Source organism: Lissotriton helveticus, chromosome 2_1 (genome assembly GCF_964261635.1).
Source record: "Lissotriton helveticus chromosome 2_1, aLisHel1.1, whole genome shotgun sequence".
NCBI lineage: Eukaryota > Metazoa > Chordata > Amphibia > Caudata > Salamandridae > Lissotriton > Lissotriton helveticus.
Window position 1 is genome coordinate 21,978,315 of NC_136059.1, and position 971,738 is coordinate 22,950,052.

Sequence of the window (971,738 nt, forward strand, 5' to 3'; positions counted from 1 at the left end):
AGCAATAGATACCACTATTTGGGTGTCGTCGGCATACGAAACCGGAAGGAAACCACAGTTCCTTATAATTGCAGCTAAAGGTGCTACATACAGGTTGAAAAGGGTGGGGCTTAGAGAAGACCCCTGGGGTACACCACACGGGGGATAAATGGTTTGGATGTTGCCTCCCCCAACTCAACTGTGAATGTTCTGTTAGACAAATAGGATGCCAGTAGCGTTCGTGCCAAAGTATGAACTCCGGTTTCCGCCAGTCGGTTCAGGAGTGTCCCATGGTTTACCGTATTGAAGACCCCCGATAGGTCCAGAAGAAACAAGGCGGCCTTTCCTCCGGCATCCAGTACACTCCTGAGTTCTTCTACTGCCATTAGCAGAGCTGTTTCCGTTCCGTGTCCCTCTCGAAACCAAATTGCAAGTGGTCTAATGCATTTCCATCCAAGAGGAACTTGGCTAGCTGTTTATTCGATAGTTTCTCTATAACTTTTGCAGCGAAAGGAATTCTCGTAATAGGTCTATAGTTCCCGGATTCTTGTGGTTCTAGATTTGGGTTTTAGGTCTCGCCTATTATATCCCAGGCGAGATTATAGTAAGGGGAAAAGAAAAGTCTACCTATCACGCACAGTTCAAGTGAGCTATGCGCGTGCACAGAGCCAGCTACTTCACACAATACCATTTGTCTGTGCCTCGGCATCAGACTTCAAAGGCTGCAGCTCCCCCGCCCCCCCCCCCCCGCGTGCACTTCGCACACCACCATTTTTCTGAGCATTGGCATCACACTTCAAAGGAATGCGCTCCCACTCGGCATCAGACTTCAAAGGCTGCCGCTCCCCTGCCCCCCCGCATGCACTTCGCACTTCAAAGGAATCCCCTCACACACCCTCTCACCCCCTCTCACCCTCACCCCTCTCACCCTCACATCCCCTCACCCTCACATCCCCTCACCCTCCCTCACACCCTCACCCTCACAACCCCACACCCTCACACCCCCTCACCCTCACACCCCCTCACACTCACGCCCCCTCACCCACCCTCACCCACCCTCTTACCCTCACACACCCTTTCACCCTCACACACCCTCACACCCTCACACACCTCACACACCCTCACACACCCTGACCCTCACACCCCCTCACAACCCCTCACCCCCTCACCCACACACCCCCTCACCCTCACATTCCCTCACCCTCACACACCCTCACCCTCAAACACCCTCACCCTCATACCCCCTCACCCTCACACACCCTCACGCTCACATCACCTCACCATCACATTCCCTCACCCTCACACCCCCTCACCCTCGCACCCCCTCGCCCTCGCACACCCTCACAAAACCTCACACACCCTCACTCACCCTCACACCCCCTCACCCTCTCACCCTCACACACCCTCACTCACCCTCATACCGCCTCACCCTCACACCCCCTCACCCTCACACACCCTCACCCCCTCTCACCCTCACACACCCTCACTCACCCTCACACCCTCACACCCTCAAACACCCTCACATCCCCTCATCCTCACACCCCCTCGCCCTCGCACACCCTCACAAAACCTCACACCCCCTCACCCTCACACACCCTCACCCCCTCTCACCCTCACACACCCTCACTCACCCTCACACCCTCACACCCTCAAACACCCTCACACCCCCTCACCCTCACACCCCCTCGCCCTCGCACACCCTCACAAAACCTCACACACCCTCACTCACCCTCACTCACCCTCACACCCCGTCACCCTCTCACCCTCACACACCCTCACTCACCCTCATACCGCCTCACCCTCACACCCCCTCACCCTCACACCCCCTCACCCCCTCTCACCCTCACACACCCTCACTCACCCTCACACCCTCACACCCTCAAACACCCTCACATCCCCTTATCCTCTCACCCCCTCACCCTCACACCCCCTCACCCTCTCACCCTCACGCTCACACCCTCACCCTCACACCCACACACCCTCACTCACGCCCCCTCACCCACCTTCACCCTCACACCCTCTCACCCTCACACACCCTCACCCTCACACCCCCTCACCCTCACTCACCCTCACTCACCCTCACCCACACACACACACATCCTCACCAGCATAGCATAACAAAACATAGCATAGCATAACAAAACATAGCATAACAAAACACATAGCATAGCATAACAAAACACAGCATAGGATAGCAAAACAAAACATAGCATAACAAAACAAAACATAGCATAGCAAAACACTACAAAGCATAGCATAACAAAACACAACAAAACATAGCATAGCTTAACAAAACATAGCATAACAAAATAAAGCACAGCATAACATATCAAAGCATAGCAAAACAAAACATAGCATAGTAGAACAAAACATAGCATAGCATAAAAAAACACAACAAAACATAGCAGAACAAAACATAGTATTACATAACTTAACATAACATAAAACAAAGCATAGCATAACAAAACATAGGAAAACACAACAAAACATAGCATAGCATAACAAAACACAACAAAACATAGCATACATAACAAAACATAGCATTGAAAAGCATAGCAAAACATAGCATATCATAACAAAACACAACAAAACATAGCATAGCACAACAAAATACAACACAACATAGCATAGCATAACAAAACAAAGCTTACCATAGCATAACAAAAAAGCGTAACAAAGCATAGCATAGCATAACAAAACATAGCATAACAAAACACAGCATAGCAAAACAAAGCATAGCATAATAAAACACAACAAAACATAGCATAGCATAACAAAACATAGCGTAACAAAGCATAGTATAGCAAAACACAACACAACATAGCATAGCATAACGTAACACAACAAATCATAGCAAAGCATAATATAGCAAAACACAAGACAACATAGCATAGCATAACCAAACACAACAAAACATGGCAGAGCATAACAAAACAAAGCATTGGATAGCAAAACTAAACATAGCATAGCATAACAAAACGTAGCATAACAAAACGCAACAACACATAGCATAACAAAACATAGCAAAACACAAGAACAGATAGCATAGCTTAACAAAACACAACAAAACATGGCATAGCAAAACAAAACATATAATAGCATAGCAAAACATAGCATACCAAACACAACAAAACATAGCATAACAAAACATAGCATAGCAAAACAAAGCATAGCATAATAAAACACAACAGAACATAGCATAGCATAGCGTAACAAAACATAGCATTGCATAACAAAGCATAGCATAGCAAAATATAGCATAGCATAACAAAACATAGCATAGCATAGCATAACTAAACACAGCATAACATAGCATAAGAAAACAAAACATAGGATAGCAAAACAAAACATAGCATAGCATACAGCATCACTCTGCACCACCAGAGCATCACTCAGGGGCACCACAACATCACTATGCGCTACCACCGCTTCACTGAACGCCACAGCATCACTCGTTCGCCATCACATCACTCAGCACCACCACAGCATCAATCTGTGCAACCATTCAACATCAACTGGTTCAAATATGTTCTCTCAATGTTTCAAGCTTCATTACAAATGTAACAAAAATATGTTAATATTTCACTTCTGTTCTTGGGTTTTCGTCACAATAAAATACACTGAACATAATCTTCACAAAAGTTATTTACAAAACTTTAAGCTATTGCCATTATAAATCACAATAACTTTTATTTAAGTATTAATTATTGAAAAAAAATTAAAAGCCATTATAATTTGTAATATCAATACATCTAAGTCACGTAAATACAACACATATTGCATTACAAATGCTATAGGTGTCACATTTGCGAAAGTTATAACTATTGGCATTGTAAATAACAAAGCTATTAATTTAGCTATTTTCAAAACCAACACATAAATAAAAAAAATTGTCATTTACAAGACCAATAGCTCAAACTTTCCTAATGCGAGACCTATTGCATTGCAAATGCTTGTTTTAGTAGTGGCAACACTGAGGTGGTTTTCCATGCCTCTGGGAAGTGGCCTGATTTTACTATTTGTAGATATAGCTTTTCTAGTTGCTCACTCAGCAGTACGGGGACAACAAAATGTGTTTCATTATGCCGCATAATTTGACTTTTCTTGCCGCATAATGGACTCAACTCTGCTGCATAATTTGGTCCTCTCCTGCCGCATAATTCCAGTGGCCCTGGATAGAGTGACAATTGACAGCCCAAGTGACAGTATTCCTAGTTCCCCCCTTTACCTCTCTAACCACAGTCACTGAAGTAACCTATCTTTTTTTATGTAGTGGTGTGGCTCACTGGTTAGAGGCGGCAGACCCGGTAGCAGAAGTCGGCCCGGGACCAGGGTTCAATTCCCGACGCGGCAGGGTTGTGGAATTGGGTCAGCGGACTCGATAATTCTCGCTTCGGTGCTTACTCTAATCAGGGGTCCCACTCGGCAACTCTGGGCATTAGCTTGCCTCATCTCTACAACGGCCCCATCAACTCCGGGGATGCCTGGCTCCACCTTGGGGACTCCCAGCAGGGACCATCCCACAGGGAAAGCCAGGATGGGTTCCCCAGAGTTATACAGCGCCAGGAGACCTACGGACGGGTAGCAGTGCGCTTTACAAGCTCAAATATATTTACATTTACATTTTAGACATTATTTTACATACACAGCATTGTTTGAAATGTGTCACATGGATTGCGCCTCCTAGTGCTGGAATTATGTGATGAATATGATCTCATCCTACAATGCTGACAGCCCCATGTTGGAGGATACTGGGACAGACTGTAGTTAAGTGGTCACTCACCCTTAGATGTCCTGGTCAGAGGTGTACACATTGCTCCCCTCCCCCCATCTGCACCGGTTCCCCATGCCACAACAAACCTATGATGGGAGCCCCCCCCCCCATAGCCTGTCCTAGCAGTTTGCTCATCAAGACAGTGACACATCTCGAGAGGAAGCCTCCTCCAACCATGCTGAGCTCAATATCAGACATGCACCGATGTCTCTCCGTCTATAGGGGCGTTCGCAGTGACGTCATAGGCGCACTGGATTACCACATATGCGCTTGGAAGGCAGGCCCGTGAGAAGCTGAGCCCCTGGAGCTGCAAGCATGCACCCTGAGGGAGTCCATGTTAAGAAGATGGGGTGAAGATGCAGGGGGGAGGTGCAACTCTTCATACCATAGTAGGAACACAACTGGTGGACTCAGGATCTTTAGGAGAGGGAAGGTTATTCAGCACATTGGCTACAGACTCACAAGCCGTTTACCAAGGGCCAAAAAGTATGGTCTGTGGTGTGACCGTGGGCTTCAATGATGCCAGCAGGGTGGGGTCTGGGAGGCAGTGGGGTATAAGGTAATCATAGTGGAAATGGGGCCCGCAGCGCACACAGGTGGGTGTCATTCTATGCAGAAAAGCAAAATAAAGTGCCACAAAAATGGCATAAAATGTATAAATGTGTGCCGCAAAACGTTCTTATCCATGCCGCTGTATCCTGGGGCTTCAGAGGAATGTTAGACAAAGGAGACACCCCCCCACCCACAGGCTGGCACTGGGTGTAAGAACGGCGCCCTCTGAATATCTCACCAGAACACTCCTAGACCTGTGGAAGGTGCAGACGCAGGACTGCCACCAAATTATCCAATGCTTAACCCTGGGTAGCTTGGCACGAAAGCAGTCAAGCTTAACTTACAAACAGTAAAAAGTGAAAACATAACACAAGAAAAACTCAACCCTATTTAGAAAAATAGAATACATTTTAGCAAATGATTTGACACTCAAAATGACAAAATTCCAATCAGTAGATCCAGCGATATACATGTTTAAAGCTTGAGGTAAAAACTGGTGCTTAAAAGATCAGAGCACCAACCGCAGACATCTGGTTGCACGAGACTGGGACAAAGTAAAGGAATATGTCAGAGAGAGTGATAAAGTGCAGGTTGGATACAAGAATTGGATTGAGCCTGGACCCGTTTACCTTCAGACTTAGAAGAAATTCTTAATGAAATGTTTTGAGAAGGTAAAGTTTAGCGGGGCGAGGCTGCAGGAGGCATAGGGGAGGAGGCCTGACTCCCCTCTGCCGAGGGACAGCGGAACATGAAGAATGTAGCGAAAGCTACTGCGAAGTCAGGACAAACAGCGATGCACGTTGAGTGGACAGAAGAGCAAGTTGATCTTGGTGTTCCCTCAGATCTCAAGCAGTTTTCAGCCAAAATATCCTCAGTCCCAAGTTTTGCATTTTGTCTATCTGGGCACCTTTGACACCACAACCAAGGGTCCAGGACTGGAGGGACACCACTTGGGGGGTGAGAGCTCACTTAGGCTTGCTCCAGGTGTGGGTTCAAGATGGTGGGAACCTTTTACGTCTCTGAAATTCTGATCTGCAGACCAGCAAACTAGCCCTTGCAGTCACTCTTGTGGTCTTGGGTTCAAGTGATGAAGCAAGGCTCAAGCAGCAGCAGGGAAGGCCTCTGAGGGATTATGACAGCCTCCAGACTGCAAGGCAGTCCTTCAAGGGACAGTAGAGGGATCTTGTGGAGTGCACAGCAGGCCAATGGATCAGGAAGCCCTCTGAGATCTCTTCCTCAGGTCGCTTCAGAAAGTGAACTGAAGAGTGGGTCTGAGGGACCGTTTTTAGGTCTCGTCTTGCCTACGCAGCGCGTAAGCGCTGCATAGGTGGGGACCTCTTGTAATCGACTTGCTTTTTTGACCGGAAACGTGCACAAGTTGCATTGCTTTCAATGGCAACGCGTGCACGTTTGGCGATTCCCTTGCGGGAGTGAGCTTGAAACCATCTGTTTGTAATTAACTTGCAAACAGATGGTGCCCTTGGCTCGCTCCCACAAGGGAAACGCTCTGCGAGTCCCGCTATAACACGTTTTTTATTGTTGCAGGGATTTAAAGCTATCCCATCCGCTATGCACACTGACCTGCCGAGTGTGCATAGAACCGCTGATCTATGTGTGGCTACTTCCTTTTCAGTATAGAAGCCTCTTGAAACCCATTATAATGTGCCTGGACACTCCAACTCCATAATGTTCAGGTTGCCCCCAACCCCCCAAAAAAAGTAATCAGTGGTTATTGAAACTACAGCCTGCATGAGTCTCATTGTGTAGTTTCAACTTCTGGGCGGGTCGACCTCGCATGGGGCCCAGGTGGTCAGTCACAACTCTCACCCCACTGCTGAGAGCGTGAAGTACACACAACACTGCTTTACGTGCTGTCTGTCGTCCCCTGTTAGTCTTTCTGATCTCACATGGCCAATCGTGTGCAAGACTTTTATCCAGGACTATCCAAGTTATGCATCAGGAGGATGCTCAGGTGACTAGATCGAGGACAGAACTGAGACCCTGGGTTAAGACTGAAGAGCAGGGCCATTGGACTTAAGTGATTTTGTAGGTGGGCCTTTTCCACATAATTAATGATTTGACGCATTTACCACATAATCCATCAGTGCAGCATAATCTGTATATTTTTGCAAGAAAGAGTTTGTTTATAGCTCAAACGGATCAAACATTAGTATGAAACGGGGTGATATGTTTCAGCGCAGTGGAAGGCCGTTTGTAAATGTTGACTGGTGAGTGGTCACCCTTCTGTTGCTTTTTGTTGTATTTGGGTTTATACTAATTGGGTGAAACCTTTGCTCTGAAAATGTTATTATGTGTAAGCATTTCAAGATAATCAAGTAACACTACCACAAAATACTGTACATTCTTCCGCATAATTTGCCTTTTCTAGCTGCATAATTTAGTCGAGCCTGCCGCATACTTTGGAGAACTTCCATTTTGCCACCCGCCTCCCTCTTGCCTCTCATGTTGTCCATTTCGTCGCCTCAGTGCTTTGAAGTGGCCTTCGGTGAGGCATCATACCAGGCTATCAACAGCCTCAGTGGCAGGGTCTCCAGTCTCATCTCATGGCAGCCACACCCACCACCCGATAGCCTCTCGTGCTTCTAATACTATTCTTTCTCGGTGCTTTGACGCTTCTTTAGGGCGAATTAGGTGCTGGACAGACATCCACCTTGACATAAATAGATAGTATATAAACAGGTAGGTTGTGATTTCGCGAGCTGTGACATGGCAGAATGGTTTTTGAGCTGTGTAGTGGAAAGCACGAGCACTGTAGTAAATGCCCAGCACAGCAGTCTTGTTGCTTTTCTGGAGTTTCGTAGAAGGTCACCACGCTGCGAGACCTGTGCCAATGCTTGTTTAATACTTGGTGCCTTCTTCGAAGTAGGAGAGGGTTTTAGAGAATTCCCTCAGAAGTGCTTGAAGTTTCCAGACTACCCTGATCTGGCTCCAAGAAGGCCGCAGAGACAATGCACTGGTGACAAGTCCTTTGTGTGAAGGCAGAGCACAGCCTATTCAGTTGCAAATGGGGTTGTGGCCAGTTCTGCTCCTGCTTCCTGTCAGTAGAGGGTCCATTCGGTCACACCCTTTATTGTGTGACTGTCTGGCAGGAATTAACAAAGTCCTACTGCCAACTACAGCCGGTCATGTGTCCTAGGACAGGCTGTAAGCAAAAAGGGGCAAGCGTAGGAAAATGCCAATTTTCTACACATGGCATTTTCAAAATTGTAATGTAAAATTTTACATTACCTTAAACCCCTTGGCCGCAGCAGTAATTCCGCCGCGGCGCTAGGGAGCAGGGAGGCCGAGCGGCGCCACCATGCTCGTGACGGAACTACTCCGCCACGAGCCACGGTGGCGCTGTGCTTGTGACGGAGTGGTTGTGTCACGGCCCCACCTGCACAATAGAACGCGCCGCGCAGGCGCGAAATCAGCGCCGCGCAGGCGCGGCGGCTGGGCCGTGATGGAACCATTCCGTCACCAGCACAGCCCCACCGTGGCTCGTGACGGAATGGTTCCGTCACAAGCGCGCAAGGGGTTAAAAAAGATTTTTATTTACAGCTTAACAGATACCAAACAAGAAATGCTCACATGATCCCAATTAAAATGTAGCACCTAAATGTAATAAGGCAACTTAATGTTATCCTATGGGAAAGTTAGGCCTCAAAGTAGTAAAAATGAATTTAGGAGTCTCTCTCTACCAGGACATGTAAAACATAAAAGAACATGGCCAGTCTTTTAATTACAATACACCATGCCCAGTGGGATACCTAGGGCCTGTCTTAAGGGTGACGTATATGCAATGAAAGGGGAGTTTAAAGCTTGACAAAGGAGGTTATATTGCCAAGTCAAACTGCAGTTTGAAACTACCTTCAAGGCTGCATTGGCAGGCCTGTAACATGCTGGGGGCGGCACAATAAGCGCAACAGGCGGACGAGTAGCATTACATTTACAGGACCTGGGTAGATGGTATCCCACTCTACAAGGGACTAAGGGCCATATGTATGAACACATTTTCCCATAGACACAGAATGGGTAAAACCCATTCATAAATCTGGCCATAAGTAAATTAAATATGCCAATCAGGTGCAAACCAATTATACCACGTTTAGGAGAGTGGGCACAAGCACTTTAGCACAGGTCCTAAGGCCAATAAAAAAAAAATCAGCAAAAATATGAGGTTTAAATGCAAAATATTTGGAGTTGACCCTGCAGAGACGGCCAAGTTCAACAATCGTTATCTGGATGTGCTGCGCATGGATACCAATGACTTTGGTTCTCTTTTGCTCACTTAAGAGTTACCCACGCAGGCACACCCTCTCCCCCCACACAGACTCACTCTCAATCACTGGGTCACACAAACACTCATTCAGTCTCAGTGACTGAGCAATCTCTCGCAAACACAGCCTGGGATGGAGCAGAAAGAAGGGCTCAGCTGAGTGGGCGAAGTGAATAAGTGACATCATATTAGGAGTGGCATTTAAGCGAAATGTGAGCAAATGTTTACAGCTGAAGAACGACAAAATCTACACGGCTTTTGAAAATGAGTTTCCTTCATAAAGCCCTATTACCAAGCCGTATGCACTGCGTTCTAACATATCACGTCATTTGAGATGTCACAAGACTGTGTGTGGAGTTGGGTGACTTATAGTAACTTGAATGTGGTGCTTTTATTCTAAATGTAAGTCATAACTATAACTTTAGCATTTCTAATGTTTGTATAGTTTAAGTTTGATTTGTACTGAAAGAATAAATAACGTTTTTGTAACTGTAACAAAACATTTTTTTATTCTTAATAAATTGGTTTTGAAATCGTGCAGTTCACTGTAATCAAATTGAGTATTAATAAGTGGAGTGTGGTACAGTAGAGTGGAAGAGAGTGGCGTGGAGTGCGGCACCTTGGAGTGGCGTATAGTGCAGTGGCTTAGAGTGGACTAGCGTAGAGTGGATTGCAAACGAGTGCAGTGGCGTAGAGATGAGTCGCATACAGCAGAATAGTGTAAATTACATTGGGGGAGAGTGGAGTGGTGTAGAGGGTAGGGCAGGAGAGTGCAGTAGGGTACAGTGGAGTAGGGTTATGTCCAATGGCATAGAGTGGGGTGAGATACAGTGGAGTGAGGTTCAATGAAGTGGCATACAGTACAATAATGTAGAGTGGAGTGGCTTAGAATGGATCAGCGTTTAGTGGAGTGTTGTACAATGGAGTGTGGAGTGTCGTACATTGTAGTGGCACAGAGTGGAGTAAAATATATTTGAGTGGCGCAGGGTGAAGTGGTGTAGCGTGGAGTTGCGTACAGGGGAATAGAGTGACGTAGCATAGAGGGAACTAGCATAGATTGTTGTGGTATAGACAGGAGTGGCATAGAGGGGAGTGGTGTAGACTGTAGTTTCCTACACTTGAGTGCCATAGAGTGACATTGAGAACCGAAGGAAATCACCTGAGTATCATACGGATGGCGTTCTGGAGTACTTTAGCCCTGCTGGAGATTCCAAAATGTCCCAGCCGGTATCGTTGCTGGCTAGAGTGGTTCAAAAACATGGTGCTGTAGCGTGAGTCGGGGTGGAGTTCCAGCTAGAGGTACCCCGACCTGAGGTCCATCTTCGAGAGCCACACTGCACCATTCAGCTCTCCCAGGATATCAATAATGGTGGGGGTGAGGTGGAGCTCCCGTTTGATGGCAGCATTCGGGAGGCGCATGTCCAAGGGTGGGCTACGCGAAGTGCACTTCGCACTACGCGAACTTCACGTAGCACTACGCGAGCTACGTAGTAGCATGTTCGCACTGTGCAAGATGCATTTTCAATGATTGCACAGTGCGAACAAGCATCCGGCACTGTGCAATCATTGAAATCAGCATCTTGCACAGTGCGAGCTGTAGTTTTCTGCCGCTCGAGTAGATTTTTACTCGAGCGGCAGCTTTCTCAACACGAACTGGTAGTTTCTCATTGCGAGCGGTCGCGAGCATGCACGACCACTCGCAATGAGAAACCTGACCTACCCGCGTTGAGAGTCTCGCCGGGATGTCATTTTTGCTTGCTCGCGGTCGCGAACATGATGTTGAGGACTGCGAATAAGCAAAAAATGACTGCTGCACTACGCTATGCTGCGCTACGAGTGTTGGCACTGTGCGACGTGCAGTTCGCGTAGTGCGAAGTTCCACAAACTTCGCAAACTACACGAGCGTAGAGTAGTGCTTCGCCCAGGGTTAATGTCCACACAGGTATTGGGGTGCGGTGTTGTGAGACATTTGTAGGAGTGGATAAGTATCTTGAAAGTGACTCTCTCCTCGATGGCGAGCCAATGGAGGTTGCGCAGGTGTTGGGTGATGTGTTTGTGTCAGGGGATGCAGAGGATGAGTCTGGCTGCTGTGTTCTGTATGGTCTGGAGTTTGTGGAGCAGAGACATGTTAATCCCGGTGTAGAGGACGTTTCTGTACTCCATTCTGCCTGTTATGTGTGCGTGGGTGACTGTTTTCCTTGATTCGGAGGGGATCCATTTGAAGGTCTTTCTGAGGATGCGGAGGGTGTTGAAGCCATTGGAGGTTAGGGCGTTGACCTGTTGGGTCATGGAGAGGGTGGAGTCGAGTACGATGCCGAGGATTTGGGCATGATCCATGGGGTTAGGAGGGCTGCCAAGGGCATTGGGCCACCAGGTGTTGTCCCATGCAGAGGGGGATGGTCTGAGGATGAGGACCTCTGTCTTCTCCGAGTTGAGCTTCAGGCAGCTGCTGCTCATCCAGGATGTGATGTTTTTAATTCCTTCCTGGAAGTTGAGTCTGGTGGTGACAGGGTCCTTGGTGAGGGAGAGGATGAACTGGGTGTCGTCGGATTAGGATACTTTGCTGGGTCTGTGCTGTCTGAGGATGGTGGCGGAGGGGGCCATGTAGATGTTGAAGAGCGTGGGGCGTACTCCGCAGTTGATTTCCATGGGCTCAGAGAGGAAGGGTGGCAGTCTGATCCTTTAGGTTCTGCCGGTGAGGAAGGAGCAGATCCAGGCGAGAGAGGTTCCCTGTATGCTGGAGTCATGGAGTCTGGCGGTAAGTGTGCAGTGGGAGACTGTGTCAAAGGCTGCTGAGAGGTTGAGTAGGATCAGGGCTGCGGTCTGTCCTTGGTCTAGGAGGGTGCGGATGTCATCTGTAGTGGTGTATAGGGCGTTCTCAGTTTTGTGGTTGCTGCAGAATCCAGATTGGGATGGGGCAAGGATGGCGTTTTATTCGATGAATTGTGTTAGCTGAGAATTGACGATCTTCTCTGTGACTTTGGCAATGAAGGGGGGGGAAGATGGGTCGGTAGTTCTTGAGGTCTGTGGGGTCTGCTGAGGGTTTTTTGAGCAGGGGTCTGACTTCAGCGTCTTTCCAGTCATCGGGAAAGGAGCCGGTCTCGAAGGTGGTGTTGCTGGTGCGTCGTAGTTCTGGAGCGATGGCAGTGGCGGCTCTGCGGTAGATGTGTTCATTTGTAGAAGCATAAGGTGATATTCCAATCAAATGGGACAGTGCCCACAACAAAGACACAATCCAACTGGTAAAAAGACACAATTAGAGGGAAACACCTCAATCACTGTTTTGGTAATCAGTGTAAAGCTGATTTTATGAGGGGGCATTAATATCTGTAATGCATGATCTATATATCACAGGAGATTGATTGACAGCTTCAGGACCTGATTGGTATTTGGATCCTTGCCCAGCCAAATTCCTTGGAAAAATGGCCTCAGTAATTAACTCCCTAGTCAATCCAGTGCTTAATCTGTCACTCAGCACGGGAGTGGTCCATCCAACTTGGAAGCAGGCGCTTATTCTGCCGCTTCTGAAAAAGCCCAATCTGGACCCTCTGGTACATGCGAACTATAGACCAATTTCTCTCCTCCCAGCGTTTGCCAAAGTGGTGGAGAAGCATGTTCACTCCTCTCTTTCTAACTTCCTTGAAAGCCACAACATCTTGCACGACACTCAGTCGGGTTTCCGCGCCAATATGAGCACGGAGATCGCGCTGTTGGAGGTCACCAAGGCTATTAAGGAGGTTCTTGATCTGGGAGGTAAGGTGATGCTGGTGATGTTCGATCTGTCGGCGGCCTTTGACACCGTTCCCCATGGCAGCCTCCTTTTAAGACTCTTGGAGATCGGGCTACGGGGAACGGTGTTTAGCTGGTTTAAGTCCTTTCTAGCCGGCCGCCGTCAAACGGTCTGGGCCCCTCCGTTCTCTGCCGAGGTGCCGCCTTTGGAGGTAGGAGTTCCTCAGGGCTCAATTTTGAGCCCTTCTCTTTTTAACATCTATATGGCCCCATTGGCGGCACTGGCGGAGTCGTTTGGTGCCCGGATCGTTTCTTACGCGGACGACAACCAGCTCCTTTTTTAGGTCGAGCTTGAGTTAGCATCCAAAGGATGCGTCCAGCTGGAGACCTAATGTTGCCTGTCTCGGGGGAAGGAAGGACAAGAGGGTGTTACGAGCTTGAAAGGCGGATTTGTGTGCGCGAACGCTCACGTTCCGTCCCGCGCCGTGCACATGCGCGCGCATATACACAGACAGACACAGCCAGCCCCCACCCCTCTGCATGCATGCACACACATACACACGCTGCCGCCCCCCAACCCCCTGCACACACACGCATACACACGCCGCCGCCGCCCTCTACCTCCCCCCCGCGCATCTCGCTGCACTCTTCATTACAGCCGGGTGCTTCTGCCGGTGTGCATCTCGGTTACGGCACAAGGGTCTACAGCCGCATCTCCTCGCCCCCAGGGGCCCACGCAGCAGTCCCAGGCTCACAATGAGTGAGAGAGAGGGACTTTGGCGATCCTTACCGGGGTTCTTCAGATGGCTGCGGCTGCGGCTGCTGCTCTCGCGGGTGCTCGTTGTTTCTTCTTGCCCCGCCCCCTTTGCGCTCCAGGCCTCACTTTTGTCCAGGGCTCCCTTGTTATGAATGTGTCGCATTTCATTCTGAACGTCAGCGCCCACCGGTGGAGAAGGAGGGGTGTTCCGCGCGGGCACTGTCTGCTGGGGCGGGGGAGAGGACTACGAGCCAAGGGACGTTTTTAACCGTCAGCGCGCGCGACCGGAGCGGCTCACTCTGATCTCAGACGTAGGGGGGCGGAATGGTGAGTTGTGTCCATTCACCTCCCGTCAGATCGACTGTCCCTCCCGTTGTAGAGTCCTAGGACCTGTTTCGGCCTTGCCTCCGTAATTTCGCTGCTTCTCCTGGGGTGCTGCAATCGTACTGTCGCCACCCCAAAGATCACTCAATCGGCGGTTTCTCCCACCACTTTGGGTACAAGTTGCTTAGCTCGCGAGCCGGCGTTTAAAACCGTCTTGTGAGTGGCTCGCGCGAGCCCACGTGACGCACAGCAGTGGCATGCGAGAACTGCTTCCGGGATACACATGTTTATCTGTCTCCCTGTGGATAGGTGAGCTAGTTGCTCTACCTAATCTGATGTGAAACGCAGCTTCAATTGTAGACAGGTCTTCTGGGAGACGTACTCTTTTGCAGGAAAATATCGTGAGAGCGTCACGGGAAGGCATGCTACTAATATTTGACACGAGACTCTCCAGCCTCTTTGTAATGTGCGCACCGGGACCTGATGGCTCGCTTGGGATAGTGCTGCCAATAATATGAAAACTCCTTACGAGCAAGCAGCCTCGTTAAATGTGGGGGGGAATTAAAATATTATTTTCGTTTTTGGCCTTCATCCGTCCTTCTTTTACTACTAGGCCAGGTGTCCTTATCTAGGGTTGCCACATGGTTGGGTAAATAATAGGGCCTGAACTGTCACAATATATAATTTCACGCTGTGTGTGTTCACCAGAAGCAGTGTTGATTGTATACATCAACACTGCTTCTGGTGAAAACAATCAAAACAGGTTAGACTGAGGTGATATCACTCGTATAGGGGCACGGTATTGATCAAATTGCATGTCCTCAACTAACTCCTCTTGTTGAGGCTCTGGGCGTGGATGACTATAAGCTGGCTCTGCCATTGTATGTTCAGTCCTAGGGGTCAGGGGACGATGGCTGCTGCTAGCTGTGCAGAACAACCCCCTGCCAGACCCCTGCTTAGAGGCCTGCCTAGTCTTCACTGTCGCTCCTTGCATCCCTGGATAACCTTTTACTGCAGCATTTCCGATCTGATATAATGTGGTGAAATATGCCACCAGGGGACCTGTGACCTCAGCAGCAGGTACCACGTCCAGTATTAATGGCTCCTATTTCTGACTCAGTTGGTAGATTGAAAAGGCTCGTGTGTTTGCAGGTAAATGTTTCCTTTCTGCTCGAGAGCTGAGAATGATTCTCCCCATATAACGGTGGAAGAGAAGATAGATTTTCTGATGTATCTGCGTTACCTATCTGTTTAAAGGTTAATGCCTTTCACTTTTTACACAATGCCTTTCACTCACTAGCCCCTTCTGTTTTTAGGTTTGGCTTGAGGTCCCAAGCACTGTAAATACAACACATATTGCATTACAAATGCTATAGGTGTCACATTTGCGAAAGTTAAAACTATTGGCATTGTAAATGACAAAGCTATTAATTTCGCTATTTTCAAAACCAACACATAAATAAAAACTGTGTCATTTACAATACCAATGGCTCAAACTTTCCTAATGCGAGACCTATTGCATTGCAAATGCTTGTTCCTATAAGAAGGGCTCTGATTTTGACGGTGAGAGTATCAGAGGTTGTCTTGGGGCTGTGTTCGATTGGTTCCAGCTTAATAGCCTCAAGTGCAACTCTGATAAATCTGAGGTGTTATTTTTTGGCTGTCCTTCTGACCCTAGGTGGCAGTCTTGGTGGCCGGCAGCCACGTTTCCTCCGTTAGAGGCTTCGTCCAAGGCTAAGAATCTGGGGGTGCAGATCGATAATGGCCTCACTTTGAAGCCTCAGATTCTCGGTCTTGTGGGGAAATGTTTTGGCCTCCTCAAGATGCTTAGAAAGTTTCTTCCTTTGCTTTCCCTGGAGCACAGGAAAACTACTGTGCAGGCCTTGATAGGCTCCCGTTTAGACTATGCCAACGTGCTCTATCTCGGTCTGTCGGAATATCTTATTGCACGTTTGCAAGTTGTTCAAAACTCGGCTGCTCGTGCCATTCTTGGCCTCCATCGGAGAGCTAGTGCTACTGACTCATTGAAAACCCTTCACTGGCTCCAAATCCGTAAACGGATTGTTTTTAAGGCGCTTACACTTACTTTTAAATCGCTCAATGGTTTTGGCGCCAATTACATTAGGAAGCGGCTGGCTTTCTACCAACCTTCCAGACCACTGCGGTCAGCTTCGCTGAACTTGCCGTCTGTTTCGGTCATTAAACGTACACGCATTGGAGGTCGCTCTTTCCGATGTTTGGCACCCCAACTGTGGAATGCCTTGCCAGTTCTCTTGAGAAGAAATGTTACTCTGTTAGCTTTCAGGAGGGATCTAAAGTCCTGGCTGTTTGTTCAATAGGTTTATCACTTGTTTTGGGCTGTTCCTGTTTTCTGCGTTGGGTTTTGAAGCCCCGGGACACTCCTCGGAGTAGCTGAGCGCTATATAAAACCCATTTTAACATAACATAACATAACATAACATTTGAGATGACCCCTAGATTGTTTAGATGTATTCAGAAATTCTAGCACTGCACAGGCAGAGCAGGCAGAGAGGAAAGACAGCAAAGTGCTTACCAGTTTGCCCAATTATCAGAGGCACAAACTTGGATGTGAGTCTCCTGCAACTCCTGTGCTTCCGCCAAGCTTTGGAAACATGTGAAGAAAGGTCCTAAGTCATGGCAACGGAGCACCATATCCCAACACACTCTGTCCCAAAACCCCTTTACTCTTCCTCCGTCAACCTTATATTCCAAAATAAGTTTCTGAATACGCTTCTTCACTTCTCATACTGGCTTTTTGTTAAACCCATTTTCAGACTTGTCCTGTTTACACCTCTGATTCTGCCTTATGGATCCATTCAAGCACCATGCTGGGTTTGTTCTGAGGCTACCTGAGCTCCGTCGCTTACTCTGATAGGTGGCGGAAGGATGAGGTCGGGGTAGTTGGTCTGCATGCGCTCTGCTGACTCGTGGCACTCAAGTCCCTCAGTTGATTCATCACCGCTGCTACAGACTGCGCGTCCTTCTCCTTTGCCGCTACTGCCTCTTTCTCAGCGGTGCGTAAAACTTCTCACCGGGCATACTAGCAACAGCCAGCAATAATTATCGCTGGCCGTGCTTAGCGATAATTAGATTATCGCAGGCTACCTCTGCATTTTATCGCCCTGGTGGCACGTAAATAAAACGCGTTGCTCCAGGGTGATAAAACTTCCAGAGATAGCGAGGTTATCTCCCTTTTGCAGGGAACATCGCTGGTTTTCCAGCGATGTTCCCTGCAAAAGGGCGATAACCTTGCAGATACGACCCACAGGGTTGTATCAGCACAATCCACCCTCTATGTTAGGGGTGGCTAAGTCAAGAATTTAGCAGACGTTTTTGGAGAAAGCAGCAGTTTTCTCCAAAAACGAACGTCTGCTAAAATGCTAGGGCATCCTTGCTGATAGCGCGAAGCAGCGCTGTTGATGTCCTGACATGTAGTGTATGTCAGGAACGCCTACTTTGCATCTCATTAGAGATGCAAGGGTAGGCGTAGTGCAAAAGGGTGCTAACAAGCGATTATGCATGTTAGCACCCTCTTGTAAATAGGGCGATATTTTTATCTCTGCTTTTTTGGCTTTTTAAGCCAAAAAAGCGGAGTTAAAGCCCTTAAATATGCCCCCTCACATTTCCTCCATGTCCCACCGCGCTGAACTAGCCTCTACAGTGATATACCCTAAAAGACCGGCGCTCCGCCCCAGCAAGTTGATTGGTGTGCCTTGCTAGACGGTGTGCTTCCGCTCGCTGGGGGGAGCTGGAGCAGCCCTGTTGTGAAAACGTGGAAATGCCAGCGGACCTTTCCCGGCTTTCACTGAAGTGCTGAATGTTGTTTTGGAAGGAATACGAAGTCTGATAACACAGGGGTAGACCGTGACGCACCTCCAAATGGTGGTGGGTGCCGGTAAACTCTGTTGTATTTGCCAAACTCCGCCCTCCAAGCGGAGTGACAACTACTTCATGAACTCCGCCGGCGGAACGGAGTTTACCACCCATCCTTAATCCAAGCAGCATTCAGCTCGGCATCTGGCCTGCAATCGAACTGATCCATATTCCTCCTGGTTCCCATGAAAACAGATGGGGGGGTCAAGACTTGACAACCAAGTCTTCCTGTATGTCTTCCGAGCTTCTGATACCCAGGGATTCATAAGACATAGGCATCCAAGTTGACCTGGAGTTTGAACCTTCGACCGCTCCCTCGCATAGTGCAGGAGGACTTGGAACAGATGGCCTTTCCGATCCCCTCAACCTCATGGACAGGGTGACACTGTTCAAGATGAAAGTTCCTCACTTCTTTCCTTCTCTGTCCCATTCTACTGGTTCCAAGCATTTACAAATGTTAATATGGGCTATTAAGCCTACCAGAACAGCGTTCGGGAAATGTGTAATGTCCACATACGACTGTGGGTTAACCATGATCGACATATGCCTTTATTACTGGGTGGCACACACCCTGGTAGTGAATTAATACCTGCAAGGTGCCTGGGAAGACCTGGTCAGGGTAGAGATGTTGTTGATTTTTCTGGATAACATTGTGGGCATGCTATATGGGACAGCTTTCCCCCAGGCAGCCCCTGAAATTACCAGGGTGGTGTTCCTGGCCAGGAGGGCAGAACTATGTCGGATGAGTTGGGACCACTGAATGAAACTAGAAACCCCTCTCTGGATAGGTAGATAGTGGGACCAAGTAAAACAAGTGGAAGGATTTAGAGGATGGGACCAGATCGGCATATCGCAGGTGGGAGACGTGTGGGACGGCAAGCTCATGAAACTCTTCCTGAATCTTCACAGAATACTCTATACACAGATCACAATTTTACCGAATCCTACAGCTCACACACGTACTATTGATTTACCAGGACATACTGTGAAAGAGCCTCAAATACATCCCACTGGAGGTGCGACTGCTCATGGGCACCTTGGGTACGGGTAGAATCTCTCAGATCTAAGTGCTGCTTTTGACACGGTGGACCATGGTTTTAATTCAGCGACTCGCTAAAGTGGGAGTGTCCGGCATGGCCATGCAATGGCTTTCATCTTTTCTGAGTAATCGATCTTTTCAGATAGGGGAAGGCTGTGCACTCTCTAAATCTATCCCCCTCCAGTGTGGAGTCCCTCAGGGCTCTTCTTTGAGCCCTACCCTTTTTAACGTTTATATGGCCCCACTGGAGGATGTGGTTAATCCCTTTGGGATTAAAATTGTTACTTACGCAGATGACACTCAACTTGTCGTCTCGCTATCCCAACAAGAGAGTTGCTCGGAAAATCTAGCTGCCTGTCTCTCTGGAATTTATTCCTGGATGACCAACTCCCGGCTTAAACTGAATGGAGCAAAAACAGAGCTAATGCTCCTGGGCCACCAAGTAACAGCCTTACCCAAGTCAATCTGGCCTCCCTGTATGGGTGACCTTCCCGCCCCTAAAAAAGGAAATCAAAAGCTTAGGGGTCTGGTTTGAACAAGATCTGACCTTCAGGACGCAAGCAAAAAAAATAGCTGGTATTTGCTATGGCCTACTTCGGTCTGTGCGGAAGGTCCTTCCACTCCTGCCTCTTCAGTCTAGGAAGCTGTTAATCCAGGGGCTAATATTATCTAGACTGGATTACAGCAATGCCCTGTTCTTGGCAGCATCCGAAGCCACCATCAACACGCTCCAACGTGTTCAGAATTCAGCAGCTAGGCTGCTTACCAACTCCTCAACAAGATCTCTGGCCAAGCCGGCACTGAGATCCCTTCACTGGCTGCCGATCCGCGAAATAATTAAATTTAAAGCCCTATGTATAACTCACAGGTTACTTCAGGGGAAGGGACCCCCTATCCTTAGGAATTTCATTTGCCTTTACAAGTCCTCTCGGTCCCTCCGTTCTGATTCTGGCAACTTGGCCACCGTCCCCAGAGTGAGGAAAGTGCGCTCTGGGGGACGTAGATTCTCGGTCAATGCGGCAACACTTTGGAATACTCTTCCCGCAATTATTCGAACGGAATTTTGCCATTTGAAATTTCGTAAGCTCCTCAAAACTTTTCTTTTTCCCTTTGAGCCCTAACTAATGGTACCCTCCTCAGTTGTTTTGCTTTTGGTTCTACAGCACTGGGACGCTCCCGGGCAGCCATGCGCTTTATAAATCAAATTTAATTTCATTTAATTTCATTTCATTATTGGGCACTTGTTGCGCATTCCCCAAGCTTTGACATTACCAACTAAACAAAGACATGGAGGCAGAGAAAAACCAAGACACAAGACTTTTAGATCTGTGGGAAGCAGAGAACCAAAGAGGAATTAGAGGGAGCTCAATGGGGGCAGTTGAAAATTGACATATTTGGTTTAGGGTCGGTTGGACTTTTGTGTCATTGTCTTCGGACCAAAGAAATCAACGAAAGAGCACACAGTCAAAATTGGCAAACATTGTTTACATCGCATGCGATACATCGCATGCCATTACAACGTGGTTGTTGCACCACTAACCATTACAACTCAAGTCGTTACAATGACATGCTGTAGGGGGCAGAAGGTGTTGGATTTAAAATCCAACGCCTTCCCTACTGTTGCACAGATTGGAGATGGAATAGTAAATTATACTATTCCAACATCCAGTGCCCCCTACAGCAAGTCGTTGTAACGATTTGAGTTGTAATGGTATGCGATGTAACAACGTGATCTTTGTAACGACCGCGTTGTAATGGCATGTGGTGTATCGCATGCATTGTAACATGGCCTATCCCAGAGTTTAGAATCAACCACCCTACCAGCTCGGAGGGCGCCTGCAGTGAAGGTGTTCTACTGCACCGCACAGCAGGTCATGACGAGGAGGCTTCATTATGGAGGCGGTTGTGCTGCCCATGGAGTAGGTTCCACGCCCCTAAAGTGACAGTGGTATCCTATTTCACGGTTGCAATTTCCTTCAGATAATATGGCCAGCGGCTGCTGGGGGAAGATGTTAGTCCAGACGATTGTCTCAGGCTACTAAGGTAGACTTCACCTAGACAGATATATTCATGTCACACAGGAGAGAGTGCTGATCATCAAATCCTCAGGGGCTTCGGGCAAGAAGGTGCCACCCACACCCTATGCAACATCAGCAGCCCTTCTTCATGATCACAAAAGTGTCTATCCACCAGAAGCGCTCTTTTCACACCGGGGGCCCTTGTGCCCTCAAGCAGTTTGTTTGCCTTATAAAAGTGTCAATCAATCAATCAGTAGTTTTGTAGAGCGCGTCTTGTCACCCATGAGGATATCCAGGCACTGGCAGGGTCCAGTTAATTAGCCGAATAGCCAGGGCTTCCGGAACTTTCGGAACTCTGGAAGGGATGGGAGGTCTTTAGATGAAATGGTAGCTCGTTCCGTGTGCCCCCTGCTAGGGAGGCGAAGGAGCGACCTGTCTACCTGCAGTGCTGGGTGCGGGTGGTTAGGGTTACAGAAAGGGATGCAGAGCGGAGGTGTCTGGTGGCTGATGGATGTTCAGGTGGTTGTTAAAGTAGGCGGGTCTGCAGTTGTGTAGGGCCTTGCGTGCATGGTTCAGGAGCTTGAACTGGCCTCTTTGCTGTACAGGGAGCCAGTGGAGTTCCCTAAGGTAGGGGGAGAGTTGGGTTCGTCTAGGGAGATCCCGGATGAGTCTGGCTTTGGTGTTTGGTATGGTCGGTAGTCTTCCGAGCAGGTGAGCTGCGATCCCTGCGTGGAGAGCGTTGCCGTGGTCCAGTCGGCTGGAGATGAGGGCCTGCGTGATGGTGCACCTTGAGATTTGGAGGAGCCATTTGAATATCTTACGAAGCATGTGGAGGATGAAGACGCAGGCGGAGGAGACGGAGATGACCTGAGTCATCATGGTTAGCGTGTTGTCCCGTACGATGCTCGGGATCCTAGCTCGGTCGGTGGGGATCGGTCTGAGTTCTGAGGGCCACCAGGAGGCGTCTGATGAGGAGCTTTTGTTTCCGAAACTCAGTACCTCTGTGTCTTTGTTTTAATGCAACAAAACCCGGACCAAGCAAATTACTTTACCACGTAGTTTTTCCGAGATATTTGCTAAAACTCGATGGACCTTACCAGTAGTTGAATATTTAGGAGAGAATCCATAAACAGCATTTCTCCACAGCTGCAAAGCATGTCTGTCCTTCTCAGAAAACTGAGTGCCTTTCCCTCAAGACTTCTGTCTGGACTGGAGGGAGCTAGGAAACCTGATTCACCTAGCTCAAAATCTTACCAAGGTGCCCCATCCTGCTGAGGGCCTCATAGCGTCCAGCAGAGCTACTTCAGCTGTGATAACTATGGACGGTATTACCCATAATGCCTTGCGGGCACAAAGGGTAGGTACACCTGGTTCTGCACCCTTGGGTCAGTTCGGTATAACAGAAGAGGGCCAATCAGGAGTCTCTCATTCCTACAGGGACTAATCTGTCTCAGTAGGGGCTCTACCGTCCATCTGTGGTGGGGCTGTGGAGTGGGGGGGTCAATCTTCTTCCTCATCAAGGTCTCTTCTACCCAATCAGGGAGTAGAACCTGCAGAGAAGGTCACTTCAATGACGTCTCTGTTCTAATGTGATAATGACGTGAACTCGACTTGTAACAAGTTGTAGATCTGAATTACCAATCTGAGGTGCATATTATCAAGAACAGGCGATAAAATTATCGCCGCTTTATCGGCAGTAAACTGCCGCTCAAGAGGCGATAATAGGCTTGAACATATGCTCTTGTGAATTCCCATAGCAGCCCAGGTTAACACCAGAACCTGGGCTTCTATGGGAATTCACAAGGGCATATTATCAAGCCCATTATCACCACTTTAGCGACAGTCTCCTGTCGATAAAGCGGAGATAATTTTATCGCCTGTTCTTGATAATATGGCCCTATGTGCCTACGTGTGAGGCAGGACGTACTACGGCGTCACTTCCTGGCTGCCTGATACAACAAGTACTCCATGTATCATCTTGTGACTTCCTGCTCGACATTCCAAACCGAAGTCTTTATATTTATTAAAGGGTGTCCAGTGATTACAAAATGACTCAGATCCTGTATGTAAATATATCACTAGTTTTAGAAACCTCTTTCTGGAACTCTTGCTGACCTCACAGCCTTCCTGGTTGTTACACATACCTCACTGGTAGTATTTGTAATTTAAGGCTGGGCTTCATCAGTTTTATGTGAACCAAAGAGCTTCCAAGCTACAGCACGTCTCCCAGGCACTGTAGCATCCAGCAGAGCTGTGTGTGTATGGAGAGTGTATTCGGTCCTTCACATCAGTAGGAAACTTGCTTCTCATTAAGAAACTGAATATTCCAATTAATTTTGGTTACACCCATGGGGGCGTATGCACAATGAAATGGCGCAGCGCGGCAGCAAATTTGACAGCACCGCGTCATTTAAAAATGCAGGGATGTGCAATAGTTACAAGAATACGGCACACCCACAAGTTTCCCCTTGCTCAAAAAATAGCTGCCTACCCTTTCCTCATAGCGCAAGGGTGCCTGCGTTGTGGTTACTGATTGTTTATGTGCAAGAAGGGAAAACTTCCCGCAAAAAAACAATTATTGATGGTGTTTTGATGTTTATAAGTGTGCTGCAGAATGTAGCAGACATAGAAAAAGTAAAAACGAGGAAAAATAAAAGTATTTCTTCCCATTGCGCTAATCTAACTCCTTCTCTTTCATGGCTTTAGTTTTCGGCGCTGCCTCAGAATTACACATCCTTGTAAATATGGGGCAGCATAAAAAAGGCGATGGGAGTTGCAGTGGAACCCCCAAAGCAACACTCGCGGCACCCCCCTTTCACGCTAAGTGATGCTTGCAAAGGGGCCGTATTTACAACATGGCGTTAAGCCACAAAAGTAGCTTAACTCCGCTTTGTAAATATAGAGCAGGGCATTGCGCCACAGAAACTTTTTTTTTTAATTGGCGTTCCAGTGGTGCAAATCCATTGTAGAAACAAAAAGAGGAGTAACACCAACGTGGAATCAAGGATTCCTAATGGGGTGTGTGATTGCACAAAAGTGAGAAAGTTCTCCTTTTGTTAAAAAAACCCTCACTCACCACCTAGTGGTGACATGCTTCATCATCGGGGTCCAAGGTAAAGACAAACGTCAAAATTTAGACTTCTACAATTTTGACGTTTGTCTTTACCTTCTTTACAGGGATTTTGATTTTCACGCTTACCTATTGTGGTATAAGCTGACACCACAGGCACACTTTTGCCCTTTTTGTGGTCCCAGAGAGTAGGACCCGGTGCGTCTTTTAGGGGACGCAGACCATCCACTCTCCTGGTTTTTTGGTCCTGAAGAAAACCTGGTTAATTAATACCTTCATGGTTGAAACATGTAGACCAGACACACATAGAGACATATACACGGGCTCATCACTGCCCTCACTTTATCTCGCCATTGTTTATAACATTGTCTAGTTGCTTGAAAATAAAAAAATGTGTTTCTCCCAAGTTAAACCAGGACAATTTTTAACACACCTTTTGTTTATGCACCTTCACTCACAACCTGCTCCACTGTAAACAGGTGTTGTAGCACACCCTGATGACGCTAGGTCATCAGGGTGGACCCCGATGATGAAGCAGGTCACCCCTAGGTGGTGAGTGAGGGGTTTTTTTAACAAAGGGAGAACTTTCTCACTTTTGTACAATCACACACCCCATTAGGAATCCTTGATTCCACGTTGGTGGTACTCCTTTTTCTGTTTCTATTGATAAACCCAGGGGTACAGGAGTACTCCCCGTTCACGTAATGTGAACAGAATCCCTTGTAAACATGGCCCATGGTGCTCGTAATCCTCCTCATTCAGGTGTGTTTTGTTGTATTTCAGGCTCCTTTCCAGGTTGGGTTCCATTCACTAAGGGGCACTTTGTCCTGTTGACCAGCACTGAGGAGGGAGGGACTGGGTTGGAACATTGGCACTTTGAGTTCCTATTTATATTGTGAAACAGAAGACAGGAAACTAATTAATTCTAGGAATGTATTACTCCTTAAATTAAAAAAAAAAAGGTCTGTGTGTGCTTTGCAATATTTGTGTTATTTTAGTTGAAATTACAGTCGTTTATTTACAATCCATGTTTAAAAGCATTTTTGGCTAAACTAAGTCCTGTTACTAGAGATGAGGAAGCTGGTTTAACAATTAAGAACTTGTTTTACTTAAATCTTAAAGGTAAGCCTATTGGGGAAACATGTAAGCTTCCCTTTGACACAGGAACTGAGGCCTCATGTTTACAAATTAGTTGATCTGTGAGATTTGAAACTGACATGTTCACATTGCCTTCTTGGTCACAAAAACCAGACAAAATCTTAACTCTATGGCAGAGCAATGTCTGAGGGATTTATGTTTAATGGAATCATATTTACCCAGAAGTGCAGAAAGAATTGCCTAAGAGTACTCAAAGTAAGTCCAGAAGTGCACAAAGTAATGTACAGAAATGTCCAGTAGCATGAAAAGTAATGTCTAAGAGTACACAAAGTAATGTCCAGAAGTGCAAAAGTAACACCCAAAAGTGAACTAAGTAATGTACAGAAGTGCAAAAATAACACCCAGAAGTGTAGAAATTAATGTCCAGAAATGTCCAGGCGCACGCAAAGTAATGTCTAAGAGTACACAAAGTAATGTCCAGAAGTGCAAAAATAACACCCAGAAGTGTAGAAATTAATGTCCAGAAATGTCCAGTAGCACGCAAAGTAATGTCTAAGAGTACACAAAGTAATGTCCAGAAGTGCAAAAGTAACACCCAAAAGTGAACTAAGTAATGTACAGAAGTGCAAAAATAACACCCAGAAGTGTAGAAATTAATGTCCAGAAATGTCCAGGCGCACGCAATGTAATGTCTAAGAGTGCACAAAGTAATGTCCAGAAGTGCAAAAATAACACCCAGAAGTGTAGAAATTAATGTCCAGAAATGTCCAGACGCACGCAAAGTAATGTCTAAGAGTACACAAAGTAATGCCCAGAAGTGCAAAAATAACACCCAGAAGTGTAGAAATTAATGTCCAGAAATGTCCAGACGCACGCAAAGTAATGTCTAAGAGTACACAAAGTATTGTCCAGAAGTGCAAAAATAACACCCAGAAGTGTAGAAATGAATGTCCAGAAATGTCCAGACGCACGCAAAGTAATGTCTAAGAGTACACAAAGTAATGTCCAGAAGTGCAAAAATAACACCCAGAAGTGTAGAAATGAATGTCCAGAAATGTCCAGACGCACGCAAAGTAATGTCTAAGAGTACACAAAGTATTGTCCAGAAATGCAAAAATAACACCCAGAAGTGTAGAAATTAATGTCCAGAAATGTCCAGACGCACGCAAAGTAATGTCTAAGAGTACACAAAGTATTGTCCAGAAGTGCAAAAGAAATGTCCAGAAGTGCAAATATAGCACCCAGAAGTGCACAAAGTAAATCGAGAACTGCAAAAAGTAACAACTAGAAGTGCACAAAGTAATGTCCAGAAATGTCCAGAAGCATGCTAAGTAATGTCTAAGAGTACACAAAGTAATGTCCAGAAGTGCAAAAGTAATGTCCAGAAGTGCAAATATAGCACCCAGAAGTGCACAAAGTAAATCAAGAACTGCACAAAGTAACGTCCAGAAGTGCACAAAGTAATGTCCAGAAATGTCCAGAATTACGCAAAGTAATATCCAGAAGTGCAAAAGTCCAGATGCACACAAAGAAATGTCTAAGAGTACACAAACTAATATCTAGAAGCCCAAAAGTAATGTCCAGAAGTGCAAAAGTAGCACCCAGAAGTGAAAAAATTAAATCGAGAACTGCACAAAGTAACATCTAGAAGTGCACAAATTAACGTCCAGAAGTGCACAAAGTAATGTTCAGAAATGTCCCGAAACATGCAAAGTAATATCCAGAAGTGCAAATAAAGCACCCAGAAGTGCACAAAGTAAGTCCAGAAGTGCACAAAGTAAGTCCAAACGCACACAAAGAGTTGCCTAAGAGTACACAAAGTAATGTCTAGAAGTGCAAAAGTAATGTCCAGAAGTGCAAAATTATAACCCAGAAGTGCACAAAGTAAATCAAGAACTGCACAAAGTAACGTCCAGAAGTGCACAAAGTAATGTTCAGAAATGTCCAGAAGCACACAAAGTAATATCCAGAACTCTAAAAGTAGCACCCAGAACAGCATAAAGTAATGTTCAGAACTGCACAAAGTAAGACCAGTAGTGCACAAAGTAAACCCAAAAGTGCACAAAGTTATGTCCAGAAATGTCCAGGAGCACGCAAAGTAATGTCCAGAAGAACACAAAGTAATATCCAGAAGCGCAAAAGTAGCACCCAGAAGTGCACAAAGTAAATCGAGAACTGCACGAAGTAACATCCAGAAGTGCACAAATTAATGTCCAGAAGCACACAAAGTAATGTCCTGAAGTACACAAAGCACTGTCCAGAAGTGCACAAATTACTGTTCAGAGGTGCACAAATCAATATCCAGAAGTGCGCTGAGTAATATCCAGAAGTGAACAAAGTAATATCTAGAAGTGACCAAATGTATAACGAGGAACAGCATATAGTAATGTTCAAAAGTAAACAAACAATTTCTAGAAGTGCGCTAACTAATGTCCAGTAGTGCATAAATAATATCCAGAAGAGCACAAAGTAAAATCCAGAAGTACACAAAGTAATGTTTTGAAGTGCACAAAGTAATATCCAGAAGTATGCACAGTAATGTCCCAAAGTACACAAAGTAATGTCCAGAGGCACATAAAGTAAAATCCAGATGCACACAAAGTAATGTCCCAAAGTACACAAAGTAATGTCCAGAAGCACACAAAGTAAAATCCAGAAGCACACAAAGTAATGTCCCATATCCAGAAGTAAGCAAAGTAATGGTAATGTACAAAAATGCACAAAGTAATGTCTTGAAGTGCACAAAGTAATGTCCAGAAGCACACAAAGTAAAATCCAGGAGCACACAAAGTAAGGTCCGGAAATGTTCAGAAGTGGACAAAGTAAAATCCAGAAGTGCAGAAAGTAACGTCCAGAAGTGCATAAATAATGTCGAGATGTACACAAATTACTGTCCAAAAGTACACAAAATAATGCCCTGAAGTACAAAAAAACATGTCCAAAAGCCCACAAATTAATGTCCACAGGTACACAAAGTAATATCCAGAAGTGCATAAAGTAATACCCAGAAGAGCACAAAGTAATCTTCAGAAGTAAATAAAGAAGTTCCAAAAGTGCACTAAGTGATGTCCAGAAGTTCATAAAGTTATATCCAGAAGTGCAAAAAGTAATGTCCGCAAGTGCATAAAGTAATGTCAAGAAGTGCACAACGTAATTTCCAAAGTGGATAAAGTAACATCCTGAAGTGAAAAAAGTAATGTCCATAAGTGCAGAAAGTAATGGTAATGCCCAGAAGTACACAAAGGAATTTCCAGAAGCCTACAAAGTAATGTCCAGAAGTTCATAGAGTTATGGCCAGGAGCACAACAAAGTAATGTGCAGAAGTGCACAAAGTTATATCCGGAAGCACACAAAGTAATCTTCAGAAGTACACAAAGTAATGTCCAGAAATGCACAAAGTAATATCTGGAAGCACACAAAGTAATGTTCAGAAGTGCACAAACTAATGAGCAGAAGTACACACAGTAATATCAAGAAGTGCACAATGTAATGTCCAGTTTTTTCCCACCGTTGTGTGCTTCACACGGGAGGCACCTCAAAGCCAGTGAGTGTCATTGCCTAGTCCAATTTTAAACTCATGCAAAAAAGACACGATGCCTGACTTGACTTATTTCATGTTTCTGTCGGTGTGTTACTTTACCATGTAGTTTGTAGCTGGCCTTCCCATTGTATTTGGTCCACTCCCTGGAGGGGCAAGAAACACTACCTCTCCGATTAACAATCTCTTTGTAAATGACATTTTGCCACTCTTGTGTTTTCTGAGAAGCAGACTGATTGTGTGATCTGTAACACAATAGCTGAAGTATGCTTTTGTCTTTATTGTAAAGCTGTTGTGGTGTTCCTCAATGGTCTGTGAGGTGTGGTACACAGAACAAAATACATTTTCCATTTCACATTATTTCTAAAACATATTTGGTTTCATCTCAACATGACTCTAATTTTAGTACCTAGTTTAGTCTTTTCTGTGTATGTGGCTCTGAGCTCATAACAACAAAGACTCTCTTTAAAGACATGTTGAGAGACTCACATAGAAGCAACAGAGACACTGGGAGTCTTGTGAGTGAATGAGTGAGTGAGTGATGGTATTTCTAAAGCGCACTAATGCCGAGGCGTCTCGGCGCTTGTTTGTGACGGAACACACGGTTCATCTCACTCCTGGCCCTCTTCCCGCCGAGTCACCGAGTGACCCTCCAACGAGTTGGTACGATGCTTCTGGCGGGAAGGCTGGGCTCACAGATGTAGCTGATCAGCCTGCATCGTATCGGGTAAGGAGTCTGGCCGAAGCGTGGGTCAGACGCCTGGATTCTTACGCACACTGAGTACTCTTCCCACCTACACGATGATGATGATGATAATTATTATTATCGTTGTTGTTATTGTTATTATGATGATTATTGCTGCTGTTGTTATTATATGAAGAGTACAATAGATTAACAAATGTGGGCTGGCCAAGAGTGGTATTCATTGAAGGCTGTGGGATACTTAGGTGAATTCACCAAGGGGTCCCATTGGATGAGTGTGACAAACCCCAAGGGTAGGAGCCACGTCTGGTGGCCTGAGAGGAATGATGTGGCCTGTAGAGGAATGATGTGGCCTGGAAGAGGAATGATGTGGCCTATAGAGGAATGATGTGGCCTGGAAGAGGAATGATGTGGCGTGGAGGAGGAATGATGTGGCCTGAGAGGAATGATGTGGCCTATAGAGGAATGATGTGGCCTGGAAGAGGAATGATGTGGCCTGGAGGAGGAATGATGTGGCCTGGAAGAGGAATGATGTGGCCTATAGAGGAATGATGTGGCCTGGAGGAGGAATGATGTGGCCTGGAGGAGGAATGATGTGGCCTGGAAGAGGAATGATGTGGCCTATAGAGGAATGATGTGACCTGGAGGAGGAATGATGTGGCCTGGAGGAGGAATGATGTGGCCTGGAGGAGGAATGATGTGGCATGTAGAGGAATGATGTGGCCTGAGAGGAATGATGTGGCCTGGAGGAGGAATGATGTGGCCTATAGAGGAATGATGTGGCCTGGAGGAGGAATGATGTGGCCTGGATGAGGAATGATGTGGCCCATAGAGGAATGATGTGGCCTGTAGAGGAATGATGTGGCCTATAGAGGAATGATGTGGCCTGAGAGGAATGATGTGGCCTGAGAGGAATGATGTGGCCTGGAGGAGGAATGATGTGGCCTGAGAGGAATGATGTGGCCTGGATGAGGAATGATGTGGCCTGAGAGGAATGATGTGGCCTATAGAGGAATGATGTGGCCTGGAGGAGGAATGATGTGGCCTGAGAGGAATGATGTGGCCTATAGAGGAATGATGTGGCCTGGATGAGGAATGATGTGGCCTGAGAGGAATGATGTGGCCTATAGAGGAATGATGTGGCCTGGAAGAGGAATGATGTGGCCTGGAAGAGGAATGATGTGGCCTGGAAGAGGAATGATGTGGCCTGGAGGAGGAATGATGTGGCCTGGAAGAGGAATGATGTGGCCTGTAGAGGAATGATGTGGCCTGGAAGAGGAATGATGTGGCCTGGAGGAGGAATGATGTGGCCTGGAGGAGGAATGATGTGGCCTGGAGAGGAATGATGTGGCCTGGAGGAGGAATGATGTGGCCTGGAGGAGGAATGATGTGGCCTGGATGAGGAATGATGTGGCCTGGATGAGGAATGATGTGGCCTGAGAGGAATGATGTGGCCTGGAGGAGGAATGATGTGGCCTGGATGAGGAATGATGTGGCCTGGAGGAGGAATGATGTGGCCTGGAGGAGGAATGATGTGGCCTATAGAGGAATGATGTGGCCTGTAGAGGAATGATGTGGCCTATAGAGGAATGATGTGGCCTGGAGGAGGAATGATGTGGCCTGAGAGGAATGATGTGGCCTGAGAGGAATGATGTGGCCTGTAGAGGAATGATGTGGCCTGGAGGAGGAATGATGTGGCCTGAGAGGAATGATGTGGCCTGTAGAGGAATGATGTGGCCTGGAAGAGGAATGATGTGGCCTGGAGGAGGAATGGTGTGGCCTAGAGGAGGAATGATGTGGCCTGAGAGGAATGATGTGGCCTGTAGAGGAATGATGTGGCCTGGAAGAGGAATGATGTGGCCTGGAGGAGGAATGATGTGGCCTGGAGGAGGAATGATGTGGCCTGTAGAGGAATGATGTGGCCTGGAGGAGGAATGATATGGCCTGGAGGAGGAATGATGTGGCCTGGAGGAGGAATGATGTGGCCTGGAGGAGGAATGATGTGGCCTGGAGGAGGAATGATGTGGCCTGTAGAGGAATGATGTGGCCTGGAGGAGGAATGATGTGGCCTAGAGTGGAATGATGTGGCCTGGAGGAGGAATGATGTGGCCTGGAGGAATGATGTGGCCTGGAAGAGGAATGATGTGGCCTGGAGGAGGAATGATGTGGCCTATAGAGGAATGATGTGGCCTATAGAGGAATGATGTGGCCTATAGAGGAATGATGTGGCCTGGAGGAGGAATGATGTGGCCTGGAGGAGGAATGGTGTGGCCTGGAGGAGGAATGATGTGGCCTATAGAGGAATGATGTGGCCTGGAGGAGGAATGATGTGGCCTGGAGGAGGAATGATGTGGCCTGGAGGAGGAATGATGTGGCCTATAGAGGAATGATGTGGCCTGGAGGAGGAATGATGTGGCCTGGAGGAGGAATGATGTGGCCTGGAGGAGGAATGATGTGGCCTATAGAGGAATGATGTGGCCTGTAGAGGAATGATGTGGCCTGGAGGAGGAATGATATGGCCTGGAGGAGGAATGATGTGGCCTGGAGGAGGAATGATGTGGCCTGGAGGAGGAATGATGTGGCCTGGAAGAGGAATGATGTGGCCTGGAAGAGGAATGATGTGGCCTGGAAGAGGAATGATGTGGCCTGGAGGAGGAATGATGTGGCCTATAGAGGAATGATGTGGCCTATAGAGGAATGATGTGGCCTATAGAGGAATGATGTGGCCTGGAGGAGGAATGATGTGGCCTGGAGGAGGAATGATGTGGCCTGGAGGAGGAATGATGTGGCCTATAGAGGAATGATGTGGCCTGGAAGAGGAATGATGTGGCCTATAGAGGAATGATGTGGCCTGGAAGAGGAATGATGTGGCCTGGAGGAGGAATGATGTGGCCTGGAGGAGGAATGATGTGGCCTAGAGTGGAATGATGTGGCCTATAGAGGAATGTGTGGCCTATAGAGGAATGATGTGGCCTATAGAGGAATGATGTGGCCTGGAGGAGGAATGATGTGGCCTGGAGGAGGAATGATGTGGCCTGGAGGAGGAATGATGTGGCCTGGAGGAGGAATGATGTGGCCTGGAGGAGGAATGATGTGGCCTATAGAGGAATGATGTGGCCTGGAAGAGGAATGATGTGGCCTGGAGGAGGAATGATGTGGCCTGGAGGAGGAATGATGTGGCCTATAGAGGAATGATGTGGCCTATAGAGGAATGATTTGGCCTATAGAGGAATGATGTGGCCTATAGAGGAATGATGTGGCCTATAGAGGAATGATGTGGCCTGGAGGAGGAATGATGTGGCCTGGAGGAGGAATGATGTGGCCTGAGAGGAATGATGTGGCCTGGATGAGGAATGATGTGGCCTGGAGGAGGAATGATGTGGCCTGGATGAGGAATGATGTGGCCTGGATGAGGAATGATGTGGCCTGGAGGAAGAATGATATGGCCTGAGAGGAATGATGTGGCCTGAGAGGAATGATGTGGCCTGGAGGAGGAATGATGTGGCCTGGAGGAGGAATGATGTGGCCTGGAGGAATGATGTGGCCTATAGATGAATGATGTGGCCTATAGAGGAATGATGTGGCCTGTAGAGGAATGATGTGGCCTATAGAGGAATGATGTGGCCTGGAGGAGGAATGATGTGGCCTGGAGGAGGAATGATGTGGCCTGGAGGAGGAATGATGTGGCCTGGAGGAGGAATGATGTGGCCTGGAAGAGGAATGATGTGGCCTGGAGGAGGAATGATGTGGCCTGGAGGAGGAATGATGTGGCCTATAGAGGAATGATGTGGCCTATAGAGGAATGATGTGGCCTATAGAGGAATGATGTGGCCTGTAGAGGAATGATGTGGCCTATAGAGGAATGATGTGGCCTATAGAGGAATGATGTGGCATATAGAGGAATGATGTGGCCTGTAGAGGAATGATGTGGCCTGGAAGAGGAATGATGTGGCCTGAGAGGAATGATGTGGCCTATAGAGGAATGATGTGGCCTATAGAGGAATGATGTGGCCTGGAAGAGGAATGATGTGGCCTGAGAGGAATGATGTGGCCTGGAGGAGGAATGATGTGGCCTGGAAGAGGAATGATGTGGCCTATAGAGGAATGATGTGGCCTGGAGGAGGAATGATGTGGCCTATAGAGGAATGATGTGGCCTATAGAGGAATGATGTGGCCTGGAAGAGGAATGATGTGGCCTGAGAGGAATGATGTGGCCTGGAGGAGGAATGATGTGGCCTAGAGAGGAATGATGTGGCCTATAGATGAATGATGTGGCCTGGAGGAATGATGTGGCCTATAGAGGAATGATGTGGCCTGGAGGAGGAATGATGTGGCCTGGAGGAGGAATGATGTGGCCTGGAGGAGGAATGATGTGGCCTGTAGAGGAATGATGTGGCCTGGAAGAGGAATGATGTGGCCTGAGAGGAATGATGTGGCCTGGAGGAGGAATGATGTGGCCTGGATGAGGAATGATGTGGCCTGGAGGAGGAATGATGTTGCCTGGAAGAGGAATGATGTGGCCTATAGAGGAATGATGTGGCCTATAGAGGAATGATGTGGCCTGGAAGAGGAATGATGTGGCCTGAGAGGAATGATGTGGCCTATAGATGAATGATGTGGCCTGGAGGAATGATGTGGCCTATAGAGGAATGATGTGGCCTGGAGGAGGAATGATGTGGCCTGGAGGAGGAATGATGTGGCCTGGAGGAGGAATGATGTGGCCTGTAGAGGAATGATGTGGCCTGGAAGAGGAATGATGTGGCCTATAGAGGAATGATGTGGCCTGGAAGAGGAATGATGTGGCCTGGAGGAGGAATGATGTGGCCTGGAGGAGGAATGATGTGGCCTATAGAGGAATGATGTGGCCTGGAGGAGGAATGATGTGGCCTGGAGGAGGAATGATGTGGCCTGGAGGAGGAATGATGTGGCCTAGAGTGGAATGATGTGGCCTATAGAGGAATGATGTGGCCTATAGAGGAATGATGTGGCCTATAGAGGAATGATGTGGCCTGGAGGACGAAGGATGTGGCCTGTAGAGGAATGATGTGGCCTGGAGGAGGAATGATGTGGCCTGGAGGAGGAATGATGTGGCCTACAGAGGAATGATGTGGCCTGTAGAGGAATGATGTGGCCTGGAGGAGGAATGATGTGGCCTGGAGGAGGAATGATGTGGCCTGGAAGTGGAATGAAGTGGCCTATAGAGGAATTATGTGGCCTATAGAGGAATGATGTGGCCTGAAGAGGAATGATGTGGCCTGAAGGAGGAATGATGTGGGCTGGAAGAGGAATGATGTGGCCTACAGAGGAATGATGTGGCCTGGAGGAGGAATGATGTGGCCTATAGATGAATGATGTGGTCTGTAGAGGAATGATGTGGCCTATAGATGAATGATGTGGCCTGTAGAGGAATGATGTGGTCTGGAGGAGGAATGATGTGGCCTATAGAGGAATGATGTGGCCTATAGAGGAATGATGTGGCCTGTAGAGGAATGATGGGCCCGATTCACAGAATTAACTTAAGACTAAATCCTAAACTTACTACTATTTGGTATTCACAGAATGCACTTACTACTTTCGGGAGGAGCTTCTGGCTTGGGGGTGGAGCTTGCAGCCCGGAGGCGGAGCTTGCGGCCCGGAGGCGGAGCTTCTGGCCCGGAGTTGGAACTTGCGGCCCAGAGGTGGAGATTTCAGCATGACTAAAATCCCCACCTCCGAGCCGGAAGCTCCGCCTCCAAGCCTCAAGCTCCGCCTCCGGGCCGCAAGCTCTGCCCCCAAGCCGGAAGCTCCGCCTCCGGGCCTAGTTCGGACTTAGAATTAGTAGTCTTAAATATATTCTGTGAATACCGAAAGTAGTAAGTGCATTCTGTGAATACCAAATAGTAGTAAGTTTAGGATTTAGTCTTAAGTTCATTCTGTGAATCGGGCCCGATGTGGCCGGGTAGAGGAATGATGTGGTCTGGAGGAGGAATGATGTGGCCTGGAGGAGGAATTATGTGGCCTGTAGAGGAATGATGTGGCCTGTAGAGGAATTATGTGGCCTGGATGAGGAATGATGTGGCCTGTAGAGGAATGATGTGGCCTATAGAGGAATCATGTGGCCTGGATGAGGAATGATGTGGCCTGTAGAGGAATGATGTGGCCTATAGAGGAATGATGTGGCCTGTAGAGGAATGATGTGGCCTGGAGGAGGAATGATGTGGCCTGTAGAGGAATTATGTGGCCTGGATGAGGAATGATGTGGCCTGTAGAGGAATGATGTGGCCTATAGAGGAATGATGTGGCCTGTAGAGGAATCATGTGGCCTGGAGGAGGAATGATGTGGCCTGGAGGAGGAATTATGTGGCCTGGAGGAGAAATGATGTGGCCTATAGAGGAATGATGAGGCCTGTAAAGGAATGATGTGGCCTATAGATGAATGATGAGGCCTGTAAAGGAATGATGTGGCCTGTAGAGGAATGATAAGGCCTGGAGGAGGAATGATGTGGCCTGGAGGAGGACTCGAGGCCTTTGTTACTGGGCCCCGGTGGACTCGGGGTCCTCGTTACTGGGCCCTGGTGGAATCGAGGCCCTTGTTACTGGGCCCCAGTGGACTCGGGTCCTCGTTACTGGGCCCCGCTGGGCTCGGGCCCTTGTTACTGGGCCACGGTGGGCTCAGGGCCCTTGTTATTGGGCCCCGGTGGACTCGGGGTCCTCGTTACTGGGCCCCGGTGGAATTGAGGCCCTTGTTACTGGGCCCCGGTAGACTCAAGGCCCTTGTTACTGGGCCCGGTGCTCTCGGGGACCTTGTTACTGGGCCCCAGGTGGACTTGGGGTCCTTGTTCCTGGGCCCCAGTGGGCTCGGGGTCCTTGTTACTGGGCCCTGGTGGACTCGAGGCCCTTGTTACAGGGCCCCGGTGGACTCAAGGCCCTTGTTACTGGGCCCCGGTGGACTCGGGGTCCTCGTTACCGGGCCCTTGTGGACTCGAGGCCCTTGTTACTGGGCCCCCGTGGACTCGAGGCCCTTGTTACTGGGCCCTGGTGGACTCTGGCTTCTCGTTACTGGGCCCCGGTGGACTCGAGGCCCTTGTTACTGGGCCCCGCTGGGCTCGGCCCCTTGTTACTGGGCCCCGGTGGACTCGGGGTCCTCGTTACTGGGCCCCGCTGGGCTCGGGCCCTTGTTACTGGGCCACGGTGGGCTCAGGGCCCTTGTTATTGGGCTCCGGTGGACTCGGGGCCTCGTTACTGGGCCCCGGTGGAATTGAGGCCCTTGTTACTGGGCCCCGGTGGACTCAAGGCCCTTGTTACTGGGCCCCGGTGCTCTCGGGGACCTTGTTACTGGGCCCCGGTGGACTTGGGGTCCTTGTTCCTGGGCCCCAGTGGGCTCGGGGTCCTTGTTACTGGGCCCTGGTGGACTCGAGGCCCTTGTTACAGGGCCCCGGTGGACTCAAGGCCCTTGTTACTGGGCCCCGGTGGACTCGGGGTCCTCGTTACCGGGCCCTTGTGGACTCGAGGCCCTTGTTACTGGGCCCCCGTGGACTCGAGGCCCTTGTTACTGGGCCCTGGTGGACTCTGGCTTCTCGTTACTGGGCCCCGGTGGACTCGAGGCCCTTGTTACTGGGCCCCGCTGGGCTCGGCCCCTTGTTACTGGGCCCCGGTGGACTCGGGGTCCTCGTTACTGGGCCCCGGTGAACTCGGGTCCTCGTTACTGGACCCCGGTGGACTCGGGTCTTCGTTACTGGACCCCGGTGGACTCGGGTCTTCGTTACTGGACCCCGGTGGACTCGGGTCTTCGTTACTGGGCCCCGGTGGACTCAGGGTCCTTGTAACTGGGCCCCGGTGGACTCGGGGTCCTTGTTACTTGGCCCCACTGGGCTCGGGATCCTTGTAACTTGGCCCCGCTGGGCTCAGGGCCCTTGTTACTTGGCCCTGCTGGGCTCGGGGGTCCTTGTTACTGGGCCCCGGTGGTCTCGGGGTCCTTGTTACTGGGACCCGGTGGACTCGGGGTCCTTGTTACTTGGCCCCGCTGGGCTCAGGGCCCTTGTTACTGGGCCCCGGTGGACTCCGGGTCCTTGTTACTTGGCCCCGGTGGACTCGGGGTCCTTGTTACTTGGCCCCGCTGGGCTTAGGACCCTTGTTACTGGGCCCCGGGGGACTCTGGTCCTTGTTACTTGGCCCCACTGGCCTCGGGGTCCTTGTTACTGGGCCCCGGTGGACTCGGGGTCCTTGTTACTGGGCCCCGGTGGACTCGGGGTCCTTGTTACTGGGCCCCACTGGGCTCGGGATCCTTGTTACTGGGCCCCGCTGGGCTCAGGGCCCATGTTACTGATTTTGATTTGATTTGATTTGTGGTTTTGTAAAGCGCTCATATGCCCTTGGGCGTCTTAGCGCTGCAGAAAAAAGACATGGTATCCTGAAAAACTGGTGAGAGCTGGTTTATTGGGGGTTAAACAGCCATGTTTTTACTGATTTCCTAAATGACATCAGAGAGGTACTGTTCTTGATAGCGAGGGGGAGTCGATTCCAATCTTTAGCTGCGTGCAATAGGAAGCTTCTGCCCCCCATCTAGTTTGTTTGAACCTAGGGACTTGTATCAGTTTTGCCTGGCTGGACGGTAGTTCTCTTGTGGGAACATATGGCTTGAGGTGAGTTCTAAGGAACAAAGGCCTAGATGTATCAAGCCTTTTGCGATTCGTGCGAATTTCGGCCTTAACGAATCGCAAACTGACATTTTGCATCTTTTGGGATGTATGAGAAATTAGCAAAATAAGGAATCGCAAAAAATTGTGATTCCTTATTTTGCTTAAGCATTTAAGGAATCGCAATTTTACGATTCCTTAAATGCCAGGTATGAATATTTTTTACATTGCGAATTCAGGTTAAGGAATCGCAAATTAACACCAATTTGAGGTTCGTGTTAATTTGCGAAATCCTGTCAAAAAGCAAAATATGACAATTTTGAAGGTGGCATGTGACACACATACATGCCCATAGGGCATGTATGTGTACCATATGCACACACATGTCAGTTTCAGGGGTGCAGCAGGGTGTCCATGAGACACCCCTGCACCTTTGAAATAATTCTCAAATTGCGATTAGCAAATTGCGAATTCGCAATTTGAGAAGTACTTCACAATCATTCCTATGGGCCTCCTGGCCCATAGGAATGCATGGGAAATTATTCTTTATTTGCCAATTCGCAAATAAAGATTAAAAAGGAATCGCTAAAAAAAGCGATTTTTTAAATACATTCCATTTTGCGAATTCTAAATAGCGATTCGCTAAAAATCGCTATTTAAGATTCGCAAAATGGAATCTTGATATATCTAGGCCAAAGATCCTGCACCCTGGAGCGCCTTATATGTTAGACACCGCGATTTAAACCTAATACGTTTTGCCAAGGGGCGCCAATGTAGGGTGTCTAGATGGTGCGATATGTGCTCTGATCTCGGGATATTTAATATTAACCTTGCTGCCGAATTCTGCAGGTGTTGTAATTTGGTCAGGTGTTGGGCCTGCATCCCGGCATATAGCACATTCCCGTAGTCAAGTCTTGACAGAGCTTAGGTGGTCACCACAGTTTTACGGGAATCCATAGGGATGTACGGTACTAGTTTCCTGATCATTTTTAGAATAAACCACATAGTGGATACTAATTTGTTGGTTGGGGCATCGAAAGTGAGTCTGTTGTCTAACAAGATGCCTAGATTTTTTACTTTGGTCACCGGTGATGGGCAGCTGCCAAGATCAGCAGGCCACCAATCTGGAGACCAGATTCCTGTATTTGTTCCCAATAGCATAACTTCGCTTTTGTCCCCGTTCAATTTTAGGCAATTTTGCTCCATCCACAGGCTGACCTGCATCATGAAATTTTTGAAGTTATCTGCGGTGTCTGAGGTGTCATCTTTGATTGAGACCACAATTTGTGTGTCGTCTGCATATGACACGGGAATGAAGCCATATGTCCTGATGATTCCAGCTAGTGGTGCTACGTACAAGTTAAAAAGCGTTGGACTCAACGATGAACCCTGCGGAACCCCACAAGGGGAGTTGAAGGGTTTAGATTTTATCTCTCCTAGTTCCACTGTGAATGTTCTATTGTCCAGGAATGATGCCAGCAATTTTCTTGCATCTTGGTGGACTCCTGCTGTTGCTAATCGGTCCAGGAGTGTACTGTGGTTCAAAAGGGGGTGGTGATGGACGGAGCATCTGAATCTATCAAACACTCACACCCAGTCAAAAGATCTGGGTTTAATCCATCACCGTTCTTTAGCCCACTTTGCCACCCCAGTTCAGACATGGCTATATGCAAATCAGTCTGATCCTGTGCCTCATGGGAACAGTCCAGCCCGAACTGCCAAGCCATGTCTTCCCTGGACCGGAAACAAGCTCCCGAGGACCGGTTTCAGGCATTCCAGCCGTCTTCAGCCCGGCTTGCTTGAATCCAGTGGCAAAGTGAGCAAGGGACTCACGTCTGAGCATACCCTGCCACACTTATGGCGGCCAAAACAAAAGGGGGTGGTAATGGACGGAGCATCTGAATCAATCAAACACTCACACCCAGTCAAAAGATCTGGGTTTAATCCATCACCGTTCTTTAGCCCACTCTGCCACCCCAGTTCAGACATGGCTATATGCAAATCAGTCTGACCCTGTGCCTCATGGGAACAGTCCAGCCCGAACTGCCAAGCCATGTCTTCCCTGGACCGGAAACGAGCTTCTGAGGACCGGTTTCTGACATTCCAGCCGTCTTCAGCACGGCTTGCTTGAATCCAGTGGCAAAGTGAGCAAGGGACTCACGTCTGAGCATACCCTGCCACACTTATGGCAGCCAAAAGCGGTACAAAAGGGGGTGGCAATGGACGGAGCATCTGAATCAATCAAACACTCACACCCAGTCAAAAGATCTGCGTTTAATCCATCACCGTTCTTTAGCCCACTCTGCCACCCCAAATCAGACATGGCTATATGCAAATCAGTCTGACACTGTGCCTCATGGGAACAGTCCAGCCCGAACTGCCAAGCCATATCTTCCCTGGACCGGAAACAAGCTTCCGAGGACCGGTTTCTGGCATTCCAGCTGTCTTCAGCCCGGCTTGCTTGAATCCAGTGGCAAAGTGAGCAAGGGACTCATGTCTGAGCATACCCTGCCACACTTACGGCGGCCAAAAGCGGTACAAAAGGGGGTGGTGATGGACGGCGCATCTGAATCAATCAAACACTCACACCCAGTCAAAAGATCTGGGTTTAATCCATCACCGTTCTTTAGCCCACTCTGCCACCCCAATTCAGACATGGCTATATGCAAATCAGTCTGACCCTGTGCCTCATGGGAACAGTCCAGCCCGAACTGCCAAGCCATGTCTTCCCTGGACCGGAAAGTGAGCAAGGGACTCACGTCTGAGCATACCCTGCCACACTTATGGCGGCCAAAAGCGGTACAAAAGGGGGTGGTGATAGACGGAGCATGTGAATCAATCAAACACTCACACCCAGTTCGGGCTGGACTGTTCCCATGAGACACAGGGTCAGACTGATTTGCATATAGCCATGTCTGAACTGGGGTGGCAGAGTGGGCTAAAGAACGGTGATGGATTAAACCCAGATCTTTTGACTGGGTGTGAGTGTTTGATTGATTCAGATGCTCCGTCCATCACCACCCCCTTTTCTACCGCTTTTGGCCACCATGAGTGTGGCAGGGTATGCTCAGATGTGAGTCCCGTGCTCACTTTGCCACTGGATTCAAGCAAGCCGGGCTGAAGACGGCTGGAATGCCAGAAACCGGTCCTTGAAAGCTTGTTTCCGGTCCAGGGAAGGCATGGTTTGGCAATTCGGGCTGGACTGTTCCCATGAGGCACAGGGTCAGACTCATTTGCATATAGCCATGTCTGAACTGGGGTGGCAGAGTTGGCTAAAGAACGGTGACGGATTAAACCCAGATATTTTGACTGGGTGTGAGTGTTTGATTGATTCAGATGCTCCGTCCATCACCACCCTCTTTTGTACCGCTTTTGGCCACCATAAGTGTGGCAGGGTATGCTCAGACGTGAGTCCCTTGCTCACTTTGCCACTAGATTCAAGCAAGCCGGGCTGAAGACGGCTGGAATGCCAGAAACCGGTCCTCGGAAGCTTGTTTCCGGTCCAGGGAAGGCATGCCTTGGCAGTTCGGGCTGGACTGTTCCCATGAGGCACAGGGTCAGACTGATTTGCATTTAGCCATGTCTGAACTGGGGTGGCAGAGTGGGCTAAAGAACGGGGATGGATTAAACCCAGATCTTTTGACTGGGTGTGAGTGTTTGATTGGTTCTGATGCTCCGTACATCAACACCCCCTTTTGTACCGCATTTGGCGGCCATAAGTGTGGCAGGGTATGCTCAGACGTGAGTCCCTTGCTCACTTTGCCACTGGATTCAAGCAAGCTGGGCTGAAGACGGCTGGAATGCCAGAAACCGGTCCTCGGAAGCTTGTTTCCGGTCCAGGGAAGGCATGGCTTGGCAGTTCGAGCTGGACTGTTCCCATGAGGTACAGGGTCAGACTGATTTGCATATAGCCATGTCTGAACTGGGGTGGCAGAGTGGGCTAAAGAACGGGGATGGATTAAACCCAAATCTTTTGACTGGGTGTGAGTGTTTGATGGATTCAGATGCTCCGTCCATCACCACCTCCTTTTGTACTGTGGTTCACCGTATCGAAGGCCGCCGAGAGATCCAGTAAGATCAAGGCGGCCTTCCCCCCGGCGTCCAGTACACTCCTGAGCTCTTCCACCGCCATCAGCAAGGCTGTTTCGGTACCGTGCCCCTCACGGAAACCGTACTGAGAGGGATCAAGGATGTCTGCTTCATTAATAAATTGGGCAAGCTGTTTATTTAATAGTTTCTCAATTACTTTGGCACCAAAGGGGATTCTAGCTATTGGCCTATAATTTCCAGGTCCTTCTGGATCCAGGTTGTTTTTTTTTAGAAGGGTTTGGACTGATGTTAATTTCCAGAGGGCGGGATATATACCAGAGTTCACTATGTGGCCCATAAGCCCAACCATTTGCTCACTGAGCAGCTACGGGAAGAGATGAAATATTTTCGGTGGGCATGGGTCAGAAAAAGCCCTCTATTTTGTTGCCATGACCATCTGGTAGACCTGTTCCACCTCTGGGAGTCAGAATTTGAAAGATGGTGATTGTGCTACGGGGAGGGAGGACACCACTTCCGGTCTCGCTGAGTGGTCAGCGCTCTAGCGGCCAGGGCTGACGGGGCTATTTAGCCCTCGCCCCCCCCTGAGCGCGCAGCGATCGCGCGCAGGAGAGCCGAAGACAACGCCGAAGACTAGCCAAAGAGTGGCCCGTCTGCGCCCGTCCGCGACAGGACGGGGCCAGGGGCCAGCCACTCTGCCCCTACGCATCATGAACGGGCCCATGACTGTTCCTAGCATCAGGTATTTACCTCATACCCTTCTTGCCCTACAACCCCAGGGCAAATATAGATGCACTAATAGAACGCCAATATGTCCTGATGGTCCCTTCTCCTGCATCATATGCGTATTTCAAGCCACTCACTCCAACATCACTGCTGGATACCTCAGTGACAATATAGATACCCAGGGAGGCTGGAAAAGCTTTTTGTTAAATGTAAGATCCCTCCCAAAGCATTATATGCAACTTTGGGATTCTATACATAGCATTCAGCCTGAGATCTGTTTCTTAACTGAAACTTGGCTTAAACCCCATACTATCCCCACTTTCATCTTAGGGATACCTATGGGGTATAAAATCCTTCGTCAAGACCGCCCTGAGAAAGTAGGAGGCGGGATCGCCATAATATATAAAGATACGCTGAATATTAGGGTCTTAGAACAAGTAATGCTACCCACCATGGAAGTAGTGATCTTTCATTTAAAAATCAGCCCTAAGGTACACTGGAAAGGGGCATTAGTCTATCGCCCGCCTGGACCCAGTGCTGGGTTTTCCCTCGCTCTAACCGAACTTTTAGCCCCCCACATGAAAGCAAATGAAAATGTTATTTTACTTGGAGATTTTAATTTTCACACTGATATTGCTGATCATCCCGATACAAAAGCATTTTTGACAGATCTTGCTCTATTAGGCCTACATCTTCGAAATAGTGGACCTACTCATTCAGGTGGTCACACCCTGGATTTGATTTTCACTACCCATCCTAATGTTTACTGTCATTCCCCTAAACACATTTATTGGTCCGATCATAAAATGTTAGATTTTTCCCTGCTTCACCTACCCAAACCAACAAATTACTCTGCTACGCAGTCCATTAAGCGTAGACCATGGCATAAAGTCACTCCTGCCAGGTTTACACAAATCTGGAAAGAGCCAGCACTCTTAAACTCAGATAACATCAACACTGCTCTCTCCAAGTTTAACTCCACACTGATGACAGCCATTGACACTCTGGCTCCTCAGAAAATTGTAAAAAAACCTACCATAGCCAAAAGGGAAACATGGTACACTGAGGCCCTCAAAGTAGAAAAGCAGGGGTGTAGGAAGTTAGAGAAACTTTGGAGACGGACACGTAAAGGGGAAGATAAAGACCGATATCTGGTGGCTATGACCGCCTATTATAAAAACATCAAAAAAGCGAGGAAAATAAGCCTTACCTCTCAAATTGCAGAGGCGGTCAATTCTACTAGAGAGCTATTTAAAATCATACAGGCCTTCACCAACCCTGTGATATGTGAGAGTCCAGATATTTTCACTCAAGATCTCTGTAATGAAATATCTCAGTTTTTCGAGGATAAAATAGAAGGGATATACAAGAAAATCATCTCAGTCTCAGGTCCCTTGGATGTTGAGGTCTTTGAAATCTCCCCTATGGTGACTCCTGGGAAAACCCTTCATGCAATCCCTGAAATAACTATCAAAGATCTGACTGCACTTATCAACAAAATGAAGACCGGCTCCCCTACTGATTTGATTCCCGCTAAATTGGTATCCCCCTTGAATGAGATATTAGGCCCCTCAATTCAAAAATTGTTGAACCTCTCCTTTGCCGAGGGACAACTCCCACAATCCTGGAAAGAAGCGGTAGTGAACCCTATACGCAAAAATTCCACCTTGCCCTGGGCAGAGCTCTCCAACCTCCGCCCTATCTCTCTCCTCCCTCTCATTAGCAAACTGGCAGAGAAACACGTTAATACCATCATTTCCAGCTTTATCGAGGCGACAGGGGGCCTGGACCAATCTCAATCTGGGTTCAGGCCCAACCACAGCACTGAATCGGCCCTTCTCTCTGTGACTGATAAGATCAAAATGTCACAGGATAGAGGAGGCTCCATGATTCTAGTGCTGTTGGACCTGTCCGCGGCCTTTGATACCGTGTCCCATAACATCCTTCTCAGCCGTTTGCAGGGAGTAGGAATCGGAGGCTTAGCACTATCATGGTTGGAGAGCTTTCTTTCCGGGAGGTCACAATCTATCAGCTTGGGCCCCTATCGTTCCACCTCGAGGGCGCTCACGAAGGGGGTGCCACAAGGCTCTTGCCTTAGCCCTACATTGTTTAATGTATATGTGGCCCCCCTTGCTGAGATTGTGCGGAAGTATGGGTTCACTCCAGTCTCCTATGCTGATGACACTCAGCTCCTCTACCCTTTCAGCTCCCTTGGCCCTAAAGTCAAGGAGAATTTTGCTGAGGGTATGAGGGCAGTGTCACATTGGATGGCTGTAAACTGCCTCCAATGTAATGTGGGAAAAACAGAGGTTATGCTCTTTGGCAAGGCGAGTCTCCTCTGGTCCCCAGACTGGTGGCCATTAGATCTGGGCCCAGTACCCTCCTCAAAACCTCATGTCAAAAATCTAGGGGTGAAGTTGGACCAAAAACTGACCTTAAAGGAACACACCAACTACATCGCAGGGCTGTGTTTCCACACCATCGGCCTTCTCAGACGTGTCTTCCCGTATCTCCCTGCCACCTATAGGAAGACACTTGTACATGCCCTGGTTACTAGCCGCCTGGACTACTGCAACGGCCTGCTGACTCTAGCGAATGCAGATGCAGTGGGTCGTTTGCAGGTAGTCCAGAACACAGCGACGAGATTGGTCATGAGTGTACCGGCCAGGACTCCCTCTAAGCCCTTGTTGGAAGAGCTGCATTGGCTCCCGATGCGGCAGCGTATCAATTTTAAGATATGCTGTACGGTCCACAAGTGCTCATATGGGGTTAGCCCTAAATACCTATCACAATCTCTTGAGTTGTACCAACCTGGCCGGTCACTCCGTTCAAGTAACCAAGCCCTCTTAAAACCACCTGTAACAAAAAAATCCAGACAAGGAGACCGTGCATTCTCCTCGGTTGGTCCTGCCTTATGGAATAAACTCCCTACTGATGTCAGAATGACTACCAACCACCTGTCTTTTAGAAAGGCACTAAAAACCCTCCTTTTCCAAGAAGCTTTTCGGTCACTTTAATATCTTGTCTCACATAACCTGATGATCCTAGGGCTGGCAAAGCGCGGAGATACCCTTACGGGATTTAATCCAGCGCGATATAAGAAATTAAAAATTAAAATTAAAAATTAAATATTATGCTAGGACGTAAATCCTTAGTTTGGTCACTTTTATCTAGTGTGGGGGTTTGTGGTTTGGCCGATTTAAAGGATTCATAGACCAGAGTCATTTTGTCGATGAAGAATTGACTCAGAGTGTTGAAAAACTCTGTGCTAACTGGCATATTAATGTTAGTTTTTACTTTGGATAGTTTTTTACAGTGGAAAAAAGTTCTCGACTAGAGTTTTTTGCCTCCTCTATTTTCTGAATAAAGTACTGGCTTTTAGCTGTAAAGATCAATTTTTTATATATATTCAGGGATATTTTATATTCAATGTTACTGTCTAAGTCATAGCAAATTCTCCATATCCTTTCAAGTTTTCTGCATATTCGTTTCTGGGCCCTAAGATGTTCGGAAAACCAGGGTTGGGATGGCTGTTTTTTTCTAAAGGTCGCCTTTTTCAATGGTACTGCTGTTTTTATGGCCGCAGTTATCCATTTAGAGATTTGGTCAGTGGCCATATTACTTTCCAGAGCTAATGTAGGTACATGTGACGCAAGGTGTTCTTGTAGTTTATGAGTGTCTATCCTAGACTAATCTAGGTATTAAGTGGGCGTATCATGTATACGGGGAGGCACTGTCCCTTCTGTGTTTTCCAGAGTTAATGAAAATATTATAACTTTATGATCAGACCAAGGAACAGGGAGACAGTCAATTATTTTAATGTCTTTGTTAGAGGTAAAGATTTCGTCAAGAGTGTGCCCTGCTTTGTGTGTGTCCTTATGCACTAACTGTTCTAAGGCCAGATTAGTCAGTGTATCGGTCAGCACTGCTGTCCCTGCATTGTCATTATTTTCAAGATGAAGATTAAAATCCCCCAAGATGGTGAAGTCAGGGTATTGCACGCTGGATTCTAAAAAGGAGTTTAGTGAGAGTGTCACGTTGGTTTTGGCTTTAGGCGGTCTGTAAACCAGAAGGCCGTTGGAGGTATAGTTCTGTGTTAATTTGATATGAAAGGACAGACTGGCATATTATCAAGGGGGTTTATCTCCGCTTTCTTGGCTTTAAAAGCCAAGAAAGCGGAGATAAAATGATCTCCCTATTACCTAGCTGTCGCTAACACCAGTTAGCGACAGCTAGTAGGAGATAGCGACCATCTTGGGCCCCACTTTGCATGTCAGTGATATTTATCACTAATGACATGCAAAGTGGGCGTGCCAAGATGTTAGCGACTGAAAACAGTCGCTAACATCGCTATCTCCTATTAACAACTTTTGGAGATATTCGCGCTAAGCAGTTCTTAGCCATGTTATCCAATGGGAGGTGGATAACATGGCTAAGAGCATTTGCTCGGTAATGCATGAATATCACTGACTTTTCAGCGATATTCATGCATTGCGGCGATTTTTATTGCATTTGCGATAAACCTTGGTAATACCAAGGTTTATTTGCGATAAAAATCGCCGCAGCTTTGCGGTAAATTTTTGTCTCTAACCAAGCAATAGCGATAATTATCGCTATTGCTTGGTAATATGCCCCAGAGTTTCACAGTCTGGGGGGGTGCTAGCTAGGTCGCAGCCCTTCATCTGTAGTCCATGTCTGGCAATGATAGCCAAGCCCCTCCCCCCCCCCGTTTCTTTTTCCTATCTGCTCTGATTATTGTGTATCCTTCAGGGATTGCCAATAACAGGTCCGTATCAGAGGCTTCGTCTGCCCAAGTCTCGGTATTGAAAATTAAATCTAAACTTTTAGCATCGATAAAGTCTGCCGTTTCGGAATTATGTTTAACTAGGGATCGAGCGTTGAGGAGTCCGGCTCCAAAAGATTTTATTTCAGGTATGGCAGGCAGAGAACGTGACGCCAGACTGCCGCAGTGTGTAAATTCAAGCTTGAGCTGACACTTTGCGCAGTGTTTAATTTCTAATAGCGGGGAAAACGGGCGACTGCAGGGTTTGGGTCTTAAGGTAATTAGCTCCTCTATGGAGTATCTCCCCCTCCCCCTGTCGTTGTCCTTTTTAACAGGGGTTATGGCCCTGGGCCCGGTCCCGGCGCGGACGGGCTAAGCCGGGCTTGCCTTTGGTGCGCCTTCGGCGCGCTGCCGGTGCGCCCGCTGCGCGCGTCCGCTGCACGGTCTTGGCTTACTCATGATATATACCAGGAAGGCGGTGTCAAGGGGTGTGTCTCGTTCTGCCCGGTCCGCCCTCCACTCAATCAGCCTCAGCTGCGGTGGACAGGGGTCGGAGGGGAGGCGTGCGGCGCAGGTAAGAACTGTGAGGCAGCTTTTCAGTCAGCTTACACTAAAATCAAGGTGCTAGCAGCGAAAGTCAATTTTTAAAAACAAAGTTACAGAGACAAACAACGACAAGGGTACAGCTCACACCAGCGCAAACTCACGTGAGTTTCTCTCGCACCTGGGAAAGCTAATGGCCTTATGTGTAGTTTCTGAAAGGCGTGTCAGGGTGTGTGTCTCGCTCTGCCCGGTCCGCCCTCCACTCAATCAGCCTCAGCTGCGGTGGACAGGGGTCGGAGGGAAGGCGTGCAGCGCAGGTACTGGGTCCCGGTGGACTCGAGGCCATTGTTACTGGGCCCCGGTGCTCTCGGGCCCTTGTTACTGGGCCCCTGTGGACTCGAGGCCCTTGTTACTGGGCCCCGGTGCTCTCGGGCCCTTGTTACTTGGCCCCGGTGGACTCGGGGTCCTTGTTACTTGGCCCCGGTGCTCTCGGGGCCCTTGTTACTGGGCCCCGGTGGACTCGGGGGTCCTTGTTACTGGGCCCCGGTGGACTTGGGGCCCTTGTTACATGGCCCCGCTGGGCTCGATGCTCTTGTTGCTGGGCCCCGGTGGACTCAGGGTCCTTGTTACTGGGCCCGGTGGACTTGGGGCCCTTGTTACATGGCCTTGCTGGGCTCGAGGCTCTTGTTGCTGGGCCCCGCTGGGCTCAGGGCCCTTGTTACTGGGCCTCGGTGGACTCGGGTCCTTGTTACTGGGCCCCGCTGGGCTCAGGGCCCTTGTTACTGGGCCCGGTGGACTTGGGGCCCTTGTTACATGGCCTTGCTGGGCTCGAGGCTCTTGTTGCTGGGCCCCGCTGGGCTCAGTGTCCTTGTTACTGGGCCGTAGGACTCGGGTCATTGTTACTGGGCCCCGGTGGACTCGAGGCCCCTTGTTACTGGGCCTCACTGGGCTCGGGGTCCTTGTTACTGGGCCCCGCTGGGCTCAGGGCCCTTATTACTGGGCCCCCGTGGACTCGAGGCCCTTGTTACTGGGCCCCCGTGGACTCGAGGCCCTTGTTACATGGCCCCGCTGGGCTCAGGGCCCTTATTACTGGGCCCCCGTGGACACGAGGCCCTTGTTACTGGGTCCCGGTGGACTTGGGGCCCTTGTTATATGGCCCCGCTGGGCTCGAGGCTCTTGTTGCTGGGCCCCGCTGGGCTCAGGGCCCTTGTTACTGGGCCCCGGTGGACTTGGGGCCCTTGTTACATGGCCCCACTGGGCTCGAGGATCTTGTTGCTGGGCCCCGCTGGGCTCAGGGTCCTTGTTACTGGGCCCCGGTGGGCTCAGGGCCCTTGTTACTGGGCCCCGGTGGGCTCAGGGTCCTTGTTACTGGGCCGTAGGACTTGGGTCCTTGTTACTGGGCCCCGCTGGGCTCAGGGTCCTTGTTACTGGGCCGTAGGACTCGGGTCATTGTTACTGGGCCCCGGTGGACTCGAGGCCCCTTGTTACCGGGCCTCACTGGGCTCGGGGTCCTTGTTACTGGGGCCCCCGTGGACTCGAGGCCCTTGTTACTGGGCCCCGGTGGACTTGGGGCCCTTGTTACACGGCCTTGCTGGACTCGAGGCCCCTTGTTACTGGGCCTCACTGGGCTCAGGGCCCTTGTTACCTGCCTGACCTAGCACAAAGCGGTACAAAAGGGGGTGGGGACTTAGCGCAAGGCCGGGAGCTGGTGACCTATGTGACGTCACAGGCTCAGGGGCCTGAACGCCAAAGCTTCTGGTGCATTCTCGCAGACCCCCCCCCCCCCCCCCCCCATGTGTAATGCATCATTGCACTCTAGGCCGGGGGCGGGTGTGTGTGTGTGGGGGGGGGGGGGCACACCCCCTTAATAAATGTATGGTGTAGTAAATAGTAGGGAGCAGGTGCTCTGGTGAGGTGTCTGTCAGACTGCACCCTGCATGCTCACACGCACACACAGATTATAAACACGCACGCACGCACAAGTTTATTTTATTTTATTTTATTTATGCATTTTTATATAGCGCGGACTTTCCCCGAAGGTGTCAGAGCGCTTCACAATAGGAACAGAACTGCTACATGAGAACATTACACGTGAGTAAAATACAAAGGCAAACGTTACATTAAATGAAGCAAAAATGACATCGTGCGCAAAGTTCTCTCTCTCCCTCCTTCCTCTCTGTCTTAAAGTTCTTAAAAAATGTTGTTTTTTTTACAAAATGAATGACCTCTAAAGATCGGCCCTGCTCTCCCGTCCCAGGGCCCCTGAGCCTCCCCCAGTCTCTTCCGGTTTGTATTTGTGTAAAGCACGTTTAAACTCCCCGTGATCAGCGTTCAGCAGTGAAAGGTTGGGGGGTGGGGGGCGCAATGCACGCTGTGTGCAGTCACTGCACGTGCGTGTACAGCTGCCAAGGTTTCAGAGTGCCATGTGTGACATTTTCATAATTTTAGTGTAGTAATGAGTGACATTTCAAAGAATATGAGACACACTTTCTCGCGAGCAAAATCAAGCAATGAAGGAAACAAACACATATTTGAAATGACGAGCCACTGAGCAACAAAAAGCTCTAATTGTATCTTAAAATTGCTTCAAAGCACCAGAAATGGAGGGACACAGACTGATGACAGCAGCGCTCAGCAGCAGAAGACAGGCCCTATAGGTGCTCAGAGCATAATCTCAGCCCCCCCCATGCACAGTATGCAAAATTGGTATTGAAGACGCCAGGTGGACTGGTGGTGGCAGATGGTCGGAGCAATGCCACTGGAGGAATTAACAGGATGTTATTTAACTGCGTGAGGGAGAGCCCTGTGATTACTCTGCTGTGTGTCTCTCCCTGCACAGAGCCCTGTGATTACTCTGCTGTGTGTCTCTCCCTGCACAGAGCCCTGTGATTACTCTGCTGTGTGTCTCTCCCTGCACAGAGCTCTGTGATTACTCTGCTGTGAGTCTCTCCCTGCACAGAGCCCTGTGATTACTCTGCTGTGTGTCTCTCTCTGCACAGAGCCCTGTGATTACTCTGCTGTGTGTCTCTCCCTGCACAGAGCTCTGTGATTACTCTGCTGTGAGTCTCTCCCTGCACAGAGCCCTGTGATTACTCTGCTGTGTGTCTCTCCCTGCACGGAGCCCTGTGATTACTCTGCTGTGAGTCTCTCCCTGCACAGAGCCCTGTGATTACTCTGCTGTGAGTCTCTCCCTGCACAGAGCCCTGTGATTACTCTGCTGTGTGTCTCTCCCTGCACAGAGCCCTGTGATTACTCTGCTGTGAGTCTCTCCCTGCACAGAGCCCTGTGATTACTCTGCTGTGTGTCTCTCCCTGCACAGAGCCCTGTGATTACTCTGCTGTGTGTCTCTCCCTGCACAGAGCCCTGTGATTACTCTGCTGTGTGTCTCTCCCTGCACAGAGCCCTGTGATTACTCTGCTGTGTGTCTCTCCCTGCACAGAGCCCTGTGATTACTCTGCTGTGTGTCTCTCCCTGCACAGAGCCCTGTGATTACTCTGCTGTGTGTCTCTCCCTGCACAGAGCCCTGTGATTACTCTGCTGTGTGTCTCTCCCTGCACAGAGCCCTGTGATTACTCTGCTGTGTGTCTCTCCCTGCACAGAGCCCTGTGATTACTCTGCTGTGTGTCTCTCCCTGCACAGAGCCCTGTGATTACTCTGCTGTGAGTCTCTCCCTGCACAGAGCCCTGTGATTACTCTGCTGTGAGTCTCTCCCTGCACAGAGCCCTGTGATTACTCTGCTGTGTGTCTCTCCCTGCACAGAGCCCTGTGATTACTCTGCTGTGAGTCTCTCCCTGCACAGAGCCCTGTGATTACTCTGCTGTGTGTCTCTCCCTGCACAGAGCCCTGTGATTACTCTGCTGTGTGTCTCTCCCTGCACAGAGCCCTGTGATTACTCTGCTGTGAGTCTCTCCCTGCACAGAGCCCTGTGATTACTCTGCTGTGTGTCTCTCCCTGCACAGAGCCCTGTGATTACTCTGCTGTGAGTCTCTCCCTGCACAGAGCCCTGTGATTACTCTGCTGTGTGTCTCTCCCTGCACAGAGCCCTGTGATTACTCTGCTGTGAGTCTCTCCCTGCACAGAGCCCTGTGATTACTCTGCTGTGTGTCTCTCCCTGCACAGAGCCCTGTGATTACTCTGCTGTGTGTCTCTCCCTGCACAGAGCCCTGTGATTACTCTGCTGTGTGTCTCTCCCTGCACAGAGCCCTGTGATTACTCTGCTGTGTGTCTCTCCCTGCACAGAGCCCTGTGATTACTCTGCTGTGTGTCTCTCCCTGCACAGAGCTCTGTGATTACTCTGCTGTGTGTCTCTCCCTGCACAGAGCCCTGTGATTACTCTGCTGTGTGTCTCTCCCTGCACAGAGCCCTGTGATTACTCTGCTGTGTGTCTCTCCCTGCACAGAGCCCTGTGATTACTCTGCTGTGTGTCTCTCCCTGCACAGAGCCCTGTGATTACTCTGCTGTGTGTCTCTCCCTGCACAGAGCCCTGTGATTACTCTGCTGTGTGTCTCTCCCTGCACAGAGCCCTGTGATTACTCTGCTGTGAGTCTCTCCCTGCACAGAGCCCTGTGATTACTCTGCTGTGAGTCTCTCCCTGCACAGAGCCCTGTGATTACTCTGCTGTGTGTCTCTCCCTGCACAGAGCCCTGTGATTACTCTGCTGTGAGTCTCTCCCTGCACAGAGCTCTGTGATTACTCTGCTGTGAGTCTCTCCCTGCACAGAGCCCTGTGATTACTCTGCTGTGTGTCTCTCCCTGCACAGAGCCCTGTGATTACTCTGCTGTGTGTCTCTCCCTGCACAGAGCCCTGTGATTACTCTGCTGTGAGTCTCTCCCTGCACAGAGCCCTGTGATTACTCTGCTGTGTGTCTCTCCCTGCACAGAGCTCTGTGATTACTCTGCTGTGTGTCTCTCTCTGCACAGAGCCCTGTGATTACTCTGCTGTGAGTCTCTCCCTGCACAGAGCCCTGTGATTACTCTGCTGTGTGTCTCTCCCTGCACAGAGCCCTGTGATTACTCTGCTGTGTGTCTCTCCCTGCACAGAGCCCTGTGATTACTCTGCTGTGAGTCTCTCCCTGCACAGAGCTCTGTGATCACTCTGCTGTGTGTCTCTCCCTGCACAGAGCCCTGTGATTACTCTGCTGTGTGTCTCTCTCTGCACAGAGCCCTGTGATTACTCTGCTGTGTGTCTCTCCCTGCACAGAGCTCTGTGATTACTCTGCTGTGAGTCTCTCCCTGCACAGAGCCCTGTGATTACTCTGCTGTGTGTCTCTCTCTGCACAGAGCCCTGTGATTACTCTGCTGTGTGTCTCTCCCTGCACAGAGCTCTGTGATTACTCTGCTGTGAGTCTCTCCCTGCACAGAGCCCTGTGATTACTCTGCTGTGTGTCTCTCCCTGCACGGAGCCCTGTGATTACTCTGCTGTGAGTCTCTCCCTGCACAGAGCCCTGTGATTACTCTGCTGTGAGTCTCTCCCTGCACGGAGCCCTGTGATTACTCTGCTGTGTGTCTCTCCCTGCACGGAGCCCTGTGATTACTCTGCTGTGTGTCTCTCCCTGCACAGAGCTCTGTGATTACTCTGCTGTGTGTCTCTCCCTGCACAGAGCCCTGTGATTACTCTGCTGTGTGTCTCTCCCTGCACGGAGCCCTGTGATTACTCTGCTGTGAGTCTCTCCCTGCACGGAGCTCTGTGATTACTCTGCTGTGTGTCTCTCCCTGCACGGAGCCCTGTGATTACTCTGCTGTGTGTCTCTCCCTGCACGGAGCCCTGTGATTACTCTGCTGTGAGTCTCTCCCTGCACGGAGCCCTGTGATTACTCTGCTGTGAGTCTCTCCCTGCACGGAGCCCTGTGATTACTCTGCTGTGTATCTCTCCCTGCACGGAGCCCTGTGATTACTCTGCTGTGTGTCTCTCCCTGCACAGAGCTCTGTGATTACTCTGCTGTGTGTCTCTCCCTGCACAGAGCCCTGTGATTACTCTGCTGTGTGTCTCTCCCTGCACAGAGCCCTGTGATTACTCTGCTGTGAGTCTCTCCCTGCACAGAGCCCTGTGATTACTCTGCTGTGTGTCTCTCCCTGCACAGAGCTCTGTGATTACTCTGCTGTGTGTCTCTCCCTGCACAGAGCCCTGTGATTACTCTGCTGTGAGTCTCTCCCTGCACAGAGCCCTGTGATTACTCTGCTGTGTGTCTCTCCCTGCACAGAGCCCTGTGATTACTCTGCTGTGAGTCTCTCCCTGCACAGAGCCCTGTGATTACTCTGCTGTGTGTCTCTCCCTGCACAGAGCCCTGTGATTACTCTGCTGTGTGTCTCTCCCTGCACAGAGCTCTGTGATTACTCTGCTGTGTGTCTCTCCCTGCACAGAGCCCTGTGATTACTCTGCTGTGTGTCTCTCCCTGCACAGAGCCCTGTGATTACTCTGCTGTGAGTCTCTCCCTGCACAGAGCTCTGTGATTACTCTGCTGTGAGTCTCTCCCTGCACAGAGCTCTGTGATTACTCTGCTGTGTGTCTCTCCCTGCACAGAGCCCTGTGATTACTCTGCTGTGAGTCTCTCCCTGCACAGAGCCCTGTGATTACTCTGCTGTGTGTCTCTCCCTGCACAGAGCCCTGTGATTACTCTGCTGTGTGTCTCTCCCTGCACAGAGCCCTGTGATTAGTCTGCTGTGTGTCTCTCCCTGCACAGACCCCTGTGATTACTCTGCTGTGTGTCTCTCCCTGCACAGACCCCTGTGATTACTCTGCTGTGTGTCTCTCCCTGCACAGAGCCCTGTGATTACTCTGCTGTGTGTCTCTCCCTGCACAGAGCCCTGTGATTACTCTGCTGTGTGTCTCTCCCTGCACAGACCCCTGTGATTACTCTGCTGTGTGTCTCTCCCTGCACAGAGCCCTGTGATTACTCTGCTGTGTGTCTCTCCCTGCACAGAGCCCTGTGATTACTCTGCTGTGTGTCTCTCCCTGCACAGAGCCCTGTGATTACTCTGCTGTGTGTCTCTCCCTGCACAGAGCCCTGTGATTACTCTGCTGTGTGTCTCTCCCTGCACAGAGCCCTGTGATTACTCTGCTGTGTGTCTCTCCCTGCACAGAGCCCTGTGATTACTCTGCTGTGAGTCTCTCCCTGCACAGAGCCCTGTGATTACTCTGCTGTGAGTCTCTCCCTGCACAGAGCCCTGTGATTACTCTGCTGTGTGTCTCTCCCTGCACAGAGCCCTGTGATTACTCTGCTGTGAGTCTCTCCCTGCACAGAGCCCTGTGATTACTCTGCTGTGTGTCTCTCCCTGCACAGAGCCCTGTGATTACTCTGCTGTGTGTCTCTCCCTGCACAGAGCCCTGTGATTACTCTGCTGTGAGTCTCTCCCTGCACAGAGCCCTGTGATTACTCTGCTGTGTGTCTCTCCCTGCACAGAGCCCTGTGATTACTCTGCTGTGTGTCTCTCCCTGCACAGAGCCCTGTGATTACTCTGCTGTGTGTCTCTCCCTGCACAGAGCCCTGTGATTACTCTGCTGTGTGTCTCTCCCTGCACAGAGCCCTGTGATTACTCTGCTGTGTGTCTCTCCCTGCACAGAGCCCTGTGATTACTCTGCTGTGTGTCTCTCCCTGCACAGAGCCCTGTGATTACTGTGCTGTGTGTCTCTCCCTGCACAGAGCCCTGTGATTACTCTGCTGTGTGTCTCTCCCTGCACAGAGCCCTGTGATTACTCTGCTGTGTGTCTCTCCCTGCACAGAGCCCTGTGATTAGTCTGCTGTGTGTCTCTCCCTGCACAGAGCCCTGTGATTACTCTGCTGTGTGTCTCTCCCTGCACAGAGCCCTGTGATTACTCTGCTGTGTGTCTCTCCCTGCACAGAGCCCTGTGATTACTCTGCTGTGTGTCTCTCCCTGCACAGAGCCCTGTGATTACTCTGCTGTGAGTCTCTCCCTGCACAGAGCCCTGTGATTACTCTGCTGTGAGTCTCTCCCTGCACAGAGCCCTGTGATTACTCTGCTGTGTGTCTCTCCCTGCACAGAGCCATGTGATTACTCTGCTGTGTGTCTCTCCCTGCACAGAGCCCTGTGATTACTCTGCTGTGTGTCTCTCCCTGCACAGAGCCCTGTGATTACTCTGCTGTGTGTCTCTCCCTGCACAGAGCCCTGTGATTACTCTGCTGTGTGTCTCTCCCTGCACAGAGCCCTGTGATTACTCTGCTGTGTGTCTCTCCCTGCACAGAGAAACTGGATCTCCCCAGACAATAGTTTTTTGTTGCAATTTTCCTTTTTTCATAACTTCTTCTTGTAACTCGCCCTTGTCACAACCCATTGCCCTTCAGTGCAAAGTAAGAACACTTTTGACAAAAGCTTTCATCAATATTCATTCTTCTTTACAGACCCAAAACGTGTTAACTTTCTTGATGGCTGCAGAAGTAGTTACTATTTTAAAGCAGCGCCTCTAATTAAGAGCAAGACAGAAGATACCTCAGTCCTGATAGTAATGTCATCAGACAAAGAACGAAAAATATACCTCTAACAAATGCACACCGCTGCTCTTTGGGGCATGATCATTTTTGTACTGACCTCCTAATTATTAGGGTCCCAGGATGGCAACTGTTCCAGGAGCTGCAGCAGGCATCTGTTTTGCTGCTGACGGGCAGTGGCGTCACTAGGGTGGGTGTCACTCGGTGCGGGTAACTCATGGTGTCACCCCCTCATGACTTACCACATGGACCTCCACCGCTCCGTGCCTGCAAGTGGACACTATTGGCAAATAACGGGACCATACCACTCTATCAGAAATTGTGCCACATTACACCAGGTGATTTCGCTTTTCTTTCTGCGTCAACCCACCCACATAATGTGGCCCACCTCTGCTGCATAATTCCAGTGGCCCTAGCTACGAGTGGCATTAGGATACTAAATGGCCCCGGCCGAGGTGCAGGGCAGTCAAGATACTGGGGAGTTGCTTGGTAATGACTTCCATCACTCCAACCTTCCACCATCCTACACTCCCTCCCCAACACTCATAACTCTCCTTCGACCACCTTTTCTGCACCGCTCGATACCTCCTTTCCCCTCCCTGCTCTACTCCAACAGGATACCCTTCCAAAAACAAACCCCACTGCCAAAAACAATGCCTCCTGCAGCGATTTCAGTCCAGTAACAGAAGCTATGATCACTAATATCATTGTCAAACTAAAACCTTCTACCCCACTCCAAAGATCCTCTCCCCGCCCCTCTGGTTCAAGAACTTAAATCCATCATTGCCCCCATATGGACTAAAATTATCAACTCCTCTCTTTCCACTGGATGTGTCCCAGCCTCCCTTCAACTCGGTCAAATCTCGCCTATTCTCAAAAACACCACAGCTGATCCCAATGAGCCTAACAACCTTCGACCAATCTCTAACCTTCCATTCCTATCCAAAGCCCTTGAAAAATGTGTCCTATTACAACTTGAGAAACATATCGTCTCCTTCAACCTCCTTCATGTCTTCCAGTCTGGCTTTAGAAAGGGATGCAGTACAGAAACTGCTATGCTTAATATCATTGATGACATTCATCATTCCCTTGACAAGGAAGAATCCTCAGTTCTAATCCATCCTGTGGTTCTGTGAATTCTGAACCCGTTTTATAAATAGCATGGTTTTGTTACGAATTTGATAGTAGCAAACCGTAACTAGTGAGTTCGGCAAGTACGAGTGATCTCGTCACGCTAGACCTACAGATTCACCATGTATGTGGAGATTTTGTTCCGAACCATGGGTTCCATTTTGTGCGTGGCAGCCATTTTCTGGTTGCCCTCACATAGGCCGTCGACTACGGCCGAGCGAGTCCTTGGTACATGTACACGTTGGCTCGAGTTCGTGCTGACTTCTGGATGAACCAAGTGAACTGACTTTGTTGCCTGAAGCTGACAGTGTTGAACTAGTTCCTTGCCCTAGAGCTGATCAAGATTAAGGATCAGAGCACAGGACATTGTAAAGTTTGATATACACACACACCTCCCTTATCTTGCTCTGTATCTGTTTCTGTTTCTTCCTTTATGGCCTCTTTTATGACATGGGTTGTGGTCCTTTTATTATGGGCATCGTCTGACTTATGTAAGAAGGAATGTTGGGCTTTTCTGTATAATTGATGGTGGGCCGGACAACCGAAAAGTGGGTTTGCCGTTATGCGATAACTTCTGTAATAATGCCTACGATTGGACAAAATGTAAATATTGGGTGTTTGTCCGGAATGTGGTTTTTTGGCATAAAATGGATGACTCGTTTTTACAAATTTGAGCAGTCTCCTACGAATATACGCGGTGTTGTACTTCGTGGACCTCTGTTTGTGGTTGCAGCCAATAAATTCGATCTTTGACGCCACCAAGAAATTTCCCGTGTCTCTGTATTCTAAGACAGGTGAACCCGAAGACTTTGGGCGTGCCCCTGGCGCCGCTGGGTACTAAAAAGCCCGGTTCTTCAGTTGGCGCCCACGTGGGGCGACTTCAGTGGTACCGGTCCAAGCCCGAAGATTGCGAGGAGCTTTGTGAAGAAATTCCGGAAGAGGGCCCCCACTTCATCGACCCTGGTATGTCGAACGTGGACTGAAGGTTTTTGCTGCACGGCTTCCCGCTTTCCTTGACGGCTATGAAGGACTGCTGCCCTGACTGTCGCCCTGTCTTGGACACCCCCCTTTGTGATGATTTGTACGGCGAGACGATAGACGGGTCTTCTGGTGGCGTGACTGATACCTTAGCTAAGTATAAGTGGGTCGCTCCCAGTCCTTTGTTATGGGTTTCTTTGGGTCTTTGATTTGGTTCTTGCAATTACCAAAGCCGAGGGACTCGTACATTTACGGGACTATCGTTTGTGGTAAATCCCTTGAAGTTTGAAGCTAGATTAGTGAGCGAAGATGCCTGGTCTTAGCAAAATTAGGAAAATATTTTGTTGTGGTCATAACAGGGATTCCCGATTGGAGGACTCATGTCCGATACCTCCGGTTGGAACTCAGACTTATGAGCTTTATTCTAAACATGGCGTGGGTCCCATTAAGTTTAATGAAGTATGGGTCCGCTACACTAGGAAAGATGGTGTCTTACGATGGCCCTAACATGGTAGTTTCAATACCGAGATTTTAAATAATTTGGAAGCTGTATTATTCAGAAAGAAAGCCCGGCCGGCAATGTTTGACTCTTTCCGTCTTTGGAGAAAGGAAGCCAAACAACAAGAGATTAAACAAGCTAAAAGAGATAAGAGAGAAAAGGGTGTATCGATAATGCAAGCTGCTAAGCAGTTTAAAGAAAATGAAGAGGATCAAGCGATTGAGGAGTTGCATAGGCAACATAATATGGCCATTGATAAATGTTATCCAGCTTTGCCCCCTCTACTACAAAGTGCAACAAAGGACCCTGAAAAGGATCCTTTGATGTCACATGTGTTGAGATTACCACCCCCTTATGTGCAGAGTGCTACAGCACCTCCGCAACCTCCTGCTGTTGCTCAGCCACCTGCTCCTCCTCAGCAAGTTTCTCCTCCTACGGCGCAGCCTCCTCTGGGGCCGCCAACTTTGCTATCAGTTCTGCCTCACACTTCTTCGTCTTACTCTCCCGTACCTTCGAATTCTCTTACTACTACTGCTACGTTTCTATCACCTCAAAATACTTTGTCTCCTGTCCTGAGGTACTGGGTTTTTAAGAACCGGCACAGAACCGGTAACCCAGCGGTGCCAGGAAATCAACACCCAGAGACCTCGGGTTCTTCCTGATCCAGACCTACAGAAACTCGGAGTCTTCTAGGTGAAGTCAAAGATTAGTTTATTGGCTGCAACCAAGGTAACAGGTGTCCTAGAAGTACAATACGGGTATGTTCTCAGGAGACTGCACACTTTTACAAAGTCAGGCTTCTCTTTTTATACACGATTCTAGGCCCTAGGCAAAACATTCTTGGTTGTAAAGTAAATAGTTAACATATTCTGGTTCAAAGAAAAAGCAGAGTCATGATGACATGTCCATATTTCACTTCGTGCTGCAGACAACAAATCATTTGGCAAGGCCCAACATTTCATCAGATAACACTGGACCCCTAATAAAAACGAGCCCCTCCCCACCATAAAGTAAGTGAAGCAAAAGAGTGGAGATAGATGTGAGCGAGATATGGCAGGTGTGCGCGCTGAAATGGTTTTATGGTTTGTTGAGCCTAGATGCTATCTTGCTTAGCCACTGGGAGGGAACTGACCTAACGAGTTCGGCCTGGGGCAATGGTTCCAACTTGTACTGAGGTCAGGGAAAAGTCGATTAAGGAGTATGTGTCCTTGTGGAATCAAATTCAACTGGATTAAGGCCTATGTAAAGGGCAACATATAAATGGGAGCCAAGGGTTCAGAATGTAAATGACGATTTCGAGGTGAAATCGTCACTCGAACACGCCGAAAATACATGTACATGATGTACTCGTCATTCTCGGTCTTTTGATACCAAATTCGTCATATTTCGACGAAGTTTTAATTCTCGAGTCCAGAACTATTATATGAATCCAGATTTTCAGAACCACAAACCCTCCTTTTGCCCTTACATAGGCAATTAATCTATCCTCGTGTTAGTCTGAGTCCAGATCGATATTCGTAAAGTCATTGAGATGTTGCTGTAACATCATTCTAGTGCTTAGTTCATCTCTTGACACAGGCTTCCTTACACATGATGTAACACAGAGGCCACATATTGCAGGAGCACACTGTATGCATAGACAGAACAGGAAAAGAATGGCTAAGACCATCCCAATGACCATCAGAATTTTCCATCCCCAGGCAGATATCAGTTCCCAGAACCATCCCATTAATGACCAATCTCCTTTATCCACATGGATAGATTCAGAAATCTTATGTAATTTGGAGATGGCCCTGTACACGGTTGGAGCATTATCTGGGATGAAAATGCAACAACTAGACTGGATCAATTTGCATACTCCACCTCGGTCCGCAAGTATTACATCCAAAGCGACCCGGTTCTGAAGGGTCATAAGTCGATCCGACTGGAGCTCAGCAGTCAGGTTACTAAGGGCACCAGCAGTTTCAATCACGGTGGATTCAACTACCCTTGTTAATTGCCTTATGTTTCTACTGTTAGCCATGGATCCCCAGAACGGCAGAAAACCCTTTGCAAAGTCCCCAAATTCTTGACCTGCAGTGTCTTCTTTACTCAAAACACCTCTAACTACCCTTGTCCGATGGTAATCCGCCGCTGCTGTGTAGGTGGGAGGTAACAGAAGTTAAACAAAACATGAGCCCGAGAAGTCAGGGGGCAACCATGTATAGGCTCTATCATGGCAGATGAAGTAAGTACCCTTAGCGGCTAAAAACGCAGGGGAAGTCTGAGATCCAAAGACATACGTTTCTGTACAGATACTCTTCCCTAGCTGAGCTCTGGGATTCTTGCCAATACCTTGCAGACACAGGTGACCTTGATGGGGTACGATCCAGATAGGGGATGATCTTTTGGCTTGCTGTTTCTCACTTAAAGTAGTGCCATATCCGGTCACGTTCCAACCTACATATGCAAGTATCTCATCATCTGGGGTATCTTCATAAGAAGTTACTTCCTTGATCATTTCAACTATACCTTTGACTAGGGCGCTAGTCTTGAGGTTGTCTTTTACAGAACGTAGGGGTTGGATTTCTCGTGCATATATGAATATTGTCCTATATGCCCATACTGAACCATTGTGACTAAATGGCAGGACCAAATAGGGGATACCTTTATCCGTTGTGTGAGGCATGAGACCACACACCCAACAGTTAGTTGTGTTCATTACAAGTTGGTGTTGGTGTAATAACTGAACGAAGGAGTTATTAATGAATTCTAACCTTCTATTGGATTCGTGATCAGGCAGAGGGTGGAAAGAATGAGAGGAAACAGTAGGAGGAGGTATGGGTGATGCAGTGGGCGCAAATGTTACATGGAAAGAGAATAAAACATAACTTGTCAAAAAGATCATTACGCTGGATAGCATAAAAATACACAATATTATAAAACTTTTCTTCGTCATTGTGTTACAAAGTCTCTGCTTAAAGTTCATTTGTTTAGCAGGTCTCTCCACATCAGGAAACTCCATCCTCTCTAAGGTGCTGCCCGCGACGAGGAGGTTGATTCTGCTAAGGAGTGCTTCTGTCAGTCTAGGGCAACTCCCTTGGACCGACCAGAACCACCGACCTAACGTCGTTGGCTGCACTTCCGAAGACTTTAACCAATCGCGGCCCTAGCAGCGGAACCCGGATGGCGGTTCAAAAAACAAAAATAAGCAAGTTTCCTAAATGGGAGAGCTGCACAAAAAGGTATTTGGGAGAAAAAAGGAATTTATTGGTCCATAGGTCTTGGTCTCAGATCATAAAAAGGAATCACTTTTATTAGTCTGTTTTTCTCGGTCGCAAATTGTAGCGTCTTTTTCCTGGTACTGTCTGGTCCTGAAACAGCAGTTCAGGCTCCAAAGAGTTCAATTGTTCTGGTGGTGGCACAGTTTCTTGAAAAAGGTTCTCGCTTTCACAATCAGGGTTAGTTTCTTTTACACGGTCATCAGTTGTGAGCTCTGAGTCAGTGCCATCTTTCTGGACCCATTGGTCATGTGGCGGAGGTGAAGGGATTCTCTTGCAATGGACCCCGTGGATCCAGTTGGCCTTCCCCTCCACTCGAACTGCTGACCTCGTGGAAAGAAGGACGAGGTGCGGCCCGGTCCACCTGGGCTGGTCGTTCTTTGTCCTTTGAAAGTTCTTTACGAGGATCCAGGATCCAGGGACAATGGAGTGACCTGGAGTCTCAGAGACCGGAGGCAGGGTGTTGTGGACCTGTTGATGTAAAACACGCAATTTAGCCGTCAATTCATACAAATAATCAAGCAAAATAGGGTGTTGCAACTCGCTGAACTTCGTGGGCCTAGGCACTCCCCATATGTTGGCTGGCCGGCCAAAGACAATTTTGTACGGGCTGAGTTTCACTCGCGAATGCACAGTCATTCTGGTGGATAGGAGTGCTAAGGGTAGAGCGTCAGGCCATTTAATACCTGTGCTCGCTTGGATTTTGGCCAATTTAAGTTTAAGCGTGCCATTGTAACATTCTACTAATCCAGCTGATTGGGGGTGATTTGCAGCGTGCAACTTCTGCCTAATGCCTAGCCCTTCACACACTCTTTTCATCACACGACCCACAAATTCGCTTCCATTGTCAGACCAGACCATTCTAGGCATTCCAAACCTGGGGAAGTATTCTTTTACAAGGGCTTTTGCTGTGGACAAGGCAGTATTGTCTTTTAGGGGATAGGCTTCTACCCATCTTGAGAAAGCACAAACAACCACGAGCACGTATTTTAAGTTGTTGCACCTTTCCATGTGTATGAAATCTAGCTGCAAAACCTCGAACGGATACGTAGGAGGTGCAAAATGACCAGCTGGAGTTGGGGTTCCCCTACCAGGATTGTGCTTTAGACATACCATGCAATTCTTGACAACATTCTCTGCACACTTGGGAATCCCTGAATTCTTCCACACTGGGGCCAACAACTCGCAAATCCCTTTCACGCTGATATGAGCCATTCCATGAGCCATTGTAACCACTGCAAGCACATATGCATCGGGTAACAACCATCTCTGATGCTCTGTCAATTCAATCCAACAACCATTTGCATCCATTCTCCCTGTACTTTCTCTCCACGTGCTTAACTCTTTCTCTGTGGCCTCGGCTTGGATGGACTTCACACTTTCTATCGTGTCCTCACATATTCCAACCTCACCAGTCCATCTTTCAGGGCCTGCAACATACATTCGGCTCATCACATTCTTTGCCGTTTCCTTAGCGGTTTCATCAGCAAATGCATTTCCACGACCAACATCATCAGTCACCTTCTTGTGAGCACTACATTTCACAATCGCTATTTGCAGGGGCAAGGTCAGTGATTCAAGAAGCTCATTCACCAACTGACCATGCTGAATCTTTGTTCCATGCGAAGTCAGGAACCCACGTTCTCTCCACAATCGTCCAAAACTGTGAGCCACTCCAAACGCATATTGACTATCAGTGTAGACAGTCACTCTCATTCCTCTAGACAATACACATGCTCTCGTAAGTGCGACTAGTTCTGCGGCTTGAGCTGAACCATGTGGTATTCGCGCAGTTTCAACGACTGTGTGCAAAGTTGTGACAGCATATGCTGCAGTCACATTCCCATTTGGGAGCTTAAAGCATGAACCATCTACCCATAATGTACCATCACATTCAGCAAGAGGAGTGTCAAATAAATCCACTCTCCCTTTTGTCTCTTCCTCTGTTGTGAGGAAACAATCATGCTGTTCTAAAGCATCCGATTCTTCTGCAATTGGTAACAACGTGGCTAGATTCAAGGTACTGCACCTGTTTATATGCATATGGCTCGCTAGCAGCGTCAATTCATAGCTGGACAGTCAAGCACTAGTTAAGTGCTGTGTCTTGGTCCTATTTAACAATGTGTCTACTGCATGCGGGACCATCACGATTAGTGTATTATTCATTACTAGACCAGCAGACTGTCGAATAGAAACAGCTGCTGCTGCTGTGGCCCTTAAACAACTTGGCAATGCTCGTGCTACCGGATCCAATGTTGACGAAAAATAGGCGCATGGCCGCTGTCTATCTCCGAATAACTGAGTCAGCACAGACAATGCACAGCCCTCCTTCTCGTGGACATACAATGTGAAAGGCTTACTGTAGTTGGGAGTACCTAACACAGGAGCCGAACATAATGCTGTGCGTAATTCGAGAAAACTTTTCTGACACTCTTCAGACCAAGGGATGGGATTGGGTGTATTTTTACACGTTAATGCCACCAAGGGTTTGGCCAATAACGAAAAATTTGGAATCCACTGTCTACAGTACGATGTAATGCCCAAGAAAGCACGTACTTCTCTCTGTGTTCTTGGCACACTCAATTTCGCTATTTCCTGAATTCTTTCTGGGGTCAGTTTCCTTCCCTCCTTCGATAAGAGGTGACCTAAGTAGGTCACTTCTTGTCGGCAATATTGAAGCTTGGAAAGTGACACCTTGTGATGCAGATCACACAGATGACGCAATAATGTCAACGTGGCCTTTTTACAAATTTTCTCAGTATCCGCAGCAATGAGCAAATCGTCCACATACTGTACAAGAGTGGCACCTTTAGGCAAAACAATCGTGTCAAGCTGTGTTTTCAGGGCTTGACTGTATATTGAGGGGCTTTCACAGTAGCCTTGAGGAGCGCGTTTAAAGCGGAAGCTTCGACCTCCTAAACTGAAGGAAAAAATGTCCCTGCTCTCCTCAGCAATTGGGATGCTGAAGAAAGCATTCTTTAGGTCAATCACTGAAAACCACGAAGCAGAAGCTGGAATCATAGTCAATAATGTGGTAATGTCCGGGACAACTGGAAATTGTGGCACAACTATCTTATTTACTTCTCGAAGATCAATCACGAATCTGTACACAGGTGGCTGAGAAGGGTCGGTTCATTTTAAAACAGGCAGAACAGGACTATTGCAAACATTGCCTCGTGTTTCCTCAATCACATCCTTTTCAATCAGTTCGTAAACAATCGCTAGCAAAGCTTTTTCACCCTCATTAGATATTCTGTATTGGGGAATTCGTGGCATTTTGACATTCGACTTCAATGTTACAACATATGGTGGAATTTCTAAAAGACCTACATCATTAGGACCAGTAGCCCAAAGAATATCTGGGAGAAGTGACAATTCCACTGGAAGTGCATCTCTCGACAAATACATAGGAGAAACCACTTTCTTGCCTAAAGTAAGTTGTACTCCTGAAGGAGAACAGTACAAAGTCGCATACAATCTTTTTAGCAAATCTAATCCTAGCAAATTTTCACCACAACCTGTTGTCAGAATTGTGGTATATAAATAAATAATACCGGATCTATTTTTGGATGAATGAATGAATAACAGATAGCTCAATAAAATAAGAGTCAAGATTCGAGGTAGTAGGAGTTTCTGCAGGTTTATTACAGCATAAGGACAGGATCAGGACAACCTGCATAGGAACAGAGGTGACAGGGCCCAGCAGGACAACTGGGGCCCAGCAGCTGCCGGGGCTTGATCTGGGATGAGCGCGCTAACTTTTAATAACAATACATCGACTTATATACATAGCGCAAACACATAGCATTACATTGCAGTAGGCGTAGCAGTGGGTGGAGCAGAAGGCGTGACGCGTAGCAGTCGCGAAAGATAACAGTAAAAAGAGGTGTAACTGGGAGTATACATAGACATGTGGTGCAAACGTAACAGAATATGTCATGAATGGGCGGAAACATAGGAGGGGGCTACCTAAGGAGCCGGGACCTCTAACCTAATGGTGCGCGAAAACTGGCAATGACGTATTACTAGGAGAAGCTGGGGGCTACGAACTCTGTGCTAGGAGCAGAGACTAGAGTCTGGAGGGTCGGAGCGACATGTGCCTGAACCCTATCTGGTATCTGATGTTTAGGGAACATGTTGATATAAACTAGAAGTCATGAGGGGAGAAGCTAACTTGACTCTAAGTCTGGACCATGCATTATTCTACATGTAGTGCGTGATGAAGAATATTAAATGACCATTAAATACAGTATTTCTCTAACATGGAGACGAGAAGGCTAGACAATGACGGAAACTATTGATGCAGTTCAGTAGCTTAGGAATGCAGAGAAGGAGGACTGAACTGATAGCTGGAATCATAACATACTTTTGGCAGACTCAGAGGCAGAGCCAAGCTGCACCGGGCACTGCGAGGCAGGAAGTAAGTGAAGGGTCGAGGATACAGGTGGGGGCTGTATCGCTCCTTAGCGAGGCTTTTCAGGAGACAGGAGCTGAATCTGATGTCCGGGCCCTTTTGAGGCCTGGAAACGGGGACTTTATAATGGAATAACGTGCACACTGAGAAACGTGACAACGTAACTTTACATAGGCCTGATATTCGTAGTATTCACGAGGACTGGAAACTGACATACCAGAGGTGGACACAACTATAATTTCGTCATTAATCGGACATGGGGAATAACATATGCATATTGGTCATGCACACATAACATATGATGGATGAGGCGTAGGGACACAGAACATGGCAAAATTTACTTTTCCACATTCCCTCCTTGTCACTACGTTTCCATCAGGAAACATCAATATTCATGATACCATCTATCATTTCATACAGTACCATTTGCTCGTCTCGAATTGTCTTGGAACGGGATTTAGAACGGGGCTTGGGACTAGGAATACAAGAGGTAGCACACATACTGCAAATCGCAGGGCCACATTGTATACAGAGGCAGCAGCTAAATATGATCGCTACTGCAATACCTAGAAAGGACAGGACTTTCCATCCCCATGCGGAAATTATATTCCAGAACCAACCGGACCATGTCCAGGTGCCTGGATCTTGGTGTAACAGATGGGCAATTTTATGGAGTCTGGTTATAGCTGAATAAACAGACGGCGCGTTATTTGGAATGAAAATGCAGCAACTAGATCCGATGACTCTACAGGCCCCGCCCCTATCGGCCAGTATGACGTCAAGGACGAGACGATTTTGCAAAACGACAAATCTCATAGCAGATTGTTCTTCGGTTAGGTTACCTAGAGCAGAGGCAGTCTCATTTACTACAGCTTCAAGGGTTCTTGTTAACCTACGGATCAGTTTACTATTCTGGACAGGTCCTACAAAGAAGAAGAAACCTTTATTGAAATCTGTATACTGTTCTAGAGTAGTTTCAGTATAATCGACAATTGGGGACTCCCTTCTATGTCTAATGTGTACTAGATGTGTGTTTCTGTGATAATCAGGTGGGGCTAGGAAAACAGGTGGCAGTAGGAAGGCAATGTAACAGGTTCCCTCCCAATCGAGGGGCAGACGGACATATGCAGTTTGACCACAAATAAAATAAGAATGACGTGAAGCCTTGAAAATAGATTTCCTACTGTCACTATACTTGATAACAGTAGTACAATCACTATGTCCTACGTGTACGGAACCATGACTACGGACACATAATTCGCCTTTGACAGGTAGTACTGAAATAGCAGGTAAGTCTGGAGTAGTATCAGACTGAACATTCAGGACCATAAAATTCGACGAATAATTACCTAAATTATAAACTTCATTTTCTAGATCTAAACCTGTTCTGTGGGGGAAACCTTGCTTGTCTGGAAAACATGTACTGTTAAGAAAAGACATATCTGTTGAGGATGACGTTAACGTGGACCATGCTCCACACGACCCATTATGTGAGAATGGATAAGGAAACAGTGGCAGAACTCCCTTCGGTGTCTGGAAAGGGGGGAGTCGACCACACACCCAACAATTAGTAGCATTGCTGGTCTGGTGTGAATAATGTAACATACGGATAAATGTGTTGTTACGCATAGCGAGGCGGTAAGAATATTCGTGAGGAGGCAGATCACTAAACGTGTGCTCTACTGTAGCATTAGCAGACATATTAGCATGAGGAACTGGAAAATACAGATAGAATGCATAGCTGATGCAGGAAATCATAATGCTGATGAATAATACGAAACTCAGAAAAACGATACATTGAATTGAACTTCGACTGACTCTCTCACTATGGGGGTCTATTTTATACATGTCAGAAACAGTCTAACCGTTTCACCTAGGGGAGGACTTATACAATCAAACTGACTGACTTATTTTACTAGACCTGAGCTTTAACTTATACTCCTGCTGCGGAGTTTTCTCTAACAAGGGAGGGGTTGTAATAATGTCTTGTGCGGGACAGTCCTTAAGAGCAATATTCTGGCAGTCTTTAAGATCTTTGGAATCCTTGGAAATGTTTTTAGAAACGGGTTTCAATCCATTGAAAAGTTTAACATGAGACAGGTGGATCCATCCTTTTCTGCCTTCCAACTTCACGGCTGTACGGGTGGTCAAGAGGACCTGACGTGGCTCCTTCCAACGTGGTTCCAGCGGACTTGATCTGTCGAAATTCCGGACCATCACTAGGGAGCCTGGAACGATTTCATGTGGTGCCACCTCGGTATTGTCTGGAAAGGCGGCAGCAACCTGTGAACGACATGAGCTGAGGGCAGACATCAAGGAAGCTAGGTAATCTGTCAGCATATTACATGAAACATCAGTAATACTTCGGGGTCTAGGAGTACCCCACATGTTAGGGGGGCGGCCGAATACGACCTCATACGGGGACAGACCTGATCTGGAATGTGCGACCATGCGCATATAAAACAAAGCGACTGGCAGAGCTACTAGCCAGTCCACACCTTTTTCTTTACAGACTTTGGCAATACGGATTTTCAGGGTCTGATTATGTCTCTCGACCAGACCAGCTGCTTCAGGATGGCGTACACAATGGAACTTCCACTGGTACCCTAACAACAGGGAAACGTGCTTCATTAACTCTGAGGAGAATGGCTGACCGTTATCAGAATATACGACTCTAGGGAGTCCATATCTAGGGAAGAATTCACGAACCAACTGTTTGGCAGTGGTCGCGGCTGTGTAATCTGGGACTGGATATGCTTCTGTCCATCTGGACAAAGCGCATACAACTACAAGGACATACTTGAAACCTCGACATCGCTCCATCTGAATATAATCCATCTGGAGGACCTCAAAAGGGTGGTCAGGGGGCTGGAAACCACCTTGTTCCACCGGGACACTTTTACCTGGATTAAACTGACAACATATCATACAGGTACGGACTTTCCGCTTGGCTGCAGCTCGTAAATGCTTGTTGAACCAAATGTTCTGGATACTGTCTAACATAGCTTTTTCTCCTAAATGTGCTGGACTATGTGCGGTATTGATAATGACTTGAACCATAGAGTCGGGGAGAAACCATGTGGCTCTACCCTTCGTTAACCATCCTTGATCTGTCTGGACCCCTCCTTGTTCAGACCATTTCTTGATTTCATCGGGAGTAGCGTGTAACTGTATATCTATGACGTCTTGTGTAGGGTCCTTAACTGTCATGCATGTAGTCGGATCTGGAGTATGTGTCATGTTAACTGGAATGTCTGGAGTCTGTGCTGTAAGCTTGGCTGTGCGATCTGCTAGATCATTACCTTGAGAAATAATGTCAGTAACTTTCGTATGTGCTTTGCACTTCATGATAGCAATAGATGTCGGTAAATGTATGGCATCTAACAGGGCTTGAATAAGGAGACCATGCTGAATCTTGGTTCCATGAGAAGTCATGAAACCTCTCTCCTGCCAGAGCACTCCGAAGTCGTGTACAACTCCGAATGCGTAACGTGAGTCTGTGTAAACATTAACTTTCAGGTTCTTGGCATGTATACAGGCTTGTGTCAGAGCGACTAGCTCTGCTGCTTGAGCGGACAGGGTATCAATACGGTGTGTTTCAATAACTTCAGTGTCAGTAGTCACTGCATACGCGGCGACTAGTTCTCCTGTACTAGTTCTCATACATGAACCATCCACATAAAGTGTCAGGTCAGGATCTGGTAACGGAATGTCTGTCAGGTCTTGTCTTGGCTTTGTCGTAATATTAACTACTTCCACACAGTCATGTGGGTCAGGGTTTGAACTAACTGATGGTAACAGTGTAGCAGGATTCAGGACGTTGCAGCGTCTAATTTCTATGTGTGGCTGGAACAGTGTCAATTCATAACCTGTTAAACGTGCAATTGTCAAGTGCTGTGTTTGTGTTCGGTTTAAAAGAACTTCCACGGAATGTGGGACTTGTACTGTCAGGGAGTGTCCTAAAACTATGGAATCACTTTGTCTGATAGCTAGTGCTGTGGCTGCAACTGACTTGAGGCACGCAGGCAACGCCTGGGCGACTGGATCTAATGTGCTCGAAAAATAAGCACAGGGCTTGTATTGTCCTGCTTGATCTTGTGTGAGAACAGACAATGCTGTACCTTCGCGTTCAGTAACGAAAAGTGTAAAAGGCTTACTGTAGTTCGGTGTAGCTAGAACTGGAGCTTGACATAGGGCTTTCTTTAACTCATTGAAACTAAGTGAATGTTCAGATGTCCAAGGGAGGACAGTCGATACGGCTGCCTCCTGTGTCGTTAACTGTATCAGTGGCTTGGCTAGAAATGCATACTGAGGAATCCATTGTCTACAATAAGAAGTAAGGCCGATAAAGGCACGTACCTCCTTCTGGGTTCTGGGCTGGGGAAGACTCACTATTAACTGGATACGGTCGGGTGTCAACTGCCTACCCCTCTTGGACAGTAAGTGTCCTAAGTATACCACTTGCTGGACACAGAATTGAAGCTTCGAAGGTGCCCCATCTCGGCAAGGAAATACAAAACTGTCAGTGACGCTCGCTCGCAGTCACGTTCAGAACGGGCTGTGATCAGTAGATCATCGACATACTGGAGCAGGGCAGTGTCAGTTGGCATGTGAATATTGTCTAGTTGTCTCTTGAGTGCCTGACTGTAAATACTAGGACTTTCTGTGAAACCTTGAGGAGCGCGTGTGAACATATAGCTCCTTCCGTTTAAACAAAATCCGAAAAGAAACTGGCTGTCTGGATGAATTGGAACACTAAAAAATGCATTCTTGAGGTCTATGACAGTGAAGAACATGGCTTCGGAATCAATGGCTGTTAACAGGGAAGAAATATCTGGGACAACTGGGTACTGAGGAATAATACATTTATTAAGCTCTCGTAAATCAATCACTAATCGATATACTGGGGGTGCATTCGGATCAGTACGTTTCATGACTGGAATGATCGGAGAATTGCATACATTGGAGTCAGTTTCTACAACTACTCCTTGAGCCATGAGCTCGTCAATAATTTTGGATAAGGCTGCTACAGCCTCAGGTGGCAATCTGTACTGTCTGATTCGGGGTAACACTACACCTGGCTTGAGAGTCACACGATGGGGTGTAATTTGCATGTAACCTACATCAGTTGGGCCTTGCGCCCATAAGTGCTGTGGAACATTAGACAATCTTGAATCAAAATCTCGTAATACATAGTGACCCTTAAAGTCACGTAGGAACAGACGTATTCCCTCTGGGGAACAGCAAATAACTGCACCTAATTCTTTCAGTGTCTTAATGCCTAATAGATTTTCTGGACATGACTTAGTAAGTAACAGATCAGTAGTGCGGGACAATGGACCTACTTCTAGAGTAACTGGCTTAGATATCTCATTAACTATTGGCTTTCCTGAAAATCCAAGGGAAACATTTCTTGAGCCTGAGAGCGGAGCCCCTGGAACTTCGGCATGACTAATTGTGGTCCTACTTGCCCCTGTATCGATCAAAAACTTTCTGTCTTTCCCTAATATTTGACTGTGAACATAGGGACCTTCTTGATCTACAGGTATCTCGATGAGAGGCAAGCCTACCTCCCTCTCTAGGCTGTTTCATGAATATGGCTGATACTCTGGATACTCTGTCTGAGCATACTGGTACATCTGCGATGTAACATGCTGTGTTGCAGCAATAGGCTGCGGTGCTGTAACTGTCTGTTGTGCATTCTGTGGCTGAGGAATCTGTGAAACTTGTTCTTGTCTAGGCGGACGTGGTCTTTCTTTAGTCTTACCAGTAGCTATGTTGTGTTTCAGAACTGCACACTCGTTTATAAAATGACCTGGCTGTTTACAATAATTGCAATTCCCTCTAACGGGAGCTGCAGAATGACTGGCTTGATTGGCTTGATTTGGACCCCTCTTCTGACTGTCTTGAGGAACAGATTGTGCAACTAGCACTTTCATTTTCGTGTCTTTCATACGTTTTCTCTCGTGTTCTTGCTCTTCCCTGATTCTATTCTGGTGATACTGGAGCATCTGGAGCATCTGGGACGGAGTATTTGCTTGCCAGGTGCTTTCGACCTTTAAAACTCGATTTTTAATTTGTGGACTTGAATTCTCGACTAATTTAGTAACAAAAAGATGAGGGTATGACTCACTACTTGTCTTGAGACCACTGTTAATACTAAAACATTTTTCAAATCTAGAATAAAAATCACTAATATCTTCATCTTGTTTCTGTTTACAGGCTGAGATTGCATCCCAGTCTTCTTTTCTAGTTGTCAATAATCTGGGTAAAACTTGAATCAATAATTCTGGTAATTCTTTACATTTATCTCCAAGACCGGTACCTGGTACTCGTGCCTTGTCTTCAGCTTCTAGAGCTGCCCAATCGATCTTTTTCTCTCCCACCTCCCATTCTTTTTCCTTTAGCTTTTCATACACCCCTGCGGGTAACAGGACCTTTAACATTTTAATGATATCTGGGTAAGTGTATTCTCCCATACGGAGCATGTCTTTTAATTCTCTATGGAACCCTGCTGGATCTTTGTCATGACAGGGAATTAATTTCTTCATTTCAAGAAGTTCCATCTTTGAAATCGGAGTGTATACAAACACTCGTTGCATTACGCCACCCGCCCCTTGGACTGGGTGGACTTCTCGTAACGGATTCTGTCTGTCTATGTAGAATGATTTACTTTCTGGGGGTGAGACATGAACAAAATGCGGGTTCAGAAACGTTCTATATTTGTGACGCTGTTCTAGAATTACACTAATTAAATCGGTACCTAGACCTCTCCATCTATACTGGAGTAACTCGTTCAGAATATCATGCAACGGACCTGGATCAGAATGTTGACCCTCATACAGAGTGATGAGGTGCTGGATCATATACATACCCACCAGTCGTTGCTCGGCTGGGGGCAGTTTCAGAAACATTTGTGCCACTATTTCGTCTGGAAAAGTGGTAGAATCAGTAATCCATCGGACTGCTGATCGGGCTAGTTCTTGTTCATGCATGGTACTTAACTCACTATAACCGATTCGTGATTTCAGGATGTGATCGGTAGCTTGAAATACTTGTTCTAGAGAACCTAGTTCTGGTGCTGGATGATGAAAAATAGACTTGTGTTCTAGACGTAAATGGCGATCTGGAAATCTAGATTTTCCTACATACGCTATTCTGGCGGAATTCTCGTCTTCCTCTTCAGGATCAGAGATACTTTCTTTCTCGCTTACTTGTGCTGCTTTACGCTGGTCGTGTATCTTTACTATCTCTTTACGGATTTTCTTGTACATACTCTCCATAGCACCGACGGTCTTGTGCTTACCCTCGGCTATATTATCACTCCACCTTGTCAGGATTCTCATTTCGGCGGAATCTTTAGACGGGTAATCTTGTTCTCTTATTAGACAATTGATCAGGAACTTTAATATCATGAGCTGAATCTCGGCTTTCCTTTGAGACATAATCTCGCCAATACTTTCTGGATCATCCCCTGTACGGATGAAACGATATATTCTGTCTAGATCTTCTTTCATATTCGGCAAGGTGACTAGATACTCGGTCACTCTCCTTACACGTAAGGAATATAAAACCATATTATATTCGCCTGGAACTGGATCATAGACACATTCGGTAAGGGTTTGCCTGATTTCTGTAACAGACTGATGTTTGGGCGTGCGCTGTAACGCTTGAACATGTAATTCGAGTAATGTTAAACGCTTGTGTGGCGGCGGGGTTTGAGGAAGACCTCCTCCCGCGGCCCCTAAACTGGAATCATCAACTGATGCTTTCCGACCTGGCAGGGTCGGTAATTGTAACGTGGGCTGGACTTGTATGGCGGGCTGACCCGGAGGGGCTGTTAAGGGCACCCCGGTGTCTGGAGGAGCAGGAAGTGCCTGATTCACAGGGACTGGCGGAGCGCGAACAGGATTTGCATATTCGGGGACTGTGTCGTCCAGATAGGACGAAATAAAAATATCAGCTGCGGTCGGTTTGTGACGTAGCTTGGTCGGAATTAATGGTGGCGGGAAATTACTGGATGCCTCTGGGGTCGCTTTTGGCAGACCTTCGGCAAGGAGAGGATACATACCCTTAATAAGGGCATGCCTCTGTCTGTCTGACTGTTCGGCTTTGACTTGTTCACCTATCTCGATTAATTCTCTTTCTTGGGCTCGTTCCTGGGATTCTCTACTTAACTCTGACTTTCTGACTTCTTTCTCGGTCCTTCTATGAGCTTCTTTACGCCATAACTCGATGGCATCTTTCTGTGACTGTCTGGCTTTCTTTTTCCATAATGCTTCTTCTACTCGCATGATACATTCGGCATCCCATGTACCCGATACGGGCCATCTATACTTTTCGTCTAACTGTTTGGTATACTCTACCCATAAATCTAGATACATTATGGCGCTTATGCCATGTTTCTGATACATAAAGTGACCTGGACTGTCGATAGGCGGGACAGGAACCGCTTCCTCTAACAGACCCTTTCTAGTTTTTAACTGACGTAACTTGGAAAATATAGGCATGACTGAACTGTAATCTGGACACAATACAATACACAATAGAAACACGAAATCACATCACACTCATACCACAACATTAAAATACATAAAGAACATTATAAATAACAGTTTGAACAGAATATTACCTGGAATACTGAGAACAGAAACAGAACAGAATTTCTCGAGAACGGAACAGACTAGAATTACTGGATGCACTGCTATAACAGTACGGAACATACCGGTCCCATAAAGGGACGCATCAAGACCCGTATCCACCTAGGTGAACACTTCGTTTGTGAGTCTGGGCACCACCAACCCACGGACCAGGAGTCAATTTAGATTGGTCCTGTCTAGATACTACCCCAGCAATGGTACTCACCGGGCAGCACGGAACGGAAGGCCTCGGACTGGACTGGACGACGGACGACGAACTTCGGACTTCAGTTACAGGTGGGCCTCCGGATACCTCGGACCTTGGACTCTCGGCTTGGGCTCTGGTCGGGACTCGCCGCGTTCCTCCACCGTCTCGTTTGGATGCTGGACCGCCTCCTCCGTCTCCTCCGTGGGCCTGAGGGATACTTGGAGCAGAAATATCTGCCAGTGCACGGTATGGTTCCGTCACGACTGCAGAGGGTCAGGGGGTCGGCGTGGCTTCACCGACGCGTGGGGAAAGGGCAAGTCCCTATTCGGGCGCCATTATGTGGTATATAAATAAATAATACCGGATCTATTTTTGGATGAATGAATGAATAACAGATAGCTCAATAAAATAAGAGTCAAGATTCGAGGTAGTAGGAGTTTCTGCAGGTTTATTACAGCATAAGGACAGGATCAGGACAACCTGCATAGGAACAGAGGTGACAGGGCCCAGCAGGACAACTGGGGCCCAGCAGCTGCCGGGGCTTGATCTGGGATGAGCGCGCTAACTTTTAATAACAATACATCGACTTATATACATAGCGCAAACACATAGCATTACATTGCAGTAGGCGTAGCAGTGGGTGGAGCAGAAGGCGTGACGCGTAGCAGTCGCGAAAGATAACAGTAAAAAGAGGTGTAACTGGGAGTATACATAGACATGTGGTGCAAACGTAACAGAATATGTCATGAATGGGCGGAAACATAGGAGGGGGCTACCTAAGGAGCCGGGACCTCTAACCTAATGGTGCGCGAAAACTGGCAATGACGTATTACTAGGAGAAGCTGGGGGCTACGAACTCTGTGCTAGGAGCAGAGACTAGAGTCTGGAGGGTCGGAGCGACATGTGCCTGAACCCTATCTGGTATCTGATGTTTAGGGAACATGTTGATATAAACTAGAAGTCATGAGGGGAGAAGCTAACTTGACTCTAAGTCTGGACCATGCATTATTCTACATGTAGTGCGTGATGAAGAATATTAAATGACCATTAAATACAGTATTTCTCTAACATGGAGACGAGAAGGCTAGACAATGACGGAAACTATTGATGCAGTTCAGTAGCTTAGGAATGCAGAGAAGGAGGACTGAATTGATAGCTGGAATCATAACATACTTTTGGCAGACTCAGAGGCAGAGCCAAGCTGCACCGGGCACTGCGAGGCAGGAAGTAAGTGAAGGGTCGAGGATACAGGTGGGGGCTGTATCGCTCCTTAGCGAGGCTTTTCAGGAGACAGGAGCTGAATCTGATGTCCGGGCCCTTTTGAGGCCTGGAAACGGGGACTTTATAATGGAATAACGTGCACACTGAGAAACGTGACAACGTAACTTTACATAGGCCTGATATTCGTAGTATTCACGAGGACTGGAAACTGACATACCAGAGGTGGACACAACTATAATTTCGTCATTAATCGGACATGGGGAATAACATATGCATATTGGTCATGCACACATAACATATGATGGATGAGGCGTAGGGACACAGAACATGGCAAAATTTACTTTTCCACAGAATAAGGGGTGCTTTGAATTCACAAGGACCAACAGAAAGAGATAAAGGGTCAGAAATCGGATTTCTAACTGGGGAGCCAGAAAAACCTACAGAAACGTTCATTTCGCCAGACAAAGGTGCGCCAGGGAGTTTGGAGTGCATAATAGAACTCTTTGTAGCACCAGTATCCAACAGAAAAGGTTCTGACACACCTGATGTAATCACCTCAACGTAAAGTCCACTCTGATCTACTGGAACTGAAACAACTCCCTCTCTTTGTCTATGGCTGTCCTAGCAATCATCATTCTCCCACTGCTCATTTTCTGGGTAATACTCATCAACGTAGTATTGAGTTGTCCTGTCAGATACGTTATTTTGCTGAACGAACCTGTTCATAGAGTTTTGTGGTGGAAGGGGACGTGTGTCCCGAGGGGCGTTTCCACGCCCTCTACCTCTAGGCGCTTGCTGACTGCCACGACCTCTAACACCAGAAACACCAGTTGCACGTTGTGACAGGGCAGGACAATTATACTTGTAATGACCCTCTTGTTTGCAATATAAACACTGGTTGGGGCCTACACGGGGTTGAGTGTAATCAAATCTTTGCGAGTTTCTCTGATACTGTTGAGGCTGCTGAAAAGTATTTTGGTAGTGATTCTGACCATTATTATTTTGATGACCACCACCACGTGGCGGATAGGCTTGCTGTAGCAAAACCTTCGTTTTTAGTTCTCTAGTTTTCTTTTCTATTTTATCTTTCTCATCTTTGTCTCTATTTTCGTAATATTGCGCAGTAGCCAATATCTGCGCTGAGGATGAGACTGCCCAAGAACTTTCTGAATCTTTTAATTTTTTACACAATTCTGGAAGCAGATTGTGCATGAATTTATCAACAAATAATCTCTGACCACCTTCTATGGTCATATCTTGACCGCTGTGGTCAATGAATGTTTCTTCAAATCTGGTGAAGAAATCTGAAACAGTTTCTTCTTTCTTTTGCTTGCATGCAGACAACTTATCCCAATTTACGCATATTGCAGGCATTATCGTTTTCATGTAATCTACTATTTTACCAGGGAGTTCTGCTATCAAAGGCTCAGGCTTGGCACCACCAGCTTGTCGGGCATCTGCAGCAGTAATATTAGCCCATGTATCACCTAATTCCTGGTCATGATCTACATGACGAATTTTACCCCATAAAGGCTGTGGAACAACATTCCCAAATAACATGTCGATATCGGCTAAATTCATTATACATGACCCAGCAGTTTGTGACAATTCTTTATAGTACCCTGCAGGATTTTTACGCGGATCTGGTAATGTTTGTTTGAGTGCTAAAACTTCAGCTCGCTTCCACGGGACATGTACCCATACACGCTGGAAATGTGGCAAAATAGGTGGGTTAGCGGTTGTGTCACCCTCTCTCCATTGTGGGGGAACTTCTCTCATAGGGTATTGGCGCGCCTTTTTCCTACTAGATGCACTAGATTCCGATGGTGACCCAGAACTGTTTCCCTTACTTCGATATGATAACAACATTTCAAGTGCTTTTTCCAATTCGGGACCTACAATCATACCCTCTCCAAACTTAAACCGTACACGACACATCTCTTGTGGGATGCATTCCTGATCGTTGTCTTCTAAGTCCTCGCAGAGGAAAACACACATCTGTTCGAAAACATATCTCTGGGTCGCTGCTTCCCTTTGATGGAAGACTTCCGTAACAGACTGTACATCATATCTTGCAGTGTCCATGACCCATTTCCGAGCTAAACTATTCAGTGAATCTCTCTCTTGATAATCAGGCAGTCGACTTCGCAACTGTCTTCTTCCCATGTTAGGGGTAGTAGTAGGCGACCCGAAAAGAGGTAAAAGAAGATTAGTAACAGTGCTGGCCATTTTCTGCCGAATGGAAGGTGAAACTGAAGGACAAACGGATGGAAGAACGGGGTGAGATAAGGCAGGGGTAGAGATAGCAGAAGAGGTATCAGGGGAAATAGAGGGGGCACTAGGCAAAATCGTAGAGGGAGCATTAGGAGACGTAAAAAGTGCTGTAGGCAAAATTGTAGAAAACACAGGTGAAACAAAAGTGGTCGGTGGGCCTGGAGAAGGCTGCACCGAAGAAGTAGGAGCCAGCTGAAGAACAGCTGGTGAGTGCTGTTGAGAAGCAGGACCCTGCAAACACAACAATGATGGACAGAATGTGGATCAATGTCACACATTCACCCCAGTCAAAAGATCTTGGCCCAAATCCATCGTTTTTCCACTCCACACCACCCTGGGTTAGACAATGGCGATATGCAAATCAGCGCTGACCCTGTTGCCCCATGGGAACAGTCCAGTCCGAACTACAAAAGCCATGTCCTTCCCAGAACGGAAACAAGCATCCGAGGACCGGCCCGGTTTCGATGTAACACCTCTCATCAGCCCGTCTAGCTTGCTTCCAGTGGTGTGGAGTGCCTGGGACTCACGTCTGAGCATCCCCAGTACACTTAGAGCGGTCACTGCAAACACAACAATGATGGACAGAATGTGGATCAATGTCACACATTCACCCCAGTCAAAAGATCTGGGCCCAAATCCATCGGGTTTCCGTTCTGGGAAACGTGCGAGCACGCCAGGAAGAGGGATCCTTCACCGACTAACCCGGTCCCCTGGCTGCCGATGAATACCACTTATTAACACGGCTCCCGCCGCCCGATTGTGGACGCGTTTGCATTCGCTACCCTCTTATCCGGCTACTGCCTCCGAGGCAATTCGGCATTTAGAGGCTTAATAACCATAAGGCTTTTCATTGTAACTGTCCTGATGATGGACCCTGTGATTTACTAAGGGTCTGAAACGCCGTCGACTTTTCAAGCACGGAAACTAAACTATGATTACTATATGTTGTAAAGTGCTTAGCTGTAATACTCTGTACAATTGTATTGTTGGAAGAGTAACTTGTTTTGCCTTATAAAGCCCTTGTTTGCTGTCTATATCATCCCTATGTACCTGTTCTGTTAGTGCTGGGCACAGGCTTGTGGTCCACACTGGCTGATCGTTGGGAGGTATTTGGTGTGATTTGAATACATGAATTTTGAGTAAAATCTCTGAAAGACCACTGTCCGGCTGGACATGTCTCTCTAAAATATAGATTGACTCTGTCTATATTTTATTTTATTCTGATACTTCGCTATGCTTGGGACCAATGTTGTTTGAAAAAAAGTATGCTCCCCGAGGTCCCTGCTGACTAATATTGGGGTCCCTTGTTGTTGTTAAATGCAGTGGTTACGATGGCACATGGAATGGCTCACATTAGTGCGAAAGGGATTTGTAATTTGTTGGCTCCGGTGTGGCAGAATGGGGGAATTCCTAAGTGTGCGGAGAATCTGGTCAAGAACTGCATGGTTTGTCTGAGGCATAATCCTGGCAAGGGAACCCCAACTCCAGCCGGTCACTTCGCGCCTCCGACGTATCCGTTCAAGGTTTTGTAATTGGATTTTATCCACATGGAGGGATGTAACAATCTGAAATACGTCCTTGTGGTTGTCTGTGCCTTTTCAAGATGGGTAGAGGCGTATCCCCTAAAAGATAACACTGCTGTATCCACAGCTAAAGTTCTGCTCAAGGAATTCTTCCCTAGGTTCGGTTTGCCAAGAATGGTATGGAGTGACAATGGAAGTGAGTTTGTGGGCCAGATCATGAAGAAAGTGTGTGAGGGTTTGGGCATAAGGCAGAAATTTCATGCTGCAAATCACCCCCAATCAGCTGGTTTAGTCGAATGCTATAGTGGTACTCTGAAGCTTAATCGAGCCAAGATTCAGGCAAGTTCTGGTCTCAAATGGACCGATGCGTTGCCGTTGGCACTTTTTTCAACTAGAACTACAGTGCATTCCCGAATAGAACTTAGTCCATATGAAATCGTGTTTGGTCGCCCGGCAAATGTGTGGGGAGTGCCGAGACCAACGAAGTTCAGCGACATCGAATATCCTGTGTTGGTTGATTACTTGTATGATCTGGCGGCTAAATTACGCATTTTACATCAACAGGTTCATGATAACCCCCACAATCATCTGAAGATCAAGGGCACACCATCAATCCGGGAGATTGGATATTAGTGCGCAATTTCCAGCGGACCAAGAACATTCAGCCCCGTTGGATCGGCCCATACCAAGTACTTTTATCGACACGAACAGCAGTAAGAGTCCACGGCAAGAAAAATTGGATCCACGGCGTACATTGTAAGAAGGTACCTTTACCTCTACCGTACGACCAGTGGATCCATGAGGGTATTGGTGATTCAGAAACAGAAAGAGTGCCGAAATTTATGCCGTTTAGCGACGCACATTTGGTAGGGACCAGGTCTGAGCGAGAGGACGACGATGTCTTGCAAGCAGCTGTGCCTCCGCCTTTGAGATTTGACACCACTGAGCCTGAGTTGTTGTTCCGAGATCAGACAGTGCCTGGTAAAGGCCGTTATGATTTGCGACCAAGAAACAATGGACTAATAAAAAAATAATATCCTTTTGCTTTTTTTTGCACTCTCTCATCCAAGAAGCTGTTTTGTTTTTTTCGAACCACCATCCGGGTTCAGCTGTAGGGTCGCGGTATCAAAACTTGGAGTGGCAAACCGTGTAGACGCAAGGTCAACGGTTCTGGTTTGTTCTAGGGCGTTCCCTAGACTTACAGACGCACACCTGAGCGAAGAAAACCAACTGCCGCGAACAGCACGGTTAGAGGATGGAGTTTTTTGAGATTGAGAGAGCTGGTGCAAAGATGAACTTTAAGACAAAATTGTGTAAAGTGAGTTGTAGCAAATGTTTTTTAATAACGTGTTTTATAGTGTTTTTTAGCATGATGTTGTCTCTGGTGGGTGGGATTGTTTACGCTACCCAATTGACATTTGCACCTACCTCCCAACTTATGTCTTTCCCTACTACTATTTCTTTGCATTCGTTTCACACTTTACCTGAACATGAACTGTTTAGAAGGTCAGAGTTTATTAATAATTCCTTTGTACAACTTCTCCATCAACAACAGTTGGTAGTGAACACCACTAATTGTTGGGTGTGTGGTCTTATGCCACATACTACGGATAGAGGTATTCCTTATTTGGTTCTGCCATTCAGTTACAATGGGTCCGTATGGGCATATCAGACGATGTTTATTTATGCCAACGAAGTCTATCCCCTGCGTTCCATGAAAGATAACTCGAGTAATCGTGCCTTAGTGAAGGGAATAACAGATATGATCAGAGATATCGATAAATATGAGACCATTCCCAAGGATGAGGCATTAGCTTATAACGGATGGAACGTGACTGGATATAGTGTTAGTCTGAATGAAAAGCAGAGACGAAAAAGGTCACCTCCGATTTGGATTGTACCCCATCGTGGTCATTTTTGTCTGCAAGGTAAAGGCAAGAATCTGAGAGCTCAGTTAGGGAAGAGTATTTGTACTCAGACGTATGTCTTTGCGTCCCAAACTTCCCCACCGTTTTTAGCAGCTAAGGGCACGTACTTTGTCTGCTATGATAGAGCATATACATGGTTGCCCCCTGATTTTTCGGGAACATGTCATGTTGCATATTTGTTGCCTCCTACGTATACTGCTGCTGTAGATTTCCACAGAACGAGAGTTATTAGGGGTGTCTTCAATCAGCAAGATACCACGGGACAAGAAGTGGGAGACTTTATCAAGGGTTTCCTACCGTTTTGGGGACCTATGGCAAATAGTAGAAACCTACGGCAATTGACGAGAGTGGTTGAATCCACCATAAATGAAACTGCCAGTGCCCTTAGTAATCTGACCGCTGAGCTTCAAGCGGATCGCCTTATGACATTACAGAATCGAATGGTTTTAGACGTCATACTTGCAGACCGAGGTGGGGTATGTAAATTGATCCAATCGAGTTGCTGCGTTTTCATACCAGATAATGCTCCTAGAGTATACCAGGCCATTTTTAAGTTACACAAGATCTCTGAGTCTATAAATGTGGATAAAGGAGATTGGTCGTTGACTGGATGGTTCTGGGGACTGTTATCAACTTGGGGAAGGAAGATTCTGATGATCATCGAGATGGTTTTAGCGATTCTCTTCTCATGTTGTCTCTGTGTACAGTGTGGTCCTGCCATATGTGGCCTTTGTGCTACTACGTGTGTGAGAGAACCTGTCTCGAGAGAAGTACTGAGTAATAGGATGAGCAGCATCTTGATGATCTGATTAATATTGACATCGACTCGGACGCAGACTGAGTGATTGCCTATGTAAGGGCAAAAGGAGGGCTGTGGTTCTGTGAATTCTGAACCCGTTTTATAAATAGCATGGTTTCGTTACGAATTTGATAGCAGCAAACCGTAACTAGTGAGTTTGGCAAGTACGAGTGATCTCGTCACGCTATACCTACAGATTCACCATGTATGTGGAGATTTCGTTCCGAACCAAGGATTTCCATTTTGTGAGTGGCAGCCATTTTCTGGTTGCCCTCACATAGGCCGTCGACTACGGCCGAGCGAGTCTTTGGTACACGTACGCGTTGGCTCGAGTTCGTGCTGACTTCTGGATGAACCAAGTGAACTGACCTCGTTGCCTGAAGCTGACCTTGTTGAACTAGTTCCTTGCCCTAGAGCTGATCAAGATTAAGGATCAGAGCACAGGACTTTGTAAAGTTTGATATACACACACACCTCCCTTATCTTGCTCTGTATCTGTTTCTGTTTCTTCCTTTATGGCCTCTTTTATGACATGGGTTGTGGTCCTTTTATTATGGGTATCGTCTGACTTATGTAAGAAGGAATGTTGGGCATTTCTGTATAATTGATGGTGGTCCGGACAACCGAAAAGTGGGTTTGCCGTTATGCGATACCTTCTGTAATCAAGCCTTTTGCATATTCTCCCCTGAGGCGGAAGCCGGGGGATCTCCATACTATCCCTGCATCATTGTATGTATCTAACTTTTGCTGGTAAAATCTGTTTTTAACAAATGTAAATATTTTAAACGCTCATTTTATTTACCTGGCATACTGGATTCTCGTGTGCGAGATTCACGTCGTACAGAGGCTCCCCACACTCGATCTCCCTGTCACGGCGCAGCCGAGTAAGGTGCTGACGCCGCGACTCTGATGATTCCAGCCGCCATCTTACTGGGAGGAAAGGGTTGAGGTCCAACCTTCTCCCTTCTATCTGGCATGAACACCCTAGGGCTCCCTCAACCGGTTATCTCCCCTACGCATGATGGTGGCCACACTTTGGACGGCATCTTCACTAACCTTGAGGGTTTCCACATAACGGACAGCCTTCCACTTTCATGGTCGGACCATCATGCAATTATGGGCACAATCACCACTAATGAAGCCACTACTGCCAACGCCCCCATTTCCAGTCGTGAACCTTTTAAGGCCTGGAAAGATATAGATAGTTCTATTTAAAAACTTGTCTCACCAATTCTCAGCCAATACTATCTACCGATCCCAACATAGCTACCAAACAATTTCAGGACTGGCTGGGTCTTGCCACTAAGTCACTTGTACCCCTTAAACATGTAACAAGAAACAGATCGACCCCCTCTGCTCCCTGGTTTACTGATGAGCTCAGAGACCAGAAACAACTCTGCAGGAATAGGGAGAGGCATTGGTGGAAGTCGTATAACGAAGAAAGCAAAACCCGTTATAAGGTGATGTTGGCCAAATATAAAGTTATGATCATTGAGGCCAAGAGGAAGTATTTCAGCGAACGGATAGAGCAAGCCAAGAACTCAACTAAACAGCTATACGATACTACTAAGCACTTAGCCGGATATTCACCCGACCTAAATCCTCCTCCCTCTCAATCCCTTTGTGATGCATTGGGAACCTTTTTCTTCACTAAGGTTAATGATATTTACACCACTTTTTCCGCCAATATTAATAACTCCCCAACAACCACTTACTCCACACCATCTGTCTCTTTATTCACACAATTTAAGGACATCACAGAGGACCAAACAGGGGATATTATTTCTTCGATTAAAACCGGTTCAGCCTTAGATCCTTGCCCTTTCAAAATTCTTCCTCCAGTCATGGATATTTTGTTACCTGCTATCACTCAAATCTGTAACGGTGTGTTCAGATCTGGGATCTATCCGGAAATCCTGAAAAAAACCCTCCTCAACCACTCCTAAAAAAGCCACAGCTTGATAAGGATGACCTGAAAAATTACCGACCGATAGTCAGCCTTCCATTCTTGCCAAAAGTAGCAGAAAAAGCGATGAATTCACAGTTATCTGAATTCATCGAGGAACATCACTTACTGGATAACACCCAATTGGGTTCCGTAAGTTCCATGGCACCGAAACCGCCCTGATCAAAGCGGGGGACGACATCAGAGTCATCCGAGATCAGGGAGGAACAGCAGTATTGGTGCTGCTTGATTTATCCGCAGACTTCGACACGGTCGACAATTCAATCTTGGTTGATTGTGTCGAAAAAATGGGCATTCAACAGGCAGCCAAAGATCTACTGGCCTCCTTTCTGTTAGGCAGAACTCAGGCTGTCACTTTGGGATCTTTCCAATCGACTAATCTGTCTCTGCCATGTGGGGTCCCACAAGGCTCATCCCTGAGTCCGACACTTTTTAATATCTATGTGTCGGACGTAGCCAATATCATTCGAGCACATGGGATGAGCCTTACCTCATATGCAGATGATACACAGTTAGTCCTGTCCATTAAAAACAATGGACAAAAGATGGCCGAGAGTTTCAAAGAATGTATGTTGGCAATTGGAGACTGGATGGCCTCCAATTGTCTAAAACTCAATTCCGATAAGACGGAGGTTGTCATTTTTGGACGACTTACACCAAGCTGGTCCCCCGCTTGGTGGCCTGCGTCTTTTGGAACCCTGCCTAATCCCACCTCTAGGGTAAGGAATCTGGGAGTTGTTTTTGACGACCAGCTCAACTTCGTTGCTCATGCCAACCAAGTAGCATCTTCTGCCTTTCATAAACTGCTCTTAATCAGGAAAATCATCCCCTTCCTCCCTGAAAGTTCCGGGAAAACTCTGGTAAGCTCTCTAGTGCTGTCCACCTTGGACTATTGTAATGGTCTTTTTGCTGATGCCCAGATTAGGGAATTCAACAAAATGCAAACAATACAAAACGCGGCAGCAAGACTTCTTGCCAGAATTCCTAAACATAAGTCCGCCACAGATACTATCAGCAAACTTCACTGGCTTCCAATCAGAAGCAGGGTCAAGTTTAAAACTCTCTGTATTGTATACAAGGCACTGCATAAACAAGGACCTCAGTTCCTCAAAGACCAGCTGATCCCCTACTGTCCCCCTAGGGTATTGCGATTCTCTATTCTCAATGACTTAGTGGTGCCTCGTACTAGGACCGTCTCCTGGGGAGACCGTCGGTTCCTGGTTTCGGCACCAAAATTGTGGAACACCTTACCTCAGTCAATTCGGACCAGTTCCTCTCTCTGGTCCTTCCGTAAACAGCTAAAAACCTGGCTCTTCAACCAGTAATGTCTTAGATTATACATTTGCAGTTGAGAATCTGATGCCGAAGTCGCAGCGCCGAGACGCCCACGGGCATTTGTTCGCGCTTTATCAAATTTCATAAATAAATAAATAAATACGATTGGACAAAATGTAAATAATGGGTGTTTGTCCGGAATGTGGTTTTTTGGCATAAAATGGATGACTCGCTTTTACAAATTTGAGCAGTCTCCTATGAATACACGCGGTGTTGTACTTCGTGGACCTCTGTTTTTGGTTGCAGCCAATAAATTCGATCTTTGACGCCACCAAGAAGTTTCCCGTGTCTCTGTATTCTAAGACAGGTGAACCCGAAGACTTTGGGCGTGCCCCTGGCGCCGCTGGGTACTAAAAAGCCCGGTTCTTCAATCCTCTCCCCTAGCCTATTCAATCTGTTCATGGAACCCCTCACCCTCATCCTCAAACATTCTAATATCAACTACAACCTTTATGCTGATGACACCCAATTATACTACAAGATCAAATCTCACAAAGACATCCTCCACGTCACTGAGACCCTGAAAACAATTCAAACCTGGTTCCATCTTAACCATCTCAAACTGAACCCCAAAAAAACAGAAATCATAATCTTCTACCCCAAAAATAATTCTCTTCCCATTCAACTTTGGTTAAATGACATCAAAGCTCTAAACTGCCCTCTCTCCACCTCTAACTCTATCAAATCCCTAGGCATCAGTATTGACCAAAATCTTAATCTCATCCCTCATACTAAAAATGCATCCAAAAGCGCTCTTTTCACCCTTCTCCACTTCAAGAAACTTAAACCTTTCATCCCTGCAGATGATTTCAAACTTGTTGTCCAATCGCTGGTCCTCTCCAGAATTGACTATGGCAACGCCACTTTGGCTGGCACCCCTAAAATCCCTCTTGCTCCAATTAAATCTATCCTCAGCCTTGCTGCTAGACTCATCTCTGATTGTAGAAAATTTGATCACATCTCCCCCGTCCTCAAAAACCTCAAGTGGCTCCCAATAGAAGGTAGATCCACCTACAAGATCGCCTGCATCACTCACAAAATTCTTCACCAAAACACCCCTTCTTACCTTACAACGAAACTACACAAAGCAGGTTGCTCCAGGTCCCTGAGGAGCACAAACTCCCTTGCCCTCGTCCCTCCTAGACTAAAATGTCAAAAAACCCAATCCTGTGCATTCTCTGGTAACGCTCCCACTATCTGGAACTCTATCCCAAAAGATATCCGTTGCAACCCCTCCTACCCTCTCTTCAAAAAAGAACTAAAAATACTTCTTCTCAACAAATATTGGGGTATCTAATGCTACTGATACTGTACATGTTCCTAGTTTTGGGATATCTAATGTTTATGACTCATTACCTATTCACTCCCCTCTCCTCTAATATGCACTCCTCCCAACTCCCCCTCTCTATACCCTCGTACTCTTACTCCCCCTCTCTTCACCCCCCCCTCTCTCTCCCAACTTTCATTATCCATTGCCATCTTAATCTCTATCTCTACTCTCTCTGCTCCTTTAGACATGCTGGCTACACTAACATTTTGTAACTCGTTTTCACTTAAATTTCAGTCTATTTATTGTCTGTTTTTCACATGCCTTGTAAAGCGCTCTGATACTCTCGGGTCCAGTAGCGCTATATAAAACCTTTGAAATAAAATAAATAAATAAATAAATAAACAGCCGCAGCTGCTGTGTAACTCATTTCTTTCTTTAAAAAAAAAAATGTTTTCAGCTTGGCAACTTAATTAAAGATAACATACCAAATAATACATCAGGGCAAACATTTGCAAAATAACAGTATACACATAGTTTGCTATAAATATGTGTTAGAAATGGGATTTCTGGTTGGCTAAGGCTTGCGCCAAAGCCAGGCAGAAACCACCATTCCTAAGTCAGGGTAAGGAAGTCAACCGCCAAGACAACCCCTGCTCACCCTCTTGGTAGCTTGGCAGGAGCAGTCAGGCTTATCTCAGAGGCGATGTGTAAAGCATTTGCGCACGCACCCACCAGCAACAACATCCAAGGCACCCCACAAAAGGAACTCCACACAAGGTTATGTATAAAAATAGCCTTGGTATTACACCAAAACACATTAGATAGAAACACACACTTTACAATGTGCCAACAGGCACAGGCAGAATTTACAGGGGATTATGTACAGGACAGGGCCACAGGCACCACTGTCAGGAATATGCACTTAGTAGAACTAGCACTTAGAACATATAACAATCAGAAGCTTCACACATGATGCATAGAACATTCAGAGGTGCAGGAAAGACACATGATGTATAAACATGCATTCAGCGGTGTAAGGAACAAGGCACATGACGCATCAAAACACATTCAGAGGTGCAGGAGAAACACATGATGCATAAACACACATTCAGAGGTGTAAGGAACAAGGCACATGATGCATTAAAACACATTCAGAGGTGCAGTAGAAACACATGATGCCTAAAACATTCAGTGTGTAAGGAACAAGGCACATGACGCATTAAAACACATTCAGAGGTGCAGCACAGAATAATTCGCAGAAATCACATTAGCATGAACTATACCCAGGCCAACTGGCCTTGTTGGGGCTAGAACGCCCTGTGTCCCAAAGTCAGGAGGGCCTAAACTTAGCAGCTGCCCACTAAGTACTGGGCAGCTGGATCAATACTGGCAGGACACGCGTTGGAGCCTCGTGGGCTCAAGGACAGAATGGGGGGGGGCAAGTGGGAGCCTCGGGGGCTCAGAGAAATGTGCCAACACTGGGGGGAGCGGCCCACTGCCAGCTGGGGCCGCTCTACAACCCTCAATGCCCCTCAAAACGTTGGAGTTCCTCTCGGGGGACTCGAGAAGTAACTATGCCCCCTGAGCCTCGCAGGCTCTAAATGCACAAAAATGCCCCGGAGCCCTCGTGGGCTCGAATTACTAAAAATGCGTCTGAGCCTGGCAGGCTCTAAAGAAACGAGAGGCCCCCTGGAGCCTTGACCGGCTCTTAACACACAGAACCTGGGCCATTGGAGTCCCGCTCGGTGGACTCTGGATTCAAAAATGCCCAAGAGCCTCTCACGGGGCTGAGGAGGGACCCGCGGGGACGCCCGCACTCACGGGCAGTAGGCGGCGTCTCCCCTCGGTGACATCTCTTCTCGGCTCCTGGGCTGCGGGGCTCTCCCACCTCTCACGGGAGCCCCGATGGGGGGAGAAACACCGGCTTCTTCCTTGTGGCGGCGCGGGGCTCTCCTGCAACACTGGAGACCCCGCCTGCGCTTTCAGCCGCCCTGCTCCTCTTCTCGTGCTGCGGGGGCGGGACTTCCGGGTCGTGACTTTCGGCTTCCGGGTTGTCGCAGGCAGCGCGGCGGCCCAGTGGAGAGGACAAAGCAGCTGGTGGCACAATCTGGGGCGAATGCCGGGTGGGCACCGGCTCCTTCCTTTAAAAAAAATATTACATCGAGGTGGGCACTTGATATTAATGGAAATCGACCATACAAAGAAATTGCTGCAAGGTCCCTGGCAGGGTGAACGAGTGGTAGGCTCCCTCCAGGTGCTCACCAACACCCAGCCAAAGAGACCACAAGCACCCTACTCAGAATGCAAAAATAAAGCGCTCCCAGGCGCTAGTTGAAAATAAAGCGCTCTCCAGCGCTAGGGGCCAAAAGTCAGCAACAAAGTCCTGGAGGTCAGGGAGGCAAAGCAGGGCCCAGGGCCAGCACACAGGGCACTCCAGCAAGGAGACAGCCCCCATGGCGGTCCCTCCTGGGCCCCACCATCAGCAAGGCCCCCTCTTTCAGGGTTCAGGAAGTAGAGGGGTCCTCCAGGCATCCAGGATTTCCAGGGGCTGGGCAGGGCCCAGGGAGGCAAGCCTTCCCCTGGGCCCCAGCAGCAGCACTCCCCTGGTAGATTCGAGTTGGGAACAAGAACATTTTGTAAGGGGACACAGCCCCTTTTTATACAGTGAATTCCTTTGACTAAAGGTGCAGGGTGGGGGAAAAACCAGGCGCAGCTGGTTTGGGAGCACTCTTGATGTGCTCAGCCCCTCACTCTATTCACTGGCAGGGTTAGGGACATTAGACGCACCACAGGGGGCGGAGCTAGCATTGTGTGGGGAAAGCCCAGCCCTATTCAGGACCCAGGTGCACCCCTCCCTCACATCAGCATGCTAATCTCTCCATTCACTACCAAGGCAGACCCATCCAGACTCCGGGAGCCAGGCTCACCAGCCAGCTTCAGCCAATCACGTGCCAGCACACTCACTGCACACGCACCCCATGTCTAGAAGTGGCACTTCCACACTAGACACATACACACCGCATACATCATTGCGCAGCATTCAATCACACGAGTCCGCTCGTACCAGACTCGAGCCTGCACACCCCACGCATCAGGAACTACCAGAGACACATTAATTCCCCATGCATTCCAATGGGAGGGCAGGCCTATCTCACCACACGCACGCACTTAACCCTGGGACACAGTGGTAAAGTGCGCAGAAACCATAAATCACTAACACCATGTCACAATTAAAAGCAAAAAGTTCAGGGGTGGACCTGCCAGAAGGGCCAAGTCCAACACAACCCCCTTCCAGCCAAAACGCAGGGCAGACCAATCACCACTGTGATGAACTTCCCTGCTTTGGGCGATAGAACACGGACGCGGGCCCGCACTGCAGGGACACCCTCCGGTTCTACGCCACGTTGATCCATAAGACAAGCACATACTTAAAAAAAAACAGGCACAACTAGGCTATCCCACTGGTACTCCTTAGTTGGCCACCGCTAGGACCAGGCCCTATGCCACCCAGATACCACTGGTCCTCGCCAATCAACAGAGTGGGGGGTAGTAACCCCTGGCCTACAATAGCCATTCTCCACCCTCCTTCTCAGTGCACTTTCCCAGGAGAAGCATCCTCCAGAACACAACTCTCCCACCAGTTCAGGACCTTACTCCCTCAGCAGCAGTCAGACCACCACAAGAACAGTGTAGCGAGGCGTTGCACATTGCGGTGCCCTCCAGTTGCGGGGCAGCCTACGGCTCGTAGACTCCTAACTTTGCACGGGATACACTATCGAATCCAGATTTGTTTTGGTGACGGATAAAACGCGCCTATATGCCAAGGTCGGCTGTCCTGCCTTTCTCAGCTCTGTAAACGCTTGACGTCTATTAGTGGGACCACTCAAGAGTAAACTCTTGATATACAAAAGTGATTATTCCCTTTTGCGTAATAAATTTGGATGAAATTATCTACTTCGAATGTGGCCATTTGATCGGACCCTCAGACAATCCAAATAGACTAATTCACGCTCCTATATTCCTCCTGTCCTGATGATGACCGCAAGTTTTTACTACGGTTGAAACGCCGTCGACATATTGGTGGCACCAAAATGATAGAGGGTTTATGATTTGAAGTGCATATTGTCACCCTACTATTGTAGAACTGAAATTGTGTTCGCCACATGTTTGGTTTTTTATCTTGAAGTACTGTATCTTTTAATAACCAACATCCTACACATGAGCGTATTAACTTGATTTATAATGAATAAAAAAGATTTTTGATATTTTTCCAAATTTATTGTGTATTTCAATACTTTTTTAATTTTGTTACTTGAAAAATACCTATGTTCCTTGGTTTCTTTTACTTCTTCTATCTGTCTCCTCTTTTGTGCTTCTTTTTCTTCTTTTTTCTTTGCAAAATAACATAACTCTGGTTTGAATTGAATTCCCTGTGTTAAAGTGTTGAAATATGTATTCCTTTTCCTGAACTATTGTTTGGAACAATTATTCTCTACCCCTGGTTCAGGTTGGTGGGTTGCCTCTGTGGTTATACACTACGGCTCGTTGGCGGCATCGAGACGGCGTCGGTGAGCGCAGAGGCTGCGTTGCTCGAGGGGGACATTGCTCAGTGCGGTGCCTACAGGACACCAGGGTGGTCATGACGGATAGGTCACCGCTCCCTTAAATGGTCTACCACCTGGGATCCAAATTCACCGTATGCACAGGGGTCAGACTCCCTCTGACCCCCTTCCAGAGTTCTGCACCCTCCCACTGTAGAACAGGGTCCCTCCACTTAAGGTAGGCCCCACCTGCTCTCAGGGTAGTACCACAACACTCAACCAAGACCCCTAAAGATCCCTGCTAGGCCTGTACCACCCCTTTTGGGAAACACAGGGTCTCTTCACTTAAGATGAGCCCCACCTGTGTTCACAGGGGTACCCCTAGAAGACAGACCGGCCAGGACACTGGCTACAGTCGCCCTGCCGTCCAGGACAGGCAACTACCTAAACCTGGCTCACTAATCTAGGGATGCTACCCTTTGGTTAGATGCCTGGCGCACCAGGACTTCTACAAGTTGAAAACAAAAATCTAAGACTTTCTCTCCTCCTTCAGCAGCAAGGCAACCACTGCAGGTCAATTCCCCATACAGCTTACCCGGTTCCTTCTCTTCAGGCAGGAGTTCCTTCTTGTAACTTCAGTACACTGCTTACAGTTGCCCTTACGTCCAGATCCGGAAACACCGGCTACTGGCTCCCCAACCGAGGGACGTTCCCTTTTTGGTCAGATGCCTGGCGCACCAGGACTTCCTTGAGGGTGACACATAACTAATGTGTCGTGTACAAGTCTGCCTGACACTCAGGACAGAAGTGGCATCACCATGGTCACTGCTTGGCGACACAACCCTTCTGGCTGGCCCCTCACCCACTGGTTCTTCCATTGGGGAACCTATCCCACTCGCACCCCTCCATCTGGACTTCACACCGCATACATCATTGCGCAGCATTCAATCACACGAGTCTGCACATACCAGACTCGAGCCTGCACACCCCACGCATCAGGAACTACCAGGGACACATACATTCCCCATGCATTCCTATGGGAGGGCAGGCCTATCTCACCACACGCACGCACTTTACCCTGGGACACAGTGGTAAAGTGCGCAGAAACCAAAAATCACTAACACCATGTCACAATGAAAAGAAAAAGTTCAGGGGTGGACCTGCCAGAAGGGCCAAGTCCAACAATATGCAAGAGTGAAAAAACATAAATTCCAAAGATTTTGTAGAAAACTATCACTGAAAAGAACTAGGGTCAGGTCAATAATAGAACACAGAAGGAAACATATAGCATCTCATGGAAGCGCTGTGTTCAAAAGACTCAAACGTTCAGTTATTCAACCATTGTGTGACTGGTGCCTATATTTTCAGGCCCATCTCGCGCCTCCTCTTACCCCCTCTTTGAAACACCGCTGATTCCAGATTATGGAGGACTAGAAGTCTTGGTCTCCAATTAATAAAGGTAGTGGGAATCGGACTAATCCATTCAGAGGTTATACTCAATCGGATTAAGGACATAGCAATACATACAAAAGCAGATTCATAGGCTGGTCTAGTAAGCAAACAATTACTTTCACACCCAGTTATTACTAGTTCGGAAGATAAAGCCACTGAAATCTTAAAGGAACTATTAATAAATTGTTGAACATCTTGGAGAAATAAATCTAATTTAGGGCAAGAAAAGAACATATGTACATCATTGGCTGCTGCTTGACCACATCTTGGACAACCATGACCACTACCTCCTCCCCATTTAGATATCTTGGCCGGAGTATAATAAAGATCGAAGAGGGCCATGTAACTTTGGGAGCGTAAACTCCCAGATATTAATACAGAATTGAATAGATCCAATATTGATGAGATGTCAATACCATTCTTACCTAACTTAATATCCAGTTTAATATTCTAAGAAGAGAGGTCATCTGGGAGGCCTGATAATAGATTCTGATGAAGAACCCCAATTCAAGCCTTTCTCAAGATAAGTTCCATAAATGTGTTTTTGGCAAGTGCGATGGGGGTGTCATGCAGAAGTTTGTCAATATAACTATGTATCTGTAGATATATAAAAAATGTGTGTGTGCCCAATCCGAACTTATCTTTTAAAAATGAGAAGGAAGCCATATTGCCCTCATGGGCTAAATCCCCCAAAATAAAGATACCATGTGATCTCCACCCGCCAGCTCCGCTCCACCAGCCTCGCCCTCACCACCGTCCCACAGATTCGCAGAACCACCACCGGAGGAAGATCGTTCTCCTACCTGCCAGCCAAGACATGGAACTCCCTCCCCGCACACCTATGACTGACCCAGGACCATCTCACCTTCAGTAAACACCTCAAGACCTGGTTATTTGAGTAATAGCAGCACCCCCCCCTTCCCTTCAGCGCCTTGAGACTGTCATGGGTGAGTAGCGCGCTCTACAAATGTATTGATTGATTGATTGTGACAAAATCTTGAAAAATAGAGGGTAATAGCCTAGCAGCCGCCAAAGGTGTATAATAATTAAAATTAGGGATTGACCATTTCCGGTGTACCTTCCTCCAAACTGAGTACATAGCTAAAATGACTTTGAACTTAGTTTTTTTGTAGTAACTAGGTTCAAGGACCGAGAGGAGAACCCCCTTGGCGTCGTCCCCCACGCCTATCTCAAAAATAGAGGGGGTGCATGATGGTGAGAGTGTAGCTCTCGCCCCAAAGAGTGGTAAAGCTAGATGTTGCAACAGAGCTGACCAGTTATAGAGCAGCAGATCGGGGACTGACCTCCCACTCCTGTCCGGTGGTAAATGCATCCATTTAGCAGCCCTACGGGGGGAATGATAACCCCACAAAAACCTGTTACCGCATCTTTCTGCTCGGGCAAGACTGGACTGAGCAAATTCCAAAGGAATAGTCCTAAAGATGTATAACAATTTAGGCAGGATGAGCATTTTTAAAACGTTCCTCCTGCCAAATAAAGAAAGATGTAAATTATCCAACCTACGCAAAGTGCAGTTAGCTATTTCTATAATCGGCATGATATTCATTTCCGGTAGCAGCTCAACTGCTGCTGTAATTTTAACCCCCAAGTATTTGGCACTTTGGACAACTGGCGCGTCCGAGAAGTTCATAGTGGTAGATTGAATAACCTGGGTTTTCTGAACATTTAGTTTATAACCTGAAAGTTGGCCGTATGTTTCTGCCAAATTCTGTATAGCTATAAATGAGGATGACACATTGGTGGTTAAGACAGCGATGTCATCGGCATACGCCAAAACATTAAATTCGTGCAGATTAATCTTAACAGGGGAAATATTTAAAGAAAGCTCAATTTTGTTAATAAACGGATCGATATAAAGGGCGAATAACAGGGGCGAACAAGGACATCCCTGTCTAGTGCCCCTGCTAATTTCAAACGATCTTGAAAGGTAGCCTGATATTGATAATATTGCTTGAGGGGCAATGTAAAGTGACTGTAAAGCATGTATGAAATGTGGGCAAAACCCCTTCCAATGGAGAACTTTCCACAAGAACCCCCAGGCAACCCTATCGACCGCCTTTTCGGCGTCCAACAGGATTACACCTAGGGGAGAGTTTGTGACTTGGGCCCAGTCCAGCAGAGCTATAACACGGCGGATATGGTCCACTGTGTGTAGGAACTGGGTTATCTAGTTCCCTGGGGGGTAGCTTGGCTCAAGCAGGTAGGCACCTGAAGGCTTAGGTGTTAAGTGACTACACAGCACACGCATTTACTGAGACAAGAAATGCATGAAATAACGGAGACCACACCAGAAGGTTTGATTCAAATGAATACGTTTTATCTAAAAATCAAGATCTGGGCAGTCGAAAATCACAGTAGAAGAAACTCATTACTTTTCCTTAAAATTTGTATCTTTCATTTCTTTGTTATAAATACATAGATGAATAAATATTAAATAATAAATAACTGTAGGCCTGGCTTCATCCTTGTTCTTCATCAGCACCTGCAAGGAATTCCTAAAAGAAAGACATTCAAATAGCATTGCATACTTTAGCAGTAAACATTCCCTTAAGGATCAGACCACATCACATTTCATTTAGCAGTAATGAATCATTTAACAGGCCGGGTTGAGATTTCATGAGCACCCAGGCGACACCTCCTTAAGCCAGAAAGCTAGTATCTCCACAGGAAGAGTCAGCATTACAAAAGGTCTGAGAACAACTTGCAGATGGCTAGAATACACATTTCGCCAGTCAAAGATGAACAGTTTCCCCAGTATGGACAGCCCCTCAATTAGTCAGGCCGAATGGTAGTCGGTAAGAACTATTCCCCCCAGCCGGGGGTTACTTCTAGGGCCAAACAGTCACTGGAGGATCTTGCCCATACTCCTGTGGGATCTCTGTAATAATCAGGGGCAACGGGGGCCAACAACAGTGCTCCCGGGGGAGGGGCGAACTCGGGGCCTCCTGTGGCCTTCCGCCCTCCTCCCTGGGGTTACCTGGGTTCTTCGGCCCACTCCGGGCCGTTGCGGCGTTGTCAGGAGAGGCGGGAGGACTCAGCTCCTTCGGAAGCCCTCCGGCGCGTCTTGTGGTGCGGGGCACAGCTGGGCTTCCCGGGCCCCTCACCGTTGGTTCCGCCGGCTCAAGGGGGATGCGATAAGCGCGAAGGGGCTCTGGCTCTCCTCGGCCCCCTCCGCGATGGATCGTGGCTTGAGTCGGGCCTTGGTCAGGGACGGCCCAATCAACTGGTGGGATATGGGGCACGGCTCGGCGGGCCAGTCACTGAGGAGGCGGGGCGCGGCCTGTGACGCGGCCGGGCGCCCCAGTCACGTGGTGTGCCCTTAGGCGGCGTCAGGCCCTCACAAGATCTAGCCCGGCCTACTTTGAATTCCGGCGGCCCTCGACTATGACCGGGGATGCCGCACAGGCACAACCAGCAGCCAGGTTCACCCAGGGGGAAGCGCCCCGGTCACGACGGCAACGGGGAGGCTCCAGTGCCCTACCCGGCCCCCGTGGATGACAGCGACCCGCTCCCTTCTCTCATCACAGGGCTGCGGCGGTGAGTTCTTGGCTGGGGCCCCACGGGGATAGCAGCGCTTCCCGGAACAGCCGGTTACAGCGCTTCGGTGCAGACTCAACAGAACCCTGGGGAATAGCCCCAGTCCCTGGAATCACAGTGCTTCTTACGGGGGAAATTACCACAGCGCCTCGCTCCCACAGGCAGTTCAGTAAGCTCAGGGAGCTAATGGGGGACAACCAGACCAGGACAGTCAGGGGGGGGTAGGCAGGAGCAACACAGTCCAATACCTGGTTAGCGCAGGTGGGTTTTTGCTTGGCACTTGATGGTTGTGGCGCCCTTGGTAGGTGGTTTCTTGAAGAAGGGGGAGGTTGAGTTGAAGGCTTTCCTTAGCAGGTCACTTCAGGTGGTCCCTGGGTTTCCCTCCCGCCAGGCCAGATCAGTGGGCTAGTTCAGTGTTCCTCACACAGCTTGGTGGGCAGTGCCTAAACCCTGTCACCCCCAGTGGTACAGGTTCCTGACTAGGCCCTACCGCCTAAGTCTCCTGTGTAGGGTCCCCCAGGTCAGTGATGCCCCAACTAACTAGAAAGTTTCCCTCCCTTTCGTTTTATAGCGTCAGTTGGCAGTGGCAGTTGGTGTCCACTCCCCTATTCTGGAAGGTTCCACAAGCTTCCTCACTCTAGCTATGGGCAGGGAAGGTAGGCTGGTGTTGCAACAATGTTTAAGGGATCCAGCCAGCTCCTGGCTACTAGAGTGCGTCTACAAAGACCACGCTGCAGTAGCAGGGGTCAGTGGCAGCCATGTTAGGGGAAGAGAGCACCTGCACCTTAGCATTGATAAGCAATGGGAAGGTGCCCGGAGACCTAAGGCCAACAAAAAGTAGGTGGGAAAAATGAGGTCTAACACTGTGTAACTACTTTCTAGTTATATTAATTTTAAGGATGTTTACCTTGTGTGGATAGCCTGGAAATCTCCTAGACCTTAGTTTGAAATCCTCTGAAATATAGGCATTTCATATATTCTATCTTCTAGTCTGTATGAATCCCTGAAATTGGAGGAGTTTGCATAAGCACTTCACGTTGAGCATTGCATAGCCCTATATAAATACATTTTGCATTAGATGTCATAATCTATGGGGGACATGAAAGCTGAAGCCAGGTTCTCACTCATCAATAACAAGCAAATATATATTTCTTGATAAGGCTGGTTGGTTTATCATAGCTCAGATCGCAAGGTGTCGGAATATTGTCTCAAATCTACAAAACAGAATATGAAAACTATTGGTAAAGAAATTAATAATGAAACTCTCAAAATAGTTTGAGCCGACAGAGTTGAATTGTTATGGAATACAATGCATGTTACTCAACCCGGAGTGCTTTCTAGCGACTCCCTCAACTTCCTACTACCTTCTGGCCAGTAGAGATGTTCCTAACACATAAGCAAATTAAAGGCTATTTCCTCTTGACTCCATCTTTCTTGTTTTGGCCTGCTCTTCCCAACTTTTCTTGCTCCTTTCCCAATCCTGCTCATTAACTTCCTGATGCTCCTTCCCTCTTGCAAGCTCCCATCTCTACCTTTCCTCACCTCCCCTTACTCTCGCGGCTCCTAATTTTGACATCATGTCTACACATTCACCTCCTGTCTACCTATGTCCCCCGTCATCCACTTCCAATAAATTTCTCCAAAATCGGAACTGACAGCTTTTAGAACATTCCTGTGCCTGCAGATTTAAAAAGGAAAGACATTTTATTTGGCCTTTAACATGTTTCATTCAATGTTTCCTTTTTTGTGTGCTCCAGCAGCTAAACTACAAGATGTGGGAACAGGATACTTTCAGCCTGATTCATCAAGCCGAAATCGGCTCGCAAAGGGCCAGATTCTGAGAATCTGGCCCTTTGCGAGCGCTATTTTTGCATTTGGGATTCATCATCCCAAATGCAAAAATCGGTAATAGCGATTTCGCTATTTTGCGAGGAATTACATTTAAGGAATCTCTATTTGAGATTCCTTAAATGCAATTCATCATCCATTTAAAAATTGCGAATTCGCAATTTCGGCCCGCTATTTACCGCGAGGTCAAACCTCGTGGTAAATAGCGAAAACTTAGAAAAATGCTTTTAAAAGTATTTTTCTAAGTTGCATGTTGCACACACACATGTCCTTTGGACATGTGTGTGCGCAACACCTGTTTCAATTTGCATTTAAGGGGTGCTACAGGGTGTCCTTTGGACACCCCTGGCACCCTTTAAATCGCTATCTTATTTGCGATTAGCTAATTGCTAATCGCAAATAAGGAATACTCCCCATTCATTCCTATGGGCCTTTCGGCCCATAGGAATGAATGGGGAGTATTCCTTATTTGCGATTAGCAATTTGCTACTCGCAAATAAGGAACATGTAGGAATCGCAATATTTATTGCAATTCCTACATGAATCCCGTTTTGCAAGTCCTTAATAGCGATTCGTTATGAATCGCTATTAGGGGCTCGCAAAACGGGAGAATGATGAATCAGGCTGATAGTTCCTAATCCGGATTTCACCAAATTGTCTGATTCCCTTATCTGACCAAAGTTCGATCCCTGTTTCCATTTATTTGTAAACGCTGAAAAATACTGGACTATGTAAATGTTGCTATACGCTTGATGGATGAACGGCCGATAGATGCGCATATGGGAGATTAAAAAAAGATTTCCAAATGAAGTTTACATAGTTGCACGTGTGGAGATCTGTTAGTACTTCTATGCTAATATTTTCAGGCGAATATATACTTTATTGTATGTGTCTCCTTAACACACTAAGACACCACGGTGCAAGTACTGTACACGTTTATCACTTAAATAAAAGTGAAAATATACTACTTCCAACTTAATTTCTTCACCACTGAAAAATCTGGATAAACGCCAATAGGAGAAAAATAAATGCGACCGAATCCAGTCTGAAATGTGAAACATCCATACTTTAGAAGCTGGATCCCTACTTATAACGAGAAAAGGAAAACTGCAAGAGCCAGGATGTAAATGAAACCATTAAAAATGTGGGGGTCCTCGTGTGTGTGCGTGTGCCCACGCGTGTCCGTGTGTGCCCATGTGTCCTTAGCCCTGCATCTTCTGTCTGTTTCCAAGCTGTGCGGGTGGGGGCTCTGGCAGTGTACGGGCCGCCTCTGTCAGGGAAGCAGAGCTCAGGGCGCGCTTTAGTATTTTGTAAGCAGGTGCGCTTGCAGAGCAGAGTCGTGTTACACAGCGTAACGAGTCAGATTGGTGTCACCCCATGTATGGTGTCACCCGGTGCGGCCCGTAACCCCCGCACCCCCCTAGTGACGCCGCTGATGATGGGTGGCACAGAGGGGCCTCTCAGCTCCTTGGGTGTGAATTGAAGAGTGACCAGCGACCTCAGAGACACAGTCATTATGTTGTTTGGGGGCGGGGAGGTCAGGAGCACGAGAGCCATGTAAAAGAGGTACCCTAGCCTGACTTCCCTGCGGTGCCCGCCTCTAGATCCTGCACCCTAGCCACTTTGCTACACAGGGGCTGCGAGTCGCTACAGCACCAACTTATGTGAGCAGATACGAGTAGCCCCAGGTGCCGGCCAGCTCGGGAACCAATTTAAGCACTTTGGGTCAAGCGAGCAATTCCCTGCACCCTGGCCCAGACAAGAAGCAGGTTCAGACTACCTGATAGTTGCGACATGCTTGATGAAGACGCAGGATGCACGTGGTTGCGGAGGACGGGGCTTGGCTGATCGCAGGAATTGTTTTTTTTACCGCTCTCTTGACAGGCTGCACTATGCAGAATTAACTTTAACACATTATTTTATAGCCTTATAGCCCGCCATTGAGGGCTATACCAGCTATTAAAGGCCCTCTCCAGCGTTAAAGGCCCGAGCCAAAGGCGAGGGCCTTTAATAAGGAAGAGGGACTTTAATAGCCTGTATAGCCCAGCTACGAAGGGCTATAAGGCTATTAGAACATTCTGCCACTAGAGAGAAGAATGTTCTAACAAAAAAGAACAAAGCCCTATGGGAGCGCGAGGGGATTGGAATCTCCTCAGGTTCCCTGAAGCCGTGAACAAAGAAACATTGGAATGTTGGAGCTCCGAGCTTATGCCAGCCATTAGAAGCCCAGAGCACTCCATTGATTTCAATGGAGCTCCCAACATTCCAATGTTCTAATAACAAATAAAGCATGAGTCACTCAGTGAGTGTCCTGTGTCATTGCCGGTGAGTGAAATTAATTCACTGGGTCACTCTCGGCTCCCCGCCGGTCTGGGCTTGCATGTAGTTATATGAACGCAGTACGCCAGGGGTTATTGTGGCGCTGTGCACCGCAGAACGAAGACAGTCAGCATCGTGCACCCAGTGAGGTCTGACTCAGATTGAGTCCCCCGCCTTTCTGCCTCACTTCCTCTTCCTCCGGACGGGACAGGCAGGGAGTAGTACGGTCACATCGGATTATAATCAGTGGGCCACAGTGATTGACAGCCAGTAGCAATGACTGCTGAGAGGGCAGGCTCCACTCCCCCCGTTCGTAATCGGCAGTAGTGAGTGTGTATAAACCACGCAGCGCCGCTATAGCAGGCTGGAGCTTGGCACGACACAGCCGGGCAGATTTGTTACACTATAGCGCTCTCAGCCACTCTAGAGCTGAGCGCAGATCATGGCTCTTTAACTATTTATGAACTCAACCCAGCAAGCAACTGCTGACAGCACGTCTCTCGGAGCACCAGATCCGGTGCACATGCGCCGCCGGTGGCGCGCGCTGGCGGGTGGCAAAATGTGTGACAATGCATTTCAGTGCGGTGATGCGGATCACCACACTGAAATGCGTGAGCGTCACACCTGTTGCGTGATACTTGGCAGGACTGCGTGTATCACGTGGTCACAGCACTGAGACCATCCGTGCACAGAGCATGCAGGCTGCCCGGGGTCCACAAAGGAGACCTGCAAAGAGGGTGGCCCCATTAGTGCCAAAAGAGGCACAGAAGGCAGCCTCCCAGTGTTTGGGACCCGCAGGGGTCCAGTGTGCCCCATCACTTCCGGGTAGAGGGGGCAGGAGTAAGGTATATATACCTCTCACCGCCCACTGGGGGCCTTCTTTTCCCACTACCGCGACGCCGTTTCCCTTCCTACCGCATACCCGGCGTTCAGGCAGGGTGTGGGGGGGTTTTCTAATGTATTCTTTTGTGTTGCATGTGGAGTTACAGGGTGATCCAGAGGCTGTAAGGTAGATACGGGTACCCTCTGCAGGAGCACAACAAGGGTGCAAAGGCCAAATATCCACAGGGAGTCCCTCGCGTTGGACCCTGGAGGAGCGACGGCGCCCCGTTAGTTCTACGGGCGGTTGTGGACCTAAGCAACCGGGGGTTGCCTGGCAGGCTCTGCCCCCTTATGGAACGTAAGCAAGGGCAGGGGCTATAGGTCCACCCGTGTGAGGGGTCTTCCCTCCCCCAAAATATGGCAAACACCGTTGGGCAGGGCCCCGGTGTCATTTGGCTCATCAGGAGGCAGGCGGCGAGGGGCCTTGGGTTCGCCCGTAAGATAACCCACCAATGTTGACATAGTTGTAATGCTAATAAACCTGCAGCAGTTTTCGCCACAAGAAGGTGTCTTGTCTGGTTATTTCTCTAGGAGAATGCTATATGGGGAGGGTGAGTGTTTGCGAGATATTGGCACTATGAGGGGCGGACAAGGAATGAGTAATGTGTCAATGGTCCTGTCAAGCACCTCAACCCACCTCCAAACACACACACTCACACACACACACACATACACGTCAGCATGTCACTTCTCTGCCGGATATTCGTATGGTGCTGTATAGCGGGAACTGCGATCTAAATCACATCTAGGTGCTTCAAAGAGACAGATAGAAACCAGTAGCATTTGTGCTGGACTCACACACGGTTCAGGGCAATGCACACCCTTGAACCGAGGAGGCCTCATCCCTGCACTGAAGTCCTGCGGCTCCCCTTGTTTTTTTTGCGGCAAAGGTGGGTTAGATGGTTCACTTGGACAGTTTAGGCGCTACAAAGCACAGACCAGAAAAAGGAAGGGAGGTTGAAGACGAGGATGATCCCGGGGTACGTGGCCTTCTTCAGGGGCGATAAGGCTTATACCACCCTCATTGGCCGTGCAAATGCATCACTGGTAACCTAGACTCATTCTCCACTAGATGAGAGAGCTGCCTGTAGCTCCCTGAAGGCAAGACCAAGGTGCTGCAAACATGCGACCTGTGATCCAGAGAGGTGGCAGTTACCACAAGCTCCCTGTGAAGTATCACACTCCGCAGGGATTTTAAAAGGAAGTGATTCTGTATTGTGCCCCGTGTGGGGGTCACCACACACGCCTGTCCTTTACAACTCCCTCTTCTAAGAATGTCCTCAGCTGCCACGCCTTGATCATAAAGCACTTCACCTGCTGTAATGACCGGTTACTTATTGGTAATAATATTCGAATCTATGACATAATATCGACAGACAGAATATCTACCTACAAAATTATCGATACAAAAATATCGAAGTCAAAAATATCGGAGTTATATCTTCATAAAGGTAAGTACAAAAATATCGAAATTATAATATCGTAGTACAAAAATATCGAAAGTAAAAATATCGGTTTTTTAAATGTATTAATAATACTGTAAAAATAGTTTAAAAATACATATAATTTTACAAATATTAAATAAAAACATTAAAACATATTTAGAAAATGATAACTAATACATATACATTTAAAATAAATTTAAAACTAGGGAAAGCGTTGGATAGCGTAGGGGTAAAAATTACTATTCCCACTCCAGAGGGTGCAACAGTAGGGAAAGCGTTGGATAGCGTAGGGGTAAAAATTTCGATATTTTCGATATTAGTAACATACATACCTTAAAAAAACGATATTCTGTCTGTTGATATTTTGGACATCGATATTCTATACCATCGAAATTAAAACATCAATATTATTGTATATCGTTATTTTAATTTCGATATTTTGTCTCACTACCATAATATTCATTACTCTGAGTCACAGACCTCCCTGTCAAGGCATTAATGCATGAGTAATAACTCCTCCCCCAGAACTTCCAAGCAAAACTCCCTTAGCCCACCTCTACCTTCCAGGCCACTCCCACATCCTGTGGCTCATAACCCCTGACCCACATCAGCACATCCTGTACCCCACAAGCACAAGAAGCCGAACAGGGAGGGAGGGATGGGAACCAGGACTGTGACGGGGAGGTCTACGACTCGGTGTAATGAATATTGCCAGTAAGAAACCGGTCCTTACCTCCTCGTCAGCCCTCCCCGTCACAGTCTTTAACACATGAGCAGATACCAAAGCAGAATCCGCTCCACCACAGATCAGACCTTAACAGGACAAGCAGAAAGTCACCCCACCTGGACAGAACGCAACACCGCGTCCTCAAACCTGGCCAAAACTGTCCCACCCCCCACCAAATGATAAAAGGGACATAAAGGTGTGAGCACCACTCCAAGTAGCAGCCCTGCAGATCTCAGTCATAGACGCCCCCTGAAAACCAGCCCAGGAAGCAGCCACACACGAGTTGATCTCCCTTGCACCGACCCAGGCATCAGCACCATACTAGCCTTATTCGCCACTCCTACAGCCCACCACAGCTCACCACAGCCAATGACTGAGAGTCGCACCAGAAGGCATCAGACCCTGGCCCACCAGGTCAAAGGTCACTAAAAGAGAATCCACCTTACGCAAAGCTTTAGTACGAACCAAGTAAACTTCAAGAGCCTGTTTTGCTCCATTACCACAGAGTTCATCTGCGGCTTCCCCCAGGGCTCATCCCTCAGCCCGACGCTGTTCAACATCTACATGGCAACCCGCGCCCACGTCACCCGACAGCACGGCCTCAACATCATCTCCTATGACAATGACACCCAGCTGATCATCTCCCTCACCAAAGACCCTCACACCGCCAAGACCAACCTCCACGAAGGAATGAAGGCCGTCGCCTACAAGTAGCTACGCGGTTTAGAAATCCGATTCAAATTCAAATCTGAAACTGAACACGGACAAGACGGAGGTCCTCATCCTTGTATTCACCCCCTCAGCCTGGGACGACTCCTGATGGCCGACCACTCTGGGAACAGCCCCAACACCAACTGACCAAGCACGCAACCCAGGGGGTAATCATCAACTCCACCCTCTCCATGACTACACAGGTCAACCCAGTCTCCTCCTCCTGCTTCAACACCCTTCCGCAGGATCTACAAGTGGATCCCCACTGAAACGAGAAGAACGGTCACCCAGGCCCTCGTCACTAGCAGGTTGGACTACGGAAACGCCCTCTACGCAGGAATTTCAGCCAAACTCTTGAGACGGCTGCAACGCATCCAGAAGGCCTCTGCACGCCTGATCCTCGACATCCCCCGCCGCAGCCACATCACACCCGACCTGAGAGACCTGCACTGGCTCCCCGTCAACATGAGGATAACCTTCAAGCTCCTTATCCACGCACACAAAGCTTTCCAGAACACCGGCACACCTCAACATGCGACTCAGCTTCTACACCCCCACCTGCCAGCTCCGCTTCGCCAGCCTCGCCCGCGACGCAGTCCCCTGCATCCAAAGAATGACTGCCGGCGGCAGATCTTTGTCCCACCTCGCCACAAAGACTTGGAACATCCTCCCCACCCACCTACGGCAAACCCAAGAACTGCTGACCTTCAGAAGACTCCTCAAGACCTGGCTCTTCATGCAGTAGCAGCACCCCCACTCCCCCAGCGCCTTGAAACCCTCACGGGTAAGTAGTGCGCTTTACAAGTGACTTGATTGATTGATTTATTGTTTAACATCCAAACAGTGCAGCCGCACCTCAACCTCCGAAAGAGGATCAGGACACAACACGGGCAGAACCAGATCCTCCAAGCAGTGAAACGAAGAAGGAATCTTGGGGACAAAGGAAGGATCAGGCTGGAGAGCGACCAGATCTGGAAAGAACCTCAAAAAGGGCTCAGAACAAAGCAGCAAGCCCAGCTCCCCAACCCTCCGTGCCGAGGTGATAGCGACAAGGAAAACCACCATGATCATCAGAAAACGCAGAGACACCCACCCCAGAGGCTCAAATGGAGCAGACCGTAAAGTCAATAGCACATCAAGGTTATGGCCCAAGACTCCCTGGCCCCATGTTTCGACTGTGATTTTTCCAGCAGTGCAGTGCGGTAGATGCTGACCACTGTGTGCTCTGGCCTCACCATTTTTAACAAAGTATGCAATGCATATAACATAGCGGGTTCTTGTGCGAATCCCAGGATATTGGCCCTGACTTCATGCTTCAGCCTAATATATAAAAATGCCGCCAGCAGAGGGACATTATCCCCAGTCAGAAGCTCTTGTTGATCCTTAAATGTGCCTCCTGGTAAAGGTCGCTCTAAATGTGAAGGATTCTTTTATGGAGCATTTCACGGCACACAGCCTCATGAGTGACCGGTGCAAGTGAGAGGTATGGAAGGGGCACAAGCGGGTAGTATAGCACAGATTTACGCACTATTCTAGCTAGGCGCTCCCATGCTTTGTTGGTACAGGTTACCGTGTGATGGGCGACTCCCTCAACAGGGACATACGCTTCCAAGAAGGAGTTTGAGGGCGTGGGCACCATGTATCTCTGTTCAATGGCCAGATGTGGCATAAATGGAGGTGGATGGAACCAGTATATTGTATAGTGGGCGTGGGCGCTAACGAAATGCAATTCCATGTCTTGGGACTCGAACCCTCCACTAGACATGGTTGCATCATGGTCTGCCATCCCACTCGGGGCTGTTTCCCACCCCAAGCCATTATAATAAGTAACGATTGAAGGGTATGAAAGAAGGGGCGCCCCAGATTATAGGGTAAGTTAGTAAATAAGTGTAATCATTTGGATGGAATAACCATCTTCATCAATGCCACTCTGCCTGCTAATGAAAGTGGCAGGGCAATTCAGTGAGCCAAACAGTTTGTAATCGTTTTGACGGCTGTGCCATAATTTGTGTCTCCTCCCTGTCCCTTATTATTAACACACCTAAATATTTTATTTCCGACTCACACCATCTTAATGGAAATTCTATGGAGAGTTTGGCAGTGTTAGGCATGAGAGGAAAGATCTGCGACTTACCCCAGTTAATGTTTATCCCAGATAGGGTGCCAAATCTGATAAACTCCAGAAGGATAGGGTTGAGGCTAATATGAGGTTCTCTTAGATAAAGGGTGATGTTGTCGGCATACAATGACACTAGTATCCGCCGTGAGGGATATTGTATAGCATATTCTCTATGGTACTGCCGTACTTTGGTCGCAAGAGGCTTAATGGCCGAGGCAAAAAGTAACGGAGAGAGAGGGCAACCCTGGCGGGTAACTCTCGAATTGGGGAACAGAGTAGAGGATTGGCCATTAATCTGTATAGAGGCCTCTGGCTGAGAATAGAGTAGTCTTATCCATGCTAGAAAAGGCTGTGGAAGGCCCATTCTACCCAGTATTGTGAACATGTAGTCCCATTCCGGAGAATCAAAGGCTTTTGTGGCATCTAGAAAAATCCCAGCTGCAAAGATCTCCGGATCAACATCGTGATTAGCACGAATGTGGTCCGCCAATTGTGGGAGACCTCCCGGGTGTGAAGCCTGCCTGGTCCTGCAGCACCAGTCCTTCCATCAGCAATGTCACTCAATTTGTGATAATTATAGCTAGTATCTTGGCGTCAGATAATCAGTGAAAAAGGTCTATAGGCCTCACATTTGCTGCCATCTTTGCCCGGCTTGAGCAAGGAAATGATCATGGCTTGCCACATGGTCGTGGGGAGAGTCCCAGCTTCCCTAGCTTCTTCAAAGACCTGTTTAAGGAAGGGGTCTAGTTGATCAATACAGCATTTATAGCAGTCGGCAGGCAGCCTGTCAGGCCCCGGGGGCCATTATTGCGGTTCAAATTTCATCTTCTTCGATATCGGCAGCAGGAAATTCTCTGCGGGAATCACTGATCCACCCAAGGGCGGTGTCTACCAAGTAGCAAGCAATATCAGGTGGATTCCTTCTATGCTATTGATAGAGTTGCACATAATAGTTAGTAAAACATTAAGAATCTCAAGCGAGTCAGTATGCCTAGTACCCTCATCGTTGATTATTTCCAAGATCTGATTAGCGAAACTGGGGGTTCTAGTTACTTCAGTTTGGGCCTTTCTGGGGCGCTCGCCTTCACCATAAGACCTGGCTGTGTGGTACTTAGAGCAGAACTTAGATTTGCGTCCTGCCTCGGCTGAGTATTCAATTAGCAGTTCTTTAAGGTGTGCCCTCCGCTGTTGTGAATGTATCTAGGACCCTATTTAAATATTCCCGATTCATGCCCTTATGTGGTTATAACAAAACATATCCTTATAAAGGCATAAGAATCATATCCATATTTAGTCATAGCCAATACAGTCCAAATACGGCAAGGCTACTCCCATAGACTCCTAGAAAGTACAACGCGTTCTTTAAACAAACCAAGCCTCCAGTAGCCTGGGAATTCCCCCTGCTTTTGTTTGATTTGAACAAGAACTCCTGGAGTCCAAAAAGAACTGTAAGTTCTTAGTGACGTCTTATGTCCAACCTTACTCCAAACTCTGCACCTTTCAGGTATAAATATACCAACGTTTGCCTTAAGCAGACACACGGTGGTTTGGAGCAGAGCGGCTATCTACTTGCCCGACGCCCAGCTGATGCGAGTGCCGAAGGAAGCCGACCATCCCCTTGACGCACTGAGAGAGACGATGTCTTTTCTCCTGCCGAGAAATTCCAGCTCCAGTGTTTCCAGTCACCCTTGTGGGTTGCATGGAGATCGAGTCCTGAGAAAGAGATACAAGACCTCCTTCATTCTATAACCAAGGTATGGAGCTGATTAGATCTTTAGAGAATTCTTGATTCAGATTCTTGGCAAAACTAACTTAACTTAAACTGCAGCTCACTTACTCCTTCCCACGTACTAGGCTTAGGTTAGGTACACCGGGGTAAGTGTATCTTAGAAGCAGCAGTTGAGTACGTTTAGTCAATGATTTGATGTATGTATATATTTTATCCGTTTTAAGTATCATATGGCTCAGAAACCATATAAATGATTTTACAGTATTATTTCATAATACTCCTTTTACTGTACGCACTTTACTTCATGATAAGTATTGCAATTTTGGCAACTCACTTCTCTTGCATGAGAAAGAGGACTGCTCAATAAATAACACCTTTTATTGAAAACGCCCGTCTCTCTATTTCTCTGCACTCCTGGTGAAACTAAGCATGCACGATTGACTGAGTGAAATAGCTGTCTATTGTTTTCACACGACTCTGGAGATATACTCCTTGTTCTGGAGGGAGCAAAGTTGTCATGTTTATGCGGTTGTCAGAAACTAATCCCTTCTTGTCTAATCAGAAAAGTTAACTCCTTCCTGTTCATTCGAGAAAGTTTCTAGTGACCTCTGAGCTAGCTGGCATTCATAATTAAGTCTAACATATTCAGTAGAGACCTAGTCGACCGTCCTACGTCTAAACTATCGTTTATGTTATTCCAATGCGCAGAGCCTATTGGGAATATAGGAACTACACTACATGGCGCCCAATGTTTGGTAAGGCGATAATCTAACGCTAGATGCTAGAGTAACTCAGTCGTGCTTTTCACACAGACCCCTTTTTCCCGTAAAAACTCCAATAGACGTCTGGAGTGGGCAAAAGGTTAATATATGCCGAAACTTAGTAGGAAGAGATTCCTATGTATTAGTTTTTGGTTTAGTCAACGTTGAAGGATACAGTGTTCCAAAATATTGTGCACCTAATCTTTGTTTCCTTGAAACTTGCTCTGCAACAAAAAACTTTCTGTCCGTAAAATGGTAGAAAGTGACGAAGAAAGAGAGAGAGCTAGAATAGCAGCTCAACTCCTAGCGGATGACACAAGTCTCCGAGAAGAAGACCCGAATGCTATAATCATTCCGGTAAATGTAAGAAGAACAATATATCTTAAACTTATAGGAAATGGACTATCATCGAGAGGTGGTACAGTCATATTTGTGGTAGTGGCCCATGAATATCGGCAGACAGAGGTATTCTATTCATGGATATATTTTCCAGCAGCACACGCTGTGACACAAGATTTCCACTATTACAAAATAGAGGAACCTCCGGATGAATACGCTCCTTTCGAGGACATTGAAATTCCACTAACATACCAAGAGCACCTGCTCTGGTTTAATGGTGCCCTAAAACATCAAAATCACATTACCAGGCTCGGTCCACAAGGTAGACCAGGAGCCACATGGCCGGTTCTAGCCAGCTACACACCACATCCCGACATTGAAAACATGTCAAGCGGAGAACTTTTAGTTCAGGTACAACAATTAACAAAATCATACGGAGAATTAGTTCAATTGGCAGTTGACGGTACAACGATCCGCCAGAAATTGAAAGAGACAGATATAGCAGGAACAACCTTTTGAACTTGCCAGAATCATAGAAAAATCCTATGAAGAACTAGGTAGAGATAGTTTGGGTGGGAAATCACTAAAACCACAACTAACTGAAAATCCTGACAAAACATTTATTAAAAATAATCTCAATACACCAAAAAAGAGTTGGGAGGGTAACTAACAAACCACTCCCAGAGAAAAACAGTTTCAGTCCAGAGGAAGGTCTCCTCAACGGATAGATAGATCTCCAGAACGAGGAAACAAGTCTCCCCACAGGGAGCCCTCTGGGAAAAGATACAACCTTAGAGATAGGAATAAACTGAGAAAACCTGACAGATATCAAGATATTGATACACGTCCCTCTCGATCTTTTCAGAATTCCTCACAGAAATCAGAAAGAAGAGGACGGTCAGAACACAAAGAAGAGCACGTCAAGTCCAAAGACAAGGAACCTGCTCATCAAAGTAAAACATTACAATTCACAAAAAAGAAGGTAGCTAGTATTAAAATAAAACATGCCAAGGATCCTGAGGACACAACTGAAAAACGGAGAGTGGGCCCAGACAATGCTAGACAGCACAGCAGAAGTGACCATAGCTCGCAAGATCCTGATGAATCTTCTGGAGATGGTGGACACGAATGAATACATTCAGGTGGAAACTGCAGACACCAGAGTTAGCATACCCCATAAATTATATGAAATAACATTACATATAGTGGGGGACAAAACTAGGAAAGTACGAGGTCTCTTTTGGGACAACTTATCTAAAGGCTATGATATCCTGTTAGCTGAGAAAGACTGGCCACCAGAGTTTGTCAGGGAGTGCCCACATGGCGAAGAAATGATTATGCCTGTCTTCTCAAATCAAATTCCAATTCATAAAAAATACACATTTGCTAGAAATTGGGCAGTGGACCAAGCCCCTGCATTATATAAAAATCATGTAGGATGGGATGAGGATTCTCCACACCATAAAATCCAGTTAAAAAATCAACCAACTGCATAAAGGCAGTATCCTGTTAAGCAAGAAGCTAAAAAAAACAAGTCAGGGAGATCATAGATCAACTTGAATATATAATTGAAACATGCACCTCACAAATGAACAACCCTTTGTTTCCTGTCTCCAAGCCAGATGATTCATATTGTCTAGTTTTGGACTACAGACACCTAAACTCTTGCTGCAAAACATTTGCAGTACAAAACTCACACAGTGCAGCACTAATGAATAACATTGTGCGCAAAAAATATAAAACTACATTAGATATCTCAAATGGTTTCTTCTGTCAAAACATAGCTCCAGAAAGCAGATATTTGACCGCTTTCTCCTGTATGGGGGCCCAAAAACAATTTTGCCATCTCCCACAGGGATTCAAGAATAGCCCAGGATTATTCTCAGCGAGGGTAACAGAGTTACTACAAATGTTCGATGATGAGGCATTATCATATGTTGATGACATCTATCTTACAGACGACGACCTGGAGACACACTTGAAAAGAGTGAACACCATAATACTTGGGTTCCCAGCTGAAGGGTACAAATTCAACTTTAAAAAGTCACGAATAGCTCACCTAACTGTCCTGTTTTTAGGATATGAATTATCAAGTGAAGGCAAAAGCCTAGCAGACAACTTCTTAGAGAAGTGTGCAGTACTCCAAGCACCAAAAACGCTGAAGAACGTACAATCAATACTAGGTTTCCTGAATTTCGAAAAAACATACATTCTAAATTATGCAGAGAGGGTTAAACCTCTCTACGAATTAATAAAACCTGATTTCAAACCAATTAATTGGACTCAGAAACACACATACATTTTAAGATCATTATAAACAGACATGTTAACTAAAACAAAACTGCAAACACGCGCAAACGAACGCAACCTTGTAATCCGTGTCATCCCAGGAAGATGCGGATTCACATACCTAACCTCTAATGAGGGAGAAACGGTACCAATAGCTTATAAATCACACTAGTACACACAAGCTGAAATGAAATTCAGTTCTACTGAAAAAATTCTAACTGCTGTAGCAAAAGAAAGAGCCCTAGCCCAAGGCAAGAGCATATCTGTATTAACTGCAGTATCAGCCCTTGAGGCAGTAACAAGACCACGCATTCCGAATGCTGTGGCATTAGATCCAAAATGGATACAATGGGAAAATTCTCTTGCTGCAGAAGACGTGAAACACGCATTTGATCCAAAAATGAAAAAACTAGAAAATATGGAATACGAATATCCTCTGCCAATCGAAATTCTGCCTCTAGATTAGTACACCTGTGTAATATACACGGACAGATTTGCACAACACTACTTTGTGGATAAAAAATCTTACAATGCAGCGTGCGTAATTGTTAAAGATCGCTGGCGATTAGGTAAATTCAGACCGATAATCACCAAAACTGAATCACTCAAAAACTGTACAGCTCAGCGAGCTGAAATAAGATCTTTAAAAATGGCACTTGAAAATGCCGATCACGAGTTCCCCACACTAATAGTGTGCGATTCGCATTTTTGCGTCCAGTCTTATAATAATGATATGCAGATATGGATCAAAAACGGTTACAAAGATGAGACTGGTGCCACAATAAAGCATAAAAAGCTCTGTGAACAAGTAGTTCTTTTACAGAAAAAAATACAAAAGACTCACGTGATACATACACTGAGTCATCAACGTGATGGCGTTCACGTTGCGGGGAATTCATTGGCTAACAGAGCCACGGCGGCAGCTGTTCAACTGGCTTCCGTAGCTACAAAAAAGCGTACTAAAAAACAAATAGACGGTGAAACACTACTAGCACTAAAAGTCTCAATGAAAGGCAACTATGCGGCGTTACCTCTAAATTATCCACTCGGAAATAAATACATAATTTATCCGAACTCCGTTCCTTTTGCTCAAATCCCTGGAGTGGGGGATAGAGTAATTCCAAACACGAACCGAAGGGCTTACTTGATTCAAGAAGCACACAAGGGTCTGAGGCACCAAGAGATCTTGAAATCTCTCAAAGAATTACAATCACAGTACTGGTGGCCGAGGATGAGCGTGCAAATTTATAACTTTGCAATGAATTGTCAGAACTGCAATAGAAATCGCAGTTGTGAACCGGACCAGACAATTGCCAGGACACCTTTATTAGAAAGCATCAGGCTATCTATACGCAGAAATCCAGCCGGAAAAATGCGATCCCATAATTATTAAGACAATATTCACTTAGATGTAGACCCCAGCGCTCGGCTGACGCCAGAACTGTTATAAAAGATTTGCGAGTCTTTATCGGCACATACGCAATTGGCATGCTACACTCTGACCAGGGTCCTGCGTAGAGCTCTCGGGCTTACAAGGAGGCCATGGCCAGCATGGGCATTGCATTGCGGTACTCTAGTCCATTCCATCCCGAGGGAAATGCGGTAGTGGAGAGAAAAAAACGTGACATAAAGCAATCTATAACGGCGAGGGTATTAGGTTCAGGTGATGGGTGGGTCAAACATCTAACAAGTGTCCAACGTAGTCTTAACAATCTGCCAAGAAATTCTCTAAAAGGTATCACTCTATACGAATTATTGTTCGGTACTAGAATGATAATCCAGGACTTAGATTGTCAGACTTCAGTGGTGAAAGAAAAATCCTTTGATATCAAAGATCGTTTGGCTGTTTTACAAGACTTAAACGAAACAAGAAGAAGTCTAAGTAACACAAAGTTAAAGCCAACAGCCACTGAAGAAAAACCACCTGTCCCATCAAGACCTGTCTGGATTCCAAAGATTGTGGATCTAGTCAGAGAAAAGATCGCGGTGAAGAAGGAATTTGGGCCTTCTTACAGAAAAGCAGTACCTGTTTTAGCTGTCAGCAGAACAAGATCAGTAGTACTACCGCCCCTTGCTGGTAAAAAGGAGAACAGAGTATATCAATCGACCTGGTAAAACCACAATCATGTGGCCGATAATAAGTAGTAGGCCCAGTGGACTCCCAAGAAGTAGCAGAAGACCAAACCTTGCTACAATCCAAGAGGTTCAAACTGAGAGACTAATCACTTTTGATAAACCTGCAGTAAATAAAAAAAGGACTATGCAACAAAGTCATGGAACTTGTGCCTCTTGAAACCCAAATTGCAACAGTTTGTCAAGAAACACCTGTATACAATGATGTAGCCTCGGACTGTACTAATGTAACAGAAAAAGATCCAAAGACTAAAGGAAATCCGGAAGCTATTCCAACAATTGACAGAACTGCATCTGGCTACTTCATCAATTCCGATGACTTTTCTGATGATCTAAGTAAACATGAAGAAACGCCAGCAACAAAAAGTTTTAAACAACAAATGACTGAACTCTTTCATCAACTCAAAGAAACATATCTGATTTCACCATGGATTGAATTATGGATTGTGTTAGGTGTACTTTCCCTCCTACTTTGGCTCATCATGATTTTATGTTTGGGTAGATTTATTGATGGAAAATATAGTACAATGGACACAGCAAGTCAGAACATCAACTTGGTCCTAAAGCCTCAGAGATCCTCTCGCATCGAGAAAAGAGAACTGTCATCAGTGAACATCACAGCCATTCCAATACCTGGTGGTGTAGCATGGGACATAACGGATTACGAAATCTATGGCCCGATTGAGCTCTTGAAATATCCACACCAGTTCAAGGTTTCATTAAGTGACTTTGTAAAAAAATATTAATAATATGTTGTCAGATTTAGAAATGTCAGCAAAATTCAACACACATGATTATTTACAGGGTTCATCAAATTATGAAGAAATATATTGACATAATCATTATGGTCATCACTATTTGCATAAATCTGCTAATCCTAGAAATGTTTTTACTTATAATCAATGGGAACATTGTACAACTCCACGAAAAGGCAGCTCGAAAACATTTTATGAGAAATTCCCATACTTCTCAGAGTTTAACACAACTGATCCAAGATACTCCCAGAGACAAAATCCAGGGATAGTTACAACATACAGTGTAGGAAAGCTATGTCTTGAATGGCTACAGAAATCCACACTGGGTGAAATTAAGCAACACTTGACTTTACTTAAAGAAGGTGCTGACTTGCGAGATTTGATACTGGGACCTCGCAAACAGCGTCAAAAATGATTCATATACGCCGGTATATACGCTGCTTACAACGAAGCTTGGAAAGTGACACAAATTGAAACTGCTGAAAAAATAAGAGAAATTGATGGTATTCATTTGGAAAAATCACTTTCTGTAGTGGACAATGGGTTAACGACTCTGTCCTCCAGAATGTATTCACTGGACAGCATTGTATCCTCTGCTATTTATATAATAGAGCAGGACTTGCTAATGTTACAACATTGCGTTCTATTGTACAGTTAGGCTGGACGTTACAAAATCTGCGTTCAGGCTACGTGCCCATGGCGTCTAATCAACACAACGTCATTATTTTCTATCTTTAACCTTACTGATAAACAAATCAGTTTGGCACAAAAAGGAGCAGACTATACGATTCTGAGCATTGAAAAACTTGAGAGATTACCATTGACAATGTCAGAGAGACCTGTCATTGAATGGATAATACATGGTACAATTACAATTCTGATAACAACTTTTCAGTTTCAGTATTGCCAAGAATATATACCAGCAGGCCTGTATGAAAGGTTGGGTAAAAGATACATCAAGTCAACATGGAATTTACCTTATACACATAAATGTTATAGTGAAGGGAGAAAAGAGGTATTTCTTAGTGGTAACAATTGTAAAAATCACTAAGCGGTAAACTTCTGTGTCAAGGTATTAACTTGCATGGAGTCTGCGAAGGTTCATCAAATAACCTTTCATGTCACCTGCATGGCACTCCTGCAACACAGATAGAGCCTTTTTTCATACGGCTTTCCAACGGCAGCTACGTTATAATACGTGACCGCAGCTGTTGTGGCATGGTGCCTGGAAAGCCCTATCTAGTGAGCATTACTTCCATGGTCACTTGTTGTATGCAAGTACTGTATCCAAACAGCAATCCAGACATGGAGGCGGCAATATGGCATTCTTTGAATATCTCTTCTATTCGAATTGATACTTTAAGCAGAATGAAGTCTATTCTTTTACAGACAACTGTGCCTTTAACCTCGTCCAAAGAGACGTATGATCTGCAAGTTGCAAGGACAGCGGCAGAGATACATTCCCTATTATCAACAAATTGCCCCGTGCATCTCGTAGAAATGTTAAGCCAAATCTTAAACATGTCAGATACCAGTGGCATCGCACATGTATTTAAGACAATTTTTTCGGGACTTTTAGCACCCTTTGAGACAGTTCTTGGCATTTTCCCGAATTTTGTGCATTCAGTTTTCGGCGGACTGCCTCTTCTTTTGGGACTCGTAGCAGGAATTTTATTTTTGTTCCTTCTGCTCCGATATGGCAAGTCAAGTCACAGAGAAAACTCAAGCAACAATGGAAGAAATGATCCTAGCCATACGATACCGAGAACGAATCACTAATGTCCTCGGCTTTGCCCGGCTAAGAGATCTGAGTACTACCTGGTTCCTTTCATTCAGACCAATCTGGCAAGATTGCATCTTACCTGTGCTTCGATGCCTGCTATGCGGAGAAGAATGCGTGTTGGACGTCTGTCTTACACTACCATCAGCAGTACCTATGGATATCGATACTTTGCTTGGTTCGGTAATGGCTCATGCAACGTGTAGTCCCCAGCGGCTACCTATTCTGATGACGGCATTCGTTGAGACTTCACCATTACGATTAGGTGGCGGTGAAGTACGAGATGAAAGCGGCACCACACAGGTACAACCTTCTGTGAGCATTGCTGATCCAAACATCGATGATGGCAATGATTCTCACATATGCACTATTTCTGCTTTTTCGAACTTGGTCGAACTCTCACCTACTGTTGTAGACCAATTTTTCGCAAGCCTGTCTGATTTGATGTTCTCTCCTAACAACGAGAATAACTTTTAAAACGATGAGCACACAGCGTTCCCTGAACTCTGAATTCGGCCTTCAGTTTTGATAAACAACACTACTGAAAACAATTAGAACTATTTTTTCCCCTGAAAGCGAAATAATTTTTTCCATTTCCAAAATATTTACCTTTTTTCTGGCACATGGTACTCTGCTTAAAGTAGAACTATTCTTAGAGAACAGAACTTCTATTTTTAGAGACTCTAGAGACAATATTTTGACTTAGCCTCTAGCACATGTACAGTATTGTATAAATAAGTGATGAAATGGTCTCGCCCTTCTTTTCTGTATTAAGAGCCATTTCATAAATGTACATTTCGCAATTCATTCAGCCAATATTTATGTATGCATTATCTGAATGATACCACAGCTTGAAAAACGTACAGTACCAATACTAATTTTCGTGTATATACCATATACCATTTCAAATGCAATTTATGTATTTTGGGGTGGGTTGGAAAACACATGCATCGTTATATGTTTAGTATTGCTTAGTATTTATTAATGATGGACATTATAGGTGGAGTGGGTTTTGTGAATGTATCTCGGACCCTATTTAAATATTCCTGATTCATGCCCTTATGTGGTTATAACAAAACATATCCTTATAAAGGCATCAGAATCATATCCATATTTAGTCATAGCCAATGCAGTCCAAATAAGGCAAGGCTACTCCCATAGACTCCTAGAAAGTACAACACGTTCTTTAAACAAACCAAGCCTCCAGCAGCCCGGAAATTCCCCCTGCTTTTGATTTGATTTGAACAAGAACTCCTGGAGTCCAGAAAGAACTGTAAGTTCTTAGTGACGTCTTATGTCCAAACTTACGTCAAACTCTGCACCTTTCAGGTATAAATATGCCAACGTTTGCCTTAAGCAGACACACGGTGATTTGCAGCCGAGCGGCTATCTACTTGCCCAACGCCCAGATGATGCTATTGCCGAAGGAAGCCGACCCTCCCCTTGACGCACTGAGAGAGACGCTGTCTTTTCTCCTGCTGAGAAATTCCAGCTCCAGTGTTTCCAGTCACCCTTGCGGGTGGCTGGGAGATCGAGTCCTGAGAAAGAGATACAAGACCTCCTTCATTCTATAACCAAGGTACGGAGCTGATGAGATCTTTAGAGAATTTTTGATTCAGATTCTTGGCCAAAATAACTTAACTTAAACTGCAGCTCACTTACTCCTTCCCTGCACTTGGCTTAGGTTAGGTACACCGGGGTAGGCGTATCTTAGAAGCACCAGTTGAGTACGTTTAGTCAATGATTTTATGTATGTATATATTTTATCCGATTTAAGTATCATATGGCTCAGAAACCATATCAATGCTTTTACAGTATTATTTCATAATACTCCTTTTAATGTACGCACTTTACTTCATGATAAGTATTGCAATTTTGGCAACTCACTTCTCTTGCATGAGAAAGAGGACTGCTCAATAAATAACACCTTTTATTATAAACGCCCGTCTCTCTATTTCTCTGCACTCCTGGTGAAACTAAGCATGCACGAGTGACTGAGCAAAAGGTAGTATTTTGTTTCCACAGTCCTGAGGGATCAGGGTTGTCATGTTCGATGGATGCCAGGAACTATTCTCTCCTTGGTAAAATGAGATTCTTGTGGCACGGTGAGCTAGTTGATAAAAGTGGCCAACATACACGGTGGGGGTGTCTGGAATCAGTTCAATACAAATCCTCAGTGTATGTTGTCTAAACACGGAGATCCTGTATACTTCTGATAAGAGTTACACAACATGGCCCTGAGGGATAGAGCGGGACCAGCCATCACCTGTACCCTCAGGGATAGAGCAGGACCAGCCATCACCTGTACCCTCAGAGATAGAGCAGGACCAGCCATCACTTGTACTCTGAGGGATAGAGCAGGACCAGCCATCACTTGTACCCTCAGAGATAGAGCAGGACCAGCCATCACTTGAACCCTCAGAGATAGAGCAAGACCAGCCATCACTTGTACCCTCAGAGATAGAGCAGGACCAGCCATCACTTGTACCCTGAAGAATGGAGCAGGACCAGCCATGACTTGTACCCTGAGGGATAGAGCAGGACCAGCCATCACTTGTACCCTCAAGGATAGAGCAGGACCAGCCATCACTTGTACCCTCAGAGATAGAGCAGGACCAGCCATCACTTGTACCCTGAAGAATGGAGCAGGACCAGCCGTGACTTGTACCCTGAGGGATAGAGCAGGACCAGCCATCACTTGTACCCTGACGGATGGAGCAGGACCAGCCATCACTTGTACCCTGAGGGATGGAGCAGGACAAGCCATTACTTGTACCCTCAGGGATAGAGCAGGACCAGCCATCACTTGTACCCTCAGAGATAGAGAAAGACCAGCCATCACTTGTACCCTCAGAGATAGAGCAGGACCAGCCATCACTTGTACCCTGAAGAATGGAGCAGGACCAGCCATGACTTGTACCCTGAGGGATAGAGCAGGACCAGCCATCACTTGTACCCTGAAGGATGGAGCAGGACCAGCCGTGACTTGTACCCTGAGGGATAGAGCAGGACCAGCCATCACTTGTACCCTGAGGGTTGGAGCAGGACCACCCATCACTTGTACCCTGAGGGTTGAAGCAGGACCTGCCATCACTTGTACCCTGAGGGTTGGAGCAGGACCAGCCATCACTTGTTCCCTCAGGGACAGAGCAGGACCAGCCATGTTTGTACCCTCAGGAATAGAGCAGGACCAGCCATCACTTGTACCCTGAGGGTTGGAGCAGGACCAGCCATCACTTGTACCCTGAGCGATAGAGCAGGACCAGCCATCACTTGTTCCCTCAGGGACAGAGCAGGATCAGCCATCACTTGTACCCTCAGGAATAGAGCAGGACCAGTCATCACTTGTACCCTTAGAGATAAAGCAAGACCAGCCATCACTTGTACCCTGAGGGATAGAGCAGGACCAGCCATCACTTGTACCCTCAAGGATAGAGCAGGACCAGCCATCACTTGTACCCTCAGAGATAGAGCAGGACCAGCCATCACTTGTACCCTGAGGGATAGAGCAGGACCAGCCATCACTTGTACCCTCAAGGATAGAGCAGGACCAGCCATCACTTGTACCCTGAGGGATAGAGCAGGAGTAGCCATCACTGGTACCCTGAGGGATAGAGCAGGACCAGCCATCACTTGTACCCTCAAGGATAGAGCAGGACCAGCCATCACTTGTACCCTCAGAGATAGAGCAGGACCAGCCATCACTTGTACCCTCAAGGATAGAGCAGGACCAGCCATCACTTGTACACTGAGGGTTGGAGCAGGACCAGCCATCACTTGTACCCTGAGGGATGGAGCAGGACCAGCCATCACTTGTACCCTGAGGGATAGAGCAGGACATGCCATCACTTGTACCCTCAGGAATAGAGCAGGACCAGCCATCACTTATACCCTGAGGGATAGAGGAGGACCAGCCATCACTTGTACCCTGAGGGATAGAGCAGGACCAGCCATCACTTGTACCATCAGGGATGGAGCAGGACCAGACGTGACTTGTACCATCAGGGATAGAGCAGGACCAGCCATCACTTGTACTCTGAGGAATAGAGCAGGAACAGTCATCACTTGTACCCTGAGGGATAGAGCAGGACCAGCCATCACTTGTACCCTGAGGGATAGAGCAGGACCAGCCATCACTTGTACCATGAGGGATAGAGCAGGACCAGCCATCACTTGTACCCTGAGGGATAGAGCAGGACCAGCCATCACTTGTACCCTGAGGGATAAGGCAGGACCAGTCATCACTTGTACCCTCAAGGATAGAGCAGGACCAGCCATCACTTGTACCCTCAGGGATGGAGCAGGACCAGCCATCACTTGTACCCTAAAGGATAGAGCAGGACCAGCCATCACTTGTACCCTTAGGGATAGAGCAGGACCAGCCATCACTTGTATCTTTAGAGATAGAGAAAGACCAGACATCACTTGTACCCTGAGGGATGGAGCAGGACCAGCCATCACTTGTACCCTCAGGGATAGAGCAGGACCAGCCATCACTTGTACCCTGAGGGGTAGAGCAGGACCAGCCATCACTTGTACCCTCAGGGATGGAGCAGGACCAGCCATCACTTGTACCATCAGGGATAGAGCAGGACCAGCCATCACTTGTACCCTCAGGGATAGAGCAGGACCAGCCATCACTTGTATCTTTAGAGATAGAGCAGGACCAGCCATCACTTGTACCATGAGGGATAGAGCAGGACCAGCCATCACTTGTACCCTGAGGGATAGAGCAGGACCAGCCATCACTTGTACCCTGAGGGATAGAGCAGGACCAGCCATCACTTGTACCCTCAGGGACATAGCAGGGCCAGCCATCACTTGTACCCTCAGGGACATAGCAGGACCAGCCATCACGTGTACCCTGAGGGATAGAGCAGGACCAGCCATCACTTGTACCCTGAGGGATAGAGCAGGACCAGCTATCACTTGTACCCTGAGGGATAGAGCAGGACCAGTCATCACTTGTACCCTCAAGGATAGAGCAGGATCAGCCGTGACTTGTACCATCAGGGATAGAGCAGGACCAGCCATCACTTGTACCCTGAGGGTTGGAGCAGGACCAGTCGTGACTTGTACCCTGAGGGACAGAGCAGGACCAGCCATCACTTGTACCCTCGGGGACAGAGCAGGATCAGCCATCACTTGTACCCTCAGGGACAGAGCAGGACCAGTCCTAACTTGTACCCTCAGGGACAGAGCAGGACCAGCCATCACTTGTACCCTGAGGGTTGGAGCAAGACCAGTCTTGACTTGTACCCTGAGGGACAGAGCAGGACCAGCCATCACTTGTACTCTCAGAGATAGAGCAAGATCAGCCATCACTTGTACACTCAAGGAAAGAGCAGGACCAGCCATCACGTGTACCCTGAGGGATAGAGCACGACCAGCCATCACTTGTACCCTGAGGGATAGAGCAGGACCAGCCATCACTTGTACCCTCAGGGATGGAGCAGGACCAGCCATCACTTGTACCCTCAAGGAATGAGCAGGACCAGCCATCACGTGTGCCCTGAGGGATAGAGCAGGACCAGCCATCACTTGTACCCTGAGGGATAGAGCAGGACCAGTCATCACTTGTACCCTCAAGGATAGAGCAAGACCAGCCATCACTTGTACCGTCAGGGACAGGGCAGGACCAGCCATCACTTGTACCCTCAGGGATAGAGTAGGACCAGCCATCATTTGTACCCTTAGAGATAGAGCAGGACCAGCCATCACTTGTACCCTCAGGGTTGGAGCAGGACCAGTCGTGACTTGTACCCTCAAGGAATGAGCAGGACCAGCCGTGACTTGTACCCTGAGGGATGGAGCAGGACCAGCCATCACTTTTACACTAAGGGTTGGAGCAGGACCAGTCGTGACTTGTACCCTGAGGGATAGAGCAGGACCAGCCATCACTTGTACCCTGAGGGTTGGAGCAGGACCACCCATCACTTGTACCCTGAGGGTTGAAGCAGGACCAGCCATCACTTGTACCCTGAAGAATGGAGCAGGACCAGCCATGACTTGTACCCTGAGGGATAGAGCAGGACCAGCCATCACTTGTACCCTGAAGGATGGAGCAGGACCAGCCGTGACTTGTACCCTGAGGGATAGAGCAGGACCAGCCATCACTTGTACCCTGAGGGTTGGAGCAGGACCACCCATCACTTGTACCCTGAGGGTTGAAGCAGGACCTGCCATCACTTGTACCCTGAGGGTTGGAGCAGGACCAGCCATCACTTGTTCCCTCAGGGACAGAGCAGGACCAGCCATGTTTGTACCCTCAGGAATAGAGCAGGACCAGCCATCACTTGTACCCTGAGGGTTGGAGCAGGACCAGCCATCACTTGTACCCTGAGCGATAGAGCAGGACCAGCCATCACTTGTTCCCTCAGGGACAGAGCAGGATCAGCCATCACTTGTACCCTCAGGAATAGAGCAGGACCAGTCATCACTTGTACCCTTAGAGATAAAGCAAGACCAGCCATCACTTGTACCCTGAGGGATAGAGCAGGACCAGCCATCACTTGTACCCTCAAGGATAGAGCAGGACCAGCCATCACTTGTACCCTCAGAGATAGAGCAGGACCAGCCATCACTTGTACCCTGAAGAATGGAGCAGGACCAGCCATGACTTGTACCCTGAGGGATAGAGCAGGACCAGCCATCACTTGTACCCTGAAGGATGGAGCAGGACCAGCCGTGACTTGTACCCTGAGGGATAGAGCAGGACCAGCCATCACTTGTACCCTGAGGGTTGGAGCAGGACCACCCATCACTTGTACCCTGAGGGTTGAAGCAGGACCTGCCATCACTTGTACCCTGAGGGTTGGAGCAGGACCAGCCATCACTTGTTCCCTCAGGGACAGAGCAGGACCAGCCATGTTTGTACCCTCAGGAATAGAGCAGGACCAGCCATCACTTGTACCCTGAGGGTTGGAGCAGGACCAGCCATCACTTGTACCCTGAGCGATAGAGCAGGACCAGCCATCACTTGTTCCCTCAGGGACAGAGCAGGATCAGCCATCACTTGTACCCTCAGGAATAGAGCAGGACCAGTCATCACTTGTACCCTTAGAGATAAAGCAAGACCAGCCATCACTTGTACCCTCAGAGATAGAGCAGGACCAGCCATCACTTGTACCCTGAGGGATAGAGCAGGACCAGCCATCACTTGTACCCTCAAGGATAGAGCAGGACCAGCCATCACTTGTACCCTGAGGGATAGAGCAGGAGTAGCCATCACTGGTACCCTGAGGGATAGAGCAGGACCAGCCATCACTTGTACCCTCAAGGATAGAGCAGGACCAGCCATCACTTGTACCCTCAGAGATAGAGCAGGACCAGCCATCACTTGTACCCTCAAGGATAGAGCAGGACCAGCCATCACTTGTACACTGAGGGTTGGAGCAGGACCAGCCATCACTTGTACCCTGAGGGATGGAGCAGGACCAGCCATCACTTGTACCCTGAGGGATAGAGCAGGACATGCCATCACTTGTACCCTCAGGAATAGAGCAGGACCAGCCATCACTTATACCCTGAGGGATAGAGGAGGACCAGCCATCACTTGTACCCTGAGGGATAGAGCAGGACCAGCCATCACTTGTACCATCAGGGATGGAGCAGGACCAGACGTGACTTGTACCATCAGGGATAGAGCAGGACCAGCCATCACTTGTACTCTGAGGAATAGAGCAGGAACAGTCATCACTTGTACCCTGAGGGATAGAGCAGGACCAGCCATCACTTGTACCCTGAGGGATAGAGCAGGACCAGCCATCACTTGTACCATGAGGGATAGAGCAGGACCAGCCATCACTTGTACCCTGAGGGATAGAGCAGGACCAGCCATCACTTGTACCCTGAGGGATAGAGCAGGACCAGTCATCACTTGTACCCTCAAGGATAGAGCAGGACCAGCCATCACTTGTACCCTCAGGGATGGAGCAGGACCAGCCATCACTTGTACCCTAAAGGATAGAGCAGGACCAGCCATCACTTGTACCCTTAGGGATAGAGCAGGACCAGCCATCACTTGTATCTTTAGAGATAGAGAAAGACCAGACATCACTTGTACCCTGAGGGATGGAGCAGGACCAGCCATCACTTGTACCCTCAGGGATAGAGCAGGACCAGCCATCACTTGTACCCTGAGGGGTAGAGCAGGACCAGCCATCACTTGTACCCTCAGGGATGGAGCAGGACCAGCCATCACTTGTACCCTCAGGGATGGAGCAGGACCAGCCATCACTTGCACCATCAGGGATAGAGCAGGACCAGCCATCACTTGTACCCTCAGGGATAGAGCAGGACCAGCCATCACTTGTATCTTTAGAGATAGAGCAGGACCAGCCATCACTTGTACCATGAGGGATAGAGCAGGACCAGCCATCACTTGTACCCTGAGGGATAGAGCAGGACCAGCCATCACTTGTACCCTGAGGGATAGAGCAGGACCAGCCATCACTTGTACCCTCAGGGACATAGCAGGGCCAGCCATCACTTGTACCCTCAGGGACATAGCAGGACCAGCCATCACGTGTACCCTGAGGGATAGAGCAGGACCAGCCATCACTTGTACCCTGAGGGATAGAGCAGGACCAGCTATCACTTGTACCCTGAGGGATAGAGCAGGACCAGTCATCACTTGTACCCTCAAGGATAGAGCAGGATCAGCCGTGACTTGTACCATCAGGGATAGAGCAGGACCAGCCATCACTTGTACCCTGAGGGTTGGAGCAGGACCAGTCGTGACTTGTACCCTGAGGGACAGAGCAGGACCAGCCATCACTTGTACCCTCGGGGACAGAGCAGGATCAGCCATCACTTGTACCCTCAGGGACAGAGCAGGACCAGTCCTAACTTGTACCCTCAGGGACAGAGCAGGACCAGCCATCACTTGTACCCTGAGGGTTGGAGCAAGACCAGTCTTGACTTGTACCCTGAGGGACAGAGCAGGACCAGCCATCACTTGTACTCTCAGAGATAGAGCAAGATCAGCCATCACTTGTACACTCAAGGAAAGAGCAGGACCAGCCATCACGTGTACCCTGAGGGATAGAGCACGACCAGCCATCACTTGTACCCTGAGGGATAGAGCAGGACCAGCCATCACTTGTACCCTCAGGGATGGAGCAGGACCAGCCATCACTTGTACCCTCAAGGAATGAGCAGGACCAGCCATCACGTGTGCCCTGAGGGATAGAGCAGGACCAGCCATCACTTGTACCCTGAGGGATAGAGCAGGACCAGTCATCACTTGTACCCTCAAGGATAGAGCAAGACCAGCCATCACTTGTACCGTCAGGGACAGGGCAGGACCAGCCATCACTTGTACCCTCAGGGATAGAGTAGGACCAGCCATCATTTGTACCCTTAGAGATAGAGCAGGACCAGCCATCACTTGTACCCTCAGGGTTGGAGCAGGACCAGTCGTGACTTGTACCCTCAAGGAATGAGCAGGACCAGCCGTGACTTGTACCCTGAGGGATGGAGCAGGACCAGCCATCACTTTTACACTACGGGTTGGAGCAGGACCAGTCGTGACTTGTACCCTCAGGGACAGAGCAGGACCAGCCATCACGTGTGCCCTGAGGCATAGAGCAGGACCAGCCATCACTTGTACCCTGAGGGACAGAGCAGGACCAGCCATCACTTGTACCCTTGGGGACAGAGCAGGACCAGCCATCACTTGTACCCTCAGGGACAGAGCAGGACCAGTCATCACTTGTACCGTCAGGGACAGAGCAGGACCAGCCATCACTTGTACCCTGAGGGTTGGAGCAGGACCAGTCGTGACTTGTACCCTGAGGGACAGAGCCGGACCAGCCATCACTTGTACCCTCAGGGACAGAGCAGGACCAGCCATCACTTGTACCCTCAGGGACAGGGCAGGACCAGCCATCACTTGTACCCTCAGGGATAGAGCAGGACCAGCCATCACTTGTACCCTCAGGGATAGAGCAGGACCAGCCATCACTTGTACCCTCAGAGATAGAGCAAGACCAGCCATCACTTGTACACTCAAGGAAAGAGCAGGACCAGCCATCACGTGTACCCTGAGGGATAGAGCAGGACAGCCCATCACTTGTACCCTGAGGGATAGAGCAGGACCAGCCATCACTTGTACCCTCAGGGATGGAGCAGGACCAGCCATCACTTGTACCCTCAAGGAATGAGCAGGACCAGCCATCACTGGTACCCTGAGGGATAGAGCAGGACCAGCCGTGACTTGTACCCTGAGGGATAGAGCAGGACCAGCCATCACTTGTACCCTGAGGGATAGAGCAGGATCAGCCATCACTTGTACCCTCAGGGATAGAGCAGGACCAGCCATCACTTGTACCCTGAGGGATAGAGCAGGACCACCTGTGACTTGTACCTTCAGGGATAGAGCAGGACCAGCCATCACTTGTACCCTGAGGGACAGAGCAGGGCCAGCCATCACTTGTACCCTCAGGGATAGAGCAGGACCAGCCATCACTTGTACCCTCAGAGATAGAGCAAGACCAGCCATCACTTGTACACTCAAGGAAAGAGCAGGACCAGCCATCACGTGTACCCTGAGGGATAGAGCAGGACCAGCCATCACTTGTACCCTCAAGGAATGAGCAGGACCAGCCATCCCTGGAACCGTGAGGGATAGAGCAGGACCAGCCGTGACTTGTACCCTGAGGGATAGAGCAGGACCAGCCATCACTTGTACCCTGAGGGATAGAGCAGGACCAGCCATCACTTGTACCCTCAGGGATAGAGCAGGACCAGCCATCACTTGTACCCTCAGGAATAGATCAGGACCAGCCATCACTTGTACCGACAGAGCAGGACCAGCCGTGACTTGTACCGTCAGGGATAGAGCAGGATCAGCCATCACTTGTACCCTCAAGGATAGAGCAGGACCAGCCATCACTTGTACCCTGAGGGATAGAGCAGGACCAGCCATCAATAGTACCCTGAGGGTTGGAGCAGGACCAGTCGTGACTAGTGCCCTGAGGGACAGAGCAGGACCAGCCATCACTTGTACCTTGAGGGACAGGACAGGACCAGCCATCACTTGTACCCTGATGGACAGAGCAGGACCAGCCATCACTTTTACCCTCAGGAATAGAGCAGGACCAGCCATCACTTGTACCCTCAGGGATGGAGCAGGGCCAGCCTTCACTTGTACCCTCAAAGTTAGAGCATGACCAGCCATCACTTGTACCCTCAAGGATAGAGCAAGACCAGCCATCAGTTGTACCCTCAGGGATAGAGCAGGACCAGCCATCACTTGTACCCTGAGGGATAGAGCAGGACCAGCCGTGACTTGTACCATCAGGGATAGAGCAGGACCAGCCATCACTTGTACCCTGAGGGTTGGAGCAGGACCAGCCCTTACTTTTACCATCAGGGCTAGAGTAGGACCATCCATCACTTGTACCCTCAGGGATAGAGCAGGACCAGCCATCACTTGTACCCTCAGGGATGGAGCAGGACCAGCCATCACTTGTACCCTGAGGGATAGGGCAGGACCAGCCATCACTTGTACCCTCAGGGATAGAGCAGGACCTGCCATCACTTGTACCCTCAGGGATGGAGCAGGACCAGCCATCACTTGTACCCTGAGGGATAAAGCAGGACCAGCCGTGACTTGTACCTTCAGGGATAGAGCAGGACCAGCCATCACTTGTACCCTCAGGGATAGAGCAGGACCAGGCATCACTTGTACCCTGAGGATAGAGCAGGACCAGCCATCACTTGTACCCTGAGGATGTAGCAGGACCGGCCATCAGTTGTACCCTGAGGGATAGAGCTGGACCAGCCATCACTTGTACCCCCAGGGATAGAGCAGGACCAGCCATCACTTGTACCCTCAGGGATGGAGCAGGACCAGCCATCACTTGTACCCTGAGGATTGGAGCAGGACCAGCCGTTACTTTTACCATCAGGGATAGAGTAGGACCATCCATCACTTGTACCCTCAGGGATAGAGCAGGACCAGCCATCACGTGTACCCTCAGGGATGGAGCAGGACCAGCCATCACTTGTACCCTTAGAGATAGAGCAGGACCAGCCATCACTTGTACCCTGAGGGATAGAGCAGGACCAGCCATCACTTGTACCCTCAAGGATAGAGCAGGACCAGCCATTACTTGTACCCTTAGGGATAGAGCAGGAGTAGCCATCACTGGTACCCTGAGGGATAGAGCAGGACCAGCCATCACTTGTACCCTTAGGGATAGAGCAGGACCAGCCATCACTTGTACCCTCAGAGATAGAGCAGGACCAACCATCACTTGTACCCTCAAGGATAGAGCAGGACCAGCCATCACTTGTACACTGAGGGTTGGAGCAGGACCAGCCATCACTTGTACCCTGAGGGATGGAGCAGGACCAGCCATCACTTGCACCCTGAGGGATAGAGCAGGACATGCCATCACTTGTACCCTCAGGAATAGAGCAGGACCAGCCATCACTTGTACCCTGAGGGATAGAGGAGGACCAGCCATCACTTGTACCCTGAGGGATAGAGCAGGACCAGCCATCACTTGTACCATCAGGGATAGAGCAGGATCAGCCATCACTTGTACCCTGAGGGATAGAGCAGGACCAGCCATCACTTGTACCCTCAGGAATAGAGCAGGACCAGCCATCACTTGTACCCTGAGGGATAGAGGAGGACCAGCCATCACTTGTACCCTGAGCGATAGAGCAGGACCAGCCGTGACTTGTACCATCAGGGATAGAGCAGGACCAGCCATCACTTGTACTCTGAGGAATAGAGCAGGAACAGTCATCACTTGTACCCTGAGGGATAGAGCAGGACCAGCCATCACTTGTACCCTGAGGGATAGAGCAGGACCAGCCATCACTTGTACCATAAGGGATAGAGCAGGACCAGCCATCACTTGTACACTGAGGGATAGAGCAGGACCAGCCATCACTTGTACTCTGAGGGATAGAGCAGGACCAGTCATCACTTGTACCCTCAAGGATAGAGCAGGACCAGCCATCACTTGTACCCTCAGGGATGGAGCAGGACCAGCCATCACTTGTACCCTAAAGGATAGAGCAGGACCAGCCATCACTTGTACCCTTAGGGATAGAGCAGGACCAGCCATCACTTGTATCTTTAGAGATAGAGCAAGACCAGCCATCACTTGTACCCTGAGGGATGGAGCAGGACCAGCCATCACTTGTACCCTCAGGGATAGAGCAGGACCAGCCATCACTTGTACCCTGAGGGGTAGAGCAGGACCAGCCATCACTTGTACCCTCAGGGATGGAGCAGGACCAGCCATCACTTGTACCCTCAGGGATGGAGCAGGACCAGCCATCACTTGTACCATCAGGGATAGAGCAGGACCAGCCATCACTTGTACCCTCAGGGATAGAGCAGGACCAGCCATCACTTGTATCTTTAGAGATAGAGCAGGACCAGCCATCACTTGTACCATGAGGGATAGAGCAGGACCAGCCATCACTTGTACCCTGAGGGATAGAGCAGGACCAGCCATCACTTGTACCCTGAGGGATAGAGCAGGACCAGCCATCACTTGTACCCTCAGGGACATAGCAGGACCAGCCATCACGTGTACCCTGAGGGATAGAGCAGGACCAGCCATCACTTGTACCCTGAGGGATAGAGCAGGACCAGCCATCACTTGTACCCTGAGGGATAGAGCAGGACCAGTCATCATTTGTACCCTCAAGGATAGAGCAGGATCAGCCGTGACTTGTACCATCAGGGATAGAGCAGGACCAGCCATCACTTGTACCCTGAGGGTTGGAGCAGGACCAGTCGTGACTTGTACCCTGAGGGACAGAGCAGGACCAGCCATCACTTGTACCCTCGGCGACAGAGCAGGATCAGCCATCACTTGTACCCTCAGGGACAGAGCAGGACCAGTCCTAACTTGTACCCTCAGGGACAGAGCAGGACCAGCCATCACTTGTACCCTGAGGGTTGGAGCAAGACCAGTCTTGACTTGTACCCTGAGGGACAGAGCAGGACCAGCCATCACTTGTACTCTCAGAGATAGAGCAAGATCAGCCATCACTTGTACACTCAAGGAAAGAGCAGGACCAGCCATCACGTGTACCCTGAGGGATAGAGCAGGACCAGCCATCACTTGTACCCTGAGGGATAGAGCAGGACCAGCCATCACTTGTACCCTCAGGGATGGAGCAGGACCAGCCATCACTTGTACCCTCAAGGAATGAGCAGGACCAGCCATCACGTGTGCCCTGAGGGATAGAGCAGGACCAGCCATCACTTGTACCCTGAAGGATAGAGCAGGACCAGTCATCACTTGTACCCTCAAGGATAGAGCAGGACCAGCCATCACTTGTACCCTCAGGGACAGGGCAGGACCAGCCATCACTTGTACCCTCAGGGATAGAGTAGGACCAGCCATCATTTGTACCCTTAGAGATAGAGCAGGACCAGCCATCACTTGTACCCTCAGGGTTGGAGCAGGACCAGTCGTGACTTGTACCCTCAAGGAATGAGCAGGACCAGCCGTGACTTGTACCCTGAGGGATGGAGCAGGACCAGCCATCACTTTTACACTAAGGGTTGGAGCAGGACCAGTCGTGACTTGTACCCTCAGGGACAGAGCAGGACCAGCCATCACGTGTGCCCTGAGGCATAGAGCAGGACCAGCCATCACTTGTACCCTGAGGGACAGAGCAGGACCAGCCATCACTTGTACCCTCGGGGACAGAGCAGGACCAGCCATCACTTGTACCCTCAGGGACAGAGCAGGACCAGTCATCACTTGTACCCTCAGGGACAGAGCAGGACCAGCCATCACTTGTACCCTGAGGGTTGGAGCAGGACCAGTCGTGACTTGTACCCTGAGGGACAGAGCCGGACCAGCCATCACTTGTACCCTCAGGGACAGAGCAGGACCAGCCATCACTTGTACCCTCAGGGACAGGGCAGGACCAGCCATCACTTCAATCAATCAATCAATCAGAGCATTTGTATAGCGCACTACTCACCCGGAGGGTCTCAAGGCGCTGGGGGGGGGGGGTCCGCTACTGCTCGAATAGCCAGGTCTTGAGCTGCTTCCTGAAGGCGAGGTGGTCCTGGGTGAGGCGGAGGTGGGTCGGAAGGGAGTTCCAAGTCTTGGCGGCCAGGTAGGAGAAGGACCTTCCTCCTGTGGTGGCTCTTCGGATGCGGGGGACGGCGGCGAGGGCGTGGCTGGTCGATCGAAGCTGGCGCGTGGGAGCGTAGAAGTTGAGGCGGCTGTTGAGGTATCCTGGTCCTTGGTTGTGTAAGGCTTTGTGTGCGTGGGTGAGGAGCCGGAAGGTGATTCTCTTGTTGACCGGGAGCCAGTGCAGGTCTCTCAGTTGTCCGGAGATGTGGCTGCAACGGGGGATGTCCAGGATGAGTCGTGCTGAGGTGTTCTGGATCCGCTGGAGTCTCTTCTGGAGTTTGGCGGTGGTTCCGGCGTAGAGGGAGTTGCCGTAGTCCAGACGGCTGGTGACGAGGGCCTGGGTGACCGTCTTCCTGGTCTCGGTGGGGATCCATCGGAAGATCTTGCGTAGCATTCGCAGGATGTGGAAGCACGACGCGGAGACGGCGTTGACTTGTCTGGTCATGGAGAGGGAGGAGTCCAGGATGAAGCCCAGGTTGCGTGCGTGGTCAGTTGGTTTGGGTGCGCTGCCCAGGGCGGGGGGCCACCAGGAGTCGTCCCAGGCGGAGGGTGAGGATCCCAGGATGAGGACTTCCGTCTTGTCTGAGTTCAGTTTCAGGCGGCTGTTCGACATCCATTTGGCTACTTCTGTCATCCCTTCGTGCAGGTTGGCTCTGGCGGTGGCGGGGTCGTTGGTGAGGGAGAGGATCAGCTGGGTGTCGTCGGCGTAGGAGATGATGTTCAGGTTGTGCTGGCGTGCGATGGCTGCGAGGGGGCTCATGTAGACGTTGAAGAGAGTTGGGCTGAGCGAGGAGCCTTGAGGGACGCCGCAGATGACTTCGGTGGCCTCCGATCTGAACGGGGGGAGGCGGACTCTCTGTGTCCTTCCGGTGAGGAAGGAGGTGATCCACTCCAGTGCCTTCTCCTGGATTCCGACGTTGCTGAGGCGTTGTACTAGGGTGCGGTGGCAGACAGTGTCGAAGGCTGCGGAGAGGTCCAGGAGGATGAGGGCCGCTGTTTCTCCGTTGTCGAGCAGGGCTCGGATGTCGTCTGTGGCTGCGATCAGGGCGGTCTCGGTGCTGTGGTTGGCCCGGAAGCCAGACTGCGAGAGGTCGAGGGAGCCGTTCGTCTCGAGGAAGGCGGCCAGTTGCTTGTTGACGGTCTTCTCGATGACTTTGGCCGGAAACGGGAGCAGCGAGATGGGGCGGTAATTCTTGAGGTCGGTAGGGTCTGCTGATGGTTTCTTGAGTACAGCGCTGAGTTCGGCGTGCTTCCAGCTCTCCGGGAAGGTGGCGATGTCGAAGGAGGTGTTGATGATGTCCCGCAGGTGGGGTACGATGACAGTGTCGGCCTTGTTGAAGACGTGGTGAGGGCAGGGGTCTGTCGGAGATCCGGAGTGGATGGAGTTCATCGTGCGGATGGTGTCTTCGGTGCTGATCGGGGTCCAGGCGCGGAGGGTGGTGGTGGGGGGCGGTGGTTCAGTCGTGGCGTGCGTCGGTTGAGTGCTGAAGCTGTTGTGTATGTCCGCGATCTTGTTGTGGAAGTAGGAGGCGAGGGAGTTGCAGAGGTCTTGCGAAGGGGTGATGTCGTTGTTTCCGGCGTTGGGGTTGGAGAGCTCTTTCACGATGTTGAAGAGTTCCTTGCTGTTGTGCGCGTTGTTGTCCAGTCGTTCCTTGAATGCAGTTTTCTTGGTGGCGCGGATCAGCTGGTGGTGTTTTCGGGTGGCGAGCTTGAGGGCAGTCATGTTGTCCGGTGTTGGGTCTGTGCGCCAGGTTTTCTCGAGTGCTCTGCAGTTCTTCTTGGAGCTCTTGAGTTCGTCGTTAAACCATGGGGCTTTCTTGCTGCCGGGTCGGCTCGGCGGGGTCTTCAGCGGGGCGAGTTCGTCTGCGCAGTCGCTGATCCATTTCGTGAGGTTGGTGGCTGCTTGACTGGGGTTCGTTGTGCTGGTGGGAGGGTTCTTGCTCAAGGACGTGGTGAGCTGGTCAGCAGTGATCTTGTTCCAGCTTCTGCGGGGAGCCTGTTGCTGGTGATGGTGGAGCGTGGTCCTTCTGAAGCTGAAGTGGACGCAGCTGTGGTCCGTCTATGGGAGTCCCGTGGCGTGGCTGAAGGCGATGTCCTTGCTGGAAGAGAAGATCGGGTCGAGTGTGTGTCCGGCGTAGTGGGTGGGGGTGGTCACCAGCTGCTTGAGTCCCAGGTTTGCGAGGTTGTCCAGCAGGGTGGTGGTGTTGCGGTCGTTGTTGTTCTCCAGGTGGAAGTTGAAGTCCCCGAGGAGGATGTAGTCGGCTGAGGGGAGGGCGAGCGGGCTGATGAAGTCGGCGATGTCCTCGCTGAATTGTGTGCGTGGTCCCGGGGGTCTGTAGATGAGGGTGCCTCTGAGGGTGGTCTTGGGGTTGGTGTGGATCTGGAAGTGCAGGTGTTCGGCGGGTGCGATGGTGTCATCGGTGTTGGTCGTGATGCGGATGGTGTTCCTGGAGATGATGGCGAGGCCTCCTCCTGTCTGGTTGACGCGGTCCCTCCGGATGATTTTGTAGCCGTCCGGGATGGCGATGGCGATGTCGAGCGCTGAGGAGGCGTTCATCCAGGTTTCCGTGAGGAAGGCGACGTCTGCGGCTGTGGTGTCGAGCAGGTTCCAGAGCTCGACGGCGTGTCTGTGGACGGAGCGGGTGTTGAGCAGGATGCACTCCAGGTGGTTGCTGCTGGTGCTCTGCTTGGTGGACGCTGGTGCAGTGCAGGTCCGGATGCAGGAGAACTTGCAGGACTGGCAGATGAAGGGTCCGTGGGTGCGTCGCGGGGTGGCTCGGTAGCATCCCGGGGTTCGGCCGGCGTTGAGTGCGTTGAGGGTGGCGGCGTCGTACGTCCGGCGGGTGGGCTGGGGTCTGCGAGGGCCAGGGGTCCTGGCGCTGGGGGCGGTCCAGGCGTGGACGGGCGCAGACGGGCTTACCTTTGGCGCACCTTCGGCGCTCAATCGGTGCTCCCGCTGCACGCGTCCGCTGCGCGGTCGCTCAGGGGGCATCATAAGAAGGGGGACGGGAGGGCGGGTCTGCTGGGCTGGGCGAGCGTCCGGGCCAATGGGCCGGTGGTGGGCGGAGCCTCAGGGGCCAGCGGCGGGAAAAGTGGCGAGCGGCCGGCTCCGCTGTGGCTGGGCCGCTCGGGGGTGCTGGGGGGGCGGCGGTGGCGGCAGGCAGGCGGCAGGCAGGCAGGCAGGGCAAGGAGGCTGGCTAGCAGGGCAGCAGGCGAGTGAAGGGGGTGACCCGGCCTCGAGAGGCACAGTGGTCACTTGTACCTTCAGGGATAGAGCAGGACCAGCCATCATTTGTACCCTTAGAGATAGAGCAGGACCAGCCATCACTTGTACCCTCAGAGATAGAGCAAGACCAGCCATCACTTGTACACTCAAGGAAAGAGCAGGACCAGCCATCACGTGTACCCTGAGGGATAGAGCAGGACAGCCCATCACTTGTACCCTGAGGGATAGAGCAGGACCAGCCATCACTTGTACCCTCAGGGATGGAGCAGGACCAGCCATCACTTGTACCCTCAAGGAATGAGCAGGACCAGCCATCACTGGTACCCTGAGGGATAGAGCAGGACCAGCCGTGACTTGTACCCTGAGGGATAGAGCAGGACCAGCCGTGACTTGTACCCTGAGGGATAGAGCAGGATCAGCCATCACTTGTACCCTGAGGGATAGAGCAGGACCAGCCATCACTTGTACCCTGAGGGATAGAGCAGGACCACCTGTGACTTGTACCTTCAGGGATAGAGCAGGACCAGCCATCACTTGTACCCTGAGGGACAGAGCAGGGCCAGCCATCACTTGTACCCTCAGGGATAGAGCAGGACCAGCCATCACTTGTACCCTCAGAGATAGAGCAAGACCAGCCATCACTTGTACACTCAAGGAAAGAGCAGGACCAGCCATCACGTGTACCCTGAGGGCTAGAGCAGGACCAGCCATCACTTGTACCCTGAGGGATAGAGCAGGACCAGCCATCACTTGTACCCTCAGGGATGGAGCAGGACCAGCCATCACTTGTACCCTCAAGGAATGAGCAGGACCAGCCATCTCTGGTACCGTGAGGGATAGAGCAGGACCAGCCGTGACTTGTACCCTGAGGGATAGAGCAGGACCAGCCATCACTTGTACCCTGAGGGATAGAGCAGGACCAGCCATCACTTGTACCCTCAGGGATAGAGCAGGACCAGCCATCACTTGTACCCTCAGGAATAGATCAGGACCAGCCATCACTTGTACCGACAGAGCAGGACCAGCCGTGACTTTTACCATCAGGGATAGAGCAGGATCAGCCATCACTTGTACCCTCAAGGATAAAGCAGGACCAGCCATCACTTGTACCCTGAGGGATAGAGCAGGACCAGCCATCAATAGTACCCTGAGGGTTGGAGCAGGACCAGTCGTGACTAGTGCCCTGAGGGACAGAGCAGGACCAGCCATCACTTGTACCCTGAGGGACAGAGCAGGACCAGCCATCACTTGTACCCTGAGGGTTAGAACATGACCAGCCATCACTTGTACCTTGAGGGACAGAGCAGGACCAGCTATCACGTGTACCCTGAGGGACAGAGCAGGACCAGCCATCACTTTTACCCTCAGGAATAGAGCAGGACCAGCCATCACTTGTACCCTCAGGGATGGAGCAGGGCCAGCCTTCACTTGTACCCTCAAAGTTAGAGCAGGACCAGCCATCACTTGTACCCTCAAGGATAGAGCAAGACCAGCCATCAGTTGTACCCTCAGGGATAGAGCAGGACCAGCCATCACTTGTACCCTGAGGGATAGAGCAGGACCAGCCGTGACTTGTACCATCAGGGATAGAGCAGGACCAGCCATCACTTGTACCCTGAGGGTTGGAGCAGGACCAGCCCTTACTTTTACCATCAGGGATAGAGTAGGACCATCCATCACTTGTACCCTCAGGGATAGAGCAGGACCAGCCATCACTTGTACCCTCAGGGATGGAGCAGGACCAGCCATCACTTGTACCCTGAGGGATAGAGCAGGACCAGCCATCACTTTTACCCTCAGGGATAGAGCAGGACCTGCCATCACTTGTACCCTCAGGGATGGAGCAGGACCAGCCATCACTTGTACCCTGAAGGGATAGAGCAGGACCAGCCGTGACTTGTACCTTCAGGGATAGAGCAGGACCAGCCATCACTTGTACCCTCAGGGATAGAGCAGGACCAGGCATCACTTGTACCCTGAGGATAGAGCAGGACCAGCCATCACTTGTACCCTGAGGATGGAGCAGGACCGGCCATCAGTTGTACCCTGAGGGATAGAGCAGGACCAGCCATCACTTGTACCCCCAGGGATAGAGCAGGACCAGCCATCACTTGTACCCTCAGGGATGGAGCAGGACCAGCCATCACTTGTACCCTGAGGATTGGAGCAGGACCAGCCGTTACTTTTACCATCAGGGATAGAGTAGGACCATCCATCACTTGTACCCTCAGGGATAGAGCAGGACCATCCATCACGTGTACCCTCAGGGATGGAGCAGGACCAGCCATCACTTGTACCCTGAGGGATAGAGCAGGCCCAGCCATCGCTTGTACCCTCAGGGATAGAGCAGGACCAGCCATCACTTGTACCCTCAGGGATAGAGCAGGACCAGCCATCACTTGTACCCTGAGGGTTGGAGCAGGACCAGCCGTTACTTTTACCATCAGGGATAGAGTAGGACCATCCATCACTTGTTCCCTCAGGGACAGAGCAGGACCAGCCATTACTTGTACCCTCAGGAATAGAGCAGGACCAGCCATCTCTTGTACCCTGAGGGTTGGAGCAGGACCAGCCATCACTTGTACCCTGAGGGATAGAGCAGGACCAGCCATCACGTGTTCCCTCAGGGACAGAGCAGGATCAGCCATCTCTTGTACCCTCAGGAATAGAGCAGGACCAGTCATCACTTGTACCCTTAGAGATAGAGCAAGACCAGCCATCACTTGTACCCTGAGGGATAGAGCAGGACCAGCCATCACTTGTACCTTCAAGGATAGAGCAGGACCAGCCATCACTTGTACCCTGAGGGATAGAGCAGGACTAGCCATCACTGGTACCCTGAGGGATAGAGCAGGACCAGCCATCACTTGTACCCTGAGGGATAGAGCAGGACCAGCCATCACTTGTACCCTCAGAGATAGAGCAGGACCAGCCATCACTCGTACCCTCAATGATAGAGCAGGACCAGCCATAACTTGTACACTGAGGGATAGAGCAGGACATTCCATCACTTGTACCCTCAGGAATAGAGCAGGACCAGCCATCACTTGTAACCTGAGGATGGAGCAGGACCGGCCATCACTTGTACCCTGAGGGATAGAGCAGGACCAGCCATCACTTGTACCCTCAGGGATAGAGCAGGACCAGCCATCACTTGTACCCTGAGGATAGAGTAGGACCAGCCATCACTTGTACCCTGAGGATGGAGCAGGACAGGCCATCACTTGTACCCTGAGGGATAGAGCATGACCACCCGTGACTTGTACCCTCAGGGATAGAGCGGGACCAGCCATCACTTGTACCCTCAGGGATAGAGCAGGACCAGCCATGACTTGTACCCTCAGGGATAGAGCAGGACCAGCCATCACTTGTACCCTGAGGGTTGGAGCAGGACCAGCCGTTACTTTTACCATCAGGGATAGAGTAGGACCATCCATCACATGTACCATCAGGGATAGAGCAGGACCAACCATCACTTGTACCCTCAGGGATGGAGCAGGACCAGCCATCACTTGTACCCTGAGGGATAGAGCAGGACCAGCCATCACTTGTACCCTGAGGGATAGAGCAGGACCACCTGTGACTTGTACCTTCAGGGATAGAGCAGGACCAGCCATCACTTGTACCCTGAGGGACAGAGCAGGGCCAGCCATCACTTGTACCCTCAGGGATAGAGCAGGACCAGCCATCACTTGTACCCTCAGAGATAGAGCAAGACCAGCCATCACTTGTACACTCAAGAAAAGAGCAGGACCAGCCATCACGTGTACCCTGAGGGATAGAGCAGGACCAGCCATCACTTGTACCCTGAGGGATAGAGCAGGACCAGCCATCACTTGTACCCTCAGGGATGGAGCAGGACCAGCCATCACTTGTACCCTCAAGGAATGAGCAGGACCAGCCATCCCTGGTACCGTGAGGGATAGAGCAGGACCAGCCGTGATTGTACCCTGAGGGATAGAGCAGGACCAGCCATCACTTGTACCCTGAGGGATAGAGCAGGACCAGCCATCACTTGTACCCTTAGGGATAGAGCAGGACCAGCCATCACTTGTACCCTCAGGAATAGATCAGGACCAGCCATCACTTGTACCGACAGAGCAGGACCAGCCGTGACTTGTACCATCAGGGATAGAGCAGGATCAGCCATCACTTGTACCCTCAAGGATAGAGCAGGACCAGCCATCACTTGTACCCTGAGGGATAGAGCAGGACCAGCCATCAATAGTACCCTGAGGGTTGGAGCAGGACCAGTCGTGACTAGTGCCCTGAGGGACAGAGCAGGACCAGCCATCACTTGTACCATCAGGGATAGAGCAGGACCAGCCATCACTTGTACCCTGAGGGTTGGAGCAGGACCAGCCCTTACTTTTACCATCAGGGATAGAGTAGGACCATCCATCACTTGTACCCTCAGGGATAGAGCAGGACCAGCCATCACTTGTACGCTCAGGGATGGAGCAGGACCAGCCATCACTTGTACCCTGAGGGACAGAGCAGGACCAGCCATCACTTTTACCCTCAGGAATAGAGCAGGACCAGTCATCACTTGTACCCTCAGGGATGGAGCAGGGCCAGCCATCACCTGTACCCTCAAGAATAGAGCAGGACCAGCCATCACTTGTACCCTCAAGGATAGAGCAAGACCAGCCATCAGTTGTACCCTCAGGGATAGAGCAGGACCAGCCATCACTTGCACCCTGAGGGATAGAGCAGGACCAGCTGTGACTTGTACCATCAGGGATAGAGCAGGACCAGCCATCACTTGTACCCTGAGGGTTGGAGCAGGACCAGCCGTTACTTTTACCATCAGGGATAGAGTAGGACCATCCATCACTTGTACCCTCAGGAATAGAGCAGGACCAGTCATCACTTGTACCCTGAGGAATAGAGCAGAACCAGTCATCACTTGTACCCTTAGAGATAGAGCAGGACCAGCCCTCACCTGTACCCTCAAGGATAGGGCAGGACCAGCCATCACCTGTACCCTCAAGGATAGAGCAGGACCAGCCGTGACTTGTACCCTGAGGGATAGAACATGACCAGCTATCACTTGTACCCTGAGGGACAAAGCAGGACCAGCCATCATGTGTACCCTCAGGAATAGAGCAGGACCAGTCATCACTTGTACCCTCAGGATTAGAGCAGGACCAGCCATCACTTGTACCCTCAAGGATAGAGCAAGACCAGCCATCACTTGTACCCTTAGAGATAGAGCAAGACCAGCCATGACTTGTACCATCAGGGAAAGAGCAGGACCAGCCATCACTTGTACCCTGAGGGTTGGAGCAGGACCAGTCGTGACTTGTACCCTGAGGGACAGAGCAGGACCAGCCATCACTTGTACCCTCAGGGACAGAGCAGGACCAGCCATCACTTGTACCCTGAGGGATAGAGCAGGACCAGCCATCACTTGTACCCTGAGGGTTAGAGCAGGACCAGCCGTGACTTGTACCCTGAGGGATAGAACATGACCAGCCATCACTTGTACCCTGAGGGACAGAGCAGGACCAGCCATCACTTTTACCCTCAGGAATAGAGCAGGACCAGTCATCACTTGTACCCTCAGGGATGGAGCAGGGCCAGCCATCACCTGTACCCTCAAGAATAGAGCAGGACCAGCCATCACTTGTACCCTCAAGGATAGAGCAAGACCAGCCATCAGTTGTACCCTCAGGGATAGAGCAGGACCAGCCATCACTTGTAGCCTGAGGGATAGAGCAGGACCAGCCGTGACTTGTACCATCAGGGATAGAGCAGGACCAGCCATCACTTGTACCCTGAGGGTTGGAGCAGGACCAGCCGTTACTTTTACCATCAGGGATAGAGTAGGACCATCCATCACTTGTACCCTCAGGAATAGAGCAGGACCAGCCATCACTTGTACCCTCAGGGATGGAGTAGGACCAGCCATCACTTGTACCCTGAGGGATAGAGCAGGACCAGCCATCACTTGTACCCCGAGGGACAGAGCAGGACCAGCCATCACTTGTACCCTGAGGGACAGAGCAGGACCAGCCTTCACTTGTACCCTCAAGGATAGAGCAGGAGAATGCCATCACTTGTACCCTGAGGGATAGAGCAGGACCAGCCGTGACTTGTACCATCAGGGATAGAGCAGGACCAGCCATCAATTGTACCCTGAGGGTTGGAGCAGGACCAGTCGTGACTAGTACCCTGAGGGACAGAGCAGGACCAGCCATCACTTGTACCCTCAGGGACAGAGCAGGACCAGCCATCACTTGTACCCTGAGGGATAGATCAGGGCCAGCCATCCCTTTTACCCTGAGGGTTAGAACATGACCAGCCATCACTTGTACCTTGAGGGACAGAGCAGGACCAGCCATCACTTGTACCCTGAGGAATAGAGCAGGACCAGTCATCACTTGTACCCTTATAGATAGAGCAGGACCAGCCATCACCTGTACCCTCAAGGATAGAGAAAGACCCGCCATCACTTGTACCCTCAAGGATAGAGCAGGACCAGCCATCACTTGTACCCTCAGGGATGGAGCCGGACCAGCCATCACTTGTACCCTGAGGGATAGAGCAGGACCAGCCGTGACTTGTACCTTCAGGGATACAGCAGGACCAGCCATCACTTGTACCCTCAGGGATAGAGCAGGACCAGCCATCACTTGTACCCTGAGGATAGAGCAGGACCAGCCATCACTCGTACCCTGAGGATGGAGCTGGACCGGCCATCACTTGTACCCTGAGGGATAGAGCAGGACCAGCCATCACTTGTACCCTCAGGGATAGAGCAGGACCAGCCATCACTTGTACCCTCAGGGATGGAGCAGGACCAGCCATCACTTGTACCCTCAGGGATAGTGCAGGACCAGCCATCACTTGTACCCTGAGGATAGAGTAGGACCAGCCATCACTTGTACCCTGAGGATGGAGCAGGACCGGCCATCACTTGTACCCTGAGGGATAGAGCAGGACCAGCCAATGAAGAACCTGGTTATTTAAGACCCAGCGGTGCCAGGGGACACACCCGAAGTCTCCGGATTCACCTGTCTCAGAACGACAGAAACGCGGACGTCAAAAGATCACATTTATTGGCTGCAACCAGTAACAGAGGTCCACGAAGTACAAAGGCTATATATTCGTAGGAGACTGCTCAATCTTACAATGCAAGCCATCCCTTTTATACCAAATATTGCACTTCAGGCAAACATTCATTACTTACAGTTGACCAATCCCATGTGTACACGACAAAAAGCATTGCATGACAAACCCACATTTCATTGTCCAGCCCACCATCAATTACTCGGGAAGGCCCAACACTCTTCATCTGATAAGTCGAACGGACCCCTAATAAAAACAGGCACCTCCCCATCGTAAACGGACCATAAAGAAAGGAGCAGAGACAGGTGTGAGTAAGATAAGACATAATTGTGTGCAAATAAAAGGTTTATGATGTCCTGTGCCCAGATCCTCAATCTTGACCAGATGCCGAACAAGGAACTGGCTAAACAAGTTTGGCCTCGGGCAACGGAGTCAGCTTGCCCAGGTCACACAGAAGTCAGCTAAAGGTGTACGTGTCCCAAGGACTAGTTCTGCCTTAGTCATTGGCCTATGTGAGGGCAACCACAAAATGGCTGCCGCATACAAAATGGAACCCAAGGGTTCAGAACGTAATCCCTGATTTCATGGTGATCTCATCACTCGAACATGACGAGAACACTCGTAAGTCTTACACTCGCCATTTTCGGTCCACTGATACCAAAATCGTCATGCTACGATGACCTTTATAAAACGGGTTCAGAATTCAGGGACCCTCCTTTTGCCCTTACATAGGCAATAACCTAAACCTATGTCAGTCTGAATCTAGGTCTATACTCATCAGATCATCAAGTTGTTGCTGTAGCATCATCCTATTACTTAGCACGTCTCGTGATACAGGTTTCCTTACACACGATGTAGCACAGAGGCCACATATAGCAGGAGCACACTGTACACAAAGACAGAACAGGAAAAGAATGACTAAGATCATCCCAATGACCATCAGAATCTTCCATCCCCACGTGGATATCAGTTCCCAGAAACATCCCATCAATGACCAATCTCCTTTATCCATGTGTATAGATTCGGAGATCTTATGTAACTTGGAAATGGCCTGGTATACTGTCGGAGCATTGTCTGGAATCAAAACACAGCAACTTGATTGGATCAATTTACATACCCCTCCTCTATCTGCAAGTATGACGTCTAACCCAACTCTGTTCTGGAGAGTCATAAGACGATCCAACTTGAGCTCATCAGTCAAGTTACTAAGGGCACCGGCAGTTTCAACAACGGTGGACTCAACCACTCTCGTCAATTGCCGTATGTTCCTGCTGTTAACCATCGGTCCCCAAAATGGCGGAAAACCCTTCAAAAAATCTCCTAATTCTTGTCCTGCAGTATCTTCCTTACTGAAGACACCTCTGACAATTCTCGTCTTGTGTTAATCTGCCGCAGCTGTGTAGGTGGGAGGCAACAGGAACGAGACAAAACATGTGCCCGAGAAGTCAGGGGGAAACCATGTGTACGCTCTATCGTAACAGACAAAATAGGTACCCTTAGCTGCTAGAAACGGTGGGGAAGTCTGGGACGCAAAAACATACGTCTCAGTGCAGATACTCTTTCCTAACTGAGCTCTTGGATTCTTGCCATTACCTTGCAGACAAAGATAACCCTGATGGGGTATGATCCAAATCGGAGAGGATCTTTCTGCTCGCTGGTTCTCACTCAGACTAACTCCGTATCCAGTCACGTTCCATCCGATATACGCTAGTGTCTCATCTCTCGGGATAGCCTCATAGGAACTAAATCCTCTAATCATATCGACTATACCCTTAACTAGAGCACTATTCTTTGGATTGTCCTTCACAGAACGTAGGGGGTAGACTTCGCGAGCATATATGAACATCGTTCTGTATGCCCACACAGAACCATTGTAGCTGAATGGCAGGACCAGATAAGGAATACCTTTATCAGTAGTATGAGGCATGAGACCACACACCCAACAGTTAGTCGTGTTCACTACTAGCTGGTGTTGGTGCAAAAGCTGAACAAAGGAGTTATTAGCAAATTCCAATCTCCTAATGGATTCATGTTCAGGCAAAGGATGAAAAGAATGCGAAGAGACAGTAGAAGGAGGTATGGGCTGTGTAGTGGGTGCAAACGTCACTTGAAAAGAGAATATAATATAACCCATCAAAAACATCATTAAGCTAAGCAACATGAAAAGACACAATATTAAAAACCACTTTCTACTCATAATTCGAAACATTTTGCTCTTAAAAGTTAATTGTTCAACAGGTCTCTCCATCTTGAAAAACTCCATCCTCTAACCGTGCTGTTCGCGGCTGTTGGGTGTTCCGTGCTAAGGAATGCGTCTGTCAGTCCTGGGAATGCCCTAGGACCAACCAGAACCGTCGACCTTGTGTCTCCGGCTTGCACTCCAAAGACTTGACACCGCGACCTTACAGCTGAACCCGATGGCGGTTCGAAAAACGAAAATCGGTCAAAACAGTTTCTCAGATGGGAGAGCTGTATGTTCAAAAATAGATCATAAAAGGAAATCTCTTTAGTTTATTTGTCCATGGCTCTTGGTCGCAAATTATAACGGCCTTTCCCCGGCAATGTCTGATCTCGGAACAGGAGTTCAGGCTCAGTAGTGTCCAATCGAACTGATGGTGGCACAGCTTCTTGTAGAAGATCGTCGCTTTCACGCTCAGAACTTGTCCCCTTTAAACGTGCATCGCTAAAGGGCAGAAAACGAGGCACAGTGTCAGTTTCTGAATCAGGAATACCCTCCTGAACCCACTGGTCGTACGGCAGAGGCAAAGGGAGCCTCTTACAGTGTACGCCGTGGATCCAGTTCTTTTTTTCCTTATACTCGCACTGCAGATCGCGTTGATAGGAGCACCAAGTAGGGACCAATCCAGCGAGGCTGATCGTTCTTTGTCCGCTGGAAGTTCTTGATTAGCACCCAAGAGCCAGGATCGATGACATGTCCTGGATCGTCAGAAGCCTGAGGCAATGTATCGTGAACCTGTTGGTGTAAGACACGCAATTTAGCCGGCAAATCATGAAGATAGTCAAGCAATACAGGGTGTTCAATCTCACTGAATTTCGTCGGCCTCGGCACTCCCCATATGTTGGCTGGGCGACCAAACACAATCTCATAAGGACTAAGTCCTACTCGGGAATGTACAGTCATCCTGGTTGACAAAAGTGCTAATGGCAGAGCATCAGGCCATTTAAGACCAGAGCTCGCCTGTATCTTTGCAAGTTTCAGTTTAAGAGTGCCATTATAGCACTCTACTAGTCCAGCTGATTGGGGGTGATTTGCAGCGTGGAATTTTTGGCGTATTCCTAACCCATCACACACTCTCTTCATCACTTGACCCACAAATTCACTCCCATTATCACTCCAGACCATTCTCGGCAAACCATACCTAGGGAAAAACTCTTTGACAAGGGCTTTAGCTGTGGACAAGCCGGTATTATCTTTCAAGGGATATGCTTCTACCCATCTTTGAGAAGGCACAAACAACCACGAGTACGTATTTCAGGTTGTTGCATCTCTCCACGTGGATAAAATCTAGCTGCAAAACCTCGAACGGATACGTCGGAGGAGCAAAATGACCAGCTGGAGTTGGGGTTCCCTTACCAGGATTGTACCTCAGACAAACCATACAATTCTTGACCACATTCTCTGCACACTTAGGAATTCCAGCATTTTGCCATATTGGAGCCAATAACTTACAAATCCCTTTTTACACTGATATGAGCCATTCCATGCGCCATCGTAACCACTGCAAGCACGTACGCATTGGGTAACAACCATCGCTGATGCTCTGACAACTCAACCCAACAACCATTGGCATCCAATTTACCCGTACTCTCTCTCCACACACTCAATTCTTTCTCTGTAGCATTACCAGTCCATCTTGCAGGGCCCGAAACATACATTCGACTCATCACATCCCTCGCAACTTCGTCTGCAAATGCATTACCGCGACCAATGTCGTCAATAACCTTCTTGTGTGCACTGCATTTCACAATCGCGACTTGCAACGGCAAGGTAAGTGACTCCAGAAGCTCATTCACCAACTGACCATTCTGAATCTTCATTCCATGAGACGTGAGGAACCCACGTTCCTTCCACAGGCGTCCAAAACTATGAGCCACACCAAACGCGGCTGTCGGTATATATGGTCACTTTCTTTCCTTTCGATAACACACACGCTCTCATAAGTGCAATCAACTCCGCTGCTTGGGCTGAATTATGTGGGATACGTGCAGCTTCAACAATCGTATGCAAAGTCGTAACAGCATATGCCGCAGTCGTATCACCATTCGGAAGCTTGAAGCATGAACCATCCACCCATAAGGTACCATCACACTTCACAAGAGGAGTGTCCCTAAGATCTACTCTCCCTTTTGTTTCCTCCTCTGTTCTAAGAAAGCAATCATGCTGTTCAAAAACATCTGTCTCTACTGAAATCGGCAACAACGTGGCTGTATTTAACGTATTGCATCTCTTTATGTGCACATGACTCGCTAAAAGCGTCAACTCATAACCTGACAATCGAGCACTAGTTAAGTGCTGTGTCTTGGTCCTGTTTAACGAAGTATCCACTGCATGTGGAACCATCACAATCAGTGTATTATTCATCACCAAACCAGCAGACTGTCGAATAGAAACAGCTGCTGCCGCTGTGGCTCTCAAACAACTCTGCAACGCTCTAGCTACCGGATCCAAGGTCGACGAAAAATACGCACATGGGCGTTGCTTGTCCCCAAAAGATTGTGTCAACACTGACAACGCACATCCCTCTCTCTCGTGGACATAAAGTGTGAAAGGCTTGCTGTAGTCGGGGGTACCCAACACAGGAGCCGAACACAACGCATTGCGTAAGTCGGAAAAACTTTTCTGACAATCATCAGACCACGGGAGGGGATTCGATGTATCTTTACAGGTCAATGCCACCAGTGGTTTGGCCAGCAGAGAAAAATTCGGTAGGTATCCATTGTCTGCAATATGACGTAATACCCAGAAAAGCACGCACTTCTCTCTGTGTAATTGGCACCCTCATGTTCGCAATCACTTGAATTCGTTCTGGCGGCCAATCTTCTTCCCTCCTTCGATAAGAGATGACCTAAGTAGGTCACTTCTTGTCGACAATATTGTAACTTCGAAAGAGACACCTTGTGATGAAAATCGGACAAGTGACGCAGCAATGATAAAGTAGCTTTCTTACAAATTTCCTCAGTATCGGCAGCAACTAACAAATCGTCAACGTACTGAAGAATAGCAGCGCCATCAGGTAAGACAATCGTATCAAGCTGCGTTTTCAAAGCCTGACTATATATTGACGGACTCTCACAATAGCCTTGAGGAGCGCTTTGAACCGGAAACTTCGACCTCCTAAAGAGAAGCCAAAAATATCCCTACTCTCCTCGGCAATCGGGATGCTGAAGAAAGCATTCTTCAAATCATTCACCGAAAACCAAGTTGCCGAAGCTGGAATCATGGTTAACAAGGCAGTGATATCTGGAACAACAGGAAATTGCGGAACTACTATCTTGTTAACCTCTCTAAGATTGATCACAAACCTGTAAACAGGTGGCTGAGAAGAGTCAGTGCGTTTCAAGACAGGCAAAACAGGACTATTGCACACATTACCTCTTGTTTCCTCGATCACATCTTTCTCAATCAAATCATGGATAATCGCTAGCAACGCCCTTTCACCATCACTAGAGATCCTATATTGTGGAATGCGTGGCATTTTAACGTTCGCTTTTAACGTTACAACATATGGCGGTATCTCCAAAAGACCCACATCGTTAGGACTAGTCGCCCAAAGAATATCAGGAAGAGGAGGCAATTCCGTCGGAAGTTGATCCCACGACAAATACATCAGAGAGACCACTCTCTTACCTAATGTACTTTGTACTCCCGAAGGAGAACAATACAATGTCGCATACAATCTTTTCAACAGATCCAATCCCAACAAATTCTCACCACAACCTGTCGTCAGAATAAGGGGTGCTTCGAATTCACGAGGTCCAACAGACAGAGACAAAGGACTAGAAATCGGGTTTCTAACTGGGGCGCCAGAAAAACCTACTGAAATATTCGTTGAGCCAGACAAAGGTGCGCCAGGGAGTTCAGAGTGCATAATAGAACTCTTCGTAGCACCAGTATCCAACAGAAAAGGCTCTGACACACCTGATGTAATCACTTCAACATAAGGTCCACTCTGATCTACTGGAACTGAAACAACTCCCTCTCTTTGTCCATGGCTGTCCTAGCAATCATTACCATCCACATTCTCACCTTCAACATAGTAGTCGTCAGCATAGTACTGAGTCGTTCTGCCAGATGCATTATTTTGCTGGTCAAAACTATTCATCGAATTTTGTGGAGGAAAGGAACGTGTGTTCTGGGGGAAACCTCCACGTCCCCTACCTCTAGAAGTTTGCGGAATACCCCGACCTCTTGTGCCAGAAACACCATTCGTACGCTGCAACAAAATAGGGCAACTATACTTGAAATGACCCTCTTCCTTACAATATGAACACTGATTGGGGCCTACCAGAAAACGCGGTTGAGGAGACTCGAACCTTTGAGAGTTTCTTTGAAACTGCTGAGGCTGTTGATAATCACGCTGGCTACTACGGGCGGATACGCTTGCTGTAAAAGAACCTTTGTCTTCAACTCTTTAGTTTTCCTGTCTGCTCTATCCTTCTCATCCTTATCCCTATTTTCGTAGTATTGCGCAGTAGCCAATATCTGTGCTGAAGAGGAAACAGCCCAAGAACTCTCTGAATCCTTTAACTTGGTACACAACTCGGGAAGTAAATTGTGCATGAACTTATCAACAAACAAAAGTTGACCACCTTCTGTACTCATGTCTTGACCACTATGGTCAATAAACGTCTCTTCAAACCTAGTGAAGAAATCAGACACGGTTTCATCCTTCTTCTGCTTACACGCAGACAATTTATCCCAGTTTACTCGCATAGCGGTCATTAACGTTTTCATGTAGGTAATGATCCTACCAGGGAGTTCTGCAACTACAGGCTCAGGTTTAGCACCACCAATTTGTCGGCCGTCCGTAGCGCTAATAGTAACCCATGTATCACCTAACTCCTGTGCATGATCAGTATGACGAATCAGACCCTATAAAGGCTGCGGGACCACATTTCCAAACAACATGTCTATATCCGCTAGATTCATAACACATGAGTCTGCAGTCTGTGATAATTCCTTATAGTACCCTGCAGGATTTTTACGGGGGTCAGGCAATGTCTGCTTAAGAGCCAGAACTTCAGCACGTTTCCATGGAACATGTACCCAAACACGTTGAAAACGAGGCAGAACAGCTGGATTAGCGTTTGGGTCCCCTTCTCTCCAAACTGGGGGAATTTCTCTCATGGGATATTGTCGCACCTTTCTCCTAACAGAAACGTCAGGTTCAAACAGCGGCTGAGAAGGAGACTCACTCCTAAATGACAACAACGTCGCAACTGCTCTTTCAACATCGAGACCCACAATCGTGCCTTTTACAAACTTGGAATGCACATTGGACAACTCCGGCGGAGTCTGTCCCAAATCATCATCTTCCCATTCCTCACGAAGAAAACCGCACATCTTATCGAAGACATATCTCTGTTTCGGTGCTTCTCATTGAAGGAAGACATCCATAACAGACTCTAAATCATATCTTAAAGGACAAGTAACCCATTTATGTGCTAAATTATCCAATACTTCCCTCTCTCGGGAATCAGGCAGTTGACTACGCAACTGCTTACGCTCTGAAACAGGGGTCATATTAAATGACCCAAAGAAAGGAGACAAGAGAGTAGTGACAGTATCAGTCATTCTCTGTCGAACAGAAGGAGAGGTTGACAGGACAGGAGATAAAGCGGACTGAGAAAAGGTCAACGTAGGAGCAGTAGCAGAGGAGGTAGCGAGAACAGGTGAAAAAGTTGCAGGAATTAATGGCGGGGCAGGTAGCAAAGGCGGTGGCCCTTGAGAAGGCTGCGCCAAAGGAGTAGGAGCCAACTGAAGAGGAGCTGGCGGCTGTGGAATAACAAGAGGCTGCACAACTGGAGGTTGCACAACTAAAGGTTGCGGAGGTGCTGTAGCACTCTGCACATAATGGGGTGGCGAACTCAACAAATGCGACATCAAAGGATCTTTCACAGGGTCCTTCATCGCATCTTGCTGAAGAGGCGGCAAAGCTGGGTAACATTTATCAATCGCCATTTTACGTTGTCTGTGCAACTGCTCATTCACTTGTTCTTCTTTGTTATCTTTAAACTGCATAGCAGCTTGCATTATCGAGATACCCTTCTCTCTTTTATTCTTCTTTGCTAATTTAATTTCTTTCTGTTTGGCTTCCTTTCGCCATAGGCGGAAAGAGTCAAACATCACCGGCCGGGCTTTCTTCCTAAAAAGTCTAACCTCTAGATTATCTAAAACTTCCGTATCAAAACTACCATATTGGGGCCATTTGAGGACGCCATCTTTCCTAGTGTACCTAATCCATACTTCATTATACGTGATGGGGTCCACGCCATGTTTCACATAAAGCTCATAGGTTGGAGTTCCAATCGGAGGAACCGGACACGAGTCCTCCAATCGGGTATCCCTGTTACGACCACAACAAAAGTCTGCTAAGACCAGGCATCTTCGCTCTCTAGTCTAGCTTCAAACTTCAAGGGAGTATCGAATACGATAGTCTCGTGAATACACGAGTCCCTCGGCTTTGGTACTTGCAAGTCCCAAATCAAAGAACCCAAATCAAAGATCCCAAGGGATATCCAAAAACTAAGGACTGGGAGACGCTCCACTCATACTTAACTGAGGTATCGATGACGTCACCAGAAGACCCGTCTATCGTCTCGCTCTACAAATCGTCTAAGGCTCCAAGACAGGGCGACAGTCAGGGCAGCAGTCCTTTGTAGCCGTTGGAAAGCGGGGAACCTCGCAGCAAAGACTTTCGGACAACGAAAGACATACAGGGGTCGATGAACTGGTTGGCCTTCCTCCGGAATTTCACACGAAGCTCCTCACGATCTTCAGGCTTGGACCGGTATCGCTGAAGTCGCCCCACGTCGGGCGCCAAATGAAGAACCGGGTTATTTAAGACCCAGCGGTGCCAGGGGACAAACCCGAAGTCTCCGGATTCACCTGTCTCAGAACTACAGAAACGCGGACTCTTCTTGGGGACGTCAAAAGATCAAATTTATTGGCTGCAACCAGTAACAGAGGTCCACGAAGTACAAAGGCTGTATATTCGTAGGAGACTGCTCAATCTTATAAAGCAAGCCATCCCTTTTATACCAAATATTGCGCTTCAGGCAAACATTCCTTACTTACAGTTGACCAATCCCATGTGTACACGACAAAAAGCATTGCATGACAAACCCACATTTCATTGTCCAGCCCACCATCAATTACCCAGGAAGGCCCAACACTCTTCATCTGATAAGTCGAATGGACCCCTAATAAAAACGGGCACCTCCCCTTCGTAAACGGACCATAAAGAAAGGAGTAAGATAAGACATAGTTGTGTGCAAATAAAAGGTTTATGATGTCCTGTGCCCTGATCCTCAATCTTGACCAGCTGCCGAACAAGGAACTGGCTAAACAAGTTTGGCCTCGGGCAACGGAGTCAGCTTGCCCAGGTCACACAGAAGTCAGCTAAAGGTGTATGTGTCCCAAGGACTCGTTCGACCTTAGTCATTGGCCTATGTGAGGGCAACCACAAAATGGCTGCCGCATACAAAATGGAACCCAAGGGTTTAGAACGGAATCCCTGATTTCATGGTGATCTCGTCACTCGAACATGATGAGAACACTCGTACGTCTTACACTCGCCATTTTCGGTCCGCTGATACCAAAATCGTCATGCTACGATGACCTTTATAAAACGGGTTCAGAATTCACGGAACCTCACCGTGACTTGTACCCTCAGGGATAGAGCAGGACCAGCCATCACTTGTACCCTCAGGGATAGAGCAGGACCAGCCGTGACTTGTACCCTCAGGGATAGAGCAGGACCAGCCATCACTTGTACCCTCAGGGATAGAGCAGGACCAGCCATCACTTGTACCCTGAGGGATAGAGCAGGACCAGCCATCACTTGTACCCTCAGGGATGGAGCAGGACCAGCCATCACTTGTACCCTCAGGGATAGAGCAGGACCAGCCATCACTTGTACCCTCAGGGATAGAGCAGGCCCTGCCATCACGTGTACCCTTAGAGATAGAGCAAGACCAGCCATCACTTGTACCCTCAGGGAGAGAGCAGGACCAGCCATCACTTGTACCCTGATTGATATGGCAGGAGCAGCCATCACTTGTACCCTGAGGATTAGAGCAGGACCAGCCATCACTTGTACACTGAGGGTTGGAGCAGGACCAGCCATCACTTGTACTCTGAGGGATAGAGCAGGACCAGCCATCACTTGTACCCTGAGGGTTGGAGCAGGACCAGCCGTCACTTGTACCCTGAGGTTTGGAGCAGGACCAACCGTCACTTGTACCCTGAGGGTTGGAGCAGGACCAGCCATCACTTGTACCCTGAGGGATAGAGCAGGACCAGCCATCACTTGTACCCTGAGGGTTGGAGCAGGACCAGCCATCAGTTGTACCCTCAGGGATAGAGCAGGAACAGCCATCACTTGTACCCTGAGGGATAGAGCAGGACCAGCCATCACTTGTACCCTCAGGGATAGAGCTGGACCAGCCATCACTTTTACCCTGAGGGATAGAGCAGGACCAGCCATCACTTGTAACCTGAGGGACGGAGCAGGACCAGCCGTGACTTGTACCCTGAGGGACGGAGCAGGACCAGCCATCACTTGAACCCTGAGGGATAGAGCAGGACCAGCCATCACTTCTACCCTGAGCGATAGAGCAGGACCAGCCATCACATGTACCCTGAGCGATAGAGCAGGACCAGCCATCAATTGTACCCTAAAGGATAGAGCAAGACCAGCCATCACTTGTACCCTCAAGGATAGAGCAGGACCAGCCATCACTTGTACCCTCAGGGATAGAGCAGGACCAGCCATCACTTGTACCCTGAGGGATACAGCAGGACAAGCCGTGACTTGTACCCTGAGGGATAGAGCAGGACCAGCCATCACTTGTGCCCTGAGGGTTGAAACAGGACCTGCCATCACTTGTACCCTCAGGGATGGAGCAGGACCAGCCATCACTTGTACCCTGAGGGATAGAGCAGGACCAGCCGTGACTTGTACCTTCAGGGATAGAGCAGGACCAGCTATCACTTGTACCCTCAGGGATGGAGCAGGACCAGCCATCACTTGTACCCTCAGGGATAGAGCAGGACCAGCCATCACTTGAACCCTGAGGTACAAATCAGAACCAGCCATCACTTGTACCCTCAGGGATTGAGCAGGACCAGCCACCACTTGTACCCTCAAGGATAGAGCAGGACCAGCCATCATTTGTACCCTCAGGAATAGAGCAGGACCAGCCATCACTTGTACCCTTAGAGATAGAGCAAGACCAGCCATCACTTGTACCCTGAGGGACAAAGCAGGACCAGCCATCACTTGTACCCTCAAGGATAGAGCAGGACCAGCCATCACTTGTACCCTTAGAGATAGAGCAAGACCAGCCATCACTTGTACCCTGAGGGACAAAGCAGGACCAGCCATCACTTGTACCCTCAGGGATAGAGCAGGACCAGCCATCACTTGTACCCTGAGGGATAGAGCAGGACCAGCCATCACTTGTACCCTCAGGGATGGAGCAGGACCAGCCATCACTTGTACCCTTAGGGATAGAGCAGGACCATATATCACTTGTACCCTCAGGGATAGAGCAGGCCCTGCCATCACTTGTACCCTGAGGGTTGGAGCAGGACCAGCCGTCACTTGTACCCTGAGGGTTGGAGCAGGACCAGCCATCAGTTGTACCCTCAGGGATAGAGCAGGACCAGCCATCACTTGTACCCTGAGGGATAGAGCAGGACCAGCCATCACTTGTACCCTGAGGGTTGGAGCAGGACCAGCCATCAGTTGTACCCTCAGGGATAGAGCAGGACCAGCCATCACTTGTACCCTGAGGGATAGAGCAGGACCAGCCATCACTTGTACCCTCAGGGATAGAGCTGGACCAGCCATCACTTGTACCCTGAGGGATAGAGCAGGACCAGCCATCACTTGTAACCTGAGGGACGGAGCAGGACCAGCCGTGACTTGTACCCTGAGGGACGGAGCAGGACCAGCCATCACTTGAACCCTGAGGGATAGAGCAGGACCAGCCATCACTTTTACCCTGAGCAATAGAGCAGGACCAGCCATCACATGTACCCTGAGCGATAGAGCAGGACCAGCCATCACTTGTACCCTAAAGGATAGAGCAAGACCAGCCATCACTTGTACCCTCAAGGATAGAGCAGGACCAGCCATCACTTGTACCCTCAGGGATAGAGCAGGACCAGCCATCACTTGTACCCTGAGGGATACAGCAGGACAAGCCGTGACTTGTACCCTGAGGGATAGAGCAGGACCAGCCATCACTTGTGCCCTGAGGGTTGAAACAGGACCTGCCATCACTTGTACCCTCAGGGATGGAGCAGGACCAGCCATCACTTGTACCCTGAGGGATAGAGCAGGACCAGCCGTGACTTGTACCTTCAGGGATAGAGCAGGACCAGCCATCACTTGAACCCTGAGGTACAAATCAGGACCAGCCATCACTTGTACCCTGAGGGATTGAGCAGGACCAGCCATCACTTGTACCCTCAAGGATAGAGCAGGACCAGCCATCATTTGTACCCTCAGGAATAGAGCAGGACCAGCCATCACTTGTACCCTCAAGGATAGAGCAGGACCAGCCTTCATTTGTACCCTCAGGAATAGAGCAGGACCAGCCATCACTTGTACCCTTAGAGATAGAGCAAGACCAGCCATCAGGTGTACCCTCAGGGATAGAGCAGGACCAGCCATCACTTGTACACTGAGGGTTGGAGCAGGACCAGCCATCACTTGTACCCTGAGGGATAGAGCAGGACCAGCCATCACTTGTACCCTGAGGGTTGGAGCAGGACCAGCCGTCACTTGTACCCTGAGGGTTGGAGCAGGACCAGCCGTCACTTGTACCCTGAGGGATAGAGCAGGACCAGCCATCACTTGTACCCTGAGGGTTGGAGCAGGACCAGCCATCAGTTGTACCCTCAGGGATAGAGCAGGACCAGCCATCACTTGTACCCTGAGCGATAGAGCAGGACCAGCCATCACATGTACCCTGAGCTATAGAGCAGGACCAGCATTCACTTGTACCCTAAAGGATAGAGCAAGACCAGCCATCACTTGTACCCTCAAGGATAGAGCAGGACCAGCCATCACTTGTACCCTCAGGGATAGAGCAGGACCAGCCATCACTTGTACCCTGAGGGATGGAGCGGGGCCAGCCATCACTTGTACCCTGAGGGAAACAGCAGGACAAGCCGTGACTTGTACCCTGAGGGATAGAGCAGGACCAGCCATCACTTGTGCCCTGAGGGTTGAAACAGGACCTGCCATCACTTGTACCCTCAGGGATGGAGCAGGACCAGCCATCACTTGTACCCTGAGGGATAGAGCAGGACCAGCCGTGACTTGTACCTTCAGGGATAGAGCAGGACCAGCTATCACTTGTACCCTCAGGGATGGAGCAGGACCAGCCATCACTTGTACCCTCAGGGATAGAGCAGGACCAGCCATCACTTGAACCCTGAGGTACAAATCAGGACCAGCCATCACTTGTACCCTGAGGGATTGAGCAGGACCAGCCATCACTTGTACCCTCAAGGATAGAGCAGGACCAGCCATCATTTGTACCCTCAGGAATAGAGCAGGACCAGCCATCACTTGTACTCTTAGAGATAAAGCAAGACCAGCCATCACTTGTACCCTGAGGGACAAAGCAGGACCAGCCATCATTTGTACCCTCAAGGATAGAGCAGGACCAGCCATCACTTGTACCCTGAGGGATGGAGCAAGAGTAGCCATCACTTGTACCCTGAGGATAGAGCAGGATCAGCCGTGACTTGTACCCTGAGGGACAGAGCAGGACCAGCCATCACTTGTACCCTGAGGGATAGAGCAGGACCAGCCATCACTTGTACCCTCAGGGATGGAGCAGGACCAGCCATCACTTGTACCCTGAGGGACAGAGCAGGACCAGCCATCACTTGTACCCTGAGGGATAGAGCAGGACCAGCCATCACTTGTACCCTCAGGAATAGAGCAGGACCAGCCGTGACTTGTACCCTGAGGGATAGAGCAGGACCAGCCATCACTTGTACCCTGAGGGACAGAGCAGGACCAGCCATCACTTGTACCCTGAGGGATGGAGCAGGACCAGCCATCACTTGTACCCTGAGGGATAGAGCAGGACCAGCTGTGACTTGTACCCTGAGGGATAGAGCAGGACCAGCCATCACTTGTACCCTGAGGGACAGAGCAGGACCAGCCATCACTTGTACCCTAAGGGATAGAGCAGGACCAGCCGTGACTTGTACCCTGAGGGATGGAGCAGGACCAGCCGTGACTTGTACCCTCAGGGATAGAGCAGGACCAGCCATCACTTGTACCCTGAGGGTCAGAGCAGGACCAGCCATCACTTGTACCCTGAGGGACAGGATGCCACAGTGACACCTCGCCCTATTCCCTCAGGGTCAGGACCCTCGTCTGCATCGATCCCCTTAAGAGATCTCAGACCCTGTTCACACTGTTCTCAACCAGCGCTGTGAAGCGGCATTTGACATCTCAGCGCCACATAAGCCCCATGAATAAAGGACCCTTTAGTCCTGTTCAGTCGTCTGCTGCCTGTCAGATGGTTTTCCACTAAGGAATACCCCACACGTGCACGCATCGTAATAACTTCTTTTTATATTGCGATTAATAGCAGTTTTCAGTTCGTGAACGTTGTAAATACCGGCTGTGTTATGAGTCAGAAGCACAGACGTCTAATGCGGCTTCACAGGGATTAGGACTCTGGCTCCGCCGGACACATCCGATGTCAGGGGCGAGCGTTTAACCCCTTGAGTCGTCTTGCTAACTCGCAGCGCTACGACAGAGTCAGCACTTTAAAGGCCTCTCTCCTGCTGCTTTTCCATGGCTTCTCAGGCACAGCTCGGACCCGCACAGACCATGATGACGGTTCATCCAGTGTTTGCGCCACGTGTGCTCTTGGGCACCTCACACCTCGAAGCGGGCACGGGGAGCGCATCCGGCAGATCATGGCTGTTTGTGGAGCTTCAGGGACTGGAAAAATCTAGTTTTGCACAAAGAAGCTCCGGAGCTCCAGGCTTTGTTTACACTCCGCCTGCCTCAATGAAGCAGAACAAAGCCTTCCAGGCGCTATCCGCCCCTCCCGGGGCTCGCAGCGCTTTGTGCGAACCTAAGAAAAGAAAGGCTAAATATACCTCTCAAGAAGAAAGAGGGAAATGTAAGGGAGAAAAATTCAGAAGCAACTGGGCGGACTCCCCCAGGGCTATCCGTGCGTCCTCCGGGGGAGATCACAGAGGACAGAACAGGTGCACAGAACATGTGGGGGGAAAACAACAAGCATAGCATGCAACACGAGCAGGAAATACAAAAAATATATCATATTTGCACAAACGAAAACAAGTTTACTCAAAATATATTAGGAACGTGATGTCACCACCACGACGAGTAAAATACTCATGGACGATCACGTGTTCCCACGGGGGGTCGGTGCTTTCTGACCCCTGCAAACCCCTGATTGTGAAAGACCTGCGATCCGCAGTTGGTTTGTAATGCACCCGGTGTGAACGGTGCGTCCAGTGCACGCCCCTTCCTCACGCTTCGGGAGGGCAGACCCGCCGGGATTGAACAGTGAAAACGTGTTTAAAATGTACTGTGCCGTGCGGAGTGTGTTGTGGTATCCCCAAACTGCAGCTCGGAATAGGCGATAGTGATTGTCCCTGCTAAAGAGCACATCATAGGATAAGGGGTCATAACAGGTGTGAGAACCGGGAATACATCAGGTGCGAATATCTGGGTATATGTCAAGTGTGATAACTGGGGTATACATTAGGTGTGATGACCTGGGTAAACATCAGGTGTGATAATCTGAGTATATATACCAGGTGTGATAACTGGGTATATATCAGGTGTGATAACTGGGTATACATCAGGTGTGATAATCTGAGTATATATACCAGGTGTGATAACTGGGTATATATCAGGTGTGATAACTGGGGTATACATCAGGTGTAATGACCTGGGTATACATCAGGTGTGATAACTGGGTATATATATCAGGTGTGATAACTAGGGTATACATCAGGTGTGATAATCTGGGTATATATCAGGTGTGATAACTGGGTATATATCAGGTGTGATAACTGGGTATATACATCAGGTGTGATAACTGGGGTATACATCAGGTGTAATGACCTGGGTATACATCAGGTGTGATAATCTGGGTATATATCAGGTGTGATAACTGGGTATATATCAGGTGTGATAACTGGGTATATATCAGGTGTGATAACTGGGGTATACATCAGGTGTAATGACCTGGGTATACATCAGGTGTGATAACCTGGGAATATATATCAGGTGTGATAACTAGGGTATACATCAGGTGTGATAACCTGGGAATATATATCAGGTGTGATAACCTGGGTATATATATCAGGTGTGATAACCGGGGTATATATATCAGGTGTGATAACCGGGGTGTATAAATCAGGTGTGATAATCGGGGTATATATCAGGTGTGATAACTGGGTATATATCAGGTGTGATAACCGGGGTATACATCAGGTGTAATGACCTGGGTATACATCAGGTGTGATAACCTGGGAATATATATCAGGTGTGATAACTAGGGTATACATCAGGTGTGATAACCTGGGAATATATATCAGGTGTGATAACCTGGGTATATATATCAGGTGTGATAACCGGGGTATATATATCAGGTGTGATAACCGGGGTGTATAAATCAGGTGTGATAATCGGGGTATATATCAGGTGTGATAACTGGGTATATATCAGGTGTGATAACTGGGGTATACATCAGGTGTAATGACCTGGGTATACATCAGGTGTGATAATCTGGGTATATATCAGGTGTGATAACTAGGGTATATATCAGGTGTGATAATCTGAGTATATATACCAGGTGTGATAACTGGGTATATATCAGGTGTGATAACTGGGTATACATCAGGTGTGATAATCTGAGTATATATACCAGGTGTGATAACTGGGTATATATCAGGTGTGATAACTGGGTATACATCAGGTGTGATAATCTGGGTATATATCAGGTGTGATAACTGGGTATATATCAGGTGTGATAACTGGGTATATATCAGGTGTGATAACTGGGGTATACATCAGGTGTAATGACCTGGGTATACATCAGGTGTGATAACCTGGGAATATATATCAGGTGTGATAACTAGGGTATACATCAGGTGTGATAACCTGGGAATATATATCAGGTGTGATAACCTGGGTATATATATCAGGTGTGATAACCGGGGTATATATATCAGGTGTGATAACCGGGGTGTATAAATCAGGTGTGATAATCGGGGTATATATCAGGTGTGATAACTGGGTATATATCAGGTGTGATAACTGGGTATATATCAGGTGTGATAACTGGGGTATACATCAGGTGTAATGACCTGGGTATACATCAGGTGTGATAACCTGGGAATATATATCAGGTGTGATAACTAGGGTATACATCAGGTGTGATAACCTGGGAATATATATCAGGTGTGATAACCTGGGTATATATATCAGGTGTGATAACCGGGGTATATATATCAGGTGTGATAACCGGGGTGTATAAATCAGGTGTGATAATCGGGGTATATATCAGGTGTGATAACTGGGTATATATCAGGTGTGATAACTGGGGTATACATCAGGTGTAATGACCTGGGTATACATCAGGTGTGATAATCTGGGTATATATCAGGTGTGATAACTAGGGTATATATCAGGTGTGATAATCTGGGTATACATCAGGTGTGATAATCTGGGTATACATCAGGTGTGATAATCTGGGTATACATCAGGTGTGATAATCTGGGTATATATCAGGTGTGATAATCTGGGTATACATCAGGTGTAATGACCTGGGTATACATCAGGTGTGATAATCTGGGTATATATCAGGTGTGATAACTAGGGTATACATCAGGTGTGATAATCTGGTTATATATCAGGTGTGATCACCTGAGTATATATCAGGTGTGATAACTGCGTTATATATCAAGTGTGATAACCTGGGTATATACATCAGGTGTGATAATCTGGGTATATATCAGGTGTGATAACTAGGGTATACATCAGGTGTGATAACCAGGGTATACATCAGGTGTGATAATCTGGTTATATATCAGGTGTGATCACCTGAGTATATATCAGGTGTGATAACTGCGTTATATATCAAGTGTGATAACCTGGGTATATACATCAGGTGTGATAATCTGGGTATATATCAGGTGTGATAACTAGGGTATACATCAGGTGTGATAACCAGGGTATACATCAGGCGTGATAATCTGGGTATATATCAGGTGTAATGACCTGGGTATATATATCAGGTGTGACAGCCTGGGTATACATCAGGTGTGATAACCTGGGAACATATATCAGGTGTGATAACCTGGGAATATATATCAGGTGTGATAACCTGGGAATATATATCAGGTGTGATAACCTGGGAATATATATCAGGTGTGATAACCTGGGAATATATATCAGGTGTGATAACCTGGGTATATATATCAGGTGTGATAACCGGGGTGTATAAATCAGGTGTGATAATCGGGGTATATATATCAGGTGTGATAACCTGGGTATATATATCAGGTGTGATAACCGGGGTGTATATATCAGGTGTGATAACCGGGGTATATATATCAGGTGTGATAACCTGGGTATATATATCAGGTGTGATAACCGGGGTGTATATATCAGGTGTGATAACCGGGGTGTATATATCAGGTGTGATAACCGGGGTGTATATATCAGGTGTGATAACCGGGGTATATATATGGCCGGCAACAGAGGAGAAAATGATGAAGGAGACAGAAAAAGAAAAATGGAGTTCTCAGAGGAGTTGGATATCCTGATGGAAGTGCTGTGACAACCACGAGGTACTCTTTTTTTTTTTTTTTTTTTAAATATTTTTTATTCAGTTCTTGACAATCCATTCATAGCATACATTAAAAAACAAGAAAGTCCATAAATCAAAGATAAAAGCTGCAGACCAATTAATACAATATCACAGCAATATTACAGCATCTTAAACGAAGAAGGGGAAAAAAAAGCAGCATACAAAGAAATTCATTACAAAAAGATTTACTCGAAATACATCCCCCAAATTTTATCGAATGTACGCAGTCCCCCAATCCTTTGTGCATATTTCATTTCATTTTTCCTCACTCTTTTCATTTTCTCATACCATTCATCTATAGACGGAATTACATCTGACTTCCAATACTTAAGAATCAGAGATCTGGCCACCGCGACTACAATGTACACCAGTTTCGCCTGTGGCTCGGCTAACTTAAGGTCTAAATCAACCCCAAGTATAATCAAACTTTCGTACTTATTAATCGTACAATGCATATGAAGTGTAAGCAAAGAAAAAATGCCCTTCCAAAAGGCCCCTATTCGGGGACAATAGGCTATTATGTGGGACCAGTTGGCCTGATCTGCTTGAGAGCATCTGAAACAGGGGGGTGACGAATTGCTAAACATTCTAGAAATGACCGCCGGTGTATAATATAAAAGCCATTTACTAAAAAATAGCATTCACCTCCAATTGGCACCTCTCAGTACTGTGAAATTAAACGTATTTAGTGTTCTCCACGTATTAGGTTTAAGATTAAAGCTTTCATGCTTCTGCCATTTTATAATTGCTTTTCTACATAGGTCCTCCTCTATGATCTACGCCAGACTTCTTCTCCATTTTCCTGGTTTCATTAATAATGAGGAACAAAAAAGATCCTTGGAAAGATCTGAGGCCGCGCATATCAATGCAATGTCTGTTTGAACAAAAACTTTATAAAGTAAATTATATGACCCCATAAGCAGAAAATGTCCTCCTATTCGGGAAAACATCTCGTTAAGCGTTAACCAGGCATCATTTTCTAAAAAATTCTCGAGAGAGACAAACCCCAATCTAACCCAATTCTGGATAATTTCTGGCCCCATGATTATACCAAGACCTAAAATTGCATCACTCAATGGAGTCTTTACGCTAATGAGAGAAAGAGAGTATCTCTTCAGCATGGGGTCTCGTTTTTAAAAAAAACACTTCAAAACCTTATACCTAACTAATTTGGGTGATTTAGGTATGGACAATGGAGAGGAGATTTTAGCTTCCTTACATATTATATCAAAGAAAAAAATTAAAAATAAGGGCTGACTAGATGTTAAATATTTAAATCTCGACAGATACTGCGCAAAATAGGCAAAATAATAGTCTCGAAGATTTGGAAGACCAAGACCACCTTGTTCCTTTTCCTCATACAAAGTCTTAATCGCAATGTGAGGAGTCTTTTTAGCCCAAACGAAGGCTGAAAACATGGATTCTATTTTTGAAAAGAAAGTGCCCGGTAACGAACAAGGAATAGTGGAAAACCAAAAATTAAATAGGGGAAGTATCGACATTTTAATTAAAGCCACACGGCCAAGAATGGACAAGGGTAGAGTGTTCCAACGTGTAAACAGATCACGCACCTTTTTAATTAAAGGTTCAAAATTCAGAAAATATAATTCACTTACTAACGGCGTAAAAAAAACACCCAGATATCTTTTAGGTGTATTGTTAATACAGGATTGAAAGTCCTGATGTAGTTCGGGAGTCATATTGCCGCAAATTAGGATCTCGGTTTTCTTCCTATTTATTCAATACCCCCCTAATGCTTCAAATTATGCAAATACGGAGAGAGCCTGTACTTGCGAATGCATCTCAGGTTTGAGGAGAAGCATTATGTCGTCTGCGTATAGTTTGATTTTATCCATAGAGGCCATAGGGGGTAAAATGTCTATAGAGTTCCTGATTGCAGCAGCCAAAGGTTCTATGAAAAAGGCAAAAAGAACCGGGGATAAAGGACATCCCTGCCTTGTCCCTCTTTGGACTGAAATTGAGCCCACCATTGATTTATTAATAAGTACATGGGCTTTTGCTCCAGGATAAAGATTTTTAACTAGAGTTATAATTTTTGAGGGGATTCCAAAAAATTCCAAAATAAAGAAAAGAGTGTCCCATACCACCAAATCAAAAGCCTTTTCTGCATCCAAAAGAAAGACTAAAGCCGGCACCTTGCGTGTTTCAAAAAAATCTAAAGCCTCCACCAAATAATGAGTGTTGGTGATCAGTTGCCTGCCAGCAATAAAACCATTTTGATCTAAATGTATCAGTTGGGGAGAAATATGATTAAAGCGTAATGAAAGTAACTTAGTAATGATTTTATAGTCTGCATTTAACAAAGTAATGGGTCTATAAGAATTGGGGTCGTTTGCATCCTTCCCTTTTTTTAGAAAACTAACCACAGTCCCATCAAAAAATGAAGATGGGATTGGGCCGCCTTCCAACATAGTATTAGACAATAAAAGTAGTAATTTAGAAATGGATGAAAAACATATTGCAAAAAATTCTGCAGGAAGCCCATCTGGACCACATGCCTTGCCATGTGGCAGGCTTTTTACTACAGACTTTAATTCCTCGGTCGAAAACGCCGATGCCATCACCGCTTGATCCAAATGAGAAAGAGAAGGTAAATTATGCTTAACTAAAAAAAATGTAATCTATTTTGATCCGTAATATGATGTGAAGTATAAATTTCCTGATAATGAGACAACATAATCTGTCCAATCTCAGCCGCCTCTGAGGTAACAGTATCGCTAGTTGGGGATTTAAGAGATCTAATTAGGTCCGCAGCCGCTTGTTCTTTAACCTGCCATGCTAGAAATTTCCCCGTAAAATTGCTATGTTCATACATTCTTTGGGCTTGTCTACAAAAGATTTCTTCACTTTTCTCATAATAGTGTAGACTCAACTCATGTTTTGCATCATTTAGTTGATTATGTACCGTAACCGATGGGTTATGATACATTTGCTCCACCATGTCCTGAATATTCTGCTGTAGTGAGTTCTTTTTATCCCTGAAGGCAACTGACTCCCGCACATCCCTCCCAATCGCGACCCCCTGTATGAACGCCTTAAGGGAGTCCCATACCACATGGGTAGGGGCGGTCCCCAAATTTTGCTCAATAAAATCATCAATTTCATTTTTCAGGAGGGTCATCCAGGTTACATCAGTCAAGTACGATTTATTAAACACCCAACGCTTTACAGCCTTGGTATTCTCCTCAAGCAAAAATTCTAAAATTAACATTGCATGGTCTGAGAAGCCATTATGTAAGAATCTTTGATGGCTATTCTTGAAATTCGAAGAAATCAGAAAAAAATCAATACGTGAAAATGACCTATGTCTTCCCGACCAGCAAGAATACTCTAATTTACGGAGATCTACAAGATCTAGAGTCTTTATATTATTAGATATTGCCTTAAACGCTCTAGGTTTTGATTGTTTTTTACCGCCCGTACTAGAGTTTAGACTAGGGTCCATTAGAATATTGAAATCTCCCCCAATCACAATATCCCCTCCAACCGTCAACAGAGATTGAAACATTTCCTCGTATATTTCAGGATTATCGGTAAGTGGGGCATAAAAGCTTACGAATGTGATGGGGGAAAGCCTGTTCTTAAATTTACAAGTTACCCAACACCAATGACCCCGACTCCCTGCTTTTGATTGCAAGATCTCTATCTCCTTATGCTTATTGATAAAGAGCGCAACTCCCCTCTGTGATTCTGAAAAGAATGAGAACCCCCTATACGAGGCCCATCCTCTAAACATTGAAAAGTTATCAGCTTTTGAGAGAGGGATGTGTGTCTCTTGAAGAAAAATTACTTCGGGGTTTTCCGTCAAGACCCACTTCTCTATTGCCCGCATTTTACTTTTATTATTAAGACCGTTCACGTTAAATGATACAACTTTTATACCTTTTTTAGCCATTTATACCATTTTATCCATTCTTGTGAAATTTAGTCAAAATGAAACTGTGAGGGGGCGTGGCCAGCAACATGGCCGGTTGAGGAGTACCTTGCCGAAGCTCCCGACGAGCTGCTCGAAGATCCGCCGTTTCCATCATCCCCAGTGAGGCGCTAAGCACACAGATGGGAGCTGCACCACCCCTGGGACTGCAGGAGGTGTATCCGCCACACTTTCGGTGCGAAATCACGCCGAGAACCGAGCCTGAAGAATCGAGCCCGAGGCTCTGACCTGGCACCTCGCACCGATACCAAGATGGCGGGCATAGAGTCCGCGAGTCGCCGGGCCGCGTAGACACCGCCTCGAGGTCTGGGGAGGTCGAGACCCGATGCCTGGCAGCCGCGGCGGACAGGTCGGTCCGCGGTGCTAACTACCCGGAGTGCGACGATCAGCCCGGGCAACACCAACAACCGGCCGCCTTTACCATAATGGCGGCCGGCGCGATTCCTAGCTGGTGAGGGAGAGCCGGGCTGGGCGCCTCGGTGATTGCAAGCACTCTCACCAGCTGACGGTAGCATCGAGGGGCGGAAACGGCCCGGGTGTGATTTCGGCAGGGAGGCGACCCCGGTGGGGCAGCCGGCACCGGTCCACTGAGCCCACCACAAGGACCCAGACCCTGCACCAACATGGCGGCGGGACACGAAGGAGGCCCGAAAGAGATGATCGGCGCGGAGGTGCCTTAGCCCGAGGTGAGGCTCCGGATCCCACGGCCCCCCCCCCCCTCCTCCACCTAGCGCCGGTTAACTCGCCCTGTTTGCCTGCGGGTTCGAGGGGGAGACCCGGGGAGCCATAGGCGAAGTCGGTGAAGGAAGCCCTAGGCGCCCGACGGCGCTGTGCTCACTGTGGGGGGCAGGTGGTGACACCGCGGCCGAACTGACACGCGAGACGAGGCCGGGTGCCCACGGAGGAAGCCACATCCAACACTGGCTGGAGGTCGGCCTCCGAGGGCGACAGGGGACTACAACCTACACTGTAAGCCGCGTTCCACCCCCCCCCCAACACCATTCGGCGCCAACGCTACTATTGACTTGTCAGGGGTCTGCAGCTAGCGGTCATCACCCGAGGAGAACGCAGAAATGGGGAAGAGAGACGTGGTCCCTAAACCTGCGAAACAAGGCCCAATGGACAACTTTGCGGCGCCTAGACCTACGGTGGAGCACCACTCCATGACGCCCGGAGGGCGGAACGACACGGCGCTGCTGATGGAGGCCATTCAAGCGTCTAGGACGGATATCCAAGAGTCCCGGGCGGCCCTGGAGGTGAAGATCGGGGAAGTGGGTTCCGAGGTCACACTGCTACGCCAAGATTTCCGGAAACTGTCCGAGAGGGTGACGGAGACCGAAACGAGGATAAACGACAACGATGCGGCGATATCCGCCCTGAAGCGGGACATGGCAGAACTACAGGCCTCGCACCGCCAGCTGCAGTGGAAGGTGGACGATGCAGAAAACAGATCGCGACGCAACAACCTGCGTTTCGTGGGATTTAGAGAGGGAATTGAGGGGACAAACATGTCATCATTCCTCCACGCCTGGTTAAAAACCACCTTCCCGACAGCACAGTTCTCTCCATGTTTCATCATTGAAAGAGCGCATAGGGCCCTTCTGGCGAAACCACCGGAGGGGGCGAGACCGAGACCAGTCATAGCCCGCTTCTTGAACTTTGCAGACAGAGATCTCATCTTGAGAGAAGCCAGACAAATGGGGGAAATACGGTTGGAAAAGACGACTATAATGATTTTCCCGGACTACAGCCAGGAAGTCTCGAAACAACGTCGGTCGTTCGACTCTGTGAAGGCAAAACTGAGGACTTTGGACATCCGATACATGCTCCTTTTCCCCGCTAAGCTCAAGGTGATCTACAAGGATAAAGCCATCTTCTTCTCACATCCGGAGGACGCCTGGCAATGGCTTGAGGAGCGCCCTGTACTGAACTGCAGGGAAGCCGTGGGGCGAGAAGCCATGGAAAGATCAGTACGGGAGAAGACACGCTGGGAAATGCCGAAACCTCAGAGACGGAAGTCACGGAGAGTGAGAAAGTTGACACCGGCGACCCCATACCGGTCCCGGGCCACTGAGGACATTCGGAGTGGTGGATCTACGGCAGCAGGCAATGACTCAGTGGCGGGCTCAAGGTTCAGTTGCCTGCGCAATGGTATCCGATCTGAAGGAGATGAAGAGGAAGAATCTGAAGGCCGCGCGTCGGGGGGAGAGGAGGAGGTGGAGGACTTGATCCATCCACTAGTCAAGGAAATCCATCACTTGGAACAGGACTCCTCGGGGCGATCCGGCGCGCCTGTAATGGACACGAAGGACTCCCATTCGTGAAAGAAAGTGCTCTGGGAGACATGGGATTGCAGCTCGACGGGTGGAACCACGCAAGTTACCACGCCCTTTTACGTTATTTGAACTTTCTCTTACTGTTTCGGAGTTTGTAAAGGGAGGGATGTGTGGGAGGGCGATAGGCCTTCACCTACGGATGGTTTGGTCCTATGATAGGATGCAACTGGAAGGGGGGGGAGGCGGGGAGGAGGGTGGGGGGGATGGAAAGTTTTTGAACTCTCTCAAGTTGGGGAAGGAGAGGGCCGAGGGAAGGAGGGGGGTTACTTGCACTAGATTCATGCAGCAGCGCACATTGAGCCCACGCATCACCTACACAGGCTGGTATGGGAATACATGCAATTACCACACAATCCAATGGCCAATAACGTAACCACGCCAATAGGGGCGGATAGGAAAATGAGCATCCTGACGTGGAATGTTAACGGTCTGGGCTCTAAAATCAAGAGGGGGCTGGTGAATGCCTATATCAAAAGGGTCGATCCGGACTCCACCTTCCTACAAGAAACACACCTCCGGGGTACCGCATGCGCCTTCCTCGCTAGGGGGAGACACAGGGTGTTGGCACATGCGGGATACACACCAGACTCCAGAGGGGTGGCAATTACCGCCAAAATAGCTTCCCCATTTTGTATTACCCGCACATGGCTGGATCCCCAAGGGACATATGCTGGAGTACAGGGCACCTGGAACAGACGCTCCTACACACTTGTCTCGGTATATGCACCGCCCAAATTGCAATCACGTACGCTCACGGCACTCAACCACATACTATTAGAGACCTCAGACACAATACAGGTGGTGGGTGGGGACTTCAATGACGTAATGGACACCCAACAGGATAGATCGGGAGAGGGGGCTAGGGGCGAGAGCCAGACAACACTCTGCAGCCAGATGTCAGCCATAGGACTTACGGATATTTGGAGGTGGCTTCACCCGACACTACAGGCATACTCCTACTACTCCGGGGCTCATAAGGTGTTCTCACGCCTCGATTATGTTTTTATGTCCCGCCAACAACTGAGGGTAGATGATGTTGCTGAATACAGGGCCAGGGGCATTTCGGGCCTCTATATGTAAGGGTAGGTCGGAACCAGGCTGGACGCGCGGGAACCTGGCGCTTGGCAGCCTGGGATTTACAGAATGCGACCCTACTCAAAGGTATACGGGCCGACATTAAGGTCTACTTGGCCGAGAATGCGGGCACTGTGGATTCGAAGGTCACTCTATGGGAAACCCTGAAGCCAGTCCTTCGGGATAAGATAAATTCTAGGCGGGGTGACGAGAGACATAGACTGCAGGCGGAGGTGACCGCCCTAGAGCAGACGATCTTAGACAGAGAAAGAGAATATCTAACCCAGAAAAGCGACGAGACCCTCAGGAAGCTGCTAGATGTCCAGAAACAGTATAGGGAATTGGTAAACGAAGAAGCGAAGACACAGGCCCTTGCCACCCTCCACAGGCTATATGACGTAGGGGACAAGTCGGGGAAACTTCTGGCGTGGCTCAGCAGGAAACAGAGGGCGGCGAGATGGATAGATGAAGTGAGAGACGGAAATGGAGTGATTGTACGCACGGACAGGGAGATAGCCGAAACTTTTGCCACACACTTTGAGGCATTCTACGCGGCGCGTGAACTTGCCACGCAGGAGGAGGCGCTCTGCTACCTGGATGCGGCAGTCCTGCCGTCCCTCCCCCCGGAATCTGTGGCGGCTCTAGAGACGGCTATAACGGTAGATGACATTACCGAGGCTATTGCCAGCCTGAGGCCGGGCAAAACCCCGGGACCCAACGGCTTCCCGGCAGAGTTCTTCAAGCGGACAGCGGACCTACTGGCCCGACACCTTGGGGGACTCTTTGCAAGAGTATTTGAGGAGGGGGAGCTGCCCCCTGACCTGTCGAGGGCAACGATGGTCCCTATTTATAAGGAGGGCAAACCACGCGATGATTGCGCCTCGTATCGACCCATCTCCCTACTGAACACTGAGGTGAAACTGTTGGCCACCATCCTGGCTACCCGACTGCGAACTGTCATCACGGATCTGGTACATCTAGATCAATCGGGGTTCCTTCCAGACAGGGCCACTAAATTCAACCTTAGAAGGACCCATAACTGGTTGCAAGAGGTACGGGGCCGTACTGAACCCCACTGGTTCCTCTCTTTAGACGCTGAGAAGGCGTTCGACGCAGGGCACTGGCTGATCCTGTTCGATATTCTACGCAGGTTCGGGTTTGGTCCCCAGTTCATGCGTTGGATACAGCTCCTCTACACTGCCCCGATGGCCAGAGTGAGGGTGAACGGGACTCTGTCCCGAGAGTTTAAGATTCAAAGAGGTACTCGGCAGGGATGCCCCCTGTCCCCCCTCCTGTTTACACTTACCATAGAGGTGTTGGCCGCCAGGGTCCGACAGAACACTGACATCCACGGTTTTACAACTAGTGCCACTGACTCGACGCCTGAAAAAATCTCACTCTACGCGGATGATGTCTTATTGTACATAACACACCCAGACATCACGATCCCAGAGCTTTTCCGAGAAATAGACATATACGGTAGGATGTCTGGCCACAAAATAAACTGGCACAAGTCGGTGCTGTACGACCCTGGGGGAAGCAATAGGTGGGGAGCTCTACCGGACGACCTTCTGACCACGACCGAGGGCTTCCAGTACCTCGGGGTATTCATTACTGTGGACGAGACTCTCTCCTTTAGGAGGAACATAGAAAGGATCATACTTAATGCGGTGGCAGATATGACCAGGTGGAGACAGCTCCCGCTGCCTCTCTTGGGGAGGGCGGCCATGTATAAAATGGTCACATTGCCAAAATTCCTTTACGCTCTGCAAAATGAATACTATCCGATCCAAGCACCGGTCTTCCGTAGGATCCATGCAGACTTGAGATCCTTTCTCTGGTTAGGTAAACAGGTGAGGGTGGCTCTGTCCACTCTCCAGAGACATCAGTATAGTGGCGGGATCTCACTCCCAAACCTGGAGGCCTACTACTGGGCGGAACATCTCACGCCAATAAATGATTGGTTCCATGCCCCAGCTGATCACCCAACGTACGCATTGGAAAGAGCAACAATGTCTGCTAGAAATCTATCGTGTTTCCTCTATGGGACGCCGGGGCGGACCTTCCTCCTCCCAGCAACGCTAGTGACACTACACGCCTGGAGGACGGCTACCCACCGTATGGGATGGGAAAAAAGGCCAACACGGCAGACGCCACTGTGGCACTGCCAGTGGCTAACGGAACTCCACAAACTAAAAGGCTTCCAGAGGTGGAATGATATTGGCATCTCCACAATAGGGGATGTAATTGCCAAGGGGGAATTCAAATCGTTTCAGACCCTTTAGTCCGATTTCGGCCTCCACGACACACAGCACTTTAAATATATCCAACTTCGACACGCCTGGCAGGCCCAAAAAATCACGCTCGTCGACATCCCCGAATATGCACCTCTAGAGGGGAGGCTCCTGCAGGAACAGATACAGGGAAAGGCAGTGTAACTGACATATAAGACGTTGACCAACCATATGCTGGGGGATTTGGCAAAGCTCAGGGCCACGTGGGAGGCGGAGGTGGGAGAAATGGAGGACCTGGACTGGGAGACAGTTCTGATGCATCCCCGTGAAGTTGCTGTCAAGTCCCGATTGCGATTGATCCAACTCAATATACTCCATAGAACCTATTACGACAGGCAGCGACTCTGCAGAATGGGAAAGACTGAGGACCCCAACTGTCTTAGATGCACTCAGGAGATTGGGGGTTTATACCACACGGTTTGGTCATGCAGTGTACTACAAACATACTGGTCCCAAGTGTTCACAGAATTAGAGGAGGTCCTAGAGGTCCAGATCACGCAAGAGCCCAAACTAGCACTACTGGGCATGACTAACGAGGTGGACCTGACACCTCCCCTTCTTATATTCCTGGTCTTGGCACTGGTAGTGGCGAAGCGCGATATCGCAAAACATTGGGGAGTGCCAGAGCCTCCCGACATAGAGGAATGGAGGAGGGGGCTTGATATCTATATGGCTGCCGAACAGGTGACATATAAGGCCAGGGGCTGCCCCAAAAAATTTCACAGAGTTTGGTCTAAATGGAGAAGGTACAGAGGACTAGATGGAGGGTTGTGACTGTGATCCATCGGTTGAGGGGGAGGTGGAGAGCTGGGCTTGAGGGGAATGAAGTAATGTAAATTTGCTACACTGATAGAGCGACGGGGTCGATCATACACTGCCTAGGCCATGTGGTGCAGATCTAGAAAGCGAAATCTCTGACGTTGGTGAGAGGGGGGAGGAATGGGAGGGTGTGGCTGCTGATGGGTTTCTTTCTACACTTAGTTTGATGGATGCAAGTGACATGGTGTTTATTGTTCAAAGGGGGGGGGAGTTTGTTAAGCAATAGGGGAAAATAAAAATAAGAAAAACTGCAGAGGTAAATATAGGCCCTTGAAAAACTCTGTAGAATACATTGGCCTATGCAAAGCGTTTGATTTACAACTGCCGTCCGACCTCCGGGGTGTGGGCTGAATGGCCGTGTACCCACTTGGGGGGGCATGAGAGGCGCCATACAAGAAGTCTTAGAAGGTGTCTGATTATTTGTTCCTTGATTACTGTGAATTCTGCAATAAAAAAAATAAAAATAATAATAAAAAATAAATGAAACTGTGAATATTCCCTCCATGCATCTCATGCTTCAAAACTACACTGTGTTCTAAATGCAGAGCCAGATCAGCTTTTATCCTAAACAAACATACTAAATCGAAACAAAATTCTGCCAAGAACTGTACTTTTTCTATAAAGCCCCCCCCACCCTCCTCCACCTGTGACACCCTCCTCGCTCTACCTCCCTCCTCCCACGCGTGTCACAGGAACCTCTCCCTTCCAATGGAGGTGTTGTGTTGTTACACCCCTTCAACCTTCCTGCCTTGTCCTACCCCCCCCCCCCCATCCCACCAAAATGTTAACAATAAATCAAGCGATGGAAAAGCTAACAACTAAATGAAAATCACGTACAAGAATTCAGTCTTGTGCCCCAGCCTAGCCATTTTGAATTCCTTGTAATAGCTCCTGTGCAGCCTCAACATCCGAAAGCATATAGAATTTGCCTGTAAAGAGCACCCAGCCTGGGTATACATCAGGTGTGATGATCTGGGAATATATCAGGTGTGAAAACCTGAGAATATATATCAGGTGTGATAACCGGGGTATATATATCATGTGTGATAACCGGGGTGTATATATCAGGTGTGATAACCGGGGTGTATATATCAGGTGTGATAACCGGGGTGTATATATCAGGTGTGATATCCGGGCTATATATATGGCCGGCAACAGAGGAGAAAATGATGAAGGAGACAGAAAAAGAAAAATGGAGTTCTGAGGGGAGTTGGATATCCTGATGGAAGTGCTGTGACAAGCACGAGGCACTCTTTGGAAGGGCGTCCATGACAGTCCCAGACTCTCAAAAGAAAACATCTGGCAGGAAATGCAACAAACAATTGATTCCACAGGAGTCACCCACCGCTGCATCGATGAGATCCGGAAGAGGAGGTATGACCTCAGTTCTCGTACAAAAGAAAAGATGGCAGCGTGACTCAGAATCACCGCCAACAGGAGGTGGCCCCCACATTTACCCCCACCCGCTGCACTGGAGACCTTGGTTGAGACAACATGGAGCTTGAGGCTGCTGTGGGCATCAGGAAGATTGACACCTCAGCACCTGGAAGCTCACAAGGTGTGAATTCTTTACTGTTGTCCCATCTCAGACCTCCCCAGCGACAGCAATCCTGCCCTGGTCGCCGCTCACGGCCAGAAGATTCACTGAGCACAGCACTTCCACGCGAGTGGAGGTGGAAGCGCTGCGCAGCTACCGCTTTCAAGATGTGATTTCAGGAGAGCGCACGAGGCGGCGGGACAAGATGGCCGCACCTTGCTGAGCTCTGGGCTGTCGAGCTGCACTTGATGATGAAGGGATTCTTCCAAGTCGGCGCTTTTCATCGAATTCAGTGGATTCTGCATCAGGAGGCACTCCTCTCCATCTGGGTATGCTTTCGTGGCATAGCATGCTGTTTTTCACCTAGTTCTATGAGGAAATGCTCCTCACTGGATAACGGCCGCCATTTTGTTTTTTTGTTTTTTTCAAACAACGTTTTTTTTTCATTTCTCACTCTCTTCGATGCTATAAATATTTATGGCAAGCCTTTTGCAGTTATTTCCTAATGAACTTTCATCTTTTGCCTGATTGGACCATTTTTATGGGAACTTTTATTCACTTCGGTGATTTTCTCTAACCATTTGTTACTGGATACTGTTAAGTACTTTATTGTCCGCCTGGAGGTGCTGTCGTTTTATCAAGTTATGCAGCATTTATGAGTAGTTTTTCCTGCTCCTCACCTAATTGCTATTGCCTCGCTTGCCAGTTCCTTATTTTCCCGTGCTTTGGTCGCTCTTTCTTCTTCTATTGTCTTTACAATTTGGTCCGCTTGGTGTCCTGCGCACAATGGAACCCTCACTGAACTCTAAGACTCACGGCGCTGCCTCTGCTACACGTAAAGATTCTGCTTCTACTGGTAAACGCCTTAAAAAAGACCCTCCATCTCCTTCTAAATCTCCACCTCTTGTTACGTTGGAGGATATCATGGAGGAATTTTACGTCTTATACGCCCTTTTATGACTGATACCACTACTACTCTTCAGAGACTTGATGATAAATGGTCCAGTCTAGATAAGAGGGTATCTGACGTAGAACAAAAAATTAGTGATGCTCAAGACGTTGTAGCCAAGGTTGCCAGTCTTACTAAGGAAGTTGACCTGCTCAAAAAAACCTCTGAGGATTTTGAAAATCACAATCGGCGTAATAATTTGCGCATTTATGGTATTCCGGAGAACTCGGAGGGGTCCGATATCAATCAATTTTTAAAGACTCAGGTCCTACCTATTACTGGCATTCCTAAGCACTTGGACGTCAATAATTGGACCAAAGACCTCTTCTTCATCCTCTAAACCCAGAGGCATCATTACTTATTTTCTTCTCTATTCAGACCTTATGTCTATTCTTCACTCTGCTAGCAGCACAAGCAGTTACTTTGGTCAGGCCATAAAGTTTTTCTCAATCAAGATGTTTCTAAACCAACTGCTGCACGGCGCAAGGAGTTTCTGGACTTGAGGCCTACTCTTCGATCTATGAATGCCCGATATGGTCTCATCCATCCTTGTTTCTTCAAAGTGACCTACAAAGAAAGAACTTTCAGCTTTGACGATCCGGCGGACCTTCGGAAGTTCATCAGTACTCATAAGGATGAATCCATAGACCTTAGCAGACCTTAATTTTTCTGTTTTTCTGTTTGTTGTCTTATATTTTTCGATATTTTGTTCTCTATGGTAATGCTGTTCCTGTTCTTTTCATCTTGTTTTTCAGGTTCCCTCTTCGTTGTTCTCGTTGTTCATCCAATTATCTGTGCTGCTCCGATGTCTTTACTGTGCATTTCGTTACGCTGCCTTCCCTTCCCAATTGTTTGGTAAGTTCCCTTCACTTGTCTTATTTGGTCGTGTTCGGTCTCTAGACCTATTTATCCTATCTATGTTCTCTCTATACCCATCGTTTTGGAGACCGTGCAGTTGATTTTCCCTTTTGCTCGTGCGGTTGTCTTGTTCTTCGCTGCTCCCACTCTCACTTCATTGTCCTTCGTGTCTTAGACCTCAATGGCTTAAGCCATTTGGCTGGTTGCCATCCTTTCCTTTTCACTTTATCTCATGGGATTTTTTGTCTCCCACTCCCTCCTTTTTACCTTTACCTCCTTTCCTCTGTTCTTTAACTCTACTCCTTCTTCCTTTACCTCTTTTTTTCTCCTCTTTTGGATATTCCTTCCCTTATCGTGCCCTTCTCTTTTTTCAAGGCATTCTGCATTTGTTCCTGCTCCTTTCATTTCCTTTTCTCTTTGCTACTCATATCATGACTTTCCTCAATCCTTTCAACTTTTCCACAATTTGCTCATTCTTATTTTCTTCTCTACAGTGGTTTTGTGTTCTAATTTCTTATTCGCTACTTTCCTTCCAGTAGCCTTTCTTCTTTCTTCTTTCTTCTTTTTTTTTGTCTTTTTCTTACTCCCACTACGTTATACTCCTTATTTCCTATCCTCTTGCCTATTTTTCTTTGACTTTCAGAAATGAATGTTCTTCGTGTCATTTCCAGGAAAGTTAAAGGTCTTCGCAACCCGGTCAAGAAACACCGGGTTCTATCTCATTTAGCACGACTGAAATGCCAAGTTGCTCTGTTACAAGAAACCCACCTCTCCCTTAAAGACTTGTCTTCTCTACGCAAACAATGGGTGGGAGAAGTTTTTTGTTCTCCTTCAGTTAGCAATAAAAATGGAGTTATCATTTTGTTTCATAAATCACTATCTATTCAGTTACAAAATGAGTTCTCAGATGCTAATGGTAGATGGTTGTATTTGGATGTTACAGTTAATAATACGGATTTATCCTTTTGTAATGTTTATGGTCCTAATGGTGTCGATTTAACTTTCTGGAATGATTTCTCACTGTTTCTTTCCTCGCATGCTACTGCTGATTTAATTGTTGGTGGTGATTGTAATCAACTAATGGACCCTTTCCTGGATCGCAAGTCTCAAACTAGATTTATTCCCAACAAGATGCAAAAGTCCTTTCACAAAGCTAGATCTTCTAGAGGCCTAATTGACTCCTGGAGATTATCCCACCCCGATACTTTGGAATTTTCCTTTTTTTCTCCTGTCCATGCATCACATTCCCGTATAGATTACATTTTTCTCACTCAACATATCTTCCAATTCATGACACATGTTGAGATCGGTTCTATCCTCATTTCTGATCACGCCCCCGTTATTCTTGATATTGACCTACCTTCTCCTACTCCCAGTTCCCGTCGATGGTGCTTCAATAACTCTCTTCTTCTTGACCCACAATTTAATGACCAATTTACCCTTTTTATGGAGGAATTTTTTTCGAAATACCCTCGATTTGACCCCTCAATTCCATTTCATCTGGGATGCTTTCAAAACAGCAGCTAGAGGTTATATCATTGACTACATCTCTCGCAAGAAGAAACAAGCCCTTGCTAAATCCTCCCTTATTCTTAAACAGATAAAGGACTTAGAGCATCTTTTTTATGCTTCCAACTCTGCAGAATCCCTTTCCGCCCTTGTCAAATCTAAAATTCAATGTAATAAATATTCTTGGGATGCGGTATGTAATAATCTTCTTAAATTCAATTAAAAAATGAATGGTGGGCGCAACAAAGCCGGTAAATCACTTGCCAATTATCTCAAAATTAAGAAACAGAAGTCCAAAATAGCTGTCATTACTGATGTTCATGGAAACCGTCACTCCACAGATGATAAGATCCTTGAATGCTTTGTTCAGTATTACTCCTCTTTATATACACCTGAGTCGACACCGTACTCTGCTCAAATAGATTCATTTTTCCAAACCATACCCAAATCTTCTAATGCTGATGTTGATTTCTCCTCCCTTGACGCTCCCATCTCCGAAAAAGAGATTCTCCAGGCCATTACTCTCTTACCTAAAGATAAATCACCCGGCCCTGATGGCTTTACTGTCCGTTTCTATTTTCACTTTAAGAACTTTCTATTTCTTTATTTATTTATTTATTTATTTAAAACACTTGTAAAGCGCAACTGTCACCTGACAGGTGTCCTGGCGCTGAGAGCTTACTCCTAAGGTGGAAAGAGACGGGAGGCTAACAGGGAGTTAGAAGTGAGCGGATTTGGGGAAGAGCCAAGTTTTAATTCGCTTTCTGAATGGCAGGAGTTGTGGAGTTTGGCGAATGTCGACCGGCAGACTGTTCCATAGTTTGGCGGCGGCCACTCTGAAGGATCTTCCCCCGGTCCATACCTTGTTAAATCTGGGTACCAACACAAGGCAGGCTGAGGTGGATCCAAGAGTTCTGGTGGGGGTGTACCAGGAAAACATTTTTTGTAGGGGTCTGGGGCCCGTTCCGTGTAGTGCCTTGAAGACAAGGCAGGGTGCTTTAAAAGCTATTCGCTGCTTCAAAGGGAGCCAGTGTAATTCGGCTAAGGCTGCTGTGGCCGAGGATCTCCTGGTCCAACCAAGGGCCAGTTTGGCTGCAGCCGACTGGACTCTTTGGAGTCTGTCCAGAAGAACAGCTGGGGACTCGAGCAAAAGAGCATTACAATAGTCAAGGCGACTGAGGATAGTGCACCTGACTATTAGTGCTCGGGCCTGGGTGGGGAGTAGTGGCATGATTTTACGTAAAGAACGCAGTAGGGCTGAGCAGGTAGAGACTGTTTTGGTTACCTGCGTTTGGATGCTAAGGTTGTTGTTTAGCATGACACCCAGATTGCGGACACTAGTAACCGGCTGTGGTTTTTCTGGATTTTCCGGGGGCCAGAATTCAGTAGGAAATAGACGAGGAATCCGGCTCCCCGAGCAGAACAGGACCTCGGTCTTGGAGGAATTGAATTGCAGGGAATTCAAGTGCAGCCAGCCGGCTGTGTCTCTTAAGCAGTCATGGAACGATTCCATGGGGATTGAGTCGTTTCAAAATGCTTTATTCGGTTTGTACAAGTACAACCATGTAGCAGCACATAAATACAGTTTCAAATTCATATTTATGTCAATTAGATAGTGAAACAGTTTAAAAAGAAAAATAACGACAATGTCCATACCATTCTTGTTTTGGTTCAATTAGTACAGGGATATCACATTTTGGGAGCAAAATTAAATTTGGTCATCCTGAATATTTTAGCAGCAGTTATTATACAAGGGAAAAAGATTTCGGACAGCCTATCATATGCATAAAATACTGCTAACATATCAAATAAGCACAAAGTGCAAAAGATCATTTTGTCCCTATAGACATAATAGCAGCATTCCATATACATTAAAGGTCTGTGCAAAAGCGCTAGTGCAAAAAAAACCAGTGCAAAAGTCAGGTACCACTTAAAATATAACAGTTAGTTATAGTTACTCTGTATATTCTAGCAGCAATTTTTATACAAAAATAAGTGCAAAAGTGCAGATGTAAAGTGCAGAAGTTCAGAGAACCTGTTATATACATAAAGCGCTAATGGACATGCCATGCCAAATAAATATAAAGGGCAGAGCTGTTAGGTCACTATAAATGTTATAGCAGCAATTTGTAACAAATAAAGATTTGTGCAAAAAACGCTAGTGCAAGGACAAGTACTATTTAAAATGTAACAATCTAGGGGATATTCGGGAGGCAAAGGTCATATTATTATAGATTTTCTTTGCCACATACATTTTAGAATGTAAGTGGCCACACGATAACACACATCCGGAGAAGCCAAATAAAATATCAGTTGCATTGCGGCTCTAGAATTGCACGTATTGTAATCTAAAAATAATTGCTTCAGATAAAACTTTCTAAAACCAGTATAAAAATTACAAAAAAGTAAAAAGTGGCAGGTGCTCTGTTTGGATTTCCCATCGCATGGACACAAACATGTTCCGGGTTTTTTTACTGTGGGGAAGGCCACAAGGTGGTGAACTATTCCCAACCTCAGACGGGCTAGAACAAAGCGATTGGAATTAATACTGACAAATGTGAGGTAGGAGGAAAGACCTGTACTAAGATTGAAATCCATATATAGTTTGAACGTACTTTGTGTTGCATACTCCTTTATTCTAATCCCTTTTGCATGGTCCAGGTAAATCAATTTGAGGTCACGTTTTGTTAAAACTGATTCTGTTTGCAAGTCTTTAAAAATGTCCTGGCCAAAAAGGGTCTTATACCAAAATTGAATGTGTTTTAGCCAGGGGATTTTGGAGTGACGGTCAAGTTTGATGCAATCAATGATTACATCCTGGGTAAACTTGGCTTCTTCTTTAGCCCATATGGACCGCCATAGGGACAGGGGGCGTAATGCAACTAAATCTATAACATGATTTATGCCTAACTCTCTATGGGTAATCTCATTTGAGGCCGAAGCAGGGAGGCATAATAGTCGTTTTAGGTACCTGTTTTCCTCCTGCTGAATGGACAGGCCAATCTGGGAATTATATCCCCATATCCCTGCTCCATATAGAGCAGAGGACAAACACCTAGAATTATAAATGGAGATCATCTCTCGGATTCTACGGCCCCCTAGTTTTGAGGCGAATCTGAAAATACAGTTAACATTTCTGGTCATTTTCAGGTCAACACTTGATTGTTCGTTTACCCATCTCCCATCGCCTGAGAAGATGATACCTAGGTAACAAAAGTATTGGACAGCCTCGAGTTTATCCCCATCTAAAAAGAATGTTTTGTTTTTCTTCGTTTTCTTTCCACAGGTCATGGTCATTGTTTTGCCTTTGTTGATTTTGAGCTTTCTGCCAAGGATAAAATTATGAAATTTCTCAATTAGCCTTTGCAACCCATTTGCGGTCCTGGAGATCAGGACCGCGTCGTCCGCATATAAAAGGACGGGTATTTGCTTTCCATTAATAATAGGTGCATCGGCGTGAGATTCTTGTAAAAATTGGTCAACCTGATTAATAAAAAGGGAAAATAAAAGGGGGGCTAGCACGCACCCTTGTCGAATCCCTCTGCCAACTTTAAAAAAGGGGGTGCATTCGCCATCCGTTCCGAATCTGACCTTACTTGAAAGGCTACTGTACATTCTGGCCAAGAGGTGAATGATTTCGGGCGGGGCGCCCATGGCAAGTAGTGTAGGCCAGAGCAGTGCGTGTTCCACCAGGTCGAAAGCGGAACTTAGATCGGCAAAGCACATAAACAAGTTCCCTTCCTTGGCCTTCGTGTACTTGCCGATGATGAGTTCTAGGTTCACGCACTGCTCCATAGTCCCTAGACCCCTACGGAACCCGTATTGAATGGGTGAGAGAATGTTGTTATCTTCAACCCAGGACTCTAGTCTTACCAGAAGTACTCGACTCAAAATCTTTAACGACGAGTCCAAAAGTGAAATTGGGCGGTAATTACGTGCTTCTGCCCTAGAACCCTTTTTGAAAAGAGGCACGATAATTGATTGACCCCATGAAGTTGGCAACTGGTCTTCAATAGCAGCATTAAAGTAACGGGTCAGAATGGGGGCCCATAGGGTAATCTCGAATTTGTAGAAGTCCACAGGGACCCCATCCGGTCCCGGGGCTTTCCCACCCTTGCTCAATTCAATTGCCTCAGTCACCTCACTTAATGTCACAGAAAACAATATCTTCTCCCATTTAAAACAGGTTGATGTATCAATTAAAACATTAGGATTAAAATCAGGAGTAAAACCAGAGGTAATTTCAGAGTTAAAAATCCCTGTAAAATGTGCTATCCAGGCCCGGCAACTGACATGTGAAGTTAGTTCAGGAAAATTATCATTCTTCAAGAATGGGCTGTTTACAGTGTCCCAAAAAAGTTTGTGGTCTTTAGTGTCAGCAGCCAGATCTAGTTTGGCCCATGCCTCATCCTGTAATTCCTTCTTCCTGATGGAGAGTACAGTTTTATAATTATGACGCTCTTCCCTGATCTTGCTAGCATCTCTTGGGGTGGCATCAAGTAGGATTTTCAACCTTTTAAGTGATTGTGCACAATTTTTATCAAACCATGCCGCCTTGACTATCCTTGATTTTCGAACTTTTTGTGTCAAGGATTTCTCAATCGCTTTTGTTATATTTAGGAAGTTGGATAACAGAGTTCGTGGGCATGGGTTGGAAGACAAACAATATTCAACCTCTCTGCTGCAGTTTGTGATCACGTTAGCTACAAATTGGTTGGGCTCCACTTTTATCCATTTCACCCTCATCCCATTAGGTCTTTCAGCCACAATGTCCTGGATCGGGTGGCCATAAATATTCCTTTTGGCTCCCCAGCCCAATAATTCGACAGTTACACTGTTATGGTCACTGACAGTTTGTTCGATCACCCAGACGTTAATGTAAACTATGGAACAAGATATCATTATATGGTCGATAAAAGACCGGCTGTTTCTCCCATGAAACGTCGGGCACCTGTCGTTGTTTGCGTTCTTGTTGCATTCTAAAAGGTCCAGGTCATATTTGGCAAGTAATTTGTTTAAAACACCACCAAAATTATTATGCAGGAAGTGATTGTATACATTAGATTCCCTTCCCGTGTACTCCTCCCTGTGGCCACATGCCCCTTTAAGAGCATAGTTGCATGTTTTGATGTTAAAGTCTCCGGCCCATAGAATTGCAGCTGGTTTGGGTGTACTTGAAAGGGTAACATCAATGGCCTGCTCAATTTTGGAAATAATCAGTTCCCGTTTATGCCCCACAATGTTATTATAGAAATTCACTACTATTAGGTCTCTACATCTGCTGTGAATCATGCGCAGAACAGAAGCGTGCTCTCCTAATATGGTGTGGCCACTAACATGGAATTCGGTCAGTGCGGTGGATATCAGAGTCACCAACCCACCCTTGGCTCTACCGGCCTGGGAGGCCACTGCCTGAACATTAAAAGATGTATATCCCTCAACGTGTACATCTTCCCTGACCCAGGTTTCTTGCAGGCAAATAATGTCATAACCCTGCTTGATAAAGTCAACCCAAATGGGGGTGTTAACCTTAGAGGCTAACCCTGCTATATTCCATGTGACGACCCTCAAGTTTTCATCTGTGGCTACGTACGATGGATCGGTAGCTATTATGGTTGTTGGTGTTATATGATTCTCCGGATCGTTCTCACAGTTGCGTATAATTGCGTCTGCCGGGGTTGAGTCATCGGTGATTGCTACAGTAGTGACTGTTGTGGGTTCCTCAGCTATATTTGCATCCGTCAGCCTGGGATCTTCAATTACAGGCAATCCAACAGCTACATTGTCCCCCAGTCAGTCATTTTCATCTAGTGAGTTAAATATCTGAAATCTGTTAGATGTTGGGACTGCATATTGGCCATGAACACTAGTACCTAACCCAGGAGCATTAAAATTGAGATAATTTGGGTTTGATATTCTAAATAGATTCGATGGTTGCTGTGGTACATACTGGGTGTTTTGGCCATGGGGAAGCATAAGGAGCCCGGCTGGTTGCGCTGGTGCCTGCCGTACAGGAGGGTGTAGCATATTTATTGCTCTAGGGTGTTTGAAGTTCTGCACTGGGACTTTAAATCCCACCTGATTCCCATAAAAGTAGTCTAGTGGGAACAGGGTGGTGTTGTAATCGTTATCGGCAGGAATTGGGGCATTAAGGATGGAATCTCTTGCCCATTCGGTAGTTTTATAATTTATAATTACACAGTCCCCACTTCTTTCCTTTTTGCTGGGGCCCACCCACCCTACCCTTTGGGTTGAAAGAATCTGACTTGCCCCTCGTAGAGGGAATCCACAATTGTGGACTAGCCAGTGTAAAAGTTTATTTTTGAGTGTTTCGCTGTTTTCAAATTGGGTGGGTTTTAATTTCGGGACATTAGCAAGGATAGCCACGTATGGTCTACTTTCTGGCGGGAGATTAATCACTGCGGGAATGATGTTGCTATATTGGCTGTATGCCGATGGATTCCCGTTTCCCGAAGTATGACCCATTGCCTCTCTACCTCTGGCCTCAGAGGGCCCACTTGTCATGTTACTTGTGGTAAAGTTATGCATGGAACTGGGCTTGGCAATAGTTGTCCTTGGAGCGACATTTCTAACAGGGGGAACCTGTGTATTAGTTGTATTAGTTGTACTCGAATTATCCTTGTTTTTATGGGATGCATGCAGGGAGGTTGAAATAAATTGCGAACCCAGCTGTTCAAGGATGTCTAGCTTTGCTAAACCTAATTTCTCCAAATTTTCCACCCTTTTACATATCTGATCGAGTTTGTCAGTTAGGGGGGAAATAAGAAGCTTCATAGCATCCGCAATTTGACACTTTAAAGATTCCACATTAAATGTGGTAGGATTAATATTGCCTCTTGGCCCAGAGTTTAAACTTAACTGTGGGGGTGGATGCTCTCCTCTGTTTGCCTGCTCTGATAGTAGCGAAGTTGCCTTCTTTTTCCTACCCCTTTGTTTCACATATACCCTACTTGGGGCCAGTAGTTTTCTGTTGCATGTGCGCATGGGTCTACTGTGGGCAAATCCATGAACGGGCGTGCTATCTGCACAGCTAATGATGGATGAATCAGTTATGGGGATAAGAACTTCATTCTCGCAGGGAATCAAAACGGCACTAGACTTGGGCGTATTACTTTGCTCCGATACCTCGGGTGGTGTAACGTCAATCTGTAGATTTGGCGTCATTGACAACCGACTTTCCCTGTCTTGAAATGATGCAGGAACTGTGAGATCATTCTCCACGTGAGCAGGTTCGCCCCCGGGAAGGCCCGCATAGGATTGCATTAAAATGGAGTCATTCGATAATGATGTCACATTGATATTGTTTGTGTTATTTGCGCTGCAGTCAACGGGTTGTGAAATATGCTGAATTAAGCAGGCACTGGGTGGTAGAGATAAACGTCTCTCAGTGTTTTCAATAGCATTCGCTACCACCACAATAGTCTGTTGCAACATACGATCGATTGCAGTTAATGTTGGTAGCGGTGTTTTTACTGAAGCATTGATTCTTGTGGCAGAGCGTGTACGAATGGGGGTATTTTTGACCAGGTTCTTGCTATTGGACTTCAGCTCCATAGATGCTATATATGTGAAGTATTGTAGACAAAAAAGTAAATACCTTAGGAGTGGTAGCGATTTGGCCAGGGGGTTGTGCCCAGCTCAGACTCCTCAGGCCTCTGAGGGCCACAGAGGGCCCGCCCTTTGCCCGGGCTTACCCCCGGGCACGGTCCCGCGATGCGGGAAGACCAGCCCCGCCTCTACGCGACTTCCGGGCCAGTCGCGGAGGCTTCTGGGGGCTGTAGTCTCTACTCCCCCGCTCGGCGGCAGTCCCGATGTTGTAGGGCTGCGGCGGGGGGAGGAGACAGCTGAGGCAGTGGAGGGGTAGAAACTGCTTGCCGGTTGTTGGACTCCCCAGGCAAACGGTGCTGTGGCAGAACGGGCTCCCAAAGCGGCAGACAGCGTGCAGCGTGCAGGTAGGGACACACGCTACACCTCGCAGGTTTAGGCTCACTATCAGCTCGTTTTTCCACTTACAATGGCGTTCGGAGGCACAGACTCACCAGTATTGCCTTCCTTATGACATCTCAGCTCCCGATATTATTAGAGTTGAGAGTTTAACATCTTCTGCTTTAAAGTCCTGGGAAGGTGCTGCAAATATTTGTGCAATGTTTTTCCTGGCCGCTTTTTTTCCCGTCGTCTCAGCCCCTCCGCCTGCTGGAAGCTCCGCGACCGTTGGAACACTTGCTACGCTAGTCTGCACAATCAGTCTCAGGTGTGCGCAGCCCAGCTCTGCCCAGCCGGGGAGCTTCGGAAGTGAAAAGCCATGAGCGCCGTATTCCGATGTTCGTTATTGCCGCCGCCCTCGCCGGGACCAACGAGCCCCACAAAGTACACACCAAATGACCTCCGACGCCGAGTCCAGCCCAAAGTCACGGAAGAAAAGAGTCTCCCAGTCGGCAGCCACCTCTGCCCACTACCGCGCCACTCCGCCGGACTGCAACCGCTCCCCTCTCACGGTAGGATTCTTCAGGTAAAAGCGGTTAATTGGAGAGTACCGGCACTTCTCCAGGAAAGGATGAGCTGGGTGTCATCCGCGTAATTTACAGTTTTCAATCCGTGTGATTTGATTAAAGTGACCAGTGGTTTTAGATAAACGTTAAAAAGGATCGGGCTGATGGACGAGCCCTGGGGTACACCGTGAAGCACGGGAGAAAAGGCGGATTGAAAAGGGGGGAGGGACACAGCCTGTTTCCTATCCCTCAGGTATGAATGGAACCAGAGCAGGGCGGTGCCGTCGACCCCTGCCTCTCTGAGCCTTTTCAGCAGAATCACATGGTTAACCGTATCGAATGCGGCAGACAGGTCCAATAAGATCAAGGCCACTGCGTGGCCCCTGTCTGCACGCATCCGAAGTTCTTCCATGGCTGTAAGCACAGCCGTTTCGGTGCCATGGGCTGGGCGAAAGCCGAATTGGAAGTCGTCCAGGATGTGACTCTGCTCAAGATGTATCGAGAGACAGGAGCTAACCCAGCGTTCCACCACTTTCACTGGAAAGGGTAGAAGCGATATAGGTCGAAAGTTGGAAAGGCACTCGGGATTCAAGGAGGGTTTTTTCAGCAGCGGGGTGATGAGTGCTTGCTTCCAGGGAGTGGGGACAAATCCACAGCACAGAGATTGGTTGCAGATCCTACGGAGGGTGTGGAATAGTTCAGTTCCGCACGCTTTCCAGGTTTTAGGGGGCAGTGGGTCAAGGGGGGACCCAGAAGTTATTCCGTGTGCCAGTCTCACGAAATCTACTTCGGGGATAGGGGGGAGAGCCTGTAGACATTCCCTTGGTAGGTGTCCTGGGCTCGGTGGATCAAGGTTGATAGTGGCGGCTCCGGGGGAGTTAAAGTTATCTTGTAGTGGGGGAGTTGCAAGATTCTGAATGATTGTCTCAATTTTGTTCGTGAAGAACTGTGCGAGATTGTCGCAAAGGGTCTGTGAGGGGGGGATGGTTTTCTTGGTACAGTCAGGGTGGGTAAGGTTGTCACCACATCTATCCTCATTGATCGCTCATTTTCTTTCTATGGGGGAATCTAAAGGTTCTTTCACCCAAGCCATGGTATGCTTACTCCCAAAAAAACATAAAGACCCCTCTCTCTGTAAAAATTACCGGCCCATTTCATTAATTAAAACAGATTGCAAAATATATGCCAACATTTTAGCTTCCCCATTAAATATTGTTATTGAATGAATGAATGAATGAATGAAATTATTTGTAGAGCGCATGATGGCCAAGGCGGCTTCCTGGCGCTGAGAGCTCTAGAGAACTGAACAGACAGGGCCAGGAGGTTTAGCGGGGGTAGGCCAGGGCAAACAGAAAAGTTTTATTCCCGACCTTATCAACATCTACCAATCTGGTTTTGTTAAAGGCAGATCTATCACAGATAATTCTAGAACTCTCCTTAATATTATTCACCTTGCCTCTGAAATGAGTGCCCCACTCGCTGCCATCACCCTTGATGCTGAAAAAGCTTTTGATAGGGTCAGTTGGGATTTTATGTTAGGCGCTCTCCGTTGACATGGTTTTAGTTCACATATTATTAAACTTATTCACCTATTATACTCGGCTCCTTCTACCTCCATTTGGGTTAATGGTGCTCAATCTTCCTACTTTCCTCTGCATAGCGGCACCAGTCCCTTGTCTCCCCTTCTTTTCATTTTGGCTTTAGAACCCTTTCTTGAAAAGATACGGTGCTCCACATCCTATTCTGGTTTCGTATATAAGAATTTAGATATTAAATTCACTGCCTATGCCTTTTACTTTATATCTCTAAACCTAATACTTCTCTACCTGCTCTTTTTTCCTTACTTCGCGAATACTCCTTAGTCGCTGGATACAAGTTGAATATTGATAAATCTGAAGTATTACCCCTCAATAAATTCTGTCTCCCCCATATGTTTCAAGGTTCCGGTTTTGAATGGAACCCTACGAACTTCAAATGTTTAGGTATCCTTTATGCCAACAACGTCAAAGATACCATTAAAATTAACCATAAAGACATTCTCTCTAAGCTCTCCGCTCTCATGGATCGCTGGTCTCCATTATTCTTATCTTGGTGGGGAAGATTGGCAACCATTAAAATGATGCTTCTCCCCATTATCAATTTTTATCTTTCAATGCTCCCCATCTCCCTTCCCGCCTACTTTTTTACACTCATCAATCGCAGTCTTATTCGATTCTTATAGAATAACCGCAAGTCTAGGCTTTCTCTATCTCGTCTTCAGCAACCAAAGAATTTGGGGGGGAGGTCAATTTTCCAAACCGTGTCCGTTTTCACTCCTCCTTTACTTTAAAACAAATATGGCCTTTCTTAACTGACTCATCCCCTCTCCCTGTCACAGCCTGGAGTGCACCGGAATTGGCTCCGTTTTCGCCTTTCTCTTTTCTCACTGCTACCCATTTGTCCCAGCCCCTAAGCGATTTCCCTCACCTACCTTCAAACTTTCAAGGGCGCTTGCACTATCTTTGTTTCGCTCTTCCTTCCCTCAAGCACGTCTTCACTCCCTCACCCCGTTATGGTATAATCAATCTCTGAAGATCAATAATAAAGCTCTTTTTTGGAAGGAATGGATTGACAAAGGTATTATTTATGCGGATAACCTCTTTGTAGATGATTCCTTGTTGGAATTCTCAGATATTTGGACATCCTTTCACGTATCTAACACATACTCTTCTCAATACCCTGCGCTTAAATTAGCTCTAACCACTCTCATCTCTCATCACAGCTCACTACCTGATACTGCTCCGTTAGATTCCCCTCCACCAGATTTCACTATTCCCCACAAAGCTGCTGTTATTTACAAGATTCTCTCCCGTTCTACCCCTGACCGTCCCAAATCCAAACCCGAGCTTGCATGGGAAAGACATTTGTCGCAAGACTTTTCCTTTTCTGTCTGGGATTCCATTTGGGCTAAAATTCACACTGTCTCCCGCTCAGCTAGTACCAGTCAGACTTTATATTTTTTTATAACCGACTTTTCCTCACCCCCTCGGATTTATTCAAGTTCAAATTTTCAGAATCTAGTCAATGCTGGTCTTGCCCTCACTCTGACAGTGATCTTTTCCACATGTTTTTCCACTGTCCATTGGTCAAATCCCTTTGGCATCAAATATGGTCCAAGTTGAATGATTTTTTAGGCTCTAATTGTATTGTATTGTATTGTAGGTGTACTTGTAGAGCGCAATCCTGTCACCCAAAGGGCATCCTGGCGCTTGAACTTCGGTCAACAACACTTTTCACTGCTCAGACATTTCTAGGAAAGAGATGCGTTTTTAAGGCTTTCCTGAACGGGAAATAATCCCTATGGCTTCTCAAGGAGAGTACTAAAGTAGTGTATGCATATTTAAATGCAGGTACATCCCCTCACGAGGCACTCAAGACGGAGTTCATTAAAGTTATGTTCAGTTTGTAAATGCTTTTATTCAGCGAAGTGTCATCAAGGATATATCGATATTCAATTCATATCAACAATAAATTTATCGAGGAATAGACGACGTGAGTGACTCCGATGCATTTCGGGCGGAGCCCTTTGTCAAGGAGCGCTGGAAAGAAGAACAATGCGGGGGTGAGAAAAAGGGGGCACTATATATCAGTGTGAGCAAGTGCTCAAATAAAGGCGGGCCATGTAAAATCATTAAGTGTCGATCAATAGGTGCTACAAAAACAAACACAAACACGGGACGTGTGTGTGGCTCTGGTGGAAACCGGACTAGTTCAATGTTAGCGAAGCTAACAGAAAAATGCACGTAATGTTAAAAGGTCGTGAGGTGACGCATTAAACAAAAGTGAAATCACCATGCAATCCGTGTAAAAGTTAACATGTCACTTACTGCTATTCCATTGTAACGCGGCGCATTACTTCAACAGTCCAGGGTCTGACTAAAGACGCTGGCGGAAAGGTGACTGTAAGCCGGTGAAGTAAAACGGGTAAAAATAGTGGTAGGACTAAACCAACAGGTGTAGAGGTACAGCGGTGGCCATCTTAGAATGGTGAAAAGTGACCGTGGGGAAGATCAGATTATGAAAAAAGTGAGCAAGTGCACGAGCAATAAAAATTAAAAAAATGAAATGAAATAAAATTAAAGAAAGCATAAAAGAAAGCATAAAAGAGACAATGCTAGATCAATTACAGGTAACAGCTATATTCAATTCGGTCATTAAGTCCAAAAGGTTTCTGCGTCTGAAGACGAAATATCCATTCCAGTTCTCTTTGGAGTAAAAGTTTGTTGTTATCAATTCCTTCTCTTTTGGTTACTATCTCCAGGATGATAAACTGCAACTGGGCGATGGTGTGGCGAGATTCATGAAAGTGTGTGGCAATGTTCGATTTCTCATTTTTGAGTCTGATGTTTGATTTATGTTCGTTCAGCCGGGTTTTAATTTTTCGTTCAGTTTTCCCGACGTATAGTTTACCACAGGGACATTTCAATGCGTAAATCAGATTGGTGGAGTCGCATGTGGCGTTGACATGGAGGTTGATAGCATGGCCCTTCATGGGATGGCGGATGGTGTTGCCTTTGATTACTGAATTGCAGTGGCTGCAATTTAAACAAGGTTGAGTGCCTTTGTGATGTTTCACGTTGGTAGTCGGTTTAGCCAATATTTCCTGAATGTTCTTGCTCCTAGTATAGGCAAACAAAGGAGGATTAGAAAACAAGTCCCGAAAATCGGGTTCCATTTGGAGAATTGGCCAATGTTTTAAAATGATCTTCTTGTACACAGGGCTTAAGGTGGAAAATTTTGAAACAAGAACAGTGCGTTGTTGCTCTTTGGTAAGAGTTTTGGTTAGAGCTTTTTGTCTTGTGATATGTGTCACTCTTGTTTGTGCCTCGGTGACAATCCTTGTGGGGTAGCCTCTGTCGAGGAAGCGATCATGCATCTCCTTCATGCATGCATTGAGTATGGAGTCGTCTGAAACTATACGTTTGACACGTAACATCTGGGAAAATGGTAAATGTCTCTTCAATGCCATTTGGTGAAAACTACTGAAGTGCAGTGTGTTGTTGCGGTCGGTTGTTTTCCGATGAAGATCGGTTTTGAATCCGTTGGGAGTGTTATGAATGAGTACGTCCAGGAATGTGATCTCAGTGTCACTGATTTGCCATGAAAGTTTGATGCGTTCATCCTTGGAGTTTAGCTCAACGAGAAATTGGTTGAGTACTTCTTTGGTGTCTGTCCAGACAAAAAACAGGTCGTCAATGTACCTGACGTACATTGTGATTTTCTTGTGCATGTTGCTGTTGCCATAAATATTGATGTTCTCAAAATTCTCCATGTATACATTGGCATACGAAGGGGCAGCGCAGTTTCCCTTCTCAAGGAGAGTGGCAGGGAGTTCCAAAGTTTGGCCGCTGCAACACTAAATGAGCGGCCACCCATCCTAACTCTCTGAAACCTCGGGACCACAAGCAGTTGTGCCGAAGAAGAGCGGAGGGGCCGCGAGGCAGAGTACCAGGCAAACATATTCTGCAAAGGCACTGGACCCTGTCGATGTACCGCCTTAAACACCAGGCACGCCGCCTTATACAATACACGCAGGTGCACCGGTAGCCAGTGTAGATCTCTTAGAGCTAGAGTAGAAGAGCTAAAGTTAGGGCGAGAGAGGGCCAGCTTGGCGGCCATATTCTGCACCCGTTGTAACTTCCCCAGCAGATTTTTTGGGGCCTCCAGAAGTAGCGCATTACAATAGTCTAAACGACTTAGTATGGTCCCGCGGACTACTTCCGGCCTGGCCTGAGCGGGGAGGAGGGGCAGGACTTTACGCAGCATGCGTAGCAGCATCATGCACGTAGAGATGGTCTTATTGACGTGCATGTCAAGCTGTAAATTTGGGCCAAAGATCACCCCCAAGTTACGAGCTGACTCCGCAGCCGACACTGGCTCGGAAAAAGTTGCAGGCCAAAAGTTCTCTGGGAGTACCCGCGGGATCCGGTCCATGGAGCAGTGGAGCACCTCCGTCTTTGTGCTGTTAAATTGGAGGGAATTGGCCCGCAGCCAATCCGCTGTGGCTGCCATACAGCAATGGAATGTCTCCAACGGGACCGCGTTGTTTCCTTCCAGAGAAAAGACCAGCTGGGTGTCGTCAGCGTAGTTAAAAGCCGAGACACCAAAAGATTTTATAAGCTGGACCAGAGGGCGGAGGTACAAATTAAAAAGTATAGGGCTGATGGCCGAGCCCTGTGGGACCCCCTGCCCTACTTTCCGTGGCTCCGACCGAAATGGAGGAAGCAAGACCAACTGCTGCCGGCTACTGAGATAGGATACCAGCCAGTCTCTTGCTCCCTCTGTGACCCCGCACTCCTCAAGCCTCCTGATGAAGGTCCGATGGCAAACTGTATCGAACGCGGCCGACATGTCGAGCAGCACTAAGAAGGCTGCCCGGCCACTGTCGACACGCGAACAGAGATTGTCCAGTACGGTTACCAGTGCGGATTCCGTCCCATGCCCAGGACGGAAGCCAAACTGTGTCTCATCGAACCATCCGATTTCCTCCAGGAAGCCTGAGAGTGAGCGGGTCACCCATTTTTCCACGATTTTAATAGGAAAAGGGAGCAAAGAGATCAGCCTATAGTTGGAAAGACAGGCAGGGTCCAGCGTTGGTTCCTTGAGCAGAGGAGACACTACTGCTAGCTTCCAGCACTCGGGAACAATAGCCAAGTCCAAAGACTGGAGGCAGATGGAATACAAAGGCTGGAAAAGTTCCGCCTGAAATGCCTTCCAGAATTTGGGAGGCAGTGGATCGAGCGGAGAACCCGATGACACCGTATGTGCCATGCTGCAAAATTCCTCAAAGGAGGGACTGGGAAAAAGTCTTAGTTGGGGTCGACTGGAAAAAGTATCCGGAGCTCCCAAACTAAGAACTGGGTCACTCGGCTGGGGTCGACTGGGTGACCCGTCCGGAGCTCCCAGACCAGGGCCAGGGACAACCGGCCGGGGTCGACTGGACGGGCCAACCGGAGCTCCCAAGCCGAGAGTGTCCAAGATAAGAGCTGAATCACTCGGCTGGGGTCGACTGGGTGACCCGTCCGGAGCTCCCAAGCCAGGGCCAGAGACAACCGGCCGGGGTCGACTGGACGGGCCAACCGGAGCTCCCAAGCCGAGAGCAGGAGGCAAAGAGTTTTTTAAGCCATCTAAGATCTTAGCAGTCTTCTCCTCAAAAGCACCCGCCAGGGAGTTACACAGGGCCTGCGACGCAAGGACCATGTTGGCCACGCACACGGGATGGGACAAGTCCCTGACGATTTTAAACAGGGCTTGAGACTTATTAGGCGCCTGGTTGAAAGTCCTTTCCAGAAAAGCCGCTTTAGCCAACTTAATCTGCGCCTTATAGCCCTGCAGTGCCAGCCTGAACGAGGCCCTTGCTGAGGTCGAGTACTGCTTCCTCCAAGCTCTCTCAGCGCGTTTGCAGCTCAACTTCAGCTGCCGCAGCTCCTCCGTATACCAGGGGCAAGCCCGGTTCAATCTGCCTCGGGACTTACGAAGGGGCGCAACCTTGTCTAGCGTGTTAGTAATAGACCGCCACAAAGTAAGATAGCTTTCCTCCACCGAATTGCTCAGGCAGAAATTATCTGGTAGTAGGGAAGGCAGCGAAGGTGAGCTTAGTATCCGGGACCAAGGTCTGCCCAGTTTAGCCTGTCCGACACCGGCTTCCCCCGAGAGATGGTCCCCTATGCAGAGGGAGAAAGCAACCAGTGAGTGGTCGGTCCAGTATTGACATAGGATGTCATTGACCACTACTAATTGTGCGTCAGCGAAGACCAACTCCAAGGCATGACCCCCCCTGTGAGTCGCTGATCGAACCAATTGCTGCAGCTGAATGTCGCCAAGAGCTTGGCAGAGTGTCGTGAACGCACCATCCAGCGGACCACCCTGCCATAGGTTAAAGTCCCCTAGAACCAGCAACTTGGAGTGGGTATTAGACAGGTCATATACCAGGTCGATGAAGTCTGATAGGGAAGATACAGAGCCCGGCGGGCGATAGCACAGCACGCCTGTAAGCAGTGTTCTCTCAAGATCTTTAATAGAGAACCCCATCAGCTCAAAGCCCGAAACCTCCCTAATTTTAAGTTGGAGGAGACCCAGCGTTTCTCTATAAATGACACCAATTCCACCGCCTCTGTTCTTCAGCCAAGGAGTGTGGATGATTTTGAAGCCTGGAGGGCAGGCCAAGCCCAATTCGACCAGGCAGTCCTCCCGAGTCCAAGTTTCAGTTAAAAACAAAACCTCCAGCCCCGAGGACTCGATAAGGTAGGCAATCTCTGTGTGGTGCTTGCAAAGCGACCGAACATTAAGCAGTCCGCAAGACAGAGAGCGAGGCAGAGGTAGAGCAGTAGCCCTCTGAGTCGAGGATGCCTGGCTCGGCCTCAGTTCCAATAGGGCAGCCCGAGAATAAGCTAAGCGGGGAGAGTGCGAAAGACCAGAGGAAGCGGCCCGATGAGCGCCCGTTGCGCGAACGGGCGCAAACGGGCTTACCTCTGGCGCACCTCCGGCGCGCCTACGTCGCGCCAGCTGCGTGTGACCGCTGCGCGCTTGGTCAGCCATTCTTTTATGGTATTAGACCGAGCGGAAGTCCGCCTCCTGCGTCCCTTGCCCTTAGCAAGATGGCGCCCGAAGTGCTCCCAGCCTTCACCCCCACCCAAGATGGCGGTCGGACCCGCTAATCTATCTGTATCCCGCCGAATGCGGGTGGAAACCAATTAGGGTGCGAGTAAGCCTGTCCAATTCCCCGGCCTACAGAGCCGACACCTAGGTAAGCAGCACGAATTTAGCGAGCTCTAGCAGCTCTGTAGCGCGATGACCAGCAGCGCGAATACATTTTTAAAATAAGCACAATTAAAAAGTAACAGCAGCAGAGAGCGCGCAGGCCAAAGTTACCCTTTTGACATTGTTCATATTTTTCTAGGTGGTTCCTCCCCCATTTGGAATGCTTCATATAATGTTCGTAACCTCATAGATTTGTTTATAGCTATTTCTTTGCAGGTAATCACTCCGAATTGGAAAGATACCTCAAAAAATTCTTATAATGCCTGGTGGAATTTGATATGTCACCACCACAGACTTGATCGCGCCTATGCTATGACTACCCCCCTTTTGATCAAAAGGGATTTGTTATGGTTGCCTTTAACTGATTTTCTTTCCAGACATATGCCTTAATAGGCCTGTATTGGTGTTTTATTTAATGTTTTTGAAATGCCTGCTTTTTATTTTCCTTCCCCTCTCCTTCTTTCTCTTCTCCTTTCTACCTTTCTTTCCCTTTTTCCCATTTTTCGCAAAAACCTTTAAAAAGCATTTTCTCTTAGTATATATATTTAATATTCCTTTTTTGGGATTCCTTTTCTTGATTTCACCTCTATATTGCATTTCTTCATTTGCTTATTTTTTACCGATTGTGATTTTGTACTGATGTTTTACTTGGTATTTCTGATTCATTCAATAAAGCTTTCTAAACTCAAAAAAAAGATGTGATTTCAGCAATTCAAGCAGACCTGATCTCACTGCACTAATTGTATTATTCTGTATTTTTCAAAGATTTCCTCCTCTGTCTCTTGGAAAATGGTGAGCCTGGTTCTAGAGATGCTCTCCAGTCTCCGCCGCCTCCTCCTTCTCTGCTGAGCAGCCTGGACTCGCATCCTCATCGCAATCACATAGACGGCAGCCATTGTGGAAACCCCGCTGCATTATGGGCCAACTTTAATAGTTGACTCACAGTCACAACCTAAAATGTACAAGTTTTTGCAATGAGTTGCTAATTGTGACAGCTTTGAACATAAGATTTCGAGTTGCAAATACTGATTCCATATTTGCGAGTCGCGATTCTTGTTATAATTGTGGAGAAGTGTGGTTCAATGGTTAGAGCGGCAGACCCTGATGCAGAGGTCTGGCCCGGGACCAGGGTTCAATTCCCGCCTCAGCGGGTCTTGGCGGAGTCTTGAGCTCTTAATTCCTCCGGCCTGATTTCTCGCCTCGGTGCCTATTCCAATCATGGGTCCCATGCTGCAACTCATGCGGTTAACTTGTGACTGCTGTCCCTCGCTCCCTGCATCGCTCCTGCACAAACCTCTGCCTCGGGTGGTTTACTCGTGAGTGCTGTCCCTCGGTCCCTGCATAAACCTCTGCCTGTGGAGGTTTACTTGTGACTGCTGTCCCTCGCTCCCTGCACCTCTCCTATACAAACCTCTGCCTGTGGAGGTTTACTTGTGACTGCTGTCCCTCGCTCCTTGCATCTCTCCTATACAAACCTCTGCCTGGGGAGGTTTACTTGTGACTGCTGTCCCTCGCTCCCTACATCACTCCTGCACAAACCTCTACCTGTGGAGGTTTACTTGTGACTGCTGTCCCTCGCTCCCTGCACCTCTCCTATACAAACCTCTGCCTGTGGAGGTTTACTTGTGACTGCTGTCCCTCGCTCCTTGCATCTCTCCTATACAAACCTCTGCCTGGGAGGTTTACTTGTGACTGCTGTCCCTCACTATCTGCATCGCTCCTGCACAAACCTCTACCTGTGGAGGTTTACCTGTGACTGCTGTCCCTCACTCCCTGCATCACTCCTGCACAAACCTCTGCTCGGGAGGTTTACTTGTGACTGCTGTCCCTCCCTGCTTGCATCACTCCTGCACAAACCTCTGCCTCAGGCGGTTTACTTGTGACTGCTGTCCCTCGCTCCCTGCATCACTCCTGCACAAACCTCTGTTCAGGAGATTTACTTGTGACTGCTGTCCCTCGCTCCCTACATCGCTCCTGCACAAACCTCTGCCTGGGGAGGTTTACTTATGACTGCTGTCCTTGCTCCCTACATCGCTCCTGCACAAACCTCTGCCTGGCAGGTTTACTTGTGACTGCTGTCCCTCACTATCTGCATCGCTCCTGCACAAACCTCTGCCTGTGGAGGTTTACCTGTGACTGCTGTCCCTCGCTCCCTACATCGCTCCTGCACAAACCTCTGCCTGTGAAAGTTTACTTGTGACTGCTGTCCTTAGCTCCCTGCATCGTTCCTGCACAAACCTCTACCTCAGGAGGTTTACTTGTGACTGCTGTCCCTCGCTTCCTGCATCACTCCTGCACAAACCTCTGCCTGCGGAGGTTTACTTGTGACTGCTGTCCCTCACTCCCTGCATCGCTCCTGCACAAACCTCTGCCTGGGAGATTTACTTGTGACTGTTGTCCCTTGTTCCCTGCATCGCTCCTGCACAAACCTCTGCCTGGGGAGGTTTACTTGTGACTGCTGTCCCTCGCTCCCTACATCGCTCCTGCACAAACCTCTGCCTGGGAGGTTTACTTGTGACTGCTGTCCCTCACTCTCTGCATCGCTCCTGCACAAACCTCTGCCTGTGGAGGCTTACCTGTGACTGCTGTCCCTCGCTCCCTACATCGCTCCTGCACAAACCTCTGCTCGGGAGGTTTACTTGTGACTGCTGTCCCTCGCTCCCTGCATCGGTCCTACACAAACCTCTGCCTGGGGAGGTTTACTTGTGACTGCTGTCCCTCGCTCCCTGTATCACTCCTGCACAAACCTCTGCCTGTGAAGGTTTACTTGTGACTGCTGTCCTTAGCTCCCTGCATCGTTCCTGCATAAACCTCTGGCTCAGGAGGTTTACTTGTGACTGCTGTCCCTTGCTCCCTGCATCACTCCTGCACAAACCTCTGCTTGGGAAGGTTTACTTGTGACTGCTGTCCCTCGCTCCCTGCGTCGCTCCTGCACAAACCTCTGCCTGTGGAGGTTTACTTAAGACTGCTGTCCCTCGCTCCCTGCACCACTCCTGCACAAACCTCAATCTGTGGATGTTTACTTGTGACTGCTGTCCCTTGCTCCCTGCGTCGCTCCTGCACAAACCTCTGCCTGGGGAGGTTTACTTGTCACTGCTGTCCCTTTCTCCCTGCGTCGCTCCTGCACAAATCTCTGTCTGTGGATGTTTACTTGTGACTGCTGTCCCTTGCCCCCTGCGTCGCTCCTGCACACACCTCTGCCTGAGGAGGTTTACTTGTGACTGCTGTCCCTCGCTCCCTGCATCGCTCCTGCAAAAACCTCTGCCTGGGAAGGTTTACTTGTGACTGCTGTCCCTCGCTCCCTGCATCGCTGCTGCACAAACCTCTGCCTGTGAAGGTTTACTTGTGACTGCTGTCCTTTGCTCCCTGCATCGCTCCTGCACAAACCTCTGCCTGTGAAGGTTTACCTGTGACTGCTGTCCCTCGCTCATTGCATCGCTCCTGCACAAACCTCTGCCTGGGAGGTTTACCTGTGACTGCTGTCCCTTGCTCCCTGCATCGCTCCTGCACAAACCTCTGTCTGTGGATGTTTACTTGTGACTGCTGTCCCTTGCTCCCTGCGTTGCTCCTGCACAAACCTCTGTCTGTGGAGGTTTACTTGCGACTGCTGTCCCTCGCTCCCTGCGTCGCTCCTGCACAAACCTCTGCCTGCAGAGGTTTACTTGCGACTGCTGTCCCTCGCTCCCTGCGTCGCTCCTGCACAAACCTCTGCCTGCAGAGGTTTACTTGTGGCTGCTGTCCCTTGCTCCCTGCGTTGCTCCTGCACAAACCTCTGTCTGTGGAGGTTTACTTGCGACTGCTGTCCCTCGCTCCCTGCGTCGCTCCTGCACAAACCTCTGCCTGCAGAGGTTTACTTGTGGCTGCTGTCCCTCGCTCCCTGCATCGCTCCTGCACAAACCTCTGCCTGGGAGGTTTACCTGTTACTGCTGTCCCTCGCTCCCTGAATCGCTCCTGCACAAACCTCTGCTTGTGTAGATTTACTTGTGACTGCTGTCCCTTGCTCCCTGCATCGCTCCTGCACAAACCTCTGCCTGTGAAGGTTTACCTGTGACTGCTGTCCCTCGCTCCCTGCATCACTCCTGCACAAACCTCTGCCTGGGGAGGTTTACTTGTGACTGCTGTCCCTCGCTTCCTGCATCGCTCCTGCACAAACCTCTGCCTGGGGAGGTTTACTTGTGACTGCTGTCCCTCGCTCCCTGCATTGCTCCTGCACAAACCTCTGCCTGTGGAGGTTTACTTGTGACTGCTGTCCCTTGCTCCCTGCATCACTCCTGCACAAACCTCTGCCTGTGGAGGTCAAGTCAAGTCAAGTCATAAAATTTGTATAGCGCACTACATACCCAAAGGGTTTCAAGGCGCTTAGGAAGGGGAGGAGGATTATTTGTCAAATATCCACGTTTTAAGCTGCTTTCTGAACGCTAGGTGATTCTGGGTGAGGCGAAGGTAAGCGGGGAGTGAGTTCCATGTTTTGGCAGCCAGGTAAGAAAAGGATCTGCCTCCCATGGTGGTCTTGTTGATGCGAGGTACAGTGGCGAAGGCTTGGCTGGAAGAGCGAAGTTGGCGGGAGGGGGTGTAGAAGGACATTCGAGAGTTGAGGCAATCTGGTCCGATGTCGTAGAGTGATTTGTGTGCGTGGGTAAGCAGTCGGAAAGTGATCCTCTTATTGACGGGTAGCCAGTGGAGGTCTTTAAGGTGACCAGAGATGTGTTCATTGCGTGGGATGTCTAATATGAGCCTGGCTGAGGCGTTTTGGATTCGTTGTAGTTTCTTCTGGAGTTTAGCGGTGGTACCTGCGTAGAGGGTGTTTCCGTAGTCCAGTCGGCTCGTGACTAGAGCGTGGGTGACTGTTTTCCTTGTTTCGGAGGGGATCCAGCGAAATGTTTTTCTGAGCATGCGAAGAATGTTGAAGCAGGAAGAGGATACGGCGCTGACTTGTCTGTTCATTGAGAGTGAAGAATCCAGGATGACGCCAAGGTTCCGTGCGTGGTCTGTCGGGATGGGTGCTTTTCCGAGGGCTTCCGGCCACCAGGAGTCGTCCCATGCAGAGGGGGATGTACCTAAGATGAGGACTTCTGTTTTGTCTGAGTTCAGTTTCAGACGGCTTTGTTTCATCCATTCGGCGACTTCTTTCATTCCTTCGTGTAGGTTAGTTTTGGCGGTGCTGGGGTCCTTGGTGAGAGAAAGGATCAGTTGAGTGTCATCCGCGTAAGAGATGATGTTGAGGTTGTGTTGGCGGGCGATGGCCGCGAGGGGGCTCATGTATACGTTGAAGAGGGTGGGACTGAGTGAGGATCCTTGAGGTACGCCGCAGATGGTTTCAGAGGCCTCGGACTTGAATGGTGGGAGGCGGACTCTCTGGGTTCTTCCGGTGAGGAACGAGGTGATCCATTCCAGTGCTTTTCCTTGGATTCCGATGTTTCTGAGGCGTTGTAAAAGGGTGCTGTGGCAGACTGTGTCGAAGGCTGCAGAGAGGTCGAGGAGGATGAGGGCGACTGTGTCTCCATTGTCCAGTAGAGTTCGAATGTCGTCTGTTGCTGCGATGAGGGCGGTCTCAGTGCTGTGTTTGGCTCGGAAGCCAGATTGTGAGGGGTCTAGTGATTTGTTGGCTTCGAGGAAGGCGGCGAGCTGGTTGTTGACGGCTTTCTCGATGACTTTGGCCGGGAATGGAAGAAGCGAGATGGGGCGGTAGTTTTTGAGTTCGGTGGGGTCCGCTGTGGGTTTTTTCAGAAGGGCGGTGAGTTCAGCGTGTTTCCAGTCTTCTGGGAAGGTAGCGGAGTTGAAGGAGCAGTTGATGACGTCTCGGAGGTGCGGAGCTATGACGGAGTCTGCTTTGTTGAAGATGTGGTGAGGGCATGGGTCTGTGGGGGATCCAGAGTGGATGGAATTCATCAGGCGGATGGTGTCCTCAGTGGAGATTGGGTTCCAGGCGTTAAGGGTATTTACGGGGGGTAGATGGTCAGCAGATGGTAGGGTGGGTTGGCTTCCGGGTTGGTTGTCAAAGCTGTTGTGGATGTCAGCAATCTTGTTGTGGAAAAAAGAGGCTAGGGAGTCGCAGAGGGTTTGAGAGGGGGTGATGTCGTTGGAGTTGGCCGAGGGGTTGGAAAATTCCTTGACGATGTTGAAAAGGTCCTTGCTGTTGTGGGCGTTGTTGTCAAGTCGATCCTTGAATGCTGTTTTCTTGGCTTTTCGGATCAGTTGGTGGTGAGTACGGGTGGCGCTTTTGAAGGCGTCCTTGTTGCTGGTGGATGGGTCTTTTTTCCAGGCCTTTTCAAGGGAGCGGCACAGTTTCTTGGACTTCTTGAGATCATCGTTGAACCATGAGGCCTTCTTGTTGCCAAGTTTGTGTTGACGTTTTTTCAGTGGTGCTAAGGTGTCGGCGGTGTTGGATAACCAAAGGGTGAGGTTGGAGGCGGCTTCGTTGGCGTTAGAAGAGAGGGCTGGGGAGGTTCGAAGGAGCGATGTGGAGATCTGATCCGTGGTGATTTTGTTCCAGTTTCTTTGTAGAGTTGGTTGGAGGTGGATGATGGGTTTCGGCTTGTTGTAGGTGAAGTGAACGCAGCTGTGGTCAGTCCAGAGGAGATCCGTAGTGTGGCTGAAGGAGACATGGTTGCTGGAGGTGAAGATGGGGTCGAGTGTGTGACCTGCGATGTGGGTGGGGGAAGTGACTAGTTGTTTAAGTCCGAGGTTGGCGAGGTTGTCTAAGAGGGTGGCGGTGTTGCGGTCGTTGATCTTTTCAAGGTGGAAGTTGAGGTCTCCCAGAAGGATGTAGTCTTTGGAGGGGAGCGCGTGTGGGGTGATGAAGTCCGTGATGTCTTCACTGAATTTTGCGCGGGGTCCTGGAGGTCTGTAGAGGAGGGTGCCTCTAAGAGTTGTCTTGGGGTCGATGTGGATCTGGAAGTGAAGGTGTTCGGAGTTAGCGAGGTTGGCGTCGGAGCTGGTAGAGATGCGGATGGATTTCTTATGGACGATAGCGATTCCTCCTCCTGTATGGTCGGTGCGGTCCTTGCGTGTGATCTTATAGTCGTCAGGGATAGCGATGGCGATGTCAGGGGCGGAGGAAGCGTTCATCCATGTCTCCGTTAGGAAGGCGACGTCAGGAGAGATGGTGTCTAGTAGGTTCCAAAGGTCAATGGCGTGCCTGTGGACCGAGCGGGTGTTGAGAAGGATGCATTGTAGGTGGTTGGGGTCGGGAGTCAGTGGTGTGGTCGTAGCGGAGATGTTGTCGGTGCCGCGAAATTTGCAGGAGAAGCAGGAGAACGGTCCATGGGTGTGTCCAGGAGCGGCTTGGACGCAGTTGGGGGCGCGACCGGGATTAAGGGCTAGGAGGGTGGCAGCATCGTAGGTAGTGCGGGGGGGCTGGGCAGCGCGAGGGGCAGGGGGTCTGGCGCTGGGCGCGGTCCAGGCGCGGACGGGCGTAGACGGGCTTACCTTTGGCGCACCTTCGGCGCGGGTTGGGCGCGGACGCTGCGCGTAAACGCTGCGCGCGGGAACTACTGTCATATATGGATAGTGGAGGGGGAGGGGCGAGGGCGTCTTAGCTGGGAGGCGGGGCGGGCTCAGGTCAGCACTGAGCACAACAACAACAGATCTAAAATGGAGGGGGGAGTCGAGCAGGGCGCCGGGGGTATCGCGCAGTGAAGTCTATGTCAGAGCAACAATGGTGCGAGGTGCAGTTAAAATACTTAATTAGCTGTTCTACAATGAAATGAAAATGCACAGGTCGAAAAATGTCACAAACACACAATGCAGCGCACTTCGAGATATCAGACAATGCAGCGCACTACACGATACCGGCAAGCAGGCGAGTTCAAAGCAAAGCAGGCGAGTTCAATGTAAATAGTTTAGCCGTTCTAAGCCGGGTACAATCACGCAATGCAGCTAAACGATACCGCTTCAGGTGGAGAGGCAGGGGAGCGACCACTCAGGGCAGAAGCAACGAGGGGTCACCTCGTTGCAGGTACTGCTGTACCTCTGCCTGAGGAGGTTTACTTGTGACTGCTGTCCCTTGCTCCCTGCATCACTCCTGCACAAACCTCTGCCTGGGGAGGTTTACCTGTGACTGCTGTCCCTCGCTTCCTGCATCGCTCTTGCACAAACCTCTGCCTGGGGAGGTTTACTTGTGACTGCTGTCCCTCGCTCCCTGCATTGCTCCTGCACAAACCTCTGCCTGTGGAGGTTTACTTGTGACTGCTGTCCCTCGCTCCCTGCATCACTCCTGCACAAACCTCTGCCTGGGGAGGTTTACTTGTGACTGCTGTCCCTTGCTCCCTGCATCGGTCCTGCACAAACATCTGCCTGTGGAGGCTTACCTGTGACTGCTGTCCCTCGCTCCCTACATCGCTCCTGCACAAACCTCTGCTCGGGAGGTTTACTTGTGACTGCTGTCCCCCGCTCCCTGCATCGCTCCTGCACAAACCTCTGCCTGTGGAGGTTTACTTAAGACTGCTGTCCCTTGCTCCCTGCATCACTGCTGCACAAACCTCAGTCTGTGGATGTTTACTTGTGACTGCTGTCCCTTGCTCCCTGCGTCGCTCCTGCACAAATCTCTGTCTGTGGATGTTTACTTGTGACTGCTGTCCCTTGCCCCCTGCGTCGCTCCTGCACAAACCTCTGCCTGAGGAGGTTTACTTGTGACTGCTGTCCCTCGCTCCCTGCATCGCTCCTGCAAAAACCTCTGCCTGGGAAGGTTTACTTGTGACTGCTGTCCCTCGCTCCCTGCATCGCTGCTGCACAAACCTCTGCCTGTGAAGGTTTACTTGTGACTGCTGTCCTTTGCTCCCTGCATCGCTCCTGCACAAACCTCTGCCTGTGAAGGTTTACCTGTGACTGCTGTCCCTCGCTCCCTGCATCGCTCCTGCAAAAACCTCTGCCTGGGAAGGTTTACTTGTGACTGCTGTCCCTCGCTCCCTGCATCGCTGCTGCACAAACCTCTGCCTGTGAAGGTTTACTTGTGACTGCTGTCCTTTGCTCCCTGCATCGCTCCTGCACAAACCTCTGCCTGGGAGATTTACTTGTGACTGTTGTCCCTTGTTCCCTGCATCGCTCCTGCACAAACCTCTGCCTGTGGAGGCTTACCTGTGACTGCTGTCCCTCGCTCCCTACATCGCTCCTGCACAAACCTCTGCTCGGGAGGTTTACTTGTGACTGCTGTCCCTCGCTCCCTGCATCGGTCCTACACAAACCTCTGCCTGGGGAGGTTTACTTGTGACTGCTGTCCCTCGCTCCCTGTATCACTCCTGCACAAACCTCTGCCTGTGAAGGTTTACTTGTGACTGCTGTCCTTAGCTCCCTGCATCGTTCCTGCATAAACCTCTGGCTCAGGAGGTTTACTTGTGACTGCTGTCCCTTGCTCCCTGCATCACTCCTGCACAAACCTCTGCTTGGGAAGGTTTACTTGTGACTGCTGTCCCTCGCTCCCTGCGTCGCTCCTGCACAAACCTCTGCCTGTGGAGGTTTACTTAAGACTGCTGTCCCTTGCTCCCTGCACCACTCCTGCACAAACCTCAATCTGTGGATGTTTACTTGTGACTGCTGTCCCTTGCTCCCTGCGTCGCTCCTGCACAAACCTCTGCCTGGGGAGGTTTACTTGTGACTGCTGTCCCTTGCTCCCTGCGTCGCTCCTGCACAAACCTCTGCCTGTGGAGGTTTACTTGTGACTGCTGTCCCTTGCTCCCTGCGTCGCTCCTGCACAAACCTCTGCCTGGGGAGGTTTACTTGTCACTGCTGTCCCTTTCTCCCTGCGTCGCTCCTGCACAAATCTCTGTCTGTGGATGTTTACTTGTGACTGCTGTCCCTTGCCCCCTGCGTCGCTCCTGCACACACCTCTGCCTGAGGAGGTTTACTTGTGACTGCTGTCCCTCGCTCCCTGCATCGCTCCTGCAAAAACCTCTGCCTGGGAAGGTTTACTTGTGACTGCTGTCCCTCGCTCCCTGCATCGCTGCTGCACAAACCTCTGCCTGTGAAGGTTTACTTGTGACTGCTGTCCTTTGCTCCCTGCATCGCTCCTGCACAAACCTCTGCCTGTGAAGGTTTACCTGTGACTGCTGTCCCTCGCTCATTGCATCGCTCCTGCACAAACCTCTGCTTGTGTAGATTTACTTGTGACTGCTGTCCCTTTGCTCCCTGCATCACTCCTGCACAAACCTCTGCCTGTGAAGGTTTACCTGTGACTGCTGTCCCTCGCTCCCTGCATCACTCCTGCACAAACCTCTGCCTGGGGAGGTTTACTTGTGACTGCTGTCCCTTGCTCCCTGCATCGCTCCTGCACAAACCTCTGACTGTGGAGGTTTACTTGTGACTGCTGTCCCTTGCTCCCTGCATCACTCCTGCACAAACCTCTGCCTGGGGAGGTTTACCTGTGACTGCTGTCCCTCGCTTCCTGCATCGCTCTTGCACAAACCTCTGCCTGGGGAGGTTTACTTGTGACTGCTGTCCCTCGCTCCCTGCATTGCTTCTGCACAAACCTCTGCCTGTGGAGGTTTACTTGTGACTGCTGTCCCTCGCTCCCTGCATCACTCCTGCACAAACCTCTGCCTGGGGAGGTTTACTTGTGACTGCTGTCCCTTGCTCCCTGCATCGGTCCTGCACAAACCTCTGCCTGTGGAGGCTTACCTGTGACTGCTGTCCCTCGCTCCCTACATCGCTCCTGCACAAACCTCTGCTCGGGAGGTTTACTTGTGACTGCTGTCCCCCGCTCCCTGCATCGCTCCTGCACAAACCTCTGCCTGTGGAGGTTTACTTAAGACTGCTGTCCCTTGCTCCCTGCATCACTGCTGCACAAACCTCAGTCTGTGGATGTTTACTTGTGACTGCTGTCCCTTGCTCCCTGCGTCGCTCCTGCACAAACCTCTGCCTGGGTAGGTTTACTTGTGACTGCTGTCCCTTGCTCCCTGCGTCGCTCCTGCACAAATCTCTGTCTGTGGATGTTTACTTGTGACTGCTGTCCCTTGCCCCCTGCGTCGCTCCTGCACAAACCTCTGCCTGAGGAGGTTTACTTGTGACTGCTGTCCCTCGCTCCCTGCATCGCTCCTGCAAAAACCTCTGCCTGGGAAGGTTTACTTGTGACTGCTGTCCCTCGCTCCCTGCATCGCTGCTGCACAAACCTCTGCCTGTGAAGGTTTACTTGTGACTGCTGTCCTTTGCTCCCTGCATCGCTCCTGCACAAACCTCTGCCTGTGAAGGTTTACCTGTGACTGCTGTCCCTCGCTCCTTGCATCGCTCCTGCACAAACCTCTGCCTGGGGAGGTTTACTTGTGACTGCTGTCCCTTGCTCTCAGCATCGCTCCTGCACAAACCTCTGCCTGGGAGGTTTAGTTGTGACTGCTGTCCCTCACTCCCTGCATCGCTCCTGCACAAACCTCTGTTTCTGGATGTTTACTTGAGACTGCTGTCCCGTGCTCCCTGCATCACTCCTGCACAAACCTCTGCCTGTGGAGGTTCACTTGTGACTGTTGTCCCTCGCTGCCTGCGTCGCTCCTGCACAAACCTCTGTCTGCAGAGGTTTACTTGTGGCTGCTGTCCCTCGCTCCCTGCATCGCTCCTGCACAAACCTCTGCCTGGGAGGTTTACCTGTTACTGCTGTCCCTCGCTCCCTGAATCGCTCCTGCACAAACCTCTGCTTGTGTAGATTTACTTGTGACTGCTGTCCCTTGCTCCCTGCATCGCTCCTGCACAAACCTCTGCCTGTGAAGGTTTACCTGTGACTGCTGTCCCACGCTCCTTGCATCGCTCCTGCACAAACCTCTGCCTGGGAGGTTTACTTGTGACTGCTGTCCCTCGCTCCCTGCATCGCTCCTGCACAAACCTCTGCCTGGGGAGGTTTACTTGTGACTGCTGTCCCTCGCTCCCTGCATTGCTCCTGCACAAACCTCTGCCTGTGGAGGTTTACTTGTAACTGCTGTCCCTCGCTCCCTGCATCACTCCTGCACAAACCTCTGCCTGGGGAGGTTTACTTGTGACTGCTGTCCCTTGCTCCCTGCATCGCTCCTGCACAAACCTCTGCCTGTGGAGGTTTACTTGTGACTGCTGTCCCTTGCTCCCTGCATCACTCCTGCACAAACCTCTGCCTGGGGAGGTTTACCTGTGACTGCTGTCCCTCGCTTCCTGCATCGCTCTTGCACAAACCTCTGCCTGTGGAGGTTTACCTGTGACTGCTGTCCCTCGCTCCCTGCATCGCTCCTGCACAAACCTCTGCCTGGGGAGGTTTACCTGTGACTGCTGTCCCTCGCTTCCTGCATCGCTCTTGCACAAACCTCTGCCTGTGGAAGTTTACCTGTGACTGCTGTCCCTCGCTCCCTGCATTGCTCCTGCACAAACCTCTGCCTGTGGAGGTTTACTTGTGACTGCTGTCCCTCGCTCCCTGCATCACTCCTGCACAAACCTCTCCCTGGGGAGGTTTACTTGTGACTGCTGTCCCTTGCTCCCTGCATCGCTCCTGCACAAACCTCTGCCTGGGGAGGTTTACCTGTGACTGCTGTCCCTCGCTTCCTGCATCGCTCCTGCACAAACCTCTGCTTGTGTAGATTTACTTGTGACTGCTGTCCCTTGCTCCCTGCATCGCTCCTGCACAAACCTCTGCCTGTGAAGGTTTACCTGTGACTGCTGTCCCTCGCTCCCTGCATCACTCCTGCACAAACCTCTGCCTGGGGAGGTTTACTTGTGACTGCTGTCCCTCGCTTCCTGCATCGCTCCTGCACAAACCTCTGCCTGGGGAGGTTTACTTGTGACTGCTGTCCCTCGCTCCCTGCATTGCTCCTGCACAAACCTCTGCCTGTGGAGGTTTACTTGTGACTGCTGTCCCTTGCTCCCTGCATCACTCCTGCACAAACCTCTGCCTGTGGAGGTCAAGTCAAGTCAAGTCATAAAATTTGTATAGCGCACTACATACCCAAAGGGTTTCAAGGCGCTTAGGAAGGGGAGGAGGATTATTTGTCAAATATCCACGTTTTAAGCTGCTTTCTGAACGCTAGGTGATTCTGGGTGAGGCGAAGGTAAGCGGGGAGTGAGTTCCATGTTTTGGCAGCCAGGTAAGAAAAGGATCTGCCTCCCATGGTGGTCTTGTTGATGCGAGGTACAGTGGCGAAGGCTTGGCTGGAAGAGCGAAGTTGGCGGGAGGGGGTGTAGAAGGACATTCGAGAGTTGAGGCAATCTGGTCCGATGTCGTAGAGTGATTTGTGTGCGTGGGTAAGCAGTCGGAAAGTGATCCTCTTATTGACGGGTAGCCAGTGGAGGTCTTTAAGGTGACCAGAGATGTGTTCATTGCGTGGGATGTCTAATATGAGCCTGGCTGAGGCGTTTTGGATTCGTTGTAGTTTCTTCTGGAGTTTAGCGGTGGTACCTGCGTAGAGGGTGTTTCCGTAGTCCAGTCGGCTCGTGACTAGAGCGTGGGTGACTGTTTTCCTTGTTTCGGAGGGGATCCAGCGAAATGTTTTTCTGAGCATGCGAAGAATGTTGAAGCAGGAAGAGGATACGGCGCTGACTTGTCTGTTCATTGAGAGTGAAGAATCCAGGATGACGCCAAGGTTCCGTGCGTGGTCTGTCGGGATGGGTGCTTTTCCGAGGGCTTCCGGCCACCAGGAGTCGTCCCATGCAGAGGGGGATGTACCTAAGATGAGGACTTCTGTTTTGTCTGAGTTCAGTTTCAGACGGCTTTGTTTCATCCATTCGGCGACTTCTTTCATTCCTTCGTGTAGGTTAGTTTTGGCGGTGCTGGGGTCCTTGGTGAGAGAAAGGATCAGTTGAGTGTCATCCGCGTAAGAGATGATGTTGAGGTTGTGTTGGCGGGCGATGGCCGCGAGGGGGCTCATGTATACGTTGAAGAGGGTGGGACTGAGTGAGGATCCTTGAGGTACGCCGCAGATGGTTTCAGAGGCCTCGGACTTGAATGGTGGGAGGCGGACTCTCTGGGTTCTTCCGGTGAGGAACGAGGTGATCCATTCCAGTGCTTTTCCTTGGATTCCGATGTTTCTGAGGCGTTGTAAAAGGGTGCTGTGGCAGACTGTGTCGAAGGCTGCAGAGAGGTCGAGGAGGATGAGGGCGACTGTGTCTCCATTGTCCAGTAGAGTTCGAATGTCGTCTGTTGCTGCGATGAGGGCGGTCTCAGTGCTGTGTTTGGCTCGGAAGCCAGATTGTGAGGGGTCTAGTGATTTGTTGGCTTCGAGGAAGGCGGCGAGCTGGTTGTTGACGGCTTTCTCGATGACTTTGGCCGGGAATGGAAGAAGCGAGATGGGGCGGTAGTTTTTGAGTTCGGTGGGGTCCGCTGTGGGTTTTTTCAGAAGGGCGGTGAGTTCAGCGTGTTTCCAGTCTTCTGGGAAGGTAGCGGAGTTGAAGGAGCAGTTGATGACGTCTCGGAGGTGCGGAGCTATGACGGAGTCTGCTTTGTTGAAGATGTGGTGAGGGCATGGGTCTGTGGGGGATCCAGAGTGGATGGAATTCATCAGGCGGATGGTGTCCTCAGTGGAGATTGGGTTCCAGGCGTTAAGGGTATTTACGGGGGGTAGATGGTCAGCAGATGGTAGGGTGGGTTGGCTTCCGGGTTGGTTGTCAAAGCTGTTGTGGATGTCAGCAATCTTGTTGTGGAAAAAAGAGGCTAGGGAGTCGCAGAGGGTTTGAGAGGGGGTGATGTCGTTGGAGTTGGCCGAGGGGTTGGAAAATTCCTTGACGATGTTGAAAAGGTCCTTGCTGTTGTGGGCGTTGTTGTCAAGTCGATCCTTGAATGCTGTTTTCTTGGCTTTTCGGATCAGTTGGTGGTGAGTACGGGTGGCGCTTTTGAAGGCGTCCTTGTTGCTGGTGGATGGGTCTTTTTTCCAGGCCTTTTCAAGGGAGCGGCACAGTTTCTTGGACTTCTTGAGATCATCGTTGAACCATGAGGCCTTCTTGTTGCCAAGTTTGTGTTGACGTTTTTTCAGTGGTGCTAAGGTGTCGGCGGTGTTGGATAACCAAAGGGTGAGGTTGGAGGCGGCTTCGTTGGCGTTAGAAGAGAGGGCTGGGGAGGTTCGAAGGAGCGATGTGGAGATCTGATCCGTGGTGATTTTGTTCCAGTTTCTTTGTAGAGTTGGTTGGAGGTGGATGATGGGTTTCGGCTTGTTGTAGGTGAAGTGAACGCAGCTGTGGTCAGTCCAGAGGAGATCCGTAGTGTGGCTGAAGGAGACATGGTTGCTGGAGGTGAAGATGGGGTCGAGTGTGTGACCTGCGATGTGGGTGGGGGAAGTGACTAGTTGTTTAAGTCCGAGGTTGGCGAGGTTGTCTAAGAGGGTGGCGGTGTTGCGGTCGTTGATCTTTTCAAGGTGGAAGTTGAGGTCTCCCAGAAGGATGTAGTCTTTGGAGGGGAGCGCGTGTGGGGTGATGAAGTCCGTGATGTCTTCACTGAATTTTGCGCGGGGTCCTGGAGGTCTGTAGAGGAGGGTGCCTCTAAGAGTTGTCTTGGGGTCGATGTGGATCTGGAAGTGAAGGTGTTCGGAGTTAGCGAGGTTGGCGTCGGAGCTGGTAGAGATGCGGATGGATTTCTTATGGACGATAGCGATTCCTCCTCCTGTATGGTCGGTGCGGTCCTTGCGTGTGATCTTATAGTCGTCAGGGATAGCGATGGCGATGTCAGGGGCGGAGGAAGCGTTCATCCATGTCTCCGTTAGGAAGGCGACGTCAGGAGAGATGGTGTCTAGTAGGTTCCAAAGGTCAATGGCGTGCCTGTGGACCGAGCGGGTGTTGAGAAGGATGCATTGTAGGTGGTTGGGGTCGGGAGTCAGTGGTGTGGTCGTAGCGGAGATGTTGTCGGTGCCGCGAAATTTGCAGGAGAAGCAGGAGAACGGTCCATGGGTGTGTCCAGGAGCGGCTTGGACGCAGTTGGGGGCGCGACCGGGATTAAGGGCTAGGAGGGTGGCAGCATCGTAGGTAGTGCGGGGGGGCTGGGCAGCGCGAGGGGCAGGGGGTCTGGCGCTGGGCGCGGTCCAGGCGCGGACGGGCGTAGACGGGCTTACCTTTGGCGCACCTTCGGCGCGGGTTGGGCGCGGACGCTGCGCGTAAACGCTGCGCGCGGGAACTACTGTCATATATGGATAGTGGAGGGGGAGGGGCGAGGGCGTCTTAGCTGGGAGGCGGGGCGGGCTCAGGTCAGCACTGAGCACAACAACAACAGATCTAAAATGGAGGGGGGAGTCGAGCAGGGCGCCGGGGGTATCGCGCAGTGAAGTCTATGTCAGAGCAACAATGGTGCGAGGTGCAGTTAAAATACTTAATTAGCTGTTCTACAATGAAATGAAAATGCACAGGTCGAAAAATGTCACAAACACACAATGCAGCGCACTTCGAGATATCAGACAATGCAGCGCACTACACGATACCGGCAAGCAGGCGAGTTCAAAGCAAAGCAGGCGAGTTCAATGTAAATAGTTTAGCCGTTCTAAGCCGGGTACAATCACGCAATGCAGCTAAACGATACCGCTTCAGGTGGAGAGGCAGGGGAGCGACCACTCAGGGCAGAAGCAACGAGGGGTCACCTCGTTGCAGGTACTGCTGTACCTCTGCCTGAGGAGGTTTACTTGTGACTGCTGTCCCTTGCTCCCTGCATCACTCCTGCACAAACCTCTGCCTGGGGAGGTTTACCTGTGACTGCTGTCCCTCGCTTCCTGCATCGCTCTTGCACAAACCTCTGCCTGGGGAGGTTTACTTGTGACTGCTGTCCCTCGCTCCCTGCATTGCTCCTGCACAAACCTCTGCCTGTGGAGGTTTACTTGTGACTGCTGTCCCTCGCTCCCTGCATCACTCCTGCACAAACCTCTGCCTGGGGAGGTTTACTTGTGACTGCTGTCCCTTGCTCCCTGCATCGGTCCTGCACAAACATCTGCCTGTGGAGGCTTACCTGTGACTGCTGTCCCTCGCTCCCTACATCGCTCCTGCACAAACCTCTGCTCGGGAGGTTTACTTGTGACTGCTGTCCCCCGCTCCCTGCATCGCTCCTGCACAAACCTCTGCCTGTGGAGGTTTACTTAAGACTGCTGTCCCTTGCTCCCTGCATCACTGCTGCACAAACCTCAGTCTGTGGATGTTTACTTGTGACTGCTGTCCCTTGCTCCCTGCGTCGCTCCTGCACAAATCTCTGTCTGTGGATGTTTACTTGTGACTGCTGTCCCTTGCCCCCTGCGTCGCTCCTGCACAAACCTCTGCCTGAGGAGGTTTACTTGTGACTGCTGTCCCTCGCTCCCTGCATCGCTCCTGCAAAAACCTCTGCCTGGGAAGGTTTACTTGTGACTGCTGTCCCTCGCTCCCTGCATCGCTGCTGCACAAACCTCTGCCTGTGAAGGTTTACTTGTGACTGCTGTCCTTTGCTCCCTGCATCGCTCCTGCACAAACCTCTGCCTGTGAAGGTTTACCTGTGACTGCTGTCCCTCGCTCCCTGCATCGCTCCTGCAAAAACCTCTGCCTGGGAAGGTTTACTTGTGACTGCTGTCCCTCGCTCCCTGCATCGCTGCTGCACAAACCTCTGCCTGTGAAGGTTTACTTGTGACTGCTGTCCTTTGCTCCCTGCATCGCTCCTGCACAAACCTCTGCCTGGGAGATTTACTTGTGACTGTTGTCCCTTGTTCCCTGCATCGCTCCTGCACAAACCTCTGCCTGTGGAGGCTTACCTGTGACTGCTGTCCCTCGCTCCCTACATCGCTCCTGCACAAACCTCTGCTCGGGAGGTTTACTTGTGACTGCTGTCCCTCGCTCCCTGCATCGGTCCTACACAAACCTCTGCCTGGGGAGGTTTACTTGTGACTGCTGTCCCTCGCTCCCTGTATCACTCCTGCACAAACCTCTGCCTGTGAAGGTTTACTTGTGACTGCTGTCCTTAGCTCCCTGCATCGTTCCTGCATAAACCTCTGGCTCAGGAGGTTTACTTGTGACTGCTGTCCCTTGCTCCCTGCATCACTCCTGCACAAACCTCTGCTTGGGAAGGTTTACTTGTGACTGCTGTCCCTCGCTCCCTGCGTCGCTCCTGCACAAACCTCTGCCTGTGGAGGTTTACTTAAGACTGCTGTCCCTTGCTCCCTGCACCACTCCTGCACAAACCTCAATCTGTGGATGTTTACTTGTGACTGCTGTCCCTTGCTCCCTGCGTCGCTCCTGCACAAACCTCTGCCTGGGGAGGTTTACTTGTGACTGCTGTCCCTTGCTCCCTGCGTCGCTCCTGCACAAACCTCTGCCTGTGGAGGTTTACTTGTGACTGCTGTCCCTTGCTCCCTGCGTCGCTCCTGCACAAACCTCTGCCTGGGGAGGTTTACTTGTCACTGCTGTCCCTTTCTCCCTGCGTCGCTCCTGCACAAATCTCTGTCTGTGGATGTTTACTTGTGACTGCTGTCCCTTGCCCCCTGCGTCGCTCCTGCACACACCTCTGCCTGAGGAGGTTTACTTGTGACTGCTGTCCCTCGCTCCCTGCATCGCTCCTGCAAAAACCTCTGCCTGGGAAGGTTTACTTGTGACTGCTGTCCCTCGCTCCCTGCATCGCTGCTGCACAAACCTCTGCCTGTGAAGGTTTACTTGTGACTGCTGTCCTTTGCTCCCTGCATCGCTCCTGCACAAACCTCTGCCTGTGAAGGTTTACCTGTGACTGCTGTCCCTCGCTCATTGCATCGCTCCTGCACAAACCTCTGCTTGTGTAGATTTACTTGTGACTGCTGTCCCTTTGCTCCCTGCATCACTCCTGCACAAACCTCTGCCTGTGAAGGTTTACCTGTGACTGCTGTCCCTCGCTCCCTGCATCACTCCTGCACAAACCTCTGCCTGGGGAGGTTTACTTGTGACTGCTGTCCCTTGCTCCCTGCATCGCTCCTGCACAAACCTCTGACTGTGGAGGTTTACTTGTGACTGCTGTCCCTTGCTCCCTGCATCACTCCTGCACAAACCTCTGCCTGGGGAGGTTTACCTGTGACTGCTGTCCCTCGCTTCCTGCATCGCTCTTGCACAAACCTCTGCCTGGGGAGGTTTACTTGTGACTGCTGTCCCTCGCTCCCTGCATTGCTTCTGCACAAACCTCTGCCTGTGGAGGTTTACTTGTGACTGCTGTCCCTCGCTCCCTGCATCACTCCTGCACAAACCTCTGCCTGGGGAGGTTTACTTGTGACTGCTGTCCCTTGCTCCCTGCATCGGTCCTGCACAAACCTCTGCCTGTGGAGGCTTACCTGTGACTGCTGTCCCTCGCTCCCTACATCGCTCCTGCACAAACCTCTGCTCGGGAGGTTTACTTGTGACTGCTGTCCCCCGCTCCCTGCATCGCTCCTGCACAAACCTCTGCCTGTGGAGGTTTACTTAAGACTGCTGTCCCTTGCTCCCTGCATCACTGCTGCACAAACCTCAGTCTGTGGATGTTTACTTGTGACTGCTGTCCCTTGCTCCCTGCGTCGCTCCTGCACAAACCTCTGCCTGGGTAGGTTTACTTGTGACTGCTGTCCCTTGCTCCCTGCGTCGCTCCTGCACAAATCTCTGTCTGTGGATGTTTACTTGTGACTGCTGTCCCTTGCCCCCTGCGTCGCTCCTGCACAAACCTCTGCCTGAGGAGGTTTACTTGTGACTGCTGTCCCTCGCTCCCTGCATCGCTCCTGCAAAAACCTCTGCCTGGGAAGGTTTACTTGTGACTGCTGTCCCTCGCTCCCTGCATCGCTGCTGCACAAACCTCTGCCTGTGAAGGTTTACTTGTGACTGCTGTCCTTTGCTCCCTGCATCGCTCCTGCACAAACCTCTGCCTGTGAAGGTTTACCTGTGACTGCTGTCCCTCGCTCCTTGCATCGCTCCTGCACAAACCTCTGCCTGGGGAGGTTTACTTGTGACTGCTGTCCCTTGCTCTCAGCATCGCTCCTGCACAAACCTCTGCCTGGGAGGTTTAGTTGTGACTGCTGTCCCTCACTCCCTGCATCGCTCCTGCACAAACCTCTGTTTCTGGATGTTTACTTGAGACTGCTGTCCCGTGCTCCCTGCATCACTCCTGCACAAACCTCTGCCTGTGGAGGTTCACTTGTGACTGTTGTCCCTCGCTGCCTGCGTCGCTCCTGCACAAACCTCTGTCTGCAGAGGTTTACTTGTGGCTGCTGTCCCTCGCTCCCTGCATCGCTCCTGCACAAACCTCTGCCTGGGAGGTTTACCTGTTACTGCTGTCCCTCGCTCCCTGAATCGCTCCTGCACAAACCTCTGCTTGTGTAGATTTACTTGTGACTGCTGTCCCTTGCTCCCTGCATCGCTCCTGCACAAACCTCTGCCTGTGAAGGTTTACCTGTGACTGCTGTCCCACGCTCCTTGCATCGCTCCTGCACAAACCTCTGCCTGGGAGGTTTACTTGTGACTGCTGTCCCTCGCTCCCTGCATCGCTCCTGCACAAACCTCTGCCTGGGGAGGTTTACTTGTGACTGCTGTCCCTCGCTCCCTGCATTGCTCCTGCACAAACCTCTGCCTGTGGAGGTTTACTTGTAACTGCTGTCCCTCGCTCCCTGCATCACTCCTGCACAAACCTCTGCCTGGGGAGGTTTACTTGTGACTGCTGTCCCTTGCTCCCTGCATCGCTCCTGCACAAACCTCTGCCTGTGGAGGTTTACTTGTGACTGCTGTCCCTTGCTCCCTGCATCACTCCTGCACAAACCTCTGCCTGGGGAGGTTTACCTGTGACTGCTGTCCCTCGCTTCCTGCATCGCTCTTGCACAAACCTCTGCCTGTGGAGGTTTACCTGTGACTGCTGTCCCTCGCTCCCTGCATCGCTCCTGCACAAACCTCTGCCTGGGGAGGTTTACCTGTGACTGCTGTCCCTCGCTTCCTGCATCGCTCTTGCACAAACCTCTGCCTGTGGAAGTTTACCTGTGACTGCTGTCCCTCGCTCCCTGCATTGCTCCTGCACAAACCTCTGCCTGTGGAGGTTTACTTGTGACTGCTGTCCCTCGCTCCCTGCATCACTCCTGCACAAACCTCTCCCTGGGGAGGTTTACTTGTGACTGCTGTCCCTTGCTCCCTGCATCGCTCCTGCACAAACCTCTGCCTGGGGAGGTTTACCTGTGACTGCTGTCCCTCGCTTCCTGCATCGCTCTTGCACAAACCTCTGCCTGTGGAGGTTTACTTGTGACTGCTGTCCCTCGCTCCCTGCATCACTCCTGCACAAACCTCTACCTGGGGAGGTTTACTTGTGACTGCTGTCCCTTGCTCCCTGCATCGCTCCTGCACAAACCTCTGCCTGTGAAGGTTTACTTGTGACTGCTGTCCCTTGCTCCCTGCATCACTCCTGCACAAACCTCTGCCTGGGGAGGTTTACTTGTGACTGCTGTCCCTCGCTTCCTGCATCGCTCTTGCACAAACCTCTGCCTGTGGAGGTTTACTTGTGACTGCTGTCCCTCGCTCCCTGCATCACTCCTGCACAAACCTCTACCTGGGGAGGTTTACTTGTGACTGCTGTCCCTTGCTCCCTGCATCGCTCCTGCACAAACCTCTGCCTGTGGAGGCTTACCTGTGACTGCTGTCCCTCGCTCCCTACATCGCTCCTGCACAAACCTCTGCTCGGGAGGTTTACTTGTGACTGCTGTCCCTCGCTCCCTGCATCGCTCCTGCACAAACCTCTGCCTGTGGAGGTTTACTTGTGACTGCTGTCCCTTGCTCCCTGCATCACTCCTGCACAAACCTCTGCTTGGGAAGGTTTACTTGTGACTGCTGTCCCTCGCTCCCTGCGTCGCTCCTGCACAAACCTCTGCCTGTGGAGGTTTACTTAAGACTGCTGTCCCTTGCTCCCTGCATTGCTCCTGCACAAACCTCTGCTCGGGAGGTTTACTTGTGACTGCTGTCCCTCACTATCTGCATCGCTCCTGCACAAACCTCAGTCTGTGGATGTTTACTTGTGACTGCTGTCCCTTGCTCCCTGTGTCGCTCCTGCACAAACCTCTGCCTGGGGAGGTTTACTTGTGACTGCTGTCCCTTGCTCCCTGCGTCGCTCCTGCACAAATCTCTGTCTGTGGATGTTTACTTGTGACTGCTGTCCCTTGCCCCCTGCGTCGCTCCTGCACAAACCTCTGCCTGAGGAGGTGTACTTGTGACTGCTGTCCCTCGCTCCCTGCATCGCTCCTGCAAAAACCTCTGCCTGGGAAGGTTTACTTGTGACTGCTGTCCCTCGCTCCCTGCATCGCTGCTGCACAAACCTCTCTGCCTGTGAAGGTTTACTTGTGACTGCTGTCCTTTGCTCCCTGCATCGCTCCTGCACAAACCTCTGCCTGTGAAGGTTTACCTGTGACTGCTGTCCCTCGCTCCTTGCATCGCTCCTGCACAAACCTCTGCCTGGGAGGTTTACCTGGGACTGCTGTCCCTCGCTCCCTGCATCGCTCCTGCACAAACCTCTGTCTGTGGATGTTTACTTGTAACTGCTGTCCCTTGCTCCCGGCGTCGCTCCTGCACAAACCTCTGCCTGGGGAGGTTTACTTGTGACTGCTGTCCCTTGCTCCCTGCATCGCTCCTGCACAAACCTCTGCCTGGGAGGTTTAGTTGTGACTGCTGTCCCTCACTCCCTGCATCGCTCCTGCACAAACCTCTGTTTCTCGATGTTTACTTGAGACTGCTGTCCCTTGCTCCCTGCATCACTCCTGCACAAACTTCTGCCTGTGGAGGTTCACTTGTGACTGTTGTCCCTCGCTCCCTGCGTTGCTCCTGCACAAACCTCTGCCTGGGGAGGTTTACTTGTCACTGCTGTCCCTCGCTCCCTGCATCACTCCTGCACAAACCTCTGCCTGTGGAGGTTCACTTGCGACTGTTGTCCCTCGCTCCCTGCGTCGCTCCTGCACAAACCTCTGCCTGCAGAGGTTTACTTGTGGCTGCCGTCCCTCGCTCCCTGCATCGCTCCTGCACAAACCTCTGCCTGGGAGGTTTACCTGTTACTGCTATCCCTCGCTCCCTGAATCGCTCCTGCACAAACCTCTGCTTGTGTAGATTTACTTGTGACTGCTGTCCCTTGCTCCCTGCATCGCTCCTGCACAAACCTCTGCCTGTGAAGGTTTACCTGTGACTGCTGTCCCACGCTCCTTGCATCGCTCCTGCACAAACCTCTGCCTGGGGAGGTTTACTTGTGACTGCTGTCCCTCGCTCCCTGCATCGCTCCTGCACAAACCTCTGCCTGGGGAGGTTTACTTGTGACTGCTGTCCCTCGCTCCCTGCATTGCTCCTGCACAAACCTCTGCCTGTGGAGGTTTACTTGTGACTGCTGTCCTTTGCTCCCTGCATCGCTCCTGCACAAACCTCTGCCTGGGGAGGTTTACCTGTGACTGCTGTCCCACGCTCCTTGCATCGCTCCTGCACAAACCTCTGCCTGGGAGGTTTACTTGTGACTGCTGTCCCTCGCTCCCTGCATCGCTCCTGCACAAACCTCTGCCTGGGGAGGTTTACTTGTGACTGCTGTCCCTCGCTCCCTGCATTGCTCCTGCACAAACCTCTGCCTGGGAGGTTTACTTGTGACTGCTGTCCCTCGCTCCCTGCGTTGCTCCTATACAAACCTTTGCCTGCGGAGGTTTACTTGTGACTGCTGTCCCTCGCTCCCTGTATCACTCCTGCACAAACCTCTGCCTGTGGAGGTTTACTTGTGACTGCTGTCCCTCGCTCCCTGCATCACTCCTGCACAAACCTCTGCCTGGGGAGGTTTACTTGTGACTGCTGTCCCTTGCTCCCTGCATCGCTCCTGCACAAACCTCTGCCTGTGGAGGTTTACCTGTGACTGCTGTCCCTCGCTTCCTGCATCACTCCTGCACAAACCTCTGCCTGGGGAGGTTTACCTGTGACTGCTGTCCCTTGCTCCCTGCATCACTCCTGCACAAACCTCTGCCTGGGGAGGTTTACCTGTGACTGCTGTCCCTCGCTTCCTGCATCGCTCTTGCACAAACCTCTGCCTGGGGAGGTTTACTTGTGACTGCTGTCCCTCGCTCCCTGCATCACTCCTGCACAAACCTCTGCCTGGGGAGGTTTACCTGTGACTGCTGTCCCTCGCTTCCTGCATCGCTCTTGCACAAACCTCTGCCTGGGGAGGTTTACTTGTGACTGCTGTCCCTCGCTCCCTGCATTGCTCCTGCACAAACCTCTGCCTGCGGAGGTTTACTTGTGACTGCTGTCCCTCGCTCCCTGTATCACTCCTGCACAAACCTCTGCCTGTGAAGGTTTACTTGTGACTGCTGTCCCTCGCTCCCTGCATCGCTCCTGCACAAACCTCTGCCTGAGGAGGTTTACCTGTGACTGCTGTCCCTCGCTTCCTGCATCACTCCTGCACAAACCTCTGCCTGGGGAGGTTTACCTGTGACTGCTGTCCCTTGCTCCCTGCATCACTCCTGCACAAACCTCTGCCTGGGGAGGTTTACCTGTGACTGCTGTCCCTCGCTTCCTGCATCGCTCTTGCACAAACCTCTGCCTGGGGAGGTTTACTTGTGACTGCTGTCCCTTGCTCCCTGCATCGCTCCTGCACAAACCTCTGCCTGTGGAGGTTTACTTGTGACTGCTGTCCCTCGCTCCCTGCATCGCTCCTGCAAAAACCTCTGCCTGGGAGGTTTACCTGTGACTGCTGTCCCTCGCTCCCTGCATGGCTCCTGCACAAACCTCTTCCTGGGAGGTTTACCTGTGACTGCTGTCCCTCGCTTCCTGCAGCCTGTGCAGGAGCGCACGGGGCTCCAGTGGTCAGGTCCGGCCCCCAGGGATGCTTGGCCCCCCGCCCGCGCTATGTTTATGCACAGAGCTGCCCTGCGTGCTGTGGGATGGGGCTCCCAGCTGAGGTCTCTGCCGGATTAAGGCCTCCATAAATACTGTCCTCTCTCTGAAAACACAGCTGTGAGAGTCCTTCTAAAATATCTATTGTTCAGAAACAATCTAATCCTTTTAAGCATATTATAAACGGAGAACTGGACAGAAGAATAAACACTGGAAATCCGTATACGGACCCACGCGGCGCTGCGCCCTGGGATCCACCCCACCCCCGGTGGACCACTGGCCAGCCACAGGCCATATTCAGTCATGAGATGGAAGAACCGCCCCCTGCTTCCTTTGGTTACCCCCACTTTTTGCTGTGATTTACTGGTTTCTTGATGTTAGTCTGGCTGTGGCCCTGCTAATCAGGCCCACAGCCCAGCTGTTCTCTCTAAATTGATACCATGTACTTTAGGTACATACCAGATTGGTTACTGTGTCACCCTTGTGAGCCCCTGTATGGTGTACCCTAGGTACCCAGGGCATAAGTGCACCCTAGGCCTACCACGGGCTGCAGCATGTATTATGCCACCCCTGGTTTGCCTTCCAAACTGACACCACAGGTCTGTTCACACAGCCTGGGTAAGGTGGTGTAATCACCCCTCACTTAGATATAGTATACCTATATCTACCTTATGTATAGACACATATGCACCTATAAGTCACTCCTATGGTAGGCCTCGACAATCCTGGAGGTAGAGTGCTTGGTTTTATGTGAGGTGGTGCTCTAGCATGAGCTGAGCCCCTCTGCAGCTTTTGGAACCATCTCCTTATAGCTGTTCTATGATATAGCCATACCATATACTCTTAAGTGCATGATAATCCTCGCGGTTAATGCTAACTTTGGTTTGGTTTTATCAAAACATGTCTTGTAAGGTGTCAAACACTTTGGAATACGACCCCCCTCCCCGCCAATTCTGTCAGCAGGGGTAGCATTCCACCCTTCCAGAGGGAGAAAACATGTAGTTACTGGTAAACCGGGTTAAAGTTAAACAGAGCCTCAGCATCACAAAATGGATGCTGTTGCCACAGACACGAGTCTGCCCTCCTGCTGCTGGATGAATATCCGGCAGGGGAGGCCTGGACAATAGGTTTCCCCCAGACAGAGTTTGGTGTATTGGGGCAGGGAGGGTTGCATTCAGTGAATTCTTTCCGGACACTGCCTGGGGCACACTAGGTGCTCAATGCATTTCCCAGTTCAAACCGGTTGCTGGGGCACTCTGCCCCAGCTCTGGCACGAAACTGGACAAAGGGAAAGGAGTGTACCCACCCCCTTCCCAGGTCCACCCATAGGAGGGACCTTAAAGGTAGTCCAGCCCCTAAACTTAGTATAAGTATAGGAACCCAGTCCCTAGGACTTTAGATTACCCTGTACGAAACTCTGAAACATATATCCTGGACCTTCGACATTCCATTTCGTCTGGAAGACGGAAGACATCTCCCTTGTGGTCAAGGAGTGACCACCCTGTTCAAACAGGAACCAACAGCAACTTTGCTGGTCTGCATTTTCGAGGCTCCCGCCGGATCCCGAAGAATCTGCGACACAGGACACAGACTTCCAGACATCTCTGACCCCAACCTTAGGTCACAGCAAAGCTGGGACCCGTGGTTGACACGAGAGATGTGAGACCGGAACTCCTGGACATCCTGCACTTTGCAAGCTGCACTCACTTCACGAGGTAACTTGAAGTCATGCATTGGGGTTCTTGAAGAACTATACCAGAGCACCATTTGCACTGAAGCTCAGAGGCCCCAACTCCACGTGTGTTCCAGTGGGCCCCGCTTTTGCATTTCTGCTTGATGCATCTTCCTGGTTCCTAGTCCATTGGCTAGTGAGCCCTCGGAAGACTCCATATTGAATCTAACTTGCTTTCCTGGTTTATCCAGGCTTGCTCCAGCTTCCCACTAATGAATAAGTACCACATACCTTGCTGGTCTGCACCGAAGCCAATCTCGACATCCTGTGTGGGTTATGTTTGCCAAGGCTTGTTGGGTCCAATACGGATACCGACACAGCAGTCAACTAGATCCTTTGTGGGACAGCTCGAATCCAGCTCCTGGTCATCGTCAACACCTCCTGGTCCTCGTGGCTGAAGAGACAAACTTCACCTTTTCACCTGAAATCACCCGTCATTGGCTGGCAGCTTTCCATCACCATCCTGTTCACTGGCAAGTGACCCAGACTCTGCCCCTTCTGCTTTCAGGTTCATCAGATCTTCGATCCACCCTTGGATCCACCCGGACACTTTTTCTCTGGTCGCCTTCAGCACTTCTTTGCAGCTCTCCATTGAAATCGATGACAAAACCCGACACCAAAAGACTCCTATGCACCCGGCTTCCGTGGGTGAGGTAACACGAGTACTCTGGTAGTCTCGAGGGTATTGGCCCTCCTAGTGTCTAAGTCTAAAAGGGCTTCATCGTAGTCCATCCGGACGTATCCTTAAACTGTAAATTTGTAACTTGTTTGTTTCCCATAGAACGTCAATGGTAACCCGCGGCTGTGTTTGGACACTGCACGCGTCTCCCGTGGGCCTCCCACTTCCTAACCTTTGGTTGTTTAGAGTAGCCCTAGCGATTCCACAGGCCCCAAGACAGCTTTCTAATTCTCACGTGGTTCTTATACCACTATTTTAGTATATGGTTTGTGAGGCCCCTAGGGCACAACGTATACTGTGCAACTTATCGTAGGCTAATTAAGTAACTTGTATTGTACTTTTACCTCTGACCTCATAAAGAGTGCAGAGGGGTTGTGTTTAGAATAAATACATCTATATTTGATATATACCTTGTGTGGTGTGCTTTCATTTGGTACTCAAAGGATTATAATTGGTAAAACAACTTGCTTAATGCGCTCTCTCAAGTCTTAGCCTGATGACTACTGGTCCATGCTACCACTAGGATAGCTTTCTATAAGGTTGAGCTTACAACCACCATCAATAAGGGTCGTTTAGACTGGTGCAGGGTGCCCACTAGAACTAGTGGAGATCATATGCCAGGCTAACTTCTCACAGGAGACACATCAGAGGTCAGCAAACAGGAGACACATCAGAGGTCAGCAAACATGAGACACAACAGAGGTCAGCAAACATGAGACACATCAGAGGTCAGCAAACATGGGACACATTAGAGGTCAGCAAACAGGAGACACATCAGCGGTCAGCAAACAGAAGACACATCAGAGGTCAGCAAACAAGAGACACATTAGAGGTCAGCAAACAGGAGACACATCAGCGGTCAGCAAACATGAGACACATCAGCGGTCAGCAATCAGGAGACACATCAGAGGTCAGCAAACAGGAGACACATCAGCGGTCAGCAAACAGGAGACACATTAGCGGTCAGCAAACATGAGACACATTAGCGGTCAGCAAACAGGAGACACATCAGCGGTCAGCAAACATGAGACACATTAGCGGTCAGCAAACATGAGACACATCAGCGGTCAGCAAACATGAGACACATCAGAGGTCAGCAAACATGAGTCACAGCAAACATGAGACAGAGGTCAGGTCACCTCCCTGCTGCCGGACAGCTCCTTCAGCTAAGTGCTTGTTCCTGTTCCTTTAGTGCGAGTTCGCGCCCGCTGCCGCTGCCTGCCTCGGATCACCGCCGTGACCTGGGTCAGACCTGCGCTCTGATCCGCATCATTTCTGGTTCTGTTTCTGTTCTTTGCTGTGCCTGGTTTCTGGCCCCCTTTTGGCTCTAGTAACGCCCCCTTTTTACTCGCTGTAATTCCCCCTCTTCTCTCACCGCTACCCCTGAGGCCACGCCCCCTCACCTCCCAGCTGCTCCTCCCTCCCTCCACTCCTTATATGGCGGCCGCTGCTTGAACGCGCAGCGGACGCGTGCAGCAGACGCGCGCAGCGGGCACGCCGATTGCGCGCCAAAGGCAAGCCTGTCTGTGCCCGTCCGTGCCTGGACCTCACCCAGCGTCAGAACCCCTGGACCTCGAACACGCCACAACGCCAGACTCCAATACGATGCCAACACCCTCCACGTTTTCAACTCCAGCCGAGACTACCGCTGCTTACAGGCCGCCCGAAACATACCCACGGACCCTTCTCCTGCCACACCTGCAACTTCACATGTGACAGATCCACCAAAACCCCAAGGAATGGACCCAACCACCTCCCCTACATACTCCTTGTAGGAAGGTGGATACCTGACTATGTTTACCCTAGATTTTTTGCCTGGTGTTTAGCTGGTTTTCGACTTAGTTGGCCTGGGATCCTGCTAATCAGGGCCCCATGGCTATCTGCTCTCTTTGTAAAATGGACTCCATGTACCCTAGGTACATAACTAATTGGATATTGAGACACCTTATCAGCCCCTGTACAGAGTACTATAGGTGCTCAGGGCATAGGTGCACCCAGGGCCTACCAGGGGCTGCAGCATTTCTTTTGCCACCTCTGGCTGGCCATCCAAACTGACATAAGTGGCTGATCACTCAGCTGGGGCAAGGTCGTGTAATCACCCCTTGCTTAGATATAGTATACCTATGTCTAACCTTATATCTGGACACATATACACCTATAAGTCACTCCTATGGCAGGCCTTAACAATCCTGAAGGCAGAGTGCTTGGTTTTATGTGAGGTGGTGCTCTAGCATGAGCTGAGCCTGTCTGCAGCTTTCGGAACCATGTCCTTATAGCTGTTCCAGGATATTGCCATACCATATACTCTTAAGTGCATTATGAACCTCGCGGTTAAATGCTATCTTTGGTTTGGCATTATCAAAACATGTCGTGTAAGGTGTCATACACTTTGGAATACTACCCCCTCGCCAATTCTGGTGGGGGGGGTAGCATTCCACCCTTCTAGAGGGAGTAGACATGTTACTTTCCTTAAACCCGGTTAAAGTTAACCAGAGCCTCAGCATCACAAAATGGATTCTGCTGCCACAGACACAAGTCTGGGCTCCTGCTGCTGATCAAAACTCAGGCAGGGGAGGCCTGGACAATAGGTTTCCTGTCACAGGGAGGTGCTAGCACAACCCCAGACAGGAGATAGTGGATTGGGGTAGGGAGGGCTGAATGAAACTAGACACTGCCTGGGGCACACAAGGTGCTCCATGCATAGCCTGGTTCAAACCGGTGCTGGGGCACTCCAACCCCAGCTCTGGTGCGAAACTGGACAAAGGGAAAGGGGTGTAACCACCCCCTTCCTGGGTCCCACCCATAGGAGGGACCTAGCAGGTAATCCAGCCCCTTGATTTGGAATAAAGGTAGGAGCTGTGTCCTTAGACTTTAGATTATCCTGACTGAAACTCTGATACGAAACTCTGTACCCTTTGACATCCCACTCTATGTAGAAGACTGAAGAATCTCCCTTGTGGTCAAGGAGTGACCACCCTGTGCAAGCAGGCACCATCAAGCGCTCAAAGGTTTGCTTTGTTGTTGCTCCCGCCGGAGCTCGAGCGACAGAGACCGAGAGGAACTGGACTTCCAGACATCCAACAGCCCGATCCACAGCCACAGCAAAGCTGAGACCCGTCGAGGCGACGTGAGACGTGGGACCGGCCATCTTGGAAAGCCAGTGAAGTACTTTCTGTGCAGCTCCTGAGGCACCCTCAAAGCTGTGCAATGGGGATTGAGAAGCTCCAGCCCCGAGCATCCTTTGCACCGAAGATCTCGGGCCCGATTCACAGAACTAACTTAAGACAAAATCCTAAACTTACTACTTTTGGTATTCACAGAAGTTAGGATTTTGTCTTAAGTTTGTCTTAAGAAAAACTTAAGACAAAATCCTAACTTAAGTCTGTCTTAAGTCTGTCTTAAGTTTGTCTTAGGACAAACTTAAGACAAAATCCTAACTTCTGTGAATACCAAAAGTAGTACGTTTAGGATTTTGTCTTAAGTTAGTTCTGTGAATCAGGCCCCTCCTCTCCACACTCACCGAGTGCTGCGTGGGGCCCTTTTGCATTTTCCTGCTTGACGCGTCTGTCTGGTCACTTGCCCGTTGGCTAGTGGCCTCTGTGACGACGAACCTTCAAATTTGCAATGCTGGTCTGGTTGCTCCAGAATGGCCCTTGCTCCCCTGAAAAGGAGCAGCCCATCAGACCTTGCTGGTCTGATCCAGAAGCCATCTTTGATTTCTGCTTGGGTTGCCTTTGCCAAGGCCTGTTGACTTCGAATCGAGATCAGACACCGCCGACAGCGAGAGCCTTCGTGGGACAGTCGGTGCCCAGTGCCTGGTCATCGTCGAAACCTCCTGGTCCAAGTGGCAGTGGAGACAAGCTTCACGACATCACCTGATCGCAACCCGACAGCGCCTGGTTCCTTTCTTGTTCCTTCCTGGTCACTGGCTAGTGACCCAGACTCTGCCCCCTAAGACTGCCTAAAACTGCTTTTGTCCATGCTACCACTAGGAAAGCTGGTTTACAAGGTTGACTTTACAACCATCACCATAAGGGTTATTTGGACTGGTACAAGGTGGTCACTAGAATAGTGAACATCATATACCAGGCCAACTTCTCACACTCCTCAGCACCCACTCCACACACAGACATGCCATCGAGCTATGGGACCTGCTCGACACCATCGCCTTCCTGACCGAGACATGGTGGAATGACTCCTCGGCACCCGACGTCACCATAGCCATCCCGGACAGCTACAAGATCTCCCGCAGAGACCGCACCAATGGGCTGTGAGGAGGAATAGCCATTGTCCAAAAGTCTACCCTCCATGTCCACAACCTCGCAGACGACTCCCTCAACTCCGCCGAACACCTTCACTTCCGGATCCACACCGACCCCAACACCACCCTCCTAGGAACACTCATCTACAGACCTCCTGAACTTCAGCGACTCCATCGCCAACCTCGCCAGCACCCAAGCACTCTCCTCCACAGACTACATCCTCCTCGGAGACCTGAACTTCCACCTCAACGACTGCGCCAACACCCTCGCCCTGATCAAGATTCCTCCACCAACCACCCCAGCAAGAAAGCCGCCTGGTTCAACGAAGAACTCCAGATCTCCAAACGGACTTGCCGGAAGCTGGGGAAGAAATGGCTCCACGACCGCACATCAGACAGCCATACAGCCCACAAGGACGCCATCCGCGGATATCACCACGTCATCAGAATGGCCAAGAGATTGTCCTTCAAAGCCAGACTGAAGAACAACGCCCACGACAGCAAAGAACTTTTCAACATAGTGAAGGAACTCTCAAACCCCAGCGCCAACACACAACGACATCCTGCCCTCACAGGATCTGTGCGACTCACTGGCCACCTTCTTCCATCGCAAGATCGCCGACATCCACGAGAGCCTCAATTCATCACCCGCCCGACCGCAACAGACCACTCCCCGAACACCACCTGCACCAACAAGCTGACCTCCTGGACCCACGTCAACGACAAAGAGACATGCAACCTGATGAACTCCATCCACTCAGGATCTCCATCAGACCCCTGCCCACACCACGTCTTCAACAAAGCTGACGCAACCATCGCACCCCAGCTGCGGAAGATCATCAACATCACCTTCGACACTGCGACATTCCCGGATAGCTGGAGGCACGCCGAAATCAATGCCCTCCTCAAGAAACCCAAGGCAGACCCCAAAGACCTCAAGAACTTCCGGCCCATCTCCCTGCTCCCCTTCCCGGTGAAGGTCATCGACAACATGCAGCTGACCCACCACCTCGAGGATAACAACATCCTAGACCCATCCCAGTCCGGATTCAGACGCAACTACAGCACCGAGACTGCCCTTATCGCCACCACAGACGACATCAGACCCCAGCTAGACAACGGCGAAACCTCAGCCCTCATCCTCCTGGACCTGTCAGCTGCGTTCGACATGGTATGCCACTGCATACTAAGAACACGCCTCAAAGAAGCCGGAATCCACGAGAAGGCCCTGGACTGGACCACGTCCTTCCTATCCGACAGAACCCAGAGAGTCCTACTTCCACCCTTCCGTTCAGAAGCCACCAACATCATCTGTGGCGTACTCCAGGGCTCTTCCCTCAGCTCGACCCTGTTCAACGTCTACAAGGCCCCCCTTTCACAAGTGGCCCGCCAACACAACCTGAACATCATCTCCTACGCCGATGACACCCAGCTCATCCTCTCCCTCACCAAAGACCCCGCCACCAAAACCAACCTCCAGGAGGGAATGAAGGCCGTCACTGAGCGGATGAGGAGCAGCCGTCTGAAACTGAACTCAGACAAGACAGAAGTCCTCATACTATGTCCCGCCCCCTCTGCTTGTGACGACTCCTGGTGGCCGACCGCACAGGGAGCAACTCCGACACCCACGGATCACGCACGCAACCTGGGATTCACCCTCAACTCCTGCCTCTCCATGTCAAAGCAGGTCAATGCCATCTCCTCCTCCTGCTACAACACCCTCCGCAGAATCTACAAATGGATCCCGACCGAAACAAGAAAAACAGTGACCCAGGCCCTCGTCAGCAGCAGGCTGGACTACGGCAACGCACTCTACACAGGAATCCCGTCCAAACACCTGCGTTGACTACAACGCATCCAGAACGCCTCAGCCCGACTGATCCTGAACGTCCCCTGCTGCAGCCACATCACCCCCCCACCTAAGAGACCTGCACTGGCTCCCCGTCAACAAGAGGATCACCTTCAAGCTCCTCACCCACGCACACAAAGCACTCCACAACACCGGACCAACATACCTCAACAACAGACTCAACTTCTACACCCCCACTCACCAGCTCCGGTCCGCCAGCCTCGCCCTTGCTGCCGTCACGCGCATCCAACGAATGACCTCCGGCGGCAGATCCTTCTCCTTTCTCGCCGCCAAGACCTGGAACTCCCTCCCCCACCCACCTCCGGCAGACCCAAGTCCTACTCACCTTCAGAAGACTCCTCAAGACCTGTCTCTTCAAGCAGTAGCAGCACCCCCCTCCCCTCAGCGCCTTGAGACCCTCACGGGTAAGTAGCACGCTTTATAAATTCTCTGATTGATTGATTGATTGAACAGAGGTCAGCAAACTGGAGTTTAAGACCCCTCAGAGGGGCTAGAAAAGGTGTCAGGCTGATGGGACACATCCACTTCCATGAGCTGAGTTTCCATTTTTAACACAATTACAAAGACTTGTCTCAGTCATATTATAATATATTTATCGAAGGAACAAGAATTTTCAGGAAGAAAATCCATGCACAATGTTTGCATATATACTCCTGACAGAGCAATTTTTTAGTTCACTAATTGTCTTTACAGAAAACCCTTGACTTTCTTCGGCCTGGCTCGACAGCGACGCTGCTTGCAAGACGTATTGTGGCCAAGCTTTCAAAATGCACATCCAGTGAGCTCGAGGTCCAACCGCAGGAAGAAAGCTCTCTCGCCTCATGCTATTGGCTGTTTGGTGTATTACTCCACCGGCAATTGAGTACTCGAATTGCAATTCATTGAGACACTATTTTTCGCTTCAAGAATACAATGAATCTTTCTGCTTATATTCTTTATTTCATAAATGTTTTTTGGTTTTTTTCCCATTGCAAAATAGTTGTATTCAATAGTTTAAAAAGGACTCAAAATAAAGCCAGACAGAAGGGCTTTGCCAATGCTTGTTTTTTTAATGAAGATTGTTGGCACAGCAGGCTCACTTGTACCTCACCGCAGTGTTTGTTACAGGTTTACAGGAGCTCTGATCTGTCAGGAGGCTGTGTTTAGTACCCAGGAGGCTGGAGAGCAGCTTGTAGCCAGGAACCGCAGACACCACAGACCTGACCACAGACCTGGAGGTCATGGAGGTCACAGGAGCCGCAGACACCACAGACCTGGAGGACTTGGAGGTCACAGGAGCCCTTGGATGTGGCTGACTCTGAGCATCAATTCCTTCTGTGTCAACTCTGAACTTGTTCTAACCCGAAGTCTGTGTACACTGCAAACAGAAACTGCAATGTTCTTCTGAAATATCCAGCATTTCAAATGCAGTCTGTTTATGCCACAACAGAAGGAAAAAATGAATGATAGATGGAGCCTGTGTTAAATTATGAAGTCGGAGACTTGCGTAGGTCCAATCTTGTATTTATTCTAGGAATAATTGCCAGGTAAAGCACCCACAACCAGAGCCGTCCAGTCTTGAGGAAGCCAACGTCCAAAGTGACGTTCAAGGAATCCTCAGGACTGAACGTGGAGATTCTAGAACCACAGTGGAAATCTCTCGTGCTTGCAAGCACGAGAGGACAAGGAGGAACAAAGTAATCATAGGTATATAACATCTTCCTCACTAAGAAGGGAAACAAAGAAAACTCATAAGAGCAAACATGAGCAATTACAAAGTTAAGCAATATTATTCTAAAACATAGTCTCTCAATCTGCAGGATAACTGCTTTAAACGAAAAGCCCTTTTTGTTGCCACTTCAGAAGTTTCCTGTGAAATCGAATCGTGTGATACAGGTAACTTTGCAGGAACAGAGGTCTGTGGTAAAGCAGAAGTGGAAGGAAGGGAATCTGAAGGAGAAAGGGAAAGAGCGTGAGCAGTAGCCTCTGGGGATGTAGAGGTTTCAATGACTGGATTGGAGGAAGATTCAGCAACTGGATTGGATGAGGGTGTTTGATCATAAAAGAAATCAAACCAATCACAATGCTCGGAATCTGAAGTGGCATGTTCCTTGATGACATGGGCTTGAAGTGGAGAAATCTTAACAAGAGCTCGCTTGTTCCACCATCCACTGTCATCAAGAAGGGCTGAGGTTTTACTAACTTGTGTAACCAAATTTGGGGAAGAAAATTTAGACCTTCCTTTAGAAACTCTCTTGGGATTTTTGATAAGAACCATATCTCCTTTTTGCAAAGGATGATCAACAGAATGTTTACCTTCATCAAAACGTGATTTCATTGACAATTGTTTAGCACTCACACGATCTTGAACAGAAAAAGAAGAATTAGACAAATCACAATCCTTATGCAACCAACTAGGATTGAGAGCAGAATGAACTCCTCTTTTACGAAGCAAGCTAAAGGGTGAGACACCAGTAGTAGAATGTGGGGAGGTATTGTAGGCCCACACTTTGTCATGAACGAAAGCCAAAGGGTCAAGCCTAGAAGACAAAGCAGTTTGAACACCCTCCTTAATAATGCGATTACATCTCTCTACTAGACCATTCGAGGATGGTGAATACAAGGCAACTTTGAAGTGAGAAATATCGTGACACTTGAGCAAAGAGCACATTTTTAGGGAGACAAAATGAGTTCCATTGTCGGTAACGATGGACTTGGGAAAGCCTTCGACATCAAAAATAGACTGCAAAAATGTAATGGCGTTGTTAGTAGAAGCAGAATTGCAAAAGGAATAATAGAGCCATTTGGAGTAATAATCAACAAGAAGGATAAGAAACTTGTGTTCAGAAGGTAAAACATCGTATGGACCAGAAAAGTCCAAAGCTACTTTGTCCCATGGACCAGCAGGTAGAGGAACGGGACATAAAGGTGTGGAAAGAGTTTTCCAATGCTTATCAGAGAGAATGCACTGAGTGCAATTGTCAATCATTTTCCTAATGTGAGAGTCCATGGAAGGCCACCAGTAGAATTGTTTGATGCGTTGACAGGTTTTAACAATACCAAGGTGACCCTGATGGGCAGAACGAATGATATGATCACGAACAGACTGAGGAGGAACAAATAAATCGTTGCGCATGACCATATCATTAACTAAAGAAAGTTCTTCTGAAACATTTGCAAAACCTTTTAGCTCAGGGGATAGGGTTCTACGTTCAGGCCATTTGTTGACAATGAAATCTTTAACTTTGGAAAGAACAACATCCTTCTTATAGGCCATATTCCATTGTGTTACAGAAATGGGTTGACATTCAGCAACTGCATCGACTGTGGCAACAACACACTCAATATCATCATTAACCATTGAATCATCAGTTAAAGACATTCTTGATAGGCAATCGCCCTGAAATTCTTACCCCCGGGGAATGTGTTTGATGACAAAATGAAATTCATGGAGTTTGGAAAGAAGACGAACAAGTCTGGCAGAAGCTCTATTGGAGGTACTGTCGGACAGCATATGCATAAGGGGTTTGTGGTCTGTGTAAATCTCAAACTCCCGACCCCAAATGTAAGATTTGAACTTCTGAATTGCCCAAACGCAAGCCAGAGCTTCTCTTTCAATTGTGCTGTATCTGGTTTCGGCAGGAAGGAGAGTTCTGGATGCAAAGGCAACTGTGTGTTCTTTGCCCTCGACCCATTGTCCTAAAACGGCACCCAAACCAGTAAGACTGGCATCTACAGTGATAAAACACTTAGAGCCGTCACAAAAAGGATTTAAAGCAGGTGAATCTTCGATGATCTTCTTGACTTGGTCAAAAACTTTTTGCAAGTCTTGAGACCAAACGAATTTAACACCTTTTCTCAAGAGTGTTCTTAAAGGTTCAACAATCTGAGCGTAACCATGAACGAACCTGGCGTAGTATTCGGATAAGCCCAGGAAGGAGCGAAGTGCATCACGATCCTTGGGGGGTTTAGCATCTCGAATGGCTTTGATTAAAGAGAACTTGGGTTTAATGCCATTAGGAGAAAGAGAGTGGCCCAAGTAATCTAACTCTTGAACACCAAATTTACACTTGTCGTGTCTAACAGTCATGCCGGCTTTTTCTAAGACTTGTAGGACGGTATTAAGAGTGTGATTATGCTGCAAAGAGTCGTTGGCGTAAACCAAGATGTCATCTTGATACGCTTGCACGCCAGGGATGTCTTGAAACAGATTGTCCATTAGTTTTTGGAAAATACTGGCTGCTGAAGCCAAACCAAAGGGAAGCCTGAGGTACTTGAAGGCACCAAAGGGAGTAATGAACGTTGTTAACTCTTGAGATGTGGGGGACAAGGGAATCTGGTGATAAGCAGACCTGAGGTCGAGGAGGGAGAAAAATTTAGCTTCACCCAAACTAGCCAAAAGGTCATGAATTTTGGGAAGAGGGTGGCAATCCACGATGATATTGTTATTTAGTGAGCGTAAATCAGCACACAATCTCACCTCTCCAGATTTTTTGCGAACTAAGACAATGGGGGAAACCCATTCAGACGAGTCACAGGGAGCAATGATTCCTTCGTTGCAGAGATTTTTCAGAACACCTTTAAGTTCATCTCTAGCGCTCAAGGGAAGAGGACGAACTTTGTGAACAACCGGCTGAGCATTGGGTTTAAGTCGAATTTCATGTTTAAAACCAAGCACTGTACCAACCTTATTTTTAAATAAGTTTGGAAAAGAACTCAGTAAAGCGTCCATTTTGACTATGGGAAAGGAAAGATCTGAAATATTGAAGATCCCAGAATCATGACTAGTATAATAGTCATGAGGAATGTCGCCTAAGGCAATGGGTTGATCAGATCCAGGTTTGAGAATCAAACCCATTCTGGCTAAATCGAACCAACCTACAATATCCCTGCCCTTGAGGGCAACATAGACCTTAGTGAATGTGTATCTGCCTAGGCAAGCAATGTCAGAATAAAAGAAACCTAACATATCGATGTCCTTTTCGCCAAAGGCCTTGGGATTGACGTCTGACTTGGAAAGGACAACATGACTCCAATTAGCATAAAACGTGAGGTCGGATAAAATGGTGATGGGAGAACCAGAATCAGCTTTGACCTGGATTGTATTTGTGCCTATCAAACAATTCACACAAGGGACTCTTAATTTTAGCAAATTCAAGAGAATCACATTCAATGGACAACATAACATCATTGAGTCTGGTGGAACAAGACTCTACATTTTCTTGAAACTCAATATTATTGACTCTAGTGAATCTTTTGCGACCTCTGCAAACAGAAGGAAAATTTCCAATTTTCTTGCAGGAAGAGCATTTTTTGCCAGAAGCAGGACACGTAGGAGAATTGCCAAGATGATTTCTAGATCCACATCTGTAGCAAATGAGTGGTTTCTTATTTAGTTGTCTTGAAGAATTGTTAACAAGGTCAATGGAAGTGAAACCAGAAGCTTGATCAACTAAATGAACAGAGGGTTGAGATACACTTTCTTGTAGAATTTTAGAGGAATAAGTTGCGCGTTCAATCCCCTTGGCGATATCAATTGTTTCGGTTAAAGGAGGATTTTTGCAGCTTAACAAACGTTCCTGGATTTTCTTCGAATAGCAAGCAAAGATAAATTGATCTCTGATGGAAGTATCTGTACTAGCACCAAAGTCGCAGGTAGAAGCTAGGATTCTGAGTTGAGCGATATAGTCTTCTACACTCTCATCAATACTTTGTTTACGTTTGAAAAAATTATGACGTTCTAAAACAATACTAGGTTCATCGTCGTATTGTTTATTGAGACGAGCAATGGCTTCTTGGTAAGCATTCCAGTTGTCACCTGCTTCACCAGTGGGAGAAGAAATATGGGGTAAGTTTTCAAAAACTTGTTGAGCAGCAACTCCCAAACACCCATAAAGAATGGCAACCTTGCGAGGAGGATCATATTTGGTAGCATCGATGGCTACCAAATAGTTCTCAAAACCTTTGAGCCAGTTGCGCCAAGCAAGAGTAGGTTTTCCAGGAGTTTGAAGAAAAGGAGCTGGTGTTTGGAATTGTTGAGATGAAGCCATGGTGATATAAGATAAAAGGATGAAAATAAACTGTGATATAGTTTGTGATGGATGATGAAATGTTAGATGAATATGGTAGGCAGTAAAGCGTGCCTACCGCTGTGGTTTATGAATGACTTTGAATGTGAAACAAGAAGGAGTCAAATAAACATGGTAGGCAGTAAAGCGTGCCTATCGCTGTAGTCACTTGAAGACTTGTGGTAGGCAATGAAGCGTGCCTATCGCTGTAGTTAAAAATGAAATAAAGAAAAAACAAAACGTGCTTAATGCTGCACAGTAATGTTAGACGAAGGCTTAATAGATTGTCAAAAATGGCCGCCAGCGTCGTCGTCAAGGTAACAGTACGACGTGATTTTCCAAAGGCGGTGGGCTTGTCTGGTGATTGTGACATAGCGCGCGTGAAGCCGCGCGAGCAGAAAGTTGGAACGTTGTGCGCGTGTCTGAGCGCGAGGCAGCAACCATTAGAGACAAGCAGGGCCGGTGAAAAGGCCGGAATGGAAAGAAAATTACGCTGGGAGCCAGGTGATGGACAGGGAAGGTGTCCAAAAGTATACGACCTGGTCGGACTGGAGGCTGATTGATTTGAGGAAGCAGGAGACGAACAGTGGTCGAGTTCCGGTGAGTCTTGAAGACTTGGCTGGTGGTGGGTGCGGCAAAATCCCGATCGTCGCCAAATATGTTAAATTATGAAGTCGGAGACTTGCGTAGGTCCAATCTTGTATTTATTCTAGGAATAATTGCCAGGTAAAGCACCCACAACCAGAGCCGTCCAGTCTTGAGGAAGCCAACGTCCAAAGTGACATTCAAGGAATCCTCAGGACTGAACGTGGAGATTCTAGAACCACAGTGGAAATCTCTCGTGCTTGCAAGCACGAGAGGACAAGGAGGAACAAAGTAATCATAGGTATATAACAGCCTGGCACTAGAAAGGGCTCACCCTCACAGCGCCAAGAAGCTCGGGCCCTAAAGCGCTCGATGGAATCCGTAAATCCCTAGATTTGCTAGAATTCATAAATCTGTGTATGCACCAACATCTTACACCTCCCCAGGAGAGGCGTCGCAAGGAGGAATATCTCTAATTATCCTCTTTTCTTCCTCTTTCCACGTGTGCTGCGTTCTGTTCTGCGGCTCACTCAGAGCGAGAATAAAGCCCCGCAGGATTGATTTATGCACTGAGGTGCCCCTTCCTGCACAAAAACAGTCCTGCCGGCAACGCAGGCCTCCGCTGTCGCTAAACTGCCAAAAGGCAGCAGCGCAGGAGAGGACAGGAAAGAGCTGCATGGCCTTAACCCCTTCTATTCTGCACAGTGCTCATGTGCTGATGACGGCTCCCGGCCATCATGACCGCACCTGCGACCGGAATGTGCCGCACAGGTGCAGAATCGCGGCCGCGCCCATGGGGTTAATGATGGTGCACGCCGGCCCTCTCCCTGACATGCAGTGCAGTGAGGTGACACGCTGCGCTGCACGGCGTGATTTTCTCATTAATGAGGCCCTATGAGAGTTGCGTGGGAACGCCTACGCAGGGTCCATGGAACGTCTTCCCAGGGCAGAGTAACAACGCAGCAGTTTGCGCTGCATTGCTCCAGACATATGAAGCATCTCAGGGCCGCAAAGTGTCCTTGCGTGGCTACATAAATCTTACTTAAGGAGTGTGTCGTGCACGTACCACATTGTGTGCTATAAAAACGAGGCAAGCCTCTTCCACTTTCATTCATGTCTGCATTCCTCTGGTGCCTTCAGCATCTTTCCCTAGTCACATATCTCCGTTCTCCAGGAACCGCTCTTAAGGCATTTTCAGCCAGATTCATCAAGCGGAAAACGGCTCGCAAAGGGCCAGATTCTGAGAATCTGCCCCTTTGCGAGCGGTATTTTTGCATTTGGGATTCATCATCCCAAATGCAAAAATCACAATTCTAGAAATCGCTTAATTGCGAATAATTGCATTTAAGGAATCTCAATTTGAGATTCCTTAAATGCAATTCATGAACCATTTTAAAATTGCGAATTCGCAATCTGGGGCCGCTATTTCCCGCTAAGTCTAACTACGTGGTAAATAGCAAAAACTTAGAAAAATGCACTCTAAGTTGTATGTTACACACACACATGTCCTTTGGACATGTGTGTGTGCAACACCAGTGTACATTACCATTTCAGGGGTGCTACAGGGTGTCCTTTATACACCCTGGCACCCTTGAAATCGCTTCCTTATTTGCGATTCACTAATTGCGAATCGCAAATAAGAAATGACTCCTCATTCATTCCTATGGGCCTTTAGGCCCATAGGAATGAATGGGAAAGCCATTCCTTATTTGCGATTAGCAATTAGCGAATGGCAAATAAGGAATGTTAGAAAGGCGTCCCCGGGGGAGGCAGAAGATGTCTGACTGACCACCCCTAGGTCCACCTCTCCGTCGAGGAGTAGCCGAGCGGTTGCTGAGAGGCCTCCGGAATGAGGGTCCTCTCCTAGGATCGTACAGCAGAGTAATCACAACACTACAGATGGACACCACACAAGAAGTTAAGTTCTCAAGCTTTTATAGGGAATAAACGGTTGCTGGTTCTGGGCAGTATGTACAAGCAGATCGAGGGATCTGGAAAGTCTCTTAAAGGGGGGTAAGGTAGCGGGACAGTCTTACTCTGGGCGGAGGAAGGGATACCCTACGCACAGCTCTCAATCCTCGAGCTGGGGGGTTCCGAGAGGTTCGAGCCGCGGCAGCGCCAGCAGGCTTGCAAGGTGGTTCAGCGAAGTAGGCCGCGGCAGCGCCAGCAGGCTCTCAGATGGTTCGACAGGATAGACCGCGGCAGCGCCAGCAGGCTCTCAGATGGTTCAGCAAGATAGGCCGCGGCAGCGCCAGCAGGCTCTCGGAAGGTTCAGCAAGGTAGGCCGCGGCAGCGCCAGCAGGCTCTAAGGTGGTTCAGCAAGATAGGCCGCGGCAGTGCCAGCAGGCTCTCGGAAGGTTCAGCAAGGTAGGCCGCGGCAGCGCCAGCAGGCTCTCGGAAGGTTCAGCAAGGGAGGCCGCGGCAGCGCCAGCAGGCTCTCAGAAGGTCGTCGTCGTCGGAGCTCCGGAGCTGTCCCGGGGGCGGCGGCTTTAGGGACCAGGACAACGGGACTGGCCCAGGGACTGTTGGAGGGTTCGACTACCCCCAGAGCTAACATCTTGGCCACTTCTGTTTGGATGCAGGCCCGAACCCGGTCGGGTACTCGAAAAGCTCGGTGTTTCACGGGCGGGCTGTCTCCGGTGTCCACATCGTGGACACACCACCCGGTGACCCCCGGAGTGAGGGAAAACAGATCCGCAAACTGCCCCAGCAGCTTCCGGCAGTCTTGTTGCTGCTCTGGGGTCAGGGTAGAGGAGAGCCAGACCCCTTCGAAGGAGCCGTCTTTCTCGGAGGTGCTGAGGAGGTCTGGTAGTGGGTCGGAGTCGTCTTCCGCTCCGTCATCGGTCGCCAGCAGCAGACTTAGTTCAGTGCGTGCAAAGTGTGGCTTGAGTCGGTTAGCGTGGAGAACCCGGAGGAGGTTCCTGGGGGATTCCATGTCCACTAAGTAGGTGACGGGGCTCTTGCGCTCCACCACCTTGAAGGGCCCCGTCCACTTGTCCTGGAGGGCACAAGGTTCGACCGGGGACATGACCCAGACTTGCTGGCCCGGCTCGAATTCGATGGACGAGGCGTTCTGGTCATACCAGCGTTTCATCTCCTCCTGACTAGCCTCCAGGTTGGCCTCGGCAAGTTCCCGAAACTTCCGAGTCTGATTGCGTAGGGTCAGGAGGTACCGGTAGACATCAGGTGGGGCATCTCGGGCTGCCGTCTCCCAGCCTTCCTTGACCAGGCTGAGGGGGCCTCGGACCGGGTGCCCGTACAAGAGTTCGAAAGGGCTGAACCCCAGGGACTTCTGGGGTACCTCTCGGTAGGCGAACAGGAGGCAAGGCAGTAGGACATCCCATTTGCGCCGGAGGGGCTCCTCTAGGCCCTTGATCATCCCCTTCAGTGTCCTGTTGAATCGTTCGACTAGCCCATTTCCTTGGGGATGATACGGAGTGGTGAACTTATAGGCGACCCCGCACTGCTGCCAGAGGGACCGCATATGCTTCGAGATAAAGTTGGAGCCCCGATCACTCACGACTTCCCGAGGGAAATCGACTCGGGAGAAGATGCTCATGAGGGCTCGGCCCACCACGGGGGCCGTGATGGTTCGGAGGGGGATGGCCTCGGGATAGCGGGTAGCATGATCCACCAGGACGAGGATGAAGCGGTGCCCCTGCGAGGTGCGAGGATCCAGGGGCCCTACGATGTCGATCCCCACTCGCTCGAAGGGGGTGGTGACCACGGGAAATGGTTGGAGCGGGGCCTTCACCTTCCCCCTGCTCTTTCCGCTGGCTTGACAGGTCGGGCAGGTCCTGCAGTGGTTATGCACATCGTTCCGCATTTTCGGCCAGTAGAAATGGGTCACCAGGCGGCTGTAAGTTTTGTCCTGCCCCAGGTGCCCGGCGAGGGGCACATCATGTGCTAAGTTTAGGAGGAAGTCTCTGAATCGGAGGGGCACGACCAGCACCCGGCTGGCCCCTAGTTCGGCAATCTTCTGTTCACTGTAGAAAAGGTTGTTGTCCCAATAGACCCAGTGGGACCCCGCGGGGTCTCCCGCGGCTTGAGTAGCGGCTTGCTGTCGGACCCCCTCAAGGGAGGGGCAGGTTTTCTGCTCCTGCCGGAACTGTTCGCGAGTGGGACCCCCTTCTTGGCGCCATTGCGTGAGTTCGGGGAGGTGTTGGAGTTCGGGGAGATTTTCTTGGTCGGGCTCCTGGGAGCCGTGTTCCAGGCCAGGGTCCTCGGGGATGACGGGTGGCGGCGGTGCGGGCCACTCCGGCTCTTCAGGCGAAGCTTCCCCCGCTGGGGTGGAGGCTCGGGCGGACATGGAACGGGTGGTCGCGCAGACCCACTCGGGAAGGCCTAGCATCCCTAGGTGCTCTCTTCTTTCGACGCCTGCCCAGGGGGAACTTTCCAGGTCGTTCCCAAGGAGGCAGTCCACGGGGGCATCATCGCGGACAGTCACTTTTAGCATGCCCGACACTCCCCCCCACTCGAAGGGGATAAGGGCCATCTGGCACAAAGTCTCTGAGTTATCTGCGGACCGGACTGGGCACAGGACGTTAGGAAGGATCTGTTCGGAGGTCACCAAATGGCAGCGGACTGCTGTTACGCTGGCTCCAGTGTCACGGAGGGCTTCGGTTCGGCGACCATTGATGGTGACCCACTGGCGGTACTTCTGGGTGTTGCCGGGGATCGGGCCTCGGGGGATTAGGTCGTGAGTCCCCAGGCAGGCGAAGCTCATTGCGGCGGCTCCCACTCGGCCTGCTCGGGGCCGTTGTCCTCTTCCTCACTACCTTCTTCACCCAGGGCCGCGGCCATTATCTGGCGGGCTGGGGGCCCGGTGGTGCCGGGTCGCTGATTCATCGGGCAGAGGGGGTCATTTGCGTAATGACCCTGTCGCTGGCATCTGTGGCACGTAACATTCGGCCGGGGCCCTGGTCTGGCTGGGGGGCCCCCTCTCTGGCCCCAGAGTGGCGACGTGGAGATCCCCGGCCGGAGTCTTCCGTCGGACCCCGGCCGACTCGTGTGCTCGCCCATCTATCCGCCTCGACAGCGAGTTTTCGTGGCTCAGTCAGTTTGCTGTCGAGGAGGTGTTGCCGGAGTTCGATGAAGCAGTTATTGGATAGATGTTCCCACAGAATGAGGTCGACCAACTGCTAGTAGGTGGTGACCTGATAGCCCCGAGTCCACCCCTCGAAGGCTCTGCTGTAATAGTTCACGTACTCCACCCACGTGGTACCGGGGATTTTTTTGCAGTCTCGGAATCGCTGCCGGTACATCTCGGGGGTGAGCCCGTAGCAAGTGAGGAGGGCGGTCTTCATGTGCTCGTACGAGGTCATCTCGGCATCGGGGAGCTCTAGCAGGGCGTCTCTCCCTTCGTTGATAAACTTCCCCCACAGGCCGGCGCCCCAGTCCTTGAGGGGTACTCGATGGGCGGTCATGGCGACCTTGTAGGCTTTGAACCACTGTTGGATGTCGTCGTTCTTATAGTACTCTTTGACGACATCCTTAGGTATGTGCACCTTTGTGTCCCCCGGGGGAGGTGAGGTCTTCCCCCCGGAGCGATCAGTCTCGTTTGCCTTGGCTTTAAATTCCATTTCTTTGAGGACGCGCTCGTGCTCGAACAGGAGTTTCTTCTCCTCGAGGTCTCTTTGTCTTCGCCTTTTTTCTAGGTCTCCTTCTAGCCGTAGCTGCTTGAGGGCTAACTTCCTTTCTGCCAGTTGGATCTCTCCTTCTTGCCTGAGTCGAACGAGCTCCAATTCGTGGAGCCGGTTCTTCTCTCGTTCTCTGGCATCTTCGTAGGAGAGGCCCGTGTCTGGGTCTGCGGGTCTCCCTCCCGCTGGGTTCGTCGCAGCCTCCGTGCCTCCGTTCGGGCCCGGGTTATCTTCTCTCGGGGGTGGCGCCTCGCCGGCGTCCACCCAGGCCTGCAGGGCTGATTTAAAGTATTCTTTAGTGCTTAAGCCAGTGGTAGCGATGCCTAAATCCTTGCAGAATTGCTTTAACTCCTTGTGACTGTAGTCTTCCATTTTCTCTTTCTGGAATTCTGTGCTCATGGTTGCAGTGGTTTTTTTTTTTTCTTGGTAGTGAGCGAATTACTCTCTGTACGATCTGCGTGGGCTCGGATCCCAGCGCTTGCCACCAATGTTAGAAAGGCGTCCCCGGGGGAGGGAGAAGATGTCTGACTGACCACCCCTAGGTCCACCTCTCCGTCGAGGAGTAGCCGAGCGGTTGCTGAGAGGCCTCCGGAATGAGGGTCCTCTCCTAGGATCGTACAGCAGAGTAATCACAACACTACAGATGGACACCACACAAGAAGTTAAGTTCTCAAGCTTTTATTGGGAATAAACGGTTGCTGGTTCTGGGCAGTATGTACAAGCAGATCGAGGGATCTGGAAAGTCTCTTAAAGGGGGGTAAGGTAGCGGGACAGTCTTGCTCTGGGCGGAGGAAGGGATACCCTACGCACAGCTCTCAATCCTCGAGCTGGGGGGTTCCGAGAGGTTTGCAAGGTGGTTCAGCGAAGTAGGCCGCGGCAGCGCCAGCAGGCTCTCAGATGGTTCGACAGGATAGGCCACGGCAGCGCCAGCAGGCTCTCAGATGGTTCAGCAAGATAGGCCGCGGCAGCGCCAGCAGGCTCTCGGAAGGTTCAGCAAGGTAGGCCGCGGCAGCGCCAGCAGGCTCTAAGGTGGTTCAGCAAGATAGGCCGTGGCAGCGCCAGCAGGCTCTCGGAAGGTTCAGCAAGGTAGGCCGCGGCAGCGCCAGCAGGCTCTCGGAAGGTTCAGCAAGGGAGGCCGCGGCAGCGCCAGCAGGCTCTCAGAAGGTCGTCGGGTTACGGACGAGTTCGTCTGGTGTCGGCCGTGACAGCGTCAGCAGGGCTTCCAGTCCAGGATACAACTGAAGTCTTAATCCAGGGTTGCCCCAGATATAGGTCTGGAGGTCTTTGAAGTCCGGACCCAGAGGGGCCGGGATGATGGTGTCCAGACACCCAGCAGGGGGGTGGAGCCAGCGCCCAGGGAGGCCGGAGGGCGATCGATACCAGGCGTCCGGGGACGGCTGGAGGCCCATCGAAACTCCCCTTCCCCCGGGATCTGTTGAGTGGCTACTCGACCACCTGGGTGGATCTTGGTGCCTCGATGTGTGCAAATGAATCTATATACAGTGATAGGAGAACAAAACATATGAAACATTAAATTCATTTGTCTTATTCTAGATCATTTGGACAGTCCTACTGTAGTTATAAAGTATTGGGTCTCTTGAATTTTTGAAACCTCTATACAAACGAGTTTCTACGTCCAGAGTGAAGAGGTCAGGGAGAACCTGTCAAAATCAAAAGTATCCAAGCTGTCTCAATCCAGCTTATCTGAGAGTCATTTTGATATTTGAAAATTTTCAAAATAGGGATTCCCTTGGCCTCAGTGTGGGGGTTGCTGACGCGTTTCGACCTTCGTGTAGGGCCCGAGAGGATTTTCAGAAGGTCTTCCTCAGGGCTGGGAAATTTGATGTCATCAGTTAGCTGGGACTGGTTTCCTGCTCTTTGGAGTGTGGCGCCTCTTTGGGATCTTGAAACTTCTCTTCTGGTTTGTTGTCAAAAAAATATTCTTTCAATGTACAGGTCGGGTTTTCGTTAGTCCTTTCGTTCGCCTCCACGTTGCTCGTTCGTCCATTTTTCCAGCATCCCCCACACTGAGGCCAAGGGATTCCCTATGTTGAAATTTTTCAAATATCAAAATGACTCTCAGATAAGCTGGATTGAGACAGTTTAGATACTTTTGATTTTTACAGGTTCTCCCTGACCTCTTCACTCTGGACCTAGAAACTCGTTTGTATAGAGATTGCAGAAATTCAAGAGACCCAATACTTTATAACTACAGTAGGACTGTCCAAGTGATCTAGAATAAGACGAATGAATTTAATGTTTCATATTTTGTTCTGCTATCACTGTATATAGATTCATTTGCACACTGTTTTGTTTAAAAACCCACTGCCAAGATTGTATAAGTTGTTGTCGCTGTGAAAACGAATAACAAAAAACAAAAACCTGTCAAAAAACTGTACTGATAAAATCACATTGTATGTTTTGGTGTTCGAAAATAGATATATGTTGATGGCTCTAATATGTGTTACTGATAATTAAAATGCATTAAATGGATTTAACTAAGCAAATTCACCCACAGATAAAAGATAATTTGGGGTTGTAAACAGTTTGTAGTATCCATGGTTCAAGAGGTATCTGTTCCTTGTCCTGTTTAATTGATTGCAGCCTCTTGGTCCTCAACTGAATCAATCCCCTTCACGTGACTGCATCACCCAATTTACTGTCACTCAGTTTATCGACCTCTGGAGTTGGATACGCTGGGTAGGCCCTGCTGGGATTCAAACCAGTAATCCGCAGGTTTGCTGCGTGCGCTTGAATCAGCTAGACAATTTGTGTTTGGCTAATTTTTGTGTTTATAAATGTTCAAGGGCATTGCTGTAATTGGTGCAGCAGGTGCAGTGGCACAGGAAATGAGGGCTGTTCAAGACTCGCTGGATACCAATAAATAGTCGAGAACGACATTACTGCGTCCTGTCTGCAGCTCGAAGTTACAGTGCAATGTCTTTTAGACTTGTTGCTCAGCAGCCAATGGCTTTCAGACTTGTTGCTCAGCAGCCAATGACTTTTAGACTTGTTCCTCAGCAGCCAATGACTTTTAGACTTGTTGCTCAGCAGCCAATGGCTTTCAGACTTGTTGCTCAGCAGCCAATGGCTTTCAGACTTGTTGCACAGCAGCCAATGACTTTTAGACTTGTTGCACAGCAGCCAATGGCTTTAAGACTTGTTGCACAGCAGCCAATGGCTTTCAGACTTGTTGCTCAGCAGCCAATGGCTTTTAGAAGTGTTGCTCAGCAGCCAATGGCTTTAAGACTTGTTGCACAGCAGCCAATGGCTTTTGGACGTGTTGCACAGCAGCCAATGGCTTTTGGACTTGTTGCTCAGCAGCCAATGGCTTTTAGAAGTGTTGCTCAGCAGCCAATGGCTTTTGGACTTGTTGCTCAGCAGCCAATGGCTTTCAGACGTGTTGCTCAGCAGCCAATGGTTTTCAGACTTGTTGCTCAGCAGCCAATGGCTTTCAGACTTGTTGCTCAGCAGCCAATGGCTTTCGGACTTGTTGCTCAGCAGCCAATGGCTTTCAGACTTGTTGCACAGCAGCCAATGGCTTTCGGACTTGTTGCTCAGCAGCCAATGGCTTTTAGACTTGTTGCTCAGCAGCCAATGGCTTTCAGACTTGTTGCTCAGCAGCCAATGGCTTTCAGACTTGTTGCTCAGCAGCCAATGGCTTTCAGACTTGTTGCACAGCAGCCAATGACTTTTAGACTTGTTGCTCAGCAGCCAATGGCTTTCAGACTTGTTGCTCAGCAGCCAATGGCTTTCAGACTTGTTGCTCAGCAGCCAATGACTTTTAGACTTGTTGCTCAGCAGCCAATGGCTATCAGACTTGTTGCTCAGCAGCCAATGGCTATCAGACTTGTTGCTCAGCAGCCAATGGCTTTCGGACTTGTTGCTCAGCAGCCAATGGCTTTCAGACTTGTTGCTCAGCAGCCAATGGCTTTCGGACTTGTTGCTCAGCAGCCAATGGCTTTCAGACTTGTTGCACAGCAGCCAATGGCTTTCGGACTTGTTGCTCAGCAGCCAATGGCTTTCAGACTTGTTGCACAGCAGCCAATGGCTTTCGGACTTGTTGCTCAGCAGCCAATGGCTTTCAGACTTGTTGCACAGCAGCCAATGACTTTTAGACTTGTTGCACAGCAGCCAATGGCTTTCAGACTTATTGCTCAGCAGCCAATGGCTTTCAGACTTGTTGCTCAGCAGCCAATGGTTTTTAGACGTGTTGCTCAGCAGCCAATGGCTTTCAGACTTGTTGCTCAGCAGCCAATGGCTTTCAGACTTGTTGCTCAGCAGCCAATGGCTTTCAGACTTGTTGCTCAGCAGCCAATGGCTTTCAGACTTGTTGCACAGCAGCCAATGGCTTTCAGACTTGTTGCTCAGCAGCCAATGGCTTTCAGACGTGTTGCTCAACAGCTGCTGTACAAAATGCCTTAGAGTAATGAAAAACAAAGCAGATCTTCGGCTCTGATGCTGCTTGATTTAAGCGCCGCTTTTGATACCGTATCTCATGGTATTTTGTTGCAGGGTTCACAGGAGATTGGTATCGGTGGAGCTGCACTAACCTTGTTCACTTCCTTTCTCCATGAAGGGTTTTTTCAGGTTGTTTCTTCCCCATACAGTTCTCAGGTACATACTTTATGGCATGGTGTTCCCCAGGGCTCCGTGTCTAGCCCTACTTTATTTTACATTCATAGTCAACCATTGGCTCTGGGTGCAAACGCCCGGGGGCTTTCGCTCGATCCTCTGCTGATGATACTCAGCTCGTGATCTCCTTCTCCAATAATTCGACTCAGAACCTGGCTAAATTCCAGGGCGACATGGTGGCCGTCGCTGAGTGGACGGCGGGCAACTGCTAACAACTAAACTCAAGCAAAGCGTAAATTCTTCTCCTGGGGAGAGATATCCAGCAGTGGGGTGACCATTGGCGGCCGCTTTCTTTATGGCCACCTCGCCAGCCGAAGCCGGTGGTAAAAATATGTAGGTGTGTGGATCGACAACACCTTGTCCTTTGAAGCTCATGCAAAATCGGTGATAGGTGTCTGTTGGACTCCTACGTGGGCTAAAACCCACACACATGCCAGGGTATCATTCATTCTACCATTCTTTGAAGACTGGACTACTGTAATACATTGTGGCTAGGCTCAAATAAGACAGTGACCAGAAGCCTTCAGCAGGCCCAAAAACCTACGGCGTAGCTATTATTTGCCCTTCCCAAGTTCCTCTTGGTTCCAGCTTTATCCACAGGCTGCATTGGAGAATTCACCTCAAAGTTCTATATATTGCACAAAAATCCCAACCTCTCCGGGGCCTCCCATTTTGTCCAATCAGCTTCACCCATATGTAATGACGTTGATGCAAAGTGCCCAGTGACCAAACTGGTCAGGCACTAGGACCGGCCCGAGTGAGGGACGAGGGCGGGCGGAAAGGGAGGAGCTGGGAGACCAAGGGGGCAGTTAGCCTGTAGCCCTGGATGAGGGAGGAAGGAAATAAAGAAGCTCGTACATTAACCTGTGTCTGCGTACATTCTGTGGGAAGAAAGACACTACACCATATGTCACCCTGCGGGCTGGACACTCGGCTAATCTTAATTTGGCCTGCGTCCCTCGCGTGAGAAGAGCGAGAGCAGGAGGCCGCCTTTGTTGCGCAAAAGCTCCCGCTGTCGGGAACGCGATTCCTCTGTCCATCAGGAGCATTCAGAATCATTGGGCTTTCAGGAAGAGCCTGAAGACAGTCTATTCTCTGCTTAACCCCCTGCATATCTTTGAGAGCCGTCCTTTCGGAGACTAGCACGGAGACGCCCCGTTGCTGGGGCAGCCATGCGCTTTACAAATATTTTAACATAGCATAACAACAAAGCGCCATGACGTCGTCAGCAATGACCATGTTATAGCGATTTTTTGTTTTTTAAAGTTGACCCCATGTTGCACTTTAGCCCATGCTACTGTGCAGTATGTCTAAAAAATACACTAACAAAGCCAAATTGTTCTTGCATGTCTGGGAGCTATTGAACTTTATAAATGTTTTTATGCCGAATGGGAGGGGTTGCAACATGAGGGAGGGAGGTCGAAGCAAGAGGATGTGGCGTTAGACCCAGAGCTGCTGACAACTGGTGCTCCTGTTAAAGTGCTTGAATACCTTCGGGTTGAGGGGGCGCCATATAACTAGAGGCGCTACTCACATATGGAGTTAAGGGGACCACATTTGTAAAGAATTAATGGGATCTTCGGCTTGGTTTAATATTAAGCATTTCAGAAATTCAAGAGAACACCAGAGCGCCCATGTCGAAAGTGGGAAAAAGACATATTAAGAGAAGTCCAGAGAGAATGCACTTTTGCAACTCTCCATAGTATCAGTCCCAGCAGAAACCGCTCCAAACACTGAATTTCATCTTTAGGTTAATTTTGCACTGCAAGTACACTGAGTGAGCCACAACGTGTCGTCTGCCATGTTGTACATTGCGGTTCCTGGGGCTCACTGTGAAGGGCACATCATCGTCGGAGGATGAGTGCAGCCCAATACAGGACAGTTCGGACGCTGACGCCATGGCATCGTGGTCTGCAAAACAATGCACTCTGATGGTCAGCTTACCTGCAAAATAATATAAAACTACCTCAGTAGGTGAGCAGGCATAAACAGGAAGCAGTACTTGGTCCATGCTCCATGGCATAAACACACATGAAGCGCCAGGAGGAAGCCGAAGGAGAGAAGGAGGCACTGTCCAACCAGAAGCAAGGATATGAGAGTGAATTGGGAGCCAACCAATGGTAGGTAAAGGTAAGTATTGGCCGGGTACTAAGCCCCTTTTAAGATTTGTTTTTTCATTACAAGATATTTCACAAGCACTGCGCTGTGCAGGCGAAACCTGAAAAAGGTTTGACTTTGCTTGGAGACAAATGCAAGCTTGAAGCCAGTGAAGTTGACTACTTGGGCCATCATATCAGTGTGAAGGGCATTCGTGAGAAGTTGACCTGGTATATGCTGTCCACTAATTAAAGTGGGCACCTTGCACCAGTCCAAACAACCCTTATGGTGATTTAAGAGGTCAAAGATAACCTTATGAAAGTTATCCAAGTGGTAGCAGTGGAGAGCAGGCTTCAGGCTTAGTCTGGAAGGAATGTTAAGCAGCTTGTTCTACCAGAAAGCAACCTTATTGTATTGGTTAAAGGAACGGAGAACCACACAGTAGGTATGAGAATATATATTTATTATTCTAAGACCTTAAATACCTCACAGTATCTGCTAGTCACAGATAAATACAAAGTACACAATACTATAGCAGAGAAACAATCGTAAGTAGCACTAACACTCAGTGGGCTCCCAGAGGAGACCAAACCACGTACTAAAATAGTGGTATAAGAACCATGACTCGAGTCAAGACAATGTCTACAATGTGAAGCACCACTGGGACCCCAAGGAACCACCCAAGGTGAGTAAGTAGGGACCCCACGGAGGACGGGTGTAGTGTGAGAACACAACCGCGTGCTCCATACAATTCAATGGGAGAGTCACAGTTGCAATTTTAAAGTTTAAGGACCCCTCTCAGTGGATTGTGAGGAAACCCTTTGGAACATGGAAGGTTGGAGAGCCATCCCACCCGTGAATTCCAGAGTAACAGAGTTACCTATCCCAGAGGAGCCGGGTGCACAGGGCTGAGGTGGCGTTGAAAACCTCCATTGTTCTCAATCGGAGTCTTCAAAGAAATGCCACTGCTGGAAAGAAGAAAAGTGTCCGGTGGAACCCACAGATGGATTCTTGTACGAAGGAACCTGAAAGCAGAGAGGACAGAGTCTGGGTCACTCAGGAGTGACCAGGGGCTCAGCAGACGAATGCCCACCGATGTCGGGTGCTTCAGGTGCGAAGAAGGAGACCTTGACTCTACAGCTGCTGGGACCAGGAGATGTCAAGGACAACCAGGAACTGGATACGAGCTGTTCCACAAAGGATGTCAAGTGCTGAGGGGTCAGTGTCCGGTGGGAGCACCAACAAGCCTTGGCAGCGGCAACCCATGTAGAAGGCCAAGAAGGGTTATGGTCTGGCCCAGCAAGGACCAGAGGACTCGCCAAAGAAAGGGCAGTCATGGCAGGCCTAGAGCAATCAGGGGAGCCCAAGAAAATCAGAAATTTCCCTCAAATGGACCCACATGCCGAAGGCACAAGAGTCGCAAGGGGATCCCTAGTAGTTTCACCAAAGAACAGTTTGCAGGGCACAGAGTGCGAGGAGTCAAAAATTCCTTGGTACCAAATGTGCACAGAGGTTGACGCTATCGACAGCCCAATGCACAAAATTGGGGACAGCCAACAAGTATATGTAATTGCAAAAGTATGCGTTGCACAGGGGTGCAAGTTATGCAGTCTCTACGAGGGATACTGGCTTCAAGCTTGGTGAGAGGGCAGCTCAGCCTCAAGGAACATAGAAACTCACCTCCTGTGTTGCTGTGTGCTGTGTCCTGATTGGATATATGTTCCTAACTCATGTGGCATCTGACTTTATGGTGTTTTAGGAGCACGCGTACCCCTCCAGCCTTTGTTGCTTTATTGTGGCCGATCTCCCTTGACCATTGTAGTGTTGCTGCCCCCCTCTGTGGGTTTCTTGTCCATGCATTTGTCTGCCGGCTACGTACCACCCCCACCTGTGACCTATCAATCAATAAGCTCAGGCCTAGATCTTAGTGCTTACTTGACTACGTATTTGCGAGTTGGGGTTGAGGTAGAGACATCAAGCAAATTTGGTAATAATGACACCATTTTATTTACACAAATGAATGTACCGGTTTTCATATCAACATCAACTTTTTCCATACGAGCACCTGGGCAGTGCTGTCTCACTCTCTGACCCCTGCTCAGTGCTGTGCACTGTCCCTGTGCAGTGTTCTGTCTCACTCTTTGTCTGCTCTTTTGCATGCGTCCTGTGCCCTTTCCCTGTGCACACCATACTTCTTGCATGTCACTGCTCACCTGGTGACATGCACACCATACTTCTTGCGTGTCACTGCTCGCCTGTTGACATGCACACCATACTTCTTGCGTGTCACTGCTCCCCCAGTGACATGCGCACCATACTTCTTGCATGTCACTGCTCACCCGGTGACACACACACCATACTTCTTGCGTGTCACTGCTCCCCCAGTGACACGCACACCATACTTCTTGCGTGTCACTGCTCCCCCAGTGACACGCACACCGTACTTCTTGCGTGTCACTGCTCGCCTGTTGACACGCACACCATACTTCTTGCATGTCACTGCTCACCCGGTGACATGCACACCATACTTCTTGTGTGTCACTGCTCGCTTGGTGACATGAACACCGTACTTCTTGCGTGTCACTGCTCGCCCGGTGCCACGCTCACTATACTTCTTGCGTGTCACTGCTCACCCGGTGACATGCACACCGTACTTCTTGCATGTCACTGCTCACCCGGTGACATGCACACCGTACTTCTTGCATGTCACTGCTCGCCTGTTGACATGCACACCATACTTCTTGCATGTCACTGCTCACCTGGTGACACGCATACCATATTTCTTGCATGTCACTGCTCACTCAGTGACATGCACACCGTACTTCTTGCATGTCACTGCTCGCCTGTTGACATGCACACCATACTTCTTGCATGTCACTGCTCACCTGGTGACACGCATACCATATTTCTTGCATGTCACTGCTCACTCAGTGACATGCACACCGTACTTCTTGCATGTCACTGCTCGCCTGTTGACATGCACACCATACTTCTTGCATGTCACTGCTCGCCCGGTGGCACGCACACCATACTTCTTGCGTGTTACTGCTCACCCAGTGACATGCAAACCATACTTCTTGCGTGTCACTGCTTGCCCGGTGACACGCACACCATACTTCTTGCGTGTCACTGCTCGCCCAGTGACATGCACACCGTACTTCTTGCATGTCACTGCTCACCCGGTGACATGCATACCATACTTCTTGCATGTCACTGCTCACTCGGTGACATGCACACCATACTTCTTGCATGTCACTGCTCACCCGGTGACATGCATAACATACTTCTTGCATGTTACTGCTCGCCCAGTGACACGCACACCATACTTCTTGCATGTCACTGCTCGCCTGTTGACATGCACACCATACTTCTTGCGTGTCACTGCTCACCCAGTGACATGCACACTATACTTCTTGCATGTCACTGCTCGCCTGGTGACACGCATACAATATTTCTTGCGTGTCACTGCTCACCTGGTGACACGCACACCATACTTCTTGCGTGTTACTGCTCACCCAGTGACATGCAAACCATACTTCTTGCATGTCACTGCTCACCTGGTGACACGCACACCATACTTCTTGTGTGTTACTGCTCACCCAGTGACATGCAAACCATACTTCTTGCATGTCACTGCTCGCCCGGTGACACGCACACCATATTTCTTGCGTGTTACTGCTCACCAAGTGACATGCAAACCATACTTCTTGCGTGTCACTGCTTGCCCGGTGACACGCACACCATACTTCTTGCATGTCACTGCTCACCCAGTGACATGCACACCATACTTCTTCCATGTCACTGCTCGCCTGGTGACACGCATACCATATTTCTTGCGTGTCACTGCTCGCCCGGTGACATGCACACCATACTTCTTGCGTGTCACTGCTCGCCCGGTGACATGCACACCATACTTCTTGCGTGTCACTGCTCGCCCGGTGACACGCACACCATACTTCTTGCGTGTCACTGCTCACCCGGTGACATGCATACCATACTTCTCGCATGTCACTGCTCGCCCGGTGACACGCACACCATACTTCTTGCGTGTCACTGCTCACCTGGTGACATGCATACCATACTTCTTGCGTGTCACTGCTCGCCCGGTGACACGCACACCATACTTCTTGCGTGTCACTGCTCACCCGGTGACATACACACCATACTTCTTGCATGCCTCTGCTCGCCTGGTGATACGCATACCATATTTCTTGCGTGTCACTGCTCGCCCGGTGACACGCACACCATACTTCTTGCATGTCACTGTCACTCAGTGATAAGCACACCATATTTTTGCTGAGGCTACGGCTGCATTCGGGTCTTGTGGGCACATCGTTTCCTTAACTCTGATATGCACACCTTTGCTATAGTGTGTCGCCAAGGTGCACGCCTCAAGCCTTTTTCATGTGTGATACGATCACAGTATTTGAGTGTCACATTCCTATTCAGCTCACAATTGGGCATGCAGTGGTAGTTATTACACACACACCTTTATACTATAGCATGTCCTATTTGAATGTCAATTGTCCCTACAGCTCGAGGTTTGAGCATGCAACAGTAGCATCGATTTGGCGGTTTACATCAAGCTGGGCAGTTATCAGGCTTCCGCGTCATGGTTGTTGGTGATACGCTCACCCCCAAGCAAGTTGCATCATCAGGATGTACAGACACACTGGTTGGAAGGAATAGTGACGTGCTCTACAATTGCTTAAAGTTCCTCTTTTTATCAAGGTAGAGGCACCCTAAGCTGGTGGTGTAGAGTACGCACCTCGACGCTCACTATCTCTGTTCGCTTCTTCATTGTGACATGCAACACTAAGTTGATTGCACAACTATTCTTGGGTGTAACGTGCAGCAAGATCGATTGTGCGTGTAGGGCGCGTTCATCAGTTTGGAGCTTTATATAGACAAATCGTGTAAAATTGTTATTGTTATTGTTATTGTTAGTTTAGATTTATAACGCGCCCAATCACCTGCAGGTCTCTAAGCGCATTGGAAATAGATGTTATTACAATAACTTAGCTTCACTCCTCCAAGAGACACAGCTACAGGACTATTTCTGTGCTATCTCCTGGCTTGAAGGTTTGCCAAGAATGTATTTTCCAAGTGACGCAGCAATGGTTAATATGGATCTCCCCTCACAGCAGCCATTTATGATGACTGAGAGAAAATCCACTTTGAAACGAGAGGAGTGGAAAGAGTACTTTGCTGATTATATTTACAAAATTGACAATGATGACCCATCTCTGGAGAGGAAGAAAGGTATATTATTACCTTGTCTTGGTCCTGGCGGTTTGAAAACATATAACCGTATGGAAAAGAAACCCTATTCAGGTGATGCGGGGAATGTGTTTACGCATGCCTCAGCTGACCTTGAAGCATATTTGACACCCTTTATTTGCAAAGAGATTGATACAAATTTTACCACAGAAAGCAGGGCGACAATGAAAGAATTCAGGATTTTGTAGCAGAGTTAAGACTATGGCTCTGGTTTGCGGAGTTGAAGGGTTGGAGGAGGAGTTGGACAGAGACCAGGTTATAATGCACTGTAATAATCCATCTTTACAGGATAGACTTAGGGTTCATGGGGCATCCAGTCTACAGGAGGTTGATTCCATTATCAGCAAAGCGGAACCTGCAATCAGGTACACTAACGCTGTCGAAACAGCAAACAAAAAAGAGGCTGCGGGAGCATGGTCAAAACAATACGAAAGAAACTTATTAAAAAAAGGGAGCGGAGGAGGGTACAACCAAACAGAAACAGAACCCTCACCCCAATGCTAGAATGGGGAATCTTAGGGGTGAATGTGGAAGTTCTACTCATTTGCATGACAGGAGGTGTCCTGCCCTAGGTCAAGAATGCTCAAAGTGCAGTATTGTGGGGCATTATGAGAGGGTATGCTGCAGATCAAAAGCAACCAAGAGTGTAATGGAAGAGTATGAACAAAGTGATCCTTCTGATTTAGAAAAGGAGGGTCCTCAAGTTGTATGTGTACAGGATGAAGTGTTGGAAATTAATGGACATTGTAGGAAGAAGCCTGTTTGTGCCATGAAAGCTCGGGGAGTACATGCAGAATTGGTAGCTGGTTTCGCAGGAGAAAATATCAATGTCCTTGGTTTTCGTTAATTGTTATTTGAATTCAAAGGCAGAGAGGCTGAGTGAAAAATGTATGTCGCAGAGCTTGGTCAGTCTGTCCTGGAATCGTGGGACGAGAGCGAGTTGGGAATACTATTGGGGCCAAATGGTGCAGATCCTTTTCTGATTGTTGAGGAAGTCATAGGAGAAGCACACACAGAAGAGAACGTTTCCCATGGCATTTTCCTGAAGAGTGGGAGAATTAAAAGGTTTTGTTCACAGGATAGTTTAAAAAAATGATGCATGGCCTGTATTTAGCGAGTAAGAAACATACCATTTAGTGTCAGGGAGGAAGTAAGCCAAGAATTGGCTACTTATATTCTAAAATGCATTTTTATACGTAAATCAATCATTATATGAATTCAATACTTAACTTTGACTCCTACGCATTCTATCATTGCTGGCTAGTATGTGAATAATGTCTGTGTGTACTTATATGCATTTTAACTTTGCAAATTTGCACGCATTAGAAAACGAGCACTTTCAGCACTTTTTGCACTTTATTGCTAGTTTGCACATGTATGAGTAAACGATCTAGTTAGGATGCACTTTAAGAAACGCTTATTTGCACACGTGTTATTAAAAGCCTAATGTCATTGATGTTACATAGCAAATTGGAGTCGATACAAACCAGATGTATTGTTTTTATTTTTATTGTTGCTATATGGTTGTATATATACACACCGAATAAAGCATTTTGGAATTGAATTGAATTGAACAAATTGGTGAAGGCTGACATCCTAGAACACACCAAATCTTATGATTGGGTATCCCCCCTGGTAGTAGCATGAAAGACCAGTGGAAGAGTTCATTTGTATGTGGACTTAAGGGAATTAAATAAAAATATAATTGGGCGCATGTTTCCTTAAGCACACATTAATGAAATCCTCTCTGTAACAAAAAGTATGGAGTGGTTTTCCACTATAGATCGTTCCTCCACTTCTCACCAGGTACTGCATCTCACTGCTTTTATTACACCCATTGGCTGCTTTCAATTCAAGAAGGTAGACTTTGGATTGCCTCTGCTGTGGCAATGTTTCAAAGTTTAATGTACCAGTTATTTCAGGACAAAGTGAAAGTTACATTTATTTCAAGGTGAAACCTGTATAATGGGCAAAAATAGGGCAGAACATTATGCAGAGTTAAGAGCTGTACCAAGGATTCTGGAGGAGCATGGTCCAGTGTAAATGTGCACAGAACAGGGTCACTTTTCTAGGGCAAAAAAAACAGTTCTAAAGGTATCCCTCCTAAAAGAGAACTTGTTGAATCTATTTTATAAGCTCTCATGCCCCAAGGTAAAGATGAGGTCTATTATTTTCTAGGACAAGCAGAATTCTATTCCAAATTTGTATACAATTTATCTGGTATCCAATGAGACAACTACTAAATAAAGGTTGCAAGTTTGTATGGGATGAAGTATGCCAAACGGCATTTGACAGCATTAAAAAGGATATTTGTAAGGCTCCAGCATTGCTAGGTTTTGACCCAAACTGCAGCAGTGCTGTTACCATAGATGCTAGCAGCAAGGGGTCTGGCAGAAGTATTGTCCCAGGTACAAGGAGATGGTACAGAATAAGTTGTGGCTTTCGACTCATGAGCCTTGACCACCAGGGAAGAAAATACTCATTAATTGAAAGGGAAACTTTAGGTTGTGTATAGGGTCTTAAACATTTCAGGTAGTTATTTTGGGGCACAAAAGTGTTGGTAAGGACCAACCATAAACCTTTGACTAAGGTTTTCACTTTAGGGGGTCGAATGTTTCACCCAGGATCACCCGATTATAAAAGCACTTGCTGGACTACATTTATATAGTCCGTTATGTCCCAGGATCTGGTAACATAATTGCTGACTTTTTAAGTAGGATGCCATTACCTGTAGGAGAGTATACTAGCAATAAATGGGATGGATGTTTAGAGGCTTTAATGTTGCCGGAGGAACTAAGGAGCGCTGATGCCGAGACATGGGTGAAATTTCAGGAACAGGATTTGTTACTGACCAAAATTATGGAATTTGCTAAGGAAGGGTAGCCGGACAAGAAACAAGTGGAGAAAGATTTAAGTATATTTTGGGAAGCAAAACATTATCTGTCATTGGAGAAAGGGTTCCCATTGGTAGATAAAGATCAATTTGTGTCATGAGGGCCAGTTAGGGATGGTGAAAACAAAGGCAAGAGTAAAACAACCGTATTGGTGGACAGGTGCTGATAAAGAAATCGAAAGGATATTAAGAGAGTGTGTAATTTGCACTAATGCAGATAAAATCAGGGTTACTTTCAACTAGGTCTGGGCACAGCTTGTGGAGTTTGACACCGCAAAATTTTGCAGAGTTGCCAAAAAACTCTATAAATTCTGCTGAGGTCTTTGAGCAGGTGGGATATTGCTCGGCCACCCCTAATGAGTCCACTTGACTGCTGAAGGACGTTGGGGGTCAAGAACCCCTATTGTTGCCACTAGTAAGTCCCCCACAGCATGATTGCTGAGACATCGTCTGTGGCCCGCCCCCTTTCTCAACCACTCTGGAAAGGGGCCTCCTGGCACACTGCGTGTTGAGGGATGAAGCCCCCTTGGTTCCTGAGGTGGCCAAGAGCCCCTACTGTTGCCCCAAGTAAGGCCCCATCAGCCGGATTGCTAAGACCGTGATTGGAGGCCCTGCACCCTTCCTCAACCACTCTGCAAAGGGGCCTCCTGGTGCACTACAGGTTACATCCGCGGTCGCTTGTGCTTGATAGTGCTCGCCTACGGTACAAAGAAGTGCTGGCAGTTGCTGGTGAGGCCTAAAGCAGTGTTAGTGGGGTAAAAATAGTGCAGGTGCTCGAGGGAAGCTATCGAATCACGTGGGCACTCTCAAGCACTCATCAAGTCTGTTCACACTCCCTGCATGCGCAAAATCTTGTGACAAGTGCGCCAACTGAACAAACATTTGCATTATTGCGGAGTGCTGGATTTATTGGTTACTCATAGTTTTCCACAGAACTTTAAGTTGCTGATTTCCACAAACTTCTACTTTTAATGCGACTCTTCATCCCACGGAGGTTCCTTGCATGCAGCGGGAAAGAATAGGTGTGAATATCTTCGGTCCTTTTCAGGATCAGAATGGTATGAGCAAGCTAGTTCTGGTTGCCATTGACCATTTTTCCAAATGGCAGGAAGATAAAATTGTTAAGAAAGCTGATGCGGATCAGGTGGTAAACGTTTTTTAGGGCATTTTTTGTACGGTAAGATTACCCAAAGTACTGCTAAATGACAATGGTGGTAAATTTATTTCAGAGTAGTTAAAAAGACTGATGATGACTACAGGTAAAGAGCACAAGGCTACTGCTCTTTGTCACCCAAAAGGAAATGGCTGTGGGAACGGTGCGAATGAGTGATCAAGGGTATTATTGGATTGGCTAATAGCAACAACTTGAATTGGGAGCAGTTGTTTAAAACCATTGGAGCCTATAGGATTACTCACTGTGACTCCCCTGCACATGGTCCGTTTGAGTTAATGAGGGGGAGGAATCCCCACACCAAAGACAGCATGGACGGGTTACATTATGTTATGTTAATACATTTGTTAAGCACACAAATACCAAAAGGTGTTGTGGCACTGGTGGTCCAGAGTGAGCAAAGGCATCTATGTCTTAAACAACCAAGTTTTCAGGGCCATCCTAAAGGCAGACAGGGCTGGAAGTGTTCTGATGGGTAAGGGGAGATTGTTCCAGGGTTTAGTGGCTGCCACCATGAAGCGCCTGCCACCGCAGGTAGTTTTGTAGAATCTGGGAGTTGATATCAGTTTTGCTCCTTCTGATCGAAGATGTCTTTAGGGACGTACCAATGTCTAAACCAGGAACTGAGGGCCAGTGCCATGAAGTGCCCTATAGGTAATGCAAAGGGCCTTACAAATGATACATCTCTTAACAGGGTGCCAATGCAGCTTTTGCAGGTGTTTTCCGATTGATTGAAACTTGGGAGTTCCCACCAAGAGCCTAGCGGCAGCATTCGGAGTCATTTGCAACTTGCATAGCTGCTTCTCAGGCATACCAAGATGGAGCACGCTGCAGAAGTCTAATTTGGCAAGGACTAGTGAAGTAACTACTGTATTCTTGCTGTGAAAAGGGATAAAAGGTAAGATTTTCTTGATTACCTTAAGTAAGAAGAAGCTAGATGAATAGACGGCGTTGACTTGTGCCTCAAAATTTAGTTTTTTATCTATAATCATGCCAAGGCTCTTAGCCTTGGCGGCTACGATGGGTGCCATCCCCAGGTCACCTGGCCACCAGTTCTATAACCAACTTGGTGAGAAATTACCAAAGATTACTATTTCAGCTTTTTCTGAGTTTAATCTGAGACAGTGTGCGCTCTTCCAGGCACTGACTGCTGGCATACACTCCCTAAGTCTTTGCATCAGTAGAAGATTGTTTTTAAAATCAGACAATACGATTTGTGTATCGTCTGCATACGAAGTTAATGCCAAACCAAAGGATCTGATAGGTACAGCTAATTCAGACACATGGATATTAATAAGAGTGGGACTCAAAGAAAAGCCCTGTGGGACCCCACATGGAAGGCCAAAGGAAGGGGAGTCATAGCTACCCAAGGCTCCTGATTGTATTCTCCCGGACAGAAAGGAAGAAACCAGTGTAAGAGCTTTGTCGGAAATGCCGATAGAGTTCAGACTATTAAGTAGCAGATTATGATCGACCGTGGCGAAGGCTGCCGACAGGTCAAACAGAATCAGAGCAGCAGCTCCTCCTACATCCAAGACTGCTCTAATTTTGTCAGTGGTTTTAATTAGGGCAGATTCGGTACGGTGTTCTGCCCTGAAACCAAGCAGAGTCTCAACCAGGCAGTTGTTGTGCAGATAGAGAGTTAGCTGTTCATTCATAACTTTTTCCACCAGTTTATCTGGCAGCGGAAGACGTAAATTGGGCCTGTGATTATTTGGTTCAGTAGGATCAAGGCTAGGTTTTTTTCAGCAGTGGCAAAATAGATGCCCTTTTCCAAATAGAAGGAAACACACCCTGTATGAACATGGAGTTGGAAATGGCGGTAAGACTAGGACCCAGAATCTCAGGGGCTTGCTTAAACATACTGGGGGGAGAGGGTCATGGGGAGAACCTGATTTGGCCTGCTGGATAAGAGTTATGACCTTATCATTGGTAACTGGTTGAAATTCAGTGAAGGTCGGAACATTAAGGGAAACGCCATCGGCTGAAACACACTCCTCTGAGTGTGTCTTATAGTCGAAAGTGACATATATGTGCTCTACTTTCTTCAAAAAATGCTACGATAAAGAGTTGCAAATTGTTTGTGAGTACTCAGTTGTGTTTTTTCCGGAGGTACGGACAGTTTGGAGACTACTTGAAAGAGTTATCTGGTGGAGTTTTTTGCTTCCTCAATTTGCTTAGCATAGTAGGAGCTGCGTAAGTATCAGACTTTTGTATTGGTCAGGTTGAATGAGCAAAGATTCAATGAAAAGAAACTTGCTTGGATCAACCTCTCATTAACAAGTACTAACAATAAGAAATAGTAGATAAAAGAAAACTAACATACACACGACATATATATATATGGAAAGAGCGCATATGCATGCTTGAATAACAAAGTATAATTGCTACATAACTGAAATCCCGCTTGAAACCAAAAGTTGTTGTGCGCATGCGCGAACCAGAACAGCACAAATAATCATGTTCTTAATCAAATGAGAGGGAAACTCTCATACATGCGCAAAGAGTTACTAACTGTAGGTCTCCCGGCACCGCGTGCCTGGCATATGGTTGCCTGAATTTAAAAAGAGTTGTCGATGCCAATGCTTTTGCTTAACAAAGAAGAAAATAACAGGGGATAGAGTAGAAGTGGGTGGTGAACAGTAATAATAGCATATTTGAGAAAATAACATCTGTTTATGATTCTTTTATTAATAGTGTGCATTTGTCCTGATGTGCTAAGCCAAAGAAAAGATGACAGTTAAAGCGTAACACAAGCTGGGTCTGCGCGCTGAAGTTTTGAAGTGACCTGCTGACCGGACCATTGGCAGGCTGCCAAGAGCCAAGGACAGAAGCCTGGGAACGCTCTTCAACTGCAGAATTACATAACATTTTGTATCTAATTTGTTTCTGTGAATGTATGTGAGAGGAAATGGCACCGAAAGTTGAATAAATTAAATGGGAAGGGTTTTTTAGATAAAATTTTCATTAAGAAATCAAGAATGACCGCATGAGGCGATGATAACTCCCCTGGCCCCTGCCCAATCAAAATCCGGGATCGACTGAGACCTGCAAATTTTGAGGGTTGGACATGCAGAAATAAAGACTATAACTAGTGTGATTTAAGCTAAGAAAGGTGTTGACATTGAGTCTGAGTGATGTGTCGGCGGGAGCTGCTACTGGAAGAGAATGGACTGGGGAGATTCAATCCTGAAAGACAGTCTGATTAGATTGAAGATTTGTGGAATAATCTCGATGAGGGAGAGAGTGTAAGAGAGGGATGCGCTCCGGTGCGCTGGGTTCTAGAAAAGTGTAGCAAGTATCATCCCATCCTGCACCTGTCCTTTAGTCTTTGTCTCCTGACTCTTAATCAGGTGACCTCCAGCTGTCCTTTTCGCCAGGGGTTAGGATTCCCCGTTTCACCATTCGGTAAATATTATTCTGTCTTAAAATTTGCATATCTCTTGCAAAGTATGAGTTATTATGTATTTTGTCTCTTCATCTATCGCTTCTAATGCATTAAAATTTGTTGAATGCATCTGTATGTAATTTGAATGTAATTTGAATAATGAATTTTTCTCTCCATGAAAGTTGATGGAGTTTGCACTGTGAATCTGTACTAATGAGCGTTCATTTTGAATGAGTTATTAGATAAAATTAATTGAATCTTACCCGGAGTCTGTGATGATTTTATTGTAAGTTATTAAGATCGAATAATGAATTTGTTAATATCACCATCAACTACTCGGCTAATGGTCCATTGACCAAAGGAAGAGTGTTGATCTGTGAAGATTAGTTAAACATTGACTAATTCAGATCAAGGTGAAAATTAAACTTGACCCCCAGCGAAACAGTAAGGAAATATGAATGTGCATATGGGACCTTTTTTTTTTTTTAAACAATTTTTATTATTTTTCAGCGTAATAAACATACACGTTGACAATCAATACGACAATAGTTCTATGAAGATTTGGATATACAGTTAAGCATTAACAGATTTTATAAGTACAGTATCACGTGAGGTAGCCCATTATGCCTTCTACTGCGTCTAGCAGCTCAGTTGTCACAATCGCATTCCCCTCCCTCGTCTTCATCTGAGCTATCTTCATCATCTTCCGGCAACGGGTCACAAAGTTCCCCCCTATATACATTCCAACTAGTCCAAACCTTGTTCCACTTACGAGGGCACGCCCTATTGACATACACCGCTCTTTCAGTTAACATTAATAAGTCCATGTTCCTGCTCCATTGCGCCAGTGTTGGTAAGTCTGCAGCGCCCCATTTTTGTGCAATATCTCGCTTCGCCACCATGAGTGCTAGCGGGCCCCATATTAGGCCATATCTAGATAAATCATTTGGATCCCAAACATTCAAAAGACATTTACGCGGCTCTGGCGTCAGTGATACCTTTAGTGTTTGTGAAATAGTGCGCATCACTTGACGCCAGTAGGCCGAGATGAATGGACAGTCCCAGAGGGTATGGAACAGGGTACCTTCATTGCCACAGTCCCGAAGACAATAGAGATGCAGAGCTCGCTGGAGTTTGTGTAGTGTGGTTCTAGTATAGTATATGCGATGCAGGATTTTTAATTGTACCAGCCGGAATTTAGCCGAAATGCCCACTGTAAGAACTGGGACCACCAGTTCTCCGGGGGGTAGCTTGGCTCGAGCAGGAAGGTAACCAGGGGCATATGAGTAAAGTACCTACTCAACACGCTCATCCACTGAGACAATACGTGGGCGCAATAATGGAGACCACACCAGTACTTTTGATTGAAAATTAATAGCTTTTATATAGGTTTCAGATCAAGGTAATCAATGCATCAACATTTCCTAGTATATTTCATTAAGGCATTCTTGTAATGTGAGCACAAGTAGCAAATCATCAAATAACACAGCCCTTTTTCATTGAACTCTTTAGCAGGAAAAGGGGGGGTACTTTCATAAACCCGGAACTGGCCTTTCAAGAAGCAATCATGAACATTTCTTCTTGTAAATATCAACAGTTCAATACAGGTAATCACTTCATCGAAATAGCAAAGGGGTAATCAATCAGTATCATAGCCCAACCCCATATATGCTCACAGAAGCCCGCCCCTGCAAGAAATTCAGAACAGGGCAATAATTCACAGCTCAATTGGCAGGCTTAAAGCAGGTAATCAGACATGCACAGTGAATCCAGAATGAGCCTGACTTAAGGCATGCATAGTCAATCGGTTTTGAGGAACCTTTAAAGTTAACCAAGGGCTCATAGTCATGAGAGGCTCATTGGGGCCAAAGGGGCCCAGTCTCAGTTCTCCCCGGGGGAGGGGCAAACTCGGGGCCCTGTCCGGCCTTCCGCCCTCCTCCCCGGGGGTTACCTGTTGTTTTCGGGCCTCCGGGGCCCTTGCGTGGACTCTGGGGTGAGGGGAGGGGCTCCAGCCCTCCCGGAGCCTCACTCGGCCCAGCGCAGTGCAGGAACAACTGGGGAGCACCGACGCCAGGGGCGAGGGAGAACCAGCGTTTGGGGGCAGAACGGAGGGGGTCTTGTGCTCCGCGGCCCCCTCCGAGACGAGTCGGAGCTTCCCTCCCTGGTGCCGGGCCTCTCTGTCGAAGGTGCGGTGCTGGCAGCCAATAGCTGCGCGGCTCTGGCAGGGGGCGTGGCCGATGACGAGGCCGGAGTCCCCGTCACGTGCTGCTGGCTTGGGAGGCTTCAGGCCTAGTGCAGCCTGGTGTACTCGATGCGGCGGCCCTCTCCTGGCACCCGGGGGCCGCCGAGGGGGGCTCGATGACGGTGCAGGACCCGCTGGGGCACGGAGCGGCAGGGTAACTTCGGCCCAGCGCGGCCCGTGGAGGATTCCGGCGGCCCTCTCCTGGCACACGGTGGCCGCCGAAGCGAAAGCAATGCCGGCGCTGACGCCGCAGCCACCAGTGGGGATTCCTAGGCGCTACAGGAGGGCGCAAACGGCTCCGGGCCCCAGCGGTGAGTCGCCCTGGCCAGCGCACTCCATTCTCTAAGCGCTTGGGGGCCGTTTCAGTTAGCGCTCACACGGGGCATCAGCGTGAGGGCAGGCAAGTGCGTGAGGGACAATTTTACAGTAGTTCTTGGCAGGCAGGCAGGCAGTCTCTGACACAGCGCTTGAAAAGGGGGTGCAAGTTACAGCGCTTTTCACGTCTTGCAGCAAGTAATGCAGGCAGGATGGAAGCAGAGAAAGTCAGTCAGGGGGAGGCAGGTAGGGCAAAATGGGCCCAGGTGGAGGCAGGGAGTGCGCAGGGCAGCACAGTCCAGTACCTGGTCGATCCCCCAGCAGTCTCTGTGTGAAGGGTAAGTAGTCTTCTTGGCGCTTGGATGGGTCTGCGCCCTTATGTGTTGGTTTCTTGAAGAGGGGGGGGGTCTGAGTTGGAGGCTGGATAAATTCCCTCAGGTCCCTGAAGATGGACCCTGGGGTTCCCTACCGCTGGGCCAGATCAGGGGGCTTGTCTAGGATACCTCACTCAGCTTAAGAGGCAGCACCTAAATCCTGTCACTCCCAGTGGCATAAGTTCCTGACTAGGCCCTCCCACCTAAATCTCCTGCGTGTGTTCCCCAGGTCAGTGATTCCCCAACTGACTAGAAAAAGTTCCCTCCCTTGCTTAAGTATGCCCAGGTCAGGTGACCACTCTCTAAGGCGGCAAGAATAAGCTCCGCCTTTCTTCTGGAAGGTTCCAGGAGCTTCCCCACTCTACCTATGGACAGGGGATGGCATGCTGGCATTGCAACAATGTATGGGGATCCAGCCAGCTCCTGGCAACCAGGGTGCTACACCAAAAGACCACGCTGCAGTAGCAGGGGCCAGTGGCAGCCATGTTTGGAGTAGAGAGCACCTGCACCCTAACATGGATTAGCCATAAAAAGATGCCCGGAGACCTAAGGGCCAGCAAAAAGAAGGTGGGAAAAATAAGGCAAGGGTGAAAAAAATAGGGAAAGACCACCCTAGGGCTGACAGGTCTAACATGCGTCCCCCCCAGCTGAAAGTGGGAGAGCTACCCAACCTCTAGGGAGTTCTCGTCACTTTGGCGGAAAAACCGGGAGGGACCGTCAGCATTGGCGTGGTCAACTCCGGGCCGATGTTCCACCCTAAAGTCCATCCCCTGTAGGGAAATGGACGACCTTAGCAACTTGGGATTTTCGCCTCTCATCTGCATGAGCCAGCGAAGGGGTCGGTGGTCGGTTTTAATTAGGAAGTGAGAGCCAAAAAGGTATGGCCTCAGCTTCTTCAAGGCCCAGACCACAGCGAAGGCTTCCCGCTCGATGGTACTCCATCGCTGTTCCCGAGGGAGGAGTCTTCTGGAGATGAAGGCCACAGGTTGGTCTTGGCCATCATCGTTGAGTTGCGATAGCATGGCGCCTATGCCATGCTCTGAGGCATCCGTCTGCACGATGAATTCTTTTTGGAAGTCCGGAGTGGTCAGCACCGGAGCGGTGCACCTCGCGCGCTTCAGCTCGCGCGCTTCAGTGTTTCAAATGCCTCCTGGCAAGCAGCCATCCAGATCACCTTGCGTGGCTGCTTTTTGGACGTCAACTCGTTCAAGGGGGCCACGATGGTGCCATATCCCTTGACGAACCTGCGGTAATAGCCAGTGAGGCCGAGTAAAGCTCGGACCTCAGTCTGAGTCTTGGGGTCTCCCAGGCCATGATGGTCTCAATTTTGGCCTGGAGGGGCTGCACCTTACCCCCGCCCACCAGGTGTCCCAGGTAGACGACAGATCCCTGTCCAATCTGGCACTTGCTAGCCTAGATGGTGAGGCCCGCACGTTGTAAAGCCCGCAGCACCTCCTGGAGATGCTGCAGATGGTCCTCCCAGGTGCTACTGAAGACAGCTATGTCATCCAGGTACGCCGCTGAAAAGGACTCCAGGCCAGAAAGCACCTGGTTCACCAACCGCTGGAAGGTGGCCGGAGCATTCTTGAGCCCGAAGGAATTGGAAGTGGCCCTCGGGGGTGGAGAACGCTGTTTTCTCCTTCGCTCCATCGGCCATGGCAATCTGCCAGTACCCTGATGTCAAGTCGATGGTGCTGAGGTACTTGGCTGCTCCCAGCCGGTCAATCAGCTCGTCTGCCAGTGGGATCGGGTGCGCGTCTGTCTTGGTGACAGAGTTCAACCCCCGATAGTCCACACAGAACCGAAGTTCTGGTGTGGTGCCCGGTGGAGCCGCTTTCGGCACAAACACGACCGGACTAGCCCACGGGCTGCTGGAGGGTTCGATCACCCCCAGCTCCAGCATTTTGGTCACCTCACCCTGGATGCTGTTCTTCACTTTCTCGGACAGCCGGTAAGACTTGTTTTTTACTGGCGGACTGTCCCCTGTGTCCACATCATGGGTACACAGATGTGTAATTCCAGGCATGAGGGAGAACAACGATACCTGGCGGCTGTCCCTCTGTTGCTCTGGGGTCAAGGATGGGGAGAGGACAACTCTCTCCACTGAACCATCCTTTTCCTGAGCCGCTAGAAGGTCCGGAAGAGGCTCACTCTCCTCCTCCTCGCTCCCATCCGTCACCATGAGGAGAGCAAGCTCCGATCGCTCATGGTGAGGCTTCAGGTGGTTGACGTGGAGCACCCGATGGGGCTGACGGGGGGTCTTCAAGTCAACGACGTAGGTGGTCTGGCCTCGACGCTCCACAATCTTGTATGGACCAGTCCACCGGTCCTGGAGGGCACTAAGCTCCCCAGGCTCCATGACCCACACCTTCTGTCCAGCGTCCAACTCCACTGTCCGAGCGTTGCAGTCATACCACTCCTTCATGACGGCTTGGCTAGCCTCTAAGTTGTCTGAGGCTTCCTTCCACAGCTTGACCATCTGGCTGCGGAATGCCAGCATGTAGCTGACAACATCACAGAGAAGCTTCTTCGAAGTCTTCTCCCACCCCTCTCTGACAACGCTGAGGGGTCCCCTAACGGGATGGCCAAAGAGCAGTTTGAAGGGGCTGAACCCGACTCCCTTCTGGGGTACCTCGCGGTACGAGAACAGCAAGCAAGGGAGGAGGATGTCCCATTTCTGCCTCAAGTCTTCTGGCAGGCTCCGGATCATCCCCTTCAAGGTCTTGTTGAAGCGCTCTACGAGCCCGTTAGTCTGGGGGTGGTAAGGAGTGGAGAACCAATACGTCACTCCGCACTCCTTCCACATGGCCTGCATTTAGGCCGACATGAAATTTGTGCCCCTCTCCGACACCACGACCTTGGGTAATCCCACTCGGGTAAATATCCCCATCAGGGCCTGCGCCACCACAGGTGCAGTAACGGTCCTCAGAAGGATGGCCTCCGGGTACCGAGTGGCTTGGTCCACAGACACCAAGATGAACCGGTGTCCCGCAGAGGTCAGAGGGTCCAACGGTCCAACGATGTCAATACCGACCCGCTCAAAGGGGGTCCCGACCACCGGGAGCAGTTCCAATGGGGCCTTCACTTTGGTCCCCGTCTTGCCACTTGCCTGGCAAGTCTTGCAGGTCTTGCAGTAGGTGTCAGAGGCAACCTTCATCCTGGACCAATAAAAATGTGGGACTAGCCTCGCAAAGGTCTTGTCCTTGCCCAGGTGTCCAGCCAAGGGTATCTCATGCGCCAATTCCAACAAAAAGGCCCGGTAGCATTGGGGGACCACTAAGGCCCTCGAGGATTCATGCACCGGAACCTTTGGCTCACTGTACAGGAGGCCATCCTCCCAATACACGTGATAGCTGCCGATCTCTTGGTTGACCGCTTGGGCTTCGGCCTGTCGCCGCATGCCTTCAAGCGTGGGGCATTCCTTCTGCGCCCGACAGAATTCCTCCCGGGTAGGCCCTCCTTCCACATGCCACTCGGCAAGGGTCAGCTTGTCCCCCACGGGAACGACATCCACCTCCACGGACTCCGGGGGTACCTCTGTGGGCTCCCCATCCATCACACGGGGTGTGTCCTCCACAACACTCTCCTCTGGACCGGCACTGGGTTGGGCCATTGTCTCAGGCTCCAATCCGGGTTGAGCTTCTTGCCGGGCAGCCATGGACCGCGTCACTATGCAAGTCCACCCTGGTAACCCCAGCATCTCAGTGTGGGCCTTAAACTCCACTTCCTTCCAGGCGGTATGTTCCAGGACATTACCTAGCAGACAGTCCACAGGCAAGGCAGGGCTGATCGCAACTCTCAACGGGCCTGACACTCCTCCCCACTCAAAGGGAACTTGAGCCACGGGATAGTAGCTCATACTGCCGTCAGCCAACATGGCCGGATGGTACACATCAGGTACTATACAGCACTCCGTCTTCGCAACTGAAGATTCATTACTATTCCAGTACTTGGTATACATCCAACTGTCATTAGTGAATGTGCGGTCTTTTCCTTTTGGATACAGCACTACCGATTTCCCTTTTCTAGCACATCAGGTACTACCTGCTCAGGGGACACCAGCCGCCTCACTACGGTGGTCATGCTGGCACCTGTGTCCCTCAGAGCGTCCACCTCCTCCCCATTGACCTTCACCCTCTGCTGGTACTTAGCAGTATTCGATTGTAAGGGCGTCACTGGGGCCATCTCTCTATCCCCAAGTGAAACCAGGGTCAGGCCATTCCACTCCCCTTCCCTATCTAGGGGCAGCTCCATCCCAAGCGCTACACTCACCACCCCGGGACTCTTGCCACCAGTGGGGGCTGGGGGTCGTTTGCGACACTGGGCGTCTCCCTTGTAGTGTCCGACCTCTCCGCACTCATAGCACCGGACCACTTTTGGGTGCTGACTCTTGTCAGGGTAAGTGGGTTTTGGGGAACGGGTCTGAGGTGGGGTACCTACTCCTCTCCCAGAACTGTCTAGTTTGTGGGCCTCGTGAGAACTCCGTTCTTTTATCTCCACACTCTTTCTTCTGGGGGGCGCCCTGTCCGCCTTTCGGGCCATCTCCCCCGGGGTCCTTGTGTGACACCCGGGTGCTAACCCAAGTATCCGCCTCCTCCGCAAGCTCACGGGGATCAGTCAGCTTGCTGTCCACCAGATGTTGGCGCTGCTGCGGAAAACACTTATCCAAGAGGTGCTCTCTCAAAAAAAGATTGTACAGGCCCTCATAATCATGCACCTCGCTGCCACGCACCCAACCATCCAGAGCCTTATGGGCATAGTCAAAAAAATCCACCCAATTCTGCGTGGACAGCTTATGGCTGCCACGGAACTTCTGGCGATACCTTTCGGGGTTGAGGCCAAATTGTTTAATGAGCTCCTCCTTCATGGGGGAATACCTTAACTGGTCTGCCTTATCCAAATACAGGAGGGTGTCCCTGACGTCGGGAGGTATATAACGGTACAAACCACCTCCCCAATGTTTCTCGGTCACCCCATGGGCAGTCAAGGCCACTTCATACGCCTCCAACCACCTTGCAATGTCATCTCCCTTGGTGTAGCTCGCTATCACCTCCTTAGGTAACCAGAATCTGGGCTCCTGCTGAGCCTCTGGTATGCTGCCACCATTCAGACTTCCTGGCGCACCCAACTGCAATGCTCTCAGCTCCATTTCTTTCAGCTGGAGCTCGTGCGCCAATTTCCTTTCCTCCATAGCTAGTCTTTCTCTCTCCAAAGCAAGCTTCTTGTCTTCCCTTTCTCTCTCCCTCTCGTGCTCTAACTTGGCAAGCTCCCACTTCAATCGCCTCTCCTCCCTCCTGTCCTCGTACTCCTGCGACGACACACTCCCCCTGGATACACTACTCCCTGCCCTGGGACGTCTTCCTGGCAACACATTGTCGGACATATCAATGTTGAGCAGGCCTGGGTCTTCTTGAGTGTCCGCCTCCCCTTGTGTGACCTGTCCCTCCTGTTCCTCATCCTCTCTCTCCCCTGGGTGGGCCCTTACCCATGCCCTCAAGGCGGCGCGGAGCTCTTCTTTTACAGCCCTCTGCCCCACCGGCACCCCCATCCAATGACAAAACTCCCTTAACTGCACTACCGTGTACCTATCAAGGTCAGCCAGCTGGAACTCCATTTTGTCAGGTGGGGACCCAGGTAACTTGAAAGAAAGACACTAGGACGTAGGCAACAATGTTGGGTCAACACAGGTCCCTACACACTTTGCAGGCTAGACAGTGGTGGGCAATTGAGTAAGCTTGTAGGCACAATAGGTGTCCAAGTAATTGCAGCGCACTCTGTCCCACTGGAGGGTGCTGGGTAGCTACAGGTCCTGCATCCCACCGCTCGCCAACAATGTAAGAACTGGGACCACCAGTTCTCCGGGGGGGTAGCTTGGCTCGAGCAGGAAGGCAACCAGGGGCATATGTGTAAAGCAGCTACTCAACACACTCATCCACTGAGACAATAAGTGGGCACAATAATGGAGACCACACCAGTACTTTTGATTGAAAATTAATAGCTTTTATATAGGTTTCAGATCAAGGTAATCAATTCTTCAACATTTCCTAGTATATTTCATTAAGGCATTCAGTTTTCAGTTCAAAAGCTTTCATTCTGGTTGTCATAACAATCCATATAAGCACAGACAAGAAATAAAACAACAATTAAAATGATTAAAAGGCTCAATAATACATATATGCAAATAAAGCCACCTGAAAAGACACTTAATATTCTTGTACAGGGGTGCGTCCATAAAGTGCAAAAGTACTACATCTTGCCAAAACAGCAGCTGAAACACACAACTATACACAAATACAAATACTATAAGCCTTTAAAAAAGAAGAATATGTCAACAGGGCCAGTGCATAGTTTATATATTACAGCTGGTTGCTGATTGCCAAGTTAAAAATTAATAGATTTCCTGGCATCTATACATTTCATTATATACATAGCAACCGAAAAACAAATGTCCGGATTTTCTAGACACATAATTAATTTCATTGCAAGTTTCGTGGATTGTGCATTAAACTTTAGAAAAAAGTGGCTTAAGATAAAAAATCCTTAAAAAGTGATAACATTTACAAAACAATAAAAAATGACAGCAGCTTTGCCTTGAAGTTAGATCACAGGGGCAAACAGAGTTTGAGCCAGTTTGCATGACAGGAAATGCCACCAGGTGATGTACGGTGCCCAATCTAAGACGTGTTAAGACAAATCGATGTGTATTGTGTGTGACCATAGACAGATAAGATTGAAAACCTTTATTTAAATCAAGCTCTTCGTAGAAAACAACCGTAGACAGCGTCCTAGACTGCCTTGCTCTTTTCTCACTCTTATAAGATAGAAATTTCTCCTTTAATTCCATCTTAGAGATAGAGGCTGCGAAATCTGGAGTTAACAAAATGTCATTATTAAATAAGGTACGGTACCAGTGATGGATATATTTCAACCATGGTCTACAAAGAAAATAATCCAATTTTAGGCAATCTCTTAATATTTGTTGGGTAAACAACGTTTCAGGTTTTACACAGATAGATCGCCATAATGTTAGAGGACGCAGAGCTGCAAGATCTGTAATGTAATTTATACCTACTTCTTCATGCACCAATAGAGTAGATGCAGATTGGGGGACACACAATATTCTCTTTAAGAATTTATTTTCGTCACGTTGCATAGTCTTTCCGTCGCAGTAACCCCAGATTCCTGCCCCATAAAGTGCTGATGAAACACATCTGGCGTTGTAAATGGTTACCAGGTCCTTAATTCTTCTGGTGCCCCCCAATTTTTTGCAAAATGTGAAGATGCTGATTGTATTCCTATTCATCTTCAAACCTATATTATTAAATTCGTGTATCCATTTCCCGTCATCTGAAAATGTTATTCCAAGATAACAAAATTTCTTTACAGTTAGCAGCTTCTCGTTGTCAATAAAAAAGGAGCTTATTAGGTTAGATTTCTTGCCACATACCATGGCAACAGTCTTACTTTTATTAATCTTTAGTTTCCTGTCCTTAATAAATTCAACAAAGGCGTTTATTAGGCGCTGTAATCCAATTTTTATACGGGATATTAAAACAGTGTTGTCTGCATATAAAAGAATGGGCACCACCTTACCATCGAAACGCGGGGCATCTGCAGGGATTTGGCCAAGGGCTGAATCTATTTGATTGATAAATAATGAAAATAGAAGGGGGGCTAATACACAACCCTGGCGTATGCCTCTGGTAACTTTAAAAAAAGGAGTACATTCTCCGGATGGGCCGTATCGAACTTTACAGGACAGCGTTTCGTAAAGCCTCCCTAGAAAATGCACTATTTCATAAGGAGCGCCTAAGTCCAATAGGATCCTCCATAATGTGTAACATGGTCCACAAGGTCGAAAGCGCTGCTTAAGTCTGCGAAGCAGAGAAATAAATTCCCCTCCTTCGCGACAGTATATTTATTTATCAAAAGTTCGAGGTTGGCACACTGCTCCAAGGTTCCTAGGCCCTTCCTAAAATCATATTGTACCCTAGTTAAAATATCTTGCTCTTCAGCCCAGATTTCCAGTCTCCTTAGCAGAACTCTGCTTATCACCTTGATAGAAGCATCTAGCAAGGAGATGGGACGGTAGTTACTCGCCTCGGATCTGGATCCTTTTTTGAAAAGTGGTACTATTATCGATTGCCTCCAAGTTATTGGGATCTGTCCCTCCGCTGCCATGTTAAAAACCCTCAATAGAATGGGGGCATTCTTATCATGTGAGCACAAGTAGCAAATAATCAAATAACACAGCCCTTTTTCAATAACTCTTTAGCAGGAAAAGGGGGGGTACTTTCATAAACCAGGAACTGGCCTTTCAAGAAGCAATCATGAACATTTCTTCTTGTAAATATCAACAGTTCAGTACAGGTAATCACTTCATCGAAATAGCAAAGGGGTAATCAATCAGTATCATAGCACAACCTCACAGGAGCAAGAAATTCAGAACAGGGCAATAATTCACAGCTCAATTGGCAGGCTTAAAGCAGGTAATCAGACATGCACAGTGAATCCAGAATGAGCCTGACTTCAGGCATGCATAGTCAATCGGTTTTGAGGAACCTTTAAAGTTAACCAAGGGCTCATAGTCATGAGAGGCTCATTGGGGCCAACGGGGCCAAGTCTCAGTTCTCCCTGGGGGAGGGGCAAACTCGGGGCCCTGTCCGGCCTTCCGCCCTCCTCCCCGGGGGTTACCTGTTGTTTTCGGCCCTCCGGGGCCCTTGCGTGGACTCTGGGGTGAGGGGAGGGGCTCCAGCCCTCCCGGAGCCTCACTCGGCCCAGCGCGGTGCAGGAACAACTGGGGAGCACCGACGCCAGGGGCGAGGGAGAACCAGCGTTTGGGGGCAGAACGGAGGGGGTCTTGTGCTCCTCGGCCCCCTCCGAGACGAGTCGGAGCTTCCCTCCCTGGTGCCGGGCCTCTCTGTGGAAGGTGCGGTGCTGGCAGCCAATAGCTGCGCGGCTCTGGCAGGGGGCATGGCCGATGACGAGGCCGGAGTCCCCGTCACGTGCTGCTGGCTTGGGAGGCTTCAGGCCTAGTGCAGCCTGGTGTACTCGATGCGGCGGCCCTCTCCTGGCACCCGGGGGCCGCCGAGGGGGGCTCGATGACGGTGCAGGACCCGCTGGGGCACGGAGCGGCAGGGTAACTTTGGCCCAGCGCGGCCCGTGGAGGATTCCGGCGGCCCTCTCCTAGCACACGGGGGCCGCCGAAGGGGAAGCAATGCCGGCGCTGACGCCGCAGCCACCAGTGGGGATTCCTAGGCGCTACAGGAGGGCGCAAGCGGCTCCGGGCCGCAGCGGTGAGTCGCCCTGGCCAGCGCACTCCATTCTCTAAGTGCTCGGGCCGTTTCAGTTAGCGCTCACACGGGCCATCAGCGTGAGGGCAGACAAGCACGTGAGGGACAATTTTACAGCAGTTCTTGGCAGGCAGGCAGTCTCTGACACAGCGCTTGAAAAGGGGGTGCAAGTTACAGTGCTTTTCCCGTCTTGCAGCAAGTAATTCAGGCAGGATGGAAGCAGAGCAAGTCAGTCAGGGGGAGGCAGGTAGGGCAAAATGGGCCCAGATGGAGGCAGGGAGTGTGCATGGCAGCACAGTCCTGTACCTGGTCGATCCCCGAGCAGTCTCTGTGTGAAGGGTAAGTAGTCTTCTTGGCGCTTGGATGGGTCTGCGCCCTTATGTGTTGGTTTCTTGAAGAGGGGGGGTCTGAGTTGGAGGCTGGATAAATCCCCTCAGGTCACTGAAGATGGACCCTGGGGTTCCATACCGCTGGGCCAGATCAGGGGGCTTGTCTAGGATACCTCACTCAGCTTAAGAGGCAGCACCTAAATCCTGTCACTCCAAGTGGCATAAGTTCCTGACTAGGCCCTCCCACCTAAATCTCCTGCGTGGGTTCCCCAGGCCAGTGATTCCCCAACTGACTAGAAAAAGTTCCCTCCCTTGCTTAAGTATGCCCAGGTCAGGTGACCACTCTCTAAGGCGGCAAGAATAAGCTCCGCCTTTCTTCTGGAAGGTTCCAGGAGATTCCCCACTCTACCTATGGACAGGGGATGGCAGGCTGGCATTGCAACAATGTATGGGGATCCAGCCAGCTCCTGGCAACTAGGGTGCTACACTAAAAGACCACGCTGCAGTAGCAGGGGCCAGTGGCAGCCATGTTTGGAGTAGAGAGCACCTGCACCCTAACATGGATTAGCCATAAAAAGGTGCCCGGAGACCTAAGGGCCAGCAAAAAGAAGGTGGGAAAAATGAGGCAAGGGTGAAAAAAATAGGGAAAGACCACCCTAGGGCTGACAGGTCTAACATGCGTCCCCCCCAGCTGAAAGTGGGGAGAGCTACCCAACCTCTAGGGAGTTCTCGTCACTAAGGTGGAAAAAGCGGGAGAGACCGTCAGCATTGGCGTGGTCAACTCCGGGCCGATGTTCAACCCTAAAGTCCATCCCCTGTAGGGAAATGGACGACCTTAGCAACTTGGGATTTTCGCCTCTCATCTGCATGAGCCAGCGAAGGGGTCGGTGGTCGGTTTTAATTAGGAAGTGAGAGCCAAAAAGGTATGGCCTCAGCTTCTTCAAGGCCCAGACCACAGCGAAGGCTTCCCGCTCGATGGTACTCCATCGCTGTTCCCGAGGGAGGAGTCTTCTGGAGATGAAGGCCACAGGTTGGTCTTGGTCATCATCGTTGAGTTGCGATAGCATGGCGCCTATGCCATGCTCTGAGGCATCCGTCTGCACGATGAATTCTTTTTGGAAGTCCGGAGTGGCCAGCACCGGAGTGGTGCACCTCGCGCGCTTCAGTGTTTCAAATGCCTCTTGGCAAGCAGCCATCCAGATCACCTTGCGTGGCTGCTTTTTGGACGTCAACTCGGTCAAGGGGGCCACGATGGTGCCATATCCCTTGACGAACCTGCGGTAATAGCCAGTGAGGCCGAGTAAAGCTCGGACCTCAGTCTGATGCTTGGGGTCTCCCAGGCCATGATGATCTCAATTTTGGCCTGGAGGGGCTGCACCTTACCCCCGCCCACCAAGTGTCCCAGGTAGACGACAGATCCCTGTCCAATCTGGAACTTGCTAGCCTAGATGGTGAGGCCTGCACATTGTAAAGCCCGCAGCACCTCCTGGAGATGCTGCAGATGGTCCTCCCAGGTGCTACTGAAGACAGCTATGTCATCCAGGTACGCCGCTGAAAAGGACTCCAGGCCAGATAGCACCTGGTTCACCAACCGCTGGAAGGTGGCCGGAGCATTCTTGAGCCCGAAGGAATTGGAAGTGGCCCTCGGGGGTGGAGAACGCTGTTTTCTCCTTCGCTCCCGCCAGTAAAAACCAAGTCTTACCGGCTGTCCGAGAAAGTGAAGAACAGCATCCAGGGTGAGGTGACCAAAATGCTGGAGCTGGGGGTGATCGAACCCTCCAGCAGCCCGTGGGCTAGTCCGGTCGTGTTGGTGCCGAAAGCGGCTCCACCGGGCACCACACCAGAACTTCGGTTCTGTGTGGACTATCGGGGGTTGAACTCTGTCACCAAGACAGACGCGCACCCGATCCCACTGGCAGACGAGCTGATTGACCGGCTGGGAGCAGCCAAGTACCTCAGCACCATCGACTTGACATCAGGGTACTGGCAGATTGCCATGCCCGATGACTGTCCCCTGTGTCCACATCATGGGTACACAGATGTGTAATTCCAGGCATGAGGGAGAACAACGATACCTGGCGGCTGTCCCTCTGTTGCTCTGGGGTCAAGGATGGGGAGAGGACAACTCCCTCCACTGAACCATCCTTTTCCTGAGCCGCTAGAAGGTCCGGAAGAGGCTCACTCTCCTCCTCCTCGCTCCCATCCGTCACCATGAGGAGAGCAAGCTCCGATCGCTCATGGTGAGGCTTCAGGCGGTTGACGTGGAGCACCCGATGGGGCTGACGGGGGGTCTTCAAGTCAACGACGTAGGTGGTCTGGCCTCGACGCTCCACAATCTTGTACGGACCAGTCCACCGGTCCTGGAGGGCACTAAGCTCCCCAGGCTCCATGACCCACACCTTCTGTCCAGCGCCCAACTCCACCGTCCGAGCGTTGCAGTCATACCACTCCTTCATGACGGCTTGGCTAGCCTCTAAGTTGTCTGAGGCTTCCTACCACAGCTTGACCATCTGGCTGCGGAATGCCAGCATGTAGCTGACTCCCACCCCTCTCTGACAACGCTGAGGGGTCCCCTAACGGGATGGCCAAAGAGCAGTTCGAAGGGGCTGAACCCGACTCCCTTCTGGGGTACCTCGCGGTACGAGAACAGCAAGCAAGGGAGGAGGATGTCCCATTTCTGCCTCAAGTCTTCTGGCAGGACCCGGATCATCCCCTTCAAGGTCTTGTTGAAGCGCTCTACGAGCCCGTTAGTCTGGGGGTGGTAAGGAGTGGAGAACCGATACGTCACTCCGCACTCCTTCCACATGGCCTGCATTTAGGCCGACATGAAATTTGTGCCCCTGTCCGACACCACGACCTTGGGGAATCCCACTCGGGTAAATATCCCCATCAGGGCCTGCGCCACCACAGGTGCAGTAACGGTCCTCAGAGGGATGGCCTCCGGGTACCAAGTGGCGTGGTCCACCAACACCAAGATGAACCGGTGTCCCGCAGAGGTCAGAGGGTCCAACGGTCCAACGATGTCAATACGGACCCGCTCAAAGGGGGTCCCGACCACCGGGAGCAGTTCCAATGGGGCCTTCACTTTGGTCCCCATCTTGCCACTTGCCTGGCAAGTCTTGCAGGTCTTGCAGTAGGTGTCAGAGGCAACCTTCATCCTGGGCCAATAAAAATGTGGGACTAGCCTCGCAAAGGTCTTGTCCTTGCCCAGGTGTCCAGCCAAGGGTATCTCATGCGCCAATTCCAACAAAAAGGCCCGGTAGCATTGGGGGACCACTAAGGCCCTCGAGGATTCATGCACCGGAACCTTTGGCTCACTGTACAGGAGGCCATCCTCCCAATACACGTGATAGCTGCCGGTCTCTTGGTTGACCGCTTGGGCTTCGGCCTGTCGCCGCATGCCTTCAAGCGTGGGGCACTCCTTCTGCGCCCGACAGAATTCCTCCCGGGTAGGCCCTCCTTCCACATGCCACTCGGCAAGGGTCAGCTTGTCCCCCACGGGAACGACATTCACCTCCACGGACTCCGGGGGTACCTCTGTGGGCTCCCCATCCATCACACGGGGTGTGTCCTCCACAACACTCTCCTCTGGACCGGCACTGGGTTGGGCCATTGTCTCAGGCTCCAATCCGGGTTGAGCTTCTTGCCGGGCAGCCATGGACCGCGTCACTATGCAAGTCCACCCTGGTAACCCCAGCATCTCAGTGTGGGCCTTAAACTCCACTTCCTTCCAGGCGGTATGTTCCAGGACATTACCTAGAAGACAGTCCACAGGCAAGGCAGCGCTGATCGCAACTCTCAACGGGCCTGACACTCCTCCCCACTCAAAGGGAACTTGAGCCACGGGATAGTAGCTCATACTGCCGTCAGCCAACATGGCCTGATGGTACACATCAGGTACTATGCAGCACTCCGTCTTCGCAACTGAAGATTCATTACTATTCCAGTACTTGGTATACATCCAACTGTCATTAGTGAATGTGCGGTCTTTTCCTTTTGGATACACCACTACCAATTTCCTTTTTCTAGCACATCAGGTACTACCTGCTCAGGGGACACCAGCCGCCTCACTACGGTGGTCATGCTGGCACCTGTGTCCCTCAAAGCGTCCACCTCCTCCCCATTGACCTTCACCCTCTGCTTGTACTTAGCAGTATTCGATTGTAAGGGCGTCACTGGGACCATCTCTCTATCCCCAAGTGAAACCAGGGTCAGGCCTGTCCACTCCCCTTCCCTATCTAGGGGCAGCTCCAGCCCAAGCGCTACACTCGCCACCCCGGGACTCTTGCCACCAGTGGGGGCTGGGGGTCGTTTGCGACACTGGGCGTCTCCCTTGTAGTGTCCGACCTCTCCGCACTCATAGCACCGGACCACTTTTGGGTGCTGACTCTTGTCAGGGTAAGTGGGTTTTGGGGAACGGGTCTGAGGTGGGGTACCTACTCCTCTCCCAGAACTGTCTAGTTTTTGGGCCTCGTGAGAACTCCGTTCTTTTATCTCCACCCTCTTTCTTCTGGGGGGCGCCCTGTCCGCCTATCGGGCCATCTCCCCCGGGGTCCTTGTGTGACACCCGGGTGCTAACCCAAGTATCCGCCTCCTCCGCAAGCTCACGGGGATCAGTCAGCTTGCGGTCCACCAGATGTTGGCGCTGCTGCGGAAAACACTTATCCAAGAGGTGCTCTCTCAAAAAAAGATTGTACAGGCCCTCATAATCATGCACCTCGCTGCCACGCACCCAACCATCCAGAGCCTTATGGGCATAGTCAAAAAAATCCACCCAATTCTGTGTGGACAGCTTATGGCTGCCACGGAACTTCTGGCGATACCTTTCGGGGTTGAGGCCAAATTGTTTAATGAGCTCCTCCTTCGTGGGGGAATACCTTAACTGGTCTGCCTTATCCAAATACAGAAGGGTGTCCCTGACGTCGGGAGGTATATAACGGTACAAACCACCTCCCCAATGTTTCTCAGTCACCCCATGGGCAGTCAAGGCCACTTCATACGCCTCCAACCACCTTGCAATGTCATCTCCCTTGGTGTAGCTCGCTATCACCTCCTTAGGTAACCAGAATCTGGGCTCCTGCTGAGCCTCTGGTATGCTGCCACCATTCAGACTTCCTGGCGCACCCAACTGCAATGCTCTCAGCTCCATTTCTTTCAGCTGGAGCTCGTGCGCCAATTTCCTTTCCTCCATAGCTAGTCTTTCTCTCTCCAAAGCAAGCTTCTTGTCTTCCCTTTCTCTCTCCCTCTCGTGCTCTAACTTGGCAAGCTCCCACTTCAATCGCCTCTCCTCCCTCCTGTCCTCGTACTCCTGCGACGACACACTCCCCCTGGATACACTACTCCCTGCCCTGGGACGTCTTCCTGGCAACACATTGTCAGACATATCAATGTTGAGCAGGCCTGGGTCTTCTTGAGTGTCCGCCTCCCCTTGTGTGACCTGTCCCTCCTGTTCCTCATCCTCTCTCTCCCCTGGGTGGGCCCTTACCCATGCCCTCAAGGCGGCGCGGAGCTCTTCTTTTACAGCCCTCTGCCCCACCGGCACCCCCATCCAATGACAAAACTCCCTTAACTGCACTACCGTGTACCTATCAAGGTCAGCCAGCTGGAACTCCATTTTGTCAGGTGGGGACCCAGGTAACTTGAAAGAAAGACACTAGGACGTAGGCAACAATGTTGGGTCAACACAGGTCCCTACACACTTTGCAGGCTAGACAGTGGTGGGCAATTGAGTAAGCTTGTAGGCACAATAGGTGTCCAATTAATTGCAGCGCACTCTGTCCCACTGGAGGGTGCTGGGTAGCTACAGGTCCTGCATCCCACCGCTCGCCAACAATGTAAGAACTGGGACCACCAGTTCTCCGGGGGGGTAGCTTGGCTCGAGCAGGAAGGCAACCAGAGGCATATGTGTAAAGCAGCTACTCAACACACTCATCCACTGAGACATTAAGTGGGCGCAATAATGGAGACCACACCAGTACTTTTGATTGAAAATTAATAGCTTTTATATAGGTTTCAGATCAAGGTAATCAATTCTTCAACATTTCCTAGTATATTTCATTAAGGCATTCAGTTTTCAGTTCAAAAGCTTTCATTCGGGTTGTCATAACAATCCATATAAGCACAGACAGGGATTTGTTGCCGACCCTGATTGAAGCACCTCTCATCTCCGTGAGGAAGCCAGTGACCTTCCTGCAGCCGCCTCGCCTCGCCGGACCCGCTGCGCGGGTCCCGCTTCGCGGCGTGCAGCACTTTCTACGTTTGCTAAGGGGCATTGTTTCTGACCAACCGGCAGGGCTGCGAGCACAGCGGTGGACTCCGAGGACCAGGAGTCCCCGCGAGCCCCTACTCCAGCTGGGCTGCTCTCCCTGCCGGCCCCGCCCTCACCTTCCAACTGTTGAAATCGCTGCCCCACCTGGACCTCGGCGGATTTGTTGCCGACCCTGATTGAAGCACCTCTCATCTCCGTGAGGAAGCCAGTGACCTTCCTGCAGCCGCCTCGCCTCGCCGGACCCGCTGCGCGGGTCCCGCTTCGCGGCGTGCAGCACTTTCTACGTTTGCTAAGGGGCATTGTTTCTGACCAACCGGCAGGGCTGCGAGCACAGCGGTGGACTCCGAGGACCAGGAGTCCCCGCGAGCCCCTACTCCAGCTGGGCTGCTCTCCCTGCCGGCCCCGCCCTCACCTTCCAACTGTTGAAATCGCTGCCCCACATGGACCTCGGTGGATTTGTTGCCGACCCTGATTGAAGCACCTCTCATCTCCGTGAGGAAGCCAGTGACCTTCCTGCAGCCGCCTCGCCTCGCCGGACCCGCTGCGCGGGTCCCGCTTCGCGGCGTGCAGCACTTTCTACGTTTGCTAAGGGGCATTGTTTCTGACCAACCGGCAGGGCTGCGAGCACAGCGGTGGACTCCGAGGACCAGGAGTCCCCGCGAGCCCCTACTCCAGCTGGGCTGCTCTCCCTGCCGGCCCCGCCCTCACCTTCCAACTGTTGAAATCGCTGCCCCACCTGGACCTCGGCGGATTTGTTGCCGACCCTGATTGAAGCACCTCTCATCTCCGTGAGGAAGCCAGTGACCTTCCTGCAGCCGCCTCGCCTCGCCGGACCCGCTGCGCGGGTCCCGCTTCGCGGCGTGCAGCACTTTCTACGTTTGCTAAGGGGCATTGTTTCTGACCAACCGGCAGGGCTGCGAGCACAGCGGTGGACTCCGAGGACCAGGAGTCCCCGCGAGCCCCTACTCCAGCTGGGCTGCTCTCCCTGCCGGCCCCGCCCTCACCTTCCAACTGTTGAAATCGCTGCCCCACCTGGACCTCGGCGGATTTGTTGCCGACCCTGATTGAAGCACCTCTCATCTCCGTGAGGAAGCCAGTGACCTTCCTGCAGCCGCTTCGCGGCGTGCAGCACTTTCTACGTTTGCTAAGGGGCATTGTTTCTGACCAACCGGCAGGGCTGCGAGCACAGCGGTGGACTCCGAGGACCAGGAGTCCCCGCGAGCCCCTACTCCAGCTGGGCTGCTCTCCCTGCCGGCCACGCCCTCCTGGTAGCCAGTTGGATAGCTATATTAAGGGACCATCACTCCCGCGGCGCGGGAGCGCGCGGGAGGGCGCCGGGAGAAGCCCGGGACAAGGGCGGGACCGTCTGTGGCCGTCCGGGGACGTCCAAGGACGGGACGGGCCACCCCACTAACATCTTCTGTCCCTGACTGTAAGGTAGGCCCTCATCCATGGCGGCTAACTCTGAGAACTCCAGCATAGCGGGAACTAGTAAAAGGACACTTGACAATTACTTTACTAGGGGTGTTGTGGATTCGGACAAGGATGACTCATTGTCCGAACGCAGGATCGAACGACGCCGCTCCATTGAGTCTTTGAAAAACAGACCTTTAATTGATTTGGCTTCCCCACCCATTTTGTCGACCACTATTACTGATACACCACTGGATGATCCACTGTCATTGGACGAATTTCCACTATTGCTTAGAAGCACCCCACTACCCACGGTTCCTCCTTTAATTGCTCCCTCACCTACACCCACACTTTTGCTTCCATCTGCCTCCAGCCCGTCCCAAACTGTGGTTAATGTACCTTGTCAACTACTCAAGGACCAGCCGAAAAGGCTAGGTAGACCATTTATTACCCCTAAAACCCTCGGCCCTCCACCTACCAAAAAGAGGAGGGGGTTAGGAGTACCCCAAAGGGGTAAGCTTAGTCATACTGAGTTTGGCAAGACATCTAAACTTAAGACCTCTGGTGTACTTGCACCTAAAACTTCGGCACTAATCGACACAGTGCCTATAGTGGTACCAACCCCAGACTCTATCAGCTCACATCTTGGTAATACCCGAGGGAAGCAAGCTGAGGCTGTTACTATCCCAAGCCTAGCGACTATTCCCCCCATTATTACGGAGCAGAATACAGTTGAGCAGTTGCTTAGGTCCTTTATGCTCCCAATTTTGGATATCCTAAAAAGGGTTGAGCATAGACTAGGCAACCTGGAGGCTCTGTATAATGCCAAATCAAGTGCTCCTATCACCCCTTTAATGCCTACCCTTGTGCCGACTATTCTACCACAGCCTATAGTAGCTTCTGCTTCTAATACTTTGGCCCCAAACGTTTCCAATAGTGGTAACAACAGAGCTGTTAAACATCTTGCTAGTAATAAACAGGTCACTGTGGATACGCCAACGATTTCTGCCCAGACATCTACTATAACCAGTAAGTCTTTGAATAATAACCAGCAGAAAAACTTGGCTTCCCAACAGGCCCAGGTTCCTGTTCAAATAGTAACAAAATCTATTGCCCAGGCTCCAACTGAAGCCCAGACGGGCAACGCCACTTCCAGTACTAAGACCAAGTACTTGAGTAGGGGGAGGTTTTCAAGGCCCACTAATGGTATTCCTTATGGACCCAATGTAGAATTACCCCCAGAGTCGCTACCTTTTGTAGTTGTACTCACAGGTGTCCCTCCACTAGAAGCAGGCAGGAAGGAGGGCCATCCCCAACTTAAGAATAAGATTCTACATTGGTTAGGTCAAAATAGACCGCTCCCATATTACATCGACGGGGAGATAGTCCACGTTAGACGCCTGCCTTGGCTGGGTACAAGGGAAAAAAACATTGAGGGTGATATAGTTGTTGTTAATTTTAGGAACCCAGTAGCTGTTGGGGCTATATTAACAGGCCCCTCTATGAATTCGAATACTGCTATTGTCCCATACGACCTAACTTATTTTTATCCAAGGTCGTATGTGACTCCTGCTCTTTTTCCTGGGGGGGTCCCAGACCCTAATGTCATTAGGAACACCCACTTGCCTCCAAACAACAACTATACGTGCCACCTGCAGATGCCTCCCCCTCCTAGGAACAATTTAGCGTGGAATATAGTCCCTGCCAATGGACGTAGCCAGCATCCTGCGGGGCACGAGTTTTTCCAGCGGAATAGAAACATGGACCATTTGATTCCTTTTACTCCACTGGAAACCTCGAATAGATATGGAGCCATCTCTGGCCTCGATGGCTGCGATTGACTTCCAGCAAAGGTACCTACCAAAGATTCTAGTGTTGGGGGTGGGGGGCTATTGGAGGAGAACATACAGAGTAGGACAAGCTGCACATTTATATTCCCCCAATGTGGTGGCTCTCCCTCTAGCACAGATGATGATAACTGCACTGTAACCAACCTTGAGATCCCGAAGAAACAGATGAGTCTTGAAGTGGGTGATTTTAATGTGGAAACTGTTATACCTCCAGGCGAGCCAGCTGATCAACTGTGTTCCGATAATGACAATTTGTTATTGCTATCTTGGAATGTGGCGGGTTTGGTGGTGAAATTAGAGAACATGGAGTGGTGTGATTTTGTGGATAACCATGGTATTTGTTTATTTCAAGAGACATGGGCCAGGACTATTCAGCATAGACTGGGCTTTGTAACTTATGCTGAGCCCGCAACCAAAGGTCCTAGGGGCAGACCATCTGGTGGATTGACCATATGGGTGGCTGTTCATCTTGGGTTCATGGTCAAAAGAATTAACACCAATTCTTGTGATATTCTGTGTATTCTTTTGACCCGTAGAAACACACCCAAAATAGCGATCATTAACATCTATCTACGTCCGGTATTGGGTGGCACAGTTTCTCATACCTTAGAGTCCTTAACTGCCCTACTAAACTGCTTCTCAACTGATACCAAGGTGATAATAGGGGGGGATTTTAATTGCCATTTCGAACCACTCGGGGGTGTCTCACAGTTAACATCAGATGAGGATGACGCCTGCCGGATTCCACCCCCTAACATCTACCCAGCCAAAAACTGGACTCCAATGGCCATGCAGCTCACTACATTGACATATACATTCTCACTTAGAGCATGCAATGGCCGTTTTCCGGGGGATAGCCCAGGCAAAAGTACTTATAATGGAATGGGCCACTCGACAACAATTGATTATCTGTTGGTTAGTATGTCTGTATGGCATCTGATTCGATGCTTCCACGTCTCGGATCACGTGGAAAGCGATCACAACCCCTTGGTAGCAGAACTGGATGTGCCAAATCATGGCGGGGAGCATCAAGCGGTTGATTTGGTTTCTGGTGCGATTAGGATCACACAGGGTGGAAAAAAAATTCGATGGTCTTCTATTAAGTCGTCCCCAGATAACCTGGCATTACTGTATAAAAGCGTAATTCCCCAGCTTGAGCGTCTAAATATATTGTATGAAAATGCTTCCAATCCTGATAATGATGTTAAATGTTTAGTTATACACAAAGAACTAATGCTGACCCTAGCAGCTAGTTTTTCTAAACCAGTAAAATGTACTAACCGACAGGCATGTGCCACAAATCCCTGGTACAATCAGTCCTGTAGGAAGGCAAAGACCACCTTAATTTCTGCCATCAAATCAGGTCATAGGGCTAATATTTTGGCTGCAAGGAATTTCTATAAGAACCTCCTTTCTCACGCAAAATCTGAATGGGAAACAGAGAAATGGAAGGCCATTAAACAAGCATTAATAGCGAAAGATGCCCGAACTTTTTGGAACTTGGTCCATACTGGGAAGGCAGAAGGGAAGGTAAAGATTGATCCCAATATAGCCGAGGAAGCTTGGTGTGCATATTTTGGTGATCTCTACTCTAACACCGTCTCCACCCTCAATCTGTTACCTATAACATTTTCGAGACCGAGTCTAGAATGCCCCTCCCCTCCCTTTACTATGTCGGAAGTGACCCTTGCAGTTCAAGGGCTAAAAAGTAATAAGGCCCCTGGGCTGGACAAGATCCCCGGTGATCTCTTTAGAGATGAGCCGAAGATCTGGGTCCCCTACTTGACCGTCATATTTAATGCCATTCTTGACGGCCAAGAGCCTCCAAGCACATGGCTGGGGGCCGAAATTATTCCGATTTACAAAAAGGGTTCTCCGCTGGCCCCGTCAAATTATAGACCAATTAGTCTAATTGACGTTACCCAAAAAATTTATGCCAAACTGCTTTTGCAACGCTTGCAAGATTGGATTAGCGAGAATAACATCCTCTCCCACTTGCAAGCAGGGTTCCGTGCCAAAACCTCGACCATTGACCAACTACTACGGCTCCAGGTCCTTTACTGGAAGCATGTGGTGATGGAAGGGGGGAGCCTCTACCTGACATTTGTGGATTTAAAATCCGCATTTGACATGGTGGACAGAAACCAACTTTGGAGCATATTAACAACAATGGGGATACCACCCTACCTATGCCTCCAATTCAAAAGACTCCATGACGGTACCTATGCAAAGGTTCGCTATGGCAAAAAAGGCCAGCTAACAAGAGATTTTCCCATTGAGAAGGGAGTTAGGCAGGGATGTGTACTGGCCCCTACGCTATTCTCCCTTTTTTTAAATGGCCTCGTTGATGACCTAACTAGTGTGCAAAACAGTGATGCTCCTAACCTAGCTGGTGGTAAATTTCCTGCACTCATGTTTGCAGATGACACCCTGCTACTCTCAAAAACATCTATGGGGATGCAGCGGGTGTTAGATCAATTCACCAAATTCTGTAGGGACAGGAATCTGGTAATAAATATAGACAAAACTAAGTACATGGTGTTTAATGGCACTACAACCAATTGCCCTTGTCCAACTATGGATGGACGAGCCCTGGAAAGGGTAAATAATTTTACCTATCTAGGCCTGACCTTAAATGATAGAATGAGTTGGGAAACCCAAATGACTAAGGCTAATCTAACCCTTTCTCAGTCTATGGGGGGTATTCTTAAAGTACAGAAATCCTGTGTTCACAAGCTAGTCAGTGTACCGCTGGAAATATACAAGGTACAAACCAGATCTTCTACCCTATATGGGGCAGAAATCTGGGGCCATTGTCCAGCGAATGAGATTAGTACAACAGAGAACAAATTTCTTAGACAGCTGCTCTCTTTACCCACTAATACCCCCCTAGTCCCACTAAGGTTGGATACAAATTTGAGGCCAATCGCAGAAGTAATTGCCTCACGCCCGCTTCTTTATTGGCGTAGATTGTGGAGTGTCCCGGAGCTTGAGTGTTATAGAGAAGAACTAAAAATTGTTATGGCTCGCCCGGGTGTAGGGAGGATAAAGTGGCTATCTTTTATAAGGGGGCAGGCGTCTAAGATTGGCATGGAGAATCTCTGGTCTAATCCGGAGGACACATGCAAATCGATCTCAAAGAGAACCCTGGCTGAGTCTATAAAACACCATAACCTTGAAGAGGTCCTTCGAACAGCCAGGCCTTCTAGTCTCACTGACAGCTTTTTGGACTTTAAGAATGTTTATAGTTTTGAGAAAGAATTAGATGCCATAGAACCTGTCTTAGCAAAAAAATTGTTTCTACAATTCAGATATGGTACATTACCCCTTTATTCCTATTCTGATAAATGGAAATTGGGTTTAGCTCGTCCTTGTCCAGGTTGTAATGATCCGAATGAATCTTTAATCCATGTAACCTTGTTTTGTCCTGCTTATTCTGCCAGCAGGAAAAAATGGATTATACAGTTATGTGTCAATCTAGGACTGAGGAACTATATAGATTATTTTAGAATTTTAAAAACTGATACTAATGCTTTGATAGTCACTGCTATTGCTAAATTCTTGTTTTCGATGTGGTTAACTAGACGAAGACTGATCCGTCTGTAGTAACCCGCTTATTGTGGGTAAACGGCTCTGTCTCAGTAATAACTAGTTTTTTTTATTCTGTTTTAAAGGAAATTTTCTAGCTTCTGTATTTTATTGTCATGTTTTTACTGTCATATTATAACCGCACGTCAACTGATTATTGCAAATATGCAAGTTGAGATCTAACGATGCATTGGATGAGTTGTAAATGTATTTTTTTTTTTTCTTTCCACTGTAATGTACTTTTATGGTTCTTTAACAAACCGAAATAAAGTTAAAATGATGATGATAAGCACAGACAAGAAATAAAACAACAATTACAATGATTAAAAGGCTCAATAATACATATATGCAAATAAAGCCACCTGAAAAGACACTTAATATTCTTGTACAGGGGTGCGTCCATAAAGTGCAAAAGTACTACATCTTGCCAAAACAGCAGCTGAAACACACAACTATACACAAATACAAATACTATAAGCCTTTAAAAAAGAAGAATATGTCAACAGGGCCAGTGCATAGTTTATATATTACAGCTGGTTGCTGATTGCCAAGTTAAAAATTAATAGATTTCCTGGCATCTATACATTTCATTATATACATAGCAACCGAAAAACAAATGTCCGCATTTTCTAGACACATAATTAATTTCATTGCAAGTTTCGTGGATTGTGCATTAAACTTTAGAAAAAAGTGGCTTAAGATAAAAAATCCTTAAAAAGTGATAACATTTACAAAACAATAAAAAATGACAGCAGCTTTGCCTTGAAGTTAGATCACAGGGGCAAACAGAGTTTGAGCCAGTTTGCATGACAGGAAATGCCAACAGGTGATGTACGGTGCCCAATCTAAGACGTGTTAAGACAAATCGATGTCTATTGTGTGTGACCATAGACAGATAAGATTGAAAACCTTTATTTAAATCAAGCTCTTCGTAGAAAACAACCGTAGACAGCGTCCTAGACTGCCTTGCTCTTTTCTCACTCTTATAAGATAGAAATTTCTCCTTTAATTCCATCTTAGAGATAGAGGCTGCGAAATCTGGAGTTAACAAAATGTCATTATTAAATAAGGTACGGTACCAGTGATGGATATATTTCAACCATGGTCTACAAAGAAAATAATCCAATTTTAGGCAATCTCTTAATATTTGTTGGGTAAACAACGTTTCAGGTTTTACACAGATAGATCGCCATAATGTTAGAGGACGCAGAGCTGCAAGATCTGTAATGTAATTTATACCTACTTCTTCATGCACCAATAGAGTAGATGCAGATTGGGGGACACACAATATTCTCTTTAAGAATTTATTTTCGTCACGTTGCATAGTCTTTCCGTCGCAGTAACCCAGATTCCTGCCCCATAAAGTGCTGATGAAACACATCTGGCGTTGTAAATGGTTACCAGGTCCTTAATCCTTCTGGTGCCCCCCAATTTTTTGGAAAATGTGAAGATGCTGATTGTATTCCTATTCATCTTCAAACCTATATTATTAAATTCGTGTATCCATTTCCCGTCATCTGAAAATGTTATTCCAAGATAACAAAATTTCTTTACAGTTAGCAGCTTCTCGTTGTCAATAAAAAAGGAGCTTATTAGGTTAGATTTCTTGCCACATACCATGGCAACAGTCTTACTTTTATTAATCTTTAGTTTCCTGTCCTTAATAAATTCAACAAAGGCGTTTATTAGGCGCTGTAATCCAATTTTTATACGGGATATTAAAACAGTGTTGTCTGCATATAAAAGAATGGGCACCACCTTACCATCGAAACGCGGGGCATCTGCAGGGATTTGGCCAAGGGCTGAATCTATTTGATTGATAAATAATGAAAATAGAAGGGGGGCTAATACACAACCCTGGCGTATGCCTCTGGTAACTTTAAAAAAAGGAGTACATTCTCCGGATGGGCCGTATCGAACTTTACAGGACAGCGTTTCGTAAAGCCTCCCTAGAAAATGCACTATTTCATAAGGAGCGCCTAAGTCCAATAGGATCCTCCATAATGTGTAACATGGTCCACAAGGTCGAAAGCGCTGCTTAAGTCTGCGAAGCAGAGAAATAAATTCCCCTCCTTCGCGACAGTATATTTATTTATCAAAAGTTCGAGGTTGGCACACTGCTCCAAGGTTCCTAGGCCCTTCCTAAAACCATATTGTACCCTAGTTAAAATATCTTGCTCTTCAGCCCAGGTTTCCAGTCTCCTTAGCAGAACTCTGCTTATCACCTTGATAGAAGCATCTAGCAAGGAGATGGGACGGTAGTTACTCGCCTCGGATCTGGATCCTTTTTTGAAAAGTGGTACTATTATCGATTGCCTCCAAGTTATTGGGATCTGTCCCTCCGCTGCCATGTTAAAAACCCTCAATAGAATGGGGGCATTCTTATCATGTGAGCACAAGTAGCAAATAATCAAATAACACAGCCCTTTTTCAATAACTCTTTAGCAGGAAAAGGGGGGGTACTTTCATAAACCAGGAACTGGCCTTTCAAGAAGCAATCATGAAAATTTCTTCTTGTAAATATCAACAGTTCAGTACAGGTAATCACTTCATCGAAATAGCAAAGGGGTAATCAATCAGTATCATAGCACAACCTCACAGGAGCAAGAAATTCAGAACAGGGCAATAATTCACAGCTCAATTGGCAGGCTTAAAGCAGGTAATCAGACATGCACAGTGAATCCAGAATGAGCCTGACTTCAGGCATGCATAGTCAATCGGTTTTGAGGAACCTTTAAAGTTAACCAAGGGCTCATAGTCATGAGAGGCTCATTGGGGCCAACGGGGCCAAGTCTCAGTTCTCCCCAGGGGAGGGGTGAACTCGGGGCCCTGTCCGGCCTTCTGCCCTCCTCCCCGGGGCTTACCTGTTGTTTTCGGCCCTCCGGGGCCCTTGCGTGGACTCTGGAGTGAGGGGAGGGGCTCCAGCCCTCCTGGAGCCTCACTCGGCCCAGCGCGGTGCAGGAACAGCTGGGGAGCACCGACGCCAGGGGCGAGGGAGAACCAGCGTTTGGGGGCAGAACAGAGGGGGCTCTTGTGGTCCGCGGCCCCCTCCGAGGTGAGTCAGGGCTTCCCTCCCGGGTGCCGGGCCTTGCTGTGGAATGCGCGGTGCTGGCAGCCAATAGCTGCGCGGCTCTGGCAGGGGGCGTGGCCGATGACGAGGCCGGAGTCCCCCGTCACGTGCTGCAGGCTTGGGAGGCTTCAGGCCTAGTGCGGCCAGGTGTACTCGATATGGCAGCCATCTCCTGGCACACGGGGGCCGCCGAGGGGGGCTCGATGACGGCGCAGGACCCGCTGGGGCACGGAGCGGCAGGGTAACTTCAGCCCAGCGCGGCCCGTGGAGGATTCCGGCGGCCCTCTCCTGGCACACGGGGGCCGCCGAAGGGGACGCAATGCCGGCGCTGATGCCGCGGCCACCAGTGGGGATTCCTAGGCGCTACAGGAGGGCGCAAATGGCTCCGGGCCGCAGCGGTGAGTCGCCCTGGCCAGCGCGCTCCATTCTCTAAGTGCTCGGGCCGTTTCAGTTAGCGCTCACACGGGCCATCAGCGTGAGGGCAGACAAGCACGTGAGGGACAATTTTACAGCAGTTCTTGGCAGGCAGGCAGGCAGTCTCTGACACAGCGCTTGAAAAGGGGGTGCAAGTTACAGCGCTTTTCACGTCTTGCAGCCAGTAATGCAGGCAGGATGGAAGCAGAGCAAGTCAGTCAGGGGGAGGCAGGTAGGGCAAAATGGGCCCAGATGGAGGCAGGGAGTGTGCAGGGCAGCACAGTCCAGTACCTGGTCGATCCCCCAGCAGTCTCTGTGTGAAGGGTAAGTAGTCTTCTTGGCGCTTGGATGGGTCTGCGCCCTTATGTGTTGGTTTCTTGAAGGGGGGGGGTCTGAGTTGGAGGCTGGATAAATTCCCTCAGGTCACTGAAGATGGACCCTGGGGTTCCCTACCGCTGGGCCAGATCAGGGGGCTTGTCTAGGATACCTCATTCAGCTTAAGAGGCAGCTCCTAAATCCTGTCACTCCAAGTGGCATAAGTTCCTGACTAGGCCCTCCCACCTAAATCTCCTGCGTGGGTTCCCCAGGCCAGTGATTCCCCAACTGACTAGAAAAAGTTCCCTCCCTTGCTTAAGTATGCCCAGGTCAGGTGACCACTCTCTAAGGCGGCAAAAATAAGCTCCGCCTTTCTTCTGGAAGGTTCCAGGAGCTTCCCCACTCTACCTGTGGACAGGGGATGGCAGGCTGGCATTGCAACAATGTATGGGGATCCAGCCAGCTCCTGGCAACTAGGGTGCTACACTAAAAAGACCACGCTGCAGTAGCAGGGGCCGGTGGCAGCCATGTTTGGAGTAGAGAGCACCTGCACTCTAACATGGATTAGCCATAAAAAGGTGCCCGGAGACCTAAGGGCCAGCAAAAAGAAGGTGGGAAAAATGAGGCAAGGGCGAATAAAATAGGGAAAGACGACCCTAGGGCTGACATGTCTAACACCCACCACCCTCGGGGACGCCAGCGCTTCGTTCCACTCCATATCATCCATTTCGCCCAACTCCCCCACCCATCTCTTGCGCAGTTTCAATGTGGGGTCTAATAGGTTATGTAGTAGTTTTTTCTAGGTAAGGGAAGTGGCACTATGCTGCATGAAGTCAGTGAGCAGTCTCTCCTCCAGTGGAGAGGACTCCGGGACGTCAGTGTCTGCTGGTATCGCCTGTAGTAGTGCGTGTCTGATCTGCACATATCTATAGGTTTCGGTCGGGCTCAGATCATATTGTTGCTGGAGTTGGGTGAATGGGATTACTGTACCCTTGTCCCATAAGTCTCCCACTGTGGATATCCCTATGTTGTCCCATTGTGTAAACCCCTTGCTCTTTCTCAAGTACCCCAGCGCCTTGGTGTCCCATAGTGGGGTAAGTTTGGTAATTGCTCCCTTCCGGCCCAACTTTGCCTGTGCCGTGTGCCAGATCGCGGTCATGTGCTTCGTGGGTCCTATCAACCTCGCTGCCTGACTTCTGTCATGGAGTACTGAGAGCATACCTTCTGTACTCAATTGGACCCAATCAGCTCTGTAGGCTGGGTCATCCCGGGGCACATGAATCCATTGGTTGATGATTTTGAGTTGGGCTGCCCAATAGTACAATTGCAAGTTTGGCAGTGCAATTCCCCCCTCGTACCAACTTCTGTTCAGTTTGGCAGGGGCAATACGCGCAGGTTTGTTACTCCATAGCAGGTTGGACACCCGTGCTGTCACCTGGCAAAAATACTGCGGTGCGACCGGATATGGTGAGTTTTCTAGGGCATAGAGAAACCTTGGGAGGGCCATCATTTTGTAGAGTGCTGCTTTACCGAGGAGTGTCAGCGGTAATGACGGCCAGTGTTTCACATCATTCCGCAGTCGGTCCAATGGCGATTTCAGGTTTTTTTCAAAGAATTCCGTTTGATTGTCAGTAATATATATACCAAGATATTTAAAGCAGGCCGTGGCCCTTAGAAGCGGGCAGTCCCTGTCTAGCATGGGCGCCGGTCCCTTCATATGGGACCATTTTTGAGTAATTTGCTGATTGTGCAATGCTCATCCTGGTCTTTTGCTGCATCAAGGTAAGACAGATAAGGTGAGTGGTCACCTGTGAGGGAGGTTAGGGTAAAAGAACTGATGAAAATGAACCACGTAAATACAAAGGTATGATGCCTTACATGGTGTAAAGAAAGTCTCTCTTAAGGTTGGAGATTTTGTTATTGTGAAAAAAGGCAGAATGGTCAGTAAGGGGAGAGTACGTTTTCTGAACCATTACAGGTGATCCAACAGAAGTGATGTAAATTTTATAATCATTCACAAATATTCAATATACCATGAACCAAACTATATAACCATTTACAAAACCAAGAGTTTGAGACCATAGAAACTCTACAACCATTTACGAATTACGAGATCCTCCGATAGATCTTTGTAAGAGCTAATATGGACTCGGATAACAGATGCTACTTCCTTCATGAGGACATGTAATGAAGAAAATGCCTAACTAACAACAACAGTCCACAAATCATTTCATGTTAATATTTCTTGTTAATAAAGACAAACTCAGAATATGTATAAAAATACTTATATCTAAACTTCCAAATGAATGGTCAATGCACAAAACACATTGGAATAATCAGCTCTTTGGCTAATTCAAATGTAGTACAGATAAAATCACAATAAATCACAGCTCAGAGCAAAACCTGGTGTGAGGGGAGAGAGAGAGAGAAAGAAAAGGAAACAGATTGCAATTTCAGTATTGCAGTTCTAGGTTTCATACGAACCTAAGATGAATGAGCAAATGCACAGCGTGCATTAGTCTAAAAAACCATCCTTTCAGCCGAAAAGGTTTAGCTGGTGCAACATCACCAGCCGACGAAGTGCAAGGAAAATTCAGGAAAGTTCAGTTCCGGGAAAGTCAGAGTTCCGACCGACAACATGTCACGCCCTCAATTTGCAAGGGAAATTGCCAGCCCGCCTTACTTTTCCCACATGGTAAAGATACCTCAAAAGGTTCTGAATTCCAACCCCCAAATGTAGCTTCTTCACAATTTTTCACAATTCCATTGCTTAGGATCCATGGTGCGATCGTAGTGCGATCATTCTCCAGTCCAAATCCATCCGGCACTCTAAAATAATTATTTTATTCATTGTATGTTATCAAATCACCTCGGAAATAGGAAGCGCATTGAAACTTTTCACCTCCATGCGCTCACTTCCATGTTTGCTTGCACAAATTTGATACAATTATTCATAGAAAGAATACTCTAACCGTGGGAAGGAAAACTTTAGTGATAAACATTTATAACTGAAGCAAATAGATCAGCTTTTTGGAAATAGTGAAGGACAAAATAAATTTTTCTGAGGGGTATGTTAGGGAAAGAAATAATACACTAACAGGCTTTAAGGCCAACATGGAAAACCACAAAATCATAATTTTCTAATGAATAGAAAACACACTATTATAAAAAAAAGTATAGAGAATGCATAAGAAACAATATAAAAAGCATCATTTCAATTAAACTCATAAGCACAGTCTGATTATGATTTTCTAAAAGTATAAGTAATCACTTTCTATATTTAGATTTCTATGTTCATAAAAAAAACATAAGCAAGAATCAATTTACCTCTGAGCATTGTCATAATCATATTTCTATATTTCTACTTACAATTTACTTTTACACTATATTTCTTAGTACATTTACTAAGTTTCTCTCTCATGACAACGCATTACTCCAGTTTGCAAGCCTTTTGAATGCTTTTACCATACCTTTTTGGAACTCTAAGGGCCCGATGTAGGTCGCCAAATACCGGTCGGTAACGGCCGATTTCGGCCGTTACCGACAGGTATTTGAAGATGGAGATGTAGGGGCTTGTTAAGATACAAAATCGGTAATTTTACCGATTCTGTAAAATACCGAATCGGTAAAATTACCGATTCTGTATTTTGACATGTAGGCAGCATTGCAATCAGTGCTACAGGGGTCTAAGAATTCGTTATTAACCACCAAGTAGAAGTTGGTGGTAAATAATGAAAACCCTTTAAAAAACATTTTTTTTGCTTTTTCAACACTGCCATGTTGCAGACATACATGCCCTAAGGGCATGTATGTCTGCAACATGTGCACCCATGCACAATTGATGGGTGCAACAGGGTGTCAAAGTGACACCCTGCAACCCTTCAATGTTTCCCCCAATTACCGAATCGGTAATTGCCATTGATTCCAATGGGCCTCAAGGCCCATTGGAATCAATGGCAATTACCGAATCTGTAAATACCGATTCGGTAATTACCGATTTTTACCGATTCGGTAATTGAATCGGTAAAAATACCTACATCCCGATTGCCAGTTCTTAAATACCGAATCGGTATGATTCGGTATTTAAGAATCGGTAATCTGGGATTACCTACATCGGGCCCTAAATGTGTTGTGTCACACCTGCGTGCTTTTATGTTGCACTTTTTAAAACTCTCCCATGTTTTAAAAAGACCACATTATTAGTCATAAATAAGCTTTCCTGTTTTCAGTTTCTATTTTTGGTAAATTCTGGTGTTTTATTTTAGTGTTTTTAAGTGATTTCATTACCTTAAAAAACTGTGGTTTCACATTTCTCTGCCATTAAAAACAACAGAAACAGTGTTTTTCCGGTGTTTATGGAACGTTTTGCTTTCATTATTGCTTGCTTTCTTCACTGCTAGCACTTGGTATATAGACAGTGTAAGTATAGTGTATATCAGGCTCGCAGGATCAGATGGAATAGGGTCGTTCCTGAAGATTTTTTAAATAACCTTTCAATTAACAGAGGCACGGAGTTGCAGACATGTATGGACCCCGAAGCAGGGGATAAGGAGGTTTTAGATGCTTATCATAAAATCTGTACTCAGGTAGCTGCGGATCTCAAACGTCCTGGTACAAAAAAGAACCTCAGGGGGGATGGCTGGTTTGATCATAATTGTTCACTAGCCAATCAAAAATTAAGGGTTGCCCTGAAATGTAAACCTGTTGACAGGTCCTACGTGGCTTTCTTAAGGAAAACCTACAAAAGTGCTGTGGAAACTAGACGACGAGAAATTAGGGCAGCCGCCTGGGAAGAATTAACCTCCATTGACGTCCTAAAGAATAGCACCAAATTCTGGTCTGTAGTTAATAAACCTTATTTTCATGACCCATGTAACAACGAATTGGATTGTGGCATCCAGGAACAGGAGTGGTTCTCTCATTTTAAATCTGTCTATGAAGGGGTAAATATAGGGGAGGAGGATTTACCCACCCCTCTTTCTTACTCGTATACTTTATTGGTTACCAAGGTAGAGGTGGCAGAAGCAATTGGGAAAATGACCAGTAACAAGGCCCCAGGTCCCGATGGTGTTCCTACCGACCTCTTTAAAGCAGATGTCAAGCTATGGTCCAAAGTTTTAACTAACGTTTTTAATAGAGTATGTAAATCTGGCATTCCGGCTACTTGGTCTGAATCAGTCATTGTACCGATTTTTTAAAAAGGTAATAGAGGGGAACCTAGTAATTATCGCCCGATCTCCCTCATTGATTCTGCAGTGAAAGTCTTAGACCAGGTGGTCTTGAGCAAACTTACAAATAAACTGGAAGAATCGAACACCCTTTCTGCCCTGCAATTTGGTTTTAGAAAGGGGCTAGGCACAATAGACCAAAGCCTCAACCTCCAACTACTAATTAGGAAATACACATCTGCCAAAAGGGGTATGCTATATATAGCATTCATGGACCTGTCCTCGGCCTTTGACCGAGTGAACAGGTCCAAATTATGGGGCTTGCTTCTAAAGTTAGGCATTGATGAAAACATTGTGTATTTCCTAGCAGATCTGCATAGGGACCTCATGGCCACAGTTAGATACGACCGCCAGGGCAACTGCACGGGTAAGATCGGGATCACGAACGGGGTTAGGCAGGGTTGTATCCTAGCCCCGTTACTATTTACCCTCTATATCAATGAATTAGGTGCCACCCTAGGTGAGGCGTGTAAGGATCTACCGAGAGCAGGCAAGTCTTTTATACCTGCATTACTTTATGCGAATGATGCCTCTCTTTTAGCTCGTACACCCGTAGGGTTACAACGCCTCTTAAACTCATTTTATGATTTTATGAAAGTATTAGACCTTAGTGTCAATTTCTTGAAGTCCCATGTAATGGCGGAGGGTAAGAATGGCAAACAAAGGAAGACCCTGCATTGTGAGGGGAACGTGTTGTCCAAGGTCTCGAGATTTCCTTGCCTAGGTGTCATTTTTGATGATAGCTCCACATGGGTGCCCCAATTGGCCGCCAAACGTAAGGTTTGCAGTATGGTTGAACCCTGAATTGGAATTAAATCACGAGGTTTTGAGGGACTGCTTAGCCCTTGAGTGTAGTAATTCCATCCCCTGGCTGAACTATGTCAAAAAATTAGCTAACATATTAGGTCGTCCAGAACTGTTTGATCAGCCATCTAATCTAGTTAAGGGGGATGTGAAATGGGTAAAGGAAACATACAAACTCAGAAAGGGTCTGGACAGAGAAGACAAGGAGTTGACCAAACCATCTGTAAGGGCACACCAGCTGCTAATAAATTCCAGTGAGTTAGAACTATACTTGAGAACGGTCAATAACGCTAATCATAGATTTTTGTTGACCAAGTTCAGGTTAAACAAATTTCACCTCCTTCTTACTGAACGTCCAGGTTGGACTAGATCCACAGACCTGGAGATATGTTCTTGTGACGGATTCTCCATTATGGACACCACGCACTTTATGTTTTTTTGTAAATATTTTAACTTAATCAGAAAAAAGTTTATCCGACCACTAATTAAAAATAAAGGGTTTAGACAAGTTAAACCGGCCCTTATGTACCTCCAGCTATTGTCTAACATTTGGAAAAATTTTAATGTAGCGAACTTTTTGACTGTAGCTATGAGACTAAGGAAAAAAATTAGGGGGACATGTTGTAAATAGTGGATTTTAGAATCTGTCGTGGAATGTTCTATTCCGCGCTGTGTTCCCTTGTCTCAAAAATGTTTGCTAATGGATGAAATATATTGTTTTGTATGCACCGATAGTTTTTAACTTTGTATTGTATTTTTGGGCTTGATTCTTGACGTTTGTATACTTTTATGGTTTTTGCTATGAACCGAATAAAGTACTTTTGACTTGACTTGATATAGACAGTGTAAGTATAGTGTAAATGAGGTCCAAATAGATTTTATGCAAATTAAACTTCTTGTAATACAGCATGCAATACTTCTTCAGTGAGTCTTTGGTCATGTGCGCTCGCTCTTTCTTTCCCAAGTAAACTTCTGTGAAAAGGCCCTCTCAACATTGGCACTTGAGATGGGCAATGCCAAAACAGCCAGTTCACAATTTGTTAACTCTGGCCACTGACATAGCTTTCCATGCCAATACTGGTGCACTTGAAGATTGTGATTCTCAGGGCAGGTTTTGCAACATTTGCGCGGAGCTTGATGCTAATGCCCTCAGAGTTATTGAAGCAGTAAAAAATGAAGCAGCACTCTCGAAACTACGGAGGAAATTCCCCCTTATGGAAGGGACCTAGAACAGAGTACCACAGTGAGGTTTCATTGACTTCAAATGCCGTTGGTGAGGAAGGGACATTTCTATGCATCATTGCAAGTCGTTTCTCATACATTGTAAAATAAAAGTTCTTGAATTGCTCTTCACCATTATTTTGCTTACCAAGTGGCAAGCACTCTAACATGGAACATGCAGCAGTGCCAAAGTCACTAAAGGTGACATCTAGCCTACCCTCTAGATCAGTGTTTCCGAAACTGGGGTCCGCGGACCCCCAGGGGTCCGTGACACATTTCCTGGGGGTCCGTAGACAGCAATTTTAAAAGCACAGAACAGTTTCTTGTGTAATTAGCAGCTTTCCAGTAACAATAAAAGCGTCAAGATAATGCCAGTGATTAATGTACCTTCTGGAGAGTGAGGTGAGTTTTGTTCAGTGGCAGCTTTGACTTAACTAATGTAGCACAGAGGGTTAATGTGCCTACTGCAGAGAACGTGTAACATGCATTTTAGAAAAGCAGTATTTTATGTGCATAGGTTCGTGGTTACTGCTTTTGTCACAGAGATTCTTTTGTTACTGTGCACTTCATAAGTGTCAATCGTAATCTAGCAGAAGGACCTATAAACTGTCATTAAAGAGCTGCTTGCAAACTGCATGGTACCAGTTAGTAACTCATGTTTTTTCCCAGGTATTCATTATCCTGATGCTGCTAAAAAGATTTGTTTGGGCGGAAATACATTTTTAATGTTACTAGCCGCAGTGTTATGTTCTGAATCCTGAGTTTGTGCTTTTCCAGACGAAGAGCTCTTTAAAAAGGCCTACCAGTATGAATGACATGTGAACCTTGTAGTCCCCTTTACCTTATGTAACATTTTATATACACACTGATTTACATGTATGATTCAATGTCTCTATATGTGTGTGATGTAAAGTGCTCTGACATCCTACAATGGTATGAGAGATGCTATAAAACAATCTGAAATACATGTGACTGAGGGGCTGTTCCTTCAATATAAAATACTAAGGGCCAGATGTACGATCCGTTTTTATATGCGCGAACGGGTTCGTGAACCCATTTGCGCATGCAAAAACCTATTGGGCCATGTACATAGCCTATTTCGCTAGTCGCAATTTGCTTGCGACTCGCTAAATAGGTTTTGCAACTTGCTATTAGGAAGGGGCATTCCCTTCCAAATAGCGAGTCTCAAAACCATGTACAAATGTTTTTCGGTCGCAAAACACTTGCAATTACCACCTACTTCAAGTAAATGGTAATGCATTCGCAAATGGAAATGGGTCCCCAGGGGACCCCTTCCCCTTTGCCTGCCCTTAAAAAATTATTTTGCATGCATTTGCAGAGGTCACAGGGACCTCTGCCTGCCCTTAAAAAATGAAACTAAAACGTTTCATTTTTTTTTTTTATTTTTTTTTTTAAATGCATGCTAAACGGGCTGCATTTTTAAAAAAAAACTGCTTTATTTAAAAGCAGATCCCAGACACGGTGGCCTGCTGAGCCCAGCAGGCCACCATCCCTGGGAGGGCGGGCATTCCCAATGGGCTCGCAAATTGCGAGAGGCTCATTAATGTTAATGAGCCCCACAATTTGCGACCCCATTGGGAATCCCAAACAGTGTTAAACACACTGTTGTACATTTCATTTAGCGACTCGCAGTTTGCAACTCGCATTGTGTCGCCAATTGCGAGGCGCTAACTGAAATGATCGTACATCTGGCCCCAAAATCCTTCGTACTTTGAGTATTTGTTTTGTCTGCACACGTGTGTTTTTTTATTACTGTTTTTATATTTGAAATTTAACTCATACAAATTGCTTGGGGATTCCCGGCTTCCAGTGGTGACTCAATGGGGGTCCTCAGGAGTCAAAAGTTTGGGAACCACTGCTCTAGATGTTTCACATCTACACCAATTATGCTGAACACTTGGCAGACTCTAGTTCTTTTATTATGTCCACTACAGCAGTTATGTTTTCCTGTAAAAATGTAAGTATGCAGTAGAGTGTACTTTTTTCTTATCACTATCAATATGTGATCAAAAATCCTCATGTTTCTTGCCTTTGGCGTCATCACTCAGCAAAGAATTAACTCAGTAAATGGTTGCTACATGGATAATATAGCATTCATTGTCCCGAAGACTGAGAACCGTCAGCTAAGGGACACAGTTGTGAGGACTCTTTCTTTGATGCCACACAAAGAACGAAATTATAAATATTTGTGTTTTAGTTCCTGTACATAAGAAAACAGTGCACCAGAATGGACTAAAAAGTCAATAGCGTTCCTCATTAACTCTGACGATTATTAAGATGCTTTCAGCATACCACCTAACAAGTGGCAAGGATCTCTTACAGGGAAGCACTTCAGCTCAGGTATCAATTTTGACAGGTCATCACACAACTTTTTTACGTACGTAGCTGAATCACTGAAAATACAAAAAATATCACTCAAATCTTCTTTGTTGAACTTGGAAAGAACCTTTTTTGCAGAGTATTCCAATTGACACTGCGTTACATGTTTTCCAAAAGTCTGGTGTCATGTTTTCACAACTATCCCAGATGCTTGGTGATAGTGCTCTTTTCACATATACATGTCACTATACCTTGCATTGAATGTTTTAACTCTGAGGTGTTGGAAATTCACCTACTATCAATACTGACCCACTGGAAACTGTGGGCCGATGCATTAAGGGTTTTAAATGTGATGACACATGTTAGGGAAGATTCTTATGAGACCAGCCATTTTACCTATCGGTAAAAGAATCAAACACAGCCAAAATATCAAATATGATTTTGATATTTGCTGGTTCTCTACAATTAAAATAATTGAACGAGACCTAAAACATGCTTCTAAAGCCTGCATCTTTAGACCATAGACCACAAAATGGAAAAAAAGCAATAGGAAGAAGAAAAAATATTTTAGTGTCATCCCTAAACAACAAACCTCAAGCAGAATAATGTTACCCCAGACTTTCTTACTGCTAGCTTGTATAACAAAGTTACATTGCATTGGCACCTCCCAGAAGAAAAAAAAATGACTTCACTCTCTTTTTCCTTTCTTTGAGTGGCATTTAGTTTGCGGTTGTGCAGGTGTTTTTTCAGTGTTTATATGTTTTCACTGGTGAGGGCTATTTCTGTTTCAGTGGGGTTTTATCAGTTATTATAGGTTTAAACCTAAAACCGGACAGCCTAGTCATAACTCATTAAATAAATATTAGTTCACACTTGATCAGCAGACTTGATCAAGCAAAACCATTCTCAAATAATCATTTTCCGTCACAGGTGAAAAACATTTTGTGCACCTCAGCTTCGTTAAGTGATGGCACGGTTTGGCATACTCAAAGATTGTCAAGATGTAGGGACAATGGTGTATTTGGCAGGAGGAAGGAGTGTGAATTGGGAGCAAGAAGTTATGATTGGGTTGGTGGTTTAGGCCCAAAAAGGGATTGTGTTGCTACAAATCCCCGGGGAATCCTGAGTGAAGAGAGTGGTTTAACCCCACCAAGGATCTGTCATGGTTCCTGCGCGACGACGTTTGGTGATGGCGCAGAGGCTAGAATGTCAGGGTCAGGAAGACTTATTATGAAACCTTGACACCTCAAGAAGTTCGTAGCAGTGTGGGGTTAAAGATGCATAGACATAATTCTATTTTAAGTTATTCTCTGTGTCTCAAGAGTGTTTTAATTCCTCGTGTATACCATTTATTTGTTTCCACTTTGATGATGTTTCAGGTGGTTTGCTGTATTTCTTTATTGTTTTTATCTTTATTGTTAAATTAAAAGGGGTAGCTGTGTTGTGTTTAATGACACTGAGGATACGGTGGTTCCCATGGGAACGTTATGATGCTTGGAAAGTTCTATAGGCAGGTTTGGAAATGTGGGGACACAGAGGGGTCATTGTGAAGAGGGGAGATTGCTTGAGGAGGAGAGTTGTATTGTCGATGCCGGTTTGAGACTATGAATAAAGTGCACAAACGCTATAAAGTCATGTGTAGCATTACTCAACACTATGGGCCAGATGTAGGTGAGGGACATTTACCGATTCTAAAATACAGAGTTTTACCGATTCGGTATTTTAGAATTGGTAAATGCTATGTAGGGAAAAATTCAGTAAGTATCACCGAATCGTTAAGATTCGGTATTTACCGAATCAGTGTTTAATGATTCGGTATTCCCCATTCATTCCTTTGGGCCTGGAGGCCCATAGGAATGAATGGAAATTACCGAATCGGTAAATACTGATTCGGTAAAAGGGGGAAAACATTGAAGGGTAGCAGGGTGTCACTTTGACACCATGTTGCACCCCTCAATTGTGTATGGGTGCACATGTGGCACACATACATGCCCTAAGGGCATGTATGTCTGCCACATGGCACTGAAATAATTTGCATGAAATTGCTTTTTGGTTTTTTTCGTTATTTACCACCAACTTGCAGTTGGTGGTAAATAACGAATCCTAACATCGGAAAAGCACTCATTTAAGTGCTCCCTACATTAGGAATTCGGTAATTTACCGAATCGGTATTTAAGAATTCAGTAATTTACAGATTCCTTAAATTACCGAATCCTTAGATTAGACCCCTACATCAGAAAGGCCTAATACCGGTCGGTAACGGCCGAAATTCTGTAATTTCGGCCGTTACCGACCGGTATTAGGCTTCATACATTGGGCCCTATGTCTCACTCTCTGCCCCCTGCTCTGTGCTGTTCCCTGTCCATGTGCAGTGTCTTGCCTCATTCTCTGCTGCTTGCTCTGTGCTGTGCCCTTCTCTAGGAAGCTGGCTCTCAATATAGTGTACTAAAAAGAAGTTCACAGCGCAGAGAGGACAGAGAATCCCCAAGTGGTACAGAGACAAAAGCAGATCATTCTAACACTCTTTTTGTGGTAGTGTGGGGGTGAGCAGTTAGCCTTATCAGAGGGTAGTGCTAAGCAATTGTTATATTTACAGAGGCAACAAATGAGACACAGACTGAAGAATAAATAGGAAACCAATTTATAAAAATAAAGTTGATGATTTTTATGTATCTTTTAAGACCAAGAACACAGTTCTAAGGTAAGTACTTTCAGAGTTACGATTTTTCAAAGTAAGGAAAATATATCACTTTTGTGCGCAATTACACACCATAGGAATCAATGGTGAAAAAGATGAAAAATTAATTTCACATAGTTCACCTTCTCGTTTTAGGTTGTTGTCAGGACCAGGTCCAAAGTTCCAGCGGGAGAAGTTGGGGAGCACCCTGGTTTGGGCAGGAGCAGAGTGGTCAGGATCTTGGAAACTTGTAAGCAAAGACAAAGGGGCCACTTGATAAGGCACTGCACAGGTGGACTTAAAAGTAAGTTCAATAGGTTTCCTTAGAGGGAGGCGGTTGGAAGGGCCAAAAACCTATTGAGGTGATTCTGGGTAATAGAACCTGGTGGGAGGCAGTCAAGTCACCCCTTCCTGGATTCCCCTGGGTGTCTAGTTTTTAAACAAATATAGGTTTTCTAGGTTTCCCTAGGTGCCACCAGAGCTAGGGTTACAAAACTACAGCTAGGCACTTTGTAAAATGATAACTCACTTGTGTGGGTGTCCCAAGCAGAACTGGCTAAAAACGTATTTTTAATAAAATGCAGCGCTTAGAATTCTCGTTGCTATACTCTAAATCCCTATGTTTTGGGCTCTTCCTAGCAACAAGCCTTTAGCCCACCCACACAAGTGAGGTATAATTTTACTCGGGAGAACAAGGGGAATGCTGGGTGGTAGGAAATTTGTGCCGGCACGGTGATCCACGCAAAAATGTATTGAAAAAGTGATTTTCTTCAGCTACATTTGAAGTTTCAGGAGGATTCTGGGTAGGAAAACATTGGGGGACCCCCGCAAGCCATACCTCGCTGGACTCCCCCGGGTATCTAGTTTTCAGAAATGTTTGGGTTGGTAGTTTTTCAAGATGGCCGCCGAGTCTGGGGACAAAAACTCAGGTGACCCCACTTGCAAAACCAGGTTGTTTTGAGATAGGTCATTTTGATGTTGCCTCAACAGGTTTTGGGCCCTTGCCTGTCACGGGTACTTGACCCACCCACGCGAGTGAGGTATCATTTTTATCAAGAGACCTGGGGGAAGGCTGGGTGGGAGGAAATTTGTGGATCCACGTAGATTCCAAAACTTTCCCACACCGAAATTTGAGAAAAAAATTATTTTTACCGGCTAAATTTGAGGTTTACAGGGGATTGTGGGTAGGAAAACGTTAGGGGACCCACGCAAGCCATACCTCGCTGGACTCCCCTGGGTGTCTAGTTTTCAGAAATGTGTGGGTTTGGTAGGTTTCCCTGGATGGCCGCCGAGCACGGGGTCAAAAACTCATGGGACCCCCTTTGCAAAACCAGGTTGTGTTTGGGATAGGTAATTTTGATGTCGCCTCAATAGATTTTGGGCCTTTGCCTGTCGCGGGGACTAGGCCTACCCACACAAGTGAGGTACCATTTTTCTCATAAGACTTCGGAGAACGCATGGTGGGTGGAATTTTGTGGACCAACGCAGATTCCAGAACTTTCCACCACAGAAATGTGAAGAAAATGTGTTTTTTTAAATACATTTTTAGGTTTGCAAGGAAATGTGGATAACAGAACCTAGTGAGAGCCAGTCAAGTCACCCCATCCTGGATTCCTCTGGGTGTCTAGTTTTCAAACATGTACAAGTTTGCTAGGTTTCCCTATGTGCCGGCTGCGCTAGGGCCCAAAATCCACAGGTAGGCATATTGCTTAAAGAAACTCTGTGCCTAGTCGGCTTTCTGCTGCCAGGGGGGAATATCGGAGGGTTGCCCCGATAGGCCCCCAAGGGGAGCTGAAATACTGTTGCTATTTTTTTGGGGAGTGGGGGCATTGATATGCCCATTCTGGGCAGCACCCCATGCAAAAAAAATGCCAGCGTAATCGTTGGAGTCTAGTGGGCTTTTGGCCCCCCTGGGAGGGCAGATTGGGGTCTACTGCCCCCGTATTCTCCCCGGGGGGGCAGAAACACTGTAATTGTTGTGGGTAGGGGTGGGAGCATTGACATGGCAGTTTTGTGCAGCCCCCACTCTAATTAAAATTTGCCCCAAAAAAATCCCTGGCGTCTACTGGGCTTTTTGCCCCACTGGGGTTGGGGGGCAGATTGGGAGCTCCTGCCCCATCTGTCCCTCAGGGACAGATTGGGTGCTAATGCCTCGAGGAGGCAGAAAGTCCACTGGACGCCAGGGAGTTTTTTGGGCAAATTTTAACTAGGATGGGGGCTGCCAAAAACCGGCATGCCAATGCCCCCACTATATTTAAAATTTGCCCAAAAACTCCTTGGTGTTTACAGGCCTTTTTTCCCCCTGGGTGGGCAGATTGGGGGCTACTTCCCCATCTGCCCCCGGGGGGGCAGGAAGACTGTAATTGTTCTGGGGGAGGCGGTGGGGGCATGGGCATGCCCATTTTGGGAGCACCCACCCTAATTCAAATTTGCCCAAAAAAACTCTTTGCTGTCTAGTGGGCTTTTTGCCCCCCCCCCCGGTGGCACAGATTGCTGCCTAATACGGGGCAGAAAGCCCACTAGACACCAGGGAGTTTTTGGGCAAATTTGAATTGGCATGGGGGCTGCTTAAAACAGGCATGCCAATGCCCCTATCCTAATTAAAATTTGCCAAAAAAATCCCTGGCGTCTACTGGGCTTTTTCCCCCCCTTGGGGGGCAAATTTGGGGCTAATGCCCCCATCTGCCCCACGGGGGCAGAAAGGCTGTAGATATGTGGCCTGGGGCGGTGGGGGCATTGGCATGCCCATATTAGGCAGCCCCCACCACACATTATAATTGTTTTTTATATGTTTGGCATATAGTGGGCATTTTGCTCCCCTGGGGGGCAGATTTGGGGCTACTGCCCCCAAGGGGGGCATAAAGGCTGCACATTCGTGGCCAGCGGGGTGGGGGCATTGGTAGCCCCCATCCCTAATTATTATCAAAGAAAAATCCCTGGTATCTAGTGGGCTAAATGTGCCCTTTTTAATTTGGGGGAGCAAAGGCCCTTGCCCAAGGGGCCGCTCTCCCCTCCCTGGTGCCTAGTGAGTGGATCCCTGCTTGGTCATCACCCTCCTGGGGCGATCCCCAAGCAGGGATCCACTGGGGATACCAATGGGGGTACCATTAGAAAGGGGAGATTCTCCCCTTTCCAACGATGCCTCTCCCGTCTTTCTACGTGCTCAGGGGGCTGAGATAGCCCCCTGAGCACATAGAAAGTGAAACTGAAATGAGCCTAAAAGCTCATTTCAGTTTTGGTTTCTGTGCAATGACAACAGCGTGACGTGATCGCTGATCGTCATTGCACAGAAACCAGGGAGGGGGCCTCGGGTGCTGGGGAAGCTCTTCCCCAGCTCCCGAGGCTTTGAGGGAGAGAATGAAATCCCTCTGCTGTCTGCAGCCGAGGGATTTCGCTCACCTGGCCTCATGAAGGAATGGTTCCATCATGAGCACAAGGGCACCGAAGCTCATGACGGAACCATTCCGTCATGAGCATCGAAGGGGTTAACAATATCAGTAACTATAGATCCTGTTGTTCCTTTGTATGGAGACAAAGTAAATTGCCCAAAACCACAAGCTGTAATGACTCCTTTAAATAATCCTGGAAAAGAAATTGTAATGACTGATGACCAAGCCAGTGAGTGCGATTCAGTGATTTCATTAATGGATCTACCGATAAAAGAAGCAGTAAGTGTAGCCCTAAAAAGAGTTACACCCAGCTGTTCAAAAGAAGGAGGGTCTGTGGTATCGACAAGAACCAGAAGTTCAACGGCGGCAACTCCAGAAGACCTGGAGAGATGGGCAGAGGGAATAGAAAAACAAAGTTCGACCCCAAAAATATTAGATATTTACAAACTGAAAGTGGAATTAGAAGATTTGATAGCTGGACATGTGGGAATAGAATGATTGAATACTTACAGTGAGGAAGAATTGTTGTTTATATGAAGGAGTATAACAATAAATGCAAAAATGTTTCATGAAAAGTTGACAGAGCTTGCTTCAGAGATGGGAATATGTGAGAAGTTGGCCTGATGTGCAGTGCTCACTATTCTAGTGATCACTATATATCAGTCCAAACAACCCTTATTGATGATTGGTTGTAAGTCAACCTTATAGACCAGCTATCCTAGTAGCATGGATACGAGCAGTCTAAGGCTAAGACTCTAGAGGGCGTGTTAAGCCAGCTGTTTTACCATCACATTACCCCTTGAACACCCAGTGAAAGGACACCACACAAGTTGTTATGAAAATAAACAGTGTATTTATTTATAACAAGACTACCCTGGCTCTTTATGAGACAGGGAGCTAAGCACACAACAAAACTCTTATAAAAATACTTAAGTTAGCACAGTATATACAAATGCCTGAGGGGCACGGGAAACCATATACTCAAAAAGTGGAATGCGAAATTACTAGCAGGTAAGTACAGTACTAATAGGCTTTGGAATCGCTAGGACTTGACTATAGAATCGTTAGATTACTTCTAGGAGGCCCAGGGGACTCGGGTGCAGAGTGTGCACTCTCACGCGGGATGCGGTACAAAGTCTATGATAGCTAGTAAAGTTAAAGTTAGTGTTCACGGGCGAACCCGACCTGGTAGGAAGAAAACGACAGAGGATCCTGACCCTTGGATAGTGAGGCTATGCTGGGGCACCGAAATGCCGAAGTTACCTAGCCCAGGGGCTGCAGCTGCATAGGTCTCAAAAGACGTCGGGAATCCTCGTAGACGAACCAGGAGCCTGGAAGAAAGATGCTGGCAGGCGACCAGTGAAGAGAGTTCGAGTTGATCCAAGCCTGGATCTTGAAGATGGATGACACCTGAAAGCAGAGGGGACCAAGTTCGTGACTACTAGCCAGTAGTCAGGGGCACCAGGAGGGCACCGGAGGGTAGTCACCTCGACTAGGTGAGTGGGCGACGCAGTGCTCTGCAGATCTCACGGACCAGGAGGCGTTGTCGGCGACCAGGATGGAGGGGCGAGCTGTCCCACGATGGATGAAGCTGTCGGCGTCGAAGGACCCAGGATTGGGCAACAAAGCCTTGGCTAATTCAAGCCCACGCGGTGGACTCAAAATGGCGTCTTGAGTGGACCAGGAGGGTCCGGGGTGCTCCTCTTCTGGAAGGGAGCAAGAACCAGTCTGGAGCAACCAGACCAGCAGCAGTGATGTCGCGGGCGTCGTTCAGGAGGCCACAAGCCAGCGGGCTAGTAGCCAAACAACGCGGTGAGCAGCAAAAAGCAGAAGGACCCCACGCCGATCGTGGAGATGCTGGGGAGCTGATCTTCGGTGCTGGAGCTGCTCAGGGTCGGGGCTTCTCGGACCCCAAAGCACTCGCAAGTAGATTACCCGGCGGGCTTGCTGTGAAGAAGTCGTGCAGTCTTGGCAATAGTCGGTCCCTTGAGGTCTCATCGCACTCACGGTTCTCAGCTTGGCTGTAGAGGTAAGTAGAGGTCGGAGGTGCCAGGGAAGCCGGGTCTTGTCGAGCTGGGCAGTCGGATTCCGGAGGAAGGACTTGCAGCAGACCGCAGTGTTCTTAAGGTGGTGCCTGCGGATGCAGGGTGACTACTCCTTGGCCACAAGGGAGAATCTTGAAGAAGAAATCTTGATGTCCTTTCGTAGAAAGTTGTGTCTTGATTCCAAAGATGATCTAATTTGGAAGGGGGCCTGCTCCTACCTTTATCTGGGAAAAGGGGGCTGGCACGCGACTAAGTCCTGCCCTATGGGTGGGACCAGGAGGGGGGTGGTTACACCCCTCTCCTTTGGCGGGCTTTCCCCAGGCCAGGGGCTGGAGTGCCCCTGGAACTGGTTTCAGCCGGCCTATGCACAGTGAGCACCGGGGTGCCACTTGCAGTCACCTTCCTCTGTAGCCCTGCCTACCTGGAATACACAAAACCCTGTCTGGGACGGTGCTGGCACCGCCCCTGGCAGGAAACCCTTTGTCCTTGCCTCCTGCTCTGGGAGGACTCCCAGCAGCAGGAGGGCAGACTTGTGTCTCGGTGGCAGCATCCATTTTGTGGATGCTAAGGCTCTGTCTGACTTTAACCGGGGTTACAGGTTACATACATGTCATGTCCCTCTAGAAGGGTGGAATGCTAACCCCGTCGCCAGAATTGGCGAGGGGTTAGTATTCCAATTCGTATGACACCTTACTCGACATGTTTTGATAAAGCGATACCAGAGTTGGCATATAACCGCGAGGATTATAATGCACTTAAGAGTATATGGTATGCGATATCATGGAAACGGCTAAGGGATGGATCCCGAAAGCCGCAGACAGGCTCAGCTCATGCCAGAGCACCATATCACACGATTCCAAGCACTCTGCCTTCAGGATTGTTAAGGCCTGCCATAGGAGTGACTGATAGGAGATCTGTGTGTCCATTTTAGGGTTAGATATAGGTATACTATATCTAAAGCAAAGGGTGATTACACCACCTTGCCCCAGCTGTCGTGCAGCCAGTTGTGTCAGTTTAGTTAGTCAGCCCAGGGGTGGCACAATACATGCTTCAGCCCCTGGGAGACTTCTGGGTGCACCTCAGCCCTGGGTACAGGGACTTAGAGAGGGCCCAGTGCCAATTCAGTACCTGAGTACAATTTGGATAGAGAGAACAGCTAGGCTGTGGGTCTGATTAGCAGGCCCACAGCCAGGGAAAGTCGTAAACCAGTGCAGCAAAAAGCAAAAATCTGGGTGATCATAGGATTGCAGACCCTACTCTCCTACATGACCCCCCCCCAAACTTTGGGACAATAAACTAACCTTGACCAGGTGAGTCTTCTTGCTCTAAGTGGAAATACCTGGAGAGCCCATCAGCATTGCTGTGATCAGTACCAGGTCTATGCTCCACTGTAAAATCCATCCCCTGTAGGGAAATGGACCACCTAAGCAGTTTGGGGTTTTCACCCTTCATCTGATTTAGCCACAAGAGGGGCTTATGGTCGGTCTGAATGGTGAAGTGAGTGCCAAACAAGTAGGCCCTCAGCTTCTTCAGGGCCCAAACCACAGCAAAGGCCTCCCTCTCAATAGCTGACCAATTTTTCTCTCTGGGGGTCAGCCTCCCACTAATGAAAGCAATAGGCTGATCATTACCATCAAAATTCAGCTGAGACAGAACAGCTCCCACACCCAACTCAGAAGCATCTGTTTGGACAATAAATGGCTTGGAGTGATCTGGACTCTTAAGGATAGGTGCTGTGCACATGGCCTGCTTTAGGTCATTGAATGCTTTCTGACAGCTTGCTGTCCACTGAACTTTCTTTGGCATCTTTTTGCTTGTCAGGTCATTAAGAGGGGTCACTATGGACCCATAATTTCTGACAAACTTCCTATAGTACCCAGTCAGGCCCAAGAAAGCTCGCACCTGAGTCTGGGTGATTGGAGGAGCCCAGTCCTGGATGGCCTGTATTTTACTCTCCAATGGCTGAACCTGGCCTCCACCTACAAGGTGGCCCAGGTATACAACCTGTGTCTGCCCTATCTGGCACTTAGTGGCCTTGATAGTGAGGCCTGCCTTTTGCAGGGCCTCTAACACTTTCCTCAGGTGGACCAGGTGATCCTCCCAGGTGGAGCTAAAGACAGGAATATCGTCAAGATATGCTGCACAGAAGTCATCCAGCCCAGTGAGGACTTGATTCACCAACCTTTGGAAGGTGGCAGGTGCATTTTTCAAACCAAAGGGCATTACCACAAATTGATAATGCCCACCAGGGGTAGAAAATGCTGTCTTGGGTTTGGCCTCCTCAGCTAACCTGATTTGCCAATACCCAGCTGTCAAATCAAATGTACTTAAGAATTTGGCAGAAGCCAATTTATCTATAAGTTCATCTGCTCTTGGTATTGGGTGGGCATCAGTCTTAGTGACTGCATTGAGGCCTCTGTAGTCTACGCAAAACCTCATCTCTTTCTTACCACCCTGGGTGTGAGGCTTTGGCACTAGAACTACTGGGCTAGCCCAAGGGCTATCTGAGGGCTCAATGACTCCCAGCTCCAACATTTTCTGCACTTCAGTTTTGATGCAGTCTCTAACATGATCAGGCTGTCTGTAGATTTTACTCTTGACAGACAGACTGTCCCCAGTGTCAACATCATGGGTACACCAATCAGTTTGGCTGGGTGTTAGAGAGAACCTATGTCTGAAGGATTGCAGAACTTGCCTGCAATCCTGTTGCTGATGCTCAGTGAGGCTGCCACAAAAGACAACACCATCTACTGACCCATCATCAGGATTCTGAGTGAGCAGGTCTGGGAGAGGGTCACTCTCTTCCTCCTGTCCCTCATCTGTGGCCATGAGCAAGCTCATGTCCTTCCTGTCAACATATGCCTTGAGCCTGTTTACATGGAGCACTCTGAGAGGGCTCCTGGGAGTTCCAAGGTCCACCAAGTAGGTAACCTCTCCCTTTTGCTCAATGATGGTGTGGGGCCCAGACCATTTGTCTTTCAGAGCTGCTGGGGCCACTGGCTCCAGCACCCACACCTTCTGTCCTGGCTGGTACACAGTCAGAACAGCCTTTTGGTCATGCCAAGCTTTTTGGAGTTCTTGGCTGGCCTCAAGGTTTTTAGATGCCTTTTCCATATACTCAGCCATCCTGGAGCGGAGACCAAGTACATAGTCCACTATGTTGGTTGCAGGCTTTTTGAGAGGTCTTTCCCATCCTTCCTTCACCAAACACAGGGGTCCTCTTACAGGATGCCCATACAGAAGCTCAAAGGGGCTGTAGCCAACCCCCTTCTGTGGGACCTCTCTGTAAGCAAACAAGAGGCAGGGGATCAGGACATCCCATCTTCTCCTAAGAGGTTCAGGTAGCCCACGAATCATCCCTTTGAGGGTCCTGTTGAATCTCTCAACAAGCCCATTGCATTGTGGGTGGTAGGGTGTGGTGAACTTGTAGTTCACACCACACTCCTTCCACATTGCAGTCAGATATCCTGACATGAAGTTTGCACCTCTGTCAGAAACAACCTCCTTAGGGTAGCCCACTCTGGAGAACACTCCAACTAGGGCCCTTGCCACTACAGGTGCTGTAGTGGTCCTAAGTGGAATAGCTTCAGGATACCTGGTGGCATGGTCCACCACCACCAGTATAAACTTGTGCCCTGATGCTGTCTGGGGTTCCATTGGACCAACAATGTCAATCCCCACTCTTTCAAAGGGGACCCCCACCACAGGTAGTGGTATGAGGGGGGCCTTTGTTGTGCCACCTGACTTACCACTGGCTTGGCAAGTGACACAGGAGCGACAAAACTCCTTGGTATTCTCATTCATGTGGGGCCAGTGAAAGTGTGAGACAAGCCTGTCCCACGTCTTTGTCTGACCTAAATGACCTGCAAGGGGAATCTCATGGGCCAAGGTGAGAAGGAAACCTCTCAGAGACAAGGGGATGACCAGCCTCCTGGTTGCACCAGGCTTGGGGTCTCTTGACTCAGAGTACAGGAGTCCATCTTCCCAGTATACCCTGTGGGCACCTGTGGCATTCCCTGCAGCCTCAGTAGCAGCCTGCTGTCTGAGGGGTTCAAGGGAAGGGCAGTCTAACTGTGCCTTCCCCAGGTCTGCTCTGGAGGGTCCCCCTGAGCCCAGAAACTCAACTTGATCAAGTTCAAGCTCTTTAGGCTCAGTTTCCCTCAGTTCTCTCAGATCAGCCTCCTCAGAGACTTGATCTTCAACCTGGGGCAAGGGGGAAGGCAAAGCCTTAACCCTACTGCTCTTCTTCTTGGAAGGTGTCTGGTCCATACTTTCAGGATCCAGCACCTGTTCAGTGGGGCATCTTCTGGCCTGTGACCTAGTCACAGCAAGCACATGTGCTGGCAAGCCTAACATCTCCATGTGAGTCCTCTGCTCCACTTCTGACCATAATGATGACTCCAAATCATTGCCCAACAAACAATCAACTGGGAGGTCTGAACTGACTACAACTTTCTTTTGACCCTTCACTCCACCCCAGGAGAAAGCCACAATCGCCATACTATGACTGGTAGTGACGTTGCTGGCATTGGTCACCAGGAAATCTGTACCTGGCATGATCTGTCCAGGGTCCACAAAGTTAGGTGTCACCATGGTGACACTGGCACAAGTGTCCCTATAGGCCTGAGCCATCTTGCCATTAATCAAAGGTGTCTGCCTGTATTTGCCCAAAGTATTGGGACTTATATCAGGGGACATATCCATATCCCCTGTACAGACAAGAACAGCCTGAGTGAGTGTGCCAACTAAGTTGTCAGACCCCTCAGTTCCCAAGGTTAACCCAACTAATGCCTTGGGAGGTACACTACCACTACTGACTGTACTAGGGGGTGCAGTTGCCTTAGGGGCTGTAGTGGCAGGAGTTTGTCCTCCTCTTTTGGTGCACTCACTAAACCAGTGAGACTTACTTTTGCAGTACTGGCACCACCTCTTTGACTGGCCTTCTTGAGTCTTCTTCTTCTGGGAAGCCTGACCCCCACCCTCTTTGGTTTGTTGGGGACCTGGTGAAGACTTCTGGTCATTTTGTTCACTCTTAACATTACCCTTCTGGTCTGCTTTCTTCTGACCACCCTGGTTCTGGTTCTGGTTCTGGTTCTGCTTGATCCTTGTCCTGACCCATTTGTCTGCCTTCTTTCCCAATTCTTGGGGAGAGGTCAGATCTGAATCAACAAGGTGCTGAATCAACTGGTTCTGACAATTATTTAAAATCTGTTCTCTCATCATGAGATTGTACAATCCTGTGTAATCAGTAACCTTGCTACCCAGCAACCAGCCCTCCAAAGCCTTAGTGGCACAATCCACAAAGTCAGACCAGTCCTGAGACTGAGTTTTCTGGGTGTCTCTGAACAGCAACCTGTACTGCTCAGTGGTTAAACCAAACCCATCAACCAGTGCATTTTTCAGGACCTGGTAATCATTAGCACCCTCCACTCTTGTAGTGAGGAGCTTATCTCTACCTTTACCATCAAAGGAGAGCCACAGTATAGCTGCCCACTGACTTCGGGGAATGCACTGCACAGTGCAGGCTCTCTCCAAAGCAGCCATCCATTTCTGGATGTCATCCCCTTGCTTAAAGGGGGGCACTATCTTAGTCAGGTGTTTAGTATCTAAACCCTTCTCTCTATCTCTTGGGAGATTGCTGCCACCAGTGGGAGCTAGCCCACTCATCTGCTGCTCTCTAGCAAAGGCAAGCTTTTCTTTGGCCAGGGCAAGTTCTTCCCTTTCAATCCTCAGAGTAGCCTGTCTCATCCTAGCTTCATGCTCCAGTCTCTGAGGGGAAGTCAATCTCCTCTGGGGAGAGTTCCTTCTCCTCTGAGAAGAGGCATTCGAGTGCAGAGATCTATTGGAGTCCCTAGAAAGAGATCTATCTCTCCTAACTCCAAGGTTAGGCCTACTTAGGGTCAGTACTGGGGGTCCCCCAGATCCTAGCCCAAGCAAGTCTAAGTTGGCCCTAGTTAGCCTTCTGACTACCTCAAGACCTTTGTCTACCTCATCCCCAGAGAGTTCCTCAGGCTCCTCCTCCTCAACTGCATTTACAGTGTTGTGGAGGTCTGGATCACCAAGGTGCCCCTCTAAGGCTGGCATATTCCCCTCTCCCTGAGATGCTTTACTAGCATCATAGGTCTCTAAGAGATCCAACAAGAAGGGAGTGGTGGGGTTAGCCCCCTGTTTCAATTTCCTGGAGGTACACAAGTGTCTCAACTCCTGGAAATTGAGAGCTGCATATCTTGAGCTGACCTGTGGAGGGTCAATCACCACAAGAGGGGTCCCTGAGGACTCTCCCTGGGTAGACATGCTTTTCTAGTGAGGTGTAAGTGGTGCACTTACCTACACTATATGTTTGCCTACTGATCCCTTGCTAGAGTTGTAGTTTAGGGTGTGCTAGGCCTTAGGAGCTACAACAGCTGGTTCAGTAGAACTCAGAGTATTCTAAGCTAAGTTATATGTACCTTTAGTACTTATGTGATCTTTCACAAGATATTCTTAGGATATGTGTGGTAAAACAACAGCAAGCTCAAATCCCAACCGCTGCTCACCAATGTGAGAAGTTGGCCTGATGTGCAGTGCTCACTATTCTAGTGATCACTATATATCAGTCCAAACAACCCTTATTGATGATTGGTTGTAAGTCAACCTTATAGACCAACTATCCTAGTAGCATGGATACGAGCAGTCTAAGGCTAAGACTCTAGAGGGCGTGTTAAGCCAGCTGTTTTACCATCACATTACCCCTTGAACACCCAGTGAAAGGACACCACACAAGTTGTTATGAAAATAAACAGTGTATTTATTTATAACAAGACTACCCTGGCTCTTTATGAGACAGGGAGCTAAGCACACAACAAAACTCTTATAAAAATACTTAAGTTAGCACAGTATATACAAATGCCTGAGGGGCACGGGAAACCATATACTCAAAAAGTGGAATGCGAAATTACTAGCAGGTAAGTACAGTACTAATAGGCTTTGGAATCGCTAGGACTTGACTATAGAATCGTTAGATTACTTCTAGGAGGCCCAGGGGACTCGGGTGCAGAGTGTGCACTCTCACGCGGGATGCGGGACAAAGTCTATGATAGCTAGTAAAGTTAAAGTTAGTGTTCACGGGCGAACCCGACCTGGTAGGAAGAAAACGACAGTGGATCCTGACCCTTGGATAGTGAGGCTATGCTGGGGCACCGAAATGCCGAAGTTACCTAGCCCAGGGGCTGCAGCTGCATAGGTCTCAAAAGACGTCGGGAATCCTCGTAGACGAACCAGGAGCCTGGAAGAAAGATGCTGGCAGGCGACCAGTGAAGAGAGTTCGAGTTGATCCAAGCCTGGATCTTGAAGATGGATGACACCTGAAAGCAGAGGGGACCAAGTTCGTGACTACTAGCCAGTAGTCAGGGGCACCAGGAGGGCACCGGAGGGTAGTCACCTCGACTAGGTGAGTGGGCGACGCTGTGCTCTGCAGATCTCACGGACCAGGAGGCGTTGTCGGCGACCAGGATGGAGGGGCGAGCTGTCCCACGATGGATGAAGCTGTCGGCGTCGAAGGACCCAGGATTGGGCAACAAAGCCTTGGCTAATTCAAGCCCACGCGGTGGACTCAAACTGGCGTCTTGAGTGGACCAGGAGGGTCCGGGGTGCTCCTCTTCTGGAAGGGAGCAAGAACCAGTCTGGAGCAACCAGACCAGCAGCAGTGATGTCGTCGGGCGTCGTTCAGGAGGCCACAAGCCAGCGGGCTAGTAGCCAAACAACGCGGTGAGCAGCAAAAAGCAGAAGGGCCCCACGCCGATCGTGGAGATGCTGGGGGGCTGATCTTCGGTGCTGGAGCTGCTCAGGGTCGGGGCTTCTCGGACCCCAAAGCACTCGCCAGTAGATTACCCGGCGGGCTTGCTGTGAAGAAGTCGTGCAGTCTTGGCAATAGTCGGTCCCTTGAGGTCTCGTCGCACTCACGGTTCTCAGCTTGGCTGTAGATGTGAGTAGAGGTCGGAGGTGCCAGGGAAGCCGGGTCTTGTCGAGCTGGGCAGTCGGATTCCGGAGGAAGGACTTGCAGCAGGCCGCAGTGTTCTTAAGGTGGTGCCTGCGGATGCAGGGTGACTACTCCTTGGCCACAAGGGAGAATCTTGAAGAAGAAATCTTGATGTCCTTTCGTAGAAAGTCGTGTCTTGATTCCAAAGATGATCTAATTTGGAAGGGGGCCTGCTCCTACCTTTATCTGGGAAAAGGGGGCTGGCACGCGACTAAGTCCTGCCCTATGGGTGGGACCAGGAGGGGGGTGGTTACACCCCTCTCCTTTGGCGGGCTTTCCCCAGGCCAGGGGCTGGAGTGCCCCTGGAACTGGTTTCAGCCGGCCTATGCACAGTGAGCACCGGGGTGCCACTTGCAGTCACCTTCCTCTGTAGCCCTGCCTACCTGGAATACACAAAACCCTGTCTGGGACGGTGCTGGCACCGCCCCTGGCAGGAAACCCTTTGTCCTTGCCTCCTGCTCTGGGAGGACTCCCAGCAGCAGGAGGGCAGACTTGTGTCTCGGTGGCAGCATCCATTTTGTGGATGCTAAGGCTCTGTCTGACTTTAACCGGGGTTACAGGTTACATACATGTCGTGTCCCTCTAGAAGGGTGGAATGCTAACCCCGTCGCCAGAATTGGCGAGGGGTTAGTATTCCAATTCGTATGACACCTTACTCGACATGTTTTGATAAAGCGATACCAGAGTTGGCATATAACCGCGAGGATTATAATGCACTTAAGAGTATATGGTATGCGATATCATGGAAACGGCTAAGGGATGGATCCCGAAAGCCGCAGACAGGCTCAGCTCATGCCAGAGCACCATCTCACACGATTCCAAGCACTCTGCCTTCAGGATTGTTAAGGCCTGCCATAGGAGTGACTGATAGGAGATCTGTGTGTCCATTTTAGGGTTAGATATAGGTATACTATATCTAAAGCAAAGGGTGATTACACCACCTTGCCCCAGCTGTCGTGCAGCCAGTTGTGTCAGTTTAGTTGGTCAGCCCAGGGGTGGCACAATACATGCTTCAGCCCCTGGGAGACTTCTGGGTGCACCTCAGCCCTGGGTACAGGGACTTAGAGAGGGCCCAGTGCCAATTCAGTACCTGAGTACAATTTGGATAGAGAGAACAGCTAGGCTGTGGGTCTGATTAGCAGGCCCACAGCCAGGGAAAGTCGTAAACCAGTGCAGCAAAAAGCAAAAATCTGGGTGATCATAGGATTGCAGACCCTACTCTCCTACAGAATAGATATAGGAAGATCAAAAGTACTAAAAAAACATATCGAGTGGAGTTTACTGACAAAGATTTAGAAAATATGAATGTGTCTGGTAAAAAGCTACAGGTAAAATAGTTTATGTATATTTTGCAAAAGTGGGGAGACATTGACAAGTGGAGGACAAAGTGGACAAAGAAGAAGGAGGAAGCACAGGCAAAGGAAGTGTCCTCTGCATATTTATTAAAAGAATCAGGAAAGGTAGAAAGAGTGTGTCCCAACAAGCTGATAGGTTTGTGAAAGTTTCGAAGGTTTTGTTGAAAGATCTAGATGGTTTGTTTAATATAGTGGTACCTGCTCATCTATGATTGGAATGTAAGATTACAGTTGATTGGACAAGTGAAGAATATTCAAAAGATTCAAATACAGAAGCACCCTCAGATGGTGTGATGAAGAAATATCACCAAGTAATTACTTTCTTGAAAGGGAAGATCCCGTCCAAAGAAACAGACTGGGTAAAGATAGATAGGACAACCCAAGAACCTAATGCATCTGTACATGCGTACTATGAGCGATTGCTGCAGGTGTTCAAGCAGTTTAGTGGATTTGAAAATATTGGAGATAAATATATGGGTCATTTTGTATATCAGTTTGTGTATGGTTTGAGACCAGCGATTAGTCAGATGATTCAACTACACATGTTATGTTGGCAGGGAAAAACTATAGATGATATTCTGAAATATGCAAAGTATTATGGGGACGATATTGAGGCATAGAGAGACATAGAAAGCTAATGCAGAAAATGATGTGGGCACAAGTGAAATTGGCAGAACAATAGGAACTTAAGTTGAATGGTCAGGCTGATGGTCAGATGAAAGAACAGAATCAGAGTGATCAAGTGGCGAATGGTGGTAAATCAAGAGGACGAATGAATACAGAGGATGCAAAGAAGAAATGTCCTTGCCATGGGTGCAGAAAGCTTGGACATTGGAAAAACGAGTGTAAGAATATTCAGAATAATATTGGGCCAAATCAAAATTTAAGTCCACAGACACAGAATGAGGTGCTTATGAATCAGCAGCAGCAGGTAGTTAATCAGCAGTGTCAGGTGCCACCAGCCCCTATGCCAAGTTTTGTGAATCAGCCAAAGTACAGTGCAGACTCCGGATTTCAAGGAGGAAGTGGTAAGAAAAATTCTGTGATTTCACAATACCTTTTACAAAATATTGATGAAAGTGAAAATGAGCAATGACGGCGCCAGAGGGGGGAGGAAAAAGAGTGCATACTTGGTGCATCCTTGCCGATAGAGAGCACTTTAAAAATATTTCAGTCAGTCAGTCAGTCAGGTACATTTATTGATGGGAAAACGGAAGACAATGATATCACTTTTCAGTTGGATACTGTTGCTACCCGTTCTACTGTGAGAATAGCAGAAATCCCAAACCTACCCCTCACGGGTGAAACAATCCACGTAGTTGGAGTTTCGAATCAACAGATTAGAACCCCGATTACAGAACCTATAGAAGTGCACATTGGAAATGTTAGACATGCATAGATTTGTAGTTTGTGATTTTAGTCCAGTGAATTTATTAGGAAGAGATCTGTTGTGCAAATTGAACTGCACAATTTATTGCACACCGGATGGTGTTGCTTTTCAAACCCCTGATGAAGATATTGTATATAAGATAATGCTTGCAAAACAGGGCACAGATGAGATGTATTTTTTAATAACTATAGATGACTTACCAGAAGAACTGAAAACAACTGTGAATCCAAAAGTATGGGATTTCACTGGAAAAGAAATAGGGCTAATGGCAAATGTAGACCCCGTGAAAGTGACTGAAAGAAGGTGCAGTTTATCCCAACACCAGACAATACAAAATGTGTCCAGAACTAAAAGCAGGAGTAGCTTCAGAGATTGACCAAATGATTAAACAGGGCATTTTAAAAGAAATAATGAGTAGTCCTTGTTATTCACCTACAATAGGACTTAAAAAGCCTAGCGGAAAATACAGGATAATACAGGATGTAAGAAACATTAATAAAATTGTAGTGCCATATTGTCCTATAGTGACATGTCCAGCAGTAATTCTTTAGCAGATACCTAGGGTGGTTTACAGTAATTGATTTATGTCAGGCCTTTTTCTCTATTCCTTTGCATCCAGACTGCCAGTATCTTTTTTCTTTTAAATTTGAAGATCGTATCTTGGCACGGAACAGAGTTCCTGAAGGGTATATAAAAAGTCCCTCAATTTTTAATCAAATACTGAAGAAATGTCTAGAAAAGTTGGTTATGACTAGAAATTCAGTCCTAGTACAGTATATCGATTACTTACTTGTAGCATCAAAATGCAGAGAAGATTGTGTTACTGATTCAATTGCTTGGCTGAACCATTTGACTGACGGAGGACACAAAGTTTCTCCAGGGAAATTGCAATTTTGTCAAACAGGAGTAAAATACTTGGGTCACAAAATAGAAAGATGAGTGAGAAAAGTGACTCCTGAGAGAATTAAGATAATCCAGCAAATGCAGTTACCGCAGACGCAACGAGAGATAAGAATGTTTCTCGGAGTGGTTAGGTACTGTCGGCAGTGTATTGTAGGATTTTCTCTTTTAGCAAAACCATTGATTCAGATGACACGAAAGAGAGTGAAAGATCCAAATGTTTGGAATGATGAAAGCATTTGTGAAATTGCGAAATTGTCTGTGTGAGGCCCCTGCCTTAGGTATGCCAGATTATACAAAATAATTGTTACTGTTCTGTTGCGAGAGAGAATGTTGTGCGCTTTCAGTCTTGACCGAAAGACATGGATTACGCAGACGACCAGTGGCATATTTTTCTGCTACTTTGGACCCTGTGGCTTCAGCTTTACCTGGCTGCCTAAAAGCAGTAGCTGCTACCTGTATGAGCCTGGAGCAAAGTGAGTCTATTGTGATGGGACATCCAGTTGAAGTTTATGTCACACATTTGGTCGAGATTCTCTTAACAAGAACTCGAATAAAGCATCTTACCCCTAGTCGGTGGACTAAGTATGAGAGAATAATTCTAGGAGCAGAAAACGTGACAGTGATTTGGTGTACAATGGTAAACCCTGCTACGCTACTGCCAGAGCCACGTTGTGAAGAAGTGAATGATGAAGTGGATCATGACTGCTTAGATGTGACTGAGATGTGCACTAAGCCCCGCCCTGATATACAGGAAGAACCCCTGAAAGAGCAGGATCATAAGCTATTTGTTGATGGCTCTTGTGTAAGGATTGAAGGAGGAGGCCTAAGTGCAGCTTATGCTGTCTGCAAAATATCTGGGGTCATTGAAGCATCCTGTTTACCAGGAGCCAAGTCTTGCACAAGTAGCTGAATTGGTGACCTTAACAAAGGCATGCAAAATTGGGAAAAATTGGAAAATAACCATATTTACAGACATTCAAAATGGTTATGGGGTTGTGTATGACTTTGGCCAACTCTGGATGTAGAGGGGATTTCTAACTTCTTCAGGGTCCCCCATACGAAACTGGAAATTTGTGAAAGAATTGTTGGAAGCAATACAATTGCCAAGAGAAGTAGCAGTGGTCAAGTGTGCTGCTCACCAGTCAGGAAATTACTATGTGGCGGCCAGTAACAGATATGCTGACCAGATTGCTCAATATTGTGCAAAATAATGTGGCATTGAATAAGAAAATAAATTGAAATGTGTGGAATAAGCTGCCAACTTATGTTATTTTCAGCTTTCGAAACATGGGATGAGGTGAGACAATTGCAGAATGAGGTAGAGGTAAATGAAAAGGAAAATTGGATAAAATCAGGTTGTGAAAGGAGGGCAGAAGATGACGTGTGGGTGTACCCTGATGGAAGACCTCTCCTGCCAGACTGCTTGCTGTCTCAAATGGCAATAATGTATCATGGAGACACTCATGTAGGCAGGTATGCTATGATCAGACTATTCAGACAGGATTGGTATAACCCGAGGTTTAGGGTAGTCGTAGACAGTTTTTGCCAGAGATGTTTAGTTTGTCAACAAATAAATCCAGGCCAGAAGACAGTGGTCAGTTGGGGAAAGATTGGAAAGGCAGAAAGACCATTCATAAGATTACAGCTGGATTTTAGAGAGTTACTACCAAGCAGAGGAATGAAGTACATCCTTGTCATAGTGTGTTTGTTTTCATGATGAGAGGAGGCACACCCCACTAGGAAAAATGACAGTCTGACAGTTGCTAAATTGTTTTTGAGGGACTTGATTTCTCATTTTGGTTTTCCAGTAACTTTGGAATCAGATAGATGACCTCATTTTAATAATGAAATAATTAGATTAATCTGTGAAGCATTTAAAATTGAACAGAAACTGTACTGTGCATACCACCCAGAGGCTTCTGGAGCAGTAGAGCAATTGAATGGCACAATCAAGTCAAGACTGGCCATGGAGTGTGCATCCACATCACTGAGTTGGCCAGACGCATTGCCTCTTGTATTAATGGGACTCTGAAATATTCCTAACAGAAAAACAGGATTGAGTCCCCATGAGATACTCATGGGAAGGGCAATGAGACAAGCATGATCTGGTATTGGACTTTTGCAAAGGATTGGCTGACCTAGTACATTCTGTCTCTCACCAGGTTGGATAAAGCGCAGTCACCAGGCAGCCAGCACAGGCGCATGATTTGAATCCTAGAGACTGGGTGGTAGTGAAGAAGCACACCAGAAAGTCGTTCGTAGCACCCAGGTGGGGATGATCCACGGCAAGTCATACTCGTCACTACTACAGCAGTGAAGTGCGCAGGTTTGCCCAATTGGATCCATGCAAGTCACACGAAAAAGGTACCAGCCCCTACTGTGAAGAGACTGCAACTGATTGAAACAGTTGAGACAGCTGAAGGTTGTGCAGTCAAAGAATCTAGAGTGACAGATTCTGAAGTGACTGACAAAGAACAACCGAGCACAAGTCAAAAGGGCTGGATACCAATGGTTGACATACTTGAGGTGGTTATTCAAATAAGAAGTAGAACAAGATTAGAAAGACAAGAAACTAGTGAGGAGCAGATCGCTGTATAAGAATACACTAAGGAAGATGTGAACAAAGCTACTGGAGACCCTGAGCAGGACCAGACAGGGAAAGAAGAACATACTCAGGCAAGCAAATCAACCAAAAGACCTGAGCAGGGACAGACAGGTATAGAAGAACACGTTCAGGCAGCAGAAGAACAAATTGTAGTAAGACCTGAACAGGACCAGGTAGGAGAAGAAGAACAAGTTCGGGAAGAAGAAGATCAGTTTGAAATAAGACCCGAACAGGAACAGATAGAGGAAGAAGAACAAGTTCAGGCAGATGAAGCCACAATAACCAGACCTGAACAAGAACAGATAGAGAGTTACTCTGAAGAAGAGGGAGAACGGATTGTGCCACAACATAACGAAAATAAAAGAACTCTTGAGAGAGACAAAGAAGGTGAAAGTGCAGTGCAAGTTAAAAGGGTCAGAAAATGTGATAACTGGCCAGGTGGAGTTAAAAGATTAAAATATAATTTGAGAAAATCAAGTGAAAACCCTGAACAAGTAAATGAAGTTATTAGTCAAACACAGTCAAGGCAGTCAATTGTGACAAACACTCGAAGCAGTCCAAGACCGAGAATCTTGAACAATATGTTCAAGGGTCCTGAGTGGACCTACGTGATTTTAGAAGAGTTTGACATTTTGGATTTGAATGAAGAGACAGACAAGGAAGAAATAAATGCTGAACAGGTTGATGAAGGGAAAGTGAGACCTCCTTGAAGTACCAAAGATTTGAGCTCAAAAGTAAAGAAAAGAATAGAAATGAAATCTTCTTCGACTAAAATGGCTGTAGACAGGGTTGCTGAAAGACCAAAACAAAGTTGTACTGAAAATGCTGTAGGGCTTGCATAGGTAGCATTCTATTAGTGATCATAGTATGTCTATTTCTCTCAGTAGCATTTCCTTATCTCATGATAACAGGCAAGAAGAATGATACAGATACTAATGAAAGACTGCTACCATGAAAGGAGAGAGAGTAGAATTAGTAGCAGCAGATGAGATAGATTTACATAACACAATATCAGACAATGACACATCATTAAATGTATTTACAAAGTTATTGTTTCAGTATGTAGACACAATGGAGATTAGTGGTTGTTATGTTTGTATGAAATTACCAGCTTCGGTGGCAGAGGGAGTCACATTACATAATTTATCTTTAACATATGGCATTTCATGTAGTGTACTGACAAGTTTATTTTATAGAACAGCAAAACTTCAGTATTATTATTCAAATTTAGATGTAGTATTTTCAGAGATTCCTATTCGAAAGAATATGAATCCAGTGCTCAGTATTCCAGAGCCACAGTTTATCAGTTAATTTTTCTTAACAATGAAGTCAATAGATATAGTAAAGGCAGACACAAATAATTTAACCTGCTCATTATTTGAAAAGGAGAAAGTGTTTTTTAATTTAGTTGAAGAAAGTAGACAGGATTTCCAAAGAAAAGCTACTGGACAGAAAACCCATATTCCACCATGGGCTGAGAAAGAGGGAATTTATACAGCAGGCAAAGCTCATGCTGCGATGTCCCTAGACTTTGTAAAGACAGGGAAGACCTGCCTCCATAGATTAAAAACAGACTATAACAACATATTTATTGGTTCCAGTGAATGTGAACATAACTTCCTGATTCTGGGAGGTTGGGGACTAAAAGGGGAAACTGATCCAGCATTTCCCGGGGTTTACTACGTGTGTGGGAATAATGCTTATTATAAGCTGCCTGCACGGTGGTACAAGAGTTGCTACTTTGGAATAGTATTTCCGAAGATATATCATGTAAAAAGAATCAATGGAAGCAATGAAAACACTAATTAACTAACACAAAGAAAGAGAGCTGGTTTTTCAGAAATAATACGTGACATGCTTGGTGCATTGATACCTTCAGTGGGACTCATTCTGAATTTGCATATAATCTTTCAATTGTCAACAGTAGTTGATCGTCTTTCGAACGATACTGCTGGGGGTTTCTTGATTATTAATACGGAAATGGTTGGTATTAGGTCTATGGTTTTACAGAATTGACTTGCGCTTGATATATTATTGGCAAAGGAAGGGGGAGTCTACAAAATGCTGAAAGTGCACCATTGTTGCACTTATATACCGGATAAAAGTAAAGAAATCAGAGGATATATTAAGAATATTACCAAACTTCAAGAAGAACAGAAACCACTGGAGGTTGACAGTGTATGGGAGAGACTGGCAAAGAGTATTTCTTCAATAGAGACTTGGTTTACTAATCTTGGGAAAGGTATTATTGATCAAGTAGTCTTTCCATAAGTTGGAATAACAATAATAGTTTTAACAATAATGATATGGTGTAAATGCTGCAGAAACAAAGGGAAAGGAAGAAAACATGAAGTGAATGGAAAGGGAAAGAAAGGAAAGTATTAAAAGATCCAACAAGAAGAAATGAAAGGGAAATTATACAAACAAATAAAAAAACTTGAAAAACAAAGATGAGAACAAGAACGAAAAGGGAGGCAAATTACCCTGCTGTGCAAGCGTTCTAAAGAAACAAGTGTGATCATGATGTGCTCAGCTCGTCATGAGCACACGACCACCGTGGCTCATGACGAGCTGACCTCGTCATGAGCACGGGGGTGCTGTGCGCGTCCCCCCGCCCACTCCCAGCACAGCAGAGGAATTTGCCCAGCTGTGAAGGGGTTAAAGTTGGCATCTGATTGGAATGGGTGATTTTGTGATGGCTCAAAATGCCATCAGAGAGGGAATTGATCGAGCAAGGACTCATAGAAAAGAGACTTGCTCGGAAGCAAACCTCTCATTTAACTCTTTAACATTGAACTATTTATGTATTGTGTAAAACTAATACGCGCTACACCGAAATAAACCTATGTGTTTACTAACGTAAGTAACTCGAGTGAAGTTCTAAAATGGCTGCTAACGGGAAATCTTTATTTTGCATGCATCAACTGCATTACCAGAGTATGACGAGCTGTCGCTTGGAGGGAAATTCTTGTGTATGAGCAGAAAATACTAAAATGGCGCATTGAAAGCTCACATGCCTGTCATCTGCTTTGCTGAAACTAAACCAAGCTATTTTACTAATGCTAATGCGGGGAAAGCATTAATAAGTAAATGGAACTAGAGTAGAGATGGGTGGTAAACAGTCAAACCATTCATTCTTGAAAATAATATTTGTCTTTCTGACTTTCTTATTAGTGTGTATTTGGGCCTCTCATATGAGTCCAGAATCTGTTAGACACATGGCCTCCGCGCATGCCTGTTGAAGATTGAGCCGGAAGAGTGACGATATTCTTGAATGCGATCAAGGACACAAAACGTACATACCCTGGGAACAAGCACTGAAGACCTCTGGATTTATAGGTGAACATGACAAAATAAACAATTATTTCTAATAAGATGTGAATACAGGTGGGAATAATATTTTGGAATAAAAGTTAAGGGGTTGGATCTGTGAACAATGGAATGATAGACTAAGATGAGGTATACGCATGGTGTGATGATCATCCCACCTTGCCTGTCCAATCAGAGTTAGTATTTTCTTGATATTGAAACATTAATGGTGGTACATGAATATTGAAAGGTATAATTGAGGTAGTCTAGTTAGTTAGTCAGACGGAGACTTGCTAAATGCTGCAGAGCTTGGGATGCTGTTGGAGTGACTGATGTAGAATCGATTGCAGAACCCTCTGTCCTAAATAATTCATTAGAATAAGATTGGGCAAGAATCTGGAGGAGGAAGAGTGTCAGAGAAGGGTGCTACGCAAGCGTCGGAGGTGAACTATCCGGTCCTGATTCCTGATTCCTGCCCTGAAGCCTTTGTCGCTTGATTTTTCCTGGGGACCTTTACCAGACCTTTGGCCAGGGGGTTGGTTTTTACACCATCCTAGGTAAATGAATGTGAGATGTCCTTTTCTCTCTGTCCTCTCCTTTCTGAGCATAAGTCATTGCAAGATATAAAGTATGTGTTTGATGATTGATTTTATTAAATTTTCCTTCCTATGAGTGACGGAGACTGTACTGTACTTTGAGGTGGTTCACATGAAATTAATTTAGATAAAGATTTAAAATGTTCCAGAGTCTGTGGTTATTTCATTCGGTACTAAGAGAAGTTATTCATGTCATTTCACCATCAACTAGTTCAACTAATGGTCCATCGACCAGAGGAAAGAACGTTTTGATCAGTGAAAGATTAGTTAAGAGAAAGCGGTGACTAATCTTAAAATGTTAGGAAAATCATAAACTTTGAGTCCAGCGGTTTTACTAGACTGTGTGCATGTGTGTTTATGGGCCCAGGTGAGTACATGGTATTGGAGTATCTGTTGCTGGTGAGCCGCTGGATCAACCCCATGTGGTCAGAAACACGTCAGGTGGTGGTAGGCTGGTGAAAACTAGCCAGAGACCCCAGTAGTGTTTGTTTAGGTTTCAGGGGACCTTATAAAATAGTCTCCTGCGTACATTTATTATTAAATACAATACTGGCAGTAGTGAAGATTTATTTGGTTCCAAACATCTTAGAAATCAGAAAAGCCACATGGAGCTAGGAAACTCTTGTTGACAAGTATCGAGCGCCATGTACTCTTTAATAGGCCTGTGAAGAGTTTGCAGAGTTCCGCTATGCAGAACTCCATGAAGAGACAAAAAAACTCTGCAGAGTTCCCCAAGTGGCGGAGTGCAAAGTGAACTGCTGTTCACGCTCATCTTCCTGCCGCTCGAGAAGAAATTCTACGCGAGCGACAGCTTGCGCTTGCCAACTTACTGTTGGCAAGCGCAAGTGGGAAAAAAAAAATCTGCTGCACTATGCAGAGCAATGTTTCTGCACTCCGTGATCTCCGTGGAGCATTGTATCAGAAAACTCTGCAAACTCAGTGAACAGAGTGGAGTACACCACCCACGTCTACTCTTTATGGCTTCCCTGTTCACTTACAACTGGACGTTGTAGGGACATATCTGCTCCTGCTGATATGCCCACACATAGGTTCCAGTGCACCCTGCCTTGTGGCTAAAGGCCTGCAGTAGGGACGACTTAGCTATATCTTATGCAGTGTATGATTGGCATGGCACAAAGGTCTGTGTGGCATGTCGACTCTTTGATTCGAAGTTCGAAATCACATCAGGCATCAAGGAGAGACTAACCATGCAGATAGAGGCACTTTCCTTCACAACTCCCTAAGCGAAAGAGGATGAGAATCTTCATCTTCTAAGTGGAAGAGCCGGAACGTCCATCTGCATTCACATGGGCAGTCCCAGCTCTGTGTTCCACCACAAAGTCCCTTCCCTGTAGGGAGACGGACCACCTCAACACTTTAGGATTTTTGCCTTTCATCTGCATTTTCCATCTGAGAGGTCTGTGATCTGTTTGAACCAGGAAGTGAGTACCAAACAAGTATGATCTTAGCTTCTTCAGGGACCGAACCACAGCAAAGGCCTCCCTTTCAATGGCACTCCAACACTGCTCCTCTGGAAAAAGCTTCCTGCTTATGAAAGCAACCGGTTGGCCATGACATCATCTTTAGTCTGGGATAGGACCGCTCCTATCTCATGTTGAGAGGCATCTGTCCACACTATGAACTATATGGAGTAATTTGGAGCATTTAGAATGGTTGCTGAGTACATTGTTTCTTTCAAGGTGTCAAAAGCCTTTTGACAGCTCACGGTCAAGTTTGCCTTTTTGAGCATTTTCTTAAAGGTCCATTTAGTGAGGGGGCTACAATGGACCCAAATCCCTGACCAAACCTCTGATGGTACCCAGTCAAGCCAAGGAATGCCCTGACTTGGGTCTGGGTGGTTGGAGCTTCCAAATCCATAATGGTCCGGATTGTAGACTGTAGAGGCTGAACGTGGCCCCCACCCACAAGGTGGCCCAAAGATACAACTATGCCCTGCCCCATCTGGCACTTGTTTGCCTTGATAGTGTGGCCTGCTCTCTGCAGAGTCTCAAGCGCCTTTTGGAGATGGATCAGGTGATCCTGCCAGGTGGAGCTAAAGACAGCAATATCATCAAAACAGGCTGCACTATAGGCTTCCAATCCAGCTAGGACTTTGTTCACCAACCTGGGTGAACATCTGTCTTGGTAACCGCATTCAGGCCTCTGTAGTCCACACAAAACATAATTTCTTTCTTTCAACCTGGGAATGAGGCTTGGGGACTAACAAAACTGGGCTGGCCCAGGGCCTCTCTTAGGGTTCAATGGCACCCTGCTCCAGCATCTTGCTTACCTCAGCTTTAATGTTCTCCTTGACATGACCAGACTGCCTCTATATGTTGTTTTCAGCAGGTAGGCTATCAACTGTGTCCACATCATGGGTACACCAGTTAGTCTGTCCAGGGGTCAATGAAAAGAGCACAGCAAACTGGTTGGGGGCTTGCCTGCAATCAGTCTGCGGTTGGCCAGAGAGGCTGTTTGAAAAGACCACTTCATCGACTGGCCCATCTTTAAGGTTGCAAGAGAGGAGATTGGGGTGTGGCTCACTCTCTACCTCCTCTTCCTCATCTGTAACCATAAGCTTGGCAAGCCTGGGCGTAGTTCAGATTGTTCCACAAAGTGATAAAAAACTATGCCGCGCTACACGAATTCTGCAAGCGACGGAGTACGTTTGGTAGTGAATGTTCAAGTTGATTTTCAGAGCCGGGTGCTTGTCCTGCGCTAGAAAATCAACACAAACACTATCATGCGCAGCACAAGATGGTGCTGCTTCTTTTTTGCCACTTGAGTAGATTTTCTACTCGCACTATAATTTTCTCAACCCAAACCAAATGTTTCTCAATGCAAGCGGTCGCGACCACCCACTACCACCTGCATTGAGAAATATGACCGCCCGCGTTGAGACATATCGCCGGGAGGTGGATTTTTCTTGCTCGCGATCGCCAACTTGATATAGGGAGCGCGAGCAAGGAAAAAAACTCTGCTCTGCGGAACTGCGTTTTTCAGAACTCCGCATGCTCCGTGAAGTGCAGAAAACTCCACAAACTCCATGAGCGGAGTGGAGTTCACCACCCGGGCTTAAAGCATGGTCACATCAGCCCTGTCATGGTAAGGTTGAAGGTGTTTTATATGTATCGCCATTTTGCGGTTTCTACATGTGCCAAGGTCCACTAAGTAAGTGATCTCCCCTTTTCTCTCAAGGATAGTGTAGGGCCCTATCCATTTGTCCTGAAGGGCCCTGGGTGCCACAGGCTCCAACATCCACACCATCTGCCCTGGTTGGAACTCCACCATGGCAACCTTTTGATCATACAAAAGCTTCTGGAGCTCTTGGCTGTCCTCAAGGTTTTTATTTGCTTTATTCATGTATTCAGCCATCCTTGAATGAAGGCAAAGAACATATTTCACAATGTCTTCCTTTGCTTCTTTGAGGGGTCTCTCCCATAAGGATGGGAGTGACCCCTTGACAAGACAGGGTGCCCAAACACATATTCACATGGGGAAAGCCCTACTCCCTTTTGTGGCACCTTTCTGTGAGCAAAAAGCAGGCACTGTTGTATAACACCCCTTTGCCTTCTGAGTCCTTTTTCAGGGAGTCTATCAATCATGCCTTTTAGGATCCTGTTAGATCTTTCAACAAGCCCATTTGTCTGGGGATGGTATGGTGAAGTGAGCCTATAGGCCACCTCAAACTCAGCCTACATGTTTCAAGTATGCAGACAAAAAGTTTGTACATCTGTCTGATAGTGCCTCCTTAGGAAAACCAACTCTAGTAAAAATTCCAAGGAGGGCCTTGGCCACTGCAGGTGCAGTTGCGGTCCTTAGGGGAATTGCCTCAGGCTAACTGGTGGCATGATTCGCTACCACCAAAATAAATATGTTCCCTCATACTGTTGTAGGGGTCGAGGGGAACAACAATGTCAATCACTACCCTTTCAAAGGGTAATAATAATAATAATAATAATCCACATTTGTAAAGCGCGCAATCACCCGTAAGGGTCTCTAGGCGCTGGGGGCCGTCGGAGAGATTAAGCGAGCTATTGCCCAGAGTCACATGGTGCTGGGCTAACTTGCCGCCGGAGCCGGGGATCGAACCCTGATTCCCAGATTCCAGCGTCAGTCGCCCTGGCCGCGGCGCCACACCTCTCCACTGGTTGTGGGAATACGAGGGACTTCATATGGCTACCTGTCTTGCCGCTGGCCTGACAGGTGGCACAGGAGTTGCAAAAATTCTTCACCTTGTGGGGCATTCCTGTCCAGTAGAAGTGGTTGGCGAACTGACTTCGGATATTTGTCTGGCCAAGAAGCCCAGCAAGAGGAAAGTCATGGGCCAATGTTAAGAGAAACTCTCTAAACTGCTGAGGAACTACCACACTCCCAGTGGCACCAGGTGTGGGATCTCTGGCCACGGTGTATAGGAGTTCCTCCTCCCAATAGGTCCTGTGGGACCACTGTTGCTTCCCTTTTCCTGATCAGCAGTTCGCTGCCTCCGGTTTTCAAGAGTAGGACAGTTTCTCTGCCCCTGGCACAGATCTTCCCTAGATGGTCCCCCTGGTCCCAAGAGTACTCTTGTGTAAGGCCCAAGCTCCTGAGGCTCAGTTCCCTCTGGGACTGACAAGTCTTCTCACTGAAGAGAGGGGTCTTGGTCTGGTGTCTGTTTTGAAACTGGCTCGTCAATCTTCCTGCCTTTTCTTGTGGAAGGCTGTTCCATCATGTTAGTCTCCAACCCTTTCTTCAACTTGGGTTTTGTGTTGTGCCCCTGTTTTCACAAACACCCATTCGGGTATTCCCATCATTGCTGTGTGGGTTTTCTTTTCTGCCTCAGCCCATGCTGAGCACTCTAAATCATCTCCAAGAAGACACGGCACAGGGACAGCAGAAGACACCACTACCCTTTTGAGGCCACTAACCCATCCCCAAGTTAAGGTCACCACGGCCATTAGATGTTCCTTAGCCTGATTATTATCAGCATTGAGGACTCTATAGGTCTTTCCTAGAAGATACTGATCTGGGCAAACCAGTGGCCCAGCCACCAAGGTGATGCTGGCACCGGTGTCCTCAGGGCTTCCACCCAAGTCCCATCAATATTTGGCTCTAGTCTGTATCTCTCCAGGTTACTGGGCCAGACAGGGAGAGTAGCTACATCCACTCCTCCCTTGTAGACTAGAGTTGCCTCAGTGAGCACCTGGACATGGCCATGTCTCATCTATGATCCCATCGGGAGACTCACAACTGTATTTCCTGCAGGTGCGCTAGAGGCATTCTTTTTGTTCTTCCAGGTACGGCCTCCAGGTCGGTGCCCAGATGTCTTGCCATCAAAACACCAAACCTTCTTGGGATCCCAGTTCTTACCCTGGTACCCACCCTTTGATTGTGCTGAGTTTCTGGGTCCACCCTCTGGAGCAGGGGTTTTGGGGCCTAAACAAGACTCATTGTTGCTTCTGTCTTTTTGGTCACCATCTTTCCCCGGGGGGTCTTTTTGACCTCTTTCTTTTGGTCAGCCCCACCAGTGTTAGTTTTCAGGTATCAGTCAAAAAGTGGGGGCTAGCCATGCGAAAACAGGCTCTTTCTCACTCTCTGCCCCCTGCTCTGTGCCCTGTCTCTGTGCAAAGTCCTGTCTCACTTCCTGTCCCATGATCTGTGCTCTGTCCTGTCCCTGTGCAGTGCCCCCTCTCCCTCCTCTGTCCTGTCCCTGTGCAGTGCTCTCTCTCACTCCCTGGCCCCTCTCCCTCCTCTGTCCTGTCCCTGTGCAGTGCTCTCTCTCACTCCCTGGCCCCTCTCCCTCCTCTGTCCTGTCCCTGTGCAGTGCTCTCTCTCACTCCCTGCCCCTCTCCCTCCTCTGTCCTGTCCCTGTGCAGTGCTCTCTCTCACTCCCTGCCCCTCTCCCTCCTCTGTCCTGTCCCTGTGCAGTGCCCTCTCTCCCTCCCTGGCCCCTCTCCCTCCTCTGTCCTGTCCCTGTGCAGTGCCCTCTCTCACTCCCTGCCCCCTCTCCCTCCTCTCTGTCCTGTCCCTGTGCAGTGCTCTCTCTCACTCCCTGCCCCTCTCCCTCCTCTGTCCTGTCCCTGTGCAGTGCTCTCTCACTCCCTGCCCCTCTCCCTCCTCTGTCCTGTCCCTGTGCAGTGCCCTCTCTCCCTCCCTGCCCCCTCTCCCTCCTCTGTCCTGTCCCTGTGCAGTGCTCTCTCACTCCCTGCCCCTCTCCCTCCTCTGTCCTGTCCCTGTGCAGTGCCCTCTCTCACTCCCTGCCCCTCTCCCTCCTCTGTCCTGTCCCTGTGCAGTGCCCTCTCTCACTCCCTGCCCCCTCTCCCTCCTCTGTCCTGTCCCTGTGCAGTGCTCTCTCACTCCCTGCCCCTCTCCCTCCTCTGTCCTGTCCCTGTGCAGTGCCCTCTCTCACTCCCTGCCCCTCTCCCTCCTCTGTCCTGTCCCTGTGCAGTGCCCTCTCTCACTCCCTGCCCCCTCTCCCTCCTCTGTCCTGTCCCTGTGCAGTGCTCTCTCACTCCCTGCCCCTCTCCCTCCTCTGTCCTGTCCCTGTGCAGTGCTCTGTCTCACTCCCTGCCCCCTCTCCCTCCTCTGTCCTGTCCCTGTGCAGTGCTCTGTCTCACTCCCTGCCCCCTCTCCCTCCTCTGTCCTGTCCCTGTGCAGTGCTCTCTCACTCCCTGCCCCTCTCCCTCCTCTGTCCTGTCCCTGTGCAGTGCTCTGTCTCACTCCCTGCCCCCTCTCCCTCCTCTGTCCTGTCCCTGTGCAGTGCCCCTCTCCCTCCTCTGTCCTGTCCCTGTGCAGTGCCCCTCTCCCTCCTCTGTCCTGTCCCTGTGCAGTGCCCTCTCTCTCTCCCTGCCCCCTCTCCCTCCTCTGTCCTGTCCCTGTGCAGTGCCCCCCTCCCTCCTCTGTCCTGTCCCTGTGCAGTGCCCCCCTCCCTCCTCTGTCCTGTCCCTGTGCAGTGCCCTCTCTCTCCTCTGTCCTGTCCCTGTGCAGTGCCCCTCTCCCTCCTCTGTCCTGTCCCTGTGCAGTGCCCTCTCTCTCTCCCTGCCCCCTCTTCCTCCTCTGCCCTGTCCCTGTGCAGTGCTCTCTCCTCCTGCCCCCTCTTCCTCCTCTGTCCTGTCCCTGTGCAGTGCTCTGTCTCACTCTCTGCCCTCTCCCTCCTCTGTCCTGTCCCTGTGCAGTGCCCCTCTCCCTCCTCTGTCCTGTCCCTGTGCAGTGCCCTCTCTCTCTCCCTGCCCCCTCTCCCTCCTCGGTCCTGTCCTGTCCGCTCTGTCCTTCACGCCCCTGGGCGGTCCCAGCTCCTCTGGACTTTGCTTCTATAAAAGGTGAGTGGCTGCGGCTGCAGTGACCCCCGCACTCCCGGTCCTCTCAGGCGCGGGCACGTTCACCAGGGCTGTGCTGGAGAGGTGATTGTAGCGCCTCGGGGAGTGACCTACCTGGAGAGGTGATTGTAGCGCCTCGGGGAGTGACCTACCTGGAGAAGTGATTGTAGCGCCTCAGGGGGTGAACTAGCTGAAGAAGTGATTGTAGCGCCTCAGGAGTGACCTACCTGGAGAAGTGATTGTAGCGCCTCAGGGGGTGAACTAGCTGAAGAAGTGATTGTAGCGCCTCAGGAGTGACCTATCTGGAGAGGTGAATATAGCGCCTCAGGAGTGACCTATCTGGAGAGGTGACTGTAGCGCCTAAAGGAGGAGAACTACATGTTGCATCCAGGCTGTGCTGGAGTGGCGCTGCTGCGGCTGTGCCTGTAATCCGCCTGCTATTGTACCCCAGACTGTGCCTGTAATCTACCTGTTTCTGCGCCCCAGGCTGAGTTGAGCGTCTGCCTGCACCACCGGCTGCGCCTGTAACCTGCCATCTACTACCCCAGGCTGTGTTGGGGGGCTGCCTGCACCCCAGGCTGTGTTGAAGAGGTGCCTGCTGCCCCCCGGCTGTGTTGGGGGCCGCCGGCCTCTACCGGGCAGTGCTTGAGCTGCTTCCTGCCCCCCAGCTGCACTGGGGTACCTGCTGCCTGCCTGCGCGCTCCCGTGTAGCGCTCTGAAGACTCCCGCGCGGAGTGGGCGCTGCCTGCCCACCATGGCCCGGCTCTGCCTGCTGCTGCTCGGGCTGCAGGTGCTGGCCCCCGGGGGGAGCACCGAGGGGGAGCACGGGGGGCACCGGCCCCGCCCGGAGCACACAGGTGAGTGCCTGCGCGCGCGCCCTGGGGGGCACGAGGGGCGGGGGGGGGGGGGGGGGGAAGGGAGGCGAGAGATCCCTGGGTGTGATCCAGTGGATCCTGAGTCAGAGGGTTTGAAAAGACTTCAACGATGAACTGATTGTGTAGATCAGGGGTGAGAACGGTGAGGTGCCAGAGAACGAAGGGGCAGGCGGCAGGGCACAGGACACCCGAGCTGAGGGCTGCAGCTGTGGACACCGTGGACCTCCACCCTCCACCCTCGGGGCTCCCTTACACCCCCCCCCCCGCCTCTTTCTCCCCACCCTCCCCCCCCCCCCCCCCCCGTTGCCTCCTCTCAGTTGATAACGCACAGGCGATGACTCCGCTTCAAAGAGATATTATTTTACACCGGATGACGCTGTAGCGCCGCCTCTGGGCGCTTCGAGGCGCCCCAGCTCTGCTGCGCTGTAGTGTGGGCGCTTTGTCAGGTGAGGGGCGGGGCCTATCGCTGGGCCGGAGCCTCCGGCCTGGTACCCAGGGCTCCTGGAGTGAGGTGGCTTCAGGGCCACCAGGGAGGTGTCCGCGTAATTACGCACGGACCGTCCTCACCGCATCACTCGCCGTCTGATCGTTGAGGCTCAAATGGATCTAAATGGACCGAAGTGCCAGAGGGCGCCAGTCACTGACGATCCATGGGCAAGGGTCAAGAGGTCACCGCCCAGGGAGGGGTGCCCTCAGGCCGGGCTCTGCCCCCCCCCTGCGGTGCCAGCGTCTCATTAGTGGCTGACACCTCGGCTGTAATTACAAAAAAGTGGTCGGCTACATAACATTTCATAGCACAATTTCATCAATGAATGCTAAAAGCGATACACAAAACTGAGGAAATTTGGAACTGAATTTAATTCAGCTGTATGCAATGATGTCAATTACTTTCACATGTGTTATATTTCACATTTCATTCAATACATAGTAATTTCCACCATAGTTCATAGAGTCATCATTCAATACAGTGCTCTGTGGGTGTCAAAGAAAAGGGGGTTTGATTAAGTAAGGTAGGGTGTGGTTGGAATAGGAAAAGGGACAGAGAAAAGGAATTGTGTCCTGTGTACAATTCTGCATCAATCTAAGAACATTTCCAGTCTCAAATAGATCACAAGGTTCCCTACATAAACATTACACGGGGGCCATATATGGCTAATTATGTTGTGGCGTGTATGTTGAAGAAGATACTGTCGACGTTTCGACCCCTGTGGTAAGGGCAGGTTATTCCTCAGTCTAGGGTCTTCATCAGGACTAAAGGAGTTATGAGCACATATATTATGGCGTTTAGGATGTCCCACTTCAGTTGGAGACTTGCGCCGCTAAAAAGATTTTATGTTCTTCTGTAAAAGAGAACTGTAGGTGTGTGTGACGTCCCAGATGAGTTGAGGACTAGCGTTGTTGTGGTGATTTTGATGTTCCCCTCCGAAGGGGAATAACTGCTCGTGTCTGGTAACGATGTCAGTTAGTGGAGGAAGAAGGGTGTAGATCAGTCACACCATCTGTGTCCCTGCTGGAGTAAATCCTCAGTTGACCCAGGTCGGTGAGTAAAGGGTTTACCCCGTTATTACCTACCACGACACCTCGGCTGGGCTCGGTGCCAGCGCTGCCGGTCACAGCGGGGTCACACCAGCCACCCGCAGCGCTATAAATGGGAATACAGAAGTGCTGCTACTCACTAGAGGATCTGCCGGCTCCTGGGAAGTGCAGGTACTTCCCCTAATAAATGTATCGCAGAAGTGCCAACAAGTGCTGGTACTCTCCCATTGAACGTATTGCAGCAGCACTGAGAAGTGCAGGTACTCTCCCATTAAATGTACTGGAGCAGTGCTGAGAAGTGCAGGTACTCTCCCATTAAATGTACTGGAGCAGTGCTGAGAAGTGCAGGTGCTCTGTCATTAAATGTACTGCAGCAGTGCTGAGAAGTGCAGGTACTCTCCCATTAAATGTACTGCAGCATTGCTGAGAAGTGCAGGTACTCTCCCATTAAATGTACTGGAGCAGTGCTGAGAAGTGCTGGTACTCTCCCATTAAATGTACTGCAGCAGTCCTGAGAAGTGCAGGTACTCTCCCATTAAATGTACTGCAGCAGGGCTGAGAAGTGCTGGTACTCTCCCTTTAAATACACTGCAGCAGTGCTGAGAAGTGCTGGTACTCTCCCATTAAATGTGCTGCAGCAGTGCTGAGAAGTGCAGGTGCTCTGTCATTAAATGTACTGCAGCAGTGCTGAGAAGTGCTGGTACTCTCCCATTAAATGTACTGCAGCAGTCCTGAGAAGTGCAGGTACTCTCCCATTAAATGTACTGCAGCAGGGCTGAGAAGTGCTGGTACTCTCCCTTTAAATACACTGCAGCAGTGCTGAGAAGTGCTGGTACTCTCCCATTAAATGTACTGCAGCAGTGCTGAGAAGTGCAGGTGCTCTGTCATTAAATGTACTGCAGCAGTACTGCGAAGGGCTGGTACTATAGTAATAAATGTACTGCAGCTGTGCTGTAAAGTGCAGGTGCTCTGTCATTAAATGTACTGCAGCAGTGCTGAGAAGTGCTGGTACTCTCCCATTAAATGTAAAGCAGCCGTGCTGAGAAGTGTTGGTACTCTCCCATTAAATGTACTGCAGCAGTGCTGTAAAGTGCAGGTGCTCTGTCATTAAATGTATTGCAGCAGTACTGCGAAGGGCTGGTACTCTCCCATTAAATGTACTGGAGCAGGGCTGAGAAGTGCTGGTACTCTCCCATTAAATGTACTGCAGCAGTCCTGAGAAGTGCAGGTACGCTTTCATTAAATGTACTGCAGCAGTACTGCGAAGGGCTGGTACTATAGTAATAAATGTACTGCAGCTGTGCTGTAAAGTGCAGGTGCTCTGTCATTAAATGTACTGCAGCAGTGCTGAGAAGTGCTGATACTCTCCCATTAAATGTACTGGAGCAGGGCTGAGAAGTGCTGGTACTCTCCCATTAAATGTACTGCAGCAGTCCTGAGAAGTGCAGGTACGCTTTCATTAAATGTACTGCAGCAGTACTGCGAAGGGCTGGTACTATAGTAATAAATGTACTGCAGCTGTGCTGTAAAGTGCAGGTGCTCTGTCATTAAATGTACTGCAGCAGTGCTGAGAAGTGCTGGTACTCTCCTATTAAATGTACTGCAGCAGTGCTGAGAAGTGCTGGTACTCTCCCATTAAATGTACTGCAGCAGTCCTGAGAAGTGCAGGTACGCTTTCATTAAATGTACTGCAGCAGTACTGCGAAGGGCTGGTACTATAGTAATAAATGTACTGCAGCTGTGCTGTAAAGTGCTGGTACTCTCCCATTAAATGTACTGCAGCAGTGCTGAGAAGTGCAGGTGCTCTGTCATTAAATGTACTGCAGCAGTACTGCGAAGGGCTGGTACTATAGTAATAAATGTACTGCAGCTGTGCTGTAAAGTGCAGGTGCTCTGTCATTAAATGTACTGCAGCAGTGCTGAGAAGTGCTGGTACTCTCCCATCAAATGTAAAGCAGCCGTGCTGAGAAGTGCTGGTACTCTCCCAATAAATGTACTGCAGCAGTGCTGTAAAATGCAGGTGCTCTGTCATTAAATGTATTGCAGCAGTACTGGGAAGGGCTGGTACTCTCCCATTAAATGTACTGGAGCAGGGCTGAGAAGTGCTGGTACTCTCCCATTAAATGTACTGCAGCAGTCCTGAGAAGTGCAGGTACGCTTTCATTAAATGTACTGCAGCAGTACTGCGAAGGGCTGGTACTATAGTAATAAATGTACTGCAGCTGTGCTGTAAAGTGCAGGTGCTCTGTCATTAAATGTACTGCAGCAGTACTGAGAAGTGCTGGTACTCTCCCATTAAATGTACTGGAGCAGGGCTGAGAAGTGCTGGCACTCTCCCATTAAATGTACTGCAGCAGTCCTGAGAAGTGCAGGTACACTTTCATTAAATGTACTGCAGCAGTACTGCGAAGGGCTGGTACTATAGCAATAAATGTACTGCAGCTGTGCTGTAAAGTGCAGGTGCTCTGTCATTAAATGTACTGCAGCAGTGCTGAGAAGTGCAGGTGCTCTGTCATTAAATGTACTGCAGCAGTACTGCGAAGGGCTGGTACTATAGTAATAAATGTACTGCAGCTGTGCTGTAAAGTGCAGGTGCTCTGTCATTAAATGTACTGCAGCAGTGCTGAGAAGTGCTGATACTCTCCCATTAAATGTACTGGAGCAGGGCTGAGAAGTGCTGGTACTCTCCCATTAAATGTACTGCAGCAGTCCTGAGAAGTGCAGGTACGCTTTCATTAAATGTACTGCAGCAGTACTGCAAAGGGCTGGTACTATAGCAATAAATGTACTGCAGCTGTGCTGTAAAGTGCAGGTGCTCTGTCATTAAATGTACTGCAGCAGTGCTGAGAAGTGCAGGTGCTCTGTCATTAAATGTACTGCAGCAGTACTGCGAAGGGCTGGTACTATAGCAATAAATGTACTGCAGCTGTGCTGTAAAGTGCAGGTGCTCTGTCATTAAATGTACTGCAGCAGTGCTGAGAAGTGCAGGTGCAGTGTCATTAAATGTACTGCAGCAGTACTGCGAAGGGCTGGTACTATAGTAATAAATGTACTGCAGCTGTGCTGTAAAGTGCAGGTGCTCTCCCATTAAATGTAAAGCAGCCGTGCTGAGAAGTGCTGGTACTCTCCCATTAAATGTACTGCAACAGTGCTGTAAAGTGCAGGTGCTCTGTCATTAAATGTATTGCAGCAGTACTGCAAAGGGCTGGTACTATAGCAATAAATGTACTGCAGCAATGCTGTGAAGCGCAGGTGCTCTATCATTAAATGTACTGCAGCAGTGCAGAGAAGTGCAGGTGCTCTATCATTAAATGTACTGGAGCAAGGCTGAGAAGTGCTGGTACTCTCCCATTAAATGTACTGCAGCAGTCCTGAGAAGTGCAGGTACGCTTTCATTAAATGTACTGCAGCAGTACTGCGAAGGGCTGGTACTATAGTAATAAATGTACTGCAGCTGTGCTGTAAAGTGCAGGTGCTCTGTCATTAAATGTACTGCAGCAGTGCTGAGAAGTGCTGGTACTCTCCCATTAAATGTAAAGCAGCCATGCTGAGAAGTGCTGGTACTCTCCCATTAAATGTACTGCAGCAGTGCTGTAAAGTGCAGGTGCTCTGTCATTAAATGTACTGCAGCAGTGCTGAGAGGTGCAGGTACTCTCCCATTAAATGTAAAGCAGCCGTGCTGAGAAGTGCTGGTACTCTCCCATTAAATGTACTGCAGCAGTGCTGAGAAGTGCAGGTACTCTCCCATTAAATGAACTGGAGCAGTACTGAGAAGGGCTGGTACTGTAGTAATAAATGTACTGCAGCAGTGCCAAGAAGTGCAGGTGCTCTGTCATTACATGTACTGCAGCTGTGCTGTAAAGTGCAGGTGCTCTGTCATTAAATGCACTGCAGCAGTGCTGAGAAATGCAGGTACTCTCCCATTAAATGTACTGCAGCTGTGCTGTAAAGTGCAGGTGCTCTGTCATTAAATGTACTGCAGCATTGCTGAGAAGTGCAGGTACTCTCCCATTAAATGAACTGGAGCAGTACTGAGATGGGCTGGTACTGTAGTAATAAATGTACTGCAGCAGTGCCAAGAAGTGCAGGTGCTCCGTTATTAAATGTACTGCAGCAGTGCTGAGAAGTGCAGGTACTCTCCCATTAAATGAACTGGAGCAGTACTGAGATGGGCTGGTACTGTAGTAATAAATGTACTGCAGCAGTGCCAAGAAGTGCAGGTGCTCTGTCATTAAATGTACTGCAGCAGTGCTGAGAAGTGCTGGTACTCTCCCATTAAATGTACTGCAGCAGTGCTGTAAAGTGCAGGTGCTCTGTCATTAAATGTACTGCAGCAGTGCTGAGAGGTGCAGGTACTCTCCCATTAAATGTAAAGCAGCCGTGCTGAGAAGTGCTGGTACTCTCCCATTAAATGTACTGCAGCAGTGCTGTAAAGTGCAGGTGCTCTGTCATTAAATGTATTGCAGCAGTACTGCGAAGGGCTGGTACTATAGCAATAAATGTACTGCAGCAGTGCTGTGAAGTGCAGGTGCTCTATCATTAAATGTACTGCAGCAGTGCCGAGAAGTGCAGGTGCTCTATCATTAAATGTACTGCAGCAGTCCTGAGAAGTGCAGGTACGCTTTCATTAAATGTACTGCAGCAGTACTGCGAAGGGCTGGTACCATAGCAATAAATGTACTGCAGCAGTGCTGTGAAGTGCAGGTGCTCTGTATTTGAATGTACTGCAGCAGTGCTGAGAAGTGCAGGTACGCTTTCATTAAATGTACTGCAGCAGTACTGCGAAGGGCTGGTACTATAGCAATAAATGTACTGCAGCAGTGCTGTAAAGTGCAGGTGCTCTGTCATTAAATGTACTGCAGCAGTGCTGAGAAGTGCAGGTACTCTCCCATTAAATGAACTGGAGCACTACTGAGAAGGGCTGGTACTGTAGTAATAAATGTACTGCAGCAGTGCCAAGAAGTGCAGGTGCTCTGTCATTACATGTACTGCAGCTGTGCTGTAAAGTGCAGGTGCTCTGTCATTAAATGCACTGCAGCAGTGCTGAGAAGTGCAGGTACTCTGTCATTAAATGTACTGCAGCTGTGCTGTAAAGTGCAGGTGCTCTGTCATTAAATGTACTGCAGCAGTGCTGAGAAGTGCAGGTACTCTCCCATTAAATGAACTGGAGCACTACTGAGAAGGGCTGGTACTGTAGTAATAAATGTACTGCAGCAGTGCCAAGAAGTGCAGGTGCTCTGTCATTACATGTACTGCAGCTGTGCTGTAAAGTGCAGGTGCTCTGTCATTAAATGCACTGCAGCAGTGCTGAGAAGTGCAGGTACTCTCCCATTAAATGTACTGCAGCTGTGCTGTAAAGTGCAGGTGCTCTGTCATTAAATGTACTGCAGCAGTGCTGAGAAGTGCAGGTACTCTCCCATTAAATGAACTGGAGCATTACTGAGATGGGCTGGTACTGTAGTAATAAATGTACTGCAGCAGTGCCAAGAAGTGCAGGTGCTCTGTCATTACATGTACTGCAGCTGTGCTGTAAAGTGCAGGTGCTCTGTCATTAAATGCACTGCAGCAGTGCTGAGAAGTGCAGGTACTCTCCCATTAAATGTACTGCAGCTGTGCTGTAAAGTGCAGGTGCTCTGTCATTAAATGTACTGCAGCAGTGCTGAGAAGTGCAGGTACTCTCCCATTAAATGAACTGGAGCAGTACTGAGATGGGCTGGTACTGTAGTAATAAATGTACTGCAGCAGTGCCAAGAAGTGCAGGTGCTCCGTTATTAAATGTACTGCAGCAGTGCCGAGAAGTGCTGGTACTCTCCCATTAAATGTACTGCAGCAGTGCCGAAAAGTGTGGGTGATCTATCATTAAATGCTGTGAAGTGCAGATGCTCTGTCATTAAATGTACTGCAGCAGTGCCGAGAAGTGCTGGTACTCTCCCATTAAATGTACTGCAGCAGTGCCGAAAAGTGTGGGTGATCTATCATTAAATGCTGTGAAGTGCAGATGCTCTGTCATTAAATGTACTGCAGCAGTGCCGAGAAGTGCTGGTACTCTCCCATTAAATGTACTGCAGCAGTGCCGAAAAGTGTGGGTGATCTATCATTAAATGCTGTGAAGTGCAGATGCTCTGTCATTAAATGTACTGCAGCAGTGCCAAGAAGTGCAGGTGCTCTGTCAAGTTCAAGTTCAAAAGACCTTTATTCGAAATTCATAAAATTCATAAAAGTACCGCAATTAAAAACAACAAATCATTACAATATACATCCATACAAAGAGTTTTATAATTTAAAAATTTCATACTTTAAAATTCCTTACAGTCCAGCTCCAGTAAGACTATTGTGATTTCAGGGATTTTCCATCATTTTGCGCACTCGTGTAGTCAGTCTTAAAAAAGTGCTGGTGCGGAAAATTAGTTCATCAGAATCCAGGGAAACCAACATTCTACACGACTCATTAAGTGAGAGTGGTCTATGTTTCTTAAAATAGGGAGTTAAAAACCATTTAATATATCTAAGATAACATTTACAAAAGAATAGGAAGTGCAAATCATCCTGTGAACTGACACCATCACAAGGGCACGGATTGAAATCAGTGCTATGTCGATACCCCAAAGGAAAAGACAACAAAAATTTCACTATACCTGCCCTTAAACGAAACAGAAGTGATCTCTCCCAGCTAATCATAGGTAGGGAGAGGTAGGGCGGGAGGGGTTGTCTACACAGTTCATTCCCTAAATATTTTGCAACAGTTGATTTCTGTAATTCTCTTGCTATCCGTTCAGTATTGTAAAGTGCATACAGTGCATTTTTAACCTCGACTTTATCCTTGGATTCAATTAACGTAGGATCAGTGAATAAATTGCCTCTATCCACTGCACTCAGTGTTTTAAAAACTTCTGAGAGCCATGGAATCGCCATTCCGTGATCACAATTTAGACAGTCTTTCATGATGTTTTGTGTAAGTGCGGCAGCGTTATTCCTCCAGGCTTTAATCCAAAAAAGTACTGGTCTGGCTCTAATAAAATCACTTATATATGGAAGGTTTAATTCACTGTGGCAGATATAATCAGAGGATTAGATCGGGGCGCCCAATATTTTCCTACAAAAGCGACTTTCCTCCCGTTGGATACTATGGCTGCTTCCCGACCCCCAAACCTCCGCTCCATATGAGGCAACAGGTGAGCACTGTAATCTAAAAATATTTAAAATGGCTTTAGTGGCACCAATTTTCTTAGGGCGGAGAAGACTCAAAACAGAATTGGTGGCTTTCGAGAACTTGCTCGTGGCGTGGGCCAGATGCCCACTCCACGAGCCGTTCGCAGCGAAAACCAACCCTAAATAAGGAAATGTAGGAACAGATTCTAGTTTATCTTTACCTATCTGTATGGTGTTGAGCTTCCTTTTGCCGGGACCACAAGACATAATAAAAGATTTTTTTAAATTAACCCGCAAACCAAGACCCTCCATAAAATGGACAAAGCTATGTACAAGCAGACGAAGGGCATTTGGTGTGCGGGCCATAAGCACCGCATCGTCTGCATATAAAAGCACTGGTAAGGGTTTCCCTAGGATTGTAGGAACATCCGTGGTGACTTTTTTCAGGCAATTAGATAGACCATTAATATAAATAATGAACAACAGGGGTGCTAAAATGCACCCCTGTCTTACACCCCTGCCTATGTCAATGGCTCCTGAGACTTCACCACCCATCCCAACTCTGACCCGTGCTTTCAGGTCGGTGTGGAGATAGGCAAGAAATCTGACAAGGGTATCATCTAGGCCATTTTGTGATAGGATTGTCCAGAGTTTGGATCTATTCACTAGATCGAAAGCGGAAGAAAGATCCATAAAAGCAAGGTAGGTAGGGGACGATCGAGCGATGCTATACTTATCAATTATTAGTTTTAAATTCAAGCATTGCTCCACTGTTCCTACCCCACTCCGGAATCCCATCTGACATGAATCCAGGAAGTCTGTGTCTTCTGTCCATTCAAGTACTCTATTGTAGATTATACGTCCCAAAATTTTTAGGGTGTTGTCCAAAAGGGAGATGGGGCGATAATTAGCTGGTTCTGTCCTATCTCCCTTTTTAAAAATTGGGACGATGATACTAGTTGCCCATGTGGCCGGCATAGCCGCTAATGGCAGACTATTAAAAACGTTAAGGAGAATTGGCGCCCATAAATCCACATTATATTTAATAATGTCTATGGGCAGACCATCAGGACCAGGCGCCTTGTTTCCCAGGCTCTCTTTTATAGCTATCTCAACTTCGTGGGCTTCAATCTGTAGGCCGCCCAATTGTCCTAAGTTTGAAATAGGCGGCTCCTCTATTGGGGCTGTGTAAATTTTGGAGAAGTGGGTCTCCCATACACTGCTGATTATATTGCAGCTAATCGGAGTAAGATTCTTACCCATTTCTCTTGTTTTCCTAACGGCGGCCCAAAAAGGACCGCTGCCACCCAGATTTGCGCTGATCACCAGCGATTCCCGCTGTTCAGAGAGTAGCATTGCCTTTCTATCTGCTATTTTGTCTTTGTAATATTTCCTGGCTATCTGAACGGTCACTTTGCACCTGGGTTTAGCATTAAGTGCCTTCCTCAATTCCCTGTTCGCCGAAGAGCAGGCTGAGTCGAACCACCTTGGATCATTACCTTCCTTAGGTAATGGGACTGACAAAAGAATTTTTATGGTGGAACACAGCACTTCAAAATCAGCGATTATGGTATCATAATTACCTCATCGTCCCTCCCTCGCTTCCCTTACTTACGAAATTGAGGCATCCCTGCCTCACCAGACACCCGTACCCACGTGATTTGTCACGTGGGGACTATATATAGCCCCCAGCCCCCTCATACCTCCTGTTTTTTTCTGTCTCACCACTGTGAGACGCGCGTCCCACGCGCTGGCCGTTCTGCGGCGCTGCGGTCATTTTCTCTTTCTTGAGGGCTTCTCCCTCACTTGCTATCGCCTTCCTGGGTCTGGCGGCGCCGTCCTGGTGTATGCGAGCCTTCCCCACCGCGTTGATGTTTTTGCGGTGCACTTCTCGGCGGCTGGGCGGTCGGGTTCCGGGTGACGGAGTCACCGGCCCTGAGTGGCTGGGGCTGTGGTTCCGGTTTGGATGGCCGGAATGGAGGCGACGGCTGGCGGATGTGCTGTAGCTTCTCGGCTGGCTGTTTCCGATGCTCCCATGCGGTAGGGGCCTCGTTTGAGGTCGTTTTTTATACATTTTAATGTTTTTAATGATTGGTTTCATTGTCTGCGAGGCTTCTTTATTGGTTGCCTCGTGTATCCTTTGTTTCTATTGGTTTTCTCCCGGCTGGGGCTGTGTTACACTTTATTTAAGGGCTTGCCTCGGCTTTCTGCCCTGTCAGTTTCACTATGGCTAAACGGACTTCGAAGCGCTTGAGGGTTTTGTCCTCCTCTGATGAGGATGGTGGGGTGCCTGTCCCGGCTCGTAGGACCAGGTCCCAGGGTTCGGTGGATTCTTCTGCCCTCCTGTCTGCTTCTGAGGTGCAGTCCATGATTGAGGCTGCTGTGTCTCGTGCTTTGGAGGCGAGGGGTGCTAAGCCACGGCGCAAGTCTTCTCGTGTTGCGGGGGGTCCGGTGGACTCTCCCTCTGAGACTCGTCTTCTTCTTCGGACTCTGCCATGCCTTCTACATCTTCGGGGAAGTTTGTGCGTAGGGAGGAGGTGCCTGCTATTCTCCAGCACATCTGGGTGAACTTGGGGTTTTCTCCTTTTGCTGCTCCCATGGGGTCCGAGGACATTTTTCCCCAATATGTTAAGCCTCCTGAACTCGCTATGCCCTTTCATGGCCGCATCAAAGACTTGATTTCGGGGGAATGGCGGGACCTTGAGCGCTCCTCTGTTCCTCGCTTTTTACATAAGCTTTATTCCCTGGAGGTGGGGGTGGTCTCTCTTCCTCACTCTGTGAAGGTGGATGCCATGTTGGCCACTCTTTTTGGGCGCACTTCTATTAATCCTGAGGTTTGTTCGCCTTCGGAGGCAGCTGGATGTGAGGGATCGCTGGGCATTGACTATTGTCAGGAGAGGCTATCTTATCGACTTTGTCGCCGTTCCGCCCGGCTGGGGCACCATCCTTACTCCTATCCCCAAGTCTCCGTCCAAGCGGGAGGCTCTACTGGAAGGGGTTCGGGATCTTCTGTCAAAGAAGGCGATCGTTCCGGTCCCGCTGGCGCGGCGAGTTCTGGGATGTTATTCCATTTTGTTTCTGGTCCAGAAGGGGGATTCCGGCCGGTTCTGGACCTGAAGAGGGTGAATGGTTGGGTTCGGACCGTTCACTTCAAGATGGTGACTTTGCAGTCCATCATTCCGTTGGTGGGGGTCCGGGACTTCGTGACGTCTATCGATTTGCAGGGCGCCTACCTTCACGTTCCTGTGGCTCGGACTCATCAGCAGTTTCTTCGCTTTGCGGTTGGCGGCTTCCGCTTCCAGTTTGCGGTTTTGCCATTCGGGCTGAAGTCCGCCCCTCGGGTCTTCACCAAGCTCTTGGCCCCCTTGGTGGCCCTGGTCCACTGTCAGGGGATATTTTTACATCCTTATCTGGACGACTGGCTGGTTCATGCTCCCTCTTTCCGGTTGACTGTCGATCACACAGACTTGGTGCTGGCCGTTTTGAGGGGGCACGGCTTTCTTGTCAATCTGGGCAAGTCGTTCCTTGTTCCTTCCCAGGATCGTCTCTTCATTGGGGCCAGGTTTCGGACAGATTTGGGAGTGGTCACTCTGCCCGAGGCTCGGGTGGTCAAGATTCAGTCTCACGTCCTGTCTCTGTGTCAGGTCCAGTGCAGGTGGCGGCACGTTGGCTGCAGGTTCAGGGGGATATGGCTGCCACGGTGTTTCTGGTTCCTTGGGCCAGATTTCATTTACACACGCTGTTGGCTCATGTTCTGGCGCATTGGTCTCCCCATTGCCTTCCCCTCTCTTCTCCAATCCCGGTTTCCCCTCAGATCAGATCTTCTCTGGGTTGGTGGCTGGTTCGGGGTCATTTGCTGAAGGGTGTCTCTCTCTCTCCTCCGGCTCCGGTTGTGGTGACGACCGATGCCAGCCTCTCGGGTTGGGGGGCATGGCTGGGGGTTCATCAGTCCAGGGGCTTCTGGTCTCCCGCTCAGAGCAGGATGTCATCGAACTGGAGGGAGTTGGAGGCTGTCCGTTTGGCTCTGTTGGCCTTCTCCCAGTTTCTGCAGGGTTCTGTGGTCCTGGTCAGGACGGACGACGTCACGGCCATGGCTTACGTCAACAGGCAGGGGGGGACGAGGTCCTCTTCTCTGGCCCTAGTGGCGGGGCGGTTGTTTGTTTGGGCGGAATCTCATCTGTTGGCTCTCTCGGCGATCCATATTCGGGGGGTGTCCAATTCCCGGGCGGATGCCCTCAGCAGGGCCATTCCGTCGTCTGTGGATTTCTGCCTTCGTCGGGAGTTGTTTGTGGCTCTGACGTTGCGTTGGGGTGTTCCGGTGGTGGACCTCTTTGCGGATGTGGGAAATGCCTTGGTGTCCCGGTTTGTCTCCCGCTGTCGGGAGGGGTCGGCCTGGGCGGTGGATGCTCTCTCTTGCCCTTGGCCCCGCGGGCTTCTGTATGCGTTTCCTCCTTTCCCCCTTCTTCTCCGCTTCCTGCTGAGGGTCCGGTCCTCGGGGGCTTCTGTGATTCTGGTGGCTCCGGCGTGGCCTCGTGCCTCCTGGTTTCCTCTCCTGGTGGAGTTGAGGTCGGAGGTGGAGTGGTTGCTGCCTCTGTCTCCTCCCCCTTTGGTCTTCCCGGCATTTCAACAGGATGTTCTGGGCCGGATGCGCTTGGCGGCTTGGAGGTTGAACGCCTAGGTCTTCTGCGACGAGGGGTTCCGGCTGGTTTGACCTCTACTCTGCAGGCGGCTAGACGGCTAGACGCGCTTCGACCATCAAGTCTTACCTACGGCACTGGCGTTCTTTCAGTCGGTGGTGTCTTGTCAAGGGTTTGGACCCCTCTTCCTCTTCTTTGTTTGAGGTGATGCTGTTTCTTCAGAAGGGTGCTTCCTTGGGCTTGAAGGTGTCTTCCCTTCGTTTGCAGTGGGCTGCGATTCGGGCGTTTAGGAGCTCTTGGGGCAATCTCTCGGATTCTGAGGGGTTGGTCAGTCGCCTTTTTAAGGGTTTGTATAACGTTCTTCCTGCCCCTCGGCGGCGTTTTCCAACCTGGGATCTTTCTCTGGTCTTGGACGCCTTGTTGTCGTCTCCCTTTGAGCCGTTGGTTTCTGTGGATCTGCGCCTGTTGTCCTTCAAGACTTTCTTTTTGGTGGCCATTTCATCTGCTCGCCGCCTGTGTGAACTGGGTGCTCTTTCTTCCAAACACCCTTTTTGTCGGGTTTTTGATGACAGGATCGTGTTGCGACCTATTCTTTCCTTTCGTCCTAAGGTGGACTCTCAATTCCACAGGGATCAGGAGTTGGTTCTTCCTTCCTTTTTTGGTTCCCCGTCCTCGGAGTCTGAGGTGCGGCTTCACTCTTTGGATGTTGGGAGGGCTCTCCTGGTCTGTTTGGTGCGGGTCGCTCCATTCCGTCTCTCAGATTCCCTTTTTGTTTATTTTGGTCCTGTGTATTGGGGTTTGCGTCCTTCTACTCCTTCCTTGAGTCGTTGGGTTCGTTCTCTGATTTCTTTGGCGTACAAAGAGGGGGGGCACCTTTCTCCTTTGGGGGTTCAGGGTTGTTCCACTCGCTCCATGGCTGCTTCCTGTGCGGAGGTCCAAGGGGCTTCCGTTTCGGAGATCTGCCGGGCTGCCACCTGGGCTTCCCCGCTGACCTTTGCCTCTCATTACAGGATTGGCCAGGAGGTTGACTGTGCGGATGTGTTTGGACGCAGGGTTCTTTCCACTATGATTCCTGAATAGTGATTTTTCCCCTGGTCTTCTGTGTTTTTTAATAAACCTGTTTTTTGCATACCTTCTTTGGTTGTCCTGTTTGGCTTTGTACATCTCAATTTCGTAAGGAAGGGAAGCGAGGGAGGGACGATGAGGTAATGCTTCAATTACTTACCGGTAATTGCATTACTCTGAGTCCTACTCCCTCGCTTCCCTTACTTACATCCCTCCCTCCCTCCCTGATGGTCCAGGCCAACCTTTTGGTATGGTTTCGATCTGTGTGGTATTACAGGAGGTATGAGGGGGCTGGGGGCTATATATAGTCCCCACGTGACAAATCACGTGGGTACGGGTGTCTGGTGAGGCAGGGATGCCTCAATTTTGTAAGTAAGGGAAGCAAGGGAGTAGGACTCAGAGTAATGCAATTACCGGTAAGTAATTGAAGCATTACCACTCGTAGACAGGCAAGAATCAATCAAATGCGGGTATAGAGTTTGAACACTGTCTAAGATTGCCCCACAGTCAACTCCCCTCCATTTTAGCCATAGGCCGTCAATTGAGGGTGTAATGTCCCTTGCAGCATTCAGATTCATAAAAACAGGGCTAGGTGCGAGATTCATGGTTATTATTAATGGATTGTGATCACTGAAAGATGTCACCGTCACTGTGGTCTTTACTATACAGTCTATTAGGTGGGGAGACATGAGTATATAGTCAATAGTGGAGCTGCTATCCCCACTGACAAACGTGGGGGGAACTAGGACTGTAACCTGTTCTCATGGCGTCATCAAGGGCAAATTCAGTTAATATATTACCTAATTCAGTGCCCCTGCGTTCCGCTTGGTCTTGGTAAGTCCCATCCTCAATCCCATGTCTCGTTGTCAGTTTAGCATTAAAATCACCCCCTATTAGAATTCCAGTTTGCTTAAAGCCTTTGACAGTGCCAGAAAGTTCTTATTCGGTACATGATAAAAATCATTGTTATAAAAATTAATTAAATAAATCCTGGTCTTTGACTTTAGCTTATATTCAAGGATTTGAATGTTAGGATTATCGCTGGACAAGTCTCTAATTGAACCACCGGCCAAGATCGTGATCCCAGTGAACAAGCCTCCCACTGCTCTGCCAAAGCTAGGTTTGGGTGATGTTATACTAAAGCAGTGGTAGCCCTCTATATATAAACTCCCAACAGCCCATGTCTCTTGGAACATAAGAATATCCATACCGTCAATTATCTCAGCCCATGCGGGGTCTGAGAGCCTAGATTCCAGGCCTGCCACATTCCAGCTGGGAATTGATAACCCGTGGGTACTACGATGCTTAGTTGGCTTACTCCCAACACTCCTCGACATATCCTTAATAGTGTTAACAACTACAGATGGGGCACTATTAATATTCATATCAGTCGCTAGGCTATTCTGATTTAAACATTCTTCAGTTATTACTGAGTGTCCCTCATTTCTGTTATTTGTGACTTGACTACTGATATCGCTACTATCGGCAATTTTGTCCAGTCAGTCCTGCTCATCTAAATTTGAAAAGTATTCACACCGATTATGAGTGGGGATGTTAAATAATGGCCTAGCTTCACTCATCGGTGTAAATTGATTAGGAGTGAATGCTGGATATTGCCTTTCTCTATGGTCATAGTGGGGCATAGTTGAAAATTGCGGATAGTGTAGAGGATGAGCTGGCGTTTGGGCCTGATGACGCCAGGGCTGGGCATTCTGATAGTTGAGCTCTAGGTTCTGGGAAAAAAGCGGGGATTTAATCCTTGCTCCAAAATTCAAATCCTGGTGTGGCCATAGTTTGTTTAGGGGATATCAGGTGTCTGTAAAAATAGCCTAATGGAAGGAGGGTAGTGTTAAATTCCCTAGGTGAGGGTAATGGTGCGCTAGCCAATGTTTTTTCCGCACATTGGGGGTTTTTAAAATGTATTGTTACACAGTCCCCCTCCAACATTTTCCTCAGTGGGCCTATCCAGCCCACTCTCTGGGTGTGGATGATCTCCCTTGCCCCTTCTATCGGAAAATTACAATTTGCAATTAACCAATGTAAGGTTTTATTTTTGAGGGATATAGGGGTTTCTTCTTGGTCCTTCCTTAATTTTGAAACATTAACTAGTATGCCCCACACTCAGGTGGTAGATTAATACGTAATGGAATCTGCCTAATAGTTTTTGGGGGAGGCTGAACCATAAGGGAATCAATTGAAGGTTTATGGGATTGACTCATAGAAATCCCCTTCAGTTGTTTGGTATTTTGGTCCTTCCTTGGCTCCAAAGCCACATTAGTAATACTGGGGTTAGCTACTGGCTGATTAACGGTGGTCCCTTTATCTAAGGCCTGCGGGGGTTTAAGTGTTGTATTTGTAATTATAATTGGCGCTTGAGGGTTCTTTAGTTTAGTGCCTGCAAGTGTTGTGGAACTTGATTTTGCTCCCACGCCATTGGGAGCACCTTCTCTGGATATATTCTTAATGGGAATACTTAATTCTGCTATTTGTTTTTCTATGCGAGTGAGCCTACTTTTTATAGGTGACAAATAGATGCTAAGTAGTTCACCCATTCTTTCCAGCATGCGGTCGTTTACAGTGTTGGCAGAATTGGCATCAGAATTTCCATCCATGCCTATTATCCCCCCTTGATGCACCTCACTGTCTACCTCAATAGTCTCCTTTGTACTGTTCGTACTTAAATGGGGGCTAGAATTAGCGCCTTTCCTAGTCTTTCTTTTGGGCATACTGTGTTTTCTGACCTTAGACGTGCAGGACTTTAATACATGTTGTGCTTGTTTTGGAATAGCGCCCTCCCGTCTACCTCTTAGTTGCCTCATGCTGTCTACTGATATTTCATCTGGGGTAGGATTAATAGGTAAGTTAGGAGTTTTCTCCAAATCCGTACTTATATCTGTGTCAGAATCTATCAGTGGAAATGAGGCAGAGAGATTTACCTCATTTGGTATAGTATGGATATCAGCGCGTGCCTCAATTAAAGGTCTAATGTTACTAGGCCTGGCCTGGGTGGGTGTAGGTGTGGTTGCCAATGCAATAAGACCAAGGGATGAACGTTTAGCTTTGGCTAGGTCTTGTGAAACCCTACGTTCCAAAAGTAAAATACCCTGGTCTATTGCATCATTGGCTCTGGTTATAAAGTTAACTATAGGGCCGATTACTGAAGCTCCCCTAGCTGCAGTTTTACTGCGACTGCCCCTTGGAGACATGTTGAGACAATGTAAATATGCTAATCAGTTCACAATATAAAGTCTGATGACTATCCTATTCAGACAAGTCAATAAATAAACGATTAGTGCAAATAATGCAAATAATGTAATGGGCCGTACACCATATAGTTCAGTGCTAATCAAAAAGAGCGAGTCTGTTGAGAATATATCAGCATGTTGACCCTCTCAGTGCATATGTAGGAAGAGGATATAAGTATGCCATAGTTCATCCACGAAGTCAAACAGTCAGTGGTGGTTAAAATACCTTAAATGAAGTTGTAACAGAGGTGCTCCTGGCCCGACCTCCTCTGGCCTCTGAGGGCCACAGAGGGCCCGCCCTTTGCCCGGGCTTAGCCCGGCGTCCCGCGAGACGGGGCTGACGTTGTATTTAAGCGCCTCCTGGCGCGAAACACTCTCGTTGGATGCCGCTAGGGCTGCTGGGGTATGTAGTTTTGGATGGCCCGCCCACGCTCCACTCGGCGGCCCTACTCCGTGATGGCAAGAAGGAGTTAGGCGGCGGGAGGCGAGCAGGCACAGCGCTTCCCCTTAACCCGGCTGAGTCCACGGGCAGGATGCAGGCAAACAAAGTTAGTGGCAAGTGTTAGTCCTCTGTTATTAAATGTACTGCAGCAGGGCTGAGAAGTGCTGGTACTCTCCCATTAAATCTACCGCAGTAGTGCCGAGAAGTGCAGGTACTCTCCCATTAAATGTACCGCAGTAGTGCCGAGAAGTGCAGGTACTCTCCCATTAAATGTACCGCAGTAGTGCCGAGAAGTGCAGGTACTCTCCCATTAAATGTACCGCAGTAGTGCCGAGAAGTGCAGGTACTCTCCCATTAAATGTACCGCAGTAGTGCCGAGAAGTGCAGGTACTCTCCCATTAAATGTACCGCAGTAGTGCCGAGAAGTGCAGGTACTCTCCCATTAAATGTACCGCAGTAGTGCCGAGAAGTGCAGGTACTCTCCCATTAAATGTACCGCAGTAGTGCTGAGAAGTGCAGGTACTCTCCCATTAAATGTACCGCAGTAGTGCCGAGAAGTGCAGGTACTCTCCCATTAAATGTACCGCAGTAGTGCCGAGAAGTGCAGGTACTCTCCCATTAAATGTACCGCAGTAGTGCTGAGAAGTGCAGGTACTCTCCCATTAAATGTACCGCAGTAGTGCCGAGAAGTGCAGGTACTCTCCCATTAAATGTACCGCAGTAGTGCCGAGAAGTGCAGGTACTCTCCCATTAAATGTACTGCAGCAGGGCTGAGAAGTGCTGGTATTCTCCCATTAAATGAACTGGAGCAGTACTGACTACTGAGAAGTGCAGGTGATCTGTCATTCATGTTGGGGGAGAGGATGTAGCCTTATGGCTAGAGCGGTCGACTTCGAAGCTGGGGAGTCTCGGCTGCGACGCTCAACATCCTGTGATTCTGGGCATTTCACTTAATTTCCCAGGGTCTAAGAAAAATGAAAGTATTCTTCTGTAAGGAAAAGTGGCGCTATGTAAAGCGCTCTGATACCCGATTCGGTTCTTGTTTTCGCTATATAATAGTCTCAGACAGTAGCTGTCCCTTTAAACCTCCTCTAGCACCCTCTGTATGCCCTCCTGCCATGCATTCCTTCTGTATTCAGCTTGAGCCCCCCCCCCCTGCACTCTCACCTGCGGCAGCTCAGGTGGGCCCTTCCTCACCAGGCCTTATCAGGTTTCCTCCTGCGGCCTCTCACCTCCTTCCGAGCTGAGAAAGGAGCTATCAAAGGCTGACCTTTGACCTTTTCTCACTGCTTCCTCGAAATCCCTTCCTCCCCCCTCTCTCATACAACCCTCCCCACAGATGGCGTCTTCTAGGCGCTCTCACCTCCCCTTTAACGCCCCCCCTCACCTGCCCTCTCCTGCTCACCTGTAAAGCGCGCGTTCGCCAAAGCTTCTTGGCGCTGGAATCTAACTGGGCGCTACATCCGAAGCCGCACTGGAAAGGACGAGTTCTGCAGACGAGGGACCCCTGGTGGACAGGGTGACTGAACGTGACCTCAGGGGGGCATGTCCTGTGGCTCTTTGGCATACGTGATTTCAGGGGTGCGTGTGACGTCAGGGGGGGGCATGTCCTGCGGCTCTTTGGCATACGTGACGTCAGAGGGGCGCGAAATCAGGGGGGCATGTCCTGTTGTTCTTTGGCACACCACACTCTTCATCACTGGGAGGAAGGCTTCCAGGTGGATTGGGGGGCTTCCAGCAGCAGGGGCTGTGCCAGGGGGGCTCAGAGACATCAATCCTCGATACGGAGGGAGGGGAAGCAAAGATCTGGATCCATCCGGCAGAATAGAGACATTTATTCTAGATCTTTGTGGTGATTCCTGTGTCAGGTGGCCTCCACCCTGTGGCCACAAAGTCCATTCTAGATCTTTATGGTGTTTCCTGTGTCAGCTAGCCTCCACCCTGTGGCCACAAAGTCCATTCTAGATCTTTATGGTGTTTCCTGTGTCAGCTAGCCTCCACCCTGTGGCCACAAAGTCCATTCTAGATCTTTATGGTGATTCCTGTGTCAGCTGGCCTCCACCCCACGGCCACATAGTCCATTCTAGATCTTTATGGTGATTCCTGTGTCAGCTGGCCTCCACCCCACGGCCACATAGTCCATTCTAGATCTTTGTGGTAATTCCTGTGTCAGCTAGCCCCCCCGTGGCCACATAGTCCATTCTAGATCTTTATGGTGATTCCTGTGTCAGGTGGCCTCCGCCCGCGGCCACATAGTCCATTCTAGATCTTTATGGTGATTCCTGTGGCAGCTAGCCTCCACCTGGTAGCCACATAGTCCATTCTAGATCTTTCTGGTGATTCCTGTGTCAGGTGGCCTCCACCCCACAGCCACACAGTCCATTCTAGATCTTTCTGGTGATTCCTGTGTCAGCTAGCCTCCACCTGGTAGCCACATGGTGCAATCTAGATCTTTATGGTGATTCCTGTGTCAGGTGGCCTCCGCCCCTTGCCACATAGTCCATTCTAGATCTTTATGGTGATTCCTGTGTCAGCTGGCCTCCGCCCCTTGCCACATAGTCCATTCTAGATCTTTACGGTGATTCCTGTGTCAGCTAGCCTCCACCCCACGGCCACATAGTCCTTTCTAGATCTTTACGGTGATTCCTGTGTCAGCTAGCCTCCACCCCACAGCCACATAGTCCATTCTAGATCTTTGTGGTGATTCCTGTGTCAGCTAGCCTCCACCCCACGGCCACATAGTCCTTACTAGATCTTTACGGTGATTCCTGTGTCAGCTAGCCTCCACCCCACAGCCACATAGTCCATTCTAGATCTTTGTGGTGATTCCTGTGTCAGCTAGCCTCCGCCCGTGGACACATAGTCCATTCTAGATCTATGTGGTGATTCCTGTGTCAGCTAGCCTCCACCCCACGGCCACATAGTCCTTTCTAGATTTTTGTGGTGATTCCTGTGTCAGCTAGCCTCCACCCCACGGCCACATAGTCCTTTCTAAATCTTTATGGTGTTTCCTGTGTCAGCTAGCCTCCACCCCACGGCCACATAGTCCTTTCTAGATCTTTATGGTGTTTCCTGTGTCAGCTAGCCTCCACCCCACGGCCACATACTCCATTCTAGATCTTTATGGTGTTTCCTGTGTCAGCTAGCCTCCACCCCACGGCCACATAGTCCATTCTAGATCTTTGTGGTGATTCCTGTGGCAGCTAGCCTCCACCCCACGGCCACATAGTCCATTCTAGATCTTGATGGTGATTCCTGTGTCAGCTGGCCTCCACCCCACAGCCACATAGTCCATTCTAGATCTTTGTGGTGATTCCTGTGTCAGCTAGCCTCCGCCCGTGGCCACATATTCCATTCTAGATCTTTATGGTGATTCCTGTGTCAGCTGGCCTCCGCCCGCGGCCACATAGTCCATTCTAGATCTTTATGGTGATTCCTGTGTCAGCTGGCCTCCACCCCACGGCCACATAGTCCATTCTAGATCTTTATGGTGATTCCTGTGTCAGCTGGCCTCCGCCCGCGGCCACATAGTCCATTCTAGATCTTTATGGTGATTCCTGTGTCAGCTGGCCTCCGCCCCTTGCCACATAGTCCATTCTAGATCTTTATGGTGATTCCTGTGTCAGCTAGTCTTCACTAGAAATAGGTGGTCAAAAACAAAGAGATAAGTGTCTTTGGCTTAGATCAGGACGTTGCCGTTGTTGTAAAGTGAGATAGTGAGTGAGCCATCGAAACAAGCTGAAGGGGATATTTTTAGTCGGTGCCCGTGTGGGATTGAGGAGGAGGGAGTTATTGAAAATGGAGCTCCAGTATGATATGTTGCGGGTGAAGAACATGAGGCCAGTTTTGAGTCTCCCATAACGACCACTATGGCATTGGCCAACAAAATGGGATTCTGGAATTTGTTCAAGGGTGTTGTGTTTGAACCTTTTTGCTGATGCTTTGGACAAATTTTGGGGGGAAAATGATCTTGGAACAGTAGGCTCCAGCCTTCACTCGCATATTTGTAAGAAGGAGAGGGAGATGTGGGATAAGAAGAGAAGGCCACGGGTGAAGAGAAGGCGAGTGGAAGCAGAAGGAGGAGATGCCCATTATTCAGGAAGAAGAAAGGTGACCGGAGGGGAAGGGCGCGGAGTAGAACCCGAGGAAGATAAGGGCAAGATGACGCAGCAGAGCCTCCAGGGCAAGAAAAGGAACAGTTGGGCTACGTTGCTTCAGCTGATATTCTGCAGAGTAGGAAGAGGGGGCCCAGGGAGAGTCTCAGGGAAAGACCATTGACGCCTGTGACGGTACCGCACAATGTGCCCGGGTAAGAGGGCACAGCGTCGGGGTGAATCACAAGCCAGAGATGCATCAAGATGAGAGCAAAAAAGAATAGATAAGATGCAGCTGTATCTCCGTGGGTATCAATTAGGGGGGAGGCTTGTTGCTGCAGCTGACCATCAGCAGTGAAGGATGAGGGGTCACTGGGAGAGTCTTTGGGGGAAACCTAAATAAATGATGCTTAGGTCAGTACTGCACATCCAATGTGACCAGGCAGGAAGCCACAACATCAGGGGTGAATCACAGGTAAACAAAAGATAAATAGGATACAAAGAGGAGTACATAAAAAAATCATCAAGATTCATCCATGTAGGAGATCCCCTTCTACAGGATGTATGACGTTACAACGTATACTTTTACAAATGTGGAAAAGTAAATTTTGCCATGTTATATGTGCCTACGTGTTCCCCATGTTATGTTATATGTGCATGATCGATATGCATGTATTTCCCTCTGATCGATTAAAGACGCAATTACAGTTGTGTCCATCTCTAGTATGCCAGTTTCCAGTCCTCGTGAATACAACGAATATCAGGCCTATGTAATCCTACGTTGCCACGTTTTACAGTGTGCACGTTAATTCATTGAATTGTCCCCGTTTCTAGGCCTCAAAAGGGCCCGGACTCAGATTCAGCTCCTGTCTCCTGAACCCTCTCCGAGGAGCGATACAGCCCCCACCTGTATCCCTGACCCTTAGCTTACTTCTTGCCTCGCAGTGCCCGGCCCGGCCTGGCTCTGCCTCTTAGTCTGCCAAGAGTATGTTATGATTCTAGTTATCAGTCCAGCCCTCCTTCTCTGCATTCCTAAGCTACTGAATCGCATCAATAGTTTCCGTCATGGTCTAGCCTTTATGTCTCCATGTAAGAGAAATACTGTATTAATATTCATAGAATATTCCTCGCACACACACTACATGTAGAATTATGCATGCATCAGTCTTAATGTCTGTTAGCCTTTGCCCTGATAACTTTTGGATTCTATCAACATGTTCTCTAAACACTAGATACTAGATAGACTTTAGGTACATGTCGCTCTGACACTCCAGACTTTCGTCTCCTCTTCTAGCACAGAAGTCATAGCCCCCCAGTTCTCTCTAGTAACACGTCATTGCCAGTTTGCGCGCACCACTAGGTTAGAGGTCCCAGCTGCTCAGGTAGCCCCCTCCATGTTTCTGCCCCTTTTATGACATATTCTGTTACGTTTGCATCACATGTCTATGTATACGCCCTGTACACACCTCTTGTTACACCCACTTTATGCCTTATCTTTCGCGACTGCTACAAACTCCGCCTACTGCTACGCCTACTGTATTGAATACAATGTATTTGTTTAACTATAAATATTGTGCACTGTTATTAAATGTTTGCTAGCCATTCCCAGATCCTGCCCCGGCAGCTGCCGGGCCCTGCCATCCCATCCCCGTACAGGCTGTCCTGTTCCAGTCCTTTATGCTTAATTAAAGCCTGTCAACTCTAGCTACCTCGTATCTTGACTCTTATTTATTGAGCTATCTGTTTATATTGTATCCAGTCAAAAATAGAACCGGTAATTAATTATTTATTTACCACATAATGGCGCCCGAACAGGGACTTGCCCTTTCCCCACGCGCCGGAGAAGCCACGCAGGCCCCCTGATCCTCTGCAGCCGTGACGGAACCATAACGTGCACGTGCAGATATTTCTGCTTCAAGTATCCCTCAGGCCCACGGAGGAGACGGAGGTTGCGGTCCAGCATCCAGACGAGGCGGTGGAGGAACGCGGCGAGTCCCGACCAGAGCCCAAGCCGAGAGTCCAAGGTCCGAGGTATCCGGAGGCCCACCTGTAACTGAAGTCCGAAGTTCGTCGTCCGTTGTCGTAGCAGTCCAGTCCAATCCGAGGCCTTCCGTTCTTGCTGCCCGGTGAGTACCGTTGCTGGGGTAGTATCTAGACAGGGTCAATTAATTTGTCTCTGGTCCGTGGGTTTGGGTACACAGATCCAACACGAAGTGTCCACTTAGGTGGATGCGGGTCCTGACGTGTCTCTTTATGGGACCGGTAAGTTTCGTACTGTTTCAGCAGTGCATCTAGTCTGTTCTAGTAAGTTCTGTTCTCGAGAAATTCATGTGTTCTGTTCTCAGTATTTCAGGTAGTATTTTGTCCGAACCGTTATTTCTAAATGTTATTTTCATGTGTTTTCAATGTCGTGGTATGAATGAGTTGTTTTTCAAGTTATTATTGTGTTTATCGTGTATTGTATTGTGTCCAGATTCCAGTCTTAGTTATGACTTTGTTCTCTAAGTTACGTCAGTTAAAAACTAGAAAAGGTCTGCTCGAAGAAGCAGTTCCTGTCCCGCCTAGGGACAGTCCAGGTCATTTTATGTATCATAAGCATGGCATAAGTGCCATATTATATCTAGACTTATGGGTGGAGTACACCAAGGAATTAGAGGAAAAGTATAGATGGCCCGTATCGGGTACATGGGATGCCGAGTGCATCATGCGAGTAGAAGAAGTATTATGGAAAAAGAAATCCAGACAGTCCCAGAAAGATGCCATCGAGTTATGGCGCAAAGAATCTCACAAAAGAACAGAGAAAGAAATCAGAAAGTCAGAATTAAGTAGAGAATCCTCAGAAAGAGCCCAAGAAAGGGAATTGATCGAAATAGGTGAACGAGTTAAAGCCGAACAGTCAGACAGACAGAGAAATGCCCTCATTAAGGGTATGTATCCTCTTCTTGCCGAGGGCTTGCCAAAAGCAACCCCGGAAGCACCATGTAATTTTCCGCCGCCATTAGTTCCGATTAAGCTACGTCACAAACCGACCGCAGCTGATATTTTTCTCTCGTCCTATTTGGACGACACAGTCCCAGAATATGCAAATCCTGTTCCGCCAGCTCCTGTAAATAATGTAGTTCCTGTTCTTCCAGCCACCGGGGCACCTGTTACAGCACCTGTTACGGTACCCCCGGTCCAGCCCGTAGTACAAGTACCCGCTACATCTGTCACTCTGCCAGCACGAAGAGTATCAGTCGACGATTCCAGTTTAGGGGCCGCGGGGGGAGGTCCTCCTGGTACCCCGCCGCCACACAAACGTGTAACATTAGTCGAGTTACATGAACGTGCGTTACAGCGTACGCCCAAATATCAGTCCGTTGCAGATATCAGACGAGCTCTTACCGAATGCCGTTATGATCCAGTCCCAGGCGATGATAATATGGTTATATATTCATTGCGTGTAAGACGGGTGACCGAGTATTTGGACACCCTACCGAATATGAAAGAAGATCTAGACAGAATATATCGTTTCATCCGTACAGGAGACGATCCAGAAAGTATTGGCGAAATCATGTCTCTAAGGAAAGCTGAGACCCAGCTCATGCTATTAAAATTTCTAATCAATTGTTTAGTAAGGGAACAAGATTATCCGACTAAAGATCCGACCGAAATGAAAGTTCTGACAAGGTGGAGTGATAATATAGCCGAGGGTAGACACAAGACAGTCAGTAGTATAGAAAGTATGTACAAGAAAATTCGTAAGGAAATAATAAGGTTTCACGAGAAACGCAAAGCAGCACAAGTAAGCGAGAAAGAAGACAACTCTTCTACCGAAGAGGTAGACGACGAGAATCCTACCAGAATAGCGTATGTAGGTAAAACTAGACTTCCCGACCGACATTCACGCCTAGAACACAAGAAAGTTTTTCATCTTCCAGCACCAGAACAAGATTCGCTAGAACAAGTATTTCAAGCTACCGATCACATTCTGAAATCACGTATCGGTTATAGTGAACTTAGTACCATGCATGAACAAGAACTAGCCCGATCAGCAGTCCGATGGATTACTGATTCTACCACTTTTCCAGACGAAATAGTGGCACAAATGTTTCTGAAACTGCCCCCAGCCGAGCAGCGACTGGTGGGTATGTATATGATCCAGCACCTCATTACACTGTATGAGGGACAACATTCTGATCCAGGTCCATTACATGATGTTCTGAATGAGTTACTCCAGTATAAATGGAAAGGTTTAGGTACAGATTTAATTAGTGTCATTCTAGAACAGCGCCACAAATATAGAACGTTTCTGAATCCGCATTTTGTTCATGTCTCACCTCCAGACAGTAAACCATTCTATATAGACAGACAGCATCCGTTACGAGAAGTACATCCAGTTAGGACAACGGGTGGCGATCTAGAACGAGTATTTGTTTACACCCCGATTACCAAGATGGAACTCTTAGAGATGAAAAAATTAATTCCCTGTCACGACAAAGATCCAGCAGGGTTCCATCGAGAATTAAAAGACATGCTCCGTATGGGAGAATACACGTATCCAGATATTATTAAAATGTTAAAGGTCCTGTTGCCTGCGGGCATATATGAAAAACTCAAGGAAAAAGAATGGGAGGTGGGAGAGAAAAAGATTGATTGGACAGCTCTAGAAGCTGAAGATAATGCACGTGTACCAGGTACCGGTCTTGGGGACAAATGTAAAGAATTGCCCGAGTTATTGATTCAGGTTTTGCCAAGATTATTAGCCACGAAAAAGGAAGACTGGGATGCAATTTCAGCTTGTAAACAGAAACAGGATGAAGATACGAGTGATTTTTATTCTAGATTTGAGAAATGCTTTATCATTAACAGTGGTTTGAAGACAGGTAGCGAGTCATACCCTCATCTTTTTGTTACTAAACTAGTCGAGAATTCAAGTCCACAAGTTAAAAATCGAGTTTTGAAAGTCGAAAGTACTTGGCAAGCTAATACCCCGTCACAAATGCTCCAGATGCTCCAGTATCACCAGAACAGAATCAGAGAAGAGCAAGAACACGAAAGGAAACGTATGAAAGATACGAAAATGAAAGTACTAGTTGCACAATCTGTTCCACAAGACAGTCAGAAGAGGGGTCCGAATCAAGCCAGTCATCCTGCAGCTCCCGTTAAAGGGACATGCAATTATTGTAAACAGCCAGGTCATTTTATAAACGAGTGTGCAGTTCTGAAACACAACATAGCTACTGGTAAGACTAAAGAAAGACCACGTCCGCCTAGACCAGAACAAGTCTCACAGACTTCTCAGTCACCGCAGAATGCACAACAGACAGTTCCAGCACCGCAGCCTATTGCTGCAACACAGCATGTTACACAGCAAATGTACCAGTATGCTCAGACAGAGTATCTAGAGTATCAACCGTATTCATGAAACAGCCTAGAGAGGGAGGTAGGCTTGCCTCTCATCGAGATACCTGTAGATCAAGAGGGTCCCTATGTACACAGTCAAGTATTAGGGAAAGACAGGAAGTTTTTGATTGATACAGGGGCAAGTAGGACTACTATCAGTCATGACGAGGTTCCAGGGGCTCCGCTCTCAGGCTCTAAAAATGTTTCCCTTGGATTTTCAGGAAAGCCAATTGTAAACGAGATTTCAAAGCCAGTTACTCTAGAAGTTGGTCCATTGTCCCGAACTACTGATTTGTTACTTACGAAATCGTGTCCAGAAAATTTGTTAGGTATTAAAACATTGAAAGAATTAGGTGCAGTAATTTGCTGCTCCCCAGAAGGAATACGTTTGTTTTTAAGGGATTTTAAAGGTCACTATGTATTACGCGATTTTGATCCAAGATTGTCAAATGTACCGCAGCATTTATGGGCGCAAGGTCCAACTGATGTAGGTTTTATGCAAATCACACCCCATTGTGTGACTCTCAAGCAAGGTATAGTCCTGCCACGGATCAGACAGTACAAATTGCCACCTGAGGCTGTAGCAGCCTTATCCAAAATTATTGACGAGCTCATTGTTCAAGGAGTGGTTGTAGAAACTGACTCCAATGTATGTAATTCTCCTATCATTCCAGTCATGAAACGTACTGATCCAAATGCACCTCCAGTATATCGATTAGTGATTGACCTTCGAGAACTTAATAAATGTATCATACCCCAGTATCCAGTAGTCCCAGATATTTCATCCTTATTGACAGCTATTGATTCTGAAGCTACATTTTTTACAGTTATAGACCTCAAGAACGCATTTTTCAGTGTCCCCATTCATCCAGACAGCCAGTACCTTTTTGGTTTTTGTTTAAATGGAAGGAGCTATAAATTCACACGAGCTCCTCAAGGTTTCACAGAAAGTCCTAGTATTTACAGTCAAGCACTTAAAAGACAACTAGACAATATTCACATGCCAGCTGACACTGCCCTGCTCCAGTATGTCGATGATCTACTGATCACAGCCCGTTCTGAGCGTGACTGCGAGCGAGCGTCACTTACAGTTCTGTATTTCCTAGCGGAGATGGGGCACAAGGTGTCCCCTTCGAAGGTCCAGTTCTGTGTCCAGCAAGTGATCTACTTAGGCCACTTACTGTCCAAGTGGGGTAGGCAGTTGACACCAGACCGTATCCAGTTAATAGCGAGTCTTCCACAGCCCAAGACACAGAAGGAGGTACGTGCTTTTATCGGCCTTACTTCTTACTGCAGACAATGGATTCCTCAGTATGCATTTCTAGCTAAGCCACTGATACAGTTAACGACACAGGAGGCAGCCGTATCGACTGTCCTCCCTTGGACATCTGAACATACACTTGTTTTTAATGAATTAAAGAAAGCCTAATGCCAAGCACCTGTTCTAGCTACACCAAACTACAGTAAGCCTTTTACACTTTTTGTCACAGAACGTGATGGTACTGCATTATCTGTTCTCACACAAGATCAAGCAGGACAGTACAAGCCCTGTGCTTATTTTTCGAGCACATTAGATCCAGTAGCCCAGGCTTTGCCTGCGTGCCTCAAGTCAGTTGCAGCCACAGCTCTAGCTATCAGACAAAGTGATTCCATAGTGTTAGGACACTCCCTGACAGTACAAGTCCCACATTCCGTGGAAGTTCTTTTAAACCGAACACAGACTCAGCACTTGACCATTGCACGTTTAACAGGTTATGAACTGACATTGTTCCAGCCACACATAGAAATCAGACGCTGCAACGTTTTAAATCCTGCTACACTGTTACCGTCAGTTACTTCAAATCCTGCCACACATGACTGTGTGGAAGTCATTAACACTATGACTAAGCCAAGACAAGACCTGACAGACATTGCATTACCTGATCCCGACCTGACACTTTATGTGGATGGTTCATGTATGAGAACTAGTACAGGAGAACTAGTAGCCGCGTATGCAGTGACTACTGATACAGAAGTTATTGAAACACACCGTATTGACACCCTGTCTGCTCAAGCAGCAGAGCTAGTTGCTCTGACCCAAGCCTGCATACGTGCCAAGAACCTAAAAGTAAACATATATACAGATTCACGTTACGCATTCGGAGTTGTACACGACTTCGGAGTACTCTGGCAGGAGAGAGGTTTCATGACTTCTCATGGAACCAAGATTCAGCATGGTCTCCTCATTCAAGCTCTGTTAGATGCAATACATTTACCGACAGCTATCGCTATCATGAAGTGCAAGGCACATACGAAAGTTACTGATATCATTTCCCAAGGTAACGATCTAGCAGATCAAACAGCCAAGCTTACAGCTCAGACACCAGACATTCCAGTTAACAAGACACAGACATTCACTCCAGAGCAGACTACTTGCATGACAGTTAAGGACCCTACACAAGATGTCATAGACATACAGTTACATGCTACTCCTGAAGAAATCAAGAAATGGTCCGAACAAGGAGGGGTCCAGACAGATCAGGGATGGGTGATGAAGGGAAAAGCCACATGGTTTCTCCCCGACTCTATGGTTCAAGTCATTATTAATACCGCACATAGTCCAGCACACTTAGGAGAAAAAGCCATGTTAGACGGTATACAGAACCTTTGGTTCAACAAGCATTTACGAGCTGCAGCCAAGCAGAAAGTCCGTACCTGTATGATATGTTGCCAATTCAATCCAGGTAAAAGTGTCCCGGTGGAACAAGGTGGATTCCAACCTCCTGACCACCCTTTTGAAGTCCTCCAGATGGAGCGATGTCGAGGTTTCAAGTATGTCCTTGTAGTTGTATGCGCTTTGTCCAGGTGGACAGAAGCATATCCAGTTCCAGATTACACAGCCGCGACCACTGCCAAGCAGCTGGTTCGTGAATTTTTTCCCCGTTATGGACTCCCTAGGGTCGTGTATTCTGATAACGGCCAGCCATTCTCATCTGAGTTAATGAAACATGTTTCCCTCTTGTTAGGGTACCAGTGGAAGTTCCATTGTGTACGCCATCCTGAAGCAGCCGGTCTCGTAGAGAGACATAATCAGACTCTGAAAATCCGTATTGCTAAGACATGTAAAGAGAAAGGTGTAGACTGGCTAGTTGCCCTGCCAGTTGCTTTATTCTTTATGCGCATGGTCGCACACTCCAGATCAGGTCTGTCCCCTTATGAGGTCGTATTCGGCCGCCCCCCAAACATGTGGGGTACACCTAGACCTCGCAGTATTACAGATGTTTCCAGTAATATGCTGACAGATTACCTAGCTTCCTTGATGTCTGCCCTACACTCTTGTCGTTCACAGGTTGCCGCTGCATTTCCAGACAATACCGAGGTGAAACCGCATGAAATCGTTCCAGGAAACCTCGTATTGGTCCGAAATTTTGATCGTTCAAGTCCGCTGGAGCCTCGCTGGAAGCAACCTCAACTAGTCCTCTTGACCACCCGTACGGCCGTGAAGTTGGAAGGCCGTAAGGGTTGGGTCCATCTGTCTCATGTCAAGAAATTTCACGGACTCCGAAACAAGACTTTTAATGACATTTCTACAGACATTTCCATATCCAAAGACTGCCTGAAACCAGACTCTAATCCTGACATTAAGTCAAATCCAGAACTGAATGTTCCTCTGTTAGAGAAAACTCCGCAGCAGGAGTATAAATTAAAGCTCCGGTCTAGTAAAATAAGTCAGCCAGTTTAATTGTCTAAGTCCCTCTCGGGTGAAACGGTTAGACAGGTATCTGACATGTATGAGATAGACCCCCATAGTGAGAGAGTTAGTCAAAACTCTATCCGATGTATCGTTTTTCTAAGTTTTCTATTGTTTCTAAGTTTGATGGTTACCTGCACAAGTTATGCATTGCATTTATGTTTTCCAATTTCTCATGTAAATAAGTTTGCTAATGCCACAGTAGAGCACACATTTAGTGATCTGCCTCCTCACGAGTTATCCTATCGTCTTGCTATGAGAAATAATACATTTATAAGAATGTTACACTATTCACACCAGACCAGCAATGCCACTAATTGTTGGGTGTGTGGTCGACTCCCCCCTTTCCAGACACCGAAGGGAGTTCTGCCACTCTTTCCTTATCCGTTTTCACATAATGGTTCATGTGGAGCATGGTCCACGTTAACATCATCTTCCAATGACATGTCCCTTCTGAATAGAACATGTTTTCCAGACAAGCAAGGTCTCCCCCATAGAACAGGGTTAGATCTAGAAAATGAAGTATATGATTTAGGTAATTATTCTTCGAATTTTATGGTCTTGAATGTTCAGTCTGATACTACTCCAGACTTACCTGCTATTTCAGTACTACCAGTCAAAGGCGAATTATGTGTCCGAAAGAATGGTTCCGCACATGTAGGACATAGTGATTGTACTACTACTGTCAAGTATAGTGACAGTGGGAAATCTATTTTCAAAGCATCACGTCATTCTTATTTTGTTTGTGGTCAGACCGCATATGTTCGTCTGCCCCTCGATTGGGATGGAACCTGTTACATTGCCTTCCTACTGCCACCAGTTTTTCTAGCCCCATCAGATTATCACAGAAACACACATCTAGTACACGTCAGACATAGAAGGGAGATCGAGTCCCCAATTGTCGATCAAACTGAAACTGCTCTAGAACAGTATACAGACTTCAATAAAGGTTTCTTCTTCTTTATAGGCCCTGTCCAGAATAGTAAGTTAATTCGTAGGTTAACCAGAACCCTTGAAGCAGTAGTGAATGAGACTACTTCTGCTCTAGGTAACTTAACCGAAGAGCAATCTGCTATGAGATTTGTCGTGCTCCAAAATCGTCTCGTTCTTGACGTCATACTGGCCGATAGAGGAGGAGCATGTAGAGTCATCGGATCTAGTTGCTGCATTTTCATTCCTAATAACGTGCTGTCTGTTTATTCAGCTATAACCAGACTTCATAAAATTGCCCATCAGTTACACCAGAATCCAGGCACCTGGACATGGTCCGGTTGGCTCTGGAGTATCATATCTGCCTGGGGATGGAAAGTATTGTCATTCCTAGGTATTGCAGTAATGATCATATTCAGTTGCTGCCTCTGTATACAATGTGGCCCTGCGATTTGCGGCATGTGTGCTACCTCTTGTATTCCTAGTCCTAAAACCCGTTCCAAGACAATTCGAGACGAGCAAATGATGCTATATGAAATAATAGATGGTATCATGAATATTGATGTTTCCTGATGGAAACGTAGGGCACAAGGAGGGAATGTGGAAAAGTAAATTTTGCCATGTTATATGTGCCTACGTGTTCCCCATGTTATGTTATATGTGCATGATCGATATGCATGTATTCCCCTCTGATCGATTAAAGACGCAATTACAGTTGTGTCCATCTCTAGTATGCCAGTTTCCAGTCCTCGTGAATACAACGAATATCAGGCCTATGTAATCCTACGTTGCCACGTTTTACAGTGTGCACGTTAATTCATTGAATAATCCCCGTTTCTAGGCCTCAAAAGGGCCCGGACTCAGATTCAGCTCCTGTCTCCTGAACCCTCTCTGAGGAGCGATACAGCCCCCACCTGTATCCCTGACCCTTAGCTTACTTCTTGCCACGCAGTGCCCGGCTCGGCCTGGCTCTGCCTCTTAGTCTGCCAAGAGTATGTTATGATTCTAGTTATCAGTCCAGCCCTCCTTCTCTGCATTCCTAAGCTACTGAATCGCATCAATAGTTTCCGTCATGGTCTAGCCTTTATGTCTCCATGTAAGAGAAATACTGTATTAATATTCATAGAATATTCCTCGCACACACACTACATGTAGAATTATGCATGCATCAGTCTTAATGTCTGTTAGCCTTTGCCCTGATAACTTTTGGATTCTATCAACATGTTCTCTAAACACTAGATACTAGATAGACTTTAGGTACATGTCGCTCTGACACTCCAGACTTTCGTCTCCTCTTCTAGCGGAGAAGTCATAGCCCCCCAGTTCTCTCTAGCAACACGTCATTGCCAGTTTGCGCGCACCACTAGGTTAGAGGTCCCAGCTGCTCAGGTAGCCCCCTCCATGTTTCCGCCCCTTTTATGACATATTCTGTTACGTTTGCATCACATGTCTATGTATACGCCCTGTACACACCTCTTGTTACACCCACTTTATGCCTTACTTTCGCGACTGCTACAAACTCCGCCTACTGCTACGCCTACTGTATTGAATACAATGTATTTGTTTAACTATAAATATTGTGCACTGTTATTAAATGTTTGCTAGCCATTCCCAGATCCTGCCCCGGCAGCTGCCGGGCCCTGCCATCCCATCCCCGTACAGGCTGTCCTGTTCCAGTCCTTTATGCTTAATTAAAGCCTGTCAACTCTAGCTACCTCGTATCTTGACTCTTATTTATTGAGCTATCTGTTTATATTGTATCCAGTCAAAAATAGAACCGGTAATTAATTATTTATTTACCACAAACGCATACCTTTACAACGCATTTTTACAATGCCACATCCATTACAACGCATTCCATTACAACGAATTTTTAAAAACTACCTTTACAATGCATTCCATTACAATGCATACGCCATTTACAACACATACCATTACAACGCATAACATTACATTGCATGTATGGTAAGTATTGGATAGTGTAGGGGTGAAAATTACTGTTCTAACTCCAGGGGGTGCAACAGTAGGGTAAGTGTTGGATAGTGTAAGGGTACTATTCGTTGTAATGGTATGCGTTGTAATGATTTATTTTATTTTATTTTAATTTCTTATATCGCGCAGGAATCAATCCCGTAAGGGTATCTCCGCGCTTTGCCCACCAGAACATTAACAGAGTCAGTGAGAGTGATTAGTGGAACTGGAATGCTTCCCGGAAAAGGAGAGTTTTTAATGTCTTTCTAAAGGACAGATGATTGGTGGTCATTCTCAAATCTGTAGGAAGCTTATTCCATAGGGCAGGGCCGACTGAGGAGAATGCTCGGTCACCCTGTCTGGATTTTTTTGTTGCAGGGGGTTTCAGAAAAGCTTGGTTACTTGAGCGGAGTGACCGGCTAGGTTGATACAACTCCAATGATTGAGAAAGATATTTAGGACTAACCCCATATAAGCACTTGTGGACCGTGCAGCAAATCTTAAAGCTGATGCGCTGCCGTATAGGGAGCCAATGCAGCTCATCCAACAAGGGCTTAGAGGGAGTCCTAGCCGGTGCACTCATGACCAGTCTAGCCGCAGTATTCTGGACTACCTGCAAACGGCCTACTGCATCTGCGTTTGCTAGTGTCAGCAGGCCGTTGCAGTAGTCCAGGCGGCTAGTGATCAGGGCCTGTACGAGAGTCTTCCTGTAGGTGTCAGGAAGATACGGGAAGACTCGTCTTGATATGCGTTGTAATGACTGCGTTGTAATGACATGCGTTGTAATGGTTGCGTTGTAATGGCATGCGATGTAATGGATATTGCGTTGTAAAAGTTTCGTTGTAATGGTAGTACGTTGTAAAAGTTGCATTGTAAAGGTTGTTTCCCCCTTTTACAAGTTGTGCTCAGGCCGCTGGGGGACTCTTCACGTCAAGAAGGCAGCCCCAGTCGGAGCCGAGGTCGCCGGTGAGAACACGTGGGGTTTGAGGATGATGCCAGTCCAGGGAGAAGTGGACAGGGGCAAAGGGAGAAACTCAGGGGGCAACGAGGTCCGCAACGAGGCCAGGGCCTTCGTCTCAGCCGACCCAGGCTCACCAGTACAAGTTCAGATACAAAGGCAGATACGATGGCGCCCCCTTCAGATCAGGGTCCGCAGGAGAGACCCTGGGGCAAGGGTGCTGCCAGAATGGGCAGGAGGGAGTGAGGGAGGGTTTGCATAGGGAAACCCGGACCTCGGCCACGCCTGACCCAGACTCGCCCATCACCGGGTCAAGCGTGTGAGCAGGTTAGTAGGCTGCCCCAGTCAGTTCTAGGGCCGCGTGAGAGACAAAAGCTCTAAAGGCGCTGCCAGGCCAGACGGGGGCAGGGAAGGCGTTACTGACGACTGCTCTTTGCTACTTCATTAGGGTGTTTGAAGGGCAGGCATTGTCGTCTCTGCCCTGCTGGATGACCCTTCCTGCTGCAGGGACTGCATGGGGGGCTTCTCTGGTAGACGGGTGATCCCACCACCTTCCTCACCTGACCACCAGACTGGGGCCACCGGCATCCATGCCCGCAGGCCTGTGCTTCTGTGAACCGGAGTTGGGTGGGCACAGAGCTGCCTGCTCATGCCAGGGGGGCGCTGGACCTGGCAGCCCCTCTGCCCCTCACTCAGCTCCCACCCGATGTCCACAGCTGGCGCTTCTTTACAACACGTCGTGTACGTGAGATTACGCTCAGGTGGAAATCCTGCTGTGGGCCCTGGCAGGACCATCAACAAACCTAAAGGGGATTTTGTAAAGTATCTTGAAATGTTTTGGACTTTCACATACTTTCCAGTAAGTGCATGGAGCCCACAGCTGGCGCGTGCGTTGCCGACTGTGAGGCTCAGATGAGACGATTCGGTGCCTTCAGAGCTGCATTCGTAAAAAGAAAAAATAAGTGTATTGTCAGTCGGCCACTGCAGCTTGTGCCACCCACGGCCCCTGCCAGCGCTGCCAGTGATAGTAACAACACAACTACTAACCATCACACTCCTACAAGCATGACAACTCAAAAGGGGGGGGACCTGGAACTGTATTTAAACAGGTCCTGCATGCAAGCTCTGAAGTGAACTGTGTATCAAGGGGGTGTGCAGTTCCTAGCGGGAGAGGCGGGGAAAGGGAGGTCTTTCTTCGAGATGCCCTCATACACCCCGAAAGATGTCATGCTTCATCATTGGGCGTTGCTCCTCGTTGGGTCAGTGGTGCAATGCTCGACGGGCTCCCGTAAACGGGGCTCTTTATCGGCGATCTTTTGAAGAAGCCGTAGAGTGCGTGGGGGTGTGAGGACTGTGTAGTGCACCGGGTAGTGGTTTAAAATAAGTCTAGAGCAGTCCTACTCTTGTATGTTTTATTACTGTGGTAGTTCAGGCTTAAATATAATAAGTCGGTGCCCTAAATAGATGTAATGTTCCTACAGGGCTGTCGTGGTATAATGGGTCAACATGTTTCGTGCCTACTTTGCCCCTAACTGGTCAGATGGCCCTTCATCAGGATCAAGAAAAGCTAAAGGTGAATGGTGCACTACCGCTGGCCTGGCTCTCTTAATTGTATCCGATGACCAGGCGCAGTAGGATGTACCCTCGTAGACTTATAACGGGCTAAGGAGACCCCAGGTATAGGAGCCTACAGCTGACGGGGGAACCAGACCACGTCAACACTCTGTGGAAAGGGGGGCAGCCGGCTTTCACCTATCCTACCCTTGCTCTGGCCCATGGTCTGAGGTGGAGGGAGCCTGCCAGCATGGTTCATATCAGAAACCAAGGGTGTGCAAAGGGTGACTTCAGCAAAACAGGGGGCTTCTCTGAGACCGGATCAAAGGTCAAGAAAGTTTGAGGTACTTCTCTGCATCCGGAGAATGTATCCTGCCTTGAAAATGTAGAAGTGACACAACAGAGAGAGTAGCGACATGTCCCTGGATACTGCGCGGTGAGCACGTGCTCCTGAAACAGCATTACCTGCAGCACCCACAGGGCAGGTGTAATTTATGGTTCATTTCATGACCCACATGTATTGACTTTGGCAATGTTTGGCTCGGTATTGCCAATAATGTACTCTTTATTGTAAAAAGCTAAAGGCATTGCAAGGAGGGGTGAGGTGGCACTCCCTGCCTGGGTGGGAGGGTGCAAAGTGCGTGCAGTGAGGGGGTGAGCCGAAGCGCCTTCCTTGGGTGGGGAGGGTGCTAAGTGTGTGCAGTGAGGGGGTGAGCCGAAGCGCCTTCCTCGGGTGGGGAGGGTGCTAAGTGCATGCAGTGAGGGGGTGAGCCGAAGCGCCTTCCTTGGGTGGGGAGGGTGCTAAGTGTGTGCAGTGAGGGGGTGAGCCGAAGCGCCTTCCTCGGGTGGGGAGGGTGCTAAGTGCATGCTGTGAGGGGGTGAGCCGAAGCGCCTTCCTTGGGTGGGAGGGTGCAAAGTGCATGCAGTGAGGGGGTGAGCTGAAGCGCCTTCCTCGGGTGGGGAGGGTGCAAAGTGCATGCAGTGAGGGGGTGAGCTGAAGCGCCTTCCTCGGGTGGGGAGGGTGCTAAGTGCATGCTGTGAGGGGGTGAGCCGAAGCGCCTTCCTCGGGTGGGAGGGTGCAAAGTGCATGCAGTGAGGGGGTGAGCCGAAGCGCCTTCCTCGGGTGGGAGGGTGCAAAGTGCATGCAGTGAGGGGGTGAGCCGAAGCGCCTTCCTTGGGTGGGGAGGGTGCTAAGTGTGCGCAGTGAGGGGGTGAGCCGAAGCGCCTTCCTTGGGTGGGGCGGGTGCTAAGTGTGCGCAGTGAGGGGGTGAGCCGAAGCGCCTTCCTTGGGTGGGGAGGGTGCTAAGTGTGTGCAGTGAGGGGGTGAGCCGAAGCGCCTTCCTTGGGTGGGGAGGGTGCAAAGTGCATGCAGTGAGGGGGTGAGCCGAAGCGCCTTCCTTGGGTGGGGAGGGTGCAAAGTGCATGCAGTGAGGGGGTGAGCCGAAGCGCCTTCCTCGGGTGGGAGGGTGCAAAGTGCATGCAGTGAGGGGGTGAGCCGAAGCGCCTTCCTCGGGTGGGAGGGTGCAAAGTGCATGCAGTGAGGGGGTGAGTCGAAGCGCCTTCCTTGGGTGGGGAGGGTGCAAAGTGCATGCAGTGAGGGGGTGAGCCGAAGCGCCTTCCTTGGGTGGGGAGGGTGCTAAGTGTGTGCAGTGAGGGGGTGAGCCGAAGCGCCTTCCTTGGGTGGGGAGGGTGCAAAGTGCATGCAGTGAGGGGGTGAGTCGAAGCGCCTTCCTTGGGTGGGGAGGGTGCTAAGTGCATGCAGTGAGGGGGTGAGTCGAAGCGCTTTCCTTGGGTGGGGAGGGTGCAAAGTGCATGCAGTGAGGGGGTGAGCCGAAGCGCCTTCCTCGGGTGGGGAGGGTGCTAAGTGTGTGCAGTGAGGGGGTGAGCCGAAGCGCCTTCCTTGGGTGGGGAGGGTGCTAAGTGCATGCAGTGAGGGGGTGAGCTGAAGCGCCTTCCTCGGGTGGGGAGGGTGCAAAGTGCATGCAGTGAGGGGGTGAGTCGAAGCGCCTTCCTTGGGTGGGGAGGGTGCTAAGTGCATGCAGTGAGGGGGTGAGCCGAAGCGCCTTCCTTGGGTGGGGAGGGTGCTAAGTGTGTGCAGTGAGGGGGTGAGCCGAAGCGCCTTCCTTGGGTGGGGAGGGTGCTAAGTGCATGCAGTGAGGGGGTGAGCCGAAGCGCCTTCCTCGGGTGGGGAGGGTGCTAAGTGTGTGCAGTGAGGGGGTGAGCCGAAGCGCCTTCCTTGGGTGGGGAGGGTGCTAAGTGTGTGCAGTGAGGGGGTGAGCCGAAGCGCCTTCCTTGGGTGGGGAGGGTGCAAAGTGCATGCAGTGAGGGGGTGAGGCGAAGCGCCTTCCTTGGGTGGGGAGGGTGCTAAGTGTGCGCAGTGAGGGGGTGAGCCGAAGCACCTTCCTTGGGTGGGGAGGGTGCTAAGTGTGTGCAGTGAGGGGGTGAGCCGAAGCGCCTTCCTCGGGTGGGGAGGGTGCAAAGTGCATGCAGTGAGGGGGTGAGCCGAAGCGCCTTCCTTGGGTGGGGAGGGTGCTAAGTGTGCGCAGTGAGGGGGTGAGCCGAAGCGCCTTCCTTGGGTGGGGAGGGTGCTAAGTGTGTGCAGTGAGGGGGTGAGCCGAAGCGCCTTCCTCGGGTGGGGAGGGTGCAAAGTGCATGCAGTGAGGGGGTGAGCCGAAGCGCCTTCCTTGGGTGGGGAGGGTGCAAAGTGCATGCAGTGAGGGGGTGAGCCGAAGCGCCTTCCTTGGGTGGGGAGGGTGCAAAGTGCATGCAGTGAGGGGGTGAGGCGAAGCGCCTTCCTTGGGTGGGGAGGGTGCTAAGTGTGCGCAGTGAGGGGGTGAGCCGAAGCACCTTCCTTGGGTGGGGAGGGTGCTAAGTGTGTGCAGTGAGGGGGTGAGCCGAAGCGCCTTCCTCGGGTGGGGAGGGTGCAAAGTGCATGCAGTGAGGGGGTGAGCCGAAGCGCCTTCCTTGGGTGGGGAGGGTGCTAAGTGTGCGCAGTGAGGGGGTGAGCCGAAGCGCCTTCCTTGGGTGGGGAGGGTGCTAAGTGTGTGCAGTGAGGGGGTGAGCCGAAGCGCCTTCCTCGGGTGGGGAGGGTGCAAAGTGCATGCAGTGAGGGGGTGAGCCGAAGCGCCTTCCTTGGGTGGGGAGGGTGCAAAGTGCATGCAGTGAGGGGGTGAGCTGAAGCGCCTTCCTTGGGTGGGGAGGGTGCTAAGTGTGCGCAGTGAGGGGGTGAGTCGAAGCACCTTCCTTGGGTGGGGAGGGTGCTAAGTGCATGCAGTGAGGGGGTGAGCCGAAGCGCCTTCCTCGGGTGGGGAGGGTGCAAAGTGCATGCAGTGAGGGGGTGAGCCGAAGCGCCTTCCTCGGGTGGGGAGGGTGCTAAGTGTGTGCAGTGAGGGGGTGAGCCGAAGCGCCTTCCTCGGGTGGGGAGGGTGCTAAGTGTGTGCAGTGAGGGGGTGAGCCGAAGCGCCTTCCTTGGGTGGGGAGGGTGCTAAGTGTGTGCAGTGAGGGGGTGAGCCGAAGCGCCTTCCCCGGGTGGGGAGGGTGCAAAGTGCATGCAGTGAGGGGGTGAGCCGAAGCGCCTTCCTTGGGTGGGGAGGGTGCTAAGTGTGCGCAGTGAGGGGGTGAGCCGAAGCGCCTTCCTTGGGTGGGGAGGGTGCTAAGTGTGTGCAGTGAGGGGGTGAGCCGAAGCGCCTTCCTCGGGTGGGGAGGGTGCAAAGTGCATGCAGTGAGGGGGTGAGCCGAAGCGCCTTCCTTGGGTGGGGAGGGTGCAAAGTGCATGCAGTGAGGGGGTGAGCTGAAGCGCCTTCCTTGGGTGGGGAGGGTGCTAAGTGTGCGCAGTGAGGGGGTGAGTCGAAGCGCCTTCCTTAGGTGGGGAGGGTGCTAAGTGCATGCAGTGAGGGGGTGAGCCGAAGCGCCTTCCTCGGGTGGGGAGGGTGCAAAGTGCATGCAGTGAGGGGGTGAGCCGAAGCGCCTTCCTCGGGTGGGGAGGGTGCTAAGTGTGTGCAGTGAGGGGGTGAGCCGAAGCGCCTTCCTCGGGTGGGGAGGGTGCTAAGTGCATGCAGTGAGGGAGTGAGCCGAAGCGCCTTCCTCGGGTGGGGAGGGTGCTAAGTGCATGCAGTGAGGGAGTGAGCTGAAGCGCCTTCCTCGGGTGGGGAGGGTGCAAAGTGCATGCAGTGAGGGGGTAAGTCGAAGCGCCTTCCTCGGGTGGGGAGGGTGCAAAGTGCATGCAGTGAGGGGGTGAGTCGAAGCGCCTTCCTCGGGTGGGGAGGGTGCAAAGTGCATGCAGTGAGGGGGTGAGCCGAAGCGCCTTCCTCGGGTGGGGAGGGTGCTAAGTGCGTGCAGTGAGGGGGTGAGCCGAAGCGCCTTCCTCGGGTGGGGAGGGTGCTAAGTGCATGCAGTGAGGGGGTAAGTCGAAGCGCCTTCCTCGGGTGGGGAGGGTGCTAAGTGCATGCAGTGAGGGGGTAAGTCGAAGCGCCTTCCTTGGGTGGGGAGGGTGCTAAGTGCATGCAGTGAGGGGGTGAGTCGAAGCGCTTTCCTTGGGTGGGGAGGGTGCAAAGTGCATGCAGTGAGGGGGTGAGCTGAAGCGCCTTCCTCGGGTGGGGAGGGTGCAAAGTGCATGCAGTGAGGGGGTGAGCTGAAGCGCCTTCCTCGGGTGGGGAGGGTGCAAAGTGCATGCAGTGAGGGGGTGAGCTGAAGCGCCTTCCTCGGGTGGGGAGGGTGCAAAGTGCATGCAGTGAGGGGGTGAGCTGAAGCGCCTTCCTCGGGTGGGGAGGGTGCAAAGTGCATGCAGTGAGGGGGTGAGTCGAAGCGCCTTCCTCGGGTGGGGAGGGTGCAAAGTGCATGCAGTGAGGGGGTGAGCCGAAGCGCCTTCCTTGGGTGGGGAGGGTGCTAAGTGTGTGCAGTGAGGGGGTAAGTCGAAGCGCCTTCCTCGGGTGGGGAGGGTGCAAAGTGCATGCAGTGAGGGGGTGAGTCGAAGCGCCTTCCTCGGGTGGGGAGGGTGCAAAGTGCATGCAGTGAGGGGGTGAGCCGAAGCGCCTTCCTCGGGTGGGGAGGGTGCTAAGTGCGTGCAGTGAGGGGGTGAGCCGAAGCGCCTTCCTCGGGTGGGGAGGGTGCTAAGTGCATGCAGTGAGGGGGTAAGTCGAAGCGCCTTCCTCGGGTGGGGAGGGTGCTAAGTGCATGCAGTGAGGGGGTAAGTCGAAGCGCCTTCCTTGGGTGGGGAGGGTGCTAAGTGCATGCAGTGAGGGGGTGAGTCGAAGCGCCTTCCTCGGGTGGGGAGGGTGCAAAGTGCATGCAGTGAGGGGGTAAGTCGAAGCGCCTTCCTCGGGTGGGGAGGGTGCTAAGTGCATGCAGTGAGGGGGTGAGCCGAAGCGCCTTCCTTGGGTGGGGAGGGTGCTAAGTGTGTGCAGTGAGGGGGTAAGTCGAAGCGCCTTCCTCGGGTGGGGAGGGTGCAAAGTGCATGCAGTGAGGGGGTAAGTCGAAGCGCCTTCCTCGGGTGGGGAGGGTGCAAAGTGCATGCAGTGAGGGGGTGAGTCGAAGCGCTTTCCTTGGGTGGGGAGGGTGCTAAGTGTGTGCAGTGAGGGGGTGAGCAGGCACTCAATCAATCAACCAATCAAAAATAAGTTTATTACGGTTAATTGGTCTTTAAGCTACATATCCCATCATGCAACAATTAATAGTACACTTATTAAGATTTATAAAAGTACCTAAAACCAAGAATTCATTATTTCTCATAAAAACGTCTTTTCATAGTATCGTACTGTGAACCAACTCCAATGCATAGAAATTCACTGTTAGGAGAATACATAAAATAATTTTAATTGTCCGAATTTGCTCTGTTTGTCTTTCCCTGGACCACTCTCTCCATTTCCTTATTCCATGAGAAATCTCGAGGCTACTTGGACAAACTTCGCCAAAGCAATTGCAATGTCAAAGAACTGCATGTCAATGAGGCGTTCAAATGCCTGGTTCCTTGACCTTATTCCATACTTTTTAAAAACTGGCCTTAAAATAAGTCGCAGCACAGATAACAATTTTTGACAATCCATTACAATGTGGACACAGGTACATTTCGAGCCACTCCCGCAGGTACATTTACCGGCATCATCCATTAATATGTTTTTTATTTTCTCATTTGTACAAGCTGGATTAATACCTATTCTCACCTTTAACAGTTCCAATCTCAACTAGTGATTAGGTACAGTATCTAGATACGGATGCCAGTTTTCATTTCTCCAGCTATTTAACAGAAAAGGCACAGACTCTTTTTGTTTCAGTTAATCCATATCAATTTGTCTAGATTTTTCATTTGCAAAGGTTTTTAGAATACTCTTTCGTTCATCAATACATAACGACTCTGGGTCAATAGTCACCTTTAAATTCTCACAAATGGAGTAGAGTGTCTTTCTAGTAGCTTTTGCCCACTTCAGATCACTCTGTTGGATCTCCCTCCTGCACCAACAAGACACTTTGGGGCATATTACCAAGGGGGGGCGATAGACAATTATCGCCGATTTAGCGGCCGTTATCAGCCGCTAAGCGGCAATAATTCTATCGCCCCATTAACACGCTGTCCCTAACTGATGTTAGCGACAGCTTATAGGCGATAGCGAGCGGTTTGGGGCCCGCTTTGCATGTCAGCGATGTTTATCGCTAATGACATGCAAAGTGGGCGTACCTAACCCGTTAGCGACTGAAAACAGTCGATAACATCGCTATCACATATTAACAAGGCAGGCATAGCGATGGAAATATTAGCGCTAAGCCCGAATATCTCCAAAAACTAACGCCTGCTCAGACCAGTTCTTAGCCATGTTATCCAATGGGAGGTGGATAACATTGCTAAGAACATTTTGTCGCTAATGCGTGAATATCCCTGTATACTCAGCGATATTCACGCTATCGCGGAAAAATTATCGCTTTGGAGATAAACGTAGCTAATAGCAAGTTATCTCAGCGATAATTTCCGGCGATGCTTAGCGATAAAAAATTGGTTGCAAAGCTTAGTTAGCGATAAATATCGCTAATCGTTGGTAATATGCCCCTTTCTCCTCCTCTCTTGATCCTAGTCGTTTCCAAAATCTACATAGATTTACCCGAACTTGTATGTTTCATGCTGGCCAATCTAGTTCTACCCTAATGGTCGCATCATTGAGGAGCTGGGCAAAGAAAGAAGCGTTTTTAAACAATCCCCTTCCTCATTATCCCATGAACATTCCCCCCCTAAACACAAGATCTCAGCTCCATACTGCACCTGCGGGGGGATCATAGCCTTAAATGCTTTCAACACTGGTCGGTGTGACATCGCTCCGTAATCACTGTTGAATTTTTTCAACCCACAGATTCCTGCAAGTCCTTTTGTTTTTCGGGCCTGTAAGTGCATTAACGCTCTATCGAACCATATTCCCAAATATTTGTATTCATTAACGACTTCCAATTTTGTCTGACCCAGAAACCAGCTATATTTATGATTTTTCGTTCCAAAACACGGTATTTTCGTTTTTTCCATATTCACTATTAAGTGTTTCGAAAAACAATATGTCTCAAATGCATTTAACTTTCTTTGCAGTCCTAGTTCAGATTGATCAAAAATACCTAGGTCATCTGCATATAGTAGGCAAGAAAGATGCTTCACACTTACCTTTGGGCTTGCTCCTCTTTCGGTTATTAATACCTTCGGTAAATCAGCAAGAAAGATTGAGAAAAGAAGGGGGGCCAATACGCAACCCTGTCTTAAGCTGTTATCGATTTCTATCTCGTGAGTCAAACCCCCTGCTATATCTTTAATAACCTGTGCCCAGTTTTCACTATGCAAACCTTGAATGACTTCTAGGAGCTCCTCGGGGATATTATATCTTTTTAGCGTCTCCCATAAGCATTCTCTGTCTACTAGATCAAATGCAGCCTGTGTAGTGTAGTTCCTATATTCCCAATAGGCTCTGCGCATTGGAATAACATAAACAGCAGTTTAGACGTAGGACTGAGGTCATCTAGGTCTCTACTGAATATGTTAGACTTAATTAGGTTTGCCAGCTAGCTCAGAGGTCACTAGAAACTTACTCGAATGTTCAGGAAGGAGTTAAGTTTCCTGATTAGACAAGAAGGGATTAGTTTCTGACAACCGCATAAACATGACAACTTTGCTCCCTCAGAATAAAGAGTATATCTCCAGAGTCGTGTGAAAACAATAGACAGCTATTTCACTCAGTCAATCGTGCTTGCTTAATTTCACCAGGAGTGCAGAGAAATAGAGAGACGGTCGTTTTCAATAAAAGTTGTTATTTATTGAGCAGTCTTCTTTCTCATGCAAGATAAGTGAATTGCCACAATTGCAATACTTATCATGAAGTAAAGTCCGTACAGTAAAAGTAGTATTATGAAATAATACTGTAAAAGCATTGATATGGTTTCTTAGCCATATGATACTTTAAAACGGATAAAATATATACATACATAAAAAGATTGACTAATGTACTCAACTGGTGCTTCTAAGATACGCCTACCCCGGTGTACCTGACCTGAGCCTAATACGTGGGAAGGAGTAAGTAAGTTGCAGTTTAAGTTAAGTTGTTTTTTTGCCAAGGATCTGAATCAAGAAATCTCTTAAGGGTTTAGTCAGCTCCGTACCTTGGTTCTTAGAATGAAGGAGGTCTTGTATCTCTCTCTCAGGACTCGATCTCCCTGCAACCCGCAAGCGTGACTGGAAACACCGGAGCTGGATTTCTCGGCAGGAGAAAAGACAGCGTCTCTCTCAGTGTGTCAAATGGGAGGGTCGGCTTCCTTCAGCACTCGCATCAGCTGGGCGTCGGGCAAGTAGATAGCCGCTTTGCTCCAAACCACCATGTGTTTGCTTAAGGCAACTGTTGGTATGTTTATACCTGAAAGGTGCCAAGTTTGACGTATGGTTGGACATAAGACGTCACTAAGAACTTACAGTTCTTTCTGGACTCCAGGAGTTCTTGTGCAAATCAAGACAAAAGCAGGGGGAATTCCCGGGCTGCTGGAGGCTTGGTTTGTTTAAAGAACGCGTTGTACTTTCTAGGAGTCTATGGGAGTAGCCTTGCCATATTTGGACTTCATGGGCTATGACTAAATATGGACATGATTCTTATGCCTTTATAAGGATATGGTTTGTTATAAACACATAAGGGCATGAATCAGGGATATTTAATTAGGGTCCTAGTTACATTCACAACACCTGGATATCAACGAAACAGCAGCATAATCTACCCTGCTGTTTCACAGACTTCCAGGCTACAGCCCACAAGGCAAAGCAATGGTCGAGAGTTGAGTGTCCCTCTTTGAACCCCCCCTTGTTCTACCGGGACACTCACATTTAATTCGACCAATTCCTTCAGTTCTCCCAGGATTATTTTAAATTTAACCTCCTAATGATGTTCTTCACATTTTCAGGGCCGCATAAGGGAATTAGATTTTTTACTACATGCCGCAAACAGGTTTTTCCCTCAGTAGGATCTGGCCCATCACTAGACTTATATAATTGATTTAGGTGCACCTCCCAGGAAGCTTCATCAACCTCGCAGCTCATGGCTACCGGAGATCGACCGGCTGCATCTTGGATCAACCTCCAGAAGCCTCTAATATTTTTACTTTCTCTGCATGGGTGTGAGGGTGCAAAGTGCATGCAGTGAGGGGGTGAACTGATGCTCCCTCCTTAGGTGGGGAGGGTGCTAAGACCATTCAGTGAGGGAGTCAGCCAACGCTCCCTCTTTGGGTGAGGAGGGTGCTAAGTGCTTGCAGTGAGGGAGTCAGTCGACTCTCCTTTCTTGGGTGGGGAGGGTGCTGAGTGCATTTGCGATGAGGGAGTTAGCCGATGCTCCCTCTTTGGGTGGGGATGGTGCTAAGTCCCTGTAGTGAGGGAGTCAGCCGACTCTCCCTTCTTGGGTGGGGAGGGTGCTAAATGCGTGCAGTGAGGGAGTCAGCCGACGCTCCCTCTTTGGGTGGGGAGGGTGCTAAGTACTTGCAGTGAGGGAGTCAGCCGACTCTCCCTTCTTGGGTGGGGAGGGTGCTAAGTGCTTGCAGTGAGGGAGTCAGCTGACACTCCCTCTTTGGGTGGGGAGGGTGCTAAGTGCCTGTAGTGAGGGAGTCAGCCGACTCTCCCTTCTTGAGTGGGGAGGGTGCTAAGTGCTTGCAGTGAGGGAGTCACCCGACTCTCCCTTCTTGGGTGGAGAGGGTGCTAATTGCCTGTAGTGAGGGGGTGAGCAGATACTCTCTGCTTGGGTGGGGAGGGTGCTAAGTGCTTGCAGTGAGGGAGTCAGCCGACGCTCCCTCTTTGGGTGGGGAGGGTGCTAAGTGCTTGCAGTGAGGGAGTCAGCCGACGCTCCCTCTTTGGGTGGGGAGGGTGCTAAGTCCCTGTAGTGAGGGAGTCAGCCGACTCTCCCTTCTTGGGTGGGGAGGGTGCTAAATGCGTGCAGTGAGGGAGTCAGCCGACGCTCCCTCTTTGGGTGGGGAGGGTGCTAAGTACTTGCAGTGAGGGAGTCAGCCGACTCTCCCTTCTTGGGTGGGGAGGGTGCTAAGTGCTTGCAGTGAGGGAGTCAGCTGACACTCCCTCTTTGGGTGGGGAGGGTGCTAAGTGCCTGTAGTGAGGGAGTCAGCCGACTCTCCCTTCTTGAGTGGGGAGGGTGCTAAGTGCTTGCAGTGAGGGAGTCACCCGACTCTCCCTTCTTGGGTGGAGAGGGTGCTAATTGCCTGTAGTGAGGGGGTGAGCAGATACTCTCTGCTTGGGTGGGGAGGGTGCTAAGTGCTTGCAGTGAGGGAGTCAGCCGACGCTCCCTCTTTGGGTGGGGAGGGTGCTAAGTGCTTGCAGTGAGGGAGTCAGCCGACGCTCCCTCTTTGGGTGGGGAGGGTGCTAAGTGCGTGCAGTGAGGGATTCAGCCGACGCTCCCTCTTTGGGTGGGGAGGGTGCTAAGTGCTTGCAGTGAGGGAGTCAGCCGACGCTCCCTCTTTGGGTGGGGAGGGTGCTAAGTGCTTGCAGTGAGGGAGTCAGCCGACGCTCCCTCTTTGGGTGGGGAGGGTACTAAGTGCTTGCAGTGAGGGAGTCAGCCGACGCTCCCTCTTTGGGTGGGGAGGGTGCTAAGTCCGTTCGGTGAGGGAGTCAGCCGACGCTCCCTCTTTGGGTGGGGAGGGTGCTAAGCGTGTGGCGGGATGGGGTGAGCAGATACTCATTATTAAGGTGGGTCGGGTGTAAAGCGCGTGCAGGAAGGGGGTGAGCAGACCCTCCCTACTTGGGTGTTAAGTGCATGCCCAAAGGAGTAAAGTAAAGGTACATGGAAGGGGAGGGCACTAAATGCAAGCCTCACCGTCTGACAGACAGACAGACAGATCTCTGAAGGCTGTGGCAGCGGGAAGGGGTGAAATCCTGTGCACAAGAGAAGGATTCTTAAAGTGTGTCCTGTGTCCAGGGGAATCTTTGCCAAGATAATGGGTCGAGGGAAGGACATCATGCATGCTGGGTGGGAACCTGGCAGGGGCTGCAGGGCCCTGGGGCTTCACTAGGGGCCCCAACAATTATGGTATTTGTGGGTACCCTGGGTGCCCACCCAGGATACCCACAAAAAAAAAAAAAACAATGTCGGGCTTTTGTCCTGGTGGTAGCTGAGAAGTCAGCAGTGGGCGCTGGGGACCTTAAGTTTTTTTGTGGCCCCCAAAATTGGTGGAAGTTGTTGAGTGCCCTGGGAGGGCAATAGGGCACCCACTTTAAAAACATTAAATTGCCAGCTTCACTGGCACTAGAATGCAGGCTATTTGGGGAGCCGTCAGGAGCTGTGTGGGCTTGGGCTTCCCCCCCACCATGGCCCAAACTAATCAAAAAAACTACAAGCAAAGTCTGGCTGCACCAGGTGGGCACTGGGGTATACCCCAAAAAAATTAAAACGGGAAAGAAGAATAATAGAGGAGTTGCTCACTCTTTTGTTATTTACTGCTCCTGCGAGGAGTGCCCCATAATACACTGCACGGGTGGTCTTGGTGAGGAGGGTCCGCACTCTAGATGTTGAGGATGGGGGGGCTTTAGAAACGTGGGTACCATCAGCGCCCTTCCGCGCCCGTCCGCGCAAGACCAGGACCAGGGGCCCGGAGTCCTGCGGATTTTCATCCAGATAATAGCAATAAAGGGCGATACTCAAGGGAAGCGCGGCTTGATTTGGTATACAACCTTTACAACGCAACTTTTACCACGACCTACCATTACCACGCATTTTTTACAACGCAGGATCCATTACAACGAATACCATTACCACGCATGTATTTACAACGCAGGTACTTTTACAACGCATACCATTACAACGTAAGTATTGGTAAGTATATTTTTATTAAAAATATTATTTGGGTTTTTTGGTAAAGGGGTATTTTTAGGGTTCAGGGTCAGTTTTGGGTTTTTGGGTAAAGGGGTATTTTTAGGGTTCAGGGTCAGTTTTCAGTTTTTGGGTAAAGGGGTATTTTTAGGGTTTAGGGTCAGTTTTCAGTTTTTGGGTAAAGGGGTATTTTTAGGGTTCAGGGTCAGTTTTCAGTTTTTGGGTGAAGGGGTATTTTTAGGGTTCAGGGTCAGTTTTCAGTTTTTGGGTAAAGGGGTATTTTTAGGGTTCAGGGTCAGTTTTCAGTTTTTGGGTAAAGGGGTATTTTTAGGGTCCAGGGTCAGTTTTGGGTTTTTGGGTAAAAGGGTACAGTGTAAAAATTAAATATAATTAAATTAAAATTACATTAAATTAAATTGATTAAATTAAATTCATTAAATTAATTAAATTACATTAAATTAATTAAATTAAATTAAATTAAATTACAATATATTAATTTTAATTAAATTAAATATTAAAAAATATTATATACTTACCAATACTTACGTTGTAATTGTATGCGTTGTAAAGGTATATGCGTTGTAAATACATGCGTGGTAATGGTATGCGTTGTAATGGATCCTGCGTTGTAAAAAATGCGTGGTAATGGTAAGCGTGGTAAAAGTATGCGTTGTAACGTCATACATCCCTTGATTTGGGTATGGCTGTGACACACAATGAGGTGCTCTGTGTTGAGGGGTCTCAGGGTGCATTGTGGGTCCTTTTTCAAGCCTCAATTGCAAGTAGGGAGGCCGGGCAGCGACAGAGGGCGATTTGACGGGCATTCATTGGAATGTAAAAACTTTAATGCGAGATCCCGACCCAAACATTGTTTGGAGTTTTGTGACACTTTAGCAGAAATAAAGCCTGATTTGGCCTTCATAACAGAGACTTGGTTAAAGAATAACAACTTCCCTGACCTCTCTCCTGCCCTGGCTGCGGGTTTTAAATGTAGGAATAAGTAACGCATTGGATCAGTATGGCCCCGGAAAGAGACCATCAGAGAAGTGGTACTGCCAGAGCCTAGAAGGATGAAAAGGGAATGCAAATCTGTGGAGCACAGAGGGAGAAAAACCAAAGACAGCGTAGGTAGGCTGATATATGAAGAGGAGCGAAAAAAAGTATCATAAAGGCCTCAAGCACATTAAGAAAAATGCATTTTGTAAAAAAAAATTGAAGAAAATATTAATTCAACTAAAGATGGTTTCAAAATAGTGAAGGAAATTTCAAAGCCGCTGACATTTCCCAAGCACTGACTCTCTCTGAAGATAACTGTGAGAAAGTTTGTAACTTTTTCTTTGATAAAGTTTCCCAAATTTACTCTACATTTAAAATTCAACCAAAACTGGAGGATATTGACTGGTAAGCTTTGGAACCCCACTCTGAAGCACTCTTTCAGTTAGCAAACTTTGGGGCACATGCATTATTGAGAATTGCATTCGCAAATGGTGCGAATTGCAAAATTCGTCCATTTGCGAATGTAATTTGAACTTTTGGGATGCATCATCATTTTTGTACTTTTCGCACTTTAAGATATCGCAAAATTGCGATTTCTTAAATTGCGATTGCATCCTTATATGCAATGCATCAAACTTAAAAAATTAGCGATTTCGCTAATAAGGGGAGCAAATTACCATAAAGTTGAACTTCATGGTAATTTGCAAAAACGTAGAAAAATGCACTAAAGTGCATTTTTAAAAGTTCCATTTTACACACACACATGCCCTTGGGGCATGTGAGTGTGCAAAATGAACTTCTAAGCAGATTTCAGGGGTGCAACAGGGTGTCTTTTGGACACCCCTGGACCCTTGAAATTGCATTCTTAATTTGTGATTCTCTAATTGAGAATCGCAAATTGAGAATGTCTTCCCATTCATTCCTATGGACCTCTAGGCCCATAGGAATTAATGGGGAGATAATTCCTTAATTGCGATTCTCAATTAGAGAATCGCAATTAAGGAATTTTAAGAAATTGCTATTTGTAGCGATTTCTTGATGCATTGCATTTTGCGATTCCTTAATAGCGATTCCTTATTTTTCGCAATTAAGGAATCGCAAAAAGCAATATTGATGCATGTGCCCATTTGTCCCTTTAACGGAAGAGCAAGTAGTGAAGGCAATGACAGAAGTAAAATCTGAATCATTGCTGGATCCATGCCCACATTTTATCTTCTCTCGGTTAACACCGGTTATATGCCCCTACGTAACACAATTTTACAATCAATCGTTAGATGCTGCTGTGTTTTCCGATTCATGGAAACAAGCTACTGTATTCCCACTGGCAAAATTAAATAGGTTTAGATGTCTCTAACCTTGGGAGCTACTGATCAATTTCCCAACTTCCTTACCTGTCAAAGGTTTTGGAACAATTATTTGACTATTTAGAGACAAATGATCTCTTGGATCCTTCACCGGTGGATTTGAGGCAATGAATAGTATGGAGGCTGCTTTACTAGCAGCGTTGGATAATATTAGATTACTGGTGGATAAGGGTAAAGCTGCCACACTGATCCTTTTGGACTCGTCGGCGGCTTTCGATACTGTATCGCATAGCCTCCTGATGAACATTTTACATGAAAATGGGCAACACTCCAAAACTATTCAATGCTTCAGATCACTTTTACATAATAGAACTTAAAGAGTCCAAACAGGTTCATTTTCTTCCAACTCAAAAACAATTAAGTGTGGAGTTGCGCAGGGAGCCTCATTGAGTCCAACTCTGTTTAATGCTTATGTCTCTCCATTGACCATGATCCGGAAGAAATGGGGTTTTAACATTCGTTCCTACGCTGACGACATGCTGCTGCTGATAGCTGTAGAAGAAAGATATGAGGACACTAGAAATTATTTGATACATTTTCTATCAGAAACTTCAAATTGATTGACAGATCACTGTTTGAAGCTCAATGCAGAGAATTCTGAGATACTACTTTTCGGGGGAGCACACCAGGGCCCCGATGTAGGTAAAACTTATTTACCGATTCTTAATTACCGAATTTTACCGATTCGGTAATTAAGAATCGGTAAATATGAAGGGTGGACATGTAGGTCCATCCAGATGTGTTTTTTACCGAATCGGTAAATATCTGTATTTACCGATTCGGTAAATACCGACCGGTAATGCTCCATTCATTTCTATGGGCTTTGAAGCCCATAGGAATGAATGGGGCATTACCGGTCGGTATTTACCGAATCGGTAAATACCGATTTTGACAAGGGTGCAGGGGGTGTCACTTTGACACCCTCTAGCACCCCCAAAAAAGGTTCAGGGGCCATGTGGCAGGCATGGTCTGCCTGTTATATGGCACAGGTGTGCATGCACACATGTGCATGCACACCTGAATCGGTATTTTACCATCAAATATATTTGATGGTAAAATACAGATTCGGTAAGGGATGTGGGACTCAGAAGAGTCCCACCTACATATCAAAAATATCGAATAGGTAAAATTACCGATTCGGTATTTTACAGATTCGGTAAATTTACAGATCGGTAAATTTACCGAATCTGTAAAATATGTGGCCCTACATACCATTTTGTTAATACCGGTCGGTAACGGCCGAAAATACCGATTTTCGGCCGTTACCGACCGACCTACATCGGGCCCCTAGTCTTAGACGCATCCTGGTGGCCCCAGTCGTGAGTCATTGTTCCAGAGTCCAAACAGGTTGTAAAGAATCTGGGAATCTTGGTAGACAATGCACTAACCATGCAAGACCAAGTTAGAGTGCTGTGTGGTAAATGCTTTGCCATGTTAAAACTACTAAGAAGACTTTTCATATGGATCCCGAAAATTGGAGAAGCCCCTTGTTCCGGCCTTGATGACTGGCAGGCCGGACTGTGGGAAAGCGCCGTATGTTGGCGTGGCAGGTTACTGGTTCTCATGATTGCAGGTGACCCAGAATGCAGCAGCAAAGTTGGTCTGTAACAAGAACAAGTGCAGCTCGGCCTCAGAGTGTTTGGAGGGACTTCATTGGCTGCCGATGCGCCAAAGAGCTAACTTCAAACTATTCTGCTGTGCGCATAGAGCGTAAATACAAGCTCGGCCCCAAAATCCTGCAGGAGAAAGTTGAATTGTATTTCTCTCCGCTAGAAGTGAGATCTCGCAATCTCCCACTGGTTAAACTAGACGCAGGGGCGGCTCTAGGCTCCTGGTGGCCCTGGGCAGGGATCGTATGGAGGGGGCCCCCGGAGCACAGGTAGGGGGCCCCTGGAGGAACGCAGGCGCGGAGGCCAGTGAAAAGGGTGGTGTCAGGATGTTTGGAAGTGGAACAGAGGCGGAGGGCCGCCACGCAAACATGTATCCATCCTCAGAGGATTAATATATTAAGGATATATATTGGTGTGGGAGCCCCTGGGGTTTGGTGGCCCTGTGCAGGTGCACAGCTTGCACATGCCTAAGGCTGCCCCTGCTAGACGTATACAGAAAGTTAGAGCGGGGGGGGGCGTACCTTCTCATGCCTGCACCTCCCTGACGAACATTTGGGATTTAGGAAGAAACTGTAAACATGGCTGTTCAGGGCCTAGTTGATTGTGCGTTTGTGACAAATGTCTTTACAATGTGGGTGAGCTATAACTAGCGCCGCGATATCCCTTTGGGAAGAATGTTGGGCTTAATAATTACAATAAATAAATAAACACATTGTTCTCTCTTTTGTCTCTCCTCGTCCCCCTCTCTCCACTTGCTTCCCCGAGCCTTCATTTTGCTCCCATCCTGCGGCTGCTTCCCCTCATTGCTTTCTCTCCCCCCCCCCCGCTATTGTGTTTCCCCAGCTCACTATTTTTTTGCATTTTTTTTAGTTACTGAAAGAACTATCAGCCACATGCATCATTGTTGCCGTTTGCGATTTCTTAATTGCGAAAATTAAGGAATCGCAATTAAGAAATCGCAAACGGCTATGCATCAAGAAATCGCAATTTTTTTGCGATTTCTTAAATTTCCTTAATTGCGATTCACAATTTGCGAATCGCAATTAAGGAATCCCTTCCCATTGATTCCTATGGGCCTAGAGGCCCATAGGAATGAATGGGAAGCCATTCTCATTTTGCGATTCGCAATTAAGGAATCGCAAATTGAGAATGCTATTTCAAGGGTGCAGAAGGAGTCCAAAGGACCCCCCCTGCACCCCTGAAATTTAACTTTAAGAACATTTTTCACACACACATACCCAAAGGGCATGTGTGTGTATAAAATGAAACTTTCAAAAATGCACTTTTGTGCATTTTTCAAAGTTTTCGCAAATTGCCATGAAGGTGAACTTCATGGTAATTTACCTCTCCCTATTTTCAAATTCGCAATTTCTAAAGTGTGATGCATTGCATTTAAGAAATCGCAACATAATTGTGATTCCTTAAATTGCGAAAAAAACAAACACATGATGCATCCCAAAAAAGGAAATTGCATTTGCAAACGGCCGAATTTTGCGATTCGCACCATTTGCGAATGCAGTTTTACTTGATGCAGGTGCCCCATAGATCTGTAACTATTGAAAAATATGCCAACGTCATTTTGTAGATGTATGCCACAAAATGTCACGGGCAGCTGCAGCAAAGGATTTAAAAAAGATTACAATTGGGGATGCATCGCGAACACTTTACTACATTGACCAGAGTCCTTAGGGGCGACACCGCCGGTGTGTGAGTAGTGTGCGACCCCACCCCCATTTGTAGATTTAAAAAAGATGTTTAGCCTTGCTGCAGAGCATGGGGGACGGCTAACATCCATTGGCAAAGCCAAGAGGTATCACTGGAGAGAACTGTTGGCTTTGCCAATGCTTTTGCGTTGGGTATATGTATGTATACATGTATGTGAGATCATCCTTGCATTAGTAAATGAATGTATGTGCAGGTGACCCATAGATAAGTGAATAGTGCAAAACCACCATGGGTCTGCTTTAGATTTCAGCGGACGGGTCACCTCGTTACAGCGGCGACGGATACCCGCGCCGGAATCTACGTGCCATAGGATATAATGGGATTTATATTTCAGCGGATAGGATAGGTGTCCCCGTTGTGATGGAGTGACCTGTCCACCGAGATCTGACCCGGGCCCTCTGGCTCCATGCACCGCTCGGCCCCGCGCTCTGCTCTCAGGCCCCCGCCGCGGGCGAGGTATGAGCCCCTGTGGGGCTGGAATGCCTGCCCATAACACCCACTTAATGAGGTCTTTGAGCTGTGGGAGCAGTGCCAAGGCGCCTGAGTCCTGCCAAGGGCCCCAGCTCTGCCCAGCTCTGCCAGGCATCAGCACACGGGGGTGTTTATGTGCACGGCTGGCTGAGAAACGAACTCTAAAGTGGGAGAAAACCTACTGAAGTTCCCTGGTAATCTCCTTGTAATTAAATATTAACTAAGCAGGCATCTGCCTCTCCCTCCCCCCCTGCCCCTCCCTCCATGCCTCGAGTCCGCTCTTTATCAGATTGTATTTGTGCAAAGTAAATTCAAACTTCCTGTGTTCGGCTCCTTGCAGAGGCGAATGGTTGGTACACAACACTCTATGTGTAGAGTCATTGCTCACAGGACGGGCTTTAGGGCAGTGTGACCAATGCAGCCGCACCGGGCTCTCACCTGGAGGGGGATCTGACCTCGGGTGGGGACGCTGTGTTACAGACATGAGTCGCGGGGTATACAACACTCTATGTGTAGAGTCATTACACACAGGACTGGCTTTAGGGCAGTGCGACCAGTGCAGCCGCACCGGGCTCTCACCTGGAGGGGGGTCTGACCTCAGGTGGGGGCGCTGTGTTACAGAGGTGAGTCGCGGGGTATACATCACTCTATGTCTAGAGTCATTACAGACGGGACTGGCTTTAGGGCAGTGCGACCGGTGCAGCTGCACCAGGCTCTGACCTGAGGGGGTGCTGACCTCAGGGTGGGGGCGCTGTGTCATTACACACAGGACTGGCTTTAGGGCAGTGCGACCAGTGCAGCCGCACCGGGCTCTCACCTGGAGGGGGGTCTGACCTCAGGTGGGGGCGCTGTGTTACAGAGGTGAGTCGCGGGGTATACATCACTCTATGTCTAGAGTCATTACAGACGGGACTGGCTTTAGGGCAGTGCGACCGGTGCAGCTGCACCAGGCTCTGACCTGAGGGGGTGCTGACCTCAGGTGGGGGGCTGCATACTTTACTTTACTCATGATGTGTTGTCATTACACACACATTTCCCTTACGTGGTGCAGACCACACTGAGACAATTTGTGTGAAGGGACGGTGCGAACGGGGCAACAAATGTGTAAATGTGTCAATGTTCCTGTCAACCCCCCCCCCTCCCTCGCCGTCAGGACAGCACATCTCAGCAGGATATTCACCCATAAGGTTTTCCTGAGTGCTGTCTTGTGGGTGCTATGATTGTGACTGTGATTGCATTCATATAGCGCCTACTACCCCGATGAGGCTGGAAGGTAATTGGAGGGGTTTGTGTGTTCAGGTGGTGGAGGTGGTGATTGGGGGTGAGTGGGTGCACCTTGTGGTTTTGTGAATAGCCTTGTTGTGCAGTAGACATGGACAGGCAAAGTTGTGAAGAGGGCATGATGTTTACTTTGTTTGTGTCTGTTTAGGGGGGAACGTGCATGAGTTGTGGGTGGCGGTGCAGCAGGTGGGTCATGTCGTAAGGTTCTGAATTATCCAATGGATGAGAGGCGGTTAAAGGTGAGTTGCTGTGTTGCTGCAATGAATTATTTACCCATTGGAAGCCCCTGCAGGGCCGCCAGGGCTGTCCGTGCTGGTTGGTGTTTGGGTCTTTCTCGGAGGCTGCGAGCTGCAGCGTTCTGTATGGCCTGCAGTCTTTCCAAGACTGACTTTGAGCTTCCAAGCCGTAAGGAATTGCCGTAAACTCTTAAAATGTCCAGGCCTCGCACCACCACTCTACGTGTTGGGTCTGCTCGCCGTCTCAGAAGTCTCCTAGAGTGCGAAGTGAGCCGAAAAGAGAGGCCGTTCATTCCTTGACCTGGTTTTCTATTGTCGGTTTTCTATTAAGCCAGACTCCTAGGCTGTGACCTCTGTCTTGGGGGTAAGATGACTGCCCAGGACAGACGGACAGTTAATTTCATCCACCTAGTGGTATTGTTGCCCACTATCATCACCTCTGTCTTATCTCCATTAAGCTTTAACCCCTTCGCTGCGACGGCTATAACGCCGCAGCGCTAAGGGGGAGGCGGGGCCGTGCGGCGCTCCCGTGCTCGTGACGGAACCGCTCCGTCACGGCCCTCGGGTGAGCTGTGCTTGTGACGGAATTGTTCCGTCACGGCCCCGCCTGCCCATTAGAAGATCAGCGCAGGCGCGGAATTCGCATCGTGCAGGCGCAGCGAGCGGGCCGTGACGGAACTGTTCCGTCACCAGAACAGCCCACCCGAGGCTCGTGACGGAACGGTTCCGCCACGAGCATGGGAGGGGTTAAGCTGTTGGCGGCCCTCCACTCCACATTATATTCACGGGCTGGTAACTGTTCCTAAATTTATTTATTTATTTTCAACATTTGTAAAGCGCACTGTTACCAAACGGTGTCCTGGCGCTGGTTGACCACTCCAAAGACTATCCGCAGAGCTTATTGCCTGAATAACCATGTCTTCAAGACCTTCCGAAAGGACATCAGACCTGGTATCTGTCTGAGGTCCGCTGGCAAGGCGTTCCAGGCCTTTGCTGCTCCCAAGGAGAAGCTTCTGCCTCCCCATCAGGCTTTCTTGATTCTTGGGATCACTATCAGCCCCTGGTCGGTTGATCTCAGTGATCTTGCAGGTTTGTACCACTGGAAGTACTGGGTCATACATTGCGGACCCGGCCCTTTCAGAGCCTTGAAGACTAAGCATAATGCTTTAAATGCAATCCGCTTGCGCACAGGCAGCCAGTGTAATTTCACCAGCTCATGGGTGACCGAGGCAAATTTGGGAGTGCCCGTGATCAGGCGAGCTGCTGCGTTTTGCAGGATTTGTAACTTATTTAGAAGCCCCTGTTGAGCATTGAGCAGGAGGCCGTTACAGTAATCCAGTCTGGACAGTATCAGTCCAGACACCACTGTTTTTCTATGCTCATCCGGAAGAAAGGGTCGGATCTTATGTAGGGTCTTAAGAACAAAGAACGCGGCGGAGGAAAGCGCATTTACTTGAGGCCTAAAGGACAGTTTATCGTCCATCAGAACCCCAAGGTTCTTGACCTTGGCAACACGTGAGGGAGGGATGCCTAACTCTTCCGGCCACCATCTTTGGGACCAGAAATTCTCTCTAGCCCCAAAGAGGAGAACCTCGGTCTTGGCCGAGTTCAGTTTTAGGCAATTTCCTGCCATCCAATCACTGACTGCCAGCATGCAGTCTTTGAATCTGCTGGCCGCGCTTTCCTCTCCTCCCGGTAGCAGCGACACCACAATCTGTGTGTCGTCTGCATTTGATGTTAAATTAAAACCATATGTTCTGATCACGGGTGCTAGGGTAGAAACATAAATATTAAAAAGCGTTGGACTCAGTGATGATCATAACCTATTCAGGTTACATAGAAATAGAAGAAAGAAATGGTTGTCTCTATACGAGGTCCAAATCAGATGAAGGTAGGGAAATATGTCCTTTTTGAAATAAGTGCCCTCATACACTCTTGCGAGTGCCATACTTCATCATCGGGCGTTGCTGCTCGTGGGGGTGGCGCTGCTGTCCTCCACGGGCCCCCCGAGAGAGCTCTTTAGCGGAGATCTTTTTAGGAGACGCCGTGTTGGACCCGGCCTCGTGGCGTGGTGCACCTCTGCGTAGGCCTGCACCCCGAGACCTCTGCGCAGCATCCCCGTGAGTGAAGCCTGAACCCGAGCCTGGTCGTCATACTCCCCGTACACCTAGATCCCCCGAGAAACCCGACCAGGCCTGCCTTTCCCGCTCCTCGCCCGGCTCCGAGCGCCTAACCTGGCATGCCCCACAAGGCCCGGATGCCATCTTCCCTTCCCGATACCCCTGTCTCCCTGGGCCTAGCGTGACCCCGGCCCCAGCGAAACCCAGACTCCAAAGGCGTGCCAGTCCCCCGCCAGGGGGTAAAGGGCTCCCCAAGTGAGATAAGCCGGGGAGTTTCGATAGCACCTCCGGCCTCCCCTGAGAACCTGGTATCCATCACACCTTTGGCCCTCCCCTGTGGGCCCGTTTCGATCACCCTGCTGGCCTCCCCGAGGGCTGGCTCCAGACCCGCTGGGCATCTGGGCATTCCCGGACCCATCTTGCAACGGGATCAAAGAACCAACCGCCGGACCTCGCCAATGACCAGCCCCCAGGGCCTGAGACCTCCGCCTGCGAGGGTCCGGAGATCAAAGAGCAGAAGAACTATAACTGGGCCCGCCCGACAACTAGCGGGCAGTTGTATCTTGGACCTGAAACCCTGCTGATCTGATCGCGGCTGACTCTAAGAAGAACTCATCTGGAACCTCAGAGCCCTGCTGACGCTGTCGCGGCTCAAGCTGAACTGAACCATCGGAACCCTGCCGACACTGTCGCGGCTCAAGCTGAACTATCACCATCGGAGCCCTGCTGACGCTGTCGCGGCTCAAGCTGAACTATCACCATTGGAGCCCTGCTGACGCTGTCGCGGCTCAAGCTGACCTATCACCATCGGAGCCCTGCTGACGCTGTCGCGGCTCGAGCTGAACCGAACCATCGGAGCCCTGCTGACACTGTCGCGGCTCAAGCTGAACTGAACCCTCGGAGCCCTGCTGACGCTGTCGCGGCTCCTCACGAACTTCTCCAGATCGAGCCCTGCTGACCTCGTCGCAGCTCGGGGAGTGGTCTGGTCCGGCTGGACCATCGAGACCACCATCACGACCGAGCCGACTCGACGGAGGTGAGGCAGCCAGTACGACCATCATCCCGTACCCCCCGGCTCGAGGATTGAGAGCTGTGCGTAGGGTACGCCTCGTACTGACCCAGAGACTAAAAGACTGTCCCGCTTCCCCCCTTCCCGATTCCTCAACGACTTTGTGGTCCCTCGACCACTGTGTACATAAGAGTGTTTCCTTCGTTCCTTTCTTATATAAAAAAACTTGTTACTTCAACCCAACGGTGTGGTGTCTGTCCGTAGTGTGGTGTGAGCTCAGTGTGTACGATCCTGGACCCGAAGTCCTCCCCGGTGGGGACCTCACAATCAAGACTCGGCAAGTTCTGTGGGAGAGGTGGGTCTTGGGGTGACTGGGTGAGCATAACCTGGCCCTCTGAGATCGCCCCTTCCAACATTGGTGGCAGCGTCGCGATAAGAACCTACGTCTAGGGATCGTACAGCACTGACACACTACCCGAACGAAGAACAACCATGAGCCTCACGAACGACGAGACCACCTTCCAGATGGAACTCCTGAAAGACTATTCTCACCGTGAGCTCAAACAATTCTGCAAAGATCTCCATATCCCGTCGACGGGATTAAACACCAAAGAGGACTTTCAACAAGCTCTAACAGCCTGGGTGGAGGCCGGAGCCCAACCTCCAGCACCGACAGAAGTCGATGGAGGGGAAGCACCCCTGATCGAAACCCACGCCCCAGAGCAAGAAAGAGCAGAGTCCCCGATGCGGACTCCCAGCACGGAAAGAGGCCTATCCCGGGAAGAGATGACCGACCGAGAGCGCAACCAAAACCACGAGCTAGAACTAGCCCGTTTGAAGATGGAAGGAGAACTCAAGCTGGCCGAGAAAAAGCTAGCCATCGAGCAGTTGCGGCTGCAAGGAGAACTGGAGGAAAAGAAACTCCAGCGAGAACATGACGGAAAGAAGCTCCAGCTGGAGCACGAGCGCAGCCTATTGGAAATAGAACTAAAGGCCCGGAACGAAGGCAGCAAAACAGCAGCGACCCGAGAGTCTGGTCCCCCAGTGGAACCCAAGGTCCACATCCCCAAGGATGTGGTCAAAGAATATTATAAAAACGATGACATCCAGCAATGGTTCAAGGCCTACGAGGTCGCCATGACCTCACACCGAGTTCCGCAGAAAGATTGGGGAGCCGGGCTATGGGGTTGATTCCTGAGTGAGGGGAGAGACACCCTACTCGACCTCCCGTCCGCCGAACAGACCTCCTACAGCCACATGAAAGAAGCCCTCCTCACAAGGTACGGGCTCACCCCTGAAATGTACCGCCAACGCTTTAGAGACTGCAAGAAGATCCCCAGCACCACATGGGTAGAATATGTCAATTTCTATAGCCGGGCCCTCGAGGGGTGGATCAAGGGCAGCAAGGTATCCACCTTCGAGGGGCTCATAGACCTCATTGCCTATGAACATTTGTCCCTAAATTGCTTTGTGGAACTCCGACAGCACCTCCTGGACAGCAAGTTGGCTGACCCCCGGAAATTGGCCATCGAGGCTGATCGCTGGGTGAGCACCAGAGTCCCCCGGGGGCCCGGGGGAGATTATGGCCGAAATGAACAGGGATCGTCCCGCCAGAGGGGAGGGGGGAATCAGAATAGACAGCGGGGTTCCCAGGTAGGGTCCCCGCGCAGTCCCCCCAGAAACCAGCCAGGTACCTCGCCTCCCACAGCGCGCGCAGGGTTTCCCCCAGCTAAACCAGGGCCCCGAGTCAGCCAAGCCTGCTATCATTGCCAGCAACCAGGGCATTATGCCAATGACCCCCGCTGCCCTCTGTTCAAGAAGCCTACCGCTGCAGGGCCCCCAGTGCCCCACATCACCTCCGTAGCCCTAGAAGAGGAGGGGGGAGAAGAGGAGTTCGAGGGAACTGACCCCGCAGCCATGATGTTAGTCTCCCTGGGTGATAGGGAGATGGTCCCAGGAGCCCCCCTACCCGACAATACCGAGAAATACCGACAGCAGGTGACTGTCAATGGCCATCACATAGGGGCGCTCCGGGATACTGGGGCCAGTATCACCGCCGTCAAACGGCACCTCGTCACTGAGGCCCAGATTGTTCCCCACATCTCCTGCAGGGTGATCGCAGCCGATAACTCCGTCCGCACCTGCCGGATAGCTCAAGTCCCGTTCGAGTGGGGGGGCGTCTCTGGGGAGTTACGAGTGGCAGTCCGCTCCGACATGCCTGTGGATTGCCTGCTCGGCAACGATCTGGAGAGCTCCCCATGGCAGCGGGTTGAGAAGAGGACCCACTTGGAGATGGTGGGCCTGCCCGAGTGGGCCTGTGTGAGTACCCGGTCGATGACCGCCCGAAGAGCCACCCCCGAAGGGGCGACCTTAGAGGTGGCACCGACTACCCCCGAGGACCCCGAGGTCCCAGAATCCCTTGAGACCCCTGAGCTATTCCCCGGGGAGAGCTTCCCTCCCGGCGCAGGGCCCCTCGGCCCCGACGTCGAACCGACCTCGAGCTTGGACGACCTTCCTGAGCTGGCCCAATGGCGCCAGGAAGGGGGACCGTCCCGAGAAGAGTTCTGCTTGGAGCAGACCTCCTGTCCCTCCCTTGTGGGGCTGCGGCAGCAGGCCGCCGCCCAGGCCGCCGGTGACCAGACCGGCTCCCACTTTATCTATTGGGAGAACGGCCTCCTATACAGCGAGCAAAAGTCCGCCGAGCTAGGGTCCGGCCGAGTGCTGGTGGTCCCCCTACGCTTCCGCGGCTTCCTTCTGAACCTGGCCCATGATGTACCCCTGGCGGGACACTTGGGCCAAGACAAAACGTACCAGCGCCTGGTCACCCACTTCTACTGGCCGGGCATGCGCTCCGATGTGGAGGCCCATTGTAAATCCTGTCCCACGTGTCAGTCCAGCGGGAAGAGCGGAGGGAAGCGCAAGGCTCCTCTCCAACCCTTCCCCGTGGTCAATACCCCCTTTGAACGGGTGGGAATCGACATCGTGGGCCCCCTCGACCCCCGGACATCCTTGGGCCACCGCTTTATCCTCGTCCTGGTGGACCATGCCACTCGCTACCCCGAAGCCATTCCCCTCCGAACGGTGACCGCCCCCGTAGTGGGGCGGGCCCTCATGGCCATCTTCTCCCGGGTGGGATTCCCCCGAGAAGTCGTCAGCGACCGAGGGACCAATTTCATTTTGAAATACATGAAATCCCTGTGGCAACAGTGTGGGGTGACGTACAAATTTACCACTCCATACCACCCCCAGGGTAACGGTCTGGTGGAACGCTTTAACCGGACCCTCAAGGGGATGATCATGGGTCTCGAAGAGCCCCTGAGGCGTAAATGGGACGGTCTCCTTCCCTGTCTCCTCTTCGCGTACTGCGAAGTCCCCCAGAAGTCCCTGGGCTTCAGCCCCTTCGAGATTGCTCTACGGACACCCCGTCAGGGGACCCCTCACCCTGGTCAAGGAAGGGTGGGAGACGGCGGCCCCAGAGCCCCCTCCGGATGTATTTCGATACATTCTGACCCTCCGGAATCAGACGAGGAAGTTCAGAGAACTGGCCGAGGCCAACCTCGAGGCCAGTCAAGAAGAGATGAAACGGTGGTATGATCAAAATGCCACTCTGGTCGAGTTTCAGCCCGGACAGCAGGTCTGGGTGATGGCCCCGGTGGAGCCCTGTGCCCTGCAAGACAAGTGGATAGGGCCCTTCAAGGTGGTAGAACGCAAGAGTCAGGTGACCTACCTCGTCAATGTAGAGTCCCCCAGGAACCCCTTGCGGGTCCTCCATGTGAACCGCCTCAAGCCCCACTTCGCCCGGTCCGAGTTGAGCTTACTCCTCGCCACGGACGATGGGGAAGAAGAAGAAACGGAGCCTCTCCCCGATCTCCTGTCCACCCAAGAAAAAGATGGCTTCGTAGGGGGAGTGAGGCTCTCCTCCTCCCTCTCCCCCGAGCAGCACGAGGACTGTCGCCAGTTGTTGGGACAGTTCTCGGACCTCTTCTCCCTCACCCCCGGCGTCACCAGCTGGTGCGTCCACGATGTGGACACCGGGGACAGTCCACCGGTACGGCACAGAGCCTACCGTGTCCCTGACAGAGTTTGGGCCTGCATCAAGGCCGAGGTATCGAAGATGCTAGCTCTCGGGGTGGTCGAAGCCTCTGACAGCCCCTGGGCTAGTCCCGTGGTCCTGGTTCCGAAGGCAGCCGCCCCCGGTGTGGCTCCCGAGCTGAGGTTCTGCGTTGAATACCGCGGGCTCAACGCAGTCACCAGAACCGATGCTCATCCCATCCCCCGAGCCGACGAGCTTATCGATCGCCTCGGGGCTGCTCGGTTCCTAAGCACATTCGACCTGACCAGTGGCTACTGGCAGATCGCCCTCACCGAGGGAGCTAAGGAAAGATCCGCTTTTTCCACCCCGGATGGTCACTACCATTTCCGGGTGATGCCCTTCGGGATGAAGAACGCCCCCGCCACCTTCCAGAGGCTGGTGAACCAGGTCCTGGCGGGGTTGGAAGAGTTCAGCGCTGCGTACCTGGACGATATCGCAGTATACAGTTCCCACTGGTCCGAGCACCTCCAGCACCTCTGGGCGGTGCTGACCGCCCTGAGGAGGGCAGGTCTCACCCTTAAGGCAAGCAAGTGCCAGATCGGGCAGGGGTCCGTAGTCTACCTCGGGCACCAGGTCGGAAGGCATTTCTAGGGCTTACGGGGTACTACCGCCGGTTCATCAAGGGGTACGGTAGCATCGTAGCCCCCCTCACGGAGTTGACCTTCAAAAGCCAGCCGAAGAGAGTCAGCTGGACCCCCGCCTGCCAAGAGGCGTTCGAAACCTTAAAAGACGCCATGTGCACGGCCCCCATTCTACAGGCCCCCGACTACTCACGAGAGTTTGTAGTCCAGACGGACGCGTCCGAGCATGGCATCGGAGCTGTCCTGTCCCAGGTGAACGAGAACGGCCTAGACCGACCAGTGGCATTCATTAGCCGGAGGCTACTCCCTCGAGAACGAAGGTGGAGCACCATCGAGCGGGAGGCCTTCGCGGTGGTTTGGGCCCTGAAGAAGCTGAGGCCCTACTTGTTCGGGACTCATTTCCAGGTCCAAACCGACCACCGACCTCTCAGGTGGCTAATGCAAATGAGAGGGGAGAATCCCAAATTGCTGCGCTGGTCCATCTCCCTCCAGGAGATGGATTTCACTGTTGAACACCGGCCTGGTTCTGACCACGCCAACGCTGACGGCCTGTCCCGATTCTTCCGCGTCAGCGAAGAGAACCCCCAAGAGGATGGGTAGTTCTCCCCGCCTTCAGCTGGGGGGGACGCGTGTTGGACCCGGCCTCGTGGCGTGGTGCACCTCTGTCCCTCCACACCCTGCAAGCGTAGGCCTGCACCCCGAGACCTCTGCGCATCATCCCCGTGAGTGTAGCCTGAACCCCGAGCCTGGTCGTCATACTCCCCGTACACCTAGATCCCCCGAGAACCCCGACCAGGCCTGCCTTTCCCGCTCCTCGCCCGGCTCCGAGCGCCTAACCTGGCATGCCCCACAAGGCCCGGACGCCATCTTCCCTTCCCGACACCCCTGTCTCCCTGGGCCTAGCGTGACCCCGGCCCCAGCGAAACCCAGACTCCAAAGGCGCGCCAGTCCCCCGCCAGGGGGTAAAGGGCTCTCCAAGTGAGATAAGCCGGGGAGTTTCGATAGCACCTCCGGCCTCCCCTGAGAACCTGGTATCCATCACACCTTTGGCCCTCCCCTGTGGGCCCGTTTCGATCACCCTGCTGGCCTCCCCGAGGGCTGGCTCCAGACCCGCTGGGCGTCTGGGCATTCCCGGACCCATCTTGCAACGGGATCAAAGAACCAACCGCCGGACCTCGCCAATGACCAGCCCCCAGGGCCTGAGACCTCCGCCTGCGAGGGTCCGGAGATCAAAGAGCAGAAGAACTATAACTGGGCCTGCCCGACAACTAGCGGGCAGTTGTATCTTGGACCTGAAGCCCTGCTGATCTGATCGCGGCTGACTCTAAGAAGAACTCATCTGGAACCTCAGAGCCCTGCTGACGCTGTCGCGGCTCAAGCTGAACTGAACCATCGGAACCCTGCCAACACTGTCGCGGCTCAAGCTGAACTATCACCATCGGAGCCCTGCTGACGCTGTCGCGGCTCAAGCTGAACTATCACCATTGGAGCCCTGCTGACGCTGTCGCGGCTCAAGCTGACCTATCACCATCGGAGCCCTGCTGACGCTGTCGCGGCTCGAGCTGAACCGAACCATCGGAGCCCTGCTGACCCTGTCGCGGCTCAAGCTGAACTGAACCCTCGAAGCCCTGCTGACGCTGTCGTGGCTCCTCACGAACTTCTCCAGATCGAGCCCTGCTGACCTCGTCGCAGCTCGGGGAGTGGTCTGGTCCGGCTGGACCATCGAGACCACCATCACGACCGAGCCGACTCGACGGAGGTGAGGCAGCCAGTACGACCATCATCCCGTACCCCCCGGCTCGAGGATTGAGAGCTGTGCGTAGGGTACGCCTCGTACTGACCCAGAGACTAAAAGACTGTCCCGCTTCCCCCCTTCCCGATTCCTCAACGACTTTGTGGTCCCTCGACCACTGTGTACATAAGAGTGTTTCCTTCATTCCTTTCTTATATAAAAGAACTTGTTACTTCAACCCACCGGTGTGGTGTCTGTCCGTAGTGTTGTGTGAGCTCAGTGTGTACGATCCTAGACCCGAAGTCCTCCCCGGTGGGGACCTCACAATCAAGACTCGGCAAGTTCTGTGGGAGAGGTGGGTCTTGGGGTGACTGGGTGAGCATAACCTGGCCCTCTGAGTTCGCCCCTTCCAACACGCCGCAGTTGTGCATGCGGATGTGTGGGCCTAAAAGGGATAAGTGCAAGTGTATTAAAATTACCCCCCTCCTTCGGTACCCCAAATTACATTTTTATTGCTAGTTCTGTGAGATAAACGTAAACTAATTTAGACAGGGTATATGGAGCACCTCTCGGAACAAATATAGTAGAGGTCAGGGTATTACTCTGATGCTCTCAGTGCCTGTGTGTGTTTGTGAATGTGTGATTAGGTCAACATGTTTCGCGCTGGAAAAAGGTCCCTGATGGATCCTAGTGCGCTTCATCAGGACCGTGAAATGTGTGTTCGTGAATAAAAATAGGAGCAGGGAAAAAGAACTCCCTGTATTCCTATGATAGCTCTACTAAGGTGACAATACGTCATTGCGTTCATAGGTTGTGAGTTACAAAGGGGTTGCCCTGAGAACTCCAGGACCTTGGGCCTGGAATAAGTACAAAAAGGGGAATGGTCCGAGTTATCAATCAAATATGTACAAAAGTAGTTGCTTCCTACCAATGGACACCACATATAATTCAGTACAGTTGAATGTAGTCACAAATGCAATATTCTTAGTCAATTTGCATTTATTCTCAACAAAAGGTCATTCATTTACATTTCAAACAAGGAATTCTTCGTATTATGATTGATATCCATTCAATGTAATTGTGACTTCATTACATTAAAAAGTGCTCTCGGTGTAGAAGGGAAGGGGACTGAAAAGGTTTGTGAGGGACTGGGTAAAGGTGGTGTGACATTGAAAACATCACAGTAAAATCAAATATGCCTTTACAATCAAGGTAGTATTAATGTTCCCAAAATACATCACACATAGGTAAGAAACATTCATTGCATTGGATCCTATGGTGTGTCAGGTTGGCGTAGTTACGTTTCGACCCCTGCTGTGCTGAAGGGTGAGTGTTGCCTCATGTTGGGGTCTTCATCAGGACAAGGTGGAGAGCATGGGCATGAGTCATCATGCAGCGGCATAGATTGTTTCGTAGTGTTGTAATTTATGGGTAAACGCCATGTTTTGGCACGGTTCTGGTAGGAGTCTCAGAGTGGTTGAGGACTCAAACCGCACTGACGGCGATACAGGGACGCCTACCAGAACGGTGCCAAAAGCATGGCGTTTACCCAGAAATTACAACACTACGAAATGTTCTATGCCGCTGCATGAGGACTCATGCCCAAAATCTGCAGGAGCGCTCTAGCCCACACAACGACGGGACATCCATTGACCGTGTGTTCCATGCTCTCCACCTTGTCCTGATGAAGACCCCAACATGAGGCAACACTAACCCTTCCGCACAGCAGGGGTCGAAACGTAGACTACGCCAACCTGACACACCATAGGATCCAATGCAATGAATGTTTCTTACCTATGTGTGATGTATTTTGGGAACATTAATACTACCTTGATTGTAAAGGCGTATTTGATTTTACAGCTTGCACATGCCTAAGGCCGCCCCTGCTGGTCCTCTCACAATTCTTGTTTCCAGGTGGAGATTGAGGCCTCCTCAGGCTGAAGGTGCCTGCTGTCAGTCTGGGTCCTTCCTCCACATCTGGAGGCGTGTGCAGCTGGGCGAGGGCCCTGGTGGTCGGTGAATGAGTGACCGGAAGAGTTGAGGGGGTGCTCACTCCAGCAAGGGCTGTCGCCTTAGATTTAACTTTCATTCTGTAGTAATGTGGACCTGCTGGGACGTTGTAATCCATGTAGGTTTATTCATATAAATGGACAGGTCACCAGTAACAGGTAAACGCGTCCTGCGGGGCAGTCTGTGATTTCACATCAGCAGCCCCCCTCCGCCCCCCCAAGGAGAAGCCTGGGAATAAAGCATCATGCAAGAACACTCCACATTCCTTATTCCTGCTCTGTCTCTTTTCCTGAAAGCATACCTGGGGGTCATGACCCTGTAAATGTAAGGAAAGAGCTCCTGTGATCGCCGGAAGGTCCCTCTCACCTCTAGGCGCTTCTTTCTCTCTTCACTGAGCATGGGGTCAGGTGAGTGTGCATGGGGTCAGCTGAGTGTGCATGGGGTCAGGTGAGTGTGCATGGGGTCAGGTGAGTGTGCATGGGTTCAGGTGAGTGTGCATGGGGTCAGGTGAGTGTGCATGGGGTCAGAGGAGTGTGCATGGGGTCAGATGAGTGTGCATGCAATGGGGTCAGGTGAGTGTGCATGGGGTCAGGTGAGTGTGCATGGGGTCAGGTGAGTGTGCATGGGGTCAGGTGAGTGTGCATGGGGTCAGAGGAGTGTGCATGGGGTCAGATGAGTGTGCATGCAATGGGGTCAGGTGAGTGTGCATGGGGTCAGGTGAGTGTGCATGGGGTCAGGTGAGTGTGCATGGGGTCAGGTGAGTGTGCATGGGGTCAGGTGAGTGTGCATGGGGTCAAGTGAGTGTGCATGGGTTCAGGTGAGTGTGCATGGGGTCAGATGAGTGTGCATGGGGTCAGATGAGTGTGCATGGGATGAGATGAGTGTGCATGGGGTCAGATGAGTGTGCATGGGGTCAGATGAGTGTGCATAGGGTCAGGTGAGTGTTCATGGGGTCAGGTGAGTGTGCATGGGGTCAGGTGAGTGTGCATGGGGTCAGAGGAGTGTGCATGGGGTCAGATGAGTGTGCATGCAATGGGGTCAGGTGAGTGTGCATGGGGTCAGGTGAGTGTGCATGGGGTCAGAGGAGTGTGCATGCCATGGGGTCAGGTGAGTGTGCATGGGGTCGGTGAGTGTGCATGGGGTCGGTGAGTGTGCATGCCATGGGGTCAGGTGAGTGTGCATGGGGTCAGCTGAGTGTGCATGGGGTCAGAGGAGTGTGCATGGGGTCAGGTGAGTGTGCATGGGGTGATGACGTCATCAGCAGGCCCGATGCTGCTCGGTTGAGCCTGTTCATCGGTCCTCGGGTCCTTCCTGACACCCCCGGGGTCAGTTCGAGTTCATTTCCTGTGAATCTTATCAGGTCTGAGAGAAACTCACACTTTGAGGCCCAGAGTGAGACTCTGGGCGCGTGACTCCCCTGAGAGTGCTTCTGCTGACACCCTCTGGGGCCCGGGGGCCACACACAGCGCAAGTGACACCTCCATGTGAAGTGAGACTCTTTTAATAGCTCACAGCCCTGGGGTGCCAAGAAGGCCCCTCCCACGGGGTTATAGTTCCTGCTTATCGATCGGTTCATCAGCAGAGCCCCCGCCGCCCCCCCCCCCCCCCACCACGCACACGTCACACATCACTTATGGGTTCCGTAGAATCCCAAACCTGTCTCCGAACCCCCACGACACGAGGTTTCTGCTCCGGTTTCTCCTCCGTTTAATCTCACCTGCAGCTGGACAGCTGTTGTGAACTTGTGGCACAAACAATATTTGTAAGAAATGGCTCCCTGAGCCTAGTGAGGCCTCCCAGACAGACTCAGCTCCCAGGGACACCCCACGACCCCCAGAAGTGTGCAAGCTCCGAAGGGACACCCCACGCCCTCCAGAAGTGTGCAAGCTCCCAGGGGACACCCCACGCCCTCCAGAAGTTTGCAAGCTTCCAAGGGACACCCCACGCCCTCCAGAAGTTTGCAAGCTTCCAAGGGACACCCCACGCCCTCCAGAAGTGTGCAAGCTCCCAAGGGACACCCCACGCCCTCCAGAAGTTTGCAAGCTCCCAAGGGACACCCCACGCCCTCCAGAAGTGTGCAAGCTCCCAAGGGACACCCCACGCCCCTCCAGAAGTTTGCAAGCTTCCAAGGGACACCCCACACCCTCCAGAAGTGTGCAAGCTCCCAAGGGACACCCCACGCCCTCCAGAAGTTTGCAAGCTCCCAAGGGACACTCCACACACTCTAGAAGTTTGCAAGCTCCGAAGGGACACCCCACGCCCTCCAGAAGTGTGCAAGCTCCCAAGGGACACCCCACGCCCTCCAGAAGTTTGCAAGCTCCCAAGGGACACCCCACGCCCTCCAGAAGTTTGCAAGCTCCCAAGGCCCACCCCACGCCCTCCAGAAGTGTGCAAGCTCCCAAGGGACACCCCACGCCCTCCAGAAGTGTGCAAGCTCCCAGGGCACACAACACACCCTCCAGAAGTGTGCAAGCTCCCAGGGGACACCCCACACCCTCCAGAAGAGTGCAAGCTCCCAGGGACACCCCATGCCCTCCAGAAGTGTGCAAGCTCCCAAGGCCCACCACACGCCCTCCAGAAGTGTGCAAGCTCCCAGGGGACACAACACACCCTCCAGAAGTGTGCAAGCTCCCAGGGGACACCCCACGTCCTCCAAAAGTGTGCAAGCTCCCAAGGGACACAACACACCCTCCAGAAGTTTGCAAGCTCCCAAGGGACACCCCACGCCCTCCAGAAGTTTGCAAGCTCCGAAGGGACACCCCACGCCCTCCAGAAGTGTGCAAGCTCCCAAGGGACACCCCACGCCCTCCAGAGGTTTGCAAGCTCCGAAGGGACACCCCACGCCCTCCAGAAGTTTGCAAGCTCCCAAGGGACACTCCACACACTCTAGAAGTTTGCAAGCTCCGAAGGGACACCCCACGCCCTCCAGAAGTGTGCAAGCTCCCAAGGGACACCCCACGCCCTCCAGAAGTTTGCAAGCTCCCAAGGGACACCCCACGCCCTCCAGAAGTTTGCAAGCTCCCAAGGGACACCCCACGCCCTCCAGAAGTTTGCAAGCTCCCAAGGCCCACCCCACACCCTCCAGAAGTGTGCAAGCTCCCAAGGCCCACCCCACGCCCTCCAGAAGTTTGCAAGCTCCCAAGGGACACCCCACGCCCTCCAGAAGTGTGCAAGCTCCCAAGGGACACAACACACCCTCTAGAAGTGTGCAAGCTCCCTGGGGACACCCCACGTCCTCCAGAAGTGTGCAAGCTCCCTGGGGACAACCCATGCCCTCCAGAAGTGTGCAAGCTCCCAGGGGACACAACACACCATCCAGAAGTGTGCAAGCTCCCAGGGGACACAACACATCCTCCAGAAGTGTGCAAGCTCCCAGGGGACACAACACACCCTCCAGAAGTGTGCAAGCTCCCAGGGGACACCCCACGTCCTCCAGAAGTGTGCAAGCTCCCAAGGGACACAACACACCCTCCAGAAGTGTGCAAGCTCCCAGGGGAAACCCCACGTCCTCCAGAAGTGTGCAAGCTCCCAAGGGACACAACACACCCTACAGAAGTGTGCAAGCTCCCAAGGGACACCCCACGCCCTCCAGAAGTTTGCAAGCTCCCAAGGGACACCCCACGCCCTCCAGAAGTGTGCAAGCTCCCAAGGGACATCCCACGTCCTCCAGAAGTGTGCAAGCTCCCAAGGGACACCACACACCCTCCAGATATGTGCAAGCTCCCAGGGGACACCCCACGCCCTCAAGAAGTTTGCAAGCTCCCAGGGGACACCCCACGCCCCCAGAAGTGTGCAAGCTCTGAAGAGACACCCCATGCCCTCCAGAAGTGTGCAGGCTCCCAGGGATCACCACACACCCTCCAGAAGTTTGCACGGTCCCATGGGACACTCCACGCCCTCCAGAAGTGTGCAAGCTCCCAAGGGACACTCCACGCCCTCCAGAAGTATGCAAGCTCCCAAGGGACACTCCACGCCCCCCAGAAGTGTGCAAGCTTCCAGGGGACACCCCACGTCCTCCAGAAGTGTGCAAGCTCCCAAGGGACACCACACACCTTCCAGAAGTGTGCAAGCTCCCAAGGGACACCCCACACCCTCCAGATATGTGCAAGCTCCCAAGGGACACCCCACGCCCTCCAGATATGTGCAAGCTCCCAGGGACACCCCACGCCCTCCAGAAGTTTGCAAGCTCCCAAGGGACACCCCACGCCCTCCAGAAGTGTGCAAGCTCCCAGGGATCACCACACACCCTCCAGAAGTTTGCAAGGTCCCAAGGGACACCCCATGCCCTCCAGAAGTGTGCAAGCTCCCAGTGTTGGACAGGCCGCATGGTCGGGCTGCCCCCCCTCCCCGCAACGGGACCCGGACCCTGGCTCTCCCGGAATCCCCAACCAGAGTCCCCGGCGACCACCCGAAGTAACCTGCAATCCCTCCACCTCAAGACACCAGCTCCGGACCCAGCTGGCCCGGGTCACCATCCGCACCCCGGCCTCGGCCCAGCCGCCATTTTGGGGTACTACAGCACGAGGCCGCGTGGCCCCAACTCGACCCTAACCCTGGGCCCGGCCGGCCCCGACATCGAGGCACCAACCTCCTCCCAGGAGGCAGAGTGACCACTTGGCGAGTCAATGGGAGAAGGAATCGTCAACGGCTCTCCTCCGCCAGGTGTCGATCACCCCAGGCCGCCCTGGGCGCTGGCTCCACCCCCCTGCTGGGTGTCTGGACTCCCTCATCCCGGACCTCCCGGACCCCAGGCGCGAGGGTCCGGACATCAAAGGGGACCAGACCTATAACTGGGGCAGGGCCAGACCAGGAAAGCAGTTGTATCCTGGAGTCGAGAGACCCGAGAAGAACTCATCCGTCTTGGCCTGCTGGCGCTGCCGCGGCCCTCTGCCTCGTGAAACCATCGTCTTGGCCTGCTGGCGCTGCCGCGGCCCTCTGCCTCGTGAAACCATCGTCTTGGCCTGCTGGCGCTGCCACGGCCCTCTGCCTCGTGAACCATCGACTTGGCCTGCTGGCGCTGCCGCGGCCCTCTGCCTCGTGAAACCATCGTCTTGGCCTGCTGGCGCCGCCGCGGCCCGACTCACAGACTCTCCAGCTCGAGGATTGCGAGCTCGCCTCTTGCCACCCCCTGTACCGACCCGGTACCAAGACTGTCCCGCTACCCCCTTTTCCCTACAGAGACTAGAAGTGAGAGGACCCTCGGGTCCGAGTTATCCTGTATCGCTAATATCCTTGCCTTACGAACCTTATATAAAGTATTGAACTCGACCTGGTGTGGTGCCTATTTGTGGGGAGGGAGGTGACTTGTCTGTACGATCGCCGGAGACGGTCCTCCTCGGGGACCTCTCCCTCAGTATTCGGCCGACCCTCAGAGTCCCCGTCTAACATTGGTGGCAGCGGTGGGATCCGAACCTACGCATAATCGTACAGAAAGTCACTCGCCCCACGACACACAACCACCATGACAACAGAGAGCGGAACAACGGAAAAATTCCAGATGGAAAAATTGGAAGACTACAACCACCGGGAACTGAAGCAATATTGCATAGAACTTGGCCTTCCAACCACAGGTCTGAGCACAAAGGAAGACTTCAAACGAGCCCTAGAAGCTTGGGCAGAAACGGGTACGGCCGTACCCCGAACACGAACAACCGAGACGGGCCCCGCACCAATTGAAGAAAGAAGAGCGGGTCTCTCCCTGGAAGAGATCCAAGAAAGAGAAAAAAGCAGACTCCACGAATTAGAACTGGCCCGACTTCGATTGGATGGAGAACTCAAACTGGCGGAACAAAAAATAACTCTGGAACACTTACGGCTCCGAGAGGAGCGAGAAGAGAAGCAAAAACAGAGAGAGCTAGAGGAAAAGAAACTAGCGTACGAACATGAGCGCAGTCTCAAGGAACTGGAAATCCAGAAACAGAATAAAGAACTCGGGTTCCCCGAACGACCGACCCTGCCTGCCTCTACCGAGCCCAAGGTTCACATCCCCAAAGATGTCATCCGGGAATACCACAAGAACGATGATATACAGCAGTGGTTTAAAGCCTATGAGGTGGCCATGACCTCCCACCGGATTCCACGGAGCGACTGGGGAGCCGGATTATGGGGGAGGTTTGTCAACGAAGGGCGGGACGCCCTGCTGCAACTCCCGGACCATCTGATGACATCCTACGACCACATGAAGGCCGCCCTCCTCACTCGATACGGGCTCACACCCGAGATGTACCGCCAGCGGTTCCGCGACTGCAAACGGATTCCGGGTACGACCTGGGTGGAGTACGTGAACTTCTTTAGTCGAGCCTTCGAAGGGTGGATCAAGGGCAACAAAGTGACCACCTACGAACAACTTTTTGACCTTATCGTATGGGAGCACCTGTCGAACAACTGCTTCGTGGAACTCCGGCAACACCTCTTGGACAGTAAACTAACCGAACCTCGACAACTCGCCGCCGAAGCCGACCGGTGGGAAAGCACCCGAGTTGGCCGGAACGGACCCAGCGAATCATCCAGACCGTACCCAGGGCCCCATCGCCCCCGGGGAGGAGGAGGAGGAGGCCAGGGTCGGGGGAGAGACCCCGGCCCCTTGTCTCCTACAAGCAGCCCCTCGACCCCGGTCGGCCGAGGGAGCCCAGCCATCCGGGCCGGTTTCCGGGCCAACGTTATGTGCCACAGATGTCAGCGACCCGGCCACTACGCCAGTGATCCCAACTGCCCAAAGAATCCGAGCACTACCCCCCGCCAGGTCGCAGCAGCCGCCCTAGGGGAAGAACTAATCCCGGAAGACCAAGAAGAGTACGAGACCGACCCCTCTGAGTGGGCACCAGCCGCCATGGCACTGGTCTGCTTGGGGGAGAGAGAGATGATTCCGCGGGCCCCCCTTCCCGCCAACACGCAGAAGTACAGTCAGTGGGTCGACATTAATGGCCGCCGGGCGGAAGCCCTCCGCGACACCGGGGCCAGTGTAACGGCGGTCCGACGCCACCTTGTCACTCCCGACCAAATCCTGCCGAACATTCTTTGCCCTGTCCGCTCAGCAGACAATTCCGAAAGTCTATGGCACATGGCCTGCGTCCCCTTTGAGTGGGGAGGAGTAACAGGGATGTTAAAGGTAACGGTCCGCGATGATGCCCCCGTGGATTGCCTCCTAGGAAACGACCTCGAAAGCTCTCCCTGGGCAGCTGTCGAACGGAGGGAACACCTGGGGATGCTCGGCCTCCCCGAATGGGTCTGCGTCACGACCCGGTCCATGACCGCCCGCGCGGTCCCCAGTCTAGAAGAGCCCGAGTGGCCGGAACCTCCTCCTGCGCTCATCCCAGAGGAGGCCGCCCCAGAAGCCAGTTCCCCGACCCAAACAGAAGAAGGATCCGACCAGCTTTGGGACGTCCCTGACCTGGCACAATGGCGTCAGGAGGGAGGCCCCACTCAGGAACAATTCCGGGCCGAACAGAAAACATGTCCCTCTCTCGAAGGACTCCGGCAGCAAGCCCTGGCCCAGAGCACAGGGGATACCTCGGGGGCCCACTGGATCTACTGGGACCAAGACCTGCTCTACAGCGAGCAGAAAATTGCAGAACTAGGAGCCAGTCGGGTACTGGTGGTGCCCCTTCGCTTCCGAGACTTTCTCCTGAACTTAGCCCACGATGTCCCCCTTGCCGGACACCTGGGACAGGATAAAACCTACGACCGCCTGGTGACCCATTTTTTCTGGCCTCAAATGCGAAAGGATGTCACCAACCACTGCAGGGCCTGCCCCACCTGCCAGGCCAGCGGAAAAAGTGGCCGAAAAATCAAAGCACCTTTACAACCCTTTCCTGTCGTCACCACCCCGTTCGAACGAGTGGGAATAGACATTGTGGGGCCCCTCGACCCCCGAACAGCCCAAGGACACCGGTTCATCCTGGTCCTAGTAGACCACGCCACCCGCTATCCCGAGGCAATCCCTCTTCGGACTGTGACGGCCCCCGTGGTGGGCCGAGCCCTGATGGGGATCTTCTCCCGGGTAGGGTTCCCCCGGGAGGTCGTCAGCGACAGGGGCACGAATTTTATCTCCAGATATATGAAGTCTCTCTGGCAACAATGCGGGGTCACCTACAAATTCACGACCCCCTATCACCCGCAAGGAAACGGACTGGTCGAGAGGTTCAACCGTACCCTCAAGGGAATGATTATGGGCCTAGAGGAACCCCTTCGACGCCAGTGGGACGTACTACTTCCATGCCTCCTGTTTGCCTATCGGGAGGTCCCGCAGAAATCCCTCGGCTTCAGCCCATTTGAACTCCTGTACGGGCACCCCGTCCGGGGCCCCCTCAGCCTAGTCAAGGAAGGGTGGGAGCAGCCTCCCCAGAAAACTCCCCCGGACATCTACAGGTATCTCCTGGCTCTCCGCAACCAGACCCGGCGGTTCCGAGAAACCGCCAAAGCCAGTCTCGAAGCCAGTCAGGATGACATGAAGAGATGGTACGATCAGCACGCATCCTCCATTGAGTTCGAACCGGGACAACGGGTCTGGGTGATGTCCCCGGTTGAACCCTGTGCACTCCAAGACAAATGGTCCGGACCCTTCAAGGTGATCGAACGCAAGGGGCCCGTCACCTATTTAATCGACATGGAGACGGCCCGGAACCCTCTACGGGTCCTCCATGCCAACAGGCCCAAACCCCATTTTGTGCGATCCGAACTCAGCCTCCTGATGGCTACCGATAACGGGACGGAAGAAGACTCCGAACCCCTTCCGGACTTACTGAGGACCCTCGAGCGGGATGGCTCAGCGGAAGGGGTCCAGCTCTCCGAGGCCCTGTCCCCGGAGCAACACCAAGACTGCCAAACCCTCCTGAGGCGGTTCGCCTCCCTGTTCTCCCTCACACCCGGCGTCACCCCCTGGTGCCTTCACGATGTGGACACCGGGGACAGCCCTCCTATTCGACACCGGGCGTACCGCGTACCAGACCGGGTGCGCGCCTGCATCCAGACCGAGGTGTCCAAAATGCTGACCCTAGGAGTGATCGAACCCTCAGACAGCCCCTGGGCAAGCCCAGTCGTCCTGGTTCCCAAGGCGGCCGCCCCGGGCGTTGCCCCTGAGCTCCGGTTCTGCGTGGACTATCGGGGGCTGAATGCAGTTACCAGGACCGACGCTCACCCCATCCCCCGGGCAGATGAGCTAATTAACCGGATGGGGGCCGCCCGCTACCTGAGCATCTTCGACCTAACAGCGGGCTACTGGCAGATCGCCCTCACCCCTAGGGCCCAAGAACGTTCCGCCTTCTCTACCCCGGACGGGCACTACCACTTTAAAGTAATGCCCTTCGGCATGAAAAACGCTCCGGCAACGTTCCAACGGCTGGTGAACCAGGTACTGGCGGGCCTGGAAGACTTCAGCGCCGCCTACCTGGACGACATTGCTGTGTACAGCCATCATTGGACCGACTACCTCCGCCACCTGCGGGAGGTTCTACACGCCCTCCAGCAAGCCGGGCTCACCATCAAGGCCAGCAAGTGCCAGGTTGGCCAAGGGTCCGTGACCTACCTGGGACACCAAGTGGGAAGCGGGCTGGTGGCCCCCCTCCAGCTCAAGATTGCTGCCATCCAGGCCTGGCAACCCCCTACGACCCAAACGGAGGTCCGGGCCTTCCTGGGGCTCACCGGATACTACCGGCGGTTCGTAAAGGACTATGGCAGCATCGTGGGGCCCCTCACAGAGCTCACCTCCAAGAAGAGCCCCAAAACAGTCAACTGGACCCCGGACTGCCAATCGGCCTTCGAGAAATTGAAGACCGCCATGTGCACGGCCCCTGTGCTCCAGGCTCCCGACTACAGCCGGGAATTCATTGTGCAGACGGACGCCTCCGATCATGGTGTGGGGGCCGTCCTCTCCCAACTCAACCCCGAAGGAGTCGACCAACCAGTGGCCTTCATCAGCAGACGCCTACTGCCCCGAGAACAGCGCTGGAGCACCATTGAGAGGGAGGCCTTCGCCGTAGTCTGGGCACTCAAGAAGCTCCGGCCCTACCTCTTCGGCACCCACTTCCGGGTGCAAACAGACCACCGACCCTTGCAATGGCTGATGCAAATGCGGGGGGAGAACCCGAAGCTGTTGCGCTGGTCCATCTCCCTACAGGGGATGGACTTCACGGTGGAACATCGTCCAGGCCAGGACCACGCCAACGCAGACGGCCTGTCACGCTTTTTCCGCCTCAGCGAGGAGAGTCCCCAGGAAGATGGCTGACTCTCCCCGCCTTCAGCTGGGGGGGACGCATGTTGGACAGGCCGCATGGTCGGGCTGCCCCCCCTCCCCGCAACGGGACCCGGACCCTGGCTCTCCCGGAATCCCCAACCAGAGTCCCCGGCGACCACCCGAAGTAACCTGCAATCCCTCCACCTCAAGACACCAGCTCCGGACCCAGCTGGCCCGGGTCACCATCCGCACCCCGGCCTCGGCGCAGCCGCCATTTTGGGGTACTACAGCACGAGGCCGCGTGGCCCCAACTCGACCCTAACCCTGGGCCCGGCCGGCCCCGACATCGAGGCACCAACCTCCTCCCAGGAGGCAGAGTGACCACTTGGCGAGTCAATGGGAGAAGGAATCGTCAACGGCTCTCCTCCGCCAGGTGTCGATCACCCCAGGCCGCCCTGGGCGCTGGCTCCACCCCCCTGCTGGGTGTCTGGACTCCCTCATCCCGGACCTCCCGGCCCCCAGGCGCGAGGGTCCGGACATCAAAGGGGACCAGACCTATAACTGGGGCAGGGCCAGACCAGGAAAGCAGTTGTATCCTGGAGTCGAGAGACCCGAGAAGAACTCATCCGTCTTGGCCTGCTGGCGCTGCCGCGGCCCTCTGCCTCGTGAAACCATCGTCTTGGCCTGCTGGCGCTGCCGCGGCCCTCTGCCTCGTGAAACCATCGTCTTGGCCTGCTGGCGCTGCCGCGGCCCTCTGCCTCGTGAACCATCGACTTGGCCTGCTGGCGCTGCCGCGGCCCTCTGCCTCGTGAAACCATCGTCTTGGCCTGCTGGCGCCGCCGCGGCCCGACTCACAGACTCTCCAGCTCGAGGATTGCGAGCTCGCCTCTTGCCACCCCCTGTACCGACCCGGTACCAAGACTGTCCCGCTACCCCCTAGAAGTGAGAGGACCCTCGGGTCCGAGTTATCCTGTATCGCTAATATCCTTGCCTTACGAACCTTATATAAAGTATTGAACTCGACCTGGTGTGGTGCCTATTTGTGGGGAGGGAGGTGACTTGTCTGTACGATCGCCGGAGACGGTCCTCCTCGGGGACCTCTCCCTCAGTATTCGGCCGACCCTCAGAGTCCCCGTCTAACACCCAGGAACACCCCACGCCCTCCAGAAGTGTGCAAGCTCCCAAGGGACACCCCACGCCCTCAAGAAGTATGCAAGCTCCCAAGGGACAGTCCACACCCTCCAGAAGTGTGCAAGCTCCCAGGGATCACCACACGCCCCCAAGACGTGTGCAAGCTCCCAAGGCCCACCCCACGCCCTCCAGAACTGTGCAAGCTCCCGGGTAACACCCCACGCCCTCTAGAAGTGTGCAAGCTCCCAAGGGACACCCCACACCCTCCAGAAGTGTGCAAGCTCCCAAGGGACACCCCACGCTCTCCAGAAGTTTGCAAGCTCCCAAGGGACACCCCACGCCCTCCAGAAGTTTGCAAGCTCCCAAGGCCCACCCCACGCCCTCCAGAAGTGTGCAAGCTCCCAAGGCCCACCCCACGCCCTCCAGAAGTTTGCAAGCTCCCAAGGGACACCCCACGCCCTCCAGAAGTGTGCAAGCTCCCAAGGGACACAACACACCCTCCAGAAGTGTGCAAGCTCCCAGGGGACACCCCACGTCCTCCAGAAGTGTGCAAGCTCCCTGGGGACAACCCATGCCCTCCAGAAGTGTGCAAGCTCCCAGGGGACACAACACACCCTCCAGAAGTGTGCAAGCTCCCAGGGGACACAACACATCCTCCAGAAGTGTGCAAGCTCCCAGGGGACACAACACACCCTCCAGAAGTGTGCAAGCTCCCAGGGGACACCCCACGTCCTCCAGAAGTGTGCAAGCTCCCAAGGGACACAACACACCCTCCAGAAGTGTGCAAGCTCCATGGGGAAACCCCACGTCCTCCAGAAGTTTGCAAGCTCCCAAGGGACACAACACACCCTACAGAAGTGTGCAAGCTCCCAAGGGACACCCCACGCCCTCCAGAAGTTTGCAAGCTCCCAAGGGACACCCCACGCCCTCCAGAAGTGTGCAAGCTCCCAAGGGACATCCCACGTCCTCCAGAAGTGTGCAAGCTCCCAAGGGACACCAAACACCCTCCAGATATGTGCAAGCTCCCAGGGGACACCCCACACCCTCAAGAAGTTTGCAAGCTCCCAGGGGACACCCCACGCCCCCAGAAGTGTGCAAGCTCTGAAGAGACACCCCATGCCCTCCAGAAGTGTGCAAGCTCCCAGGGATCACCACACACCCTACCGAAGTTTGCAAGGTCCCAAGGGACACTCCACGTCCTCCAGAAGTGTGCAAGCTCCCAAGGGACACTCCACGCCCTCCAGAAGTATGCAAGCTCCCAAGGTACACTCCAAGCCCCCCAGAAGTGTGCAAGCTCCCAGGGGACACCCCACGCCCTCCAGAAGTATGCAAGCTCCCAAGGGACACCCCACGCCCTCCAGAAGTTTGCAAGCTCCGAAGGGACACCCCACGCCCTACAGAAGTGTGCAAGCTCCCAAGGGACACCCCACACCCTCCAGAAGTTTGCAAGCTCCGAAGGGACACCCCACGCCCTCCAGAAGTGTGCAAGCTCCCAAGGGACACCCCACGCCCCTCCAGAAGTTTGCAAGCTCCCAAGGGACACCCCACGCCCTCCAGAAGTGTGCAAGCTCCCAAGGGACACCCCACGCCCTCCAGAAGTTTGCAAGCTCCCAAGGGACACTCCACACACTCTAGAAGTTTGCAAGCTCCCAAGGGACACCCCACGCCCTCCAGAAGTGTGCAAGCTCCCAAGGGATACCCCACGCCCTCCAGAAGTTTGCAAGCTCCCAAGGGACACCCCACGCCCTCCAGAAGTTTGCAAGCTCCCAAGGCCCACCCCATGCCCTCCAGAAGTGTGCAAGCTCCCAAGGCCCACCACACGCCCTCCAGAAGTGTGCAAGCTCCCAGGGGACACAACACACCCTCCAGAAGTGTGCAAGCTCCCAGGGGACACCCCACGTCCTCCAGAAGTGTGCAAGCTCCCAAGGGACACAACACACCCTCCAGAAGTTTGCAAGCTCCCAAGGGACACCCCACGCCCTCCAGAAGTTTGCAAGCTCCGAAGGGACACCCCACGCCCTCCAGACGTTTGCAAGCTCCGAAGGGACACCCCACGCCCTCCAGAAGTTTGCAAGCTCCCAAGGGACACTCCACACACTCTAGAAGTTTGCAAGCTCCGAAGGGACACCCCACGCCCTCCAGAAGTGTGCAAGCTCCCAAGGGACACCCCACGCCCTCCAGAAGTTTGCAAGCTCCCAAGGGACACCCCACGCCCTCCAGAAGTTTGCAAGCTCCCAAGGGACACCCCACGCCCTCCAGAAGTTTGCAAGCTCCCAAGGCCCACCCCACGCCCTCCAGAAGTGTGCAAGCTCCCAAGGCCCACCACACGCCCTCCAGAAGTGTGCAAGCTCCCAGGGGACACCCCACGTCCTCCAGAAGTGTGCAAGCTCCCAAGGGACACAACACACCCTCCAAAAGTGTGCAAGCTCCCAGGGGACACCCCACGTCCTCCAGGAGTGTGCAAGCTCCCAGGGGACACCCCATGCCCTCCAGAAGTGTGCAAGCTCCCAGGGGACACAACACACCCTCCAGAAGTGTGCAAGCTCCCAGGGGACACACCACATCCTCCAGAAGTGTGCAAGCTCCCAGGGGACACAACACACCCTCCAGAAGTGTGCAAGCTCCCAGGGGACACCCCACGTCCTCCAGAAGTGTGCAAGCTCCCAAGAGACACAACACACCCTCCAGAAGTGTGCAAGCTCCCAGGGGACATCCCACGTCCTCCAGAAGTGTGCAAGCTCCCAAGGGACACAACACACCCTCCAGAAGTGTGCAAGCTCCCAAGGGACACCCCACCCCCTCCAGAAGTTTGCAAGCTCCCAAGGGACACCCCACGCCCTCCAGAAGTGTGCAAGCTCCCAAGGGACACCCCACGTCCTCCAGAAGTGTGCAAGCTCCCAAGGGACACCACACACCCTCCAGATATGTGCAAGCTCCCAGGGGACACCCCACGCCCTCAAGAAGTTTGCAAGCTCCCAGGGGACACCCCACGCCCCCAGAAGTGTGCAAGCTCTGAAGAGACACCCCATGCCCTCCAGAAGTGTGCAAGCTCCCAGGGATCACCACACACCCTCCAGAAGTTTGCAAGGTCCCAAGGGACACTCCACGCCCTCCAGAAGTGTGCAAGCTCCCAAGGGACACTCCACGCCCTCCAGAAGTATGCAAGCTCCCAAGGGACACTCCACGCCCCCCAGAAGTGTGCAAGCTCCCAGGGATCACCACACACCCTCCAGTAGTTTGCAAGCTCCCAAGGGACACTCCACACCCTCCAGAAGTATGCAAGCTCCCAAGGGACACTCCACGCCCCCCAGAAGTGTGCAAGCTCCCAGGGATCACCACACACCCTCCAGAAGTTTGCAAGGTCCCAGGGGACACCCCACGTCCTCCAGAAGTGTGCAAGCTCCCAAGGCCCACCCCACGCCCTCCAGAAGTGTGCAAGCTCCCAAGGGACACCCCACACCCTCCAGAAGTGTGCAAGCTCCCGGTGACACCCCACGCCCTCCAGAAGTGTGCAAGCTCCCGGGTGACACCCCACACCCTCTAGAAGTGTGCAAGCTCCCAAGGGACACCCCACACCCTCCAAAAGTGTGCAAGCTCCCAGGGATCACCACACGCCCTCCAGAAGTTTGCAAGCTCCCAAGGGACACCCCACGCCCTCCAGAAGTGTGCAAGCTCCCAGGGATCACCACCCGCCCTCCAGAAGTTTGCAAGCTCCCAAGGGACACCCCACACCCTCCAGAAGTGTGCAAGCTCCCAAGGGTCACCCCACGCCCTCCAGAAGTTTGCAAGCTCCCAAGGGACACCCCACGCCCTTCAGAAGTGTGCAAGCTCCCAGGGGACACCACACACCCTCCAGAAGTGTGCCAGCTCCCAGGGATCACCACACACCCTCCAGAAGTGTGCAAGCTCCCAAGGGACACCCCACGCCCTCCAGAAGTGTGCAAGCTCCCAAGGGACACCCCACGCCCTCCAGAAGTGTGCAAGCTCCGAAGAGACACCCCATGCCCTCCAGAAGTGTGCAAGCTCCCAGGCGACACAACACACCCTCCAGAAGTGTGCAAGCTCCCAGGGACACCCCACGCCCTCCAGAAGTTTGCAAGCTCCCAAGGAACACCCCACGCCCTCCAGAAGTTTGCAAGCTCCCAAGGAACACCCCACGCCCTCCAGAAGTTTGCAAGCTCCCAAGGGACACCCCACGCCCTACAGAAGTGTGCAAGCTCCCAGGGATCATCTCACGCCCTCCAGAAGTTTGCAAGCTCCCAAGGGACACCCCACGCCCTCCAGAAGTGTGCAAGCTCCCAGGGGACACCACACACCCTCCAGAAGTGTGCAAGCTCCCAAGGGACACTCCACACCCTCCAGAAGTGTGCAAGCTCCAAGGGGACCCCCACGCCCCCCAGAAGTGTGCAAGATCACAAGAGTCAACCCACGCCTTCCAGAAGTGTGCAAGCTCCCAAGGGATACCCACGCCCTCCAGAAGTGCGCAAGCTCCCGGGGGACCCCCACGTCCTCCAGAAGTGTGCAAGCTCCCAGGGGACATCCCACGCCCTCCAGAAGTGTACAAGATCACAAGAGTCACTCCACGCCCCCCAGAAGTGTTCAAGCTCCCAGAGGACCCCCACGCCCTCCAGAAGTGTGCAAGATCACAAGAGTCACCCCACGCCCTCCAGAAGTGTACAAGCTCCCAAGGGTCACCCCACGCCCTCCAGAAGTTTGCAAGCTCCCAAGGGACACCCCACGCCACCAGAAGTTTGCAAGTGCCCAAGGGACACCCCACGCCCTCCAGAAGTGTGCAAGCTCCAAGGGATCACCACACACCCACCAGAAGTTTGCAGGCTCCCAAGGGACACCCCACGCCCTCCAGAAGTGTGCAAGCTCCCAGGGACACCCCACGCCCTCCAGAAGTTTGCAAGCTCCCAATGTACACCCCACGCCCTCCAGAAGTTTGCAAGCTCCCAGGGGTCACCCCATGCCCTCCAGAAGTGTGCAAGCTCCCAGGGATCACCACACACCCTCCAGAAGTTTGCAAGCTCCCAAGGGACACCCCACACCCTCCAGAAGTTTGCAAGCTCCCAAGGGACACCCCACACCCTCCAGAAGTGTGCAAGCTCCCAAGGCCCACCCCACACCCTCCAGAAGTGTGCAAGCTCCCGGTGACACCCCACGCCCTCCAGAAGTGTGCAAGCTCCCAGGGGACACAACACACCCTCCAGAAGTGTGCAAGCTCCCTGGGGACACCCCACGTCCTCCAGAAGTGTGCAAGCTCCCAAGGGACACCACACACCTTCCAGAAGTGTGCAAGCTCCCAAGGGACACCCCACACCCTCCAGATATGTGCAAGCTCCCAAGGGACACCCCACGCCCTCCAGATATGTGCAAGCTCCCAGGGACACCCCACGCCCTCCAGAAGTTTGCAAGCTCCCAAGGGACACCCCACGCCCTCCAGAAGTGTGCAAGCTCCCAAGGGACACCCCATGCCCTCCAGAAGTGTCCAAGCTCCCAGGGATCACCACACACCCTCCAGAAGTTTGCAAGGTCCCAAGGGACACCCCATGCCCTCCAGAAGTGTGCAAGCTCCCAGGAACACCCCACGCCCTCCAGAAGTGTGCAAGCTCCCAAGGGACACCCCACGCCCTCAAGAAGTATGCAAGCTCCCAAGGGACACTCCACACCCTCCAGAAGTGTGCAAGCTCCCAGGGATTACCACACGCCCCCCAGACGTGTGCAAGCTCCCAAGGCCCACCCTACGCCCTCCAGAAGTGTGCAAGCTCCCGGGTAACACCCCACGCCCTCTAGAAGTGTGCAAGCTCCCAAGGGACACCCCACACCCTCCAGAAGTGTGCAAGCTCCCAGGGATCACCACACGCCCTCCAGAAGTTTGCAAGCTCCCAAAGGACACCCCACGCCCTCCAGAAGTGTGCAAGCTCCCAAGGGTCACCACATGCCCTCCAGAAGTTTGCAAGCTCCCAAGGGACACCCCACACCCTCCAGAAGTGTGCAAGCTCCCAGGAGACACCACACACCCTCCAGAAGTGTGCAAGCTCCCAGGGATCACCACACACCCTCCAGAAGTGTGCAAGCTCCGAAGAGACACCCCATGCCCTCCAGAAGTGTGCAAGCTCTCAAGGGACACCCCACGCCCTCCAGAAGTGTGCAAGCTCCGAAGAGACACCCCATGCCCTCCAGAAGTGTGCAAGCTCTCAGGCGACACAACACACCCTCCAAAAGTGTGCAAGCTCCCAGGGACACCCCACGCCCTCCAGAAGTGTGCAAGCTCCCAGGGACACCCCACGCCCTCCAGACCTTTGCAAGCTCCCAAGGAACACCCCACGCCCTCCAGAAGTTTGCAAGCTCCCAAGGGACACCCCACGCCCTACAGAAGTGTGCAAGCTCCCAGGGATCATCACACGCTCTCCAGAAGTTAGCAAGCTCCCAAGGGACACCCATGCCCTCCAGAAGTTTGCAAGCTCCCAAGGGACACACCACGCCCTCCAGAAGTGTGCAAGCTCTCAGGGGACACCACACACCCTCCAGAAGTGTGCAAGCTCCCAAGGGACACTCCACACCCTCAGGAAGTGTGCAAGCTCCCAGGGGACCCCCACACCAGTGTGCAAGATCACAAGAGTCAACCCACGCCTTCCAGAAGTGTGCAAGCTCCCAAGGGACACCCACGCCCTCCAGAAGTGCGCAAGCTCCCGGGGGACCCCCACGTCCTCCAGAAGTGTGCAAGCTCCCAGGGGACATCCCATGCCCTCCAGAAGTGTACAAGATCACAAGAGTCACTCCACGCCCCCCAGAAGTGTTCAAGCTCCCAGGGGACCCCCCACACCCTCCAGAAGTGTGCAAGATCACAAGAGTCACCCCACGCCCTCCAGAAGTGTGCAAGCTCCCAAGGGTCACCCCATGCCCTCCAGAAGTTTGCAAGCTCCCAAGGGACACCCCACGCCCTCCAGAAGTTTGCAAGCTCCCAAGGGACACCCCACGCCCTCCAGAAGTGTGCAAGCTCCCAGGGATCACCACACACCCTCCAGAAATGTGCAAGTTCCCAAGGGACACCCCACGCCCTCCAGAAGTGTGCAAGCTCCCAGGGACACCCCACGCCCTCCAGAAGTTTGCAAGCTCCCAAGGGACGCCCCACGCCCTCTAGAAGTTTGCAAGCTCCCAAGGGACACCCCATGCCCTCCAGAAATTTGCAAGCTCCCAGGGATCACCACACGCCCTCCAGAAGTTTGCAAGCTCCCAAGGGACACCCCACACCCTCCAGAAGTTTGCAAGCTCCCAAGGGACACCCCACGCCCTCCAAAAGTGTGCAAGCTCCCAGGGGACACCACACACCCTCCAGAAGAGTGCAAGCTCCCAAGGGACACTCCACACCCTCTAGAAGTGTGCAAGCTCCCAGGGGACCCCCACGCCAGTGTGCAAGATCACAAGAGTCAACCCACGCCTTCCAGAAGTGTGCAAGCTCCCAAGGGCCAACCACGCCCTCCAGAGATGCGCAAGCTCCCTGGGGACCCCCACGTCCTCCAGAAGTGTGCAAGCTCCCAGGGGACATCCCACGCCCTCCAGAAGTGTACAAGGTCACAAGAGTCACTCCATGCCCCCAGAAGTGTTCAAGCTCCCAGGGAACCCTCACGCCCTCCTGAAGTGTGCAAGATCACAAGAGTCAGCCCACGCCCTCCATAAGTGCGCAAGCTCCCAGGGGGCATCACACACCCTCCAGAAGTGTGCAAACTCCCAAGGGATACTCCTCCACACCCTCCAGAAGTGTGCAAGCTCCCACGGGACACCCCACGCCCTCCAGAAGTGTGCAAGCTCCAAAGAGACACCCCATGCCCTCCAGAAGTGTGCAAGCTCCCAGGGGACACAACACACCCTCCAGAAGTATGCAAGTTCCCAGGGGACACCCAACACCCTCCAGAAGTGTGCAAGCTCCCAAGGCCCACCCCATGCCCTCCAGAAGTGTGCAAGCTCCCGGTGACACCCCACGCCCTCCAGAAGTGTGCAAGCTCCCGGGTGACACCCCATGCCCTCTAAAAGTGTGCAAGCTCCAGGGGGACACCCCACGCCCTCCAGAAGTGTGCAAACTCCCAGGGATCACCACACGCCCTCCAGAAGTTTGCAAGCTCCCAAGGGACACCCCATGCCCTCCAAAAGTTTGCAAGCTCCCAAGGGACACCCCACGCCCTCCAGAAGTGTGCACGCCCTCCAGAACTTTGCAAGCTCCCAAGGGACACCCCACACCCTCCAGAAGTTTGCAAGCTCCCAAGGGACACCCCCGCCCTTCAGATGTGTGCAAGCTCCCAGGGGACACCACACACCCTCCAGAAGTGTGCAAGCTCCCAGGGGACACCACACACCCTCCAGAAGTGTGCAAGCTCCGAAGGGACACCCCATGCCCTCCAGAAGTGTGCAAGCTCCCAGGGGACACCACACACCCTCCAGCAGTGTGCAACCTCCCAGGGGACACCCCACACTCTCCAGAAGTGTGCAATCTCCCAAGGCCCACCCCACGCCCTTCAGAAGTGTGTAAGCTCCCAGGGGACACCCCACACCCTCCAGAAGTGTGCAAGCTCCCGGGTGACACCCCACACCCTCCAGAAGTGTGCAAGCTCCCGGGTGACAACCCACACCCTCCAGAAGTGTGCAAGCTCCTAGGGATCACCACACACCCTCCAGAAGTGTGCAAGCTCCCAAGGGACACCCCACGCCCTCCAGAAGTGTGCAAGCTCCGAAGAGACACCCCATGCCCTCCAGAAGTGTGCAAGCTCCCAGGCGACACAACACACCCTCCAGAAGTGTGCAAGCTCCCAGGGACACCCCACGCCCTCCAGAAGTGTGCAAGCTCCCAGGGACACCCCACGCCCTCCAGACCTTTGCAAGCTCCCAAGGAACACCCCACGCCCTCCAGAAGTTTGCAAGCTCCCAAGGGACACCCCACGCCCTACAGAAGTGTGCAAGCTCCCAGGGATCATCACACGCCCTCCAGAAGTTAGCAAGCTCCCAAGGGACACCCCACGCCCTCCAGAAGTTTGCAAGCTCCCAAGGGACACACCACGCCCTCCAGAAGTGTGCAAGCTCTCAGGGGACACCACACACCCTCCAGAAGTGTGCAAGCTCCCAAGGGACACTCCACACCCTCAGGAAGTGTGCAAGCTCCCAGGGGACCCCCACGCCAGTGTGCAAGATCACAAGAGTCAACCCACGCCTTCCAGAAGTGTGCAAGCTCCCAAGGGACACCCACGCCCTTCAGAAGTGCGCAAGCTCCCGGGGGACCCCCACGTCCTCCAGAAGTGTGCAAGCTCCCAGGGGACATCCCATGCCCTCCAGAAGTGTACAAGATCACAAGAGTCACTCCACGCCCCCCAGAAGTGTTCAAGCTCCCAGGGGACCCCCACACCCTCCAGAAGTGTGCAAGATCACAAGAGTCACCCCACGCCCTCCAGAAGTGTGCAAGCTCCCAAGGGTCACCCCATGCCCTCCAGAAGTTTGCAAGCTCCCAAGGGACACCCCACGCCCTGCAGAAGTTTGCAAGCTCCCAAGGGACACCCCACGCCCTCCAGAAGTGTGCAAGCTCCCAGGGATCACCACACACCCTCCAGAAATTTGCAAGTTCCCAAGGGACACCCCACGCCCTCCAGAAGTGTGCAAGCTCCCAGGGACACCCCACGCCATCCAGAAGTTTGCAAGCTCCCAAGGGACGCCCCACGCCCTCTAGAAGTTTGCAAGCTCCCAAGGGACACCCCATGCCCTCCAGAAATTTGCAAGCTCCCAGGGATCACCACACGCCCTCCAGAAGTTTGCAAGCTCCCAAGGGACACCCCACACCCTCCAGAAGTTTGCAAGCTCCCAAGGGACACCCCACGCCCTCCAAAAGTGTGCAAGCTCCCAGGGGACACCACACACCCTCCAGAAGAGTGCAAGCTCCCAAGGGACACTCCACACCCTCTAGAAGTGTGCAAGCTCCCAGGGGACCGCCACGCCAGTGTGCAAGATCACAAGAGTCAACCCACGCCTTCCAGAAGTGTGCAAGCTCCCAAGGGCCAACCACGCCCTCCAGAGATGCGCAAGCTCCCTGGGGACCCCCACGTCCTCCAGAAGTGTGCAAGCTCCCAGGGGACATCCCACGCCCTCCAGAAGTGTACAAGATCACAAGAGTCACTCCACGCCCCCAGAAGTGTTCAAGCTCCCAGGGAACCCTCACGCCCTCCTGAAGTGTGCAAGATCACAAGAGTCAGCCCACGCCCTCCATAAGTGCGCAAACTCCCAGGGGGCATCACAGACCCTCCAGAAGTGTGCAAACTCCCAAGGGATACTCCTCCACACCCTCCAGAAGTGTGCAAGCTCCCAAGGGACACCCCACGCCCTCCAGAAGTGTGCAAGCTCCAAAGAGACACCCCATGCCCTCCAGAAGTGTGCAAGCTCCCAGGGGACACAACACACCCTCCAGAAGTATGCAAGTTCCCAGGGGACACCCAACACCCGCCAGAAGTGTGCAAGCTCCCAAGGCCCACCCCAAGCCCTCCAGAAGTGTGCAAGCTCCCGGTGACACCCCACGCCCTCCAGAAGTGTGCAAGCTCCCGGGTGACACCCCATGCCCTCTAAAAGTGTGCAAGCTCCAGGGGGACACCCCACGCCCTCCAGAAGTGTGCAAGCTCCCAGGGATCACCACACGCCCTCCAGAAGTTTGTAAGCTCCCAAGGGACACCCCATGCCCTCCAAAAGTTTGCAAGCTCCCAAGGGACACCCCACGCCCTCCAGAAGTGTGCACGCCCTCCAGAACTTTGCAAGCTCCCAAGGGACACCCCACACCCTCCAGAAGTTTGCAAGCTCCCAAGGGACACCCCCCGCCCTTCAGAAGTGTGCAAGCTCCCAGGGGACACCACACACCCTCCAGAAGTGTGCAAGCTCCCAGGGGACACCACACACCCTCCAGAAGTGTGCAAGCTCCGAAGGGACACCCCATGCCCTCCAGAAGTGTGCAAGCTCCCAGGGGACACCACACACCCTCCAGCAGTGTGCAACCTCCCAGGGGACACCCCACACTCTCCAGAAGTGTGCACGCTCCCAAGGCCCACCCCACGCCCTTCAGAAGTGTGTAAGCTCCCAGGGGACACCCCACACCCTCCAGAAGTGTGCAAGCTCCCGGGTGACACCCCACACCCTCCAGAAGTGTGCAAGCTCCCGGGTGACACCCCACACCCTCCAGAAGTGTGCAAGCTCCTAGGGATCACCACACGCCCTCCAGAAGTTTGCAAGCTCCCAAGGGACACCCCACGCCCTCCAGATATGTGCAAGCTCCCAGGGGACACCACACACCCTCCAGAAGTGTACAAGCTCCCAGGGGACACCACACACCCTCCAGAAGTGTGCAAGCTCCCAAGGGACACGCCCTCCAGAAGTGTGCAAGCTCCCAGGGGACACCACACACCCTCCAGAAGTGTGCAAGCTCTCAGGGGACACTCCACACCCTCCAGAAGTGTGCAAGCTCCCAGGGGACACCCCACACCCTCCAGAAGTGTGTAAGCTCCCAGGGGACACCCCACACGCTCCAGAAGTGTGCAAGCTCCCGGGTGACACCCCACACCCTCCAGAAGTGTGCAAGCTCTCGGGGGAACCCCACGTCCTCCAGAAGTGTGCAAGCTTCCAAGACACACCCCACGCCCTCCAGAAGTGTGCAAGCTCCCAAGGGGACACCTCACACCCTCCAGAAGTGTGCAAGCTCCCAGAGGACACCACACACCCTCCAGAAGTATGCAAGCTCCCAGGCGACACCCCACACCCTCCAGAAGTGTGCAAGCTCCCAGGGGACACCACACACCCTCCAGAAGTGTGCAAGCTCCCAAGACACACCCCCCACCCCCCAGAAGTGTGCAAGCTCCCAGGGGTCACCCCACACCCTCCAGAAGTGTGCAAGCTCCCAAGGGACACCACACGCCCTTTAGAAGTGTGCAAGCTCCCAGGGGACACTACACGCCCTCCAGAAGTTTGCAAGCTCCCAAGGGACACCCCACGCCCTCCAGAAGTGTGCAAGCTCCCAGGGGACAACACACGCCCTCCAGAAGTGTGCAGACTCCCAGGGGACACCCCACGCCCTCCAGAAGTGTACAAGCTCCCAGGGGACACCACACACCCTCCAGAAGTGTGCAGACTCGCAGGGGACACCCCACGCCCTCCAGAAGTGTGCAAGCTCCCAAGGGACACCTCACGCCCTCCAGATGTGTGCAATCTCCCAGGGGACACTGTTAGAAGGGGCGATCCCAGAGGGCGAGGCTATGCGCTCCCGAACACTCCGTAACCCACCTCTCCCACAAATAATGCCGAGCCTTAACGTGAGGTCCTCACCGGGGAGGACTTCGAGTCTAGGATCGTACACACTGAGCTCACACCACACGTATGAATGGACACCACACCGGGGATTTCAATAAGCAAGTTCTTTATCAACAGTATAGGTAAAATGCACTTGTATTTACAAGCGATCGAGGGATCGTAAAGTCTAAGGGATTTAGGGAGAGGGAAGCGGGACAGTCTCAATCCTTAGGCCAGCACGAGGCGTACCCTACGCACAGCTCTCAATCCTCGAGCCGGGGGATACGAAAGCTGATGATCGTACTGGCTACTTCACTCACTTCGGGTTGAACCAGGTCGTATTGGTAGTGTCGATGGTCCAGCTGGACAAGAGTACTCCTCGAGCCGCGACGAGGTCAGCAGGGCTCGATCTGGAGGTCAGTTCTTGAGGAGCCACGACCACATCAGCAGGGCTCAGGGTGTTTCACGAAGATCTTTAGTGCTCAGGGTCGAGCCACGACGAGGTCAGCAGGCCTCCGATGTTCCTGTTCCATCTTCACGAGAATGAGCTGCGACAGCGTCAGCAGGGCTCCCATGTTCCAGTTCCGTCTTCACGAGAATGAGCTGTGACAGCGTCAGCAGGGCTTAATGAGTTCGAAGGTTCAGTTTTCCCCAAGGGTTAAGCCGCTATCAGATCAGCAGGGCTCTCTTGTCCAGGATACAACTGCCCGCTAATTCTTGGACGGGCCTTGATATAGTCCAGTGGCCCTTTGATGTCCGGACCCTCGCAGGCGGAGGTCTCATGTCATGGGGGTTGGTCGTTGGAGAGGTCCGTCGGTTGGCCCTTTGATCCTTTTGAAGATGCGTCCGGGAATTCCCAGGCGCCCAGCAGGTTCTGGAGCCAGAGGCGCGATCTAAACCGGCCCACAGGGGAAGGCCAGAGGTGTGAGGGAAACCAGTCTTCCAGGGGAGGCCGGTGGTGCAATCGAAACTCCTTGTCTTATCTCACTCAGGGAGCCCTTTACCCCCCAGCCGGGCATGGCGCGTCTGGAGCCTAAGTTTTGCTGGGGCCGGGGTCAGGCAAGGCCCAGGCAGTCAGGGACCTCGGGAAGGGAAATGGCGGCCGGGGGCCCTGTGGGGTGATGCAGGTTCTGGGCGCCCGGTGCCGGGAAGGAGGATGGTGGAATGCAGGGCTGGTCGTCGGTTGGGCGGGCCGTGTAGGGAGCGGGGCGGACAGATAACGGGACGACCAGGGGTTCCTAGGTGCAGAGCTAGACTAACGGGATGCTGAGGAACGGGAAGGGACCACGCCACGAGGCAGGTCCAACACACGTCCCACCCCCCGCTGAAAGGCAGAGAGAATTACCCATCCCCTTGGGGGTTCTCTTCACTGAGGCGGAAGAACCGGGACAGGCCGTCCGCATTGGCGTGGTGAGCACCAGGCCGGTGCTCAACAGTGAAATCCATCCCCTGGAGGGTGATGGACCATCGCAACAGTTTAGTGTTCTCCCCTCTCATTTGCATTAGCCACTGGAGGGGTCGATCGTCGGTTTGGACCCGGAAGTGAGTACCGAACAGGTAGGGCCTCAGCTTCTTCAGGGCCCAAACCACCGTGAAGGCCTCCCGCTCGATGGTGCTCCACCTTTGCTCTCGAGGGAGTAACCTCTGGCTAATGAATGCCACTGGCTGGTCTAGGCCTTTTTGTCGTTCATCTGGGACAGGACTGCTCCGATGCCATGCTCGGACGCGTCCGTGTGGACCACGAACTCTCGGGAGTAGTCAGGGGTCTGCAGTACGGGGGCAGTGCACATGGCGACTTTTAAGTCTTCAAACGCCTCCTGGCAGGCGGGGGTCCAGCTAACTCTCTTCGGCTGCTTTTTGGAGGTCAATTCTGTGAGGGGGACTACGATGCTGCCATACCCCTTTATGAATCTTTGGTAGTACCCCGTGAACCCCAGGAAAGCCCGCACTTCCGTCTGGGTTGTGGCGGCCTCCCATGCAACGATCGCATCGATCTTGGGCTGGAGGGGTGCCACTACGCCGCTCCCGACCTGGTGCCCCAGGTAGACCACTGACCCTTGTCCGATCTGACATTTACTGGCTTTGATGGTAAGGCCCGCTCGCTGCAGGTCCATCAACACCTCCCAGAGGTGGTGTAGGTGCTCTGTCCAGTGGAAGCTGAATACCGCCATATCATCTGGATACGCGGCACTGAATCCCTCCAATCCAGCCAGTACCTGGTTAACCAGCCTCTGGAAGGTGGTGGGGGCATTTTTCATTCCAAAGGGCATCACCCAGAAATGGTAGTGGCCATCCGGGGTGGAGAAGGCGGATCTCTCTCTGGCCCTGTTGGAAATGGGATCCCCGGCTGGCCAGGGCTTTCGCCAAAGTCAGTCAGAGACCACCACCCCCAAGTCAGGGCAAGGGAGTTACACGCCAAGATAACCCCTACTCACCATCTAGGTAACGTGGCGCGAGCAGCAAGGCTAAACTTGGAGGCGATGTAAGTTAAGTATTTGCGCACGCACCCCAGCAACAACACCCAGGGCCCACCACAAAGGAAACTCCACACAAGGTTATATAAAAAATAGCCTTTGTATTACACCAAAACACATTAGATAAAACACACACTTTACAATGTGCCACAGGCACGGGCAGAATTTACAGGGGATATGTACAAGACAGGGCCACCTGGACCACTGTTAGGAATCAGAAGTAACACTTTCAGAAATAGCACTTAGAATGTAAATCACTGTAGCACAAAATATAAAAATAGAGCACACAACCAGTAACTACTGGTAACCAGGATCTCACTAGCACCACCTGCACTAGGAGAAAAACAACCACCTAAGTATCACAATACCTGTAGGGGTGTAAGAACATAACACATGATGCAATGCATAAGATTCATTCAGAGGTGTAGGGGAGGAAAACACATGATGCATCAACAATACATTCAGAGGTGTAAAAACAAGGCACATGACGCATAAAAACACATTCAGAGGTGCAGAAAATGAACAATTGCGCCAAACTCACAGAAGTCACCACCTGTGACTGTCCATAGGCAGGAACACCAGAACTGTCCCAATGTCAGGGAGCCTAAACGTGGCAGCTGCCCACGAAGTGCTGGGCAGCTGTGTGAGACAAGGCTGGGGCCCTAGATAAACAAAATGACCCTCACAAGCCTTTTCCAGGCTCTAAGAAATGAATGTGGCCTTCCAGAGCCTCGCTGGGCTCTAAACAAATGGACTGCCCCTGAGCCTCTCTGGGCTCCTCAACACTGGGGCGCCTTGAGCCTCTCGGGGTTCCTTGCCAAAAATTGCCCCCTGAGCCCTCCTGGGCTCTCAACAATGAAAGGCCCCACTGGTTGGAGCGGCCCCTGGCAACCGGGGCCGCTCTGTGCGCAAAGCGGAACTGTCCCGCCCTCGGGGAGAGAGCACTGGGGGGGGCGGGCACGGGCACCGGCAATGTGCCCCGACGCCTCCCCCCTTCTCTGGGCAACACTGCACTCACCCGGTCTGGTCTCTCCGGAGGCTGCGGGGACGCTGGCAGTCTCCTCCCTCGGCCGTAGCTTGGCTCTCCTTCTTGCCGGGCCGCGGGCGGGGCTCTCTCACCCTCGAGAGCCTCGCCGAGGACAAGACGCTGGCAGTCTCCTTCTGGCTCTCCCCGGGGCTCTCCCTTCACATGGGAGCCCCGGCAGTCAGCTTCCGGCTTCCTCCTCTGGTGCAGGAGCGCGGGGTGGGCTCCCGTCAGCTTCCTGTTGTCCCGCTCGTCCCGCCCCCGGCCTGCCTGACTTCCGGCCGGGCGGCGGCGGCGATTCGGACGCAGCAAAATGCGGCAAGGAGCGGGGCAATGCCGGGTGGGCACCGGATTTTACAAACACAGCGCTTCCAGCGCTAGGAGGACAGGAAAAGTGCCCCCAGGCGCTATGGGGACTAAGGTAAAGCGCTCTCAGCGCTAGAAATCAGAGACAGCGCACCCAGCGCTATAAGGAAATCAATAAAGCGCTTCCAGGCGCTAGAGGCTCCAAAAACACAGCAGCAAGAGCCCTTTAAGAAATGCAGCACGCAGGGGGGGCAAGGCTGGGCCCAGAGCCAGCACACTGGGTCTCCAGGCAGGGAGACACTCCAAGTGGCGGTCCTCTGGCCCAGCAGCAGCAGCAGCAGCCCCCTCAGGATCCTGGAAGAGAACAACTTCTGTGGGGACACAGCCCCATTTTTATACAGTACATTCTTTTGTCTGAAGGTGCAGGGTGGGGCAGAACCAGTCGCAGCTGGTCTGTGAGCACTGTTGATGGCCCAACCACCCTCTCTATTCACTGGCAGGGCTAGGGTCGTTAGACGCACCACAGGGGGGCAGAGCCAGCATTGTCAGGGGAAAACCCAGCCTCATTCAGGACACAGGTACACTCCTCCCCAGCCATCAGCATGCTAATCTCCCACTCACCACCGGGCAGATCCATCCAGCTTTCCTGGAGCCTGGCATGCCAGCCAGCTCCAGCCAATCACACGCCAGCACCCTCACAGCACACGTACAGCCATGTCTAGAAGTGGCGCTTCCCCACTAGACACATACAAGCTGCACACACCATCGCGCAGCATTCACTCCCACGAGTTCACACATACCAAACTCGAGCCTGTACACCCCACGCATCAGGAACTACCAGGGACACATACATTCCCCATGCATTCCTATGGGCGGGCAGGCCTAGCTCAGCACATGCACTCAAAGTGCGCACGCACTTTCCACTGGGACACAGTGAAAGTGCGCAGAACCCAAAAATCACCATCACCAGGTCACCATTTCAAGCAAAAAGTCTAGGGGTGAACCTGCCCTAAGGGCCAAAGTCCAACAGGCCCCCTCCGTGAGGGCGATTTGCCAGTACCCGCAGGTCAAGTCGAAGGTGCTGCGATAGCGAGCAGACCCTAGGCGGTCAATGAGCTCGTCTGCTCAGGGAATGGGGTGAGCGTCGGTCCTGGTGACGGCGTTGAACCCATGGTAGTCTACACAGAACCTCAGCTCGGGAACAGCGCAGGTGCGGCTGCCTTCGGAACCAGGACCACGGGGCTGGCCCATGGGCTGTCAGAGTCCTCGACCACTCCCAGGGCTAGCATCTTGGAGACTTCGGCCTTAATGCAGGCCCGGACTCTGTCAGGGACGCGGTAGGCTCTGTGCCGTACCAGAGGACTGTCCCCGGTGTCCACATTGTGGACGCACCAACTGGTGACGCTGGGGACAAGAGAGAAAAGGTCAGAGAAGAACTGTCCCAGTAACTGGTGACAGTTCTCGCGCTGCTCGGGGGTGAGGGAGGAGGAGAGACTCACTCCCTCTACGGAGCCATCTTTTTCCTTCGCACACAGGTGATCGGGGAGAGGCTCCGTGTCCTCTTCCGCTCCGTCGTCGGTGGCGCGGAGCAAGCTCAACTCGGACCGCACGAAGTGGGGTTTGAGGCGGTTTACATGGAGGACCCTCAAGGGGTTCCGGGGGGACTGCACATCTATGAGTGGAGTGGAGTGAAGTGGAGAAGTGTGGCTCAGGGGTTAGAGGCAGCAGACCCGGAAGCTGAGATCGGTCCTGGACCAGGGTTCAATTCCCCGCTTCGGCGGGGTCTTGGGCTAAAAATTCCACGGACTCGATAATTCTCGCCCCGGTGCCTCCTCGACTCACGGGTTCACACTCTGCGACTCTGGGCAATAGCTTGCTTAATCTCCACAACGGCCCCTCGCGGCGGGATGCCTGACTTTCACCTTGTGGATACCCTGCTATCTCACAGGGGAATACCAGGAAGGGTTCCCTAAGCAAGCGCCGGGAAACCCACTGCGGGTAGCTGTGCGCTATATAAGCTCAACTACATTTACATTTACATTTACATGAGGTAGGTCACTTGGCTCTTGCGTTCCACCACTTTGACGGGCCCGGTCCACTTGTCCTGAAGGGCACAAGGTTCCACTGGGGCCATCACCCAGACCTGCTGGCCGGGCTGAAACTCGACCAGAGTGGCATTCTGGTCATACCAAAGTTTCAATTCTTCTTGGCTAGCCTCGAGGTTTGCCTCGGCCAGCTCCCGGAACTTCAGAGTCTGGTTTCGGAGGGCCAGGATGTATCGGAACACATCTGGGGGTGGATCCTGGGGTGCCGCTTCCCAACCTTCCTTGACCAGGCTGAGAGGCCCCCGGACGGGGTGCCCGTAGAGCAGCTTGAAGGGGCTAAACCCCAAGGATTTCTGGGGAACTTCTCGGTAGGCGAACAGGAGGCAGGGTAGGAGGACGTCCCACTTGCGTCTCAGGGGCTCCTCGAGACCCATGATCATTCCCTTGAGGGTACGGTTGAATCGCTCAACCAGCCCGTTACCTTGGGGGTGGTATGGGGTGGTGAACTGTTGCCACAGGGACTTCATGTACTTGGCGATGAAGTTTGTTCCTCGGTCGCTCACCACTTCTCGCGGGAATCCCACCCGGGAGAAGATCCCCATGAGGGCCCGTCCCACTACAGGGGCCGTCACCGTTCGGAGGGGAATGGCCTCTGGGTACCGGGTGGCATGATCGAAAGATTGACGCGGATCTCTCGATGGGCCCGCAAGTCTCTGCTGTGGTTGGATCATGCATTGGTGTGTTGAGGCAGCTTCGAAAGCTAGTCCCAATCTTATTTGCCTCCACCATGCAATCGATCGTATCCGCCACAGTCATCTCGAGACTCGATTATGGCAATGCCCTATATCTTGGCCTACCACAAAAGTTGTTGAGGAAGCTACAGGTTATTCAGAACGATGCAGCCAGGCTGATTCACTCTCTGCCCAGAAACTCGCACGCAACCCCCCTGCTTCAGAAGCTACACTGGCTCCCATTGAAATTCAGAGTCCAGTTTAAGTGTCTCTGCATGGCCCACAAGGCACTCTTTGGGAATGCCCCAGAGTATATCAAACAACGTTTGATGAGGTATGTTCCCGGAAGATCCTTGCGTTCAGGAACAACCTCTAATCTGATTCAACCTAGGTTCAAACTAAAGACTAAAGGAGGCAGGGCTTTGTCTGTGCTTCTTCCACAATTATGGAACGAACTGCCGCCCACCTTGAAGGATGAAGTACAGCTTTTGTCCTTCAGAAAGAAATTAAAAACTCATCTTTTTAAGAAGGCTTTTGGGACGGTTTAGGCGGTAATGTAGTTGCGAACTTTGTTTTGGCTTCAGTGTGTTATGTTTCTTGTTTAAGCGCTTAGAGACCGGCGGTGATAGGCGCTATAAAAATATTCTATAACATAACATAACATAACATCCACCAGGACGAGGATGAACCGGTGGCCTAAGGCGGACCGGGGGTCCAGGGGCCCCACGATATCTATTCCCACCCATTCAAAGGGGGTACTGACAACAGGGAAGGGTTGGAGGGGAGCCTTGCGCTTCCCTCCGCTCTTCCCGCTGGCCTGGCATGTGGGGCAGGACTTGCAGTGGGTCTTCACAACGGCGCGCATACGGGGCCAGTAAAAATGAGTGACCAGACGGTGATAGGTTTTGTCCTGTCCCAGGTGTCCCGCCAGGGGCACATCAGGGGCCAGGTTCAGGAGGAAGCAGCGGAAACGTAGGGGTACCACCAGCACCCGGGCTGACCCTAGATCGGCGGACTTCTGTTCACTGTATAAGAGGCCATTTTCCTAATATACCAAGTGGGAGCCGAACTGGTCACTGGCAGCCTGGGTGGTGGCCTTCTGTCGCGGCCCAACTAGAGATGGACAGGAGGTCTGTTCCAGGCAGAACTCCTCTCGGGAAGGTCCTCCTTCCTGGCGCCACTGGGCTAACTCAGGGAGGTCGTCCAAGTTCGGGATCTGTTCTATGGAAGGGCCTAGGGGACCTGCGTCGGGGTCAATGCCTTCACCGGGGGGCAGCTCGGGGACCTCGGGTCGTTCGCTTCCCTCCAGGTTGTCAGAGACCGGGCGAGGGGTCTCGGGTTCCATCCCCCGGGGGGTGGACACTCGGGCGGTCATGGACCGTGTGCTCTCGCAGGCCCATTCGGGCAGGCCCACCATCTCTAGATGAGTTCTCCGCTCTACCTGCTTCCATGGGGAGCTCTCCAGATCGTTACCCAGTAGACAGTCCACGGGCATGTCGGTGCGGACCGCTACTCGTAAGTCACCGGAGACTCCCTCCCACTCGAATGGGACCTGAGCTATTCGGCAGGTGCGGACGGAATTGTCGGCTGAGATTACCCTGCAGGAGGCGTGGGGTATAATCTGGTCTTCCGTGACCAGATGACAGCGCACTACGGTGATGCTGGCTCCAGTGTCCAGGAGGGAGCCTATGCGGTGCCCGTTGACGGGCACCTGTTGGCGGTACTTCTCAGTGTTGTCGGGCAGGGGGGCTCCTGGGACCATTTATCTATCCCCCAGGGAGACTAATGACATGGCTGCTGGTTCCCACCCCTCGCTGTCCTCTATCTCTTCCTCTTCCAGAGCCACTGTGGCTAGCTGGCGCGCGGGGGGACTCGCAGCAGCGGGTTTCTTGAGCAGGGGGGCATTGGGGGTCACTGGCATATTGCCCTGTTTGCTGACATCTGAAGCAGGCTATGCTAACTCGGGGTCCCTGTCTACCTGAGGGGGGCCCTGTTCTAGCTATGGGAGGAGAGTTTCCGGACTGGTTCCGGGGGGGGGGACTACATTGGGGCCCGGACTGGGACCCCCGCTGTCTACCTTGACCTTCCCCTCCCCTCTGGCGGGAAGATCCTTGTTCGTTTCATCCATAGTCTCCCAATAGCCCTCGTGGGACTCTGGTGCTCACCCAGCGATCTGCCTCGACAGCTAGCTTCCGGGCGTCCTCCAATTTGCTGTCCAGAAGGTGCTGTCTCAGTTCCACAAAGCAGTTTGTGGATAAGTGTTCATAGGCGATGAGGTTGAATAGTCCTTCAAAGGTGGTCACCTTGCTGCCCTTGATCCACCCTTCCAAGGCGCGGCTGTTGAAATTCACATATTCTACCCATGTGGTGCCGCAGATCATTTTGCAGTCTCGGAACCGCTGCAGATACATCTCCGGGGTGAGCCCATAACGGGATAGCAGAGCGTCCTTCATGTGGGTGTAGGAATTCATGACGGTGGAGGGCATGTCCAGCATGGTGTCTCTTCCCTCACTGAGGAAGCAGTCCCACAATCCGGCCCCCCAATCCTTCTCAGGCACGTGGTGGGAGGTCATGGCGACCTCGTACGCTTTGAACCATTGCTGGATGTCGTCCCCCTTGTAGTACTCTTTCACTACATCCTTGGGGATGTGTACTTTGGCCTCCACCGGGGAAGGGGTTTCTCTGTTCCCCGGGGGTCGGGTGTCTTCGCTTCTGGCTTTGAGTTCGTTCTTTTAAGCTGCGCTCATGCTCGAGCTGGAGTTTCTTACCCTCATGCTCCCTCTGGAGCGTCTTTTCTTCTAGTTCCCCTTGTAAATGTAGTATACTTGTAAAGCGCACAGCTGCCCCAGCAACGGGGCGTCCCAGCGCTGTATAACTCTGGGGAACCCGTCCTGGCTTTCCCTGTGGGATGGTCCCTTGCTGGGAGTCCCCAAGGTGGAGCCAGGCATCCCCGGAATTGGTGGGGCCGTTGTGGAGATTAGGCAAGCTAATGCCCAGAGTTGCCGAGTGGAACCCCTGATTAGAGTAAGCACCGAAGCGAGAATTATCGAGTCCGCTGACCAAGGTCCACGACCCTGCCGCGTCGGGAATTGAACCCCGGTCCCGGGCTGACTTCTGCTCTCAGGCCTGCCGCCTCTAACCAGTGAGCCACACTACTCCTTGCAACTGTAATTGTTCTACGGCCAGTTTTTTTTCGGCCAACTTGAGCTCTCCTTCTATTTTAAGACGTGCTAGCTCTAGCTCGTGAATTCGGGTTCGTTCTCGGTCTGTCATCTCCTCCGGCGACAGACCCCTCTCCGCGCTGGGACTCCCTGTCAGGGAGTCGGTTCTCTCACCTTCTTGGCCGCTGGTTTCGGTCAGTGGCCCTCCCTCTCCGCCGTCTCCTTCTGGTGGGGGGAGGAGGACCCTGGCCTCTACCCAGGCTGTCAGGGCTTTTTGGTAGTCGTCTTTGATGCTTAAACCAGTGGTAGCGATGTGAAGGTCCTTGCAGAATTGTTTCAGTTCTCTGTGGGTATAATCTTCCAAAAGGTCCTTTTGGAATGTGGGCTTCTCGCTTGTTCCGGTGGAAGTCATGATTGTCCTTCGTTCAGGTAGTGTGTCAGTCGTTTTACTGTGCGATCTCTAGACGTAGGCTCTTATCCCGTCGCTTGCCACCATTGTTAGAATGGGCGATCCCAGAGGGCCAGGCTATGCGCTCCCGACCACTCCGTCACCCACCTCTCCCACAGAGCCCTTTACCCCCCAGCCGGGCATGGCGTGTCTGGAGCCTAAGTTTTGCTGGGGCCGGGGTCAGGCAAGGCCCAGGGAGTCAAGGACCTCGGGAAGGGAAAATGGCGGCCGGGGGCCCTGTGGAGTGATGCAGGTTCTGGGCGCCCGGTGCCGGGAAGGAGGATGGTGGAATGCAGGGCTGGTCGTCAGTTGGGGGGGCCGTGTATGGAGCGGGGCGGACAGGGAATGGGACGACCAGAGGTTTCTAGGTGCGGAGCTAGGCTAACAGGATGCTGAGGAACGGGAGGGCACCACGCCACGAGGCCAGGTCCAACAGACACCCACGCCCTCCAGAAGTGTGCAAGCTCTCAGGGGACACCACACACTTTCCAGAAGTGTGTAACCACCGAGGGGACACTCCACGCCCTCCAGAGGTGTGCAAGTGTGCAAGCATGGGCTGCTGCAGGTGCTTCCTTCCTGTGTGTAAGTTTGCTTTACGCATGCCCTTCCGTACAACCGCTGAGCATTTTAAGCTTTCAGAGGAGGCATCTCGTCCTTTGGGTCTTGATGTGGCGCCATCCTTTGCTGGAGGCAGGTGATATAGGCCACTGATTGTGCATGCCGTAGCACACATTCCGTAGCACCTTTCACATGCCGTAGTACCCTGCACATGCTGTAGCACCCTGCATATGCCGTAGCACCCTGCAAATGCCGAAGCACCCTGCACATGCTGTAGCACCCTGCACATGCCGTAGCACACATTCCGTAGCACCCTGCACATGCCGTAGTACCCTTCACATGCTGTAGCACCCTGCACATGCCATAGCACCCCGCACATGCCATAGCACCCCGCAAATGCCACAGCACCCTGCACATGCTGTAGCACCCCGCAAATGCCATAGCACCCTGTGCATGCAGTAGCATCCTGCACATGCCATAGCACCCTGCACATGACGTAGCATTCTGCACATGCCGTAGCACCCTGCACATGCCGTAGCACCCCGCACATGCTGTATCACCCTGCACATGCTGTATCACCCTGCACATGCCGTAGCACCCGGCACATGCTGTAGCACCCTGCACATGCCGTAGAACCCTGCACATGCCGTAGTACCCTGCACATGCTGTAGCACCCTGCACATACTGTAGCACCCTGCACATGCCGTAGCACCCTGCACATGCCGTAGTACCCTGCACATGCTGTAGCACCCTGCACATGCCGTAGCACCCTGCACATGCCGTAGCACCCCGCACATACCGTAGCACCCCGCACATGCTGTAGCACCCCGCAAATGCCGTAGCACCTTGTGCATGCAGTAGTACCCTGCACATGCTGTATCACCCTGCACATGCCATAGCACCCTGCACATGACGTAGCATTCTGCACATGCCGTAGCACCCTGCACATGCCGTAGCACCCCGCACATGCTGTATCACCCTGCACATGCTGTATCACCCTGCACATGCCGTAGCACCCGGCACATGCTGTAGCACCCTGCACATGCCGTAGCACCCTGCACATGCCGTAGTACCCTGCACATGCTGTAGCACCCTGCACATACAGTAGCACCCTGCACATGCCGTAGCACCCTGCACATGCCGTAGTACCCTGCACATGCTGTAGCACCCTGCACATGCCGTAGCACCCGGCACATGCTGTATCACCCTGCACATGCCGTAGCACCCGGCACATGCTGTAGCACCCTGCACATGCCGTAGCACCCTGCACATGCCGTAGTACCCTGCACATGCTGTAGCACCCTGCACATACTGTAGCACCCTGCACATGCCGTAGCACCCTGCACATGCCGTACACCCTGCACATGCCGTAGCACCCTGCACATACCATAGCACCCTGCACATACCATAGCACCCTGCACATGTCGTAGCACTCTGCACATGCTGTAGCACCCTGCACATGCCGTAGCACCCTGCACATACCGTAGCACCCTGCACATGCTGTAGCACCCTTCATATGCAGGATCACACTGCACATGCCGAGCACCCTGCACATGCCGTAGCACCCTGCACATGCCGTAGCATCCTGCACATACCATAGCACCCTGCACATACTATAGCACCCTGCACATACCGTAGCAACCTGCACATGCCGTAGCAACCTGCACATGCCATAGCACCCGGCACATGCTGTATCACCCTGCACATACTGTAGCACCCTGTACATGCTGTAGCACCCTGCACATGCTGTAGCAACCTGCACATGCCGTAGCACCCTGCACATACCGTAGCACCCTGCACATGCTGGAGCACCCTGCACATGCCGAAGCACCCTGTGCATGCTGTAGCACCCTGTACATGCCGTAGCACCCTGCACATGCCGTAGCACGCTGTACATGCCATAGCACCCTGCACATGCCGTAGCACCCTGCACATGCCGTACACCTGCACATGCCGTACACCCTGCACATGCCGTAGCACCCTGCACATGCCGTACACCTGCACATGCCGTACACCCTGCACATGCCGTAGCACCCTGGACATGCCGTACACCTGCACATGCCGTACACCCTGCACATGCCGTAGCACCCTGCACATGCCGTACACCTGCACATGCCGTACACCCTGCACATGCCGTAGCACCCTGCACATGCCGCACACCCTGCACATGCCGTAGCACCCTGCACATGCCGTAGCACCCTGGACATTCCGTACCCCTGCCGTACACCCTGCACATGCCGTACACCCTGCACATGCCGTAGCACCCTGCACATGCCGTACACCTGCACATGCCGTACACCCTGCACATGCCGTAGCACCCTGCACATGCCGTAGTACCCTGCACATGCCGTAGCACCCTGCACATGCCGTAGCACCCTACACATGCCGTACACCCTGCACATGCCGTAGCACCCTGCACATGCCGTACACCCTGCACATGCCGTACACCCTGCACATGCTGTACACCCTGCACATGCCGTAGCACCCTGCACATGCCGTAGCACCCTGCACATGCCGTACACCTGCCGTACACCCTGCACATGCCGTAGCACCCTGCACATGCCGTACACCTGCACATGCCGTACACCCTGCACATGCCGTAGCACCCTGCACATGCCATACACCCTGCACATGCCGTAGCACCCTGCACATGCCGTACACCCTGCACATGCCGTAGCACCCTGTGCATGCCGTAGCACCCTGTGCATGCAATAGCACCCTGTGCATGCCGTAGCACCCTGTAAATGCCGTAGCACCCAGCACATGCCGTAGCACTCTGCACATGCCGTAGCACCCTGTGCATGCCGTAGCACCCTGTGCAGGCCGTAGCACCCTGTACATGCCGTAGCACCCTGTGCATGCCGTAGCACGCTGTACATGCCATAGCACCCTGCACATGCCGTACACCCTGCACATGCCGTAGCACCCTGCACATGCCGTACACCCTGCACATGCCGTACACCCTGCACGTGCCGTAGCACCCTGCACATGCCATACACCCTGCACATGCCGTACACCCTGCACATGCCGTACACCCTGCACATGCCGTAGCACCCTGCACATGCCGTACACCCTGCACATGCCATACACCCTGCACATGCCGTAGTACCCTGCACATGCCGTAGCACCCTGCACATGCCGTAACACCCTGCACATGCCGTACACCCTACACATGCTGTAGCACCCTGCACATGCCGTAACACCCTGCACATGCCGTAGCACCCTGCACATGCCGTAGCACCCTGCACATGCCGTAGCACCCTGCACATGCCGTACACCCTGCACATGCCGTAGCACCCTGCACATGTCGTACACCCTGCACATGCCGTACACCCTGCACGTGCCGTAGCACCCTGCACATGCCATAACCCTGCACATGCTGTACACCCTGCACATGCCGTAGCACCCTGCACATGCCGTACACCCTGCACATGCCGTAGCACCCTGCACATGCCGTACACCCTGCACATGCCGTACACCCTGCACATGCCGTAGCACCCTGCACATACCGTAGCTCCCTGCACATACCATAGCACCCTGCACATGCCGAAGCACCCTGCACATGCCGTAGCACCCTGCACATGCCGTAGCACCCTGCACATGCCGTACACCCTGCACATGCCGTAGCACCCTGCACATGCCGTACACCCTGCACATGCCGTAGCACCCTGCACATGCCGTAGCACCCTGCACATACCATAGCACCCTGCACATACCATAGCACCCTGCACATGCCGTAGCACCCTGCACATGCCGTAGCACCCTGCACATGCCGTAGCACCATACGCAGTGTGCATAGATGTAGGTCATGCTCTTCTTTGTCTCTCACCTCATGCCTCACTCCAATCACTCATTCTGCTCTTAGCCCTCCCTTCTAGGCCCCCCAGTACACATAGTTTTCACCCACTTTCTATCCTGGTACTATGGCTTCTCAGGCGATAAAGCTTCCTGTACCTGAGGTGTGGCGCGCTGCACTTTAAGCAGCAGAAGATAAGGGCTGCAGTGATTAAAGTCACACTGCCTAGTTTACCACTGTGGACGTCAGCCAGTCCGTGCAGGGTGTCCAAGGACAAAGCAATAATGACACTGGAAATCTGAGGTTAGCCATGTGTCCCGGACACATCAAATATCAGCCTTTCAACTGCTTGGCAAATCTATTTTTTTAATGGTTTATCAATTATTTTATTGGCATAAATTAAGTACTAAAAAAGAATTATCAACAAATTAAATGAAAGGCAAGTCCAGCATAAATGTATAGTAAGATACAAATACGGTTTGCGACACAAGTACCAATAACAACGTCACTAAAATATAAGAAAGGAAGAAAAAAGATGGAAAGGAGTGATACAATAAGCTATAGATGGAGAGAAGATGTTGGACCCGGCCTTGTGGCGTGGTCCTTCCTGACCCGTGCAGCTCCCCATGACCCTGATTCACCCGACCGTTCCCTCCATGACCCACATCCCCGACACTGGGCTTCCCCGTCCTCGCCCGCCATTTTCCTGGTACCCGAGGCCGAGGCCCATGTCCCTGCGCCTAAGATGGCCGCCCCGGCCCCAGCCCGACCTCGGCCTTCGGCGCCCCCTGTGAGCGAGAGAGGGAGGAGTAGCTCGATCACACCTCCCACCTCCCCTCGAGAGATGAGTTTCGATCACCCATCCGGCCTCCCTGATGGCTGGCTCCAGGCCTGCTGAGTGTCTGGGATCCCTCCAGACCCAACTTGAAAGGATGAAGGGAGCCGCCAAGGCGGAACCCCAACAACCAGCTCCCAGGTGCTAAGACCTCCGCCTGCGAGGACTCCGGACATCAAAGGAGAGGAGTCCTATATCAAGGGTGGCTCTGGGACGAATCGAGGAGTTGTATCCTGGACTACGTGAGCCCTGCTGACCTCGTCACGGCTCCCCTGCAACCTAAAGACTACTTGAGTCCTGCTGACGCTGTCGCGGCTCCTACCGAGTAGAGAAGGACTTCTGCCCGAGACCACCTGAGCCCTGCTGACGCTGTCGCGGCTCCCTTGCAACCTAAAGAACCACCCGAGCCCTGCTGACGCTGTCGCGGCTCCTACCGAGCAGAGAAGGACTTCTGCCCGAGACCACCGAGCCCTGCTGATGCTGTCGCGGCTCCCTTGCAACTTTGAGAACCCCTGAGCCCTGCTGATCTGATCGCGGCTCCCCAAGACCATAAGAACTGCGACTTCCTTGCTCGAGCCCTGCTGATTCGATCGCGACTCAGAGAACTATCCTGGTCTGGCTGGACCCAAGATCACCCCGTATCCCCCGGCTCGAGGATTGAGAGCTGTGCGCCGGATACGCACCCGCAAGAGGCTTTGAACCTTGAGACTGTCCCGCTACCCTACCCCTACCGAGACTCTTTGTGCCCTTGTTCGCCTGTACATAAGAATCTGCGGATCATAAAGATCCATCCCTTTCCTGAAGTTATAAAGAATACGTTCTCCTAATCCTACAGTGTGGTGTTCCTTTGTTGAGTGGTGCTAGCGCAGCGCGTACGATCTTAGATCGGAGGTCCTCTCCCGGAGGGGTCTCCCGCCAGGGCTCGGCTGTGTTCCTAGGAGAGGTGGGTCACAGGGTGGTCAGGTGTCTAGCCTGTCCTCCCCTGGGATCGCCCCTCTAACAGAAGAAAAGGAAGGAAACAAGACAGGAGGAAAAAGAATGGAAGGATGTCTAAACTAAACTAGAAAGAAGGATAGAGAGGGCAGGGAAATGGATCATTCATTCAAAGCCCAGTAGAGTAATGCTGGGGGGGGGGGTGCAGTGAAAATGAAGAGACAGAATCAAGAGTCATGGCAAATTAGGGGAGGGTCATCCTACAGAAAGGGAGATCGTGTGACAAGGAAAATATGTGCGTTGTCCATTAAGTTGTAAATGACCATTCCATAGGACGCGTCCGACGCGGTCTTATACATTCCCGCCATCGAATCCAATCCAATCCAATCCAATCCAATCCAACCCAATCCAGTCCAATCCAATCCAATCCAATCAATCCAATCCAATCCAATCCATTCCAATCCAGTCCAATCCAATCCAATCCAATCCAATCCAATCCAATCCAATCCAATCCATTCCAATCCAATCCAAATTCTGTAATATCGGGATAACCTCCTTCCCCATCCCAGGAGATGACTCTTTAGCCATCGCTAACCCTATGGGAAGAGCGATCACCCAGAGGGGGGTTGTGATGCGGTGCCGCTGCCAGCCGGCTCCAATGTGTAACGTCATCATTGGGCGACAAGCTTGCATCTTTGTCTTCATTTGTAATTGTATTGCCTCAAAGCTTCAGATGGTTCTTGTAAGGCGTGGTTCCATCCGGCGCCCTCTGATGACAAGAAGGGCTGGTGCCATAAGGCAGCTGCCTTCAAGACCTGAATACGCCACCTGCCCGGGCTCCTAGAACAGAGGACCCCCCAGACACCCCCAGGGAGGGTTACATACGAAACCCTGCAGCCTAACAGGCATAAAACACTAGCATTGATAAACCATCAGATATTTCTCTGTTGGAGAGAATAGCAGAGAGAGGGCTGCTCTGGGGACTTTTCAAACTCGAATTTAGACACCAGAGTGCCCGGGATATGTGCCTTCTCTTCAGGCAGACTTCAGAGCCCCGGGTGCAGACAGAAATACCATTGGCTCCTCCCAACACACACAGGGAGGAATCAGCAGCAGACCAGGAAGGAATGTACCAGGGGAGGGTATAACAAGGCAGGGCCCCTTGGGGTCATGATGATGCAACATACATACGGTGGGACAAGCAGCATAGCAGGAAGGAGTAAATGTACCAGGGGAGGGTATAACAAGGCCTGGGAGCCTTGGGGCCATGATGATGCAACATACATAAGGTGGGACAAGCAGCATAGCAGGAAGGAGTAAATGTACAAGGGAGGGTATACAAAGGCCCGGGAGCCTTGGGGTCACGCTGATGTAACACACACAGGGAGGATTCAGCTGCAGACCAGGAAGGAACAAATGTACTACGGGAGGGTATAGAAAGGCTGGGCCCCTTGGAGCGACGCTGGTGCACAGAGAGTGCAGCACGGAGGACATGATGAAGATGTTTCTAGCAGCCATTAACTTTAATTTAAGTTTCATATCGTGAGCTTAGTAAAGCCTGGAGCAGTACTGAGACCTGGACCACTGAGGTGGTGATATTAGGAGGCCTTAAGATTGTGCACTCAGCTGTGTAAGTGAAACAACTTCAGCATAAGCTCCCCTTTGCTTCATAAGGAGCAGACGTCAGTGAAAGAGCTCGAGGGTGATTAGCTGCACGCAGAGGGCAGTGGGCCCCCCGATACTCCCGAGCGTTCACTCGTCATCCACCCGCTGCGCGTGAACTCGCGCAGTACAGATGTGAGGAGTTTTCCAGGAGGCTCCAATGTCCCGGATGGGCTGGGGCTCTGGCTGCTGCCTCATTCACACGTTTCTGAGGACGGGCGGCGCAGTGAGCCACTTTGCGACACTGACCTGCGTCAAAAGGAGAGGGCAGGAATGCGACGTATCAATGGGCTAAATATGAGAGTGAAGGGAAGAAACAGCAAAATGATACCTACTGGACACGGGTGCAACGGAGGGGCTAAACATAAAATAGCAGCGGTTACTAAAACAGCAACGGAGAAAGAGTGGTTCAGCGATAAAGAGTGCGATTATTTAAACAAAACCAACTAAGAACAGCCGTATTTGATCTACTGCCTAAAATACACAGGAAGACGGCTGACCCCCTGGGTGCCTGATTATATCAGACATCAGCTAAGTACTTAAAGTTCCTTTGACAACCTTTCTTAGCAGATAAGATGGGGTTTATGAAAGACTCAATGCACTGTATTGATACATATGAAAGTAAAACACTTGATGCAGCAGATAACATCTTGGTAACTTTCGATATTGAGTCCTTGTCCTCAAACATCCCACAAGGGGAACCATACGCAGTAATGCAAGACATTTTAGACACAAGGTTCCAACCACACGTGGCTACTATGGATTTTTTATTAGACCTAGCGACCCTCTGTCTGTGGAAGAATTTCTTTGGATTTAAAGGCGAGCTCTTTTTACAGCTCAAAGGAACGGCCATGGGCTGTGCCTTTGCCCCAGAAATTGCAAATATGTCTATATCCTATTTTGAGGCCAAATGGTCTATGGGGACCCAAACGCATTTAAGGGACATATCAAGTCCTGGCAACTATACATTGATGACGTGTTCCTTATTTGGAATGGACCTGTGGGTATACTCGTTCAATTCCATGAATGACTGAAAACCAAGTCGGCCGACCTCAAATTGACCCTGACATACAATAAGGAGAAATTGAACTCTCTTGATACGCGGATTGTGGCAGAAGAGAATACGCTTCTGCTTACTCTACATCCCAAACCTACAGACAAAAACACTCCACTGCCTTTCGGGAGCAGTCATCCTGACACTCCTAAAGAGAACGTCCCCTGTGTGCGATTTCTAAGGATCCATAATAACTGTTCCAAAAAGAGTGATTGGGGAGAGGATGTGGCCTTATGGCTAGAGCAGCTGACCTCGAACATGGAGAACCAGGTTCGAGTCTCGACAACGAAGCTCAACATTCTGTGATTCTGGGAAAATCACGTAATCTTTCTAACAAAAATTAATGTGTCCTTCTGTAACAAAACTGGTGCTCATGTAAAGCACTCTGATTCCCTATACGGGTCTAGTTCGCGCTATATAAAATTCTTGAAAAAAAATGTATTATTATCTCTAGAATCAAGATATACTAAGTAAAAAGCTCCTAGAGAGGGAACACCGAAACAAACTTGGGAAAACTCTTTGAAATGTGCGTGGTTCACACCCCATTAAAGTTTGCCAACTCCTAAAGTAAGACAGAACCCACACTACTGACATGTGTGCCTACATTTCCTCCTATGGCTAGCAAAATAAAGAACATTGTAAATTCGAATTTGAAGCTATTGAGCGCTTTTAGGATTCACAAGCCTTTATTTGCTTTAAAAAAGATCACAGCCTTCGGCAACATTTGGTGAAAGCTGCAAGAAGAACAAAAGATAACTCAATGCTACAGTGTTTTGGACGGCCACCAGTGACAGGTCACTGTACATGCAGTAAATATATGTAAAGTAATGCAAGTTTACTAAAAATAGTAATTATTTTCGGTGTAAATAAATATAATAGGTCTGACTGTTTGATAGCTCTGGTGTGGGCCCCAATTATTGCAAGTCCAGCAGCCTCTTCGATAGCTCTGTGTAGGTAAGTGGCTCTGTATATACTGGACCAATGTAAGGTACAGTGTACACAGAGTCCACAGTCTCCAGAGGTATGGCAGAGGCTACAGTTAAATAGAACCTTACTCTCTAAAGTGGTAGCTTGATCGAGCAGTAAGACAGTATCAGAGGACAGTGTGAAGCACTTGTTGTACACACTCAGTCAGCAAATGGTCTCACACACTCAAGAACTGAACTCTAGGCCAATGGTTTGTATAAAAATATATAGTTGTTTTATTTTAGAACCAACAATAGGTATCAAAATATACTTTCTCAGAATGAGTTACTTTAGTTAAATACTTTTCAAATAGGCAATAGACTTATGAGTGCAATAGTTACAGTTGTTGCAATAGGTAACACAATTTCAAACACAATGTGACATTGAGCTCAAAGGGAATTTCTAGTTAAATGCAATTAATTACTTTATGAATTACTTTTCTAACCACAGGACTGGATCCTAGATTCAGTCCTGGGACATCTCCTATAAAGTTGAGTAAAAGCGTTTTGGTTACAGTTTGTGGTTTTTAAGAAATATTATTGTATTTTAAAAGTTGATACTTAGAAACTTTTTCACATAGAATCACCAATGTTATCCTATGGGAGAATATTCACTTAGCAGGTAAGTAGTGTTATTGTTACTTTTTCTTACTCAGGGTTCGATCCTGGATCCAGCACTGGTGCATCTCTTGTAAACAATTGAAAGAATGCGTTTAAGTCATACAGGCGATTTTTAGCTAATATTTTTAAGTTTCAAAAATCGACACAAAAACGTTTTCAGCAAAAACAAGGCAATGTTATCCTATGGAATGAAATTCAAGTTACCGGTAAGTACAGTTATAATTACTTTTCAGGGTCAGTGCTGGGCACCAAGATCCAGCACTGGGATCTTTCCTGATAACAGGTAAGTAAATCAGAATTCGTTGTTCGGCTGGTTTTAGATGAATATTTTAAAGTTTCAAAACTCCACACTTAAAAAAGAATTTCCAAGTGAAACCAGTCAATGTTACCCTATGGAAGAAAAGTGAGTTATTGGCTTTTGGGTAAGTACTCGACTGGCAGAGTTAAGGTTCTGGGCATAGACTCAGGGTTCTCCCAGGGTCAGGTAGGTACAGTTGTTACACCCTCAGTGGCACAGGGGCAGCTGGGTGTAGAGAGAGTTAGGCCCAAGGGTAGCCTATGGGAGGCCGGGGGCCTTTGGTTGGTGGCTGCTGGCAAGCAGACCACGCAGCTGTGGGAGCTGGGCTCCTGGTCACTTGCTCAGGGCAAATGGGGAAGTAGATTAGGACAGAGGTGGCACTCCCAGGGGCAATCAGGCGGCTGAGTGCATGGTGCTTTTGAGCCATCGGGCGCTCAATGCTATTTAATGGGAAAGCTGGAAGTTGAACAAAGGCTGCAGGCTCGGGAACGGAGATTCTTCAGGTGCAACCACTACTTCGAGAGGTAACTTGGGATCTTGGATGATAGGTAGACACCCAAGAGTTGGTCACAGGGGGCCGTGAGGCGCCGGGTGCAGGTGTGTCTTTTGACGTCGGGAAATCTTACCCTCAGCTGGTCGAGGTTGGAGGGGTACCTTGTTGTGAGGCTGCAGGCGTCGTCTGGGTCATCGAGGAGGGTCCTTGGGCACTGGATTTGTGGTCACAATCACCGGGAGATGTCCTCGTTGTCTTTGTCCAGTCAGGCACAGGCCGGGCTTGGCGGGTGCAGAGTGTACTGGATTTGCGGTTCCTGGCTGGCACCAGGGGTGTTGCTTGTTTGAGCTGCTCATGGAAGTCCCAGTCTTTAGATGAGCAAGGCAGGCAGGTTCTCTGGGATTTTCGAGGTTTCTGTCTGCAGGAGATGCCGGGGTTTGGCAGGAGCAGGTTCAAGGTTCAACAGGCCGGTAGGGCTGGGGCCAAGTCAGTTGGTGTCATCCTCTTGTTAGCAGCTGCACGGCAGGTCTTCTTCTTCTTGGTCTTCTTTCTTGTTTCGGAATTGGGATCTGAGGAAGGAAGGTTCAGGGAGCCCCTAAATACTACATTTAGGGGTGTTACAGGTAGGGTAAGGGCAGGGACCAATAGGTCACTGTCCTGGGGTGAGTACACCCCTATCCTGCTCCTCTCCTGTGGGAGGGGGGCAGGAGCCTATCTCTGATTGGGCAGGGCTCCCCATCCTCAAGATGGCGGGAGCCCAGAGATGTGCTTCACCTCGCCTCTCCCATCTGAGGGGTGGGGTTGGCAGAGGCTGGTACACCCACTTTCCTCACCTAGGGTTTCCCGCTTGTCTTCCCCCAGAGAGGGGGTCTGAACCGGTGGGGGCAGTTGCTGAGTACAGCAATTGGCCTGGGTAGGCTCACAAAAGGTGGCATGCCTTTGAAGCTTCCCCTGCCCATCCTGGGGGTGGAGGCTTGGCACCTCATCCCAGGATGTGCATTGTTTCAGACCCGCGAGAGCGGCAAGCTCTCGACCCAGGGGTCCAGAAACATGTCTGGGGGTAGCAGCCTCAGTAGCCAAGCAGTCAGGACACTGGGAGTTGGTTAGGTTTTCAGGGGGCATCTCTAAGATGCCCTCTGTCATGCATTTTACATTAAATCCCACACTGGCATCAGTGTGGGTTTAATGTGCTGAGAAGTTGGATACCAAACGTCTCAGTCTTCAGTGTAGCCAATATGGTGCTGTGGAGTTCGTAATGATAACCTCCCAGCACCATATACTCTTAATGTCACCACTGCACTTACAGTGCCCAGGAAAGGCTCTGGGTACTGTAGGGGCACAGGGCTCATGTACCTGTGCCCACACCACTGGCATAGTGCACTGAGCTGGAGGGGTGACTGAGGTATGCCAGGGCAGTGGGTCTTGTGGGCATGGCACACAGCGTGCCCTGTTGACTCTCTGTTTAGTTCTGCACCAAGACACTCAGCCTGCCAAGGCAGTGTGTGTGTGTCAGGGTACAGGGCCCCTAAGGTTGGCACAATAAGAGCTGCAGCCCCCAGTGGTCTTCCTTGGTCACAGTGCCCTGGGTACCTAGGGTACCATTTACCAGGGGCTTACCTGTGGCCAGACATGACAATTGGGTTTAGGTTTCAACACAGTTTTAGGGAAGGAACACAGGCCTTGGGCACCTGGTTGGCAGGAGCCCAGGACACACTCAGTCAAAGCACATCAGCAATTCAGCAGTAAGTGGGGGCATGCCATGCAAGAAAGATGGCACTTTCTCACACTCTGCTGTTTGATGCCAGTTATTCTAAGTCCTGCAGTCTCTTCGATAGCTCTGCTGTCTCGCTGTTCACAAGTGCTCCACAGTTCAGTGATAACTGTAAACTTCTGCAACAGGCACTTCACCTCCTTCAGTGCATGCCAGCCGTGGGGGAGGGGTGAGGGGGAGCATGCTGTGACTCTAGCAGAGGTTCTGGGGGCAGTGCCAGCTCTGCGAGTACAGAGGGTCACAAGTTAATGAGCTGTCGGCGCCCATTACTGCCACATTTAAGAAATGTCTGTAACTCGCTTTTAGTGGCAGCACAGCCCCTGCTGCTGCCTGCCGATGGCTCAGTCCTCACTGCTCGCTCTAGAGACAGCAGGGCTTTCTCTCAGGCAGCCATTGAACAGGAAGGAGCCGACCCTGCAATGTAAGACTGTCGAAGTGAGCAGGAATGCACCCCCCCCCATGCACTGTGGCACAGTTGTGCTGCAACAAACACATATGTGTCTATGGGTCTGAGTGAAACTAAACCTAATATTTAGTATGATGCAAGAAGAGCAACTCAACAACGTGAAAAACTGAAAAAGTTAAATTAACTAGTCCTGACCTATCCTTAGAGAATAAGGATTCCCGCCAGTCACCACTTGATACCGCCCTTCATCATTTGGGACTCCTTAAAGACCTTCTTTTGTGCAAGCTATGAGTGATAGATGAGGATACGGTGGAATATCCTTCATCAACAGATAGCCCGCTGTGTGGTCCGAGTAGTGTTAGCTAGTTGTCTCTATTTGTGGGTGACAGGATTGCAGTGCGTGTGAAAAAAGTGGATTAAAACTGGGTGAAGGAGCAACACATATTTTATTGTTTCTACTCAATCCTCCAATATTAAAAACAGAATAGCAAAGAGCAGTTTTGAACAAATAACCGCCCAGATGGTATGTGGGTCAACATGTTTCAGCAATAAAAGGGACCAAGTAGTCCTTGCCTTCTTCAGGACCTATATGTAAATGCTACTGCAATGTGCAAAGTGATAAAGAAAAAAGGATGTGATCCTAGGTGTCTGTTTCTTTCCGGCACATGGATCGATTTTATCACTAGTGGGGAAAAGAAACATCAGTTGAAAAAAATACTCTGCATCATAAAATGTAAAGGCAAATAAATCAAGTATTGTAAAAATATCAATATTCTGACACAAACACAATAGATTATGTTTTGAAAGAGAGGGCATGAAGCTCCATATCATAGTTTGTGTTATTTCATCAGGAGTCATGTTGTCACATAGATGTAATAAATCGCCTGCTTAACTATTGTGCAGGAGAAAGGAGCCTCACCTCACCTGTCAGTGGCTCAGGAAAAGGAAGCACCGCTCTAAAAACGAAAGGATGAAAGGTACACACACCAAAGGTAAACGCTCCTTGTCCTCTTGATCATAGTGTATGCTCTAGAAAGCAGCAATTCAAAATTGATTATCAGACATCGCCCCTTGTGTGTAAATGGTGATAGTTTTATTATGTGTTACAGAACGTAATGATCTCTGCTGATCATCTTAATGATCCCATATGACAATGACACGCCACTAATCACACTATATATAGCAATAAAGCGTCATAAACATGGACAAATAACGCTTCGGTCTTTTAAGGAAGTATCTTCTCACATTCTAAGCCTTAAACAGGGATAAAGGTAGTGTGCGCCATGTATGATCTTTGGTCGCCTTGCCCGGAGATTATTTCGCGCTTGCCCAACTCTTACGCTTGTGCAGGAGAAAGGCATATCGGCCCGCAGTTAAGAGGAAGTATCTTCTCACATTCTAAGCCTTGAGCAGGGATGAAGATAGTATGCGCCATGTATGATGTTCGGTCGCCCTGTCAGAAGATTGCTTGGTGCTTACCCAGCTCTTGCGCTTATGCGAGAGAAAAGCATGTCGGCCCGCAGTTTGTATCGGGGGGACCGTGGAAAGTAAAAGCTCTCTACTTCTTGCCGGCATCCGAGCCGACTGGGGAGGTACAGATCGGGTTAGGATCCGCCATTTTTATTATCGTGGTCTCCATTAAGCTGGTCTGTTGTCACCTGACAATGACACGTGGCCTTATAGGCGGGGAGACGCTTCAAAAGTGGTGAATGTTCGTCCATCTATTTTATTTTTCTTGAATATCATGATGACCCATATTGTTGGAATCATGTTTGTAAGAACACGAGAGATTATATTAGCATGCATGGTGCTCTTTGGTCAGGGAAATAACGCTTTGTGGAGTTAAAACAAGGGTAGTATGACTTTAGAATTACCAAATCCGTGCTGATTTAGAAAACGGAATGCTTATCTGAATATTTATTTTAGTAAATCACTTATTTTGGAAGATGTCATTTTTTTTGTTTGATATTTGTACTTGAACTAACTATTAAACACCCGCGTTACGTTGATGATATGCAGCGCACCAGGGGAGTAAGCGGAGTTCCACGAGCGGCAGAGTTGCAGTATGTTGTGCTGCTCGGGCTGATTTTTAGCAATGGGAGCTAATCCTGCGCTGTAAAATCAGCACAAACTGCACCATGCTGCGTGCCAGATGGGGCTGCTTTTTTTTCCACTCTAGATTTTTTCCTCGAGCCGCAGCTTTCTCAACGCGACCGGCAGTGACCTGCTGTGACTCCCGCATTAGGAAATCTCGCCAGGAGCGGGTCTAGCCCGTGATTTTCTACTCGAGCCTCAGCTTTCTCAACACGAGCAGAAGCGACCTACTGTGAATCCCGTATTAGGAAATCTTGCCATGAGCTGGTCTAGCCCGTGATTTTCTACTCGAGCCTCAGCTTTCTCAACACGAGCGGAAGCGACCTGCTGCGACTCCCGCATTAGGAAATCTTGCCAGGAGTTGGTATAGCATGTGATTTTCTACTCGAGCCTCAGCTTTCTCAACACGAGCGGAAGCAACCTGCTGCGACTCCCACAATAGGAAATCTTGCCAGGAGCTGGTCTAGCCCGTGATTTTCTACTCGAGCCTCAGCTTTCTCAACACGAGCGGAACCGACCTGCTGTGACTCCCGTATTCGGAAATCTTGGCAGGAGCTGGTCTAGCCCGTGATTTTCTACTCGAGCCTCAGCTTTCTCAACACGAGCGGAAGCGACCTGCTGTGACTCCCGTATTAGGAAATCTTGCCAGGAGCTGGTCTAGCCCGTGATTTTCTACTCGAGCCTCAGCTTTCTCAACATGAGCGGAAGCGACCTGCTGTGACCCCGTATTAGGAAATCTCACCAGGAGCTGGTCTAGCCCGTGATTTTCTACTCGAGCCGCAGCTTTCTCAACACGAGCGGAAGCGACCTGCTGCGACTCCCGCATTAGAAAATCCTGCCAGGAGCTGGTCTAGCCCGTGATTTTCCACATGAGCCTCAGCTTTCTCAACACGAGCGGAAGCGACTTGCTGCGACTCCCGCATTAGGAAATCTTGCCAGGAGCTGGTCTAGCCCGTGATTTTCTACTCGAGCCTCAGCTTTCTCAACACGAGCAGAAGCGACCTACTGTGAATCCCGTATTAGGAAATCTTGCCATGAGCTGGTCTAGCCCGTGATTTTCTACTCGAGCCTCAGCTTTCTCAACACGAGCGGAAGCGACCTGCTGCGACTCCCGCATTAGGAAATCTTGCCAGGAGTTGGTATAGCATGTGATTTTCTACTCGAGCCTCAGCTTTCTCAACACGAGCGGAAGCAACCTGCTGCGACTCCCACATTAGGAAATCTTGCCAGGAGCTGGTCTAGCCCGTGATTTTCTACTCGAGCCTCAGCTTTCTCAACACGAGCGGAACCGACCTGCTGTGACTCCCGTATTCGGAAATCTTGGCACGAGCTGGTCTAGCCCGTGATTTTCTACTCGAGCCTCAGCTTTCTCAACACGAGCGGAAGCGACCTGCTGTGACTCCCGTATTAGGAAATCTTGCCAGGAGCTGGTCTAGCCCGTGATTTTCTACTCGAGCCTCAGCTTTCTCAACATGAGCGGAAGCGACCTGCTGTGACCCCGTATTAGGAAATCTCACCAGGAGCTGGTCTAGCCCGTGATTTTCTACTCGAGCCGCAGCTTTCTCAACACGAGCGGAAGCGACCTGCTGCGACTCCCGCATTAGGAAATCCTGCCAGGAGCTGGTCTAGCCCTTGATTTTCCACTTGAGCCTCAGCTTTCTCAACACGAGCGGAAGCGACTTGCTGCGACTCCCGCATTAGGAAATCTTGCCAGGAGCTGGTCTAGCTTGTGATTTTCTACTCGAGCCTCAGCTTTCTCAACACGAGCGGAAGCGACCTGCTGCGACTCCCGCATTAGGAAATCTTGCCAGGAGCTGGTCTAGCCCGTGATTTTCCACTCGAGCCTCAGCTTTCTCAACACGAGCGGAAGCGACCTGCTGCGACTCCCGTATTAGGAAATCTTGCCAGGAGCTGGTCTAGCTTGTGATTTTCTACTCGAGCCTCAGCTTTCTCAACACGAGCGGAAGCGACCTGCTGCGACTCCCGTATTAGGAAATCTTGCCAGGAGCTGGTCTAGCCCGTGATTTTCTGGCTGACGCCCACCAACTTTCCATTGGTGAGAAGCACGCAAACTGCGCTGGAGAAGTGGAGTTTACCGCCCACCCATAGTTAACATTCATTGCAGGAAGTGTTTGCCGACCCGTTGAAACCCCGCCTCTGCCTGTGGATGCTGTCACATCCAGTGCTTCTGCCTCTTAAAAGCACAGAAGTGGCTCTCCTCTTCTGAGCTTCACGAGACAGACAGTAGGAGGGGGGGAGAATCCATCTCTCCTCTCACATCTGTGAGGAGCTCACAAAGAAAAGAGCAGTCTACTGAAAAAAGCTGTAAAACTGATTAAAGGGAAAAAGGCGCTCAGCTTTTGTTGATTGTGGGTGAAAACAAGCTGAATCTTCTTTGTCCTTTATGTCTGTTTATTATTTACGTTGTTTTCATTGCTGAATTGTCACAAATGTCAGCTTCAAGCCTTTAACGCACTGAGCAAGGCTGCTACCTTGAAACCTGCATGAAAACATTCAGACAGAGTAATATACCAACAGCCATCCAGGCACAAAACGACCAGCACAGCTACAGCCACCACAAACACCAGCAAACAAGCAGCCATGCACACACAGACCTACAGGCACCCGCCATGCACAAACCGACCAGCACAGCTACAGCCACCACAAACACCAGCAAACAAGCAGCCATGCACACACAGACCTACAGGCACCCACCATGCACAAACAGACCAGCACAGCTACAGCCACCACAAACACCAGCAAACAAGCAGCCATGCACACACAGACCTACAGGCACCCGCCATGCACAAACAGACCAGCACAGCTACAGCCACCACACACACCAGCAAACAGGCAGCCATGCACACAGACCTACACTCACCCGCCATGCACAAACCGACCAGCACAGCTACAGCCACCACACACACCAGCAAACAGGCAGCCATGCACACAGACCTACACTCACCCGCCATGCACAAACCGACCAGCACAGCTACAGCCAGCACACACACCAGCAAACAGGCAGCCATGCACACACCGACCTACAGGCACCCGCCATGCACAAACAGACCAGCACAGCTACAGCCACCACACACACCAGCAAACAGGCAGCCATGCAGACAGACCTACACTCACCCGCCATGCACAAACAGACCAGCACAGCTACAGCCACCACACACACCAGCAAACAGGCAGCCATGCACACAGACCTACACTCACCCGCCATGCACAAACCGACCAGCACAGCTACAGCCAACAAACACACACCAGCAAACAGGCAGCCATGCACACACAGACCTACAAGCATCCACCATGCACAAACCGACCAGCACAGCTACAGCCACCACACACACCAGCAAACAGGCAGCCATGAACACAGACCTACACTCACCCACCATGCACAAACCGACCAGCACAGCTACAGCCACCACACACACCAGCAAATAGGCAGCCATGAAAACAGACCTACAGGCACCCTCTCAGACTGCCTGACCTCCAGCCATCCACTCATACAGACCAGCAGAAACGTGTTATCTGTTGCTAGTTGCATGTACAGCACTTTATGCAGCTCTAAGACACCTCCAAGCTCTAGGCGAGACAGGCCAGAGGCACAAGAATGAGGGACTGAGGAGTGAGCCTTGTAATGGGACTGACCTACCATACCAAGGAGCACTGCTGGGTAGATGAACTGAGCTGAGAGGGGAGGAGGGAGTTTGAAGAGAGCAGGAAATATCATGCAACGTCGAGCAAACAGTGTGAGAAATCAAGCCTGTGACAGAGTCAGGAATACAGGTCCACTGATAGGCAGAAGCCAAGACAAGCCAGATATAGCCAGGAACCGAGTCCACAAACCAAACGCAAAGACTGATAAACACTGATAACAAACATACAGTGACACACGGCTGCAATCAGACAGCACACACACGTGACCAGAGGCTCAATGAACATCCAGTCACACACAGCCGCACACACACACATGTCCAGAGGGCCAACAAACACCCAGTCACACACTACTACGACCAGACAGCTAACACAAACCTGTGACCAGAGGGCTAACAAATACCCAGTCACACACAGCCACAACCAGACAGCACACAGAAATGTGATCAGAGAGTCAACAAACTTCCAGTCCCACAGCTACAATCAGAGCACACACTCACACATGTGACCAGAGCGTCAGCGAACATCCAGTCACACACATCTACAATCGGACAGCAAACACACACACTAACCCTGGGCGTAGGACTACGCTATGCTACGCTCACGGTGCATGCATGGTTTGCGCTACTACACAAATTGCACGTAGCACTGTGCAAAAACATGTAGCGTAGCGGGCCTTTTTTGCTTGCTCGCAGTTGCCAACTTAACGTTGAAGACTGCGAGCAAAATCAACATCCCGGTGAGACTTTCCTCGTTCGCGATCAGCAACATCAAGTTGCCGATCGCGGGTGTGAAAAATATACCTCCCGGCAAGATTCTCAACGCAGGGAGGTCAGGTTCTCATTGCGAGTGGTCGCGTATGCTCGCGACCGCTCATGATGAAAAACTACCAGTCCACAATGAGAAAGCTGCCGCTCGATTACAAATCTACTTGAGCGGCAGAAAATGACCCCTTGCATTGTGCAAGATGCCGTTTGCAATGATTGCACAGTGCGGACAAGCATCTGGCACTATGCAATCAGTGCGAACAGCATTTTTCCTACCACACTACGCAGTTCACGGAGCTACGCGGAGTGCTACTACGCAAACTACACCCAGGGTTAACACACTCACATGTCCAGAGGGTCAACAAACGTCCAGTCACACACAGCTACATCCAGACATCAAACACAAACCTGTGATCAGAGAGTCAACAAACACCCAGTTACACACAGCTACAATCAGAGCACACACACACACACACACACACCTGTGATCAGAGGCCATCAGAACTGGCAGCAAACAGGATGAACCAACGACCGGCTGCAGATTTCATACCCACTGGAGCTTTCAATGATTTGCCAAGTAAATCACATCTGATGATTGTTGTGAATGTAATAACTCCTTACAATGCAAGGTGGGGTGTGGGATACAGAGCTCTGCTGTGAAAAGGAGCCACTCCCATCAGCTCCAGTGGCCAGGGGGGTTTACACCTGTTGGACTTGGCCCTTCTGGCAGGTTCACCCCTAAACTTTTTACTTTTAATGGTGACCTGGTGATGGTGATTTTTGGGTTCTGCGAACTTTCACTGTGTCCCAGTGGAAAGTGCGTGCGCACTCTGAGTGCGTGGAGTAAGATAGGCCTGCCCTCCCATAGGAATGCATGGGGAGTGTATGTGTCCCTGGTAGTTCCTGATGCGTGGGGTGTGCAGGCTCGAGTCTGGTATGTGCGGACTCGTGTGATTGAATGCTGCGAATTGATGTATGCGGCGTGTATGTGTCTAGTGTGGAAGTGCCACTTCTAGACATGGTTGTGCGAGTGCTGTAAAGGTGCTGGCGTGTGATTGGCTGGAGCTGGCTGGGATGCCAGGCTCCATGAGTCATGATGGGTCTGCCCGGTGGTGGGTGTGGAGATTAGCATGCTGATGGCTGGGGAGGAGTGCACCTGGGTCCTGAATAGGGCTAGGCTTTCCCCACACAATGGTGGCTCCGCCCCCTGTGGTGCGTCTAATGGCCCTAGCCTCCCTAGTGAATAGAAAGGGTCGTTGAGCACATCAAGGGTGCTCCAAAACCAGCTGCGACTGGTTTCTCCCCCACCCTGCACCTCAGACAAAGGGATTTCATGTATAAGAAGGGGCTGTGTCCCCTTACAAGTTGTTCTCTTCTTGGATCCTTTTTCCTGAGGGGGGCTGCTGCTGCTGCTGGGCACCAGGAGGACCGCCACTGGTGACTGCCTCCCTGCCTGGAGGCCCAGTGAGCTGGCTCTGGGCCCAGCCTTGCCCCCCCTACCTTGCTCTGCTGAAGGAACTTTGTCCTGGACTTTTTTTGATTGCTGCTAGCGCTTGGGAGCGCTTTATTTGCAAAGGCCGGTGCCCACCCGGCATTGTTCCCGCAGTTTCATTGAACTGAGCGGCGCGGGTGCCACCCCGCTCATTCCTGTAGTTTCTAGCCGGTGCCCACCCGGCATTGCCCCGCTGGAGTGCTGCCTCGAGGGTGCCCACCCCTCATTTGATCGAAGCGCCACCTGTGTGTGCTGAGGGAAGGCCGCCGCACTGCCCGCGGCGACCCGGAAGTGCCCCAGACTGCCCCGGAAGTCCCGCCCTCGCCGCCGCTGCACGAGGAAAGGAGAGGCGGCTGAAGGTACCGGCGGGGCTCCGTTACCGAAGAGGAGCCCCGCGCTGCCACAAGAAGAAGCCCAAAAGCCGACGTCCCTCCCCCGGGGCTCCCAAGAGTGAGGGAGAGCCCCGGGGTGCAGCCGAGCCCCGCGAGTGCAACTGACCCGCAGGGAGGTGGAGGCAGGAGGACCCGAGGCAAACTCTCAGCGCCGCCCTTGAGAGACAGAGAAGCGGCTTCGGATGCCCCGGTGAGTAGGGACCGGGGTTGTGTGTTGAAGAGGGGGGCGTCGGGGCACATTGCCGGTGCCCGCCCCTCCCCTACAGCAAGAAGATATTTGTTGCGAGCCCTGAGAGGCTCCTGGGCCAAATTGGATCTTGAGTCCCCCGAGAGGGACTTCGACGAAGGGGCCATCTTGGTGAAGAGCCCACGAAGGCTCTTGGGGGCATTTGTGTAATTCGAGTCCCCAGAGGGGGGACTCCAACGTCGAGGTAATTGCCTCATTGTTATTGAGAGCCTGCGAGGCTCGGGGGCATTTTGGTGTTTTCGTGTCCCCCGTGGAGGGACTCCAATGTGTGGCGCATATTTGTTTTAGAGCCTAGAAGGCTCTGGGGGCATCTTGTTTATTTCGAGTCCCCAGAGGGGGGACTCCAACGTTGGGGCCACATTTATTCAGAGCCACGAGGCTCTGGGACATTGTATTTGTTTAGGGCCAGAAGGCTCCAGCGTTTGTCCCAGTGTCTCCACAGCTGCCCAGCACTTTGTGGGCAGCTGCTACGTTTAGGCCCCTGACTTTGGGACACAGGTCGTCCTAGCCCCAACAAGGCCAGTTGGCCTATGGACAGTCACAGGTGGTGACTTATGTGAGTTTGGCGCAATTGTTCCTTGCTGCACCTCTGAATGTTTTTGATGCGTCATGTGCCTTGTTCCTACACCTCTGAATGTTTATGCATCATGTGTAATGTGCCTATGCTTATACCCCTAAATGTATGGTGATACTTAGGTGGTTGTTTTTCTCCTAGTACAGGTGGTGCTAGTGAGGTCCTGGTTCCCTGCGCAATATTCTCCTAAGGTGGTTAGGGTGGCGTAGGTGGTACTTACCTGGTACCAGTAGTTACTGGTTGTGTGCTAATTTGTGCTACAGTGATTTTATATTCTATGTTCTAAGTGCTAGTTCTAAAAGTGACTATTCCTGACAGTGGTCCAGGTGGCCCTGTCTTGTACATATCCCCTGTAAATTCTGCCCGTGCCTGTTGGCACATTGTAAAGTGTGTGTTTTTCATCTAATGTGTTTTGGTATAATACAAAGGCTATTTTTATATATAACCTTGTGTGGAGTTTTCTTTGTGGTGGGCATTGGGTGTTGTTGCTGGGGGTGCATGCGCAAACACTTAACTCACATTGCCTCCAAGTTTAGCCTTACTGCTTGTGCTACGTTACCAAGGGGGTGAGCAGGGGTTATCTTGGCGTGTAACTCCCTTGCCCTGACGTGGAAGTGGTGGTCTCTGACTGACTTTGGCGCAAGCCCTGGCCAGCCAGGGATCCCATTTCTAACAACACCCGAACCTGCTACCACGTGTTTCGCTCCGGCAGGTTATTCTTGTGGCTCTGTCAGCTGCAGGCAAAGCCAGGAAAGTCTGGGAGCGGAGGTCAATAGACCATGGACCGGGGTCATCCATCCACTGTGGGACTTTTTGTGTTGGTGACGTGGAACAGCGCATACCACTAGGAGAGGAGTGAGGGTGCCAGCTAGAGCCACCAGCCCTTGCATTCACTCGTGTTGCAACAAACACCGCCCCCAAAGTGCTCAGAATTCAAGGTGCACTTTGTTTCCATGCCAAGGAAAACAGCAAAAACTGAGGGGCAAATTTACAATAACTGGCGCATCCTTGCAGATCAGCTCGGTTGTGCCAGTTATTTTGTGTGATGTTAGGAACCCCTTGTGCCACCATGTATGCGCTGCAGTTACAATGCAACGCACCCTGGCGCAAGAAGAGACAGATGCCTGACGCATCTGTCAGCGTATAGGTGACGCAGTGCTGGAGTCATGTCACAAGCGCAACGCAACTCCAGCACTGCTCAGGGGCGCCCTATACTTGCTGTGCTGCGTCCCTCCTTACGCCTGCTATAAGCAGGCGTAAGGTTTTAACGCAGCAGGGACATAAAAGTGACTCAGTGAAATCTTGTACATTTCACTGCGTCACTTTTTTACGGGGTTTCCTTGCGACGGAACGCCCACCCTGCATACATTATACTTGACGCAGGTATCATATAGCGCAGGGCTTTACAATGTGACGCATCTCACTAGTTGTAAATCTGTTGCATAGTGGCGCATGGTTTACGACGCCACTGTGTCACAGAAGTGACGCAACGGTGTCGTAAAGATGGCGCAAGGCGCTTGTAAATCTGCCCCTCAACCAGCAAGAGGAGCGCAAACTCCATTCCTGAGCCCGGACACTGGTCTCGTCCACTCTCAACCAATCAGAGAGCAGTTCTAGGTGCTGCCGTGTTGTATGTAATATGCAGGAATGTGCCATGCATGGTGAAGGCTTCAGGATGCCAGGCCTGGAAGGGATGGCTGGAGGCTGCCGTGCTGGAGGGTGCGTGTGCTGGAGGGTGCCTTTGCTGGAGGGTGCCTGTGCTGGGGGGTGCCTGTGCTGGAGGGTGCCTGTAATGGAGGGTGCCTGTGCTTGAGGGTGCCTGTGCTTGAGGGTGCCTGTGCTGGAGGGTGCCTGTGCTGGAGGGTGCCTGTGCTGGAGGGTGCGTGTGCTGGAGGGTGCCTTTGCTGGAGGGTGCCTGTGCTGGGGGGTGCCTGTGCTGGAGGGTGCCTGTGCTGGAGGGTGCCTGTGCTTGAGGGTGCCTGTGCTTGAGGGTGCCTGTGCTTGAGGGTGCCTGTGCTGGAGGGTGCCTGTGCTGGAGGGTGCCTGTGCTGGATGGTGCCTGTGCTGGAGGGTGCCTGTGCTGGGGGGTGCCTGTGCTGGAGGGTGCCTGTGCTGGAGGGTGCCTGTGCTGGGGGGTGCCTGTGCTGGAGGGTGCCTGTGCTTGAGGGTGCCTGTGCTTGAGGGTGCCTGTGCTTGAGGGTGCCTGTGCTGGAGGGTGCCTGTGCTGGAGGGTGCCTGTGCTGGATGGTGCCTGTGCTGGAGGGTGCCTGTGCTGGAGGGTGCCTGTGCTGGGGGGTGCCTGTGCTGGAGGGTGCCTGTGCTGGAGGGTGCCTGTGCTGGGGGGTGCCTGTGCTGGAGGGTGCCTGTGCTGGAGGGTGCCTGTGCTTGAGGGTGCCTGTGCTTGAGGGTGCCTGTGCTGGAGGGTGCCTGTGCTGGAGGGTGCCTGTGCTTGAGGGTGCCTGTGCTGGAGGGTGCCTGTGCTGGAGGGTGCCTGTGCTGGGGGGTGCCTGTGCTGGAGGGTGCCTGTGCTGGAGGGTGCCTGTGCTGGGGGGTGCCTGTGCTGGAGGGTGCCTGTGCTGGAGGGTGCCTGTGCTGGAGGGTGCCTGTGCTGGGGGGTGCCTGTGCTGGAGGGTGCCTGTGCTGGAGGGGGCCTGTGCTGGAGGGTGCCTGTGCTGGAGGGTGCCTGTGCTGTAGGGTGCCTGTGCTGGAGGGTGCCTGTGCTGGAGGGTGCCTTTGCTGGAGGGTGCCTGTGCTGGAGGGTGCCTGTGCTGGGGGGTGCCTGTGCTGGAGGGTGCCTGTGCTGGGGGGTGCCTGTGCTGGAGGGTGCCTGTGCTGGAGGGTGCCTGTGCTGGAGGGTGCCTGTGCTGGAGGGTGCCTGTGCTGGGGGGTGCCTGTGCTGGAGGGTGCCTGTGCTTATTTATTTATTTATTTATTTATTTATTTATGCATTTTTATATAGCGTGGACTTTACCCGAAGGTGTCAGAGCGCTTCACAAAAGGAACAGAAATGAAACATAATGAGAAACATTACAAAAGAACAGATTACAAAAGCATACATTACGTTACATAAGGTAATAGTGACATTTGTGAGCAAACAAAATACATGAGGTAGTAAAAAGTGCACAGGAGGAAAAAGTGACAAGTGTGCAGTTACAAGAGAAAACAAAGTATCATTTGAGGTATAATACTGCAAAAGGTGCTAGACACTCAGGCACAAGAACAAGCGTTATGTAGGCAAAGGTGGCACTTGTGCCAGTATCAAAGGTAAAGACATGTGAGAGGTAGCAAACCGTGTGTTGCAAGGGCAGAGTGGTGTGTGCATGTTACAAAAGGGCACGAACACCAGTACATGGAAAATACTGCAAAAAGGCAGACCCTCCAACCACAGGAATACACTGGGAAGGCACTTCCATGGTCGTGGAAAATATCAGTAGTGGGAAGTCTTCCTCCAAATAACAAGAGGACGTGAATCACTTTTGGAGGTGTCTCTGGAGGAGGAGAACTTTGAGGTCCCTTTTGAAGGCCTGGGAGGAGGCGGTGGTCCGGAGCTGAGGCGGGAGTGAGTTCCAGATTCTCACTGCGTTGCCTGAAAAGGATTGGGCCATTGTTCGCTCCTTCTTGAAAGTGGGAGGTTCAAGCAGTAGATTCTCCGCATTGCGTGAAGGTCTCGAGCCTCCAGAGAGTTTCAGTTTATTCGCCAGGTAGCGCGGAGAGGAGGAGTGCAAGGCTTTGTGGGTGATACAGGCGGTCTTGTAGATAGCTCTAGCCTCGAAGGGAAGCCAGCGGAGGGTGGATAACATCGGTGTGATGTGATCGCTTCTTTTGGCCCCATAAATGAAACGAGCTGCTGAATGGAAAACAGACTTAAGTGGGGACAGGTGAGATTTGGGGAGGCCAGTAAGAAGAGAATTGCAGTAGTCTAGTCTGGAGAGGACCAGCGATTGCACCAGGGTTATAAGGTCCTGCTCCGGGAAGAAGCGTCGGATTCCCCAAAGAAGGCGCAGTTGGTAACAAGCAGATTTTGCAATGGAGTTGATGTGAGGGGTTAGATTGAGTTTTTTGTCGAGGATGACACCCAGGGATTTTGCGCTGTCGGCAATGATGGGTTTATTGTTTAGTAGATTCATCTGATCCATCCATGATTGAACCGGGGGGGGGGGGGGGGGAGAAAGTGAGGAGGAGAAGAGGAGGAATTCAGTTTTGGAGGGATTCAGAATCAGTTGATGAGTTGACATCCAGTTTTGGATGGAGTCCAGAGTAGAGCTTAGGAGGGAGAGATCATGAGTGGAGGCAACCTTGAGGTAGAGTTGAGTGTCGTCTGCATAGAGATGGTAGTGAATCCCGGATTTGCTTAGGAGGTTTCCCAGTGGTTCTAAGTAGAGATTGAACAAAGTGGGTGCAAGTATAGAGCCTTGAGGAACACCCTGACCCACCGCCACAGGAGAAGAAAGACTGTTCGCAATTTTGATCATTTGGGATCTGTCAGAGAGGAAGGAGGCAAACCATTTAAGCACAGTGCCCTCCATGCCCATTCTCTGTTGAAGGATATTGAGGAGGGTGTTGTGATTGACAGTGTCAAAGGCTGCAGAAAGGTCCAGGAGAATAAGGAGACAGGACCCCCCTGAGTCGAGTATCCTCAGCGCATCATCAACCACTTGCAGCAGGGCTGTTTCAGTGCTGCAGTTTTGGATGAAGCCGGACTGACAATAGTCAAGAAGATCATTGTCCCTGATATGACGAGAGAGTTGTTTCGCTACACATCTTTCTGTGATCTTCGCAAGGAAGGGAATGTTAGTGATGGGGCGGAAGTTGTTGAGGTCATTCGCATCTGCAGTGGGCTTTTTAAGCAGAGGGGTGACCTGCCCAGTTTTGAAGGAGACAGGAAGGGAGCCTTGACAGAGGGAGAGGTTCATCAGGGTAGTCCAATAGGAAAGGGAATGGGTATAGAAGTCAAAGGCAATGGCACTGGGGATGGGGTCAAGAGAATGGTTGGAGGGCTTTGTTTCGCGTATGCACTTGAGAAGGGCATCTTCAGAGATGGGGTCAAAGCTCTGCCAAATGGCTAGTGATTTGCGCTCCTCTGGAGGGGTAGGATGAGCGACCTGACCACAAGTGATTTCACTTTTTCATCTGGAGGTGGAGGGTGCCTGTGCTGAGGGCAGAGACGGTGGGGGCCACCTGAGGCAGCAGTGTGTGGTCTGGGGGAGAAGTGACACACCGTGGGAATGACCACACCTCCCCCACCTGAGCCGGAAGCAGTGCCCGGGACAAAGGGGGCTTTGGGGCAGCGGTCCCCAGGAGCCTTTCATTATCCGGTGCACGACCCCAAACAACGGGCCCGGATCGAGTGACACCGAAACAAAGGTCCCTGTGAGCTCAGGCTGGAGGAGCCGAGTCCAGGCGCTAGACGAGAGGGGTGGGGGCCGGCGGGTGACAGACAGGGCCATTGATGGAGCCCCGGGGGGGGGGGTGGGGGGGGGGGTGGAGCACGTGACGAGCAGTGCTCCTTCTGCAGCAAGAGCAGGGGCAATTACACAGGCCCCAGCAGCTCACGCGGTGCGGGGGGGGGAAGCTTTGTGCACACAACCAGGCGCGATGGCAGGATGATTGCACCTGTCTGCTTTATAGCGCTTCACACTGCGCTTCCGCTGTTTCTAAGCACTGTAAGCAGCAGGTGGGGGGGTCACCTAGCTCAGTGATTCCTGTCTCCTGGCTTTCATTAACCCCCCGCATGCCAGTGTCCGTGGGTCAGAGCAGATTATGTGGCAAACCCTTAACCAGGCGCTGGTGACAGAAATTGCAAGGCCTCAAACTTCCAAGACGGGGGCACTGCTCTGAGTTAAAGGTCCCTCACATGTGACGTCACACTTCTATTCACCCCCGCGCGCCCTGACTCCCCTCCCCCCCCCAGGAGTGATCTCACGAGGTGCCGATGGGGGAAGGTGGAACAAGGAGCGAGTGCCGAGGGCACGGAGCAGGCAGGGAGGGCCCGATGGGGTGGACTCAGAAGGGGTGGACTCAGAAGGGGTGGACCCGGATAAGGTGGACTAAGAAGGGGTGGACCCGGATGGGGTGGACTCGATGGGGTGGACTGAGAAGGGGTGGACTCGGAAGGGGTGGACTCGATGGGGTGGACTCAGATGGGGTGGACTCAGAAGGGGTGGACCCAGATGGGGTGGACTCAGAAGGGGTGGACCCAGATGGGGTGGGCTCGGATGGGGTGGACACAGAAGGGGTGGACTCAGATGGGGTGGACTCAGAAGGGGTGGACTCAGAAGGGGTGGACTCGATGGGGTGGACTCAGATGGGGTGGACTCAGAAGGGGTGGACCCAGATGGGGTGGACTCAGAAGGGGTGGACCCAGATGGGGTGGGCTCGGATGGGGTGGACACAGAAGGGGTGGACTCAGATGGGGTGGACTCAGAAGGGGTGGACTCAGAAGGGGTGGACTCGGAAGGGGTGGACTCGGAAGGGGTGGACTCGGTAGGGGTGGACTCAGAAGGGGTGGACTCAGAATGGGTGGACTCAGATGGGATGGACTCAGAAGGGGTGGACTCAGAAGGGGTGGACTCAGAAGGGGTGGACTCAGAAGGGGTGGACCCGGATGGGGTGGACTAAGAAGGGGTGGACTCAGAAGGGGTGGACCCGGAAGGGGTGGACTCGGAAGGGGTGAACTCGGAAGGGGTGGACCCAGAAGGGGTGGACCCAGAAGGGGTGGACCCGGATGGGGTGGACTCAGAAGGGGTGGACTCAGATGGGGTGGACTCATATGGGGTGGACTCAGATGGGGTGGACTCAGATGTGGTGGACTCAGAAGGGGTGGACTCAGATGGGGTGGACTCAGATGGGGTGGACTCAGATGGGGTGGACTCAGAAGGGGTGGACTCAGAAGGGGTGGACTCAGAAGGGGTGGACACAGGAAGGGTGGAGCCAGACAGGGTGGACCCGGATGGGGTGGAGCCAGGCAGGGTGGACCCAGATGGGGTGGAGCCAACCAGGCCCAGATGGGGTGGAGCCAGACAGGGTGGACCCAGATAGGGCGGACACAGACAGGGTGGACCCAGATGGGGTGGAGCCCGATTTGGTGGACCCAGATGGGGTGGAGCCAGACAGGGTGAACCCAGATGGGGTGGAGCCAGACAGGGTCGACACAGATGGGGTGGAGCCAGACAGGGTGGGCCCAGATGGGGCGGAGCCAGGCAGGGTGGACCCAGATGGGGTAGAGCCAGACAGGGTGGACCCAGATGGGCTGGAGCCAGACAGGGTGGACCCATATGGGCTGGAGCCAGACAGGGTGGACACAGACGGGGTGGAGCCAGACAGGGTGGACCCAGATGGGGTGGAGCCGGACAGGGTGGACCCAGATGGGGTGGAGCCGGACAGGGTGGACACAGATGGGGTGGAGCCAGACAGGGTGGACACAGATGGGGCAGAACCAGACAGGGTGAACCCAGATGGGGTGGAGCCAGACAGGGTGGACACAGATGGGGTGGAGCCAGACAGGGTGGACCCAGATGGGGTGGAGCCAGACAGGGTGGACCCAGATGGGGTGGACACAGACAGGGTGGACCCAGATGGGGCGGACACAGACAGGGTGGACCCAGATGGGGTGGAGCCCGATTTGGTGGACCCAGATGGGGTGGAGCCAGACAGGGTGGACCCAGATGGGGTGGAGCCGGACAGGGTGGACCCAGATGGGGTGGAGCCAGACATGGTGGACCCATATGGGGTGGAGCCGGACAGGGTGGACCCAGATGGGGTGGAGCCAGACATGGTGGACCCATATGGGGTGGAGCCAGACAGGGTGGACCCAGATGGGGTGGACACAGACAGGGTGGACCCAGATGGGGTGGAGACAGACAGGGTGGACCCAGATGGGGCGGACACAGACAGGGTGGACCCAGATGGGGTGGAGACAGACAGGGTGGACCCAGATGGGGCGGACACAGACAGGGTGGACCCAGATGGGGTGGAGCCCGATTTGGTGGACCCAGATGGGGTGGAGCCAGACAGGGTGGACCCAGATGGGGTGGAGCCCGATTTGGTGGACACAGACGGGGTGGAGCCAGACAGGGTGAACCCAGATGGGGTGGAGCCGGACTGGGTGGACCCAGATGGGGTGGAGCCAGACATGGTGGACCCATATGGGGTGGAGCCAGACAGGGTGGACCCAGATGGGGTGGAGCCAGACAGGGTGGACCCAGATTGGGTGGAGCCAGACAGGGTGGACCCATATGGGTGGAGCCAGACAGGGTGGACCCAGATGGGGTGGAGCCAGACAGGGTGGAGCCAGATGGGGTGGAGCCAGACAGGGTGGACCCAGATGGGGTGGAGACAGACAGGGTGGACCCAGATGGGGCGGACACAGACAGGGTGGACCCAGATGGGGTGGAGCCCGATTTGGTGGACCCAGATGGGGTGGAGCCAGACAGGGTGGACCCAGATGGGGTGGAGCCAGACAGGGTCGACACAGATGGGGTGGAGCCAGACAGGGTGGACCCAGATGGGGCGGAGCCAGACAGGGTGGACCCTGATGGGGTGGAGCCAGACAGGGTGGACCCGGATGGGGTGGAGCCAGACAGGGTGGACCCAGATGGGGTGGAGCCAACCAGGCCCAGATGGGGTGGAGCCAGACAGGGTGGACCCAGATGGGGTGGACACAGACAGGGTGGACCCAGATGGGGTGGAGCCCGATTTGGTGGACCCAGATGGGGTGGAGCCAGACAGGGTGGACCCAGATTGGGTGGAGCCAGACAGGGTCGACACAGATGGGGTGGAGCCAGACAGGGTGGACCCAGATGGGGCAGAGCCAGACAGGGTGGACCCAGATGGGGTGGTGCCAGACAGGGTGGACCCAGATGGGGTGGAGCCAGACAGGGTGGACCCAGATGGGGTGGAGCCAGACAGGGTGGACCCAGATGGGCTGGAGCCAGACAGGGTGGACACAGACAGCGTGGAGCCAGACAGGGTGGACCCAGATGGGGTGGAGCCAGACAGGGTGGACCCAGATGGGGTGGAGCCGGACAGGGTGGACACAGATGGGGCGGAGCCAGACAGGGTGGACCCAGATGGGGTGGAGCCAGACAGGGTGGACACAGATGGGGTGGAGCCAGACAGGGTGGACACAAATGGGGTGGAGCCAGACAGGGTGGACCCAGATGGGGTGGAGCCAGACAGGGTGGACCCAGATGGGGTGGACACAGACAGGGTGGACCCAGATGGGGTGGAGCCAGACATGGTGGACCCATATGGGGTGGAGCCAGACAGGGTGGAGCCAGACAGGGTGGACCCAGATGGGGTGGAGACAGACAGGGTGGGCCCAGATGGGGTGGAGACAGACAGGGTGGACACAGATGGGGTGGACACAGATGGGGTGGACCCTGATGGGGTGGAGCCAGACAGGGTGGACCCAGATGGGGTGGAGCCAGACAGGGTGGACCCAGATGGGGTGGAGCCAGACAGGGTGGACTCAGATGGGGTGGAGCCAGACAGGGTGGACCCAGATGTGGTGGAGCCAGACAGGGTGGACCCAGATGGGGTGGAGCCAGACAGGGTGGACCCAGATGGGGTGGACACAGACAGGGTGGACCCAGATGGGGTGGAGCCAGACATGGTGGACCCATATGGGGTGGAGCCAGACAGGGTGGAGCCAGACAGGGTGGACCCAGATGGGGTGGAGACAGACAGGGTGGGCCCAGATGGGGTGGAGACAGACAGGGTGGACACAGATGGGGTGGACACAGATGGGGTGGACCCTGATGGGGTGGAGCCAGACAGGGTGGACCCAGATGGGGTGGAGCCAGACAGGGTGGACCCAGATGGGGTGGAGCCAGACAGGGTGGACTCAGATGGGGTGGAGCCAGAAAGGGTGGACCCAGATGTGGTAGAGCCAGACAGGGTGGACCCAGATGGGGTGGAGCCAGACAGGGTGGACCCAGATGGGGTGGACACAGACAGGGTGGACCCAGATGGGGTGGAGCCAGACATGGTGGACCCATATGGGGTGGAGCCAGACAGGGTGGACCCAGATGGGGTGGAGACAGACAGGGTGGGCCCAGATGGGGTGGAGACAGACAGGGTGGACACAGATGGGGTGGACACAGATGGGGTGGACCCTGATGGGGTGGAGCCAGACAGGGTGGACCCAGATGGGGTGGAGCCAGACAGGGTGGACCCAGATGGGGTGGAGCCAGACAGGGTGGACTCAGATGGGGTGGAGCCAGACAGGGTGGACCCAGATGTGGTGGAGCCAGACAGGGTGGACCCAGATGTGGTGGAGCCAGACAGGGTGGACCCAGATGGAGCGGCCCCAGCACCCTCTTCCATTCATTGCTGGCTCTGGTAATCTGTTTACAGCGGTCAGTCAGTTTTTTCTCCACTGCTGATGTGAAGCAGGTTCTTTTCTTCTCTCCCCAAAGTAACACAAAAAGACACCCATGTGTGATTGAGCAAAATAGTATGTGTTACTGTTGAAGTGAGCCCGTCCTGACGTGTTCCACTGGACGTGTCCCAGTGTCACCCCTAGAACTAGAGGGGAAGTGTCACAACTGGAGAAAATTCAAGCTAGCGCCTCTGCTGCTCTCCTAGAAGTGACAGCACCTTCTAGGCACTTACAGAACGGATTGGCAACGTCACAGGAAGGGGATGGGTGGAGTGACATTGTGAAGAGTGCCCAGTGAGGGGGAGGGAAGGGGCCCAAATCTGGCAGTGAGCAGTAGGGGCCACGTTGATGACAAAGAGACTCTGTAATGAAGACACAGACACCTGTGTCAGGTGAGTCACCGTGGCCCACCGGTGAATGGGGCTGCTGTCTGTCCGAGAAAATGGTCCGAAGCTAAGGTGACCAGGCATCCCAGATTTGCCCGAACAGTCCCGGTTGATTTCAGGAAATTAAGCACATTTCCCGGTTTTCAGAGAGAGTCGGCTGAAAATGGTGGGAGGTATATTTTTATGTTTTGCAAAGCAGGGATACTTAGCAGCTGTTATAAGAAAGCAATTTAATTAACAGGCATGCTACTGGCTTTATGAATGGCATGTTATGTATGTTCTTACTGCGTCTTCTGTAATTCTCTGCTAAGGAGCGCTGTCCTTCTGTGCGCTGGGTTGCTGTAAAATTATAGTCCTTCTTCTATTTCGGGGAAATGTACCGGTTTTTAGCTTTAAAATTCTGTTCGCCCTATCCGAAGCGTCTGAGGGTGAGACGCCTTTGTTTCAAAAAGGAAAGAGGCGCGGGCGCTGAACTCAGCCTTATGCAATGCGTGCCTACAATAAGGCCAACCCAGGCAACCCTCAGGGCCGTACTGGGAACCAGGACCAGCCCTTGCAAAGTGCTCGGCCGGCCCCCCCTCCCCACTCGGGGGGGGGTTGGAGGTGCTAAGCTAAGCTGCAAAAACAGCCCTGTAACAAACACGGCCCCTATGGGCACAAAACCGGCCCCCACCCGTGTGGTACAACGGGGGATAGCCCGGTGCCCGCTTTGGCCAGTCCGGGCCTGGCAACCCTACCCGTTTCACGATGACAGAAGGGTGGGCCATCGAAGTCAGCCTCACGGACCAGTGCTAGGGTCCTTTCGCCTCTTTCTTATACGCTGCCGCATACTGCTCACTGCCAGACTGGGCCCCTCCCCCCATGTTAGACGGGGACGTGGAGGGTCGGCCGAGCACAAGGGGAGAGGCCTCCGGTGAGGGCCGTCTCCAGCGATCGTACAGACAAGTAACTTCCCCCCCCACAGATGGACACCACACGAAGATCAGATTAACACCTTTTATAGGCAGTTCTTGAAGTAAGGTAGTACGATACAAGGAGATCAGGACACGATGATCCTCTCAATTCTAGTCTCTAGTAGGGAAAGGGGGTAGCGGGACAGTCTTGGTACCTACGGGTACTGAGGTGAAACGGTGGTAGCTCACAATCCTCGAGCTCGGTGGTCGGACGGGTCGGACCGCAGCAGCGCCAGCAGGTCCCGAAGAGATCGTAGGTGGCAACGGGCCGCGGCAGCGCCAGCAGGTCCCAACGAGGATGGAAGTTACAACGGGCCGCGGCAGCGCCAGCAGGTCCCACGAGGATGAAGGATGCAGAAGGCCGCGGCAGCGCCAGCAGGCAGGACGATAGTTCACAAGGCAGGGCTGCGGCAGCGCCAGCAGTCCGTCAAGGATGAGTTCTTCTCGGTGTCTCTCGACTCCAGGATACAACTGCCTTCCTGCTCTGGGGCTGCCTCGGTTATAGGTCTGGCGCCCTTTGATGTCCGGACCCTCGCACTGGGAGGTCGGGAGGTCCGGGATGAGGGAGTCCAGACACCCAGCAGGGGGGTGGAGCCAGCACCCTGGGAGGCTGGGGGCGATCGGCACCTGGCGGGGGAGAGCCATCGACACTTCTTTCTCCCATTAGCCTGCCAAGTGGTCCGTTCACCTCCTGGATGGATGGTGGTGCCGGGATGGCGGGGCCTGGCCGGGCCCAGGGTTGGGGTCGAGCTGAGGCCACGCGGCCGCGTGGTGCAGTGTCCAAGATGGCGGCTGGGCCGGGCAATGGGGCTGATGGGGGCCCGGGCCCGTGACACAGAGATATCCGGGAGCAGGCGTCCCGGAGGGGACGGGTTGCGGGTTGCTTCTGCGGGTAGCCCCCGGAGAGCCGGTGTCTGGGCCCTGTCATGCGGGGAGGGAGCGAGCCCTTCGTGGGGCCTGTCCAACATGCGTCCCCCCCAGCTGAAGGCGGGGAGAGTCACCCATCCTCTTGGGGACTCTCCTCGTCGAGGCGGAAAAAGCGGGACAGGCCATCCGCGTTGGCGTGGTCTTGGCCAGGGCGATGCTCCACAGTGAAGTCCATCCCCTGCAGGGAGATGGACCATCGCAATGGTTTGGGGTTCTCCCCCCGCATTTGCATTAGTCATTGCAGGGGCCGATGATCTGTTTGTACCCGGAAGTGGGTTCCGAAGAGGTAAGGCCGGAGTTTCTTGAGGGCCCATACTACTGCGAAGGCCTCTCGCTCAATGGTGCTCCAGCGCTGTTCTCGGGGCAGGAGGCGCCTGCTGATGAAGGCAACTGGTTGGTCGACTCCCTCGGGGTTCAGTTGGGAGAGGATGGCCCCGATGCCATGGTCTGAGGCATCAGTCTGGACGATGAACTCACGGCTGTAGTCGGGGGCCTGGAGCACAGGAGCGGTGCACATGGCGGCCTTCAGCCTCTCGAAGGCCGCTTGACAGTCGGGAGTCCAGTTGACTGTTTTTGGGTTGGTCTTGGATGTGAGTTCCGTGAGGGGCCCCACAATGCTGCCATAGTCCTTTACGAACCGCCAATAGTATCCGGTGAGCCCCAAGAAGGCTCGGACCTCGGTTTGGGTTACGGGGGGGCGCCAGGACTGGATGGCAGCGATCTTGAACTGGAGGGGGGCCACCAGACCGCTCCCCACTTGGTGTCCGAGGTAGGTCACGGACCCCTGGCCGATTTGGCACTTGCTGGCCTTGATTGTGAGGCCGGCCCGTTGGAGGGCCTGCAGGACCCCTCGGAGGTGGCGGAGGTGGTCTGACCAGTGGCGGCTATACACCGCGATGTCGTCCAGGTATGCGGCGCTGAACTCTTTGAGGCCCCCCAATACCTGGTTCACAAGTCGTTGAAACGTGGCTGGAGTGTTTTTCATGCCGAATGGCATTACTCTGAAATGGTAGTGTCCATCCGTGGTGGAGAAAGCGGATCGTTCTTGTGCCCTGGGGGTGAGGCCGATCTGCCAGTAGCCCGCCGTCAGGTCGAAGATGCTTAGGTAGCGGGCCGCCCCCATGCGGTCAACTAGTTCGTCGGCTCGGGGGATGGGGTGAGCGTCGGTTCGGGTGACAGCGTTCAGACCCCGATAGTCGACGCAGAACCGGAGCTCGGGTGTGGTGCCCGGGGCCGCAGCTTTGGGGACCAGTACAACCGGGCTGGCCCAGGGGCTGTCCGAGGGTTCGATGACTCCGAGTGCGAGCATCTTGGAGACTTCTTCTTGGATGCAGGTGCGTACCCGATCTGGTACTCGGTACGGCCGGTGTCGGATAGGAGGACTGTCGCCAGTGTCCACGTCGTGCAGACACCAGGGGGTGACCCCGGGTGTGAGGGAGAATAGGTTTGCAAATTGCAGCAGGAGGGCCCGAGAGTCTTGGCGCTGCTCCGGGGTCAGAGCCTCGGAGAGTTGGACCCCGTCCACCGAACCATCTTTTTCCCCGGCCCCCAGTAGGTCAGGGAGGGGCTCGGAGTCCTCTTCCGCCCCACTGTCTGTAGCCATCAGCAGGCTGAGCTCCGAGCGCACGAAGTGGGGTTTGAGTCTGTTGGCGTGGAGGACCCGGAGGGGGTTCCGGGGGGATTCCATGTCGATGAGGTAGGTGACGGGGCTCTTACGCTCGATCACCTTGAAGGGCCCCGTCCATTTGTCCTGTAAGGCACACGGTTCGATGGGGGACATCACCCAGACCTGCTGGCCAGGCTCGAATTCGATGGAGGAGGCATGTTGATCGTACCACTTCTTCATGTCCTCCTGACTGGCTTCAAGATTGGCTTTGGCGAGCTTCCTGAATCGCCGGGTCTGATTACGGAGGGTCAGGAGGTACTTGTAGACGTCTAGAGGGGTCTTCAGGGGGGCCATTTCCCACTCTTCTTTAACTAGGCTGAGAGGCCCGCGAACAGGGTGTCCGTACAGGAGTTCGAAAGGGCTGAAGCCGAGGGACTTCTGGGGGACTTCTCGGTAGGCGAAGAGGAGGCACGGTAGTAGCACGTCCCACTGGCGGCGTAGGGGTTCTTCCAGCCCCATGATCATCCCCTTGAGAGTGCGGTTGAATCGCTCGCCCAGTCCGTTTCCTTGCGGCTGATAGGGGGTCGTGAATTGGTAGGTGCCTCCGCACTGTTGCCATAGGGATTTCATATATTTTGAAATAAAGTTCGTGCCCCTGTCGCTGACGACTTCCCTGGGGAAGCCCACTCGAGAGAAGATCCCCATTAAGGCTCGACCTACCACTGGTGCTGTTACAGTTCGAAGGGGGACCGCCTCAGGATAACGGGTGGCGTGGTCCACCAGGACCAGGATGAATCGATGCCCTTGTGCTGTTCGGGGGTCCAGGGGCCCCACAATGTCTATTCCCACCCTTTCGAACGGGGTGGTCACAACGGGGAATGGTTGCAGAGGTGCCTTGAGTTTGCGGCCGCTCTTCCCGCTGGCCTGGCAGGTCGGGCAGGACCGGCAGTGGGTGGAGACGTCTTTTCTCATTTTCTGCCAGTAAAAGTGAGTCACCAGGCGGTTGTATGTTTTGTCTTGCCCCAAGTGTCCAGCCAGGGGGACATCATGGGCCAAGTTCAGAAGGAAGTCTCTGAAACGGAGGGGCACCACCAGCACTCGACTGGCCCCCAGTTCCGCTATTCTTTGTTCGCTGTACAGTAGGTCATTTTCCCAATAGATCCAGTGGGCCCCTGCGGTGTCTCCTGCGCCCTGGGCGAGCGCTTGCTGTCGCAGTCCCTCGAGGGAGGGACATGTCTTTTGCTCTTGCCGGAATTGTTCTTGGGTGGGCCCCCCTTCCTGACGCCACTGAGCCAGGTCCGGAAGGTCTTGGGGCTGAGCGGGCTCTTCGTGGGTTTGTTCCGGGGTGTCGGTAGGGATGGAGTCTCCCTCTGGAGCGATCGGGGGAGGAGGTGCTGGCCATTCGGGTTCTTCAGATCTAGGGATGGTGTCGGCGGCCATGGACCGGGTTGTTACGCACGCCCAGCCCGGGAGGCCTAACATCCCCAGGTGCTCTCTTCTTTCAACGGTTGCCCACGGGGAACTCTCGAGATCGTTCCCCAGGAGGCAGTCCACGGGGGCATCGTCGCGGACAGTCACTTTTAACATACCGGAGACTCCTCCCCATTCAAAGGGGACGCAGGCCATCCGACACAGGCTCTCCGAATTGTCGGCCGATCGGACGGGGCAAAGAACGTTTGGCAGAATTTGTTCTGGGGTCACCAGGTGACAACGGACGGCCGTCACACTGGCCCCTGTGTCACGCAGGGCTACGGCCTTACGCCCATTTATGTTCACCCACTGGCTGTATTTCCTGGTGTTGGCTGGTAGGGGAGCCCGCGGGATCAGGTCTCTTCCCCCTAGGCAGGCCAGGGTCATGGCGGCAGGTTCCCACTCGGGCTGCTCCTGCTCATACTCTTCAGGCTCTTCGGAGACTTGCTCTTCTCCTAGGGTGGCGGCAGCCACCTGGCGGGGTCCGGGGGTCTGGTTCTTTGGGCAGGTCGGGTCACTGGCATAGTGGCCGACTCGCTGGCATCGATGACACGTAACGTTGGTTCGGAACCCCGGGCGCATCGGGGGGTTGCCCCGGCCGGCCGAGGGCGGGGTGTTGTTGGCGGGAGCGGCCGGGATGGCGTCTCTGCCCCGGCCCTGTCCTCCTCCTCCTCCTCGGGGACGATGATGACCTTGGTTGGTTCTGTTCTGCTCGTTTGGCCCACTCCGGGTCACTCGGGTGCTCTCCCATCGGTCAGCCTCGGCGGCGAGCTGCCGTGGGTCCGTCAATTTACTGTCGAGGAGGTGCTGCCTTAGCTCGACGAAGCAGTTGTTGGAGAGGTGCTCCCACACAATGAGGTTGAAAAGCTGTTCGTAGGTTGTTACGTTGCTACCCTTGATCCATCCCTCGAAGGCTCGGCTGAAATAGTTCACATATTCTATCCAGGTTGTACCCGGGATCCGGGTGCAGTTGCCGGACCTCTGGCGGTACATCTCGGGCGTCAGCCCATATCGACTGAGGAGGGCGGCCTTCATGTGGTCATAGGACGTCATTTGATGGTCCGGAAGCTGCAGCAGGGCATCCCGGCCTTCATTGACGAATCTCCCCCATAGACCGGCTCCCCAGTCACTTCGAGCGATCCGGTGGGCAGTCATGGCGATCTCGTAGGCCTTGAACCACTGCTGTATGTCGTCGTTCCGATAGTATTCCCGGACCACATCCTTGGGGATGGGGACCTTCTGTTCGGTAGTACCTGGGGGGCGCGGTTGCTCGGGCACCCCTAGGTCTTTGTTCTGTTTGCGCATTTCTATCTCCGCTAGCTTGCACTCGTGTTCGTATGCCAGTCTTTTCTCTTCGAGTTCTCTCTGTCTCTGCTTTTCCTCTCGCTCTTCTTGGAGCCGTAAGTGTTCTAAGTTCATCTTTTGTTCTGCCAGTTTCAATTCTCCGTCTAATTTGAGCCGTGCCAACTCTAACTCGTGTAGTCTATTTTTCTCTCGTTCTCGGATCTCTTCCCGGGAGAGATCCGTTCTCCTTTCTTCCGTCAGAGTGGTGTTTGTCTCCGGGGCTTCGGGGTCCCGGGGTCCGGCGATATTTGTCTCTGCCCAGGATTCTAGGGCGTGTTTGAAGTCCTCTTTCGTGCTCAGACCGGTGGTGGCAATGCTTAGTACTATGCAAAATTGTTTTAGCTCTCGGTGGTTGTACTCTTCCAGTTTTTCCATCTGGAATTTCTCTGCAGATCCGCTCTCTCTGGTCGTCATTGTGGATTAGTCGTAGAGTGAGTTACTCTCTGTACGGTTACGCGTTGGTTCGGATCCCGCCGCTGCCACCAATGTTAGACGGGGACCTGGAGGGTCGGCCGAGCACAAGGGGAGAGGCCTCCGGTGAGGGCCGGCTCCAGCGATCGTACAGACAAATAACTTCCCCCCCCACAGATGGACACCACACGAAGATCAGATTAATACCTTTTATAGGCAGTTCTTGAAGTAAGGTAGTACGATACAAGGAGATCAGGACACGATGATCCTCTCAATTCTAGTCTCTAGTAGGGAAAGGGGGTAGCGGGACAGTCTTGGTACCTACGGGTACTGAGGTGAAACGGTGGTAGCTCACAATCCTTGAGCTCGGTGGTCGGACGGGTCGGACCGCGGCAGCGCCAGCAGGTCCCGAAGAGATCATAGGTGGCAACGGGCCGCGGCAGCGCCAGCAGGTCCCAACGAGGATGGAAGTTACAACGGGCCGCGGCAGCGCCAGCAGGTCCCACGAGGATGAAGGTTGCAGAAGGCCGCGGCAGCGCCAGCAGGCAGGACGATAGTTCACAAGGCAGGGCTGCGGCAGCGCCAGCAGTCCGTCAAGGATGAGTTCTTCTCGGTGTCTCTCGACTCCAGGATACAACTGCCTTCCTGCTCTGGAGCTGCCTCGGTTATAGGTCTGGCGCCCTTTGATGTCCGGTTCCTCGCACTGGGAGGTCGGGAGGTCCGGGATGAGGGAGTCCAGACACCCAGCAGGGGGGTGGAGCAAGCACCCGGGGAGGCTGGGGGCGACCGGCACCTGGCGGGGGAGAGCCATCAACACTTCTTTCTCCCATTAGCCTGCCAAGTGGTCCGTTCACCTCCTGGATGGATGGTGGTGCCGGGATGGCGGGGCCTGGCCGGGCCCAGGGTTGGGGTCGAGCTGAGGCCACGCGGCCGCGTGGTGCAGTGTCCAAGATGGCGGCTGGGCCGGGCAATGGGGCTGACGGGGGCCCGGGCCCGTGACACAGAGATATCCGGGAGCAGGCGTCCCGGAGGGGACGGGTTGCGGGTTGCTTCTGCGGGTAGCCCCCGGAGAGCCGGTGTCTGGGCCCTGTCATGCGGGGAGGGAGCGAGCCCTTCGTGGGGCCTGTCCAACACCCCACTAGACTCCCAGCTGGGCCCTATGTGCGTGCATATGAAACCCCCTTTCTCTCTTCACTCAGTTGGTGTGCCCCTCAACAACACTGGCATAAAATTGTTGTGATTCATCAGGAGTCTCCAATTTTAAGGCCCTGGTAAGACCCCCCATTGTTTGCGGGGTCGAAACGTCTCGACTCTCACCATCCAGGCGCTTTATAAATACTAAAGTTATGCTCACCTGAATGTCAAAACCAAACATGACTTCCATACCTCTAGTTATAAAACCCCAAAACTGATGTAGCATTGGGCAGCTTAAAAACATATGCTCATCGTCTGCTTTTTCCTGCTGACATTTTGGACATGGAATAAGTCCCTTCGCAAACTTGGAGAACTTAGAAGGAGACCAGTATACGCTGTGAAGAGAAAAGAGATGATTTCTCCTTAAATTGGCAGCTTGCACTGTGGAGTATAGTAAATCATAAGATACTCGCCACATTTCTTCTGTGCTGGAGCCAGGCAAGCACTCGCCCCACAGCTGCGATGAAAGGATGGAATCACCGTCTGCCAAGTCAATCAGGAGCTAATATAGGTTTGCCACCTCTTGCTTGTTCCGCTTTCTCATTCTCAGGGCCATCTCCAGTTCATTTGAACAGCCAACTGTTATGCAAATCGCCTGGGACCAACTTTTTATTTGTAGATATTTAAATTTAGATAGTTCACTGTCTGTGATGCTCCTCAAATCTTCCCAAGATAACAGAGAGCCCTCAGGAATAAGTTGAGCCCAGCAGTTTATCCCGACTGATTTTAATGTGGTTACCAGAGAGTCTTTAGTCCACTCCGGTGAGCCGGGGGTGTCCCAAATAGGCGCATAGCACTATAATAGCTCATTTGTAACAGCTTTTGAATTTTAAAACAAATAGTCACTAGGTCCCTTAGAGACTTCAGTCGTACCTTCTTGAAAAATCGTGGGCTTCCAAATTTGTAGATGAAGGCTTGATCTCCTCCTTTTAGATCCTGCGGCATTTCTTTGAACATTTTCCCAATATCTGAACCGTCTGGTTCCTTCATAAGCATTTTCCCTGCCCTCATTAAAAATACCCATGCATAAAACACTAGGTCGGGCGTACATAAACCTCCCTCGCTTTTCTTTCTCCGTAACTTTTTCCATGAAATTCTTATCCCCGTGGAGGCCCATATAAAAGTATTTATTTCTGCCTGTAGTTTTCTTAGACCCTCCTCCTTAAAAGCTAATGGTATGTTTTGAAATAAAAATATGAGTTTTGGTAAGAGCATCATTTTTACTATGTTGACTCTTCCTATTAATGTCAAACGCAAATAGGCCCAACTCAATAGAGAATTGGAGATTTTATGAACTCTACCTAAGTTTGTGTCTGTTATATCTTCAATATCCTGCTACCCAAATACCTTGTCTCTCTTTTCATTGTGGGGAGACAAACATTCAAATTCCAGGCCATACATTCGGTTATTGACTCGTTGATCTCATACCCTGAAATATGGCCAAATTGTCGTGCTAAGCTATATATGATTGGAATAGCCATGACAAGGTCAGACGTATATACCATCATGTCATCGGCATATAGAGATACCTTTTTTCCCCAGTTTTTATACTTGAAAGGGAGTATATCGGCATGCCTTCTAATCCTTTCCGCAAGAGGCTCGATATATAAATTAAAACGCAACGGTGATAGGGGACATCCTTTCTTGTCCCCCTCTGAACTGCTACAGAGGAGGAGAGGCTCCCATTTACCAATATTCTAGCTGTTGGCGTTTGATAGATTGATGAGACTGTCCTGCAGAACTTTTCCCCCAGATTGCACCTTTTCAATACATGAGTCAAGTGAACCCAATCGACCCGGTCAAACACCTTCATGGGGTCAAGTGTGATAATAGCCATTGGTCATTTGTACAGTGTCGCTAGGTCTATGGCTGTGATCAAATTATATGTTAAATCTTGGAAACCCCTCCCTCTAACGAAAGCTAAACTTACTACCATTTTGGTATTTACAGAAGGCATTTAGGAGCCCTAAAGTTAGGACTCCTAACTTCTGTGAATACCGAAATGAGTAAGTGCTTTCTGTGAATACCAAAATGGTAGTAAGTTTAGGATTTTGTCTTAGGTTAGTTCTGTGAATCGGGCCCACTGCCTTTTTCTCAGATCAACGTTGGATTGACATCCGGAACGGAGAGCGCTGGCAAGAAGTGAGCCGCAGGGACACTGCCCAAATGTGGCACTCCCTCAAAGAACAGAAATATAAACACATATTGTACGGTAGCAGAGGGGTGCGAAGGAGACTATTAAACAAAAAATGGCACTAACAATAAGCAATAGTTACACTTTTTAACATTTCTCGATTCATATCGACTTTAAAAAAAGAAAAAAACAACTTGCACGATTTATTCGAAGATGTTAAGAGTGTGTGGGCATGCCAGTGGGAGATAATGTACTGCATTGCTAAACACTTATAAGGTCCCAAAGGCGAGACCTATTGGCGATGCCAATGCTTGTTTCTCAAACGGTATGTTGAAAAAGTTTTGAGTGTGGAATGTTCAAAAAGTATATATTGTGAGTGTGGCACTTGAAGGGAATAGTAGTTTGAATGTATGGCTTTACTTCCGCCGGTCCCTCCCAGGGCCCGCCTCTTATCACGTGTTGATATTATGGAGCTCTGTGGGGTGGTTACTGGGAGAAGAGCTCTCAGTGCCAGTCTGGTGCTTGTATGTCATGTTTACCCTGTGATTCTTGTTCTGAGGTGTTCTTGCTGGAGCCGGACCTTGTCAGTGGCGCGGTTTCCTAAGTTCCATAACCTGTGTTCAACAGTGCATCTAAGGGCCACACTCATCACAGCATGTGTATGATGGAAAGGCAAGGCTTTCAGAGTTGCAGAATAGTTCAGGAGATACTCATCTGACATGTCTGGGTAGCACCATCATGTGCAGGAGAAGGACTGCAACCTGTCTCCTGAGAGGGGCCGGGCCGGAGGGCTGTGTCTGCTGATTGATTTGCACCCGGACACCCTTCTGATGAACAAGGTGTTGTCTATCTATGGCCATATCAAACTTTCTCACTGCCTTGTTTTCTTGGTGGTGATAAACAGAAAAAAATTAAATCAGCCCTGAATAGTGCGGACAGTCTGGCACCGTCATCCGAGGGCCAGCACCCTGTCACGTCGTCAGAGTATGCTTTCCATCGACAGAGCCAACTGGGGCATTGCCAACGGAAGGCCGATAGCCCGCTGGATTCTAACCAGGCCGGGAAGACTGAGAGCTTGGCAGACAGGGTTCCTGTGATGTTTGTGATGGAGTATCCTGTCCGCCAAGCTCTAAATCATGGCAGTAGCTCTCTAAATGACCACAGGGTCACATTTGGAGCAAAAAAGGGGCCCGAGTCACTCAGGGAAACTGAGACGAAAGTCAAACTTTACTACTTTCAGTATTTGTTAGAAATGGGATCCCTGGCTCTCCAGGGCTTGCGCCAAGGTCAGTCAGAGACCATCACTTCCACATCAGGGCAAGGGAGTTACACACCAAGATAACCCCTGCTCACCCCCTTGGTAACGTAGCACGAGCAGTAAGGCTAAACTCGGAGGCAATGTGAGTTAAGTGTTTGCGCACGCACCCCCAGCAACAACACCCAAGGCCCACCACAAAGGAAACTCCACACAAGGTTATATAAAAAAATAGCCTTTGTATTATACCAAAACACATTAGATGAAAACACACACTTTACAATGTGCCAACAGGCACGGGCAGAATTTACAGGAGATATGTACAAGACAGGGCCACCTGGACCACTGTCAGGAATCAGCACTTTTAGAAGTAACAATACAATACTTGTAGGCCTAGAACTTGGCTTGGTAGAATTAGCTCTTGGAACATATAATCATAATCACTGTAGCACAAAATAGAACATAAAGCACACAACCAGTAATCACTGGTAACCAGTAGTACCACCTACGCAACCCTAACCACCTTAGGAGAATGACACGCAGGGAACTAGGACCACACTAGCACCACCTGTACTAGCAAGAACAACCAGCTAAGTATCACAATACCTGTAGGGGTATAAGCACATAACACATGATGCATAACATACATTCAGAGGTGTAGGGAAGGAAAAAGCATGAGCCCAAAAATCACATTAGTCACCACCTGTGGCAGTCCGTAGGCCAACTGGCCTTGTTGGGGCTAGGACGCCCTGTGTCCCAAAGTCAGGGGCCTAAACGTAGCAGCTGCCCACAAAGTGCTGGGCAGCTGTGCAAACAATTAGGCCACACGTTGGAGCCTCGTGGGCTCAAGAACCAAACAGAATGTCACCTGACGTTGGAGTCCCCTTTCTGGGGACTCGTGATCAACAAATGGCCCCCAAGAGCCTTGTGGGCTCTAAACAACTGATTGTCCCCGTTGAGCCTCTCAGGGCTCTGAACAAATGCGCCACTTAAGAGCCTCTCGTGGCTCTAACACTAAGATGCCCCCTGAGCCCTTAGTGGGCTCCGACAAATGGTGTGCCCCCTGAGCCTTTCAGGCTCGAACACAAATAGAATGGCACCCTGAGCCCCTCAGGGACTAACGATCAATATGCCCTTCGAGCCTCGTGGGCTCAAGATAAACAAAATGCGCCTCCTTAGGAGCCTCTCAGGGCTCAAACAACAAATGCCCCCAGGATTTGGTGGAGTCCCTCTCGGGGGACTCGAACTAAATTACTGCCCCTGGGAGCCTTGGGAGGCTCTTACCAGACAATTTCCCTCACTCGGGGAGAGAGCACTGGGGGGGGGGCGGGCACCGGCAATGTGCCCTGATGCCTCCCCCTTCTTTGGAACAAACACTGCGTGCCGTCACTCACCCGGTCCTGCGGCGGCTCTCACTTCTCCTGGGGAGGCTCTCCTCCAATCTCCCGGGTGCGGACTCTGCTTGGCTTCCCCGGAGCCCCGGCTGCAGACTGCGGGGCTCACTTGTGACGTCTGGTGCTCGGGCGGGTCCTTGCTGCCGGCGGGGCTCTCCTCACTTCATGGGAGCCCCGCTTTGCTTCCCGCACTGCTCCCGGGCCTGGCCGGCGTCTTCTCTTGTTTTGCCTGGCTTCCTGCCTCGGATGGCCGCCAATGATAGCGCGGCCCCGAGCAGGGAGGCGGGCACTTCCGGGTCGCACTAGGCAGCGTCCCGGCAACGTTTCTTCGGGCAAATGCCGGGTGGGCACCAGTTTGTTAAAAATAAACAATAAATCGAGGTGGGCACTCGATCTGATCAGCAATCCGGGACAAATGCCGGGTGGGCACCGGCTTGGACAATTAAAGCGCCCCCAAGCACTGAGGGGCAAGAAAAAGCGCTCTCCAAGCGCTATAAGCAAAATAAAGCGCTCTTAAGCGCTAGAAGCAAAGCAAAGCGCTCCCAGCCGCATGGGGCACAAACAAAGCTCCAGCAAAGTTCTTTGGTGGGCAGGGGGCAAGGCTGGGCGCAGAGCCAGCTCACTGGGCCTCCAGGCAGGGAGGCAATCCAAATGGCGGTCCTCCTGCCCAGCAACAGCAGCAGCCCCCTCAGGATCCTGGAAGAGAACAGTTTGTGTGGGGACACAGCCCCATTTTTATACAGATCAATCCTTTGTTCTGGCACAGTGTGAGGGGGCAAACCAGTCGCAGCTGGTTGGTGAGCACCCTTGATGTGCTCAGCCCCTCACTCTATTCACTGGCAGGGCTAGGGTCACTAGACGCACCACAGGGGGCGGAGCCAGCATTGTGTGGGGAAAGCCCAGCTCTATCCAGGACCCAGGTGCAGCCCCTCCCTCACATCAGCATGCTAATCTCTCCAGGCTCTAAATGTTCTGTATAATAGGAAACACCCTTCTCATCCGCTTCTCTTTTAACACCAGTACAGCCCTGGTACCTCGGCTTTCATGTGCAGTGCATTAAACCTTATTCAGTTAACTCTTTTCCTCAGGTAGCGTTGACTTAAGCAGAGAAAGTACTTTAACCACTGGGCCACGTGCTTAAGAAACGCTGTCCCTAGCGCCGTTAGCAGAAGGAAATATCTCCCCACTTGGTTGTGACTTCTTGGCCCCACCCCGTTACTTGTCAGTTACTTGGTGCAAGGTTGATATCCCGGGTGAGCCAGTCTCTCCCCTCCCGCCACAACTTCGTAGACCGCAGCAAGGCCCTTTCACCCCTGGGGCCCTGCGCTTCTCTCACGGCCTTACCGGGTTTCTGTTAGACTTGTCCCAGTCTGTTCACTCAGCCACACCACCTCCGCTCGCGCTACCACAGCTCTGTGGTGTTTCCGGACCCAGTGCTGCAGGCTTCCAAGCAGCTGACTGGGCCGGGGTTGCGTCGCGTCTCCCTCAGCGTTCCTCAAGACTCCGTGTCCCGCCCTGCGCCTCACTCGTCAGAGGGGGGGGATGCTGTGCGGGCCAGCCTTTGTCAATTTCCCGCCCCCTTCTTCCGGGTTCCTGCTCGTCTGCACACCCACGAGTTTCCGCGATGTCGGCCTTTAGAACCGCTGCTCTGCTGTCCCACACTAGGCCCTCCCTGATGAATCTCCTCACGGGGACCCGTAAATAAAGGATGCAGTCCAGTAACAGGTGTTTCACCCAACTGCCACTACGAGGTAGGGTTTTACTTTTCTCTACGATCGCATGGCAAAGGGAACCCTCAGAGAAAGTGGCAATGATGTACCAGATCCTGTACTTTCTGAGGAAGCAGTTCAGGCTGGATCACTGAGGTGGGGGGAAGACAGAAAGCTTATACATATAAAAACTTAGGTAAGAGGGGCAAGCGGCTCCCCCTCCCTGAGCCCCTAAGGGCCCCGGGTACTCCATTGTTTAGCACTTAAATTCACGTGTATTTCTTAATCTTGCCGTGTATCAGCACTTGCAATCCCACAGGGATTGCGTCCCCTCATATTTACAAAGTCTCGTCACACAAAAATATTTTACTTCTGGTTTCATCTGTCCATACCTGAAAATACACAATCACGAGGGCTATGCATAACCTGCTATTGGTTACGTATACTTAACTAAGATCTAAATTCATTTGATCTTAATTTATAAGTTCAAAAACTATTCCAAACTCCATCAAAGCCGTGGATCCACGTGAATTTAAGTGTTAAACAATGTAGTTTTGTAAATAGTATGTTGGCTATGGGCGCTAAGAATGTTTTAAGATGACGCTCGCATTATTGTATGCAACATAGTCCCTCACCTATGTCTATCACTGTATGCAGGTTCATTTAAAATGGTGCCGCGCAGCGCGATTCTTTAGACACCGATGAAGGGACGCTTCCCGAAACGCGCCTGTCTTTATATCAATAAACCGTTGAAACTGAAGATCCCGTGAGTGCTGTATCTCTTCTCGCTATAAGAACTTTTGGGGAGAATTGTGGAGCTTTGAGATATATATATATATATATATAGATATATATATATATGTTAAGTGGTCACACTTAACTTAAAGTGAAGGAGGTGTGGGGCCTCCCGGGCCTATTGTGGACCTGAGGACCCTAACCTCGGGACCTGTCTTTCTTTTAGGTGGGTGCGTATCTGGGACACCCCCCAAACAGGAAGTTGGGTGATGCAAAGGAGACCCAGGGCCCCTGCAGCCCCGGTCAGTTCCCCATATACAGCAGGAGCCGCCATTGCTCCCACCCAGCAGGAGCCGCTGTTTCTTTTTGCTCCCGCCCCTGTTGGAGCAAGGTGTGTTTACCTGCCCGCAAGCATGTGGGAAGGGAAACTGAAGCTTGCTCCTGCCCCACTGGCTAGATATAGGTATTTTGTGTTTTCATAGGAAGATCATTTTTTGTATTCTCAATAACTTTGCCTGCATTTCCAAAACAAATAATCAGCACCATCCGTTAAAGTTTGATGTGATCCATCAGTCATGGACCAAAGAAAAGGGGGACCTAAAATGAATATTTCCCATTCATTTTTCCATAGGTCTCAGTTAGACTTACGACCAAATCTTAAGTTAAACTGAGGCAAAAGCCTAACTTTACTACTTGTAAATGCCCTTTGTGAATACTGTTGGACTTGGCCCTTCTGGCAGGTTCACCCCTAAACTTTTTGCTTTTTATGGTGAATTGGTGATAGTGATTTTTGGGTTCTGCGGACTTTGACTGTGTCCCAGTGGAAAGTGCGTGCGCACTCTGAGTGCGTGGAGTAAGGTAGGCCTGCCCTCCCATAGGAATGCATGGGGAATGTCTGTGTCCCTGGTAGTTCCTGATGCGTGGGGTGTACATGCTCGAGTCTAGTATGTGCGGACTCGTGTGATTGAATGCTGCGAAATTATGTATGCGGCGTGTGTGTGTCTAGTATGGAAGTGCCACTTCTAGACATGGCTGTGCGTGTGCTGTGAGAGTGCTGGCGTGTGATTGGCTGAAGCTGGCTGGGGAGCCCACGTCCAACCCCCCTACAGCAGCAAATCCCCCTGCTGCTCATGGCTAGTTTTTGGCAAGGGGGTGGCCGGAGGACCTGGCCTGCAGCAAGGCCCTGTGTCTAGCCCCCTGCTGTGTATGCCCATCAGCCCTGCATGGTTGGCCACAGGGCCTGCATCCAAACCCCACACCACACAAGGCCCCAGCCGGCTCCCTGAGCCGGAGTCACACCTGTTTAAACATTTCTGGTGGGTGCCAGGGTGCCCACCGAGGGCACCCACACTTCAAGCACCATTGGGGGCCACTAGCAAAACTAGAAGGCACCAGTGGCTCAATCTGGCCCCCCAACCAGCACCATACTGGGTCTGGTGGGAGCCGGTACTATTCCTTTGCTCCCGCCCAGGCAGCAACAGCATTTTGTTACTGCTACCACCAAAGGGAGCACAGCCTTGTTCCCTGCCCAGGAGGGTGCTAGCATGAGATACTCCCACACTCTTGGGCAGGTCACCACAATGAGCTTCTGCAGGACACTGTACAATATCGGGCCCCAGGAGATGGGGTTCCTGGGGCCGATATCAGACAGGGAGTGGAGCTTGCACCCCCTTCTCCTCACCCCCTTTTCCTTTTAAAATACATTTGGCCTGGGGGTGGAGTACCTGGGGCCCTTAGGGGCTCAGGGAGGGGGAGCCGCATGCCTCTCTTCCCTAAGTTTTTATTTGGCCCCAGGTGATGGAGCCCCCGGGGACTGGAGATGGCTCGAGGACAGGGGGCACCCCCCTTTTTCATTAAATGGAGGGTCCTGGGGTATTTGGTTCCTGGGGCTGAAATCAGCTCATGGAGGGGGTGGGGCCTACACACACCTCCATTCCCAAATACTTATATTTATTGACCCCGGGCCCTGGCCCACCCCGGGGGTCATATTGTTGTTTTTGTTCTAACTGGCAGCATGTTTTGACCACACTTTATCACTGTTACTTATAAATAGATTGATTATATGCGCTCATCAGAGGTGCAGGGTGCTTCCCAGGCAGGTATTGATGGTTAAGTGCACATACAAGTGGTATGTGCTACTCAACTGCTGCTGGGGGTCTTCCAGGCTCTGCCCCTCCTAGCAGGGGGCAGGTGAGAGCAGAAATCTAGCAGGTAAATCAGAGCAGTGCAGACTGTACAGAGCTTCAAAGTGCTCCTTGTCATGTGATCTTGCATGCTCCTGCCCAGCAGGTATCAGCAGCCAGAGTTATTAATGATTTAATGGCATCATGAGTGGGTGTCCTTGATCCAAGTCCTGATTGCTCAGGGCCTCAGGCAGGGGGAACAGAGTGCACCTGGAGTTAATCAGTCATCTCTGGTCAGGCTGGGACAGGCTGAGGGCGGGATGTGCAGCTTCACAGTGGAAGGTAGGGTGGTGGAGAGGTCTGTGAGTCAGACAGGTGTGCTTTACCAGGGGGGATCTGGAGGTAGAGAGGTTTGTGAGACAGAGAGATATGCTTTGCCAAGTGGTGGTGGTGGAGAGGTCTGTGAGTCAGAGAGGTGGGCTTTACCAGGGGTGGAGAGGTCTGTCAGGCAGAGAGGTGTGCTTTACCAGAGGTGGAGAGGTCTGTGAGTCAGAGATGTGTGCTTTACCAGGGGTGGAGAGGTCTGTGAGTCAGAGAGGTGTGCTTTACCAGAGGTGGAGAGGTCTGTGAGTCAGAGAGGTGTGCTTTACCAGGGGTGGAGAGGTCTGTGAGTCAGAGAGGTGGGCTTTACCAGAGGTGGAGAGGTCTGTGAGTCAGAGAGGTGTGCTTTACCAGGGGTGGAGAGGTCTGTGAGTCAGAGAGGTGGGCTTTACCAGAGGTGGAGAGGTCTGTGAGTCAGAGAGGTGTGCTTTACCAGGGGTGGAGAGGTCTGTGAGTCAGAGAGGTGGGCTTTACCAGGGGTGGAGAGGTCTGTGAGTCAGAGAGGTGTGCTTTACCAGGGGGAGGTGGAGGTGGAGAGGTTTGTGAGACAGAGAGATATGCTTTGCCAAGTGGAGATGGTGGAGAGGTCTGTGAGTCAGAGAGGTGGGCTTTACCAGGGTGATGTGGGTGGTGGAGAAGTCTGTGAGACAGAAAGGTGGGCTTTACCAGGGTGATGTGGGTGGTGGAGAAGTCTGTGAGTCAGACAGGTGTGCTTTACCAGAGGTGGAGAGGTCTTTGAGACATAGAGGTGTGCTTTACCAGGGGGAGCTGGAGGTGGAGAGGTCTGTGAGTCAGAGAGGTGTGCTGTACCAGGGGGAGCTGGAGGTGGAGAGGTCTGTGAGTCAGACAGCTGTGCTGTATCATGGGTAGATGGGGGTGGAGAGATCTGAGAGACAGAGAGGTGTGCTTTACCAGGGGGACCTGAGTGGTGGAGAGGTGTGGGAAACAGAGGGTGTGTTTTACTATGGGAAGGTGGGTGGTGGAGAGATTTGAGAGACAGGAAAGTTGGCTATACCAGAGGAAGGTGGGTTGTGGAGAGTTCTATGAGACAGAAAGGTGGGCTTTACCAGGGTGATGTGGGTGGTGGAGAGGTCTGTGAGACAGAGAGGTGGGCTTTACCAGGGTGATGTGGGTGGTGGAGAAGTGTGTGAGACAGAGAGGTGGGCTTTACCAGGGTGATGTGGGTGGTGGAGAGGTCTGTGAGACAGAGAGGTGGGCTTCATCAGGGGAAGGACGTGGTGGAGCACTGTGGATACAGGCCCAGAGAGGAGATACTCGGCGCCAGGTGTCTTCCCAGTGGGCTGGCAGGATGGGGACAATTTTCACTGGTTGTGGTGGTGGGTTGTGTTATTGGGGGCCAGACTGCCACTTTCCCAATCTGTAGCGCTTCAGCACTTTACAAAACAAACAATACAAAGCAATGTAATTTAAAATATGCCGGTCAGACCACGCTCGCTGCAGAGCCATTTGTTTTTATATTTAGTTGGTTTCTGTCTCCGGCAGGAGCACCAGGCGCAGGCATGACCCTCTGTGGTCCACTGGGAAGGGAGTTGAGGGTCTGCTGTGGTTCGGCTCAGTGTGCGGTTCATACCTGAATGAAGGCCTGATTTAGGTCTCTGCGGATGGGTCACTCCCTCACAGCCGTGATGGATAAACCGTCCGTGGAAATATAAATTCCATTATATCCTATGAGATTTATATTTTGGCTGTGATGGAGTAACCTGTCCGCCAAGATCCATATCAAATCCTAAGGCACTTAAGAATTCTAAATGATGCAGCTCCTTATGAGGTGGCCATTGCAACTCATTTCAGTTTAGAATATTAAACGACATCCTGATATTGAGCGGCAAGTGTTAGAAGTGATTCTAATCATGAACTGAAAACATCCATGCATCTCCAACACAGCCCTGACGACGAGGCAATTTGTGAACCAAGAATTAAGGCAGTGGTCTTTTGCCCCTAGGGTGTCTCTATAGATGGAGTAACAGTACAGTCCTTTGTTTTGTGGAACACAGCCCTTGAATGGATGTATTTAAAGGTGTTCTCATGTGAAGAGGCACTGTGAAAAATGGCAATTGCCTATGATCACACAATGTGGTCAAGTAGAAGCCAGGATTGGTGCAAAAGTTCCAGGTTTCACGTTGTACCATTAGCCCCTACATGGTTATCTCCTTCTATCTATAATTTTACGTCCAAGCTTATTGCATTGAGTTTACTTCTTTGAGGTCCCTTTATTGTTATCCATTCTTGAATTCATTCATCCACCCACTCTTCCCTATCCAAATATTCATTCATTCATTCAGCCATGCAGTCATGTCTCTACTCTCCATACATCTATTCAATGATTCCTCAAAGTTGTATAATGGAAAATGTGTTGTAGAGTGCATCATATTTGCAAGATTTCCTCGGAGTAAATCCCTCCCAAACCCAGTGGCGGTCGGCACTGATCGGAGGTAGGGGGGCGGGTGCAGGAGGGGTGGGGAGGAAGTGGGGGAAGCAGGAAGAACATAAATAAAATAAAAAACATACCTTCCCACTGCTTACTCACCTACATAGTCCTTCCTCGCTCTGCCTTACTGGAAGCACATCCAAGCGACCAGTCAGCCAATCCCAACGCAGCCTTAGCAGCATTGTGATTGGTTTGAGTGCTGTGTTTCAGTGCTCAGACATTGACTGGGGGCCTGGTCATGTTCTCCATGTAGGCTGTAGACTGTAATGCAGCCTGCATGGAGAGCATGTGAAGTGTGCAAGACTGTTTTGGGCAGCCTGAGGGGTCTGGCCAAGCAGTCACTGTTCCCTTTAAGAGTGTGCTACCACTCCTCCCACTGCCCCCGCTCCTAACGCCAAATGGGCAGAAGTAGGAGAAAATAAAATTGTAAGAACACAAGTTATTATCATTTTATTTTCCCTTTAAATCACTGCAAAAAAGCAGTAGGGCGGAGCTCCTCCGCCCTAGAGTATAAGCCACCACTACCCAAATTCCACCTGAAGTGGTCAGTTTGGCTCGATTGCTATGTGCAGTATGAGGACTGATCGCAGAAAATTTGTCAGGCTATCTTTGGTTCCCAGCCCAGCCCTGCGTGGGAGACGGAAATGTTCACTTTACAAGCAGGAGGTGAGGGTGGAGCGGCGTGTGAGACACAGAGGGGTGGTTTACTAGGAGAAGGTGGGAAGTTGAAAGGTGTGGGAGACAGAAAAGTGAGCTTTTCTAGCAGGAAGTGAGGGTGTAGAGATGTGGCAAAGGCTGGAGAGGGGGGATTTCCATCCAGGAAGTGAGGCATAGATGGGTGTGAGAATAAGAAATGGAACTCGTAGGAGGTGGAACCGTAGAGAGGTGTGGTAGAGAGAGGGAGACATGGTATGGGGCACCTGAAGGGTGAGGGCTGGTAGAGAGCTATGGGAGAGAGAGGGTCAGGGAACCTTCAGGAGGAGGGGTGGTAGAGGAGTGATTGAGAGAGGCATGTGCCAACTGCAGCAGAGTGGGAGAGAGAGGGTGAGCACCAGCAAGAGGTGCAGCAATAGAGGCGTGAAAGGCTGAGAGAGATGGGGCACTGGTAGAAGAAGGGGCGGTAGAGGCCTGTAAGAGAGATAGGGGCATGTGAACCTGCAGGAAGAGGGGTGGTGGATGAGTGTGTGACAAGGGGAGAGGGCAGCTGCAGGAGGAGAGGCAGTAAGGAAGTGCGGAACAGGCCTTTTATTCCACTGGGCATTTCCTTGGTGGGCCAGAGCACATCAGGGGCCGGTTTTTGAAAGTCCAGGGGAGCTCTTGGTGCTTATGTCGCTTCAAAAGAGAGAGAAAGAGAGAAGGGGAAGGTAGAAAGAAAGAAATCAGACAGGGAGAAGAGAGAAAGGCGAGGAGAGAGAATAAGAATGGATAGATGGAAAGGGGGAGATTTTACGAGAAGACAAAGGGAGCGTGGATGGTTTGAGCCTTTTTGTCAGGTCTGTTCCCCCGGGGTACAGCTGCAGGAGGAGGGGTGGTAGATGAGTGTGGGATAAGCTGCCAAATGCTGGAATTCTCTCCCCACAAGGCTTAGAGGCACTTACATTTACTTGGAGTTCAGAAGAATACATAATACATAGTCATTCTCAATACGACTCATCAGAGAATCGATTAGATATTGTTTTCAGAGATGATTGCCATCACAAATTCAGACCTCTTTGGCTCCAGACAGATGCTGCTGTCCTACCCTCTAAGAGGAAGGGAGACCCATTGACTTTTCAAACATTCTCTCATTAAAATCACGGGAGACCCAGGTCAACCCAGGACAACCCAGCACCTGTACAAACATGCCACCCAAGCCTCAGTTGTAAACAGGAATTTAAGCGAATGCTCAACACAAATCACAGAGACGGTCCGGTCCACTCCTCTGAATCTTACATGTCAAACCCAACGCATCAGCTATTCAGACATACCGCATAATTATATACCTCACATTAGAAAGAGACAAGTACAAAGTCAAGATGGATGGGACCGTCCTTTAATATTGATCTTACCTACCAGAAAACAAAGTTCAACACCATCGACAGCCAAACAGAATACAAAAGATGATGCATCATACAGCTCCAGCGAGACCCTAGCAACCATCAATCCTTCCTATGTCCCTTTGATAGTCACCTTTTGAATGTTTCTCCTGCCAGTGTCCCTTTGATACATACCATTCTGATGTTCCTCCTGCCGCTGTCCGTTTAGTACTCATCCTTCAAATGTTCCTCGTGTCGCTGTCCCTTTGATACTCACCTATCTAAAGTTCCTCCTGCCGCTGTCCCATTGATACTCACCCTTTGAATGTTCCTCTTGCTGCTGTCCCTTTGATGCCCTTCGAATTTTCCTCCTGCCGCTGTCCCTTTGATACTGATCTATCTAAAGTTCCTCCTGCCGCTGTCCCATTAATACTCACCCTTCGAATGTTCCTCCAGCCGCTGTCCCTTTGATACTAACCCTTCGAATTTTCCTCCTGCCACTGTCCCTTTGATACTCACCTATTTAATGTTCCATCTGCCACAACCCCTTTGATACTTGCCTCGCTAATGTTCCTCCTGCCATTGTACCTTTGATATTCACCTTTCTAATGTTCCCCTTGCTGCTGTCCCTTTGATACTCACCCTTCAAATGTTCCTCCTGCTGCTGTCCCTTTGATACTCACCTAGCTAATGTTCCTCCTGCCACTGTCCCTTTGATATTCACCTTTCTAGTGTTCCTCTTGCTGCTGTCCCTTTGATACTCACCCTTCAAATGTTCCTCCTGCTGCTGTCCCCTTGATACTCACCCTTCAAATGTTCCTCCTGCTGCTGTCCCTTTGATACTCACCCTTCAAATGTTCCTTCTGCCAATGTCCCTTTGATATTCATCTTTCTAATGTTCCTCTTGCTGCTGTCCCATTGATACTCGCCTTTTGAATGTTCCTCCTGCCGCTGTTCCTTTGATACTCACCTATCGAATGTTCCTCCTGCTGCTGTCCCTTTGATATTCACCTTTCTAATGTTCCTCATGCCACTGACCCTTTGATATTCACCTTTCTAATGTTCCTCCTGCCGCTGTCCCTTTGATTCTCACCATTCGAATGTTCCTCCTGCCGAAATCACCTTTCTAATGTTCCCCCTGCCGCTGTCTCTTTGATACTCACAATTCTAATGTTCCTCCTGCTGCTGTCCCTTTGATTCTCACCATTCGAATGTTCCTCCTGCCGAAATCACCTTTATAATGTTCCTCCTGCCGCTGTCCCTTTGATACTCACGCTTCGAATGTTCCTCCTGCTGCTGTCCCTTTGATACTCACCTTTCTAATGTTCTTCCTGCTGTTGTCCCTTTGATACTCACCTTTCTAATGTTGCTCCTACCGATGTCCCGTAGAATACTCTCATTTCTAATGTTCCTCCTGCAGCTGTCCATTTGATACTCACCTTTCTAATGTTCCTCCTGCCGCTGTCCCTTTGATACTCACCTTTTTAATGTTTCTCCTGCCTCTCTACCTTTGATACTCACCTATTGAATGTTCTTCCTCCCGCTGTACCTTTGATACTCACCTTTCTAATGTTCCTCCTGCCGCTGCCCCATTTATACTCACCCTTCGAAAGTTCCTCCTGCCACTGTCCCTTTGATACTCACCTATCTAAATTTCCTCCTGCTGCTGTCCCTTTGATACTCATCTGGCTAAGGCTCCTCCTGCCACTGCCCCTTTGATACTCAGCCTTTGAATTTTCCTCCTGCCGCTCTCCCTTTGATACTCACCTATTTAATGTTCCCCCTGCCACAACCCCTGTAATACTTGCCTAGCTAATGTTCCTCCTGCGGCTCGCCCTTTGATACTCACCAATCGAATGTTCCTCCTGCCACTGTCACTTTGATACTCACCTAGCTAATGTTCCTGCTGCCGCTGCCCCTTTGATACTCACCTAGCTAATGTTCCTCCAGCCTCTGTTCCTTTGATACTCCCACTTGTCCCACATGTGCTACCTCTTATTAACCACCAGCACTAAATGACATTGCATTTTCTAGCCCTGTGTACGCCCTCGCCCGACCATAAAAATTCTTACCCTGCTCTCCTCACTGAGCATTTATATGTTAGAACAAAATTACAAGCTGCATTGACTTTCAAACTCGTCTAAATTAAATAATTAGCTTCATTTTCACTCCTCTAGCAAATACATTTATAATAAACCACCCAACAAGAACCTAGATGCAAGGTATGATATGCATTTAAAAAACAAGGGGCCCGATTCACAAAAGTAATCTGAGACAAAATCCTAACTTTAAGACTTTCGGTATTGACGAAAGGCATTTAGGAGTAGTAAAGTTAGGATTCCTAACTTTATTACTCCTAAACTGGGACAAAACCCTAACTTTACGACTTTTGGTATTCTTAAAAGGCATTTAGGAGTAGTAAAGTTAGGATTCCTAACTTTACCACTCCTAAATAAATTTTGTGAATACCGAAAGTTGTAAAGTTAGGAATTTGTCTCAGTTTAGGAGTAGTAAAGTTAGGAATACTAACTTTACTACTTCTAAATGCCTTTTGTGAATACCAAGAGTCGTACAGTTAGGATTTTATCTTAGTTTAGAAGCAGTAAAGTTAGGAATCCTAATTTTACCACATCTAAATGCCTTTTGCGAATACCAAAAGTCGTAAAGTTAGGGTTTTGTTTCAGATTACTTTTGTGAATCGGGCCAAGGCTTCTAAAAGCTAGTAAATTTTAACCATGCATGAAATACCAATGAAAATAGTACTATTAGTAATACAACTACTACAAGTAGTAATACTAGTATTATGACTATGTCTTCTACTGCTGCTACTATTACTAGTACTGCTACTGCTGCTACTACTATTTTTATGAGTACTGCTACAGCTAGTAATGATACTACTACTACTATTGCAACAACTCCTTTTGCTACTACTATTACTAATATTAATGCTACTAGTACCAATACTACATGTAATGATAGTACTTCTAATAACAATACTACCACTATTACTACCAATGCTACTACTAGCACTTCTAAATCTACTAATACTACTACCACCAATACCACTACTATTACTATCAAGAATAACAACAATAACATTAGGAATATGAATAAGAATAGGAATAAAAACAACATTAATAATAATAATAATAATAATAATAATAATAACAATAACAACAATAATTACAATAATAATCATCATTATATTCCTCTAACAACACGTTTTTCTACCCACTAAAAAAGTGCTCTAAAGCTTCACCAGGGCTAGTAAGCATTATATAAAAGCAATTATAATACAATATAATACAACACAGAGCAATACAATATAGTATAAAACAGTACAGTACAATATGATAAAATACTGCACAATATAAAGGTACAATCCAATACAGTACAATTTATTAAAATACAATACAGTACAACACAATACAATGCGGTACAATGCAATACAATATGGCGCAATACAGTACAAAATAGCACAATACAAGACGGTACAATACAATACAGTACAATTAATTACAATACAATTCAGTACAATTAAACTCAGTACAATACAATACAGTACAACACAATACAATACGGTACAGTGCAATACAATATATCACAAAGCAGTACAATATAGTACAATACAATACAAAGCATGAACAATCAAATACAATACAGTACAACACAATACAATGCCGGCCAATGCACTGCAATATCATGCAACATAATACAATAAAATACAATACAATACAATTCAGTATGAAAACATACAGAGCAATGAACTACAGTACAGTACAATACAGTACACTACAATATAATACAATACAATACAGTACAATACAATAAAGTACACTGCAGTGCAATACAATACAGTGCAATACACCACACTACAATATAATACAATAAGGACCAATACAATACAGTACACTACAATACAATACAATACAATACAGACCAATACAATACAGTACACTACACTACAATACAATACAATACAGTATAGTACAATACAGTACACTAAAATACAATACAGTATAGTACAATACAATGCAATACAATACAGTACAGTACAATACAGTACACTATAATATAATACAATACATCACAGTATAATACAGTACACTACAATAACATATAATGCAATATGGTACAGTACAGTACACTATTATACAACACAGTCTAATACAATACAGTACACTACAATACAATACAATACAGTACACTAAAATACAATGCAATATAGTAAAATTCATTATGATACAATGCAGTACAAAATATTCAGGACAATGCAATACAGTAAAACACAATACAATACAGTACAATGCAATACAATGTTACACAATACAGTAAAATAGAGTACAACACAATACAATTCCGTCCAATGCAAAGCAATATAAAGAAATATGATACAATACAAAACAATTCAGTACACAACAATACAGAGCAGTGCAGTGCTGGATCCAGCGGATCCAGAACGCCTCGGCGAGACTCATCCTCGACATCCCCCGACGCAGCCACATCTCCGGACACCTGAGAGATCTACACTGGCTCCCGGTCAACAAGAGAATCACCTTCCGTCTCCTCACCCACGCGCACAAAGCCCTACACGACCAAGGCCCGAGCTACCTCAACAACCGGATCAACTTCTACACTCCCAAGCGCCTCCTCAGATCAGCCAACCACGCCCTCGCCGCCGTCCCCCGCATCCGAAGAGCGACAACAGGAGGAAGATCCTTCTCCCACCTGGCCGCCAAGACCTGGAACTCCCTCCCTCCCGACCTGCGCCTGACCCAAGACCACCTCGCCTTCAGGAAGAAGCTCAAGACCTGGCTGTTCGAGCAGTAGCGGCACCCCCCCCCCCCCAGCGCCTTGAGACCCTACGGGTGAGTAGTGCGCTCTACAAATGACCTGATTGATTGATTGATTGATTGATTGCAATACAGTACAGTACAATGCAGTACTCTACAATACAATACGTTACAGTGTATTACAGCACATTACTTTACAATACAATATAATACAGTACAATACAGTACAATACAATACAACAGAATACAGACAAATACAATAAAGTACAGTACAATACAATAAAATACAGACCAATATAATACAGTACAGTGCAATACAGTACACTACAATACAATATAATACAGTACAGTACAGTACAATACAGTACACTCAAATACAATACAATACATTACAATACAATACAGTACCATACTGTACAAGTCAATACAATACAGTACAGTACACATCAGTAAACTACAATACGATACAATACAATACAGACGAATACAATACAGTACAGTACAATACAGTACACTAAAATACAATACAATACAGTACAATACTGTATACTACAATACAATGCAGCATGATACTGACCAATATTATACAATACAGTACTGTACAATACAGTACACTAAAATACAATACAATGCAATATAGTACAATGCAGTACAATACAATACAGTGCAATATAATATGCTGTGTAGAGTTGACTTTCAATTGATGTTTCTGGTGCAAATTCTGCATTTTTTAAGTCAGTAAGGATGATGGTAGTGCTGCAGAAACCCTGATACAGTGTGAGTGCTGTTCATCTTTGAGTTCTATTTACTGCTAACAGAAAATACGTGATGTGGCATTTATATGTACATTTCATTGTGTTTATGACTCTCCTGTGACATAACAAAGAAAACAATGTAAGGAGAAGTTGAAACGTGATGATAAACAAAATAATGCATCCATATTCCTGTACCTGTAATCAAAGTAATTATCAAAGTAGTAGGTCACAGAGGAAGTACTGATGCCAACGGTCTTGAAATTCAAATACATTTCAGGCTTCTGATAAGTAATACTTGTAATGCCAAATTATACTAATTTAACCTGGCACACTGGAGTTATGTACTTCAGATGCTGCTGTGCATGCCACATAATCCACCATCGTCTGAAGATTTTGAATAGCACAACGAAAAATAACTGGTCACCTTTCATTTCTGAATTGCTTTACACGGGTATTAAGTGGGTGAAAACGTTTCCCAGATGACATTAATATCCCCAATTAATAAACTGAGGGGAAACCAGCTTTTGCCTGCAGTTGGAAACAAACTTGTTATTTTGGCATCAGTTACACAGAGTAGAAAGAACAAGTCATTCTTTGTCAAGTGTTGCTATAAAAGCAAGTGTTTTGCATTCTATGCACAGTTCTCAGAGAAGCAAGTATTTTACTAGAGCATTCAAAGTTTAGATAAATACAAAATATTATGCATCCCTTTTTAAATCTGATGTGTTGAAGCTTAAAGTGCATCTTAGTAGGCGCATTAATTAAATTCAGAATGGTGGCCTGTAGGGCTGATTCTTAAAGCAAGTACTTCCAGAACCTGATTACATGTTGCATTCTGCAGGGGCCATTGATGGGAATCTGCAGCTGAAGTCACCCATTCCAGGCAGTAGTTCCACCCCTATGCCAGGCAATTAAGTCTTTTCATTCCCAGAAATACCCGACCCATCTCTTCATGGGGTTCCATGTTTCAGGCCAGTCTCTCCACACAGAAAATCCTCATGCTTTCACCAGGTAGAAGTTGTGTGCAGAAACAGCAGAGGAGACCCCGGTTAGAGTCTGTACCTGGTAAGCTCAGAATGAGGCTAGTGGATATCCTCCATGGGATTATCGCTCCTTCACTCTCCTAATCTAACTCATATTCTACAACCAGGCATGAAACGGGTTTAAAAGTTTGCATACACAGGGTAAAAAAATCATATTTCTTTTAAAAAAGCTCCACAAGAGAACTTATTTTTCTGATATAATCAACATCATCTTTATTTTACACAAATTCTTTTACTCTGCGAGTTGGAAATAAGCTATGTTTTTATATAACTAGATTTAAAATTACAAAATAGATAGTTCAACAGAAAGTACAGCATAATATTCCTTCAGTTATATAATATGCTAAATAATTTTCCCACCTGTGTTTTTTTAGTCATTGCTACATGGTTTAGGCCACCAAGCTCCGCGGTCACATCTTCTTTTGCTGCACAATTTCAATAACTCTGCTGATGACGTGCAACATAGGTCCATTGTTAGTTTCAGTTCTTTCTCAAAGATCTACAAATTTACAGAAACTGCCAGGTAGACAAGTTACAAGTTACATTTCATGCCCACTCTGGTGACAAGCTACAGTATAGCTGTCAGCTGCTTGTGCATTTTTCTGTGCTCTCCTAGCATTTCTTTTAAAATCTTCTTTCTTGTCAGACAGCTTCTGAATGGACGTTTCTCTGCTATTAATGTACCTTGGATAGGGCAGGACAAACATTCTCTCTTTTCTGTTTCTCCCACAATCCTGGGTGAACAGATTGGCCTCCCTAAGTGTCAATTCTTTGTGTCACCCTGTTTCAGTTTCCACCTTTCACTCACTAAGATTGCACTTGGTCAGCTCCTGCCAATGTTGCGTGTTTCTGCCATAGCTGATGAAGAGTGCAGAAATATGATTTTTTAAAGGAATCCAGAGTTGGTAAGCCTGCTGTTCATCTCTACCTGCCTCACAGGAGTGGTATACTTTTGAATCTAGTCACCTGAGCTCGGTGTCACATGTCAAATACAGACGAGGGCCTCATAGCCTTGGAGGTTTGTTGTATGTCACAATAGACTGTTTTATGAGTGTTGCTCGAATAAGAATTTACCGTAAATAAATGAAAAGACAAGAGGCATTTGGTAAAACAGGAACAAGTTGGTTTAATTAAATACAACGGCTGCAAGAGTATTGATAGAGGTGCATCTGAAGACAATCTCAGATCATGGAAGTTTTGGACACATATACCTGTATTTTGTGGGCACAATAAAGCACGTTGACATTCTTTGAAAAGCATCATAGTCATGAGCAACAAGTACGAGCATCTGATAAGGGGCACATAGATGGGTCTCAGCCTTGGGGAGACCTAGTGTGGGCCAGTGTGTGTGAGGCCAGATGTGCAATGTGAATAGTGCCTGTTCAGCGCCTGCTGTGTACATGTCATGCCCTGATTGGTTGAGTGTTCCTAAATGTATTTATTTATTTACTGCATGTGGCTTCTAACTTTGTGGTATTCTAGAAGCACGCACCTTTGGTCAAACATGCTTTATTGGGGCCAATCACCTTGGTCCTATTTGTGGTGTGACTATCTATCTGTGGGATCAATCAGGGTTTTCCCTGGGTGTGCATTTGTCTTTGGGCTAAGTGTAACCACACCTGTGACCTTTCAATTGGTAGGCTGGTATTTGGGTTGCAGGGCCTGTTTCACCACTTATGCTGTTTTGGGGTTGATGGGGCGGTCATCTCAGATTAATTCAACAGCAATGATGCAAATTTGTGAGGGCTAGCATGTGTAACACGGCGGTCATTGATATCATATTTACCCATATTCGCATTATTATGTGTACAGTTTTTACATCCCATTTTCTGCAATTGACATCATTATGCATGCATAAGTTACGGTGTACATCGACATTGGATTTACCGGTAGTGACATCACTGTTCATGCTTAGGTTACAACACACATCAATTTTGTGGGCCTTTATTATGAGAATTGTTGCACTGCTGAGACAAAGCAGTGATGCAACACTTCTCAGTGCACTCTCCTTGCGACATCATCGATGCGTCATATTTACTGCATGACGCATCATGTACCAAGGAATGACAGATACATCAGTATTACTGATGTACCTTTTGGCACAAAACTGACACATTGCTGGAGTTGTGTCGGAAATGTGAATCAACTCCAGCAAGGCATTGGGATGGCTATGATTACAGCACTGTGTCACCCCTACGCCTGCTATGAGGCAGGTGTAAGGATTTGAAGCAGTGCGTCCTAGAAATGGCACTCTGTAATCTTACAGATTTCATGCGCCACTTCGATGAGGCTTTGATGCGGGGGAATGCCCACCCTGTATACATTATACCTGACAGCTTACAACATAACACATCTGCCTAGATGTGTCACTTCATAAATATGGAGCAACGTGGCGCATCATTTATACCAACGCAGCGTCACAAAAAGTGATGCAACAGCGGCATAAATGTGACGCAAGGGCTCATAAATTAGCCCCTGTATTTATTGGTACTGCCACTGCTATGCGTGCATACATCAGGGTGTACATTGCTATCGTATTTATCAATCTCAACACTGCATTTTTACCGCAGGATACCCCAACCTGTAAGAAGTCACACAGTTAACGTTGGTACTGTATGCTATCGTCCCTTTGCTTCTTAAATGCAAAGAATACAGTGTATGTTTTTTGTACAATTACATTCCAACTACTTGTACCTATTTGTCTCAGTATACCAGATTTCCTGATATAGGGTGTCTGTGCTGGAGTTTGACCCCTCCCATAGGACTTGTATCCCACAGTGTTATCAAGGTGGAAGGCCCTTCTCAGGAATTCCATACTAGGGGTTCATTTGTCATTAAAAATAAGTGGCCTCAAATACATTAAGGGCCACCTGGGACCATAGGAAGAGGCAGGCGGACTCGTTTACACACTGGAGTGGTGGTTTCGCTACCACTTAGAAACTCATTTCTACAAACTCTCAGGGCCAAACAGTGTCCATCCCTACAGTCCCCCATTTGCGTATCCTGTCTAACACTGTTTTAATGTCACTAGGTTCAGTAAAAAGGTTCAGTGCTGTGGATTGGCCTTGTATTGGGAGATGTTTACTACTGCTTTGTGTTGTTCTATTCTACTGAGTTGTATCATTGCCCTAATACTGCAGAGACACAGGTGGATGAGACATTTGGTTTTCACAGGGGCTTTCTCTTGGGGTAAGTAAAGTCTGTCTGCACTTATGGCGTGGGGTATCAGTGGGTATATGTAACAAGACCTGTTAGTGGTTTGAATGCCCACAGTGGTTATGTGTTGATACCATGTGGTGTGTAGGAGCATGCTGTATAGTTTATGTGGGATGCTAGCAATGGGTTCAGTGCATGTGTATGCGAGGTGCGAGAGGTATCTGTGCATTCGTTGCTAGAATATCAAAGCAGGTTTCATGGGAATAGGCATATCTTGGGGATTAACGGGGCGCGCAAGCACACCAACTAAGTAGACTGTGTACAAAAATACAGGGGTACATAACTTATAAAACATTTGTAGGCTGTAGGATTGTCTTTGGGGGAAATGGCTGTTGTCTAGACACCCAGAGGTGGCCGGAAGGTCTTTCATGGACCCCCATAAGATCAAGCAGGGAAGTGACTGGCTGGGATTGGGTTTGTTTGCTGGGTTTTTCAACAAGGGTCGGGTGTGCCTCTGAGACTCGTCAGTGCTCGGCCCATGTGGGTAGTGTTAATAGACTGAATGCATTTTCTACTACAGACTGGGGTCATGTGATTGCGTTTCTTTGGAGATTTGAGGACATCTTTGTCATACGTATGTGAAGAATATGACTCCCCACACTGGAGCATTTGCCTCATTTTGGAACTAAAGGAGGGACTCCATTTGGTGGCCAACACTGAAGTTGGAGAGACATACGTAGTCTGCCCAATGTTGCACTTGGGTGAACGGTCCTCGGTGCCCTTTTTTATGTATCAGCTAGGGGACCACCCTGCTTCCTCCTCAGACTGTCCTATCCCTGGGCGCATTGCCAGCTCACCCCACCCCACCCTGGAGGAGCAGCAGTGAAGAGAGTCCTTAATCTCTATGGGCACCTGAATAGTGAATTCTGGCGTGGCCTACCGATCGACCTAGCATTTGGTGGCCTACACAACTGTTGCAGATGTAGGTAGGAAATATATTTGCACGATGGTGGGAGGGGGATTCATCCTGTTGGGGATGATCTTATGCTACTCTGTATATGTCTTTTGTGATTGTTTAACGGCGTTGCATCCACAAGCAGTTACCCCATCCTGAGGAGACTGTGGCCCTGGCCCTTGCTGGGCTGGGCTCCCTGCCTGCGGTGACTGTTGCCATTCGCTCGGCCAACAATCCAGTCCCTGCTGTGGCGGGGCATCGGTTCTCTGATTTCCTTGGGTCTGACTGGAGGCTGCAAGGGCATTTCTCTGGGACTCATTATGTGGATGGGTATTCTATGTGGGGCTGTCCTGGGATTATGCCTTTTTGTTCATGGTATGCTTTTAGGCAACAACAGTCAGTCCTGTGGTTTTTACCGGTAGCACTAGTGACATTCTCTTGCACCTGGGGATTGGCAGTCTTGTTGCCTTTTGGTGCAGGCACTCTGTCGGATCCCTCTGGGCTCCCTATATTCTGGCAGTAGTTTTTGACATGGGGCCTGCTTGTTTCCACAAGCATGACCTTGTCGCCCCTATATTCACTGGAAAGTGGTACAGTGTTTTGTCTATTAATATCGTGACTACGGGGCTCTACTTAGGACAGCCCGGTCTGACAATGAAGTGGGCGTGGTTTAAGTGCCTGGGTGGTCTCTTGCATGTGCTCCCTTGTTTCCTCCCGGGTTGGCGGTCCCACTTTGAAATTACGCCCTCGATATTGGACCCCGAGGAGCTAAATCCTGTTTCCCAGAAGTCACTATCTCACTGGGGTGATGTGGGTTGTAAGTTGGGGTCATCCTGCCGTTGTCCCATAGTTCAAGTATGGCTTCTTATTCTGTCTCGTATACCTGGTCTGTATTTATGTCTTTGTGTGCTCTATGATGTTGGTATCAAATGGTCCCGCCTCAGGCCAGGGGAATGTGCATACTTTGGTATAGGCGTGCAACTCGCTGCAATATTTTATAAAATTTTGAGTCTGTGTGGGGAACCTAGCTTGCATATGGGCTAGTGGAGACTCCATGATGGATTAGAGAACTCTTTTTAAGGAATTTACAAACTTTTGGTTGTCTCAGTATTTCAAATGTTTACAACTTCTACTCAAATTGTGGGGAAACTGTGTACACCAGGTTAAACCAGAAACAATCTACAAGTTAAAAGCTCAAAAAAACCTGATGCATCAAAAGACCTTTAACAATTTGAAAAAGACAAATGCAATGAAAGAATAACAACCTGCAACGAAGTGTAAAGGCTACTTCAGAATAATATGAGTTTTGACTTTTAACAATGAAATAGCAAATATGGAATTCTAAATTGTGGAGAATATAGTTATCCCTTCATAGACTGCAAAAGTTTACTAACATGACACAACATTTAACATGAAACACAATTTGCTAAATTTTAACAGCACCACAACATCAACAATGCGTAAAATGGAAAACATCTTAAAGAGACTAGAAGAGAAAAGAGTTGACATAAAAAATGGTTACTTTGTTCCTAAAAACCTTAGTTCACTCCCAGTACCCCCAGCCCCCTGGAACGGGATACTCTGTGTAAGACAAGGAGCTACAGGAGCTCAAAAGGCACCATGAACAAAAATAGCAACGATTTGTGAGGAGAAAAAAGGGACAGCTGACGACTATTATACCCATGTGACCAGACACATGCTATAGCTTGTCCACCAAGGTCCGAAATTTTTACCCTAACGTCCAAATTACAGCCTACGTCTCATGCTGGGGTTGTGCTTAACGACTGCCTGATTCCCAGTGGTCCAAGTGAAAAATCCAACCTTCACTTCTTTCAAGGACCGTCAGCGTTAAGAAACCAACAGTCCATAGTAGAACTCCCTTTCACAAAAAAATAAGATTCATGTGGTGACCCTATATAACACACCAAGGGCAGGGGGCATACCAGTCTGTATCGCCTGATTGTTCAAGCGCAATAAATAAGTGACCCTATATAATACACCAAGGGCCAAGGTGTACCAGTTGTGTCATGTTCAAGAGTTCAACCAAACAAAACTTTGCCTTATCTAGTGTGCCTGCTAGGGGAAAAAAGCAGGCACCGCCCGAGTCCTAGCTTGCCACACATCGCATACTTGGACAAAGAATCATATATAGGGGCATATTTACAAGCCCCTATCACCATCACAGCATCACTTTCAGTGACATTGTGGTGGCAATAGGGGCTTCGCCTTATTTTCAAGGCAGCGTTCAACCACTTAATGTGACTTAACGCTGCCATGTAAATAAGGCTCTCCTTTCACGCTATACTTAGCGTGAAAGGGGAGGGCAATGGGTGTTGCTGTGGGTGCTCCACCACAACACCCATTGATTCTGACGCTGCCTCCTATTTACAAGAGAGGCGTGAATAGGAGGCAGCGCCATAATTAGGACCTGGAAAAACCTGGTCTTACCCTGGCGCAACAAGGAGAAATGTTTCATTTCTCCGAGTTTTTGCTGTTTTGATGTGCGCTGCATTGTGCAGCACACATGGAAACTGCAAAAGGCCAATCATTGTTTATGTATTTTATTTTATTTATTTATTTAAACTTGTAAGGCGCGCAGCTACCCGCAGTGGGTTTCCCGGCGCCAAGGGATAGATTAAAAGAGGGAGAGAATAACCATGAAATTGTGCTGAAAAGAGACACCCTAATCGCTACTGAAAAAGCCAGGTTTTAAGTCCCTTACGGAATCGAAAAAGATTTGTTTCTGTTTTTAGACTAACAGGCATAGCGTTCAAAAATTTCGGACCTAGATGAGAAAATGAGCGGCCGCCCATCTTTACCAGCTTGAATCTCGGAATCACGAAATCACCTTTCCCCGAGGATCTCAAGGAGCGGCTAGGCTTATAGGCCAGGATGAGATCCTGTAAGTACCTAGGGGCTGAACCTTGTTTAATCTTAAAGATGTAGCATAGAGCCTTAAATTTAATTCGACTAGCAATCCTAAGCCAATGAAGATCGTGGAGTGCTTGGGAAGCAGAGACTCTCCGAGGAACATGGCATAAAAGCCGTGCAGCCGCATTTTGCACAACTTGGAGTTTGTTTACTGTTGTTTGGTCAGCTCCAAGATAAAGGACATTTCCGTAGTCCAGGCGGGAAACCACCAATGCCTGGACTACAGTCCTCTGAGTGGAAACAGGGAGCATCCAAAGGATTTTTGGAAGCCATCTTAAAGTGGTGAAACAGATGGAGGCTACCGTTACTGCCTGCTGCCGCATCGTAAGTTTTTCATCGATGATGAATCCGAGATTGCGAACCTGAGCAACGGGTTGAGGAGTGAGGCCCATATCCTTAGGCCAATGTTGGGGACCCCAAAGATCTCTTCCCTTGCCCAGGATCACAACCTCGGTCTTGTCTCCATTAAGTTTAAGGAAATTATTCCGCATCCACTCGGAGACCCTAGTCAATCCCTGTTTCAGAACAGAGATTTTGCCACCTTCCACATTAGAGAGGGAAAAAAGGTCCCCCTTCCTGCACATAAACAATCATTTTAAAAAAATGCTGTTTTGCAACTTTTGTGTGTGCTGCATTAAGCAGCACACATAAAAGTTACAAGCAGCATTTAAAGATTGTTTATGTAAAGGAAGGGGCACCTTCCTGCACTTAAACAATCTTCCCCTGAACACAGACACGCTTGCACTATGGTGCAAGGGTGCCTGCGTTGGTGCTAGGCTGCTACACTTAGCTCCAGCACATGGGGAAATGCAGGGATGCACCATAGTCTGTAAATATGGTGCAGCCCTACATTTCAGAAGTGGCAGAATGTGTTGTTAAGCCAAGGAGGCTAACTAGACGCTCCACCACTTCTTTGTAAATACTCCCCATAGTCTCTTAACTGGTGACGGCTGTCTCCGGACAGACCTCCGCCCTGTGGATTCTGCAGATCGTCTAATCAATTATAGCATCTGCTCATCGATTATGCTGCGCAGATGTGAATCCATTTAGGCTGTGGTCCTTTCTTCGACAGCAGTTGGGCTTGATAAATCAATCTCTCCTGGCTGGCTCGCCAAAATATTGCTTAAATATGAATTTACTTTAAATAAATAAAAAGACAAGAGGCGTGTGGCAAAACAGGAACAAGATGGTTTAATTAAACGCAGAGGTGGGAGAATATTGGAAAAGGCGCATCTGAAGACGGTCTCATAGTACAGATGTTTTGCCCACACATATCGGTATTTTCTGGGTGCAATAAAACATTTTGACTTTCTATGAAAAGCATCATAGTCATAAACAACAATTACAACCATCTGATAAGGGGGATACAGATGGCTCTCTACCTCAGGGAGAGCTAATGTGGGCCTCTGTCCGGATGTCCAGTGTGGTGAGCACATGACCACCCCATAGGGCGTACATGTGGAGAAGTGTGGCTCAATGGTTAGAGCGGCAGACCCTGATGCACAGGTCTAGCCCAGGACCAGGGTTCAATTCCCCGCCTCGGCGGGTCTTGAGCTCAAAAATTCCACGGACCTGATAATTCTCGCCTCGGTACCTAGTCCAATCATGGAGTCCCACTCTGCAACTCTGGGCAAAATCTTGCTTAATCTCCACAACGGCCCCCACAACGCTAAGGATGCCTGGCCTCCACCTTGGGGGTGCCCAGGAGTGGACCCCTCACAGGGAAAGCCAGGATGGGTTCCACAGCGGTATTCGTACAAGCGCCTTGAGACCCTTGCGGGTGAGTAGTGCGCTATACAAGTATCAATTTACATTTTTTACATTTTTACATATTGTGTCCTGATTGTCTGAGTGTTTCTAACTTATGTGGCATCTAACTTTGTGGTATTTTGGGAATGTGCTCCTTTGGCCAAACATGTTTTAATGGAGCCAATCTCCCTGCTCCTGTTTGTGGTGTGACTATCTATCTGTGGGATCAATCAGGGTTTTCCCTGGGTTCACGTTTGTCTTTGGGCTAAGTTTACCCCATCTGTGACCTGTCAATCGGTAGGCTTGGGCTTGGGTAGCATGGCCTCTCTGACCACGTATCTCTGACTTGGAGTTGATCGGAGGTCATCTCAAATGAATCCGACAGCAATGATGCAAGTTTGTGAGTGCGTGCATGTGTAACAATGCACTCATACCATAATTACTGATATTCTCATTTTTATATGTATAGTTGGTACATTGTACACCAACCATGCATTCACTGAGATTGACCTCATTATCCGTGCATAAGTTATGGTGTGCATCGACATTGGGTTTACTGGTAATTACATCACTGTGCATGCATAGGTTACAGCGTACATTGATATTGCATTTATTGGTACTGCCAATTAGGCCTGGGCCAAATACTACGCTACGCTTCTGTAGTTTGCGTACTTTGCGTAACTACGCAAATTGCATGTAGCACAGTGCAAAAATGCGTAGCATAGCGAAGTTGGCATTTTTTGCTCGCTCGCGGTCCTGAACGTCAAGTTGGCGAGTGTGGGAGTTAAACCTCCCGGCGAGATTTTCAACGCGGGGTGGTCAGGTTTCTCATTGCGAGTGGTCTTGTATGCTCGTGACCGCTCGCGATGAGAAACTACCAGTCCACACTGCAAAAGCTTCAGCTCGAGAAAAAATCTACTTGAGCGGCAGAAAATGACCGATTGCACTGTGCGGACAAGCATCCGGCACTGTGCAATCATTGCGAACAGCATTTCCCTACCACACTACGCAGTTCGTGTAGTGCTATGCGTAGCTCGCGTCGTGCGAAGTGCACTTTGCCTAGCTACTCGTAGCACTACTACGCGAACTATGCCCAGGGTTATTGCCGATGGTGTGCACGCAAACATCAGGGTGTGCATTGCTATCGTATTTATCGTTCTCAACATGAGCTTGCAGAACAGTCATGTTTCCTTTCCCAGGAGTCTTCTACTACTAGTACCTGAAACCCTGTTTTTTTTATTTTGGCCCTCACCTCAAACTAGTGTGTGAGTAGAGTCCTAGGCATGTTCCTTGACATGAGTGAGGTCCTGGACATGTCATTTACCCTGGAGGGGTGCATGTAGCATATCTTATCGTGCTGTCAATAGACTGCCGTCCCTGTCATGGGCTTAATATGTAGAACGGAGGTGGTAGTGTGCCGTGTTTTGTGAATACATAATTGTGATATAACCTTGTAATCTGTGTCACAGCAGTGAAGGCCTACTTGCCCACATGTGTATCGTTGTGCAGCTTTGCGCAAACCCAGATCCTAATGCTAACCTCCCATGTGTATGTTGTGAATGTCTGTGTATGTTGCTTGAGTGGTACTTGCATGTTGTGTATGAGTGATCTTGAGTAATGGAGGCCTTTGGATGGCCCCATGCTGGCCATATGCACACGATGCAGGAGAGGCTGTCTCCTTCACAGTGGAAGTGCCTTGTTGATATTCCTGAAACTGGATAGAGGAGACCTTGACAGTGAACTGGGGACAGAGGACACAAGGCTCCTTTGGAAACCTGATTAGGCCGTATGCCGAGAGGGACTGCTGATTAATCTTCTTGTAGTACCGCCATGTGGTAAATGTTGGGGGTGGATTTTGGGACTGCTTAAGTGAGGCCAGCCTCTTGTCTTTCCATTGGTCATTGTTCAGTGTGGCTGATAGCAGCAGGTCCAGAAAGCTCACACCTCTTTGTGCGACTGTTGTATGTTCCATGCTTGGGACAACCCTACTATGATGACCCTCACGCTACACTAAGGTTGTGACTGTAGAAGCCTGGAAAAGACACTTGGAAAGAGACCTGCTCTAAACCAGTGCTGAGTGTAGGCTGTGACTCCACATCTTTTGTCTCCTTTTACTGTATAAAAGTGGGAGCCACTGACCCACTTGTTGTTCAAGTTCAAAGTTAGCTATGGCCAAGGAAGGGAGTGTTGTGCAGAATACTCAAAGGACTGCTGTCCAATCAGAGATCAGTTCTACTATGAAATGAACAGGGGTTCTGCCCAAATTACCCTCGCATACCTGGGCAAGGAGCATCAAACAATGAAAAAGTAGAAAGAAAGGTACTGAGGAATCAATGACATATATATTATTTCAAAACAAGATACAATTTATTATCCCGTTTTATACAGTAGTTTCTGTTATCATTAAATGATATGAATTGAAAAGGACAGTATTCGAAGTCAAAAGACAAGGAGGTCAACAAGTGTACACTATATGCACAACAACAAAAACATATCGATGCAATATATACATTATATATACAGCAGTGTGTACCCTCAACAAAAAGAAAAAAGAGAAAAGCACAAACAAATTTCTGTAAATACCCACTCCTCAATTTGGGTGGAGTATCATAACCAAGGTAGTCCTTATAGCGCAGAAGTTATAATTTCTCCTAAAAAAAACATATAATTATTGTACAAAGCGCTGGATACTATTTACAAAATATATACAGTTTAGTAGGACTCCTTAATCAGATGTCGACGCAGTCGCGGTCGCGTTTCCGCCAACGGTATCTTGTGGCTTCATCAGGACAAGGGTACTGTAAATGGCTCACGGAGTCACCCCCACACTACCACGGGGACACACCCCTTGGGGGTGCAGCTAACCTCCTCTTCAATGACGTACGGATCGGGTTCTCCTCAGGAAAAAACATTTATAGGTCCAAAAACGTATGGACTCCAGTAGTGTATGCGAAAACATACACAAGGATGTTTCCTACACCTTCAACTGATGTGGTGGGCAACCTTCAGTTACTCTGTTCACCCGCTACACTTTCAACTGGGGAACCACTCGATGAAAAGCCGACCAGAGCGCCGTACCGTGCAACTACCGGATCAGAGATCAGAGCAGGCGTATGCCTGACAGCCAGCTTCCTTGGGGCAAAGGGACATCAGCTGAAGGGTTTCCTTGCTCAAAAAAGCTGTGCTCCTTACTGAGGGTGCCTAAAAGCCAACCTTTCCAGCTGAGAGAGAGGGAAGCAGGGGACCTTGCAGGAACTGTGACTGCCCAGGAAGAGCCAGACTCCGTGAGACCTCGACTGGGCGTGCCAGAGGATGAATGATGGAGAAGAGGGATCCGCATGCCTCCGGTGTTGGTGGGCTTCAGACGTTCCCAGTGGCAGTTCTAGTTGGGAACCGTAGAATCGCAGCCTTTATGCCACTCTCTACCTATACACAGAGACGCATATCAGCCATTAAACCTGTATATGCCTTCTGTAGTTACGCACATAGTAACCTTTTAATATATATAGGATGCCACCAGAATAAAGGGCACTTTTTAGGTTTATCTTAAGATATTTTTAAACAATTCAACTGGATCACAGTACTATCCGGACAAGAGATATCTAAGAACTCCTTCAGGTAAGCCACAGGCTGAGTTCGAGTCTGCCCTGGCACTATCATCTTACCAGGGTGGGACGAGGTGGCAAATGGTGAAGCATGTCACATTACATGAGTGAGCCATCCTCGTCCAATTCTTGGAATTGCCCCAGAAGCTAGGAGTAAAAGTAGGTATCTGTAGGGTGGATATCAGCACACCTCCTTCTCAGTTCACGCTAAAGAAGCACACCGAGTCATTCACTGGGGTGTCACGCCAATCTTGGTGTTTTTGATTACTGACTGGGGGTGAATGTTTGCATTGCCCAGCATTCCGTCCATCAATTGTTTCTTTTGCATATGTCGCCCTAAGTGGGAAGGATATGCCCAGATGTGGATCCCGTGCTCACTATACCACTGGATTCAAGATAGCCTAGCTAATGAAGGGTGATGCCCTGAAACCGGTCCCAGGATGCTTGTTTCTGGTCCAGGGACTGATTCCATGAGGCACATGGTGAAGCCTGATTTGCATATGGCTGGGTCCAAACTGGGGTGGTGTGAGGAGCAAAAGAATGATAGATTAAACCCAGATCCTTGTGACTGGGGTGAATGTCTGCATTGTCCAGCATTCAGTCCATCAATTGGTTTTTTTGCATAGTGACTTGGGGCAGGCCTGAACCCACTAAATGCCCTACATCTCTTCCCTTATGTGATCGAACAGACAGAAGGCGACCTCCAGCAGTAACAAGAATGTCAGCTCTCTCAGCTGACCAATCAGCACTCTCTTCTCCTCTGTCCTGCTGATGGTCCTCACCTCCTTTCCCTGACAGGAGGGCTTATAGAGTCCCCCGTTAACCACTTCTAGGGAAGAGTAGAAGGGTGGAGTCTGGGCGCAAGGCGGCTGTGAGGCCATACAGAGATTAAAGCGGGCCAAAGCGCCTTGAATCTCTGTTTTGCTTATCAATGTTTATTATGATCCAAGATAGTAATGTTCCTTTTTTCTTGTGAATTTTGTTTGTGTTTCCTCTTTTCCTGGTCTAAGATAGTATGTTCTTGCTCTCCTCCAATATATTAATGTTCCTTCTACCTGTGTTTTCTCTCCTCAGGCCCTCCCACGCATCACTGGACCTATGGAGGTAAGCCCTGCTGCCAGAGGGTGAGACTCACGCTGGAACCGTGAGACAGGCCAGACATCATTACTACTGTTTCTTAATTTGTGTCTCTTGAATTCTCTTTGCTTCTGGCTTCCTCTGACTCATTTACACATGTAAACATGTCTTGAGTCTGCCCTTTCCTTCTCCTACCTTCCCCGTTCTCTTCTTCTCCTTCAAATATGGCCATCTTCATTCCCTGTTTTTTTCTTCTGGCCGCGCTCAGTTTGCTTCTCCTTGTTCTACTGTAGAGATGGTCAGTCCTATTTTCCATCATGTGTCTCCTTCTCCACCAAAGATGGTTATTCCTCTTCTCCCTCTGTCTCTTTCTCCTCCATTCCAATTATATTTTCCTCACCATTTCACTGTTTTCAACAAATGGTCATTTCCTCATACTGATTTTTTCTGTTTCATGCATAGACAAAAACCTTTGCCCACCACCTCCCATTCAGATATGGTGAATTACCATCTCTGTGAGTCTTTCCCTTACACCCTGGAGGGCAGATTTACGAATATTTGGTGCAACACTGCGCAGCAAGACAACGTGCCGCGAAGCACTGTGTCAAACGGAGAGGGCAGGAATGGGCCATATCTAGTAAGATACGGGGCGTTGGTGCTCTCTCTCTCACTGGCAGACGGCAGACCAGGGTGGGAGAGGAAAACAGAGGGGGAAATGTGTTTATGAACACCCACGCTCCACCCATGGAACGCCTCTCTGGGGCAGAGTAACGCAAGGCAGCGCCGTCCACTGCTTGTGCTACTTCAGATTTACTTTGCTACAGAGAGAAACACAAGGTGGGTCTGTGTGGCATAGTAAATCTCACTTAAGGGCTTGTGTTGCCCACGTGTCCCCTTGTATGATGCAAGGCAATGCAAACTCTTTGAAGGATACTTTACTTTCGACTTCTGCCTTTCTATCATGTAGTCATTTTCTGTCTCTTTCTTCCACACAAACTGTCAATGTACTCCTTCTTGTCCCTATGTTCTTCATACAGTATTTTTTCTTCTCCGTCTGTTTCTCCTCTCCACATGGTGAATTTCCGTAACCTTTTCTGTACTTCTCTTGCTGCATCAACATGGTTCCTCTCTCTGTGTCTATTTTCCCTCCACACATCATGTATTTCCTTCTCTCCTTCTTTTTGAAGGGTCAGTGGAGTCCTCTCCCACACCTGGGAGCGTTCATGATTTTGCTCTGCACCTCATGAATTTCTATGTGTGATTTAGAGACTTCTTCTGAGACAATTTCAAATCTGCACTGTGTTGGTTTATTAATGTAAGTCTTTCTTAAATTATCCTTTGAGGCATTATGCATATATTCATTAGGGCATTTTCTGACAACTATCTGTGCAAAGATTGTGCAGCTTTGTAGTTTAACACACCCTTCCCTTCCAACCAAGACCTTCCTTCTGCCAATCTCTTGAACATCCTAATCCAGAATTCAGAAGCTGTCCATCTGGTGAATGTTGAGACAGCAACATGGACAAAGGACTCATGTCATCAAGGCATAGGGTGGGCGCATGGCAGGTCCACTGATGCTGCTGCAACAGACTCCAATGCCAAGGACGGGATGATGGATCATAGCCAACACCTGGAGGTGCATTGTGTTGAATGCTCCTGATCTGGTGTAATGTATGTAAAAGGGTTATAATTGTAATTATTTGTGTAGCTAGAACACAGCTGTATGGCAGATCCCTCTTAGTAATCTCAGTTGACCAGTTACAAATATAATAGATTAAAACAAAAGGAGGAAGGGAGAATCAGGGTTTCACTCAGTTTCCAAGAGCTACTAATTATCTGTCAGAAAGGGGAGAATGAGCCACAAAAGTCTGGATGCCAGAGTCTCAGATCTTTTTGTCTCGGAGAACCTCCACCACACATTCACAGACTGTGGCGTATTTATTGTCCTCTTAGTGTGGTTCGGTGGATAGCGTCCTCATTGGGTCTTGTCACTTGAGTATCCAGTTATACAAGTGACAACAAAACCTCCACCAGGAGGTAGACTGTCTGGATGTTGACTGTGGTGACTGGATTCAAATTATCTCCTATCCTTTAGTTGAATATTTATTGGAAATAAAGAGTAGGATAGGGATAAGTCTAAAAACAAAGTAGTGTTTAGTGGATGAGTCATGATCAACATGTTTCGGCCGGGAACAGCCCCTACAGGTCTATGGCCTTTGTCAGCACCAAAATAATATACATGGAGGCCTTAGGCTTCAGGGCTTCCCGGATAGTGTGTTATTAGTGAGTGGAAGCACTCACCAGTCTTCGTCAGTGAGCACACTTTGCTCGAGAGGGAGCGTGGTTATTGGTACAGTCTTTAGTCCTATAACTTAAATATGCATTTCCTTTGCATCGTGGTGTAGAGGAATGTAGTACAAGGGTTTAAGCTTGACTTTACACCGCCCTGCGCAGTGCTCCTGTATGCATCGCTCCACCTGAATGTTGATAGATGACCGGTTACAAATGTTGTTTGCTAGATCTCGTTCTCGCTAGTGGTTTTGGACATTGAATTATATGTGCACAGTAGGAAGAACAAGTGAGGTTTGTGCACAGGGATGTATTTCGTTACAACGCATGCTTTTTCCACGCATGCTTTTACAACACAGGTTTTACAACGCAAGTCGTTACAACGACTTGCGTTGGGTGCGCTGGACAGTGAATAGTTTAATTTACTATTCCAACTCTAGTCCCCGTGGATAGTAGGGAAGGTGTTGGATAGAAAATTAAACTATTCCTTATCCTACAGCGCCCTCCAGCGTAAGTCGTTGTAAAGACTTGCGTTGTAATTCCTGCGTTTTAAAGGTACTGCGTGGAAAAAGTTTTGTTGTAAAGTATGTTTCCCTGTGTGCAGCATACTGTTGACTTGAGAGGACTCTGGCACAGTGCACTCAGCTCCAGAGTCCACACAAGTTGACGTCTTCGCTCCAGAGGACGAGGGCGCTGAGCATGCGTCGCTCTAGAGTTCTGGCTGCAGGAGCTCTCAGCTCTAGCGGTCTTGGGCACAGGGGTTTGTGGCTTTGAAGCACTTGATTCAGCAGCTGTGAGCCACAGAGGGCTCGGCCATAGAACATTTGAGATCCAGATCAGTCAGGTGTAGTAAATCCTAGCCTCAGGGGACTCCGGTGCAGAGCATTTGAGCTCAAGAGTGCTCGGGTGCAACAACTCTTAGCAGTAGAGGACCCTGGTATAACGCGTATTTGCTCTAGACCACTCAGGTGTAGCAACCCTTACTTCTAGAGGGCTCGGACAGACTGTGTGGGATCCAGAGTGCTGGGTGCGCTGACTATGAGCTCCAGTGGACGCCATCGCTGAGTCGTTTTATCTACAGAGCACTCAGGGACAGAGCATGTGTGGCTCCAGAGTGCTGTGTTGATGAACTGTCAGTTATAGAGCACTCAGGGACAGAGCATGTGTGGCTTCAAAGCACGCAGGTGCAGCAATCTTAGCTGCAGAACACTCGCTCGCAAACCATTTGAGCTACAAAGTGCTCCAGTGTGGCAGTTCTTGGGGCTATATGTATCATGCAAATTCGCAATCGCAAAGGCCAAAATTCGCAGAATTTCGGCCTTTGCGTATGTGAATTTGCTAAATGGAATGTATGAAGCAAAAGTGGTGCAAAATAAGGCATCGCTAAATTTTGCGATTCCTTTAATGCAATGTATGTAGCACAAAAAAAATTGCAAAATGCCCTTAAGGAATCGCAAATTACTGCCAACTTCTGGTTGGTGGTAAGTTTCAAATTCCTTGAAAAATGCACATTTTTGCATTTTTCAAAGTGTCATGTGACACACATACATGCCCTTAGGGCATGTATGTGTGCCACATGTGTACCCATGCATATTTCAGGGGTGCAACAGGGTGTCTTTTGGACACCCCTGCACCCTTGAAATTATTCTCAATTTGCGATTAGCAAATTGCGAATCGCAAGTTGAGAATAACTTCCCATTCATTCCTATGGGCCTCCTGGCCCATAGAAATGATTGGGAAAGGATTCCTTAATTGCGATTCGCAATTTGCTAATCGCAATTAAGGAATTCTAAGGAATCGCAAAAAAATACGATTTTGTACATACATTTCCATTTGCGATTCTCAAATAGCGATTTCTTAAAAATCGCTATTTGAGAATCGCAAATGGGTATCTTGATGGCCCTTGGTTCCATAAAGTGCTTGTAGCTCCAGAGGAACGGGGTGCTACCTGGCTGCAGGGGGTTCCTGCAGTGCACGTCAAGCTCCATCAGTGCCAAGTGAAGCATTCTCCCAGTGACAGAAACATGGGCTACAGCGCTCCCCTAGCTGCAGAAACGACGGCCAGAGCGCGCGTGAAGCTCTAAGGAAGTCGGACTGAGTGAAATACCAACCTCAGGGATATGAGTCTTATGCACTGTCAGGGTCAGAATGCTTGGGGACTCTGCCTACGTAGCACCGGTGGCGTTAGATGCACTACTGTCCTATCTCCACGAGGGTCAGGTGCAGTGCGTCCCTAGTTCAGAAAACGTGTGCATTGCACATGCCTGGTTTCGGAGGACTTGTGCATTATGCCTAGTGTGGCATCGTTCTAGTTGTTTGAGCAGAATTACCGGATCCGGAAGTTTAGACTCCGGAACTGGATGTCGGCCATTTTGTGTGGCGCCGGCTAGCAGAGCGTATGCACGCAATCCCGGCGCTCCGGGAAATAAAGCCTTAACTAAATAACAGCCAGGCTCTGTGCTTCATTGGGTGCAAAACCGAAACTTTACAATGGCAACGAGGCGGGATGCGATCCAGCGGGGAAAAAAAAAACAAGAAGGAAAATACGGACTGCTCCACAACATTGCGGGGAAGATCCCAGAACCCACGAAGCACGGCACAGAGCCTCAGTAGGCATCCCGGAGCGCGGCAGAGGTGGCGGGCAGAGCGCTGGCCAATGAGTTACCTGTGTTGTAACCACCCCATCACACAGCACACACAACCCCAGCCAGCCTTCAACGACGAAGTAGCCGCCGTCCAGGAGGTGGCTAGGAATCACAAGCACAGGTGGAGCACCAATAACGCGCAGAGTGGTGACCACGTGGGCAACCACCGCAAAAGCAGCCAAGGAAGGTAGCATCCCCTGAGTGCAGCCGCCCTCTCCAGGCACGCTGGCGGATCTGCAGGTGAAGGGCGAGGCGGCAGGCAGAACTGACGGGGGTAGACCACGCACAAACAACGGCGTAGGAGGAGCGACCGGTGGGACAGACAGCAGGGAGAACGATGAAGAAGACAGCGAGACCAGACAGGCGCCCGGCAGCCCGCCCAACCACGCGGTTCCCGCCCAGGCGATCCCGAGTGGCGGCGGCAGGATGGCGACACCATCCACTTCCCTCACCCACATGGTCCCTTTCCTTCCGAAGAGAGGCGAACCCACGATGCCGTGGGAAGACTGGAAGAGATACTTCCTCAACTACTTGGAAGCCTTGGAGGATGAAAGTGAAACCGCCTACACGAGCCAAAGGAGGAGGAAGATACTATTACACAATTTAGGCCCGGAGGGGTTAAGAATTTACGACACCATTGTCAAAGGCACCAGGGACGCGACCAACACAGACGTGTTCCGGCATGCCATAGAAGACCTGGACGCACACTACAGACCGGTGGTATGTGTGGCCATTAACAGACATACCTTCTTCCACAGGAAAAAGGAGAGCGGTGAGATGGTAGATGAATATGTGGCGGCTCTGCAAAAACTGGCCATCACGTGTAAATGTGGAGCCCTGCACGACGGCCTAATACGTGATCAAATTATAATGCACACGACGAGCGCGCACGTGCAGGAAAAACTGTGGGTGAAAGGAGATGCTCCCTTGAACGAGGTGTGGGCCATGGTGAAGAAGGAGGAGATGTCCAAACGGTGTGCACAGGCAGCCAGGAAGGACGGAGGAGGAACACAAACTGTCTGCAGAGTCATGGTACACAACAAGGGAGACAAACCTAGACAACGAGAACCTACAAGGGATCCGGACAGAAGGAGAAACCAACAAACGGGAGGAGAAAACCCGAAGACAAGCAGAGGCGGAAGACCAAGCTGCTACAGGTGTGGAAGCATGTCACACCTGGGCAACGACAAGGTATGCCCAGCGTTCAGGGCGAAGTGTACGTTCTGCAACATATTCGGACATTATGAGAAAGTATGTCGTAGAAAATCCAAAAGACCCACCGTCAAATACATAGACCAAGGGAACCAGGAACAGGAAGAAATACAAGAAGAGGAAGGAGACCAGGAAGAACTCCTTTACATCGATGTCCAAGTCCTAGAAATGGGAGGCAAGGAATCGGATAAGCCAAGGCTAATCATGGACATGGGAGGGGTACCGATTGAAATGATCGCTGACTCAGGAGGCCCCATCACAATCATCCAGAAACGAGTGTGATCAGAGAAGTTCAGGAATAAAATGAAAGCTGAACTGCACCCCATGGATGTGAGGCCGATCACATACACCGGACAGAGAATACCCATGCTAGGGTATTGCCCGCTACTATTCGAATTCAAAGGAAGGCAAGCCAACTGCAAACTATACGTGGCTGAAAAGGGTCCATCGGTACTCAGCTGGAAAGATCAAGGCGCCCTAGGCATCATGTTGAACCCCGGAGGCAAAGAAAAAGTGTTACCCATGGACATGGAGGGTGAACAAGAAGAGGAGGCGTGGCAAAGAGAATATCCAAAGGTGTTCAGTGGGCAGATTGGAGAGCTGGTCAAGTTTAAGCACTTGATACGATTGAAAGAAGGAGCGAAACCAGTCATCCACAAGGTCAGAAACATTCCATTCCGATGCAGAGAGGCTGTGCAAGACGAACTGGACAGGTTGGAAAGGAGCGGAGTGATACAGGCCATAGAGAGTGCGGAATGGTTGTCGCCCCTAGTGGTGGCCCAGAAGCCCAATGGGAAGGTGAGGCTATGTGTAGACCTCAGAGAACTTAACAAAAACATCCTAATAGACAAGTTCCCGCTCCCACGCATCAACGAGATGCTGGCTAGGACAAAGGGAGCTAAGTGGTTCTCAACAGTCGACCTGTCGTCAGCTTACCATCAAGTAAAACTCCACCCATCCAGCAACCATCTCACATCCTTTATAACACCTTTCGGATGTTACAAATTCTTGAGAATGCCGTTTGGGCTGGCATCCGCGGCAGCGGTATTCCAAAAACTGATGCACAGGCTCTATCAGAAGATGGAGGGAATCCAATTCTTCCAAGATGATATCCTCGTAGTGGGAAAAACCAAGCAGGAACACAACGAGAAACTCTGCATAGTGCTACGCACATTACAAGAAAACGGACTCACGGCGGAATGGTCAAAGTGCAAGTTCGGGGTCCCTTCAGTCACCTATTTGGGTCATGAACTCAGCGAAAAAGGGATCGTGCCTAAGAGAGCCAACCTGGAGGCGATAAAGAACGCACCTGCCCCAGGGAAATAGGAGGATGTCAGGTCGTTTCTGGGCATGGCCGAGTTTTATAGCAAATTCATCCCTAACTTTGCCACCAAGACGCACTACCTACGCCAATTGCTGAGGGAAAGAAACGGGTTAAAGTGGACCGAAGAGGAGCAGGAGGAATTCGAGTTCTTGAAACGGGAAATGGGAGAAGCCATACCTCTGGAAGGTTTTGACCCAACGGCTGATTCCATTCTCACCACCGATGCCAGTGACCGTGGCCAGGGAGCGGTATTAACGCAAAGATCTGACAAAGGAGACATATCAACAATCAGCTTTGCATCCAGATCCTTAGCCCCAAATGAAGAGAAGTTTAGCGTCATCGAAAAAGAGATGCTGGCCGTGGTATGGGCGATGGAACGCTTTAGGCTAACCCTGGGCGGGCGGCTACGTTCCGTGCACGGAGTGTGCGTAGTGCCGGCTTCTACGCATTTTGCGTAGCAGGCGTAGAATCCGGCACTATGCACGCTCCGCAGACGGAGCGTAGCTGGCCGCCACCCGCCTCCCTCCCGCCCTCCCTAAATACTTTAAATTAAAAGTGTAAAAGAATTAAAAGGCACTTACCTTGCCCGCCGCTGCCCGCCGCGTCCCCGGGGCTCGCTATCTTCATGGCTTCCGTCTTGTGTATCTAATGCGCATGCGCGAGCGGCCGCGCATGCGCATTTCTCACGAGAAATGCGCATGCGCGGTCGCCCGCGCATGCGCATTAGATACACAAGACGGAAGCCATGAAGATAGCGAGCCCCGGGGACGCGGCGGGCAGCGGCGGGCAAGGTAAGTGCCTTTTAATTCTTTTACACTTTTAATTTAAAGTATTTAGGGAGGGCGGGAGGGAGGCCTGCGGTGCGTAGTGGGGCTACGCGGAGTGCGGAGGTGGGCGTAGTTTCTCGCCCACTTCACGTAGCTCCACGCAGCCCCACTACGCCCACTACGCCCAGGGTTACTTTAGGCAATACCTGTGGGGAGCCAAGTTCCTGGTCCGCACAGATCATAAACCCCTGATAAAAGTTTTAACGTCGAGTGGACATGCGCATGCCACCCCGAGAATAGCCAAAATGACACTAAGGCTATTGGATTTTGTGTATGAAGTGGAATATATACCAGGATCCCAGAACAAGGTAGCAGACTTCCTGAGCAGGGCAGCAGCCATGGAAGGAATGGAGGAACAGGAGACGCCTGGATGGGAAGGCTACGTAGTGGCGACCGTGCAGGATATGGAGCAGGTGATCAGTGCGCAAGAATGGGCGAAGGCCTACAGGCTGGACGAGGACTTGGAAGCAATCAAAGGATACGTCACTCATGGATGGCCCGAGAAGAGGCATCTAAAGGAGGAATTGAGGAGATACTGGGAGGTGAGAGATGAGCTGTCTTTGGGGGAAGATCCCCTATTCCTACTCAGAGGAGACAAGGTTGTTCCCCCCGAGGCCTAATTGAACACCTGATGGCGTTACTGCATGAGGGCCATCAGGGGATCACGAAGACCAAGGCCCTGGCCCGACAGGCCTACTGGTGGCCTGCGATTGACGCGCAAGTGGAGAGATACGTAAGACAATGTGAATCCTGTTCCAAAGCAGACAAATCCCAAGTGATGCTGAGACCACAGTTGGGAAAGTTCCCCACGCCAGGAGGACCCTGGGAAATGGTGTCCATTGACATAATAGGACCGATCCTGGACGTTGAAGGAAACCAGAAATATGCGATAGAGTTGATGGACAGGTACTCCAAATGGCCGGAGGTGGAAGTGAAGGACATAGTAGACTCGGATGCGGTAATCGCCTTCTTGAATGCAGTGTTCATAAAGGAAGGAATCCCAAAGATCATAACGTGCGACAATGGGCCCCAGTTCGTCTCGGCAAAATGGGAGGCATACATGTCCAGAAACGGGATCGAAGTAAAACACACACCCATATATCATCCAGCGGGGAATGGCCTGGTGGAACGTTTCAATCGGGTAATCATGGGAACCATCCAAGCTGCGATAAACGATGGACTCGATTGGGAGAAGGAACTGCCCAAGATGCTATGGGCCTACCGCATCACGCAGGGGCAGCACAGGCTACAGCCCCTTTAAGGTGTTAAGAGGAAGAGAGCCGTTCACCAAAGACAACATCACATGGAGGCAAATGGTGGTGCAAAGTAAATGGTCACCGGCAATAGTGAGGAGAAACCTGGAGAAGGCGCAAGAAACATACACAGAACAGTTCAACAAGAGTCGGAATGTGCAAGGAGTGGCTCTAGAGAAAGGGGACTGGGTGAGAGTGAAAGTAGCAACTTTGAAGAGGAAGGGAGAGAGTAAATTCACTCCGCCCCTACAGGTGATTGAGCCATTTGCTAGATCGGCATTACTCAGTGACGGCAAGGTCTGGTCGCAGGACAGAATGGCCAAATGCAGCAAAATACTGAAGTGGACTACAGGAGTGGACGAGGAAGTAGAAGGAGACGCCGGGGGAAGAGAAGTGGAATGTTGCATAAGGGGACAAGAGCAAGTGGATGGAAGGACACAGCAAGTGGAGGAGAAGGAAACCATGTACGGTGGGAGCAGTAGAGAGAGCGAGGAAGGTGACAGTGCGAATAGGAAGGGAGAAGGAGAAGAGAAAAATGTTGGAGAAGAGATGAAGTTGGAAGCCCGAGGGAGGACCACAATGAAGGACAGACAAGGAGATGAGAAAGTAATGGAAGCAGTAAAGACGAGAGCAGGAAGAATAGTGAGAACTCCCAAGAGGTTTGAGTACTATGATATGGACATTAAGTAAGAGATTGTTTTCTTTTATTTTATTGTTGATTGTGTAAAAGGGGGAGATATGTGGCATCGTTCTAGTTGTTTGAGCAGAATTACCGTATCCGGAAGTTTAGACTCCGGAACTGGAAGTCGGCCATTTTGTGTGGCGCCGGCTAGCAGAGATTATGCACGCAATCCCGGCGCTCCGGGAATTAAAGCCTTAACTAAATAACGGCCAGGCTCTGTGCTTCATTGGGTGCAAAACCGAAACTTTACACCTAGCTCAGTTTAAGTTGTGCACAGTATTCTACTATCCCCACAGACTCAGCCGCAGCCTGGTCCTAGCTCCAGAGGACTTGCTGCAGGGAGCAAAGAACCCCCGGAAACCGAACCCAGGGAAGAAACCCATGAGTCTGTCCGTCCGTCCATTCATCCATCCATCCCTTTCCCTCCCTATGAAGTCCTCCCCTCCTTCCCTCCACTCTTTCCTTCCTTCCTTCTTTCCTTGCTTCCCCTTTCTATCTTTGCTCCTCCGTCCTCCCTCTTTTGTTTTTCTTTTCCTCCCTTCCTTCCTTGCTTCCCCTTCCTATCTTTTCTCCTCTTTCCTTCCTTCCCTCCCTCCCTTCCTTCCGTGCTTCCCCTTCCTATCTTTTCTCCTCTCTCTTTACTTCCTTCCTTTCCTCCCTTCCTTCCTTCCTTCCCTCCCTCCCTTCCTTGCTTCCCTCCCTTCCTTGTTTCCCCTTCCTATCTTTGCTCCTCTGTCCTCCCTCTTTCCTTTCCTTCCTTTCTTCTCCTTCCTTCCTTCTTTCCTTCCTTTCTTCCTCCCTCCCTCATTCCCTCCCTCGCTTCCTCTCTCCCTTTCTCTTCCTCGCTTCCCCTTCCTATCTTTGCTCCTCTGTCCTCTCTCTTTCCTTCCTCTCCTTCTGTTTATGTCCTCCGAGCTCAGGGGCAGTGCGTGTTTTCTCAGCTGACGGAAGTTAGGAAGGGGGGGGCAGCAGCTGGGCCCGGGGGGCACGGGGAGGTTGCGCGGTCTTGGAATAGTCCGTCACAGTGAAAAGGGCACCGGGCTGGCACCCGCCCTGCCTCTCAGGGTGTCTATTCTGACTGCGCGGGGGCAGACAGGGCATCGTGACCAGGACCAAATGAAATGGGCCAGCTGCACCCCCCACACCGCACCCCCACTCTTCACAGCCGCTGCCCTTCAGAGAGGTTCACGGCCCCCTGTCAGTCGCTGGAGGCTGTTTGGGTATTTAACTCATACTCTTGAAGTGACACCTCCCGCCAGTGTTAACATCTGTAAAAGCTCACACAACAATTAATAGTGTAGGCTCTCCTGTTTTCAGTTTCTATTTTCGGTCAATTCTGGTGGGTTTTTTCAGTGTTTTCAAGTGATTTCAATACCAAAAGGAGTTGTTATCAGTGGTTACACATTTTCATGCCACTAAAAACAACAGTAAAAGTGTTTTTCCGGTGTTTATGGAACGTTTTGCTTTTATTATTGCTTGCTTTCTGCACTGATAGAACATGGTATACAGAAAGTGTACGTACAGTGTACTTGAGGACCAAATAGATTTTTGCAAATTAATCTTATTGTAATATACCATACAATACTCCCTCAGTGAGTCTTTGGTCATGTGAGCTGACTATTTTCTTCCCATGTAAACTTCTGTGAAAAGACCCTCTCAAATTTGTACTTGAGACAGGCAACGCCAAAACAGACAGTACACAATTAGTTAACTCTGGCCACTGACATAGCTGTCCATGTCAATACTGGTGCACTTGAAGATTGAGATTTCCAGGGCAGGTTCTGTAACAAATGCGTGAACTGGGCGCTTATGCCCTCAGAGTTATTGAAGCAGTCACAAATGAAGCAGCACTTTTGAAACTACTGAAGAAATTCCTCTTTACTGAAGGGATCTACAACATGTGCAGAGTACCACAGTGAGATTTCTTTGATTCAAATGCCATGGTTGCTGAAGGAGAAGTGGAGGCAATAAAAAACCACAACCTACGTGGAGCACAGCTGAGGACAAAATTGTCTCGAAGAAATTACACAAACACTTATCTGCTCAAATACACTCTATTATTGGAACTAAATCAGTGGTGTATTTCATCAATGAAAATAATGGGTTTATACAGTTGATTTAAACAAACACAAAATACATTTTCGAAAAGTAGTGCAGAGTGTCATCTCTTGAACACTAGAACGCAAATGTAGATTTCAATTTCATACATATATACAGTGCATTAACATAAACAACATTCGGGCTGCAAACGTGGATGAAATAAGTACCGAGAGGGGAGCCGACCGGGTGAAAATATTCCAGGTCGTGAAGAAAAACCCTATGTGTGTATGTAACTTCCCAAGGTTAGGATAAGCCTTAGGGTGCGTAGACCGCCTGGAAGTTTTTCTTTCTTCTCCTAAATTTTCTTTGATCCTGGTGAAAGCAAATGAGCAGAAACATGTCGACCTTTTTTTTAGAAAAGCACTAAGGACATAGATGACTCAAATTGAAGGCCACCTTATGCCTGCATCACTGTTTATAACAATGACAATTTGACTCCTTATTAAATTGATTGTGGAGGACAGCTTGCCATTTTTAAATTTCAGTTTTGACACTTTTTTTACTTGGGATATAATTGGAATCTGCTCCACTGTAATACAGTAGTAGTAGCAGTCCAGGGAGACATTCTGTCTCCTTGGTAAAACCCCATGATGAAGCATGTCATCAACCATGTTGATGAGTGAGGGTTTTATTTCCAAAATATTGAATTATTCCATATAACTAGTCTCCTGTGTCTCTGTTAAGTATATAATATTTTTTCTGCACTTAATATGAGACCATTAGTTCTCATGATTGTGTGCATACTCTAATATTGGAATTGACGATTCCTCTATATTATTTCAGTCACTCCTTTGTTGTTATTTAAATTGTTTCTTGTGGGGGACAGGAGTGTCCTTTTTCCCTATCGCTCTTGTTGTTTTTGATATATTAACATAAACAATCCCAATGTATTTCGGGTTCAGTCGGAACCCTTCTTCAGGGGATACATTTCATAAAAAATAACTTTGTGGAATCTGGTATCTCCTCCCCAGGAATCTACAACACAATAATTATAAGCGTGTCACACATGTTGTCTTATCCATTCAAATGTGTACATCAAGACAATACAAGTTGGTTAGTAGGATTTGCACTCAAAAGAAAAGAGAAAGTGAATAGGCAGTTAAGTGTATAAACATGCTGACCTGCGTACTGCGTGAAAATGCACGTTAAAGTGAATCACATGCATTTCACTAAAAACCTAGTTACAACAAACCAATGATACACCCAGTTCCAAACGCTCCCGGATGCCAAAACGCCTCAGTGCTCTGTCCAAATAAACTAAGTGACTCACCGGTGTTCAATGACATATCGGAAATAAACTCTTACCCTCCGCAATAAAGACGTACTCAGCGTATCGCTAGAAGACAAATGCCAAAAATCATTGTAATTGACTCCGGAGTAAAAAGCGGCAGTAGCTGACCTTACCCGACACTGCGAACAACTGGTCATAAATCTAGTGCTCCCGTCTCGCGGATATATTCTCTGTCTGCTGAAAAACGTGAAGAAAATCAATGAAAAATCTTCTTGCACAGACAGTTATTAAACTGTTTTTGTGGGTGCGCAACACCGTAGTTCTCACCGTGTTTAAGACTCGGTAAAGCACAGCCTTTCACTCCTCGTTCGAAACGGACGCCTGTAGCCGTAGTACGTACACGGTACCCGGCATGCTCAGCGCGTTTAAAGAGACAGCGTATTTATTAGCATGGCCGATAGAGTTCACGTCCCAACGCTGATGTTAGCGTACAACAAACTTTATTGTGCACATCTAAGTGACACTGAGTCTAGAAATAACGTATAGACTCCAAAATACGTCCTCGTAATCCTCGTCAACACTGTCATAGGATGGACAGCAGTAGGCGAATAGTATGCAAGGTTATATAAAAGAGTCTCCATTCACTTGATGAAAATAAGTGAAATTCAAAAGCCACCTAATCATCAGAATAGGGGACGCGAGACAAAACACACTAAAGCAAAAAATACTTTAACCCCTTGCATGCTGCTGCGATTCTGCGCCTGTGCGGCAGTTTTATTGAGTGGGCGGGTTCATGACGGCGCCCAGCCGTCATCAGCACACGAGCACCATAGTGCATGACGGCTGGAGACCGTCATCAGCACCGAAGGGGTTAAGAAAATTTATATATTTAAAAATGACAAAGAGAAATAGGGGAAAAAAGAAAGACATTAGGGGCCATATGTAGCTAAATATAATTTACCGATTTTAAAATACCGAATTTTACCAATTCCATATTTTGGAATCGGTAAATTGTATGTAGGTATTCATTCGGTAATTTTGACAGAATCGGTAAAATTCAGTAAATATCGATTCGGTATTTTTTCAATTCGGTATTCCGCATTCATTCCTATGGGCCTAGAGGCCTATAGGAATGAATGGGAATTACCGAATCGATAAATACCGAATCGGTAAGAGGGGGAAGACTTACAAGGGTGGCAGGGTGTCACATTGACACCCACCCCTGAATAGTGCATGAGTGCACATGTGGCACACATACATGCCCTAAGGGCATGCATGTCTGCCAAATGGTACTGTTAAAAAAAAGCACAAAATTCCTTTTTTAACGGTTTTCGTTATTTACCACCAACTTGTAGTTGGTGGTAAATAACAAATCCTTAAAAGTGAAAAGCACCCACTTGAGTGCTTCCTACATTAAGGATTCGGTAATTTACCGAATCAGTATTTAAGAATTCGGTAAATTACAGAATCCTTAAATTAGGCCCCTACATCTCAAATGCCTAATACTGGTCGGTAATGGCCGAACTTTGATAATTTCGGCCGTTACCGACCGGTATTGGGCTACCTACATCGGGCCCTAGATGGTGTAAAAGGATGTGCAATATATTGGTTCGATACATTGTAATATGTCCTAAATACTATAATCATCCAAGTGAATAAAAAGAAAAGAATGAGTGCAAATCCTTTACACAGTCTATAAGTTTAAATAAGACAAGTATATGATTATAAAAAACACAGTAGTTCGTAGTGATCATTGAGCCCCCCAGGGATCACTGTGCCTAATACTTTTATCCAGTGTGTCTCCCTGCAGCTAGCGCAGTGTTAACATCTGTTCCTGAACTCAATGTCACTTGTTCAAGGATGGTAAACCATCGATTATAAATGAGACGAGGTATACCCTTGGGCTGAGGCTTTGTCATGCCTCAAGCCCCCTCCCAGTGCGCTGTCCCTTTAACTGTGCACTATTTAGGATTCCTTGACCCATGGAGCGACGCTTCACGTTCTTGCGTCTAGCTCCGTCGGGTCCGTTTTGCTGCCTGACTTCCTGTGCCTGACTTCCGTTTCTACGTCCTGGCGTTCTTCCTGCCCGAGAGAGTCCTTGGCTCCGTTGGTTCTTTTCCGAGCCTCCGCAGTCTTTCTCTCTTGTTTACCAAGCGCCTTGCCACTGCGCTTGTGCATTTTGACACGTTCCGTGTCGTTTTCCGTTTTTTCATTGCCTCCCCAGTGTTTTGGTATCCCGCCCGGCGGCCGGGTTTATCTCCGCCATCCGGTGGGATTCCTCTTCCTTCTGTTGGCCTCATTTCTGCTCCGCTTGTCAGCCGGGCTTGTTCTCCGCTGACGGGCCGGGCAAACCTTCCCCCTTTATTTTCTCCTATACCGGGGTGCTCCGCTGTCAGCCGGGTTCTGCTCCGCTGACGGCCGGGTTGTTCCTGGTGCTCTAATATTAGTCAGTTAGGGTCTTTTCTTTACCTTTGTTTTTCCCTGCCCGTCCTTTCTCACATCAATTCCTTGGGGTCATTCAGCTCTTACGATAGATCACTTATTTGGACTTGGTATCTTGCGTGGACCAGTGAGGATTGGGCTACAGCTACACGTTCCAGAATCACGGTAACAGCGCATTATTGCGCTGCACATTGTATTGATATAAGGAAGATTGTATTGTAGTGTTTGATTTTCTGTTTTGTTTATTGTAGATGTTGTTCCCACTATCAAGGATATTGGCAACCGAGTTATTGTATTCAATCCAACATTTGGGGTGTGCTTCGTGGCAGTTAAGACAGAAACCAGAGTGAGCAGTATATTTTTAATCGCTCATAACACTAGAATACATAGAGTCATTAGACTTATGAGTGTTTTGCCTTCTTCACTGCAGCTCCAGATATATCCATTACCAGAAGTTCTTCCATATCCATTCAGGGACTTTAACATACATCCAGCTAGGTATGAAAGGTTATGTTGTATAATTGCGAATGTGATTGTCCTATTCAGACCCAAGAATATTACTCTTTTGCATTACAGTCTCTCTTGTTGCCAAGCCCACAAGAAGGTTGAGACGACCAGTCTGAAGACCCTCAACACCCAATTGTTACCCCCAACCTTTCCTTGTTTTGTCTCCCTGTTTTCCCCTGTTCCGCCTCTTGTGCTCTAGTGTTTGATAGAGTCGGAAGGCTGCAGGGGAAGGCTGTGGACTATACTTCGGATTCCTGACGCTCCTGCAGAATCATCGTGTATCCTTTACAGGCTTATGCACAAAAGAGGTTCTTTAAAAAACCGGGAGCAACCTTCTCTGATGAGAGTATAGTGACCGACCAGGATTTGCCAATACAACGCCTTAAGGCCACAGAAGCACAAAACAGATCAGTGCACCACCAAATGAAACGGCAACCTCGTCAGGCATGTAGCCGTCTTCGTCAGCTTCGAAATCACCACCGGACAAGACTCAAACACCTGCAGAACCCGCACCCGGAGGGAAAAAAGAGCCAGAAACAGGCAGACCCCAGAGGAACCTCAAAAAATAGAATCTCTTGTAATGAATATCTCTAATAGAGTCCTGAGCAATGATGAACTGAGAATCTTGAATAAAGGGATTTTGTTTGTTCCCACGTACATTTCGAATGAATTGATGAAAACACTGGCAAATTTCTAGTGAACTCTACACCTAAGGTCCCACATATTTATATGCTCCCGAAACTGCATAAGGACAGACGGAATCCACAGTTTCGACCGATAGTTGTGGGATGCAACTCAATACATGAACCGCTTGGTTACTATTTAGATCACCACCTGCAACCATTGGTACAGGCTTGGGAGACTTACATTAAGGATACCACTGACTGCTTATTGAAATTGGAAAAAGTCTGTCATGTATTTGATGAGGTGGTGCTTTTGTGCACCATTGACGTGGTCCCCTTGTATACATCGATAGCCCACAATGAAGGCCTGGAGGCAGTTGAATGGAGGCTGCTTGCCTCCTCCTTAACAACCGACAAGAGTATTTTTCTACTGGAATTGTTGCACTTTGCACTATACCATAGTTATTTCATTCGGCAGAAGAAATTTTATTTACAGAAGACCGGTACATCAATGGTCTTTCCTAGGGCCCCATCATATGCCAACATATTCATGGCCTACTTTGAATACAATCATATTTTGACAAATTCGAAATGGATTGATAATGCAGCAGTCTTCTTCTGTTATATTGATGACATACTTGTCATCTGGAAAGGATCCAGGACACTACTGGAGGAATGTATTGTTGAATTAAATGGTCACAATCCTAGAATTCAATTTACATATGACATCCAACAAGAGAGAATTAATTTTCTGGATATAGAAATCAGTAAAATAGATTCAGGTCTTGTGACGTCAGTGTATAGGAAACCTACGGATGTTAACAATGTGCTTCATTTTTCAAGCGCCCACCTTTAGTCTCTCAATCAACATCTACCAGTTTCCCAACTAACAAGGATTAAAAGAATTACATCAGATGCGGCAGTTTGCACCAACCTGATGCATGATCAACTGATTAAATATAAAGGAAGAAGTTATCCGGATCAGACATTGATAAAGGCTGAACAGAAAGTTGCCTTAAGAACAAGAGAAGACCTGTTAAAGCCAGGTGAGAAACAACAAAAGAATCGTGAAGTCTTCGTTTTAAAATATTCGACACAGGCATCTCAGATCAAAGCTATTATAAGAAAACGCTGGGAACTCATAGAGCATGAACCGGACTTTGTCAATCTTTTCGGAGGCCCTCCGGTATTTGCGCACAACAGACCCAAAAATTTACAAGAATTGTTGAAACCCACTGACAATGTTCAGAAATAGGTCACAAAGGGAATGAGGGAATGCCCCAACTGTGGACAGTGTCGAAATGTAATTTTAGGAGATGTATTTACGCATCCACATACAGGTAAAAAGATGAAACTGCATCACACATCAGACTGTAATACAGAGAGGGTAATATAAGCCATCAAGTGCCCATGCGGACTAGTCTATGTTGGTAGGACGAGTCGCAAAAGTAAAACGCGCATGATAGAACACAAGAGCAGAATCCGTAATAAATATACATCTCTTCACTGGTTGCCCACTGGTTACAGGCTTCACACTCTATTCCACAATTGAGGTTTACTATCCTCGAACAAGTGACATTGAGTTCTGGAACAGATGTTAACACTGCACTAGCACGCAGGGAGACACACTGGATAAAAGTATTAGGCACAGTGATCCCTGGGGGGCCCAATGATCACTACGAACTACTGTGTTTTTTATAATCATATACTTGTCTTATTTCAACTTATAGACCGTGTAAAGGATTTGCACTCATTCTTTTCTTTTATTCACTCGGATGATTATAGTATTTAGGAAATATTACAATGTATTGAATCAATATATTGCACATCGTTGTACCCCATCTAATGTCTTTCTTTTTTCCCCTATTTCTCTTTCTCATTTTAAAATATGTAACATTTTTTTAAAGAATATTTTGCTTTAGTGTGTTTTGTCTCGAGTCCTCTATTCTGATGATTAGGTGGCTTTTGAATTTCACTTATTTTCATCAAGTGAATGGAGACTCTTTTATATAACCTTGCATACAATTCGCCTACTGCTGTCCACCCTATGACAGTGTGGACGAGGATTACGAGGACATATTTTGGAGTCTATACGTTATTTCCAGACTCAGTGTCACGTAGATGTGCACAATAAAGTTTGTTGTACGCTAACATCAGCGTTGGGACGTGAACTCTATCGGCCATGCTAATAAATACGCTGTCTCTTTAAACGCGCTGAGCATGCCGGGTACCGTGTACGTACTACGGCTACAGGCGTCCGTTTCGAACGAGGAGTGAAAGGCTGTGCTTTACCGAGTCTTAAACACGGCGAGAACTACGGTGTTGCGCGCCCACAAAAACAGTTTAATAACTGTCTGTGCAAGAAGATTTTTCGTTGATTTTCTTCACGTTTTTCAGCAGACAGAGCATATCCGTGAGACGGGAGCACTAGATTTATGACCAGTTGTCCGCAGTGTCAGGTAAGATCAGCTACAGACGCTTTTTACTCTGTAATCTATTGCATTGCTCTGGGATTCACCGGAGTCAATTACAACGATTTTTGGCATTTGTCTTCTAGCGATACGCTGAGTACGTCTTTATTGCGGAGGGTAAGAGTTTATCTTCGATATGTCATTGAACACCGGGGAGTCACTTAGTTTATTTAGACATAGCACTGAGGCTTTTTAGCACCCGGGAGCATTTGGAACTGGGTGTATCGTTGGTTTCTTGTTACTAGGTTTTTAGTGAAATGCATGTGATTCACTTTAACGTGCATTTTCACGCAGTACGCAGGTCAGCATGTTTACACACTCAACTGCCTATTCACTTTCTCTTTTCTTTTGAGTGCAAATCCTACTAACCAGCTTTTATTGTCTTGATGTACACATTTGAATGGATAAGACAACATGTGTGACACGCTTATAATTATTATGTTGTAGATTCCTGATGAGGACATACCAGATTCCACAAAGTTATTCTTTATGAAATGTATCCCCTGAAGAAGGGTTCCAACTGAACCCGAAATACATTGGGATTGTTTATATTAATGCACTGTATATATGTATGAAATTGAAATCTACATTTGCGTTCTAGTGTTCAGGAGATGACACTCTGCACTACTTACGAAAATGTATTTTGTGTTTGTTTAAATCAGCTAAGAGACACATAATACACAATACCCTCCCCGAGCACAACAATTGCTAAATTATATTTCAATGTCCGTAAGATCGCTCTTCTTCTTTACAAATCAAATTTTCTTCAATCGGTACAGTGTCCTTGTCCGTATATCAACACATTTATTGAAGAGTATTCATCCAATATAAACCACATCAATTCCAGCCAACACATGTTTCGTCATGCTATATTAAGCATCTTTGACTTCTTCAGGGCTGCAAACCCAAGTAAACAATATGTGAACTTCGACACTCTTCTCCACTCTATGCCTCTCTATAACACTCTACACCACTCCATGCCTCTCTACGACACTCTACTGCGCTCTATGCCTCCCAACAACTCTCTACTCCACGCCTCTCTACAATACTCTACTCCACTCTATGCCTCTCTACAACACTCTTCTCCACTCTATGCCTCTCTACAACACTCTACACCATGCTATGCCTCTCTACAACAATCTTCTCCACTCTATGCCTCTCTACAACACTATTCCACTCAATGCCTCTCGACGACCCTATACTCCACTCTATGCCTCTCTACAACACTCTACACCACGCTATGCCTCCCAACAACTCTCTACTCCACGCCTCTCTACAACACTCTACTCCACTCTATGCCTTTCTACAACACTCTACACCACGCTATGCCTCCCAACAACTCTCTACTCCACGCCTCTCTACAACACTCTTCTCCACTCTATGCCTCTCAACAACACTCTTCTCCACTCTATGCCTCTCTACAACACTCTACACCATGCTATGCCTCTCTACAACACTCTTCTCCACTCTATGCCTCTCTACAACACTATTTCACTCAATGCCTCTCGACGACCCTATACTCCACTCTATGCCTCTCTACAACACTCTACACCACGCTATGCCTCCCAACAACTCTCTACTCCACGCCTCTCTACAACACTCTACTCCACTCTATGCCTCTCTACAACACTCTACACCATGCTATGCTTCCCAACAACTCTCTACTCCACGCCTCTCTACAACACTCTACTCCACTCTATGCCTCTCTACAACACTCTACACCATGCTATGCTTCTCTACAACACTCCTCTCCACTCTATGCCTCCCTACAACACTATTCCACTCTATGCCTCTCGACGACCCTATACTCCACTCTATGCCTCTCTCCAACACTCTAAACCACGCTATGCCTCTCTATAACACTCTTCCACTCTATGCCTCTCTACAACACTATTCCACTCAATGCCTCTCGACGACCCTATACTCCACTCTATGCCTCTCTACAACACTCTACACCACTCTATGCCTCTCTACAACACTCTACTCCACTCTATGCCTCTCTACAACACTCTACACCACGCTATGCCTCCCAACAACTCTCTACTCCACGCCTCTCTACAACACTCTTCTCCACTCTATGCCTCTCTACAACACTCTACACCATGCTATGCCTCTCTACAACACTCTTCTCCACTCTATGCCTCTCTACAACACTATTCCACTCAATGCCTCTCGACGACCCTATACTCCACTCTATGCCTCTCTCCAACACTCTACACCACGCTATGCCTCTCTATAACACTCTTCCACTCTATGCCTCTCTACAACACTATTCCACTCAATGCCTCTCGACGACCCTATACTCCACTCTATGCCTCTCTCCAACACTCTACACCACTCTATGCCTCTCTACAACACTCTACTCCACTCTATGCCTCTCTACAACACTCTACACCACGCTATGCCTCCCAACAACTCTCTACTCCACGCCTCTCTACAACACTCTACTCCACTCTATGCCTCTCTACAACACTCTACACCACGCTATGCCTCCCAACAACTCTCTACTCCACGCCTCTCTACAACACTCTTCTCCACTCTATGCCTCTCTACAACACTCTTCTCCACTCTATGCCTCTCTACAACACTCTACACCATGCTATGCCTCTCTACAACACTCTTCTCCACTCTATGCCTCTCTACAACACTATTTCACTCAATGCCTCTCGACGACCCTATACTCCACTCTATGCCTCTCTACAACACTCTACACCACGCTATGCCTCCCAACTACTCTCTACTCCACGCCTCTCTACAACACTCTACTCCACTCTATGCCTCTCTACAACACTCTACACCATGCTATGCTTCCCAACAACTCTCTACTCCACGCCTCTCTACAACACTCTACTCCACTCTATGCCTCTCTACCACACTCTACACCACGCTATGCTTCCCAACAACTCTCTACTCCACGCCTCTCTACAACACTCTACTCCACTCTATGCCTCTCTACAACACTCTACACCATGCTATGCTTCTCTACAACACTCTTCTCCACTCTATGCCTCCCTACAACACTATTCCACTCAATGCCTCTCGACGACCCTATACTCCACTCTATGCCTCTCTACAACACTCTACACCACGCTATGCCTCCCAACAACTCTCTACTCCACGCCTCTCTACAACACTCTTCTCCACTCTATGCCTCTCTACAACACTCTACTCCACTCTATGCCTCTCTACAACACTCTACACCACGCTATGTTTCCCAACAACTCTCTACTCCACGCCTCTCTACAACACTCTTCTCCACTCTATGCCTCTCTACAACACTCTACACCACGCTATGCCTCTCTACAACACTCTTCTCCACTCTATGCCTCTCTACAACACTCTACACCATGCTATGCTTCTCTACAACACTCTTCTCCACTCTATGCCTCCCTACAACACTATTCCACTCAATGCCTCTCGACGACCCTATACTCCACTCTATGCCTCTCTACAACACTCTACTCCACTCTATGCCTTTCTACAACACTCTACACCACGCTATGCCTCCCAACAACTCTCTACTCCACGCCTCTCTACAACACTCTTCTCCACTCTATGCCTCTCAACAACACTCTTCTCCACTCTATGCCTCTCTACAACACTCTACACCATGCTATGCCTCTCTACAACACTCTTCTCCACTCTATGCCTCTCTACAACACTATTTCACTCAATGCCTCTCGACGACCCTATACTCCACTCTATGCCTCTCTACAACACTCTACACCACGCTATGCCTCCCAACAACTCTCTACTCCACGCCTCTCTACAACACTCTACTCCACTCTATGCCTCTCTACAACACTCTACACCATGCTATGCTTCCCAACAACTCTCTACTCCACGCCTCTCTACAACACTCTACTCCACTCTATGCCTCTCTACAACACTCTACACCATGCTATGCTTCTCTACAACACTCCTCTCCACTCTATGCCTCCCTACAACACTATTCCACTCTATGCCTCTCGACGACCCTATACTCCACTCTATGCCTCTCTCCAACACTCTAAACCACGCTATGCCTCTCTATAACACTCTTCCACTCTATGCCTCTCTACAACACTATTCCACTCAATGCCTCTCGACGACCCTATACTCCACTCTATGCCTCTCTACAACACTCTACACCACTCTATGCCTCTCTACAACACTCTACTCCACTCTATGCCTCTCTACAACACTCTACACCACGCTATGCCTCCCAACAACTCTCTACTCCACGCCTCTCTACAACACTCTTCTCCACTCTATGCCTCTCTACAACACTCTACACCATGCTATGCCTCTCTACAACACTCTTCTCCACTCTATGCCTCTCTACAACACTATTCCACTCAATGCCTCTCGACGACCCTATACTCCACTCTATGCCTCTCTCCAACACTCTACACCACGCTATGCCTCTCTATAACACTCTTCCACTCTATGCCTCTCTACAACACTATTCCACTCAATGCCTCTCGACGACCCTATACTCCACTCTATGCCTCTCTCCAACACTCTACACCACTCTATGCCTCTCTACAACACTCTACTCCACTCTATGCCTCTCTACAACACTCTACACCACGCTATGCCTCCCAACAACTCTCTACTCCACGCCTCTCTACAACACTCTACTCCACTCTATGCCTCTCTACAACACTCTACACCACGCTATGCCTCCCAACAACTCTCTACTCCACGCCTCTCTACAACACTCTTCTCCACTCTATGCCTCTCTACAACACTCTTCTCCACTCTATGCCTCTCTACAACACTCTACACCATGCTATGCCTCTCTACAACACTCTTCTCCACTCTATGCCTCTCTACAACACTATTTCACTCAATGCCTCTCGACGACCCTATACTCCACTCTATGCCTCTCTACAACACTCTACACCACGCTATGCCTCCCAACTACTCTCTACTCCACGCCTCTCTACAACACTCTACTCCACTCTATGCCTCTCTACAACACTCTACACCATGCTATGCTTCCCAACAACTCTCTACTCCACGCCTCTCTACAACACTCTACTCCACTCTATGCCTCTCTACCACACTCTACACCACGCTATGCTTCCCAACAACTCTCTACTCCACGCCTCTCTACAACACTCTACTCCACTCTATGCCTCTCTACAACACTCTACACCATGCTATGCTTCTCTACAACACTCTTCTCCACTCTATGCCTCCCTACAACACTATTCCACTCAATGCCTCTCGACGACCCTATACTCCACTCTATGCCTCTCTACAACACTCTACACCACGCTATGCCTCCCAACAACTCTCTACTCCACGCCTCTCTACAACACTCTTCTCCACTCTATGCCTCTCTACAACACTCTACTCCACTCTATGCCTCTCTACAACACTCTACACCACGCTATGTTTCCCAACAACTCTCTACTCCACGCCTCTCTACAACACTCTTCTCCACTCTATGCCTCTCTACAACACTCTACACCACGCTATGCCTCTCTACAACACTCTTCTCCACTCTATGCCTCTCTACAACACTCTACACCACTCTATGCCTCTCTACAACACTCTACACCACGCTATGCCTCCCAACAACTCTCTACTCCACGCCTCTCTACAACACTCTACTCCACTCTATGCCTCTCTACAACACTCTACACCATGCTATGCTTCCCAACAACTCTCTACTCCACGCCTCTCTACAACACTCTACTCCACTCTATGCCTCTCTACAACACTCTACACCATGCTATGCTTCTCTACAACACTCTTCTACACTCTATGCCTCCCTACAACACTATTCCACTCAATGCCTCTTGATGACCCTATACTCCACTCTATGCCTCTCTACAACACTCTACACCACGCTATGCCTCCCAACAACTCTCTACTCCACGCCTCTCTACAACACTCTTCTCCACTCTATGCCTCTCTACAACACTCTTCTCCACTCTATGCCTCTCTACAACACTCTACACCATGCTATGCCTCTCTACAACACTCTTCTCCACTCTATGCCTCCCTACAACACTATTTCACTCAATGCCTCTCGACGACCCTATACTCCACTCTATGCCTCTCCACAACACTCTACACCACGCTATGCCTCCCAACAACTCTCTACTCCACGCCTCTCTACAACACTCTACTCCACTCTATGCCTCTCTACCACACTCTACACCACGCTATGCTTCCCAACAACTCTCTACTCCACGCCTCTCTACAACACTCTTCTCCACTCTATGCCTCTCTACAACACTCTACACCATGCTATGCTTCTCTACAACACTCTTCTCCACTCTATGCCTCCCTACAACACTATTCCACTCAATGCCTCTCGACGACCCTATACTCCACTCTATGCCTCTCTACAACACTCTACTCCACTCTATGCCTCTCTACAACACTCTACACCACGCTATGCCTCCCAACAACTCTCTACTCCACGCCTCTCTACAACACTCTACTCCACTCTATGCCTCTCTACAACACGCTACTCCACTCTATGCCTCTCTACAACACTCTACACCACGCTATGCCTCCCAACAACTCTCTACTCCACGCCTCTCTACAACACTCTACTCCACTCTATGCCTCCCTACAACACTATTCCACTCAATGCCTCTCGACGACCCTATACTCCACTCTATGCCTCTCTACAACACTCTACTCCACTCTATGCCTCTCTACAACACTCTACACCACGCTATGCCTCTCTACAACACTCTTCTCCACTCTATGCCTCTCTACAACACTCTACACCATGCTATGCTTCTCTACAACACTCTTCTCCACTCTATGCCTCTCTACAACACTATTCCACTCAATGCCTCTCGACGACCCTATACTCCACTCTATGCCTCTCTACAACACTCTACACCACGCTATGCCTCCCAACAACTCTCTACTCCACGCCTCTCTACAACATTCTTCTCCACTCGATGCCTCTCTACAACGCTCTTCTCCACTCTATGCCTCTCTACAACACTCTACACCACGCTATGCCTCTCTACAACACTCTTCCACTCTATGCCTCTCTACAACACTCTTCTCCACTCTATGCCTCTCTACAACACTCTACACCACGCTATGCCTCCCAACAACTCTCTACTCCACGCCTCTCTACAACACTCTACTCCACTCTATGCCTCTCTACAACACTCTACACCACGCTATGCTTCTCATCAACTCTCTACTCCACGCCTCTCTACAACACTCTTCTCCACTCTATGCCTCTCTACAACACTCTACACCATGCTATGCTTCTCTACAACACTCTTCTCCACTCTATGCCTCCCTACAACACTATTCCACTCAATGCCTCTTGACGACCCTATACTCCACTCTATGCCTCTCTACAACACTCTACACCACGCTATGCCTCCCAACAACTCTCTACTCCACGCCTCTCTACAACACTCTACTCCACTCTATGCCTCTCTACAACACTCTACACCATGCTATGCCTCTCTACAACACTCTACACCACGCTATGCCTCCCAACAACTCTCTACTCCACGCCTCTCTACAACACTCTACTCCACTCTATGCCTCTCTACAACACTCTACACCACGCTATGCCTCCCAACAACTCTCTACTCCACGCCTCTCTACAACACTCTACTCCACTCTATGCCTCTCTACAACACTCTACACCATGCTATGCCTCTCTACAACACTCTTCCACTCTATGCCTCTCTACAACACTCTTCTACACTCTGTCACTCTACAACACTCCTCTCCACTCTATGCCTCTCTACGACACTCTTCTCCACTCTATGCCTCTCTACGACACTCTTCTCCACTCTATGCCTCTCTACGACACTCTTCTCCACTCTATGCCACTCTACGACACTCTTCTCCACTCTATGCCTCTCTACAACACTCTTGTCCACTCTAAGCCACTCTACGACACTCTTCTCCACTCTATGCCTCTCTACAACACTCTTCTCCACTCTATGCCACTCTACGACACTCTTCTCCACTCTATGCCTCTCTATGACATTCTTCTCCACTCTATGCCTCTCTACGACACTCTTCTCCACTCTATGCCTCTCTACGACACTCTTCTCCACTCTAAGCCACTCTATGCCACTCTTCTCCACTCGATGCCTCTCTACTCCACTCTGCCACACTCTTCGCAACTCCGTCTGTGCCACCCCAAGACCACTACAGCTTCCCAGGCCTTGGTAATCTTAAATTCACAGTCTCGTATTTTAAGAATAGAAATGTTTTCAATTCTAATTATTTATATCAAAATATTTGCTGTTTCTCACTAGTGTAACATTGCTAACAAACATTTGCATAGCCAATAGGATTGACTTGTTTTAGGTGCATGTCTGCTACTGTGCAGCTTTCTGGATGCAAAAACTAAGAGCCCACAGAAGGGCTCTCCTGTACTGGCTGGGTCCTAGCTATAGGAAACACAGCATTTTTGGTTACCTGCTTTAAGTCACGTCCTTAATTATATTGGCCACGCCTCTTTGAAAGGATTTCCAATTATACTTCTTAGGTCACATGCCTTTTATAGCCCCCCCCCCCAGTTTTTCATCACTTATTGACCTGCTTTTAGTTGTAGGTGGAGGCAGGTAGATGAAAAGATGAAGAAAGGAGTTTCTGAGATAATAGTGTGACTCTTAGTCACGTGACGTGGGCGTGTTACTGCTACCTGGAATGTAGGAAAAAGGAGCAGCACCTCCTAACGTTCAGATTTAAGTCGTATGTTGTAGAGTTAGATTGGAATTGATATTAACTGCTTATGAGGTCGGTGAAAGGAACTGTGGGGTATATTATCAAGCAGCAGTGATAATTATCACTGACAGCTCTTAGCGAGATTTCTTTTATCGCCGGCTATCGCTGGCAATTATCGCCATGCTATCGCTGTATTAACAACGCATATCGCAATGGCAATAATTATCTAGCGATAGCGGTGTTTTCCATGGAACATCGCTGGTTTTCCAGCGATGTTCCATGAAAAACTAAGATAACCTTGCTGATACGACCCTGTAGTCGTATCAGCATAATCCACCCCCATTGTTAGGTATAGATAAGTCTGCATTTTTGCAGACGTTAGTTTTTGCCAAAAACTAACATCTGCAAAAATGTGTGGGCCTCCTTGTAAATATTGCGATGTACATTTTGTGATATTTTACAAGGTAGTCCGTCAGGGGTACGCCCAGTGATGCCCACTTTGCATCTCATTAGAGACGCGAAGTTAGGCGAGCTGGAACCGGGCGCTAAGTCAAGGAAAAACGCAATACCGCGTCCTTGATGATATTGCGATAAAATTATTGCCGCTTTTTGGCCGAAAACGGACGCTAAAGTGGCGATAATGTTATCTCCAGCGCTTTTTAATATGCTCCTCTGATTTCTATAATATGGTATATTCATTGAAGAAATGAAAAACATGTACGTTCAGGCAAACGGAGTGTGAAATGCACGTCAATAATTCAAATCTATTTTGGGAATGGTTGTTGGGGGTTGGATAAAAGTAAATGGTATGTTTTAAATACATTGTAAAATCAACAGCCACATAAAGCATGTTTCAAATGTTGAATAAATATTGATCGTAATGTTTTATGGCATACTTGCTCCCACAAAAAAGCGACACAGACAGAAATACACATTTACATCCACAAGTAATCAACAGACCACACACCACATGCACACTGCCGCTGGCGTGCCCTACACATGCCCTGTGTATGTGGCTCCTGTGGTCTGATAGACAGCCGCCGCTGATGGATGTATGACGTTATAACGCATACTATTACTCCGCAGACCATTACAACGCGACTTTTACTCCGCATACCGTTACAACGCATAGCGCCTTGGGGCGCTGGATAGTGGTAAGTATAATTTACTATTCTAACTCCAGTCCCCGTGGACCCTAGGGAAGGTGTTGGATAGTAAATTATACTTATTCCCTATCCTAGAGCGCCCCCCAGCGCAATGCGTTGTAATGGTATGCGGAGTCAAAGTCGCGTTGTAATGGTAGTGCGGAGTAAAAGATCCATTGTAACGGGTGTATACCGCCGCTGATGGGCCACCACAGGCGCTGACAGTCCAAGCTGATGACATGATGAAAAGCCTGGCAGGCAGCATGTTGAAAGGAGGAGTAAGGCGAGATATAACCTAAGAATAGGACAAGCCATTGGACTGTAGGTGCTTCGGCCCCCACCCCTTCCCCACCCTCCTCGTGTTCCACAGCCGGGGCTGCAGGCCTGGAGCTGTGTGGGTGTCAGTCCCAAGGAAAGCCTGGGGGAGGTGTGTGGAGAGGTGTGAGAAGTTGGCCTGGTATATGCTGACCACTGATTAAAGTGGACACCATTTACCAGTCCAAACGACCCTTATGGTGATAGATTTAAAGACAACCTTATTTGGAAGCTGTCCTAGTGGTAGCAATGGAGAGCAGCCTTCAGGCTAAGTCTCGAAGGAATGTAAAGCAGCTTGTTTTACCAGTCTTAATCTCTTGAATGACGAAATGAATGGATAGCCACACAAGAGATATATAAAATATATGTATTTATTACTAAAAACTCTCTACTAACCTCTTTATGAGATTAGAGCGCAAAGCACACAATATTAAATTACCAGAACAACAGTAAATAGCACAATATGCAGGGGGCTCCAGGGTGAGACCAAACCATATACTAAGAAAGTGGTATAACAACCATGACTTAACTAGACAAAGTGCCTAGAGCACGTAGAATCGCTGCGACCCCAAGGAACCACCCAAAATAGTGACACAGGGGATCCACGGATGACAGGTGCAGTGTGAGAACACAGGCGCGAGCTCCGTACAACTCTATGGGAAAGTCAAGGACACTACAGAGAGGACTTCAAGCTAACCCTTTGGAACATAGAAGGTTCTAAGGCCAGCACCCTTGTGAGTACCGAGGTACCTGTGTTACCTATCCCAGTGGAGCCGGGTGCGTAGGGGTCAATTGATGTCAGAAACCTTTGTTGTATTTAATGGGGTGATGCAAAAAAGTGCTGCTGCCGGGAAGATGAAAAGTGTTTGGTGGAATCCAAGCCTGTATCCGAGGTGAGAAGAACCTGAAAGCAGAGGGTACAGAGTCTGGGTCACTTCAGGGTGACCAGGGGCACGATAGACGAATGCCCACCGATGTCGGGTCCCTCAAGTGAGAAGATAGGATCTTGACTCGGGGACCAGGAGACGTCGACGACCAAAGTCCGGAGGTGAGCTATCCCACGAAGGATGTCGAGTGCTGGGAGGTCAGTGTCCCGATTGAACACCAACAAGCCTTGGCAACTGCAACCCACGCTGGAGGAAACAAGCTATGGTGAGGACCAGCAAGGTCCTGGGGCAGGGCTGGACTGGGAACCAAAACCGGCCCTGGCAAAGTGCTCGGCCGGCCCTCCTGTGGGTAGGTTGGGGGTGCGACTGAGCTCTTTGTCGGGGGGGGCGATTTTCGGCCGATTTTGTTACAGGGACGATTTTGGAGCTATGCTGCATAAACGGCCCTGTAACAAAACGGCCCTCAGGGGCCCAAAACTGGCCCCCACCATTGTGGCGCACCGGGAAATTGCCCGGTGCTCACAACAGCCAGTACGGCCCTCTCCTGGGGACTCTCCAAGCAATAGAGAGTCAGGGCACATCTGGAGCAACCAGGAAAGCCCACTGAATGTCAACGTTACCTTCACAGGGACCCACAGGCCGACGGGCCAGGGATCGCGGAGGGACGTCGAGCTGAATCACAAAATACCAGCCTTGTGGAGTGTAGGCCGGAAATCTTCAGTGCAATTACTGCTCAGGGTCAGTACTACAATAGCCCAAAGCACAGCCTCAGGGATCGCCAAAAAGCATATGCTGCTGCAAAAGTACACAGTGCACAGGGGTTCGGGTTGCACGGTCCCCACGAGGGATACTGGCCTCAGAATTGCTGAAAGGTCAGATCAACCTCAGGAATGCTTGGGAACCCACCTCCTTTGTTGCAGAAATCTTCGGAGTCCTCAGGAGCTATGGAGATGCAAACCGGTCAGATGCGTTAAAGGTGCCTGCATTGAAGTCGAATAACTCCTTTACTCCAATGGAGATTCTTCACGCATCCAGCGTAGTGTAGATCGTCAAAGCACTTGGTTTCTGTAGCAGAGTTTAGTCCAGGTCAAATCTAAAGTCCTCTAGTCAGGGTTCCTACTTTATACCCAAGGAAGGGGTGGGACGAACTCTGGGGACCCACTTATGGGCTTGAACTGGACAATGCACAGGGACACCAAATGTGCCCCCAGTGCAGACTTTCTGGTACTCTAAGAGTGCACCCACCCAGCCCCAATACACTAAATCCTGTCTGGGAGGTAGTCACACCTCCCTGTGACAGAAAACCTATTGTCAAACCTTCCCCTGCTCAGCAGCAGGAGGGCAAACCCGTGTCTGTGGCTGGCAGCATCCATTTTGTGATGCCCAGGTCGAGAAAGCTGCTACTGGGTAGCCCGGTGTGTCACATATGTCCCGCTAGAAAGGTGGAATCATACCTTCCCGCCAGTTACAGGTGTGGAGGAATGATTCCAAGGTGTTTGACACCAAACACAACATGTTTCTAAGCAGCCGTTTTAAAGTTAGCATTTACCGCGAGGTTATAATGCACTTAAATATATATGGTTGGTTGCATCACAAACAACCCCGGAAAATAGGTTCCGGAGGCTTCAGAGGGGCTCTGTTCATGCAGGTGCACCGTCTCACATAAAACCCATCACACTGCCCTCAGGATTGATAAGGCCTGCCTAAGGGGTGACTGATAGGTTTATATGTGCAGTGATTTAGAATAGATATAGTGAACCTATATCTTAGTAAGGGGTGCATGCACCACCTTACCCAGGTTGCAGTAGCAGACCTGTGGTGTCAGTTTGAACGGTCTCTCTCGGGAGGCACCATACATGCTGCAGCCCCTGGGAGGCCTCTGGGGCACCTATGCCCTGGGTACATAGTATACCATATACTAGGGACTCACAAGGGTACCCCAGTATCCAATCTGGAGTGTACCTAAAGTACATGCACAACCAATTTAGGGAGAAGGCAGGTAAACTGGGGTCCTGATTAGCAGGATCCCAGTCAGACTAGTTATAAACCAGCAAAACACCAGGAAAAAAGCGGGGGTAACTATGTAATCAGATTCCACCTTCCTACGGGGGGAGAATGTCAGAACCACCCCCCTCCTGTCTCCCACAGACACCTTCAGCTTATCTTCCTTCTGCAGTGTCCCCAAAGGAGGTGATGGGGGGGTTTGGACGGGTATAGATGAACCACAACATCCAGGAAAAAGACCGCACAGTGGGGGTTCCACTTGTGCTTTTCTGATCACCACTCTTTTACAGAGAGGCAATGCCTGCCCATTAAGGCTGGTATGGGAGACTGACCCTGCTCTCAAAGGCAGTCTCTGCCCTCTACCTGGACTTCCAAGCAAACCAGACCTCATATTCTCTTGATTTGCAATTGCATTTATTTAGTGCTTACTATCTCTGTGGTGGGTAATAAGCGCTAAATAAATGCTAGAAAGAGAATGCTGTGACCACTATTCTGCCAGTAGCATCTGTCATGAGGGAATGGGGGCGGGGGCAAAGGAATCAGGGCGCCTCACATGAGCATCATATTACATTATGCAAACACAGATTTTTTTCTTTTTAGGCACAGGGAGATTAAGGGCATATTTGCAAGCTCCTATCGCCACCATAACGTCACGGCTGCTTTGTAAATAAGGCCCCCTTTCACCCTGTAGTTAGCGTGAAAGGGGTGGGCAGCCGAGTGTGCAGTGTTCCACTGCAACACCCATTTATTTTGCCCCCTATTTACAAGGGCAGGGTATATAGCAGGCAGCGCCAAAATTAAGACCAGGAAAACCTGGTCTTCAACAGGTAAAATGAGGAGAAATGCTTTATTTCACCTCGTTTTTGCTGTTTCCATGTGTGCTGCATTGTGCAGCACACACATTAAGAGCAAATTGCCATTAATTGTTTGTGTGCAGGAAGGTGATCTTTCCTGCACATAAACAATCTGCCCCTCAACGCAGACACCCTTGCACTATGGTGCAAGATTGCCTGCATTGACTCTAGGCTGCTAAGTTTAGCGCCAGCGCAGAGGCTGCACCATATTGTTGTAAATATGGTGCAGCCCTGAGTTTCTGAAGGGGCGGAGTGCGGCGTCAAGCCAGGAAGGCTAACGCTGCACTCCGTCACTTTGTTGTAAATATGGTGCAGCCCTGAGTTTCTGAAGGGGCGGAGTGCGGCGTCAAGCAGGAAGGCTAACGCTGCACTCCGTCACTTTGTTGTAAATATGCCCCGAGTGATTTGCCAGGATCACAGGACGTTGAACTCATGCTGGGATTCCAACCTTGATTCCCAGTTCCAAAGTCAGCAGCTCAGGCTGTTAGACCACATCTTGTCACTTAGTATTGGTGTCAGTGGCTACTGATGACGCAAACCTGCACAAAATGTATTTTTTTATTTACTTTCCAGCCCAAAACCTGTTTTGCACTGGAAAGTAGTTTGAAAGTAACACAAAGCAGTGCAAAGTGCTGCTTTGCTTTACTCTGTGTCATGTGTGTGTTCTGTGGGCGGTACATGGGTGTTCACATGCAAACAACCTTGTGCCCTATTACCAAGGTGAAGTATCGCCGCTTTTTCGGCGAATTGTGCCGAGAGCGCGGCGATATTTCTAGCGCCCTATTCACAAGGGCATGCTAACGCCTGCCTCAAGCCCACTTTGCATGTCATCGAGAAACATCGCTAATGACATGCAAAGTGGGCGTTCCCACGTCCAACCACATGTAGAATGTGGTTGGAGGTGGTAACACCCTATTACCTAGGCAGGCGTTGGGAAAAGGAGACCTGCGATAAACTCATTTATCGCAGGCCTCCCAACGCCTGCTCTGATCAGGTGTTAGGCATTGATAACATGGGGGTGTGGATCATAAAGCTGAATCCACCCCCCCATATTATCAAGGCACACATTAGCGCGTGACAACAACGCTTGTTTTCACGGGCTAATGTTCCCTATCGCCGGATTTAATATTGCCTACGTGTTGCGCGTTGATAATGACGAGCTAACACGGCGATAAAATCCGCCAATAGGGAAATGTGCGATGTGCGTTTTTTAATGCACATCTTGGTAATATGGCCCCATGGTTTTTGATGCAAAGCCCTATCTTTTGACAACAATATAAACAGGCATTGCAAATGAGAAATGCTTCTATTTCTCCTAACTTTCCCCACTTTGCATTAATTCCACACAGTACAGCACACATCCCAAGAAGGAAGTTTGAAAGTTAGAAAAAGCATAGTATTTTGTGCTGGAAGAGCACCCTTCCAGTACAAAACCGATGGTAACACTCACGCAGACACCTCTGCACATGGTGCAAAGGTGTCTGTTCGGCGCTTGGCAGCCATATTGTGCGCCAGAGCTACAGAGAGAGCAGGATAGAACCAGGTCTTTGTGAATATGGTTCTTTCCAGATCTCTCCACTTTGGCTGCTGCGCTGCGTGGGGTGAAAGTTTTCATAATCAAGGGACTGATAGGCAAATTAACTACACCAAACAGGTGTAGACCCATCTTACCACATTTATCATAGAGAGCACATGCACTCTAGCACTGGCCAGCAGTGTTAAGGTGTCCAGAGGACTGAAACCACCAACACCAGGTCACAAGAAATACCAGGAGGAAGGCAAAAATGTCAGGGATGACCCTGCAAGAAGGGCCAAGTCCAACAGCTGTACTGTTTGGGACCGTTGGGTGTGCCAGCAATATTGAGGAAAAGAGTATTGGCGCTAGCGCATGAAGCATATATAGGTATTCAAGCTACGAAACGCAGGATACAAAAGGATTTTGGGAGCATGGAGTGAATAAAGACATTGAATGTTTTATGAGAGGTTGTGGTCTTTGTAGTTTGAGTGACACGACTCGAGTGACTCAGCCATTTCACTCATTTTTGTCAACACTGTTAATACCTCATGTTTTCCAGATGGTATTCATGAGAGAAGGTTATCCCAACAAGTTGGTAACAGACAATGGCACACAATTGATTTCTGAAGAAATGAAGTCTTTTCTGGATAACAATGACATCAAGCATACCAGGGCGTCTTTATACCATCCTAGGAGTAATGGGTTGGTTGAGCTTTTCAATCGCACCTTGAACAACCTATTGTAGCTGACTATGACTAAAAGGTTACCTTGGAAGAAATGTATTTATTTATAAAGTTGTAAATAGCTTGAAATAGTCCTAGAAGGGTATCAGAGCGCTTTACAAATGTTACATAATATAGATAGTGTGAGAAACTAGGAACACATATATGAGTAGATAACATGAAACTGTAAATGTTGTCAGTAGTCGTTGTAGATCCGGAAGGTATTCAAGAGTGTGTTAGCCATTCGCACACAGAGTCAAGCGTAGTTGGTATTGAGGTGTGTCTGATTAGTACCTAAGTAGCTCGAGAACAGGAATCAGGGTGGAATTTTGTTCATTAAAAGTAGTCAGACTTCTTTTTTGAAGGAAGTGATTGAAGGGTTCATTCTGATTTCCGGGGGAAGGGCACTCCAGCTCACGGGGGCTCACCCGAAGAAGGTACAGTTGTATGTTTTCTTTTTCCGAAACGTTTGAGGTTTCAATAACAAGGTGCCGGGGCTTCTCAAAGTTCTGTCACCGCCTGGTAATTCCATGGTTGAAATGTGTTGTGGGCAAACAAAACAATACCCAATTTGTCGCAAGATGTGTCTCCATGTGTGCTTTTGAGGGGATGTGTTGCTGAATCCAAATAAATAGAGAATGGAAGAATGGGCGACTGGTTGATGTCACACGTATGTCTGATGGTTTGACATGAGGGAAAAGGTACAACGCAGATATGCTGGTGAGTCTAGAGATACTGTCAATCAGGACATTGTAACTGGTGGTTGGGTCAGGATCAAGGAATCAGGATGGGTACCCAAAGGTGAACCCGGGTTTTCTGCTCCAGTAAAGGTAGAAGTAATCAAAGTCTTATCGAATGTGGTGCAGACCAATGACGGGAAGGATTGCTGTTATGGATGGGTCAATTCTGGTGTGGCGTAGTGAGCAAAAGAGCAAAAGAGCAATGGATTTAACCCAGATCTCTTGACTGGGGGTGAATGCTTGATTGATTCAGCATTCCGTCCATCATTTGTTTGCGTTGCAGTCAGGACTGGTCAGTGGATCTTCTGGTATAGGTTGTGGGTTGTTGTGCTATGAATGTTATCACCGTTAGTTGAAGCCGGACCTTCTTTCAACACACTACTACTTTCAAGACCTGCATCGAATCCGTAGTCCCTTCTCACACTACAGGATCCCACAAGGAACAACATTTTACAACCGCAGAGTGGTCGGGAGGTGAAGCAGCGCTGCCCTAAACAATCGATTCATGAATGAGGCACCTTCTGGGGTTTTGCTAGCTGGAGGGGCAGTTGTCTGAAGTTCTAGTCAAGTGGTAGTCATACCCTGCATATCTTTCTCTCTTCATATCTTCTCACCTCCTCTCCCCTTCTCTTGAGTTCTGGTACCTTTCGCCCTCCCTGTCTTTGATTTCTTGAACTGTAATGGAAGCTTCATCTACCCACTCATTCTTGTGTTCAGTTGAACCCTCTCTCCTCTTCTTGTACAGAGCAGAAGGAGTGGGATGCAGATTATCCGGATTGTGGGGGCGAAGCCCAGTCCCCCATCAACATCAACACTTCCAGCACGACCTATGACCCCGCGCTACAGCCTATCGTTCTTCAAGGGTACAACCTACCCGCAGAGCAGAGCCTGCGGCTGAACAACAACGGGCACACGGGTAAGGGTGACCACCTCAAGCCGCAGCGTCCGGCCAGGCGCGGCCTCTGTACACCTCTATACACCGATAATGGCACCATGTGTTAGAATGTCCAGTTATTGCTGGGATGTACTTGTACAGTTGAGGGTTCTACCTGAGTTAGCTGGTGGTTGTTGCTGTGGCTGGCTGGGGTCTCTGATATGTGTAAGCTGTTAAAGACCCTTCTTCGTCTTATTGAGCCGCAGCGACCTTTCTTCTGTGATGGGAACTGAACAGTGGGCTCAGTGGTGCATCGAGGCCAGGGTTTAAGTGGGGTTCAGAGCACGTGTTTCATCCAAACTGGTCTTTCTCAAGGCTGGACTATTACAATACAGCAATACAATGATGGTAGTTCTGGTGAGGTCCTACAGAAATACTCTGTGCTCTAAGAATCACTACTAATTTCAATATTGAATTTTAAACTTGCTTTTTTAACTGCAAAACTTAAAATATTTATTCTACTTAATTAGGATATTAAGCTTCAGGCAGTGACATATTCCACCCACCCCACTAAACATGGGATATACCCATGAGTAAATGTAAAGCATTTTGCCTTCACATAGCTTTCCACATTCGATATTGTTCTATGTTATATTTATTATTCGACTGTTTTAGTGGTTTGCTTCTTGTTCTCTTGGGGCTTCTCAGAGTCCTACCAGTAGAGATGCTACTTTATTTAGGAGACGACTCTGAGTCGTGACATGAAATGAGGAAGGGTCCTTTAGTAAAGCCGCGTCCCCAGCCCCATCTTCCATTCATTCTTTTTGGTCAGTTGTGGTCATGTTATACATATGGAATCAGCCAATATCTGGCTTTGACTGGCAAATGTTGGGCTCCCACGTGGGGCTTAGAAGCTTCCTATGAACATAGGACCACCTGTAGACTGTCACATGTTCGACCACCAAGGGCGCTTGCGTGAAGTCACAAAGAGGGCAAAGCACTTGGCAATACAAACAACCCTCAAGTGAGTGAGTGACTCACACTCACGCAGGTCACGAGCGCCACTTCAAGTAGAACCAGGACATTCATTTGACCGGAAATGAAATGATTAAAGCCAAGACCAAATGACAACAAGCTTCTGTACTGGGGCATCACAAATGGCGGCCAGAAGGCGATTAGTCAGGAAGATACTGTGTTGAGTTCAAATGTTAGTGGCCACAGGAGGATATTTTGGAGCCCCGGCCTCTCTGGCGTGGAAGGCGGGTGTTCTAACGGCTCCACTTTCATAGCCGTACAATAAAAATGAGTGCAACACAACAGTGTACTCACAAGATGGAGTCAACATCCAAGGAAGCTTGGCCGCCTCTTGACCCAATGCCATGTAGATCGACCCCCCGTGCGCCATGTATGGATCATGGATCAGTGCATCCGAGGGTTCATGTCCTGAGCCTCAGGTGGCTCGCGTCCTTCCACTCTGTATGGGTTGAAACGCGTCCTAGGTTTGCTTAGGTTGAGCCTGACTGCATCTCTACCTCATCCTCCTATTCAAATATTTCTAACCAATTGAGGGCAACATTTACAAGAAAATGGTGCATAGGCACCGATTGCTCAGCTTCCTCGCACCTGCGCCAGATGTCGTTGTGATACCAGGGGTTTACTTTTACATACAATACCTGGCTCACGGCACAAGGATTAACAGATTCGTCAGAAATTCTGACACATCTGTTGGCGCAAAAGTGTTGCATTGCTGCAGATGATCATAAAGCTAACGTCACTCCATCCATGCAGGGCCGGCCTAAGGCATGTGCAAGCTGTGCACCTGCACAGGGCCGCCAAACCCCAGGGGCCGCCACGCCAATATATATCCTTAGATACATATTTGCGTGGCGGCCCCTGGCAGGGATTTGGCGGCCTCGGGCCCCCTACCTACACTCCCTGCTCAGGGCCTCCGTGAGCCTAGAGCCGGCCCTGATCCATGCGTCAGAACACATAGGCGAGTCCCAGTGTAAACGCCCTGCGTCAATCCTTACGCCTGGCCTGAGCAGGCCTCAGGATTGTGACGCAGTGAAGTGGTAGAGTGACTCAGTGAAATTTTACTGCACCAGTTCTACGTGTTTTTTTTGCATGGGAACGCCTATCCTGCATACATTATACCTGCCGTAGGTATAATGTGACACAGGCCTCTACAAACTGGGACCGATGTAAATATGGAGCAGTGTGGAGCACCGATTGCGCCACAGATGCCTCAAAAATGAATGTCTGTGTTTTATTTCTTTCTGTAGGTCATCGACGCTCTCAAACAGCGATGGTGCGGAGATGTCCACACATGTGACGTCCTCATCCACCTCTGTGCTCTCTCTTCCTCCAGCACCAAGACCATTCTACTTGTCCTTGGGAAACATTTTATGCTTGTCGGGTAACCTAGTGCCCAATTATTGCAGTCCCGTATGTGACCGGTTAGTTACTCAGGTGTTATTAGCCCCAGTTCTGTGAGCCCCCCTTAACCTTCAGCATAAACTACTACTAGTGTCCTTTGGATACGCCCAGCCGAGGGGCACAAAGTCCACAGGGAAACAGAATAAGAACTACTATTCTCTTGGGGCCATATGTAAGTAATTAGTATTTACCGATTCGGTATTTACAAATGGGTAAATGCTATGTAGGTATTTTTACCAAATTATTTAACGAATCGGTAACATTCGGTAATTACCGAATCGGTATTTACCGATTCGGTAATTGCCATTGGTTCCTATGGGCCTTGAGGCCCATAGGAACCAATGGCAATTACTGAATCGGTAAATACCGATTCGGTAAAATCACCGAATTGCCAAGGGGGACAGGGTTTCACTTTGACGCCCTGTTGCACCCCTGATTCTGGCTTGTGTGCCACATGGCACAGGTGTACATGCACAGATGCGCATGTACACAGGAATTCGTTATTTACCGTCAAATAGTATTTGATGGTAAATAACGAATTCCTAAGGGCCTGTGGCTCTGTTTTCAGTGCCACCCACATCCCATATTACCGATTCTGTAAATTTACCGAATCGGTAAATATAGAGAATCGGTAATTTTCTGGCCCCCTACATCTGAAACTACAAATACCGGTCGGTAACGGCCGAAATCGACCGTTACCGACCGGTATTTGGCCACCTACATATGGCCCGTAGTGACTAATCTCACAGCTGCTGTCAGTCATGCAAAGAAGGTCTCTCTACATTCCTGCACAAAAACAATTGTGCCAGCAACTCAGACACCCCTGCACCACGGTGCAAGCGTGCTCGCGTTGGCACTAGGCACCAATGTGTGTGCCAGCGCAGCGGAAGAGGACCGGCATGAGCCGTATGTCGGGTATGGAGCATTTCTACCCTTTTCTTTTGACATGGCCAGGGCAACAGAGAGTCGTGCAGCGCTGCCCTGAGTCAAGCAGTAGTAAATGCGCACCTGGGACTCCTATTTATTCTAGGTTCTGACATCACCAGTCTGGGAGCCTCTCACACTTGATGCTGCACCCTGCATTTGTTAAATTGAGGCTTCCCTGCTCTTACAACCACAGGGACTTACTTATGAGAGGCGTGCGCCGCCGGAGTGTCACGCCTTTGGATGCTCCGGCGGTGCAGGCCTCTCAATCATGTCTACTCTGTGTGGTGTTGCATGGCCTCATAGGTATGGAGTAAGACACAGCACCGGAAGACACTGCGTCGCCTTATTCTGCGTCCGGGAGGCGTTCCATGGGTGTTGCGATGGGTTTTCCCATGCCGCACCCAGGGATTGTGACGCTGCCTCAGATTTACTCAATCATGTAAACCTGGGGCAAAGCCAAAACCTTACACCTCCCCAGAGCAGGCGCAACAAAGGGAAGCATTTTTATTTCTCCCAGTGTTTTCCTTTTTCCATGAATCAATGCCCCTTCCTGCACAAAAACAATCCTGCATGCAACAGAGGCCCCCTTGCAGCATGGTGTAAGGCGGCATGCGTTGGTGCTAGGTTGCAAATTCTGCACCAGCGCAGGGGGAAGGAGAGGAATGCACCGTGTATTATAAATAGGGTGCCTTCCTGTCCTTTCACATAGGAGTGGGGCAGTGTAGCAGGAAGAGGTGTGGAGCTGCCCTACCTCAGCTCCCGTGAATGAGGCCCTCAGAGGGCATTCTGCTTCACCCCTCCCACCACTGCCAGCTGGTTTTGTCTCTGGAGATGACTTGTCTCATTTTTGCTCTATATTTACATTTTGGGAAACTGGGCTCTTTTTTATTAGGGTTACATTCTCAGTGGGGGGGGGGGTGTCACTGATCTTCACCAGACATACCACTCCCAATTCATTTGTAAGGCCATATAGCTTTCCAATGTAGGCTTCACCCGCTGACGTCCCTTTGACCTCGCGGAGAGAACGCCCCGGAAGCGCTCACATGCGCAGAGCTCTGTGCTGCCAGCCTGTCCGCTCGCAGTCAATGACGCCACACCTTCAGGGCGGAGCCTTCAGTCATCATTGACTCAAACACTGGTCACACAAGTATCACGTCTTCTGCAGCCTGGCGACCAGTGAGCATCAGTGCTTAATTTGAGTGGGTGGTTCCTGGGGCTCAGCACCTAATCATCAACTCCGGCGCTTTTCATGAGCCGCAGTTAAGGGCACTTTCATTTATGGTAGGCACAGGGAGATTAAGCGATTTAGCGATTTGCCCAGAATCACAGGATGTTGAGCCGACACCAAGACTTGAACCTGGTTCCCCAGCTCCGAAGTTGGCAGCGCTTGCATTTATGCCACACCCTTTCCCCACTCTCATGGCTCTGTTTTAGGCGGCGCTAACAGGAGAAATCGGCTGGTGTGAGCTGCCTCGGTCACTTATTGTTTTACAAAGTGACCCGGATGGCTGCATAAGACCTTCCTTGTATCTCCTGTAATAGCAGCTGATTGCACAGACTGATCCTCATGATATGGCCTTGTGTGGGGCTAATGGAGGTTTACTAGTCGCGGTGCTCACAGATGTCCACCTACTCTTTTTTTTGTAAAACACATTTTGGGCAAAGCAAAGGCTGGAATGACTAGATCTAGCCCTGTTAAGAACATGCCACTTGTTCTTTACAGGCATCTGGCAAAACCCATTGCAAACAAATAACCAACTTTTTAAACCCTTGTTACATCCACCAGTACCTCTTAAAAATAGCTGTATGGTTTGGAGGATACTGACTGACTGGGGATGTATGACGTTACAACTCATAGTTTTACAACGCCTACCTTTACATCGCATTTTTTACAACGCATACCATTACAACGCATAATGCTTTTGGGCGCTGGATAGGGAATAGTTTAATTTACTATTCCAACTCTAGTCCCCGTGGACACTAGTAAATTAACCTATTCCCTATCCTAGAGTGCCCCCAAGCGCTATGCGTTGTAATAGTTTGCGTTGTAAAAGTTGCGTCGTAATGGTAGTGCGTTGTAAAAGTTTCGTTGTAAATGCTGTTCACCACTGACTGGAAAGACAGGTGTCCGTCTGTTTAGCCGCCGCAGACAATGGTGGTCTGTCCAGGAGGGAGATATCTGTCCCCAACTGCCTGCTTCCCCTCTTCTACCAAGCCCTGGTCATCTGGATTGGGTACAAGTCCATGTTTATGTCCCGGTTTCACAAGAAAGGCATGAACCTGGAATATCAGAGTCGGAGGGTGGGAATATTCGCCCCGTCTCAGCCTTCTCAGCTGGAATGTTACCAGCCTAGCTGCTAAAATCCCATTGAAGGCCGGCAATGCCTTATCCTTGATTATGTCTTCATGCAAGAAACTTGGGACCTGAAAGCGGCGCCCTGCGATGGATACAGGTGTTTCTCCCGCCAGCGGTCGCGTCACCCGCTGGACGGGCCAAGGGGGGTTATCACCCTGGTTTCAACTTACCATTGGCTGTAACATTGCTCCCCTTCTTTTAGACCAGTGGGAGGCCAGGTGTTCTGTCTCTGCTGGATGGTGACCATAGGGTTTATATGATGAATTTTTATCATAACAATTTTTCCAGCAAGGACCTTTGTAATTTTCAGGGTTTCTTCTCTGTAATTGACATGTTCACTGAGAAGGAGGTCCTTTGAACCTGCTGCTGGCAGGGGATTTTAACACCAAATTAGGGCATCAGCCCCCTTTAACATCAGACATTTTGGATCCATCTGGTCGAGAAGTTGACTATAGGGATATGGACACGCGAGGACGCATACGGACTCTTTGCTGTCTGGGCGTGACTTTGGCAATAAGGCCCATCATTCTGCTAGCCCAGATTTCCCAAGCTTTATAGGAAGGGGTGCTGGGAGTATTAGAGACTACCTTTTGACCCCCTGGTGCTTGCCCAGATCTATAGTGACCACACCCCCATTGCAATGCAAATCGCTGTCCCGCTGAAGTGAAATAAGAATAAGACCTGCTTCCTCAAGTGCCAGCCGCGAGGGATGCTGGGCGAAGGGTGGCATGGCGACGGCGAACCTGAAGGATATCCATCGGTTAATATTACAGTGCCACCATGAATTAATGTTTCGTTTATAACCATTCCATCTTGATGGATTATGCCAATATTCCTCATCCCTGAATTTTGTAGTCACCTTTTCTAAAATAATCCAGTTGAGATCACCGAATGTGTGGTTTGTCTCAATATAATGTTCCACCAAAGAGCCCTTGTTTCTTATTTCTGACAGTCCTTGCCTCTAATTCTCAGTTCTTGGCTCGTTTAACCTACATACCCCAGGGCACACCAGGAGGTAGACTCTATTTTTGATCCTGCCACTGGTCAGGCTTTGAGAGTAAGGTGTTAGCACATGGCACGTGATAGGTGGGACACACATATTACATGAACAAATACTGCACCCTCCACATTCAAAATTGCTTACTATTTTCTTTCCACTATTGATGCCTTGCTGTACTCCTGGCGTCTTTTCTCTATAGGTAAGTACTCATTTGTTCCTAATGTGGCTATTTTTCTGAAATGCAAATAAAGGTTTTTCCGGCTTACTGAGTTCCTATCTGTGGGTTTGGTATATAACTCAACTTCTTTTTTTAGGTTTAAAAAGACATTTTATTGGATATGATTATAAGATATAACAGCAATACAACACAATATACAACTGTAATAGAATTTAGATATGTAGAAAAAAAGAACCAGGTACGGGATAGTGGGGGAGAGGGGGAGGAAGAAGAATATATCAAATGACATAACTGATCTTATATTTAAAAATACAACACTTGAGTCACATTAATTCCTATAATAGTAACTTATAATATAATCAAGATATGAAACAAAATTAGATAACAGATAAGCACCTTTAACGCCAAGGAGGTTTGGATATTTCCTCATTGCAAGGAGTATGTAGAAGTAAGGATCGAGGTGATGCGTATAGGAAATCAGTAATATGTAACGACAACAAATCTCTCTTAGGCCATATCTAATCTATGATTATAACAAATTCCATTCCACGGTAATAGAAGAGGAGGACCATACCTCTGAGATGCTACCTAGCAAAATATGGGAAAAAGAAAAAGGAATATGTGCTTGGAACATTTTATTAATTTGTTGCCACACTCTAATCCAAAAATCATGTATAGATGGACACGTAAATAACATATGTTTAAGGTCTGCTACCAGGGCCGGGCAAGACCAACAGGTGGGGGGACTATTAGGATCAATGTAATGTAGTATATCTGGAGTGATTAAAAGTCTATTGTATATAAAAAATAAAGTTTGCGTAGTATTCGCTGCTCTAGAAGACTTCCTTATTTTGATCCAAAGTTTGTCCCATGTTGAAATCGCAAAGGATTGATGTAAATCAGATTCCCAGTTGCATTCTACATTAGATTTATCACAAATAATAACAGTATCTCTTAATTTGTTATAAATTTGAGATGCAGAAGAAGAAGACTGTAAAAATAAGAGTGAGATGGGTGACGTTTTGGTATGTGTAGAGGAGGTTGTGAGGACAACGTAGGAATTTTGAGAGGTAGGAAGGGTGGAAAGATGGGATGGGGCAAGAAAGGGGGGGAAATGTTTAAAAACTCTTTGTACAGTCATCTTGCTCAATTTGGGTTTTTCTTTTTCTTGTATTTTTGGTTCTATCAAGCCTTTTTTTAGTATATTTACCAAATTTCTCTCTTCTCGCAAGGCATGGACAGCCATAGTTGAAACTCGTCACACTATTTTTAGGCGTGGCCAGGTGGCAGCGATTCACTCTTGACTTCCAACACTCAGGTTAATCCTGATTGCTCTAAGATGAGGGGGGGTAGGGAAGGGGAGGGGGGAAATTGCTTTGTAATGGATGAACCGAGGACACTTTTTTTTGTACACAATGTTTTGTTGAGATACTTGCTAAAAGGATAGAATGCACAAAGTTGAGTATCTTGAAAGGCATTAAACATTTTTAAAAAGGGGCAAAATGGGGAAAAAAAGAGAAAAAGGTGCACACAAAAGAGAGCTAAGACAAAGGCAATTCTAGGGTTCTTTTGGGGTTGTTCTCCATAATTAAAAACACTAAATGACTAAGATAAACAATCTTAGATTTGTCTCAGTCAACATTTGCGGGCTGAATGAACATGCAAAGAGACAGAAATTAGCATAGGGCTTCCGCTCTTTGGGGGCCGATATAGTTGGCCTACAAGAAACACATATAGAGGGCTCATAGAAACATTTATTGAATTCACTGGGGTATAAAACTATAGGGGGGGCTACAGAGGGTGCAAAAATAAAAGGTGTAGGTGTCTTGGTTGACAGCAGACTGCCTTTAAGACCCGCCAGAGTAAAAACGGATTCACTGGGCAGATGGGTAATCGCAGAGTGCCATCTGCCCCTTCTCTTTTACCTTATGCTCCATTTATGGGTGTAACACAGACGACCCCGGGATTATCAACTGGATTTCTGGGGAACTTGCCCACCTGCCCACTCCAATTATTATCTGCAGCGACCTTAACTGCCTTGTAACTGAAAAGCTGATAACTAATAGACCTGTAACGGGAGGAAGCCCCATGTATATATATATCAAGCAATAACTAACGCAGTTCAAACTCATGGGCTCAGCGATGTTAGGGCCAGCCTTAATTCCATTACGCCAGGGTATACCTACTTTTCTGCCCCACATTGGTCACTAGCCATGCTAGATTACTTTTTGATTTCAACTTCTCTACTTTGTGACTGCTCCATAGACATCGCTCCGCGTTTTATGTCGGATCACAATCCACTTCTTTTAGGCATTGGGGGACTTGGGAATTGGAGGGAAGCCCCGAGATGGTGCTTCGAGAAAGCTCTCTTGCAAGATGCAGGATATCGAACACATATGCAAACTTGGGTTCAAGAAGTTCTTGAGCTAAACGCGGGGTCAGCTTCTATCACAATGGTTTGGGACACATTACAGGCAGGCATCCGGGGAGAGACCCTTGGGTTCTCAATCAGGAAAAATAAGAAAGAAAAAGCATTGATTTGTGAACTCCAGGAAAAGCTGAAAAAGGCAGAAGCAAAACTAATTCAAGCAGGGGGGGAAACTGAGACTATCCAAATCAAAGTGACAATCATTAAAACTGAAATTGGGTCTGAGTTCGCAGAGAAGGCTGCTGCTAAATGGGCTTCAACACGAGAAAAAAACTACGAGTGTAGTCAACTCATTGGCCATCACTTGGCTTTTAAAACCAGACAGCAGGTTACAGGCAGTGAGATAATGTCAATCCAACTTGTAACGGGCGAAGAAACTAACGACCCGAGTAAAATCCAAGAGGGATTAAGAGAATTCTACTCTACTCTATACTGAGAAGAAAACAGGAGCCCAATTGACATAAGAGAGTCGGAGATCACTAAATACTTAGAAGAAGTCACCTTATCCCGCCTTAGCCCAGAAAATCGCGAACAACTGTAGGATCCCCCGACCTGGGAAGAAATTGCTGAAGCCTTAGCTAGCCTACCGGATGGAAAGGCTGCTGGGGTTAACTGCATCCCTACCGAATTTTATAAAATTTTCACCCCCCAAAAAAAGTATATTTTTACCTCTTTGGTAATATCCATCTTTAATGGGCCCCCCGCCCACTTCCTGGTCTAACGCTAAAATCTCCATATTCCCTAAAAAAGATAAGTCACCACTAGAAATGGAATCCTACAGGCCGATCATACTCAATAAATGTGACTCGAAAATATTTTTTAAAATCCTCGCAATCAGACTATCCTCAGTAATTGAACTCCTAGGGGCCCATTAGGATGTCGGACGGCTTGCCCCCGCCAGGCTGGCGGTAGCCACCGCTGGCCTGGCAGGGGCAATCCACCCGACATCGACTCCCAAATGCCCCCCCGCCATATTAGAATGTCGGGGGGGACCACTGCGGACGGAAAGACCGTCTGCCGCTTTTCCGACCCGGTTACCTTGTGGCCGGGGTGGAAAAGGATTAATATGGTGGCAGTGTCTAATAGACACCGCCAGCCATATTATGATGGGCCAAATCGGATGCCTTTCTGTGGCGGCGATGCCGCCACGTAAAAGCATGCGGTCTTCACTATGGGGGCCCCCTGCGGGCCCCCAGAGTGAAGGAGGGGTGGGGGTGCACACAGGGGGTACCTGTGGTACCCCCCAGCATTTGCATAAACAAAGTGGCAGGCACTGCACGGTGCAAATGCACGCATACATTTTTAACATTTTGGCGGGCGGTGCAGTGAGCACCGCCCGACACGATGTTAAAAATGGGGGATGCGCCCGCCACTGTGGCGGGCGCATCCTAATGCAAACATCGGGACCCCCGCCCTTAAGGCGGGCAGTCCCGTTTTCCGCAAGGGTTCCTAATGGGGGCCCTAGTGTCAAAATGGCAACACAGGTTTATCCCCAAGAAAGGCACCACGGAACATGTTCGGCGGGCTATTACATTATTTGATGCAGCCCAGGCAACAGGAGACCCGATGTCGCTAATTTTGTTAGATGATGAAAAAGCATTCAACCGGGTCTCCTGGCAGTTTCTCTGGGGCATCTTATGAAGAATGGGTTTTGGAACAAAGTTAATCCTAGCTATTCAAATGTTAAATGTTAAATGTTGTATATTTGTAAAGCGCACAGCTGCCCCAGCAAAGGGGCGTCCCGGCGCTGTATACCGCTGGGGAACCCGTCCTGGCTTTCCCTGTGGGATGGTCCCTACTGGGAATCCCCAAGGTGGAGCCAGGCATCCCCGGCGTTGATGGGGCCGTTGTGGAGATTAGGCAAGCTAATGCCCAGAGTTGCCGAGTGGGACTCCACGTTAGAGTAGGCACCGAGGCGAGAATTGTCGAGTCCGCTGACCCTGGTCCACGACCCTGCCGCGTCGGGAATTGAACCCTGGTCCCGGGCCGACTTCTGCTCCCGGGTCTGCCGCCTCTAACCAGTGAGCCACACCACTCCACTCAAGCTCTTTATCTTAACCCGACCGCCTGCGTCTCAATAAACGGGAGGCTAACTAAACAATTTGAAATCTCGTAGGGCACCAGGCATGGGAGTCCCTGATCCCCCTTGCTTTTTGCCCTATATATAGACCATCTGATTAAGAAAATAGAGAACAACCCAGCTATACAGGCAGTAAATAGACAAGACACTAAAATCATGGCTTACGCGATGACCTGGCTGTAGTCACTCTGGAACCTGCGAGTGCTATTTTGTCTTTGGAGCAGGAGGCTCAAGAATTCGGGAAAATATCAGGAAAATATCGGGGTACACTCTAAATAAAAATAAAACACAAAATATTCTTAACAAAGAAATCAACTGGGTAGATAGTTGGGTGGTTATTAAGACAAAATACCTGGGGGTGACCGTGACGACAAAAATAGACAAATTAGTGGCAGAAAATCTAATCCCACTGGCTGCCCAAACTAAGAAAGCCCTTAATTGGATCAACAGTCTGCATTTGACTATAGTGGGTAGATGTAACGTCATCAAGATGACTTATTTCCCAAAACTACTCTACTTCTTCCGGACTATCCCTCTAGAGTTTAATAAAACCATGCTACAAAAGTTCCAGCAACTTTTTATGCAATTTGTCTGGGCCTACTCTCAGCCCAGAAGGCCGCTTAAACAAATATCTCTTCCCAGGGAAAGGGGCGCCTGGGCTTTCCCTAATACAACACTATATTACTGGGCTTCGGTTTTACAATATAGCATGAAATTAGTGGGGAACATCCCATTTTGCTAACACCTGGGCTCCCCTCGCCTTATCAGCTGCTATTAGGAGAGGAGGCTTATGGCTGTCTCCTGAGACAAACATCCTTTGGGTACTACGAATGAGTTAGGTTCAAGACACTGATGAGCGCTTTCAAAGTTTTCTCCAATGTACGCAGGACCTATGGGCTATGGAGACTAAATTTGTATTCCCCTATTAATAAGAACTCAAATTTGCCTGATATTTTTGGGAGGTCTTATCTTCAAAACTGGTCTAAAGCTGGCATAACAAAACTGGGCAATTTAATAACTACTGAAGGAACCAAGTCGTTTGCTGAGCGCACAATCCAATATGGACTACGGGATCAAGACGCTTTCAAACACTTAGCTATTAGTGATTTTTTGTCACAAAAGTCTGGTGGGCCCATCGGGTTTGAAAAAAGAAACCTTATTAACAAATTAAGGACCCCAGATCCATCTCGGATTGGTTTTATCTATGCTGCATTGAACAAGCAGTCAACTGACGACCTGCCCAGAATAGCAGACAAATGGAAAAATAGGTTGGATGTCCCACACAGAACATTTTATAATGCTTTAAGAACTGCCCAGAGCGATTTACTGTCGGCCAAACTACAGGCAAAAAATGTTAAAACTGTTTTCTTCTTATATATCACTCCTAGCAGAATTGCCAAATGGGGAACAGGCAAGGGGACACAATGTCCTAGGTGTTCAGAGTTTTGTGTAGATTTAGTACACATGTTTGCCACCTGTCCAAAACTCACCTCTCTCCTTGTTAAGATACATGCTTTTCTTGTGAGGGTTATTTCTCAGAATTTCTAAGTCTTGTTAGGGACACAAGATGAGGTTAGCAGAAGGAAAGGTGGAGCACTGATTTTTGTGGCAATGACGATTTGAAGGATCTGTGTCGCGACAGCCTGGATAGATGCAGACCCCTCTCTGTTCTCCCAATGGCTTGCTAGACTAGTTATGACCTGTCATCTTGAGAAGGCTATTTATGCCAAAAAAGGCCGTAAGGGGCAAAGAAAGGGATTGGATATTTGGGAACCTTTCGTTACGTGGCTGGACCAGACCAGGCCATAGTGCTAGCTAACTAATTTAACCCCTTTGTCTTTATTCTTTTTTCGAACTTAAGGGTCTTTTTTGCTTGTTTATTTTTGACAGTGTAGGATTATGCCATATTCTCCTTTCTCAACTTTTCTTCTTACAAGGAAATACATTTGTTTATCTAATGTACTATTTGTTTTTTGATGTCCTTTTTTTGTCCTCTGTTCCCTCTTTTGTAAAGGAGGGTGTGGGGGAGATGCTGGGGGGCTTGATACCATCTTACCTCTGTAAACAGCACTCTGAAAAATAAAACATTTTTTAAAAAAAGGATTTTGAGCGGCTGTGATCAATAACATATATTTGGAATGATAGGAGGAAGGAAGAGAAAAACAGGTTTGTATTAAAGAGAAGGGGATACAGGTTTCGCCGTGAAAAAGTTGATAAGTCCATTTAAGACCGAGATCTATCCAATCCTTCCAAAAAAGATTCCTATTTCTAATTTTAATGTGTTTATTATACCAAATTGGGGATTGCAGAAATTGAGTACGGTCATCTAGGCCATCTAATATGAGAAGGTGAAAGACTTTACGGGTATTTTTAAGAATGGAAGAGAGCATTTTTTGGGAGTATGAGATATAGATACAAATTCTTCAAATGTGAAGGGGTGAAAAAAGGAGGTTTCAATCTCTACCCTTAAAGGTTGGGATGTATAATCAATCGTATTCTCAGATAACAAAGAGGAAGAGTATTTCAGAAAAAATGAAATATGATATGAAGAAAAATCAGGAAAGTTGACTCCACCCAAATGTTTAGGTTGTTTAGGTTTGGAAAACGACATCCTAGCTTTCTTGTTTTGCCATAACAATTTTAAAAGACTATTATAGATATTCTTGTAACAGGATTTAGGAATATTGATTGGGAGATTAGGTAAGAAAAATAAAATTGTTGGGACTAACATAATTTTTATAGAATTTAATCTACCCCACTAAGATAAAAATAAGGGATGCCAGCTTGTCGTGGGTTTAGTTAAATTTAATTGTAGATTTTTTTAATTTAGTGATACAGTGTCTTTAATAGAGAGTGTGAACCATAAGCCTAAGTATTTTGTCTTTGCTGGGCTCCAGTGAACAGAGGAAGTCAAATAATCAGTGTGGAAACAATGCTTGTTTAAAGGGAGAATTTCACTACCATCAACATTGGGTTTGTATCCTGAAACTAAAGCAAAAGCTGAGACTTCTGATAAAAAAGTTGGTAGAGAAGTTTGGGGATTAGAAATAAATAAAAGCATGTTGTCCGCATACGCTGAAACTTGCAGCTGTTTCTCACCATATGGAAAACCTGTGATATCCTTATTCATGCGAATTTTTGTTAGGACGGGTTATAATGCCAAAATAAATAAAAGAGGAGAAAGTGGGCAACCTTGTCGGACACCTCTGAAGAGTGGATACGAGGAGGAGACAAGGCCATTAGCTAGAATAAAAGACCTAGGAAAAGAATAAAGTAATGAGATTTAAGAAAGAAATGTAGAGCCAAAACCAAACCAGACAAGTGTCGAAAAAATAAACTGGCAATTAACCCTGCCAAATGCTTTTTCAGCATCTAGCGCAACAGCTGCTAATGATTGTCTATGGGATTGGAATTTACTAAGAACATTGAAAAAGAGATGAGTATTATCAGATAGGTGGTGGCCCTTAATAAAACCACATTGTTCTTTGCCAATTAATTTTTGTAAGATAGTATCCAAATGGAGCGTAGGAATTTTTGCAAATATTTTATAATCTAGATTAATTAAAGAGATGGATCTATAAATCTTACACAATGTATGATCTTTATTTTCCTTAGGGAGAAGAAAGATCAAAGCTTCTTGGAGTAAACCTTCAGATTTCTGGGATGCTAGAAAGAATACAAATAGTTGATGTAATTTGGGAATGAGTAGATTGGAAAAGTGCGTGTAAAATTCTATGGTAAATCTGTCGGGCCCAGGATCTTTTCCTTTTTTGTGCATTTGAATAGCTTTAAGAATGTCTTTAGTTTATATATCGGCTTCCAAGGAGGAGAAATCTACATCCGGAGAGGAAGGTGGAGGAATGGAGGATAAATATTGAGCAATGTCTGTTGAGGGGGGATTAAGGTGTATAAAGTTTTTGATAGAAGTTAGTGAATTCTAATACAATATCTTCATCTTTATGGACTGTAATACTGGGTGAAGATACCATAGATTCAATGTTAGTGTGTTCCTTTTTAATTTTAAGATAATTAGCAAGAAGATTGCCAGATTTATTTTGTGCACTGTAAGATTTAGCACTAGACTTAAGTAAATACAAATTTGCAGAATCAGTAGAAAGTTTATTAAAAGAGAGTTTGGCTTTAATAAGTTCATTCAAGTCAGATTGGTTCTTAGTTAGATAATAAGAATGCTCTTATCTTTTAATTTGTGTGTTGAGTAATTGTATGGATTGAGAGGCCGCTTGTCGTTTTTGGGCAACAAACGAAATAATGAAGTCTCTAGAGGTAGCTTTAAAAGAATCTCATATAATTTGAGGGGATAACTGAGGAGACTCATTTTCTGCAAGAAATAATGTTGCAAAATCAAGAAAGGCAGGTGTAAATTTAGAATCTAATAGAAGAGAATTATTAAATCTCCACTGTCTAGTACCTTTAATGGGAGGGATCAAATCCAAACTTAAAGAAACTGGGGCATGATCAGAAATTAAAATAGAACCTATGTCAGAATGGCAACTGTGTTGAGTTAGGGCTTTGGAAATAAAGAGATAGTGTATCCAGGATTGAGAAGAGTGAGCAGGTGAATAATAAGTGTATTCTTGTAACGTTGGATGACAAAGTCTCCAGGAGTCTACAAGAGACCTTTGAGAGATAGAGGAGGTAAATTGAGTATGTATGGAAGAGGGAGAGAATCTAGATTTAGACCTTCTATCTATAATATGACCCATATTCATATTACAATCACCCCCCAAAATTAACTGTTCGTCAGAGTATTGCTTCAAAGATGACAAGATTTGGGGCCAAAATAGTTTATCTTGGTTAGTGGGAACGTAAATATTAAAAATGGTTAAAGGAATCTTGTTAATCAATAAATACACTGCAACCCATCTACCTTCAGAATCATTATCTTGACTTATAAGTTGGAAGTCCAAACGTTTATGGCAGAGAATAGCAATACCATTACGCTTTCCTGAACCTGGTGATGCAAAAATATGGTCCACCCAGTGACATCGTAATTTAGTTATCTCAATATCTGTGTCCTGAATTTCTTGCAGTAAAGCAAAATCACCTTTTAAACTTGCAATATGTGATAAAACTCCCTGATGTTTAATGGGAGAACCCAAACCTTTAACATTCCACAATATGATATTTAACGACATCTAAATATATACATTAAATCGGAAAATTTGAGAAAAACAGTTATACGTATATGTGAATAATAAATTTGAAGAACTGTCATAGAGAAACTATAAATATAGATATAGAAAGGTGTGGAATAGGAAAAGAAGTAAAGATGAAAAGAGAAATGAGATGTGTAAAAAAAGGTAAAAGAAAGACCAGTAATTAAGGTGAAACAAGAAATTAGGGAGAGAAAGGTAAAAGGGGTGAACACAACAAAGAACAGAAAGACAGAACCAAAAAAACCATTGATGAGAAAATACGATAACAAAAGACAATCCGCAAAAAGACAATTAAAGTGGGGTTGGTGGAGCCACATAGGGAGGTAGGACGCAGAACGGAAGACCTCAGAACGAGAACGGCAAGGGGGACATCATCCAGGAAAAATGAAGGGAACAAAAAGAGAGGGACCACATAACCGTAACCTGGTGAGGAAGAAAAAGAGAATATATTAAAGAGGGATATTACAAAATTACAAAATACATCAGGAATGAGACGAATTACAAATAAGAACAGACATATAACAAACAACCAATATTAAAATAATCAAGACATTTATGGCCTAGGTATGTCCATGGATTCTTCTCTGCAGGTGTTCAAAAATTGCTGGAGAAGTGCAGGATCTTCGTAATTTGTTGTTCTGTTATTATAAGTCACCTTGAAGAGGCAGGGATGTAACAGGACATTTTGAGCATTCAGGCTACGAAGTGCGGGTCTCATATCCAAGAACTTTTTCCGGTGGTCAGCAGTCATTTTGGCATAGTATTGGGCAAAAAAGAGGGTAGACTCATTCCCAGAGATCTTTCCTCGTTGTTTGGCAACATGGAGAACCTTAAGTAAATCTGTGTATTCCAGAAAATATAAAATAATTCCTCTAGGCTTCACTGAAGAAGATGAAGAAAGAGAGCTCTGCCCCAACCGATGTGCACATTGGATATTTAATGGTGGAGTATCAGGGAGACCAAGAAGAGTTGTCAGAAAGGATTGAAAAAAGGATATTGGATTAGAACCTTCGAGACCTTCAACCAGACCATAAATGCGTAGGTTGTTGCGTCTATTACGGTTTTCCAAATTTTCAACCTATTGTTTAAGTTGCTCTATCTCTTTGTGCATGAGGGGGGCCTGACCTGTGAGTTATTGAACAGAGTCAACTCTTTTCTCTAGGTCCTGTGGTAAATAAATAATTAATTACCGGTACTATTTTTCTCTGCATTAACTGAAAAGGATAGCTCAATAAATAAGAGGCAGAATCCGTGGTATCTGAGTCGTATGGGCTTTAATCAGATGGCTCGAGCCAATGGACCATCGGGTTCCATCACCTGCAAAGGTTCAGGAAGGGACAGACACAAGGGGGAAGAAAAGCCTAATGTCATATTAACATCATACAGTATATATAGTAAAACAGTATAATTGCATTGCATACAGTAGGCGTAACAAGTGACAAACGGAAGATAAGAACATATGGGCGTAACAAGAAGGCGTGCACAGGGCGTGCACGGAGACATGTGATGTAAACGTCACAGAAGTGTCATAAATGGGTGGATACATGGAGGGGGCTACCTGGGCAGCTGGAACCTTTAACCTACTGGTGCGCGCAAACGGGCCATGACGTGTAACTGGGGAGAGCTGGGGGCTCTGACTTCTGGCACTAGAAGAGGAGACTAAAGTCTGGGATGTCAGGACGACATGTACCTATAGCATATCTGATATCTTGTGTTTGGAGTACATGTTGATAGAATCTAAAAGTCATCAGGGCAAAGGCTACTTGTCACTAAGGCTGGTGCATGCATATATTCTACATGTATTGCGTGTGCTATGAATCTTCTATGGATACTAATTCAGTAATTCTCTTGCATGGAGACAGAAAGACTAGACTATAGATGAAGATGTTTATGCGGTTCGTTAGCTTAGGAATGTGAAGCCGGGGAGCTGAACTGATAACTAGAGGCATAACATATTCTTGGCAGACAGGCAGGCAGGCCAGGCTGGGCACCGCGCTGCTTGTCAGAAAGTAAGTGAAGGGTCAGGGATGCGGGAGGGTCTGCATCGCTCCTCGGAGTGATTCAGGAGACTTGAGCTTGAATCTGGTGTCCGGGCCCTGTAAGGCCTAGAAACGGGGACAACTCGATGATTTAACGTGCACAATGTAAAGACGTTGACAACATAGGCCTAATACTCGTTGCTTTCTCGAGGACTGGATAACTGGCATACTAACGTTGGACACAACTATAATTGCGTCTTTAGTCAGGCAAGGGGGTAAATATGCATATCGATCATGCACATATAACATATAATGGGGAACACGTAGGGACATATGACAGGGCAAAATTCTATTTTCCTCATTCCCTCCTTGTTCCCTACGTTTCCCTCAGGAAACATCAATATTCATGAGACCATCTATCTGTTCATATAGCATCATTTGCTCGTCTCTTATCTTCTTGGAATGGGACTTGGGACTTGGAATACAAGAGGTAGCGCACAAGCCGCAAATCGCAGGGCCACATTGTAAACATAGACAACAACTGAATATGATCATTACTACTATTCCTAGGAATGACAATACTTTCCATCCCCAGGCAGATATTACACTCCAGAGCCAACCGGACCATGTCCAGGTGCCTGGATTCTGGTGTAACTGATGGGCTATTTTGTGAAGTCTGGTTATAGCTGAATAAACAGATGGTGCGTTATTAGGAATGAAAATGCAACAACTAGATCCGATGACTCTACAAGCTCCGCCCCTATCGGCCAGTATGACGTCAAGAACAAGGCGGTTTTGAAGAACGACAAATCTCATAGCAGATTGCTCTTCTGTTAAGTTACCTAGAGCGGAAGTAGTCTCATTCACTACTGCTTCAAGGGTTCTGGTTAGCCTACGTATTAGCTTACTGTTCTGGACAGGTCCTATGAAGAAAAAGAAACCTTTATGGAAGTCTGTATACTGTTCTAATGCAGTTTCAGTTTGATCGACAATTGGGGACTCGATCTCCCTTCTATGTCTGACGTGTACTAGATGTGTATTTCTGTGATAATCGGATGGGGCTAGGAAAACTGGTGGCAGTAGGAAGGCAATGTAACATGTTCCATCCCAATCTAGGGGCAGACGTACATATGCGGTCTGACCACATACAAAATACGAATGACGTGAGGCTTTGAAAGTAGACTTCCCACCGTCACTATACTCGACCACAGTAGTACAGTCACTGTGTCCTAGATGTACTGAACCATTCTTTCTAACACATAATTCGCCTTTTACTGGTAGAACTGTAATAGCAGGCAAGTCTGGAGTAGTCTCGGACTGAACATTCAAAACCATGAAATTCGAGGAATAATTACCTAGATCATATACTTCATTTTCTAGATCTAACCCTGTTCTATGGGAAAGACCTTCCTTGTCTGGGAAACATGTTCTATTCAGAAGGGACTTATCGTCTGAGGATGATGTTATCGTAAACCATGCTCCACACGAGCCATTGTTTGAAAACGGATAGGGAAAAAGTGGCAGAACTCCCTTCGGTGTCTGGAAAGGGGGGAGTCGACCACACACCCAACAATTAGTAGCATTGCTAGTCTGGTGTGAATAGTGTAACATTCGTATAAAAGTATTGTTGCGCATGGCAAGTCGATAGGATAACTCGTGAGGGGGTAGTTCACTAAAAGTGTGCTCTACTGTATCATTAGAGGAAAGATGTACATGTGAATCAATAGGAGGAAAAAATATATGTAAAACATAACTTATGCATGTAATCGTAAGACTCAGAAATAACATAAACAATAAAGTAATAACGCATCTGCTGCGCAAATTCTTACAGTAACGTATTTTCTTGGAGTTTCGTCTAACTCTCTCACTATGGGGGTCTATCTCATACATGTCAGGAACCTGTCTAACCGCTTCACCCGAGAGGGACTTAGACAATTAAACTGTCTGACTTGCTAGACCTTAACTTGATTTTATACTTCTGCTGCGGAGTTTTCTCTAACAGGGGGAGTTTAGAGTCAGTATCGGGGCAGTCCTTGAAAAAAGTCTTTGGACGGAGTCCATGAAAACGCTTGATGTGGCTGGAATGTAGCCACCCCTTCCGTCCCTCCAATTTCACTGCGGTCCTTGTGGTCATCAGAACAAGTTTCGGCTCTTTCCAGCGGGGCTCCAGCGGACTTGAACGATCAAAGTTCCTCACGAGTACGAGGTCGCCTGGTATGACCTCGTGCGGTTTCACTTGGGTGTTGTCTGGAAAGGCAGCCGCGACCTGTGAACGACAAGAGAGTAGTGCAGACATCAAGGAAGCTAGGTAATCTGTCAGCATATTACTGTCAACATCGGTAATTTTACGTGGCATAGGTGTACCCCACATGTTCGGGGGACGTCCGAATACAACCTCGAAAGGTGACAGACCTGAACGGGAGGAGTGAGCGACCATTCTCATGTAAAAAAGGGCGACTGGCAGAGCTACCATCCAATCTACGCCTTTCTCGGCACAGACCTTTGCAATGCGGATTTTCAGAGTCTGATTGTGTCTCTCGACGAGGCCAGCTGCCTCGGGGTGTCGTACACAGTGGAACTTCCACTGGTACCCTAACAGAAGAGATACTTGTTTCATGAGTTCGGATGAGAATGGCAGGCCGTTGTCTGAATACACGACCCTGGGCAAACCATAGCGGGGGAAAAACTCACGAACCAACTGCCTGGCAGTGGTTGCGGCAGTGTAATCTGGGACTGGATATGCTTCTGTCCATCTGGACAAAGCGCATACTACTACGAGGACATACTTGAAACCTCGACATCGATCCATCTGAATATAATCCATCTGGAGGACTTCAAAAGGGTGGTCAGGAGGATGGAATCCACCTTGTTCCACCGGAACACCTTTTTGGCTGTTCGGTCTGCTAGATCGTTACCTTGGGAAATGGTGTCAGTGGCTTTCGTATGTGCTTTGCACTTCATAATGGCAATGGCTTTCGGTAAATGTATTGCTTCTAACAGAGCTTGAATGAGGGGGCCATGTTGGATCTTGGCTCCATGAGAGGTCATGAAACCTCTTTCTTGCCAGAGTACTCCAAAGTCGTGAACGACTCCGAATGCATAACGTGAATCTGTATATATGTTTACTTTCAGGTTCTTAGCTCGTATACAGGCTTGGGTCAGAGCAATGAGCTCTGCTGCTTGAGCAGACAGGGTGTCAATACGATGTGTTTCTATAACTTCAGTTTCAGTAGTCACTGCATACGCGGCTACTAGTTCTCCTGTACTTGTTCTCAAACATGAACCATCCACGTAAAGTGTCAGGTCGGGATCAGGTAATGCAATGTCCGTCAAGTCTTGTCTTGGCTTTGTCATGGTGTTAATCACTTCCACGCAGTCATGTGTGGCAGGGTTTGATGTAATCGAGCTAGGTAATAGTGTAGCAGGATTTAATACGTTACAGCGTCTGATTTCTATGTGTGGCTGAAATAGTGTCAGTTCATATCCTGTTAAACGTGCAATTGTCAAGTGCTGAGTCTGTGTTCGGTTTAAAAGAACTTCCACGGAGTGTGGAACTTGTACTGTCAGGGAGTGTCCTAAAACTATGGAATCACTTTGTCTGATAGCTAGAGCTGTGGCTGCAACTGACTTGAGGCACGCAGGCAGAGCCTGGGCTACTGGATCTAATGTGCTAGAAAAATAAGCACAAGGCTTGTGTTGTCCTGCTTGATCTTGCGTGAGAACAGATAATGCTGTACCATCACGTTCAGTAACAAAGAGTGTAAAAGGCTTACTGTAGTTTGGTGTCGCTAACACAGGTGCATTACATAAAGCTTTCTTTAACTCATTGAAAACAAGTGTATGTTCCTGGGTCCAAGGGAGGACAGTCGATGTGGCTGCCTCCTGTGTCGTTAACTGTATCAGTGGTTTGGCTAGATATGCATACTGAGGAATCCATTGTCTGCAGTAAGAAGTGAGGCCGATAAAAGCTCGTACCTCCTTCTGTGTCTTGGGCTGTGGAAGATGTGCTATTAACTGGATACGGTCAGGTGTCAACTGTCTACCCCTCTTGGACAGTAAGTGTCCTAGGTATACCACTTGCTGGACACAGAATTGCAGTTTCGAAGGGGACACCTTGTGCCCCATCTCGGCCAGAAAATACAAGACTGTCAGTGACGCACGTTCGCAGTCACGTTCTGTACGGGCTGTGATCAATAGATCATCGACATACTGGAGCAGGGCAGTGTCAGTTGGCATGTGAATACTGTCTAGTTGTCTTTTAAGTGCTTGACTGTAAATACTAGGACTTTCTGTAAAACCTTGAGGAGCACGTGTGAATTTATAGCTCCTTCCATTTAAACAGAATCCGAAAAGAAACTGGCTGTCTGGATGAATGGGGACACTAAAGAATGCGTTCTTGAGATCAATAACAGTAAAGAACGTAGCTTCAGAATCAATGGCAGTTAATAGGGAAGAGATATCTGGAACCATTGGGTACTGGGGTATGATACATTTATTAAGTTCTCGAAGGTCAATCACTAATCGATAAACTGGAAGTGCATTTGGGTCAGTACGTTTAAGAATCGGAATGATAGGAGAATTACATACATTGGAGTCAGTTTCTACAACTACTCCTTGAGCAATGAGCTCGTCAATAATTTTCGATAAGGCTGCTACAGCCTCAGGTGGCAATTTGTACTGTCGGATTCTTGGTAATACAACACCTTGTTTCAGAGTGACACGATAGGGTGTAATGTGCATACAACCTACATCAGTTGGACCTTGCGCCCATAAATGCTGTGGTACATTCAGTAATCTTGGATCAAAATCACGTAACACATAATGACCTTTAAAATCACGTAAAAACAATCTCACTCCTTCCGGAGAACAGCATATGACGGCTCCTAATTCTTTCAATGTTTTAATACCAAGTAAATTTTCAGGACAAGATTTCGTAAGCAACAAGTCTGTAGTTCGGGACAATGGACCAACTTCTAGGGAAACTGGTTTCGATATTTCATTAACAATAGGCTTTCCTGAAAATCCCAGGGAAACATTTCTTGAGCCTGAGAGTGGAGCCCCTGGAACCTCGTCATGACTGATGGTAGTCCTACTTGCCCCTGTATCAATCAGAAACTTTCTGTCTTTCCCTAATACTTGACTGTGTACATAGGGACCCTCTTGATCTACAGGAATCTCGATGAGAGGCAAGCCAACCTCCCTCTCTAGGCTGTTTCATGAATACTGCTGATATTCTGGATAATCTGACTGTGCGTACTGGTACATCTGTTGTGTAACGTGTTGTGTGGCAGCTATAGGCTGCGGTACTGTAACTGTCTGTTGTGCGTTCTGCGGTGGTTGCTGCGAATTTTGTGGAACATGTTCCTGTCTAGGAGGACGCGGTCTCTCTTTCGTCTTACCTGTAGCTATGTTGTGTTTCAGAACTGCACATTCGTTTATATAATGACCTGGCTGTTTACAGTAATTGCATGTCCCTTTAACGGGAGCTGCAGAATGGCTAGTCTGATTCGGACCCCTCTTCTGACTATCTGGTGGAACAGACTGTGCAACTAGTACTTTCATTTTCGTGTCCTTCATACGTCTCCTTTCGTGTTCTTGCTCTTCCCTGATTCGGTTCTGGTGATACTGTAACATCTGGAGCATTTGTGACGGGGTATTAGCTTGCCAAGTACTCTCGACCTTCAATACTCTATTTTTAACTTGCGGTAAAGAATTCTTAAATGGTTTAATAACAAAAAGATGTGGATACGATTCACTACTTGTTTTCAGACCGCTATTAATAATGAAACATTTCTCAAATCTGGAATAAAAATCACTAGTGTCCTCGTCTTGTTTCTGTTTACAGGCTGAGATGGCATCCCAATCTTCCTTTTTCGTAGCTAGTAATCTTGGCAAGACTTGTATTAACAGTTCGGGCAATTCTTTGACTCTATCCCCAAGACCAGTACCTGGGACCCGTGCATTATCTTCGTTCTCTAACGCGGTCCAATCAATCTTTTTCTCTCCCACCTCCCATTCTTTTTCTTTCCGTTTTTCATATATGCCCGCAGGCAACAGGACCTTTAACATTTTGATGATATCTGGATACGTGTATTCTCCCATACGGAGCATGTCTTTTAATTCACGGTGGAACCCTGCTGGATCTTTATCGTGACAGGGCACTAACTTTTTCATTTCTAGTAGTTCTATTTTCGTGATAGGGGTGTAAACAAATACTCGTTCGAGATTACCCCCCGTTCCCTTAACAGGATGCACTTCTCTCAACGGATTCTGTCTGTCTATGTAGAATGGGGGTGAAACAGGAACAAAATGCGGAGTCAGGAACGTTCTGTATTTGTGGCGCTGTTCTAAAATGACACTAATTAAATCGGTACCTAGACCTTTCCATCTATTTAGGAGTAACTCGTTTAATACATTATATAAAGGACCTGGATCAGAATGCTGACTCTCGTACAGTGTGATGAGGTGCTGGATCATATACATACCCACCAGTCGCTGCTCGGCTGGGGGCAGTTTCAGAAACATTTGGGCCACTACTTCGTCTGAAAACGTAGTAGAATCACTAGTCCATCGGACTGCTGATCGGGCTAGTTCTTGTTCATGCATGGTACTAAGCTCACTGTAACCTATTCGTAGTTTCAGAACTTTATCGGTAGCCTGGAACAATTGTTCAAGAGAACACTGTTCTGGTACGGGAGGAGGAAAAACTTTCTTGTAATCTAGGCGTGTGTGTCTATCAGAAGGTCTCGTTCTACCTACATACGCTATTCTGGAGGGATTCTCGTTGTCTACCTCTTCGTCTGAAGAGTCATTCTCTTTCTCGGCTACTCTCATTGCTTCCTCCTTTTTGTGGATTCTTATAATTTCTTTACGAATCTTTCTGTACATGGTTTCTATACAATTTTGTGTTCTGTGTTTTCCTTCTGCTATATTGTCACTCCATCTTGTCAGGACTTTCATATCTTCTTTGTTTTTATCAGGATGATCCTGTTCTCTTATTAAACAATTTATTAAAAATTGTAAAATCATGCCTTGAATCTCGACTTTCCTGTGTACCATAGCTTCGTGAATACTTTCTGGTTTCTCCCCTGTACGAATGAAGTGATATATTCTGTCTAGATGTTGTTCCATATTTGATATGGTAACCAGGAAACTTGCAACTCGTAGTAAACGTATGGAATATATTATCATGCTATCTTCGCCTGGTACTGGGTCATATCTGCAATCAGATCCACACTCATTAAAATACTTTTTGAGGGCTTCGTACGTAGTCACTTTTGGCGTACGTTGTAACGCTGCATCTCTCAGCGTCAGTCGCTTTGTTTGAGGCGGGGTGATAGGAGTACCTCCCTCTGCTCCTCCTGAACTGGAATCGTCAGTTAATACTGAATGTGCGGCTACTGGTAACGTGACTGGCAAAGTAGGGGTACGTAATGCGGGTTGATCCTGGGGTGCTGGCACATTAACAGGACCAACGACTGGAGGCACAGTAATTACATTATTAACAGGAGGTGGAAGTTGAACTGGCGGAGGATTCGTATTAGCATATTCGGGGACAGTGTCGTCTAGATAGGAAGAAAGGAAAATTTCAGCCGCGGTCGGTTTATGACGTAGCTTAGTCGGGACCAATGGTGGCGGTAAATTACGGGATGTTTCCGGGGTCGCCTTCGGCAAACCCTCGGCGACAAGGGGATACATACCTTTAATAAGGGCATTTCTCGGTCTGTCTGACTGTTCTGCTCTCACTCGTTTGCCTTCTTCTAGTAATTCCCTTTCTTGGGCTTTTTCTGAAGATTCTCTACTTAATTCTGCTTTTCTGAATTCTTTCTCTGTTCTTTTATGGGATTCTTTACGCCATAATTCTATGGCATCTTTCTGGGATTGTCTGGCTTTCTTTTTCCATAATGCTTCTTCTACTCTCATGATGCACTCGGCATCCCATGTTCCTGAAAAAGGCCATCTACATTTCTCTTCGAGGTCCTTCGTGTAATCAACCCATAAATCTAGATACAGTATGGCATCTAAGCCATGCTTATGATACATGAAATGTCCAGGACTGTCCCTGGGAGGGACAGGAACTGATTCTTCGAGTAACCCTTTTCTGGTTTTTATCTGACGTAGTTTCGAAAATAGCGGCATATTTGAACCGTACTTGAACTTGGACACAATACACAATGAACACAGTAATGAATAGCAAAACAATCATTCATACCACGACATCAAGAACACATTAATAACAGTTCGAACAGAATACTACCTGATACATTGAAAACATAATACTTGAACTTCTCGAAAACAGACTTACTAGAATTACTGGATGCACTGCTAAAACAGTACAGAACATACCGGTCTCCTAAAGAGACACGTCATACCGTATCCACCTAGGTGAACACGTCGGACCGGATCTGTGTACCCAAACCCGTCGGACCGGGCACAAATTAATGAACCCGTCTAGATACGTCCCAGCAACGGTACTCACCGGGAAGCAAAACTGAAGGCCTCGGACTGGACTGGACTGCTACGACGTCTGGTTACTGCTACGCACTACGCATGCGCCTCGGGCTTCGGGCTTCGGAAACAGGTGGGCCTCCGGATACCTCGGACCTTGCTCTCTCGGCTTGGGCTCTGGTCGGAACGATCCGCCTTTCTCACCGCCTCGTCTGGATGCCGGACCGCAGTCTCCGTCTCCTCCGTGGGCCTGAGGGAGACTTGAGCAGAAATATCTGCAGGTGCACAGTAGGGGTCCGTCACGGCTGTAGAAGGGTCAGGGGGCCTGCGTTACATCGCCGGCGCGTGGGGAAGGGGCTCGTCCCTATTCGGGCGCCATTTATGTGGTAAATAAATAATTAATTACCGGTACTATTTTTCTCTGCATTAACTGAAAAGGATAGCTCAATAAATAAGAGGCAGAATCCGTGGTATCTGAGTCGTATGGGCTTTAATCAGATGGCTCGAGCCAATGGACCATCGGGTTCCATCACCTGCAAAGGTTCAGGAAGGGACAGACACAAGGGGGAAGAAAAGCCTAATGTCATATTAACATCATACAGTATATATAGTAAAACAGTATAATTGCATTGCATACGGTAGGCGTAACAAGTGACAAACGGAAGATAAGAACATATGGGCGTAACAAGAAGGCGTGCACAGGGCGTGCACGGAGACATGTGATGTAAACGTCACAGAAGTGTCATAAATGGGTGGATACATGGAGGGGGCTACCTGGGCAGCTGGAACCTTTAACCTACTGGTGCGCGCAAACGGGCCATGACGTGTAACTGGGGAGAGCTGGGGGCTCTGACTTCTGGCACTAGAAGAGGAGACTAAAGTCTGGGATGTCAGGACGACATGTACCTATAGCATATCTGATATCTTGTGTTTGGAGTACATGTTGATAGAATCTAAAAGTCATCAGGGCAAAGGCTACTTGTCACTAAGGCTGGTGCATGCATATATTCTACATGTATTGCGTGTGCTATGAATCTTCTATGGATACTAATTCAGTAATTCTCTTGCATGGAGACAGAAAGACTAGACTATAGATGAAGATGTTTATGCGGTTCGTTAGCTTAGGAATGTGAAGCCGGGGAGCTGAACTGATAACTAGAGGCATAACATATTCTTGGCAGACAGGCAGGCAGGCCAGGCTGGGCACCGCGCTGCTTGTCAGAAAGTAAGTGAAGGGTCAGGGATGCGGGAGGGGCTGCATCGCTCCTCGGAGTGATTCAGGAGACTTGAGCTTGAATCTGGTGTCCGGGCCCTGTAAGGCCTAGAAACGGGGACAACTCGATGATTTAACGTGCACAATGTAAAGACGTTGACAACATAGGCCTAATACTCGTTGCTTTCTCGAGGACTGGCATACTAACGTTGGACACAACTATAATTGCGTCTTTAGTCAGGCAAGGGGGGTAAATATGCATATCGATCATGCACATATAACATATAATGGGGAACACGTAGGGACATATGACAGGGCAAAATTCTATTTTCCTCAGTCCTCAACTCTTTGCTCAATATGAGACCAGTTGTTTTCAAGGCTCTGTAGACGGGTGTTGGTTTCCTCCATATACGGCTTAAGAGCACACATTTCTTCAAGAAGGAGCTCCAATGAAATTGAAGCTGAAGAGTTAGTAGGAGAAGGCGGTTCACTTTCACTTGTCTGTCTGATGTGGAGGACGACGTTGAGGGTGTTTTAGAACCCTGTTTGGAGTATAGACGAGGTGTAGAAGAGGCTGAGCCCTTTGTATCAGCAGATTCAGTGATAAGACCTTCCATGTTCTCTTGCAGGACATTAAAAGGATTATGATCTTCTAAAGATGTACCATTGGTATGTTGAACAGCACTACGATTAACGCGAGGCATTGCCATGAGGTAGTTAAGAAGATGACCTCTTCAATGATCCTAGAGAATAAACTACACTGATGGAGTCACACAGGATCTTAAATTAATGAATGGAGCCACACCGCGTATTAGTTGAGGTGAAGAGAAAAAAAACAATAATATCATTCCAGGTACTTATAATGCATGAATTGAGGGTCAAAACGAGGAGAAAATGGCAAAACAAGAAGAAACGCCAATGTAATGTCAAACAAGCATTTTTTGTGGAGAAATAGCATTCCAAATCCTTAGGTGGTAAACGTGAGGAGTGCTAGAGTGACAAAATGGCGGCCACAACTAAGTAGGGAGTCGCAGCCAGCAAAGAAAGTAAAAAGGATATCTTTGAGTACACCTCGTACCTCCACGAAGGTCACTCACAGTGGAGCAGAAGTTCCGACACTCGTGCAGTCGGTCTTTTGGGGTCCAGAAGAATAGCCTGGAGAGTTCCTGTCACCTCACATCGCTGCGGAGCTCCCGGGAACAGCAGGCATCTCCTAAGGCTCCTAACCCACGCCCCCCATATAACTCAACTTCTAATTGGCTGACATATCTTTGATCGCTATATCTAAAAAGTCTCATTCCTTGTTGCTCTTAGATGATGTAAGTGTCAGGTTTGTATCCTCCAAGTTCAGCCACTTAATACGCTCATGCAGGACATGTTCAGGGCCCGGCCAAATAGAGACAATATTGTCTGTGAAACGCAGACAGTTTTCAATACTTTTGTAGATGGTGCCATCTCATTTTAGATATGTTTCTCATCAAAATTCTTCACATAAAGACATGTCAAGCTTGGGACACATGTGGCCCCATGATTGTTCCTTTAAGTTGTAAGTGCAAATCTTCTTGCTTAATAGCACAGAGAAAATGTATGGGAAGACACTTCTCAGCAGAATGGAAGCCTGGACTGAGGGTCATAATTCACTTTCACCTTTGCAGGCTGGCTTCAGAAAAGTCAATAGTACTATCGACCAAGACATGAGATTCAGTAAGATGTGTCTTAAACAAGTCATCATGAATAGGACCATATCGTTTATGACATTTATGGATCTTCCGACTGCGTTTGGCGCAGTCGATAGAACTGCTGTACGGCAGTCTCTCCATGCTATACATCTTCCATTGATCTTGTGACTGAGGTTCAAAAGCTGCCCAAAAACACTCGGCTGCAGGAAGGGTGGCGCAAACAGTCAACTGACGCCCAACTTTCCAATAGGAAGCGGGGCGCCGCAAGGCTGTGTCCTGGCGCTCTTATTATTCTATCTTTTTATAAATGATGTGGCCAGTGGACTGTTCAGATGGGGGGTGAGGGGAACACAACCCCAGCGCTACTCTGCGCAGACAACGCTTTCCTTCTGTCCTGCTCTGAACTGGCGGTGCATAAACCCCTGGAATGCCAAGGCCAACTACACCAAGAGAAGCTTGTGATAAGCACAATCAAAACCCAGTTCATGACAGCGAACTCCAGGACGCCACGGACAACCGCCTTAAATGTGTGGGCGCTTCATGGGCAGAGCCCATCCCTTTGATGACTTGGGGATCAGATTTGGCGATAAGTTACTCAAGGCGGCGCAAACTTCTCAAAGTTAAGGACCTTGCTTCATTATAGTAATGCATTGCACAGAGTCTCTCTTAGGATTGTCTACCCGGAGTTCTAGCTATAAGACTCTTTGGACCTGAGGATGTGAAGACAGCTGGGACAATTTGGGCTCACCGGTTCGGGCAGCGGTGCAGCTTCTTAAGGTCAAGAATGGGGTGTGTACCAGCTCAGCAGCAGGCTATGGGGCGTGTAACTGCTCAGCAGCAGGCTATGGGGCGTGTACCAGCTCAGCAGCAGGCTATGGGGCGTGTACCAGCTGAGCAGCAGGCAATGGGGCATGTACCAGCATAGCAGCAGGATATGGGGTGTGTATCAGCTCAGCAGCAGGATATGAGGCATGTACCAGCTGAGCAGGAGGCTATGGCGCGTATACCTGCTGAGCAGCAGGGTTAAGGGGCGTGTACCAGCTCAGCAGCAGGCTATGGGGCTTTCCCAGCTGAGCAGCAGGCTATGGAGCGTGTACAAGCTGAGCAGCAGGCTATGGGGCTTGTACCAGCTAAGCAGCAGGTTATGGGGCGTGTACCATCTGAGCAGCAGGGTATAGGGCATGTACCAGCTCTGCAACAGGCTATGGGGCGTGTACCAGCTCAGCAGCAGGCTATGGGGCGTGTACCAGCTCAGCAGCAGGCTATGGGGCGTGTACCAGCTGAGCAGCAGGCATTGGGGCATGTACCAGCGTAGCAGCAGCATATGGGGTGTGTATCAGCTCAGCAGCAGGATATGGGGCATGTACCAGCTGAGCAGGAGGCTATGGCGCGTATACCTGCTGAGCAGCAGGGTTAAGGGGCGTGTACCAGCTCAGCAGCAGGCTATGGGGCTTTCCCAGCTGAGCAGCAGGCTATGGAGCGTGTACAAGCTGAGCAGCAGGCTATGGGGCGTGAACCAGCTAAGCAGCAGGTTATGGGGCGTGTACCATCTGAGCAGCAGGGTATAGGGCGTGTACCAGCTCTGCAGCAGGCTATGGGGCGTGTACCAGCTCAGCAGCAGGCTATGGGGCGTGTACCAGCTGAGCAGCAGGTTATGGGGCTTGTACCAGCTAAGCAGCAGGCTATGGGCCGTGTACCAGCTGAGCAGCAGGTTATGGGGCTTGTACCAGCTAAGCAGCAGGCTATGGGACGTGTACCAGCTCAGCAGCAGGATGTGGGCCGTGTGCCAACTGAGCAGCAGGCTATGGGGCTTGTACCAGCTAAGCAGCAGGTTATGGGCATGTACCAGCTAAGCAGCAGGCTATGGGGCGTGTAGCAGCTCAGCAGCAGGCTATGGAGTGTGTACCAGCTGAGAAGCAGGCTATGGGTGTGTACCAGCACCACAGCAGGCTATGGGGCGTGAACCAGCTGAGCAGCAGGTTATGGGGCATGTACCAGCACTGCAGCAGGCTATGGGGCAGGTACTAGCTCAGCAGCAGGCGATGGGGCATGTACCAGCTCAGCAGCAGGCATTGGGGCGTGTACCAGCACCGCAGCGGGCTATGGGGCGTGTACCAGCACCGCAGCGGGCTATGGAGCGTGTACCAGCACCGCAGCGGGCTATGGGGCGTGTACCAGCACCGCAGCGGGCTATGGGGCGTGTACCAGCTCAGCAGCAGGCTATGGGGCGTGTACCAGCACCGCAGCGGGCTATGGGGCGTGTACCAGCACCGCAGCGGGCTATGGTGCGTGTACCAGCTCAGCAGCAGGCTATGGGGCGTGTACCAGCTGAGCAGCAGGTTATGGAGCGTGATCAGGTTTAATAATATAGAACTGTCCTAATATTAGCAGTTGAGGGCACTGAGCGCTTTAGTTTGGGTACACTGTGCCCCTAAAGCTGGTATGGATAGGATCCTATTAGGCTTCTAAGAACATTGGCACATATTTTGAAGCTTTCTGCTTCCATCCATCTGAATCAGTTATGAGGTATTGCTCACTAAATCATTGGGCTTATGCCCTTTGCACTTTAGTGGGAACTCAAGGCGGCTTCTAGGTGCTATATAGATGACCGTACAATCTTTAAGTTATTGGACACTCAGTTATTTATAGAGCTGGAGACTTCTGCACTCACCTATTGACATCTGATAGTCTTTTTTCTATTAATTTTGTGAATCTTAACTGGTTTTATACCATCTGGCATATATTTTTAGACTGCAACTATAAAATAACAGTGTAATCATTATAAAAAGAACCATAAAGACAGTATTATTAATTGGTTTGTTTTTGAAAAGTTGACTACGAAATTCAGGGACGAAAGATATTGGCTTAATCCATTAACACTAAATGATAGTATATGAAAAAAATATAGTTGTACAGTGATAATAATTGATGGATATGTTTTGATTTTAAAAGCTATTATATGCATTTGGTTCTTAGGTGTCTTCCTATTGTTTGTGGTATTTGTTTTTATGTGGTTTCATGTAACAATATCTTATTTATAAAAACATAAATCAATATTTTTAATAACAGTAATAAATATCAAATATGATTTTTTTTATATTCATCTGGTTGTTTTCACAGTGTTCTTCTAATATATCTTTATTACGTTATAAATATAGGATATGAGTGGTTTGGTGATAAAATGCGGTGAGTATGGTAACCCAGGGGAATCCTTGTTCAGTTGCTGGTTAGAAATACCCTGCCCCCTTGTTGTTGATCGGTTGGTGTCTTTTATTTCCTCAGTTTTTACAAACTGACATCTCATGGCCTGGTTTCGAGTTTGGCGGACAGGTCACTCTATCACAAACTTGACGTATATCATGCGTGCCTTATCATAAACGTCATAGTATATAATGCACTTGCAATAAGGTGGATGGGATAGCCATACTTTTTGTAACCGTGTGCCCGCCCACCAAACTCTAAAAAACGCCCATAGGGCCAAACTAGGATATTTGACGTGACTGATAACCCATCCTCTGTATTACAAGTTCCATCGGATATAATGGAATTGTGATACGGAAACAGGATATCCGTCATGTTTGTGAGGGAGTATCCCACCCACCAAACTCCAGATCATGCTTTCGTCTTTTCCAGCTCTCTTGGACAACAGGTTGATGGACTAACAAGTGTTTGGAAATCCTTGGTGAAAAAGATTTGGCACACAAAGCCAGTAAATATTAATTTGCCAAAATCGAGATAAATTACTTAGAAGTTATTAAGTCTAACATGGACTTGGTGAAGACAATTCAAAATCTGCCGAAAGCAACCAAAAAAGAAGAAGCGCAGACCTTTCAAGGAAGGGCAGAGTTTCCCTCCCGCTTTGTCCCACATTTTGCAAGCAAATCTGTGGCCATCCGTCAGTTATCCTAAAATGGGGTAACATTTGTTTGGAGTGAGGATTGGGAGACTGCCTGTTTTAAGTTTGTGTGCAGAGAGTCCCCAGGTTGAACTGTTTCCAGCCAGGTCTTCCTTGAGGGAGCTGTATGCAACTACTCCCTTTCTGTAGAGAGTCATTAGGGGTGCTCACCGCCATCAGGAACCTTAGGTCCATTGTGAGGGGTGTCAAGTGTGAGGTATTTTCAGACCATAAACTCTTGCAAGAAATGTTTGGCAGCAAGAGTCTTGACTACATTTCCTCCAGAATTTGCAAATCGGTGATGGCATTGTAGGATTTTCAGTTTGTGGTTAGGTATATACCGTGTGCATTGAACACGACTGTGATTGTCTATCTAAAGTGGCCATGGGGAGAAGACAACCTTGTTGAGGAATGGTGGCCAGAGGACACAGCCAGAGTTTGATCAGTTACTGAACGATGTAGTACGGAGAGGGAGCGGTGGAAGCGTTAGCCGGTGATACAAGCGTTAGCCGGTGATACATTCTTGGTGGAAGTTTTTCGACCTAGGTCGAGGTGGTTGTGGAGAGAAGGATGTTTGAACATCTCAAGGACATATGATTTCTCCATACAAAGGGGGTTTCCTCTTCATTGTACAACCCTGGTCCCACCTGTCACATTAAGGCTGCATTTGATCGCTCTGGCTCATGATGGCCACCATGGAATAAGCAAGACTACACAACATTTGAGAACTGGTCCTTGGTGGCCATGCATGGGTTTATGTGTCAAAAGGAATGTGACCAATTCAATTCAAAAGATGCTTTATTCGGTTTGTAAAGAAATACAACCATATAGCAACATACATTTAAAAGAAAAAGGAAAACAATTTTACATAATAGCACTCATGATAGGACATTTTAGCAAAATCAATAGAGCATAGTCATTGGGTCGTTCAAATATTGACTTAAGATTTTAACAATCCTACGACCTTTAATTATGTACAAATATGCAATTTAAAGTGCTAAATATTGTCTCTAGATCAGTATATGTGCAAGTTGGCAGTTCTAAAGTGCATATGCAAGTAGCAGCACCTAGTCTAACTATTAACTAAAAACAATGATAAAATACAAGTGATAAGCCTACCCTAAAAAAAAAACATAATAGTAGCAGCAATTAGTCCGACATACATATGTGTGCAAAATACAAATACGTGATTCAGCAGCATCAAATTTAAAGTGCATAGTACATTTAGCAGCTAAGGGAACTCATATAATGATTGATTTTCTTGCAGAGATACATTTTAAAATATAAGTAGCCACATGAAAGCATACATCTGGGGACTCTAGGTTAAAAACTAGTGTCATTGCTGTTTGTAGATGATGCGTATTGTATTTTAAAAAGATGGGTTTCAAGTAATATTTCCTTAAAAAAGTATAAAAAGTACAAGACAACATAAAGTGACACGTGCCCTGTTTTGATTTGCCATCACATGGGCATACACAGGTTCCAGGTTTTTTAGGCACAGGGAAAGCCACAAGATGATGCACAATTCCTAGACGGAGGCGGGTTAAAACAAATCGGTGGGAGGGAATACTAACTGTTACAAAATAAGATTGGAAGCCTACATTAATATTATATTGCTGGTAAAGATTGAATGTACTCTGTTTAGTATATTTTTCCATCCTGGTCTCTTCTGTAAATTTCATAAACGAGACCTTCAGCTCCTGCTTTGATAAAATAGGGTCCATTATTAATTCATTGTAAATGTCCAGTCCATATAAAGTTTTATACCAATGATGTATATGCTTCAGCCATGGAATGCTCGAACGGCGATCAAGTTTAATACAATCTGTTATTACGTCCTGTGTAAACTTGGTTTCCTCTTTTGCCCATATTGAGCGCCACAGGGATAGAGGACGAAGGGCAATTAGATCATTGATATGATACATATCTAATTCCTTATGTATTAGCTCAGTTGAAGCTGTAACTGGAACACTGATTAATCTTTTTAAAAACACATTCTCCCTCACCTGAATAGATTTGGTACACTGTACATCATACCCCCATATTCCAGCTCCATATATAGCTGAAGAAATGCATCTAGCATTAAAAAGGGTTAGCATTTCACGAATTCTGCGATCCCCTAATTTAGCAGCAAATCTAAAAATACAGTTTGTATTGCGGGCCATTTTGAAAAGGACACTATTTTGTTCATTAATCCATTTCCCATTTCCCGAAAAGGTGATGCCTAAATAGCAGGTTCTAGTTTCTCTCCTTCTAGGAAAAAAGGTTTATTTTTCCTAATGTTCTTACCACAAACCATAGTAACAGTCTTTCCTTTGTTGATTTTCAAGTGTCTGTTTTTAATAAAAATATGGAATTGTTCAATTAATTGTTGTAGTCCATTACGTGTCCTAGAGAGGAGGACCGCATCGTCTGCGTATAAAAGGACAGGGACGGGGTTACCATTTATAGTTGGGGCATCAGATTTAATCGATTTTAAAACTGTATCCACATGATTAATAAAACGTGAAAAAAGTAAAGGGGCAAGTACGCATCCTTGACGGATGCCTCTCTTAACTTCAAAGAAGGGGGTACACTCACCATCTGTTCCAAACCTTACTTTGCTTGATAAATTACTATACAAGCGAGCTAGCAGATGGATAATTTCAATGGGGGCGCCCATTGTTAGTAGTATGGGCCAGAGCAGTGCGTGTTCCACCAGATCGAACGCGGAACTCAAGTCGGCAAAGCATAGAAAAAGATTACCAGATTTGGCTTTGGTATACTTGCCGACTATAAGTTCCAGGTTCACGCACTGCTCCATTGTTCCCAATCCCCTGCGAAACCCATACTGCACTGGGGACAGAATGTTATTCTCCTCGGCCCAGGCTTCCAATCTCACTAATAGGACTCGACTGAGGATTTTAACTGTCGAGTCCAAAAGAGAGATTGGACGATAGTTCCTTGCCTCTGACCTGGATCCTTTTTTATAAAGGGGTATAATGATTGATTGGCCCCAGGTCAGTGGTAGAATATCTTCCACCGCAGCATTAAAGTAACGAGCTAGGATTGGGGCCCATAATGTTATTTCATGCTTATAAAAATCCATGGGTACCCCATCGGGCCCGGGTGCTTTACCACCCTTACTATTTTTAATTGCATCTGTCACTTCATTTAGGGTTAAAAACAACTGCATTTTCTTCCAATTAAAACATAAAATAGACCCATCAAATTTAAGATCTGAATTAAAAATCTCAGAAAAATGTGCAATCCATGCAAGACAGCTGACATGGGAACTGACTTCAGGGATATTTTCATTCTTTAAGAATGGGCCATTAATCGTTTCCCAAAAAAGTTTATGGTTTTTAGTTACAGCGGCCATATCGAGTTTATTCCAGGCCTCGTCCTGTAGCTACCTTTTCCTGATTGACAGGGCCAGTTTATAATTAATACGTTCTTCTCTGACTCTTTCTTTATTTCTAGGTTTAGTATTAAGTACACTTTTTAATTTTTTCAGGGTCTCGGCACAATGTTTATCAAACCACACAGTTTGGTTTCTCTTAACACTTCTGTTTCTTTTTAACAGGGAATTTTCAACTGTGCATGTAATTCTCATAAAATTGGAGAGAACCTCAGGTGCTATCACATTAGGAGCAAGGCAGTATTCAACCTCTCTGGTACATTTACCAAGAATATCCTTTGTTATTTTGTTAGGGTCAATCTTAATCCACTTGATTCTTGTACCATTTGGTCTTTCGGCGGAAATCCCGTGAACTGCTTTACTTTTCACAACGCTTTTTTGACCCCAACCCATTAACTCCACAGAGATGCTGTTGTGATCACTCACAGGCTGCTCTATTACCCAGACATTGGTAAAAATTGAACCACTAGACACCAAAATATGATCAATATTGGTATGGGCATCTCTCCCCCTAAAAGTTGGGCAAATTTCACTATTATTGTTTTTTGTACAATCAAGCAATTCCAAATTAAACTTGGCTATTAAATTATTCAGTGCGCTGCCATAATTACTATGCGGGAAGTGATTAACATAAACACTGTCACCCTCTGCATAATCCTCGTGGTGACCACATATCCCCTTCCGGGCATATCTGCAGGCTTGGATGTTAAAGTCGCCTGACCACAGAATTACAGAGTTATTCTTAGAGAGAATGATTGCAGCTTCAATAGCGCGTTCGACATCGGGGACAATCATATCACGTTTAGGACCCACAATATTATTGTAAAAATTTACAACAATTAGATCCCTACCATGGCTATGTTTTAGGCGCACAATAGACGCATGCTGACAAACTATAGAATGCTCCCCAAGAGTAAATTCTGTCAATTTAGTTGAAACCAAAGTCAGCAGACCTCCCTTAGCTCTACCAGCTTTGGAAGCTACTGCTGCCACATTATAAGAGGTGTAACCCTCAACTTCTATTAGTCCAGTATGCCATGTCTCTTGTAGACAAATTATGTCATAACCACATATGCTAAAAATTTCCCAAAATGGGGTACATAATTTAGAGGCAATTCCGGCTATATTCCAACTATTAAATACAAGAGAATCAGCATTATTAGTTCTAATACTTTCAGGGTGAATAGACAAGATTGAAGCCTCAAATCTTACAGTCGGAGTAACATTAACATTATCATTGGTTACAATTGGTTCATTATCTACAACATTGCCTATACACAGCACGGTATGTGATGAAATTGATTGTGGTTCAGTTATATTATTTACACAGCTTTCATCACCCAGCTCTTTCTCCAAAGGCAATGTATCACCTATGACAGTACTTCCAGAACTCGGTGTCAGGGATGGATTGCTCAGTCAATCATTCTCCTCAAGTGAGCTGAGCAGCTGGAATCTATTAGAAGTTGGAACCAGGAAGTTGTCATACAGGTTAGGCAGTAAGGGGGGACAAATAGGTACAACATTAGGATATTTAATAAAAGCCGCTCTTGGATGCTGGAAGTTATGTGTAATAATTTGTCTTCCTGACTGGTTCCTATAAAAATAATCAAGTGGGAACAGTGTGATGTTGTATTCGTGATTCGATGGCATAGGTGGATGTAAAATCGAATCTCTCGCCCATTCTGTAGTCCTAAAATTTATGATTATGCAGTCCCCATCTACCTCCTTTTTGTTAGGCCCTACCCAACCTACCCTTTGTGTAGTTATAATTTCTTCCGCGCCTCGCATTGGGAACCCACAATTTTTCACCAACCAATACAAGGTTTTATTTTTCAAGGTTTCTTGATTTTCAAATTGGTTAGGCAACAACTTGGGGACATTCGCGAGTATCGCTACAAATGGTCTGCAATCAGGTGGCAAATTGATAGTGGCTGGAATGACATTATCAATATGGCGCCTTGGTACAGGTAGGTTCTTGTAGGTGGGGGTGGGTTCACTGGTGTTTCTGGTGTTTCTTTTGGCCCCGTCTACCTTTTGCCCTCGTATAACCTTAGGGACAGTGGTTGTTGGCCTCTGCCTTCCACTTGTAGAGGGTACCGGGTTTCCCTTCATAATGGGCACACTAGGAGTACAATTTACTGCACTTGATTTACCATTACTCTGATTCCCAGAATTTAGATTACTTGAATGAGATCTAACTTGTGAACCCAGTTGTTCTAAAACATCCAAGTTAGCTATTCCCAATTTCTCTAGGTTTTCTATTTTTTTCCTTAGAATTTCCAGAGATTCCATCACTGGTGCAATGCAAACCCTTACCATTTTCTCGAGACATTCTTTGACCGCCTCGACATTGCTAGAAGCCTGCATTTTCAGTGATTTTATATCTTTTACATGTCTCCCTCCACTGTTCTGCTGTCTCACACATTCTCTTTCATCGGTTTCTAGAGTTTGTATAGCCCTCTTCTTTTTCCTTCTGTATATTTTAGTCTGTTTGTTTATTATTAACCTATTTCGACTTTGGGTTAATTTCCTTTTTGAGGGTACAGGCTCACAGTCAGTTTCACTACTTAACAGACTGATATCACTGATTTGTACAGTTGGAATGACAGAATTAGTAGCATAGCCATCCAAATCCCCATTAGTTACAGACACAATACTAGATATTAGGGGCTGTGGTGATATGCTGGCTGATAGGTCAGGTGTTATAGACAATCTAGTCTCCCTAGTACAGGGAACCGTGGGATCTAAAAGTTGTGGTACATCAGATTGTGTAAAATCATACCTTGGCAAACCTGCAAACGATTCCAATAGAAGTGAATCAAGTGACATTGTTGTTTCATTTGGAACGCTAACATGTGTATTATCGGTATGTGATGTTTGATTTATTAAACACATACTAGCTGGTAGTGATATAATCTTCTTTCAGTACTTTCAATGGCATTGACAACGACACCAATTGTCTGTTGCAGCATCCTATCGATTGCAGTTAAGGTGGGCAGAGGGGTTGGCCCCAAAGTTTGTTTTCTGGTAGTTGAGCGAGTGAGCATAGGAGTTTTTTTGACCGCCACCCTACTTTTATTTTTGACCTCCATCAGGCCTGATACCCACTATTTACCATATAAGTCAGGGAGGAGTTGGATACCTTTAATAGGCAGTGAAAGGTAAATATCAGGGGGGTGGCCCGGTCCGGTCTCCTGCGGTCTCTGAGGGCCTCAGAGGGCCCGCCCTTTGCCCGGGCTTAGCCCCGGGCGCTCCCGCGCGCGTCCCGCGGGACGAGGAGGCGTGTTCTCCTTTATGCGCCTCCCGGCACTGCCCTTCTGCGTGAGCGTCGTCCTGTAGCGCTGGGGCAGCTGGGGATTGTAGTCAGGGCGTCCCCCTGGCGGAGCCAAGCCCGGCCGGGAACACCACGGTGCAGGGAAATGCCGGCGGAGCCAAGCCCGGCCACAGGCACCACGGCGGAGCAAAGCCCGGCCGAGTACAACAGCTGATGACAACAGAAAAAACGCCTCCCCATGTGTGACCATTGAGTGCCATGCCTTGAGTGTGATAAGGTCAGGAACGCGAGCACACCTCCCATGGTATGAACAGAGTTCACGACGTTTCCTTTGGACGATTTCTCCTTTGATACTGTGGGACCAGTTTCAGGCGGCTGTTGTGCAATCTATGCGTTGATCTTTATGGATATGTTCTCTCGGTAACCAGAAGTATCGATCATAAATGATATCCCTAGCAGTGCTGATATTACGTTTTTAAAAGAGAAGTTCAGAGGATCGATCAGTTCGAGGTCTATCTTTACGGATAATGGGGTTCAGTTAACTTCATGAGAAACTGAGTTCTTTCCAGATGAGAGGGGTTTTACGTTTAGTCACCCAGAGATTAATGGAACAGTTGAGCTATTTACCAAGTAGTTGAAGGGGAGTAAACAGCTGGCCAGGAGTGTAGGTAAGGACTAGAAGGAAGAAGGAAGGTCTTTTTTTTTCTTGGATGTCATTGGACTTCACAGGTGACTCCTCCCAGTAGCCATGTTGCAAGCCTGCACTTAAACATACACATGAAAGGTGTAAAGTGCCTCAGTAAGAGGCCCCTGTTGGGAGGAAACAGAAACAAGAGCAAAACCCTTGTTGGCAACCTTGATGGTTCTTGGTTGCAACTGAGGGGAAAACTAATATTGATCAGCAAGACACCAAACCCGCCCTACGACAGGGAGGCAAAGACGCCAGCAAGTCTTCCTGAACTACAAACCCACAAGAAAGGTTTGATGGAAAAAAGACACAAAATGAATAGAACTGGACGACAAAATGCATGAAAATCTGGGAATAAATGAATAATGGTGCATACTTTTAAAACTCAGAACTTGCTTATGTATAAGGCAGGAAATTATATCACAGGCTGAAAGGTGGAGGCAATCTTATTTTTTGGATTTCCAGAGAGCAAATACTGGAGAGATACAGCCATCTTCAATAGGCATAGAAATAAGGTTAGATATGCCTATGCATCCATACAAATGGTGGGCCCAATTCACAAAAGTAATCTGAGACAAAATCCTAACTTTACGACTTTCGGTATTCACAAAGGGTATTTAGGAGTACTAAAGTTAGGATTTTGTGTCAGATTACTTTTGTGATTCTGGCCGGGTGTTTCCAAATAATAGGTCGCATAGGAATAAGAAATGCACGTGTGATATTCCTTATGTCTCCGCACCTTACGTCCGTCTCCTGCACCCAGTGCCCTGCACCACCCAAGAAGCGGACAGGACCACAGAGGCACCGGCCCGAGCGGTCAGAGTGACGGCAATCCTCGAGTGCTCACTGAGGTGCGCACCAGAGGCACTGGGGTCACCCCTCACACCGTGAGGCCATAGAAGAACACCCCTGCCAGCGAGTCCGGCTCAGAGTCCTGCCTCGAGATCGAACAGCTTCTAGATTCAGGACAGAGGGACACCCAATCCGCCAAATGTATGGCCCGGGGGGAGCCCCTTCCAGCCGATATTACAGAGATGAGCACAAGGAGCACAAGGAGGGCCGCCAGTTATATGGTATTTATTTATTTATTTATTTATTTATTTATTTATTTATTTATTTATTTATTTATTTATGTATTTATTTATTTATTTATTATTACGAATAGAGTTCAAACTATCTTTAACCATATTGAGCTTTTGCTCATTGTTGATGTATTTATACAGGTAATTGATCAATAAACATAGACTCACACATAGATGCCCGTTGGCTTTCAGTGCTATATATAGCTGTGCTATATACATTACTCGTGTGCAATGCCCACGCATGACAGCATTTGCATGTTAGAATAACCGCGTGCACATCTGAAGATGATCTGAGCTTCAGAATGAAACATCGTGTGTTTTTTCGCCCCTCTATGTCAATCTGCACAATTATTAATAATTTGTTATTTATCAGTGAATATTGTAGTAACTGAGCCCACGCAGATTGATGTAGTTCAGGATGATTTATTGTAGTTGCTTACAAGATAAGCAGTTGGATCACTGACAAAATATCAACCTTCAAAATATCGACCTACAGGAACATCGATGCTGAAATATCGAAGGCAAGAATATCGACATCCCATCTACAACATGGTAAGTACAAAAATATCAAGAAAAATAATATAGATGTTAAAAATATCGATGTTAAAAATATCGTTTTTTTTCCTGTAAAAATATAAATGTAAAATAAAGTAAATAACACTGATAAATAAAATAAACATAGTTAAAAATATCTAATAATGTTTAATATTAATAAATATTACATATATAATAATAATACATTAATTAAACATATACAAACAATATATAATATATACTTACCTAACAATACGTTTTAATAATTATTTTAATCATTTATAAATTAACAAATATGATAAATTCCAAATATATTCACAAACATAAAACAAAAACATGAATAAAAAGTAAATCATTATTATTAATAAATTAAAAAAATTAAAAATACTTTTAATATTTAAAAAATTAATTATATACTACATTATCTAAAATCATACAAAAAATATCAAATAGCTAAATAAATAAAAATACTATTCAAAACTCATAACTAAAAAAAATACAGTAATAAAAACGTTATATAACATAGAACTTAAAATTACCATTCCCAATCTACAGAGGGCAACAGTAAAGAAACCATTGGATAGCATAGAGTTAAACTTACTATTCCAACTCCAGAGAGTGCAGCAGTAGGGAAAGTGTTGGATAGCGTACAGGTAAAAATTACTATTCCCACTCCAGAGAGTGCAACAGTAGGGAAAGTGTTGGATAGCGTAGGGGTAACAATTACTATTCCCACTCCAGAGTGCAACAGTAGGGAAAGTGTTGGATAGCGTAGGGGTAACAATTACTATTCCCACTCCAGAGAGTGCAACAGTAGGGAAAGCGTTGGATAGCATAGGGGTAAAAATTGCTATTCCCACTCCAGATAGTGCAACAGTAGGGAAAGCGTTGGATAGCGTAGGGGTAAAAATTACTATTCCAACTCCAGAGAGTGCAACAGTAGGAAAATTGTTGGATAGCATAGAAGTTAAATATAACAATCTTATAACTATTTGTTTTAAATAAAATAATTAATCATTACTTTTTTTTAAAAACTCTACATCATTTGCAAATACCCATTAATAATTATTAAAAACATAATTACAATTGAATAATTAACAATAAATTAACAATATATACCAACAAATATTAATTAATAAATATTAGTTACCAAATAATAAATATTGAACACTAAACTATTTTTCGAAACTAAAAACATAATTACAATTGAATAATTAATTACCAATAAATTAACAATAAATACCAATAAATATTAATTAATAAATATTGGTTAACAAATACTAAATATTGAACACAACAATATTTTTCAAAACAAAAAAAATATTAATAATTATTAATATATAAAAAATAGTACACATATAATTTAAAACAAGTAAAATACTTAACAAAAAACATATAACACATACATATAAAATACATAATAAAATACATAACAATAAACAAATATCGATATCAGTAACATCGAAATTAGTAACATCGATATATTTGATATTGATATTACTAACTTCGATATTACTTACATCAATATAAAAAAGTTTCGATATTACTTACCTTAGGTTTGATATTCTGTCCAACGATATTCTTGACCTCGATATTCTCCACCTTCGATATTTCCAACTCTATATTACTGTAAGTCAAAATTTAGGAATCGATATTTAGACTGTGCACCGAGATAGATACGTCCAGTACAGATCCTGATTTGCCCCACCAGCAGCAGCCAGCATGCTGCTCAGCCCACTCTCAACTGTGGCTTTTCTTCGCTGACTCCCAACATTCCATAATTCTTTATCACAGTAACATTCCACTGGCTGAGCATGTGGTGGAAAGTGGCATACATAAACATGAACAGGAAACCAGGATACTACAAATATCAGTAAGCACGGAGAATGTGAAACCTTTGGCATGAGGTGATATACTGCTAGGTTCTGTACACTTGAATTTAATCTGGCATAATAGGATGCCATGGTAGTTCCCATTGGTGTACCCTAGTTAGGAACGAATGAAGGTTGTAAGTACTAAGGTCTGCGTGGAAGTGCTCGGCAAGGAAGATTACTCCTCAGAACATTGATGATGTAAAAGCAGGTTTTGTAGTAGCAGAAGCCGTGTTAGCACAGACTAGGCTGCCATCCAGCCATTCCCATCATCTGTGTGCTCGGGGAGGTCTGGTCTCTGCTGATATTCTCTGATTGTTCTCCCAGCTTCAGTTGGATTTCGCTAGAATTCTGATTGTGGTTTTCTTTTCTCATGTTTGATGCATGAGTTCATCCACATGTTCCCATTTGGACTTATTTGTTTAAGGATGAAACCTGATGCATGTATCTCTACAAGTTGCGACAGAAATGACCTCCATCGTGTTCACGAAGTAGTGAATCTGTGTGTCTCTCACGTCATATGTGTGTCATACACAGAGCTTAAACAGTAATGTATCTAATCAGTTGACATATTTGTCTGTCTTTAATGTCTTCCTTGCTCTTCTTTACACACTGACCACTTCCTGCCATTGTAATTTACCTCATGCCATCTGCCCTGCATGTGTGAACCGTCATTCTTGCTGCATCGAGTCACTGTTCTGCTCCACTGCACCAATGAACCTTGCTCTGTGATTCTAATCTCTGCCTTCCTTGGATGCACTTATCTCCTCTCATTATGCCTCTCCATTCTACATTTGCAGTTGTCCTCCAGCTGCCCAAGGAGCTGTCCATTGTTGGAGGTCTGCCCCTGGAGTACAGAGCAGCCCAGCTGCACTTCCACTGGGGGTCACCCAAGAGGCCTGGCTCCGAACACACGGTGAACGGGGAGCACTACCCCGGCGAGGTAGAGTACCATACCAACACTAACCCAAGGCTTGCACTACCCCGGCGAGGTACAGTACCATATGAACACTAACCCAAGGCTTGCACTGCCCCGGCGAGGTACAGTACCACACCAACACTAACCCAAGGCTTGCACTGCCCCGGCGAGGGACAGTACCATACCAACACTAACCCAAGGCTTGCACTGCCCCGGCGAGGGACAGTACCATACCAACACTAACCCAAGGCTTGCACTGCCCCGGTGAGGGACAGTACTATACCAACACTAACCCAAGGCTTGAACTACCCCGGCGAGATACAGTACCATACCAACACTAACCCAAGGCTTGCACTACCCCGCCGAGGGACAGTACCATACCAACACTAACCCAAGGCTTGCACTACCCCGCCGAGGGACAGTACCATACCAACACTAACCCAAGACTTGCACTACCCCGGCGAGGTACAGTACCATACCAACACTAACCCAAGGCTTGCACTACCCCGGCGAGGTACAGTACCATACCAACACAACCCAAGGCTTGCACTGCCCCGGCGAGGTATAATACCATACCAACACTAACGCAAGGCTTGAACTACCCCGGCGAGGTACAGTACCATACCAACACTAACCCAAGGCTTGCACTACCCCGCCGAGGGACAGTACCATACCAACACTAACCCAAGGCTTGCACTACCCCGCCGAGGGACAGTACCATACCAACACTAACCCAAGGCTTGAACTACCCCGGCGAGGTACAGTACCATACCAACACTAACCCAAGACTTGCACTACCCCGGCGAGGTACAGTACCATACCAACACTAACCCAAGACTTGCACTACCCCGGCGAGGTACAGTACCATACCAACACTAACCCAAGACTTGCACTACCCCGGCGAGGTACAGTACCATACCAACACTAACCCAAGGCTTGAACTACCCCGGCGAGGGACAGTACCATACCAACACTAACCCAAGGCTTGAACTACCCCGGCGAGGGACAGTACCATACCAACACTAACCCAAGGCTTGAACTACCCCGGCGAGGTACAGTACCAGGCCAACACTAACCCAAGGCTTGCACTACCCCGCCGAGGGACAGTACCATACCAACACTAACCGAAGGCTTGAACTACCCCGGTGAGGTACAGTACCATACCAACACTAACCCAAGGCTTGAACTACCCCGGCGAAGGACAGTACCATACCAACACTAACCCAAGGCCTGGAACTACCCCGGCGAGGGACAGTACCATACCAACACTAACCCAAGGCTTGAACTACCCCGGCGAGGTACAGTACCATACCAACACTAACCCAAGGCTTGCACTCCCCGGATGAGGTACAGTACCATACCAACACTAACCCAAGGCTTGCACTGCCCCGGCGAGGTGCAGTACCATACCAACACTAACCCAAGGCTTGAACTACCCCGGCGAGGGACAGTACCATACCAACACTAACCCAAGGCTTGAACTACCCCGGCGAGATACAGTACCATACCAACACTAACCCAAGGCTTGAACTACCCCGGCGAGGTACAGTACCATACCAACAGTAACTTAAGGCTTGCACTGCCTCGGCGAGGTACAGTACCATACCAACACTAACCCAAGGCTTGAACTACCCCGGCGAGGTACAGTACCATACCAACACTAACCCAAGGCTTGAACTACCCCGGCGAGGTACAGTACCATACCAACACTAACCCAAGGCTTGAACTACCCCGGCGAGGTACAGTACCATACCAACACTAACCCAAGGCTTGCACTACCCCGGCGAGGTACAGTACCATACCAACACAACCCAAGGCTTGAACTACCCCGGCGAGGTACAGTACCATACCAACACTAACCCAAGGCTTGAACTACCCCGGCGAGGTACAGTACGATACCAGCATTAACCCAAGGCTTGCACTACCCTGGCGAGGGACAGTGCCATACCAACACTAACCCAAGGCTTGCACTACCCCGGCGAGGGACAGTGCCATACCAACACTAAACCAAGGCTTGAACTACCCCGGCGAGATACAGTACCAGACCAACACTAACCCAAGGCTTGTACTACCCCGGCGAGGTACAGTACGATACCAACACTAACCCAAGTCTTGCACTACCCCGGCGAGGGACAGTGCCATACCAACACTAACCCAAGGTTTGCACTCCCCGGGCGAGGTACAGTACCATACCAACACTAACCCAAGGCTTGCACTACCCCGGCGAGGGACAGTGCCATACCAACACTAACCCAAGGTTTGCACTCCCCGGGCGAGGTACAGTACCATACCAACACTTACCCAAGGCTTGCACTGCCCCGGCGAGGTACAGTACCATACCAACACTAACCCAAGGCTTGAACTACCCCGGCGAGGGACAGTACCATACCAACACTAAACCAAGGCTTGAACTACCCCGGCGAGATACAGTACCATACCAACACTAACCCAAGGCTTGAACTGCCCCGGCGAGGTACAATACCATACCAACACTAACCCAAGGCTAGCACTGCCCCGGCGAGGTACAGTACCATACCAACACTAACCCAAGGCTTGAACTACCCCGGCGAGATACAGTACCACACCAACAGTAACTGAAGGCTTGCACTGCCTCGGCGAGGTACAGTACCATTCCAACACTAACCCAAGGCTTGACCTACCCCGGCGAGGTACAGTACCATACCAACAGTAACTGAAGGCTTGCACTGCCTCGGCGAGGGACAGTACCATACCAACACTAACCCAAGGCTTGAACTACCCCGGCGAGGGACAGTACCATACCAACACTAACCCAAGGCTTGAACAACCCCGGCGAGGTACAGTACCATACCAACACTAACCCAAGGCTTGCACTCCCCGGATGAGGTACAGTACCATACCAACACTAACCCAAGGCTTGCACTGCCCCGGCGAGGTGCAGTACCATACCAACACTAACCCAAGGCTTGAACTACCCCGGCGAGGGACAGTACCATACCAACACTAACCCAAGGCTTGAACTACCCCGGCGAGATACAGTACCATACCAACACTAACCCAAGGCTTGAACTACCCCGACGAGGTACAGTACCATACCAACAGTAACTTAAGGCTTGCACTGCCTCGGCGAGGTACAGTACCATACCAACACTAACCCAAGGCTTAAACTACCCCGGCGAGGTACAGTACCATACCAACACTAACCCAAGGCTTGAACTACCCCGGCGAGGTACAGTACCATACCAACACTAACCCAAGGCTTGAACTACCCCGGCGAGGTACAGTACCATACCAACACTAACCCAAGGCTTGCACTACCCCGGCGAGGTACAGTACCATACCAACACAACCCAAGGCTTGAACTACCCCGGCGAGGTACAGTACCATACCAACACTAACCCAAGGCTTGAACTACCCCGGCGAGGTACAGTACGATACCAACACTAACCCAAGGCTTGCACTACCCTGGCGAGGGACAGTGCCATACCAACACTAACCCAAGGTTTGCACTCCCCGGGCGAGGTACAGTACCATACCAACACTAACCCAAGGCTTGCACTACCCCGGCGAGGGACAGTGCCATACCAACACTAACCCAAGGTTTGCACTCCCCGGGCGAGGTACAGTACCATACCAACACTAACCCAAGGCTTGCACTCCCCGGCGAGGTACAGTACCAGACCAACACTAACCCAAGGCTTGCACTGCCCCGGCGAGGTACAGTACCATACCAACACTAACCCAAGGCTTGCACTCCCCGGACGAAATACAATACCATACCAACACTAACCCAAGGCTTGCACTGCCCCGGCGAGGTACAGTACCATACCAACACTAACCCAAGGCTTGAACTACCCCGGCGAGATACAGTACCATACCAACACTAACCCAAGGCTTGAACTACCCCGGCGAGGTACAGTACCATACCAACAGTAACTTAAGTCTTGCACTGCCTCGGCGAGGTACAGTACCATACCAACACTAACCCAAGGCTTGAACTACCCCGGCGAGGTACAGTACCATACCAACACTAACCCAAGGCTTGAACTACCCCGGCGAGGTACAGTACCATACCAACACTAACCCAAGGCTTGCACTACCCCAGCGAGGTACAGTACCATACCAACACAACCCAAGGCTTGCACTGCCCCGGCGAGGTATAATACCATACCAACACTAACCCAAGGCTTGAACTACCCCGGCGAGGTACAGTACCATACCAACACAACCCAAGGCTTGCACTGCCCCGGCGAGGTACAATACCATACCAACACTAACCCAAGGCTTGAACTACCCCGGCGAGGTACAGTAACATACCAACACTAACCCAAGGCTTGAATTACCCCGGCGTATTTACAAGGTATTTTACAAAATCAGTTAGTAACTTACACAAAACAATACCATTTGCCAGTTTCGCTAATAAAGTAATAGATTTCTCAATCACCCAAGTATTCTGTAATCGGAGTAGACGACGCTTACCTCCTCAGAATTTTTAGACTCGTTGATAAAATAGCACTACCATATTTTACCCTTCTATCAGGCAATAAAAAAAACTTGTTTCTCCAGGAAAGCACATACAGAGATCTTTTTCACCTCCTTTGAGACAATCCCAGAGTTTCACCAGAATGCGTATTGCAATTCCATTTACACACGTTCATACAGAAAACCCTATTCAGACATACATGAACTCTGTTTTTCCAGTAGGCAGCGCTTCCATCTAACCCACCACAGAATTCCTCTATCGTTAGTAAAGTAGACCCTGCTCCTTTACCCTTCTTTCAAGCTTGGGTTAAGTCCTACTACTCTCCCAGTAGTAAGTTTTAATCAGGATACGCAATGATCCCTGTGCTTGAAGGCTAAAATTTCATAGACTGTCCTCACTATACATTTATCCTTTCACACCTAATGTCCCTAAACAGTGATGTGCGACAATACCACCGCAGTATTCGACGATACTCCTTTTTTGAAACAGACCAACGCACTCTGCGACTTTACTTGCCACGCTTCCTCTGCCTGCAGACAGAGGCACTAGCTTCACGCAACACTTGGAAGCTTTTTCAAAACTTACATATAACGTAATACGAACTCAACAGATGTTAGTCATAATTCTATACATCAAATTGTATATAGCACTTTATACATAACCCTAGCTAATTTCCTTAGCAACCACTACTCCGCTACCAAGAAATAACTCCTACAACGGGACTCCAAAAATCATTTCTAATTAGCATTTACTACTTCCCTGAAATCTCTGAAACACACACTCATTCGTCAGTGGGGCCCATAACACTGCACGTTTACTCTGTTCACTTACACGTGACTTCAGGCCTTTTGGTGAATTGCAATGGAGAAATGCTGTAACATTTGGTGGAGTGGTGTTATTTAGACGCACCACCATAGTGGCAATGGATCTGCTAGAAAGAAAATTAGGCGTAGGAAAATCACAAGACCAGCTTTAAAATTCCATTTTCCCAATTTTATTAAAAGCAAACTTTAATATGTCTGACATTTAGGCATTGATTAATTCTTTATTCAGTAAAATCTTTAAACTTTATTACAAAATGATCATTTTATTTAGAGCTCCGAAAAAAATCGTTTATTTAGAAATCAGTTAAGAGTTTAGCAAAGAACAGATAGTTCTAAATTCATTCTCTCCTAACATCCCTAACTAACACCCTCATCTTATCCTAATATCCTTAAAAAACAAACAAAGAGTAAATTAGAATTTTCATACATCCAGGAATCGACCTTCAGTCGGGCAGCACTTCGAGTGGAAATCGGAAAAGCGACGACTCTTAGACAAAAACAGGGGTTTTTATGCACTAATTTCCTAACTTAATCCAACTAAAAAGTATCTAACATTACCAATTCGGGTTCTCATTGGACAATTTGTGGTGGGTGAGCATCTTCTCCAGGGCAAGGTAGCCTTGAACCTCCCCATCCGAGTACAGACAGCTCACTCTTGCTGGCAGGCTTTAAGCACGCATGCGCAGTTCAGCATTTGCTCTCAGTTAGCCAGAGTAACCGGATTTTATAGGCCTCAGAGCCTCTTTTGGAACTATCATAGAAAGAAACACAAATTCATGTTCATTTTGGTAATGAAAACCCTTCTGTTTCCCTCCCACCGTACTAATATTTCCCCATTAGTTGTTACCTAGCAAATAAGCTACATAAATGCGCTTTATACTTACATATCTGACGACTTTTCAAGCACAAAACGTGTACAATAAGCACATTTAAGCTGCGTTTGTTTATATCTAAGCTGTGCATTAATTCACAACACGATAACAACACATATTAGTTAATTTTATAGCATCATGCAGGCAAAATTAGTATTTCTGTGAGTAAAAATGTATGCAACTTACTCTATGGTTGATTAATTTAACACAACATACCATTAGTATATATTAACGTTATGGAACATTGATTTTACAAGGGGTACACAAAATTTTGTCTTGACACCTTGCTCCGTCAATTCCCTCATCTGGTGATTTTATCACCAAACATATCTCAAAATTTAAAAAAATGTAGCAGAACATGTTTTGAATTCTTCCGTTTAATGTCATCTACACTTTAGTTTCCTTCTCCTTTGAGTCTTTGAAAATCTTTTCTCTTATCTCTTCCATTTCTATTTCATTCTTTTCTCTCATTCTTGCCTGTTGCTCTTCATTCCTTTTTCTTATTGACTTTCTAAAATCTCTTCTACCTTTGTATATACAGCATAATCTTTTTAGAAAAATTACTATCACTAAGATTGTTATCGGTATTAGTATTTTACCTATAATTGAACTACCTATTTCTTGGAACCAATGCTTAATTGCTGAGAAACTTTTACCCAGCCTTTCAAGGACACCTTCAACCTCCAGTGGTTGCATTTCTTTATGCAAATCTGTGATATTTATAATATACTTTTCAATATTCTGACTTTTATCTGGGATATAAGTACAAAAATGTTGCACCTTCAAAATCCCACAGACTCCTCCCTCTTTTGCTAAAATTATATCAAGGGCAAGTCGATTTTGCATAACCATAGCTCTCATAGCAACCATTTCAGTATTGACCATCAGGAATCCTCCTGCTGTGTCTGTTGATAATCGATCAACTATTATGGACAATTTTCTGATTCTTTTTGCATTAAACGAAATTCCCACTGCTGGTATCAAAGCTCCAACTACATCACCTATTATTTCTAACACACTTTCTCCTCTTTTTCGACTTACATATCTCATGCTTTCCATTAGTACTTCTAGCTACATGAAAAATTGTAGGAAATACCAAACCCACATAACATGTCCCGTACCAATGGTCTGGTAACCTATAGTAAGCTCTATTCCCACAAATAAAATACATTCCAGGAAAAACAGGATTATCTCCTCCTTTAAATCCCCAACCCTCTATAATTCTATAGGTGTCTTGACATTGACTTGCATCCACAAAATAAATGTCATACATTGAATTGTCTCTTCTAATACAAAATTTCCCTAACATTGGAGCATCTATATTAATGGCTACATTCACATTCTTATCCTCAATATTCTCATAATCAGATTTAAAATATTTAGTTTTTGCATGTTTCATTTTCTCATTTCGTTTGTAAGCAATCCTTCTTTCCTCAACCATGTTTAAAAATGCTTCTCTTTAATTCTCATTTTGCATGTCAAGTTATTATTAAAAGCATACTCATGTGTCAACTCATCTAATTCTAAAAAATATTCTCCCATTTCCTTTGCAGGTTTAATTTTATTCAACGTACCATCAATTTTTAATTTTGCAAATATTTCATCTACATTGGAATAATGATATTCCAATTTCCCTGTCTGATAAAACAAACTTGCAATTATGCTACAAGTTACACCACATGTAAGAGGAAGGTGGTGATATGTCACCCCTTCTGACACTGATGCTGGCAATTTTACACATACATAGCAGGCATCAGCATTCATAGTTTTAATGTATTCTGGTAACAACTTTGAAAAGGTGTTTTTAGTAAAATCACTGATTGACCTATCTTGATGCAACTCTGGTTTGTACACATAAGACTCATGAATTTTTCCTTTCTCACTTGGCTTATTTGAACTCACATTATGTTTTAATTTTGTTAAATTGCTTTGGAAAGGAATTACAATAGCCAAAATTACCCATAATACTATCAACAATCCCATACATATTGAACGACATCTACACCATTTTCTAAAAATAGAACATTTCGTTTTATGGTTATTCATTGCCATTTTCCTCTAACACAGTTTCTTCGACCTTATGTCACTTACAAGTTGCACACCACTCAGTACACTAACAAGTTTTCTTCGACCTTGTGTCAATCCTATTCTAAAATATACTATAGTTAAATTTTTCTAACAAGTTTTCTTCATCCTTTTGTCAACTCCGACCTCTCCTATATTTACAATATCCGTCTCACAGGACTTCAGACTTTTTACTTTAATATCATATATTTTGAGCACCTATCTCTTATTTCTTAGTTCACTTCTTTACTCACTTTTCCCAATTGGCTTTGGGTTGCACAGGTTTTCTTGACTGCTATTAACCTCAACAATTGGTGGCAGGACAATGTATGTCCACTCAGGTGATTTATACCTCTGATTCGGACTTCTTACTCTTTTTGGCCTTTGAATAGTCTCTATTTTCTTTCCCAATGTTTCCTTCTGGCTAGTAATTTCATTAACTTGCTCTTCTTGCTCTTTTGTTTTGTTCACTATTTTAAATCTCAATCCACTTGTTTCCTTAGGCCAGTTGTCTCCTCTGCAGACTTTCTTAGTCTTTGGCTCTACTGTGTTATGCTCCACTCTCCAAGCTCTTTTTCTCGGGCTTTTTCTTAATGGAGTTTCGTCTGCACTGTTATCAGTTTCACTTTCAGTATCTTCAACTGTATCATTGATTATTATTTTCACAATGTCTTTGTCTTCATCAGATTCAGCTTTCTCTTCTGTTACTCTGTTAGGAACACCTTCATAACTGGTACTTGGAATCTCATCCTTATCGTGAGTTACTTCCTTTTCCACAGTCTCAGGATTTCCGTTCCAGCTTTCAGAGTTTTCAGCTTGTTTTTTAGTTTTCTCTTTTTCAACAGCTATCTCTTCACTTTCTTTTGCGTCTTTACTGGTGTCTGTCTATACCGATTCTCGATCTTCAGATTGATCTTCTGAATCTGGTATTTCCACAATCTCTCTTTCACCTTCACCTTCAGACGCAGAACAGGCTTCTGATACTTCCAGATGTCGACGTTCCTGTCGATCTTCAGTATCTGGAGTCTTCTCTGGTTCAGCTTCAGAATCAGAGTCAATTGTACTTTCACCGTCGTATGGGTATTCAGGTTCAGGCACACGAATGGTGTGACTAGCATGAACCCACCTTTTCAGTCCAGCACACTTAACTGCAGTAGTACTGACCAAGATAACTTGTCGTGGCCTCTGCCACCGACGTACCAAGCAATTTCTCCTGCGATGCACTTTCACTCGAACCCAGTCTCCAGGGACTAGATCATGAGCTGGATTTTTCTCTGTGGAATTTGATTCAGTTCCCACCTGGTGGACCACATAAGTTACCACATCAAACAGATTTTTGCAGTAATCCAGTATGATGTCATCATTAATTTTCAACACCTTATCAACTGGTACATAGGCCTGTCTCATCACCCTGCCCATCAAAATCTCATGTGGACTCTGTAGGAGAGTGGGGTCTGCAATCCTATGGTCACCCCAGATTTTTGCTTTTTGCTTCACTGGTTTACGACTTTCCCTGGCTGTGGGCCTGCTAATCAGACCCACAGCCTAGCTGTTCTCTCTCTAAATTGACAACCATGTATTTTAGGTGCATTTACCAATTGGTACTGGGCCACCTTATCAGTCCCTGTACAGTGTACCTTAGGTGCCCAGGGCATGGGTGTACCCAGGGCCTACCAGGGGCTGAAGCATGTATTATGCCTCCCCTGGCTGGCCATCTAAAACTGACACAACTGGCTGCACGACAGCTGGGGCAAGGTGGTGTAATCACCCTTTGCTATAGATATAGTATACCTATATCTAACCCTAAAATGGACACATATCCTCCTATCAGTCACTCCTATGGCAGGTCTTAACAATCCTGAAGGCAGAGTTCTTGGAATTATTTGAGATGGTGCTCTGGCATGAGCTCAGCCCGTCTGCAGCTTGCGGAACCAAGTCCTAATAGAAGTTCCATGATAACGCTATACCATATACTCTTAAGTGCATTATCGACCTCGCGGTTGAATGCTAACTCTGGTATAACATTATCAAAACATGTCGAGTAAGGTGTCATACGAATTGGAATACTACCCCCTCGCTAATTCTGGTGACGGGGGTAGCATTCCACCCTTCTAGAGGGACACGACATGTATGTAACTGTGAACCCCCGTTAAAGTTAACTCGAGCCTTGGCATCACAAAATGGATGCTGCCACCACAGACACAAGTTTGACCTCCTGCTGCTGGGAGTCCTTCCAGCGCGGGTGGCTTGGACAAAGGGTTTCCTGCCTTGGGAGGTGCTAGCACCACCCCAGACAGGATTTTGTGTATTGGGTAGGATAGGCCTGAAAGGAATGAGACATGCCTAGGGCACATAAGGTGCCCTGTGCATACACCGGTTCAAACCAGTTGCTGGGGCATCCCTGCCCCAGCTCTGGCGCGAAAACCGGACAAAGGATAGGGGGTGTAACCACCCCCCTTCCTGGTCCCACCCAGGGGAGGGACCTAGTCAGCAGTACAGCCCCCTTTAGCAGGATAAAGGTAGGAGCTGGTCCCATTCCAAATTAGATTAATCCTGAACTACTCTACAAGAAGAAACTCTGGACTTCGACGTTCTGCTCCTCAGAAGACTGAAGAAATCTCCCTTGTGGGCAAGGAGTGTCCACCCTGCACCTGCAGGCACCATCAAGCGTCCAGTGGCTTCACTTTGTCATCATCCCTTGAGGATCCAGACTTCAGAGCCCGATGAGACCCGGATTCCCTGGCCTCAACGACCTCAACTCACATCTGCAGCACAGCTGAGATCCGTGGGTGCGACGAGACACGTGGGACCGGCCATCTTGAACGAACCTGCACTTCGCTTACAGCACGACTCCCGAGGTAAACTCGACCAAGTGCTTTGGGGACTGAGAAGCCCCAGCCCCGAGCAGCCCCTGCACCGAAGATCAGCCCTCCGGCATCCACGAGATCTGCATGGGGCCCTTCTGCTTGTTTGCTGCTCGACGCGTTGTCTGGTCACTTGCCGGCTGGCTAGTGGCCTCCTAGACGACGAACCTTGAAATCTTTGCTGCTGGTCTGGTTGCTCCAGACTGGCCCTTGCTCCCTTCCAAAAGAGGGGCACCCCGGACTCTCCTAGTCTGCACCAGACGCTTTTTCTACTCACCGCGTGGGTCGCCTTTGCCAAGGCCTGTTGACGCCGATTCCGGATCCAACACCGCCGACAGCGAGAGCCTGCGTGGGACAGCTCGTGCCTCCATCCTGGTCGTCGAAGACTCCTCCTGGTCCACGTGGCTGCAGAGTCAAGCGTCCACTCTTCACCTGATCGCGACGATGACATCTGGTTCCTTCCTGGTTCCACTCCAGTCACTGGCTAGTGACTGTGAACATTGTCCCCTCTGCTTTCAGGTCCTCTACTTCACCGATCCACCCTTGGATCACACCGGACATTTTCCTCCTGGTCGCCTGCAGCATCTTTTATTTCAGGCTCCATTGACTTCAACGCGAGAACCCGACACGACTTTGCACCTATGCACCCGCAGCCCGTGGGTGAGGTAACGAGAGCATTTTGGTGCTCAAGGGTAGCTTGACTCTCCTAGTGTCCAGTTCCACAGTCGTTTTAACCCTAACTTGTCAGGATTGTCCGTACTTACCTTTAACTTGAACTGTACTGTCCATAGACGTTGTTACGCATCCCGTGTGTGAGTTCACACTCTGCATCCGCGTCCCGTGGGCCTCCTATTTCTTACCTAAGGTTAGGATAGCGTAGTCCCAGCGGTCCTGCAGCCTCTGGACAGCTCCAATTCTTCTATTGACTCTCACATTCCATTTACTTAGTATATGGTTTGCCGTGCCCCTAGGGCACCATTGTAATTTTGTGCAACTTGTCATATTTTTCCAAGAGATTGTCATGTGCTTAGCCCTCTGACCTCATAAAGAGTTCAGAGGTGTTTGTTATTAATAAATATACTGTTTATTTTCATAACAACCTGTGTGGTGTCCTTTCATCTGGTATTCAAGGGGTTATATTGTGGTAAAACAGCTGGCTTCACATGCCATAACGAGTTTAGCCTAAGACTGCTTTTGTCCATGCTACCACTAGGATAGCTGGTCTATAAGGTTGACTTACAACCAATCACCATAAGGGTTGTTTGGACTGATACAAGGTGATCACTAGAACTAGTGAACATCATTTATCAGGCCAACTTCTCACAGACTCAATCCAGTTTTCCTGTCAGGTATGCTTCTTAATGTCATTAAGACAAGTGGCAAGGCATCAGGCCACTTTAGTCCTGTTGCTTAAACACATTTTTGCAATTCTGTTCTTAATCGTTCCATTCACCTGTTCAACTACTCCTGAAGCCTCAGGTATGTAAGCACAATGCAGCTACTGGCGAATGTCCATAGCTTCACAGATCATCTGCATAAGTTCATTTTGAAAATGGGGGCCTCGGTCTGACTCAATTGTCACCGGAAACCCAAAGCGTGGTATTATCTCACGCAAGAACAGTTTAGCAACAGTTAATCCATCATTTCTTCGCATGGGGAAAGCTTCCACCCATCGAGAGAACAAACAGATTATCACAAGAACATATCTGAGTCTGTTGCATGGAGGCAGCTCAACAAACTCCATCTGATCTCTTGTAAATGAACCACCCTCCCGTCCTATGGTTCCCAAACTTAAAATAGTTCTCCTGTTAGGATTAAATTGCTGACACACCAAGCACCTCTGGCACAAACTCTCAGCAATCATCCTGAACTTGGGATTATACCAAGTCTGCCTAAAGAGACGAATCATAGCATCTCTAGCAATGTGGACTTGACCATGATACATTCGGCCATGTCTGAGATCATGCTATCGGGCATTACTGGTCTTTCATCTTTGTAAACCCAGATTTAATCTTCCTCCCTTTGTCTGCATCCTGATTTTTGCCAAATGTCCTTTTCCTCGGCTTCTGCCTCTTCTTGCATCTGTTTCACTTCCTGCCAAGTCTCAACTACAGTGGTTAGCATTAAAGGACTTGGAACATGTTCTTTTAACTTCTCTCGATTGATTGAAATTTGATTTTTAGCACAATGCTTGGCAATTGCACCTGCGTAGTTATTTCCAAGAGTAATGTAATCCTCACTCTTTTTAGGAGCTGAACACTTTACCACTGCTATTTTTTCAGGTAGCTGTATAACATCTATTAGTGTTTTCACAAATTCTGCATTTCTGATAGGTGTTCCTGCAGAGGTCAAATAACCTCTTTGGGACCAAAGCTGCCCATAATCATGAACAACTCCGTAACCATATTGACTGTCAGTCACTATAGTTACTTTCACCTCTTTTCCCAGTTCACATGCTCGTATCAAAGCAATCAATTCCGCTACTTGAGCAGAATGAATTCCTTTTAAACAAGATGCTTCCAGCACTTCTGCCACTGTACAGACAGCATATGCAGCACTTAAAACACCACTCTCCGTTCTCAAGCATGATCCATCCACGAACATTACAAAGTCTGATTCTGGTAAATGTTCATCTCTAATGTCTGGACGAGGCTTTGTACAATACAATACTCCAGAACATCCAAACACTTGTGATCGAGCTCACTTTTCACTTCTGCCTCAATGGAATCAGGTAACAATGTTGATGGATTGACATTCACACATCTAGTAATGGTCATAACGGGTCATTCTACTGTTAGTCATGTACTGTGTCTTTGCTCTGGTGAGGAGAATCTCCACAGAATGAGGTACATAGACTCTCACTGGAATTCTCATCACTATTCCCTCACTCTGCTCCAGACTTACACTGGTGGCTGCTACTGCTTTCAGACAACCTGGCAAAGCTTTTGCAACAGGGTCCAAAACAGCAGAGAAATACGCAATTGGTTTTCTCAATTTTCCATGTCTCTGAACCAATACTGACAAAGCACATCCTTCTCGCTCACTGTAGTACAGTTCAAATTCTTTCTCATAATCAGGCATTCCCAAAGCTGGTGCTTCACACAGTTTAGTTTTCAGCTGTTCAAATGCTTCCATCTCTGTTTTGGTCAGAACAATAGGGTCTCTGATATCTAGCTTTGTCAATCTCTGCAATGGTTTTGCAATCAATGAAAATCCACGTATCCACTGTCTGCAATACCCTACCATTCCCAGGAACATTCTCACCTGTCTTTGAGTTTTAGGTGGCTGCATTCCTTGTATCATTTTAATTCTCTCAATTGTGACCTGTCTGATTCCTTTAGCAATCTTGTGACCTAAGTATTGTACTTCATTTTGACAAAACTGCAATTTTGATGGAGACACTTTATGTCCCTCCTCAGCCAAATGATATAACAATGCTACAGTATCAGTTACACATGCATCCTTTGTTTTTGATGCAACCAAAAGATCATCAATGTACTGTACTAACACAGACTCTCCAGGCATACTCAGATTTTCTAATGGTTTCTTTAGCAGCTGATTAAAAATCGATGGACTTTCAGTGTACCCTTGCGGAATTCTACCCCATGCTATTCTGGAAACGGAACGCAAAAATTGGTTGGCTTTCTGGATGCAACGGAACAGTAAAGAACGCATTGCACAAGTCAACCACAGTGTACCATTCTGCATCATTAGGTATTTGGTACAAAATCACTGCTGGATTCGGAACAATTGGACAACATGGGACAACAAATGTATTAACCTTTCTCAGGTCCTGCACAATTCTAAAAGTTTTGTTTGGCTTTTTCAATCCCATATTCGGTGAATTGCAAGGACTGCTCTCTATTTCTCTCAATATTCCCTGCTCAATCATTTTGTCAATCACTGGAGTTATTCCTTCAATTACTTCTGCAGTCATTTTATACTGAGGTATATTTGGGTAACTTGCACCTTCTTTTACTGTAACTTTCACAGGATCAACCCCTTTCATTAACCCTATATCTTTTCCGGTGAAATCCCACACTCTTTCTTTCACTACCTCTTTCAATTCAACGGGAATTTTCTGTTAGTCAAAAACAGGAAATATTTTATCCTGCTCTGCCTCAATCATGAGCATTGTCAATTTATACAAACTATCTTCATCTAGAGTTTGCAATTCTATGCCATCTACTGAACAATATATGGCACAGTTCATCTTGCACAGTATATCTCTGCCTAGCAAATTAACAGGACTGCTATCGCACACCGCAAATCGATGCATGTCTTTGAAAGTTCCAATTTCTATTTCAACTGGTTTTGTTAAAGGAATTTTTATCTGTCTATTAGCTACACCTACAACTTGAATGGACTCTCCCGAGAGAGGAAGATTTTGGTCTTTCACTGATCTAACAGTAGAACGGGTAGCACCAGTGTCCACTATGAAAGTTATTTCCACATCATTCACCTTTCCACTCACAAATGGACCTGACTGATCTACCTCAAGAGTGGCTCCAAGCACACACTCTTCTTCCTCTCTCAGGCACCGTCATAAGCTTTCATCCTGCTCACTGCCATCCTCCTCTTGTAACCAATACTGAGGACACCCATTCACTCTTTGCGTTCTTTTTACCTGTTCACCTCCGCTGAATCCTGTCTCTGCACTGTATCTCTGCTGATTCCCACTGTATGGCAGTGGCGGTTGCGGCACCTGACTTTGCTGATTTCCTATCTGCTGTTGCTGCGGTTGCTGTTGATTTACCTCAAACTGCACCTAAGAATTTAATGATGTATTTTCTTCATTAATTCTAGGCGGACATTTACACTCGCGTTTCCAATGCCCTAACTTGCCGCAGTTAAAACATGGCATTTTCTTTTTCAATTCATCAATATTCCCTACCAGCTCCGCTCCCTTCACTTGTGCCCACAAAGCTTTCTCCTTCAGCTTTTTCTGTTTCGCATCAATTTCCTCACTGCAATATTTTGCTTGTCTCAGTACTTTATCTACTGAGCTCGACTGCCATCCTATCATGGTGTGTCTAATCATGTCTGAAATCTCTGGTCTCAAACCATATACAAATCTGTATATAAAATGGCTCATATCCTTTTCATTCAGCTCCTCATAACCACTATACTGTTTAAAAACTAACAACAGTCTTTCATAAAATGAATGTACAGTTTCTTTTGGCTCTTGTGTGGTCCTATCTATTTTCACCCAATCAGTTTCTTTTGGAGGTATTTTATTTTTCAGCCACACCATCACTTGTTCATATTTTCTCATTACATCTGGTGACGGGTCTCCTGTTGCTTTGTCTCTGAGAAACTCTTCTCTGGGCCAATCTTCAGATATTTTGCATTCTGTCCATACGTCTGCTGGCACTACTATGTCAAACAATCCGCCCAAATCGATCCATAAAACTTTTGACACTTTTAGAAATCTGTCTACCTATCTGTACCATTCACCTGGTTTCTCTCTCAATCTGGGAAAATCATTCGTGAATGACAATATGTCTTGTCTGCTCCAAGGAACATGCACATATCCTCCTCCAGGTATCTCTCTCATAGGGAATTCAGTTGCCACTGTCTCTTTTTCTCTGATCGGAAAAGCTAATGTAGTTTCTTCTTTCGTCTTTGCCCACTTGACCCTCCATTTACCTACATCACTCCATTTTCGCAACAGCACAATCAAGTCTTTTATCTGGACTAATCTTCCAGCAGTATTCATGTTCTCAATGTCTCTTTCTGCAAAATCTACTCTATAAGTCTTCTGCAATGATTTTATTTTTGAAAATTCTATTCCACATTCACTTGCCACCTCTTCTAGCTGATCATGCATTGTCCTAGCTCTCCATGTTATGCTTTTACATAAAAACATGAGCTCATCATCCTGGTATGTTTCTAATCTGTCCGTCCCGATCGTTCCAATTATTTATTCTTCCATATCTACTTTTAATTTAGCCACATCCAACACTTTTGATTCCTGCTCTTTTAATTTTAAGGTTTTAATCCATTCACTTAGGGCCATATGTATCATTGAAATTCGCATTTGCAAAGAATGCACATTCGCAAAATGATATGTATGAATGAAATCCCGATGCAAAATAAGGAATTGCAAAATTTGCGATTCCTTATTTTGCAATTGCATTTAAGGAATCGCAAATTTTGCGATTCCTTAAATGCAATGTAAGAAGGCAAAAAAATTTGCTAAATGGCCTTAAGGAATCGCAAATTACCACCAACTTCTAGTTGGTGGTAAGTGGCGAATTCCTTGAAAAATGCACATTTTTGAATTTTTTAAAGTGCCATGTGACGGACATACATGCCCTTAAGGCATGTATGTGCCCCACATGTGCACCTATGCTTATTTCAGGGGTGGAACAGGGTGTCCTTTGGACACCCCTGCACCCTTGAAATTACTCTCAATTTGCGATTAGCAAATTGCGAATCGCAAATTGAGAGAAAATTCCCATTCCTTCCTATGGGCCTCCTGGCCCATAGAAATGAATGGGAAAGTATTCCTTAATTGCGAATTCGCAAATTGCGAATTCGCAATTAAGGAATATCAAGAAATCGCTAAAAAATTGCATTTTTCTTGATACATACCATTTTGCGATTCTGAAATAGCGATTTCTTAAAAAGCGCTATTACAGAATCGCAAAATGGTTCCTTGATACATATGGCCCTTAATTCTTTATCTGATGGTCCTACAGGTGTTTGTTTTAAATCTATTTTGTCTACACTTCTCTCTGGGGTTGCAGAGTCAGATTCTGCTCCTGTCGGGTATCTGCATAATGAACTTTGATCAAAAGTCAATTCTGGTGGATTTACGTTTACATTCCGCCTAATTTCTGACAAATCAAGATAAATATTCTCTTTTACTTTTTGCAAACTCTGTTGTAATGGAATCATTAAACTTGGCTCTTTTATTCTTTGATTTTCAAATACAGGTATCACAGGTCCTATTGTTACTGGGACAGTTACGGCTTCCATATTTTTAGTAAGGTTTTGAATCAATTCATGTGCAGAAACATTCATAATCAGAAATATCTGGTTGCACATCATTTCGTCTTTCAGCACTTAGCACAATTTTGTGTGAGTCATTATTCTGTACAGGAGTATCTGTAATTCTAGCTTCTCCTATCGGTGTACTTGGGACATATCTTGTCTCTACTCTCTCAGGGAAATCTCGGAAATGTGATGGTTGTCTTGGCGTTTCATTAACTCTCTCTTCTGCTATTGGGGCATTCGGGGAGTCCATAAAGAACTTGGTTGATGTGGTGGCGGTCTCCTATTTAATATTTCTTCTAATACAGCATCCTCTGATTCGCTTTCACCATAACTTTGATTCCCTGACTCAACATTCTTTATCTTTTCTGTGCATGTCCGTCCCTCATATTCTTCTACCAATCTGACTGGATACATGCATCATACATATTACCATTTCTCCATCTCCGCATTCTAGTCTCATGTGTTTCTACCCATAAATCTCGACCTTTACCTCTTGGTCTGATATGTCTGTTCAACCTCTCACTTTCCATTTCATGCATCTCATCTTCCCACTCAACCAGTGCTTCAAATTGAGTTGGTCTGGGTCTCGGTTCAAGTTTCATAATTTTGTCTCTCAAATTTCTCAAGACAGCCACATCAAATGATCCTCCTTCCGGGAAAGATAACACACCATCATCCTTAGTATACTGTACCCAATTTTCCAACCAAACACACGTATGGTAACCATATTTCGTCAACATATAGGAAGCAGACGTTTTCGGTGAAGGAAGTATTCTTCCCTCTCTCGTAACTACCTCGTTGTCTTTTACAAACACGTTTTTCAGCTTTTTAAACCATGAAGATTTCTTCCTGTCATCATCATAATAGTAGTATGACATTTTCGGTAAATTTTCCTGCTTTCAAAAGATCGCGTACTATTCGGTTGTTGATTCCTTAACACCAACCTATCACAGGACGGTTCGCACTAATGCACCAGTTGAACACGATACATCACTATAGTGCTTAACCAATAGCCTTTGCTGCTTTCTGTGATGAACCAATCAACTCCTACTCTGTCTTGGTCACGAGGACCAATCCCAGCGCTACACCTTTGATGTCACCAGCGCTCCGACTTCTGCAGCGCCGGCTGACCCCTCCCTTACAGGGTTTTTTCAAGGAGCCGTATTTACAAGATATTTTACAAAATCCGTTAGTAACTTACACAAAACAAATCCACTAATCTGTTTCGCTAATAAAGTAATAGATTTCTCAATCACACAAGTATTCTGTAACCGGAGCAGACGACGCTTACCTCCTCAGAATTTTTAGACTCGTTGATAAAATAGCACGACCCTATTTTACCCTTCTATCAGGCAATAACGAACTCGTTTCTCTAGGAAAGCACATACAGAGATCTTTTTCACCTCCTTAGAGATAATCACAGAGTTTCACCAGAACGCGTATTGCAATTACATTTACACACGTTCATACGGAAAACCCTATTCAGACATACATGAACTCTGTTTTTCCAGTAGGCAGCGCTTCCATCTAACCCACCACAGAATTCCTCTAATGTTAGCAAAAGAGAGACGCCATTCCCTTTACCCTTCAATCAAGCTCAGGTTAAGACTTATTACTCTCCCAGCAGTAAGTTTTAATCAGGATACGCAATGATCCCTGTGCTTGAAGGCTAAAATTTCATAGACTGTCCTCACTATACATTTATCCTTTCACACCTAATGTCCCTAAACAGTGATATGCGACAATACCACCGCAGTATTCGACGATACTCCTTTTTTGAAACAGACCAACGCACTGTGCGACTTTACTTGCCACGCTTCCTCTGCCTGCAGACAGAGGCACTAGCTTCACGCAACACTTGGAAGCTTTTTCAAAACTTACATATAACGTAATACGAACTCAACAGATGTTAGTCATAATTCTATACATTAAATTGTATATAGCACTTTATACATAACTCTAGCTAATTTCCTTAGCAACCACTACTCCGCTACCAAGAAATAACTGCTACAGCGGGACTCCAGAAATCATTTCTAATTAGCACTTACTACTTCCCTGAAATCTCTGAAACACACACTCATTCGTCAGTGGGGCCCATAACACTGCACGTTTACTCTGTTCACTTACACTTGACTTCAGGCCTTTTGGTGAATCGCAATGGAGAAATGCTGTAACATTTGGTGGAGTGTCTAAACCTATCTAATCAGTTATCATTTACACCTACAGTTTTAAACACTTTACCATGGTTTTATTTAAACATTTTAATTATTCAGACACACCACCATAGTGGCAATGGATCTGCTAGAAAGAAAATTAGGCGTAGGAAAATCACAAGACCAGCTTTGAAAATTCAATTTTCCCAATTTTATTAAAAGCAAACTTTAATATGTCTGACATTTAGGCATTGATTAATTCTTTATTCAGTAAAATCTTAAACTTTATTACAAAATGATCATTTTATTTAGAGCTCAGAAAAAATTGTTTATTTAGAAATCAGTTAAGAGTTTAGCAAAGAACAGATAGTTGCAAATTCATTCTCTCCTAACATCCCTAACTAACACCCTCATCTTATCCTAATATCCTGAAAAAACAAACAAAGAGTAAATTAGAATTCTCGTACATCCAGGAATCGATCTTCAGTCGGGCAGCACTTCGAGTGGAAATCGGAAAAGCGACGACTCTTAGACAAAAACAGGGGTTTTTATACACTAATTTCCTAACTTAATCTAACTAAAAAGTATCTAACATTACCAATTCGGGTTCTGATTGGACAATTTGGGGTGGGTGAGCATCTTCTCACCATTGCAACATCATCTTCACAATGATTCAGCAGAAAAATAAAGGGGCTTTGTTTAGGACAGTCCATGGCCTAGTTACTTCCTTCACTTGCAACTTCAGGACTTTTTCCCAGGACCAGAACATTCTATCGTCTATGTTTGGCTCCCATCCTAAGTTCCGGGGCAAGGTAGCCTTGAACCTCCCCATCCGAGTACAGACAGCTCACTCTTGCTGGCAGGCTTTAAGCACGCATGCGCAGTTCAGCATTTGCTCTCAGTTAGGCAGAGTAACCGGATTTTATAGGCCTCAGAGCCTCTTTTGGAACTATCATAGAAAGAAACACAAATTCATGTTCATTTTGGTAATGAAAACCCTTCTGTTTCCCTCCCACCGTACTAATATTTCCCCATTAGTTGTTACCTAGCAAATAAGGTACATAAATGCGCTTTATACTTACATATCTGACGACTTTTCTAGCACAGAACGTGTACAATAAGCACATTTAAGCTGCGTTTGTTTATATCTAAGCTGTGCATTAATTCACAACACGATAACAACACATATTAGTTAATTTTATAGCATCATGCAGGCAAAATTAGTATTTCCGTGAGTAAAAATGTATGCAACTTACTCTATGGTTGATTAATTTAACACAACATACCATTAGTAAATATTAACGTTATGGAACATTGATTTTACAAGGGGTACACAACATTTTGTCTTGCCACCTTGCTCCATCAGTAGTAGTAGGTGTAGGTCAGGTGTGGGTGGTCTGCACATGTATATTGTTCTTCTAGTAAGTCCTGTGTGTTGGTGTCTGCTGTCTTTTCAGATCCACATGGTTTTCTTCTCCAGCGAGTACAGCAGCATCAAGGAGGCGATGGACAAGCCGGGTGGGCTGGCGGTGCTAGGAGGCTTCATTGAGGTAAGCGCTGGCGGCCTGGCATGAGCGACTGCCCCATCCTTGTCACTGAGGTCTTGCTGGTGTGTGTGGTGTTCATCACTTCTTTTCTGACGCCCAAGTGAGACCAATTCCACCCTGAGATTAGGGTTGCCACGTGCCTCAGAGCAAAATACCAGTCATTTGTTGCTGTTTCAAGAGTCTGCAAAGGCCTGGACAATATACTAAATAGGATTTCAACCAACATCGTATGTATGCATTTGTAATATAACTTTTCTGTGTGTGTTCACTTATTCATGGATCCTTGACACAGCTCAAGACCACATTTACTCATTGCTTATATATCGGCTGTTTGAAGTATGTACAGATGATGGCAAAAAATACCAGCTTTAGGTGTTTTTTCTTATTTTTGTATGATCGGACATTAAAATACTAGTGGGGCTAGTAGAACACCGGGCAGGTAGCATCCCTACCCAAGGGCTTCTTGTGAGGGATCCAGTGTCTTCTCTTCAGGAGGACGGTCAAGGACATGTCACTGAGGTCCAGTGAAGGATCATGGGAGCAGCTCTCACCTATAGATAGGCAGATTTGCTGAAGCATCACAGAGTGGTCATACACCGCGACAAGTGTTTGAAAAGGCGAAGGAGTAACAGGGAGGGATTTACAGCATCAGGGGGAGGTGTTCATCCTACTCTTGGGATGGGGGTTCTGTAGCTGTCTCAACAGTTGCCATGTGAAAGCAGATGCCCTCTAAGAGCCCTCAGTGTCACATTTTAGAGCGTTTGCAGACTCCCGTCTCAGATTCTTCTTGAAAACCTTTCTCTGCCATAAACCAACAAACACCTTATAACTAGCTTCCCAAGTCCTGCTTCTTAGAAGTGACATAGGTTTATGTCAGTGACAAGGGTTCGTGTCAGAGTGACATGGGTTTATGCTAGAGTGACATGGGTTTATGCTAGAGTGACATGGGTGTATAGCAGTGACATGGGTTTATGCCAGAGAGACATGGGTTTATGCTAGAGTGACATGGGATTATGATAGAGTGACATGGGTTTATGCTAGAGTGACATAGGTGTATGCCAGTGACATGGGTTTATGCCAGAGAGACATGGGTTTATGCTAGAGTGACATGGGTTTATGCTAGAGTGACATGGGTTTATGCTAGAGTGACATGGGTGTATGCCAGTGACATGGGTATATGCCAGAGAGACATGGGTTTATGCTAGAGTGACATGGGTTTATGCTAGAGTGACATGGGTTTATGCCAGAGAGACGTGGGTTTATGCTAGAGTGACATGGGTTTATGCTAGAGTGTCATGGGTTTATGTCAGAGTGACATGGGTTTATGCTAGAGTGACATGGGTTTATGCTAGAGTGTCATGGGTTTATGTCAGAGTGACATGGGTTTATGCTAGAGTGCCATGGGTGTATGCCGGCGACACAGTTTTATGCCAGTGACAAAGGTTTATGCTAGAGAGACATGGGTGTATGGCGGTGACATGGGATTATGCCAGTGACATGGGTTTATGCCAGAGAGACATGCGTGTATGCTAGAGTGCCATGGGTTTAGGTCAGAGTGACATGGGTTTATGCCAGTGACATGGGTTTATGCCAGAGAGACATGGGTTTATGCCAGAGAGACATGGGGTTATGCTAAAGTGACATGGGTTTATGCTAGAGTGTCATGGGTTTATGCCAGAGAGACATGGGTTTATGCTAGAGTGACATGGGTTTATGCTAGAGTGACATGGGTTTATGCTAGAGTGACATAGGTGTATGCCAGTGACATGGGTTTATGCCAGAGAGACATGGGTTTATGCTAGAGTGACATGGGTGTATGCCGGCGACACGGTTTTATGCCAGTGACAAAGGTTTTTGCTAGAGAGACATGGGTGTATGGCGGTGACATGGGTTTATGCCAGTGACAACGGGTTTATGCCAGAGAGACATGGGTTTATGCTAGAGTGCCATGGGTTTATGTCAGAGTGACATGGGTTTATGCCAGTGACATGGGTTTATGCCAGAGAGACATGGGGTTATGCTAGAGTGACATGGGATTATGATAGAGTGACATGGGTTTATGCTAGAGTGCCATGGGTTTATGTCAGAGTGACATGGGGTTATGCCAGTGACATGGGTTTATGCCAGAGAGACATGGGTTTATGCTAGAGTGACATGGGATTATGATAGAGTGACATGGGTTTATGCTAGAGTGACATAGGTGTATGCCAGTGACATGGGTTTATGCCAGAGAGACATGGGTTTATGCTAGAGTGACATGGGTTTATGCTAGAGTGACATGGGTTTATGCTAGAGTGACATGGGTGTATGCCAGTGACATGGGTATATGCCAGAGAGACATGGGTTTATGCTAGAGTGACATGGGTTTATGCTAGAGTGACATGGGTTTATGCCAGAGAGACGTGGGTTTATGCTAGAGTGACATGGGTTTATGCTAGAGTGTCATGGGTTTATGTCAGAGTGACATGGGTTTATGCTAGAGTGTCATGGGTTTATGTCAGAGTGACATGGGTTTATGCTAGAGTGCCATGGGTGTATGCCGGCGACACAGTTTTATGCCAGTGACAAAGGTTTATGCTAGAGAGACATGGGTGTATGGCGGTGACATGGGATTATGCCAGTGACATGGGTTTATGCCAGAGAGACATGGGTTTATGCTAGAGTGCCATGGGTTTATGTCAGAGTGACATGGGTTTATGCCAGTGACATGGGTTTATGCCAGAGAGACATGGGGTTATGCTAGAGTGCCATGGGTTTATGCCAGTGACATGGGTTTATGCCAGAGAGACATGGGTTTATGCCAGAGAGACATGGGGTTATGCTAAATTGACATGGGTTTATGCTAGAGTGTCATGGGTTTATGCCAGAGAGACATGGGTTTATGCTAGAGTGACATGGGTTTATGCTAGAGTGACATGGGTTTATGCTAGAGTGACATAGGTGTATGCCAGTGACATGGGTTTATGCCAGAGAGACATGGGTTTATGCTAGAGTGACATGGGTGTATGCCGGCGACACGGTTTTATGCCAGTGACAAAGGTTTTTGCTAGAGAGATATGGGTGTATGGCGGTGACATGGGTTTATGCCAGTGACATGGGTTTATGCCAGAGAGACATGGGTTTATGCTAGAGTGCCATGGGTTTATGTCAGAGTGACATGGGTTTATGCCAGTGACATGGGTTTATGCCAGAGAGACATGGGTTTATGCCAGAGAGACATGGGGTTATGCTAGAGTGACATGGGTTTATGCTAGAGTGACATGGGTTTATGCTAGAGTGTCATGGGTTAATGTCAGAGTGACATGGGTTTATGCTGGAGTGCCATGGGTGTATGCCGGTGACACGGTTTTATGCCAGTGACAAAGGTTTATGCTAGAGAGACATGGGTGTATGGCGGTGACATGGGTTCATGCCAGTGACATGGGTGTATGCCAGAGAGACATGGGTTTATGCTAGAGTGCCATGGGTGTATGTTGGTGACATGGGTTTATGCCAGAGAGACATGGGTTTATGCCAGAGAGACATGGGTTTATGCTAGAGTGCCATGGGTGTATGATGGTGACATGGGTTTATGCCAGAGAGACATGGGTTTATGCCAGAGAGACATGGGTTTATGCTATAGTGCCATGGGTGTATGGTGGTGACATGGGTTTATGCCAGAGGGACGTAGGTTTATGCTAGAGAGACATGGGTTTATGCCAATGACATGGGTTTTATGCTGGAGTGACATAGGTGTATGCCAGTGACATGGGTTTATGCCAATGACATGGGTTTATGCCTACTGATTTATGGCAGAATGCAGCAGTCACCCATTCTTGGATGTCACTTACACTTCCTCTGGTTTCATTACTGAGAAAACCACGTCTCCGGACTTGTACCTGTAGAATAAACAGGGGCGGGGCTTCTCCGCTCTCCCTACAGGCCAGGAGTCCAGAAGGCCTGGTTGCTCACCTCCTTGGGATGCCTCAGTCCAGATGAAGACAGTGGAGCTGTGCTCTAAAACTGCACCTTAAAAGACTATCCGCTATATGTATCAAGCTATTTAGCATTCGCAAAGGCCGAAATTCTGCGAATTTCGGCCTTTGCGAATGCTAATTAGACAAATGGAATGTATCAAACAAGTTTGATGCAAAATAAGGAATAGCAAAATTTGCTAATCCTTATTTTGCGATTGCACTTAAGGAATTGCAAATTTTGCGATTCCTTAAATGCAATGTATCAAACAAATATTATGGAAAAAATGCCATTAAGGATTAGCAAATTACCACCAACTTCTAGTTGGTGGTAATTTGCGAATTCTTATCAAAAAGCTTTTTTGAAAAAAACCAAAGGTGCCATATGACGCCCATACATGCCCTTAGGGCATGTATGTGCGCCATATGCCCCCAAATGTCTTTTTCAGGGGTGCAGCAGGGTGTTCTTGAGACACCCCTGCACCCTTGGAAAAATCCCTAATTTGCGATCAGCAAATTGCTAATTGCAAATTGCACCTTCATTCCTATGGGCCTCCTGGCCCATGGAAATGAAGGGGTAATTTGCGATTGACAATTTGCTAATCTCAAATTAGGAATGCTAAGGAATCGCTATTGGAAAGCGATTTTGTACATACATACCGTTATGCATTTCCTAAATAGCGATTCCTTAAAATTCGCTATTTAGGAAATGCAAAATGGTTTGTTGATACATATAGCGGTATATCTCCCAAACTTAGTCAACCAGCTGAAAGGGAGGGTCAGTGTTGTTGTCCTAGTCCCAGGCCAAGGACAGAAGAGTTTCATTATATTTTAAAACATTGCTATCAATATTTGCTAAAAACGCGGACAAAACAGTTTTATTATATAAAACCTCACCCTTCTATGACAAAGAGACTGAAGGAAACACTCCAGCTCTCCTTCACCTGGGACAGTGTTATACATTGTGCCTCAGGGGTGGAATGGGCGTAAGCGCATAAGAGGGAGTTTCCTAATTTGCACAGGGGCTCGTCCCCTTGCAAATGAGGGAATCCCTTTGCCTCTGCAGCTGCGCCATAGTATGGACACGGGTGCATAGGCAAACATGCCTTGTCACTCTCTCCACCCGTCTGCAAGGGATCTCTCTCTCCCCTCTTGAAGGTGCCGGTCAGGTTCTGTCTACACTGGGAAGCCCAGAGAAGCTTATAAACCATTGCTCTGTATTTCACTTGAATGCACTGCCCCAGGACAGCATGAGTTTCTGGCTGCCCTGGTGGCAACTCATTCTATGCAGTACAGCGCACTGTCCCTCTTTGCACTTGGCGCTCTTTTTAAAAGGTGTGCCGTGGTGCAAACATTGAAAGTGCGCATATTCATAAGACAGGCCCTGGTACGTTACGGCTAATTAGTGAAAGGAGAGCAGCTGTTTAAATGTTTTCCAGTTGGGACGGATAGGAAGGTGGCATGATGTTTGTCGGAAAGTGGGCTATGATTAGTGGTAACTATGCATCTACCAGTTGCAATAAGGCCACTAACACAAAAAGGGGATATATCCTGAGTATGTTCCACAATAATCAAATAAAGTTCTTAATGAGTATCAACACCTGTAATCTTCTTTATCTTCTTTATTTTCTCTTCACAAACAGTCCTAGCAGCCAACACGTGTTTCGTCTCTTTGTGGTGTTAGTCACAGACTTCCCCAGGGCCAATATCTCACAATGTTCCAGAGTAAAGGGCAATATTCGAAATTCAAAGAGTATCCATTTTGCATGTCTCCATGAACTTATAAATGTCCCGATCCACGAGACAAAAGTGAAATCGATCAAGCTTCTATTGTGTATCAAGTATCCATCTGGTAACCGATGTAAAAATCAGTGTGGTCAAAGGCAATTCCTATAGCACGGCTAGACTCTGGAACTTTTTGAGATATTAGCCCTGAGGAAGTCTGTGGCTTACACCACAAAGAGACTTCACCACAAACTTCTGGAACTTCTTCCTGAAGTTCCTCTTGAGGGTCCAAAGGGTTCAAACCACAATCCAAGGCTCTGGAAGCTCCAAGATGATCCTTAAAAGTTTGGGACCACGATGCACCTAGCTAAAACCCTTAAAGGTCCACTGGATGCACTCCAGGCAGGGTGGACTTTATGCGAATAAGGTCTGTTAACCTGTAGCTTGCAGGGAGCCCACTCGATTATCCTCTTGAAGCAAGGTACATCCAAAGGGCTGTAGTTCCAGAATATGCAGCGGGCGCAGTCAGTCAGAATGCAGGGCCCGATGGTGCAAAGCAAGTTTCCAGCATGGCAACCCTTCTTCCCTTAATTTCAAGCAGCCGATCTGACAGACTCTGCTCCTCTTACATATTTATTCAGTGTTCACTTGGGTCAAGCAGGAGGGCACTCCTGTCCAATGAGGTGCAGGGAACACCCCAGAGTCTGACCACTTCCTCCAAAGTGTTGCATAGGCTTCCCCCAGAAAGCACCATTCCTCCAAATTTCAGTATGGCTGGAATCCCAGCAGAGGAGCAATACCGAGTTAAACCAACATCCAGTATAGCTCATTTCCATAGCTCTCCTCCGCCAACATCTGCAAATATCTGCCTTAAGCCTGGCATCTGGCTGGGTCAGGGGAGCTGGTGGGTAGATGGGCCTGGCAGTCCCTGCCTGCCCCATCCTTCTTTGAACCTCCATGGTTTACGGCCCCTCCCCCTGCTCTGGCATTCCTCTGGCGCAGAGCTCGTTCCAACAGATTAGCCTCTCACTGGGTGAGCCACTTGTCACTTCATCAAAGCAGCCTGGCTAATCCTGTTAACTCTGACTAATCAGAGAAGAGCACAAGAAGGCTGAACCGGGGCTTACAGTCAAGAAAGTCTTATAACTTCTTTTCTGTATATTTTAGGATAAATTCAACAATAGCATATCAATAGAATTCTTTTAAATCCTTGAATTATATTTCTTCTATTTCCAAGAGATAGTTATGCATTATTAAACTATTGCACTGTTAACCTACAGTGCAATGGGTGATCTACAATGGGGTAAATGAAATGTGCAATTTCTCCAACGACACAAATCAAAAAAAAATTATTTATTTGGTTTATCACAACCTTAAAGTATACATATATAAAAATGACCATCGGTATAAAAACAAGATAAAATTTGTGTTCTTACAATTTACAATTCCTAAAAAGAAGATCACCCGAGTTTAATCTGTTTCGCTTTTCGAGAGTAAAGTCTCTACCAGAGTCATGAATTTTACTCCACGGCATATAAGGATGTTTGATGATGCACCCAACCAGCTAGTGACCGCCTGCCTGCAGGTGCGAATTCTTAAAACGTTTAGAACTGATTTCAACAAATATCTTCTTTCGTTTTTTACTGTCTCGCACGTGCACATTAAATGGTACAAACTTTCTGTGTGGTACCCACAAAGGCGGCATGTCTTTTCTTGCTGCTTACTTTTCCAAGTTGGAATTAGATCTTTTGAGCAATGATCACCCAGTGTATATGCCATGAATTTTATTTTTAGCGATAGCCGAAAGTGAGCTTCAAGGTAAAATTGTGGTTTTAATCTTTTGTATGAAATGATTACGGACCAATCATGACGGCGTTTGGCCAAAATCCTTTTATCTTCTACCAAGGATAATGACTTTGCATTTAGTTTGCAAACTTTATTGAAAGCTGTTCGTTCCAACTGGCTGTTCCAAACCTCCTCGATGTTTAGTGACTCCAGGGCGGTTCCCAAATAGGTGCCCCAAGTGTTTGGTTCTTTTTCATCATATTGTTTCTTGATTTCCAGCCAACATAGGTTGTTTAGTGATCCTATTTCTGATGCTCTAAGTTTCCAGCACCATTTTGCAAAGATAGCTTTCCTCTGGTAGACTTGATTTTGCAATCCAAATTCCAGGCGTATTTGTGCTGGGGACGATCCTTTAAAAAGATTAAACACGGATTTATATACTCTGATCTGTAATTTATTTAGGATGTCGATTTCTTTCCCGTGCCATATTTACAACCCGTAAGACAAGGTAGGTAACAGTTGAGCTGCCATGACCTTTAGAAGATGGCCGTATGAGGGGCATTGAAGTTTCTTTTGGAGCAGTTTATAGGCGAAGGTCAGCGATTGTGCTTTGGCTGTGATATCCCGTTTTTGTTCCACCATGGACAGGTTTCTGCACAGTTTGATACCCAAATATTTATATGTGGTTGTCTCCTCAATTTGGATATTCTTTGCATACCATCTAAAAGTTCCTTTGCTCGGGCCCGCCAGTCTCACGACCTTTGTTTTTTTATTGTTAAGTTCCAAACCTACTAGGTCGAAGTACTCTGTTAATTTGTTTATGACCCTTTGTAGCCCTATCGGTGTGCGGCTTAAAACCACAATATCATCTGCGTATTGCAGAAACTGAATTGATTCATTTGCCAGTTTCAGGGGGTGACCGTTTGCCTGTAGCAGGTAACTGTTTAGGTCTGCTAGATACACATTAAATAGACTTGGAGAGAGCACACAGCCCTGTTTAAGGCAATTTCTTATGTTTGTTTGTTGTGATATCCTTCTCCCATCTCCAAGTTTTACTTTGGCCCATGTTTCGCTGTATAAGGCGATTATTATGTCTATTAGTTCCTGTGGGAGGCCCCAAGATTCTAGCTTTTTCCACAACCGGTCTCTGTCAAACGGCACTCTGTCAAACGCAGATTTTAGATCGATGTTGCATGCCAGTAGTCCTGCCTTCTTTTTTTCTGCTCTTTCTATTAACAACGACAGAGCGGAGAGGTTTGTGGTGCATCCCATGCCTTCTCTAAAACCAGTTTGGAACTTCGGGACTATTTTGTTTTTATTTATCCATTCCTGTAGATGCCTTAATATGCATGATGAAAAGAATTTTGCCTCTACGTCGATGAGGGCTATCAGCCTGTAGTTCCCGGGTTCCAATCTGCTCCCGTTTTTGTAAATAGGGTGGAAGATGTTACCATCCCAGGACCGTGGTATCTTTTTATCAGTGAAGGGTTGGTTGAAGAGTGGGGTAAGGTAGTTTGCCCAGAAGTCAGGGTCTTGTTTAAATAGGGCGTTTGGTAGCCTATTGGGGCCTGCTGCGCCTTCGGCTTTCAATTTTTTTATCAACAGAGTTGTTTGTTTCACTGTTGTCAACTGGGAATGCTCCGTAGGTGCCCGGCTCGGTGTTTCTTTTGCCCATTTGTCTTTTCCGTGTGTTGTTACTACATTTCCCGCATCCTTTCCCTTGTTTGTTTCCTTCCTTAATTCTGTGCACGGGGGTTGCAACGTATGGGTGTTGCATAGGGTGTCTATGTATTTTAGCCATGAGGTTTCACTTATTCCTATATTTTGCTGCACACCAGTTCCTTTTGATAATGTGTTGATTAAGCCCCATAATTCACTGCTATTTGGGAGTTTACTTGTCCTTAGCAGGTCTACCCATATTTTCCCAGTATATAGCGTTTTTGCCTTTCCGCAATCTTCTTTATATTCTTTTCGCATTTTCTGTAACTCGCTATTGTCTATAACCGCTCCCTGTCTGTTTATTGCAGCCTTTTGTCTTAATTTTTGGGCAATTTCCTTTTTTTTGTCTCTTAGCTTTGTGGTATACCATGGCAGTTTGTAGGCGTCATATGCATGTTTCGCTGTTGGCTTTGCCGGAAATTTTTCTAGCAGAAGTGTATGTAGATTCTCCCAATTTTTTGTAAGCGAGTGGAGTTCCGGTGTCACTGTATTTTCTACTTGCGTATACACTGTTTCCATTATCGCGTTTGTTATGGCGCCTCTCCATTTGAGTTTCCTTAAATTGTAAACTTCCGGGATTATAGCTAGCGACGCAATACTTGCTTTTTGTTGGGTGTTTAAGCTCAGTATAGTTTCTTGCGGGAAATGGTCGCTTTCTGGTCGAATTATGATGCAAAAATGATTAACCAGCTGTATGAGCTCTTTGCTAATTAATGTGTAGTCTATTATGGATTTTTTGTTTCCGCACATGTAAGTAATTTTTGCAGGTTGGTCGCCCTTTGTGTTTCCATTTAGCGTCATTAGGCCCAATGATTCCAGATCGTTCTTTATTATTTGGATTTTGCATTTGTTTCTCTTGACTCTTGTCAAGTTACTGTTAAAATCACCTATGATCAGCATCCCGTAGAATTGATGAGTTATTTGTAATGTTTTTATTAAATTTAATAGTTCTAACAGTTTATTGATTTTTGTGGTCTTCTCAGGGTGAATGTAGACATTTAAGATCAGTAACTTCCACCCAACTTATTTTGTGGATTGTTTGTTTTCTAGCTTTGTGATTTGTATCCAATTTACCCCTGAATCCATTATCTCTGACTTCCAACTGAACTTGTTTGTTATAAATGTGGACAGACCCCCCCTTGGGTGACCATATTTTGCAATTTTTTCCACCATCACCTGGTGTTCTTCATATCCGGCGATTTGTCTGGGGGTAACATTCCATGTTTCTTGCAAGAGAATTATGTCGAAAGTACCCAGGAAAGCAATTGTCTCACGATCTTGTTCCATGTCTTTAAAACCGTGGACATTCCAAGAGCAGATTCTTATTTTCCTTTCCACTTTCTTTCGTTCCACGATATTTCTTACTTGCTTTTTTCCGTCTGAACTGCTTCCATCAGGATCGATGCGAATTCAATACTTGTGGTATCCAAGACCAATCCTGGTATACATCTGGTCGATGGTTTAGTTGTCCTGGTTTTGTACTGGTAGACACGGGTACCCTCCTTATTTGTTGGGTGATTGTCTCATTTCTTGCTCCACTTAAAATGGAAGATGTTTTTACTTTTATGTTTGTTGCTAGGGGGGCCGTGCTGTTTAATAGTGGGTATGGATACTTTATTGGCGTGGGATATTCTAGTGTTATGCCCCATGCCGCAAAGTCAGTTCTTGTGGTGAAGATGAGGTCCGTTGTCTCCTTTGATGCCCATGTGGTGCTACTCATTTCACAGTCTGGGTCCTTATTCGTTTGAACAAACTCTACTGCTATGAGGTCTTTAGTTGTTATTTCCCTTAGTTTCGGAATCTCTTTGAATAGCCTCAGTATATTCCCCCGATTCAGCGTGTCCATATTTAGGTCTCGCGACCTATCGATGCGCGCATGTGCATCGAGCGGAGCGAGAATTCATGTCGGCAAAATCCTCTTCAAACCAAGGGCTTTCAGCCCCGCGGTTTTCTTGCAGTTCACGTGAATCACGTGAGCAAACATGCATGAGCATTCACGGCCAGGGCTTCTCCTCCCCTAGCAGCACTCCTCCCACACCAGCAACTCCCCCCTCCCACACCAGCACCTCCCCTCTCTCTCCCCGCAAACACAGCCTTGCCGTAGCAGCACTCCTCCCACACCAGCACCTCCCACACCAGCACCTCCCTTCTCTCTCCCCGCAAACACAGCCTTGCCGTAGCAGCACTCCTCCCACACCAGCACCTCCCCTCTCTCTCCCCGCAAACACAGCCTTTCCTTTCATTTCTCCTCCCCCTCCCCAGCCTGTAGCAGCACTCCTCCTTTTGCCTTTTCCCATCACCTCACCTATTTTATTTAAAACGCTTCCACCTCAGTCTCGTGCTTTCTATGACGTTGTATGTTTATCTGTCTCTTGCCATGTTCCTCCTCAGCGTCTGTCTGTCTTTCACTGTCTCTGTTGCTTTGTCTCTGTCTATATGTCCACCTCTCACTGTCTGTGTTCGCTTATCTGTATAGCCTGTCTCGCTGCCCTTGTCTCGCTCTGTCTCTGTCTATCCCTGTCTATGCTTGCATACCTATCTATGCCTGTCCCTGTCTTACTGTCCGTGTCTCGCGCTCTCTGTCACTATACATGACTTTCTATGTCAAAGGCTCGCAAAAGGCTCTCCTCTCTCCCCACATCAAATGCATCAATCACCCTCCCACAGGCTTCCCCAGCGCTGCCCCGCCCCCTGCTTCACGGCCAGGCCATCTGTTCCCTGCCAGACCTCTCACACCTCCGCCACAGCATGTCGCCTTCTCTTCTCTCTGCTCTCCCCTCAGGCGCCGTGACATACTTCAAAGGCTTATCACTTCACACCGTGCAACCAGAGCACTTCAGTTGGTGTGCAGCCCCCCTCCCAGCACTGCCTTGTTACTCTCGGCAGCCGTGACTCCCTAAACACTTTTTATTTATATTTAATTAGCAGCAGCAGCATTTCATATAATGTGTTTCCAGCCTGAGATATTCGTCGCAGCCGTGACTCCCTAAACACTTTTTATATTTAATTAGCAGCAGCAGCAGCATTTCATATAATGTGTTTCCAGCATGAGATATTCGTCGCTTTTTGATCCTCGCGCCTCTTCCCTTTCAGTTTGAAGGCTCGAGGTCTCCTTCACGCTTCACTACTCACAGCGTATTTATTTTACATTAGAGACTCGTGCTGCTCTTCATGCTGCCCTTCGCGCTCCACTGCACGCAGAATATTTACGTTTGGTTGGCTTAGCTGATGCACACACACGCAACACCACACACACGCAACACCACTCACCCACGCAACGCCACTCACCCAAGCAACACCACTCACACACGCAATGCAACGCAACTCACTCACGCAACGCCACTCATCCACGCAACGCCACTCATCCACGCAACGCCACTCATCCACGCAACGCCACTCATCCACGCAACGCCACTCATCCACGCAACACCACTCACCCACGCAACGCCACTCATCCACGCAACGCCACTCACTCACTCACTCACTCACTCACGCAAAGCCACTCACACCCACGCAGTGCCACTTTCACCCACACAGCACCACTTATAGACACGCAACGCCACTCACACCCACGCAACGCCACTCACACCCACGCAAGCCCACTATCACCCACGCAATGCCACACTCACCCACGCAACGCCACACTCACCCACGCAACGCCACTCACCCAAGCAACACCACTCGCACACGGAACACCACTCATCCACGCAACGCCACTCACCCACGCAACGCCACTCACCCACGCAACGCCACTCACCCACGCAACGCCACTCACCCACGCAACAACACTCACACATGCAACGCCTCTCACCCACGCAACGCCACTCACTCAAAGCAACACCACTCACACACGCAACGCAACTCACTCACGCAACGCCACTCACCCACGCAACGCCACTCACACATGCAACCCCACTCATCCACACAACCCCACTCATCCACGCAATGCCACTCACACATGCAACGCCACTCACACATGCAACGCACCTCACACATGCAATGCCACTCACACATGCAAAGCCACTCACCCACGCAACGCCACTCACCCACGCAACAACACTCACACATGCAACGCCACTCACCCATGCAACGCCACTCACCCACGCAACGCCACTCACTCAAAGCCACTCACACCCACGCAGTGCCACTTTCACCCACACTGTGCAATGCACAATAGGTCTCACAGTAGGAAAGTTGGAGCTATTGGTTTTGTAAATGACAAAGCCCTTTATGTTTTTAAAATGAAAACAAAAATAAAAGGCATTGTTATTTGCAATTGTAATAGCTCCAACTTTCCTACTGCGAGACCTATTGGCAACGCCAGTGCTTGTTCCTTTTGTCGACTATTCTGGCCTGAATAATAATTTACGACCTGTCTCTATGAGAACCGTTTGGGGTTTCTGAGTCAGACTGAGTTCACTTCTTTCCTCTGTTTGGACTCGGTGGATGTCTTGCCCTAGGAGTTTAACAGTGGATTAGATCTTAATGATGACGCTGCTTCTTTGTGGTACCATGGTGCTGGTTCAACTGGCCTATGCGTTGTAGTCAGCCTCTCGAAATACCTTTGTGTTGCCTTCTGGGGGGCATTATGTGTCCCTCCATAGTTTCTACCGTGATTGTTAATTTGGTATTCATGCTCATTGATTGCTCTGATTGCTCTGTTTGGGTTTTGTGGCTAATTTATTTTTCGAATTGATTGGATTTGATTCCGTCGCATTCCCCTATGGTCAACTTTGAATTGTCTTGCGCCTGAGCTTCCTGAGGATTTTCTTGTATTTGCACTTTTACCTGTGGTATTTGCTGTTCATTTCCTGATCCTCCTTGTGATTTTGCTGGATCGTCCGCTATTCTTTTTATTTTGTTTGCTGAATTTATTTTTGTGATTGCATCATCTTTTAAAATTCGTTGGGTGTTTGGCATTGTCTTTGCATGCTTTAGATTTTTTGTCTGTTCAGTGTTTTCTTCTGTGTCAGCCTCTTGGTTTATTGCTTCTATTATGTCTGATTCTTCTCTCTGATCTATTAAACTCTTATTCCTTCTTTGTGCAAATATAGGGTAATTTTGACTTTCATGTTTGGTTTTGGAGGCATTCTTCCTGGCTTTCCGTGCTCGTTTACGTTGTCTTTTGGATTGGGTTTCAATTATGACCGCTGACGCATGTGTTTTACTTTCGTCTTGACCTTTTTCGTTTGTTTCCCTTTCTTCAGATAGCGTTTCTTTCTCAATGAATGAGCTTTTACCTTTTTGCTTTTTGATCTTTAAAACTTCGCTCTTTGTTTCTTGGTATGAGGTTTCTCCAAATGTCCTTGTTGTGCGTGTCACGCGTAAGATTTCTGACAGGATTGCTGGTAAAGTAGCCAGTTTATCTATTATTTTCCCACAGTCGCAGTTTGGTACCATTAATTTACCCTTTGTTTGAATTTCCTTTATTGTTTCTCTTGCGATGTGATCTGAAATTGTTTCCAATTTGATATTTATTCCAGCTATGTGCGTTGCGATTATATTCATTAAATCCACCTGAACATCCAGCTTGTCAGATTGGAAATTTAAGACATCGATTGCTTGCTGTAAACATTTTAGTAATGATTCGCTCCAGGGGACCACCTGTGTAATTATTGGATGCATCGGGGCCCCTGTCGTTGTCTCGAAACCACTGGCGGAGGAAATAGTTATGGCTGAGTGTTTTTTTGCATTTCCATGCTGAAGGCCACTTTTCTCAGGTTTACGATCCTTCCTACTGGTTGGGCTAGATATAGATTTTTTGGGGGTTGAGGTAATTTCCCATTTTTCTCCCGTTTCTATTATTATCGACCGCTCTATATCATTGTTTTCCTCTTGCTTTTTCCCCCCTTGATTCCTCTTCTTTTTGTGTATTTACCTCTAGCATCTTCAGCAGTTCTTCTTCCTCAAAAATTGAGAAAGATCTTGTCCAGTTTATCTTGTGTGTATTCCCTTGGGGATTCGCTTGACATCCAATTTGGCTTTGGTCATTTTTTAAAGTTAGGCTTTTTCCATTTTCTTCTTTGTTTATCTTGTCCGGTGTGGACATAAGTTGGCAGATCGGTGCATGGATCTGAGCTGTTGTTTTTAACAACCAGTTTTTAATCGTTGATTTTTCTCGGGGCTGTTTACCCATGCTGCCTTACAATTCATTGCTTTGTTTGTATATAGACTGATTTTCTCGCTGTACCTGACCTTTTCCTTCCCCTTTACTTGGTGTGATTAAGTTTATTGGTTTTAATGGGGTTTGTAAGCTTTTTTCTTCTTCTGTTCTCTGATCTTTTAGGAAATGAAATTTGTACCTTAAGTTTTTCTCCCCAAACTTAAAAGGTTCTGGAGTGGGGACAGGAATCAAGCTCTTTGGCTCCTTCCCGGCAATCTCCTTTGTTTTATTTTTGTTTACTTGCTTGCTTTGGTCTTTTGTAGCAGCTCTTTTCTTATGTTTGTGTGTTGGTGCCTGTCGAATTTTTCCTGACCTCATGGTCTTAATACAGTTACTCGAAATGATTTCCAACTGGTGGGTTGACTTGGGTTCCTAATTTCGAAACTTATGCGTGTTATGGGTTTTCCTTCCTGTGTGAGAGATATTTTGGCTGACTCTAGCGTTTAGGCAGTCTGGCAGTCTGGCTAGAAAATGCCGATTTTCTTAAGTGTCTCTCTAATGATGACTTTTTCTGATACCTCCTGATATTAAGGAGATTTAAAACCCTGTTGTTGACTTGCTCTGACCCACTGGCGCCAAGGCGGAATCACAGTGCCCCTACTCTCGCTTCCACTCCACTCCTTCTGCCAGTACTGCAGTGGCTCCTTTGCCTCCCAAAAAACGGGTTTCCCTTGTCTCTTATCCCTACGCCCTGTTCCCTGTGTTCTTCTTGAGGAGACCTTTTCCGGCCCGCTTACCTCCAAGCCTGACTGCTCTTCAGGATACCAGCCCACCGCCTGTCGCAGGCTAGCTGCTCAGTATGGCATCGGATGCGTGGCAATGTGACGGTGACCTATTTGAGCAGCAGCCGTCAGGAAAGGCAACCGTTTAGGTAATGGTGGTGGACGTGGCTGAGGTGAAGGCGAAAGGTCAACCTTAGTGGCCAGCCTCAGTGGTCGGGCGAATTTGGTAGGCAGGGATGGCGTGGGAGGCGAATTAGCCAGCTCCAGATGTGCGCCTCCACAATGAATAGGTGATCCTTACCAATGGGGATACTCCTTGTGTTTGTTTTGTTTTTGGCTGGAGATTGACAATGTCTGGTGGGGTTTCGCTCTATGCTCCCAAACTCCTGCACCCCGAGGGCTTCTCTGCCCTCTTTTGTTTTCGTTTGCCTCCTCTTGGTGCCCTTCCGCCTTTCTCAGCAGGAGAAAGCAGGAGAGGGCAGTCGCAGCTGGGGTAGGACCGGGTCGGCTCAGCTGACTGCTCTGAGCTGTTTCCGCGGTTCCGTGGGCTCCATCTCTGCTCTGCTCTGTTCCACGGGGGCGCTGCCCCGGCCACTCACCGGTGCTCAAAGCCTGCTGCCCTCTTGCCCTCTTGCCGCCACGGACCGCCGCTCCACCGCAACTCCTCCCGCAGGCGAGCTCCCAGCCGCTAGGCTCCCCCCGCGAGCTCCCAGCCTAGCCTAGCTCCCAGCTCCACAGTCCAGCAGCTCCGCTCCGCTCAGCCCAGTTGAGCACAGCACGGCACACCACAGATGGAGAACACGGCCAGACGTGCAGGCAGGCAAGCAATGGCAAGCGAGGGACCAGGCGAGGGACCAGGTGGGGGGTGAGCTTCCGCGGGCTTCTGTGGGCTTCGGCGGGCTTCCCATCAAGGGCAGACACAGCTTTTGGCAGACAGTGAGCCGGTGAGCCGGTAGCCCGTTTCTGCAGCAGCTCGACCCGCTCACCGCTCAGCATTTTGGCGTTCTGGCGACTGGCGACTGGCGATTTGCAGCTCTCTGGCTCCCTCTAGCGGATTGCAGTTCTGTGAATACCCTCCAATGACACATGACCCCCCCCAATCCCTGGGACACATAGGGGAGACTTTAGGGGTTCTGAATCAGTAGAAATATTGCTGATCCTCAGGGCTCCTAGCATCAAAAGCGATTTTGTGAAGTACTTTACCACAATGAGGGAAGTGAAATGTGCAATTTCAGTAACCCCAGGGCATATAAAACCTCTTTTATAAGGGAACTCCTTATAAGTACCTGACCCCACATCCTCCCATCCCCAGGTTACCTAAGGGAGACCCAGGGGGGACCTTATATGCCAAAATATTCTTGTTTATTAATTTTTACGTGCCCCAAACACCAAGGTTGAGTTTAGGCACAATTTACATTTAAAAGCAGTCCTACAACACAGGGCTGCTTTTAAACTGACCTCAGGTTCAGCAGTGCACACATGCACGTGCAGTAAGCGCTGCTGGCCTCTAAACGGCCCTGCCCTCTTATATAATAGGGACTTAAAGGTAGTTGTAATCCCCCTGTTCTATTATGTACTAGGAGTTATAGGGTAGAACATGTTAATCATAGGAGTATCCTAACCCATAGTGTACCCTAGTGTATGTAGGTGGTTTTACTGTATTCTAAGTGTGTTTTTGGCATAGAACTGCCCAGGGCCTGGTTTGGCAGAGTCCAGGGTCAGTCACAGTCAGTTATCACCAGTACCAGCCAGCAAAAAGTTGGTGGGTGCTCAGGGCACAGGATGACTTTGCAACACTGATATTCTGGTAAGCACCTGGGCAAACCAGAATCTTGCCCTACAGTTAGAGACCAGGTGGGTAGACAGGTATGTGTAGGTGTTTTCACTTGTGCTTTCAACATATCACTGGTGGTTAGACAGAGCTGAGGGACAGTCAGCCAGTTACCACCAGTACTAGTCCAAAGAAATAGGTGTTCACAGGGCACACAGGATGACTTTTCAGTTTGCAACAATGTGGGCTTCTGGCACAACTTAATTCGTACAAATAGGAAAAATACAGAACTCAAAAGTTTTTCTTAAGAGTCCAACAGCCATGCTCTTCACTGCCGGGTCTGCTGAGTACCAAGTCTGCCCAGTCGTAAGTCCACCTCATGCCTCTTTCTTCCACCAACCTACAATCGTTGTCTCTTCATTTCATGAATACCGAGGCGGCCTCGTCTTGCTTCTATCACATGCCTCTTTCTTCCACCCCCTACCTTTCTTTCTTCCCTATCTCACTCTTGCGGGTTCATTTTTATTCCTACATTCATCATTTGTCACTATTCTCCTATCTTTCTCTTCATTAATTTTCCCATTTTTTTTACTTGTCTCTTGCTCCGAAATCCAATTCCGAAAATGAACACTGGTACCCACCACCTGCATACAAAAGCACAAATTAAGCACGAGTTCCTCTATGTCAGAGACCTAAGATAAGGGGGAACTCTCCAACCTATTCCTGTTGAGTTTCAGCCTTCTTGACTCTGAATGATTGCAGGAATGGCTATGCCTGTGGGAGTTCAGAATTGGGTGTCTTCCTATTGTGATTTTGGGACACTCTCCTCAATTCTGTCTGTTGAAGGTTGTCCATCTCTCTTCTCTCCTCTTAAGGAGCAGTGTCAGTGAAGGGGACAACAATCTGTGTGGGTGACTTACACCGGGCACGGCATAGATCAAGGGTGAGTGCTGCCACTCTTTTGGATACACAAGTAAAGCCAGGGCCAGTCCTTAGGGTGCATAGGAGCTCCATAGGGCAGCAACCCTGGGGCAGTAATCCTGGGGCAGTAACCCTGGGGCAGCAAAGCCTCCCTGGCAGGAGAGACAGCCTCTGAGATGGTTCCACTTCAGGACCTCTCCTAAGATTGACACATCTATGTTCTGACAATCAAGCCATATAACTGGGTTTCTTCCTGTGCTTTGTACATGCTGTATATATATCTAAATGTATGTATATCTGTTTGGACAGGTTGTTAGCCTCAGTTGCTGAGTTTGTTAATCCAGAGGCCAACACTTTGCGTAATAGGTCTCTTCAGACCGCCATAGTTATCTTAGATCGGAAGCAGGCCAGACTCCTGCCTCTGTTGAAAACGCCTTCTTTGGACCCTTCCCTTCCAGCTAGCCACTGCCCTAGCTCTCTCCTGCCGGCTGGGGCAAAGGTTTGTGAGAAAGCTGTTAACAAACCGCTCAACAACAGCGACTGTTTTGGGGTTTTATAAATAATTTAGAAAATAGAAATTTTAGAAGTACTAGTGCCAATATCAATGAGTTAAGCTGGATACATTTTTTTAATATGAAAATAAATTCCTTAAGCCAACAATACGAGGAGTTTGAATGTTCTGACCATCAATGTAAAATGGGTCCAGTAGAAGGGTCTGACCCTTTCGGGTCTAAGGATTCACCAGGCTCTATGAATACTAAATTATGGTCGGTAGACAAAGTCAAAAAAGTTTTACTTAAAATTAAATCTAATGGAGCACCGGGCCCCAATGGAATTCCCAATGCTATTTTTAAAGCTAGAGTCAAGCATTGGCTAGAGCTTTTACCTGTCCTTTTTAATGATATTCTTAAGTTAGGTTGTATCCCGGATTTATGGAGGGGAAGTATTATACAGCCGATTTACAAAAGTGGGCCCCAGGATAATCCTTCCAACTATCGATTAATCACCCTCACAGACGTAGATGCGAAAATATTTGCAAGTTGTCTGTTAGAGGAGTTGGAAACTTGGGCGGAAAGAGAAGAACTGATCTCAATCTTTCAAACAGGTTTAAGGAAGGGAGAATTGACTCTTACTAACCTAATTTTATTGTCATTACTAGGAGAGAGAGCAATATGTAGGAAACAAAAATTGTACATCTGTTTTATTGACTGAAAAGCCGCGTTTGATTCTGTACCCAGAAATATTCTTTGACTAAGTTAGTGAATTGGGGTATATCAGAAACTCTTTTAAAAATTATTAAATTATTGTACTCCAATACCTGGGTGCAGGTCAAAATTGGCGACGGTAGACACACTACCCGCCGCCTTGAAACAAATGTAGGCCTAAAACAAGGATGTGTGCTCACTCCTTGTCTTTTTAATCTATTTATGTCTGATCTCCCATCCCATTTTATTGATGTAAACTCGCATTCCCCAGTGGTAAAGGGTAAAGAAATTAAATACCTACAGTATGCCGATTATATCATTTTGCTTAGCCAAACCATGATAGGATTAAAAAGATTAATTAATTCATTCAATATATATGTAACTGAAAATGGATTAACAATTAATACAAAAAAACCAAAAATAATGTTAATAGGGAAAGGTAAATTAGGGGTAAAGGACTTGAATATCAATGGTTTGTCTATAGAATGTGTAAAGGCTTATAAATATTTGGGAATTACATTTGATGACAGATTGTCATTTAGGCGGCATTTCAGTAACTTAGAAGCTAAAGGTTCCTCACTTGCCTTCGCTTTTCGAAAACTGAGAGATAAGTTATTATGTCCCAATTACGACCACCTGCTTAAAGTTATGAAAGCAAAACGTATTCCCTCCCTGGACTATGGGTCCATAATTTTTAAGGGTAAAGATGCGAAAGTGCTGGAGGGTATAGTGGCAAGGACATATAAATCAGTCTTTAGGATTCCTAGGCAGACTCCACGTGCCAATTTAAGATTGGAATTCGGCTTAAGGAATCAGTTTTTGGTGCGTCAAGCAACTTTAAAAAAAACATTATTGGCATTATCTCGATCTGATGATTGCCCACATGTGCTGGCGCGAGATCTCGCAAGGCGAATATTCTAGAAGCTGGCAGGATTATTTAGCTGAATGCCTCTTAAAATTTGAATGCCCTAATTTGGAAGATGCAAAAAGGAATAAAATGGTTTATAAAAAATTAATTAATTCAACCGTTGCTGTGTTGTCAGAAGTGTTGGATAAAGATGAGTTGAGAGAAAAAAAACTTTTGGTCTATAGCCAATTCTTTTGATAAAATGTTGGCTCAACCTTATTTACTCTTTCATCAAAAGCCCCTAATTAGAAATAATTTTTTGTTATTAAGGTTTGGAATTTATCCAACAAAAGATGGAACCCCCAAATGGGAGTCCAAATGGGCATCAAATATTTGTAGGCTTTGTGGTCAGTATGATGAAACCTTGCTGCATATGGTAACATTATGCCCAAAAATGTTGCAGGAACGAAAAACTATTTTAAAACCTATTTTTAAAGAAATGGGACTCAGACTTGTAGATCGGCACTAATATTTTGCCTGAGCGGTGTCAACGTTCATATTATTCAGCAATTTGTTCAATTCATTTTTAGAGTGGAAAAGAAATTATGCAAGGTTGACAACCAAAGTAAATGCTAAACTTTGGTATGCCTTTGAAATGAGATGCTTGCTGTTTTTAAGGGGTTGATGGATTATTTTTATGGCACTTTTTATCCATGTTATATTAGCTGTTTCTAGAGTATTTTTTTATAGAATGTTCCACTTATTATGTTTACTACATTTATTGAATGGCATATATGCACTTTATCTCCATTTTAGTATTGATTCTGTCTTACAAGTGTACTTTAGTCGGTTTTAGTTTTAGATATTTGGGATACTGTTCTTTTCCTTTGTCGCTAATTTTGATTGAATATTTGCTGCTAGCCTATCGTACTTAATGCACTGAAATTTTTGACAATTGAACATTTGCTGCTAACTAATTGCACTTAATGCACTGTTCACTTTATGATGATAGCATAAGTCACTTTAGCATTGTCTTTGCAATATATATACAGTAATAGATATGCTGTAAAAATGTCACTGACCATTTTTGACTAGTACACTGTATTTTATTCTCTGCTCTGTAAGCACATTTCACTTTATCTTGAACCTGTAGATTGCTACCTAATCTGTGAAAATATTGGTAGCACTATAATCCCTAACTGGAAATAGTTAATCAACTGTGGTCAATTTTTATTTTTTGCACTGTATTCCCGTTTGGTCAATTAGTTATTGTGTTTGGTTTGTATTTGATGCTTTCTTTTTGTAATGGTTTTAATTAATCAACAAATAAATATTACTTACTTACTTACGCTCAACAACTTTGTTGAATTCTCTGGCTTGCTCCAACCAGCTCATTCGGGGTTCAGAACTACCTATAGCACAGAGACGGCCATTGTTGAAGTCTCAGAAGCAATCAGAGAGTGTGTGGACACTGGCGGCAGAGCGGATCTGGTTTTATTAGATCTCTCTGCTGCCTATGATACTGTGCCTCACTCTCAGCTATTGGCCCCTCTCTCGGATATCGGTATCTCTGGAGCAGCCTGGAACTGGTTCAAATCATTCCTGGAAGATAGATCACAGCAAGTTTGGGTGCCCCGTCTTCATCTGCTCCCCAAAGTGTGACCACGGGAGTACCTCAAGGCTCTACTCTGATCCCTATATGTCACCCCACTGATTTACTTGACGGAGGAGCTGGGGCTAAGATCATCCTTTATGCGGATGATACCCAGCTCCTCTTTACACGGGGTAAAAATGACTCATCCCCCGCTTGTGCTAGAGCCTGCCTTACGGCCATTTTCCAGTGGCTCCTTTCTGCCCAGCTTAAGTGCAACGAGGATAAATCTGAAATCCTCTTGCATGGGATTTTCCCTCCTTAGTTTAGGGCATCGCTACGGTTGGATGACTATCCTCTGCTCATCTCCGCGGGTCAGCTGTTCAAAAACCTTGGGATCTGGTTCAACGAAGATCTCCGGTTCTCTACCCAGATCAAGAAGTTAGCGGGGCAATGCTTCGGCACCCTCAAATCACTGAGGAAGTGTCTTCCCCTCTTACCTAGAGCAGTTAAGGAAATGGTCACCCGCACCTTGATCCTTTCACGTCTTGATTACACGAATGATTTGTAGATTGGCCTGCCAGGGTACCAGCTGAAGAGACTGCAGCTAGTTCAAAGCACTGTAGCAAGATCTCTACTTACCATCCCCGGGAGATCCAGCATAAAGCAACATCTGCACGCCCTTCACTGGCTCCCCGTGGTTGAAAGAGTTCAATTTAAAGCCCTTACCCTGGTGAGTGCAGCCCTGTACGGATCAGGTCCGCTTTATCTCAGGAAACGTTTTGGGTTTTATGTTCCCCGACACTGCGGTCAGCAGTGCAGTTTCTGGCAATTATCCGACGATTCCGCCTTACCAGAATGGGAGGCAGTTCTTTGGCCTACAAGGCAGCAAAGGCTTGGAATTCCCTTCCTCTAAACCTTTGCCCCACTCAAGATCCTAAACTTTTTAGGAAACATTTAAAAACTCTGCATTTTATCTAACTTTCTTTGCTGACTCCTAGTTCCTCTCCTTTTGGTTACCGTGCCAGGACACTCTTGAATAGCTGTGCACGATATAAATGCCAATAACATAACATAACATAACATAACATAACATAACATAACATAACATAACATATACAGTCCCTACTGGGATGAAGAGTGTCTGGTAAGAACTGTTTATAAGTGCTCCACAAACTGTACCAGTAGGGGTCAATGGAGCTCATTGAGTTTTCTTTCAAACAGCCTCACCGAAACCTCACACCTGTCATCACTTGGGGAGCTCAGCTTTGGTCAACGTACCAGTTACATCTTACTTATAGGTACACCATGCGTATCTATCCATGAAAGTCGGCCGTTGTGTCTATAGCTGCCTTTGAAGGCTAGAGCTCTGCCAGCCATGGTGATGGGCCAGTCGCACCAGACTGGACGGCTGATCCTGTAAAAACAGGTCAGGGACAACCAATATTTGCCCGGCGGTATCGCCTCTTTAACCCACAAAATATTAATCAATGAAGAGGCAGGCGCTGGAGACTGGAAGGCAGGAAACAAGGTTTATTCTCTCCGGAGGAGAACACATCAGTTCGGACAGCCAGTATCGTCACGAGGTGCTCTAACCGCATCTCTGAGGCCTGGCCTCTTATACACAGTTTATGAATTTTATTGCAGGTAACACATTCTTGTAATGCTTTGAAGTATGAAAGGACATCCTCGGAATCTCCCCTTCAGGCCCGTTCCCACACACATTTACAGTTGAAGTCCCCACCCCGGTCACAATAGGTGATGATTCTCGCGCAGCTGGACATTCCGCCGATTCACAGAATGTGTGGGGTTGATCGGATCTCATAGGGTGGGGGCTTTGATCAATTCGAGGGAAGCTTCCTACTGTACGGGGAGGGGGGCAATAAACAATATCCGCAGGGCCAGGTGGCGGCCTGGGAACGAGGAAGACAAAGGGGCGCACAGGAAAGGGGGTTTGTATCAAAGGGCCTGGGACCATGAAAGGAATGACGGGAGGTGTCGCGCTGGGAACAGGATGGGGTTCTGAGGTAGAGCTGCGCTGGAGAGGGGTTTATGACCCAAGGCATGTGAGAGTGGGGGGGGGTGGCCAGTGCGTGGGGGGGCTTGTGAGGGCGAAGGGCTGTGCTGGGGGCCAGGAGCGTGCAGAGGGTGGTTCTGATCGAGGCACCTAAAATGGCGGGTGCGCACGACAAAAAGTGTGGCATCAGGGGAAAAGGCAAGATGACGCAGATAATGTTTACCAAACCGTACTAATTTTCCACAGTCCTCCCTTTAACATATCCAAGACATCTTGCTGGCCTATTTCCTATCCATGTCTACTGTGGTGGTCATAAGTAAAGAAGTAGGTACCCAGGTGAAGGAGCTATAAACATAACATTTAAAATCTTTCGTCTTAGGAGGCGGGTCTATCGATAAGCTCGTTTGCAGGAAAGTCATAGTAATGCAATATCAGACAAAAACGATTCTGTAGTGAGAGCATTGAGTACATTTCATAGATGCTTATAGTCATTCGGAATGTGAACTGATAGGTTATTACATATGTAAGTTCTTTTCATGTTTGGTTGGAACATAATCAATACAATGGTGGCTGGGAGAGAAAAGAGACGTAGTAAAAATGATAATCAGGGGTGTCATTGTTCGAAGGGGAAGTCCTATTGTCATGGACCATTATTAGTGAGTTCTCAGCATTCTTTGTCGTCTTCTGTTGGCACTGTGGAGCACCGGCGGTGGAGCTATGTGTCCAGCTCTATTCTAGGTCCCGCGTTGCAGGGCATGACCTTTTCCTCGCTTTCCTGGTCAAGAAGGTCCTTTTCGCCCTGTGTCCTTTCGAGTCGATTGTCAAAGAGTTCAGGTGGAAGAAGAGAGCGTGTGAATAGTCCTTAGGGTAGGTCGGAGGAAAAGGGGATGGAGCAGGGCCAGATTAGGAACAGACCAGGGGGACGGAAAATTTCAGGTAGGCGGGCCCATGACCGAGTTCAGAGAGCGGGGACTTTTCGGCACACGTTGATCGTCGAGCAGGGGCATCAGGTCAGCCCTTTCCTCTCATTTTGTCGAAAACAGTGCCTCGTCCTGCAGCTCCTTACTGTCGCGGTCTCGACTTGGCCAATGTCGCAGATGTTCCACAATCTGTAGTCAGGCCGCGTGCTCCCACATCCGGTCTTTCTCTCCTCCGACAGTGGTACACTTAAATGAGTTTGAAAAGACAGTCTTTAGAGAATTGGCAGAGGAAGGTAATCACATAAGTCTATTTCTCTCCCAGCTCCAAGCTACTGAGAAACATCCGTTACATTGGGGTTCACAACCAACATATAAATAATTGATGATGGGCTTTGCTGGATTTTCCTATGACTTTCCTTCGTAACTATTTCTTTGGTGTTTGTTGGTATTACATTCATTGTCTTGGTACGAGATCTGATACCTATTCATTGCATTTTGCTTATTACAGTTACGTCAGTTCTTCTGGCAGAGACCCACTTTCCTAGTACGAGCCTTACGAGGCTATACCGTTCTCCAGGGCTTTATATTTTACGAAAAAGTGCAACGTGCTATCACCATGTTCTGATAGGTATCTTTCTGAGGAACGAGCATAGGCTAAACATTTTCAATTCTATCAATGCATCCTACCTTTCAGCTAAACATTTTCTTTCACCAGGGTTCATTGCAACAATTTCTTCATTTCGGTCTAATCTTAACTTTGCAAACATCATTCTAATTCCTACATAGTCTCTTACAACCTGACTACTTCATTAAAAACCGGGGTCTTATGGAAAACAACTAGGAACATAGCAAACTGGGGTGAGGGACTATCGTCTTGCTTTGTGTCATGAGGGCGTTATCTAGCAGAAGGCCACAGTTCAGTTGGTAAGCGTTCAGTGACATTTCTCGAATTCTAAACTCTGTAGCTTGCTCATTGACAAATCATTTCTAGGAACAAGGGCTGGCCTGTGTTAGTCGCAAGTCGACCCATCTCTTACAACCGGGGGTGAGGGACATTTATTCAAACTCTCGTCCGGGGCAGCTGATACAAAACTGGGGCGTTCTGGGAAGATGGGGATGTTTCGATCACTTTTACTGTTTGGGTATTGAGACACTTCGGTACGGGGGGGGTCGTGTTACCTGAGGCGTTTTTTTTTTTATCATAAAAGCCACTGACATGTAGTTCCCTTATTACGGGTCAGATTAGGGAACCTCAGTCGTCTTACCTGTCCTTTCCTTTTCGGCCAATTTTAGGTTTTCATCAATATTTAGTAGAAAGGAGAGGCAGTAACATGGCACCAAAGTGATTTTATCTAAGACAAATTCGTGCAAATACTTGCGGTATTTGGAGCCAATTGGGTGGTGGTTTGCCAATTTGGAGTCAGTCGTTAGGGAGAGTGAGAGTGTGGAAGAGAGAGAGAGAGTGAGAGAGAGAGAGAGAGAGAGAGAGAGAGAGAGAGATGTGCAACAATAGGCTAAATAGTACACGTGCAACATAGGGAGCGGCCGTGTATTAAGATAGGCTATTCAGCGCATTAACCAACATGAGACATCACGGGTCTGTGTTAGAACTTTGAAAGCATGCAGTTTGGGACGGACGAGCATTAGGTTGGGTACAGGGGACATGCATTGAGTAAAAGGCACCATTGTGTCGCACTTCTCGCACTCTCGGTCCTTTGACTAGTTGAGTCAACGCTTCAGTCGCATAAAAACATTTTCTCATAGTTTCAGACATACGTGACATGTGCCCATTCACGCAACACGGATTAGGGGTGATCGTGTTTCATCGTTTCATACAACTTATTGGTCCTGTCGTTACAAGAGCAGTTTGTGGGTGTGCTTAGGTGCCACCTTGCAGCGTTAGTCCGCTCTATGTATCAGACATGGCGAAGTTTCAGATCTTCTCCATACCTCAGTCGTGATTCCAATGTAACCTGTAGAGGGAGGAAAAGAGGGGAAGGGAGGGGGGATAACATTCGAGCATATCAAATGTACGGGCACGAAAATCCTTTACTTACCACCTACTCGTCTTATCTCCTCGGGATATAATCCCTGGGGGCTTGGTTTCTGAAGCCAGGGGGGCATCAGTGTGGCAAGGATGGCGGGCGATAGGTAGTTCATGAGGGAAACGGTCCGAGTGTGACATCATAGGCCGTGTATAGGGAAACGTTAAAGAAAATCAGAAGCGCTTAGTGCGAGGTATCTAGTTTGTAGATGTATCTAGCTATCGGGGTCCTTAAATCCCTTTCAACGCTGTGATGTCCTAAGGCACATCAGCTCTTCGGCCAACCCTGTTCCCTAGTGTCTTCGAGTACCATACCTTTATAACATTCTATCATTTACACCACTTCACTTTACCCGTCCTCAGAAGTCGAGGTCCTTCTCCATGCGTTAGTTCCTAAGCCAGTCGCATATTCGGGGGCAGAGTATCGTGCCTTAGATTCGATCCTCAATCCGGGGCTGAGCAACCGTCTTTTAATAACCTTAAAAAGAGAACAAAGCAAAGCGCACAGAAAAAAACTCTCCCGCTGATCCCATATTTTACAAAAAGCATGCAATACCCATTTCATCGTTTGGAAAACCTTTATTTGCACAATCGTTCAGCATGTAGATATGACAGTGCAATCGTATTTGGCCGGACACGGCAATGGCTAAAGTGCGTACAGTAGGGGGGGGGGCTATTTTGTAGCATTAAAAACATGTAAAAAGGTTTATTCATTCATTTGCAGGAAACTAAAAACGTCTATCAATAGTTGAGGGATCAAGGGGCATTCATTTCATAATTGGAAGCACAGTTGGACTAGTCGCAATCAAATTTCCTATATGTATACCGTGGGCGTGTGTCATAAGCGAGGTTACGTATCAGTTACGGTAATATCATAATAGATCGTACATTGAAATCAACATTTTAACGGGATCCTTTTACATGTTCGCCAAGTGAAGTATACAAAAGAGCATATACATATCTCAGAACATCAAGTTTTATTAGCTAAAAAACACCACGAGGTGTTCGTAAGTTCCTATTGATACCGGCGCCATTTTGGGCGAGGCCGGGTTAGTCCGGAAGTAGCATCAGGAAAATTGTTTTCCACAACCGGCGGTTGGACCAGAGTCCCTTTCGGCAGTTCCAAAAAGACTTGTGCTAACAGAAGGAGTGGCTATGTCATGCTTATTTCGTTAGCGATCAAGGCAGTTGTTCCTCACCGGAAGCCTGTAGGGGCCGAGGGCTCCTGGGACTTTTTTAGAATCTTCAAGGCTGTGGAGATGCTGTCGGAGGTGGGGGCTCGTGCCCCGGTGGGTAAGCGTCCGAGTTACACTGCTGGTCAGAGTTACTTTAGCGGCCTAAACCCGCCTTCCAGGGGGGGCCCAGACGCCATTTTGAAGCCCTGCAGCAACCGCCCTTCGTCGAGTCTGCAAGAGTGGAAGAGACCTTTTGGGGTGGAAAAATGGAACATCGTGCCGTAGGAGCAGGACATTCGGCTAGGGTGCAGCTGTGGCGCCCCCACCTGGGGGGGCGAGGGAGACTCGTTCGCGCCGTCTCCCTCTCCCGGTGCACTCCACGCTGCCCTCTTTCATGGGCATGCATGATGGCCACTCCACATCCCGTGCTCCACAAGTCCCATGTCCAGTGCTGCGGAAGTATGGGTGCAGCCGTTGCATGTTCGGTGCTGCGCAAGTATGGGCGCAGCCGTTGCATGTTCGGTGCTGCGCAAATATGGGCGCCACAGTGCATGTTCCGTGCTGCGCAAATATGGGCGCCGCCTGGCTGGAGGATTTCGGCGCCTGGCTGGAGGATTTCGGTGCCGGGCCGGGGGCTGGGAAACCTCCTATCCAGGGAGGTGGGAGAGGCCCGTCCGCGTCGCCTCTCCCTCTCAGCCCAACCTGGACCAATTTCAGCGGAGGTATTTGTGATGGCCGGACTGGGGCTGGGAAACCTCCTATCCGAGGAGGTGGGAGAGGCCCGTCCGCGTCGCCTCTCCCTCCCAGCCCACCCCACGAAGAAGAGGATGGGACAGCCATTTCATGCCGGGCCCGTGGTGCCTCCTGGACATCCCACTGGCGATTCGATCGACGGCTGTCAGCAGGCCCCGCCCCACACGTGCTGTGTGTTTCACCTTCCGGATGGGCGTGACCGGTGACCTGCGGCATTTCGGGAACTTCCGGAGTGGGGGTAGGTATTTTGTTTGGACAGGCATGTCTGGGTAATGGGGGGTTGTCTATGCTGGCCTGTAATTGCTCCCCTTTTTTTACAGAGTGGGGGGCAGCAGAGAGTAATCCGTCCCATCGCACTCGAAGTTTGAGCTCATTAATGGAATGTATACTAATCTGTCCGAGACTACTCTGTGTATTGTTTCTGTAAGTTATCCAAAAAGGGTGGCCTTTTTTTGTGTTAGGGAACAGTAGCGGTAGTACGGGGTTCGTCACCGGGTAACTTAGAGCTGGGCTGGGTTTTCCGTCTTAGCGTTGTTTGATCTATGAGGACTCAAACATGTCGCTGAAATCGGTCTGGCGAAATCTGTGCCATCGGGCATAATCAAACGTGGTGGTTCTATCTGGCCTGTCCGTGTCAGTCTGATTCATCTTTGTCTCACGCCTTTTCCCTTTCTGTCGGCCTGTTATTTCTGTCGGCCCTCTGCTCTTACCCTCGTTCAGTAGAGTCGGGCATTGGGCTTTCCAGTGCCCGGAAACTTTACAAAAAGCACATTGGTTTTGCCTTAAGTCTGGTCGTCCTGTGCGTAGTGTCGGGGGATTACTTTCGGGTCGTTGTGTCTTGGGGTTGTCCTGTCGATATATTCCTCTACCTACTCTGACTTCGTCTCTTTTCTTTCGTTGCATTGCTTCTTTGCGCCACATACCGAGACTGTCGAGCATAATAGGCGTTGTCTTATTACTACAAAGGGCTATTTCCAACGTTTCTATTTTATCAAGATCGAAGGATCCTATCAGTGGCCACTGTTTCTCTTGATTTTCTTTGGTACACTTGTGCCATAGCTTACCATAGGCTATGGTAACTAATCCATATTTTGTGAACATGTCTTTATTAGGGGTGCCTTCCAGCGGAGCTAGATGGTCCACCTCTAATAAACGGTCCGGGCTGAACCAACTACCAATCAGTGGGGAGAAGACAGACATGACGGCTCGCAACGAGGACAAAAAGTCAGCACTGCCTATCTTATCACTGCGTGCAAAGACTAGACAGAATATTTCTATTCTACGTTGTTTGCAGGCAGTGAATACCTCATGAACCAATAACAAAACAATCAATAAACAACCAGTGGGGAGAATAAGTAGGCCCGCAAAAGGTCTGCGTCCTCTACCCTTTCACTATCTGCAAAGAGGAACCTGTTCTTTCTTGTTTGCAGACAGAGAATCTCCAGAAAACAATCCGCGAACAGTAGTTCGGGGTCAAAAACAGTTAATCAGTGTGGGAGAGGGAAATCTCCGGAAAACAATCCGTGAACAACCAATTTATCAGTGGGGGAGAAAGATAGGCACGCTGGCTGCGTTACCTATCCTTCACTGTTTGCAAAGAGAAAGAGCCTGTTGTTTCTCCGTTTGCAGACAGTGAATCTCCAAATAAGTCAACAAAGAGTAATACTAGTATTTTCTGAACAATTAAACAATCATTTCGCAATTCGTCGTGTCTACACGACCTTACCCGGACCGTATGGACAGTTTCTTATCTTCCGAATCCAGCGCCCGATCGTCCTCTTTTCCTCGTATTCTTCGCGGCACTCCTGATGGTTCCCAGTCAGGACCGTAGATCACTCGAGAGAGGTCTGTTCGGAACCAGTGAAGTTCGGATGATCGGCTGCCAGACGAGGGTCTATTGGGCAAGAGCTCTCCCGATCGTTGCAGTCGTTCACTCTGTCGTCAGGACCTCTCCCACTGGATCCACGAGTCACTGATGGGCCCCACGCTTGGGACGCCAATTGTAAAAACAGGTCAGGGACAACCAATATTTGCCCGGCGGTATCGCCTCTTTAACCCACAAAATATTAATCAATGAAGAGGCAGGCGCTGGAGACTGGAAGGCAGGAAACAAGGTTTATTCTCTCCGGAGGAGAACACATCAGTTCGGACAGCCAGTATCGTCACGAGGTGCTCTAACCGCATCTCTGAGGCCTGGCCTCTTATACACAGTTTATGAATTTTATTGCAGGTAACACATTCTTGTAATGCTTTGAAGTATGAAAGGACATCCTCGGAATCTCCCCTTCAGGCCCGTTCCCACACACATTTACAGTTGAAGTCCCCACCCCGGTCACAATAGGTGATGATTCTCGCGCAGCTGGACATTCCGCCGATTCACGGAATGTGTGGGGTTGATCGGATCTCATAGGGTGGGGGCTTTGATCAATTCGAGGGAAGCTTCCTACTGTACGGGGAGGGGGGCAATAAACAATATCCGCAGGGCCAGGTGGCGGCCTGGGAACGAGGAAGACAAACGGGCGCACAGGAAAAGGGGTTTGTATCAAAGGGCCTGGGACCATGAAAGGAATGAAGGGAGGTGTCGCGCTGGGAACAGGATGGGGTTCTGAGGTAGAGCTGCGCTGGAGAGGGGTTTATGACCCAAGGCATGTGAGAGTGGGGGGGGGGGGTGGCCAGTGCGTGGGGGGGCTTGTGAGGGCGAAGGGCTGTGCTGGGGGCCAGGAGCGTGCAGAGGGTGGTTCTGATCGAGGCACCTAAAATGGCGGGTGCGCACGACAAAAAGTGTGGCATCAGGGGAAAAGGCAAGATGACGCAGATAATGTTTACCAAAACCGTACTAATTTTCCACAATCCGAGAACATGTCTGGTGGAGCGCATTTAGGGGATGTATGACGTTACAACGCATACTTTTACTCCGCGTACCATTACAACGCGGTATTTACAACGAATACCGTTACAACGCATAGCGCTTTGGGGTGCTGGATAGTGGTAAGTATAATTTACTATTCTAACTCCAGTCCCCGTGGACCCTAGGGAAGGTGTTGGATAGTAAATTAAACTTACCTCTTATCCTAGAGCGCCCCCCAGCGCAATGCGTTGTAATGCCATGCGTTGTAATGCCCGCGTTGTAATGGTAGTGCGGAGTAAAAGTTGCGTCGTAACGGGTGTATACCGCATTTAGGTACTTGGCCAAGTCTGAGGATGGTCTGCCGACACGTGTCTGCCATATGAAGGATCCACAATATTTGGTGGACTATCCGCTCAAGCGTTCCTGCAGATCAGGCCGCTGGACTCCCATCAGACTACTAAATACTCCTGCTTCCAGAGGCTCTAAAGGATAGCTGTCCCGCTATGTTAGTCAAGAGGCTAAATGCCAGCCCAGTAAGAAGTGTTTTTGTGGTTTTGTTACAACTCTGCTCACACTCACTTCATGAGTTTTGTATGGAAAATCATCAAGTCCTAAAAATACTGGGGCTGATTCACAGAGGTCTTTATAGGTATGTGAAGTAGTACTACAGGTGTAAACAGAGTGTTACTACCGGAGTACTATTTCACATACTCATGAACGCCTTTGTGACTGGCCCCAAGAATAACTACTGGAGTACTGATTGACACGCTCATGAACGCCTTTGTGATTGGTCCCATAAAATACCACAGGAGTACTATTTCACATACTCATGAACGCCTTTGTGACTGTGCCCAAACCATACTATGGGAATGCTCATTCACATACTCATAAATGCCGCTATAATTTACCCCATTAAATGCTACCGGAGTACTACTTCAAGTACTCTTAAATGCCTTTACTGATTGGCCCCGTTTTTTACTAAAGATATTGTGAGAACTGATTATCCCTTCGCCACTGAAACAGTGGTGTTTGGCCCTTGTTTATTAGATCAGATTCCTGGTAGAACTTACCTTTAAGCTCTCCTTCAATATGGCTATCACTAAGATTTCATAATGTTTGCGGCATCAACTTCAACCTGGTAGTAAATGTTCTTATCCTTACCTCTAACACTGGATTGCTGTTTTTATGTCTTGCAGGCTGGCTCTGAGGAAAACCCCTACTATGCGCACCTGCTGCAGTACTTTGATAAAGTTGAAAACGAAGGTAGGAGTAATCTGCATCCATTTACTGATGAAAATGATTTGCGCCTGGTCTTACCTGCAATGGATTGGACATAAAACAGGGAGTAAGTGATAAATATTCACTGTCATCCAGGGGACTGCTGCTAGGTTTGCATTAAGTGACCGGCTGGTCTCCTAAAGCCCCATGCCCTACGCAACATCAGAATCAAGGTAGGTGAAGTATCACCGAGGCCAAGATTCATCTCTTGAACAGACCATGCACTAATTTGCGTGTACCACCTACACCAAGTAGACGATCAACCACCCTGCACTCTACGCACTCATTCGCGTGTAACACCTACACCAAGGAGACGATCAAACACCCTGCACTCTATGCACTTATTCGCGTGTAGCACCTACACCAAGTAGACGATCAACCACCCTGCGCTCTTCGCACTCATTCGTGTGTACCACCTACACCAAGTAGACGATCAACCACCCTGCGCTCTTGGCACTCATTCGCGTGTACCACCTACACCAAGTAGACGATCAACCACCCTGCCCTCTTCGCACTAATTCGCGTGTACCACCTACACCAAGTAGACGATCAACCACTCTGCGCTTCTTCGCACTCATTCGCGTGTACCACCTACACCAAGTAGATGATCAACCACCCTGCGCTCTTCACACTCATTCGCATCTACCACCTACACCAAGTATACGATCAACCACCCTGCACTCTTTGCACTCATTCGCGTGTACCACCTACACCAAGTAGATGATCAACCACCCTGCGCTCTTCACACTCATTCGCATCTACCACCTACACCAAGTATACGATCAACCACCCTGAATTTTTCGCACTCATTCGCGTGTACCACCTACACCAAGTAGATGATCAACCACCCTGCACTCTTCGCACTCATTCACATCTACCACCTACACCAAGTATACGATCAACCACCCTGCACTCTTCGCGTGTACCACCTACACCAAGTATACGATCAACCACCCTGCGCTCTTCGCACTCCTTCGCGTGTACCACCTACACCAAGTAGATGATCAACCACCCTGCGCTCTTCGCACTCATTCGCACCTACCACCTACACCAAGTAGATGATCAACCACCCTGCGCTCTTCGCACTCATTCACACCTACCACCTACACCAAGTAGATGATCAACCACCCTGCGCTCTTCGCACTCATTCACATCTACCACCTACACCAAGTAGACCATCAATCACCCTACGCTCTTCAAGGACAACTGAGAACATCACATCAGCAAAGATGATACGTTTCATTATCAATTTAACTTCCAATATCCATTACTTGTCCTGATCACTGCACACACTTCCTACTTATAATCTACACCAGAACTACTAGTGCTGTAAGTAGGATCAAAAAAGGAAATCTACATAATTTATCTTTCTAAGTGAACCTCTCGGGTAAAAACAAATATAATTCTTCATCCTGAGAGAACTTCTAAATGACAATACATATAATTTATGTTCCTAAGAGAACCTCTCAGGCAATGTATCTTTCTTTGGGAGCATCTGAGGTGACAATAAATATATTTTATTTTCCTAAAGAGCCCCTCAGGTGAAAATATGTATAATGTATCTTTCTAAGGAAGCCTCTCAGGTAAAAATATATATTCTTTACCTTCCTGAGGGGGCCTCACAGGTAATAATAAATATACCTTTTCTTCCAAAGGGAGCCTCTTAGGTGATAATAAGTATAATGTATCTTCCTAAGGGACCCTCCTCTCTAGTAAGAAAAAATATATTGTATCTTCCTAAGGGAATCTCTTAGGAAAGACTAAGTATAAAGTATCCTCCTAAGGTGACCTCTGAGGACAAAGGAAATATAATATATCCTAAGGGAACCTCTCAGGTAAGCATAAATATAATGAATCTTCCTAAAAATCTTAAAGTTAAGTGGTGAGCACTGGAGGAGAAAAGGAAGAAGACTAGCAACACATATGATTGGTGGCTGTACAAGGCAGTCCCGAACCTCTGCCAGGAGAAGTCCTTCTTCTCGGATAAACACCAACTACAGATACACAAAGGAGCTGGTCAACAATTTATTTTTATTTTTATTCATTTAAGAAGTTTTATATAGCACTGGCCTGACCCTAGGGTATCAGAGCGCTTTACAGCAGATACATTGCAGAGATTTATAACACACAAAACAAAAGAGCGGTGTAGGAGAGTAGGGTCTGCTTCCTATGGTCACCCCCACTTTTTGCTGTGATTCTCTGTTTTTTTTTACTTTAGTGTGGCTGTGGGCCTGCTAGTCAGACCCACAGCCCAGCTGTTCTCTCTCCAGATTGATACCATGTACCTTAGGTACATACCAGATTGGTTGCTGGGTCACCTCTGTGAGCCCCTGTATAGTGTTCCATAGGCACCCAGGGCATAGGTGCCCCCTAGGCCTACCAGGGGCTGCAGCGTGTATTGTGCCACCCCTGGTTTGCCTTCCAAACTGACACCACAGGTCTGTTTACACAGCCTGGGTAAGGTGGTGTAATCACCCCTTACTTAGATATAGTATACCCTTACATATAGACACATATACACCTATAAGCCACTCCTATGGTAGGCCTCGACAATCCTGGAGGCAGAGTGCTTGGTTTTGTGTGAGAGGGTGCCCTAGCATGAGCTGAGCCCCTCTGCAGCTTTCGGTACCATCTCCTTATAGCTGTTCTATGATATAGCCATACCATATACTCTTAAGTGCATTATAATCCTCGTGGTTAATGCTAACTTTGGTTTGGCCTTACCAAAACATGTTGTGTAAGGTGTCAAACACTCTGGAATACTACCCCCCACACCAGTTCTGGCGGCGGGGGTAGCATTCCACCCTTCTAGAGGGAGAAGACATGTAGTTTACTGCTTTACCCAGTTAAAGTTAAACAGAGCCTCAGCATCACAAAATGCATGCTGATGCCACAGACACGAGTCTGAACTCCTGTTGCTGGACGAAACTCCGGAAGGGGAGACCTGGACAATAGGTTTCCTGTCCAGGGAGGTGCTAGGACCTCCCCAGACAGGGTGTTGTTTAACTAACTAAACTACCTTAGTTATACCTTTTGGGATTCATGTACCATTCCCTAAAGTTACAATATCACAAAAATACGATTTCTGATTGGACAGGCAAGGGGCATTTGGTCATCACACCATGATGGCATAGTATGTCTCTTCTTTCCCAAAGCCACCCCATTATTAATATGCATTTTATTTTATTCCCACCCGAGTTTTATTCACAGTTGATACATTTCCATCAATAATGTTCAAATGACTTCAGCCACTGCCCTTTTGACATCCTTGTGTCCCAGGGTTTAGCGGTCGATGGCCTAGGATGTGGTTCAAGTCACAGGATCATTCTTGCAGGGGAAGTTAGTGGTCACACATGCGCAGACGGAGAGCGGTCACACATGCGCAGACGGCTTTCACTCAATCATTTGGGTTGTTGGCAAGAAGGCCCAAAATACAAACTAATGAAAAGGTCAAAAGAGAAAATATTAATTCAAGAAATAAATGATTTCACTGTATACCATCTACATCTACTCTATTCCCCTTTATTTATTTATTGTTTTCCCTGCAGTAGCTCTTAGTAAATAAAGCGTTTTCTAGATAGCAAAGCAGGTGCCATGCATGTGGGTCTTGAAGACGTCATGTTAGTGCATTCTGCTCACGCGCAAGAAATTCCCTCCAAAGCTGTTAAACGTCACATTACGTAGAGGCAATCGACGCATGCGCAGTAAAGGTTTCCCTGTTAGAGCCACGCTTTTAGTCCGCTATCCATATTAATGGCTAGAAAATACATAGGCAAGCTTCACTGTCTTTAATGCACATGTAATGTGTGAGGATTAATCACAAGAAACAATTAATAATTTCATGTTAATAAGTTAATAAGTTAAACAAGTAAATTGAATTTCGAGCAAGTCTCACATAAACGAGTCCTTGCTCCATCAAGCCCATTCCCAGTGCCATCAGCCATAGTGACAGCATATTTATATCCGGGCGCACCAGACGAGAGCACGACAAAGCGCTCCTAAAGGTGTGCCCATTGCTCATGGATGCTGGTTTGACTTTGAATGGCAACAAATGTGAAATACATAAATCCTACCTCAAGTTCTTTGGCCACATCTTCTCAGAAGAGGGGATGGTACCAGATCTAGACACGGCGAAAACCAATCCTCATTAAGATAGGTGTACCCCGTGATCCTTTTTAGGCATGGCGGGCTACTTTGTCTGATACATATGCAACTATGCCACAATCAGTGGCTGGATACTTGTAAGTCACGTTATAACAGAACTAGTCGCATTTCAATTCCTCAATTGCGCTATTTTTAACTCGCATGCCTCTAGTAGAAATCATACCTTATTTTTAACTTCACTCCACTTCGCACTACTCACTCCGACCCCGGTCCACCACAGCTGTTGCTGTTTGTGTGGAGGGCGGACCGGCACAGCGCGACACGCCTGTCAGGTCCTGGAACCTGGGTAGCACGCACGTGCAAGGCGCGCTGCGCAGGGACACACACAGACGATCGTGTTGGTCTGATGCGTGGTCCCGACTAACCCGGGGACACGCCTTCTCTTTATTTATATCGTACGCGGCGCCGTGCGCCACCGCGTATGCGCACGCCTACGTGCGCTGGGCAACTAGACCGCAACAGCGCGGTCTCAACATTACATTCCTTTCCACCTTTAATAATAACAAAACCTTTATAATATTAACATGGCACTTAATGGTGAGAGTTTGCCAAATAACAAAAAGTTCATGGCCGGCAGGCCTGTTACCAGTCTCTAGCCTCTTCAACCCACTGCATAGTCCGCCATCTGTGAGGAGGGTGCTGGATTTCTTCTTAGTCCATAGCCTGCTGCTTCACCCCGGAACAGCACTCTCCTGGGTGGTTCATTGTTGGGGATCTCGACGGCCAGGGGTCCTCTGGGAGCCCTGGGGGTGGCTGCCTGAGGTGTCTCGGAGGCTCGTTGTTCGTCTGCGGGGCTGTTGTTCCATTCCTGGCCGGCACTTTCAGGGGGGCTCTGGTTGACTGTGGGTCGACTTGGTGATTCCTCGTTGCTTTCCGAGCCAGGCTGTTCATTTCTTGGGCTGACTGCCTTCTTGAAAAATGAGACATTCCTGGTGACCGTTTCCTCTCCTCGCTGGGCGGTGATCATGGTCCCGTTGCGGCCCGTTACTGTCCACGGCCGTGGTTCATACGGGAGTCTGAACTTGCTCCCGGGATATCTGTCACGGACATAGACCCAGTCGTTTTCTGCAATGGACGATTCTTTGGACTTTCGCCGGAAGCTGGCATAGTCGTTCGATCTCTTCCTATTGGACACAGTCCTCCACGAGTCTGTTCTGTTGGGGCTCCATGTGTGGTGATTGGGGAGTGTGTCACGGATTGTGCGTCCCATGGTAGATGGGCCGGGGGCCACTTCTGTGGTGCGATGCGGGGTGAGCCTGTACTCCCGGAGGAATGAATATATCCCCTTTTCCAGAGATGCTCCTTCAGCATGGACTATTCGGATGGTCTTGTTTAGCGTGCGCATAAACCTTTCCACTTCTCCGTTAGCTTGCGGCCATCGGGGTGTTATTTTCCTGTGTTGTATTCCCCATTCTGCGAGATAGTCCGCAAACTCTTGGCTTTGAAAAGGGGGTCCGTTGTCTGTCTTGACTGTTCCGAAGATGCCATGGGTAGCGATAGTCTTTTCAAACTTGGCGATTACTTCCCTGGCTGTGAGTGACGCCACGATTTCCACTTCGGGGTATTTTGTGTAATCATCTATGATGACTAGCATGTGTCTCCCGTCTGGTAGATGACCAAAATCGGCACTCACGTGTTCCCATGGCTTCCGCGGGCCGTCCTCTGTGATGACCGGGGGTGGGCTATCTGGGGGTCCCTCCGCCTGGCACCATGGGCACTCTTTGACGGCTCGTTCCACTTGCGAGTCCATATCAGGAAACCAGATCTTTGCCCGAAGTCTGCTCTTCGTTTTCACCACTCCCTGGTGTCCTCGATGAGCGAGGGTGATGGCTTGGTGAGTGAGGGTTGAAGGCATCACGATTCTGGGCCCTCTTAACACGCATCCCTGGCTGTCCACTGACAGTTCTTCCTTGACTCTCAGGATCGCTTCCAAAGCTTTTCTTGCCTGCGGCGTCCTCTTGCTCAACGATGCTTGGAGTGTCTTCCAGTCATTGGTTCGTATTGCGTCCGAAACAAGTTGAGAGACTTCATCCCTTTTCGTGGCCTCAATGATCATGTCCAGGCTCATGGGAAGAGGTCTTGATCTCTCTACCGCGGCGTTCACATAGGCCTCGGTGTCCTCAGCATCTTCCTCTTCTCCGGGGGTGGCTGCTCGTGGGTGCCTAGAGAGGTAATCTGCCGGGTTGGTGGCTCCTGGTTTAAATTCTAATTGATAGTCGTATTCTTGTAATTGCAATATCCACTTTTCTATCCTGGGGGGTGGCTTGGACACCGATCCTCGGAACAGGGGAAGTAGTGGCTTGTGGTCCGTTGAGATTGTGAAAGGGTGACCATACACATACACATGGAAGTGTCTGCACGCCCAGTGGATCGCTATGGCTTCTCTCTCGATTTGGGAGTACCTTTGTTCGGTCTCCGTCAAGGACCTGCTTGCATAGGCGATCGGTGCCTAGTGGTCTTCCCCCTGGCGTTGTGTAAGGACCGCACCTAGACCAAAAGGACTGGCATCAACAGCAATGTTGGTCTGCTTGGATGGGTCAAAATAGGAGAGTGTTGTCTCTGCCAATAGGGCTGCCTTTGTGTTGCGAAATGCTTCGTTTTGCTCATCGCCCCACTGCCAGGGTGTGGTAGACTTTGTAAGTTCTCGTAGAGGTCGGGTGATGTTAGAGAGGTCTGGAATGAAACGACCACAGAAGTTAACCATTCCTAGAAAACTCCTTACTTCGGAAATGTTCGTTGGGGCAGGAGCTGACTGCACATCTTTGACCTTGTCGGGGTCAGGCGCGATTCCTTTTGTCTGAGAATGTGTATCCGAAGAAACTGATGGTATTTTGGAGGAATTGGCACTTTTCACGGTGCAAGGTGAGGCCAGAGTCCTTAATTCTTTTCAGTACTCCTCTCAACCTCTGGTGGTGCTCTTCCACGGACTGGGCATATATGAGCAGGTCGTCACTGACGTTTAGTACACCTGGAAGTCCGCTGAGTACTTCTCGGATCGTATTTTGGAAAACTTCCGCGGCACTGGATATGCCAAAATTGAGGCGGCGGTAACGCCGTAGGCCCACATGGGAGGAGAAAGTGGTGATATACCTGGAGTCGGGGTGTAGGGGTAGCTGGTGGTAGCCAGAGCGGAGATCCATTTTGGAGAACCACTTAGCACCGTTCAGTTCACCTAAAATATCGTCGACAGTGGGTGTCAGGTGGCGTTCCCGCTTAACTGCTGCATTGGGTAGGCGCATGTCTACACATATGCGGACCTGCCCCGGCTGTTTGGGTTTTCTTGCTACCACGATCGGTGATACCCAGGGTGTGGGCCCATCGACTTTCTCAATTATGCCTTGTCTTTCTAGACTTTCAAGCTCTTCTTCTACCTTTTTCCTGAGGTGAAAGGCTATCCTCCGGTGTCTGAGGGCTACTGGCTGAATGGACGGGTCAATGTGCAATGACACTTCTTTCCCCTTGAGGCACCCGATGCCTCGGAACGTGTCCTCGAATTCTTCAAGAATGGCGTCTAGTTCGTCCTCCAGCACCGCCATGGCGTAGAAGATGAGTTGGTGTTCTTCGGCCGCCCGTCCACTGAGTAGCATGCCACTCCCTTCTTTCGTCACGTAAATGGTGGCGTGGATTTTCTTGTCTTGGTGACAGATTTCGGTCTGGAAGCACCCAATGAGTGGTATCGGGGTTTTCTGTCCGTAGGCAAACACTCGGATTTTCGCCATCTTCAGAGTCGGCTTGTCTCGGAGCTGATTGTACACGTCAGCCGACATAAGTTCTATTGATGCTCCCGTGTCTATGGTGGCTCTCACCTCTTGTTGGTTCACTCTTATCCGACACTTTGGGAGTCGTCTCTGCTTCCTGTTAGGTTGGTTGATGGCAAAGACATAGTGGACGGGATAGTCATGGGAGTCGTCGTCCATGTCCTCGCTCTCTGGGCTGTCTCTAATGGCGTGTGCCGCTTCCGTCTTCTGTTTCGCAGATCTGCACACTGAGGCAAAATGATTTATTCGCCCACATGCGCCGCACTTCTTTCCATACGCTGGGCATTCTTTCGCACGGTGCGGTGTGCCTCCGCAGTACCCACAGTCTTTTCGCCGCTCTTGTGGCTTTTTACCTCCGAATGGCCGTTGTTTTGGTCGGACGACATTCACTTGTTCTGCCACATTGACCTGTTCGGCTTTCGCTGGCCTATGCAAGGCTGCCTCCATGTGCGATGCTCTCGCTCGTGATGGCTCCTTGGATCGGCCCAGTTTCAAGATATCGGCCAATGGTTTCCCATCTTCCTGTAGGATTTTGACACGCAGGTCGGACGAATAGCAGTTTTGGATTATTTGGCCGCGTATCTCCTCTTGTTCATCCCTGAACCCACATGTACTGGCGAGTTCTCTCAACCTTCCGTGAAAAGCATCGAGGGATTCATCTGCCTCCTGCCGGGCCTGACGGAAGAGGAACCTTTCGTAGTCCTTGCTGGCCATCGGCTCAAAGTACGCATTGAGCGCATTCAGAAGGGTAACATACGTGTGCGGCGTGGCCTCCGTCAGTGTCTTGTAAATCCTGTGAATGTCCTTACCTCCAAGGTGAAGGAGGAGTGCTCTGCGTCGTTCCCTCGCCGTACCTGCACCTTCGAAGTAGAATTGCAGACGCTCTGTCCAGTCTTTCCATCTCGGCGCCAGCGACGCGGGCGCTCCGTCCACCACGAATGGCTCAATCGGAGGGATGGTCGTCATCTTGGCGCAGTAACCTCCCGTCCAGTTAGAGGTGGGACCAGGAAGAATATGCCGGGAGCTGGAATGATTCTTGTACCGGAGTCCTGGGGAACGTGAGACTGATGGGGAGGCAGCAGTGACTTCGGCGCCGGGCGGGGTGACTTGCACCGCTTTGGTGCCAATGGGCACGTGTCGCGGCCTAGCGACTCCACGTGCTTGCCCACACTGCTGGCGCAGAGTCACCCTCGTGGTCGGCAGAGGACAGAAAAGGCAGGGCGGTGGCCTCACAGCACCTGCGTCGCAGTGCTTGGTGGCTTCATCAAACTTCACCTGCCGGGAAGTGGATCTGGTCTCATCCGGGCCTATTGGGGTCGAGGGCCGTAGCACAGCTATCTCCGTGCTCAACATTGCAGGGTCGGAGCATCAGGTGAAACACAGAGTGGGGTCTGTTTGACCCTCGTCGCCATTGTCAGGTCCTGGAACCTGGGTAGCACGCACGTGCAAGGCGCGCTGCGCAGGGACACACACAGACGATCGTGTTGATCTGATGCGTGGTCCCGACTAACCCGGGGACACGCCTTCTCTTTATTTATATCGTACGCGGCGCCGTGCACCACCGCGTATGCGCACGCCTACGTGCGCTGGGCAACTAGACCGCAACAGCGCGGTCTCAACATTACAACGCCCCCCTGACTCGTCACACGTCAGGGCTTCAAAAGGCCAATGTCGGGGACGCGCAGCGGATGCGCGCAGCGGACGCGCGCAGTGGGCGCGCCACGTAAGCCCGTCTGTGCCTGGCCCGAGCCTAGGGCCAGAAGTCCTGGTCCATCCTCCTACGACTATGGACACACTAGCAAGGTGCAACCTGAATCTAACTTCAGGCTTCGGTATTCATCTGAACAATTACAGAATTATAATTCGTCCTTGCACCCTCAATGCACTGTACTACACTTCGACGGCAAAAAGGAAACTTGTCTCAAGTGTGGATACACCAACACTCTAACCGCTAAAACCACGAAAGTCAATAAAGCTACCAATTTTTACATGATAACTTCATCCATCAGAAACTTTTCTTTTATAAGCACCAATTGCCGTTCCCTTCCCAAACACAAATATAAACTGTTTGATTTGCTGGTTAGCGAACAACCAGATGAAATTTTTCGCACAGAAACCTGGCTTCATGAAAGCTCTGGTCCAGACATTGCGGTCGCTCTATCTGAAAATTACGCAATAACCAACAACAACAACCCCTTCTGACCATTTTTGGCTGCCCCAAAACCAAGATGTTGTTTGTCAACTACGACAACTCACTATCCAGTAAAGATGTCCGATCTCCTTGAGAATGTGTGGCAAAGAGTGGCCATTGACTTTTTTTGTGGCCCTCCCACTCATCACAAGTGTCTCGTCCACTGGACATGATGCAGTGATAACGTATTAGCAACGTGGGGAATGCTCTGCCCGCGTCCCAAGCAGGGGGACATTGGCAGGGCAGACCCCTTGTATGATAATAAACCTGCAGCAGTTCTTTACCCATAAACAAAGTGTCTGGCGTATCATTCATGGGCAAAATGTTTTCAAGTGCGGGGAGGAGCGGGTGACGGTGTGGGCACTATACCATACATCCGCAAGTCAGATAATGGCTTGGGCTTTCAACAGCGTGGAGTTTAAGCAATTCCAGACCCTTTCGGGCATTGAACATAAATGCATCACCCCACTGTGGCCTCAGACAAAGGGGGTGGTTGTACAATTCATGGGTACCCTCAGAAGAACAGGACAGAGACCATCTGTGGAGTGTGAAGGCAAGTCGGTGAGAAGGATCAGAGCAGAACTACAGCCAGTGGTCACTACAAGATCTGGACGACAGGTGCGTCCGCCCCACCGACTGATTGAAGAGATGTAAGACTCTAGCTTAGCAGGAAGTCAACATTTACACTGGGAGAGAGGTGGCGTCGGGCACTAGGACCCGAGGGAGCCAATTACATTGTCTGAGACTGGGTGTGATTTGCCATGTGGGGTGGGACACGGGGGCCATAGAGAAAGTGCCTGCCTGGGGTGTGGGGAGAAGATATGGGAACAGGAAGAGGAAGGAAAATAAAAGGAAGGTCCGAGAGCTGTTAGAACTGTGACCGCCTCCTTTGTTAGCGCCTTGATGGTCTCCTGCAAATCTACGGCGCTCATGATATGTCACTGGGGTCACATAATTTACGCATTTTTGTGTCACTTGGCACTTCTATGGCTAGCCCCGGGGCAGGCATCAGCCTGGTTTAAGTATTTAGGCCTATATTTATCACAATGTTACATCACACTCGCAGCGCGACACTGGCTTGATACATCTGGAGTAACGAAAGGTGGCGCAAATTGCTACCCTGCATTCAATCAATCAATCAATCAGGCGAATTTGAAAAGCGCGCTACTCACCCGCGAGGGTCTCAAGGCGCTGGGAGGGGGGGGGGGGTCCACTACTGCTCGAACAGCCAGGTCTTGAGTTGCTTTCTGAAGGAGAGGTGATCCTGTGTCAGCCAGAGGTGGATGGGGAGGGAGTTCCATGTCTTGGCCGCCAGGTAGGAGAAGGATTTTCCTCCGGCGGTGGCTCTGCGACTACGTGGGACATTACTCTGCACCAGGGAGTCGTTCCAAGGGTGGAGCGAGGGTGTTCCCATGTATTGGCCCACGTGTTTTGGTGCATTCCCAAGAGAGGCATAACTAGCAGAAATATCTTTATTTCCACCCATTTTTATCTCTTTCGATGTGTACTGCATCATGCATCAGACATAGGAAACTGCCTCTTAGGATTGTTTTTGTACAGGAAGGTGCCCCTTCTGCCACCAAAACGATCCTGCTTACAATGCAGGCCCCCCTGCACCATGGTGCCATGGTGCCTGCATTGGTGGTAGCCAGCCGAAATTGCGCCAGCGCAAGGACAGACAGGAATGTCCAGGTTGGCTTGCTGCGTTGCGCTGCATGAAAGTATGATACATTTGCCATTTAATGTTTTCTTTGAGACTTCTTCTTGTTGAAGAACAAAAGAATGCCAGTGCTGCCCACCGGCCCCCATTGGTTCAAATTAAGCACTGATTTCATTGCTGCCTGCGCTTGTAGAGTGCACCACAGGTTGAAATCAAGAATAAATCCTGGATTCCCATCAAGGGAGCCTGTGGTAGGGTCTCCAGGTACAGTGGGCGGGTAGAAATGAGGCATTTGTTTCTCGTCTCCACATGCACCTCTTCTAGGTGGGGTCTATAATAGGTGCTTTCACGCGGTCTTTATTTTCACCTACAGCTATGAGTTACCGGGCCTCGGGCGTTTCCCCGTGAGGATGGAAGCATGGGGGGCCGCTTCTGGTACTGGGGGCCGGTTTTGTAGCAGTGCCGCAGTTTTAAAGCACTGCAGAGGTCCTTGTAAATCCAACAGGTTTCAGGCAACAATAAAACTGCCAAGATAACTGTGGTATCTCCCACCTTGTTTCCCCCCGGGCGTCTCCGCATGTGATGGAGCTGCTCGCGGTGACATCACTTAGAATGTCACCGCGACCAGCGTTCCAAGGCGAGCGCCGGCGGGCACTGTGAAGCTGCCACCTGTTGTGGCCATTGCTGTGGCTGGGGTCGCTGTTTACCCCTTGGCATATCGAACCTTATTAAATGCCTGTTTGACTTCCCACCTATTCGTGTCTGCTTTCATGACGAATATCACACTGGCGACGAGGGACTTTCGGGGACAGCGACCTCAACACGCCCATGAGGTCGAGAAGCGCTGCGAAGCGGAAGAAGAATAACGTGAAGTGCTCCTGAAGCAGACTTAAGTGCTGTGATCGACATATGTGAGGAGTGGCAGTGAGTTGGCATCAGAGCGGTGTACGAGGGGTGTAAAGAACTTGGTCGGCTCGAGATAAGGAAAGGAGATTACATAGTGGAGTGTCAGCCGAATGAAGAGGTACTGTGCCGGTATCTAAGAAGAAGAATAACGCGAAATGCTCCTGAAGCAGACTGAAGTGCTGTGAACAACATATGGTGAGGGGCGGCAGCGATTTGGCATCAGAGCGGTGTGCGAGGTGTGTTAGGAAGCTGAACCGGCTCAAGATAAGGAAAGAGTATTACAAAGTGGAGCGTCAGCCGTATGAAGAGGCACTGTGCCGGTATCTGCGAGTGAAGGGCGCGCCTAGCGTGAATTTGTGGTGGATGTCACAGAAGTGTGTGGAGCGGCTGTGGAAATAAATGGACATTGGACATCTTCTCAATGTAGGAGCACCAGCTGGGGCCATCGGACTGGAGGAGGCGGACTGGATTGCATGAGGTGTCCACGGAGAGCATGGCGTGCTACTAAGATTAGTGGCTGTAGGAGGTGCTGGCGGTGCGTGGCGGTGTGACCTTTGCCTGATAGATCGCCGCACCTGCACCACCCTTTGCGGTTGTCACTTACCCGATCCCGTCAGCGTGAAGAGATGCAGGCCCAAGTTTCAACACCCTGACTGCATTTGTTGTACTTTAAGTGACGGGCGGTGCGAGCAGCGTGCCACTCGTAGGTACACCTTGGATCCTGACACACATGGAGCTTAGCCTTTGCGATTTTGATTTTAACGGCATAGAGAACACCACTCTTTGGGCAACCTTTAGACTTACTTGTGCTTTTCCCACATATCGTTCGTCGTCTACTCTCAGGAGATTGGTCTTTGCCGAAAATCACCGTTGTGGGTAGGAAGTGTAATAGTGGGTAATTCTCCTCAGACTGGTAACATCCTCTGTATGAACAACAACAGGGCAAATTTCAAGTTGGTGACTCGCCTCAGTGCGAACAGATCATACGCCACAGTGCCACCCAGTGGTTCAAAAAGTTGTAACAATACTATCTGTAAGGTTACAGTATTAAGTGATCCTGTGCGAAAATCTCCTGGGAAAGGTGCATTTATTTTGCTTCATTACCATCTAAAGTCTAACCATTTTTACTTATACCCTGTAGTCCCTGTATTTAATCTTCCCCATTGACTCTTAGGAGGGCTTTCTGTGACATTGCTAGCATGCAGAGTGTAACACCCCCGCCCTTCTTCTTGACTAATCCCGGGGAACCTACTATTCTGTGGAAAAAGTGGAAAAAAGTGTTCTTAAATTATGCTACGGTGTGTGGCCCAAATCTTGGGCTAGAAAGGAAGGTAGCATTATTGGCATATTACCTAGAGGCGGAAGGGGAAGAGGTTTTGGATCACCTCCCGGATCTAGGGGCACAGGAAGCAAGAGGTCTGAATGAACTAGAAGTAAGCTTGAACAAATTAGACTTGCACTATCTCCCAAAGACTAGTACCATTATGGAAAGATATCATTTTGGGAAAAGAGTACAGAAGGAGGGGGAATCTATTGAAGATGTTGTCTCTGAACTAAGAAGACTGGCTGCAACATGCAAGTTTGGTGGTGCAAGTGAGGAAAGGATCAGGGACCAGTTCGTGCTAGCTTGCAGGATGGAGCGTGTACGTGAGGAGTTGTGGCTGAAGGATGACCCACCCCTGAAGGAGGTTTTAATAATAGCCAAACAAGTAGAACATATGTTACAGTGCGTCAGTGAAATAAAGCAGGACACTAGTGAGAAAGGAAGCGAGGACAAACCGAAAGTAAGCGAAGTTGTGACTGAATGTGAGGCTGTGTCTGTGATCAAGGGCCAGAAAATAGTGAGTAAAGAGCAGAAACAGAACAAATCGGGATGGTCATTCAAGGGTACCTGTTATAGATGTGGTAAGCAGGGGCACATGGCCAATGACAAAGAGTGTCCTGCCCTCAAGTTCACGTGCAACAAGTGCGGAAAGAAAGGTCATTTCAGGCAGTATTGCAAAAGTGGACAAGGATTCAGTAGACAGGGTAAAGACAGGACCAACACAGTATGTGACGAAATAGTTGTGCGAGTGAGCGAAGGTCAGAGCTGCAGCCTCAAAGACACTACATGTGAAGAAATAGTCGTGCAAGTTGGAGAAGGTCAGTCCTGCAGCCCTAAAGACACTATAAAAGTAAGGGGCACAGATTTGGATGCATTGTTTGATTCCTGTTCTAGAATAACAATCGTCAATGCGAAAGAATTTTCCTGAGTGTCCAAGGGGAGGATAATTTTGAAGAAAATGGATGTGAGGCCCGGGGGGTATGCTGGCCGCCCCATCTCAATGAAAGGGTACTTCTGGGACAAAATTGAATACAAGGACAGGACAACAGTGTCAAAGGTGTATGTGTCTACAGTCGGTGATAATATTTTGGGCTGGCAGGCACAGAAGGAGTTGGGGGTCTATCTTAATCCCAATAGCAATTCCCAAATCGTAATACAGGAGATACAAGAACCAAAGGAAGATTTAGTGACTGAGTTCAAGGAGGTATTCAGCGAAGAGCTTGGATGTTTGAAGAACTACTGCCACAAGATCAAATTGAAAGAAAACGTGAAGCCTGTCGTGGCCAAGGTCAGGAAGCTACCCATTGCCATCCAAGAAGCGGTGAAGACGGAACTCGGAAAACTGTGCAAAGCAGGAGTCATCGAACCGGTGGAAGCGACGGAATGGCTGGCGCCCATCGTAGCCGCCCAGAAAAAGGATGGGTCGGTTCGGCTATGCATTGATCTCAGGGCTCTTAACAAAGAAGTCGTGGTCGACCGATTCCCACTGCCCAACATCACCTAGATGATGAGCATGCTGGAGGGTGCAAGAGTATTCGCCACACTTGACCTTACCTCAGCTTACTTTCAGATCAAGTTGCACGAAGAGTCGCAAGAACTCACAGCGTTTGTGACGCCCATGGGCGCATACAAGTTCAAGAGGATGCCTTTCGGGTTGGTCTCTGCGGCAGCCTTGTGTCAGAGGCTCATGGGAAATATCCTGAAAGAGATTCCTGGTGTCGTATGCTATCAGGACGATGTGCTAGTGTTTGCGAAAGACCATAAGGAGCATGATGAGAGGCTGAGACGAGTGCTGGGCAGGTTTAGGTCGCAAGGTCTAACAATGAGGAGAGAAAAGTGCGTGTTTGGCTGTGCGGAACTGGATTTCTTGGGACACAAAGTGACGGCAGAAGGTATCCGTCCCAAAGCGGAGCTCCAGAACACCATTGTAAATTTGGTGCCCCCAAGAAGCAAGGACGAAATCAAGTCCTTTATGGGAATGCTGGAGTTCTACGAGAAATTCATACGGAACCTGGCAGGAAGGACGTATGCTATCAGACTGTTGTTGAAGAAGGAGACGGCGTTCAACTGGAGTCAGGAGTGTCAGAGAGAGTTTGAGGACGTGAGGAATGCACTTGCAGAAGCACCCAGATAATGTCTTTCATACCCAACCGTGCGACAGTAGTCACTACCGACGCCAGCGCAAAAGGGTTGGGAGCGGTCCTCACTCAAGTAAGCAAAGACGGAGAGGAAACGATAGCTTTCGCCTCAAGATCCCTTCAGAAGTCAGAAAACAACTACTCTGTGATCGAAAAGGAAGCCTTGGCGGTATTCTGGGCATTGGGCAAATTCAGGGATTTCCTGTGGGGCACAAAGTTCATCCTTCGTACTGACCACAAACCATTGGTGGAGGTTTTCAGCAAGAAGGGCCTGGATGCAATCTCTAGCAGGATCAGGCGCTGGGTGGTCGGTCTCCAGGAATACACTTTCTGTGTCGAGTACGTCCCTGGAACGCGTAATTTTGCAGCAGATTGTTTGTCAAAGCTTGTGAAAGAAAATGAGGCAAATGAAGCGCATGAGAAGGTGGATGATGAAATCGAAGACCATCAAATGGAAATTGTGTGCGCCATCCAGAAGGCGATAGGTGAAGAAACATGGAAAAGTGCACAAAAGAAAGACAAGGTCGTGGAGGAGGTGTGCAAAAGAGTAAAAGACAGATGGAAACATGAAGATAAACGAGAGGAGGCTATGCGGCCATTCTGGACTATCAAAGATGAACTGTCCGTAGTCGATGAATGCCTGTTCAGGGGAACAAGATTGGTACCTCCCGCGTCTGTGAGAGAGAATCTGATAGATATGGCTCACGATGGCCACCTGGGCATCACCAAGACAAAACAAAGGTTGAGAGAAGACTACTGGTGGCCGGGCATGGATCTCGCAATTGAAAGAAAAGTAAGAGACTGTGTTCCGTGTAGCGTCAGCGATTAAGTACTGAGACAACTGACACCACCAATGGTGTGCAGGCCACCACCTTCTGGGCCCTGGGAGGAGTTGGCGTTAGACATCGTTGGTCCATTGACGGGAGAAGTGCGCACGCCGTATATTCTAGTGCTCATGGATCTGTACTCCAGGTGGCCGGAAGTGAAGTTGGTGAGTGAAGTCACAACTAAGGTCGTCATTGAGTTCCTGCAAGGGTTGTTTATTAGGGAAGGATTACCCAGCAGCCTACTCACCGACAATGGAGTGCAACTGTGTTCGAAAGAGATGGAAGACTTCCTTGAGGAGAGAGGAATCACACACGAGCGGTGTGCTCTGTATCACCCGGAGACCAATGGCATGGTTGAGCGCTTTAACAAGACCCTCAAGGAGAGTCTCCAGTTAGCAAAGGCCAGTGGCATGAACTAGAAGGAAGAAGTATGGAGGCGGATTGAAGCATACAGGTTCACCCCGCACCAAACGACGGGAGTCACCCCATTCGAGTTGCTCCGAGCAAGAGTACCCAACACCAAACTATCCCCAGGGTGGATGGGGTGGAATAAGGGATGGTCAGATCACTCCAAAGAAGCGAAAGGATTAGTGAGGCAGGAAGGAGTTATGGTGGGGAGGAAAGAAAGATTCGACAGGCTCAACTCTACACAGGAGGCCGGGTTTAAGGTAGGAGATGACATTAAGATCAGGACACCTACGGGCAGGGCAAGATGGTCAGGATACAGTAGGCCCACCAAGATCATTAAATTGTTCAGGAATGCTGTGAAGACCCAGGAAGGAAAGATCTGGAACCTGGGAAGAGTAGTGAGATTTCACCCACCCGGGCAGGATTCCTGTACAGAATATGAGGGTAATGGTGATTCCAAGGGAAACAGGGGTCCCACTCCCAAGAAACAGTGGCCGGTCCCCCACCCGGGTGTAAGGACTAGCCGGAGAATGACCAGACCACCCAGACATCTAGAGCAACATATGATGATGTAATGTTCGGTTGTACCTTTGGTTCTTTTGTTTAAACCTGATGTTTCATTCTGCAGGGAAGGGGGATGTGTGGTATCTCCCACCATGTTTCCCCCCCCCCGGCGTCTCCGCATGTGATGGAGCTGCTCGCGGTGACATCACTTAGAATGTCACCGCGAACAGCGTTCCAAGGCGAGCGCCGGCGGGCACTGTGAAGCTGCCACCTGTTGTGGCCATTGCTGTGGCTGGGGTCGCTGTTTACCCCTTGGCATATCGAATCTTATTAAATGCCTTTTTGACTTCCCACCTATTCGTTTTTGCTTTCATGACGAATATCACAATAACTCTGGGGATTAATGCTACAGCCAACCCTCCCGATTCAGGTGGGAGACTGCCGATTCCAAGGCTAGTCTCCCGCCTCCCGATTACCCATTCATAAACCTGGTTCCTCAGCGGCTTCAGATGGCAGGGACTAGTCCTGTGTCACTCGGAGTACACACTGCCAGCACCTGCTCCTGCACTAGAGGCCAGTGCACAACATTTTTTAACACGTTCTCTCTGCCTGCCATGGCACTTTTTCCGTGCTCATGTTAGATAAGAAAAAACAACGTATATTTGCCTTCCTATTGTCCGATCCAGCAGCAGCACACCTGCAAGTCCCTTACATAACAATAACCTGATTCAGGCCTCAATAGGAGTCAATGGGGGGGAATATATTCTCCAGGTTTTTTATGTGAAATGTTCCACTTTTCTCTTCTATAATGTTGGCATTGATGGATTAATGTACCTGGTGAAGAGAGATCAGAGTTTTGTCTAGTGACAGTTCTGACTCATCTCAGGTAGAGCAGAGGGTGACTATGCTGCTGCAAAGAGCATGTACTACGCAGATCACAGAACTGTATTTTATGTGTGTAGCTCAGTGGGTTAATGCTTTTGCCAAAGTGGTCTTTTTGTTATTGTGTAGTTCATATGTTGTACTCATAATCTAAGTTAGAAAGTTATTGTTTTTATCCCAGTCTTTCATTATCCTAATTTTGCTAAAAAGTGTTCGCGTAGAAATACATTTATCTTAATAAAGTCAACCCTAACCACTGTGTTACACTCTGAAACCTGACTTTGTGCTTCCCCAGACCAAGCACTCCTAAAATTGCCTACCAGTATGGATGGCCTGTGAATCCTACAACTCGCAGTCCCCTTTGTCTCATTAACATTTTCTTTACACTGATTTGCATATCTGTGTTTTACTGTTTCTGTATGTGTGTGTGACATAAAATGCTCCAACACCCTACACTGGTATGAGAGATGCTATAAAACAAATCAAATATATGTGAGAGAGGGATTGTAGAGAGATGAGGGGCGCTGTTGGAGGGTGATAGTGAGCGAATCATTGACGAGCCCCCAGAGATTGCTGTATCCTGGTGCACTGTGAAGTCAGCATTTGCTAGGCTTTAAAACAAATACAACAGAATAAATCATAAAAAATGTGTCTTAGAATGGGTTGCATATTGGAACCCCACATACATTTACCCCGCATGGCTTTACAAGGCAGTCACTACCCCGACTGTGATGTTACCACACATTCCTCTACCACGCAGGTCATTACAATGACTCCCTTTAGGGGGCGCTGGACTTTGGAATAGTATCAACTACTAGTCCAACTCCAGTCTACGCAACAGTAGGGAAGGTGTTGGACTTAAAAATCCAACACAAGTCCAACAACGTGCCCCCTACAAAAAATCATGGTAATGGCTTCCGGGTTAAAGTAAGACGTGGTAAACGTCACAGTCGGGGTAGCGGCTGCATTGTAAAGGCTGGTCAGTGAGAGACTTCAAGGTAAAGGATGTTTCACGTAGGATGCACCATTTTTTCCCAAATTCTCATAGGGGGTGGGCGAACACCCCCACAATCCCCCCTCCTAAACCTCCTTGCAGTTGTCAGGCTCGCTTGCTGCATTTGCTCGCTATGCACCGTACGGGGGCTGGTCTGACAAACTTTGCCAGGGCTGCTTTGGATTCCAAGTCTGGCCCTGCCTGACGCTGTGGAGCGGAACAGACATACGCTCTGTTCACTTCCTGCTGCCAATATATTCACAATGTATCTGAAATGTGTTTCCCTCTGAGAGGCTCTGTGTGAATACTGCACTAACCATATTCCATTCCATTTTAGGGGAGGATACGCAGGTTGAAGGCTTTGACATCTCAGGGTTGCTGCCTACCAGGATGGACCGGTATTACCGGTACAACGGATCCCTCACAACGCCCCCCTGCTTCCAGACCGTCAACTGGACCATCTTCAACGACACCATCAAGGTTTCACCGGAACAGGTCTGTGACGACAACACAAGCGCAGGGCGGGGCTGTCACCTCGCTGACCCCGTGGGTCTGTTACGACAACAAGAGCGCAAGACGGGGTTGTCACGTCACCAACCCAGCGGGTCTGTGACGACAACATAAGCTCAGGGCGGCGCTGTCACCTCACTGACCCCGTGGGTCTGTGACGACAACATGAGCTCAGGGTGGGGGTCTCACCTCACTGACCCCGTGGGTCTGAGACAACAACAAGAGCGCTGGGCGGGGCTGTGACATCACTGACCCCGTGGGTCTGTGACAACAACAAGAGCGCAGGGTGGGGGTCTCACCTCACTGACCCCGTGGGTCTGAGACAACAACAAGAGCGCTGGGCGGGGCTCTCATCTATCTGACCCCGTGGGTCTGTGACCACAACAAGAGCGCAGGGTGGGGGGTCTCACCTCACTGACCCCGTGGGTCTGAGACAACAACAAGAGCGCTGGGCGGGGCTCTCATCTATCTGACCCCGTGGGTCTGTGACCACAACAAGAGTGCAGGGTGGGGGTCTCACCTCGCTGACCCTGTGGGTCTGTGACGACAACAAGAGCGCAAGGCGGGACTGTCACCTCACTGACCCCGTGGGTCTGTGACGACAACAAGAGCGCAGGGCGGGGCTGTCACCTCACTGACCCCGTGGGTCTGTGACAACAACAAGAGCGCAGGGTGGGGGGTCTCACCTCACTGACCCCGTGGGTCTGTGACAACAACAAGAGCGCAGGGTGGGGGTCTCACCTCACTGACCCCGTGGGTCTGTGACCACAACTAGAGTGCAGGGTGGGGGTCTCACCTCACTGACCCTGTGGGTCTATGACCACAACAAGAGCGCAGGGTGGGGGTCTCACCTCACTGACCCCGTGGGTCTGTGACCACAACTAGAGTGCAGGGTGGGGGTCTCACCTCACTGACCCTGTGGGTCTGTGACGACAACAAGAGTGCAGGGCGGGGCTGTCACCTCGCTGACCCCGTGGGTCTATGACCACAACAAGAGCGCAGGGTGGGGGTCTCACCTCACTGACCCCGTGGGTCTATGACCACAACAAGAGCGCAGGGTGGGGGTCTCACCTCACTGACCCCGTGGGTCTGTGACCACAACTAGAGTGCAGGGTGGGGGTCTCACCTCACTGACCCTGTGGGTCTGTGACGACAACAAGAGCGCAGGGTGGGGGGTCTCACCTCACTGACCCCGTGGGTCTATGACCACAACAAGAGCGCAGGGTGGGGGTCTCACCTCACTGACCCCGTGGGTCTGTGACCACAACTAGAGTGCAGGGTGGGGGTCTCACCTCACTGACCCTGTGGGTCTGTGACGACAACAAGAGTGCAGGGCGGGGCTGTCACCTCGCTGACCCCGTGGGTCTGTGACGACAACAAGAGCGCAGGGCGGGGCTGTCACCTCACTGACCCCGTGGGTCTGTGAAGACAACAAGAGCGCAGGGCGGGGCTGTCACCTCACTGACCCCGTGGGTCTGTGAAGACAACAAGAGCGCAGGGCGGGGCTGTCACCTCACTGACCCCGTGGGTCTGTGACGACAACAAGAGTGCAGGGCGGGGCTCTGACGTCACTGACCCCATGGGTCTGTGACCACAACAAGAGCGCAGGGTGGGGGTCTCACCTCACTGACCCCGTGGGTCTGTGAAGACAACAAGAGCGCAGGGCGGGGCTGTCACCTCACTGACCCCGTGGGTCTGTGACGACAACAAGAGCGCTGGGCGGGGCTGTGACATCACTGACCCCGTGGGTCTGTGACTACAACAAGAGCGCAGGGTGGGGGTCTCACCTCACTGACCCCGTGGGTCTGTGACAACAACAAGAGCGCAGGGTGGGGGTCTCACCTCACTGACCCCGTTGGTCTGAGACAACAACAAGAGCGCTGGGCGGGGCTGTCACCTCACTGACCCCGTTGGTCTGTGACCACAACAAGAGCGCAGGGCGGGGATATCACCTCACTGATCCCGTGGGTCTGTGATGACAACAAGACCGCAGGGTGGGGGTCTCACCTCACTGACCCCGTGGGTCTGTGACCACAACTAGAGTGCAGGGTAGGGGTCTCACCTCACTGACCCCGTGGGTCTGAGACAACAACAAGAGCGCTGGGCGCGGCTCTCATCTATCTGACCCCGTGGGTCTGTGACCACAACAAGAGCGCAGGGCGGGGCTGTCACCTCACTGACCCCGTTGGTCTGTGACCACAACAAGAGCGCAGGGCGGGGCTGTCACCTCACTGACCCCGTGGGTCTGTGACGACAACAAGAGCGCAGGGTGGGGGTCTCACCTCACTGACCCCGTGTGTCTGTGACAACAACAACAGCGCAGGGTGGGGGTCTCACCTCACTGACCCCGTTGGTCTGAGACAACAACAAGAGCGCAGTGCGGGGCTGTCACCTCACTGACCCCGTGGGTCTGTGACCACAACTAGAGCGCAGGGTGGGGGTCTCACCTCACTGACCCCGTGGGTCTGGGACAACAACAAGAGCGCTGGGCGCAGCTCTCATCTATCTGACCCCGTGGGTCTGTGACCACAACAAGAGTGAAGGGCGGGGCTGCCGGCTCACTGACCCCGTGGGTCTGTGACAACAACAAGAGAGCAGGGTGGGGGTCTCACCTCACTGACCCCGTGGGTCTATGACCACAACAAGAGCGCAGGGTGGGGGTCTCACCTCACTGACCCCGTGGGTCTATGACCACAACAAGAGCGCAGGGTGGGGGTCTCACCTCACTGACCCCGTGGGTCTGTGACCACAACTAGAGTGCAGGGTGGGGGTCTCACCTCACTGACCCTGTGGGTCTGTGACGACAACAAGAGCGCAGGGCGGGGCTGTCACCTCACTGACCCCGTGGGTCTGTGACGACAACAAGAGCGCTGGGCGGGGCTCTCATCTATCTGACCCCGTGGGTCTGTGACCACAACAAGAGTGCAGGGTGGGGGTCTCACCTCACTGACCCCGTGGGTCTGTGACAACAACAAGAGCGCTGGGCGGGGCTGTGACGTCACTGACCCCGTGGGTCTGTGACAACAACAAGAGCGCAGGGTGGGGGTCTCACCTCACTGACCCCGTTGGTCTGAGACAACAACAAGAGCGATGGGCGGGGCTCTCATCTATCTGACCCCGTGGGTCTGTGACCACAACAAGAGTGCAGGGCGGGGCTGTCACCTCACTGACCCCGTTGGTCTGTGACCACAACAAGAGCGCAGGGCGGGGATATCACCTCACTGATCCCGTGGGTCTGTGACGACAACAAGACCGCAGGGTGGGGGTCTCACCTCACTGACCCCGTGGGTCTGTGACCACAACTAGAGTGCAGGGTGGGGTCTCACCTCTCTGACCCCGTGGGTTGAGGTACTGGGTTTTTCAGAACCGGTACTGATCCGGTAACCCAGCGGTGCCAGGGTACACCCAAAGACCTCGAGTTCTTCCTGATTTAGACCACAGAAACTCAGAGTCTTCTAGGTGAAGTCAAAGATCGATTTTATTGGCTGCAACCAAGGTAACAAGCGTCCTAGAAGTACAACACACAGGAAGTATGTTCTCAGGAGACTGCCGCAATTCACGAAGTCAGGCTTCTCTTTTTATGCAAAATAATAAGCTTCAGGCAAACATTCCTAGATTTTCAGGATACTATTCACATATTTCGAACACAAATAAGTAACAGAGTTATGATGACAAGCTCACATTTCGGTTGTCCATTCCATAATGAATTGCCCGGCAAGGTCCGGCATTTCCATCAGATATCGGTGTTCCCCCAATAAAACGAGCACGTCCCCATCATAAAACAAGTCAGAGAAAAAGAGTGGGGCCAGGTGTGGGCAAGATTCGGCAGGGTGTGTGTGTGTGATGAAAGGGTTTTATGGACGGTTGCGCCTAGATGCTATCTCAACCGGCCACTGGGAGAGGAACTGACCAAACGGGTTTGGCCTGGGGCGATGGTTCCAACCTGCCCAGGTCACAGGAGAGTCAATCAAGGAGTACGTGTCCTTTCGATGTTGAATTAAGCCTATGTGAAGGGCAACACACAAAATGGCTGCCATATACAAAATGGAAGCCAAGGATTTACGGTACGAGTGACGCTTTCGAGGTGAAACCATCACTCGAATGCGACGAAAATGCTTGTGCATAATGTACTCGTCATTCTCGGTCTTTTGATACCCAACTCGTCATGATACGACAAAGTTTTATTCTCGAGTCCAGAATTGTTACATGAGTTCGGGATTTTCAGTACTACAAACCCTCCTTTTGCCCTTACATAGGCAATTTAACCTAATCTCCTGCTAATCTGAGTCTAGGTCGATATTCCTAAAGTCATTGAGATGTTGCTGTAACATCATCCTAGTACTTAGCTCGTCTCTGGATACAGGTTTCCTTACACATGATGTGACACAGAGGCCACATATTGCAGGAGCACACTGCACGCACAGACAGAAAAGGAAAAGGACGGCCAAGACCATCCCAATGACCATCAGAATTTTCCATCCCCAGCCGGATATCAGTTCCCAGAACCACCCCATTAATGACCAATCTCCTTTATCCACATGAATGGACTCGGAGATCTTATGCAGTTTGGAGATGGCCTGGTACACTGTTGGAGCGTTATCTGGGATGCAAACGCAGCAGCTCGATTGGATCAATCTACATACCCCACCTCGGTCTGCAAGTATGACATCTAAAGCAACCCTGTTCTGAAGGGTCATAAGACGATCTGACTGGAGCTCAGCAGTCAAGTTACTAAGGGCACCAGCAGTTTCAATCACGGTGGATTCAACTACCCTTGTCAATTGCCTTATGTTCCTGCTGTTGGCCATGGATCCCCAGAACGGCAGAAAACCCTTTGCAAAGTCCCCAAATTGTTGACCTGCAGTGTCTTCTTTACTCAAGACACCTCTAACTATCCTTGTCCTGTGGTAATCTGCCGCTGCTGTGTAGGTGGGGGGCAACAGGAAGGAAACAAAACATGAGCCCGAAAAGTCAGGGGGCAACCATGTATAGGCTCTATCATGGCAGATGAAGTAAGTACCCTTAGCTGCTAAAAACGCAGGGGAAGTCTGAGACCCAAAAACATACGTTTCTGTACAGACACTTTTCCCTAACTGAGCTCTGGGATTATTGCCAATACCTTGCAGACACAGGTTGCCCTGATGGGGTACGATCCAGATCGGGGAAGACCTCTTCGCTTGCTGTTTCTCACTTATAGTAGCTCCATATCCGGTCACGTTCCAACCTACATATGCAAATATCTCATCTTCCGGAGTATTTTCATAAGAAATTACTTCCTTAATCATGTCAACTATACCTTTGACTAGGGCGCTAGTCTTGAGGTTGTCTTTTACAGAACGTAGGGGTTGGACTTCTCGTGCATATATGAACATCGTTCTGTATGCCCACACAGAGCCATTACGACTGAAAGGTAGGACTAGATAAGGGATACCTTTATCCGTAGTGTGAGGCATAAGGCCGCAAACCCAACAGTTAGTTGTGTTCATTACTAGCTGGTGCTGGTGCAGGAGCTGAACGAAGGAGTTATTAATGAACTCTAATCTTCTATTGGATTCATGGTCAGGAAGGGAGTGTAAAGAGTGAGAGGAAACAGTAGGAGGAGGAGGTGTAGGGGATGTAGGTGGTGCGAATGTTACATGAAAGGAGAATAAAACATATCCGATTAAAAATATCATCACACTGAATATAATGAAAATGCACCATATTAAAAAACTTTTCTTTGTCATCACTCTACATAATTTGTGTTCAGAGTTCGTTTGTTCGGCAGGTCTCTCCATGTCAGAAAACTCCATCCTCTCTTAGAGTGCTGCCCGCGGTGGGAGGTTGATTCTGCTAAGGGATGCTTCTGTCAGTCCAGGGCAACTCCCTTAGACCAACCAGAACTACCGACCTAACGTCGTCAGCTGCACCCCAAAGACTTTTAGTCAACCGCGGCCCTAGCAGCGGAACCCGGATGGCGGTTCGAAAAACAAAAATAAGCAAGTTTTCTTCTAATGGGAGATCTGCGCTTTAAAAAGTACTTGGAGAAAAAGGAATTTTTTATTAGTCCATAGGTCTTGGTCTCAAATTATACAGTTTTCGTCCTGGTACTGTGTGGTCCTGAAACAAAGGTTCAGGCTCCAAAGTGTTCAATCGTTTCAACAGTGGCACAGTCTCTTGCAGAATGTTATCGTTTTCACGTTCAGAGCAAGTTCCTTTCACTCGTGCATCACTGAAAGGTACAAATTTCGGCACGGTGCCAGTCTCTGAGTCAACGACACCTTCCTGGACCCACTGGTCATACGGCAGAGGAAGAGGGATCCTCTTACAGTGGACCCCGTGGATCCAGTGCTTCCTCCCCTCCACTCGGACCGCTGATCTTGTGGAGAGAAGGACGAGGTGCGGTCCGGTCCACCTGGGCTGGTCGTTTTTCGTCCTCTGAAAATTCCTCACGAGGACCCAGGATCCAGGGCTGATGGCGTGGCCTGGAGTTTCAGAGACCGGAGGCAGGGTGTCGTTGACCTGTTGATGCAAAACACGTAATTTAGCCGTCAATTCATACAGGTAGTCAAGCAAAACAGGGTGTTCTAGCTCGCCAAACTTTTTGGGTCTAGGCACTCCCCATATGTTGGCCGGACGGCCAAAGACTATCTCGTAGGGGCTGAGTTTCACTCGCGAATGTACAGTCATTCTGGTAGATAGGAGTGCTAGGGGTAGAGCGTCAGGCCATTTAAGACCTGTGCTCGCTTGGATCTTGGCTAATTTCAACTTAAGCGTGCCATTGTAACATTCTACTAATCCAGCTGATTGGGGGTGATTTGCAGCGTGGAACTTCTGCCCAATGCCTAGTCCTTCGCATACATTCTTCATCACACGACCCACAAATTCACTCCCGTTGTCAGACCAGACCATTCTAGGCATTCCGAATCTAGGGAAGTACTCTTTCACAAGGGCTTTAGCTGTGGATAGGGCAGTATTGTCTTTTAGGGGGTATGCTTCCACCCATCTTGAGAAGGCACAAACAACAACTAGTACATATTTTAAATTGTTGCACCTCTCCATGTGAATGAAATCTAGCTTCAAAACCTCGAACGGATACGTGGGAGGTGCAAAATGACCAGCTGGAGTAGGGGTTCCCCTACCAGGATTGTGTTGCAGACACACCATGCAATTCTTGACGACATTCTCTGCACACTTGGGAATCCCTGAATTTTGCCATACTGGAGCCAACAACTTGCAAATTCCTTTCACGCTGATGTGAGCCATTCCATGAGCCATTGTCACTACTGCAAGCACATACGCATCGGGTAACAACCATCTCTGATGCTCTGACAATTCAATCCAACAACCATTCGCATCCATTCTACCCGTATTTTCTCTCCATGTGTTCAACTCTTTGTCTGTAGCCTCAGCTTGAATGGACTTCACACTCTCTATCGTGTCTTCACACATTCCAACATCACCAACCCATCATGCAGGTCCTGCAACATACATTCGGCTCATCACATTCTTCGCAGTTTCTTTCGCGATTTCGTCAGCAAATGCATTTCCACGACCAACATCATCCGTCACCTTCTTGTGAGCACTACATTTCACAATCGCCACTTGCAAAGGCAAGGTCAGTGATTCAAGGAGCTCATTCACCAACTGACCATGCTGAATCTTAGCTCCATGCGAAGTCAGGAACCCACGTTCTTTCCACAATCTTCCAAAACTGTGAGCCACACCAAATGCATACTGGCTGTCGGTGTAGATGGTCACTTTCATTCCTTTTGACAACACACATGCTCTTGTGAGTGCAATCAATTCTGCCGCTTGAGCTGAATTATGTGGAATACGTGCAGTTTCAACAATCGTGTGCAAAGTCGTGACAGCATATGCTGCAGTCGTGTCACCATTCGGTAGCTTGAAACATGAACCATCCACCCACAATGTACCATCACATTCAGCAAGAGGAGTATCACAGAGATCTACTCTCCCTTTCGTTTCTTCTTCTGTTTTAAGGAAACAATCATGCTGTTCTGAAGCATCTAATTCTTCTACAATTGGCAACAATGTGGCTGTGTTTAATGTGCTGCATCGTTTTATTTGGACATGACTCGCTAGCAAGGTCAATTCGTAGCCGGACAATCGAGCACTAGTTAAGTGCTGTGTCCTGGTTCTGTTTAACAATATGTCTACTGCATGTGGGACCGTAACAACTAGGGTGTTATCCATCACTATACCAGCAGACTGTCGAATAGAAACAGCTGCTGCTGCTGTAGCTCTTAGACAACTTGGCAATGCTTTTGCTACCGGATCTAAGGTCGACGAAAAATATGCACATGGACGCTGTTTGTTTCCAAATAACTGAGTCAGAACTAAGTGTGAGCGGTAAATCCGTTACGTCCGCGGATTTTTCGGATTTTTAGTGAATACGCAATCCGCGTATTTTACGTATTTTTCACAAAATCCGAAAAAAAAATCCGCGGATGTAACGGGTTCAAAAGTTGAACCCCCACTCATGTAACTATTTTACAATGGCGCCAGCAAGCTGCCAGCGCCGTTGTAAAATAGTTACAAAGTTAGCTTGCACAGGAACCACTAGATAAAACGAAGCAGGTGCTGCTTTATTTTATCTAAGTGCTTCCTGTGCAAGCTAACTTTGTAACTATTTTACAACGGCGCTGGCAGCTTGCTGGCGCCATTGTAAAATACACTCAAGAGACCCCTGCGCCCTTCGGCGCGATTGCATAGTAACACACACATGGTCGCTGGAACTAGTTGAAGCTCAAATGCAGTGACTCATTCATCAGCCCAGAAACAATCGAGAGCGTTGTCGAGGCTGGGCAATGTGCCTTCTTTACCAAATCTACCGTCGAAAGTCAGCTGTGATGCTGGATAGAGGCCTTTGCATCCTTGACTTTCACGAGCACAATCCCTGTGCTGTTCCTGTGACCAGGAGTCTCTGTATCTTCATCTGCTGCTCTGATCGGCCTCTGACCTTTTATACACACAAGAGGCATGTGCACTCGCATGGAAGCCCCGTCCGTTTGGCCATGAGTAGGCACATTGTGTTTGCACGGGTTTCTGCACGTTCGCGAGCGTTTTGTACAATAAAACCCTCGCGAACTTGCAGAAACCCGTGCGAACACCAAAAAAAAAAATACGCTAGGATCCGCGGATTTTGCGTATTTTTGAAATCCGCAAATCCGCAAATCCGCGGATTGCCAATACGCAAAATCCGCTCATGCTTAGTCAGAACTGATAATGCACAACCTTGTTTCTCGTGGACATACAATGTAAAGGGCTTACTGTAGTTGGGGGTACCCAACACAGGAGCTGAACATAATGCATCACGTAATTCAGAAAAACTTTTCTGGCACTCTTCAGACCAAGGAACGGGATTGGGTGTATTTTTACACGTTAATGCCACCAAGGGTTTGGCTAATAACGAAAAATTTGGAATCCACTGTCTACAGTACGATGTAATACCCAAGAAAGCACGCACTTCTCTCTGTGTTCTTGCCACACTCAATTTCGCTATTGCCTGAATTCTTTCTGGGGTCAGTTTCCTTCCCTCTTTCGACAAGAGATGACCTAAGTAGGTCACTTCCTGTCGACAGTATTGTAGTTTGGAAAGTGACACCTTGTGATGCAAATCACACAGATGGCGCAACAATGACGATGTGGCTTTCCTACATATTTCCTCATTATCTGCAGCAATAAGTAAATCATCTACGTACTGTACGAGAGTGGCACCATCAGGTAAAACAATCGTATCAAGCGGTGTCTTTAGAGCTTGACTGTATATGGATGGACTTTCACAGTAGCCCTGAGCAGCGCGTTTAAAGCGGAAACTTCGTCCTCCTAACGTGAAGCCAAAAATATCCCTGCTCTCCTCAGCAATGGGGATGCTGAAGAAAGCATTCTTCACGTCAATCACTGAAAACCACGTTGCAGAAGATGGAATCATAGTCAGTAGGGCAGTAATGTCGGGGACAACTGGAAATTGTGGCACAACTATTTTATTGACCTCTCTCAGATCAATCACAAATCTGTACACAGGTGGCTGAGAAGGATCAGTTCGCTTCAAAACCGGCAGAACAGGACTATTGCAAACGTTACCTCTTGTCTCTTCAATGACATCCTTTTCAATTAGATCGTGAACGATCGCTAGCAACGCTTTTTCACCCTCACTAGAAATTCGGTATTGGGGAATTTGTGGCATTTTAACATTGGCTTTCAATGTTACAACATATGGTGGCATTTCTAAAAGACCCACATCATTAGGACCAGTAGCCCAAAGGATATCTGGAAGAGATGACAATTCTGTCGGAATTTTATCCCTCGACAAATACATTGGAGAAACCACCTTTTTACCTAGAGTAAGTTGTACTCCTGAAGGAGAACAGTACAAGGTCGCATGCAATCTTTTTAACAAATCTAATCCTAGCAAGTTTTCACCACAACCTGTTGTCAGAATAAGGGGTGCTTCTAATTCACAGGGACCACAGAAAGAGACAAAGGGTCAGAAATCGGATTTCTTACTGGGGCGCCAGAAAAACCTACTGATACATTCATTTCGCCAGACAAACGTGCGCCAGGGAGTTTGGAGTGCATAGGCCTTACAGAAGCTCTCCCTAGCGAGGGGAACTGGGGCTGCGAGCTGCTGAAGAGCCAGGACAAATTTCGATCTTATGCGCATTGTTTTTAGCCTTTGTAAAATATAATTTGGAGCGTTTTTAATGTTTTGTAATTCCGCCGTATTTTTACTATGGGGGCTGTTACAATAAGGGGAATTGAGTAGACAGGCACTCTGACACTCTACACACCTTCACTTCCTCTTCTTTCAGCCCAACCGCTTTGTATTTCACATCACTCGGCGGTGGGCGCCATCTTGAGTGAGGAAGGCGAGGTCAGCGCTCAAGTCGGGCCGGCCTCCCGCCCTCCCACTGTATTTAGACGTGCCCTTCCCAGCGCTCCCTGCCTTACAGAAGCTCTCCCTAGCGAGGGGAACTGGGGCTGCGAGCTGCTGAAGAGCCAGGACAAATTACGATCTTATGCGCATTGTTTTTAGCCTTTGTAAAATATAATTTGGAGCGTTTTTAATGTTTTGTAATTCCGCCGTATTTTTACTATGGGGGCTGTTACAATAAGGGGAATTGAGTAGACAGGCACTCTGACACTCTACACACCTTCACTTCCTCTTCTTTCAGCCCAACCGCTTTGTATTTCACATCACTCGGCGGTGGGCGCCATCTTGAGTGAGGAAGGCGAGGTCAGCGCTCAAGTCGGGCCGGCCTCCCGCCCTTCCTCCTTCCTATATCATGTGTCACCCCCCCAGACGGTGCAGCGGGCTGGCGCAGCGGGCGCGCCGGTTGCGCGCCGGTTGCGCGCCAAAGCCGCGCCAAAGCCAAGCCCGTCTGCGCCCGTCCGCGCCAGGATCGCGCCGGGCGCGGGCCACGCTGCTCTAAACCTCCCTGTTTGCAGGTATGACTCCAACGCGCTGCTCTCCTTGCGCCCGGAAATTGCAAGCCTGACCTGTAAAGTGCACTCCCCCACAGACCTCTCCCGGGGCCCTTTTTCCTGTCGCTCATGCGGATGGGCATCCGTGGCACCCGCTCGTCCTACTTCTTCCACTCCTTCCCCTCCCCGTCACAAGTCGGTCTCCCTCACTTGCGGTCTTATCAATGCCAGATCTTTAGCTCGCCACGGGCAAGACATCCATGACCTTATTCTGTCTCATGGTCTTGACGCCCTATTCATCACTGAATCCTGGCTACACGATGCCTCTAACCCTGACCTGGCAACTGCCCTCCCTCCTGATTTTACCATCTTCAGGCGGGACAGGCCCAACGGTCGAGGAGGTGGGCTGGCTATCAATATTAAGAAACACTTCAGGTGCCACACATTCGATCTAGCCCCCCTCAAGGATTGTGAGAGCATTGGCTTTGTGATCCACATTAACTCCTCCTCCTCCCTATCAGGAGGGCTTGTCTATCGTCCCCCGGGGAATGCCACATCATTTTTGGACTCCCTTGACGAGACTCTGGGATCACTCATGACCCACTATCCCACCTTCACCCTTCTCGGGGACTTCAACCTTCGCCTGGAATCCCGCACAGACCCTCTCACCTCCAACTTCTTACAGTCATTGGAGATCTTCGGTCTTTCCCAATTGGTCCACCTCCCTACCCACCAGGCCGGACATACACTTGACGGCATCTGCTCTAACCTGGCTTTCCTAGATGTCTCTTCCCCATTACCGCAAATATGGACAGACCACTGTTTCATCCCCTTTTCCATTTTGACCAAACCCTCTGCGTCATTGCGCCTCAACCACTTTCCCACCACCTTTCCCACCAATTGGAAGAAAGTAGCTGAGCGCATCAAGCTGAACCCGCAGCCCCTTGTCCCCCCCCCCATCGAGGGAGATGCATCACAGGATTCTATAAACTTTCATTTGTGGATGGATGGTGTGGTTGCCGCCAACTCCAACCCCACCACCCATAAACCAGCCCAAGGCAAAAGGAAGCCTAATGCCCCTTGGTACACCCAGGCCCTCACTGAGTGTCACCTAAAGTGTAGGGTCCTGGAAAGAGAGTGGAGGAAGACGTATGATCCCTCATCCAGATCTATATACATCCTCCAGAGGAAACATTACCTTTCTTGCATAAAAAAAGCAAAAAAAGTATTCTTCACATCAGCCATAGACGCAGCCAAACAGAAACAACAAACCATCTTTGACATATTAAAGTCTTTCACCCACCCAAAGGCACTGGCTCTTGAAATTCCCCCATCCCAAATCCTCTGCGACCAAATAGCAGATTTCTTCATTGATAAAATCAAGAATATCCATCAGGACTTCCCTCCTCCACCTACTTTCATACAAGACTGTGGCACAACCACTCCCTCTTTTAACAACTTTACCTCAGTCTCCCCGGCACAAACACAAAAAGCTATCATGACCTGCAGATCAGGAGCCCCCACAGATTCCTGTCCCCCGATTATTTTACAGCACCTCATCGAGGCTGTCACCCCATCAATCAATTCCATTATTAATGAATCTCTTAATTCCGGCACTGTCCCTGCTGATTGGAAGAAGGCTACAGTTAAGCCCCTCATGAAGAAGCTAAATAAGTCCCCAACTGATTTATCCAACATGCGCCCAATCTCCCTCCTTCCTGTACTCGGTAAAATCACCGAGCAGTTAGTCCACGAAGAACTAAAAATTTTTGTGGAAAACAATCGCATCCTGCATCCACAGCAATCCGGCTTTCGCCCGGGCCACTCCACAGAAACTGCACTCATCGAATTGTCGGACACCATCAAGTTCCTGCAGGATGGGGGCAAACAAGCTGCTCTCATCCTGCTCGACTTAACCGCGGCCTTCGACACCATCTCTCATGCCATTCTCATTAACAGAATGCGCGAGATCGGTGTCGCGGGCTCCGCTCTTGCCTGGATTATTTCATTCCTTTCTAATCGATCGCAAACTGTATCCTTGGGCCCCTTTCTTTCTGGCGAAAGACTCATCACCTCAGGTGTGCCCCAGGGATCAATACTGAGCCCTCTCCTCTTCAATATATGCATGGCTCCCCTTCTTACGCTGATTGAATCCCATGGGATCCTCGTGACTTCTTATGCTGACGACACTCAGCTTGTTGTCACCATTGACAAAAGACACCCTGACTCCGCCCTTGGATTTCAAAATTGCCTCTCCCACGTTTTTTCCTGGCTTAACCTCAACCATCTTAAATGTAACAGTGCCAAAACAGAAATAATACCTCTAGGCAAAGACATCCTTTTTTCCCCTAAAGACTGGTGGCCTCAGAACTCCGAAGCGCCCCCGTGTGCGGTCACCTCAGCCCGCAATCTTGGAGTCCAATTTGACTCGTCCCTTAGCTTCGACGAGCACGTACGCATTACTGCTGGGCGCTGCTTTAGCCTGATTAAGCAGCTAAAGAATTTTTTTGACTTTCTGCCCATCTCAGCCAGGAAATCAGTCGCGGTGGCCCTCATTCTCTCCCGGCTGGATTATTGCAATGGCCTCCTAGCAGGCATAAAGAAATCTTCCCTTAAGAAATTGCAAAGTGTGCAACATGCAGCGGCCAGGCTAGTCCTAAAGCTCCCCCGCAGGTCCTCGGCCTCTGCAGCTCTTAACACCCTCCACTGGCTGCCCCTCCATAAGAGAATTCTTTTTAAGCTCCTTGTCACTGTGTTCAAATCCACCAGGCACACCGGCCCATCTTACCTGATCAAGCGCTTTCCGCGCTATATTCCAACGCGTTGTCTGAGGTCTTCAGGAGCCAATTTAATCTCAGTACCCAAAATTAAACTGAAAACTAAAGGTGGGAAAACCTTTGCTTTTTTGGCTGCTAAGGCATGGAATTGTCTTCCCCCCAACCTCAGGCATGCCCCTTCTGAACGCCTCTTTAGGAAACTCCTGAAGACCTGGATCTTCGCTCAATCTGACTCATCGGTCCTCGCAGCTATCTGATCCTGCTCTCTAATGCTGGTTCTCTGTGTGCTCAGCGCCAAGATGCTCCTCCCGGAGCGATAGTCGCGCTTTACAAATTTTAATAAATATCAAAATATCAAATAATAGAACTCTTTGTAGCACCAGTATCCAACAGAAAAGGTTCTGACACACCTGATGTAATCACCTTAACGTATGGTCCACTCTGATCTACTGGAACTGAAACAACTCCCTCTCTTTGTCTATGGCTGTCCTAGCAATCATTACCTTCCCAATGTTCATCTTCTGTATAGTAATCATCAGCATAGTACTGAGCTGTTCTACCAGAAGCGTTATTCGGCTGATCAAACCTATTCATGGAACTTTGTGGTGGAAGGGACTGCGTGTTCTGGGGGACGTTTCCACGTCCTTTACCTCTAGGCGCTTGCTGAACGCCTCTACCTCTGGTGTTTGAAACACCATTCGCACGTTGTAACAGGATAGGGCAACTATTCTTAAAATGACCTTCTTCCTTGCAGTACGAACACTGATTGGGACCTACTTGGACACGTGGCTGATTATACTCTGCTCTTTGTGAGTTCCTCAGATACTGTTGAGGCTGCTGATAATTATTCTGATAGTTGTTCTGACCACCATTATTCTGGCCATTACCACCACCGCGTGGCGGATAGGCTTGCTGTAACAAAACCTTCGTTTTCAACTCTAGTTTTCTTGTCTGCTCTATCTTTCTCGTCTTTGTCTCTATTTTCGTAATATTGGGCAGTGGCCAATATCTGTGCTGAAGAAGAGACAGCCCAAGAACTCTCTGAATCCTTTAACTTTTTACACAACTCTGGGAGTAAATTGTGCACGAATTTATCGACGAACAAACGCTGACCACCTTCGGTGCTCATATCTTGACCACTGTGGTCGACAAATGTTTCTTCAAACCTGGTGAAGAAATCTGAGACATTTTCTTCTTTCTTCTGCTTACACGCAGACAACTTATCCCAATTTACACGTATTGCAGGCATTATCGTTTTCATGTATTCAATAATCCTACCAGGGAGTTCTGCTATTAACGGCTCAGGTTTAGCACCACCAATCTGTAGGGCATCTGCAGTCGTAATATTAGCCCATGAGTCACCTAACTCCTGATCATGATCTGTATGGCGAATTTTTCCCCATAAAGGTTGTGGAACAACGTTCCCAAATAGCATATCGATATCGGCTAGATTCATTGTACATGACCCAGCAGTCTGTGACAACTCTTTGTAATACCCTGCAGGATTTTTACGCGGATCAGGCAATGTCTGTTTGAGGGCTAAAACTTCAGATCGCTTCCATGGCACATGTACCCAAACACGCTGAAAATGAGGCTGAATAGGTGGGTTAGCTGTTAGGTCCCCTTCCCTCCATTGTGGGGGAACCTCTCTCATGGGGTACTGTCGCGCCTTTTTTCTACCAGATGTATCACGCTCAGATTGCGATCCAGAAGTGCCTCCCTTACTCCGGTATGACAACAATATTTCAACTGCTCTCTCGACATCGGGACCTACAATCATGCCCTCTGCGAAATCGAACCGCGCATGACACAACTCGGGCGGGTTACATTCCATATCATTGTCTTCCAAATCTTCACAGAGGAAAACACACATTTGTTCAAAAACGTACCTCTGCGTCGGTGCTTCCCATTGGCGGAAGACTTCCATGACAGACTCTACATCATATCTTACAGTGTCCATAACCCATTTGTGCGCTAAACGATTCAGTAAATCTCTTTCTCGATAGTCAGGCAGTTGACTTCGCAACTGTCTTCGTTCTGGGTTAGGGGTCGTTGTAGGCGACCCAAGAAAAGGTGAGAAAATATTAGTAACAGTGTTGGCCATTCTTTGTCGAACGGAAGGAGAAACTGACGGAAGAACGGGCGGAAAAATAGGCTGAGATAAAGCAGAAACAGATGCAATTGCAGAGGGAGCATTAGGAGAAGTAGAAGGTGCACTAGGCAAAGTCGTAGAAAGCACAGGTGGAGCAGATGTGATCGGTGCGCCTTGAGGAGGCTGCACCAGAGGAGCAAGAGCCAGCTGAAGAGTAGCTGGTGGGTGCTGTAGAGAAGCAGGAGGCAATGCAATTATAGGTTGCGGAGGTGCCATAGCATTTTGTGCATAGGGGGGTGGCGAACTTAGCAAATGTGTCATTAACCTATCCTTTTCCATCTCCTTTTCTGCATCTTGCTTGAGGTTTGGCAAAACTGGATAACATTTATCTATTGCCATTTTACGTTGCCTGTGCAACTGCTCACTCATCTGTTCCTCTTCACTGTCTTTATACTGCATAGCAGCTCGCATTATTGAAGTAGCCCCTTCTCTCTTATTTTTCTTGGCTAGTTTTAATTTCCTTTTGTTTGGCTTCCTTACACCATAGGCGGAAAGAGTCAAACATCGCCGGCCGGGCTTTCTTTTTGAAAAGTTTAACTTCAAGATTATCCAGGATTTCGGTGTCAAAACTACCGTGTTGGGGCCATTTTAAAACACCATCATTTCTGGTGTATTTGATCCACACTTCATTGTATGTGATGGGACCTACTCCATGTTTCACATACAATTCATAAGTTGGAGTTCCAACCGGAGGAACCGGAACGAGTCCTCCAATCGGGAGTCCCTATTATTACAACCAAGACAAAACAAATTTCCAAGTCTAAGACCAGGCATGTTCGCTCTCTAGTCTAGTTCCAAACTTCGAAGGATTATCGATTACGATATTTCTCGTGAATACACAAGTCCCTTGGTTTTGGTGCTTGCAAGTACCAACAAAACGATCCCAAGGGATACCGAAAACTAAGAACCAACTAAGGACTGAGAGACGCTCCGCTTATACTTAACTGAAATATCGATGACGTCACCAGAAGACTCGTCTTAGCGTTTCGCTCTACCAAACTTCAAGAGTCCAAATCAGGGCGATAGCCAGGGCAGCAGTCCTTCGTAGCCGTCGGGAAGCGGGGAACCTCGCAGCAAAGACCTTCGGACCACGTCGACATGCAGGGGTCGATGAAGTGGTTGGCCGTCCTCCGGAATTTCCACACGAAGCTCCTCACGAACCTCTGGCTGGACCGGTGCCGCTAGAATCGCCCCAAACGTTGGGCGCCAACTGAAGTACTGGGTTTTTCACAACCGGTACTGATCCGGTAACCCAGCGGTGCCAGGGTACACCCAAAGACCTCGAGTTCTTCCTGATTTAGACCACAGAAACTCAGAGTCTTCTAGGTGAAGTCAAAGATCGATTTTATTGGCTGCAACCAAGGTAACAAGCGTCCTAGAAGTACAACACACAGGAAGTATGTTCTCAGGAGACTGCCGCAATTCACGAAGTCAGGCTTCTCTTTTTATGCAAAATAATAAGCTTCAGGCAAACATTCCTAGATTTTCAGGATACTATTCACATATTTCAAACACAAATAAGTAACAGAGTTATGATGACAAGCTCACATTTCGGTTGTCAATTCCATAATGAATTGCCCGGCAAGGTCCGGCATTTCCATCAGATATCGGTGTTCCCCCAATAAAACGAGCACGTCCCCATCATAAAACAAGTCCGAGAAAAAGAGTGGGGCCAGGTGTGGGCAAGATTCGGCAGGGTGTGTGTATGTGATGAAAGGGTTTTATGGCCGGTTGCGCCTAGATGCTATCTCAACTGGCCTCTGGGAGAGGAACTGAGCAAACGGGTTTGGCCTGGGGCGATGTTTCCAACCTGCCCAGGTCACAGGAGAGTCAATCAAGGAGTATGTGTCCTTTCGATGTTGAAGTAAGCCTATGTGAAGGGCAACACACAAAATGGCTGCCATATACAAAATGGAAGCCAAGGGTTTAAGGTACGAGTGACGATTTCGAGGTGAAACCATCACTCGAATGCGACGAAAATGCTTGTGCAAAATGTACTCGTCATTTTCGGTCTTTTGATACCAAACTCGTCATGATACGACGAAGTTTTATTCTCGAGTGTTAAAAGTTAGGCTGAAAACCGTCAACATTATCGGCGCCCTCTTGCTCTCCTTAAACCTTTTGTGCGCGTAAAACAGCCGCCATTTTTGGACACCATGGCTTCCCGGCTCTCGCCGAGAGCCAGCGCGTCTCTCTCTCTCTCCCTCCTAACTTCGCTAGCAACCCCCTGCTTGCACCTGCCTTGGGTCATAAACCCCTCTTCGGCGCTGCTCTGCCCCAGGCCCTCATCCTGTTCCCAGCGCGACACCTCCCTGTTTCCCCGTCATGATCTCCGGCCCTTTTGATGCAAACCCCTTTTCCCCGTGTGCCCGTTTGTCTTCCCCGTTCCCAGACCGACACCTAGCTCTGCCGATACCAACCTCTTGCCCCTCCCCATACAATAGGAAGCTTCCCTCCCCAAAGGATCCCCGAGATGATCAAAGCCCCCCCACCCCACGAGATCCGATCGAAACCCGCACACTCCGTGAATCGGCGGAATACCCAGCTGCGCAATGATCATCACCTGTTGTGAACGGGGCGGGGACTTCCACTATAGCCTTGCATGGGAACGGGCTGGGAAGGGGGGATTCTGAGGATGTCTTTCCGTACATCAAAGTATCAACGAGAATGTGTTACATGTAATAAAGAGATAAACTCGTGTATAAGAGGCCAGGCCTCCGGGATGCAGTTAGAGCACCTCAGAACGATACCTTCTGTCCGTTTCGTTGTGTTCTCCTCCGGAGAGAATAAAAACCCTTGTTTCCTGCCTTCCAGTCTCCAGCGCCTGCCTCTTCAATAGTTTAACTTCTGTGTGGGTTCAAGAGGCGACATCGCCGGGCAATAATTAAGGATCTTATATTCTGGTTGGTAGTGCCCCCCCAGTTTGTATTTTTCCACAATTGGCGTCCCAAGCGTGGGGCCCATCAGCGACCCATGGATCCAGTGGGAGAGGTCCTGACGACAAAGTGAACGACTGCAACGATCGGGAACGCGTCTGTCCGATAGACCCTCGTCTGACAGCCGATCATCCGAACTTCACTGGTTCCGAACAGACCTCTCTCGAGTGATCTACGGTCCTGACTGGGAACCATCAGGAGTGCCGCGAGGATAACGAAGAAGAGAGGACGATCGGGCGCTGGATTCGGAAGTCAGGAAACTGTCCATGCGGTCCGGGTAAGGTCGTGTTACCACGACAAATTGCGAAAAATTTGCTTGATTGTTAAATACTAGTATTGCTCTTTTTTGTTTAATTGGAGATTCACTGTCTGCAAACGGAGAAACAACAGGCTCTCTCTTTGCAAGCGGTGGAGGATAGGTAGGGCAGACAACCGTGCTTATTTTTCTCCCCCACTCAATAGTCACCTGAAACTGAGCTGTTGTTCACAAACTATTGTTTCCTGGAGATTCCCTGTCTGCAAACAGGGAAGAGACCACCCTTTTTGCAGATAGTGAAAAAGGTAGGTAACGCAAATCTTTGCGGACCTACTCATTCTCCCCATTGTTATTTGTCGGTCTTTTGTTATCTTGATCCACGAGGGATTCACTGTCTGCAAACGGAGAAACAAAGGTCTCTCTCTTTGCAAGCAGTGGAGGATAGGTAGGGTAGCAGCCGTGCTTATTTTTTTCTCCCTCACCCTATAATTGCTTGAAACTGAACTGTTGTTCGCAAAATTATTGTTTCCTGGAGATTCCCTGTCTGCAAACAGGGAAGAGACCACCCTTTTTGCAGATAGCGAAAAAGGTAGGTAACGCAGATCTTTGCGGACCTACTCATTCTCCCCATTGTTATTTGTTGGTCTTTGGTTATTGTGATCCATGAGGTATTCACTGCCTGCAAACAACGTAGAATAGAAATATTCTGTCCAGTCTTTGCACCTAGTGATAAGATAGGCAGTGCTGACTTTTTAGTCCCTCGTTACGAGCCGTCATGTCTGTCTTCTCCCCACTGATTGGTAGCCTGTTTAGCCCGGACCGCTTATTAGAGATGGACCATCCAGCCCCACTGGAAGGCACCCCTAATAAGGACATGTTCATGAAGCATGGATTGACCGCTATTGCCTATAGTAAACTATGGCATAAATATACAAAACAGGGTCAAGAAAGTCAATGGCCCCTGACAGGATCCTTCGATGATGATAAAATAAAAATGCTAGAAACTGCCCTGGGTAAAAATAAGACAACACCCACTATGCTTGATAGCTTCGGCATGTGGCGAAAAGAAACTGAACAGCGTAAAAAGAAAACTGAGAGTAGGTTGGAAAAAGAGCTGCAAAAAGCAGCCCACCTAGCTGCTCAGAAGCTAAAAAAGGAGATAGAGGAAAGAGAGAAAGCTAAACAGAAACTAGAAAGGGAAACGCCAAGCCAGTGTCCGGTTAGAACCCCCTCCATGCTCTACCCTGACTTGCCCTCGAAACGACAAGCCAATGAGGACCTGCTGTTAGGTCCTCCTATCATCTACATGCCCCCTCCATACGCCCCTTCTCGGCCCTTGGCGCAGCACGCGCCACCCCCAGGTACAAGCGAAGGTACCGCCGCAGCGTCGGCCCCAATGGCCTCTGTGCCAGCCGAACCCCTGGTATTAAAACCCGCATCAACGACAACGTTAGACGAGCATGAGACTCGAGGGGCTGGCCTTGCAAGAATAAACAGGCTAGACAAAGATGAGCGAGCGGGGATCGACAAAATAGCAAGGACACTGGTAGAAAGGAAGGATGATGAAGAGTACATCACAGATATGTTCAGCTCGTATACAGGGAGTCACAGACGACATTTTACCGTACGACTGTGTTATCATGTCTTGAATGCATACGAGGACTGATATCGAGACAAAGGTCCCGAGAGCCTAAGGACTCTGTACCGGAAGGTCGATATCGGGGATGAGGGCGAGTGTGATGTGTCGGACCTCTTTACGCGTACGCTTGAGGTTTTCCGCCACCTCACTGAACGAAAGCCGGGAGCTAAATCCGCGGCCCCCGTAGTGACCGAACCGCCAACCGAGCAATCTAACACCATGATGCCGATACGTGAGGCTGCCCCTTACTGGGTTCCTCCTCGGGGTACGGGGACTCACGATGATGCAAACAACCAAGATGCGAAGGGAAGGGTAGTATACAACTGGGTCTACCAGCCATGGGACCGGCAAGAGATACTGACATTCCGGAAATCTCTACCCGACCTACGTAAAAACCCCACTGCCTTCTATACTGAATTAGGTACAGCCCTGGGTTCGACTATCATGACCCTGGCTGACATCGACTTGTTCTTCGGGTTATGTCTACCAGCTGATGTGTGGAAGCAAATCCGGAAAGTCGACCACCTTGAGCTGTTCGGACATACCTGGCCACAACTCGATGACTTGGACAAACAACGGGGACCAGGACAAAAGCCGTTGAAATCCATTCTAGACCTCCCAGATAAAATTGTAGAGAAATTAAAAACCCTAATCCCAGAAAAGAAAGTGGACTGGTCGATAGTAACAGCCTGTCGCCAAAAACCCCAGGAGGATGTATCGGAATACTTCTCCCGGTTTGAAACGGTGTTCTCCGATTACAGCGGCCAGGACATGACCACTGCAACCGGACACCATCTGTTTGTCCAGAATTATGTTAAGGGCCTATCATTGGACATCTCCCAGAAACTACAGGCCAGCGAGAGTAGTTGGGCAGCCTCCAAACCTACAGCGATTCTTCAAATGGCCCAATATTATGAGCATCAGAAAAATGAAAACGATAGGGCGACAGAGAAAAAGAAGAAAGACTTAAAGGAGAGGGTGATGATTGCCAAACTGCAAGGGGTGACTATAGGACGAGACCAATACCGGGGAAACTACCAGACAAACGCCCCTAAGACTGCATTTCCCCAGGACCGCACTCTGACTCCCTACAGTGGACGCACAGACCTTAGAGATGACCAGTGCGCTTTCTGCAAAGGGACTGGCCATTGGAAATCCCAGTGCCCAGTTCTCCTGGAAATGATCAGGAACAGAGACCCCAGGGAGGTAGCAAACGGACCGAGACCTAGGGGAACACAACGAGGGCCCCCAAATGACGCGACTAATGACAGATCAAGCAGACCGAATACGTTCGATCGACCCAGACAGAACCAATATCAACAATCTGACTATGACGACACTCACACCTTTGCATAGGACAGCCAAGGGCGAGGGAGGGATCCAGTCGAGCTCTATGTTGACCAGCAGGGCCCTTATGTCACTGCTAAGGTCCTGGGTACCAAGTCTCCATTTCTGGTAGACACTGGCGCAACACGTAGTGCGTTATCTAAACGACTGATTCCAAGGGCACCCTTGTCTGGCTCACTCATAACATCGACAGGTTTCGATGGAACGCCCTCCACCAACCCTTTGTCTGCCCCGATTCTCTTTGACGTAGAAAACAACACCACCGACACCACGTTCTTGCTCTCCTCCAATAGCCCTGACGCCATTATGGGACTTGACTTACTGAAACACTTCCGAGCGACGATTAGGTGTTCTCAAGATGGAGTTCGAGTGTTTCTTTACGACAACCCCGTTCTGCTTAAACATTGTTCCCCCCGACACATGTTTTCCATCACCGACGTCGACGCGTCCCTACTTGACACCCTGCCTCCGTATCTGTGGGCCAAAGCGGATTCGGACGTAGGGCGTATGTTAATTGACCCAGTGCACATTACTGTCCGACCAGATGCAACACTCCCAAAACTCCCACAATATCGGATATCGCCAGAGGGCGAGAAGGCATTGGTAATGATTATCCAGTCACTGATAGACGCAGGGGTGGTAGAGGAAGTGGTTAGCAACGTTTGCAACAGCCCTATCTTGCCCATTATCAAGAAGCAGGGAGAGGGAGATGAGAAAGCATACCGTTTCATCATCGACCTCCGAGAGATCAACAAAGTGGTAGTACCCCAGTACCCTGTGGTCTCAGACATCACCACCATCCTGACCTTGATTCCATCCACTGCAACCACCTTTTCCGTCATCGACCTCAAGAACGCATTCTTCTCCATCCCCATCCACCCAGACAGCCGATATCTCTTCGGCTTTACCCTAAAATCCCGCTCATATAGGTTTTGCCGAGCCCCTCAAGGCTACACGGAGAGCCCTAGCATCTACAGCCAGGCCCTCAAAAGGCAACTAGACCAAGTCCGGTTACCCGACGGGGTGGTGTTGGTACAATATGTCGATGACATCCTCTTGGCAGCCGACACCACCCCTCTAGCGGTTACCGCCACCATTCAACTCTTGCACTTCCTTGCGGAAAATGGCCACAAGGTCTCCAAGAAGAAGTTGCAATTCTGCCTACCCCAGGTCACTTACCTAGGCCACCTTCTGTCCAAAGATGGAAGGAAACTCACCCCTGATCGAATCCAGACCATTCTAGACACCCCTGTCCCTAAAACCCAGAAGCAGGTTCGCTCCCTATTAGGCCTCACCTCCTTCTGCCGACAATGGTTGCCAAACTTCAGCCTCGTTGTAAAACCACTGCTCTCTCTCTTGAACAAAGACGTCCCTTTCCCACTCCCTTGGACTCCTGAGTGTCAAACCTCCTTCACAGAACTACGAGATGCCCTTTGCTCAGCCCCTGTCCTGGGTACCCCTGATTACAGAAAGCCCTTCTCCCTTTACACTCACGAAAGGGAGGGGTGCGCTTTATCTGTCCTGACCCAGGCCATCGGTCCTAAGCAACGACCGTGCGCTTACTTCTCTGCCACTCTTGACCCTGTCGCCAGAGCCTTGCCTGCCTGCCTTCGAGCTGTAGCTGCTGCTGCAGTCTCTATCCGACAGAGTGAGGGGATTGTACTCTCGAATTCCCTCACGGTACTGGTACCCCATGCAGTCGACACCCTCCTGAACCAAACCAAGACGCAACATCTGACGAGTGCACGACTGACTGGATACGAACTAACCTTGCTTGCCCCCCATATCACCCTGAAAAGATGCACCACACTGAACCCAGCAACTCTGTTACCCCTGCCAGAGAACGACCCCAATGTGCACCCCGTACATGACTGCGTGACTCTTACGGACGAACAGACCAGGAGTAGGGTCGATCTCAGAGACACAGCTTTCCCTGACCCCGACGGGGAGTTGTGGGTGGACGGTTCTTGCATCAAACTCTCCGATGGTACCACTTCCGCTGCCTATGCAGTCACCACAGCTCGAACTGTAGTAGAAACAGCCCGCATCACCCAGCGATCTGCCCAGGCAGCGGAACTGATTGCTTTGACGAGAGCCTGCATCCTGGCAACAGGAACCACGGCGAACATTTACACCGACAGCCAGTATGCCTTCGGGGTGGTTCACCATTTTGGGCTCCTCTGGAGGGAGAGAGGATACTTGACCTCACACGGCACACCCATCCTGCACGGGGATTTAGTCTCCGCCTTAATCGAAGCTGTCCTCCTCCCCAACAAACTTGCCGTTATCAAATGCCAGGCACACAAGAAGGTGACAGACATTATTGGACAGGGAAATGCACTAGCCGACATCACCGCCCGAACGACAGCAGAAAATAGAACGACAACACGTATGTACGTGACCAGGTCACAAGCAGAAAACTGGACTGACGCCAAGGACACAATTAGAGACATACAAATGGCTAGCACACAACATGAATTGACTGAATGGGCACGGGTGGGATTGAAAGACGATGAAGGCTGCTGGCGGACAAAGGACACGAACAGATGGTTGCTACCTGATTCATACTTGATTCCCCTATTATCCATGGCACACTCCCCAGCCCACATAGGATCAGCCCCCATGATCGAACTTGTCTCCAGGGTTTGGCACAATGACAAGATCCCAGATTCCGCCAAACGCCTGGTCCAACAATGCTTAATATGCCTGCAACACAACCCCGGGAAGGGAACTGTAGTACCCCGGGGGGGATTTGGGGTCCCAAACCACCCATTTGAAGTCCTGCAGATGGACTACATCCAGCTAGACAGATGCCAAGGCCTGAAATATGTACTTGTCGTGGTGTGCGCATTTAGCAAATGGGTGGAAGCATATCCGACCCGTGACAACACCGCTATGGCCACTGCAAAGGTCCTGTTAAAAGAGTTTTTCCCCCGTTATGGCCTCTGTCGTGTTTTATGGAGTGATAATGGCCCCCACTTCGTAGCCAACGTTATCCAGCTCATCCTAAATGGGCTGGGTATCAAACAGAAATTCCACGCAGTCTTCCACCCTCAATCTGCTGGGCTGGTCGAACGACACAACGCCACACTAAAGCTTAAACTGGCCAAAATAGTGGCTACGACGGGCCTGAAATGGCCAGACGCCCTCCCATTGGCATTGCTATCGATGCGCTCTACCCCCACCCGACATCACTTAACCCCTTATGAAGTTGTCTTCGGCCGACCCATGAGCGTCTGGTCTGCCCCGAAACCAACGTCCATTCATGACGTTCCGGATGTCCTAATGTCTGATTATCTGTACAAATTGACTGAAACTTTGTCTGTCCTTCATCAGCAGGTGCGGCAGGCCATCCCCGATGCTTCCAGGGGTCCGGGTCACGCCATCCAGCCGGGGGACTTCGTGCTGATCCGAAACTTTCAGCGATCAAAGAGTTTGGAACCCCGGTGGACGGGCCCCTGGCAAGTGCTGATCACCACTCGGACCGCACTTCGAGTGGAGGGGAAGAAACACTGGCTGCACGCTCATCACTGCAAAAAGGTCTCTCCAGCCCTGGCCACGACAGACACCGTCAACACCCAAGAAGAGCTCCTGAACCGGGACCGACCATCGTTGAGCTGCTACCCTGATACAGAGACACTTGAACTTTCAAAACATCCTGACCCCACTGTGCCATCTCGAGAAGGGTATTTCCTGCGTCGAAAGGAGGGAGCTTCGGCTAAGTAGGCCACGGACTAAGCTTAAGAATCTCAGAACGGTGACCCAAACTACCAAGGGTTACCTGGAGAGAAGCTAAAACTGAGTCTGTGGTCCTGCCCACTACCGAGCACCTTGAAGACGAAGATGATGGAAGCGCCAGATAAGAAGATGATGGAAGCGCCAAACAAGAAGCCGACTGAGACAACAGGAAATACCCACTACAGAAATCCGAGAACAGACAGGCTCCATAGCTCAAAGACAATTGCACTCTTCATCGTAATCCTCCTCTGTTTTCTCCTCATGACTACGCTCTGGATTATGGAAGAACACGCACCTGCGCACGAAACATTCCTAACCACTGCTCAGCCTACCACCACGAAGGAACATTATCTAATTTCGCTCTCTCCTCAACTAAGAGAGAGGCGAAAGGAGTTTTGGAACAACTCTTTCGTGCAGCTACTTCACCAGCACAATCTTGCCACCAACGCCACCAACTGCTGGATCTGTGGGTTGCTACCCCATGCCACTGGACATTCAATACCATTCATCCCTTCACCCTTCTCCGTCCACGGCTCCTGCCTTGCCTGGCTGATCCTCCTGCAAGAGAGCTATACGGAAAATGCCACCTCCAGCAGAGCTGCAGCACATTCTTCTCATGGGGCCGGGCGAAACAAGACAAAGACACACTTCTGCCCGCTGACACCCAGCGACTCAATCCAAATGGACATTCCGGCCAAAGAACGAATCGAAATGCAGGTGTTCCACAATCCAACCAGACCCACCTTCTCCTATCTGCGGAAACGAACGGCTGCCACTCTGACTGTAGCCCTGACGGTCATCAACGTCACAGGCCACATGTGTGTAGAAGGACTTGGGACACAGCTGGTGGGTCACAGCGCTTGCCGCTTTACCAGAACTTTGGACTCCACGGATCCACCTTCCTTTGTGTCCTCCCCAAACATGTATTTCATCTGTGGCACGAAGGCCTACACCTGGCTCCCCAAAGGCTGGGGGGGCACTTGCTACATCTCCTTCGTCCTTCCTCCAACTTATGTGGCCCCAGCGAATCACCACAGGCAAAAACGAGCAAAAGACGTTGAGCAAGCCGACTCAACAGGAGCACAGTTCCTCGATGCTATGAAAGGACTCGTCCCCCTCTGGGGCCCGATGGCAAACAGCCGTGCCATCCGACATTTGACTCAGGCAGTCGAGACAACCATGAACATCACAGCGGGCATCCTTGCCAACAACACTGCCGAGCTCCAAGCGGTCCGTTTGGTGGCCCTTCAGAACCGCCTCGTTCTAGATGTAGTTCTGGCGGACCGTGGAGGAGCATGCCGCATTATTGGGGCCAGCTGTTGTACATACATACCGGACAACTCACCCTCAGTGTACAAAGCCATCGAACATCTTCACAGACTCTCTTCGGAAGTCCACCAAGAGCAAGAAGAATGGTCGCTTGGTGGTTGGTTCTGGGACACCGTCAAAAGCTGGGGCTGGAGACTGCTCACCATTATCCTGATTCCCGTAGTTGTAATATGTGGCCTATGCTTAGGAATTCAATGTTTGCCACCTATGTGTTCTTTATGTGCGAGTTGTATTTTTCCCAAAACTGTGGACATTGGAAGCGAACATATGAGGGCATTATATGATACCGAAGTTAGGAATTTGATGAAAATTGACATTGAATAAGCAAGTTGGCTAGATATGTTGAAAAGGGAGGACTGTTAAAAGTTAGGCTGAAAACCGTCAACATTATCGGCGCCCTCTTGCTCTCCTTAAACCTTTTGTGCGCGTAAAACAGCCGCCATTTTTGGACACCATGGCTTCCCGGCTCTCGCCGAGAGCCAGCGCGTCTCTCTCTCTCTCCCTCCTAACTTCGCTAGCAACCCCCTGCTTGCACCTGCCTTGGGTCATAAACCCCTCTTCGGCGCTGCTCTGCCCCAGGCCCTCATCCTGTTCCCAGCGCGACACCTCCCTGTTTCCCCGTCATGATCTCCGGCCCTTTTGATGCAAACCCCTTTTCCCCGTGTGCCCGTTTGTCTTCCCCGTTCCCAGACCGACACCTAGCTCTGCCGATACCAACCTCTTGCCCCTCCCCATACAATAGGAAGCTTCCCTCCCCAAAGGATCCCCGAGATGATCAAAGCCCCCCCACCCCACGAGATCCGATCGAAACCCGCACACTCCGTGAATCGGCGGAATACCCAGCTGCGCAATGATCATCACCTGTTGTGAACGGGGCGGGGACTTCCACTATAGCCTTGCATGGGAACGGGCTGGGAAGGGGGGATTCTGAGGATGTCTTTCCGTACATCAAAGTATCAACGAGAATGTGTTACATGTAATAAAGAGATAAACTCGTGTATAAGAGGCCAGGCCTCCGGGATGCAGTTAGAGCACCTCAGAACGATACCTTCTGTCCGTTTCGTTGTGTTCTCCTCCGGAGAGAATAAAAACCCTTGTTTCCTGCCTTCCAGTCTCCAGCGCCTGCCTCTTCAATAGTTTAACTTCTGTGTGGGTTCAAGAGGCGACATCGCCGGGCAATAATTAAGGATCTTATATTCTGGTTGGTAGTGCCCCCCCAGTTTGTATTTTTCCACACGAGTCCAGAATTGTTACATGAGTTCGGGATTTTCAGTACTACAGGGTCTGAGACAACAACAAGAGCGCTGGGCGCGGCTCTCATCTATCTGACCCCGTGGGTCTGTGACCACAACAAGAGCGCAGGGCGGGGCTGTCACCTCACTGACCCCGTTGGTCTGTGACCACAACAAGAGCGCAGGGCGGGGCTGTCACCTCACTGACCCAGTGGGTCTGTGACAACAACAAGAGCGCAGGGTGGGGGTCTCACCTCACTGAACCCGTCGGTCTGTGACCACAACAAGAGCGCAGGGCGAGGATGTCTTCTATCTGACTCCGTGGGTCTGTGACTACAACAAGAGCTCTGGGCGGGGCTGTCACCTCACTGACCCTGTGGGTCTGTGACGACAATATGAGCGCAGGGTGGGGGTCTCACCTCACTGACCCCGTGCGTCTATGACGACAGCAAGAGCGTAGGGCGGGGGGGTCACCTCACTGACCCTGTGCGTCTGTGACGACAGCAAGAGCGCAGGGCGGGGCGGTCACCTCACTGACCCTGTGCATCTGTGACGACAGCAAGAGCGCAGGGCGGGGCGGTCATCTACCTGACCCCGTGGGTCTGTGACGACAACAAGAGCGCAGGGTGGGGGGTCTCACCTCGCTGACCCCGTGGGTCTGTGACAACAACAAGAGCGCAGGGTGGGGGGTCTCACCTCGCTGACCCCGTGGGTCTGTGACAACAACAAGAGCGCAGGGTGGGGGGTCTCACCTCACTGACCCCGTGGGTCTGTGACCACAACTAGAGCGCAGGGCGGGGCTGTCACCTCGCTGACACCGTGGGTCTGTGACGACCAGAGCGCAGGGCGGGGCTGTCGCCTCACTGACCCCTTGTCTACTTATTAGACAATTTCAAGGGGCTAGGTTTGGAAGTAAAAACTCTAGCAACTTTTTATGTATCAACTATTTTATGTCAAAAAATGAACTACAATAATTTATCATTTTATGCATATATGTCAATATTTCCGTTTAAGACATGAGATACGGTTTTTAAGGCAAAAATGGCTTTATTTGAGGTGTCTCCTGCCTAAAATTGCATCTGCTTCAACGTAAGTCAAAGAGGAAAATAAATTGTCCCTGTTTTTTTTCAAAAACAGTTTGAAAATGTTGGCATGTACGCGTAGGATCTTACTGAAAATCATATGATTTTGAAATGTTTCCCATTGTTAAAGTACTTGGACTGTGTCACTTTGCACCTTGTCAGCCATCCACCTCTTTATTTGGCATTTCTAGTCTCAGACAGTGAGGGGCCTTTTTACGAATCTTTCACACAGTACAGTGCAGCAAGTCACCTTACTGCGCAGGGCTGCGCTGCGCTGCGTGACAGGGAAAGGGCAAGAATGGGCCATATTTCAGGCTATACAGCTCATTCCTTCCTTCTCCCATGTTCTGGTGGGTTTTTTGCAGTCTAGTTCCATCGCAGGCGCCCTGGCACCATGGTGCAAGGCTGCCAGTGCTGCAGGAAGTGACACCTTCCTGCACAAAAATAATCCTGAGAGGAGAAATTAAGATATTTCTCCTCATGACACCTCTCCTGGGAAGGCGCATCTTTTTGGTGCTTTCCACGGTCTATCAGCTATCGTAAATCTCTGAATGCATCGGCATCCATGTGGTTGCATTGGAGCACCCACGGAACGCCCTGGATCACCTTTCCGTGGCAGAGTAGAGCAATGCAGCGATTTGTGCTGTTTTGCCTACTCCATATTTATGTAGCCACTCAGGGGCAGGCCAAGTGGCTTTGTCTGGCTTCATAAATCTGAGTTAAGGTTTGCGTTGCTCTTGCACCACGTTGCGTGGTCTATTAGCGTGGGGAACCACCTTGTAAATAGGCCACGGAGTTTCTGGGCCCTATGGCCCATCAGGAAGAAGATATTGGTTTCTTTTACGGCAGCTAGGGGCATATTTACGAGACCTAAACTCCACCAGAGCATCACTTTTTGTGACACTCCCGTGGCGCAGATCACAAAGGCATATCTCTGAGGCCCTGCAAAGCCACTATGCATCACTTTGAAGGACCTCATAAATCTGGATTAAGGCAAGGCCGAGTAAGTCGCTACATTGCCTTACTCGGCACTCAGGAGGCGTTCCATGGGTGTTGCGGTGGGTGCTCCCGTGCAACACAGATGGATTTTGACATTCCCCAGATTTACATGAGCATGTAAACCTCAGGAAGCACCAAAAGCTTTCGCCTCTCGAAATGAGGTGTAACAAGGAGAAATGTGTTTATTTCGTTTAATTGTTTCCTCTTACTATGTGTGCTGCAGAATGCAGCACACAGAGAAAGAAGAAAAAGCTTCCCCAGACTATTTGTGTGCAGGAAGGAACCCCTTCCTGCACAAAAATAATCCTGCCGACAACACATGCAACCTGCCTGCATTGGTGCTGGTTCCAAAATAGTGCAAGCGCAGGGGAGAAGGACAGGAATGCACTTGTGAGGCAATAAGTCTTATCAGAGGAATACAAAGTGTGGAAGGCTTAGCTCTAACGCTGCCTTTTCGAATCAAATGGTGGCCATTCAACATGTTATGTTTAACTCTGAGGATCTGCAGACGGTCAGATCTGAGGCCTTTCTCTGCAGCATCATCATCTGCCCAAGCTGCAGCAGCGATGCAGGGATCGATGTCAACATCGAGGTCCCTGGCCACGCAGACCACACCATCGGCACTGCTGGTTTCACCAGTCGTGGCATCGAACATAAGCATCTCAACGTCAACCATGATTGGCTTACTGTCAACTTCAGCCACCTCAGTATCAACCGCGACTGATTCACTGTTGACGAGGAACATCTCGATGTGGACTACGACCAGGTTTACAAGCGCCAAGAGGAGCTCAACGTGAACCAGACGCTCTTCAACATCGCCAAACTCTTCAGCATTTTCCATAACCAATTGTACGTCATCTATACTATCAACCTCATCCGCTACCAAGGCTACCATGAGATCAGCCAACATTTCTGAGGGAATCGTGTCCCTCCTCGCGGGACTCTGTACTTTTGGACCTGGATGATGACAGCTTTGAAGAGTAAGTGAAGGCGAAGGAGAAGCCATTCTTCTCCTCTGATCACCTGAAATGCAGACCATTGAGTGTCTGCTTACAGTGGACCTACCTGCAGTGCAGCCTTCTCAGTTCAGCTCTCCCTGCCTCCTACATACCCTCCATTGCTGAATCTTCCAGAGTTACAATTGTCAACTCTGCTCCTACCGCTAGGATGGGTCCTTAGAAATCTCCAGAATGGAGACCTAAGATACGGTACCCGAAAATTTCTGGTTTTGCGCCTTCTCTGGACCTCGGCATGGCTGAGCATAAACCGGTTCAAATAAACATGGGGTGCAGTTCCCACGCGCCTCTCAAGTGATCGACACGCACATATAGATATCCAACTTACACACAGCATTAATGAGACTTAAACAGGACGTTTCTTTATGTGCCTTTCTGGTGCATACTTTGGCGTCTTGACCGCAGTGACTACAAGTCCCATAATGCACTCACATAGGCTCGTGCATAAAACAAACAGAAAAGTGCGGCGGCCATTTTTCATTGAGAGAAAGTAGACCCCAGAAGCGGCGTGCTGTGGCAGAAAAGCAGGTATGTCTTAAAACCGTTTTACCACGCATCGAGCTTGTATTAATATAGGATTGAACAAATCCCTAAGATCGCGTTTTGTTTTATTACAGGACGGTGATCGTGGCATTACACACCTGTGAGAATACGATATCGAAGGAAGGTAGGCTAACTCCCTTGTTTGGTAGATTATACCTACCGACATATATTGGTTTTCCACTGCCCCGCCAGTAATATGAATTTACATCATTGTTTTAGAATTAAAACTGATGGTCGCGCCGCACGAGTGAACCCGCCGTACTCCGGCAGTTCTCAAATAATAAGGTATGCCTCTATTTCTTTGATTCGTCAACCCGATTGTGATAATTAGAGAAGACGAGCGGGCCTAACTGTAATCTAAACACATTTTCATAAAATATTTTCAGGCATCTCTGTCTGGCCTCCACATTAATTAGCAACAGGACCACTCACAAGATTTGATCACGAAGTCCTCCTTGAAACAAAATTGGTATGTAGCTCAGAATTACTTTTAGCCACTGAATGAAAATAAGGAACCCATATGATCGGTTAAATAAAACATTGTCTTTGCATCTTACAGATACAAAGATTCTACAGCCCTGATGAAAGACCAGTGACTTTGCGCCTGGTCTTGAAACGTGTCGGCAGTGTTGTTTGGGTGGAATAAATTGTCTTCCTTAAGATACTAGGACCGGCTGGTCCAGTATTCAAGTGCTTACAAGTTATTAAGTTGCTTATATTCCCCCCTCAAACTTAGTTTTTCTCATGTTTTGTTTGTAATAATTGTTTTTTGTGATGTAATGATATTTTTTGTAATGTTTGATGCAGAAATGTTTTATTGTGTAAATAATGTTTGTATTGAATGTATGTACAAAGTGTATTTAGTCTTGTAAATCTTAGAATCTATTGTCCCCTCTTTTTTCTGTTATGAATTTTTGAAAATATAAAAATGTATAAAATAATGGACACAAAGTAACGCTGTCTAAGGGAAGTTACATTAAATTGGCTTCTTACTCTTTCAAACTAGTCATTGAGCAATTGTGGTGTGGGCACTGTGTGTTTATTGCTAGGCACTAAGGGCAGAAGGCAGAACTCTGTATCCGGCACATGCTCCATCGCGGTCTGCCTGAACTTTTGACTTTGTCCCAGTCTGCCCCACCGGATACCCGGTTACAAAATCATAACTCCGTTTCTACTGCTTGGATTTTTGTTGTTTTTGGGTCCTTTTATTTATTAAAATAGTCCTCCTTTTTCTACATTGGTTTAGTATTATTCTTGGGTTGAGTTTTCACTTTGTTACTTTTTTAGTTTTGCATAAATACTTTACATATTGGTTTTCAATTAAGTCTGACTGCTTTGCTCCAAGCTACCAGAGGGTTAAGCACAGGTTTATTTATTGACATTTGTGGTTCACAATGAGAAGGATTGCAGTTATTCTTTGAAGTGGGTTCTCGCCTCCTTCAACAAATAACCCAGTTTCTTGCAAGATCTGTGTGTTGCGTATTGTTAACGGGCAATCCTTGTTCAAACAATGCAATACAAGACTGGCTGTAGCATGCGTATAGGCAAGTTGTGCAAACACTACACGACTCCTGCATTGTAGAATACCTGCTCCGCTGCATCAAAAACATGGTGCCCACGGGAGCACCGAACTCCAGTACCCCACTGCAGGTGATCTGCGGGGTGGAAGAGATCCACACACACCTCGCTGGCACACTACTGTGTGGGGATGGTGACGGAAGAGTGGACACACTACTGCATCAGGCAGTGTTGTAGAAGATGTACCACTAAAGACAGTGACTCACCGTTTTATCTTCCTAGGTCACACCGCTTGCTCTTCTACTTCCAAGCTTGTGAATCTATCAAATATTCAATGATGGTGTGTGCATCCTTCATAGATTCACCTGTGAATCACCCTCTTCCCAGCCAGTCTTATCGGGCAATAATGAGGGTGCACACAACAGAAGTCCTTTCTTTCTGGAAGAGTGACATCAACGAAAAACATGTTTGTATAATAGTGAGCTCCGACGTGAGACACTACCGGTCTCGTTCTCGGGCACCAACCCAGATCGCCGTGAAAGATGGCTGTACCCACCCATCCTCACTATTCTCTCAGTACCAGGATTATCGCTCATGGTACCTTCCGCACACCCGTATCTGCGGCTACGTGAACCATTACCATTGAAACTACACATTGAAACTACACAGCCCTGAAGAGTCACAGGCCCAGTGCCAGCTTGACGAAACACGTGTCGGCTGGTTGTTTGTTTTTCGTTGATGCCACTCTTCCAGAAAGGGAGAATCAATACACTGCATTTAGAAAGAAACCATACATATGGGTCTACCTTGTTTCATTTGATTATATTCTGCTTTGCACCATTCATGACATTTATGCACATTTGATAGAACGTCTGCACAGGACTTCTGTTGTATTTACTGAGTGGGCCCTGGCCACTCTCTGCAGAGGTTTTTGGGGTCTCCTCTGACTTGTAGCACCGTCCATTATTACTTCTCTACACCGCATACCTACCGCTGCCAGCACCGGCTCCATTCTTCCTGTACATTCAGAAACCCCACACAGAACCCTTGATAATGAGGGTGCAAACTCTCCACGATAACCATCTGGCTATTGAGTGGAGTTTAGGGCCCATCACTCATTGGCTGAGACTGAGACCACATAAAGAGGTGGATTGGCTCATAAAGTGGACATATTTTTGAAAGTGTGTGAATCTAGCGAAGAGAGCAAAGTTCTAGAAATGCAGTTATAAGTGAGAAATGTCTGCATAGTCTGATAACCAGAATCTATCATAACTGATGTACATGGTTAGAACCCGCTTGTTATTGCCCGATGCTGACGACAGACCAATCTACACAGCGAAGGTGGGTGGGGGACTTGCACCCCTCTCCTCAAGGTTCATGACTCTATTCAAGGAGAAGGATCATGGATCTTCTCTCACCCACTGCCTCTTCCTTCGATAACACACGGTTCACCGCTGGCTTGCTCACTCCACTGACCGCCTCAGCGTCGCTTGTGTATCCACCACTGTTAATAACACTACACGCGCCAGCACGCTGCTTCCAATGTCCATAGTAATATCCAGAAATGTCTTTCCCTCTTTCCAAAGCTCTTAATCTTGGAGGACACACTGCATGGAGATGACCACGAGATTCTGCACCTCAACTTCCGCGAGCCGCAACGTCTCAATGGTCGCCCGGTCCTGGCAAGCTTCAGGCGGCCCGTAGGAGGCAGGAGAGGTCCTGGGTCAGGTAAGGAGAGGGGTCCTTGCTCTGTCTTCAAAGGGGCGGGTAGTTCATGGGGACATTTGCATAGACAATGCTTGCTTTTGCATGACCCTGTATGACCGTTCTACAGCTTATACACATTAATTATTTCAAAGTTGACCAGAATTTCTGAATCCCATCTGCCTTCTGCTGAGCCTGGCAGCCGCTAGCTGCCCCAGCAGAACCTGCTCTCTTGCATTTCTGTGGAAGCCTCCTGCACAGCAGCAGAGATACAAAAGAAAACACAGAGGGAGCACACTGCCTCACATCCCAGCACTCAGTTTGCCCCAATGCATCATGGTAAATGCAGTGCGTGATAACAGTTACTTCAGTGACGATCTTTAGTTTTTAACAGTAGTTGTTGTTCTTCTTTAGAGAGCAACGCGTGATTTCTGGGGTGCTAGAAATGCCTCTCAAAGTCCTGTCAAGTCTCTCTATCACTCACTGGGCGCAGTTGCATCAGCCAGAGCTCATTAGCTCAAGCGAGCCTTTTCAAACAAAAAGAGGGTGGGAGCACACTGCCTCACATCCGAGCGCTCCGTTTGCCCCAATGCATCATGGTAAATGCAGTGCGTGATAACACTTGCTTCAGTGAGAGTCTTAGTGTTACAGTCTTGTTGGTGCAGCCAGTGCTGGGTTTCTCCAGGCACATGCTGCCACCCTCTTTTTGTTAGGAGAGATACAAGCCATGCGCGTGGGTGTACCAAGGGGGCTAGCAGACCACAGGTGAGGGGCTGACCACGGAGGTGAAGCCCGTGGCTGGGGTCTTGTGCCCAGATACACAGGTGCTATCAGCAGGATGTCCTCGCTCGCCGCTGTCACTCACAGCATAGAGACCCCCTGCGCCTGCTGCAGCTGTGTCTGGGCCCAGACTTCATCCTATCCAGAGTCATGCACCGCCTGCATCATCAGGAGTCTGGCAGTGATCTCCCTGCAGTCTGCTGCCCCTGATCCCAGGAATCCCGTCTGAAAGTCGCTGCAATCCTCGCCACGCCTACGACCCATTATTCATCGTTTCCTTGTTTTAAATGCATCCTTCACCGCATCCCAGATCTCATAATCCTCCAATGCAGCCCCAGAGGCAACAGATGCCCTCTATTCTTAAACCTCCATGTGTGAGATGCCTGCCTCGTGGTGGCCCTTGGCATCAGTAATCCCCCTCTATCCTCTGTACCCTTGCAGAGAGTGTGCCAGGCCAACCCTCTAAGGTGGTGCCAGTGGCCCTTCTATGGTCACCCTAGACTTGTCCTCAGGGTCGTCATCCTGCGAAGACCGGAGGAGCCCCCCAGCACAGTTGTGTGATGTACGTGTGGCGCTACACTGGAGACCTGGTGCCCTGCACTCCCTGAGGCCGGCCTTCACCTTCAGTGAACAGTAATCCTTCTAAGACACTTTTGTGTTTATGCAAAGACCTTGATACAACCCTGGCATTGCTCCTTCGCAAACGCCTTTCAAACACACACAACCCGCCGCTGATGGAACCGGCAGGCAAATCATGTTCTCCAACTTTAAAACACCAGCTCAATATTCGGACAGTAAATGGAACAGTATATGTTTCTAGTTTGATAAGTGTTGGACAGAAGAACCAACATGTTTGGGATAGAATCTACTATGTCAAAAGGTCTCCACAAAATGAGTGCACATTAGTGAGCCGACGAGGAGCACAGACTGTCTTGTGTTGTGCGAAGGTAGTGCCACAGTGGCTGCTACAAGTCCCTTTGTGTTTTCCTCTTTAGAATCTGTCTTATACACAGCTGTGTTAAAAATAGTCCAATATCCAAGTAAAATCAAATGTAGATTTATTGTCAGCGCAGCAATGAAGATCCATCCATGTCCAGCTCCAGATGCAACTGGACAACAGCTGAGAATCTAGTACAACTGGAGACATTCAGAATCTGGAATGCAGAAAATAAACAGAGTGCATGCCTGGCTGGCAAGCAACAGGGTGATGTAATGAGATGGGAGAAGGAACAGAGGAGAGAGATAAGAAAGCATTGAGAAGGATGTAACACATCCCCCTTATCAATGAGCTAAACCTAAGAACAGAAAAGAAAACCATAACTATACATAATCATCAAACTTTTTAGGTAATTGTCTCATGCCGTCAGACAATTTGACTCTAAAAGTGACAGTCTCCTTATTTTTTCCATCACAAATATTTGTTGTAAAATAGGTTTTTTTTTCTAGAGATATCATGCTGAGCAACAACATGACATGCACACTTAGCTAATTATTTATTGTTCCAAACCTTTCCATCCTGGGTAATTACACTATTACTAAAAACTTTCTTGATCTGGATGGGTTTTCCAAATCTGTTAGAGCCTTTATTTGTTAAACCTGGTTTAAGAATTCTAACCCAGTCACCAACCTGGAATTTGAATACCTTGGTTTTCCATTTGTCATGATACCATTTCACAGTTTTGTTCTGTTTCATTTCAACCCTTTTTGCTGTATCAGGCACACATTCCTTATCAGTAAACATAGTTTGACATTTGTTCCTAAACCACCACGGACATACACAGGAAGCCGGGTCGCTTTCTTTGAGTAGTTTAAAAGGGATAAACTTCCGTCGTGGAGTGAGGTGCAATGCGATAAACCAATTCATCCAATTAGTACCCAACTTCAATGAATCTTAACAAAACTCTTGAGCGCCCTATTAAATGTTTCACCTGTCCATTCTCATGTGGTTCGTAAAGAGATGTACATTTATGTTTGATAGAATCAAAAGAAATTCCTTTCTGTGTTATTGACTTTTCATTTGTGACCAACAGGCCTACATACTAGTCTCACTTAACTAGTGTTTGAAACATAACTTTCCATATGTGACCAACAGGCCTACACACTAATCTCTCTTTACTAGTGTTAAGACGTGACTCGGATAATTATTTCTGCACAAACACTGGAATTACTCATGTCGCTCCAAAGTTTATTCTCATAAAGTGAAAATCATTTTAATCTCATTTTTGACATAACATTTCTTGCAAACATATGCTCAAAACCAATCCTTCTCTAATACATATGATAATTCCTAATCTAATTTTTACTCCAAATCAAACAATTTTATACAGGAGAGAGGACGTGTCGGCTGCTCCGTGTGCAACAAGACGAGGTACCCTTGAGAGAAAGAAATTTTCCACACGAGCATATGAGGAAATAAAGTGAGGAAACCCCGAGGACGAATTGAAACTCCGCCCTTGAGTCTCCTACAGGGACTTCATATATGACAATAAAAGGTCGAACCCAAGTCAATACCCACGAGAGATCTGGCGCAGATTGAAAGTCGCAAGATACAGATTAGACACAAGAAAGATCATTCTCCCGGTTTTAAATAATCACAGGTTAACAGATACCTATCTCACCTACACAAAGGAACAAGAACTATTCAATCCTCATAAGTGTGGAATTCCCAAGTGAGAAGATTGATGGCAAAATAATCTAAAATGAAGACCATTTGTTTTTAAATATAAGTCTGTCCTGAGGAAGGTGTAATAACAACACAAAACACCGAAACGCGTCGACAAGGGACTCTCTTCAATCAATATAATGTAACAACTCCTAGGCAATTAAAATGAAAACAGAGGGAACTAGTATGAGGAGGGGGAGGACATTCAAACCAAACCTTATTCCAATCAATTAGTGTTTAATATACAATTAATAAAAAATCATTTATTACAATTTAAAATACACATAAAAAATACACAAAATTATTAGACATAAATGGACAGTTCATAAAAAATAGTGGCAAGAGAATATTTCTCGACGCGCGTTTTGGCGTGTACAACAACGCCTTCTTCAGGAGCCACATAAATTGTTAAAAAAGCAGAATTACATCAGTCAGTGGATTTTTGAACGATTTGTAGAGGGTCCAAAACGTATTACTTCGTTTCAGACGGATGTGTTCTTTAATGATTCAATAATTGGAGAACCCCAATCAAGGTAACGTTTCCAACGGGCGGAATATGCCGATGTTAAAACAACCTGATTACCAATAATGGAGAGAACGGGTAGAGTTCTCAGACAAGAAGTGGGGTAATAAGCGGTATTAAAAAACGGGATCCTCCGGTTAATAGCGGGAAAGAAAATATGCTGCCGCTTGTCTCGTTCGCGCGTAATTACTTCAATCAGTAATGAAAGATATCAAGGCGAAAATGCTCAAGATGGCTAGTGGCGTCCAACGTCCGTTGCAATAATAGCTATTATTTTCTTTCTCCATTATTGGTAATCAGGTTGTTTTAACATCGGCATATTCCGCCCGTTGGAAACGTTACCTTGATTGGGGTCGTTCCGTTGTGAAAAGTTCCCCAATAGTACATGAAGCTGAATAGAATGCAATTTCAAGGGTGCAGGGGGGGTCCAAAGGACCCCCCCTGCACCCCTGAAATGTCATGTAAGTACATTTTACTCACACACATGTATCAAGGGCAGGTGTGTGTGTAAAATATCAGTTTCAAAAACGCATTTATTTGCACTTTTGAAACTTCGCAAATTACCATGAAGGTCTTCTTCATGGTAATTTTTTCCTTATAAATTGCGAATTCGCAAATTTAAAAAAATCATGCGATTTCTTAAATGCTATCGCAATTTGAGAAATCGCAAAAAATTGCGATTTCATAAATTGCGAAAAAAAATTAAAAAATGATGCATCCCAAAAAAGCTTTTTGCATTCGCAAACAGTCGAATTTTGCGATTCGCACCGTTTGCAAATGCAAAACAGCTTGATGCATGTGGCTGTAAAAATGTATCCCAATACATTAAACATATCCAAGGTGCACTCTAAATTAATTGCAGTGTTTTAAGATCCACAAGAAAGTTATAATTTCTCGTAAGTTGGTAAAAGTGGATAAATCCATGGGTTCAAGAAACACCCTGTACCTGTGCTGATGGTGATGACAAGAGTGGTTCTTCAGCTCGTCGCCAATGTTAAAAATAGTCCAACAACCAAATAAGATTGAATGTAGATGTTTTGTCAGCAAAGCAATGAAGGTCTATCCATGTCCAGCTCCAGATGCAACTGGGCAACAGCTAAGAATCTAGTACAACTAGAGCCACACAGAATCTGGAATGCAGACAGAAAATAAACAGAGTGCATGCCAGGTTGGCAAACAACATGGTGATGTAATACGATGGGAGAAGGAACAGAGGAGGGAGTTAGGAAAGCATTGAGAAGGATGTAACAGGCTGTCTGGGCGATTTTTGATACACCTCATCACAGTACAGGGTGAAAGGTCCCAGCATGTCAGGGTCATTGCTGATTTGTTTCCAAACAACAAAGAAACTGTTGAGAGGGTCAATCCAACCTAGCGCCTAGTCAGCAAAATACAGCGCAGCCGCGCTGGATCCAGAGCAAGCAAATTTGAGTCCATCTTCGCCGCTGATGTTCAGTGCAGCCGCCATGTGCCCCCTACCAGGAGAGCACAGGCCACTGCCTCCATTGGCCATCAGGTGGAGCCACGTTGTGTACTCCTCTAGGAGAGCACAGTTTATCCCCTAAATGACCTTCAGGCCACCATCTATCATCCTTCAGGAGAGCACAGCCGTCCCCTGCAGTAACCTTCAGTGGAGCCATCATGTACTCTTCACCAGGAGAGCACAGGCCAATGATCCCCTCTGGCCCTCAGTGGAGCGGCCATGTGTCACTCACCAGGAGAACGCAGTCCATCCTCAAGGTACCCTTCAGTTCACCTTGTGTCTTAGAAACAGTCTATCGCCAAGGTAACCTTCAGTCCACCGTCTGTCTTCCAGCAGGAGAGGGCTGGCCACCCCCTAGATAACCTTCAGTCCACGGTGTGTCTTCCAGCAGGAGAGCGCAGTCCATCCCCAAGGTAACCTTCAGTCCACCGTGTGTCTTCCAGCAGGAGAGCGCAGTCCATCCCCAAGGTAACCTTCAGTCCACCGTGTGTCTTCCAGCAGGAGAGCGCAGTCCATCCCCAAGGTAACCTTCAGTCCACCGTGTGTCTTCCAGCAGGAGAGCGCAGTCCATCCACAAGGTAACCTTCAGTCCACGGTGTGTCTTCCAGCAGGAGAGCGCAGTCCATCCCCAAGGTAACCTTCAGTCCACCGTGTCTTCCAGTAGGAGTGCGCAGGCCACCCCCTAGGTAACCTACAGTCCACCGTGTGTCTTCCAGCAGGAGAGCGCAGTCCATCCACAAGGTAACCTTCAGTCCGCCGTGTGTCTTCCAGCAGGAGAGCGCAGGCCACCCCCTAGGTAACCTTCAGTCCACCGTGTGTCTTCCAGCAGGAGAGCGCAGTCCATCCCCAAGGTAACCTTCAGTCCACCGTGTGTCTTCCAGCAGGAGAGCGCAGTCCATCCACAAGGTAACCTTCAGTCCGCCGTGTGTTTTCCAGCAGGAGAGCGCAGGCCACCCCCTAGGTAACCTTCAGTCCACCGTGTGTCTTCCAGCAGGAGAGCGCAGTCCATCCCCAAGGTAACCTTCAGTCCACCGTGTGTCTTCCAGCAGGAGAGCGCAGTCCAACCCTTAGGTAACCTTCAGTCCACCGTGTGTCTTCCAGCAGGAGAGCGCAGTCCATCCCCAAGGTAACCTTTAGTCCACCGTGTGTCTTCCAGCAGGAGAGCGCAGTCCATCCCCAAGGTAACCTTCAGTCCACCGTGTGTCTTCCAGCAGGAGAGCGCAGTCCATCCCCAAGGTAACCTTCAGTCCACCGTGTGTCTTCCAGCAGGAGAGCGCAGTCCATCCCCAAGGTAACCTTCAGTCCACCGTGTGTCTTCCAGCAGGAGAGCGCAGTCCATCCCCAAGGTAACCTTCAGTCCACCGTGTGTCTTCCAGCAGGAGAGCGCAGTCCATCCCCAAGGTAACCTTCAGTCCACCGTGTGTCTTCCAGCAGGAGAGCGCAGTCCATCCACAAGGTAACCTTCAGTCCACCGTGTGTCTTCCAGCAGGAGAGCGCAGTCCATCCCCAAGGTAACCTTCAGTCCACCGTGTGTCTTCCAGCAGGAGAGCGCAGGCCATCCCAAAGGTAACCTTCAGTCCATCGTGTGTCTTCCAGCAGGAGAGCGCAGGCCATCCCAAAGGTAACCTTCAGTCCACCGTGTGTCTTCCAGCAGGAGAGCGCAGTCCAACCCCTAGGTAACCTTCAGTCCACCGTGTGTCTTCCAGCAGGAGAGCGCAGTCCATCCCCAAGGTAACCTTCAGTCCGCCGTGTGTCTTCCAGCAGGAGAGCGCAGTCCAACCCCTAGGTAACCTTCAGTCCACCGTGTGTCTTCCAGCAGGAGAGCGCAGTCAATCCCCAAGGTAACCTTCAGTCCGCCGTGTGTCTTCCAGCAGGAGAGCGCAGGCCATCCCAAAGGTAACCTTCAGTCCTCCGTGTGTCTTCCAGCAGGAGAGCGCAGTCCATCCCCAAGGTAACCTTCAGTCAACCTTGTGTCTTCCAGCAGGAGAGCGCAGTCCATCCCAAAGGTAACCTTCAGTCCTCCGTGTGTCTTCCAGCAGGAGAGCGCAGTCCATCCCCAAGGTAACCTTCAGTCAACCTTGTGTCTTCCAGCAGGAGAGCGCAGTCCATCCCCAAGGTAACCTTCAGAGGAGCTGCCATGTGCCAATATCTACTCTTTCTGCAAGGGCACACCAAACACCAGAAGATGCCCTTTCCAAGGTCTGATTGACCTTTAGGACAACCTAGCAGTACCTGAGGGGCTGGTCTGACACGTCAGTGTGTGGGCAGTTTCTTTGGCTGTTTGTGGGCCTGCTTTATGGTCTGTGGGTCGGTTTTTACTGTTAATTTCCCTCATATTACCACAAACATTACCTGCAGCAAGCTCAAACACATGCTGTCTCCTAAACCTTGCAAATCACCTATACACCGCAGGGCATATTTTCAACAAATAGATGCAACGCGGCGCTGCAAGCCAGCTTCCTGCACCGGGTCATAAGGAAAGGGCTGTAATCCATTGTATTTATAACAATACAAAGCATTCCTGTCCTTTCCTTTGTGCAGTCGAACAATTGCCCGCATAGCGCCAACAAAGGCCCTGTTGCATCATGGTGCAAGAACAAGGGTGTTTGTGTTGTTTTTGTGCAGAAAGGAGAAAGGAGAACCAACCTACACGAAGGGATGAAAGACGTAGCCGAGTGGATGATGAACAGCCGCCTGAAACTGAACTCAGATAAGACGGAAGTCCTCATCCTGGGATCATCACCCTCCACCTGGGATGACTCCTGGTGGCCCACCGCCCTGGGCAGCGCACCCAAACCAACGGACCACGCACGCAACCTGGGCTTCATCCTGGACTCCTCCCTCTCGATGACCAGACAAGTCAACGCCGTGTCCTCGTCATGCTTCAACATCCTACGCATGCTACACAAGATCTTCCGGTGGATCCCCACCGAAACCAGGAAGACAGTCACCCAGGCACTCGTCACCAGCCGTCTGGACTACGGCAACTCCCTCTTCGCCTGAACCACAGCCAAACTCCAGAACAGGCTCCAGCGCATCCAGAACGCCTCAGCACGACTCATCATGGACATCCCCCGACGCAGCCACATCACCGGACACCTGAAAGACCTGCACTGGCTCCCCGTCAGCAAGAGAATCACGTTCCGACTCCTCACCCACGCACACAAAGCTCTCCACAACCAAGGACCCAGATACCTCAACGACCGCCTGACCTTCTACACCCCTACCCGCCAACTACGATCGACCAGCCACGCCCTCGCCGTCGTTCCCTGCATCCGAAGAGCCTCAACGGGAGGAAGATCCTTCTCCTACCTGGCTGCCAAGACGTGGAACTCCCTCCCCATCCACCTCCGCCTGACCCAAGACCACCTCTCCTTCAGGAAGCAACTCAAGAACTGGCTGTTCGAACAGTAGAGGACCCCCCCACCCCCCCCCAGCGCCTTGAGACCCTCCGCGTGAGTAGCGCGCTATACAGATGCTTTGATTGATTGACCTTCCTACACAAAAACAATCCATGGAGAAGTTTTCCTCCTATGTGTGCTGCAGTATGCAGCCCACATAGAAAGAAAAAAATGGGGATCAATAAAGATATTTCTACTCGTTAAGGCTCCCCTGGGGAGGCGTAGGCTTTTGGCACATTCACATGTTTACCGGTCCTTGTACATCTGGGAAAGCGTCAAAAACCATGGGATTGCGTGGGAACACTACTAAAAAAGTAAGGTACCCCCTAGTAATTTAACCACATCGCTGCGGCGGCTATTCCGCCGCAGCGCTAAGGGGGCGGGGGGGCCGCGTGGCGGGCCCATGCTGGTGACGGAACCGCTCCGTCACCAGCCGCAGTTGAGCTGTGCTCATGATGGAGCGGTTCCGTCATGGCCCCGCCCGCTTAATAAAACACACGGCACAGGCGCAAAATCAGCGCCCCTCAGGTGCGTCGGGTGAGCCATGACAGAACCGCTCCATTATCAGCACAGCGCCACAGCGTCTGATGACGGAGCGGTTCCGTCATCAGCATGGAAAGGGTTAAGGTCCAAGAGGAGGGGGATAAAGTAAGTACAAACTGAAGTACCCTCTTGTCAAACCTATCTAATTTGACTATTGGTCATAACTCTACCTGTAATATTATAGTATACAGCACAGATACATAAGAAGAGAACCAGAATTGACTTTCATTTATATTGTGCTTTATTTATCAAAAACCGTTATTTCTCTCTTTTTTTTGTATATAAAAATAATATTTCAAAAGATACAAAACATGACATTTATTTACAATAACATTTAAAGATAAGGAAGCGAAATCACTTTCTGTTATTTCTCTATTCATAAATATTTGCATCAATTAATGGCCCCCACAGAAAAAAGGCAAGGTGAAATCAAACTCATTCCCTCATTCAAACTATCTCACCATTCATTCATCTCAAACATACTAGCTCTCATACTGTGCAAATATATTCACAAGGAAACACATCTGAGGCAGTGATCTGTTTGTCTTAATAGATATACATTCAAATTGGCATCAGTCCATCATTTTAGTTTTGAAAAATCCTTTCCTTGGCATGGATCTTTGGATGGAATTCTCAGATGTGTATAGCTGGCCTACGTACGTTTCGGTGAAAGCATGATGTTATCACCTTCATCAGGGCCGAATAAGGTACAACTTCCATGAAAGAAATGGGGGTTCTTAGCATATGTTATAAGGAAGTTTCAGTGGGCAATTTAATTGTATCTATGAGTCGGTGGGTGGCCGTCGTATATAGGATTAGTCGAGCTATGGGAGAAATGGGTATGCTCCAAAATATTAGAGATTATTCTGTCTTGAATCTTGAAGACGTGATTCTTACTGAAGTGTCCAAATAGGAACTAGGTCAAGGTATCCAATGTTGCCTATTTATGAGCTCAGGATCATATGTTGCATTATTAAAATCCTATATCGGTATTCGTCTTTGCTCTTTGTGCACGACGCCGCAACTATTGATTAAAAGAAGCCGGTCTAAGAGAGCAGCTATCGTCTCCTCACAGTGCCTCCGACTTTCGAAAACCAGTACAGCAGAGCCACATCCGCCACCACGCCCATGGAACTCCTCTTTGACGCAGAGTAAGGCAACGCATCGACTTGAGCTGGTTTCATTACTCCATATCTATGAGGACATGCGTGCCTGGCTTTGCATCGCCTCATCGATATGACTGAGACCTGTGCCACTGGAGCGTCACAATAAGTGACGCAGACTCCTTGTAAATATGCCCCTCAGTCATTAAATGACTTGGGGGGAGGGGGGCAAGGAGGGGGAGTGTCACCCAGTGGCACAGGGGTGATGATACCGAATAGTGAGGCCTGGATGAGTCCAGCGGGCTCGAGGCCTCATCGGCCCCCATGGGATCTCTTTGAAACAAAATGTACACATCACAGGACTCCGGGGAATTGTGTAGTGGCCCACAGTTCACAAACAGTGCTTGGCGCCGCCCTGAGTAGCTGTGACTGGGAGCACATGAATGGAGCGTGTTTACTCACTCCCACCTTAGGTGAGTAAGACCTGAGTGCAGTGTACCATGCCTGCTCTGCCCCCTCCTGCCCGGCTGGGACAGGTGGCAGTGTTGACTCAGGGACTGTGGACACAGGGTTAGGCAGCCCTTTCAGGCGCCGCCGGGCACAGATCACACCCCCAGTGCCGAGGAGGGGCGGGGCAACAAATATTTACTGACACATGACTCCTAATGTAACACAAAGGCTGTCCTGCGGCGCCAGCCCTGCCTGGCACAGCCAGAGTGCTGAGTAAAGAGCAGGTATCTGCCATCGGGTGGGTGGCATCAGCACAACCATGTATCCAGCCAGCAAAGAGCTGTAACACCAGCGAGCTGTAAAGAAATATCAGCCACTAAAGGAAAACAAGCATTTGCAATGCAATAGGTCTCGCATTAGGAAAGTTTGAGCTATTGGTATTGTAAATGCAATTTTTTTATTTATGTATTGGTTATGAAAATAGCGAAATTAATAGCTTTGTCATTTACAATGCCAATAGTTTTAACTTTCGCAAATGTGACACCTATAGCATTTGTAATGCAGTATGTGTTGTATTTACGTGACTTAGATGTATTGATATTATAAATGTAGGAGAGTAGGGTCTGCTTCCTATGGTCACCCCCACTTTTTGCTGTGATTCTCTGTTTTTTCGACTTTAGACTGGCTGTGGGCCTGCTAATCAGACCCACAGCCCAGCTGTTCCCTCTCTAAATTGATACCATGTACTTTAGGTACATACCTGATTGGATATTGGGTCACCTTATGAGCCCCTGTATAGTGTACCATAGGTACCCAGGGCATAGGTGCATCCAAGGCCTACCAGGGGCTGCAGCATGTATTATGCCACCCCTGGCTGGCCCTCCAAAACTGACACCACAGGCTGATCACTCAACTGGGGTAAGGTGGTGTAATTACCCCTTCCTTAGATATAGTATATGTAGGACCTGGGGTCACCAGATCCCCGGGGGTAGCCTGGCACGAGCAAGTAGGCACCCGAAAGCTTAGGTGTTAAGCGACTACACAGCACACGCATCCACTGAGACAACTAATGCACGAAATGACAGAGACCACACCTGTTGGTTTGATTCAAATAAATAAGTTTTATCTAAGATCAAGATCAGGGCAGTCAAAAATCACAGTAGTAAGAATTCATCACCTTTTCTTAAAACGCATATCTTTCATTATGTAGCCATGAATACATAGATAAATAAATATTAAATAGTAAATAACTGTAGACCTGGCTTCAGCCAGGCTCCTAGTTAGCACCTGCAAGGAATTCCTAATAGAGACATTCGAATAGCATTGCATTACTTAGCAGTAGACATTCCTTCGCTGCCGGATTCAGCAAGTCATTAACTAGGGGTAAAACATTTCCTAGCTGCAAAGATAAGCAGTTCAACAGCAGATGTAGCACATTTCACATGGCTGAAATACAGCAATTCATCAACTAGCAATAACCCTTTTAGTCGGTGAGGACCACCATTTCAGCAGGAACTCATAACTATTTCATTAGGTACAATAAATCAGTCCATTAGATAGGCATCAGGCATATAAAACATTTCCCCGAGGTCACTGTAACAATCTACATCTCTCTCGTGACCTTCCTGATAAGAAGGGGGGTCTCTGGGACCGTTCAATAGGGTCTAATTCCTATCCTGGCTCAGTTCAGAGGAGTTCGTGACCACAATTGGGGCCAACGGGGCCCAATCCTAGTTCTCCCGGGGGGAGGGGCAATCTCGGGGTCTCCTTCTGTCTCCCGAGGCCCTTGCGTAGGCTTCAGCGAAGGGACAGGCTCGTGCTCTTGTCCGAGCCCTCCGGTGCGGTGTTCAGCAAAAGTCCCGGGCCTCCAGACGCTTCCCAGGCTCCGGGACCGCTGAGGCAAGGGGGAGCAAAGTGAACGCGCCGGACACAATTTGCAGTGCGGCCGGCTAGAGAGGTGCGGCCGGGATGGCCAATAACAGCTAGTAAGGGCGGGGGCGCGGCCTGTGACTCGGCGGTGCGCCCCCGCCACGTGATGCGAGTGCCGGGGCCCTTGCGTAGGCTTCAGCGAAGGGACAGGCTCGTGCTCTTGTCCGAGCCCTCTGGTGCGGTGTTCGGCAAAAGTCCCGGGCCTCCAGACGCTTCCCAGGCTCCGGGACCGCTGAGGCGAGGGGGAGCAAAGTGAACGCGCCGGCCGCAATTTGCAGCGCGGCCGGCTAGAGAGGTGCGGCCGGGATGGCCAATAACAGCTAGCAAGGGCGGGGGCGCGGCCTGTGACTCGGCGGTGCGCCCCCCCCCCTCGTCACGTGATGCGAGTGCGGGCGCCTCACTGGACCTAGTGAGGCCTACTTCACGATACGGCAGCCCTCTCCTGGCTACGAGGGCTGCCGGGACAGGACCAGAGGCCGTAGCAGGATGAGGCAGCCGTAATCCTTTGGGCCCACACAGCACAAGAGGAGCGGGGCCGCGGCGGTGAGTGCTCTCGCCCGATAGCGCTTCAGGCCTAGCGCACTTCAGGGCCGGTCGGCGTTTGTATCGCCTCAGGGAATGCAGCGCTCAGGAGACACGGCACCGGGGCACAGGGCAGCACAGCGCCTGAGGGACAGTAGCGCTCCTAGGACACAGCGCGATGTCAGTCAGGGAGGCGCTCGACGTTGATGGTGCCTTGGGGGCAATTTGATAGCGCTTGGAGGCCTCGCAGTTCTGAGGTAGCGCTTAGAGGTACACAGCGCGATGTCAGTCAGATCACAGCGCTCTCAAGGGCACAGTAGGGGAGCGCTGGGTAGGCAGGCGATATAACAGTCTCTACAGTAGCGCTTCGTGGGCATAGCGCTACGGGCCATCAGGGAAGTGCAGGCAAAGCAGGACAGCACTGGGGGGCTCAGGTCGAGGCACGGGGCGCCGATATGTCAAGGCCCAATACCTGGTTGGTCCCCAGGATTCCTTGGGGGGCACAGAAGGGAGGTCTTCTCTGCGCTTGTTGGTTCTTGCGCCCTTCTGGAGCAGATTCTTGGTGTCCTGAGGAGGGGGGGATGGTTGAGTTGAAGGCTTTCCTGAGCAGGTCACTTCAGATGGTCCCTGGGTTCCCCTCCCGCCGGGCCAGATCAGTGGGCTAGTTCAGTGTTCCTCACACAGCTTGGTGGGCAGCGCCTAAACCTTGTCACCCCCAGTGGTATAGGTTCCTGACTAGGCCCTACCGCCTAAGTCTCATGCGTAGGGTCCCCCAGGTCAGTGATGCCCCAACTGACTAGAAAGTTTCCCTCCCTTTTCTTTTATAGTGGCAGTTGGCAGTTGGCAGTGGGCAGTTGGTGACCACTCCCCTATTCTCGAAGGTTCCAGGAGCGTTCTCACTCTAGCTATGGACAGGCAGGCAGGCTGGTATTGCTACAATGTTTAGGGGTTCCAGCCAGCTCCTGGCTACTAGAGTACGCCTAAAAAGACCACGCTGCAGTAGCAGGGGTCAGTGGCAGCCATGTTGGGGGAAGAGAGCACCTGCACCTTAGCATTGATTAGCAATGGGAAGGTGCCCGGAGACCTAAGGCCAACAAAAAGAAGGTGAGAAAAAATGAGGCAAGGGCGAAAAAAATAGGGAAAGACCACTCTAGGGCTGACAGGTCTAACAGTATACCTATATCTACCTTATATATAGACACATATGCACCTATAAGTCACTCCTATGGCAGGCCTTAACAATCCTGGAGGCAGAGTGCTTGGTTTTATGTGAGAGGGTGCCCTAGCATGAGCTGAGCCCCTCTGCAGTTTTCGGAACCATGTCCTTATAGCTGTTCTATGATATAGCCATACCATATACTCTTAAGTGCATAATAATCCTCGCGGTTAACGCTAACTTTGGTTTGGCTTTATCAAAACATGCCGTGTAAGGTGTCAAACACTTTGGAATGCTACCCCCCTGCCAGTTCTGGCGTCGGGGGTAGCATTCCACCCTTCTAGAGGGAGAAGACATGTAGTTACTGCTTTACCCTGTTAAAGTTAAACAGAGCCTCAGCATCACAAAATGGATGCTGCTGCCACAGACACAAGTCTGACCTCCTGCAGCTGGACAAAACTCCGGCAAGGGAGGCCTGGACAATAGGTTTCCTGGCACCTCCCCAGACAGCCTGTAGTGTATTGGGGCAGGGTGGGTTGAATGGAAAGATGCTTTTCCAGACACTGCCTGGGGCACACAAGGTGCTCCATGTATAGCCCGGTTCAACCCAGATGCTGGGGCACTCTAGTCCAGCTCTGGCGCGAAACTGGACAAAGAGAAAGGGGTGTAACCACCCCCTTCTCAGGGTCCACCCAAAGGAGGAACCTAGCAGGTAATCCAGTCCCTGAAATCAGTATAAAGATAGGAGCTGTATCTAGAGACATTAGATTATCCTGGACTGAAACTCTGAAACGAAACTCTTGGACCTTCGATGTTCCATACAGACTAGAAGACTGAAGACATCTCCCTTGTGGTCAAAGAGTGACCACCGTGTGCAAAACAGGCACCACCAGTAACTTGCCAGTTTGCTTTGTCGACGCTCCTGCCGGAACCCGAAGACTCAGTGACTCAGGAACTGAACTTCTAGACTTCTCCGACTCCGACCCACATCCACAGCAAAGCCGAGACCCATGGCGGATACGAGAGATGTGGGACCGGACACCCTGGACTACCTGCACTTTGCTAACAGTGGAACTACTGAGGCACCCTTGCAGTTGTGCAGTGGGGTTTAAGAAGCCCCAGACCTGAGAGCTATTTGCACCAAAGCTCAGCCGTCCACACTCCACGAGTGCCGCGTGGGGCCTGCTCTTGCATTTCAGCTCGACGCGTCTTCCCGGTTGTTAGCCCGTTGGCTAGTTAGCCCTTTGTCCGTCCTGACTCCATCAGAAGCGGTCGCTCCACACGCCCCCTGGTCTCTCCTGAGTATCGTTGTGCTTTGCTCACATTGCTTTGCTGCCTTTAATAGAACTGGTGCCTGCTTGTGTTTCCTAGCGTTCTACCGCTCATTTGTGCATTGCTCGCATTGCCTCTTGGGATAATTTTGCCATTCTGTAAATTGCTCGCATTGCCTTAAAGAGTGTCTGGGCCAGTTTGTATCGTAGCGCTTGCATTGCATGATAGAATTTAATTAATACTGCCTGATTGTGCCAGCGCCACTGCCCACAGCGTAATTCTTATTTGTGCCCCAACCTGTTCCGGTTTCGCTTTTACTGCCATTTTGTTGTTGTTGTGCCTCGGAGCCCGTCCTCTCCACCCCGCTCCCGCCTTCCAGCTGCTCCTCCCTCCCACTGACTGCTAAGGCTCGCCCCGTCTTCTGAAGCGCTGTGACCGTCCTGACTCCATCAGAAGCGGTCGCTCCACACGCCCCCTGGTCTCTCCTGGGTATCGTTGTGCTTTGCTCACATTGCTTTGCTCCCTTTAATAGAACTGGTGCCTGCTTGTGTTCCGTAGCATTCTACCGCTCATTTGTGCATTGCTCGCATTGCCTCTTGGGATAATTTTGCCATTCTGTAAATTGCTCGCATTGCCTTAAAGAGTGTCTGGGCCAGTTTGTATCGTAGCGCTCGCATTGCATGATAGAATTTAATTAATACTGCCTGATTGTGCCAGCGCCACTGCCCACAGCGTAATTCCTATTTGTGCCCCAACCTGTTCCGGTTTCGCTTTTACTGCCATTTTGTTGTTGTTGTGCCTCGGAGCCCGTCCTCTCCACCCCGCTCCCGCCTCCCAGCTGCTCCTCCCTCGCTCCGCCCCCCTCCACTCTCCTCTTATGACAGATACTCTTACGCGCAGCGTTCACGCGCAGCGATCGCGTGCCGAAGGTGCGCCAAAGGTAAGCCCGTCTACGCCCGTCCGCGCCTGGACCGCGCCCAGCGCCAGACCCTCTGGCCCTCGCGAAATCCCCTCCACCCGCATAACGTACGATTCCGCTACCCTCTCAGCACTCAATTCCGGCCGTCTCCCAGACTGCTACCTAGCCGCCCCAGGACACACCCATGGACCCTTCACCTGCCACTCCTGCAAGTTCGACTGCATCAGGACCCACACCAAATCCACAGACTCCTAACAGAGCTCCGACACTAACCACCTGAAGTGCATCCTACTCAACACCCGCTCGGTCCACAGACACGCCATTGAACTTTGGAACCTACTCGACACCACATCGCCGGAGGTCGCCTTTCTTACAGAAACCTGGATGAACGCCTCATCAGTGCCCGACATCGCCATAGCCATCCCGGACGGCTACAAGATCATCCGAAAGGACGCATCAACCAAACTGGAGGAGGAATCGCCATCGTTCATAAGAACACCATCCGCATCACGACCAGTTCCGATGACAACCTCACAACTGCCGAACACCTTCACTTCCAGATTCACACCGACCCTAAGACCACACTCAGAGGCACCCTCATCTATAGACCACCCGGACCCCGCAAACAATTCAGCGAAGACATCACTGACTTCATCAGCCCTCACGCCCTCCCCTCTGAGGACTACATCCTACTAGGAGACCTCAACTTCCACCTGGAAAAGAACAACGACAGCAACACCACCACCCTTTTGGACAACCTCGCCAATCTCGGACTCAAACAACTCGTTGACACCCCCACCCACTATGCCAGGCACACGCTCGACCCAATCTTCACCTCCAGCAAGCACATCTCCTTTAATCACACCACAGCCCTCCATTGGACGGACCACAGCTGCGTTCAATTCAACTACAAAAAGACTACAACCCACAACCACCCACAACCAATTCCCCGGAGAAACTGGAATAAAATTACCACCGACCAGCTCTTCACATCGCTTCACCAAAATCCTCCTGCAAAATCATCGGACCCAAACCAAGCAGCCACCAACCTCACACAATGGATCACCCACAGCTCTGACGAATTAGCACCCTTGAAAAACCATCAAATCAAGCAAGGCAGCAAAAAAGCCCCCTGGTGTAATGATGACCTTAAGAAATCCAAGAAGATCTGTCGCACCCTCGAGAAAGCCTGGCGAAAAAACCCAACCACCGACAACCTGACCACCTTCAAGAACACCACCCGCAAACACCACCAACTGATCTGATCCACCAAGAAATCAGCATTCAAGGATCGACTCGACAACAACGCCCACAACAGCAAAGAACTATTCAACATCGTCAAAGAGTTTACCAACCCCACCGCAGGCATGAACTTAAGAACTACCGCCCCATTTCGCTCCTCCCATTCCCTGCCAAAGTCATTGAGAAAGCCGTCAACAGTCAACTCGCCGCCTTCCTCGAATCCAACAAATCCCTCGACTCTTCACAGTCCGGCTTCCGAGCCAAACACAGCACCGAGACCGACCTCATCGCAGCAACAGACGACATTCGAACTCTACTGGACAACGGAGAAACTGCTGCCCTCATCCTACTCGACCTCTCCGCAGCCTTCGACACAGTCTGTCATAACACCCTTATACAACGCCTGAGCAACGTCGGAATACAAGGAAAAGCATTGGACTGGATAATCTCGTTCCTCACCGGAAGAACACAGAGAGTCCGCCTCCCCCCTTTTAGATCAGAGGCCACCGAAGTCATCTGCGGCGTACCCCAAGGATCTTCACTCAGTCCCACCCTCTTCAACGTATACACGAGTCCCCTCGCATCCACAGCACGCCAACACAACCTCAACATCATCTCCTACGCAGACGACACCCAGCTGATCCTCTCCCTCACCAAAGACCCAAACACCGCCAAAACCAACCTACACGAAGGGATGAAAGAAGTAGCCGAGTGGATGAAGAACAGCCGTCTAAAACTTAACTCGGACAAAACGGAAGTCCTCATCTTCGGATCATCCCCCTCCGCCTGGGACGACTCTTGGTGGCCATCAGCCCTGGAAACCGCACCCATACCAACGGACCACGCACGTAACCTGGGCTTCATCCTGGACTCCTCCCTCTCGATGACCAGACAAGTCAACGCTGTCTCATCATCATGCTTCAACATCCTACGTATGCTCAACAAAATCTTCCGTTGGATCCCCACCGAAACAAGAAAGACGGTCACCCATGCACTGGTCACAAGCCGACTAGACTACGGAAACACCCTTTACGCCGGAACCACAGCCAAACTACAGAAAAAACTCCAACGCATCCAAAACGCCTCAGCCAGACTCATCCTAGACATCCCCCGCCAAGCTCACATTTCCGGTCACCTGAAAGACCTCCACTGGCTCCCCGTCAACAAGAGAATAACGTTCCGCCTCCTCACCCATGCACACAAAGCCCTCTACAACCTAGGATCCGAATACCTCAACATGCGCCTGTCCTTCTACACCCCACCCGCCAACTTCGATCGTCCAATCAAGCCCTCGCCGAAATTCCACGCATCCAAAGATCCACCATAGGAGGAAGATCCTTCTCCTACTTAGCGGCCAAGACCTGGAATTCCCTCCCCACCCACCTCTGCCTCACACAGAACCACCTCTCCTTCAGAAAACAACTAAAAACTTGGATATTTGATAAGTAAAGCTCCCCCCCTCCCTCAAGCGCCTTGAGACCCTCTGGGTGAGTAGTGCGCTATACAAATTTAGACTTGACTTGACTCTGAAGACTTCCCTTTGAAACTATACTGCTTTCCTGATTGCTCCAGGCTTGCTCCAGCTTCCCTGTGAAGGAGAAGCTCCCCAGACCTTGCTGGTGAGAACTGAAGCCCATCTTCCCTTCCTCCGTGGATTGTGTTTGCCAAGGCTTGTTGGGTCCAGTCCGGATTCCGACACCGCAGTCAACTAGATCCTTTGTGGGACAGATCGAATCCAGCTCCTGGTTGTCATCAACGCCTCCTCGTTCTCGTGGCTGCAGAGACAAGCTTCACCTTATTCACCTGAAACACTCAACATCGCCTGGTTCCTTCCTGGTTCCTTCCTGTTCACTTGCTAGTGACCCAGACTCTGTCCGTTCTGCTTTCAGGTTCTTCTCATCTTCAATCCACCCTTGGATCCACCCGGACACTTTTTTCCTGGTCGCCTGCAGCACTTCTTTGCAGCTCACCATATGAAACAGTGATGAAACCCGACACGAAAAGACACCTATGCACCCGGCTTCCCTGGGTAAGGTAACTCGAGTACTCCGGTGCTCCCGTGGGTGTTGACTCTGGAAGTGTCCTAGTTTAAAAGGGTTTTACCGTAGTCCATCCGGAAGTGTCCTTAATCAACTACTTTGTAACTTTTACGTTCCCATTATAACTCTATGGTAACTCGCGACTGTGTTCCCACACTGCACGCATCTCCCGTGGGTCTCTTACTTCCTAACCTTTGGTTCTGTATTGTAGCCCCAGCGATTCCCTAGGCCCTAGGCCTATTCACTATTCCTGAAGTGGTCCTTATGCCACTTACTTTGTATATGGTTCGTGAGGCCCCAAGGGAAGAATTGTATTTGTGTAACTTATAGTATACTTAATGAATAACTTGTAACGTATCTCGAACTCTGACCTCATAAAGAGTGCAGAGGGGTTGTGTTAGTAGTAAATACATATATATTCAATATATACATTGTGTGGTGTCCTTTCATTTGGTATTCAAGGGATTATATATGTTAAAACAGCTGGCTTCACATGCTCTCTGAAGTTTTAGCCTAAGACTGCTGGTCCATGCTACCAGCAGTTACATAACACAGGCTGCACTTGAGATATCCTTTAACACAGACTGCACTTGAGATATCCTTTAACACAGACTGCACTTGAGATATCCCATAACACAGACTGCACTTGAGATATCCCATAACACAGACTGCACTTGAGATATTGTATAACACAGACTGCACTTGAGATATCCTTTAACACAGACTGCACTTGAGATATCCTTTAACACAGACTGCACTTGAGATATTGTATAACAAAGACTCCACTTGAGGTATCCTATAACACAGACTGCACTTGAGATATCCCATAACACAGACTGCACTTGAGATATCCCATAACACAGACTGCACTTGGAATATCCCATAACACAGACTGCACTTGAGATATTGTATAACACAGACTGCACTTGAGATATCCTTTAACACAGACTGCACTTGAGATATCCCATAACACAGACTGCACTTGAGATATCCCATAACACAGACTGCACTTGAGATATTGTATAACACAGACTGCACTTGAGATATCCTTTAACACAGACTGCACTTGAGATATCCTTTAACACAGACTGCACTTGAGATATCCCATAACACAGACTGCACTTGAGATATCCCATAACACAGACTGCACTTGAGATATCCTTTAACACAGACTGCACTTGAGATATCCTTTAACACAGACTGCACTTGAGATATCCCATAACACAGACTGCACTTGAGATATCCCATAACACAGACTGCACTTGAGATATTGTATAACACAGACTGCACTTGAGATATCCTTTAACACAGACTGCACTTGAGATATCCTTTAACACAGACTGCACTTGAGATATCCCATAACACAGACTGCACTTGAGATATCCCATAACACAGACTGCACTTGAGATATTGTATAACACAGACTGCACTTGAGATATCCTTTAACGCAGACTGCACTTGAGATATCCTTTAACACAGACTGCACTTGAGATATCCCATAACACAGACTGCACTTGAGATATCCCATAACACAGACAGCACTTGAGATATTGTATAACACAGACTGCACTTGAGATATCCTTTAACACAGACTGCACTTGAGATATCCTTTAACACAGACTGCACTTGAGATATCCCATAACACAGACTGCACTTGAGATATCCCATAACACAGACTGCACTTGAGATATTGTATAACACAGACTGCACTTGAGATATCCTTTAACACAGACTGCACTTGAGATATCCTTTAACACAGACTGCACTTGAGATATCCCATAACACAGACTGCACTTGAGATATCCCATAACACAGACTGCACTTGAGATATCCTTTAACACAGACTGCACTTGAGATATCCTTTAACACAGACTGCACTTGAGATATCCCATAACACAGACTGCACTTGAGATATCCCATAACACAGACTGCACTTGAGATATTGTATAACACAGACTGCACTTGAGATATCCTTTAACACAGACTGCACTTGAGATATCCTTTAACACAGACTGCACTTGAGATATCCCATAACACAGACTGCACTTGAGATATCCCATAACACAGACTGCACGTGAGATATTGTATAACACAGACTGCACTTGAGATATCCCATAACACAGACTGCACTTGAGATATCCTTTAACACAGACTGCACTTGAGATATTGTATAACACAGACTGCACTTGAGATATCCTTTAACACAGACTGCACTTGAGATATTGTATAACACAGACTGCACTTGAGATATCCTTTAACACAGACTGCACTTGAGATATCCCATAACACAGACTGCACTTGAGATATCCTTTAACACAGACTGCACTTGAGATATTGTATAACACAGACTTCACTTGAGATATCCTTTAACACAGACTGTACTTGAGATATCCCATAACACAGACTGCACTTGAGATATCCTTTAACACAGACTGCACTTGAGATATTGTATAACAAAGACTCCACTTGAGGTATCCTATAACACAGACTGCACTTGAGATATCCCATAACACAGACTGCACTTGAGATATCCTTTAACACAGACTGCACTTGAGATATCCTTTAACACAGACTGGACTTGAGATATTGTATAACACAGACTGCACTTGAGATATCCTTTAACACAGACTGCACTTGAGATATTGTATAACACAGACTGCACTTGAGATATCCCATAACACAGACTGCACTTGAGATATCCTTTAACACAGACTGCACTTAAGATATTGTATAACACAGACTCCACTTCAGGTATCCTATAACACAGACTGCACTTGAGATATCCCATAACACAGACTGCACTTGAGATATCCTTTAACACAGACTGCCCTTGAGATATCCTTTAACACAGACTGCACTTGAGATATCCTTTAACACAGACTGCACTTGAGATATCCTTTAACACAGACTGCACTTGAGATATCCCATAACACAGACTGCACTTGAGATATCCCATAACACAGACTGCACTTGAGATATCCCATAACACAGACTGCACTTGAGATATCCTTCAACACAGACTGCACTTGAGATATCCTTTAACACAGACTGCACTTGAGATATCCCATAACACAGACTGCACTTGAGATATCCCATAACACAGACTGCACTTGAGATATCCTTTAACACAGACTGCACTTGAGATATCCTTTAACACAGACTGCACTTGAGATATCCTTTAACACAGACTGCACTTGAGATATCCCATAACACAGACTGCACTTGAGATATCCTTCAACACAGACTGCACTTGAGATATCCTTTAACACAGACTGCACTTGAGATATCCCATAACACAGACTGCACTTGAGATATCCCATAACACAGACTGCACTTGAGATATCCCATAGCACAGACTGCACTTAAGATATCCTTTAACACAGACTTCACTTGAGATATCCTTTAACACAGACTGCACTTGAGATATCCTTTATCACAGACTGCACTTGAGATATTGTATAACACAGACTGCACTTGAGATATCCCATAACGCAGACTGCACTTCAGATATCCCATAACACAGACTGCACTTGAGATATCTCTTGACACAGACTGCACTCGAGGTGTCCCATAACACAGATTTATTTTATTTATTTATTTTGAAAATTTTATATAGCGCTGTTAGACCTGGCACCTTGGCGTGAGTTTCCCTTCCACTTTTTGCTGTTGTGCCTCAAATGTTTTGCTGGTGTCTGCTACTCAGGGCACTGCGCCACGGCGAACCCGTGCCGCAGTGCAAGTGCTCCCTACTGTAAAGTGTACATGTGATTGATGTCCATGATTGGTTCATTGGATTTACTGTTAGTCCCTAGTAAAGTGCACCAGGAGTGCCAGGGCTTGTGAATGCCAACACTGCTAGTGGGCCTGCAGCGCTGGTTGCGCCACCCACAGAAGCAGCCTTAAAATATGTCTGGTGTCTGCCATTGCACAACCTGTGTGCAGTCTGGTACTGTCATGCTAGCTGGGCAAGTGCACACACTTGCCAGCCCCTAAACCTTCCCTTAACTTCATATTAGTCACCCCTATGGTAGGCCTGAGGGCAGGGTGCATTGTAAGTGTAAGGTAGAACATGCCCTGATGTGTGTGGCATGTTCTAATAGTGAATTACTGCCAAATTCGTTTTTCACTATTGTAAGGCTACCTGTTCCCTTCTAGGCCAGATGGGCTGCTGGAATTATTACACTCTATAATCCCAGCAGGCTCAGGGAACATGGTAGAAATTCATGTTTAGTATGCCTGAACTCAGAATAATAAAATACTTCTGTTAGTAAAGTTTATTTTAATATCCTGTGTTTGCAAATGCTACTTTTAGAAAGTTAGCATTTGCTTGCCTAACCATTTCAGCCCGCCTCTGCTTGGATGTGGATCTGACTGTCTGGTGTGTGTGAGTGACAGGGCTGGGAGTTGACAGGTAGTGAATAGCCGGATGACACCTTAGTGGGTGGTGGGAGTTTCCCCTGAATGATGCATCAGGCTGTGCTCTGCCTCCACAATGCTGGCTCCGCCCTCCTGGGGAGCGACTGATGATTCAGCCTGCACCTGGCCCAGGAAGGACCGAACCTTGTCAACAAAGTGCTCAGGCTACTCCTGTCCTCACAATCCCGGCTCCGCCCCCCTGGGGAGCGGCTGATGTGCCTGCCCTCACACTGAATGCAGAAGCCAGAAGTACCCACAAGTACTCAGAGACTGGAGCAGTTATGCAGAGGCCCCCCTGGCTTGCTAGAACAAAAGAAACTGGGTATAAAAGTAGGAGCCCTGCTCCTTGTAAATTAGATCCTGTTTGCGCTACAGAAGAAACTCTGCCCGAAGAGAAGGACCTGGAAGGACTACAAGGAGGAGTGCTGTCTCTGGCCTGTGTCTGGTGCCTTGCTGCCAAAGGAGAGGAAAGAAAAGACTACAAGAGACTTTTGCTTTATTGAAACTTTGTGCCAAACTCTGCTGAGAGATCTCCAAGGGCTTGCCTGTGAACTTGCCCCCTGACCAGCGCCCCAGGAACAGTGGGCGCTACCCCTCTGAAGAAAAGCTGCTGCTGGCGTGTGCTGTGTGTCTTTACAGCGCCAAGGAAAGGAGAGTTGAGAGCGCTGTGCCTGCCGCCACGCTCTCTGACAATTTGTGCAGCTGTGCCCCTTCCCCGACCACCGTGACTGTGGCCTGTTCGTGTGCCAGCCGCAAAGTAAGGATCAGCCCCGCGCTGGTTCGAGCGCCGTGACTGTCCGCGCTGAGCCACCCTTGCAACGGAAAGGGAGGACCTGCCCGGTCTGAGCATCGCCGCCTGTGTGACCCCCGAGGTACAGGCTGCTCCGCAAAGACCGGCACTGCCAAGATTGTGCCCTTCGTAACTTGGGCGCTGAGACCCCCTGGCCCCCGCAGCTGGAAGTGACTCGCTGCTGAGCCGTGCCTGAATTGTGCCTCGCGCTCCGTGGAGTGCATCCCCCTCAGCCCCGCCTGCCTGCAGCTTCCCCCTTCAGTGTGAGCGAACCTGACCCCGGAGAATCCTGCCCCGCCTCTGCACCGCCATCCCGGGTGCCCTGTGACCTGCGCTGAGACTCGCAGGCCGCCGCACCCTCCAGGAAGACAACGCGACGTGGGACAGATCCCCGGACAGCCGTCCGCTCCAAGACCTTCGAGAACCCCAAGGTACTGTGTTCTTTGTCCTCACGGGGCGAGCGTCCTACGACCTGAGCTCGCACCGCGCTGCCTGCTTCACAGCGCGAGCCGCCTCTGAAACCGAGGCTCGCACTGCTCCTGGTCCGCGAGGCCCACGCGGGAAGCGTGAGCTTTGGCCGGCCGGGCCCGTTCTCCTCTCTGAAGCGAGCGGAGACAGCGGAACGCGCATTGAGGCGCTACAAGACACTGAACCTTGCTGAAACCTGGGCAGAAGGCCCAAAAGATTGCTTATTACTAAGAAAGAACTGTGGCAACGTGAAACTAAGTAAACTGGAACCGCTATTGAAAGTTTGAAGACTGTATTTACAAGCCTGCTTGAAATTTATATAAAGAACATATATTTTTACAAATACAGTTTGGTGTCATTGTGTGGTGGGTTGGTTGTGATGGTATAATATTGCAAATGTTTAACCCTAGATGCCCCAGAGATTAGCCTAAGACTGCTTAAGCCACACTACCTAGAGGGTAAGCAGAGGTTGTCTTGAAGGTAACCCTCAGCCCTGACGGGGAAGAGAGAGTCCCTGCTTGTCGCCAGTGCTGCACTGCGCCAACTAGAGACTCCCCCTTCCTACATTGGACGCAGCGGTGAGGATTCGCGAATTTACATTTGCAGTGTTTTACCTTAGCTACTGACCATTGCATAGTGATTACAGTCCAGTATCTTAGCCACAGACTTTTTGATTTTTAATTTTGCTAAAGAAGAAGATCCCTAAGTGTTGCAAGCATGCCTGGCACAAACAGCATTGATGGAGGAGAGTCCATAGCCTCTGGTGCGCAGGAGCTAGAATGGGATGCATCAAAACTGGATGACTACACAAAGAAGCAACTGAGTTTTTTTTGCAGGAAACTCAAAGTTCCACACGCAGGGTGCAAAAACAAACCTGAGTTCTACAAAGCCCTGAAGGCCTGGATGGAATCTAGGAAGGCACCTGAGGATCAGGGTGCACCTGTGGATCCTGTGGGTCTGGAAAAACCAGACAGCGTCATTAGCTTTGGCAGAGGCCTGTCGCCAGAGGAGCTGGCAGACAGACAGGCAACCAGGGATCATGAGATAAAGCTGGCAGAATTGAATTTAAAGGGCCAAATGGAGCTTGAAAGCAAAAGGATGGCTCTGGAAGAGCGAAAACTCCAGTTGGAGTATGATGTGAAGATGAGGGAGATGAGTCTAAAAGAGAAAACCTTGGATCATCCTCCCTCTGGTGGCAGCGCAATGCCGGTGCAGGTAGAGTCAAGAGTGCACATCCCCAAAGATGTAGTTAAAGAGTTCTTTAAGGGGGATGACATAGGACAGTGGTTTAGGGCATATGAGGTAGCCATGCTTTCCCACCGGGTCCCTGAGAAGGATTGGGGAGCGGGGTTATGGGGAAGGTTCCTTAGCGAAGGGCGGGACACCCTGCTAGATTTGCCCACTGAAGACCAGAGATCCTATCCCCATATGAAAGAAGCTTTAATGACCAGGTATGGGCTTACCCCTGAAATGTATAGGCAGAAGTTTAGGGGGTGTAATAAGCGGCCTGGGAATACATATGTGGAGTTTGTGACTTTTTTTTGCAGAGCACTGGATGGTTGGGTGAAGGGTAACAAAGTGAATGATTTTCAGGGTCTCTTTGATTTAATTGCATGGGAGCACTTGTCTGAACAATGTTTTCCTGAGTTACGCCAGCACCTGATTGATAGCAAGTTGTCCAACCCGAGGAAGCTTGCTGAGGAGGCGGACCGCTGGCTCAGCACCAGGGTCCACAAGGGTTCAGTGGGAGACTCCGCCAAGGGTGGGCAGGGTCCCCAGCAGAAGAGTGGGGGGGACAAGGGAAAACAGAAAGGGTTCCAAAAAGGCCCCCAAAGTAATCCCCAAGGGGACCAGCAGAAAGGTTCTCAGCCTCCCCCACCCCCAAAGCAGAATGGGGCCCCAACAGGTAGACCTGTTCCAAAGGGGCCCTTCAATTGCTACAAATGTGGTGACCCGGGGCACATAGCCAGTGACCCCAAGTGTCGCCTGTTTGGAAAACCAGCACCCACTGGTGCTCCGCCCCGACAAGTGACCAGTGTTCACTTAGGAGAAGAAGTGATGGTCCCGGGGGGTGGAGATCCTGTTCAGATGACCCTAGTCTCACTAGGAGACAGTGAGATGGTCCCTACAAACTACCTGCCCTCTAACACTAAAAAATATGGGCAGGTGGTTACCATCAATGGTAAGAAAGCTGAGGCTCTTAGAGACACAGGAGCCAGTGTGACTGCAGTGAGGCATCACCTGGTGTCTCAAGAGCAGGTTGTACCCCATGCCTACTGTAGGGTTGTCAACGCTGACAATTCAGAGAGTCAGTGTCCGATGGCTCAAGTTCCCTTCGAGTGGGGGGGGGTCTCTGGTACTCTGCAGGTCTGTGTGAGGAAAGCCATGCCTGTTGACTGTTTGCTAGGGAATGACTTGGAGGACTCCCCTTGGGAAAAGGTGGAGAAAACGACTCACCTGAAGATGGTGGGTCTACCTGACTGGGCGTGCGTGACCACCCGGTCAATGGCAGCCAGTAGGGGTGATCAAGAGGTCCTGGGGCCTGAGAGAGAGGCCCAGGAACAGGCCTTAGGGAGAAGGCGCAGGGTGCGTGGGAAACCGGCCCCTGAAGTTCCCACGGTCCAGGAGGAAGCAGACCTTGAGGGGGATGCCCTGGAGCCTACTGGGGAACAGATTGCCGAACTGGGGGACCTGCCTGAGCTGACCCATTGGCAGCAAGAAGGAGGCCCCTCCAGGGAGGAATTCTGCAGGGAGCAGAAAGAATGCCCTTCTCTCGTGGGTATGCGGCAGCAGGCTGCAGACCAGGCCAATGGTGTTCAGGCCAAAACACATTATGTGTACTGGGAGAATGACCTCCTGTACTCAGAGCCTAAGGCTGCTGAACCTGGGTCAGCCCGTGTGCTGGTGGTACCCCAGAAGTTCAGAGCCTTCCTACTGGGACTGGCTCATGATGTGCCTTTAGCAGGACATTTGGGGATAGACAAGACCTATGACAGGCTTGTCACCCACTTCTACTGGCCCCAAATGCACAAGAGCTCAGATGCTCATTGTAGGACCTGTCCAACTTGCCAGGCAAGTGGGAAGAGCGGAGGGAAGATCAAGGCTCCCCTCCAACCCTTCCCTGTGGTCAGTACTCCATTCCAACGAGTGGGTATTGACATTGTTGGGCCTCTGGACCTCAAGACAGCCATGGGCAACAGGTTCATCCTGGTCTTGGTGGATCATGCCACCCGGTACCCTGAAGCCATCCCTCTGAGGACAGTGACGGCCCCCGTGGTGGGGCGTGCACTGATGGGAATTTTCTCCAGAGTGGGATTCCCTCTAGAGGTGGTGAGCGACAGGGGGACCAACTTCATATCCAAGTATATGAAGTCCCTTTGGCAAGAGTGTGGTGTAACCTACAAGTTCACCACACCTTACCATCCCCAAGGAAATGGGTTGGTTGAAAGATTCAACCGAACACTGAAGGGCATGATCATGGGCCTGGAAGGTCCAATGAGGCGTAAGTGGGACGTCCTCTTACCATGCCTGCTCTTTGCATACCGCGAGGTGCCACAGAAGTCTCTAGGGTTCAGCCCCTTTGAGCTGCTGTATGGTCACCCCGTGAGAGGACCACTGAGTTTGGTAAAGGAAGGCTGGGAGCAATCTCCCAGGAAACCTCCCCAGAATGTATATAGCTACATGCTGGCCTTCAGAAACCAAACCAGGCGCTTCAGACAACTTGCTGAGGCAAATCTGGAAGCTAGCCAGGAGGAGATGAAGCGGTGGTACGACCAGAATGCCACTCTGGTAGAGCTTCAGCCTGGTCAAGAGGTGTATGTCTTGGCCCCAGTGGAACCCTGTGCACTTCAGGATAAGTGGACAGGCCCATTTGAGGTTGTGGAGCGCAAGAGCTCAGTGACATACTTGGTGGACATGAAGACGCCCAGGAATCCTTTAAGGGTCTTACATGTCAACCGCCTCAAGCCCCACTTGAAAAGGTCCGAAGTGGGCATGCTGTTGGCCACTGATGATGGAATGGAAGAGGAGTCTGAGCCTCTTCCTGACCTCTTAGTGGCCTGTGAGAAAGATGGGTCAGTGGATGGAGTTAACCTCTCACCCACCCTGACCCCTGAGCAACAGGAAGACTGCCGCCAATTGCTGGGGCAGTTTCCAGATCTGTTCTCCCTGGTTCCTAGTGTCACAGATTGGTGCGTCCATGATGTGGACACAGGAGACAGCTTACCTGTGAAGCATAAGGCTTACAGAGTGACTGACAGGGTCAGGGCCTGCATCAAGGAGGAGGTCTCCAAGATGCTTGCTCTTAGGGTGGTTGAGTCTTCCAGCAGTCCTTGGTCCAGCCCCGTGGTCTTGGTCCCAAAGGCTGCTGCGCCGGGAGCCACACCTGAACTCCGGTTCTGTGTGGACTACAGAGGACTCAATTCAGTCACCAAGACTGACGCGCACCCTATCCCCAGAGCTGATGAGCTCATTGATCGGCTAGGGGCTGCTCGGTTCCTCAGCACGTTTGATTTAACGTCTGGGTACTGGCAGATCGCCTTGACCGATGGGGCAAAGGAGAGGTCCGCATTCTCCACACCAGATGGGCATTTCCAGTTCCGGGTTATGCCATTTGGGATGAAGAATGCCCCTGCCACCTTTCAGAGGTTGGTCAACCAGGTGTTGGTCGGGCTGGATGAGTTCAGTGCCGCCTACCTGGATGACATCGCAGTGTTCAGTGGTACCTGGCCAGAACACCTGCGGCACCTCTGGGAAGTGTTGATGGCACTGCGCAAGGCAGGCCTCACAATCAAGGCAAGCAAGTGCCAGATTGGGCAGGGTTCAGTGGTGTACTTGGGACACCAAGTGGGGAGTGGCAAGGTGGCACCCTTGCAACCCAAAATTGAAACCATCCTGGCTTGGGAACCCCCCAAGACCCAGACTGCAGTGAGAGCCTTCCTGGGGCTCACTGGGTATTACAGGAGGTTTGTCAAGGGCTATGGCACTATTGTGACCCCCTTGACAGAGCTGACTTCTAAGAAGCAGCCCAGGAATGTGATTTGGACTGACACCTGTCAGAAGGCTTTTGACACCCTGAAGACTGCCATGTGCACGGCGCCCGTGCTCCTGGCTCCTGATTTCTCCAAGGAATTCATAGTGCAAACAGACGCTTCAGAGCATGGTGTAGGGGCTGTTCTCTCACAGATGACTGAGGAGGGCTGGGACCAACCCGTAGCCTTCATCAGTAGGAGGTTACTTCCACGGGAAAGTAGGTGGAGTGCAATAGAGCGAGAAGCATTTGCTGTGGTCTGGGCGCTGAAGAAGCTAAGACCCTACTTGTTTGGGTCTCACTTCCGGGTTCAGACAGACCACAGGCCCCTCAGATGGTTGATGCAAATGAGGGGTGAGAACCCAAAACTGTTGAGGTGGTCCATCTCCCTACAGGGTATGGACTTCACGGTGGAACACCGCCCTGGCACAGATCACGCCAACGCTGATGGTCTGTCCAGATTTTTCCGCCTTAGTGATGAGGAACTCCCTGGGGAAGGGTAGTTCCCCCCACATTTCAGCTGGAGGGGACACGTGTTAGACCTGGCACCTTGGCGTGAGTTTCCCTTCCACTTTTTGCTGTTGTGCCTCAAATGTTTTGCTGGTGTCTGCTACTCAGGGCACTGCGCCACGGCCAACCCGTGCCGCAGTGCAAGTGCTCCCTACTGTAAAGTGTACATGTGATTGATGTCCATGATTGGTTCATTGGATTTACTGTTAGTCCCTAGTAAAGTGCACCAGGAGTGCCAGGGCTTGTGAATGCCAACACTGCTAGTGGGCCTGCAGCGCTGGTTGCGCCACCCACAGAAGCAGCCTTAAAATATGTCTGGTGTCTGCCATTGCAGAACCTGCGTGCAGTCTGGTACTGTCATGCTAGCTGGGCAAGTGCACACACTTGCCAGCCCCTAAACCTTCCCTTAACTTCATATTAGTCACCCCTATGGTAGGCCTGAGGGCAGGGTGCATTGTAAGTGTAAGGTAGAACATGCCCTGATGTGTGTGGCATGTTCTAATAGTGAATTACTGCCAAATTCGTTTTTCACTATTGTAAGGCTACCTGTTCCCTTCTAGGCCAGATGGGCTGCTGGAATTATTACACTCTATAATCCCAGCAGGCTCAGGGAACATGGTAGAAATTCATGTTTAGTATGCCTGAACTCAGAATAATAAAATACTTCTGTTAGTAAAGTTTATTTTAATATCCTGTGTTTGCAAATGCTACTTTTAGAAAGTTAGCATTTGCTTGCCTAACCATTTCAGCCCGCCTCTGCTTGGATGTGGATCTGACTGTCTGGTGTGTGTGAGTGACAGGGCTGGGAGTTGACAGGTAGTGAATAGCCGGATGACACCTTAGTGGGTGGTGGGAGTTTCCCCTGAATGATGCATCAGGCTGTGCTCTGCCTCCACAATGCTGGCTCCGCCCTCCTGGGGAGCGACTGATGACTCAGCCTGCACCTGGCCCAGGAAGGACCGAAGCTTGTCAACAAAGTGCTCAGGCTACTCCTGTCCTCACAATGCCGGCTCCGCCCCCCTGGGGAGTGGCTGATGTGCCTGCCCTCACACTGAATGCAGAAGCCAGAAGTACCCACAACAAGTACTCAGAGACTGGAGCAGTTATGCAGAGGCCCCCCTGGCTTGCTAGAACAAAAGAAACTGGGTATAAAAGTAGGAGCCCTGCTCCTTGTAAATTAGATCCTGTTTGCGCTACAGAAGAAACTCTGCCCGAAGAGAAGGACCTGGAAGGACTACAAGGAGGAGTGCTGTCTCTGGCCTGTGTCTGGTGCCTTGCTGCCAAAGGAGAGGAAAGAAAAGACTACAAGAGACTTTTGCTTTATTGAAACTTTGTGCCAAACTCTGCTGAGAGATCTCCAAGGGCTTGCCTGTGAACTTGCCCCCTGACCAGCGCCCCAGGAACAGTGGGCGCTACCCCTCTGAAGAAAAGCTGCTGCTGGCGTGTGCTGTGTGTCTTTACAGCGCCAAGGAAAGGAGAGTTGAGAGCGCTGTGCCTGCCGCCACGCTCTCTGACAATTTGTGCAGCTGTGCCCCTTCCCCGACCACCGTGACTGTGGCCTGTTCGTGTGCCAGCCGCAAAGTAAGGATCAGCCCCGCGCTGGTTCGAGCGCCGTGACTGTCCGCGCTGAGCCACCCTTGCAACGGAAAGGGAGGACCTGCCCGGTCTGAGCTTCGCCGCCTGTGTGACCCCCGAGGTACAGGCTGCTCCGCAAAGACCGGCACTGCCAAGATTGTGCCCTTCGTAACTTGGGCGCTGAGACCCCCTGGCCCCCGCAGCTGGAAGTGACTCGCTGCTGAGCCGTGCCTGAATTGTGCCTCGCGCTCCGTGGAGTGCATCCCCCTCAGCCCCGCCTGCCTGCAGCTTCCCCCTTCAGTGTGAGCGAACCTGACCCCGGAGAATCCTGCCCCGCCTCTGCACCGCCATCCCGGGTGCCCTGTGACCTGCGCTGAGACTCGCAGGCCGCCGCACCCTCCAGGAAGACAACGCGACGTGGGACAGATCCCCGGACAGCCGTCCGCTCCAAGACCTTCGAGAACCCCAAGGTACTGTGTTCTTTGTCCTCACGGGGCGAGCGTCCTACGACCTGAGCTCGCACCGCGCTGCCTGCTTCACAGCGCGAGCCGCCTCTGAAACTGAGGCTCGCACTGCTCCTGGTCCGCGAGGCCCACGCGGGAAGCGTGAGCTTTGGCCGGCCGGGCCCGTTCTCCTCTCTGAAGCGAGCGGAGACAGCGGAACGCGCATTGAGGCGCTACAAGACACTGAACCTTGCTGAAACCTGGGCAGAAGGCCCAAAAGATTGCTTATTACTAAGAAAGAACTGTGGCAACGTGAAACTAAGTAAACTGGAACCGCTATTGAAAGTTTGAAGACTGTATTTACAAGCCTGCTTGAAATTTATATAAAGAACATATATTTTTACAAATACAGTTTGGTGTCATTGTGTGGTGGGTTGGTTGTGATGGTATAATATTGCAAATGTTTAACCCTAGATGCCCCAGAGATTAGCCTAAGACTGCTTAAGCCACACTACCTAGAGGGTAAGCAGAGGTTGTCTTGAAGGTAACCCTCAGCCCTGACGGGGAAGAGAGAGTCCCTGCTTGTCGCCAGTGCTGCACTGCGCCAACTAGAGACTCCCCCTTCCTACAAGCGCGAACAAGATCTTTGCAGATATCAGAGCGCTTTACAGCCGAAAGGAACAACTTGTGAGTAAGTAACAATTGGGGTGAGGAAGGTACATGTGGGAGCATGGTCAGACAGATGCATCAAAAACGTATCAATAAAGTACAAGTACATATCACATAACACATCAATAAAATACCAGTACAAATACATGGTGGCGTAAACACTCAGGTAGGTCAATAGCACAAGTCATACCGAAATGCAAAAAGATCAGTAGAACTGAATGGTACATTGACTGTAAATATCATCCCCAGTAATAATTCAAGTGTATTTAGCCATGAGGATAGCCTTTACTTCTTTCTTAAAAATTATGGTAGAGGAGATGAGCCTGATTTCAGGGGGGAGTGAGTTCCAGATCCTGGGTGCCATTCCTGAGAAGGAGCGTTTATAGGTTTTTTCCTTGCGAAATCTTTGGGGCTTTAGCAAGAGATTGTTTGTGCCTCTAGTGTTTCTGGAGCCTCCAGAAATCGTCAGCTTCTGGGCGAGGTATCCGGGTGTGCTCAGGTGGACAGCCTTGTGCGTCATGCAGGCGATTTTCAGATGTATTCTAGCTTCAAAAGGCAGCCAGTTCAGGGATTTCAGATCAGGGGAGATGTGTGAATGTTTTTTAGATCCAGTGACGAGTCTCGCTGCGGCGTTTAGAGAAGCTCTTATGGGTGCCGTAGTAGTTAGGGGGAGACCGCAGAGGGCGATGCTGCCGTAATCTATTCGTGGGATGACTAGTGCTTGTACCGCAGTATGAAAATCTTTGGCTGGAAGGAAGGGTTTGAGTTTCCTTAAGGTATTGATCTGGTAGTTCGCACCCTTAGTTGCCTTGTTGATGTGCTCCTGCATGTTGAGGTTGATGTCAAGTGTGATGCCTAGAGATTTTGCTGAGTCCACGATGGTTGGATGAACATTGAGTGCGGTTAGGTCTTTAAGCCAGATTTGAGCGGTAGTGAGCTTCGCAGGAGGGGAAATCAGGAGGAACTCTGTTTTGAGAGCATTGAGTTTGAGATGATTAGCTGCCAGCCAGGATTGGGTGCTTCTGATAGTTGAATTTAAAAGCATAATGTCTTTGGGAGATTGTAATTTGAGATAAAGTTGGGTGTCATCGGCGTACATGTGGAAGTGAACATTGGATGCTTGTAGCAAGGTGGTGAGAGGTTCCATAACTAGGTTAAACAAAGTTGGGGATAGGGTGGATCCTTGTGGGACGCCTAGCGATACAGGTCTTGGCGAAGACATCAAGTTGTTACTCTTGAATTTCTGCGATCTGTTGTGTAGAAAGGACGTGAACCATTTGAGCACCGTTCCAGATATACCCATTCTTGTGTTTAATAGATCCAGTAAGTTCTCATGTTTGACAGTGTCGAATGCAGAAGAGAGATCAAGAAGGATAAGGAGGCAGGTGTCGTTTTTATCTAGAATTTGAAGGGCGTCATCAATTATGTGAGTCATAGCAGTTTCTGTACTATGGTCTGCTCTGAAGCCTGATTGATGAGGGTTGAGTAGATCAAACTGATTAATGTGTTTAGTCAATTGTATTTGTGCGCATTTTTCCAACAATTTGGCAAGAGTCGGAGGATTGCACTTAAGGTATCTCCTTACACAGACCACACTTGAGGTATCTCCTGACTCAGATTGCACTTGAGGTATCTTCGTACACAGCCTGCACTTGAGGTATCTCCTGACACAGACTCCACTTGAGGTATCCTATAACACAGACTGCACTTGAGGTATCTCCTTACTCAGACTGCACTTGAGGTATCTCATAACACAGACTGCACTTGAGGTATCTCTTGACACATATTGCACTTGAGGTATCCTATAACACAGACTGCACTTGAGGTATCTCCTGACTCAGATTGCACTTGAGGTATCTTCGTACACAGCCTGCACTTGAGGTATCTCCTGACACGGACTCCACTTGAGGTATCCTATAACACAGACTGCACTTGAGGTATCTCCTGACACAGACTGCACTTGAGGTATCTCCTGACTCAGACTGCACTTGAGGTATCTCTTGACACAGACTGCACTTGAGGTATCTCCTGACTCAGACTGCACTTGAGGTATCTCCTGACTCAGACTGCACTTGAGGTATCTCCTGACTCAGACTGCACTTGAGGTATCTCCTGACTCAGACTGCACTTGAGGTATCTCCTGACTCGGGCTGCACTTGGGATATCTCCTGACTCGGGCTGCACTTGAGGTATCTTCGTACACAGACTGCACTTGAGGTATCCCCTGACACAGACTCCACTTGAGGTATCGCCTTACACAGACTGAACTTGAGGTATCCTATAACACAGACTGCACTTGAGGTATCCTATGATATATATATGGGTAAAAGTGCTTTTTACATGAATGTTAAATTGACACTTATTGTTGATGATTTAGTTGCTGGTGTGCATTTGTGTGCCTTAGTTGACACTTGTGTGATTGATTGTTACACCTCAAAGCAGAGTGCATAAGGAGAATTGGGGTCTCTTTTTTCCTCATTATTACGTACAAAAGGACTTTCAGATATGCGAGTTCAGACTAGCAGTTGTACCCAAATAGCACTTTAAATAACTACTTCTCAATTCAGTACTATATGTGCCTATTAGTATCAAAGTTTCCATGTTAATAAACAGTAGCTGTTGTAGCACCTAGGATAATGTGCTGCTAATACTTATAAGGTCCCAAAGGCGAGACCTATTGGCTATGCCGATGATTGTTTATAGGTGGTGACCAGGTGTGTGTGCCAATGGCTTTCTTGATTTGTGGATTAGGGCGTATATACCTTTTATGTACTTATGTATCTTTATATTTATTACTTTACTTCTAATTCATCTTCTCCAATGCACTCCCTATATCTCACGCTAAACCCTTCTCCATATATCCTCTACCTCCTCTCTCAGACTTATCCCAAACCCCATTCTACTAGAATGATCTCCAAAATGACACTTTCAAGACCCTTCCCTCCTCTGCCCCCCCTTGCACAATCTCATACCTTTTTTTTTTACTATTCAGATCTTCACAACCAACCCTTTCTAAACCCTTCCCTCTGACTTTTCCCCCTTCCCTTCACCTTTACTCATTTAAGTTGGTTTATGTCCAGCCAGTTGAACACCTTAGAGAGGCATGTCTCGATGATTTCATCCCTTAATTCATCCCCTTTATCGCAAGTGAAGAGAAGCTGAGTGTCGTCCGCATACGATGTCACTTTGGTTCCACATGATGCAGCAAGATCAGCAGGAGTCGTCAGATAAGCATTGAATAGCGTGGTGCTCGGTGCTGAGACTCGAGGAACGCCCACCTTCAGGTTCTGTATAGGGGATGCAATGGGGGAATCCATACTTCTTGGCTTCTATTGTCCAGGAAGGAAGTCCGCCACTTTAGGGTCAGGCCACCAATTCTGATTTTCTGTAGCCTATCCAGTCGTCTATTGTGAGGGACGGGGTCGAAAGCCGCCAAAAGACCTAACATAAACAAGACAGCCTTGACCCCACAATCAGACTTATCTTTAATGTAATCCGTAACCTCTAGCAAGGCTGTTTCCATGCTACAGCTGGCTCTGAAACCCAATTGACTGGGGTGCAGCAGATTGTTACTTTCAAGGTAACCTGAGATAAGTGAATTAACATGTTTTATAGCACTTTTGAGAAGGCAGGGAGAAGAGAAACAGGTCTGTAATTGGCCTGGACTTTGTGGTCGGCCGACGGCTTCTTAAGTAGAGGAAGGATTTTAGCATGTTTCCATGTAAGAGGCATTATTCCAGATGCTAGAGATACATTTAAAACTTTGTTAGCCAATGGGTTAATAGTCTGAGACACTTTGGCCAGAAGTTGAGATGGGCAAGGGGCAGTGGGAGAGCCCGACTTCAGACGTTTAATGGCAGATAGCGACACCTGCATGGATACAAAAGGTAGGTGGAGGAGTGACTGAGCTTCACCATGAGAAGTCCTCGAAGCGGGCGCCGCAGTGACACAATTGTCTGCCTGTGACTCATTCGCCAGGGTGGTTTGAATCGTAGCTATAGTTTGTCCTCAGGATTATAGTCCACTCACTGTAGGTTTAAAGTTTCTGGGTTTGGTTTGCAGCTGTGATTGTTGTCTGGATATTAACCAATCCTCACTATGCTGAGCTGGGAGTAGTTCTCTGGTACTCATGGCTGGGATCCAGAGTTTGGATGGACAGATGTGGTGTTGCAATGTTTATCGTGTGATGATCATAAGCTGTTACATTTGCCAATGGTTCTTTGATGCATCCTCAAGGTCATGCAGACACTGGATCCTCTCCTCTGTCACCGGCCCCTGGCAGTGGCCCTTCAGATGGAGAGCCAGACATTCATCCAAGCATTCCTCCTGATGCAGGTATAGTATCGTTCATCGCTGGTGCCGGCACCGTGGTGGCTTGGGCTGATTCTCCCACGGTGGGACGGGCGCTCCTTACAGGAGAGATCACTTGTGCTTTGAGATGTTTCTTCTTGCTGTCTCTTCTAGTACCATGTTGACTGTGGTTGTGGCTTCTTGCAGTTGTTGGTGGTCCTATGGTCTTTTTGTCTCTTCCTACTTCAGTGGTGGCATGATATGCTATAAGCCCGTCTAGCTTTGCGGACATATCTCTCTCTTCAGATGTTCCAATGGGATTGAGTGTTTGCTGCATAAATTAACCCAGATTTATCTGAGCACCTTGCAATCAACAGATCATAGACTGATTCCTTCACTTCATTTCGTAACGCATGTGGGCGATGGAACCTTCTAGCTTGATTAAGGCGCTTGTGCTCAACCTAAGGAGCCAGTCTTGACTGGACCGGTCATCCAGCCTTCCTTCGAGACTAATGCACCGACTCTGAAGCGGGCAACTAATTTTGCAATACTTCTTGTGGTGGAGTTGTGGAGCATTAGGAACAGACTTAATATACTTCTGGGCTTCTGCAGAGGGAAACATTCTTTACCTCACAGTCTCAACAACGACCTGCCTGTACAGCGCAGTCACTACCCCCGACTGGCACGTTACCATGCATTACTTTAACCCTGAAGTTGGTACAAAAACTTGCTGTAGGGGGCGCGTTGCTGGAGTGGTGTTGGATTTTTAAATTCAAAAGCTTCTCTTTTGTTGCGTTGCATGGAGTTGGAGTAGTTATTTATAATATTCCAAAGTCCAGTGCCCCCTAAAGCAAGTCGGTGTAATGACTTGCGTGATGAAGTAATGCGTGGTAACGTCGCAGTCGGAGTAGTAACTGTGTTTTAAAGGCATGCAGGGTAAATGCATGGGGGGTTCCATCATACAACCGCATGAAGATATCTGAGAAATGTTAATGGGGCCACCTCATCTTATGGTTTATCTTTTAATGGCCATGTGATAATTTTAATGCTATCCAGGCCATGAGTCCAAGACCTCTGCTCCAGATAGGACCCTGCAGAGGAAAACCCTAGCAGTGCTCCTGAGGAAGGTATAAGATCCCGGTGGCCTCCAGCTGCCGAGGCCGGACTCCTTCTGTTCACGGCCTCGGTTCTTCCAGCTCGCAGTGTGGTGGCATGCTCATGGAATAATCAAGGCGATCAGTGAGAATTTCAGCAATCTGTTTTGTTAAAGATTCTTGAACTTTTATTTGTGAGTGTTGATTTTGTGATTTTGGGGGATTGTTTGGATTGGTGTTCTTTGTGTTTTCTTTGTGTGATCATTTGAGTGGTCATACATAGATGTGGTGACTTCTTACAGTTTGTGGCTTCTCCTCAAAGGAAGTTCACCAAGTAAGAGCCTTCTCAATCAATGTAAGAGTAAAGCTAGACCCGGGGCGAGGAGTGTTCTCAAACAAGACCCCTCTCCACTGGGTGGGTGCCTGGTTTACACTCCACAGATGGCCTTTATTGCTTCATACAGGGAAAGTTTCCTGATGACCAAAATCTGCTTATGTTAGCGATAGAACAACAGAAAATCAGCACAGAGCGATCGTGCTACAAAACATCATCGCCAGAATATCGACTGCCACAAAATGATGAAAGTAGGAATATATATAGCAAAGTGTATGTTCAATATTCTTAACTCCACATCTACGTACCTTGAAAATATATGCACATCTAAAAGGTTCATAGAGTGACAGATAAATCTATACTTACTGAAAAACATCCTTAACTTGACGATATTCTGCTAGCTGATTGACTGCGTCTAATATTTTTGTAGATTTTCTGCTTCTAATTCCACGTCCATGTACCTTGAACATATATGTATATCTAAAAGGTTCAAATTTTATACATATTAATCTTTGCATACTTAAAATTATCGTTATCAATATTATACTAGCCGATAATCTGGACAAAGCATTTTTCTAGATTGACTGTTCCACATCTACATACCTTGAAGACATATTTATGTCTTCAAGGTTCAGAGATGTATAGATAGATCTATAGTTAATTAAAAGTAACCTTACCTTCACATTTGTGTGCTAGCTGACTATCTGAAACAAATATTTTTGGAAGGACATAATTTAAAACTCAATATTCTGGTAGTATACTGTGCAGGCTCAAAGTGGAAGGTAAACCAGAAATAAATTGGTTTACCTGCCTTATACATGTTCATAGTTTTTGCACCAGACTTTCTGGTGGGAAGAGAAATGTTAATGCGTGAAATTGTGTTAGGAAGTTCTACAGTGAACTACCTGGCAGCAGTTACCATCTGTAATTAACCTCTGAGTTGCTCAGAAAACATCTGTGGATCAGGTGTACAGGCGGTGCAACAGTACTCCTCCGCTGTGGTACTTTGGGTTCTGGTTTGTAGGGAGCATCTCTCTACCACATTTACTGATTCCTCGTGTGCTCTGTGCCACTGTTGAGATGTGCGGAGATGTTTGAAACACTTTGATCTTCTCGCAGCCTCTGGTCCCCTACCTGTGTCTCCTCCTGATGGTGGCGCCCGTACAGAGAGAAGTACTAGTGGCCAGCACCCAGAGGAAGCCCCTGGTGAAGACCACCCAGAAGATGCTATGGGGGAAAAACACCCAGGAGAAAACACTGGTGCAGACCTCACAGAGGAAGGGCCCGGCGGAAGCCACACAAATAACACTGCTGGTGGAGCCCACCCAAGACAAAGGACTGATGGAGATCACCCAGACGGCGGTACTGATGGAGACCACCCAGATGACTCTACAGGTGGAGTCCACCCAGAGGAAGGTACTGGTGAAGATCACCCAGAAGACAACACTGGTGGAGACCACCAAGAGGAAGGTACCAGTGAAGATCACCCAGAAGACAACACTGGTGGAGACCACCAAGAGGAAGGTAATGGTGAAGTCCACCCAGAGGAAAGTGCTGGTGGAGACCCCGCAGTGGACGGTACTGATGGAGACCCCGCAGTGGATGGTACTGGTGGTGACCCCGCAGTGGACGGTACTGGTGGAGACCCCGCAGTGGATGGCACTGGTGGTGACCCCGCAGTGGACGGTACTAATGGAGACCATGAAGAGGAAGGCATTGGAGGAGACCATCAAGAGAATGTTGTTGGTGGACTCCACCCGGAGGAAGGTATTGATGGTGTCCCCTCAGTTGAAGGTATTGTTCTTTTCATATTTTCTCACATTCCTGTGGCTTTCTGTTTCTTACCAGAGATCCTTTCATTCATTCTTCACCTCAATCCTACACTATGCATGAATCGAGATCTCGGCTTCTCTTCGTCCTGAGCTTGGACATTGTCTCCGGATGCTTCTTGCAGGGTGGCTCCTTTGTGATTACCAGTGTTGATTATTTCTCTCTTATTGTCAGTCATTGGTGACTTGCTTGATGGTGTCTTCTCATGATTGGTACAACTGATGTCCTACTCCAGAACAAGGAGGGATGTCTTCTCTGATTGATGGTGTCTTGTGGTGTCTTAGATGATCTTGCGTCACGGGATCTATTCCTACTTGTCGTCCTCTCCTCGTCTTCATCATATCAGCTTTTGTTTGGTCGCCGTGTGGTGCCCTCACTCTGTCCTGATCTTCTCAAGGTTTCCTGAAGTCGGTATATCACTTAAAGCTTTTCACTTGCTAAACTGGTGGAAATGTTGTTTATGAAGCCAGCATCTGCTTCACATTGTTCCCTGATTCACAGTAAGATGGATTTGGAGTGTGGCTCTCACAGCTCATAAATTAATGGATGTGTTTGCAATGTCATACAAAGACTGTTGCACAGTGGTGTCAGTAGCTCAATAACCCATTGCTGTTGCAATCAGTCTGTGATCAGGGAATCTCAGAGCTTCATCATCCCACAGCCAACGCCTCCTTTGATAGTTTTTTGTGCAGAGAGGTGTCCCTTCTTGCACAAAACAACCCTGCCAACAACACAGACCCCCTTGCACCATGGAGCAGGGGTGTCAGCGTTGGCGCGTGGCTGCGGTTTTTGCACTGGTGCTGGCAGAAAGGAGAGGAATGCGCCATATCTTGTCGATATGGCACATCCCTGCCCTCTTCTTTTGATGTAGGACAGCACAGCTAGAAGGCTTGCGGCGCTGCCCTACACTAAAGTGTTGTAAATATGCCCCTAAATGCTTAGGTGACAGATCAACAGTAGAATCAGTCTAACCTATAGTATACTGGGCAAATGTGTATTTAATGCAGAGTTCAGCATTGTACTCAGTGTTTTAGTATGCAAACGTCTCACTCAAATTCTCAGCTAGTTGCAAGTCCATGTATCAGACCTACCTGATGTGTGCATGGCCAGTGAACATGTATTACAGCTATGAGCATGCGCAGGCAGATGGAATGCGCAGTCAGTGAGCCATGCCTATGAGCACATACCATGCCCAGGTGAGATTAATTAATTAATTAATTGTGGGTTTATATAGCGCTAGAATCAACTCCCGGAGGAGTATCTCCGCGCTTCGACCGCTGGGGAACCCGTCCTGGCTCACCCTGAGAGATGGTCCCTAATGGGTATCTCTAAGGTGCGACTGATCCAGCGGTCTATAGAAAATATATCATAAACTACACTACCCAACTTCATAACCTATAAACAAAATTCTATACTAAATATGGACCCATTTATAAACCTGACATATTTTGGGCCTACTGAATCAGGTGGTCAGTTTAAATCTATATACACATTATCCACAAACTATATACAATTTATACATCTGCGAAAAGAATATTGTCATTAGAATAAAGCATATCCATTTAAATGACCACCATTGGCGACGTGATCTAGCTAATAGTAACCTACACTCCTGAATAACCAAGACCAGCTTGTTTGTCAAAAGTAAGATTTTATTTACTAAATTATGGTATATAAGTTGATAGTTTTATAAATGAATTTTATTAGCAATAAAGCAAGCATGATGATAAAGAAATATGAGAAAATATGATTTAAGCAAGTAAATCAAATTTAAATTGAATATATAAAGTTTAGCATTTCTAAAACCTAATTCCCTAACTGAGCTAAATAGATAGAAAATAAAGTAAAGTTCTTTGAGGATTCTTACGTGCTCCACGCAAAGTCCAGCAGCACTTCACCCTCATCGGAAAGTCAGAAAGCAGCAGCCAGCCCATCCCTAAGGGCATGACTTTTTATACCTTTCTACGCTAACTAAACTAGCAAAGGAAAGTTTTCAGAAATCTTCGACGTCCCATTGGCTGAGAGTGACAAGTGACATGTCACCCACTTTTCAAAAAGTTCCATTACATCAAGTTTCATAAAGACCATTGTCTCTTCCACGTGAAGCCAGAAGCTTCCTCATTTTGCAACAAATGTATTAAGTCATTCTCGCAGCGTCCATTGACTTTCACTAGACTTCCGCGGATGCCAAGTTAAGGCTGACAAAATGTTCACTTTCGACCTTGGCCATGTCCGACAGAATGATGGTAGCTCATCAGTTTTTGCTTTGTGAATGCAGCTTTAATAAACGCTTTAATTCAGAATGGGCGTCTCGTGACTTTTGCAGAATTACAAGTCAGCTCTTTTCTGCGACTCAAGCGACTAGGCCCAAAAGCAGGCAACTTATGATTTCTAATATAAAACAAACACAAGAAAAGTATTAATGTAAGAAATAATGTAGATTCTGTATCCACCCCTTGGTTCACTAATTAATTAACCAACCCTTATTAGTCTAATGTTACCTAGCCATTGCAAACAAATAAAGCAGCGTTTATATTTACCAGTCTCCGTTATTCCATGAGACTCAATTGCACCTAGAATAGTAGAAATGACATCACACAGACAAGGAAAAGCAAAATAAGCACATGCTTCTTTTAAGTTTGCAGCAGTTAGTAATGACAAAAACGAAAACAATATTTTATTTTATTATTTTGCACGAACAAAAAGATGCAACAATTATGCACGTTTATGAGCACACATGTTAGTCCCCCCATGTGTAAAGTTTAATCTAAGTTGTATTAGCACGACATATCACAAATCATTAATATTATTATTCATGTTATGGAAATGTGACTTCACGAGATTAAACAAAATTTTGTTTTCTATCTCGCTCCATCAACTCCCTCATCTGGTGATTAACAAATCACCACACCAGCACTCAAAATTTTGATAATTTAAATTTCTAAGAAATCGATTCAAATTCATTTGTATCAGTAAACCTAAAAGTCTGTTTCTGCATAATCTTTGCAATTAACATGACGCTCTCTATGTAACTCCTGTAACTCGATCTCCCTTTCTTCTTCTTTTCTGAGTTTATAGATTCTTTTCTTTTCTTTCAACTGTTTCTTTCTTTTATGTAACAAACAACCTATTTTGGTCAAAATAAAAATGAATACTATTATAATCAAAGGTGCCAGAATCTTGCCAAGAATTGAACTTCCGATATTATGAAACCAATTTTTAATTGCTTGAAACCTTTTTGAAAGTTTCCCTGTAAAATCATAATCGCTGTCTTGACTTTCTGTTAACAAAAATTGTTGTGAAGCATTTTGCATTTGAACCCTTTGCTGCTTTTGCTGTTTTTGTGGTTTTATTACCTGTTCACTTCCCTGAAATCCCACGTTTGGATTATATTTTTGAACTCCCCCACAATTTGGAAAAGGTGGTTGTGGCAATTGGTCTTGACGATTATTCACCTGTTGTTGTTGCTGTTGCTGTAATTGTCGCTGAATATTAAATTTGTTTAACCCCTGTTGCATCTGTAGCTGTCGCTGCAGGTCAACACCATTCTGCATCTGTGGATTCAATAAGGGATTCTTTGAGTTTTTAGGAGGATGAGGACACTCGTCTCTCCAATGTCCAATTTCGCCACAATTAAAACAAGGTAATCTTTGTTTCAGCTCCTCTATCTTTGGGCTAAATTTCTTTGGGAAATTATTACCTTTAAACTTTCCTTGTATCTGGTTTGTATTTCCAGTTTGAACGAAATTAGTGTTCTTATTACCCATGCTGGCAATCTGTTGCTCAGCCACCTTTACCTGAGCCCACATGGCTTTCTCCTTCAGTTTCTTCTGTTTTACTTCTATTTCATCACTGCAATACTTTGCTTTTCTTAGAATATCATCTACAGATAGTGATTGCCATCCGACAATACTATTTCTGATCATCTCTCCAATTTCAGGTTTTAGTCCATAAACAAATCTATAGACAAAATGACTCATGTCTTTTTCATCTAATTTCTCATAACCACTGTATTGTTTAAAGATTAACAGTAGTCTTTCATAAAAAGAATGAACTGATTCTTTTGTTTCCTGTTCTGTTCTTTCTATTTTAACCCAATCGACTTCTTTGGGTGGAATTTTGTTTTTCATCCAAACAATTACTTTTTCATAAAAATCCATTACAAGTGGATTTGGAGCACCTGTTTCTTTGATTCGCTCAGGTTCTGTTTTTGGCCAACTAATCGATATTTTGCATTCTGTCCAAAGATCTGATGGAACGACAATGTCAAAAAATCCATCTAAATCAATCCACAGAACTTTTGACACTTTGATAAATCTATCGACTTGCCTGTACCACTCAACTGGTTTTTCCCTCAATTTTGGAAAGTCATTTGTAAATAACAGAATGTCCTGTCTTGACCAAGGGACATGAACATATCCTCCACCTGCAATTTCTCTCATTGGAAATTGTTTTGACAATTTATCCAATCTTTCATCTTCCTTCTTTTTCGTCCATTTTACTCTCCATTTGTTCAGTTCTCCTAGCTTTTTGATATAGACAATTAAATCTTTAATGTGAACTATTCTTCCCATTGAGTTTAAACTCTCGATGTCATTTTCTGAAAAGTCTAATCTGTAATGTTTCGCAAAATTCTTTTGTTTACTCACATCTATTTCAAGTTCTGCTGCTAGATCCTCTAGTTGATCATATTTGTTTTTCGTTTTCCACTGAATGCTTTTGCAAATGAACAGTAGTTCATCATCTCGATAGTAATTTAAACTATCTGGACCAATTGTTCCAATTATTAATTCTTCGATATTCGCTTTTAATTTGGCCACATCAAGTTTTGGTGTGGTTACCCTGACTTCAGGACTCCCTATATCTGATACAGCACCCATTGGTGTTTTTGGAGATAAATCCTCATTAAAGGTTAAATCAGGCATTCTCGATTTAGAAGAGTTTATTTCAGATAAGTCTGAATAAAATTTTTCAGCAGCCTTTTGAATTTCTGTATTTAAAGGAATAGTTAATCCAGTTTTGTTTGTTTCCTTATGATCAAATACAGGTTGAACAGGACCAATTGTTACTGGAACTGTCACAGCTTCCATGCCTTTTGTCATTCTTTTTATTAATTCTTCTTTAGATCTTAAATATTCATTATAATCAACATCCTCAACATTTCTTGTTTCTCTTGTATAATCTTTTGGAGGTTCCCTTGCTCTTGGAGTCATTGTAAAATGTCTACCTTCATTTCGAGCATTCTCGAATTCTGGTCTTTTAGGAGTTTCAATGATTTCACAATTATTTGGATAAAGTTTAGGAGCTTCATTAATTGGAGGTGCACTCGGTGAAGTTTCAGTAGAAACCACCGGAGTAGACCATGATCTAGGAGGTCTCAAAGGCTGATTAGGCTGATTCTTTCTAGCAGTTGTATATATTTCTTCCATAACTGCATCCTCAGATTCACTTTCCATAGATTTCCCTGTAGGAGTACCCATTACCATTTCATGAATCAAATACAATCCTTCACTCATGTTTCCCTGTCTCCACATTCGCAATCTATCTTCATGAGTTTCTCTTTTCCAAGATGGATTTTTAGAAGGTCTTTTAATTCCACTAGCTTCTCTTTGTAACTGATACATCTCGTCTTCCCACGCAACTAAAGCTTCAAATTGAGTTGGTCTCGGTTTTGGAACAAGAGCATTCATTTTCTCTCGTAAGTTTCTTAAGACTCTTACATTAAATGAACCATCATCAGGCCAAGTTAAAACACCGTCGTTTTTAGTATAGCGTTTCCAACTATCGAACCATAAGACAGTATGATATCCATATTCACCTTCCATATACGCTGCAGGTGTTTTATACTTATGAAGTAGTTTACCACCTCGCGTTTCGATTTTCTTGTCAGGTGAAAATAAATTCTTAAATTTCTGAAATAATGTTGTCTTTTTCTCAACATGTTTAAAATGATAACTCATTTTTAAGAGTTAAATCTAATTCACAAAATCGTTCGTAAAATATTTCCGGGATGTTCCGTAAAACAACCAATCCGTGCGCGAAACACACCAACAAGCCAATGACAGTTGAGCTACGTCACTTTTCTGCTCAACCAATAAATTTGGAGTTTTTCCGAACGACCAATCAGCTCACAGGCCGTCAGAGACTCAAGAGCCAATCAGAATATAGCTTGTGACGTAGGTCACCCAATCCCAGCGCGGCTCTGTGACGTACACAGCAGCTGCGGTTTCTCGTTTCTCACTCCTGGCGCTTACCCCTCCTTCACAAAATCTTTTCACAGCGCCATTTTAAGAACACTTTTCAGTGTAAATTAATTTTTAACGATGACTATAAGGACAACATCTGTTCGTTTCACTATTTAGGATAGTTTACATGCATTCAAGTATCCACACTTCGGAATAGACGGCGCTATTCACACTAAGGATAATATTCAATTGTTAGTAGAGTAACCTTACCCCACCCTTCTAACACGTATAATTATGAACTCGCTTTGCTCTGAACCCACCGCGAAGTGAAAGTTCTAAGAGTTCCACTTGAACATAAAATACAATTCAAACTCGCACTTTCACACTGAAAATTCCCTAATTTCAAACACACATGAAATCCGTACAGGACTCTCACCTGTTTATAGAGATCATGCACCGTTAGCAAAATAACGACGTTATCCGTACAGGGCTCTCACCTGTTTATAGATATGAAACATGTACCCGTACAGGACTCTAACCTGTTTATAGATAATCATGTACCGACGCTAATTTACCCTTCACTCAAGCTCGGATATAACTAATACTCTCATCACAGTGAGTTTTATGGAAGGCGCTTTGTCCCTATTCTCATGCTGCTCTAATTTCTTAGAAAACCCTCACTATACAAGATTCAGACCTAGCCCTAAAACTGTGCTGCTCGGCGACAACACTATGGTACACGGCGATACCTCTTGTGATACTCGGCGATATCACTACAAACAGAACAGATGGCTTGCGTGACTAATTTCTCGCCACACAATCTATACCGGTATAGCTTACAGATAGCACGAAAAACGAACTCAACATGTGTTAAAACATCGATCCTATTTCCATACCATAACAACGCTAGTAACCCTTAGCAACCAACATATTACCTTGGTTACCCCTTAGCAACCATCAATTTCTGCTACCAGAGAATTGGTCCAGCGGCCTATAGAAAATATATCATAAACTACACTACCCAACTTCATAACCTATAAACAAAATTCTATACTAAATATGGACCCATTTATAAACCTGACATATTTTGGGCCTACTGAATCAGGTGGTCAGTTTAAATCTATATACACATTATCCACAAACTATATACAATTTATACATCTGCGAAAAGAATATTGTCATTAGAATAAAGCATATCCATTTAAATGACCACCATTGGCGACGTGATCTAGCTAATAGTAACCTACACTCCTGAATAACCAAGACCAGCTTGTTTGTCAAAAGTAAGATTTTATTTACTAAATTATGGTATATAAGTTGATAGTTTTATAAATGAATTTTATTAGCAATAAAGCAAGCATGATGATAAAGAAATATGAGAAAATATGATTTAAGCAAGTAAATCAAATTTAAATTGAATATATAAAGTTTAGCATTTCTAAAACCTAATTCCCTAACTGAGCTAAATAGATAGAAAATAAAGTAAAGTTCTTTGAGGATTCTTACGTGCTCCACGCAAAGTCCAGCAGCACTTCACCCTCATCGGAAAGTCAGAAAGCAGCAGCCAGCCCATCCCTAAGGGCATGACTTTTTATACCTTTCTACGCTAACTAAACTAGCAAAGGAAAGTTTTCAGAAATCTTCGACGTCCCATTGGCTGAGAGTGACAAGTGACATGTCACCCACTTTTCAAAAAGTTCCATTACATCAAGTTTCATAAAGACCATTGTCTCTTCCACGTGAAGCCAGAAGCTTCCTCATTTTGCAACAAATGTATTAAGTCATTCTCGCAGCGTCCATTGACTTTCACTAGACTTCCGCGGATGCCAAGTTAAGGCTGACAAAATGTTCACTTTCGACCTTGGCCATGTCCGACAGAATGATGGTAGCTCATCAGTTTTTGCTTTGTGAATGCAGCTTTAATAAACGCTTTAATTCAGAATGGGCGTCTCGTGACTTTTGCAGAATTACAAGTCAGCTCTTTTCTGCGACTCAAGCGACTAGGCCCAAAAGCAGGCAACTTATGATTTCTAATATAAAACAAACACAAGAAAAGTATTAATGTAAGAAATAATGTAGATTCTGTATCCACCCCTTGGTTCACTAATTAATTAACCAACCCTTATTAGTCTAATGTTACCTAGCCATTGCAAACAAATAAAGCAGTGTTTATATTTACCAGTCTCCGTTATTCCATGAGACTCAATTGCACCTAGAATAGTAGAAATGACATCACACAGACAAGGAAAAGCAAAATAAGCACATGCTTCTTTTAAGTTTGCAGCAGTTAGTAATGACAAAAACGAAAACAATATTTTATTTTATTATTTTGCACGAACAAAAAGATGCAACAATTATGCACGTTTATGAGCACACATGTTAGTCCCCCCATGTGTAAAGTTTAATCTAAGTTGTATTAGCACGACCTATCACAAATCATTAATATTATTATTCATGTTATGGAAATGTGACTTCACGAGATTAAACAAAATTTTGTTTTCTATCTCGCTCCATCACGACCAAGCATCCCCGGCGGTCTGGGGGGCCGTTGTGAAGATGAGGCAAGCTAATGCCCAGAGTTGCCGAGTGTGGTCCCTGACTGGAGTAGGCACCGAGGCGAGAATTATCGAGCCCGCTGACCCTGGTCCCGGGCCGTCCTCTGCTTACGGGTCTGCCGCCTCTAACCAGTGAGCCACACCACTTCACTCCAATGAACAGGCAGTGCAGCCATGAGCATGCGCAGGCAGATGGAATGCGCAGTCAGTGAGCCATGCCTATGAGCACATACCATGCCCAGGTGAGATGTGCACAGCCAATGAACAGGCAGTGCAGCCATGAGCATGCGCAGGCAGATGGAATGCGCAGTCAGTGAGCCATGCCTATGAGCACATACCATGCCCAGGTGAGATGCGCACAGCCAATGAACAGGCAGTGCAGCCATGAGCATGCGCAGGGAGGTGGAATGCGCAGTCAGTGAGCCATGCGCATGAGCCCCTTCCAGGCACAGGTAGAGTATGTGATGGGGAACAGTATTTCTAGGGCCATCAGTTGTCCACAACCAATTCTGTTGGGGGTCTCAATGTGATGCTCATCATCACTGTGTATAGTGATTGAATCTAACTCGGGTACCACATCCTCCTTTTCAGATGCCGGAGAGACGCCTGGATCCAGAAACAGCGCGCCGGACAGTGGGGGTAAGAGCATCCCAGTCTTTTTGTGAGGGTAAGACCGGTCACCTGTGCAGTGCATGAACGCAGGCAGGGGGCACTACTAAGGCGCTTATATCTGAGAGAGGTCACTTTGCACCAAGAGCAATAAAGTAATGCCAATGATAGTAGGCACCACCTACAACAGGACACGTTCTAGAGAGACTGGACGTCTGGCTGGGCGCTCCCACCAGTCTGTAACTCCCCATTGGGATAAACCAGTACTCCACTGTGACAGGGGGTACTTTACAGAATAACCTTGAAGACTTCTCTGTAGTGTCTTGTGAATTAGAAATGATGGAACCCTTTTGGGTCCAGATGGATTCCATAGAACTGTGACGTAAGTGTTAGAGCAGAGCGCACTGAAGGCGGGTTAAGAATGTTGGGTTTGAAGGTACACGCAGAAGAATAAAGAGGTGCATTACTGAGCTTCATGTGAGGTGTGGTCCCTCAGGGGTACCTAGGCTGGGGAGGACGCCACAGCCACTGCACAGCCTTGAGCGAGAATAGGGTGGGAGGTAATCTATTTATTTTTACCTACAGTAGCATCCATTTTTAGAACGTTGTTTGTAAGGGGTATTCTTAAACCGTCAAGAAAGCAGGCGGATTCTCCCCACTAGGGGGCAGTCATGGGGCTCAAATGTGGCATCTGTGCAAAACTAGTGGTTGCTAGTTATTGTGGGACCGCCTCCTAGCAGCAGGGATTGACTGGTGAGTGGACTCGGAGTGGCTGGAGTGGTCGTAGAGTGAGTCTCGTGCTTTGTCTCTGGAGGTGAGGGCACCCCTGGCTCTGCAAGAGTGCTGCTCCCCCCAACTGCTTCGAAGTGAACACAGGGGGGTTCACGCCACTGTAGTAACAGAAGGAAATCACAGCTTCGAATGAATAAATATGAATTTATTGATCTAAAAGGCCTGCAATCAGCAAGCATAAGAGTGTGACTTACAGGCAAGGAAAATGTCTCATCTGAGAACAACCTTCCAGGGCATCATTTAAATACTTAACGAGTGTTCTAAGATAACATAACAATACAGTGAGCAACAAGGGCAAACTATATACAAACAACTTTATTAAAATAGTATAAGTAAGATGTACCAAAGCCACCTTGGTGATTATGTATTTATTTATATATGTATTAGCTTTATATAGTTCTGGTTAGACCCGAGGGTATCAGAGGGCTTTGCATCAGTACATGCTCATAGCAAGATAATGAGTATAATCACAACAGCTGAAATGAATCAGATTAAAGCTATTTTTGAGCACAAGGGAGGGAGGGCATGGGGAGGAACTGGGGGTAGACGTCCTGTCTCGCTGGTCGGTTGACGTCCACGAGTTTAGATGCCGTTTGAGGTGATCCTATAGCTGTTTCTTGAAGCTCAGGAAGGAGGGTTTGTCCTGATATGTGCATGTTTGGAGTTCCAGAGTTTAGTGGCGTTGCTTGAGAAGGAATGCGCCAGGGTTGTTTGTTTGTGCGCTCTAGTGGAATGAGGAGTAAGGTAATTGAGCTATCTCGGTTTCTCAACTGACCTGCCTTTTTGAGTTTTGAGGCGCGGTAGGCTGGTTTCCCAGTCTGAAGGGGTTGGTAAGACACACACAGCTAGATTCATGAAAGGAAATTGCGCTCGCAAAGGGCCAGATTCTCAGAATCTGGCCCTTTGCGAGCGCAATTTTTGCATTTGGGATTCATCATCCCAAATGCAAAATTCGCTATTAAAGAATTCGCACATTTGCGAGGAAATGCATTTAAGGAATCTCTATTTGAGATTCCTTAAATGCAATTCATTAACCATTTCTACATTGCGAATTCGCTATTTACTATTACTAAGTCTGACTTCGTGGTAAATAGCGAAAAAATAGAAAAAAGCACTTTAGTGCATTTTTCTCAATTGCATGTTACACACACACATGTCCTTTGGACATGTGTGTGTGCAACACCTGTGTATATTTACATTTCAGGGGTGCTACAGGGAGTCCTTTGGACACCCTGGCACCCTTGAAATCGCAATCTAATGAATGGGGAGTTATTATTTATTTGTGATCAGCAATTAGCTAATCGCAAATAAGGAATCAGTGGGAATCGCAATAAATATTGAGATTCCTACATGAATTCCTTTTTGCGAGTCTGTAATAGCGATTCCTTATGAATTGCTATTATAGACTCGCAAAACGGGTCTTTCATGAATCTAGCTGACAGTTCTGAAGCTGCAGCGAGCTTCAATCGTTACCTCCCCTCGATCTCACACAAAGGGGGGGGGCCCTTATCCAGGCGACTGAAACTTCTTTGACAAAGGCCTTTTCTCCTGAAATAAAAGTTTCTTCAGATCACTGCTCCTGCTTCAACTAAACTTATATAGGAAAAACAGTGGTTCCTATGGAATGATATACTATGAGGTTATGATATATAAGCACAATCGTAATATAGAGGGTTAGATAATGGCAGAGCGCAAAGGAACTACAAAACACCAATTCCAGTGTAGTATATTTTATGGATTTTTTAAACAATAAAGTTAGGAGTAATCATTATACATCAAAACAACATTTGTACATAGTGTCTCAAGTGACACAGGGAACCTAAACCTAAGTGACAATGTGAATATTATATAGAAGGTTTCCACAGTTTGTACAAGTCGACCATTATCAAAATAGTTCCATGTGAACAGCAGCTATATACAATGATATGTGCTGGGGAAATGGTTCGCTTCTTCTGTTTGTCGACGACATTACAACCCTCAACACAATGTGTGGTCTCTTCAGGACTATTGATGAAGGGACTACTGAATTTATGATTGCGCAGCCTTGTGAAAATGATGTGCCACATGTGAGGAATAGAGGGAAAGGGTTTACTCACATGAGTACCCGTCCGTGTAATCGTCCCCACAGCGGCAGGGCTGTTCGCAGCAGTAAACCCATCCACACCAGGCGGGTATCGTTGAGTGAGCGACTGTCAGGGGTAAGAGTGGGTGACTGTCACTCAGGTGTAGGAGTGGGTGACTGTCACTCAGGTGTAGGAGTGGGTGACTGTCACTTGAAGAACCGGGTTTTCTTAGAACCCAGCGGTGCCAGGGACACACCCGAAGTCTTCGGATTCACCTGTCTTGGCATACAGAGACACGGAATACTTCTAGGTGGCGTCAGAGATCAAATTTATTAGCTGCAGCTAGCAACAGTAATCTCAGCAATACAAGACGGTGTACAACTCAAGAAACTGTTCAAATTACATAGAGCAAACATCACCTTTTATACACAATATTCTCATTATAAATGTACACCCACTGCGCAAAATTCTGACCAATAGGACACATTTTCTAACTGAGTATCACATTAACAAAAAACCCAATTTACAGTAACCCAACCCAAAAGTTAATTATTAGGACTGTCCCAAATTCAATCTTTGCAAGCCGGACAAATTTATAATTGAAAAGCACAACCCATGTAATGTCAGAACATAAAGGAAACAGTAATAGATGCTGGACAAGATAAAACATGTGCAAGGAAACTAAAGGTTAACGAGGTCCTGAACATTGATTGGCAATCTCAGACAACGATCAGCCAGAGAAATTGGCTTCGTGAAGGGTCAGTTTCAGGTGAAGAGGTCAGTGTCCTGCAGTTCACTCACAAGTCAGAAAAGGGCCTGTTTAATGCATACATGAACAATGAGGCCCATGCAACTTTGTTCGTTCGGTTACCTCCACGGCGGAGAGTCCGGTCCCGAAAACCACGGAACCTCACACTCAGGTGTAAGAGTGGGTGAGTGTCAGGTGTAGGTGCCTCAACCTTGGTTTACTATGATAAAGGAGCTGTGAAGGGGCTCCCACTTACAGAGGCTTGGAGTATGTTCCAGAGGCCAGACTGGGGTACAGAATGCAGTCACAGAGGGGCGCAGCACAGATGACCTGTGTGCTCTTGGTACAGAGCCGCTGCGGCCAACACAGGGATTTGCCTCCTGGAAGCTGAAGCTTGCTGCTTGTTTGGGTCGCCTCCAAGACTGACTAGGCCTAATCCTTGCAGGAATGACTGCTCTAATCCGCTCAGAGCCTGATCAATGAGGCCTCTCCTGTGCTCGTGCGTCAGTGACTGAGCTCCTGGGGCCCCAGGATGGAGGCGCCCACCTCCTGCTGCCTCAGAGCCCTCGGGCCCCAGGCTGGGTCTTGAGAGTTCAGCCGGCACCCATGGCCCCCCTCAGAGACTGCTCCTAGAAGGCACCAGCTGCAGCTTCACAACACACTGTAAAAAAAGACCCTTTCCTTTGGCTCAAGGATGTTTTCGAACTGTATTTCTCAGCCTCAGTAGCGCTGCTGATTGCATGTCTGCACCACACAGAATGAATCGTTTCTAGGCGCTGGTGAACGATTGCATGTCTGCCCCACACTGAATGAATCGTTTCTAGGCGCTAGTGATCGATTGCATGTCTGCAACACACAAATTGAATCGTCTCTAGGCCCTGGTGATTGGTTGCATGTCTGCACCACACAGAACGAATCGTTTCTAGGGGCTGTGATTGATTGCATGTCTGTGTTAGACCTGCCGCCATTGGCGTGGGTCTCCCTTCCATTTTTGCTGTTGCCTCATGTATTTTTGCTGGTGTTAGATGCTTTGGGCACTGTGTCACTGCTATTCAGTGCCACAGTGCAAGTGCTCCCTGTTAGAATTGGGGGTCTCTGGTTGGCGCAAGTATGCACTTGTGACAAACAGGGACCCTCTCCTCTAGTCAGGGCAAGGGAACTACCCTTCAAGAATAACCCCTGCTCACCCTCTAGGTTGCGTGGCGCGAGCAGTCAAGGCTAATCCCTAGGGCGCATTTAGTTAAGCATTCACAATCATACACAGTAAATAACACTGATCCCCCCACAAATGGACACCAGGCTGTATTTATATAAAAATACGTAAACTTTATGTAAAAGATAGCAGATTTGTAGACTTATCACAAGACCTTAAATAACATTCAAGTAGGATGCACACAATACTTTTGTTGAGGTTGGATTGGATACTTTTCTTGGATGGCAATAGTTCTTTTCTTAAAACAATGTTCAGGTGTTTCTTAAAACAATGTTCATTCAGCAAAGCGTTCTTTTAAGCAGTAATCACGTTGTTCCCAGAAATACCCACGATACCTCCTATCACAAGAGGACTCTTGTGAATAGCGCTCTGCGCAACTCTGACTCCCGGCTGGGGCCTCTACTGATTAACAGGCAGGAGGCTTGTCAAAAACAAAAACGGACTCTCTGGTCCACGGTGGGCCCCGGGGATTAGATGCGCAAAGTACCTGTTTTCTTGAAGGATAGCTGCGGGCAAAAGAAGACGTTCCTCGGCGGGCTGTCCGCGGGGATCCGGCCGTAGAGAGGCGCCGCGGTGCAGGGCGCCTAGGCGGGACCTCGAGGGGGGTGCAGCGGAGGGTCCGGGCACAGGCGATCCTTTGGGGGGCTCAGGGGCTCCAGAGCAGGGAGGCGGCACGGAGCGGCCTGTACGGGGTTAAAGGTACAGGACGGCTCTCAATGCGGCACGGCCCCGGGGAGAGCAGTTCGGTGCAGTACGTCTACCAGGTACGCACCGTACTGGGCTGGGCCAAAAGGAAAGGCTGGCGATGGTGTCTTCTTGGGGGACGCTTGTTTCCACCAGGCGTGCAAGCCCAGAACACAGGCGTACGCTTCAGGAGTACGCTCAGAACGCACTGCGACCCCTTGCCAAGGTGTACGCTTCAAGCGTACGGAGCGTTTTGCGGCACCTTGCCGAAGTGTACGCTTCAAGCGTATAGAGCGTACGGAGCCTACTGCGGCGCCTTGCCGAAGTGTACGCTTCAAGCGGACTGAGCGTACGGCGGTACCGGGTAACTTCGGGGGCTGAAGAGTGCAGGTCACAGGCTGGCGGGTCCGGGCGGCTTGAAGTCAGTGGCAATGCGGCTCGTGGGGGAAAAATGAGTAGCACAGTGCAAGGCGGCCCAAATTAGGCTACGGTGCGGACTCCGGCTCGAGGAGGAGCGAGGCCACACGGAGTCAGGCGGCACAGCACGGGCTGGATTCACAGGGCAGGTCTCTGAGGCGCATTCAGCGACGGCTCCAGCGGCGGGGACACAGGCAGGTCAGCACTCTTCAGCGAAGGCAGGGGGGAAGAGCCCAATGGTCCTGGGGCTCAGGTCAGGGGGCCAGCTCACTTCCAGGCCCTTGGAGATCAGCTAGGAAGCACAAGAGGTTGTTAAAAGTAAAATAAAAGCAAAAGTCTTTCACAAAAGGGGTCTTCCTCTCCTTTGGCAGCAAGGTTCCCACTGCAGGTTTAGTCCCCCAGGATAGGGACAGGCTCTCTCCTTCAGCTTCCTTGGTTCCTTCTCCTCAGGCAGAGGGGCGTCTTGGTTCACAAGCAGGATCTAATTTACAAGGAGCAGGGCTCCTACTTTTATACCCAGTTTCTTTTGTTCTTACAGGCCAGGGGGGCCTTTGCATAACTGCTCTCAGCCTCTGAGCACTTGTGGTGGGTACTTCTGGCTTCTGCATTCAGTGTGAGGGTAGGGACATCAGCCGCTCTCCAGGGGGGCGGAGCCAGCATTGTGTGGACAGGGGCAGCCAGGAGCACTTTGTTGACAAGCTTCGGTCCTTCCTGGGCCAGGTGCAGGCTGAGTCATCAGTCGCTCCCCAGGGGGGCGGAGCCAGCATTGTGGTGGCAGAGCACAGCCTGATGCATAGCTCAGGGAAACTCCCACCTCCCACTAAGGTGTCATCCTGCCATTCACCACCTGTCACCTCCCAGCCCTGTCACTCACACAACTCAGACAGTCAGATACACACAAAAGCAGAGGCGGGCTGAAATGGTTAGGCAAGCAAAATGCTAGCTTTCTAAAAGTAGCATTTGCAAACACAGGATATTAAAATAAACTTTACTAAAAGAAGTATTTTATTATTCTGAGTTCAGGCATACTAAACATTAATTTCTACCATGTTCCCTGAGCCTGCTGGGATTATAGAGTGTAATAATTCCAGCAGCCCATCTGGCCTAAAGGGAACTGGTAGCCTTACAATAGTGAAAAACGAATTTGGCAGTAATTCACTATTAGGACATGCCACACACATCAGAGCATGCCCTACCTTACACTTACAATGCACCCTGCCCTCAGGCCTACCATAGGGGTGAATAATATGAAGTTAAGGGAAGGTTTAGGGTCTGGCAAGTGTGTGCACTTGCCCAGCCAGCATGACAGTACCAGACTGCACGCAGGTTCTGAGGTACTGGGTTTTTAAGAACCGGCACAGAACCGGTAACCCAGCGGTGCCAGGGGATCAACACACCAGAGACCTCGGGTTCTCCTGAGTCAGACCGACAGAAACTTCAGAGTCTTCCAGGTGAAGTCAAAGATTAGTTTATTGGCTGCAACCAAGGTGACAGGGTCCTAGAAGTACGATACAAGTATATTCAGGAGACTGCACACTTTCACAAAGTCAGGCTTCTCTTCTTATACCTAATATTCAGCCTTGAGCAAAACATTCCTTGGATTCGTGGTATTTCATTTATGGTTACTGATTACAAAAGAAAAGCAGAGTCATGATGACATGTACATATTTCACGTCGTGCTGTCCATAACAAATCATCCGGCAAGGCCCAACATTTCATCAGATATCGCTGGACCCCTAATAAAAATGGTCACATCCCCATCATAAAGCAAGTGAAGAAAAGGATGGAGAAAGATGTGAGCGAGATATGGCAGGTGTGCGCGCCGAAATGGTTTTATAGCTGGTTGGGCCTAGATGCTATCTTGCTCGGCCACTGGGAGGGAACTGACCTAACGAGTTCGGCCTGGGGCAATGGTTCTAACTTGTACTGGGGTCAGGAAGAAGTCGATTAAGGAGTATGTCTCCTTGTGGAATCAAATTCGACTGAATTAAGGCCTATGTAAAGGGCAACATGCAGCTAAGGGTTTAGAAGGTAAATGACAATTTCGAGGTGAATTCGTCACTCGAATACGCCGAAAATACATGTACTTGATGCACTCGTCATTCTCGGTCTTTTGATACCAAATTCGTCCTATTTCGACGAAGTTTTTATTCTCGAGTCCAGTACTATAGTATGAATCCAGATTTTTCAGAACCACAGACCCTCCTTTTGCCCTTACATAGGCAATTAATCTATCCTCATGTTAATCTGAGTCCAGATCTATATTCCTAAAGTCATTGAGATGTTGCTGCAACATCATTCTAGTGCTGAGCTCATGTCTTGACACAGGCTTCCTTACACATGATGTAACACAGAGGCCACATATTGCAGGAGCACACTGTATGCATAGTCAGAACAGGAAAAGAATGGCTAAGACCATCCCAATGACCATCAGAATTCTCCATCCCCAGGCAGATATCAGTCCCCAGAACCATCCCATTAATGACCAATCTCCTTTATCCACATGAATAGATTCGGAAATTTTATGTAGTTTGGAGATGGCCCCGTATACTGTTGGAGCATTATCTGGAATAAAAATGCAACAACTGGATCTGGATCAATTTGCATACTCCACCCCGGTCCGCAAGTATTACATCCAAAGCGACCCGGTTCTGAAGGGTCATCAGTCGATCCGACTGGAGCTCAGCAGTCAGGTTACTAAGGGCACCAGCAGTTTCAATCACGGTGGATTCAACTACCCTTGTCAATTGCCTTATGTTTCTGCTGTTAACCATGGCTCCCCAGAACGGCAGAAAACCCATTGCAAAGTCACCGAATTCTTGACCTGCAGTGTCTTCTTTACTCAAAACACCTCTAACTACCCTTGTCCGATGGTAATCCGCCGCTGCTGTCTAGGTGGGAGGTAACAGGAATGAAACAAAACATGAGCCCGAGAAGTCAGGGGGCAACCATGTATAGGCTCTATCATGGCAGATGAAATAAGTACCCTTAGCGGCTAAAAAGGCAGGGGAAGTCTGAGATCCAAAAACGTACGTTTCTGTGCAGACACTCTTCCCTAGCTGAGCTCTGGGATTCTTACCGATACCTTGCAGACACAGGTGACCTTGATGGGGTACGATCCAGATAGGGGATGATCTCTTGGCTTGCTGTTTCTCACTTAATGTAGTGCCATATCCGGTCACATTCCAACCTACATATGCAAGTATCTCATCATCCGGGGTATCTTCGTAAGAAGTTACTTCCTTGATCATGTCAACTATACCCTTGACTAGGGCGCTAGTCTTGAGGTTGTCTTTTACAGAACGTAGGGGTTGGATTTCTCGTGCATATATGAACATTGTCCTATATGCCCATACTGACCCATTGCGACTAAATGGCAGGACCAAATAGGGGATACCTCTATCCGTGGTGTGGGGCATGAGACCACACACCCAACAGTTGGTTGTGTTCATTACAAGTTGGTGTTGGTGTAATAACTGAACAAAGGAGTTATTAATGAACTCTAATCTCCTATTTGATTCGTGGTCAGGCAAAGGGTGGAAAGAATGAGAGGAAACAGTAGGAGGAGGTATGGGTGATGTAGTGGGCGCAAATGTCACATGAAAAGAGAATAAAACATAGCTTATCAAAAAGACCATTACGCTAAATAGCATAAAAATACACGTTATTATATAAATTCTCTTCCTTATTGTTTTCAAAAGTCTCTGCTTAAAGTTCATTTGTTTGGCAGTTCTCTCCACATCAGGAAACTCCATCCTCTCTAAGGTGCTGCCCGCGGCGGTAGGTTGTTTCTGCTAAAGGATGCTTCCGTCAGTCTAGGGTGGCTCCCTTGGACCAACTGGAACCAGCGACCTATCGTCGTCAGCTGCACCCAAAAGTCTTTAATCAACCGCGACCCTAGCAGCGGAACCCGGATGGCGGTTCGAAAAAAAACAAAAATAAGCAAGTTACCTAGATGGGAGAATCTGCACTTTCAAAAATAGGATTTTGGGAAAAAAACTTCTTTTTTTATTAGTCCACAGGTTTTTCTCTCGGATCATAAAATAAATCACTTTTACTTTAGTCTGTTTTTCTCGGTCGTAAATTGTAGCGTCTTTTCCCGGGTACTGTCTGGTCCAGAAATAGTAGCTCAGGTTCCACAGAGTTCAATTGTTCTGATGGCGGCGTAGTTTCTTGAAAAATGTTCCCACTCTTACAATCACGTTTAGCTTCTTTTATACGTTCATCAGTTGTGCGCTCTGAGTCAGTGCCTCCTTTTCGGACCCATTGGTCATGTGGCAGAGGGAAGGGTATCTTCTTACAATGGATCGCGTGGACCCAATTGGCCTTCCCCTCCACTTTAACAGTCGACCTTGTAGACAGGAGGACGAGGTGAGGCCCGGTCCATCTGGGCTGGTCGTTTCTTGTCCTCTGGAAATTGCGGACCAACACCCAGGAACCGGGGTCAATGGAGTGACCCGGTGTCTCAGAGACCGGAGGCAAGGTGTTGTGGACCTGTTGATATAAAACACGCAATTTAGCCGTCAATTCATACAAATAGTCAAGCAAAATGGGGTGTTGCAGCTCGCTAAACTTCGTGGGCCTAGGCACTCCCCATATGTTAGCTGGGCGACCAAAGATTATTTCATAGGGGCTGAGTTTCATTCGCGAATGCACAGTCATTCTGGTGGATAGGAGTGCTAAGGGTAGAGCGTCAGGCCATTTAAGACCTGTGCTCGCTTGGATTTTGGCCAATTTAAGTTTAAGCGTGCCATTGTAACATTCCACTAATCCAGCTGATTGGGGGTGATTTGCAGCGTGGAACTTCTGCCTAATGCCTAGCCCTTCACACACTCTTTTCATCACACAACCCACAAATTCACTTCCGTTGTCCGACCAGACCATTCTAGGCATTCCGAACCTGGGGAAGAACTCTTTCACAAGGGCTTTCGCTGTGGACAAGGCAGTATTGTCCCTTAGGGGATAGGCTTCTACCCACCTTGAGAAGGCACAAACAACCACGAGCACATATTTTAAGTTGTTGCACCTCTCCATGTGTATGAAATCTAGCTGCAAAACCTCGAACGGATACGTAGGAGGTGCAAAATGACCAGCTGGAGTTGGGGTTCCCCTACCAGGATTGTGCTTCAGACATACCATGCAATTCTTGACAACATTCTCTGCACACTTGGGAATCCCTGAATTCTTCCACACTGGGGCCAACAACTCGCAAATCCCTTTCGTGCTGATATGGGCCATCCCATGAGCCATTGTAACCACTGCAGGCACATATGCATCGGGTAACAACCATCTCTGTTGCTCTGTTGATTCAATCCAACAACCATTTGCATCCATTCTCCCTGTACTTTCTCTCCACATGCTTAACTCTTTCTCCGTGGCCTCAGCTTGGATGGACTTCACACTTTCTATCGTGTCTTCACATATTCCAACATCACCAGTCCATCTCTCTGGGCTCGCAACATACATTCGGCTCATCATATTCTTTGCAGTTTCCTTCGCAGTTTCATCAGCAAATGCATTTCCACGACCAACATCATCAATCACTTTCTTGTGTGCGCTACATTTCACGATCGCTACTTTCAGGGGCAACGTCAGTGATTCAAGAAGCTCATTCACCAACTGACCATGCTGAATCTTAGCTCCATGCGAAGTCAGGAACCCACGTTCTCTCCACAATCGTCCAAAACTATGAGCCACTCCAAAAGCATACTGACTGTCGGTATAGACAGTCACTTTCATTCCTTTGGATAACACACATGCTCTCGTCAATGCCACGAGTTCAGCGGCTTGAGCTGAACCATGTGGTATTCGCGCAGTTTCAACGATTGTGTGCAAAGTTGTGACAGCATATGCTGTAGTCACGTTACCATTTGGGAGTTTAAAGCATGAACCATCCACCCATAATGTACCATCACTTTCAGCAAGAGGAGTGTCGAATAAATCAACTCTCCCTTTCGTCTCTTCCTCTGTTCTGAGGAAACAATCGTGCTGTTCTGAAGCATCCGATTCCTCAGTAATTGGTAACAATGTGGCTATGTTCAAGGTACTGCACCTTTTGATGTGCACATGGCTCGCTAGTAGCGTCAATTCATAACTGGACAGTCGAGCACTAGTTAAGTGCTGTGTCTTGGTCCTATTTAACAATGTGTCTACTGCATGCGGGACCATCACGATTAGTGTATTATTCATTACTAGACCTGCAGACTGTCGAATAGAAACAGCTGCTGCTACTGTGGCCCTTAGGCAACTTGGCAATGCTCGTGCTACCGGATCCAAAGTTGACGAAAAATAGGCGCATGGCCGCTGTCTATCTCCGTATAACTGAGTCAGCACGGACAATGCACAACCCTACTTCTCGTGGACATATAATGTGAAAGGCTTACTGTAGTTGGGGTTACCTATCACACAGGGGCCGAACATAATGCTGTGCGTAATTCGAGTAAACTTTTCTGACACTCATCAGACCAAGGAATGGGATTGGGTGTATTTGTACACGTTAGTGCCAATAAGGGTTTGGCTAATAACGAAAAATTTGGAATCCACTGTCTACAGTACGATGTAATGCCCAAGAAAGCGCGTACTTCTCTCTGCGTTCTTGGCACATTCAATTTAGCTATTGCCTGAATTCTTTCTGGGGTCAGTTTCCTTCCCTCCTTCGATAAGAGATGACCTAAGTAGGTCACTTCTTGTCGACAATATTGAAGCTTGGAAAGTGACACCTTGTGATGTAGATCACATAGATGACGCAGTAATTCAAACGTGGCCATTTTACATATTTTCTCAGTATCCGCAGCTATGAGCAAATTGTCCACGTACTGTACGAGAGTGGAACCTTTGGGCAAAACCATTGCGTCAAGCTGACTTTTCAGAGCTTGACTGTATATTGAGGGGCTTTCACAGTAGCCTTGAGGGGCGCGTTTAAAGCGGAAGCTGCGACCACCTAAACTAAAGGAAAAAATATCCCTGCTTTCCTCAGCAATCGGGATACTGAAGAAAGCATTCTTCAGGTCAATCACCGAAAACCAGGATGCAGAGGCTGGAATCATAGTCAATAATGTTGTAATGTCGGGGACAACTGGGAATTGTGGCACCACTATCTTATTTACTTCCCTAAGATCAATCACGAATCTATACACAGGTGGCTGAGAAGGGTCAGTTCGTTTTAAAACAGGCAGAACAGGACTATTGCAAACATTGCCTCTTGTTTCTTCAATTACGTCTTTCTCAATCAACTCGTAAACAATCGCTAGCAAAGCTTTTTCGCCCTCATTGGATATTCTGTATTGGGGAATTCGTGGCATTTTGACATTCGGTTTCAATGTTACAATATACGGTGGAATTTCTAAAAGACCTACATCATTCGGACCAGTAGCCCAAAGAATATCTGGAAGAAGTGCCAATTCTGCTGGAAGCGTATTTCTCGACAAATACATGGGAGAAACCACTTTCTTACCTAAAGTCAGTTGTACTCCTGAAGGAGAACAGTACAAAGTCGCATACAATCTTTTTAGCAAATCTAATCCTAGCAAATTTTCACCACAACCTGTTGTCAAAATAAGGGGTGCTTCGAATTCACAAGGACCAACAGAAAGAGATAAAGGGTCAGAAATCGGATTTCTAACCGGGGCGCCAGAAAAACCTACGGAAAAGTTCATTTCGCCAGACAAAGGTGCGCCAGGGAGTTTGGAGTGCATAATAGAACTCTTTGTAGCACCAGTATCCAACAGAAAAGGTTCTGACACACCCGATGTAATCACCTCAACGTAAGGTCCACTCTGATCTACTGGAACTGAAACAACTCCCTCTCCTTGTCTAAGGCTGTCCTAGCAATCATTATTCTCCCACTGCTCATTTTCTGTGTAATACTCATCAACGTAGTATTGAGCTGTCCTGTCAGATACGCTATTTTGCTGATCAAACCTGTTCATAGAGTTTTGTGGTGGAAGGGGACGTGCGTCCTGAGGGGCGTTTCCACGCCCTCTACCTCTAGGCGCTTGCTGACTACCACGACCTCTTACGCCAGAAAATCCATTCGCACGTTGCGGCAGGGCAGGACAGTCATATTTGTAATGACCCTCTTGTTTGCAGTATAAACACTGGTTGGGACCTACGCGGTTTTGATTGTAATCGAATCTCTGTAAGTTCCTCTGAGGCTGCTGAAAAGTGTTCTGGTAGTGATTCGGACCATTATTATTTTTATTACCACCACCACGTGGAGGATAGGCTTGCTGTAGCAAAACCTTCGTTTTCAGTTCTCTAGTTTTCTTCTCTACTTTATCTTTCTCATCCTTGTCTCTATTCTCGTAGTACTGTGCGGTAGCTAATATCTGGGCTGAAGATGAGACTGCCCAAGAACTTTCCGAATCTTTCAATTTTCTACACAAGTCTGGAAGTAGATTGTGCACAAATTTATCGACAAACAATCTCTGACCACCTTCTGTGGTCATATCTTGACCGCTGTGGTCAATGAATGTTTCTTCAAATCTGGTGAAGAAATCTGAAACAGTTTCTTCTTTCTTTTGCTTGCATGCAGATAACTTATCCCAATTTACGCGTATTGCAGGCATTATCGTTTTCATGTAATCTACTATTCTACCAGGTAGTTCCGCTATCAGGGGCTCAGGCTTGGCACCACCAACTTGTCGTGCGTCTGCAGCAGTAATATTAGCCCACGTGTCACCTAATTCCTGGTCATGATCTACATGGCGAATTTTTCCCCATAAAGGCTGTGGAACAACGTTCCCGAATAACATATCGATATCGGCCAAATTCATTATACATGACCCAGCAGTTTGCGACAATTCTTTATAGTACCCTGCAGGATTTTTACGCGGATCTGGTAGTGTTTGTTTGAGTGCTAAAACTTCAGCTCGCTTCCATGGAACATGTACCCATACGCGGTGAAAGTGGGGCAGGACAGGTGGGACAGCTGTCGCGTCACCCTCTCTCCATTGTGGGGGAACTTCTCTCATAGGGTATTGTCGTGCCTTTTTCCTACTAGATGCACTATATTCCGATGGTGACCCAGAACTACTTCCCTTACTTCGATATGATAATAGCATTTCAACTGCTTTTTCCACATCGGGACCTACAATCATACCCTCTCCAAACTTAAATCGCACACGACACATCTCTAACGGGATGCATTCCTGATCATTGTCTTCTAAATCCTCGCCAAGAAAGACACACATTTGTTCGAATACATATCTCTGTGTCGCTGTTTCCCATTGATGGAAAACTTCCATGACAGACTGTAAATCATATTTTGCAGTGTCCATGACCCATTTCCGAGCTAAACTATTCAGGGAATCTCTCTCTTGATAATCAGGCAGTTGACTTCGCAACTGTCTTCTACTTATGTTAGGGGTCGTAGCAGGCGACCCGAAAAGGGGTAAAAGAAGATTAGTAACAGTGCTGGCCATTTTCTGCCGAAGGGAAGGTGAAACGGAAGGACAAACAGACGAAAAAACGGGGTGAGATAAGGCGGGGGTAGAGATGGCAGAAGAGGTATGAGGAATAATAGATGTGGTACTAGGCAAAATCGTAGAAAACACAGGTGAAACAGAAGTGGTCGGTGGGCCTGGAGGAGGCCGCACCGAAGAAGTAGGAGCCAGCTGGAGAACAGCTGGTGAGTGCTGTGGAAGAGCCAGAGGCGCAGCTTGTGCAACTAAAGGTTGCGGAGGTGCTGTAGCATTCTGCGCATAGGGGGGTGGCGAAGTTAATAATTGCGACATTAATTGGTCTTTTTCACGCTCTTTTGCTGTCCCTTGCTGAAGAGACGGCAAAACTGGATAACACTTATCTATTGCCATTTTACGTTGCCTGTGCAACTGCTCATTTATCTGCTCTTCCTCATTATCTTTAAACTGCACGGCAGCTTGCATTACTGAAAGTCCCCCTTCTCTCTTATTTTTCTTAGCTAATTTAATTTCTTTTTGTTTGGCTTCTTTGCGCCATAGGCGGAAAGAGTCAAACATCGCCGGCCGGGCTTTCCTTTTGAAGAGTTTAACTTCAAGGTTGTCTAAGATTTCAGAATCAAAACTACCATATTGGGGCCATTTTAAAACACCATCTTTCCTAGTGTATTTAATCCATACCTCGTTGTAAACGATGGGGCCTACCCCATGTTTAACGTATAGCTCGTAAGTCGGAGTTCCAACTGGAGGAACCGGACATGAGTCCTCCAATCGGGAGTCCCTATTATTACTACCAAGACAAAACCAATTCCCGAGTCTAAGACTAGGCATCCTCGCTCTCTAGTCTAGTTCCAAAACTTCAAAGGATTTATCGATTACGATATTTCTCGTGAAAACACGAGTCCTTCGGTTATGGTGCTTGCAAGAACCAATAAAAAACCTTTATGTATCTCCAAGATACCACAAAGTAAGTCCAACTAAGGACTGGGAGACGCTCCACTTATACTTAACTGAAAAATATCGATGGCTTCACCAGAAGACTCGTCTCAGCGTTTCGCTCTACCGAAAATTTCAAGGGTCCAACATCAGGGCGATAGCCAGGGCAGCAGTCCTTGTAGCCGTCGGGAAGCGGGGAACCTCGCAGTAAAGACCTTCGGACCACGTCGACATGCAGGGGTCGATGAGGTGGTGGGCCCTCCTCCGGAATTTTCACACGAAGCTCCTCATGATCTTCAGGCTGATTGGTACCACTGGAATCGCCCCACGTTGGGCGCCAATTGAGGTACTGGGTTTTTAAGAACCGGCACAGAACCGGTAACCCAGCGGTGCCAGGGGATCAACACACCAGAGACCTCGGGTTCTCCTGAGTCAGACCGACAGAAACTTCAGAGTCTTCCAGGTGAAGTCAAAGATTAGTTTATTGGCTGCAACCAAGGTGACAGGGTCCTAGAAGTACGATACAAGTATATTCAGGAGACTGCACACTTTCACAAAGTCAGGCTTCTCTTCTTATACCTAATATTCAGCCTTGAGCAAAACATTCCTTGGATTCGTGGTATTTCATTTATGGTTACTGATTACAAAAGAAAAGCAGAGTCATGATGACATGTACATATTTCACGTCGTGCTGTCCATAACAAATCATCCGGCAAGGCCCAACATTTCATCAGATATCACTGGACCCCTAATAAAAATGGTCACATCCCCATCATAAAGCAAGTGAAGAAAAGGATGGAGAAAGATGTGAGCGAGATATGGCAGGTGTGCGCGCCGAAATGGTTTTATGGCTGGTTGGGCCTAGATGCTATCTTGCTCGGCCACTGGGAGGGAACTGACCTAACGAGTTCGGCCTGGGGCAATGGTTCTAACTTGTACTGGGGTCAGGAAGAAGTCGATTAAGGAGTATGTGTCCTTGTGGAATCAAATTCGACTGAATTAAGGCCTATGTAAAGGGCAACATGCAGCTAAGGGTTTAGAAGGTAAATGACGATTTCGAGGTGAATTCGTCACTCGAATACGCCGAAAATACATGTACTTGATGCACTCGTCATTCTCGGTCTTTTGATACCAAATTCGTCCTATTTCGACGAAGTTTTTATTCTCGAGTCCAGTACTATAGTATGAATCCAGATTTTTCAGAACCACAGTTCTGCAGTGGCAGACCCTAGACACATTTTAAGGCTGCTTCTGTGGGTGGCGCAATCAGCGCTGCAGGCCCACTAGCAGTATTGGCATTTACAAGCCCTGACACTCCCGGTGCACTTTACTGGGGACTAACAGTAAATCCAATGAACCAATCATGGACATCAATCACATGTATACTTTACAGTAGGGAGCACTTGCACTGCGGCACGGGTTGGCCGTGGCGCAGTGCCCTGAGCAGCGGACACCAGCAAAAACATCTGAGGCACAACAGCAAAAAGTGGAAGGGAAACTCACGCCAAGGTGCCAGGTCTAACACTCCCTATTGTAAATTGATGTATTAATCAGTGGTTCCATGTTTGGCTATTTGGTTTACTTGTCAGACCCTAGTCTGGTGCACTGAGTGTACTCAGGGCGTGTAAATCCAAATACAGCTAGTGGGCCTGCAGCACTGGTTGTGCCACCCACAGAAGCAGCCTTTTAAAATGTATCTAAGGTCTACCATTGCAGAGTCTTTGTGCAGTCTGGTACTGTCATGCTGACTGGGCAAGTGCACCCACTTGCCAGTCCCTAAACCTTCTCTTTTCTTCATATCAGTCAGCCCTATAGTAGGCCCAAGGGCAGGGTGCATTGTAAGTATAAGGTAGGACAAGCCCTGATGTGTGTGGCATGCCCTAATAGTGAATTACAGCCATTTTCGTTTTTCACTATTGCACGGCTATCTGTTCCCCATAGGTCAGAATGGGCTGTTAGAATTGTTACATTTTATAATCCTAACAGACTCAGAGAACATGGTAGAAATTCGAATTTAGCATGCCTGAACTCAGAATAATAAAATACATCTTTTAGTGACGTTGGTTTTAATATTCTGTGTTTGCAAATACCACTTTTAGAAAATAGGTATTTGCTTGCCTAACCTTTCAAGCCTGCCTCTGCTAGGTTATGTATTCCTTTGTCTGGTTTTGTGAGTGACAGGGCTGGGAGATTCCAAGAGACAGGATAAGTCAGTCCAGTGGTGAATAGAGAGATCTATATCTAGATGGGAAGGAGGAGTTGCACCTGAACCTTGAATAGGACTGTGCATGCCTTCCATAATGCTGGCTCCACCTCCTGGGGAGCGGCTGATGTCTCTGCCCTGCGTACTGAAAGGAGAGAAGGAGTCCTGTCAACAAAGTGCTCCAGGACTGTGATTGCCTTCCACAATGACGGCTCCAGCTCCTGTGGGGCCCTGCACTATGAAAGGAAATGAGAAGTCTGGTAAACAGAGTGCTTCAGAACTGGTTTGGACTGGGCACAGGTCCCTCCCCCCTCAGAGAACAAAGGATTTTGGGGTATAAGCATTAGGACCTTGATCCCAAGAAAGTAGATCACTTTTGGACCACAATAAGAAATCTTTACTGAGGAGAGGAACCTGAAGAAACTGAGGAGAGACTATTCTCAAGCTGAATTAATGCTTGGGGGATTGGCCTGCAGTGGTTGCCCTACTACCAAAGGAAGGAGAAAGGAACTTTGTGTACTTTGCTTTCAACTTGTGAAGGATCTCCAAGGGCTTGGAAAAGAGCTTGCCTCCTGCTGAAGTCTCAGGGACAACAGACTTCAACCCCCAGCTCCCCAGAGTTCTTTTGGAAGTGCCTGCTGCTGTTTTCTGGCCTACTGAGCAACTGCGTGTCACAAGGAGCTGGAAGCGCGATTAAACGAGAAGAAGCTGGTCGCCGTTGCTGGGCCTGCCGACGCAACTCCGAAGGAGGGTGTCGCCGCTGGAACTGTCGCACTGCACCGCATCGGAGAGAAGCGTGCCGCAACGAAGAGGAAGCGTGTCACCGTCGCTGCTGCTGCCGTCAAAACTCCGGAGGAGGGTGTCGGCGCTGTGGCTTTCGAATTGCCCCACATTGAGAGAAGAGTGTCGCAATGAGGTCGGAGCATGTCGCCGTCGCTGTGCTTGCCGTCGCAACTTTGAAGGAGGGTGTCGCCGCAGAAATTGTCGCACTGCACCGCATCGAAGAAGAGCACCTCGCATCCCTAAGCAGCATGCCAGCGTCGGAGCTGCTGCCGTCGCATAATGGATGCCGCCGCTGTAGTTGTCGCATCGAGCGGAAGCTTTACGCATCATGGGAGAAGAGTGTCGCCGCTGGAGCTGCTGCCGTCGCATCGTCAGGGTTGCGCTGCTGCAGTCCACACATTGAACTGAGAACTACTCTCATCCCCGGAGAAGCGTGCTGCGTCTGGACGATCTTCAAGTCTTTATTTCTTTGCACCTGAACTTTGCCGCATTTCCCTCGCTGCGACATTGCATGTCTTGGAAGCGCAACTCAACCTATGGTACATTGACGCAAAGTGTTGCATCTAAAAACTGAACTGAACTAAACTTAATCTTCCATCTTAAAGTAACAATATTGTGTATTTTTGTCATTTATGGTCTTGTGGTAAATCTATAAAAAGTATACTTATTTTTGATATAAAAGCCTTGTGTGGTGTCCATCTCTAGTGTTGTCACTGGGTTACTGTATGTTGTCACAAACGCTTTACACACTGCCTCTGAAATAAGCCTGTCTGCTCATGCCAAGCTACCAAGGGGGTGAGCAGGGGTTATTTAGGAGTGTAATCCCCTTATCCTGACTAGATGCAAGGGTCCCTATTTATCACAAGTACCTACCTGTGCCAACTAGAAAACCCCAAATCGAACAGTCTGCACCACACAGAACAAATCGTTTCTATGTGCTGGTGATTGATTGCATGTCTGCACCACACAGAATGAATCGTTTATAGGCGCTGGTGATTGATTAAATGTCTGCACCACACAGAATGAATCGTTTATAGGTGCTGGTGATTGTTTGAATGTCTGCACTACACAGAATGAATCGTCTCTAGGCGCTGGTGATTGATTGCATGCCTGCAAAACTGCAATGATCGTCTCTAAGCACTTGTGATTGATTGCATGTCTGCACCACACAGAATTAATCGTTTATAGGCGCTGGTGATTGATTGAATGTCTGCACCACACAGAATGAATCGTTTCCAGGCGCTGGTGATTGATTGCATGTCTGCACCACACAGAATGAATCGTTTCTAGGCGCTGGTGATTGATTGAATGTCTGCACCACACAGAACAAATCGTCTCTAGGCGCTGGTGATTGATTGTATGGCTGCACCACACAGAATGAATCGTCTTTAGGTGCTGGTGATTGATTGCATGTCTGCACCAGACAGAATGAATTGTCTCTAGGCGCTGGTGATTGATTGCATGTCTGCACCAGACAAAATGAATTGTCTCTAGGCACAGGTGATTAATTGCATGTCTGCACCCCACAGAATTAATTGTTTCTAGGTGCTGGCGATTGATTGCATGTCTGCACCACACAGAATCAATCGTTTCTAGGTGCTGGTGATTGATTGCATGTCTGCACCACACAGAATGAATCGTTTCTAGGCGCTGGTGATTGATTGCATGTCTGCACCACACAGAATGAATCGTTTCTAGGCGCTGGTGATTGATTGCATGTCTGCACCACACAGAATGAATCGTTTCTAGGCGCTGGTGATTGATTGTATGGCTACACCACACAGAATGAATCGTCTCTAGGCGCTGGTGATTGATTGTATGGCTACACCACACAGAATGAATCGTCTCTAGGTGCTGGTGATTGATTGTATGGCTACACCACACAGAATGAATCGTCTCTAGGCACTGGTGATTGATTGTATGTCTGCACCACACAGAATGAATCGTCTCTAGGTGCTGGTGATTGATTGTATGGCTGCACCACACAGAATGAATCGTCTCTAGGCGCTGGTGATTGATTGTATGGCTACACCACACAGAATGAATCGTCTCTAGGCGCTGGTGATTGATTGTATGGCTACACCACACAGAATGAATCGTCTCCAGGCGCTGGTGATTGATTGTATGGCTACACCACACAGAATGAATCGTCTCTAGGCGCTGGTGATTGATTGTATGGCTACACCACACAGAATGAATCGTCTGTAGGCCCTGGTGATTGATTGTATGTCTGCACCAACCAAAATGAATCGTTTCTAGGCGCTGGTGAGCCTGAACTTAACTGCCATTACCGTCTGTGGCCAGCACAGTCCTCCTGTGCTGCCATCATTCAGTGAATAGGGTCTTTTTAAACTCTTGCTGAACCCAGAGAAAGTGGGCTCGATGTTCAGCACTTTTACAGAGCTCCAAGCTTGTCTCCAGAACAGAGAGCCTTCCGACCTCCTCTCAGCCCAGTGAGATTCTTGTGGACCTTTAAAGAACCCACTGGGTGATGGGGAGACCTTCTCCATCAGGGATGCAGGAGTCATGTCCAGGAGGCACCTGAACACCAAGCAAGCTAGATTTAAACAAGAGGGTGCAGCACTAAAGAACAAGTCTTCGTAATTCAGCATCAGTGTTCAAAGCAGTAGACGCATAGACAAATATCCACATCCGAGATATAAGTTTCTTAAAGGATTTCTCTTTATTTCTTTTTTTCACAAAGGCAGAAGATCATAGCCAACGCGTTTCGTCTCCCAAAGAGACTTCTTCAGGGCTTCCCAAAGTAAAAACAGTGTATTCATACAGGCACTTGTTTATATCAATTGTATTGAAGTCCAATATTCTGAATAATTCTATGTAATGAACAACATCAGCAATGGCATGGTATCCCGCAGCTAAGGTTCGCCTAGTGTTTAGATTTACAAGTATTGTCAAAGCCCTAGGTGCCACCTTTGTGGCCTCTTGGCTCTGCTGTTTTGCATGGGTACTCACAAACAGTTTCCCAAGTGCCACAAAGTGTGGTCCGTGGTGGCCCGAGGACTACTTTGATGCCAGCATAGTGGGAGTGGGGCTTTTTAAGGAGAGGGGTTAGGTTGACGCTATCGATAGCTTGGGAGATTCAAGTGCAAAAAAGATTAGTATTAAAGTGGAATGAAATAAAATTGCAAAACGTGAAATCAGAAATCCTGGGATCAATCGCCGGCTTCCATACTTCACCAAACTGTGTGATCCTAGACAATTGTCTAATTTCCCTTTGCCTCCTAAGTTCAGGGGGCCTCATTTATGAGGCCTTGCATCAGTTTTGTGCTGCTGATGTGTCACTTTTTGTGACGCATCGGCGGCGTAAAACATGACTCCTGTTGCGCACTATTTACAAAGTGACGCATCTAAGCAGATGCGTCACTTTGTAAACCCCTGCGCTACATTTTACCTGCGTCAGGTATAATGTATGCAGAGGGGCGTTCACCCGCAAAAAGCCTCGTAATAGTGACGCAGTGAAATCTAGGAGATTTCACTGCGTCACTTTTAGGACGCTGTTGCGTCAAAATCTTGCGCCTGCCTCACAGCAGGCGTAAGACTGATGCAAGCCCTTTCACATGGGGCTTTCCCTATGTGAAAGGAAGCATTGCTGGAGTTGCGTCACTTTTGTGACACACTCCAGCAATGCGTCACTTTTGCGCCTACAGATACGTCAGAAATACTGACGTATCTGTAACTCCTTGCAACATGATGCGTCATATTATAAATATGACGCATCAATCATGTCGCAGGGAGAGCGCATTGAAAAGTGACGCATCGTTGTTTTCACGCAGCGATGCGTCACTTTTCATAAATGAGGCCCAGGATATTTGGTGTACTAAACTTGTCTTATTTATTTATTTATTCAGAGTTTTATATAGCGCGCACAAGATCTTTACAGATATCAGAGCGCTTTACAGAAACAAGGGTGAGGATAGCAGGAGGGTGACGCAACATAAAATTGGGTGCAGTATAAGTTCAATAACATGATCAGAATGCAGTCATGTGCTGATAAAATATCAATAAACAATCAGGTAATCGATAATATAAGACAATACTTAGTCTTTGATCCAACTAAATAGAAATAGATATGAGAGCTTAGGCTAAAGGGATGGCTTATGACAATATCTAAAAGTTACAAAGAATAGGGGTAGGGACATCGAGTTTCAGCAAACTACCGAGAATAGTCTAGTAATAGGTGGTTAGTGAGTAGCATAATAGGGTCTACTGATCATAGCAGAGTTATGACAAACAAGAAGAAAGAAAGTATCATAATCAGGAAGAATATGATATTATTTGACATTAGACAATCATGTAGCCAAAGATACCATTGTGGTGCGGAGTCTCTGATCAACAAACAATAGAGTTCAGGTGTACTTAGCCATAAGGATGGCTTTCACCTCTTTCTTGAAGAGGGCCGTGGAGGAGATAAGCCTGGTTTCCGGAGGGAGTGCGTTCCAGATCCTCGATGCCATCCCTGAGAAGGAGCGTTTGTAAGTTTTTTCCTTCCGGAATCTGCGGGGTTTCAGGAGTAGATTTTTTGTACTTCTATTGGATCTCGATCCTCCTGATATAATCACCTTTTGTGTGAGGTAGTTGGGTGCCTTGTGGTGCACGGCCGAGTGCGTCATAACAGCAATTTTCAGTTGTATTCTGGCTTCAAAGGGCAGCCAATTCAGGGATTTCAGGTCCGGGGATATATGTGAGTGTTTTCTTGAACCAGTAATGAGTCTTGCGGCAGCGTTCAAGGAGGCTCTTAGGGGTGCAGTTGTTGCTAGAGGGAGACCACTGAGTGTCACAATTCCATAGTCTATGCGGGGGATGACGAGGGCTTGTACAGCATTTTGGAAGTCTTTGGCTGGGAGGAAGGGTTTCAGCTTCCTCAATGTGTTGATTTGGAAATTAGCTCCTTTCGTTGCTATGCTAATGTGCTGTTGCATGTTGAGCTTTGCGTCAAGTGTGATACCTAAGGATTTCGCAGAATCCACAATGGTGGGCAGGACATTAAATGCTGTTAGGTGATTGAGCCAGATTTGGGTAGTGGTAGTTTTCGCAGGGGGTGATATCAGTAGGAACTCAGTTTTCAGAGCATTTAGTTTGAGGTGGTTGTCGGCCAACCACGATTGGGTCTTTATAAGAGTGTAGTTCAGGAGTTTGATATCATCCAGGGATTGTACCTTTAGGTAGAGTTGAGTGTCATCGGCATACATATGGAAGTGTACATTGGAAGCTTGGAGCAAGGTGGCGAGCGGTTCCATGATGAGGTTGAACAGTGTGGGTGAGAGGGAGGATCCTTGTGGAACTCCTAGGTCGACTGGCACAGGCGAAGACAGCTCATTATTGATCTTGAACTTCTGAGACCGGTTATGTAGGAAGGAGGTGAACCATTTGAGAACAGTCCCGGATAAGCCCATTCTAGTGTTTAGTAGCTCCAGGAGGTTCTCATGTTTGACCGTGTCAAATGCTGATGAAAGGTCGAGAAGGATGAGGAGGCATGAATCATTGCGATCCAGGATTTGGAGGGCGTCATCAATTATGTGAGTCATGGCCGTTTCCGTGCTGTGTTTCGCTCGGAAGCCTGATTGATGAGGGTTGAGGAGGTCAAACTTATCAATGTGTTTTGTTAGTTGGAGTTGTACACATTTTTCCAGCAGTTTGGCCAGGGTGGGGATGTTTGTGATGGGACGGTAATTGTTTAGGTCAGACGGGTCAGCTGTAGGTTTCTTGAGTAAAGGCGTGACTTGCCCCACCTTGAGAGAGTCAGGAATGAGACCTTGTTGAAGGGAACTGTTAATGATTTTGGTCCAGAGTAGAAGGAGCATGGGGGTGAAGTCTTTTACAGCATTAGCAGGTAGGGGGTCTGAGAGGTGATTGGAGGGCTTCAAGGTGCCGAGCAGTCTGTGTATTGCTTCTTCAGAGTAGGTGTCGAAGGACGTCCATGATGCGCTATTCTTAGGCTGAGTGTTAGACATTCTGATGCGGCCAAGGTTTTGGCTTACATCATTGAGGAGATCAATTCTTAAGTTGTCGGTCTTTAGCTTGAAGAAAGCAGAAAAGTCTTTGCTGTTTGAGATATCGCTTGTTGTATTATTAGATTGTAGGCGTTGCGGCTTTGTTTGACTTTTGACTAGTTCGAACAATTTTCTTGGTCGGTTTTTCGCTTGGTCAAGCTGGAGGTTAAAGAAGTCAGATTTCGCACGCTTGATTTTCCTAAAGTAGGCATTTCTCTTGTTCTTGAGCAATTTGCGATGTAGTGATGAGGGGTCAGCTCTCCAAGTGCGCTCTGCCGATCGCATAGCACGCCTGTCTTCATTAAGTCTGCCGTCATACCAAGGGTTCGAGCTCTTGGTAGAGACTCTCTTTAGTTGCAGGGGGGCGGTTTCGTTGATTGAGTTCATAGAGTCGAGGTAGAGGTCGGTCAGTGATTGAACATCAGAGACATCGGCAGGGGGAAGGAGGAGCCTGTAGGTGTGGGGAGGTAGGGAGTTGGGGTCAAGATTCTTCATGTCCCTTTTCCAGATCTTGGATTTGGTGGGTTGAGCCGGGGAAGGTTTGACTTTTTCATTGATAAAGAAGGTGATGATGTGGTGATCTGACCAGTCACAAGGTTGGATTGCCCCCAGTTGGGTAGAGTCCTCTTTGGCGATGATGAGATCTAGTATCGACCCTTTATCATGTGTTGGGCTGTTGCAGATTTGGGTGAGGTCAAGCGCTTTAAGGAAAGTTTTGAGACTATTCACCACTGCGTCTTTCTGATCGTTCCAGTGGAGATTAAAGTCACCCAGGTAAATTTGAGTGATCTGCCGACCAGCGTTGGAAGTGATAGTGTCCATGAGTTGTTGGGTGAAGATGAGGTTGTCCCCAGGCGGGTGATAGATGAGATGTAGAGCACATACTGGTTTGCCTTCGCTGGAGATATCGAGGCAGTAGAGTTCACAGGAAGTGAGGGAGGGGGAGGTGACTTTGGTAACGGAGATATTGCTCTTAAAAATGCATGCGATTCCCCCGCCCGTCTTGCCGGACCTGTCGAGTCTGATAATGTGGTAATTGGGGGGAACTAGTATGTCCATAATAGGCGTGGAGGCTTCTGTTAGCCACGTTTCAGTCAAAATGGTTAGGTCAAGATCCATTGATGTGACGAGATCTGCAATGTCGGAGGAGTGTCTCTGGGCCGATCTGCAGTTGAGAAGGATGCATTTGAGTCTGGGGGTGAGAATGGAGGACGAGTGTTCTAGAGATAGGGGGACTTTTCTGAGGTTGTTTGGGACAGAAACTCTGTTGCTTAGAGTTGGGTGCCTAAGGGGATTTGTGAGAATTGTAGGTATGGGGAGGTGTGTGGGCGTTGTGTGTTTTACCGGACCTGGGCCAAATGAGCGAAGGAGGGTGCATAAGTCGCGGTCCGACAGGGAGTTAAGGGCACGCCGGGGGCGGTGGGTGTTGCTGTGGGCGGGGATAGTGGGCCAGTGCGGAGAGAGTTGAGTGCGAGGGACTGTGGGGAGAGTGTGTCGTTTGTTGGCTACGGTGGTGGTCGTTGTGGGTCGGTGTTGTCTGGAGGGTGTGCAAAGGAGCTCTTTGATGGTCCGGAGCTCGTCTTTGAGTTGTAGGAGGGTGGATAAAATCAGGTCCAGATGAGTATTGGGGATAGTGTTTGTGATGTGTGCCATGGGCGAGAGGTTGAGAGGGGAGTTGGGGGGCGTATTTGGGGCGGCGAGGTGGGGTATGCTAGCGTTAGTGGAGGGCTCTGCGGTAAAAGTGGGTGGGGTGGCAATCGGTGGGTGCGAAATTTTGTGTGCGAGGGGTGTGGGTGATGAGGGGGGAGGGTAGGGTGTAATGGTGGGGTCGTCGGTGGGAGGCGGCGCCGGTGAGCTGTGGGATGAGTAAAGGTCGCAGACAATAGGGGTGGTAAGAAGGAAGTGGGGGCTGAGTATGGGGGGGAGAGATGGGGAGATGTTATTGTATGGGAGGAGGCGAGTTCTAGTGTGCTAGTTGTGAGTGTGGGGGAGTGGGGGGTGAGAGTGGGTGGGAGGGTAGAGTGGGAGGAAGATCTCCCGCGGGGGGGGAGGGAGTTATACTCCGGGCGTTGGTGCATTCAGTGAGACTCGTGTGAGGTGAGAGGTGGGGGGAAGGGTGGGTAGGGGTATGTTGGATGTATGAGGGGGAATGATCTTCGTCTGTGGATGAGGGGTGTGGGGGGGTAACGTTGGGTGTGTGAGTAACTATAACATTGTCTTGTGTTTATTTTATTAAACTATAATGTTCACCATGTTTAATAACAACCCAGACCACCTAGGAGGTTGCATGTGACAACTGACGTCCTCTTGGTTCATTGTTGTCAGGGTGGGCGGAGGCATGAATGTTTCTATGTTCATTTTTTAAAACTATCAGTTTTGAAATACTTCTGAATGCACTGATATAATCTGATTTTCTAAGGTGAAAGGCATCTTAATGAAATACACTTTTTTGGATTTCGAAGAGACTTTATCATATTTTTACAAGTTTGTGCTAAAGATCTTAAAAAACATAGCGGCATATTAGCAAGAACCTCGTTAAAATGATCGCCGTTTTAGCGGCTAGAAACTGTTGCTAAAACGGCGCTAATGGGCTTGCTAATATGCGTTAAAGAATTCCAATAGAGGCCCAGGTTAGATGTGCAGGACTTTGAGCATCAGTGCTCTGGAGCGTCCCTGATGCTCGGCAGCATGGCTAAAGAAGAATGAATAAAATAAAGCCATGCTGCGGCCACCGGGGTACATTTCTAGGCCCGTGCACCATGGATAGGCGAGTCTATGAATGGCGCTATTTTTCCTTTTTATTTACCAATCCCAGTTGGATTGGTAAATAAAAAGGAAAAACTATGAGTAAAAGCATTTGGTGTGTTTTTTTTAATTATTTTAATCAGGAGCTTGGAAGAGCAAAGAAGCGAAAAACAGAGCAACGTAGAGCTGGGGGAGAAAAGAGAACAGACGAGAGAGGGAGCTATCTGGGGCCTTGGGGAAGAAGCGCATGGGTGGGGCAGAAGCAGGGAGGTGCGAGAGCAACACAGCACTGAGGGGGAGGAGAAGCACACTATGCAAACAGCTGGAAAACACATGCACTCCTATGGACTGCTTAAGACAAAAAAAAAAAGTAGTTCCATAAAAACAAGTAGTGGAAGGACAAATAAATTGTCAATGCTTCAGGGGAGGGACCGCCACAAAAAGGACAGGACAAACAATCCAATAAGAAGTAGAGAAGTGACAGTGACAGTAAAGGTAACCAATGGTAAATGTTGGGCTGGTTGTATGTGGAGAAACCCACAATATCCCTCTCGCCTCCAGACAGCGGCTCTGTCCGGTGGCCCGCTTTGGCTACAGACGGCCACTGTAAGGCAGCCAGGCCTGCTCTGATGCGGCTGAGTGTGCAAACCTTGAGTACCAGCCCCGCAGCCGCAGTCTGCACTAGTTGCAGCCTCCTGATCTGCCCTGGGGTGGGCCTCACAGACCGCCCTTGGCGCAGTCTAGTTTGGTGCACGTGAGGGAGCAAACACATGTTTTATGAGAAGCTAGGATATAGATTTCACTTACCTGAGTGCCAACCCTGCAGAGGGGAGCACTGACGCCACGCGCCAATGAAAGTTGATGTTGGAGCCCCAACAACGCGCAGGTGGTTCAGCATGGGAGGTTGTTGGGCTGAATAGATCACGGGATAGGAGATGGGACCCCAAGCCAGAAATATGTGGCTGAGACCTGGAGATAGGTGAGCCCACAAATTAAAACAAGCATTTACAATGCAACGGTTTCGCCTTTGGAAATGTTAAAGCTATTTGCAATGTAAATGACAATGGCAATTATTTATCTGTTTTCAAAACCAACACATAAATACAAATGTTGTCATTTACAATGCCAATAACTCAAACTTTTCCAAAGGCGAAACCGTTGCATTGTAAATGCTTGTTTGTTTAGGCTGAAACAAAATCTAGGAGGCCTGCTGTCACACGGGGACCAGACGTAGAACAAGGTTGGGAGGAACCACAAAGGAGCGGTGGGCTGTATGCTATGGGCTTTTCTAATGTGGGTCTGTGGAATCCTCTTGATGTCATAGGCACTGCCTGGGGGCCTTGGGCGGTGACATCACGGGGTTCCATGTCAGTTTGCGGAGCGGATTAGTAAAGTGCCTGGCAATACAGACACAGGTTGTTTGCTGCCATTACATTTTAGTGAAGACTTCTTTAAGCGTACTTTGAATTATTATTGCAACAACACAAGAAAACATGCTGCAAAAAGGAACAAAACTCATTGACTCAACATGGAATGTCAATAACAAAAGAAAAAGTAAGCCCTTGAATGTTAGCAGTGGGAGAATACAAGCCATCCAATCAAGAAGACGGTCCATCAAGGGGAGAGACAAACAGAAGAGGAGGAGGAAAGCAATCGAATTAAAATCAAACAAATGCGAGTGACCACAAAAACAATAGTAAGCAATAACTGTAACCCCCCTTAAGGTTTGATAGGGTCCACGAGTCTTTTGACAAATCACAGCTAAAAGCTGTCTGTAGGAGAGACCCAAACACTAAAAAGACAAACTTGTCTTTAACTCAAATGATAATTAATTTTCCCATTGCTTATTTAATCGGCGGTTTCTACTGGCACATAGCCTCCCTTGATAAATGTGGCTGTTCTTTGTTATCAACAAAAACGTCCCGTTATGATGAAATGCGGAGCAGGTCTGAAGTACCCGAAAGAATTCTTGGAAGACAGTGAGTGGTCCTGTCAGCTGAATGCTGTCGATCTTGCAGCTTTGACTCCGTACAGCGGGTGAGGCACCCTCCTTACCGCCAGGGGAAGCGACTGCTGAAATTTACTTCTGTACGGGACACCCAAAGCAGTGTGTTTTCTACTCATAAGGTGTCTCCTCACTGCATTAACTCCGGGGTCACAGACCAGCGCCGCCAGGCCCTCGCCACCTCGGTGGCCTCCCTCTGGGGCAGCCGGGCGCTCTCTGAGGACAACCTTCTGCCGCCTGCTTCTAGAATCTTCTATCTCTGACGTATGAAGGGCTGCCTTATGACGTCACGTGACGTACTTCAAACACTTTTTTTCTGAGCGGTGTTATTACATATCCTCGGTGGTTAACAGCGGAGTGTTCTAGCGAACACTTTTTACCCCAGTATCACGAAAGTGGCTGTGGTAGTCTGTGACGCGCATGTCTACATACATGAGGCAGAATCAGTCCTGCTATGTTTCCTATGTCGCCGCATGGCTAGCTGCTCCAGTCCAGGTGTGCTTTTGTTTTAGATGTAGGTTTGTGTATTTCACTACGAGTTCTAGAATTCAAAGGAAAACAAGCACCTACGAGGACACAGGGGTCGGGAGACGACACGGAGGGCGGGAGATGACACGGAGGGCGGGAGGGGGGCGGGAGACGACACGGAGGGCGGGAGATGACACGGAGGGCGGGAGGGGGGCGGGAGACGACACGGAGGGCGGGAGATGACACGGAGGGCGGGAGGGGGGCGGGAGACGACACGGAGGGCGGGAGGGGGGCGGGAGACGACACGGAGGGCGGGAGGGGGGCGGGAGAGGACACGGACGGCGGGAGGGGACACGGACTGCAGGAAACGTGCACAGGACAGCGAGGGTGGGGCGGGGAGGCACACGGAGGGGGCGGGAATGGACAGCGCATCTCCGCCCAGGGAAAAAATCTCGGGAACGCCCCCGAATCTGGTCCGGCCTTGACGGACAGATCCGGCACTCAATGGCTAGCCTCCATTTATGGAGCTAGCCAATGAGAGCCGGGGGACGTTCCCGAAGTGCTTAGTGTAGACATAGGATTTCACCTGCGCTGAAAGTCTGCGCAGAGCGCAGCCTTTCGGCAGGCGAAACCCAAAAAAGAAACAAGCCTGCGCTGAGCCAAGGGACTGGTTTGGGTTTAGGACCCTGTGCACGAGACGAGCCATGAAAATATTTGTCACATAAACAGTGCCACAAACATCTTGGATAAATATTGTAAAGTCTGTTCACATTTTTTAGAAAGCGTGATTATTTTAGATGCAGAAAATGTTTCACTTCAGTACATCAGATGACATCCTTACAGTGAAGGCAGCATCCCGAGAGTCCACCGCTGTCCCCAGCAGATGTGCACTGTTCTGTGAGCATCTGCAGCAGCCAAAGATTGTGCAAAGAGCGCCCTCTGGTGGCCGACACGAGTACTGCATGAGGATTGCATCTTTACGGATCTGAGCCCTCGGCTGCGGTCTTCGTGCTTCAAACACCCTCAGAGCAGAGCTCACGCCCAACACAACAACATGTCTTAAGAAACAATTAAAAACGGCTGATCATGCACAGCATACTCCTGTACATCTAAACTTCTTCCTTTATGACTTTCCCTGCGTCTACACTCAGCACGACTTTAGTAATTAGAAACATTTTTAAAGAAAATACCTTTTTCGTGACATGGTGCTGTGAATGTAGCTTCAAGGTGTTTCGGCCGAGGTCGGATGCATGTGTTCTCTGTGCAGGTGTGTGCTGACCCATGCACACACCCTCCTGTTCTGCTGGTGATGACGCGGCCTCTCCCTGTTCCACCTTCGACTCCTGCCTTTGAAAGGCCTTGTATTGTGAACCCGGCGCAGCTCCCTCTGCTCGTCAGCACCCTGTGATCCTGGGCACATCCGGGGCTCCTTCAGCACGTGGCGGCCTCTACTCTAGCGCGGGGGCAGCCACGGGCTCTACAAAGAATCTCACAGAACATTAGTCTGTCTGTCAGGGCGCTGCACCCCACCCCGACAGACAGAAGACCCCCACAGTGTGAGAACAGCGCCAGCCCGAGGCCCCTGCGGGTTCACAGACCCCCGCCCGGCCAGGCCCAGAGCAGGGGTCTGTGTCTGAGACACACACAAGGAGTGCACCCCACACCGGGAGTGTTCTCGCACAGTCAGGCGGGATTATTATTTCCGTTTGGGACCTTGAAAAAGGATTCAGAGCAGTAATATGGGCAGTGAGTCTGCTGCCCCCACTCTGAGGCCTCCGCTCCGGACGTCGGGGCATCTTTAAGACAAACAAGTGATCTAAAGTGTTTTACAAAGTCAGCTGTCTCCTACAGAGACTTCTCTGTCCCACTTAAATAACAATGGGGGGGGGTGCACAACTTATAGAGTCCAATAGATCAAAGGTATATTGAAAAAGTCTCTTCTTTATTAGATCAAATTAATTCAATAAAATTCAATTTAAAACCAGTTGAATCTAAATATCAGCCAACGCGTTTCGCTCCCACATTGAGAGCTTCCCCAGGGCGTGACAATAGCTTCAAGTAATCAATTTCAGCAAGAAAACAATACGAATAATGATGATGCTAATGCAATTAAAGGCAGCACGGTAGGTATTACTGGAGCCTGTTGTTGTCCAGAGGGTCCTTGAGGTCATAAAAGGTCAAATATTGTTCCTGCGATTAGGGACAGTAGTAGAGAGGCAGTAGTCCTGATCGCACCAGTCCCACGCTTCTCAAAGTCCAACTATACACTTCAAGGGCAAAAATCAGTGTCAAATTGGTGCTCAAAACATCCACTATTTTTTCTTATATTCTCACACCGAGACCTCAAGGGAATCTAATATTTGTAAAAGGAATTTGATCCAAATTGAAGGCTTGCAATAACAAGCACAGGTTATTATCCTCACGCTGTAGATCCACGGGTCTCTGTCCCACACCTGTCTCTCCCCGCTCTGTGTGTGGCACAGCTGTCTCACTGCCTCGGTGCTGTCTGTTGCATGCAGTTTTCTGGTATGGAGTCAATCAATCAATCAATCCATTTGTAAAGCGCACAACTCACCAGTGAGGGTCTCAAGGCACTGGGAGGATGTGGGAGAGGAGTGCTGCCACTGCTCAAACAGCCAGGTCTTGAGAAGTCTCCTGAAGGCCAGTAGGTCCTGGATCTGCCGTAGGGGGATGGGGAGGGTGTTCCAGGTTTTAGCGGCACAGTGGGGGATCGATCTGCCGCCGTCGGTCGTTTGTCGGATGTGGGGGGACGGTGGCGAGTGAGAGGTCGGCAGAGCACAGCTGGCAATTTGGGGTGTAGAAGCTGAGTCGTTCATTGAGGTATGCTGGTCCGGTGTTGTGGGGTGCCTTGTGTGTGGGTGAGGAGTTTGAAGATAATCCTCTTGTCGACGGTGAGCCAGTGCAGTTCTTTCAGGTGGGGTGTGATGTGGCTGCGGCGGGGGATGTCAAGGATGAGGCGTGCAGAGGCGTTCTGTATGCGTTGTAGTCATTTCTGGAGTTTGACTGTGGTTCCTGCGTAGAGGGCATTGATTGCCGTAGTCCAGTCTACGGCTGACGAGGGCCTGGGTGACCGTCCTTCTGGTTACGGTGGGGACCCACCTGTAGATCTTGCAGAGCATGCGGAGGGTGTTGAAGCAGGAAGAGGAGACGGCGTTCACTTGCTGGGTCATTGACAATGCGGAGTCCATGTTGACTCCCAGGTTGTGTGCGTGGTTCGTGGACATCGGTGCAGCTCCCAGTGCGGCCGGCCACCATGAGTCATCCCAGGCAGAGGGGGTGGATCTAATGATGAGGACCTCCGTCTTGTCTGAATTCAGTTTCAGGTGGCTGATCGACATCCATTCGGCGATGGCCTTCATTCCTTCGTGGAGGTTGGATTTTGCGGTGGTGGGGGCCTTGGTGAGGGAGAGGATCAGCTAGCTGGGTGTCGTCGGCATATCAGACGATGTTGAGGTCATGCAATCTGGCGATGTTGGCGAGCGGTGCCATGTAGATGTTGAAGAGTGTCGGGCTGAGGGACGATCCTTGGGGTATGCCGCAGATTATCTTGGAGTCTCTAGAGCGGAATGGGGGGAGGCGGACACTCTGGGTTCTGCGGGCGAGGAAGGAGGTGGTCCAGTCCAGTGCTTTGTCGTGGATCCCTGCGTTGTGGAGGTATGTGCGGAGGGTGTGGTGGCAGATGTGTCAAAGGCAGCCGAGAGGTCCAGGAGGATGAGGGCTGCAGTTTCACCATTGTCCATTATGGCCCTGCTGTCGTCGGTTGCAGCGTTGAGGGCTGTTTCGGTGCTGTGGTTGCTACGGAATCCAGATTGGGACGGGTCCAAGATGTTGTTCTTTTCGAGGAAGGAGATCAGTTGCCTGTTGAAAATCTTCTCAATGACTTTCACCGGGAACGAGAGGAGGGAGATGGGCCGGAAGTTCTTGAGGTCCTTGGGGTCGACTTTGGGTTTCTTGAGGGAAGGTGATGGTCTTGAAGGAGCTGTTAATGATTTTACGGAGATGGGGTGCGATGGTGGAGCTTACTTTGTTGCAGATGTGGTGCGGGCAGGGGTCCGATGGTGAACCTGAGTGGATGGTATTCATGATTTTGATGGTGTCTTCGTCATTGGCATGGTTCCAGAAAAGCAGGGGGTCGATGTCGATGTGACTGGGGGGTGGTGAGTCTGAGGTGTCTGTGTCTGTGTCGGGGAGGCCTGGTTGCTGAAGCTGTCATGGATGTCTGCGATCTTGCAGTGGAAGGAGGTGGCTAGGGAGTCACAGAGGTCTTGTGATGGTGGGATGTCATTGGAATTGGAGCTGGGGTTGGAGAGTTTCTTCACGATGTTGAAGAGCTCTTTCTATTGTGTGCGTTGATGTCAATGTGCTCTTTGAAGGATGTCCTTTTGGCGGTACGGATGAGTTGGTGGTGTCTGCGGATGGCGCTCTTGTAGGCTGTGTTGCTGTCTGGTGTCTGTTCGTGCAGCCACTTCTTCTCGAGCCTATGGCAGGCCTGCTTGGATGCCTCGAGGTCGGCGGTGCACCCGATGGCTTTCCTGTTGGAGCGTCTGTTTGAGGATTTCTTGATCGGGGCAAGAGAGTTGGCCCAGTCATCGATCCATTGCCTGAGGCTGAATGCGACAGAGTCGGTGTCGGTAGTCTCCGTTGGTGGGTTTCGGACGAGGGTGGTGACTAGCTGGTCTTCGGTGACTTTGCTTCAGCTGCAGTAGGGGGCCCATTATGGCCGGTGGTGCTTGGTGGGCTTCTCGAAGATGTAGTGGGCACAATGGTGGTCGGTCCAGAGGAGTTCGCTAGTGTGGCTGAAGGTGACATGTTTGCTGGCTGAGTCAATGGGGGTGCGCTCGTTGTTGGATTTGGACGGAGCATCTGAAGGAGTCCTCTGAAGGCGGGTGAAAGGTGCTATCAGCGCTTCGTGAACACTCGGTGTATCAGGACTGTAAGGGGCTCTGTGTGCTGTTTACTGTGAGGGCGGGACTGCGAGTCCCAGCAGGAATAGCGCTCAGGACATCAGCGCACCTGCGACTCTTCCCGCCCTCCCCCCTTCCTCCCTCCCCTGCAGCCAATAAAACACTGCCCGCGGCCCCCGCTCCGCGGGTGCCGCTCGTTGTTGGATTTGGACGGAGCATCTGAAGGAGTCCTCTGAAGGCGGGTGAAAGGTGCTATCAGCGCTTCGTGAACACTCGGTGTATCAGGACTGTAAGGGGCTCTGTGTGCTGTTTACTGTGAGGGCGGGACTGCGAGTCCCAGCAGGAATAGCGCTCAGGACATCAGCGCACCTGCGACTCTTCCCGCCCTCCCCCCTTCCTCCCTACTTAGCCCCGCCCAGTAACGCGCACGCGGAACGCGCGCGGGCGGGCGCCGGGCTAAGCCCGGGCAAAGGGCGGGCCGTTTTAGGCCGTTAGAGGCCGGTCGAGACCGGACCGGGCAACCCCCCTGACGTCTGCCTATCACTGGGACCTTTTGTGACTTTGTCTTTTATTTTGAAGGCGCCCTTCACAACAATGGCCGCCAGAGAGACCAGGAGCAAGGCGGCCCAACAAGTATCAGGTACCATGGAAAAATTTCTTTTTAAGTCTAATCCATTGGAAAAAAAAGGTCCTTGTGTGCTAGAGGGACTTTGTGAGGAGGGTATCGACAATTTGTCCATGGCTTCTCCGGGCTCATCAGTCAATGCTAGCACACCTTTACTGCTTGATGCTACCCACCTGTCACTTTTGGACAGCATAGACCAGACCATTGAGTCAGTCCTACAACAACTGAGGACACCTCTATCTTCGAATAGAGATGGAGATTTATTACGCTTGTCAGGGGTTGTAGAGCTTTCCCCCAATCCCGCTCATGCAGAGTCTGTACTACAAGAGGTGGGTTCTGACGCAGCAGACCAAACGAACCAGAGAAGCAGCATCGGATATCATACAACTAAAAGGAAGAGATCAAGGAAACCCAATGGCGTAAAAAGGGCGAAAACTGACTCAATCTCGACCTTTCAAGTTGACACTGAAGATACTGTAAATTCAGCAGGGGTTTCTCCTGCTAGGAATGGGTCGGCTCCAGTCAGCCCCTTATTTACTTCATCTGTCCCTGTGCATACTGGGCCATTTATTTTTGGCAGGGCCCCTCCTTCTAATATTACAGATGTGTCCATTAGCCTACTAACGGACACTGTCAGGAACCTTTTGAATCCCCTGACCATCAGGTTGGACTTTATAGAAGCCAGACTGTCGACCATAGAAAAATTTTGTATTGATCATAATAGTGTGGATTCTGGGCTGGGAACAAATTCAAGTGGGGCTCACAGGTCCAATGCTGGGTCAAGTCAGTTACCTCTAGTCCCAAACATCCAGGTTCTAAATAGTCAGACTGTTCCTGTGAGGGCAGTGGCTAATATTAGTTCTACAAATGCCCCCCCTTTGCCTGTTCCAGCTGGGCCGTGTCACTTGCCCCCAGTTCCAGTTTTAAGCAGTCAGGCTTCCAATCCTCAAACATCTCACCTAAGGGCAGTTCCAAATACTAGTTCTGATTTAGCCCCCCCATTGGCCCCACAGGTGCCTCTCATACAGAGGCCACCTGTACCTGCTCCCAGAAGGTCAAAACAGCATGCTCAGTCAATTCAACCCAGCCAGGATAGACCAGTCACTGTGCAGGTCGGCTGCCCTACTAGTCCCAATACAAGGCGTAGGGTAGTCAACCTGCCCCCTGAGGCAGTAGCGTACACTGCAATTCTGGTGGGAGTACCAGAACTCATCAGTGGCGCCATGGAATCACAGGATTCCTTGCGCAACAAGGTGATTAATTGGCTTAATATCCATAGACCCCTCCCATCTCATCTAAAGGGAGAGGTGCTTATGGTAAGAAGGGTCCCATGGATTGGATATACTCACAAGAAATGCGGGGGGGACTGTATAGTTGTAAGCTTTAAAAGCCCACAGGTCGCCCCATACATTTGCAATTGGCTTGGTAGTGCATCCAAAACAGCAATTGATTTGGTGCCCCTTTCATTCTTTTATCCAAGTGCACCCAATCCAGTTGGGAGGAGGGATGATGGTTGGACCAGGGTGGGTTTTGCTGTGGATGGCTCACGCTATAGGCCCAGGTACAATGAGATCCCCACATATGGCAATTTTATACATCCAAATAGATATTCTTGTTTGGACCAGGTAGATTGACCACAAAAGGCGCTCACTATGCAGGTCCCTAACGGAACTGAAAACGGGAAGGAAAGTAGGGATGTGACGATAGCTTTGAGTGAGAGTAATGATAGGGCATATGAACGCCATGGTAGAAGGAATATAGCACTTGGACGCCCAAGGGATTCAGCAGCTGTACCATCTAAGGACCCAATGGGTATTAATTCAGTAGCAGGAGTGGTGAGCGCTTTGACCCTTGCACTAGTTGAGCCAGCTACTAGTGGAACCCCTGATCCACCCTCAGCCACCGCATTAATTTCACCTGAACGATCGGGGTCCAGGACAGGCACCCAATGTTTGAAGGTCCTCTCCTGGAATGTGGCGGGGATAGTAAATAAGGTGAATTCAACTGATTGGGACCTACTGATACAGGGCAGTGATATTTGCCTTTTTCAGGAGACATGGGCGAGGGAATCCCTGAGTAGAACGGGCTTTGAAACCTTCGAAATTCCGGCCAAGTGGAGTGGGAAAGGGAGGCCTTCAGGGGGTTTGGCAGTCTGGGTAGCTTCCCACATTGGATGCCAGGCGGAAAACATCCCTACGTTCTCGCACGACATCCAATGTGTGCTGCTTAGATGGCCTGGTGTAATAGCCCTGGCAATCATTAATGTATACTCGCGCCCAGTTCCCCTGTTTGGGGAATCTTCAACGCTTGATGATTTAGCGTCCTTCCTGGGTCAACTTTCTGGTGACTACAAGATAGTGTTGGGCGGGGATCTTAACTGTCAGTTTGAGCCCCTAGAAGGGTTAAAGGAGGGTGCTCTCACTACGGAGGATGATTTCTGGGGAGTTCCACCATGCTCATCTCCCCAGCCTAAAAAGTGGTCCCCGCTTGCAATACAGATCATGTCCCTCACCCTAAATTTTGGAATGCGGGCCTGTAACGGGCGTACCACGTCAGACACCCCGTCACTGTGCACATTTAATAGGAAGGACCACGAGTCGAGAATAGATTACATCTTCTTAGACATTAGTATGTGGTCCAAAGTCCAAGATTTTAGGGTGGTCCCAAGAACAGACAGCGACCACAACGCTCTTCTTCTGGTAATGCAACATCCTGCACCTGAAGTAAGGTCTCCGACTCCCATTGGTGGCGATGACCCTGGGAATTTGGTTCTCGCCACAAATAGGCGTCGGGTAAAATGGGGGAAGCTGCTAAATACAGAAGGTAGCTTGGGCAAATTATTTGAAATAGCACTCCCAAAGTTTGAAAAAGTGGAAGACCTTATAAATTCATCGAGTCCCGATGATTACAACAAGCAACTAGCGCAAATCCATGAGGAACTAGTTAGTGGTCTCGCTGAGGTCTTCTACCCACTGGTACGGCTACGCCGGAAAAAGACCCGTACCCCGACCTGGTACAATAGCAGCTGTAGGAAGATTAAGTCTGACTTAGTTGCTACTATAAAAACAGGATCCAATAAGGCCAGGGTGCAAGAACTAAGAAGGGATTATAAAATGGCAATGAAAACTGCCAGGGCCGAGTGGGACTGGGACCGTTGGCATGATCTATCTGATGCCCTAGACGCTAAGGACTCGAGGAAATTTTGGGCCCTGGTGAACACGGGAACAGGGGAACTTAAATCGGCAGTGGAGCCTAATATTGCCCCCGCTGTCTGGGAGGCTCACTTTGGGGGACTCTATCGGGACATGAACCTGCCATCTGGTGATGTAGAGCCCGAGGCCCCTGCTTCCACGGGAGCAGCTTTAGAATTCACCCTAGGTGAGGTGGCGAGTGCTATTGAGAGGTTGGCGGTGGGGAAGGCCCCTGGTTTAGACAAGCTACCAGGGGATCTCTTTAGACACCATCCTGAGATCTGGGGCCCGTACCTCCTCATTCTCTTTAACGCCATATTGGGAGGGATGGCGATCCCCTGTTCCTGGCTGGGGGCAGAGATTGTACCTATATATAAGAAGGGCTCTCCTCTGCTCCCAGCCAATTACAGGCCGATCAGCCTTATAGATGTCCCCCAAAAGCTATTCGCGCGCCTCATCTTGAACCATCTGTTAGATTGGGTGGAGGCCAATGACATTCTGAGCCCCCTTCAGGCTGGCTTCAGGAAAAACACGTCCACCATGGACCAGATCTTCCGCCTCGTCCTCCTTTACTGGAAGACAGTGAGGATAGAGGGGGGGAAGGCTGTACATGGTGTTCGTGGACCTGAGGTCAGCCTTTGACCTGGTCCCTCGTAAGAAACTATGGGAGGTCCTGTTAAAGTTGGGGGTACCTCCCCAGATCCTAAATATCATAATTAGGCTACACGACAACAATTATGCGAGGGTAAGGTGTGGGAGGGACGGCAGCCTCTCACCTAGTTTCCCTGTCCGTAGAGGGGTGAGGCAGGGTTGCGTTTTGGCGCCGACCCTGTTTTGCCTCTTTATTAACAATGTTATATCCCATCTGGAAGAGGTTAAAGATAATGATGCCCCATGTCTGGCAGGCAGGAGGGTGCCGGCAATTATGTTTGCCGACGACACCCTCCTGCTTTCCAAGTCCCCGATGGGAATTCAGAGGATTCTTGATGGATTTGGTCTTTTCTGTAAACTACACGGTCTAGAGATCAATACTGAGAAGACCAAATTCATGATATTTAATCCACCAAAAAAAGCCAGACCTAATCCCATCTTGGGTACCGCCAGCCTTGAGAGGGTAAAAACTTTTTTGTACTTGGGAGTAACACTACAGGAAAATCTGTCATGGGATTCCCAGATAGCAAAATCATGTCTAAAATTATCCCAGCTGTCGGGCGCGATTTTGAAGGTGGTTAACACCTCTTCCTACAAGCCTATTAGCCCGGCGCTCGAAATGTACAAAACCCAGGCCAAGGCAGCTGCAACATACGGGAGCGAACTATGGGGGCACAAAGCAGGCCAAGAATTAGCTAGAGTGGAAAATAGCTTTTTAAGACGACTTCTGGCCTTACCACGAGGCACACCACTCTTGCCTCTGAGACTTGATATGGGTCTCCCTTCCATTGCAGAGGCGCTAGAGTCTAGGCCGGTGAGGTTCTGGCATAGACTTTGGTCCACGAGTGAACTTATTCATTACAAGCAAGACCTCATTCATGTCATGAACCTGAATGTAGGCGACAAAATCCCCTGGCTAGCTTTTGTGAAAAAAGAACTATATTCCATGAATTTATCTGAGTTATGGGTGGATCCCGAACATGGCTGCAGAAGGGTTCCTCGCAAACGACTGGTCCAAATTTGCAAGGAGCATAGACTAGCACTCCTGCTGAAAGCACAAAATAGCGGCACCCTCACAAATCGATTCCTGGAATCCAAAAATTCATATGCTTTTGAATCTTTTATGGATTTTATTTATCCCATTTTCGCAAGGAAACTTTACGCACAATGGAGGCTAGGCACTTTGCCCATAAGATCATTCACTTCCAGATGGTCAATGGGCAACGACAAAATGTGTCCAAGCTGCAACATTCACGAGGAGGATGAATTCCACATCATGTTTGTCTGCCCTGCATATGCAAAAGCTAGGAAATATTGGCTAGCGCCTCTTTGTAGAAACTTGGGGTTTAGCAACTACTTACAAGCACATAGAGTAATGAAAACTAATACCTTTGCTCCTATTGTGTTTGCAGTAGCCAAATTCCTTATGGCAGTTTGGTTGGTAAGGAAGAAGAAAATCCTCTAAATGTGCGGACATTGCTATGATCTGGTTTCCTTTTTTTGTATTTACTCATTAAGTGAGTTGGGAAAATAATGGTGTTTTATTTATCCAATTTTTTTTTTTTTTTTTTTTTTTTATTGGAAAAATAAATACATGAATTGTATTTTAAAGCTAATTGTGTGTGTTTTATCTGCATCTTTTATGGTCTTAACGACCGAAATAAAGAATTTTTGGATTGGATGGATTGGTTGAGCGTGTGTCTGGCGGAGTGGGTGGGAGTCGTGACGAGCTGTTTGAGTCCGAGGTTGTCAAGGTTCTCAAGTAGGGTGGTAGAGTTGCTGTCATTGGTGTTTTTGAGGTGGAATTTCAGGACTCCTAGGAGGATGTAGTCCGTGGACGTAAAGGCATGCATGCTGACAAAATCGGTGATGGAGTCTCTGAACTGTGGTCGGATGCCGGAGTGGAGTTTTGGGATTTGCCCTGGGTCTGCTGTCGGTCCGAGTGCCCTGCGCCCTCAGCGTGGCTGCCTTTGTGGCACCTTGAATATTCTATTTCATTCAAGATTCACTGAAGTTTGTTTTTCTTCTTCCTCAGATGCTGAACATCTTAAGAGGTCTTCCCTCGGGACAGGTGAGTGGACTGGAAATCGAACATGCACCCTCCTCCCTGACATGACCTCTTCCCCCTCACTCATGACATCACTTCCCCCTCCCTCCCTAATGTCTCCTCCCCCTGACGTCACCTCTCCCCTACCCTCCCTGACTTTACCTGTCCCCCTCACACCCTGACATCGCCTCTCCCCTCCATCCTTGACATCAACTGTCCCCCTCCCTCCCTGATGTCACCTCTCCCCCTCCCTGACATCACCTCCCCGCTCCCTCCCTGATGTTACCTCTCCCCCCGCCCTAACGTCACCTCCGCTCTTCCTCCCTGAAGTCACCTGTCACCCACCTCCCTGACATCACTTCTCTCCCTCCCCATGACGTCACCTCCCCCACCCTCCCTGACGTCACCTCTCCCCCTTCCCTCCATCCTTGACATCAACTGTCCCTCTCCATCCCTTACACCCCCTCTCCCCCTCCCTCCCTGATGTCACCTCTCCCCCTCCCCGACATCTCCTCCCCTCTCCCTCACCTCACCTCCACTCTGCCTCCCTGATGTCACTTCTCCCCCCGCCCTAACGTCACCTCCGCTCTTCCTCCCTGACATCACTTCTGTCCCTCCCCATGACGTCACCTCCCCCACCCTCCCTTACGTCACCTCTCCCCCTTCCCTCCATCTTTCTGCTGATCTTCGACCCAGTATTGCCTCTGACTACACCTCTGCGCATCCAATCAGAGACCACTGGGCCCATCGCCTCTTTCAAGTTAGTCGCCACCTTTACCTGGTTGTCACCCAGCTCCGCCTGTCCTACGTCACTGTGACTCTTTCTGAATATCCCTTTGATTGGCACATCTGAATATTGGCTATCAAACCCTATTTAATAAAGAATACTATAGGATGGGGTGTAAGTTCTGCCCCCCTTGGACTCGTGACACAGAGATGTAGACGTTTACTATAGGATAGAGTGTAAGTTCTGTCCCCCCTTGGACTTGTGACACAGAGATGGAGACCTTTACTATAGGATAGATTGTAAGTTCTACCCCCCTTGGACATGTGACACAGATATGTAGACCTTTACTATAGGTTAGATTGTAAGTTCTGCCCCCCCTTGGACTTGTGACAGAGATGGAGACCTTTACTATAGGATAGAGTGTAAGTTCTGTCCCCCCTTGGACTTGTGACACAGAGATGGAGGCCTTTACTATAGGATAGAGTGTAAGTTATGTCCCCCCTTGGACTTGTGACACAGAGATGGAGGCCTTTACTATAGGATAGAGTGTAAGTTCTGTCCCCCCTTGGATTTGTGACACAGAAATGTAAACCTTTACTATAGGATAGAGTGTAAGTTCTGTCCCCCCTTGGACTTGTGACACAGAGATGGAGACCTTTACTATAGGATAGATTGTAAGTTCTACCCCCCTTGGACATGTGACACAGATATGTAGACCTTTACTATAGGTTAGATTGTAAGTTCTGCCCCCCCTTGGACTTGTGACAGAGATGGAGACCTTTACTATAGGATAGAGTGTAAGTTCTGTCCCCCCTTGGACTTGTGACACAGAGATGGAGGCCTTTACTATAGGATAGAGTGTAAGTTATGTCCCCCCTTGGACTTGTGACACAGAGATGGAGGCCTTTACTATAGGATAGAGTGTAAGTTCTGTCCCCCCTTGGATTTGTGACACAGAAATGTAAACCTTTACTATAGGATAGAGTGTAAGTTTTGTCCCCCCTTGGACTTGTGACACAGACATGTAGACCTTTTCTATAGGATAGATTGTAAGTTCTACCCACCTTGGACTTGTGACACAGAGATGGAGACCGTTACTATAGGATAGAGTGTAAGTTCTACCCCCCCTTGGACTTGTGACACAGAGATGTAGACCTTTACTATAGGATAGATTGTAAGTTCTTTCCCCCCTTGGACTTGTGACACAGAGATGTAGACCTTTACCATAGGATAGATTGTAAGTTATGTTCCCCCTTGGACTTGTGACACAGAGATGGAGACCTTTACTATAGGATAGAGTGTAAGTTCTGTCCCCCCTTGGACTTGTGACACAGAGATGGAGACCTTTATTATAGGATAGAGTGTAAGTTCTGTTCCCCCTTGGACTTGTGACACAGAGATGGAGACCTTTACTATAGGATAGATTGTAAGTCCTTTCCCCCCTTGAACTTGTGACACAGAGATTTAGACCTTTACTATAGGATAGAGTGTAAGTTATGTCCCCCCTTGGACTTGTGACGCAGAGATGGAGACCTATACTATAGGATAGATTGTAAGTTCTTTCCCCCCTTGGACTTGTGACACAGAGATGTAGACCTTTACTATGGGATAGATTGTAAGTTCTGTTCCCCCTTGGACTTGTGACACAAAGATGGAGACCTTTACTATAGGATAGAGTGTAAGTTCTGTCGCCCCTTGGACTTGTGACACAGAGATGTAGACCTTTACTATAGGTTAGAGTGTAAGTTCTGCCCCCCTTGGACTTGTGACACAGAGATGGAGACCTTTACTATAGGATAGAGTGTAAGTTCTGCCCCCCCTGCTCCTTGGAACTGTGATATAGAGATGTAGACGTTTACTATAGGATAGAGTGTAAGTTCTGTCCCCTTGGACTTTTGACACAGAGATTTAGACCTTTACTATAAGATAGATTGTACGTTCTGTCCCCCCTTGGACTTGTGACACAGAGATGTAGACCTTTACTATAGGATAGAGTGTAAGTTCTGTCCCCCCCTTGGACTTGTGACACAGAGATGTAGACCTTTACTATAGGATAGATTGTAAGATCTGTTCCCCCTTAGACTTGTGACACAGAGATGGAGACCTTTACTATAGGATAGAGTGTAAGTTCTGTCTCCCCTTGGACTTGTGACAGAGATGGAGACCTTTACTATACGATAGAGTGTAAGTTCTACCCCCCCTTGGACTTGTGACACAGAAATGTAAAGCTTTACTATAGGATAGAGTGTAAGTTCTGCCCCCCCCCCTCCTCCTTGGAACTGTGATATAGAGATGTAGACGTTTACTATAGGATAGATTGTAAGTTCTGCCCCCCCCTTGGACTTGTGAGATGGATATTTAGACCTCTACTATAGGATAGAGTGTAAGTTCTGTCCCCCCTTGGACTTGTGACACAGAGATGTAGAGCTTTACTATAGGATAGAGTGTAAGTTCTGCCCCCCCCCCCTCCTCCTTGGAACTGTGATATAGAGATGTAGACGTTTACTATAGGATAGATTGTAAGTTCTGTCCCCTTGGACTTGTGACACAGAGATTTAGACCTTTACTATAAGATAGATTGTAAGTTCTGCCCCCCCTTGGACTTGTGACACAGAGATGTAGAGCTTTACTATAGGATAGAGTGTAAGTTCTGCCCCCCCCCTCCTCCTTGGAACTGTGATATAGAGATGTAGACGTTTACTATAGGATAGATTGTAAGTTCTGTCCCCTTGGACTTGTGACACAGAGATTTAAACCTTTACTATAAGATAGATTGTAAGTTCTGCCCCCCCTTGGACTTGTGATATAGATATTTAGACCTTTACTATAGGATAGAGTGTAAGTTCTGCCCCCCTTGGACTTGTGACACAGAGATGTAGACCTTTACTATAGGATAGAGTGTAAGTTCTGCCCCCCCTCCTCCTTGGAACTGTGATAGATAGATATATAGATAGATACTTTATTGTGCATGGTTATTTAAAACCTTTACAATATAGAAAAAAAGAAAGTTCACTTTATAAAACATAAGTCAAATTTAAACATGTTAAAACAAAAGTTCCGTCCGTGAAACAAAAAGCAAAATGCATGGTGAGATAACAATAACACGATTAAAAGAAACTTAACATCATGTTGAACGCTCGGTTTATCATAAAAGAGTTAAAAATAGGTTCTTCATTGATGCCGGCCAAAGGGAGGTATAATAAAGTGCCAATTATAATAACAGTTCCGGAAGTCCCTATTGTGTAATTGATGGTGGTCGATATGTGGGAGAGTCAAAGTGTCACTCTAGTAGTTGGTCAATAGGGGTACCATGGGGTTCATCCTAGGCTTTTTACGGTACTAGTAGATTTGTTCGGTTTCCTTCAAAGTTTTAAAGCGGGCCTCTGCTTTTTCAAGAAATTTTACCGTTCTGCAGCTCAGTTGGATATCGTCTCCTTTAAAGCAGGCAAGCACTGCTTGCCTGCAAGTCCGTATCTTGCGATTGTTGAAAAGTGGTCGCAGGAAGACGCGTCGATCTTGGGCGAGCTTGGTGCAGGTAGTGATCAGATGGACTATGTTTTCCTTGCCATTCCCACAAAGACGGCATGTTGTTGGTAAGTGTGGCCGTAACCATGGAGGTAAGTGGGCCGCTGACGGCAGCAGCCCTAGGGGAAATTTCAGGAACTTCTCTTTTATTTTTTTAGTGAAACCTATCTGAAGATAGGTTTGAGGCAAGGACGTAGTGTACGATTGAAGTGTAAGCCAGCCATGAGCCCGCTCTGATAGGGTGGCTATATCCTGCAATAGTGATTCCTTCCGGACTGTCTTGTTGACCACCTTTTTAAAGACTGCTGTAGAGCCTGGAAGTTCCCAGAGTTGCTGTAAGCCAAGGTCCTCAATGGCGGCCTCCAGGTACCGCCTTGCCAAGCATGTTTCTTTATTTTGAAGTTCATTCCACAGGAGGGCATTTAGGGTATTCGGGTCTCCCCTGCTTATTTTATGCCAGGTTTTTATGTACGCTCCCTTGCGTGCCAGCTCTTCTTTTTGTAACCCGAACTCTAGTCTCATTTGGGCGGGCGATGAATACCTTGGCAGGCCGAAGATCATGCAAAGTGCTTTTGCCACTGTTCTGTCTATTAAAGGAGCATCCCTCCCTCTCATAGATTCACTGCCATAAGTAATGGCTGGAATTAGCTTGGCCTGTGTCACCTTTATAAGCGGAAGTAAGCTTGGGCCAGAAACCGTGTTTTTTAAGTTTCTAAGTCTTGCTGCAATGGTTAGTCCTCTCCTTTTTATTGCTTCGCACTGCGGCATGAAATTTCCCTTGTCGTCAATGATGACCCCCAGATATCGATATTCGCAGACCATTTCTAGCTTTCTAGATGACAAGAGCCAGTTTCGTGTTGGTTTCTTTTTGGAATGGTTGATGCACATGACTTTTGATTTTTCGCGGTTGATGGTAAGCATGTTAGCCGCGGAGTATCTTGAGGTAATGTTCAGCAGCCGCTGGAGGCCAACAGGTCCGGCTGTTGATATAGAGATGTAGACGTTTACTATAGGATAGATTGTAAGTTCTGTCCCCTTGGACTTGTGACACAGAGATTTATGCCCACATGCATCAAGCCTTTTTGCATTCACAAACGGTGCGAATCGCAAAATTCGGCAATTTGTGAATGCAAAAACATTTTTGGGGATGCATCATTTTTTTTTCATTTTTCGCAATTTCAGAAATCGCAATTTTTTGCGATTTCTTAAATTGCTATAGCATTTAAGAAATCGCAAATTTTGCGATTTCTTAAATGCTATGCATGATTTTTTTTAAATTGCGAATTCGCAAATAGGAAGGGGAAATTTACCATGAAGTAAACCTTCATGGTAATTTGCGAAAAGTTTTAAAAATGCACAAAAGTTCATTTTTGAAACTTATATTTTACACACACACATGCCCTTGGGACATGTGTTTGAGTAAAATTTACTTACGTGACATTTCAGGGGTGCGGGGGGGGTCCTTTGGACCCCCCTGCACCCTTGAAATTGCATTCTCATTTTGCGATTCCTTAATTGCGAATTCACAAAATGAGAATGCCTTCCCATTGATTCCTATGGGCCTCTAGGCCCATAGGAATCAATGTAAAGCGATTCCTTAATTGCGATTCGCAATTAAGGAATCGCAAATAAAGAAAATTTAGGAATCGCAAAAACTTTTGCAATTTCTTGATGCATAGGATTTTGCAATTCCTGAATTGCGATTCCTTAATTTTCGCAATTTAGGAATCGCAAATTCCTACAATGATGCATGTGGATGTATGACCTTTACTATAGGATAGAGTGTAAGTTCTACCCCCCCTTGGACTTCTGACACAGAGATGGAGACCTTTACTATAGGATAGAGTGTAAGTTCTGCCCCCCCTTGGACTTGTGATATAGAGATTTAGACCTTTACTATAGGATAGAGTGTAAGTTCTGCCCCCCCTTGGACTTGTGACACATAATAGTAGACGTTTACTATAGGATAGAGTGTACTTTCTGCCCCTCCCCTGGACTTGTGACATAGAGATGGAGATCTTTACTATAGGATAGAGTGTGAATTCTGCCTCTCTTCCATCAGTGGACCTGTGACACAGAGATGTCCTGCTTCACTTCAGGATACAGAGTAAGAGAATGGACGTTGACGCACCCTCCTTGGCCTTGTGAGATATGATATTCAGCTAAGTTGCATTATATCCCATATGTGGCCTGCTTCATTTACCCTGTGACATGTTATATTGAACAGCAGAGCTTCACTGTATAAATATATTGACTTCACCTCCTACCGTGTGCTGTAGGATTCAGAGCTGTGAGCATTTCTATTGGTGGGTGACCCATGGTTTTGGTTCAAGGTCTGTAGGGTCTTTGTTTCTGCAGCAGGCTGTGGTGGATGTTTAATTCTCCTGCAGGAGTAAATTAGGCATTTGTGTGCTATAAGAGACAGATGCAGGACACATTGTCCCTCTTCAACAACCCTCCAGGGCACATCACGTGCCTTGAAGCCAGACTAGCGTTGACATATCTGTCTTCTCTTCTCCACAGGTGACATGCTTGCTATCATCTTCGGGGTGCTCTTCGCCGTCACTGCTGTGGCCTTCTTCATCTACGTAAGAAAACAACCGAGTAAGAACAGGAGGTGAGGATGCGCCTATAGAGCCCTGATAAACATCCGTTCTGTGGAGTCGGTACCCCCAGTACTCACCAAGGACCTCGGTGAAATCTCACAATCTGTGAGATGTCCAAGGTCCTCCTCCTCAGGATGGTCCAGTGAAGAACTGAGATCTCAATGAGGGATTCACATTCTCTTCGCCACTCTTTTCCACTCAATGCCAATCCATTCTACTCTATGACACTCTACTCTACACCACTCAACGTCACTCCGATCTAAGCCATTCCAGTCCACTCTACCCCACTCCTCTTTACTCTATGCCACTCCACTCCATACAGTGCCACTCTATACCCCTCTACTCTGCACCACTCCACCCTAAGCCATTCCACTCTACTCTACCCCACTCCTCTTTACTCTATGCCACTCCACTCCATACAGTGCCACTCTATACCCCTCTACTCTGCACCACTCCACCCTAAGCCATTCCACTCTACTCTACACCACTCCTCTTTACTCTATGCCTCTCCGCTCCATACAGTGCCACTCTATACCACTCTACTCTACACCACTCCTCCCTAAGCCATGCCACTCTACTTTATGCCACTCCACTCTTTGCCACTCAACGTCAATCCATTCTACTCTGACACTCTACTCTTCACCACTCAACGTCACTCCACTCTAAGCCATTCTACTCTACTGTACACCACTCCACCCTAAGCCATGCCACTCTACTTTATGCCACTCCACTCTATGCCCCTCTACTCCATGCCAATCTACTGCACTTCATCCTAATCTATCCTACACCACTTGACTCCACTTTATACCATTCCATGCCACTCTACTCCTCACAGTGCCCCTCTATGCCACTCTAATCTACACCACTCCACGCTACTACACTCTACACTATGCTACGCTACTCAACGCCACTACAAGCCACTCTACTCCACTCCACCTCACTCTGTGCCGCTCTACTCTACGCCATTCTACTCTACACCATTCCACACTATACCAATTTATTCTATGCCTCTCTACTTTATGCCACTCCACTCAGTGCTGCTCCACTCTACTCTATATCACCCCAATCATTGCCACGCTACTCTATGCACTCTACTCTATGCCACTCCATTCTATGCCACTCAATTGTACACCACTCTTACAACATTCCATCCCACACTACATCACTCTACACCACTCTACTCTACTCTATTCCAGTCTATGCCACTCCAGTCCATACTGCTCTACACCTCTCTACTCTTCTCCAAGCCACTCTATTGTATGCCATTGCAATTTATGCGACTTTAGTCCATGTCACCCTATGCCATTCCAGTCAATGCTACACCACTCTAGACTACACCACTTCACTCTATGCAACTCTACTCTCCACCACTCCACTCTACTTCATGCTACTCTACGTCACTCCACTCCACGCCACTTCACACTAGTCTACACCACTCTCCTCTATGCTATTCTACTCTATGCCATGCAACAAATGTTCAGCGATGCTGAAGAGCAGCCACGCTGTTGTACAACATTACTAAAAGACATTGGCAAAGCCAAAAGCCCTCACATAGGCGTGACCTATTGGCTTTTCCAATGCTTGTTTCCTACCGCAGCACTGTAAAGTGGTCTGTGGCCTAGGGTAGGAGAATCTCAGAGGAAGCAGGACAGAAAAACATGAGGGTTAAATCCAGCCCAAAGGCAGCCCACTCTGACCTAAGATAAAATAAAGATCTCCTTGACCCAGGGCAGCGCCGCATGTCTTCGTGCGGTGCTACCTGACGCCGATGAGAAGGGGCAGGAATGCACCGTATTTAAGAACTACGGTGCATACCTGCTCTTTCCCCTGCGCTGGGGCACAATTTGCTGCCTATTACCAAAGCAGGCATCCCTGCACCATGGTGCAAGGGTACCTCTGTTGCAGGCAGCATTGTTTTGGTGCAGGAAGGGGCACTTTCCTTCACAAAAACATTCCATGGAAGCGTTTACCTCATTCTGTGTGTGCTGCAGAATGTAGTACACTTGGAAAGTGGAAACAAGCATTTGCAATACAATAGGTCTCGCATTTATGAGAGTTTGAGCTTTTGGCATTGTAAATGACAATGCCTTTTACTTGTGTGTTGTTTTTTAAAACAGATAAATAAAAGGCATTGTCATTTACAATGCCAATAGCTTAAACTCTCTAAAATGCAAGACCTATTGCATTACAAATACATTTGTGCTATAAAAGATTTTTTAAAACATGTTAAGAGAGAGCATGTCCAGCCTGCAACAGCAGGCAAGACAAAGCTATTTGAGAAAATAGTGCTTGAGGCTGTAATTAAAGCCTACCGAGTAACAACACATGTAATAGTGGGTGTCGCCATGGGCGGTTACAAAATGAGACAAGACGGTACTAAGGAGGGACTACTAAGCCTATTGATCAATAAGCAGCCACAGTTTACAGTGGACAATGACACAAGCCAATGACAAATATGGGCGGAGAGTGGGCGGAGCTTCAAGTCTCTACCTGAATACAGCATGCCTCCCAGCGCAGCGCATGGACTGCCAAGGCTCAACCTAAAAACAAAGAGAAATCAAAATATTTCTCCTTGTTACGCCTGGTCTGGGGAGGTGTAAAGTTTTGGCACTGCCCCTGATTTCTGTGTTGAAGTAAATCTGGGGCACCATCAGAACCCATTGGTGTTTCCTGGGTGAACCCACTGCAGCACCCATGGAACGCCTCCTTGACGCAGAGTAAGGCAAGGGTGCGGCTTGTGCTGCTTTGTCTCACTCCATTTCTATGACCCCATGCAAATTCACACAGAGTGGCCTTGCGTTACCTTATAGATATGATTGAGAGGCTTACGGCGCCAGATCGTTAGAAAATGTGATTCTTCGACAGCGCAAGTCTCTCATAAATAAGCCCCCAAGTGTTTAAAACTCTGTTTAGAATAGATACAAATCCACCCTTTGCTCTAACGAGCTTTAGAGTGTGGGAGGCAACATCAGCTTACAGAGATGTGATCAAGCTTCTCAGACGGCAATATTTACTCATATAATATTATTGTCAACTTCGGTAAGGCCCTAAACTGATTCATAGGTATTGTTATTACTATCAACATTAGAATATCACTTTATTGCCCAATATATATTATCAGCATTAGAATAGCACTTTATCTCCCTGCTAGATATTGTTATTATCAACATTATAATAGCTCTTTATCTCTCTGATAGATATTGTTATTATTAATATCCACTTTAGAATAGCACTTTATCTCCCTGCTAGATATTGTTATTTTCAACATTAGAATAGCTCTTTATCCCTCTGATAGATATTGTTATCATCGATACTAGAATAGCTCTTTATCTCTCTGATAGATATTTGTATTATTAATATCGACATTAGAATAGCTCTTTATATCTGTGATATATATTGTTATTATTATCAACATTAGATTAGCTCCTTATCTCACTGATAGATATTTGTATTATTGACATTAGAATAGCACTTTATCTCCCTGCTAGATATTGTTGTTGTAATACTTTATTCGACAAAATAATCGTCATAAAAGTACAGACATACATACACACAGAAATACATAAAATACATAAAAAGCAGTCCTACCCAAAGTACTACAACAGGAAAAATGATTCTAAAACTAAAAAAATAAGCAGATATAACTAGCTGATCAATTCAGACGGGTTAACCGGGTCACTTAACATTTTTGAGCGGATTAACCAAGCACCCGCAAGGTATTTTGAGACCCCACAAACAATATACAATGAGGCTGTGTTGGTTAACATAATACGGAAGGCGGATCTATGGTCATTCACGCCCATGGATTTACAGACTGGTTTTAACCATTTTTTCCTAACATGCTTATAGGCTGAACATGCAAATAAGAAATGCCCCAGGGATTCTTTAGGGCAGCTGCAGCCTGGGTAGTTTAGATCTTTCCCCTCCATACTTTTCCATCCTGCCGTTATTTCTTTGACAGGTAAAGTTCCTTGTCTAAATTTCAAAAACAAAGTCCTATCTCTAGGTGATTGGATAAAATCCAAAAAGGGCTCGATTATGCGCCCTACTTTGTGTTCTAGGAACTTGGTGGTCAGGTAGCCACGATTTGAGTTAGCATGTATCTTGGAGTCTACCCATTACCAATATAACTTTTTTACTTCTTGTTTAGTGGGAGGACATTGTGAAATCCAGGATGCCCCCAGACCTAACGAGTGTACCAAAAGCTTGAGGTTGTTAAGCCACTTAATTTTGTTATTCACGTTAAGGGTAATTAGCTCATCCAAGACTCGGGCATAGTCTTTTAGTTCTTCCGTCCTTCGGAGTCGCACCCAAAATAATAGGGGTCTAAGATAGATTTTGTCAGCTATACATTTCATACCCATGTCAAAAAATAGTGGAAGCAAAGGGGTTGACATGGGAAGTGAAACCAATTCTCGGATAAACTTATTCTCTATGACAGTCAGGGCTCTAGTGCTAACAGCGCCCCAAATTTCCGAGCCGTAGACTGCCGATGCTACCGCCTTCCCCTCGTAGACTGATAGTGCTGGAGCGACTGGTCTGCTGGTAGATTGGCGCTGGTGTTTCATTATAGCACCAGATACCCTTTTGAGATTAAGTATCATTTTGGATAAGTGCGGTCCCCAGGACATATTGTTAGATAGTCTAACACCCAGATAGTCAAATTCATTAACAACCTCTAGTGGAGACCCAAAAAGAGAAATATTTACATTCCTGGGCTTCTTTTTTAACAAAAAAACCATTAACTTTGTTTTCGTGGTATTTATTGTTAAGCCCCGCTTTCTACAGAAAAGCGAAAAGCGATCGAGCAGTTTCTGGAGGCCTGACGGGGTCTTGGACATCAGGAGGGTATCGTCCGCAAAGAGGAGTGTAGGGGTCTTCTCACCGGCAAGGACGGGTGCATCCGCGGGGTCCTCCCTCAAATGGTCAACCACCCCATTTATGAAGAGGGAGAACAGCGTTGGTGCCATCACACATCCCTGCCGCACTCCTCTGTTGACTGGTACCCTCTCTGTCAGTTGCCCTTGGCTTCCCCAACGTATCCTCGCAAAGTTGTCCTCATGGAGCTTAATAATAAATTGCAGAAGATAGTTAGGAAAGCCCATTTCCAATAGAACTTCCCACAATTTAGGGCGAGGGATGACATCGAATGCGGTTTTAAGATCAATAAAAGCCAGATACAAGCTGCCTTTATTAATGGATACTGACTTCCAATAGACCGCGCAAAACCGAAACACCTGGTCTATTGCACCCACATTCTGTCTAAACCCTGCCTGGAAGTGGGTTAATACCTCTTCTTCCATAAGCCAGGTCTCAATTCTATTTACAATGACCCTGCCAACCACCTTTTGTATGGTATCAATTAAACTAATTGGTCTATAGTTGGCAGGGTCCTCTCTATCGCCTTTTTTGTAAATTGTAATTACCTCGGCCCCTTTCCAGGAGTCTGGGATGGGAAAACCCTGTTGAAGTAAGTTCATTAAGCTAGCTATGAAATTTGCCCAAACCAGGGGGTCATGAGCTAACAGGTCTCCGGGGAGACCGTCTGGGCCAGGTGCTTTACCAGGCCGGATTTTAGAGATAGCATCTTTCACCTCTCTTACCTCAAAAGGGATTATCTCTAATGGTAATTCTGTACTTAAAGCCGGAAATATTTCTGAGGCTAGATGAGCTTGAGTCTCATCTACGCAATATAACTTTAAAAAATGATCGTACCATTGCTGGGCATTTATGTGATTTAAAATTGGGTCAGCTCCCCTTCGATCTAAAATATTAATCAATTTCCAGAAGGAGACAGAATTTTTATCCCATGCTGCTATTTTAAGTTTCTGCCAATGATCTTCCTCCCAGTTCTTTTTTGAAAGTGTCAAAATTTTCCTATAGTCTCCCCTAGCCAATCTTACATCTCTGGAATCATTTAACTTTATTGCCCGTGCGATTGCCTTTCTCTTTTCCCTGCAATCAGCAGTATACCAAGGGTTTGTTTTTAAGTGCTTCTCTACAGGTTGATCTCCCTTGATTGTTTTTTGAAAGACCTTGCCTATTTTAGCTACAAGATCTTGATAATTGTTAGAAAGGCGACCCCGGGGGAGGCAGAAGATGTCTGACTGACCACCCCTAGGTCCACCTCTCCGTCGAGAAGTAGCCGAGCGTTTACCGAGAGGCCTCCTGAATGAGGGTCCTCTCCTAGGATCGTACAGTAGAGTAATCACAACACTACAGATGGACACCACACAAGAGGTCAAGTTCTTAAGCTTTTATAGATAATAAAAGGTTGCGGGTTCTTGGCAGTATGTACAAACAGATCAAGGGATCTATAAAGTCTCGTAAAAGGGGGTAAGGTAGCGGGACAGTCTTACTCTGGGTGGAGGAAGGGATACCCTACGCACAGCTCTCAATCCTCGAGCTGGGGGGTTCCGAGAGGTCGCGCCGCGGCAGCGCCAGCAGGCTCGTAGATGTCTCAGCAAGTCGGGCCGCGGCAGCGCCAGCAGGCTCTCAGATAGTTCAGCAAGGTAGGCCGCGGCAGCGCCAGCAGGCTCTCGGAAAGTTCAGCAAGGTAAGCCGCGGCAGCGCCAGCAGGCTCTCGGAAAGTTCAGCAAGGTAGGCCGCGGCAGCGCCAGCAGGCTCTCAGATGGTTCAGCAAGGTAGGCCGCGGCAGCGCCAGCAGGCTCTCAGATGGTTCAGCAAGGTAGGCCGCGGCAGCGCCAGCAGGCTCTCAGATGGTTCAGCAAGGTAGGCCGCGGCAGCGCCAGCAGGCTCTCAGATGGTTCAACAAGGTAGGCCGCGGCAGCGCCAGCAGGCTCTCAGATGGTTCAGCAAGATAGGCCGCGGCAGCACCAGCAGGCTCTCAGAAGGTCGTCGGGTTACGGGGAGGATGAGTTCGTCTGGTGTCGGCCGGGACAGCGTCAGCAGGGCTTCCAGTCCAGGATACAACTGAAGACCTAATCCAGGGCTGGCCCAGATATAGGTCTGGAGGTCTTTGAAGTCCGGACCCTCGCGCCTGGGGGTCATAGGGGCCGGGATGAAGGTGTCCAGACACCCAGCAGGGGGGTGGAGCCAGCGCCCAGGGAGGCCGGAGGGCGATCGATACCAGGCGTCCGGGGACGGCTGGAGGGCCATCGAAACTCCTCTTCCTCCGGGATCTGTCGAGTGGCCACTCGACCACCTGGGTGGATCTTGGTGCCTCGATGTCGGGACTTCGCTGGGGCCTGGGCCGGGGCCGAGGCCACGTGGTTGTGACGTGGTGGCCCAAGATGGAGTCGGGCACGGCCTCGTGCTTAGGTCGTGATGGGCCTACGCGGGGGCAGGCCTGCGGTGGAGGACCGGGGTGGTAGCCGGCCCTGTGGTGTTGGGGCGTGCAGGATCGGGCCGAAGGGGCCGCCCAAGGTCCGGTGGAGGGCGGATATCGTCCTGGGCCCGCCATGCGGGAGGGGTAGGACCACGCCATGAGGCCGGGTCCAACACGCGTCCCCCCCAGCTGAAGGCAGGGGAGAGTCACCCATCCTCTTGGGGATTCTCCTCGCCAAGGCGGAAGAATCTGGACAGGCCGTCGGCATTGGCGTGGTCATTGCAGGGGCGATGTTCCACGGTGAAATCCATTCCCTGCAGCGAGATGGACCAGCGTAGCAGCTTCGGGTTTTCTCCCCGCATCTGCATCAACCAACGCAGGGGCTGGTGGTCGGTCTGGACCCGGAAGTGGGTGCCGAAGAGGTAGGGCCGGAGCTTCTTGAGGGCCCACACCACGGCGAAGGCTTCCCTCTCGATGGTGCTCCAGCGTTGCTCTCTCGCCAGCAGGCGTCGGCTGATGAAGGCCACAGGCTGGTCGATTCCTTCGGGGTTGACTTGGGACAGGACCGCCCCGATGCCGTGCTCTGAGGCATCGGTTTGGACTACAAACTCTCTGCTGTAGTCGGGGGCCTGGAGCACAGGGGCGGTGCACATGGCAGTCTTTAGAGTTTCAAAGGCCGTTTGGCACGCAGGGGTCCAGTGCACCTTCTTGGGTAGTCTCTTGGAGGTTAGTTCTGTAAGGGGCCCCACAATGCTCCCGTAGTCTTTTATAAAACGCCGATAATATCCGGTGAGCCCCAGGAAGGCTCGGACGGCGGTCTGGGTGACCGGGGGCTCCCAGTCCCGGATGGCGTCTATCTTTGGTTGGAGGGGAGCCACGTGGCCGCTCCCCACTTGGTGTCCCAGATAGGTCACGGACCCTTGGCCTATCTGGCACTTACTGGCTTTGATGGTGAGTCTGGCCCGCCGAACGGCCGTCAGGACCGTCCCGAGGTGGGTCAGGTGCTCACCCCAGTGAAGGCTGTACACAGCAATGTCATCGAGGTAGGCGGCGCTGTACTCCTCTAGTCCGGCCAGCACCTGGTTCACGAGTCTCTGGAAGGTTGCGGGTGCGTTCTTCATGCCGAAGGGCATCACTTTGAAGTGATAGTGGCCGTCTGGGGTCGAGAAGGCTGATCGCTCCTGTGCACCAGGGGTAAGGCCGATCTGCCAATACCCCGCCGTGAGATCGAAGGTGCTGAGGAATTTGGCAGCTCCTAAGCGATCGATTAGTTCATCTGCCCTGGGGATAGGATGGGCGTCGGTCCTGGTGACTGCATTTAGTCCCCTGTAGTCAACACAAAACCGGAGCTCCGGAGCCTCTCCGGGGGCGGCGGCTTTAGGGACCAGAACAACGGGACTGGCCCAGGGGCTGTTGGAGGGTTCGACCACCCCCAGAGCCAACATCTTGGCCACTTCTGATTGGATGCAGGCCCGAACCCGGTCGGGTACTCGAAAAGCTCGGTGTTTCACCGGCGGGCTGTCTCCGGTATCCACATCGTGGACACACCACCGGGTGACCCCCGGAGTGAGGGAAAACAGATCCGCAAACTGCTCCAGCAGCTTCCGGCAGTCTTGTTGCTGCTCTGGGGTCAGGGTAGAGGAGAGCCGGACCCCTACGAAAGAGCCGTCTTTCTCAGAGGTGCTGAGGAGATCTGGCAGTGGGTCGGAGTCGTCTTCCGCTCCGTCATCGGTCGCTAGCAACAGACTTAGTTCAGTGCGGGCAAAGTGTGGCTTAAGTCGGTTAGCGTGTAGAACCCGGAGAGGGTTCCGGGGGGACTCCATGTCCACTAGGTAGGTGACGGGGCTCTTGCGCTCCACCACCTTGAAGGGCCCCGTCCACTTGTCCTGGAGGGCGCAGGGTTCGACCGGGGACATGACCCAGACCTGCTGGCCCGGCTCGAATTCGATGGACGAGGCGTTCTGGTCATACCAGCGTTTCATCTCCTCCTGACTAGCTTCTAGGTTGGCCTCGGCAAGTTCCCGGAACTTCCGAGTCTGGTTGCGGAGTGTCAGGAGGTACCAGTAGACATCAGGCGGGGCGTCTCGGACTGCCGTCTCCCAGCCTTCCTTGACCAGGCTGAGGGGGCCTCGGACCGGGTGTCCGTACAAGAGTTCAAAAGGACTGAACCCCAAGGAATTCTGGGGTACCTCTCGGTAGGCGAACAGGAGGCAGGGCAGCAGGACATCCCACTTGCGCCGGAGTGGCTCTTCTAGGCCCTTGATCATTCCCTTCAGTGTTCTGTTAAATCGTTCAACTAGTCCATTGCCTTGGGGATGATACGGGGTGGTGAACTTATAGGCGACCCCGCACTGTTGCCATAGGGACTTCATATGCTTCGAGATAAAGTTGGAGCCCGGATCACTCACGACCTCTCGGGGGAAGCCGACTCGGGAGAAGATGCTCATGAGGGCTCGGCCCACCACGGGGGCTGTGATGGTTCGGAGGGGGATGACGGGTGGCGGCGGTGCGGGCCACTCCGGCTCTTCGGTCGGAGCTTCCCCCGCTGGGGTGGAGGCTCGGGCGGACATGGAACGGGTGGTCGCGCAGACCCACTCGGGAAGGCCTAGCATCCCTAGGTGCTCTCTTCTTTCGACGCCCGCCCATGGGGAACTTTCTAGGTCGTTCCCAAGGAGGCAGTCCACGGGGGCATCGTTGCGGACAGTCACTTTTAACACGCCCGACACTCCCCCCCACTCGAAGGGGATGCGGGCCATCTGGCACAAAGTCTCTGAGTTGTCTGCGGACCGGACTGGGCACAGGACGTTAGGAAGGATCTGTTCGGGGGTCACCAAATGGCAGCGGACGGCTGTCACGCTGGCTCCGGTGTCACGGAGGGCTTCGGTTCGGTGACCATTGATGGTGACCCACTGGCGGTATTTCTGGGTGTTGCCGGGGATCGGCCCTCGGGGGATCAGATCGTGAGTCCCCAGGCAGGCTAAGGTCATGGCGGCGGGCTCCCACTCGGCCTGCTCGGGGCCGTTGTCCTCTTCCTCACTTCCTTCTTCACCCAGGGCCGCGGCCATTATCTGGCGGGCTGGAGGACCGGTGGTGCCGGGTCGCTGGTTCATCGGGCAGAGGGGGTCATTCGCGTAATGACCCTGTCGCTGGCATCTGTGGCACGTAACATTCGGGCGGGGCCCGGGTCTGGCTGGTGGGCCCCCTCTTTGGCCCAAGGGTGGCGACGTGGAGGCAGGGGATGACCCCTGGGAGGCGTCCCGTCCCCGGCTCTGGCCTACTCTGCCGCCTCGGGGTCGGTGGTTTCCCGGGGATCCCCGGCCGGAGTCTTCCGTCGGACCCCGAGCGACTCGGGTGCTCGCCCATCTATCCGCCTCGACAGCGAGTTTTCGTGGCTCAGTCAGTTTGCTGTCGAGGAGGTGTTGCCGGAGTTCGACGAAGCAGTTATTGGATAGATGTTCCCACAGAATGAGGTCGACCAGCTGCTGGTAGGTGGTGACCTGACAGCCCCGAGTCCACCCCTCGAAGGCTCTGCTGTAATAGTTCACGTACTCCACCCACGTGGTACCGGGGATTTTTTTGCAGTCTCGAAATCGCTGCCGGTACATCTCGGGGGTGAGTCCGTAGCGAGTGAGGAGGGCGGTCTTCATGTGCTCGTACGAGGTCATCTCGGTATCCGGGAGCTCCAGCAGGGCGTCTCTCCCTTCGTTGATAAACTTCCCCCACAGGCCGGCGCCCCAGTCCTTGAGGGGTACTCGATGGGCGGTCATGGCGACCTCGTAGGCTTTGAACCACTGTTGGATGTCGTCGTTCTTATAGTACTCTTTGACGACATCCTTGGGTATATGTACCTTTGTGTCCACTGGGGGAGGTGAGGCCTTCCCCCCGGCTAGGCCAGTCTCGTTGGCATTGGCTTTAAATTCCATTTCTTTGAGGATGCGCTCGTGCTCGAGCATGAGTTTTTTCTCCTCGAGATCTCTCTGTCTTCGCTTTTCTTCCAGGTCTCCTTCTAGCCGTAGCTGCTCGAGGGCTAACTTCCTTTCTGCCAGTTGGATCTCTCCTTCTTGTCTGAGTCGAGCGAGCTCCAACTCGTGGAGCCGGTTCTTCTCTCGTTCTCGGGCATCTTCGTGGGAGAGGCCCGTGACTGGGTTCGCGGGTCTCCCTCCCGCTGGGTTCGTCGCAACCTCCGGGCCTCCGTTCGGGCCCGGGTTATCTTCCCTCGGGGGTGGCGCCTCGCCGGCGTCCACCCAGGCCTGCAGGGCCGATTTAAAGTCTTCTTTGGTGCTTAAGCCAGTGGTAACGATGCCTAGGTCTTTGCAGAATTGCTTTAGCTCCTTGTGACTGTAGTCTTCCATTCTCTCTTTCTGGAATTCTGTGCTCATGGTCGCAGTGGGTTTTTCTCGGTAGTGAGCGAACTACTCTCTGTACGATCTACGTGGGCTCGGATCCCATCGCTTGCCACCAATGTTAGAAAGGCGACCCCGGGGGAGGCAGAAGATGTCTGACTGACCACCCCGAGGTCCACCTCTCCGTCGAGAAGTAGCCGAGCGTTTACCGAGAGGCCTCCTGAATGAGGGTCCTCTCCTAGGATCGTACAGTAGAGTAATCACAACACTACAGATGGACACCACACAAGAGGTCAAGTTCTTAAGCTTTTATAGATAATAAAAGGTTGCGGGTTCTTGGCAGTATGTACAAACAGATCAAGGGATCTATAAAGTCTCGTAAAAGGGGGTAAGGTAGCGGGACAGTCTTACTCTGGGTGGAGGAAGGGATACCCTACGCACAGCTCTCAATCCTCGAGCTGGGGGGTTCCGAGAGGTCGCGCCGCGGCAGCGCCAGCAGGCTCGTAGATGTCTCAGCAAGTCGGGCCGCGGCAGCGCCAGCAGGCTCTCAGATAGTTCAGCAAGGTAGGCCGCGGCAGCGCCAGCAGGCTCTCGGAAAGTTCAGCAAGGTAAGCCGCGGCAGCGCCAGCAGGCTCTCGGAAAGTTCAGCAAGGTAGGCCGCGGCAGCGCCAGCAGGCTCTCAGATGGTTCAGCAAGGTAGGCCGCGGCAGCGCCAGCAGGCTCTCAGATGGTTCAGCAAGGTAGGCCGTGGCAGCGCCAGCAGGCTCTCAGATGGTCGTCGGGTTACAGGGAGGATGAGTTCGTCTGGTGTCGGCCGTGACAGCGTCAGCAGGGCTTCCAGTCCAGGATACAACTGAAGACCTAATCCAGGGCTGGCCCAGATATAGGTCTGGAGGTCTTTGAAGTCCGGACCCTCGCGCCTGGGGGTCAGAGGGGCCGGGATGAAGGTGTCCAGACACCCAGCAGGGGGGTGGAGCCAGCGCCCAGGGAGGCCGGAGGGCGATCGATACCAGGCGTCCGGGGACGGCTGGAGGGCCATCGAAACTCCTCTTCCTCCGGGATCTGTCGAGTGGCCACTCGACCACCTTGGTGGATCTTGGTGCCTCGATGTCGGGACTTCGCTGGGGCCTGGGCCGGGGCCGAGGCCACGTGGTTGTGACGTGGTGGCCCAAGATGGAGTCGGGCACGGCCTCGTGCTTAAGTCGTGATGGGCCTACGCGGGGGCAGGCCTGCGGTGGAGGACCTGGGTGGTAGCCGGCCCTGTGGTGTTGGGGCGTGCAGGATCGGGCCGAAGGGGCCGCCCGAGGTCCGGTGGAGGGCGGATATCGTCCTGGGCCCGCCATGCGGGAGGGGTAGGACCACGCCATGAGGCCGGGTCCAACAATAATGGGTTAGAAATATTGGGCCATAGGTGTTAAGGGTAGCCAAATCCATCTTTATTTCTAACATAGTGGAGGATTCCACTATAACTAGCTCCCTAATGTATAGGAGCACTTCATCTTCAAGCTTGATCACCTCCCATCTCAATTTCCTATTACAGTTAGTTGGAATGGCCTCCTTAGTAATTAGTTTCGAGTCTAAGGACTCGCTTCGTTCGTTGGGCCATTTAATTAACATACACAATGGATTATGATCACTGTCCACAGTTTGTCTAATCTCCATATCTATAAGGTCGGACCAGGAATGAAGGTCTAGAAAAATATAATCAATTCGCGATGGGGAGACTATCCTGTTGTATGTCATCGCCCCATTGCGATCAGAGATGGTCCGGCCGTTTAGAGCTCTTAGTTTGTGGGCCAAGGCTAGGGAATTCAGCTGTATTACTCTAGGATGCCATTTCTTGATGGGTGCTAGATCTAAGGTGGGGACGGAGTACTTCCAATCCTCCGCTGTCCAGCCCAAAATATCCTCATCATCCAAGGGTTCGAAAGTACAATTAAAATCGCCACCCACCAAAATTTTTGATCCCGGGGCTAATTCTAGTAGCTCAGAATCCAACAGCTCAATTGTGGGCAAAATTTGGCAGCCCTGCGAACCCCTAGCATAAATGCAGAAAATATGTATTTTGCCCCCCTTTGGACTTTTCAAAGAGATGTGTAGTAAGTCATCTGAGGGAACACTATACACATTGACAGCCAAATTAAGATTAACTTTCACCCATATATGAAGTCCACCAGATGGGCGGCCTTTGCCTGAAGAGACAGCCGGGACGTAATACGTGGAGTACCCATTTTTATACTGGGGAGACAGACACCACGTTTCCTGGAACATGCATATATCGAATGGATCAATAAAATTGTTCCAATCTGGGATTTCCAGTTTTTTTTTTTAGCCCTGCTATGTTCCAGGACAGAATGTTTATAGGGGGGCTGTCTGTAACCGGGACAGTTAATAAATAGGAAGGAGCTAATTCCGTTTCAGTGCTACTAAGACCACCTATTTCAAGAAGTAACTCATCCTGCCCAACACTGCCTATTTTAGTCACCGGGAGTTCTGTCTTTTCCGCCATTACTGTTTCTCCGGTTTTATTAGAGATAAGAGGTTCAGTAGACTTGATTGGAGAACCAGGATTATGGGTTTTTAAGTGAACTTGAGTCTCCCCTATCATAGAGACTTCTAGACCAGATGCATCTATAATGTCCTTGTTGGACTTGGGCCTTCTGGCAGGGTCACCCCTGAACTTTTTGCCTTAAATTATAGTGATTTCTGTCCTTTGCGCACTTTGACACTGTGGCGCAGTGTAAAGTGCGTGCTCTCCCTGAGTGCGTGTGTGAGATTGGCCTGCCCTCCCATAGGAATGCATGGGGAATGTCTGTGTCCCTGGTAGTTCCTGATGCGTGAGGTGTGCATGGTCAAGTTTGGTATGTGTGAACTCGGGGGAGTGAATGCTGCGAGATGGTGTATGCAGCATGTATGTGTCTAGAAGGGAAGCGCCATTTCTAGACATGGCTGTACGTGTGCTGTGAGGGTGCTGGCGTGTGATTGGCTGGAGCTGGCTGGGATGCCAGGCTCCAGGAAGTCTGTGTGGGTCTGCCCCGGTGGTGAGTGGGAGATTAGCATGAGTGATGTGTGGGAGGAGTGTACCTGTGTCCTGGATGGGCTGGGTTTTCCCCACACAATGCTGGCTCCGCCCCCCTGTGGTGTGACTGATGACCCAAGCCCTGCCAGTGAATAGAATGGGTGGTTGGGCCATCAAGAGTGCTCCAGAACCAGCTGCGACTGGTTCTGCCCCCACCCTGCACCTAAAGACAAAGGGAAAAGGTGTATAAAAGAGGGGCTGTGACCCCATGAAAATGTTCTTGTTCTGGTTTCCAACTTGAATCTTGCCAGGGGCGTGCTGCTGCTTGGGCCCAGGGGAAGGCTTGCCCTCCCTGGGCCCTGCCCAGCCCCTGGACTGCTGATGACCACCTCCTGAAGGACTTTGTGGCTTTCTGTGTGCCCTAGCGCTGGAGAGCGCTTTATTTCTAGTCCTGGGCAGAGCGCTGTCGTTTTCCCTCGGAGGGACGCGCTCCTGCCCTTTATCTGCCAGAGTGCTTTGTGGGCACTCTCATCTTAATTATGGGTGCTACCCCGGTTATTTAATTATTTAGCGAGTGCCCACCTCGCTTCTATGTTTTAAATGCTTCTCGAGGGTGCCACCCCTCTGAAATGCCCCCGAGATTCACCGCCGCGGCCCGAGCGCCGCAAAACAGGAAGTCAGGCACTACGGTGCCTGATGCGGGGCGGGACTTCCGGTTTGCCGGAGGAAGTCCCGCCGCCGCGCTGTGATTGGTCCTCGTCTGCAGGGACTCCCGACGCGTCATCTTGGGGCCGCGCAGGGATTGGCCCGACCTCGAGGGCTTCCCCGCGCGCACCCGGAAGTACGGAGAGCCCGGCAGGGAGCGGACGGGAGGCCACCCCGCGCTCCTGCCCGGCCAGGGAAGCTGTGTCTGTCCCCAGGGCTCCCCCAGCGAGAGGAGAGCCCCGACGCGGAGGAAGGACGATTGAAAGTGCAGGCGGGGCTCCGGTGTTGAAGAGGAGCCCCGCGCTGCCTGAGAGGGAGCCCCGGCCCAGGAGAAGCAGCCGCCGCAGGAAGAGCCGGTGAGTGCATTGAGGGGAGGGGGGTTTTCGGGGCACTTTGCCGGTGCCCGCCCCTCCCCTCCAGAGCGAGTCTCGCTGTGTTCAGAGGCCTGTGAGGCCTCCCCTAATGCCGAGTCCCCCGGGAGGGACTCCGCCTACCGCCCCCATTGTTCTCGAGCCCCGAGAGGCTCTTGGGCCCCACGTTGCTTCTGAGCCCTGAGAGGCTCCAACGTTCTTTTGAGAGCCCGAGAGGCTCAGGGGGCATTCTTGTTTTACGAGCCCAGAGAGGCTCAAGTGCCAGTTATTCTGAGAGCCAGATGGCTCAATGTGGCGCAGTGTTCCTGAGGGGCCAGTGAGGGCCCCTGGCGCAGATTTGTCTTCCAGCTGCCCAGCAAGTAGTGGGCAGCTGCACCGTGTAGGTCTTTCTTTTCTAGGGACATGTACTGTGAACTGAGGAGTGAGGCGCACTCCTTCATCCCTGGCCTTCCCCCAGCTGCGCAGCACTTAGTGCCAGCTGCCGCGTTTAGGCCCCCTGTTCTGTCCCTCAGCTGCCCAGCAAGTAGTGGGCAGCTGCTACGTTTAGGTTCTGGCGCAGTGGCGCAACCTGGACTTTGTGAGTTCTACGCTAAAGGTTTAGATGCTGTTTTGATCTATGTCCTATTGCTTTTGGGTGTTAGGAAATGTACAATGTGTAGTATGTTTTGCGCACCCTGTGTTCTGCACCTCTGAATGTGTTGTTGATACATTATGTGCCCTGTTCCTTACACCGCTGAACGTGTGTTGATGCGTCATGTGTTCCTTACACCGCTGAATGTAGGTTCTGCATCATGTGTTTTGTCCCCAGGTCTATGCCCCTATGTGTATTGTGATACTGAGGTGGTTGTTCTTGCTAGTGCAGGTGGTGCTAGTAAGGTCCTGGTTCCCTGCGTGACCTGTTCCTAGGGTGGTTAGGATTGCGTAGGGGGGACTTACCAGTTACCAGTGGGTACTGGTTTTGTGCTTTATGTCCTATTTTGTGTTACAGTGATCTTCTGTTATAAGTGATCCCAAGGGCTTGATACTAAGCTTGCCCCCTGACCAGAGTCCCAGGACCAGTGGACTCTATGGTGCCTTCCCTGCCAAATTGATGGGACTTGTCTGATCTCCCTGGGCCCCTGGGGCCTCGCTGAAGTGTGCCTCGCTCGTTCCCCTCGGCAGCTCGTGCCGGCAGCCCGTCCAAGCCTCGAGCAGCGCCGCTCTCCCCTGAGCCGCGCCGCTTCGCTGGGTCGCCCGCATCCTGCCTCCCCCTCCTCTTCTGAGCCGCACACATTGGTCGCCCCAGAGAAACGCTTGTACCGTGCCGGCAGCCCGTCCAAGCCTCGAGCAGCGCCGCTCTCCCCTGAGCCGTGCCGCTTCGCTGGGTCGCCCGCTCAAGTTTACTAAGGAGGTCACTCGCATTATCCCGTGCAACCAGGACGGAAGGTACTGTCTGATAGGCTATGTTCTAAGTTCTAGGCCTACAAGTATTGTATTGTTACTTCTAAAAGTGCTGATTCCTGACAGTGGTCCAGGTGGCCCTGTCTTGTAAATAATCCCTTGTAAATTCTGCCCGTGCCTCTGGCACATTGTAAAGTGTGTTTTATCTAATGTGTTTTGGTGTAATACAAAGGCTATTTTTATATGACCTTGTGTGGAGTTTCCTTTGTGGTGGGCCTTTGGTTGTTGTTGCTGGGGTGCGTGCGCAAATACTTAGCCTACATCGCCTCCAAGTTTAGCCTTGCTGCTCGCGCCACGTTACCTAGAGGGTGAGTAGGGGTTATCTTGGCGTGTAACTCCCTTGCCCTGACTTGGGTGTGGTGGTCTCTGACTGACTTTGGCGAAGGCCCTGGCCAGCCAGGGATCCCATTTCCAACATTGGCGGGCAGTGGTGGGATAAGGATTTGTGTTTGCGTTGTACCTTAGTAGCAGCTGGCTGCACCACAAAGCTCTGCATTTTAGATAAAAACATTTTGGGGATTATTGTATGGAGTTTGCTAAAAATGTCATTTCTGTGGAAATGTGTTTCTTGTGCACTTTGAGTTAGGTGTCCCTAGCTCGGGAGGGTAGATCATCCCCCTATGTGCAGTGTGTTTTCTGGATGCACCAGAAGGGTGTGATCCAGTGGTGGCAGCATGAGTGTGTCCAGTGCATGTGTCCCCCGTCCCTGCCCTAGAGTAATGGTACCTGTGTCAAGTGTGGTCAGGTTGAGAAGTCAGGGGTGGTAGAAACTGCCTTACCAGTCTGGGGAGGGGTGTGTGTGGATGAATGGTGTGTGGCACTGGACGTGTTTGTAAGTTCTCTGGATGGGGAGCTTGCTGAATGCTTGTTTTGTTCAGATACCTAAGTCCTGTGTGTTGAACTTTTCCCAAGAACGTCTGCAGATAGTGGAGCCTGCTTTTTGATTTCTGTGGTCTGTTGAGAGACAGAATTTTGGAGTTGGTAATGTTCTGGGAGGAGAGAGGCATAGGGGATGGAGTGATTCCAAAAGGAGTGTCTGAGGTGTCTTCCAGCCCAGCGTGGTGGAAGAGGTTCAGTGTAGCCCAGCTAGGTCTCGGTGTAGGGGCTCACGTCCTGTCTCAAGAGGAGAAGGAGTGGGTGGGACTAAATGTCTCCAGGTGCCCGAAACCCAGTGTCAGGGCCTGGAATGTTTCTGAAGGGAACATCAGGTCGGGGGCCTAGGCTGTACCAATAGGTCATTTGAGGAGGATCTTCCAGAGTGTCTGGAGAACGTGAAACCTCTGTAACCAGGGTTCCAGTAGTTCTGGTGTCTGGCAGTACCGCTCCAGTTGGGAGGGTGCAGAAGTCCAGATGGAGGGGTGCGAGGGGGATAGGTTCCCCAGTGGAAGAGCCAGTGGGTCAGGGGCCAGCCAGAAGGGTTGTGTCGCCAGTGAGTGACCATGGTGATGCCACTTCTGTCATGAGTGTCAGGCAGACTTGTACACGACACATTAGTGATGTGTCACCCTCAAGGAAGTCCTGGTGCGCCAGGCATCTGACCAAAGGGTACGTCCCTCGGTTGGGGAGCCAGTAGCCGGTGTTTCCGGATCTGGACGTAAGGGCAACTGTATGTAGTGTCCTGAAGTTACAAGAGGGAACTCCTGCCTGAAGAGAAGGAACCAGGTAAGCTGTATGGGGTATTGACCTGCAGTGGTTGCCTTGCTGCTGAAGGAGGAGAGAAAGTCTTAGATTTTTGTTTTCAACTTGTAGAAGTCCTGGTGCGCCAGGCATCTAACCAAAGGGTAGCGTCCCTAGGTTAGGGAGCCAGGTTCAGGTGTTGCCTGTCCTGGACGGCAGGGCGACTGTAGCCAGTGTCCTGGCCGGTTTGTCTTCTAGGGGTACCCCTGTGAACACAGGTGGGGCTCATCTTAAGTGAAGAGACCCTGTGTTTCCCAGAAGGGGTGGTACAGGCCTAGCAGGGATCTTTAGGGTTCTTGGCTGAGTGTTGTGGTACTACCCTGAGAGCAGGTGGGGCCTACCTTAAGTGGAGGGACCCTGTTCTACAGTGGGAGGGTGCAGAACTCTGGAAGGGGGTCAGAGGGAGTCTGACCCCTGTGCATCCGGTGAATTTGAATCCCAGGTGGTAGACCAGTTAAGGGAGTGGTGACCTATCTGTCATGACCAGCCTGGTGTCCTGTAGGCACCGCACTAAGCCGCGTCTGCCTTCGGCCGCGCAATCTATGCCGCTCGCCGTCCCCGTCTCGACGCGGTCCGCGAGCCGCCGCCTGTGCCGCATCTGGCAACCCGCAAAGTGCAACGCCTTACTACACCGATCTTGTGCTGGTCTGACTGTGGTCACTGCTGCTGAGGAAGTCAGGTCCTAAACTGGTGGGAGAGTTGTGTTCTGGAGGGTGCTTCGGAAATAGAGGTAGGGTGGGGCATTCCTGCCCGTGACCTCTGGTCAGCCTGAGGGTGCGGACCCTAGGTTGAAGGATCAGTGGTAGTTTGGAACTACACTGAGAGGGAGTGGAGAATGGCTAGTGCAGGCCAGGGGTTACTACCCCCCACTCTGTGTATTGGCAAGGACCAGTGGTATCTAGGTGGCCTAGGGCCTGGTCCTAGCCGTGGACAGCTAAGGAGTACCAGTGGGGTAGCCTAGTTGGGCCTGTGTTTTTTTTAAGGATGTGCTTGTCTTATGGATCAACTTGGCGTAGAACCGGAGGGTGTCCCTGCAGTGCGGGCCCGCGTCCGTGTTCTATCGCCCCAAGCAGGGAAGTCCATCACGGTGGTGATTGGCCTACCCTGCGTTTTGGCTGGAAGGGGGTCGTGTTGGACTTGGGCCTTCTGGCAGGGTCACCCCTGAACTTTTTGCCTTAAATTATAGTGATTTCTGTCCTTTGCGCACTTTGACACTGTGGCGCAGTGTAAAGTGCGTGCTCTCCCTGAGTGCGTGTGTGAGATTGGCCTGCCCTCCCATAGGAATGCATGGGGAATGTCTGTGTCCCTGGTAGTTCCTGATGCGTGAGGTGTGCATGGTCAAGTTTGGTATGTGTGAACTCGGGGGAGTGAATGCTGCGAGATGGTGTATGCAGCATGTATGTGTCTAGAAGGGAAGCGCCATTTCTAGACATGGCTGTACGTGTGCTGTGAGGGTGCTGGCGTGTGATTGGCTGGAGCTGGCTGGGATGCCAGGCTCCAGGAAGTCTGTGTGGGTCTGCCCCGGTGGTGAGTGGGAGATTAGCATGAGTGATGTGTGGGAGGAGTGTACCTGTGTCCTGGATGGGCTGGGTTTTCCCCACACAATGCTGGCTCCGCCCCCCTGTGGTGTGACTGATGACCCAAGCCCTGCCAGTGAATAGAATGGGTGGTTGGGCCATCAAGAGTGCTCCAGAACCAGCTGCGACTGGTTCTGCCCCCACCCTGCACCTAAAGACAAAGGGAAAAGGTGTATAAAAGAGGGGCTGTGACCCCATGAAAATGTTCTTGTTCTGGTTTCCAACTTGAATCTTGCCAGGGGCGTGCTGCTGCTTGGGCCCAGGGGAAGGCTTGCCCTCCCTGGGCCCTGCCCAGCCCCTGGACTGCTGATGACCACCTCCTGAAGGACTTTGTGGCTTTCTGTGTGCCCTAGCGCTGGAGAGCGCTTTATTTCTAGTCCTGGGCAGAGCGCTGTCGTTTTCCCTCGGAGGGACGCGCTCCTGCCCTTTATCTGCCAGAGTGCTTTGTGGGCACTCTCATCTTAATTATGGGTGCTACCCCGGTTATTTAATTATTTAGCGAGTGCCCACCTCGCTTCTATGTTTTAAATGCTTCTCGAGGGTGCCACCCCTCTGAAATGCCCCCGAGATTCACCGCCGCGGCCCGAGCGCCGCAAAACAGGAAGTCAGGCACTACGGTGCCTGATGCGGGGCGGGACTTCCGGTTTGCCGGAGGAAGTCCCGCCGCCGCGCTGTGATTGGTCCTCGTCTGCAGGGACTCCCGACGCGTCATCTTGGGGCCGCGCAGGGATTGGCCCGACCTCGAGGGCTTCCCCGCGCGCACCCGGAAGTACGGAGAGCCCGGCAGGGAGCGGACGGGAGGCCACCCCGCGCTCCTGCCCGGCCAGGGAAGCTGTGTCTGTCCCCAGGGCTCCCCCAGCGAGAGGAGAGCCCCGACGCGGAGGAAGGACGATTGAAAGTGCAGGCGGGGCTCCGGTGTTGAAGAGGAGCCCCGCGCTGCCTGAGAGGGAGCCCCGGCCCAGGAGAAGCAGCCGCCGCAGGAAGAGCCGGTGAGTGCATTGAGGGGAGGGGGGTTTTCGGGGCACTTTGCCGGTGCCCGCCCCTCCCCTCCAGAGCGAGTCTCGCTGTGTTCAGAGGCCTGTGAGGCCTCCCCTAATGCCGAGTCCCCCGGGAGGGACTCCGCCTACCGCCCCCATTGTTCTCGAGCCCCGAGAGGCTCTTGGGCCCCACGTTGCTTCCGAGCCCTGAGAGGCTCCAACGTTCTTTTGAGAGCCCGAGAGGCTCAGGGGGCATTCTTGTTTTACGAGCCCAGAGAGGCTCAAGTGCCAGTTATTCTGAGAGCCAGATGGCTCAATGTGGCGCAGTGTTCCTGAGGGGCCAGTGAGGGCCCCTGGCGCAGATTTGTCTTCCAGCTGCCCAGCAAGTAGTGGGCAGCTGCACCGTGTAGGTCTTTCTTTTCTAGGGACATGTACTGTGAACTGAGGAGTGAGGCGCACTCCTTCATCCCTGGCCTTCCCCCAGCTGCGCAGCACTTAGTGCCAGCTGCCGCGTTTAGGCCCCCTGTTCTGTCCCTCAGCTGCCCAGCAAGTAGTGGGCAGCTGCTACGTTTAGGTTCTGGCGCAGTGGCGCAACCTGGACTTTGTGAGTTCTACGCTAAAGGTTTAGATGCTGTTTTGATCTATGTCCTATTGCTTTTGGGTGTTAGGAAATGTACAATGTGTAGTATGTTTTGCGCACCCTGTGTTCTGCACCTCTGAATGTGTTGTTGATACATTATGTGCCCTGTTCCTTACACCGCTGAACGTGTGTTGATGCGTCATGTGTTCCTTACACCGCTGAATGTAGGTTCTGCATCATGTGTTTTGTCCCCAGGTCTATGCCCCTATGTGTATTGTGATACTGAGGTGGTTGTTCTTGCTAGTGCAGGTGGTGCTAGTAAGGTCCTGGTTCCCTGCGTGACCTGTTCCTAGGGTGGTTAGGATTGCGTAGGGGGGACTTACCAGTTACCAGTGGGTACTGGTTTTGTGCTTTATGTCCTATTTTGTGTTACAGTGATCTTCTGTTATAAGTGATCCCAAGGGCTTGATACTAAGCTTGCCCCCTGACCAGAGTCCCAGGACCAGTGGACTCTATGGTGCCTTCCCTGCCAAATTGATGGGACTTGTCTGATCTCCCTGGGCCCCTGGGGCCTCGCTGAAGTGTGCCTCGCTCGTTCCCCTCGGCAGCTCGTGCCGGCAGCCCGTCCAAGCCTCGAGCAGCGCCGCTCTCCCCTGAGCCGCGCCGCTTCGCTGGGTCGCCCGCATCCTGCCTCCCCCTCCTCTTCTGAGCCGCACACATTGGTCGCCCCAGAGAAACGCTTGTACCGTGCCGGCAGCCCGTCCAAGCCTCGAGCAGCGCCGCTCTCCCCTGAGCCGTGCCGCTTCGCTGGGTCGCCCGCTCAAGTTTACTAAGGAGGTCACTCGCATTATCCCGTGCAACCAGGACGGAAGGTACTGTCTGATAGGCTATGTTCTAAGTTCTAGGCCTACAAGTATTGTATTGTTACTTCTAAAAGTGCTGATTCCTGACAGTGGTCCAGGTGGCCCTGTCTTGTAAATAATCCCTTGTAAATTCTGCCCGTGCCTCTGGCACATTGTAAAGTGTGTTTTATCTAATGTGTTTTGGTGTAATACAAAGGCTATTTTTATATGACCTTGTGTGGAGTTTCCTTTGTGGTGGGCCTTTGGTTGTTGTTGCTGGGGTGCGTGCGCAAATACTTAGCCTACATCGCCTCCAAGTTTAGCCTTGCTGCTCGCGCCACGTTACCTAGAGGGTGAGTAGGGGTTATCTTGGCGTGTAACTCCCTTGCCCTGACTTGGGTGTGGTGGTCTCTGACTGACTTTGGCGAAAGCCCTGGCCAGCCAGGGATCCCATTTCCAACAGTCCTTTATTACTTCTCCTACGGAGGTAGCTAGAAGTCAATCTACGTTTTCCAACCCGCTGTAATGATTATAACAAGGTATAGACCAGGGGTTGAGTTGGGGACCTGGCCAAGCTCTATTAGGGGGGTTAAGTCCGTACAGTGGTCTACCTGAACTTCTCGGAACCACACTCCACCCCTCATTAGTGCCGTTGTCCCACTGACTCAAGGTGTTATGTTTGTAATTCCCAGCCCAGGTCCCAGTTGGCTGGATAGTATCATGGAAAAGACTTTCCCTTGTGGGATATGCTAGATTTCTCCCGTACCCCTGGTTTGGATTATGCTCTTTCAGGTAATCTCCTTTTGTTCCTCTTCTGGTTTGTTTGGGACCTCTCAGCCAACTCCACCTATTACCACGATAGTCTGAGACCATGTAGAAATTGGATACGGGTTTAGCTGAGATTGAGGAGTTACTAGTGAGCGGTGGTCCTGCAGAAATATATTCCACCACACCCGAGTCCTCAAAGGACACAACAACACAGTCCCCCTGTATGTTGTTTTTGTTCTCGCCCACCCACGGTGCCCTCTCAACCATAAGTATTTTACTATTAATGTTTGAAGGTGGAGGGTAATTTTGATCTAACCAGTGACAGACTTTGTTCTTGAGAGCCCAAAAAGATTCGGATGTTGAAGGGGCAAGTTCGGGAACGCCTGTTAACACTAATACGTAAGGGCAAACATCAGGTGGTAAATTGATATTATGGCGGGACTTGGATTTTACTGGGTTGTGAGATGGTGGTTTAGACACGGGGATTTTAGGATTATCAGAGCTCTGGATTTTTTGTGGAGCGTTGGGCATTAAAATGGGCGGGTTTCTGTTACTACTCTTAGCTAATGATGTTGGAATTGGTAGAGTTTTGGCAATTACAGCTCCCCCTGTTGTCTGCTTTGGTACTACTGGTTTAATACTAGGAAGTACCGGAGTATTCGTAACTGGGTGGGCAGGGATACAGGGTATGGTTTTCCCTTCTTCATATATGGACTTTAAATGTAATTCGATCCCTTGTAGTCTAGATTCCAAGGGGGCAAGTAGGGATTTAATTAGCTTTGCTAAGGCACTCATAAATATACCTTTTGTATCTTCTAAGCCTTCTGCTGTCTCATCCAAGGAACTGGACTCTAAAAGGCTTGCTAGACTAATATTAGGATCTGAATTATCGGGAATACCCAGTGGAAAAAGGTGGGGACCAAGAGGAGCCTCTTGACTAGCAGTATCCTGAGCTGGAGTAGCCAGGCTGTCACATCCATCCTGAATGTCAATAATGTTATTGGCAATCTCTATGGGGCCTCCTACAACATCAACACCCAATGTGGTAACCCCATTATTCATACTAAGTGGATTAGAGTTTTTCCGAACTGCACCCTCCCTTACACCCCTCAGCAATAAAGAGACATCCTGATGGGCAATGCCTACCTCCGGAGTCTTAGCAGGGGAAACAACTGTCAAGGGAGTCAAAATATGAGGAGCAAGTAGAACAGCCTGATTATCATTGGTAAGGGGGCAGATAAGTGGAGGGAGAATGGAATTAGAGTCCTGGTTGGAAAGGTTTTTGGCGGGGGTACGTGCAGATGCAATAATTCCCAAGGAGGACCTTCTCGCATTTGCGAGGTCCTGGGATACCCTCCTTTCCATAAGGACGATACCTTCGTCAATTAATTGATTTGTGCGTACAATAAAATTATCTAAAGATCCAGTAAGTTTTGACTTACTGCGAGTTTCCCGGGTGCACATTCCCGCTGGTGGATTAAACATATATCCTAAAATCAATTGTTACCGTATGCAAATTACCCACCACAAAAAGATAAAAAGGGAACTTACAATAATGATTGTCCCACTAATAACACCAACCGGACGATATTAGCACTGCCAAAGGGTGTGGGCCAGACCAGACTCTCCAGGTCTCGGAGGGCCACAGAGGGCCCGCCCTTTGCCCGGGCTTAGCCCCGGGCGCTCCCGCGCGCTACCGCGCAGCGGGATCCTCTAACTCTTATATAGAGCTTGGGGTGGGGGCGTTACCGGCAGGGAGAGCAGCCACAGGTGTGACAGGCAGGGACTCTTGGGATATTGAGTCCCTGCAGTACTGCTCGCAGCCCTGCCGGTGCCTCAAGACGGTTTTAAGCGCTCGGACCTTTCAGCCCCAAAAGTCCAGAGTCCAGGAGGGCGCAGCGGGACCCGCGGAGCGGGTCCGGCGAGGCGTGGGTTGGCAAAAGAATAAGGGTTAAAATCCGGCTCCCAGCGGCAACGGACAGTCAATACAAGATCCCACAGCAGGCTTCCTCCAACGCTGTTAAGAAGGGGCGGGGGCGGGGGCGTTACCGGCAGGTAGAGCAGCCACAGGTGTGACAGGCAGGGACTCTTGGGATATTGAGTCCCTGCAGTACTGCTCGCAGCCCTGCCGGTGCCTCAAGACGGTTTTAAGCGCTCGGACCTTTCAGCCCCAAAAGTCCAGAGTCCAGGAGGGCGCAGCGGGACCCGCTAGATATTGTTATTTTCAACATTAGAATAGCACTTTATCTCCCTGCTAGATATTATTTTCCACATTAGAATAGAACTTTATCTCCCTGCTAGATATTGTTATTATCGACATTAAAATAGCTCTTTATCTCCCTGCTAGATATTGTTATTATCGACATTAAAATAGCTCTTTATCTCTCTGATAGATATTGTTAATATTAATATCTACATTAGAATAGCTCTTTATCTCTCTGATAGATATTATTATTATTAATATCCACATTAGAATCGCTGTTTATCTCACTGATAGATATTTGTATTATTGACATTAGAATAGCTTTATCTCCCTTCTAGATGTTATTTTCAACATTAGAATAGCACTTTATCTCCCTGCTAGATATTGTTATTTTCAACATTAGAATAGCACTTTATCTCCCTGCTAGATATTATTTTCAACATTAGAATAGCGCTTTATCTCCCTGCTAGAGATTATTTTCAACATTAGAATAGCTCTTTATCCCTCTGATAGATATTGTTATTATCGATATTAGAATAGCTCTTTATCTCTCTGATAGATATTTGTATTATTAATATATACATTAGAATAGCACTTTATCTCTCTGATAGATATTGTTATTATTAATATCTACATTAGAATAGCTCTTTATCCCTCTGATAGATATTGTTATTATTAATATCCACGTTAGACAGCTTTCAGGTGACGCACGTCCTTCTTGACTAATGCCGATCAAGAAGTGCGAGTTGTGCCTCTGAGCTTTGTCTTCTTTACTGTAGACTCAACCAAGGATGCTGCTGCTCCCTGTTCATTTGTGTGTCCACCTCTTGCTGTCCTTATTGGCTTATGACACTGAGATCTTGTGTCAAGATGGGAACATGGAGTCCGCTGCAGGCAGAGTCTACGTTGGTTTTACATCGATCAGCGGCTTGATGCTTCACAGCATCATAAATCTTTATCTAGGAATAAGAAACTTGGTTGTATTGTCTGTCATCTTTCTTGATCCCTGAAGTGGACATAATCGCATAGCCTCAAGTGTAAGTGAGAATATTTACATGTTCTCGAATCAAGAGGTGTTATTTGTTATTGCTCTCCCAGTTGCACTGTTCTCGAATTCCCTTGCACCGTCTCTCTTTTCTAATCCCCTCAATGGTTTCTTCTTAGGATGAACTCAGAGGACAAGCCGAATGTCATCTACAAAGCAGCCACGACCGAGGAGAACATCGCTTAGAGGGACCACGGGTGATCTGGAACATAACATACTGGGATTTACTCAACAACAACAAGAAGAAGCACAGACGCCAACAAGCAGCCACATAAATAACATGATGTGAATTCATGTATCAGAATGCCTGGAGTGACGTCACAAACACCCAACGCAACACGTCATTAGCACTGAGAGACTGTCCTCATTTCAATGTAACAATGGCAAGCTGCTGAGGCAGATCCCTTCATCACCTGATGCACAAACATACACACTGTCATATCAAGTGTGGCACTACCCTATCTCAACACCCACCACAGCTAAACCAACCCTGAATCTATCTCTTAAGAACCACACCACCATTCAGCTGGTGCAATGTTACATAGATCTACACACCGCAAACAGAGAGAAACAGACAACCTCCCTTCAAACGTGGGACAATATTGTCACAAAAACAATTGAACACATCAAGAGCACTATTCTGGGTCTTCTATCACTGTCCTGGGATGTTTCTATCATATTAACCTCTTTGTTGAGCTCTCCATCTCCGTCGCACCAGCAGTCTAGCCGAGAGATCACAGCACTTGAGCCGAGTTCCTTCACAGCTGTTTGTACCGCTGATATCAACCCTCAAACAATGAATGTTATGAAAGTCTATCCAACATGTGTCTGCACAAACCTTTGTCAAATGACAGTATACTGAGCAATGCAACGACAGAGTATTCTTGCAGATTTTTGGCCAATCAATGTCCTTACAGATTTACCTGAGAGTCTCTACAAATCGTAATCCATTGTGTCTTTTCATTTCAAATTCTAATACTTGGTTCCAGATCTCAATCTTATACGTTTCTTGGCATTGCTGAACTCAAATAGTGCAGTACATAATCTGCAATTCAATGAGACAATCGGCAGGTTGCATTGTAACAAGTACTTGGTCATATATCGGTAGACAGAACCCGAAGTGTGTGCTAAAATCTCACACTCCAATAAATGTCCTTTCAGAACCTAATGTAACATTTGCCGTGGTAAATTCCAATCTAGTGGGAATAGTTACAGATCTCAAAGTGACGATTGTCCCAATAGACATCATTTCCAAAAAGACGCATGCTATTGTGCATCCTTACTAATCTAAATCCAACAAGGATATTTTCATATCTCTATGGCACAAGTATCTTTACAGTTCTCAATACAAATAAAGAACTCGACGTAATAGTAATCTTCAATCTAAGCCCAATGAGTGACTTCATACATATTTACCCAATGGGTTATTTTAACTAATCTAAACCCAATGAGTGCCTTCACAGATATCTACCCAATGTGTTATATATTTACAACTCTTAATCTAATGAGTACCTTCACAGATATCTACCCAAAGGGTTATTTTAACTAATCTTAAATTAACGAGTACCTTCATAGATATCTATCCAATGTGTTATCGCTTTACTAATCCTAATCTAATGAGTACTTTCACAGATACCTACCCAAAGTGCTATCTCTTTACTAATCTTAATCTAATCAGTACCTTAACAGATATCTACCCAATGTGTTATCTCTTTTCTAATCTTAATCTAATGAGTACCTTCTCAGATATCCACCCAATGTGTTATCTCTTTACTAATCTTAATCTAATGAGTACCTTCACAGATATCTACCCAATGTGTTATCTCTTTACTAATCTTAATCTAACGAGTACCTTCTCAGATATCTACCCAATGTGTTATCTCTTTACTAATTTTAATCTAATGAGTACCTTCTCAGATATCTACCCAATGTGTTATCTCTTAACTAATTTTAATCTAATGAGTACCTTCACAGATATCTACCCAATGTGTTATCTCTTTACTAATCTTAATCTAATGAGTACCTTCACAGATATCTACCCAATGTGTTATCTCTTTACTAATCTTAATCTAATGAGTACCTTCAAAGATAGCTACCCAATGTGCTATCTCCTTACTAATCTTAATCTAATGAGTATCTTCTCAGATATCTACCCAATGTGTTATCTCTTTACTAATCTTAATCTAATGAGTACCTTCACAGATATCTACCCGATAGGTTATTTTAACTAATCTTAATTTAACGAGTACCTTCATAGATATCTAACCAATGTGTTATCTCTTTACTAAACTTAATCTAAGGAGTACCTTCACAGATATCTACCTAATGGGTTATCTCTTTACTAATCGTAATGTAATGAGTATCTTCACATATATCTACCCAATGTGTTATCTCTTTACTAATCTTAATCTAATGAGTACCTTCACAGGTATCTACCCAATGGGTTATTTTAACTAATCTTAATTTAGCAAGTGTCTTCATAGATATCTACCCAATGGGTTATCTTAACAAATTTTATTTTAACGAGTACCTTCATGGATATCTACCAAATGGGTTATCTCTTTACTAATCTTAATCTAATGAGTACCTCCACCGATATCTTCCCAATGGGTTATTTTAACTAATCTTAATTTAACAAGTGCCTTCACAGATATCTATCAAATGGGTTATCTCTTTACTAATCATAATCTAATGAGAACCTTCATAGATACCTACCCAATGGGTTGTCTCTTTACTAATCTAAATCCAACAAGGATATTTTCATATCTCTGTGGCACAAGTATCTTTACAGTTCTCAATACAATTAAAGAACTCGATGTATCCAGTATCTTAAATCTAAACCCACTGAGTGCCTTTATATATACCTGCCCAATGGATTATTTTAACTAATCTGAACAAAACAAATGTCTTCACAGAAATCTAACCAATGAGTTATTGTAACTAATCTAAATCTAACGAGTCCCTTCATAGATATCTACTCAATGTGTTATATCTTATCTAATCTACAACCAATGAGTCCTCTCACAGATATCTACCAGACGGTTAGCTTAACAAATCTAAATCCAATGGATGCCATCATATATGCCTACCCAATGGGTATCTTAATAAATCTAAATCCAATTAATGCCTTCACAGAAAACTATCCAGCAGGTTAGCTTAACAAATCTAAATCCAACAAGTGCCTTCATGAATATCTGTTGAACTGGTTATCTTAAAAAAATTAAATCCAATGTATGCCTTCATTGATATCTACCAATGGGTTATCTTAACAAATCTAAATCCAACGCATGCCTTCAAAGATAACTACCCAAATGGAATCTTAACTAATCTAAATCCAGGGTGTACCTTTACAGGTAACTACCCAAAAGGGATCTTAACTAATCTTAATCCAATGTGTGCCTTCATTGATATCTACCGTATATTAGTTAAGTAATGGCCTCTTAGATCTCCCTCTTCTACCCTTTGTTATCTTCATAGTTTTGACTTGCGTCAATTTCTCTGGAGTTCTCAATTTGACCCGATTGCCCTCAGATCTCTATCCATCACTGACCTCACATTTCAGGATCCCACATCATCGCCACTGACCACACAGCATTCCCTCCACAGCTCTGCCTCCTGCCGCTGTCTTTGCAGCAAGAGCCCTCTGTGCCCGCGCAGTGAACATCAGCACTCCTCTCCAAACCTCCTCATCGCTATGAACCCAACCAGCAGCTTCAGATGTTTGCGGTAGAATCGCATCCTCACGCCTGGCCACAAAGCCTGTTATCTCTCCACAGGGTCTATGGTCCCCCAAATCTCCATCCATCCCTAATTCCTATAGAGTCACTCAGCCAAATCGAAGCATATTTATTCATATCATGGCTGGAGGTGGATCAGTGAATGTAAAACTCTCCTCTTTATTGGGAACGACCACTCGCTGCTGTACGAAACGTAGAGGAGATTACCACAATATGTTGTCTTAAACGTACACTTATATATAAGTATTAAAAAATGCATATTTTATTACAAAAATCAAACATTTTTGGAACGATTAAACATGATGTTTGAAAACTGAATTTGTTATTTCTGCCTCAGAGTCTTCAGTGGGTGCTTTTGTCCGGTACTTGTGTTGTTATAATCCATGAGCAGGTTCCGACTCTCCTCTCTCACTGCACAGGTGGTCCGTGCTTTCTGGGTGAGGTGCATGCTGGGTAAGAAGCCTCCTGGGTAAGGTGCGTCATGGGCAAGGTGCCTCCCGGGTAAGGTTCCTCCCCGGTAAGGTGCCTCCCCGGTAAGGTGCCTCCTGGGCAAGGTGCTTGCTGGGTATGGTGCATGCTGGGCACGGTGCCTCCTGGGCAAGGTGCCTCCGAGGCAAAGTGCCTCCTGGGCAAAATGCATGCTGGGTAAGAAGCCTCATGTGTAAGGTGCCTCCTTGGTAAGGTGCCTGCTAGGTAAGATGCCTGCTGGGTAAGGTGCCTCCTGCATAAGGTGCCTCCTGAGTAAGGTGCCTCCTGGGTAAGGTGCATGCTGGGTAACGTGCATGCTGAATAAGGTGCATGCTGGGTAAGGTGCCACCTGGGTAAGGTGCATGAAGGGTACGGTGCCTCCTGGGCAAGGTGCATGCTGGGTAAGATACCTCATGTGTAAGGTGCCTGCTGGGCAAGGTGCCACTTGGATAAGGTGTATGCTGGGTAAGATGCCTGCTGGATAAGGTACATGCTGGGTAAGGTGCCTCATGTGTAAGGTGCCTACTGAATAAGGTGCCTCCTTCGTAAAGTGCCTCATGTATAGGGTGCGTCCTGGGTACAGTGCCTGCTGGGTAAAGTGCCTGCTGGATATGGTGCCACCTGGTTAAGGTGCCTCTTGGGTAAGGTGCGTGCTGGGTAAGGAGCCTGGTAAGGTGCCTTCTGGATCTCCTGGATAAGGTGCCTCCTGGTGCCTGCTGGGTATGGTGGCTGCTGGATAGCGTGCCACCTTGGTAAGGTGTTTGCTGGGTAAGGTGCCTCATATTTGGGGTGCATCCTGGGTAAAGTGCCTGCTGGATAAGGTGCCACCTGATTAAGGTGCCTGCTGGACAAGGTGTCTGCTGGGTACGGTGCCTGCTGGATAAGGTGTCTGCTGGGTACGGTGCCTCCTGGACAAGGTGTCTGCTGCGTATGGTGGCTGCTGGATAAAGTGTCACCTGGGTAAGGTGCATGCTGGGTAAGGTGTCTGCTGCGTATGGTGGCTGCTGGATAAAGTGTCACCTGGGTAAGGTGCATGCTGGGTAAGGTGCCTCTTGGGTAAGGTGCCTCTTGTGTAGGGTGTCTCCTTGGTAAGGTGCCTCCTGAGTAAGGTGCCTCCTTGGTAAGGTGCCTCCTGGGTAAGGTACATGCTGGGTAAGGTGCCTCATGTGTAGGGTGCCTCCTGAGTAAGGTGCATGCTGGGTAAGGAGCCTCCTGAGTAAGGTGCCTCCTGGGTAAGGTGCCTCCTGGGTGAGGTGCCTCCTTGGTAAGGTGCCTCCTGGGTAAGGTGCATGCTGGGTAAGGAGCCTCCTGAGTAAGGTGCCTCCTGGGTAAGGTGCATGCTGGGTAAGGAGCCTCCTGAGTAAGGTGCCTCCTGGGTAAGGTGCCTCCTGGGTGAGGTGCCTCCTTGGTAAGGTGCCTCCTGAGTAAGGTGCATGCTGGGTAAGGAGCCTCCTGGGTAAGGTGCATGCTGTGTAACATGCCTCATGTGTAAGGTGCAACCCAGGTAATGTGCCTCCTGGGTAAGGTGACTCCTTGGTAAGGTGCCTCATGTGTAGGGTGCATCCTGGGTAAAGTGCCTGCTGGGTAAAGTGCCTGCTGGATATGGAGCCACCTGGTTAAGGTGCCTCTTGGGTAAGGTGCATGCTGGGTAAGGAGCCTGGTAAGGTGCCTTCTGGATCTCCTGGATAAGGTGCCTCCTGGGTAAGGTACATGCTGGGTAAGGTGCCTCCTGGGTAAGGTGCCTCCTGGGTAAGGTGCCTCCTGGGTAAGGTGCCTCCTGGGTGAGGTGCCTCCTTGGTAAGGTGCCTCCTGGGTAAGGTGCATGCTGGGTAAGGAGCCTCCTGAGTAAGGTGCCTCCTGGGTAAGGTGCATGCTGGGTAAGGAGCCTCCTGAGTAAGGTGCCTCCTGGGTGAGGTGCCTCCTTGGTAAGGTGCCTCCTGAGTAAGGTGCATGCTGGGTAAGGAGCCTCCTGGGTAAGGTGCATGCTGTGTAACATGCCTCATGTGTAAGGTGCAACCCAGGTAATGTGCCTCCTGGGTAAGGTGACTCCTTGGTAAGGTGCCTCATGTGTAGGGTGCATCCTGGGTAAAGTGCCTGCTGGATATGGAGCCACCTGGTTAAGGTGCCTCTTGGGTAAGGTGCATGCTGGGTAAGGAGCCTGGTAAGGTGCCTTCTGGATCTCCTGGATAAGGTGCCTCCTGGGTAAGGTACATGCTGGGTAAGGTGCCTCCTGGGTAAGGTGCCTCCTGGGTAAGGTGCATTTAACTAGTGGTAGCTTGACAGGATACGAATTGACACTGTTAGCACCTCATATTACATTGAAGAGGTGTGCTACACTAAGCCCAGCCACTTTGTTGCCGTATCCTGCGACTCAGTCTCAATCAAAGGAGCCTCATGATTGTATATTCCTTACTGAGGAACTGACAAAGGGTCGCATTGATTTGCAAGATACGCCCCTTCCAGATGTTGATGGGGAGCTGTGGGTTGATGGGTCCTGTTTAAAGTTACCGGATGGCACAACCTCAGCTGCATATGCAATCACCACACTTGAAACAGTAGTGGAAACAGATAGCATACCACAAAAGTCGGCTCAAGCAGCTGAACTAATAGCTTTGACACGAGCGTGTGAGCTTAGTATTGACTTATGTGTGAACATTTACACGGATAGCCGCTATGCTTTTGGAGTGGTTCATGATTTTGGCCTACTCTGGAAGGAAAGAGGCTTTCTTACATCCCACGGGATGCAGATAATGCACGGAGAATTAGTACATAATCTTTTGACTGCACTTACATATCCGAAGAAAGTTGCCATTATCAAGTGTAGCGCACACAAGAAGATCACTGACAAAATAGGACAAGGAAATCCCTTTGCAGATCGTGTAGCTCGTGAAACTGCAATACAGCGAAGCACTACATCTATGTATGTAGTAAAATCACAAGCTGAGCTTTGGCATGATGCTAGAGAGGAAGTATTGGATATACAGAGATCTGCCTCTGTGGAAGAACTTGAGCAGTGGTCCAAAGAAGGAATGTTAGACGATGAGGGTTGTTGGCGTAACAAAGAAATGACTAAATGGAAATTGCCTGCTGTGAGAAGTTGGCCTGATAGGTGATGTTTCCAATTCTGGAACCCCCTGTTATCAGACCAAACAATCCCTTATGGTGACTGGTTGTAAGTCAACCTTATTAGACAAGCTATCCTAGGGGTAGCATGGACTAAGCAGCCTAAAGGCTTAACTTAAGAGGTCGTGTTAAGCGAGCTGTTTTACCACATACAATCCTGTAATATCAAATGAAAGGACACCACACAAGTATATATTATAAAAATATATGTATTTATTACTAAAAACAACCCCCAGTATTCTTTATGAATAAAGGGGCACAAGCGTTAAATCAAAAGCACAGTATAACATACAAAGTTGCACAAATATGGATGAGGGCGAGGGGCCACTCAGACCATATACTAAACAAGTGGTATAAGAGATACCAATCGAACAGTGGTTATGCCTAGGGCCTAGGGAATTGCTGGGAGCAGTCGGGACAAGCAATGCTGAAGTCGGGAAAAGCCCGCGGGATTCGGGTGCAGTGCAGAAAGTGCACGCATGCATCAATGTTAACCAATGGTGCATAAAAGTTACAAAGTTAAAGTTTAAGGACACTTCCGCTGAACCTAGAGGAACAGAACTTAAGACACAGACCCTAGAGGTGTGTACCAGTGTGGGAACACCGGCGTTGCAATGTTACCTCACCCACAGGAAGCGGGTGCACAGGGTCGAAGTTGAGTCGGGTTTCGTCACGCAGGCTCTTGGTGCTTGGAGCTGAAAGGACTGCAGGCAGGGTGAAAGAGAAGTGTCTGGTGGAGTCCAAGGGTGGACTCAAGTCGAAAGGTACCTGAAAGCAGAGGGGACAGAGTCTGGGTCACTCAGCAGTGACCAGGGTGGAACCAGGACGGAACCAGGCAATGTCGGGCGCAATCAGGTGGTTGTCGAGGAGCTTCTCTCCGCTGTCACGTGGGCTCTGGGGCATCTACAATGTCCAGGAGCAGGTCACGATCTGTCCCATGCAGGCTCTCGCCGTCAGCGCTGTCGGCTTCAAGATTGGAGCAAACAACACCTGGCAAAAGCAATCCACGCGGAACCGGGAGATTGCTTCTCACTCGGACCAGGAGGGTCAGAGCAGGGGCTCCTTTTCAGGGAAGCTGGTGCAAATCTGGAGCAACCAGAATCGCAAGTCGAATTTCAAGTTTCGTCGGCACAGGGGCCACAAGCCGGCTGGCAAGTGACCGGGCCAACGCGTTGAGCCAAAAGAAGCAGAAGGGCCCCACGCAGCACTCGTCGAGTGTGGAGGGCTGAACTTCGGTGCAAGAGTGGCTCAGGGTTGGGGTTTCTCAAACCCCGGTGTACAGCTTCGAGGGTCACTCGTGGGCTGCACGGTCAGCGTCTTGTGGTCTTTCCAAGATGGCGTGCCCCACGCTTCCTGTCGCCTCCACGGGTCTCAGCTCTGCAGGGACTGTGGATCGGGCTGTTGGAAGGCAGGCAAGCTTGATCTCGTCGATCTCTGTCGCTCGAGTTCCGGCGGGGACTGCAACAAAGCAGACGTCGAGGGCCTGATGGTGCCTGTTTGCACAGGGTGGTCACTCCTTGACCACAAGGGAGATTCTTCAGTCTTCTACGTTGAGTAGGATGTCAAAGGGTCCAGAGTTTCGTTTCTTATGTTTCATCAGGATAATCTGAAGTGCATTGGCACTGCTCCCAGTCTTATACTAATTTTGGGGGCTGGATTACCTGCTAGGTCCCCTCCTATGGGTGGGACCCAGGAAGTGGGTGGATACACCCCCTTCCTTTGATCCAGGCCGCCCTGGCACGAGGGCTGGAGTGCCCCAGAACCGGTTTGGCCGGATTATGCAAGGGGCAGCCTTGTGCTCCCCATGCAGTGTCTGGTTTCTGTCAAACCTCCCTGCTACAATCCACTATCTCCTGTCTGGGGGGGTGTAACACCTCCCTGCGACAGGAAACCCTTTGTCCAGGCCCCTTTGGCTGAGTTTCGGTCAGCTTCAGGGGGTCAGACTCGTGTCTGTGGCAGAGGCATCCATTTTGTGGATCCAAGGTCCTTTTAGAAATTAACCGCATTTAAGTAAAGTAACATGTCTTACCCCTCTAGAGGGGTGGAATGCTATCCCCGTCGCCAGAACTGGCGAGGGGATAGTATTCCAAATCGTATGACACCTTACACGACATGTTTTGATAAAGCCAAACCAAAGTTGCTATATAACCGCGAGGATTATAATGCACTTAAGAGTATATGGTATGGCATTATCCTGAAACAGCTTAGGGAGTGGTTCCCGACAGCTGCAGACAGGCTCAGCTCATGCTAGAGCTCCATCTCACATTAAACCACGCACTCTGCCTCCAGGATTGATGAGGCCTTCCATAGGAGTGGCTCACAGGTTTATATGTGTCCAGATATAGGTTTAGACATAGGTATACTATATCTAAGTAAGGGGTGATTACACCACCTTACCCCAGCTGAGTGATCAGCCAGTTGTGTCAATTTAAGAACCAGCCAGGGGTGGCAAAAGATATGCTGCAGCCCCTGGTTGGCCTTGGTGGCCCCTATGCCCTGGGCACCTATAGTGCATGGTACAGGGGCTGACAAGGAGTCCATTTCCAATTGTGGTATGTACCTAGGGTACATGGAATCCATTTTACAGAGAGAGCAGATGGCCTGGGGCCCTGATTAGCAGGGAACCAGGTCAACTAAGTCAAAAACCAGCTAAACACAAGGCATGCGTGCCTGAGGATCACCAGCTGGCCTGCTCTCCCTGCCGGCTCCGCCCACCCCGCCCACGGAGCTAAAATGGGGGCTTGTGCAACCAGCAAGCGGGACGCATTTTAAAAGGGAGTCTGATATAAAACCTACCCGGCTGCTGAAGCTGTATCTCTCTTGATCCAACTACCGGGGCTGACGGTAGCAACTCGCCGGACCCGCTTTGCGGGTCCCGCAGCGCGGCTTGAACCGCGAGTGTTGCTGCAGGTGGGGCTCATCTTCTCTTTGACCGGCAGGGCTGCGAGTACAAGGCAGGGACTCCGTGGACCAGGAGTCCCTGCGTGCCTGAGGATCACCAGCTGGCCTGCTCTCCCTGCCGGCTTCGGCCACCCCGCCAATCACCTCCTACACTAATAAAAGCCATTAGTGTACCCGCTGCGCGGGAGCGTCCCGGGAGAAGCCCGGGACAAGGGCGGGACCGTCTGTGGCCGTCCGGGGCCGTAGGAGGCCGGGCTGGGCCCACTCTCTTTTGTCTGTATTCCTTTGATCCTGTATGGACCTTGACACAGGTTTTGGATATGCCATCACCATCTCTGGAGGGTACACCAGCGAAGGTGGGAGGAGGTAAAAATGGAACTTTGGATAATTACTTCACTCGGGCGCAGGGTGACGGGGATAAGGAAACCTCTTTGGAGAAGCGTAGGGCGGAGCGCCGCCGCTCTATTGAGAATATGAAAAATAGGCATCTTAGTGATATCATCCCTTATCCTATCTCCCAAGAGGGAGGCTCCTTTAACATTAGCCAGGATCTACTATCCCAAGATGGCATCCCTCTACTACTGCAGGATAGTGTTCCCAACCTTTGCTTATCCACGGAGCAGACCCTTGATGCCATCCCCCTCCCCCCCCCAGTCCCAGCATTATGGCTGTTGATTTAGTCACCCAAACGCCCCCTGTAGCTACAACAAGGAAAGCCAAGCCAAAGCAAATAGTTCTGGCAGAGGTGCATGACCCACCACCAAATAAGCGTAGAAGGAAGATGAGGGGAGGGCAGGGCAAGTCTAAAATCCCCCATTCCGACTTCGGAAAAGCACCCAAGCCCCCTCCTACTTCTGATAGGTTAATACTGAATGTGCATAATGCTACTCCGGTTAAGGGTATTAAAACTAATATCGCTGACTCTGTTAGCGTCCAAGGGGATAACCCATCTAATATATCATTCCCTGTTACTTCTATGGGGAATATAGAATTTCTACTTAAATCACTGCTCCTGCCTATTAGCGAGAGCTTGAAGAAAGTAGAGATCAGACTCACTATCTTGGAGGCAACCATAAGCAGCCTGAAAACCTCGGCTAATAAACAGAGCAGACCCCTTGATTCGAATCCCCCAACCAAAACTTCCCTTAACACCCGAAACCTTCCAATTAACGCGAGACCTGCTACGGTAACAGCTGATGTCCCCCCCCCCCAGCCACTCATGGCCAACCTAGCCCCATTACCATGTAGTAAATTTAGTATTCCATCTCTACAATCAGTAGGCCTAGTTCCCCCTGGCATAACCCCTGGGGATAAACCTAATGATAGTATTGTCCCCCTATTCCCTGGGAAGCCTGATCCCAGACCACGGAGACCCGACTTGCCGCCTGAGGCTAATAGCCTAATGGTGGTTTTGGCGGGCGCTCCCCCTCTTGAAGTGGGTGAAGGTGAGAACTTTCACTCACTCAAAACAAGAATCATCAAATGGCTGAACTGGAACAGACCCCTCCCGGCCCATCTCAACAACGAAATTATCATGGTGAGAAGGGTACCTTGGTTGGGGAATACTAGAAAATCAATAATAGGGGATTGTATCATGGTGTCCTTCCGAGATCCTAGGACAGTATTACACATATGTGCTGGGTCAAACAGATCTCCTGATTCTACCATACAGACTTTGCCGGTGTCTTTCTTCTTTCCTCCTACTCATGATCTATCACAAGGCAATTGGTCGAGGGTTGAACGGAGATCTAGACATCGGGGGTATGCTGCACGACCGGTTCATCGACCTCCGGAGACACCCTTCTATGACTATAATCGATTTACTTGTCTCAATGGATTGGATGGGGTTGACTGACTGTCTTCAGCCCCTGATTTAAACCCTGTGAATTCTGACAACGGTTTCTGTGAACCATCTGATCCAAATCCATCCACTCCTGACAATGGTCCTGGTGTTACATCTGGTAGCAGTTCTCCTCTTATTTCCACTATTGCAACCCCCTCCACTGTTGCTCCGACGCATCTGAGGCTAATCTGGTGGAATGTGGCCGGCCTAGCTAATAAGCTGGACACACAAGACTGGGTCACCTATATCGAGACTGGGGATGTTTGTATGTTCCAGGAGACCTGGGCAAGGGAAGAATATACTCAGCAGGGCTACCTGTCATTTTCTATCCCGGCAAGGTGGGAGGGTAAGGGCCGCCCCTCAGGTGGACTTACAACTTGGGTGGCATCCCACCTTGGGTGCCAGGCTTCACGCCTTCAGGTGCCTTCGGATGACATTTTAGTGGTCCTATTGGCTTGGCCAAATCTAGCGAAACTTGCCTTGATAAACATCTTCTCTAGGCCAGTTTGAGTTTCGAGAGAATCTCCCACCATAGATGAGCTTTCAGCTTATTTATGTGAAATCCCAAGGGGCACACCCTATGTAGTTGGAGGGGATCTAAGTTCACATTTCGAGCCACTGGCTGGTCTTCTAGAGGGATCTTCCATGGAAGAAGAGCTTAGGTGGTCAGTACCCTCTGTAGTAGCACCCTCCCCGAAGGCCTGGACACCCATAGCACTCCAGATTACTGCCCTAACCTTAAAGCACGGAATCAGAGCTTGCAATGGGCGTATTAAGTCTGATATACCAAGCAAACCCACGTACAACAGAGTGGGAAGAGAGTCCCGCTTGGATTACGCCCTTGTACAGCTAGTGAACTGGTCATCTATTCTGGACTTCAGGGTTACCGAAAGACTAGATAGTGACCACAATGCTCTAGAACTAGATTTTATCCACCCTGGTATGGAAGCCTCTAACCCAAGTAAGGAGGAGAACAAACCTGAACTTCTACTGGGTAACAACAGGAGAAGAATCAGGTGGGAAAAATTAGTCTCGAGCCAAGTGAAACTCCCGAGGCTCTACGCAGGATTAATTCTAATTTTGGAAAAAGTGGGAGATTTGGCTAATAATTTGGGGAACATAGATTGCCATAACAAATTATATCAGGCCCATGAGGACCTCATAAAGGGAGCGGCATGTGAGCTCTTTAGTAAGGTACAGAATTCTAGGAGGGGGCAACAACACAAATCCTCTTGGTACAATTCGGCCTGCAGGAAGGCAAAGGGGGAACTCCTCACAAGCATCAAGGAGGGAATAGGCGGAGAGAAGCTACGTGAAAGCAGACGGGCATATAAAAAGTTAGCTGCCCATGCTAAAACTGAATGGGAGGAGGGTCAATGGGAGGAGCTTACTAGCTCCCTCGCAACTAGAGACTACCGAAAGTTTTGGCGAGTAGTAAGTGGGGGATCGGGGAGCCTCCACTCGGCAATAGAGCCAAATATTGCAGCAGGGGTGTGGCAGGCACATTTCCAGTCTCTTTATAGTTCAGAGCCGGGAGAAACCACGATTGCAATAGGTAATGGACTGGCTGAGTATGGCGGAGACTTGATCACAGTAGGGGAGGTCAAGGCAGCAATTGCAGGGCTGGCTTCGGGAAAGGCGCCAGGATTGGACGGTCTCCCCGGGGACCTGTTCAAGCAGGAGCCCGATGTGTGGGCCCCCTACCTTGTTACTGTATTTAATGCAGTCCTGCATGGCATGGAAATCCCGAGTACTTGGCTGGGGGCAGAGGTGGTTCCTACATTCAAGAAGGGCTCACCTCTGCTCCCAGCCAACTACAGACCAATCAGCCTAATTGACGTGCCCCAGAAGCTTTTTGGTAGGATACTGTTGAATCGCCTTCAGGACTGGGCAGAGGAAACTGACGCCCTTAGCCCATATCAGGCGGGCTTCAGGAAGGGAGTGTCCACAGTGGACCAGGTTTTTCGTTTGAACATTATTTATTGGAGGACGGCGATATTCGAAGGCGGCAGCTAGTACACTATTTTTGTGGACTTGCGGGCCGCCTTCGACCTGGTACCTAGAGGGAAACTCTGGAGTGTCCTGGCCGAGATGGGGGTCCCCCCGGACATTCTGGCAATTTTAGAGAGACTGCATCAAAACAACTATGCCCGGGTTAGGTGTGGGAAGTTTGGGGAACTAACGTACAGATTCCCCGTTGACAGAGGGGTGAGGCAGGGCTGTGTACTGGCACCGACCCTGTTCTGCCTCTTTGTCAACGGGCTATTCGCCCATCTCAATGGCATCGAATACACCGATGCTCCCAAACTGAACGCCAGCAGGGTACCTGCAATTATGTTTGCAGATGATACCCTGCTGCTGTCCAAAACCCCCATGGGGATACAGAGGATCCTTGATTCTTTTGTGGTTTTCTGCACGGAAAGGGGGCTAGAGATCAATGCTGTAAAAACTAAGTTCATGGTCTTGAACCCAACCCAAAGATCACGCCCGAACCCCTTGCTAGGATCATCACGTTTAGAGAGAGTCTCCACCTTTGAATATCTGGGTGTAACGCTGAATGAAACCATGTCCTGGGGTCCACACCAGACTAGGGCTAACCTCAAATTAGTGCAGACCACAGGTGGCATCCTACGGATGATGAAAAGCTCAACATATCGACCACTGGGGCCGGTCATCCAGATCTACAAGGCACAGGCTAGGGGTGCCACCACATATGGGGCGGAACTGTGGGGTCATACACCTGCCCACAATTTGTCTATAACTGAGAACAAATTTATTAGACAGATAGCTGCACTCCCGTCTAGTACACCCCTCCTCCCTTTGCGGATGGACTTGGGTCTGAGACCCATAGCAGACGAACTGGGCCTCAGACCCATAGCCTTCTGGCGAAGGTTATGGAGCAGTGAGGAACTTTCTCCCTACAGGGCAGAACTGAGGGAGTTTCTAACCCACCCCAAAGCCCTACAGATTCCCTGGATAAAATATATAAAAAAGTCCTGCGTGGGAATGGGGTTCCCAGATCTATGGTCCGATCCAGCTAATGCTTCACTTAGGATCCCACGAAGAGTCTTGGCCAATGCTTATTATGAACAGAAACTGGCTATGGTCTTAGAGTGCCAGCGCGAGGGGTCATTAACATCTGTATTTACACAATGCAAGGATTCTTACAGGCTGGAGAGGGTCCTGGATGGGATGACTCCCGTGCTGGCCAGGAAGCTATTTCTCCAATGGAGATATGGCACATTGCCTCTGCGGTCATATACCAGCTCCTGGTCTACACCGCCCTCTACCAAGCAATGCCCGGCTTGTACCTGTGCTGAGGAAAGCGACCTACACGTGGTCTTGTTTTGTCCAACTTACAAGGCCGCTAGGAAATATTGGCTTTTACCCATTATTAGAAACTTTGGTTGTAGGGAATACCTCCGATGTATAGAATTTTAAAAACTGATGTTTCGGGACCAACGGTGTTTGCACTAGCCAAATTCCTTACAAATGTCTGGCATACCCGCACCCGTATTTTAAAGTCGCAGTTGACCACCTAATTACAAGAATATGAATTTTAATGTACGGCCTTTTATCTGCTTTTACTTAAGAAGTACTTATCTTTTATGGTGGAAAGGTTTACTACTGTACTATTTGTGTTTTACTGCATACCCTTGATGGTTTTACATTGCATTTTTTGTGTTTACTGTATATCTTTGATGGTCAAATTGGCGGAAATAAAGATGAAAGAAGAATACAAGGCAAACAAATCTGGGGTAACCATAGTCAGGTAGCCACCTTCCTACACCTGCAGCCTATTTACAACCTATGGTTCAAATGGCACATGGGCTGGCACATGTTGGAGCTCTAGCAATAAATAAATTGCTTACACAAGTCTGGGAGCATCCTGAAATTGCCAGCACAGCTAAAAGAGTGGTACAGTCCTGTTTGATCTGTTGGCAGTACAATCCTGGAAAAGGGACACAAACTCCTACAGGAGGGTTTGCTACACCAACCGCACCTTTTGAAGTTTTGCAGATGGATTACATCCAACTTGAACGCGGCAATAATCTAAAATATGTCCTAGTGGTGGTTTGTGCCTTCAGTAAATGGATAAAGGCGTACCCTACAAAGGATAATATTGCTCTTACCACAGCAAAGGTGCTTCTGAAGGAATTTTTTCCTAGGTATGGTGTTTGTAAAATTTTGTGGAGTGACAATGTACCTCATTTTATTGGGCAAGCTGTTGATTATGTCATGAAAGGATTAGGGATCAAACAGAAATTCCATACAGTCTTCCACCCACAATCAGCAGGATTGGTGGAAAGGTATAATTCTACCTTAAAATTGAAGCTGGCCAAAATACTGGCTTCCACGCCCCTAAAGTGACTGTATGCATTGCCTTTGGCACTGTTATCCATAAGATCAGTACCACACTCACGATCAGGTCTTACACCATATGAGGTAGTATTTGGAAGACCGATGAACATTTGGGGAGTTCCTAAGCCACGCCCCATACATGATGTACCTTGTGTTCTGTTGAATGATTATTTGGCACAATTAACTGACAGTTTGACCGCTATCCATCAACAGGTTCGAGAAGCTCTTCCTGACCGATCTACAGTCGAGACCCATGACCTCCGTCCCGGTGATCACGTGATTATAAAAGCATTCGACAGATCAAACAGCTTGGAGCCGAGGTGGCGGGGTCCGGAGCAGGTGCTGTTGGCTACAAGGACAGCGGTTCGAGTGACGAACAAAAAGAATTGGCTCCATACCACGCACTGCAAGCATGTATCGCCCGCCTTGGTGGAACCTGCTGCGCTGACTGACCCTCAAGAGATTCTAGAGATGGAGAAGGGTCAAGCGATCTCATCTGACGAGTCTACGGAAGTCTTCCTGGACCACACTATTCCCGGAGCATCGCAATACAATTTGAGACCAAGGAAAGAATCTGCAGTTTTGAACGAGACTGGTTGAGCTACCGCCCTGGGTTTGTGAAACGGAGAGCCAATGAGGCAAGGGGGGGGGGGGGGGGGGTCAGACCTGCATTAGTGTAGTGACACCCGTCTTGGCCCGTGGTGAAGAAATCAACGGCTACCCAAGGGATAAGAGCTCCAACGATTGTTTTCAACAGGTTCTTAAAAAGATCGAGCATCGTTGTCATTGAAATGAATAGGAAAATGATTTGTGCTGTAGGGTTTGTTGTTGCCCTGGTGGTTTTGGTAATAACCACTTGGTTCTTTGAGAAAGCAGTTCCTGCTCGACAGCTTTTTGTTGCAACTACTCCAGCTCCACTGGAGCATCACTACTACACTCTTCCTTATCATGAGCAGAAACATCGACAGTCCTATCTGAATAACACATTCATACAGATGTGGCATCATACCCATAATACTACAAATACTACCAATTGTTGGGTATGTGGGATGATACCTGCACACCAGAAGAAAGGAGGAACACCTTTTATTCCTCTACTGTTTTCCCATAATGGTTCATGTCAAGCTTGGTATGCACTTTTGTTTGCTTATGGAAAGCCTTCAGTAGGTGGAATCATTTTCCAATTAAATAAAGAATGTTACCAAGATGAAAATGGTTATCCTCAAGCTAAAGGGACTAAATGGGAATGGGATGAATACCAACCGGACAATATTTCGACACCATGTCTTCACAAATGTGAGGAATATGAAGAACATTGGACCCTTTTTGATTTCTGTAACAAGAGCAAAAGCAGATTTATGTATTGGCAGTGCTGGGAGAATTCCCTTAGGACGAAGTGAATGTATAACTACGCTGAACATTGAGGGTGTAAATAATAGTAGTTTTACCTTGTCGCACAACACCTACTTTGTGTGCGGTAATAAAGGATATTATCAATTACCTGTTGGATGGTCAGGGGTATGCTACATATCATTTTTGTTACCCCCTGTGTTTTAGCACCTGCATCATATCATCTTGACCTGAAATTGTACAATAATATTTCTAGGAATAGATATACACAGACAACAAGTACTGATGAGATTGACCAGACAGACACCGCACTGCAACAATATGTCGATTTCAATTTGGGTTTGTTTTTCTTTGTGGATGCTGCATTGAATAGCAGAACGATCAGACGATTGACTCGTGTAGTGGAAGCTGTCACCAATCAGACAGTTATGGTACTTGGGAACATTACGGAAGAACTGCAAATTGCAAGAATTGTAGCACTCCAAAATAGGATGGTGCTCGACGTGATTTTGGCTGATCGAGGGGGTGCATGCCGCATCATCGGTAGCAGTTGGTGCATCTTTATACCTGACCACTCACTTTCAGTTTATGACGCAATCTCTAAGCTGCATAAGATTGCCGCAGACATTCACCCAGAGACTGGTACGTGGACATTTTCAAACTGGATATGGACACTTTTTGTTATTTGGGGCTGGAAGCTACTGACTATTCTATGTATACTACTGGTGATACTATTTACATGCTGTACTTATATACAATGTGGTCCCATAATTTGCTCCATGTGCATCACTGCTTGTACACCTGCCAAAAGAAATATTACAAAAGAACAACAAATTCTAAATAGTGAAGTTACTGAGATGATGAACATCAATGTACAGGATGCAGATTTAGATTACCCTGGACAGACGAATGTCTTCAGCAAATGCTGAAAGGGCCGTCTGTCGTAATTTAGCAATGATTAGGTTAAGCATTAGCAGAAGACATCTTGTATTTAGAGACTATCTTGTCTGTTTACGGAATCCATTCTGTATTTCTGTCGGCCATTTTGTTTGCCATGTGCTCTGTCATACCTTCCTGTTAACTGCTCTTGAAATCTGCCTAGAGACAAGATATATTTATCCTCTTCTTCTTTGCATATGCTCAGTTGAGCATGCAGCTGTCTCCAATTTGTAACTGTCAAGATGTGTCCATCAGAATTAGCTAACTGTCAGCCCTTCCCACTTGTTGCTAGCACACTCTCTGTTTGACCTTATATGTATTTGAAACCAACACTCTGTGCATTTTACCGCCTTCATTTCAGCCCCTGTGTGGGTATAAAAGGACCCAGCTCCTTCCAGTCAGTGTGCTACCTCATACTATACCGAAGGGTGTTGTGTGAATGTAGTTCCACCTCATGAGGTTTAATAAATTCTGTGTTTTCTATTCCAGCTTCTGTGCCAACTTCTTATTATTGGTCTAAGGACTCTAAGCAGAGAAGGGTGAATCCCTTGTACTAGTAGGCCTCGCTGAGGCTTGCTACCACAAAGGGACTGAAAAGGTTAAGCACTATCCTCCTTGCCCTAATAGCCAAAGTAGTCAGACGGGGGTGGGAGCGGTTACCTAACAAGTAGGCTGCTGTCCCACAGATGGGGGACACGGGGGTTCAGGCACACGCGGTGCTAGTAGGACGGCAGCTGGTGGGATCAGCAAGTAGATGGGGCAATGTGAGCCTGGGTGGCTGAATTTGTCCCACCCAGAGCGGCAGGGGGCGAGGTCATGTGAGGCAGTGGAACTTTCTCGCAGGAGGGTGAATAGTTCTTGGCACAGGTTCACAGGCCAGAAGTGTCTTTGGTTTCATCAGACACTAGCTGATCCAGGCTAACGTCAAGGGCTATTGTGATATAGATGGGGTTCATCTATCCCCAGTAGGGTGGGATCTCTTCCCTTAGATTTGCAGGAGGCCTGGAAATGAGCGGTCGCATGTGTGAAATGTGCTGTTTTGGTGAGAGCAGCAACTACATGGGTCAATGTGAGCTCTGGTGGCCTGGGATGATCCCCCACAGAGGTGGTACAAAGCTAAGTCACAGGAGGCCGTTGAACATCCCTGTAGGAGGGAACTGTTCATGGCGTAAGCTCGCAGACCAGAGGGTCTGAGTTTCATCAGACACGAGCTGATCCAGGATAATGTTAAAGGCTGCTTTGCTAAGAATTGGGGTCCATTGACACCATTGCCATCCAGGCGTATGCCTAGGGTAGTTTGTCAAACATGGGGTGCATTTGTCACAGATGGTCATGGACACTTTCCACAGGACATGCACGAGGCCCTAGAAAGCAGTTTGCAGGTCAGAAATGAGCTGTTTTGGTGGTGGGGGGGCTCTCGCGGCAAGGGGGGCTGCCTCCAGAGCTGTGGCCGAGTTAAAGGGCGATCTGGAAGCAGACTGGTACAGTAAGGGTACCTCTGCGGTTGGTACAGCTGCCCACCCTTGGATCGTTCGTAAGATAATCCACCATATTACATACTTTTGTATGGAATAAACCTGCAGCAATATTTTCCCAGAACAGAAGTTGTCTTTTGTATTTATTATTTTTGCATGCTCAGACTGTGGGTGAGGGAAGTTGCTGATAATGGCACTATGAGGGACGGCCAGAGCCATCCTGCTCCAAGGGTGGGCAGTTCTTCCAGTAGTAGACAGAAAATAGAACCTTTATGTAGAAGAATAGAATGTTTGTGTAAACCTATGTATGGACAATGTATAGATGATGCTTTCTAGGATATGGGCCGGTGGTACATTCACAACCTCCCATAAGAAACAAAAGGAAAATGCTACTTACCAGTATGCATCTGTTCTCGGCATGTAGAGCTGCAGAGTTGTACACTTTGCATTAGATCGCTACCTGGTGTTGGGCTCGGATGATTGCAGGTTGTTGTCTTCTTGGAAGAAGTCTTTGTTAATCCCGATAGGCGACTCCTCCCTTGGACAATAGTGCACATGGGCATCTGCTCCATCTTTAGATTGTTTTTCGCCATAATGGGAAATGATTGAGTTAGTAGAAATAAAGAAAGGATGTCCATGTGTATATCTAATTAAGATGAAACTGGAACAGATACAGGTCCCGGGGAGACGGGAGGGCGTGTACAACTCTGCAGCTCTACATGCCAAGAACAGATGCATACTGGTAAGTAGCATTTTCCGTTCGATGCATATGAGCTGCAGATTGTACACTTAGCATCGATTGTGCAGCAGTGTCTCCCCTAGCGGTGGTCACCTGTATCTGTTGCAGTAGTTTGAAAGAGAGTTTTTAGAACAGCTTGGCCTACTGCAGCTTGCTGCTTGGCTTGCACAACAACACAGTAGTTTGAAAGAGAGTTTTTAGAACTTGCCAACTTACATCTTTGTAAATGTAGGAGGTAACAAATTATATTTTGGATGGAAGCATCTAGGGGATCAATTTGGTTATTGTTGCAGTAAATGGCAAATCTTTTCCATTTATCAGCATAGCAAGCTCTAGTAGTAGGTCTTCTGGCTTCTTTAATGATATTCATACAGTCTGGTGGTAGGTTAAGATAACCAAACTCTAAGACCTCAGGAGCCAGATCGCCAGATTCAGTTGACTTGGGTCTGGATGTCTGATCTCTCCATAGGTCTGCGTTAGCAGGGATGGTGTTAGACGTAGCTTTTGGTGTGGAACTAGGGATAGTTCTAGTAGAGTTGTATACCACGGTTGGCATGCCTATGTGGGAGCTACTAAAATCAGTTTGAGCGACTGTTGTCGTAGCTTGTGCACTATTAGTGGTATTAGTGGTAGTGGCGGAAAAGCGTACGCAAATCTGTCTGACCAGTTCCTCCATATCGCATTGCCTTGGACAGCGGGTGTGGAAACCTGGCGGCGAAAGTTGGGCATTTTGTGTTTTCATGTGTGGCGAACAGATCTATGTCTGGATGACCCCACTTGTGAAAGAATGGTTGAAGAACTTGCGGATGTAGTTCCCATTCGTGAATCTGTTGTGTCTGTTGACTTAACAGATCTGCTATCTGATTGTGAACTCCTGGAAGAACAGATATATGTTTTGTGGAATGGCCCATCTCCAAATGTTCTGTGCGAGCTGGGACAGCTGTAAAGAGTGTGTCCACCCCTGTTTTTGTATATAGTACATGGCTGTTATGTTGTCCATCCGGATTAACACAGCTTTGCTTCGTACTTGGAAAGTTTTGAGCGCTAAGAATATTGCTAGCAGCTCTAAGTGATTGATATGGAACGATCTTTGTTGAGTGGTCCATTGACCTTGAGTTGTGAGATGTAATAGATGGGCTCTGCATGCTATGAGAGATGTGTCTGCTGTGAGTACTATTTGTGGAACAGGTTCGAGGAACGGCTGCCCTTTTGTCAAGTTTTTGGTGTTCCACCATTGCAGAGAGCGATATGTGCGGCTGTCCACCAACACCAGGTCTGTTAGTTGTCCTTGATCCTCATTCCACTGTTGTGCTAGACATTACTGTAACGGACGCATTTGCGGTCTTGCATGTGGTACAATAAAGATGCAAGATGCCATCATGCCTATTAGTCTCATGAACATTCTGGCTTGCAGAGGTTGTTGATGTTGGAAGACTGTGACTAAGGCTTGAATGCTCTGTATCCTTGCTGGACTGGGATACGCTAGAGCTGTAGACGTGTTTATTGTAGCCCCTAGATACTGATGTATGTGAGAGGGTTGCAGGTGCGACTTGGTGTAGTTGATTGTGAACCCTAAGTTGTGCTATGTTTGAATTGTCTGATGTGTGTGCTGGGCGCACTGATTGAATGACTTGGCTTTTATGAGCCAAACATCTAGATAAGGGAAGACATGAATGTGCTGTCTTCTGAGATGTGCTGCTACCACTGCTAGGCACTTTGTGAACACTCTTGGTGCAGTTGTTACTCCGAATGGAAGGACTTTGATTTGATAATGCTGTCCTTCCAGTACAAACCTCAGATACTTCCTGTGAGCAGGATGCATGGGTGGAAGTAGGCGTCCTTCAGATCTAGTGTTGTAAGGAAGTCGCCCTGTTGCAGCAATGGGAGCACTTGTTGTAAAGTGATCATATGAAAATGATCTGATTGTATATATTGATTGAGGGGCCTGAGGTCGAGAATTGGTCTTAGTGTCCCGTCCTTTTTGGGAATTAGAAAAAACAGCGAGTAAACCCCTGTTCCTTGATGTTGTAAAGGAAATATTTCTATTGCGTCCTTTTGAAGAAGTGACAGAACTTCTTGTTTGAGCAGAGTAAGACGTTCTGCAGACATTGGACGCTGCTTGGGTGGTAAGTGTGGAGGGGTAGCTGTAAGTTCGAGGCAGTAGCCATACTGGATCATCTGTCTTACCCACCTGTCTGTTGTGATGGAATTCCAGACAGGTAGGAACTGTGTTAATCTGCCCCCCACAGGAGTGGAGTTCTGTTGGGGGAGCAGAGGGAAGTCACTGTTTTGTGGTGGAAGAGGTACGATTATTGTTGTTCCCTCGACCTCTTCCTTTATTGTTGTTGCCTCTATAGCCTCCTCTAAAATATCCTTTATTGGAGGATGTCGGTGTATTGGATTTGAAGGAAGATGTGTTGTCTGCTCCAGTCTGTTTGGAGCCTCTTCTATAGAAGGAGCGACGAAAGGAGCCTCTAGCTGGTGTGGATTGCAAAGCTCCCATAGATTTGGCTGTATTGGTGTCTTTCTTCATTTTCTCAAGTGCTGTGTCTACCTCTGGTCCAAATAATTGATGTTGGTTAAATGGTTGATTTAAAATGGTAGTTTGCACCTCCTGCTTAAATCCTGAGATGCGTAGCCACGCATGACGTCTAGGTAGGACACTAGTGTTTACAGCTCTCGATGCAGTGTCTGCTACATCAAGTGTGCACTTGATTGAGGCATTTGAAATTAACTTGCCTTCTTGTATAAGGTCGTTTGCCTGCGCCTTATATTGGTCAGGTAGATGTTGCATTAATTTTTCTAACTGATCTTAGTGAGCCCTGTCATCTGTTGCTAGGAGGGCTTGTGTGTTAGCTATACGACATGCATTGGTAGCCTGTGCAGCTATCCTTTTGCCTGAAGCATCCATCACCTTAGATTCTTTATCAGGGGGTGGTGCTTCACCGGATGTCTGCGAGTTTGCTCTTTTTCTAGCATTTGACATGACTAGGGAATCTAAGGGTCGCTGTCCTTTAATGTAGTCAGGATCCTCAGGAGAAGGCCTGTACTTTTTCTCAATTCAAAATCCTAGCATGTACAGGATCTTTAAATACTTCAGGAGTATGTTTGATGACCCATTTAATCATAGGAAGATTGTGTTTAGCAGCGTACGGTTCATGATCATCTTCTGAGCTGCCTACCCTAGTGGAGAAGTGCGGCTCACTGGTTAGAGGAGGCAGACCCTGAAGCAGAGGTCAGACCCGGGACCAGGGTTCAATTCCCGACGCGGCAGGGTCTTGAGCCCAAATATCCACGGACCCGATAATTCTCGTTTCGGTGCCTACTCGAATCACGGGTTCACACTCTGAAGCTCTGGGCATTAAGCTTGCTTAATCTCCACTACGGCCCCCCCCCCGCGGCGGGATGCCTGGCTTTCACCTTGGGGATGCCCAGTACGGGTATCTCACAGGGAAAAACCAGGACGGGTTCCCAAGGCAAGCGCCAAGATGCCTACGGTTAATCGAGCGCTATATAAGAATACTTAATAATAATAATAATAATAATAATAATACCCTGTGTTACAGCTGAGTGCAGTCTGTCTGCTCTCTGACAGTTTTCAGATGTGTTATTTGTTTCACTAACTCCTATTGGGTCTAAGGGGTGAGAGCCACTGTGGTGCAACTGAACTACTCTGAACTCAGCACTGAGCGCCACGGAGTGACCGGTGCCTGGAGTGTAGCTCTTAAAGAGGCCGCAGATGGAGGGATCTGTTACCACCAGTGGGGCTGGGCAGCAGGCCAGATCGGAGCAGGCCGCTCAGCTAATAATTTTTATAGGGTTGAGCAAGCTGAAGTCTTTTTTTAAATAATGCAGCCTGACGGTGACATATGTGTGCCCCAGCCTCACTCTCCTCAGGGCTTTAATCTTTCACTCGTCTTCGTTGCTTAGGGCATGTCTGTGTGTCACATGTTACAGATGCCTGTATTCGGGGTGTTAGAGGGTATCAAAGTGACACCCCCTGCACCCTTGCAGGATTCGGTATTTACCGAATCGGTAAATACCGATTCGGTATTGCCCATTGATTCCTATGGGCTTCAAGGCCCATAGGAATCAATGGGCAATACCGAATCGGTATTTACCGATTCGGTAAATACCGATTTTTACAGAATCGGTAATTCAAATAAAGAATTTACCTACATCTCCCTCCTCCTATTTTACCGATTCTTAAATACCGAATCGGTAAAATTCGGTATTTATGAGTCGGTAAAATAGAATTACCTACATCTAGCCCTAAATTATGAAGATGACACGCACAGCAATCCGAAACCTCGGCATCTATGCTTTGCCTCTGCGCCGCATTTGTAATACAGCGTGGGTGCAGAGGCAAAGAGATTCCCTCATTTGCATGGGGCAACGCCCACATGCAACTGAGGTGACACCCTCTAGTGATAGCGCTGGCGCTATATATGTGCCGTCGCCATCTGTATAGAGCCGTCTTCAGCCATTACTGTAACACCAAAGTGCCTTGGGGCGCAAAGTGGGCACACATGCCCGTTGCGCCCCTGGGGCACTTTATATAACAAGGCCCCAGGAGGGTGAAATCGCATCAAGCCAAGAAGGGTTCTCTTTCAGTTTAGAGCTGGTGGGCAGTCACAGGGCAGTACAACTGGTGAGACTACGCTGCAGGGAGGCACCTGCGAGGTGTTCCATGCGGTGCAACTACTGGGACAGCACCGCAGGGCAGGTGAATACAAGGTGCCGCGTGCAGCAGAGCTACTGGGACAGCACCGCAGGGCAGGTGAATACAAGGTGCCGCGTGCAGCAGAGCTACTGGGACAGCACCGCAGGGCAGGTGAATACAAGGTGCCGCGTGCAGCAGAGCTACTGGGACAGCACCGCAGGGCAGGTGAATACAAGGTGCCGCGTGCAGCAGAGCTACTGGGACAGCACCGCAGGGCAGGTGAATACAAGGTGCCATGCGCAGTAGAACTACGGGGACAGCACCGCAGGGCAGGTGAATACAAGGTGCTGAATGCAGCAGAGCTACTGGGACAGCACTGCAGGGCAGGTGAATACAAGGTGCTGAATGCAGCAGAGCTACTGGGACAGCACCGCAGGGCAGGTGAATACAAGGTGCTGAGTGCAGCAGAGCTACTGGGACAGCACCGCAGGGCAGGTGAATACAAGGTGCCATGCGCAGTAGAACTACGGGGACAGCACCGCAGGGCAGGTGAATACAAGGTGCTGAATGCAGCAGAGCTACTGGGACAGCACCGCAGGGCAGGTGAATACAAGGTGCTGAGTGCAGCAGAGCTACTGGGACAGCACCGCAGGTCAGGTGAATACAAGGTGCCGCGTGCAGCAGAGCTACTGGGACAGCACCGCAGGGCAGGTGAATACAAGGTGCCGCGTGCAGCAGAGCTACTGGGACAGCACCGCAGGGCAGGTGAATACAAGGTGCCATGCGCAGTAGAACTACGGGGACAGCACCGCAGGGCACGTGAATACAAGGTGCGGCGTGCAGTAGAACTTCAAAGACACCATTGAGGGAAGACAAGAGTGGCTTGGCAGTACAAGTGGCAGTACCCCACTGCAGGAAGAATGGTTATCCCGAACAGTGCAACCAGCTGGGCTGAACGGCAAGGCAGTAGTATTCTGTAAGGAAGCACTGTGAAGGAGAAAGGTGCATCTGTGCAGGGCATCTACCAGGACCACACCAAAGACAGGAAGGTGCTTAATCCCAGCCCTTCTGAGGGAACCTCAGTGCAGGGCAGCTGAGCTGGTAGCCCCCAGAGTGGGCCTTCCAATGTGGCAGACACTCGGTGCAGGGCAGCTGAGCTGGTAGCCCCCAGAGTGGCCCTTTCAATGAAGCAGACTCTCAGTGCAGGGCAGCTGAGCTGGTAGCCCCCAGAGTGGCAGACACTTTCAAAGTGGCAGACTCTCAGTACAGGGCAGCTGAGCTGGTGGCCCCCAGAGTTGGCCTTTCAATGTGGCAGACTCTCAGTGCAGTTCAGCTGAGTTGGTAGTCCCCAAAAGGGGCCTTTCAATGTGGCAGACTCAGTGCAGCTGAGCTGGTAGCCCCCAGAGTGGGCATTTCAATGTGGCAGACTCTCAGTGCAGATGAGCTGGTTGCCCCAGAGTGAGCCTTTCAATGCGGCAGACTCTCAGTGCAGGGCAGCACAGCTCATAGCTCCCATAGTGGCCCTTTCAATGTGGCAGACTCTCAGTGCAGGGCAGCTCAGCTCAGCTCGTAGCCCCCAGAGTGGCCCTTTCAATGTGGCAGCAGAGTCTCAGTGCAGATGAGCTGGTTGCCCCAGAGTGAGCCTTTCAATGCGGCAGACTCTCAGTGAAGGGCAGCTCATCTCATAGCTCCCAGAGTGACCCTTTCAATGTGGCAGACTCTCAGTGCAGGGCAGCTCAGCTCGTAGCCCCAGAGTGGACCTTTCAATGTGGCAGACTCTCAGTGCGGTGCAGCTGAGCTGGTAGCCCCCAGAGTGGGCTTTTCAATGTGGCAGACTCTCAGTGCGGTGCAGCTGAGCTTGTGGCCCCCAGAGTGGCCCTTTAAATGTGGCAGCACCATCAGTGCAGGGCAGCTTTCCTGAAGTATTTCTGGTTCAGGTGGCTCAATTGACCGTCTTGAGGTACCGACGGATAGAGCGGTGCCTCCCTTTTTCCATGAGCTGTTGCCATGCGGGTGAGGTAGCTTCCTTGCAAGGTCAAGACAGCTCTGGCTACATGGTGCTTGCACAGCAAGGATCTCTTATTCTACATCAGAGTTGACTAAGTTGTCTCGTTACCAATCCTTTTTCTAGGAGGAATGAAATATTCCTCTTGTACACTAATTTTGGTTTTTGCACTATTGCAGTAGTAAGTTATAGGTGGGTCCTGACGAAGGCACAAGACAAAACATTGTCTATATGTGCTGAAACCTGTTGACCATTTCGTATAATTTTTAAACAGCTATTTAGTAAAACTGTCTTTCTGCACTGTTTTTAATGTGATTTGCGAAAGACATTAATAAAGTTGGGGTCAATCGCAACTCAATTTTAACTTCACTTTTTAACCTATGCACTGCATTTAATTTCCACACTCGAACACTCATCTAGGAGTATACGGAGGTAGGAATTCCATATGAAAACATCCTCGGGCTCCCCATCACTATGCTAGGGTTGTTGTCCTTAGTGTCACCAGTGTGACTTAAAGAGGAGACCCAGATGATGAAGCATGTCACCAGTGTGGTGAGTGATGGGAATCGGAAATTTATTGTATATTTTTCCTTTTTGTAGCATGTGTCTCATTGTTGTTTCCCCTTCAGACCGTATAGTGTCCAGAGTATAGTTGTAGACCCTTGGATATACCAGGTATGTGAATGGAGTTCTCAGATGGCCTGTATTTTAGTGATATAGCTACTATTAAATCTTCAGGCCAGTTAGAATATTGCATAAATCAGCAAAAGCAAGTGTTTATACACTTTGAAAAATAAACTTAAAACAGCAAAAACAAGAAGAAATGACTTCAAATGTATTTTAGAGTTGTGTAAACTATTGCAGAATGATTATTTAAAAAGCAGAGGCCTTGGCCATGTTAGAAATTAATACAAAAGATTTTACAGAACATCTTTTTCAATTAGCAGCTCCTGGCCCCTCCAGAATCGCACAATACTAACACGCTGTCCACAAGCCTCTCAGAGAAGGGGCTGTCGATCCATGGCTCCGGAAGAGCAGGTGAGCTCGGAGTGTCCAGGGCCAGGGCAGCGGATAAAGTTCTCCAGAAGAGATAGGTCAGCAGAGTAGGCGCCAGTACAGGAAGTCTGAAGTGTAGTGTCCACTGTTGTCGAGATGACAGAGTGCTCCATCGGAGAACAGTCTTCTTAAAACCAGTCACCAGTGATCCCTGACTGAGTCAAATATTTCCAGTTAAGGCAGCTGAGGTAAGAATCCAAGTGTCCTGGGTAAAGGCCAGGAGAGTTTGTTAAAAAGCCCAAAGTAGAAAGCATTTCAGGGCCAAGCTTCCAGTCAAGGGAGGTTGGAGCAGCATGTCCAGGGGGTCATCTCAGCAGATACCCTTCCGGACCATGGCAGGGGGGCATCTGAGGTGAGTTAGTGAAGCGGCTCCCTGGAGGGTTCTTGCTGCAGAGGCAGCGGAGCAGGAATCCTGACGCGACAGGTCCCCTCGGGCAGATCTCACCTGGATGGAGGTCCCATCAGCAGGAAGTCATGTCACAGAGCCACAGCCAGGGTCACCGAGGGCCTCGGGGCAGGATGGACACACTGCAGGGGCAGTCTCCGGCCGGAGTCAAGTCCCACCCATCGGGCTGTCGTCACCTCTGAGACCTGCAAGACAAAACACAGTCATCACATCTGTCCTGGCAAAGAGCCCGAGTGGCAAAGACATTCAGCACAGGGAGAGGCTTCCTAGGGTGATACAACATTACAGGTTCATGTAGGGTCATCAAGTACATGACGTCGCGCCTCCTCCAAATACAAGCGTGGACCAGGCAGCCCTCTCAGGCCAGAGCACCGCAGTAGGGTCTGTCCACAGCCGCGCCATACTGGGGCATTCTATGGTAGCTAGGAAAGGATACCAGCTAGCTTTCAGCTCCTAGGCAAGCTCTAATTAGGGCATTCTCTGTTAAAACAAGCTTTTACAACACATGTCCTAACCGTGGCCAGGCCTTGAGAGCTGTGCCAATCGCTGCCTCTGTCCTTACATTCATAGACAGACCTGTGTGTCTATCTCCAGTGAGCTCAGCGAGCATACAGACCCACTGAGGGGGCCCACAATGCTTCTGTTGTGGTCAAAATAGAAATTGGGATCACTACCCTGAGGGGAGTGGCTACTGCCCTCTCAGCCCAGGCTGTGAGGTGACTGGAATTCCTATCCCGAGTGAGATCAGGTTCAGCCCTCTCTGCCCAGGCTGTGAGGTGACTGGCATCACTACCCTGAGGGGAGTGGCTACTGCCCTCTAGCCCAGGCTGTGAGGTGACTAGCATTCCTATCCCGAGTGAGACCAGGTTCAGCCCTCTCTGCCCAGGCTGTGAGTTGACTGGCATCACTATCCTGAGGAAAGTGGCTACTGGAGGATACTCACACAGGAAGAAGCAGGATGCGCACCCAGGAAAAGGCAGTATACGCACACAGGAAAAGGCAGTATACGCACACAGGAAAAGGCAGTATACGCACACAGGAAAAGGCCGTATACGCACACAGGAAGAGGCAGTATACGCACACAGGAAGAGGCAGTATACGCACACAGGAAGAGGCAGTATATGCACACAGGAAGAGGCCGTATACGCACACAGGAAGAGGCAGTATATGCACACAGGAAGAGGCAGTATACGCACACAGGAAGAGGCAGGATACTCAGGAAGGAGGAGCCTACTTGCATAGGAAGAAGTAGGATACTCACAGGAACAAGGAGGATACTCACACAGGAAGCAGTATATTCGCACAGAGAGAAGTGGTATGCTCGTTCAGGGAGAAGCGGTATACCCACACAGAAAGAAACAGGATACTCACACAGAAAGGAGCAGGATACTCAGGAAGGAAGGAGCAGGATACTCACACAGGAAGGAGCAGGATACTCACACAGGAAGGAGCAGGATACTCACACAGGAAGGAGCAGGATACTCACACAGGAAGGAGCAGGATACTCACACAGGGAGGAGCAGTATACTCACACAGGGAGGAGAAGTATACTCACACAGAAAGAAGCCTGATACTCACACAGGAAGAAGCAGGATATGCACACAAATCAATCAATCAGGGGTTTGTTAAAGCGCGACTACTCACCCGTAAGGGTCCAAGGCGCTAGGGGTGGGGGGGGGGGTGCAGGTTCCATTCCATCAAGGAGGGGGTCTGTCGAAGAGCCAGGTTTTGAGGTTTCTTGCGAAGATGGGGAGCGATGTTGTCTGTCTGAGGTGGAGCGGAAGGGCGTTCCATGCTTTGGCAGCGAGGAAGGAGAAGGAGCGGCCTCCCGATCTGGTCTTTCTGGTGCGGGGGACCACGGCGTTGGAGAGCTGGGCTGATCGTAGGGACCTTTGGGGTGCGTGGAATTTGAGTCGGCTGTTCAGGTATTCTGGTCCGGTGCCGTGGAGGGCCTTGTGTGCGTGGGTGAGCATCTTAAAAGGTGATTCTCGCCTTGATGGGGAGCCAGTGGAGTGTGCGCAGGTGCTGGGAGATGTGGCAGTGTTTTGGCAGGTTGAGGACCAGTCTTGCGGCGGCGTTCTGGATGTTCTGTAGCTTGCGGATGAGGTTTTTGTTTATTCCGGCGTAGAGTGCATTGCCGTAGTCGAGTCTGCTGGTGACCAGGGCGTGAGTGACTGTCTTTCGGTGTTCGAGGGGGATCCATTTGAAGGTCTTACGAAGGAGGCGGAGGGTGTGGAAGCAGGAAGATGAGACAGAGTTGATCCAATGGTCCATTTTGAGCTCGGAGTCCAGGATGATTCCCAGGTTGCGTGCGTGGTCTGTGGGGGTTGGCGGGTTTCCGAGGGCGGTGGGCCACCAGGTGTCGCTCCAGGCGTCGGGGTTTGGGCCCATGATGAGTACTTCTGTTTTGTTGGTGTTTAGTTGTAAGCAGCTGTTTTTTATCCATTTGGCGACGGCTTCCATGCCTTCTCGAAAGTTGCGTCTGGCGGTGTTGGGCTCGTTGGATAGGGAGAGGATGAGCTGGGTGTCGTCTGCGTATGACACAATGTTGAGTCCGTAGGTTCTGACGAGGGGGGCAAGAGGAGCCATGTAGACGTTGAAGAGCGTCGGGCTGAGGAAGGAGCCCTGGGGGACTCTGCAGGTGGTAGGTGTGGGGTCCGAGAGGAATGGGGGGAGTCTGACCCGCTGCGTCCTGCCGGAGAGGAAGGAGCAGATCCAGTCGATGGGAGACTGTGTCGAACGCCGCTGATAGGTCGAGGAGGATGAGGGCTACTGTTTCTCCTTTGTCCAGTAGGGTGCGGATGTCGTCTGTTGCGGCGAGGAGGGCGGTTTCCGTACTGTGGATTTTTTCTGAAGCCGGATTGGGAGGAGTCGAGGATGTTGTGTTCTTCAATGAATGTGGCGAGTTGGCTGTTAATGGCTTTCTCGATGACTTTCGCTGGGAACGGGAGCAGGGAGATGGGTCTGTAGTTTTTGAGGTCGGTGGGGTCCGCTGAGGGTTTCTTTAGGAGGGGGTTCACCTCGGCATGTTTCCAGTCGTCGGGGAACGAGGCAGTCGCCAGGGAGCGGTTGATGGTGTGGCGGAGCCTGGGTGCGATGGTGTCGGCGGCTCTGTTGAAGATGTGGTGGGGACAGGCCGTGGGGGCCCCTGAGTGGATTTACTTCATTGTCTTCAGTGTGTCTTCGGTGGTGAGGGCTGTCCAGTCATCAATCGCTGGTTTCCGGGTGTCGGGGGTGGTTGGTGAGGGTTCAGTGTGTTGGTTGTCTTCGTCGAAGTTGTCGTAAATGCTCTTGATCTTGTGGTTGAAAAAGGTGCTGAGTTTGTCGCAGAGGTCTTGTGAGGGAGGGATGTCGGTAGACTCGCTGGTGGGTTGGGCGAACTCCTTGATGATGCTGAAGAGTTCCTTGCTGTTGTGTGCGTGGGTGGAGATTCTGTCTTCAATCGCTTTTTTCCTCGTTTCTCTGATGAGTTGATGGTGGGCGTTGGTGGCGGCTCTGAAGTTGTTGTGGGCTTCTGTGGATTTGGTGTTTCTCCAGGCCTTTTCGAGGTGGCGGCATGTGCGCCTGGATTCTCAAAGTTCGGTGGTAAACCATCTGGCTTTCTTGGCACGGGTATTGTTGTTTTTCTTGAGGGGGGCTATGGTGTTGGTGCTGTCCGAGATCCATCTATGCAGGGTTCGGGCTGCGGTGTTGGGGTCGTCGTTTTCCGCGATGGTTGGGGTGGAGTTGTTGAGTGAGGAGTTGAGCTGGTGGTCGGTGATTTTGATCCAGTTTCTTTGTGGAAGCAGGTGCTGGTGTCTGTGGATGGTGGGTGTTGTGAAGGTGAAGTGGACGCAAAGATGGTCGGTCCATGGGAGTTCAGTGGTGTGGCTGAAGGCGATGGAGTTTCCTGTAGTGAAGATGTGGTCGAGGGTGTGTCCTGCTAAGTGCGTGGGCTTGGTCACGATCTGGCGGAGTCCAATGTTGTGGAGGTTGTCCAGGAGGCATGTGGTGTTGGGGTCCAGTTGATTGTCGAGGTGTAAGTTGAGGTCTCCCAGCAGGGTGTAGTTGGTGGATGCGATGGCCTACGGGGAGATAATGTCCGTGATGGAGTTGGCGAAGGGTCCGCGGGGTCCAGGGGGTCGGTAGATGAGGGTTCCTCGGAGGGCGGCGGTGGGGCTGGCCAGTATCTTGAAGTGAAGGTGTTCCATCAGTTCTGTGGACTCGTCAGGGAGTGTGCTCAGGCGGAGGCTGGATTTGTGGACGATGGCGATTCCTCCTCCTGGGCGGGTGGGGCAGTCCTTCCTGGAGATCTTGTATCCTTGGGGGATGGCGATGGCGATGTCCGGTCCCGAGGCGGTGTTGGTCCAGGTTTCGGTGAAGAATGCTACGTCCGGGGTGGTGCTGTCAAGTAGGTCCCAGATTTCTGTGGCGTGTTTGTGGAGGGATCGGACATTGAGGAGGATGCATTGCAGGGTCTTCAGTTCGGTTGTGTTCTTGTGGGCGGGTTGTGCTGTATCCGTGATCTTGGCGGTGCTGCAGGTGTGCCGGCAGCGGTGACAGCTGAAGGGTCCATGGGTGTCGGCTGGTGATGCTAGCTTGCAGTTGTTGTTGCAGCCTGGGTTGAGTGCGTGGAGTGCTGCTGGGTCGTAGCGTGGGCGGGGCGGAGGTCCAGCGCTCCTGGTGCTGGTCGCGGACAGGTCGCAGACGGACGCAGATGTGCTTGCCTTTGACGCGCCTTCGGTGCACCAGCGGCGCGCAGTGGCCGCCATTAAGTAGGGGTCGGGGAGGGCTGGACAGCTGGGAGGCGGGAGCGGGGAGGGGAGCTGGATTGGGCCGGTCGCGCTGGGGGGGGAGGGGCCGCGGGGGCAGCAGCGGCGGGGAAAGGTAAAGGGAGGAAAGAAGGGAAAAGAAAAAGGGAAAATAAGCAGAAATAAGGCACAGAGATGCAGAAAAGAGCAGAAAGGTGAAAGATAGAAAGGGTAGAAAACCGAGTGAAGGAGCAGAGTGAGAGAATGGAGACAGAGGTCCACTGGACCACTAGGGATGAGGCGCAGGGAAACCTGCGGGTAGAGGAGGGCCTCGATCACCAACACTCAAGAGTGCAGGGGCACCTCACTTAATGGTGGAGCTGCGAGGGTGGGAGAGCAATTTCACTGACAATGAGTCAGTCTACGCACACAGGAAGAGGCAGCATACACACACAGGAAGAGGCAGTATACGCACACAGGAAGAAGCAGTATATGCACACAGGAAGAAGCAGTATATGCACACAGGAAGAAGCAGTATATGCACACAGGAAGAAGCAGCATATGCACACAGGAAGAAGCAGTATATGCACACAGGAAGAAGCAGTATATGCACACAGGAAGAAGCAGTATATGCACACAGGAAGAAGCAGCATATGCACACAGGAAGAAGCAGTATATGCACACAGGAAGAAGCAGTATATGCACACAGGAAGAAGCAGCATACACACACAGGAAGAGGCATTATATGCACACAGGAAGAAGCAGCATACACACACAGGAAGAGGCAGTATATGCACACAGGAAGAAGCAGCATACACACACAGGAAGAGGCAGTATACGCACACAGGAAGAAGCAGTATATGCACACAGGAAGAAGCAGCATTCGCACACAGGAAGAAGCAGTATATGCACACAGGAAGAAGCAGCATTCGCACACAGGAAGAAGCAGTATATGCACACAGGAAGAGGCATTATATGCACACAGGAAGAAGCAGCATTCGCACACAGGAAGAAGCAGTATATGCACACAGGAAGAGGCATTATATGCACACAGGAAGAAGCAGCATTCGCACACAGGAAGAAGCAGTATATGCACACAGGAAGAGGCATTATATGCACACAGGAAGAAGCAGCATTCGCACACAGGAAGAGGCAGTATATGCACACAGGAAGAAGCAGTATATGCACACAGGAAGAAGCAGCATTCGCACACAGGAAGAAGCAGTATATGCACACAGGAAGAGGCATTATACGCACAAAGGAAGAAGCAGCATTCGCACACAGGAAGAGGCAGTATATGCACACAGGAAGAAGCAGCATTCGCACACAGGAAGAAGCAGTATATGCACACAGGAAGAGGCATTATACGCACAAAGGAAGAAGCAGCATTCTCACAGGAAGCAGCATTATACTCACATGAAGAAGAAGGATACTCACACAGGAAGAAGCATTATACTCACACAGGAAGTAGCATTATACTCACACAGGAAGTAGCATTATACTCACAGGAAGAAGCAGTATATGCACACAGGAAGAAGCAGTATATGCACACAGGAAGCAGTATATGCACACAGGAAGAAGCAGTATATGCACACAGGAAGAAGCAGCATATGCACACAGGAAGAAGCAGTATATGCACACAGGAAGAAGCAGTATATGCACACAGGAAGAAGCAGTATATGCACACAGGAAGAAGCAGCATTCGCACACAGGAAGAAGCAGTATATGCACACAGGAAGAGGCATTATATGCACACAGGAAGAAGCAGCATTCGCACACAGGAAGAGGCAGTATATGCACACAGGAAGAAGCAGTATATGCACACAGGAAGAAGCAACATTCGCACACAGGAAGAAGCAGTATATGCACACAGGAAGAAGCAGTATATGCACACAGGAAGAAGCAGTATATGCACACAGGAAGAAGCAGCATTCGCACACAGGAAGAAGCAGTATATGCACACAGGAAGAGGCATTATATGCACACAGGAAGAAGCAGCATTCGCACACAGGAAGAAGCAGTATATGCACACAGGAAGAAGCAGTATATGCACACAGGAAGAAGCAGCATTCGCACACAGGAAGAAGCAGTATATGCACACAGGAAGAAGCAGTATATGCACACAGGAAGAAGCAGTATATGCACACAGGAAGAAGCAGCATTCGCACACAGGAAGAAGCAGTATATGCACACAGGAAGAGGCATTATATGCACACAGGAAGAAGCAGCATTCGCACACAGGAAGAAGCAGTATATGCACACAGGAAGAAGCAGTATATGCACACAGGAAGAAGCAGTATATGCACACAGGAAGAAGCAGTATATGCACACAGGAAGAAGCAGCATTCGCACACAGGAAGAAGCAGTATATGCACACAGGAAGCAGTATATGCACACAGGAAGCAGTATATGCACACAGGAAGAAGCAGTATATGCACACAGGAAGAAGCAGCATTCGCACACAGGAAGAAGCAGTATATGCACACAGGAAGAAGCAGTATATGCACACAGGAAGAAGCAGTATATGCACACAGGAAGAGGCATTATATGCACACAGGAAGAAGCAGCATTCGCACACAGGAAGAGGCAGTATATGCACACAGGAAGAAGCAGTATATGCACACAGGAAGAAGCAGCATTCGCACACAGGAGGAAGCAGTATATGCACACAGGAAGAAGCAGTATATGCACACAGGAAGAAGCAGCATTCGCACACAGGAAGAAGCAGTATATGCACACAGGAAGAAGCAGTATATGCACACAGGAAGAAGCAGCATATGCACACAGGAAGAAGCAGTATATGCACACAGGAAGAAGCAGTATATGCACACAGGAAGAAGCAGCATTCGCACACAGGAAGAAGCAGTATATGCACACAGGAAGAGGCATTATATGCACACAGGAAGAAGCAGCATTCGCACACAGGAAGAGGCAGTATATGCACACAGGAAGAAGCAGTATATGCACACAGGAAGAAGCAGTATATGCACACAGGAAGAAGCAGCATTCGCACACAGGAAGAAGCAGTATATGCACACAGGAAGAGGCATTATATGCACACAGGAAGAAGCAGCATTCGCACACAGGAAGAGGCAGTATATGCACACAGGAAGAAGCAGCATTCGCACACAGGAAGAAGCAGTATATGCACACAGGAAGAAGCAGTATATGCACACAGGAAGAAGCAGTATATGCACACAGGAAGAAGCAGCATTCGCACACAGGAAGAAGCAGTATATGCACACAGGAAGAGGCATTATATGCACACAGGAAGAAGCAGCATTCGCACACAGGAAGAAGCATTATATGCACACAGGAAGAAGCAGTATATGCACACAGGAAGAAGCAGCATTCGCACACAGGAAGAAGCAGTATATGCACACAGGGAGCAGTATATGCACACAGGAAGAAGCAGTATATGCACACAGGAAGAAGCAGCATTCGCACACAGGAAGAAGCAGTATATGCACACAGGAAGAAGCAGTATATGCACACAGGAAGAAGCAGCATTCGCACACAGGAAGAAGCAGTATATGCACACAGGAAGAGGCATTATATGCACACAGGAAGAAGCAGCATTCGCACACAGGAAGAAGCAGTATATGCACACAGGAAGAAGCAGTATAAGCAGTATATGCACACAGGAAGAAGCAGTATATGCACACAGGAAGAAGCAGCATTCGCACACAGGAAGAAGCAGTATATGCACACAGGAAGAAGCAGTATATGCACACAGGAAGAAGCAGCATTCACACACAGGAAGAAGCAGTATATGCACACAGGAAGAAGCAGTATATGCACACAGGAAGAAGCAGTATATGCACACAGGAAGAAGCAGCATTCGCACACAGGAAGAAGCAGTATATGCACACAGGAAGAGGCATTATATGCACACAGGAAGAAGCAGTATATGCACACAGGAAGAAGCAGTATATGCACACAGGAAGAAGCAGTATATGCACACAGGAAGAAGCAGTATATGCACACAGGAAGAAGCAGCATTCGCACACAGGAAGAAGCAGTATATGCACACAGGAAGAAGCAGTATATGCACACAGGAAGAAGCAGCATTCGCACACAGGAAGAAGCAGTATATGCACACAGGAAGAGGCATTATATGCACACAGGAAGAAGCAGCATTCGCACACAGGAAGAGGCAGTATATGCACACAGGAAGAAGCAGTATATGCACACAGGAAGAAGCAGCATTCGCACACAGGAAGAAGCAGTATACGCACAAAGGAAGAAGCAGCATTCTCACACAGGAAGAAGCAGTATATGCACACAGGAAGAAGCAGTATATGCACACAGGAAGAAGCAGTATATGCACACAGGAAGAAGCAGCATTCGCACACAGGAAGAAGCAGTATATGCACACAGGAAGAGGCATTATATGCACACAGGAAGAAGCAGCATTCGCACACAGGAAGAAGCAGTATATGCACACAGGAAGAAGCAGTATATGCACACAGGAAGAAGCAGCATTCGCACACAGGAAGAAGCAGTGTATGCACACAGGAAGAAGCAGTATATGCACACAGGAAGAAGCAGTATATGCACACAGGAAGAAGCAGCATTCGCACACAGGAAGAAGCAGTATATGCACACAGGAAGAGGCATTATATGCACACAGGAAGAAGCAGCATTCGCACACAGGAAGAAGCAGTATATGCACACAGGAAGAAGCAGTATATGCACACAGGAAGAAGCAGCATTCGCACACAGGAAGAAGCAGTATATGCACACAGGAAGAAGCAGTATATGCACACAGGAAGAAGCAGTATATGCACACAGGAAGAAGCAGTATATGCACACAGGAAGAAGCAGTATATGCACACAGGAAGAAGCAGCATTCGCACACAGGAAGAAGCAGTATATGCACACAGGAAGAAGCAGTATATGCACACAGGAAGAAGCAGCATTCGCACACAGGAAGAAGCAGTATATGCACACAGGAAGAAGCAGTATATGCACACAGGAAGAAGCAGCATTCGCACACAGGAAGAAGCAGTATATGCACACAGGAAGAGGCATTATATGCACACAGGAAGAAGCAGCATTCGCACACAGGAAGAAGCAGTATATGCACACAGGAAGAAGCAGTATATGCACACAGGAAGAAGCAGTATATGCACACAGGAAGAAGCAGCATTCGCACACAGGAAGAAGCAGTATATGCACACAGGAAGAAGCAGTATATGCACACAGGAAGAAGCAGCATTCGCACACAGGAAGAAGCAGTATATGCACACAGGAAGAAGCAGTATATGCACACAGGAAGAAGCAGCATTCGCACACAGGAAGAAGCAGTATATGCACACAGTAAGAGGCATTATATGCACACAGGAAGAAGCAGCATTCGCACACAGGAAGAGGCAGTATATGCACACAGGAAGAAGCAGTATATGCACACAGGAAGAAGCAGCATTCGCACACAGGAAGAAGCAGTATACGCACAAAGGAAGAAGCAGCATTCTCACACAGGAAGAAGCAGTATATGCACACAGGAAGAAGCAGTATATGCACACAGGAAGAAGCAGTATATGCACACAGGAAGAAGCAGCATTCGCACACAGGAAGAAGCAGTATATGCACACAGGAAGAGGCATTATATGCACACAGGAAGAAGCAGCATTCGCACACAGGAAGAAGCAGTATATGCACACAGGAAGAAGCAGTATATGCACACAGGAAGAAGCAGTATATGCACACAGGAAGAAGCAGCATTCGCACACAGGAAGAAGCAGTATATGCACACAGGAAGAAGCAGTATATGCACACAGGAAGAAGCAGCATTCGCACACAGGAAGAAGCAGTATATGCACACAGGAAGAGGCATTATATGCACACAGGAAGAAGCAGCATTCGCACACAGGAAGAGGCAGTATATGCACACAGGAAGAAGCAGTATATGCACACAGGAAGAAGCAGCATTCGCACACAGGAAGAAGCAGTATACGCACAAAGGAAGAAGCAGCATTCTCACACAGGAAGAAGCAGTATATGCACACAGGAAGAAGCAGTATATGCACACAGGAAGAGGCATTATATGCACACAGGAAGAAGCAGCATTCGCACACAGGAAGAGGCAGTATATGCACACAGGAAGAAGCAGTATATGCACACAGGAAGAAGCAGCATTCGCACACAGGAAGAAGCAGTATACGCACAAAGGAAGAAGCAGCATTCTCACACAGGAAGAAGCAGTATATGCACACAGGAAGAAGCAGTATATGCACACAGGAAGAAGCAGTATATGCACACAGGAAGAAGCAGCATTCGCACCCAGGAAGAAGCAGTATATGCACACAGGAAGAGGCATTATATGCACACAGGAAGAAGCAGCATTCGCACACAGGAAGAAGCAGTATATGCACACAGGAAGAAGCAGTATATGCACACAGGAAGAAGCAGCATTCGCACACAGGAAGAAGCAGTGTATGCACACAGGAAGAAGCAGTATATGCACACAGGAAGAAGCAGTATATGCACACAGGAAGAAGCAGCATTCGCACACAGGAAGAAGCAGTATATGCACACAGGAAGAGGCATTATATGCACACAGGAAGAAGCAGCATTCGCACACAGGAAGAAGCAGTATATGCACACAGGAAGAAGCAGTATATGCACACAGGAAGAAGCAGCATTCGCACACAGGAAGAAGCAGTATATGCACACAGGAAGAAGCAGTATATGCACACAGGAAGAAGCAGTATATGCACACAGGAAGAAGCAGTATATGCACACAGGAAGAAGCAGTATATGCACACAGGAAGAAGCAGCATTCGCACACAGGAAGAAGCAGTATATGCACACAGGAAGAAGCAGTATATGCACACAGGAAGAAGCAGCATTCGCACACAGGAAGAAGCAGTATATGCACACAGGAAGAAGCAGTATATGCACACAGGAAGAAGCAGCATTCGCACACAGGAAGAAGCAGTATATGCACACAGGAAGAGGCATTATATGCACACAGGAAGAAGCAGCATTCGCACACAGGAAGAAGCAGTATATGCACACAGGAAGAAGCAGTATATGCACACAGGAAGAAGCAGTATATGCACACAGGAAGAAGCAGCATTCGCACACAGGAAGAAGCAGTATATGCACACAGGAAGAAGCAGTATATGCACACAGGAAGAAGCAGCATTCGCACACAGGAAGAAGCAGTATATGCACACAGGAAGAAGCAGTATATGCACACAGGAAGAAGCAGCATTCGCACACAGGAAGAAGCAGTATATGCACACAGTAAGAGGCATTATATGCACACAGGAAGAAGCAGCATTCGCACACAGGAAGAGGCAGTATATGCACACAGGAAGAAGCAGTATATGCACACAGGAAGAAGCAGCATTCGCACACAGGAAGAAGCAGTATACGCACAAAGGAAGAAGCAGCATTCTCACACAGGAAGAAGCAGTATATGCACACAGGAAGAAGCAGTATATGCACACAGGAAGAAGCAGTATATGCACACAGGAAGAAGCAGCATTCGCACACAGGAAGAAGCAGTATATGCACACAGGAAGAGGCATTATATGCACACAGGAAGAAGCAGCATTCGCACACAGGAAGAAGCAGTATATGCACACAGGAAGAAGCAGTATATGCACACAGGAAGAAGCAGTATATGCACACAGGAAGAAGCAGCATTCGCACACAGGAAGAAGCAGTATATGCACACAGGAAGAAGCAGTATATGCACACAGGAAGAAGCAGCATTCGCACACAGGAAGAAGCAGTATATGCACACAGGAAGAGGCATTATATGCACACAGGAAGAAGCAGCATTCGCACACAGGAAGAGGCAGTATATGCACACAGGAAGAAGCAGTATATGCACACAGGAAGAAGCAGCATTCGCACACAGGAAGAAGCAGTATACGCACAAAGGAAGAAGCAGCATTCTCACACAGGAAGAAGCAGTATATGCACACAGGAAGAAGCAGTATATGCACACAGGAAGAGGCATTATATGCACACAGGAAGAAGCAGCATTCGCACACAGGAAGAAGCAGTATACGCACACAGGAAGAAGCAGCATTCTCACACAGGAAGCAGCATTATACTCACATGAAGAAGCAGGATACTCACAAAGGAAGAAGCATTATACTCACACAGGAAGTAGCATTATACTCACACAGGAAGTAGCATTATACTCACAGGAAGCAGCATTATACGCACATGAAGAAGAAGGAAACTCACAGGAAGAAGTGGTATATTCAGACAGGAAGTAGTATACTCACACAGGAAGAAGCGCTGAAGGTTTTTACTTGAACCTCCTGAAATAAAGTATGTCCAGGTTCCTGTGCCGACCATTATGAGGTACGCAGGGACCAGGGTAGCCACATAGAGCGGATTCAAGAACGTCTGAAAGAAAGCAAATTTCCAGATGTTATCGTCTACAGAGGAGGTTAAAATGCTATCAAATCAGACCTACCGAGGTGATGTGTATGTAAAGTTCAGGAAAGCACAAGTGTACAGTTACGACGAGGAGTTTCAGTGCACAAAGGGCCTGATTCACAGGCTTAAACTTACACTTTTGTATAAGTTTACACTTGTAGTAGCTTTACTACTTTTTAATATTCACAAACTACGAGTGCAATTTTACTAGCAGTAATTTTACTCGTAGTAAATTGACACTTGTAAAACTATTAGTAGTAAAATTGCACTCAGTCTGTAAATGGCAAAACAGTATTAATCTTAAGTAAATATACACTTTTGTATAAGCGTACACTTGTAGTAACTTTACTACTTTTTGGTATTCACAGACAATTGTAATTTTACAACTAGTGTTATTACTAGTAGTAAAAATACACTTGTAAAAGTAATAGTAGTAAAATAAATGCACAGTTTGTGAATACCAAAACCGTAGTAAAGGGACTACAGAAAGCGTAAACTTACCCAAAAGTGTAAGTTTACCATTGTAAGTCAGGCCCAGAGTTGTGTAGTATTGTGTTTGTGTAAGAGTTGTGAGGTCTGATTTGGGGTACTGCCATTACCAGTTCAGCTGTAGTGCTGCTGTAACATATTCGACAGAGTGTGGTATTCAGGTTTTTGTCTACAATAGCTATAGATGCAGAGATTATGACTATCACATGGAAAAAGATGGTGTTGTGTGAATTTTAATGAGTTGCCACATACATTTGGCAGTTATTGTGCCCTACATTTGCATAACTGCACCGTGCTGTTCGGTTATTATAACACTGCTGTTTCTACAAAGGAGCAGCAGCTTCCTGAAGCTGCAGCCCAGATGGATCAGAACTGCGCTGGAGATGTGGTAAGGATGTGAGTAACAATAAAAAGTGAGATGGCCAACAATGGAATGGTGAAATGGCCAACAATGGAATGGTGAGATGGCCAACAATGGGAAGGTGAGATGGCCAACAATGGGAAGGTGAGATGGCCAACAATGGGATGGTGAGATGGCCAACAATGGGATAGTGAGATGGCCAACAATGGGATAGTGAGATGGCCAACAATGGGATAGTGAGATGGCCAACAATGGGATAGTGAGATGGCCAACAATGGAATGGTGAGATGGCCAACAATGGAATGGTGAGATGGCCAACAATGGAATGGTGAGATGGCCAACAATGGAATGGTGAGATGGCCAACAATGGAATGGTGAGATGGCCAACAATGGAATGGTGAGATGGCCAACAATGGGATGGTGAGATGGCCAACAATGGGATGGTGAGATGGCCAACAATGGGATGGTGAGATGGCCAACAATGGGATGGTGAGATGGCCAACAATGGACTGGTGAGGTGGTTAACACATTGGCAATACTTGTCTACAGTGTTACTCAGCCGTCGCTCCCATCATGTCACTGAATTGTAAGGTGCTGCCTAAATTGTGGGCAACATTCAGAGGTGGACCTGGTTGAGAGCTTCAGAAAGAGGCAGTAAAGCAGCATCTTCGACAAACCAGACCAGCGATGCACGTGCCTGTCCATGCAGACCTTTCTCCAGAGTAGTGACCCCTTACAGAATCTCTCCTACTAATACATGCATGCAGTTCTGAGCAAGGGGCACACAGTGGTGTACTACACCAACCACCAGACTATCAAATGGCTCCCGGAGTTGGCAATGGGGAAGTGAGATGGCTAGATATGCCGCTGGATATTACCGGTGCATGAGGCTTGTTTGCAAAAGACATGGACGGTGTCATGAGCAGCTTGAGAATGGAGCATTGAGATGGCTGGAGATGCCGCTGGATATTACCGGTGCATGAGGCTTGTTTGCAAAAGACATGGACGGTGTCATGAGCAGCTTGAGAATGGAGCATTGAGATGGCTGGAGATGGCGCTGGATATTACCAGTGCATGAGACTTGTGGACAGAAGAGAAGGATGGCGTCATGAGTTGCCTGAGAATGGAGCAGTGAGACAGCTGGATGGCCGGAGATGGCTGGAGAGGTCGCTGGACATGGCTGGATGGCCACAGATGACTGGAGAGGTCGCTGGACATGGCTGGATGGCCACAGATGACTGGAGAGGTCGCTGGACATGGCTGGATGGCCACAGATGACTGGAGAGGTTGCTGGATATGACCAGGGCATGAGCCTTGTGGGCAGTAGAGTAGGAGGACGTAACAAGTGACTTGCGAATGCAGTCATGGGACGGCTGCGGATAGAGTTGGGGGACTGGCCACAAATCCATCTGTACATTATTGATAATCCAAAAGTAGGCAGGCCGAGGGCCGAGTGGTGTTCTCAATTACGCAGAAGTCTGATGAAGTGACAATTGACCTGACAATGGAGGGGTGCGATGTCTGGCGATTGAGTATAAGTGGATAAAAATGGGTGCAAATGTTGGTGAACACAGGATGAAGAAAGGCAATCCTTGAGGAGAGACTAGTGAAAAAGTGAAGAAATGGGTTTAGAAATGAGTTAAGGAGGGGCGAATTGATACATGGTGGTGAGAAGTCTAAATGTAGAGACGTACAGATCAGAGAGGTGAGGTAGTTGAGTATGGAGAGTCAGGGTGTGTTCAGGTGAAGAGACAAGACCGATGGAGAGAGAGTGTTCAATGGTAGCAGGGAGAGCAACTGTGCAACTAAAACTTTGGGGTGATTGGCTCTTTAGTTTGAATGTTAAAGTAGGGGTTGTGCAAATGTTGTAGGTGGGGAGGTTGTGGATTGTGGTGGGAGTGGACTGTTGACCAGATGTCTGTGGATAGATTTACGGGTTCAACTCTTTCACCTGGGGTCCACAATCTTCCCACACACTTCCCTGCCAGGTCCCTTGTCCTGCCCACTCTACTGCTCTCCAGGCCTTGTTGTCTCAGTCTCATACCCACGTTTCTCACATGCTCAATCTTCTTTTCCTACCTGCTCACCTGCCTGATCCCACACCTCTGTCGTCTGTCCACTCCACGTGCTGCCCCTTTCACATCAGGATACACAAGGAAGCAAAGGGGGCTCCCATTCCATGCCTACCTGTGCATCTGGACTTTCAGGTAAACTATAATTTACATATGTTCACAATGAAAGGGTGGCCTTCGATGCCTGCATTTAACATGGATGTCACAGGTGTACCGCTGTGATGTGATGTGATGGTTGTCAAGGACATAGTCTTGAAGTGGTTGTGGTTCTGGAGTGCAGAAGCTGGCAGGTCACTGGTGCAAGGGCTGAAGGGGGAAGGGCAGGATGGCTCTGAATATTGCATGATGTAGATATGTTTAGATTAGTGAACTGAGTTACTCACCAAACCAGAGATGATTAAGTGCATGATGATGACGACAAGAAGTTCCCACCAGCGCCGGTGTTCACAACCGTGGAAGAAGGCCACACCCCAGAAGGTGTTTAGAAGGGTCATCACCATGGTCATGAAAGCTAGAAAGGGAGAAGAACTTCTGTAAACAAACCATGAGGATATGAGACAGTTAGAGGACATGAGTCAGACAGACAGAGGACATGAGACAGACAGTCAGAGCGACATGAGACACAGTCAGAGTGACATGAGACACAGTCAGAGCGACATGAGACAGACAGTCTGAGCGACATGAGACAGACAGTCTGAGCGACATGAGACAGACAGTCTGAGCGACATGAGACAGACAGTCTGAGCGACATGAGACAGACAGTCAGAGCAACATGAGAATGCAAACCATGTTCAGGTAAGAAGAATACAGCCAATGACCAGGACAGAGAAACACAGCCAAAACCATTGAAATGTGGTCATTGCCAAGTCATAGAGGTAGGACATACAAAATCGCCACAAAGCTGCAGCCAGCGCCACAAAGCTGCAGCCAGCGCCACAAAGCTCCAGCCAGCGCCACAAAGCTCCAGCCAGCGCCACAAAGCTGCAGCCAGTGGCACAAAGCTGCAGCCAGCGGCACAAAGCAGCAGCCAGCGGCACAAAGCAGCAGCCAGCGGCACAAAGCTGCAGCCAGCGGCACAAAGCAGCAGCCAGCGCCACAAAGCAGCAGCCAGCGCCACAAAGCAGCAGCCAGCGGCACAAAGCAGCAGCTAACCGGCACAAAGCTTCAGCCAGCGGCACAAAGCTGCAGCCGGAGGCACGAAGCTGCAGCCAGCGTCGGAGGCACGAAGCTGCAGCCAGCGCCGGAGGCACGAAGCTGCAGCCAGCGCCGGAGGCACGAAGCTGCAGCCAGCGCCGGAGGTACGAAGCTGCAGCCAGCGCCGGAGGCATGAAGCTGCAGCCAGCGCCGGAGGCACGAAGCTGCAGCCAGCGCCGGAGGCACGAAGCTGCAGCCAGCGCCGGAGACATGAAGCTGCAGCCAGTGCAGGGGGCACGAAGGTGCAGCCAGCGCCGGGGGCACAAAGATGCAGCCAGCGCCAAAGGCAGTAAGATGCAGCCAGCGTCAAAGGCAGGAAGGTGCAACCAGCGCCAAAGGCAGGAAGGTGCAGCCAGCGCCAAAGGCAGTAAGATGCAGCGAGAGCCAAAGGCAGGAAGATGCAGCCAGCGCCAAAGGCACACATGGACATATAAACTTCTTGTTCGCTATATTCAACTAGTGGTGGGCAGTAAATTTCACTCCGCCGGTGGAGTTTGCGGAGTTTTACAACTTCATGCTCCCTTTGGAGCATGGAGTTTGGCAAACACTTCGCAAATCACAGCATGGCAGAGTTTGGTCAGCACCCACCAATCCAAATGTTATATTTCTTGGAGCGTTGCAATATTTCAGATGTCATTGGCTCCTCTGCCTGACCTAAAAATGACAGATCCACAGGAGTTTGAGAGATGCAACAGCGTGTTGCCCAGAAACGCAGCAACGGTCCGGTATGCTCATGTTCACAATGGAGCCCGGAAAAGAGAGTCTTCATCACTATGTGGTTCTAGCACTTCTGACTACTTCTAGGCTTCCCAAAGCACTCCATCCTCCCCAAGTGAGCAAGTGAGGTTCTGTGAATTCTGAACCCATGGGTTTCATTTTGTGTATGGCAGCCATTTTGTGGTTGCCCTCACATAGGCCATGATTGTGGCTGAAACTAGTCTTTTAAGGACATGTAGACCTTAGCTTGAGTTCATGCTGACTCCTGTTTGACCTGAGTGAACTGACCCTGTTGCCTGAAGCTGACCTTGTTAAACCAGTTCCTGCCCTTTAGCTGATCAAGATTGAGGATCAAAGCACAGGACATTGTAGAGTTTGGTATGCACACACACACCCCTTATCTGTTTTCTGTTCCTTCTTTTATGGTCTGTTTATGATATGGGTTGTGGTCCCTTTATTATGGGTTTGTCCGGCTTGTCTAAAGAAGAATGTTGGGTTTGTTCAATGATTGATTATGGGCCGGACAACTGTAAAATGGGTTTGTCGTTTGGCAGACCTTGCATGTCCATGTTAGGCATTTTTTGCATGCTTGCAAAAGCTAGGACTGCCCCTTACTTGTATGCTGAAGTTGTAACCCTAAGCATATAAAAGTCCTCTGTTTTCTGTATTCCTCAGACTACCTCATTCAGTTGCTACGGCTTCTGTGTGACGTGGCCTCACTTATTAAATTTAATAAAGATGTCTTTTCATATTTTCAGCTTCTGTGCCAAGTTCTTTTTTATTAGTAAGTATTCCCTGAGAATGAAGATTTCAGTTCTTCAAATGGCGCGGCCAACGTGGGCTTCATCAGAGAAGTGACTTTCTGAAGGAGTGATCTTGTCAGGAGACTGAAATCTACTGAGGAGGAGAGGATGGGACTCTGCTACTTTGTGCACAAGGATTCTGGAGATTCTCTGTCTTCGCAGCCCGGTATATTTCTGATCTTCCTGATTTTGATCCTCCACATGATGTCACTCCTGACTGAGAACCTTTTTGGCGTGAGTATTCTAAAAAAGACCGTTAGGTCATGTAGAACTTGACAATTAGAATTTGGATAACCTTTTGATTAGTAAAAATAAGAAGTACAAGTGGGTCGCTCCCACGACTTTGTTTGGTTTCTTGGTTTTGATTTGGTTATTGCAATTACCAAAGCCGAGGGTCTCGTATATTTGCGAGTATATCGTTTTTTGATAACCCCTTGAAGTTTGAAGCTAGATTAGTGAGCTATAAGATGCCTGGTTTTAGCAAATTTAGGACTGTAACTTTGGAACTTTGGAATTTGTGTTGGCCAACTTTGGATTTGTATAGGTTTGTATATGCGAATTGCAATTTGTGTAGAACAGGTAATGAGGAGAATTTTCTCTATTTGGTTTAGTTGAACGGTGCACGTACGAAAAGTACATTAAGCACTACATTGATTATAATATTGTATATTGTGCAATATTTTTGGCATGCCTGTTTAAAAGCTCACATAAGAATGTGTGGCTTTATTTGGGAGGTACCATAGTGTGATGTGAAATTAATTAGCCGGCTCTCCTAGAAGGAATACTTAAATAGGTTTAAGTATACAAACATATTTCTTCCTTGGTGATTCTGTAATCCCCAGGGAATTAAAATATGACATAATACATAGAAGGATCCTTTGTTCTGCGCAATGTTATGAAGGAAGATATGCAGAGCGATTTTTTGGTGTTCTGCTAGCCAAAGCTAGTGAATTGAGTGTATTTTCGCTTCTTGGACATACATCAGTCTGTTGGGCTGTTTTTTCAGTCTTTTGAAACACTATTGAGAAGCGTTTCTTGTAAATAGGACTTACAACTAGTATTTACAAATGGTTTGGTTTAAGTACAGTCTGTGGGCTGTCCTTGGTTTCTGTCCTGAGTATTGATTTGTGGGTTAAATTTGTGTTTAAATGTCTATGTGGTTTTCCCATTAGTGCAATTTCTGTAAGTGAATAGTGTTGGCGCTATTTATGAAATGCATGGCTAAAGCGCGCCGTATTGTGTGTCCTGGGTGTTTCACCCCTTTCTGTTTAATTCTGAAATAAGGGATGCAGCTTGCTTTTATATGTGAAATTAGCCAACATGATTGGGTTTATTAAAAATAATTATTAAATTATGAAAAATAATAATTAAAAATAAGTGCTACAAAATTCGTTTTTTACTATTCATGAAGCTTAATGCTCATACTGTGACCTCCTAGCATTATAATTTAATTTGAGTTGTGTTGGACTGCATAATGAGGACATTAGCATATGACATCTCACTTAGCGCAGGCGTAAAAAACTCATTTTTCTAGGGATTTACACGAGATATGTCTAATGTCTAATATCTGTAATGTGTAAAGAACATTCCGAGGATGATTAATATGTAAGATATTTATAGGATATTTATTTTTAAGTGCCCCAAATATCAAAGTCGAATTTGGGTATTTTTGCCATTTAAAATAGCTTTAAAGTGCTTTCAGGCTTCAGTAATGCATACATTTAGGTATAAAACACAAATTTGCAGGTGGTTCCCATTTGGGGATGCTTTTAATGGCTCAGTCAGCCAATGTGCCTGGTGCAGAGGTTTGAGTTTAATATCAGGGTTGAAGGTTTTAACTCCAGCTGGACTTACTGAAATGTTTATCTATTTAAGGTTGCTGAAATGAGTACCATTGCATAGGGTAATAGCAAACATCTGTTCTAAAGATGGTATGTTATGTTATTATGTTGTGCGAATTATTCACAGTAAATGTTTTAATAATATAATTATAGCAATAAATTGTCGCCCCTAACAGGAGTCATATGTATAACATGTGTTTTTAAATAGAGTGAATTATTGCAGGTTAGCAGGAATTAGGAAGGCCTTTTGCCTTTGTCAGCCTCAGAATGAGCAGAGGGTGGGGCTAGTAGAAATGCAGAGACTTGCTCAAATCGCACTGAGGTGTTATCTTTAGTTTCCTTGTAAACAATGGAGGGAGGCTGCCATGTCGACATCTATGACCTCGTAAATTAGAGCCTTGTCTCTGTGAAATGCAGAATGACCTTGCTAAACAGGCCTCTAAAAGGAAGGGTTTCTGGTTTCTCCACAAAATTAAAGAACTTAATTCCAAAGGGAAAATATGAGTCCCAACACATGCTAAATGCTCTGCAGAAATGATATATTTGTATCTCTGCCTCTAAAAAATAATGTCTAGTAGTTGCTTTTATTTGACCGAAAATGGATCATTGCATTAAGTTTTAGACAGAAAATAAGACGAAGCTTTTTATTGAAATTTTGAAGGCTACATGCCAAAGTGAGAACGAATTGTGGCGCAAGGCTAACATAGAGTGTCAGTGAAAGAAATTTACTTTTGGAAAGATAAAAGGGCTTCATGTTGCAAGGTGACTGACAAGATGGTAACAGTTAAGTAACGGAAATTTATTTTTGTGTCTGTTAATGTGTATTATGTTTTGTCTTCTGATTAAAAGTTATAATTGATGTCTGTTTGTTATGAGAAATGTCTCTCTTTTGTGTGTTGTGTATTTATTTTTTTTGCTTCTGCCCACAGATCATTCATGGATTGTTCTGGGTGATTGTAAGGCTGACAAGACACGTGAGTTTGGTTGGTTAAAAAGGGATGTGTTTTTGCGTAGCCTTTGGGAAGAAATGTTCACGTGTTTTTTTTTTTATGTTTGTGTATTTGGTCCTATCATGAATTGTTCCTGCGGGTCCTGTGCGTCAGAAGAGACATAGTGGGTTGTATTTGACAGCCAAATGTCCACTAAAGGGTGATCTGCTGTCAAAAAGGAGGGTAAGGAAAGTAAAAGTAAGTGTGAGGAAAGTAAGAGAAAGTGTGTAAAAGAAAGTGTAATTTTGATGAAAGTGTAATTTTGATTTTAAACCTGACAAATTAAGAAGGCCTCAATAGTGGGTTTTGGGCTGCAGGTTCACAGTGCATAAAGTACAGGACTTGAAGTGGGTGCGTCACCGCTCATTTACATATGTTATTGTTTTGTCTATGTTTTTTGTGCTTGATATACAGCAAGTATATCTGATGGCTTGACGTGCGTTTTGTGCGTTTTTTTTGTGCATGTTTTTTGTTTTATGTTGCTGTTTATGATACTATTACAAGTTTACCTGCGTTGTGAAGGGATATACATGACGATGTGTATCCTGCAAACAGTTGGGTAGATTTGCTTTGACACTAAATTTCACAGAAAAACAGACAAAACTTCATCAGTGTATGTCAAATTTGGCTTTAATGGTATTTGAAGGAAAATAAAAAGAGATATACAGAATCAAAGTGTGTCACATGCTGTTAGTCACGTACTGCCCCTCCCCTTAAGGAACAGGCAGCCCTAAAATTATGTATCCTGAATTGGACGCAAGGATAAATTATAGATCTGTGACTTTTGTGCATGGTGACCTAATTTTTATATTACATTAGTCAGTTTTGTTCTGCTTCCTAAATAGTGTATGGCCTTGTACCATAAAGGAAACAAGGTTTATATTTTTTTCCCTGAAAAAGGAACTGGAACATTAGCTGAGATTACCGTATATGGTGTAGAGGCCAGCGGTTGAGCTGACTATCATGAACTATTTTGATTTTTGTGTATCACCCCCACTCTTGGTGTTGTGTCACATGCCTGACTATCACCCAAGTAATTTCTTGTTCTTCCTATAGATTTTTCTTTCGTCACTTCTCCCCTGATTGATGTTGCATCGTCCCTAGTAATTGGGGACGTTAGCTGTGTCCTAGTCCCATTTTCCCTTTTCCATATTCCTTTCACCAGTTAGCCTTCTTTTATTATTATTATTGTATTAGGTTCGCACTTCCAGATTGCAGTAATGTACCAGAGACCCCCTATATTATGTATAATTCCCTTTTGTATGACTAGACTGTTTTTTAAGAATTTTCTTTAGGCCTAACTCAATGTTTTTTTAGTCTAACCGTCATGGTACTGATGGACTGGTTAACTGACTCAATGCTATTATAAGACAAGTTTCCACATTTTGATTAGTAGCCTGTGTATTGCGTAGTGCACTTGATGCACGGTTATTAAAAGGGAGGTATCTACAAGTCCCTGATAATCTGTATTATGCGATTTCTCTTTTAAAATGTTTTAGATAAGGAATTTAGGAACACCTATATGTAATTATTGAGAGAAAAAATGTGTTTACCCCATTAGACGATGTCACTGTGTGAGGACTTCCATTTAGATACAATTCTCATATAGTTATCTACCCTTAGATGGTAGAGGATATGCTCTCACATGGAAACCCAATTGAAGAAATTAGAGGCACTGTTTTGCTTATTGCCTTTGTCTTTGTCCTCTATGAGAATGACAGCGTGTTCTAGACCAGAATTGTCTCATGGCGTATGGCCACTCCCTCGCAGATTGCAGGCCACCTGCTTGCAATCCTCTTGTTAAAAACAAACTGTTTTTGTACTAAATTGAAGGAAAATAACAAATGTGTCCCATTTCCTACGTCACTAGGTTCTGCGGGATTAATTCATAATAACCTGCGGACCTTTGATGAAAAGCTAATTCCCATCAGTGACAGTCCCAGCACCCAGACAGCAACCGCCAACGTGTCAGTGGTATCTCCAACGTTTTGTACTTGCTTCATCAGAAGGCGTTGAACATCAGAAAAGAAGGAGGAGCTGGTTTTGCCACGGAACCAGAGTTTCAGTGCAAAAGAGCGAAAGAGAATGATTCCAGTTATTTTAAGTTTTTAGTTTCTCACCGGTCATGTGCTGGTAACCTCTGACAGTAGGCAGTCCATTGAGCCCCTTGGCCTGAGTTTTGGCCACCCCCCCTTTTCTTTGCTCCAATGGAAAGGCAGTGCACCAGAGGATCCAGGATTGGAAAAAGGCACTACATTGTGGTACCTATGATTAAATGGAAGAGCAGCCCGAGCATCCTCTGACACTGAAAAGCGAGTGTTGGAGTCTGAAAGTGTTGCTGAGTATGAAAGCCTGTTGCTCTTTCCTGATGAATAGTACTTGGGTCTGCATGATATGATCTGTGCCCATGATCAATGGAGAGCACACTATCTGTAGTGCCTGCCGCAGAGGAGAGATATTGGTGCACTGCCTTGAGACATTGAGACTGTCAAATAAGCTGCGAGTGTTTGCCAGGAGGGCACTCCAATGGATACTGAGAAGGACCCTTTTTTTTTTTTTTTTGCTGAGTTTTATATAGCGCGAACTAGACCCGAACCGAATCAGGTATCAGAGCGCTTTACATATTTTTCCAGTTACGTTACATTTTTTACGTTTCCAGTTACTTTCATTTTAGGCACGGGGAGATTAAGTGATTTGCCCAGAATCACAGGAGGTTTTGGCGTCGTTACCGAGACTCGAACCCAGATCCCCAGGTCCGAGGTCGAGCGCCCTAGCCGTTAGGCCAACTCCTCTCCCTCTCTCCATTTTCATGAAAGGCCTGAACGAAGAGGCCCATGCGGAAGAAAACAACACAAGAGGACTTGATAAACAATAGAAGCCTGCCGGAGAGGCTTGGACGGACTCTGGGTATTTCCCGTGCGATTGCATAAAATGGGTGTTAAGAGACTGATTTTTGCTGGCATTTTTTTTAAAGTAGTATTCTGTTTAGTAAAAGCAGAATAAAGTCCATTCCCTGTGGAAGAGTATCCCTTTTCACCTCAGAGCATTGATGAGGATCACCACTGTTTCACCTGAACATATAATAAGTTACTGAAATGCATAGGAGCCATAAAAAATGTTACTAGATAATTTTAGGATTTGCTTTCTGCTTAGAGTTGTGAAAAAATATAATTTTGTTTGTAATAGTGGTCATTACTTTCTCCTGTTGTCCATATGTTCTTAATAACATGTTTTCTAGTATTTTTAAGCATGACGTTGTCTTTTGTGGGTTGGATCGTTTTCACTACCCAATTGACTTCTGCACCCACCTCCCAACCTATGTCTTTTCCTACTACTACTTCTTTGCATTCTTTTCATATCTTACCTGAACACGAGCAGATTAGAAGGTCGGAATTTGTGAATAATTCCTTTGTACAGTTTCAGCATCAATACCAGTTAGTAATGAACACAACTAATTGTTGGGTGTGTGGTCTTATGCCACATACTACAGATAGAGGTATTCCCTATTTGGTTCTGTCATTTAGTTACAATGGGTCTGTATGGGCATATCAGACGATGTTTTATGCCAACGAAGTCTATCCCTTGCGTTCCATGAAAGATAACTCGAGTAATAATGCCTTAGTGAAGGGAATAAAGGATAATATTGACATTGACATCGATTCAGATACACACTGAGTGATTGCCTATGTAAGGGCAAAAGGAGGGTCTGAGGTTCTGTGAATCCATTTTGTGTATGGCAGCCATTTTGTGGTTGCCCTCACATAGGCCATGATTGTGGCTGAAACTAGTCTTTTAAGGACATGTAGACCTTAGCTGGAGTTCATGCGGACTCCTGTTCGACCTGAGTGAACTGACCCTGTTGCCAGAAGCGGACCTTGTTAAACCAGTTCCTGCCCTTCAGCTGATCAAGATTGAGGATCAAAGCACAGGACATTGTAGAGTTTGGTATGCACACACACACACCCCTTATCCTGCTTTCTGTTCCTTCTTTTATGGTCTGTTTATGATATGGGTTGTGGTCCTTTTATTATGGGTTTGTCCGGCTTGTCTAAAGAAGAATGTTGGGTTTGTTCAATGATTGATTATGGGCCGGACTACTGTAAAATGGGTTTGTCGTTTGGCAGACCTTGCATGTCCATGTTAGGCATTTTTTGCATGCTTGCAAAAGCTAGGACTGCCCCTTACTTGTATGCTGAAGTTTGTAACCCTAAGCATATAAAAGGCCTCTGTTTTCTGTATTCCTCAGACTACCTCATTCAGTTGCTACGGCTTCTGTGTGACGTGGCCTCACTTATTAAATTTAATAAAGATGTCTTTTCATATTTTCAGCTTCTGTGCCAAGTTCTTTTTTATTAGTAAGTATTCCCTGAGAATGAAGATTTCAGTTCTTCACAAGATCAAGCTTTCCATGCCCTAGAACGTGCTTGCATCTTTGGGTCATCAAATCAGACTTTACAAAAACTTTTCAGACCCAATCAAACTTCTGCAAGGTGAAGCAGCAAGGAAACCATGCTTGTGGCAGCTTCACAAAACCATTGGGCACGTGTGGAGGCACTGCCAGTCTCTCACCAGGCCAATGGTCTGATGCCCAGGGCTTTGATCTCTGCCCCACATTGTCTGTCGCTGCCAGCACCGTGGAGGTGGGGGCAGTTGGGGTACAGGTGGGGAGAGGTGGACCTGGCTGATAGTCAAAGTTAAGATGGCCGCCATGTTTACAATCATGCATGGGGTTGTACGTTTTTTTGTCTATATTGGTGTCCGTTCTTTGTGTCCATGACACAAGACTCTGACATGCGCTTCTCTGCCTTGACCTGTACCCGGCCCTCCGGCACAGGTGCGGAGGTGACACTCCCCTGATTCCAGCACAGCTAAAGCACTCATGCTCTGTGGCAACAGCTTCACATGTATTACATGCAATAAAATAATGACCATGCTGCCTACCCAAGCTCTGACCCATGGTGTTCCCCACTATTCCCACTATGTTCCCTGAATTGTTGCTGCTCTTTGGCCGGCCCTCCGGCAGCAGATGCCCTTGTCTGGTGACCACTGCACTGAGGGGGGGGGGGAGGGGGAGGGGTGCAGGGTGGAGGTGGCTGAGAAGATCATTGTGAATGAGTGACCAATGACTATATGCAAGTTCGACAGCAGCAATATACGATCAGTGCTGTTGGTGGAGTTTTAGCACGTTAGTGTGTGTTTGTGCTGGTTTTAGCGCACACGTGCTGCTGTATATAGCTCCCTTATTGTCTCAGTCAGTTGACTGTTTGTGGCAGTCTGGCTTCCGGTACACTGCTTGTGTACATTCTTGATTTGACTTCGTCTGTGTGTCTCTGTCCTGGTAATTTTCAAACCGTTCCACCAGACCGGCACGTTAGATGCGACTTCGCTGTGAGACTACAGGCCCCGCCATTGGTTTACTTCATCCCTTAGCTTGGGTCTTTTCGAAATGATTGGATAAGGGCAAGAGCAGCTTGTAATACTCCGCCTGCTCGCGGAACTCTCTGGAATTGGACAGATGATTTTTTACAACTCTGCAGAATTACGCAAAGTCCAACTCCGCAAACTCCACCCAGCCCTAATTTTAAGACACGGATAAATAAACGCCTTGTTAGTTTTGTTCCACACAGCAACAGATAAACGTATTGTTTGTTATATTCTACACACACACAGATAAATGTCTTTTTCGTTATATTCGACACAAGGAACGATGAACCTTTTGTTTGCTATATTCCACATATGGACAGAAAAACTTCTTGTTTGCTAAATTCCACATGCATACAAATGCCTGGTTTGCTTTATTCCACACAGGTACAGATCAACTTCGTGTTCACCATATTACACATAGAGACAGATAAACACCTTGCCTGCTATATTTCACACAGGGATAGATAAACTTCTTTTTTACTATATTCCGCACTCAGACAGATAAACTCTATGTTCATAATAATGCACACACAGAAAGATAAACTCCTTCACTGCATTCAACACAGAGACCCCTCCCCCCCCCCACGCATGAGCCCTTTGCCATAGCTGGCCACAGTCAACGAGCTCCATGTTAAGAGGCAGGATCTAAAAGTTGTAGTTCATAATCAGACTCAACCAGATCTTACAGTGAGTGAGCCTCCAAGATAAAGGGGTTCGCCTCATAGCATGGTTTGTGCTCAGTGGACTCATTCACTCACTCCAAGAGTCTGCGTTGGACCTCATGGGCCCAGGCTCCAGTCCTGGCGGGATCCATTCCATCTTTTATCCTTCCTAAGAGACATCCCTGATCAGTCAATGGTGTCAGGAGCTTCCTCAGGGATGAGTGTGCATTTTATAAATATGACAGTTAAGTTGATTACGAATGGTCAGAAACTGGGCATTTTCTCAGCATAGATCCCAGTTTCGAAGCATGGACGGCTTACAGGGAGACATTTATGGCTCTGAGGGTCTGCACTGGGTACAGCTCACCACCTGCGTGACTGCAGCACTCTGTTACAGGGAAAACAAAGTGTAAACTGCGGCTTCGCTCCTTCGAGAGCTGGGCACGTCCCTCCTGCCCCTTCAGAGGTCTGTAGGGGAAGTCAACACTTACCTCGCCCAGGAATCTGATGACCACATGTATTCGTCACTTCGTAAGATGAGGGGACATAATACCAACACCTACCACCAGGCAGAACCAAGAGTCGTTTCCTATGTTGACGCTCTACCCAACTCTGGTTTAAGAACAGAGGTTTAAGACTAAGAATGGGTCTAAATCTGAGCCACAGTGGGAGTAAGGTAAATTCAGCAACGATGAAGAGTGCGGAATATGCATTCGTAGGCTACAGGCGAAGGGCGACAGCTCGCGCGACCTCCCAGATGGAGTACAAATGGCAGACACCTCAGCAGGTCAGCATAAAAGCTACTCTTTCGTAAATATGGTATTTATGAAGGAGGCAAGCAATAGCGATACAAACAAGGAAAATGCTACTTACCAGTATGCATCTGTTCTTGGCATGTAGGGTTGCAGAACCACACACTTTTGCATTAGATCACCATCTGGTGGTGGGCCCGGATAATTACACTTTGTTGTTGCCTTGGAAGAGTCTTTTGTCTGTTGGAGGACTCCTCCCTTAGATCGTAGTGCGCATGGGCATCGACTCCATCCTCAGATTGTTTTCGCCATTGGGCAAATGATGGAGTTGTATGAGTACAGATAAAGATGACCATGTGTTGTTTATCTAAATAAGATAATACTGGAACAGTTATAGGTAGCCAGGGAGGCGGGTGGGCGTGTGTGTGGGTCTGCAGCTCTACGTGCCAAGAACAGATGCATACTGGTAAGTAGCATTTTCCGTTCGAGGCATATGGGCTGCAGACCACACACTTTTGCATAGATTGCACAGCAGTTTCTCCCTTAGCGGCGGTCACCCACATCTGTTTCAGTAGTTTGAAATAATGTCTTTAGTACAGCCTAGCCCATATTTGCTTGTTGTTTTGCCTGCACATCTACACAATAGTATTTTGTAAATGTGTGCGGAGTAGACCATGTAGCTGCTTTACAGATATCATCTAATGGTATGTTTCCTAAGAAAGCCATAGATGCTCCTATCTTACGGGTAGAATGAGCCCTAGGAGGAATGGTTAAAGTGCGTTTTGCTTTGTGGTAGCAAATTTGAAGACACTTAACAATCCACCTGGCAATGCCGGATTTTGAAATGGGATTGCCTTTATGTGGAGGCGAAAAGGACACAAACATTTGTTTAGTTTTACGAAAAGGTTTTGTCCTATCTATGTAGTATAGAACTGCTCTTTTTACGTCTAGTGTGTGAAGAGCTCTTTCTGCAACTGTTTGAGGTTGTGGAAAAAATACTGGCAACTCAATGGATTGGTTGAGATGGAATGGTGAAATGACCTTTGGCAGAAACTTTGGATTTGTCTTGAGAACCAGTTTATTGTGATGAAGTTGTATACATGGTTCTTGAATTGTTAATGCCTGTATCTCACTCACTCTTCGTAGTGATGTAACTACTACTAAAAAGGCAACTTTCCATGTAAGAAAATGTAACTCACACTTATGCAATGGTTCAAATGGTGGACCCATAAGTCTTGTGAGAACAATATTTAAATTCCAGACTGGAGAGGGTGGTATTCTCGGAGGAATTATTCTTTTAAGTCCTTCAATAAACGCTTTGATTGCAGGTACTCTAAACAATGACAAATGTCTGTTTTGGAGATATGCCGCTATAGCCGCTAGATGTAATCTAATTGAAGAGTACGCTAAATTAGATTTTTGCAGATGTAATAGATCGCATATGATGTTTTGTATTGAAACATCTAAGGGGTTAACGTTGTTATTTGTACAATATACAACAAATCGTTTCCATTTTGCCGCATAACATGCTCTAGTTTTAGGATGTCTTGCCTCTTTAATGACATCCATGCAATCAGGAGGTACATTCAGATATCCAAACTCTAAGACCTCAGGAACCAAATCGCTAGATTGAGCTGCATTGGGTCTGGATACATAATCTCTCCATGGTTCTGTGTTAGTAGATGTGGGAAGAGTTTTAGTTTGTGGTGTGGTACTACAGAGAGCTGCAGTAGCGTTGTGTACCATGGCTGTCTCGCCCACGTTGGTGCTATGAGAATCAATATGAGAGAATGTTGCCGTAGCTTGCGTACCACCAATGGAATTAGTGGGAGAGGTGGAAAAGCGTACGCAAATTTGTTTGACCAGTTCATCCATACCGCATTGCCTTTGGATAACGGGTGTGGGTACCTGACGGCAAACTTAGGCATTTGGAGTTGCTTTGTGTGGCAAACAGATCTATCTCTCGTTGTCCCCACATTTGAAAGAATGGCTGAAGAACTTGAGGATGAAACTGCCATTCGTGTATCTGCTGTCTCTGACGACTTAACAGATCTGCCAGTTGATTGTGAACTCCTGGTAGATGCTCTGCTAACAGAAAAATATTTTAAGGAATGGCCCACCTCCATTTGCTGTGCGCCAGCCGGGAGAGCTGTAGGGAGTGTGTTCCTCCTTGCTTCTGAATGTAATACATTGCAGTCATATTGTTCGTCCGGACTAGTACAGCCTTGTTTGATATGTAATGTTGGAACGATTTTAGAGCTTGAAAGATTGCTAGTAATTCCAGATAATTTGTGTGAAGTACTCTTTGTTTCATTGTCCATATTTCTTGTACTGTGTGACTTTGTAAGTGCGCTCCCCATCCTGTGAGAGATGCGTCTGTGGTCAGTATTATTTGTAGAACTGGCTCTATAAAGGGCCGGCCCTTGGAAAGGTTTTTGGTGTTCCACCATTGCAGAGAGCGATGCGTCCGGTCGTCCACCACCACCAGATCTGTTATCTCTTGTTGAGCCTGATTCCACTGACCTGCCAAGCATTCTTGTATGGGGCGCATTTGTAGTCTTGCGTATGCCATTATGAAAATGCAAGATGCCATCATTCCTATTAGCTGCATGAACACTCGAGCTTGTAGTGAGTGTTGTGCTTGGAATTTTTGTATGACATTTTGCATAGCTTGTATTCTTATTAAGTTGGGATACGCTACTGCCTTGGAGGTATCTATCGTGGCCCCTAGGTACCTGCTGAGATAGAGACAGTTGTAGATGTGACTTGTTTTGATTTACTGTAAACCCCAACTTGTGTAGCAGGCAGATTGTCTGAAACTTGTGCTGTACACATTGGTTGTAGGACTAGGATTTTATTAGCAAGTCGTCTAAATATGGGAATACATGAATGTTGTCCCTTCTTAAGTGTGCTGCTACTACCGCTAGGCACTTTAGGAATACTCGAGGTGCTGTTGTCACTCCGAAGGGGAGCACCTTGAATTGGTAGTGCTGGCCTTCTAGCACGAATCTTAGGTACTTTCTGGGAGACTGATGAATGGGAATGTGGAAGTAGGCGTGCTTGAGGTCTAATGTGGCAAGGAAGTCCCCTTTTTCTAACAACGGTAAGACCTGTTATAATGTGACCATATGAAAGTGGTCTGAATGTATGTACTGGTTTAGGGGTCTTAGATCTAGAATTGGTCTGAGAGACCCGTCCTTTTTGGGTATGAGAAAATAAAGGGAGTAAACCCCTGTGTTTTGGTGTTCCCTTGGTACTGGTTCTATTGCATTCTTTTGCAGTAGTGATTCTACCTCTTGCCTTAGTAGTAAGAGGTGTTCTTGTGACATAGGACGTTGTCTGGGTGGTATTGTTGGAGGAGTGGAAGTGAGCTCCAGGCAATAACCTGACTGAATTATTTGTCTCACCCACCTGTCTGTGGTGATGGAGTTCCAGACAGGTAGGAACTGTTGTAATCCTCCCCCGACCGGAGTGGAATGGTCTGGGGGGATGGAAGGGAAGTCACTGTTTGGGAGTAGAGGCATTGCGATTGTTGTTGCCTCTCCCTCTGCCCTTATTATTATTTCCTCTATTCTGTTGGACTTTGGCCCTTAGGTCAGGTTCACCCCAAGACTTTTTGCTTGAAATGGTGACCTGGTGATGGTGATTTTTGGGTTCTGCGCACTTTCACTGTGTCCCAGTGGAAAGTGCGTGCGCACTTTGAGTGCATGTGCTGAGCTAGGCCTGCCCGCCCATAGGAATGCATGGGGAATGTATGTGTCCCTGGTAGTTCCTGATGCGTGGGGTGTACAGGCTCGAGTTTGGTATGTGTGAACTCGTGGGAGTGAATGCTGCGCGATGGTATGTGCAGCTTGTATGTGTCTAGTGGGGAAGCGCCACTTCTAGACATGGCTGTACGTGTGCTGTGAGGGTGCTGGCGTGTGATTGGCTGGAGCTGGCTGGCATGCCAGGCTCCAGGAAGGCTGGATGGGTCTGCCCGGTGGTGAGTGGGAGATTAGCATGCTGATGGCTGGGGAGGAGTGTACCTGTGTCCTGGATGAGGCTGGGTTTTCCCCTGACAATGCTGGCTCCGCCCCCCTGTGGTGCGTCTAATGACCCAAGCCCTGCCAGTGAATAGAGAGGGTGGTTGAGGTAAACACGAGTACTCAAGAACCAGCTGCGACTGGTTCTGCCCCCACCCTGCACCTACAGACAAAGGATGATGTATAAAAATGGGGCTGTGTCCCCACAGAAGTTGTTCTCTTCCAGGATCCTGAGGGGGCTGCTGCTGTTGCTGGGCCAGAGGACCGCCACTTGGATTGTCTCCCTGCCTGGAGACCCAGTGTGCTGGCTCTGGGCCCAGCCTTGCTCCCCCTGCCTGCCTAGAAGGACTTTGACTGAGCTTTAGGGGCTCCTGGTGCTGGGGAGCGCCTTACCTTGCCTTATAGCGCCTGGGAGCGCTTTGTTCGGCTTGCTAGCGCTTGGGAGCGCTTTTCTGGCTCAGCCGGTGCCCACCCGGCGATTGCCCCGTGTTGCCGATTTTGAAATCCCCTGGCAGGTGCCCACCCTGCCAGGGACATTGCCGCCCTAAGATCGAGTGCCCACCTCGATTTATTTGTTCTTTTAAAAGAGCCGGTGCCCACCCGGCATTTCCTGATTATCCCCCGCCTACGAGTGCCTGGAGCGGGCCGCCGCGCTGTCCGCGACGACCCGGAAGTGGTTGGCCGGCCGGCCAATCAGAGAGCGGGCCGACCGGAAGTCCCGCCCCGCAGCCGGTGTCCCTCCCCCGGGGCTCCCGAGGACGAGGGAGAGCCCCGGAGCACAGCGAGGAGCCGGAAACCGAAAGAGAAGTGTGGGGATTGCCCCTGAGGAGCGGGAGCTCTCGAGGAGCCGCCACACGGAGGAGCTGCAGCACCTTCCCACAGAGAGCCGGTGAGTGGAAAACCGGCTGGGGGAGCGGGAGGGTGGAGCGAGGTCGCGCCCCCCTGTGCTGTACTAGCTTTGTGGCCTTGGGGTGCTAAAGCCCCTGAGAGGCTCCAAGGGTGCATTTTTGGTGAGAGAGCGGCCCCGGCAAGCAGCGGGCCGCTCCCCCAACACCGGGCACAAGTTCCAGAGCCTAAGAGAGACTCCAACGCGCTGGGTGGTGCTAGTGAGGTCCTGGTTACCAGTAGTTACTGGTTGTGTGCACTATTTTTATATTTTGTGCTACAGTGATTTACATTCTAAGTGCTACTTCTAAAAGTGCTGATTCCTGACAGTGGTCCAGGTGGCCCTGTCTTGTACATATCCCCTGTAAATTCTGCCCGTGCCTCTGGCACATTGTAAAGTGTGTGTTTTTATCTAATGTGTTTTGGTGTAATACAAAGGCTATTTTTCTATAACCTTGTGTGGAGTTTCCTTTGTGGTGGGTCCTGGGTGTTGTTGCTGGGGTGCGTGCGCAAATACTTAACTCACATCGCCTCCAAGTTTAGCCTTGCTGCTCGCGCCACGTTACCTAGAGGGTGTAACTCCCTTGCCCTGACTTGGGAGTGGTGGTCTCTGACTGACTTTGGCGAAAGCCCTGGCCAGCCAGGGGTCCCATTTCCAACATATTCCATCCTCTATAGTATCCCTTACTGGGTGAGGTTTGGTTGGCCTGTTTGTAAGTAGAGGAGGTATTGTCAGCTTGGAAGCCTTTTGATGCACCCCTATAGGAGGAGCGACGAAAGGAAGGTCTAAGGGCCTGTGTTTGCAAAGCGCCCATTGATTTTGACGTATCCGTGTCTTTTTTCGTTTTTTCCAGTGCACTATCTACATTTGGACAGAAAAGATGTTGTTGGTCAAATGGCTGGTTTAGTATACTGGCTTGTACCTCTGGGTTGAATCCCGAGATTCTTAGCCATGCATGCCTACGCAACAGTACCCCTGTATTTACTGCTCTAGATGCTGTATCCGCAGTGTCTAGTGCGCATCTTATGGAGGTATTAAGTTATAACCTTGCCCTCTTGTATTAAATCAGCAGACCTAGTCTTATATTGTTCTGGCAGGTGTTGCATGAGAGACTCTAACTCATCAAAATGGGCTCTGTCATATCTTGCTAACAGAGCTTGATGTTAGCAATCCTCCATATGTTGGCAGCTTGTGACAGTGTGTGCTTCCCTGAGGCATCTAGAAGCTTTGATTCTTTGTCAGGGGGTGGAGCATCCCCTGTTGACTGCGAATTGGCTCTCTTTCTCGCATTTGACACTACCAGCGAATCTAGTGGCAATTGCCCCTTAATATACGCTGGATCCGAGGGAGCCGCTTTATATTTCTTTTCCAGTCTGGGGTTAATTACCCTGGCCCTGACTGGGTCTTTAAATATTTCTGGTGCGTGTCTTACCACTTCATTCAGTATTGGCAGTGTGGTAGTGGTTTTAAGTGATGTTAACAGTGTGTCCGTAAGGAAGTCTTCTTCTATTGGATCTGTATGCAGGTCTACTCCATGGAAAGTAGCTGCTCTATGGATGAGCTGTGTGAACCCAATGGTGTCATCTGGTGGAGATGGCCTAGACGGGTATGCCTCGTCTTGTGGTAGATCTGGTGCATCTGGTGCATTGTAATCTTCCCATGGGTCACCTGATGACCCAGCCATATCATCTGGGTCATCCATTTGTTGATAACTGTGATGAGAGTATGTATCCCCACAATCCTCCTCCTGTGGTATTATACTATGTGTACTAACTGGTGAGTATGCAGGAGAAATATCTAGCATTTCTACTTGTGGTGAAGGAGGTCTTGTGGGTAAAGTCTTAATATGCTTCTTTGGAGGAACAGGATATATTTTAGGACAGTCTATTCTCCTCTTTTCAGGCACTGTATATATTTGTCCAGTTTGTGGGGGAATTTTCAGAGTCTTTTGCCTTACATCAGGCTGGAAAAGCTCTTCTACAGGTAAATCTTTCTTCGGCGTCGATTTATGTTCTTTGGAGTCGTCAGATTTCGTTTTTACAGTGTCTATTATCTTTGGAACGGGTCTTGCTTTGGATTCCGAAGATTTATCATGCTTTTTTCTTGAATCTACACTTTTCTGATCCAAAGCTTTGGCTGCCGAGTGTTTAGACTTGTCCGTTCTTGGTGCTGAAATGTGTTTCGTTATGGAAACCGCTTTCAGGTCCGACTTTTTAGGTACCGAAGTAGTTTTTGTTTCGGTAAGCCTTGGAACCTCTTTCAGTGTCGAACTTGGTTTCGGAACGTCTCTTGGTGCTGAACTTGGTTTCAGTTTCAGTTCGGTAACCCTCAGTATCGAAGGGTGTCTTGGTGCCAGTGCTGACTTAGGCTTAAGCAATTTCTGTTTTTCGGGGCGGACGGTTTGACTCGAGCCCGAGTCGACCGGAGGCTTTTTACCACTCTTCGCTGCCGAGCCCGAAGGCGGGGCGTCTGACGTTTTCGATCGGTGTGCACCCGGACCCGAAGGTGGGGGGGAACCGAAGCCTGTCCCAGAATGGGGAGGTGAACAAGGTCGACGCATCCTACTCACGACCTGTTGACCAGCTGAAAGAAGATCATCATCTTCGGATCGATCCTCGGCTCCAGAAGCGGACTCTTCTGCCTCGGAAGCGACGTCTTCTTGCTGTTCTTCAACGTCTACCTCGCCCGGTGCCTCGTCTATGATGAGGTCTGGTGACGACGAGGACTGCTCAATAGCTCTTCGAGCTCGATGGTCCCTGCTTGTCTTTTTGGACCGGAACGAAGCGCAGGCCTCACAGTTTCGACTCTCGTGCTCTGGAGACAAGCACAAGTTGCAAACCTCATGCAGGTCGGTGTGGGGAAACTTGTGTCCACACTGAGGGCACTTCTTGAACGGTGTTCTTTGCTTGAGCCAAAGGCCCAATGGCGCAGTTGGGCCCAACGGCCCAGACGAGCGCTGGAATGGAGAAGTGGATCCTCTCTTCGACGCAGGCAACCGGAATCAGTGTCGAAGACGATCTTGATATTGTAGATTGATTTATGGATTGGAAAAGAGATCGGTAACGGGACCGAACGATGAACACATCCGAGCCCGATGGCGGAAAAAAACAATCCGAGGATGGAGTCGATGCCCATGCGCACTACAGTCTAAGGGAGGAGTCACCCAGCAGACAAAAGACTCTTCCAACACAACAACAAAGTGTAATCATCTGGGCCCACCACCGGATGGTGATCTAATGAAAAAGTGTGTGGTCTGCAGCCCATATGCCTCGAACACTGGTTTTTGGATCATTTATGGTTGACATCAAAAGCATTTTATCTGATTTTTCATAGGGGTTTTTAGAAATGATTTATTTGCAATGTATAAAGCTTCTGTTTAGTTTGTATAATGTGAATTTAACGGTTTTTATATGGCAGAAGATGATATTTAATAAGATGATTTTTAATCTGAATGGTTTTATGATGTTTAAAGACTAAGATTAAATTAAACATTTTCTTGACTGACTGACTGGCAAACATCTAGTTCTTTGGCAGTATCTCAAGATGAAGGCCTCTGCTATATTCTGCACTGCTGGCACTGTAGCTGAAGCCCCTTCAAGCTAGGGCTATACCCCTCTATGTTCTATAAGGCCTGATTTTAGCTTGCTAAACCCCCATAGTCTTGAAGTCTGCCTCCCGCCAAAACGTCTGCTTGTCAGTGGCATCCCTGGCAATATTTCACCGATACCCAACATCAGCCCGGATCATCAGACAATAGACTTTGGCACGCCATTCGGAATGGAAGGTGCAAGGTGTCTTTAACCCATGGATAAACAAAGCAACAAACAAAAGGTTTTAAACAATGTTATCAAAGCTGAAAGGTGGCGTGAAACCAGATCTGGGCCAGGAGGACCTCTGATTCCACCAAGATCACAAGATGAGCCTGAGAAGAAAGGGTGGGTAAAGCCACGCATGGCGTCCTACCTGAGGTCAGGAAGTAGAGGTTGGAGTCTCCGTAGATTCCCACCGTTCCTGGGCCCATCGCTTCCACCAGGATATTAATCATGGAGAAGGCACCGCTCATGATACCAAACCCAAGGCCGGCCACTGTTGAGAGAAGGACATTAGAGATATCAACCCACCATCACTCTCCAACCTGAAGATCATCTGAAGGGGATAAAATACTGTGCTGTTTCTTACTGTTTTTATGACATTTGTTTCAGTAAGTGACTTAATGCAGTGTTTTTATGGTCATAAATTACAATGCGATTGTGAGAAGTTGGCCTGAAATGCAGTGCTCACTATTCTAGTGATCACTATGTATCATTCCAACAACCCTTATTGATGATTGGTTGTAAGTCAACCTGATAGACCAGCTATCCTAGTAGCATGGACACGTGCAGTCTTTAGGCTAAACTCTAGAGGGCGTGTTAAGCCAGCTGTTTTACCATCACATTTACCCCTTGAACACCAAGTGAAAGGACACCACACAAGTTGTTATGAAAATAAAGTATATTTATTTATAACAAGACTACCCTGGCTCTTTATGAGTCAGGGAGCTAAGCACACAACAAAACTCTTAAAGAAATACTTAAAGTCGCACAATTTACACAAATGCCCGAGGGGCACGAAAAACCATATACTATCCAAGTGGAATGCGAAATTACTAGCAGGTAAGTACTACTCTCATAGACTGTAGAAACGCTAGGCCTACAATGCTGAACCCTTAGATTAGAAGCAGGAGGCCCAGGGACGTCATGTGCAGAGTGGGAACTCTCACGCGTAAGGCGGGACAAAGTCTATGGATCCTAGCAAATGCAAAGTTAGTGTTCTCGGGCGAACCCGACTAGGTAGGTCAAAAACGAAAGCGGATCTAGACACTTAGAGAGTTGGTCTACGCTGGAGCACCGGGGTACTCGGTTTACCTAGCCCAGGGGCTGCGGCTGCATAGGGTTCAAGTGTCGTCGGGTTTCTTCGTTGACGAACCAGGAGCCTGAAGTGGAAGTTGCTGGCAGGCGACCAGTGGAGATGTTCCGGTCTGATCCAAGGGCTGGATCAGCTGAAGAAGGATACCTGTAAGCAGAGGGGACCAAGTTCTGAATCACTAGCCAGTGATTAGGTGGGCACCAGGATGGCACCGGACGAGGTCACTCAGCCAGGTGAAGAGGTGACACTGGATTCTGCTGCTGCACGGACCAGGGCGCTGATGTCGACCAGGCTGGAGGTCTGCGAGCTGTCCCACGTCGGATGTCTGCTGCTGGCGATGCTGGATCCGGTGAAGGAGACAACAAGCCTTGGCTAATGCAAGCCCACGCGGTGACACAAAATGGCGTCTGGGGTGGACCAGGAGGGTCCTAGGAAGTTCCCCTTCAAGAGGAGACAAGGGCCAGTCCAGAGGAGCTAGACCAGCGGTGAAACAAACGTAGGACGTCGTCTGGAGGGTCACTAGCCAACGGGCAAGTGACCTGGACAACGCGGTGAGCAGCAAAGAGCAGAAGGGCCCCACGCAGATCTCGTGGATGCAAGGGGGCTGAACTTCGGTGCTGGAGCTGCTCAGGGTCGGGGCTTCTCTAACCCCAAATCACTTGGTCGAGGGTCACTCGGTGGTCGTGCTGGGCAAGCGTCGTGCAGTCTTGAAGATGGCTGGTCCCTCGAGGTCTCGTCACACCCACGAATCACAGCTGGGCTGATGATGCAGGTAGAGGTCAGAGGTGCCAGGGAAGCCGGTTCTCGTCGTGCTGGGCAGTCTTGATCCGGAGGAGAGACTTACAGCAAACCGCGATGCTTGAATGGTGCCTGCTGCTGCAGGGTGACTACTCCTTAGCCACAAGGGAGAAATCTTGAAGAAGAGTCTTGAGTTCCTTTCGTAGAAAGTCGGTTCAGGATTCAAAGATGATCTGATTTGGAAGGGGGCCTGCTCCTACCTTTATCCTGAAAAAGGGGGCTGGCACGCCACTAAGTCCTGCCCTATGGGTGGGACTAGGAGGGGGGTGGTTACACCCCTCTCCTTTGGCGGGATTTTCCCCAGAGCAGGGGCTGGAGTGCCCCTGGAACTGGATCAAGCCGGCCTATGCAAAGTGAGCACCGGGGTGCCACTTGCAGTCACCTTCCTCTAAAGCCCTGCCTACCTGGGATACACAAAATCCTGTCTGGGACGGTGCTGGCACCGCCCCTGACAGGAAACCCTTTGTCCAGGCCTCCGTTTGCTGGAAGGACTCCCAGCAGCAGGAGGGCAGACTTGTGTCTCGGTGGCAGCATCCATCTTGTGGAGCTGAGGCTATGTCTGACTTTAACCGGGGTTACAGGTTACCAACATGTCTTCTCCCTCTAGAGGGGTGGAATGCTACCCCCGTCGCCAGAACTGGCGAGGGGGTAGTATTCCAAAGCGTATGACACCTTACACGACATGTTTAGATAATGTCAGACCAAAGTTACCATAACCGCGAGGATTATAAGGCACTTATGTATATGGTCTGACGCTATCATGGAAACGGTCAATGGATAGATCCCGAAGGCCGCAGACAGGCTCAGCTCATGCCAGAGCACTATCTCACACGATTCCAAGCACTCTGCCTCCAGGATTGTTAAGGCCTGCCATAGGAGTGACTGATAGGAGATCTGTGTTTCCATTTTAGGGTTAGATATAGGTATACTATATCTAAAGCAAAGGGTGATTACACCACCTTGCCCCAGCTGTCAAGCAGCCATTTGTGTCAGTTTTGGATGGCCAGCCAGGGGTGGCATAATACATGCTTCAGCCCCTGGTAGGCCCTGGGTACACCTATGCCCTGGATACCTAAGGTATACTGTACAGGGACTGATAAGGTGACTCAGTATCCAATTGGATATGTACCTAGGGTACATGGAATCCATTTTAACAGAGAGAGCAGTGGGCCTGGGGTCCTGAATAGCAGGGCCTCAGGTCAACTAAGTCAGAAAACCAGCAAAACACCAGGCAAAAAGTTGGGGGCAACCATAGTCAGGGATCTACCTTCCTACAGCGATTTTTTATTGTTTTGACTGTATGCCTTATATACTTGTAATCGATTAGGCGTCCTTTAAATTGTGCTGTTCAGAGTGTTAAGCCGCTCTACAACATGTTTTGTTTTGCTTCAGCATTGAAGGTTATTGGTTGCCTTGATTTCTAATGCATTTTGGACTCCTTTGTGGGTGTGGCTCTGAACCTGTGTTACCAGATGCATCATGTTGTGCAGATGACCTAGGCCTGTCTTGCTCCACCATCGGGTTCGCCTTGCTCTAGCATCGGGTGGGTTCGTCTTGCTCTAGCATCGGGTGGGTTTGTCTTGCTTTAGCATCATGTGGAAAAGTAAATTTTGTCATGTTCTGTGTCCCTACGGGTCATCCATCATATGTTATGTGTGCATGACCAATATGCATATGTTATTCCCCATGTCCGATTAATGACGCAATTATAGTTGTGTCCACCTCTGGTATGTCATTTTCCAGTCCCCGTGAATACTACGAATACCAGGCCTATGTAAAGCTACGTTGCCACGTTTCTCAGTGTGCACGTTATTTCATTATAAAGTCCCCGTTTCTAGGCCTCAAAAGGGCCCGGACATCAGATTCAGCTCCTGTCTCCTGAAGCCTCGCTGAGGAGTGATCCAGCCCCCACCTGTATCCTCGACCTTTCACTTACTTCCTACCTCGCAGTGCCCGGTGCAGCTTGGCTCTGCCTCTGAGTCTGCCAAGACTATGTTATGATTCCAGTTATCAGTTTAGTCCTCCTTCTCTGCATTCCTAAGCTACTGAACTGCATCAATAGTTTCCGTCATTGTCTAGCCTATGCGGCTCCATGTTAAGAGAAATACTGTATTTAATGGTCATTTAATATTCTTCATCACGCACTACATGTAGAATAAATGCATGTTCTAGTCTTAGAGTCAGTTAGCTTTTCCCCTCATGACTTCTAGTTTATATCAACATGTTCCCTAAACATTAGATACCAGATAGGGTTTAGGTACATGTCCAGGGGTGTGGAATTTATTAAAATATCTACTTGTCCATAGGACAGGTAGCTTCCTAAATCTACTTGTCCTGTACAAAATCCACTTGTCCCTTTGGTGCCATCATGTAGCGCCATCATGTAGCGCACCATCAAAAATTGGCAGCGCTCATTATATAAGAGCTCGGATAATAGCTTCTCTGGTTATGTCAGCCTCATAGTATAGAAGGATTTGAATACTAGTGATTTCCTTATTTTGCCTCTGTTCTGCAGATCTACCCATTCATCCTTTCATTCACCCACTGATATCTAGCATTTCACCTTTACATTGGCTTCCATGCATTCTTTCATCAGCCTTTCACCATTCTGTTTGTCAATTCATCCATCCGCACATCCATATCCAAATCTACCCATCCAACCCCAAACATATCCATCCACCTCAGCCATCTGTCCATCCTTTCCTTCACCCATTCTTCCGTTCATCCATCAATTTACCCTTTCACTCTTCCATCCTTCCGCTCATCCATCAATTTACCCTTTCACTCATCCATCCTTTTACTTACTGATCCATCCACCCTGCAATCCATCTATTTTTTCACCCTTTCCTTCATCAACATATCCATCGTCCATCCCCCATCCCTATCATCCATCCTTTCACTCATTCATCCATCTAGGAAGCCACACTTACACTCATACTCACTCATCTATCTACCCTTTCACCCACACATCCATCCTTTCACTCACTCACCCTTACACATTAATAATAGGCCTTTGTCTGCCGAGCTGCAGACAGAAGAGGCTCATCAAGAGCTCCACCTCCACTGTAGCTGCTAAAGCGAGTGGTTCACGATGCCCTTGGGGCCCAATCAATCCTTCCAGCTCCAAATCTATCATTCAAACTCATCCATCCACCCTTTCTTCCATTCATACATCCATCCATCCGCTCATCCATCCATCCACTTTCACCCATCCATCCACCCTTTCACTCATCCCTCCATCCAGCCATCCTTTTGCTCTTCCATCTTTCACCCTTCCATCCTCCTTTCCACGCCTTTCCATCAACCCTTTCACTCATCCCTCCATCCATCCTTTTGCTCTTCCGTCTTTCACTCCATTCATCCTCCTTTTCACTCATATTCATCCTCATTTTCACTCATATCCATCCTCCCTTTCACTCCTCCCTCCATCCACCGTTTCAGTCAACTATCCACCCATCAGTCTATCCATTCTTCCATCCATCAATCTATCCATCTTTCCACCCATCAATCTATCCATCCTTCCACCCATCTATCTATCCATCCACCCATCTATCTATCTATCCATCCATCCACCCAACCATCCACTCCATCAGCCATCTACCCATCCATCAGCCATTCAACCACTCTTTCTCTCATGCATCAATTCAACATTTTATTCAACCATCCATCCTTTCACTCATCCATCCACTTTCACCCCATCTTTTCACTCACTATTTCACTCATCCATCAATTTGTTTACTCATACATCCTTGCATCTATCCTTTCACTCATCCATCCGTTTTCACCCCATCCATCAATTCATTCACCCTTGCACTCATCCATCCATCCATTCTTTCACTCATCCATTCTTACATACATCCTTTCACTCATTCATCCATGTATATATCCATCCACCGTTTCAGGTTAATTATGAACCTTTGTTTGGACCTGCAGAAAGAAGAGGCCCATTAAGAACTCCACAGCTGCTGTAGATGCTACAGCGGCGTGTTAAGATGCCCCTGCTGCACGCACAAAGTGAGACGAGAGGCCCAGTGCAAGGAGAGAAATGAAGGTGCGCCTGAGGATTGCATCAATTCCACATGGGCAAATTTATTAACTAATGTAAGCCCTGGATGCGGTAAAATATGAGAGGCCAAGGGGAGCAGGTCAGGGTAGTCAGAGGGGGCAGCAGAGGGGGGTGGGGTGGGGTTAGCAAGTACAGGCACTGAGTGAAACGTACAGGCAAAGCAAAGTGTAAAGGAGGGTTGTGCAGGGGCTGCACGAGAAGGGAAAGCATGCGCTTTATCTTAGGACCCCGGAGGCGAGGGTGAGGAGGGATCTTGGGGCTGATTTGAGGCCCAAGGGTGAAGCACAGAATAAAAGGCAGGGGGTCACAAGGTTAAAGTTAGAGCAGGAGCCATGAGGCCCTTAAGGCAGCCTCTTACATTCCAGTGATGTCTGTTCTGGAGCTGCATCTCGAAGAAAATGAAAGGACCAGGGGAGGGCCTGAAAGCCACACAAGAGCCTCGGGGAGAAAGCAAAAGACTGTCTACTTGTCCTTTGGACAAGTTAGAAATTAAAACCTCTTGCCCTTGTCAGAAATCTAGATGTCTCGGGCGTCGGGAGATAGGAATTCCCCACCCCTGATGTCGCTCCGACCCTCCAGACTTTAGTCTCTGCTCCTAGCACAGAGTTCATAGCCCCCAGCTTCTCCTAGTAACACGTCATTGCCAGTTTGCGCGCACCATCAGGTTAGAGGTCCCGGCTCCTTAGGTAGCCCCCTCCTATGTTTCCGCCCATTCATGACATATTCTGTTACGTTTGCATCACATGTCTGAGTTACACCTTCTTTTTACTCTTATCTTTCGCGACTGCTACGCGTCACGCCTCCTGCTCCACCCACTGCTACGCCTACTGCAATGTAATGCTATGTGTTTGCGCTATGTATATATGCTCGTGTATTGTTATTAAAAGTTAGCGCGCTCATCCCAGCCCCAGCAGCTGCTGGGCCCTGTCGCCCTGTCATCCTATTCCTATGCAGGTTGTCCTGTTCCTGTCCTTATGCTGTATTAAACCTGCAAAACTCCTACTACCTCGAATCTTGACTCTTATTTATTGAGCTATCTGTTATTCATTCATTCATTCAAAAATAGATCCGGTATTATTTATTTATATACCACATAATGGCGCCCGAATAGGGACTTGCCCTTTCCCCACGCGTCGGTGAAGCCACGCCGACCCCCTGACCCTCTGCAGTCGTGACGGAACTCTTCTGCGCAGTGGCAGATATTTCTGCTCAAGTATCCCTCAGGCCCACGGAGGAGACGGAGGAGGCGGTCCAGCATCCAGACGAGACGGTGGAGGAACGCGGCGAGTCCCGACCAGAGCCCAAGCCAAGAGTCCAAGGTCCGAGGTATCCGGAGGTCCACCCGTAACTGAAGTCCGAAGTCCGAAGATCGTCGTCGTAGCAGTCCAGTCCAGTCCGAGGCCTTCCGTTCTTGCTGCCCGGTGAGTACCGTTACTGGGGTGGTATCTAGACAGGGTCAATTTAATTGACTCTGGTCTGTGGGTTGGTGGTACACAGTCCCACAAACGAAGTGTCCACTTCGGTGGATGCGGGTCCTGACGTGTCTCTTTAAGAGACCGGTAAGTTTCGTACTGTTTCAGCAGTGCATCTAGTTTCTGTTCTAGTCAGTTCTGTTCTCGAGAAATTTCAAGTATTTTCAGGTGGTATTCTGTTCGAACTGTTATTTTAAATGTTTTTCATGTATTTTAATGTCGTGGTATGAATGGAGTATAAGTATCGTGTTCATTGTGTATTGTATTGTGTCTAGATTACAGTTCAGTCATGCCCATATTTTCCAAGTTACGTCAGTTAAAAACTAGAAAGGGTCTGCTGGAAGCAGCAGTTCCCGTCCCGCCTAGGGACAGTCCAGGTCACTTTATGTATCAGAAACATGGCATAAGTGCCATATTGTATCTAGATTTATGGGTAGAGTATACCAAACAGTTAGAAGAAAAGTATAGATGGCCCGTATCGGGTACATGGGATGCCGAGTGCATCATGCGAGTAGAAGAAACATTATGGAAAAAGAAAGCCAGACAATCACAGAAAGACGCCATCGAGTTATGGCGCAAAGAAGCTCATAAAAGAACCGAAAAAGAAATCAGAAAGTCAGAACTAAGTAGAGAATCCCAAGAACGAGCCCAAGAAAGAGAATTAATCGAGATAGGTGAACGAGTTAGAACTGAGCAATCAGACAGACAGAGGAATGCCCTCATTAAGGGTATGTATCCTCTTCTTGCCGAGGGCTTGCCAAAAGCGACCCCGGAGGCATCCAGTAACTTTCCGCCACCACTAGTTCCGACCAAACTACGTCACAAACCGACCGCAGCTGATATTTTCATCTCGTCCTATTTGGACGACACAGTCCCAGAATATGCAAATCCTGTCCGCACTCCGCCCCAGGTAATTCCTGCTCCCCCAGATACCGGGGTGCCCTTAACAGCCCCCCCGGGTCAGCCCGCCATACAAGTCCAGCCCACGTTACAATTACCCACCCTGCCAGGACGAAAAGCATCAGTTGATGATTCTAGTCTAGGGGCCGCAGGAGGAGGTCCTCCCCAAACCCCGCCGCCATACAAGCGTTTATCAGCACTCGAATTACATGCTCAAGCATCACAGCGTACTCCCAAGAGTAATAAGTCTGTCGCAGAAATCAGGCAAGCCCTTGGCGAATGTGTCTATGACCCAGTCCCAGGCCAGAATAATATGGTTTTATATTCCGTACGCGTAAGGAGAGTGACCGAGTATCTAGTCACCCTGCCGAATATGAAAGAAGATCTAGACAGGATATATCCGAGATTCAGCGTATGATATTAAAGTTCTTAATTAATTGTCTAATAAGAGAACAAGATTACCCGTCTAAAGATCCGGCAGAAATGAAAACTCTGACAAAGTGGAGTGATAATATAGCTGAGGGTAAGCACAATACCATTAGTGCCATGGAAAGTATGTATAAGAAAATCCGTAGAGAGATAATAAAGATACACGAACAACGTAAAGCAGCACAAGTAAGCGAGAAAGAAAGTACCTCTGATCCTGAAGAGGAAGACGACGAGAATACTGCCAGAATAGCGTATGTAGGAAAACCTAGATTTCCAGATCGCCATTTACGTCTAGAACACAAGTCAACTTTCCATCATTCAGCACCAGAACAAGGTTCCCTAGAACAAGTATTTCAAGCTACCGATCACATTCTGAAATCACGAATCGGTTACAGTGAGTTAAGTACTATGCATGAACAGGAACTAGTCCGATCAGCAGTCAGATGGATTACTGATTCTACCACTTTTCCAGACGAAATAGTGGCACAAATGTTTCTGAAAATGCCCCCAGCCGAGCAACGACTGGTGGGTATGTATATGATTCAGCACCTCATTACTCTGTATGAGGCTCAACATTCTGATCCAGGCCCGTTACATGATATCTTGAACGAGTTACTCCAGTACAAATGGAGAGGTCTAGGTACCGATTTAATTAGTGTCATTCTAGAACAGCGTCACAAATATAGAACATTCTTGAACCCGCATTTTGTTCATGTCTCACCCCCAGAAAGTAAATCATTCTACATAGACAGACAGAATCCGTTACGAGAAGTCCACCCAGTCAGAGGAGCGGGTGGCGAAATGCAGCGAGTGTTTGTATACACTCCGATCACAAAGATGGAACTCCTCGAAATGAAGAAATTAATTCCCTGTCATGACAAAGATCCAGCAGGGTTCCATAGAGAATTAAAAGACATGCTCCGTATGGGAGAATACACTTACCCAGATATCATTAAAATGTTAAAGGTTCTGCTGCCCGCAGGGGTGTATGAAAAGCTAAAGGAAAAAGAATGGGAGGTGGGAGAGAAAAAGATAGATTGGGCAGTTCTAGATGCAGAAGATAAGATACGTGTACCAGGTACTGGTCTTGGAGAGAAATGTAAAGAATTACCAGAATTATTAATTCAAGTTTTACCCAGATTATTAACAACGAAAAAGGAAGACTGGGATGCAATCTCAGCCTGTAAACAGAAACAAGATGAAGATATTAGTGATTTTTATTCTAGGTTTGAGAAATGTTTCAGTATCAACAGTGGTCTCAAGACAAGTAGTGAGTCATACCCTCACCTTTTCGTTACTAAATTAGTCGAGAATTCAAGCCCACAAGTTAAAAACCGAGTTTTGAAAGTCGAAAGCACCTGGCAAGCAAATACTCCGTCCCAGATGCTCCAGATGCTCCAGTACCACCAGAATAGAATCAGGGAAGAGCAAGAACACGAGAGAAAACGTATGAAAGACACGAAAATGAAAGTACTAGTTGCACAATCTGTTCCTCAAGACAGTCAGAAGAGGGGTCCGAATCAAGCCAGTCATCCTGCAGCTCCCGTTAAAGGGAACTGCAATTATTGTAAACAGCCAGGTCATTTTATAAATGAGTGTGCAGTCCTGAAACATAACATAGCTACTGGTAAGACTAAAGAGAGACCACGTTCGCCTAGACAAGAACAAGTTTCACAGACTCCTCAGTCACAGAATGCACCACAGACAGTTACAGCACCGCAGCCTATCGCTGCAACACAGCATGTTACATCGCAGATGTACCAGTATGCACAGTCTGAGTATCCAGAGTACCAGCCATATTCATGAAACAGCCTAGAGAGGGAGGTAGGCTTGCCTCTCATCGAGATACCTGTAGATCAAGAAGGTCCCTATGTTCACAGTCAAGTATTAGGGAAAGACAGAAAGTTTTTGATTGATACAGGGGCAAGTAGGACCACAATTAGTCATGCCGAAGTTCCAGGGGCTCCGCTCTCAGGCTCAAGAAATGTTTCCCTTGGATTTTCAGGAAAGCCTATCGTAAATGAGATTTCAAAGCCAGTTACTCTAGAAGTAGGTCCATTGTCCCGCACTACTGATCTGTTACTGACTAAGTCATGTCCAGAAAATCTATTAGGCATTAAAACACTGAAAGAGTTAGGTGCAGTTATATGTTGTTCCCCAGAGGGAATACGTCTGTTCCTACGTGACTTTAAGGGTCACTATGTATTACGAGATTTTGATTCCAGACTGTCCAATGTTCCGCAGCATTTATGGGCGCAAGGTCCAACTGATGTAGGTTACATGCAAATCACACCCCATCGTGTGACTCTCAAACCAGGTGTAGTGTTACCACGAATCAGACAGTACAGATTGCCACCTGAGGCTGTAGCAGCCTTATCCAAAATTATAGACGAGCTCATGGCTCAAGGAGTAGTTGTAGAAACTGACTCCAACGTATGTAACTCTCCGATCATTCCAGTCATGAAACGTACTGATCCAAATGCACCCCCAGTATATCGATTAGTGATTGATTTACGGGAACTTAATAAATGTATTATTCCTCAGTACCCAGTTGTCCCAGATATCTCTTCCCTATTGTCAGCCATTGATTCCGAAGCCACGTTCTTCACAGTAATCGACCTTAAGAACGCATTTTTTAGTGTTCCTATTCATCCAGACAGCCAGTTTCTTTTCGGATTTTGTTTAAATGGAAGGAGCTATATGTTCACACGCGCTCCTCAAGGTTTCACAGAAAGTCCTAGTATTTACAGTCAAGCACTCAAGAGACAACTAGACAATATTCACATGCCAACTGACACTGCCCTGCTCCAGTATGTCGATGACCTACTGATCACAGCCCGTTCTGAACGTGCTTGCGAGCGAGCGTCACTGACGGTTTTGTATTTCCTAGCCGAGATGGGGCACAAGGTGTCCCCTTCGAAGCTTCAATTCTGTGTCCAGCAAGTGGTTTACTTAGGACACTTACTGTCCAAGAGGGGTAGGCAGTTGACACCAGACCGTATCCAGTTAATAGCGAGTCTTCCTCAGCCCAAGACCCAGAAGGAGGTACGTGCCTTTATCGGCCTTACTTCTTATTGCAGACAATGGATTCCTCAGTATGCATTTCTAGCCAAGCCACTGATACAGTTAACGACACAGGAGGCAGCCGTATCGACTGTCCTCCCTTGGACATCTGAACATACACTTAGTTTCAACGAGTTAAAGAAAGCTTTATGTCAAGCTCCAGTTCTAGCGACACCGAACTACAGTAAGCCTTTTACACTTTTCGTCACTGAACGTGAAGGTACAGCATTATCTGTTCTCACACAAGACCAAGCAGGACAATACAAGCCTTGTGCTTATTTTTCTAGCACACTAGATCCAGTCGCCCAGGCGTTGCCTGCGTGCCTCAAGTCAGTTGCAGCCACAGCACTAGCTATCAGACAAAGTGATTCCATAGTTTTAGGACACTCCTTGACAGTACAAGTCCCACACTCCGTGGAAGTTCTTTTAAACCGAACACAAACACAGCACTTGACAATTGCACGTTTAACAGGTTATGAATTGACACTGTTTCAGCCACACATAGAAATTAGACGCTGCAACATCCTGAATCCTGCTACACTGTTACCATCAGTTAGTTCAAATCCTGCCGCACACGACTGTGTGGAAGTAGTTAACATTACGACAAAGCCAAGACAAGACCTGACAGACATTCCGTTACCAGATCCTGACCTGACACTTTATGTGGATGGTTCATGTATGAGAACTAGTACAGGAGAACTAGTCGCCGCGTATGCAGTGACTACTGACACCGAAGTTATTGAAACACACCGTATTGATACCCTGTCCGCTCAAGCAGCAGAGCTAGTTGCTCTGACACAAGCCTGTATACACGCCAAGAACCTGAAAGTTAATGTTTACACAGATTCACGTTACGCATTTGGAGTTGTACACGACTTTGGAGTGCTCTGGCAGGAGAGAGGTTTCATGACTTCTCATGGAACCAAGATTCAGCATGGTTTCCTTATCCAAGCTCTGTTAGATGCCATACACTTACCGACATCTATTGCTATCATGAAATGCAAAGCACATACGAAAGTTACTGACATTATTTCCCAAGGTAATGATCTAGCAGATCGCACAGCCAAGCTTACAGCACAGACTCCAGACATTCAAGTTAATCCGACACAGACACATACTCCAGATCCGACTACATGTATGACAGTTAAGGACCCTACTCAAGATGTCATAGATATCCAGTTACATGCTACTCCCGATGAAATCAAGAAATGGTCTGAACAAGGGGTCCAGACAGATCAAGGATGGTTAACAAAAGGTAGAACCACATGGTTTCTCCCCGACTCTATGGTTCAAGTCATCATTAATACCGCACATAGTCCAGCACACTTAGGAGAAAAAGCAATGTTAGACAGTATCCAGAACATTTGGTTTAACAAGCATTTACGAGCTGCAGCCAAGCAGAAAGTCCGTACCTGTATGATATGTTGTCAGTTTAATCCAGGTAAAAGTGTCCCGGTGGAACAAGGTGGTTTCCAGCCTCCTGACCACCCTTTTGAGGTCCTCCAGATGGATTATATTCAGATGGAGCGATGTCGAGGTTTCAAGTATGTTCTTGTAGTTGTATGCGCTTTGTCCAGGTGGACAGAAGCCTATCCAGTCCCCGATTACACAGCCGCGACCACTGCCAAGCAGTTGGTTCGTGAGTTTTTCCCTCGATATGGACTCCCTAGAGTCGTATATTCTGATAACGGTCAGCCATTCTCATCTGAACTGATGAAGCACGTTTCCCTGTTGTTAGGGTACCAGTGGAAGTTTCATTGTGTACGCCATCCTGAAGCAGCTGGTCTAGTCGAGAGACATAATCAGACTCTGAAAATTCGAATTGCCAAAATATGTAAAGATAAGGGTGTGGACTGGCTAGTAGCTCTGCCAGTTGCTTTGTTTTATATGCGCATGGTCGCACATTCCAGATCAGGTCTGTCCCCGTATGAGGTCGTTTTCGGCCGCCCCCCTAACATGTGGGGTACTCCTAGACCCCGAAGTATTACTGATGTTTCATGTAATATGCTGACAGATTACCTAGCTTCCTTGATGTCTGCCCTCAACTCATGTCGTTCACAGGTTGCCGCCGCATTTCCAGACAATACCGAGGTGGCACCGCATGAAATCATTCCAGGTTCGATCGTGCTCGTCCGGAACTTTGACAGATCAAGTCCGCTGGAGCCACGTTGGAAGGAGCCCCGTCAGGTCCTCCTCACCACCCGTACAGCTGTGAAATTGGAAGGACGCCGCGGCTGGGTGCACCTTTCGCACGTCAAGAAATTCTACGGATTAAAGCCGGTCTCTAAAAACATTTCCCAGGATATCAAGACTTGTCAAAACATTGTTCCTAAGGACTGTCCCGCAAATGACATTGATACAACCCCTCCCCTGTTAGAGAAAACTCCGCAGCAGGAGTATAAGCAAAAACTCCGGTCTAGTAAAATAAGTCAGTCAGTTTGATTGTATAAGTCCTCCCCTAGGTGAAACGGTTAGACTGTTTCTGACATGTATAAAATAGACCCCCATAGTGAGAGAGTCAGTCAAAACTCAATTCGATGTATCGTTTTTCTAAGTTTCATATTATTTCTCAGCATAATGATTTCCTGCACTAGTTACGCATTTTTTCTGTGTTTTCCAGTTCCTCATGTAAATAAGCCTTCTAATGTTACAGCAGAGCACACGTTTAGTGATCTGCCCCCTCATGAACTGTCCTACCGCCTCGCTATGCGTAACAATACATTTATCCGCATGTTACATTACTCACACCAGACCCGCAATGCCACTAATTGTTGGGTGTGTGGTCGACTCCCCCCTTTCCAGACATCGAAGGGAGTTCTGCCACTCTTTCCTTATCCTTTTTCACATAATGGTTCATGTGGAGCATGGTCCACGTTAACGTCATCCTTAACAGATATGTCTTTTCTTAACAGTACATGTTTCCCAGACAAGCAAGGTCTCCCCCACAGAACAGGTTTAGATCTAGAAAATGAAGTGTACAATTTAGGTAACTATTCTTCGAATTTCATGGTCCTGAATGTTCAGTCTGATACTACTCCAGACTCATCTGCTATTTCAGTATTACCAGTCAAAGGCGAATTATGTGTTCGTAATTATGGTTCCGTACGTGTAGGACATAGTGATTGTACTACTATTATCCAGTATAGTGACAGTGGGAAATCTATCTTTAAAGCTTCACGTCATTCTTATTTTGTTTGTGGTCAAACTGCATATGTTCGTCTGCCCCTCGATTGGGAGGGAACCTGTTACATTGCCTTCCTACTGCCACCTGTTTTCCTAGCCCCACCTGACTACCATAGGAATTCCTTCCTAGTACATACTAGACACAAGAGAAACCTCCCGATTGTCGATTATACTGAAACTGCTGCAGAGCAATTCATTGATATTGATAAAGGTGTGTTCCCTTATTTAGGTACAGTTGTAAACAGTAAGCTAATCCGTAGGTTAACAAGAACCCTTGAAGCTGTAGTAGATGAGACTGCCTCCGCTCTAGGTAACTTACCCGAAGAGCAATCCTTTATGAGAATTGTCGTGCTCCAGAATCGTCTCGTCCTTGACGTCATACTGGCCGATAGGGGCGGGGCCTGTAGAGTCCTCGGATCCAGTTGCTGCATTTTCATTCCAAATAACGCGCCGTCTGTTTATTCAGCTATAACCAGACTCCATAAAATTGCCCATCTGTTACACCAGGATCCAGGCACCTGGACATGGTCCGGTTGGTTCTGGAATATAATTTCCGCCTGGGGATGGAAAGTCCTGTCCTTTCTAGGTATCGCAGTAGCGATCATATTCAGCTGCTGCCTCTGTATACAATGTGGCCCTGCGATTTGCGGCATGTGTGCTACCTCTTGTATTCCTAGTCCCAAGCCCCGTTCTAAATCCCGTTCCAAGACAATTCGAGATGAACAAATGGTACTGTATGAAATGATAGATGGTATCATGAGTATTGATGTTTCCTGATGGAAACGTAGTGACAAGGAGGGAATGTGGAAAAGTAAATTTTGTCATGTTCTGTGTCCCTACGTGTCATCCATCATATGTTATGTGTGCATGACCAATATGCATATGTTATTCCCCATGTCCGATTAATGACGCAATTATAGTTGTGTCCACCTCTGGTATGTCATTTTCCAGTCCCCGTGAATACTACGAATACCAGGCCTATGTAAATCTACGTTGCCACGTTTCTCAGTGTGCACGTTATTTCATTATAAAGTCCCCGTTTCTAGGCCTCAAAAGGGCCCGGACATCAGATTCAGCTCCTGTCTCCTGAAGCCTCGCTGAGGAGTGATCCAGCCCCCACCTGTATCCTCGACCTTTCACTTACTTCCTGCCTCGCAGTGCCCGGTGCAGCTTGGCTCTGCCTCTGAGTCTGCCAAGACTATGTTATGATTCCAGTTATCAGTTTAGTCCTCCTTCTCTGCATTCCTAAGCTACTGAACTGCATCAATAGTTTCCGTCATTGTCTAGCCTATGCGGCTCCATGTTAAGAGAAATACTGTATTTAATGGTCATTTAATATTCTTCATCACGCACTACATGTAGAATAAATGCATGTTCTAGTCTTAGAGTCAGTTAGCTTTTCCCCTCATGACTTCTAGTTTATATCAACATGTTCCCTAAACATTAGATACCAGATAGGGTTTAGGTACATGTCGCTCCGACCCTCCAGACTTTAGTCTCTGCTCCTAGCACAGAGTTCATAGCCCCCAGCTTCTCCTAGTAACACGTCATTGCCAGTTTGCGCGCACCATCAGGTTAGAGGTCCCGGCTCCTTAGGTAGGCCCCTCCTATGTTTCCGCCCATTCATGACATATTCTGTTACGTTTGCATCACATGTCTGAGTTACACCTTCTTTTTACTCTTATCTTTCGCGACTGCTACGCGTCACGCCTCCTGCTCCACCCACTGCTACGCCTACTGCAATGTAATGCTATGTGTTTGCGCTATGTATATATGCTCGTGTATTGTTATTAAAAGTTAGCGCGCTCATCCCAGCCCCAGCAGCTGCTGGGCCCTGTCGCCCTGTCATCCTATTCCTATGCAGGTTGTCCTGTTCCTGTCCTTATGCTGTATTAAACCTGCAAAACTCCTACTACCTCGAATCTTGACTCTTATTTATTGAGCTATCTGTTATTCATTCATTCATTCAAAAATAGATCCGGTATTATTTATTTATATACCACAATCAGGTGGGTTCGTCTTGCTCTAGTAACAGGGTTCGCCTTGCTCTAGGAAACGGGGTTCGCCTTGCTCTAGGAACGGGGTTCGTCTTGCTCGAGGAACGGGATTCGCCTTGCTCGAGGAACGGGATTCGCCTTGCTCGAGGAACGGGATTCGCCTTGCTCGAGGAACGGGATTCGCCTTGCTCGAGGAACGGGATTCGCCTTGCTCGAGGAACGGGATTCGCCTTGCTCGAGGAACGGGATTCGCCTTGCTGGAGGAACGGGATTCGCCTTGCTCTCCCATCCGTTTCGCCTTGCTCTACCTTCGGGTTTGCCTTGCTCTCCCTATTGGGTTCGCCTTGCTCTACCTTCGGGTTTGCCTTGCTCTCCCATCGGGTTCGCCTTGCTCTCCCATCGAGTTCGCCTTGCTCTCCCATCGGGTGGGTTCGCCTTGCTCTAGCATCGGGTGGGTTCGCCTTGCTCTAGCATCGGGTGGGTTCGCCTTGCTCTAGCATCGGGTGGGTTCGCCTTGCTCTAGCATCGGGTGGGTTCGCCTTGCTCTAGCATCGGGTGGGTTCGCCTTGCTCTAGCATCGGGTGGGTTCGCCTTGCTCTAGCATCGGGTGGGTATGCCTTGCTCTAGCATCGGGTGGGTACGCCTTGCTCTAGCATTGGGTGGGTTCGCCTTGCTCTCGCATCAGTTGCGATCATCTTGCTGTAGCGTTGGGTGGGTTTGTCTTGCTCTAGTATTAAGTGGGTTCGTCTTGCTTTAGCACCGGGTGGGTTCGCCTTACTCTAGCTTTGGGTGTGGTTCATCTTGCTCTAGCATCGGGTGGGTTTGCCTTGCTCTAGCATCGGGTGGGTTTGTCTTGGTCTAGCATCGGGTGGGTTCGTCTTGGTCTAGCATCCGGTGGGTTTGCCTTGCTCTAGCATCGAGTGGGTTCGCCTTGCTCTAGCATCGGGTGGGTTCGCCTTGCTCTAGCATCGGGTGGGTTTGCCTTGCTCTAGCACCGGGTGGGTTCGCCTTGCTCTAGCATCGGGGTTTGCCTTGCTCTAGGAATGGGGTTTGCCTTGCTCTAGGAACGGGGTTCGCCTTGCTCTAGGAACGGGGTTCGCCTTGCTCTAGGAACGGGGTTCGCCTTGCTCTAGGAACGGGGTTCGCCTTGCTCTCCCATCGGGTGGGTTCGCCTTGCTCTAGCATCGGGTGGGTTCGCATTGGATGGGTTTGTCTTACTCTAGTATCAAGTGGGTTCGTCTTGCTCTAGCATCAAGTGGGTTCATCTTGCTCTAGCGTCCAGTAGGTTCGCCTTGCTCTAGCATCGGGTGGGGTCGCCTTGCTCTAGCATCAGGTGGGGTCACTTTGCTCTAGCATCGGGTGGGTTCGCCTTGCTCTAGCATCGGGTGGGTTCGCCTTGCTCTCGCATCGGGTGAGTTCGCCTTGCTCTCGCATCGGTGCGAGTTCGCCTTGCTCTCGCATCGGGTGAGTTCGCCTTGCTCTCGCATCGGTGCGAGTTCGCCTTGCTCTCGCATCGGTGCGAGTTCGCCTTGCTCTCGCATCGGTGCGAGTTCGCCTTGCTCTCGCATCGGTGCGAGTTCGCCTTGCTCTCGCATCGGGTGAGCTCGCCTTGCTCTCGCATCGGGTGGGATTGTCTTGCTGTAGCATTGGGTGGGTTCGTCTTGATCCAGCATCGGGTGATTTTCATCTTGCTCTAGCATCGGGTGGGTTTGTCTTGCTCTAGCGTCCGGAGGGTTCGCCTTGCTCTAGCGTCCGGAGGGTTTGCCTTGCTCTAGCGTCCGGAGGGTTCGCCTTGCTCTAGTGTCCGGAGGGTTCGCCTTGCTCTAGTGTCCGGAGGGTTTGCTTTGCTCTAGCGTCCAGAGGTTTTACCTTGCTCTAGCACCGGGTGTGGTCGCCTTGCTCTAGCGTCGGGTGGGTTTGTCTTGCTCTAGCGTCGGGTGGGTTCGCCTTGCTCTAGCATCAGGGTTTGCCTTGCTCTAGGAACGGGGTTTGCCTTGCTTTAGGAACGGGGTTTGCCTTGCTCTAGGAACGGGGTTCGCCTTGCTCTCCCATCGGGTTCGCCTTGCTCTCCCATCGGGTGAGTTTGCCTTGCTCTAGCATCGGGTGGGTTTGTCTTGCTGTAGCATTGGGTGAGTTCATCTTGCTCCAGCATCGGGTGGTTTTCATCTTGCTCTAGCATCGGGTGGGTTTGTCTTGCTCTAACATCTGGTGGGGTTGCCTTGCTTAACGTCGGGTGGGTTCGCCTTGCTCTAGCATTGGGTGGGTTCATCTTGCTCTAGCAGCGAGTGGGTTTGTCTTGCTCAAGCACCGGTTGGGTTCGCCTTGCTCAAGCATCGGGTGGGTTTGTCTTGCTCTAACATCTGGTGGGGTTGCCTTGCTTAACGTCGGGTGGGTTCGTCTTGCTCTAGCATCGGGTGGGTTCGCCTTGCTCTAGCATCGGGTGGGTTCGCCTTGCTCTCGCATCGGGTGAGTTCGCCTTGCTCTCGCATCGGGTGAGTTCGCCTTGCTCTCGCATCGGGTGAGTTTGCCTTGCTCTCGCATCGGGTGAGTTCGCCTTGCTCTCGCATCGGGTGAGTTCGCCTTGCTCTCGCATCGGGTGAGTTCGCCTTGCTCTCGCATCGGGTGAGTTCGCCTTGCTCTCGCATCGGGTGAGTTCGCCTTGCTCTCGCATCGGTGCGAGTTCGCCTTGCTCTCGCATCGGTGCGAGTTCGCCTTGCTCTCGCATCGGTGCGAGTTCGCCTTGCTCTCGCATCGGTGCGAGTTCGCCTTGCTCTCGCATCGGTGCGAGTTCGCCTTGCTCTCGCATCGGTGCGAGTTCGCCTTGCTCTCGCATCGGGTGAGTTCGCCTTGCTCTCGCATCGGGTGGGATTGTCTTGCTGTAGCATTGGGTGGGTTCGTCTTGATCCAGCATCGGGTGATTTTCATCTTGCTCTAGCATCGGGTGGGTTTGTCTTGCTCTAGCGTCCGGAGGGTTCGCCTTGCTCTAGCGTCCGGAGGGTTCGCCTTGCTCTAGCGTCCGGAGGGTTCGCCTTGCTCTAGCGTCCGGAGGGTTCGCCTTGCTCTAGCGTCCGGAGGGTTCGCCTTGCTCTAGTGTCCGGAGGGTTCGCTTTGCTCTAGCGTCCAGAGGGTTTACCTTGCTCTAGCATCTGGTGGGGTTGCCTTCCCTAACGTCGGGTGGGTTCGCCTTGCTCTAACGTTTGGTGGGTCCGTCTTGCTCTAGCATCGAGTGAGTTTGTCTTGCTCTAGCACCGGGTGGGTTTGCCTTGCTCTAGCGTCGGGTGGGTTTGTCTTGCTCTAGCGTCGGGTGGGTTCGCCTTGCTCTAGCATCGGGGTTTGCCTTGCTCTAGGAACGGGGTTTGCCTTGCTCTAGGAACGGGGTTCGCCTTGCTCTCCCATCGGGTTCGCCTTGCTCTCCCATCGGGTGAGTTTGCCTTGCTCTAGCATCGGGTGGGTTTGTCTTGCTGTAGCATTGGGTGAGTTCATCTTGCTCCAGCATCGGGTGGTTTTCATCTTGCTCTAGCATCGGGTGGGTTTGTCTTGCTCTAGCATCTGGTGGGGTTCGCCTTGCTTAACGTCGGGTGGGTTCGCCTTGCTCTAGCGTTGGGTGGGTTCATCTTGCTCTAGCAGCGAGTGGGTTTGTCTTTCTCAAGCACCGGTTGGGTTCGCCTTGCTCTAGCATCGGGTGGGTTCGTCTTGGTCTAGCATCGGGTGGGTTCGTCTTGGTCTAGCATCGGGTGGGTTCGTCTTGCTCTAGCATCGGGTGGGTTCGCCTTGCTCTAGCATCGGGTGGGTTTGCCTTGCTCTAGCATCGGGTGGGTTCGCCTTGCTCTAGCATCGTGTGTGTTTGCCTTGCTCTAGCATCGTGTGTGTTTGCCTTGCTCTAGCATCGGGTGGGTTTGTCTTGCTCTACCACTGGATGGGGTCGCCGTGCTCTAGGAACGGGGTTCGCCTTGCTCTCCCATCAGGTTTGCCTTGCATTAGGAACGGGGTTCATCTTGCTCTCGGAACGGGGTTCGCCTTGCTCTCGGAACGGGGTTCGCCTTGCTCTCGGAACGGGGTTCGCCTTGCTCTCGGAACGGGGTTCGCCTTGCTCTACCATCGCATTTGCCTTGTTCTACCATCGGATGAGTTTGCCTTGCTCTAGCATCGGGTGGGTTTGCCTTGCTCTCACATCGGGTGGGTTTGCCTTGCTCTCGCATCGGGTGGGATTGTCTTGCTGTAGCATTGGGTGGGTTCATCTTGCTCCAGCATCGGGTGGTTTTCATCTTGCTATAGCATCGGGTGGGTTTGTCTTGCTCTAGCGTCTGAAGGGTTCGCCTTGCTCTAGCGTCAGGTGGGTTCGCCTTGCTCTAGCATCTGGTGGGGTTGCCTTGCTTAACGTCGGGTGGGTTCGCCTTGCTCTAGCGTTGGGTGGGTTCGTCTTGCTCTAGCATCGAGTGGGTTTGTCTTGCTCTAGCACCAGGTGGGTTTGCCTTGCTCTAGCGTCGGGTGGGTTTGCCTTGCTCTAGCATCGGGTGGGTTCGTCTTGCTCTACCTTCGGGTGGGATCGTCTTGCTCTAACATCGGGTGAATTCGCCTTGCTCTAGCATCATGTGGGTTTGCCTTGCTCTAGCGTCGGGTGGGTTTGCCTTGCTCTAGCATCGGGTGGGTTCGTCTTGCTCTAGCATCGGGTGGGTTCGTCTTGCTCTAGCATCGGGTGGGTTCGTCTTGCTCTAGCATCGGGTGGGTTCGCCTTGCTCTAGCATCGGGTGGGTTCGCCTTGCTCCAGCATCGGGTGGGTTCGCCTTGCTCTAGCATCGGGTGGGTTCTTCTTGCTCGACTACCGGATGGTGTCGCCGTGCTCTAGCACCGGGTGTGGTCGCCGTGCTCTAGCACCGGGTGTGGTCGCCTTGCTCCAGCACCGGGTGTGGTCGCCTTGCTCCAGCACCGGGTGGGGTCGCCTTGCTCCAGCACCGGGTGGGGTCGCCTTGCTCCAGCACCGGGTGGGGTCGCCTTGCTCCAGCACCGGGTGGGTTTGCCTTGCTCCGGCATCGGGTGGGTTCGTCTTGCTCTAGCATCAGGTGGGTTCGCCTTGCTCTAGCATCGGGTGGGTTCGCCTTGCTCTAGCATCAGGTGGGTTCGCCTTGCTCTAGCATCGGGTGGGTTCTTCTTGCTCGACTACCGGTTGGGGTCGCCGTGCTCTAGCACCGGGTGTGGTCGCCGTGCTCTAGCACCGGGTGGGGTTGCCTTGCTCCAGCACCGGGTGGGGTCGCCTTGCTCCAGCACCGGGTGGGGTCGCCTTGCTCCAGCACCGGGTGGGGTCGCCTTGCTCCAGCACCGGGTGGGGTCGCCTTGCTCCAGCGTCGGGTGGGGTCGCCTTGCTCCAGCGTCGGGTGGGGTCGCCTTGCTCTAGCATTGGGTGGGTTCGTCTTGGTCTAGCATCGGGTGGGTGCGTCTTGCTCTAGAATTAGGTGGGTTCGTCTTGCTCTAGCGTCAGGTGGGTTCGTCTTGCTCTAGTGTCGGGTGGGTTTGTCTTGCTCTAGAGTCGAGTGGATTCGTCTTGCTCTAGAGTCGGGTGGGTTTGTCTTGCTCTTGCATCGGGTGGGTTTGTCTTGCTCTAGCATCGGGTGGGTTTGTCTTGCTCTAGCATCAGGTGGGTTGGTCTTGCTCTAGCATCGGGTGGGTTTGTCTTACTCTAGCATCGGGTGGGTTCGCCTTGCTCTAGCATCGGGTTCGTCTTGCTCTAGAGTCGGGTGGGTTTGTCTTGCTCTAGCATCAGGTGGGTTTGTCTTGCTCTAGCATCAGGTGGGTTCACCTTGCTCTAGCATCGGGTTCGTCTTGCTCTAAAGTCGGGTGGGTTTGTCTTGCTCTAGCATCGGGTGGGGTCGCCTTGCTCTAGCATCGGGTTTGTCTTGCTCTAGCATTGAGTTTGTCTTGCTCTAGCATCGGATGGGTTCGTCTTGCTTTAGAATCGGGTTCGTCTTGCTCTTGAATTTTAGAACCATCCACGGGTGGGAAACCAAGATATGAACTTGTTAACACCAAGGCTACTTTTAGGTCCTTATGGGGCAGTGCAACAAATCACACAGTTGTGTTCTTCATCCAAGCACACCACCACCTCCCTTCAGCATACAACTAGAAACTCACCGTAGGCCATCTCTTGGATGGAGATGGGAGAGATCCCATTGTCGCTGAGCGCCACAAGACCCTCGTTTGCCTTCCTGTGGGAGGGAGAGAAAACGGTTACTACTAACACAAAGCAGGTGCATAAGGGCTGCCATATTGGAAAGGTGTGAAGGGTTTACAGCGTTTAGGAGATGGTCGCTGGCAAAGGCAACAACATGGCAATATCATGCCAGGGCTCTATGGTTGGATAGAATAAAATAAAACAAACACACACAAGGTGATCCAAACCATGCAGCCGGGGCGCATTAGGAGACCAGGATTCATCTTTAGTACAACAACTTTACTACAAGTCTAAGAACAATACATTCGTTGACAGAGCACAACCCAAACATAGTTACACAACTGATTCAAACAAGTCAGAGTTTTGTTAAGTAACAATAGCACAACTCCAATGATATAAACAATAAAAAGATTTATTCGCAGATCTTCACCAAGAACACTGTCTTATTAGCAATATCTTGTGGTGTGTTAGACCTGGCACCTTGGCGTGAGTCTCCCTTCCACTTTTTGCTGATGTGCATCATGTGTTTTGCTGGTGTTAGCTGCTCAGAGCACTGTGCCACTAACAATCAGGGCCACAGTGCAAGTGCTCCCTATGAAAAGTGTATATGTGATTGACTTCCATGATTGGCTTATTTGGTTTACTGTCAGACCCCAGTAAAGTGCACCAGGAGTGCCAGGGCTTGAAAATACAAATGCTGCTGGTGGGCCTGCAGCACTGGTTGTGTCACCCACAGAAGCGGCCTATTAAAAGTTGTCTAAGGTCTGCCATTGCAGAACCTGCGTGCAGTCTGGTACTGTCATGCCGGCTGGGCATGACAGTACTTCATGTGAGTCACCCCTATGGTAGGCCCAAGGGCAGGGTGCATTGTAAGTATAAGGTAGGACAAGCCCTGGTGTGTGTGGAATGTCCTAATAGTGAATTACAGCCATTTTCGTTTTTCACTATTGTAAGGCTACCTGTTCTCATGGGTCAGAATGGGCTGCTGGAATTATTACACTCTATAATCCCAGCAGACTCAGGGAACATGGTAGAAAGTCAAGTTTAGTATGCCTGAACTCAGAATAATAAAATACTTCTTTTAGTAAAGTTTATTTTAATATCCTGTGTTTGCAAATGCTACTTTTAGAAAGTTAGCATTTGCTTGCCTGACCATTTCAGCCCGCCTCTGCTGTCTGGTTTCTTTGAGTGACAGGGCTGGGGGATTCCAGGGGACAGTCTGGGCTGCCAGGTGGTGAATGGAGGGATTACCCCCAGGATAGGTGGTCGGAGTGCCCCTGGACTCTGAATAGGGCTGTGCTCTGCCACCACAATACTGGCTCAACCTCCTGCGGAGCATCTGATGTCTCTGCCCTGCACCCTGGAAGAAACTGCAAGAGTCTCCAAAACAAAGTGCTCCAAAACTGGGTTGAACCAGGCTCAGGCACCCTGGTGTGCAAGAACAAAAGAAACTGTGTATAAAAAGAGGAGCCCTGCTCCCAAGAAACTAGATCCTGTTTTGACCACGAAGAACCTCTGCCCGACTAGAAGGACCTGAAGACGCTGGAGGAGGAGTACTGTTCCTCACCTAAGAGACTGGCCTGCAGTAGGTGCCTTGCTGAAGAAAGGAGAGGAAAAGACCAGAAAGGACTTTGTCGAACTTGTGCCTGAAACAATCTCCAAGGGCTTGATAACGAGCTAGCCCCCTGAACTGAGCCCCGGGACCATTGGGCCCATCCTGCCTTCACTCATCGATGCTGGCTCCCTGTGATTTCCCCCCTCGCTGGAGCTGCGACCTGTAAACGTGCCTCGCCCCCTCCTTGGGCCGTGACGACTGGTGCCTGGTTGCCCCTGCCTGCTGAGAGCCACGCTCGACCCGAGCCGCTCTCGTTCCGAGGTCCCTGGTTCGCCTGCACCTTGCTCACCCCGCCCGCTCGGAGCACGATGGGCGTACCGCACCCCTCCCACAGGAATTCGATCCAAGTGCTGCCTCGAGCCTCGGACAGTGCGTACCTTCGAGACGTACGCCACCGCCCTCTCCCCCCCAGTCCCGCTCACCCGCCTCGCACCTCGAGGCTGTCTACGAGCTGGACGACTACGCGTAGAACCGCCGGCTCCGTCTCGGGCCCGCCCTCACCTGTGGCCGCATCTGGACGCCGTGAACATCAATTCCCCAAGGTACTGTACGACTCGTACCAGAGTCTAAGTGCGCATCGGACCGCAGAGTCCACAACGTTGACGTATTGCATTTTTGTTTAAAAGACATCGCATCAGCCACCGCACGAGTCACACAGGGTGCCCAAAACGCGCAGAACTCGTGAATTAAGCTTCTTTAAAAGAACTCGTGAATTAAGCATTTTTAAAGGACTCGTGAATTAAGCATTTTTTTAAAGACTTGAAAGAACTCTACAACTAAGGTACTGTGGCCTCATTTAAAAAATGTTATACTGGTCTTGTATTAAGCCTGCATCTATCTATATATATCTTTACATAAAGCCTACGTATTTTTTATACATAAACTACACCTGGTGTCCATTTGTGGTGGGTCATTTTTATTAATGTGTGTGATCATAAATGCTTAACCTCTAACGCCCTGAAGTTTAGCCTTGTCTGCTCGCGCCACACTAGCTAGAGGGTGAGCAGGGGTTATTCAGATGAGCGAGTCCCTTACCCTGACTAGAGGAGAGGGTTCCTGCTTGTCACAAGTGCATACCTGTGCCAACCAGAGATCCCCAATTCTAACACGGTGCAAATTGAAGAAGGAGCAGTCGAAGATTAGGAGCCAGTAACCTCACAAGGTTAAGTAAAATCTACCAAGTATACAACCCACATAATAATGGTTTCTACTTTACTCCTGAACTTGGCAACTTCAAGAAGCAAAAGCCAGTATGATCACAGCGTAAAAGAATCCAGCCAAGTGCAGGTCATTTTGTAAAGTGTTACAGCGCTCATTCTATTCTTCTCACAGAAACTGGTGTTGGTGAAAGGGTTTTGTTCGAGTTATGTGTGAACTCCTCGGCAGCCCTTAGTAAGTAGGGGTGAAATGAGTTTCTTGTCACGTGGTGTTGGTGATTATCTCAGTATGACTGACGCACATTATGTTCTATATAGGACGTCAAAGTGATGGTAATTATGAAAGTTTTTCTGGTTATAAAGTATTGTGCTCCAATCAACATACAAATTGCAAAAATATATATATTTTATGTGGGCTATTTCCTCATTGTTTTTATACCTTTGCAGGTTTTTCCCCCCGGGTTGAGCGGCTTTTTAGGATCCGATATCTGGCAGGTCCTGAGGAAGGTGGCGTTTTCATTTCACCACAAGCCACCGAAACGTGTCGGACCATTGCCTTTTAGATCCTGCTATATGCAGTTGCTGTATGTGGTCACCAAGAACTATGCCATTCTGTAGTGGCTTCCCAGATGTATGAAAGAGTGTGGAGGATGTATAGGGAGTGTAAGAGTATTGTATGAATGAGAGTGTGTGAGTTTATTTGTCTCTCTACCTGGGATTACCCATTGTTTATTGTTCCTTTATAATTTTCCACTGGTATGTAATTATACAATTGTTTAGATTATAATGTATTGAGTTGATTATATACAGCGTAATTGAAAAAAAGAGAAATATGATGAAAACGTTTTTGATTTTTTTTTTTTTTTTTTTGTAAAACAATTTTTATTGCAGAGAAAATGGCACTCATACAGTATACACACCAACATAAACTCCAGCATAAGTGCAGTCACTGTCTGAATATCGTTGGTATACACAGCCTTTGGACCCACATCCCGGAGGCTGGGCGGCGATCCAACATGTAGCTTGGAGCAGGTGGTTCATGTAGAAAGAGCCCATTTTTACAACATTCTCCGCTTTTATATTGCCAAGATCAACCGTTCCCCCTCGCTCTATCGTTGCGTATAGCCTCTCATCCTCCAAATAAACAATCCAACTTTACTCCCCTCCCCCCTCCCCTCCCTCCCCATCCCCCTGGTGTCTAAGCCTACGTGTTCAGTGTAGAATCTCGGGCAAACCTGTGTGGTTAGGATTGTGGTAACAATACTTAGGTGCTTGTGTCAGGTGGCAGTGCAGGGCCTGGTATCTCCTCCCTCGGGGCCTCCCGTAGTGCTACTCCCTCCTCCTCATCATTCAACACTATACTATCCTTGAGCGCCTGGACCAGGGTTTCCCATGCTAGCGCCGCTTCCTGAGCCTTTTCATTTGCCGTCCGCCGGGCCAATTGGTATCTAAGTGTGCTTTCCGCCGCTGCCCATTTCAGAAATTCGTTCAGCCACTTTTGGTGTGTCGGAGCGGCCTTCGATTTTCAACCCCTAGTGAGCTCCCTCTTCGCGATCATAAGGCCCATATCAATAAATTTACTTGACAGCTTCGTTTTGCGCGTGTGTGGAAACCAATGTAGGAGGACGACCGCGCTATCATAGTGCAGTGCTCTATCCGTGACCTCGTTTAAGGCGTCCCCAACCCCCTCCCAGTACTCCTGGATGCGCGGGCAGTTCCTGAGCATGTGTTGCAAGTCAGCGCCAACTAGCGTGCATCTGGGGCATGCTGTATCTACTGCGCCAAAATATCTCGCTATCTTATTCGGAGTGAGGTAGGCCCTGTGTAGGATATAGAGGTGTATTAATTGGAAACTGGCGTTTCTGGTGCTTTTCCTAGCTCGCTGAAGCAGTTGGGACCATGTTGTGTCTGGGATTTCTCTCTGTAAGTCCTCTTCCCACTGTGCTTTGAGACGTGTTAGTGGTGGTATGTGTTCCGTATGTATTCTGGAGTAAAGACATGTAACCGCTTTCCTCGTACCTGCTGACATCATCGTATATTGGCATGCCAATGACGTCTCAGGTTCCATCAGGCCCTCTCCCCAGTGTGCTTGAAGCGCCCGCACCACCGCAGCATGCACCAATGAAAACGTTTTTGATACAAGAAATGAAATAAAAATATATTTTGTACATTGTCTTAGTACTTTGTTGTTAATAGATAATTAGCCCACTCTTTGAATTTGGGATAAATCAGTGAAAAGGAATATAGGTCTAGAGGGAGACTTCTTTCTTGTTGTGTTGTATTTTCCCCTCTTCTCCCTGACCTTTTAAGTATTTTTTGAGGGGGTCCCTAATATATTGCATAGCCCTCACACAGATACCCCATCCAGTATGGGCAACTTCTACCCTCTTACAGAGGACGAGGTCATTAAAGCAATGGGGGAAGTTAAATCAGGATGTCCCCCTGATCCAGGCACCCACTTTATCTTTGCTTGGATCACAGCAGTATTATGTCCCTATGTTACTCAGCTACTTAACAATTCTCTCGACACTGCAGCCTTTCCTAAAACTTGGAAACAGGTGGTAGTGATCCCCTGGCGAAGAAAGCAGGAACAGATGTTCACAACCCTGGAAACAATCTGCCGATTTCTCAACTTCCATACTTCCAAAGTCTTGGAAAGGTTGGTAAATAGACAAATATCAAACTATTTAGAGTCTAATGAACTATTAGATCCCTCTCAAACCGGCTTCAGGGCCACTAACCGTATGGAGGCAACTCTTCTGGCTGTCCTAGATAACATTAGATCTCTGACTGATGGGGGTGGGTGAGGGCATAGCCCTGATCCTGTTGGGCCTGTTGGCAGCATTCGACACGGTCTCACACACCCCCTGCTGGAAATTCTGCATGTAAAATGAATCCATGCTAAAGCTCTGCAGTAGCTCAGCTCGTTCTTGAGCAATAGAACACAAATGGAACAAATGGGCCAGTTCTCATCCAAACCCAGCACCATCGGCTGTGGCGTCGCACAGGGACCATCCCTGAGCCCCACGCACATTCATGCCTATGTGTCATCTTTGGCGAAAATCAGCCGGAAATGGGGCTTAGGTATCTGCTCCTACGCGGACGAGACACAGCAGATGATAGCTCTCGAGAGCTATCCTCAAGAGGATACCAGCGTAAAACTGAACAACTGCCTCTCAGAGATGGCATTAGGGATGTCAGAACATTGCTTGAAACTAAACGCAGGGAAATCAGAAATCCTGCTCTTTGGAGGAGACAATCTAATCTGGGATGCTACCTGGCGGCACAAACCCTGGGAGATGCCTCAGCACCCGAGCAATGTGCAAAAAACCTAAGCATCCTCATGGACAATACCCTTTCCATGAAGGAGCATGTGGGTGCCCGGCAACTCTGAAGCTCCTAAGAAGACTTTTCCCCTGGCTCCCATTGAACTGCAGAAGAACAGTCACGCAGGCCCTGCTCATCAGCAAGCTAGATTATGGAAATGCATTATTTGTAGGCATGGCAGAGTACCTCTTTACACGCCTGTAGCTGCTACAAAATGCTGTGGCCAAACTCCGGTGCAATAAAAGCAGACTGAGCTCAGCATCGATGTGCATGAAACAGCTTCACTGCCTACCCATGCCACGAAGAACATTATTTAACCTGCTCAGTCATGCACACAAGGCCCTGCACCACTGTGGCCCTGGAATTATACAGAATAAAATCGAATTCTACGTCCCTACGAGGTGCTTAAGGTCACGCCACCATGCGCAGTCCAGGATAAAACGTAAAAGGAAAGTGCGGGCAGAGGGGGCGTTCATTCTCATATCTGGCAGCCAAGAAGTGGAACGAACTACCCCAAGACCTACGCCTCACGACTGACTACACAGCATTTAGAAAGAAACTTAAAAAGAATTTGTTCCCTAAGGCCTAATACCCAACAGCACCACCACACCCACTGGTGGCCCTTAGACGAATTCTCACTACATAGCGCCGTGATATCCTTCAGGATGAATGCTGCACTCCATAAATAAATAAAACAAATGAGACAGATAGACAGATACACACACACTGACACTCAAGAAGAACTTTCCACCAGTGAGCTAGTAGGCATAATATCAACCCTGAAACAGGAACAGGGACAGGCTGAAGTGCAGGGACGTGTGATGCTGCGGGTGGGCAGAGGCTGAAGTGCAGGGACATGCGACGCTGCAGGTGGGCAGAGGCTGCAGTGCAGGGACATGTGATGCTGCAGGTGGGCAGAGGCTGAAGTGCAGGGACATGCGACGCTGCAGGTGGGCAGAGGCTGCAGTGCAGGGACATGTGATGCTGCAGGTGGGCAGAGGCTGAAGTGCAGGGACGTGTGATGCTGCAGGTGGGCGGAGGCTGAAGTGCAGGGACATGTGATGCTGCAGGTGGGCAGAGGCTGAAGTGCAGGGACATGTGATGCTGAGAGTGGGCAGAGGCTGAAGTGCAGGGACGTGTGATGCTGCAGGTGGCAGAGGCTGAAGTGCAGGGACATGTGATGCTGCGGGTGAGCAGAGGTTGAAGTGCAGGGACATGTGACACTGCAGGTGAGCAGAGGCTGAAGTGCAGGGACGTGTCACGCTGGGGGTGGGCAGAGGCTGATGTGCAGGGACGTGTGACGCTGCGGGTGGGCAGAGGCTGAAGTGCAGAGACATGTGATGCTGTAGGACGCAGAGGCTGAAGTGCAGGGACATGTGATGCTGCACGAGGGCAGAGGCTGAAGTGCAGGGACATGTGATGCTGCGGGTGGACAGAGGCTGAAGTGCAGGGACATGTGATGCTGTGGGTGGGCAGAGGCTGAAGTGCAGGGACATGTGATGCTGCAGGTGGGCAGAGGCTGAAGTGCAGGGACATGTGATGCTGCAGGTGGGCAGAGGCTGAAGTGCAGGGACATGTGATGCTGTAGGTGGGCAGAGGCTGAAGTGCAGGGACATGTGATGCTGCACGAGGGCAGAGGCTGAAGTGCAGAGACATGTGATGCTGTAGGACGCAGAGGCTGAAGTGCAGGGACATGTGATGCTGTAGGACGCAGAGGCTGAAGTGCAGGGACATGTGATGCTGCACGAGGGCAGAGGCTGAAGTGCAGGGACATGTGATGCTGCAGGTGGGCAGAGGCTGAAGTGCAGGGACATGTGATGCTGCAGGTGGGCAGAGGCTGAAGTGCAGGGACGTGTGATGCTGCAGGTGGGCAGAGGCTGAAGTGGAGGGACATGTGACGCTGCAGGTGGCAGAGGCTGAAGTGCAGGGACATGTGCTGCTGGGGTGGACAGAGGCTGAAGTGCAGGGACATGTGATGCTGCGGGTGGGCAGAGGCTGAAGTGCAGGGACATGTGATGCTGAGAGTGGGCAGAGGCTGGAGTGCAGGGACATGTGATGCTGGGGGTGGGCAGAGGTTGAAGTGCAGGGACATGTGACGCTGCAGGTGGACAGAGACTGAAGTGCAGGGACATGTGATGCTGCGGGTGGGCAGAGGCTGAAGTGCAGGGACATGTGATGCTGCAGGTGGACAGAGGCTGAAGTGCAGGGACATGTGATGCTGCAGGTGAGCAGAGGCTGAAGTGCAGGGACATGTGATGCTGCAGGTGGACAGAGACTGAAGTGCAGGGACATGTGATGCTGCGGGTGGGCAGAGGCTGAAGTGCAGGGACATGTGATGCTGCAGGTGGACAGAGGCTGAAGTGCAGGGACATGTGATGCTGCAGGTGAGCAGAGGCTGAAGTGCAGGGACATGTGATGCTGCAGGTGGACAGAGACTGAAGTGCAGGGACGTGTGATGCTGGGGGTGGCAGAGGCTGAAGTGCAGGGACGTGTGATGCTGGGGGTGGCAGAGGCTGAAGTGCAGGGACATGTGATGCTGCAGGTGGGCGGAGGGTGAAGTGCAGGGACGTGTGATGCTGGGGGTGGCAGAGGCTGAAGTGCAGGGACATGTGCTGCTGGGGTGGACAGAGGCTGAAGTGCAGGGACGTGTGATGCTGTGGGTGGACAGAGGCTGAAGTGCAGGGACATGTGATGCTGGGGGTGGCAGAGGCTGGAGTGCAGGGACATGTGATGCTGGGGGTGGGCAGAGGTTGAAGTGCAGGGACATGTGACGCTGCAGGTGGACAGAGACTGAAGTGCAGGGACATGTGATGCTGCGGGTGGGCAGAGGCTGAAGTGCAGGGACATGTGATGCTGCAGGTGAGCAGAGGCTGAAGTGCAGGGACATGTGCTGCTGGGGTGGGCTGAGGCTGAAGTGCAGGGACGTGTGATGCTGGGGGTGGCAGAGGCTGAAGTGCAGGGACGTGTGATGCTGGGGGTGGCAGAGGCTGAAGTGCAGGGACGTGTGATGCTGGGGGTGGCAGAGGCTGAAGTGCAGGGACATGTGATGCTGCAGGTGGGCGGAGGGTGAAGTGCAGGGACGTGTGATGCTGGGGGTGGCAGAGGCTGAAGTGCAGGGACATGTGCTGCTGGGGTGGACAGAGGCTGAAGTGCAGGGACGTGTGATGCTGTGGGTGGCAGAGGCTGAAGTGCAGGGACATGTGACGCTGCAGGTGGGCAGAGGCTGAAGTGCAGGGACGTGTGATGCTGCGGGTGGGCAGAGGCTGAAGTGCAGGGACATGTGATGCTGCAGGTGGGCAGAGGATGAAGTGCAGGGACATGTGATGCTGCGGGTGGGTAGAGGCTGAAGTGCAGGGACATGTGATGCTGCAGGTGGGCAGAGGCTGAAGTGCAGGGACATGTGCTGCTGGGGTGGACAGAGGCTGAAGTGCAGGGACATGTGATGCTGGGGGTGGCAGAGGCTGAAGTGCAGGGACATGTGACGCTGCGGGTGGGCAGAGGCTGAAGTGCAGGGACATGTGATGCTGCAGGTGGGCGGAGGCTGAAGTGCAGGGACATGTGATGCTGGGGGTGGCAGAGGCTGAAGTGCAGGGACATGTGACGCTGCAGGTGGGCAGAGGCTGAAGTGCAGGGACATGTGATGCTGCAGGTGGCAGAGGCTGAAGTGCAGGGACGTGTGATGCTGGGGGTGGCAGAGGCTGAAGTGCAGGGACATGTGATGCTGGGGGTGGCAGAGGCTGAAGTGCAGGGACATGTGACGCTGCAGGTGGGCAGAGGCTGAAGTGCAGGGACATGTGATGCTGCAGGTGGCAGAGGCTGAAGTGCAGGGACATGTGATGCTCCTGGTGGGAAGAGGATGAAGTGCAGGGACATGTGATGCTGCAGGTGGGCAGAGGCTGAAGTGCAGGGACGTGTGATGCTGGGGGTGGCAGAGGCTGAAGTGCAGGGACATGTGATGCTGGGGTGGCAGAGGCTGAAGTGCAGGGACATGTGACGCTGCAGGTGGGCAGAGGCTGAAGTGCAGGGACATGTGATGCTGCAGGTGGCAGAGGCTGAAGTGCAGGGACATGTGATGCTCCTGGTGGGAAGAGGATGAAGTGCAGGGACATGTGATGCTGCGGGTGGCAGAGGCTGAAGTGCAGGGACATGTGATGCTGCAGGTGGGCAGAGGCTGAAGTGCAGGGACATGTGATGCTGCGGGTGGGCAGAGGCTGAAGTGCAGGGACATGTGATGCTGCAGGTGGGCAGAGGATGAAGTGCAGGGACATGTGATGCTGCGGGTGGGTAGAGGCTGAAGTGCAGGGACATGTGATGCTGCAGGTGGGCAGAGGCTGAAGTGCAGGGACATGTGACGCTGCAGGTGGGCAGAGGCTGAAGTGCAGGGACATGTGATGCTGCGGGTGGGTAGAGGCTGAAGTGCAGGGACATGTGATGCTGCAGGTGGGCAGAGGATGAAGTGCAGGGACATGTGATGCTGGGGGTGGCAGAGGCTGAAGTGCAGGGACATGTGACGCTGCAGGTGGGCAGAGGCTGAAGTGCAGGGACGTGTGATGCTGCGGGTGGACAGAGGCTGAAGTGCAGGGACATGTGACGCTGCGGGTGGGCAGAGGCTGAAGTGCAGGGACATGTGATGCTCCTGGTGGGAAGAGGATGAAGTGCAGGGACATGTGATGCTGGGGGTGGCAGAGGCTGAAGTGCAGGGACATGTGACGCTGCGGGTGGGCAGAGGCTGAAGTGCAGGGACGTGTGATGCTGGGGGTGGCAGAGGATGAAGTGCAGGGACATGTGATGCTGGGGTGGGCAGAGGCTGAAGTGCAGGGACGTGTGATGCTGCGGGTGGACAGAGGCTGAAGTGCAGGGACATGTGACGCTGCGGGTGGGCAGAGGCTGAAGTGCAGGGACATGTGATGCTGCAGGTGGGCAGAGGCTGAAGTGCAGGGACATGTGACGCTGCGGGTGGCAGAGGCTGAAGTGCAGGGACATGTGCTGCTGGGGTGGACAGAGGCTGAAGTGCAGGGACATGTGATGCTGCTGGAGTGGGCAGAGACTGAAGTGCAGGGACATGTGATGCTGCGGGTGGGCAGAGGCTGAAGTGCAGGGACATGTGATGCTGGGGTGGCAGAGGCTGGAGTGCAGGGACATGTGATGCTGGGGGTGGGCAGAGGTTGAAGTGCAGGGACATGTGACGCTGCAGGTGGACAGAGACTGAAGTGCAGGGACATGTGATGCTGCAGGTGGACAGAGGCTGAAGTGCAGGGACATGTGATGCTGCAGGTGGGCAGAGGCTGAAGTGCAGGGACGTGTGATGCTGGGGGTGGCAGAGGCTGAAGTGCAGGGACATGTGATGCTGGGGGTGGCAGAGGCTGAAGTGCAGGGACATGTGACGCTGCAGGTGGGCAGAGGCTGAAGTGCAGGGACATGTGATGCTGCAGGTGGCAGAGGCTGAAGTGCAGGGACATGTGATGCTCCTGGTGGGAAGAGGATGAAGTGCAGGGACATGTGATGCTGCAGGTGGGCAGAGGCTGAAGTGCAGGGACGTGTGATGCTGGGGGTGGCAGAGGCTGAAGTGCAGGGACATGTGATGCTGGGGGTGGCAGAGGCTGAAGTGCAGGGACATGTGATGCTGGGGTGGGCAGAGGCTGAAGTGCAGGGACGTGTGATGCTGGGGTGGGCAGAGGCTGAAGTGCAGGGACGTGTGATGCTGGGGGTGGCAGAGGCTGAAGTGCAGGGACATGTGATGCTGGGGGTGGCAGAGGCTGAAGTGCAGGGACATGTGACGCTGCAGGTGGGCAGAGGCTGAAGTGCAGGGACATGTGATGCTGCAGGTGGCAGAGGCTGAAGTGCAGGGACATGTGATGCTCCTGGTGGGAAGAGGATGAAGTGCAGGGACATGTGATGCTGCAGGTGGGCAGAGGCTGAAGTGCAGGGACGTGTGATGCTGGGGGTGGCAGAGGCTGAAGTGCAGGGACATGTGATGCTGGGGGTGGCAGAGGCTGAAGTGCAGGGACATGTGATGCTGCAGGTGGGCAGAGGCTGAAGTGCAGGGACATGTGATGCTCCTGGTGGGAAGAGGATGAAGTGCAGGGACATGTGATGCTCCTGGTGGGAAGAGGATGAAGTGCAGGGACATGTGATGCTGGGGTGGCAGAGGCTGAAGTGCAGGGACATGTGATGCTGGGGGTGGCAGAGGCTGAAGTGCAGGGACATGTGATGCTGGGGGTGGCAGAGGCTGAAGTGCAGGGACGTGTGATGCTGGGGGTGGCAGAGGATGAAGTGCAGGGACATGTGATGCTGGGGGTGGCAGAGGCTGAAGTGCAGGGACATGTGACGCTGCAGGTGGGCAGAGGCTGAAGTGCAGGGACGTGTGATGCTGGGGGTGGTAGAGGCTGAAGTGCAGGGACATGTGATGCTGCAGGTGGGCAGAGGCTGAAGTGCAGGGACGTGTGATGCTGCGGGTGGACAGAGGCTGAAGTGCAGGGACATGTGACGCTGCGGGTGGGCAGAGGCTGAAGTGCAGGGACATGTGATGCTGCAGGTGGGCAGAGGCTGAAGTGCAGGGACATGTGACGCTGCGGGTGGCAGAGGCTGAAGTGCAGGGACATGTGCTGCTGGGGTGGACAGAGGCTGAAGTGCAGGGACATGTGATGCTGCTGGAGTGGGCAGAGACTGAAGTGCAGGGACATGTGATGCTGCGGGTGGACAGAGGCTGAAGTGCAGGGACATGTGACGCTGCAGGTGGCAGAGGCTGAAGCGCAGGGACATGTGACGCTGCAGGTGGCAGAGGCTGAAGCGCAGGGACATGTGACGCTGCAGGTGGGCAGAGGCAGACTCCTCGTGCATTACTCATGTTTGTGCTGCTTCCCACCAGGACCCAGCCCTGCAGATCAGCAGAGTTTTATGACAAAGGCTGTTATCTGTGGAAAAAGGAGGAAGTGCCGCCGGCTCAAAGGTCAGCAGCTCAGACCATCGCAGCCTCTGCAGCTCTGGGAGCAGGAAGGGTTCAGAGGTGGATGGTCCCAGTGATGGAGGGTTCATGCTAAGGCCGAGTGACAACTGGGCAACCCAAACATATGCAATGGTGGCCTTACGCAAACGTATGAGGGACCCGTTGCCGAATGTGTCAAGTCTTTAAAAAAACACACACAGCTCAGTGTGCAACAGCTGGTCAGTGAAGACCCCTCCAAACGTGGGGCAGCACCACAGACGCCAATGTTATCCCAAGATATTCAATCAACAATCTATCACGGTTGTACGGTAAGGTCTGGCCTGTACGTGCATAACTCGGTAAGGGAAACGCTATTTACCAGTATGCATCTGTTCTTGGCATGTAGAGCTGCAGAGCCACACACTGTGCATAGATCGCCATCTGGTGTTAGGCCCGGATGTTTGCACTTGTTTTTGTTTTGGAGCAGTCTTTGGAAGTCACGAGATAGGGGACTCCTCCTTTGGATGGTAGTGCGCATAGCATCGGCTCATACCACCCACCGAGGAACCCTCATCTACCGACCCCCTGGACTCTGCAGACTTTTCGCGAACTTCATCACGGACATCATCTCCACACATGCCATCGAGTCTACCAACTACACCCTCCTGGGAGACCTCAACCTCCACTGCTACAACCAACTGGACCCCAGCACCACATCCCTCCTGGACAACCTCCACAACAACAATAAACGTCCAGGAGGCCGCAGCCCCAGAGCCTGCACACGGGGCAAAGGGCAGCTCACTACCAGGAGCTGGGGGTTAACCAGTGGGGTGAGGGGGGGGGGGGGCCCGGCCCACAGCCCTGAGGGGCCCCTCAGCACAGGACTCTGGCCTGACAGCACCTGATTCAAACCAGAGCAGACCCTCCACGTACCCCGTAGAGAGCCCTCCCCCCCCTCAAGTTTCGTCACGCCACTGTAGCTAACTTGCCTAGTATGCTTCCCATTGTCCCTCATGGCCAAGACGTGTGACCCTGGGCAGATCGCTTCATCTTCTTCGGCTGACCCCTTTTTCCCAAACCAGAGTGTGCACTGGAAGGGGTTGAATACTGATGAATTATGCAAATGAAGGTCCTGTTTTGTAAATAATTTTTATTCTACGCACTGCGTGGCTCTGGTTAGCCCGTGCATACAGAGACACAAACACTCAGACACATGTTACAAACCGTTCAAGTGCCTCGGCCAGAAGTACTTTACATTGTTGCAACCGTTGTCAAGCGACTTGTAATAATGGCCGCCACGCTGATAGACTCTCGCCTTTGTTCCATCGCGGTCTTGGGCTCAAGAAGACATTTACGTCTAGAGTCAGGATGCCGTCCAAAGGTACGACAAGGAGGAACCACATGAACACGTAAAGACGGATGGGCGCTCACCACCTACAAGGTCCTTCCAAGACTTTAGAAGCCCTGTGAGTTCCAAAATCATCAACATAAATGTACAAAAATCTTTAAAACTTGAATCTCTTACCATACCAGAAAGTTCTAGATAAAGTAACAGAGTAGCATTGTGAGTAGGGTCACGTCAACAGTGTAAAGTAACAGAGTAGCATTGTGAGTAGGGTCACGTCAACAGTGTCTACACTGACCGTGGTCACAAGGCTGGACATCTCAACCCTATTTCACCAAGTGAAGATCTCCACAGATTCCTGGATCACTCACGCTGTCCCATCACATTCTGCTCAGGCTCAGTGGACCACAGACTTTGACACGACAGTGTAAACATTAGCCACATGAAGTACATCTTCTCAAGAGTCCTGGGCTTCTCACCTGAGCAGCTTGTAGTAGAGAAACCGAAACAGCTCCTGGAGCAGCACCGAGAAGACAACTCCAGCGATAAGGAGGCCGCCACGCACAGCCTTGTCTTCAGGGCTGCTGGCTTTTATCCCAATGAACCAAACCAGGGAGGACAGCAGCAAGGACATCAGCCAGAAGAAGGCCCTGCAAAGGAGACGAAACGTGTCAGACGTCAGGAACAAAAATGAACCGCAGAGGGCGCACAGGAGGGTAAATACTGGAAGAGGAGGGGCTGGCAGAGAAAGAGAAGAGGAATCGAGATAAAGAGCTGGTCAGACAGTGAGAGAGTCCAGGAGAAATGCAAAGAACATTGAAGTCAACAGTAGGAGAAGCAGTAAGAGAAAAGTCCAGAGAAGTGAGACAAATGTGGAGTACAATAGAAGTACAATGGGAGGGGCGCCGACAGGAGGGTGGTAAGACATCGAATATCAGTAAGTGAGAAGTAGCACAAGAAGGAAGGTGAGGGCAAGGACCAGACAGAGTGTCCTTGTGAGGCTAGGTGGCCCTTCAGGAGATGCTCTCCCTCCAGGTGTGCTGCTGCCTTCACCAGGGCCCGCCCGCCCGCCCTGCATCTCCCTGCTGAGCTATCAACGGGCGACGGCTCTCAGTGGGAAGGCAGTGGGTTCAGGGCGTGTGAGTCCACAGGGCAGGCTGAGGGGAGGAACACAAGGTGCTTGTAATAGAAGAGACACTTATAGATGTGCGAGGTGGCAAGATATTCCTTTAGCTCTGGTAAGACCCATATTTGCAGACAGTCTCAGTGGCACGAGGTGCGAGGCGAGCAGCTATGCGACACCTCTGCTGTATGCTCGAGGCGCCAGACACCACATCGATCGCGGATCTATGGCACCTCATTGATATGTATGAATCAGTATGTGTTGATGGATCTCTTTCGAAGACACCGACATCCGTGAGAGGCGATGAGCGAGTGTATGATGTGGGAACTGTGCAAAGTAAAAATGACGGAGTGACTGCCTTCAGGTGTAATTATTTTCACCCCTTTTTCCTGCAGTTGTTCATGTCACAAAACTGCTCAGGGTAAAATGGAGACACTCAGGAGAGGCAGGGACCTGTCCTGATGAAGGCCCCTGGCCATTGTGTGGCTTAACGAGGGCCAAAACGGGTTGACTACACTAAAGGCTTGCACGTGCCAAGCTTTTAAGACATTTGCTTTTATTCTTTCAACAAAGGGTCCTGTGAAATTACCAATGACTCACTTTCCTGCATAACAATGGTACACAAGAATGCTCAAACAGCTAGCCCTGGAAAGTTTACATAGTTGCATCATTTGGAAGGCGGGACCCCCCCTGCGGCACAGGTCCTCTCGGCTCCTGCAGTGTTTTTCATCCTTTCAGTTTCAGCCATGTGATTTCTACTGTTGACTCTGTGTGAACAACCTCTACATTTGTTCTGTATATAAGTGTGTGTTCGCATTCAGACTCGTCGTCTGTCGCCCGATTCTGTGATTCACTGGCCAGTGATGGTTTTCAGGCTTCTATTAGGCCTGAAGCATATTGTTAAAACGAAGAATGATGCGCAGTCATGTCTAGTAGTTACAAGTAGTAGTTTTATTCTTGTAGTTACGTCACAGGTTCTTAGTTAAAGTAAGATGTTCTGTTCCATAGAAGTGGCCCACCAGGAGCAGGCTCCTCGCTGCTCAGCCCATCCACGCCAACTCATTCTCCCTTCCAATACCAACACACTCAACATTCTATCTGACCTCATCACAGGCTGAGCAGCAAGAGAGAGTACCTCTGTAGGGGAGTGCATTGAGTAAAAGGTACATTACAACAGATATTTTCTCCAACAGGCCTATAATACAGAACTTACCTTGTGACCCTTCTATGCATCTTCAATCTTAAAGGCCTCCTGCAAGAACAGCCCATACTAATTACAAGCCTCTTCCTTGGTACAGGCCCAGAGTGAATTCAGTCCGTGACTCTCACCCGCGAAGGGAGTCCGCAACCCACCTAAATAAATGGTGGTAGCGGGGAGGTACCCGAAGAAGAAGCGTGCCACTGGATGTTGGCGAGGGAAACCGTCCTTTGTGGAAAAAAGTTAAAGAGGAGATGGCATCAGGAGGACTTCCTCTAAACCTGCTCATGCTTTATCTCGGTCTCCCACGCTTGCTCTCAGCTCTCTGCACTTAAATTCATAATTCAATTCATCTTTGGTGGAGTTGAAGTGGCAGTAAACTGAGACAGGTTTGAATGGTTACTTGTGTGCGCGGCATGACCAGCGCTGCAGACACACTCATGGCATTTAGATTAAAAGCCCTGGGTATATGGTACGCCACTTTTTTTTTATATATATATCTTTATTCACAACTGCAGTACCTGAGATGGAACATTACAGTAAATATTTGTAGTACAACAGTTGGCGTTTTGTTTTTACACCCCTGTGCCTATCTCCCCACCCCACAATATTGAGTCCAATAGAGGACGTCCGTGTGAATGATACACAATAACTTCCGTATTGTCCCGCTAACCTCGGCATCATGGGAGTACACAATAATACTGTTCAAACTTCCCGTTGCCCACGCCCACCACCCCCACCCTCTTACTAACGTTCACTACCCGTCTCCCAGTGGTCTATCAGCGACATGCGTCTAAAAGAAAGTGGAGCTCCTCCGGCTACCTTAGGTGTCAGCGCATGCTAAATCACGGAATGGGATAGTGTATGGCGTAAGGGAATCTGGGGTTCTCAGTCCCTTGCAATACTGCTTGTGACCCCTCTCACTCATCACTCTGGTCCGTGGCCCGCTGCCTGGGTTAAGTCCACGCTCTCCAGTGTGCTGAGTATAACCTCCCAATCCAGGGAGATGGGGAATTTCCGTTGACCCCGTACTTCTTCCCTCCTAAGTGTTGTTCCCTCCGCCCTTCCCCATTTAAGCACCTCTTCCTGCCCTAGGTGTGTCCCGGGCGGTCTAGGAGATTTCCATCACATCGTTATTGCCCGAAGTGCCAATAATAATGCGAGGTCTAGTAATTTCAGTTGGGCTTTCAAAGTCTTAGGCCTTCTGTGCAACCCCAGTAAACAGTACAGCGCTTCTTCCGGCACCGGTAGGTTCGTGACCGTTCTCAGTGTCTGGCACACCCCCATCCAGTACTCACGAAGTCGTGGACATGACCACATCATATAGAGGAACCCGGCCTCTTCCTCTCTACATCAAGAGGGTATATGGTATGCCACTTAACAAGGGACTTATAGGTAAAGTAAGCATGCCAATCAGGTATACACCAATGTCACCATGTTTAGGAGAGAGCACGTGCACTTTAGCACTAGTCAACAATGGTAAAGTGCCGCAAGTCCTAAGGCCAACAAAAAGATACTGCAAAAATATAAGGCAAGCAGGCAAAATGTTTGGAGGAAGACCACCCTCAGGATGGCAGGTCTCACACTGGTGCGGAAGTAGGACATCACTTGAAGGCGTACAGAAGAGGTTCAATTTATCACAGTAGAATGAGGTCACCTGAAGGTTTACAGGAGATGTACAAATAAAGCGGCTTCCCTGTAGCATAACTTAATAAGTGCCTGAAATACCTGAAGTCTTCATAAAGAGGGGCTTTTCAAATTATTTATTCAGAATTACTGCTATGCAGAATATCTTTCAGAGAAGTGCAACTGCTCCAGCTCGATTACATGGGTTTCCTAGATTGTGCTCTCATGGCTTAAGAGACGAACAACGGCGGTGTAATGTGCTGTGACACAGTATGCTTCACGGCATGACCTTTATCAAACTTTACAACATTAATGACAAGTGAATCATTTGGTTTATGGGTCGTGCTGGGGCACTACAATTAAAGGCACAAATCGAGCTACAATAAAAAAATCAGGCTTTGGCAAAGGGAGAAAGTGCTTCATTTTGCGTGGTCGCCTTCATTTTTGTGGACGGATGCTGCTGGTTTTTAGGTCGAGCGTAGCGAAGGACCTATTGTCGGCGTGCTCGGGGGAATCTGAGACAGCGTTGGTGCACGAGCCTCTGCTGTCTCAGATTTGCTCTCGAGGGCGCGCACGGCGCCGTGCACATCCCCTGCCTCGCATTCGCAGCCTCGCTCAATCACACACAGTCACGCATGCGCACACACATTCCCACGCGCACACACTCACCCCCCTAACCCCCCAGGCATACAGACACACAGGCAGACACACACACACACACACACACACGGACGCACCCCCCTCCCCCAACACTCACCGGGCTCACGCGCGCACACACACGCGCGCGCACACACAGACACACATATCCCTCCCCCACTCACCGTGCTCTTTTGTCGCATCGCCTCGCTGAGCGCCTTTTCTCCGGCGCATCTCCACACGCGGGGCACTTCTCTGGATCTTCACGCTACCGCCGGGCCCTCCCTCCATGATGGGAGCCCCGCATCAACGAGCAACACCGGCCTCTTCCGGCCGCGTCACAGGCCCCGCCCATGTCTTGGGCAAGGATGCCTGACTTCCTGGTTAGTACTTTAGTTTTGCCCTCACGATAACACATTCTGTCCAAATCCTTTTCTTTTCCAATCAACATGTAACAGTTTTTTTGTCCAAATGCATTTTATGTTCAACTTTCCGAGTCTCGACAGTCTCGCAGTGTTTCTCTGGCGTCTGCGTCTCCATTTCCCTCCCCTGGCTGTGACTTTACCGTGTCATCATTCATGCGCCTCTCGTCTAGTTCTTTTTTGTATCTATTTCTTAATTTTTCCTTCTCGGGACCACAGTAACTTTGTGTGAATTTTATTTGCCGTCCACGGCGCAGCCTTAACTAGGGAGAGAGACACACCAAGTGACGCGCAGGGAAGGGTACTGAGAGACATCACAGTTTCCTCCCTGTTCTCTGCTGTGTTCATTGGTGCATTTAGCTATGTTAGTGCACTTAGAAATCCTCTCGAATTTCACCATTGCATTCGTGTTCCCCACTTCTGACTGACGAAGCGAAACTGATCTCTACAGATTTTCTAGAAAAATCACAGCATCACAGGTGCGTGAATCACTGCTCTGAAACTACTTGACAGTGTGCGAGCCCCCGGCCATTGCACTGTGATAATTGCAGTTTGTAGCAGTTTCAGTAACTTACAAGCATGGGAGCGTCCCGCCGCTGGTTCAGCTGTGTGCATTCCTGGAATTGTGCGTCACAGTGATGGCCCACGTTCAGCAAGACGTAACAGATATGTGCACGTCCATCCAGCGCTCGGAGGAGTCCTCACTTCCGGAGGAGCTTTAACGAGGCAAGTGGGATTCCAGAAAAAGTTACCATTCCATTCCCGTGAATGCAGTTCACGATCGTTTCAGTAACTCACAACAAGTAAGGAAGTGTCACCATCAGCTGGTCAGCCGTTGCTGGTAAATCTGTGAGCCTTCCTGTTCCTGTCGATCTGGTCATTCTCTTTCTCCACACACAGTAGCTGTTCATATTTGGGATGGTCAGGGGCACCCCAAGCCTCATCAGCCTTTTCACTCTAATAAAAGCTTGCTGCAATTCATAATATTATCTTTAGTTGCCACACTAATAACCATTTATATAGCACTTACTCATAGGTGTTTATTACTACCCAAAGTAACTACTTTTTAGCAATCTTAAAATAGGAAAAGATTGATAAAGAAACAGTGAGGTTCTAAATATAAGCCTTGTGGTTTGTACAGGTCTCTGCTGCAGGGTCATAACCTCCTAAGCTATATTACAAGATTGTTAACTTTTGCCCTACAGGCAGCACAAGGCTCTATGCAACACAAGCATTTCCAATGCAATAGGTCTCTCATTTACGCGAGTTTGAGCTATTGACATTGTAAATGACAATGCCTTTTATTTATGTTTTGGTTTTTAAAACATAAATAAAAGGCATTGTCATTTACAATATCAATAGCTTAAACTTGCGTAAATGCGAGACCTATTGCATTGCAAATGCTTGTTGAATTATGCACACAGGGACACTGGTGTCCAGTACCCAGTGTCTGTGCTCTGGCCTCTAACACAGAGCATAATTGGCTAACCTCTAATTGCCATTTCCTGCCTTCAATTGGGAATCACTGCAGCAGTGGAGCGGACATTTAGTCTTTTCCGGCCACTACGCCACGCCTCGCGGCTCCCGCTTCGCGGGCGCCGCTCGTGGCTCTTGATCCTTGCTGTGGGCACTGCCTCTGGGACCCGCCTGGCCGCTTGAGGACCTGCGAACTCTTTGGTGACCATCTGCCCCACACACGCACGGACAGAGGCGGGACTGCGAGGACCAGCTCGCACAGCGGCGCTGATCGGCCGCAGCTGGTCCTCTTCCCGCCCCCTCCGGCAGATAAGAGCTTGCCGAGTGTGTGTTAACTGGGAGCCTTTTCCTGCCTTCAATTGGGAATCACTGCAGCAGCGGAGCGGACATTTCGTCTTTTCCGGCCACTACGCCACGCCTCGCGGCTCCCGCTTCGCGGGCGCCGCTCGTGGCTCTTGATCCTTGCTGTGGGCACTGCCTCTAATAATAATAATAATATCCACATTTGTAAAGCGCACAATCACCCGTTAGGGTCTCTAGGCGCTGGGGGCCGTCGGGAAGATTAAGCGAGCTATTGCCCAGAGTCACATGGTGCTGGGCTAATCTGCCGCCGGTGCCGGGGATCGAACCGTGATCCCCAGATTCCGGAGTCAGTCGCCGCCTGGCCGCTTGAGGACCTGCGAACTCTTTGGTGACCATCTGCCCCACACACGCACGGACAGAGGCGGGACTGCGAGGACCAGCTCGCACAGTGGCGCTGATCGGCCGCAGCTGGTCCTCTTCCCGCCCCCTCCAGATCCTCCCCCTTTTTAGGGAGTAATTGCCACGCGCACGCGGGACTAAGGCCGGGGCTAAGCCCGGGCAAAGGGCGGGCCCTCTGTGGCCCTCCGAGGTCTGTAGTGTCTGGTCTGGGCCAGAACCCTTGGCTTTGTCAAACCCACCTGCTTGTGTAGACATTTCCCCTTCTCTTACTGTATTTGTTAAGCATTTTGGAAGCAGGTCTTTTTGTTTGCTCTTTGGAAGTTAGGACCAACCCCTTGCCTTAGAAATGTGTACCCGCGAAACACTTAGTAAGACTGCGGCCGGTGCCCCCAAATTGACAGGCACTTTAGTTAACTTTATTGTACGCACTAATTTATTAATTGATGAAGGTATCGCCCTTATGGAAAGAAGGGTGTCCCAGGATCTCGCACATGCGAGAAGGTCTTCCTTAGGTACTATAGCCTCTGCACGCACACCACTAAAAACCCATTTAACCCCTGAATTAAATCCAATCGTCTCATCACCTATTTCCCACTCTACTTATAGTAGCCAGCCTGTTATACTGGAATTCCCCACTCTGATAGCCCCTCCCTTAGCTTCTCCTACAACCTCTGCGATTCCCCAGGCAGCTATTGACTACCAGGAAGAGACATCTAATCTTAGGGGCATAAGGGAGGGTGCTATCCCCAAAAATCCAAAAACATCTAGTAAGGAAAGTAGGGATTGTATAGAGGTTGACGATGGGGCAGTGGGTCCTATAGAGATTGCCAGTAACAACAGTGGCAATATGGAGGGAAGGGTTAGTATGGTCAACCCGGTTAACAGTGTAGTGAGAGTGGAGGCGAGCCATGCGCTCCATCCCCTCCCGATGGGTCTTCCTGACAACTCAGCCTCCAACACCAGTCTTGCGAGCCTCCTCGAGACAAGCAGCCTGGATGAAACCACGGAGGGTTTGGAAGATAGAAATGGCATATTTAGGAGTTCCTTATCTAATCTTATCAAATCTTTACTCACACCCTTGGAGACTAGATTACAGGGGATTGAACAGCAGCTCCAGGCTATACACCTGGAGCTTAAAATCCACTCAAAAGCGCCTGTCCAAAAAATCTCGAGTACTCCAGTACTGTCCAATACTAAACCACCTGTACCCTCTAAACAGCCAGCAGGGAAAAATGTGTCAACTACATTACTTCCACCTAAAATCCCCACTCTGAAGACCACTAATAACTGTGCTGCCAAATTATCATCTAATGCCCCTAATAAATCCAAGACTTCTGATGTACCCCCCCATCCCGGCACCCAAACCATCAACCCCCCCACCTGTGAAATCTAAGGTACGCCGTAATATTAATTTACCACCTGACGCATGCCCCTATGTAATAGTGTTAACAGGCGTCCCTGAGCTGGCCCCACAACAACCGAATCCTTTTGGGCTCTCAAAAATAAAGTCTGCCATTGGTTAGATCAAAATTATCCCTTACCACCAAATATCTACAGTAATCTACTTATGGTAGAGAGAGCCCCCTGGGTAGGCGAGAAAAAAACCAAGCATTGAAAATGCAATAGGTCTCGCAATAACGCGAGTCTGAACTATTAGCATTGTAAATGATTATGCCCTTTATTTTTGCGTTCTGGTTTTTGGAACATAAATAAAAGGCTTTGCCATTTACAAGGCCTATAGCTTAAATTTGCGTTAAAACGAGACCTATTGCATTGCAATGGTGGTGGTGCTGCTGAGTTTTCTCTGAATCTGCACCCACAATCTGCACCCACAATCTGCACCCACAATCTGCACCCACAATGTGTGAGTGGCGTTGCGTGTGTGAGTGGCGTTGCCTGTGTGAGTGGCGTTGCCTGTGCGAGTGGCGTTGCCTGTGCGAGTGGCGTTGCCTGTGCGAGTGGCGTTGCGCGTGCGAGTGGCGTTGCGCGTGTGAGTGGCGTTGCGCGTGTGAGTGGCGTTGCGTGGGTGAGTGGCGTTGCGTGGGTGAGTGGCGTTGCGTGGGTGAGTGGCGTTGCGTGGGTGAGTGGCGTTGCGTGGGTGAGTGGCGTTGCGTGGGTGAGTGGCGTTGCGTGGATGAGTGGCGTTGCGTGGATGAGTGGCGTTGCGTGGATGAGTGGCGTTGCGTGGATGAGTGGGGTTGCTTAGATGAGTGGGGTTGCTTAGATGAGTGGTGTTGCGTGGATGAGTGGGGTTGCGTGGATGAGTGGGGTTGCGTGGATGAGTGGGGTTGCGTGTGTGAGTGGTGTTGCTTGGGTGAGTGGCGTTGCGTGGGTGAGTGTGGTGTTGCGTGGATGATAGTGGGCTTGCGTGGGTGTGAGTGGTGTTGCGTGTCTGTAAGTGTTGCTGTGTGGGTTAAAGCGGCACAGAGCCTTTGATGTGGCCTGGCGCAGGAGAAATGCTGCTGCTGCTAATTAAATACAAGAGCGGCCGGGAAGCGGCCAGGAAACACAAGCACGGCCGGCCACATAATTAGGGGAGGAGAAGCTGCACAGCACACGCTGGGAGAAGCCCTTTGATGTGCTGTGCGGCCGCGATGCGCGCTCTGTGCTGGGGGAGGGCCATTAGCCTGAACTCGCGGCAAGATCAAACGAAGGGTGGGAGGGACATTGAGGAACAGGAACAGATGGCCATGAAAGTGTATGGGCCAAAAGCGCGTGCCTGTACGTGCACTCGAAGAAAACGCCACGAAAAAAAGCGGTGGTTTGACAATCAGTTCGAGCACTTGAATTCTCGGCCATTTCCCATTCCTTCGGAATGGTAAAGGACGAGACCTAAAAACATTCAAGGGGACTGTGTTGTCGTGACATTTGAGGATTCGTGCTCGGTGGAACATATAATTGCTGGGCCCCCATGTAACATTAACTCTTCAGTTTCAGCCAAACCTCTATCCTATTTCTATATGGTTTTAGACTATCATAGTAATAGGTGGAGCTGGCTAAGAGGTCCTAACCACATGGGAAGAGGAATAAGAGGGGAGCCTTGGCGGGACCACAACCTAAATCAGTGGAATAGTAGTAATACCGGAGGGTGGACTCCATTGCAGCCTATAATGGGCAGTCGTCCCGATAGCTTCAACCAGCAAAACGGGGCATGGTCTGGGCAACATCATAATAATACTAGTCAGTGGGATGGTGGCAACAATGGAGGGTGGAGTACAGTCCCGAGAAGAACTGGCAGACCCCTGTATGAGGCAAACCATTTTGATGGAGCATGGCTAGGACAACAGCATAACCCTCCTCCCATATCTTGTTCTAACCGTTATAGTGGGTTGGAAGCAGTTGACTGACTCCCAGTTTTTTCATCGGGGAAAGTAACACCGAGGGAAGTGCTAGACCCTTCTGGGGTTGATGTATGTGTGCCTAGAGAGGCTCAAGTATACCTGGAAACCTGTAGCCCCAGGGATAGTAAAGAGATAGATGCCCCTTCACTCTCAACTACACCGGATAAAGAAGTATTGAGGGAAATGTTAGACCCTCCGGAGATCGAAGTTGGTAGTCTCAGGGAGGGTGAGTTACACTCGGAACCTTGCGGCCCTAGTTTCAGTGAAGAGGAACCCGGTCCCACACATTTATTTACTGTACCGACTGTAGTCGGCACTCCTATTAATATTCTTTCCTGGAACATAGCAGGGCTCAAGAAAAACCTTGCAACTCCAGAGTGGAATGATTTCATTGATCTCTTCCATATCTGCATGTTCCAGGAAACCTGGTCTCTCTCTCCGCACTACAAAAATGGGTACTCCACCTATTATGTTCCGGCAGTCTCCTCAGGGAAAGGTCGCCCGTCTGGTGGCCTCCACATATGGGTGAAAGTTAATCTAAATTACGTTGTCACCACGCACAGTGTCCCCTCAAATGACATCTTGCATATCTCCCTAAAAAGTCCCTATGGGGATAAAATACAAATTTTCTGTATTTATGCAAGAGGGGCACAGGGTTACCAAATTTCACAAACAATTGAGCTGCTGGATTGTAAGTTATCAGAACTACCACCTGGTTCAAGAATCCTGGTAGGGGGTGATTTTAACTACTGTACATTCGAACCTCTGGATGATGAGGACATATTGGGTTGGAGCTCGGAGGACTGGAGACACTCTATACCACTTCTAGATCTGGCCCCCATCAAGAAATGGTACCCCAGAGCAATACAGTTGAATGCTCTAGCCTTGGACCATAACCTACGAGCTCTCAATGGGCGGACCATTTCTGATCGCAATGGGGCGATGACCTATAATAGGATAGGCTCCCCATCGCGTATTGATTATATTTTTTTAGATGTCCAATCTTGGGCCAACCTTGTAGATATGGAGATCAAGCAGTCCTCAGACAGTGATCACAACCCTTTGTGTATGGGAATTAACTGGGCCAATGGGTTAAGCGAGAGTGTAGGACTGAAGCTGATCACTAAGGAGGTCTTTCCCTCCAACTGCAACAGGAAACTAAAATGGGATGTGGTTAAATGTGAAGAGGGGAAACTTAACCAAATCAGGGAACTAGTTATCGCAGAAACTTCCAATTTCGCAGCGATGGATTTGGTAAATACAAATCTCTCGGGGCCAAAACTACTAGACCATTATCAGAACTTTGTAGTTAACATAGGAAAGTATTTCCTTAAAAATTCTAAGGGGAAGCCATCGGTCGATTTGCGAACCCCGAAGACTAATCTTTGGTATACAGCAAACTGCAGGGAAAAGAGGAAGGCTATTGCCCTAGCCATTAAATTAAAAGACCCAAGAGCCGTGAGACTGGCCAGGTGTGACTATCGCAAAACCATCACCCTAGCTAAAAAAAATTGGGAGGAGAATCATTGGCAGCAGCTTACAATCGCGGCATATGAAAAGAACTCAGTCACTCTCTGGAAATTAATTAATATTCTAGACCGTAGAGGAGTTGATCCCATTTTAAATCACATAAGTGAACAGCAATGGCATGCCCATTTTTTAAAACTATATTGTGATGATGACGCTCAACCTGTCCCAACATCATTAGCTTTACGCTACCCAAGAATAGATTTACCCGCCGAGGCAATCCTATTTACTGTGCGAGAGGTCCGAGATGCCATCTCTAAAATCCTTCCTGGTAAAGCGGCCGGTCCAGATGGCCTGCCCGGAGACTTGTTATCCTACGATCCCTTAATATGGGCAGATTTCATTGCATGTCTTATGAATTTAATCCAGCTAGGTCTCCCCGTCCCGGAATCATGGAAAGGGGCGGAGGTGATCACGATTTATAAAAAAGGAGATAGAGAGGACCCTGCCAACTACAGACCAATTAGTTTAATTGACACAATTCAAAAGGTAGTTGGCAGGGTCATTATAAGCAGAATCGAGACATGGCTTATGGAAGAGGGGGTATTAACACACTTCCAGGCTGGGTTTAGGCGGAATGTAGGAGCAATGGACCAGGTGTTTCGGTTCTGTGCGGTCTACTGGAAGTCAGTATCTATTAATAAGGGCAGTCTTTATCTGGCTTTTATAGACCTCAAAACCGCATTTGAGGTCATCCCACGCGCCAAACTGTGGGAGGTACTATTGGCCATGGGGCTTCCTAGCTATCTGTTGCAACTTGTCATCAAGCTCCATGAGGACAATTTTGCATGGATACGGTGGGGGAGTCAGGGGCAATTGACAAGGAGGGTACCAGTCAACAGAGGGGTGCGGCAGGGATGTGTGATGGCGCCAACGTTGTTCTCCCTCTTTATAAATGGGGTGGTGGACTATTTGAGGGAGGACCCTGCGGACGCGCCCGTCCTTGCCGGAGAGAAGACCCCCACACTCCTCTTCGCGGATGATACCCTCCTGATGTCCAAGACCCCGAAGGGCCTGCAAAAATTGCTTGACCGTTTCTCTCTCTTCTGTAAAGAGCGTGGTTTATCAATAATTACCGCGAAAACAAAGTTAATGGTTTTATCTGCAAAAAGAAAGGTCAGGAAAGTACACATCTCACTTTTCGGGTCACCTCTGGAGGTGGTAAATCAATTTGATTATCTGGGGGTGAGGTTATCCAATAATATGTCCTGGGGCTCCCACATATCCAAAATGGTACTTAACCTCAAAAGGGTGTCCGGAATGATATTAAAAAACCAGCGCCTCTCCATTAGCAGACCGGTTGCTCCAGCCCTGGCAATCTATGAGGGTAAGGCTGTAGCCTCGGCAGTCTACGGTTCTGAACTATGGGGTAATGAAAACATCAAGGCCCTGGTGTTTGCAGAGAATACGTTTATTAGAGATTTGGTATCACTTCCAGTGTCAACCCCTCTGTTACCATTATTTTTTGACATGGGCAAGAAATCAATTGCTGATAAAGTCCATCTCAGGCCACTGTTATTTTGGGTGCGGCTCAGAAGGACCCAAGAATTAATTGAATATGCCCGAGTGTTGGACGAATTAATCTCCCTCAATACCAACAATAAGATAAAGTGGCTCAACAACCTAAAGCTGTTGGTAACCTCTATAGGTTTGGGAGAATCTTGGGTCTCGCAAAATCCGCCACCCAAACAATTTGTTAAAAAGTTATACTGGGATTGGGTTGAGACCAAGGTCCATGCCAACCCCAAACTGGGATCCCTGACGACCAAATTCCTTGAACATAAACCAACGTGTAAGCTGGAACCCTTTTTGGACTTTATCCAGCTACCCAGAGACAGGACCTTGTTTTTGAAATTGAGATATGGTACTTTGCCCCTTAAGAAATTTATGGAAGGATGGAAAGGCATGGGGGGGGCATGATTTAAATTGCCCAGGTTGCACTTGCCCGAAGGAAACACTAGGTCACTTTTTATTTGCATGCACAGCATACAAGCATGTTAGGAACAAATGGCTGAAACCAGTATGCAGGGCTCTGGGTGTGAAAGATCATAGATCAGCCCTGCGTATTATGTTAACTAACACCGCCTCAATGTATATTGTCTGTGGGGTTGCAAAATATCTTGCGGGTGCCTGGATAATTCGATCTAGGCTGTTGGGCAATGTATAATAACTCATCTGAAACGACTGCATAGTTTTAATCTTCCCCTTTATTTTAAAATAACTACGTCTTTTTAAATTGTTTGAGTTATTCTGTTGAAATGTAGTACTTTTGGGTAGATTGTTTTTATGTACTTTTGTATGTATGTTTGTACTTTTATGATAAATATCTATTGAATAAAGTATTACAACAACAACTAATTGCCATATTTAACTTCCCTATAAGGACATACACTATTGGCGTGGAAACGTTACCTGGCTCCTACTGACTGCAGCACAAGTGCCCTTCACTGGGCTGACAAAGAAAGCATGGCTTCTGGCCTACCTGTGTAACCGGACTCTCGTAGCTTTTAAACCTGCAGGTGAACCGGCCAAAATAACTAAATAAGTCACCCCGGTGTAGGCCTTGTAGCCCACAAGGTAGAGCGCTTAGTATTTGAAAGGGGCACATGCGCCAATGTAGTGTTGTTAGTAGTCCCCTCCCCCCCCCCCCCCCCCCCAGAAACATGGATTAGGCTTTTGAAAGGAAGAACCGAGCATGAGGTAAGTGACTTCTACCAGCTCAGGAAGAGCCACTGGGAAGGTTCAGGAACGTCATTAACTTGAAAGCACCCGGGCGAGGCCGGGCCATTCATAATTCAGAGTAACGGGAGCCGTGGCGAAGAGAAGCCCATGTTCCCTCGGCATCTGAGGGCAGCTTGGCACACGCCCAGGGGGAGGGGCTGCCCAAAGCCTGTTTGGTGGAAGTGAGGAGGAAAGAGACTACTTTTCCCTACACACACCCCGGCTGGCACGGGGGCAGCCCCCAAGGGGGGGGGGGGGCTGCATCTTGGATTTACCTCAGAGTAGTGCACTGTGGAATAGTTTGCAGTAAGGCAAATAGGATGTGTTGAAAAAGCAGTAAGGGTTTCCCCAGGGAACTTTCCCATCACTCATTAGGGAGTGTCCCGGAGTCACCCCCACCCACTGGCTCGTGAAACCTACAAACCTACAAAGTGGCATGTCAGCTCCAGCTCCTCAGAGCACTCTCTGGCCCTGTGCATGAGCAGAAGACGACTGGACTTGCGGTTTGAGGCCTGTGAGGAGACTTGAAGGGTTGTACCTGCTCCCACTTGTAAGCAGGACTAACTAGGGGACTTCCAGGGTCAGCTGGCGGACCTCCTATGTGGACACAGAGACACAATAAGCTTCAAGAGGCCTTTTTCTTGAAGTGCCCAGCTGACCAGTAGCAAATGAACCCTGACAGGACCTTGCCGAAGCCCTTTTGCTGGAATTTATTTATTTATTTTCACATTTGTAAAGCGCACTGTTACCAACCAGTGTCCTGGCGCTGACTGACCACTCTCTGCACTTGGCCAGAACATTCTACTGTTTAAAAAGCCATGTTTTCAGGGCCCTCCTGAAGGACATTAAATCTGAGGCCAGTCTGAGGCCCACTGGCAAGGCGTTCCAAGCCTTTGCTGCTCCGAGGCAGAAACTTCAGCCCCCCCCCAGCGGGCTTTCCTGATTCTAGGAACCACAATCAACCCCTGATCGGCAGACCTGAGAGCTCTTGCTGGTTCGTACCATTGGAAGAGTTGGGTCATACATTGGGGGCCTATTCCTTTAAGCGCCTTAACCCCTTAAGTGCTGCGCACGTTCAGCGGCCGACGGCACCACTACCTCCGTAGTGCTGCCGTCGGCCGTTGAACGTTCGAACTGCACCTGCGCAATGGAACGTCCAGCACTGGAGCTGGACGTTCCATAGCAGCTATGAGGTTAAAGACCATGCAAAGAGCTTTAAATGTAATTCTTTTGCGCACCGGTAGCCAGTGTAGTTTCACCAGATCCTGGGCAACCTGAGAGAATTTCCGTGTACCCACAATCAGGCGGGCTGCTGCATTTTGCAGGGTTTGCAGTTTGTTAAGCAGCCCATGTTGAGCATTAAGCAACAGGCTGTTACAGTAATCCAACCGAGACATTATTAGTCCCGTCACCATTGTCTTCCTGTGCTCATCCTGGAGGAAGGGCAACACTTTGCGTACTGTTTTCAGGATATAGTGAGTTGCTGAGGACAGGGCATTTACTCGAGGTCTGAAGGACAGTGTCTCGTCCATCAGGATCCCCAGGTTTTTCACCTTAGCAACTGGGGAGGGGGAAGAACCCATTTCCTCTGGCCACCATTTTGGAGACCAGAAATTTTCTCTGGCCCCAAAAAGTAGAACTTCGGTCTTTGAAGAGTTCAGCTTAAAGCAGTTCCCTGCCATCCAGCTACTGACCGCTCTCATGCAGTCCTTAAACCTGTTGGCCGTGCCTCCCACTCCCCCTGGTGGCAGCGACACCACGATCTGCGTGTCGTCCGCATAAGATGTTAAGTTAAAGCGGAAGGATCTGATGACTGGGGCCAACGTGGAGACATATACGTTAAAAAGGGTCGGACTCAAGGATGAGCCCTGAGGAACCCCACAGGGGAGCACAAACGGGTCCGATTGAAAATCTCCCAGAGCCACCACCTGATTCCTGTTGCAGAGGAAAGCCTGCAGAATCTTCAGGGCTTTTCCCTGAACCCCACAGGCCCTCAAACGGTCCACCAATAGTACGTGGTGGACCGTATCAAAGGCCACGGACAAATCCAGTAGGATCAGGGCGGCTCTGCCTCCTGCATCCATCACTGATCTAATATCTTCTGCTGACTTCATTAAGGCAGATTCCGTACTGTGCACAGCCCGAAATCCGTGCTGCGAGGGGTCAAGATGGTGCCCCGCACTCAGGAAAGAACTCAGCTGAGTGTTCAATATGCCCTCTATGATCTTGGCCGGCAATGGAAGTCTGGCGATGGGCAGATAGTTGTTCAAATCAGCCACATCCAAATTAGTTTTTTTTTAAGAGGGGCAGGATGGATGCCTGTTTCCAGCGGGAGGGAAACTCCCCCTTTTCCAACATGTTGTTGAATAGTTGGGAGAACACCGAGGCTATTGGAGAAGCAGCATATTTTTCTATTGTGGCTGGGCAGGGGTCACAGGGAGAGCCCGATTTTAGCTTCAGAAGTCTACGCCTGACCTCCTCCTCGCAGATCGGGACAAAGTTCGTGAGTCTGTTTTCTTGCCCACTGGGCTCTATGTTCCCTAAGTTGGTTTCCTGGGGAATGATCTTTACTTGATCATCCAGGGAGTGGAAAATCATCTCCACCTTGTTCTGGAAGAATTTGGCCAAATTCTCACATAGATCCCGACTGGGGGGTACCTCCATCGGTTTGGGAGCTGCCAATAAGGACACTGTATGGAAGAGTTCTTTCGGGGAATTGCTTGCATCCTAGATGCGCTTGGTAAAATAGGAACGTTTTGCATATCCAATCCTCTCTTTGTACGCTGCCAGCTCCAATTTGAGTTTTTTTTTTATCATCCTCATAATAATTTTTCCGCCAATTTCTTTCCAGTTTCTTACAAAGGAATTTATGATCCCTGATCTCCTCAGCAAACCACGGGGCCGAAGGTCTTGAGCGGGTGGAGAGGTAAGATTTTGGGGGTACCAATCGCACACAAGCATTATCTACCCAACTAGTGTATGCAGTTGCTGCCTCCTCTATGTCTCCTGGAAGGGGCACCATCGAGGAACTTAACAGGTCATTGAGGGTCGTGCCTTCTAAATTTTTCCATTTCCTAATAGTCCTAGCTGGGATCCTCACCTTATTAAGTCTAGAGGGGGCGGCCAGGGTGATGTTAAAATACACTGCGGCATGATCTGACCAGGGAACCGGGCATATGGCTGATACCACTAGATTGGGATGGTTTGAAAAAACACCGTCTAGGGTATGCCCCGCTTTGTGTGTAGATCCGGTCACCAGTTGCCTTAAATCGACCCCTTCCAGAAATTCCAGAAGTTCACGCGTATCTGTGTCCGATGTGTTGTCCAAATGAAAGTTGAAATCTCTTAAAACTGTAAAAGTCTTGGTGCATACTGCTTCTTCTAGCAGATTTCCTAGTGCAGCTAAAAATGAGGTCTTGGCCCCTGGGGGTCTGTAAAGTAGGCATCCTCTGAGGGTTTGGTGGTACGACAGGTTGAGGTTAAAAGCCAGTGCTTCTCCTAGCTCTATGGCAGCTGGCTGAAAATTCCCTCTCACTGAGTTGTGATAGATGATGGCCAGTCCGCCACCTCTTTTTCCCACTCTGTTCTGAACCGAGCATCTATAATCAGGGGGGGTGGCTTTGACGATGTCTGGGCCTGATCCTGCATCAGTCCAAGATTCAGTTATGTACGCTATTTTAGCTTCAGTCCAAGTATAAGGTCCGCGAGTTCAATACTATGTTTAACCAATGACCTAGCGTTTAACAGCAGACAGTACTGACCCTTGATTGCTGCCCCTGAGCTCCTGGGAACCTTAGAAGGGATCAAGAGGAGCTTCTCTAGTAGGTCTGAAAAGTTGTGACTCAGAACATTTTTGGACGTCCATGACCTCTGGAGCGTCACAGGACTTGCCCCAAAGGTGTTCGATTTCAAGAGGACTTTATCAGACGCTGCTTCAGGCTCGCCCGGCTGGAGGATTGTGAGCTCCATATAAAAGACAAAGTCTGAAGGTAGAAATCTTGACCGGGCGAAGGTGAGACAATATCTGCCAGGAGTGAGGACTTTTGCCATAAATCTTTAATAAAAAACAAACCTCAAGAGAGGACTCTCTTTTCCCTCGCGGGTGGGCGCATCTTCCTCCCTCTCAGCTCCCCACTGTGCTGGAAGCGTGGCTTCAGCAGGCGGGGCCGACCATTCTCCAGGAGCTGACTGGCCGGTGATCCTTGTGCCTCATTTCTCCAGTTCCTCTTGTCTTCCTTTTTCATTTGTTCTTTTTCTCTGTCCCTTTCATTCTCCATTTCAAATGTTCGCCCCTCTTTGTTCTTTCTCATTTCTTTCCTCTCTTCCTATTGTTTTGCGTGGTCTTCTTCGGTTTCTTTTGTTTCCTCCTCTTGCGTTTTAACTCTCTTTCCCTACTTCTTTGTATCTAGTCTTCTTTGGTAGCTCTCCCTTTTTGTTGTGCTTAGGGTCTGAGCATTGTTGAATGTGATCCAAGAGGTGGATTGTAGGGGCATGTGTAAACAGAGGTGCTTGGAACGCTGAGGGGGTGGCTGGGGGTAGGGGTCTGTGCCACACGTGCTGCATTGATCCAGGATTCAAGATAGAGTTGGAGCTCTCATTGGCTCGGAGGCTTCCCCTCAAGGATTTGGCGACGAGTCAACTCCTGGTGGATCCAGTCGAGCCTGGCTCTCTCAGTTCGGGGAGAGGTGCAACGGAAGCTACTTCCGTAGCAGCGGACTGTAGCAGGGTTTCCGTTCTCCCACAGAACTGTGCACAGAGGATTGGAACCTCGGCAAATTAGGGTGACCCAAAACTCACCTCAGTACCCAAAAACCCCTTACCGAGCTAGCTACGGTGTCTCATTGGTCATAGCAACACTCCCAATGTTTAGACAAACCAGAACATGAACTTGTAATACCTCAGGTTACGTGGAACACATGAACACTCTTTCGTTATACAATCATTTCAACCCAGAACTTGGAGTAAATGAGGACACGTGCACATTTGAAATATTTATTTACTAATGCTGTTTTCTCAAGCGCAGTATCTTAGATAATACAAGGAAACATATTATCATAAGCAAAGTTATCAGCATAGTTACTAGTCCATAGAAAGAAAACGGTGACAGCATGCTATTATGCTGAAATGATTAAGTGCTAAACACACATAATTCTCACCCTCCCTAACTGGTATATTATATTAATATATTAGAAGGTCTCTTTGGGTTTTAGCAGGGCGGGCCCATACCTCAAGATCTTAGTATGAAGAGATCACATCTGCTCCCACCAGCTCTCTCTGCATGCGAACCGCATCAAGTGTGTTTGTGTGCTCTAAACAAAGCAATATAAAACCCGCCTAAAGCCAGAATTTGGCAGGAGCTGCACTTATGTTATGTCTATGAAGTTGCGGAGATCAGACTTCACAACAATTCTGTGTCGAGTTATCCTTGAAGCTTCAGCACTCACTGTACAGACATAGTTTACTAAGCAAAGCTGATATCAGAGCAATAACATATTATTCTCATGTAAATCACAACGCTCTTGTAGGTTGAAAGCTAAACCAACAATTAAGTGTCGTGTGCAGAAGCAGCAAAAGGAAAAATGGCGTTTAAACATTTAATAAGCCTATGCTAACTTAACACGTTATAAAGATAAACAGTAGCTATATGACAGGACGAGCTGTCCTAGAGGAACCTTATTCAGGATTCCATGAATCGTTATATTGAGACGGTCCTCGTGCCGGCTCCCTCAGCCACGGTCCTCCTGTCCAGCTTGCCCACACTCTGCTACCCTCTGCTGCTTTCGGTTTGTGCCTCCGATAGTTCTCTGCTCATTTTTCTGCCTCTTCTCTGCTCGCTCCTGCCCTGTATTTGGTCAGTTTCTGACTTTTATTCTACCTTTTCTGCTTGTTTCTGTTCTTTTATTTTCCCTCTTTCTGCTTCTTGCTGACCTTTATTTTTTACTCTGTTCTTTTCTGACCTGTAGTCTTCCTCTTTCTGCTTTTTTCTGACCTTTATTTGGCCTCTGTGGACCTCTGGCACCCGCCAATGAGGCTGATCGGCATTTGGCCTCTAGCAACTTCAGCTCATGGTTGGAGTCTACTCTCTCGCAAATGGCCACACCCAAAAGTAACCAGTCACCGAGCTTCCCCTTCTGAACGGCTGATCACTGATAAACTAAGGCTTCGATAACAACAGTGCCGAAGGCATGAACGCAAGTGAGATCTGAGACAAAGAAACCTATAAACTCTCCATTCAAACCTCTACAGAACTGATTTGCAAGGAAAAGCTCTGCATTTTACTTCTTAAATCGAATCCTCAAACAATTCCTCTAAAGATTTGTTTGCAACAGTCAAGAAACTATCAAAGCTTCCAGAGAACAAAAATAATATGATTAATCAATCCTTTTGCAATGCCTTCGCCACCTTATTAGAAGATAAAATAAAAACAGATTACAATACTTTTTCGGCCAACAAAGAGCCTTCGTATCTCCCGGCTGTTAGTACCTTTGTAGACAATTAGATCTTCCTGAACTGCCTGAAGACCCTGGTCAGGGAGACGCATCTTTAAAGTGTCCTACCGACTTTGCTCCAAGCCCTTCGGCCGGATCCCCCTCCACGGACAATCATGCTTCACTAGCCACCTTCACTCCATTAACCTGGGCTCAAATCCAGGCTTCGCTAGGCAAAAGAAAATCAGAGTGCCCTATGGACCCCCGTCCTCCCAAAATCCTGCACTTAGTCCCAGAGATTACCGTAGTTCATCTAATGTACACTTCAGTTCGATGTTCAGCGCAGGCTATTTACCCAATGAGGGGAAAACACCCTCCATTCTTCCTCTCCTTAAGAAATCTAACCTGGATGCCGCTGACCCCAAAAACTATCGGCTTGTTTTGTGTTCCCGGCACAAATTTTCGAGAAAGCCATCAACATGGAGTCAACAGCCTTCATTGGTGAATCACCTCCTAGACCCGTCCCAGTTTGGCGTTAGAAGCCATCATAGCACCTGACTGGCTTTGATAACAGAATAGAATATTTTTATTTGCATAGTTGATTAAAACCATTGCAGTACAAAATCAAAATATAAAAATAAATCTGCATACTTGATAAAACCAGCGTATCATGATCACAATTTCTCAATTGGTTTCAAAATCGCAAAGATGCATCCTATTAAATTGGCCTTTGAAATAGATACAGTTTTGTTTTATAGTGTTGTCTAAAAACATTTAGGGTTCAAGTTTTGTCATTTTCTTTTCCACTGCCTTCATGAATTTCACGAAACTGCAGCTTTGATATCAGCATCAGAAGAAATCAGGAGGACTCTGGAGAAAATGCTGCCTTGATTTTATTAGCCCTCTCAGCGGCATTCTATACGGTCAATCACGACCGTCTATTCTCCATCAGAATTAGGTATACAGCTCTCTCTCTTCTGACATCTTTTCTTACAGATCGCGAGCAATTTGTGGCCTTGGAGGACTTAACATCTCCTTTTTCACCGCCACGTGGGGTTCCACAAGGCTCATCACTGAGCCCTACTCTTTTTCAATCTCTAGGTTACCCCACTGGCAAATGTGATCCGATCATTCAACTGTTCATTGGTGTCCTATGCGGACGACACCCAGATTGTGGTATCGGTGACCAGCGATCCAGAGGCCACCGCCTCCAGATGTCATTACTGTACGCTCCACATCAGGAGGCAGACGCCCGACAACTATTAGAAACTTAACTCAGCAAAAGCCGAGTTTCTACTATTTGGCAGAAACACCTCTTTTTGGTCCCCAAGTTGGTGGCCCCAGAAGTTTAGCAATCTTCCCAGTCAAGTTACAAAGGTGAAAAACCTTGGGGTACTTTTTTGACAATAAATTATCTTTTGAAGAACAGTTTAATTCCGTTACTTCTTCTTGCTTGAGTTACTTAGGAAAGTCCTTCCTTTTATCCCACGGGAACAGCAGAAATCTGGTTTCTGTTTTGATCACTTCTAAACTGGAATACTCTAATGCTCGTTTTACAAACATACAGAAAAGGTTCTAAAGCAAACGACAGATCCTACAGAATGAACGTGGTCGCCCGTCTGCTTCTGGGAATCTCAAAATACAAGTCGGCTTCTCAGCCCTGAATCGGCTTCATCGGCTTCCAGTGCAGAAGCGCATAGACTTTAAGGCCCTATGCATCCCTTTTCAAGCCTTAATTAACTTTAGACCTACATATCTGACTTAGCGCTTTCAGCGTTATATCCTGCCTCGTTCTCTTCGTTCCTGCTCAAAATTTAATTTAGTTGTTGCCATATTTAAAATATCCAACGGAGGTGGCGGGAGCTTTTTGACCTGCACATCCAAGCTGTGGGTCTCCTTGCTTCTGGAAACCAAAAATAAGTCTCATCCATTGGCCTTCAGAAAAGCCCCAAAAACGTGGCTTTCCCATCAGGAATCCCTCTGTATCTGGCTCACTCGCCATATCGCTGGGTGGTTCCCTTTCTTGAGTTAGGGTCTAGACACCTATGGGCAGTAGAACACTCTGCTCGTTTCTGACCTTTAATTTTGCCTCTTAGAGCTCGTTTCTGACCTTTATTCTGACGTCGCCCAGTGCCCAGATGCCCCAAGGGTTGACAGTATTGCGCAATACAAATGCTGATCGATTGACTTTTGTGCTCCACCACAATTATGACCAGTCTAGGGTTGTGCAGTGACATACATAGGAACGCAACCGTTAAATCCAATGGACCAGTGCCGCGGGAGGTCATTGAGCGAGTAGATGAGACAACACCTTGCGCACCTCGTACGAAGCAACGATCCCTTACCTCGCTTGAAGATAAGACCTGGCGCGGAACTAGTCAAATACAGGCGGAGACAGGTCAGTGCCACCGCGCACTCAGCATACAAAGATCCCTTATTCTGTTTTGATGAAGGCGCAAGTTAGTTGCACAAGATACGTGTCAGCGCCACCGTAAGCTAATTCTTGTTTGTATCGGTCGTTTTTGATATGCGTTGATAATTCCAACCCACATAGGGGTTCTCTGGGAGGTGTCTAGGTCTTAAATCTTGTATTCCTTGTATGGTAGCTTTATTAGGCTTTTCCTCCTGGGAGACGCTGATGTCTCCCAGTATTCTCAAAGCTGAATATGCATATTCAGCTTTGAGAATACTGGGAGACATCAGCGTCGATAACGGAGTAAATACTGAAGCCTTATCAATACGAGGAAAAGCTTAATAAAGCTACCATACCAGGAATACAAGATTTAAGACCTAGACACCTCCAGAGAACCCCTATGTGGGTTGGAATTATCAACGCATATCAAAAACGACCGATACAAACAAGAATTAGCCTTGAGAAAGTCGTGGGAAGAATTCCCAATACGACGAAACACATGTCGGCTGTGAAACACACTACTGAACAAAATCACAAGAATAAAGTGGATAAGAAAGAATGGAATGAAATATCGTTGTATTTTCTAAATGTGTGGAAACACTAACGAACTTGTGTTTAACAAAATTATTACGTGTGCTAAGGAGTTTGTTGGTCACTTGAAGATCTACCCATCAAGTGGCAAGAGTGGAAAGAATATTTGCAAATGTATGTTGTTAGACCTGTCAGCCCTAGGGTGATCTTTCCCCGTGACTTTTTGCCCTGGCCTCATTTTTTCCACCTATTTTTTTTGTTGGTCCTTAGGTCTTCGGGCACCTTTTTACAGCTAACCTGTGTTAGGGTGCAGGTGCTCTCTACTTTCAACATGGCTGCCACTGGCCCCTGCTACTGCAGCGTGGTCTTTTTAGTGTAGCACCCTAGTTGCCAGGAGCAGGCTGGGTCCCCATACATTGTTGCAACGCCAGCCACCCAGCCCCTGTCCATAGTTAGAGTGGGGAAGCTCCTGGAACCTTCCAGAAGGAAGGCGGACCTGACTTTTCCCACCTTAGAGAGTGGTCACCTGACCTGGGCATATATAAGCCAGGAAGGGAACTTTTTCCAGTCAGTTGGGGCATCACTGACCTGGGGAACCCACGCAGGAGTTTTAGGCGGGAGGGCCTAGTGAGGAACTTATGCTACTGGGAGTGACAGGATTCAGGTGCTGCCTCTTAAGCTCAGTGAGGTGTCCAAAGCTATCCCCCTGATCTGGCCCAGTGGTAGAGAACCCCAGGGCCCATCTGCAGTGACTGAGGAGAAATTCTTCAGGCCCTCAACTCATTCCCCCCCCCCTCTTCTGCGACTTCAAGCAACAAGCAACCAAGGGCGCAGAATCATCCAAGCGCCAAGAGACCTACTTCATGAGACAAGGTACTGGACTGAGCTGCCCTGCGCATCCCCTGCCTTCAGCTGGGCCTACCTGTCTCACCCTGACTGAACTGTGTGATAAGCGCTATAATGTCCCCCCATCCTGCCACAGTTCTGACTGACTAACTTGTGGAGCGCTGTAATCTGCCCTCCTGCCCAGCGCTGTGTCAGTTCCTGTCTGCCCTGTCAGGGAGCGTCGAAATCGTCTTCCTGCCCTGCCGGTACCTAGCGCTGAGAAGCGACGCTAGCGCTGTACCTCAGCTCCCCAAGGCGCCTGAAGAGGTCCCACGTCCTCACGGCATCAGCGCCGCCCACGCGACGCTTCTGTGGCCCTTCCGGCCTGCCCTGGGGCTGCCCACCTTCACGCGGTGATCAGCGCCGTATTTGCCCCCTCGGCGGCCCTCGGTGCCAGGAGAGAGCCGCCGCTTTGAAACTGACAGGCCGCGCTAGGCCTGAAGCCTACTTGGAGCCCATCACGTGACGGGAGACGCGACATCGGCCGCGTCCCCGCCTGAGCCGGGCAGCGATTGGCTGCTGCCCCGCGCCTCGTCCCACACACGGGGAAGCCCTGGATCGTTGCGGAGGGGGCCGCGGAGCCTGAGAGCCCCCTCCGTCTGCTCTGCATGCAGTCCCCGCCTCGTCCCCAGCGCCGGTGCCCTGAAGTGGAGTCTGCACCGTGCTGGGTCGAGTGAGGCCTCGAGAGGGTCAGAGCGCCCTCTCCCTCCCCGAGATCCACGCAAGGGCCCTGGAGGGCCGAAGAAGTGAGGTAACCCCCTGGGGAGGAGGGCGGTAGGCCGAGTGAGGCCCGAGGTCGCCCCTCCCCCGGGGTTAACTGTGACTGGGTCCTGTTGGCCCCCTTTCTCAATGTGCCTCATTTAATCGTTTTGCCTACAAATTTACCAGCCTGCATTACTCATCGTGCTGCATAATTACCAGCCTGAATTATTCTTCATGAATCGTATTTACAAGCCTGAAGTGTTTAACGTGCACTGTATTCACAAGCCTGATTTGCTCCTAGTGCACCATATGTACAAGCCGGAAATGGAAGGGAGATTCACTTCACTGTACTGAATTTTCTTGCAGAGGTGGGCTTCCTTAGTATTCTGATGATCTGACCTGGGTCGCAGCCGATCCACATTCACAAGAAGAAGAGCTTGTCACGAATGACTAAAGGCTGTGTTCTTTGAAGTTCTTTGTTAACCTGAAAAGTACTTGCTGATATGTTTTATTCCTTTCTAGGAAAAGCGACCGTGAGAGGTTTGATGTGCTATTTAAATGCATTATAATTGTCGCTTCTTGTAGGATCCTCCAGGTTTATACCATTGCCCCTTTGCCTGTCAAAGAGTTTGATGCGACAGGCGGGGTCAGTTAACGTTTCATTGCATAGATGAACTAGCTGTATTTTTAATGCAAAGCCTTACTGAAATGCTTACTCTTCAAAAGAAATGCAATCTGCACATGATACATGAGATGTCTTAATGAAATGCTTATTTGAAATGCTAATGAAGTACCAATGCCTTGCTCTGATTGAAAGCCTATATAAAAGATCTTGATTTTTCAAATACAACATCTGGTGTGGTCTCCATTATTGCGCCACTGTGTGTTTTATTGGATGTGTGTGTTAAGTGGCTGCTTTACACATAAGCCCTTGGCCGCCTTCCTGCTCGAGCCACGCTACCCCCCGGAGAACTGGCGGTCCCAGTTCTTACATATGTAAATAATGAACTTACGCGGAAGAAGATAAAGAAAATAATTTTACATTCATTGGGTCCCAGGGTTTGAAAGTGTAAAGAGAATTGACAAGAAACGCAGATTACCCTCTGACGGAGAGGTCTATATTATGAATGTGCGGCTTTGGAGGAATAGTATTCACCGTGTGGGTGGAAGCGATTGTTAGGTTCAATTCTTTTCAAAGGAAACAGGGGAAACATGAACCTATTGATGACTATGTATCATCCCTCAAGAAGCAACCAGTTCCATGTAGATTTGTCGTCTTCACGATGAGTGTTTAAGAGATCAAATCATGCATGTTAATGATCCGTATCTACAGGGACGGCTGTGGCCAGTGAGTCGGTGGAATGGTCCATAAAGGAGAGGTCACGAACAGATCTGCCAAAGCTGCCCTGTGACAATCTACAGAAACTAAGGATATTGTCAGTAGGGTTCAACAGAGGAAGGGTTAGAACATGGCAATGCCAATTAATTATGGTCCAACTGGAGTGACGGATGCCAACAGAAGGTCTAAAGTAAACAAGCGGGTTCCATCAACACCACTCCAGAGATTTTTTTTTATTTTTTTTTATTCGTGTAGAAATTCAGATCACTTTGCTTTCAGTAAAGGTTGTCGGCCATTAATCAGAAATGCTCAGCATGTGGCATTAAAGGCCATTTTGCCAGATTGTCAGCTAACAGTCATGGGGAGAAGGTCAAGATGATTATTGAGCTCAGTGTAGATTTATTTTCTGGTTCAGGATCTTCAGAGGAGGCTTAAAAAAATGCCGATAAGGGATGAATTCTTGGTGTGAGTGAGGGCGTTTGTAAGAGTGAGGTGTGAGTGCGTGAAAAGAACTTGGGTGATGTCAATATATTGATTGCTGCAGATTCAGGGTACACATTCACAATTGCGAATGAGGAAGTGTGGAAAGAAAGCTTTGTAGAGAAACTTGGGAGCAATCTACGAGCACCAGATATATTTCCGGAGAGTTTAACTGGAGGATATTCCTATGGTGGATCCAGAGTGCTAATGCTTGGATCTAAAAATATGAAAAGCATCGAAAACTCTATGTGGCTAAGGATGGACCCTGTGTTCTCGGATGGATGGACTACGGGCGATGGGCATTATGATGGACCACAACAGCGTTGAGCAGGTCTTGGCGGTAGGACACAGGGTGGATCTGGAGAAAGGAATGAAAGTAGAGCTACCCAAGGTTTTTTCAGGGACAATTGGAGCTTTGGTTGGCTTTTGTTATAGAATTGTTTTTAACAACAAAAAAAAAGGCAAATCTGTAGTTCTTACAACGAGGGATGGATTGCAGGGAGAAAGATAAGTGCGAGGTTGAAAGACTTCTAAAAACTTGAATTATAGAACAAGTTGGTGCAGCAGAGTGGATTGCACCTTTGCAAGAAGCTAGATTGGAAAAATACGTTTGTGTGTGGACCTGAGAGACTTTAATATATATATTGTTGTGGAGAGTTTCCCTCTTTCGAAGATAAATAAGATAAGATGTTGACTGTGACCAAAGGTATGCAGTGGATTTCTTCTATTGATTTATCTTCTGTGCACCATCAGATTTCCGTACATCTCGATAGTGAAGGGGTGATCATATTCATGACCCCGATGGGGTGTTTTAGGTTTGTAAGAACGCCATTCCTATTGGCGCCGGCAGCAGCTCGGTTTCAGAAATTGATGTTTAAAGCGATTGAAATATTTGAAGGCGCACGATTCTTCCAGGGTGACATCTTAGCGACGGGTGCTACAAAATCAGCAGCATGAGGAGAGAGTGGGGAGTGTTTTGAGGAAATTTGAAGAATGGGGATCAACATCTGAGATTACGAAATGCACATCTCCTGTACAGTTATTACATTGTTTAGGTCATTGGGTCACCAAGTATGGGGTCAACCCTAAGGAAGAATTACTGAGTGTGGTCAAGAATACACCCGCACCAACTTACAAAGATGAGCCGAGGTCCATTTAAGGAACTGGTGGAAATGTATTCAAAGTTTATTCAGAACTTCAGAGAAAACAACTACAACTTAAGACAATTTATAAAGAATAGGGGGACATTTATGCGGTGTGAATTTATACAATCTAAATTTGAACAAATCAAACCAGAAATCTGTTCAGCAGAAGCGTTAGAAGGTTTGATCCGTGTTGAAAGGTATTGGGACTACTGATGCAAGCTGTAAAGAACTTGGAGCAGTTTTATTACAGATTACACCCAATGGAAAGGAAGTAACTATTGCGTGTGCTTCCAGAACTGGGTCTCATGCAGAGGACTCTGTGTCCTGCAGAGAACTACAACAGAGGTATTCTGTTGTAGAGAAGGAAACTCGTGCAGTTGTGTGGCGTTTAGAGCATTTCTTTCAATTTGTGTGGGGGTGTGAGATTGCCATACATTGTAGTCACAAACCTCAGTTAAAACGGTTAAGCATGGAAGGGTTGTTAAAGCCACTCCAAGAACGTCTCGAATGTCCGTGAGACGATCTGGTTAGGATTGTACTGACCAGCCCGTACCCAGGAATTGAGACGGAGGTGGCCGGTCGCCTCAGCAGATGCCGCTGCCCATGGTTGAAGGTACAAGAATGCCTGGGAGGGGTTTGGTGCCGCGTGACCAGCAATGGAAGGAGGGCGGCTACTGAGGAGAGTGAATAGAGCCCTGCGGTCAGTGGGGGGGGGAGGACTTGTGATCGGCCGTGGAATGGCGCGAGTGGCCAGCCTGAGAAGAGTTCACGGTATAGGAATTTCATCCGTTTATGGGAGGTTCTGGATGATTGGTCTGTCTTTAGAAATATGCTGATGAGGGAACCAGAGCAGATCCTCCCATAAACGAAGGAGCAGAACTGTGAGTTGGGGTCACAACGGTCCTTTGGGACCTGGAGAGTGAACGTAGAGTGAAGGAGCGCCACTGGTGGCGGGCAGATGGTCAGATTGCGAGGGTGGTGAGAAGGTTTTGAATGGAGTAATGCTGATAAGCCGCAAGTGTTACGTCAGCCGCCGTTGAATCCCGATCACACTCCTAGGATGGTTTGGGAAGCGATTGGTACAGAGATCAAGGGACCAGAGATCCGTGAAGATGGAGCGAGCGCGTTCACTCTGGTCGCGATGGATTACTTCTCGAGATGTCCTGGGATAGTTGGTGGAAATGCTGGTGATCCTGCTGAGGCTCAATTTAAGGATGAGACTTTCTTGCGGAAAGGATCACCCAAGAAAAGAATTAAGGTAATGGCGCACAGTGTAAAGAGGAAGACGTAGGAATGTGTAGTAAGCTGTCACTTTAATTCATGCCATGCTGTAATTGGAATGTATCTACTGGTGCTTAGTTACCCGAGAATGTCCTGTAGGCATTCTTGGGTTAATGTCTGTTAGAGCCAGTTGATTGCTACACTGGCTCTCCTTCCATGTAACTGAATAAATCTACTCAAGACATTAATATTTGTATCCTGCAAATTACTACATTTTGTTTAAAAGAGAATAGTGCTGAACATAAACTCACTTCTCTGCATCATTCAGAAGGAAAAGGAGAAGAGGAGACATCTAACTGTGTAAGGGAAGTTCGATCGGCTAAGAGTAGGAATAAGAATTGAAAAACAGAAATTCAGTAAACAGCTTGGTGGATGGGACGCCCCTACAGGGACCTGGTACAGGCCTTTGACCACCACGAGCGGCAGAATACAGTTTACCAAACTCAACCAGGATCTAGATGGAGAAGGGGTCACTGAGTGCAGTATCTAAGAATGTTCAAAAACCACAAAGGGGCAGATTTACAAGCCCCTTGCGCCCCTTTTACGCCGCCGTTCCATCACTTTTGTGATACAGTGTCGCGTAAAAGATGACGTGTCTGGGAGATGCGTCACGTTGTAAAGTCCTGCGCCAGAAGGAGGCGTTCCTGTGCAGGGGGGGGGGGGCATTAGGATTGATGCAGCATTGTGAGAATAGGGCCCCCCAGAGCATTGCTGTAGCTGCGTCGCGCTTGTGACGCAATTCTAGCAACACGCCTCTTTTACGGCTCAGATGCGCCACGCATCTGAGACGTTTTTGCCCCATGGTGCGCCGCATTGTAAATGCGGCTCGTCCAGGGTGGCGGAGGCGTGGCGCACAATAACTGGCGCATCCCTGGGGATGTGCATGGGTCCGCCAGTTATTGTAAATCGGCCCCAAAGAGTTTAGAAGGCGGTTTTAGACAAGAGGCGAGGGTCAAAGGGGGGGATTTAGGGAGTAGGAGAAATACAGCGCGCGAAGACACCTGGGGGTGGTAAGAGGGTGGGAGGATCTTTACCACCTTTTGCAGCACAGGGACATTTGGGGTTAAAGATGGAACTGTGTGTGAGGGAAGGACGGGTAGAAGGGATGGACATGCATTGGGCCTGCAGGGGGCAGAGCTGGGAGTGGGGAACCCAGAGGCGAGCCTAGAGCGAGCTCGGCTGCAGGCAGCGCGAGGTGGAGAACCTGGAAGTCTGGACAGAGGGACAGGTGTAATAATGGTTTCGTGGCACTGCGGGCGACAGGTTAAAGGTCAGAGTCATTTCAAAGATTTTGTGTCTTAGTTCCATCTTTTTTTTTAGGTTGTACTATCATATTTTACTACCTACATACAATTATTTATTCTAATTATGTTGAAATATATGCTCATCTTGTGTTTTTGTGTTCATTTACAGGGGGAGATGTGTTGTTAAATGTAACGGAACCGTCAGATCGTAGGGGCGCGTGTAAATAGAGGTGCTATGGACTGTTGAGGGGGTGAACACTGGGAGAAGAGGGCTGTGTCCGACTCGAACTGCCTTCCAAGGATTTAATAAATAATTATAGTTGTACTTGCACCAGAGACTCGGAGTCTTAAGTACACTTCTGTCCCTTTTCTGTTTCTTTCTTACTTTATTTTCTCTTTTTTATTTCATTCTTTTCCCAGTTTTATTTCCCTCTTTCTACCTTTATAGCTCGTTCTTTCCTTCTTTCTCAAGTTTTGCACTTTGTTCTCTCTTTAATTGTCTGCTTTCTTTTGTTCCTTTTTTGTCTTTTACCTTCTTTCCTTTTCATTTATTTTGCTCCTTTCTTTTTTCTATTTTTCCTCTGCTGATCTTCCTTTTATTTTGTTCTCTCCTGTCTTTTCTCTTACTCTTTCATCTCTGTAATTGTTTCTCCTTTGTGTTTTTATCTTTCCCTTCTTTCTGCGTTTCTGTTTCTCTCCTTTCTTCCTCTCTTCTAGTTTTAGTTGTCTTTGCCTACCTTTTGATCTTTCTATTTCTCTTTGTCCTCCACTCTTTCCTATTCTTTTCTTTCTCTCTGTTTCTCCATTTGCCTTCTTGTTTTTTCTCCCTCTTTCTCCCTCCCTTTCTTCCTCACATTCTTTTTCCCCTACGTTCCCTACTCTTTTTTTCCTTTTCTTTCTTTCATTCGTTCCTGACTTTCTCTCCTTTCTTTCTGCCTTCAAGTATTTCCACCCTTTCATTAAGGTGTTTAGCTTTTTAAAGCAATCTATTCATGCATTCATTTACGTATTATGATGAGCCGACGGGTATAGTAGGTGCGAGGCGGGTTGGACTCCAGAGGTATGTGTGAATAATCCTAGTTAAGGATGAAATGTATATTTGTAATCAGAGGCGCAACTACAGCCATATTCGGGGGGGGGGGGGCTAAAACTTTAAGCAGTAGGTAGAGTGGCGCTGCAGGGGCTTTTGGAAGGGGTGACACAACATCAAAGCCCCATCAACATGCACATGGTCTTAAAGACCTGTGAAGTGCTGGGTGCGGCTGTGTGTGTGCCCGGGAGCCGTCTGAGCCTGGGCTGCCACTCACGACGCACCTGGAGGGCACTCGGCCTCTGTGTACACTATGGTACCCCTCTGTCACAGCAGCTCAGGCCTGTCTTTAAGGATTGGAGGAGGTGAGACCCCTGATGTACACACTCACCAGGTGCACACCTGCACAGAAGTGACCGTGCGTGCTGTGCAGCAGGGTGTGTGGTGCCAACGATGTCAACAACGCAGATGATGCCAGGTGCATGCCGGGACATGAGCACCGCTCAGCTCCGGGCCTGCAGAGGCCTGTGGAGAGGTTACAATCACAGAGGGGCGTCTCTAGGGCGCCGCCCCACGGGGATCCCCAGCCCCGCCCGGGACAGGTGCTGGCAGTGGCCAGGCGCTCGCTGGCACGGTGCCAGGCTACCATCTTCAGGCAGCCAGAAGGCTAACGCCAGGTGTGCCAGGGCAGCTTGGGCACAGAAGGGATGCTCCAATTACCAACCCACAATGCTAATTCTGGGGGTCACAGTTCTTACTTTATGAATAGTTGTCTATGTCTGGGAAACAGGCGACGATGCACACCTGGAGCTCCTCCCCTAGACCTCCAAATACCCGACCTTTCACCCCGTGATCCCTCACTTCAAGCATTGCCACACTGGTAGAAGACACAGACAGGGAGGAGGGAGGGGCGTGGCTGATTTCCACGGCGAACACGCCACGGCCTGGAGATCGAAGGGTTCTGCCCAATACTGCCCGATGGGGCAGCTCTTCGAAAAGAAACTCCCTTAGATTTGGAAGCAAATGTAGCTCTCCGGACACAAGACTAACTGGTCTACCCCTCCAGGAGTAGAATTTATAGGAACCCCTTCCGGGTTGGATTTACCACCGGAACCGAGAGACTACTTGAAACTGACCTCAGCCCTGAAGAAGCCCTGGGGTAATCCCCTGCAACAGCGACGAAACACGTGTTGGCTAAGAAGGCTTAAAGATCTTGAATTAAAGACACCTGAAAATATAACAACAAGAATCACTGTGATATTTAATGCAACTTCATGCGTTGACTTTTGAACATGTGCAGAGGATCTGTATATATAGTAGAGTGGTCTGCTGGCCACACGTGTGGGGATCTGGTGGTTTTTCCCTACCCTATGCACCGTGCCAGATTACCTGCCTTAACGGATTTGTACTTCTGATAGAGCTTAGAGCGCTATTTACCTATTGCTGACCACCGACTCTATAACGTACTTTATGAAAAGTTGTCTATATCTGGTCAAACAGGCGGCAGTGCAAGCACCAGAAGTTTAGCGCACACCTGGCGTTCCTCCCGCAGACCTCCAAATACCCGACCTTTCACCCCATAATCCCTGGCTGGACTGCAAGCATTGCCACACTGGTAGAAGACACAGACAGGAACGAGGGGCGTGGCCGGTGCTTAACTTACACACAAACACAGGTGCTGGTCCCAAAAATGTGTCTGAAGAGGTGGTGTGAGCGGAAGGGAAGGCAGGCCTGCGACCCCCTCTTCCAGGTGCCCCCCAAACTCCATATACAGTTCAGGCCCAGAGAGAACAGTCAAGTCTAGTTCATAGAAACAGAAGAAGGATCCCCTGCACCGTGAAATGATGAAGGTATGGGTCGCCATTCGATTTCTACTTCCACTGAAAATAAAAGAAGGACTAATCTGTCCCCCTATTATGTTATGCTGCAGAAGAGTAGAGGGAGTGAGAAAGAGTCCTGGTCCACTGAAATTAGCACCAGAGGTGACCACCAGCAAGCACCTGCACAAATTAACCACCAGCTGTGAGTCTGTGACGAGGAAGAGCAGGACTTCGAGGATGAACCAAGACATTGAACGGCATCTCCTCACCTGCAATACATGATAACACATGCGTTTATGAACTACAGAGGACACCTTAGATACACTATCTAGAACCAGCTACACCCCCGACGAAGGAAGAAACTTCCAAAGAGGATCAATGTGCAGGAATCGACAATGGATAGAAACAGACCAAACCAGGACTCCATCGAGCTGCCCAGCAGAGACGCGGGCCCATCACGGAGCAGCGCAGACATTGGCTACAAGGAAAACTTCGAAAAGAAGCACTCAGACGCAAAGCTCCAGTGTCAGTGCTCAACGAGTTAAATAAAAATAAAAAATACCTCAACTGACTAAAGTTTTTAGGTTGAGCCCCACCCTCTGGTTTGCCAACATCATCTTGGGGAGATTCACAAGGCTTCCCTGGGAATGCACTCCGCCCGCTGCGTAACATTGGCTTCATGGTTTGTGACTGACACGTGCTTGCTTTCTATTCGCTGGCTTCATTTGTCCAGCTCGAGTTTGTTCCTCCCGTAGAGCATACCCTGTTTACTGTATCCTTCCACCACTGCTCGATTTCTGTAAACAGACCTTCCAATCCTGTTCTCACCTCGTCACATTTGCTGTGGGTTCAAAGGCAGAGGTCAAATGTCAGGCTCTGCCTTTTGAGGGAGCTTGGTGTTTACTTTTCTTTCTCTGACTGCAAGTGAGAGGATTTATTGGACGATCTTGCTGGATATTGGGTTGGGGGTTGGAAAGGTTTTTTTTTCTAGCACACAATAACATTTAAATGAACTGTGCATGTATTTCAGAATTGTGTGGCATTGTGTGGAGTAAAGTGGAACTGTACAACAGTGTGGCGTGGAATTGTAGGGAGTAGAGTGGAGTGGCATTGCGTGGCGTGCACACAAATCCCTGTGGTCCTCTCGTTCTCCCGTCACAAACGGTCCTGCCCGACGAGCTTCATACTATGCAGTGAGTGCTTCGTGCTGCGCGGCGGAGTCTGCAGGGCTGAGCCGCCGGCAGTCGAGAGCTTGAGACACAGGCGAAGAGGCAAGCCGGTCAGAATGTAACAAAACTACCACTACCACTGGAGTTCACACAAGCACGGGAGCAGATTATCTGGGACCCTGAGAGAAATAAAATTAAAACACACGTCTGCAGGAACAAAAATGACAATTGACCTGCAGTTTACTTTGAAGGATTAACACAAGGCCTTGCAGCAAAACTCTTACAATGGACCAACATTTCCTTCCATCACTTACAACCTTCTGACAGCAATGCAGAGTTCCTGAAGCCATGGGGTGGAGGCGGTAATGGTGGAGGGGAACAATGGGGGCAGAGACTGCAGAAGCAGCACGAGGGAGGGTGTGGAGATGGACGTGAAAGTAGTGTGAATGACAGGATGTGGCGTTACCAGTGCTTAATTTGAACTGGTGCGTAGCGGTGCTCTGCACCAGCAGTAAATTATCAACACTGGTACCTGTGACAGCCACATGGTGGTGGTGATGTCTTATTTATAGATAGTAAAAGACAACAGGAGTATGACCCATATACCAGGTTGGGATCAGGGTAGAAGGATAAAATAAACAAACAATATCCCACAAGGTATTAATGTGTAGACAGTTAAGTATGTATGCCAAAGGCATTACTAGCAAGGAAAGAGAGAGACTCAATTAGTTTTTTGAATGTGTTTTTAGCATCATGTATTAAAGGTATAAACAAGAAATACAGTTTATAGCAGCACTGCATTGAAATAAATCGAAAAACAACCCGAATGGTACTCGGTGCCCAGCGTGTACATGTGACACAAGGTGGCGACGCAAGTGACAATGGTGCACAGAGTGAACGGCGCAAGTGGTGTGAGTGGAATAATATATACAGTGTGATGATAGAAAGCAATGGCTCTAAATTATAATTCAATCCGATTAGGTACAATTTACAAATGACAATTAAAGCGAGCCACTGCGGGGAGTTGAATTGTCATAACTGTGGGAGTGAGATGGTTGGTAGTTGTGTTTTTTATTGAAAGTGATGTTGCTGGCACCTCCTGAAGAGGTCCCTGGCACGTATTTTTATTTATTTTACAAATTAAGCACTGCAGCCAGAGCTGATGACTTTGAAACTGGGGACCCAGGTTCGAGTCTCAGCGTCAGCGCAACATCCTG

The 971,738-nt window shown here is 48.8% G+C and overlaps 2 protein-coding genes and 1 long non-coding RNA gene across 3 annotated transcripts; 2 read left to right on the forward strand and 1 right to left on the reverse strand.

The window, feature by feature from the left end:
* The first annotated feature begins 176,029 nt into the window (after nt 1-176,029).
* LOC144819185 (uncharacterized) lies at nt 176,030-260,166 on the forward strand. The gene is made up of 2 exons (XR_013607226.1): nt 176,030-176,131; nt 259,214-260,166. It is a non-coding gene; the product is annotated as an uncharacterized LOC144819185 (long non-coding RNA).
* Nucleotides 260,167-332,577: 72,411 nt separating this feature from the next.
* Nucleotides 332,578-831,754, forward strand: LOC144817673 (uncharacterized). Its single transcript, XM_078674403.1, has 14 exons — nt 332,578-333,406; nt 510,997-511,026; nt 548,201-548,371; nt 593,775-593,917; nt 615,592-615,684; nt 649,037-649,103; nt 669,212-669,369; nt 704,962-705,103; nt 743,240-743,338; nt 745,841-746,515; nt 755,883-755,930; nt 797,812-797,847; nt 804,599-804,692; nt 831,636-831,754. The coding sequence occupies exons 1-14, from the start codon at nt 333,304-333,306 to the stop codon at nt 831,700-831,702; spliced, it is 1,926 nt and encodes a 641-aa protein (XP_078530529.1). The 5' UTR covers nt 332,578-333,303; the 3' UTR covers nt 831,703-831,754.
* Nucleotides 831,755-859,939: 28,185 nt separating this feature from the next.
* On the reverse strand, nt 859,940-935,927 carry LOC144817674 (gamma-secretase subunit APH-1A-like). Its single transcript, XM_078674405.1, has 6 exons — nt 935,762-935,927; nt 920,874-920,947; nt 897,898-898,020; nt 877,028-877,155; nt 873,566-873,689; nt 859,940-860,768 (listed from the first exon to the last, which is right to left on the reverse strand). Exons 1-6 carry the CDS (start codon nt 935,914-935,916, stop codon nt 860,731-860,733), a joined length of 642 nt encoding a protein of 213 aa, XP_078530531.1. The 5' UTR covers nt 935,917-935,927; the 3' UTR covers nt 859,940-860,730.
* Nucleotides 935,928-971,738: the final 35,811 nt, after the last annotated feature.

What these genes read in the sequence shown, in the direction of transcription:
- LOC144817673 (XM_078674403.1), top strand. Translation starts at nt 333,304, where the DNA reads ATGGCCCGGCTCTGCCTGCTGCTGCTCGGGCTGCAGGTGCTGGCCCCC. An exon ending in GGGAGCACTACCCCGGCGAG is followed by an intron (nt 593,918 to 615,591) that starts GTAGAGTACCAT and finishes CTGTCTTTTCAG; the next exon opens with ATCCACATGGTTTTCTTCTC. An exon ending in CAGCGCGCCGGACAGTGGGG is followed by an intron (nt 755,931 to 797,811) that starts GTAAGAGCATCC and finishes CTTCTTCCTCAG; the next exon opens with ATGCTGAACATCTTAAGAGG.
- LOC144817674 (XM_078674405.1), bottom strand. Translation starts at nt 935,916, where the DNA reads ATGTCCTTGCTGCTGTCCTCCCTGGTTTGGTTCATTGGGATAAAAGCC. An exon ending in CTCTACTACAAGCTGCTCAG is followed by an intron (nt 920,948 to 935,761) that starts GTGAGAAGCCCA and finishes TCCCTCCCACAG; the next exon opens with GAAGGCAAACGAGGGTCTTG. An exon ending in CCTCTACTTCCTGACCTCAG is followed by an intron (nt 877,156 to 897,897) that starts GTAGGACGCCAT and finishes CTCCCTTTCTAG; the next exon opens with CTTTCATGACCATGGTGATG.